Source organism: Cervus canadensis, chromosome 28 (genome assembly GCF_019320065.1).
Source record: "Cervus canadensis isolate Bull #8, Minnesota chromosome 28, ASM1932006v1, whole genome shotgun sequence".
In the NCBI taxonomy this organism is placed as follows: domain Eukaryota; kingdom Metazoa; phylum Chordata; class Mammalia; order Artiodactyla; family Cervidae; genus Cervus; species Cervus canadensis.
The window spans coordinates 15,146,754-16,300,186 of record NC_057413.1 but is presented as its reverse complement, the minus strand read 5'-3'; the positions used below and the strand labels follow the sequence as shown (position 1 = coordinate 16,300,186).

The window sequence follows — 1,153,433 nt, the reverse complement described above, 5'->3', positions numbered from 1 at the left end:
CCTAGTATTCCAGCACTACAGAACCCTACTGCTGTTTACAAAAGGAGAGATAGCTTTGACAAAGACAACCAGGATGATGAATGGAATTTAATTTATGCAACATTCATGTAGGGCGAGTCCTCTGGGTAAATCAACATGGTAGCACTTCCCCCTCCCCAGCCGTATTATGTTCTGCTTGGCTGCCCCAGTTCCCTCTGAAAAGCTTGGCACTTAAAGTTATGTAAGCACCACGCTGATGTTCAAATATTCATCACAAGAATGACACATGAAAAGAAAAAGAAAACAAAAATGGAAGGAGGAGTCTGGGGTAAATATCCACCCAGATCAGCTAGGAGAAGCTGAAGAATTCAGAGTTATTTGGAGACCTAATTTGGAATTAGGGATTTAGTCCCAGAGGGGATTTATCAAATGGATGTGAGCCCTGTGTGGAGTGCTGGAGTGCTATTGATTGGCCTTCAGCCCAAACTGATTTGAGTGCCTCCCTCCTGCTGCTCAATAGAGCCAAGGAAAATTATTTTATTTCACCTGAGAAAAATAACAGTTTCTTACCTTCATAAAAGGTTAGCTAATTATTGTCATTTGACCTATATTTTCCCTTCTTACTGACATATCCATTCAATTCATATTGTGAATTGCTAACTATCTATGAAGGTTTTGCCAGTGATAAGAATCAGAACAGACAGCAAATGCCCAACTGTGAGTACTAAAGGATTATTAAGTAATTTGGGCCTGTCTGCAGAGATGATTTAGGATAAATAATCTATTTTACTCACTTTCTAATAAGGAAAATATTCTAGCCATGAGACTAAGCCCTTTATAAACCAACAAATAAATTAATGAACAAGGGACTTGACTCTGAAATGAAAAGTTTTAGTCTGTGTCACACTGTGTGCATTAATTTCACTTATAATTAATGTCACTGAAGAATCTCAATTCAGTGGAGGGTTATAAATGCCTAGGTATGCTCATTTTCTTTCTTTTAACTGATTGGGAAATATAGATGAACACTGTCACAATGCTAAAAACTCCTTGGATAGATCAGCACTGATATTCTTATTGATAGAGAAGAGGAATAATGCTTAGTAAATTTTATTTTGTTTTGTTTATCTATTATTTATGTATGGCCACACTATGTGGCATGTAGGATCTTAGTTCCCTAATCAGGCATTGAACCCGTGCCCTTTGCAGTGGAAGCATGGAGTCTTAACCACTACACCACCAGGGAAGTCCCAGTGCTTAGTAAATTTTAACTTTGTTTCAGAAACAACTTCAAGTCTTAGTTTAACTTTTAAATTTGAATCAGGTTTATACTGTTGACTTGGAGTCATTTTATCTATTCATATAAAAAGATATTTAGTTCAGACTAAAAGTGAAGGGCTGGAAAAAAATATTTCACGCAAATGGAGACCAAAAGAAAGCAGGAGTCGCAATACTCATATCAGATAAAATAGACTTTCAAATAAAGGATGTGAAAAGAGACAAAGAAGGACACTACATAATGATCAAAGGATCAATCCAAGAAGAAGATATAACAATTATAAATATATATGCACCCAATATAGGAGCACCACAATATGTACGGCAAACACTAACGAGTATGAAAGAGGAAATTAATAGTAACACAATAATAGTGGGAGACTTTAATACCCCACTCACAACTATGGATAGATCAACTAAACAGAAAATTAACAAGGAAACACAAACTTTAAATGACACAATGGACCAGCTAGACCTAATTGATATCTATAGGACATTTCACCCCAAAACAATCAACTTCACCTTTTTCTCAAGTGCACACGGAACCTTCTCCAGAATAGATCACAATCCTGGGCCATAATTCTGGTTTGAAAATTCCAAAAAAAGTTGAAATCATTCCAGTCATCTTTTCTGACCACAGTGCAGTAAAATTAGATCTCAATTACAGGAAAAAAAATTGTTAAAAATTCAAACATATGGAGGCTAAATAACATGCTTCTGAATAACCAACAAATCATAGAAGAAATCAAAAAAGAAATCAAAATATGCATAGAAACGAATGAAAATGAAAACAACAACCCAAAACCTATGGGACACTGTAAAAGCAGTGCTAAGGGGAAGGTTCATAGCAATACAGGCTTACCTCAAGAAACAAGAAAAAAAACAAATACAATAACCTATCTACACCTAAAGCAATTAGAGAAGGAAGAAATGAAGAACCCCAGGGTTAGTAGAAGGAAAGAAATCTTAAAAATTAGGGCAGAAATAAATGCAAAAGAAACTAAAGAGACCATAGCAAAAATCAACAAAGCTAAAAGCTGGTTTTTGAAAAAATAAACAAAATTGACAAACCATTAGCAAGACTCATTAAGAAACAAAGAGAGAAGAACCAAATTAACAAAATTAGAAATGAAAATGGAGAGATCACAACAGACAACACTGAAATACAAAGGATCATAAGAGACTACTACCAGCACCTCTATGCCAATAAAAATGGACAACTTGGAAGAAATGGACAAATTCTTAGAAAAGTATAACTTTCCAAAACTGGAACCAGGAAGAAATAGAAGATCTTAACAGACCCATCACAAGCAAGGAAATCGAAACTGTAATCAAAAATCTTCCAGCAAACAAAAGCCCAGGACCCCAGATCTTCAACAGCTGAAATTCTACCAAAAATTTAGAGAAGAAGCTTAACACCTACTTACTCAAATTTCCAGAAAATTGCAGATGAAGGTAAGCTTCCAAACTCATTCTATGAGGCCACCATCACCCTAATTCCAAAACCAGACAAAGATGCCACAAAAAAAGAAAACTACAGGCCAATATCACTGATGAACATAGATGCAAAAATCCTTAACAAAATTCTAGCAAACAGAATCCAACAACATATTAAAAAAATCATCCACCATGACCAAGTGGGCTTTATCCCAGGAATGCAAGGATTCTTTAATATCCGCAAATCAATCAATGTAATACACCACATTAACAAATTGAAAGATAAAAACCATATGATTATCTCAATAGATGCAGAGAAAGCCTTTGACAAAATTCAACACTCATTTATGATTAAAACTCCCCAAAAAGCAGGAATAGAAGGAACATACCTCAACATAATAAAAGCTATATATGACAAACCCATAGCAAGCATCACCCTCAATGGTGAAAAATTGAAAGCATTTCCCCTGAAATCAGGAACAAGACAAGGGTGCCCACTCTCACCACTACTATTCAACATAGTTTTGGGAAGTTTTGGCCATAGCAATCAGTGCAGAAAAAGATATAAAAGGAATCCAGATAGGAAAAGAAGTGAAGCTCTCACTGTTTGCAGATGACATGATCCTCTACATAGAAAACCCTAAAGACTCTACCAGAAAATTACCAGAGCTAATCAATGAATATAGTAAAATTGCAGGATATAAAATTAACACACAGAAATCCTTTGCATTCCTATACACTAACAATGAGAAAACAGAAAGAGAAGTTAAGGAAACAATACCATTCACGCATTGCAACAAAAAGAATAAATACTTAGGAGTATATCTACCTAAAGAAACAAAAGACCTATACATATAAAACTATAAAACACTGATGAAAGAAATCAAAGAGGACACAAACAGATGGAGAAACATACCGTGTTCATGGATTGGAAGAATCAATATTGTCAAATGGCTATTCTACCCAAAGCAATCTATAGATTCAATGCAATCCCTATCAAGCTACCAACGGTATTTTTCACAGAACTAGCCCAAAGAATTTCACAATTTGTATGGAAATACAAAAAACCTCGAATAGCCCAAGTAATCTTGAGAAAGAAGAATGAAACTGGAGGAATCAACCTGCCTGACTTCAGACTCTACTACAAAGCCACAGTCATCAAGACAGTATGGTACTGGCACAAAGACAGAAATACAGATCAATGGAACAAAATAGAAAGCCCAGAGATAAATCCACATACATATGGACACCTTATCTTCGACAAAGGAGTCAAGAATACACAATGGAAAAAAGACAACCTCTTTAGCAAGTGGTGCTGGGGAAACTGGTCAACCACTTGTAAAAGAATGAAACTAGAACACTTTCTAACACCATACACAAAAATAAACTCAAAATGGATTAAAGATCTAAATGTAAGACCAGAAACTATAAAACTCCTAGAGGAGAACATAGGCAAAACACTCTCCGACATAAATCACAGCAAGATCCTCTATGACCCACCTCCCAGAATATTGGAAATAAAAGCAAAACTAAACAAATGGGATCTAATGAAACTTAAAAGATTTTGCACTACAAAAGAAACTATAAGTAAGGTGAAAAGACAGCCGTCAGATTGGGAGAAAATAATAGCAAATGAAGAAACAGACAAAGGATTAATCTCAAAAATATACAAGCAACTCCTGCAGCTCAATTCCAGAAAAATAAATGACCCAATCAAAAAATGGGCCAAAGAACTAAACAGACATTTCTCCAAAGAAGACATACAGATGGCTAACAAACACATGAAAAGGTGCTCAACATCACTCATTATTAGAGAAATGCAAATCAAAACCACAATGAGGTACCATTACACACCAGTCAGGATGGCTGCTATCCAAAAGTCTACAAGCAATAAATGCTGGAGAGGGTGTGGAGAAAAGGGAACCCTCTTACACTGTTGGTGGGAATGCAAACTAGTACAGCCACTATGGAAAACAGTGTGGAGATTCCTTAAAAAACTGGAAATAGAACTGCCATATGACCCAGCAATACCACTTCTGGGCATACACACTGAGGAAACCAGATCTGAAAGAGACACGTGCACCCCAATGTTCATCGCAGCACTGTTTATAATAGCCAGGACATGGAAGCAACCTAGATGCCCATCAGCAGATGAATGGATAAGGAAGCTGTGGTACATATACACCATGGAATTTTACTCAGCCGTCAAAAAGAATTCATTTGAACCAGTCCTAATGAGATGGATGAAACTGGAGCCCCTTATACAGAGTGAAGTAAGCCAGAAAGATAAAGAACATTACAGCATACTAACACATATATATGGAATTTAGAAAGATGGTAACGATAACCCTATATGCAAAACAGAAAAAGAGACACAGAAATACAGAACAGACTTTTGAACTCTGTGGGAGAAGGTGAGGGTGGGATGTTTCAAAAGAACAGCATGTATACTATCTATGGTGAAACAGATCACCAGCCCAGGTGGGATGCATGAGACAAGTGCTTGGGCCTGGTGCACTGGGAAGACCCAGAGGAATCGGGTGGAGAGGGAGATGGGAGGTGGGATCGGGATGGGGAATAAGTGTAAATCTATGGATGATACATATCAATGTATGACAAAACCCACTGAAATATTGTGAAGTAGTTAGCCTCCAACTAATAAAAAAATTTAAAAAAAAAAAATCTTTAACTACCCATCTTTTCTCTTAAATATGTTCTCAGTCACCTACCCTTAAGGTCTCAGGGTTGTGTCTGTTTCCTTTCCTTCTGTCTCTCTTGACTCAAACTCAGCCAATTGGTGTGTTGCAATTACCCTGTTTCTCTAACATCCATAACATTTTCTTTTCTCCTCTCTCTAGGTTATCTTGACCTGAATATCTATAATAGCTTCTCTTCCATTTTCTCTTGGCTATGTCCATTTTAATTTCAATCTGTTTATCCATCAGGAGGACTAATCATCCTGAAGGGCAACTTCTGAATAATCTGTCATTTGTCTAAATCATAGTATTTGAGATCAGAGGACCCATAGAATCAATCTAACCAATATCTCATTTTACAAGTGAAGAAAATGTGTTAAACATATGTAGTTATTGATAGAACTAGCACAGGAACTCTAGTTTTTTTGTCATACCATTAATATTTCTTTTTGCCTCCTATAACCATACCTGTACCCTCTGAACTTAGTATGCAGGTGATGGTGAGTTTGATGAGGAGATGCAGATGCGACCTTGAAGGCAAATTGAGAAACACATTACTTCAAGGGAAAAATCCCAGGGTAACTGGGTTCTCAAAGAGAGAGAGAGAGAGAAATAGCATGTTGTAAACTCTTTGGAATCATTAAGGAAACATTGCCACTGCCAAAGAGAATTTGAGAATGATTTTAAATTATGTTATAAAACAATACATTTGTTTAAATATGTCTTAATGAGTTATGTAGATAAGGATGAAAAGCTAGTAATTTTATTTCTTCTTCAAATTAGTCTTTGACTTGTCTGCCATTTTGGTCTCTAAGAATTCTTATACTGATTTGAGTATTGTATATGTCATAACATCTTCATTTAGTTTTTACACTTGACAACTCTATACATCATTAGCAGAATGAAAGAGATTATTTTTAGATTAAAAAAAGGTTATATGTTGACCACTTGAGAAAAGCAATATTACTATTACCACCATAGGTGACATGGGATTTGAATGTTCTATGTTTTATAGGCCATTTTGTATTCATATCTTGTAAATTAGCTTAATAGATGAGAGATAGGGTGTTTATTCCAAGGAGGGGTGTTCACTTCATAGAGAAAGAAAATGAGTATAAGCTATAAGTTTCTTTTCATAACTGCAGGATAAGAGCTTGACTTTACTTTCAGCTGTACTTGACAACAATGATAATGTTTATTTGTATAAATAGAAAATCAAGGAGGCATATATTGGATACAGCTATGAAAATGAGGAGGCTTTCAAGTTTGGTTTAAATAAAGCTTTCCCATTCAGGTCACATCAAGAATATAAAAACACATATTTTATCACTTAAGAACTTTTTTTTTAAGATAAGCCTATGAAATAACTAGGTTTTTCAAACTCCTATGTACATAAATGAAGTTTAAAAAATGAAGTAGAATTTATATGATTCAATTGAAGGCAGGGGAAGAGGAGGACAATGGAGCTTGAGATGGTTGGATGGCATCACCAACTCAATGAACGTGAGTTTGAGCAAACTCCAGGAGATGGTGAAGGGCAAAGAAGCCTGGTGTGCTGCAGTCCATGGGGGTCACAAAGAGTTGGACACAAAGCATTGCCGTCCATATGTGCAGGTTCTACATCCCCAGATACGGAAGGTTAATGAAATTTATTGTATTTTCTTGCCCAGATCTGTGTCTTATTTGTGTGCAGAAACTTAAAAATTTTTGTTTACACATGAGCAAATCAGATAGTTAAAAGTGGTCAATCAAATTGCTTGGTAGGTTTTGTAGATTCTAAGCAACTGTTAGTGAAATTAGTAATAATTTTTACTTTTCAAGTACCTTGATGACTCAAACAATGATGATTAAAAGAGTGAAGTCAGTTTTTTTAGTGCTCTAAACAGAATTCTATAACATACACACCAATGGGTAGATTTTTATCAGTGTTACCCGGATATTTTCACTTTAGGAATTCAGTAAGTCATTTTTACTCACTGTAGTTAGGGGGTGAGCCATAGATGTGTATGTGTGCTGTCCTGATACTACTCGGACAACTGTCATAGTCTCACTGTGTACCTCACATGTTACCTGCAAAATATGTTTTAATTTCTAATCAGTGTTTTAAAGTTTTCAGAAAATATATATTGTTAAAAATTTCCATCATATGAAGTTTTCCTAGCAATACATCTCAAAATAGAAGTTCCATAAAAATGGTGCCATCGGAGCTTTGACTCTGCGAAAAAGTCAAGGGTATGAAAGTAGAAATAAGGCAGCGTTTGATGGATTTAAAAATTTTATATAACATGTATGTAAAATAAAAGGTGAAAACTTAGATCTAGATAACATTTTATCATCCAGGCCCCTATCCACCGAGAACCACTGCTTCCTTTAAAGGTTAATTAAATTATAACCGCACACCTGCAGAACATTTGTGTGTTTAAAAAACTCATTAAAAATGGAATATAACTTCCTCTTTGGCCAATTCCTTAATGAATATATTTGCATTTAATAATAGCAGCCCACCTTTAGCATACTCTTGTTCATTTTCTCTGCCTTTATCCTAAGCATCCAGATTTCCTGGGTTAAGACCAAAGGCTTTGTGAAAATGTCATGAATTTGTCCTCATAAAAAAATAAAAGAAAAACCTCAGAAAGTCTTTTCTTGTAGTTTACTTCAGTGTCATCCCAAGCATAGGAAACTTCATCATCCCAAACATAAACCAAAAAAAAATTTTTGTAATGTAATGAAAGAATTATATATATTCTCCCTTTAGGCTGACACATTTTAGCACAGTATAAAAAATGATGTTAAAACTGTTTTACTTTCATTATAAACCCAAATGACAAGTTTACATCTTTAAGTCTTATTTTTTGTAAGGGTTATTTCAGAGCAAACGTTAAGATTTAGGATGAAAAATATGCTTGTTCTTTGGACCAAATTGTATGTGATTGTTAAGAAGTTATATAGACTTATGCATAAATCATCGAACATGAAAAAGTTTTGAATTAGACTATTGACCACATTTCTGGCTTGCTAAGCCTGCACCAATATGATTGTGATAAAATATTTACTTTATTACCAAATTTAAGGAATATGATTTGTCGTGGTTTATGATAGTTCCTGATTGTTGCATGTTCTCTTCTGTTCATGAAGCTCTACAAGGCGGCAATGGCGAGCAACTTCTGTTATATCTAGTTCTACTAAGGTATCAAGAAATTGTTGTTGATATGGTTTAGTTGATAAGTCCTGTCTGACTCTTTTGTTACCCCATGGACTGTATCCCCCCAAGTTCCTCTGTTCATGGGATTTCTCAGGTAAGAATACTGGACAGGGTTGTCATTTCCTTCTATAGGGGGTTTTTCCCACTCAGGGATCAAACCCATGTCTCCTGCACTGGCAAGCAGATTCTTCACCACTTTAGCCACCAGAGAAGCCCATTATGAAGTAAGATAGGTCAAATAACTCATCTCAAGCAGTAACCTCTCTACACAGGACTAATTTCATGATATACTGAAAAATGCTAAGAATATTCTTTGAATCTTTCATAAAAGACAATATAAATAGTTCTGACTATCTATTGTTGAAAACTGCCACCACCCCCCACCCCCTGCAATTTAGTGGCTTTCCAACAACTTCAATCAGTTTCTTATTGGTAGATAGAGTTAGATAGAGTTGAGGCATCTCAAAAGCTTCTTCAGTCAGATATCTGGTAGTTAATGTTGGCTGTATGCAGGGACCACAGCTGGGGTATCCAGCAAAACAACTGCTCTTCTAAATGAATTAAGTTCTTGTGTAAACATTCAATTTCACCATGATTTTCCAGTATGTTTTGTAACAAAATGCAGAAATTTACAATAGCAATTACTGAGATACCAATGATTTTGTAGTCAAAATATTTGGGAAATATTCAATTAAACAAAAGTAAATTGGTTTCACTGCAATAAGACCTTTCAGAATCTTTTTGATTTTACTGTTAAATGTGACTCTTTTAGAGAGTTATATTATCGCAGAATTTGTCATAAAAATCCCATCATAAAATCAGGATGAAACATCAGAAGAGTGCTTTTCAACAGAGGTCATTTAACCCACAAGGGAACATTTGGCAGTGTCTGGAGACTTCCAATTGCCACAGATGGGTGTGTGCTGTTGTCATCTAGGGGTAGACTTTGGAGATGCTGCTGAACATCATACAATGCACAGGACAGGCCTCCACAACAAATACTTATCCAGCCCCAAATATCAATAGTGCCAGAGTTGAGAAAGCCTTCTTTAAACTCACCTTATGAGAAACTAACCTTGGTAAACACTGATTTGTATGATTGAGATAGATTTTTCTAACTCCAAATAATAGTATGACTGTCTTATTTTCAAATGGCTCCCCATCACCTTGACCTTGTGAATAAACAATGTTACCTGCCTTAACAGTAAACAAAGGAACAAAGGATACTGTAGCCTCCAAGCCACCAAACCACCCCCAGCGGTGCCCCTTGAGGGGACCCAGGATGGGAAAGAACAGAATGCTGACTCTAGCTGACCAAGGTTCATATCAAAGGAATGATTTCAATAAGACCAGACTCTTGCATCTTCCCATACTTTGAAAAGTGCTAAATTCATTAACTTGAGATATCTGGTTTCCTTTCATTAACAGTAATGAGGTTCTAATTACCTGGTCTTTGTAGAAAAGCTCCTATGTATCCTGGCTTCTCTCTTACCTCTGCAGAGCAATCCCTCAGAACTATCTGAGAGGCAGCATTTCAGACTTAAGTCCTCAGTTTTGTCCACCAAATAAAACATAATTCTCAACTTTTAGGTTGTGTGTTTTTTTTTTCCTGTTGACAAGCTTTATTCAATATGAAGATGTATTACCCTAGTAACTTAAGTCTACCAAACAGAGCAAGGTTAAATCTTAAATTATACCTAATAGGTAACTGTAATGAATTATATTTATTATGTTTATTACAAGCTTTGTCATTATGCTGAAACATTTATCATTTATTACACTTTTTTCCTGAAATTAGTCAAATTATACTTTCACATAGCAGCAACTACATACTAACACTTTACCTTTGAAACACCAATCATTTCCAAAAATCTTTTAGACCTCTGTTCTTAGTTTTATCATTCATCCTTATTCTTCACATAAATTCCTCTAAAGAGGAATTTGATCTTAGTTCAGTACAACTTGGTTGTGTTCTGGAAATATGATAGAATAGTTCAATTGGAAAGTTTACATTAGTCCCATAAACTTATATCTGATACAGTTTTTTCAGTTGCTCTTGTTTGAGACTTTTTGTCTACAGTTAAATATTATTTCATAATATATAATGTTAAGAGTAAATACTCGATGTTAAAACAAAGTTTTCCAGGATTTAATCTATTGATTCATATAAAAAAAGGAACTTCCCCGGCAACCAGTGTTTAAGACTCCACCTTTCAATACAGGGGGCGTGAATTCAATCCCTGGTGAGAGAACTAAGGTCCCACATGCTGCAGGGTGTAGCCAGAAATTTAAAAATAATTAAAATTTTAAAGTAATAAAAATTTAAGAACCCCAAAAGTGAGTAAGTTCAAGGGAAATGAGTTCAAATTGAAACTTGCAGAAAGCTCTTTGTGAGTGGATAACACTGCCCTTAAGATGTACTGATACTGAAATATTACAATGAACGTGTGATTACCAGGCCAGTCTCAGACAGGCTTGTCTAGAAAATTCTTACTTTAATATAGATATAAACCTAAAGTTTTGAAAACAAACAAGTAAACAATGATGCAAATAACAATAATAAAGTCCTGTGACATCTCAGCTTTTGTCTTCATCTTTCCAAAGGCTAAGCATGTGGAGAGACTGAGCAAACATAAATTTTACACATAAGGCAGCCAAAGCTTCAAGAGCTTGACCAACTTTTCAGTATCAGGTGTCAGGTCAAGAACAGCTCTGTCAATCACTAGTCACAGCTCTTTCCATCAATATACTGTCCTAATTATGGGATTCCTGGAGCACAAGCATGATCTAACTTAGGAAATTTTTATGGAACTTGTTCATCCTTAGTGTCTCACATTACAAAGTAGAAGGGTAAGTATATATCAGATAGGATCACTCACCACTCTTATTTCTTCCTCATCTTTTTCTGATTCCTTTTTCTCCTAGAAGAAAGACATGGTTAACAGTGAAAGTAAGTTAAGCGAGGTCATAAAGAACTGGCTTATTTACAGGACACATCCCAGGACTATAGTGGAAATTCCCCAACATTGTAATTTGGTAAAGCAAAGGTATCTGGCTCAGACTTTTATAATTGGCTGTATCCAGCTTTTGTTTGCAAACCTGAAAAGGACAATAGTGATGTAATGTTATTTCCTTCACCAAGAGTATCTCTTGACTTTCTAAAGCTTATGTGGGCTGGAATACTCAGTCTCAGGGGACTAGTCGAGGAAATCCCCATCATTTGTTATAACTAATCTTATTTCTTTATCTATTTATAAAGATATAGATACATATTTCTTAATATCTATCTAACTAGAATATCTAGTTAGATATTAACTTGGCAAGAAAGCTATGACAAACCCAGACAGTGTGTTAAAAAGAAAAGACATCATTTTGCTGAGAAAGTTCTGTGTAGTCAAGGCTATGGTCTTTCCAGTAGTCATGTATGGATGTGAGAGCTGGACAATAAGAAGGCAGAGTGCTGAAGAATTGATGTTTTCAAACTGTGGTGCTGGAGAAGAGTCCCTTGAGAGTCTCTTGAGAGTCCCTTGGAAAGCAAGGAGATAAAACCAGTCAATCAATTAAAGGAAGTCAACCCTGAATACTCTTTGGAAGGACTGATGCTGAAGCTGAAGCTCCAATACTTTGAACACCTGATGCAAACAGATGACTCATTGGAAAAGACTCATTTCCAAAGACTCATTGGAAAGATTGAAGGCAGAAGGAGAAAAGGGTGACAGAGGATGAGATGGTTGGATGGCATCACCAATTCAGTACACACGAACTCCAGAGATGATGAGGGACAGGTAAGCCTGGTGTGCTGTAGCCCATGGGGTCATGAAGAATTGGACACAACTTTGTGACTGAACAACAGCAACAAAAATATCTATCTATAAAAAAAGAATATCTATCTATCAATTATCTTCATTACAAAAAAGGGAAGAAATGTAAGATAAATTTATTATAAAATAGCATGCCAGTTCGGTTTCTGATGAATATTTTAATATGTTTTTCTTCAATATCTGGACACCTTTTTCAGATGAAGTCCTTCTAAATTTAAATCAATTGGCCTAATTATGAATCTGAAAAAGCCATAATAAGTGCCTTGGATTTGGGGACACACTGTAATGTATTTATTTATGATTACCTTCTCCTCATAGAAATTAAGTCAGATAATCACAGTACCAAGGATCTGGCTAGAAGTCATATCTGTACTTCTTTACTTTTGGCTTTTTGGAAGAAGCAATTAGAGCTAGTGGGAAAAGTTTGGTCTGGACACAGGTATAAGACTAATTCAAGCCATGATAATCCTTATAAGTCACTATGACAAGTTCAGTTCAGTTCAGTTCAGTTCAGTCACTCAGTCATGTCCAACTCTTTGTGACTCCATGGACTGCAGCATGCCAGGCCTCCCTGTCCATCACCAACTCCCAGAGATTACTCAAACTCATGTCCATTGAGTCAGTAATGTCATCCAACCATCTCATCCTCTATCATCCCCTTCTCTTCCTGTATTAAATCTTTCTCAGCATCAAGGTCTTTTCAAATGAGTCAGCTTTTTGTATCAGGTGGCCAAAGTATTATAGGAGCTTCAGCTTCAACATCAGTCCTTCCAATGAATATTCAGGGCTGATTTCCTTTTCAATGGACTTTGGTTGGATCTCCTTGCAGTCCCTGTAAGGGACTCTCAAGAGTCTTCTCCAACACCACAGTTCAAAAGCATCAGTTCTTCAGTGCTCAGCTTTCTTTATAGTTCAATTCTCACATCCATACATGACTACTGGAAAAACCATAGCTTTGACTAGATGGACATTTGTTGGCAAAGTAATGTCTCTGCTTTTTAATATGCTGTCTAGTTTGATCATAGCTTTTCTTCCAAGGAGCAAGCATCTTTTAATTTTATGGCTGCTGTCACCATCTGCAGTGATTTTGGAGACCCCAAAAATAAAGTCTGTCACTGTTTCCACTGTTTCCCCATCTGTTTGCCATGAAGTGATGGGACCAGATGCCATGATCTTAGTTTTCTGAATGTTGAGTTTTGAGCCAACTTTTTCACTCTCCTCTTTCACTTTCATCAAGAAGCTCTTTAGTTCTTCTTTGTTTTCTGCCATAAGGGTGGTATCATCCGCATATCTGAGATTATTGATATTTCTCCTGGCAAACTTGATTCCAGCTTGTGTTTCATCCAGCCCAGCATTTCTCATGACGTACTCTGTATATAAGTTAAATAAGCATGGTGACAATATACAGCCTTGACATACTCCTTTCCAGATTTGGGACCAGTCTGTTGTTCCATGTCCAGTTCTAACAAGTTATATGTATGTAATCCTTGTAGCTCTTTGATGAGTTAGATAGCATTGTGATCTCCATTTTATTGACAGGAAGACTGAGCCAATTGACTCAAAGTGACATATCTAGGAAGAAGTAGAGTTTGTTATTCAAACCTAAGTCCATGTGATTCCAGTTTGAATTCAGAATCACTAGGCTGACCTGGCTTTACACTCCAGTGGCCCCACTTTAATGGTACCACTTTCACAAATTAAACCATGTCTTTCAGTCTCTACTTCCTCATTCATAGGAAAGGATGTAACACTATTTTAAATCGTTCTTTTAAAGATAAAATAAGACCATGTTTGTGCAATCACCAACACAGAGTATGTGTTTAAAAACTATTCATTTCTCATTCTTTACAACTCAGTAAAAATGAGACATTGGTCTAAAAAACAATTAGCAGTTACCAGAGTGGTTCTCCTCCTTAGACACGCATTAGAATCTGCTAAAGAACTTTTGGAAAGAACTTTTGGAACTTTTGGAAAAACAATTAGCAGTTACCAGAGTGGTTCTCCTCCTTAGACACGCATTAGAATCTGCTAAAGAACTTTTGGAAAGAACTTTTGGAAAAACAATTAGCAGTTACCAGAGTGGTTCTCCTCCTTAGACACGCATTAGAATCTGCTAAAGAACTTTTGGAAAGTACTTTTTCGCCTACTAAGAAGGAAGTATGAGTGGGGTTTCTAAGACACTGGTAATGCTCTATTTACCAGAGTAGTGGTAACACAGGTGTGTTCATTTTATGATAATTCCTTAAGCTGTACACTTATGATAGCTGCATTCATCTGTATGCTTATTTCACTTCGATTAAAATGGATACTTAAAAGTCACTACTTCCCAGGTCTCACTCTTCAGAAATTCTGATTTAATAGCTCTGTAGAGGGGTGTAAACATCACCTTTATTTAAAAGCTTCTCAGGGGATATCACATTCAGCCTGCTTTGAGAACTGTTGTTAGCATAGAATCAAACTTTTAATAGATTTAAGAGCAAGGAAGACATGTTTCACGGCAAAATAGGCAGTATTTGCCAAATTCAAAAGTCTGAGTGTACAATAATTAGGTGTAGAGAATATGATATCACATCTTTATTTCATGTCGGAATCCCACAACCCCCAAAATGTGAATTGGAATAAGCTATAAAGGTCTATTAGTTGTCTCAAAAAGTACTTCAGATTCTTTACCCTTCTTTCTTTTATGAAGTTTGATTAACATCTATTTTATTAAGCCATCCTGCTTTTGTTTTGAACATATCTGTACAACATAACCTATGTAGTTTGAAAAGATAAGGAAAATAAAACTATGAGTTAAAAGGTATACTCCACCCAAGTGCCTACAAATGCAAATTTTTTCAAATATTCAATGATAAGAGACAAATAAAGTGATAATATTTGTATTGTTCTTCTTTCCCCAAACAGACTTAATCATCCTATTTGTCCCTTATTGTTGGACACTGACCTTTTAGACCATGCTATTACCATTTGCTCCTCTCTCTCCTGATCAATGAATGTGCAAACACATGTGTATGTGTGTACACATATGTTTACATGTGCTATCACAGAAAAACATTTTATAGAAATATAAACAGTTTCACTTTACAAACTTTAAATTCATTAACATTAATTGAAAATATGCTACATAGTAATTTCTTTGTGAATTTCTATCAATGTCTTTATAGTGAAATTTTTAAGCAAACCACTCACCTTGCTGAAATTTTTCAAAACTGTCCATAAAAATAGTCATATGAGACGAAATTTCAGGTATTTATTATATATATTTAAAGCACTCTGACTTGCTTTCACAGGCAAAACTGTCATTCTTAACTGAATTGCTTCTCTTGCTAGTAACAATTCTTTGTTCATTCAGTGTCTAACTAATAACCAAATGCATGTTCAGACATCTTTATAAAAGGAGGACCATTTGTATCACTGACTGAGCCAGCATGGCTTAATGATTGTGTGTAAAAACTGAGTTATCAGATGAATAAACTCGATTATTGACATGAATGTAAAACCATAAACATCAGGTTTTGGAGTATGCTCAAAAAAGGCATATGCTTATAAATTACACTAGCTGATGGGAGAAAAATAAGAGAATAGGAAAGAAATTTCTAGTCTCAGCTCAACTGAGAAACCTACAATGTGAATATCAACTACATTGTCTTCAGCTGATGGACTACAGACACCAATAGATTATTATACTTTCAAATCTTCTGGGAAAACTTTGGGTTAGAAAACTTATAAAAGTAAAAGATGCTGAAATATTGAAAAATAAAGATTATTCAGTATTAAACCATCTGTGGTATTAAAGGTTGGAAGTACAAATAAATCTCATTGAGGCTAGCATACTAATGTAAGATTTAAGCTGTCGATAACTATTCGCAATTAAGTGTACTGTGCAAATACCATGGGATTATATGTTTAAAGTTGTAAGAAAAAAAAGCATTCATTTTGGGCATTTCTTAAATTTAATAACAGCTGGTGTACTAGAAAGAAAAGGAAAAAAATATTTTCTCTGGTTTAGCAGAGAAAGAGCTAGTATCTATCAGTGGTTGCCATTATGATTTTTATACATGCCTCTGGTTTGGATTCATTCATAGATTTCACAGATATTAATTAAATAAGACTTCAAGAAAGAACATAGATTTTTGAAAATGGGGATTGGTCTGCAATGTTTTGGTTACCAGGTAATGGATTAGCGAGCTGACAGTGTGAAATCCATTCATTTCTTCTTATCACTCAGGAAGCAGGTATTCTGTCACTCCCTGTGGGCTTACAAACTTTCACAGAAAGGTAAAGATATCACAGTGGCTGCACTAAGTTCTACTTATAAGTAATACTATTCTGTTCATGACATTTGACCTTTCCTATCAAATACCTATAATATTTTAATTAATATCGTTGGTGCATTCACACATTTTAGTTTTATTTTCTAACACAATGGTGCTAATTTGAACAATATGGAGTTACCATTATGTAGTTTCAAAATGATCAAACAGTGACAATTTCACAATTTCATAAAGTTCAATTTACTTTAGGGCTAGTAAAGGGGCAGGGGTGAATTTTATAGCAAGTATATAGGAAAGATTGTGTATGTGAGAGAGAGAGAGAGAAACAATATATTTGTGTGTGTGTATGCAAGTGTGTGTGTTTACTGAGAATCTGTTGTGTGGGCCCTGTCACATGCATCAGATATACAGCAAAGAGTCAGGTAAAGCCACTGCTGTCATGAAATGTGTGTGTCCATATGGGAGACAAAAAACAAAGATAATTCCAGATAAGTGCTACGAAAACCCAGGATATTCAGTAAAAGTAATTATAGAAAAACAGGATGTGAAGGGAGCAGCTATTTTAGATAAGAAAGGCCTCCATCATAATGAGAGCTGAATAAAAAGCTGAAAAGAGAAAATAACTTTTGCAAAGAATTGTGTTCTTTGCTAATGAACAAGCAAATGAAAAAGACCCTGAGGAGGGAAGGTATTTGGCCTTTGTTGATGAAGAACAAGGAAACCAGTGTGTCTGGAGCAGAATGAGTGAAGAGGACAGTGGTCCCAGTTGAAGGGAGAAAAGGCCACCAAACGGGATTGCGCAGGAGTGGCCAGTGATATAGAAGGAACACAACGGAAGTGTGTTATCTGCAAAGCTAAATTGAAAAAAAAAAAATTCATGAAGAGAGGAAGAGTTCATCTTTGTCAAGTGCACTGAAAGATCAGATAAGGGGAGAACTTAGAATTGACCACTGTATTATTTGTGAATGGTCATCAAGTTCTTATAGACGTTTATGAAGTAATTGTCCATGGTATTTTTTTTTCTTATTTTTAAAAATAAAGTATAAGTACAAGAAAAAGTCATCCTTTTTAGTGTACATTTCTGTAAGTCTTGAAAAACAAATACAGTTGTGTTACGACTACCCTAATTAGGACCCAGAACTTTTCATCAGAACCCAATATTCTTAGTGCCCCTTTAAAGTAAACACCTTCCACATCCTCTGCTATTGATATGTTTTCTGCCCCTCTACTTTTGCAAGCATGACATATATATGGGATTATACAGCATGTGGCTCTCTAAATCTGGCTGCTTTCATTTAGCATAAAGCATTTGAGATTCATCCTATAGTTACAAGTATCAGTAGTTCTAATCCACTTACTGCTGAGATGTATTCCATTGTATCCATAAAACAAAATTTGTTTACCCATTCACCTGTTGACTGTTGGTTTCAGTTTTGGGGGATTACCAATAAATCTGCTATAAATATTCACATAGAGTCTGTGTGTGTGTGTGTCTCAAGCTTTTTATTTCATTTCGGTGAATACTAAGGAAGCAGAATGTTGAGCCATATGATAATTGCATGGTTAGCTCTTTAAAAAAAAAACATCTAAACTGTTTTCCAAAGTCATTGAACCATTTTTTTCATTCCTACCAACAATAAATGACAGTTCTACTTGCTCCATAGTTATTTTTCCCTTTCTTTTAATTTTAGCCATTCTCAAAGGTAAATATCATTGTGGTTTTAATTTTCATTTCTCTAATGTCTGATACTAAGCACATTTTCAGGTACTTATCTGCCATTCCTATTGTCCTCTTCAATGAACTCTGTTCAAACCATTTGTCCATTTCTTAATCACATTGTGTGTTGCCTTACTACTGAGTTATGAATACTCTTTAGGTATTCTGCATACCAGACTTTTATCAGATATGTGCTTTGCAAATATTTTCTCCCAGTCTGTGGCTTGTCTTTTCATCTCTTAACAGTGCTTTTCAGAGAGCAGAAGTTTCAAACTTTGAAAAAGTCCAAAAGATCATTTTTTCCCCCATGAATTAGGCTTTTCCAGTCATATAAAAAAATTCTCTGCCTAACTAATCCAAGTTCACAAAACATTCCTTCTCTGCTTCTAGAAATTTCATAGGTATAGAGTTTACACTTTATGGCCTTATAGATTTCATAAGATGGAAATCATTGGTGACTTTTATATGAGTGAGTATTAATTTGAGCAAAGACCTAGTCAGAATAAGTTAAAGAGAAAATGGAAGATAACAGAATTGGGACCATCTTTAGAGGACTTCTACTGGGGCTTCCCAGGTGGCACTAGTGGTAAAGAACCCATCTGCCATAAGAAATGCGGGTGCAATCCCTGGGTCAGGAAGATTCCCTGGAGGAGGGCATGGGCATGGCAACCCACTCCAGTATTCTTGCCTGGAGAATCCCATGGACAGAGGGGCCTGGTGGGCTACCGTCCATGGGGTCCCAAAAAGTCAGATATGACTGAAGCAACTTAGCATGCATGTTAGTGAACCTCTGCTATAAGGTAGGTGAAAATTGAAGTTTCAGTTGGAGAGACATCTTATAGGTGGAGTATGATGGCTGGTTATGTGTAGATAAGCAAAATTCAAAGCATTGGCTTATGTATCTATAAATTAAAATTATACAAATTAAGACAAATTAGAGGAGAGAAAACCCAGTGAAACCTCACTTGGTAGCAGGTTAAAAGCTCCAAGCCAGAGAGTGGTTATTTAAGATGAAAATAACAGGGTTTCTAGGGCAAGTAAGGATAAACTGCTATGCTTTCTGCATTAGAGCCAGTGAAATGTTTGGCTTGGAAAAAATGAAGAGAGGTGGGAAAAGAATTTCAATTTGACCTTAAACTCCGCAACTTGTCTGACTGAGTCTTTTTCCATGGATTGAGCAAGACAGAATTAGGGAGTGGGGGTGTCTTTTCCCTGGGCAGAACCTCAGTGGGTTTCACATTTCCTCAGAGCTCTTCAAACCTCCTTTAAATATAGTTTGTTTATAAAGTGACCTCAGTGGCTTTGGTACAATTCCTGCAGTCCATGCATTCTCTCTCCCCAGCATCCCAGAAAGTAGTCAGGGGCTGTGATGACATACACATGGGGCTGGGTAGAAGATGAAGCTGAATGAAGGGCCTTTTGGGGATAGCTATTCCTTTAACTGCACAATATTCTCCAGGCTTTCAAAGGAAAAGAAGAGCATGGTTAAGAACTTATGGAATTCCACAGTGGCCAAAATTCGTATATGAGATTTGATTTCTAGTAGTAGATCAGATTCCATAAAACAATATTCTGACTTTCTGAGAGCAGAGTTCTGAGTCTCCCCTTCATAGCCATTCAGATTTACATGGAGAGGGACCTCTACTATATACACATAACTCAGTTAAGTGCCATCAGTAGGAAACCAAGGCATTCAGGGTTGACAACTTTAAAGAATTAGGAGGCAAGTGTTGAGTTTTCATGGTGTTGTGTTTTTTTTTCCATTTATTTTTATTAGTTGGAGGCTAATTATTTTACAATATTGTAGTGGTTTTTGTCATACATTGACATGAATCAGCCATGGATTTACATGTATTCCCCATCCCGATCCCCCCTCCCACCTCCCTCTCCACCGGATCCTTCTTTTGTTTGCTTGCTTATATTGTCATAAAACTAGTTTCTTTATAGCTATAACTTGAGCAATATATGACAACAAGCACAAAATGAAGTAAATTTGAAATAATCCATTTCTTTAAAATAACTTGTTAAGCATTATAGAGCATATTATAGAAATAGTTGATGGACCATTTATAAGGGAAAATACTACAGAGAATGTAGGTGTCATGATGGTCTTTTGTGTGTGTCAACGTGTCAGCAAAGAACTACAAAAGAAATGGCTTTACTCTGGAGTAATGCAAAATGATTTTGCAATTTGATAAAATATACATCTAGTCTTTGAAGTTTCTACTTTTCATTTTGTTTATGTAAGGAGCAGTGAAATCATTAGGAATAAGAGCAACTTTTATATAACTTTTTAGTTCAACAATATGTATATTATATTATGCCTGATTTATACATGAAATCATTGGTCAGCAATCTTGAGTAAATCAATGACATTTCTCTTACTGTACATAATAATAGAGACAGTATTTGTGACCCTTGGACAGAGAGCAGTTGAAAGTTTCTCTTGTTTATCTCCTTCCTTTTATAGGAGCTTTTGACATTAATAGTGGGTAAAGAACTGGATTCAGCTCAAGTTGATGGCAGAGCAAGTTCATTTCTGCCAGTACAATTATTGTCACATTTTTTCAATGTCCAGTTTAGATCACAATTACAGCTTATATTTTTTAAAATTATTTTCTGTATACCAACCTGTGCTTGACAATTTGAGTGAATTTTTCTTTTCATTAATTGCCATAAAATGGGTAATGCTTTTATCCATATTTTACAGATGGAGAAATAGGTTTAAAGGGGACCAATAACTTTCCCACAGTTCACACAGAGATTACATAAAAGAACTAATGTCTTAAATGCAAGATTCTTGAGGGTAGAGTCTTAACCATGAAGCAATAAACACCTGCTTAAGAAAAACAGAAACATGTCTAAACAAGAAACTTCCTACAATCATGACAAAAGGAAAGTAGCATCCTAGTTGGAAGCCATAATTGTCATTTCCAATCAATATTTTGGGAAGACCAATCCCAGGTATTGTTTGGATGGAGAATATGTGAAGGATCATGATCTCCAGCTTACTTGTTAAGTTTAGCTTTAAGCTAAAATAGCCCAGAAATCTCAGAAAAGACACTGTGTGAATAAATACTCCTAGACCAGTTACTCAGACCTACGTGATATTACCAAACACATCATCACTTTAAAGAAAACATTCAGAGTCTTTAAGACCCCAGATACTGCTGCTCCCACTCTTGAACCCCAATGTATGTCAAAAAATTGTGCAGATTCCCTGATAAGAATGTTCAGTTGACCATTTAAATCCTAAGGCAATTAGCCCAGCCATTCTTACTATCTATGATACCAACATGTTCCCGAGAACAAAGATTTTCTTTATCATTTTCAAGCAATAAATTCACACAAGTACACAAGTGAAGGAGCCTTGAAAGAAAGGGGAAATCGGGCTCCGATATGTTGAAAGCTTGCTTTGGAGAGAGAGCTACAGCAAAATTATCAGAGCTTCAAGAGTTAAGAAGTAGTCTCTGCATTCATTTGTATGATTAGATTGATCACCTGATTTTCACCCAGTGTGCATTCACCATCTGTCAATGTTGCCTACACTAAGTCATTAAAATGTGAGTTATAGCTATTATTTTATTATTAAATTGTTTTATGAAAGCCTGTAGTACTATGCATATATGACTATATATATGTGTATATACACATATATATATGTATACATATTTGATTCAGGGTAGCAAACTTTCATTGTCAGAAAGTGTGTGAGGGAGTTATTCCTTGCAGTAGACATTCGGATCATTTTCAGTTCTGTGGCAGACACAGACCCTTTGTTATTAAACACATCAAAGCTTTGCTTCCAGGAAGGCTAATCTTCTCAGTGTTCCCTCTCTTTGTCAGAATTGGAATGCTCTTCTCATGAAAAATGTAAATTAATAAAGAGAAAATGGCCCTCTCTCTCTGCCTCTTTCCATGTCTTAGACCCTCTCTCTCTCTTCCTGCTTCAAAACTCTTTCAACCAACCCTCATACTTCAGGAAAAAAAGCGAAAATCAATCTTTGGCCAAAGACTAAATAAGCAGTTGTTATTTGGCATTTTGTTTTGTGATTCATAGATACGCATTTGTAATGTTAAATATTTATAGCATTTACATAACGGGACACATTTCCCATCGATTTCATGTCTGCCCTAAATTCCAAGGAGAGCCTTGACATTAAATCTCGACTTCGGAAAGAAACAACTACCCCCAAAATATGCTAACCATCTACCCCTTTGTTTGCATTCTCTTCAGTGGCTTACATAAATATGCAAGATTTGCAGAGAGTGTAAAATGAAGTGCTTGACAGGCTCTTCGGTGTTCCCAGCAGTTCTTTTGGGACCAGACCATGTTAGCTCCACACTCCATTACCATGGACCACCGCTGCCCAAAGAGGATGTTAGTGAGACAAGAGAAGCAGGCCATATGAAACCCTCAGAGCATGGAAGTGAGGGTTCCCCAAAGAGAAATGTTATTACTTCAGCATGGCAAAAATCGAAGAGTTTTAAGACAGAAGAGGAGAGTACTTCTCTGAATCAACTCTTCAAAGATATTCATAGATAAACCTTCTAGAGAAATAGAGAATACCATTTCTTATTTTTTAACTAAGGTATAGTTAATGTGGGTTTCCTTGGTGGCTCAGAGAGTAAAGAATCCACCTGCAATGCAGGAGACCTGGGTTCGATTCCAGGGTTGGGAAGATCCCCTGGAGAAGGGCATGGCAACCCACTCCAGTATTCTTGCCTGGAGAATCCCATGGACAGAGGATCCTGGCGGGCTACAGTTCATGGGGTCACAGAGTCAGACACGACTGAGTGATGAAGCACAGCACAGCACATAGTTGATATATTATATAATTTACACATGAACAACATAGCAATTCACCATTTTTAAAGGTTATACTCCATTTATAGTTATTATACAATATCGGTTCTGTTCCCTTTGTTGTAATACAATGTAGATTTGTAGCTTTGTTTTGTACATAATAGTTGTAACCTCTTAATGCCCTACCTCTGTCTTGCCCCCCCGCCTTGTTCCTTCTCCCCACTAGTAACCACTACTTTGTTCTCTGTATCTGTGTCTATTTCCCTTTTGTTATATTCACTAGTTTGTTTATTTTTTTTTAGATATCACACAGAATTGAAATCATACAGTATTTGTCTTTTTTTATCTGACTTGATTCACTTTGTATAATGTTCTTGAAATCCATCCATATGGTTGCAAATCTCTTTCTTAAGGCTGAGTATAGCATTTCATATTTTTTTAAAAAGTGCTCTATTTAGAGAATCTTGCATTTCTGGTAATCTCTTAAAATTTCCACATATATTCACATAATATGTCAATGTCTAAGTATTAAAACAATTATTTGTTCTTCATCAAAAATGATGGTCTTCTTTTACTCATTGGTCTCTCACCAGTAGCATCTGCAGGCTGTCCACTGGCTGCTATTTACTTCTCTTCTTTCCCATACTGAGTGCTTCTTTTCACACATCTTCATTATCCTATTAAGGAATATAAATCATCTATGTATAAACCAGTATTTCTCAAAATGCATTCCAAGAAAAGGCAGTGTCATGGGAATTTAATAAATTAGGATTCCATTTCCAAAAGAACTAGGATTCCATTTCAAGCATGTTCCAAAAAATCCTGCGATAAATAAAATTTAGGTTTCTTTATGTAGGGTTTCTCAGAGCCTTTAACAAGTCTGTGAATTACAAAGCTCCAAAAAGGAAATACCATAACATTCTTTTTTCCTTCCTTCAGAAGAGTCTTGGCAGGACATTTTTAAGTCTCGGTCCCATGAAACACTGGGCTTGATGGTGCAGCTGAATATTCTAGAACAGTGGTCCCCAAACTTTTGGCACCCAGGACCTGTTTCATGGAAAACAATTTTTGCACAGACCAGGGTAGGGAATGGTTTGGGGTGACTCAAGAACATTACATTTATTGTGCATATTATTTGTATTATTATTATTACATCAGCTCCACCTCAGATCACCAGGCATGGGATCCCAAATGCTGAGGACCCCTGCTCTAGAACTAACCTCCAAATTTGGTTTTTGTTTCATGTTTCTTGCTAACTTCCAGGGTCTACTTCACAATATTTCAATAGGCTGTGTCCTAAAAATTACATTATTACTCTGGCCACTTGTTGGAATGAGATTGGGATTTCATATTGTAAAAAATTATGAAATTTAACATATAGGAATGCTTTAGACACTGCACAACCACTTGGCACAAATGAGAGATAAGAATAACTTTGTTACTTCTTGAAAAGATTCCTAATTATTTTGAGGATCATAGGCTTTTTTATTTGTTTCTAAAAATAATTATTTTATATAGTTTATTTATATATTAGTTTCAGGTATACAGCATAGCAATTCAGTATTTTTCTAGATTATACTCCATTAAAAGTTATTAAAAGATAATAGCTATAAGCCTCTATGCTATATAATATATCCTGTTTCTTATATATTTAAGGGTCATTTTTTTGATGCCAGATGATCTTTGGCCAAAAAAAAGCAGGGGGGAATAGAAACCACAAGCCATGACTGTGTAGCCGAGATCAGGCAGCCAAAAGTCAAGAAGGATCTATTCAGAGAGGTTTTGAGAATCTGGGTAGTTGAGAACATTCTTCTCTGTCCTGCTATTCCTTACAAGGTCCACAATAGAGGCACATGAGTGCATGGTGTTATTATTTGGCAGTTAATCACCAACAAGCTCGGAGAAGGCAATGGCACCCTACTCTGGTACTCTTGCTTAGAAAATCCCATGGACGGAGGAGCCTGGTAAGCTGCAGTCCATGGTCGCTAAGAGACAGACACAAATGAGCGACTTCACTTTAATTTTTCACTTTCATGCATTGGAGAAGGAAATGGCAACCCACTCCAGTGTTCTTGCCTGGAGAATCCCAGGGACAGGGGAGCCTGGTGGGCTGCCATCTATGGGGTCACACAGAGTCCAACATGGTTTAAGCAACTTAGCAGCAGCACCAACAGGCTAAAATAGCACAACACCCACTCTGTCAACAGAATTTATTGAAAAAAAATTTTTACTTTGGTCATTCAATTGGTGGTTTTGCTAAATTACTTAAAATAACTGGCTTAACTCATGACTTAAAGAGCTTTCCTTGATCAAATTGACTCAATTCACAGGACGTTTTATTCTCAGACTGAAGAATCAAATAGAGACTATGGCCTTCAGATACAGAACAGTTAGAACATTCATTAGGTAAGTTCCTACTCGTGTTGCCACAATGAAGGCCTTGTCATTGTCAGCTTATTATAACTACAAGTCTATTTGAGGAACATTGAAAAGCATGGGCTCTCTAGTTGAGAAATCAGAGTTCCAGAAATTCAAATGCTTTATTGACAGTTGACAGACACTAATGACTGTCTCAAGCTTAGTTGGAATTTATTGTTCAGTGGCTCAGTAGTGTCTGACTCTTTGCAACCCCATGGACTACAATATGCCAGGCCTCCCTGTCCTTCACTATCTCCCAGAGTTTGCTCAAACTCATGTCCATTGAGTCAGTGATGTCATCCAACCATCTCATCCTCTGTTGCCCTTCTCCTCCTGCCCTCAATCTTTCCCAGCATCAGGATATTTTCTAATGAGTCAGCTCTTTGCATCAGGTGGACAAAGTCCTGGAGCTTCAGCTTCAGCATTAGTCCTTCCAGTGAATATTCAGGGTTAGATAAGAGTAAGTACCCTTCTTAAATAATTTGCTGACATATTATAAGTGCCTATCAGGTGAACAGAACTGGATGAATATACATCTTCGTCTATGATAGAGTTTTATTGGGTCATGCTTGGTGCTATGTATGTGTTTATTTTAGCAATATATCAAAGACCTGTGAACCCACCACTCTATACAGAAGCTAAGCATTAGAAATCACTTACTTCCATGAGGTCATCCTTTATCCATCCTACTCTCTCATGCCATCAAATCTATAGAAATATATTAGAGAAATGCCATCTTGGATGTGACATACACACAATTTTCATGCAACATGTTTATAGAGCACATACAGCCTTCCCTTTTAAAGAAATATTTTGTCAAGTCTTTATACAACCACTTGAGAAGATAATTTACAAGTCCTGTCAATTAGCTTGTCATTCTTGATCTATGTTTAGAAGCGCCCCCTGGCAGCTAGTAGTTGGACATCACCTATTTTTAGAGAGTACTACACAGTTTGCAAACCACTTAAATAAAGAATTAGCTCTCAGGGTAAGGAGGGATGGGTTGAATTGGGAGATAGGGATTGACATATATACACTATTGATACTATATATAAAATAGATGGGCTTTCCCAGTGTCTCAGTGGCAAAGAATCCACTTGAAAATGCAGGAGATGTAATAGACACAGATTTGATACCAGGGTCAGGAAGATCCCCTGGCAGAGGGCATGGCAACCCACTCCAGTATTCTTGCCAGGAAAATTCCATGGACAGAGGAGCCTGGCAGGCTACAGTCCATAGGGTCACAAAGAGTCGGATATGACTGAAGTGACTGAGTACACTCAAGCACATAAAATAGATAACTAATGAAAACCTACTCTATAGGGATGCTTCTCTGCTCCATGATGACTTAAATGGGAAGGAAATCCAGAAAAGAAGGAATATATGTATATGTATAACTGATTGACTCTGCTGTACAGTAGAAATTAACACAACGTTGGTAAAGCAACTATACTCCAGTATTTTTTTTTTAATAATCAGCTCTCATCATTTTCCACCAATATGTAAGCATGACTCATGCCACAGGAAAGAGGATGTATGTCAGAACCAGAATTTTATTTCATGTCTACATTTTTTTCCATGACATGGAACCTGAGGTATGTCTTTTCTCCACTGAAATGCACTGGGGGTAATACTATCCCCGTACAGAATTGAATGACTGAAGCAGAGCTTTATTCCTTCTTTCACTACATTGACCTCTACGGTTAATAATGAGACATCTAGTTTGATTTTTGTCTGCCCAGACTTAAAGACCTATGTGCTAAATTAAATGTATTTGGGGCCATTGTTTCACTTCTGTTCTGAAATCTTTGTGTAATTCTGGAAAGACTTGTACCGGAACCCAAAACGTGTTTTCAAAGTGAAAACAAATGATTACTCCTGCAGCTGTCTTTTCTGAGACTGCGTTGTTCTACCTCCTTGATTATAGTCTTTAAAAAAAATCCAGGGAAAGGATTAAGCTTGAGGGATCTGATTTCTGGAATTTAGGCAATTGATCAGCCTTCCTCTTATATATATATATATTGTTCCGAGATATTTTGCAGGTCCAAGAAAACCCTGAGCATTTGGCTTAGTGGAAATGAGGAGAGGTGTATTTGAATTGATGAAAAGAAATATGGATTGTGAACTAGTTTTAATCTAGGTTTTATTAGTCTCCAGTCCCCATAATTAGAACAAGTCTAACAAAGCATTGCTTAGTAGTTGTCTCTAAGTGACTTTTCTTAGTTAATAGCTAATAATGATTTGCAATTAGGAAATAATTTAAATGTAAATAGATTCTTCTGCACTGCCTACCAATGCTTGAAAACAATTTGTTCTCTTAAATAGCCTAGAAATTACCCCAGCAGTCCTGATGATACTGTTAATTTTCTCAGAAAAAAATTCTACATAAGAAGTACAAAGAGAACTTTAGCTCTACATCTACTTGAATTGTAACACATTTCTAAGAAATAAGAGTCCACGTTTAAGAGGCATTACTGGTCATTGGTGTTGCATTCAATCCAGGGAATAAAGTGTGTGTGGAAGAGAATTTAGAAAGTGTCTCTATCAGTCACTGAATGCCTCAGAAAAATACTTAAGCCTGGTATCATCCTCAGTCTTTCCAATCATTTCTTACAACAGTGTTCTCAAATGGGAAGATGAAGAAACCCGAGAAAGGAAAATGCTCTAGGATATTACTAATCTGGATGAGAAAAGATTTGAGAGACAGGTCTGGATGGGAGCTATTGAAGTAGCAAAGTGAGATAGTAGCAATGGGAATATGCAAATATAGGGAGAAAGATAAGATTTTAGAAAGGGGAGAGGTAGGATTCCCTGAGATATCATTTGTGGAATTTGAAAGAGGATAAGAGGTGGGAAATTATTCCATGGTTTAGAATTGATGCCATCATTTGGCAAATGTTTGCCACACAAAGGGGATTAAGAGGGGAAATAAAGATTGTGTTAAGTCGCTTCAGTGGTGTCCAATTCTTTGAGACTCTGGATTGTAGCCCACCAGGCTCCTCTGTCCATGGGATTCTCCAGGCAAGAATACTGGAGTGGGTGGCTATGTCCTCCTCCAGGGGATATTCCTGACCCAGGGACTGAACCCACGTCTCCTTTGGCTCCTGTATTGCAGGCAGATTCTTTACCACTGAGCCACCAGGCAAACCCAAATAAAGATTGCTCATCCTTAAATTTATCACATCCATGGGAAAAGAACTCAGTGCATTCATGCTAACGAGTAATTTACCTTATTAATTCTGTAGATGAAAATTGACTTAGATACACTCATTTTATAATTTCTATGTAAAGATATAGCATCTTTCCCAAATCTTGTCTTATTTTTTATTATTGATCTCACAAGAGTGAAAGATACACTCAGAAGACTGAGACTTCTAAAGCCAGGTAGAGTTTCTATATGCTTCATCCTGAGGAGGCTGAAGACCTCTTATTCACCAGGACTTGTGGGTAGAGTTATGTTGGCAACATTCAGGTTCCACGAACCCAGAAATATCTATGTAAAGTTGATTCAGCTTGAATGACTGCAATGCATTTTCACTCCTGATCCTGTTTCCTTATGTGTGTGCTCACTCAATAGCGTCCAACTCTTTTTGACCCCATGGCTTGTAGCCCACAAGGCTCCTCTGTAAATTGGATTTCCAAGGCAAGAATACTGGAGTGGGTTGCCATTTCCTCCAACAGGGGATATTCCCAACCCAGGGATTGAACCCACAACTCCTGAGGCTCCTGCATTGGCAGGAGGATTTTTTTTTTTTTTTTTTTTTTACCCACTGAACCACCTGTTTCCTTAGTGGATTTCTACTCAATTTTCTAGACTCAATAGCAATACTCTTAGGGTTTAACTCTTGCAGTTTAACTGCAAACTTTCCTACCAGCTAAAAGTAATTGAATATCCCCTCATCACCATTTCCCTGGTATTTGGTGCACCTCAGTTATAACATTTATCACAGGTATATTGCTGTATTTGGTTTCCAACAACTTTTTTGAGCAATTATTACACTTATATGATTTACACATTTAAGTGACTATCTCCTTCTCAGCTCTATTTAACACCCAAGCAAACATTCTCTTGCCATTCCTGGGCTCAGATAGACATTATTATTGTTTCTTGTTTGTCCCTCCAAATTTATTTCTGAACTTACAAGCAAAGTCAAACATTATCACATTGGGAGTGGGGGCCTCAACATATGCATTCTGGATACAAACATTCAGTACACAATAATAACAATTTTCTGGAAACAATGCAATAAAACTAAAATTTAATAGCAAAACATTGAAACACTTACTTAAACATGGGAAAATGTAAATCTTCTCCTTTAAATAATATTTGAGTGAAAGGCTTTCCAAGCTGGGTATGCAAAATAGTGTTTGGAGTGGGACCTTTGGTTGTCATTTAGGTTTAGATAAGGTCATGAGGGTAGTGTTGTCATAATATGACCTTTAAAGTAAGAAGGGACTGGGGAGACTATGCTTTCTCTCTCCCCCTGCCATATGAGGACACAGAGAGAAGGCAGCTATCTGCAAGCCAGGAGACAGGCTCACACTAGACGCCTAATTAGCTGGCACCTTGATCTTGACCTCTCAGTATCTAGAACTTCGAGAAATATATGTTTTTTAAGCCACTCTATGGTGTATTCCTATAGCAGCCCTTAATGACTAAGACTGTTGTCTTCCATATTTTTCTAAAACGTATTAAGGTTTTCCACATGGCATAAGATATGGCAGTTTTTTATAATGGGTCCATGGGAATTAGAATGTGTATTCTGTATTTCAGAATGCAGAATTTAGTATAGCATTTCTGGGAACCATATTAATTACATGATACAAATCCTTTTACCCTTACTTGTCTATTTAATCTGATATATAATGAAAGAAGTGAATTAAGATTTTGTACTTCCTGTGTATGACTCTGTTACTTTTCCCTTCCATCTCCTGCATATATCTGCCTCATGGCCTTGAAAGTGAAACTGAAAGTGAAGTCGTTCAGTCATGTCCGACTCTTTGCGACCCTGTGGACGTAGCCTACCAGGCTCCTCCATCCATGGATTCTCCAAGCAAGAATACTGGAGTGGGTTGCCATTTCCTTCTCCAGGGGATCTTCCCGACCCAGGAATCGAACCTGGGTCTCCCGCATTGGAGGCAGACACTTTAACCTCTGAGCCACCTGCCTGCAATGCAGGAGACCCCGGTTTGATTCCTGGGTTGAGAAGATCTGCTGGAGAAGGGATAGGATACCCACTCCAGTATTCTTGGGCTTTCCTTGTGGCTTAGCTGGTAAAGATTCTGCCTGCAATGTGGGAGACCTGGGTTCGATCTCTGGGTTGGGAAGATCCCCCGGAGAAGGGAAAGGTTACCCACTCCAATATTCTGGCCTGGAGAATTCCATGGACTGTAGAGTCCATGGGGTCACAAAGAGTTGGACTCGACTGAGCAACTTTCACTTTCATGGCCTTGGCTTCTGTGTAATTATTAGTTCTAATAATCTACCTGCATATTTTGGTTTTTGTTTAGAATATGGTCAAATCAGCAGCAAATAATAAAGTGCTTTACTTTCTAATGTTTCTAGTTCTTTTCCTTTTTTACTTCACTGGTTATGTCCTGATAAAAGAGATCACTCTGGATTTTACTGCCTTTGTCATGACTTTAAAGGAAATCTCTATAGTGTTTCCCATTATTATGACCCATATGGATACAGTTGTTAGGAGATGTGCTATATTAAAATTTTTTATTCTTATCCCAGTTTAATAAAAATATTTTATCAAAAATGGGTTTATATCTTATCAAACATTTTCCTTCTTATATTACTCTAATTATGTTTTATCTTCTTAAATCAGAGTATATATACAAGATACATATATAGAAATAGATATATAGATGCATATCCACTCTTGTATTCTATTTCTTTTTTTTTTTTCATTTATTTGTATTAGTTGGAGGCTAATGACTTTACAGTATTGTAGTGGTTTTTGTCATACATTGACATGAATCAGCCATGGATTTACATATATTCCCCATCCCGATCCCCCCTCCCACCTCCCTCTCCACCCGATTCCTCTGGGTCTTCCCAGTGCACCAGGACCAAGCACTTGTCTCATGCATCCAGCCTGGGCTGGTGACCTGTTTCACCCTGGATAATATACATGTTTCGATGCTGTTCTCTTGAAACATCCCACCCTAGCCTTCTCCCACAGAGTCCAAAATTCTGTTCTGTGCATCTGTGTCTCTTTTTCTGTTTTGCATATAGGGTTATCGTTACCATCTTTCTAAATTCCATATATATGCGTTAGTATACTGTATTGGTCTTTATCTTTCTGGCTTACTTCACTCTGTATGATGGGCTCCAGTTTCATCCATCTCATTAGAACTGATTCAAATGAATTCTTTTTAATGGCTGAGAGATATTCCATGGTGTATATGTACCACAGCTTCCTTATCCATTCGTCTGCTGATGGGCATCTAGGTTGCTTCCATATCCTGGCTATTATAAACAGTGCTGCGATGAACATTGGGGTGCACGTGTTTCTTTCAGATCTGGTTTCCTCAGTGTGTATGCCCAGAAGTGGGATTGCTGGGTCATATGGTAGTTCTAGTTCCAGTTTTTAAATAAATTTCCACACTGTTCTCCATAGCGGCTGTACTAGTTTGCATTCCCACCAACAGTGTAAGAGGATTCCCTTTTCTCCACACCCTCTCCAGCATTTATTGCTTGTAGACTTTTGGATAGCAGCCATCCTGACTGGCGTGTAATGGTACCTCATTGTGGGTTTGATTTGCATTTCTCTAATAATGAGTGATGTTGAGCATCTTTTTATGTGTTTGTTAGCCATCTGTATGTCTTCTTTGGAGAAATGTCTGTTTAGTTCTTTGGCCCATTTTTTGATTGGGTCATTTATTTTTCTGGAATTGAGCTGCAGGAGTTGCTTGTATATTTTTGAGATTAATCCTTTGTCTGTTGCTTCATTTGCTATTATTTTCTCCAAATCTGAGGCTGTCTTTTCACCTACTTATAGTTTCCTTTGTTGTGCAAAAGCTTTTAAGTTTCATTAGGTCTCCATTTGTTTATTTTTTGCTTTTATTTCCAATATACTTGGAGGTGAGTCATAGAGGATCCTGCTGTGATTTATGTCGGAGAGTGTTTTGCCTATGTTCTCCTCTAAGGAGTTTTTATAGTCTCTGGTCTTACATTTAGATCTTTAATTCATTTTGAGTTTATTTTTGTGTATGGTGTTAGAAAGTGTTCTAGTTTCATTCTTTTACAAGTGGTTGACCAGTTTTCCCAGCACCACTTGTTAAAGAGGTTGTCTTTTTTCCACTATATATTCTTGCCTCCTTTGTCAAAGATAAGGTGTCCATAGGTTCGTGGATTTATCTCTGGGGTTTCTATTTTGTTCCATTGATCTATATTTCTGTCTTTGTGCCAGTACCATACTGTCTTGATGACTGTGGCTTTGTAGCATAGTCTGAAGTCAGGAAGGTTGATTCCTCCAGTTCCATTCTTCTTTCTCAAGATTACTTTGGCTATTCGAGGTTTTTTGTATTTCCATACAAATTGTGAAATTATTTGCTCTAGATCTGTGAAAAATACCGTTGGTAGCTTGATAGGGATAGCATTGAATCTATAGATTGCTTTGGGTAGAATAGCCATTTTGGCAATATTGATTCTTCCAATCCATGAACACGGTATATTTCTCCATCTGTTTGTGTCCTCTTTGATTTCTTTCATCAGTGTTTTATAGTTTTCTATGTATAGGTCTTTTGTTTCTTTAGGTAGATATACTCCTAAGTATTTTATTCTTTTTGTTGCAATAATGAATGGTATTGCTTCCTTAATTTGTCTTTCTGTTTTCTCATTGTTAGTGTATAGGAATGCAAGGGATTTCTGTGTGCTAATTTTATATCCTGCAACTTTACTATATTCGTTGACTAGCTCTAGTAATTTTCTGGTAGAGTCTTTAGGGTTTTCTATGTAGAGGATCATGTCATCTGCAAACAGTGAGAGTTTCACTTCTTCTTTTCCTATCTGGATTCCTTTTCCTTCTTTTTCTGCTCTGATTGCTGTGGCCAAAACTTCCAAAATTATGTTGAATAGTAGTGGTGAGAGTGGGCACCCTTGTCTTGTTCCTGATTTCAGGGGAAATGCTTTCAATTTTTCACCATTGAGGGTAATGCTTGCTGTGGATTTGTCATATATAGCTTTTATTATGTTGAGGTGTGTTCCCTCTATTCCTGCTCTCTGGAGAGTTTTATTCATAAAAGGCTGTTGAATTTTGTCAAAGGCTTTCTCTGCATCTATTGATATAATCATATGGATTTATCTTTCCATTTGTTAATGTGGTGTATTGCATTGATTGATTTGCAGATATTAAAGAATACTTGTATTCCTGGGATAAGGCCCACTTGGTCACGATGTATGATTTTTTTAAATATGTTGTTGGATTCTGTTTGCTAGAATTTTGTTAAGGATTTTTGCATCTATGTTCATCAGTGATATTGGCCTGTAGTTTTCTTTTTTTGTGGCATCTTTGTCTGGTTTTGGAATTAGGGTGATGGCCTTATAGAATGAGTTTGGAAGTTTACCTTCCTCTGCAATTTTCTGGAAGAGTTTGAGTAAGGTAGGTGTTAGCTCTTTTCTAAATTTTTGGTAGAATTCAGCTGTGAAGCCATCTGATCCTAGGCTTTTGTTTGCTGGAAGATTTCTGATTACAGTTTCGATTTCCTTGCTTGTGATGGGTCTGTTAAGATCTTCTATTTCATTGTGGCTCAGTTTTGGAAAGTTATACTTTTCTAAGAATTTGTCCATTTCTTCCAAGTTGTCCATTTTATTGGCATAGAGCTGCTGGTAGTAGTCTCTTATGATCCTTTGTATTTCAGTGTTGTCTGTTGTGATCTCTCCATTTTCATTTCTAATTTTGTTAATTTGGTTTTTCTCTCTTTGTTTCTTAATGAGTCTTGCTAATGGTTTGTCAATTTTGTTTCTTTTTTCAAAAAACCAGCTTTTAGCTTTGTTGATTTTTGCTATGGTCTCTTTAGTTTCTTTTGCATTTATTTCTGCCCTAATTTTTAAGATTTCTTTCCTTCTACCAACCCTGGGGTCTTCATGTCTTCCTCTCTAGTTCTTAGGTGTAAGTTAGGTTTATTTATTTGGCTTTTTTCTTGTTTCTTGAGGGTAAGCTGTATGCTATGAACGCTTCCCCTTAGACTCGCTTTACAGTGTCCCATAGGTTTGGGTTGTTGTGTTTCATTTTCATTCCATTTCTATTACATATTGTGAATTGTCTTTTTTGCCCTTTCTTCTATGATTGTGGTTATTCAGAAGCGTGTTATTTAGCCTCCAGGTGTTTGAATTTTTAATAATTTTTTTCCTGTAATTGAGATCTAATCTTACTGCACTGTGGTCAGAAAAGATGACTGGAATGATTTCAATTTTTTTGAATTTCCCAAGGCTAGATTTTATGGCCAAGGATGTGATCTATTCTGGAGAAGGTTCTGTGTGCACTTGAGAAAAAGGTGAAGTTGATTGTTTTGGGGTGAAATGTCCTATAGATATCAATTAGGTCTAGCTGGTCCATTGTGTCATTTAAAGTTTGTGTTTCCTTGTTAATTTTCTGTTTAGTTGATTTATCCATAGTTGTGAGTGGGGTATTAAAGTCTCCCACTATTATTATGTTACTATTAATTTCTTCTCTCTTACTCATTAGTGTTTGCCTTACATATTGTGGTGCTCCTATGTTGGGTGCATATATATTTATAATTGTTATATCTTCTTCTTGGATTGATCCTTTGATCATTATGTAGTGTCCTTCTTTGTCTCTTTTCACAGCCTTTATTTTAAAGTCTATTTTATCTGATATGAGTATTGCAACTCCTGCTTTCTTTTGGTCTCCGTTTGTGTGAAATATTTTTTTCCAGCCCTTCACTTTTAGTCTGTATGTGTCCCTTGTTTTGAGGTGGGTCTCTTGTAGACAGCATATATAGGGGTCTTGTTTTTTTATCCATTCAGCCAGTCTTTGTCTTTTGGTTAGGACATTCAACCCATTTACATTTAAGGTAATTATTGATAGGTATGGTCCCTTTGCCATTTACTTTGTTGTTTTGGGTTCGCGTTTATACAACCTTTCTGTGTTTCCTGTCTAGAGAAGATCCTTTAGCATTTGTTGAAGAACTGGTTTGGTGGTGCTGAATTCTCTCAGCTTTTGCTTGTCTGTAAAGCTTTTGAATTCTCCTTCATATCTAAATGAGATCCTTGCTGGGTACAGTAATCTAGGTTGTAGGTTATTCTCTTTCATTACTTGAAGTATGTCCTGCCATTCTCTTCTGGCCTCAAGGGTTTCTATTGATAGATCAGCTGTTATCCTTATGGGAATCCCTTTGTGTGTTATTTGTTGTTTCTCCCTTGCTGCTTTTAATATTTGTTCTTTGTGTTTGATCTTTGTAAATTTGATTAATATGTGTCTTGGGGTGTTTTGCCTTGTGTTTATCCTGTTTGGGACTCTCTGGATTTCTTGGACTTGGGTGGCTATTTCCTTCCCCATCTTAGGGAAGTTTTCAGCTATTATCTCCTCGAGTATATTCTCAAGGCCTTTCTTTTTGTCTTCTTCTTCTGGGACTCCTATGATTCAAATGTTGGGGCATTTCACATTGTCCCAGAGGTCCCTGAGGTTGTCCTCATTTCTTTTGATCCTTTTTTCTTTTTTCCTCTCTGCTTCATTTATTTCCACCATTTTATCTTCTACCTCACTTATCCTATCTTCTGCCTCCGTTATTCTACTGTTGCTTCCCTCCAGAGTGTTTTTTATCTCATTTATTGCATTATTCATTTTTAATTGACTCTTTTTTATTTCTTCTAGGTTCTTATTAAACACTTCTTGTATCTTCTCGATCTTTGACTCCAGGCTATTTACCTGTAACTCCATTTTGTTTTCAAGATTTTGGATCATTTTTATTATCATTATTCTAAATTCTTTTTCAGGTAGATTCCCTATCTCCTCTTTTGTTTGACTTGGTGGGCATTTTTCATGTTCCTTTACCTGTTGGGTATTTCTCTGCCTTTTCATCTTGTTTAGATTGCTGTGTCTGGAGTGGGCTTTCTGTATTCTGGTGGTCTGTGGTTCCTTTTTAATGTGGAGGTTTCACCCAGTGGGTGGGGTTGGACGATTGGCTTGTCAAGGTTTCCTGGTTAGGGAAGCTTGCATCGGTGTTCTGGTTCATGGAACTGGATTTCTTCTCTCTGGAGTGCAATGGAGTGTCCAGTAATGAGTTTTGAGATGGGTCTATGTGTTCAGTGTGACTTTGGGCAGCCTGTATGTTGATGCTAGGGCTATGTTCCTGTGTTGCTGGAGAATTTGCATGGTATGTCTTGCTCTGGAACTTATTGGCTCTTGGGTGGTGGTTGGTTTCAGTGTAGGTATGGAGGCTTTTGGATGGTCTCTTATTACTTAATGTTCCGTGTAGTCAGGAGTTTTCTGGTGTTCTCAGGTTTTGGGCTTAAGTCTCCTGCCTCTGGATTTCAGTTTTATTCTTCCAGTAGTCTCAAGACTTCTCCAACTATACAGCACTGATAATAAAACTTCTAGGTTAATGGTGAAAAGATTCTCCACCATGAGGGACACCCAGAGAGGTTCACAGAGTTACATGAAGAAGAGGAGAGGGAGGAGGGAGATAGAGATGAGCAGGAGGAGAAAAGAGGGGACTCAAGAGGAGAGAGACAGATCTATGCAGTTCTCTGTTCCCAAAGTGTTCTCTGTAGCCCAGACACCCACAGAGATTCACAGAATTGGATTGGGAAGAGAAGGGGGAGGGAGGAAATAGAGGTGATCTGAGGGAGAAAATGGAGAGTCAAAAGTGGGAGAGAGTAATCAACACACTCCTGAGTAAAAATGGGTACTGAATATTGGATTCTTAAATGTCCAAAATTGATATCAAATACTGAAAAACAAAGATTAAAAATCTAGAGTAGAGGTTAGACTCTTAAAAATACAATATTAAAAACAAAAACACAAAAAATTTTAGAAATATATATGAAGTTTGGTTTAAAAATAGGGCTTCTCTTTTTTTTTGCAAGGTTATAGTGAAATGAAAATGAAAATTAAGGAGTAATAGAGAGTAATAGAGGACTTTAAAAGAAAATAAGAGAAAAAAACAAGAAAAAAAATTTTTTCCTAATTAAAAAAAATAGTAAAAATATATGAAAATGAAAATGAAAGTTAAGGAGTAATGGGGGAGTAATAGGGAATTTTAAAAGAAAATAAAAGAGAAAAAATAAAAAAGAAAAGAAAAGAAAAAAATTTTTTAATTAAAAAAAAAAGTAAAAATATATCTAGGAATTTCTCTGGAGCTGTTGCGGTCAGTGTGGGTTCGGTTCAGTTTCAGATAGCTCCTCGTTCCAGCTTACACTTCTCGATATCTATAGGCCCCTTCCGTGTAGTCGGTGTTATCTACAGGGATTTTAATCTGTTGCACCGGTCCCTTCTGAAGCGGTTCCCTTTGTTTATTTGGCTTCTGTTTGCCGGTCTCTTCAGTGTCTAATTTCCGCCCTGATACAGGCGGGCGGAGGTGGTCTCTTGTTTAGGTTAGCTTGTTCAATCATGCTGCGGGGTGGGAGGGGCGCTGCAGACAGATATCACTGTGTGTGGGGAGCACTCTCAGTGTTCCGGTCACACTGGGTTTGCCCCGCTCACGGGTGTGTGCTCTCCCCGTCTACACTGCTCAGGCTCCCAGCTGCTCTATATGGAGCGGGCCCTGTGTTGCGTGCAGTTCCAGTTTTCGGGTATTCCACAAAAGAGCGGACTCGGTTGGGCCTGAGTTTTCCCCTCCCGAGCAGCTCAGGCAGCCAGGAGCTTGACGGGTGCACTGTCCCCGGGTGCGGTGCGCCTTCTCCCCTCCGTGGCCCCAGCATCAGTTTCCGTGCGCGCCAGTTGGGTGCGTGCACCTTGTGTCTATTCTTGGGAGCTGGCCTCTAGCCGCGACCCTCCCGGGGGATACCAAACATCCAGAATCTCAGGAAGTCTTTGGTTAGAAACTGGAGGCCTGTTTGCAGTTTGGTAGGGGGTGCCATTTCTGGGGCTGAGTTTGCCCCTTTCCCCTCCCCCCTGCCTCCTGCCTCCGGCGGGGCTGGGCGGGTCTGCCACCGGCTAGCTCTTCTCTGGAATTGCTCAGTCCCTTTGTTCTGCGAATGGCTGGCAGTGTGTTCAGGCTGGTTAATTTTCTCTCTCTCTCTCTTGCTATCCCACAGTGTAAGTTGCTATCTCACGTTAGCTCCTTCCAATTGCCCTCAGGGCACTCAGGCCCGGTCCTTACCCTAAGCAATGCCACCCGCTCCTCTCCGTTCAGCCCCCACTTGCTGGTGGCGAATGCGGGCGTCTGGTGTACTTTTCTGCTGGGAGTTGCTTTTAGGCATGTAATCTGTGGGTTTCATTTACTTTTCCTCCCAGTTATGTTGCCCCCCGAGATTCGAAAACTTCCACCAGACACTTTCCTGGTGTTTGGAAACTTCCTCTATTATGACTCCCTTCCTGGGATGGGTCTCCATCCCTAGCCCTTTTGTCTCTCTTTTTATCTTCTATATTTTGTCCTACCTCCTTTCAAAGACGATGGGCTGCTTTTCTGGGCGCCTGATGTCTTCTGCTAGCAGTCAGAAGTTGTTTTGTGAAGTTTGCTCAGCGTTCAAATGTTCTTTTGATGAATATGTAGGGGAGAAAGTGGTCTCCCCATACTACTCCTCTGCCATCTTGGCTCCTCCTCTATTTCTTTTTCAAAAACGTTTCCCACTCTGCTTCCCCGAAGTCATTTCTTGATTGCTTGTTTTTCCTCTATACCATTTCTTTCCTCATGGATTTCTATTTCTTTATTTCTTCTCTTACTTTTCCTGGAGAAACTCCTTAATGTGATCTTTATAAAAGGATATGTGAGAAGTAATTTTATATCTAAGAATGCCTTTGCTATCATATTTGACCAACTTTCTGGCTAGGTACAAAATTTTAATTTGAAAATAAGTTTCCTTCAATGCATTAAGGTGACACTGACCCCACCCTCAACACCTACAACCCGCCACATTGCCATGTTGCCAGTGAGAACTCTTATGCAAGCTTCATTCTCATTCCTTTTTTGATGGTTCTCTTTTCCCCTTGAATCTGGAAACTTTTCAGAGATGTTAACATTAAATACTTTACTTTTCTCTATGTTATATTTATGTTTTGATATTATCATTTCATGAATTTTTTTCAGGCTGTTTTTTTCACACTGAAATTGTGTTTTGTATTTTGTTCTCATATTTTTCTGGATCATACAAGATAGTATTTTTTTGTGTTTGTGTGCTCCTAGACTCTCAATTCCCTGGAGGAGGATCTGGCAACCTACTCCAGTATTCTTGCATGGAGAATACCATGGACAAAGGAGCCTGGAGGGCTACAGTCTGTGGGGTCACAAAGAGTCAGACAAGACTCTCACACAGACTCTCAATTACCATCTTTGCCATTTTAAATATGAGGAAACTGATGACAGAAACTTCAAGTAAACTGCCCAGAGTCAGATTGAGCAAGCTTCTGAGCTAGGATCTATCCTCAAGCTGACTGAAGTTTGAACAAAGCAAGACAAGGATAATCACATATCTACCACTACACTGGGAGTTTCTCAGGGGAGAGAACTGTGCCTAACTCATCTCAAATCTGTCCATTTCACAATCTCTTTAACCTATCCCAACCTCTTGGCCCTAAGGCAACATCAAAATGAACAAAAACCCCATCACTTTTGGATCTCTAAACTCCATCTACATTCTATATCTTATTCTCCTGTGTTCCCTCAGATGCCCTCAGCCAGTGTCCTGATGGTCTTGGCTCCAGACCCTCTCTCCTGATTTAATCTTGATTGCATTTGCCTTTATTTGTCCTTGAGAAATTTTCAGCAGGAAAAGTCCTCTAGTAATTGTTAAACCCTCTCAAATGTCAACTATATAGACAGTTGAATTAGGAGATAGATATCCCCTATAACACTTCAGTGCTCCGATTGCAAGAGACCATGAATGAACTTGTTTTGAGTTGAAATATGGAAGACCCAGAAAATAAAGAGGGAGGGAAGAGTCATGTTATTACAAAATAGTAAGCTTTTCACTAACAGTTAGCTTTTCCCTAACCTCATCCTCTAGGCTAGGATATATTTAACTATGTAACATAACAATATTAGCAAAAGCCCATTTCATAAAAAATGAAAAAAGTCTTCATAGACGTTAAACAGTAATAAATTTGAGTATTAAATTAGACTACAAAGAAGAAGTACAGAATGTTTCTGAGGGTATCTGGATTTTTTTCATCATTTATTTCATTCATTCCTACATTAATCTTTGTACTTCCATTTCTCCCAGATTTTCTGATTTCCCTCTTATTCTATTTGGCAGGTTATTTTCTTACATTTCATTTTGACATATGATTGATTTGTAAATTCAAGGGCAAGTAAAGGAGTCTGCATCTTTACCAACTTCTAAAATCTTGAATTTGGTTTTATATAGTTAATTGCTGCCTTGTGTCAAATGGTTTTCTCACTTCTATTGGCATTAATTTTTTAAAATTTATATTTAACAAGGTAGACTTCACAAGTTAAGTGGATGCCAATTAACCTAAAATCTGAACTGACTTTTAAATGCAAGTCATTCCTATCAAATTAGCGTTCTCTACAGAGTCAGTAGATAGCTGTCAACACAATGGAACCTAAGCATCAATTTTAAGCAATTTATTTTTTTACATTTATAAGATTGGTTTGATTGTGATTACATATCCCAAATTTATATAATTTTGTGTCAATTACTATAGAGCTAGATGAATTTTTTATATTATTACATTTTAATCATCCTTTTAATTAACATTTAATTTATATCCTTTTCTCTTTGCTTTTCCATCAACAGAATGTGTTTCTTGGAGTTTGTCATGCAGAATTTAAGCAATTTTCCTGCCAATTAAATGACATTTTATTTTTCTAAATGAATTGACTGCTGGGGAAAAGGGACCGGGAGGCTAAAGCCCTGTTTACTAATAAAAGTGCTTCCTCCCATTCACAGACATACAGAACTTCTTCAGGATTTCTTCTTTACACCATGGTTCTTAGCCTTTTTGAACAAGGGCTGAGATGTCAGAGCCCATTTTAAGGTTGTTAAACATACTAACAAAGGAGACTTATTCTAGCATTTCTCATGCAAATCATACCCATCCAGATTTCAAGTCCACACACCAATGTATAGAATTATCTACAAAACAGTAGAAAAGGACATATACGTCCTTTTGCACTTTTTCTATTAGAAATAAATCAGGACATTGAACATATGAATACTGATAAAACATATTAGGTGCCCTTTTGACTCTTACTTCCTTGTTCTCATTTTCTACTTGTACTCATTTCCCTTTGCAATCTATTTGGAATAATTCTGCCTGAAAAATAACTCTATAGTAACTTCATTATCTTTAATCATATTATCTTAATGTACAAATTCAATCTTTTTGCATTTTTAGGCTTCCACTAACAAAGAGAAAATATATAAATAAAGGTTAGTAGTAGAAGGTTAGTTTTATATGAAATGAGGACTTGATAAAATGTCAGTAAAATGTTTATTTACATTGTTTGCATGATATGCAGATATCAATTCTTGATGTCATAATCAAACATGAAACTTACACATATATATATATATAGCAACATATATATACATATATATATATATATATATAGCAACAAAGCACTTGGGAACACTTAATTTCACTGGGAGAATTCCCAATTATATACTTTACCACAAATGTTTATTGATTATCAATTGAATAAAACATTTTTTTCTCATAGGGTAATTTGGGAGGTCCACATTTGTTGTGCATCACCTCAAAGCCATTTGAGATTAATCTTATCTACCCAATTTTTTTTAGCAGCTCTGCAAAGAGGTAAGTTGGTAAGGCTTACTCAACTAGCAAAGGATATAAAAAGAATTTAAACTAGGTTTATGAGGTGACACGGAGAAGGCAATGGCAACCCACTCCAGTGTTCTTGCCTGGAAAATCCCAGGGACAGGGGAGCCTGGTGGGCTGCCGTCTGTGGGGTCGCACAGAGTCGGACACAACTGAAGCGACTTAGCAGTAGCAGCCGCTATATGAGGTGACAAACAAACACTATGAGTTTTCTGTTAATGCTGTGAATATGACCCTCTAGGGATACAAAGGGCCATGATAAAGTCATCTAACACTAGTCACAAAGACTTGCTTAATTATCCTTCATCCTTAACCCATTACTACAGACATACAGTCAGACAGGTCAAAATTCTCAGATCAATCGTCAAAAAAAGGTCATATTTTCATATTTTAATTTAATAGAGCATAATCTCGCTCTTTATCTCAAGAAACTAATAGCTAATATTAGCATCCTTATCTGATGGGGAACTGACAATAAGAAGTTATCTAAAATATTATCTTTCTCTTTCCATTTCCCTCATCAACCTAGTATAATTGACTTAGCGAAAGTAAAAATAAAATTTTATGTTAAACCTCTATGTTAACAAACACCTTAAGATCCTTCTAATATTGGTATTACTTTTGTTTTTCTTGGAAAGCTATTACTCATTCCTCTTTACAGACTTTTACCAATGCATAGCAGAGAGCATTCTAATTATTGGGAGCTACTATGGTCATTAAAACAAGTCCCAACTCTAGTATAGTTCATTTTAGCTGAAAGGAAGCTTGGACAATGGTCTAGCTGACAAAAACATAAATGCCTTAGAACATTTTCTCAGTATTCAATAGTAATTAATAAGAGCTTTCCTTCTTAATAGAGATTTGTTGAGGCAATAGCAAGAGGATATCTAAAAGAATTAGGAGATTTAATCAACTTAAACTTATCTAAAGTCATCAGGCTTCAACACTATATTATTAAGATCAGAGGAAATTTCAATGTTTTATCCTGAAAATATGCATAAAACAATAATTTTAGATCATTTACATAAATAAAAATACCTACAGTGCACCAGATGTTTGGCTTAAAAATAGGCCAAATGTTTCAGATAGCAGAAAACTTGTTATTTTTATGAAAGTTGATGACGAATGTGGGCCCTGTTAAACCTTTTTTTTTTTAAAGTTCTAGGGCAAAACTTCCCACAGCAACAGTTGTGACTACCTGGAATCCCAAGCCTAGAATTTAAATGAGGTCAAATATTTTCTTTTTATTTACATGAATTATTTGCCCACTTGAGATAAATGCACTTGCTCTAAGAACAGTAAGAAAAAAATAGAACAAGGTAAATATTTCTATTTAAATATAGAGACAACACTTATGGGGAGATCAGACGAGTGTTACCTTGATATTTAGAGGAAGTTGCAATCTAGTAGAAGCATAAGTCAAAAGACAGAGATGTATGCACTTCCAAAGAAAGCATGAAGTAAAAATATTATCCAACACAGGTAAGGAAAAAGTTCAGAAATCTAAGGCCTCCTGGCAGATGTGAATCCACATGCGCTGAGTGATAGAGGTATGTCTTGAATAAAAGTTCCCATATAGTTCTTATAGCTGGAAAGGCATTAAGGAAAACAAATTCTATAAAGATATATACTTGGGATTTGCCAGCATCAAGCAGAAGATAATGAGCACAATATAAACACCCCATAGCAGAGCAATGGGGTGAGAAGAGCAATGAACTAAGAACACTTAGAAAATAACATTGTTTGAAGGATGGACCCAAGGACCCTAAGAACAACTGGAAGATCCATTGAAGGTATAAAGAAGAACCACAGGAATATAGTATATCTGAAACCAAAAAGGAGGAAATTTCAAGATACAACAAGTGGTCTGTAATATCAATTAAATAGATGAAGAGAAATCTATGAATTGGAGAGAATGTTTTAGATTAGGTGACATGGAGGTCATTAAGTGAAAGTGAAGTCACTCAGTCGTGTCCGACTCTTTGCGACCCCATGGACTGTAGCCTTCCAGGATCCTCTGTCTATGGGATTTTCCAGGCAAGAGTACTGGAGTGGGTTGCCAGGGGTAATTTAATGTTGTGATATAAAAGCCAAATTGCGGCATGTTAAAAAATAAATGAGAATCAGACTTAATTAAACAAAATCTAATTCCATGTTGCTTATCAGAGATCAATATAAAATATAAGAATGCTGAAACTGAAATGAAGGGAAAATTAAACACATAAGAACTAATTTAAAGGAAGCTGGTGTAGACATATTAATGTCAGATAACATCGCCTTTAAGGAAAACAGCATTATTTTAGACAAAAAGAACACTTCAAATAATAATAAATAAAAGGTTTAAATTAAGGAATATAGTAATTCTAAAAGTTATGTACTATGTGATGGTAGTGGTTTAGTTGCTAAGCTTTGTCCACCTTTTATAACCCCATAGACTATAATCTGCCAGGCTTCTCCATGGGTTTTCCCAGGCAAGAATACTGGAGCACATTGCCATTTTCTTCTCCAGGGAATCTTGCTGACCCAGGGATTGAACCCATGTTCCTGCATTGTAGCTGGATTCTTTCCTGCTTAGCCATACTATGTAACTATATTAATAGATAGATAGATAGATAAAGCAAAAACTTAGCTGTAAAGAAATATATGCATAAAGCAAAAATTGAGCTGTGCTCATAATTGAAAATACACATGGAGCATTACAAAACTATTTCACATACTGGAGCATGAAGCAGGTCTCAACAGGTATTAACAATTGAAATTAAATAATTATGCTTTCTGATCACAGTGGAATTTAGCTACAAATAAATAGCATAAAGAGAATTTTTGAATCTCAAATACTTAAAAATTAAACAGCACACTTTTGAATAAGCTATATATCAAAGAAGCCATAATGAAAACTAGAAATTATTCTAACCTGAATGATAATTAACATTAAAAATGGATGTAGCTACAGAGGTAAATATAGGGAAACATGTAGCCTTAAATTCATGTAATTGAAAATAAAGAGAAGTAGGGGGGAAAAAATGAATATCCATCAAGGGAATTGGATAAAGATGTCCAATTAAATTTTAGAAAAGTAGAAGATAGGAAATATAAAAGGGCTGATTTAATAAAATAGTTTAAAAAATACAATGGAGAGGAATAATCAGGAATTAAGTTACCTCTCCAAAAATTAAAATTAAAACTAGTAACCTCTGGTGTGACAGGTGTGTGTTTGTGTATATGTGTGCATGCACAGGAACATGTATGTGGGAAAGAATGCACCAATGACCAATGTCAAATTAAACTGATATCACTAGAGACCCTACAATGTATTAAAACATTACAATAAGATATCATGGGAAATTCCATGTCAATAAATTTGAAAATTGAAGCTGAAATAGAAAAGTTCTTGAAAAAACAACTTCTCAAATTGACACACACACAAAAATAGAAAACTTTAATAACTATTTATTTTTTTATCTTTATTTAAAGCTTTTCCTAAAAGAAACCTCTTGGCACTGAGAGGTTTTCTAATGAATTCTAGTAAATATTTATAGAAAAATTAACACTGAACCTGCAAAAACTCTCCCCAAATATAGAAAAAGAGACATTTCTCATTTTATTCGCAACAGTACCAACCAAAGCTATCAAATACATAGAAATACATCTAACAAGATATTTAAAAGACATCTATACACAAATGTAAGACTTTATTGAAGGAATTAATGAATATTTAAATAAATAGAAATAGGGCCTTTCTCATAAATTAAAAAACAATATTACAACAATGCCACTTATTTACAAACTGATTTAAAGATTCGGTACAATTTCAATAAAAATTGTACAATTTTTTTAATGTGTGAAAATTGGCAAAGAATTCTATAATTATAATTCTATAATTCATTGTATTAAAACTCAATGTGTCAAGAACGTATGAAACATTCTTGAAGAAGAAAAACTATGTGAGAAAATCTTTTCAGCAAGGTATCAAGACTTGGTATAATTGAGTGACAGGAATGACTCATGATCCGGATGCGCTATTTCTGAGCTCCTGTGAGAGACCCAGGAATCCAGGCTTGTGACTTCCAAAAGGCCCTTACCAAAGTGCAGGCTCTGCAAAATCTCTCAGAGAGAAGCCTTTCTTCTCTCAAGAAAGGAACCGAGGAGAGAACAAGATGGCGGAGGAGTAGGTGGATGTGGAGTACATCTCTCTCCATGGATACATCAGGAATACACCTTCAGATACAGAAACACACACGGAACAGCAGCTGAGAGTGGCCAGGAGTCCCTGACTAGCGGAAAAGAAAATATAGAACCACGCAAAACTCAGTGGGATGAAGGAAGTAGAGGGAAAAAATAGGAGTGTTAGTAGGACTGGACCTGCCCTCAGCAGGTGAGGGAACTGAAGCAGGAGTCCGATCCCCATATCAGGGCAATTGGCTGAGTCAGAGGAGAAACGTTTAAGACTGAGAGTGAAACAGCAGCTTGGTGGCAGCCTAAATGGAATGAGACTCAGTCAGTCTTGGCCACAGCCATACATACCCCAGACAGGGACGCAGATCCCCTGGAAGGTGCAGCAGCTGGGAACTGCAGTTTAGGGATTGTGGAGCCATCCCAGGGTGAGGGCTGCTGTTGATTGCAGAGAGACAGATCAAGGGGATATGAGGGAGGAGTTTGTGGTGGGAAATGCCTGTGGAGGAAAGCCGGGCAGCCATGGAAGCAAAGCGATACTGCTGAGTCACGCGTAGGGGATGGAGCCATCACCATATCCTCTTTCTCCCCACATGCAAGCATTGGCAGCTGAACAACAGAGAGATTGGCCCATTATACACCTGCAGCAGCTGAACTACAGAGTAGGACCCCACCCAGGGTGCCCCTTTAAGTCCCTGACATGCTGATCTACAGAGTAGGACCCCAGTCAGGGTGGTCCCTTTATGTGTCTGATGTGCTGAACAACAGAGGACCCCAGGCAAGGGAGCCCTCTAAGTGCCTGAGTGAGCGGAGCTACAGAGAAAGACTGGCCAAAGAGGCCTTCTGATGGCCAGCTACAAGAGACTCAAAAAAACTCTGATAGGGCTATAACTACTACTGTGGAGACAGTCCGTGTCCCTGCACACTTTGCACCACCAGGGTCCCCATAAGCTAAGCAGCTGCGCCACCTTCAGGCTCAAATCTCACTGGGGCAGAGCTGCCACAGGCAAAAAAAATCTTGTGTCTATGCATGCAGGGTCGCTTCGGTCATGTCCAACAATTTGCGACCCTGTAGACTGAGCCTGCCAGGCTTCTCTGCCAAGGAGGTTCTCCAGGCAAGAATACTGGAGTGTATTGGCCAATACTGGTTGCCATACCCTTCTAGAGCACTATATTTCCTGCTGCCCTAGCCACCAACTTCCCTGAGTACCTGGTGCTGCCAGAACCCTGCAACCCAAGCAGCTGCACCGCCTCCACACCTGGTCCTCACCGGGGCAAACCCAAGTCCTCCAGGTAAGCCTCAGGAGCAAGCCTCAGTGAATGATCCACATGCAGAGGTGGAAATAAAGCCACAATTGAAACCCAGGGGCATGTGGCTAAGGAAGAAGACCCAAAACCTTCCCATCAGCTGTATAAGTTGCAGATTAAATCCACATGATTCACAGGCAGACTCTGTGTCTATGGAATATATAAAAGGACATTGACTGCTCCCACAAAAGAAAACAAGCTAGTTTTGATAGCTGTGGACATTGGAAGCAAGAACACAAAGGGGTAGGACAAGATTAGAATCTGAGTTGTCCCCAAAGCAGGTCCAGAGATCAGCACAGTGTTGGAGGCCATCCTAGGGAGAGATCAAGCCCAGAACCTTTGTAGTGGGAGCACTAACTCCAAGACCCTAGACTACAAGAGAACTAACCCTAGACAGTATCAAATAGTGAGAATCACACAAAGGAAACCACTTGAATGCAAGACCCAGCATCACCCAACCACCAGTAGCATCCTGTTCAGGATACCACATCTAAATAACAAACAAAGCAAAAATGCAAACCAAATCATCAGCATAGAGGATTACCACCTCACTCAGGCTTGCCCATCAGAGGAAAAACAAACAAACAAACAAACAAACACTTAGCACAAATCTCACCCTATACTACCCTTACACAAACTACTGGACCAACCTTAGGAAGGCAGAAACCAAAAGGAAGAAAGGATTCAAACTTGAAGCCTGGGAAAGGAGACCACAAACACAATAAGCTAAAAAAGTAAAAATAAAAAAGAAGAAAAGGCAGAGAAATAATACACAAATGAAGGAACAAACTAGAAGCACAGAAGTCCAAATAAATGAAAAGGAAACAGGCAAACTACCTGGAAAATAATCTAAAATAATGATAGTAAAGATGATCAAAAACCTTGAAAACAAAATGGACAAAATGCAAGAATCAATTAACAAAGACCTAGAAGAATTAAAGAATAAACAAACAGAGACAAACAACACAATTACTGAAATTAAAAAATACTCTGGAAGGACTCAATAGCAGAATATCTGAAGCAGAAAAACAAATCAGTGAGCTGGAAGATAAAATGGTGAAAATAACTTCTGAAGAGCAGAATAAAGTAAAAAGAATGAAAAGAACTGAAGATAGTCTCAGAGACCTGTGGGACAATATCAAATATACCAACATTCAAATTATAGGGGTCCCAGAAGAATAAGAGAAAAAGATAGGGTATGAGAAAATTTTTGAAGAGATTATAGTTGAAAATTCCCCCCAACATGGAAAAGGAAATAGTCAATCAAGTCTAAGAGGTGCAAAGTATCCCATAAAGGATAAACCCAAGGAGAAACATGCCAAGATACATACTAATCCAGCTAACAAAGACTAAACACAAAGAAAGAATATTAAAATCAGCAAGGGAGAAGCAACAAGTAACATACAAGGGAAACACTGCACACTTAACAGCTGATCTTTCAGCAGAAACTCTGGAGGCCAGAAGGGAACAGCGGGATATATTTAAAGTATTCAAAGGGAAAAATCTACAACCAAGATTACTGTACCCAGCAAGGATCTCATTCAAAATTGAAGGAGAAATAAAAAGCTTTTCAGCAAGCAAAAATTAAGAGAATTCAGTACCACCAAACCAGCTTTACAACAAACGTTAAAGGGACTTACATATTCAAGAAATACAAGAAAAGCAAAAAGATCTACAAAATCAACCCCAAATGATTAAGGAAATGGCAATAGGAACATATTTACCAATAATTACTTTAAATGTAAATGGATTAAATGCTCCAACCAAAGATGCGGACTGGCTGAATGGATACAAAAACAAGACCTGTTTATATGCTGTCTACAAGAAACCCACTTCAGACCTAAAGACACAGATAGGTTGTGAGAGGATGGAAAGATATATTCCATGCAAATGGGAAGCAAAAGAAAGCTGGAGTAGCAATCCTCACATCAGACAAAATAGACCTTAAAGTAAAGAAGATTACAAGAGATAAGGAAGGACACTAAATAATGAGCAAGGGATCAATCCAAGAGGAAGACATAACAACTGTAAGTATCTGTGCACTCAACATAGGAGCACCTCAATACATGAGACAAACACTAACAGACATAAAAGGAGAAATTGACTGTAACACAGTAATAGTAGGAGACTTTAACAACACATTCAGACCAATGGACAGATCATCAAAACAGAAAATTAATAAGGAAACACAAGTTTAAATGATACATTAGATGAGATGGATCTCATTGATATTTTCAGGACATTCCATCCAGATGCAGAAAAATACACCTTCTTCTCAAGTGCACATGGAATATTCTCCAGGATAGATCACATCTTGGGTCACAAATCAAACCTCAGTAAATTTAAGAAAATTGAAATCATATCAAGCATCTTCTCCAACCACATTGCTATGAGACTAGATATAATTACAAGGAAAAAAAAAAAAAAACACTGTAAGAAACACAAACACATGGAGATTAAATAACACATTTCTAAATAACCAACAGGTTACTGAAGAAGTCAAAAGGGAAATCAAAAAATTTCTAGAAACAAATGACAATGAAAACACAACTCAAAACCTATGGGATGCAGCAAAAGCAATTCTAAGAGGGAAGTTTATAGCAATACAATCCTACTTCAAGAAACAAGAAAAACATCGAATAAACAACCTAACTTTACACCTAAAACAACAGGAAAAAGAAGAACAAGAAAACCCCACAATTAGTAGAAAGAAAGAAATCATAAATATCCAAGCAGAAATAAATGAAAAATAAATGAAAGAAAAAATAGTAAAGATTTAAAAAACTAAAAGATGGTTCTTTGATAAGATAAACAAAATTGACAAACCATTGGCAAGATTCACCAAGAAAAAGAGAGAGAAGAATCAAATCAACAAAATTAGAAATGAAAAGGGAGAGGTTAAAACAAACAATCCAGAAATACAAAGGATTTTAAGAGACTATTATGAACAACCATATGGCAAAAAGAGTGGATAACTTGGAAGAAATGGACAGATTCTTAGAAAGTTCAATCTTCCAAGACTGAACCAGGAAGAACTAGAAATTATGAGCAATCCAATTACAAGCACTGAAATTGAAGCTGTGATCAAAAATCTTTCAAAAAGCAAAAGCCCAGGGCCAGATGGCTTTACAGGAGAATTCTATCAAACATTTAGAGAAGAGATAATACCTATACTTCTAAAACTCTTTCAAAATTTTGCAGAGTTGGAACACTTCCAAACTCATTCTACGAGGCCACCATCACCCTGATACCAAAACCAGACAAAGACAACACAAAAAAAAGAAAACTACAGGCCAATATCACTGATGAACATAGATATAAAAATCTTCAACAAAATTTTAGCAAACAGAATTCAGCAACACATCAAAAAGCTCATATACCATGAGCAAGTTGCATTTATTCCAAGGATGCAAGGATTCCTCAATATATGCAAATCAACCAATGTGATACACCATATAAGCAAATTGAAAGATAAAAAACTTATGATAATCTCAATAGATGCAGAAAAAGCCTTTGACAAAATTCAGCACCCATTTATGATTCAATTCAGTTCACTCACTCAGTCGTATCCAACTCTTTGCAACCCCATGGACTGCAGCATGCCAGGCCTCCCTGTCCATCACCAACTCCCAGAGATTACTCAAACTCATGTCCATTGAGTTGGTGATGCCATCCAACCATCTCATCCTCTATCGTCCCTTTCTCCTCCTGCCTTCAATCTTTCCCAGCGTCAGGGTCTTTTCAAATGAATCATTTCTTTACATCATGTGGCCAAAGTATTGGAGTTTCAGCTTCAGCATCAGTCCTTCCAGTGAATATTCAGGACTGATTTCCTTTAGGATGGACTGGTTGTATCTCCTTGCTGTCCAAGGGACTCTCAAGAGCCTTCTCCAACACCACAGTTTAAAAGCATCAATTGTTTGGTTCTCAGCTTTCTTTGTAGTCCAACTCTCACATCCATAGTGACTATTGGTAAAACCATAGCCTTGACTAGATGGATCTTTGTTGGCAAAGTAATGTCTCTGCTTTTTAATATGCTGTCTAGGTTGGTCATTACTTTTCTTCCAAGGAGTAAGTGTCTTTTAATTTTATGGCTGCAGTCACAATCTGCAGTGATTTTTGAGCTCCAAAAAATAAAGTCTTTCACTGTTTTCAGTGTTTCCCCATCTATTTGCCATGAAGTGATGGGACCAGATGCCATGATCTTAGTTTTCTGAATGTTGAGCTTTAAGCTCTTTTTCACTCTCCTTTTTCACTTATGATTTCATTTATGATTAAAACTCTTCAAAAAATGGATATAGAAGGAATCTACCTCAACATTGTAAAGGCCACATATAAGCCTACAGCAAACATTATTCTTAATGGTGAAAACCTGAAAGCATCCCCCCTAAGATCAGGAACAAGACAAGGGTGTCCACTTTCACCACTATTATTTGACATAGTTGTGGCGGTCCTAGCTACAGTAATCAGAGAAGAAAAAAATAAATAAATAAAAGGAATCCAGATTGGAAAAGAAGGAGTAAAGCTCTCAATGTTTGCAGATGACATGATACTGTACACAGAAAACCCTAAAGATAGTATCAGAAAATTACTAGAGCTAATCAGTGAATTTAGCAAAGTTGCAGGAAACAAAATCAATACACAGAAATTGCTTGCATTTCTGTATAGTAACAATGAAAAATTAGAGAAATTAAGGAATCAATCCCATTCACCATTGCAACAAAAAGAATTAAATATCTAGGAATAAATTTACCTAAGGAGACTAAAGAATTATACTCAGAAAATTATAAAAAAACTAATGAAAGAAATCAAAGACAACATAAACAGATGGAGAGATATTCCATGTTCCTAGGTAGGAAGAATCAATATTGTGAAAATGACTACACTACCAAACACAGTCTACAGATTCAGCATGATCCCTATCAAATTACCAATGGCATTTTTCGCAGAACTAGAACAAAAAATTTCACAATTCATTTGGAAACACAAAAGACCCCAAATAGCCAAAGCAATCTTGAGAAAGAAGAATGGAGCTGGAGGAATCAACCTTCCTGACTTTAGATTATACTACAGAGTTACAGTCATCAAGACAGTATGATACTGGCACGAAAACAGAAATATTGACCAATGGAAGAAGGTAGAAAGCCCAGAAATAAATATGCACCTATGGGTACCTTATTTTTGACAAAGGAGGCAAGAATATACAATGGGGCAAAGACAGCCTCTTCAATGAATGGTGCTGTGAAAACTGGACAGCTACACGTAAAAGAATGAAATTAGAACACTTCCTAACACCATACACAAAAAGAAACTCAAAATGGATTAGAGACCTAAATGTAAGACCAGAAACTATAAAACTCTTAGAGGAAACCATAGGCAAAACACTCGATGACATAAATCAAAGCAAGATCCTCTATGACTCACCTCCTTGAGTAACAGAAATAAAACAAAAGTAAACAAGTGGGAGCTGATCAAACTTAAAAGCTTTTGCACAGCAAAGGAAACTATAAGCAAGGTGAAAAGGCAACCCTTAGAATGGGAAACAACTGACAAAGGGTTAATTTCCAGAATACAAAGCAGCTCATACAACTCAACACCAGAAAAACAAACAACCCAACCAAAAAGTGGGAAAAAGACCTAAACAGACTTTTCTCCAAAGAAGATATACAGATGGCTAACAAACACATGAAAAGATGCTCAACATTGCTCGTTATTAGAGAAATGCAAATCAAAACCACAGTGAGATATCACCTCACACCTGTCAGAATGGTCATCATCAAAATGTCTACAAACAATAAATGCTGGAGAGGGTGTGGAGAAAAGGGAATGCTCTTGCACTGTTGGTGGGAATGTAAATTGATAGCGCCCCTATGGAAGATGGCATGGAGATTCCTTAAAAATCTAGGAATAAAATCACCATATGGCCCAGCAATACCACTCCTAGGCATATACCCTGAGGAAACCAAAATTGAAAAAGACACATGTATCCCATTGTTCATTGCAGCATTACTTACAATAGCTAGAACATGGAAGCAGCCTAGATGTCCATCAACAAATGAATGGATAAAGAAGTGGTGGTACATATACACAATGGAATATTACTCAGCCTTAAAAAGGAATGACTTTGAGTCAGTTCTAATGAGGTGGATGAACCTAGAACCTATTATACAGAGTCAAGTAAGTCAGAAAGAGAAAGATAATATCATATTCTAATGCATATATATGGAATCTAGAAAAATGGTACTGAAGACTTTCCTTACAGGACAGCAATGGAGAAACAGACATAGAGAATAGACTTGTGGACATGGGGAGAGGGGAGGAGAGGGTAAGATGTATGGGTTGGGGAGGGAGATAGGGAGGGGAAGTCGAAAGGGAGGAGATACATGTATACCTCTGGCTGATTCGTGTTGAGGTATGACAGAAAACAACAAAATTCTGTGAAACAATTATTCTTTTAAAAAAAATTAAAAAAATAAAAAGACTTGGTATAATGTTGTACCAACCAAATAATGTGGTATTGGTGCAGGATAAATAGAAAATTGGGACAGAATATTTACTCAAGAAAAAAATCAAAGATACAAGTAGACCTTTAATTTATGATAACATTGTCACTGCCAGTCATTTGGGATTTGATGCTGCTGGGTGGAATGAATATCATTTTTAAAAGATGAATTTTGGTTTATACTTCATATAAAAATCAATTCCAAATGGACTGAAGATCTAAAGGTGAAAGGTAAAATGAAGCTTCCAGAAAGTTAAGGATGACAGGATCTCAACCCTGCTTTCCAGCTGAAGGATGAAAGGATAAAGTGCATCTGATGTGACTTCACAGAAATTATTATATTTGTGGAGGTTATCTTTAGAAATTTTTGTAAGTGACCATATAATTAGAAACTATCATCATCACAGTGATCACTTGAATTCACTGTCATGATAGCCAATTAAATTTTATTTTTATTATTTTGCTCAAGGGTAGATTTATTAAGGTATTAGTGAGAAAGTGGTCTTAGTTGATTTCTATTGAGCAATTTAATGATAAAATCACATGGTATTTGAGGTTTAGAGATTTCTCCATTCCTAGAGCTAGCACAGCATTTAATTGGCACTTAAGTTAATATAGAATGTATCAAAAATTAAGTAGGCATTAATTAGGAACACAAAATGTGAACTAGCCTTAAAAAGTTAATTATCAAATTGGTATAGCTGTCTGTCAGCAACTCCCATAAGCACCCTGTTAAAGCGGTTTAATTTTTTAAAATGTAATATGTTTCTCCGGATGTGATTACACATACAATATATGGTTGTAATTTTGAGTTAATTGCACAGTAGCTAGATTAACTTTTACATCATTACACTTTAATCAGTGTTTTTCATGATTAACGTTCATTTACATTTAAAGCTTCCAAGCTCTTTCTTTCATTGTCTTCTGCTCCTCCCTTCTCATACCAGGAGCTAACTTATCACTACATTAAAGCTCTCTGAGGCCAAACTTGTATTTTCTCACTGTAGGTACCATGAAAATGTTCGCGTGAAACTATCATCGTGGTAGTGTCTTTTTCACAATGTAATACTAATGACTGTAATTATCTTAATATATAGAAAAGAAAGGGTAGAAATTAGCAGGGGAAATTGCATAGCTAATAAGGAAAGCAGTTAATACTATATCACTTCAACTTCAGCTTTATTACAACTGTAACTTCCAGAGAAGAAAAAAAAAATGTTTTTCCTATTTCTTTCGTGTAGCCTGAACAGCATAAAATGCATCAGGATCATACTTTCTTATTAACATACCATAGCTAATAAAGTTGACAATAAATTTAGAAAGAAATATCTCTTTCAGTAACATTTCCAAAGACTGCCATTACTGATCTGAGGCAAGTATGGAGACTTATAGGGATTTTTTTTCCCCAAAAAATTTGTTTTTTATTAGTATAAACATATAGAAAATAATTTTATAAAAAATGTATAAATTATAAACAATGATAAAGAGAATACTGCAGTATATCATGTGGTGGTGGTGGTTTAGTCACTAAGTCGTGTCTGACTCTTGCAACCCCAAGGACTGTATGTAGCCTACTAGGTTCCTCTGTCCATGGAATTCTCCAAGCAAGAATACTGGAGTGGGTTGCCATTTCCTTCTCCGGGATCTTTCCGACCCAGGAGTTGAACCTGGATCTCCTGCATTGTAGGCAGATTCTTTACTGAGCTACAAGGGAAGCACTTACTGTATCACAGTTACTTTTAAATACGGGAAATACTCCACACTTCCTATTCTCAAGTTTCTCTGACGAAGTTGCTATTTTCTAAACAGTGCTTTAGTATTATCCTGAGGTTTGAAAATGTTTTAAACAAGATGGTATTATCATTACATTATATAATTAATGTTTGATTGTATTTGTTTAGAATCACTCACACATTTACCATCTTTTTATCAATGATATCTTTTCTTACATCTCAGACTACCCAATGGATTCATTTTCTTCTGCCTTAAGAAATTCCTTTACTTAGGATCTTTTACCAGGTAGTAAACTCTGGTGGGTTTTGTTTGCCTGAAAATGTCTTTATGTGCTATCATTTTTAAAAGCTATTTTACCTAAAGACGGAATTCACAGTTGACAGTTCCTACCCCTTAGAACATTGGTATAATTCCATGGTCTTCGAGAATCCATTGGTGATGAAAATTCAGCTCTAAGTTTGACTATTGCTTAAATAATCTGCCTTTTTAATGTTTGTTTTTAAGAACTTCTCTTTTTCTTTACTAATCTACAGTCATGTGGCATTTGAAAACCCATCCATTTTTCAGATGCTTCTCCAATAGTTCTGTTCTGTTCTCTAAGAGAACCCTTTGAAAGGACACAGGGAACAGAATCTCTTGAATTCTTGAACATTCATAACGGCTTATCTATGACCTTTAAAATTGAAGGTCATTTTCAGTGGACACAAAGTCCTTGCTCACATTTTCTTTTTTGAGTATCCTGAATTTATAACTCCTTTGACCTCTGATATAAAGCATGATGACAATATGGTTTTATTTCTTAAGACTTGTCTTCTTTTGGTCTAAGTGCCCCAATTATTTTTTTAAATACAGTGATCTTCTTCACAATATTGGTAATTTTGGCTCAGTTTTCCAAGGTACATAATGGGCATTTCAAGATGTATTTCTGCTTGCTTTTGTGACTCAGTTCAGTTCAGTCACTCAATCATATCTGGTGCTTTGTGACCCCTTTCTGCAGCACGCCAGGCTTCCCTGTCCATCACCAACTCCCAGAGCCTGCTCAAACTCATGCCCATTGAGTCAGTGATCCCATCCAACCATCTGTCCTCTGTCGTCCCCCTCTGCTCCTGCCTGCAATCTTTTCTAACATCAGAATCTTTTCCAATGAGTCAGTTCTTCACATCAGGTGGCCAAAGTATTGAAGTTTCAGCTTCAGAATCAGTCCTTCGAATGGATATTCAGGATTGATTTCCTTTAGGATGGACTGGTTGGATCTCCTTGCAGTCCAAGGGACTCTGTCCAAGAGTCTCTCCAACACCACAGTTCAAGAGCATAAATTCTTTAGCACTCAAATATCTTTATGGTCCAACTCTCACATCCATACATGACTACTGGAAAAACCATAGCTTTGACTAGACAGACCTTTTTTGGCAAAGTAATATCTCTGCTTTTTAATATGCTGTCTAGGTTTTTCATAGCTTTTCTTCCAAGGAGCAAGCATCTTTTAATTTCATGGCTGCAGTCACCATCTGCAGTGATTTTGGAACCCAAGAAAATAGTCTGTCACTGTTTCCATTGTTTCCCCATCTATTTGTCATGAAGTGATGGGACTGGATGCCATGATCTTAGTTTTTTTGAATTTAAGTTTTAAGCCAGCTTTTTCACTCTCCTCTTTCACTTTTACCAAGAGGCTCTTTAGTTCTTCTTTGCTTTCTGACATAAGGGTAGGGGCTCTGCATATCTGAGGTTATTGATATTTCTCCTGGAAATCTTGATTCCAGCTTGTGCTCCATCCAGCCCGGCATTTCACATGATGTACTCTGCATATAAGTTAAATAAGCAGGGTGATAATATACAGCCTTGACATACTCCTTTCCCAATTTGGAACCTGTTTGTTTTTCCATGAGGTATGACTGATATACAAAAATCTGTACATAGTCAAGGTATACAACTTAATGAGTTTTGGAACTAAGTAGACATCCATGAAACCATAACCACAATATGCCTCTACACAACGAAATCCCACAGAATGATACGTCCAGAAAACTATAATGTTTTAAAAAGAGATCAAAGAAATTAATAATATTTAAGAATTAATAAATCTCCTTTTAAAATTATATATGTACATATATATAAAAATTTATATATTTAATTATATATATATTTCAAAATATATATATAGGTATATATAAACAAAAGGATGGTAGCGACGTCCTGCACTGACTTATACTTCAGTTTATTATTTTCTCTTATCATTCCTCCAATATCTGTTTAACCACTTCCAAAATCAACATTAAATTTTTCCTTTTAAAATAACTGGTGTTGTTTCTATTATCCTGATGGAACTCTGACTAATATCAGCGTTAATATTCTGTGTTGGCAAAGATTTCTGAGTGCTGTCATATATTGTGTGAGTATGCCCAGTTGCTCAGTTGTGTCCAACTGTTGAGATCCCATGGACTGTGGGCTCCACCAGACTCTTCTGTCCTTGGAATTTTTCAGGCGAGAATACTGGAGTGGAGTGCCAATTATACTCCAGGGGATCTTCCTGACCCAGGGATCAAATCTGCGTCTCCTGAACTGATAGGCAGATTCTTTACCACTGAGTCACCTGGGGAGTCCCATATAGTGGTTTTGAATATTCAAAATAATTTAAGAGCAATTTTTCAGCAGTAGTCAAAATTTATATAAGCATGTTTTGATGCAGAATTTGATTCTAGGTAATGATCCCAAAGAAATATGTGCATAATAATATAGGTACATATGTTTTGTTATGTATTTCAAGCTATTGAAAAATTAGAAAAGAATCAAACATGCATAAAAGGAGACCTTGAAATGAAATATAAAGTATCAATTATCATAAAATGCTGTGCAACAATTAAAGAGACCCATGTAATAATCAGGACCAAACTCCTAAGTTGACCATTAAGTGAAAAACACATCACAGAATAATGTGTGTATTATGGTTTTATTTATATTTAAAGCAATATGTATATATATACATGACCCACCTCCCAGAATATTGGAAATAAAAGCAAAAATAAACAAATGGGACCTAATTAAACTTAAAAGCTTTTGCACAACAAAGGAAACTGTAAGCAAGGTGAAAAGACAGCCTTCAGAATGGGAGAAAATAATAACAAATGAAGAAACAGACAAAGGATTAACCTCAAAAATACACAAGCAACCCCTGCAGCTCAATTCTAGAAAAAAAAGTGACCCAATCAAAAAATGGGCCAAAGAACTAAACAGACATTTCTCCAAAGAAGACATACAGATGGCTAACAAACACATGAAAAGATGCTCAACATCACTCATTATCAGAGAAATGCAAATCAAAACCACAATGAAGTACCACTACACGCCAGTCAGGATGGCTGCTATCCAAAAGTCTACAAGTAATAAATGCTGGAGAGGGTTTGGAGAAAAGGGAACCCTCTTACACTGTTGGTTGGAATGCAAACTAATACAGCCACTATGGAAAACGGTGTGGGGATTCCTTAAAAAACTGGGAATAGAACTGCCATATGACCCAGCAATCCCGCTGCTGGGCATACACACCAAGGAAACCAGATCTGAAAGAGACACGTGCACCCCAATGTTCATCACAGCACTGTTTATAATTGCCAGGACATGGAAGCAACCTAGATGCCCATCAGCAGACCAATGGATAAGAAAGCTGTGGTACATATACACCATAGAATATTACTCAGCCATTATAAAGAATTCATTTGAATCAGTTCTAATGAGATGGATGAAACTGGAGCCCATTATATGGAGTGGAGTAAGCCAGAAAGATAAACACCAATACAGTATACTAATGCATATATATGGAATTTTAAAAGATGGTAATGATAACCCTACATGCAGGACAGAAAAAGAGACACAGATGTACAGAACAGAATTTTAGACTCTGTGGGAGCAGGCAAGAGTGGGATGATCTGAGAGAATAGCATTGAAACATATATATTATCAAGTGTGAAACAGATCACCAGCCCAGGTTGGATGCATGAGACAAGTGCTCAAGGCTGGGGCACTGGGAAGACCCAGAGGGATGGGGGGATCAGGATGGGGAACACATGTAAATCCATGGCTGATTCATGTCAATGTACAGCAAAAACCACTACAATATCGTAAAGTAATTAGCCTCCAACTAATAAAAATAAATGAAAAAACAAAAAAAAAGCAATATGTATATACATACATGAACAGAAAAAAGAGAAGACATCTCACCCTGGATTATAAAAAGGGATTATCTCTGCTTAAGAACTTCACAGTATGGTTGACAAGAGTGTGATTTGTACCATTTATTCTACATAACTCTGTGTGGCTTGAATCTTTCAATGTGATGATTCATTCATGTGTTATTTGTATAATAAATAATGAATTTTAAAACAACAGCAAAAGATTAAGACTTCTAAGGACATGGGCTGTAAAGAGAAGTAAGTTTGGAGCAAAGAGGAGTGTTCTCTCTGGAGAGAAAGTGAGGAATGACCTAGAATCAATAATGTCAAGTTGAAAGCGTTAAAATATAAGAACAAGCGAGAGCTGAGAATTGCTAATGAAACTTGATTCTGAAGCTTGTGCTAAATTATTCTGAAATCTAGACTTATGTAGTAGTGTGTCCAATAAATACTGACAGTTTGTGATTTTAGCACACTGCCTTAAACGTGAGGCAGGGCCTAAATTAATATTTTTAAAAACAAAAGTTGAAAAAAGTCGAGAGAAAAAAAAGAACCGTTTTATATTCCGAAAAAATATGCATGTTTTAATGTTCAGTCTTTCATTCCTCTATATTGTCAATTTTGAGACAAAAAATACGTGTGTTCTTAAGTTTTCATTTTGTTTTCACCTTCTCATCATGAAATATTTTAAGCTAACCATATTAAGATTTAAGATCATTTAAGGACTGACCATTAGAATTATCCAAAATACTTAAAATATTAAAGGTATGATTTTTATTCACACTTCAAACCTTAATCAGCTTGAAAATGGGAAAGTATTAAGTGTATTTAAAAATAGATATTGTAATAGATGCTGTCTAGATAAAGACATTCAAGACAGTTTCAATTAGATCGTGCTCTTTCAAAAGATGTCTTTCAAAAGATGTGTAACTGAAGCAAATTGTAGTCTGTCTGATATGAAGATATTCTAAGGAGTGCAAAGATTACCTGAGGTGAAGTGACTGACTCTCAGCCAGTAGAAGTTTTTTGGTTGCCTGAGGAAGAATAGATGAAAGCATTTATCTCAGAGAATATTTCCAGAGTTGAGTGACTAACATGAATACACTAAGCACTTTGCAACTGACAAAGTTCATTAATAACCGGTGGGGAGAAAAGCTCTTCCCTGGTGAAGATCTGTCCAGTAAACATTGAACAAGCAGCCATGAAGCTAAAGTCGGTGAATCATGAAGTACACAGCTATAGGTAAACCTGACATTTCCCGTCTCTTTTCGAAAGCAAACTTGTCTTTATCTCAGCACTACAAGTCACTATAACGTTACTCTCTTCATGAGAAATGTTATTAAAATTACCGTAAAATACTTATTTAATTGGAACTCTTCTTTTGCCTTCTGGGGGGAAAAAAAAGTATACTATGCTATGCATATGTGCATGCTAAGTCACTTCAGTCGTGTCTGACTCTTTGCGACACCATGGACTGTAGCCCTCCAGGCTCCTCTGTTCACGGGATTCTCCAGTCAAGAAACTGGAGTAGATTGCCATTTCTTTCTCCAGGGGATCTCCCTGAGCCAGGGATAAAACCCACATCTCTTACATCTCCGGCATTGGCAGGCAGGTTCTTTATCTCTAGCATTACCTGGGAAGCCCAATGCTATACATATCCCAAAATAATAGAAACATTAGAATTATTTTTTATCTTTGAGTGATAAGATTATAGGTGATTTTTATATCCTTTCTTTTCAGGTTCTGAACACATCTGCAGATAGCACATATTACTTTCACACCCAGAAAGGAGAACAAATCACAATTTTTTTAAAGTATATTATAAAAGTATAAATTTAAAAGTTTTGACAATAGTGAGGAAGAAAGTTCTCTTACTCATTTGAATCCATGGCCATTTGTGCCCTGTGGTAGAGTGCTGGAAGTGTTTTTATAAGAATGTATGAATTCTATAACCATTCACAATACTTTTGTACACTAAGCATTTTCTCATATTTTTTATGCACCTGAATTTGACTTATCTTGACAGTTTTCTTCTATGGGTACTATTATGGTTTGAATGCTTGTGTCCCTCCCAAAATTCCTTTTTGTTACCCTAATCCCCACTGTGATGGTGTTGGAGGTTCAACCTTAGGAGGAAATTAAGGAGAATGAATTTAAAACTGTCCTCTAGTCCTTTCCTGGAATTATTTTTCATGTGACCAGAACAAAATAAGTATTATGAAAAATTGAAAAGCATGTTTCTACTATTCTGTTCCACAATAGTCATAGCATGTAGTTATGTCTACATGCAAAATACAAATATTATATTAGAATTTATTTAAAAGGGAAAGTATATAGCCTGGATGATAATGGAACCCTTTTGTTCTGGCCTACATATAAAAATGGGTTTCCCTGGTAGCTCAGTTGGTAAAGAATCTGCCTGCAATGCAGGAGACTGGGGTTCAATCCTTGGGTCAGGAAGATCCCCTGGAGAAGGAAATGGCAACCGACTCCAGTATTCTTGCCTGGGAAATCCCATGGACAGAGACTTGCGAGCTGCAGTTGATGGGGTCACAAGAGTCAGACACAACTTAGAAACTAAATCACTACATATATAAAAATAAGGCTCTTTTTTTTTTTTTACCTTAACATCCTGCTTTGGGATTTTATACTTACTTGTAACAACTCTTATCCGTCATCACTATTTTCTCTTGTGTCACATTATTACTTAATTTGCGGATTGGAGAAACAAATGCCATGAGGAAAATCTGTGCCTTTAGGTGCTTTATTCTTTTTGACTCCAACCTGTTAAGACAGATAACTACATAAAATATTTCTGAATGATGGTCGTCTTTAAGTTGTTCCCACTTGCCTGAGCCACTAATGTGCAAGAAAGATTAGATTTTGTTGTGTATTTATCATGGAAGGTCATCTTGATCTTTTTTTCTTACATCATTTCTATTTTTGTTTCCTGTTTCCCCCCTAGCTAATCCTGCATTTCTTTCTAAAGGAGTATAATGGATAACACACAAACCAATAATAAATACCAATGTACATATCAGTCATTCAAGTCTTTTTGGTTTTCTCAATGACTGCACTGTATTTTCCATATTTCCATGAACAATGGATCTAATCAATAAATAAATCAAAAGTGGTTTAGAAAATAATGTGTAGTAATCATTTATCTGTCTAGCCATAGTTGATATTATAAGATCTATGTAAAACATCCCTCAGTCTGCAAAGACTCACAGCTGTTACTGATAAAAGGTATTCCAGACATTTCCACATGTTTCTACTGGGTGGTCTGAAACATAAAAGATGCTCAATAAATGTCTTTTAATTAAAGATGTTTTTCTTAGTTTGTTAATTACTGGGATTTTTCTTTAGGAAAGAAAAGTATTGGAATGAAGAAAAGCTGACAGATCATCTTGAACAATTATGAAAATGGAACCAGAAGTAAACTCTGGAAGAAGCTTAAAAAAAAAATTATAGGCGTGTTTGAGTAAACCAAAACACTGTGAGTCAATATTTGGGATATAAAGTGAGGAACTATGAGTTACAAATTAGAAGGAAAATTATCAAAGTTATTAACACTCATAACAGATATCATGCTATCTAAAAATGTGCTTAAATTTTCCACAGGACTCAAAATTTTATTTGAAAAGATGCTAAAACATTGAGAAACTTTGCACATCATAAAATCTAACACTTATGTGAAGGTCATAGAAATTTGATACTTTACCAGGGAGTCAGTAAGCCATCCAGTGGGCTCCTACTCATAATGCAAGATTGAAGCTCTTAGAGATGATAAAGAAAACTAAACCCCAGGAGAGGTAGTTTTGTCACATTGCTTTGGATCACAGTAAAATTGTGCCAGATGACAGATTTGTGTCTTGACCTGGAAGTTAAGCCACTAATTTATTTCTGTGTTTTACTTTCAGCAAGTATTTGTAAATGCCCTATTATAAGGAAAATACCTTCAGTAAATATTATGTGGGTGAAAAAGAGAATATGACATAATTTCTACAGAGAAGGCATATATCCAGTGATTATGTGAGACACAAATAAGACAATGAAAATAGGCTATAACAAGTGCCACAAAATTAGTACATATTGTGATAGTAATTTTAGAGTTTTATGATGATGCTGGATTTTACTTTAATCCAAGGTGATACTTGTATAGGTAGAACATGTAAATAGTTCCACTTGATGAAAGTGAAAAAAGAGAGTAAAAAAAGTTGGCTTAAAACTCTACATTCAGAAAACTAAGATCATGGTATCCCGTCCCATAACTTCATGGCAAATAGATGGAGAAACAGTGGAAACAGTGACAGACTTTATTTTGGGGGGCTCCAAAATCACTGCAGATGGTGACAGCAAGCCATGAAATTAAAACATGCTTGCTCCCTGGAAGAAAAGTTATGACCAACCTAGACAGCATTTTAAAAGAGCAGAGACATTATTTTGCCAACAAAGGTCCGTCTAGTGAAAGCTATGGTTTTTTCCAGTAGTCACATATGGATGTGAGAGTTGGACTATAAAGAAAGTTGAGCACCAAAGAATAGATGCTTTTGAACTATGGTGCTGTAGAAGACTCTTGAGCATCCCTTGGAAGCAAGGAGATCCTACTAGTCAATCCTAAAGGAAATCAGTCCTGAATATTCATTGGAAGGACTGATGCTGAAGCTGAGACTCCAATACTTTGGCCATCTGATGCAAAGAACTGGCTCACTGGAAAAGACCCTGATGCTAGGAAAGACTGAAGGCAGGAGGAGAAGGGGATGACAGAGGATGAGATGGTTTGATGGCATCACCGACTCAATGAATATGAGTTTGAGCAAACTCTAGGACTTGGTGATGGACAGGGAAACCTGGAGTGCTGCAGTCCATGGAGTCATAGAGAGTTAGACTCGACTGAGTGACTGAACTGAACTGAGCAGTGATGAACCAAACATAGAGGACAAAGTGCAAAAATTCTGCTGAGAACAGTGTTTAATTGAGTTTAATTAGACTATGGAATTTTTTAGGGACTTAATGGAGATAATGATGAAGACATCAGTTGGGATAAAATTGGCAGAAGAGCTTTAAATCCAACCTAAATATTTTTAAAAATTAATTCCATTGACAAGTGAAGAACATTAAGTGTTATTCAAACCAGAAAATATCCCAGTGTGGTATTTTATGAAAATCTGGGAAGAGGGACTTCCCTGATGGTCCAGTGGTTAAGAATCTACCTCGCAATGCAGGGGATGGGGGTTCAATCCTTAGTAAGGGAACTAAGAGCCAACATGCCATGGAACACAACTACTGCACCCCCTCACCTCAATTAGAGTCCATGCCTTGCAACGAAGTTCCCACATGCCACAACTAAGACCCAACACAGTCAAAGAAATAAATTTATGTTTTTAAAAAGATCTGGGAGAAAAGAAGAAAGGCATTAGCCTGTACTGGGTGCTATTGACACAACTGATCCCTTTGTGTGTAACAGATTTGAAATCTCAGTTCCTATTGCAAACTTACCTATAGTAAGTGTTTTAGGTAAAGTTTGCAAATAGAAATTTTTGCTTGAAGTTGACTTGGGCTGTGTTGCTCTAACTTCTGAGAGAACTGAGTTGATAGATCCCTAAACCATGACTTTAAAAATCAGACTAGGTGACCATTGCCCTTCCCACATTGATGCAGATAGAACTTGACATAAATCCCTCTAGGGAATACCTGGGTGCGAGCTCTGCCATTTTACCACTAGTGGGCAGACACAGCCCTTGGTTCTGAGGAAAACTTTGTATCTCAGAGGGGAATTAGGGTCAACTATTCCAGGGCAGTTCCTTTCACTGCTTAATCCAACCTGGCTGACTTAACGATATGAACTGTAGATTTACTGCTTCTGTCCCCTGAGCACTGAGCCACCACCTTCATTCTAAAGGTAGTGCCACCTGGTAATTAACTGTGAAATATTGAGTGCCCGGTGCCTGACCCGAGTGTTTGTGCCAAGCAAAAGTTTCACTTGAGCTTTTTTTTTTCTTTTTTTCTCTCTTTCACTGCCAGTTTGTATGTGTGTTTTTAAGTATTAACTCTCATGGAAGCACATGCCTATTTAAAATTCCCAGACGATGAGTCAGACTCGTTCAGTGAGGTTCCTAGAGAGTCACATGATGTGGTTTGATGAAACTTCACCTTATGAAAAAGGTTGAAGAAAAAAATTAGAAGAGCTCTTTGGGATTTATATGTATATAGATATATTTATTATACACATGTATACATGTGTATACACACAAATACACACATATAAATAAAATTAATACACATATAAATCTGATTACATATGCACGCATATATTATACATATAATTTTGCATATGTATGTGAGAGAGAGACAGAAAAACAAATACATACGTAAATTTTAAAATCCCTTTGCTTTTGTTCCTTTTTTTTCCTCTGCAGATGTTAAAAAGTCTGGTGCTCCAATAGCACATGCTTCTGTGTTGAAAAAGAAAGCAACAGCCCTATAGCCATGCAAGGTATCCATGGAGTTTAGCTACATATATCTACCTCCTGGATTAACAGCAGTGAGTGTAGAAATCTTGATTCCAATGTGATAAAGATGTAGCTTTACCGAGACTTAGGATATATAAATTGATTCGCTCCATTATCCTGCTAATATACTTTAGGCTTATCTAGATCTCTAAAAACATCTCTATTTTAATCCATAGTTTTCTTCAAAGCAGTTTAATGCTTCATGGTATAACTAACATATACTGTTAAGTTGAACAATATAGAGGATGGCTTCTTGTTAATAATTCTAAACCATAGTAGTTTTTTAATTTTCCTATACAATTTCTCAAAATGTAAACTAGGAGTATTTTTGGAATGTAAAGGCTTGTTTGCTAATGAACCCTAGCTATAAGTAGGACTGAGTCATTCCTTATGAAAATGTTTTAATTGCAGAATAATACGTATTCTGGAAAAGCACCTCAAGATGAGTGTGGACAGAAGTCAAAGAGGCACAGTTCTTTAGAAAGGAAAGTTTTCTTCAAAATATTGAGGGTGCACACAGCATTTTAAAGACTATCTTGGTGTTTTAAGATACCACAGAGGAAGTAACACTAACTAAACTGACAGCATCAATTCATTCATTTCATGAACATTTACTGAGAACCTACTATGTGCCAGACACTACTAGAGTCTAGAGACTCAAAGAAAAGTATATTACAGTTTCACCCACAAGTACTCACAATGTGAGGGCTCAGAGTTGCATAAGCAAACTATTACAGTTCAGGAATGTGGAAAGTACTATGAAAACACAGGTGCAGAAATGACTAACTTTGTCTAACAGAATTTGATAAAACTTCACCGAGGAGGTGACATGTGATCCAGATCTTTACAGATAAGTAGGAAATGGCTTGTTTAAAAATTAGTAAAGCAAAGATTTTAAAAAATTATGAGAGTTGGAAAGGAGAAGTTGAAAGAGAAAGGCTTATCAAAGGCATAATTTATTAATAGGCCAAACAGGCCTGTATCAGGGAGTCTTGACTGTACCATTCATTTGCATCTTTATTCTGGACCAGTCTAGAAGCTGACCATGTTCCAGAGAGTCTGTAACCAGGGAAGGATGATAGCTGGTAGTAATCTAGGCTCCTTCGCATTCATTTACTTAAAATGCTTATTGATGGCAAGTTTGCAATAAGAACTGAGATTTCAAATCTGTTACCAAAGGGATCAATTGTGTCAATAGCACTTAGTACTGTCTAACAAATTTTTCTTTCTCTCCTGTTATGTGTCTCTGTCTTTGTCATCTGTTTCTTTCTCTGAACCTTTCTCTCTCTCTCTTGCTCAGATTCTCCCATCTCTAGGCCCAAATCATTCTCCTCTGAAGACCGGTACCACTTTCCAGTAGACACTAGAGTTTACATACCACCATATCTAATTATACCTAGACTTAATGCCATTGCTGAATCTAAATCCCAGAATCTTGGGGGGAGAGTCTCTATCTGCCTTAACTGATCCTGTGCACCATGGTCCAGATGGAGTCAAAACGTACCACATGAGTCCTGGAAACAGACTTCTTTTGAATGAGAGGACGTTCCCGGAGTTGACAGGCTATGGATTGACCATCAGCCCAAAAGTTATCAACTGTAATATGACAACTCTACTATAGATGCTCCAAAGGGATCTCGGAGTATTGTACATCACTGTTACATTTCTCCCAATGCTGATCTGCCTTTGCTGAGGTTGTCTTCTATGACTTTTATGTCTCTCTATTACTATTAATATTTCTAGAGTGTTTGCAGGGAAGAAAAGAAAATGATGCTGGCATGTCTATGGAGGTGTATTTCTTTTCTTTAAGATTTTTTTATATGGATCATTTTTTGAAATCTTTGTTTAATTTGTTACAACATTGCTTCTGCACTGGAAGGCAAAGTCCTACCCACAGGATCACAATGGAAGTCACTAGGAAGGTGTATTTCTATATGAAGAATGATGGGCTGGGTCATGAAACCTGTGTTCATCCTTCCTCCTCATGGTCACTACCTTCAATTAAGTAAAGAAGGCCAATTATATTAGGGGTTAAGTGTGATGCAAAAATTACACAGAACTGGAAATCATCCCTTTGGAAGTCAATTACTTCCTGTGGTCTGAACCTAAGAACTAAGTTTCAAAAACTTCGGAGCTTTGTATATAAGCAGTGGTTGTGAGTAACTGGAATGTCTCCCAACATATTTCTACCATGGAAAGATGATGCAGCTGGTGGTATAAGTGAGTCCTTAAGCTTTATTTTATTTCTTTTTCATTTTTATTCTCAAATTCCTCAGTTTCCTCGTATCAGAGCAGGTCATGTGAAAGTGGACTTTTTCACTAGGACTTGAGTTCCTTTGTGGAAATTATTAGCAAATCACTTTGGTCCAGCATTTCCAGAGTCATGTTGTATCCAGACTTAATAAACAATTCTGAACCACATCTAAATTAGTCCAACCTTGTAGTAACAAAGGTAACTCTAGCTGTTCTAATAAATAAACTCCGAAACATCAGTGGTTTATTGCTCACTCACTCAAAGCCCTAAATGAGTGTCCCTGATTGCCAAATGGCTTTTCTCCGTGTTTCAGAGAGCTGATCTCGTTCCACCTTGTGGTTCCACCATGTTCCACAAATAGTTTCCAAGGTCACCATGAAAGAGGAAAGAATGTAGACCATTGCATGTGGGAATTTTGTATGGGCCAAGCCTAAAAATGGTGGACATTATTTCCCTCTATCCATATTCAATTCACCCAGTCATAGAGCTATGCACAAGTGCTAGGCTGCATTTGGCACAAGAAGAATGAGACATAAATAGAGTGAAAGTGATCTAGTTTCTTCACAAAGTGTTCATGATGCTTACCTTGTAATGTAATAATTAAGATTTATGATTAATAATAAAAATGTATGAGCTTATCTAATATAAACTGAAGATCACTTGCCCAAATTTGTTAAATTCAGTGTATAGATAAATTACTATGACAAAGCACTCCTTATGCTATGTTGTTGTTTATAATTCTGATCAACATTAAGTAGCTTTAAAAAATGCTTGCAACACTTGGACATTTAATTGAGAATCGGGTTCTGTATTCTGGGGTTGTATGTAGATATCCAAAAAGAGAAGTAGAAATGTTCTGAGTTTGAGGAAATGTGCTACTATTTTCCCATGAAGTTACTTGTTTTAAACAAAACTATGTTATTCATTGTTCTTTGTTGTATAAAGGGGGTACTACTAGAAATTGTCAATAAAGATACTTCATAACTCTTAAAGTGATAAAAATCATTATTTCTATTCTTAAAGTGAGAAAAATCATTACTTCCAAAGCATAATTGGGTTTCCTTGGTGGCTCAGATGGTAAAGAATTAGCCTGCAATACGGGAGACCTGGGTTGGATCCCTGGGTTGGGAAGATCCCCTGGAGGAGGGCATGGCAACTCATTCCAGTATTCTTGCCTGGAGAAGCCCCACGGGCAGAGGAGCCTGGAGGGCTACAGTCCACGGGGTCTCATAGAGTTGGACATAACTGAGTATCTAAGCACACTCCACACACAAAGCATAATTACTATTTTAGTTACCACTGTGCAGATTATTACATTCTGCTCAAATTGATGATAGTATATATTTTCTCATTCTGCTTTGTAACATTATAGCATAAAAGTAATATCATTTCAAAAATTTCTGTATTCTTTAGTTTTAATAGTTAAACATATTTCTTTAGATTTTTAGGTTCTATTTTTTCTACTGGTTTCATATAGAAAATTATGATGACAAATTAAATTTGAAGTTGGAGAAAGAAGCGATGTAAAATTATGTCTGTTTCTTTTTGCTTTTTTGTCAGGCCTAGTCCCTGGATTTTTATCTGTACCTCTCATTACAGTCTCCAGAGGAAGTGTTTGTGTTTGAATCCTAGAAAAAGTTGTCAGATGAAATCTGGGGAATACCCAAGAAATAACACAATACCACAGAGTTAATATGATTGATGATATCATAGCTCATTTTGAGCAGATGTCAAAAGAAGGAAAATCAAGCTGCCACTCTACATACTGAACCCTTGTTCACTTAACAGAAGACCTTTATAAGTAAATTGAAATTAATAGCAAGTGTTCAGTGGGTTAGGTGATGGGCATTCAGATTGCTTTTGGACTTTCAAGAGAAAAAGACATAAAAATCAGAATTTCTAGAAAAGTTGCTTATATATATATATTATTTTAGCTTATTAGTTTTCTTGTGCTATATTTGACTGCAATGTTTAATTTGGCACTGGTGAATAGATTTTAATAAGGAAAAGTTTCTTTTTAGAAACAGAACCACATCTGTGACACTCTAAAAATTTCACAGGCATCTAATCTTGAAAGTGTGTGTGTAGCTTTTTAATAAATTGCCAAATGAAGTCCCGCTTTCCAACTGTGTGCTGACTGGGAGAGACAGAGTAGGTGGTACGTTTAAACAATGTATGCATGTACAATGGGCTTTCCAGGTGGCACTAGTGGTAAAGAACATGCCTTCCACAGGAGACATAAGAGATACAGGTTTGATCCCTGGGTCAGGAAGATCCCCTGGAGGAGGAAATGGCAACCTACTCCATTATTCCTGTCAGGAGAATCCCACAGACAGAGGCGCCTGGCAGGCTACAGTCCATAGAGCCACAAAGAGTCGGACATGACTAAAGCAACTTAGCATGCACATACAAATAATTTGGGGAAAGTAACAGAAAATACTTAGATCTGAATTCAGTGACAGAAGATCTGTAGTCTCTTTGCCAAATCAATCCTGTGCTGAATCAGATTATTTTCTCTACTTAAACTGTAGTATGTGTTGACCATCTCTCACCCACACCCACCAAAAAAGGATAAATCCATTTGACTTAAACTGTAACCTTGCAGATTTATCTTAATCTTAACTTAATCTTAACTTCTCAAATTGCTTGTGAAATCTGTTCACCAGCAGCTGCAACGCCCCTCTCCTGAGCAGGCTCTCACCACTTTGGGGGATGTAAACCAAGTGGTATATAGCATGTGGTGGTGGTAGTTTAGTCATTCAGTCATGTATGACTCTTTTCTGCCTCATGGACTGTATGTAGCCTGCTAGGCTCCTCTGTCCATGGGATTTCCCAGGCAATAATACTGGAGGGGATTACCATTTCCTTCTCCAGGGGATCTTCCTGACCCAGGGATCGAACCCACGTCTCCTGCATTGCAGGTGGATTCTTTACCCCTGAGCCATCAGGAAAGCCCTTTTTACTCCTACTCTAAAGTGTCTACCTCCTATTTCTATTTAAAATGAGAAACTCAGAAATCATTGTTTTTATTAAACACACATACGAGTATATTTCACAGAAAGACTTTACTTGGATTTTCTTTAAAATACCCATAGAATACATAGTACTTATTGCTAATTGCTATTAATTTAGCTTAAAGAAAAAAGGGGAGCAAAATCACTTTAGACACCGTGTCTCATTTTAAATGGAAAATGGCATGCTAGAATTTAATTCTGGAAAAAAAAAATCCTTGAGTGTTGTCAAATTTAAATGCATTTATATTTTTAACTTGGTGATTTCAACAGTCTTCAGCAACAGTCAGCAAAGTTTACTATGAAGGACTAGTAAATATTTTAGGCTCTGCAAAACCACCGGTCTCTGTTACAACCACTCAACTCTGCCTTCACAGTGAGAAAACAGCTGTAGACAACACATAAACAAATGAACATGACTATGATCCCCCAAAAATGTATTTGCTAAAACAGACAGTGGACTGGATTTGGCTCACAGGACATCACTTGTCAAGCCTTGATCCTTGGTGACTTGCTTCTTGTGTTAGCTAATTCTTTTCCTCATAGAGATTGTTCGAAACTTGTTTTCAAGTTATCATGTTAGCTTTTTATCTGAAATATGGACATGAAATAGTGTTTCCCCTCATTTGTTTTGAAGAATATGACTCATATGCTCAACTGAACAGACCACAGACCTGTTATTTTCTCTGAGCCTTGCTGAGGCCAGCGAGCGCCTGGAGGAACTGGAAAATAAGTTCATCTGTCAACTTACAGCTGAAAAATGTGAAGCAAGAACACGGAGCTTTGGTTCCACAAGCTGCTGCATTTAAGAGGATGCTGCTGAGAGGCTTAATGTTCTGTACTACTGGGCACAGTCTTGGAAATAATAACCTACTTTTCCTGAGCAAAGCCAACTCTGAAGGAGGATGATGTCTACAAATGAGGCCTCATAAAAGAATATAATTAAACACTGATGCTCCTCGGAGTGAAAGAGCTTTGAGATAATGACTGCAATGGCACGGATTGTACCAAAGAGAACAAGATGTCACAATTATATATTTGCAGGTTGATTTAATCTGACAGGATTCTTAGCAACAGTGAACTTGGTCTCTCTGTGCATCACAACACAGCCTATGTGTTCTACAAATGAAGCTCTATTTATCTTTTACAAAGTTGCATGTGTCAACTAGTGAACTTCTTAATCTAGCTGGATGCTCTTATCAGTGGATGTCCAGCGTTAAGTCTTCATTTGCTGTGACACGGCCTTTGTCAGTCATCCTTTTTATTTAATTAAATTCTTTAAAAAAATTCTTTATGTAAGTGGATTTCTTTCATTATTTGTCTTTTGAACGTTTTGTCATGCAAAGTTCTAATTATCCTATCTTTTGAAGTATTTCTAGCAGATAAATTAGCAGCTAGTTGTTGCATTGTTCCTCACAGTTAATCAAAGGGATAGATGGATGGGCTATATCAGAAGTTAGCAAACTAGGGTTCTTGGGCCAAATCCAGCCCACTACCACCAGTTTTGTGTGACCTCAAGATAAGAATCATTTTTACACTTCTACATGGTTGAAAAAATATTAAAAAGAGGATTTTTTTTTACTAGTGAAAACTGTATAATATATAAAGTCAGTGTTCACAAATAAAATTGTACTGTAACATAGTCCCACTCTTTTTTTTTTTTGGCAAAAATCTATTGCTACTTTTGTGCTACAACCTGGGGGTTTACAATGGAGACTATAGAAGCAGCAATGCCTTAGTTAATCTCTGGCCTTTAAGAAAAACAGCCTGTCTGCTGTGGACTAAATGAGCTTTCATATTCCCTTCCAATTTTTAATTTTAAGCTGACTCTTATCATCTTCCTTTTCCAATTCCCACTTTGGCCTTGATTTTGGGTGTAGGAGGTATTAAAAGATAGAGGCAAGAGTTCAGCCTTAGGTCCCCAATTTTGGATATGACAATGTACCTTAATAAACTTTCACCTCTATCCTGTGAAATATTGAATTCAACTTAGATACTCATTGATCAAAATGCCTAACATTTATAAAGTGCTTTAAAATTATAAACTGCTGTCACTTACATTGTCTCATTTGACCCTATACACTGGTGTATTTCTTTTGAAGAGAAGAAAGCTGAGGTCTAAGTATGTTCGCTAACTTTCCAACACTCTTGCAAGTAAGCAGTCTGGAGAGCAGACTTGAATCCTGACTCTGAATCTCCTGTTATTTCTACACTGCTACCCTGCCTCAGGAAGGAAGACATAGACGCAAAAATCTGTGATCGGACAGTTATTCTTATCTGAAACTCATGCACAAAGCTCATGTGAAATGCACCTGGGGAAGAGCTTCTTCTCCCTTCCTTGTTGCCTGACTTGAAACGTGTAAAAACTGGGACTTCCTAGCCTCCAAAACTGTGAGAAATAAACTTCCGTCGTTAATAAGCCACGCATACTATGGTATTCCAAATAAATTAGAACAGACCACTCTCAGACAGCAGCCAGAGTGATTTATTTCTAGCATATCTCACCCTAAAATTATCTTATTTATTGATTGATTCCCTGATAGCTCAGTTGGTAAAGTATCCTCCTGCATTGCAGGAGATCCCAGTTTGATTCCTGGGGTGGGAAGATCCGCTGGAGAAGGGATAGGCTACCCACTTCAGTATTTTTGGGCTTCCCTTGTGGCTCAGCTGGTAAAGAATCTGCCTGCAATAAGGGAGACCTGGGCTCAACCCCTGGGTTGGGATGATCCCCTGGAGAAGAGAAAGGGTACCCACTCCAGTATTCTGGCCTGGAGACCATATAGTCCTTGGTGTCACAAAGAGTCGGACACAACTGAGCGACTTTCACTGTCACAGTTCTTTACTATCTACATTCCTCCAATAACTTTTTTGGTGCAAGAATTTGCCCATATTTTTCACCAACACCTAGAACACTGCATGGCATTTGGTACACACTACATAAATGCTAAACGGATGAATATGTCATTGTGTGTGGCTTTTGAAATGTATTTTTTTCCTTTTTTAAAATATACTCTTCCTTGTTGGTGATTGGACAAGGCATTATTTCATCCAAAAAAAAAAAAAGCCATGATATGCCAGATTTGTCAATAAAGGTGAAAGTGCAAGTGAAGTTGCTCAGTCGTATAGTAGATAAGAAATAAATTGAACAACATAAGATGTAAAAATCATGAATTCAACCTGGACAAGTTCTGTAGGGATGTAGATTGTTTACAGCAATCATAAATATTTTCACCTGTAAAAAGTGTTTCCATAATATCCATCTGAAGTCTCAGCTTTGCAGTGTTGTGGTCTCTCATGATTTCAAGGCAATGGGGATATATAAGTGTCTTAAATTTCCAAACTATCCCTTTTTCAAGATAGAGCATGGAAGTATCTTACCAGAAAGCTGAGAAACCCTATAGCTGAGAAGATACTATGATGGTTTAACTCCTTTGAGGCAAATGTACTCACTGGCCCCAAATATTAACAATAGCCATCAGAGTCATCAGTGGTAAGGGGGAGTATCTTAAATTCTATTATATGTGTGTATGGGTGGATAGATTAAAAACTGTATTTAAACCCTCTTTGAGTGAGTATTCCTTGGTGGCTTAGATGGTAAAGAATCTGCCTGCAATGCAGGAGACCCAGGGTTCAATTCCTGGGTTGGGAAGATTCCCTTAAGAAGGGACTGGCTACTCACTCCAGTATTCTTATCTGGAGAATTCCCAGGACAGAGGAGCCTGGAGGGTTACAGTCCATGGGGTTACAGAGAGTCAGACATACCTGAGCAAGTAACACTTTTCTATAGTTCCTTAGAAACACCAGATCTGAACTGAGTAAACTCATTATAAAATACCTTTTAGTTCAAGAAAATGTAACTGTATCAAGTTCTGCAGTAGTTAAGAGGGATGGCGTTTTAGTAATGTATGGCTTAGTCCTAAGGTGTACATGAGAATGGAGTTGAATTATGTGTGAGACGTGGTGGTTTAACGAACCATGGAAGGCACATTTCTTTCAAGGGGACAATATGTGCTTGTTATATTTTATCAGGAAACAGGATATTTCTGAAAATAATCCATTTCAACTATACCACAGTGGGATCAGCCTAGAGAAGAGAGTCGTGGGGTTGAAATAGTCAATACAGAGTTCACTACTGACATAGACTTCAGTTTGCATGATTTTGATAAATTCTTCTGTCAGGATCATTCTAAGGTAGAACTGTGAACTTGATCTCAGAAGTTTTGAGAACTTTTTTCATTTTTTTTTTAATTTTATTTTTTTTAACATGAACCACTTTTTTTTTTTTTTTTTTTAAGTCTTAAGTCTATTGAATTTGGTACAGTATTGCTTCTGTTTTATGTTTTGGTTGTTTGGTTGTGAGGTATGTGGGATCCTAGCTCCCCCTCCAGGGATCAGACCCATACACCCTGCATTGGAAGGCAAAGCCTTAACCACTCATCTGGGCAGTAAAGTTTCTCATATTCATTCCATCCAGGCCCAAGATATACGAACTGCTCACCTGTCATCTTTGACAATGGTGTGGCTATCCCCACGTTCTCTCTAATTTTTCTTCCTTTATCTGCTACCAGTATTTCTCATTGCACACTACCTGTAATTTTGCAATTTCCCCCATACCATGAAATCAGTTACTTTTTTTCCCCAAAATCACTTATTAAATGAAAATGCCTGAGAACGTGCTCAGTATGGTGCTTAGTATGGAGAATAATCAGACAAATGCACTTCTTTCCTGTTACTTAAAATCTTTGCTAGTTGTCCTAGAAGAGATAATACAATTCACATTAATGAGTAAATGGCTTATACCAGCAGGATATTTGCTTTTAAAAGATACCTAAGTAAATACAGTTTTAAAAGAATGAAATGGTTCTTTAATAGAAGAGTCTATGCTTTTTTTTTTTTTTTTAACGTCAGTAGACAAGATATTCTGGGGAAAGAGGCCATTTTCATACTTCTAAAAAACACTATATAGGCAAATTCTTCTGCTTATGCAGGGGCCTGACTGTGCCACCAAAATTACTAAATTACAGTTACTATAACTAGAGGTGGTAACTGGATCACAGCCTTCCGCTGACAACTAAATGCATGGACCAAAGTATTTATGCACAAAGTAGAAGGCCTTTTTTAACTTAGCAAGAATCCAATTTCATTGTCATTATGACCATTGTGCCAAATGACTTGTAAAATAAAATAAATGAGATCTACAGCACCTAGCAAGCTAAGACAACCCCCAATTCATCATTCCTCTGCGAAACTACACTCTGATGGTCTCAAAATGAGGGCGAGAGAGGATTAGTTCTGACCTTCCGCTGATCAGAACAAAGTGTTATTCTTGATCTCACTTCACTGGTTTCTGACTAGCATAGCATTTTTTGTATTGTCTTATTTTTCTCTCTTCATAAATCAAAGTAAGAATCTCAAGAGATACAGGACCTGCTTCCTTGCTGTAATTTCACACTGAAATTCCTTTGGCTGCCATTGGAGGATTTGTACCTGAACAAATAGGCAAATGCTAGGCTCTGGGTACAAACTGCTAATTCCATGAAATCTCCAGAGAAGTGTATCACCATGGGTCTTGGGCAGAGTTTGCAAAATGCATCATGCATTCATCACTGCCCACCTCCATATTCCACATTTACCATTCAGTGATGCTGTGTCAGAAAAGTACCAAGTGGTGGTAAGCGAGGAGAGAGATGTAGAAGCCAGACCTTCTTATTGGACTAGAATTGCTTTACAATGCTGTGTTTGTTTCTGCTCTACAACATCATGAATCAGCTGTATGTCTGCATATATATATCTGTATATATATTCCCCTCTCTCTTAAGCCTCCCTCCCACCCCATCCCACCCCTCTAGGTCATCACAGAGTACCATGCTGAGCTCCCTGGGGGAAGCTTCCCACTAGCTATCTGTTTACACACGGTGTGTATACGTCAGTGCTACTCACTCCATTTGCCCTCCTCTCTTTCCCCCACTGCATCCATCAGCCCGTTCTCCATGTCTGGGCCTTGATTCCTGCCCTGCAAATATACACACTCCTGCTAACCTCCAGTGATATGTCTTGACTTGGAAAGAGCCCTTTCACCCTATATGATTGTGTGAACCGAGAAAAGCATCTAGCCTGTGGGTATCATCCAAAGCATATACAATATGATTTTCCAAAAGAATAGTGCCACATGTTGCCATGATTATTTTAAGACACTTAAATATTTAAAGCAAATAAAATGTAGAAACTATCGAAGGTTTAGGGGGAAGGGGTCTTTTTGGCTTCTCTAATCCATCTTGACATAAAATGACAGCAGATTTTATTGGGGCTTCCCTGATGGCTCAGACAGTAAAGAATCGCTTGCAATGCAAGAGACCCAGGTTTGATCCCAAGGTCAAGAAGATTCCCTGGAGAAGAGAATGGCAACCCACTTCAGTATTCTTGCCTGGATAATTTCATGGACAGAGGAGCCTGGTGGGCTACAGTCCATGGGGTCACAAAGAATCTGACATGACTTAGTAATGAAACAATACACACATACACATGTGTATGTACATATATTAATATGTATATTTGTGTATGCATGTGCGTGTATACACAACTCATCTCACATGTTCAGAGAAGTCTTATTTTTATCCTTTTCACTCTCACAGCTTTCAACAGACTAACAGACATACCAGCCTGCCATGCTCTGTTAATGCCCAATCCACACAGTACCCTACAAAATACCCTAAAGCCCATGAATAAAATATTTTCTTCTCAGTCAACAAGTTGTGGTGGTTGCAAACACAATACAGATGTAATATCACCTTTGAAAGACCGGGGAAATGTAAAAACAAAACAAAACAAAAACAAACATTCCATTCTTCTTTTTAAAACCCTGAACATCTTGAATCCATACAAAGATCTTTATTTTTCCTTGACTTACTAGTGAGATTTTATTCAAAAGACACATTCTGCCACAAAAAAAATTGCTATCATCAAAATGAAATATAAAAGCAGAAAAATAAAACAGGGTCTTTTACTCTCATGAAGGTCAAATTGCTCCTTGAAACAGTATACTTAAGTGTTTTTCAAAACCACAGATTTCAGGGTCAGTTCAATTTTTTTTTCTCGGTACCAAATGTTCCACTTAAAATGTAAAGACAGACCAATGATTCAATGTTTTCATTAATTTTATATAATAATTCAAGTATGAAGTGTTACTTTTTCACAAAAAGCAAGAAAGCTTTGTGTGGTATATGGGTCCCTAAAATATATACATGCCTTTAAATATCAGCTGATTAAAAATATCCACTGAAAAAAATAAATAAATGAAAATATCCACTGAGCACTATTTATGCATAGCCTCTTGTGTTCAAGATCTCTTCTTCCCTGAGTGTGTGAGGGTGACAGGGCTCAGCCTATGGAAAGCTACAGGGTCACCAATATCTCCATATCTCTGCTGTCTAAGATGGGTGCTTATCTCACAGTTAATAGCTAGTTACAAACTGAATTTTCTACCACAGTCTGAGAAATCCATTTGGAAATATTATTATAGTAAATAATATGAAACCCATTTTTAATCCAAAGTATTATATATCAAGAAAAGGAAACATAATCGAAACAAATCACAGATCTGACAGAGACAGAGTAAGAAGTGTTGAAGCCAATGGAAAGAAGTTGCACCTAGAATTCCACGAGCAAGAGATCGAGAATATGTGATTAATTTGGGGCAAGTTTTTATAAACTTAAAGAGGCCAATAGGAAATAAACATATGACCCAGCGATAGGCTGGTTTGGAAATAGATAATTGCAATATGGTCCTACCTTGAAGGACAGAAAGAATGAAAGCCCTCTTCTGTGTAACAAAACATTCTTATTTGATCAGAGTATCATTTTTTTTTATTTCCTGCTGAGTCAGCACATGGCCTTCAGGTCCTCAACAAGCACCTCAATGCCAGTCACTGGAGGTGTGACTGATCAGGTGAAAATGACTTGCCACCTCTGCTTAAGTAGCTTTTACCTTCAACACCAGTAAATCTCTCTACCATAGGGCAGTAGGTGGTGATTTTTTTTAAAGTAATATGACAATAAAACTTCTTTGGGGAAGGATGATTTCTGACCAGAGTGACAGCAGAAGGCTTCATGGATGGAGTGACCTTAGAGTCAAGTCAGCATTTTTAGAGCATTAAAAGAAGAGAGGAGATGGCAGGAGATAAGAGTTGTTTTACTATGAACTTGAAAATATATTATTTGGGCTTGGATTTTAGAAGGCTGCTCTATGTGCCTTTGTGTTTTAAATCCAGGAGGAGAGAAACTTCTAATAAATGGCTAAGATAATTAAAATATTCATGGACTCTTGACAGTGATTTATAGTCTGCTAATGTAGCACTGAAGGATGAGCTCCAGAATTTGGTAATTCTCTATTTTTAAACGGATGCACTATTATTTATGAGAATACTAATTCTTTTTCATGGTGGTTACATAATCAAATGTTTCTATAATTTTTAAGAAAACTATTAAAACATTGGTCTCATAAAAAAACAAAATAAATCACATACGTAATTAAATGTATAATAAATGCTTTATTTGTGGGGCATTTGTATGTGATTTATTACTGAATCATCAAATATTCATTTCACATGAGCTTTGAGGGCACTACTTACTTCATACAAATGTATTTATGTTTGAAGTGAAGGAAAACTGAAACCTATGACAGTCTAACTCTGAGCTTAGATATGGATAGATATACATATTTGCACTGTCAAGCATGTGGTGACTCGCTCTTCAAACAAAGCTTCATATACAATGGAAAAAACTCTCTGACAACCATAAAGCTAAAAAGGAAGACATTCTGGCAACTTTGGTACTTCCTCTTAATTGGAAAAAAATTCAGTTAAGAAAAGTTTCCAAAACCAGACCCAATCCTGTTTTAACACTCATTGTGGTTTTCTTGACTTATTTTGTTTTACTTGCTTTGTCCGTGGGGAAACCATTCAGTCTGGTGAAGGACTAGAATCTTTCCTTGCCAAAGAGAGAATTTCTTTTCAAGGCAAATGAACTTGTGGTTTAAATTGCATTTGAAACAGCATCTTGTCATTGGGTTAGTCTCCCATGGCTTCCATAACAAATGACAACTGAGAGGCTTAAAACAACAAAACTGTAGTCTCTCACAGTTCTGGAGACCAGAAATCCAAAATTCAAGGTTGGCAAGGTTAGGTCTTCTTGAGGCTTTCAAGAGGGCATCCTTCCTTGCCTCCTCCGGCTTCAGTGGCTCCAGGAGTCCCTTGGCTTGTGGCTGTATCACTCTAATCTCTGCGTCTTTCACACAGCTTTCTCCTCTTTGTTCTGTCTTCTCTTCTCTTCTCTCATAATGACACTTGTCTTCTCTGGTAGGGACATCCCAGTCCAAGATAACCTCATCTTAATCATTTTCATTATGCCCACAAAGACCCTCTTCTCAAATAAGGTCACACGTCCAAATATACATTCACAGACTCTGGGTGGACATATCTTTTGAGGTTTCACCATTCATTCCACTACAATTGTGTTCTATTATTTTTCCTGTTATTCACACTGTAGGGCTAGCTGATTTTGTACCTTTTGACCACAATATTAAATAAAATAAAAATCAACTTGTGACTCTGCATGGTGAAATTTTACCTTCTTCTGATTTTATTTGGCTTTATAGTAGGTGTAAATTTCATATATCTTCCACTTTATAGGACATTGCTCTAAATCAACAGAGAACTTAATCTCATCTTATTCTTAAAATTCTTCAAACATGACATTCTAGCTGACAGAAAATAAGAAAGTCATCTATTTATTTACTTTCAATTATTTGTCTTAGTTATATGTTCTCACAGAATACAGTCAATCATCTATTGAATTGTTAATATTTCAAAAAGTATTTTAATGCTATAGAAATTGTGATATAGCTAAAAATCAAAGGTACAGGCTTTTGCCAGAGATGATTCTGACCATGATTCATAGCTTATAGTTTAACATTTTCAATCCATTTGATTTAAAGCAAGCCACTCAATCCTTTTTCATCCCTGTTTTCTCAGATAAAATGGAGATACTAATACCCACTATGCTTGTTTATAAAGAGAATTGGATATAATACAGGTAAGTCACCCAGTATAAAACCTAGCATGTCATATTTACTTTATAAATGACATAAATCAATTACTTGTACAGAATTGGACTATAAAGCAAAGTATAAAAGTGAATTTTGCATGTTAGCTCATTCATATAATTTACATGCTGAACTGAATAGCCTCTGGTCTAAAGTAGGTTTGGAGAGCATCGTATAATGTTAGTTGTTGAAGTCTGATATCACAACAGTTTCCTTAGTGGAGATGTTTCTGCATCCTTTCTTTTTTTAGTTTTAAAATTTAAATTTTTTTTATTTTTTTAAAAAATTATTATAGTTGACTTATGGCCTAATGGTAAAGAACCTGCCTGTCAATGCAGGAGATGTAAGAGATGCTGGTTGAATCTCTGGGTCAGGAAGATCCCCTGGAGAAGGGCATGGCAACCCATTCCAATATTCTTGCCTAGAGAATGCCATGGACAGAGGAGCCTGGTGGGCTACAGTCCATATGGTCACAAAGAGTCAGACACAACTGAAGTGACTTAACATGTACATATAGTTGACTTATAATGTTTTGTATCAGTCATACATATATATATATATCGCCACTCTTTTTCAAAGTCTTTTCCCATATAAGCCATTACAGAGTATTAAGCAGAGTTCCCTGTGCTATACATTAGGTCCTTTTTAGTTATTTATTTTATATTCAATAGTGTATATATGATAATTCCAATCTCCAAATTTATCCCTCCCCCTTACCACCTGGTAACCATAAATTTGCTTTCTACGTCTGTAACTCTATTTCTGTTTTGTAGATAAGTTCATATGTATCTTTTTTTTACATTCCATATATATATGTATATATATACATATATATATACACACACACACAATAGTCTATTAATCATTAAAAGAATGAAATAATATCATTTGCAGCAACATGGACGAACCTAGAGCTTGTCATAGAGTGAAGTAAGTCAGAGAGAGAAAGACAAATATTACATTGCATCCTTTTAATTTGACCTATTAGCCAGGCTGGTCTCCTCAGTGTGCCCTGGAAGCATGATTCTCCTTTCTGACCACAGTCTTGCTCACACCATTTGATTGCTTGGAAAGTTTCTTTCTTCTCTGCTATCCATACCTACCCAGTTTATGGCCCAGGAAAAGTCACTTATTTTCTCTGTAGACTTTTCTCATAATATGCTCAAAAGTATGTTCTACTTTTTGAAATTTCTTACACTGTGTGCTCATTTGGTATTTGAATTATTCTACATTGCATTCTTAGAAGATGTTAAATTAGATATTGCAAAGTCATCAGATGCAAGTTTCAGAAAGTCAAAGATTCTAATAATTCTAAGTTTCTCAGTTTTTCTGAGTTGCACTCTGAAGTTCATGCAATTATTCTCGCAGGTTCAAGGTTCACTTCATATCTGTGTTTCTTTTAGACCAATTACATTCAAGTCCAAATTCTCATCATCCAGATCAGTGGAAATTCACCCATGGTAACTATTGGGGTTCCTCCCTAATGATTATTCAATCAACCAAAGATCTTAAACAGACATATTCAACAGGCATTTGGCTCCTCCAGTCTTTGATCTGCCCTAGGCACCCCAGGAAGACCATTATCCATGCCCACATAGTCACTGAAATCTAGAAGCCCCAGGTCACATAGATGTCTCCAGGGCTAGGAGTTCAGTTAAGCTAGTTCCCTGGAACTCAACCACCACTTTGTGTTATGAGAAAGTGGTTCTTGAATTTCAAACACTCATGGATCTCAGAACCTACTATCCTTTCCTTTTTCTTGGAAAAAAATCTATCCCCAAATCTTTTTGTCTTTCTCATTCAGTAAGAAATACTGAGCTTCACTCACTGAGTGTCCCTTCACTGAGCTTAGATTTATAAACGACAGGGGGAAAAGCTGTGTTTAAAAATCTTCTGTTTTGAATCTTACCTTCCTACCTTAGGTGAATCACACTATTTAATTCTACTGGAAGTAAAGAAAGAAATATCATAGGATACAACACACTTTAATGTTTAATTAAAATTTTCTTTCCAGTGGTAAGCACCCAAGGACATAGATTATCTGTATATGTCTCAAGGATTTGTGGAGCATGCTTATCAATGATTGAAGTGTGTGAGAACCTGAAAAATAAACTAGAAAATAAATTATTTCAAGTGAAAGAAGATATCAACAGAAAAGTTGGATGTGGGAATGATGCTTCCATTGATATGAGAAGAGTTGAGTGGAAGTTAATTATACTTATGATATTTGTCTCTCAGATTTGCCCTTTAGTTCAGTCCTAATGATCTGAGAGCTAGAGTGAAAAAGAGCTGAAAGTGGAAACTGAAAGAGGGATATTTTAAATAGCCAATTAGATATTGGAAGCACATAAGAGTATCGCTTGAGAATCCTTTTAAAGTAGTTGAGAAAGAACATGAGTTTAGAATATTGATAGCCCTGAAAAACCAAGCATGCCTTTGGCCCATTGACATGGAAGCATGGCAACATTCGCTACAGCCAAGACCTTAATAGACACATGGGAACCTGGTAATCCCCATGGTGTTAGTTATGCTCTCAGAGCTCTGTAGTAATAGGAGTAGGTGCCAATGGCAGATGAATGACTATGGTAACTTGAGTAACAATGAGAACCATGTGCATCCTCACTGAACACTATTCATGGTCAGAACCCATGGCAAGTTTTATGTGTGTGGCGTGCAAAACACCAAGGCATCTGAGAGGTAGAAATATCTAAAGAGAAACAGGAAGGAGGAGGAGGAGATTTTCTAGAAGGTAGTTTGGATGACTAATTTGTTACAAAGATATGAACTAATTCTCTCTAAAAATTGTATGTGTGGGGATGGAGTGGGTAATATTTTGAAAGAGACTAGAATTCCAGATAAATTTGCTGTCAGGGCTACAACCAGTAACAAATGCTAGCCATGAATTTTGCCCTAGCCTCCCTGAAGTTAAGACCATGAGAATACCAATACCGGTTGTGTTATATTTCTCCTTGAAATAACCCTTACTTTGTGGTCAGTAAACACTTGATTTGATTAACTATACACTTAACCTCAATTACCTCAACTAACTCTTAAAAAAATTAGCATCTCAATACCAAGTTAACATTGCAATTTCCTAATATAGTAATGTCCATCAGATGTGAAAATAGTTACTCAGGACCAGAAGTTAGAACATTTTCAACAGAGGTGCTTTTACAGTATATTTAGCTGCAGCTTATAGTACCTTTCCTGAAATTTACCCTATCAAATTCTATCCCATAAATCAAGACATTCCACTGGAGATGGTGTACCACTTTTAAATAAGGTTGACAACTTCTGCACATTAAATCCTTGTTTTAAATACCCATAGGACACTGCACATACGAAAGACTCTAAAATCTTTTGTAATTCATATTTTCAAGTGAATTTTCCTTGGCATAACTCAAAATAATTTTCCATAGTAGTAATTTTTCAAGAGATGTCTAGCTTGTACCCCAAACTAATACTGCTCTATGGAATATTATAAACTAGGATGTATTTCTAACTCAAACTGTATTATTGGACATTTTGATTATTAACTACAAACCATATCCAAAGTCACATAATACTAGAGTATAGACACATTAAAGATGGACTTTTGAGAATTTTTTTCTTCCAGCTAGCAAACAGACACAAATAATCATTTCCATTGAGTAAGCTAACTAATTTGTTATGGAATGTTTGCTCAAAGGATAGAAATACACAGAAAACTCTGCAATTAACCTTTGAAAACAAAAAGAACTGTTGCCTAGAAGGCTGTCAGAGTTTAATTATTGATAGAAGCTTAAGGGTAAATCTAAATCATGACCTTAAACATTCTTTATAAATCACAGTTTATTTGGGAAGTAAGACAATGTCAGCTTCTGAATTATTCTCATATGGAATGGAAAGGAGCAACTTCTTCAAGCTCAGTTGAAGCTCAGTTCACAGAAAACTTTGTTTTTTAAAATGCAGCTTCATTGCTTTGCAAACTTAAGAAATAGATTTTTCCAACTTACATATCATGTATACATTTCCTTAATAAAAACAATAAAATATTTTTCCTTTATAGTCAATTTCAAGTGAAAATATTCTGTATTTAAAATTATTAAAATCAAACTAAGTCATTAGAAGTGCTACCTTAGTCCAACCACCATCACAGGATACTCTTGTTTCATGTAAATACTTAATGTGATTCAAACCTCTTTGAGATTAATGTGATAATGTAAACTATATATTGCATATAAGATAACATATACAAAACTGGAAATGGTATGGCTAAAAGAAATAACAATCTAATTGGCAGACACATGATAGTTTGCTGAAAACAATTGATTATGCATACTTAAGTCTTTACAATGTCATGCTATTGCATTTTGTGTGTGTGCTTGCCAAAAAGGAAATAAAACAACTTCTATTGATTGTGTATTATGTGTTAGGGACATAACAGGCACACAATAAATATTTTTTAATGAATGAAGTCCAGGCACTGTACCAGACAATTTATACATGATTGGCCATTCAGTTTTAATTTCACAGAGTATGTTGGGACTCTCTAAAGTTAGATGAGCTCAATATTGCCCTATGAGATTACTCCAAAATAAAAACATAGGTCTACCTTGGTGTAAACTCAAAGAAAATATTTATCCTAAAAATTACATGAGTTTATAAGTGAAAAGTGAAAGTGAAAGTGAAAGTCACTCGGTCACGTCTGACTCTTTGTGACCTGTGGACGAATTCTGCAGGCCAGAATACTGGAGTGGGTAGCTTTTCCCTTCTCCAGGGGATCTTCCCAACCTAAGGATCGAACCCAGGTCTCCCACATCCCTCCCACAGGGGGATTCTTTACCAGCTGAGCCACAAGGGAAGCCCCCATTAGTGTGAAATCTGAATCTAAATACTCATCTTAAATGGTCCAATATCTTCACAACAGTCTTCTTTCTTGTCCCCATAGTGATTAGAAGGGAGAAATATGGTTGCCAGACTAAAATGTTAAAGTAGGCTATTATGTAATGGTAAGATAAAATGAAAGACCATCTTCAAAGTTTCTTTCTACACCATACAATTCTTGTTTTGCATGCTGTTTAAAATTTTATTAAGAAACTACTAATTTATGTTAATAACTTTCCTCTTTCAAAATGCAAATATCTTTGCAAAAATGAAATTAAGTTTCATAATTCCTTAAAGTAAACTGATTTAGCCAAATAGCTTCTATTCAGGTAAGTCTTGTGGAGAAAACATACATTTCAATTCAGATTCTTATGCCTCTAATGGAAAGGTAGAAAGTGTACTTGATGTGCTTGGGAGGGCACCATAAGAAGTTCTGTGAGTCCCAAGAGCAGCATGAGGATAAGGGATGCTTGGGTTTGGAAGAAGAGTTGGTAATTATTTGGACAGGGAAAACTCCAGAATGAGTTTGGAAAGTGGAAAGATATGGCTTGTCTGTTTAGTTTACTTAGGCCCAGATTTCAGTTCAGTTCAGTTGCTCAGTCATGTCTGACTCTTTGTGACCGCATGGGCTGCAGCACGCCAGGCTTCCCTGTCCATCACCAACTCCTGGAGCTTGCTCAAACTCATGTCCATTGAGCCAGTAATGCCATCCAACCATCTCATCCTCTGTCGTCCCCTTCTACTCCTGCCTTCAATCTTTCCCAGCATGAGGATCTTTTCCAATGAGTCAGTTCTTCGCATCAGGTGGCCAAAGCTGAAACTTCAACATCAGTCCTTCCAATGAATATTTAGGACTGATTTCCTTTAGGATTGATTGGTTGGATCTCCTTGCTGTCCAAGGCACTCTCAAGAGTCTTCTCCAACACGATAGTTCAAAAACATCAATTCTTTGGTGCTCAGCTTTCTTTATAGTCCAACTCTCACATCCATACATGACTACTGGAAAAATCATAGCTTTGACTAGACAGACCTTTGTCGGCAAAGTAATATCTCTGCTTTTTAATAGGTCCAGATGTGGTGTCTACTTAAAAGAGTATACAAATCATTTCCAAACACATTGCAACCTTAGACTATGCAAACCTGATCCATCTATGGAACTGCATCATACACTGGCAGGTTATTATCCTTAGGTTGTTATACTCTTATCCATTACAGAAATAGCTAATTTAAATGAAGGGTTAAAATGTGTTTTTGTAGGAAAAAAACAGAAAAAAAAAAAAATATATATATATATACTTGCTTTCAAGGGGTTTGCAATTTGATTTATGTAGGCATTTAGTTTCTATAACAGCAAACATTAGCTAGAATGCAAAATGCTAAATACCCAGAACCCAATATATTAGTTTCCTAGAGCGGCTGTAACAAACTACAAAGTACTGGGTGACTTAAAACAATAGATTTATTTTTTTAGACAACAATTTATTCTCTCATAGTTCCAGAGCCTGGAAGGCCAAAATCAAGGTGTCAGCAGGGACATACACCCTTTAGGACACTTCCTTGCCTCTTCCTAGCTGCAGGTTGTGGTCATTATTCCTTAGCACACCTTGGCTTGCAACTGCATCTCTCCATTCTTTGGTTTGGTTGTCACCTGGCGTTCTCTCTGTGTGCCTCTTTCTTTACATGACAGTTTCTTCTTATAAAGATATGAGTCAGATTGGATTAGGACCCACAGTAATGAGCTCACTTTAACTTGATTCCGTTTATGAGGATCTATTTCTAAATAACGTCATTCATTAAGTGCTGGGAGTTAGGGCTTCAAAGCATCTTTGAAGGAATGCAATCCAACCCATAATACCAATTCATTTCTAACTGTATTTCATGATAAGACCACTTCACTCTATTCAGAAATGCAGAGGATTTCTATGACCATTTGTAGTCAGGTCTTAGGAAAATCAACCTAAGTTTTTTAAGGTGAAAATCAGCTTTTTACTATTGTGAGATGATGCCCATTATTTTATCATAAGTGCCTCATGATCTAACAACATCAGTTATTTAAAATAAGAACTGAAAAAATAAATAAATAAAAACTGAGCTAAATAGGACCGAGATTATAACTAAGTTATCAAAAGTAAAACTTTATGCAAAATTTTAATTAAGCAGCATTGAGAAGCATGACATTGATAGATGCAAAGAATAAAATTCCAATGCAAGGGAAAAAAGCACTATAGATAATACAACAATTTACTGAACACACTTATTTTATTCGCGAGACTATTTAGGCTTCCCTGATGGCTCAGAGGTGTTGGAGAAGACTCTTGAGAGTCCCTTGTACTGAAAGGAGATCCAACCAGTCCATCCTAAAGGAAATTAGCCCTGAATATTCATTGGAAGGGCTGATGCTGAAGCTGAAACTCCAATACTTTGGCCACCTGGTGCTAAGAACTGACTCATTGGAAAAGACCCTGATGCTGGGAAAGATTGAAGGCAGGAGGAGAAGGGGATGACAGAGGATGAGATGGTTGGATGGCATGACCAATTCAATGGACATGAGTTGGAGTAAACTCTGGAAGTGGGTGATGGACAGGGAGGCCTGGTGTGCTGCAGTCCACGGGGTCACAAAGAGTTGGACATGACTGAGCAACTGAACTGACTAAACTCAGTGGGTAAAGAATCTGTCTGCAATGGAGACACATAAGACACGGGTTCGATTGTTGACTTGGGAAGAACACCTAGAGAAGGAAATGGCAACTCACTCAAGTATTCTTGCTTGGAAAAATCCCATGGACAGAGAAGACTGGTGGCCTACAGTCCAAAGGGTCACAAAGAATTGGACATGATTGAACAACTAAGCACACACACACGCGCGCGCACACAAAGACTATTTAATAAGTTCCTTCAGTCTCTATATTTGGAATTCATTCAGAGCTTGTTCTCTGCTCCTCACATTCCACTAGTTATGTAGAAAGAACCCAATTTTCCTCCTTTTAGATAAAGAGCGTATTTTAATCAGTGAGTATAGGTCTTCTCAGACTAAATCTGTTCTACCCACTCCAAAGATGTTTTCAGTTCAGTTCAGTTCAGTCACTCAGTCATGTCCAACTCTTTGCGACCCCATGGACCACAGCACGCCAGGCCTCCCTGTCCATCACCAACTCCCAGAGTTTACTCAAACTCACTTCCATGGAGCCGGTGATGCCATCCAACCATCTCATCCTCTGTCGTCCCCTTCTCCTCCTGCCTTCAATCTTTCCCAGCATCAGGGTCTTTTCTAATGAGTCAGTTCTTCACATCAGGTGGCCAGAGTATATGAGTTTTAGCTTCAGCATCAGTCCTTCCAATGAACACCCAGGACAGATCTCCTTTAGGATGGTCTGGTTGGATCTCCTTGCAGTCCAAGGGACTCTCAAGAGTCTTTTCCAACACCACAGTTCAAAAGTATCAATTCTTCGGTGCTCAGCTTTATTTATAGTCCAACTCTCACATCCATACATGACTACTGGAAAAACCATAGCCTTGACAAAATGGACCTTTGTTGGCAAAGTAATGTCTCTGCTTTTTAATATGCTGTCTAGGTTGGTCATAACTTTCCTTCCAAGGAGTAAGTGTCTTAATTTCATGGCTGAAATCACCATCTGCAGTGATTTTGGAGCCCCCAAAAATAAAGTCACTGTTTTGCCATCTATTTGCCATGAAGTGATGGGACCAGATGTCATAATCTTAGTTTTCTGAATGTGGCACTTTAAGCCAACTTTTTCACTCTCCTCTTTCAGTTTCATCAAGAGGCTCTTTAGTTTTACTTTTGTCTAAAATTTTCTTAAATTTTCTCATGCAGCTTCTCTCAAACTGTTATCTCTCTCTCACCAAATAACCATGTATTTTAGAAATTTACATCTTCCTTGGGGCCATCTATCATTTTCTTCTCCTTAATGTACATTGAATACAATTTCAAAACTCATTTCATAAACATTAAGCACAGATCTCCTTTATGAGACCCTAAAGTAGACCATCCTAAAGGAGATCAGTCCTGAATATTCATTGGAAGGACTGATGTTGAAGCTAAAACTCATATACTCTGGCCACCTGATGTGAAGAACTGACTCATTAGAAAAGACCCTGATGCTGGGAAAGATTGAAGGCAGGAGGAGAAGGGGACGACAGAGGATGAGATGGTTGGATGGCATCACGGATTCAATGGACATGAGTTTGGGCAGACCCTGGGAGTTGGTGATGGACAGGGAGGCCTGGCGTCCATGGGGTCACAAAGAGTTGGACATGACTGAGCAACTGAACTGAACTGAAGCATAGATCATGTGCAACTCTTTCAAAACCTTATTTGCATAAAATTTTAGATATTTAACATTAGAAATCTGATGTATTTCCACTAAAATAGGATAGATTGAAATTAAACAAACTTTACAAGGTATGTAGTAAGCTCACATTCAAATGCAAGCATTCTATTCTCATTAATTTATAACAAGATATATTGGTTAATAAACTTTCAACTGTAGTGGTACTATAAATTTTCAAAACAAGTAATCTATACAATATTAACATAATTCTCATTTAGAAAAAATGTAGTCATCTTATATACAAATGGCCTTCTCGGCATTATGCCAGAGAAAGGCACAGCCCTGGCAGTCTGGCTCCCCCTGATTTATCAGGGTTCAAGAAGCCTGTATCAGGGGCTCAGAGCAGCTTCTCAGCCTGCCTGTTTCCACTTTTCTCACTATAAGACACACACTAGAATTCTGTCAGTTGCACTGTATTCCTGAGTGCTGACTGGACTATGACTTGCACGATTTCTTGGCTCAGGTCAACTATACGTCCATGAATTGGCCCAAGTCAGCCTTGGGTCTAGCCCACCAGACATACTCATTCCACTCTCGAGACTGGGAGTGGTGCTACAGAGCTTAGCTTTCAATGAAGCCAGTCCCTCTCAAAGCCATTCATTAAACTTGGTTCACATGTTAGTTGTATCTATCGGCCCTTGGTTGCATCTATGGGCTCTGTTATGGGTTTAATTGTATCTGCCCCACCAAACTTGTGTGGTTAATTCCTAAACCCCGATATCTCTGCGTGTGGACTTATTTGAAGATAGGTTCTCTGTTGATGAATTAACTTAGTTAGAATGAGGTCATACTGTATTAGGATGGGTCCTTAATCCAATATGACTGTTTTTCTTATAAGAAAGGGAAATTTGGACACAGGCCAAACATGGGGAGAACTCCATGTGAACACAAAAGCAGCGAGCAGGCAAACGTGCCTACAAGGCAAGGAACTTAGCAAGCCAAAAATCTGCCACCAAATTGCCAGAAACTAGAGAAGAGGTTTAAAACTGATTCTTCTTCACCACTTCCAGAAGGAACCAGGCCTACCCACACCTAGATCTTTGACTTCTAGCCTCCAAAACTGTGAGACAATACATTTCTATTGTTTAAGCCACTCAGTTTGCAGTACTTTTTTACAGCAGTCTAGCAAAGCAAAACAAGGATCTATATAAGTCAGGTGTTACAGTCATCTGCTCACCAGTTATACACATAAATACACACAACAGGCACACATACATATATGTAGTATGGTATTTAAAATATGACATATACATTTATATACAACATACATAAAATATAGTTTACTTAATCTTTAAAAGTTGCTTGGCAAATGCTTCATTTTATTTTGTGAATTAAGGAAAAGAGTTTATCTATTTAGATAAGGAGAGAAAAAAAAAAACATCATAAACATGCATCTAGAAAAAGTCCTAAGCAGCCACAGACAAAACTCTAGCCCTTGGCAGGATTTCCTGTTTGCATATTAAAGCATATTACTGGTAATTTTAAGTATGACTGTATATTTATCCAAGACTTCAAACAACAACTTAGGAGGAATTGTTGCCTATAAATCAATGTTACCCAGCTTATATGTCTACTAGCGTATGGTTTGGTCTGATGTAAGGTATGTGAATACGGAGGGTGCTTGCTGGCGTGTATACGCACATATGAGCAGATGTACATGCTTGCATGCCTACTTAAAACCAAGTTTCTTGTCAAGAAAAATGTTAATAGTATGGATGCTGGAACAGACTGTGTTCACACCATCCCCAATGAGGCCGCAAGTCATAGGGCCATATGCCGCATTTTTAAGAAATCTGATTTGTTGCCAGCGTACATCAACACCATGAAGCCTAGGACTATTATTTTAGCTGTTTTTCTATTAGACTGTTGCATTAAGATGTGCCTGTAACAGAGGAATGGAATGTGTGTTGGGGTGGGGAAGCTTGATAAAGTCTTGTTGAGAATAATCCAGATTACTGATATCTTCCTTATTACCCTTTGCCACGGGTTTATCATTTTTCCTTTGCCAAATATATCTACTAAAGAAGTCAATGTAAGTAACTAGAACATAAATGTTAACAAAAGTGCAAATGGGAGAATATAGTAGAGATGTCAACCCAGAAAAATTTCTGAGTCCACAGTCTACTAAATAATTCAGTTAGAATTCGTTCAAACACAGGCTGGGCTGTAATTTATTTAGCATGGTTTATATGGAGAAAAGGGGATATGAAAAGTAAATTGATAGTGTGAAGTATATCACTTGACTAGGTTAGATGTCTGTTCATCAAGCTTTCTACAAGCTTTTTATTTTTTTGCAGCAATAAAAGCCACACTTCTGCATACCTAAATATAATTACCATAAATGTTCCCAACCCACATACCAAAACAGGTCTAATAACCAATATTTTCATGTTATTTTAAAAGATTGAGCCTAAACTTACTTTTATTTTCTTAATTTTTTAGATTTTTTTATTGAAGTATAATTGCTTTACACTCTCGTGTTAGTTTCTGCTATACAACAAAGTGAATCAGCTATATGAATACATATGTCCCCTCCCTCGTGGCCTTCCCTCCCACCCCTCTAGGTCATCACAGAGCACCGAGCTGATGTGCTATACGGCAGCTTTCCACTAGCTAGCTATTTTACACGTGGTAGTCTATATATGTCAATGCTAGTCTCCTCATTCATCCCTAAACTTATTTTTAAATGTTCTATAATTAAATGCTCATTAATGGAAACTGAATTTGCGTAATTGAGAACAAGAGCTCCACTTAACTTTGACATCCTCGTCTTAAGCAGTAACTTTCAGGATGTAGATGCCTAAGTAGCCAGACAAGGCACAATTGCAGAGAAGTAGGAGTTTTCTGTGGGTGACTGGGGATTTTACTTTGGGGTGATTCATTTTATGTGTAATAAGTAGAAAAACTGTAACATGAAGATAAAAAGAAAGAAAGAAAACATTATTATTCATAGCAATGCTCCTGAAAAGAGTGCCTAGTTTTCCTTTAGTTTGGTTTTACTATAGGACCAACATCCCTGGTGCTTCATATTATCTGAAAAAAAAAAGTGAAAAATGAACAAGTCATGGATTTTCAGTGCTCTAATGACTTATACTAATGTATTCCTTCATCTAAATACAGATTTCTATTTAAAATTCAGTATGCAGGGGTATTATGAATTCCAGTTTAATGGATTCCAAATAATTGCCCTTTAGAAATGATGAATAGCTGTTTAAATCCACTGATAAGAATATACTATTTCTCTCCTAACAATAGGCCTTCCACATTAACCGTGTCATCTATGCCTGAAATTAGTTTATTAATTTTTTATTGATATGCAAAATCCAAACTGAGGACAGATGGAAAATAACCCTTTGCTAAAGCCCCCCACTTCCCCCCAGAAAATGTCTGTTGTTATTCTTGTGGGTGATAAAAGAGAGAGAGGTAATCATACTCTGAAAAGAAGGAAGGCCCACAAAATGCAAAGGATGTCACTTTTTCCCTCCTTTGCCTATTTTTAGGTTGTGCAGTTAAAAAAAAAATGTGCTTCTAAGGTGGGCATAATGACCGGAGGCTTCCAAAACCCCACAAAGACAGAGGTTCTTGAAGTTCTTGGTTGTGATCACACAATGCTCTTAAAAAATACTTCTAGGATTTGTTCTTAAAAGGGAGCAGAAAAAAAAAAAAAAAAAGGGAGCAGAAGCAAGAGAGGCAGAACTATTAAAATTAAAAATACATTATTCATTTCTCTTGTGTGGCATAGCCCTATGGTATTGTTTTTTATTTTATCCCTGATCAGCTTGGATAGATATCTATACTAGTCAAAAAATAAGTAATATTCCAAAAGCCATCACCAGAATAGATGCAATAAACACTATAGTATATTGAAGTAAAATATATTCATTATTGGAATGCCAACTTTTTCTGTATTTATACACAACTATATTGTATTATACAATCTATACATCACTACATATATTGCTGTATTCAATTAAGAAAAATATTCGTTTATGTGAAAAATGGAAAATCTGAGCTTTTTCTAAGTCAATTTTAATAAATGATGTTAGGAAGAAAATTACTTCACCTGTTATTCAGTTCATTGTTCCTTAGTCACTTTGATGTTGTGCTTCCCTTTGAGAAAATTCTATGGGAAAACTGTGTTCCTCCCAAAGAGAACACCAACATAAAATAATCTATGGAAACCAAAATATACTTCAGAATTGATATGATTCTTTGTTCCCTGCTGTTTGACTTTTACAAAGTCATTGTTCTTAGTGCAGTATTTGTATTTTGAGAACAATCTGTGAACGGCATACATGCAATATATATGCACAGCTCTATCTATCTATTTATGCACATAAACACATGTAAATATAAGCAGACTGTAATGAAATGGAAATTTCCTGCTTTTTGTGCCCAGCACACTATCGTGGAAAAATATGGATTACCAAGGAAAAAAAGAAAACTCAGATTTCCCATTTCCCATTTCACCTCTGCCATCAATATTAATAAAGTCGACTCATTTGCTCCTATAAGAAATGCTAATCAGGATGCCACTGAAAAGGAGAATGGTAGCTAAAACTTGCTTCATTTTTTTAAAGTAACTAAATAACACCATTTCTTCCTTTCTTTAAATCTTATTGAAGAGGAGTAAAAGATGGAAAGACATTATGGAAAAATAAATTGGAGTCACTAGAGATGGAGTAGAAAGGATGAGATCTGATTTTGTCTTTTCCGTACACTTATGTATGAAACCCTGGGCTACTGTTACCCGAGGTTTTTCTTTTTCTCCAGCAGAAGGGTGACTGCCCCTTTTCTCCAGGCCCTTTCTGTCTTCCTCCGGCGTCTGCTGCTTCTCTACCCAACACTGGGACCCAGAGAAGAATGGCTCCTCTGTTTGCCAGCCTGCCTGCATATTGCATCCACTGCTCCCGCCAGCCAGCCTTTCAGGTCTGCTAACTGCTGCGGTATAACTTAGCTTTTATGCTCTACTGACAGGGATTTTCTGAAGCCAGACGGTTTCTGAAAAGAGGGTCTATTTGCATAAACAATGCCATGTGAGGAGGTCTGCTGGAAACAAAATCAAAATTCACTCAAGCAAATCTTCCTGATCAACTCATTTTTTTTTTTTTTTTGGCCACTCACACCTCCTATAGTTACCATCTGTATGCTAAAACGTGGCTGAGAATTTGATCAATTCTTTGCCTCTGTTTTCTGTGTCCAGTTTTATTAAACAAGTCAAAAATATATCTTATTTTCTGAGCGAGTCTGAAGAGAATCCATAAATAGACGAGGGTATGTGAAATGAGGAATGCATTGTGTGTTAAATGAGGGCAGGGGGCCAGCTACGCATGAGCTACCAGAGCCTTCCATTAGATTTGTCATGGGAGCCTCATCAAAACGCACATCCGAGCCAGAGGCTGCCCATCCACGGGCTCTGTGATGGCAGGTCACCAAAAGCAGAGCTGCCCCAGCACTGGGGCTCACAGAGGATAACGTGCACCCCTGCTCACTCCAGCTCTTTCCTTAGTTTTCTACTCACAGAAAAAGACCAAATTATGGTCTCCAGCTTAAAGGGGGCTAGAGTAAGCAGTTCAGATAAGGCTGCATAAATGAAATGAAGAGGATCATTAATAAATCAGTCACATCAATAGCAGACTATGCCTGGTTTTTTAAACATTTTCCTAAAGCAAATTCAGCTTTAAAGGGGGGGTTGGGTATTTAAGGACAATTATAAGAATTTTTGGCTTAATAAAAATTCTGAGGTTATAAATGGGTGCTCAGGCAAACAGCAACTACCATGCCCTCCCGTCTTTTTTTTTTCAGAGACATGAAGAGTAGGACTTTGTGCATAAGGCAGAAAAGTAGATATTCTTCCAACATTATTCCTCCTGTTTTTCTTTGTCTCATATCAAACAGTCCAGGATTTTACTGATCTCCTGGATTGCCCAAACTAGAGTGCATGTTTTTTCCCCTTAAAATTGTCATGACTATGGCCTATAAATATTATTATAATGTTTCCAAGAAAAGGATAGCAACTTCTTGGAGAAATGTGTGATTCCAGATCTAGGGCAAGAAAATACAAAATAAGCATGATTATCTCATTATACAAGAAAAGAAGATGTTTCTTTATCAAAAGACATAGCAGCCAATCTGGATAAACTCACCAGCCACAAATGGAATACTTAAACCATCAGTAAAGATAAAAACTGCCTTGGCTAGAAAATCAAATATGCTTAAATTTGTGATTTTTATAAGGGTGCTTTAAAAAAAAAAAGCTATTGTTCCTTTTAGAGGCTAAGAAGTCATTTCATCACATGAACTAGTAAATAAAAGGAATGATGCAAGCAATTAACCCGCCTTTTCTTTATAAGTGGTACCACAGGAGAACCAAATCGTTGATGAAAGGACATGTCTTTTTCTAGAAATAATAAGTTTAGAAAGTCTCCAGGTTGTAAGATCTTATGAAAGAATGGATCTGGCACTGATCATCCATTGTTGATAGATTCACCTCCTACACAATTTCACCCTTGAGGTTGGCCCATTAAAATAAACAATAAAAATCAAAATTGAACTTGAATCTGATCAGGTCTTTAGGCATAACAGATGCAAGGGACAGAGACTATGGCAAATTAAGCCACAGAGATAAAAAATCAGGAAAATCCAGAATGCAGAAAACTCCAGAGTAGAGAAGATCTGAATTCTCCAACAACAATAAAAAAGTGGCCAGGTAGGGTCACATGGAGCACAAGAGGCCTAAGAGACATATGTCTTGACATAAGGGCTTTATTTAGATCCCAATTCAAATTTATCTATTAACTAATTAATAAACAACTAAATTGGAATAAAAACTGGAGTAAATTTCCAAGGGGTTGAGGAAATGTGAACCTGACTAGATATTTGATGATATTAAGAAATTACTACAAGTGTGATTCGGGTATTTGTAGCTATGTCTTTAAATATCAGTCCTTAAGTATTAGAGAATTTTGCTGATATATTTACAGATGAAGTAATATTCCATTTGGGATTAGCTTCAAAATAATTTAGGGAAAAGAAATAAGACTGGTTATGAATTGATAATTATTGAAGTTGAGGTATAGGAACTATTTTCTCTATTTTTGTATATGTGTAATTTTTATGGAGCAAAAACTTTTAAAAAGACTATTAAGACTCACTCAGTGAGTGGTATTACAAAATCAAGTACTATTTTCCTCATCCAAATTTCCACAAACTTTAACTCCTGTGACTAAGCTGGGGGACTGGGTTAGAGACAGGGAGAAGCAGATGGTTTGGAAAAATATATTTCAAGCTTTGAAAAGCAAGAATTTGTAACACATACAAGAGATGGATGAATACTTACAAGGCCAGGAAAAACACCACTTAAGGCTCTGGAAACAACACAAAAAATTTTATCAGCTTTTCCAAGCAAAATGTTTACTAATAATAAACTAATTATTAACATATAATTAACTTAAAGCGTTCAATTAGAACAGCTATAACTGTGGAAAAAACTAACTATATTAAAGTACATAAACCCATTTATTACAAGATTTCAGGAACTGTTTTTTATTGCTATATACCATCTTTAGAATCTTCTGTATACTGACACTTGAATGTAAACTTTTACATTCTTTGGGCAAATAGTTCTTCTGGCATTCAAAACATTATACAGCATTGTAGCTTTCTTACAAAGTAGAGTATAAAAAAGTAAATTACAATATGTTTAAATTAGATTAACTCTATTTTTAAGGAATAAGCCTTCCTCTGTAAGAATTATAATAACAGCATAATAATGATAACTAATGTTCATTGAATGCTTTATAAGCCATCTTATCTCATTTAATCATCCCAACAGCATGATGAATTAGGTACATGGGGAGATAATTCTCAGTGGATCACTCTGAATTATCTGTACATCTTGCAAGCAGACTCTCTGAGAGTCTTTTCTTTTGGTCTGCTTTTTCAGTGAAGTTTGACCAGAGAATAACCCTCAAAAACAAAGACTGTGTCTTCCTTTTGAAGCAAGCGACAGGTTTGTTTGCTGTCTAGTTTAATATATATAAACTCTTTTTTGGTATTTCATGTCTGATTTTAAACAGTATTCTTTTTTGTTGGATGCATACAAGGTGTATTTCAACTATGTTATACGTTAAATCAACTTTGAAAGATGACAGTTGAGAGTTGGCCACAATTCACTGCATTTTTTTTCTATGAAATTTTGTCTGCTGCACACATCAAGGCAGGCAGTCTTCAGCTTCATCACAAATGCAGAACTCAACACAACTATAAGGTAGTTCACATAGATTTAGGAAACATGCCTGACCCCACCATGATTCTGAGCATGTCAGGAAGTGTAAAAGAGAAAAAGCAAAACAAAACAAAACACCTCGACAGAGAACATGTCTCTCTTTGGAGTTTTGAAAATCCTTCTATCCAGTAGGTACCAACACATTGACATATGTAAGAATTTAGTAGTTGTTATTGGAGGGGAGCACTCTATATTTTGGAATTTCCTAGGTGGCTCAGAGATAAAGAATCAGCCCCCCAATCCAGGAGACACAGCAGATGTGAGTGTGATCCCTGGGTCGGGAAGATCCCATGGAGGAGAAAATGGCAACCTACTCCAGTATCCTTACCTGGAAAAATCCCATGGACAGAGGATCCTGGAGGGCTGCAGTCCATGAGGTTGCAAAAAATCAGCCATGACTGGGCATACACACACACATGTTCACTCTGTATTTTAGAATTAGCAAAAGGATACCAGGAAGGGAGTCCAACAGAAAGGACTGTTAAAGGAAAAACAGAAGACTTTTTACTGAACTGTAATTGCTTTAACTAAAGATTATTTCTAAAATTCTATTTAAATGAATTATAATTTTTTTCTACTTCATGATAGATAATTCCATATTGGAAGTAAGTTTCAAGGCTAAGAAGTTATTACCATCTTTACCGGAACAAAATCTTTAATATGATACTGAGAAAAATTAATAATAAAGGAAGGTAAGATGTTAACTTTAGCGGTTCTGAAACAAGATCAGGGGAATGAGTATATGCTCAGAGAAGAAATAACAAGCACAGATCAAGATTTTAATTACCTCCACATGTTACCCTATTGTGACTTTAAAAAATAATCTTTCCTGAAATGTTCAAACAGTTGTTCTCAGTTCTCTTCATTTGGGGTGAGGAGTGAGAGGGTTTTGCCTGAACTTTCTTTTCAGAAAATTTCATGTAACAAGGTATGTTGATTATATTTCCAGGTACTGTACTATTACTATATACTAGATATTCATTGAATCATTTAAGCATCAAAATAATCAAGACTGGCAACCCTACTATATCAATTTTTCAAATGAAGAGATGGTGACACAGAAAAGCAACTTGTCAAAGGTCATATGCTCATTGGCAGCATAGTTGGGATTTAAATTCAAGTAGCATGGTTCCAGAATCTACTAGACTTGACAGTCTGCTCTAGTATCTTCTGGTATCTCATACTCGTATATACATTGGTGCATAAAAAATTATCTGTACAATTTCAAAAAGTTTCTCTTGACTCATTCAAGATTAAAAATCTTTATTCTAGAAATCATTTGGCAACATTTGCTATTTTATAATATTTGAAAAATATAATGCCATAATTAGAATCTCAGTTCAGTTCAGTTCAGTCACTCCGTCTTCTCCGACTCTGCAACCCCATGAATCGCAGCATGCCAGGCCTCCCTGTCCATCACCAATTCCCAGAGTCTACCCAAACCCATGTCCATCGAGTCGGTGATGCCACTCAGCCATCTCATCCTCTGGCATCCCCTTCTCCTCCTGCCCCCAATCCTTCCCAGCATTATGGTCTTTTCCAATGAGTCACCTCTTCGCATGATGTGGCCAAAGTATTGGAGTTTCAGCTTTAGCATCAGTCCTTCCAATGAACACCCAGGACTGATCTTTAGGATGGATCTAGTTCTATCTAAAAGAAAGAACTGAGGGGGGAAAAGAGTTGAATAGTACATGGTTTGCATTCTCCTTCAAATATAGAAAAAATATCTAGATGGAGTAACTTCTCCTTAAGAACCAAATCTTCAGAATTTCTAGGTACCATTTATTTCTCTTATATTAAAGAAAATACACACATTTAATCTGTCTTCATGTCAGAATTTTCCCAGTATCTTCAACATGTATGTCCAGTGACCTTTCTTTCCCTTAATGTTAATACACTAGATATTTTCACCTTCTGGTAATGTCAGGTGAGCTGGTCAAAGCATGCTGGGAATATCTTAGTGATGGTGTGACTTGGTAGTTGCATTAAATTTTTACTATAGTTTCACTTATAATTTTAGAGTGAAAAAATACATATTTCTCCACAAACAACTAGACTCATGTTAATTGCCCTCTGACTTCATCTTATCACACTCTCTTTTACTCTCATACTGTGGCCAAGTTGGCCTTATTTTATTAATAGCTCCTTAAATATACCAACCTTATTTCCTCCCAATGGGTTTTCTACTTGAGCTCACTTTCCAGTAAGCCTTCCTTCTCGTTGTTCAGAACTAAACTCAAAAGTTGACCCAGAGAAAGCTTTCTCTAGTACATATACATTAGAATAAGACCCTTTAGAACAGAGACTTTGGGAACTTTGCCTATCTCATTAACTCCTGGTCACCTGTATGGAGAACAAAGGCTGGTACATAGTATTTGTTCAATAAATAAATAATCTGCCTGTTTGGTTAGATCACATCTAGCTCCAAACCTAATTAGTCCAGATGGGCAGCTCAGAAGTCATAGGAGGATAAAAACATAAATAAATCAACAATAATATAATTACTATATTGTATATAATATATATGAAAGAAGGTTGTTGATTATTTGCTATTTAATAGATAGCATTACCGACTCAGTGGACATGAACTAGAGCAAAGTTGGGGAGATAGTGAAGGACAGAGAAGCCTGGAGTGCTGCAGTCCATGGGGTTGCAAAGAGTTGGACATGACTTAGTGACTGAACAACAACAATATAATTAATTAATCAATAACAATAAATTAAACAACAAATGATCAACAACATTCTCCATTTGCTTTGCCACTTCCAAGCACACCTGAGGGTTAGAACATATGGCAGTATAACTTAAAATTTTCTCCTTTCATTTCTGCTCTTTGAAAAAATGATTAATGCACATCCATTGATCTAATTTTATTGCCCAAAGCAATTAAACATTGGCGCTTATGAACAACTTGAACACTAAAGGCACATCAATTAGGTAAAATTTTCCCCATAAAGAACAGATTTTCCTCAGGCATAGTTTTTAAAAGATAACTAAAGCAATGTCTCCATTGGTATGAAACAGCAGGAAATAAGTATTAGATTTGTGTTCATCGTAAGTGAGTGGAGGGGAGATTGCTTGTGTTTGGTTTTTGGGGTCCCCACAAGAATAAAAGCAAATATCACATCACAGTTGCCTAATCTTCATACCGTGGGAATTAATAGGACAGCTGAAAAGTCACTGGGTAGAGTGCATAGCTTCAGTCACATGCTCTTGTATGTAAGGATACATTTTTTTAAAACCTGGCATGCAGACTTCTCTTTTCATTTTGCAAATGGTCAGTTCCCATAATTATCTTATTCTGTTTTATTTTAAATAGTAGTCTCATAGCCTAATGCATCTGGCATCCAACTGCAAGTTGACAAAGTATATATAATGACTGTTGAAATGGCTCTCAAGAAAAATTCTGTCATCCTACAATCATCTTATTCATGCTGAAGGCATACTACTGTCTTTGGGGAATATTCAAATTTGTGAAACATGCAAAAAAGAAATGAAATGACATTTTTGAGAAACTACTGCTCAGGGAACAATTACTTATTACAGCCTTTACCCTAATGGAAAATAACAAAGGATTTTACCTTTTTAAAAAATTAACCAAACAGTGTATTTTCCCAGCCTTAACATTTCTGGTCTAGTTAATCTATCAAAATAGGGGTTTGACAAGAGTTAATATGTTTGGATAATTTATGTTTTTACAAATTACAGTAAGAGTTTGTAAATTCTCAATTTTAATATTCTAAAAATTCATTTATAGCTTTCACTAAGTTTCTAGTTAATGATACCATAATATAATAAACATCTAAGGAATCATTAAAGTAGATATACAATTATAAAAATCTTCATTTTATAGTTAATTTCATGCTAATTTCATCTTAGATTTCTTTCATCAACCTTTCGTTTCCACTCCCTACTTGTTTTACTTCCTGAAAACTTGGATCATGTGCCTCTAAATATCTGTAGTTAGTAAAATACAACAACAAGTTTAAAATGTTTTGTGTGTGTGCTCAGTTGTGTCCAACTCTTTGTGACCTTATGGACTGTAGCTGCCAGATTTCTCTGTTTGTGGGATTTCCCAGGCAAGAAAACTGGAGAGGGTTGCCATTTCCTCCTCCAGGGGATCTTCCCAACCCAGGGATTGAATCTATGTCTCCTGTACTGGCAGGTGGGTTCTTTACCACTGAGTTACCTGAGAAGCCCCGTTAAAAATGTCACAACCAATCAAATTGGACTTGGATAGGTTCTTCTTTGCTTGCCTTTATAGCCAAGACAGTTAGAAAAAAAAGTTGAAAATGACAATCTGTTTTAAAGGCATAATTTATTAATGAGTAGTATTGATATATATCACCACTGGAAGAGAAAATAATAAGGATGCTTTGCATTTATGCAGCATATTATAATTTAAAATATTGTAATAGTAAAATTTTCTCATTTGAATATGGTCCCATAGGATGGGCAGGACACATATTACAACCTCAATTTAAAAGATGGAAAAATTGAAGTATGGAATACTTAAATAATCTGTGAAAGGCTGCATTGTACAATCTGGAAAATTATGAAGTCTGCACTAGGACCCAAGAGTTCACTTTCTTATACTCATGTGTTTTGGTCCTCAATTACGTAACAATATTTTACTTATAATTTTAACAAGTTAAACACCAATAAGCAATTTATCTTCCATGTAACATTAAATAAATACACACAATCAAAGATGCCAAGTATGCCAGTTGTTAAAGTGATAATTTTAGTTTGCAATGCCATTGCTTGATGGTATTTATAAAGCAGAGGTTTGAAATGACCCTTTAAAATCTGCAACATTTTGAAATATATATTCAGCTGTCTACAAACTTATTGATTTAAAATGATCATAATTTTTAATATTGCCTAATTTATCTATATTTATTGCAACATGAATAGCAATTAAACTGAAAAATATAATGTACTAGATAAGGTATCTTTTTAAAACCTCTTACTGGGATCCTATTGGGACTGGCATATAATTGAAAACACTTAACAGAATATTTCAGGGAATGTTGCCAAGGAGTGAATCAGAGCATCGCATTTCATTTTTAAATGCCAGACAAAAGTCGCTAAAATGACGGTAACAGTGGTTAAAAGAAGGAAGGAAATTGGGCTGGGAGAAGGCATAATTTACATAAGGTGCTTTTTATCTAAAATTTTCTTTCTTTGTTGAATTTGACAATTTACCAGAGCCTTTTCAGAAGTGTCTGACATCCCTTTTAATTAAGCAGCAAGCAATAAGAAGTGACAGGCAATGTGTTTCCAGAGTATTAATGCAGATCGTGGGTGAATTCACCCCCTCAAGAAGAGCTCTAATTCTGAGGAAAGCATTTAGTTCTGTCTCATATAGAACCTTAACATTGAATAAAACTGCACAGATATATTTATTCATTTAGATTAAATCTCTCTCATTTCCAGCTTAAATAAGCAATATCCTTTTATACTACAGAAGAGCCTCACATTTTTGTCAAAGTTAAGGAGGATGTCATGTATTTCCACTGCAATTACTTAGAAGTGACATCCGGTGATTTTATTAAGCCTAGAGAACACTTATGCCTAAATAGTAATACCAATCCTGTAAAGAAGGCATGCATTTACAAGGTTAGATAAGTGCCTTTAAATGTTTGCCCCTGAATTGGTAAAATGTACCAGATTATAGGCAGAAAGAAAACCCCGTAGACTATCTCTACTTGTGGAATTTGTTCAACAGGAATTGCTCCTGTTACAGTTCATTCTCTCAATAAGGCTATTAGCAGTTTGTATTTGTCCTTAGATTCCTTTTCAGTGTCCATTGCCCCCAGTTTAACACTTCAGTTGGCTTCCCTTTAGTCTCTTACTTTTGTTTTTCTGTACACAACATCACCCATCACCATCTTTTCTCATGTGCATATTGATATAGAGTATGAAGAAAGAACTAGAACTCCATTGAGAAAGGAGACAGCAAAACATGCAGTCTAGAAACATGAAAATTATAGTAAGTCCTCTGCATCCACGGGTTCCACATCTTCAGACTCAACTGTGAATCAAAAATACTCAAAAAAAGTGTCAGAGAGTTTCAAAAAATAACATTTGAATCTGTTGCAAGCCAGCAACAATTTGCATAGCATTTATATTGTATTTATAACTATTGTATAGCATTTACATTGTCAGTCCGTTCAGTTGCTCAGTTGTGTCTGACTCTTTGCAACCCCATGGACTGCAACATGCCAGGCTTCCCTGTCCATCACCAACTCCTGGAGCTTGTTCAAACACATGTCCATCGAAGCAGTGATGCCATCCAACCATCTCATACTCTGTCATCTCCTTTTCCTTCTGACTTCAATTTTTCCCAGCACCAGGGTCTTTTCAAATGAGTCAGTTCTTCACATCAGCTGGCCATAGTATTGGTGTTTCAGCTTCATCATCAGTCCTTCCAATGAATATTCAGGACTGATTTCCTTTAGGATTGACTGGTTTGATCTCCTTGCAGTCCAAGGGACTCTCAAGAGCCTTCTCCAACACCACAGTTTAAAAGCATAAATTCTTCAACACTCAGCCTTCTTTATGGTCCAACTCTCACATCCATACATGACTACTGGAAAAACCATAGCTTTGCCTCGATGGACCTTTGTCGGCATAGTAATGTCTCTGCTTTTTAATATGCTGTCTAGGTTGGTCATAGCTATTCTTTCAAGGAGCAAGCATCTTTTAATTTCATGTGATTAAAATTATCTGCAGTGATTAGGAGTCCAAGAAAATAAAGTCTGTCACTGTTTCCATTATTTCCCCATCTATTTGCAATGAAGTGATGGGACCGGATACTATGATCTTAGTTTTTTGAATGTTGAATTTTAAGTCAGCTTTTTCACTCTCCTCTTTCACTTTCATCAAGACGCTCTTTAGTTCTTCTTTGCTTTCTGCCATAAGGGTGGTGTCATCTGCATATCTGAGGTTATTGATATTTCTCCCGGCTATCTTGATTCCAGCTTGTGCTTCATCCAGTTAAGCATTTTACGTGATATACTGCATATAAGTTAAATAAGCAGGGCGACAAAATACAGCCTTGAGGCTCTCCTTTCCCAATTTGGAATCAGTCCATTGTTCCATGTCCAGTTCTAACTGCTGCTTCTTGACTCGCATACAGATTTTTCCAGAAGCAGGTCAGGTGATCTAATATTTCCATCTCTTGAAGAATTTTCCACAGCTTGTTATGATCCACACAGTCAAAGGCTTTAGCATAGTCAGTAAAGCAGAAGTAGATGTTTCTCTGGAACTCTTTTGCTTTTTCTATGATCCAACAGATTTGACAATTTGATCTCTGGCTCCTCTGCCTTTTCTAAATCCAGTTCAAATTTACACTGTATTAGGTATAAAAGTGGGCATCTCTGGTGGCTCAGACAGTAAAAAATCCACCTGCAATGCAGGAGACCTGGTTTTGATCCGTGTGATGAGAAGATCCCCCTGGAGGAGGGCATAGCAACCCACTCCAGTTTTCTTGCCTGGAGAATCCCCATGGACAGAGGTGCCTGGCAGGCTACAGTCCATGGGGTCACAAACAGACATGACTGAGCAGGTAAGCACAGCACAGCACACCACAGGTACATAAGTAATCTAGAGATGACTTGAGGTGTACAAGAGGGTGTATGTAAAGTGAAAGAAAATGTTAGTCACTCAGTCTTGTCCAACTCTTTTCCTACCCCAAGGACTGTGGCCCGCCAGGCACCACCATCCATGGGATTTCCCAGGCAAGAATACTAGAGTGGATTGCCATTCCTTCTCCAGAGGATTTTCCTGACCCAGAGGCTGAACAGAGGTCTCCTGGATTGCAGGCAGATTCTTTACCGTCTAAGTCACCAGGAAAGCCCAAATACCACCAATATGAAAACAGTACACTATTTTATATAAGGAACTTGCACATCCTTAGGTTTTAGAACATGTGGGGGTCCTGGAATCAATCTCCTGAGGATATAGAGGGATGGCTATAGTTGTTTCAATATCTTCTCATGTTAAGTTCCCATGATAATTGACCAGCCATATGCAATTCAGTTTCAATGTTTTTTTTGTATAATTACAATATCTTCTCTTAGTAGTACAATTTTGAAGGGATTTCTTGTCACCAGAAAAGACTGGCTAAGAAGAGTGCTGGGCTATTTTAAATATAGGTCTACAGAATGGTCCATCTGGATGCTGAGAAACATTCCAACTTGGCTGAGCTAGAATACTCACCACCTCTGCAGTTATCCATTAACCTAAGCCCGTTTTGGTTACTCTTGAAGCTTCAGAGAACTGGAGTTTCTGAAGGACTATTCACTCTGGGTAATTCTCTTTGAGTTCAACTGGAGATTTGAATTATGTCCTAATTTAAATAGACACCATTAATTTAACCTTTGGTTGAAAGAAACTATCCAACGGTGGAGCAAATTGTCAAATTGTTGGTGTTGCTGACTACTATCCATCCTAGCCTAAAATGAAATTAATGACACAAAACTCACAAGGATTTTTGAGTGGAAGCTTCCACCTCAGACTGTCAGGATGGATATTTGCTCTGGGGTGGTTTGACTTCCATGCAGCTTCAGCTGTTCATTTCACCATGCTCCATGAAATTTTCAGCTTTCCTGAATACATTGGGGAAGTAGGAATTAAAGAAGTTGCTCTACTTTCTGTCCATAAAAGAGTCTTTCCTCTCATAATGAGAGTCCTAGGTACATGCCTGCTCAAAGCCACAGACCCAGGCATTCTAGATACGAATGGAGAAAAATACAAGGGTTTATCCATCATCAAGCTCTGCTGCAGACCTCATTCTTAAAATACTAGATGCCTCCCATTTAGTCATTTAAGTTCTTCATGTCATATATTCCTAAAGTGGAAACACGTATATTATCAAGTGTGAAACAGATTGCCAGCCCAGGTTGGATGCATGAGACAAGTGCTCAGGGCTGGTGCACTGGGAAGACCCAGAGGGATGGGATGGGGAGGGAGGTGCGAGAGGGGATCGGGATGGGGAACACATGTAAATCCATGGGTGATTCATGTCAATGTACGGCAAACACCACTACAATATTGTAAAGTAATTAGCCTCCAACTAATAAAAATAAATGGAAAAAAGAAAAGAAAAAAAGAAAATCACCAACCACATCAAAGAATCTTTTCCTTCAGGTACCAGCTGTAGAATTCACCCACTTACCTATTGTTATTGGGTTGTATATGGCTAAGCAAAGAATATTTAACTTTATTTTTTCCTTTCAAGAAGGGCAGTCTTACAAGGAGACACCGTATTATATCCCTTAGACAGTCAATAACAAGTGTTGACTGGGATGTGAAAAAATTAAAACCTTCATAGCATTGCTATAACACCTTCATAACATTGTAAAATAATGCAGTCACTTTGGGAAAAAAATAACAATTACTCAAAATTTAGCCTAAATTTACCATGTGACCCAGGAATTCCGCCTGGGTATAGTAAACCTAAGAGAAATGCAAACACATACCCACACAAAAACTTGTATACAAGTGTTCACAGCAGCATTACTCATAATGGATAAAAAGTGGAGACAATCCAAACGTCCATCAACTGAAGAATGGACAAATAAAATGCAAAGGAGACATAGACATAAAGCATAGACTTTTGGACAGAGTGAGGAAAGGAGATTGTAGGATGATTTGGGAGAGTAGCATATATGTTGCTACATGTAAAACAGACAGCCAGTGGGAATTTTCTTTATGACTTGGAACTCAAATCTGGTGCTCCGGAACAACCTAGAGGGATGGGATGGGTGGGATGTGGGAGGAACGTTTAAGAGGGAAGGGACATATCTATACCTATGGCTGATTCATGTTGATGTGGCAGAAACCAACACAATATGTAAAACAATTATCCTCTCATTAAAAATAAAATAAACGCAGTATACCCATACAGTTGAATATTATTAGGCAGCAAAAAGGAATGAAATACAGATACAAACCACAACTCAGGTGAACCTTGAAAACACCACAGTAAATGACAGAAAACAGGCACAAAAGACCACGTATTATATGATTCAATTTGTGTGTAATTCCCAAATTAGAAGACAGAGTTTATAGAGACAGTAAATTAGGGATTATATAAGGCTGGGGCAGGGGAAGGATGGGAAGTGACTAATGGTCATGAGGATATTATTGTGGAGATGAAATGTTTCTTGGCTGCATTTCTAAGTGTCCCTGCTGTCATGCTGGGTCAGCATTGGATGGGAGGAACATCAGGGGTTTGTCTCATCTCCACTTCATGCACGTGAGACATGGTGGTATTTGAGGATCTATGTTTCAGGTTGAGGATGGAGAATTCCATAATTTGGGTCAAGTCATCTTTAATCTGCTTATCCTAAACTGTACTTTTTGAAAAGATTAGTCTACGATTGAAGAATAGACTGAAGAGAATGGAGAATGGCAGCAAGAAATCTCACTGGAAATCTGCAGTGATTGGCTAGGTGAGAAATTAAGACCTCAACCAAGATACTCATGTTGATGAGAAACATTTTGTAGACAGAATCAATAAAACTTGATAATGACCTAAAAGAAGAAAGTTTGAGAAAGAAAAAAAATCAAATCTTACTTGTGTCTTGAAATATAGGAACATTGGATAGACAGATATTTTACTAGTGAACCGCAAGACTATATTATATCTTAAGTACAATCATTCAGCTTATAGGATACATAATTCAAAAAAAAAAGTGTGTGTGTGTATAGATGTCTAAATATCTGTATGCAAGCATAAATAGTTTTAAATATATTTTAACATATATGTTCATATTATATTTGATATATAATAAAATAGGGCTTCCCTGGTGGCTCAATAGTAAAGAATCTGCCCACCAATGTGGGAGACACAGGTTTGATCCCTAGGTCAGGGAAATCCCCTAGAAAAGGAAATGGCAACCTGCTCCAGTGTTCTTACCTGGGAAATTCCATGGACAGAGGAGCCTGGCAGGCTACAGTCTATGGGGTTGCAAAAGAATCAGATAAGACTAAACAACAACAACATAATAAAATAGATCTTATTATATATGTTACATAATACACCAGATTATGGGGCTTCCCTGGTGGCTCAGCAGTAAAGAATCCGCCTTCAACGCATGAGCCACAGGAGACAAGCATTCGATCCCTGGGTTGGGAAGATCCCCTGGAAGAGGGCATGACAACCTACTCAGGTATTCTTGCCTGGAAAATCCCATGGATGGAGTCTGGCTGGCTGCCATCTGTAGCATTGCAGAGTTGGACATGACAGAAGTGATTTAGCATGCATGCACACATACCAATTATATAATATATTAAAAAGTATATACTAATAAATATAACTATATAAAAATACATTAAGTGTATTGTTACAGTTGGGAACTGAGCAGGTGTCAGATCATTCATCGTCATTAATCCCTTCCCCAGCCTGTAAGAGGTTTTGACTCAAAGTCTTTCAGACACCACAAAAACGGCCACACCCTGAAAGTCAGCTCTATTTAGGAACTTGCAGCTGGAAAGTGGTTTGGTATTTGATCTTCATGAAGGTGTGTCCAACTACAAAGAAGTGATCTTCTGATTCAGTTGGCTTTGCACTCAATGGGGAGGATGTGTCTGGTATGTTCTTGTTTATTTAGGTAAAGCTGCATAATCCAATAAAGACCCAATGAAATATAGCAGATGTACAAACTTCCTGCCTTTGAGGAGAAATATCTCAGTCTCTAAATTATCAAAGATAAGAACATATGGGAGAGAGGAAATTCTCTTGAAGTTGCTCTTGTGAGAGACTGGATTTCCAGAATGATTGGGTTGTTTCAATCAGATCCAAGTGTTTTCAAAGGGCTGTTACTGGCCATTTACAACTGGAAAGGAAGAAAAACAGATAGGTATTGCATTTCTACATGTTAAGTAATGTAGAGGAATTATCAGACATACATTATCTGTTCTTATTATAGCCTTGCTAATAAATCATTTTATACCAAATTTCTAGACACAAAAGTGAAGCCCCTGAGTAAGCAACTCACCTAAGCCCAGACAGCTAGAAAGTGGAGAATTGGAATGGACATTCAGGTCTGTTAGCCTTCAAGATCATTTTTTTTTCCCTCTACATCATGCAGCCAAGAGATGATAAGCCACCCTGATGAAGAGACACATAGATTCTAAAGTTACATCTTTAATGATATAAAAGTTTTATATTTAGATAGTCCAGGTTTAATTTTTCAGAGCCTCAAAAGCATAGTAACATAGGAAACCCAATTCTCCTGAAACATCGTCTCTATTTTTAAAGATGTGAGTTTCTTTAATCATAAGCAACAGACTGCCTTTGGAGCTGTTTATAACTATGCTGTCTAAATACCTTATTGTACAAGTGAGAGAAGCAGGCGAGATAGACCATTGGTTTCAAACCCAGAGAAAAGGCTTAAATAGTATTGCTTAGTATGTCAGTACACCTGAAAGTCAAAAAACATACCTGGAGGCAGGTCAAGCCTTGTAAATCAATTAGGTGTTTGATGAATAAATACTTAGGTCTTTTATGTAATAGACACTGGGCTTAATATATGAGTTATATACCACATTATTAACATTGTCAAATATTATATACTCTATTGATCAACTCAAAGGGCAACTGTGATATATACACACATAAGTGAGCACGCACACACATGCTATAAAATTGAGTCGGCAGTAACTGCACACTTAGAGCATTTGATGTGAATCACTCATGGCACAGTAGGGATCATTTCAGACTACCTGATGAGGCAAGACATCAAAGAAGTAGTCTTTTTAACCTGCCCATGAAGGGTTTCCCTGGTGGCTCAGACGGTAAAGAATCTGCCTACAATGCAGGAGACATGGGTCTGACCCCTGGGTCAGAAAGATCCCCTGGAGGAGGGGGTCAATCCACTCCAATATTCTTGCCTGGAGAATCCCATGGACTGAGGAGCCTGGTGGGCTACAGGCCATAAGCTTGTGAAGAGTTGGACATGACTGAAGTGACTAACACACACACAAGGGAACACTGTTCATAAAATTAATAAGGTTTACTTATTTATTTTTCAACTGTTCAACTTGGGTAAATACTCCTAGAGTTTGGCTTTCTTTATCCTATTTTCCCCTATCCAACTGTCAATTTATATACTGTATATCATTCCAGTGAAAATTATGCTACGGAATCTCCTATTCCTTGTCCATCTCTATAAAAGATATTTTCATGATAATCCCTGTTATGACTTCCTTTAGCCCTCATTTTATCACTCCAGTTCTTGCTGTAGAATTAAAGGAATAAAAAAGCCCTGGAAACGTCATTAATTTTTTTTTTCCTTACCTCTGCCACCCACTTTCAAGTTAGACCACACACATAAATCACCCCAGACTTTTTCTTCATCACGTTGTGGTTTCTATTCACATTTACTCTACCCTAAGGGAATAATTTTGCTACAGGTGGGCAAAGTCAGTACTAATGGCATTACCCTGTGTTTTCAGGGAAACTTTTGAGGGCAAAATAGCACCATTAACATTGCCAGTTTCACATGACTCTTTGTCAGTGATCAAGTTTAATTATTTCCTGTCCCATTATTGAAAACTCAGGAATCAGCTTCTTATTAACAGTTCATGTTCAGATTGAATTATCTCATGTTAAATTTCTTAAACTGTTTCTATAATAGGCTTTCCCCTCTTTTTTAAAAACAATAACCCCAAAGTGAAAACCTGCTATTTCATCGTTACTAGATCATGAGCTCTAATTAAACTCTGTGACATCATGAGAAAAATAAAGCTAGTCAGTTCAATTTAGAAAATAAAGGCAGTCATATAAGATTGTGGTATATAAACTTGCTTGGAATTTTCACTATCCATTGGTTGACTTAATAACTATGAGGAGTAACAAAACCTCTGGTTTAAAAAAATTCCTGAAAACTCGAAATACTGGCTTGAGATTGGCTATATGCTTTTTAAGCATTATATTTTCATCAGCTGATGTGTGAAGGATTAAGAAGAGGGCGATGGTATGTTTTATTTCAGACCACCTCTCAAACTTTTCTCAAGAAACCCTTCTGCTATATCCAGCATCTGTTGTACTTCAGAATTTGTATAAATATGGCAATGTAACCCTATGAGATTCTTCAAGAATTTTCCTCAATTTATCATTATATCCATATGGAATAGAGGGCAGGACTTTCCCAGTTTGTGGAAGACACGGTTCAATGCAAATGATGCTAGGAATGAAGTTATTAAAAAATTCTCTCTTACTGAAGTCTGAAGTCACATCATTTATTTGAGTTAAGGCTCTTCACCCATCAATGTTTAAAAGAACAGAGTTCAACTCCTAACTCTTGGGTGTGAGTGAAGTTTCTCACCTGTTTTACCCCTTGTGAGGAGAGGGTAGAGCAAAGCTACAGTAATAGTCTTTCATGATTTCTCTGAGTTATAAAAATAGTGTAAAGAGATCCATTCATTGAACAAGTCAGTCTTTGGCTCCCCCTATGCTGCAGTGTCCCAGACACTGCAGATGTAAAGAAGACAGGAAAAAAAAAAAAAAAAACAGTTGAAGTCCTCTAGAAAGAAGACAATATAATAATTGATTATTGTGCACACAGACTGTAGGGGAAATACCTGTCAGCCACTGTGATCAAAGTATAAGCATGGTATTTGAGAGCAGGGAAGGATGTGTATAACTCCTGGCTGGAGATATCAGAAAAGGCTGACTTTGAGTAGGAATTATTTAAACCAAGTCTTGGAAAAGATGGAGGAGTACATCGAGCACTAAGATGAGGAAGAGCTTTGCAGGCCTAGGAATCAGCATTCCAAATGATGAAGACTAAAGTACAGCTGAGGAACCAGAGTGGATCATCACTGCAGGTAAAAGGACCACGCTATGAATTGATGGGAGGTTCCATGGAGAAAATTGTTCTGAACCTGATCATGACAGGCTAAGAGTCTGTACCTTATCCTGTAGATCACCAGGTCTCATAAGAATTCCCACATGCCCCATCTTGCCACAGACAGATCCCTATTAATGCATAACTCCAGTGGAGCTAACTTCAACTTCACCTCATTTTCTCTTTCTTAATCCAAACATGTCTGCAACCCAGGCAGTGGGGGTAAACAAAAGGATAGTCTAGAATCCTTTCATATTCATTTAAAAAAATCTCAAAATTCAGTTCTTTAATTTCCATGGAGACCTAGCTATGTCTCTAGAATAGACAAACATAGAACAGCTCTCCTCGTTATCAAGATCACTTGGTTAAGACTACTCTTTGAGACGGTGAGAAGCAATCAAAGGATTGTATAAAGCAAGTGACATGTTCAGTTTGCATCCCAGTGCAATTGTTCTATTTATAAGGAAGGGGATGAACTGAAGAAGGTAAAGCAGGAGAGGAGATAGAGGGTACTAGAGGTTATTACAATAGTTTCTAAAAGGAATTGAAGTTATGCTCGTTTGAAGAGAGAGAACAGACAGATGCATGGGGAGTGGGATGGGGGCAGAGGATGATGAGTTGGTGAGATTGCATCACCAATTCAACAGACATGAACTTGAGCAAACTCCGGGAGATAGTGAAGGACTGGGAAGCCTGGCATGCTGCAGCTCAAGGGTCGCAAAGAGTTGGACATGACTCAGCCACTGAAAAACAAACACATAGTGCCTTAGGCAACACTTAATAAGCAGCCCCCAGTAATGAATAACTGTGGGATATCATGCTGAAGCTCTATTTCCACTAGTTGTACCTTCATGGGTTCCTGTCAAAAGATGGAATAAAAATAATGAGTAGATAACAATACTTCCTTTCTCATTCATATATAGCTTTTAAAATATATAACCAAAAATAGAGCCATATAAAAGAAAAGAATGCAGAATTGTATGGAAATGTAATCTGAGTGAGTCGAGATTTCCAACTTTCGTAAGACCTACTTAAAGTTATTAGTGTGAAGAAATATGCTCAATAGACCTACAGTTCATTTTCATTGAAACATAGTTTGGGTTTAAGGTTGTTCTTTTGATCTGTAGTTGGTATCTGTCTCCATAGTAATGGTACTTGTTCACAAATATTCTTGCCACAAGCTTCTCTGATTTTAGTATCTGCAATTATAAGGTTCCTCTTGACCATTCTTCATTTCTCCTTGGTACAAAACTTTGTTTTCTTTAGCATTCAGGAACATGCTAATTCTAGAATCTGGTGATTTGCTAGTTTCTTTACAAGGGTGCTTTTAACCTATGATTATTTCCTTTGTTCTCCCTGTCTAGGTCTCTCTTATAATCCTCTTACTTGCCAAATTTTTGTTGATCTGCAGATGTTTTATGTTATATCAGTTTGAAAATAGAAACCCCCCCACAAAAAGAAAGAAAATAGAAACCCCTCCCAGTTATTTGAACAAAGGGAATTAAATATTTTTAAAAGTTAACTAGATATAAAGTTGTTAACTAGGTAACTGAAAAGGTTAAAAGAGAACTGTAGAAATCAGCAAATGTTTTCTATAAAGGACCAGATAGTAAATAGTTTGGATTCTGTAGGTCATCATGATTAGCTGAGACTCTACAGTTGGAGTAAGAAGGCAGGAGCTTCAGACAGAAGGATTGAGCCTGGGTTGCTCCAATAAAACTTTCTTTACAAAGACAGGCAACAGGTAGGATTCAGTCACAAGCTATAGTTTGCCAGCTCCTGCCCTAATTAAGGAGGTAGTAATGGTAGGAAGCAGTCTCCATTAGGATTGAGAAAACAAAAAGACAAAATTGGATTGCTACAATCTTGAAGTTTGGAAGAGGGGCCTCATGAGCCCGGAACCGAGTCGCCTGATAAGGGGGACCCAGCTGGCTGCTAGGGGTGAGATCAAGTTAGTTCTGTCAACATCAGAAAAACTGCACACGAGGTTCAACTGAACCAAATAGCCACTTACCAGCTGAAGATGTGTTGCTGGGGAGATGCTTAGGACAAGGGGGTCAGCAAGTCCACAGGAAGTTCATGGAGAAACAAATAAGAACTCACAAGTATTCTTTTGTTTGCTTGTTTTGATGTTTTAGCATTACTTTATATTTTTTAATTGGGGGTATAGTTGTTTTACAATATTAGATTATTTTCTGCTGGACAACAAAGTGATTCAACTATATACGTACACATATCCCCCTCTCTCTTGAGCCTCCCTCCCACCCCTTCTCCTCATTCCACCCATCTAGGTCACCACAGAACTCCAAGCTGAGCTCCCAGATGGCCAGAAGGCACATGAAAAGATGCTCAATACCACTAATTATTAGAGAACTGCAAATCCAAACTACAGTGAGGTATCACCTCTCCCGCCAATCAAAATGGCCATCATCAAAAAGTCTACAAACAATAAATGCTGGAGAGGGTGTGGTGGAAAGAGAACCCTCTTGCACTGTTGGTGGGAATGTAAGTTGATACAGACACTCGGTTCATTTTTTGCTTCTGTAGCCTTACATTTCTCTGCCCTTTATAGGCTGATCAATCTGGTAAAGCAGAAACTCAGTTTGCAGACACCTAGTATAGACTTCACCTCAGGCAGAAGAAGGACAGGTATGGAGCTGAGACAGAATCACTTAATTGGTACACATTGCCAACACCCAAGACTCTTTTTTTAGTCCATGTTTTAAGGTTGAATTATGATTGAGAACTCTCTCACAATATCATCTTATGTTGACATAGAGGACTTTTCCAGGTTGGAATTATGTCCAGACCCCTCCACCCACCATCAATCAACCAAATTTTGATAATATAAAGAATGAGCGGCAGTTTAGAGTCCATAAAATTTTCTAATATAGAAATATTGGTGGTGTAAAATCCATAAAATATATATGTATGTACTTCGTATTTAACGTTATTTTTGCACATGAGTAAACATGTATATCATTGTAAGGTCGCAACTCTTCATTCTTGGAAAGGACAACAGTTTAATCTGAAAACATTTCTATTTCTTCTTAGGCATTAAAACAGGATCTCTTATTGAGCATTGCTTAAATCCCACAATACTAGTAGTTTCTGTTATCTAAATTCTTGCTTGGAAACAAAATGCTAGTAACTGTATGTCAGTTCTCAATTTGAAATGCAAAAGCCCTAGAATGATTGCTTATGAGAATATTTAGTTCTGACTGATTGATCAGTTGATTGATTGGATGATTTATTGATTGACAAGTGATGAAGCATGCTGGAAAGAATCAGTCAGGGCTATTCTGAGAAACATTCTTTGAAGACATTTTAAAAATTAGTTTGTCACTCAAGAGAAAAATCTCTAGAACAATGCACTGGATCTTTGTGCTCTGAACTGTCAAAATGGCTTTATGTGAGGATGACCTAAATGTCTGTTTATCTTTAGACAATAAATAGTATAGGACATATGAATTATGCTGATTTCAGTACATAAATATCTACTAGTCTTGCATAAGAACAGAACTTCCCCTCAGCTCTACCACCTGTGCTATATTTTACAGTTTTGAAATTTTCTCCTTAGTTTGTTATTTCAATGTCTTGCACACTAGTTGGGCTACATTCCTCTCTTGAATAATGTTTTCTTAATGCAGCATACCTGTACAACATAATTGACACCCTTACTGTCACTACAGCAGAGGAAATGCCAAAGTTGGACTAAAACAAATCTTCAAGCCATCTATTATATTAGGTGCCTAGTGATGGCTTCCAGGTATCTATTTATATCTCCCCCTTTAAATATTTCATAGCTTCTCTATTACTGATAAGAGTTCATCCACAAGTTCCCCAGGGGGGCTTTTCATAATGTACATAGGATATCATTTCTGGTGTTGGGAATCACCATATATTATTTTTTATTGCAGAAGTTGATAGACTCTCAAGAAAAGTTACCTGGTGAAGAAATAATCAAGAAGATTCATAATGAGTCATTTGGTGCAATTCTGCACAAGATTTTTTTTTTTAATCATTGTGGAAAATGTTGGATGCATCCTTCATACATTGTTTCTGGACTTTTTGAAACAGAATGCTCCCAATGTGTCTGCCTTAAGGAGACTGAGAATATTAAAGCCTTAATATTTGCAAACCACTACATATAATTCTCACAGCAAAAAAACAGCCTATCTCATTTGTAAAATGTAATCTCAAGAAATAGAACTACACACAGAATAAGCCAACCCAGAAAAAAAAAGTTTTACTTGCTACTACAAGAAGCCATTTTGCATGATTAACTAGCTACCAGATTGTTGATTTTTATTAACTCTCTGTCTGCTTGGCCACATAAAAGATATTTTGATCCCAATGTCTTCTTTCAAGAAAAGCTGAGTGTGTCTTCCATGGGTGAGTGGTTTTTAAATCCCACAGAATTGACACATTTTTTCAGTCTGTTCAGCACACATAAGTGCCCCAAATTATGAAGATTTGGGGGGCCATAATTTTCCCATCTGGATGAAGTGGATAGTGTTAAGAGGCCTCATAGATCATACCATGTTGTCATTTATTATAATGGTTTAACATACTACAGAATTTGTGTTGTCAAGAATATGGGGTGGAGTGATTTATTGGCTAGGATTGATTGTGTTGCTAATAGTGCAGATGGCTTGAATTTTGGAAGGGGGAAATTTCCCACCACTGAGCATGAAGGAATAAATGCTGGGTTGCCAAGAGACAAAGGGACCTTCACTCAGAAAAGATTCATTTACCTGCCACGTGCGGACAACATTCAAGAGGTAGTTTTTGTTTTCCTTCAAACTACACTTTAAACTCTTTTTCGTGCCTCAGGGAGCGGTGGACATTTTATATACCTGAAATGTTTTTCCGCAATGGAGCCAACTTTTGTCAGCTCCCCCTCTGGGACAGCATGGGCAGGGCTTTCAGAGTTTCTCTTCGGTTTCTGCTACAAGTACCAAAACCATGACCTTGCCTGGAAGGCTTTTTGCAGCTGAATGTCTTGGAGCTCGACGTCTGCGTTGACTTTCAGTGATTTTCTGTAGGCTAACACCTGGAAGCCATCACCTGCAGATGCCCAGCTGCGATGTGCTCTGCCCGGCACAGCAGTGCGGGTGCTAATGGAAAGGCATTGACCTGCCAGGTGAAACAAACAAGACAGACACCAGATTGTCTCATGCGATAATGACACTGCCTGTCTGGATCTGATCACCACGACTATTCAAAAATTCAGATGAGACTATAGGAATAAGAGGAGAAAAAAAAAATCCATGAAAGATAAATAACTCAGTTTTGCTCTTTTCTTCCTAAATGATACAATGACAAGTCACCCTGCCTCTCTCTGGTTCTGATTTCTACTCAAAAGTAGGGTTTTGGAAACCAGGACCTCAGTCTTTTCCATCCTCAACTAATAGTCCTCTGGCACTGGATGCTTACCCTTGCTAGCTCTTCCCAAATTACTATTAGAGAATCTCAATATACATAGGGCTTCCTCAGTGGCTCTGCTGGTAAAGAACCCACCTGCCAATGCAGGAGATGACACAAGAGACATGGGTTCAATCCCTGGCTTGGGAAGATCCCCTGGAGAAGGAAATGGCAACCTGCTCCAGTATTCTTGCCTGGAAAATTCCATGAACAGAGGAGCCTAGCAGGTTACTCTCCATGAGGTCACAAAGAGTTAGACACCACTGAATGTGCACACAGACATACACACAAATATAAATAATGTGATAGCAACAGCACCTGGGAAAAATAAGATGGGTATCCTAATTTGAAGAAGCCTTGATTTTTAACATGTTTGAGTCTGACTTCAAGTAGCTTACACTAAAATATTTTACTTACAGCATTAGTCACCCATGCACTAGGGATTTATTCTTCAAACTTATTTATAAAAATAAAATGAAGCCCTCACTGTCTAAAAATTTGGAGTGCTAACTAATTGAAATGATGTGTCACCTGTTAAATGTCTCTTTATCAGAGGAAGAAAAGCACTCAACCCTATGGAAAGATACAGAGCTTGAGATATGTCTCTAATTGCGAACATCTCCTGGTAAATGAATGGGATTTTGCAGGTCTGCTCTTGTACACAATCATTCTTCTACACACAGATATATATTCTGGGCAAATTTGCAATGCTCTATTTAAAAGTTTTTTCTTCTGTACACAATAGGGATAATAAACAGACAATGCTCTTTGAAGTAGAATAGAGAATGACTCCGTGAAGTCAAGGGGCAGCATGAAAGAATGTGAAAGCAAAAGGTGAAAAACTTGACTAACAGCCATTTGAGGATAAAAATGTGTGTTCGTGGGGATTCCATTAACTGATCAAAGAATGCTGTGTCCACACACACATTTATAGAGGCTCTTACACTGGAAGGTTAAATTTGCCTTTCCGTGTGCTTTATCAAATGGGCGTGGCCAGCATCTTATTGCTACCAGCACGCCTATGTCACATCAAAGCAGATTTGTTCAGTGCAGCTCTGTAACTCATTACCTGAATTTCCTATCTCATATGTAGCTCCTTTTGCTCACTGGCTGATGTTTATTCCTTCCTAAGAGCAGAATTCCATTTGCAGAAGAAACAGCCTGGTTCATACAAGTTCAGATGTGGACAATTATTTCCACTGGTGAAACCAGAGAGAGAAGTATTTCCACCCCATAATAAGAGAAGTTTGTCTGCAGACTTGCATCTGAAATCTGGCATCTGGTTCTAGATATTTTCAGTGTTTTATTGAGCCTAAAATCCAGGTCTACTTGACTCAACATTCACAACTAACAAAGGACCATTTATTTTTTAGTAACATTGCTGGCATGTAAAATGGTCTAATAATCAATTACTAAGACTCTAGCATCTACCACTTACTGTGCTAGGAGCTAGAGATTTAGTGGCAAACAAAAAGATGAGCGCCTGCCCTCATGGTTTATTCTAGGTGGTCACACAGGCATACATTTGTTCTCAAGGCTCTCTGGCCATATTTGCAACACTCAAGTTCTTTCTGACCTTAGCCAGACATGTCTGGACTGTGCTATACTCAAGGTTGTAGGACTAGGGGTTGGGGGAGCTGCATGAAGGAAGCAGAGAGAGAGATGAATGGGCCTAAAATGATTTCTGATATCCACCCCTATTTTCACACCCATTCCTATTCAATGACACCATCCTCTGACAAATCCTAACTGAACTAAATCAACAGTACACATCCTTTCTACTGCCCAGCTGCCAGGGTTAGCAGAGCTTACAAATCATCTCAGCTGCCATCAGAGCAACCTGTGTGACCCCCGCTCTGATGGGGGAACACCATGGGGAGAGCACTAATGGTATTTTTCATTCCATAACTCAGAGTGCCGAGATACACTTGATTACCCTAACGATGTTTACCTTTGAATAGGACTAGGTTGATTGAGGATGCAGGTTTCTCTCTTCTGTCCTTTGATCAGCTGGAAAAAAAAGTGGATGTTGATCAAGATAATAAGCTAGGTAAATTCTGTAATAACTCAGAGTCCAAAAGTCAGTGCATAAACATGTTTGCATCCAATACTTTGACTCCAAAAGGGAAAAAAAAAATAGAATGTTTTAATTTGTTTCCGTTCCCATGTCTTTGAACATGGGAGCTTTGGGGGTCTTGTTTTATAAGCATAATGAATCAAAAAATTTTTGGTCCTCTACAACAGTGAAACCCTCATCTGGTGAGCATTATATTGAGATCCAGATCTTTTCAGTGAGAATTTCAATAGGTGAACTAGAAAATGATCAGTGAGCAATGAGAACTATTATAATGGCAACATCATTTCAGATGAAGCCTTCAACATCTGTTTCGCTTTCTAATTACAAATACAACACTCCCTCCTGACACCCAGGCTCACCATCACCACCATAAATCACAATCATAAAAAAATTTAAAAATGAAGAGATTTACATGGTTTTAGGTGCTCAGTATTCAGAACCACAAGCAGGTTTCAATTATGTTGCTCTCCTGTAGCAGATGAAATGGGGTGGGATGGAAGGAGAGGAAAATAGACCTCTATACTAATCATGCAATTCATTTTTCCATAGATTTTCACCAAGCTCTCATGTAAACAGAAGTGGTCCTGGGAGGAGAAAAAACCACCAGACAGCTGAGAAGAAAACAACTTTGGAAAATTCTTTCAGTCATTTATTAATAAATATTTGTCCAAAAACCTACTATGTGACAAGCTTGGTGCTGGCTTCTGGGGACAAAGCAGTAAACAGATCATACTTCTAGAACTCACAGCCTAATTCTTGGAAGACACATTAACAATGATTGCACATATAACTATATAATCACTACTGAGATGTTTTAGTGAAAGAAATCTTCAGGGTTCTATGACAATGAAACCTGCAACAAAAATTCCAAGTAAATAGCAAAACCCCAAGGAGATCGCAGAAAGACCAGGAGAAGCATTTTTCTGCTGACTTTAGAGACACCAGCAGAGCTATATTTCCAGGATTTTTCATTTTCTGAAGAATCAATAATTAGAAACAGAACACAGCTACAGTAATTTCAATAAAATATTGTGGATATAATTTATAGATTTAAATTTCCAAAATTTCAGGCTTAAAGAATGAGAGCACTCTAATATATGTTTGCTTTTATACCAAGAAGTACTATGTCTAAGGAGGATGATATAGCAGTATTCTCCAGTATTCTGGAGGGTGTGGAGTACAGGAGGGTACTCCAGTATTCTTGCCTGGAGAATCCCCAAGGACAGAGGAGCCTGGCGGGCTGCCGTCCAAGGGGTTGCAACGAGTCAAACACGACTGAGAACAGCACAGCACTATGTCTGAAGTCTCAGACTGATTAGAATGAAACAGTCTAATACACAGAAATAGAACCATGAATTATCCTGAATTTGATGACAAAAGAAGAGGACACAGATAGGACCCAGAGCAAACACATCCCTATTCTAATATAGTGTTACCTCAATTTCTTGGAGAGCAGAAAATTATCATCGAAATAACAACAATTCAGAACTATGTATATACTATTAGATACTATTATATTTTGTGTTATAACACTTCATGTACATTTCTAAATGCATTCATATTCATGTTACATGTCATATTGTACATGCTGCTTAAGTCTATAATATATTGTCTTAGTAAAAGATGGTAATGCTACTGTAACAAACAATTCCAGAGTCAATGATTTAAAACTCTATCAAGCTACCAACGGTATTTTTCACAGAACTAGAATAAACAATTTCACAATTTGTATGGAAATAGAAAAAAAACCTTGAATAGCCAAAGCAATCTTGAGAAGGAAGAATGGAACAGGAGGAATCAACCTGCCTGACTTCAGACTATACTACAAAGTTACAGTCGTCAAGACAGTATGGTCCTGGCACAAAGACAGAAATATAGATCAATGGAACAAAATAGAAAGCCCAGAGATAAATCCATGCACCTATGGATACCTTATCTTTGACAAAGGAGGCAAGAATATACAATGGAGAAAAGACAATCTCTTCAACAAGCGGTGCTGGGAAAACTGGTCAACCACATGTAAAAGAATGAAACTAGAACACTTTCTAACACCATACACAAAAATAAACTCAAAATGGATTAAAGATCTAAATGTAAGACCAAAAACTATAAAACTCCTAGAGGAGAACATAGGCAAAACACTCTCCGACATAAATCACAGCAGGATCCTCTATGACCCACCTCCCAGAATATTGGAAATAAAAGCAAAAATAAACAAATGGGACATAATTAAACTTAAAAGTTTTTGCACAATGAAGGAAACTATAAGCAAGGTGAAAAGAAAGCCTTCAGAATGGGAGAAAATAATAGCAAATGAAGCAACTGACAAATAACTAATCTCAAAAATATACAAGCAGCTCATGCAGCTCACTACCAGAAAAATAAATGACCCAATCTAAAAATGGGGCAAAGAACTAAACAGACATTTCTCCAAAGAAAGAGACATGTGTACCCCAGTGTTCATCACAGCACTGTTTACAATAACTAGACATGGAAGCAACCTAGATGTCCCTTGGGAGACAGATGGATAAGAAATCTGTGGTGCATATACTCAGCTATTAAAAAGAAAGCATTTGAATCAGCTCTAATGAGGTGGATGAAATTGGGGCCTATTATACAAAGTGAAGTAAGTCAGAAACAAAAACACCAATGTAGTATGTTAATGCATATATGTGGAATTTAGAAAGATGGTAATGATGTCCCTATATGCAAGACAGCAAAAGAGACACAGAGGTAAAAAACAGACTGTTGGACTTGTGGGAGAAGGTGAGGGTGGGATGATTTGAGAGAATAGCATTGAAACATGTATATTACCACATGTGAAATAGATCACCAGTCCAGGTTCAGTGCATGAGACAGGGCACTCAGGGCCTGTGCACTGGGGTGACCCTGAGGGATGGGATGGGGAGGGAGTTGGGAGGGGGTTCAGGATGGGGCACACATGTACACCAATGGCTGATTCATGTCAATGTATGGCAAAAACCACTACAATATTGTAAAGTAATTAGCCTCCAATTAAAATAAATAAATTAATTTAAAACAATAAATAAATAAAACTCATTGATGCAACAAGTTCAATTTGATTCAATTGAAACTGTTTCATACTTTCTGCAAGTAAAAGCTCATAAGGATAGGTTTTCCCCCAGCTGAAACAATTCTGATTGCCATGGTGGTGTAAAGGGTTGGTAAAGAATTGCCCATTGGTTCTCAAATGCTTCCATCTAGATGTTGTGTTCATTCAAATTTCCTTGACTAAATCAAGGCATATAGTCATCACTAGAACAATCCTCCCATTTGCCCCAAAGTACAGAGGAGCCAGGTCTTTTCTTTCTACTTCATAAAACACAGATACTATATTTAATATACCACCTGAGTGTACTTCATTCTATCATCTATATAATTTGCTGTTAGGACTTCCCAGGTGGTCCAATGATTAAGACTCTGCACTTAAAATGCAAGGGGATTGGGTTGGCCAGGGAACTAAGATTCCACTTGCCATGTGGAGTGGACAAGAAACAGACAAACAGAAAAAGAGTGTGTTGTTAAAATGCTGCTTTCTGCCCTAGGTTTGTCTGATATCTACAATTAAAATGTAGACATTTATATCAAACAAATCTGATCAACAGCCTTTATCTTCCACCTCTATTTCATACATATCTAAACAGGAGAACTAAGATCATGGCATCTGGTCCCATCACCTCATGGGAAATAGATGGGGAGACAGTGGAAACAGTGTCAGACTTCATTTTGTTGGGCTCCAAAATCACTGTGGATGGTGACTGCAGCCATGAAATTAAAAGACGCTTGCTCCTTGGAAGAAAAGTTATGACCAACCTAGATAGCATATTAAAAAGCAGAGACATTACTTTGCCAACAAAGGTCCGTCTGGTCAAGGCTATGGTTTTTCCAGTGGTCATGTATGGATGTGAGAGCTGGACTGTGAAGAAAGCTGAGCGCCAAAAAATTGATGCTTTTGAACTGCGGTGTTGGAGAAGATTCTTGAGAGTCCCTTGGACTGCAAGGTGATCCAACCAGTCCATCATAAAGGAGATCAGTCCCGGGTGTTCATTGGAAGGACTGATGCTGAAGCTGAAACTCCAGTACTTTGGCCACCTCATGCGAAGAGTTGACTCATTGGAAAAGACCCTGATGCTGGGAGGGATTGGGGGCAGGAGTAGAAGGGGGTGACAGAGGATGAGATGGCTGGATGGCATCACCGACTCGATGGGCATGAGTTTGAGTAAACTCCGGGAGTTGGTGATGGACAGGGAGGCCTGGCGTGCTGCGATTCATGGGGTCGCAAAGAGTCGGACACGACTGAGCGACTGAACTGAACTGAACTGAAACAGGAGAACACAGCTTACTTTTGTGTGAAAATACAAGCCTTTATGCCCTCTAGGTAGAAATAGAAGTACTAAAGACACCACAGCAAGAGTAGAATGTTCCTAAAAACGTCATTCATGACAGTAGCTGGAGTTAGAGATTGGGAAACTGCAGTTATTAAAATTTAAAAGAGCAGAACTGGATGAGAGGTTAAGCCATACTGATGAGGTCTAATTAATTTGAACTCAATCTGTTTGGTTTAAAAAAAAAGTCTTTTTTTTCTAAAAATAGTCAGCATTTTATGCAGGAATTAATCAACAGTCAGTCAGAAACCAATGTTTTCTCAATGTGTTTTACAAGGAATGAAACATTTTAGCCTTCCTTGACAAGAAAAGAAAATGTTCACTACATTGATGATGTCTTTCATGTATTTAAAAAAGATTTTTGTTTATAAATCTATGTTTTAAAGACTATATATATCTTTCTGAATAGCTCCTTTATTCTCCTTCTTCCAAAGCACATACCCATAATCCTTGCCCTAGGAAATCACTAAAGTTTTCATTTCAATAATAGAGTATAAATATTGAAACAATAGCTAACTAAATATGAATACCTCAAAGAGAGACAATTCATACTTTTTCAAATATTGTAGTGTCTTTTTCTGTGATTGCAAGATACAAGCCTTCAATACATTTTTTCTTACTCCTGGATACTCCTCTATTTTAGAAGCAAAATAGAAACATAGTATCTTATAGCATGAACAAGAAACAATAGTGTGAAGAGTTTAGTGTTATCTAAGTATGGTTGAGAATCTTTCCACTATATTTCCTTAACCAGCCAAAAATGTCATCACTCTATCTTATTATAAGTGAAAGTGAAAGTGAAGTCTCTCAGTTGTGTCCGATTCTTTGCAACCCCATGGACTGTAGCCTACCAGGCTCCTCCGTCCATGGGATTTTCCAGGCAAGAGTACTGGAGTGGTTTGCCATTTCCTTCTCCAGGGGATCTTCCTGACCCAGGGATTGAACCCAGGTCTCCCACACTGTAGGTAGACACTTTACCATCTGAGCCAGCAGGGAAGATCCTATCTTATTATAGGTATCATCAAATCCTGTTTATGCAGGTTTGGTTTTTTTTTCATTGTGGTAAAATATACTTAAGTTGGTACGTAAATATATGTGTGGTAAATATACATAAGGTCTGACATTTTACCCATTTAAAAGGATAAATTCAATGACATTGAAAGTCATGAAACCATCACCACTACCTAGTCCCAGAATATTTTCATTATCCTAAAAAAAAAAAAAGAAATCATATCCATTAAACCTCCATCCTCCATATCCTCAATCCCTGGCAACAACTAATCTGCTTTCTGCCTCCATCAACTTGCCCACTATGGATATTTAATGTGAATTGACTTATATAGTATGTACCAGTTAGCCTCTTATATATAGTTTCCTTCAGTTAGCACAATATCATCAAGGTTCATAAACTTTGTTGATGTATCAAAACCTCATTCCTTTTTATGGCTGAATGACATTCTGTTGTATGAATATACCACCATTTGTGTATCTATTCATTCCAATGCTCATATGGGTTGTTTCCACATTTTAGCCTTTGTGAATAGTGCTGCTATGAACATTCTTGTTTGAACACAACAACATATATTCCTACGAGTGCAACTGTTGGACCATATGGTAATTCTATTTAACTTTTTTGAGGAATAGTCAAATTATTTTTCACAGCTGCTGAACAATTTCACATTTCCACTAGCAATAAATGAGTATTCCAATTTCTCTACCACTTCACCTACACTTGATATTTTTCTTTCTTTTTTTTTTTTGTTCTAGTCATCCTAGGTGTGAAGTGGCATCAGCTTTTCCATTTCTGCAGGAAAGACTGTGGGGATGTTGATAGAGATTGTACCACATCTGTAGATTGCTTGGAGAATCTTCCAATCCATGAATACAAGATGTCTTTTTCATATAAACTCATTTTTATGTTACATCAAAAATACTCATTTTTTTTAATCATTTTCAAAATACTTTAATGATATCTAATAAAACTCCTTCCTGGGACAATGCTATATACTTTGAGTCTCTTCATTTCATTATTACATAATATCTATATGATTATATACATTTTTTAAAAATACATCATAAGTGTGTATAACATAAAAAATTTTGCCAAGTCCGTATACATGAATTTAAAAGATTATCCCTTTTATAGAGTTAGAGAAAAGAATCAATGTTTGTGATTCAATAAGAGCTATAAAGATAAATGTATCTTGAGAAACTTGCAAAGCCACAAGGTTAAGAATATCTGATGACATTTGATCATTATTAATGTGTTGGTATCTTAAAAGTAAATAAATGATACTCCTTTCTTCTCTTTCCAAACTTTAAAAAATGGAAATATGGAAGTTAAACTGATGGAGTTCATAATTTCAGTTTAAGAATATAATCTGGATTGAACAAGTATCAATGGATATCCTATTAAACTCTCTGAGTAGAATTGTTTCTCTTTGCTCCAGATAACTAGACCAGAGAAGATGTTGCCTTTCCTGTAGGCAAGCAGATGTAAGGGGAAAAGAGAGAGAGAAAGGGAGACAGAGACAGGCTTGAGCAGATCATCATGCTCTGCTCTTCCCCAAAATTTACCAATAATATTAGAAATTCTTCTGGACCTGAGGATTTGTTAAGGGACAGAAAGTAGTTGTTTATCCAGTACTGTTCTCTCCTGACAATGTAATGTACATTATCTCTTTTCTGCGGAAAAATGAGGAGTGAGAAATAACTCTCCCAGTGTTGATGCAGCAGAAGCCCCACTCACCTTTTGACCTCACACTGACATTGTGTTAACCAGACAGAAAATGTTGTCATTCAATCCATTTATAGTCGCTTTTTCTTCTTTCATTTAGGAGTATAATCTATTCATGTATGATACAAATCAAACCACCACAAATTAAAATTTATGCTCTTAATTCAAACTTCTGGTTTTTATCTTGGAATTATCAATCTTTTATCTCTACTTCTTTTCACTTTGTTGTTCCCATGTAGGAAGCGCTGTAAACTTTAAAATATGACTTGTTGACTTTGAAATATGGGTAAAAATACCCAAATGGTGATTCTATAGGCAATCAGATAAAGGTATCTGAAGCTTAGAAGAAAGAATGATGGTAGAAGTGAATTTTTGGAGCCATTGGCTGCCCTGTGGTTAATGAAGTCAAGGGCCTGGAAAAGAGGACTGACTATACTCCAAAAAGGAAGGGAAAAGAAGGTCAACTGAAGACAAAATCCTGAGATACTTTAAAATCTAGGAGTAAAGCAGAGAAGAAGGCCTGAAATTAGTGACTAATGAGGAATAGAAAGAGATGTTTTGAAACAAATGAGGAAAAATGGAATCAGAGAAATTGTGTTTCAAAAAGGAAGGCGTGTCTATCACCAGAGAGAAATCCTATAAGGTGAGATAAGGTTTCAAGGTCACCATTGGACTGGGCATCTAGGAAGATGTTGATAATCTCAGAGAGTATAGTTTCAGTGGACTGAGAAAATATCAGGGCATATGTTGAATCCAGGTGAGGTGAATGAAAGAGAAGACTGTGGACACAATACAAACATTTTTGAAGACTTGTCTGAAATAAAAGGAAATATAAAGAGTAATACAGTGAAAAGAAGGACTTTTTAAAAAATATGAGTGATACTTCCCCACACTTACATTCCAAGGGGAAAGAGAGCTGGAGGATGAGGGGTTGAAGAAGCAGGACAGGATGGTGTTGGTTCCTAAATCAAGGTCTACCAGTGGAAGGGCTGTGGTGGGACTTAGCACTCAGGGGGAAAGATCCATTTTAGCGGGAATGAGGGTCACTCTTCTTTGGAAACCAAAGAGGTAAGATCTTTGCAGATAACACATTTAGGAGCTGAAGGACTTCAGGATTGAGGGTATCTTTCGTATTTTTAATAATAAAATGAGATGGACAGCTATCTGCTGAGGGAGAGGGTAGCTGGGGAGGGTACAGATTCACAGAATCAGGCAAGTTTTTGGTAGCAACTGAGGACAATTAAAGAGCAGTTGATCAGGGACAATTAGTAATTCTGCTGAACAACCTGAAAGATACCGATGATCCTCATGCATAGGTCTGTGTACTTGCAACACCAAGCCAGAACAGCTTTGGGGTTCTATCAGAGTGGCTGGCAAATGAGCTAGGTAATGATAAATATTAGGAAAATCTATTCAATTATTCAGTATATTTTTCTTCCAAGTGGGACAGGAGGATGATAGAGAGACTATTAGGAAAATCACCTATAAGCCCATGGAAATCAGATGCTAAAAGATTCAATGCCATCGAAGACTTGAGAAGAGCTCTCTTACGTGAGTGATGAAATGAGCCTGGTAAGAAATCATTTGGTATATATGCTGTTGGACCATTTCTGTAGACTGTATTTTTTCATTTTAATACAAATATCCCTACATAATATTCATCAGCCCTGACTGCATGACCTTATGCTCTGGATCTGATTTGGTAAGATGCTGTCTTATGTGACCTGATTCTCTGATTTGGATGCTCACTGGTTCCACACACCACAACTGCACACTGAAGGCATTGCCTCTGGATGAGGAAGGCTGCATGATCTAGAATTTGGAGTCCACGTCTGCACACTGTTGGAGGTGGCTCATCTTATGTTGAGCCCAGGTGCCGAGGACTCCCCCTGCCACACTTGCTGGATTCTTCCCAGCAAGTTGGTTGGTGGTTTAGTTGCTAAGTCATGTCTGACTCTTGCAACATCATGGACTGTAGCCCACCAGGCTCCTCTATCCATAGGATTTTCCAAGCAAGAATACTGGAGTAGGTTTCCATTTCCTTCTCCGGAGGATCTTCCTGACCCAGGGATCGAACCCAGGTCTCCTGCACTGCAGGCAGCTTCCTTACTGACTGAGCTGCCAGGGAGGCCCCTTCCCAGGAGGGTGATCAGTAAAAGTCAAGGCAAGGTGAGGAGCAAGAAATCCAGTCTGCAGCCCCCAGAGCCACACCAAACCACTACAGTAGCTCTTCTCCAATAAGAACACACATCTCCTTGTGCCAAGAAAAAAGGCAAAATTTGTTTAACTTTCCTTTAGTCTACTTACTACAGTAAATCTGCTTATTATATTTTAATATAGATATTTAGATATAGATATATATAATATAGATATTTTAATATAGATACATTATTTTAATATTATTTAATAATTATTTAATATTTTATTATTATAAAATATATTATAATACAATACAATCATATGTAATTATATAATAATTATATTAATATATATAATATATATTTATAAATATATATATATTTAATTTAGTAGATATATTTATTTATAAATATATAGATGTATTATTTAATATTATTCAATATTTTATTATTATAAAATATACATTACATATTATATATCATATATTATTATATCATATATTTTATATTTATATTATATGTAATTACATTATATTATATATAATATACAAGTATATATTGTTTATATTATATTTATTTTATATTATATTATATATTATGTAAAACATATAATATAAAATGTATAAAGCATAAAATTATTATTGAATAATTATTTAATATTATTTAATATAAATTAATTATTTAATCTATAGTTTAATATATATATATTATTGTTGAGAAACAAACTCAAAGAAACATTAACTGACCTACCCAAGGAGAGCACAGCAGTGGGGAAGTTATACATTATGGGGCTCAGGGTCAGGCAGATCTAGCTTTGAAAACTGACCTCAAGTGGGGGGAGGCAGGAAGAGGGTGGGACGAATTGAGAGAGTAGCATGGAAACAGACACACTAGCATATATAAAATAGTAAGCCAGTGGAAATTTGCCATATGACTCAGGGAACACAAATCCAGGCTCCACCACAACCTAGAGGGGTGGGATGGGGTGGGAGGTGGGAGGGAAATTCAAGAAGGAGGGGACATAGGTATACCTGTGGCTGATACATGTTGATTTTTGGCAGAAACAAACAAAATATTGTAAAGCAAGTACTCTTCAATTAAAAATAAGTTAAAAGAAAGAAAACTGACTTAAAAATGGATGCTAGCTAAAACTATAAGGCTTATTTTTTACATCTATAAAACAAGGATAAAATACATTTCTCCAAAAGTTCATGTGAAAATGAAATGATACAAAGTATATTAAAGCACCCAAGATGGTACATGTCCCATAATAAGAATTCAATATAAGTTAACATGATTAGTTATTTGGTAAAGTACCTTTAGAAAACTACATTTTGACCTAATCAAATGTAAGTCACTGCAATCATGGGGCAAAACCATCTAGTAAGAAAACCACTCCCCGTGTCTAAGATAAATCCTTACAGCTAAAATATAAGGACCATTCCTCTTGTTCCGTCCGCACTGAGAGTGGAGAATGGCTGGTCATCTTTATCTGTTTAATAACACTTCACATACTAGAAATTACCGTTAACTGGCATTGTTAACTGGCATCTCTACTTACTCTCCTGCAAGCTAAAAAGAAAAAAAAAAAAACCATCTCATTTAACCTTTTCAAATTGTGCTTGTTTTCTAGCTCCTTAATAATCTTTGTGGCTCACCTTTGAACATTCCACACTTTCTCTCTTAATTATGAAGGCCCGACATGGACGCAGTGTGGAGCCTGCCTGTGGTGGGCATATTGCACAAGTTACCAGGGTGGAAAATAAAGATGGAGAAGAGCTTCAGTTTTACAGCCAGATATCCTGCTGCCTTTAAAACCAGTAACATGCTGCTGCTGGAGATCCTACAGAGAATACCAATCTGAAACAAAGATCTCCTTCATTGCCATGTTAATATCTGGTCTTTTCTCATTTTACTAGTGACTTTTTTTTCTGCCTTAAGTTTGTTTATCCTAATCAGGCAATGTGTAGAAAATTAAGGAAAAATAATAATAATAATTTACAGTTACGTTTGGGGCTGCAAAACAAAGTCATGGTCACCCAAATTACACGGTTAATTATATCCATTTTCTATTTTATACTGTCTCTCTTTATGAACTCAATTATTTATATCATTTTGGAACTGGAAAAGACACTAACAATAACAAAAGTCAGCATTTTTATAGTACAGTGGAAAAATAGTTTGCATGGTTAAAAAATTGGAAACTTAGTATATCATGTCTACCTCTTGGAAACTCCTAATATTTACTGATATGTGAAAACCTAAAAAGTTCAGCAGTTAATAAAACTATTCAATTCACCTGACCAGACCAGGTCTTTCTGAAACCTATTTCATGATGAAACTTCTGGGGGATCCGTATTATACTTACATCCAGTTGAAGCTGGGTTCCAGTGGAATCCAACTAACTTTGAAATGCTAGTATTACCCAAATCTATAACTATACAAGAAAGCTGAGTCTTCAAGTGTTGCTTGCCTGGTTCTCATCTCTTTCATTTTTGCTCTTCTAAAATCTTACTATTATTCCTCACACATGTACCATCATTGCCCACAGATATTTTTTATTGCATTTTTACCCAAAATGGTTAAACACTTCCATCTCCCTTCAACAAAGAGAAATAGAAAAATTGCAGATTTCTGTTTAGAAACCATTTCTGTGCTATTCCCTAAATGTCTCCTCTCTGTATACTCCGTAAATACACACTGATACAAATTATCTGGTGGGAGTATATATTCTTTGTCTGTAATCTAGAGACCACCATAGTCTCTAATCTATCTTTGAACATGTATTTGCATAGCCAGTTTTTACTAGTTTCAACTAACATGTGAGGACAAATGACAAAGCATTAGGTCACCATGAAGTCATAAAATTTCCCAAAGGTTGATCAATACTAATTTATAAGTGCATGAGTAATGCACATATGTCATTTTTCAACCGATGATTTCTATTACCCGGAAAAAGCCTCATGGAAGAGAACTGGAAAAGTTCTTTCCTATAAGCCTTGCAACTGAAAAGCAAGGAGAGCATCTATTTTAAGAAAGGGGTCACTTTTTATTATTGTGTGTGACCCAGGACAGCGTCTTCATTTCCACTCTAAAGGACAACCCATTTGAAACTCATGTTGTGACCCTCAAGTATCAGATGAGAGCAATACCATCAAAAAACCTGAATAAGAAAAAGCTTGAGAATTGATTTTCTATGACGCTGTGACCAATCTGCTTTTTATTAGTTCCACTAACATCAGTACTAAATACATAAAAACGAGACGTGTGTGTGTGTGTGCGCACGCGCATGGCACTGTTTTTCTTTTATCCTAAGATCACCTCCACAAAGCTCTAGCCTTCTGATGAAAGAAGAGAGGGGGAAGAAAATCCTCATCATTCTCCTATTGGTCTCAGACCTAAATTACTCTGTTTTCCCAAGTCAGCCAATGCCTTGTACAGCTAAAGCACTAACCTTGGTTCCTGAAAATATTGTCTCCTTGTTAAATCACCTACTCTGGATAGGCCCTTAAAGAGCCCGGCATGCCTTGAAATTTATTGCCACAGCATATATATCTTCCTAAGGCCTGCAACTCTCTTAAGTCTTTTCCCCAAGCAAACCTCCTGATATTTATCCCTGCAGAGGGCAACCAAGAGCCACACTACTGGCCAGATACATCCTTGTACCCTGAAGGAGCAGTGAGCAAGGATTCCTTAGCTTGGGCCTCTGTAGGACCTGAACAGCTAATCCGAGTCATGTGAAGGGCTTTAAGCTGACCCATCTTTCCTTTTTAATTGAACAGTATGCACAACTGCTTGGAAAAGCCCAATTAGGCTGACCTATCCTCCCTTCAAAGGCCCGATTGTTCTGATGTCTAGTCAAAGATACATGCTACACACATAGACATGCTATAGAAGCCAGATTCACAGACGAACCCACAGGCATTCTGAGTCTCACTGACATCCAGCCAGCTCCTTCTCTGTTTAGGTAGATGTAATCCCATTTGGCACCTTAAAGTTTATCCTAACCCATCAGATTTTCTTTAGACCATTTTACAACAGGTTTGTTTCATTAGTTAACCTCCTTTTGTGAGGTCTAAGAGCCATAAGCCAGAATGATGTTGGCTTGGCAGCAAAGAGTTTTATAGCTGTGTCATGACATATTTTAATTTTCCAGCTAGAATGGTCTTGTGTGCTTTCTGCATGACCATTTACAGCATAACACATTTACTTTGAAGTTGACAGTGCCCTGTTCTTCTTCATTATAGTCACCCAGGACTGCATCGTTAAATGTGTAGGCAGCAGGAAGAAGCTAGGGAGGCCCCCACTCAGATGACCCAACTGAGCATATCCGCTTCATCTCAAAGATAACACTGGCCACTTCAATATCCAGAAAAATAAATTAACTCATTATCTAAGAAAATACAAGGTTTAAAATAAGATTTCTTAGAGATTTGTGGCACTTTCCTGGTGCCGTCTATTTGTTTGTTTTGCTTCTAGGGCACATTTAGTAGGTACTTTATGAAGACCTACTCGTCAATTTTCAAACTACCCTTAGCTCACTTTAATACCATTAATGACATCTTGGGAATTTAGATCCACTGGGAAGCACAGAGAACACATGTAAACTTAGAGATTAGGCCATTTTATAATAATGCCTTAGACCTGTCTTCTCAAAGTGTGATTCTGGAGCCAGCAACATCAGTGTCCAATATCTCCTGGACCCATCTAGAAAGACAAACTCCCAGGCCCTCCTCCGGACCTGCTATATCACAAAATCTGGGGATGGGTTTCAGCTAGGCATGTCCTCCAGGTGGGTCTGATGCAAGCCAAAGTTTAAGAACCACAGCCTCAGTCATCTACAAATTATTTTGACATACAGAGCATTTCACTTCTTTTCATGATTAGGTAGAGATTAGTTTCTCCACTTTCCGAAGAAGAAGACAGACTTTAGAAAGAGAACTTGTTCAAGATCATTCCGTGGCTAAATAGGAAAGCCAGACTAGATCACAGTCTCCAGTTCAACATTCATTCCATAGCAACCTCCTACCTCAGCAGCAAAACTACTACTGAACAGACAAGCCAGGGTGGATCACCTGAACCTAGAGATCCATTGGCTGGGCTGGCCAGGTAAAGCCCCTAATGGATGAGTATTAAATAAATAAATAGGATTAAGCATGGGGACAAAGCTAACAAACGAGGAGAATCCAAAACTCCAACACAATACAATATGGATGGTGTGGGAAAAGCAAACACGCCATGAGAAACTAGAAAAAAAAGAGAGAGAGAGAGAGAGAGGAAGAGGGAAAGATGGAAAGAGAAAGATGGAAGAGGGCCCTACTTGGACATTTTACTTAGACCTTGTGGCAGGAGAAAAATCATTGTCGTTCAGAACAATATCTATGACAAATATGGAAGCCAAAAAAAATTGTTTCAACCCCAAACACTTCTAAGGCCATTTCCCCCAATTTACTTATTTATTTGACTGCATCATGTGCCTTGTGGGAATCTTCCCCAACCAGAAACTGAACTGGTGCCCCCTGCACTGGAAGTGCAGAGCCTTAACCACTGGACTGCCAGGGAAGTCCTCCTCCCCTTATTTATCTTTGCATCTCAACTGCCAAATTCAGTGTTTCTGAAAGTGACAGCAGACAAAGCATATCAGAAGCGTCAGAACACTTGCCTGAAATCAGATTTCCTAGCGACATGTTACATTTACCAAATCTGGAGGTAAAGTGAAGAATCATTTCCTCTACACTTCATCTCAGGTGAATGTTCTAGTTTAAGGTCAGTAGCTAGGCCAAGAAGAGTTCATAGTTTGCATTTGTGTGTGTGTGTATGTGTTTATGTTTTAATTAAATAGGATGTTATAACTAAAAAAGAAAAAAAAATTTCTCCTCATTATTCAAGGAAAGTCAAAGGGGAAAGTTTCTGCTTTGCACCCAAAGGAGAAGAGAAAAGTGTGACACAGGACACACGTTAAGTGATCCTCACCTGAACTGCAAAAGAAGAACAGAGTGTACTTACAACTGATGCATATGGTCATGTCTACTCAGATATATCACTACATCATGGTAAAAATAAATACTATCTTCTCGCTAAGCACAAATACTGTATAAATACAATGCTATATTGAAAATATATAGGGGCAAATGGGAGAAATAAAGGGAAATTTATGGACTCAAGGATATAGTCTCCAGAAAATCTTTTCTGCCTCATCCCAAGCTCCAACTTATTCTAGCAAGATACAAAGTTGTCTATGCATTAACACAACTGAATAGACTTCTGTTTTAGTGAGAGGTCTTGGCACTTTTTCATCATGCCATTTACCATCACTTAAAAATTAGGAAGTAAAAAGTCATAAAAAACAAAACAAATGCTAAATAAATAAAAGAACTGGCACAATCCATCTCAAGTCAATTCAATCTGCTCCTAGATAATACTTACTTTTTTTCTGTTTATTTCTATGTTTCCCAACATACACTCCTAGAGATTGTGATTTGATTGGTTGGGGACGTGGTTGGGGCTTTGGAATTTTCCAAAGATCCCCAGATGACTCTAAGGTTCAGATAAATTTGGGAACCATGACCTTAAACCAATCACGTAAAGCAGAAGAAAAATGAACATTGACTATTTATAGTACTTTAATGCAATTATTTTCTCTCTTTAAAGCTTTTCAATGATTCCCCTTTGTGTATACTATTTCTCAGGTCCTATAGGATAAATGCCAAGTCTTTAGGGGAAAAGAAAAGCCTTCCGTTATGTGATCACTGCTGTTTTTTCACTTTAACTTCTGTCTTCTCGCCTAACAGTTCACACTCAAGGAATGTGAAACTTTCACATATCGACATATTCAACAATATCTATTGAAAGTAAATAAGTAAGAATGAGAAAGTACTTCCAGTTAGACCTCTAAAATCACTCTCACACAAACTGGAGTAAAAATTGGAACTGCCCTGTAAATTTGGGGAGAAGGGCACCATATTATTTATTTACCATTTATCAGGTGGTTTGCTCTGATTTTCAACCACTGTTTGTGAAATATGCAAAGATTTTACCTCTTTCTTCTAAGCCACAGTTCACATCAAAGGTGGTAAGATGTGCGCCATGATGATTCTCCTTCTAATACTGCATTTCATTCCAAATGGTTCTCCCTCTTCTGTTCCCTGCTTCTGTCTTCTGCAGTCATCCTCATGGACACACTGCCATGGAAAGACATATCTTCAGTGGAATGTACCATGTCTCCCCGTTGGGTTTAATAAAAACTAAAGCTAAACAAGAGAGAGTGGTGAAAATCACGTTTCCTTTCCCTTGGTGTTACACACACATCTTCATAGATTAAGACCTCAAATCTACAAGGATGCAGGAACTTTCCTCCAAATAAAGGTCATGCATTTCTGTCATGTCCTTTCCTGGTTTGGGTTGCTTCTTCCTGAGCAGCCACATCTTTGTCACACCCAGCCATATCCTGTTCAGCCTATCCAAAAATCTTAGAACAGCCTGCTCACAAACACTCAACATAACAGCCTAGAAATATCATTCTCCACAATTTGAGCAGTGACTCCAACCAAACACCTGGTCACTGTCTCACCCTCATTCGGGTCTTGGTTTGTGTGTGTGTGTATGTGTGTGTTGTCCAATTCCCCACTCTGTCTTAATGAAGGGCTAATTTTATCTTTTCAGATAAAGTTGGACTGAAGGCAACTGAGTTGAATTACTCCCAACTTTCTTAGAAAAACATTGGTGCTCCAAAAAGAGGCCTAAGTCTTTTGAATTCTATAATAGAGATTTATTGGTGACTCTTTAACTTAATAAAGTCAGTTTAAGGGCAAAATAAACTAACTTGGGAAAAAACATCAGAAATTGCTACTCCTTTGAAGACCTGGCAGCCAGCCCTCTTGTCTATCCATATATGCAATTGCCATTGCCAAACCCAAGATAGCATTTTTACATCAAATCCTTAGGCTTTCTCTCAACTGACTCAATTCTGTGAATCTATCCTCATGGCTCAGCAGCAAGGAATCCGTCTGCATTGCAGGAGCTGCAAGTTTGATCCCTGGGTCGGGAAGATCCCCTGGAGGAAGGCATGGCAACCCACTCAAGTGTTCTTGCCTAGAGAATCCCATGGACAGAGGAGACTGGAAGACTACAGTCCATGGGGTCGCAAAGAGTCAGACAGGACTGAAGTAACTTAGCACACACACACACTCAAATGTATGGCAAAGAATGGGTTTTAAATTAAATAAACACCTCCAACCACTGAACATTATCCCACATAGGGAAGATAGACAGAGGTAAACTCAGAAGTTATACAATAATTCCACAGGCCTACTGGACTTAGACCATGTCATTTGACATTACTCAAGAAAGCTCAAAAGTTAATGTATTTGTTCCTGGTGGTACTTGTCGATAATGTATTTATCCTTAATGAAGACATAAAAAATTGATCTGGAGCTGGCACATTTCAGAAGTTGAAGTGGTTTATTATGATATTCCAAGGAAGATGCCTTTTGTTTTGCAGTAAAAGGAATTAATGTAAAAAATGAATCAGCTTTTGTTAGGTACAAAATAAGCAAGTGTATGGATATAATACTGATATTTAAAACTATCTGAACAAGGAAAAATAAGATAAATCAAACAAAAAATTTTTGAGTGTCTACTATGTACCCAGCCTGTGTAAAATGTTTAAGGTATTAACTCCATATATTGAGTTACCTTCCCAGTTGACCTTCACCTTCATTTTTAAGAACTGATATTAGAAGGGCTTTGGTTAATATTTTAGGTATGTTGGAAATTCCCTGGCAGTCTAGTGGTTAGGACTACATGCTTTCACTGCCAAGGACCCAGTTTCAAGCACTGGTTGGGGAACTAAGATCCCATAAGCCGTGTGGCACAGGCAAAAACAACCTGACAACTTAAGATATACTCTTGTCTTTTTAAAAAATCGATAAATGTCAATTAATTTTTTTCAAATGACGCTTTTCTTCATTTCTGATTTTGGGTTTTGTTTTGATTGCAGGCTGAGTAAGGACAGAGGATTTGAGTGTTGGGGTGTAGGAAACATCTCACCCAGTAATAATGTCAGAAACACCATCAGTCAGCATGGACACTCCCTACCAAGGTCCCACACAAACTTCTTTTTGAAGTTAAGAAAATTATTGCTTTTCCTCTCAAGTTAACATTTTGCATCCTCTTTTTTCTTGAAACAAGCTAATTATGTCAGTGAGACTAAGTATAAATATGAGAACATTCTTGTAAAAGGAAAATGCTCAATAAGGGAGAGGATTCCCTGATAGCTCAGTTGGTAAAGAATCCGCCGGCAATGCAGAAGACCCCGGTTCGATTCCTGGTTCGGGAAGATCCTCTGGAGAAGGGATAAGCTACCCACTCCAGTATTCTTGGGCTTCCCTGGTGGCTCAGATAGTAAAGAATCCGCCTGCAGTGCAGGAGACCTGGGTTCGATCCCTGGGTTGGGAAGATTCCCTGGAGAAGGGAATGGCTACCCACTCCAGTATTCTGATCTGGAGAATTCCGTGGACTGTATGGTCCATGGGGTCGCAAAGAGTTGGATACAATTGAGTGATTTCACTTCACAGATAAGGGAGAATTGCTAAAACTTAAAGAAGAGTGTAAATATTTGATTCAGGAACTTGGGTAAAACAACTTATTAAAAAAAAAAAAAAGCTAGGATCTTAAAGGCCTTTGAAAATAAGTAATAAAGCAAACAGGTCTTTGATTACCTTTCATAAAACAATTTGAAAAGGCAAGGATATGGTTTCTCATTTGGCCAGAAGGAAGGGATAGAGTTTTTTCAAAATGGAAATAACTTTACAGTGTCTTAAATTATAATGGTAATGATTTATTATAAAAATTTAAACACCAAAAGGCATACAGAAGACTGTTCATCATGATGTTAGATGGTTAGTGGGCTAAGGAAACATCATTGGGAAGCCATAGTAATAACTATGATTCTTCATAAATCTGGAAAAATATTAATTTCCAACATATGTGGAATAAAGGGGAAATTAGGGTATATCAGAATATAGGAAGGGAATAGAAAATTGAATAAATTCTACTCATAAACATATGAACTCTATTATCCACTAAATAAACATCTACCGTTTATGGCTATTAAAAGAGTTAATGGAGATAGCATATGTAAAGTTCTCACAACATGATAGGCACTAAGTAAATATTAGTTCTCTTTTCTCATCTTCTTTTTCACTGCTAAGAAACTGACACCATCCTCAAGCTTCTTGAGTAACTTTTAAGCTGAACTCCCAAATCCTTTTTTAAAAAAAGTTAGGATGATAAACATACAAAAAAAAAATGCTCAACATAATTATTCATCAGAAAAAATAGAAAGTAAGATGAGCTATCACTAACATCAAGCAAAATGACTAAAATTAAGAATATGAAGGGTGGAGAAGGATGGGATTATCTTGCATTATCAGTGGGACAGTTAAATGGTACAGTGACTTCAGAAAAACATTCGGCAGAACCTGTTAAATTACTCTCTGACCTGCATCTCCACTGCTGATACAAATCCATCCAAAATGAATGCTTTTCTCCTCCAAAAGATATATACAATAATGTTCATATTATAGCCACACTCTGGAAAAAATGTCTATCAACTATACAATAAGTAAACAAACTGTGGTATTATAACTATAACGGAATCCTGTACATTGATTAAAAAAGAATGAACTCATGGTACACATAATGATATAAATGAATCTAACAGATATAATGCTGAGTAAAAGAAGTCAGGTACAAAAATATACATTCTATATATTTTACTTATACAAAATTTAAAAAGAGGTTAAACAGAATAATGGCTCCTCTTGGGGAACCTACTGACTGCAGAATGGGGTGGGAGCCTTCTTAAATGCTGGAGATGTTCTACATCTTAATATGTGTGATGGTGAAAGAAGTTTATACCATATATAAAAATTCATTAAGATCTTCATTTTAGCCCTGTGCATCTTAATATATATATATAAGAAATAACTCAACAAAACTAAGCAAATTATTAGTGTTTTTAATATGCATGTACATTTCTTTTGATGAGCATTCTCAATATTGTACTTGATCACTTTTTAAATTATTTGCTCTATGTTCAGCAAACATTTTCCTTCTTAAAAGTTTCAGTACATGAATGCTATTTTCAAGGGAAATCTAGTAACTTTCTTATAAAGCATACTTTTAAGAGGTGATTTTCCCCATAGGCCAAACAAATGAGAGAGTGAGTCTATTCATAGCTCAAAGAGCTGGGGTGGCCAAAATTTAAATTAAGCCAGTGAGTTTTTTTCTACTAAGGCTTTCTTGGCCACTTAATAACCAAGTCAGACAGCATCACAGTAACAAGTACTCAGCGGAACCAGAGCTGATATTAAGAGTTTTACTTTTTCTGCTTAATGAATATGAAAGCATTTTTTTCCTCCTCCAATTCTCACTTTTCATTTTAAGTGATTTTTTAAAGACTTTTTAAAAGCAGTATTAGGTCTTTAACAAAATTGAGAGAAGGTACAGTGATTTTTCACACACCACCTCCCCACACAGCCTCCTCCATTTTCAACATCACCCACCAGAGTGGGTTATAAAAACATGCTACAATTGACAAACCTACACTGACACTTCATAATTGTACCAAATCCATAGTTAGCATTACAGTTCATTCTTGCTGTTGTACATGCTTTGGACAAGTGTATGATGAAATATGGGCTTACCTAGCATCTCAGAAGGTAAAGAATCTGCCTGCAATGCAGGAGACCCGGATTCTATCTCTGGGTCAGGAAGATCATCTGGAGAAGGGAATGGCAACCCACTCCAGTGTTCTTGCCTGGAGAACTCCATGGATAGAGGAGCCTGGTGGGCTACAGTCCATGGGGTTGCAAACAGTCAGACACAAGTGAGCCACTAACACAACACAACAACATAATGAAATAGATCCATGATTATTATATATCATGCAGACTATTTTCACTGACCTAAAAATCATCTATGTTCTACCTATTCATCTCTCACCCCCTACCCCCACCACCTCTGGCAACTAGTAATATTTCTGTTGTCTCCATAGTTTTGCCTTTTCCAGAATGTCAGCTTTTCCAGAGTTGGAATCATACAGTATGTAGCCTTTTTAGATTGGCTTCTTTCACTTAGCCAAATTCATTGAAGATTTCTTCATGTCTTTTTGTGACTTGATAACATATATTTTTTGCAATGAATAATATTCCATTGACTGGCTGTACCACAGTTTATTTATCTATTCAACTACTGAAGGACATTTTGGTTTCCTCCAAGTTTGAGGAATTATGCATACAGCTGCTATACGCATCTGTGTGCGAATTTTTGTGTGAACGTAAGATTTCAACTCCTTTGGGTAAATACCAAGGGGCATGATTGCTGGACTGTATGGTAAGATCATGTTTAGTTTTGTAAAAAATAACCAAACTATTTTGCAAAGTGGGTGCACCATTTTGCATTCCCAACAGCGGTATATGAGAGTTCCTATTGCTCCACTAAATGTTTTGTAGTGGGGGTGAGGGGACATTTCTATGCATTTAATGCCTTCTCAAGTCCACCTGGGTCTCTTTTAAAGAATATATTGTGCTCCTTTTCCTTCGCTTTTCTATTCATTGGGCCATGAACTTCACTAGTATTGATCACAGGTTGTGAACCATATTTGTTTTTACCCTGTTAGATACAATCATTTCTTTTTTTTTTTTCCTGAGGTAGTTAATTCAATATGAAGATTATGAAGAGAGGACAATCTGTTGTCAAAAACAACTTTTAAGAAAAATGCTAAAGTAAATAAAAAACAGAAATAATTTAAAAATAAAGCACTAAGTAAGGCTACCTGTTTTCCTGATTTTTATAGCTCTAATGTCTTGGTCTTGAACATTAACTCAGCAGGGGCCTTCTCTGCAGATGACACATGCTGCTATTCTTTGCAACGAATTCTAGACATCTAGGAGGAGAGAAAGAATGCAACCTAACTTGGGAAAAAAGAGTGACTCAGGCAGCAAAAACAAAAACAATCAATACAACTTGGAGTCAAAGAGCAATCTTAGTTTTATTTTTGAAGTGTAATCTCAGAATCTTGGTAAAATCTGACCATGACCATCAAACACAGCAGCTTGCTAAGGGAATAGTGCTTTTCCTGTCCAGACTGTTTCATTCTGCTCTGTCTGAGGTTCATGCAAGGTCAGATGTCAGGGCTCCATTTTCTCAGACTCTATGAACCATAAACAACTCTAGCCTTGGCTGGCTAGAAGGCCCCCGAATGTTTTGAAGAATGAGAACAAATAGTCATTTAGGTTTCAAGGTTGGCTTGGACCCTTCCTCACCTTATTTTTGGTTTGGTTTTGTTTTAATGTGTCTGTGTCTGCCCAATACATTAGTGCACTTAGTCCTTTGGGTTGAACTGTGCGACCTGTGACCTCACTCCACTTTAAAACAGACCCCTCTATGGTGAGACAAGCCCAGATCCGCCTGCAGCTTACCACCTAAACACTCCTTCTCCCTCTGTGAGTCTTTCTCCCTACCGTTCACGTGCAAGTTACAAAAGCCAGAGCAAACTCCAGCCTCCATCAAGGGCAGAGCTCCAATTTAAGAGTAATGGCTGGAGGAGGTGTTATTTGTACCCTGTGTCAAGCAGTGATTGTTCACATCTGGCTGCAAGCTGAATAGGGCTTTAGATTATTCCGAGTGGTTCAGAAAAAACAGTGGTTAGGAGGTTAGGGGGTGGGAAAGGGGGTTTTGACTTATCTTGTGGTTTTCAGGCAAGTCATAAAGTCACCCTATTAATAAAGAAACATAATCAACTATGCTCTTTTAAATAATCAGTGATCATATGGACCTAGACCTGTACATTCCAAGGCCACAAATTCAAAAGAATTAGCCTGTTAAAATATCAAAGTTGAATAGGCATTCTTCCCTGTAAGTTTTTCTGAGAATGTTATTGATTATGATTTAACAAAGAGGTTGCTACTCACACACACACACACACACACGTGCACATACATGTTAATTTTGGCTATGGTTTTGCATCTAATATCTCCACACCAGGGAAGCGAAATATATTTAAAAAAAAAAAAACAAACCTTATTTCTACACTTGTTTTCTCCTTTTCCTCTTTCTCCACTATTTTGTAAATATAAACAAAGGCTACATGTTTAGGCCTCCAATTCTTATACCCGAGGCTTACTGTGAAGCCGAAAATAAAAGCTATATGAATACTGATAGACTCTGAAACATCCTGGCTACTACTTTCTCTTGAAAGAAATCTCCTGGGGTGAAAAGTATACACAACATCAGATGCTATTGAAATATTTCATCCTGTGCACTGCTGTAGAGCTAGCTGCATAAAAATGTATGCGGAGTTCATATCATTTTTTGTGACAGATAAATAGAGATGTGAATAACAATTAGAAAGAATCTAAAAAAATTCACTATGTGGGAGGTTTGAGAAATTAAAATCATAGATAAAATATAATTGAAAACTGAGAAAACAATATACTCTCTAATAAACATGGAGGTCCATTTAGGGTTTCCTTTTTCCCTTCAATGTTCCTTGCAATCTCTTCCAATCTTAATTTGCAAAACTGAATTAGTCCTAGAGCAACAGATAGTAAAATATTTTTTTTAAGTATGAATTGCCTTGTCATTCTTTTAATATCATACAAAGAGATAACTTAAATTAATTGAATAGGGAGATGATTAAACATGTCTTTTCTTTTTAATTACACAACTGAACATCAAAGAAACAACGCAAAGAAGATTATGTTTAAGCTGTCATCTTGACAGTTGCCCTTTCATTCATTTTTAGGTAGGACCTTGAACAATACATAAGAAAACAAGAGAACAAAAGATGTAAATGGTGATATTCTGATGCACAAGATTGTTTTGGGCATTTGTCTTTAGCCCTCAGCTAAAATACATAACAATTGGTGAGGATCACATGCTTTTTAATATCCTTTTATTTTACAATTTTTTAATATGAAATCAGCACCAAGAATAGCAATGGTTATTTCTACATTCAAGAGTTGAATTTTTCTAGAGGGTAATTCACAGCAGAATAGTAAAATTCATTCTGTTCTCTGACGCTGAAAAGAATGACTCTAATCAGAACAATTAATGTTCAAGATAAAGGTGAAGAAGTCTTTCCTCCTCCAGGGCATGTTTTTTATTCTTGTCCATCCTTGGGATGTTAGCATCAATATGATGATCTTCCCTTCTTGACATCAGTACATTTTGCTGGAGCCAAATGCATGTTTTGCAAATTTGATTTTAGACTTGTGACTCCAGCTGATAAGCGCTAAGAATTGCACTTTGTGATTTGTCCCACTGGAACACCACAATCATACCTTCTGGTATTTACACCTTGGTGTAGTGACTTCTCCTTAAATCTGGGCTGGGACAGAAAATCTCCTTAACCAATACAATACTGTGGAAATGACACTCCCAGTTCCTGAGGAAGGCCCAGCAGCTGCTGTTTTTGCACTTCTGGGGGCCCTGGCTTCCATGTAAGAAGTATGGCTCCCCTCCTAGAGACACCATGTGGTAAAACCATGTGGAGAGAATACATAGAGAAGCAGAAACCCTGACACCACTGGAGGAGAACTCATAAGCTCAACTGAAAGAAAAAAGGGAAGTTCCAGACCTATGACCCCAGTTAAGCCATTTTGGTCCACATACACATCTGAGGCATGAGAGTGAAAAGTCCAGTTGGACACTACAATATACCACTCCCTGTGCCATTGTGAGAAAGGGTGAAAGAATGGTTGTTTTAAGCCATTATGTTTTAGAGTTGTTTATGCACAGCAGTGGATAAACAAAATATATCTATTGCCTTGACCACATTCACATTTTAAAAATTAAATAGAATTTAGTTTTTATAACTGATAATATACAGGACACCCTTCAATTGTGATACCCTGCCTTTCCCAGCTTCTACCACTGTCTCCTAGAATGTCACTAAGTTTGATGTAAACGGATGGGAAAGAACTTTTTAATGGCTTTAGGTCTCAAAAAATGAGTTCAAGTGATCATCTGTAGGTGCTTGCTAATTTTTTCTTAAGTAAAGTTACTTTTTCATGTTTCTACTCTTGTGGTTGCCTTCTAGGTAGAAGAGAACAATTTACTGATCCTGAAAATCCCTAAAAGAGATGAGGATAAATCAAAAAAGACTTTAACTTGGAGAACACATCCCAATCTAGAACACACAATTTCCCTAAATTCCTTTGATCTTTCTGGGTTTAGACCGAGCACCCAGATGATATTTCATTTACTTATTTCATCTATTCATTCACTGAGCAGTAAACACACTTGCAAAGAATTCTGTGATGTGCCAGAAATACTATTTTCTTATCTGCTTTTTTTTTTAAAAACATTTTCGTAACTAGTAAATTTAAGGTGATCAAGTTCAAGAATAATCTACTTCTCCTAGATAACTTGAAACCAGCTAAATAAAACAATACATCAGAGTTGGGATATTACTGTTGATTTTGTGCTTAATATAAACCTAATCATAAAGAATAACGAAAAATGGTGAATTGGTGAATGGATACAGAAGTGAGTTTGGATGAATGAATGAATAATGCTGAATTGAGTAGACCATAAGAAGATCCAACAGTACAAACAATTAATCTCATGTTAAATATTTATTCAGGTTTATAATTAAAAGATAAAATAGAGCCATATTTGAAAGGCAAGAAGAATGTTAACCTAGTCCTGGAATTTTCCAAAAGTCAAGAATCCTTCTTGCTCCTTTGAACAACTTAACAACTGTTCAAAAATAAAATCCTGTCTTGGTGTTGGATTTAGTCTCCCAAATGAAATAATAATGACTCAACCACTCGATCTTAAAAGAGAACTGGAAGTTTAGTAGACTTGCAAATAAAGTAAGAAGAGCAAAATAAGTTCCCAGTTTTCTGGGACTGGAGAGGATTGGATGGATTCCAGGAGTATTTCTACCCTGTGGATGCTGCAGAGTCACTTCTGGGTGGCAATCATGCATCCTTTGATTCCAGGAGAGCAAACAGGAGAGAACTCAGAGGCTGAGAAAATCCCCAACTCCATCTTTATTAGGCAGATTCCAGCACTTCTCAGTAACGTCCATTTTACTGGTTTCTGTGAGGATAAGATTTTGAAGTCAAATATTAGATACATTATGAAGAAATAGAAAAAAAAACATAATGACTTGTTACACAAGTGATGAGTAAAAAGCAGAAGGGGGGAAGATAAATGTATAAAGAATATTGATTATATTATGTAGAAAAATTATAAGTGCAAAAGATATTAGGAATCTTAGGAGGCAAGATTATTGGCAATACAGATACAAAGGGGAAAGGAGATTGGGGTGTTGAGTTTTAGGATGAACCTTTCTTTGTTCTAGAGATAAAGCATTTCAAATACCTCTTGCATAACAAATCATCCTATAGCTTAGTGGATTAAAAAAATAATTGATTTGCTCATAATTCTGTAATTTGGGTCGGATTGTCTTTGACATGATATGAGTGGGGGTGACTCAGCTGGGGCCAGAGGCTCTGTTTCCTTAATGGCTCACTCACGTGTCTGATAAGTTGATGCCACTTAGCGAGGGGCTCAGGGGCTGCCAGTGAGGGTCCTGGTTCTTCCTCCCAGATCCTCTTCCTGCAGGTAGGTTCATATGTCCTCCAGCCCTCAATGATTCAAGATCCACATCCAAAATATATCTATTCCCTCCTAACAACCCACAAAGCTACGTCTCATTATAGCATAGTCTTAGTCTTGTAAGACATGGTTCCTTTTGATTTGAAGATCTGCGAGAAAAATGAGACAATTTACCTCTCCCTCATATCCCAACATACAATTGTAAGCCAGGAACAAGAAAAATCATAATAAACTTTCCCATTCAAAAACAGGGAATATGGGAAGCACATAGTAATTACCAATCCAAAGAAATTCTGCAATCCATTATGGTAAATATAAATAGATCCATGACTGGCAATGGTTTCTCCATAACTAATGGTTCCAGCCTCTGATCTGTCCTTCCTTTTCCATCTTAAATAACCCATATTTACAGATGAGTAACTTTCTCAGCCTACTTCCTGCCAGTAGAAAGCTGTTGATTTTGAACGGTGTCTGTTTCTTTTCATCCAAATTGGCAGTGCTTCTGTTAATACAATTATCTTAAAAACTTGACAGGTTTCCAATGAATCTTATTGGAGCTTATCTTATTATTGTAAAATAGAAGAAAGTAACAATACCAAACCTCTTCAAAAAGTATTCCTCTCTAATTTTGGGTGCAGGACAATATCATATGGTTCTTCAAAGTCCTTTTCCTGGCAGATGAATTCTATGCAGTAGACCGTTAAAAGTCTCAGAAACACTACTGTTAACAGAGAGGGTCTAGCTAACATCACCTTAAGTTTTGAAGGAATTAACAAAGTGTCTTAAGACCTGACCCTAATCCAGACACCACATTTTACTGACAAAAACTCTTAGGATCTTTGCCCTCAGGTCATTTATTATTTTGAGAATTATTCCATTTCAAAAAGCTGAGAATGATAAATAGCTTAATATTCGAATGAAGTGAATCCTGGCTTCTTTGTAGTTCTTCTTTATTTCAGTTGAAAACTAAAACTAAAATTATTGTATCTCACGCCTCCTATCTTTATCAGAGAAAGTAAATTTGAACTTTCAACATTCTGCTTGGAAATCACCCTTTTGTCATCCACATGACTGTGTACGGGAGACTCACTCATTTTCCTACCAGTCCAATTTTCTCCAGCTACGAGCAGTAATATCCTTCCTATTCTTCCCAGCCTTCAGTAAAATTCATCTTGAAGCCCTTGACTTTTTATTGCTGCTTAAAAAAAAAATCACATGAAAACTTAACAACTGTTTATTATTTCTCACAATCATCAGTTGCCTTGGCAGGTTTTCTGCCTTACCTTATGTTGACTGATAGCAAGCAGGCTTAGAATGCCCTCACTCATAAGACAAGTTGGTGCTGGCTGGCTGTTGGGAGCCCAGCTGAGGCTGTCAGCCTGGGAACTTGGGTCTCTCTGCTGGCTGGGTTCCTCCATTCTCTTTCATGTGAGTTCTCCATGTGCTTATCTTGAACTTTCCCAAACACGAAGGTCTCAGGGTAGTTAGACTTCTTACATAGCGGCTGATTTCCAACAACACAAAAGTAAAAGCTGCCAGGCTATCTTAAGGCTCAGGTCCAGGACTGCCACAGCATCTTTCTGCCTCTTTCTACTATTTAAAACAAGGTGCAAGCCCAAATTCATGCAAAGGGAACTGCTGCCAAGAGGTATGATTCACAGGGGGCCAAAAAAGTTGACAGTCTATCACAATAAAATTCAGTTTCCTTTGTTCCAGGAGAACTATAGGATGGTGGTGCTTAAAGTGTGGTCCCCAGACTAGCAGCATCAGCATAACTGGGAAATAATTGCCAAACACAAATTCTTGGGCTGTACCCCGGACCTAATGAGTCAGAACTTCTGGGCATGAGCCCATAAATCTCTGTGTATTGAGCCTTCCAGGTGATACAGATGCAGACAAAAGTTAGAGAATTCAAGGGCAAAAGAAACATATTAAATTGTATTTGTGTCATGTGTGGAAAATATTAAAGCTTAATCAACAAGTTAACTCAATATGAATATCTATATCTATATAATATATAATTAATATCATATTTTCAACATGATATTATTTATAAAAAGATCAGTTTTGTTAACAGCCTTCTATCACTATTAGTATAAAATATCATTTATAATATGAAAATGGCTGAGAATTAATTAACAGCTATTTTTTTGTCTCCATACACACAAACATACATACACACACATATGCACTTCTTTTTCAATTTCTTCTTATTGGGGGTTTGATGATACTTTTTATTTGAATGATACTTTTATTTTGAATGATACTTTCATTTGAATGATAAATATTTTGTCTTATAGAGTTGTTTATCCTTGGGAATGTGAGCAAGGAGGTAGGTATGGTAAAGAGGGAAGTGAGTATATATGATAAATATCTCCAGACCCATGAACAACTTTCCTGCAAAATTATTTTTGAAAGCAGCTTGGAAATATAAGTTTAAGATGAAGATACCGAGGACATTTGATGGAGAAAAGATTATACTTATGTACTGATCATTCTCTTTTCAGTCCACTGAGATTAGGCTTGCACCATAACTTCAGGCTTCTCCATAATCCTCCAGAGTATTCAGGTGTTTGCAAAATTAACCTCTCAAACTATTGCAACCGGAAAAAATGACCTGTTGAACTCCACTAATTGATTAAAATCTACATGCATTAGAGCAGTGCATGTTTGATTGCCAAAAAAAGACTCATAGGAAGTAGTTTATTGATGGTGAGAAGGCAAAAATAGAAATGATTCAAATATCTTATTGAAAGCATGTGAAACTTGCAGAGTGGATCTCTGTGCAGAAGCTTGAACATCAAATAATATTTGAGCCTTAGATACTTCTATTAGAATGCCAGTGAGAGCAGTTGTGATAATAAAAGCCTTGAGTACATTTTATTTTTAGTTCAGCAAATGCTTATGAAGCATATTACATATGCCAAGCACCAATCTACACCACAGGGTCCCCAAATCAACCCTGTGCTGGAGATAGTATAATTATGGACATTTTATTAAAAGGGGAAATAGAGTCAAATAGCAAAGTTGGGATTTGAACTCCATTAGACAGTGGTGCTAGTGGTAAAGAATACTTCTGCCAATGAAGTAGATGTAAGAGACACCGCTCGATCCCTGGGTCAGGAAGACCCCCTGGAGGAGGGCACAGCAATCCACTCCAGTATCCTTGCCTGAAGCATCCCATGGACAGAGGAGCCTGGTGGGCTACAGTCCATGGGGTTGCAAAGAGTCGGACAAGACTTAGAGACTGAACAATAAGACTGGCTGAGGAGTTCATGCTCCTATTCACAATGTAACATGGATTATTTACTTTTACTTTAGATTCTCACCTTGAAATTTTGACTTATGAACTAATACAACAAAATCTGAAGAAGCTAAAACAAGTTTCACAGCTTAGCCATCTGAAATTGAAGTAGAGGCTAGCATCATAAACCAGGTAATCAACCTTCTCGATGCACAGTTGCCTAATTTTAAAAAGTCTTGAACATACTCCATCTCACCTGATTCTCAAAATTCTTAAAAGGGATGTGCCCCAATTTTACTATTAAAAAACAATCAAGGCTTAGAAAAGCTAAGTAACTTCAACAGTTCCTACAACTTGTAGGTGCCAGTCAGAACTCTTTGTCAGTATCCTCATGTCAGTTCTCACACTTTTCCTGGACACTCCAGGAATTCTTGCAAGTCAAATAATGATTCTTATTTTTTTAGATGAATTTGTCAAATTTGTATTAATATCGCATGATCACTGAAACAACAAACTTTTCTACTTCTCTCTAAAAGTCAAGTAATGACTCTTAGTGAAAGAGATGCAATGGGGATTATAACATTCTCAGCCTCATTTATACATCTAAACTGCAAAATTCCCCAGAAATGCAGCCTTTAAATTGCAGCATGGATTTTTATTATTCTTTATTCGAAGTAAATTTCAAATTTATACTTGTATACAATACAACTCCTACTCTTTACATTTTAATCCCTTTCTTTGAGGTGGAGAGAAGGTGATAGATACAGAGACAGACAGCTGGGGAGTAACCCAGATGTGTTTTATGGGTACACACATGCGGGCATGCAATGCATAGGAAAGTGGTCTTTCCCAAGCGTGTCCCAGCAGACATCTGATTGCCCATTATAACAATGGTGACATAACATAGCTTTTCTTTCTTTACAATACATGGCTTGGCACCTAAAGATAGGTAGCACCTGGTGGTTTTGTCTCCTGGGTATGACTGTATTTTAAATAAATACTACATTGCAAAACCCCATTCCTACTTTGCCTTCCTTCAACATGCTTCCTAAGCAGCTACTAAGTAAGGAAACTTAGAGGAAAAAATGTAGAAGAGAAGAGTGCACACAAATAAAAGATGGAATATTTGGAAAGAGCATGCAACAGAAAGAAAAGCAAAAAGTCAGGAAGCAGCATAGGTGAGAAGAAAACCTGGTGGGTAGGGTTGGAAGAAGGGCAGAGCCTGAGAGAATTCACATTACATGGTGTCAAAGGAGACAGACATTCTATTCTTTTTGACTCAGTCCCTGCTCTGTGGCGATGACCCACTGCAGTCAGCCTAACTGTTGGCCGAAGCTAACGGGAGGCTTATCACCATTTGCTGTGTGAATCCATGTCTGTAATTTCTGTGACCTGAGCATTCAGGGCAAAAATTGTTTCCATTTTTTCCCATTTCATGCATCATTTCAGAGTTGTGTAGTCACTTTGTAGAAACTGTGGGTGCCCATTTTAACAAGTCGCAAAACAAGAATCATAAAGCCTGCATGGCTTACATCTGCTTCTTTCGTTTCTAAACCAGAGAGGATGGGAGTTAATGAGAACAACTACAGTGAACAACAGTGGATCCTGTGTTTGCATAAGTGTCCTATTTTAACTAAGAGGCAACTGTGCGTAATCCCTTCAGAGACTCGGGTTGCTGGTTGGCAGGCCTCTGGAGCCAGAACACCTGCGCGATGGAGACGCAGGATGCTCTGTGAAGGGTGCCAGCCACGTGTTTTCCACCTCACATGCTCAGCATCTGACTAAGGATGTCAGTTGCTTCTGAAGGCCAGTTGCTCACACAGAAAATAACTACAGCTCTGTTGAAACTCTGTTTCTCTCTTTGCTTTTCTCTCTGGAACTGACTACCCTCTTTGATACGAGGCCCTATCTAGAATGGCTTCCAAGTCAAAGCCTGAGACATTGAGCCAGTTTATAAATATTTAATACAGACGCCCTGAAGCAACAAGAGAACTGTATGGATAAAAGAAACTGGAGAACACTGCATGGAGATCATTTTGCTGACAGTCAAATACTCCCAAGATACTAAGGTCCCTGCTGTGGCTTGAAACCATTGCCTTATCTGGCAAGGTCTTTTCTACCCTTCTCCCTCTAGCTCTTTGCACACACCTGGAAAAAATGATTGAGTGATAGAACTAATCAGTGAATTTACCAAGAACTGAAAGCAAATTTATGTAAATGTGACTAGATCTGGACTTTCATTTGCTTTTGTAATTTATCTACTTGGATAATTCTCAAAAAGTAGCTTCTTCTTAAGTACTCTTTCTTTCTCCCTTTCTCTTTCTTCCTCTTACTTCTTTCCTCCCTATTTCCAGGGTAGGAGTAGAGAATGGACATGTGGACATGGCGGGGTGGGGGATATGAACTGAGAGATTAGAATTGACACATATCCATTGCCATGCGGTAGTGGGAAGCTGCTGTCTAGCACCGGGAGCTCAGCTCCCTTGCTCTGGGATGACCTAGATGGGAGTGGGGGAGTCGAGAGAGGACCAAAAGGGAGAGGATTTTTGAGTACATTTAGCTGATTCAATTGTGCAGAATGAACTAACGTAACATTGTAAAGCAATTATACTCTAATAAAAATTAAAATATAAATAAGATCGGTCAATGAAATTATCCCATATTTTTATGCAGAACATAACATTTTAAATTAAAAAAAATAATTGCAAAGCTTGGGGCTGATCTTTAGAAGCTATGACAGAAATTCATGTGACCTGCATGTTGCAGCATTATCATTCCCCTTGAGAACTAAGATCATGGCACCCGGACCCATCACTTCATGGCAAATAAATGGGAAAACAGTGGATACAGTGGCTGACTTTTTATTTTTCTGGGCTCCAAAATCACTGCAGATGGTGATTGCAAACCTGGAATTAAAAGACACTTGCTCCTTGGAAGGAAAGTTATGACCAAACTAGAGAGTATATTAAAAAGCAGAGACATTACTTAGCCAACAAAGGTCCATCTAGTCAAGGCTATGGTTTTTCCAGTGGTCATGTATGGATGTGAGAGCTGGACTATAAAGAAGACTGAGCACTGAAGAACTGATGCTTTTGAACTGTGATGTTGGAGAAGACTCTTGAGAGTCCCTTGGACTGCAAGGAGATCCAACCAGTCCATCCTAAAGGAGATCAGTCCTGGGTGTTCATTGGAAGGACTGATGCTGAAGCTGAAACTCCAATACTTTGGCCACCTCATGCGAAGAATAGACTCATTGGAAAAGACCCTGATGCTGGGAGAGATTGAGGGCAGGAGGAGAAGGGGATGACAGAAGATGTGATGGCTGGATGGCATCACCGACTCGATGGACATGGGTTTGGGTGGACTCTGGGAGTTGGTGATGGACAAGGAGGCCTGGCGTGCTGCAGTTCATGGGGTCACAAAGAGTCGGACATGACTGAGCAACTGAACAGAACTGAGAATGGCCACCTCCACCACCACTTCCCCCTTTTCCTCAATTTTCCTATACTTTCCTTCTTATCACTTTACTGAATTTAATCTTATTTATTATGGTGCCATCCTTAATATCATAAGATTTAGGATGAATCCAAATGAGGAAATGATAGCAGGAAAGAGCTAAGCTTCCTTTTTTTTTTTTGGAAACACTGAATCAATTATGCTTGTGAAGAGTTAGGTTGGGAAGTTAATTAGGTTGGTACTAAAACTCAACTGATTCTAAAAATTTCACAAGAATAATTACGAAAACTTACCAGCAGCTTACACATTGTTACCTTTAACTATCCTCCGTTTAGTGGAGGTTTTTAAAGGTTGATAGAGCACCAGAAATATTCAGATCATAAAAACTGAAGCTCGTAACTCTCAACATTGTGAATCTCCAGCTTTTCTTCCCCCTTGTGCAATGCAAGGTTTTATTTTACAGTTTTGTATATGAGATTAATGGGAGAAGATTATTTTTTTTAATTTCTCCAGCTTCTACTTGGCATGAAAATCTTTCAAGTCATATTGGTTCAACAGATATTTCTTTAGAAACACCAGCTACCAGAGCAATCATAACATATTTAACAATATGATTAGTATTATTTTGATGTTTTAAGTATAAACAGCAAGAAGAAAATGTTTTATTGTCTATGGTGTTTTGTATTTTGAAAAGAATTTGGTAAACACGGTATCTGGAATACTAATCAGAATGTTTGCTAGCCATGAAAACAGCAAGTCAGCCATGGAAATGCCTGTCTTATTAACTGTGAAAACTGAAACACAGAGGGAAAAATATAATCTGTTTAAAATATACTCTAGCATACAGAGAAGGGGAATGTATTTGGAGGCTCACAACTGGCATATCCTCTTGCTGTTTTCTAGGATGTGTTTATGTAGAATTAACACAGAATGAGACCCAGAAAGAACTAGTGACCTGATATTCTTATTTGGAGATCCTGCAAGAGAGAGATTTCAAATACACTGTCTTATTTGTATTCCTTGGTGTTAAGGCAATATCTATTCTAAAAGTTTTTTTTTTTTTTCCTTCAAAAAAACATGCAAAAAAAAAAAAAAAAAAAACACATGCAAAAGGGTTACCATTAAACTTCCTCACCATAGAAGTGTATAAAATTTTCCACCCTTGAAGCTACAGCATATGTATTTCTTAAAAAAAAAAAAAAAAAAAAAAGTTAGCAAACCACAAACACATGTGCACACACTGGGAAAATTGGTTTTCTCAACTGAATGAATAGATGCATTTACTGACTTCTGAGTCCCTATTTGAATATAAACATGTAAGAAGTGATTATTTTTATTAAACACAAACAAACAAAACCTGCAGAAATAAGAGTGGCTTGAATTTAGGACTGCCAGCTGAGTCAGGTTCTGCTGTTCCTGTCAGTCTTAAACAGAGTAACTCATTCTTTCTGTCTTTCTTAGAGACCTAAAATTCTATAACATATTCCCACCCATTGACTGACATAGCTGTGTTTCTGGTGTGAGTTATTCTACGCTATTAAGCAGAATAATAGCAAATTGTGGCACTAGAGATGACCTGAGAGTCCCTTGGACAGCAAGGAGATCAAACTACTTCAGTCCTAAAGGAATTCGACCCTGAATGCTGATTGGAAGGACTGATGCTAAAGCTAATGCTCCAACACTTTGGCCACCTGATGTGAAAAGCCAACTCATTGGAAAAGACCCTGATGCTTGGAAAGATTGAGGGCAGGAGGAAAAGGGGGCAACAGAATGAGATGATTGGATGGCATCACTGACTTAATGGACATGAGTTTGAGCAAACTCTAGGATATAGTGAAGGACGGTAAAGCCTTGCATGCTACAATCTATGAGGTCTCAAAGAATTGGACATTACTTAGTCACTGAACAACAAGAATAAGCAGAATATCTGAAATTTTGAAATGTTATCACGATTTAACATAACAATAAGAATGGGAGAAGGATGTTGGTGTGGGACAGTCTTTTTGGTTTTACATTTGGGCATCCACTGATGAGGAGAAATCATTCCACAAAGATACTTGCAATGCTTTGAATTTCCATGTATTCTCTGATCCACTAACTTTGAGAGTGAGCTGTTATACTCAATGTTGTTGTTTAGTTTCTAAGTTGTGTCTGGCTCTTTGAGATACCATGGACTGTAGCCTGTCAGGCTCCTCTGTCCATGGGATTTCCCAGGCAAGAATACTGGAGTGGTTGCCATTTCCTTCTCCAGGGGATCTTTCCCAAACAGGGATTGAACACGTCTCCTTCATTACCAGGCAGGTTCTTTATCACTGAGCCACCTGGGAAGCCCTGAACTGTTATATACCTGCATAATTATTTGAGTTGTATTTTGCCCATTCTTTGTCCTTTAAAATATTTTTAAGTTTCTTGATGACAGAAACTTAAGTTCCTCAGTGAACATCAGGAAATCGTGTGGTAAATGTATTTGCAAATTTCCCGTTTTCCCCTTTCCATGATCATTGACTTGTCAGAACTTCTTTTTCCTTTTCTTCCCTTATAAAAGTCAGGCAATTCAAGAATCTGTCCCACCATGCTTAATCCCATCTGCCATAAACAAATACTTGCTGAAGTAGTTTATGCAGAAGTGTTAGTAGGTCCGAGCCTCTCCCTCTCAAGGTTACATTTTCAAGGTGTTTAGAAAGGAAAGGAAAGAAATGATGCTTTAATAATAGAATAGCACAACAAACACAAAATCAGAAACAAATATCCTGAAAAACACTTTCCAGAAACTCGCAGCCTGGAATCCTCGAGCAATTAAACCTAAATTAGGCCAGGGACATTGTCAAAATTATGTTACAGGAGTAAATTGAGTCTGTGAAGAGTGCTGTAATGGGAGAAAGTGCTAGGTGGGCAGTTAGAACCTAAGGAGACATTTGGCAAGATGTATGATCAGAGAGTCAGATTACTAAATATCTAAGTCTAGAAATATGACTCACCTAAATTGACATGACTAGTGTGTGTTGGACCCAACTGAATACCAATCCAGAATTTATCTTGCAAGATTGTATCCCCTGAGGCCACATTTTTCTATCATGTGTGCTCACTCACTTAGTTTTGTCCAACTCTTTGTGATCCCATGACTGTAGCCCACCAGGCTCCTTTCTCCATGGAATTTTCCAGGCAGGAGTCCTGGAGTGGGTTGCCATTTCCCATCTTCCCAGTCCAAGAATAGAATCTGCATCTCCTGCATTGACAGGCAGATTCGTTACCACTTGGCCACCTGGTTCTATCATGTAGTAGACACACCTATTTAGTCAATAAATATTTGTTGACTAAATGAATCACTCTCACTATCCCTTCTTACTCTACACATTGATCCAAATATGTGGATTTTTCAACACTACTACATTATGGAATATGAGGGCACACTATTTTGTCTGATTGTTTGGAGAGGAATAAATAGAAAGATAGATACAGGTTTTTTTAAACAGAGAACACTCCCCACCCCAAGCCGAATTTTACACAGAACAGGAATACATAAAACATACAAGAATAAAGCTTGTAACAGTTTTTAAAAAAAAAACAACTAGAAATTCTCATATTGAGTGAAGTAAGTCAGACAAAGAGAAATATTGTATAATATCACTTATATGCTCACTGTAAAAAGAAACGATACAAATGAGCTTATTTACGAAAAGAAACAGACTTAGAGAAGGACCTCATGGTTACCAGCAGGTAAAGAAGCCAGGAAGGGATAGTTAGGGAGTTTGGGATGGACATGTACACTCTGATATATTTAAAATGGATAACCAACAAGGTCCTGCTGTATAGTACAGGGAACTCTGCTCAATGTTCTGTGGCAGCCGGGATGGGAAGAGTTTGGGGGAGAACGGATTCATGTATGTACAGGACTGAGTCCCTTGGCTGTCCACTAGAAACCATCACAACATTGTTAATCTGCTATGCCTGCATTTGTCTAAGTCGCCTCAGTCGTGTTTGACTCTCTGCGACCCAATGGACACTAGCTTGCCAGGTTACTCTGTCCATGGGATTCTCCAGGCAGGAATATTTAGTGGGTTGCCATGCACTCTTCTGGGGATCTTCCCAAATCAGGGATTGAACCCACGTCTCTTATGTGTCCTGCATTGGCAGGCGGGTTTTTCACCACTTGCTATACTCCAATACAAAATTAAAAGTTTAAAAACAAAAGTATGCATGACACATAGTTTCTTCTATTAGTAAATCCTACAGAAATGTTAAGTAACTGTTGGAAATCCATCTGTTGTTTAGGCTCAGTCAAGCCCATTTACAAGAAAAAAGGCACCAAGCCCTCAAGCAATTTACCTAAATCCCCATAGGAATTTCTAAATTGGGGTAGGAACACGTTTCTCCAGATTTTGACCTTTCTGGTATATTACCTTGCTTGTTTACATGCCTCTGAATTTAGTTCTTTCCTTCTATTTCTTTTTGTTTGTGTGCTTTTGGTTTGTTAACGTGTTTACACAGTCCAACATTGATAAGCTACAAGAGTATACTTCCTGATTTAGTACATTTACCAGTCTTTATTATTATCCCTAAAATCTAGTTATGCTATTACTAATGAACTTTTGTTCAAATGTAGAGCAAAATAAATTTACTGAATTTAGTCAATTTGATCAAAAGTTCAGACTAATGTGGTTTGATACTTCACAACAAACCATGAAGTCACAGTCAATTTTGAAGATAGAAATCCTATAAAAAGCAATTTACTTAAAATATTCCATACTTTGTTTTGTTGTTTTATAAGACTGAAGTCAGTACTAGTAATAAAATTGCTTTTTTTGTAATTAACTACAAGCTTACAATAAGTTGGTGGTTTTCTGATGCAGGATTCACACATTATGAAGGAAATAAAAGGACCTCAGATATCTAAAGTGAATTTTAGAGAGAGAAAATAGTGAACATAGGTGGAAAACATGAAGCTTTTAAAAACTACACTAGTAATGAAGACAACATAAAGGTCTGGTCTGTTTTTGTTAAAACAACAAAACCTACACTTTTTTAATTACTAAAAGTAACCTCCATAAGATTTTATCTTCACGTTTCCAAAGTAAAGGTTTGAATTAACATCCTGTCACATGAATGAATTCAAACTTGACTCTCAGTGTTCAATTTTGAGGTAGCTGTGAAACATCAAAGCCATAAGCACATCATTACTTTAAATTATTACTGTATAAAATTTATCACTGAACTTTGTTGTGTTATTGTGCAAGAGGTTGGTTAGCTTTGTTTGGTTCTTAGGGAAAAAGTGATAGAGCAACAATAATAGATACTTGAAAATTAAAAGTTCAGCAAATTAAATTTCCAAAAGGCTGAAAAAATACACATATATTTCTGATAAACCATATTCTTCAGTTCACTTCAGTCGCTCAAGTCATGTTCGACTCTTTGTGACCCCATGGACTGCAGCATGCTAGGCTTCCCTGTCTACCATTGTTAGGGGAAGCACACTGATTGAAACCGCCCACCCTGGCCAGGCACCATAGTAACCATTTGCATGAGTTGTTTTGTGACAGGAGATCCTGATAAGGAACACGGAACTAATAAGCCACCACCAACCGGAAGAGTTCTGGAAAGGTCAAAAGGAAACACCGCGTGTCTATCCACTTCCCAGAATCCCTCTTGCTAGCATCCATCTTGGCTGAGCGATGCGTGCGCCACCAGGAAAGACTCTGAATTAGAATGATTGGCCAAAGACTACCCGGAAACGAATCCCATCACCATAAAACCCAAGACTGCGAGCCACACGGCAGAGCAATTCTCCTGGGTTCCCTTACCTACTGCTCTCCACCCGGGTGCCCTTTCCCAATAAAATCTCTTGCTTTGTCAGCATGTGTCTCCTCGGACAATTCATTTCCCGAGTGTTAAACAAGAGCCCAGTTTCGGGCCCTGGAAGGGGTCCCCCTTCCTGCAACACCATCAGCTCCCAGAGTTTACTCAAACTCATGTCCATTGAGTTGGTGTTGACATCCAACCATTTCATACTCTGTCATCTGCTTCTCCTCCTGCCTTCAATCTTTCCCAGCATCAGGCTCTTTTCAAATGAGTCAGTTCTTTGCACCAGGTGGCCAAAGTATTAGAGTTTCAGCTTCAGAATCAGTCCTTCCAATGAATATTCAGGACCGATTTCCTTTAGGATGGACTGGTTGAATCTCCTCACAGTCCAAGTGACTCTCAAGAGTCTTCTCCAACACCAATTCAAAAGCATCAATTCTTCAGTGCTCAGCTTTCTTTATAGTCCAACTCTTACATGTGTACATGAATACCGGACAAACCATAGTTTCAACTAGATGGACCTTGGTCGGCAAAGTAACGTCTCTGCTTTTCAATATGCTATCTAAGTTGGTCATAGCTTTTATTCCAAGAAGCAAGAGTCTTTTAATTTCATGGCTGCAGTCACCATCTGCAGTGGTTTTGGAGCAAAAAATCTGTCTGTTTGGAGCACAAAATCTGTGTCTGGAGCACAAAGTCTGTCACTGTTTCCACTGTTTCCCCATCTGTTTGCCATGAAGTGATGGGACCAGATGCCATGATCTTGGTTTTCTGAATGTTGAGTTTTAAGCCAACTTGTTCACTCTCCTCTTTCACTTTCATCAAGAGGCTCTTTAGTTCTACTTCACTTTCTGCCATAAGGGTGGTGTCATCTGCATGTCTGAGGTTATTGATATTGCTCCTAGCAATCTTGATTCCAGCTTGTGCTTCATCCAGCCTGGCATTTCTCATGTTGTACTCTACATTTAAGTTAAATAAGCAGGGTGACAATATACAGCCTTTACATATTCCCTTCCCAATTTGGAACCAGTCTGTTGTTCCATGTACAGTTCTAACATATTCTTCAGATGGCCATAATTAAAGGGATTAAGCTGGTGTCAAACTGAGCAAATTCCACTTCTTGGACTCAGTGAATTGATACGTAATGAGCAGAAGGCTTCAGGAGTCACAGAGCCTGTTTGGATCTCCGCTCTGTCGATGTGACTCTGGATTAGTTGTTGAGTCCTCTAACTCATGGTGTCCTCACTTGTTATAGACTATAGTGTGTATAGTGGATACACTAGTATAATAGTGTAGGACACTATTAACAATAGTGAGGATGCTCTTTCTAGCTCATAGAGTCATCGTGAGTCTTTGAATGGCATTTCTTGGTAAAATAAAGGGACCGTGACATTCAACATCACTATTTGACAAGAATTTGATTTCCTAAATAATAACTACCACCTATGAAATAGGCTTGGCTTCCCTCATGGCTCATAGGTTAAGAATCTGCCTACAATGCAGGAGTCACAGGAGACATGGGTTCAATCCCTGGGCTGGGAAGAACCTCTGGAGAAGGAAATGGCAACCCACTCAAATATTCTTGCCTGAAAAATCAATGGACAGAGTAACCTGGCGGGCTACAGTCCAATGGGTTGCAAAGAGTTGGACACAATTCGGTGACTACGCACATAAAATAGGCTATAAGATACTAAATACTTTCACTCAGTCATTTAATTTGAATTTCAAAACAACCCACAAAGCAGTAGGTTAGTTTATATGCTTTTTATATACAATGAATGCAGGAATTAGGAGTGCTGACCCTCTATGAAGTTGAAAATCTACATATAACTTTGCAATGGGCCTTCTCTATGGGCGTTTCTCATCCTCAGATCCAACCAACCTTAGATCATGCAGTACTGTAGTAAGTATTTATTAAAAAGAAATCTGCATATAAGTGGACCCATGTGGTTCAAACCCAAGCTGTCCAAGGGTCAGCTGTATTTTACTTTTTTTACAACTAAAGATTATTGACTCATATGAAGGGCAAAACAAAAATACTGACTCATCCATCATGGAACACTTGCCCAGAGACCCTTTATGTTGCTGTTGCTGTTACTGATGTGCTCTCTTGTGTGGACATGTAGGTAGGGAAAATTACCGAAAATTTGGACAAACCAAAAAAAAACAGTTTGACCTGAATCCCAGTAAAATAAACCCTTCTGCAGTTTTATTGGGACTTCCCTGGTGGCTCAGACGGTAAAGCATCTGCCTCCAATGCAGGAGACCCGGGTTCAAACCCTGGGTTGGAAAGATTATTATACTAAATTCCACGTCTTTCACATCATAAAGTTTTTATACATGTAGTTATTACAAATAGTCATCCTACTAAATCTAGGTGGTATCATTGCATTCATCTTACAGAATACAGAGACTAAAAGAAGATCAGGGACTTGTACAAGTGCATTTCATTCCTCGGTCATTTTCCATGGTCCAGTTTCTCTTCATCACATCACCCTGCATCATTCCCCGAGGTCCAAGGGGTAGTGAAGGCAGAGGCTTAAGGCCAAGAGTAGGGCATAGTGACACGTTAACCCAGCTGGCATGGAAGTACTTTGTTGGGATAAGTACTTGCCCATGCCCTAACCCACTAGACATTTCTCCAGTGAATACTGGAAAGAGATGAACTCGACTCCCACAGGCTTGGAAATGGAGTGTATCTCCCAGTGCTCACCCAACAGGGTGAGCAAAGCTGGTCACAGTCTAGGGCCATTACTTCCAAAGGGAGCAACATATGGAGTCTGACCACCAGTCACTCAGGCAATATGTTTTAAAAGGCCACTGCTGTGAAAAGGGGATGGAGAGCATATACATTTTGATTCTCATGGAAAACAGCTCAGTACACATTCCATCCTGTTTCACAGCAAATATGTTCCACCCACTTGCACACAACCCTAGTCTGTTCTCCTCCAGAGTACTTCTAGCTTTTCAAAAATTGAACACAAATAAAAGAAAACAACAAATAACCTCCTCCCTTCCCTCCTTCCTCCCTCTCTTTCTCTTTCCTTCTTTCTTTCCTTCTTTTGAAACTTCCATATGGCTAGGGTTTCTTTTAATATTTCTAGTTCCATTAAATCCAGTAATATTTAATGGAAAAACAGCCACTCCTTCCATGCTGGGAAAGATAAAACTCAATTCTCTATTAATGCTTTCAAGACACCAGGAAAAAACAAAATCAAGGTTATTACTAGAAAGTCAGACAAGTCCCTTTGTGTTCATTCCAACAGCTGTTTGACATGAATGGAGGCCAAGCAAGGGAAGTTCAGGTAAATATCCCAATTTAGTGGAGTTATTCAGAGGTCAGAAAGGGGTTAGGTGCTATTGGGGGGAGGGTGTTAGCTGTACTCTTAAAAGGCAGTTTTTAATGCAAAAAGTTTTAAATTCCTTGTTTTATAGATCTTTAACCTATTTTAGACACAGAAAAATGTGACCATGTTATGCTTGCATAAAAATGGAGAATGCATGACTAAATTAGGAGTCTTGTTTGGGGTCCTGACTGGCCAGTGAACCCATCACAATCAGAGGACTGGCCCCTTTGTTAACCCCCTTCTGCTCCCCCCTCAGTCTCCCCACACCTCTGAGTCCACTTGCTGAAATTCTGTGTCACTAAATAATATGTTTACCAGGGCAGTGATTTTACGTTGATTGCAGAGATTATCCATAGCTATTTACCCTTCTGTACTCAAAAATCATCCAATCGGCCTATTTAGGAATCGGATTTCGAAGATACAAGAATGTAACAACAGAGCTATCCTCCTCCACCTCGACACATACAATTTTAGACAACCAAAGCAATCATTATCTGAAAAAGTCTTGTTTCTGGCAGAAAAAAAAAAATCAATTTAATTATACGAGATGTGTCTCCCATTTTAATTGTTGTTAAGTATAGTGTCTTATCGACAGAGCTTCTCTGGATCTCCATTTATGAGCTTTTTACGTTACTCAGATAACTTGCCGAGGAGAAAAAAAAAAATCCATCATGTTACTTAAAAGAACTGAAGCGCCATTGTGCCCCAGCCATTAGGCCCCTCGACTGCGCTCATAATGATGAATGCATCATTTTTCTTGCATGAAACTTTGGTAACAAATAGCACAGCCAAGTCTTTTCCAGCACTGTTATTCTGTTTTAAAAAACACTGACATTTTCTTAAACAGACATAATTTACAATTTTAAGGAGCACAACAGTGCCTTGGTGTTTGAGGGCCAGAAAGCAAACAACACTTCTCTTTCAGTTCAATTTTTTTCCAAAGGGAATCTCGTGCTTAGTGAGTTCATTCTCGCTTAAGGCCAGAGAGAGAGGAGCTGAGGGAGAACACAGCGCCCCTGCTGCACGTGAAGGTCCTGACTCAGTGGTCACGTTACATTCAGGGTCAGAGCAAGACAGAGCACGGGGAATAAGAGGAGGGCAAGACAGCCGAGCGAGCCCAGGCACAGGAGCCTGAGAGGGAGGCATCAGCGAGGTGCTGTTCCCTTGTAGGGACAGAAGAGGCCCTGAATTCCTCTCTACCAGCCCTGGGAGGAAAGCAGCAGCCTCTGGGATGCTCCTGCTCTTTAGAACTCTCTAGCAAGCCCTTCTGTAAATTTCACACAAAGGGGCCGCGCCAGTGTCAGAGTGTCTGGATCGATAGCTGGAGCAATGTTCGATTTCCAGTGGGGTCAGCTCAGCCCAAGCAGATAAATGGAAATCTGTGCAGGAGACTGCAGGTCTGTTGTTTGGAGGAGACCTCAGAAGCGAAGGTTACGTGTAAAGATTAAAATTCCCACGGTGTTATTTCTAAGACAGTTGATGTGTTTCGTTGCCTGCAGTGAAGCTTCTTTTCCTGAATTTCCTAATAATCCTTTATTAAGCTGCTATGTTTTATGGCTGAAGAAAATGTCTATGAAGGCAAAGCATGTGCTTGTGAATGTCCCTGTTTGTGTGTGCACTCAGTCATGTCTGACTCTTTATGATTCCATGGACTATAGTTCACCAGTTTCCTCTGTCCTTGAAATTTTCCAGATAAGAATACTGGAGTGGGTTGTCATTTGGAGATCGTCCTAAACCAGGGATCTAACCCAAGCCTCTTGTGTCTTCTGGCAGGTGGATTCTTTACAACTGCACCACCTGGGAAGCCCTGTGAATGTCTCTTGTGAATATTTAATCTGTGTTTGAGAACTATATACATGTACATATCTGTGTGTATATATATATATATATATATATATATATGCAGATGTGTACACACATGCAACTCATATATCTCCTTTCCCTATGAGGAAATTGTCGCTTTTTTCCTTGATGTACATGTGTTATCTAACTTAAGACGCCAAATGAACGAGTTTAGAATCCAGAATGATGTTACCCATGTGTGGTATGCAGCCATTCATCTGTTCTACAGACATCTATGTTCCAGGCATTATTCTAAAAACTGAATACAGATTCAAACTCTTTTCATTAATTCACTCTTAGCTATCCGAACACCTTAGACCCACAAACACAATCCTAAGCCATTATATGATTTCAGCCAAAATGTGGAGGGGAACAGGCAGAGCAGAAGAACTAAGGAGGGAGTGATTAACTCTAATGGGCAGGAGTTAATAAAGAATTCCCCTTGCAAGGATCTATTTTGGGTTTGGAAAGATAGGGAAGGGAAATTTTACCATGCAGACAAGGGAAAGAAAAACACTCTAGGCAGAGAGACAGGCAAATGTAAAGAAACTGATTAAAAGGGATCCTTCATGCTCACCTTATTTAGGTAGAATGCATATAAAAGGGCAAGGCATCCAGAGATGGAAAAATCAGGCAGGATAGGTAGATAGGAAATAACATGCCATGAAATGCCCAGGGCTACCAGGTAAGCAATTGTCTTTTTCTTTTTTTTCCAGCTTAAACATTAATTTATTTTCTCACAGTTTTGAAGGCTAGAAGTCCAAGATCAAGATCCCATTAGGTCAGGGTTGTTTTCTGGTGAGGGCTCTTTTCTTGGCTTGGAGATAGCTATCATTAGGGCAGGGGCTTATTTTAGTATGACTCGTGTTTTCATAAGAAGAGGAAGAAACACAGAAGTATACTTACAGAGCAAAAGCTATATGAAGACACAGCAGCTTGTCTTTTATTCTAGAAAGCATTACTCAAGTGTCTTGTGGAAATTACCATTATAGATATTTATTAGGTAAAATGTGAAAAGGAATGTCATGACTACATACATTAAGAAAATTCTGAACTGAACAAGTTTCTTCACTGTAGGATTCTTCAGAACTGCTACAGCTCTGAATTATGAAAGCATATGGAGTCTCCAAAAAGGGATTTCAGGATATCAAATTTTAGAAAATATATTCAGCCATTTATTTGTTTGCTGAAGTTTGTCTCTGATTCCCTATCCCTTAGGAAATATTGATGTAAATGCTGGATAGGCAGCTAAATGCTTTAAACAGCAAAGCAGAGGCCAGATCTTACCAGTCTGTGCTCTCACAATTTTTAGTTGTTTTTTTTTAATTGGAGTGTAACTGCTTTAAAATGTTGTGTTAGTACACAATGTACAATGTACATTGGCATGAATTAGTCCCAAGTGTACATAGATCCCCTGCCTCTTGAAACTCCCTCCCACTCACTCCCATTCCACTCCTCTAGGTCATCACTTTTTGCAGACAAGACTGAGCGACTGAACTGAACTGAACTGAATTGAGGTCATCACTAGTCTCAAATTTTTTACATTATCCTCTGGTGACAATGTGAACAGGACTAGGCCTGGCAGCAAGGGGACTAATTAAGAGATTACCAGCAATCAAGAATAAGGTCCTCATTGAAGGCAGAGGGAATGGAGAGAGAAAGCATAGAAACTTCCTGAAACTGTCAGGAAACTGTCAGGTTGTCAAATCATCTGAAGCAAGTGACTGAGTTGCAACTTAGAAAGCCATAACATGTCCCAAATGTATCCTGAAGATCAATGATAAAATTAACTCACTGTTAGTTTGTGCTTTGTCAATTTTTCCTCTGGAAAAGTCAGATTTGAGGCCAAGAAAATCAATCTCATATTGTTACTGAGTCCACACTCATACTGCTCTCTTTCTGACAGACCAATGAATCAGGAGATGAGTTCTTAGGGCAAGGAACAGCAACTTTATTCAAAAAGGCAGCAGACTGAGAAGGGGGCAGACTAGTGTCCCAAAGAACCATCTTACTTGAGTTAGAATTCAGACTACTTTTATACTCAAAGGGGAGACTTGTGGCTGGGTATTATAAACTTCTTGGTGCAGGAATCTTTTGTTCTTACAGCTGTCCACATAGGTCTGTCACAATATTCCTAAAAATCTCCAACAACACAACTGTTATTTTCTGTTCTACAAATTTGTATCTCTACATGAATGGAAAAGTGTTGCACCTTTAAAGGTCAGAGCCTTGAGAAGGGGTATATTCAGGCTATAGGCAACATCCTTTTACCAAAGATGCAAAGACAGCATGCCTAAGTTCAGAGTGCAAGGGTTACAGGTAAAGGATTAGATCCAATGTGGAGTCAGGCTTGTTCTTCTCTGTTGCATTATTCTCCAAAAAGTAGAGTATGAAAGGAGATGTAAAGAGAATGACGATCACTTCCAATCTCAGTGGAGAAACAAATGAGTCAGACAAAGAAGAGAATCCTAGGATTGGTGTCCAATGAGTCCAAGGAACAGATCACCAAACCAGAGAGCCTAGCTGAGATGCCTTTAAGTGCAAACATGGAGTCACCAGACATCCCCGAATCCAGCGTGGAGTGGATTAGGGCACAGAGAGGTGGGCGGGCTCATTGGAAAATCAGGTACCTGAATTGTGTAACCAAAGAGGCACATGAGAGATCAGGCCCGCCTCTCTGCAGCCAGAGGTACGAAGCAGAAAAAAGATTTCATGTTTCCTGAGCATCTCCTTTAAAAAAGGTGAATCTGCTGTCAATCCATATAACTTTCAAATATCTTCCAGTATCTCAAATATAGATAAATTCCTCAAATTACCAAGGACAAGAAGAGGCTTTGGAGTATAAATTTGGATGAGGCTGTGGGGAGAGAGTTGGAAAAGCAAAACCTAACGATAGGCTTTAGGAACACCCACAAAGTGAACCTAAGCAAGGGACGCTGCCTCCCTCAGACAATGCTTACTGCATCAGCCCTTTTATTTCTATTTTTACCCCAAAACATGGCCTAAAAACTTTCAGAAATCTTGCAAGACAGTCCAATGTTTAGAAATATGTGACTACTTTTTTGTTCTGATTTGCAGGGTTATGGAAACCTTCAGACACATGTTGCAAGTTTATTTGAACTGAGCGTCGGTCAGAAATTCTGGTTTCATAGGCATACAGCACACAAGTAGCTCGCTCTTTTCTTCAGGGATTTCTACTCTTTTCCTGATGCCTAGATGCATCCGTTTGATCTGAGGGTCTTGTAGATCCAGAACAGGCATCTAACTTTGCCTTCCTCACTCTATCTCTTGTTGAGATTATGAGGAATATGAATTTAAATGAGAATTTTAAAAGTGGCTGAAGTTGGCTGGAGCTAGAATTGTTCGTGGGAATGTCAGCCCTGAATAAGATTCCAGATCAAAGCCACAGTCTGTGTTTCACAAGAGCTTTTGAAAACTATTTGGAATAAAACAAGTGGAGGAAAAATTCATCTTGTGCCATACTGCAGGCTGCTGCTTAAACAAACATCAAGGCAAAGCCATCAAGTTTACACTTAGTCAGGATACCTGGCCAAGAGCTGCAGCCTTTTTGAATATATGTGTTATTTTTATCCTTTCCTTCCCAAAAGGAATTGAGGTCGCCAACCAAAAAGTTACACTTTATCCTCTCAGTTTCCTTTGAAGATACTTGCTTGCCCAACTTATCCTGCGATCTTCTACGAAAGTTGCATAGAGGAGTAGTTTAGGATGAGGAGAGGGAGTTAAGGAATGAGTTAAGCTAGGAGAAGGTGTTTCATGGCTGAGTTTAGTCATCACCCATGATGGGAACATGATACAGTGGATAGATACAGTGTAAGGGAGTAAGGGAGATACTAAGCCAAGAGTGACTGGTGACCCCCCCACCCCCACCCACCCTCACCCCTTTGCTTCTGTTGGTCAAGTGTTTGCAAATGGTTTTCTCCACCACAGTAACCCAGGGAGCCTTCAGTAACCTGGATATTAGTGAATCCAAGAAGGCTATAGGAAGTGTTTTCTTTCAGGTTAAACAGAGAGTAAAAAACCAAATACATTCTGTTCTGCTGTAACGTAGGCTTGGGTAACTAAAATTAGTAACTAGTTCTGTAATATAGTTTTATAATTGGAATGATGTAAACGAAATGCAGAAGTTGGCTTGGTCTGTATGTGATCCCTGCCGTCCCTACTCCCAGGTGTGGTTGAGTACAAAATAGTAGAATAGAATTATAACCTTCAGGAGGAAAGAAAACAAACAAACAAACTAGCATCACTTCAGCTGTTTCCGTTTCAGCAGGTGCCAATTCAACTGCGTTTGAAGGAATCTGAAAGGCAATGCCAGTCTTTTGGGCTCTTACCTCAAACAGCCGTGGACTGCCCACCCACCTTGCTGACCTTACTGTCAGCTCTACCATCCCAGACCCGTCCGCACCCACTAATGCTGCGCTTATTGCACTGTTGCTGTCTTTCTTTTGTAATGTTTTTTGCTTATTTGTAGCATCCTTGGCGGCAGCTTTCAGCAATGCTGAACTTCTGCCGTGACCATCTAAATTAACTCCCCAGCTATAAATCATTTTGTTCTTTTTAGTGCTTTGATTACACAGATGCACTGGATGGGTCTGTTTCCCTGAACTTATTTTTCAGTATGCAAGTTTTTAGGAACACATATGGTATTGTGAAAGAAGGCTTATTTAAGGAAAGTTGTATAAGATGCTGGAGCAGGTGTGGAGAAAAGGGAACCCTCCTACGCTTGGTGGGAATGTAGACTGGTGCAGCCACTATGGAAAGCAGTATGGAGCTTCCTCAAAAAACTAAAAGTAGAGTTGCCATAGGCCCCAGCAATCCCACACCTGGACATATATATTTAGACAAAACTATAATTTAAAAAGACTCATGTACCCCTATGTTCATAGCAGGATTATATATGGACATGGAAAAAACATAAATGCCCATTGACAGATGAATGGATAAGGAAGATATCTATAAGGATAGATGCATATACATATATATATATATATATATATCAGTTTGTATACATATATATATATATCAGTTTGTATACATACACACACACACACACACACACACACACAAACATACTACACTTTGGAATAATACTCAGCCATAAAAAAGGATGAAATAATACCACTTGCAGCAACATAAATGGACCTAGACATTATCATACTAAGTGAAGTAAATCAGAAAGAGAATGAAAAATACCATATGATAACACTAATATGTGGAATCTAAAACATGACACAAATGAACCTATCTATAAAACAGAAACAGATTCACGGATAAACAGAACAGAATTGGAATTGCCTAGGGGGAGAGGGGTGGGGGAGGGAAGGATTGGGAGTTTGGAATTAGCAGTTACAAATTATTATATATAAGGTGGATAAACAACAAGGTTCTACTGTATAGCACAGAGAACTAAAGTCAATATTCTGTGATAAACCATAATAGAAAAGGATATGTAAAAGAAAGTGTGTATATATATATATATATGTATATATATATATATCACTGAATCACTCTACAGCAGAAATTAACATTGTAAATCAACTATACTTCAACAAAATTTTAAAAAGAAGGCTTGTGTAAGAAATCTGCTTATTTCTCATCATCACCTGTACATTTATTGTCACTAAAATAATCAGTAGCCATAAATCATATATAGAATGATTGCTATATATCAACTACTATGCTAAGCATTTTACTTGCATCATTTCATTTAATCCTTAGATGTCAATCTCATAAAGGAATTTCTTCAAGATCACTCTTCTTGATAAATGGTAAAGCCAGAATGCAGAAGAGAACAGGGGACTATGCTATATATTATCCACAATGTTGGATGTGGATAAAGGATAAAACTCATGATAAATTTTTAACCTGGAAGATACTTTATTGCTACTCAAAATGTGATCTGCCTTCGGGCGGCATCAGCATCACCTCAAAATCAGTTAAAAATGCAGATTCTCAGGTCCCACCCAGAGCTATTGAATCACAATTTTATTATCTTATTCAGTTCTTAATCTGAACTTTGGAGACATGAGAGGACATGCAATCGTTTGTGGGAGTTTTGAATCCAAAAGAACAGCAGTCATTGTCAGTAGAATAAATATTTGCCTTGAGAATTTAATTTTTATAAAGATATACAAATAACTTTAAGCCATTTTAGTACATATTTATATCAAAATAGCTCTGGATTCAAACAAATGTTTTTCTAGGAATCGAGATTGCCTGGAGAAATAGCAACAACCTCAGCTATGCAGATGACACCACCCTAATGGCAGAAAGCAAAGAGGAACTAAAGAGCCTCTTGATGAGGGTGAGAGAGGAAAGTGAAAAAGCTGGCTTGAAACACAACATTAACAAAACTAAGAACATGGCATCCGGTCCCATCACTTCATGGCAAATAGAAGGAGAAAGAGTGGAAACAGTGACAGATTTTATTTTCTTGGGCTCCAAAATCACTGCAGATGGTGACTGCAGCCATGAAATCATCTCCTTGGAAGAAAAGCTATGATTTTTCCAGTAGTCATGTAAGGATGTGAGTTGGACTATAAAGAAAGCTGAGCACCGAAGAATTGATTTTTGAACTGTGGTGTTGGAGAAGACTCTTGAGAGTCCCTTGGACTGCAAGGAGATCCAACCAGTCCATCATAAAGGAAATCAGTCCTGAATATTCATTGGAAGGACTGATGCTGAAGCTGAAACTCCAATACTTTAGCCACCTCATGCGAAGAACTGACTCATTTGAAAAGACCCTGATGCTGGGAAAGATTGAAGGCAGGAGTAGAAGGGGATGACAGAGGATGAGATGGTTGGATAGCATCACTGACTCAATGGACATGAGTCTGAGTTAACTCTGGGAGTTGGTGATGGACAGGGAGGCTTGGCGTGTTGCAGTCCATGGATTCACAAAGAGTTGGACAGGACTGAGCGACTGAACTGAACTAAAGAAAATTAGGAGCCCAATCTCATATCCTGTCTTCAAATGTTTGAAGATATAACATGTCTTATCTGGCCTAAACATTATAATTAACTCCTTCAGGGACTTACCTGATGGTCCAGTGGTTGACACTTCGCCTTCCAGTGCAGAGGGTGTGGGTTTCATCCCTGGTCAGGGAGCTAACATCCCACATGTCTCAAGGCCAAAAAACCCAAAACATTAAACACACACACACATATAATTAGTTCCTTCAACTATTATTCATTCAACATAATTTGCAGACCCTGAGTTTTGACCCTTTAAAATACATTACCCAAAAAAACATGGAGTAGGAAATGGCAATTCACTCCAGTATTCTTTCCTGGGAAATCCCATGGACAGAGGAGCCTTCTGGACTACAGTCCATGGGGTTGCAATGAGTCAGACAAGACTGAGCATGCACACAGAGGTATCCAAAAGCCAGCTCAATACTGGAAATGGCATCTTTGCCAATACAGATGAAGCTGTTTCCTCCCTTGTTTGAGTTGAAAACATGTCTATGAGGACAAAATAAGTTATAATTTGGGGTATTTCTTTTAAACTTAAAAATCAACCAAATATGTAGATTTTTTACTTTAATTCCTCTACGCTGGATCCTCAATATCCTCCCACTCAGTGTGAATTTTTTAAACCTAATCTTAGGACTTGCATTTGTCCTTGCATTTATGTTGGCCTATTATTTTGAAACTGAAATATCCATTCCATTTTGATCCTGTCCCCATTGATTAGCTTTGTCTAAACTTCTAATTCCTTGAAAAAGAAAAATACAGATGAGATGACTGCCTATTGATGCATTTTTGTTAAACCTTTCAAATATTTAATTCTTCTCTCAACACCCATAAACAAGTTGTCTAAGTGTGTCCATTCTAGAATTTGCTGGGAATCAAACAGAAGATTACCAACCGTAATGGCTTGATCCTCAGATTATGAGTAATGGCTCTCTGAAAACATTTGGAAACTATTTCAGTATCCTAAAATAATCTAAACCCAAAGATAGGAACTCATTTAAAGCAAATAGATGTTCCTTAAGCCTCTCTCTCATCTATCTTTGGATCTTTGTTATACCCATTTTCAATTTGAAACCCATTCTTTTGTGATGACACAAGAAAATCACTGTAAGTTGTGCTCTTCAGTGTCATTTGTTAATATTACATAACATGCCCTTTGCTTACAACTTCTTTGGACTAAATATACATTACAGAGTTCTTTTAATTTTCCTCAAAATTTTTGTACATTCCTTGGCTTTTTCCTTCTTGACATTATTCATGCTGCTCTGTGCCATATCTCTTTATCCATCAATGGCCAGGGGCCCCCTTTTGTATCTGTCATCTCATTCCTAAAAAACCTCTTCATTCAACTAAACTAAGATTATAATTTGGGGTGGAGAGTATTTCAAACTTAAAAATCAACCAAATATCCCAGATTGGTATAAAGATGAATCCCAAACATCTTCCCACAGGCAATCTAAGTCAGCATATCCAAATGGAAGCAATTATCTTTTTCTTCATCACAGTTTATTGTCTTGAAATTCTTAGCCTGGTTAATGACACCACAATCTAACCGGTCACCCAGGGCTGAAACCAGGAGGGATTTCTTGAGTCATTTTCCCCCTGGTGTTTTACATTCAGCAAATTCTTCCAGTTAATCCCTTAACATTTCTATCAAATACATCTCTTCCTCTCCAGTTTCTCTGCCACTGAGTTAGTTCAAACCTACGGCACCCATTTTCCTAAAATGTTGTAGTCATCTCCTTGGTGATGTGTCTAATTCCAGATTAATTCCTCTATAAACTCTCCCTCCATTGGCAGTATAATAATCTTCCTAACACACATATTGGATATGGATTATCTATGCACTGCTCAAAATCTATAAATGGCATCTCATTGCATACAGGATAAAATTCAAGTTCAATTTTACTTCTCATAGAGTTAGAGTCTGAGATATGTTTATGGAGTGAATGCCTGCCATCTTGAAATTCTCAGCTTATTAAATCTGATCATTGTAGAGTGAAGAGTTAAGGATCTTCTCAGATGTCAAGGAATATTCTGCTTTTTTTCCTAATGGAGATCTATATTCTAAAGGTACTACTGCTTCTTCAGGCCCCATTCCTTCTGGACTGATGGGAAGCAGCCCCCAAATTTCTGGGATGTCCTTGATGTGCATCATTCCTCAAGGTACCACTCTACTTGATGGTTACTTGGATCCCCTGGCAGACACTAGCAAACCATTCCTGACTAAAATTTGCTTTCTCTGCCTCCCATCAAGACTTTATAAGAAAATATAGTCAACTCAAAACAACTACCCTACACCTCCTCAACTTGGAACTTCTTCTCCTAGTTGAAGTGGAAATGGTAAAGCTTTAAATATGTCTTCCTGTATTTGATCTTCCCACCATGACTCACAGGGACCTGAGACAAGGATATTATTGTCAATCCAACAGGACTTCCCACATGGTCAACAATAAAGAAAGAAGGTGGTGGTAAGTCTAGGAAGATGTTCCTGTGTTTACATTCTCATTCTTGTTTACTGCTACACAGAGAAAAATAGTCTGTGAGAATGAAAACAGGCAATAAGAAAAGAAAATGGCTGAATGTGTCCAGTCACTAATATGAGACCCTCAGTCTCCACAGGATCTGAGATCCATGTTTGGCTCTGAGTCCTAAACCTCCTCAGCATTGATTTTGTGACTAGCCTAGGATCATGTATCCACATCTTCTATTTTGCTTAAATTATTTATTTATGATTCTTGCAACTAAAAGAGTCCTGGCAAATATAACTGTCATTATTTAAGTCAGGGTGATTAGAAAAAAATTATCCAAGTGATTTACAAAACCTGGGTCACAATACCCGGAGAGAGGCTGGAGGTGAAACCACTCCCCACAATGGTGAAATAATGTGACCTTTACCTAAGCAAGGATATTTTGTTGACTGTTGGAATGGCTTGGAAGGTCTTCAAAGAAAGCTCATGAACGCCTTTCATTTTTGCAGGTCACATAATTAGCTTTCCTTAGCCTACAGCAGTGGTTTTCAAAGTGTGGGCTCTGGACCAGCGGTATCGTCTGGAAACATATTAGCAACAGACATTCTCAGACCCGGTGCCTGCATGCTAAGTTACTTCAGTTATGTCCAGCTCTTTGCGACCCCATGGACTGTAGCCTGCCAGGTATCTCTGGGTACCTGGGATGGGATTCTCTAGGCAAGAATACTGGAATGGGTTGCTATTTCCTCCTCCAGGGGATCTTTCCGACTCCAGGGATTGAACCCCCATCTCCTGCATTGCAGGTGGATTTCTTACAGCTAAGCCACCAGGGAAGCCCTCTCAGGCCCCAGCCTAGACCTACTGCAACAGAAATTCTGAGATTTAACAAGTCTTTCAGGTGATTCTAATATATTCTAAAGTTTAGGACCCACTATCCTACATGCTAACCATATCATAGATTTTTGTTGGTGGTGGTTGGTTTGTGATATTCTTTTTCATTTCGTTTTGTTTGAAATACTGATATATGATATATGATGAATTTATGAAATATTAACCCCCTCTTTTGCAGAGCTGTTAAATCTCTACCCAGCAGCCTGGAAAGCAGTTACAACATAAACTTCACAAGAAAGTTGGTAAATTTATTTCAGGTGGACTTTTTGCCTATTTTTTGTAGCTTTCAGCCTGATAAAGTATATAGTTAATAGTGAGCAGAAGCATTTTAGAGATTAAAGCACTGTTAACATATTAAATATACATACATAACTTTATAGTTAGATTAAGGAAAACTGGATATTTTTAAAGCAGATTTCATATCAACTTTAGCACTCATCTCTTACAGTTATTTATTTCCTTAGAATTTTCTAAGAATTAAAGAAGTAGATACATATTCCATGACTTGAGTTCACGATAAGAAGGAATGCTCTGTGTTAAGGTTGCAGTTCTGGAAGAAATAGTCATTTGCCATGTATGCTGAGAATTCTTGGCTCTGGTTACCCAAGTTTTCAATGTGGCTGACCACTGAACCACACTACCTGGGTCATGGGCACTTGTTATAATAGCACGGTAAGTGGGTGTGACTCTTTCAAAGTTTCAAGGGAGAAGAGCGTTTGTTTTCCTTTGGGCTAAAGAATTTATTACTTAGTTTTGCACTAACTTCATGGACCTACAACCTGAAGTAGGAAAGAGAAAAAGTGATTATGTTCAGTGAAATGCACAAATATACCAGAATAAGAAATACTATTAAAATGTTGGATGTATTCCTCAAGGCAAGAATGCTATAATTATTATAATATACTACCTCTCTCATATTGCTGTGAAGTATGAAACACAGCAACTTACCTATCTTTAATTAGCTGTATTTAGTATTTTTTATGGCCACTGAACAGAGTACTCAGATTATCATATATTAGCATATAATTTGCATACACACCTCAAGGTATTTGGTTTTATTGCTCTTACCTTTTGTGGCCCTATTTCAGTAATGACACTAATGGAATATTAAAAAAAAGAGCTTTCTCATTCAATTCATTTACAATCTTAAGAGTTTTACAGTGGAAAGTTCTATGTTTAATACAAAATTCTTCAAAAGACATTACTGTGCCTTCTTAAAGTGGTTGATCAGCCTATGTACTTATCTGGCAAATCCCTGATAGATGTCCCAGTGAAAGCACTTACTTTCATTCTGAGCTCAATACAGATATGTATATTTTTAAACTTTTTTTTTTGTATCAGGGTATAACCAATTAACAGTATTGTGATAGTTTCAGGTGAACGTAGAAGAGACTTAGCCATACATATACATGTATCCATTCTCCCCCAAACTCCCTTCCCATCCAGGCTGCCACATAATATTGAGTAGAGTTTCATGTGCTATATTAGCAGATCCTTGTTGGTTATCCATTTTAAATACAGCAGTATGCACATGTATGACATCCCTTATATGTGGATTTTAAAAAGAAATGATACAATTCATGTTGATGTTTGACAGAAAACAACAAAATTCTGTAAAGCAATTATCCTTCAATTAAAAAATAAATTTAAAAAATAGAAATGATACAAATGGCTTTCTTACAAAACAGACTTACAGACTTAGAGAAGGAACTTAATGGTTGTCAAGGGAAGAAAGACAAAGGGAAGAGATAGTTAGGGAGTTTGGGTGGACATATACAAAATATATATTTTATAAGCCTTAGTATAAACTGCTTCATAGTTGCTTGAAAGAAAGGTGCAAATACAGTTTAATGAATCTTAGCAGTCTATCAGCAACTAAAGGCTCGGAGAAAGAAAAATAACAGCTGCAGCAAGAGAATTTGGAGAAAGGTCAGAGGTCAGTGCCTGCATCTGCATTCACTGGGAGACAGAGAGGAAAAATAAAGGGTTTCTCTTTGTTGCAAGTCAGCACTATTTTAGAAAGTGCAGATACTGACTTAATTACCAATGTTCCCTTTTGCTCCAGGGTGCAGCGGCAGGCTATAAATCAATACCTAAGGTCACATTGCTAAAAGCATGAAAAAAAATCAGGCTTTCTAGCACTTGGGAGCATTGTTTTGTGCTTCTTCCTTGGCGTTCCTAGAGTTCTATACCAGATTGAAATAGAGAGTGGGAGTCACTACAGAGGGCATCAGAATTATGAAAGCTGATGTGAAAAGCAGGCTTTTTGAACTCTGGGCAACTCTTGAACTGTGTCAAACCTCCCATCATTACTTGATTGTTTGTTGTTGATTCGTTTTGAATCCCTTTACCCAGTCCTTAAACCTACTTGCATAAATAATTAGGTGTCAACTTAGTAAAACTAACCAATTTTTTTCAATTAAAAAAATAGTATCAATGTAATGTGTTTGGGACTACTAGCACATTTTTATTCATCTTTCAACCCACATGCTATGAAAATTCCCGCACTGAACTTTGATAAGCAGAAGAACCTTGGTTGATTTTTAAGAATGGGGGCTAGTCCTTTCAATGGCACGTCTTTGTTAACCTAGAGAGACAGTAATATCTGGGAGAGAAATCATGATGTTCATAATATGCAAAATGAAAAATAGTCATCTCAACATAAGACTGTCTTAAAAGAACTCACTTTGATAGTCAAAAAGGAATCCCTTCTTGATTTATTGCATGCAAGGTCTTCTATTTGAGAGGCAGCTGAGGTTTGGTTCCTGGGGCAGTCAGATCATATTTGTTTTTTTTGTTTTGTTTTGTTTTGTTTTTTTAGTCAGATCATATTTGAATGAGATGACCGCATCAGGGTTCTTTTTCCTTAATTGGAGGATGATTGCTTTACAATGCTGCACATCAGGATTTTGACCACTGCCATAACTGATGCTGCTGTCGCAGTTCAGACCAACTGCGCAGCAGGCTGATTTGATTGTTGACACAAAAGATATAACTATGTTGATTATGCTGGGGGGAAGTTAACCACATAGTAGATCTAACATCTTTAAATACTGAAGTTTTATGACTTTCTCTACAAGAAAGGCAATGGCAACGCACTCCAGTACTCTTGCCTGGAAAATGCCAAGGAGGGAGGAGCCTGGTAGGCTGCAGTCCATGGGGTCGCGAAGAGTCAGACATGACTGAGTGACGTCACTTTCACTTTTCACTTTCGTGCATTGGAGAAGGAAATGGCAACCCACTCCAGTGTTCTTGCCTAGAGAATCCCAGGGACGGGAGGGCCTGGTGGGCTGCCGTCTGTGGGGTTGCACAGAGTCGGACACGACTGAAGTGGCTTAGCAACAGCACCAGCTACATACTTAGATCTCGTCCCAGATGGCACCAGTGGTAAAGAACCAGCCTGCCAACACAAGAGACAAAAGAAATGCAGGTTCGATCCCTGGGTTGGGAAGATCCCCTGGAGAAGGGCATGGCAACCCACTCCAGTATTCTTGCCTGGAGAATCCCCATGGAAAGAGGAGCCTGGTGAGCTACAGTCTGTAGAGTCGCAAAGAGTTGGACACAACTGAAGTGACTTAGGATGCATGCATTCACACACTTAGAGTGTCTGTAATGGGTGTGGGTTTGTTGTTTTGTTTTATTTTCAAGTTAACTGGGAAGCCTGTATTTAATCAGGCAACCCTATTTTATTTATGTATTTGGCCACACTGCTCAGCTTGCAGGATCTTAGTTCACTGACTAGGGATTGAACCTGGGCTCTTGACATTGAAAGTGTGGAGTCGCAACTAGTCAACTGCCGGGGAATTCCCAGTTTAATTTTCAGTGTATATTATATGCCTTAAATAATTTTCAGAAGTAGGTAAGATGCAAACTATGGACATGTGAAAATAATATTAATAATTTATAGGAATGGTTCATTTTGCTTTTCCTTTACACTTAAAAATCACCCCCCGCCCCACCAAATGCTATCTTTTTAGAGCTATTTAATTTGGTCCAGCTTTCTATTTTATTTGTACTATCGAGAATGATCCTTATGGAAGGTACATTCTTCTAAAGATCTCTGAGTTTAAGAATTCTACAGTATGTGTAAATGTCATCCACTCAGTATTTCATGGAATCACATAATTTTGAGTAGAAATACCCCTTAGAAATCATATGGTTGAACCTTCTTTTTTAGCAGTGAAAAAAGAGAGGCCATCTCATTTTGCTGTGAGGGCTCAGCTGAAAAGAACAGTGCAATTTAGTAACTGGCTTGTGTGCAGGGGAATTTTCCAATAAGTAAGAAGCACGACTCAATGTCTTGCTGCAGGGCTGCACGTATTTACTTATCTAATTATCTTTACAAAGAGGCCCACTGATAATGCAAAATCTACCACCTTTCCCAGAGTGAACAGAAGGAAATTTAAGTTAAAATGAAATGGTAGCATACAGTAGCAACTTGTATTTTCCCAGACTGTGCCATCGGAGAAAAATGAAGTTGAAAGAAGAGTTCTGTTTGCTATTCTCTCATGAAAATGGGAAATAGATGTAAAGGGCTGTTCCTTCTGTTGCCACAGAGAGTGCTCCAGAATGAACACACATATTATTATAACTGCTCAGATTATAAAACACAAGTCATAATTGAAGGTAGCGTCTACCCTAAATACCGAGGGCAATCTGCCCTGGCATCTCACTCCCCATCCTGCCTTCAGGGATCCATTGAGCATATGCACATTCCATCAGCCAGAGTCTGCCAGCATCTAATGTGTCTCTAGGGTTTCACCATTACCCGATTTGAATGCTGAGAAGATGCTCATAATTGCTTATTATGACATTAGACAAGAGAATTCAAGTCCCATTTGATTGTAATGAGTTTGTGGAGTCTCTGCCTTTTGTGGGTCCAATCACATACAGAATGGAACTAAAGGCTTCTATATTGAAACAGAATTACACTTGAACAGTTGAGCACAAGGCTTGGACTCTGTTCATTGAAAATTTTTTCAATTACTTTCTGTAGCCTGTTGATGACAATGAAAATAATATCAATTAAAAAACCTTCCAGCAGAGACACTCAAACTTCTTCCCAAACTGGAGTTTATTTCCCCAGGTTTACTTCTGAAATAATTTACACTTACTATCTCCACATTACAGGTAAGCCAACTAAATGGTAAAAAGAGATAAAATTATTTCCTTAAAATGATGTACAGAGTAAAATGGCAGGATGAGTCAATTTTACATGTGGCATCAAACAATATAAAGAATAAATATGTACCTTATGTGCAGGTGTGAGCATTGAACATGCCTACTTAGAATTGGTGAAACACCTCTGTGGTTACCATTGGTCCATGATGCAGTACTAAAGAATCCGCCTACCAATGCAGGAGACTCAAGAGATGTGGGTTTGATCCCTGGATGGGGACGATTCCCTGGAGGAGGAAATGGCAGCCCACTGCAGTATTCTTGACTGGAAAATCCCATGAACAGAGGAGCCGGCAGCCTACAGTCTATGGGGTCGCAAAGAGTGGGATATGAGTTGGAGACTGAGCATGCAAGTCCTCTGTGATCATTTTAGTAAGGAAAGTGTTTTAGGAAATCACCAGTGAACACCCTCCATCCTATTTTTACAAGATGGAAAGTCAAAGAAGACGGATAAAGATAACACAGAACATGGCTATGATAAAAGGAACAAAAAGAGTAACAGGATCAAATTTGATTTGTAAGTGGAAGAACTAGGAACCATTTGACTTGCTTGGGATTTCATCATCCTGTGCTTTGATAAAGCATCAATGCTTCCTGCTTACTCACAGTAGTAACCAGATGGCTGAAGGAGAGAAACAATGATGAATTGGATTCTAATAGAAAGCACACTGGGACCCCAGAGCTTTCCATTCAGAGCTAACGCTGAAATTATAACACGGAAGCACAACGGGGAGGCGTTACAGGAAAGCCACTCACAACGCACAGGTGCATTCGTGATCTTAACTTGTGCAGGCGGATGTAATACTAATTTGGTGCCCAACAGAGCTGGGGTTTTATCTATATATATACGTTTTAAAATGATGTTGTGGCTATTCTGAGGATAGCACTAAATTCACTTCATCTCAAGCTGGCTCTGAGTTATCACAATAAATATCTGGTTTCCAGAAGAGAAAAGCTGTGCATTGAGGTTCACTTTTTAAGGGAACTCTAACAAGTATTTTTAAAAGAATGTGCAATATATGTTTCTCTCCCTCTCCTACAAACCTTAGCAGGCCATTTCACTCTTAAAGGGAGCAATTTGTTGTAAAAGTAAAATAACTGGACCGGAAATGGATACAGTTCTAGTTTATCACTCACCAATTAACTGAGTAGCCTTAGGCAAATCGTTCAATCTCTTAATTTGGTTTGATTCTAACCAGTAGGAAGCAAGCTTTCATTCAACAGAAAGTTTACTGATATGTAGCTTTGGGCTGTTAGGTTTTATCAACTGCAAAGTTACTTATCTGTTGTTTCCTTATTTAAATAAAAACAGCAGCAATAGTGATTCAGACCAACCAGTGTCAGTATTGAGTGCCAATTATTTACCAAATACTGAACTAGAATTCTAGAAATGTAAGAAGAATAAAGGGAACTACCATGTAGGAGTTCAAAATCTGCTAAGGGAACTATATAGTGTTCCTCTCCCCTCACCCCAATTACATAGTACCTGTAATACAGATTTCACAAAAATACTCTGCAGGCAAAGGGATGCTGGTCTTCTGCATTGATCAGTCATGAACTTTGCAAGTCCATGAACCTCACTAAACCTAACTTCTCTCACCACCACAATAGAAATAATAACAGAATCTAGCTTATATGCTTGCATAAAGCTTACACAGTATAATTCATAAGTCAAATTTTTGGTCAGGTCTTTATGTATGTAGCTAGAAAGTGAAATAATATTTATGTTAGAACCGGGGATTTTGCTAAACACACCTTCATGTCACCTTATCTATTTAGTTCACTTGACATAGCTTCAATCCTGCATTAACTCAGTGCCAAATAAAAAATTTGTATTTAATGTTCTGCTGCTCTACAAGTGTCAGGGAATCTAAAATGAGGATAAACTTTACTTGACAGAAAAAAAATCTATGGCCAAAGCAACAATCTAAATCCAATTAAGGTTTTCTCCAATTTCCTGAAGATTCTCTGCAGCTTCCTTAGAAACAGCCGAAAGGGAAAAAAGAAATATGAAATGTTTGGTTTAAATCATAGTTCCTGCAGGAAGTGACAGTGTTACATCTTCCATGTTTGTAAGTGGGAATAATACTTTCTCTGATTTCTAATAACAACTATTACCTATGATTCTGTGTGGGCTTCCCTGGTAGCCCAGCTGGTAAAGAATCTGCTTGCAACCCAGGAGACCTGGGTTCGATCCCTGGCCTGGGAAGATCCCCGGCCTGGGAAGATCCCCGGGAGGAGGGCATGGCAACCACTCCAGTAATCTTGCCTGGAGAATCCCCATGGACAGAGGGGCCTGGCGGGCTACAGTCCATGGGGTCACAAAGAGTCAGACAGGACTGAGTGACTCAGCACAGCACATGATTCTGGGTATCAGCAGGTTGGTTCTTTTGTTCATCTCGCCTGAGTGCTCTTGGGAGACTGCATTCAGGTGATGGGTTTTCTGGGGGTTAGAATCACCTGGGTTCACATGGGTCACCTGGACCTCCCTCTCTGGTCCTGACAGTTGATTGGACCTTCCATTCCATGATTTACTTTTCTGCTTCTCATCCTCCAGTTAGTGGTGGCAAAACTCTTCTAAGAAGGTGAAAGTTTTATTTAAAAATATTTAAGATTTTGATAATCCTTTTATTATAATTTGACTTCTGTCCTTTAATTTTATAGATAACTTTCACCTTTGGGGAGGAAAGTCTCTTTTGAAAAGACAAGTGAAAAATTATTTTCATATTCCATATTTTACCTTACCATGCATCTTTGATGAAATATACCCTAAATTAATTTTGTACACTTTCCATATTTTAATTCTTGTTCCTTATAGTCCCTAGAACATAAGTCATGTGAAAATCTTGATTAACATGACAGTGATTTGGCTAAGATGATTATTATAGAATAAATATGTAATAAGCTAAGTATTTTATATACCTTTATTTTCTTAATTAGCTTAACATCATCAACTATATTAGAATACTCAGACATGTACAATGAGTTAGTATTTTTTTTACTATTTTTCTTGACTTCATTAATATAAAAACCATAGATTCACATGTATGTATAAATTTTATCAACATAAAGGCATATTTTTCACAGGACATATTCTTTTTATCAGTTTCTTAAATTGATTTATAATTTGTGTATATTTAGCTATGTGGATTTTTATGTGTACTTCCACACCAAGCCCTGAAAATATTAGGGGTAGGTCTTGTTATTAAAATATTTTTACCAAAGAAGCAACATAATAAGCACTGCACTTAAGAAAGATCAGTCCAGTGGAGACAGTAGATACGCTGGGAGGTTCATTTCCCTCCGCATCAGTAGTATTTCTCTAGCCTGAACCTCTGAAACAACCCCACTCACTTCTTTCCATACTGCATCTTTGGAGAGGAGCTGAATCTACCCACTGGCCAGCAAGTCCCCAGCTATAACCTCCCCATTTTCACAGCAGGCGTTTTTGACAGCTCAGCCATATAGATGGAAGGATGAGTCAGAAGCTGCCAGGCATCTTGAAACCTAAGCTCTGAAATTCAGGGTGTCACTTTTGACAAACTCTACTAGTGAAAGCAAGTCACAGGATTAGCTCGTGTTCAGAGAGTAGGTCAATAGATTCCATCCTGGAATGGGATGGGAAGGGACCAAGTCAAATACATAGGAATACATAGGAAGGAGGAGAGGTTATTAGCAAACTACCAAGAAGGCTGATTTCATGATATTTCACGTCTTTCTTGGAAAGCATTTAGCATATTATGGCCTTAGCCTCTTCTAAGCACATGACCTAATATAGGTGCCCTGAGATGAACCATCAGTTGAAATAATACTAGACATGGTAGTGGTAGACCCTAACTCGGAAATAAGTGCTTCCCTGGTGGCTCAGTGGGTAAAGAGTCTGCCTACAATGCAGGAGAGCCGTGTTCAATCCCTGGGTTGGGAAGATCCCCCGGAGAAGGAAATGGCAATCCACTCCAGTATTCTTGCCTGGAAAATTCCATGGACAGGGGAGCCTGCTGGGCTACAGTCCATGGGGCTGCAAAGAGTCAGACACGACTGAGTGGCTAACACTTCCCCTTCACTTTCTAACTCAGAATCAAACACCAGATATCTGTGCAATCCTTGGCCAAGTTTTAATTTGAAATGTCATGAATTACAAACAGTACTTGACAACGAGCCAAAAATAATGGTTTCTATATACACTTGATAATAAACATGTATATTATCAAGTGTGAAACAGATCGCCAGTCCAGGTTGGATGCATGAGACAAGTACTCACGGCTGGTGCACTGGGATGACCCAGGAGGATGGGTTGGGGAGGGAGGTTGGAGGAGGGTTCAGGATGGGGAACACATGTAAATCCATGGCTGATTCATGTCAATGTATGGCAAAAACCACTACAATATTGTAAAGTAATTAGCCTCCAACTAATAAAAATAATTGGGAAAAAAAAAGACAAACTGCCAATAAATATGGTGGAAAAAAACAAAAAAACAAAAATAATGGTTTCTGCATTTCCCCCAGGTTTCGCTAGATATGCATCAAGTTGCCAGAACTTACTTCACATCGGAATAAAACACTATCAGAATAATATGCTGGGGGCAGGATGGGTCTCCCATTCATCGCAAATTACCAGTTGTTGTTAGCAAGAATCCCTTAAGTGTTCAAAAGCACCTGTTCCACTCAGTTTATATTTCTGTCCACCACAGTCATATGCATCTGTTACCAAGAGATGGAGCCTCATCACATCTCAGTTGGAACAGCCCTTTACGAGAGAAGGTGTATCTTTCTGGGGAGTTGCTATCTTCCTATTAGATGAGCTAGAAACAAATGAGAACTCAACCTCTACTAGGGCTATATGACTTAGAAAAAAATGTAGAACAAATATACTTAAAATCATTTGTTTACTTGAAATTTGAATTGAACTAGGTACTGTGTTCCTGTCGGGACTCCTGCCCTATAAGAACTTAAAGATGGAAGGTATATATATATATTTAAATGTTACCTCTTTTACTTTATTGCCAGACTTTTCCTGGTTTTAGTTCTGAAAATCCTACATCCAGAGAACCCCACCCCTCCCCCACCCTAGGCAAATCAGTACAGTTGGTCCAATAAACTCTGACTCTTTAAAGACAGTGCTTGTGTTTCCATCGCCATCATTATTATTATTCTATTTTACTGGTCAAGCAGCTGGTGGGATCTTAGAGTTTCCCAACCGAAGATAGAATCCCAGCCTTCAGCAGCATGAGCTTTAATTCCTAACCCCTGAACTGCCAGGGAATTCCCTCCATTATTATTATTTTTTTTGTATCCTCAACATTAGCCCAGTGTCAGACACTTAGTACATACATAGTAAATATTTCTTGAATGAATATGAATGAGTGCATTTGAGAAGGTTATGGAGGGCAGAGGAAAGGGAGAGGAGAAAACAGAAGGACAAGTCAAAACATGAAATACACTGCAGACCTTTGGCAGAGCAGAGTAATGGAACTGCTTAGTCAGGGCACAGAGGAGTAGTTTCAACCCTGCGACACCTCCAAATCCTCTTACAAAGCTTTTTAAAAATACCGACGCTTGGGCTCTACCAATTGAATGAAGTCTCTATCAATACAGCCCTGAAACAGTACTTCTTAAAAGCTCCCGCCCCAGGTATTTATAAAATGCAGCCAAGGTTTAGATTGTCAAGGCAGGCAAAAACCCTGCAATGAAAGGAATCGGTGGGGGCGGGGGGCGGGGGGGGGGGACTAAAATGAAAAGATATTGAGAAGTGGTGTGATTCTAACACACCTCTCTAGTGACCTCACTTGGGTGAGTTTCTTATTTGTATGGCTGTATCTGCTGCCACTTCTGATACATAATGATCCTCCCAAGTGTGTGAATTCTTGACTAATTCCTACAGAGAAGAAGCAGGGAGCCAGAGGAATGTTGTATCTGAGTGCCTCTACCATTTCATGTGTATGGGGAACCTGCCTCCAAATAGCCATTTGGAAAAAATAAAGAGCGTTCAAGGCCAGGTAAAGAAAATAGTCAACGTTAGCAATTTTGTTAACGTATCTAGGAAATAAGACTAGCTACTGGCAAGCTAAATAAATGTGTGCCACTCATGACCTTCAAAATCATTGATCTTAAAGGTTATAAACAATACCCAACTGACCCATTGGTCTGTGTTCTCGGGTTAAGAGATCCTGCCATGGAGATTCCCTTTTGCAGTGTATTGCTGCCAATAAGGAGGAAGACTTAAATATATATATATATTGAACCAGGTTATATATGATCATTAATCACCAAGTCCCTCCAGCATTACTGTCATAAATACTGCATCTACATAAAATCCCCTGCTGAAATTACCTTGCCATGTCTTTTCAGCCATCTATGAAAAAGCAGAACATTTGGAGGAAAGAGGAAATGAAAAGGCACAGAGAGGAAACGAAGAAGAGGATATAGACTGCCTTTTAAATTTTATTTTAAATTATTTAAATTAAATTACTTAAATTATTTTAAATTTTATTCAAATTTCTTTAAAGTTGCTTTTAAGTGTGATAGCATTTTGTTTCATAGCACTGTTTGATGGTGATATTAAATATAGTAGTTAACTGACTCTTTTATATTTTAGTATTTCTCTGTTACCAAGTATGTCTTCACAGAACAATTTTTCTGGCACTGAAAATCTATAAAATTAAATATAGGAGTCAGGGAAGGGGCCCTGAAGCTGAAGTTTCATTAATATAATGGTAAATTTGCTCTGGACAGCATATTAAAAAGCAGAGACATTACTTTGCCAACAAAGGTCCGTCTAGTCAAAGCTATGGTTTTTCCAGTAGTCATGTATGGATGTGAGAGTTGGACTATGAAGAAAGCTGAGCACCGAAGAACTGATGCTTTTGAACTGTGGTGTTAGAGAAGACTCTTGAGAGTCCCTTGGACTGCAAGGAGATCCAACCAGTCCATCATAAAGGAAATCAGTCCTGATTATTCATTGGAAGGACTGATGCTGAAGCTGAAACTCCAATACTTTGGCCACCTCATGCGAAGAACTGACTCATTGGAAAAGATCCTGATGCCTGGAAGGATTGAAGGCGGGAGGAGAACGGGACGACAGAGCATGAGATGGTTGGATGGCATCATTGACTCGATGGACATGAGTTTGAGTAAGCTCTGGGGATTGGTGATGGACAGGGAAGCCTAGTATGCTGCAGTCCATGGGGTCACAAAGAGTCAGACACGACTGAATGACTGAACTGAACCAGCATCATATTTGGGGATGTAAGTGATATATCTTTCTTCCTGTTTATTGTATTTAAAATGACATCAAATCATATATGTGTATAAAATTCCAATAATATATAATTGCAAAAATAAAAATTGGAAGGTCTTTTTCATTGCCTGTTATGTAACTCTCCAAAGGTTACTGCTTTTAGCATTTAGCATGTGAAATGCAGTGGCTTAGATGGTAAAGAGTCTGCCTGCAAGGCGGGAGACCCAAGTTTGATCCCTGGATTGGGAAGATCTCCTGGAGAAGGGAATGGCAGCCCACTCCAGTATTCTTGCCTGGAAAATTCCATGGATAGCGGAATCTGGCAGACTGCAGCCCATTGTGTCACAAAGAGTCAGATATGACTGAGTGATTATCAATCATTCACTTGTGAAATGTACTCATTTTTAAGTAGTACTTTTGAATAGTTACTTAAAATTTATTTTCATTCTAATGACATATTTCAAGTGTTCAGATAAGTATATATATATGCTGTCAACACTTGATATCAAAGGCTATAATTTCAGTTTGTAGGTTCCTTGGGTTCTCTCCTTAAAGCGTGCACTTGATTTGGGGAAGTTTGGCCTAGTAATATTACTTAAAATCAATAACTCAGGCAACAGAACTGGGTTTGAATTCCTCTTTTAAAATTTAATAATTATATGACTTCATTATTAATAATTAATGCTATACAACCATTTTGAAATATCTTTAACTACTTCATTTTTCAGTTCCCCATTTTCAAAATCAGGATAATAGTAATAACCAATGAATGGGGTTGTTGCAAGGATTAAATGGGATGTTACATGCAAACAACTTAAGCATAGTTAGTCCTGGAACGTCACATATACAATAAATACAAAAAACCATATCATCAACTTTAAGTCATCATTATCATCACCAGCTTTATTTTCATCATCAGTGAGTGGCTAAAGAAAGGGAGGTTATAAAAAAATTAAATATGATGTTTACTACTTATTAGTAACTTGATAAATGTTTTTTGGTAGAACCGTTTGAAATTACTGTCTACGGTGAAACTGAAGGTGCCCTGTAAAAAATTAGCTTCCATATAACCTCCAAGTACACCTTTGTGCTGTCCAGAGTTCACAGAGCAGAGAGGCAATGATCCCATTGCTTATTAAATCAATTTCAAATGTACAAGAAGACAAGGGGGGAGAAATAAGCTTTGAATAATTTGGGATGGTGTGTAAATGCACAGAAGAACCACTCTTATCTGAATCCCAGGTATGCAATGTTCCTATGCCTCCTTCCACCATCCTTATGGATGTTGTAATTACAGGGAGTCCAGCAAAGCTTTGAGCTGGAGGCTCAACAGATGGAAGCTGCCTGGAGCCAACACATACTTACACTTTCCAAAAGACACAGGGCAAGTCCATCCGGCCAACAGCTGTGACTTGCCAAGTAGCTCGATGAGCAGCTATAACTTATCTGTGTTTCTCAGGCAGAAAACATAGGTCAGAATACGTATCACTCATGGGTGGCTGATATAAGACTTCATGAATATATATTGGCTTTTAGGTCCCTCCATTCCTTCCTATCCATCTTCACATACATAGGCCCAACTTGCCTTAATCTACATGCAACATATCTCCCAAGTAACTTTCTCCTTTACTTCTTTTATTTGACTCCTTATCTTATTTTGAAAATCCTTACATCACAGAGCAAACATTCATTATGGAGGGTTTATACTTGCGGTGACAGCTTGGAATTGTTATAATCCTGCTTTCAAACCAGTTGACCTGGATTCAAATTACAGTCTTTTGCTTACAGCTGTGTGAACGCAAGTAAGTTACTTAACCTTTGTGTTTCAGTCTCCTTCTCTGCAAAATGTGGGCGATGATGACACTATCTGTCTGATAAGGTTGTGATGCTGATGAAATGAGTTACTGAACTAAGGTGATCAGAACAGGGTCTAGCATTTGGTAAGGACTCAGTAAGGATCATCTCTTATGATGTTTAGCCCTTTGGACAGTGTACTCTTGGCTGGAAGCCTGACCTAAAGGTCAAGTTGTTGCTATTGTTGAGTCATTAAGTTGTGACCCTTTGCAACCCCATGGACTGCAGCACACCAGGCTCCCCTGTCCTTCACTATCTCTAACTTTTGAGTTTGCTCAAATTCATGTCCCTTCAGTCGGTGATGCTATCTAATCATCTCATCCTCTGCTGCCCCCTTCTCCTTCTGCCCTCAAACTTCCCCAGCATCAAGGTCTTTTACAATGAGTCAGCTCTTCCCATCAGGGGCCAGGAGGAGATGGCAATATGTTTACAAAGGAAGAAAATCATTCTTTCTACTTACAGGGTGCTTGCCACTTACAAAGAACATTAAAGCAAACGATCATTTTAAGATTCCAAAGCAAATCTATAAAGGCAGCACTATGACCTCCAGTTTACAGATTAAGACCTTGAAGTTCAGGGAGGGAAATGGCTTACTCAGAGGCACACACATATTAGGTATCAGGTCATGACTTGAATCACATCTTCCTACTCTGTTTTCAGCACTGTCTGTCTCAGTATAGCTGCTGTTGTACCCAAGGAATTGGCAATAATCTCCCCTGCCTGGAAAAAAAAAGGGGGTCTCCCTTCCCACTACCTCTTTCCACCACACACTCAGACTGATGACTGAAAACTCTTTATATCACCAGAGGAAATACTTCAACACTGCTTCTCCCCAACTGATAGTATAGTGATTAATTTACATTATTGTGGAAATGCTGTGCAACTGATCATCTCCCAGCATGTCCTGGGATTAGATGCTAATAGTTGAGACAGTTTTGGAGGTTAGACGGGAAGAGAGGATAGATCCAGAAAATGTGGGCTGACTTTATCATTTGGCCTATAATTGCTATGAATGGTTTTATGTACAACAGGAATGTGAATAAATTTGCCTTATTTCTAAGAGAGTGCATTCTACGGAAGTATTAAATATGACAACATGTGGGGCTATAGTGGAATGCACTCTCTTTATTCAAAAATAGTGATGTAAACAAAATATAGGTACAAAGGAGAAAATATTCACATATCTCATTAACCTATTTGCACAAATATAAGTGGAAGCCTGGGGAAACCCTCAAGAGTTCACCTTGTCTCGCGTCTTGCCCTCTGTGAAGGCATTGTACTGAGTCAATTGTCAGTAACTGCAATTAGTGGGAAAATATTTAATATAAAGAAATGCTGAGCAGGTAAAAGAAAACCAAGTGGAGAGAATAAAGTGAGTGTTGGCAGAGGACAGAATCCTACACACACATGCACATACACACACACACACAGCAAAACAAAATTAAACCAGCTGCCAAACTGTGTCTCCATCCTCACATTTGACCAATTTGGAAAGTATCCCCTTATCAGAAGGATTCTCTTTTCTCTTCTTACAGAATGATTTCTTTGAAATGTCTTGGTGAACTCAAGGATTATTTATTTTCAAATAGTCAAAGGTACTCTGACAAAAGGATCAGCCAGTCTCCTGTGCTATCCAGGCCTCAGTCAGATCGACTCTCCTGTCTGTGTAAAGAAGTGAGATGTGATCACTTCTTGGAAATTTTAAGGCTTTTACAATTAAATCAGTTATGTAAAATGGAAAGAAAAAAAAAAAAAAGATGCACTGTAATTTGTCGAAGAGCGCACCACTCCTTTTAAAGTCACAAAGACATTGCTGAGGGTGCTGGGAGGAAAAATCCATCACCCCCAGAGGGCCTCAGTTGTGGGAAGGATCAGTCCAGGTGAGGCTAGGAGTGGCTGAAAGTGTGCGGGGCCTATTCCCAGGTCTTGTGACAGGACAAGAAGGCAGGGACATGGTCGCTGGCTTCTTCTCCGTGTCCAGGAACTACTTGTCCTTCAAATACTTTCAGGGTCCTTCCCTGGTCCTGAATTGCCCAAGCAAACTCTGTTATCCTCTCTTCTGTCAGCATAGGTAATTCCCTAACAAAACAGTTGTGATTTTCTAGTGCTTTATTTTACAGTGCTCTATATGGGTACTAGTTAGGGTTCAATGAGAGAAGCAGAACCAGCATGAGATAGATATTAAGAGATTTCTTGCTTATGGAATTGTAGGGTCTGGTGAAGCAAGTCTGAAATCCACAATGTCTGCTGTCAGAACACTGGGCACGAGCAGACACTGAAGTTCCACAGAAGGAATTTCCTTTTCTTCAGGGAGGCTTAGTTCTGCTTTTGAAGCTTTCAACTGATGGGATCAAGCCATTCATATTATCTAGGATTAACTCTCCCTTACTTAAACTCAACTAATCATGGACTTTAATGGAATCCACCAAGGACCTTCACCACAATACTCACATTACTGATAAGATCTCCACAAAATGCATGCTCCAGGCACTGTCCTAAGGATTTCATACATCACTTCATTTATTAACCTCCCAATAACCTGATGAGGAAACTAAGGAACAGATTGATGGAGTAAGAGTAAATTGCTCAAGATTGTTTTGTAAATAAATACTAGAACAACATTTCAGCCCAGGGGCCTGGTTCCAGGGACCATAGTCCACAGTGACTTTGCTGATTTTCTTTGGATTCAATCTTTCCAGATGCTTTAAAAAATATTTTCTAGAATGTTCAATGTTCTTCTATCAAGAGGAAATTGCTTTTCCTATCAAAATGTCTCATCATACTCCAGAACACATGTCAACTTTTTTGGTTGCAGTATTCATTGTCTTTAGGATCATGATCATTTCTAAGTTTTACTGTTATAATTACCCTCATAATTAATAACAATAGACATATTAACTTTTCTAGCTAGAACTAAGTAATTTTGCTGAAACCTCATTGAGAACAGCTGTATTTATAATCTATTTTATAGGTGGGACAGAAAGTTTCAGTTAATTCAAAGGTATTCCTGGATCTTCCCTGGTGGTCCAGTGGCTAAGACTTTATGCTCCCAATGCAGGGGGCCTGGGTTCAATCCCTGGTCAGGAAATGAGATCCCACATGCCACAACTAAAGATCCCACAGGCCACAACTGAGACTCGGTACAGCCAAATATAAAAATAAATATATATTTGACAGAAAGTGGCAGAGGTAGAAATGTTACTTCAGGTATTCAAGAAGGAATTGTCCAATTGTTCTATGAACCAGACAAAATTTCTGACTGCCACTTGGAAATGGGAGTGAGCAATGGAAACAATAAAAGTTTAGAAAGAAAAAAGGCAACTAGGACCCAAGTTCACCAATAGTCTGGAAATTATTTGGGAATTTAATCATTTTGAATAGTTATTTTTTTTCCCCTGAGTAATTGCTGAGGAGAAGAAAAGTCTTTCCTTCGTGTCAAGATTCTGTGGTGGCTGAAGGAAACACTGACAGCCACGCTTGGCATGTTTTTCCAAGCTGTCAAGGGTGTGAGGAGACAGGCTATCTTTGCCCGTCCCGCTGACCTTCACAAACCCGTAAGATACAGACCTGAGAAGCCAGGTGTGATACTTCTGAATATCTTTACCAACCCGAGAGAACTGCCTTTACAATATTGTCAAGCTACCTTCTGTTAAAAATCCCAGCAACATCCCAGCTGTCCTGACCCTGGGGTGCACGCACAACTAAGTAGGCTTGTTTGTGACATGTCAGCCCTGCCCCTCCGCCTGTCACCTAGAGGACCTGTCACCTCCTCCGTCCCCATTCAGCCCTCACGGAGGAAGATTTCACTCTCCAGATCGCTGCTTTGGGAGACTGAAGGATAAAACAAAAGTGCCACAGGAGGGTACAGGTTTATTCCTTACAAAATTTCTCCCAGTAAAGCACCTCTTTCTGGCTTGCTTTTCATTTCTTTTTTCAAAATTATTTAAAATTGTTAAATATGTGAAGTATGTAAATATCAAGTAACGGATATCTAGCTACCTAACACTGAGATTAAACAGATGTTAGCATATTTTGCTTATTGGCCTTAGGTTGTTTAAAAAATATCAAACATTACAGAATTAGCTAAAACCTTACCACTAACATTTTACTATTGCTTGTTCCCTGGATATAACTATGATCTTGTATCTTACTACTTATCATTGCATCCACACTTCTGTGCTCTCAGATTATCTTTCAGTCTGTCTGTCAACCTATGTATCCATTTATTTCTCTAGCCACATGATTTTGAGTCTTTCAGCTTATATACATTTGGTTTCTTATTATATCTTTATGTAATTAGCTTTTATTATTCAATGTTATGTTTTTTATTTAAATGTGATGATAGTTATATATTTGATTCTATTAGATTTTTTTTGTATATACTTTTTTTTTTAATTGTGTTTTTGGTCCTTCCCTAGTGATCTGGTGGTTAAGACACTGCCTTTCCATTTAGGGGCTGCAGTTTCACTCCCTGGTCGGGAAGCTAAGATTACCACGTGCTGCAAGGCCAAAAAACCAAAACATAAAACAGAAGCAACATTGTAACAGATTCAATCAAGATTTCTTAAAAATGGTCCACTTAAAAAAACTTTAAAAAAATTGAAAAATACAATTTCTATGTTTGCTGTTACAAACAGCAGTGCAATGACCATCTTTATATGATTTTCCGTGAACATGTAGTAGTGTGTCAAAAGGGAGAACATGTAGCAGTAGAATGATAGTTACCTGGCATGTGTATCTTAAACTTTTTCTAAGATAGCCAATTTGCTTTCTAACGCAGAAGACTGAACGTGGAAATAGAAAGTGGCAAAGCCAAGTTTCCAACTCTGACCTGTTTGGCTTCAAAGTCCCTTCTTTGCCCCTGATGTTCTCAGCCCCATTTTTTTAATGTATACATTGAAGAGTCATAACTTGTACGCGGTATCTCTAATGTCCTTCAGAACTCCAAACCAGGAGATGAGAATGCAAAGGTCTCCAAAGCAGAAACATCTTTCCTTCTCCGTGTGATACAAAAGAGTCAGGAAGAAGAAGCTTGTCTCCTGCTTCACTCATGGGTCTGCAGTTGAACTTTAAGTCTCACTCTCCCCTTGTTTGGTTCTGGAAAATAGCTTATTACCACTCTCAGTGTAATTTCCCACCATTGTCCACGGAAGCTGTAATGCCTTACAGTAAGCATTAAATCACATGTCACTTGAAGACAGATGGAAGGACACCAGAAACAAAGGAGAGAGCCTGTGTGAAAGAGAGACAAGTACATATATCAGAACAGGCATTAAAGTATGACTTTTTGAAATTAAAGTAGACTCATAGTTTACATCAGGAAGGTTTCAATTTGAGCAAGATGTACCTTGCTTTCTCTCTCATTCTCAAGGTGCTAAATCAGGCACACCTTAAGTCCCTAAATTAGGAGAAAGCCTGGCACTTGGGCTTCTGGAAGCTTTGCTAGAAGTTGGCCCAAAGGATGAATTAAGTCATACGGGGAATAAAGGATCATATCTTCAGCATCTGTCCCTGCTTTCTTCTCATACCTTAGGGCGATGGACACACCTATGACTCACAGCTTCTAGGTCTGTTGCCCCTCTGCCTCTGGAATCTGTGGCTCATTTATTCTGAATTAGGGAGATACAGAGATATTTGGGCAGCAGAAAGTATTTTGGAGGCTATATGGTAAGATATGTAGTAAGAAAAGGAGTGAGAAGTCAGACAGCATACATATAGAAGAAGATGTAGTATACACAATAGTTTAGTTAGTGCAACATCTGCTGCTTTAACAGATAGTGATTTAACAAAGGGAGGAAGTTGATTACTTTGTCAGGGTTAGCCCAAAATAAGTATTCCTCAATAGCAGATCACCTTGCATATGGCTATGTAGCAATCCAGGCACTGTCTACTTTGTGAATTCACTGTCTTTCGGGTTCTTGAAGTTCCAGGTATTCTGCTAGCACATGGGGAAAGAAGAGAGAGGATTGTGTGTGGGTATGTGGGCATTCATCACTTCTTCTCACATCCTTTTCATTACAGATTAAATAGTCACGCAGCAGTACCTAACTGTGGCTCAGTGGTAAAGAATCTGCCTGCCAATGTAGGAGACACAGGAGACGCAGGTTTGATCCCTGGGTTGGGAAGATCCCTTAGAGTAGGAAATGGCAACTCACTCCAGTATTCTTGCCTGGAAAATTCCATGGACAGAGGAGCTTGGCGGATTAGAGTCCATGGGATCACAAAGAGTTGGACACGACTGAGCCCACACACATACACACACACACAATACCTAACTGCAGAGGACAGAGATTTCAGATCAATTATGAACCGCAGAAGAAGAGATAGAGGTTTGGGGATTCACACCCACAGTGCCTATCATGAAATGAGCACCTATAGTCTGAGATGGTCTTGTCTAAAAGTTAGGCTGAATGTTTGTTAGTTATACAAACTGTTTCTCTAGGACTCCAGTAAGTCAGAATTCAGTCACCTAAGTATAGAAAAGGTGCCACTGTGATTCACAGATGAACTCTAGCTCTGGGAAAGGTGTTTTATTAAAATGTTTCTGCTTTTCATATCTGTGAAGCACATTCCAGTCTCAGATCCCACTGTGTTAATTCCTCATATCTTTGGATGTCGGCTTCTCCTCATCACTCAAGTCTCAGTTTAAATGCAATACCTCCAAGAGCACTTCTTTCACATTACTGTTTCTGAAAGTTTTCCCTACCAACCAGTCAAACTCCAACACAGTACCCTGTTTGACTTCCTCCAGTGGGCTTAACTGGATATGAAATTACTGAACCTGTGATATATGTTTTTTTTCCTTTCCCACTGGGATGCAATCTCCATGAAAATCATGAACCCTCTTTTTCACACACTGGCACTGACATTTCTTAACAAATGTTAAATAAATTAATAAAATACATTCTTTTCTCTATAAAACTAGGAGAATTCCATTTACTAGAGGTGTACAAGAAAGCAGAAAGCTACAGATATCATTATTGCCATTCCCACTCTTAAAAATTATAGTGTATTGCTTTACTAATACTTTTAAAAATGTGTTCCATTTAATGATGTTACCATTATCCATTCCACTCTAAAGCAATTCAAAGAGAGTTTATTAGCGTTCTCTGTCTCATGTATACAGCTGAGTTCAGAAAAGTGACATAATATATACAATGAAGAACATACCCAAAAAAAGTTATGCTGTAGGTAATATAAGGTAACTGTAGTAAAGTTAAAACTATGGAATATGTACATCAACTACACTTCAATAAAAATACATTTTAAAATATGGAGTAAAATAAACAGAATTTGTTCTCAGAATCAGGTCAATAACAAACATCCAAGCATGTCAATATCTATTCTAAGCTTCCCTGGTGGCTCAGATGGTAAAGAATCTTCCTACAAGGCAGGAGACCTAGGTTTGATCCCTGTGTCAGGAAGATCCTCTGGAGAAGGGAATGGCAATGCACTCCAATCTATAAATAATCATATGTCAGTCTTCATTGTAAGACTGATGCAGCATTTTTACCAGAAAGATAAAATGAAGGGAGAGCATTGTACATAGTTGGCAATCAACGAACACAATTGGCAATAAAAAAATTTAGAACTAAACACTCAAGAGATCATCACACGTTTAACTTAAGAAACAGATTTTTTTTGTAGACAGAACTCTAGGATTTGAAAAACAAAACAGAAACTCTAGTCTATGTAGTCTAGAATAAGTCTAGCCCATTGCCTTTGAGTGAAGCACAATCTAAGGCTACAGAATCTCCACTTTCTTTATGATATTTAGGCACCTAAAATAATTTGTACTTCATCTAATGAACAGAGGGACGCTGTAAATAGATAGCTTACATTAGCATCCAACACCAAGTTTGAGTGCCCCCAATTTCCCTCTCATTCTCGCTCTCAGAATATGTGAAAATTCAAAAAAATGCCTACCATAGACTTTACACTGTCACTTTATTTACATGTTTCTGCTGTTACTGCCCTACTCATCAGCCCCAAGAGAACTGGCAGGTACCCATTATAGTGGAGGTAGCTCAGTCGGTAAAGAATATGCCTACAATGCAGGAGACTAAGTGTCGATCCCTGGGTTGGGAAGATCCCCTGGAGAAGGGAATGGCAACCCACTCCAATACTCTTGCCTGGAGAATCCCCACAAAGGAGCCTGGCAGGCTACAGTCCATGGGGTATCAAGAGTTGGACCCGACTTAGCGACTAAACCACCACCATTAAATTGGAGGATCTAAAGTGTAGTTTGGGGGGCAGTTCCTTTAGGCTGTGGGGCATCCATTTCATCAGCTCAGGTGACTGAGTCTGAGATGAGGAATGACATCTTGCTAGGGATTCTGGTCCACACACTTGATGCCCACCGTTTTCACAGACACCAAATGCAACACATTCTCCTGGCTTATCATCAGGTTTTCTCTCCCCACTGGATCGTAGCTGCAGCACAGCTACCGCTGTGCTTTTCAGAGCCAAGCATGGAATTCAGGTTTCACTCTCCTGCCAACTCAATGCCTCATTGATTTTCCTTTATTGTTTCCAAACATATTGTGTAGATAAATGAGCGGTGGATGGGATTTTTAAAGTTTGTATAAGGATTTGGTGAAGATTAAAAAAAACCCAAATGTTTGGGTATTCATACATTGCTTATCTACTCTCTTTGGAAGCCAGTGGGAAAACATCCAACAAGAGCTTTATGTTCTTGCCAATGCTTCCCGTTCGAAGTTGGGTGAAAATAGCAGGTGGTCCTACTTCAATTCTTATATATTCTCAAACTTAGTCATAATCAGAAGCTGTTTTAATAAGCAATTTTGAGACACAAACAGGTAAAGCAAATTCAATTTGAAATTTTGAAAGGCTTGTGTTCTGGACTATAAATACAAGCATTCGCCATTTTGTCCAGAATGGTCTATATTACCAAACTGAACCAAGTAAGACTGAAAGTAATGGTTCAAAAGTGTGTGAATCTTGGTTTACAATGATTTGTTTCATAAAACTGGGTGGTTCCTTTGCCTCTCTGGTTCTCTCCTTGGCAAAATTTACATATTATATCTAATAGGTTTCTAAAAAAAAACAAACTTATGAACATAAAAGAACTTTAGAAAATTGGCAGTAGTTCATGACTTCCTCTGGGATCATACAGAAAAAATCCCAAGGAATTCACATTATATAGTGTCTGTAAGAGGGCCATTATTTGTATGAGTCAAATACTTAAGTGCCTACATTGACCAAGTGATGAATAAAAAAAATTAAGTCCATTATATTTTTAAAAAAAGGTCTATATTATCTTTATGGAAAGTTGTCAGATAATCTGAGATTTTTACTCCTTACTCTCTTAGATTCTGCTGACCAAGTAACAATACCCAAAATGTCTTCCTCAAACCCTGTGTTATTATACCATTTACTTTGTCACACACCTATAGGGAATCCTTTAGTATGTAGAGTATCAAAGATACACTTTAAGATTCAATACAAGCAGCATTCCTTTTTCCTTAATACCTAATAACGTGATTTTATATACAATGGTTGGTTATGACTCCCTAAAGTTCAGCCATGTGTTATTTTCATAAGATTTTCCCAAAGGTCAACTAGGTGTTATTTATTGGCTGATTCCTCCATAAAAGATGTCCTGGCATTTACTAATCACATAAAATCATGCTGAGCTAAGCTTTGGACATATACATCTCTGAATAAATATATAAATGCTTTATATAGTCTATGTAAGCAAATATAATAGGTAGCTATAATAGCTCCCATTTATTGAGTCCTTACTCTATAAAGGACATGGAGCTAAACATTTATAAGCATAACTTCATTTTATTCTTACAATAATCCTAAGAGGCAAGACCATTATTATTCCTGTTTTAAAGATGAGTAAAATAAGATTCAGAGTGGCTAAGTGCCTTGACTTCAGTTGCAGAACCTATAAGGTTCTTGCCCAAAGTAGTAGATACAATGGTCATCTGAATTAAATTTGCCCATTTCCATCCATCTTAGTTCACTGATTCCCAAGATGCTGATGTTCACTCTTGCCATCTCCTTCTGGACCACATCCAATTTACCTTGATTCATGGATATAACATTCCAGGTTCCTATGCAATATTGTTCTTTATAGCACTGGACTTTACTTTCACCACCAGACACATCTACCACTGAGCATCATTTCTGCTTTGTCCCAGCCACTCCATTCTTTCTGGAGGTACCAGTAATTGCCCTCTGCTCTTCCCCAGTAGTATACTGGACACCTTTTGATCTGGGCAGCTCATCATCTGGTTATCAATGAGAAGGACTATGCTTTCTATTATTTAGTAAGAACCCACTCAAGTAGGTTTCATGCAGTTTCTACTTTTAACCAGGACATGCGAAACCACTTAGTACTAACTAAGCTGCATTTAGCTAAAATGCTAAAGATTATCCAGGCACAAAACTACATATTTTTGGTTAGTTGTTATTGGTCATGAATTTCATACACTTTGCAGCCTTTTATGGAATTTGTAATACAGTCTTTTCATGCCTGCTTTACCCAGAAATATACTCATTATAATGCTGGACCTTGCAAGGCAGAAAAAGGATGACGTGTGATTGCTTTCTGTAAAGACCTTTTCTCAGTTTTATGGATTTATGTTTCATTATTTATACCCAGTGTGCATGTTGCAGTGTTCCCCCACAAGTGCCAACTGAGTACAAAATTAGGAAGCTATCTCTTCACTGCCTCTCTTTATTTTTAATTCAATGTTTGGTGGCCAAAGGTGGTCCAAGTGCACAGTCCTTCATCCATCTTATAGCTAATCAAAGCCCTAATGGTAGCTTTCATGATAATTCACAGATTGTAGAGTGTAAAAGGCAAGATAAACTTGGTTTAAATTTTATAAAAGGTGTCAATAATATCAAAGAATAACTCCAGGAGAAATTATTGCATTTTTACACTCTTACTAACTTTGAGTTTTAAAGGAAAATGTTAATTATCCATATTTATTTATATTTTAAACTGCCATGCATGACTTTAAAAGAAAAACAGTTTAAGATGCCTATATTGTCACATACCAATATGTCAGGAGACCTCTGGTTAAAATTTTTAAGGAAAGACTTTACTGTACTGAAAAAGCTAAGCACATACATATATAGGAGAATACCGAGCAACATTCTTACTTTACTGTAGCAAAAGTCACAGGAAAATATCAACTTATTCTCAGGTAATAAACTCTGGTGTATCCAAGCATTGAAAAAAATGAAAATTATAAAGCAGTTACAAATTTGCAAAACAAATGAGAAATAACTGCTCAAACAATTAAATTATATAGGAGACCATATAATTTATGGGAGACCTTATAATATGACCATAATGTCACAGACCAGTTTATTATGTGTATCTAACAGCAACTTGAAACTATTAGATCCAAAATACATTTCTGAGAAAAAGACATCCAGCTTCTAACAGAAGATTCTGAGAACATATGAAGGCAATACTTCCAGCTATATTATAGTCTGCTGCTGCTGCTGCTAAGTCGCTTCAGTCATGTCCGACTTTGTGCGACCCCATAGACGGCAGCTCACCAGGCTCCCCCGTCCTTGGGATTCTCCAGGCAAGAACACTGGAGTGGGTTGCCATTTCCTTCTCCAATGCATAAAGTGAAAAGTGAACGTGAAGTCACTCAGTCATGTCCAACTCTTAGCAACCCCATGGTCTGCAGCCTACCAGGCTCCTCCATCCATGGGATTCTCCAGGCAAGAGTACTGGAGTGGGGTGCTATTGCCTTCTCCGATGTTATAGTCTACAGAATACTAAACCCCATGCCAGAAGAAAATCATACAAGCAAATACTACTTTACAAAATTAAGCAACAATAGACTTTTCACCAAAACTGAATTTTCTTAAAGAATCATTTTGCTAAGGTTTTAAATTCTATTCTGTTCCTCACAGCATACATATTTAAAAAAAAAAAAAAACACAGCTCAACAGTGAGATGTAAATGATTAGGGTGGTATTTTTCTAATGAAAGGCGTACCCCCAGATCAGGCATCTTCCAAAATGTAGAAGAAGTAAGCTATGATGTTACTGACCAAGACAGAGTGCCCCCAAGAAGGCAGTCATCATTTTGTGGGTCCAACTGCAATGTATCCTCCAGAGTGTCAAAATATTCAAGATTTGTGTCACAGGTAAAAGTAGATCATATCCCAAAACTTCAGAAAAAGGACAAGAACGAGGGGAAAAAATCAATTGTTTTTATTGGATTACCCTACTTCTGTTTAACTGAAAGGGCACCATATTCTTGAGTGTATATAGAGTAAGCTTCAATTTCCTCTGTTTTATAAATAAACACTCTGCTAATTGCAGACAGCTACAAAACACAGAACCAAATATTTCAAACTGGAACCAACAAAAAAGAGAAAAACAAAACTATGGCAGATTAAACACTGAAGTCGGGAGAGCGGTATTTTTCCTTCTCTGTCAGAATACATACATATGTATGTAAACTCCCACGGTATTTTACTGTCCCATCCCTTATAATGCATGCCCCATTCCTATAATTCATGATACACAGAAACTGCCTCATCAGTTACGTTTCCTTTCAAACTGAAGCTAAATTTGGGAAGGAGAACAAGTTTATGGTGGGTTCCTATCTTCACTTTAAACATTACAAGAATAATTAATGCTAAACATCAGTTGCAAAAAAATAGAAACATATTATGAATTATGAGTACAGGCATGTATGTGTTTTAGTAATTGGAGATGGTTGATCACAGTAAATATCTATGTCCTTAAAAACAGGAGTTCCACTACAAAGCACCCTAATTCAAGGGTATAAGGAAAACCTATTTAAGAAAAACATGATAACCTATTGACCTGGTAAATTATATAGAAATTCTTGGGGAGAATTTTAAGGAGATTTCCAAGGAAAGAGAATTTCCAAGGAAAAAGTTGTATTTTCCAGCGAAAACAAGGAAACTGGAAAATTGATTGCACACAGGAGGAGAAGGGGATGACAGAGGGTGAGATGGCTGGATGGCATCACCAACGCGATGGACATGAGTTTGAGTAAACTCCAGGAGTTCGTGACGGATAGGGAGGCCTGGCGTGCTGAGATTTACAGGGTCACAAGGAGTCGGACACGACTGAGCAACTGAACTGAACTGAACGATACATATTGAGGACAAGAGAAACTCATTACTTACACAAAGAGCCTGCAATAAGAACTCTACTTTTGTTTAAGTAGCAGTAGGGTACAATCCAGAAAAGGATGCTAGCAGTCAGAGTTGTCTGGGGAGATGGTCCATGGGTTTCTGAACATGAAGCAAGAGAAAATGAAAGCCCCCTTCTAGAAGAGGGGTTAACAAGAACCAAGCAAGTGGTCCAAAGGAAGCACCACTTTCAAGAGCTTGGGGAAAGAGCCAGAAGCCAGTCCAAGGCAACACGATGCCAACCAAAGAGACCAGAGTATATCTACCAGGTGCAGAACAGGCTGCCTCACCTGGCAGCTTTTGTAGGATGCTTTTAACCTCATGCCTGAGTGGGAGAAAGAAGACATTAAGGCCACCCATCTGGTTCTTTCAGCATGATGATCACAACATCCGATCTTTTCTTTTGGTTTATGTATGAGGAAAAACAGGGGAAACAAATAAAAGCTGTATGAAACACACAAACACACATTTGCAACCATAGTTAAAAATAACAGCCCAAAGGGACATAACCACAAGCCATGTCAGGGCAGCGTCTGCGGTGTGTTTTTTGTTCTTCTTGTTTTTTAATCTTTCTGTTTCCAGAAACGAACACATTTTATGTGTTACAATGAATGTTTGCTTAATGATTGAATGAGGAAGAACTTTTGTCTCTCCAATGACACTGTGCTTTAAAGTTCTGTTTATCAGGGATGAACAGTTGTACTCAAATACTTTGATCTCAAAATAATAAAAATTAATAACCGTATCTCATCAGACAGTTGTCACTATTTTTTTAACCTTAAATCCGTTTTTAATCACAAAAAATAAATAAACACCTCTAAGCAAGTTAGCCTCCGGGAAGGGGAAGGTGGAGGATGATCGAGTCTTCTGGGGTCCCACAGATCTGAGAGGGGGTTACATGAGAACACACGTAAGTACAATCCATCACATTGTGCACCTATGATCTGTGCACTTGACTATGTGTAAGTTATACCTCCAACATCAACACTGTGTAAGCCAAATAAAATGTGTCTTGAGGCCAGATATGGGGGAAAACAATCTGCTTTTATATAAAAAAAAAAAATGTACTGCAGAAATAATTTGGCTTAACTAAAAGAGCCCCTCAGGGGTTGATTCCTGAAAAGGCATCTGGAAATAGCAGACGGGTAAGAAAGCTGTTGGTCTTGAAGCCTTCCTTGCCTTCTATCTAAGCACCAATATAATGAAAGTGAAAAGTGAAAGTGAAAGTCGCTCAGTCGTGTCCAACTTTTGGGGAATCCCATGGACCCATAGCCCACCAGGCTCCTCTGTCCATGGGATTCTCCAGGTAAGAATACTGGAGTAGGTAGCCATTCCCTTCTCCAGGGGATCTTCCAGACCCCGGGACTGAACCCGGGTCTCCTGCATTGCAGGCAGATTCTTCACCATCTGAGCCACTAGGGAAGCTCCAATGTATTGAGGTCATCCTATAGAAGGCAATTTGCAAAAGATTCATCGGTAGGTTTCTCCAAGATTCACGGATGCCACATGAGTTTATCACATTCTTACAAACTCCCGTCCTTGGGGATTACCCATATCTTCTCTTCACTGTCTGAAGGGCAGAATTTGAGAGAGAGAATTTTGCTGTAGTTGAGCACAAAAGGGCCAGTCCTGGCTGTTAGAAAATCTGGCCCTTATGCATTCAATTATCAGCTTTAGTCCTTGTGGCCCATTTATTTTTGTTAGACTTCTTCCCAAAGAATTTGAGATTCTCAAAGTGATCTGGAACCAGGGTCCTGAGGGCTAACGCCTAACTCCAAGTTTGTGTGAGAGAACTCAGCACTGTTCCCATGATCCAACAGGCCTGGGGCCAAAACTCTGTTTAATATCTTCCATGCTATGCATAGAAATAGGCAATAATTTATCTAGCATCCAAATGAGTCATATAACACCAGCAGCAAAGAAAATTACCATTTTTTAGTTTACTTCTGCAGCATTAAGAAAAAAATTAAATAAACAAATACAGATTATTTTTGTAATGAATGCAATCTTCTTAGACCAATAGCCAGAGAAGAGCTATGATTGTTATATGTCTAAAAATCCCAAATGGCAAAATATAATTAAAGTTAGAACTGTTGAACAAATAAACCTGTTAAACACATAATATTACCAGGCAAAATAGCTATGTGTTTATCACTTTGCCACTGTAATTATGTTCACTGCAACTCTTCATGCATATATTAATTTTTTGCTAACAGTATAAAGGCTAAGATATAAATTGCAGAGCACTGAAGATAGTTTCAACCAGAAGAGTGTGGTAAGAAATACTTGTTATTAAAAAACAAAAATAAAAAAGACCTTGGGACTTACTGTTATTGTGTGTGTGTGTGTGTGTGTGTGTGTGTGTGCAAGCACGCATGCACGCACGCACATGCGCAGTCACTCAGTAGTGTCCAAGTTCAACTCTTTGCGGCCCCATGGAGTATAGCCTGCCAGGCTCTTCTGTAGATGGGGTTTTCCAGGCAAGAATACTGGAGTTGGTTGCCATTTCTCCTCCAGGGTAACTTCTGACCCAGGGATCAAACCCGAGTCTCCTGCATTGCAGATTCTTTACCACAGAGCCATCTGGAAGCCCTTAATGCTATTACTAATTGTTTATTGCTTTACTGAGAAGTAAGAGTCTTCTAATGACAGGCATACTGGCCTCACATGAACAATAGATATATTTCTCCACATGGACATCCAGTTAGAAAATTCATGAAGTTATCTATTGCGGTTTCCTTGAGCATGAAGCACAGAAACCGTTCAGTTTAACCTGAAAAAGGAAATACCAGGAAATGAACCTAGGTTGCTATCCCCATGTAAATGGAAGACAAATATTTTAAAGTAATTTTAACTAATTTCCAAAGTTTATGGATAAATTGTAATTGGATAGATGTGGTTAGAGTGGGTGTGTTAGTTATTAGGAGCCAGGAAAGGTCAGGAAATTAATTCCCTTGGGGTGAAACTCTGTATCCAAAAATAATCAAGAAGAGACTTTGAAATGATTTCTGAAGGCTGGACAAAATCAGTGCCAAAGACTGCATGGGGAGAAAAAAAAAAGATTACTTGTAGTGAATAGTGACAGGAGGAGGAGGAGAAGGTAGAGGAAGGTGGGGGATACAAAGGAGAAAGAAAACAACATATCTATAAGTACAGAATACATAATGAACCCTTATTGCCTGTGTTAATAAAATACTATTGATACCGCTTATAAATTGCAGGGATTTGAAAATTGTAATAAAAATCATAAGCTTTCAAGAACAACAGTAGTGACAATAGAGACATTCCCCCTTGAAAACGTTCTAGTGTTAATTGATTTACTTGAATTTACCTGTATCTAGCTTCCATAAATTAACATTTATGTTACCATTAGAACATAGAATGGTAACTATGTTACCATTAGAACATAGAATGGTAACTATGTTACCATTAGAACATAGAATGGTAACTATGTTACCATTAGAACATAGAATGGTAACTATGTTACCATTAGTTATGTTTACCATTAGAAATATGGAGAGTCTAGAAACAGATACAGCAGCACCAATAAATTGACCAAAGGAATGTGATGGTTCAGTCTTCATGATGATTAATATCTAACCATAGTAACCACTTTTTTGGGGGGGACATTTTTCACCACAATGACTATATTTTATTTTGAAACTATTTAGGAGAATTAAATATTTTGTAAAGTAAAAATTAATATGTCTTTACATGTGATCAAGAAAGTCATCATAATTTTTTTTTTCAAACTTCCTTCAGTTCTCTTAAAATAAATGTCAGGAAACGTTAAGTCAGCCACCATATCTATTTGGTTCAGGACATAATAACTACCAACACCATACCAAGTCCATTTCAATGGTCATTGTGCTTGTGGTTTTAGAGTGTGAGGTTCCATTTCCTCACGTCTGAGTTTTAATTAAATCACTCATTCCAGTTGGGTTACTGAACACCTACCAATCTTTAGCAACTTTAATTACTCAGCTTTTGCAATGGAATAAAACTTAAATTATTTTGAAGGACATCACCCAACCAGTTAATTTATTAGGAGGGATACTCATCTGCTCAGCTGTGTTCAACTCTTTGCAGCCTCATGAACTGTAGCCCATCAAGCTCCTCTGCCCATGGAATTTTCCAGGAAGAATACTGGAGTGGGGTGCCATTTCCTTCTCCGGGGGATCTTCCCAACCCAGGGATCGAACACAGGTCTCTAGCGTCTCCTGCATTGACAGGTGGGTTCTTCACCACCTGCACCACCTGGGAAGCCCAACATAAGAGGGTGTGTGTGTGTGTGTGTGTGTGTGTGTGTGTGTGTGTGTGCTTAGTCACTCAGTCATGTCTGACTCTTTGCAACCCCATGGATTGTAGCCTGCCAGGCTCCTCTGCCCACGAAATTTTCTAGGGAAGAATACTGGAGTGGGCTGCCATTTCCTTCTCCAGGGGATCTTCCCAACCCAGGGATCGAACACAGGTCTCCTGCATTGCAGGCAGATTCTTTACCATCTGAGCCACCAGCAAAGCCCTTACAGGAAGGGAGGAGGCTGCAAACCTGGATGATCTCAAAATGGAAACTATCATATCGCCCGTGGTCCCCACACATCTGCACTCGTTCATAACACAGATGGGATCTCTTTAAACAACAACAGCAAAGGTTCATCGTTTGCTCACGCCCTGGACAAAGACTGAGATCTTTTGCGTGAGCTGAAAGGGTCTGACCATCATGCTAGCCTCATGCCCTGCCCACTCCCTCCACCATTCACACTGTGTGGTAGCAATATCAAGCTGATTTGAATTCCCAAATATTTAATGCCACTTTATCCCCGAGCATTTGTACCTACCCCTCTCTTTTAACGAAGTTATGATTTCCCACTTCTTCAACTTGCCATCTCCTGCATCTTTTTCTTCAACCCTCATTTGAAATATCACCTCATCCAGGAAGTCTTCTTGGATGACGAAAGCCCATAGCTGCCTTTGTTCGGGTTTTCAAAGGGTCATTTTAGGTTTGCTGTGTCTCTCCTATGGGATTATAAACTATTTAAAGATAGACACCTGTGTTATTAATCTTGAAAACCCCAGCGCCTGTCACAGTACGTTGACGCATGGTTGGAATCACTAACTCAAGCCAGTTGAATAAACAGATGAGACACAAAAGCAAAAATAGAGGAAGAGGAAAAAGGAAGGGCAAAATGAAAAGTAATAACTGTTCTGTGAGTGGAAAACTACTCTATACTGGCAGGCACTCGCAGCCCTTTAAATATTTTTCCAAACTCTGTTGCATTAATACATCCTGCCCACATGGTACATGGACAATCTCCTTCAGGTTGAAATGAGGGAGACACGACTCACAAAGATTCTAAAGAGTTGGCCAAATGCAACCAGGTAATTCATTACAGGGTTAGAACTAAGTCTTGTAATATCAAGTCACAGCATCTTGCCTGACGCTGTGTGTTGCAGAAAAGACACATCAAGAGGGAAGGGTTATAGCAAAGGCTCTCCCCAGATCAATTCTGTAGACTCCAAAACTTTTCATTTAATAAACAGAGGGAGAAAAAGATCTCTTTCTAGTTTGAGTGTACTTAACCTCAGAATGAAACTGGATAACCTTGCTGAAGTAGTTGGCAGAGGGGTCAATTTTCTGGAAAGAGAAGTGGGGGACACACAGGTGGTGGCTGCCGCAGCCAGGACTCCATATAGAGGTTTCACATAGACTAGTATTGAGTGAGAGCTGTACTGAGCTTGTGGAATCCCCTGTGGGATTTTAGGGTGCAAAGTTTGGCCACTGGAATAGCTTTGACTTTATCAGCAAAGAATGAGTTCAGACATGGAACAAAAATCCTGGCCAGATCACTTGGCCGCTGTCACAGAGAGGTCTTGTAAACTCAGGCTGTCATTGAAAAGATGTGATCTGAAGTCTTTCCAAGGCATTTGCAATTTCTAAGGAGCCATGTCCACGGAGATACAGATAGAAAAGCCTGTGAGGTCATCCAGTACAGAGAGCTTCAAGTATTTTCAGCTATTTTTCAAGCCTACAACTGAAACTCCCAGTTCCCTTTAACACAATACTAAAGCCCAGTGACACGGTGACCACCTCACTCTCTGCAGGAAACACATGGAAACCGAAAGTTTCTCCTTATTTTGGAAGAATGGATTTCTTCTATTGTTTATTTGAAAAGAATCTCTGTTTTTCACTTATTTTGGAGGAAAGACCCAGGTGGGCTATGGGGTCACCTGATCCTGTGGGAATTCCATCAACTTGAACAGTATTGTGTAATGTGCACAAATTCCCTCAGTTGACCTGGGATGTTATAACCAATGTTACCTGCAACTAAATCCATGTTTGTTCCCTACAATCACAAGACACTAGCTGTTGGATGCTACCTGAGATTTTGCTTCCAACTGGAAGCTGTTAGGATACTGGCCACCCTGGTTTGGTTCCCTGAACTCCCAAAATCTCATCCTTCTACTCACATATGACATTTTATGCTTGCATGAGTGCTCAGTCACTGCAGTTTTGCCTGACTCTTTTGCAGCCCCATGGACTGTAGCCTGTCAGGCTCCTCCATCCTTGGGATTCTCTGAGCAAGAATACTGGAGAGGGTAGCTATGCCCTCCTTCAGGGGATCTTCCTGACCCAGGGATCAAACGCACGTCTCCTGCATTGCAGGTGGATTCTTTACCCACTGGGCCACCTGGGAAGCCCATGACGTTTTACAGCACTATACTATTGGGATTTTGCTATATATAAGCCTGAGGTATTTATTTAAAACCATTCAAAGAGGCATCGGAGGGGGCAGGTAAATAAATATAGGCAACTGTGACACTCTAATGGGGCCAAGAACAAATTCTTGGTGATCTCTTGTGAGGAAAAAGGGAATCAGAATGGTTTTGGTGTTGCTGTGTTTAGGTCTATAAACACTTTATCACCTGACTGCCAACCTACCTTGAAATTTGATCAGCATCAATTCCAGCCAAGGATAGTGTCTTAACAGGCTGTTATATCAAATATTAACAATATTTCAGTATCTTTAGGGATGCAGAATTATCATTCTTCAGAATATGAATTAGAATTAGTTGAACCATGTTATCCCTTAATCTTTTTAAAAATAAAATTTATTAAATGAATCCCATGTCGCTGTGTTCCTCTATGTAGCCACAATGCTCCAAAAGCCAAAATAATTCCCCACCAACTTCATGTTTCCAAGGCTCTAACATTAAATACTCTAAGAAGAAGAGTTACCCTGGCAAAATGCTGTTAGCTATTTGGAGACTATAAGCTGGATAAATCTTGCAAATAAGTGAATAAATAATAAATGAATGCCCTGGGTCCTTCCTTCACCAGACTGATACAGCACAAACCTGATAGAACGGACTGACTAGAACTTTAATATATGTAAATACCTAAATTAGACAATTCAGGCACAAGTAATATATTGTAGCTTGGTGCTTATTATTTCAATGTATGTTTTATGCATTTCCAGTGTGTGAGTTCACAGATTTCTTGGTTTCTGCAATCTCCTGTCTTCTATGATACCCTGTCTTTAACGTGTTGCACAAAAAACAAGAAAGCATTATTCTATAAAGCTTAAATACTGTGTTTGTTTATACCAACTACCCCAAAGCAGTGTTCCTCCTTATAATGAGGTGTTTTCTAACAGCGTGATAGAGTATTTTTAAATCAGCTTTGACAAGCTTATTCTGAGTCAGACATCTCCCAAGCGAGTGCTTGTCTATATCCACACAAGCCGTGGACACCACTGTGAGGGCTGGGTGGGATTCTTTAAATTTCCTCTTATTTGATATCAATGACCCGAGCTGCTGAGAATGTTCCTTAAGCTCACGGAAGAGAGTTATTGCTGATTTCCTTGGTTGGTGGGCTCTATTTTCTCACTTAATGTGAAGGGGTGAGAGACGAAGGCCCTTTGTTTAGCTCTACAGTGGATGATTTTCCAGCCACTTTGATGCATTCTGTTTGGAGAGAGAGTTCTGAGAATCATTCCTTGCTACATTTATAACTTGCTTTGTATTTTTGGTTTTTTATTCAATACAGCTTTAGAATTAAAATACACACGCTCACTCCTCATTTTCCTAAAGCAAATATAGAAACCTCCATCTTGGTCATTGGACCAATTTCCCCTTCATGCAGGCAATCAATCACGGGTCAGGTTTCCAGTCACATGAAAAAACACAGAATGTGGCTAGTCATGGGTCTGAGGAGTTTGTGAGATTGTCCCAAGACCTTTGGACTTTAATGTGCCTGACTCTGCCTCCTTTTCTATAGCAAGGAATGATCTGTTTTATTTCAACTTCTCTAGAAATCACAGAGGTAATGGGATTACCATTACTTCTCCCTAAAAAGGGTCCAGGTGGAGAGTAAGTCACCACATGTGTTTGGGAGAAAAAGCATTCAGTAGAGTAAGAGGTTCTAAAGAATGGTCTACAGATCTGAAAGAGACACGTGCACCCCAATGTTCATCGCAGCACTGTTTATAATAGCCAGGACATGGAAGCAACCTAGATGCCCATCAGCAGATGAATGGATAAGGAAGCTGTGGTACATATACACCATGGAATATTACTCAGCCATTAAAAAGAATTCATTTGAATCAGTTCTAATGAGATGGATGAAACTGGAGCCCCTTATACAGAGTGAAGTAAGCCAGAAAGATAAAGAACATTACAGCATACTAACACATATATATGGAATTTAGAAAGATGGTAACGATAACCCTATATGCAAAACAGAAAAAGAGACACAGAAGTACAGAACAGACTTTTGAACTCTGTGGGAGAAGGTGAGGGTGGGATGTTTCGAAAGAACAGCATGTATATTATCTATGGTGAAACAGATCACCAGCCCAGGTGGGATGCATTAGACAAGTGCTCAGACCTGGTGCACTGGGAAGACCCAGAGAAATCCGGTGGAGAGGAGGTGGGAGGGGGGATCGGGATGGGGAATACGTGTAAATCTATGGCTGATTCATATCAATGTATGACAAAACCCACTGGAAAAATATAAATAAATAAAGGAGAAAAAAAATACACTAAAAAATAAAAATAAAAAAAAAATAAAGAAAGAATGGTCTAGCTTGTATTTTGAAAGATTCTTCCTTGGATAGTCTATTTATCAATTTTTTATTTTGCTTCTGACTCTCCCTTTGTTGATCACTCAGCCTCTTCTTCTGTTCCTCAGTTCCCCCTCTACATTCTGGACTACACCCCTGTCCCATGTATCTTGAGACAAGTCTTGGATTTTGGTGGTAAGTGGAGAAAAAGAAGAGTTCTTTGATCCAGAATTATTCACATTTATTTTATTAGAGTCACTCATTCCTACAACTACTTTTGCAGCAAGCAATATCTGGTTTTGTATAAGGACAAGAAAAATCAGGGCTGCTGCATAAAATGAGTTGTATAAGGAAACGATGTTGAAACAAAGAACATGGAAGGAATTGAGTGGGAAATGTGCCAATAATGAAATGCATAAACAGCTCCACAGGTGAAGAGCAGTGATGCAGAAATGGTGGTTTTGTGTTTATAAATGTTTCATATTTAATTGAATCAACATAACGTATAGGCTGTATTCCTTGCCTGAGGCTCACAGCTTCAATCCAACAGAGAGATAGGATAGCTACACATAAAAAGATGAGAATGAGATGGTGGGGATAGAGGATGGGAAAGACAGAGAGACACCAGAGGCCCAAGTGAACAGGACCAAAGTAGGTGGGCTGCTGGAGGCAGGCATCTCAGCAGCTTATTTGGAACACCTCACTTGCGCCCATCACCACTCAGGTGGGCTTTTGAGATTCCCATCATCTGCCTCAACCAATCTGCTGTCTCCCCTTTATCCTCATACTTTGCTTCCTGCTTTACCTGTAGCTATTAAATGTGTATTCTGTGTTGATTAATTATATTTATGTACAAAGCTGCAAAGGCCTGTCAGAATTCCATTTAAGTTGCTTGTCATCAGCTCATCACCACCTGGCGGGTTTGTTCTTCTATCCTCTGGTGTGATCCAGGAAGATCTGTGATGCAGAGAGGCAGGCTTCATGTCAATAACCAGGGCCCAAGGTAAACCCACGGGTGTCATTGTGCTGTGACTTGCAGGATGCAGGGTAGGGAAAGAAGAATGTCAATTAAGTTCAATGCAACTACGCAGTGTGTATGTCTTCCTAGAGTGGTTTACAATTCCCAGGGCTTTTAGACTGTGAATAATTGACACTCCTGTAAGGTGGATCACTGTAATTGTCCCCATTTCACTGAGGAGGAAATTGTCTTGCACTCCGAACATGCTCATTTATGCTCTGTGTATCTTTGCTATGCACCCAGGTACTTCCCAGGGGTGCTGTGAGGACCAATTACTAATTATCCAAAAGAGCTCTTATGTTCTGATGAGTTCCTCTGGAATGCAGGTGTCTGTAAAACAGTGATGATACCTTTTTCCTGTTGTCTGTATCCATTGGCATTGGACCAGGCACCTTTGGTCATTGAATCAACACTCTGAATGAAATGGAGGAAAGAAAGAGAAAAATAGAAAGAGAAAGATGCCAGAGATAGGGTTCTCCATCCAGCCATGGTTCAGGTGTCAAGACAAACCCAGGAAGAAACAACCTCATGGGATCCTGCCATTAAAAGGATTAAAAAAAAAAATCAGAGAATGTTAGACAACTTTAAAACTGGAAAGTTCCTTAAGTCTACCAGGTAATAAAGCAAGGATAATAAAGATTTGGCACAACAGCTACGTGAACGAGGAACACTATATTGTACTACCTAATGAGAACAAATTACTCAAATTACTCAAAGGAAGCATGTGAATAGGTTGAAGTCAGTGTCCTGGGATTCTCGGAGTTAATTAGGGAAGAATTTCAAGAGAAGAGTTTTGACCAAAGTTCCAACAAGAAGTGATAATGGACCAAAGGACACACACTGACTCTGTTGACTGGTAGCATGGCGGTCATGAACATGTGGTTTTAGAGCAAATATGCCAGATTGGCATAATCATGTGATTCTGGGTAGCAATTTAATTTGTCTGAGTCTCAGTTTTTCTCACTGGTAAAATGGAGTAAATAGTAGCATATGCCCAATGAAGGTATGGGAATGATTGACAAGTTGCCTGTCAAAAAGTCAGGCTAGTGAGTGACACATGATGAATTATCAATAAATCCACTCCTATATTGTTGCTGCAGCTGTTGCTTTGCTCCTAGCATGAAGTACGTGCTTGAAGACTATTTATTGAATGGGTGAGAAATTTATATTTTCAGTAGGTTACTTCTTTGCTTTGGTGTAACAGCCTTGGAGAGCAAACAATGGAAAAACGAACTTTAGAGAGGCGCTAGTAACTTACGACTAAAGACGAAAACAAAGCAAAAGGCCAGCAACTCACACATCCTCCATTGTACTGTGCTTTTTGTAAAAATGTTATTTTCTGCACTTTCTTCCCAACAGTCTGCTTCCCTTAAAGCAGCTTCCCTTCTTCATGCTTCACTGGTTCTGCCATCACTGCCAGCTGGTTTCTCCCCGAGTTTCCTCATCACTGTGCTCTCCAAGGTGTTCAGTGCTGCCTCCAATGCCTGATTCAAGAGCCACTCTTCATATCCCCTCTTCCTTGACTTGCTGGCTGCATTTGACATCTGATTGGCCTCTTTCAAAAGGTGATTTTTTTTTTTCCTCTCTGTGCCTTTTAGGACGTGATCTATTCCTGCATTCTGCTTGTGTTTCTGATAGCTCCTTGCCAGATCCCTTGCTCTGGACCACTGATATCCAAAACAAGGACTCTGCCTGTCCGCTGCTCCCCTGATCCCCCTGGCAAAGGAACCCCTGGGCTCATCAACCTCGAGCCCTGCCAGACATCTGCTCCCACGCATGGTCTGAACTTCTCTTCTTCCCTGACCTTCCCTGAGGTCCTTGCCTCTGTGATTTTCCAATGTTCCCTCCTTTCTGCTGGGACGCCCTCCCAAACTCCCCTTTGGTCTTCCTCCTGGTCATCCTTCAGGTCTTAGCCTAGATGGCATGACTTCAGGGTGGACTTCTCTGATTTTTACACAACTCAGTCCCCTTACATGAACATCCTCCATTATAACACTCACCCTGTTTCCTTTTAATTACTTATAAATGCTCGTATTCCTCACGGAGTCCCCACTGGAGGTGTGGTGCTCTTTGTTCCAAGCGAAGTTTCAGTGTGGAAGAGGTGAACAAACAGAAACATCCCTCTTGTGCTCTGTGATCCCTGGAGTGGAACGGCTCTGCCCAGGGCAGAGTGCCTTTGTCTAATTTACACAAACAGGATTTTTAGGCCAGAAGAAGCTCTATCCTCTAATAACTGGTCAGGAAAACTGTGGCTGCGTTGTTCGCCACTGAGTTCTCAGCTCCTATGGCAGTGCCTGGAATCTCTCAACTAGAAATTGTTACATCAATCAGTTTGACACACTCTTAAGTTCTAAAATGGCACTGCCCTCTAGAACTCTCATCCCTGGCCCACATTATGACTATGGAGCACTTGAAATGTGGCTTCAGAGGTGCTGAGTGTAAGGTAGGCATGGCGCTTGAGACTTAGCAAGAAAAAAAATGCAGCCTGTCTTGTTAATAATTTTGTATTGATGACAAAGTGAACTAACATTGTAGACCTATCGTGTTAAGTAAAATGTACAATTATGGTGAGTATCACCTGTTTCTTTACTCTTTCTTTTGTGAATGGCTACCAGAGAGTTGGGGGGCTTCCCCAGTGGCTCAGAGGTACAGAATCCACCTGCAATGCAGGAGACCCAGGTTCGATACCTGGGTCCGGAAGATACCCTGGAGAAGGGAATGGTTACCTACTCCAGTATTCCTACCTGGGAAATCGCATGGACAGAGGAGCCTGGTGGGTTACAATCCATGAGGTCGCAGAAGAGTCGAACAAAGCTACTAAGCAACAACAGCCAGAGAACTGGCATTTGAGGTTCTCATTGGCTTTCTGTTGGACATTATGATCCCAGACTTTTTTTCTGAGGCTGTTTTATATCCAAGCACTCTTTGGGCATCTCCAGCTGACACCCCACAGATACTTTCAACTCAACAAAAGTGAATTCATCCCATTTCCCAATGACGGACTCCTCCTCTTCAGGTGTTAATGGCCACAGTTCACCCAGTCACCTACGTCCAAACACTGGCATATTCCACAACTCAGTTTTTTCCCCCCCATAAATTAACTCTCTTCCTCCAGTTTGCCTTTTTTTCCTCACTTACTCTTCATAATTCTATACAAATGGCCACTAGACTCTCTGGTGTGAACCCTGTAATGACTCTCCCTCAATATTGTGTAAGAGATCCTCTTAGGTAACATGTTTACATATAAAATGACCTTTCATTATGATCAGATGACTGTCTTCCTCTCTACTTTCTCCTCTGTTTACTCACAAATCCCCTCTGCTTAATGCTAATTAAAATAGCCATTGACTGAGGATGTTCCAAACACACATTCTTATAATATTTTATCATTCTCATTTGACAGGTGGAGAAACTGAAGCAGGAAGGTTAAATAATTGACCCAGCATTTCACCTAAATAAGTGACAGGGCTGGTATCACTTGAACCTAGACTGTCCGACTGTGGAGTCTGGCCTCTTGGCCATTGTTCTTGATTTCACTTCTGTGGTAATAAAGTCATTTCTATTCTCTGAATGCATCGGTATTTCTTATATTTTTCTATCTTTACAAAGATTGTTCACTATGTTTGGGAACTACCACTCTTTCATCACCTTATTCACCCTATCAATTCTTCGACAGCCTTTAAAACATGCCCCCAAAGACACTTGTGTGCAAAGTTATCAGACCTTACCAGGAATGTTCAGAAGTTTTCCTTTGCTCTCTGAGCACCAAACACAATGTAAATACCATTTGTCTTCCTTATTAGGATTATGTCTCTCTTACATTTTATGCATCAAATACAGTGCCTGACATATAGTTGGTTGCCAGTGCATATCAGTTGGATTTGGAGCTGCGGGGGGTGGGGTGGAGAGACCGGCATTTCTGAACAGGACAGTCCTGGCTAGAAGGTCTGGAGGTTGCTGACTGAGCTGACATTGAACTCTTGAGATGTCCAATTCTAATGTGAGAAACACCATTCAACCTAGTCAATCTCAGTGTGGAGGTTTTCATTTATGGAACAGTTTTTAACAAAGAGTCACAGGATTTCAGGACAATGTTGGACCTGAGACAGTTTAACAGCACTTGAAATGTGGCTTCAGAGGTGCTGAGTGTAAGGTAGGCATGGTGCTTGAGACTTAGCAAGAAAAAAAATGCAGCCTGTCTTGTTAATAATTTTGTATTGATGACAAAGTGAACCAACATTGTAGACCTATCGTGTTAAGTAAAATGTACAATTATGGTGAGTATCACCTGTTTCTTTATTCTTTCTTTTGTGAATGGCTACCAGAGAGTTGGGGGGCTGAGTGCAAAGTAAGTTGTAACTCCAACGATTAACTCACACATCCACAGTGACACTGCCAGGTAATATTAGAGACTGTATTTGAATCTGAGTCTCCTGTATTCCAGTCCACAGATCCTGGATCTTTCTTTTAGACACACAAATAGCAAGATGATTTTATACATACACACACACAGACACCTTCACTGCTAATGAACTGATTCAATCAATGCAACTTTTAGATGCCAGACACAAAAGGCCACCTAGTACATGATTCTGTTATTATGACATGTCCAGAGTGAGCATATCCATGAAGACAGAAAGCAGGCTAGTGGATACCAAGAGATGGAGGGAGGAGAGATTGAGAAGGGACTTCTAATGTCCTGAAATTATGTATCGGTGATGGTTGTACAATATTATGAACATAGTAAAAGCCACTCCGTTATACAACTTCAAGGGGTGAATATGCTACATGTGTTACAGTTCAATAAATGAGAAAAAACTTAAGAGGAAAAAATAATAAATGCAAGTGTTTCCTTACCTAGAGCCTGGATTCATTTGTGGCAATAATGAGGGCTAATAGAAATTCAGTGATTTACAGAATAGCTCTTTTCTTTCTTCAAACTTTACAAAGAAATGCAGTACTTTGCTAGGACAGGGAAAATGTATCCAGTCAACACTTTACAAACCGAACAGTCAATGGAAAGAAATCAAGCTGATTTAGTTTTGCTGACTTACTTTTCCCAGTTTTCACCACTCCCATAACTATCACCATCAAAGAAGCTACCATTTTTGTAATAACTATTCCTCCCCATGTTTTCTGCAAAATGCTTTACATGCCTTACTGCATGCAATCCATACAACAATCTAAGAGGTGGATCACTATTACAATTTCTCATTTTACTTTTAAGGACACTGAAGGACAATGAGATTTAATAAATTCCACAGGGTCACAGAACTTTTCAATGGCAGAAACTGCAGTCATATTTCAAGTAAATCTGACACCAAAGTTTATGCTCTTAACCACTAAGCTAATCCATGTGCCTTATTTTTTATTTAGAAAGATAGAATCACATTAGGTTCTACTGGTCCCTAGAGTTTATTTGACAGAAACACAGAGCAAAGTTCTGGAAAATAAGGTGACTCAACCTCTCTTGGGCTCACGAGTTCCTAAAATTTCCCATATTTTTCTATACCACACAATAAAGTGCTGCATAGTCATCAATATTTATTGTGTATGACTGACTCTCATGAATTCTTTCATAAATATATGCTGCCATACAAACACATGCATATGCATATATGTATATTAGTATCTAGTCTATGTGTCTCCAATGATACAGGCCCTTGGAATAATAACCAGCCTGTCAAAACACACTAAAAGAACTACATTTTGGAAAGAATTACAGTATCATTACCACTGACATGCGTAGAATAGATGCATGTCCCTTAACTACTGCCTGTCAGGGCCTACTCTCCTATCTCAGCACCCAGTTTAAATAGTCCTCAGCCAGCTGCCTGTGGATTCAGCCAACATTGCATGTTAATGCAAAAGTCTGATTGCCCAGATGGTTATTTCTAGGCCTTTCATCAAAAATAGTAACTGAGTGTGGGTCTGGTCTCAAGCATAGCTACCCTGCATATAGGCTAGCAGCTTCTTGCTGTCTTCATAGAGCTCTCCTCCGAGAGGACTGGGCATGTAGATAGTGGCTATTTTGATAAGTCTCATCAGCGACAGAAAGAGGAAAACAGAAGACTGGACAGCAATCACTGAAATCTATGAAAATCTCTACAATGCATCATTCCTCATATCTCTGTGTTCTTCCTTTCACTGCTGCTATTATTATATAGAGTGATATTGTATATAGAGAATTCACTTTATTTGTGAACTTCCCTGAGCTAGTGTTCTATTTTCCTTTATATATCTCAAAATCACCAGCACAGTGGTTTTGCACTTAAAAAGTCAAATAAAGACGTGCTGAATTAGCATCCACAGAACAAAACAGACCAGACAAACAGACTTCAATTGCTTCTACAAAGTACAGTGGGAGAACTTCTAGCTTTGAAGCCTGGTTAACCCTCTGCCTGCTCCAGGAGAAGAAATACTGGTCTTCTGTGGAATATCAGATCCTTAGGACAGTTCTTTTAAGTGATTCAATTTGTGAGAAGAAATATTAATAGAACAACCCTCAAAATATCATCTAAGCAACTTTCTTTAACACTTCTGAATCCCTTTTATTAGAATTAGAACTAGAGGTGGGTACCAAGACCTTGGGTACCATTTTTGTCCCGGAATGGCTTGGATTTCTGGGGAGTCACGGCTGATAACACTTCCTAGAAAGACAGAATTCCACTGCCTTGTAGGAAAGCCTCCCTTCTTAAAACCGACATTAATTCAGGCCTTCATCAGCCCTTCCTGGTTCTGTTTCACTAAACAGACACAGGAATAAATAGTTTTGAGCTTGCTTTGTTGATTCTAGTTCTGCCCACAACCAGCTACCTTTCCCTAATCTTTCCAGTACCAGAAGCAAAAAATTTTACAGGGTAAAATTGTTCGTTTCCATCTCAGCACTTTTTTTCTTACATTTGGAATGACTTGGCTCAGCTACCCTGACCTTGAAATGCAGCCCCTCCACCCTACTAAGAAATCAGCAGGAGCTGGAAGGTGGAAAACACGAAGTTTCCATTTCTTCGCAAATCCATTTTTATATGGTGAAGGCTAGGCTGGTTCCAAAGGCAAAAGGACAGCCTATCATCCGAAAGAATGATAGATAAGGATTAGGTTTAATACTGGAAAACATTTAGCAACGGAAAGAAAGACTGCATTCATGACAGAAATAAAAGGGACCATTCTTTGGCAAAACATAAAACAGCATCTGTTGAAACAACTCAAGTTCTGCGCTGCTTTGCATGGCATCCTTTGTTGCTCAAGGATGGCAGCTTCTCTCAGGCCTTTGAGGACATGAAATAATGACAGATAAAGATCCCGTGCCAAGAAGCAAGAAAAAAGTCACATTTTGATGTGCAACTACTTGATTCTCAGCCATCTAGAAATATAGAGAGGAGGCTGTCCATTGCATTTCATGAACTGCTTTGGCAGCCCTGGGTGTAATTTCCAGTTTTCTCCTGCTCTGCCACACAGGGGACAGCACATCACCTGAACTTTCTGGCTTTAAGGAGAAGATCAACCCCATGCGTGTAATCTACTCCAAGTGTATCTATTTCTTTGGCTCTGTACCCCACTGACATACTGACGTGAAACATTAGCTTTTTCTGTGTGAAATAGTCATAATGACATAGGCCAGAAAACTCCCATTCAACTCACTTATTTATAGCAACAATTCATTTCTATCAGCATTTTTAGCATATGATTTTTTGGCATAAGATAGGGAAAACAAAAACACAATCTTAGTCATGCCTTAAATTAAGGGACAAAAAAAACAAGGTCATCTACCACTTGTAAATGATTAACAAAGCTCGTAATACACACAACCGATTGTATCACTGGAAACAGAATGAACTCTTTACATGGTCAAGGTCATTTTCATTCGTGTAGTGTAGGAAAAAGTGAACATAAAATACAGAAATGTTTCAGCATTTCATATGTCTTCAGAAAATTTCTCAGATACATCTGACTAAAGAACCAGTAACATTTTATTTTCTTTGTATATGAAGTAGCTAATAGACACCAGCCATGCCAAGGGGGGGAAAAATTGACTTTGTTTTACTGCAAGCAGATTTTATGGCTTTCTCTTTTGATGTCTGAACCATGAAATATGCCAGAGGTACTTTGTTGCTGTTTACAGTACCTATGTACACTCTTAATGAGTTGCCATTTTTTACTACCTTTAAAGAACCTTGGTAATAAAATATTTATCTACAAATTAAAAAACAAAACCCTTAAACGTGCTCTGCATTTCTAAAGAGGCAAAGCCCAGTGGTTTTCCTCATTAAATGCTGCTTCCAAGAATCTCCCTTTTGTCTAAGACTGTAGTTCAGCTTGTTCATAATAGATAACAGGTTGAGACACATGATATTTAATTTTTTTTTTTGATATTTAATTTAAACCATGATTGTAAAAAGAGAATTTGGCTTCAGTTCTTTCAAAGATGGATGTTAAAAACAAGATAACAGATCCCAAATGGAGTAACTTAAGCAAGTGCCATGTCACCAAACTGATATTTAACTATTTAATACATTTTCAGCTCTCCCAGAAACTGGCTCTTCACCAATCAATCAGGAATCATCTGATCAGCCTTAGGTAGTCTCTCCCTTTATCACTAAGAAAGAATATAGTCTTAACTTAGGCAAATCCGTTTCTCTCCCCAAGAAGAAAGAATGAAAGTTCTTTGTTGTTCTCCCCAGTAAAGCCTAATTTGACTTTGCACCAGGGACCATTTTAGATAATTACTCATCTGAAACACAGATCAATTAATGTGATAGTTCTACTAGTTGGATAAAGGTCTTCTTTCATGCTTGCTTACTGAAGTTTATGTAAACATGCAGAATGATTTTTACCACTAAATTCTTGAAGGATTTTAACTGTCTCTTTAGGCGTGGTTTTCCAGAAACTTCCTTTTTTGTATGGGTGGCCTACCGAATACATTCAATGTTTAAAATTTCATTGGAGTTTGGTGCTAAGATTTATTTATATCAAGACTGAAAGACTGATGAATTTGGAAGGTCAAGGAAACCATCTGGGTCCTGCATGAGAGCACATCAGAACCTTGAACAAGCCTCTGTAGGCTCATCAGTCAAATAAAAACATGGGTAACATCTCCCTTTTCTTGGCCCATGGAACAGTTCTTCCCAATATATTCTATTTCCTATAAGAACTTGTTCTCCATTTAAGAAAAATTACTGAAAATGAATGTTAATAATAAAAACATTAGAGAAAAAGAAAACCATATAGATATCTCTGTAAATAAGAGCCAAAGTGGGCAAAAATACTATCTCTAATTTACAAAACAGAAATAAACCCACAGACATAGAAAACAAACTTATTGTTACCAAAGAGGAAAGGGTGAAGGGAGGGATGAATTAGGAGGTTGGGATTAATATATACACAGGCCTGAATATAAAATAGATAACCAACATGTACCTACTGTATATCACAGGGAACTATACTCAATATTTTGTAATAACCTATAAGAGAAAATAATCTGAAAATATATATAGATATGTATCTTATATGTATATTCTTATATGTGTGTCCTAAGTCGCTACAGTTGTGTCAGACTCTTTGCGACCCCATGGACTGTAGACCGCTGGGCTTCTCTGTTCATGGGATTCTCCAGGCAAGAATACTGGAGTGGGTTGCCATACCCTCCTCCAGAGGATCTTCCCAACACAGGGATCAAAGCCACCTCTCTTATGTCTCCTGCATCGGCAGGTGGGTTCTTTACCACTAGCACCACCTGGGATATTCTTATATATTTGTGTGTATGTATGTACATATATGGAGAAGGCAATGTCACCCCACTCCAGTACTCTTGCCTGGAAAATCCCATGGACGGAGGAGCCTGGTAGGCTGCAGTCCATGGGGTCGCTAGGAGTCAAACACGACTGAGCAACTTCACTTTCACTTTTCACTTTCATGCATTGGAGAAGGAAATGGCAACCCACTCCAGTGTTCTTGCCTGGAGAATCCCAGGGATGGGGGAGCCTGGTGGGCTGCCGTCTGTGGGGTCGCACAGAGTCGGACACGACTGAAGTGACTTAGCAGCAGCAGCAGCATGTACTATGTATATATGTATATATATAAAAATCATTTTGCTATATTAACCAAAAACTAACACAACATTGTAAACCAACAATACTTCAATTAAAAAAAAAAAAACAAACTGCTGGATAATGTTAAAAACAAAAGTAAAGACTGTAGCCTGAACTGAATTGCATTAATAGTTATTGAGTAATTTATGCCATGTACTTTACATACTTTATCTCAATTAGTATTCCTAACAATTCTGTGAGGTAAACATTAATCTAAATTTGAGATGTAAGAATCAGGGACTCTGAGCATGCAGGAGACTAACCTTGGCAATTGCTAACTGGTAGAGCAAGAATTTGAGCCCAGGTCCCTAACTCCTGAACTTGTATTTGCTTCCCTCTAACATGCTGGCATACATCCAATGAGTGGGTAAATACCTTGCCCAACTAATTCAACAAATCTCTGCTTCTCTGATTCTGTCTCTGTCTGATTCAAGGTGATTTCTTAATAGTCAGGTTTTCACCAGATGTCCATGTTCAGAAAGTTACGGGCAGAGCTAATCTCATATTCAGTACATAGAAATATTCACATTCAGAAGGCAAGTTTGCCTTCATTTCCACTTCTCCCTCAGGATAAAGTCTCAGGTCAGTTTCTTGGACACAAAATACCTGCCTGACCTGGAAAACTTGTCGTTAAAAGAAAAGAGTTTGTTGAGAACCCAAGTTCCCTCAGTCTTGGCCTTTGAGGGTAAGTGAGGGTCAGAGCAACAGTGTGGCGGATTATTTCATAAAGTTATATTGCTAAAGTTACATGGAACATCAGGAAACGTCAAAAGCCTAGGAACACAGAAATGTGTTTCCTAATCCTCTCCAACAATGGCAATAACCAAAGCAAGAACGGCTTCAAAAGAAGAAAGAATCAATTGTTTGGCCTTGTCATGTCCTAACAGTTTATAACACAAAGGGCATATTCACAGTGGAAAGATAGTTTGTCTTTCTTTCAAAATAGGGGACACCATATTTTAAGGTATTTTTATAGAAGTTTCTCCTCACAGGACTCTGTAAACAGCACTGGTTCGAGAACAAAATCAAAGTTTCCATTCATGAGGTTGATTCACCATGTATTTTAGGAATTCTGGTTGAATATTTGTACATGTGTTCCAACCAAAAGAAGAAAAATACTTCTTTGTTTTTCCTGTTGGCTATATGATAGACACTCGAGGTTCACCTTTCAATCTGTGAAACAATGATTTCTTTTCAAACCTGAAATCTGAATATCTTTTCACCATAACAGTTGCATTTGACCTGTAATTTTTCTCTAGTTATTATCTTCCAAAGAATATTTCCCAGTCCATTATCCTTCATGTTCTCAGCCATATGCAAAAGTGGCTACAATTTGAGCTCCTGCATTTCATGGACTTACTTTTCTATCAGTGAAATCTAAAATGATTTCAGAATCATAAGTATGTAAATAACAACCTAATACTCAGTATCATGGCATAATTTTATTTGGAGAAACAAATATTTGAAAGTGAGTTTTTCAAATCTTAACTGACAACAACTGGCTTACAATAAGTCACAGAGAATATTTTAACTATTAGAACAAATGTTACAGAAGAATGGAAATTTTTGGACAGATACTTTCTGTTTTGATAAAAATCTTTCACCCTTCTGCATAGGAAACTATTTAATTTCAACACCAGATCATCGAAAATTGCTTCACTGTGGTCCACTGTGGAGATATTTGGGATTTTGTGAGTGCTGTTTGGAGTGGAAGGCAATTCTATTTAGATTTCTTCTTTGATTAGTAAAACTAGTTTTAAAAAATCATATACATGCACACTTAACTGAGATATCATGAAATGATTACTTTGTAATTAAGTTTCAAGATAATTAAATATATGTATCTCAGATTTTGTTTGTTTGTTTGCTTTTGGTCACACCTCACAGCATGTGGGACCTTAGTTTCCCAGTCAAATATTGAGTCTGCATCCCTTAAACTGGAAGTGCAGAGTCTGGACCACCATGGAAGTCCTGAATATGTCTCACTTTGACTAGTCTCATTAATTCAGGGTCTTTGGATAGAAGCTACTCTGTATATAAGCTTTAAAGATGATACCCTGTCAGAACAGAATGGTCCTGTCCAAATATAACTCCAAATATTCATGTGTAGCCAAAAATTTTTCCAAAAATATACTGTACATTGAGATTTATGTATGGTGTCCTAATGTGTGGTAGAGTTCTTTTTTTACTTTTTGGTTACATCTATAACTTACAAGTTACATGTGGAATTTATTTTTAAATTCCACTATTGCTTCTTCATTTTTTTCCATCCTGACAATTGATGTGGTTGGCTGTGTGATGGATGTGGCTTTAGCAATTGCTACTTACTTACCAAATGAGGGGGTTTCTCTGGTGGCTCAGATGATAAAGAATCCGCCCGCACTGTGGGAGACCTGGGTTCGATCCCTGGATTGGGTAGATCCCTTGGAGAAGGGAACAGCTACCCACTCCAGTATTCTTGCCTGGAGAATTCCATGGACAGAAGAGAAGCTCCTGTTGTATCCCAATTCATTGACAGAGTAGAGTTAACCCCTACTTTGTAGCATAATTTTGCCTTAATTATGTAAATATTGTATTTTAGTGATTGACCAGAAAATAGGCTATTTCTGAAAACTCAAACGTAGAACTAATTTCAAAAGACAGAAGCTTCAGAACCATGTCTAAAAATATGAGTAAATGCACCTTACCAAAGGAAGAAAGAAAAGTTTTATTGATTTCAAATGCATTTTTTTCACCCTGTTTTGCTATGGCTTGCTCTAAGTAAATGTATACATTTTAAGTCATTCTTTAGCATGAGCTTTCTTCAGGAACATTCTTTTGAGACTGGGTAACAAACACTCCTAGAGTTGCCAAAGAAAGAACAGGACTCCTTGTCTCCAAATGTGTGGAGAACTTAGAGTCTCCTTAGTAACTGAGAAACAGTACACTGCTATTCTGTGTGGATATTCAGTGGTTGGTTGCTGCCACACAAACTTACATCCACACCAAGTCACTTCCAAACGCAGAGTGGAGGCCAGACTGCATTTCTCTGCTCTACTGGAGTAATTATTAAACATATCATTCAAAATCCTCTTCACTCAAGCAGAAAAGATCAGTTTGAATGATCATGGCCATGTCAGCTTTTCCTGGAAATGGTAGAGCACCTACACATACGCACGCACACACACACACATTCATATTTATTTGGAGGTGGTTTAGTCACTAGGCCGTATCCAACTCTTGTGACCCCATGGACTGTAGCCTGCCAGGATCCTCTGAACATGGGACTTCACTGCTTTCCTTTTTTTTTTTTTTTCCTAAAATGTTTACCATTCTCGAGGACAGGAACTTTCTCTTCCTTGCTCTCAGAATGTAATTGTGTTTGCTGTACTTTCCTTCAAAATGCCAGTTTGAAATTTTTCAACTACTCTTTTGAAACAATAAAAGCTAGTGATTCTCTTTAAATTACAATGCTTACTGACAAGGCTCTGTATATGACAGATTTGGACCCTGAATAAGAAAGGAGTTACTTCAAAGGCTGTAGATAGAAGGGAATTAGTAAGCATCCCCTGTAAAATGAGAAGACCCATGCCCCTGCCCATCTGACCTTGGGAATACTTAAGGATCTAAAGTCCCACAGTAGGAGCAACTTAGAAACACTCTTACTGTCTGTGTGCCTGCATTGCTAACATGACAAAGTAAACCAAACACTGATAGTCAACAAGAATTTAAAATTATTACAAGAATTATCAATATCTTATTAGCTAGTCCCACCTAGACAGTGTTCTCAGTTGTATCGGAGTAGCGTCTTTACTGATTAAATCAACATCTCCTCATCTGTAGATTATTTAAGAAAAGAGTCCAAGGACAAATTATTAAACTGTTCATACAAAATATTACAAAATATATTACAAAATAGTAGATGGAAAGAATTGTGTGTTTTTCTTAAGTCAAACATAGATGCCTAGAGATACTTGCATCTATACCTAATTCTTTCTTTCCATTTATCTTTTGATCTGCCTGGCAATGTATTCATCTGTCTCAATAAATCTGGTACTTGATTCACCTTGTGCACATTGCACACCATACTGTACCTTCTTAGTTACTGGACTATTTGAAATTATCCTTGGCCTTTATTTTTTTAATTTATTTCATATTCATAGATATTTAAAAGACATGAAATATACCAATGCTAGGAAGGAATTATCTAGTTTCTTTTTTTATTTTAAATCACAGATAAGCAATACATTGAATTGCAAAAGCTCAAATTCAGACAGTATAGATGAAAAGAGGTTAAAGCGTACAGCATAACAAAAGATTAAGCGGGCAGAAGACTTATTCCAGAGCAAGAGTTCCCAAAGTGTGATCAGAAGACCCCTGGCATTCCAAACTAAGACCTCTAAAGAGTCCATGAGGTCAGAACTAATTTCATAATAAAGTAAGATGGTATTTTCCTATTTCATTCTCACTCTCTCACAAGTGTCCAGTGGAGTCTTCCAGAGAGTCCATGATTTGTGGGATCATAAGGGGACTAAATAGAGAAGTGAATGTAAAAATCCAGCTGTCTTTTATTAAACCAGACAATAAAGAAATGTTTAAAAATACAAAACAATGCTAGTCATCATTTTTTATGTTGAAAGAGATAATTACTTTTCATGAGAACATGCATTTATGTCAACATGTAATGGTATTACTGTTGTTATTTTTAAATGAGTTAATAGATGTTGAAATATCCATTTCAACTTTTACTATAAATACTGACAGATATAACCCATGTTTACAGGAGTTTCTGGGGGTGTTCTCAATCATTTTTAAGCAAATGAGTCCTGAGACCAAAACATCTGAGTTCACTATTTTAGAGCTGTGGACGGCTCAATTTATTTTAGTTACTGATTTTTCCAGAATCAAAATTAGGGAAACACTCGCTATAAAATTCTCCACAATTATTCCCTAACAAGATTAGATTCATATTTCTTGTATCATTTGCTCATCAACAAAATACAGCCAATAGATTAATTTTATATATTATATTTAATATTTCTCATTCTACCTCGTTCATTCCTGGCCAGGTACTCACACAGGATCTTTCTTTGCATTTAATGTAAATATAGTAGAAGGTATATTCCTTGATGTATATTATGCATCTGATAAATCTTTGGTGACTCGATTTAAATTAAGGCTGCTTCTTCACTGAAGTTTATTTGCTTAAGTTGTTAAGGCTATTTCTTGCTCTGTTTTTAACATACCATGGAGTGAAGTGAAGTATTAGTTGCTTAGTCATGTCCGACTCTTTCCAACCCCATGAACTGAAACTTGCCTGGTTCCTCTGTCCAGGGGATTCTCCAAGCAAGAAAACTGCAGTGGGTTGCCAGTCCCTTCTCCAGGGGATATAACGGTCAGCAAAATAAGATTGGCAGGCATTGGTGCCGTGGTTAACAGAGGACTTCCCAAACCTACCCTCCTGACTGTGCTTAAAGCCTAGATCTAATACTTGTCCCCATGTGACCATGAATAAGGTCTTTAACCTCTCTGTGCCTAAATGTCCTCACTCAAAAATCAGAAATAAAAAGGTTACTTAGTAGGTAATAATCTCCTGCTATACAGATTAAATAAGTTAATAATTATAAAACAATTAGAATTAAATTTAACATATAATAAATGTTACCTAAGGATGACTCAATAAAATATCATTAAATTCAACTGCTGCTCAAAGCAAATGCAAGGACATTGATGACTGATTCCCTGAGAAAACTTCTGCACTTAAATAAATTCAGATACCTGAACCACTTTAATTCCATGTTCGTTTCCATCTCTAAACGTAAAGAGTAGCAAGTTAAACATAAGTAACAACCATGACTACACTGATAACAGAGACAGGAGAACGGCAGCAAAACACAGATCAGAACCTGGAAACAAAAACTTAGAGGCTGAGAGAGAAAGTCAAACATATTCAGCTAACAAACCTCCAAAAAGATAACATGTGAAACTGTCTAACCTACTCAGCCAATAGATAGAAAGTTGAGTCAGGCCTTTTAACTGTGCATATTTTTGAATTATATAAATGCTGACATAGTTTTCAAATGATCACAAATATTATCTTAATAGTGTCTTTGTAACTATAGCTCCTCTTTTGAAAGTATCTTTAAATGATGAATACATAGTTTCATATAACATAGTCTAGCTAAGTGCAAAGGAAGAATTCGAAAGTTTCTATAGCTCTCTGTCACCCCAGGCTTTTGCAATTTCATTTGGTTGATTTTCCAATTTATATTGCCCAACAAGATAAAACTTCTCTTCCACTTGCCAGATTCTAAGTCCCAGAGATGTGGACATAATGCAGAATGGATGGACCAGACTTATCAACCTTGGAGTGTACTCAGCATCATCCAATTTTACCGTCATCACGCCAAATATCCCAGGCTCGGGCTCGTTTACAACCAAAGGCAATGAATAATTTCCAACTTTCATTATAGTTTTGCTCCTTTCTTTTAAGCCTCTCTGAATTCAAATTATTAGATGAAATAAAGCACTTTACCAGGAAAGTCACCACACTGAAATTGCTTTCTAACGTAGCTCTATTGGCATGCAGAACAGTCAGTCATTTTCCCTCCCATGTTCTGTAGGGAACAAGAAGCAGGTGATGGTACCATTTTGATACTGTGTGACAGGAAAAGGTTCATTTTACAAAGTCACATCGTAATTCCAAGAGCTTTGCATCTGCCTCTCTCCTTTACTCTTGCTTATAAAGCCAAACCCAATTAAACCTGCAAAATTTCTGCAATTCACTCTCCTTTATCAACAGTATATGAAACAGGTGTGACCACCAAACATTGAGTAGAAGTAGAAGGAAACGATCACTGTTTCTGCAGAAGAAAAAAAAAACACACCTAAAAAAACACCTAAGTTACCAATCTGGGCAAATTTATAAAGAATTTGGCTATAGAAAAATCGATGAAAAAAATAAGTTTTATTAAATATCTTAAATAAAAATACTGAGGGCATAGACCAAAACTAATCAATAAAATTGTAAAAGAAAAAAAAAAATTGTACCAATGTTCTCTCATTTCTCTTTAGCACCAGAGTGAAATTCCCTTGTTAAAAAGTATTTGCACTCGGCTTATGAAGCAACTGTGGGGAAGTAAGGCATTTCAGCCAAGTTTTTTTTGGACACAGTAAGTTATGGGAAAATACGCCTTCCCTTGAGTTCAACAATTACTATCCTCTGAATGGGGGCAAATGTTTCTGAATGCATTCAAAATGACCCTTTGCTTTACATCATGAGACGATCACATTGTAACAGCCCAGAAAAAAATGTAGAATGTATTTACAGAAGGATGAGCAGAAAGTCATGTCTTAGGTTCCAGAAAATATGACTAAGCACCCAGTACTTAAAACACACATAACAAAAAAAAGTAGAAATTTCAAGGAGGAAAGAAGGTTCCCCAAATCACCTACATCTCCATTATTCTCCTTCCAGAAGAGAAACTCAATAATTTATCACCAAAACAGGTTTTCCAGAGGTTTTCCCAGTTTTCTGAAGAAAAATGTTCCAAACCACTAGATTTTTAAATTACATTAGATTCTTGATAAAATCATGACTAGTATATGAGCAATATGCATTTATATTGCAGTAACATATATATCTTTTATCAAGAAAAAAGATTTGTGTTAAGGCAGTCATGGTAATGAGTCAAATTTTGAAAGTTTTATGTGTAGGAGTATGCAATCAGGTGAACGAAGTATACACAAAGACCATATATTTTACTAGCTAAAAAAAAAAAAAATCAGTAAAAACCTACTGCTGGATAAAACTGAGATTTGCTTTTTACTGAACTTAGATTTTCAGTTGACTGTGTAAACAGTATACATTTTGTAACAATACAGATACCTTAATTTTACATAGTTTACTGAAGTATAATTGACTTCTAATATTATATTAGCTTCAGGTGTACAACACAGTGATTCAACATTTTTCCACATTATGAAATGATCACCACAATTAAGTCTAGCTACCGTCTGTCACCATACAAAGTTACTCCAATATTGTTGATTATATTCCCTATGCTGTACATTGCATCCCCATGACTTATGAATTTTATACTTTTTATTCAATTATAACAATTGTTGTTCAGTTGCTAAGTCATGTCTATCTCTTTTTCAGCCCTATATAGTGTATCCTCCCAGGCTCCTCTGTCCCTGTGATTCTCCAGGCAAGAATACTGGAGTGGGTTGCCACTTCCTTCTCCAGGGGATCTTCCTGACCCAGGGATCGAACCAGGTGTCCTGCATTGGCAGGTGGGTTCTTTACCCCTGAGCCACCAGCACTTTACCAATTGTACTCAAACACAATAAAAATTACTGTTTTCATTTTGCCAGTTAAAAAAAAAAATGAAGACTGAAAGCAATAACTAACTTATTCAGAGTAGTAGAAGTAGTAAATAGCATAGTTAAGAAAAGTCTTCAGGATTTTAGGTACTTTTTAGGAGCTCTACTACATTACACATTTTGATGTTGCTTTTCTAAGTTAAATCTAAAAGATATTTTGACCAAATAAATACCATAAAGACTCTGTATGGAAACCTAAAATTTCATGAGGTATTTAAGAAGGTCTGTCTGTGATTAGATAGATGATAGATAAAAATAGAGACACGTGTGAATAGATATCTGTATCTCTTTTTTTCTCAAAAAAGTGTCTATCTTTCTGAGTGTAGAAAATCATACACTATTTCCCACTGGTCATCAGCTAGAATACAAATAAATAAAAACAAAACTCTACAAAGGAAAAATATGAAAACAAATCGAACCACCAAATATAAGGGAACTTCATTATCAGAGACTTCCTTGGTTTTCTTGAAAGTTTTGCTGCCTTAATACCTCCAGGTCAGATGTGTTTGTCAGTTAATGACCATTAAGATCAATGGCCCTCAGTCCTGCCTGAGGCCTTTAAGTTCATCACTCTGACATTAACTGGCAGAAAGCAGCTCAAAGAAGATTCTTACATGATAGAATTGCTCAGTCAACAGAAGCTTCTCAACTATAGGAATATGTGAAATTTAGAGTAAGTTTTGAGAAGCATATTCTCATTTTTCTGTGTATCCCTTACACGACTGGTTGCATTGGCTGAACAAGTTTGTCACTGGCCCACTTCTCTCCCCTTCATCAATGCTTTGTCCTCATGTTTGGAAGTACCTGCAGCTGAAACTCTTGACTGACTTCCCACTGCTGTTCCCTGGGAGCTTTTCCAGTGAGTGCCCCCATGTCACCCCTCCTGTGATTAAGAACAAGTGAAATCAACCACGGGCTTCCGAAGTGGCGCAGTTGGTAAAGAATCTGCTTACCAATGCAGGACCCTCAGGATACGCATGTTTGATCCTTGGGTCAGGAAGATCCCTTGGAGTAGGAAATAGCAACCCACTCCAATATTCCGGCCTGGAAAATTCCATGGACAGAGAAGCCTGGTGGGCTTCTCTGGGTCCATGGGTCATAAAGAGTTGGGCAGCTGAGAGACTGAGCATGAATGCAAAACCAACCATTATAATACTTAGAGCTAAAAGATGCCCCAAAATGAATCTAAAATAAGAGAAAGTAAAAGGGAAAGTGTTAGTTGCTCAGTTGTGTTGGACTCTTTTGCGGCCCCATGGACTGTAGTCTGCCAGGCTCCTCTGTCCATGGGATTCCCCAGGCAATAAGACTGGAATGGGTAGTCATTCCCTTCTCCAGGGTATCGTCCCAACCCAGGGATTGAACTCAGGTCTCCCGCATTGCAAGCGGAATGAAGTGAAGGGAAAAAGACAGAGGTACTGTGCTCTGATCTCCTACTTTTAAGGATGGAGCAAAGCAACTTTGGCTGCTCAACCTACTTTCAAGGTAATTTTTTCCAGAGCACACTGCATTTCAGCAAACTGAAATAGTGAAAACCTTTTCGCAATCCACAAGGAAAGAAATGACATCACTGACTATATTCTGGTGTTAATTATTTTACACATATATTTATGTATAATCCTTTCATGTATGCTACTGCAAGTCTTCTAAAACAAAAATGCTGATGTTAGTAAAATATCCAGAGATCATATAAAAATAGCAAAACCTCATAAGAACAGTCAACACTTTTTGAGAGTTTTCTCCATACGTCATGCTCTACATGTATTAACTTAAATAGAATTTTGATAACCATTATAGATAGGAAGTTTAAATACCTTTGCACTCCTTTTATCTATGTGAAAAAATTGAAGTTTAGTGACTACAGTAGTTAAGACCATACTAGCTGCTAAAACAGATAAACCGTGAAAGCATTGTAGCTCAAACATCAGGAATTGATTTTTCATAGACAACAGTCCAGTGGGAATGCTGAGTGAATGATCTTCTTTGCAGTCATGTAAGACTTAAGGTATTCATTGTTATGGGATGGAGTAGTCATGCTTTAAAACTTGAAGGGGTATCCCCAAAAGGCATAATTTTCAGTATTGGAAGAACACAACTTTCAGCACTTTACCCATAGCATTTTAGCATAGGAATAAATTAGATTAGAAAGGAACCTGTATGTATAGTTTGATCCTATCTGTTTGTAACCCCATGAACTATAGCCTCCCAGGCTCCTCTGTCCATGGAATTCTCCATGCAAGAATACTGGAGTGGGTTGCCATCCCCTTCTCCAGGGAATCTTCCCAACCCAGGGATTGAACCCGGGTCTCCTGCATTGCAGGCAGATTCTTTACCATCTGAGCCACCACGGAAGCCCACAGTCTACCAGGTCAAATATTATTCAACTGCTGTATCTTTGGTTGTTTCAGTCTTATTTGATGGGATCACATGTGGCCTAGACTAGAACTGTTTTCCTTTTTTAAGTTAACTTTTATTGGAGTATATATCCCTTCTTTCTTAGATTCTTTCCCCATATAGATCGTTACAGAGCACTGAATGGCTTTCCCCGTGCTACACAGTAGGTTCTTATTAGTGATCTATGTTATATGTAGTAATGGGTATACAATCCCAACCTTCCAATTTATCCCTCCCCCCACTTTCCCCCTTGGTAATCATAAGTTTTTCTTATTACCAGCTTTTCTAATACAAAATTTCACAAGGATGGGATCCTTATAAAATGTTAATGTTGGAAGTAACTGTCTTCTCCCAATAAACTTTTATTGGTGATATCTAAGTACTCCAGAATAAAGAAAGCCACTTGCCTTCCACTGTCTAATAGCAACGGAGAATGGTAGGAACTCTAAGAATGGGAAATGTATAGAAATGAGAAATACAATACTCCCTTCCTCACATTCTTTACATAAAACACCCTGACAGAATTTGCTATATACACTACTATGTAAATTGAGCCTTTCTATAATTGTAAACAAAATTAAATTGCTACCAATTCTTTGACTCAGTACATTTAATTTTACATGTATGCATTCAACACTGCATCTAAACTGGCATTATGGACAAATAGGACTGCTTGACTGACAATCTGTACCGAAAATAAACAGGAAGATCCGTGTTTTGCTACTTCCAACCTTTCTTTCTATTAATGACAATGTAGTATTTTTTATCAAATGCACCAATGATCTACACTCATTTTTAATTCATATGGAAAGGTCAAAAGTAAGACTTGTAAACAACTGTTAATATTGTTTTCCTAAAGTTTCAAAGGTAGAGAGAAATATAACAAAGCTATAAGCAGAAAATTAGCCCTTTTGAATATTAACATAAACACATAGTCATCAACTCTATTCAGCTAACAGTGAGCACTAACCATGTGCTCTGCCCTGTGATAGAGTCCAAAAAATAAGAATAACATGTTATTTTTCTCTTCAAGGTACTTACAATGTAGTTGGGAAAATATATACACACATACTTAAAAAATGAAATGCAAATAACATCCGTTAATGCAACTCTTCTTATAGTTCATCATATCTAGGAAGGGTTCATATATTTCTATCATCTTTATAGAGGTCTGAAAGTGAGTAACTAAACTTAAACTACTGAAAAATACACAATAATCAAAATATTAAGAATCAAGATAAGGTTCTTTGTTATACTGATTTTTTCTTCTCCAGGGGAACATCCCAACCCGGGAATCGAACCCAGGTCTCCCGCATTGCAGGCGGATTCTTTATCAACTGAGCCACCAGGGAAGGCCATACTGATTTATAGCCATGAGATTAAGGAAGGCCCCAAACCTGCAATGGTCTCATTGTTCCGATCTTACAAGATTTCAGAAAGAGCTATACACACAAGAGACAGTGACAAATGAGAAATTCAGTTACCACATTATCATAATTATCCAACTGTCCATAACTCCCAATTAAACCCCATAATAAATCTAATTGGAATGCTTGACTTAGACAGTAGAGGCCATTTTCTGGCTTTAAGTTCTCATCCCTAGCAAACTACTAAGACCAGATTAATGAGAGATCCAAAGCGTAAGAGTAAGTGTGTGAGATCAACATGACTCTTCATCCTCCACAGTGTCAGGCCTAACTCTGTCGCTTTTATAATGTGGACAAGAGATTGAGATAAAAAGGGGGTTGGGGGCAAGCACAGCAGCTTAGCCTATGGAAGAAAGAAGCAAAAATTATAGGTCTACATTTATATACACTGCTTTTTAAGTTATCCTCCACCAACTCCCCTCCCCTATAAAATGGGCCCAATTTGTATGTTGTGGGAGTAAAGAGAAGAGATGTGATGAGTATAAGGAACAGTTTAATACGAAAGAGAGTACTTACCTAAAATTCTAATTCTGCTCTTCTCCATGTTTGGGGAAATGAGAAAAGTTTCAATAATCATTTGCTTAAAAAAAAACAAAAAACAATTTGCATCATGATGGTGTGTTACTACAAAATGAGTCCAAAGACAGATTGGGAGAGGTTGAACCCAAAGTAGTAACTCTACTTCGGGAAGCCGGAGGGGGCTGAGGGACATGAGGAGAGTTAGTGAACTTGATAGTTTCCCCGCCAATGCATGCACCATCATGTTACAACATGACATCAGTTACACCTTTGCCCTTTATCTCCTAACAAATTTCAGATACAACTTGTGCTGTGTGCTATGCTAAGTCACTTAAGTCATGTCTGACTCTTTACGACCCTATGGACCATAGCCTGCCAGGCTGTGCTGTCCATGGGATTCTCTAGGCAAGAATACTGGAGAGGGTCGCCATGCCCTCCTCCGGGAGATCTTCCCAACCCAGGGATTGAACCTGCATCTCTTACATCTCCTGTATTGGCAGGTGGGTTCTTTATCACTAGTGCCACCTGGGAAGCCCCCAAATACAACTTACACGTATTTCAAATAGCTAATGAATACTTTTAATGTGGGAGAAAACTCTTAGACTATACAAAATCCAATATTGTTGTCAACACATTCTGAAAGATGTCCTGAAGTAAAGCAAATATTAATATATAAAACTTGCCAAAATGGAAAAAAAAAAAAACTTGCCAAAGTGGAAACTAACACTTTGTTGCTTTCAAAGCCATCCCATCAGACTGTGGCACTTCACACAACTTAAACGTAATTTCTCATGAGTTTATTTTACTTTGTTTCTTTCCAGAAATATTACTACATTTCATTTTGACTAGTCTTATGTACTTTTGCCATTTTTATAGACATGTTGCTGCCTTGGCCCATAATACAGCTAATACAAAAAAAAAAAAAAAATCAGCAGAGTAAGAGCACCAAGGTGGCACAGCAGGAGATGCAAGCCACTGTTTCCCCAACAAAGTACAATAATTAGACATTTATCCAGGAATGAAGGCCATTCTAGAAGAACACAGGATTCCATGTAAAAAGCTATAGCAACACCACAAATACTACACTTGCTTTGCAGAATTTGAAGTTGATATTTGTTGTCCTACCACCAGGTGGCTCATACATTTCATTCATCATCTTGTGACTTTGAAGAAATAATCCCCAGAATTTTCATCACCAAATAGTTCATCAATGAAGATAGGATTTTAGATCTGCCCAGAAGACATCTCAACGAAGGACTGACTCATTGGAAAAGACCCTGAAGCTGGGAAAGATTGAAGGCAGGAGGAGAAGGGGATGGTAGAAGATGAGATGGTTGGATGGCATCCCCTACTCAATGGACATGAGTTTGAGCAACCTCTGGGAGACGGTGAAAGTCAGGGAAGCTGAGGGTGTTGCAGTCCATAGGGTCGCAGAGTTGGACACTACTGAGCAACTGAACAACAACACACTACACCTCAAAAGAGTATGCATGTTGACTGAATGAAAATATTGGAGGAATGGTCATTGCTCTTACATTTGTCTAGTGGAATAGAAAAGGATGGTCTCTGAGTCTGAGAGAGGAAACGGAGAGGAGAGGAACCAGCCTGTGGTTCCTGTGACTCACAAGGTGATAGAATGACATCACTTTAACAGTAGGAATCTATCCCAGAAAGAGTATCATGATAAGGTGTCTACGTTTCTTTAATGCATTAAACATTTTCCCTCCACTCATCACCTCCAAGGCCCATCATGGCTAGACACTTCCAGGAAAGAACTCAGGTGATGGACGGTGTGTCTCTGTAATGAGGGGGTGGCTGTGTGGTGTTCATCTGCACACGGAGCTTGCATCCGGCCCCAGGGTTTTGCCTACTTGTCAATATCCTCCATAGCATATACCTGCCTGTTACCTATAGCTTAATGAAAAAACAGAGCTCTGCTAGAATCTAATGGCTGTTAATATCCTAATAACATTAACATATGCAATACTGAGCTGAACTGTAAGGCTGACAAGAGCTTACGTGCATGGAAAGGTAATTACAGAGGAAGTTTAATGATAAATCACCACAGTTTCTCTCTGCCTTAATAAACTGTCAGGTGCTACCAAATAAAGCAGAAGCAATTATAGGAAGCAACAGGATCCTGGGTTGAGGGACAGGACTGATGGAAAAAATAGAACATCCTTCCTCCCCCAGATTGCTTATATGAATGACTGGTACCTAACAGCTGTGAACTCTGATCAACAAAAAACATCAGCCTCCTCATTCATCCACCCAGGACATGGCATTTTGATTTCTCATAGGAAGGTACAATATTTTTAACAATGAGAAAGTACCTCAGACATCCGAAGACATCATTGCATACGTGTTCGCTCAGTTGTTCAGTCATGTCAGACTCTTTTGCTACCCCATGGACTGAAACCCACCAGCTTCCTCTGTCCATGGGATTATCCTGGCAAGAATACTGGAGTGGGTTGCCATTTCCTCCTCCAAAAGAACTCATTAAATTCCACCTATTATGTCTGTGTTGCTAAATGCTAATGTTTGATTTAGTTTTACTCAAAGGCAGAGGATCCCTGCCTTCCCAGGTCTTTAAGCTCTGATGGTTAGACTGGACAGACCAGGATACAGAGGGTGGCATGAGTCTAGGACAGTACATAGCATAGCATAGGAACTCAGCTTGGGCAGGACACTGCAAAGGATGAAGAGAATGTGGGACCTGAGTACATATCCCAGCACTGCAACTTAATAGCTGAGCAATGCTTGACAGTTTCCTTCAACCTCTTCATCCTCCATTTCTTGATTTGTAAAATGAGGATTTTCATTAATACCTACTTCATAAGGTTGTTTTAGTAGTACTAGTAGTGTTAGCCACTCAGTTGTGTCCGACTCTTTGAAACCCCACCTACTGTAGCCTGCCAGGCTCCTCTATACATGGAGTTCTCCAGGCAAGAAGACGGGAGTGGACTCCCATTCCCTTCGCCAGAAGATCTTCCTGACCCAGGGATTGAACCTGAGCCTCCTGCATTGCAGGCAGATTCTTTACCATCTCAGCTATAGGGAAGATTGTTCTGAAGAACAAATTAAATAATGCATTAAACCTCTGACTTGCTACAATGCCAGTTGCCTATAATGCACTCAGTACGTGTGATTATTAATAATAGTTTATTATTCCATTATCAGTGTCCATGTAGACACGTATCTGCCCCCATACTGCACTCTTGACACATTTAATAGACTTTGTTCCTGGAGGCAGACCAAAGGATAAAATCATACACCATCTGGACAAGCAGGATTACTGTAATTTACTGTTTAACCCTATTATTGGATACGTGAGGAAACTCAGCTGAACTCATATAGTCAATCACAAACTGGCCAAAGCTAAGTATCCAGGCTCTGAAACAGGTACTGAAGATACAAACACAAATAGAGCAAAGTCCTATTCAGTTGAGGTTTTTTCACCTTTAGTGAAATAGGTAGGGGATAAGCAAGTTTGAAACACAGCAGAGAAGCAAGTTCCTGCTGGCACTCACACATGGAGGAGAAAGAGCTTATCCCTGGCTGCGGGAGCTGGGCAGCCTGAGAACATGTTCTAGACAGGATAATAGTTGCTCTGTTGTTGAACAACTGCATACGATAACAGACTCTAAAAAGAAAATCAGATAAGAGTATAGGCAAATAAATGAAATGGTGTGCAAACACCGTTAGTCATTAAGGAAATACAAATTAAAACCCCAACCAGAAACCTAACCATTGGAATGGATAAAACGAAAAGCGAAAACTGAACAACTAAAAGTCCAACAATTGGAGAGGACCTGAAGCAGCCAGATTTCTCCCACATCACTGGTGAGAATGTAAAATGCATTGGCTACTTTTGAAAACAGCTTGTCAATTTCTGATAAACATCTACTTAACAAATGATGCAATCCTACTACTAGATATTTGCTCCATTGAAATAAAAATATATATATATATACATCTTTATACAAAAAACCCTTCATGATTGTTTATAGCACATTTATTCATAAATTCAAAAGAAAAACTGGAAACAAGCCAAATGTCCCTAAACAGATCACTCAGTTCAGTTCAGTCATTCAGTCGTGTCTGACTCTTTGCAGCCCCATGGACTGCAGCACACCAGGCCTCCCTGTCCATCGCCAACTCCCAGAGTTTACTCAAACTCATGTCCATTGAGTTGATGAAGCCATCCAACCATCTCATCCTCTGTCATCCCCTTCTCCTCCTGGCTTCAATCTTTCCCAGCATCAGGGTCTTTTCAAATGAGTCAGCTCTTCACATCAGGTGGCCAAAGCATTGGAGTTTCAGCTTCAGCATCAGTCCTTCCAATGAATATTCAGGACTGATTTCCTTTATGATGGACTGGTTGGATCTCCTTGCAGTCCAAGGGACTCTCAAGAGTTTTCTCCAACACCACAGTTCAAAAGCATCAATTCTTTGGTGCTCAGCTTCCTTTATAGTCCAACTCTCACATCCATACATGACTACTGGAAAAACCATAGCTTTGACTAGATGGACCTTTGTTGGCAAAGTAATGTCTCTGCTTTTTAATATGCTATCTAGGTTGGTCATAACTTTTCTTCCAAAGAGCAAGTGTCTTTAAATTTCATGACTGCAATCACCATCTGCAGTGATTTTGGAGCCCCCCAAAATAAAGTCTGTCACTGTTCTCACTGTTTCCCTAGCTATTTGCTATGAAGTGATGGGACCAGATGCCATGATCTTAGTTTTCTGAATGTTGAGTTTTAAGCCAACTTTTTCACTCTCCTTTCACTTTCATCAAGAGGCTCTTTAGTTCTTCTTTGCTTTCTGCCATAAGGGTGGTATCATCTGCATATCTGAGGTTATTGATATTTCTCCCGGCAATCTTGATTCCAGTTTATGCTTCCTCCAGCCCAGCATTTCTCATGATGTACTCTGCATATAAGTTAAATAAGCAGGGAGACAATATACAGCCTTGATATACTCCTTTTCCTATTTGGAACCAGTCTGTTGTTCCACATCCACTTCTAACTGTTGCTTCCTGACCTGCATACAGGTTTCTCAAGAGGCAGGTCAGGTGATCTGGTATACCCATCTCTTTCAGAATTTTCCAGTTTGTTGTGATCCACACAGTCAAAGGCTTCAGCATAGTCAATAAAGCAGAAGTAGATGTTTTTCTGGAACTCTCTTGCTTTTTTGATGATCCAGTGGATGTTGGCAATTTGATTTCTGGTTCCTCTGCCTTTTCTAAATCCAGCTTGAACATCTGGAAGTTCATGGTTCATGTATTGTTGAAGCCTGGCTTGGAGAATTTTGAGCATTACTTTGCTAACGTGTGAGATGAGTGCAATTGCACATTTAGTTTGAGCATTCTTTGGCATTGCCTTTCTTTGGGATTGGAATGAAAACTGACCTTTTCCAGTCCTGTGGCCACTGCTGAGTTTTCCAAATTTGCTGGCATATTGAGTGCAGCACTTTCACAGCATCATCTTTTAGGATTTGAAATAGCTCAACTGGAATTCCATTACCTCCACTAGCTTTGCTCATAGTGATGATTCCTAAGGCCCACTTGACTTCACATTCCGGAATATCTGGCTCTAGGTGAGTGATCACACCATTGTGATTATCTGAGTCATGAAGATCTTTTTTGTATAGTTCTTCTGTGCATTTTTTGCCACCTCTTCTTAATATATTCTGCTTCTGTTACGTCCATACCATTTCTGTCTTTTATTGTGCCCATCGTTGCATGAAACGTTCCCTTGATATCTCTAATTTTCTTGAAGAGATCTCTAGTCTTTACCATTCTATTGTTTTCCTCTATTTCTTTGCATTGATCACTGAGCCTTCCTCAGTGGTTACTCAGCTAAATGTATTTCCCAAAATCATAAAACTTTACCTTAAAAAGAATGAATGTTGCTATATGCCCATTTTACCTTTTTTTTTTTTTCAGAAAGGCCAAAACAGAATATGTGCAAAGATCCATAAATAGAATACAGCAGAGTAAATTCAGTTTTCGCAAGCCCGACTAGAGTACAGCGGGTAACATAACTATTACTTAGCTAACTATCTGGCTCACAGTAGAAACCCAATTAATAGATGCAGCATAAATGAACAGAGCAGAATCATGGTGCTATGAGCCTGTAAATTGATAGAAGCCAACTCCACAAAACATGGAATCATTAGCAAAGTCGGCATGCTTATATTTTGTTCAGTGACCCAGTGGAGATCTCTGTTATTTATATTATGTAGTAAGTGAAGTAAAGGTCACTCAGTCATGTCTGACTCTGCGACCCCAAGGACTATACAGTCTATGGAATTCTCCAGACCAGAACACTGAAGTGGGTAGCTTTTCCCTTCTGCAGGGGATTGTCCTAACCCAGGGATCAAACCCAGGTCTCCCACATTGCAGGTGGATTCTCTACCAACTGAGCTATGAGGGAAGTCCACATATTATGTAGTAAGTACTGTCTTAAAGAAAAGGAGAAAATGTATGAAGTTGGGGTATATCAGAGCAGCCAACTAAATAACTGCAATGAGAATGGTTCCCCTTAAATGATGCTCTGGGGAACATTTCTCTATTTCTACTTTTCTAGGTATTTCAGAGACATCTGCTAATGAGAAAGATAAGTGACAGAAGAAACAGAATCAAAGTGCAGGACATGAGGCCTAAACAGTCCCACTTGTTTCATGTAATTAGGCCTCTTTAGTCAAAATTTTTTTCAACAATTTTTCATACTTACTTTTCCAGCCTATCCTGGGTATATAACACTCAGTATAACATGATAATATTATAATATATCATATAATATGTTATACCATATTAGAAAATAAGGTAATACAAAATTATTCTTGTGAAGTAAAATTTTACCTCAAACTTGAGTCATAATAAGAAGTCAGCATAATGACTCAAGACATACAGAGAAATAAATAGCAATTGTATAACCATGTGGAGCTGTGCTCTCTGGCGCTGAGAAACAGCTGGATTAACGGAACAATAGGAAAGTAAAGAGTTGTTGCTTTACCACATATGGTAGGATTATTATCATATTTATCATATCCAGAGCAATAGGTATTTTAAGTGGTTTACTAACCATCATTATTTATTCATTCAGGACTTCCTGCACTGTAAATAAATATGAGTCTCTTGAAAAAAATAACTTTAGAAGGTTAAGATCAGGCCAAAAACCTAATACAAAATGGGAACCGATTCCTCACCATTTCAGTACTACACCAGTCCACTGTGAAAAGATGCTTGGTCAACAATTTGAAGTTATAGTTCTTTTCAGAAAGTGGACAACTTGGACTTTTTTTTTTTTTAATAATAATACTTCTCAGTAAAGGGCCAGATGGGATTAGAATGAGGGAAGAGAGCCAGAAACAGGAAATGCGGTGTCAGGGGAACAAAGCGCAAGGAGAGAAAAATTCAGAGAAGTCACTCTGTGCTTCCACCAAGAATCTACACATCGGGGTTTATCACATCGGAGTCTTTAGAGATTCGCCTGTCACTAGACACTACTAAGCACACTGTCTTTAAAGGAAATCTTTGTTCTAATTCCCCCCTGACAGGAAAAAGCTTCTGGGTTCACTCAACCCTAACTTTATCCTTTACAAAGGAAAACTATAGAGAGACCGGCTTTACTCCCAGGGGCTTCCCTAGCTCTTCTTATTTAACTCGCCCTGTCTAACCAGACAAGTGCTTAGACTCCCTCCATTCAGCTGCCACAGCCCTCATCCAACACAAAAAAACCTGCTTAGATGCTTTTCTTTTCTTTCCTTTGGGGTTCCTCAAAGTCTAGGTGCCCTAGAGAGGAATCCTTTGTAACTAGGCGACCCAAGCGATTGATAAAAGGGCTGGAACATTCCAAAAGATAGAGAGACTATTGATGGTTTTCCTCAACCCCACAGTAGTTGAAATTATCTGACCCAGATTCAAATCATCAGGAGATGAGACTTCCAATATTAAAACACAAGGAAAGGGCCATATTTCTCACATTGAACTTAATTGCTAAGCACCCTGAACAGTCATTATATGTGAAAAATGCAGACAGGTCCTTGCTTCGAAGCAGGTTTGCACTCATCTTTGAAAAGTGAGCATTTACTTAACTTTAAGGCATCTCAGTAAAAAACATTCACTCTCAAAATTCAAAAATCCCTATCAAAATTTTACAGTACCCTGTAATTGAGCTTTCCCATATTTGTCTCTTAACTTGTATTTATGCTCCAGATTATAATCTCATATATATTGCAAAACTGCAGAAATGTCCCCAAGGAATATTGTTAGGCTTGGAATTAACAATGATCACCTCCTATTCTGATGATGACGTCATTCCTATTGCCTGCGTATTAGGTAACATCCTTGGTTGCAAGCAGCAGAAACTGACCCTGGGTAATTTAAATAGAAAAGCCATTACTGGGTAAAGAATGGATTCACAGAACCTGTGGACGAAAAATCAGGCTTAGGAAACAAACCAAAAGTAAGGGAATTTGGTGAAGGCAAGGAGCAAAAAACATTTGCCTTTTAGCAGAAATGTCCAGTTGAGGTGTTGCCTTGGTTACCATAGAACACTAATGAAGCCGGACCCTGCACCCTTACTGAAAATGCGAGAGCTATGAATGAATGCCTCTTCAATCTCTCTCTCTCTGAATTGTCTACTCCAGATTCAAATTCTGAAGCTTCAACATCCAGCTGCCCAAGCCTAGATCATGCCGTGGTATGTTCAGACAGCTTATTTCTCACTCAAATCCTTTTTGAAAGTCTCTGTTACCACTGAAACAATCGTCCTTTAAAAGGTCTTCTTGGCAAATAAGCTGAAACTCCAAAATGAGAGGAAAAAAAAATACCTTCTTTATATAGCTACATAATATGAAGCGGTAGCTCAAATATCAATAGAGATACATATGGTAATAAAAGAAAAATGAAAACCAACTACTAATATGCCTTTGCTCCACTCTTGGCATTGATTTCAGCTGAAGTTTGCTCATGTTTGGTTACACCACAAATTCCGAAGGCGCTCACCAAAACCAACAAAGAGATGCTTCTCCCCTCTGAGGTTTTGTCTTGATTACAGTGAAAGTCAGTGGCCTAGGAACAGGTGGTTTTCTTCAATCAGCTGAGTTCCCGAGAGATGAGAGGGGAGGTGGGGCTTGTGAGACCTGCCACTGGCTGGCAGTGGCTCACTCCTCCCAAGACTTCTTGTTAGTTTCTGGAAGGAACTGGAACTTTCAGAAACTACAAAGCTGTCTCAGCTTTGATTTGGCCCATCACTCACACCAGCTGTAAAAGTTGAATTTTGCGGGGGGTGGAGAGGAGGCGGAAAATAAAACAAGGTCAAGACTGGTTATAATGTGGTTTTACTAAGAGGTATTGTTTTCAGAAGAGGAAAAAACCACTATGTATGAATATGCAGAGAGTGAAAAATGAGAAAAACATGTTCGTTTTATTTCAAGCTAAAGAGATTGGGCCCACAACCCCAATTACACATATACAGCTATAGGCAGAATAAATAACTACTTGTCTTTGAAATGCTTTAGGATGCATTTTAACTTATCTCCAAAAACATTCAGTATTTTCAGTTTTTTGTTAGTTCTCATGACCTGAACAATGATGGGGTAGGGGGTGGTCTAAATGTTAAAACAAGCTAGCAAAACAAATTTATTTATTTTTTAAAAATGAGTGACTGATTTTCACTGTATCCCACGACTCAGAAGCAAAGTCAAAGATTTTTCTTTCTGGACTTATTTCCTTTTATTTATTCCCTGCTGCAAAGAGATTTTTTTCCTCCCCAAATAATTCAAGCATATATTTCTCCTCTCTAGAGTTTCAAACTGGATTTTCTTTTTTTCTTTTCAAAAGCAGTGGATTAGGAGAGAGCCGTTTTAGCCCCAAATAGTTACCAGGTTTTTCATGATTCTTTTTTCAATTAACTGGAAGTGTTCACATCACTTTTGACAATACATGCCAGCAGGAAGGTAGTTCTATTTTAATTATTTAGGATCATACTTCTCAACCCTTGATGCGTATTAGAATCACCTGGAATGCTTAAACAAAATGGATGTCTGGGCTTTATTCCAGCCCAACTAAATCATAATCTCTGAACATGGAAGCCAGTCATTGGTGTTTGGTTTCTCTCAGTTGAATCTACAGCCATGAGAGATGGGGCTCAAAACCCCTCCCAGATAGCTGCCATTTCTTTGTGGCTGAGCATCAAAGGTCATACAAAAGGATTTCTACTAAGGCACCAAGAAAGAATCAGAACAACACTTCTCCTGCCTTCCTCCTATAGAGAAATAGACTGTGCCAACTCACTTTGTGAGCCCAAATGAATTACAATAAAACAATAATAGTCACTTTACCAAACTCCACACCGCCAGCTCTCTTCTCCCTAATTAGTCTTTTTGATCTCGAAATAGCCCCTTAAAAGATGTAGCTTCAGTACGTCAGACTCTTAGCCTGACTCTCACTACATGGCTTGTTATAAATTGTATCATCCATCAGAGAATACAGGAATCCCAAGACATGTGCCCTTGCCAATTTTTGGAAACATTTTTGAAGTACTTTTGAGATTCTCAGGAATGAGTTCCCCACTGGTATTCACTTGATGGGCAGGAAAAAAAAAAAAAAAAAACCTCAGTTAAAAGGAGTGCAGAGTAGTCTGACTCTGGGTCCAGCTGGGGCCTAACTCCCCCAACAGGGAGCAACAGCTCTCCAACCTGCCATTCTGATTCAGTACATCTGAGGTGAAACCTAAAGACTGGTATTTTTTAATAGGAACCTCAGAAGATTCTGCAACAGATGGCCTGCAGACCACCCAGAGAAACAAGGCCATAGACTGTTAAATGAAAAGCTTTCAGAGAAACCAGGAATATTTAAGTGGGGAAAGCTAAGCTATCTTCAAATATTTAAAGGGTTTTCCTGTTTGGAAAAAAAAAATAAATAGGTTTTTTTTTTCTAAACTCTCTTCTGTAAGATTCCAAAAGATAGAAAAAATGAAACATGGGTGGAAAATGGAGGGAAAAAATTGACTTGGCCTTAATTTAGAAAAGAATTTCATAGTCATCAAACTAAACTGCCTTAGAAAGTAATATTTCTTGATTCATCCAAGAACAATTACCAGTTAGCAAAGATACTATCAAGGGGATGCAAGCTTGTGGTGGGAAGACAGTTCAGTTTGCTATGTCCCGTAAAATATGAATTCACTCAGAATAACAAAGCTAATCATGGGTCTAAATCTTTATGGTGGTTTGAAAAAAAATATAGCTGGACTTGTATGCACCAAATTTAATTAACTCAATTCCCCTAAAACACCTCATTACACCTTGAATATCTTATACCAGTGAGTCATGAAAGTGGCTTTTGAGTAAAGAAGCTTTAACCCAGTTAATAGTTCTGCCAAAAAAAAAAAAAGTTGATTACCTATTTATGGCTTTAAAGTCAAGCATCAAATTTACTTCAATACAGCGATAGCTAGCCATCTAGATGGGCTTCCCAGGTGGCTCAGTGGTAAAGAATCTGCCTGCCTGCAGGAGCCATGAGTTCGATTCTCTGGGTGGGGAAGATTTCCTGGAAAAGGAAATGGCAACCCACTCCACTATTCTTGCCTGGAAAATCCCATGGACAGAGGAGCCTATTGGACTATAGTCCATGGGGTCACAAAAGAGTTGGATACAACTTAGTGACTAAACCACCACAACAAAGATAGCTAGATAGAAAGAAATAGGGAGATAGACAACTGGATGGACAGAATGAAATGAGAGAGATTCATTCATTCCTAGCTAAGAAGGACTAAGCACTCTCCAATCCATCTGTCTTATTGAATGCAGCTTTAAAATCTGGAAAGAATGTGCATGGAACAGCTAGCTATTTGAGGACTTTGAAAAGAAAATACCAGCAAGTGGGTTGAATAAGAAGACTAGAATTAAATCCATGGCTGATTCATGTCAATGTATGGCAAAAACCACTACAATATTGTAAAGTAATAAGCCTCCAACTAATAAAAATAAATGGAAAAAAAAAAGAAGACTAGAATTAAAAGTACCATCAAACAGACAATGACTTCACCAATTTTACTACCCTCTGGAGCTCCATGACCTGAGTTCAAGATGGCTTGAGAACTGGAAGGGGTCCTTGCCATACACAGAAATCCAGGAGAAGCACTCTAGTTCTGGCTCAAGAAATGTTAAAAGGGCCTCCTAGATATCTACACAGACAAGCACAGTGTTTTCATAGCCAGCTGACTCTCTGCCCTAGTTACTCTAATGGTGCCTTAATGTCAGTCTAGTGGTCATGCCTTTGCAATAATAATAATAATAATTAAAAGCTGCTACTAAAATCTCAGATTTTCTAAGTAACTTGAGAGGTGAATTTCACCCATTTGTTCAACTCTTATCCCTCAATCTTCAAGTTCAGATGCATAAGAGGAAGGCACAGAACAATAAAGATTTTGTCCATTAAAAAAAAAAAAGTTGGGAGGGGCCCTAATGCTCAGAGGGGGCATGGGAATCTGTTTTTCTTTTTCCTCTTTTTCCTCTCTTTGCTCCATTCTTCAGTGCCTCAGCCCCCGAACGATCCTAGAGCAGTGGTGGCAATGGCAGCAATCAGAACCAGTAGGTCCCTTTAGTTTGAAGGTAGAAAATCCTCCCCTCCAAACAAAGGAGCTACGGTCTGAAAATAATGGGAGGAGCCCCAGCTACTTACCCTACTCGCTTCCCTTTTCTCAGGCCCCTGCTCCCCACCACTTTCTTCTCTCCTGCCCCCTTGACTAGGATGGGGCTGGAGTCAAGGGAAGTAGGCAGCTGAGCAGGATATCTTAAGGCAGGAGGTCTTTCTGACCTGAGGACTGTAAAAGATGCAATCTGAAGGAACCAGAATGTACCAGAGAGATAGCAGAGAGAGAATTTAAGAAAGCCACTTCCATCAGTGGCATATGAACTCCTGGCCTCCACTGTGTTGCAGGTGTGTGAGTCTGAATTTTAAAGAACACACACAGACTTTGAGGAGGGGCGATGGAAGAGTCCATTACCCAGATCCTAGCCTGGCTGCCTGGAGGACCTAAAGGACAGATCTGAATAGCACTGCAAAGGATTTTAAAACCAAACTGATATTGGGAACACAACCCAAAGAAATCTGATCAAAATGAGACTTGAACCCAAAGAAGTTGATCGCCACTAAAGCAAAAATATAGACATTCTCTGTGGGGTTTTAGCTAGACCCAGAGGTACAACATAATAGTCAAAATGTCCACAACGTAACATGAAATTACTTTGCATACGTAAAACGTGGAAAATCTCAACTTGTGTAGGAAATGAATCTGTGATGATAGACTTGTTGGAATTATCTGAGAGAAACTTGAAAGAAGTTATAAAAATAAGAAAGAAGAAACACCTTTGAAACTGGAAAGACAGAAAATCTCAGCAAAGAAATACAAAACATTATGAAATACTAAATGGACATTTTAGAATTGAAATTATAATAACTGAAATAAAAATCTTATAAGATGGTCTCAATGATCAGAATGGAGGTGAAAGAGGAAAGAGTCAGTAAATCTGAAGCTTCATGAATAGATATTACTAAATCTGAACAAGGAAAACAATAAATAGAGTACCAGAACTAACACTTGTACCATCACAGTGCCAGAAGGAGAAGAGAAAAAAGTGTGAGGCTGGTAAAAATTCATAAGGAACAATGGCTGAAAACCTCCTAAATTTGGTGAAAGACTACCTTGTAGATTCTGCTTGTATCCTGGGCCAAGCAGCCAGAGGACAAAGAGAGAAAAAGTAAGAGGGATTATTAACCCAGCCCTTTTGTAATTGTAGCTGCTGGAAACCTCCTTTAGAGTTAGCGTGTCTCCCGTGGGTTTCCATAGCTACAGCTCCAGTCGCTGCCATGAGATTGGCGAGTGGCTGGGATGAGGTCTGGAGAATGGCAGCTAAGGGTTGGATTTCTCACTCTGCGCTGTTAAGTTCCACCTGTGACTGTTTAAACCAGGTTTCCCCTGGAGCTTTCTCTGCGCTAGTGGTGCTCACTTCCACAGTTCTGGTTGTGTTAGGTTCAGGCCAGAGGATACTAGAGGGACAAAAAAGGAAAACTGTGAGTTTTGAAAGGCCATTCTTCATCTCCAGTCCACTTGCTACTATTAATATTTATTTTATGGCACCCACAGATAGTTGCTCTCTACATTCTATCCAGGCTTATATTTGCTTTCAATCAGAGAGCCAATGATTGCTTGTTCCATGTTACCCAGAACTGGAACCTCATTCTTTTAGAATAATTTCAGCCAAGGATAAGAGAAACCTCATTCTTCTCGGATAATTTCAGCCAAGGATCAGGATGTTCTGGGGAAATTACTAAATATTACAAAATATTACTTCTCGCACTTTGAATAACATTATTGCAGATGAATGTTAAATAAGTCACTTTTGGTTTTCTGCTTATAGATCATCATAAGGAATCTAATTTCTTTCATTATATTCCTCATCACTTTCCCATCACATTGCCAATATATATTGAAGAACTAGGATATTTTTACTGTATCCATAAAGATCATCTTTTAGAAAGTTAAACTGTTTTCCCCTAAATATTTATATTCTCCATGCCACTGATTACCATCATTAGTACAGATAGGGGGAAGGTGGCTGTATATTGAAAATACATGTACACTCTTAGTGTAACATGTTATTTTGTACATCCCTTACTATATTATTCATTCATCCAATATTTATTACATGTTCATCTAATTCTGGCTTTGACATTGTGGCAGTGAATAAATTGGTTAAGGTCCTGTCTTCCTTCTTTTAATGTGGATATTTGAATACAATATCCTAGGCATGCTGACAAGCACAACTGATCTGTACTATTGTTCTGAACTTACTTATTCTGCAAGCAGACTTTGCCTCTGGTGAGCTTTACAACAGTAGAGACTGGACAGATCACATTTCTCTTCAAATGTACTCCACATGAAGAAGTTTGGGGCCATTACAAACTTCATGTTCAACTGAATGACCTTAAACATAACAGTGTGGTTTAGGTATGAATATTCCTGCTCACTGAACATAACAGTCACTGTAAAATCTTGCTTGAAATATTTTGCAAATTTACTAAGTTTGGGCAAAAATGTCAGGTTTACAAAAGCAAAACAAAAAACCCCACAGGTTGAGTCCAGTGTTCTTTACCCTCTGATTTGTACTCTGCCAGCTGAAGTTAATAATTATACCTTTTATTTTCTTAAGCAGCTTTTTAACTTCGAGAGTTTAAATGACTTGGTTAGCACAGCTTAGCTTTTCCCAGGTGGTTTATTGAATGTCATAGTTAACAACCTCAGACCTGAAAAATGAAGTTAAATTCTTAAAAAAAAAAAAAATGAGCTTTGTGTATTCATTTCTGTATCATTTTGGTGTAGTAGCAAGAGAAGGGCACTTGCTACAAATTCATTATCTCATGAATATGCAGAATTTTTTTTTAAGTATTTTGTACTTGAGCTCTGTGATAAACATTATCATAATGTATATTAGACACTTGGCTCCTTTTCACTATTTCCTTTTTCCTTCTCTTTCCCTCTTCATCCTCTCCTCCATTCTTTCCTTCCATCCGTCCCCTTCTTCTCATCTTCTACGTTACTATCTCTGGTCATTTTTCATCTTCTCAAAATTTTCTGAGTACTAAGAGTATGAACATGCTATTGTGGCAGGTAGGGGGACCCCTTCCAGGGCCTGAAAGTGGGCTCTTGTCTAACACTCGGAAATGAATTGTACGTGGAGACACGTGTGCGGACAAAGCAAGAGATTTTATTGGGAAAGGGCACCCGGGTGGATTGCAGTCTCAGGTTTTATGGTGATGGTATTTTGCTTCCATGTTGTCTTTAGCCAATCACTCTGATTCAGAGTCCTTCCTGGTGGTACATGCGTTGTTCAACCAAGATGGATGCCAGAGAGAGGGCTCCATCTCTGGGAGGTTGTTGGACATGTGGTGTCTCCTTTTGACCTTCCAGTTGGTATTGGCTTATTAGTTCCGTGTTCCTTACCAGGACCTCCTGTCGTAAAACTGTTAGGGGAAGCATACTGACTGAAACCGCCCATCCTGGCCAGGCACCATAGTAACCATTTGCATGAGTTGTTTTACAACAGGAGGTCCCGCTAAGGAACTAATAAGCCACCACCAACCGGAAGAGTTCGGGAAGGTCAAAAGGAGACACCACATGTCCAACCACCTCCCAGAATCCTTCTCTCTGGCATCCATCTTGGCTGAACAAGGCATGCACCACCAGGAACGACTCTGAGTCAGAATGATTGGCTAAGGACAACGGGGAAACTAATCCATCACCATAAAACCGGAGACTGTGAGCCACGTGGCAGAGCTGTCCTCCTGGGTTCCCTGACCCTACTGCTCTCCACCCGGGTGCCCTTTCCCAATAAATCTCCTGCTTTGTCCGCACATGTGTCTCCTCGGACAATTCATTTCCCGAGTGTTAGACAAGAGCCCAGTTTTGGGCCCTGGAAGGGGTCCCCCTTCCTGCAACAAAAAACTCATGCAAATGGTTACTGTGGTGCCTCGCCAGGGTGGGTGGTTTCAGTCAATGTGCTTCCCCTAACACCATCACTTCTCAGATATATCTAGGTGTGGTTTACCAAAAAATTAAAGCATCTAAGGCAATTCTATCATCACTGTCACATGGGCTGTGCATGTGTACATTTTATATGAATCCAAGAATGTGAATAACCTTCTACTTGGCAGAACACATTCAACCAATTAAAGCTGGTAGAAACTACAAAAATTTCACTGAATTCCAGAAACCATATACCTTCTTAGTTTGTTTTGAGGCATTTTTTCCCCAACATTGGTTAAATAGCTATCATTTTAACATTTGCATCCCTCCCACCTCCCCCCACCCGAGGGAGGATAGTACTATTGTAATTATACTACATTCTTCTGAGGTTCTATAACGAGCTATTATTTTGCTAATGGAATATTCAAGTAGTCTGTAGTAATTTATCAAATAGTCCCAAGTCCCATTTTCTCAGTGTGAATCTTTTTGTTCACAGGTAAATTGATGTGTGGGGGGTTATCAAGGCTTTTTTGTAATTCAAATTATCCATTCCACCTCTCTTCACACACACACACACAATACATGCAATCTTAGAAGAGTTTTTAGAAATATTTAGAATTAAAATTGTACAGACTTTTTGCAAGTAGAAATTTCTGCATTTTAATTTTTATTTTTGCATTTTGATCCTTAATTTTGAAAATGCACCTAAATTAAAGAAGGAAGGGAAAATGTAATTCAGCTTTTTTCATGCTACAGGCTGTTCTTTTGTCAGCTTGAACTACTAGCAGGAGATCACTATTCCAAATTAGAGACTAAGAAACAGGAAACCATCTCAGCCCAAGCTCTTCCATTTTCCTCCACTTTTAAAAGACATGAATTTAAACTGGTGTGGCTCTTATTGAAATGGACACCCCTTTTTGGCACAGAAATGTTAAAGGTATAATATTATACCTTTAATTAAAAGTGTTGAGCATATATTAATGAAGAGCTCCTGAACAGAAAACTATGCCAAAAAAAAAAAAAAAAAACCTACGTTGGGAGACTAGTTTTAAACTATTTAAACAAAGAACAAACAAATGCAAATTACCTATACAATTAACTAAGCCACTAACTGTAAGGTTCCAATTCCTGTCAGGACGGTAAAATGCTTGTTCTGCTGGCTGTTTCCTCAAATCGACCTTAAAGTTTATTTTGTAATATTGTCCTGACAGGAAAACATCTTTGAGAAGCTAACCAAAATAACAGAAGGCCCTGAGGATGAAGGATGTCTAGAACTGCTGCTATGTGATAGGATGGGGCGTTGCACCCTCCTAAGGGAGTGCTCCAAAGATGGCCCTTGAGGAGACAGAGTGGAGAAAAGCCTTTTAAAATGTGTATTTGCCTTTCTTTCACATTGTCTTTGGACAATCATCACCTTCCCATTCACCAGAAATCTTCTGTAGCAGCTCAGATTGCTAAAGTGGTGTCCCTGAGATAACACTGGGCAGCACAAAGACCTTGCCTGAGTGATGAATTATTAAAAACAGGTGAAGGCTGCCCAGCTGCTCTTGGGCATCCACTATCCCCCCCCCCCTCCCCGCTTCCCCAACAACATCCATTCGCTGATGAATATCAGCCTAGGGAGACTGCCTCCTCCCATTGCTGTGCAACCATTAAAAATGAGAGCTGAATCACCCACAAGATGAAACTCCTGTGGGAGGACTGTTAACTGCCGGGAATCCACAGAGGTCCTGAGACTCTCTGCCCAAGGATTTAACCCCTCCTCTGTTTTTAAAATTCACCAAAATTCTCATAGACTGGATCCTCACCTTTGGCCATTACCCAAAACACATTTCCAGGAATTCAGGGCCGTGTTTTCTATTCAGAGATCCTGCTGAAACAGAGTAGCTGACACACCAGGAGAGCCTGAACTCAGCAAGATAACTAGATGGCAATGCCTACAATTACCTACAATAGAAAGAATGAACTAGACAACAATACTATCTTAAGCAAAAGTATTGGAACTGATTAAGAATTAAACATAGAATGATAAATATAGTTATAGAAGTATTAGAAGGTATTAGCCATATAAAAGAGTAACAGTAAGCCAAAAAGAAGTTCCAAATGGAAAAATGATGCATAAGAATTTAGGAATTTTTCTCAGGATTAAGGAAATCCTGAGATTTCTTTAATTTAAATTAGATTTAGAAGGGCCACTGAGTGATAAGTAGTACTGATAATGAAAAACCTACACCAAGACAGAGAATAAGTAAATTCAAGAAAGTCAAAGTATAAGAGAAAATTCTGAACACTGCTAAAAAGAAAGCAAAGAAAGGAACAAATACTCCAAGTGGAAACAATTTTAGAGGATGTAATCAAATTAGAAAAGAACAAATCTAGAAGATGGAAGAGATATTAAAATTATCAAATATTGTGATAACAGTTAATGCTGGCAAAGACTGAGGGTGTGGGTGAGTGTGTGTGTGTGAGAAAGAGAGAAAAAGAATGGAAAAAACCTAGAGCAAATGGAGAAGTATATATAGAGTAACCAGGAAATAAAATTCAACATGATTCTATTTGATGAGTTAGGAAACCTAAGGAATGAGTGATAGTTTGTCTAGGAAAATATTCTTTTGGGAAAGTTGGTTGTTACTCTTGTTGTTGGAAGAAAAAATATAAAATTTGTGTATGTGTGTATATATAATAAAATTTAAATGTTTGTTACAAGAAAATAATCTTGATTTTGGATCTTTGGAGAAGGGCAACTGCCATAAGAATGAAATAAATAAATGTCATATAGAAATTTTAACTGGCAGAATAAATTAAAATCATTCAAACAGCACAGATGGAGGAAAAATTTTGGAAGTTTACATGAAAAATAAGTACCAATATATTGGTAGTTATATTTATCTAGTATTTATAGTTATGTATAAAGTTGAGTTAAGCATACTAGTTAAAAGTGGAGACTATATATAACAATGCATTTTTTAAAAAGAGTAAATAATATGTTGTGTGAGAAAATAAAAATATTAAGATGTATCAAGCAAATACGAACCAAAAGAAAATGACAGTAATTTTATACCTACAAATATAATTTAATGCCAAGAAAATGTTACATACTGATAAAAGAAACACTTAGACAAGAAGATATATTTATCATAAGCCACGTCCATTCATTTCCATATTGCATATGACAGCATCCTCATTGCAGTGGCATATCTAAGTGTAACACATCAAATGGCTTGGCAAACCCTAGTTATTTAGGGTTTAGATGAGATATGGTCTTTAACACAAGTTTACCAACTCCTGATACGTAAAACTAAATTCTAGAAGCAGAGAATGCAAATGGGGTAAAAATAATATTTGAAGAGAGCCAGAATATTATAAATGATAGAATTAGTAAACAAGAACATTAAAAAAGCTATTATATCTCTATTCTATATGTTCAAGAAGCTAGAAAAGAGGTTGAACATATTATATAGAGATATATAACATATATTTTTTAAAAACCTGAACTTGTACTGATAAAAACTATAATATCTGAGAAGAAAAATTCACTGGATGAGATTCATGGTTGAACAGATATTGAAGAAGAAAAGATTAATGAAATTAAAGATATATCTATAGAAACTACCTAATATGAAAAAAAAAAAGAAACTACCTAATATGAAAGAAAAATATAAAAGATAAAGGCAAAAAAACTCAAACATAATACTAGTTAGCCTTGGAACAAATATATATTAACACATGATTAGAGTTGCTGAAAGACAGGAAATTAGGGATGACAGAATATTTTAAGAAATAATGGGAGCAATTTTTCTGAATCTGTTGAAAACCATATATCCCCAGATCTAAGAAACTCAATAGCCTCAAGTGTAAGCGACATATTTAATAGCAAAGACTTTCCCAAGTCACATTATAATCAAATTGCCTAAAATCTGTAATAAACAACCTTAAAAAGCAGCCAGAGGTACACTTCATATAAAAGAACAATAATTATCACAGTAGATTTCTCATTGGAAGTAGGGCAGACAAAAGTAAATAGTCCTAAAAGAAAAACTACCAACCTAAAATTACTTACCTATTGACAGCATCTTTCAAAAACAAAGATTTAAATAAAGACTTTTCAAACCTACAAAATCTGAAAGCAATAAAGAGCACTGGGAATGATAACTATGTAGGTACATATAAAGATTTGTGAGAAAATTATTTAAATGTCTTTAAAAGATAATCTTTTCTTTAAAACAAAATTACTAACAATGTATAACAAGGTTTAAAACATGGTCAAAGCAAAATGTATAATTACAATAGATTCAAGGCTGGAAGGGAAAAAACAGAACTACATCATTTTAACTTTCTTATAATATGCATAAATTTATATAAATTTATATATCATCTTAAGTTAGACTGTGATAAGTTAAAGATGTGTACTTTAAACCCTAAAACGAATATTAAGATGACATACTGAAGAGTTATAACTAATGCTCCAACAAAAGAATATAGAATCATAAAAATTAACTAAAAAGAAGGAAGAAAAGAGAAGAAAAGTACAAATGGGACAGATAGGAAACAAGTAGCAGAATAATAGAAGGTCAATAATCACATCAAATCTAAATGGTCTAAACCATTAAAGGCTTAAAAGGCAGGGACTGCATGATAAGTCAGAAAACAAATACAACTATATGCTGTCTAAAAGAATTCATTATATAAATATAAAGAATTATATTAAAAGGAAAAGTACAGAAAAAGATGTGCTACCTATGAAATCTAGAAAAATAATTGATTTATGAAAATATATTTTTCCCTTACATATGAACGAAGACTTGGCTAGAAATGAATTCTTTTATTTAGGTTACAGCTCTTGTTCTTTATGAACTGTTGACTAGGGATTAGTTCAGAGACCATATGGTCTGCTGATGTGGTTTTAGAGTAGTAACAGAAAATGTAAATTTGCTGATGAGTCTAAAACCTGGAAATTTCACATAAAAATTTGCATTTCTGGTTTTTCTCAAAAGGTTATAACAGTTGGCAGCCCTGGAATGCCATTCTCATATGGGAATACAGAACTAAAGTTGAGTGGCAACTTCTGTAAAGCTACAATCTCCAACTCACCATAGTGCCTATTGGCATGACTTCACTCTCTTGCATTACTTGCCTGACATCTGATGGCAACTGGGACTGTGAGCCCTGATGTTGCTTGATTGGTTTTTAGAATTCTGTATCCGTGAAGAAAATTGTGAAACAATTCTGGCTTTTGTTGTCTGGTTTGTTGTGATCTCTTATTTTTAATGCTTTGACTGGATGGAATTAAGGAGATTGATTTAAAAATTGAAACTGTAGATAACGTGAAAAAGAAAACTATAGGAATCCTGTGTCTCACTGCTTTTTCCATTTACTTATCTGGTCCATAATTTGTTCTGCATACTAAAGTATTAGTTTAGGAAGTTTGGCTTCTATTATAATTTATTTATTACTTTCATTTCTTTATTGTGCTACCAGTTAAGCATATGCTGAAGATTTTTCTCTGATTTTAGTCACCTTTTCTCTCATTGTTTCTGTTTCCTTATTTTTTCCTCCTGTGTTCTAAGACAAACACTCAAGTTTTTATTCATTATTAAAAGCTCAATTTTCTGTAATGCTGACACAGCTCTTTATTATTTCTAACAATAACTCTAATCTTTGATTACATTTTAGTGTTAGAATATATTAATAATAATTAATATTTACTGAGCACTTAACTACATGCCAAACACCATTTAAACATTTGAATATTTTATCTCAATGGATTTTTTCTAAAATCCTATGAAGATTACTATTATTATCGCTTATGAAGGTGAAAAAAATAAGGCTTTCAGAAAGTAACTTTTTTGAGATCAAAAGTATGGAAAATAGTGAAACCAAGACAAGTATGTAGGCATTTTTTAATCCAAAGCCCATGCTCTTATTCATGAGCTGCACAGTAAGCCTTCTTTTTCTCTGGCTTATTTAGCTTGCTCCTCATCCAATTAATTCATTTCTTTTACCTTTAATTATGTTTCTGAAAAAAAAAAAAAACCCTCCCTCTTGTAACTCCTTCCCACTCCCCATCCCACCCATTAATTGTGATAAAACATAAGTAACATAAAATTTACCAACTTAATTATTAGGCAGACAGTTTAGTAGTATTAAGTTCACATTTTTGTGTAATCAAGCAATCTCCAAACCTCTTTTCATCTTGTGAAATGGAAACTCTGTATCCATTAAACTCCCCACCCCCACACCTCAGCCCCTGTCAACCACCATCTTACTTTGTCTTTCTTATCAATTCATTCTTTATCTCAGTTTGTTATTTTAATAAGAATTTAACAATTTGCTTGTGTAGGAACCTTGTTTTCCTAAAATTTTTAGAATCTAAATATTGTATTTCCAAGCTTTTTTAAAGTTAGAAATGTTTTCAAACTATGTTCTTTTCCAGTGCTATAGTTTCTGTGTTTTATAGAGTAGAATCACTTCAAACGATACTTATTTGTTTTGAAATGATGTTCTCTTGTACTTGAAAAGAACAGTATTAATCTGTTGGTATCGATTTTATCTAAGCTCAGTTAGAATCATCCTTTCAAATCTCAGGGCACAGGAGGTCATTATGTTTACAATCTCAATCAACTTTCTGGTTCTGTGTTGTCTTTAGTAAGGATCCATTGGCCTGAGGAACAACCCCATGGTCTTATGATCTGATTATTTTATCATAAGGGAAGAGTCTTACTCTGTACAGCCTAAAGTGATCTGTATTTCTTGCGCTGCAAAAAAATCCAAATGGGGAAATAAATATTTCAACATCTGGATCTAAAAGGTTACCACATCCACATTGGCCTCAGCAGTGTTTCATTCCTGAGGATGACCGAGCTGAGAGATGCATTAAACACTAAAGAGGGGCCAGAGGGTGGAAGTGTGTTTGAATTCCATATTGAGGAGCTTTCATGAAACAGAAAGGGGGGCCTGTGCCTCTTTCAGTCTGTATAGATGGAAATTCTCCACCTGAACACACGTGACTTTACCATTCTGCATCCAGGCTAAGCTTTCCTTAGTTGATTCTCCAAGTTTTGCCTGACACATTTTTGACCAACATTTCTAGTTTCCACTGTTGTTGAAACTGCATTGCTTTTCCTGTTTTCATGAGCATTATAATGGAAAGATTGCAGGAATGAATCAAGAATGGCTGGTTATCAACAATGTAGCCAGAATATCCTCTTTCATATATAAAGATGAAGCTGGAAATGGCTTTTGCCCTCCTGTGCTAGTATGACCTAAAACCCAATGTACGCCAACAGTCTTTTACAAACCACACACATGGACAAAGTGCCTTTTGACTATAAATCCAGCTGGTCACTGAAGAGCCAATTTCTGTTTACTATTACTATCTTTTCCATTTTCTTTTCCCAGAAATATTTTGGCAGGGAAGGGTATAATATACATATATATATATATGTATGTGTGTGTGTATATATATATGTATATATATATGTATGTATGTGTGTGTATATATATATATATATAGCACAATTACCTAAATTATATTAAAATATTATTTGCCTCTATTATATGTATATATATATGTATGTATGTGTGTGTATATATATATATATATAGCACAATTACCTAAATTATATTAAAATATTATTTGCCTCTATTTTTTTCTTAAAAAATTCATTTTTTCAGCACCCTTATGACCAACTGTCATCTGATGTGGTCACTTTAAATTATCAGATAACTTTTCACAGTCAAGGATGAATGACTTTCAACCTATTCTACTTCACATCCAAATTCTATTTCATATCCAAATTCTACTTCATGTCCATAATACATGCTAGTTGAATTAACAGTCTTTGTGGAAGTAACAATAGCTAAATTATAAAATCTATTAAAAATCCATTCTACCATGGTCTAGTTCTTCGTTATGTGATTTAGGGAGGGAAGAACAAGTCAGAATAGAAAAAGACAGAGTGTGAAATTTAAGCAAAAATTGTGAGCTAAAGCTTGAAATTAAAATTTCAACTAGAGCTCTGTTTAAGAAAACAAACCAGGACAAAATGAACTGAGAATGGGACTTTGTGTGTGCATGCGTGCATGTGTATGTGTTCACTATGGCTCAAGAAAATTCTATGAACTAGCTCATTGGCCATGACTGCAGTATTTCTTGTGGAAAGAAAGGGTGACTTGTGAGTATGATCTCATCCTTTCTCAAGGAGCAGGAGGCTGTTTATGTGAAGAGGTTATTAACAATAATAATTCTGAAGAGAGGAAGTGTTGTCCAATGTTTACAGTCAGTGGCTTAGGTCCTATTTCTGGATGTATCCATTTTTTTTGGAGGTTTTAGACAGGTCATATTTTCTTAGGACTACTGTTTACATCTGTTTGCTTGGGGTACTAACAGTTTCCACCTTATTATTGTATGGCAAATTTTTGTGAGTTTTAATAACTTTAGGTAAAATAATTTGCAAAGATGCTTTAACCTCTAGGACGAAAGAGGAAGTATTCCTTCCCTGGAGAAAATGTAATATCTTTTCAAAGCAAGTGTTGTGTGGTCTTTCTTTCTTTTTAATGGAAATGCTCAGCATTGCCAAGTGTATTCTGTAAGCTTTCTTTCCAGAATTGCTACTTAGCAGCTTCTCACCAGAACTGAGTTTCACATGACCTCATTATTAGATCTGTTTTGTAACTAAATACACATTTTTATTTTTTAAAGGGGGAAAACCACAATGAATTTGAGTCACTAGGAATTTGGCGACCATTTCTGGAGGAGTACTTTTTCTTTGCATTGAAAATGGACTCATGAGAATAAGTCCACTCCTCATGAGATGCCCTGGACAGTAAGTATGTAGAAGCTGGTGAAACATTATCTGTTTGGGGCAAACAGGAAACATAGGTATTTGGGATTTAGCTTTAGGGAAAATAAATAAGCAAATGGGGTGGGGGGTGGTGAGTAAGAATCTAGAAGCCAAATATATGCATTCATCACCATCAGTTAACAAGAACTTAAACTTGCAACATATTTTATAGGTGAAAATAGTACACTGTGCATATTGTTTCATGAAAAATGTGAAGTATAGCAAAGTATTTTTTCAGGCTGAAAAGACTAAAATTTGGAGTTATTAATTAATTCATCTAAGGTTGCACACCAAAAGAGCTAGTACTCTAACCCCAATAGTTTGATTCTTTACCTAGAAATGGATGCTATACCTTGATTCTCAACTAGGGAGGGAAGGGAGCTCTTAACACGTTTCATGCTGCCTACCTGCCTATCTGCAGACTTTGGTGTGCAACGTCCAGTTGAGAATCACTGACATATCAAGCCACATGATGTGTGTGTTCCTCTCCAATGTGTCAGGATAGAAAACAGCTTGCCAACCGGAGAATATGGCTTTTTGTGTTTTCTTTTTATGTAAATGATGAAACTATACCATGAACATGAAATGCTTATCTTCATTTTCTCAAGCCAGGTTTTTTTTTTTTTTAAATATACTCAGATCCTTGTGACAGTGTTTATCCCTGCTCTCAGCTGAAATTTGGCTGCTGTTCTTTTGCTCTGATAATAGCCCTAACCATCCTCCATTGCCTGTATCTAAAACTAACATTCCCCAAGCCTAATTCCTCTCACTGTCGGTGCCCTTGTTTGTTTTTCCTTTTTTTTCCCACTAATGTACATTTTAACTGAAAACACATGACATTGCTGAGATTAAAACCTCTCTCAAACATAACCAAAGAATCATTTTCTAACTTGACTTTCCTCTGGACTGTATTCTAGTGAGATTTTCATGTGGCCACAGTTGCGGAACTTCACATTGCCATCTCAGTTTTGGCTTCAACTTGGAGAAAGAAAGAAAAACAGGCTTCTTTTCTCATGAAATCTCCTATCAGTCCTCTGAGAAAGGAATGGGGAACCATTTTAAGAGAGACATACCTTAATTTTGTTGCAAATCCTTTTCTGCCTTCCAGCCTTCAATATCAATATGTCACACTAAATTATTTCATTAAGTACTTCATCTCCTCTGTAACCTGCTTGTCTTTGAGGACAAACCGTGGATCGGCTGTGTACACGTCTGCAATATTTCAACTCAAAGGACATCTGCCGACTCTTAACCAGAAAACTATGTGCATTCTTTTCCTCTCCCCTTCATAAATATATATTGCAATTTCCACTGTTATTAAAAAAAATTATACTTTGGTCCTTAGCGATCTACCGTGCCCTACTCTCCCTTCAGTCTTAAGCTGACCTTGCTCCCTGAGAAAGACAGGAAGACAACCTTAAGTGACAACGAGACAAATTTCATTTTGTTGGGAACTGCCTTTTCAATTATTTCTCTCTCCTCGATTTCTCCTTGCTGACCTGGTCCAAGCTGTTACATTGACAGGGGTCCCTCACCTCTAAATTAAAATATGCAAATTGTTATGGTTTCCACACTAGGACCAGTAGAGTCTGGGCACTGTGATTGCAAAAGATTGTTCAGTTCCATTTTACATCAGAAGAATATAGTTACCTGCTTCTGCCATTTCCTATTATGAGAAAAATAATACCCTGCAGACTGATACATTATAAGCAATACATTTATGCATCAGTATATTTCTATTTTAAAAATGAAAGATTATTACTTTTTGTGACCCACATTCTGCCACAAGGACAATATGTCCAAATATATGCACATACTTTCAAGGACTTGGTGGATGTATTTTAAATGTTTCAATACTGAGAACTAGTCTACCTTAATTTGAAATATAACTACATTTTTAAGTACTTAAAATTTTTAATAGACTTGAAATACAAAACAGTTACTGTCAATGCATTTTAAAAATATAGTAAAATCTTGGAATTGGGATGCTTTCCTAGTCACTGGATCAATTAGTACTGTTCATGACTGAGTGACTGAGAACACACATACATACACACACACACACACACACACACACAGGCTCATAGACAAGTCATTTTTGAGGCCATTCTACATACTGTTTGCCTATATGTACACGTACACTATTCACTATTTCCCCATTATTTTAAAAAATTCTGTTTCTCAGATAATAATATAAAATTAGCTTCTAAATACCCACCGTAATGACTAACAACATTTAGAAATGCTCAAGGATTATTTCTGTGATACTATTATATCCACCATGGTTCTCAGACATTCCTAAGTGATCATGAATTGACCTGAGCATCATGTTTTCTCCCAAGTTGTCTTAGGAGATCTGGGGTAGAAGCCTATTCAGAAACCACCATATGGGAAAATCACTCATTGACAGATGAAATAGAAATAATAAATAAAAGTACTGGAAAATCAAAAGGTTATTTGTTGCTCTGAGATATACAGTTGGCCTTGAACCACCAGGGGGTTAATCCACTTATAACTTAGTCAGCCCTCTGTATTCATGGTTCCTGTACATCTGCAGATTCAACCAACCAGGAACTGCATAATAGTGTACTACTTATTATTGAAAAATATCTGCATATAAGTGGACCTGTGCAGTTCAAATTCATATTTTTCAAGGGTCAACTGTATTTTATATTTTCTATTTACTTTTTCCATCAAAATTTGACTATGTTAGCTTGGTTTAAAATGAACTTTTAATTCTTAAACATTCACTGATAGAAGCAAAATATATCAAGTCCTGGGAGGAAAGCCATCTTAAGTTCAAAATGTTACACAATGTAAACCACCGGGAAAGAGTGATAAACACTAAAACCTGTGCTAAGACATAAAGTACCAAGTCCCATTTCTGTTGGTAATGAGCAGTACAGACACAGGGTAAGCAACCTGTCTGGACCTTATTTACTACATCAATTAAATTTCATAGTCTATGTCAGTGAACTTTTTTCCCACTATAGTGGGCTTTTTTACCTTGTGTGAGGACTCTAAGGGAAAATGATAAATTTTTACAAACTAAAATAAAAATCAGGAAGAAAATATTCCCTGATATGGTTGAGATCATTGAAGAATATCAATTCTGTAATTCTAAGAAACTGATTCTAAACCCTCTTGTATAACTTTTCTTGCTTATTGGGTGGATATTTAAAAAATGAAATTTGTCGGTACAAAATATCCTTTTAACTTTAAATATCTGAGATTACTAAGCAGATTCTTTAAAAAGAAAGAAATTTTTTTCTCCCCATTTTATTTTCTTTTGATTCATTGTCTTTGAATTTCTGTCTTTAACACCTATCTTAATCCTCCATTTCATCTTTAGAAACTAATGGGGTTTTGGTGATGTCATCAAGATGGCGATATAGGTTGTTCCTGACTTCAGTTCCCTTCACAGGAAGACTCACTAACAACTATTCATAGAAAAGACAGCATTGTGTAAATTCTAGAACACAGAGGGGATGCTGGAGCATCTTCCTGGATCACAGGAATGGCTGCTGCTGCAGCTAAGTCGCTTCAGTCATGTCCGTCTCTGTGCGACCCCATAGACGGCAGCCTACCAGGCTCCCCCATCCCTGGGATTCTCCAGGCAAGAACACTAGAGTGGGTTGCCATTTCCTTCTCCAATGCATGAAAGTGAAAAGTGAAAGTGAAGTCGCTCAGTCGTGTCCGACTCTTCATGACCCCATGGACTGCAGCCTACCAGACTCCTCCATCCATGGGATTTTCCAGGCAAGAGTACTGGAGTGGGTTGCCATTGCCTTCTCTGCACAGGAATGGGGAAGGACTGAATTAGAAAGGGACTACACTCTGACTGCACCGCCCCTGCCTCAGGCTGGCACAACAGCATACTGACAGGGACCCCCTGGGCCCATTGTTTCCCCAGTAGGAAAAGGAGAACCCAAGGTTCATATGCAACTTCCGTAGCACTGGATGCCAGTTCCCATGAAGCCCATTAATAAGGCCTTACATTACAGGATTGCAGGGGGATCTTACGGGGCTTGACTTCTAGAGGCCAGGCTGTGATGGGGAAGAGGGGCAGGGCTTAAGGCAACCAGCACTCAGATCTTGGGACACGGAGTTCCTACTCACAGAAGCACCCAAGTAGAAATTCCAGCTAGCAATTCGTCCATCTGCACAGCCAAGATAGCAGCCCCATCTGGCTACGGAACTTAGTGGGTGGGACTGCCTGATTTGGGATCCCCAATGGCAACTCTTTGCCTTAGAGACTGCTCCGACACCCCCTCCAAGCTTGTAGAGACATTATTCCATAACCTTGCCTACTGCCAAGTGTAGCCCCAGCCCGCCCTGAGCAGGAAGCCTTGGTGGAGCACCTGGGAAGCTGTCTAGCCTAGCAGCACTCAAGAAGAGTCTAGTTGGCAGTGCTGGCCATCTGTAGAGTCAGGATAGTGGCCCCTCAACCATACCAGGTAACTCAGCATGCATTTCTGCCTGATTTGAGATCTGCAATCATAGTTTTTGCAGGTCTTATTGCCTGTTCTGCCCTGTCACCCAGGCAGCAAAGCTAATTCATAGCCCTGTCCACTGTTGAGTGCAGCCCCCAGCCTTGACCAACCAGAAAACCTGGACAGAGCACCCACAAAGCATGACCCAGCAGCACTTGGGCAAAGTCTGGTCAGTGGCTTTGTCCTTCTGCAGAGTCCAGTTGGCAGCCTCATTTGGCCAGAGAGTTTGCTGCATAGTTTTTCCTGAGTTGGTACCCTCCTCCCCCAAAATGAGCCTTACCAGCCTTAGAACTTATTCTGCTTCTCTTCCCCTTCCCCATCAGAGGGAAGCTAATTAATAGCCTTACTCACTGTTGCGGGAACACTTTACTCCACCCAATCAGGAAGCCTGGCTAGAACATCTGGGAAATTGTGTTGCCCAGTAGCATTGAAGCAGAGAGCCTGGTCAGTGGCTCTGCCCTTCTAGAGGGCCACACCAGCGATCTGGCTAGGGGGCTTCGTGCATAATTCTGCCTGACTTGGGATCTCAACCAACAAGTCTTGCTTGCCAACTTTGAAGCTGGTTCTGCTGCCCTGCCCAGGTAGGGAAGCTAATTCACAGCCCTGCATACTACTGAGTGACACCCCAGTCCCATTTGACCAGGAAACCATGCCAGGGCACCTGGAAAGTGCCTAGCAGCATCTGAGCAGAGAGCCTGGCCAGCGGCTCTGCCATTTGTAAAGCCAAGTCAGTTGCCCTGTCTGGCCAGGGAGTTGGTGTGCAGCTCTGTCTGATTTAGCCCCAAATAATGAGCCTTGACCGGAGAAGGCAATGGCACCCTACTCCAGTACTCTTGCCTGGAAAATCCCATGGACAGAGGAGCCTGGTAGGCTGCAGTCCATGGGGTCGCGAAGAGCCAGACACCACTGAGCGACTTCACTTTCACTTTTCACTTTCATGCATTGGAGAAGGAAATGGCAACCCACTCCAGTGTTCTTGCCTGGAGAATCCCAGGGACGGGGGAGCCTGGTGGGCTGCCGTCTATGGGGTTGCACAGAGTCGGACACGACTGAAGCGACTTAGCAGCAGTGGCAGCAATGAGCCTTGACAGCCTTGGAGTCTGTCCTGTGGCCCAACTCAGGTGAGGAAGCTATTTTGTAGCCTTGAATACAGCTTTAAAGACCCACCCAACTAGAAAGATGAACCAGAGCGTCCAGAAAGCTATGTAACCCATTTTACAGCCCTGTTTATAATGGCATGTGAACAAAGAGCCCAGCTAGTGACTTGCTTGTCTGCAGAACAAAGCCAGCTGGCCCATGTGGCCAGGGAACTCGGTGCACAAATATGTTTGCTTTGGGTCCCCAAACAACCAGCCTTGCCAGCTTTGGGGCCTATTCTGTTGATGCAACCAGGCACTGAAACTAATTCATAACATTGCTTACTACTGAGTTTAGTGCCCAGCCCCCTGTTCACAATTCACCCACCCCAACCCCTCACTAGGAAGCCTGGTGAGAATAATCCAGACAACTGCAGAGCCCATCCCACGGCCATGTTTGAGCAGAGAACCAAGCCAGAAGTGCTACTCAAGTGTTCCCAACAGGCAGCACGACCACTCCTGATTTCAGAGCTTGGGCGGTGACTTTCTAGAACAAATAAAAGCTGAAGGAGTTTCTCAGCAAATATACATGCTTCACAAAAAATGCTAAAGGAAGTTCTTGACACAGAAATAGAAGTGTGCTAATTAACACCATAAAAGCATACACGTAGGTACAAAAATCACTGATAAAAGTAAATACATAGTCAAAGTCATATTCTCCAGTATTGTAATGGTGGTCTGTAATTTATATAAAACTCTAGTTGAAAGGTTAACAAAGCAAAAATATTAAAAATAATCATGATTATAATAATTTGGTTTTACTGATATACAGTATTAATAAATTGTAACATCAATAACCTAAAATGTGAGGCAGAGCTAATAGTGTAAAATTTAGGAATGCTATCAAAGTTAAATTGCTATTAGCTTAAAATAGGGTGTTAGAAATACAAGATATTCTATATAATTTTCAGTATAACCACAAGGAAATAAATGTGGTGAGACAAAAGATTATGATAGAAAAGTCAAAGTATATTGCTACAAAAAATCATCCTAAAAAAGAATTTAAAAAAATTAAAAAAAAATCATCCTATCACAAAGAGGACAGCAAGAATAAGAGGAACTCTGTATCTATAAAATATTTAGAAAACAATTAACAAAATGGAAATAGCAAAGTCTTTATATACCAATAAGTACTGTAAATGTAAATAGATTAAATTCTCTAATCAAAAGACATAGTTGGCTGAATGGGTAGAAAAACAAGATCCAGGGAGCTGCTGCCTACAGTGCATACTTAATTTTAAAGACACACATAGACTGAGAGGGAAGAGATGGAAAATGGTATTTCAAGCAAATATTAACCAAAAGAAATTAGGAGTAGCCAAAGGTATATCAGACGAAATAGATTTTAACCTAAAAATGGTAAAAGGAGACAAAGAAGGTCAGTATATAATTATAAGATGGTCAGTTCATCAGAAAGACACATACAATTATAAGTGTTTGGGCATCATACATTGGAGTACCTAAATATCAAAAGTAAATAATAACAAAACTAAAAGGAGAAACAAACAGCAATATAATAATGCTTGGTACTTTAATATCCAACACTCTCAACATAAGATCAGTTCAATTCAGTTCAGTTCAGTTCAGTCACTCAGTCCTGTCTGACTCTTTGCAACCCCATGGACTGCAGAACGCCAGGCCTCCCTGTCAATTGCCAACTCCCAGAGTTTACTCAAACTCATGTCCATTGAGTTGGTGATGCCATCCAACCATCTCATCTTCTGTTGCCCCCTTCTCCTCCCACCTTCAATCTTTCCCAGCATCAGGGTCTTTTCCAATGAGTCAGTTCTTTGCATCAGGTGGCCAAAGTATTGGAGTTTCAGCTTCAGCATCAGTCCTTCCGATGAATATTCAGGACTGATTTCCTTTAGAATGGACTGGTTGGATCTCCTTGCAGTCCAAGGGACTCTCAAGAGTCTCCTCTGACACCACAGCTCAAAAGCATCAAATCTTCAGCGCTCAGCTTTCTTTATAGTCCAACTCTCACATCCATACATGACTACTGGAAAGACTGTATCTTTGACTAGATGGACCTTTGTTGGCAATGTAATGTCTCTGCTTTTTAATATGCTGTCTAGGTTGGTTGTCTAGGTTGGGCTTCCCTGGTGGCTCAGAGCTTAAAGCATCTGCTTGCAATGCAGGAGACCTGGGTTCAATCCCTGGGTTGGGAAGATCCCCTGGAGAAGGAAATGGCAACCCACTCCAGTATTCTTGCCTGGAAAATCCCATGGACAGAGGAGCCTGGTGGGCTACACTCCATGGGGTAGCAATGAGTTGGACACGACTGAGCGACCTCACTCAGGTTGGTCATAACTTTTCCTCCAAGGAGCAGGTGTCTTTTAATTTCATGGCTGCACTCACCATTTGCTGTGATTTTTGGAGCCCAAGAAAATAAAATCTGTCACTGTTCCCACTGTTTCCCCATCTATTTGCCATGAAGTGATGGGACCAGATGCCATGATCTTAGTTTTCTGAATGTTGAATTTTAAGCCAACTTTTTCAGGCTCCTCTTTCATTTCATCAAGAGGCCCTTTAGTTCTTCGCTTTCTGCCTTAAGGGTGGTGTCATCTGCATATCTGAGGTTATTGATATTTCTCTCAGCAATCTTGATTCCAGCTCGTGCTTCATCCAGCCCAGCATTTCTCATGATGTACATTGGATATATCATCCAAAAAGAGAATTAATAATGAAGCAGTAGATTTGAACAACATAGAAACCAAATTGTTATGCTTAGTCACTCAGTCGTGTTCAACTCTTTTTGACCCCATGAAGTGTAGCCCACCAGGCTCTTCTGTCCATTGGGATTCTCCAGGCAAGCATACTGGAATAGGTAGTGATTCCCTTCTCTAAGAGATCTTCCCAACATAGGGATCAAACCCAGGTGTCTGTATTACAGGTGGATTCTTTATTATCTGAGCCACAGGGAAGCCTCTAAACCAAAATGGACCCAATATGTAAATAATGAACATTTCATCCAGCAAAAGGAGAATGCTGTTGCATATAATCCTCAAATGCACATGAAACCTTTTCTAGAATAGATCATATGTTAGGCTGCAATGCAAATCTTAGCAAATTTAAGAATATGGAAATCATATCAAGAATTATTTTTTCCCACAATTGTGTATTGGAAAACTGGAAAACTCACAAATATATGGAAATTAAGCATCACACACCTGAACAATGAGTAGATCAAAGTAGAAGTTATAAGGAAAATGAAAAAGTATATTGAGACAAATGAAAATGGAAACACAAAATTAGACATACACATGTAAAGAATGAAATAGACCTCTACACTACCCCACTTACAAAAGTTAACTGAGAATGAATTAAAGCCTTAAATATAAGACTTGAAGTCATAAAACCCCTAGGACAAAACATAGAGAAAAAGCTGTATGACATGGGTCATGGCATGATTTTTTGCATATGACACCTAAAGCATAAACAACAATTTTTTTTTAAATGGGACCACATAACACCAAAAAGCTTCTACACAGCAAAAGATAACATCAACAAAGGGAAAGACAACCTACAGAATGGGAGAAAATACTTGTGCAAACCACACATCTGGTAAGGCGTTAATAACCATAATATACAAGGAACTCCTATAACTCAGTAACAACAAAAAAATAATATTGGCAAAAACTTGAACAGACATTATATTTTTCTAAAAAAGTATTCAAATGGTCAAGAGGTACATGAAAATGTTCTCAACATCACTAATTATAACACCTGTAGTATTTAACCAACCAGCAAAGCTGGCATAATAAAAAGACTTCAAAATGCAAGTGCTTTTATAGTATTAGAGTTTGTTTCTCTCTGATATACTGGCTGGAGGTGAGTGGTTTCATATTAGAATATCTCCCACACAGTGTAAAGTGAAACAGGAAGTGTCCTTACCTTTAAGGAGGCATGCTGTCTCTTCTCAATTCAGGCTGGAATCTAGTCACGTGGCACTCCAGGCTGTAAGAGGAGACAGAAAACACAGTTCAAATCTAGGTATCAGTGCGTTCAGGTAAAACTAAGAAAGTTGATTATTAAACAAAGGGAAAAGGAAATTGATGGACAACTGTCTGTCACTTAGTATTCGATTGATTATTTTTGAATAAGTAAATATCCTTTATATAACATTTGTTTACAACCAAGATAATTCTGGGTGAATTCCCAATTGAATCATGATAGTTTTTTTTATCAGATAGTATTATACTGTTTATTAAAACATCTTAGAATAGAAAAACTATATTCTAAGATAGTGTTAATAAATATTTTCACTAAAAGTCATTAAGAGGAGAATGTCAATCACAAGTGTTCTTCCCATGATCAATATGTATTTTCTTTTTTCTGCATTGTCTAATGTAGTACTATAAAATATTTCTACCGTTAAGGAGGAAACAAAATAAGCACATGGAGGTTGATTTGAAATTAGTAATACAATCCCATATACATACCTACACTGAGACATACAGTGAGGAAAAGAAACCAATATTCTATTTCCCATTATGACCCATGCAGAGTTTTCCAGTTCTCTGTTCATCCTTCTAGGCCAACTGCCTTATTTTCACTGAGAGCATCTGGCACATACTTGTTTTCCTGGCAGTTTGAGTAGAATGTCAACCCCAGACTCTACACTGCATCTCTGTCTGTATTTCATAATATCTAGCAAGACTGTGGTTACTTAATTAATTCAGAGCAATGGTACTAATAATTAAATAACATGCACAATCCATTTTAAGAAGAGTAGCAGTAACTGATTTTTTTTTCCCTCCACTAAACCTTGTTTAAATTAGCTATGTGAGTTTCCTAGTTTGTCAGGCAGCCTGAATTGAAATTCAGTTCACTATATCTTCGTCATTACCTGCACATTATGCACCACTCTGCCAAGGGCTTTCAAATACGCCTATTTATATGCTGTGTTTGGGCTTCCCAACACTATTATAAAACCAAGCTGACCTAGAGACACTCTTCTTTTCTCTAAGGAACTGAAATGTCTACCGCATATAGGCAATATTAAGGGCAACGATTTATTTAAGTTCTGAAGTGAAGAGCTAAGAAAATTGCATTTAAGATATTGATATCAAAATCCACACAAGGAGAATAATAAAGACAGGTAATAAAAAAGTTGATCAAATTTTAATCTAATAATATCCTATGTAATTTTAATTAACTTATTTGTCTAATGCTACATAAGGTTAAATCATTTATTGATGCTGTTTGTGTGTTTTAGCAATGTTATTAGTGTCTCCTGTTTCATTTTCTCTATTCACATGCTGAATCCACCCCTTTGAAGTAATTAGCATAATCACTAACATTATAAGATCATTTTCCTCACTCCAAATAAATGACCATCAAATTCATGCCTACTCTCTATATTCAGAAATGCTTAAATAGTTCATTACTACCCAAATGACTATGGGGAAATGCTGCATAAGATGAAAGTAATAATGACTCATACCCCCCACAACGAAGATGAAACTCTTCCACATAGGAATTAATTCACTGTAAAATATCTGAGATCAGGAAGATAATTGAAAGGACTAAAAATAAAATTGAATTCGATAGGTAATCTAAAGGTCATGAGACTTGTCACTAAACAATTAGAAGACTTTTTATTTTTGATAGGCTTTATAAACATACTACAGGTTATATTCTGAATATGGATTGATTTTAAATTGAGCTTTCTTATATCTAAATGTATATCTAATGAAAAAATTTTATATGCTATAAGCTTTCACCTATCATTCATATTACATTGATGAAAAAAAATTAAATGTCATGAGATATCATAAACAGATATCTTCATTTTGGTAAGGTTAAGTTTAATCAATACTACTATAGCTTCTGTTCTGAATTCAGAGCGATTTTTAAATGGTGCTTTATCTAAATGTACATCTAATGAAAATATTTTTATACATTATGTTTCACATTTCTTATCACACTAAATCTAAAAGGAATCTGAAACACTTAATAGTATTCATTTAATTTTCTAAGAATAATATCTCCTTTTGGTAATGAGCTTTATTGATTTTCAAATCTGAACCTATATTATCTGACACAAATGAGGACAAATAAGGAAGATATTATTCCTAAATTTAAAGATATGAGCAAATTTGATATTGATTCACAGGGCACCACACAATGGATTATAGTGATACTGGTTAATAACAGAATTTATATTTCTTAATACTTAGAGCCCAGATCTAAACAAAACTGTGAAGAAGAGTGCTTACTCATAGCATCTTTCATTTTTTTGTATGTATCCCTTTTTTCTTAAATACCTTCTGAGTCCATGATGATCCCTAGCATTTCAGTACCCAGGACTTAGGCACATTGGCATGCATCCTTTATGCTGTAAGCCTACTATAGTTGGCCTCCTTATAAGATCAGTTCTTACACCGGACAGGTGATGAAATATTTTGAAAATGACCCTTGGTTAACGCTCTCTAACCACATCCTTCCTTTCATGGGAGACTTAACTAACAGAACTCAATGCCAGAGTTATCTTTCCTTCTCTTTCCTCTCTGTTCCACTTTATATACTTATAGTCCCAGAGAATATTATACAAGATCAGGGTCCCTGTTCACTTAGGCCAATATAAATTTCTGAGGTAAATATTTAGCCTACCTTTCATATTTGTCATGTTGCTTACTAGGGGCTATTGTTCACCCTACATTGAAATCTCCGGGTGCTTTCATGCACCTTCAAGTTATTCTAAATGTGTAAGGTTATTGTGACAGTTTTCTCAGCAAATGGTTTTGAAGGGTCTCAAAAAATGGGGGTTTTTCCAAAATTTGCAGAAACAGTCAACAAATATTAATATAATTAATTTCTAATCTCCAAATGGTCAGAAATACATCAAAAGGTGCTCAACATCATTTGTCACTAAAGAAAAGTGGGTTCAAAATATAGTAATTACTAAGCATCTACAGAAATGGCTAAAACTAAAAGGATTGAGAGCAAATTAGACTGACACATTGATGGAGGGGATACAGCTTGATGCAATTACCTTTGATAATTGCTTGGTCATATCTAATAAATCCGGACACACAGGAATCCAGTAAGGCCGGTTGTGTGCATGCCCAACAGAAAGGCAAATACATGGACTCAGACATACAAAAATTTTTCATATCACACTATCCATAAAAGCCAAAAACAGAATAAAAACAATATCCATCTACAATAGACTGAAAAAAGAAGAACTGTGATAGGGAACAATGGAATACTATATATTAAGAGAAAAGAACAAATATTGCTAAATGCAGAAAAGATAGAATACCATAGTAAACAAAAAAACAAAACCCATGTAATTCTTGTCCACATCAGAAACAGCAATTTATCTCTCAGGGATCAATCTACATTACCCAGGCACATAAGAGTTAGGTGAAAAAACAAAACACCACTTCAGTAGTGGTGTACGTTAGTAAATTTCAGTTTCAGTTCAGTTGCTCAGCCATGTCTGACTCTTTGCAACCCCATGGACTGCAGCACACCAGGCCTCCCTGTCTATCACCAACTCCAGGAGCCTGCCCAAACTCTTGTCCATTGAGTCGGTGATGCCATCCAACCATCTCATCCTCTGTCATCCCCTTCTCCTCCTGCCCTCAATTTTTCCCAGCATCAGGGTCTTTTCCAATGAGTCAGCTCTTCACATCAGGTGACCAAAGTATTGGAGTTTCAGCTTCAACATCAGTCCTTCCAATGAACACCCAGAACTGATCTTTAGGATGGACTAGTTGGATCTCCTTGCAGTCCAAGGGACTCTCAAGAGTCTTCTCCAACACCATAGTTCAAAAGCATCAATTCTTTGGTGCTCAGCTTTCTTTACAGTCCAACTCTCACATCCATACATGACCACTGGAAAACCATAGCCTTGACTAGATGGACCTTTGTTGACAAAGTAATGTCTCTGCTTTTTAATATGCTGCCTAAGTTGGTCATAACCTTCCTTCCAAGGAGTAAGTGTCTTTTAATTGCATGGCTGCAACCACCATCTCCAGTGATTTTGGAGCCCAGAAAAATAAAGTCAGCCACTGTTCCCACTGTTTCCCTGTCTATTTGACATGAAATGATGGGACGGGATGCCATGATCTTAGTTTTCTGAATGTTGAGCTTTAAGCCAACTTTTTCACTCTCCACTTTCACTTTCATCAAGAAGCTCTTTAGTTCTTCTTTGCTTTCTGCCATAAGGATAGTGTCACCTACATATCTGAGGTTATTGATATTTCTCCTGGCAATCTTGATCCCAGCTTGTGCTTCATTCAGCCCAGTGTTTCTCATGATGCACTCTGCATATAAGTTAAATAAGCAGGGTGACAATACACAGCCTTGATGTACTCCTTTTACTATTTGTAACTAGTCTGTTGGTCCATGTCCAGTTCTAACTGTTGCTTCCTGACCTGCATACAGGTTTCTCAAGAGGCAGGTCAGGTGATCTGGTATTCCCATCTCTTTCAGAATTTTCCACAGTTTATTGTGATCTACACAGTCAAAGTTGGCATAGTCAATAAAGCAGAAATAGATGTTTTTCTGGAACTCTCTTGCTTTTTCAATGATCCAGCGGATGTTGGCAATTTGATTTCTGGTTCCTCTGCCTTTTCTAAAACCAGATTGAACATCTGGAAGTTAACAGTTCACATGTTGCAGAAGCCTGGCTTAGAGAATTTTGAGCATTACTTTGCTAGCATATGAGATGAGTGCAACTGTGTGGTAGTTTGAGCATTCTTTAGCATTGCCTTTCTTTGGGATTGGAATGAAAACTGACCTTTTCCAGTCCCGTGGCCACTGCTGAGTTTTCCAAATTTGCTGGCATATTGAGTGCAACACTTTCACAGCATCATGTTTTAGGATTTGAAATAGCTCAACTGGAATTCCATCACCTCCACTAACTTTGTTTGTAGTGATGCTTCCTAAGGCATAATTACACAGGTAAGTCAGGAAACATACCTGTTTCAATAGGATAGACACATTTACTCCATGAAAGCAAACCCCCATGGAAAGCAACAGTATACAAATACAAGAAGAGTAATGTGGACTAATAAATGCCCTTTTACTGCACAATGCACAGAACTTTGACCACACTAAGTATGAAGGGCAAGTTTAATTCAAGAGGCATTTAGTTATATTCAATGACACTTTTCAAGTTTGCTACTCAAACACCCAAATATGTTATCAAGCTCATCTCCTGGCTCTCATAGGGCTACAGATATAATGCTGACACATTAAGCAACTTGCATGGAAGAATTTCAAGCCACTTAGGGAGTGGGATCCTCAGAGAAAGTTACTAGTGCTAATTGAAAGCTTAAAGACATTAAAAGCAAATCCAAGTCATGCTTGTTTTAAGGATAAAGTTAAAGCCAGAAGAGGAATTAGGATGAAGGGCTTCAATCCAGAGGTGCAAGCACTCATTCACTCATGAGCTGTTTAGTGTGAAACAGTTATTTTTGGCCAACTATTGTTTTCTGTGCTAGAAATAAAGTGGTCTTCAGAGAGGTCTTTTCCCTCAAGGGGATCACCTTCTACAAAGATAGACATTATATGTACCTACATTTGGTGGACTTCCCAGATGGCGCTAGCAGTAATGAACACACATACCAATGCATGAGTCTTAAGAGATCTGGGTTAGACCTCCCAGAATATTGGAAATAAAAGCAAAAATAAACAAATGGGACCTAATGAAACTTAAAAGCTTTTGCACAACAAAGGAAGCTGTAAGCAAGGTGAAAAGACAGCCTTCAGAATAGGAGAAAATAATAGCAAATGAAGAAACAGACAAAGGATTAATTTCAAAAGTATACAAGCAACTCCTGCAGCTCAATTCCAGAAAAATAAATGACCCAATCAAAAAATGGGCCAAAGAACTAAACAGACATTTCTCCAAAGAAGACATACAGATGGCTAACAAACACATGAAAAGATGCTCAACATCACTCATTATCAGAGAAACGCAAATCAAAACCTCAGTGAGGTACCATTACACGCTAGTCAGAATGGCTGCTATCCAAAAGTCTACAAGCAATAAATGCTGGAGAGGGTGTGGAGAAAAGGGAACCCTCTTACACTGTTGGTGGGAATGCAAACTAGTACAGCCACTATGGAGAACAGTGTGGAGATTCCTTAAAAAAACTGGAAATAGAACTGCCATATGACCCAGCAATCCCACTCCTGGGCATACACACTGAGGAAACCAGATCTGAAAGAGACACGTGCACCCCAATGTTCATCGCAGCACTGTTTATAATAGCCAGGACATGGAAGCAACCTAGATGCCCATCAGCAGATGAATGGATAAGGAAGCTGTGGTACATATACACCATGGAATATTACTCAGCTGTTAAAAAGAATTCATTTGAACCAGTCCTAATGAGATGGATGAAACTGGGCCCCATTATACAAGAGTGAAGTCAACCAAAAGATAAAGACCAAATACATGTATACCTAAGCATATGATATGGAATTTAGAAGAGAATGTAGACGATGAACCCATATTGCAAACAGAAAAAGAGACACAGATGTACAGAACAGACTTTGGGATCTGTGGAGAACGCGAGGGTGGGATGTTCTGAGAGAATAGCTATTGAAACCAATGTATCTATCAAAGGGAGACAGAGTCACCAGCCAGGTTGGATGCATGAGACAAGTGCTCAGGGCTGGTGCACTGGGAAGACCCAGAGGGATGGGATGGGGAGGGAGGTGGGAGGGGGATCAGGATGGGGAACACATGTAAATCCATGGCTGATTCATGTCAGTGTATGGCAAAAACCACTAAAAAAATAAAATAAAATAAAATGAAATCCCTTGGAATTTCAAAAAAAAAAAGATCTGGGTTTGGGAAGATATACTGAAGGGCATAGCCACCCACTCCAGTTTTCCTGCCTGGAGAATCCCATGGACTGAGGAGCCTGGTGGGCTACAATCCATAGGGTTGCAAAGAGTCAGACACAACTGAGGTGACTTAGCACACACGCACATACTTACGGGCAGACCTTGTTTTTTGTGCTTCACTTCATAGCACTTTGTAGACACTACTTTTTTCTTTTTTTTTTTTACAAAGTGAATGTTCGTGATAACCCAGCCTCAACAAGTCTATGGGTGCCATCTTTCCAACAGCATTTGCTCACTTCATGTCTCTGCGTCGCATTTCAATAATTCACAGTGTTTCACACTTTTTCATTATTATATTTGCTACGGTAACCTGTGATCAGTGACCTTTGATGTAGCTAATATTGCTGACTGAAGACTCAGATATTGATGATTTTTTGGCAATAAAGTATTTTTTAACTAAGGTGTGTACATTTCTTTAGACATAATGCTATTGCACACTTTACAGACTACAATATAGTAAACATAACTTTATATACACCAGGAAACCAAAAAACTCATGTGACTGGTTTTCTGGCAATATTCACTTCATGGCGGTGGCCAATACCTGAAACTGCAGCATCTCCAAGGGCTGCCTATAGATAAACAAGATTTACTTTCAGGTAGATGCTCTGAGAAAAACACAAATGGAGATTAGAGATAAGGGCTGACTGAGATGAGGAACCAAGTTTCAAAAAAGTCTTCAGGGACAGCCTTTCTACAGAGGTCATGTTTGCACATGCAACTGAAAGATCAAACAGAAGGAGTCAAATGAAGATCTGAGGAGGCCAGAACAAGGTTGACACATTCAAGGACCAACAAGGGGTTCAGTATGGTTAGAGTACAGAGTGAGGAAACAGTAGGAAATGGCATGGAAAAGGCAGATGGGAATCAGATCATGTCAGGCTTTTAAAACCATGATGAGTGGCTTGGGTTTCTTTTTTTTTTTTTAATTAATTTATTTATTCTAATTGGAGAATGATTACTTCACAATATTGTGATGGTTTTTGCCATACATCAACATGAATTAGCCACATGTACACATGTGTTTTTATTTTAACTGAAATGAAAACACATTTGTAGGGCTTTAAGCAAGACAAACACAATGGCTACACTTTGAAAAGATCACTCTGGTGCCCTTTATAGAAGCCTGCTTCCATACTGAGAAAATGTGGAAATGAAATACCTTTTAATCATCAACAGACTTACTTTCCAGTGGACAAAACATTCTCTGAAATATTTTATAACAGCACCCAGCTCAGTGTTATCTCCTCCACATTTTCCAGGCTGTTTATTTCCAGGAATTTTATGATTGATAGCATTACCCTCATATTCATAGAAATCTAAGGAAGATCAGAAATAAAGGACAGTTATCCCAAGGTTGTCTAAAGAGAAACTGAATTATAAAGAAATAGCATATAGGATGTCCCTGCTGGTCCAGTGGTTGAGACCCCGTGCTTCCACTACAGGGGACACAGGTTTGATTCCTGGTTGGAGAACTAAGATCCCAAAGGCTGTGCAGGCCAGCCAAAAATTTTTCAAAAAAGAAATAGCATATGACTTAACATCATCACTACACAATATGAAAAGTTCCTTAGGTTGCCAGAATTTGTAACCACGTTTATGGCTTGCCTTCCTCACAGTTCTGCATATCTCTAACTAAGCGAGTAAAAAGACTTTTTAGGTATGATGTCTAGGTTTTGTGAAGATTATCATCCCTAAACTCAGAGATCGTTTCCTCTGTTAACTCTGATCCCTAAAAATTAGGTTGTCAGCTCACTAACTACAGCTCACTAGTCTTTGCTCTCAATTCATCTGAAAATAGGAAATGCTCTTATCATCTTCGTGAGATATGAAGTCACAAATATCTTTGTTTTCCCTATAAAACAAATGTTCGAAGCATGTTAGAACATTATCTCCCAGTTGGCTATCACTTGAGGTCACTCTCAGGTGAAATACCAATGACTAGAAATGGGTCAAGGATGAGTCCAATTTCATTAACATCTGAAAGCTTTCATCTGATAGAACAGCCAGTGCTCCTCTCGTTGCCAAACAGATCCCTCCAAAGAAAGTTATTAGTCAAAAGGACAAACTAGAATCCCAGTGGTGATACTTCTTGTGCCACGAGTACTAGATTAAGTGAGGTAAATAATGGATGGTCTGTTCACTGGGGAGTTGATTTCAGCCCTTCTCAAGATGCAAATGGACATTTTAACCTGCTCACATCCGATGTCAGTCTGGAGCCATCTTTCTTTTCCTCCAAAGAATAGAGATTGAATTTTCAGGCTAGTTAAATCATTTGCCAGCTATCCTGTTGTAACCTGATAAGGTATGGGTTCCCAGAAGGAAGAGAACCAGGAATGGGTTTCTTGAGAGAGGAGAAGCCATTTTTGGCCTAAGTCATTTTGTGATCTCAATGTGGCCACAATGCTTGCCCTTAAACAGGTCTCAGTAATTAATGATCTAAGGGAACAAAAGAATATAGGAACACTGCCTGTTACCAAGCAAGAAAAGTAATGATAGCAAAGGAAACATATCAGTTGTAAAGACCGCCAGTTTTGTCTCACTAGTAAAGATCAGTCTGAAGCACTCAACCACCAGATCTACAGCGACCTAACAGATGATGATGTTGACCTTTTCTGACCCTTATGACTTCAATCAACTAAAGCTTGGACTCTATCAACCACTCAAGCCTCTTCATGAATATACATATATGCTATTGGGTTAGCCCAAATGCTCTTTTGGGATTTCCGTAAGATGTTACAGGAAAACCTCAATGAACTGTCTGGCCAACCCAATACTTATAGCTTTAAACTTTTCCAGTATTACTGTTCAGGGAGACACAGCTTTGGGGAAGATCCCCAGTGTTCTCCTTACTTGCTGCAAGTAGTAACAAATCCTTCCTTCTGATCTTCAGCATGGTTGTTTTGGCTTAATGCCCATCAAGAGGTGAACCCTGAAAAAAAAAAAAGAAAGAGGTGAATGCTGTTCTCAGGTAACACTATGGGTATACAACAAGAACTGGATGGATCCCTGCTCTGAACTTCTGCCCTGGTAGAGTTGACTACCTGTTATTTATCTTCCAAACCCAAATCAGGTTATAGCATGTAATCTTATTCTCTTGGTGGAGGCACCCACCTGAGCCTCTTTTGATTTTGATTTTATATGTGTATGTACACACATACACAACTATGCTGGCTAATCTTTTCTTCTTTTCCCAAATCCAGTCTGGTTTCACATTCAATTCAGCTGATGGGAGACTCTGGTAGAACAGAGGGCAGGAACAAATTGAGGTCAGGATATGTAAGTTCTCCCTGAACTCAGCTGCTGAATGGTAGGGTTACATTTCTCCATGGAAGGCCACCGTTCCATCTGACTGCCCTCACAGACAGCTTCTAGTCTCCCTTGTTCTCTTCACCTTGAAATACCTCCCTGAAAATTCCATGCATTAATTTCTTTTTGTTTGAGCATACCATCATTTTCCTGCCTTGCTATACCAGGCTTTACTTACAACATTCAATTACAAAAATATGGGAATTACTACAGTATACATATTACTAACATTAATATTATTTCACTATAGAAGATTAAGGGTACAAAAATGTAATCAATCTAAGATACCTCATTGGAATTAATTGTAAAAGAATGGCTTTATATGATTCTTGAAACAATGGGTGATCATTTGCCTTAGCATGCATCAGCCACTAAATTAAGTTTAAACTTTTAAAGTAAACAGGAGAGGAGAGCTAACATTTATTTTAAGTCCTCCATGTACTGGAGAATTTATATATTTTTCATTTCAGCTGTGTTTTTCACTGTTTGACTCTTGTACTTCTTGGTATTTTCTCTTTATTGAAATTCACACTATGTTCATTCTTCTCCCCAGTTTGGTGAGCATCTTTGGAATTATCGTGTCCAACTCGTTTCTTAGATACTTATCTCCACTTAGTTCTCTTTCTGACGTTATGTCTTATTTCTTCATTTGGAACACACTCCTCTGTCTTCTCGTGTTGTCCAACTCTCTGTGTTTATTTCTTGTGTTAGGTGGATTGGTTATGTTTCCCAATCTTGAAGCGTCCTTGTGTAGGAGACATCCTGTGGGGTCGTTACCACGCTCCCTTCTGTTCATCAGAGCGTGTGCTCTAGAGGTGACCCTTACGTGGGCAGGCTACATCATTCTGCTGTGGCAGGGCCGATTACCGTGGGTGTGCTGGTAGGCGGGGCTGGTTCCCTGGCCTGGTTGGCGCTAAGGCCATGCTTTGTGTAGTTGCTTGGGATCTGCTGGAGGGCAGAATAAGTTGACTGTGGTCCAGGGAGGCTCAGGGCTGCTGCCAGCCTGCTGGAGGACAGGGCTAGGTCCCTGCGTGGCTGTGTGCATAGCCCACTAATGAAGCTACAGGTTTTGGAACTCAATTTCCCTCTGCCATATAAGCCAAAGTGCAAACATCGAGCACAAATGCTTTTCTACCTTTTTTTCCCAACATTTCCACTAACAGATGGTTAGGGCTTCCCAGGTAGCGCTAGGGGTAAAGAATCTGCCTACCGATGCAGCAGAGAGGAGGGTTTGATCCCTGGGTCAGGAGGATTCCCCTGGAGAAGGAAATGGCAACCCACTCCAGTATTCTCACCTGGAAAGTTCCATGGACAGAGGAGCCTGGCGGGTTACAGTCCATGGGGTCACAAAGAGTCAGACACGCCCGAGAGACTGAGTGAAGTCTGGTTGAAGGGTTTTGAGCCGTCTCCTGGCACATTAGTGAGCAGCCACGGCCCCGCAGCCCTCTCCCTTTGCTCTGGGACTATGGACCCGGAAAACCTCCTGCAGTCCAGTTCCCACAGCTCCGCTCCCCCTGCCGCTTCCTCCGGCCTGTGTTTGACTTTCCTCAGCTAATTTCAACTCAGCTCGCCAGGTCCTGGAAGCTCCTTGAGCCTGCTGCCTCTCACTCCCTCGCTGCTCCCATCTCCACCTCTGCTCCATGACATCATTTATCCATTTGCAGACTTCCTCTGCTGCTCCCACAGCTCAGATCACAGGCATGGGTGGAGGCGGGGACCCCTGTTCCCCGCTAGCCTTTCCCTTAGCTTAATTGCAAATGACCGTATTGATTACCAGGGGGGCAGAGTGTCCAGTCAGCATCCCCAGAGAAGACTGTCTGAGAGAGTTGAGGCTTTTCCACTTTCCTTTTAAGGATTCATTTTTTCTTTTCTCTTGGGATTTGCCATTGCAATTAATCTCTCTAAATCAGTGTGTTCTCCTCTTTCAACTTTTCTCTTCCTCCTTAACTGTCTCATTTCCTCCCTCCCTTCCTGCCTCTCTTCTTCCTGTTTTTCCTTCCTCCACCCAACTCTTCATTTTGCTCTTTTCTGGGGAAAAAAATGGTAAGTGAATAATGGTAAGCAAATTTTAAAAGGTGATAATCAAGGGGTGAACCCCAAATGCCTAGCCCCTAGTGGCAATGTATAAAGAAAGAAGGCACTGTACAGAAAGGGCCATGTTCATGGAAGAACACACACTAAATAAAACGTCTAAATGTTAATGCTTGTTTTGATAAAGTGTGCTTAATTCTCACGTATAAGGAATGACATGATAGGTTGCTCACAACTGAGTAGGAGGGTTTGAGAGCTTTCTGCACAAATTCACTAACTTCCTCAAAAATTAGCCTTATACATACCAAAAAATAAATTTTACCCATCTTTGTCCACATGGTATTTTGTTCAAAATCTAGGATAACAAATGCATGGCATAATTCCCACATCTCTCACTCCCCAACCCCACCAAGCTCACATTAGTTTTTGCTAATTGTTCACTACTATTTTTCCGTTTCAGCTTAGAAGCAGTTTCTGCTTTTCTTAGAACAGTGATCCAGGTAGCTTGCCCCAGTTAATAGAAGACACCCCTGAAAGAGAAATCTATTTTCTACTTTTGTAAAAGAAGTGTAGGCACAAGCTACTAACTGTGAGATATTAATCATCTCCATACACTGCATTATGGGTGGGATTTTTTTAATTTTCTAAATTATCAACATGTGCTATGATGATGCATCACGTTAATAATCAGATACAAATCGAGTTTTCATTAGGAAATTGACTATCCTACATAATTTAAGGATAGGGTTACCAACAAATAGATTTCATTCTGACAATACCAAAATGAAAAGTCATGCAAATTATCTGAGCAAATCTTTTTATCTTACCTAATTCTCTAGGAATTATAAATACCCCAAGATAATCATATTTAATTATGTCATTTTAAAGACATAAAGACCAGGACTGATTTTTCAATCATGGTTTAAGACTTTTATTTTTAGGGGAGCAAGGAGAGAAGGGGAATGACAAAATAAGCTGCCTGTGATGATTAGTAAGTTGAACACAACAGGCTCCAAAGAAAGAATTGTCCTCAAGGGGAAAAACATTTTCTATTTCCATGGATAAACCTTCAAGTTAGTTTCAGTATAACACTTGGGAAAATGTTAACATTCACAGGTAAAAATATTACCCCAGCTTAAAATTAAAGTGTGTGTATGTATACATATATACGTACACTTCTATTTCACCTTTACTTACATTTACCTTGACATTTACCTGGACTTTGGTAATGGCATTTATACCTAACAATTTATCCTTAACACAAACCCTACAATGTTATTCTCAAAAGGAACTCTTAGTAAATATTGGTCAAGGATAAGGAATCTGACAAGGAGGCTAATATTGGCTTTGACTTTTAACATTTTTTTCTCATTTCTGTATAAAAATGAAATCAGAAATTATTAGCATTCAGGATTTAAGCTTTAGTATGCATCTTATGAACAATCCTGGAATGATATCAAAGCTATGGCAAAAATCTGAATAATATTATTGTAGTTTGGTGTGAGATATGATTTACTAAAATCACTTAGCTACATTGCACACACCAGATACTCCTACTCATAACCCTGAAAATTATAGGCTGGAGTCCTGGAGAGCCCCCCCAAAAGTCACAAAGTTTATGCATTTATTTGACAAAAATGTATTGAGCATCTCTTATTGCTAGATTGTATGCTTGTTAGAAAGTGAACAAGATAGATATGTCCCCTGCCTCACAGAGCTCACAGGTTAGTGAGGAGTATAGACAAATAAATGGCCAAATACAATACAGTGTGTTAGTATTTACTGAACGATGACTCATGATCGTGCAGCATCAGTATCACCCAAGGGTTTTTTATAAACACATATTCTCAGAACTCTGCTCCAGGCATCCTGAATCAGAACCATGCTTTAGCAAGCCAGGAAGGTCAGGAGAGACAGCTCACTTCCCAGAGGAAACGAGTCTCAAAAAACGACGGGAAGTGATCAAGGAGATGCCAGTGTGAGGCTGCTGTCAGGTGGGTGAAGGCCAGGGCTGGTGGGCCATGCCGAATACATCGGGGGTGGGAGAAGACCCTCACAACCTGAAGGAGCAGCACGCATGACACCTTAAACGTGAGCAAGCATGTATGACGATCACAGCATAGCATACAGTGTGGACATAGCATACAGTGTGAGCAAGCATGTATGACGATCACAGCACAGCATACAGTGTGGACATAGCATACAGTGTGGGCAAGCATGTATGACGATCACAGCATAGCATACAGTGTGGACGAGGCAGGCCTAGGGACACAGTCGAGAGAAATGAAACTAGTGATGTAAGCTCTAGCTCATGAAGGACCTCTGTTTTAAGGAGTTTAGACTAATTCAGTTAGTTAGCTACTAATTCAGTAGTAGTTAGCAGAGGAAGAATTTGCTCAGGGTCAGCGTTACAATGTTTCTGGCTTGAGAATGATGTCGATATTATAAAAATTTCTCCAAGTATGGAGCACAGAAGGAAAAAGGAGTCCTGGGGGTAGGTTAGAGATTCCATTTGGAACACAGTTTTGAGATCCCTGTCTTACCATCTACAATAATTAACAGTTATCAATTCCAGGGGAACGTTAAGAGTCACCAATCATTTACTGAGCAAATAGTCACCGAGCACTTCCTCTGTGCTACACTTTGTGCTCAATCTAGAAAAACCACAGTGAAAGGAGAAGGTGGGGTCCCCTGGACCTACTTGTGGGTAATTACTGAAACCCTAGGAGAGCAAGAGATCATCCCAGAAGGAGGGTGTAGTTAAAACGGGAAAAGATTGAGAAGATGTGTGGCACATACTCTATAAACGTTAACTACTAACTAAATAGGCAAAAATCAACAGCAGTCATTGCAGAGAATTAAATGCGATCAGATCAAGTACAACCAGTAAAGAAGTCTGAGACCTGAATGCTATTAACAAAGAAAAAGCCACCCATCTGAAGATCAGGGACAGCAGTGAGAGACCGAGGGCATCGCCAAGGTGCAGACCCTGAGATAGGAGGGCAGGCACACAAGGCTCTCTCTCACATTGGGCTCTGAAGGCCTGGTAAACGCATTTGAATTTTAGCCTAAATGGAAGGGGAAAAGGTTACGTGGTTTTAAGCCTGAGAGTGACCTGATGCCATGTATAATTTTTAGAGATGTTACTCTGGCTGTCTCGTGGAGAACTGATTTTGAAAGCGGAAGAGAGAAAGCTGGGAGATGCTTCAGGATGTTGCTTTAGGCACCCAGGCCAGAGATGATGATGACAGCTTGGTCTCATAGTGATTGGATTTCTTTTGTTTTCTGAGAGTAGCAAGAATGGACTTGCTGATGAAGTAAATGTAGGAAAATGAGAAGAAAGGAACAAGTATAACTCCTAATTTGAGGGAGCAAGGGTGGACGGTATGCCAATTACTGAGACACATTAAAAAAAAGAGAGAGGTTGGGATTCTTTAGTTCTTCAGGAACTCTTATATTGGATACCATTTTGTTGTTTTCCTAAGTATAATGTGTGTTACTTGAAGAGAAAGAGCATAGTTCCTGCCACAAATGGTTAATTCTCCCTACCCTTGTTTTTTGGAATGGTCTGAAAATGTCTGAAATGTTTTCAGACAGTCTGAAAACAAGGAATGCTTTTTGAACAAATGAGTAAATGAGAGAACATGTCCTCAAGTGGAAAATGAAACACCTACTATCATGAGTTGTTTTTCTACTGCTTAATTTTACTGTGTTCTCCTAGAGCATTAATCTCTATTGTGGAGTGTGTGTGTGTGTGTGTGTGTGTGTGTGTGTGTGTGTGTGTGTGTGTGTGTGTGCACCCGCGCGCGTGCGCCGTTCAGGCTCTCGGTTGTGTTATACTCTTTATGACCCCATGGACTGTAGCCCGCCAAGCTCCTCTGTCCATGGAATTCTCCAGGCAAGAATACTGGAGTGGGTTGCCATTTCCTACTCCAGGGGATCTTCCCAACCCAGTGGTAGAACCTGCATCTCTCCTGTCTCCTGAATTACCAAGTGGATTCTGTAGCACTGCACCACCTGTGAAGCCCTGTCATGAAGTCCTTGATCTTTATTTACTAAAACATAGATAAAAATAAGTTGCAGCACTTTCTTACAGTTTTAAGGAAAGAAACATGCAAAATAAAGGAAAATATCATAAAACAGGCTTTTCAGAGAGAGCAGATTTATCGCTGTAGAGAGTATTCAGCATCTGGAGCTATTTGACTTCAGGAGGGATAAGTGATGGAGGTGAAAAAAATTCACATTAAATAAGTACCTATATATGCCAGACATCATTTAGATGTGTTCTACACCCCACAACAACACAAAGGGAGATGATATATTATTATTATTATTACTACTATTATTTGCATTTTATAGATGTGGAAACTGAGCTCTCAGAGAGGAAATGACTTGTTTAAGGTTTTTTGTAACAACAAGGTGCCTAGTCAGGAGTCAAACCAGGCCAGTTGGTGCTTTATGCAGTTTTTGCTTTTTTTGCATCTGAGGTTTCCCAGGGCAGACACCAATAAGACTTCTGTCTGGGAAGTCAGTGGAGACCTAGGAGAGACCTATCCACAAGTTCATGGACACTGAGGAGCCATCTCTCCCCAGGTTTACAGATGAGCAGTGCAAGGGTTCTCCAGGAAGACCTGCCAAGCACAGACACATCTACTTCAGGGCAATCAAAGATCTGGAAGCCCTTTTCCTAATTGGGCAACACACACAAATGGAAATAAGAAAGCTGAATTGAATGAATGTGGTCTTGGAGACATTTTTCTCAGTCAGATGAAACTGAAACATTGGGTTGGCCAATCCGAAGCCTTAAAGTCTGTGACCCTGGATCACAGCTCTTAAAGCTAGAGCTCTTTGACTACCTCTCCCATCCCTAGTGCCTGTTTAGCTCACAAGCTTCTTGGCCCACAGAAAAAGATGTTGAGGCAGGAGAAAGTTTAGTCTAAGGGTCTTAATAAATGGTTCCCATGAACTTCGCTTCTTCCATTGCACAAACTGGAAAAGAGATTTTCAAGTAAAATCATTCCAATAACTCCATTCTTACTGTATCCTCTGCCTCTCCTGGAAGACCTCTACTAGCTGTGTTTATCCATACATTCTGTTTAACACCTCAAACCCAACCTCTTTTACACACATACACACCATTCACTTATTTCTAAGACATCACAGAAACAAGGAAATAGTTCAAGTTTCATTTTAGCAAGGAGGAAAATTTGGCATTGAAGGAAATTTCTAGGACAGAGGTTCCTAACCATTTTTGTAGCATGAAACCCTTTTACAGGCTGGTGATTGCCATCGACCCTTTCTCCAAATAATGTTTTTAAATGCATAAGATAAAATACAAAAAGTGCATGCTTATGTGGTCAGTTGCTCAGTTATGTTCAACTCTTTGCAACACTATGGACTGTAGCCCATCAGGCTACTCTGTCCATGGAATTTTCCAGGCAAGAATACTGGAGTGGATTGCCATTTTCTTCTCCAGGGAATCTTCCAGACCCAGGGATCAAATGTGCACCTCCTGCATTAACAGGCGGATTCTTTACCACTGCACTTCCTGGGAAAAGCCCAGGATTAAAAAGAAAGTCAATTATATTGAAATAAAGTCTTAAAATACAAAAAAATACAATACAAAAAAAAACTTTTTTAAAGTTTAAAAAAACAGTGCTGTGATATAGTTATGCAGTTCTGTATCAATACATTAAATAAAACATCTAGCAGTTGGTCTAATAACTACCATTATTTTTAAGTAGTGACAATCCTAAATGATATTCAGAGCTATCTGCAACCAACATAAAGTGATAAAAGAAAGAACTGTGATTCCTATTAGTAACAAAATCATGGGCATGCTAAAATGCAATTTGTCTACATTCAAAGATGAAGGGAAATAAATTCTTAGTGGTTAATGAAACTAAAAATGTGTTTCCACCTCCAGGTTATGAGCCTCTTAAGTTTATGTTAAGAATCCCTGTTTTAAAGTCAAAATACTATAAAGATCATAAATTAAGTGAAACTTGATTAATAAATAAAGTGCAACTAAAATATCTCTGACTTTTCTAGTCTTTGCATATGTTTGTTTTCGTTGTTTAGTCCCTAAGCTGTGTCCCACTCTTTTGCAACCCCATGGACTATAGCCCACCAGGTTCCTCTGTCCATGGGATTTCCCAGGCAAGAATACTGGAGGGGGTTGCCATTTTCTGTCTCCAGGGGATCTTCCTGATGCAGGGATTGAATCCCCCCTCTCTTGCATTACAGGCAGATTCTCTACCACTGAGCCACCAGGGAAACCCCTTCAAATGTGGTATTTCCACTTAATTTTATTATAAGAATAATCTGATGACTTGCAAAGTGGCCTAAGACAGTTTGGACAAGAACAATTCTTTGGTGGAGAAAGTTAATCACAGAATAGTTGGAGGTGAGAGGAAGTTAGCTAGAGAATCTTATACCAAGTTATAAACAAAATAATTTTTAGAGTAAATTCTGTTGTTATAAATATAGAAAATATTAAACATTTACATGCAATCAAATCTCTATTCTGTAAGCTGGCTGAAACCTCACTTTCCTGCCTACCATCTTGCATGAATCTTTCTCTCCAGGTAGGTGTTTTAACATTTGGGGGATGTAAAACTGTGACTTTAATAGTTATCATCAGGCCATCAAGGACCAGCCACAAAGTCGTTAAGGGTTCAAGCATCAGGGGCCATCCCTGAGAACCATAGGCTATGAGCCTCTTTGAATTGTTACACTCTGTCCATGCACGTCTATGCAACATCACTAAAATATTTCAGTCAGGCCAGACTCCGGGAGTGAGTGATGGACTGGGAGGCCTGGCATGCTGTGATTCATGGGGTCACAAAGAGTTGGACACGACTAAGCAACGGAACTGAACTGAACTGAACATCTCCAGAACAGTTTTCATTTTATCTCACCAGAGTACAGTTCTACGCAAGATCATGCCAAAAACCAAGTCACTAATTTCACTGAGCAAACCCTTGTCTGACCTTCATTATGCTGATTAGAAAATCCTCAGATGTTGATTGAGCTATAGATAGTTAAAGGCTTTTAGTAGTCACCTTTGGAATTAGCCTTTTGCCTATCATGTTAAGCACCTTCCTTGGAGTGCGGATTCTTGATTAGAGATACTGAATGGCCCTAGAGTTGAAGCTTTAACTAACTAGCAGGCACATGATATTGTACAGTGCGTGCCAAAGTGTTTTAAAGTAAATCATTACAGACACTTGTAATAGTCCCCCATTCAGCTTGAAATTAACAAGTGTGATACTTTAATAAGTTCTCTCACCGAGTATTTCTGGATGCCTGACGGAATGCTCACATGTCCTCAGATCTACCAAGCTGTCACCTGGTACCTCAAGTGAGGTGCTGACTATCACTGAAACTTTCTGCATCTTCTCCTGTCACTCCTCATCATCCCCTCCTTTTTCCAAATACCAGCACTTTAAAAACATAAGATTGAACTCCAGGACGGAAATGAGAGCCTTCTTTAACAAGTTGTTTAGTTTCTGTTATCTCACATTGTCTTATTTACTAAGATCGCGGGTATAGTAAAGTATGAGCTGTTTATTTATTAGTTCAGTTGTGTACTTTCAGCTCCTTCCAGGAAAGGGAGATAAGAGGTCCCATTAATTCCTGTTATTATTGCAAAAGTCTAAGCATCTTTTTTCTATACAAGGTAGAGACAAATGCGTTCATTCTAAAGGAACTAGAAAATGTATGCTCGTGGCACTTGCAAGTTATTACAGTCTAATTGTAGTTAATTTTATTTTATTCTCTGGGACAACTAATCTCTCGATAACATTTGCAGTGACTGATTAAAATCCACTCCTTGCTAAAATCAAGGTCTTTAGATAATTGATGTGCTAATAGACCCGCAATTATTTGAGGCTGTGCTTCCTCATGGAGAGCAAGTCAAGGAATGGATAAAGCCCACATAAAGCACCTATTTTGCAACAGGAGCTATGATAATTGCCAGGAGACAGCCTGCTTATCAGTTGTGAGAGGTTTTCATCCTTCATTAATATGGAGTTCAGTTGGACATCAGAGAAACTGGCCCCCATGGGAATATGCTTTGAATCTCCCATTATCTCATTTTCCATACATTCGGCTTGACCCACTTTTTATCTACATTCACAGAGAGATCTGGCTTTTCACATATGGGCTTTTTAAACAATCAGCTAGCCATGAACCTGGAGTCCCTAAAGCTCCACGCAGTGTTGGTAGCTATAAATTTGGACAAGTGTGTACATCAATAAAGTATCAGTTTAAATGGTTCAGACTAAATATTTTAGAAGTAGACAAAATAAATATTCCAAAGTGCTAAGCTGTGAGTTCTCCATGCTGTGGCTCTTGCTTGCATGGCTTCCTGCAGTGGGCTCTCAATGGAGGCTATAGGTCTGGACAGTTGGAGCCGCCCTATCCTGCTTTAGGTTTCTTGTACGTCAGGCTGAGCCCTCTACTGAGTCGAAACATACCTGTGAAGAGATTGAGAGCAATGCTTTAAAATTCCATTTAGTGAGGCAAGAACTGTAGTCCTGGGCTTGGGAAAGAATATTTAAGTGGGTCACAATTCTTTATGGCTTTGGCTCTCTTTATCTTTGGCCTCATAAAGAATGTTCTTTCCTGGGAGTTTATAATTGAAATTCATTAAAGATGATTCTTTATAATTATGAGTGATGACTGGTTTGTTTTTTGACTCCATCGTCATCGTGGCACAAAATAAATATCCAAGGTGGTCAATTATTGTGGGCAATTATCCAGAAAAATCAGTTGTTCCATTATTAGTAGAGTACACTTTTCAGGTACTACACTAGTGGTTAATATATGTTTTGAGTTTAGTGCATGCCAGTCTCTGTGTTAAGTGTTTTATCTCCGGCATATCATTTAATCCTTATAAGAAGTATTATTTCCATATTACATCCCAACAAGTACCATTCTCCTCCCCATTTTACAGATGAGTACACTGAGGAAGGGAAAAGTTAACTCGACTAGAGTCCTACATGTAATAAGTAGCAGATCCCAGGCCAAAACCAGAACAGTAATCAACCGTTCGATGAGAACCCTGTTAGGTATAAGTTGTGGTCTTCTGGATAAAGTTGAACATGAGAGAACTGGCCATCTACCATCTTAACCAAGTTTAACTTTTGATGTTGATATTTAAGCATAATTTTGTCCTGGGAAATTCACAGTGAGTGATTATGATCGCATTTTCCTCATCTACATGCCTCTGACACTCTTGTTGAGGATGCTAATCTTTTGCAGAGCTGTCTTTGGAGTTGACGATGCTGCCACATCCCACTCCTGTGGGAAATGGAGAGATGACATGCATAAAATCAAATAAAATGTATTAGGGCCAAGTTAAACTGCTAATAAGAATAATCACAGTAATAGATCAAAAAATTATTTTAAATCTAGTTTTAATTACGTAAGTTCATTCCAGAATTCCTACTGATGTGATGAGAAATTCACAAAATCTATACAAATTGAAAACAGAAATTATTTTGCTTATTAAAATACTGTCTCTATATTATCACATATGTAAATTTATGCACATATACATAAATTATACATTTACATGTATAAACATTAATTTATCAGGACTACTCAATTTCATCTCCTAGTTAATAATTTAGTACTTATTAACCTTCAATATTCCCATCAAAATATATTCTCCCATCAATGATGAGAAAAGATAAAAGCATTACAGAATGTATTTTCTAAACAAAATTTGCTTCCCATTTTAGAAACTTGATGTCACCAAGGCATTACCATCAAATTTAACTTCGGTATTTTACTTTAAGATAAAAATAGAGAAGAAAGCTTTCAAATCTGTAAGTCCAAGAAAAACTATAATTAGAATCCCTGGCTCTGGCTTAGGATATATTCTACATCTTATTTCAGCTTGACAGTAGGCAGGAGATTTCTCATTCAATTTCAAGTTGAAGCCAGAATGAAAAATGCTTTGCAAAAAAAGAAAGCTCTGGTTTCCGTCCTTATAATTCCCTTCTCCCCATGAAATGAACCCATGCAGAATATTTGAAATAGCATCCCAAATATACCCAGCTCTTGTCTACTTGTCATTAAAGAAGTTGGATGACTGAGTCTTGAGGGGTCCATGGTGGATTCGATTGGAAACTCATGTCTACAGGGCTTTCCCACCAATGGGTTTGCAGGGGACTCAAAACACTGTTATTTGCAGAGCAGTTCCTGTGGCTCATGGCTAGCGTTAGATATTGCATAAGTCTTGGGATTTGAAACTCAAGACAGGCTCCCATGGAGTCTCAGCTTTCTTTTTAGTTAAGGACAGAAGACTATCTATCTATCTCTGTGGCTGAGCTGTCAAAAATGCCTGCTCTGAAAATGGATAGGCCTGTAGCTGGGAAATTACTGGCCAGGAAACCTACAGTGGCAGGGCTCAAAACCCACTCCAAAGATATGATATGGAAATAAATGAGTGGGGTTGAATAGGAAGGTCAGGCTAGAGGTCAAAACACTATCCAGACAGAAAGAGACCAGCTTCCTAACTTACTGTCTTTAATGGAGTGATCTTTCTCAAGTGAAATGTTGAATATGTTATTCCCTTGCTTAAGACATTTCCGTAATCAAGGCCTGGGGCAAGAGTACAAATAGAATCCCATATACATATGGTTAAATATATAAAAACTATTCAATTTAATAAACCGATAAATAGAATATGTTCTGGGAAAAATATACCTTTATATTGACAATGTCTTATATATAACATGTAAAACTATGGCTTTTTAAATATGAAGTAGGGAAAATAGCAAAAATAACTAAAGTGTGTCACTATTCTGCATATTTTAGTATTCTGTTTAGTTTGGTGAGTTTAGAATGGGTAATAAAAGCACACAAAAATATAGATTTTATATATGTCTATAATATTCATTTTAGGAAAATTACTAATTATATTATCAATTAAATTTTTACATAATTTATGTTCTAGTGATTACAGTGATCTAGAGGATTAAAAAATAGTACAAGTATACAAAGGTTTTAGTTTCACTCATTAAAGATGTAAGTCACAAGGACAAATGAAAAATAAATATGTTTTCATATTTTCAGTCTTTACTTCCAAAATATTCAGTTATCTTTAAAATTAAAAGGCGAAAGGCAAATTACAACAAAAAGACTATCAAAAGAGTAAGTAAAATATTTTAACAAGCTGAAATCTTTATGTAATTTTAAAGAATTTAGTATTTTCACATAAATAAAGCCTTTTGGATTTTAGCATTCATTGTAAAATTTTTATGCTTTATGTGTTTTCATGAATATGTTTTTGTATATATATTATGTGTGAGTGTATATGCATAGGGAAAGAGCAAAAGGCAGGGGGGTGGGAATAGAGAATTTTTTAAGCAATATAAATACTTAATTCATTCTTGGTGTTTAGTCACGAAGTCATGTCTGACTCTTGTGACCCCATGGACTGCAGCCCTCCAGGTTCCTCTGTCCATGGGATTTCCCAGGCAAAAATACTGGAGTAGGTTACCATTTCCTTCTCCAGGGGATCTTCCTGACCCAGGGATCAAACTTGTGTCTCCTGCTTGGCAGGCAGTTTCTTTACCACTGAGCCACTTAGGAAGCCCATAAATATTTAATACTTTACAACATTCCTTAGCCTTTATGTGCAAATTTTGAGAATACCACCCTACTTACCAAATTAGGAATTAGGAATTAATTTTATTTCCTTCCTCGTCTACAAACTAGAACATTAAAGATAAGCAAGGATATGGATGCTCTTTTGGTCCTAATTGAAAACTGTCCTTTGTTAGGCAAGAATCTATTGCACACATATTATCTGAGAAGTTTTAGTCAATTAGGACAAATTAATGCAAGAAAATTGCTTCCATTTTTTTCTCAAGTGTCCCGTTTGTGAAACAGGGTCCATTTCCAGTGCTGCAAGGGCACGGTCATAGATCTTCACAGAGTGAGCACTCAGGGACCGGCAGACACAGGCCCAGCTGTGGAGAGGGGTTTCCCTGGGCCCTGAACATCCATCACAAGAGCTGATGTTTTAGATTATGTGTTGAACTGGGCAGCAATGACCGCTAAACCCAGAGCACAGAGGTGGTCTTGTATGAAAAGCCTTCTAACTATATGTAACTTGTTCTGTGTTTTCCATGTCTCCTGTAAATGTGTTATCATATTTTCATAATTTAAAAAAAGAAACAAAAGCTTCCTAAAGCATGGGTTCCAAAGCAAGGGCCCCTCTCGCCTGAGACTATGAGCAATTATGTCAATAGCTATTCTGATCTTTACACTAAAATTCATATATTTCAAACACAATAAAGACAAGGGTTTTTATGCACAAACTTGCTTTTCTTTTTTCTACTTGATGCTTTCCTCATTCTTCCATGTTCTCATCCCCAACCAAAGGAAAGAAAACAAATTACTCTTCTTTTTCATTTTTTATAAGGTTGGGTGATTTGAAAAACTCTAGCCCTTTTGCTTTCAAACCCTTTCACTTCACTCCTTCCTGATTAATTGGCCCTTAAAGACCCAAACACAGATACCACCACATATGGGAAACTTCCTTCTCACACCCATCTGGGTAAGGGTCCCTTCCAGGTACTCCTTCAGCACCCTGGGTCTCCTTCCGTCATAGAATTGACCACACTGTAGTGTAATCTTCTAATGAGAAGACGGCTCCTAATTATTTGCATGTTAAGGACAAGAACTGCATTTAATTTGATTTTATAATCCCTCCACCTTGTACAATTGATGCATTGTGGGTGATTAATAAACATCTGCTAAAAATAAGCTATTAAACAAGTAAAGACACTTAACTGTTGAATTGTTGCCAGTGTAGGATGATATCAACTCTATTTTTATCCATTCATTTGATTTTGCCAGAGAGCCAAAGCATGGTCAAATCAAAGCCCATCCCTGGGATGTCCATCCAGAACAAGGCCTTTATGGGGGTCATAAAACAAGGCACTTCCCTCAAGGTACACAAACTTCTCTTCAAATAGAAACTGAGTTGGCTGGCATCAAGCCGTGCCTCTATTCCGCCCACTCCTTATAAGCCTCAACTTCATCCCTTTGTCACTACATGTGTGAAAAGACAGCTGATGTCAGTGTTCCAGGCAGAGTTTTCAAAAAAGGTCAAGCAGCATTCAGATTTATGCTGCTAAAATTCATCCATTCTCTTTCAAAAATTTAATGAGAAAGGACAGCTTTGTGAAATGGAGGAGCAAGAACAATATTGCTTAAATAAATTGGAATTTGCACTCTGATTACCCTGCAGTTTCTGCCATACTTTACTGGAAATGCTCCCTGCGGTGCAGGCTTTCTCTGGAATGACATCATCATATGAAGCCATCCTCACTATAATTATTTCCATCCATATTTGTAGAGCACATAGCAAGAACATTCGGTAAGGAATATTTGATGCATATAGAACCATTTAAAACTGTAGAGTCACCAGAAAGCCCCATTAAAAGGCAAATGATATATCTTTATGCATGCCTTGAACCCCAGAGGAGATATTTCACATTCACATTTAGAAGAAAAAAAAAAAGAGTCTCTTTCAAACAATGAGACTCTGATAAGAGCAAATATCCTATGCCATGAAATAACAAACAAGTGTAGCTTCAGTTGCTTTTCTTGGAATAACACTTTCAAAAAACTGTGCTATTGCAGGAGCTGGCATATTTTAGTTCACATTGTCAAATTGAAATCCTTTTGGAACTTAGGCTCTGTCAGTGCTAATACCAAGTATTGGGATTTTAAATGTTTATTCTTGGGAATCTTGGTTTAGAAATTGATTGTTCTCTTTTGAATGCATTATTTTCAATTTTAATAAAAGTGAAAACACCAATGTATTAATTTTCTCAAAAATCAAATAGTCAGAAAAACAAGATGTTTTGACACCGTATATGATACAAATGTAAAAGCTGAGATGGCTACCCTCACAATTTGCAATTCCCTGATTTCCTGGGGCTAACTGTAGTAGAGGTGGGGGTGGGGGAGTGCAGCCTCCCGCTGTTGTGATGTTAAAAATATGTGGGCAGGTTCTTTGTCTTCTGGAAAAGAAAAGCTTCTACCATCTGCTCACCGAGGCTCTGATTTTGTTTTAAATGTAGAAAAACACGTGTTTAACTCTGCAGTTAGTGATAAGGTCCAAATTCATGTGTTCATCCATTCATTCATTCAACATAACAACCAGGGAAAAGAAAAAAGGTGTTGAATATGAAGTTGAATTGAGAAGTGTACTTAACAGGATGGAAACGTGATTCTTTGATTTCTCTCTAACCACTATTTTCAGACCTGCTCTGTAAAATCTCCCTTCCATGTCCTTTAAGGTCATCTCAATCAAATGCTATCATTTTTGAGTATCAGTTGCTTAAAAGTTCAGACTAATCTCTGTTTAAAATTTCTGCCTACAGCAGTATACTGCCTTTTGCTTCTCCCCCTCCAGTGTGGTCTTCAGCCTTGTTGGCCACCACCTGCTAGCTTCTTCTCTCTTCTGAGCTCTCCCACCCTGGCCTTGTCCCACTGGGAGGATGGTTGTGCTGTTATGTGTCATCTTTAGACTCTCTCCCCAGCCCTGTGTCACAGGTAAATGGCTATTTTCTATGGTAGGGGGAGAATCTTGGTCCCTCAAGTCTCTGCAGAGGCCCCACTCCCCATGAGCCTTGTGACTGAGTGTAACCTCCCTCCACAGTCCCCTTGGCCGTGGCCTACCACAATACATCCTCAGTCTCTCAATGTTGGGGTCTCCTCAAAGGGCACGCTGACCACCTGCCTTCATAGCTCTTCACCATGTCCCCAAACTCCCAGCGACAGATGCTGTCAAGCACTTTATTGACATCTGTTTTGGCTGCTCGAACATTGTTCTCTTTCATATTCTTGACTTCACTATTTTACTCTGAATGATGATGTATTTCATAAAAACTCAGATGTGAAATGAGGTCAGTATTATATATTCATCCAAGCAACAGACGATCACCCATGTTTCCGGGTCAGGATCGGATACCCATCTAAACCAGTGATCAGACACCCACCCTGGTTTATGGTGCAGTGCAAAGCCTGCAATGTAAGTCCCATTTTTCTGGACATGAGCCACTCTGGGGCTGAGCTTCGAGGGTTGCAGGTATGCTTTCATTTGCACATGGCACAAAAGACATTGGTCAAGTTGACTGTCTATGATAATGCTGTCAAGAGTTGTCAAACACATGAGTTTTCCCTAATCTCACATTTCCTGTTTCCTTGATGGAAATTTGTGATGGTAAGTGGCAGCAAGTGGCTCCAACTAAGTTCTGACCTCACTTGTAGCAGAATGAAATCATTCTGTTAAAGTGTTTTACATTTTCCATTGTTTCTTAGGGGGCCTTGCTCTGCAAGGAAAGTAAAACCACAGTGTCCCGACAGTGGATGGTTTCCTTCTCACCAGCTTTAAGCTCCCGAGAACCTCATCACTTTTTTGAGTTCATAATCAGAAACTAGAAACGCTGACTCTCACGGAAAACTCTATATCTAGGATTTGGGTAAGGAGTTATCCCAGACACTAAATAAAGTTCTACGTGTCAGAAAAGAAACAGTTACATTAAACAAGTCTGCCAAATACTTTAAATACAGAAAGGCCATTAGGGGATTTAGGTTAAATACTGACGTTTTTTACCATCACAACAATGAGCCCTTACCATCCTGCTTGACCAGGAAGGGTTTCAAATAAGTCATTTATACCCACATCCTTCATAAATTGCATGCTTCTTTCACACATGTTTAAAGAAACTTAACACCTCTTCAACTATACATCGTAAATAATATTGACCAGGAGGCAAGTAACAGATAAGACTGTAAGTAGCAGATAAGTGCTTTAGAATTTGGTTTAAATCATTGCACTTTCTTCATTTTTCAAAGAACACTGAATTAACACTCATAATCCATCCTTAGATCTCACTAAATAGCCCTCTTCCCCATTAATGCAAAAATATTCAAATGTTGAGCTGTTTAAAAATTTTCTGTGAAGTTATAAATGCTAATCTACAGTTTTCAGAAATTCTTTCTCATAAATTTCCAATGTAAATTTATAACTTGCTACCACGAGGGGGAAAAAAACCCCCACCAACTTCTTACTATTATCATCTTAGAAAGGGAGGTGAAAGTATTTTATCATAAAGAAAGTTGGGCCTTTAAAAAAAATTTTTTTGGAAACTATCTAAATGCCTGCTGCTAGGTGTGTGTAGGGAAATTTGTTCTTTTTGAGGAACAGGGCATGATTTTACATAAAAATACTCCAGTGGTTGATTTCCCCAAATTTCTTAGTAAGTGTCTCTGGTGAGTTTACTTGAAAATGCTGATAGAATCCCTGGGTCAGGCATGAGGGACTGAGTGTGGCTGCTCACCAGGGTTCATCACTGTGCTTTCACATTCAAACGAAATACAATCTGACCGTTTTGCTTGGTTCTGAAAAATGACTCCAGGTCCCCTTTTCCTCTTTTCTTTATGACCGTTCTTTCATTTTCTTTCTCTTTAGCTTCAATTTTTGCTTATGATTATAACTGTTCATCATCCAATAAGGCATCGAAAGGCTAATAATACTAGGGAGAAAAACAAAGGTATTTATGGGCTGAGAGTAAAACCTAATTAGGAAATTAATTACCATTTCTGTGCATATTTTCATTAAAATGCAATTTGGTTCCATTCCAAACAAATTTAAATTCCAGAGAAACTGTGCTTGCATATCTAGATTAAGAAAGCTGGATAAAGTTTCATTTTTAATAGAAGAGATCATAAGACATATAGATGTTAACCAAATGAAAATGTAAACAATTCATAAATGTTTCAATGGTTATAACTCCTCTGTGTATGTGTTAGTCGCTCAGTGTCTGACTCTTTGCAATCCCATGGGCTGTAGCCCACCAGGCTATCTATCCATGGAATTCTCCAGGCAAGAATACTGAAGTGGATAGCCATTTCTTTCTCCAGGGGATCTTCCTGACCCAGGGATCGAACCCAGGTCTCCTGCATTGCAGGTGAACTCTCTACCGTCTGAGCCACCAGAGAAACCCTCTAACTTAATCTTAAACGCTGGAATTTATGCCACCCAAATTTTCCTGATTATACCTCTAAAATGAACTTGTCCCCTGAAACATCATCCCTGGCTATTTTCAGAGAGGCAGTGTTCAAAGCAGGGTCCAATTACTAATGACTATTAATATCTTCTTTAGTAACAATAAAATAACCCCTGAAATAAAGTCTTAAGTAAAATGCAACTATTTTATATATTTAGGTGCTGCTTGCACAGTAACTAAGCCAAAACTGAAAAGAAGCCATAGAATTTTGCCTCCCCTGATAAATATTCTTTAGGTGTGCAAGATTAGGCAATCCTCTATTGTTCAATTTCTATTAAAAAAAATAACAATTCATTGAAAGGTCACAAGTGATATTCTCTTATTCAATCATTTATTAATTAATTTCTTAGGCATTTATTATGTGCCTACTGAACCCTAGTACATGTATTAAATATTAGAAATGCATTGCAATGTAGAACTCCATCAATGCACCCGAAATCTCAGAGACAGTGACTAACAGAGAGAATGACCAGGAGATTCAGCTAATATTTAATGCATTTCATCAGGCTTCAGGAACTCAACAGGGAACCACGGTCTTTGGTGACTGACTGCATATATAATGAGCAGGGCAGTAAGGTTAAAAAGGCAGCCACACAGCCACAGTGAATTCAGCAAACTACGTCTCACTAACACATTTGGTTTTTTTTTTTTTTTTTTTTTTTTTTTTTTTTTTTTAATGTATGAATTCTGAGTTACCTTGAATCACTAGCAGGCTCCTTCTAATTACTAACAATGACAAGTCTGCCCTCTCAGCTGCAGCTGGATGCCTCAGGCATCTTCAGAGCAAAACCAACAAATGATTGGAATACTATGATTTAAACTCAAAACTAAAGCACAGTTGGAGATTCTTTTTTTTTTTACAAGGCTGCTTGAAAGTCTTGCATCCAGGGTTTGCCAGATCATAGAAGATGCAGAAGGACAACACAAGGTCAAATCTACATCTCACATACAAAGAACAAACTGGTTTTCTAATCCGTTTGCCATAGCTCACGATCTAGAAGACATGTAGGAGGAATAGCAGGGTCCCGGGCACGGAGACCACACCAGTGACCCCAAGTGCCCTGCTATGAATAATGGCCATTATGAGAGGGAGGTGATGGCAGCAGGAGCAATATACCATCATCTGTCCTCCTGAACCAGAGAGGGAAAGTGCAGAAAAAGTAGCCTGCAGACATACGCTATGCTAATTATTTTTGTGATATAATTCTTGGGGGCATCTCTATGTGAACAGTCAAAATAGCCATTCAAGTGTAGCAAGAGACATCTTGCCATTAACAATCTGTGGCTCGAGGTCTGTTTTTTGTTTGTTTGTTTTTTAATTTGATAAATATGTGGTATCCATTCCGGTCTCACAAAATCACTAAAAAAGAAAAAAAGATTCAATATGCAGCTTCTATGAAGGAAGGTTCTCTTTGATTCTCCATGATAACACATATGGTGATGCTGTCAACATAAGAGTTTGGGGGCCATTTGTCATCCACCATTTTTAACATGTTAGTTATTATTTATATTCACCGGTGGCTTAGACGGTAAAGAATTCGCCTGCAATGCAGAAGAGCCAGGTTCGCTCCCCGGGGCAGGAAGATCCCCTGGAGAAGGGGATGACAACTCACACCAGTGCTCTTGCGTGGAGCATCTCATGGACAGAGGAGCCTGGCAGGCTACAGTTCATGGTGTTGTACAGAGTCAGACATGACTGAGTAATTAACACTTTCACTTGAGGTAATCTAAAGAGATCACAGTTCCCAAGGTTAGTACAATCAAAGGACCAGTGAGTTGGTCTCCTGCATGATGTAATATTTGTTTCTGGGAGCTGAGAGAGGTGATGTTTTCCAGGGGGAGTGAGGAGGGCTGAGGGGAAGACAAGAGAAAGTGGACTGTGTTTTGTTTTTGGTGTTTTTGTTCTACACTTAGCACTTGGGATATAAAATGTCATTTTCCTCATTCTCTCTCTTTTTAAGCCACAGAGTCAGAAATATTACAGAGTACCTACACTGCTTGTAATGCTTGCACAGTGACATCTGCTTGGCATTCAAACACACATAAATCAATGTGATTAAAATATAGTTAGAATGTCCATTTCTCATGACAGTCGTAAGAAACACAAGAAGGTGGATACTCAGCTGTCTCATTCATTGATGTAGCCCAGCAGCCCTGTTCTGTCTCACTGAGGAACCGCCTGTGGACTGTTTCCACAAGGCCATGCCTGCTACCAGGTGAGCAGTGGTTACAAATGACAATCGAGTAGAAAGAGGAAAACTATTGGTTTTCTCTCTAGTGTGAAAGGAGGCTTTTCACTTCTCCTAAACCCACCTCTGCACCCTCTGCACCATCACCCAATCCAGGCTTATATTGTTAATTTCAAAGATTAGCATTTCAAGAAACCCAGGATGCTACAAGGCCTCTCAGCGTGAGACTGAAGGCAAAATAGGACCCTAGAAACGTATTTGATTTGTATCTATTGTATCAATTCTAAACTCTTCTCCTGAAACAACAATTCAGATTCTGGACCAGAAAAAAAAAAAAAAATGGCTTTCAAAATCTAAAATGATTTAACACTAACAAGAAATTCAACCTATCTTTATGCAATCTAAGTAAAAAATTGACCTTGAGAGTTACAATAAAAATTTGTCTCTGGGATCTTCTCCACCTGCACACATTCTTCCCTCACTATGCACACTCCAATATGAATCACTCAGGGAAATAAGCTAGTAAAGACTGGGGTAGGGAGCCATTCAGCAAAAATACTCACACTGCAAACCTTAATCTGTAGGCAGGCAGTCATCACGTGCCTCGTGCTTATCCTATCAGATTACACTGGCATCCAGACCTTACCTTACCTGGCATCACATGTGAAGCTTATCTCACATGTACACAGAATTCCCAGGACACTGAGGTCCTACCTACCTACCAGGACACTGAGGTCCTACCTACCTTTGATTCCATTAGGTTATAATTGACTATTTACAGTAGCCAGGACATGGAAGCAACCTAAATGTCCATCGACAGAGAAATGAATAAAGATGTGGATATACAATGGAATATTACTCAGCCATAAAAAGGATTAAAATGGTGCCATTTCCAGAGAGATGGATGGGCCTAGAGATTGTCATACAAAGTGAAGTAAGTCAGAAGGAGAAAAACAAATACCATTGCATAATGCATGTATGTGGGATCTAATACATACGGTACATAGTGTATGCACCATTGCATGCATGCATAATGCGTGTATGTGGAATCTAGAAAAGCGGGGCAGATAAACCTTTTGCAAAGAAGAAACAGAGACACAGAGGTAGAGAATAAACATATGGATACTAAGTGGGAGAAAGGGAGGGATGAATTGGGACGTTGGGGCTGATACATATATACTACTATGTATGAAATAGGTAACTAATGAGAATCTACTGTATAGCACAGGGAAAAGAAGAAAAACTGCCATCTGTGTGTAGGACATATATTAAGTTCACCTTAACAATGCATTCCAGGATACATTAGGTGCAGACAAAGACTGTTTGATTCCACGTATACGAGGTACCTAGAATAGTCAAATTTAGAGAGTTAGAAAGTACATTGGTAGATGCCACAGGCCGGAGGGTGGGGGCAGGGAATGGGGAGGGCAAATGGTAAGCTAGTGTTTAATGAATTTTAGTTTAGGAAGGTGAAAAATTTGGGAGAAATGGATGATGGTGAGAGTTGCACAACAATGGGAATGTACTTAGTACCACTGAACTGTATAGTTAAATATGGTTAAAATAGTATGTTTTATATCATGTGAATTTTTACCACAATAAAAACATTTTTTTTAAATGGATGGTTCTTTATGAAGTGCTCTCCTAGGGATTGCAGAAGATACAGAACATTTTATGGCCTCTATGGTTGAGCAGTTTCTATTTGGTGAGGAAAAAAAAAACCACATAAAATGTTAGATGTCACAAAGACAAAATCTTGGTCTATATCACAAAGCAAAGAAGACCACGTGGATGTGTCTGATAAATACACAAACCAATGCTCTTGGGCAATAATTCTCATTTCAAATATTAGAGAATCTGTGTGTCTTCTCTGCCATAAGTTGTGCCACCTGTAACTTATTATAAATAATGAGTATTTTGAGTTTGTGGTTTCATAATTATATCGATTCAAGGCCACTTTTATAAGAATGCCATTCTATGCACTTACATTCTGATGTGACACATGGAAGGGTGCAGAAAGTGAAAGACCCAGGTGCACACCTAAACCTGGCCACCAACCCTCACTGCCCTATTTAACATTACACCATTTCCCTCATGGAGTCCTTCTTACCCTGCTCTGTTCTTTTTCAACAGCATTTATAACCTTCTAACATATAGTATAATTTTCTTATTTGTTAAGAGTCAGTCAGTTCAGTTGCTCAGTCGTGTCTGACTCTTTGCAACCCCATGAACCGCAGCACACCAGGCCTCCCTGTCTATCACCAACTGCCGGAGTCCACCCAAACCCATGTCCATTGAGTCAGTGATGCCATCCAATCATCTCATCCTCTGTCGTCCCCTTGTTAAGTGTAGTCTTATTAAGTTTATTCCCCTTGTTAAGTGTAGTCTTTTTTTAAGTTTTTTTTTAAATTTTTTATTTAGTTTTACTTATTTATTTTGGCTGTGCTGGGCCTTGGGGTCTTGGTTGCTGCATGGGCTTTTTTTCTAGCAGCAGTGCTTGGTCTTCTCACTGCGGTGGCCTCTCCTGTTGTGGAGCACGGGCTCTAGAAGCATGCAGGCTTCAGTAGTTGCAGTTCCCGGGCCCTAGAACACAGGCTGAGTAGCTGTGGCACATGGGCTTAGTTGCTCCACAGCACATGGGATCTTCCCCCAAATTGTGAAAGCCAAGCAGTTATTCCATTTCTGATCATTCAGCAGATTGTAATTTTTAAAAGAAAAAAAAAAAAGCGATTCACACTATGGAAGAGTGACTCTTTTCTTTTTCAATTTTTTGTTTTTAAAGAATATTTAAGGTGTAATCATCAAAACATCCACTGACTAAAATCAGTGCTTTGGGGTCTTCCCTGGTTGTCCAGTGGTTAAGACTTCTCCTCCCAAAGCAGGGGGGGTGGGTTCGATCCCCAGTCAGGGAGCTAAGGTGCCACATGCCTCTCGACCAAAAAAACAAACCAAACCAAAATGAACAAAAGACAGAAGCAATATTGCAAGAAATTCATGAAGATTTTTTTTTTAAATGGGCCACATCAAAAAACAAAAAATTAATTTTAAAAAGTCAATGCTTTTGTCTCAGCCTCTCAGGGTAAAAACAAGGATGAAAAAATAGGGTTATGATAAGCATAGGGCTGAAATACAAACATTGCAGAGGAAAAGGCACATGAAAAAAACTGCATAAAGAGCAGAACGAATGATTGACAAATACTAAGCACCAGGAGAATCACAAGTGGAATGGAAAAAGCAGGCCTTGCTGACAAGTGATGAGCAGTGAGAAAGTAGCTGAGTTGAACATATTTTTTAATGAAGTGTTAAGTCGGTCACCAAGAGAGGTAGGTAATGACTGTGATGAAGAGTTGACCAGGGTGTGAAAAAAAAAGCAAAATTAAGTGACACTTAGTAAATCACAGGAGGACATGAAACCTAAGAGAGCTTCTGAAAGGAATGGTCCATCCCTCGGTACACTCTGATGCCTTTTAGCAATCAAATTGTGCAGCTCATTAAAATTATGTGTGAATAGATAGATACTCTGGCAAAAAGGCAAAGGAGCCAAGTCAAAACCATAGCAATACAATGGCTATATCCACAGATGCAGAAAACCAGCGCTGGAAGGTTCTGGAGGAGATGTACTGGAGAAACACTCATTGGAAAACTGTGAGTGGGTCCCCTGGAAATAATAGGAGCAATGAAACTGGCCACGGGAGGGGTGTGTCATGCCAAAAGAAAAATATTTAAAATTGGATGTGTTTGCATGAAATAATTCAGTTAACAGCAAGGGAATTTAAAGAAACTAGTTGAAGGAGTTGTGTAAGTAAATGGGAGGATAAAATCTGGTTTCTCTCTTTGTATGGACAGAATAAATACAGGATTTTTCCCAACCAGGAAACTGTCTGGGCATTGGTCAGTGGCTTCCAGTGTTTTCCTAAATAAAAGTGATGCACTGGGCCATAATTATTTCAAATGGTATGGTTAGTTCTCTGGACGACACAGAAGGGAAGTGAATTTACTTGTACAGAATGCTGATTTTGTGTTGGGTCCTCTTTGACATTTTAACATATATGAGGTCTTTGACTTCACAGAACAAAACTGTCACGTAAAAGGCATGATCACCACGTGTAGCTGAAGGTACCTGAGATCGTGCAGTTCTCAACAGCTCGGACTCACATCTCAGCATGGGTGGCTCCAAAGCCAGAGGCCATCAAGATGCTTGCTGCATCAAAGGAAGTTGATAATGAAGTATCAGATTATTAAAGAGAAAATATAACTTAAGGAACTGGATATTGTATTTAAGATGCTTATTCACACTCAGAGTCAGATGGCCAACTTGGATAATTTGATTTATCCTCCTAGTGTCTTGCTAAGGCTTGTTATTTTATGAGACCAACACATACCTCTATATAAAAACAAACAAAAAAAATCTTTTTTAAAAATGGTACACATATCCACTTAAAAAATCTGGAGTGTGTTTTATTAAGCATGACAAAATTCCCCCAATTTTTCTCAAAGGGCTGAGATGAGGGTGAGCAGCAGGATTTAGTCATTCATTCATTTATTTCTTTATTAACAACCATTTATTGACTGCCTGGATTTCCCTAGTAGCTCAGACAGTAAAGAATCTGCCTGCAATGTGGGACACCCAAGTTTGATTCCTGGGTTGGGAAGATCTCCTGAAGAAGGAAATGGAAACCCACTCCAGTATTCTAGCCTGAACAACTCCATGGACAGAGGACCCTGGCGAGCTACAGTTCATGGGGTCACAAAGAGTCCGACACAACAGAACAACAAATGCATACACACACTGTGTGCCTAATGTGAACCAGGCACCTTGCTAGATTCTTAGAATAAGCAAAATGATCATAGCTCCTGTCTGCTGAGAAGGTACAGCCTATTGGTTGATACAAACTAGTAAATAAATTTTACTGATTTACTGCGCATAAGAGAGCATATTTTCTTTCTCCTCTAGTCTAGTGGAAGGGCAAAAAATATACAGGAAAGCGGAACATGATCAGTATGGATATAAAGTTCTCCAGGAACACCCAGAGCGGCTCTTGCCTTGAGTACTTGCCCAGGCTCAAAGAAGGCGGCAAATTCATGTAAACACAAGGACAGCATGTGTGCATAGCATGTGTAGCAGAAGCTTCTTGACTAGAGTGATGACAGTGAAGCAAAGAGAAGGTGCCCTATGTGCCCTGAACACCTACTACATTTTCAGGAAACTTAAAATGGATGTATGAACCACAAGGAAGAATGTGTACCATGGATGAGAATTTGCAGAGGCATGAGAGTTGAAAGAAACAAAATTTACAACCCTCAGTGGCATCTTAGTCCCCTGCCAAAGTGACATAATCACTGATGCTTGTGTGAAATACCAAATACTTGGAAAGCCTCACAGAAACCAGAACGCTAAATATGTCTGCAGATCACTGACAATGTGATGAACACACATTTACTTGGAATGCTTAAACAGGATCTTCAGAACATTCATGAATGCATCTGACTGAATACCCCCAACAAAGCATCAGTAAAAGGCCAGGAGGTGCTCTTTGTTCAGTAAAGTAACTAATTCTTGATCAGTAATTTTGTCACTGAGACATGCTTGTTCAGAAGAAAATAAAAAATAGCACCAGAATTATGGGAGATTTTAAAATCAAAGACATTTTTAGAAAGCAGTGTCTTTTTCAGTCCACACAACATTTCTTGGTCACCAAAGCATACATATAGGGCCTCCTGCCCAGAGGAAGAGGGGTGAGAACACAGATTTCCCATGCCTCCCTTTCATTATTGGGTTTTTGTGTGTGTGGTCTCTACTAACTCTTGTGAATCATTCTTTAGGTGCACTATTACTTAGGTCACCATTTTAACCACAATATCATAGTCACCAAGAAGGCTGCTTCCTAATAAACACTAAGGTTTTCTATCTTCAACATTTGAACAAAAAAAAAAGAAAGAAATAATACAGAGCAAGATTCAGATGGTATAATAGTAATTTCATTTTATGTCATTCAGCTTATTGAATCATTTCAGAAGATGTACCTCCATAAAAACCTTATCAAACCTGCATGCCTGCCTGTGGCAAGTATAGCGATCCATATTCAGATTTCCTATAGTCATATACTTCTTGAAAAATACTGAATGTGCAATTGTCTTCATCATTTCACAAAGTCATTTAATGACGAAACAATTGTCAAATGTTCCAAATGGTTTTTCTTACACATCTACAAGCAATGGTTGCTAATATATTATTTGCCATACAAAATTCTAAATGGTCACTTCAAAATAGTAGAGCATGAGTACTTCCATTTTATTCAGTAAGAAGTTTTATACAATGGGAAATGATAAAATAAAACTAAAGCACCCATGATTTACAATGAGAGACACCTGCCTTTGAATTTTGGTTCATTGTCTAGTTGTCTGACCTTGGGAAAATAACAACTCTGACCCTCATCTCTCTCAGCTTTGAAAGAGAGATCATAGTAGGTACCTAATTGGGTAATTGTATTAATAAAGACATTATGTATAGAATACAGTACACTGGACTGACTCATTTTAGAGACTTAGTACTAGCTATTCTCATGATTACTTGTTATTGATACGAAAATAACATTTTTTTTAAACCTCTGATTTCATGGTAGTGCTTTTCTAAAGGGCTTCCTCAGGGAAGCTCAGCTGGTTAAAGAATCCCCCTACAATGCTGAAGACCCCGGTTCGATTCTGGGTCGGGTAGATCGGCTGGAGAAGGGATAGGCTACCGTGGGCTTCCCTTGTGGCTCAGCTGGTAAAGAATCTGTCTGCAATGAGGGAGACCTAGGTTCAATTCCTGGGTTGGGAAGATCCCCTGGAGAAGGGAAAGGCTACCCACTCCAATATTCTGACCTGGAGAATTCCATGGATTCTATAGTCACAGGGTCACTTTTCTGAATGTGCAACTCAGGGGGAGAAGCTTAGGCTTGGAGCAGCAAAATTTGTATTTGCAACCTGAGCTTTCTGTGAAATGCAAGAAAAGCCAGAGTTGCTCTCTGAACCAGAGTTGCTTTCAGTGGGAAATCTGAATACTAATACCTACTTGCCAGATTATTACAATGGTTGAATGGGGCCATTCTTCTCAGTACATGGTAAACATTCACTGAATAGTAATTCCTAGTATTAATATTATTGTAAACAGAAATAGTTGAAAGGCAACGAATCATCTAGTGTATCTGCCTTGGAATAAAACATGTGTGCGTGCTAAGTTGCTTGAGTCATGTCCAACTCTTTGCAACCCCATGGAGTGTAGCTCGCCAGGCTCCTCTGTCCCAGGGGGATTCTCCAGGCAAGAATACTGGAGTGGGTTCCTCCCCCAGGGGATCTTCCAGATCCAGAGATTGAACCCTCTTCTGCTTTCTGCATTGGTAGACCAGTTCTTTAACACTAGCACCATCTGGGAAGCCCTGGAATAAAATAATACCATTTTATACAGGGATAGAAAAATAGGACTGTCTTCAGTTGTTAACCTTACTGGTTAGCAATGGCCTGGCAGGTTCTATGAGAAGGACTCGAGTATTTACTAAGTCCTTGTATGCATGCAGTGTTGATGAATACTGAAACTGGAACCCAGCCTGTGAGTACCATTAAGTAGATCCAAGTAACCCCAGATACTTGCACAAAGCATTGAAAAGACACAAAGTATTCTGCAGATACTACATTAAGAACAGGAAATAAAAAGTAACTGCTTTTTTTTTTTTTTCCTCCCATAGAAAGTGTTGGGAATAGTAAGATCTGGGAGAGCAGCAAGAACAAAAGAAAGACCGAATCTGTTTTTTGGCAAAGCCTGTAGAATATTAGAAACTCAGTTGCTGTCCCAGGTGCCACCATTCCAGCATTTTAAGTTCACTTCTTTCTATTCATTCTAATCAGTGGCAGTAATTATTATAGACAGAGTGAAGGGTAAATACCTTAACAGAGGTTTATCGAGGATGATTCTAAAAGATCCCTGTACATTACAAATAATTACAAATAATTGCAAATAATTACAAACACAGGATATATAGAAAACAAAGAGGAACATTACATGTAAAGGCAAATTCTTCAGAAATCAAAGGAACAGACTTGAGATTTGTTAAAGTAATCAACGGGTTTTATTTCCTCAGAACTGAAAATATTCAGATCTAAACTTCGAAAGCTACTGTCAACAATATTTCCTCAGAGCCCAAGGGAGAAAGGCATGGGTGAGAGACAAAAGATGGCGGAAGGCAGAGAGACCACCAGGAAGAGGTGGGGGAGGGGCCCCTTGTTTTCCTGACTTAGTCGGTTACACATCAGATCTGGTGACAACACTGAGGGGACCAGGTCCAGGGATGTGGGTGGGAAAAAAGGAACAGCGAAGCCTAACTACATAAACGAGCCATGAAACCCCAAGTAGAAAAAGAACCGCCTAGTTCATCTAAGAAACGGTAACCGCAACGGTAAAACTAGGAGTGGAGGTACCTAGTTCTTTTATACCTGGGTGATGTTTATGACTTGGGAGTGGCCTTGAGGCTGGGGAAGGAGGGAAAGGGGTGGCCAGGGGTCTTCCCAGAACATCCCGTGAGCCTCTAAAGATCTAAATGGGGACAGATGTTCCTCAGCCTTACAACCCAAGAAGCTGGGCGAAGCTAAGCGTCTGCTAGCGCCGCCAACCTGGAAGTGCCCAACTTATCTGATGAAAAACTACAACTCCCATGACTCCCTGGGGCAGCAAAAGGGAGGCCCTCCCGCCAAAGCCGTTCTCTTCCTGAGAATCTAGGCCTCAGATACTGTAGGCCTGGGAGGAGTGGACGCGAGCTCAGGAAGACGCCACCCTCCTGCCACCCCCACCACCACAGCTTGAGGGCTGCCCCTGCCCGGTCCCTGGAAGTGCCCCCCGGCTCCTTATCCTTCACACCTTCCGAAACTCCCGGCTCTGATTCCAACGTGGACTCCAGAATGCCTGGGGGAGGAGGGACAGAGGGGCATCGGCAGATGGAAAACGGCCAGTCCGGGCTTCAACAGAAGCCTTGGCAAACAGTTCCAGGCAGGGAGGGGCCACGGTGGTCTCAACTCACCCCAGGGAGCAGAGGCGCTGACTCAGATCCCAGGGTGTGGGGGCGCAGAGGTGAGGGCCTGGTGGGCTGCCCCCTCCGGGTCAATCCCCGAGGGCCGGGCATGAGAGGCAGAGAGGGCGGTGGAGAGCAGGTGGGGGAGAGGGGGCGGGGGAGGCGGTCCCAGTTTGCAGGCCGTGGCCAGTTCCCCCTGTGACAGCCAGGCCGCAGCAGGAATGGGGCGGGGGGCTCTTCTGGAAACTTTGGTGACTACTGGCTCTCTTGGCCGCCTCCGACGCCTGAGGCCTGGGCCTCTCTCTCGGTGGACTCTTCCTCTGGCTCCTGCTCCACCGCGGGCAGCCCCCAGGCCGGGCCCGGCCCGGAGGCGGCGGGGTCGTTCTCCGCCTCCACCAGGAGTGGCCTTGCATCCTCAGCTTCCTGGGCGACAGCGGCCGCCTCCTTCATCTCCTCTCCTTCTTCCAGATCAGCCTCCTTGGGACGCTTGACGGTGTCCTCTGGCGGGTCCTCGGCGGTCCTCTTCAGCAGCTCCTTCTCGTTCTCCTCCTCAGCTGGCGGGTCGACGCCCAGCTTCCCTTGCTCATCGTCGTCGCCGCCGTCGGTGTGGCTCTTCAAGTCCTCGCCACCTTCGGTGGCCTCGGGCTCGGGCTCCTCAGGGCAGCTCTCCTCCAGGGCGCACAGGTAATCGGAAGCCTGGACGGTGGGGTTGTTCTCGATCTCCCACAGGCCCTCGCTGAAGCCCCTCCTCTTGTTCGGCTTGCCAAACTTCTCCTTGGACTCCTCATATGGGAAGAGGTGCCTGGGGCCCAGGAAGGCCGTCTCGTGGGTCCCGAAGAAAAACACCTGGTAGCGGTTGGCCTCGGCCGTCTGCTCGATCCTGGCGGGCCAGTGGGCGTAGCCCTTTAATTTGGCGAACACCAGGTCACCGCATTTGTACTTGCGACGGTAGAACTGCGACATGACTGCGGACGCGGCCTCGGCGGCCGAGAAAGGCGACCCACCTTGGCGAGCGCGGCGGCGGCCGCTGGGCTGAGGCTGCGCGCGCCTCGCCTCGAGGGAGGCCCCCCACGCGCCCCTGTGGGCTCAACGCTCCGGCGCCCTGAGAAGGTTCTAGTGCGAAGAGTGCAGTATCTCTATCTCGTAGACCCTAAAGCCTGTTTGGGCCCAGCATCAACGCTGGGGTTTTTCTAGAATGAGAGCTTGAGGAGCTTGGGTGTCCCGGGTGGCGGCTCTGCTGTGCCTATCCATCACTAGGCCTCGTTTATTGGGACAGCTAGAGGGGCCTAGAAAGGGAGACAGGCAATGTGGTGAGACAACGCAGTAACAGGACGAGCACCCATTTCCGTGAGACTAGTCACAGGTTAGGGCACATTTGCAGGATCACTGGGGACCCCGATCTGCTCATGACAGGAAACTCCAGTCTCGCCTCAGGAGAGCCCTAAGTCAGTGGTTTCACCCCATTTCTGATTTCCTTGAGAGCTAACACTGGTGCCTGCAAGGGAATTCAGAAAGAGTGGAGTCAGCCACCTTGATAGGATGTCTAGAGGGTGAATCTCTTGGAAACCAGTGTCCTAAAGGTGTAGTACTTTGGGGTGGGGGGGAGGGTCACGAATGTAGAGAGGCATCATGACCATGTCCAAACTGGCCATGTACTTTAGATGAGATGCTGGGCATGACTTTTTACTCTTGCAACTGTCCTTGCATATTTTAAGAGATAAGTCTACTGTGTTTATAACATGGAAAGGATGTCAAATGCTTTCAGTATTTTTCTAGGGGAAAATTGAGTTGAAGATTTAGATAGAGGTCTGTTAATATCCGATATCTTGTTGATATCTGGAACTTCTTGGTGGGGGGGGAGGGGGGTGGCACAGACTAAGGAAAAAGCATCATCAGCTATTTAAAGGATAGACTTTTCTCCTTAACTGATATTTATGGGAGTTTCTGTGTAACTGCCCTTGTTACACGTTTGTCTACACTTTTTTTTTTTTTTTTTTGAGCCCTGCTAGCGAGCTATGAGTTTGCACTCTGAAACCTAGCCAAATTTATCACAAGGGCTGTTATAACAAAGACCTTTCAGTGTCAATTACACAATTTAACTACACAGTTCTTTTTTTGCTGTTGTTGTTTTTTAAGGCAACCGACAGTGATTAGTGGAGAATTAGAACCACTGCCTGCCCTAGTTGAGCATGACTTTCAGCAAGAGGATCACAGGGGTATAAGCCAAACATCAAAGACTATTACAGAGCTGTATCACTGCATGTGAACAGGTAGGCATTTGAGACAAAAACAAAAACTAAGGAAGGAGAAGTGAAAAGATCTAGTAAAGAAGGACCCCAAAGGGTAATATTCTGTTAGGCAAAAGGGGTCATTTTTATACTGCTACCCGTTGCCCACCAATACACTGTGTAGTGCTAAGGGCTGGCACAAAAGATGCTGATTTTGAGGACTTTATAACTTAAGAGCAAAAGCATCAGGGACTTCATTAGGAGAAATGCAAGCTAGTCTTCAAGTGTTAAATCATGTGTTCTTACACAAATATTGAAGGCATTCCAGGAGAAACCAATGGGAGTGTGGTATCCTTTACTTGTTTACCAGCCTTGTAAAGCTTGGAATAGATATAATCTTTCTGAGCTTCTGTTATAAGATCTTAAGGTGTTTAAAGTAATATTTAGAATTTCCCTCAGGATTGTTTTATATTAATGAGATTATGGGTATGAAAGTACAGACAATGGGTATAAAGTGCTAGAATGTACTAAAGAGTATGTCATAGAATTTCATTATGGATGGATTGGGCTGTTATTGTTATTATTGGGCTAAATGAAGGAAAAGGTATGTCAAAAAGAATAGAGTCATGAATAAGGACACTGAAGAATGAAGAAAAGTTACTTACCAACCAAATTCTCTATTATGCTTGGAATCCCATATGGTATTATATATACAGCACAACTTCTATATAAAACAGCATAAAAGTTTTTCCTACATGGAAATATTCTTTTAAAGCAGTGTTCTTTAAATTTATCACCTGCATATGTGCTAAGTCACTTCAGTTGTGTCTGACTCTTTGTGACCCTGTGGTCTGTAGCCCGCCAGGCTCCTCTGTCTATGAGATCTCCAGGCAAGAATACTGGAGTGGGTTGCCATGCCCTCCTCCAGGGGCTCTTCCTGACCCAAGGATTGAACCTGCATCTCTTATATCTCTTGCATTGGCAGGAAGGTTCTTTACCACTAGCGCCACCTGGGAAGCCCACAATTTATTTCCTAATGGTAGCTATTTCCTAAAAGGGGAGGATAAGAGGAAGGTTGAGCAAAGTTGAATGCATTTACAGAGTTGGATATCATTTTGACAGATACCCCATTCCTTTTGTGCCTGCATGCTCCCTGATGGAATTAAATAACAGAATCTTGGCTTCTTTTACCCTTGACACTAACTTGTTCTTAAAGTTATTGTCTATCTTTTGCTCAAAGTGAGGAGACTGCATAAGTAGTGGTCATGATAATTTGCTTAGGTCTATATTTAGCTATTATATAAACAAAGTACTCATGAGCAACTCTCATTATTAATTTTCAGAAACTAGATCTCCATGAGCTCACCTATTTCTAATAAAATCAAATGTACCAAGAACATCTATTTGTAGAAAGGGCCTAATTGCAGCAGCAGCAGCAGCAGCAAACCTATCAAAACACCTTAGATTCCAGAACAGATAACACATCACAGTTTCCTTTTCTGGAAAACTAATGATAGGATTTAAAAGCTGCTTGGCAACAATTATGAAACATGGGCAATAAAACAATGTAATTGTACAAGAGAGAGAATAGATATCTAATTGATGTTTTCTTGTTTAATTAGTTTTAAATTCAATTACTTTGGTGTAAACTATGATTTAAAATAAATGTAATTGTCTTCTACGTGCTTTTGTCTTCATTAAAAAATATTAGCTGCCTCTGGGTTTATACAACAGAAGTATTTATACACAATTGGTATTTGGGATCAAGGGTTTTCTTTTTGAAATGTTCTAGCAGACATAATCACACAGAAAATAAGCCCCCTACCCCACCATGGGTAGAAAATCCCCCACCCACCTTTCTTTAAAAGTCATAGAAGGTGAGCTACCTCTATTTATTCACTTCTTTTCATCAGGGTGAAGTGAAAGTTGCTCTGTCATGTCCAACTAATTGCAACCCCATGGACTATACAGTCCATGGAATTCTCCAGGTCAAATACTAGAGTGGGTAGCCTTTCCCTTCTCCGAGACATCTTCCCAACCCAGGAATTGAACCCATGTTTCCCTCATTGCAGGTGGATTCTTTACCAGCTGAGCCACAAGGGAAGCACACTTAGCCTAAGCTTTAAAGCCTCAGGGATTTCTGAAATCCACGGGATCTGCTGGGGGTGGATAAATTCTGTATCTGTGGGGATGTCCCGCAACTACAGGATAATTTAAGGAATGTCCCTAAGGAGCTGTATCATTATCAATTTGAATGGTGTGTCAAGTCTGTGTCTAATTTGATGAGTTTGGAGTCGTAGAGAGAGATGGGAGTGCCGATTTTCCAAGTGATGTATGTGTTTATGTGTGCTGGTGATTCAAGCCCACTTGGCTCGTCATAAATATCACAGGGTCGAGTGTCAGAGGGGCCATACAGAGAGATCAGAATTTAGTGACCTTGGAAAGAAAATGACCACTGTAAAATGAATAAATGTGGCTGGTTTGAAATATTTCATAATAATAAAAAAAAAGAAATATTTCATAATAATGATTTTAGGCCTTCCCTGGGGGATCAATGGTCAAGAATCCACCTGCCAATGCAGGAGACACGGGTTCAATCCCTGGGTTGGGAAGATCCCCTGGAGAAGGAAATGGCAACCCACTGCAGTATTCTTGCCGGGAGAATCCCCTAGACAGAGGAGTCTGGCAGGCCACAGTAAATGGGGTCCCAAAGAGTCAGATATGACTTAACGACTGCACATCAACACAACAACATACTGATTTTGGGATCACTTAAAGATTTTAAAAATTACTCTTTGGAAAATGAAATGTATCAAATAACATGAATATTTTTCTAATTTGAATCTTGCATCATAATATTTATTTGAGCTCTGCTATGTGAAAATATATGAGGGTTTTTTATTTTATTTGCATAATTAGCAAAGTTTAAACGAGTTATTAATGTTGGTGAATACCAACATTAGGTATTGGATGTATATAATATCGTCTGTTTACACAATGATTATATAATTAGATGGCCATCTTCTGTGTCTAGAGTTTTTAAAGTATAATTTAGTTACTTGGAAATTCTTACAATATGAAGTTGAGTGCAAAGACAGGACAAAATATATAACATAAGTAATTTATTAGCCTACGTGAAACCCAGTTCCTTAAATCTAAAATGTGGATAATCTTGAGAGAAACACTGCTTAAAATAAGCAGAACAGTGTGTCAAGTATGTTGCCTGGCACCTATCAAGTATTCAGTTACTATTAGCCATTGCTATTAAAATAGCCAGTTCTAGCTCTATTTGGGCATCCCAAGTAGCTCAGTAGTAAAGAATTGGCCTGCCAAGCAGGAGACACAGGTTCAGTCCCTGGGTTGGGAACATCCCTTGGAGAAGGAAATGGCAACAACTCTGGTATTCTTGCCTGGGAGATCCCATGGACAGAGGAGCATGGCGGGTCCATGGGGTTGCAAAGAGAGTCAGATGTGACTTAGCAATTAAACAACAACAACAACACACTCTATTTTGTTTTGTTAAAGTGTAATTTTTTTGCAGTATATGATACATATTTTTTCTTGTAACTATTATTTTCCCCTGTTCAAGTTGTTTCTTTAATTTTACTATAATCATATTTTTTCTTACTTTTTGGAAAGGGTGCATTCTTCATAAAGTAAAAACACATTTTCAAAGATTTAAGATCAACAATGTCATATCTATAACTAAATATAAAGCTTGATTTTGCAATTTCAATTTTTTACTTCTTGCCATTACATTAAAATATCACACAAATTTGGTTAAAACAACCAAAGTTTTCAGAAAGTCAGGCTAAAGTTTTTGATGAAGTAATTTCAGTCTTTACCTCAATTGTTTCTTACTGTTCCTTTCAGTGGTTTCCTAGCTTTCATATACTGAAATATTATATGAAATAATATTACCAAAATATTAGTCTTTGGGAATAAATAATTATAAAAGTTAAGGAAGTCATCAACAAGGTGAATGATAATGAAAAGGAGGAAAATTTTAAACTAAGCTGTCCAATTTTGAATTAATGATAATGGTATGTGGAGCTGGACAATCATTTTGACTTATCAAGGTTTTGCTATTTTCATTATTACAAAATGACTTTAACTTTTCACTTAATTTTCATTTAGTGATATCTGTGTTGAGTTGATAGTTATCTTTAACCAGAAGATTATTGGAGGTGGGTGACTTTCTCCTTTTAAACATTATGAGAGAAATATTTGGGCTTCTGAAGAGATTAGTATTTTCTGTATTAGGGAGCATGTATATTATTTATTGGAATAAACATTCCAATATAAATATTATAGATAAAATGTACTTCTTTTTGAGAAATGTCCTGCCCTTCTTTTTCTCTTCAGATATTTATAACTTAAAACTCTAACCACGTAAGAGAACTTTTTTGAAGTTTTCAAAGGGCATATATTCTGAACTTTTTATCAGCTACCATCTTGTTTCATGATTCCTGAACCAAGCCTTTTGCTCTTTAAGTAAAAGCAAAATCAACAGTTTTCATTGAACAGATAAATAAAAAATGCATAACTATTGAATTGAACAATGTTATGCTAATTAATAATAATTAATTAATGATGCATAGGAGAATCCTATGGACAGAGAAGCCTGGCAGGCTACAGTCCATGGGGTTGCAAGAGTCAGACATGACTTAACGACTAAACCACCACAATGATGCTTCAGTTGATTATAATTTTGAAGTAATTAAGTTATTTTGTCTTCACTAATTTTAGCTGTTTCACACTTTTAAATATAACTGGAAGAAATAAAAGAATGAAAGCATATAGCTTTTTCATATTGGAAAAGACTAATCTGGTTTTATTAATTTTTTTCTTCTGTTCACTTTATAGGACTCCTGTGAGTTGACAGGCAGTTAGTAGGCGGCATATACAGAAAACAGTGAAAACTGAAATCTAGAATGTAATGTATCTTTTAGGACATTAGTTCAGGCAATCCAGTTTCTGAGTACTTATTATGTGGTCACCAGAAAGCTAGTGCTATGAGAAATATATCATGATTGTAGAATATTTTAACCACACTAGGTGGTCTGTGTTATATCAGTCCTTTGATATACTTTCAAATATTATTTGTGATGTTTTATAATTTACACACTTTTAAAATATATACATTTTCAAAATACATAAACAATCTCATTGTTAATAGCTCTATGTACTTGCTAATATTTTATCTATTTTATTTAATTAACATCTTTTAAAATTTTTCCATGGTTTATTTCTAGATTTGCCATTTTTCCTTCCAATTAGGTTTATTTCTGCTTTGTGCATTTCAAGGCTCTATTACTGTTTAAGTACCTGCATATTCTTTATTTTGATACTGTTTTACTTTTACTAGAATCTTCATTTTATTAGAATGAAATGATTGCCTTATTGAAGGTTGTTGCTTTAATATCCACTTTGGTATTAGCATGCTGCTTTCACTTTTTTTGATTAGCATTTCATTGTTAACAGTTCTTTAAGTTTCCTATGTCATTTTGTTTAGTTATACCCTTGAAACCAGGATATGGTATCCCTCTGTATAGGCAGGAGATTGGTTCCAAGATAGTCTCCACCCATCTCCCCTGATACCAAAAATCCCCCACTGCTCAAGTCCATTATGTAAAATGGCAGAGTACAGTAGCCCCTCCCCCATCTCACCCCTTCACCCCTGCATCCCCGGTTCCACCTCTGTGGATTCAACCATTGAAGTGAAAGTCACTCAGTCATGTCTGACTCTTTGTGACCCCCATGGACTATACAGTCCATGGGATTCTCCAGGCCAGAATACTGGAGTGGGTAGCCTTCCTGTTCTCTAGGGGATCTTCCCAACCCAGGGATCCAACCCAGGTCTCCCGCATTGCAGGCAGATTCTTTACCAGCTGAGGCACTATGGAAGCCCAAGAATACTGAAGTGGGTCATCTATCCCTTCTCCAGTGAATCTTCCCAACCCAGGAATCAAACCAGGGTCTTCTGCATTGCAGGCGGAGTCTTTACCAACTATGGATCAAATCCACAGATGCTGAACTCTTGGATACAGAGGGCCAACTGTGTAAGTAAATTGTCTTCAATCTAATATTTTATCAAGAGAATTTAACTTTCTTAACATGATGAATTCTGTGTCTACCGCCTCATTTTGTGTTTTTGACTTACATCTTTGTAGGATTTTCTTTTTCCCTTTCTGCTTTTCTGCCTTCCCGTAGGTCAGTAAAGTTTGTAATATGATCATTGTGTGCCGTGTGCTAAGTCCCTTCAGTCAGGTCCGACTCTGTGCGACCCTATGGGCTGTAGCCGACCAGGCTCCTCTGGAAACTGGGGGTTCAATCCCCATGTCTGGAAGATCCCTTGGAGAAGGGCATGGCAATCCACTCCAGTATCCTTGCTTGGAGAATCCCATGGACAGAGGGGCCTGGTAGGCTACAATCCATGGGGTGGCAAAGAGTCAGATACTGCGACTTAGCATATGTCCTTAATTCAGAAAATTCTTACATTTTAAAATATAGCCTCAGACACTTTCTCTGCTGGAACACTTACATAATTACATTAAATTATCCCAATCCATAGCCCATACTTCTTATACATGTTTTATGTCTCTATCTACCATGCTACATTCTGTAAAACTTCCCCCAAACTATATTCCTATTTATTTATCCTTCATGTCTCATTTAAAGGTTAACCTAATTAAGAACATTTCAAAAACAATAATTTTCATTTTAAGAATCTCTTAATTTTTTTATATTTATCCTTCATTATTACATTTATATCTGTTTTGGTTTCATAATTTCTCATTCTTGAGTTACTCATTTCTCATTCCCTTCAGAGATTCTAAACATACTTATTTTAAAACCACTATTGATGTTTTTCTCTTATTTTCATTTAATCTGTCATGAGTTCATTTCCTGCTGCCAAGTGGTGGCTTGGCTCAAGGTTGCCTGGCTGCAAGGCTGTCTGCTTCTTTGTGCCTCTATAAGAGGCAGTGTTATAAGCACTGTGTTCCCCCAAATTAGTAAATCAGGGATTTTTTTCAGCTCCTTTTCAGTGTCAAGAAGCTCCACAGTGAGACCAGCTCAAGTGCCCCATTGCACCCAAGGGACCACATTTCCTTCTATTTCATGGACTCTGCCTTTCCTTGCTTCTAGTCTCAGATCCTAACAGACCTGCAGTGTTAGTTTCTCTCAGTATTTTGCATTTCCTTCCATTTCTGGTCTTTCAGTATGTCAAAGATATTTAATTGTATCTTTTATATTTTATCTGCTTTCTGCCATATGTTGGATCAAAAAGGGAAGGTCTCAAAGCGTGAATTTATAACATCTTAATTAGGTATCAGGAAGTTATAAAATGTCATGCATACCCTTCCCCTTAGCAGTCTGCAAATTAATTGAGAAGAAAAGATTCTCACATGAAACATTCTAGCAAGAAACATTCAGAGAATACAAAGGAGACTCTAATGAAAATAAAAACTTATACCCATTTATACCAAAATAATCAGGGAAGGCTTTTTGAACATAGCAGAAGGAGTTGAGATTTTTCTTACAGAATGAGTAAGGTTTGTAGGAAATATATGAATATATGAATTTTAATTCTTTACAGATGTACTTTATTATGTGCCCAGAAGATGCAATATATGTAACTTCCACTAGTGGCTTTTCAGTAACTTCCATTAGAAAGACAGTATGTTAAATTGTAAACCTCTGGGTACACACTCAAGTGGGAATATTAGATAATTTTAAGGGGGCCCTAGAAGTTTCACATAAAACCTTGTCCCAATAGTCACTCAGTTTTGCAGAAGCTGATGCAAGAGGTGGAAATGTGTACACACATCTATGTCCTCTAAGAAATGTTAAGGCTATAACTACTGTGTTATTGCATTTAAAAGAATATTTTCCAGGAAAGTATTAGCAACAACTAATTGGATCAGTATTGACTCATTTCCCAGAGAAATCCAGTATCTAATGCTGAGTGTCTCTTACTCCTTTTGCCTGAATTTTCAGCTTTAAGCTACTTCATAAACTGTTCATATCCTCAGAAAAGCCTAAAAATAATTGCATTACATAATTCCCTAATGTACCTCTGATGCCTCTCATCAGGGCCCATACTAGGGGTTCAGCATACAAGCCAAGAGCCAGTAAATGAACAGTAACCAGAGGCAGGACTTTTCACAAATAGGCTCATGGTTTATTTAATGCCTCTGTTTAAGTCTCTCTTATTCATGCTGCACCGAAGTTCACCCAGCCATTTTACAGAAATAATGGATATATTTGGCCCTGTGCCTTGTTAGTTCTGATGGTTAGTCTGACTCAGACGAATAACATTCCAGGCAAAGAAAAATATGTAGCTCTTCTAGTGCATGGAAAAGAGCAACTGCAGGCTTCAGCCACGGGCTGTCGCAAGGTCTGCAAATGGATGACTAAATAGGTTCAAAGTAGGTGATGGAAATCAGGAGACAGGAAGATTAACCCACAAGACTGGTCTGTTTTAAGTCAGCTTGACTTCCATTTATTGCAACCCTGACATTGGAATAAACCTATTAAATATATTTTCAAAATGAAACCAAGTGGTAAAACATGATACCTTACTTTAAAACTTTTTAAATTGAATGCACCTGGTGAGGCTCTCTATCAATTTATGTTAATACCACACACAAGCAAGCCAGGACCTAATTACCAATTAAGCAATAAAACTGTTTATAAAAGCAAATGTTCTCTGGGTCAAGTCCATGAAAAAAAAATATATATATATATATTACATGTATGTATAAATATAAATGTAAATATTATATACCCATATTCATGCTTGCATGCTCAGTCTCATCCAACTCTTTGCGACCTCATAGACTATAGCCCACCAGGTTCGTCTGTCGATGGAATTTTCCAAGCAATAATATTGGAGTGGGTTGCCATTTCCTTCTCCAATATATACCTGTATACACATACTATATTTCTTAACCTTTGTTATAATTCTCAATATGTTATTGAATATATGTTTCATAGAGATAACTTCTATGCAGTAATTTAATCATCCTAAATGATGAGAGGGATCCCATAATTATGTAAAGTTCAGGGTCTTTGTAAGTCCAAAACAAAGATTCTTTAAAATGCATGAAAAATAATTGTTTCTTGAGTGGTCATTGTCTGAGTCCTCTCATTCCAAATGTGGCTGTTTATGATCACAAGCATCCGCAAAGAGACAGAGTTCTGACTGAACTCACCCTAATCCGCCCAATAAACCTTTCTCCAGAGAGCTGGTGTAAAAACTGAAGGTCAAGAAGCAAAGGGGCTCCCTGGAGGCTCAGCAGTAAAGAATCCGCCTGCCAATGCAGGAGATGGAAGAGATGCGGGTCTGATCCCTGGATCTAGAAGATACTGTGGAGTAGGAAATAGCAATCCACTCCAGTATTTTTTGCCTGAAAAATCCCATGAACAGAGGAGCCTGGAGGGCTGCAGTCCAAAGGGTGGCAAAGACTCAGACACAACTGAACTACTAAACACGCACATACATATACACATATAGGTTGTGATTCCAACAGATACATGTTAATATGCAGCACTATTTCCACAGTGCTTCACTTATTAATTTCTCTAGTGATAAACACCTGTACTAGTCTCTGTCTAGGTATCCATCCATTCATCCTTATTCTATCTTTTTAAATAGTTCAGTCATCACGTTTTTTGATGATTTTTCCCTCCCATGTAATAGAGTGTTAATGCAATTTTCAATCTCTGTGAGTAAAATACAATGAAATCTGCTCCAGCATCTGAGAACAATCATCTTCAAATGTGAATGTTGTGAAGAAATAAGTGCTGGAGTGAGTTTCTTGGTCATCCAGGTTATACTCATTTAAATATCTTCAATATGGTTACAAACTGGATCAGAAGTCTATTTGGAATTGAAAGGCTGCATTTGTCACACACGCATGTGCTAAAATCTCTTACATACTGTGGGTTAATTTCAAGTTTATATCCAAAGAATTCTTATTTCATCCAAATATTGTTCGCACTTCCAAATGTCAATTTCACATACTTCTCTTCTGAATTTGCCACTGAATGTATTATTTTGATTAGTGTTGTCAGGAAGTACCTAAACATTTTTCCTTCTTGATTGGTATTCAACAAATTCTTTATTAGTCCCAGGCTGCTTTGGTATGTTCAGGAAAGTGTAAAGAAGTATGGGTTCTAGATCTTGCCATCTTTCCTACTCTCTAAATCAGGTGTCCCCAACCTGTGGGGTCTAATGCCTGATGATCCCAAGTGGTAATGATATTTTAATAATAGAAATAAAGTGCACAATAAATGTAATATGCTTGAATCATCCTGAAACTATTCCCCATATTTGGTCCGTGGAAAAATTGTCTTCCATGATACTGGTCACTGGTGCCAAAAAGGCTGCTGCTCTAAATTATTCTTGGGGGACTTCTCTGGTGGTCCAGTAGGACTTCCCTGGTGGTCCCCTTTCAATGTAAGGGGCCTGGTTTGATCCCTGGCCAGGGAGCTAGATCCCACATGCTGAAACTAAGACCTGGCTCAGTTTAATTAATAAATAAATATTTTTAAAAAATCACTCTTGGCCTCAAGTTTTCTCATCTGTACAAAAAAGGGGCAGGACTAAATCACTGATTCTAGTAGGAGATGGATATAACAAAATCACTGATGAGACAATATGAGCATGTCTGTCAATAGTGGTTGTGACATGGACTCAAGAGTCAAATCTCAGCTGTTCCACTTATTTAGTTTTGTGATTATTATTTAATTTTTGCAGCATAGCATGCCATCATGTAAATGAGGGGAAAATTATGGTAGTAAAAATATAATTAAAAATCTCACTCATATGCCTTTATGTGAGTGTGTGAAAATTAAATGTAATAAATTCTGTAGGGCATTTAGTTCATGCTTCAAATGCAGTGATCACCCAGTAAACATCAGCAACAACTATAAAGTGCCAGCATTACTGTGCATCAAAATGGTGCACAGGACTGTGGAGCTAAAACTATCATATAATTTATTCAGATATTTGACATTTATTGAGCACCTGCTAAGTGCCTGACATTGTTCCAAACACTCATGTTATACAATACCTCCACCCACAGAGTTTACTTACATTTTAGTTGGAAACACAAGAAAAATAGGATATGACAAGACATAATGGAATATTGCCAACATGACATAGAGTGAAAAAGGCCACAAAGGAAAATGAAATAGGATAAAGAAATGCAGAATGATTTAGGATGGTCAGTGTTCCTTTCTATAGGGTAGCAGGCAAGGCTTCTCTGAGGAGAAAGTGTTTGAGTGGGGGAGACTATACAGATACCCGAGGGAAAAGCTTTCCCAGTAGTGGGGTCAGGATATGCAAAGACCCTGCATGTGAGCAAACTAGCTTGTTAGAAAGCAAGCAAGAAGGTCATGTGACTACCGATAGGGAGAGGGTAACCTGATACGGAGGGGCTAATTGTAGGAGATAAAGGCAGAGGTGTAGACAGAGGCCAGAGAGCCAAGACCTTGTAGAACATGGTGGACTTGGGAGTTTCAGTGTGGTGAGAAACCATCAGAGTACCATGAACAGGGAATTACCATGACTAAAGTTTTAAACACACCTGAGTTTAAATCCTCTGCAGGAAAGTTGTGAACCAATATGGCGTGTTTCTTCACTTGTTATTGGAAGGTTTAAAAGAAGCAATGGGTGTGAAAGCAATAGACACAGTGTTTGGCACAAAGGATATGCCTGAGATCCTTAAACATTAGAAATTCTTCTTCTTCACCTTGAAAGTCTTAGGCGAGAAAAGACACAAGATGGATTTCAACCCATGCTTTCCCACTGTTATTCCCAGCTCCTGACATGACCTCCATTGCAGCCACTCTTTTGGATAAAAGCTTTTCCCTTAAAAGACTCTTGTAATAACATGTGTTACATAAGATGAATTAGTGCCACTGGCCTTTACTAACAGGAGTCCTAGTTACTATTATAAGTTGGTGATACTTTGAGCAAATGGGGAACAAGGTGTGCGTGAAGCAGAGCGAGCCTCCTTCATGGCCCATGGAGAACAGCATGATCACTGGTCCTGGGGTTGGAAAGAGGAAATTAGATAACAGCACCCTGTGAGGGGCGGGGAGGGGTGGTTGATGAATGAGATGCTATCTTTAGACAGCCTTCCACTCCAGGTTGGAATTTTGTTTTCTTTTTCCACACTTGAGGAGTATATGTCACATGGAGCCACACAGAGAGTAACAGATACACTCACATACTGGAGGCCAAGATTTCAGAGCCAAGCTCTTCTCAGGTTTAAGATTAACACTTGAGGGTTTCCTGGACTCAGTGTTCCATTTTGGAAACAGCATTTTCCATTTGATCTTTGCCTCTTATTTGCTCCTTCTTAGTTTCATCTTTTATTATGATATTTGTATTGGTTCACTGCCTTTCAGTGAGTCAGTCAGTGGGTATTCAGCACTGTAGATTTTTCTACCTAAAGCAAATCAGTTGTGAAAATCTAAGGCAAGAAGAGGGACTTCCAAAATATATACTTTCTTGCCAATGATTCAAAGAAGGCCTACCTGCCTTGGATATTATTTAACTTGAATATTTACAATATTTTAAGTCTTGGGAAAAAATTTTTTCTAACACAATTACACCAGGAATGCTAATGAAGACTGTAGCAAATTATAATTATAAAATGTTCTCTAGGTCTGCTTCATATAGAAATTCATGTAATATTTCGCATGACATGATTCAGCATCTTGATAGCAAATATGGTACCATGTTTTGAAGTTTCTACATAGACTGAAACTCCACACTGAGTCCCCGGGTCTTCAAAGCTGAACTGAAAATGGAAGGAAAATCAGTCCAGACTTGGGCTCAACTCTTGTCTTCACCTAATTATAAGGATAGGGATGTTTCCACTCTGGTCTCAGGAAAGTCTCAGAATGTTTCCCTTGGAATCTCAAATCATAGGTCTAAAGAAACCTATGCCAGTCTGGTAAGTGTGACAACTATTACACAATAAAAGTTTCACGTCCTGCATCTCTCAGATGACAGTGCTAAATGAAAATAAATGAGAGTATATTTTTTGGGGGGCCTGTTCCCCAAATCCTTTGTCTCTGTTACCTTTTCATGTGGAATTCAGTGTTAGCTACCTATAAATTATCTTGCAGCTGTCCGAAATAAATTATTCAGGATGCATTTTCTTGACCTTTTACCAGCATTCCACATGCTTCTAATCCTTTTTTATGTAATAGGTGGGAAATACATTATAAATAAATGAGAAAACCATTTTCATCAGGTAAAATCTCCCCTTAGTTTTCTTGTCCCTTAACTGAATTTTATTAGCATCCATTCTTTTTTCTCTATTCTGTCTTGAAGTTCACCATTCTTATTCCTGATCACATACTTTTACTCCTTCTCAGTGAACTTGTTCCATCAGTTATTCATTCTTTCTTTTTTATTTTTGGCCACGCTGCAGAGCTTGTAGGATCTTAGTTTCCCAGTCAGGCACTGAACCTGCACCCTCAGTGATGAAAGCTCAAAGCCCTAACCAGCGGACTGTCAGAGAATTCCCTCTTCCTTTAATTTCTCAATCTTCATCAAATCTACCCACTCTAAGTTCTGATTAAAGATCTTTCATAGTAAAAATGTTATTTTCTCAAAAAGCAAAGTTGTTTTATTAATCCTCCCTTCCCATCAGTCTCTCCCCTCCACCTTTTTTTCCCATCATCTTCACACTCTACCTGGAGAAGCCACTTCACCATTTAACTCTGACTCTTCTGCTCATCCCTCTGCTCTGCTTCCCTCTACCACCTACAAACTGTTCTTTCAAATTTACCTTCTAATGTCTGTGTCCAGTGACCTCTCCTGGCCCCTGATTGTACATTCCAGCTCCTCTGAACACCTCATTTCTTTTAAAAAGTCACACTAACTGTTTTTCTTTGGCCACACTCCTTTAAAAACTCAAGATCCCTTGATATTAAACATATCAGATGACATGCTGGGTCAAGTGAATCAAAAATAACTATAATAGAGTCTCAGATGAGATGAAGTTCACAGCCTAGGAGGGTAAACAAACACATACAAAGACAGAATGCACAAATCCTTGTCACACTGCCTTTTTTGGTAAAAAGGGAGACTAGATTTCCAGAAACTTTATCCTAACAAAAACCACTTCAAATGATCCAAAACTATTTTGTGTTGACTTCTCTTCAAATGCCGTGCTTAACTGGCAGAAAAGCAAAGGAAATCTTCAAAGTCGGGGGAAAAAAATGTGAAAAGGTGAAGCAAGAGAGGTAAACAAACTCTAGAAGTAGTGCTTTCCTTGAGAGCTGCTAGTTCCTGAACTGTACTGGGGACAGAAACATAATTAGGAGAGGAAAAAAAAAAACATGGCACCCAGTCAAAGTAGATATCTGAGCAGAGAAAGCCCTTCTCATCTTTCTGCCACAACCTTCCCTCCAATTTTCCACAAAACTTTGAATTCTGAAGGACAACTTTATCAGAAGTAACACAGTGAGAAGGGAAAAAAAAACAACATAAAAAAGGCATAAACAGCTAGAATATCAGCAGTCAAAGTCAGAAGGCAATGAAACAGTATCTTTAAGGTCCTAGGAGAGATAACTCACAATCTAGAGTTATATACCCAGTTAAACTATCTTTCAAATGTTATGGCAAAGTAAAGACAGAAGATTTTATGCCAAAAACAGTCCCTCACAAATATTCCTTCTGAAGGCCCATGTAAGAAGAAAAAAGTACGTCAAAAGAAGTGGTGAAGAAAGAAAATGTTAAATGTCTGGGTAAATGTAAACAAACATCAGTTGCATAAAACAGTAATAACCACTACTTTGTATGGATAATAAAAGCAATATTGAATTTCTGAATACTTATAATAACATAGCTTATAAATAAGAGAGGTAGTTGATTTCTCTATTTCTGCTATTATATATTTTTCTTCCTTTTATTTCTTTGATATTCATTTACTGTTTTTTCTAATTTCTTAAAATAGTAAAATCATCAATTTCCAGCCTTTCAAATTTTCTAATAGATGAATAGAAGACTGTACATTTTCTTTTTAACTCAGCTTTAGTTGCATCCTAATCGTCTGATGTCTAATTTTCATTATCACACAAAAATATTTCTTTTAAATTTCCCTTTGATATCTTATTTGACCAACATATTATTTAGAAATATAAAGCTTAGTTTGCTAAAAGTTGAGTACTTTTTGTTATTTTCGTTACTGATTTTTAACTTCATTAGGGTCTGTGAGGCTGTAATTTTGGTCTCTGTTCCTGCAAGATTGCCAAAATCTCTACTTATTATTCTGCCTTTTAGTAGGAGTTCTCTGTCCAACACTTTGGATCCTAACTAAATCTTTTCTCCTATATCCAGAATTGACAAAAGTTCTGAAGTTAAAGATGAATTCTTTCTTCTCTATATGGTTTCCTATTGTCAGAAATTGTTTGCCCTAAAGTCTTGGTTGCCACAACAGTTTCCTAGTTTCTTTTAACAGATCACTTTTAAAGAAAACTTTCTCAGCTTCAATGGTTGTTCTCAGTGACAACCTAGGTCTGGCTGAAATAATAGCAAAAGTAAAAAACCCTCATATTTAATTTTATGTTTGCAACTTGTTGTTCTTAAAAATTGTCACCAAAATTATGTGTTTTGCCACCTTAAACATACAACTTCCTCCATTTCCATTACTCCTTTGTTGTTAATATTGATCTACTTTATAATGTTATGCAACTAGAATGTAAGTTATTGAAGGCAGCAACCAATATCCACATTGTAGTGTAGTCAGGTATCGACTACACTTTTCTGTAGAAATCTTAATTGGTATCTTTCTTTTTTTTTTTCTTTTTTTGGCTGTCCAGGCACAGCATATGGGATCTTAGTTCCCTGGCCAGGGATCAAACCAGCGCCCCCTGCACTGAAGGCACTGGAAGCTTAGAGTCAACGACTAGACCTCCAGGGAAGTCCCTTAGTTGGTGTCTTTGAGCAAGAAGCTTTAAAAGAAGTGGAAAGAAGCACTGGAAGAGGGTTAGGAAAATAGGAAAATGTGATCTATTTTTCAGAAAAAGGCTTTCTAAAAACTTTAATGGAGGAAACAAGTAAAGTCTCATTCCCCAATTTATACAGACCTCCATAATTTATATCTTGCCATTACATGTATCATCATCTATTGCCTGAATAATTAAAAAGAGTTGGAACATTTCTGATTATTTTTTCTCTGGATTTCATTTGTCAACAATGCTTCTTTCTTCCATCATTATACATAACAGAAAAATATTGAATTGCATTTCTTACCAAAAGGAAGTTTTTACTGGAATATTCTCATTGGGTAGCAGAGATTGATACATTTTTATCAGCACTTCCCCACTAGTTACATTACGTTACTTTGCATACTGTTCCCATTGACAGTGATATTATGAAAAGCCATAGTGCATGCTGGGTAATGCAGACTTCAAGCATTCACACTCCATTAATTAATTCATCACCTAAAAGCTAAGTATTGATTTTTTAATGGTTTTACAAATCTATTTAAGTTTCTGTGATGTGATTAAGAGGATATGTGTTTACTGTAAATTATCCAACAAGTACAATGGTATTACTCTCAGAAATAGCAAACAATTTAGCTTGTGAGAAAGGAGGGGAAAAGATTAGTTAAAATATTTTTCCAAATATGGATTATTTATTCAATAGCTATTATAACTTTCTATTAAAAAAAAAAACTCTGCTATTTCAAACCATGGTACTATATTTTTTGATTTGTGATGATAATGAAATCATATACCAGTGACTTTTTCCCCTAGATCCTATTGAAAATTATAGTGGATTAAATATTCTTTGTGGAACATGTGGAATTATTTTGTATGTTTTCAACTTCATTCCTAAAAGTTTTAGCTCACAAAACCATGCAATCTATTCTATAATTCTTAGAGTAAAAAGATTTTCCTCGTCAACTTACTAAAACTAGAAATCAAGTAATTATAGGATAAATTGATTCTTAATAGCAGAACAGAAAAATAAAAGACTTTTGGAAATGATGGGAGTTGCATTCAAAAGAAATGATTTTTTAAGTACAGTTGGGAAACATAAGAGTCATTTATGTATCTGCACAAAGTTAAGTATATCCTCTAAAGATATTCAGCGTAAAGTGTCATATAGAATGTGACAGTGACACGTAAGCTTTGGCTTATCCTCTTAAAGGAATTTTATTGCAAAGATCCTGGAGATGTTTTACCAAAAACCCTATATCATGTTTTCCTGTAGTATAGTGCAATATAATCCTAAAACTAATTCACCTTGCAGCATTTCAGACATTGCTAATATACACAGCTAAGGAAGGCAGAGAACATTTCTTTCTAAAAGTAAAACAGTGGGCAAGAATTATGTGTGAGTGTGGGTGGTGTGTGTCTAGAAAAAAAGAGTATGGAAATAATTACATGAAAGAGTTTCAAGTAAAGAGGTTTTTGTTTTTTGCTTACTGTCAAAGCAGAAAAATATTCCGGTGTTACTTTCCCAGCTAATCTTGACCTTACAACTACCTTGGAAAAAAAACCTGGTCATTAGATAATTATGTGGCTGCCCATTTTCTTTTACTTTATATTCTAGAGGAAGTGGGTGCAGTATTTTTCCTAAGAATAGTTGCCACTATTATTCAGTTTTTAGATGACATCCAACTGGTAAGGGGAGATGGGAGCTATTTGAAGCCACTTATCATGCAGAGATAAAAAGGCTGCAGAAACTCCTGCTAGGTCTTTTGATAGCATTAATTAGCAGCAGAGTTAAGGTTGGTATATATCTATGACTTTCTTAAGACAAAGTTAATGTTTTATTCTCAGTGTTGAAAGAATAAGAAAAAAAAAAACCCTAACATCAGAATGCTCCATATTTTATGAATAAGGAAATGAGACTATTTTGTAATGAAAGCTAAATAAGTGCATGTGCAGTCAATTTGGACTTAGGGAAGCACATGCCCCTTTTTCGAGGTTTGGTTTCTTTCTAGCTCTTTCCAAATCATCACCATTTGGCATTTCTTAAAAAGTGTACATAATTAGGATTTTTAAAAGGCTTTTTATAGGTTATGAAGTAGTGCTCTCATTTGTGGTTAACATCAAGTAAGTTTTTGGACTCTGAAAAGGAAATTAAGCATTACTTATTTACATATTTCTGCACACAGCCCATCCGTTCTGCATCTGTGTCCTTCAATAACTACAGACCCACAATTCTAAAGTATGCCACCTACAGAGGGTCATCAGAGATCTTTACTACCTAAGTTCCCATTTCTGAAAATGTACTCCATACAACATCAGCTTCCCAAATGGCTGAGTGGTATTGAATCTGCCAGCCAATTCAGGAGACACAGGAGACATGGGTTAAATCCCTGGGTCAGGAAGAACCCCTGGAGGAGGAAATGGCAATCTACTCCAGTATCTATGCCTGAAAACTCCCATGAACAGAGGAACCTGGCAGGCTACTGTCCATGGGGTCACAAAGAGCCAGGTATGACTGAGCAACTGAGCACAAATAGGCATGATATTAGTAACTGCTTTTTAATCAGGCTCTCAGTGCTGGGAAACATTTATGTTCTGTTGAGGCAATTTGATGATATTCCAAAACATGTTGAGTAATACGTGACTGACTGTCTTCCAGAGGGTAGTAAAAAGTCAATTTCTTGACAATGAAATCATTTTGATGACAGTACAGTTCTTAGAAATCCTGATAGTCTTGCGCTTGGAACCATGATCGTTTGATTCTGAAGTATTAGGTTATGTTAACAGACTCTTGACTATTTGTTTGGCATTATCAACCACCTAAAGAAATTGTTTTTTTGATAAATCTTCTCTTGCCCCCATCGGATATTTACATGAGTACCTTTCCTTGACAATCAGTATTCTGTAGTATAGATGTGTATATCATGCTGAAAAAACATATCTTTAGAGGCAAAATTTGATTGTATTTTCAATTTTAATTCTTTTCTTCACCACTGAATCAAAATTCAAAGACATATTATCGACTTCCAACTGTTTGCTCTAATTAATGTGGTAAGTGGATTGTCATCTTTGTGCAGCTTCTTTTGTTCATGTGACAATGCCTGTCCTTGTTGATCAGATAGCTGAAACTATGTCAATTAGGAACCAAATGCTATTTCAAGTTTATATTGTTTTTTAGAATAATCATTATTTAAATGAAAAGCCAATTGTTTTATCCAACTACAATATAAAAATATCTGCTAGTACATAGATAGTAATTAAACCTCCACTTTGTATGCCACTGAGACAATCTCCAAGTGTGCTGTCAGATTACAGAATATTGCCAATTGATTATTCTGCTGTCTCTCTGAAAAAATTAGTATGAAATGTGCAGGTTGTACAACTTAGCAATACCCTGACTTGCATCTAGTTGTGTACTGTTGAATGACACCTTTTCACACTGAAAGGAGTATTTCGCCCTGTTCTGGAAATGCTCCTTGCAATATAAGAAAGGTCACTGTACTTTGAAAATGACAAGAAATCTCATCACTCATTTATGAATTTATGTGATTCATTGACATAGCTTCATAATAAATAACACTCTGTAGAATTAAAGTAAAATGGATTGAGTCTCCAATAAAAATCTTATTTTCAATTATTTGAAATTTGAAAATAAGGATATATGTAATAAATACAAAATAATTTTATATAATAATAAAAGGAATATTGATTCCTTTTATACTTTAGTGAATATATTATGAAACATTTTTATGACATTTTGATAAAATTCAATACAATAGTAATAATCAAATTTAGCACATAAAAAAATAACATTTTATTTATAACAGGTTAGGACAAACTCTACCCTTACAGTATGTTAGTCAAGCTAAATTGACCACATTATTCCTTACAGTTTATGTTAAACCTTAAAAATGTAACATCAAAATGTATCTGTGAAAATCATAATTAATTTACATTTCACATTTGTGAAAGGTATACTGTGATACAAAATATTCTAATGTGTTTTCCAGGAAAGCATCAAACTGCCAGCAGAGGACTTATTATCCAAATGTGTATTTACTATCCAGCAGTGTGTTGCCAACAACATTTAGAAAGACTTTTAGAAAAGATGGAATCTGTTTTATTCATCAATATGTCCTTAGTGTTGAATACAATGTCAGACACACAGCAAGTGCATAATAAACATCATTTAGATGATGTTAATAAGTCAATATAAGACTGCATGACACTGAGAACCCAATATTATGGTGTCTAAAATGAGGGCTTCCAATAGCTTGCCTTTCATACGAGTAGTTGGTTTGGATTGAGTGAGCTTGATGGGCTCTGTAGAGTTTATCGTGTTCCTGGATCTGGGCTGCATTACTGGGATGGCATGGTCTTGACAGGACTTCCCAGGTGGTACAAGAATACTGGAGTAGGTTGCCATGCCCTCCTCCAGGAGATCTTCCTAACCCAGGGATTGAACCTCCATCTCCTGTTTGGCAGAGGGATTCTTTACCACTGCACCACCTAGAAAGCCCATATGTGTGTGTGTGTGTGCATGTGTACACAATGCAATTAAGATATTAGTTTTAATATTTTCAGAATGGCTAGCACTTGGTTCAGAGTTTTTAATTTTAGTCCAAAGAAAGTGACAGTCACCATCTTAATTCAAATAACGGCAACCATTGCAGAATTTAAGGACAGGAACAGCATAACCATAAAAGAGTTTTAGAAAATTTGCAGGTAACTAAGCCTGTGTATGTGAGAGAAAAAGTGTGATACTGACAGTTTGTAAATTTATGTTATGCCCCTCCTGGGGCTTTGGTGTCATTTTGAGATGATGTTGGAATTGAGAATATCAACAATACTTTACAGGCAGAGATGATCCATGCAGTGATCAGATTTCTCATTTAATCTCTCATTAGCTGAGAAATGTCAGATAGTCTGCTGAGAAAAAAAAATACAGTATTCCTACACCCTGTGTGTGTTTATAAATATCTACCGATACATTAAGATGAGCATTGAAAATAATTCACTAAATGATAGCTGTAATGAAGTGTGAAATAAATTATCGTCTTTGTTGGTAATAGAGATTATTGTGCTGGGCACAAAACATATTTATCATTGGAGCCTTGACAGTACAGACCTGCTATAATAAAGGAACTATAAAACAAACAAGCTACAAGCCAAACATATGAAATTAATTTGCTATTTAAATCTATATGGTAGATATGACTAAGACACTTGTCACCAGGGTCAGAAGGTGCCTTTGAGGACATTTGGATTCCCAGACAGTAGCTGAGTGATCCACTGAAACCTTGCAAACTTGCAGCTGCTTCCTAAGATCTGAGACAGAAACTTTAAGTGAAGCGATTTTCTGAGGACTATGTCTCAAATGTGAGCACCATGATGATTTGGTTAAACTCATATCCAGCTCATCAAAATGTTGCAGTGTTTTAGGTCACTATCAAAATTCAGCTATTTTCAGGTAAAAAAAATCATACCATCTTCAGAAAGTTTCTTGTAACTATTTCACATGGCACCCATACATCCGCTACCAACACTCCTTCTTATCACAAAAAAACTCTTACTAAAACGCCTAACGTGTTATCTCCAAAGAACTATTCTGACATTTTGCAAAGGGAGGAAAGGATGGTCATCACGAATAACAATTTTAAAATGGTTTGCCATTTGGGGACATTTCTCTTTACATTAATTTTAGTACATGCTAATTTATAAGCAGGGCTTCTTGATGGTTCAGTGGTAAAGAATCTGCATGCCAATCCAGGAGATACAGGTTCGATCCCTGAGTTGGAAAGATTCCCTGGAGAAGGAAATGCCTTCCCACTCCAGTATTCTTGTTTGGAAAATTGCATGGACAGAGGAGCCTGTTGGGCTACAGTCTATGGGGTCACAAAAGGGTTGGGCACGACCTAGCAACTAAATAATAACAACAAATTTATAAGTAGTATTTGTATCATTAATAAGACAGCACACTACTCGAGGCAAGTAGAATATATATGTTGTTCCTGTGTATTTTAACTGAAACTGACTTCGAACTGTGTGCCATAATGTATTTTTGACCACTTACTACATGTTGACTCTCACTTAAAATTAATTTATCACTATAAATCTCAGTTAAGTTGCATATCAGTTACATTGCATATTTTTTTTCATTTTCAGAATAATGAGACAGGAAGATGTATGTGCACCATAATTCCTCTTAGGGAGAACACTACCTTTGGGAAAATTATTTAATCCATGCTTTGTGCAGCCTGGGAGTTCTTGTCTTTTCCCTCCCTGGAGCCTAGGAGCTGTCTCACACTAAGATGTCAGAACATGTGCTAAACTCCTCTGCATAATAGGAAGAGAAAAGTGGGCAGTTCTTGAGGGAAAACCAGAATAGAAAAGTAGGGAATCAGGATGTTGGGCATGACATATTATGAAAAAATGTATTTGCTTTAGTACTGAGTGAAAACACACAGTGGCCTAAAAAGCTGCTGAAAAATATTTTAAAACTTAGCACCAGCTGAGTAGAAGAAAATAGTTTACATGTGTTGACAGTGGTTATTTTAAATGGTAGGATTAGATGACTATTCTTTTCTCTTTATAATTTTTGTGCATTTTCTGTTTTCATAATAGGTTTATATTATTTTTAAATCTTTCACTGTAAAATGCTAACTATTACCAAGCTGGATAAAATGTATGTGTGTGGTGTCTATGTAAGTGTGTTAGTATATATATGTGGGTCTGGGAGTTTCTCTGTGTGTGTGTGTGTGACTTTCTTAATTTACCAAATCCAAGTTATGTGACACTGAAAAAAGTTATTTAACTTTTCTGTATCTCAGTTTTCTCTTTTTTAAAATGGGGATAATATTATTTCTTTATAATACTACAATAATACTACTTTTTTTTAAATACTACTTCTTTTTAATATTATTTCTTTCACAGAAATATATGAAGATTAAATGAGTTAATGTTTGAAAAGACAGAAGATGCTCAATAACTATTAGCTTTCATTATTGCCATTATTCTTGTTATTATATGAGCAGTTTATAGATAGGTATGTGTACATAGACAGACTCCAAGTAAATTGAATAAAACATTAACATCTATTAATACTCACTGATGGGATTATAGGACATTATTTTCCTACTTTATGTAACTTTTTTATTTCCACAATAAACATCTATTATTTCAACAATTAGAAAAAAATATTTTGAAATGAGTTCCTTTTCTTTGAGAAAAGGTTATCTTATTCTTTTGAAGAGAGTATAGTATTTTGCTTGCCTGAAATGGTATAAAATATCTAAGAGACACAGTTTAAGAGCAAGATGCTGAAGTGCAGGGGAAATACCATTTATGGAGATTTCTTCTTTGCTTTCTCCAGCTGTGCCCTTAGGAGATGGAGTTACCTTCTGGGTGAACTATTTTAACTTCTTGATTTATTAGGTCTGTAGGAACAACACACTCTTCTTGTGATACTTGCTTGCGAAAGCAAAAAGAGACATGTCTTCAATATAACACATATATTACGTTGACTATCTTCAGTTTTGTGTCCAAATTTCAACGATATTTCAGTAATCACAGACTATAGAGATTCAGGAAGCTGATACCAGAGTCCTGGCACTGGCTTGACGCTAAAAGAATTACTGTCTGTGGAGTCAGACAGAGTCAGAGAAGGGAGGTGTGTCCTGGGTCCATCCAAGAAAGAAGACTGGATCAGACATAGGGTTCCTCATTGGATGGGGGCTTCTGACTATGAAGCTGTTGCTTGCACACACCAAGGCTAATGGGAGATTCACTAAACTACAGGGTAGCCCTTTCTGCTTCCCTGTCATTACCGAAGAGGCTGTGGGGTATTGAAAAGCTCATGAGATCTTGGGAACGTTTCTACAGACACCAGATGAACGTTAAGCCATGGAATTCTGACAGAAGAGCATAGACACAGCATTTCCCTAGTTCAGAGAAAATCTCCATGCATCTTAAAATATACATGTATTTTGATATGTGGCTACTAATATGGGGTGGTTGTGTTTCACTAATACATTTCCAGAGAATGACTGCCCCGAGAGAGTCAATAACAACAATAACAACCAAAATAATAATGCATGTGCTAGCTCATTGGGAAACCTGCAACAGCATCCATCTTAAGCTACCTCCAGAATCGAATTCTGCCTTCAGCGGTTACCAGTCTCCAGAGGATGACTGAGAAGATTTACTAACAATCTTCACCAAAATAGTTCTTATTATCCTCCAGAGGATTTTCATCTATAAAAGTAATGGAGATGATAAGCAAATGGTCTCAGCCTTAACAAGCTACTGCTTTGAAACAGCTGCATTTAAGCCTAACTTAAGGCTACCAGCTAGAGAGACTGAACAGTTTCCTGGAAGATGACTCTATGGTAACAGAAAACCCTGCAGACCAACGTAGTCCAGTAAGAAAGCCTAATTAGCAGTGGGGAGAGCAGTTCCTAGGGACATTTGTTGTGTGTGTGCATGTATACTCAGTTGTATCCAACTCTTGGTGGCCCCATGGATTGTAGCTCATCAGGTTCCTGTGTTCATGGAATTCTCCAGGTAAGAATACTGGAGTGAGTTGCCATTTCCATCTCCAGGGGATCATCCCAACCCAGGGATTGAGCACGTGTCTCCTGCCTTGGTAAATGGATTCTTTACCACTGCATCACCTTAAACCATAAGTCCCAGCCCAAGTTCCACTTAATGGAGTAGTTGGAGCCTTGGAAATGTTTGAAGGGGAGGGTCATTCATTTTTTAAGGGTTATTTTGAAAATGCCCATTATGGACATATGAAACACTAGGTTGTTGAAACTGATTCTCCAAACCACTGCTTAGAATACAACCTGCCTTTACACATGGACAACTCCAGAGAATTGAGCAATACGCCATGTCAATGGGTCTTAGAAGCACAGACTTTCTAACAGTGCAGGAGAACTGAGTAGAAGAGGAGGAAAATGGAATGTTACTGCTTAGGAACTGACTAGACCTGCTTCATGGTACATCTAAGATATCTCCTGGGTAGTATTTTAGGATAGTGTAGTTCCTGAAAATGTTGTGTATGTATTGGTAGACATGGGTAGAGCACAGAATTTGCCAGCTATAGGTTATAAAAGATTCAGGTTCTACCAGGTGTCTCAGCAAACTTAGCTTGTTGCTAGAACTTTGATGGCATCTGGTCCCATCACTTCATGGCAAATGGATGAGGAAATAGTGGAAACAGTGGCTGACTGTTTTTCTGGGCTCCAAAATCACTGCAGACAGTGATTGCAGCCATGAAATTAAAAGATGCTTACTCCTTGGAATGAAAGTTATGACCAACCTAGATAGCATATTAAAAAGCAGAGACATTACTTTGCCAACAAAGGTCCATCTAGTCAAGGCTATGGTTTTTCCAGTGGTCATGTATGGATGTGAGAGTTGGACTATAAAGAAAGCTGAGCACCAAAGAATTGATGCTTTTGAACTGTGGTATTGGAGAAGACTCTTGAGAGTCCCTTGGACTGCAAGGAGATCCAACCAGTCCGTCCTAAAGGAGATCAGTCCTGGGTGTTCATTGGAAGGACTGACGTTGAAGCTGAAACTCCAATACTTTGGCCACCTCATGCGAAGAGCTGACTCATTGGAAAAGACTCTGATGCTGGGAAAGATCAAAGGTAGGAGGAAAAGGGGATGAAAGAGGAAAAAATGGTTGGATGGCATCCCCAACTCAATGGACATGGGTTTGGGTGGACTCCGGGAGTTAGTGATGGACAAGGAGGCCTGGCATGCTGCAGTTCATGGGGTCGCAAGGAGTCGGACAAGACTGAGCGACTGAACTGAACTGAACTGAGAGCTTTCAGAGATTGACATGGTTCCATTTTATCTACTACAGGAAATATTTTTCTAGACATTATTTAATTTAAAAAGAGAATAAGTTTCACCACTATTATTTATGTTGAAGGGTCTTTCCAGGTGGCACTAGTGGTAAAGAATCCGCCTGCCAATGCAGGATACACAGGTTCGATCCCTGGGTCAGGAAGATCCCCTGGAGAAGGAAATGGTAACCCTCTCCTGTATTGTTGCCTGGAGAATTCCATGATCAGAGGAGCCTGATGGATTACAGTCCATAAGGGTGTCAAAGAGTCAGTTGGACACGACTGAAGCACACATAACAAAATGTAGACATTATCTGAAACAAATTGCCTCCATGGAAAATTAAACCAAGAATTGCTATCAATCAACAGTTCTATCAAGGAAGGAAATATGAAAGGTCCTAGCTATTTTCTTTGATACAAAAAGATAGAAAAAATAATTTTTTAAAATAGGCCCAAATCATCCAAACTTTTTTCAATCAAGGTGGCAAACTAACACATTAATTGACATTAAAGTACACCTTGAACTTTCTACTAAATTGGGTCAGAGTCATCCAGCTTCCTCAGAAGTTATCATGAATAGACAGAGATAAAAGCAAAAACATTTAGTTCAAAGAAATCTGATGCCTATCTGTCAAAGTCCTGCTGCCTAATTCTCCATGGCTGTTAGGCTCAAGATTATTTTTTCCAATAACAATTAGACTGCCAGACACATTAACCTACCCCCATCTTGTGATCTTCTAAGTGCAGTTCTACTCACCTATAATAGTTCTCTAAAAGCTACTCATTTTTAAGCTATTCAATCATTTACACTTAAAATTGATCAAAATCGACAGAGGTTCAACATAGCACCACAGGTGATGGTATCTCATGCTACTAATGCTTCATGCGAGTGGCTGGTGGGCAGTGCACTGGTGTCAAGACAGAAAAATGGGATCAGAACAGTTTCAAAGACCTAGGGAATCTTTCAAACTAAACTACAATTACATATCCCATTTTGCATAACACTCTAAGAATAGTTTAAATAGTTTATTTTCTCTCTGGTGGAAGATATTTTTCCAGGCCCTATTTGTTGTTGTTGTTGTTGTTATGAAGTCTTATGTTTTACTTTCCCATTTTTTTAGCTCCCATCTCTGCTCATGCAGGGTCTCATATGTACAGGTTTACTTTACATTTTCTGTAGTGTCATATATTTAAAAAAAATAGAGAGGTCATTTCTTCAAGGTAATGCAAGCGTCATTTTAAAATATTGCTAACTCAACCTCACTGAAAATATCAACTTTTAAAATCCTTTTCGTTCATGATGTGAAATTAAATTCCAATTGTCAGAGAAATCCTATCCATCCTTAATTCAATGGCCTGTCCTCAATGGTGGGCTGTAACTCTTTTTAGACACCAGAAATGAGTTTATACATATAGGTTTATTGAAAAAAAAAAAAAGGCAGATCATTATGATTTAATAATGTGAATACCTTCTCTTTTAATTTATCTTCCGTAGAAAACATCATACCAAAGATTCATTTTGGATGGTATAGAAGAAAAGATTGATCTTATAAGATGATAATCTGTTGAGCTTTATGGCATTGGAAAGCAGGCTAGGCTTCATAGGAAATGTAAGAAAAACTGAGATAAACCATTTTGTTATATTCCTTTACTATTAACAGCTTTTTGTTCTCATTAAGTTTGATTCTCTCTTTAATGAGGATGAGGGGCTGGACATATGGATTGCCCTTGAGGTTATTCTATGAACAGACATAGCAATGGAACCCAGTTTCTATTCTGAGGATGAAAGGGGTGGTCTGGGTATTTACTAAAGAGTATAGCTCTGTTTGAGCATCAAGAGTTAACTAAAAGGAAAATGTTAGGGCATAAGTAGTATTCTCCAGGTCTCTGTTGCTATCTGTATATGTTTCTTTAAGGTTTGAAATTCACAACATAGAATTACTCCTACATTTGTGAGTTTAGCATTAATAGCAATAGGCTATCTTTTAAACCTTTCAGCATAAGTCATTGTGAAATTATGAAGATTATCTTAATTCTGAAATTTTACTTTCAGAAGCATGTATAGTTGGGATGTCCAACTGCCATCAACTCCAGTTTTGATCTTAAGCAAAACACTTAACAATTATGCCTCAGTCCTTGTTTTCCTAGCTTTATCTACCAAGTCAACTGGCATGAACTTGATTGGACCCAAGTTAATTCCTAAGCCTATCTTTACAATTGCTCCTTATAGAAAATAATTGATGTAAAATTCACAACATTCCTACCTCCAGGATACTTTAGTTTCAGTATCAGAATATAATAATAGTACTTCCTGAATGTAGTTCAACATGCAATTTGGGGTTGAGACATCTTTCTCTTTTTTAAATATCATACACTAAAATCAAAACTAAAACATGTTCCACTTTCCCATCCTAATTTTCATCCTAATTTTATCTTTATGTGTACATTTGAATTTTAGTGTACAGCTGAAGAGCTGAGTTGTGTGCATGTGCCAGAATAAAGGAATCTTATTTCTCTTGTTTAATTTACTACTTAAAATTAATGGCATACTGTAATACCAAACTCTAGAGCAACACATTGCAAAACTGTGCCAGTGGACATTCAAACATTATTTCCCAGTTTAGTCCTTTGCTGGACAGATTTCCTGTGCCTGCCTCATTTGAACACATTTAGTCATTTGTCATCAGACTCCAAATTTAACTGAGTTAACATATTTTATTTAATCTCCCCCAAAGGAAATATATTGAACTCTACTAAAATAGCAGGGCTTTTTTGGGCAAAGAAGCTTCACAATAAATCACACACACACAGCTAACACTTTAATATCCTGCATATATGTAAGGAAAACAACTGCCAAAGTAGTTTAAAGTATAATGAAACATCACCTTCCTCCCACGCATGAGTACTTGCATTTCTGTTTTCTTGTTATATCTTTTTGAGGAAAGGTAAAAATATCTTCTTTATTTTAAAACATTGCTTTTAATATTTATGAAAATATTATGTAAATATAGTTTGTTCTTTCCATATATGTTGGGAATAGAGGTTTCTTATCTCACGAAGTGGCACATATTCAAGCAAGTATTTAGTAGAAATGCAAGAACAGCCTCAAAAACTTATGACTTGACATAAGGAGGAAAAGAAAGCAGTGACTACTGGCCCAAAGGGGGAAATACAACCAAATATATTTATTCTACTGAATAATCTGAATGGAGTATTTATATGACAAAGTCGGGGCTAAGGTTTGCAATAGGTGTCTAACAGCTCCTAATGTTTCTGTTTAAGAAGCTCGTTAAGTTCTGAATAGTGGAACAGCCTGGTTTCAGACAAGAAGACCTAAACACATATCCCAGGGATATAAATTATGAAAATAGAAGATGGATTATGTAAATAGAAGATAAGTGCTTTAGAATAAACAGTAATAAGAAAAAGACTTTTTGCCCCAGAACAAGATTGAAAGGGAAAAAAATCTGTAAGTCAACCACTGATTTTTACTCTTCAGCATTGAGCATATTTTTGGTTAGAATGGAAGAGGTTTAGTTCTAAAATAAAACTAATTTTTCATTTTTCAACATATCCTATATTCAAACATCAGTTCTCGTGTGAGTTGACACATGCGATGTTTCTATATATTCCTCCTCATTGATTATTATCAACTCTTAGTTACTTTCTCTAAACTTTAGATATCAAATTTTCATCAATATCCAAGCTAAATTGTCAGCCAAGTAAAAAATAGTTGAGATCATTATTAATGTTTCAAGCAATAGGTTGCTATATTTGAATTTTATGCTGTGACCTCTTTTCCACAATCATATGTTATTTAGGAGGTATAATGTCAAGTTTTCATCATACATATTTTGACAGATTTTCTTCATTCAGACCATCTTAATAAGCATCTGATAATCACATGGTATTCACTTTATTAGGCATGGTGGAGGATATAAGCGTGACTCTGCCCTCAAGACGCTTACATGAGAATAGAAAAAATAGAAAATATACACCATAAAATAAACTCACATTAAGCTTCATGAGGCTGCTTTCAGTGGAAGATGTACTATTGATTTCTGTGATGAAAAGAGTTTTGACTTTAACATCCAATGACCATAGTGAGTCCTGACTCTAATACTGGTAACTTTGTAGCTTTGGGCATGTGATTTTAACTTTTCCTCTTTGTCTTCAAAACTGGAATAGCAATATCTACATTACACAGTTACAGCTAGGATTGGAGATACTGTAGATGATGTGCCTGACACGTAGTTGGAGGAAGACAATTCTCCATGATCATCCCATATTTCAAGCCCTCTGAGAAAAGGCATTTATAGCCAATGTTTGTATAAGGAGATATTTCAGGAAAGTAAAGCTGAATACATCCCCTCCCTGAAGACATCCTGGGACAATAAAGGTAAAGAACTTCCTTTCCCTTCCACTCCAGGGTAATCATCCTAAAGATGCCTCTACCCTCTTCTCCTGGGAACACTTGCTTACAATTTAGCTCAGTGATGTCTCTTCCTTTCTAGAGGAGAGAATGGGCATGTCACCAGCACCCCTATATACGGTCAGAGTTTCCTAATTTTGGAGTTCCTTTCCTTTGATGCACAAGCAACATCTGGCACTCACAACATCACCCTGTGGGAACTGAAGCCTTAAGGAATCCGTGCAAAATATTGCTCTTGCTGCTGCTTTGTTGTGTGTAATAAATGGCCTTTGTCTCTGACCCAGATACATACGGTTGGTGGATGTGTTTATGTATGCACGGATAGACAGACAGATAAACAGACATAAATAAACTGTCAGGTTAAATTTTTAGCTTGCAAGTACTCTAAACTTTCAGACTATTTACATCTTAATAGTAGTTCCTTAGGCTTCCCAGGTGGCACTAGTGGTAAAGAACCCACTTGCCAACGCAGGAGACATAAGAGATGCTGTTTCAATCCCTGGGTCAGGAAGATCCCCTGGGGTAGGGCATGGCAACCCACTCCAGTATTCATGTCTGGAGAATCCTATGGACAGAGGAGGCTGGTGGGCTATGGTTCATAGTGTCTCAAAGAGCTGGACACAACTGAAGTGACTTAGCACGCAAGCAGTAGTTCCTTAAAATTTAGTCATTATTATTATTAAACTACTATACCCATAATTTAAAAGGCATTATTATTATCAAAGAAAGTATCAAATAAGAGATAGTATTAGAGCTGAGTCTTTAAGGATGGGTAGAATGAAACCCCTGACAAAGGTGTGAGAAAGCTTTGCAAATATCAGGAATAATATGGACAAGGCTATGTGCAGGAGCTGAATCATTGCTGGGCTCATCATAGAAATAACCAGATATTCTGATGAAGTACAGGTGGCACATGGAAGAATAGACAGGAACAAGCCAAAGAAAGCTTGATTTGAGAGCATGTGTTGCCTTCCTGAATAAGTAGCTTGAAAAACATTAGATAGCAATGGAAAAAAATTACACTTTTAGCAAACAGTAGGACATTCAAAAATCAATACTTGAAAAGATAACTCCATTAGTAGTATATATTAGGGAGAACTGAACAAGCAGAAACTGGACAAGAGACCTTTCAAGTAATCCGAAAGAGAAGTAATGTGGCCTAAAATCAGACATGACCATGGAAACGGGACTGGGCGAGGTCAGAGTAGTGTAATGCTTGGGATCCTGGTTTTAGGTCAGTATTTTTCTGGTCTTTGTTTCAAAGAGTCTGATCTATGTATGATCTTTCAGAACACACACAGTAGACCCATTCTGCTGCATGTCATTTTCTTGTGGTTTGGGAATGAACTAAGTTCACAGTTCTTGGATTAGCAGAAGTGAACCAGGCTTTACAGAGCATATGAGAAGTTTGGCTGCATGTGACCCAATGTTTGGACCATTATCCAGTCAGCCTCCTTAGGCCAAACAGCAAGACGAAAAAAGGAGCTAAAGAAGCACACTTTAGAAATAGTTCATGAAGGAACCTTTCACTTAATATCTTTTGAATAAAACACAGGCCTGCATGAAACTTCAAGGGAAGAAGGGATATGTAGTATTTCAGCTGGCAGCAAGGTACCCAGATAAAAACTGGTTCTGTTATTCAGTGCAAGGGAAAGAGGGCTATCTCCTAGGTGACTACAAGAGCGGTGCTATGGAAACCCAGTTTCCCTCAGTCTTCATGAGCTACTTCAGATCAGAGCTCAGGGTTTGGGTCTTCCCCAATGGTCCAGTGGTTAAGAACTGCCTTCCAATGCAGGGGATGCAAGTTCAGTCCCTGATCAGGGAACTAGGATTCTGCTTGCCTTGGGGCAAGCCAGTGAACCACAACTACTGAGCCTTTGTGCTAGAAAGCCTGTGCTCCACCATGAGACATCCGAGCACTGCAACTAGTGGAAGCCCGTATGTAACAGTGAAGACCTAGTGTAGCCAAAAATTTAAAAAATAAATTAAAACTTTTTAAAAATTAATTTTCATAAAATCTCAAGATTTCCCCCAATAAAGATTGGACTTGCTCAAACTAGATTTCCATAATGTGACACTCACTGTCATAATGGCCTCTTGCCTCAGAATCCACCTTCACTGACGAGTATTGTCCAGAGAGCTCTAAGCCACCATTTCAGCCAGTGGTATACTTCTCAACCAAATAAGATATAAAGAGAAAGCTTGGAGTTTGTGGCTATCTTCATTTCATAGTTTAACAAGGTTTGTTTTTTGGTTTGTTTTTCTGAATTTCCTTGGTGAATGAGACATACCACAAGATGAGATCGAAGGTGATGAATGTCAGAGAGAATTATCAAGGATATTCCAAAGGTATAAACAGTGAAAAAGGATAGAGGGCTGAGGAAAGTTTTTAGAAGTATCTGGAAGTTGACCGAGACCCTGGAGAATAGCAGAATTTAGAATACTTAGAGATAGAAGGAGGAGAGAAGGAGTATTTAAGGGGAGGAGAATAAAGCTAGACTGGGGTGAGAGCACAAAGCAAGAATGTAATATGTGACTCCTGGAGGCAGGGCTACGTGAAGGGAAATGGGAAAGGCAGGCGACAGTTCAGGATGAGATAACAGAAGGTTTTTAATTCTGAGTTCCAGCATCTGTGATTTATACTAAGCATTAGACGACCATTTCCTGTGGAAGGCACTTCACTGCTCTCTGTTCAGAGTAGATGTGGGCACACAGGAAAAGAAAGAGGGGAAAGAGTTAAGTAGTGAGATGAGCAGAACAGGGGTGAGGTGGAACATTCTGCTGACATCCAGCCTCAGGACTGCTCTTAGGGACAGAGAAAGCATGTCAGCTCCTGGGGATGGGCAGACCTTTCTGTGGAGAGAACCTCGGGCAGAGAGAAGAGGGCACCCCCAGGCTGCTTTCTCTCTGCCTTAAGCAAACTGTCCTTTCGGTTCCCAAACAACCAAATTCCCATGACTGATACAACTCAGAGAACTGAAGTTCAACAAATGTTTTGGCTGTTAAGAGAGCTATACAGCCACGGACATTGTGAAACAGCAATAAAATATTTATTGGGCACATAATGAAATCTAACTATATTTAAAGCAAAATAAAACTGTGTACTCAAGACCACCATGAGCCATCATGTAAATTTAGACCTTGACCTGACTCTATAAAAGCTATTAACTGTTCTTGGGCATGGCTGAAGTAAAATTAAAGGTGCTATTTTCACATAAATACCTATAAATACAGCTTTGAAAGTATAAGAATAGGAGAAACGTACATGTCAAGTCTATCTTGACATAGGATTGTATTTTTAAAATTAATGTAATTTAAACAGAATGCTACAGTGTAGTTAAATGCTTGATTAAGCCAAACCACATCACTGGAAAACTTTATTTTGATTTGATTGTGTTTAATTTGACTTTGCATTCCCAGGTTAATTGTGATGAGAATTTAAAATCATTTAAAATCAATTCAAAGCATTTTTCCTGTTTTACTCTTCTGTCTCTCATAAAATCTTTGGTGATACCAAAACCTAGAAACACAAGTAAAACTGTCTGCAACCCTAACCCATTCCTGTTTCTCTAACATCCAAAGGTCCTTAAAAAGTGCAGAGCAGTTTCATTTGGTCCTAGGACTTTAAGAATGCTATCAATGACTATCAATAACTTCAGATTTTCTGTCATAATCTATCTCCACATGCAGTTTAGAGGAATCTGTTCATGTTAAGTATCCTTTCTAAGCCTAGATGTATGAAAGTAACATCATGGTTGGAAGATCGGGAAGCTCCAGACTCTAAACACCCTGATTGTTATATTCAGAAATGTGTTTTGCTTTAACCCAACTCTCCAGTCCCAGTTACGCTTTTCCTAATACAAGACCCACCATTAGTTTTCAACTCCGGACTTTCGGTTTTGCTTGTTTATTCTCAATGGTCCAATCACTCTGACAGTTGAAGATCAGTCCCCCTCAACAACTGGCCATATTCAGATATGAATATTTATGTAATAATATACATAAATATACACCAGACATAAAAATAATATGTGAATGTAAACTGTTTACATTTTACATATATGTAGATAAATATATATAAAAATATATACTTTTATATGTATATACATACATGTGTAAATATATACATTTTACACATATAAATTGTATAATACCTAAATTGTATATATAACATATAAATGTACACAATATATATATAATATACATATAGACATTTTTATATTTCCCCCTTGACTATGGTCCATACCCTTTGCTCCTTCCTTCCTCTCTCCCTCCGTCCCTCCTTTCCTTCCTCCTTTTATCTTTTTTTGGATTTCTAATGTTTTTAAGCAGCTGTTTCTTCATTGTAAATATTAACCATTTGTTATATATGGTATAAATATTTTAGTCTGCAAATTATCTTTTAACCTTGTTTATAGAGTTTCTATTTAACACTTCATTATTTCTTAATTTTTTTCTTTATGACTTTTTCCTTTTGTACCTTGATGAAAAATATACCCAAACCAGGATCAAATTTGTGAGCACATTCTCCCACATTGGATCCTATGGTTTTTAGTTTTGTTCTTTTACATTTCAAATTTTGTGAATGTCAGGATTCTAAGTTTTGGAGGGGTGGGGAGGACAGTGAATTTTCACCATGCTATAGAATATTTCAGGTTTTTCCCATTTTAATATTCTAAATTAGCAAGTTAAATAATGGGTGGAGAGACCCACTACTAATAGTTACTTGACCATTCCCAGGCCCAAATGACAGAGTTTTAACATCGATTCTTTAAAACGTTCTGTTATCACACAGAACAAACCTCTCCCTACCCCCTGCCCTGCCACTGCCTTCCGCACTGTTCTTTTTCAAAATTGCCTTGGATGTTCTTGTGCATTTTCTCATCCAAATGAATTTTAGTATCCAACCTATAAGGTCATCCAAATAAACCTTCAGGGATATTATCTGGGGTTATTTTTATTAAAAGGTTAATTGGGGCGAGAATTGGTCTAACAGATCTACTATGTACAATCCATATAATCCAAACAAATCTACTACATTATTTTCTTGGTAGACTTAAAAATACTGTGGCCCTAAGCCCAATGCAACTGCACAGCCTTTCAGTATCTATAGGTTAATGATGCCATGTGAGCAAACTCCCACAGACCACAGGTCACTTATATCTTTACAGTTCTTTGTCATCATTTATGCTATTTGATCAATGTTCTTCTGTACATATTACTGCATCTTGATCCAGCAACAGGAAGAGTTTATGAAAATTCCCATGTTGACATTACAGAAACTGTGGTCAACAACGTTTGATGAAATTACCAGACACAAACTCAAGTTTTATGTTTTCTGATAACTTCTTACTCCACAAACCTGTTAGATCACCCTCTTAAGATATCATCAAAATAATTTATTTTCTTTTTATTGAAAAGCTGGATCAGCCTCTGTGTGGAGATAATATGCATGCTCTAGAAAATGCTATCTTTAAAAGCAACATAATATTTGAACTGAAAAGACTTGTAGAAAGTATTGAGCAGCATTACTTTGATTTATAGTTGAAGAAATTGAGGTTTAGAGAGTAAAGCCTTTTTCAAGATTGCCTAGCTAGTGGATGGTTACACTGTATCTGTTTTTTTTTTAAGCACATGTCCAGGCTTTGATCTGCTGGCATTTCTTCCTGTTGAAAGACAGCATACTATAAAAAATAAAATAAATCTGCTGATCTTCATGTTCAGAAACTTTCAGAATCAGAGTGATCTCAAATATCAAGAGATACTCCTGTTCTAATGTTGCCAAGGTTTGTATTATCCACTTAAGAAGTCCTTTCAGATCTCTTATTAACAACAGTACATCCTTCATGGTCACCAGGACTGATAATGTTTTGCTGGATTCAATCTGTAATCATATTAAGTGACTGTTTAGTTCTATTGTGCTTAATTTTAACTTGAAAGGACACAGAGTAGAACCTGTTTTCTACCTATTTGTAGTAAACAAAAGCTAATAAAAACTTAGAAAAGTGGAAGTGTTACTCACTCGGTCGTGTCCAACTCTGTCCATGGAATTTTCTAGGCAAGAGTTCTGGAAGATCCCTTTTCCAGGGGATCTTCCCCACCCAAGGATCAAACCCAGGTCTCCCGCATTGCAGGCAGACTCTTTACCATCTGAGTCACCAGAGAAGCCTAAAAACTTAGAAACCAGACTTAGTGTTTTTACTCTTTGTGTTATACTCATCAAGTGTGTATTCTGAGATAAGACAATTTGCCACAGATTATGTTCATGCTTTTTGTTTTAGCTTTTCTTTAAGTATCTTGACAAGTATTTCTCTGTGGAGGTGGAGCTTAAGTCATGGTCCCATCTAAACCTTTCTTATTTTCTAGCACGTTCATTGCTAAAAAGGTCAACTTATGTCTAGTAACTGCTTATCAAATTACCCAGTTTTGTAGCTGTTAAATATTTTTGTAGACTCAAATAAAAAAGAAGAGTATCCGAAATCTTTCAAAGCATCTATCTTGCACATAATTTTCTTTTAGTTTCTCATTTAAGCTGTTTTACAAAGCAAAATTAATAGCATTCAACTAGTGGAAGCTTCTCCAGTTATTGTTGAGTAGGGTGGTTGTTCTTCAATCTTGACAGTTTAGATGTGTTGAACAAAAGGTTTCTATATAGTGTCAACACTTAATTTTGCAACAGTCCAATTAATTCTCTTGCCCAGTGTCCTCATGTCTTGAATTTTCTTTCATTCACACTTATTCAACAACCTCAATCATGGATGAATCTAATCTGGGTGGTTGCAAATGGCGAAGAATACCACAAAATTAACCCACATTGGTTCACCGTAATGATTTTCAACCCCAACTGGTCTTAGTTCTGACAATGCTTCTGTGTTTCCATCCTCATCTCTCTTACTCTGGTCTTTACACTCTCCACAGATCTGCAAATTTTGGCTACCTCCTCACTCACAGTAGGTGATATTGTCAGTTTCTCACCTAGGAAAAATCAATTCCCCCTTTATTACTGATTTATTTATTATCAATAGTAAATGGTGGTGGTTTAGTTGCTCAGTCGTGTCTGACTTTTTGTGAGCACATGGGCTATATAGTCCATGGAATTCTCCAGGCCAGAATACTGGAGTGGGTAGCCTTTCCCTTCCTAGGGGATCTTCCCAACCCAGGGATCCTACCAGGTTTCCCACATTGCAGGTGGATTCTTTACCCACTGAGCCACAAGGGAAGCCCCAATAATAAAAAAATCCTTTATTTCTTGTTGATAATAATATTATTTATAATATACTTATAATATATATTATTGATATTATTTTATTATTATAAATTTTTATTCTGTGTCATATTTTACAGTGGAAGAGTCCCTGCCTTTATGGGATACCAAATCCTTCACCTGTATACCAAATCCAGTCAACTTGAAATTGAAGTACATGAGTCTATATTATTATATATACTTCTACATATGTCATTTTCTATCACTAGCTCCATGTGGACAGTGCCATGTGTGTCATGTTCTCATTAGCCTAGTCACAAAAAGGGTGCTTAATAATGTGAAAGGTAGGAAGTTGAATAATTTTGACTGGATCAGTTCAGTTCAGTCGCTCAGTCGTGTCTGACTCTTTGCAACCCCATGAACTGCAGCACGCCAGGGCTCCCTGTCCATCACCAACTCCCGGAGTTTACACAAACCCATGTCCATTGAGTCAGTGATGCCATCCAACTATCTCATCCTCTGTCGTCCACTTTTCCTCCTGCCCTCAATCTTTCCCAGCATCAGGGTCTTTTCCAATGAGTCAGCTATTCGCATGAGGTGGCCAAAGTATTGGAGTTTCAGCTTCAGCATCAGTCCTTCCAATGAACACCCAGGACTGATCTCCTTTAGGATGGACTGGTTGCATCTCCTTGCAGTCCAAGGGACTCTCAAGAGTCTTCTCCAGTACCACAGTTCAAAAGCATCAATTCTTTGGTGCTCAGCTTTCTTTATAGTCCAACTCTCACATCCATACATGACCACTGGAAAAACCATAGCCTTGACTAGATGGACCTTTGTTGGCAAAGTAATGTCTCTGCTTTTTAATATGCTATCTAGGTTGGTCATAACTTTCATTCCAAGGAGTAAGCGTCTTTTAATTTCATGGCTGCAGTCACCATCTGCAGTGATTTTGGAACCCAGAAAAATAAAGTCAAGCACTGTTTCCACTGTTTCCCCATCTATTTGCCATGAAGTGACGGGACCGGATGCCATGATCTTAGTTTTCTGAATGTTGAGCTTTAAGCCAACTTTTTCACTCTCCTCTTTCCCTTTCATCAAGAGGCTCTTTAGTTCTTCTTCACTTTCTGCCATAAGGGTGGTGTCATCTGCATATCTGTGGTTCTTGATATTTCTCCCGGCTATCTTGATTCCAGCTTGTGCTTCATCCAGCCCAGCATTTCTCATGATGTACTCTGCATATAAGTTAAATAAGCAGGGTGACAGTATACAGCTGTGACGTACTCCTTTTCCTATTTGGAACCAGTCTGTTGTTACATGTCCAGTTCTAACTGTTGCTTCCTGACTTGCATACAGATTTCTCAAGAGGCAGGTCAGGTGGTCTGGTATTCCCATCTCTCAGAATTTTCCACAGTTTATTGTGATCCACACAGTCGAAGGCTTTGGCATAGTCAATAAAGCAGAAATAGATGTTTTTTCTGGAACTCTCTTGCTTTTTCGATGATCCAGTGGATGTTGGCAATTTGATCTCTGGTTCCTCTGCCTTTTCTAAAACCAGCTTGAACATCTGGAAGTTCACAGTTCATGTATTGCTGAAGCGTGGCTTGGAGAATTTTAAGTATTACTTTGACTGGATAACTATCTTTAAAAATTGTATCACTGAATTCAGTGAATAGCTACTCTATGCTGAGTATGAGTCCACATCCCCAGTATTATTAACTTGCGTGAGAGGCTGATAATATCCCATCTCCAACTTGTGTGGATTATTTTGTCCTTCTTGCCCTTTCTACTTTTTGTATTTTTTACACCTGATTTCTTGGCTTTGATTCTCCCCAGTAGCCTTGCCTTCAAAATTTGACTTGATCCACATTTATTACCTACTATGAACTTAATGTGCAACAAATTCTATAGTATTCCAGGCTCATTTTGATATCTGCTTATCAAGCCCACATACACCCAAGCAGGCCCTGACTCAGGCTCTCACCAAGCTGAATTTATCTACCTGCCACCAGGCACACACACACACACACACACACACACACACACACACAAATCCTTGAAATATTACAGAGTAAAACATGCAATGCAGGAAGTAACAAGGGTGGCAGCAACAGGACAAGTATGAAAACTTTGGAGAAACTGAAGGCTGTTTGTCATCACAACCAGGAAAGGAGGGCAATGGGTGACCTCTCCAAGATGAGAAAGGGGAAAAGAGGGCATCAGCTCTGCTCCTCCCTTACCTTTGACCATTGCCTTAGGACTTCACTGAAGGCCCAGGCCAAGGTATCTTTGGGAATAACATACAGACAATGCAAGGAGGTGAAAAAAAGGAAATCCAGGTGAAGACTGATGAACATCTGATGCTCTATTCTCGGCCCCCTCCTAAACAACTGGCGTTGGGGGAACACGTGTATCCTCTCTAATATGTTCTTCCCTGAGGGTTTTACAATGAAAACTAAGGGAAGAATTGCTTGATGGCATAAAATGAAATGGGAGTTTTTAGCTGTGTTTTTCCATCCTGGGGATTTCCACTCTGGGACTCATCCCTTCCCCAGCTGCCTTAGACCTGGGTCTAACCTCAGGTTCTTTCTCAATTCGTCAAGCAAATTAGATGATCCCTCAGCCAAATACATGTTTAAGAAATTCCCAAACTTTCTTAAGGTTGAGTGTGAACTACTGATTAGTATAGGGTCCAGAAAGTTACTCCAGGTTAGTCCAGTAGTTTCTACCCAAGCCTTGTCTTGCTAGAGCACACAAGGTGAGGTGCAGGGTGTGGTACCAAAGAGTCAGATGGTGGGGCCTCAGAAATTCTGCACAGTTCCCATGGAATATGGCTTTTTTTCACTCTGGGGATGTGGAGTCAATATGGGGGGAAAAATACATGGGAGACATGCCAAAGAATTTGAGCAACCCAATCAAGGACAAGAATTATGAGCTCACATTTTAAGCAAGCCCAAACTATCAAAACAGAGGAACTTTTTCTCCTAACTGATACGATTCTTTTGCAAACACAGTAGGCTAAAACAACCATTTTAAAATTCTGATTCAAGACCTCTAATTTTAATCTAAGGACACTGGGTTGAAGAGATGGAATATAAATGTGATTAAGGAGATGGGGTTAAAAATTGAAAATTTCTGATTAGATTTAGAAAGCCAAATATGTTTGCTTGTGATACTTTGAATTTTTCCTTGGAAGATTTGGTATAAGTCAGTATAAAGAGCTAATAATATTGCATTTAAAAGATTTAATTTTATTGTGAAAACAACGCATGTAAGAAAAAGTATACAAAATAGAAATGCACCAGTAAGTACTACCTGGGTCAAACAATAGAATATTACCAGTCCCCAGACACTCTCTAAATGTTTTTCTTAATCCCACCTCCTTCCTCCTCCTTAAAGATAACTCCTACCTCGACTTTTATACCAATCATTTTATTGCTTTACTACTTAAATATCTCTCCTTGTACAATGCAGTTAAGGCTTTTTATAATCAAAATCATACAGTGCTTATTCATTTATGTCTGGTTTCTTCGGTTCAACTTTATGTTGATGAAATTCCATTGATGGTGTTGTTTATAACTGAAGTTCAGTCATTTTCGTTAATTCATACATTGCCCATCCTCCCATTGATGATATTAGCATTATTTTTGCCTTGTGATTGTTTTGAATGATGTTTCTACAAACTTTGTTTTTCCTATCCTCTGTCACATATATACATGCATTTCTTTAGGACCTATACTTAAAATTGGAACTGTTGGATTATATGACCATGCCTATACATACCTTCACTAGAGAATGAAAAACTGCTTTTTAAAGTGGTTTCACCATTTTGAAATTCCGCCAGAAATTGATAAGAGTTACTATACTATTGGCAGGCTTTCTAATTTTAGCCATTCTCTGGACTGCATTGTGGTATTACATTATATACTACCTTAATGTTCCCTGATGGTCACAGGCCATCTGAACATCTTCTTTGGGGACGTTCCTATTCAAAATATCTGCTCATTTTTCTACAAAATTGCCCATTTTTTTTCTTACTAATTGGTAGTTTAAAAATTTTTTATCAAAATCACATATATAGTAAGTAGCGAAACTACATCTGAAATTCTGATCTGAGTTAAACGTTCTTAATTGCCATTCCCTTCATCCCCCTGCCCTCAGATAGCTACAGAATAACTTATGGAAAAAGCCAAGTAATTGCATTTATTAATAAATGTATTAAATAATTCTGTTTTAAAATATCTTAAGTTTTCAAGTAAAACATGTTAGGAGATATACATGTATATATATATATACACATAGTAAGTAAGTATTAGTCACTCAGTCATGTCCAACTCTTTTCGATCCCATGGAATGTAGCTCGCCAGGCTCCTCTGATTTATGGAATTCTGCAGGCAAGAATACTACAGTTGGTAGCCATTACCTTCTCCGGGGGATCTTTCCAGCTCAGGGATCGAACCCAGGTCTCCCACACTTGCAGACAGATTCTTTATCATCTGAGCCTCAGTGGTAATGCTTCCTTACTGAAGCATCCCCTTCAGTAAGGGATGAAGGGAATGACAATTAAGAATATTTGACTCAGATCAGAATTTCAGATGTGTTTTTGTTACTTACTTTATATGTGATTCTTTACTACCGTGGCTCAGACAGTAAAGAATCAGCCTGCAGTGCAGGAGACTCAGGAGACAAGGGTTTGATCCCTGGATCAGGAAGATCCCTTCGGGTAAGAAATGGCAACCCACTTCAGTATTTTCGCCTTGAAAGTTTCATGGACAGAGAAGCCTGGCGGGCTGCAGTCCTTGAGTCACAAAGAGTCAGACACAACTAAGAGACTGAGCATTCACATATATATTAAACTAAGGAAACAAATTTTCATTCATAGATTATGGAAATAACCTCACTGATTAAACAGAGCAAATGAGCAGTTATTGAATGTCCACAGCACACCAAGTATGGGCAGTTGTATAAATGTGTATTATCTGTAACAGCACTAAGTATGTGTAAGTTTGTACTTACAAGGAATGGTAGGTAAGAAATGTAGTCAGCTGAACCTTTTTGATCTCATTTGAAAATCGTAATAGATAACTCATTGGTATGAGTAAGTCTTTTATTCCTACAGTCGTACTTATAGACATGATGTTAACACAAAGCTATTGCTTCTAAGGCTTCTAAACTAATAAAACTGAAAGGAAGAAGTATATGAGCAGAAAAATTGATCTGAAAACATAGTATAAAAATCATGAGATTTCATTTAAATGAGCTCCAGTATTTGTTCTCTTTTCCTCTCTCCCATCATACTTCCTTTTCTGTCATTATTTTTCTTCCTCCTATCCTCATTCACTCTTTTCTCTTCTCTTTATATTCTGTAGGGCTTAGAATTTCAATGTATTAGAGGTAAGGAGATACAAGAGAGTGGCTGAAGGGAAACAGGAATAGAGAAAGAAGAGATTTTTCTTTGGATGCTGACTTGCAGGTCCATTGCCCTCCTCCAACTGCTCTTTCCGCGGAGATGGTGACTGCCTCTCAGAACATCAGCCATGGGGAAAGAGGCCTCACGCTCCTGCTGATAGAGAAGCAGTGTGTCAAGCTGCAGGTGCAAGCCCTCAATTAGGATGTGTCGTTCATCTCTGTCAAGACTAATGAAATTCAGAACCCTAAAGTGACAGGTACAGCAACTGGTTTGGGAATTTAAAAATTAATAGCTTCAAATTTAATTTTCCCATTCCTCCCAGCCTCAGCATCTTCCATTGGGAAGGTGAGCAGAAGGAGCCCCATCTAGCCAACGTGCGCATGCCCCGGAGTTGGGGCCAAAATCCAAGTGGCATTGTGGAATCATTTTGAAAACCAAGGAAAGGGAGGGGACCAGGGGATAAAACTTGGGTGCCCTTTGGAACTCCAACAAAACAAATGAGCCCTCCATCATGCTATTTCAGACCAGAACTGACAACTTCAGGAGGCACAAATTTGATTGCAAGTGCAGCCTGTCTGTTGGAATCCACCAAGAAGAGTAACAAAAGAAAGCTGAGATGTCACCACAGCCCTTTGGAGCATGCTTCTAGACAAAGCAGATGGAGAATTTTCTGTTGTTTAGTCACTAAGTCGTGTTCAACTCTTTTGCGACCCAATGAAGCCCACTAGGCTCCTCTGTCCATGGGATTTCCCAGGCAAGAATACTGGAGTGGGTAGCCATTTCCTTCTGTGGGGGATCTTCCTGAGTCAGGGATTGCATCTGTGTCTCCTGCATTGGCAGGCAAATTCTTCACTGCTGAGTGGGGCTACATAATTTTTTTTTTTTTTTTTTACAAGTGAAACAAACCATTACATATAAATGACACTGCAAAAGTTGGCTTAAAGCTTAACATTCAGAAAACTAAGATCATGGCATCTGGTCCCATCACTTCATGGGAAATAGGTGGGGAGACAGTGGAAACAGTGTCAGACTTTACTTTTTTGGGCTCCAAAATCACTGCAGATGGTGACTGCAGCCATGAAATTAAAAGACGCTTACTCCTTGGAAGGAAAGTTATGACCAACTTAGATAGCATATTAAAAAGCAGAGACATTACTTTGCCAACAAAGGTCCGTCTGGTCAAGGTTATGGTTTTTCCAGTGGTCATGTATCGATGTGAGAGTCGGACTGTGAAGAAAGCTGAGCGCCAAAAAATTGATGCTTTTGAACTATGGTGTTGGAGAAGACTCTTGAGAGTCCCTTGGACTGCAAGGAGATGCAACCAGTCCATCCTAAAGGAGATCAGTCCTGGGTGTTCATTGGAAGGACTGATGCTGAAGCTGAAACTCCAATACTTTGGCCACCTCATGCGAATAGCTGACTCATTGGAAAAGACCCTAATGCTGGGAGGGATTGGGGGCAGGGGGAGAAGGGGACAACAGAGGATGAGATGTCTGGATGGCATCACTGACTTGATGGGCATGGGTTTGGGTAGACTCCGGGAGTTGGTGATGGACAGGGAGCCCTGGTGTGCTGCGATTCATGGGGTCGCAAAGAGTTGGACATGACTGAGTGACTGAACTGAACTGAACTGAAGACCTCTTTAGGAAAGTAATAGTACATGGACTGATTATATATATATATATACACATACATATGTATGTATGTATATATGAGAGAGAGAGGAGATTTTTAGATTCTTTTTCCTTTTAAGATTTGAAAACATGCTTTGTCAACTCCTTGTATATGTATGTTCTGAGTTAATCTGAAAGTTTCCTGTAAATGATGTGAAAATTTGCCATGAATCAGAACTGAAACACTTGACAGCAAGTCCCTTGCTGAAATCTGAGAGCCTACATTGAGCAGCATATTTCTGTAGGATAACTGAAACATCGCCAAGAATTTTTTTCAGAGCTATATGTCTCGGAGGAAATATACAAACAGTATCTTGATTCCTTTAACCCATACAGCCAAACTTTGGCTGATGTTAGGGCCAGCACACCACTTATGGTCCTTGCTTCTCTTCCCCTTACCAGTTTCCAGCTTCATCCCTCTTCGATCTCTGATCCTTGGTTTGTAGCATCTGTGCTCCAGTTTGAACTCAATCTAATTTAGTAACTGCTTCCTTTCCTCAGTGAGCAGTAGCTCAGGTCAAGTGCAGGCTAGCTGGTCCCATGCTCTTTTCTTTGAAAGTTGTTTCTCTCGTTTTCTTTAGTCATGTACAACTTCCTGCCTTTAGCCCAGTGTGGTGCCTATTATAAATTCATCAACTTCAGCTCATCCTCACGCTTCACTGAACATCATCTAAGGTGGAACTTGTAAACATTGTGAGGCCATCTCAGAGCAAACATATTTCCCATCCCAATCACAAAATTCAGCCTGTTAATAAAAGTGCTTGTGGGCTTTTATCGTAGGGGAATCTTCAGCAACACATGGTTGAAATATTACAGAGTGTTTCCTTTTAGTTCCTATTTTAAAAAATTCATTTCGAAAGGAGGCAGTATAGGTGAAGTAACCACATAATTTATCATCAAAACCAGGACACTTTTGAGAGTGAAAGGGCATAACTCTTCATCATTAATCCAGGACAAAAGGCATAAATTGGAACTGTCCCAGGCAAACCTGGATGTGTGTCATCTTAAGTGAGGTCAGTTGGCCCACAAAGTGGCTCTAACTAGTAAAAAACAAACAAACAAATAAACAAAAACAGGTAGCTGGCTGGAGGAAAGTCAGCCATTTTACCTCAGTGGTATTTAATCAACACCTTTTCACCTAGGAATTTAAGAAGTGTGTATTTGTTTTCCAATCACTAAGGACCACACTTGACATTTTTTTTTTTGAAAAGTCAGATGAGAGTGAAAAATTTAGATTAGGAGAGGAAATTTACAGAAGAAGGAGGCATAATTGGATGAGCAAGTTCCGATCTGTAAAATCAGTTAAAATATTCTTATTAATCACCCAGTATGGTATAGAGCACTCTCCTAGGCACTGAAGGGTATAAAAGAAAAACAAGTATGTAGCAGGCTATAGTCCATAAGGTTGCAAAGAGTCAGATATGACTGAAGCAACTAAGCATTAACATAGGTAGATTAAAGTCAAGGTTAAATTTGGATCTTTAGAAGTGATTACATTTAAAGTGATGATCAAAATTGGAGAAGGTAAATGTGATCTCTGTGATTAAGTAGATATTAAACAAGAAAAGTGTGTTTGGAAGGAGAGGCAAGGTGGAATGAGGAAATAACCTTCGAAAGAGGCACGGAGAGAGATGGTGGTTAGGTGAAGAAATAGAATTTTGTTCTTTTATAAAACCTAGATGAAGAGATCTTAAGAAGAGAGGTAGTTTTATTATTAAAAGGCAAAGATAAAACAAAAGAAAGACTTTACAAAAACCTTCAGATTTTGTGGTTGAATTATTGTTAATCAAGAATTCCACTTAATTGGAATAGTTAAATTTACAAGTGACCAGATACCAAGAAAATGAAAACATCAGATATACTAAGCTCATTGAGACATTTTATAATGTAAACAAAGCAAAACATAGTACAGATGGCAGCAACTGGGGGCATCAATATATCTCAAAATAGACTTCAGGAAGACACTGGAGATGCTTTAAAAAAATAAAAATGGAAACATTTTTGGAATAATTTATAAGTGGAAGAAATGTGACATGATTGAAAGAAGAAGCCAACTAAAATTTCCTGAAATGGAGACAGGACATCATGCCCTCTGCATCTAGGAAGATGGTAGTAGGTACCATCCTTTAAGTTAGAAAAGATATTTAAATAAGAAAGTACAGTAGAGCACAGTGAGACTTAACATCACATTAGAGAAGGTTATATCCAGGTGTGTCTCTGCTTCCTTTTTTATAAGGGTTAAACAGTTCTCTATTTCATACTTTTGAGATAAATCTTTAAATCTTCCATACTTCCTTACCCATCATGTTTATTTACTTGCTTATTTAATTCTGCATCTTCTTTGGTGTCCCCATCCAACTAGTGATACATAATATTAAAATACACAGATATATTTCTTATTTATAGTATCACATATATTTTGTATTTTCTGTTCATGGTTCATCATTTTTCCCTTGTGGCTTTCAATTAAAAATAAATTTTTAAACATCGCTGTTCTAGCAAATGTACACATTATATAAGTCATGAAGCTATTTCAATAAAAGGATTTTAAATATCAAGATCTTTAATTTTTCCATATTTAAAAAGTGACTGATTTAAACTATTCATAATTTTATATTTCAAATTACTTAAAACATAGAAAATAGCATAAAGGTTGAACTTCAGATAAAGATCTATTTTTTCAATAGTGAAGTAGGTTACAATTTGGTTAAACTCATATAGAATTCAAGGAAAAGTGCATGTGCCAATTATAAAGGGACCTGAGGCTGATTTGTCCACTGAGTACAATTTGAAAATGGTGAAACACTAAATAAATATTTAGATTTCAAGTTTTAGATGCATCATATTTATTCTTATATCTTAAAACGTCTTAGTTGGGGTCAAAATAGGAATTATATAACTGCTAGGTTGATTTGTAGGCTTGGGCTATTGACATGGCTCCAAATGTGTGAATAAAAACTAAAAAAAAAAACAGTAAGTTAATTATCTAGACATTTATGAATGCCTAGATTTTTGAAACTATGTAAAAAACATATCTGGATTCAATTTTTATTCAAATATTGGGTTCCTACAGTTCCTGAAATACAATCTCCTGTACTCAAAAGTAGAGTCAATTATCAAGTAATTTTCATTCTATTTTTCACATAGAAGCATCATATACCCCTAACTTTCACTCCCCATGGCCACCGGTCTAACATTTGGTCAGCAGTAATTATGTACCAGGAACTGCAAAGGTGTTCCCATATATTATCTGCAGTCCTCCCAACAACCCTGCAAAGTAGACTCAGAAAGGTATATAATAAATTATCGCTGAAGCTCCTAGTCAGCATAGGTTTGTGTAATTCAAAGCCTATAGTCTTTTCACTGCTACACTAAGCTGCCTTTTCCCCATCACATCAGGTATAAATCCCTCTTTACCTGTAATTGGATTAATTCAATAGTTCTCTAAATAGGTCTCTCTGCTTCAGATCTCACCATTGATCAATCCAGTAGCATACTTTTAATCCCTTTTAGTTACATCCCTTATAATAACTTTCAATTATCCCTCTTCCACAAGCAACAAGAGCCTTAGAAGATAGCTTATTCAGTAAAGGATAGAAAGATTTTTTTTTAAAAATTATATTGTGAAATTTACAGCATTAGACTGCATCTTACCTGTTCACTGAAACTTGTCAAGACATTCTTTGTGATTCATTATGGGACCAATATTTGCAAATGTTCCATGTGTACTGTAAAATCATAGCCAAGACATGGAAGCAACCTAAATGTCCATAATGGATGAATGGATAAAAAAGATGTGGTATATACATATATATACTGGTATATACAGTATATATGGTATATACATTATACATGTATACTGAGCCATAAAAATTAATGAAATAATGCCATCTGGAGCAACATCGATACACACGGAGATTATCATACTCAGTGAACTAAGTCAGACAGAGAAAGATAAATATTATATGATATCACTTACATGTGAAATATAAAAAATTGATAGAAGTGAACTTATTTACAAAACAGAAATAGACTCATAGACATAGAACATAAAGATGGTTACCAAAGGGGAAAAGTGGGTGAAGGATAAATTTAGAAGTTTGGAATTAAAATATACACACTACCACACATAACCAGCAAGAACTCACTGTGTTACACAGGGAACTATACTCAATATCTTGTAATTACAATGGAAGACAATGTTAAAAAATTGAGTATATGTATGAGTATATCACTTTTCAGTACACCTGAAGCTAACACAACATTGTAAATTGAATATATTTCAATAAAAACAGAAAAAAACAAAAAATTATTTTATATTCTTAAATGGGAGTATGTATCACATATCTATCGGATCAAGCTTATAAGATTAAGACTTCCAATTCTTTAGTCCCATTCTTTTATACCCTTATTCTATTTTCATTTCTCTTCTTGCTGAATTCTTGGTTTTACTGATGTTGCTATTATTTTTTAAATTATCTCTGCTCATCCACATCTCTTTGCCCTCATTCCAGAAGCAGGTTTTAGAATGGTGGATTAAAGTCTTTGCTTTGCAGAGAGACTGAGGACATTCCAGGACCCACTACTGAACCACCATTGACCTGTTTTAGTTGCTGGTCACCTAGATCAGCTCTGTTATCTAGAACCAAAGACAGTGGTTTGGCAGCAGTTTGCTTGCTCAGTCATGTCTGACTCTTTGTGACCCCATGGACTATAGCCTGCCAGGCTCTTCTATCCATGGGATTTCCCAGGCAAAAATACTGGAGTGGGTTGCCATTTCCTCCTCTAAGAGGAAACCGAACCTGCATCTCCCACATCTCCTGCATTGCAGGAGAATTCTTTATCTGCTGAGCCATCTGGGAAGCCCTTGGTAGCAGTTTACTTGGTAGCCTTTTACATAACTTAAGGGAAGGGATAAGGTGCTCTTTGAGGACCAGAGTTTCTGTTAGGTCCTGACTTCCCCTGTGGAGCTTCTTCTTCTGAGCACTTTTAGGTCCCTTTATAAACAGAACTTCTCAAGTCTACCACCTACCTTGGGACTCAGACTCCAGCAAACTCTTCTCTTCACTCCTCTCTCTTTACATTTCTATTTCACTTCTGGGCCTTTGAGTTACTATCACATCTTCTCAGCCTTGACTCTATCTATTTAATTTTCTCCTTTCATATTTTATCTACCCTTGGTACCAGTCTGGAGAAAAAGAGTGGCATGAATATGCATACAACCTTGACCAAAAGTTGGAATATCACATTTACAACCCTGTGCAATTTCTGATACATATGAATCTCAATATGTATAATAATTTACCTGCATAAGGATGTCAATAACTGGCAGAGCCTACTTTCATGGTGAACAGAGAGGAGCTTCATTCTTATGGAAGGAGAAAGAAACCCACCTTTAAGCCCAGGGAACAGATGTGACCTGCAGAAATCCAGCCAGGTTTCCTCTGAACACTTTTCTGTGACTTCCCAGACAGAAAGCCCCTCTTCAGCTGGGTAGAGCTACATTGGAATTCACATTGAAAAGAGTCCCTTCTCTTTCCAGACCAGAGTGAGGTAAGGACCAAGGGTAAGTCTCAGAGAGCTCTCAGTACACTGGAGACTAAGACTTCCTCCAGATCTATGACTTTATGGGTCTGTCATTAAGGAACAAAATCCAGGTGGTAAGCATGGTGTATCCATTCCTCACAGGACTAGATACGATAATGTAGGGAAAATAATGTGCTCTTAAAGATGTTAAAACTGAAAATACTGCCAGAAATAAGAACAGTGTGTTAAGATCACACTCAACCTTATGAAATCTCAAACTGCTGCCAGGGCACGAAGGATGGCTCAAACTGTGTCCGAGTTAGTAAAAATGAACACATCAAATAAATCGAAATATAGATGATGTCCTTACAAATTTTAAGTCTAGATTTCAGTTCCACAATGCCACAATTTTTAAATTAACCTACATTTTCAAAAGTGAAATGAAGGTCAATAATCTTGGAAATGCTAAGATACATTTTCTAAAAGCATACCTTCAATTTAATTAAGCACAGTTTGAAGAAGAATTCTGTAATTAAACAACACATATTTCCCCAATATTTAATGAACATAATGAACAGATAAAGTCTTAAGTAAAAAAAGTTAAAGATAGTCTGTACAATTACCTTTTAATGTGGATTGAAAAAAATAATCTCATAAATACAATTTTGGAAAGAAACAATAAGGGAAAATGTATGTAAGGAAAAAAAGCCAAAGGAAATGAAGTTGTAATAAAAATTTTATGTGTGTGTATATCTTTCTATTTTCTGGCATAATAAAAATACTGATAGGAAAAAAATCTTCCCCATTCCTAACATGTACATTTTAGGAAAGAACTGTACATGCTTGACCATCCTTAGAAAAACTGGCCACAGAGCTGTCAATATTTTAAAGTTTTCATTTTAATAATATACATATTAATTTTTAATAGATTTTAGCTAATTCAATATAGAGGACACATAGGAGATTTTCATCTTGATCTTCTGACTAGACATTCAATTTCTGTTTTACTGAAAGAAAGCCTCCAACTGCCCTTTTCTCAGGAGAGTAATTTCATTTAATTAAAAAAAAATACCAACAATTGTCTGCCTTGAATATCTCTTGTATAAAGTTAATCTTTCTGAGCTGAGTGTTTCCTTCATTTCAGTCTTTCAGTGAATTTTCTTTTCCTTTTTTTCTTTGTGGACATATGGATCAAGGCCTGACAGAGCCAAACAACACAAAACTCTGTTCTGAAATTTGTACAGCATCATAAATTGCTGTTGTTCAGTCACTAAGTTGTGTCTGCCTCTCTGTGACCCCACAGAGTGTAGCACGCAGGGCTTCCCTGTCCTTCACCATCTCCCAGAGTTTGTTCAAACTCAGGTCCACTGAGTCGGTAATACCATTCAACTATCTCATCCTCTATCACCCTCTTCTCCTGCTCTCAATCTTTCCCAGCATCAGGGTCTTTTCCAGTGAGTCGGCTCGTCACATCAGGTGGTCAGAGTATTGGACCTTAATCCATATTTATGTCAGTCACATATTCTTTTTATGAAATTATTTTTATCAATTCACACTGACAATTGAAAAAGTAAGCTTTTTACAAACACCAAAGCTATTAACAATTCTAAAGTTTTTAACAATGTTACATCTCGGATATACTTTCAGAATTAACTTGGACCCTAAACAGGACAAAATTGGACTTCTACTTCATTTAAAAACAAAGCATTTTTCAACTCTCCAGGTCTTTTTCTCTAAAGATGAGTCATGTAAATTTAGTCCAAGAATATATCAACTGCCTCCAGTGTGAAATTTTTCATTCATTGAACTTTTATTAAAGACTGTCTTTGTCAGAAAGATACTTTAAAAGTGCAAAACAATCCACATCTGTATTTTTAACACAAGGCCCAGAAATTTAATAAATGAATAAGAAAGGTTTACAGTTTGTCTCTTTAACTTTCAAATCAATTGGGGCTTTCTATCACAGGGTGTTCAGCTGGATTTAGGATTCTCAAATTACTTCTTTTCAGGTTATTGTCCAATGCCTTGATCTTTCTATTTAATGCCAAGTGTTCTCCAGTGAATTATATTGACTTAGATTCTGTGCTTTCTTCAGGGCATTTGTAAGAAGTTCATTCCTTCATACAGTTTGAAAGATTTCAAAACAAGGAATTTTCTTTCTTTCTTTCCTTCTGTCTTTCCTTCTTTCTGTTGTTTGTAAATTCAACAGCTCTTTCTAAATCTTAAATTTTGTGAAAATGTTTAATAAGGCTAAAAGCAGTGCTGAAGAGCTAATGAAAATCAAATGTATTTTGTCTTCTATTGGAGGAAATGAAGGATGAAACTGAGCTCCTTTAGAAAATTAACAGAATAAGTAAGTTTAAAAGGGCCTTCAAGGTCATCTTTTTTGGAGATTCTCTTCTTTGGTTTCAGAGTTGAAACCAAATCAGTAAAATGGGGACTCGTTCCATCTATATTGGGATTTACCCAGTCATCAGAGGATCACTGCCTAATCCATAAAGAGATAAAAGGGAACTCCATGCCTTGTTACACAGACAGATCAAATTTTTGTCCTTATCTGCCCTCTTAGAACAGAAAGCAACACAGGAATTCCAGTTAGTGTTGCTTAGACTGGGTTGAAAGGAAAGTATTCTGTGACCAAAGAAAGAAAAATTTAGGCCAAAACTTTATAAACAGGAAAACTCAGATTTCTGAATTCATGGTAATTACCCTAGAGTTCAGAAGGCACTGTGATAAAAACCTTGACCAGGAAACTATAAATAAGGTGAATGTGATAAGTTTTCAGTTCAGAGAATTCAAGCTGTGGATTCCTAAAGGAATTGGCTAGAGAAAACCCAAGCAAGGACTTACTAATTTAATTACTCAAATTAAGACAACCAAGTTATTCGCTTCCCAAGAGACAAAAGTCAAATATTGAATGACGATGTGGGCTTAATTCTGTCTCTGGTTCACTGGTGCCATTTAAGTGTAATCTTTGAGTTTCAGTTCAGTTCAGTCACTCAGTCATGTCCAACTCTTTGCGACCCCATGGACTGCAGCATGCCAGACTTCCCTGTTCTTTACCAACTCCTGGAGCTTGCTCAAACTCATGTCCATTGAGTCGGTGACGCCATCCAAGCCTTCTACATAGCAAGTACGTAGCAAGCACTGAGTTTACCAAAGCTATGTGTTCTTAATTCAGTGAGGGCATTTAGACATTTAAAGTAAAAATGAATGGGAATAAAATATCAAACAAGAAATTTGAGGTGATGTAGAGTTACAGACTTTCCTGAAAACTGTCAGGTACTATTAAAAAAGTAACTCAGGCTGTCACACAAATTTCATATTAGTGGTAGCCAAGCACCATTTATGTAGCTATCTAATAAATCATTGATGCTATAGGGGATTCTCAGGGTGATAAGGAAGATGTGTCAGTGGCTTGGTAATAATTTTAACACGCAAAACCTAAAAAATGCCTTTGTTATTATTTCAGCATAAACTATGTAAATAACTCATTTAAAGGAAATTTTTCATCATAAATTCAGTAATAATTTTATCAATTGGGCACTGAGAATAATGAATCAATCAACAAAACAGTTTGCTATTGCTAATCTCTGACAGAATGACATATTGGGCTGTATTTAAAGCACAGCATACCATTTATAAAATAGGATTTATGTATAATTTGTTATGTTCTGACAAAACAAATGCCAGTAGAATACATAAGAAAATAATTCCTGCCCCACTCTGGCATCAGTTATCTCAAAAAAAAAAAACCAAAAACTATTCATGTTGGCATGCATGCCGCCATCTTACTGTAATTATGTCTTTCAAATGTCACTGAATCAGAGATGTGTCCAACTGCTTTGACCTACAAGCTAGTTAAACTGCATTGCCACTACCAAGTCCTGTTTTTAAAAAGTCCTTCATTTTGCTAGCATAGTGCCTCTTTATTCTTAACACTGATTAAAAGTTGTGCTGTCCATCGTTGTTGCTCAATCATGTTCGACTCTTTGCGACCCCATGGACTGCAATGTGCCAGGCTTCCCTGTCCTTCACTGTTTCCCAGAGTTTGCTCAAACTCATGTCCATTGAATCAATGATGCCATCCAAATATCTCATCCTCTACTGCCCACTTCTCCTCCTGCCCTCAATCTTTCTCAGCATCAGGGTCTTTCCCAATGAGTTGGCTTTTCACGTAAGGTAACCAAAGTATTGGAGCTTCAGTTTCAGCATTGGTTCTTCCAGTGAATATTCAGTACTGATTTCCTTTAAGATTGACTGGTTTGATCTCCTTGCTGCCCAAGGGGCTTTCAAGAGTCTTCTCCAGCACCACAGTTTGAAAGCATCAATTCTTTGGTGTTCAAGTCTTCTTTATGGTCCACACACCCATACATCCATACATGACTACTGGAAAAACCATAGCTCTGACTATACAAACCTTTGTCAACAAAGCGATATCTCTGCTTTTTATAGCTGCATTTAAAAAAACATGAAAGTAATTAAAAAATGAAAATATCAATCCATCATTTGTGAGGTAGAGGTTGTAAGAGGGCAGTTGGATTTCTCATGACAACAGGAGAAACTAAGGAGTGAGAAGGAAAAAAGAGCAGGCACAAAACCCGTCCTAAAAGAGAAGTCTATCTATTTTGTCTACATCAGAGACAAACAACAAGGTCAAAGTTTCAAAACATTAACAGACGTAGCACAACAAATATGACCACTAACCAAGAAGAACGGACACCAGTTATAGAAGAAATAGTATGCCATATGTCTCCTGGTATGCCAAGGTCCCACCCTTCAGCTGCTGAATAATATCTGTGTTTGGGAGTTCTGCGAGAGGCTGTAATAGCTGAGGGAACTGAGGAACACTTGGGGGTGAAAGGAGGTCCTGGCATCTATAGCTCATTACCAACTGCTGGGAAGCATCTCACTACTTGAGCAACTGATATGTCCTCACTGCTTCATACTCTCTGAATATCAATCCTAAGACAAATCCTGATCTTACTAACAGACCAGAAAAAAGCAGGTTCTAAGGAGCTAGAAGAATGTTTTGGTAACATATCTCTGGAGAGTGGAATGTGAGTAACATGTTAGTATGAAGTTATCATCATTGGGTCTGAACACAGGACAGAACCTTATCACTGGGCTGAAATTTATAAGCACAGTCCCTGACCCAGTCAAGATCTCCAGGGTAAGAAGGTCCCTAACAGGGAAGCAGGAAACACTGAGTTAGAGAGAAGGTTTGCATTGGAATCCCCGAATTCCAGAGAGCAGAGCATGACTAATGTGAAGTCGCAATAGACAACTGGTTTAGAATGAATTAAATATGCTTTGTCCAGGTGGTTCAGGAATCCCAGGTAAGGCTGAAGCCTCAGATATGGAGGTCAGTGTACACAGCCCGAACAGATATGGTTTGATCAATTATTCCTCAGCCTGTGGAAGTTATTAGCAAATTTTTGTAAAAGCATATATGTCTGCCTCACCCCAGCAGGTTTACAAATATTTACTTCATTACGGAAATTATCCAAAAGAATAAATATAGCAGTACAAACATGAAAGGATTATTCTGAGCCTCAAGTGAGACTGTTATATAATTTCAGTGCTGACAGGTATCATATATCTTGTAATTGTTATATAATATATATAATTGTTATATAATATGTAATATACTTGTCATACATATATATATGTCTAGACATCTAGTAATGAGATTGCAAGTATATGTGTATGTATTTCTCAGAATGCTCATTTTTACCATACAAAAGTTCTAAACACATAGTTGGTTGACCTAAATTTTAAAAAATTGCTTAGATGATAACATACTTGATGAACTTGTACATATTGGTAACACAGTAATCCCTAAGTGAGTAATTCCTAGGTTCCATGCCTTTGCATCATGCTGCCTACATACTTCAAACATGGCAAAACTGTCAGTATCACTAATTCTGGAGATAATGTGTGCAGTGTTGCATGTCATTCAACTGACAAACAATTGGCAGGTACCTTTTTTAACAGCAAGATGGATTCTTGTATGGGCTGTGTTGATTGCTTATGTCAGTCCCTTTGAAATTTAACAGCAGTTGTAATTAGAGCTGTAAATCTCTTCTAACTATAATTAGATTAATATTTATACCTGTTGTCATTTTTTTAAACAGCCTGAGATGCTACTAGGGAGTGAGAAAGGGAAAGGTATTTATTTGGGGGGGGGGGAGGGGAAGGAGCACTGTGGTGTCTTGTGGGCAATATGGTTTCTTTAAAACAATAACCATTATTAAGAATTATCTGCATGCAGCTTTGTGAGTTTAAACACTGGGTCCCAAGGACAATATTTCAGAGAAATGGCTGCATAAATCCTCAGTCTCTACAAAGCAAGTGTATTCCCCAAAGAAACACATCTAGTCTTTTCATGGGTTTCTTTAAAATGGACCATATTAATCGATGAGACTAGAGAATGTATCATAGAAAACTGAGTTCTGCAATTTCCATCTCACTAAATCTCAGTCCCCTCTGAAAGCATCCTTTGGCTGACTCCGTGGTCCAGTAAGACTACAGAATGACACAGGGGAACATACTGCTTATTTAGGATACTGTGATATTGCTGAAGGCAGTTGATGGATTCTCAACTCTTTACTCGGAGAAGGCAATGACAACCAACTCCAATACTCTTGCCTGGAAAATCCCATGGACGGAAGAGCCTGGTAGGCTGCAGTCCATGGGGTCGCTAAGCGTCGGACACGACTTAGCGACTTCACTTTCACTTTTCACTTTCATGCATTGGAGAAGGAAATGGCAACCCACTCCAGTGTTCTTGCCTGGAGAATCCCAGGGACGGGGGAGCCTGGTGGGCTGCCTTCTATGGGATCGCACCGAGTCAGACATGACTGAAGCGACTTAGCAGCAGCAGCAGCAACTCTTTACTCTCCTCTTCTCAACCTTTTTACAAGTGCTAAATAAAAGATTTGTTTCACATTAATGGATATTTTTATAACTAAACCTAGACTTCATAATAACCAGTAACAATATTCTGATTCTGACCAAGAAGTAAAATATGTGCAATTTGACACTTGAGATGTACTAGGTTCCCAAGCCTCCCTTCCAAAAAGCTTTAAAAACCTGCAGTACATTTTATCCTCTTAAATTGAACAAAATGACCAATAAATGTGGCCAACTAAAATCATGCGATGCTCAGATCATGATTTGCTCATTCAATGATGGCAAAGTAGAGGAATGAATGCAGGAAGAAGCAACCTCATGAGCATGGAAAGAGATCTTCCTTTTGGCACTTGACCCTGAAGGACCTTAGGTAAGACATTTTATTATGCTGGCACTCTTTACATTCATTTGCATTTCCCCACCTTGAAAATGAGAACATCTGACTACATGATCTTCATAGCCTATTCTTGTTCTAAAACCTAATTATTATCTCTGAAGTCTGCAAATTATTGTTTCCAGATTTAATATATGGTAAAAGTCTTTGAGCTATTTTCAGCAATTTAGCTAGCTGTGATATGATTTCTCCACAGCTCAGTTGGAGCACAGGTGCCAAGTACTGATATTAAAAAAAGTAAACCATAAAAGTACTAGAAGAAAACATGCATTATTTCTAAAAATAGAATCTCGGAAAAGGGAAAACATTTCTATGTGTGGCATACAACTCAAAAGATATAAAAGGAAAGTGGTCAAAATTTATAATGTGAACAAAGCTGCTTCCTAAGACTGGACTGTGGAAAGCTCAGGCTTAGTGTTGGTTTGATTCTGAGGAGGGATGTCACACTTAGATCATTAAAGGGTTTGGATTTGCCATACTTAGAATCTCGGAACCACTCATCAGTACAGCCATTAGCTCTCAGATGTGCTCAGTACAATTAATTATTAATAACTGGATCAGAATGAGTGGATGATCACATGTTTGAATACAAATCAGAACAATGATGAGAGTATATGCATGTTTTTATTACCATAAACTTGCGTTCTTACACGCACAACTTTTTTGAGCAGGAAAAATGTGGGAGAGTTTCAGCTATAACACTGGGAATTTCACATCAAAATGTGTTACCTAATGAATACCATTCAATTTGTGTATCATGATGGGGGAAAAAAAAAAAAGGGAGTGCTGTTGCTTTAGTACATTATCCTGCATTAACTTCTTTAACATGAGAGAGGTTTTATATATAACCAGATATGCTCAGACTCATTCTATGAGGCAGATGCTTACCAGGTGTGCTTACTTTGGATTTGGTATTCACTCAATTCGGAATATACACATACAAATCAGCACCTCGTTTTGCGTGAGGCATATGTTTCTGGAAATGATATCACTAACTGGCCCAGCTCTATGTGGTGTCGTGAAAGTATATTCCCTAAAAGAACACACTTTGTCCAGCCATAGATGTTCCCAGATATGGTTCATATAACTCCAGGCAAATTTTTCCATGCTGCAGTGATATGAATGAAGCACATTGTAATGTCAGTGAAGTTCTACCAGTCCCTTATTGGCTACTGATTGTTCCCTCTGCGTAATGGGCCATTTCTTAAAGGTATTTCAAGGTACTAAGAAACTTGCATATTAGCAACTACAATGCTAATAATCTCTTTGTTGTAGGTTCAGCACTGTTACTTTTATCCAGTTAATGCATCAAAACTGCCAGAGCACAAATCATTGGCAGAAAGAGAGATCACAGCAGGAAAACGTTTTTTTCTACAAAATACACTTAACTCAGAAAATCCTGTTAAGTATTGATTGGCTAAGAATATACAAACAAAACTTAGGGATTTTTTTTGGGGGGGGAGCAATAGCTATGATGTAATACATACATATCTAAATATAAATGTATGTTTATACATGTATATTTATGCTATATATAAAATTTATATTTTACATATAAATGTAAACTTTTTAGAACAAATGCCATTGTAATAAATCCATCTGGTGTGTGGTAGTGTTAAAGAGAGACGTATCTTCAGTAACAACCAGAGAACTTTCTGTAACAAATGGATTAACTGAATATGGGATTGTAGAATGAGTTAATGCAAACAGCATATGGTTAATTTAAGTGACAGAAAGTGAAAGTGAAATTGCTCAGTCATATCCGACTCTTTGCAACCCATGGACTATAGCCTACCATGCTCCTCCATCCATGGGATTTTCCAGGTAAGAATACTGGAGTGGGTTGCTGTTTCCTTCTCCAGAGGATGTTCCCGACCCAGGGTTTGAACCTGGGTCTCCTGCATTGTAGGTGGACACCTTGCCGTCTGAGCCACCAGGGAAGTCACCAGGTTAATTTAAGTATAAAATAATTAACAGTACACAATAAATAATAAACAGCAGGTAGATGATTTAAATTCTTCTCCTAGGTTTAGGAAAATACTTAAGTAGATGTGTCTTAAAGAAATGTTCAAAGAGGATTACCCATGTTGACCACTTTGACATCCTGGTTTTCATTAAAACAATCTGAAGAGTCCATGTAGAGAGTACAGGTAGGAATACTTTTATCTAAGAACCTTTTTGACAGCAATCATATTTAGTGAGAATACCTAGTACATATTATCACTACCTATACTTTGTCTGGCATTTTAATAGGCCACATTGTAACCTAAGCAAAACCAAAACAAATAACCCCTGTGATCACACCCGTTTCTCCAGAATATGACACCACCATATTCCAAGTTGCTAAAGGCAGACCAGGAGTAACCTGGTTGTATTGTTTCTCCACCATGAAGTCTGTCAGCAAGTCCGGTGGATTCTGTCTTCAGAATACAATAGGAATCTGTTCATTTTTCTTTTCCTTAACTTAGCTGCTAGCACCATTGGCCAAATCACCATTCTAAACTACTCCAGGCATCACCTAACTGGTCTTACTTTTTATGCCATTGCCTTTCTGTGATCCATTCTCCATAGAGCAACCCAAGTGATCTTGGACGCATCAATTGAATAATGTCACTCCCCTGCCTAAAATCCATAAGTAGTTTCCCATCACAGTTAAACCAAATCTAAACTCCTTCTCACAGCCTAAAGTGGACAGCATGGACTGATTCCTGCCTACCTTCTTGATTTCATGGTAGATATTCCCTTTCCCTTTTGCTTAGTAACATGTTCCCCTCACTCCTTTAGAGTAACAACAGTAAAATCTGAGTTTTGCTATCACAAAAGTTTCCACCTCTGCAGAAAAGGCAAAATTCATCCACCCATCTATAATTTTCCAATCTCATAAAAATAAAAAATCTAAAAATGGGGAATTTACTTGTGAACCAAAGAGCTACACAGATACCTTTTTTCTCTGAGTCAAGTACTTTAAAAGCACTTCTTTTTCCCTGGAGAATGCTCTTGGCCAACACTATATTTTACGTATTCCTTGAGTTTTTATCACTCTAAGTAGAGTAATATGTCTCTGTTGCCTTTTCAAGCCTCCTTTTTAAAAATGTCTATTTTTTGTTCCCTATTTTTCTTTTCTTGTCCAGTTTTATTAGAAATAAGTAACAGATAACACTGTATAAGTTTAAAGTGTATGAGGTGATGATATACATATATATTATGGAATGATTAACACAGTAAGTTTAATTAACACATGGATCACATCACAAAATATGTTTTTTTGTTTGTTTTTTGTTTTTTGGTGAGAACAATTCAAATCTACATTCTTGGCAAATTTCAAGTATACAACATAGTATTATTAACTATAGTCACCATACTGAACGATTTCTTTTATGTCACCATACTAGACTATTTTTAAAACATTTTTGTTAAAAGCAAATGAAATATTACCTTTAATGATCAAGTCTCGCTACTATGTTCTTTAATCACTGCCACTCAAGACATCAAGTATTAGTCATTCTGTATAACCTAATTGTTTTAACACTAGAAAGTTCACTTCTTAGAAGTTGATTTCTTTTATCATCCCTGTCTTAAAAGAGTAATTGCTTAATAAGAGAGAGCAGGTATCTTACTGCTTTAAATCTACTGTATCTTTTATGTTTTCAAGTTTTAGAAAATTTTAAAAAAGCAAAAATTCAAGTGGTTTGACCAAAAGCATCTTCCTGGTTTTAAGGAGCAAAAAAAACTTAAAAAATAAATTCACATAGATTAAGAAGCCTGTTGGATACCCAATAGCTCTTAGCAAACATTATTTTGATGAGTTAAGTGTAAATGAATCACAAACACATGGACTAAATTTCCCTCAAAGAGCACAAAAGTTGAAAATGGAAGGAGCATGGCTTTTGGAAAAATATATTATGGTTTCTACCACAACCCAAACATTTACATAATAGCCTGAGCTGTTTCACAATCTGAAAGTACATCTGGATTCATCCACTCTATGAAAAAATTTTCCCCAATAAATAAGTGCTTCAGCATCACTGAGATTAATCCAATACATAAAATCTCTCATTTTCTCATCAGAAGAAATGTTCAGGTTCTCATGTATACAAATGATCTTCACTATTTATAGGATATAAACTACTATATATTTATAAACATATGATCAAGGATGCCTGCTCATTTATCCTTAAGAAAAAGTAATATGCACACACATATGCAAGCCCTTGCCAGAGATAGAGATTAACCTTTAAAGGAGATGAACAGACATGTACTATTTTAAAACACTGGGGAGTGAGTGAAAAAAATCATACAGAGAAAAATTAGGGGTAATTTGACAAACTACCATATTTCAGAATCTGGACAATCCTATTTGAATTTGAAGTAAGTGTAAAGGCTGACTGTGTATACCAAGCTTAGAAAAAAAGTAACATTTTAGTGAACTTAGGTAATGAAATGGAAAAGTTTGCCAGAAAGAATTTATTTGCCGTAAATAAATTTGCCATAGTTATTTTTGAAAGCTAAACGGAAGTTTTCCTTTCTTGCAGTGCTAAGGCTTCCCAGAGTTCCTAGAGAAAGGCTTAGTTACCTTACAAGCCTATAGCCCATCTCATTCTATTAAAATTCCATGGAGGGTAGACTTGCTGAGTCTTGGACACTATGAGCTTCCAGCTTTCTTTGGGATAACCTCAAGAAGGGTAGATAATTTCATCTGCTCTCACTCATTCAAACATTATGGATCCATTTTCATGCAGTATTTGGTTTTTTCCCTATTTTTTTCAAAACCATTTTTTCCATCTCTGTGTTCTTCATAAGAGATGTTTTATCTTGAAATATGAGAACCATGGAAAATAAAATTATTATTTATATGTCTATCGATCTCTCAACCTACTGAAATGCCAGGAAGGCAGGAAACCATTTTTTATTGTTTGTCTCATTGCCCACTCTACCATGCCCATGGTAGGAAAATAATGAGAGACTTTTGAAGGTAACCTCAAATCAGCAAGCCATGATAAGAGAAATTAATAATTTTTTTTTTGGAAATAGAGTTATGCAGGAAAGGAGAAAGAGCCACCATTTTCTCTTTCCCATACCTCTTTCTCCCCTTCCTTCCTTCCTTCGTCTTCCAACATAAAAGATAGAAATTAGCCTTCTTGTACTGTGCCTTCTTGTAAATCTCTGAACTTTATAAAGAAATACATCCATGAATCCATTAGAGCCTAAGGCCTCGACTGCTGATCTAATTTTACTCATTTGTCAGGCAAGGAGTTTGAAGTATTTATTTTAATGAATTCCTTGTCTTATGACCATGGAGAAACTTGAAGTTAATCCTACTTAGAGTGTTATCTAGTAGGGGTTTATTCAAAAGATCTGCATATTTGTCAAATTAAAGACCATGCTTCAGACCATTTTTACTACTTAGATGTTAGCCCACAAATCAGAAGCAAGTCTAATTTCAGTATGAAAGAAAGTAGATTTAATTTCATAATGAAAACTGATTTTCCCAGCAATTCTAATGCTGCTAAACTTCAAACCATAAGTGGAATGGTGTCTAAACTTTGTAAATCTGCTTTCATTAAAAAAAAAAAAAAAAAGGCTGAACTTGAGAAATGATAAATTGTGGGGGGATCAGCAATTTGTTATGTTAGGGAATATATACCCTTGGCAATTTCATGCTGAAAATTTAGCAATTGCCAGTGGAAATTGATTCCATTGTATAAAAACCAACACAGAGCTTCCACACACAAATGTTGATTAGTTGATTGTGAATATATTTCTGTGTCTGCTTAACTGAGCTAACATACACCCTGAACTGACTCTCTCAGTGTATACACACAGAGATTTAGGGTAACAAATAATGGAGGCCTTATTTCAAACAGCTTTATTATCAGAGAATGTGAAGGTTAATGCTTAATTTAACCAACCTTATTTCTCTAATCATAATAGCATGTTTTAGGTGAAAAATTAATTTGAAATGTCAATAGGTTAATTAGTTAGGTACGAAATTTTCTCTGGGAAAACTTCAAGAAATAAAAAAGACAAAAATTGGTTAAAATCAAAGAAATGGATCATTTTTGGGCCAAAATTCTAATTCATTTGTTGATATAAACATCCATCTTTTTCACTTTATTAATTAACTATTATCAATAGAATTCAAACAAGCATGCCAAATAGTTACACCCGTAGGTATCAGCTCAAAGCAAAATATAACGTAGAGAAATGAAAATTAGACTTAAAAGGAAAAAATATTGAAATAGGGCTAATGACCATAATGTTCCACATAGATACAAATGTAAGTAGCTCACTGTTAAAAGTGTTCAGAATTCCTCCTCAATCTGGTTCTTAAAAAGCTTATACACATGCACACACACAAATATGGAACTACTACACATTAAAAATTAAAACTATGCTTAGAAATTTGGAATTAAATTCTCCCCAGATTCTTATGCCTGTGTCTGACTTCCTGATTAAGTAAATCCTTAGAGTTGGGTACCCAGCTGCCACTCCAGACAAACTAACTCCATGACAAAAAGCCTCTGCCAGGGGTTTTCAATCTTGAAAATAATCAGTCCTGCTGATTTCTCCTGGGATATACTAATTTGATCCAGGCATCTAACATCTAAGCAAAGCCAGGTATAAGGCTTGGAAAGACAGCAAACCTCTCCCACAACACATATTCCTTGATTTTCCTAGATGTAACATATTTTTGTGATTATCTCAGGCAGTACATGTTTTTCCTTTAGTTAGATTGCACACCAACTATTTTGCAACTTCTTTCAGACATTTCAAGAAATGGACACTAAGAGATATTTGTTCTGTGTTAGTAAATTTTTTAAAAAATCAGCAGTTTTACAGTACAGTAGGGGCCTATAATTGGAAATGTCACCATATGTTAGCACCCAAGCTCCTTATGAACCTATCTGTTCAGTTAAAATGTCAGCTGTCTATTGGCTATGAAGATGCCACACAAATAATCATGTCCATTTCTGTGTTTCTAATGCTCATGCATATGGGAGAAATAAAACTTTCCAACTGAATCCATTGTTCTTGTTACCCAGTGATTCTGGCAGTGAGGAGCACAAAGGAACTTATCAAGTTACTGATATGTAATTCTGAGGCTCTGCTGGGTCTAGATTCCTTTAATACTTCTCAAAATAACATGCATAGTATATCCTTGAAAGGATTTCTCACACTGGATTTTAGTTTCTATATGGCCTCTAGAGGATGCTAAGATAAGTTAAACCAAGCGTAATTCAGCAGACTATTACATCAGAAAGGTCTTGGCATCAACTTAAAAACATTGGGTAGCTTTGAAGTATCAGTCATAGCTATTAGCTTAAAAAACCATCATCATTGAACAACTTCTTTATTTGAAATATCTGCTGGCCACAGAATATTAAAGTAGAATTTTTTTTTCCATCCTGAAGATGATTAATTCATTACAGTCCACCACTAAAATGGGATTTCTCAGACTATAAAATTTGGTAGTTGTTCCAGAGTCGAAATTAGAGGCATGTGATCCTCTCTTACCCCTCAAGGGGAAGAATTACAATTCTGCTCTAATTAGTGGTAATCCAATAAAAAGAGGTGACGGCACAGTTGTATATAGTACAGAAACATGAGTAAGCGTCTCTCCTACGACAAAAGTCAGTTGAGAAAAGGAGGCACGGTGCTATTTGTACCAGCACAAACTGCTCACCCTTTTTAAAAGCTCATGAAACTAAGGAAGGATGCTAAAATATATTAATTATTGATACACAGTCATTGGAGAAGGGCATGGCAACCCACTCCTGTATTCTTGCCTGGGGAATCCCATGGACAGAGGATCCTGGTGGGCTATAATCCATAGGATCAAAAAGAGTTGGACACGACTGAAGTGACTTAGCACACACACACATAGTCATAGGCCATTGAAACTGAACATTGTATACTATTGTTTTAATTACTGTATTGAAGTAAATCTTAGTTAAGAAGTGCCCTTTTCTTCTACTTAGCATGAAACATTTGTACAAGAGTAAATCTGTAGTGTAACAATCATACACTTATAATCCATAAGGCTTGTTTATAGTAATTCCAATTACAGTTTTATAATATTTAATGAATAATAGCTATGGGCAAGAAAATAACAAGTTGGGCTTCCCTGATGGCTCAGATGGTAAAGAATCTGCCTGCAATGTGGGAGACCCGGGTTTGATCCGTGGGTCAGGAAGATCCCCTGGAGAAGGGAATGGCAACCCACTCCAGTATTCTTGCCTGGAGAATTTCATGGGCAGATGAGCCTGGCAGGCTATCGTCCATGGGGTCACAAAGAGTTGGACACTACTGAGCGACTAACACTTTTTTTTTTCAAGACAGTTCTTATCCTCAAGAACCTGGAGTAGTCTCCAAAATAAACTGCAAGATTCTGAATACTCTGGCTCTCCTACTTGGCAAAAGCCAGTGTAAATCAACTTGTTAGATGTTGCATTGGACAAATACAGATAAAAAGACTAGATTTGCCTCCATCCTACAATACCATGAATAGTATTTTGCATTTTGCAGAAAAAATAAGAGACAAATGTAATTTGGGGGCATATGTTGTATCTGTATCTGTTTAAAACAAAAACAAAAACAACACATGCTTCACGGGAATGCAGCACCTAAGTGAAACTATTGGAGAGAACTAAGTGACTTAAGACTTGTTAAGCATTTAGAACAAAGCTTGGCTTGTTCATAGTCAGATCTCAATAAATATAAGCTGATTTCATTATAATTACAAGACAGAGGCTACAAAATCATTTTAGCTAAAGCAATTCAGATGTCATGTAAAGACCAAAATGGCACCACAGAACAAAGAACCTAGGAGAAATGTTCATTTGAAATGTTGAAACATTTTTAATATACATTTCTCACTCAGGAGACTAACTTAGTAAATAAGGGCACAACAGTCTGGTTCTTAACTCCGTTAAAGTCTATCATGAGGCATTACTTTCACATCACACGTGACAGTTCACCAGTGTATAAAAACTCTGGTCCCCAAAGGACAGCAGGCTGATAGTGTAGTGAAAAAGAACGCAAACCCCATTGACCTGCTATAAAACAATTCAGCGTGGGTCAGAAAAAAAGGCATAGAATTTTCATGCAGACTTTATGGAGTGAACTTATCTTGAACCCATGGAAATTTCTGAATTTCATTTCAAGAATCACAGCATAACAGCATCACTTTAAGAATTTTCATTAACCATTCAGCCTGTATCCTCCTTTTAAAGCAGTTATTGGTTTATTATTTATGATGATCAGCTGGCATCAAAAAATGCCCTCCACTGGAGCTGGTTGACCTTGATTTAAAAAGCTAAAATCAAAATGCTAGGGAGAGAGTCCCCAGAGTTCAATTCAGCAATACAATTGCTTTGACTTAGCGTTCAGAGATTGTGGCCAAAGCAGAGACTCAGTTATGTTAGCACTTTTAAATAAAGGATCCCTATTTGACTCTGGACCCAGACCTTTACCCCTAAGATGGTTCAAAATACCTCACTTACCATTCTTTTCAACCTTACAGATTACATTCTAAAACTCAAAATGGAAACATAGCAAGCCAAATCTTTTACATTAGCACTAAAGAGATAAGAGAACAGGCCTACATGATACAGTAGCAAAAGGAAGAAACCATAAAGTAACTTTTTAACATCTAATATCTGCAGAAACACTGACAGGTATTTACAAATGTTTCCATATGAAACTCTCTAAAATAATCTCTTGAAGATAGATATAATAACCTTGTTTTAGAAATTAGAAAACTGAGGCTCAAAGAAATTTAGTAACATGGATAATTTCACAGAACCAGATTCTGGCTCCAGTACTGGCTTGAAATTAAAGGGTGGAGCATCTACTCTTATTTCTTCAACCGAGCAGCTCTATGTTTGGAAAGCCAAGTCATCCCTCTGGGGCTATTTCTTCATCCTTAAAATGAGGAGGTTTGGCAAACAGACTCTGGGGTGGCCCCATGATCAAGCTCTCGTGTGGTTCTCTGCCCTAGAGTGTGGGCAGGATCTGAGACTGACTTCTAATCAACAGAACACAACACAGGTGACAAGAAGGACATGATACATTACATAGGACCATAGCAGCCATCTTTGAGGAGACTCTTTCTTGATGACTTTGAAGAAGCAAACTGAGATGTGGGCTGACACAGAAAAGGCCATGTAGTGAGGAGCTGAGTACAGCCTCTGGCCAACAGATGGCAAAAAAGTGAAGACCCCAGGTAGTCTACAAAGAACCGAATGCCGCCAACAGCCATGTGAGCATGGAATTGGATTCTTCCTCAGGGGCTTCCAGCTCAGAACCCAGCCTCAGCTGACCCCTTGATTATAGCTTTGCAGAGGACCCAGTCAAGCCATGTGAAACTCCTCATTTGATTGGCTTTAAAAATGAGCAAATGTGGACTTCCCTGGTGGTCCATCAGTTAGGAAGCCACCTGCCAAAGGAGGGGACACAGGTTCAATCCTTAGTCTGGGAAGATTCCATGTGCCAGGCACAACTAAGCCCATGTGCCTAGAGCCCATGCTCCTCAACAAGAGAAGCCACCACAATGAGAGGCCCATGCACCACAATGAAGAGCAGCCTCCGCTCACCACAACTAGAGAAAGCCCGTGCACAATGAAGACCCAGCACAGGCAAAAAAAAAAAAAAAAGGGAAATGTATTATTGCCCATAACCAAGATATGTAGCTACTGGGCAGATTTCAGGGTTCGTTGGTTAAGAAGCTGAACATCAAAGACTATATATCTGGCCCAACTCTCTACCCTCAGTTCAATTCCCCATGTTTACAAAATGGCTGTAGAAGCTCTAGATTTCACATCTAGACATAGGAATCAATTCAGTTCAGTCACTCAGTTGTGTCTGACCATGGGCTGCAGCACACCAGGCCTCCCTGTCCATCACCAACTCCTGGAGTTTACTCAAACTCTTGTCCATTGAGCTGGTGATGCCATCCAGCCATCTTATCCTCTGTCATCCCCTTCTCCTCCTGGCTTCAGTCTTTCCCAGCATCAGGGTCTTTTCCAATGAGTCAGTTCTTTTCATCAGGTGGCCAAAGTATTAGAGTTTCAGCTTCAGCATCAGTCCTTCCAAAGAATATTCAGGATGGTTTCCTTTAGGATGGACTGGTTGGATCTCCTTGCAGTCCAAGGACATAGAATACTTCGAGGCAAAAGATAGGCCAACTGTTTCTTATATCCCTTTTAAGAGTCAATCTTTCCTCAGAAAACTCCTGGAAGAAAACTCTCACAACTTACTGATCATATCTAGGTTACATGTTCACCTTTAAGTGTATTATTGCCACGGGAATTGAACCAGACAGGCATGACTTGTTTCTCTCAATTGGGATTTACCCATAGAATTGGGAAGAAAGGGCCACATTTCACTGAGTAATGGTGATGAGGCATGAACACCCTGATATCACTGGCTTTTGCCAGCCAGAGTAAGAGCTAAAAAATGATTTAGCGTAGGCAACAAGGGGGATGCTGAAGTAACAAAAACCCTTTTGGCTTTGATATTTTTTCACCCTATAGATAGTCCATAATGGAAAACTATTTTTCAACAGATATTTTTCAAGTACTTGATAAGAAATTGTAGTCTGTACTCAGTACACACTGGTGCATAAGAGAAAAACAACCCCCTCCTTTTCCCCCCAGAGTATACAGTTAAGTGGGGAATATGTAAACAAATAGGTAATTTTAATGCCAAGAGGGGATAAGTACTGGGTTGGCCAAAACGTTCATTCAGGTATTCTGTAAGATATTAGGAAGCCCAGCCTGGCGTTCTGTGAAAACCTAGAAGGGTGGAATAGAGGAGAGGGAGGGAGGCAACATATATATATAATTATGAGGTATTCACATTGAATTTGCATTGATGTACAGCAGAGACCACAATATTGTAAAGTAATTATCCTCCAATTTAAAAAAAAAATGGAAAAACCTGAACAAACTTTCTATGAAAGCATTCAGTTGTAGGAAGATTTCCTAAAGGAAAGATAAGTTCATGCCTAAAGGCTTCTCACTGATGACCTTGGTGATGCTAGTATGCTTAATTTGCTTTGCATATTGCAGGAAATAAGAGGCAAACATGGGCTACCAAGAATGTTTGACGCAATGGACAGTCTGGAACTGTACAGTCCAATACACAAGCCAATAGCATGTGTGGTTATTTAAATTTCTGTGTATATTTATTAAAATCTAAAAGGAAAATTTTAGTTCTTCAATCACACACTACAGATTTCAAATGCTCCCGAAGGTCTAGACCTTCGAGGAAGCTCAGAAAAGCCTCAATTTTTCTCACATCTCACTTTACTGTAGCACATGTAATACTATGCTGTAATTGCCAGTATTTTTCAGCCTCCCTCAAAGAACCGTCAAACTCAATGACGGCTTCCATTATGGATTTTTGTCCACCTTATACTTGAGGCCCCCTAGGTACTATCAACTAATAAGATTGTTTTTCTTCCAGATTAAAAAATAATAATAATAAGAGCCAGTCAACCCCTTTGTTCATTTGTTTATTTATTTATTTTTAGTTGCACTGGGTCCTCCTGGCTGCCCTTGGGTTTTCTCTAGTTGTGGTGCATAGGCTTCTCATTGCAGTGACTTCTCTCGTTGCAGACCACAGGCTCTAGGGCATGCAGCCTTCAGTAGTTGTGGCCCAGGGGGCTTAGTTGTCTTGTGGCATGTGGAATCTTCCCAGGCCAGGGGCTGAACCCGTGTCCCCTGCATTGGCAGGCAGATTCTTAACCACCGGACCACCAGGGAAGTCCCAGTCCTTTTGTCCTTTAAGTGTCCGTGGACTGGCACTTAACAAAGGGCAGGGTTGTTGTGACAGTGTGACAGAAATCCCAAGGAGGGGTAGGGAAGAAACAATCCTGAGTTCTTGGGAAGATTTCTCTTACGCATGCATTTTTGGCAACTTCACAAATGAGTTAATTATATGTAGGGGCCAGTTTGATGGTCCACAGAGGCTTTCCTCCAGCTGGGACCCTAGTTGGTGAAGGATGGTCATATATTTGCTGCTCTTCAGTCCTGAACTCAGAAGGAAAAACCTAACTTACATATATCCTGACAGTGTTGACCAATGTCATAGGTGGGAGAAGGGGTACAGGGGTGGAATTGTTGCTCCTTATCTAAATTAAGTCATTTAAGTTAAAACAGAGTACAAAGGGAGCAAACCAGCCTGAAAGGTCATAGGGAACAAACTGTTTGGTTGCTTGGTAATGTCTCCATTTACTTTAATTAAGGTTTTTAGATATCATGAGTTTGATTACTTCTTTAGCATTTGGGAAATTTAGAGATTATCAAGTTCTCTCATCATCCCTGTTAGTGACCCAGAGCAGGAAATGATAGAATTAAATAATTTCATAAATGTGTCTTCACAGCTGCTTAGCTCGAAAGAATGTTCAAATGAAGATGCAAATGAGGAAGATTAAAAAGTGACAATGCCTTTTGATCAGAAAAGCTAGCAGCTTAAAAACCTGAGCCAGATGACAAGTGTTAAATGAAAGTTATACAAATATCTGCAGGAAACGGGCAGAGGATGAGGAAGCTGTGGAAAGTGGGACGTAAGACCCAATGGATGAGCCTCCATGGAAGTCTCTAGCACATACACATCTGCTAGACTTCTGGCCTATGAGAGTCAGGAAAGCAATCAAAGAAGGGGAAAGAGAGAGAAAATAACTGATAGGCAGACTGCCAGCAGACAGAAGGAATAAAATGGTCTGTTGGGCACTCTATTTGCCACAGTCTCAGAGGTTCAAATGAATAGCTGATGCACAGAAGTACCAAAACAAAAATAGGAATGGAAATAATAAATAATGGGAAAAAAAGGAAAAAAAAAAAAAAGAAATAGAAGCCCTATTTATTTTTATTAATTTTCTTTAGTTGTTGGTGACCAAAATTAAAACCAGGTGGAAAAAAAATAACTATTACATTCAGGGTCATGTTGGCATATTTCACACTCAGTGGCTCACGTGGCCCATATAATCTGAAAAACAACTCTGGCTGCAGGACACTGGAAAGGTGATCTCAGGGGTCATGAATCCCCTTGTTGGTAAAGAACACTGCCCCAGGCAGCTTTACACCTCTCTCTGCATTTTCTCCTGTTTCAGTGAACTCAGCTAACCCTTGTCCTATGATGGAACACATATCTTTATTAGATAAAAAGTTTAACCATAAACTGAAATAATAACACTGATAGAAGTGGAGGCTGCCAGGGCACATGTGCAAAAACTACAATCATCTGAAACTAGGATAACCTGGGGGTGTGTTTGTTTTGGCTCACTGTCCATCGGCAGGCTGCCTGAGGTCGCCAACTACATTTCTGTCAACAGTAAGAAACTACTATAACAAAGTCCGTGTTGAGCAGGAAGTGTGACCACAGTGAGGGACACTAAGGAAGTGCTGTGTTTATAATGCCTTCTGAAAGAGTGTCCCGGGCCCATTAGTGACACCAGGAAAATTCCCACTCCATCCCTGCATTCCCCTGCACAGGCCAGAGAGGCAGGCAGACCTGCCTGTGGAACTGTTCATCTTGTAGGCTCATTAACGTCCTCAAAGTACTTTCAGACTTTGAGTGTGGCCGGCAACCCCTCTTTTGTTGTTGTTCAATTGCTAAGTTGTGTCTGACTCTTAGCAATCCCATGGACCACAGCATGCCAGGCTCCTCTGTCCTCCACCATGTCCCGGAGTCTGCTCAAATTCCTGTCCATTGAGTCAGTGATGCTATGTAACCATCTAAGCCCCTTTTTGCTGCCTTCTTAATCTTCTCTCTCTCGTGTTTAAATTTCTTGATTGCTGGCTTATATTTTCCCTTTTCAGTTCTTACACTGGACAACCACCTATGTTTGCACTGGATGTGTGATGATGTCCATGTGTTAATATAATGCTATCAAATAATATACAAATCAAGCTAAAGGGAGAAAGTCTCCCTGAACACTGGCTGCCTTCTTCCTGCTTCCAGAACATTCCTTGATGTCAGAGCTTCCAGGCCTCTGGCCATCAAGAACATGTGACACTCAACCACTCCACCCATCCCTTCCATTTCTTTCCACAGTGACAGCGCTGCCCTGGTGAAGTCTGTGGACAGAACTAAAAGGATGGAGTGGTCTTTGCCCTTAAGATCACCCTGACACAAAGTGTCACATCTGCACAGGATCAGCCTGACTTGTAAGTGAGCAGAGTCATTTGACAACTTAGACCATGGGCTTTACATGTGTTCCCTATTTTCATCCTTCAACAGCCCTGCATTGTTGGGTAGTTTCTCTCCTTTGCAGATGTGGAAACTTAGGCCCACATACCATGTGACTTGCTTGAGTTTACATAGCCAATATCTGCAATATCTGATAGAGATGGGATCTGGGCCTTTGGATTGCATTCTAGCAGTGTAGACACTTATGCTCTTTTTTTTTTTAGTATAGTTGCTTTACAATGTTATGTTAGCTCCTGCTATATAATAGAGTGAATCAGCTATATGTATACATATATCCCCTCCTTCTTGGACCTACCTCCCACCACCTCCCCCATTCAACCACTTTAGGTCATGACAGAGCCCCGAGCTGAGCTCCCTGTGCTATAAAGCAGCTTCCCACTAGCTGTATTTTACACATGGTGTGCATATATATCAGTGCTACTCTCTGAATTTGTCTCACCTCCTCCTTCCTCCCCTATGTCCATATGTCTGTTCTTTATGTCTCTATTCCTGCCTTGCAAGCAGACACATCTGCACTGCCTTTCTGGATTCCATGAAGTGAAGTGAAAGTCACTCAGTCATGTCCAACTCTTTGCAACCCCATGGACTGCATGGTCCATGGAGTTCTCCAGGCCAGAATACTAGAGTGGGTAGCCATTCCCTTCTCCAGAGGAGCCTCCCAACCCAGGGATCAAACCTAGGTCTCCCGTGTGCAACTGGATTCTTTACCAGCTGAGCCATTAGGGAAACACCATATATACGTGTTAATATATGATACTTGTTTTTCTCTTTCTGACTTACTTCACTCTATATGTCAGCCCCTAGGTGCATCCACATCACTACAAATGACCCAGTTTTGTTCCTTTCTAACTTATGCTCTTTAAATCAGAGCTTTTCACTGTGCAGATGAATGGCTGAAGGCTCTGTTAAAACACAGACTCTGGCTCAGTAGGTCTTGGGGGTAGGAGTCAAGAATGTTCATTGGTGGTGTCTCCTGGGTGAAGAATGGGTGGCCCTGGCACCACCTTTTGAATACCAAAGTTTTAAAGAAGCAAATTAGGCCTAACACTGGGTAACCTCCGAATGTGAATTGCTCAGTAATTATCTTGAAAATTTTGTACAAGGATCTGGATGCGGGAACCACTCTTAACTCTCTGGGAAATTTTGTCTCTCCCAGTAGTCATCTCCCAGGGGGCCACAGAGAGACGAATTTGCCCTCTGGTCATCTCGATGTCAAAACTCAATCCTAAGATAAAGACTGGGGCAGGGACCTAACAGGAGACGACTTCCGGTGTGTTTTTCCAATATGAATCCCACCACCCAGAGAAGGATACAAAAGAAAACTTACCAATCATTGAAATAATGTAGATTGTTGTAATGCAAAGGTCAATAGGCAATTCCCTACAAGAAGAAACACAACCATTGCACTTTGGGTTTGCAAAGAAGCAATAGAACCCTAGCCATATTCACATCTCTAACTCTAAAATACAATATTTAAAAGCAAGAGTTCTTTTTTAATTCACTGGTCAACTTTGAAGAAACTGAAAGAAATTGAAGAAATTCTTCAGTCTTCTCATCCACAAATGGAGACAATAATGGTATTTGCCATAAGGGTTGTTATTCACGTCAATAAGGTGACATATTTAAAGCATCTAAGAGAGCACTAGTATCATTTTAGCTTTTTCAACAGACATCAAATATATTAAAGCGTCAAACATCCAAATGGGAAAAAAAATCTGTTATAAACTTATTTGATTTTATCTGGAAACTTTAACACAGGCTACTGTTATTATTACGAGGCTTATTTACCTTACAGTGAACTAATTCCTCACCTTGGTCTAAAAACTTTGGATCTTAATAGCCATCTCATACAAGGAAACTATCTTGATGTTAAATGCTACTTTCACTATTTCTAACAACACAGAGATTCACAATGGACTAGAATTTCTCTTCTATGTCAGGCAAGATGAAAACAAAGAAACGCCTCTCATGTACAAACAGGATCAACTTCATCACTACAGTAAAAACCAACAGCATTCAAGACTAGATGTATGAAAACTTTGCCTAAAATAATTTCAGTAGCATAAGTATTTTCATCTTATTTTACCTTTTCAAGTTTTCCCATCATGATTCAATTCTCACTTGCCATATTTAGCATATAGATAGCTCCTTTTAAGAATACCATAAAAGCAGTTTTGTGATATAGTAAATGTTTAAAACCAAGGAAAGCCTTGAAAATGTGAGCATTTATTTTCTTCATTGAAATCTAAGATACCAAATAGATGCAAACACATACACACTTAACCCAATTTTTTTCCCCAAGGAAACACTAAGAAAAATGTGTGTAGTTTTACATAAAAATGTTTGCTACAAGGGAAATCTTTAAGCTAAAAAAAAAGCAAGATAAAAGCAATTTATTATTATGCTGCCCAACATTACTATATGAGATTACTACAGTGATGAAAGATGTTGTCATAATACATGCAGCCAACTAAGCTGAATTCAAGTATTGTTGGGAGTTTTCCATTCCTTCTTCTAATGCACAGTCCTGTCAGTCTGAAGCCTCAGGGGATGTACAGAATGTAATTACCAAGGTTCATGATAAGGAATGAACCAAACCAATAGGCAGAGACCAATTTTAAAATGCCAGCCAGTCTTCAATGTCTTTCCTGAAACGTGTCTTCTGTACACCACCCTTCATTTAACAATGAAGAAAACACTGCCATGTCTATGTTCTACCTTCTGCTGGAATTTTCTATCAGGTTTAATGTCGACATGGAAACTAATTTATTGCAGGGAGTTGACAGGTGTAATGATTCCAGTCCAGTGAAGATCTTACACAGGTGCCTCGAATATGAGTTTTGCTGAATTTATCTCAGGCCTGCGCTGGACTGTCCCAAGCCTGAATTCAGCCTGGGACAGGTATAACAGGTAAGAGTAGGGCTCAGTACTCTCTCCATCCCCTTTGGAACAATGGCTCTGCCACCAAAGCTGCCAGCTGGCATAGGTCTGCTGGCTTCAGTATTAAGGGTAGTGCTTGTACGATGGACAGTTGGCAGGTGACATGAAGTGCCACGGCATTTCATTGCAACTAGGTCAATAAGCTCTGCTCACACCAATATTAATTTAGTTTGAATGATTGCATCAGTTATTAAAGAGTTCCAGTTTGTAAAAATTTAATGTCTCAGAACGTTTAGTTTTATATATTCATAGTTTTTTATCTTCTAGTTCTGAAACCAAATAGAAAAGTCAGATGATTCCACTGGGGTGAAGGACAGCCAATGTTCTTCTTTTTGCTCAGCACTCGCAGGAGCGTCATGGGTTCTCAGTTTCAAGCTCAATTTAACTGAGCCTTCTGGGCTCTAAGTTTCATTTACTCCAGGCCAAACAAAACTTCCTCATGGCAAAAAAAAATTTCTTTAAAAAAGAAGAAAAAAACCTCAGTGAAGGAAGAATATCTACAGGAAGATTTCTGAATATTAAGAAGTTTCCAATAAAACAATGTCTTCATGCAACATGTTACTATAACACATATGGGGCTGATTAGAATTGAGAATGGATTTCTAAAACTCTTTGGCCTAAATACCTTCTATTGAGCCTATAATGGGACTCCCTCCACATTATAACTAACTTTTCTCCATTCTCGTTTTCCTCCCATTCTCTTCATGTTACCAATCATTGAACATCTGCTAGGCCCCAAACAATGCCAATTTATCAAGCCCTAACACACGGTCTTGGATCAGGACCACTTACCAGTTTGAACTCTCTCAAAGTAAAAATGACTAAGGTGTCCCATGGAAGAGGAATGAATAGAATGAGAGGATAATCAAGCCAGAACAACTCACAAAGGTTTAGTTCAGGAGATTAAAATCCAAACGCAGGTGACTGAAGGCAAAGAAGCACACACAATGAGTCCAGTTCTTTGCTACGTGTTAACACAAAGCTCCCATTGACTCTCCTGAAGGGCTCAGAAGAGGGCCCAAGGTGTAATGAGTGTGCTGGTATGGTTGGTATGCACCCACCACCCTTTCCTAAGCACACAGTCAAACACATTTAAGAGTTTGTGACATGATCAATGGTCTTCTCTAGTTTTTGACCTGAATCTTAGGTGAACAAGGAATCTAAAAGCATTTTTGAGAACAAAGAACAAATAGTAATTATTAAGTGGCTTTCTCTTTAATGGTAAGAAAAGCATCCTAAGATTCTTAATGAGCAGGCTGCATTTCTTCCCAAGTCTTCTCTCCCTCACCCATGTCCCCTACCATCCATGTCCCCTGCTCCATTCAACAAAAACAAGGAGACAGTTGGGGAAGAAGCAGAGAATTTTCTGATGTTCAAATGGTATGCCCTACCTGTCTGGATTAAAAAGGTCTCAGAGCTTGGGCAACAGTCTGTATCTCGCCAGGTGGAATTGGCTAATAGGGACCCGATTGTTTCTAGCTATCAATGCACTACACAGAATGCACAATACTCCTTTCAGGTGTTGGACGAAGAGTCCACCGGAGTCAGATGTAACCTGGAAATGTAAAATGAGTCTCAATACGGCACAGCACAGGGAACTCTGCTCGGTGCTCTGTGGTGACCTAGATGGGTAGGATGAGGGGAGGGGGTGTCTAAGAAAGAGGGGATATATGTATGCATATAGCTGGTTCAATTTGTTGTACAGCAGAAATTAACACAACATTGTAAAGCTACTATACCCACATAAACATAATAACAATACTTAAAAATAAAGAGAGGAACCATCTTTACCGTGAAGGACAAAAAACAAATAAACAAATATGAATAAGAAAAAGACTAGATGGCAAACCCACAAACATAATTTAAATTCAGGAATGTCAAATGAAGAAAGAAAAAAATTGGTATGAAAAAATACAGGCAGAGTGATTTTTCTGAGGCCTGATAGAAATTCTAAAAAGCAGATCCTGGCTTTTCAGAGGGTTTTTATTTATTAATTTTGTTATGCTTTAGCTTTGGCAAAACATATGGAAAGGGTTTAACTACCAGGGCTGCAAACAAAGATATGTTGCTCCACTCGGTGAAATGCCAAATATACAGATAACATAGAGCTCTGCATTTTTTCATTTATGTTAAACAATTACTCTTCCATTCTTGACTTATTAAATACAAACAATCATTTTCATTTTCTTCAGCTGTCAGAGCCATTTAGTAATAAGATTTGATCTACTTTATGTTTTCAGTAGAAAATACTCAGCAAAGCTTAAAGATTATGAGGTGATTATGCAAACCAAGGGAAAAAACATATTGGGGAAGAGACAACAATGGTAAAAGTTTCACAACTATATACCTTCTGGATTTATAGTCTATTGGAACCTCTATAAAAAGATTTTAAAGCACCTCCAATCTCAAGGTTAAAAACAATATAGGCAATTAACCTTGAGATGGCAGATTTATTGCCTGGTTCCCTTGCAATTAGGCTTTCAGACCACTTAGATTCCATTTGAGCACATTCTATAACAGTCAGTATCTCCCTAGCCTGCTACCTGTAGGATGACTTACAGGTTGGTGATTATCAAGGTATGATCTCAGAACCAGCAGCGTTAGCCTCATCTGGGAACTTACTACAAATGCAGATTTTCACACACATTTACCCTCTTTCTGAATCAGACTTTAGAGTGTTACTCAGTCCTCTGTGCTTCCCAAACCTTCTAAATTACTGTGATGATGTCCATTCAAGTTTAAGAACCATATAGACAAAGGAATATTACCCAGCCATAAAATGGAATGAATGTGAGTCAGTCATAGTGAGGCGGATGAACCCAAAGCCTGATGTACAGAGTGAAGCAAGTCAGAAAGAGAAAAACAAATATTGTATACTAAGGCATATATGTATAATCTGGAAAAATAGTCATGATAAACCTATTTTCAGGGGAGGAATAGAGACGTAGAGAAGGGACTTGTGGACACTGCAGGGGAAGAAGAGGGAAGGACAAATAAGAAAACGGCATTGATATGTATACAATATAATGTGTAAAAGAGATAGCTAGTGGGAAGCTACTGTATACCACAGGGAGCCCAGCCTGGTGCTCTTGTGATAATCTAGAGGGGTGGGATGGGAGGGGACAGGGAGGCTCAAAGAAGGAGGGGACACATACATAATTATGACGGATTCACGTTGTATGGCAAAAACCAATACATCATTGCAAAGCAGTTATCCTCCAATTAAAAAATAAAGTTATCAAAAAAATAAACATTGATTCAAACAGGAAATATGGAAACTTTGCAAACTAAGGAATAGGAACAAAACAAAATGTGAAAAAAGACATGGATTAAGAAAGATGGAATGAAAAAATAGAGTACTATGAAAGAGAGAGAACATAAAGAGATTTATATTTTATGAAAAAGAAAAGAACAACAAATCCCTTGTTTTAACTTCCATGACCTCAGTACCCTAGGTTATTTAGCTGGCTTTGAAGAAATAAGATTCACTTTTTCTTAGAGACCAAAATATTCATTTTTCCTGTTAATGCAACCTAAACAACATTGATTCCAAATTGATATGATCAGAGAAGTTATTTTTAAATCAATTGCTATGAATGAGAACACCTGTTATTTGATTGTATCTAAGAACCAAATTGTTTAAAATAATATCCATGTCCTATGTTCTTAGAAAATGGATATATCAAGGAATCTTCAGTCTGGTAAAGTGAACTAAGAATAGTCTGGAGAGATCTGAGATTTCCCTATTACTATAGAGCTTTAAAAATGTTATAAAGCTTTTCTCCAGGCCTGGTATTTATTTATTTGAGAACAATATGCATGGTAAGAGCAGAGGGAGATCATCCCAAATTTTACCTCTAAGTCTGTCCAGCACTCAAAAACTACCCTGCCATATATGATGCAGTCACCAGACCAACCAGATCTTATTGTGAACAGTGGTGGTTACTATTTACTCACAGACCTGGGATCCCCAGATAACCCATTATGCCCCATCACTGCTCAGTTGAATTCATGTATTGCCCAGCAATTCCCTTATTATTCACTCAGAAAGTTTTTCTCTGCCTCATTCAATTTTCTCCTAATTGTTAAGTATACACAGATGAACAGGATATGGTGGCCAAGGCTCAATACATCTAGTCTTGTGGTAAACTTCATGTTCGTACCATTGTCCATTTCTTTTCCTAACATCTCACTAGAGAGGAAAACTTTTTGCAGTGCAGTTCTGACCCCTTGGCTTTGGGGTATAGCCTGGCACAAATCTGAAAAGCTATGTGGGCTGAAGCATAGAAAGCCAGTAGCCAGATGGTGCAGAATTTTGAAGATCTTCAGGTTTCCACTTGCTATCTTTACCTCTAAAAAGCCTTCCCTTATCCCATAAATCTGGTATCAATAGTCTCTCTACATGGTCCTATATATATATATATGTATGTATGTATTTATGTATGTGTGTGTGTATATATGCATGCTGTAATGTCTGATTCTTTGTGACCCCATGGACTGTAGCCCACCAGCCTCCTCTGTCCATGGGATTTCCCAAGCAAGAATACTGAAGCGGGTTGCCAGTTTCTCCTCCAGGGAATTATCCCAATCAGGGACTGAACCCAAGTCTCCTGTGCCTCCTGCATTGGCAGGCAGATTCTTTACCACTGCACCATCTGGGAAGCCCCAGAGGGGCAGTTCTGGACATTATATTCCATGAGCCCAATTAACTAAATCAACTAAACTATAAGTTCTTTCAGTACCAAGTTGTGTTTACCATGATGCAGTTACAAGTGGCCTTAATTGCAAGATCTTTGCTCATATAATTAGTTAAGTGAATAAGTGGGTGAGTATATAAATACATAGTAAGCTGCACTGTGGTTAAGAAAGCTTCTTTAAAATTGGGCTTAAACAGCCCATTTAATCTGACAGCAAACTTCCATACTGTTTTCCTAAATGGCTGTATTATTGAACTTTATTATCAGCATTATGTATTTCCAGTTGTTCTATATTAATACCAGCACTTAGTATTTGGGGTCTTTTTAATTTTAGTAGTTTCAGAATGTATGTAGAGGTATCACATTGTAGTTCTAATTTACATTTTACTGTTAACTAATAGTGCTGAGCATCTTGTATTTATTAACCATTCATACATATTCATTGGTGGAGTATTTCTTTTTCTTTTCTTTTTTTTTTTTTTTCTGGTCAGTTGTTGGATTTCTACTTACTGAGTTATAAATGTTCTTTACCTACTCTGGATTCAAATCCTTTATCAAATACACGTTTTCTAAGTATTTTCTCCCATTCCATGTCTGGCCTTTCATTCTTAACGGTGATCCTTGGAGAGCAAACTTCTTAATTTGATGAAGTCCAACATACCATTTTTGCTGTTATGTTCAAATATGTTCTTGAGTAAATCTAAGAAATTTTGTCACCCAAGATGACAAATACTTCCTTCTAGAAATTTTATCATTGTGGCTCCTACAAGTAAGTCTATGATTCTTCTTTGTGATCTAAGACTTCTTTGTTTAACTTATGGTCATAAAAATTGTCTCCTGTTTCTTTCTGTAGTTTGTAGCTGGGGTTTATACCTCTAGGTATATAATCCAAACTGGGTTAATTTTTGTATGTAATGTGAGGGAAGATTTGAGGCCCATGTTTCTGCTATGGATGATTTGTTCCAGCCTCATTTGATGAAAAGATTCTTCTCCAGTCTACTGAATTACCTTAGAAACTAAGCATCTAGACTCTTTTATTTCTTTAATTTATATATCAACCTTTATATTGCATTTTTGAAAATGCATGGTAATTCTTGAAATCAAGTAATTCAAGTCTTCAGTTTTGTTCTTTTTGTTTGTTTTTCACTATGTTGGTTATTCTAGGCCCTTTGCATTTAAGTTGTTATTGTATATTTGAATTTTTGGTAACTTCACTAATGGAAACCAATTACAACTATATTTTCTTCTATAAATTCAATGATATAAAGCTATTTATGTTACTTCTTTCTCTGTGGGTAAGCTTGTATCTCTGTCTTTCAAGGAGTTTGTCTATTTCATTACATTTGTCACAATCAGCATAAATGTGAACACTGTTATAACATTTCCTCACTTTTTTGTGTTTTTATCATTTGTAGGGTCTAAACTTATGTTCTAAGCTTCATTCTTATATTGGTAACTTGTGGTTTTTCCTTTTCTAGATTAATCTTGTTAAACATTTAGCAACTTTAATAATCTCTATAAATAACTTTTTAGTTATTTTTAACTTTGTGCTTTTCCATAGTCTATTTCACTGGTTCCTTATCTTTACTATTTCCTTCCTATTTCTTACTTTGAGCTTAATCTGATATTTTTCCCCTTAAATAGAAGCTTAAATCATTTGTTTCAGACATTTTCTTTTCTTATTTGAGTATTTAAGTTTCTGATATGAGGGCTTTATCATTTTCATCAAATTGGGAAATTTTTTTTTTCATTTTTTCAAGTATTGCTTGACTCATCATCTTTGCATCCAATTAAACATATATTATACCACTGAATATTACCCAGTGGGTCACCAAGACTTTATTTTTCAATGCACCATACTTTCCTGTTGCTGTGGCTTCAGTTCCACTAGCATTTTTATTCCCAGTGTGGAATCTGCTATAATTTCCATGTGTGGTATTTTTCATCTCAGATATTGTGCTTTTATCTCTACAAGTAATATTTGCATTATTTTTCGTATTTTCCATTTATTTCTTCATCATGTTGATAATCAAGAACATGTTATCTTTTATCTTGTACATAAGAGGCATATTTTCTTTTCTGTTAATTTCTTCATGTTATAATTTCTGGATGTTTTATTGAATTATTTCCTGATGGTTATGTGTTATAGTTTCTGTTTTTTCAAATTTTTGGTAATTTTCTAGAGACTGTATATTTCAATTTTTCTGCTTTTGAGCAATTAATTTTGCTGTATTTCTTTAAAGAGCTCTGGAACTTCTCTAGCAGATAATTAAGTTAACTGTGGGATGCTTTGATCCATTTGTTAAATGGTTTTAAACCATTTGGTATATTCCTAGAGTAGTTTTCAAAAAACTAAGATCATGGCATCTGGTCCCATCACTTCATGGCAAATAGATGGAGAAACAGTGGAAACAGTGCTTGACTTTATTTTTGGGGACTCCAAAATCACTGCAGTTAGTGACTACAGCTATGAAATTAAAAGACGCTTATTCCTTGGGAGAAAAGTTATGACCAACCTAGACAGCATATTAAAAAGCAAAGACTTTGCTTTGCCAACAAAGGTCCATCTAGTCAAGGCTATGGTTTGTCCAGTGGTCATGTATGGATGTGAGAGTTGGACTGTAAAGAAAGCTGAGCACTGAAGAATTGATGCTTTTGAACTGTGGTGTTGGAGAAGACTCTTGAGAGTCCCTTGGACTGCAAGGAGATCCAGCCAGTCCATTGTAAAGGAGATCAGTCCTGAATATTCATTGGAAGGACCGATGTTGAAGCTGAAACTCCAGTATTTTGGCCATCTGATGCGAAGAGCTGACTCATTTGAAAAGACCCTGATGCTGGGAAAGATTGAAGGCAGGAAGAGAAGGGGACGACAGAGGATGAGATAGTTGGATGGCATCACTAACTCAACGGACATGAGTTTGAGTAAACTCCGGGAGTTGGTGATGGACAGGGAGGCCTGGCATGCTGCAGTCCATGGGGTCACAAAGAGTCGGACATGACTGAGTGACTGAACTGAACTGAACTGAACTGAGAGTAGTTTTATTTGAGTGCTAATTTAGCCCCACTTCTTTTTTAAATAATATTTATTTATTTGGCTGTGCCAGGTCTTAGTTGCTGTATGTGGGATCTAGTTCCCTGACCAGGGATTGAACCCAGGCCCCTGTATTGGGAGCACAGAGACTTAGTCAGTGCACCATCAGGGAAGTCCTATAGCCCACTTCTAAGTTATACCTTTGTTTGGATGTCTAATGAATGCTCCACGTCTCTTTACTGTTTACTTGGATTCTGTTAGAAGGAACATAATTTCCAGACCTGTGTAACTGTTTGTCTTACAGCCCCAAGTAATAGTTATGTCTTTGGAAAGTTGTTTTCATCTGGCCTTGTGGAGTTTCAACCCAGGCAACTTGCAAACCATATTCAACAGGTCTCATGGGGTCTCATGCATATTTCAGGACCTCTTTCTCTGAATAGCTCCCTCCTCCCAGTACTGCACCTGGAAAATTCTAGACACCTTGAACTTCTGAAACCTACTGTCTGTCTCCTCAACTCTGCAAGACTGCTGGATTCCTTTTGGATCCCTGCTCCTTGCACCGTATTATCAGACATGACTGAGCAACTAAACAGTGAAGTGATACAGGTTTTCTCCAGGCAAAAAGCGCTCATCTCATTTGCAATCAGAAATGTTATACATATAAACATTGATATCTGCTTGCAAAGACAATTGATCTTTTTAATTATAATAAACAGCATGCATAAAATTCAGTGGTATCAAAGGTGGTTTTTTTGTGGAGGGGGTGGTTTTCTTTGTGTGGGGGAGGTGGAGTAGAGGGCATGGGATTCTGTGAGAACTCTGCCATAACTTTGGAAACCAGCAGATGATTTTCTGAAACTTTGTTTCTCAGCTTTCTGATAGTAAACTAAGTTCACAAGTAAGCTTAACCTTGCTTCAGTTGCTGTTAAGGAATGCAAATAAACATTAATAAGGCTCTTTTCCTGATGTATCTAGGGCAGTGAATATTAACTTTCTTTCAGTGATAGGGAATCTGTGGCACAGAGCATTAAAAGATTTGTCAAAAGTCACACAGCCAATACATTGTCTGAGTCAAGAACAATCCCACTCATTAATTTTTATCCAAGCATTTAAAATACTTATGGGCTATAATCCACAAGTGAAAAAAATTTAGAATATGTTATTTTGCTGGAAGGCTTCTTTTTCATTTAAAAAAATCAGGATTTTTTTATTAATATATCTTCTTGATGCCAATGACTCTGTGTCTAAAATTCAGCCTTCAGAATATGATACTTACAAAGAATTCTGAATTACTAAAATGCCCATTATCTTAATTGTTAAAGTAAAACAATATTGCCCAAATCTTTTCTGGTCTCACCAGCTTGTGAGAAAAATGAAATGTTGACCTTAATCTGGATTTCCCGATTTACCTCTGAGACCTGACAACTGATTACAGGATCTCAGACCACCACTGCGGTGTCTCCAAGTATCCTGAGAGTCCCCAGAGGCTCCTCACATGTGAGCGTCAGAGTCAGAATCAGCTCTGAGTATAGGAGAGAAAGCAGACACCAGACAGCAGACACTGTCCTCCAGTTCCCTGTCTTTCCTGTCATTTGGCGAGGGTAAGAGCACCGCCCTCTCTCCAAACTTCTTCCATGAGTGCACATGCACACACACACACACACACATTACATATCAGATCATGAAAAAAATCCCTTTTGGGAGAGAGAGATCTTTGCAGTCACTTAAATTGACCACTCAGCTACAAATACTTTAAGTCAATGGCTTCAAGTCTATCACTTTCACCTAGCATGATCCCATTAGTGACAGAGTTTCACTATGGAATCACTTCTCAAGTAGGCAAGCATATTTTCTGAATCCCAACACTCAATTCAAGCCTCCTTCCCAGAGATTCTTATATGCCATTTCTTCTACTTCACTAGGGCTTCCCATGTGGCTACTTTGATCCATTTGTTAAATGGTTTTAAACCATTTGGCATAAGGCCTAGAGTAGTTTTATCTGAGTGCTAATTTAGCCCCACTTCTTTTTAAAATAATATTTATTTATTTGACTGTGCTAGGTCTTAGTTGCTGCATGTGGGATCTAGTTCCATGACCAGGGATTGAACCAGGGCCCCTGTATTTGGAGCACAGAGACTTAACTGGATCAGTGGCTCAGTGGAAAGGAATCTTCCTGCCAATGCTGGAGACGCAGGAGATGCAGGTTCGATCCCTGGGTTGGGAAGATCCCCTGGAGGAGGAAATGGCAACCCACTCCAGTATTCTTGCCTGGAACATCCCATGGACAGAGAAGCCTGGTGGCCTACAGCGCATGAGGTTGCAAAGACTCGGACATGACTTAGTGACTGAGCACCGATGCTACTTCACTCTGTATCCCCATCATTGAGAACTGCTGCTCTAAATGAATGCCATGGCTAAGGACTAAACATAAAAAGCTGTCAATGGCAGGGAAAGCAGTTAAAAGCTTCCACTCATTTATTATAATTCCGTATATTCTTCTACTATTTAGACTATAGAGTATAGAATGATTCCAGTACAGAGGTGAACTGAAAAAGAATGGTTTAATTCAACCTTTGGCTTCGATGCTCAAATCATGAACAAAACCCATGTTTGACACACAGAAGTCTTTTGGTTTCATGTGGCTCAAGCTCAAGAAGGAAGCACACTTGGATTTATAGCATAACCCTTTGGCGGGATTACCCAGCAAAATGCCAATGAGTGCCAGAATCCAGCATAAACTAACAGATTCCGGATTACTAAAATGTCACCCCCACCTAGTCAGGTTTTAATGGCACTGGAGACATTAGACTGGGTTAATAATCTCTTAAGTAGTCAAATTATGGATCATTTTACAATGAAGTAACAGGTTATTGACTTACTAAATGATTACAAGAAGTTTGTTCGAAAACACAATAACTATCTTTCTTGTGAGAGATAATTTGCCTAGAAATCTCTGATTACTCATAATTATTAATAATTTTTAAAAGTCAATAATACATTTTAGTCATTATAAGTTTTCTTAATATCCATCTGTGATTATAAATATTAAAATTTTCATAGTGTTTGGATTTCATGCATCACGTATTTTTAAGTAGATTCAGTCGATGTTTTCAAATGCTGATGCCTGTAATCAACTTAAAGTCTTAGAATAGCACTTGATTATCCTTCAAAATTAAACTATACATTAATCTTTAATTTTCAAATCAGCAAATAGGTAGATGCATTTTTATGAATTACTAGTATTCTATCTTTAGCTGCAATATATGTTCATGAAAAATATATTAAGATGTTCTTAAACAAATGCCCTTTTCTATTAAACCCTTTAAACCTAATTTTACTGGAATTCTAAAAATAGATCAGATAATCTCGAGCAGCCCACTATGACATTTGATTCTACCATTTATGTTATTTATAAAAGCAACACAAAGCATTTGCAATGGTGCTTCCATTCAGCAAACCAGAAATGGACACATTCCGTGTGAACTTTATTACTGTAAAGAGCAATGCTTCCATACATTATGTGTAATGATGGTAGTTCATTTAAAAGAAAAACTACAGAATTAGTCACTGCTAATTAAGGAAAGTATCTTCTCCAAGACATCAGGTCATTTAAAAAAAAAAAAATCTCTCAGCATTTTTTTTAACTATTCAAATCCTAGAATTACTAAGTGTACCTCCACAGTGTTCAAAGACTGCTGCTCCAAGCTAGATTTTATAGAAGAATGTGCAGCATGTCAAGTGATTCAGAATGTACACAGACTTAGGAAGAGTAAATACACAGAATCCAGAAGCAACACAATAGACTGACCTTCTCACCAACCTCTTTCCCTCCCCTTTCCTTAATCATGCAAAGTCAAAAAGTAAAAGCATCAGAAGAAATAATAAATGAAAAATGACCCTCCGTAATTGTGGTTTCTCAGTGCCTGATTACCCTCCTATCCCCTCATACACATCAAAGAGCAAAGGGCAAGGGAGACAGAGTGGAGGAGAAGAAAGAAAGAAAGAAAAACGAGAGATTATTTACTGGCCGTTTGAGATCTGGTTACCAGCCAGAAAAACAAGAACAGATGTATTTTCATGATTATAAAATAAAATGCCTTTCAAATAACTTAATCTCCGGGAATATTATGGTATATACATTTGTTTTTAATTCCCCAGGGATAGCCAACAGACTGTGGGATCCTTTGTTTACCCATGGGTATAAGGACGGAAGATTCTTACATACATCTCTGAATACAGGCTAGTGAACAACATGTGAGAGAACCAAGAGGATTACGGTATTATCCTGCTATTGTTTTCTGCACCGCATCCACTTCAATCTTCAGGAAAATGAAAACAGAAACGGGCCCAGGAGATTATAAACAGGCTGCTGCCACTGAAGTCTGCCCCTGGAAGGTCGATGTAGCTCAGGAAGCAGGTTTGTTTCTTTAGGTTTTATCAAAACCCCTCTATGAATATGAAAAGAATTAGTGGAGGTGAAATCACCCAAAAGGCAATTACTGTCTTCTCTCCCAGAGGAGGAGATTTCAGCCAGGCAGACGTAAAATCTCAAGTTTCCATCATAGCTGCTGAGTTCAAAGGCATGAGGCAGAGTCCATGGGCTTTGGAAATGTTCGTGGTTAGTGGTAAAAATAAAGGATATAAGTGCAGCAGCTCAGACCAAATGTGAGTTTGGGGGAAAGAGAAGAACAGAGTGCACCATGGCCAGTGATGTGTTTCCCCAGGCCGAGTTTCCATTTGGCATGAAAAGAACCTGGATCCACCCCAGCCGGATCATTCAAAGAACCCTCAAAGTGTTGTGTCCATAGGGCCCACTTGTGCTCTGAACTGGATGACCCTGGGCCAGCTGTCAAAAGCCTGAGCCTCATCAGGTAGCACAAGGCCATCAGGGTCAGATGGAAAAGAAAGCTGACTGGCTTACAGGGTTGCGATCACGTCAGGCAAGGTCGGCTCACTTTTTCCATTCCAAGCCCAGGGCTGGCCTGTAATGGTGATCCAGTAATGTTAATAACAACAGGGACAACCAACACCTTTCAGGGAATGGTTTCAGAGGCTTTCCAAGGTAAGGCCAGTTCTTAATTCCCCAAATGACAGATAAGAAAACTCAAGCAGAAAGAAGGAACATGATTAGGCCAGGAGCACACATGTGAGTCGGGGCATGGCTGAAGGAAAGGACTGAGGCCAGCCTTCCTGGATGATGTTCTGTCCTCCAGAATTATCTGACCCCCCTGGGCCTGCTGTCTACACAGACTGGCTGCTTTGCCCAGGAGCTGCCCAGACGGGGCAGACTCTGCACTGTACATACCATTTCCAAGTCTTCTTATTCCATCAACTCACCTCCTTATTTATACAGGTACAGACGTTGTCTGCACTGTTTCTGTTACTTTTTGTAATATGTGTGAGAAACTGCTGTATATGCAAAATAAGAATCAGAACAAAATGCAGAGTGAAGAAAATGCACGGGCATGTTCACTTCCCCCAATAGCACAGAAATACACTCATCCCCAAGGTGCAACGACTCATGTTCCCCTGAGTAAGTCAAACAATAATTATTCATTTGCTTGTGATTTATCATTTAAAGTGAGATCAATTTTTCAAACTTTTCTATCAAACTTGTCAGATATAATGACTCTTCTCCATTTTCAGTCTGTGATGGTTCTAGAATCACAAAAATATCTGGGGCTTCTTTTTGAGTGACCAATGAACACTGACTGAGCCCTTTAATATTATAGAAGAGGTAGTATAACCTGGTGATGGGGAGCAGCCAAGGGTGATGAGAGCAGCAAAGCTCTTCTCTTCTTGAGCTATGTGACTTTGGCAAGGGCCTTAACTTCTCTCCCCGTTTTCTTGTCTGTAAAATGGGAACAAGAAGGACCATCTGCTTTTGATGGCGGTCGAGAGGATGAATAAGAAGAGGGCTTAGGACAGGGCCCAGCACGTAGTTAGCAACTGCATGCATTTTCCTCCACCACAGAGCTTTCACTTTACAGTAGAAAAGAAAAGTAGTGAAGGTAGTTGGGCTTCTCTGTTGGCTCAGACAGTAAAGAATCCGCCTGCAACGCAAGAGACCTGTCAGTTCCTGGGTCGGGAAGATCCCCTGGAGGAGGGCATGGCAACCCATCCCAGTATTCTTGTCTGGAGAATCCTATGGACAGAGGAGCCTGCTGGGTTATGGTTCATAGGGTCACAAAGAGTCAGACACAACTGAGCACGTAAGCGCAGCACAGTGAAGGCAGTGGAGCAGAACAGGTTACAGTAATCAAGAAAGACTTCCTGGAGGAAAGGAATCAAGTTTTCATCAAAATGTATGAAACGGCTCCCTTTATTTTCTTTGTCATTTACAGTCTCTCTCACATCACATAGTGTTACTCCAGGGAAACACTGCGTTCAGAAATAATTACACTTCTATAACAACAGGAAAAAAAGGACACAAAGCAATGAAGAAACAAGCCAAAGGTCATCAACTGATGAAAAAAATGGTTCCTAGATCTCACAAAGCTCTTGGTATTCTAGGATAAGGCTGACAGTAACTGTTTTTTTTTTTTTTTATTCCTGCTTCCTAGGCAGTGCTAGTGGCAAAGAATCCCCCTGCCAATGCAGGAGATGTAAGAGACATGGGTTCTATCCCTAGGTTGGGAAGATCCCCTAGAGAAGGACATGGCAACCCACTCCAGTTTTCTTGCCTGGAAAACTCCCATGGACAGAGGAGCCTGGTGGGCTACATACATACAGTCCATTGGCCACAAAGAGTCGGACACAACCCAGAACTCCTGCAACTTTTTTTTTTTAATATAATTGCTTCACAAGTTTGTGTTAGTTTCTGCTACAGAACGAAGTGAATCAGTTATATGTGTATATATATATCCTCTCTCCCTCTTGGACCTCCCTCCCTCTCCCATCCCACCCACCTCGGTCATCACAGAGCACTGTGCTAAGCTCCCTATGATGTATAGCAGCTTCCCACTAGCTACGTACTTTACATGGAGTAGTGTATTTATATCAAACCTAATCTCTCAATTCATCCCATCCTCTCCTTCCCCCACCTGTGTCTACACCTCTGTTCTCTACATCTGCGTCTCTATTCCTGCCCTGGAACTAGGTTCATCTGTACTGTTTTTCTAGATTCCACATATATGCATTAATGTTAAAGAAACAGAATCTCTGCCTTCTTATAACTGTACCTTAAAACAGCCTTGGTGTTCTGCTTTATTAAGCAACGCCCTATTCTGCCTACTGGACCCTTGTCTCCTCTTTTATTCATCAAATATGCTTCTCCTTCCCCCTTACAACATTCCAAGCACTAGGTGCTAGTTCTGTTCAGTTCAGTCACTCAGTTGTGTCTGACTCTGCGACCCCGTGGACGGCAGCACGCCAGGTTTCCCTGTCCATCACCAACTCCCAGAGCTTGCTCAAACTCATGTCCATCGAGTCAGTGATGCCATCCAACCATCTCATCCTCTGTCGTCCCCTTTTCCTCCTGCCTTCAATCATTCCCACCATCAGGGTCTTTTCACATCGGGTGGCCAAAGTATTGGAGCGTCAGCTTCAGCATCAGTTATTCCAATGAGTATTCAGGACTGATTTCCTTTAGGATTGACTGGTTTGATCTCCTTGCTGTCCAAGGGACTCTCAAGGGACTAGGTGTTAAAGTACTCAGATTTGGGGGGAAAAAAAGACATAACCCTTGTCTTTCAAAGTGCTCCTAAACCAGCATATTTTAATTAATATGTTAATTTCTCTAATCATAAATGTCACATAATCACTTTTTTAAATTGAAAAATTAAAAAAAGTATGAAGAAGATTAAAAATAATCATAAATCCATCACATAAAGAAAACCATTCTGGTATATTTCCTTCCGGCATTTTTCATATTATAAATAGATAAATACACATGCACATAATTATGACTATATTGCATGCCCAGTTTTAAAATTGCCCTTTTTCATCTACATATAGAGCATTTTTTGAAGCCATTAACATTTTCTTTAAATGTATCATTTTTAGTGTTGTATAATATTTCATTTTATGGATAGCCAATAAAATAATCATTTCAACATTATCTAAAGATGAAAGGAAATCTACAACTAATGGGAATCACATCCACAGAGATGGTGTGCTAGCTAAAGGGATGAAACTTCTGAAAAACATGTCAAACATGACAGCTGACTTTATGCAGTCAACTGTCATGACCTACACAGTATGAGCTGTGTTAAAATAAAGCAGTCCTTTTTATGGATGAGTAATATTCCATCATATATATGTACCACAATTCCTTTATTCATCCATCTGTTGAAGGACATCTATTAATAGGTGTCCTGGATCTTATAAGTAGTGCTTCTATGAAGACTGAGGTCCATGTGTCTTTTGGAGTTATGGTTTTCTCAGCATATATACCCAGTAGTGGGACTGCTGGCTCATGGAACCTCCATACTTTTCTCGACAGTGATTGTATCTATTTACATTCCTACTAACAGTGTAGTAGGGTTCCTTTTTCTCCACACCCTCTCCAGCATTTATTGTTGGTAGCTTTCTGATGATGGCCGTTCTGACTGGTATGAGTTGATACCTCATTGACGTTTCAATTTACATTTCTCTAAAAACTAGTGATGTTGAGCATCTTTTCATGTGTCTTCTGGCCATCTGGTCTTCTTTGGAGTGATGTCTATTTAGGTCTTCTGCCCAGTTTTTGATTGGGTCATTTTTTCTTTCTTATATTGATTTCCACAACTGATTCACATTGTGTTACAGCAGAAACTAACACAACATTGTCAAGCAATTATACTCCAACTTAAAAAACAACATCATAAATAAAGCATTCCCCAGAGCAGGCCAGGACCTCTCATGGGCCCTATGACCTTCTTCCACTATATTCTCCTTTTGTATCCTTTTCCCTCAAGACTGGGAAGCTTCACTGGTTAGTTTTCCCATCTTCTGAACTTTTGGCAGGAAGAAGGCCACGTACGTGTGAGTAGCTGGGAAAAAACAGTCCAAATCAAACCTAAAGTTCTTTTAATAACCTCACAACTTCCTTGAATGTAAATTAGCTAAAAATATACATAATCCTTAGTGTGTACCTCTGCAACTATATACAACACCCTAACTTACATTAACTCAAGGCCTTCCCATTTGTTTGCTTTTCAAATCACTTCCTTTCAGGGATGTGGACTTAAGTGGTTATCCAGAGTCAGCAGTGAAACTTGGCAGTGTAGTCACATTTCCCCGCCTAAGAAGGCACGCACATTTCTAAGGAGTAGGGATGTAAGAAAGTTTCTTTACAACTAATAAAATTAACATGAGTTTATATACAGTAAAACTTCAAACCAGCATAGCTTTATGCATCTCTCATAATAAAATGAATGGCCATGATCTTCCTATGCACTTTGGTTTCTAGACCATAGTCATGTGGTGATCTGAATTTCTTCATAGATAATGAAAATAAATGTTATTCAGACAAACTGACTACATATTTTATTATATTCATAGAGAAAATGAGTTTCCCCCCGTATACTTCCAGTATCTAACTAAAGGTATACTGCACTTCACAGAATACAAAGCTTCCTAAAAGGTTATGCTTGCATGCTAAGTTGCTTCAGTCAGGTATGACCCTATGAACTGTAGCCTGCCAGGCTCCTCTGTCCACAGGAATCTCCAGGCAAGAATACTGGAATAGGTTATTTATAGCCAAATATCTATTTTATAATTGTATTATTGGCTTCCATTAGAAAATCAAATATGGGTCACTGAAGAAATCTATGAAGAAATAATAAAGTTATAAATGAGAGTTTATTCTTGTATCAGTTTTCTACTGCCACAATAACATGGCATGATAAACCACCCCAAGCTCAGTGGCTTGTTATACACATTTAAAAAAAAAAAAAAACAATACGTATGTGTTTTGTTTGTCAGTCCCCAGGTCAATGACTCTGGTGGCTCAGCTGGGCTTGGCTGGACTGTTCTGGCCTGGGCTCACCCAGCTATTGCTGATGAGCATGGCATCAGCCATGACAACTGAGATGATCTGGCTTCCCTCCACCTGTCTGTCTCATCTTCCAGGAGGCTCGCCGGGGCACGTTCTCAAGACAATTTCAGGAGAGCCAAGGCAAGCAGAAGCACACAAAGGCTTTTTCCAGCCTCTGCTTGTGCTATCTCTGCTGACAGCTCATTAACCAACGCAAGTTCCAAGTTCTACTCAGATCCAAAAGGACAAGGCAGCAGACTCCACTGCATTAGTAAGGAAAGCTGCAAAGTCATATGACCAAATGCATCTCAGTGGAGAAGGTTGAAGAATTAGAATCTTTAATACACGCAATATAGCACAAGCTTGATTTTTTTTTTCCATTTATTTTTATTAGTTGGAGGCTAATTACTTTACAATATTGTAGTGTTTTTTGTCATACATTGACATGAATCAGCCATGGATTTACGCGTATTCCGCATCCCGATCCCTGCTGCCACCTCCCTCTCCACCCGATTCCTCTGGGTCTTCCCAGTGCACCAGGCCCGAGCACTTGTCTCATGCATCCAGCCTGGGCTGGTGATCTGTTTCGTATTATCTGTTTCCTAGATAATATACATGTTCGATGCTATTCTCTCACAAGCTTGATTTTTAAAGGACAACAGCAATAATAAAAAGATAATTCAGGTTTTGGGGAGGTAACTGGGTTTAATACACTCAAGTACTACAGAAAAGAAAAAGAAGACCATAAATGAATAGAGCAAATCAGATGCTGAAAAATCGAGAGGCTTGTCTTCAAAACCTTTCTTTAATTCCTATGGCAGGATGGTACACTTCTTAATTTCTTAATTCCTTTTTCTTAATGGCTAAAGGTAGAGGATTACATTTAGAACAATTGATAGAAATAAAGCAGGAAAGAAGACAAAAAAGGCAAAGAAATAATACAATTTTTAGTAAAAAAAAATTTTTTAACTAAATAATGTTTTAAAACTAGTCACATTAGTTTCATTATTATCTTTACAAAAAGCCACAGGGATATGTTTTATCTCTGGGCACAAAATTAACCCAAGGCCACTCAGGTGGAATAAATATTGAGATTTAAATGTAAGACTAATTTTCAGGGGATGTAATATACAGTATGGTGACTAGAGTTATCAAAACTATATTGCATATTTGAAAGCTATTAAGAGAGTAGATCACCTTAAGAGTTCTCCCCACAAGGAAAAAAAAAATATTGTAACTATATGTGTTGAGGGATAAATAAACTTGCAGTGGTGTTCATATATATATATAATGTTATACATGTAAAACTAATACAATTTGTATGCCAAATATATCTTAATTTTAAAAAGAAAAAGTGTAGAACCAAAAACACAACTGTTGCTTCCATGTTACATCAGAAACAACTTTTGGAACAATACATTCTGTTCCTTATAACTAAAACACTTTTCCCTGCCTCACCACCCGGTTAATTCTCTTCCGTTCAAAATTCACTTATGTGTAGACATCATCTTGATCTTCCTGGCCAGGCAGAACTCTTACACACTTGTCTCTGAGCAATTCATTTCTTCCAGCGGAAGCATGGTTTTTCATTTGTTCATGAAATACTTGATCGCACATCTCTCTCACTAGACTGTCAGATTCTTGAAGGCAAATACTTTTTTTCTGGTTTGGCTCAGTTATCTGTGGGCCCAGGATAGTTGATGCCATATCACAGCTCTTAAAACATAAACAGCAAATGAAGGAATAAATAACACATGATCAATGGGGGAGCATGTTTATTGAAAATATGCAATCGTCGTATAGATAACAGAGCACATACATGGCTGATGAGTCCTCAAATGTTCTTCATAGTGAAGTTTAAGGTAACACATTTCTAAAAGAAGGGACTACATCTAAAATACATATTTTAACATTGCTACGTTGAATGTTCAATACATGAATGTTTCAGCACAAACAACTGCACTTCATGTTTTTCATAGTAACGACCAGAGAAAGTCAATGTCAGAAACTTATCAAGCAAATGCAGCTCCTCCCATAAGATAAGCCTTTTTTCCCCATCATTTTCAGTAAGCGAGGAAGATAAAAGGGAGGATGTATATTTCATATGTGATTCAGAGTTTGCTGATGCAAAATCAAAGGCTTTACTAAGATGCTCTGCAAGTGTGTAATATTACCTGGAGATAATTTAGAATTGTCTGTATTTAACCACTTACCTGCTGGTGTTATAGTACCTCCTGGACAGGACAGGACTCACCTACTGCCACCTTGCTTGCCAAGGAATATAACTTTTTCTGGTTGCAAACCAGAAGATTTGAAGCATGGAAGTGATATAATATTATTTTCATTAAAAATAAAAACTACCAACAATATAGAAGACAGACATGGAGAAATCATAGAGAGAAAGATCAGTAAGGAAATCCTTAAAACAGTCCACAACAGAGAGCTGGTGAAGACCTGAAATAGGGCATTAGCACTGGGATTGGAGAAGTGTTGACTGCTTGAGAGATGTTAAGTAAGGAGAACCTATAATATTAAGTATGAATATGAGAGATTAGGGACTGGCAGAAAGGGAGAAGTTTGTAATTATGTCCAGATTTTTGGTATATACACAACATCAGAGCAAGTCAAGGGAGAAAGATAACAGTTTTGGTGTTAAATATGTTGGATTTTTCTTGTAGGACACGCTGTTAGTAATTAATAGCAGGGAGTTAACGGAAAAAGAAAAAGAGAGAGAGAAGAGAGCTAAAGACAGTTAAGAGTGGAGATACTGACTCATAGTCATCAGAGTCCAGGTAGCATTAGATGCAGTGAGCACTGGAAAGGTTGCTGCGGGAGTGCACAGAATTGAAAAGCGAGACTGGCTAAGTGTAAACCCAAGGAAATGCCAACATGAATGGATAAATAAATGAAGAGGAGGTTATGAAAGAAAGAAAGAGGGGAAACAGAAGAGAATGGTGTCAGATAAGACAGTGCAGGAAAGACTTTTATGGATAAGGTAGTACTCACTAATGAAGCCACAGAATTTAGGCAGTTAGCTTTATCTAGTGTGGACATCATATGCTGTTTGAGTTTTTATTTACAAACTGAATTTAGAGACTACCTTGGAACCTAAGTTTTTGGCCGTTATAGTCCCTTTGGGTTAAACTGAATTAAATACTCTAGGAACCAGGACAGTTTCCTATTGATGTTTCTACACCAAGCAGAATTTGCCAACAAACATTCGTCGAAACTAAGCACATGATGCTTGAAAGTGAATATTGCTGAAGAAAGGAATTCATAGATTCTCAGGTGTTAGTGAACTTGTATCTTCATTATGACAGTGGATATGTTTTTCAGTTGTTTAAAACTTAATATGTAAATGACTCTGAGAGAAAGACAGAGAGAGTCCCCAGGTTTGAAGACAATCATTCATTCACTCTGTGTGAATCACATTCTATCATATCTAGCAGGAAAATGTACTTCTGACAGGTCTGGGCAAGTTGAATTTGCCTAGCTTCCTCTCTTCCAATCTTGCTTCGACAGATCTGTATTTTTGCCATTTGATGTCTATCTCCATCTTTCATCAGTTTTTGCTGTATTTCCAGCCTTCAATTTGCTACTTTGGCAGAGTGAAAGAGATTCTAAGCTCGGTATTGACACATTTTTTATTCCTTAAAATAATAAAAAGGGTCATTTCTCTTACCATTCGTATCATGTGAAAATAAGAAACCAATTGCACTGGTCACCCACCTAGCTAAGTTAAGTGGACATGAATTTCAGTGTCAGTAGATGGGACTGAGATGTTGTTTGTTCAACTGGACATCCCTCAACCTGTGGCAGGTTAAGACTTACTGATAATATGAAGGATCCAGGCCCCGTTACTACCAATGAATAGTTAAATCATAGGGTGGTCAGTTCTCAGCCTCTCGGCTGCTCCAAAAAGAAACACAGGAACCAACAGTAAACTACATGATCTCCCTCCCACCATTCTCAATAAAGCCCGTCACATTCAAAGTTTACAAATACACCCGAGAGTTATAGTGGGGACCAAGGCATGTTAATAAGCTTATAAATTATAACAATATAAAATGTCATTGATGGCTTGCTTGCCCAAATCCATTGTAACTTCAAATGCTGTGTGGAACAAGAGCATGGGGATGAGGTTGAGGGGAGGGAAGGTCCCAGGAGCTGAACCTACAAGTGGAGTAACACAAGCTAATGGGATAAACAGAGAGGCTGACATTCAGAAGACCAAAGGGGTATGATCACCAACGCTGAAAACAGAGGTGAGCTGTTGGTGATAAGAAATCCGGTAGTTTCTGACAGGCATGGCCCTATGGAGACTCAGGAACATCCTAGTCAGAGTAAGAATGTTATGCCCTGTGAAAGTCTTTATTAAACATCTATTTAGAGGACTGGAAGAAACTGATCTTCTATAAAATATTTCATCTTCAAAATAAGGAAATCATGAGGGGCATCTAATGTAAGGTTTTGTGCAACATTCAAATATTTGAAAGATCCTTAAAATCACTTAAATAATAGAGAAATCACTTAATTGTGGCAAACCATGGCAAATCAAGTGTTGTTTGGTTTCAGAATTTCACATTATTTCAGGTGCCAGTTAAGTTACTGGTCTCAAAGGAGGTAGAATCACCACTTGCAATTCTTAACCTGTGCACTGAAAAATTATTTCACATAACCAGGCCTGGACAGATGAAGAACTTTCAAGAATTTTCATTAGGGGTTGTTCTAACTACATTTCAATTATCACATAAAAGTCACATGTGAAAATTTCATTTTACAAGTATCATATTTCTGATTAATTCAGGGACACTTAGCTCTGCTTAGAGGTCTCTGCTCCATCCAGTGACCTGTCCAGTCATCAAATGGGCAGATAGGAAAATAAGATGTCAGAGAAACAGCTCCCAGAAATCCACATAAGCGACCTTCAGGTTAAAGAAAATTGTTCCCAGATATGGTCAACACACTGTAACTGACTCTCACCAATGAGTCATGCCCTTGAATAATCCTCTCTCCCTGAATCCTGGCAAAACCTGTGCCTTGCTTCTAACCAACAGAATTTGGCCAAAGTGACAGGCACATCATTCCCATGATTCCATTACACTATAGAAGACTCTGTCTAAACAAACCAGAGCAACAGACTCCCACAAACTGGCTTTGAAGTCAGTTTCCATGTTGAGGGAGGGCATACCAGGAGGGTCACACAGCAAAGAACTGAAGATGACCTCTAAGAGTTTAAAGTTGCCCCCAGCCAAGACAAACAGTTTAAAAAAAAATGTGATCTCAGCCCTACAACTGTAAGAAAATGAATTCTGCCCATACGCTGATACTGCCTAGGAGTGGACCTTTCCCCAGTTGAGCCTCTGATGAGAACACAGATCTGGCCAATACCAAAATTGCAGCCTGGTAAGACCCTGAAGCATGCAAAGCCTAGACTTACCAAAAGCCTGAGCTAAAATATGTGTATTGTTTTAAGTTGCTAAATTTGCAGTAATTGGTTACACAGCATAGAGAAGCAATGCAGCAGGGAGCAAGGTTCGGCTGCTTGTCAGCACTTCACTCACTGGCACTAGTGTAAAAGATTCCAGAGCGAGAAAGGTCCAAGGTATAGACAAGAACTGGATAATTGGCAGGAAGTCAAAACACACTAATTTAGGCAAAGGTATGCATGTGGGGGAGGGGGACAGGGCACAGCGGGGTGCAGGGGAGGAGGGTTGGTAGGGAGGTTGCACCTGAGGAGTGAGGCATGTGATGCGAACCCAGTGCAGGACGAGAACCTATCAGCAGCCAAAGCAGAGGTGTTAGAGGCTGGAGGGCACTTCGTCTGCAAACGGGGTGCCTATTTATCGGAGATTACCATAGTCAATTGTGAGAATTAGGCCAGGTATTCCCATACTTTTTTGAGGTAGAACGAACAGAAACTCCAGTTCCAAATAACACTGAGTGGCTGAAACCTCCCCAGCAACTATACACTCCTGTTTCAAGCAATACTTTTGATATAATGATACTCATTAACTATAACAGCATGGAATAAAATAATTATTGAGTCCAATAATTGGACTTCCCTGGCAGTCTGGTGGTTGGGACTTTGCCTTCCAGTGCAGGCGATGTGAGTTTGATCCCTGGTCAGGGAGCTAAGATCCTCACAGCCAGAAAACCAAAACAGAAAACAGAAACAATATTGTAACAAATTCAGTAAAGTCTTGTAAAAGTCTTTATTGACTTTACTGACACACACTCAAATACACACACAGTATTTTAAAGGAATTATTGGATTAGGTTCCTTAAGGAAAGCTCCAATTGTGGTACCACTGAACAGTATCTGGGATCAGACCCACAAAGAATGAGAGATAGCAAACACAAACTTTGGTTGTTACACAGATTTAATAGTGACTGTCTTTTCCCTAAAGCAAGCACAATCTTTGGAGTTAGAACTGGATTGACGCCCTAGCTCCGGTCTTTACTAACTTTCTGATTTAGGCAAACCACTGCACTTCTCTAAACATTTGTCTATTCACTTGGAAAAATAGACTGACTCCTCCTCCTGATTGTCACAGGGTCAAAGAGGTAACAAAATGGGAAAATGAAATTATTAAAATAGTCTCCACCAGAGTAAAAAGCGTAAAGTGAAGTGTTACAAAAGTTCAATAGCACAGAGAGTTTAAGGCTTTTTTTTGAGTCAGCCTGTGTGAATTTTAATTTCAGTTCAGTGGTGTATTATCTCTATGACCTTTTGCTAGTTACTTCACCTTCTGGGTGTCCATTTAGCCATCTAAAGGCATGAAAATAATATCTACTTGCTATATTAGGCAGATATTAAATGAGACAATGTATGTGAAATGCTCTAATTTTTCCCTAAATAGTAGGTTGCTGCGCTACCTGATTAAGACTGCTCAGCTTTGGAGCTAGCCAGCATTTTGTGGTTGGGTATGATATGACAGCTCCCTATGTGCCCTTTCATCTTCATTCCCACTGCTCTTCATACTTCTAATTATAACAGTTAATGGTTTATGCTATCATTATACAATTCTGTTAATACAACTAGAATTTCCAGGGCTAAGCTCTTCAATAAGTGTTTGTTGCATTGAATTGACCCAAAATTTGCAGACTGAGGAAGAATTGGTGGGGTACAGGTGATGGGGCTTCCTCTCTGTAATGTTGCTTGGCCTCAATAATAACCTCACAACCAAATGTGTGAGCAGATTTGCTCTTCAGTGGATGAGATAATACCTTTTAGCTTAATAGAAGTGGCTGATTTAATGCAGGATGTTAGATTTGGTATCAGCCTAAATCATATCAGCACCAAATATAGCGGGCACCACTGCCTGCTCGGAATTACGCTACAGGCTTTTTCCCAGTTCCATTTAAGTCCCTCTATATCACTGTACACAAAGCACATTACAAGGACAAGATATTTATACTCCAAGTTAAATGTCTATTCCATAAAAGTGATCTATGTAAGATCAATGTAACTCTAATTTAGCAATATAGGATGGGAATGGAAAACTTTTCATGGATGTAAATGTGAATTTAATAGGCCAAGATGGTTACCCTAGAAAATGACAAGTAAATTGCTTTAGAAGGCTCTGGAAGACTTGTGGAAAACAACTTGCTATTTGACCAGCTGGAGTCATAGGTGATTGCTAAAAGTTTACTTAAAAGTGATACCTTTATCTCTTTACTGGCCTTACTGAAGAGTGTAACTAAAATGCCCCACATGTCCTGAGTTCTCTTTTTACTTTAATGGGTCTACCTGGAAGAATATTCTACACTTTCCTTTAGCAAAACTTTCTTGTATCTCATAATAAGCCATACATAAGCATTATTAGGTAGACAGTTTTCCATGTGATGGTTTAGAAGTCCAGAAATCCCCAATCAAAAATAACCCACAATTCAGTTTAATAATTATAAATACTTTGATCTTCATTTACTATAGTCTAAGTACTATTCTAAGCCTTTATAGATACCAACTCATTTAATCTTCACAGAGTCATCGCATGGAGTATTTCTGATCTTTATTATCATGTTCATTTTACATTAGAGGAAACTGAGACTCAGAGATATTAAGTAACTTGTCCAAGGTCACACAGCTAACTAGCTGCAAAGTCAGTATCAAACCGAGTTACATAACTCTAGATTCATGCTCTTAACCATTAGGCTATACTTAACCCTCAACACAGATAAATCACCAAAATGGGAGTTAAAGGAACTAATTTTGAAGCTCAACTCCTCACTACATAGCTACATGAAAATGTGTAACTTCACTTAAAGAACACGAATACCCATATTACCAGGTGGGAAAGATAAAGAGATATACTCAAAGTCTCCTTCCATGGTGTCTCATTCATTAAGAGGTATTCAATGAATATTCTCTGTATCTAAATTTGATTCCTTCAGATTTTTCATTAGTCCTCCAATTACCCTACAAATAAATTATTGGGATCTGTGATACTTTTAGCAATAACCCCATGAATACCTGAGGAGAAGGCAATGGCAACCCACTCCAGTGCTCTCACCTGGAAAATCCCATGGACAGCAGAGCCTGGTAGGCTGCCATCTCTGGAGTCACACAGAGCCGGACGTGACTGAAGCGACTTAGCAGCAGCAGCAGCAGCCATGAATACCTGAGTATAGTTTGGTTTAACCGGTTAACTCTCTCCAAGAGCAAGCTATTGAGGGGAATTGAAAGAAAAGACAATTCTATTTGGGTGGACCCTGTAAAAAAGTCAATTTGAGGGCATCGGGCACCACTGAACAGGGCAGGCCTAGGCTGGTGACTGTGGAGTTGTTTTGGCAGCCAGAGGTCACTGTCAGCTAAAAGGTAGATGACAAGACAAGAAATGCCAAAGGAACACCGAAAGGGTGGAACCCATTTTACCTGGGGCAGGAACTTTTTAATGGCTGCAATTTACCCTCTGGCCCAATGCCACACTGGAGCATTTGGCTAGTATCATACCAGCAGTCATGTATGGATGTGAGAGTTGGACTATAAAGATAGCTGAGCACCAAAGAATTGATGCTTTTGAACTGTGGTGTTGGAGAAGACTCTTGAGAGTCCCTTTGACTGCAAGGAGATTCAACCAGTCCATCCTAAAGGAGATCAGTCCTGGGTGTTCATTGGAAGGACTGATGTTGAAGCTGAAACTCCAGTACTTTGGCCACCTGATGCAAAGAGCTGATTCATTGGAAAAGACCCTTAGCTGGGAAGATTGAGGGCAGGAGAAGAGGACAACAGAGGATGAGATGGTTGGATGACATCACTGACTCGAAGGACACGGGTTTGGGTGGACTCTGGGAGTTAGTGATGGACAGGGAGGCCTGGCGTGCTGCAGTTCATGGGGTCGCAAAGAGTCGGACACGACTGAGCAACTGAACTGAACTGATACCAGCAGTGGGGTTCACAAAGGATTTCTCTTATTTCCTCCTAAAGACATTAATGATGATGATGTACTTGAACTATCTGAGTACTTTTCCCAATTTTCCATAGTGGCATATAAGGGGAATGTCAGAGAGCAGACACTCAAGCTTTGGTGCTGCCATCTGAGCTCTGTGTGGAGAAGAAAGCTCTGGGCACTGGGAGTGGGCAGAACTATGGTGATGGACAGAGAACTCCTCAGGCACACAGAGTCCAGGTTCAGCCCGTTGTCCTTCACAGTGGATACATTAGGCATTTCACGCTGCGATGAACGGAGGAGCCATCAGGTACCTCAAGTCACCAGCTTTTGCGGTGAGTCTCCCCTGAAAGTGACAAATCTTAACCATCACACACGGAATCTCACTGAAAGCCAGTACATGTTTATTAGTGCTACGTGTCAGAGAAGCAAAAGCTTTTCCAGACACCTTGTAGTACTTTCCTCCAGAGCCAGAACTGTGTCATGTGACCCCCAAATGCCACTAAAGGGGGTTGTGCAGAGTATTTAGCTTTTCTTACAACCATAGTGGAAGTAAGTTGGGTTACCCTATTTAACATAAGCAGACATCCACAGCCTAGACTAAGGTAGCAGATGTCAATGAAAGGTGGAATTTTAGATGTCAGGAACACAAAGGAGGGAAAAGCAAAAGGTAAATTTTTTGAGTGGGGAGGGACAAAATGAACGGGGAGGATGGAGCTGCCATTCTGATAAAGTTAGACTGATATTCCTATGAACAATGGTTGAACAAAGAGCTCAAAACTTTGATTTATCTCTGGAACATCTTATCAACATTGATAAGGTGCTTTTTGAGGAAGAAATTTGAAGGAAAAATGAATTATTGATTACTCATGTTAAATGTGGCAAACAAAAATGTGAAATACTCCCAATATTAAATGTGGAGGTGAATTTAAAATGCAAATACACACAAATAATTTAAAACCTAATTTAATATTGATAAATAAAAATCAGCTTTCTTTGGTAGCTGATGCAATCCTCATGATTTTTCCCTGCAATTAGTCTTTCTCTGTTCTATCCTTAATATGTACTGTTAGCATCATGTCTTATCAAGGATCAGTAAATATTTGAGTAAAATGCATATATAAAATTGAACAGTAGATGGAAATGACTAAAACAATTGTTTAAGAAGCTATTTAAAGATTTATGTAGGTATTACATTTACCCAGAGAGCAATGATCTAGAATATCTAGTTTAACTTAAGCAAGAAAGTGTGTAAAGACAAAGAAAATAACTGCAGTTATTAAGGTAATTTTACAATTTATCCTAATCCTCTAACAAATGAGTTTTGACCCATCTAATTGTGATAAGAAAAAATTCAATTTAACTTGACTCAATAGTACTACAGGGAAAAGGGTGAGATAAATTAAGGTTAATGAGTCTATAGATATTTATATTCTTATTATATTGAACACTTTTTACTATTTAGTATATATTTTTCTAAGAGTAACATAAAAAATTATAAGAATTATATCTGTTGTCACATAGGGTCAGAATAAAGTAGGAGGAAAGAAATCATTCATCTAAATATCAGGAAGAATTTGCTGACAGTGGGAAATGTCAGATTGAGAAAGGGCATAATATGTAGAGTTATACTATTAGGTTAGACAAAGAATTAAAACATTCATCACTGAAATCAGCCTTCACCTCCAGAGATGTAGACTAGCCAACATAAAGGACAATAGTGATATACACTGCCTTGGTAATAGGTGAGAGCAGTCAAGGCAAAGATAAATATTTCCAATTTTATAACTCATGTGATATTAAGACCCAGGATTGACATAAATAGCAAATTACCATAAACCTGAAAACAAAGTACATATTGTTGTGTTTGCGTCTACCCTTTACTTCCTACCCACATTTCCTACTGCTATATAAAAATTAGATTTCCAACAAGGAAGTAAAGCACTGAATATATTCATTTGTTAGGATGGAGTGTGATCTGTGAATTACAGAATATAATATGCAATGGGATCCTCTGGTAAATTTTGTGGAAGACAGATAAAGTCAGCTATCCATTATAATGAGCTTCCCCTCTTCTTATTCACCTATTTCATCAATGCTACAAATATTTATAATTTACTACATTCTAGGCATTATGCTAGAAACTAGATGGTCTCTGCTGTCTTGGAGTGTATAGTCTGCTAGGTGATGGAGAGGGGGTAAGCATAAAATAACCTACTGCTAAAGTATAATCTTCTATTCATTTGTCCATCTTCCTCATTGAAGTGAGAGCTTTGGGGGTGAGAACAATGCCTTATTTATCTTGATACTCCCAAAAACTAGCAAAGTGCATGATACATGGTAGAAATATGGGCATGCAAAAATGGTGGGATAATTTAGTGACTGAAAGGGAGAATGAAGGAAGGAAGTTTAATGAAAAGGGAAGAAAATGGTTGATAAAGGTAAGTGACTGGAGTTAAAAAAGCATGTCCTCATGTTAAGAGAATGCCACCATTTCAATGGTTAAAATTAGACCTTCAGAAATAAAACCTTCAGAAAAATGATCTGTTTCCATCAAAAGTTGACAGAGTTTTAGAAAAGACGTCTTTCCACTAAAGATCAAACATACACTTACACTTTAAGCTAAGTTTCAGGAAGTCAGTATTTCATTCCTAGGTTCACTTTGAAATTACCTCATATGGTGGAACCATGAAACATATGTTTGCCTAGATTTTTCCGCTTGTAGACAGTAATAATTTTTTCTGAGGCACGGGTATACAAGATTAATTGAAACACGTAATTTCAATTTTAGGTGAAAAACATTAGCCCAATTGGTATATTCATTTTCCAATGAGGAACATGATGTACATATTCATTTTGGGTAGACTCAGGAGAGAGTTAGACAAAATGACTCTTAAAGAAACAGAATCTAATTTCCTTTCCAACAGCCTAGAAGTACTGATCTTCTATGACCCTGTGACTCCAAGACCTGAGGAAGGTAGAGTCCTCAGTCACTTCCTGAACTCAGTCTTCTACCCCAGAGAAAGTAGGATCTTGGCCAAGTCACCCAAGGGAGACACAAAGAGATTGTTTCAAAACCACGGAAATATAATTAGGAACTCATCCACAAAATTTCCTCAACTTTGACCTAAAACATTGATTTGGGATTTCCAAATTACTCTGTGATCTGTATTTACGACATTTCTAATAACATCTTCTTAAGCATTGAATGCACCATGCCAATTTGAGAACCACATCCTCACCCTGAATAAAAATCCAGAAGCTCCTGCTGCCCTCCAAGGAATAAACAGCCTTTAGGAAATCAATAGAGGAAGCGGTAAAAGGGCATTTGGTCTAGCTCATTGCACTAATCAGGTAAATAATTAATCCAGCCAAGACAAAATATTTTTGGCAGGATCTAATTGGTACCAACTATGCTGATAGACTGATGAAAATGATAATACCCAGCATTTACCAAGTGTTGACTATTATCCAAGGCCCAAATACTTTTCAAATTATTTCATTTAATCCTCAAATCTTCCAAGAAAGGTACATTTTTTTTTTAAATTGGAGTATAACTGCTTTACAATATTGTGTTAGTTCCTGAGGTACAACAAAGTGACTCAGCTATTAGTGTACATATATCCCCTCTCTCTAGAGCCCCCCTCCTACCCCCTCATCCCACTCATCTGGGCCATCACAGAGCACTGAGCTGAACTTCCTGTGCTATGCAGCTGCTTTCCCCTAGCGATCTGTTCTACACATGGTACTGGATGTATTCTCTCAATTCGTTCAATAGATGCAATTTTTAATCTCTGTTTCATTGATGAATAAAATGTAGTACAGATTAATCAGGGGGAATCTGGCTCATTTAATCAGAAATTGGGCAACTGAAAGCATTTCTGGTAATGGTAAAAAAAAAAAAAAAAAAAGAAAAGAAAAATCAGACTTGAGGAAGAATGGAGAAGGGCAGAACACAGCCCAGATACTTCTACAGAAAGGATGCTGACTCTACCCTCTGCTCCACAACCAGACTCCCAACTCCAAACTGTGTCAGAAAAAGTCTCTATCTGACCCTGCACCTTGGGTCATTTCCTCAAACCTCAGAGTCCTGGGGAGGAGCTGGACTTAGGTCAAGCATCTTTGTATTAGTTGGCAGGAGCCAGGAAAAGGCTAGAGCTATTCAACCCATTCACATCCACCTTTGGCTCCCTTCGTGGGGAAATACAATCCTCCTTTCTTGAAATAATCTTCAAATTTCCTCCCAAATGGGAAACCAGTTTTGACCATGAAAATGTCACCTACACCACTCTCAAAAGTTTATAGGCAAGAATATTATTGCACTGTGCTTTTTAGTCCTATAAACACAAATTTCTAATGTACTCATGCTGAAACTCTTTTATTATAATAATTTTGATCCTTAGAGCAAAATAAATCTTGCCCTAAAAGACTCCAGAAGTGTGGCTAACAAGAGAAAGTTTCAGCCACTTATTTCTAACCTATATCTTTCTTTCAAATGAAATAATTGAGATTAATAATGTTTCTCTCATTCTCTCAATCTTTTCTATTCCTCAGCTGAATGGTAATTTCTCAGGAATGAATTACAATATTGTTTCTACCTGCTCATTTCCATATTGGTAAAATACTTCTAATCTTAACGAATGATCCTCCATCAAATAAATTATTCATTTTTTAAATATTTTATGTTCCCCACTCTATAGATCTATTATTAACTTATAAATGTTAACAAGGGAAGATGCCACCATTGAGCTTCATCAATAATGGATTGTTTTATTTTTTAAATGATTTTTTTGTACTATTGATTGTAAATGGGTTTGACCTGAAGGGCCTTATGCTTTTTCCATTAAAAATGGAAGTAAGCAAAGGCTCAGTGTGGAATAACACTTAAAATATGCTAGACTATACTCTGATAGTCTTAATGAATTGAAGTGGATGTTCAGTCTAACCATTTGGAAAATGGTCCAATTGATGAATTTACAGATAGTATATGAAAAGTCCTTCTAAAATTGAGAGTCAGTAATTAGGAATAATGATGTTAAAAAAAAAAAAAAAACTAATCATCTTCACCACAAACTCACCGTGGGACTCTGCTAAAATGAATCCATGCTGCAAGTCAAATCTAAAAACAGGCTCATATAATGAGGAAAAGACAGAAAACTGCACAGTAAAATCATTATATATTTAGTGCATTGAAATAAAAGACTATCATGAAAATGAAACATGTTGACCAAGGAAAAGAATAAAATGCTTGATAGCTATGAATAGAAAAAAATTAGTCCCATTTATGTTTAGATATTTCACTGTGAAAAAAAAAGTTAACTTCAATCAGCCAGAAAAGTTAGTCCTTTATCTACAGTGTAGGTCTTTGCTGCATTTTACCTTTATCACCATATATATCTTTTTTTAAAGGGGATAACAGTAAGTTTATATTTAGCAAAAAGATGTTTCTTTCATTTAATCATTAAGGCATCAAACATTAATGGAACAAATGTTTATGGGGAAACATTGGGATAACTCACAGGGGGGTCATTGATATGGTTGTCTTTGCTTTCAGAATGAGTATAGTCAATTAACAAAAATATAAAATGTAAGTAATTATATAAGTAATAAAGGTATAGCAGCAATATTAAAAATACAGGTAAGTGCTACAGAAGTTTAAAAGCAAAAAATAATATTAAATTATGAGCAAGGTTTTCATTTCAATTTTTAAATTAAAACCAAACTCTATATTGTGTTGTGAAATGATATTTGCTCTTCTATGGAAATGATTTGGATCTGGGTTATGTGTTAACTTGCAGCTATAAAACATCAGAAATGATCAATCTAGGGAGATGGAAAATCACATAAATTCTAAAGGTCTTAAAAACAATTCTCAAGGGTGAAATCTCCTGTATTATGACTTCACACACCACTTTATGGCATGTAAATCTTAGGAACTATAAGGGAAGGTTATAAATTGCTCGATCCCATAAGATAGCCAGGTGTCCTTGGGTAGACCTTTCTATGTCTCAGTTTCTCAACCGTAACATAAAGGGGTGAAGCTCAGAATCTCTATGATTCTTTCAAGGTCTAATATCCTGAGATTCTAAGACTTTTTACATGGGCCATTTTTCATGCAACCAATTTTCAATCCATGAATAAATGTTGTTAGGTTACCAATTCCACATAAAGGGACTGTACAGAAGTAATTAGATCCCCATGGAAAAGCAATGCCCTATGTGTGCCCCATGCCTCATAAATAGTATACTATGAACATTTGTGAATCCTATGCAAAGTAAGGAAAGACTTGAAGTATCCTTATTTATTTGGAAACAATATTTTTTCTTATTAGAGACACATGGACTATATTCATTTGCACAAAATAGAGAACACAATCTTATAAACACACCACTTTTTGATGAAAATGTTACTTGTATACAAGGACTGGATGGGTATCAAGATAGCAGAGCTGCCAAATAAATTTCAATAAAAGGGATCCTAATATGAAATTTAAGGTTTTGTTGATTTACACGATATATTCCAGTCTCCAATCTCCACCAAACCTTCAACCTATCTGCCAAGTCTGTGTAAGTACTTTTATTCTTCTTCTTCTTGGTTGTATATTTGCTGTGAAAATCACAGATGAGGCTAAACCTCATATTGAGTTGATGATGTAGAAAAACCACGAACAGCAATATAAGGAGCCGCCAGGTATTTGCAAGAACTCTTTTAATAACACCCACTACTTTCCACCTTCTATTTTATGTTGTGGACTTTCTTCTCTTACATTGTAAGTTAGTAGAGGGAGGGATCCATGTCTGATTTATTTTATATCTGTCACTATGTCTCTAGCATTGCTATTTCTCAGCCAGTAGGTGCCTAATAAATATTTCCTGAATGATTCATTAGACATAGATATATCTAAGCAAAGGAGAAGCAATGAATCCCCCTGGGAACAACCCAATCTAAATATATAGTTTTCATGAATTGTATCCTTGAGGTCTGAATCCCTTTGGTTGTCCATGAGATATTTTGATTCCTTTGAAGTTAGTCTTCTGTTTAGGCCTTGTATGTTTATCAAACTTGTCTATCAGACAATGAAGCTTTAAGGCTTGGACTGTTTCTTCTATTTAATTCAAAGTTGGAGACTGACACTAAATAGAGAAACTTTGCATGCTGATGCAATTCTGGTGGTCCCCACACTAACGATGCCTCTTGTCTGAATAAATAATACAATCAAAGACACACTAATTGTTCATTTCTCTCCTGTTTCTTCTACACCCCTTCTGATGATACAAAAGGATTCCTTTCACTTGAAGAAAATGGGTATGAAAATAGTTTTACCTTCAATTTTATAGGTTAAGGAAATGTCTAACAAACTTTTTTAAATATAAAGAAAAGACATCACTGATGATTTGGCATGTTGGCAGAGAAATTTGGAAAATTTTTGTGCTTTGTGTTGATCATAATTTAAGTGGTGGGGGACACAACAGCACATGTTCCATTCAATTTGGGCTATGGATCAGGAAGAACGTGACTGAAAATATCATTACTTCTCAGAGGACAGAAAGCAAACATCATATATTCACTCTATGATCCCCCTAGATCATGGAAAAGCTACCCTTCTTTCTCTGAATTAGTTTATCCACCATCCCCAGGGATTATCTGTAGGATTTTTCCTAAACATTAAGATCATAAACGTTTCTCTTCTTCCTAAATGTGGGACTTTTCTCTCTAATGTGGGAAGTGGAGACCTGTTAGAATTTAATTTGCTGAAGGTTAAGCAGAGTCATGATTGTAAAACTCCTGACAATCCATTTTGGCTAAGAGTAGATATCTAGCTCAGTGGCTCTTTTCTTTAGGAGAACATCTAAAGCATGGTGTGTCTATAATATAGAAAAAGAGGAAAGGGGTTAAGTTGCAAAATAAAATGCTCATATTCCATTTTTTAAAGTATTTATTTCCCTGTGCTGGATCTCAGTTATGACATACAGGATCTTTGATATTCCTTGTGGAATTTTTGGTTGCGGCTTGTGGGATCCAGTTCCCTAACCAGGGATCAAACTCAGGTCTCGTGCATTGGGAGTGCAGAGTCCTAGCCACTGGGCCAAGAGGGAAGTCCCCAGGTATCTTCCAAATCTAAGATGGCAATTTATTATCATTTCTGTTTCCTTCTCTCCCATTATTAATTAAGTTAACATTAAGATCTTGAAAGTTAACATAAATGACAAGGAACTTTGAACACAGTTTAGTTGGATGAGGGTGAAAATGATACAAAGCATAGGCACCCAGAACTGTGCTCCTAGAAAACAGTGTGTGAGGCACAGTTTTCTTTAGCTTGATGGATGTGATAAAGGACCAAAACAAAATTTTCTCACTCAGAGAAAAGAACTAAGATAAAAGCATTGGCTACAGAGGCATCTTATATCACATTTGACCTCCTCAAGATGGCAGGAATGCAAGGACAAAGCTTTATTACTCATTTAAAAATAAGTAATAGGACATCCTATATCCAGAGAAGCATGTAAGGAGCTTGGAAGTCATCACTCCATCTTAACAGCAGATGAAAACTGAGCAAACTGAAAAATCAACAACTCTTCTAAGATCTGTAAGTGAGGTCACAGGACAAACTACCACCCCCCTGTTTTGCCAAAAGTTTTCCTTTCATTTTAGGTTCAAAAGATTTGTCAACTAAAGAAACCACTCAATTTCAGTTTTTTACAGGAGATTATTTGACTTAATCTCATGTACAGTCACTAAAAGAAAAGAAATAGAAACAATAGAGAGAAGAGAGTCTATATCAGCAAACTGAACCTACCTACATTCAGACTTGAACAACACTGGGAAGTCCCTGGTTAACAGCAATCTGGAGTCCCAGTTGGGAAAAGGTCCCAGGCAGTGTGTCTACCCCACAGGTGAGACTTTAAATGGCAGTTTGGGGGCTTCCTCTTATAATCCCAGGCCACAAACTGATATCATCCTCAGTTTGTGTGCAAAAATGCAACTCTGATTTAACTTTACAATGCTGTTTTTTCACTTTGGACCCCCGGGGCAGGGTGGTACTGTCCAGGCCCTCAGGGGCTTAAGAGATACCAAGATCCACCCCCTTTCTTACATGAAGTGCTGCCTGACTTGCTGTGCTTGCAGGCAGGCACAGATCAGGGCACTGTCCAGACAGGTCAGAAGCAAGCCAGAGGCCTGCTTCCCTGCTTCAGAAGTCTGAACAAGACTTCCTTCATTTTGATTTCGCTGATATCCCCAGTAAATAGAATATATTCCTATTGATTAGAAGGACTGATGCTGAAACTGAAGCTCCAATACTTTGGCCACCTGATGTGAAGAACTGAGTCTTTAGAAAAGACCCTGATGCTGGGAAAGATTGAATGCAGGAGGAGAAGGGGACGACATAGGATGAGATGGTTGGATGGCATCACTGACTCGATGGACATGAGTTTGAGAAAACTCCAGGAGTTGGTGATGGACAGGGAAGCCTGGTATGCTGTAGTCCATGGGGTCGCAAAGAGTCAGACATGACTGAGTGACTGAACTGAATATCTCCAAATGCGAGAGACAAACAGATGAATCCAGAGAATCAGAGAAGTGTCTGTGGGAATCAGTGTGGGTAGGGATACCTGAACTGTCCTTAATGAATAATTCTAGGAAAAAAACACCAATCTAAAATTCCGTACCCTGTGAATGTATCTTTTAACAGTGAAGAAGAAATAAAAACTTTCTCCGACAAACAAAAGTTGAAATTTTGTTGCTGGTGAACCTGCCGTGCAAGGAAGTTTAAAAGAAAATTCTTTAGAAAGAAGGAACATAAGTCAGAAACCTGATAGGAAGTATATCAGAGAAGGAATGAATAAACAATAAACCATTGTTTCTAGAGACAGTACATAAATAAAAAATTGCTGTATAGATAGACTCCTATCTCATTAATTAACCAAAGGCTAAAAATGAGGCCTAAAGACAATCATTGGTATTTTAAAATATTATTTTGTTTAATCCCTATAAGCTTGTCAGTCAATGTGGAAAACATCCTGATATTCTTTTTATGTGACCTTATTTGTTCCCCCATACAATTTAGGCTCATTTTAGCTATTAAATTTTGTATGTTGTATACTTTAAAAGATGGGTAATAATCAGAGAGAACAATTGCAGCATATTTTAAACTCTCTTCAAAAAGCAATAAAGGAATAAGGAAAACAAACCACAAAGAACACCTCTGAAAACATGTTTCTACAGATTAAACTTCCTGACCTCAGCCATTTCCAAGAACTTTAATGAAATTAAAAAAAAAAATACCAAGTCTATAAAATAAGAGATCACAAGAGAGATATGGATTGAAGAAATGAGGAGACATCAGATTAGGAAATGAAAAATGATTTGGCAGAACTTAAGAGAGAAAATGCAAATAATAAAACTGTCATGAAATGAAATCTGCATTGGAAGCAACAAAATAGAGAAGATGGATGTGCAAGGAAAGCTTAGCAGAAGTGAACAAATGATCCAAGAATTTCTAAAGAAAATGGAATGCCTGTAACACAAACATGATTCAACTTAGGCACAATCGGTGTCTCCAAAAGGTGAGAAAAAAAACAATTTTTTAAAAATTATTTTTAATTGAAGAAACTTCAGAAACTGAAGACAATTGACTCTGCAGTTTTAAGAAGTACTTGGTGTTTCAGAAGAAAAAAAGTTACTATCTGTTTACCAACCAGAACCAATAGTAAAATAATTGAACTACTAGACTTTACATATAAAGAAATAATCTCAAAAATCAAAGCAGAGAAATCATGGCACTTTAAAGAGGGAAATAATCAGACAGTTCTCAGAATGTCTTTGAGCAGGTAAGCTACAAACATGAAGCCCCAAGGAAAGAAAGTGAGGCCATAAATTTGTGTACCCAGCCAAAATATCATTCAAGTATAAGATAGATATTTTTAGTTACATGAAACAGATCATAGTTTTCATAAGCCTTTCTTAAAGAATCAACTTGATTTGTCCTCCTGATGAGAAGATGAACTAGACACAGAATTAGGTAGCCTCCTCAAATCACTATACAGTACTGGAGATGTCACAGAAGTGAGAAAGAAACAGATGGATATGAGAAAATATCATAGGAACCTTGATAATCCTCTGGGGGAAATAGAAGGAGACTGAGTTCTGGTACATATGCCGAGGGCAGGAACAGAAATACAGAGTTCAAAGGCTAGGGGTCACATTTGGGAATAGAGAAAAAGAAGAGTTTTGTAGTCATTCTTTGTTGTTCCTTCCCCCTTTACATCCTTTATCACACTGTTTATCATTCCATTGGCTCTGTGGGATTGAAAAAATACATACATACAGAGTATAAAATAAAATCCACAATCATAGCAGGCTGTGATATATCCACAGTCATGTACTAGTACCAGCCTGGAATGACCAGGTAACTTGAGATCACTGTTCTGTCCAAAGAAGGAGTGGACAAGAACAAGCACAGGCCTATGGTAGACCTTGAGCATTTCCTCTCTATGCTAAAATACCTTGAGGACTAGATGATCACAACTCATAGAACCAGCATTTGGGAAAGAGCAGAGACTGAACTAAAGATATAAGAACATTTACTAGGGAAAGGGGATACAGCAGAGGAGGGAAATGAGAATGGTCCATCCCAACAGATCACAATCCCAAAGAATCTTCTTCCTGAAACATGCTCCCCTTCTGAAATATTCCAGGAGGGATGTAATCTAGTATTTTGCCAGTATTTCTTCTCAAGAATGTATTACTAGACCCAAAGAAATGATCTCATGAGGGAAAAGGAGACATTTAAACATAAATGCTATTCTAAAAATTCAATAAATTTAAAAACAAACAAAGCAGAATTAATATAATACATTAAAAAAGAAGAATTTTAAATAAGTGTAATAAATGTCCTTGAAGAGATAAGGGAAGATATTGGAGATAAGATACAGAAATGGATCATCATTTAGAAAAAAAAAAAACAAGTGGAGATTTACGGAATGAAAATGAAATAGATCAACAAAATTAAAAGGCAACCTACTGAACAGGAGAAGATATTTGCAAACTGTATATTTGATAAGAGGTTAATATCCAAAATATATAAAGAACTCAAATAGCACAGAAACTCCCACACAATCCAAATAAAAAACAGAGAACTTCAAATTTATACAATGTTACATGTCAAATTTTTCAACTGGAAAAACAGTGTTCTCAGAAGTAGATGAAAGAATTACACCTACCAATACAATTTTTACTTCAACAATGTTCTTAGATAGTAATTATAGAAGGAAAAAGAAAAAAAAACTAAAGCCCAACATTGGATTTAAGACAAATTTCAACTGAGGAAAAAAGAAATATAAAAATATTCTAGAGAAATACAATAATTCCATGGTTAAATAATAACTTGTAATCATTTTGACCTAGGGTTAGCAAACTGTGGATCCATGGGCCAAATCTAACCCTCAGCCTATGTTTGTTAATAAACTTTTACAGAAACACAGCAACACTTAATCATTCATATACTGTTTATGGCCACTTCAGTGACAGAGTTGAGTAGATGTGAAGACTCAATGGCCCATAGCCTAAAATATTTACCTTCTGGAGCTTGCAGAACAGGTTTGCTGAACCCCAGATTCAGATGATGTGGAGGAAGGAAAAACTCTTATGCTATAATATTATCTAAGAAATTATATGAATACACTAATAATGAAAGACTGGCAGGAAATAGCAATTATATTTGGATGGTAGAAATATGGCTGCTCTCTCTCTCCTCTTTATTTTTTAAATGGGGGAAGTTGTGGTTGTAATACATTTGTATTACTTTTATTTTTCTTATGACTTTTATCTTATTTTTCTGCTTTGTAAGAATACGGCAACCACAAAATCATGAAAAAGCAATATGAAAACAGAAACAATGTAAATTAAAGTTCAATTTCAAGATATGGACAAATCTATTATATGTAAAGCACGACCAGCTTGCCTGTACAAAACTGGTTTTTTAAATTCCACAAAAGTAAAGGAAAATTATCATAGCCTATAAGAGACCATTTATGGTCACTAACCAACAGAATAACAGTGCTACCTTATATTTACATAATATTTTAGTTTACAGACATTAGTTCATTCAACCATAGACTAAAAAGATTGATAAATTTCTATAACCTTTTCAAAGTGGAGAAAGGAGAGTGAGAGTTTAAGCACCTTTGCCAGGGCCAAGGAGATTTCCAGTGTATGAAAGAGGAACAGAAAACAGAATTTTCATGAACATCATGATTGCATCCGCCTTTAGTAATAAATAAAGGCTTTTTGGATTCTCTTAAAGTGACTAGACTTTAAACATTGTTTTTCTTTCATTACAAATTATTTTTTCTTACTGGTTTGTTGAAATAATACTGAATAAGCTCGTGATCCCCTTTGTGTTATCACTATCTTCAATTAAGCTAAGTAATCACAAATTCAGTTTAACATGTGACACTTGTTACTGAATGCCTTTGAAGTAGTCATTTTCAAATAAAAAGATTATCAATCAGTCCCTAAAAATTAAAGCCCATGTGGGCCATGAATAAGAGAAACTTAAATGAAAGTAATCATTACAGTTGCATATCTCTCTTGGTTTCATGTTAGGGTAATGTTTATTTAACTACGTGTAGTTTTATAATGGGCTTCCCTGGTGGCTCAGCTGGTAAAGAATCCACCTGCATTGCAGGAGTCCTGGGTTCAATCCCTGGGTTGGGAAGATCCCCTAGAGAAGGGAACGGCTATCTATTCCAGTGTTCTGGCCTAGTGAATTCCATGAACTGTATATAGTCCATGGGGTCATAAAGAGTTGGACAAGACTGGGCTCAGTCTGTAAAGAATCTGCCTGCAATGCAGGAGACTGCCTGTGATGCAAGAGATCCAGGTTTAATCCTTGGGTTTAGAAGATCTCATGGAGGAGGCAATAGCTACCCACTCCAGTATTCTTGCCTGGAAAATTCCGTGGACAGAGGAGCCTGGTGGACTAAAGACCATGGATATAAAATGTCATTTTTCAGTGTGACAAAAGTGCCTAGATCTAGGCCATCAACTCTTCATGCCTTCTGGAAGATCTGTTAGGGGGCATATGTCTGCCTTCAGGACTGCCTTAATTCTCAAGTTCCAAAACATAATACCAAACTCTACTGGATAGTCTCATATGACAAAGGATCCTTTTATTCTACTCCTTATCCTTGATAAATGCAACATAGTAGTATAATGGGTAAGGCTACCAATATTAATAGCAAACTTTAATTATTGTGATGTACATATTTCTTATTGTTGCAATAAAAAAAGTTAAACTTCATTTCATTATAAATAATAGCTTTATTTTTTTCATTATTTTGTTTTGGAAGTCAGTAATGCATCACAATTCAGGAAACCTTCATAAGCCCCTGTGCTAAAGAGGCTTCAATGACCAAGGAAATCAAAGGCAAACAAACACACTGAGGCTCTGGGTGTGTAGCCCTCAACTTCACCTTCATTAGAGAATTTTCTTTGAAATCTCATGTTTAGTCTCTAAAATGCATGTTTGTTTTCTAGTTCTTCCGTCTTTCATAAGATAACCCAAATGAACAGAAAAACCCAAATGAACTTTTTCGTTATGCCAATATATATGTGTGTCAATAAAAATTTCAAATTACTTAAGTTTAATTGCTGTTCAAAGAACATGCTGCTTGCTTGGGTATACAGCAACCTCAAGTATCCACTGACATCTTCATGTTTAAACCAAAGGTTAAATTAAGCCTCTGGGAGACAAGTGCAACATGACTAAATCTCATCATTTCAGCCTTAAATGCAAAAAAAAAAAAAATTATATTGATCTGACTTATATGGAAGTTGTTCTCTCTCAGCTTCCTCAACTGTAAAACCTACAAGCACCCAAATGCATCCAATACCTCCCATGGCACTGGCTCTCCCATCCTCCACACCTTAATCCTGTGCTGCCTTTGTCTAAAACACTCTCCCCACCCACCTGCTCCTAGGACATAAGAACAAATTCCAGGGCATCCTCTGATTTTCCCTGAAGTCTTTCAATTACCTTATCTATGAAATATTATCAGCCAGGTAGATGCTGGTATTCTGTGTTTTAAAATTTTTATTGATACATAGTTGCTTTACAATCTGCTACTTTCTACTGCACAGCAAAGTGAATCAGCCATATATGTACATATATCACCTCTTTTTGGACTTCCTTTCCACTCAGGTCCCCATGGGGCATTAAGTAGAGTTCACTGCATTAAATAGTATGTTCTCAGTAGTTATCTATGTTATACACAGTATCAATAGTACATATATGTCAGTCCCAATCTCCCATCCCCCCTTGCTTCCCTTGGTATCCATACATTTGTTATCTATGCCTACGTCCCTCATTTTGCTTTGCAAATAAGATTATCTACCATTTTTCTAGATTCCACATACATGACTTAATATATGATACTTATTTTTCTCTTTCTGACTTACTTTACTCTGTATGATCCACTCTAGGTCCAATCACATCTCTACAAATAACCCACATTTGTTCTTTATCATGGCTGAGTAATATTCCATTGTATATAGCCACATCTTCCTTATTCATTTCTCTGTTGATGGACATTTAGGTTGCTTCCATTTTTTATTCTATTACTACACCTTCCTCCACCATAACAAGTATATTCAATTGCAATCATTTGTCTGAATGTCTGTTTCCCACAGTCCCTGTACAACCTTTGAGGTAAGTCCATTTCACATTTGTTTTATTCACTAACACAGTGCCTGATTGAGTACCAGTAGGGACTCAAAAGATATAGGGGATAGATAAATGAAGTAAACAAGTTAATTTAAGCATCACTTCTTTAGAACTTCACATAAATCAGGTCATTCAGTGAAAAAGTTCTTTATTCTTGGAATTCATTAACTGCAAAAGGAAGAATTTACGCTAAGAAAATGAGTATGAACACACTATTGGAAGGTGCTACATCCTGTCAGTCTTTCCTGGGATAAGAACTACTAATCCATTCTACTAGGGAAGCAAAAAAGTTAAGAGTTTATATAATATGCCACTTGTCTTCCATTTTGAACTAAGTCACTCTTGAAACACAACTCAGAAGCAGCTAATGAGCCCTTAGCATGATTTGGCATCCTGCAATATTAAATAATGTTTAGACTCCACACAATTTTCTGTACTATCACAAGTCAACATTAAAAAAAGTTGAATAAATCCACAGCCATCCATATGATCCCACTATAACTTCCTCAAGAAATCTGACCTCAAAGTAAAAATAAAGTCATTGCTACTTTACCTAGAATGTTGCTGGGCGTTAACATTACGTAAGTTAGCTTTTTCTTTAATAGAGTTTTAATACGAAAACAAAGTTCAGTTGGCCATCTTTTCTGATTCAAATCTCATTCTTCAACAGCTGTAACATGTAATTCTGGAGATACTTATTTCAAACCTAGGTGTTGTTGCCATTTATTTGTTTCTATACAAATGAACTGGACATTACAGAAGGATTGAATTTCAGATCTAACTGATAACATGTGAATCCCGCATGTTACAGGTGAGAAAACTGAGGGCTGATAAAGTGGTGATAAGATGCAGGTCACCTAGGTAAACACTTAAAACCAGAACCAGCCTGGGACTTCCCTGGTGGTCCAGTAACTCAGACTCCAAGTTCCCAATGCAGGGGGGCCAGATTCAATCCACGGTCAGGGAACTAGGTCCCACATGTGGCAACTAAGAGCAGGTATGCTGCAAATAAGAACCTGTAGAGCCAAATAAATAAATATTTTTTTAAAAAGCAGCCATAAGCTTTGTACTTAAATCTTCTACAACACATCATTTTTTAAGAAAATAAGCCATCCTATTCTTTCACTCTTTCTGATTTATCCTCCCTATTAAAGTGTTGATCTTCAATAATAAAATTTTATAATTTTGAGTTTTATAATAAAATCTTTACATTTGCTAAGCCAATTCCCTTCCTTAAACATAGTGTTTTAAAGAGTGAAATTGACTCTTCTACCAAAGTTTCTAGAGGTTTTAACATTAAAGACATCTAAAGGACTCTTAGGGATGTTCTTACATCAGCATGACTTTCAGTAGGGGGTAAAGGGATCACATAGAGAGGAAAATTGAGTTGGTCTTCATTAGGACAAGATACAATTAGTGGCATCCAGAAACAAAGTATAGCAAATTCTCAGTCAAAAGGACTGACAATTCTAATTTATTAAATATTTGCCAATTTATGCAACACTGTTTTTCAGAGTCAACTATTTTATAGATTGGTGGTGGTTGTATAGTTGCTCAGTTGTGTCTTACTCTTTGCAACCCCACAGATTGTAGCCCTCCGGGCTCCTCTGTCCATGGGATTTCTGAGGCAAGAATACTGAAATGATTTGCCATTTCCTTCTCCAGGGGATCTTCCTGACCCAGGAATTGAACCCAGGTCTCCTGCATTGCAGGTGGATTCTCTACCAACTAGGCCACCAGGGAAGCCCCATTTAATAGATTAGATCAATATAATCCCACTCACCTGGAGTGATACTATGTTTCCTTGGGGCCATCAAGAAATACTGGAAAGGAGCAGGTTTCTAGTGGTGAATGCCTGGAGGAAAGCTTATTGCATGCAGTGGATTACTGTCTTATAGTAACTAGACATTGCCAAAGAGGTCTCTTCCCACCCACATGCCAACAGGACTTTCCCTGAGAACCCCTGAGCCAGAAAGAAAGCACATTTGATACTCTTGTTTTAGCATTCAAAGATGTCATGTTTTTAAACTGAATTAAGTAGTGAGTTAATAGTGAGGAAATTTACTAATATCTTACAAATCTTTGATTATAGATTCATACTTCTAAACTTACTACAAGCATACCTCATTTCATTGTGCTTCACTTTATTGTGATTACATATTCTTTTTTTTTTTTTTTAACAAATTGAAGGTTTTTGGCAACCCTGCATTGAGCAAGTGTATGGGCACCATTTTCCCAGCAGCATTTGTTCACTTTGTGTCTTTGTGTCACATTTTGGTAATTCTTGCAATATTTCAAGCTTTTTCATTATTATTATATTTGTTACGGTCACCTGTGATCAGTGATCTTTGATGTCACTCTTGTGTTTATTTCGGGGCCTGCAAATGGTACCCATTTAAGATAGCAAACTTAATGAATAAATATTTGTGTGATCAGACTGCACCATCAATCAACCAATCCTTGTCCCTCTCCCTTTCCTCAAGCCCCCTTATATGCTGAGACACAACAATATTGAAATTGGGCCAATCAATAACCCTACAATGGCTTCTAAGTGTCCAAGTGAAAGGAAGGATCACTTCAAATCAAAAGCTAGAAATGATTCAACTTAATGAGGAAGGCATTTTGAAAACAGATATAAGATGAAAGCTAGGACTCTTGAGTCAAATACTTAGCCAAGTTGTGAACACAAAGGAAAAGTTCTTGAAGGAAATTAAAAGTGTTCCTCCAGTGAGCATATGAACGATGAGTGAAACAGCCTTATTGCTGATATGGAGAAAGTTTAAGTGGTCTGGAGGGAAGGTCAAATTAGTCACAACCTTCCCCTTAAAACAAAGTCTAATTATCTTCAATTCTATGAAGATTGAGAGAGCTAAGGATGTTGCAGAAGAAAAATTTTAAGGTAGCAGACGTTGGTTCATGAGGCTTAAGAAAAGAAACTGCCTCCATAAATAAAAATGTAAGGTGAAGCAGCATGTGCTAATGCAGAAGCTGTAGCAAGTTATTCTGAAGATCTAGCTAAGATAATTAATGAAGGTGACTATACTAAACAACAAATTTTCAATGTAGATGAGACAGCCTTCTACTCGAAGATGATGCCATTTAAAACTTTCATAGTTAGAGAGGAGAAGTCAATGCCTGGCTTCAAAGTTTCAAAGGAAAGGCTGACTAACTCTCTCATTAGGGGTTAATTCAGCTGGTGACTTGAAACTGAAGCCAATGCTCATTTACCATTCTGAAAAGACCCTAAAGAATGATGTCAAATCTACTTTCCTTATGCTCTATAAATGGAACAGTAAAGCCTGGGTGACAGCACATTTGTTTACAACATGGTTTACTGAATATTTGAAGCCAAATGTTGAGACTTAATGCTCAGGAAAAAACATACCTTTCAAACTATTACTTCTCATTGACAATGCACCTGGCCACCCAAGAGCTCTAAACAAAGATGTATAATGAGATTAATGTTGTTTTTAATGCCTGCTAACACTACATCCATTCTGCAGCCCATGGATCAAGGAGTGGTTTCAAGTCTCATTATTTAAGAAATACATTTTGTGAGGCTTTAGCTGCCATAGATAGTTTTCTGATGGGCCTGAATACATTGGAAACCCTCTAAAAAAGATTCACTATTCTAGGTGCCATTAAGAAGACCCATGATTCATAGAAAGAGTTTAAAATATCATCATTAACAGGAGTTTGGAAAAAGTTGATTCCAACTCTCATGAATGACTTTGAAGGATTCAAGGCTTCAGTGAAGGAAGGTGCAGAGCTGGTGAAAACAGCAAGTGAATTAGAATTAGAAATAAAGCCCGAAGGTATGACTGAATTGCTGCAATCTCATGATAAAATATTAATAGGTGAAGAGTTGCTTCTTATGAGCAAAGAAAGTGGCTTCTTGAGATAGAATCTACTCCTGGTGAAGATGCTGTGAAGATTGTTGACATGACAACAGAGGATTCAGAATGTGTCATAAACGTAGTTGATAAAGCAGTGGCAGGATTGGAGACAATTGGCTCAAATTTTGAAAGTTCTCTGGGTAAAACACTATCAAACAGCACTTCGGGCTACAGAGAAACTGTCTGTGGAAGGAAACCACTACCCTAATCAGTCAGTCGCCATCAACATGGAGACAAAACCAACCACCAACAAAAAGACTAGGACTTCTCGGAGTGTATGCCCTGCTGTGGGAGCAGAAACCAACACAACATTGGAAAGCAGCTATACCCCAATTAAAAAAAAAATATATATATATATATATGTGTGTGTGTATGTGTGTGACTTGCTGAAGCCTCAGATGATGGTTAACACTTTTTAGCAATAAATTATTTTTTTAATTTAGGTTGTACATCACTTTTTTAGATATAATGCTACTGCTCATGTAGACAACAGGAGAGTATAAATATGCCTTTTATATGCTCTGGGAAAACAGAAAATTAGTAGGACTCACTTCATTGTGATATTTGCTTAATTGAGGTGGTCTAAAACCAAACCTGCAGTACCTTTGAGGTATATCTACCCTAAAGTAATTTTGCTTCCTGTATTTTTTTTTTTCATTTGTTGTGCTTTTCTTAAGGTATAAGGTAATGAGATAAAAATTAAAACAGTTAGCTATTGAAAGCTTTGTTTAAAACAAAAACAAAATTAATCTGGCTTTTGTCAGCTACTGTTAACAAACAAACAAAAAAATGCTACCTTGGAGTTATGTTAAACTTTGCTTTACCAAGGACTATATAGAAATACTTGAGCAAATGTGGTGTAAGGACCAGCTGCTGATTATACAAGTAAAGAAGCAATGAGACTCTAAGGAGAAATAAGCCAGTGAAAAGCCTGCTATTGATGACAAATGACAGGATAGCAATGGTTTCAGAAAGGGTCATTGCTTGTGTCTACTGCTTTTTTGTGACACTTCGGTAAAAAGTCAGGTCTCGGGCAAGCATCTGAGATGAGAGCCCATTGGAGGAGCTAAAATCCTAGATAGGTCATTAACATCACATCCATTGCAGGACAATGCTATCCTAAAAAAGGGTCCTCAAATCATAAGGGCACCATCCTTGGGATACAGGGAGAAGGGAGGATAATTGAGTAATACCTTCTTCTTTCTCCATCTCCCCAATAAAGCATGGGGAATATAGTCAAAAATATTGCATTAATTTTTTATGGTTACAGATGATAACTAGATTTATTGTGGTGATCATTTCTCAAGGTAGTCAAATGTTGACTCACCAGGCTGTACATATGAAACTAATGTAATACTGCATGTCAATTATAAATCAATAACATTTTAATAATAAATAAATATAAAATAAAAACTAAAACAGATGGCCACACTTTCTCAAATGCCAATATTTATTTATCTATTCATTTATTATTGAACTTTTTTTTATGTAGACCATTTTTTAAAGTCTTTATTTAATTTGTTACAATATTGTTTCTGTTTTATGTTTTAATTTCGTTGCTGTGAGGCATGTGAGGTTTTATCTCCCCAACCAGGGATTGAATCCACAGCGCGTGCACTCAAAGGTGAAGTCTTAACCACTGGACTGCCAGGGAAGTCCCCCCAACATTTATACTTAAGACTTAGAATCTAGAATGACTCAATTGGGTAGAAAGCAAAAATCTTTTCTATGTTTCATGCACTTTGTCCACAGTCTTCATTAAGTGACTTTTCCTTTAAACTAATTACCCTTAGATCATATATCCTCCAAGTTACACTTCGCATTTCTATTACTAACTCAAGGGTTCTATGGAAAACCTGTACTCCTAATTAAAAGCGATAAATCCATTAAAGTAAATTTTGATTTCAAGAAATGTCAAACACACTAAAATATATGTAAAAGAGATAAGCAACAAGGATTTATTGTATAGCACAAGGAACTATAGTCACTATCTTGTAATAACCTATAATAGAAAAGAATCTGAATATATATGTGTGTGTGTGTAACTGAATCACTTCTCTGTAAAACTAACACAATATTGTAAATCAACTATATTTCAATTTTTAAAAAACGTCAAACTTGGCTATCAGTGATATTTTAGGGATTTTTTGTGTGCATATTTGGTCTTCTCTGAAATAAAACTGACTTTCCTATTTGTCGGTAATAATTCTATGAAAAAAGGAAATGCATCTGAAGAATTTCTGGCCATTGAGATATCTGGTATCAGTAGTGCTGCGATTATCCATCCATGTGCAAAAGCTTTTACTGACCTATTTTTACGTGACATGTGCTTAGAGCATAAAGTTTCTATAAATCCATTATATTTCCCAACAATCCTGTGCTTTTATCTTCATTCAACTTATGCCTCCATTAGAAGAGAGAAAAAGAGGTTCCTCTTCATGTTTTGAAAACGTATAACCTTGTCACTTTTTTTTTTAATACACTATTTTTAAGAGCAGTTTTAGGCTCACAGCAAAATTGAGTGGAAGGTATATTTCCAAGAACCACACATACATGGCCTCCCCACTATCAACATCCCACCCCTGAGGGATACAATTTTTTATAACTGATAAACCCGCATTGATACATCATTATCACTCAAAGTCCATAGCTTACATCAGGGTTCACTCTTGGTGTTGTACATTCAGTGGGTTTTGACATATGTATAATGACATGTATCCACCATTAGAGTATCATCCAGATTCATTTTGCTGCCCTAAAAACCCTCTGTGCTTGTCACTTTTGATGCTGAATTTTGATTAAAAACATATCTGTTATGATTTAAAACATATCTTCTACTATTAATCAAAGATATTATAAGGCAATAATTTTTAGTTAGATATGTTACTCCAATATAGGTTTAAGGATTCCGTTAAATGGTGTATTATTTTGTTCATCAAATGTGATTATACATATTCTAATAGACTCTTCATTCAAATGGCCTTCAAGTTCAAATCATGTGTTGAGATAGCAAACCATTAGGGACATAAGTACTGTTTGTGTGTATGATAGTTATTGGTAAGAAATATTTGCTCATTTGGGGATGGCAGTGTCACCTGAGAGGGCATTCTGGCTGCCAAAAATAAAGCCATTTTCATTATTTCCACTCTAGCAACACAGGACCAGATGTCATAAACTCTCAGTGTTTCATAGGACTTGAGTCCCAAGGTATGTTTCCTTTAAATAGGATTCTGGGGTCAAATACATTTGAGAAATGGTGCATACTATAGTATTCTTAGGGCAATTTTCAAAGTATATCTGCCATTTAAAAATTCTGTGATGTCCCACACCAAATAATTTATTTAATTTCACTTAACCTAGCATTTTGCAAACTTATTTAGTCATAGAACAGTTTAGGAATTTCAAAAAAGCATCACATAGGCTGGCTGCATCAAAATTCTCAAAGGAGATTTTTGGAAATGCAGGTTCTAGTTAAATAAAATAGAATAAGGTAATTCATATCATTAATATTTTAAAAATGCAATGCATATGTAATTTATTTATAGTTTACTTTTCCCTGTATTATATTTTAGTATTAGGCATGATATTTTAAAATACTGAATTTGAAAGACCATGTTCAGTGCTTAATGGAATTCTTCAGAAGTCTCACCAATTATTTTTATTAATACTTGTATAAATTCAGGGTAGTACACATTTCTATATTATGAGCAGAAACTCAAAAGCAATAGCCTCAATTTCTCCTTACACTAAGATATACTAATAGATATACAGAGTTTGTGATTACCTAAAATGCATATGATGCAAGAAAAAAAATCTGTTCTGGCAAATAAGTATATAAAACAGTCATAGGACTTAGAAGATTACAGATTCTAATTATATATTTTTAAAATAAAGGTGATGACAAAAGATAATTCATCTTTGAGTAAACAATTTATTTTCATCATTCCCATTACAATGGGAATAATGCTACATACCTTAAATGGTTAAGAGGAGAATTAAATGACATGTTATATAAAGCATCTAATCCTATACTTCATATTTAATAATGTTTCAAAATTAATAAAGGTTATTAAAATTTTCTGTCAAACAAATCATTGCAAAATTTGGTTTTATATATATTGCTAATCATATGTATATAAATATATTTAATAGTCTAAGGAACATGCAATGGTCATAGTGAAATGGAAATGATTGATATATTCTCAATGTTTAAATAACCCCTTCTATTCCAAAATGTAACTATTCACATAAAGGCTTTGATTATAGCTTTTAATCCACAAAAGATATTTTCCGTGGGTTATCACAATTAAGGTTTGTATCCTAATTTTCTGGTATGGAAGTAAAGTCTACTAATTCTAACAAACATGTTCAAATGCAATTTTATGATTGTCTACAATATTTATAACCAAAGCATATATCAGTAGTTATGCAGAAGCTTTAAAAGAATTTAAAGGTACACAATAGGTTTCTTCCCTCATGCACCCTTTCCTTCCCAATTCATGGACATATTTCAACAGTTAAGAATAAATTCAGAGTCTGGGCAAGTCAATCCAGCCTCCATCAGAGAATTATAGCTCATACACACATCCAATTTCTCAACATTACACCCCGGGTAGCTCAGATGGTAAAGAATCTGCCTGCAATGAGGGAGACCCCGGTTCGATCCCTGGGTCGGGAAGACCCCCTGGAGAAGGAAATGGCAACCCACTCCAGGATTCTTGCCTGGGAAATCCTGGACAGAGAAGCCAGGCAGGCTATAGTCCCTGGGGCTGTAAAAGAGTCAGACACGACTGAGTGACTAACACTTTCACCTTTAGGAAACAACTAATATAGCTATAAAGACTATAGTGAACTATAGCGAATACAGAACTATATTTCAGAATAGTATGAAATCAAGAGAATGGCTTTTATATATATTGGTTACAAATTACTAGACAAACTTTATTGATTTTTAATAATACATTCATTAAAGTAATGTAAGAATTATAGAAAGGACAATAAAAATCATCAATAAGAGTAGTACAGGTCAATATCCTAGTAAGAATTTTGCTATATGTATGTGTGTGTGCACACACAGAGTAAAAGTGCACATAAGTATTTGCTTTTAATTTATGTTCGATCCCTGGGTTGGGAAGAACACCTGGAGAAGGGAATGGCTACCCTCTCCAGTATTCTGGCCTGGAGAATTCCATGGACTATATAGTCCATGGGGTGGCAAAGAGTTGGACATGACTGAGCGACTTTCACTTTCATTATAACATGTATGAGTTATGAGTATAATCATCCCTCTATATCCATGGGTGACAGGTTCCAGGACCCCAATGGATACCAAAATCTTCAGGTGCTCAAGTCTTTTACATAAAATAGCCTAGAATTTGAATATAACCTATGCACATTCTCCCATATATTTTAAATCACCTCTAGATTACTTAAAACAGCTAATACAATTTTAATGCTATATGAAAGCTATAAATACAATGTAAATGCATATAAATAGTTGCCAGGGCACACTACAAATTCAAGTTTTGCTTTTTGGAACAATCTGGATTTTTTTTTTTTTCTGAATATATTCCATTTGTGGTTGGCTGAATTCTCTGATGAGGAACCGATGGATACTGAGGATCAACTGTACTTTCAGAGTTGCAAAACTATGAATACCTTAATCTATATTATCAATTTGTCCTCTAGAAATATCATTCCATTTCTACTTATTGATCCCAGTCAACAGTTCTTATTTATACATAATTTTTGACAACCTTGGATATTTTAAAAACCTTTGCCTATTTGAAAAATAAAACATCTTATTCTTGTCATAATTTGCTTAATTTTGACTACTTGTAATGATGAACATGTTTTAATGTGATTATTAGCCTTTTTAATTTTGTGAATTGTTATAATCTTTGCTCATTTTTATTGGATTTTTATCCTTTATCTTTTTACTTACAAGATTTTTATATTAAAAATATTAATTTTTTGTATGAAGCATGTTCTGAAAATATTTCCTTGTCTAAATTCTGATTTTTTCCCCAAATTTATTATCATAGCACTTATTTATCAGCATTTGTAATTTAAAAGATCTTTATCTCCAAAAGCCATGTCCACGAGTTTTCATAGTGACTTTCATCTTATGAACATGTCATTCTTAAATTTTTTGTTCCTTTTAGTCTGTAACATTTTAGTTCAAAAGAAACTTTAAAACAGCTTAATATGTGAGACTCATGAAATATAACAATTTGAATAAAAAGAAAAACTGTAAACTTTGGAAAGGAACAGAAAATAAAAAGTGCTTTAAACATATGGAAATATGCTTACTAATTAAGCATAATTTTGGTTCTATGTTTCCTGGCAACAGAGACAAAATAATGGAAAACAGAGTGCTACAGCTGTTCTAATATTTTATTTTTAAAATGAAAAGCATATTAGTTTATTTGGGATGATAGTTTTTCCTATAACTTAACTCTAAATGATCATCTGGTTTTTGATCCAAATTCCATAGCATGGGGCTATGGAATTCATCAATTAATTCATTCAGTTCATGATGCTTGAATGTTTAATATGTGCTATGCTGAGGCTTTGGCCTTAGCTATAATACTGTTATTCTTGGGTCCTAAGCAAAAGTCTTTCCTTCATCACTGTACCTTGTGTTGATCCATATTCTCCAACTGCTTTACCCAAAGTAGAAAACTTGGAAAAACTGACTTTGTATAATATTTGTGTTTCTTTTGGTTGTAAAGGTAGATTTTTTTTTTAATTGAGTTACTAGGATGGTATTAGAGTACCTGTAATCAGAACTGTGGTGTTGGAGAAGATTCTTGAGAGTCCCTTGGACTGCAAGGAGATCCAACCAGCCCATCCTAAAGGAGATGAGTCCTGGGTGTTCATTGGAAGGACTGATGTTGAAGCTGAAACTCCAATACTTTGGCCACCTCACGTGAAGAGTTGACACATTGTAAAAGTCCCTGATGCTGGGAGGGATTGGGGGCAGGAGGATAAGGGGATGACAGAGGATGAGATGGCTGGATGGCATCACCGACTCGATGGACATGAGTTTGAGTGAACTCCGGGAGTTGGTGATGGACAGGGAGGCCTGGCGTGTTGAGATTTATGGGGTTGCAAAGAGTCGGATATAACTGAGCAACTGAATTGAACTGAACTGAATCCAATAAATTGTTGAATATGCAAGCTTCAGAAATAGCAAAAATCAAGGCAATTCCAGAAACCTCATTTCTGGAAGTTTTAGGGGTTTGTATATCTTTTTTTTAAGAGCAGTGGATGACGGACTTTGGCTACAACCTAGAACCAACAGATAAGACTGCTTTAAAGTACCATATGCAGGCTCCATCTCAAACCAATTAAATCGGTTTCAGGGGCCCAGGCCTACTCAGCAGTATGTTTTAAGTGTCCCAGGTGATTTTAACATGCATTTGATGTGGAACTGCTCTAAAGAACTGCATTTAATATAACTGTTGTAAAACAACCCCTAGTCTCCTAGTAAATTTCTCTCAGTTCAGCATTCAGAATCCCCAGAGCAGAGAAGGTGACCGGTCTAATTTCACAACATCACGGACCATGGGCTGTGTCAGTCATGGCCCTAGGGGAGGCTCACGAACCAGAACATGGCTGCAGGATAGGTAGACCAGCTGTCCTGGTTGCCTGGGACTAAGGCGCTTCCTGGGACATGAGACTTTGGGTACTAAAATTGGGAGAAGTCCAGGGCTTCCCTCATAGCTCAGTTGGTAAATAATCCACCTGCAATGCAGGAAACCCTGGTTCAATTCCTGGGTTGGGAAGATCCCCTGGAGAAGGGATAGGATACACACTCCAGTATTTTTGGGCTTCCCTTGTGGCTCAGCTGGTAAAAAAAAAAAAAATCAGCCTGCAATGCAGGACACCTGGGTTCGATCCCTGGGTTGGGAAGATCCCCTGGAAAAGGGAAAGGCTACCCACTCCAGTATGCTGGCCTGGAGAATTCCATGGACTGTATAGTCCACGGGGTCGCAAAGAGTTGGACATGACTGGGTGACTTTCACTTTCAGGCAAACGGAGGCAGATGGTCATCCTTGCAGGGAGCCACACCTGCAGGGCAGGGTAAGGAGGGATTCACAGGAGTGGGATGGGGCAGTTGAGGTCAACAGCGCTGCATCACATTATACAATCTCCATGTTTGTAGAGCTCACACCATCTGAAGTGTCTTGTCATTGACTTTCTTGTCATTGACATTTCCATTGGGAGGAGGGGATATGGATTTGGTGATTTACCTGTGGTGCTACAGAAAGTACATGTTTCACACCATCTCACCATATTTAATGCAGTGTATTTCAAAGAACTGGTCTTCCCAGGTGGCTCAGTGATAAAGAATCTGCCTGCAATTCAGGAGACATGGGTTTGATCCCTGGCTTAGGAAGATCCCCTGGAGGAGAAAATGGCAACCCGCTCCAGTATTCTTGCCTGGAAAATTCCATGGACAGAGGAGCCTGGTGGGCTACAGTCCATGGCGTCTCAAAGAGTTAGACACACTTTAGCAACTACAACAACAATTTCAAAGAATAGATAAAACTGAAATTAGTTTGGTGATTTAGATTACAGAAACTCTTTTATGATTTTTGTACACCTGGCAGCAAAAATCTTAAGTATATATAGTAGAGGAATTAACTTTTACTTTTATAAATCCTGTATTGATGCTCTAAGATGCTTTAAGTCAACATCATAACTGAAATTTAAAATCCCAAATGTAGAAATGCAAAAGTGTCAGGAATGTTATCTCTGACAGCCAAGTGTCACCCTTTTCTACATTTTAAAATGAAAACATACAAAAAGTTGGACACTTTAACTTAAAAATGACATGCTATTTCCAGTGTCTCTGCTCTCTGCTAGTCAGACATGGCTGGATGACTTTCTACAAATCTTGATTGTTTCTAATTCAGTAGGCCAAGGGACCATTGGGCCATAAGGTGATGGCAAGGGGGAAGGTCCAAACATTCATGTGGGTGATTTTTCTGACCATAATAGCATATCTGGATGAAGAAGACCACAACAACCTCTTAAATTATAAACTCTGTGATGAATGTACCTTCTCATACAATACAACAGGCATTCTGGAAATCTACTGTACACTTTCCAGGAGAAGTAGTAAGATCCAGAGGTCCCTAGGACTCCCAAACCAAAATAAACAATGCCAATGATACAAGGCATATGGGAACACAAAATGTAATTTGTTATATACATACAAGAATGCTGAGTGAGTTGAAAATTCTCTCCAACCATAAAAAGGAGAGGTCTACAATAGATTTAACACTGAAAGTTTAACACTGACTCAAGATATATTCTGCAAAGGAAAAACAGTGTCCTTGGAGTATGGAAGGAAGAACTAATCAATATAATACTGAACCAACCTAACAAGAAATGCTGTCCTACTGACAGAAACCACAGCTACAAAACTCCCAGTTGAAACAAGTACAAATCACTGCCTGTGATATATATTTTGAGAAATGCATTCTCAGAAATAATCTTGCTTTGAGAGTCTGAAAATAAGACAGGTCTCATGATTCTGGCACCCACCCTCCCCCACAAAGAGATTATAACTTCCCAGGTGGTGCTAGTGGTAAAGAACCCGCCAGCCAATGCAGGAGACATAAGAGACTCAGTTCAATCCCCAAATCAGGAAGATCTTCTGGAGGAAGGGAACAGCTACCCACTCCAGTATTCTTGCCTGGAGAATCCCATGGACAGAAGAGTTTGGCGGGCTACAGTCTACAGGGCTGCAAAGAGTTGGACACAACTAAAGTGACTTAGCACACACGCAAAGAAATTATAATCACGTGGACAATAAATGTTAAAATTTCAGACAAAGACTACAAGTAAAGAAACAGAAAAAGAAAAAGGACAGCTTTCTTCCCAAGGAGACCAAGCAGCTTTTCTGAGCTACAATTTTCTGGTTTGCCTACGTTCTAAATATGTACTTCTTTACCTAGAAGATGGGAAATGGTTTATATTCCTCAAAATATTCAAATAATCAATAGTAATCCAAAAAACAAAGAGAGAAACCAGAAGCCAGCAACAACTAGAGTATTGCTCTGTAGATTAATCCAGTTAATACTGAAAGGAGAAAAATAAAATAACTCAAGTATAAATGGAAGGGCCTGAAATAACTTGTCTGGTTGGATTTCCCCTGATATGTAACGTCTACGACCTCAGCATTTACACTAACTCTACTTTTCTGTCAATAGCACAAGCCCCTGTTAAAACAGCCTTCTTATAGAGAGCACAAGATGGCAGAGGGTTAGGTGGACATGGAGTACATCTCTCTTCACAGATACATCAGAAATACATCTTCAGACACATAAGTGCATGCAGAACACCAGCCAAGAGTGGACAGGAGGACCTGATCAGTGGAAAAGAATATGTAGAGCCAGGCAAAACTGGGTGGGATGAAGGAACTAGAGGGGGAAACAGGAGTGTTAGTAGGACTGGACCTGCCCTCAGCCAGTGGTGGAACTGAAGCAGGGCTCTGATCCCCACATCAGGGCAACTGTCTGAGTCAGAGGAGAAACATTTAAGGCTGAGAGTGAAACAGCAGCTCTGTGGCAGCCAAAATGGAATGAGAATCAGACAGTCCTTCCTTGCCCCCAGAGCCATACATACCACAAATAGGGATACAGGTCCCCTGGAAGGTGCAGTGGCTGGGAGCTGGAATTTAGGGATACTGGAGCAATCCCAGTGCGAGGGCTGCTGTTGACTGTGGAGAGACGGATTGAGGGGATGTGAGGGAGGAGATTGTGGTGGGAAATGCCTGTGGAGGAAAGCCAGGCAGTCATGGAAGCAAGGCGATACTGCTGAGTCACGCATAGGGTATGGAGCCATCACCACAGCCTCTCACTCCCCACATGCCAGGATCGGCAGCTGAACAATAGAGAGGCTGGCCCATCAAATGCCTGATGCACTGAACTACAAGAGTAAGACCCCATCCAGGATGCCTTGTTAAGTGCCTGACGCCCTGATCTACAGAGTAGGACCCCAGGCAGGGGGTGGAGAGGGACTCTATGTGCCTGACACGCTGAACAACAGAGAAGGACCCCAGGTAAGGAAGCCCTGTAAGTGCCAGAAAGGGCAGAGCTGTGGAGAAAGACTGGCCAACAAAGCCTTCTGATCACCAGCTACAAGAGGCTCGAAGAAAAGACTCTGATAGGGCCATAACTCCTGGGGTGGAAGCAGTCTGAATCCCTGCACACTTGGCGGCACCAGGGTCCCCACAAGCCAAGCAGCTGCACCACGTTCATGCTCAACTCTCACTGGGGCAAAGCTGCCACAGGCAAAAAACGTCTTCCGCCTATGCATGCAGGGTCACTTCGGTAGTGTCTGACTCCTTGCGACCCTGTAGACTGTGGCCCACCAGGCTTCCCTGTCAGGGATGGTTTTCAACAGGCAAGAATACTGGAGCATATTGGCCAATACTGGTTGCCATACCCTTCTAAGTGAAAGTGAAGTCACTCAGTCGTAGTCTGACTCTTAGCGACCCCATGGACTGCAGCCTACCAGGCTCCTCCATCCATGGGATTTTCCAGGCAAGAGTACTGGAGTGGGGTGCCATTGCCTTCTCCGATATTATACATAGAAAACCCTAAAGATAGTATCATAAAATTACTAGAGCTAATCAGTGAATTTAGCAAAGTTGCAGGATACAAAATCAATACACAGAAATCACTTGCATTTCTGTATACTAACAATGAAAAATCAGAAAGAGAAATTAAGGAATCAATCTCATTCACCATTGCAACAAAAAGAATTAAATATCTAGGAATAAACTTACCTAAGGAGACTAAAGAACTGTACACAGAAAATTATAAGACACTAATGAAAGAAATCAAAGATGACATAAACAGATGGAGATATATTTCATGTTCCTGGATAGGAAGAATCAATGTTGTGAAAATGATTATACTACCAAATGCAGTGTACAGATTCAATGTGATCTCTACCAAATTACCAATGGCATTTTTTACAGAACTACAACAAAAACTTTCATAATTCATATGAAAACACAAAAGACTCTGAATAGCCAAAGTAGTCTTGAGAAAGAAGAATGGAGCTGGAGGAATCAACCTTTCTGACTTCAGATTATACTACAAAGCTACAGTCATCAAGACGGTATGGTACTGGCACAAAAACAGAAATATAGACCAATGGAACAAGATAGAAAGCCCAGAAATACATCCATGTACCTATGGGTACCTTATTTTTGACAAAGGAGGCAAGAATATACAATGGGTCAAAGACAGCCTCTTCAATAAATGGTGCTGGGAAACTGGACAGCTACATATGAAAGAATGAAATTAGAACACTTCCTAACACCACACACAAAGATAAACTCAAAATGGATTAAAGACCTAAATGTAAGACCAGAAACTATAAACCTCTTAAAGGAAAACATAGGCAGAACACTCAGTGACATAAATCAAAGCAAGATCCTCTATGACCCACCTCCTGCAGTAATGGAAATTAAAACAAAAGTAAACAAGTGGGACCTGATTAAACTTAAAAGCTTTTGCACAGCAAAGGAAACTATAAGCAAGGTGAAAAGATAACCCTCAGAATGGGAGAAAATAATAGCAAATAAAACAACTGACAAAGGATTAATTTCCAAAATGGACAGCAGCTCATACAACTCAATGCCAGAAAAACAAACAGCCCAATCAAAAAGTGGGGAAAAGACCTAGATAGACATTTCTCCAAAGAAGACATACAGATGCCTAACAAACACATGAAAAGATGCTCAACATCACTCACTATTAGAGAAATGCAAATCAAAACTACAATGAGATATCACCTCATACCGGTCAGAATGGCCATCATCTAAAAGTCCACAAACAATAAATGCTGGAGAGGGTGTGGAGAAAAGGGAACGCTCTTGCACTGTTGGTGGGAATGTAAATTGATACAGCCACTATGGAAGACAGTATGGAGATTCCTTAAAAAACTAGGAATAAAACCACAATATGACCCAGCAATCCCACTCCTAGGCATATACCCTGAGTAAACTGGGCTTGAAAAAGACACATGTATCCCATTGTTCCTTGCAGCACCAATTACAACAGCTATAACATGGAAGCAACCTAGATGTCCACTGACAGATGAATGGATAAAGAAGTTGTGATACATATACACAATGGAATATTACTCAGCCATAAAAAGGAATGCATCTGAGTCAGTTCTGATGAGGTGGATGAACCTAGAACCTATTATAAAGAGTTAAGTAAGTCAGAAAGAGAAAGATAGATACCATATTCTAACACATATATACGCAATCTGGAAGAATGGTACTGAAGAACTTATATACAGGGCAGCAATGGAGAAACAGACATAGAGAATAGACTTATGGACATGGGGAGAGGGGAGGAGAGGGTGAGATGTTTGGAAGGAGTAACATGGAAACTTATATTACCATCTGTAAAGTAGATAGGCAATGGGAATTTGTTATATGGCTCAGGAAACTCAAACAGGGGCTCTGTATCAACCTAGAGGGGTGGGATGGGGAGGAAGATGGGAGGGAGGTTCAAAAGGGAGGGGATATATATGTACCTATGGCTGATTCATGTTGAGGTTTGACAGAAAACAACAAAATTCTGTAAAGCAATTATCCTTCAATTAAAAAATTAATTTAAAAAATAAATAACCTTCTTATAGAAAATCAGAGATCCAAGTTATTGGGGGAAATTATGAGGCAGTTTCCCACCTATTTATTTGTCTCAATTTGCCTGAAGTGATGCTCTGATGATCACTGACTCAATGTTTTGCCCCTGTGTGTGGGTATCAGTTGCTCAGTTGTGACAGACTCTGCGACCCCATGGACTGTAGCCCACCAGGCTCCTCCATACATGGGATTTTCCAGCGAAGAATACTGGAGTGGATTGACACTTCCTTTTCCGTCTCCCTCATTTTTCTGGAAAGGAGTTCCTTGATGGAGCAGTCATCTGAATTCTCGTGTTGGAGAGTTCCTCTCCTTCCTTCTTGGTTTCTTTCATTTCTAAGCATACACTCAACCTGCTTCCTATGAAATCCTGTACAGAATCCAGCTGGGTTGTACCACACCTAAAACCACCACAGCTGGATGACACTGAGGTTACCTCTGTTCTCTGAGTAGGACACGTCTGTGACCACCTGAGGTCCATGTCAAATGAAAGGAAAGATCCCACAGTCTTAAGAGAGGTTCTGCAGAGACCATGTGGCTGAATGCAAGTTTTGCTTCCCAGATTCTTTTGTACTTAGACACACAATGACAAGTGCATGCCTGGAGCAAGGGTCATCAAGGTGACCCCATCTCAAAGCTCAGCCTCTTCTGTCTCTGTCTCCAGGCTCTGGCAGCTCAGATTCATCTCACCTTTTGATCCCAAGCCCATCACCTCTATAGCCTCCGGATACATATATCCATAGGTAAACTGTTTAGAATTGAGAAAGCAAACAAAATGACTTTTCTTTTTCACACTCATCTTTAGGTTAAAAACAAAGGAATTGTTTGAAATCTTAGCACTCTTGTTCAGAAAAGCCCTTTACTCACTTGCATGGACTAACCTAAAGGTCTAACACTCTTGCATTTATGGGATTCTAGGGCACATCTCATGGCTAACATCTGAAAACTCATAAGGAACAGGATGACATAGTCACAGGAACTCATCCACTGTTTATTTACAAACTTGATTCATTTTTTGACTGGTCAATATTTTGCAAATGGGTAGTATAGTGTGGAAGGTTGGAGGACTTTTCTAAGCCTGAAAAGTCAACTCGGGAGGTAGAGTCCAGCAGCGTGCCTCTCTCAGCATGCACACTGGTACAAGCTATTTCAGTGGTTCTTCTGGAAAAAAGGATGAAACTGGCCTCTACGCTAAGTGATGCTGCTGAAGGACCAGCGTGGAAAGGCAGGGCTGCCAGCTTCTGGGTGATACTTGACGGGAACTTAAAGATTCCAATTCAAGGATCTTAAGACAAAACCCTAAAAACTCTCAAATGCATGCCCAAGCAAAACCCTAAGACATACAGAAAGAAGAGAAAGCAGTTTTGAGAAAGGCTAGAAGGAAAAATCTAACTGAGACTGTGAACTTGCCAACACTCAGCAGGAACAAATTTGAGGTAGACACTGGATCTGGGAAAGGGAGGATGAAGTTTAATCACAGACACTGTCTTCAGAGGACCAGAAATCAACCAAGTTAAATTTTTAAAAATCTACTCACATCCTAGAGAAAGGAAACGGAAGCTGAATAATTGAAGCAATGTTGTCATTAAGACACATCACACTTGGCTTAACTGACTATATTTTCAGGTTCTATCTAAATATTTGGGACTGTGATAAACTCACAACCTTGCAACAGCGTAGTGAAACTGCATTTTCATAAGGCAACACAATATCTACTGAGGGGCTGAAATCGTACTGGTCAAATAATTAAACTCTCTCAAACTACTGGAAAGCATTTTCAAAGAGTGCTATGCAATTCCCAAACAGGAATATGGCTTGTGAAAGTTAGGCTTACCCCAACATGGGGTTCAGGAAAGCAGTTGTTTTCAAAAAGGAACAGGGGCAAATTTGAACAGATGAAAATATATACCAGGAAAAGATCAGACAGGAAATCATTATTTTTTTAAAAAGTCCAATGTTCAAATCTTAGGATCACAGGTCAGCATGACCTGGAATGTCTACTCAGCTGACCCTGCCTTTTTCCTAACTCGTAGAGAACAGACTTTTAGGTCAGGCAGGAACCCCAAACTGACCAGAACTGAATGGCCAAGCAGTGACTCCCTTAGCGTAGGAAGGGTTTAGTTGCTATGACTCTCTGACCTCAGCAAGATGACTCGGCAAGGCCCTGGTCAGGTGGAATGGTCCCATCTGTCCTCACCTCACTCCCTGGAAATGAGCTGCCCTTGGGGCATACAAGTGGGAAAACATAAACCCCCAAACTGATGGAGTTACTTTCACTTTTCACACAATATTGGATGCATGCGAATGTTTAGTCAGTCATGTCGGACTCCTTGCAGTCTCATGGGCTGTAGCCCAGCAGGATCCTGTCCATGGAATTTTCCAGGCAAGAATACTGGAGCAGGTTGCCATTTCCTATTTCAGGGGATCTTCTCAAACCAGGGATAGAACCTGCCTCTCCTGCATTGGCCATTGGGAGGCAGATTCTTTACCAATGAGTCACCTGTGAAGTCCTAATATTGGATGAATCCCACGAAATACTAACAGACTTAGTAGTCTTTATGGAGAAATTCAACATGACTAACTCAGAGTCACTCTTAATAAAGCTCTCCAATACACTGGAGTACTAATACAATTTCAAATTTTTTGCAGGGTAACAGTGGCCTTTAAATATGAGTCTGGAATCCAACTCCGACTATCAAAACAATTGTTTAACTTTTATTTTGGGGTATAGCTCATTAAAAATGTTGTGATAGTTTCAGGTGGACAGCAAAGGGGCTCAGATATACATATACATGTATTCATTCTCCCCTAAACTCCCTTCCCATCCAGGCTGCCATATAACTTTGAGCAGAGTTCCCTGTACTATACAGTAGGTCCTTGTTGGTTATCCAGTTTAAATATAACAGTGTGTACATGTCGATCCCAAACTCTCTAATTATCCCTTCCCCTCATTCTCTACTAAACAATTTTTTAAAAGAATCTGAAATTATTAAAAAATGTAAATAGGATTAAGTTCACCCCAAACACGGTCCGTCTATACTTTGTATAGTAATTTGAGTTACTATAAATGAGATCAAACCTCTTTCTTTCTAGACTCAACTCGGAAAACAGCACCACTTTCTTACTGCCCTCATAGGTATGTTTGTGTTACTGTTTTTGGAGAAGTTCTCACTTCATACATTTAATTTTCAATGCCAGGGGATGCCAATGTCATGTGGGATAAGAGTCACTCTCTGGCTTTCTAAACCCTTTTGGAATGACATATTGCACAAGTCTGTAACACCACTGGTGTATAAGTGATGACAACTCACCAGCTTCGGCAGACCAAAGCTGTGATTTTCTGTCCAAAACATATTGAAGCAGAGTCCCCTGTCATCACCTGCTATCGCTGGGACAGATTCTCACCCCATGTACCTCCGTGGGGATTCTCATTGTGCTGAACTCTATCAGAAAATTCAAAAAACTCTCCACCTCATTTCCAAGGTGTGAATATATCCTATCATTATCCATTAGTTATTGAGACTAGCTGTGCTCCTGGCACCTATTATGACAGAGGGCGTCTTCATAGCAATTCTGCACATAACCAGAGCCCACCCACTAGACACCTTGGGGAAGAAAAGACTACAGGTGTCAACATGTGTTGAAAAAGTTATTAGAATTCTGCCTTCAATCCATCACAAACCTACAGGTAGGAAACGACCTCTCTAGTGCCACAAATGAGTTTTGCAAAAAAAAAAAGAGTATTTTACTTTCATACACAAAGAAGCCCAAGTATCTTCATTCTCTACTTCTCCACATTTCTACCCCCATAAGACTATTAGAATCATACCTATTAGAATAAAATAAGTGAAATGTGATTTACATTATCCAGTATAATTAAGACACTTAATACTATACTACTTCTCGTTCTTTCCAGACCACCCAACAAAATGATGACAGGTAACACTCATATTTAAGATTTAGGAAGAGTTTGATGATAACGAAGGACCACCCAACACTAACATGCACGAAACACAACTCACGGTTATCTTATCCACCTCCTTCCGCCATATTTCCTGATCTCAACCCTTGACTCTATGTTTAGGAGACTTTTAACAAATCTCTAAGCATTCTTACCATTCGAAAAAGCTTAATCCAGTTCAATATGGAAGATGCAGGCATATCTCATTTTATCGGGCTTCACTTTGTGCTTTGCAGATATTTCATTTTTTACAAATTGAAGGTTTGTGGCAGACCTCTCTGAGCAAGTCTATTGGAACCATCTTTCCAACAGCATTTGCTCACCTTATTTTTCTTTGTCACAGTTTGGTAATTCTTACAACAGTGTGGGAGATAGTGAAGGACAGGGAAGCCTGTCGTGCTGCTGATCACAGGGTCACAAAGAGTGAGACATGACTTACCAGCGGAAGAACAACAACACATCAGTGTTAAAAATTAAAACTGTTTTTAAATTGCATACACTATTAGTAAACTAGAACTGCATTCTTTGTTTATATTTCCATGTAAGTATTGTATAAATGCATTAGAACAAGCCCCATTTGTCAAGGACACTAAAAGATTAACTGGAGTGAGAAATGGCAGATTCATATGTCTATTTGTATCCACTCTTCCCATCTTCAAGGAAACCCATTTTCTTTCTAATTTTTTGAAACTCATCTTCAATTATTTTTCTAATTTTAAAAATTATTTTATTTTGATTACTTGCTGCCATTTTTTTCCATGACTCACCTATAAGCTAATTGAAGGGAAAAGAGTGAGATATGAAAAAAATACACAAAATAAGAAACAGGGTGGGATAGTCACAAATATAGATAAAATTCAAAGAGGCATATGGAACTAGTTTACTGAATCTGGCACAACCAAAAAAAAAAATGAACACATGAATGAAATCTACAATTTTCAAAAATGTAAAATTTACTCTAGAAGTGATAAAAATAGCCAATGAGGTCAAATACAAATAAAAGAAAAACAGAGGAATTGCTCAAAGATCTAGTCTCCCCTTTATCAAAATGATCAGGTCCACATTGTCTCATAGGGGGATTTTACAAACTTTTAAAAGCAGTTAATTCTAAGGCAACTTAGTCTGCTCCATAGCACAGACAGGGAAGAAAGTCATAAGTAACGTGGCTATCAAAACCCAGTAAAGAGTACACAAGAAAGGAATTTTCAGACCAGTCTCACCTGTGAACATAAGGCTTGAGTGGGTAAGGGTAGTTATTTTCCCACAGGTAGGAACCAACCTCTCTAGTTCTACAAATGAACAGTTATTTCAGAGAGGCAAAGAGGATTTTAGGGGAATTTAATTTTAATTGAAAGGCCAACCCCAAAAGAATGCCCAGAAGCTATAACAAAAATGCTCCCTCCCCCAAATAACAGTACCCATGAATTACTTACAGTGTGAATCTTCTGAGCAGGGACAAAGCAGCAAACATTCCAAGAAATGTTTTTCTAAGTTGCAGACTGCAGATCACCTCCCCAACAATCACCTGAAATACAAATTACAGATGCAGGTTCAGGAAGCTGACCCCAGACTTGCTGAATGAGGATCCTTTAGTGGAAAGGACCAGAAATCAGATTTTTAACAACTTTCCCAACTGATTCTCCCAACCACTAAATCTTAACCACTGTTGTCTGTAAATAGGGGCTCTGCTTACAGTTCCTAATGCATAGAATAACAACGTTACTTAAAATATTGACTTTATCAAGTGAAGCATTAGAATTTCCAATTAACTAACAGACATTTTTTCATTTGACCAGGATTCATTGGCTCATTGGTCATTATGAGTCTATCCTAGTTATTTTGCAATGGTTATTTTTTAATAAAAAATTTATAAGTATGAACTAAAATTATTCTTTTAACATGCTTATTTCTTTTAGAAATCGCCTTTTCTTATCCTACTGACTCATCTTCATTTTGATATAATACAAGCAAACCATTTTCTTCACTCAATAACAAGTATTTATAAAGTGCTTAGGATCTAATTTACCTTATACTGAGTGGTGTTTAAAATAATGCACTGTTTCTCTATTTACCATTTTCTGGCTTTCTATTTTATATAAGAGCATGAATTTTAATAACAATCATGCACTCTCAAATTTTAACAAAATAATCTTTCAGTCACTTTTAAAATATTGTCTTAAATAAATTACAGCTAAATGAACAATAGAAGTAGGTGAGAATCTTAAGTTTGCTTTGCTTATATAAAGATTTCCTAGATTTGCTGTCAGATAGGTTATACTCAGTCAATTTGTAATAGTATAAAACAGCATTTTACTAGACAGGACTTAGGCAAAAATTAACATTTACTGTAGAAGTAATTCCTTATTTTTGTTCATGCCATTTATTTCTTCTCCCAATTTTCATAAGGAAATACATGCTTCTCAATATGGAATCATTCATTCATGTAATCAGGCATTCAACATTATACTAATAACTGTTGAGTGGTTAGGAGAGAGAAGAGACCAAAACAAAGTTTCTGCCCTCATGCAACTTACATTTATTTGTATTATTTTTCTTTTATTAGCATATGAGTAATTTCAGTTACATATACTATGAGTAATATTGGTAAATATATTAATATTGTTTAGAATATAAATTTTACTGCCACGGTGGGTGGTAATAACTGTCTCATCTTCTTTACCACATAGCAAGCAGTAAACTGAAAGCAGCAAGAAAAAGCTTGGTTTCTTTCACTTTGGGAAAGAAACAGAAATACAGAAATTCTGGAGCTGATCTCACTGTGAACAATGTCTTCTTTAGAGGGTATCTTTTATTATTTCCTTGCTCATCACCTTCTGAAATTCCCACACCACCATTCCCTGTAGGACCAATATATCACAACTGTCACTGACTACATCTATGGGTTTATTTAGATCCTATGCAGATTTTAATGGCATCTTTGGTGGTGATGATGGTTTAGTCACTAAGTGGTATCCAACCCTTTAAGAGAACTTTTTAAGAACCAATGCCTTCTCCTGCTTTCCCAGTATCTCTTGACCATATTACCATTTTCACATTCAAAACTCGGTAAAACTTTTAAGACCTTATCATATTTACCAAAATTATTAGAAAAAATAGCAAAGATAAAAACCAGACTGTCATCTAATTATATTATGTCCATTCTTACCATGAAATTATTGATTGGGACTTGTTAATCCTAATTCAACTCATTCTTCAAGCTCCTAATGAAGCTTCAGTTGCTATATGAAGTCTTCCTAACTCCGGTCAGCATCTACCCATACATGTTTTTACCCTTTGATTCTGTTTAACACTTCATTTAAGTAATATTTTGCTTTAAAATTAACTCTAGTGTTTTTCAGTAATAAGAGTTAGCAAAAACATATTATAGAAAGTACTATATATAACAGCATATCTCTATTATAAAGTATTACAAAGTACTATATGTTATCTATTATATATGTGGTTACATATGTATCAAATCCTTACATACAGATACACATATTAAAAGCTGGAATGGGATCCATCAAGATGTCAACAGTGGTACATCTGAATTGCACAATCCAAGTTGTGGGTGTTCTTTAGTTTCTACATTTTCTAATATCCTAAAATAAATGTCTTTATCAGATTCAAAGTGGCATGAAATGTTTTTCATTGAAGATTAAATAACATGTCTCCAATAACAGCTCCTGCTTGAGGGCAGGGTGTATATTACATGTTTCTACAGTTCTGCAATGACTTGCATTGACAGAAACACAGAGGATCTAGGTACTCAGTAAGAACTTTGAGTTGTATGGCTTGGAACAGAACAGACACTAGTCATTTTATTATTACCTACATCTATACAGCCCACACATGGGGCTTCCCTGGTGGCTTGGCAGTAAAGAATCCACCTGCGATGCAGAAGATGCAAGAGACCTGAGTCTGATCCCTGGGTGGAGAAGATCCCCTGGAGGAGGGTCCAGCAACCCACTCCAGTATTCTTGCCTGGAGAATCCCATGGACAATGGAGCCTGGTGGGCTGCAGTCCATGGGGTTGCAAAAGGTCAGATGTGACTAAAGCAACTAAGCATGCACATACATGCATAAGCCAACACAGTAACCTGATTATAACCTCACTAGGAAATCTACCATCTTACCATAGACATTAGATCTATGGTTTTTGTCTGGGAGAAGTACTGTCTGCTCCACCACAGAGAGGTTTGAAATGTTTTAGATTGTGTTTTTATTGTCCAGTGATGGGGGTAAAGGCACCAATGGCATTTAGTAGATGCTGGATATGAAATACCTATGACTTTTAGCACCCATGCAAAGAACTGCCTCATTAAAAATGCCAGTTAAATGCTGTTAAGAAAGTTGTTTGGACTATTTGTTTCCTTCTCATAAAAACCAAGCATATGAAAATCATGGCATTACGATTTCACATTAGACCACATGCCTCAAAGAGTGTATGGCAGATGAAAGATGACCTCCATTCTTTGATACTCTTTCCACCTACAGGAATGTTCTCCATGACAGCTTTGGTTAATGGGATAAAATATAAGTGAAGTTAAGCTAGTTCCTGGACCTAATCTTTGAGAGAATGTTTAAGTAATGTTTTGCCCTCTTAGAATCCAGCCATCAGATAAAAAATAAAACTACTCAAGACCTTTGGCCATGAGGAGCTCAAACTACACAGACAGACCTTGAAAAAATGATACTCCATTTGGAGAAAGATAAAGAACAAGGAGATGAAGTGATACTTCACAAAGAAGCATTGTAGAAGCACGTCCCCACAAAATCACATGTGGTTAAAGATGACCTGCCCAGATGAGTTCTTCTTAAATCAGTGACCCGCACACAACTGCAAGCAAACTGAAATGGTTGTTTAAAGTCAATAAATTACCTCCTTTTATCTTGAGTGCATCTTCTTTGCTTCTTAGAAAATTCAAAATGGAGGATGTGTTGGGTTTTAATGCTTTGCTAAAGAATACATAAAACATTCTCTTTGCAATAAACAAGTAGACCTCAAATCTCCAAACAGAATGCTGGCAATTATTTCAGGCATTGTTTTCCTCTCCAAAAATGATCCTATCTTTGATGCGGTAAGCAACTGTAATTGTCTACCAAACTCTTGTTAACTAAAATGGACATAAGCCAGCTATTGTGCTGATTGTGACTCCATTATGACATTAGTTAATTTCATTTAATCCTATGACATAATGTTACTTATAAACATGTCTCCACTACTGAATTGAAAACTCCTTCAGGGCAGGAACAATGTCTGCTGCATTTTTTTTGTTCCGCCCTAATGCACAGTGACATGCATATGGAATGTGTTCAACAAACATTTGCAAACATTATAATACAGTCTACTACTAGAAATTAATTATTTAGTTAAATTCAGCATCACCTTCTGGTCTTCTATTTGAAAGCCCTAATGCTCTTGACATGATTTCTGGTTAGCCATACAATCCTCACCCTTGAATGGCTTTATAATATGTCATCCAGTCAAATGTCATTATTTTACAGATGAGGAAATACACCAAGAGGGGACCATCTTCCTTAAACTCATGTACTTATTTAGTGTGTGATAAAGTCATTACAAACTTAAAATGATTTCCTTCAACAGACTGCTGGCGTGTTGACCAGGACAGCCAGAGGGGGTTAGTTCCTGAGAAGTGGAAGGCTTAAAGTGTACGAAGTTGGCAGAAAAGTTAGTCACAGAGATTTAAGAGAATCCAGTTACATCTTTTTTTGAAAAAAATATATATTTATGTATGGCTGTGTTGGGTCTTATAGTTGCAACATGTGGGACCTTTCATTGTGGTGTGTGGGCTTCTATCTAGTTGTGGTGTGGGCTTAATTGCCCCATGTCATGTGGGATCTTAGGGATGGAGCCCACATCCCCTGCATTGGCAGGAGGATTCTTAAACCACTGGATTGGCAGGGAAGTCCCTCCAGTTATATCTTAATCCATCTGGAACACAAGACAACATGGGCCAATATCACTCATAAAATTTGAAGAATCCTAAATGACATAAGAGCCTCTTAATGAGGCTTTCACCCCTTGATGAGGCTGAAAGAGGAGAGTGAAAGAGCCATCTTAAGACTAAATATTAAAAAAACTAAGATCATGGCATCCGGTCCCATTACTGCGTGGCAAATAGAAGGGGAAAAGCTGGAAGTAGTGACAGACTTCCTCTTTTTGGGCTCCAAAATCACTGTGGATGGTGACTGCAGCCATGAAGTCATAAGATGATTGCTTCCTGGCAAGAAAGTGATGACAAACCTAGACAGTGTGTTGAAAAGCAGAGACATTCTGCTGAGAAAGGTCCATACAATCAAGGCTATGGCCTTCCCAGTGGTCACATACGATTGTCAGTGCTGGACTGTAAAGAAGGCAGAATGCCAAAGAATTGATGCCTTCAAACTGTGGTATTAGAGAAGACTTCTGAAAGTCCCTTGGACAGCAAGGAGATCAAACCAGTCAATCTTAAGGGAGATCAACCCTGAATATTCACTGGAAAGACTGATGCTGAAGCTGAAGCTCTAGTATTTTGGTCAACTGATGTGCACAGATGACTCATTGGAAAAGTCCCCGATGCTGGGAAAGATCAAGGGCAGAAGGAGAAGAGGGCGCCAGAGCATGAGATGGCTGAACAGCATCACTAATGCAATGAACATGAACTTGAACAAACTGTGAAAGATGGTGAGGGACAGGAAGGCCTGGCATGCTGCAGTCCATGGGGTTGCAAAGAGTTGGACATAACTGAGCAACTGAACAACATCAATAATAACAAAATGACATAAATGTAAAGGGGCTAGATGAACAGAAGAAGCAATAAAGATATCTTTTTTTAATGAGTTGTATAGAGCAAATCATAAAGCCAGTATCTCTGCTTTGAGACTCTTCATTAACAGCTGTTTACCGTATATGACTCACTGCAAGATGATATATGCAAGATTCCAGCTTGATATTTGTGCTTCCACTTCTCAAATCTTCTCTAATGAACTTGACTGCCTAAAACATCAAGAATGGGAAGGCTGGCAGCAGACTCAGGAGAATAAACTATCTCACATTTCCATTGCATGTATGTTTTTTTTTTCTTTTTCTTTTTTAGTAAAAATAGACTGGGATGGTTTAGAAAACTAACTAGTGAAAGTATAAAAGTAGACAATGTGTTAAATTTTCTTGAAAACCCCAAGAAAATCCAAAATAGGTTTTATCTCTATGACATCATAATCACAGAATGAGAATATACTTGAAGCCTATTTCTCTCCATGCAGAATCCAAAATGATCGTGAAAAGCTATCCATAAAAACATTGCACAATGGGGCTTAAGCACAACACTTGCACCACCATACTGAGCAGCAAAAGGAAACTCTTTGGCTCTACATGAAGCCTTGGGTCAGAGAAACTCATCATGCTCTTAATCAGAGATTAAGCCCCTGGCGATACCAGTATGAAGAGTAAATCCCAATGAGTCTGTTCATCAAGTCATGGTAGGAATCATGATTTATTGAGAATTTAGCATGGGCCAGCCAACACAGAACATATACACTCTCCTTAATCCTTACTACAACTCCCCAATAGGGAGAGGTAGGTATTTCTTCTACATTAAAACAAAAAACCCCTCATGCTCACAAAAGTGAAGTATCTCTCTCAAGGTCACACAGCCTGTTAATGGTGAAAACAAAACCAAATGAGTTTTATTATGAATGGTGTATATGCCAATACATTCTCTCACCAAATCTATAAAGTAGTGAAGTAGAGATTATTATCCTCATTTTAATGATGAGGTAACTGAGACTCAGAAAGTAAATTACAAAGTTCAAAGAAATAGAGGTAATAAGAGACAGATTGGGAGTCTTATCCAGGGCGATCTTATTTCAACATGATTATTTTTTTCCAACGTGGCACCTTGTCTTCAATATATACCTTATTCTACTTTACCCTTTGGTTGAATGGGACTAGGAGACAAATGAGAAATTAGGAGTCTTCTATCAGAAAACAAAACAAAACACCAGGATTCTCAGCTCAAAACTGCTGTTTACATAGTTACAAAATAAATGAGCCACAGGGATGAAATGTACAGCATGGAGAATACATTTGATAATATTCTAATATCTTTGTATGGTGACAGATTGGAGAAGGAAATGGCAACCCACTCCAGTTCTCTTGCCTGGAAAATCCCATGGACGGAGGAGCCTGGTAGGCTACAGTCTATGGGACCTCAAAGAGACATGACTGAGTGACTTCACTTCACTCACTTCTTACTTTATCATTGGAGAAGGAAATGGCAACCCACTCCAGTATTCTTGCCTGGAGAATCCCAAGGACGGAGGAGCCTGGCGGGCCATGGGGTCACAGAGGGTCAGACACGATTGAAATGACTAAGCAGCAGCATGGTGACAGATGGTAACTAGACATACTGTGAATCTTTTGTCATGTATAGAAATGTCGAGTTACTATGTTATGTACCTGAAACTAATATAGTGTCAATTATACTTCAATTTTTAAAAAAAATTTCAAAAAGTTTGTATCCTGTATGATTCCATCACATAGCACTCTTGAAATGACAAAGAAGAAGAAATGAAGAGCAGATTAGTGGTTAGCAATGGTGAGAGAGGAATAAGGGAGGGAGGAAGATGACTGTGGCTGTGGAAGGATCACATGAGGGATCCTTGCAATGGACCGATTCTGTATCTGAACTGTGACAATGGCCACACAAATCTGCACGTGTGATAAAAATAAAACTACATAGAATCAAACATGAATCAGTGCATGTAAAACTAGTGAAGTCTCAATAAAGTTGATGCTTATTTTTAAAAAGCAGTTGTTTTTTTTTAAGAGACTCTTGCTTATGGCCCATGTGATCACCAGTGATGAAACAGAGACACTCACAGGGGAGTAGGTAAGCATTCCTACTACATCCTTTCAGTATCAGCTAGAATAGACTGGGCTTATGCTGTGTAAGGAACAACCCAGTATAGTTGTTTAACAAAAGAGATGCAAAGTCTGCAGTGAGACCAGGCCATTCTCCTCCACACAGCAACCCAGCCATCCAAGTGACTTTGATCTTGAGGCTGTTCCATCTCAACATGAGGCCTCCATATTCTCCACTGCAGGGATGAAATGGACCAAAAAAAATCCTACAAGGGTTTCTCACAGTATCAGTCCAGAACAGACACATGTTGTTTGCTTTCACATTTCATAAGCCAGGATCCATCAACTGTCTCCACATAACTGAGAGGGCCTGGGAAGTGTATTTGCCATATACCCAAGGAAGAGGAAAAATCAAATGACATTTGGTGAATACATAACATTATCTCTGCCACCTCATTCTTAAGAAGTATACCCAGACTACATAAGAAAATCACAAAAACTGAGGAAGCAGGAAAAGAGGAATTAACAATTTAGGAAAACTGCAAAAATTTAGGAACTAGTAAATTCATTCTGATTCTAAACCTAGAATGGAAATGAGTTGATTAGAAGAAGAGACATAAAACCTCACTATAATTATATTAACTCACCTAGAAAAGCGGAGGAAAGAGAAACTACAGATGCCAGAAAAAAAACCTTTTCAAAAGTATAGCAATTAAGGAAAGGAAAGCTTACACATAAACATGAAAAGTGATCTTAAGTATCTCACTTAAATGTCAAAAGTGAAAGAAAATCTTGGGCTATCTTGCTGTAGGACAAGAGTTTATTCATCATTTCCGTCATTCACTTTGCAATCCAATTTCTCAAGTTCTATTGAGTATTTCCTTTCTTCAAAGCACTGAACAAAGTTCTATGGCAAGGCTGAAGAAGCCCAGAGACATTCCAAACCTCTAAAAGATGACACTCTAATAGAAGAGAAAAGCAGATGTAGCTGAAATAAAAGGACAAGGTCATTTATGATGGAATCTCAAAGTCAACCATGAAAACCCCAGGGCTAGAAAGAACCACTGGGGTCTCCCACAAAGGCAGATGCTGTTTTCCTGGTGGTTTGTGGAGTGTCCAGCACACAACACATTCTCCCCCGGCTGCTCCCTTTAATTTCTGCCTGGCAGTGTGGTCACTCAGTCTTTTATGCCAGCTTGAAAGCCTGCCTGAAATAATCCAGAGCAGAATAACCCAGAATGAAGAAAGTAGGTAACACAGAGGCTTGTCAGCTCCATTCATCAAGTACGGCGGCGACAGCAACATACAAGACCTTTCAGATGAGCTGCTTTCAGGCTGTGTCAGCCCACCTTGTAAGGAAGTGACACCTGCCAAGACTGCCAGCACCCTCTGTGTGGGAAACCATCTCTTCCTCACATGGCCCTAATGAACATTCTTATGTGTAAAACATAAAGATGGTATAAGACAGAAATGTACTGATTAATTTCAATAAGCCTTTCAAAAGTCATAGTCCATGCTGAGCAAAGTGATTTTCAGCTGACTTTATCTTATTAGGGAGGACTCTGGGGAAATGTTGGTGGGGTGAATCCTTTTCTGCTTTACCACGCGGAGGAAACAGTTTTCATCTTTAAAGCTCTCCAAGCTTTCTTTTTTCTTTTTTTTCCCAGCGCCTAAACCTGGCCTCAGAGAAAGTTCTTCATGGAGAGATCTCATTAATTCCAGAAGTCTGATTTGTTCATAGACAATTGTGTGGTTCATTTATTTCTGCCAGCTTCTTTCCTTATACAAAAAGAAAGAAGACAGGGAAAAAAAAATCTATATCCACTTTTCCCCAGTATCAACATTTTCAGGGCAAAAATGAATTCTATTCCCTCATAATTAATTATGGATCAAAGCATTATGTATTATTTTCTATCCCAGAAAACAGGACAATAGGATAGCATAGGAAGTTTTTGCCTTAAAGAAGTTAATGAGTCACAGGCTTTGAGTAAATTAATTGTATTATTTGGGAGTGGGAGGGTAGTTCTTAATGACTACAAAGCCCTGTTTTTAGACAATTTGGAAGTGGGACTTTCACCCCTTTTTTACTGGGGTGAAAGGAAAAGTAGGGGAAAAGGAAACACAATAGGAGTTTTGCAAGCACCTGATTTTGAAAGTTTTCCTCTTTTATAAAGAGTAGTAATTCAAATTCACCTAACTTCGAGGCCCTCATGTTTAAAGAAAGAATGTAACTGGAAAGTCTGAATACAGTGTCCTTGGGTACCTTATTAAATTCCTTATTAAATTTAAGAAAGCAACTTCCTTCAAGAGTCTATAATCTTCCCTCTACCATCTCTCTTCCTTCATTATACTGTAATCATCAATGTCTGCTCCAGAGATTTTTAATGACACCTAATTGTATGATGAATGCATTAAACAACCTAATGCTTACATCCAAGTAATAACTTAGCCAATATTATATTCTCTCCTGATGTCATTGCCATCAGGCCTTGTTCCAGATTTTCTGAATTCATACAGTGATGTGACTGCTTATCTTTCATAGTTTGCCTCTTTGTAATTCTCCACCTACCCAAATTTCAAAAAGGAAAGAGAGAAATTAAGTAGTATATTGCTTGATTTTGTTGTGCGTCATTTGTTTTCTCTCAACATCAACATGCACATAGAGGTATTACAATCACTGATTACAATGATCATTCTGGAGTTTTATTTTAAGCATATAAAGAAATATGTCAAGGGTCTTACAGCTGTCTCTGGAGTTGTTTGCACATTCTTTCTGTGACTTGTAAGACAAAAGGTACACCTTAGTGCTGTCCCCAGATGGCTGGGAGCAGTCAAATGCAGCTTCTTTTTGTCTAGGGAACTGATAAGTGCAATGTCCTTGCCTTATGTGCAATGCAAATCCAGAGCCAGGGGGATTTTTACACCAAAGAACTGTCTTCTCCCTTTATTCTTTCAGCACACAAGACAATCCCAGATTTTGCAGGGCACCCAATGTGGTGCCAAGCAAGAATGGGCAGGTCACTCTTAAAAAACTCAAACTTCCTGACAACCTCCAGGGAAGGGATTTCTGTTTTCGCCTTTTAATTTTATTGTATTTACTTTATTGACTAAAAGAGTCTTTCAATTCTTTACTGCTTTACAGTTTTCAAAAGTCTCACTTACATGATTTCATATAATCCTATCTTAACTCCCCTTTCCCCCCCTCCCCTCTCCCCACCAGTAACCACTACTTTGTTCTCTATATCTGTGAGTCCACTTCTTTTTTTCTATCATTCACTAGTGTGTTGTATCTTTTTTAGATTCCACATATAAAGGATATCATATAATCTTTGTCTTTCTCTGTCTGAATTATTTCCCTCAGTCTAATGCCCTCCAAATCCAACCATGTTGCAGCAAATGGTAAAATTTCTTTCTTTTTCATGACTGAGTAGTATTCCACATTTTCCTTATCCATTCATCTACAGATGCACACTTTAAAGGCAGGGTGAGGGAGAGGGTTACAGGGTGATTGGTCAATTTGTGGCCATCCTTCTGATTTGCTGGTGCTGAAGTAACAGCGTGGTATTTCAGGTGTTAATGTCATCAAGCTTCTGGTTCTAACAGTTTGGGATCTAGGTTCTGGTGGTCAGCATGCTGTTAACTCCTTCCACCTGGTGGAGGTTTTAGTAGCTGCAAAACATCTCAAGGATATGATTCAGGATATTATCTATAGTCCTTGAGGAACCAAGGATCCTTGACTTTGTTTTACGTCTAAGCCATCATTACATTGTCTTGCATGATTGCTTTCCTTTGTTTCTGCATTTTCTTGCTTTGATTTCTCAATTTAAATCTGTTCTTTGGAACTCAGGGAAGACCTAGAAGGCTAAAGTTTTTCCACAAACAAGAAGTGGGTGGACACAGGTGGGGGTGGTGGGGAAGGGGTGTATGTCCTTGGCGAAGGGCCTATGGGATTTCACTTCCTTAGGTTTGGGAAAAGTCCAATGGAACAAAGAAAAGGCCCGCTTATGTTTGCATGGATACAGAAAGTGTTCTGAGGTTTCTCAGTTACATGGAGGGGTCACCTTTAGTTTGGTTGGATGGTCATTTCTCATCTGCCATGTTCCAAGTCTATCCTGCAGATAGATGATCAGTGAGTCTAATCTGGAAGGATGAGTGGGGATTATCACATAAAATCCATGGGAAAGGGTCATGTGGGAAGAGGAAACAATGTAGCCTGGATAGAGACAAGCAGGATGAGAGATGTGAAGGATGGGAGACGCTGGTACATTTCATGTAATATGTCAGTCTTTAGACAAAGTCAAAACAGAAAGAGTTGTGCATGGTCTGACAAATATTTTACACTTATTATCTAACCAATGGAAAGCCATGGAAGAGTTTTTACAGAAGAATGAAATAGACTGTTGGGTGATTGAGAGATTAATTCAACACCTGTTTTGTTTTGTTTTTCTCTGTCTTTATAGGCCACACCATGTAGCACTTGGGGTCTTAGTTCCCTGAGCAGGGATCAAAGCCATGCCCCCAGCATTGGGAGTATGGAGTCTTAACCATAAGACTTCCCAGGAAGGCCCTCAAAACAAATTTTTAAAAGCCTACAGTGTGCGAGTCTGAAATACAAATAAAAGCTAAGTCTGATCTTGTCTTTCCATTGCTTCCAGTCCAGCCACTATACAGCACAAGGAATAGGAGAATGAAGGAAGAGAGCACTCAAAAATGAACATAGTGTGTCTGACGTGGGCAACCGTTAAGTAGTGGTGCTATTTACAGAAACAGGGCACAGAGGGAAGAAGGTAATAGTGAGTTCAGCTTGGAACATTCTTTAAAGTGCCTGCCAAGTAGCTAAGAGGAAATGGACAAAAGAGCGCTGGAGCTCATACCAGAGATACAGATTTGGGAGTCATCAGTATCTAGGTATTTGTTGAACCAAAAGTTGGCAAACTATGGCCAGGGGAACCAAATCCAGACCCAAGCTTATTTTTGTGTGACCCTTGGGCACTGGCCCCGTGTGCTAACACTGTGAGTCACAGAGGCTGAACTAGAGGGTTCCCTTCTACCCCAGTTTCCCCTTTGGCTCCCAGTGCCTGCCCTCTGGCTGGTGACCACTCACCCTCCCCAATCCCAGCTCCTAAGCCCCACACACTCCCGCCAGCCCACTGGAACTACAAAATGTCTCCAGCTGACAACAACTGTGAGCTGTGTGCCCACTGCCTGGAAGGACCCAAATGCAGACAACCAGGGCTACAGAGAGAGAAGAGCTTTCTTTCTTCTCATATAAGTACCTAAATGGTATCTTCAATTTTGCTCTTGGTCCACAAACCCTGGGCTTCCATGGTGGCTCAGCGGTGAAGAACCCACTTAGCAATGCAGGAGATGCAGGTTCGATTTCTGGTTCAGGAAGATCCCCTGGAGAAGGAAATGGCAATCCAGTCCTGTATTCTTGCCTGGGAAATCCCATGGACAGAAGGACCCTGGCAGGCTATAGCCCAAGGGGTCACGAAGAGTCAAGATTCAACTTAGCAACTAAAACAACAATCACCACATATCCTAAATCACTCACTATTTGGCCTTTCTCTTTTTTCTTTTCAAAGAACAAGAAAGGTTTCCCAACCCCAGCTTTCAGCTAAATTGTGATAAGGAAAATAACTCAACTTTGGATGTTATGCCACTGGAATTCAGTTCAGATTAGCAAACATTTTCTCAACCTAGTCAGAGATTTCAAGCTGGACATAATGAAAACTGAAAACATGCATGACACGTCACAGAAGTGTTTTACCCCACCCCCCTCTCCCTTTTAATCTGGAGAAAGGAAAATGAAAGCTAACTCATCAGGATAACCTAATACCACCTTGAAGATACTACATGATGATCTGTTCTGAATTCCTCATCCTTGGGTTTGTAGTTTCAGAGATTCATCAGTGTCCATGGTTCAGTGTCTTAATTTATTTATAAAAGAAAGAAACGGAGGCAATCTGTTTATGGCAACCAAATTACTTAAAAAGTTTAAAAAACCAACTCATTATATCTCTGCTTGCTTGGTTTCCACACTTCCAGACGCCCAGTGCCGCGAGTGTGGTCATCTGAAAGCACGGATGGCTTTGGTCCGGTAGAGACAGAGCCAATGGCAGCAGTTCCACCAGCTCACACACACATGATTTTTTTTTTTAACAAAAACAAACTTTTTTGGACATTGTAATAGCTAAGTTGTGCAGACTAAGAAGTAGAAGAGTCTGAGAAGCATGTGGGAGGTAATTAAGTGCTATTAGAAGCAAACAGAACCTAATTTGACTGAATAGCCAAGTGCGGTGTGGTCTTTTGAAAACATTTCCAAATACAGGAACCAATTTGATCCTTTAAGTCCTCCTTCTCTTTAGGATGCATGTTTATTCAAAGAACAGATGGGGAGAAAAATCAGAAAAAGACTTTGGTCGACCCACATAAAACAGCATATTTGAGTGTGGGCATGAAGGGAGATGAGTTTTGGAAGGATATTCATTTGTTTGATGTGTGGAGATAGACTTGGGAAGTGGGAAAGCACTGACTTTATTTAATCTCTCCTAGGGAGGAGCTTCAGAAGGCTCTTAAAAAAAAAAGAAAGAAAGAAAGTTTCCTTAGTAAGCACATACTTCTATGCTCTCAGATCTTTGGCATTTTCCAGTGTAACAAAAGGAAGGATTTATAAGTCCACAGTTATTGGGTACCATGGATTGGAAAAAAAAAAATTAAGAATGGATATAAACTGGCATCCACAAATGGAGCATTTTTAGGGTTTGAAATTTTTCAATGAATTTTCTTTGGATGAGGTCATGCCTGTGTGTGTATTATATACACCCCTAGGTGGTAAACACTGATCTGGAAATTAACAGCGCTAGACTGAGAGTTAGGATCTACCTACCTAACCCGATAGGTCTGTCTGGTCTCACAAGAAAATTGTGCTTCTCTTCAGATGCCCTAGTTGTCATTGAATATCAGGAAAACTTGGGTATAAACAGGTACTTAAATCTAAGTGTAAGTTTTGATGGCTACTTAAAGTAAATCGAGCTTTTGAAGCCAATGAGGTGTGTGCCTTTGAAATACTGGCATCAATCTGGAGCCCAACACAAATAAGAAATAAGGGGAAAGACTATGGATGAGAAATCCTTGTGGAAAGGAATTGCCCCCTAGTTGGTAACAGTTCCATATGGATGCAAGCAGCAAAACAACAAGAGATCAAAGAGCAACCCAAAGGGGAAGGGGGTGTTCAGGCTCATAATTGTTCATGTGTGTGAACACACAGCCTTCTGTAAGGATAATAGCAGAAACATGTTTTTGCAAGTGAGTTCAATGTTCACTAACCGATGGGGGTGCCTGGCTGAACTCCAGTGGGCAAAAATCTACTCATTTGTAAAAGATGCTACTGATGAATGGCATCTCAAATTTCAAGAACAGCTAATAGATGCACAAGGGGGAAATGTTCTCAAAGAATAGAAATTCTGTATGCTTTCCAATCTCAACTGTACTTAACTTCATTTGGGGTCCAGCACAACTAACCCATTTTGTGGCTAAAATTGAAGGGAAAAAAAATGGCAACCCTTACATTGAGTCAGAAGCTGAGGTGAGAATGAAATCCTCACTATGCCAAATTTGAAGTCTCAGTGCTAAGTATGAAATGTAGTGGGGTTATTTTTCATGAGGAACAGTTTCAATATTTCTAAGAGAACAGCTTTCTCTAGGCATTGCTAATTCTTGAAATCATTCATTTTCCTGTTTAGAAGAGTTAACAAGCCTTTCAAAAAGGCAGTCTCACTCTACCTTTATCATATATGGCCTCAACTGAAAAGTTTTAAATAAATTTAATATTTGTCAATAATGTATTGTCAGCCACAATTAACACAAAGGGAAAAGGCAACCATGAATAGAAGGATATTAGAAAATGTGGAAAAAGCATGGTACATCTCAAAATATATAATTGTTCAAGACAGCATTAACCCAAATCACCAATTTTTTTTTTCAAGCTATTCAGTGACTTCCTTGGGAAAATTACTAGGACAAGCTTTGAAGGAGTCCTTTCCTGCATTCAGAAAACAAAATGACCAAGACACAACCTTCAACACCTAATTATGTCATTAGATTTAATGTTTGCAATTACCTGGCATTTTATAGTCTCAAAGTGCTTTGTAACCTTTAATTAGTCCTTCTTCCCAAGTCCAGCTCCATGTTTAGATGAGAACACAGAGGCACACAGGTTGTGATTTTCCTTCCTGTGTCCAAACAAGTCAGAAGTAGAGTTCAGAAAAACCCAGTAAGGCTCAAAAACAGAATCAATACATAGGCGCTGGGCTCAGGATCTGCCTTTCATTCTACAGCTGGGCTGCTCATTGGCTGTTTTTTATTGTTGTTATTCATTGTGAGAGTACATAATATTTTATCATCAGATGTAGGGTTTTGGGTTAATCAATTTTTCATTATATATTTTCCTTTTGCTATAACTGCCAGCCAAACTTAAGTATAATAAATATTTTTCTCCTTGTTATATGCCTTACCTCCCAGTTCTCTATTTGCCCTCATTTGAGGATACCATTTTAGAAGATTTCCTTAGTGTTTGTAGAATTAATATGATTAAGAGTGAACGTGAGTGGTGTGTGGGTGTGTGTGTGTGTAGGGCAGGTGTGGTTAAGAATAGTATCAAATTCAAGAACGCCAGCTTAAGCAATTTTATAAAACTTTAAAACGTCATTTAAATCACTCATAGGAAGTTTTAAGAAAGAGTGTGGGGGAGAGAAACAGTGGTTTCTTTCACGTGCCTTTTTCTGGCTCACCTTCCAGCCGCCGCCTTGCAGGGGGATGGAGGTGGGTGAGCAGCTTACCCCAAGCCCTGGGGCCCTGGATCCCAGCTGCCAATATCCTCCTAGGGTCAGTGAGCAGGCATATAGCTCATTCCATTTGTAACCATGAGAAATAGAGCCCCCTGGGAAAATAAGCACTCTCCATATGTTCAGCCCTGTGCAATGGTCTAGGTGAATCACAGTCGGGGAGAGATTGGGAGAGGGATGCGTCCTGACACTTTATTTCCTCAGAGATATCAGAACGTCATTTGCAGGGCTAGTACAATGCCTTAAACGGACCACTAATCTGATCCAGCCAGGGAGAAGCGACGCTTTTAGGAGCTTTCCATTAAGTGCATCTGAATTCTATTGCTCAGGCTTCCACCAAGCTATCAGAAAGAAAGGCTTTGATGTGTGTCCCCTCCCAGCGCTGTACACAATTCAGAACCTCCTCCCTCGAGCTTCCGCCCTCCCCCTCTCCTTCCCTGGCTGGCCCCACCCCTCCAGCCCCCCTAACCCCCCAGCCCCCCCACCCCTGAACCCCCCTGCAACCCGGCCATGCCAGATTGCCTTCCTGCTCATATGAACCACAGTTGCTGAAAAAGTGAAGCCAAAAGAGTGAGCCAATAAAAACAGAAACAGCTGTAACAATTTCGCACAGCATGGTCTTGATTTCCTTGAGTTTTGTTTGCCTCTTTTTCTCTCTCTCTCTCCCTCTCTTTCTCTCTCTCTCTCCCCCCAGTCCCCTTTTCCATACACACCACCTTCAGTGTTGGGGCCTGAAATGGAGTAAGAAATTCTTTCCCCTTCTGCACAGCCGTATTATTCCTTCTGAATAACCGGCTCCAAAACAGGCAGAGCCTGAAACCAGGAACATGAGTTGAGAATGTTGCCACCACAGACAGGTGCAAAGTTGTTGTTGTTTTTTTTTTCCCAACAAAAATAACAGACGTGGCTCTCAAATTTGCTCCTTCTCAGGCCGCTGTCAGTCGGGGGCGCCTGCTGGTAGTGGAACCACTAGAAGCCACTCTCATCATTCAGCTCTCTGTCTGCACTCGCCTCTTCAAAGGGAACCTGCCCTGAAGTCTTTACAGGACTGTTATTTGCAGTAGCCACATTCTACACCTATCTCCTCAAAACCAAGGCCTGTAAAAGGGAGCTTGTAAACCCTAAAAGTTATAGGAGAAACGGTATTAGTGGTTTCAGAAGAGAAGAGAAGGAACAACTCAAGTCAGTAAGCAAATATAAAAGGCAAGACTAACAGCAGATTGTGATCAGCGCCTCGTTTCCTGTCCAGGCAGGCTCAGGAACCCTGGGAATATTTATCTTCCCCAGAATGTATAAAGAATCAAAGATAAATCCTCCTTTAGGTCCTGTCTTCAGGAGGTGCAGAGTCCCAAACCCACCTTCTCGCTGAAACGCTTGTGGGTAGCACTGATCTCCAACGGTTATGAAAGCCTCCTTTTTCACTTGTATTTTTTCAGTGTATCGGGCAGTATGTGTTGTTTTGTTTCCCTCCAGCTGCTGCTCTTCTTCCCTCACATTCTGGGACTAGCCCCAGTCTGAGGCTGAGCTGGATCTGGGCTAAACATAATGGAGAACCGGTGGAAATAAAAGTCCTTTCATTGGGGGCACAGCCCTATTTTTCAGATGGTGTGAAGCAGATCTGTAGTTTATTATTAATAATAGCACATGCGTGACACCACATCTTCAAAGGACGGCTCGAACATTAATTCTTTTGTGATGTGAAAAGAGCAGCAGCAGCGTCTCTTTCAAATGAATCTCCTACTCTTCTGGAGAGGGGTGAAAAAACCTAGTTTTCAGCTAGAGATGAATGGATCGCCACCCTGGAGGTCTGGGATCTGGGTCCAATTGAGGAGCACTTTGAAAAAAAAAAAAATCAGGAGTTTTATCTGAACTATATAGCATGTTCCAAATTCTACACTCTTTCAAACTCACATGGAAGTCTTTCGAAGAGAAGCTGGGGTATCCTTTGTTCCAGGAATAAAACAAACTGAATAAAAGAGAGAAGAATAAATGTGTGTTTTCTACGCGGATGAAATTTGATCTGAGGGTCCCCAGAAGAAAGAGAGAATTATTCTCACAACTTTAGCAAAGCGCACCCTTCAGTTTCTATTAATAAATGTGGGGATTTTTTTTGGTCAAAGTTACCATCTTCTTTTAAAAAGTGACAGTATCCCATTTTTCAGAAACTCAAAAAGAGAATTCAGAGACCCCCATTTCCATGGACTTCCTAAATTGGCCCTTCAGTTTTTCTCATCATTGAAGACCCCAAAAATATTTTTTTAAAATATAGCAGGTGATGCTTACACAAGTATGCATGTAAGATATTTGCAAGTTACAAAGCATAATATAAAATAAAACCAAGTAAAACGTCACCTCGGTTAAGAACTACCACACTGCCTATAACCTGGCAGCTGCCTGTGTATTCTTTGTCCTTCCTACCCCTGCCTTCCTGACAGCGGTCATTGTGATCCTGAATTCTACGGTGCGTGTTCGTGCGGCAGATGGATTGCATTCGTAGCCCCATTAAGGTCCTCCCCCGGCCTTTGGCCTATAACATTATTGTCCCTTTCCATTCTGACGCCAGGCGGGGTCATGTGACTTGCTTTTGCACATAGGGTGTAAGCAAATGAGATGCAAATAGAGCTTTGGAAAGCACATGCAGATTCCTGCTGGCGCCTTTGCAGGAGGGCACTTGCTGGTCTTTTCCCTCCGGGGCTTGACATGAGAACATGGCCAGGCTAGCCCACTGGACGTTGACAGACATGTGGAGCAAAGCTGTTCACACCACATCATGGCTATCTGAGATCAGTCAGTAGCCAAGCTGAGAACAGGTGTCAGCCACGATGACCAGAACGACTTGGATGACCTCTAGCTCTCACCGAAGCATAAGCGAGCCTAGCCAAGATCAGCTGAACAGGGCTAGATCAGGTGAATGCAGTAGACTTGTGAGCTAGATAAAGAATACATGTTTCTTTCCTTAAGCTAATAAATTTTGAGGTTGTTATCTGAAATATTGTTTTGGGAATGCATTACTTACACAGTACTCTTCCTTTAAAAAAAAATATAGGTGCCTATGGTGCTAAAATCTATATCACTGGGTCCAGATTTTTTTTGGGGGGAAGTGGTTTAAAGTTTTTTTTTTTTTAAATAAATTTATCATACATCCTTTCCTTTGTGACCTTTTATTTTCATTTACCATTATATTTCTTACTCTCATCTATGTAATTTCACATAGATACGGGGATTACTTTTTACTGTTATTTAATTTTGTGTGACTATAAATTTTCTCCATTCTTCTATCAATGGGTATTTGGTTTTCCAATTAATGAACATCTGTGTTGTTTTCAGTTTGAAGTTAGTATAAACAATAAACCCACTCATAGATGCCTTCTAAAGCATATTTGCAGTATCTCTAGAGTAAACATACATAGGAGTACCACTGCAGGACTATGAAGTATGAGATTATTCAAACTTTGAAGTTATTGCCAAATCATTTTCCAAATTACTAGTAACAATGAGAAAACCCATCAATATATATTTTCCAAGGTTCCTCCCACCCACCCAGCCACATGCATCAAGCCAGCAGAAATAGAAGGAGCATGGAGGAGCCCTAGTGGGAGGTCTCCATGGTTGAGTCTTGGAAGTGGTACCTAACACCTCTGGGCATTGTCATTGGCTTAAACTAGGATATGTGGCTATCTCATTGCAAGGGTCACCAAGAAATATAGTGTAAGAAGAGGAAATGGGCAGTCCACCTGGTCAGGGTCTGATACAGCTTCTAATCTTTTTAATACTAAAATAGTATCTTCTATTAGGTTAGAACTCCAGAGTCTATAAAACACATTCGTGTAAAGTTTCTTACTTCTTCCAACTCTCTGGGGAAATGAGATCAATTATCATTATCCTCATTTTATAAGTGAGGAAACTGGGGCTGAGAGTGGTTAGTTAAAAGACTTGCCCAAGGTCACAAAGTTAGTAATTTGCTAGAACCAGAGGATAATCTCAACTCTTCTCCCCAAAGTCTTGTCCTATTTCAAGCATAATTAACCTTTTTTCCCCTAAATATTCATTCATTCAACAAATGAAATTAACTTTTGTATAACTACTACAAGACTATTGTATTAGGTTTCCTTCCAAAAACACAAAAATGATCACAGGTATCCTGCCATTGAATCTGACAATTTGCCGCCGCCTCTTAGTTCTGTTTCCTGACTTTATACTCTCAGCTTTAACTACTCAGGCTAAGTTCACCAATGTCTTCCACTTCAGTAAATACAGCAGATGAAGTTTAGTCCTCATATTATTTGAACTCTGTTAAATCATTCCAAATTGTGATCTATCTTTGTAATGCAATCTTTCTTTAATTCCTAGGACCTTTCTCCTGATTCTCCTCATACCTTTCTGTTGGTAATTTAACTGACCCATCCCTTCTCCTTCTCTAACTAGTGTTTGGATAGTGAGAACACCCTAACTCTGCCTGCCAAAACTCAATCTCCCTTTAGAGACCCCATCGAAATGCCATTTTCTTGATGAATCTTTACCAAATTCCCCCGGCAAACAAAAATATCTCCTATGCTCTGCAAAACTTCATTCTTATCTCTTTCACAGCACTGGCCACATTCCATTTTGTATTTGTTTCTAGTTATCATAAGTTTTACCAATCAAACTAAATTCCTTTAAGCTTCAATCTTCTTATGTGTTTTCTTCTCACTCAATATTCTTATATATGGCTAGTAAAAGTGTTAGTCACTAATTGTGTCCGACTCTTTTGTTACCCCATGGACTGTAGACCATCAGATTCCTCTGTCCATGGGATTTTCCAGGCATGAATTCTGATGTTGGTTGCCATTTACTTCTCCAGGGGATCTTCCCAACCCAGGGATTGAACCTGGGTCTCCTGCATCATTTAACTTTGAAATGTATCTCATTTCTGCTTTTCAATTAAATTTTAAGTCCTGAGTTACAATATCCACAATTATACTTTTCACTGCTGTCCATTCTTTGCATCCAGCAGGCCTTCATTAGACGTTTGTAGAATGAAACAATTTTATTCCTAGTGTAAAATTTCAATGAATTTTTAGATGTTACCTCCCACACCTTACAGTGAACTAAAATTACTGATTTTTTTTCCACCCGACCCTTATGCCTGATTATTTGGACATAATTACAGAACTGTAAATGCATTTGCTTTTAATCATCACCTTATTAGATGGAAACCATTGACTTTGCAGTCTATTATTCCACATACACTAGCCTTCTCACTTTCATGTTCTAAGATAATGTGATAATCAAGTCATTGACAAAAAGACCAAATAGGACAGAACTAGAGGTTCCAAACCTGCCACTGAAATCTACCTCTTACTATAGGATTATTATTATTATACTTTACCACGGAAGTTCAGTTTCTCAGCTGTACTTTCTGATCATGACTGATACTTTAAGGGGAGTCTACAAATCAAATATTCTTTCACTACACACAAACACCTATATCTCTCTCCCAAGGTACAAAAGAAATTCACCTCCTTGATGAATTGTTACCTACTTTTTCTAGACAAAGAAAACTACCATCTTCCTCCTTGTGGCTTCCTAATTTCATTCTCACCATTTTTATCCCACTGACCACATTTTGCCTTATACTTAATTATCTGAACAATGTCAATTCCCACTACTTAAATTCAGTTCCCTCAGGGCTACAAAGGCTACACCAGCTGCACTGAAGTTACTGTTCAGTATCTCAACCATGCCAGAAACTGGTCTTTTACACATACCATCTTCATAGTGCTTTTTGAGGTAAATATTATAACCATAAGCATTTCAGAGATGAGGAAACTGACTTTCAGAGAAGTTGCTTTTCTTTATATTCCTCTGTAGCCTGAGTCTTTGCACATAGCACATATTAAATGAGTGACTGTCAAATTGATGTTAGTGACAATTTACAGGGGAATTCCACCCTCCTGGGGACGATGGTCCCACAATGAGATTAATATTTTGGATTAGATGACTGGAGAAAATCTTAACTGCTATTCCAGATGAAAGTTCCCTTTTTGTTAATTTTCACTTTCACACAGAGAACGCATTCTATACGAAAGTGAAAGTGTTAGTCGCTCAGTCATGTCCAGCTCTCTGTGATCTCATGGACTATAAAGCACCAGGCTACTCTGTCCATGGAATTCTCCAGGCAAGAATACTGGAGTGGGTAGCCATTCCTTTCTCCAGGGGATCTTCTTAACTTACCCAGGGATGGAACCCAGGTCTCCTGCATTGCAAGGCAGATTCTTTTACCATCTGAGCCACCAACCCACCTGCATTCAATGTAGCTTCAGGCAAACAAACAGAATAGATATGTTATTTGAGAGGAAAAAAAAAAAGACAGTTGCAGAAAACAAAAGCATGCAAATCATGCCTCTTCTGTATACTTCAAGACCCATTTTTAAACTGGTAAACTTCTCCAAGGTGACATGCTGACATTTTGAAATAATTTATCTCACTAGAGTGCATTGACTACAACTCAGGCTTTTACATGGAAGACTAAGGAGATAAAAATAGAATTCCATAACAGTCAGGTAATTATTTCTATCAAGGATTTCTTCCTAAAGCTAAGCTAGAGAAATACAGTGTGAGATAGAACAGATAATAAGGAGTATAAGAGATCCAAACAGGGAAGCTACAAAACAAATCGATAATTTTCTTTTCAAGAAAGCCACAAATAAAACCTCAGCTTGGGGTCATGTTTCATACAGAGATTTGCATCATCTTTGGAAATGTAAAGGATTTTCAAATCTAATTTCCTTGTGTAGTTGAGAAAACTTAGGCCTAGAGAAGTGAAAATAAGTTTTTAAATCAAAGAGCATTTATGTTAGGACTCAGATGAGAGCCCAGTGACAGGCCTTAGCATCTAGTTGCTCCATCTCTGTGGACTAGGCTGACAGGCTGGAGATTTCGGTGCAGTCTTGAAGCTGAATTGCTTTTATTTTGGGAAACCTCAATCATTGCTCTTAAGGCCCTCAACTGATTGCATAAAGCCCACCCACATTATAAAAGGTAATTTGTTTCACTCAGAACCTATTGGTTTAAATATTAATTACATCTAAGAAAATGCCTTCCCAGGTGAGCATGTCAGAGATCTACAAAAAGAAATTTACAGTTCCATGGATTATGTTACCATGTGCTACTTTATTTGGAATTAAATATCTTTGCTACCTGTTCCACCTTCATGACCGTTGAAGGGAAAGCAAGACTGACAAATTTTTTTCCCATTGAATCATGTCCAGTGTCTTAGTCCATTCAGGCTGCTATTACAAAAGACCAGAGTCTGGGTCATTTATACACAACATTATTTATCACAGTTCTAGAGGCTAGAAGTCCAAGATCAGAATGCCAGCATGGTCAAGTGAGTGAGGGTCTTTTCCAGGACACAGACATTTATTCCACCCCTAGATAGAAGGGATGAGCAAGTATTTCAGGCCTCTTTCAAAAAAAACACTAGTGCCACTCATGTGGGCTCTGCCCTCATGACCTAATCATTTTCCAATGGTCCCACCTCCTAAAACCATCACTTTGGGCATTAGGTTTTCAACATATGAATCTTCAGAGAACACAAGCATTTAGACCATAGCACCTTATGAGGAGATCAACTAGTCTAAGGTAACCCAGCTCATAACAAGCTCACATGCATTGTTAATACTCCGTGGTGCTGATTGGAAGACAAGTTCTAAGAAAGCTGCATAAGGACCAGCAACCCCGGGTGGAGGGTCTGAGAAGGCAAACTCCTTGATGGACTTCACGACAATATATGAGCGTCTCCAGGGTCTTCCTTGGTTACCAGTCACTGAAATTCTGCCCCCATACATGTTCTATTTGGAATACAAGAGTTAATCACTGAGTTCCTAGACTAAGTATCACAATATTCTACTTGACCAACACGAAAACATCAAGCTTATGGATACAAAGAAAAGGGATTCTTGCAGATGCAATTTTATAGTAAAAAGTCCACAAGACTTTATTCGTTTCTGACAGTAATCACAAGTTTGGGGATCCCTGAGACCATTCTTGGGTTTGATAATCAGCAAGGAGTCCAGGAACTCACTGAAAGCTGTTGTGGTTTATTGCAGCTCTTTGTTTTATTTTTATTTTAGTTTTTATTTTAAGTGGAGTATAGTTAATTTACAATGTGGCAAATGTCAGTTTATCTTGTACAGCAAAGTGAATCAGTTATACATACACACACACACATATATCTTTTACTGGGGCTCCATCGCCTACACATGAGTGACTGTCCATACAGCTGATCTCAGGCTCAAACCTCTCCAGAGACCCAGCTGATACTGCACGACCTAAACCCCCATCCTGAATCACATCGTTAGTGCAGCCCAAAGTTTTTACTCTAAATCACACTGTTTACACCCCTATCTCGCTGGGCCAAGGCCTTCAAGGTGAACAAAAGCAGTTTTCTCAGTGTCAACCTTTGACAACTTTAGCCACCTTTTCTCAGAGAAAACAACCTAGAGGTTTAGAGACGAGCTCCCAGGAGACACAGGCAAAGTTCAGACTTGCCTTTGGTTGAGGCTGAGCCCTCCACTACACAGCTGGGTGGCTGCTTTTGCCTGAGGAGACTCCCCTGTTGTAACTTCACAATAAGAAAATGTGAAGTGACAAACATTGGTCAAGCATTTATCTTCTTCTAGTCTTTCTCTGAAATGTTTTTCCTGCATTATCTTCAATAACCCTTATGCGGTCCCCTGAGATGGACATTATTTTTAATGGCATTATGGAGAGAAGGAAAATAAAGCTTGCCTAAAACTTCAGAGCTAGTGAGTGGTGGAGAGGGAGTATGTACAAGGGCTACAGGTCTCTAGGGTTTATACTTACAACTACTGTATTGCAAATATACCACCATTCCCATTTGGTTTTCTTTAGTATTTTCATTTATTTGGCTGTGCTGGATCTTAATTGTGGAACATCGGGATCTTTGGTCTCTGTTGTGACATGTGGGATCTAGTTCCCTGACCAGGGCTTGAACCCTGGTCTCCTGCACTGGGAGCACAGTGTCTAAGCCACTGGATCACCCAGAAAGTTTCACCACCGTTTCCATTTGGAGTAACATCCACTAGGCTAGTGCATAGCCAAAGAAAGTTGCTGAATGAATACTGTCCAGACCAGCCATCCTGTTCCACAATATATATGAATTAAGAATGTTATAACATGAAACTCTTCTTGCTATCCATTTAACAGAAATAAATATAAGCCAGAAAGACAGGAAGACTTACCATGAGCTCATGATGCCTTGATCAAAGAAGGTTTAGCTGACTAGAGTATTTCAAATGGTCTTTTTGTCTGGCATCCTAGAGGTCTGCACACCCTGAGGCATCACACAATAGTAAGATTCCAGATAGTGAAAGGCATGCCTTTCTTTACAAAAGAGGGCCAGGGCAATTCTGAAAGGAGAGGTGGGAAAGAAGACCTGTATTTGAGTCTTCAAATACAAATCCTTTCTCAGAGAGAAAAAGTTAGAAAAGAGAACACATGGATATTGAGAGTCTGAAAACTGTTTCTCTTAAAACTCTCTACATGAGCATACACCGTGGAAAGCTTCATGGACCCTTGAATACCTTGGTTTGGTAACAGAGAGTCTGACTGATCCAGTATTTTAGTGATTTTAATTTTGGGTGAAGTTTCCATTAACTTACCACACAACCAATGGTACTGATAATTAATAAATAAAATGGAACAGAGTTCCTGAAAAAGGAGTGGGCAGATGAGGAATGTAACCTGAAGCCTACGTGTAGGGAATTTGATACACAGAGGGAGAAGGGAGTTTTAACTTTTCTGAGGAATGGTGGTTGGTGAGAGGCGGTCCTCAAGGTGCTACATGAAAGAGCCCCACTCCCCACCAACAACTCAGGACAGGGGAAAGGATGGAGTCGAAGATCTGGTGTCATGATGGAGGAATGTTTCAGCCCACAGCCCTTCATTAATGACAGCATGAGCTCGCTGTAGCGAAGGAAATCCAAAATAGGATACCAGCAACAGCCATACAAATGACCAAGCAATTGAGGAGCAACACAGACCTGTTCTAAGCAACAAAAGCTGTTCTTAGTGGGAAAATATTGATGACCTCCCCACCTCTTACTCCTCACCCCTTACCCCGACTACTTCTTAATTCTACCTTTGTATGAGAGAAAGATCCCTGGAAGAAGAAGGGTAGGAGCTCAAACTCCTTCCAGGAAGCCAACTGGGGAGCCTAAGCCATGGAATACCCATTTGGGTCTACAGTTACTTTTATGGCAAAACTCTGTCTCCTACCCCTCAAGTGGGTAGCCTTGGAAACAGCAGTTACAGTTGTGATTTTTAAAGAAATATTAATACAGACATTATTCTATTTTACTGCCTGTAAATTTTCGAAACAGGTAATTGTGAAATTTAATGTGTAAAGCTGCCTTATGCAGAGGATTATTTCACACTGATCAGAAAATAAATGACCCTTAAAGAAATTTGGCCAAATTATAATCAGCACTTCATTGTACCTACACTCTACAAATATTCCAAAGCAGTGTTTTAATAAACAAGAGAAGTACTGAATTCACACCAGTATAATGAGTTGAAAAGTGAAAGTCTTAGTTAATTAAGCAATTGTACAATTCTTACTAAAAAATCAAAAATATTCTGTATATCAAGGACATTTGTTTCAGTTTGGGGCTATTTATCCCACTGAATTGACAGTTTCTTGACCTTCTGGTTTTACTTTCTTGTTGCCTATGCTACTTAAATTTGTGAATTGTATGGTCCAGAAGCATGGACCCTCTCCTGGTATTGTTCTGTGAGGCAACTTCTTCAAACTTTTAATTGAGAGAAGGAAGTAGGATCCCCATTTTCAGAATTGGAAACTTCCATTGCCAGCAGGTACACCTCACATAAGGTGAATAATAAACAAACGAAAAGGACTGACTGACAGCATGCTTCTTAAAAGAAGGGGTGTGTATTCAGCTTTCTTTTTATTGGCACTTATAATTAATTGTTGAGGAGAAAGGTACAGCAGAGTGGGATAATGGGTCTTGAAGTCAAAGATAAAGTCTCTGGGGAGGGGCGAGTAGGAGGGTTTCAACTTTAGTTGAAAGAATTTGCCTTTGTTTCCAATTCCATGGCCTCCTTTAGCCATGACATAGCATAAATAGAAGATGAAACTAAAAAAAATAATAGTTAAAGAAGGCAGGATGGTTTTGTTTCTGTAAATGCCTTGAACAAAGCATGTGTTTCTGTTTAACACTGGATAAGCTCCAGCTGATGTCTAGATCCTTGTCAAAATGGTTACTTTTCTGTGGGATTTTTTTTTTTCTAGTGGGTCATTCTGAAGCCATGGCTACAGCTCTGGACTTCAAAGTTGCTGCCAGCTTCACTGGAAAAGCCATTGTGTTAGACCTACCCATCCCCACTGGAATGAAATCTCAATTTTTTAAAACTCATTTTGGGCCAGAAAATGATCAATCTTTGTACCAAAAAAAAAAAAAACAGAAAAACTTGATGAAGAGTTGAAGGAAATTCACCAAAGCAACTACAAAGATAATAAATATTGAAAAAATGGCATACTCTCCATTGTACAAGAAAGAGTTTGGTGTCATGTAAAACAACATAAGCAACAATAATGTTTTCTTCTTAGGCAGTTGCGAATGACTGATGTGAGTCTAAAACCACGGCAAAAGAAGGTTTGAAAACAAAAGATGTTACTTTACACTACCCTTGGTTATTTTATTCAACTGCACAGGCTTGCAGAAGTTACAATACATATGCCATGATTAATAAATATGTCAAGACAATAAGTGAATACATCTGAATGATTTTATCTTACATTTTTCCTAGAAAAGTTAACTCATAACAACTATATACTATGATACCAGATACTGCATGACAACTATAAATGTAGGCCAAAAAAAAAGTGTGTGTAGATCACAGCTATTTAGATGAAAAAATAATTTTGTAAAAGTCAACTAAAAGTAAGGCCTCTGATAGTACTGTAAAAGGATTTGATTTCTCCCTTTTCAATTCTTAAAATCCTTTAGACCAATTTTCTTCAACATCTGAGTTAAACACTCACTCCTCCCCAGCATTTCTCAAACAGTGCTGAAATTGAGCCACAAAGATCCAGGTTTTGGTCCTGGGTCTACCACTTTCCGATGCTAGGTTTATAAGTTAGCATTTGCTGTTTAACAAATCACCCCAAAACACAGCACCTTAAAACAACAATTGCTGATCGGTGCACAATTCTATGGGTTATCTGGTGGTTCTACCCCCTGGACTGGCTTGCTGGGACTGACTGATGTAGAATGACCTCATCACATGTCTCAGGCCTCACCTGGGCCTCCAGGAGTGCAGCCCAGGTCTCATCACCCCACAGCAGATAGATATCCAGGAGGCAGAAGGGGCAAGTGCAGTGCACAGCACTTAGCAGGGATCTGTTAGCACCACATTTGCTGCTGTTTGATCAGCGAAAGCAGTCATGAGTAAGCTCAGTCAGAGCAGAAAGGGATGCACAGGGAATAAAACAAGGAGATGTGAACAACAGCAGGAGGAAAGGGGTGTTATTGTAACCATCTACCAGGTAAACTCTCAGGGACTCATTTTCTTCATCCCTAAATTGGAGAACATAATAATTTGAATTTCTAAAAAAAAAACCTCGGGATTTAAATGAGAAAATATATATGGAAGCTTTGAAAAATGCAGAGAACTCCATAATTGTTAAGTATTACCATATTGCTAGAGAAATCTCTCTCGTTCTGGGTAGCTTTTTTTTTTTTTTCCCTCTGTGCATGTTAAGTTGCTTTAGTCATGTCTGACTCTTTGCGACCCTATAGACTGTAGCCCATCAGGTTCCTCTGTCCATGGGGTTCTCCAGGCAAGAATACTAGAATGGGTTGCCATACTCTCCTCCAGGGGATTTCCCCAACCCAGGGAAGGAACCGGCATCTCTTAGCTCTCCTGCACTGGCAAGTGGGTTCTTTACCACTTAGCACCACCTGGGATCTAAGGATTATTATAATTATTATTGTTATTATTTTAGTTTTTACATAATATCTCCAAACAAAAACAGATTGACCCTTGGGAGTTCCTTAGTGGTCCAGGGGTTAGGACCCTGCTCATTCACTGTGGAGGGCCCAGGTTCAATCCCTGGTTGGGGAACTAAGATCCCACAAGCTGTGAGGCTCAACTTAAAAGACACTCACACACTCACACAAAACCAGATTGACTCCAATAGAAAACAATTTAAATTTTCTGTACATTTGAAAAGCAAAATCACTACTTTTTAAAAGTGAAAGCGAAAGTTGCTCAGTCGTGTCCAACTCTTTGTGACTCTTGGACTCTTGTGACTCATGGACTCTTTGGATAGTCCATGGAGTTCTCCAGGCCAGAATACTGGAGTGGGTAGCCTTTCCTTTCTCCAGGGGATCTTCTCAACACAGGGATCAAACCCAGGTCTCCTGCATTGCAGGCGGATTCTTTACCAGCTGAGCTACCAAGGAAGCCCATTCAGCCAGTCATCTAGATAGTATTCAACAGTAGAAAAAATCTCACATCTTACTTATTCTCTGTAGAATTAAGACTTATACATATTTTGCCGAAATAGCTGGCCAATTAAACAAAGCTGGTTTTTATATGATATCTGGATGTTTCATCTACCTAAAACTAAAAATTTGAATCTCTACTGATCAGTTAAATTGTTTGTTTTTAAATTCATTTTTTTAAAAGATAATACAATGGCCTGGTTTTTTTTAATAACCTTGGTTATTCTAGAATATGCCCCAAGATTAAAATGTCTTTTACTGAGAAAAGTGTTTTCCTTACCACACCCAGTGTATTTCTTCACTAAATTTCCTAATTTAGTGCCAATTTTTACTTTCTTAATACCCACTATCGTCAGGAAGTGGAAGCTTTATAGAAAAATTGGTACCCTGTCTTAATAAGAGGTGTCCGTATATAGCTACTCTTCATAAAGAGGCAACTGACCATTCACACCTACCACTGAGCACTTTATTCAGTGCTCATTTTTAAATTCCTTCTTGTTCTCTTCTTTTTCTCCAGTTCCAGCTTTACCCACCTTGTTTTTGTTTTTGTTTTTTTTTTATTTGATTCCCCTATTGGGTCATTGTGGCTTCCCAGATGGCTCAGTGGTAAAGAATCTGCCTGCCAAGCAAGAGAAATGTGTCCAATCCCTAGGTTGTGAAGATCCCCTGGAGAAGGAAAGAGAAACCCACTCCAGTAGTCTTGCCTGAGAAATCCCCATGGACAGAGGAGCCTGGCAGGCTACAGTCGATGGGGTCACAAAAGTTGAACACAACTTAACGACTAAAGAACAACAAAAATTGTGTCATTAGCCACAGGATTTCTTAGCAAACACAGTCGATTCATTGTAAATTTGAGTCATTTTTTACGATAAAGAATACTTTGAGACATAAATCACAATTATTAAAAGAAACATAGTAATTGGTAAAAAAAAAAAAAAAAAGGAGAAAAAGAAAAGCTCTTGGAATATGTTTATCACTGTTTATAAAAATATAGAACAAATAAATCTAGCTGAGATATTATCCAAAATGGAAAAAGAAAAAGATGAGACTCTTTGCCAATTTAGTTGGCAAAGAATATCACACTAATAAAATTTAATTAAATTATTAAGTATTAAAAATAAATGTCTAACTCTAGCTTATTGAGTGGCTCCCTTTTATGTATTTGAAGCTCTATTATGAAGTCTATGCATAAAGAAACTTCAAATGTAAAAGCAAACTATTTAATGTATTCATCTCGATGAAAAATTGCATTTCATTTATCCTTCTGAAATTTACATCACCTCAGAACACTACCTCTCAATTTATATTTCCCTCACATCAGGAAACACATAAGAAAACACTGTTACAAATACATCACCTACAAAGTGGTTGTGCTTCATAAATACAACTCATTCATTTCAAATGTTTCATTTCAATAATAATGTATAATAATATTGTCCAATTTACAATGAATGTCAAATTTCTGGTAGATGATATAATGGATATTTACTAACTTCACTTTTTACATCACTCACAACCAACTATATAGACACAGATGTGTCTTCAACGTCTTTCAGAAAATCATTTCTTACAGTGAGGCATGGGAATTTACCTTTGTAAGAAAGACAGAATTAGGTACATTCTTTGGAAACATACTTTCCTTGAAATTACTTTCTTTGGCAAAGAAAATTACTTTCTTTGGAAAAACACAATATACTAGCATATTACTATATGGATTTGAATACACCAATAGGGTAAGCACATATCCTATATTATACTACATATACTAAAATCCACCAAAACAATAAATGCCAATAAACAACCAAACATACTACAAAAAAATAAAAAACCACACAAGTATTCTCCTGGGTTGCTTTACCCGGGCCAAACAAGCATGGAAGACTGGGCATTCATTCATTTGTTGGCATGTACTGCACTAAAACTCTCATTAGGCAGCTTCTGCAGGAAGCTAGACCCATGGTCATGATATGTATGGGGATGTTTTCTCCCTTTGAAACTCTCAAACACCCTCAGAACGACAGAAAGGCTTTAGACTCCTCAGTCTGGTAGCACAAACCCAAGCAGTCTACTTTCAAGCCACTGACCTCACTTCTCTTTCATCTGACTAGTCATCTCCTCTCACCATCCAGTTTGTTGCCTGAATCAAACACTGGAATCAGTTTACAATCATCAAAATCTGCCAGTTCTCCATGACATCTTTCAGCCTTTTCACATGGCCCCCCGGTACTGGTCCATCACTCCAGCCTGCCTGACCCTCCATGCTGGCCCTGCAAGCCACCTCCTGGTCTCTCCCTGGCTTCATCTTTCTCCAGGTCTCATTCAGTTTAGTTCAGTCGCTCAGTCGTGTCCAACTCTTTGTGACCCCATGAACTGCAGCATGCCAGGCCTCCCTGTCCATCACCAACTCCCGGAGTCCACCCAAACCCATGTCCATCGAGTCAGTGATGCCATCCAGCCATCTCATCCTCTGTCGTCCCCTTCTCCTCCTGCCCCCAATCCTTCCCAGCATCAGAGTCTTTTCCAATGAGTCAACTCTTTGCATGAAGTGGCCAAAGTATTGGAGTTTCAGCTTCAGCATCAGTCCTTCCAATGAACACCCAGGACTGATCTCCTTTAGGATGGATTGGTTGGATCTCGTTGCAGTTCAAGTGACTCTCAAGAGTCTTCTCCAACACCACAGTTCAAAGCATCAATTCTTCGGCGCTCAGCTTTCTTTATAGTCCAACTTTCACATCCATACATGACCACTGGAAAAACCATAGCCTTGACTAGACGGACCTTTGTTGGCAAAGTAATGTCTCCGCTTTTAAATATGCTGTCTAGGTTGGTCATAACTTTCCTCCAGGTCTTATTAGGTTGACCAAAAAGTTCATTCTGGTTTTTCTGCACAATCTTATAAAAACCCAAACGAATTTTCTGACCAATCTGGTATTTCAAACCCACTTAACAGCCTGTTTTAACCTTGCCTTTTCTTAATCTTCTCAATATTCTCTTGGTCTCTCTCACAGAAAAAGCAAAAGAAACCTTTCAGAGCAGGAGAAATATCTCAGAGCATAACAATCTGCCTCAGTGAAGCTTCTCTCCAAATGTACCACTTCAAGCAGCTGCTTTACTTTTAAAACGAACAATTAAAATATGAGAAGAGCTATACATAGTTTTCTTTCCTTCTTTTGTATTCTTAGCAGGCACTTTAGTTACACCTAAGGCAGTGGACTTCCCTTGTGGCTCAGCTGGTAAAGAATCCGCCTGCAATGTGGGAGACCTGGGTTCCATCCCTGGGTTGGGAAGATCCCCTGGAGAACGGAACGTCTACCCACTCAAGTTTTCTGGCCTGGAGAATTCCATGGACTGTATAGTCCATGCGGTCGCAAAGAGTCGGACACGACTAAGCAACTTTCACCTCACTTCAAGGCAGCAGTAGATTAGATGTCTGGTTTACCACCAAACAATTCATGGTTTGTAGATGGTATGTTAGACTGTTCTTACGTGGTAGATATGTTAGGAACAAAAATCTTTTGCTTTCATATTCTTCCTAGAAGTCTTCTCTAACGTCACACCCCCTCAAAATTCACCACTCCTTAAGGATACAATCCAAATTTATCAATGTGTCACACAAGTCCCTTGACAATTTGACACTAAATTATTTTACACACCCCAACTACACACCCAATGCTCCAGGCAAAATGGACTATAGGGAACATTCAGCCTTCAGTTGCTCTCTGGACACCTTCAGGCACTCAAAGCCATACTTTTGACATGACATGCCTACTACTCTGCCCATTATTCAGGCATTTCTCAGATTTCACTTCCAGCAAATCAGGAGATATTTACGTCTTATGCTTAAGGCACAGGAAGTATATTTTAGATTCGCAAAAAAAAGAAGCATTATGAGATAAACAGAGGAAAAAAAGGCCAAAAGGGAAAGTTATGAAATACTGAAATATTCAAGTGTGCCATTTCTAAACACAATATGTCATTTACAATGACAAGAGTGTAGTACAAAGTTACTCGACATATGAGGAAACAGGAAAATGTAACTGATTATCTTTTCAAAAGACAATTAGCAAAGTTCTACCTTGAGATTGACTGACGTATTTGAGCAAACAAGAATTTTAAAACAATTCTTTTAACTATGATCAATGATATGAAAATAAGTATGTTCATAATAAGTAAAAGGAAGGACTCTCAGCAGAGAAACTGAAAGAAAAAGAACCAAACAAAAATTTCCAAAAAAGGACAATACCTAAATTAAAAAAAAAAAAAATCACAGATTGGAGTTGACAGAGTCAGTGACCTGGAAGGATAAATACTAGAAATTATCTAATTTGAAGAACAATGAAAAAATAGAAGAAAAATAAACAGAGCCTCAGATGCATATGGAAAAATTTAAAATTTACATTTTAATATTCAATATCACTATTAATTAATATTTAATATTTACATTTAGCTGGTATCTCAGAAAGAGAGAATATGGGGCAAAAGTACCTGAATAAATGATGGCCAAAATGCTATCAAATTGGTGCAAATAATAAGCATACAAATACAGGAATCTGAAAGACATGCAAGGAATACAAATTCACGTATCATATCTAAGCATAGTATAGTCACACTATTTTAAACCCTAAACAGAAAAATCCCTGAAAGCAACAAGGAAAAAAAAATGCATTAAACACAGCAGAATAGTGATTAGCTAACAAGTGACTTCCTATCTAAAATTATGAATACCAGAAAACATTCAAATGCATATTCAAAATCCTGAAGAGAAAACAAAATAAAAAAAAATAAAAACTAAGAATTTTATATTAAGGATAGCTATTCCTCAAAAATAAATGCAAAGGAGAGATATTTTAGATTTTTAAATGAAAGAATTTGTCATGAGGAAAAATATAATATAAGAAATGGTAAAGAAACTTTTCCAGTCTAATGGAAAACAATACCAGAGGTAAATCTAGACTTCCAGGAAGCAAGAAAGAACACCAGAAATGGTAAGTTTCTTGATAAATGTAGAATAATATTTTCTTTCTTAATTTCTGTGTAATACATATAACTGTTTAAAGCAAAAATTATAACATGGTTTTTTGAGTTGTATAATGTATGGACATGTAACACAGATGACAACTATAGCATAAAAGATGGAGAGGGAAGAAATGGACTTATGTCATTATAAGGTTTCTATATTTTATGTGGACTAAAACATTACTAATCTACCTAATTTTGTTAAAAGCTATAGGTATATATTATACTCTCTAGAGCAACTACTAAAATATTAAAAGAATTCAAATACCATAATAACTCACTTTGAAGACAGTGACTATCACCTCGATCAAATCCAAGGAAGTGAGTAAATTTAATTCCAGGAGAATAATCATCGGCATTGTACTTGTCTTTTTAATTGAAGTGTAATTTACCTACAATTATATTATATTAATATTATATTAGTTTCAGGTGTACAACACAATGATTCATTATTTTTATATATTACAATATAATCACCACAATAACCTAGTGACCATCTGTCATCATACTCACCCCGGTTGCTGACTGCAGGGTAGAAGGGGTCCCAAGACTGGTGTGACCCTGCTGGCAACTAGGTAGGCCCCCAGCTCTAATAGGATAAAGAGAATTCCAAAACATGTCCTTATGGTAGAACAAGTTCCCTAAAATGTTAGATGGTACCACCATCTATGTCCCCAGGGTGAGTCTCTATTGTCTCATGTCTCCCCAGAGGGCTCTCCAAGATCAGCAAGTGGGTTTGACCAGGATCCTTTCAAATGATTTCCCTCACACTGGGTCTCAGAGCATGTGAGATCACATGCATGACCTGTGAGAGTGGAATTTCTGTCTCCTACAGCCCTCTCGCTCTCTGATAGGCAAGCTCTTCTGTCCTTCAAAGCCATTCTGAGGGCTTGTCTTCTCAGGGCATGACCTGGAGCTGGGGAGCCGACGGTGGGGCTCAGACTCCTCCTTCCTTGGGGAGGGCCTCTGTAATGTAATTGTGCTTATCCTCCCAGCTGTAAGTCACCATCCCAGGAGTGTCCGTCTTGACTATACACAGCCTGTCCCTACTACACTTCTTGTCGCAGTACCTTCTTTGTATCTTTGTATTTTTTCTGCTAGTCCTCAGGTCGATTTCATAGATAGTTGCTTAATAAAGAGCTGTAATTTTGGTGATCCTCATGGGAAGAGATGAGCTCAGGATCTTCCTATTCTACCACCTTGGCCACCAAGAACTGGCATTACAATTCTTAATGAAACTTTTTATTGCATTGTTTCTTTCCAATATATTCAGAGAGTGTTACAATTGTGTAGTATGACAGAAGAAATTATAATAGTTTAAAGGAAAATGTAAAGCATTGATTTACAACAATAATTAGATTCCTAATTTCAATTGTATTGGGAAGAAAATTTCCTATCACTAGTTCATGTAAAGGCATTTAAAGGCAAATATTTATCACAGTGCTATTTATAGAGGGAGGGGAAGTAGATGGAATCTGGAAAATTGGCTAAGTCAAAGATGGAAGCAGTCAGTAAAGTATTATAAAAGAATCGGAAACAACAGAATAGATGTACACATAGCAACATGAATGTATCTTCTAAACATAACTGAGTAAATAAAAACCAAGACCAAGATCAGATCGAAATCTCTAAAACCATGCATTTTAGGTAAATTAAAAATACATGCTCTCTCAACAACCCCGAACATCTACAGGAAACACACAAAATAATTCTTGTAAACATGTTAGAATGGTTGTTTCTGGAGAAAGGAACAAAAAGAAAAGAGAGTGCAGAAGAGGATAAGAAATGATAGATAATAGGTGGGTGGGTGGATGGATGAATGGAAAGAAGGAAGGAAAGATTGATTGATTGATTGATAGATAAAAAATAATGGCAGTAGCTATTCACTGAGCAATAATGATGATGTGTCATAAAATTAAGAGAATGAATAACTCCACCTTTGTACCTAACTAAGGTCCATCCAAAAGAGGAAAGAAAAAGGAAAAGAAACTGGGTTTTTTTAATATCACTTTTGTTTTTTTCTCTCTTCTTTATTTTTCTGCTTGGGACAGTTATGATTCAGTTTCACACTTGTTTTATAGCTTAAAATGATGGACAGGTTTTATGAAAGACCCATCAAACTACTGTTACAGTAATTCTTATCAATTAAAAGTATTAGGCAGAACATTTGCAGTGATCACTGTAGACATAAAGTCAGATTTTTAACATCTATACACCCTTAAGAGCAAATGAAAACTAATTTGCTTTATTTTGATGTGTACCACTAACGATCTAGGCCAGAGGTTGACAAACTATAGCTTGCATACCAATTCCAACAGAACAAGCTGTTTTTGTACTGCTCATGAGCTAAGAATATCATTTACATTTTAAGATTGATTTGTAAGTACCTACATAGCATCCTTCATACTGCCTCTTTGCTAGCAGAGCCTAAAATATTTACAATCACGATCGTTAAGAAAATGTTTGCCAACCCCCTATCTAAACCAGAACAACAAAAAATAGTATTTCTGATATTCTTTCCATTTTATGGCTTGTAGCTCAGGTTATAAGAAAATGTTACAGAAACAGTTTGGGGGAATAAAGGAGAAATCTTCATTGTTTGTTAACTCCTGAAGTATAATATGGGGAAATGTACTGCTAGTTGTAAAAAGAAAATATTAATTATAGGTAGATATATAAGATCCTTTGGAGAATAATTTATGAAGTAAACACAGAATCAGCACAAGAGTATAATGATTATCATAGATTATGTTTTCCAAGGTAAGGATGACAGAATTTTCCATTCCACACAGTTTTCTTTTAATGACCTGTTGACATCCCTCTCATTGATAGATGCGCATTTGGGTATGCTGGTGACCATGAAGGCAGTGAGGCTTCAGACTCAGTAAGCCAGAAATGGATCAACAGTATAATTCAAAATTCCTCTTTTGTGTTCAATGATTTATGCATGTCTATTTCTTAAGCACCCCAATGTTCATCGCAGCACTGTTTATAACTGCCAGGACATGGAAGCAACCTAGATGCCCATCAACATACAAATGGATAAGGAAGCTATGTTACATATACACAATGGAATGTTACTCAGCCATTAAAAAGAATTCATTTGACTCAGTTCTAATGAGATGGATGAAACTGGAGCCCATTATAAAGAGTGAAGTAAGCCAGAAAGATAAAGACCAATACAGTATACTAACGCATATATATGGAATTTAAGAAGATGGTAATGATAACCCTATATGCAAAACAGAAAAAGACATAGATGTACAGAACAGACTTTGGGACTCTGGGAGAAGGCAAGGGTGGGATGTTCAGAGAACAGCATTGAAACAAGTATACTATCAAGCGTGAAACAGATCACCAGCCCAGGTGGGATGCATGAGACAAGTGCTCGGGCCTGGTGCACTGGGAAGACCCAGAGGGATCGGATGGGGAGGGAGGCAGGAGGGGGGATCCGGATGGGGAACACATGTAAATCCATGGCTGATTCATGTCAATGTATGGCAAAAACCACTACAATACTGTAAAGTAATTAGCCTCCAACTAATAAAAATAAATGAAAAATAAATAAATAAAAGTCCACTTGCAGTTAACCACACACACACACACACACACACACAAAATCACATACAATGTGGTCCAGAGAATAAGCATAGTTTTTCATCCTGATTGTTGGAGTTTGGGCTGACATAACCATTTCTAAAAAACAAGGCTTAAGACGTACACTTGTAATTTGTGTTTGTAATGAAAGTAGAACAGTTTGATTGTCAATTTTTGTGAACTGTGCTAAAATGTGTCAGCCAAAATGGAGAATATATATAAATTCTTTCATAACATTATAAAAATATTTTTGATTTCTATTTGGGATGATGAAATTTCCTGTGCTTTGGATGATAGTGATGTAAACTTCAAGAAAAGACTTTTGAGTTTGTTTTTTGTTTTTTTTGATGAGGACAAACATGACATTTTCACAAAGCCTTTGGTTTCAACCTTAGAAATCTGGCTGCTTAGGATAAAGGCAGAGAAAATGAGCAAGAAAGCTCTAAAGGTGGGCTGCTATTATTAAATGCAAATATATTCATAAAGGAATTGGCAAAACAGGAAGGTATATTCCACTTTTAATGAATTTTTTAAACACACAAATATTCTGCAGGTGTGCGTTTATAATTTAATTAACCTTTAAAGGAAGCAGTGGTTATCACTGGATATGGGCCTGGGGTGATTAGATGTTATCTAGATCTAAGTTTTCATCTTTTATTTTGCATACATGTCATATAAAATTTTAAATCCTTCAAAAGCTACCTTATTTCTCCTTTCATATCTTTGATTTTTCTGCAGAGTCACTGAAAGCTCCAAAGGCACCATGTTTATAGTTTTGAGTTGTGTTGCTAGAAATGCTTCCATATGATGAAAATGCTACATGTACTTTTAAAGACACATTCTTCTAAAAACTTTAAAATACTGATAAGGAATTAAAATACATTTTTCATGTAATATAATTTTGTTGTACACAGTCAGACAATGACAATTATCTGAGTAATTCAGAACAGACATGCACACGCATCGATGGCTCACCCCCAAAATACAATGAATAAAAGTGTCTTACTGAATTTTTAACGTTAAAATAGTTAAATAACACTGATAAAATCTACCCTATGGGTGTATATATATACTATAGGATGTTGATCAGAGCACTAAAAAAGCTGGTGAGTGAGTGAGTTCAGTCACTCAGTCGTGTCCGACTCCTTATGACCCTATGGACTGCAGCACGCCAGGCCTCCCTGTTCATCACCAACTCCTGGAGCTTACTCAAACTCATGTCCATTGAGCTGGTGACGCCATCCAACCATCTCATCCTCTGTCATCTCCTTCTGGATGTCATCATCCAGCCTTTAATCCTTCTCAGCATCAGGGTCTTTTCCAACGAGTCAGTTCTTCGCATTGGGTAGCTAAAAGTATTGGATTTTCAGCTTTTTATTTTTTCAACAGTCCTTCCAGTGAATATTCAGGACTGATTTCCTTTAGAATGGACTGGTTGGATCTCCTTGCTGTCCAAGGGACTCTTAAGAGTCTTTTCCAACACCACAGTTCAAAAGTATCAATTCTTCGGCACTCAGCTTTCTTTATAGTCCAACTCTCACATACATACATGACTACTGGAAAAAACAAAGCTTTGACTAAACAGACTCTTGCTGGCAAAAGTAATGTCTCTGCTTTTTAATATGTTGTCTAGGTAAGTCATAAAACTCAACATTCAGAAAACTAAGATCATGGCATCTGGTCCCATCACTTCATGGCAAATAGATGGGGAAACAATGGAAACAGTGACAGACATTATTTTGAGGGGCTCCAAAATCACTGCAGATGGTGACTGCAGCCATGAAATTAAAATACTCTTGCTCCTTGGAAGAAAAAAAGCTGGTTTCACTCTTTTAATCATCATTGTTTGGGTAATCAAGGTATTTGAAAAGTCAAAATTATTAATGATTTCACTAACAGTTGCTTAGAAGCTACAAAGCCCACCAAGCAATTTGATTGGCTGTTTTAACTATTTAATTTGCTCATGTGTAAAGTAAACAAAAATTTTAAAGTTTCTGCACAAAAATAAGATACATATCTGAACAAGCACATGCAACAAATTCAATCTGCCCTCCATATCTGGGGATGCAGAATCTGCAGATTTGCAGAGCCAATTCTATTTCGACACCATTTTACACAGGGATGTGAGCGCCAGTGGATCTTGTATCCATTGGGGTCCTAAAACCAGTGCCCCCTGCATAACAAAGGATGACCGTACTTCTTGAAATGGCTTGAAAGAAATAACAAGAGCAAACTCTCTGTCTGGATATTTGAGATTAAAGTTCTCTTTAGATGGACCCATATGAACCTTCACTTATGCACACAAGTGTTTGGAAAATGTAGTTATTTCATAGAATTATCTTCAAAAACTGTTCTTAAATGATAAAATACGTGTTCCTATATGCTTGATGGAACCTAGAATGAGAATGCTTCATATAAACCAAACTTGAAAACGTTTTCACAGTTTCATAGCTGTTTCCCACATATACATCCATGATTTTCTATTTATCCAAATTACCATGATCCCTATTGTCAGGTACAGCTGAAAGTAAAGCCGAGCTGTTATTCTGCAGTTACTAAAAGAAACTTATAGCTTATACTCATTTTCTGTCATTCTCTATGAAGTGAAACCCCCTTTCTGGAAGAAACACCCAATTTTTCTTCTACTAATTTATAAGATATGAGTACAAAATGGCCTGTGAAAGACAGGACATTCAAATGCCACATCACCTATAATGGTAATAATAATATTGCTTCTGTCAAGTGGCCGACAGATAACCTTCTATTTTTTTTAATCTACAAGAATTCTCTGACTTTCATTGTAGTAATGATGTAGAGTTGTCAAATGAAAAAGTTAAATGAAGGTTTTACAACATATGCAAGACTTGCATTAATAAAAGAATAATAGAGACCAAAATGGCAGATAAACCAAAGACCAATTTGAAGAAGAAATAAAATCACTGGCTTTTCATCCCTTATCTACATAACTCATTAAGACATATTCAAACAAATGGATTGTTTTAAAATATAATTTAGACTCATTCTCAAATTCTCCTTGGCAGTGGTAATGTTTCCTTAGTGACTCCAAGGTGTTTACAACATGCTATTTCTCTCTCCTCTCTCTTTGGGAACCCAGTTACCTTGGCATTTTCCCTTGAAGTAATGTCTTTCTTAATTTGCCTTCAATGTCACATCTATATCTCCTCAGCAAGACTCACCATCAGCTGCATAAGAAGCTCAGCTGGTACAGGTATGATTATAAAAGAAAAAAAAAATATTAATGGTATATGACAAAAAAAACTAGGGTTCCCATGCCAATTCTGTTAATAACTACATATGTTCAACACATTTTCTTCACCTGCAAAATGAGATATTTGGTTAGATGAACTCTATGGGTCCTCTGATCTCAAATACTATGATTTAGACAAATTACAGATTGTTCAGAAGTTGTCCTTCAGGATGATTAGTCTTCCTGATGGATAAACAGATTGAAATTGAAATGGACATAATCAGGAGAAAATGGAAGAGAAGCTATTATAAATATTCAGGTCAAGATAACCTAGAGAGAGGAGAAAAGAAAATGCTATGGATGTTAGAGACGAAGAATAATTGCAGCATACCAACTGGTTGAGTGTGAGTCAAGAGAGACAGGAAAGAGAAAGAAAAGGAAAGAGACACGACCCTGAGATGTTAAGTGTAGGTGACTGAGAAGAGAGTAGTTTAAAAGATGGGTAGTTAAAGATTTTCTTTTAACAATTCAGCATATCTTGATTGAAGACATATAAGTTGAAATGTCTAACAAGTAGACGGCAGCTCAGAAGAGAGTCGGGAAAAGAAAAATAGAGTTTGGATCATCTTCATGGATATGACAGGCAAAGTCATGACACTAAAGGTGACAGGCAATGGGGAGAAGGCCCTTGGCAGGATTGAACACCAAGCAAAGGTTTGACATTGCAAAGGACTCAGGTTATTCAGATTCAGCAGTTTAAAAATCACAGGTGGCTAGTACGGAAAAACAAAACAAAACAAAAACCCTGAACTACTTATATACTCTGTCCTGCATTCTAGCTTTTAGAAAACTGTAACATTTTCATTATGGCCAAGTATAATGTCATTTATCATATATGTTTCACAGCTGTTTGAAATACATACACACATATCAACTCCTGCTCTTACATCTTTGTTCATTTCCCTCACACTTTCTTAGTATATGCTTTATTTTTTTAAATTTATTTATTTTAATTGGAGGCTAATTACAATATTGTAATGGTTTTTGCCATACATTTACATGAATCAGTCATGGGTATAGATCCTGCCATTAAATGCATAAAGACTTGATAGCTTTGTCTCTATTGTAGACTGTACTCAAAACATCACAAAGTATGACCCTTTGCTGTAACATTTTTTGTCTTACATTTAACTTTGCCTGTTAGTAAGTTTATTACTCCAGCAATTTTATTTTCATTTATTTTTATTTTTGTAGATCAAATAGAACTTTAATATAAAGAAGTGTCAAGCTATGATAAAAGTAAAAAAGCTTGAGATTGACAAGTACACATTGCTATATTTAAAACAACCAACACAGGGAATATAGCACAGGGAATGCTGTCCAGCAATTTTAAATAATTTGCTTGCTGTGGCTTTTTTGTACTTACATTTTAACTTTTCTTAGCCATTTCATTATAGATCTTAATGTTAAGGTTCTCAACATTGGAGCTACTGACATTTTGGATGGCATACTGATTTGCTTTGGGGGCTTTGTGGTGTGTTGTGGGATATTTAGCAGCATCTCTGGCCTCCACTCAGTAGATGCCAGGAGCACTGCCATCTTCAGTTACAACAATCAGAAATGTCCAGACACAGGTGAATGTCCTCTAGGGGGAGAGGCCAAAATCAACCCCTAAATTCATGTTCTTCTTTCCTTTAATACGTAAACTTATCCCATAAGGTATTCTATGTTTGATTCTATTCTGATCTCTAATTTTATGGGGTTTTTGGCTTATTTTTCTATCTTTTGTAAAATGGAAAATATATTTTGTGTGTGCCAGTGTGTTTGTGTGTGTGTGATAGTTCTTTTTTTTCTGAGAAACTAAAAGGTTTATAATCTGTTCTCCATTTTCCAGTGATTGTGATGATAACTTTACATCATTCACTGACATCTTTTCTTTTTTAAAAATCAGCTTGACTGTATCTATTGATTCCCTGCTCTGAACCATGAAAAGAGTAACATGTTCATACTTCCTTTCACCTTTGACAGACGTGCAATTTTGCTAGCTTTTTAAATAAAGTTTGTTTTGTTGCTCATTTTATTAGAATTAGGGAGAGATTTGTTGCCCTCACTTTCCAAGCACTCTGACTACTCTTGATGGTTTCAGCCCCTCCTCTGAACCCCCACTGTCTCACTACAATGGAACAATTAAAGAAATGAAATACATCAGACCAGGGAGCCTCAAGGACCCAGGTCTATTGCTGTAGCTTCCTGTTCTGTTTGGTGGTACCCAGACTAATTATAAAATTTTAAATTATCCCTGGAAAAGACATGGCTCAGAGTCCCATTTCCTATTACACAATCTCTCTCTTTCCCTCTCTCTCACTGGAAGTGGGCATGCTTCAAATCCACTTGCCAATAGACAAGGAATACATGCACACAATATCTAGTGAAGAATGGTTTACAAGGTAATTATCTGCCCCACATAACATTAGCATACAGCCAAGTATGTGATGCTTTTACTGGAAAAAGACATAATCTTAAGAAGAGACTCTGTGAAGTCTCTAGGCACATCACCCTTGGATCTGGCATTGTTTTTATATCAGGCATTAAAACTGGTCCAAAAGTATGTGCTGTGCTTAGGCACTCATTCATGTCGAACCTTTGTGACCCCATGGACTGTAGCCCGCCAGACACTTCTGTCCATGGGATTCTGCAGGCAAGAATATCAGAGTGGTTTGCCATACCTTCTCCAGGGGACCTTGCCAACCCAGGGATCAAACCCGGGTCTCCAGCATTGCAGGAGGATTCTTTACCAGCTGAACTACCAGGGAAATCCAAAAGTTTAGATGCTTCAAAACAAACGTGATAAGAAACTCATAGAATAAGCTAACATAAATAAGTCAGGGATCCACATCAGTTGATATGAATATTCTGTCAGTGAGAAAAAATAAAAAAAGGGAATTACAGAGGAAATTTTCAAATGCTACTACTACTGCTTACTTATTGAAGGAGCAAATGCCCTCAAGAGAGTGTTGAGATTAAGAACTTGGGTTCTAGAGTTATTTAGGGAAGGTGATGATTTGCAAAGCCCTAACAAAGAGTTAAGCAATGTATGTCTTAACAAAAAAGAAGGTAATGTAAATAGCAGGATGTAATCAAATAATTACTTTTGTTTATTCTGAAAACAGTGTAATTCAATAAAGCCCCATCATGGCCCATCTTTTCTCCAGTGTACCCTTTATATTTTCTGATATTTCAAATCAGAAACAACACAGGGAACTGTACTCAATACTCTGCAATGCTATATAGGAAAAGAATCTAAAAGAAAGACTGGATATATGTTCATGGATAACTGATTCACTTTTCTGCACACCTGGAACACAACATTGTAAATCAACAATAACAAAAATTATAAAAAAGGGAAAAAAAAAGAACAAACTCAAACAACACATATCTGATTTTTCTTTAAGGTAAGAACTGGATTTACTTAGAAACACAATCTGCACAGTGGGCCATCTCAGAAAGTAAGAGGCTCTGATATACGGACTGGTTAGTTTTTATGGTCCGGGAAATTTCATAGGATAAAGAGTGGGAGGATTATTCTAACTATTTTGGAGAAGGGACAGACTTCCAGGAATTTTGCCACTGCCCACTTCTGGCCTTTTATGGTTGGCCTCAGAACGTCATGGTGCTGGTGGGTGTGTCATTGAAACTCGCTAATGCACTACAATGAACAGATTCCAGATTCTATTTCCTGTCTGATCTTTTAGTCCAAGTTTTGAAATTTATAAATCCATAAACACTATGCCTGCAGTCATTTCCAAATTTAACTTTACTAAAAACCATCACTCCACATATAAGTGAAAACATATAGAACAAATACAGCAAAACAGAAACAGATTCACAGACGCAGAGAACAAACTAGCAGTTGCCAGAGAGAAGGGGTTGGGGGAATGAGCAAAACGGGTGAAGGGGATTTGGAGGCACAAACTCCAAATATTATTTATTTCAGTACAAAGTAAATAAGTCACAAGGATGTAACACACAGCACAGGGAATATAGCAATAACATAATAATTTTGTATGGTGCATAACTTAAAAAAATCTAATCACTACATTGTACACCTGAAACTAATTTTGTAAGTCAACTATACTTAAATCAAAAAATAATAATAAAAAATAATTCATCACTAATCTAAGTTGAAACATCCTTGTGATCCATTTATTCCAATGATTTAAAAACTTAATTTCTTTAGCTCTTCAATATTCCCACTATATCCAGTGGTAGACAACTTTCAAGTTATGTGAAGTATTTTAAATATTTTTATATTATTAAGGACAGGAGAAAAATATTATTCCAAACTTTAAAAATGATGAACAAAAGAAAATATAAAGAACATACAAGCTCCATTCCTACTTAAATATGAAATCCAATATGATATTCCTTAGTATTAAAAATTAGAGTCATTTAGAAAAAAAAGCCAAAATTGTCTATTAGTTTCAGGTACTAAAAATATCATCAAGCATTGAACATCATTTGATCTATTTATGCAGCTTTCGACAGAAATCAATCTCCAGGTTTAATCCTAAACCCTCAGATCAAAAATGGCAATGAATGAATTTTTTAAGTAGAAACAGACAAGTCCATTCTTACTAAACTTGACTGCTCTAAAGTAAGGGCAGGTTTTGATAAAGAGAAAAGTTTGCAAAAGAGCACATACAAAATTTAACGTGGAAAGGGGGTGACATATGGGAAAGAAAGATAACCATGATTTCTTACATAAAATGTGCCCTTAGGGTTATTTAGATATTGCAATATCCCTTTAACAAGGAACATGGGGCTGTGAAGCAGCAAGATAGCACACAAGAAATTTTACAGAGACACAAGTACTCCTTTGGAGTCCAATAAATTAGTTAGCCCCCACTGAATAAACACAACTTGTGCTTTTTTACATTACTCTTTTTCTGGCTAGCTACAAAAAGGGCAACACCTTTAAATTTTAAGATTAAGTTGTCAGTTCTTAGGACAGATTCTCCTACTCTTAAATTTCCAGAAGAGGAGGGACAGTTGGGGCAGTATTAACTTCTTTACCACATGGAATTGTTTGCAACAACTCAGATTTTCACTGTCTGGGGGAAAAAATCTGGATGCTGAGCATGAGTGAATAGAATCCTGACAATCACATAAATCAAGTATGATACTATATTTTGAATCACATGAATGAAATATAAGCCTATATAGCATCATATAGGTTTCATCATATAGCATTTTCCTCATTGCTTAGCTTTGCAATACTAGATTTTGAATCAAATGAATTGCTCATACTTGACTCATTTGATTCAAAATCTATTATTGCAAAGCTAAGGCAATTAGGGAGATAGTTTTTAAGTGATGTTAGTCTTTGTCAAGATTTCTAAGTCCCCTAAGAGCATTTAGTTAGAAAACTGCTAAAGCATAAGCATAGCGGGAGCAACTACAGGAAAAGTGAATGCCCTAGAAAGACATAATTTTTTTAAAATCACCTCACCTGTCAATTTACCCTGAGAACATATGGTAAAATTGAAACTAAAGGTCACAGACTGCTTTAGATGCATAGACTTAAAAATTAAAGAAAGTCATCACAACTTGGTTTATATTCATTACAGTCATTTCATTCAGGAAATCTCTAAAAGGCAAGTGGAAATTTTGAGCCATGAAAGATGAATTTTTGCCACCCTGGCCCTAGAGTGGCTTGAGGTCAGAGAATTAAAGCTATCATAAGTTAGTAACAGTTTGTGCACCCCTATTCTTGAGGAAAGTGGACATGACTGTCTAGAATTTTGTTCTACTGCTTTATATACCAGGGTGTATATGTGTGTGCGTGTCTATTTGTCCTTGAAAACTACTGTGTCTCTTCAGAATAAACTCCCTAAGGTTGTTTGTTCAGTCACTCAGACATGTCTGACTCTTTGCGACCCCATGGACTGCAGTATGCCAGGCATCCCAGTCCTTCACCAGCTCCCAGAGCTTGCTCAAATTCATGTCCATCAAGTAGGTGATGCCACCCAACCACCTCACCCTCTGTCATCCCCTTCTCCTCCTGTCTTCAATCTTTCCCAGCATCAGGGTCTTTTCTAATGAATCGGCTCTGCGCATCTGGTGGCCAAAGTACTGAAGCTTCAGCTTCAGCATCAGTGTTTTCAAATAATTTTCAGGACTGATTTCCTTCAGGATTGACTTGTTTGATCTCCTTGCAATCCAAGGGACTCTCAAGGGTCTTTTCCAACACCACAGTTCAAAAGCATCAATTCTTCGGTGCTCAGCTTTCTTTATAGTCCAACTCTCACATCCATACATGACCACTGGAAAAATCATAGCTTTGACTCTGTGGACCTTTGTCAGCCAAGTGATGTCTCTGCTTTTTAATATGCTATCTCGGTTGGTCATGACCTTTCTTTCAAGGAGCAAGCATCTTGTAATATCTTCATTCTCCATCTGCAGTGATTTTGGATCCCAAAAAAATAGTCAGTCACTGTTTCTATTGTTTCCCCATCTATTTGCTATGAAGTGATGTGACTGGATGCTTCGTTTTTTGAATGTTGAGTTTTAAGCCAACTTTTTCACTTTCACTTCCATCAAGGCTCTTTAGTTCCTCTTTGCTTTCTGCCATAAGGATGGTGTCATCTGCATATCTGAGTTTATTGATATTTCTCCTGACAATCTTGATTCCAGCTTGTGCTTCATCCAGTTTGGCATTTCTCATGAGGTACTCTGTATTTAAGTTAAATATGCAGGGTGACAATATACAGCCTTGACATATTCCTTTCCCAATTTTGAACCAGTCTGTTGTTCCATGTCCAGTTCTAACTGTTGCTTCTTGACTTGCATACAGAAGACAAGTAAAGTGGTCTGGCATTTCCATCTCTTAAAGAATTTTCCACAGTCTGTTGTACCACATAGTCAAAGGCTTTAGCATAGTCAATGAAGCAGAAGCAGATGTTTTTCTGGAATTTTCTTGCTTTTTCTATGACTCAACAGATGTTGGCAATTTGATCTCTGGTTTCTCTGCCTTTTCTAAATCTAGTTGGAGCATCTGGGAGTTCTCAGTTCATGTACTATTGAAGCCTAGCTTAGAGAATTCTGAGCATTACTTTGCTAGCATTGGGAAATGAGTGCAATTGTGCAGTAATTTAAACATTCTTTGGCACTGCCCTTCTTTGGGATTGGAATGAAAACTGACCTTTTCCAGTCCTGTGGCCTGCTGAAAACACTGCTGAGTTTTCCAAACCTACTGATATATTGATTGCAGTACTTTAACAGTATCATCTTTTAGGATTTTATATAGTTCAGCTGGAATTTCGTCACTTCCACTAGCTTTGTCCATAGTGATGCTTCCTAAGTCCCATTTGACATTACACTCCAAGATGTCTGGCTCTAGGTGAGTGATCACACCATCATGGTTATCTGGGTCATGAAGATCTTTTTTGTATAGTTCTTCTGTGTATTCTTGCCACCTCTCCTTAATACCTTCTGCTTCTGTTAGGTCCATACTGTTTCTGTCCTTTGTTGTGCCCATCTTTGCATGAAATGTTCCCTTGGTATCTCTAATTTTCTTGAAGAGATTGCTAGGTTAGGGGTGACTATTTTGTGCATCATAGAAAATGGGGCAATGTATGTTAAAGGATCCATTTTCCAGCTCTCTTCACATCCCTCCTGATTCCTCTTGAAATGATAAACCTTTCAGTATCTTACTTGACTAATTACTTCCTCTATATCCTTGACATTTAATCTCTCCAATCCTTTGTTTTTCAATCTGTAAACTAGGGATGAAAATATAACTTTACATACACGTTAAAATCAAAAGAGACAAATGAAAATGTACATTTTACTGCCAAGATACATCATTTTAAAAGGGCAAAACTGAATGTGTAAAAATCAAGAAAAAATGAGGGAAATGTATTAAGAGAATAACATGAATTGAAAATATTTCTTCCTCCTCATTATTCTATATTTCTTGGTATGTAGCACATAAGTTTTCAAACCTTAACCTCGCCCAGCCAATTCTGAAAGAGAAAAAAATACTTTGATAATACATGAAACATCTACATGAAAGATAATGCTATATTCAAGAAACTGCAGAGAAATGAAGGTAAATGTTACAGTAGATGACTGCTCTAATTTTATAGTTCCTGTAACTCAAACTAGACTCCAGACCTCAGCTTCATTATCTCTCATTTCCTTTTGGTCTAATTAATCAAAATCCTTCCTAGGTATTCATGTCTGGCCAATATGTCTTCCTGAATATGAATAAGAAATAGAATACCATTCGATGTTTGAAATTATGGGGGTAATCTCAATGACGGAAATAGATGACTGGCAAAAGGGAAGGGAATGCCTGATTAAATGTATTCATGAAGATGTCAAAGCCTTATAAAGCCAGTATCTGGGGAAGAGAAAGATGTAGGACGAGATCTTCTCTGGTGAAGTGTGTTTCCCTAAATCATCGTCACCATGGACAACAAAGGTTCGTCACAGAACGGTATGTGCTAATTAGAAATTTTAGGAAATATTATCTTAGCCAGAAGTTTCAGGGTTACAAAGTTTAGAAGAACTAGCTAATCACTGCTCTAGAAGTCAATTGTATAGGACAGTGTTTCTACGTACAATAGGACAGTGGTTCTCAAATGGAGGAATGTCTTCCAGAGATAATTGGTTAATGTCTGGAGATGGCTTTGGTTGTCTTAATATGGGGCAGGGGTGCTAGTGGTACCCAGTGGGCAGAGAGCAGAGATGTTGCTAAACATATAATGCACAAGTCAGCCCCCAGAACAAGTACTTATCCAGCTCAAAATGCCAGCCAGGCCAAAGTTGAAAAACCTTGGTCAAAAATAAGACCAAAAGTGTCTCTTGAGTCCAATTCATCACAACGACAGAAGGTAGAAACAAACATTTTCTAGTTCCCTCATCTTTTATGCGGTGTGGCCAAGATGAGTCAATCTGATGAAACTTTTAACTCCGAAGCCATAAGACAGACAATAACAGTAGAGTTGTCTCCTACAATACTTTGTCGACTGGGTTTAAGCCAAATGACATCTTACAAGTAAAAACAGGCTCGTAATAGCTAATTGCCTTTACTTTCTTGGTTGATATTTGCAAGAAAAAGAAATTGCAGATAACGAATGAGAACTTGGGAGCTTCTAAGATGACTCAGTGGTAAAGAATCCATCTGCGATGTAGGAGACTCAGGAGACACAAGTTTGATCCCTGGATTGAGATGGTGCCCTGGGGAAGGAAATGGCAACCCACTTCAGTATTCTTGTCTGGGAAAACAAATGAACAGAGGAGACTGGTGGGCTACAGTCCAGGGGGTCACAAAAGAGTCCAATATGACTTAGTGACTAAACAATAATGGTGAGAACTTACTGTATAACATGTAGAACTCGAATTAATGCTATGTGGTGACCTAAATGGAAAGGAAATCCCCAAAAGAAGGGAGTTTATCCATCCATCTATCTACCTTTCTATATATTTACATACATATATCTGATTCACTTTGATGTAAGGCAGAAACTAATACAACATTGTAAAGCGACTCCACTTCAATATACATTAATAAAAAGGAAAAAATTGCAAGACAAAGGATTAAAATAATTTTATGAAACAACAAAAACATTTCTCTTTTATCTTAGGCTATGAAAAGCCCTTCAGATGATAAAGGTACAGATATCTCAATTTCTCTATCTGCAGAGTACTTTTTATTTATACTTGGAGATAAAATATCTAATCAGCTATGTTACATGACTATAAAGTACCTAAAATAAACTCTTCAGAAACATGTTTTTGAATAATTGAAAGTCTGCTAGATGAATCATCTTATTTTGCTGCTAAAAGCTTTGTTAGTTACATTTTATGGTGAAGAGTCTTTTATGTATTTTCAGGTATTTGGGGTTAGCTATGTTTTTCCTACAAATCTTTGGTACTTGCCTACTTTTCGATTGGACAATTACATTTATTGAAGATCCCATAGGAAAGGAGTTTTCTGATAAACACATTTTAATATTTTATATTCTTTCTGTTCTTTTGGAGCAGTAAAAGTGATGAAAGTTATTTTTTAATTATTGTTTCTTCCTTTTGTAAGTGTAAATTATTGATTTGTTAGTGGTTCACATCTGTCCATTTGCTGAGATGGTAAATTGGTGACTATTTCATCTCTGATAATTGCAAAAGACTTCAAAAGTGAATGTTTTATAGACAGAGGAGAACAAGTGGATAAAGTCAACTTTCTAGAGTCACTGTTGTCATGCAATAAAAGACACATTTTTTTTTCTGCTAGCAATGGCAATGACCTCTGTGAGCATGGAGTCACCACAGCTACTGATGTGGGCCCTGTAACACACATGAAGACTGAGAGCCCACGTGTATGTGTGATGTGACATGATGAAGTGAAAAGATGACATTACTAGCACCCAGTCACCTCCATCTGCTAATAAGGGGACTAGGGGAATATCATTTACCCTCTGTAAGTGGTTGCTTCTTCATTAATATAATTTGATGACAACACTGAAGGTCAAGTCTATCTCATAGGGTCATTATGAAACACAAATTTTAAAAATGCTTTAAAGCTTTTGGCAAAATATCAAGGAAATGCATGGGGTTATTAAGGTGAGTTAGCAGATCCAAGCTACAGTATCCTTTTTTCCTTAGTATTCTCTTTTTATCAACAGTAGCGATCAGTCACTCATGTGTTTACTCTTACCCAGAGTGATGGTAAACCACACAGATCAACTGTACTTTTCTGGTCGTTTCGGTGTCTAAAATTGAAGCATTAATCAATGTAGAGTGAAAAATTTGCAAACTCCTAGAGAGCCTCGTTGCTGAGAATCTGCAGAGTCTCAACATTAAACTGTCTTAAAAGAAGGACCTAAACACTCTGGCTCAGAATTAATTTAAGCTCCAAATGTTTGCAGAGCACAGAAGCACTTCTGGGAGCAATACAAAAATGCAGGGAGTAAGCTAGCTCTCCAACTATATCTGTGAAAATATCATCATCCATCTAAATTTACACAGTGGAAGGTGTTGCTTCTTCCCCACCCCAGCTACTAACAGCACCAAATCCTGCTCAAGGCAATGGGGAGAGATAAGGCTTCCCTGGACTGGATGGCTTTTGATAACCTCGTGTGAAGAGATCATCCCAGAGTGGCTCGTGCTTGTATTTAAGCAGGGTCCCGTCTGCTCCTGCTCCTGATGGTGTCAAATCTGCTCTTGTACCAGGATGTGGTCTCTATGCCTGTCTGTGCTAGCAGGGATGACAACTGCCTGAAGTCCCTTTGAGACCTGTTTTCCCAAGCTGTCGGACTGTCCGACAATGCCTATAGGCACTCCAAGGAAATGTTCCTCAAATGTGTAAGTACTGTACATCGTGTTTATTTCCAGAAGGAACCTTCATATAAGTGACTGGGCTATAATATCCTTTAAAGAACAATGCTGTATCAGCCAAACTTCAAATAATACACTTTCTAGATCAAAGAAGGTGTCAGCATACAAGATATAGAAATAAAGAGTTAGTTTTATGGAAATCTCAAAGATTATTAAAGTGTGCGATAGCTTTTCAATTTTCTTTTTTAAATCTCCAAAACAAATGTTAAGCACCTGTATTTGTCAACATGGATCACCGTAACAGAATACAATAGATTCAGTGAATTAAACAACAGAAATTTATTTCCTCACAGTTCTGGGGGCTAGAGGTCCCAGATCAGGGTGCTAGCAAGGTCAGGTTTTGGTAACGGCTCTCTCTTCCCAGCTTGGCTTCACAGGGTGGGGCGTGGGGAAGAGAAACAGATGGAAAGACACAGAGACAAAAGAGAAAACTCTGGTGTTTCTCCTCATAAAGACACTAATTCTACTGGATCAGTGTTCCACGCTGAACTTATTTAACCTTAATTACCTTCATAATCCTTCAAGTCAGGCTTCAGCAATACATGAACCAAAAACTTCCAGATGTACAAGCTGGATTTAGCAAAAGAAGAGGAGCCAGAGGTAAAATTGCCAAAATCCACTGGATCATAAGAAAGCAAGAGACTTCCAGAAAAACAGCTACTTCTGCTTCATTGACTATGCTAAAGCCTTTGTGTTGATCACAACAAACTGTGGAAAATTCTTAAGGAGATGGGAATACCAGACCACATTTCTTAGCTGTCTCCTGAGAAGCCTGTATGCAGGTCAAGAAGTAACAGTTAGAACTGGACATGGAACAATAAACTGGTTCAAAATTGGGAAAGGAGTACATCAAGGTTGCATATTGTCACCCTGCTGATGTAGCTTACATGCAGAGCACATATGTGAAATGCTGGGCTGGATGAATCACAAGCTGGAATCAAAATTGCTGGGAGAAATATCAATAACCTCAGATATGCAGATGACACTATTCTAATGGTAGAAATCAAAGAGGAAATAAAGAGCCTCTTGATGAGAGAGTAAGAGCAGAGTGAAAAAGCTGGTTTAAAACTCAACATACAAAAAGCTAAGATCATGACATCTGGTCCCATCATTTCATGGCAAATAGATGGGCAAACAATGAAAACAGTGATAGACTTTATTTTCATGGGCTCCAAAGTAACTGCTGATGGTGACTACAGCTGTGAAATTAAAAGATGTTTGCACCTTAGAAGAGAAGCTATGATGAACCTAGACAGCATAGTAAAAAGCAGACATCACTTTGCTGACAAAGGTCCACAGAGTCAAAGTTATGATTTTTTAAGGAGTGAAAGCTGGACCATAAAGAAGGCTGAGTGCCAAAGAATTGATGCTTTTGAATTGTGGTGCCTGAGAAGATTCTTGAGTCCCTTGGACAGCAAGGAGATCAAATTTGTCAATCCTAAAGGAAATCAACCCTAAATATTCAATGGAAGGTCTAATGCTGAAGCTGAAGCTCCAATATTTTGGCCACCTGATGCAAAGAGCCAACTCACAAGAAAAGACCCTGATGCTGGGAAAGATTGAAGGAAGGAGGAAAAGGGGAAAACAGAGGATGAAACTGTTGGACAGCATCACCGACTCAAAGGATGTGAATTTGCAAACACCAGGAGATGGTGAAGGACAGGGAAGCCTAGTGTGCTGCACTCCATGGGGTAGCACAGATTTGGAGATGACCTAGCGACTGACCTGATAAAGAATCTGCCTGCAATGCGGGAGACCTGGGTTTGATCCCTGGGTTGGGAAAATCCCCTGGAGAAGGGAAAGGCTACCCACTCCAATATTTTGGCCTGGAGAATTCCATGGACTGAGAAGTCTGTGGGGGTTGCAAAGAGCCGGATACGACTGAGCGACTTTCACACTAGCGACTGACCAAGAAGAAGAACCCTCATAAAGGCCAGTTTCCAAACAGAACATTGGGGACTGAGGCTTCAGCATTTGAATCTGAGAAATACATGTTCAGTCCATAACATTACCTGACATAAAGCAGTCTTAGGTGGAGTTGGGAAAAGGAAGCATGTTTGATATTTTGGTCCTTCAATGTCCTTCTGGGCATTTTCACCCAGCCCACAATAAGTAAATGAGAACTATGCTGCAGTGCTGAACTGGGTGGATGGGATATGTTAAACAAAGTTGATTCCATATCACAAAAACAAATAATTATAGTTTTTAAATGTTACAAATTATTGTTCTAAGATTTGCAACGAATAGGTTTAGAACTACCAGAGAAAGGTTGGTTTAGAATTGGAAGCAATTATTCTCTTTCTGATGAAGGTACATTGAAAGTTGTATGTTAATACTTCTAGGTCAATCAAGGAGCCCACAGTAGAGCAGACAGCTGATGAAAAATGGTGCTCAGTGTTTCTATTAAATTCATGTCATTCTTTTTATTCACTAGTTTTTCTTTCATCCTCCATTTTAACTGTTCCTCTTTTTTTCCAAATGTTCCAAATAATATATTTAAATGTTCACAACTTTTGCTAAAGACTAGTTTTTTCTATCATTGTGTTAGCTAGATTTTCCTACTCTATCCTCAGTCCATTGCTTAGTATTTTGTAGAATTTATGCCAAGTTTTTCTGACTTACCACTCGTAAGCATCAACAACATTGTATTCTGCATTCATGATGAATGCTAAGTTATAGTGTGTGGATTAAGAGATTAGTCAAAGAAAAGTTATAATTTTATAACTCCTATTTAGGGAATATATTGGTTCCAACCCACAATAAGAAATTAAATGGCTAAATATAGGTAAATATGTGTGCTATATTTGGTTCCAAAACTAAAAGAGATGACACAATAAAATACTTAATAGTTCATATTTGGGGCATTTTCAATGTTTGCTATCCAAATAATAACTTGTGGGAAGGGTGAAATTAAACGAGAAGAGCAAAGAAGGGAAGAGGTTGAACTTAGAAAAGTTGAATGAGAAAAAATTGTTTCTAGAGATTATGGAAGGAAAAAGTTAAAAAAAGAATGACTCCATTTTTACATGACCCTCATTAAAAAAAATTATACATCTATCAAACATGTTAACATTCTGGTAATGGGTACATTAATTGAATGTCCAAACAAGTCTAACTCTGAATTTATTTGATCACTTCAAGAATAAACAGTATGCCCAGGGCAAAGTGTACTATATCAACACCACCAACAGCGGCCACAACTCATGCCTCTCTATCCTTGAAGAAAAAGAACAAATGGAACAGACCCATGTGAGTTTTTTAATCTGGGTTTTTCACCCAAATAACTGAGACAGTACACTCATGTTACCAGGCTACAGATTATTAGAGTAACGGTAACCACACATGCAGAGAAAGGTAGAGGAACAGTAAGCAACTGAAGAGAAATTACATTATGTAGCTGATGAAGTATGAGTAAAATCAAGGGATGACTAAAGGTTTGTAGCAGCAAAATCAGTAACAGATCTCTAAATTGTCCATGCAAACAACCTTAGTTCAAGCAATGCATTAGACCCAGGATGGCAGCTATTTTACTGTATGAAAGCATGGACTCAATGGAATCTCCATTCTGTAAAAAATAGGATTTGCAAAACTCATGGATATGTAAGAAACACCCCAGTTTTGAGTAATCCCTGTTACTAGAGACTCCTACATGGGAGTCACACCTACACTGCGCCACTTAAGCCATCACTTCTGACTTTCAAGGCTCACTTGATTCTGCTTCTGCTTCTCTGAAACTATTCTTCATTTTTCAATGACTCCTCTGTCACCTCATACTCTTAATTATAAGTCTCCTCTCTGAAATGTCCTACAAAATATTATGCTTTGCATCTCAAGGTTGCAATGATTGCCTCTGTTGTGATGACAACATAGTCTACATATCAAGTCTCAATCATTTATCCCAGCTCCAACAATGTTTCCCTTCTGATTCCCTATACTAACCACAGTCCTAATATTACTTAAAATATTTTCACATGCATCTCCCCTTAAATAGAATCTGTTCTCTGCCTACAACTTTGTTAATGATAGCAGCATTCTTTTCCTCTTCTAAGCTCATTAATAATGAGGATGATAAAATGAAGGAAGGAGGAGGCGGAGGACTTATTTTAATGAATTTAAAATAAATTTAAAATTTATTGAGAGCTATTACATTGCCACACAATTTACAAATCACTTTATGTGCAATACTATATTCAATCCTGAGATAAGGAAACCAAGGCTCATAGAAGTGATTGATGGAATTTGCACCAGTCACACAGGTAGTAAGCACCGAGTCTGAATCTCATCTAACTCAGAGCTCTCACTATTACCTGTTAAGCTACAACGCCCCCAAGAAAACTATGCTGCCACTCACTATACAGTCTGAATTTCTTTACAGCTCCTAACTCTCATGTCCCATCCTATTTCCTTTGCAATGTCTATCCACCTCTTCTGCGCTCTTCATTTCCTTTACCACTAGACTAGTTCATAGACATCAGGAAAGCAAGTATTTTAATTAGAGAGGCTCAGCTGCTGGGAGTTTAATGCCTAATGCTCGTAGTAGTGAACTAGGGGGCAAAACCCTCCATTGTGAATCCCACTGATGCTGTTACTAAAGACGACACTGTGTAATTTTCTGCCTGGACATAAGTCAACAAAATAGACTGCTCTGATAGCTGCATGGGGGCTGATGTTGGGATGGATTGAGGAAAGTGTGTTTAGGAATGTCATGACTTCTTCATTGCTGCTTTGTTCTAATATCATAAAACAAACTACCAATCAAAAATGAACACATTAGTGACTGATTGTATTCATTAATATGAATGAAACATTGGGTGAAAATAATGAGGACACAAGTGGCATCCGTCTTTCCTGGGTCAGGTACTCCAGGCACATACTGAGTTCCAACAAAATACTTAGATTTCTCTCCCCGGACAAGCAAAGCATTCAAATATAAAAGAACTCACTGAGTAAATGGCAGAATTTCAGAGGGATAAATAAAATTCTTCATGTTAAATTAGAACCCATCAGAAGGATTAGTTATTAAATATGCCAGATTTTTTAATAATTCACAAAGTATAAACAATAGCCTACATTCTATAACTTTGCAACTTTTACCACCTTCAAAAATAATTGCATACACAAATGAACAACCCGGAATTTTTGAGGCCAGCTACTCTGAGCAAAAATCACATATTACCAAATGCACTGAATTATGCGGATTTTAATGAGATTATTTCCTATCGTTGCTTAGCATGAAGTCCTTAAGAGCTTGATACTTGTGTGATAGTGTGCTCCTGGAATGACCCTTTGCATCATCTAGTCAGGGACCTGTGGAGTATGAAATATCTCAGATGCTACCCTATCAAGGGCCAGGGAGAATGTGAAAAAACTGAAAAAACTTGAAGCAGTCATAAAGAGGGCAGTCTGCAAGGTGAGCACCCTGCTGAGGGCATCCTTGCTTTTCTCCTGAATGAAAGAGGTGAACTCTGTAATGAGGAATGAGCTTTGAAATATCTCACTTTGTCAGAACAAAATTACAGCCTCCTGTATCCTAGACTGTTATTACATGAAGCAAGAGCCTAGTCATTCACACTGATAGATTCTACTGTAAGTGGATCAGAATTCTGCTGCAATTTTTGACATGTGCAGCCTTCCCTGCGTTGCACACAATTCCACCAAAAGCTTTTCTCTTCCTGGGCACAGGTGGTTGAAACATTTTCAAGGGTGACAGAACTACAGAATAGAATTTCCAAGATGAGTGCTTTCTTCAAAGTATATCCCAGTACATTCACTAGTAAAATTCTGCTCATATCCTTTCAGTTCTCCTGAAAACAAAGGATGAGAGTTCAAAGAAAGAAAAGAGAAAGTCAAAACCAAAATGGAGTTATGTTTATAGTTTTTAGATTCCTAACAGATTTCTTTTAGACTGACTCCAAAATCTATATCTAGAGAGCTTTATATTCATGTATGTTCCTCAAATCTTAATTTGATAATTAGAAGGAACAAAGAAGAGCAAATACTAATAAAACTCATAAGAAGTCATTATCTTTTGGGTGTTTAGGTTCATCCTGAAGTCAAGACAAACAAGATCTACCCTGACTTTTGGGGGTCAGGACCCCCAGGCCTGCAGACGGACAATGAAGATATACATCATTCTGCATTCTTATAATCTGTTCCACTGCCTGCGCAGGGATTCACATAAAATTGACATTTACACCAAGTTCCTGGTGTGCCGAGTCTACAACAAAAAGTGCTAAGTCCACATCCATCCCATCCGTTTCTGAGATGGCTCTAGTGATCCATCCCACTGCAAGCTTCATTGAGCTTTATCGCTTTTTAATGCATGCCTGGGTGTAATGGGGTCTCATCTTAATAAAAACAAACAGACTTTGTAGCGATGTCAAAATCTAAGAACAATTTGTTAATGTTTCTTATCTCCCTTTAATATAAATTCAAAAGAAACCCCATTCCTACCATTGAGAGAAAGAAGTTCTTATTAAAATTTGTCACAAATAGCAGAAGCTGGCATTACAAAGAAGACCATTAACAGCTTACATTAGAATCACAGTCAGTTATTCTGGGTCAAGTTATTAGAATCAAAGAATTAGATAATTATTCTTCATGCTAGTTACACTACCAAGAAGACTGAATTCTCAGGATTCTTTATGAAAGCCAGTCACGAACTATCAGCCAACTATCACAGTGTTACACCAGGCAGTATAAATGCTTTCCAACTAGTATACCCAAATAGCATGACGTTTACTGAACTGTCTAAAGATTGTTAGGATGCTGTCTTAGTCCTTCTGGGCTGCTATAACAAAAGATCACAGTCTTATAAACAATGGAAATGGATTTCCACAGCGTGGTCATGCAGGGTCCTTTCTGGTCACACACTTCTCATTTTATCTTCACATGGGGGGAAGGCTAGGAAGCTCTGTGTGTCTCTTATATATGAAAGCAGTCATCTCATTCAGGTAGCTCCATCATTATAAGTCTATCACCCCCCAAACGCCCCACCTACAGATACCATAACCACAGGAATCAGGATTGCATCATGTGAAATTTCTTGGGGATACAAAGGTTGAGACCAGAGCAGATACAAACGTGAACTGGCTCCATTCTCCTCCAGTGACTGGCTTCAGCCACGTTCCACTTCATCCTCATCTCCTGCATCATCTTGCAACCATTCCATACGTTCTGCCTCTCTGAGTTTAACAAGGCCAGCTCAGTAAGGTATCAACCCCATCTCGTATTCAGCCTAATGTTTCCCTCTCCCCTACTGAGCCCCAGGGAACCTACCAGGGAAAGCAGATATGTCCATTTCTGCAAGGTTCTTTCCACCTCCCTCTCTGGATCTTCATTCCTCTGGCCATGCTGGAAGCAGGATAGAGGGTGAAAAGATGGAAATGTTCTGACATCACTGACTTACATGGTGCTACTGTAACCTTTTTATGACCAAGAGGGACTTATCTGGAATTCCCCCTGATTCACAAGTGTCTCTCATGTGGGGTACCCTTGGGTTTCCCAGGGATATTCACAAGTTGGGGAGAATTGACTTCACAGTTTCTTTTTAAACCAGGGGAAATGTTCTAGCTCCCACAGCTCCCCACCTGCAGTATTCTCCCCAGCCTCTCTGTTTCCCTCACTCTGCAAGCACCCTACTGCAGAAAATTAATTAAATTAAAATTAATTAGCCTGAAGTCAGTTGCCTACTAGCTGACCCACAGGAAACCCATGTATCATAAACACTCCAAACAATTGAATGGCAAAAATACGGGGGTGCATCTGAGCCCATCCTGGGTTCTCTGGACAATTCTCCGACTGCCACCTAGACACAGAGTAGATCAAAACGTTGGATCCATAAACATTTATCTGAGGAGTGAGATACCATTCTCATCTGTTAGATCTTCTTTACAATATTTATTTGGCTTTACAAATCACGTCTTCTAGGGCCCTAAATTACAAAATCTTCCAAACAGACTTAGTCTCTATTGTGGCTGGAGAGAAGTGACTGGATTAAGGTTGTTCAGCTTGATCAACTGCCTGCAAATAACCTGGGATGAAGGCCAAGCTCTTGCCTGACTCTCCTGAGAAAGCAGTGATATTGCTGGGTGGTTTTACAGCATCTTCAGGGCTTCAGCAGGAATTCCTAGAAAACAGACAATGGGAAATAAAAAGGTAGAAGGGAAAGGGGGTTGAAAAGGAAGGAAAGAACACAAAAGTGGAAGGAAACAAAAATATAAGAGGGAAAGTGAATTAAAGACTTGGGTTCTGAAGAATAAAATGTTATTAGAACACTGTATCTGGTGAAGACCCAAATATAACCTAAGAGCAAATACCATCTCATATTCTCCTTTTACTTCCAATTTCTCTTCTCTCTCTTCCTGAAATTGTCCTTTGTATTAGTATTCTTTTGTTGCTATTAATTGAGTTGACATAGTTCTAGAGATGAACAAAACTTGGCACCTCTTCAGCTCAGAATCCAGGGTAATTTTCTTCTGTCATGCAAAGAAACCTTTCACACTCATAGAGGAACACTGTCCAGCAAAACAAACCTCTTCCTTCATAGCCAGGGCTATTTTTGCCTCAGTCCTGCTCCTGCCCCTAGCTGTGATGACCCAAACCTTTCAGGACATGACAGAATACTCTATCCCAAACCAATCTAACAATCTCCCCTTTGGCTCCTGCATGCATGCAAAATGTCAGCTTTCTCCTATTTTCACTTTCTTCTTTTAAAAGGCAGAAGACCATGGGAAAACCTGTATGCACTTTCTTTCCAAATCATTTACTGTTGAAAACATCTAATTCTACTGTGTTACCTGCTTAACTTTCTTTCCTTCAATGTCTAGATATTTCCAGCAGAGAGGATGGTAGTTATTAGAGAGGAAATTAGGCAAAAAGAGGGACAATGCAATTGTAGGAAACATACACTCACTATCAGCCCACACTCATCTTCATGTATTTGTCTGTTATACAGTTTATTCCAAGCACAAACTTAAAGCTTTAGATCAAGGACAGAGGTAGTGATATTGAAAGACCTCTTTGTGCTTGACCATAACATATAAACAGAACACTAGAGATTTCTGAAAATATTGAGCTGAGTCACAGGTGTTCTGTAGATTCAGCAAGGAGTAGCTGAAAAGAAGACATTCATGGAACTTTTAACAATCACTCCCTTGCCATCCAGAGTGCATTTATTTTATCCTCTTCCTCAGATTCTCATGTAAGATTACATTTGAAGAAATGGCTCTGCTACAGCAAGAATAGTAAGAGTGGTTACCAAATGGAAACAAATGAAAAACCCTTGAAGTTCACTGACCTCATAGATTAGTAAATCATGTTTCAGAGAAACAACAACATGTACTGAGGTTTAAATAAATCTCTGTTTTCCAGAAGTTAGTTCTCAATTTTTGGAGAAAAAGAGGATGACTTAAACACACAAATTACTATATTATAAGGTAGAGCAAAGTAAGGATAAGAGGTGAAGCCAAAGAAGGTGCTATAGTGCATTGAAGTACAGTTAGGAGCCTTCTGGATTTAAGAACAAGGATTTTTTGGAGTTACACAACTGCATTGGCTTGTTGATGGAGTTTTGAAAGGCTGATAGGATATTAATATGCAAAAGGAGGAAGACAGCATATCTGTCAATTCATTTATGATGTACATATAGCCTACGTCCTGGACCAAGGGAACTGAGATATTAATACATATAGCATTATAAAATATCAGTGAATATTCAAGTTTGACTAAAACACAAGAAATGTTCATTTTTCTAATAAAAATGTAATATCTCTCATGATTATACTCCCATAATATGCTATATACATTACTGTAGGGTTAGAATAGAGAAAATCTTGCACAGATTACTCATGCATTATATTAGGGAGGATAATTTATGCCAACTTGGAGAGTTTGCATTTATTCTAAAGGCAACAGGGAACCAGGAAATTTTAGTGCAAAAGAGCAGTGTGTCCAGAATTAGATAAGAGAAATCTTTACTTGGATTGACGGGTTGTGGGTGTTGGGGCTGGAAGAGAAAAAGCAACAGCCCAGAAAGAGCTGGGAATATTATGACACTAAAAGAAAATCAAAGAGGGCTCTGCCTAGCTAAAAGAAGCAAAGGATGTGAAAGATACAGGAAAAGAATTAGGCCTTGACCACACAGAGGGAATGAGGCAGACATAAGAGTCAAAAAGGCATCCAAGAACATAGGACTAGATGAGTAAATGAATGACTAGAAAGTCAGAGAGAAGGGAGGAAATAATTAAGGTTCTGTCCAAAAGCATCTGAACTTTATTTTCCTGTATTTCATTCACTTTATACCAGAAATCATCAAAAAATGTTAAGTCACTGCAGCAAATCACAGAAATAAGTACACTCAAGTCTCTGCTAGTCTCTATCGAATACCAGAACCAAAGCACAACTACCCAGCGATAACAAGCAGTAAGTCACTGGTCTCTTTCAACACTTAAATGAGACATACATTGTAAAGCATAGAGGATGAATAGTAATAAAATGAAAACAACCCATTCCTTTACGGAGCCAGCTCGACCGCCAAGCCTAAACAAAACATAAGTAATGCTTTCCTTAAACATGCGTCCACTTCCTCCAAGAGTTTCTCATTCCTTTTGCTAGAATCCACCCTTGTTTACTATCCCTGCATTGTCTTCCTCTCAGCAGAAGGTCAGCTAATCACTAATCAAATAAATAATTAAAAAGTGTTCAGTCCTAAGATAATTTTCATTTTGATGGACTCTTGAAACTGAAAAGCTTTCTAATCCCCTGAAAGTAAAGCTCTAATATTGAAAGGACTCCTCCCGAGCCTCTTTCCAAAATGCCCAGTGGGCAGCAGATGCAACTCCCCTTAGATATCTACTTAGATATCTTCTGCCGTAATTATAACCTATTTGGTAGTGAAGACAGGAAAGCCATATGAGGCAGTGAAAGATGTTGAGGAAAAAATGCATGGACAAGTGGGGAAAAAAATGTGTTTTAAACACAGATCTCTGCCTGCACACCATACCAAGTGTGATGGCAGCCAGGTGGAACTAGTTGGGAGTGGATTTTCAAGAAGCTCTATATGAACTGGCACTGAGAAGTCTTATTCAGCTTTATAGTTTAAACATGATTCTTTGGTTCTAAGATTCAGAGCCACTTGTCCCATTTAACTACACTAAGTCAAAAAGGAAAATGTTTATTGCCTATTTGAACGTTGCTAAGAATCTTAACAGTTCTCATCGGAAGAAAAAATAGATTGTAACTGTATAGTGACAGATGGCAACCAGACTTATTGTGGTGATCATTTTGCAATATATACATATATCTAATAATTATGCTATACACCTGAAACTAATACAATGTTATATACATATAATGGACATATTATCATTATGTTATATACATATAATTTATACATAAAGTGAAAGTAAAGTTACTCAGTCGTGTCCGACTCTTTGCGACCCCGTGGACTGTAGCCTACCAGGCTCCTCTGTCCATGGGATTCTCCAGGCAAGAATACTGGAGTGGGTGGCCATTTCCTTCTCCAGGGATCTTCCCGACCCAGGGATCGAACCCGGGTCTCCCACATTGCAGGCAGACGCTTTAACCTCTGAGCCACCAGGGAAGCCTAGGTCACATATAAACAAATATATACACACACATATATATGGAAAGTTTTTTTTAAAGGAATATACTAATATTTTGAATAAAGAAAGCAAATCAACTAAAAGTTATTGGTTTTATTTTCAAAGTTACTTCTACTTAGCATATTGAATCTAAATGCATCTTCATGCCTATCTTTACCTCCAAATGTACTTTATGTTTATGCTGATATAAAAATGGAAAAACATCCTGACCTTGTAATATTAAGTGCAGAACAGTTTAAATAGCTAATAAAAACCACTAAATTATGAAACCTATAGGTCAACCCAGTACTCTGCTATTGCTGGTCATTAAACAAATATTTACTTAATTCCTCCTTGACTCAGGAACTCTTATAGGTCCTTGGTTACATCAGTACACAAAGCAGGCAGACACTTGTCCTCATGGAAGTTATATTCTAGGTGGGGGAAGACTCCACAATAAACATAAATCAAATTATATGGTATGTTAACATTACATGGTATGTTAACAGATCATCTGTACTATGGGAAAAGAAATGGTAAAGCAGAGGAAGGGGTTTAGGAAGTAAAGGTGAAGAAAGGGAGGTGATTTAAAGATCACCCAACTTGTTAGGGCCTCCTGAGAGTAGCAAACACGCTTTCTTGCATTCCAGATTCAAGGTTTATCCTGTCCAGTCAGATTTCTTGCTCTTTTGCCCAACTTCAAAAATGTTTCCACCTCTGAGGCTCTATGCAAACTCATACAAACATGAATATTCTGAACATCCTGCCTCTCTTCAGTTGAACTGATTTCACAAATGATTTGGGACAAATTCCTTCAAATTAAGTAACATTTAATGTAGCAAATTTTGATAATTTTCTGTTTCCTGAAGAACTAATCTCTACATTATTTTCATTTTACAACATACTATCAGTGCCCCAAATTATAATATGTAGAAATATTATATATCCATTGCTATTCTAATATATTATGACATTTAAAAATATACATAAAATATAAGTTAAATGACAGTGAGCTAAAAATAAATAGAAATGCTAACATTTCCCTCCTAAAGGGATAAGGACACTCATTTTTAAGGCCACTGGAATAATGGATTCTGAATGTACAGACATAGTTATACCACAGTAGCTTATCATAATAAAGTAACTTATTTTACATATCATTTACTTCAAAGCTCTCAGAATACCACAAGGGGCCAGGAATGAAATTATCTGTGAATATTTCTCTTCACATTAGAGTTTGTTGCTCACTTGTGTCCAATTCTTTGTGACTCCATGGACTGTAGCTTGCCAGGCTCTTCTGGCCATGGATTTCTCCAGGCAAGAATACTGGAGTGGGTAGCAATTTCCTTCTCCAGAAAATCTTCCTGACTCGGGGATTGAGTCCAGGTGTCCTGCATGGCAGGAAGATTCTTCACCGTCTGAGCTACCAAGAAAGTCCATCTCTCTTCATATGCATATATAAAATTTTGTAAGCTCAAGTAATCATCATGGGTCATTTTATTATTCCATCAATTCGTCTATTGCTAAATAATACAAATAGATTTCTTTTTCTCACGGGTTTAAGTCTCAAGACATAACTTGAACAATTGGCCTAGAAGGATAAATAAAATGTAGTATGGGTATATATACCCATTTGTAAGGAAAATTAATGAAAAAATACAGAAGACTTACAGTTTGCTGAAACAGAACGTGTACTCAGAATTGAATATATGTATCACCTAGAGTAAATACTTTCTGAGCTTCCCGTGACTTCCAAAGAAAAGGGAGACATGACTTTCATCTCCTGCCTCCTGTGGACTCTTTTCCACTTTCCTCCACAACTTCCCTCACTGAAATCTCTTCCCTAAGTTATAAAACAGACCCTGCGTTTCTGGTTCAGACAAGATAGACTTGATCTCTTTGTGCCCACTCCTCTGTTTGTTCTGGAAATAACAAGAGGCCACTAAATGAGACCTTTGATAGTAAGAGAAAGGAAAGTTATAACCAATCTAGACAGCATATTAAAAAGCAGAGACATTACTTTGCCAGCAAAGGTCCGTCTAGTCAAGGCTATGGTTTTTCCAGTGGTCATGTATGGATGTGAAAGTTGGATTTGAAGAAAGCTGAGTGCCAAAAAATTGATGCTTTTGAACTGTGGTGTTGGAGAAGACTCTTGAGAGTCCCTTGGACTGCAAGGAGATCCAGCCAGTCCATCCTAAAGCAGATCAGTCCTGGGTGTTCATTGGAAGGACTGATGCTAAAGCTGAAACTCCAATACTTTGGCCACCTCATGCGAAGAGTTGACTCATTGGAAAAGACCCTGATGCTGGGAGGGATTGGGGGCAGGAGGAGAACGGGACAACAGAGGATGAGATGGCTGTATGGCATCACCGACTCAATGGACATGAGTTTGAGTAAACTCTGGGAGTTGGTGATGGACAGAGAGGCCTGGCAAGCTGCGATTCATGGGGTTGCAAAGAGTCAGACACAACTGAGCAACTGAACTGAATTGAACTGAAGAAGAGGGTGAAGTAGTTTATTAGGGCCTAAAGACTGGAAGAGCAACACAGCAGCACCCAACGAAAGAAAGCAACCCAGGCCCTGCATTTCTGACCTCCAACCTAGCATCAGAAGGCAGCCTGAGAAGGGCCCTTCCTCCCCAGGAATGAATGTGAAGGAACACCAGATGAGTTGCGCCAAATCATCAGAAAGATGGATAGGGAGTAGTGTCCTGGGGGAGCCTTCCATGCAAGGCTGCCATGCAGCACAGCAAGACACACAATGCAAGCAACTGGGTTTTGGAAGCCTTTTTGCCCACATTGCCTGTGAGTCCCCTCCAGAGAGCACCTGTAATGTGACCCCATCACAAACAGCAGGCCGGCCTTGGAAGCACTTGTGGTCCCCCGGAGCAGGGAAGATTCGGTTAGAACATGTCCCTGGCCAGGGAAGCCTCTGTGAGATTGAAACTCCCTTTAGCACTGGGAATACAAGGTGGGTGGGTAGAACCAGCAGGAGGGACTCAACCACACAGGCAGAACGCCTGGAAAATCTTTGTTTCCAAGAGCCTAAAACTTCCTGCCTCTGTCCAGAAACATTGAGCAGCTGGGAGGCACTAGGAGGGGAGATCCTGCTCCAACAAGTCTGGCCCAAGAAGTCCCCTTTCCCCCTAAAGAACCTGAACTGCCTTCTTTCATCTAGAGACACCCAATGGCCTAGACTGGGGAAACACTTTTTGCTTCCTCAGACACAGCCAAGCAGCATTAGATTGGCTAAACAGATCAAAATAACATGGCAAAGGCTTTAAAATTAAACTGTTAATAGAAACAGAGCCCACAAACTAAGCCTGGAAAGCCACAATAAATCTAAACAGGATGACTTTCTGGTAAAACAAGATTTAAATAGGACCCCAGAGTCTTCAACCATAGGACAGAATATCAAAGCAAAAACTGAAAATGACTTGTCATATCAAGAATCAAGAAACTGAAAACTGAACTGAGAAAAGACAACCAACCAATGTCAATGATGAAATTAATCAGATGTAATTATCTGATAAAAGTCTTAAAACAGTTATCATAAATACACACAAGATAAGTTACAAATTCTCTTCAAATAACTGAGAAAAAAATGTTATCCAATAAACAGAAGTTATAAAAAAGAATCAAATGAAAATTACATACACAAAATTCACAATAAAACAAAAATTTGCAGAATGGGGATGACAAAAGGTAAAAATCACTGAATTTCAGGACAGATTAATAGAATTCATATAATCTGAATAATTAATAGAATACAGATTGAAAAAGAAAAAAAGAAGAGAATAGAACCCTAGTGACCTGTCAGCTCAGTTCAATCACTCAGCTGTGTCTGACTCTTTGCAAGCCCATGGACTGCAGCATGCCAGGCCTCCCTGTCCATCACCAAATCCAGGAGTACTCAAACTCATGTGCATTGAGTCGGTGATACCATGTAACCATCTCATACTCTGTCGTCCCCTTCTCTTCCAGCCTTCAATCTTTCCCAGCATCAGGGTCTTTTCCAATGACTCAGTTCTTTGCATCAGGTGGCCAAATTATTGGAGTTTCATTTCAACATCATTCCTTCCAATAAATATTTAGGACTGATTTCCTTTAGGATGTACTGGTTGGATCTCCTTGTGGTCCAAGGGACTCTCAACAGTCTTCTCCAACATCATAGTTCAAAAGCATCAATTCTTCGGGGCTCAGTTTTCATTATAGTCCAACTCTCATATCCATACATGACTACTGGAAAAACCACAGCCTTGACTAGACTGACCTTTGTTGACAAAGTAACATCTCTGCTTTTTAATATGCTGTTTAGGTTGGTCATAACTTTTCTTCCAAGGAGTAAGCATCTTTAATTAGTGACCTGTCAGATAACAATAAAAAATCCAACACTCATCTCATCATATTCCCAGAAAAAGAAAATTTGAAAGAAAACAGGTCTCAAGATTACATGAAGAAATAATGGCTGAAAACTTTCTTAATGTGGAAGAGATACAAACATGCAGATTTAAAAAGCACAGCAACTCAAAATAGGATAAACCCAAAGGAACCCACACCAAGACACATCCTAATTATATTTCAGAAAATGAAAGACAAAGGAAAAATCTTGAAAGCAGCCAGGGAGAAATGATGTGTTACCTGTAGGGAAACATCAACTCCTATATCAGTGAATTTCTCTTATGAACTCTGGATGCCTTTTTAAGTCCTGAAAGAAAAGAACTGTCTATTATAAGTTCTTTACATGACTAAATTATCCATTAGGAATAAAGGAGAAATAAAAGCACTCTCAAATAATGAAAAAAAAACTAAAAGAATTTGTCACTAGCATATCTACCCTTAAAAGTGGCTAAAGAAAGTCTTCACAGAGAAAGGGAAAAGCAAAAGAAAGACTCTCAGAACACTGGGAGAAGAGAACAATGGAAAGAACTGAGTATATACAATAGATTGTCCTTTTCCTCATAACATTTGTTAATCATACGTAATGACTGCAACAAAAATTATATCATCTGTAACTCACAAGAATGGTATTTAAAAGTAAGGAAGGCCCTAAATGGAAAGAAGTCTCCACTCCTCATCAAGGAATGTAAAATACTGATACCAACAAGCTGTGATAAATCATAGATATGATTGAAAGATCAACAGACAAATAGACCCATAAAATAGAGAGACACTCAAAAGCACAGAAATAAATTAAAATCTTAAAAAGGGTTCAAGTAACACAAAAACTAAATAAAATAGAAACAGGGAAACAAGAACCAAAAGAACAAACAAAACCAAATAATAAAATGTCAGACTTAAGCAATAACATATCATTAATCACCTAACATATAAATGGTCTAAATACACTGATCAAAAGACAGAGTTGGCAGAGTGAATAAAAGAACATGAGGCACTACATACTGTTTCAAAGAAACTCACTAATGACATGGATATGCTGAAAATAAAAGGATAAAAAGGATAGATTAATATCAGATAAAGTAGACTTCAAAGCAAAGACAATTCCTGGAGACAAATAGGAACACAAGGGAATTACATAGGATAAAAGAATCAATCCAACAGGCACACACAACAATCCTACGTATGCATCAAACAACACAGTCTTAAAATAAATGAAGCAAATATGGATGGAACTCAAAGGAGAAATAAGTAAACCTGTCATTATGATTCAGAACATCAACACTCCTCTCAGAAACTAAGAGAACTAGAGAACTACTAAACAGAAAATCAGCAAGGATACTGAAGATCTGAAAGTCACAAGGAAACAGGACCTAAATGACACATACACATATATATAAACATGAACACACACACATATATATATAATGCTCTCGCCAACATTGGCAAAATACATGTTTTTACCCAAGAAACATTCACCAAGATAGACCATATTCTTAGCCACAAAACAAAGCTCAACAGATTTGAAAGTGTTGAGATAAAACAATGTATTCTAAGTATGATAGGAGAAAAAAAATCAATAACATAAGGACAATAAGAAAATCTCTAAACGTGTAAATTAAACAACAGATTTCTAAAAATTCACTGGTCAAAAAGGAAATATCAATAGAATTCAGGAATACACAGAGCTTAATGAAAACAAAAACACAACATATCAACATATGTGAAATGTAGCTAAAGCAGCACTGAGAAATTTTTTAGCACTAAATGTCCATAAGAAATCACGGTTTGAAATCAATAATAAAATTTCATACCTCAAGAAACTAAAAAAGAAGAGTTAAATAAACCCAACACAATCAGAAAGTAGGAAATAAGAAAAAGTAAAAATTAATGAAACTGAAAATAGGAAAACAACAAAAAAGTCAGTAAAACAAAAAGCTGCTTCTTTGAAAAAATGAAATTAATAAAATTCTAGCACAACTGACAAAAAGAAAGACTACACAACTAATATTAGGAATGAAGTAGGGGATATCATACAGATCTTACAGTTATCAAGAATTTTAGCAAGAGAATATTATAAATAATTTTGTATTCATGGGGGTGACAACTTAGAAGAAATGAACAGTTCCTCAAAATTCATAAATTATCACAAACCACCCAAGTAGATCATCTGAATAGTCATATAACCTTTAATGACATGGAAACTGTAATATAAAATTTTTCAAAAAAGAAATCTTTAATCCAAGATGGTTTCACTGGAGAATTCTAACAAGCATTTTAAAAATTAAGACCAAGTTTATATAATCTGTTCAAGAAAACAAAAGGGAGGAAACCCTCCTAAAATAATTCCGTGGGGCCAGTATTGCCCTGCACCAAAACAAGACAAAGGCAACACAAAAAAAGAAAATTACTGAGCGGTAACTCATAAATTTGGACTTAAAAGTCCTCACTCTCACACATATAAGTTAGCCAAATGAATCCAACAGTGTATAAAAACATATCTTGATAGCTTCTGGTGCCTTCCTAAGTCAGGTGACACTATCTATTTTTTCAAAGGGTTTAAGTAAATCAGCAATACAGTCAGTTGGGGTCCCAGTAACAGCATTATGTTAATAGCACGATAGTGGCAAATGCCCAAATCTAGGTCAGATCAGAAACTGACTTTTCCCCTTAAAGTTAATAATGCCAAGAGTCATTCTAAATGTCTATGAAGAACAACTACAACTACATTTACAGGATAAAGAAAACATTTATACCATGTAGAAATGATGGGTGTGTTGGATATTCCTTATATGCCCTTCTAGAACCACCCTTGATACTTTTCTTTCATGTTATGAACCTTTGGAGATTGACCAGACCAGACTGCATTCCTCTGGCTTTCCTGGGCTCTGACTTCTCTTTGAGTTTGGCCAATGGGAATCACTAGCAAGAGATTGGAGAGTCAGTGGAGAAAGAGATTAGTTATCTGATTCTTTCTTCTGACTCCTTTTCTGTTGGGAGGTGACCAAGTTTCTTCACCAAAGCCCAGAGATCTGGTCAGAGGCTCTCGCCTTCAACTGCAGCTATATACAAGTCTCTCTAGAGATTGCAAGGTCCACTCTCTTCCTTTGCCCTGTGGGCATAAATGTGTTCATCACTCCCTGTTCTTGCCTGTCTCCAAGAGTTTTGCTTTTCCTTTTCAGTTATCCTTAACTCTGATACAACTTCCAATAACCGCTTAAGTTCACTAAGCTCTCTCTTTATTTTCCTTACCTGTATAAATCATCTTGTTTTCACACAATGATACAGCTGGTTATGGAGCTGCTAGATAAAGATGGTTCCTCAAGGACCTATCGCTAAAGTGTTTACAACAGGAAGGGGATATCGTTTTTCCTGAATTCAAAACCAAAAACACAAGAATATGTCTCAGATCACATAAAAATAAATACTAAAAAATCAATGAGAAGGGAAGGAATTTAGTAAAAGAGTACAAACTGTAACCTCCAAGGTGAATAAGGTCTGAGGATCTAGTGTATAACATACTGAGTATGGTTTGTGATGTATTATTGACATTTGTTAAGACAGTAAAGGGCTCTCCAGGTTGTGCTATGGGTAAAGAACCCGTCTGCCAGTGCAGGAGACATAAGAGACATGTGAGTTCAGTCCATGAGTTTGGAAGATCCCCTGGAGGAGGGCATGGCAACCCACTCTAGTATTCTTGCCTGGAGAACTTCCATGGACAGAGGTGACTGGCAGGCTACAGTCCATGGGGTCATAAAGAGTCAGACAACATGGAAGTGACTTAACAGCCATGCAAGAGAGTAAAACTTTAATGTTCTCACCAAGAAAGATCTCAAAAAGGTAAATATGTGAGGTGATATTAATAGATGTGTAATTAACCTGATGGGGGAATTCTTTAACAATATATACATGTTTAAATCATCATGTATACTTTAAATATCTTGCAGGTTTGTTAATTATATTTCAATAAAACTGAAAAAAGAAAAAATCAATGATTTCAATACTTTCTTTATAATTTTTTTTTTTAGCTACATCAGTCATTACTCTTGGCAGGTAAAAGGGGCTTTTATTCCAGATAATTACCCAGTGGGATTAATTGGATATTCAGAAAAGGAAAAGACCTTGGAAATCAACTAGACAATCCACCCATTTTAGAGATATATAAATAAATCCAAGAATGATTAAGTCACTTTTCTAAACTCATAAAACTCAATGGCAAAAACAGAAACCAAGTTGCCTAAGTTTAACTGAATCTCTACCAAATTCCCAGGCAAATGGAAATATCTCCGATGCTCTGAAAATTTCATTCTTATCTCTTTCATAGCACTGACCATATTCCACCTTGTATTCGTTGTCTAGTTATCATAAGTTTTACCAAGTAGATTAAATTCCTTGAAGGTTCAATCCTCATGTGTCTTTTCTTCTCAGTCTATATTCTCACATATGGCTAAAGCTCTTTATAAATGCCCCTTCCTCTACTTGGAAGACCCTCTGTCTTTGACCTGATTACTTCCCCGATATCTTTCAGATCTCAGTAAAAACCACTTCCACAAAGCAGCCTTTCCTTTCCTGACTCCAACACAGCTCAGGTCTCCTTGTTATGGGGACATATGGCATTCTGTGTTTCTCCCCTCAACATTTGTCCCAATTGTGGTGCAACATTTAACTTTGAAATGTATCTCATGTCTGCTTTTCTATTAAAATTTAAGTCCTGAGTTACAACGTCCACATGCGTACTCTTCACTGCTGTCCATTCTCTGCATTCAGCAGACCTTCATTAGATGCTTGTTGAATGAATCCATTTTATTCCTTCAGAGTAAAATTTCCATGAATTTTTAGATGCTGCCTCCCACATCTTACAGGGAACTAAAATCATGAGTTTTTTTTTTCCACCCAAACCATTATATCTGATTATTTGGACATAATTATAGAACTGTGGATGCACTTGTTTTTTTAATTGTCACCTTATTAGATGGAAACCATTGGATTTGCAGTCTCTTATTCCACATACCTGGTGGCTCTGACGGTAAAGGATTTGCCTGCATGAAGGAGACCTAGGATCAATCCCTGGGACAGGAATATTCCCTGGAAAAGGGAATGGCTTCTCACTCCAGTATTCTTACCTGGAGAATCCCATGGACAGAGGAACCTGGCAGGCTACAGTCCATGGGGTCGCAAAGAGTCGGACATGACTGAGCAACTAACATTTTCACTTTCACATTCCACATACACTAGCCTTCCCACTTTCATATCCTAAGATAATGTGATAATCAAGTCACTGTCAAAAAGGTTGAATAGGACAGAAGAGAGACAGTGCTCTGAACCTGACACTTAAGTCTACTTTTCACCGTAGGATTCTTATATTCACCACAGGAGTTTAATTTCTTAGCTGTACTCTCAGATCATAACTGATAAAAAATACTTTAAGGAGAGTCTACAAATCAAATATTCCTACACTGCACACAAACACCTAACCTCTCTTCCATGGTCCAAAAGAAATCCACCTCCTTGATGAATTGTTACCGACTTTTCCTAGATGAAAGTACCATCCCTCCTTATGGCTTCCTAATTTCACTCTCACCATTTTTATCTCACTGACCACATTCTGGCTTATGTTACAGTTCATGATCTGAACAACACCTATTCCCACTACTTTAGTTCAGTTCCCTTAGGGCTACAAAGGCCACACCAGCTGCCCTGAAGTTACTATTTACTGAGTATCTCAACCACGCCAGAAACTGGTATTTTTCACAGACCAGCTTATTTAGTTCTTTTTGAAGTAAATATTATAACTAAAAGCATTTCAGAGATGAGGAATCTGAATCTCAAAGAAGTCATAATTCTGTATATTCCTCTGTACCATGAGTATTTGAATGGAGCATGTATCAAATGAATGATTGCCAAACTGATGTTAGGGACAATTTATGTGGGAATTTCACCTTCTTAGGGATGACGGTCCCACAGTGAGATTTATATTTTGGATTAGATGACAACTGGACAAAATCATAACTGATATTCCAGATAAAAGTTCCCTTTTTTGTCAAATTTCCCTTTCAAAAAGGGGATGTATTCTATATAACTTCAGGCAAATAAGAAAAGGACAATACAAGCAACTCCTGCAGCTCAATTCCAGAAAAATAAATGACCCAATCAAAAAATGGGCCAAAGATCTAAACAGACATTTCTCCGAAGAAGACATACAGATAGATGGCTAACAAACACATGAAAAGATGCTCAACATCACTCATTATCAGAGAAATGCAAATCAAAACCACAATGAGGTACCATTACATGCCAGTCAGGATGGCTGCTATCCAAAAGTCTACAAGCAATAAATGCTGGAGAGGGTGTGGAGAAAAGGGAACCCTCTTACACTGTTGGTGGGAATGCAAACTAGTACAGCCACTATGGAAAACAGTGTGGAGATTTCTTAAAAAACTGGAAATAGAACTGCCATATGACCCAGCAATCCCACTTCTGGGCATACACACTGAGGAAACCAGAACTGAAAGAGACATGTGCACCCCAATGTTCATCGCAGCACTGTTTATAATAGCCAGGACATGGAAGCAACCTAGATGCCCATCAGCAGACGAATGGATACGGAAGCTGTGGTACATATACACAATGGAATATTACTCAGCCATTAAAAAGAATACATTTGAATCAGTTCTAATGAGATGGATGAAACTGGAGCCCATTATACAGAGTGAAGTAAGCCAGAAAGATAAAGAACATTACAGTATACTAACGCATATACATGGAGTTTAGAAAGATGGTAATGATAACCCTATATGCAAAACAGAAAAAGAGACACAGATGTACAGAACAGACTTTGGGACTCTGTGGAAGAAGGCAAGGGTGGGATGTTTTGAGAGAATAGCATTGAAACAAGTATACTATCAAGGGTGAAACAGATCACCAGCCCAGGTTGGATGCACGAGACAAGTGCTCAGGGCTGGTGCACTGGGAAGACCCAGAGGGATGGGATGGAGAGGGAGGCGGGAGGGGGGATCGGGATGAGGAACACATGTAAATCCATGGCTGATTCATGTCAATGTATGGCAAAAACCACTACAATATTGTAAAGTAATTACCCTCCAACTAATAAAAATAAATGAAACAAAAAAAGAAAAGGACAGATACAGAAAAAACACTGTTGCAGGAAACAAAGCTATGCAAATCATACCTCTTCTGTATACACCAAGACCCATATTTAAAACTAGTAAACTTCTTCAAGTTGACATGCTGACATTTTCAAACAATTTCTCTCACTAGAGTGCATTAATTGCAATTCATGCTTTTCAGTGGAAGACCAAAGAGATAAAAATAGTATTCCATAACAGTCAAGTTATTATTTCTATCAAGGAAATTTTCCTAAAGCTAAGCGAGAGAAATACACTGTGAGATAGAGCACATAATAAGGAGTATAAGAGTTCTTAACAGGAAAGCTGCACAAGAAATAATTTTCTTTTCGAGAGAGGCACAAATAAATCTTCGGCTTGGGATCATGTTTTATACAGAGATTTGCATAATCTTCAGAAATGTAAAGGATTTTCGAATCTAATTTCCTGTGTAGTTGAGAAAACTTAGGCCTAGAGAAGTAAAAAGAAGTTTTTAAAATCAAGAGCAGTTATGTTAGGACTTAGATGAGAGCCCAGTGGCAGGCCTTAGTGTCTAGTTGCTCCATCTCTGTGGACTAGGCTGAAGATTGGGGTACCAGTTAATGGTACAGTCTTGAGGCTGAGTTGCTTTTATTTTGGGAAACCTCAATCTTTGTTCTTAAGGCCCACAACTGATTGCATAAAGCCCACCCACCTTATAGAAGGTGATTTGTTTTATTCACAATCTTTTGGTTCAGATATCAATTACATCTAAGAAAGTGCCTTCCCAGGGGAGCATGTCACAAGACTACAAAAGGAAATTTATAGTTCTTTGGAGTATGTTATCATGTGCCACTTTATCTGGAATTGAATATCTGTTCTACCTGTTCCACTTTCACCACTATGGAAGAGAAAACAAGCTTGACAAACTTTTTTTCCCCCATTTAAGCTTGTCTAGTGTCTTAGTCCATTTTGGCTGCTATTACAACATACCAAAGGCTGGGTGGGGGTTATAAGCAATGTTATTTATCACAGCTCTGGAGGCTAGAAGTCCAAGATCAGGGTGCCAGCATGGTTAAGTGAGAGCCTCTTCCAGGACACAGACATTTCTTCCACCCCGGGATAGAAGGGATGAGTGAGTATTTCAGGCCTCTTCCAAAAGAACGCTAATCTCATTCATGGGGGCTCTGCCCATATGTGGGCTCTACCCTCATAACCTAATCATTTTCCAATGATTCCACCTCCTAAAACCATCACCTTGGGCATCAGGTTTTCAACATAAGCATTTTCAGAGAACAAAAGAACTTAACCCATAGCACCCAATGAGGAAACTAATTCATTTAAGGTAACCCAAAGCCTCATCCATACTGAATGCTAACTAATTACAACCTAAATAATAACTGTGAGTCTAGTTGTGACTTTTCTTGTCTCCCACCCAAGAATTGTGGATCTTCTGTTTCAAATGGTGGTAAGAAGCAATAGAGTTGTCCCATATGTGGTAGCATGAAAATCCCTCATTTCTATATCCATGGGAAAGTATGCTGAGAAAACCTGTCTACAGTGGCTGTCATAAAACAAACGATAAATGAATAACTTCATTGCTCCAGTTATCCATCCATTTCCTGATCAATTCATACAACTGCTTTGTTCTGTCTCTTCATTGTCAGATTTCCACAAAGAGTATATTTGCTTCAAAAACAAAGTTGTCTATTACAGGGAGCACTCATCTGACCATCCCTATGAGTAAAATCATTTGGTCCGCCGAACAAATTAAGAATACTAAAAATGCCAATGAGTAGAAACACAGTGGGAGTTTGTTCTAGGCAATTGGAACTCACAACTTAGAATTTTCACCTTTCCCCCAGCCCCCCTAAAAATATAGAGAGATTTCACATTTTTGAGAACTGATTTGTGAAACATACTAAAAGTCTTTGTAAAGAGTATCCCATCCAACATCTTTACTTATTTGAAAATAAACTAACTCTTCACTGCTTAGTGAAATTGACACTTCCAGTGGGTTTTCCCCTCTGAAGAATATTCCTCCTAGATTTAAAACTGTAAAAGACATGAATTAATGAGAGAAATTGCAGAATCTCATTGAGTATCTCAAAGGTTTAAAATTCCACTGCTGGTACTCAAAACCAAGTTCATCTTTCACGTGAACTACAACAGAAAATGTTCTTCTACATTCATGAGTCATTTGAAACATTGCAGCATTTCTCAAATGTCTAGTTCTGCAGTCTTTACCTAAGAAATTCTTTCTTAGGACTTAGAGAGAGATTGAAGAAAGGTCTAAGCTCACTCATGGTTACAAATGCAATCATAACTGGTCAGTTTTATAAGCAAAGAGCAGTAGCACTGGGATGAATTTTTTCACTATCAAAAATCAAACAAACCTGCAAAGACTGTCACTGCTACTGTTGCACAATGAACACCACAAATTCTACATCGAGAATGACCAAATTAATTTGGAAATCATACAGTGTCCAATGGAAAGTTACAAAATGTATGCAGGTAACAAGAAAAAAAAATTCCACTAATATTCCAGTTGTATTCGAAAGAAGATCCCCACAGCTACGCTTTTTCACACTGTCACTGATGAAAAAGCTAGGTTCATGGGATTTCAAAAAGACACTCTGTCCCCAAACCTCCCTCCAGAGTAGAACTGGCACCAAACAGAAGCAGGTAAGCGCCAGGATGCACATTTGAAAAATCAATGACTCCTGAAAATTTAAAGCAAACAAATACCTACTCTCCCACCATGAGCCAGCCATAGATGTTTGCTTCTATGTCTTCAGGAAATTCTCATCTTATTAGAGATGCCTGAAAAAATAAAGTCTGGAGGAGAAATGAAGGGATGTGTGCACATCCCTCACATTCTTTGGCTTCAAGAAATCTGTAATCTTTGTAAATTGCTAACGACTTGATCTTCCCTCATAGCTCAGTTGATAAAGAATCTGCCTGCAATGCAGGAGACCCCAGTTTGATTCCCGGGTCAGGAAGATCCGCTGGAGAAGGGATAGGCTACCCACTCCGGTATTCTGGCCTGGAGAATTCCATGGACTATATAGTCCATGGGGGTCACAAAGAGTCGGACACAACTGAGCAACTTTCACTTTCAAAGAGGTATTTATAAATACCAGCAGAAACAAGCTAAACAAAACCAGAGCCAAAGTTTGCACTGCTATTATTCACCGTTGTTTGGACTGGGAATTAATAAATTTCACAGATTAACTAACCACTCACAATCAGGAACCAGACTCACCTGCCACATGCCAACGGCTTGTCAACAAATTAATTTCTCCCCTCATCAACAAAAACAAATACTGTTATATGGCAGCAATTTACCTCTCTCCTCTTTGTATTCCACATACAAAAGGAAATACCCAAGTAACATTGTGATTTATAAGCAATCTTTCAGGGAAAACTGTACTTAAGAAAGATTGTGCTGTGCTGTGTTTGAGTTGCTCAGTCATGTCTGACTCTGCTACCCCACCGACTGTAGCCCACCAGGCTCCTCTGTCCATCAGGATTCTCCAGGCAAGAATACTAGAGTGAGTTGCCATGCCCTCCTGCAGGAGATCTTCCCAACCCAGGGACTGAACTCAGGTCTCCTTCACTGCAGGTGGATTCTTTAACATCTGAGCCACCAAAAAAGCCCATAGAAGATGATTAAAAAAAAAAAAAAAAAAAAAAAACTTACTTTAAATTTTAACATAAAATTCAAGATGAAAATTAAAAGTAGTTAATGATAGATTTCACAAAAAGGTTCTAGATTATATAACTTTCTAAAACATGTAGAAATATCACTAAGCAGGCATCTATAACTTTCAAAATACTATTTTAAAGTATATGTTCTATTATCACAAAGATCTTAGAACCTTCCATTATATAAAACTGGATTCAAAATACTGTTTCAAGGGCAGAAAACAGGAAACAGTATAAATGAACCTTTCTAGTCACACCAGCCCTTCCCCAAGGTAGCAGTCAAACAGAGGGAAAGCTGGACTCTCTTGATAAACACACGTGGGTTCTAATTCAGGTGTGGCCAGAGGTATAACTTGTATAACTCAGGGCAGGTGATTCAACCTCTCCAGTTTTCGGTTTTCTTAAAAAATCTTTATGTATTTGACAACTGTTTACTGAATGCTTCCCCAGCACTAGATTCTACATTACAGAAAGAAAATACTTTGATAAACGGGACAGGTGAGGTCACTGATTTCATTAAGATTATATTCTAGCGGAAAAGACAGGTATTTGAACAAGTAATCACAAACATGAAGAGATGTGGAAACAGGAAGGACTCACACTGTGGGAGCAGAGAGCAAGGGAACTCGGCTCCTAGTCAAAAGGGTTGGAGTCACTGTCCAAGGAACTGACGCAGAAGATAAAAATCTAAAAGATACATGGGAGGAAGCTGAACAAACTATAGTAAAAAAACATTCTAGGCAGAGCAAAACAAGGCAAGGAAGATAGTGCAGGATCGTGGTATGTTCAGGGAACTGATCAGATCTGGTGTAGCTGGCCTGGAGAGAGGAGAAGACAGGGCAGGAGTGAAGCTGAAACCCAGGCAAGGGCCAGATCTAGGAGAGACCCAGGACAGTGGGAAGAAAAGTGGGCTTTCTTCTAGGGAAAAGGGGTAGCCATCCAAGGGTTTAGGGAGCAGAGACACAATTTTACTTGTAATTTTAAAGTAAAGTCCAGCTGAAGAACACAGCCAGTATTACAGGGAGCAGAAGGGGATTCCAGGGATATTAATTCGGGGACTGGGGATCACCCAGGAGATTGATGGAGCAGTTTGTGGTAGAAGGTCTGGAAAGAAAAGGAAGAAATCTTTAAAAGATTTAAGAAAAAGAATGCTTAGAACTTACAACAAAGTCTAATATGTAGGAGGGATAAGGAAAGCAAGAGAGAAACAAGTTCTCTAGCTATAAAATAACTAGAGAATCATCCCTGCCATGTATGATCGTGTGAATAAAAATATAAATGTGACAATGTAGACTACATTAAGCATCTCTTATACTGCCTAGTGCATAGAAGAAACTAAAAAAAAAAGAAAACGGCTACCGGTAGTGTGAAATAACAATTCACACTTGTTACAAGTGATGTGAGGTTGAATTTTTTTCTGGGTCAAATCCCTTATCTTTGCACTCTACCATTGGGTGCAAAGACTGCAGTTCACCAATACAGATGGAAAGGAATGTGGCAGGAGGCTGTCTGTACATGGAAAGAGTCTACACTGTGACCTCCAGATTATGAATGCTCCACCTTTACATGCTGGCAGCCAATAAAAACGTTATTTGAGAATATATATCAATCAGTTTGGTGAGATTTTTCTCTTAAATTTATGAAGATGATCAAGACCATGATCTTGATTATGGTTTGTGTTCTTTTCCTGGAAGTCTGTTTTTACTCCTATGGATTATACCTTTCTGAAGAAACCCTTTGGGACTGAATAAAATCTTGAGACTCTGCCGTTTGCACCTCCAGTGGCCAAGACAAAGTTCTTGGCAGGGGTGCTATAGAACTGCGGTTGACCCACACACAAGGTATGCATAGAGGGAGATGGCCACACACAGACCTCTCTGGTGGGCAGGATACAGGAGAACCATCCCACAACAGAAGAAGCCTGTTTTACTTCCCTAAGTATAGACACAGACCATCACTATCACCAAGGAGGAGGGTGGTGTTTCTGCATTATAGGTTAACACACATACATTTAGACATCGTATCTACAAGGATGCAGTTCTAACAAAAGAATGGGAGTTGAAAGGGCTTTATTCTAAATTTGTAAGACCTCCATATCTTTGTAACGAATTATTCTCTCTGAATATTCAGAAAGACAGGGAAGTCTGCGTGCTACAGTCTGTAGGGTTGCAAATAGTTGGACACAATTTAGGACTGAACAACAATACCTCTAAATATTCTATTGTGCCATTACAATGGAGCTCTATCTTACTCAGGAAATAAATAAGTGAGGGAAAATTTGTATGGAGAAAAACTTACTCGAACATTCTTTAAATCACCCACAAATAATGCTATATGTGGTTTTATACATATTTTGTGGTCTTGCAATAAGCCTAACATGGTCAGCTTTTCTCAAGCATTTAGACAAATTCCTACCTCTTTAGTGGAGAAACCAAATGAAACACTAGGTCTCCGTTTAGTGGTGATTTTTTAAAAATAAATTTGTCTGTCTTCTGCTTTTTAAAAAAATATATATATAATGTTTAAAGGTTGCTTTCTATTTATATTCGCTACAAACTGTTGGCTATATTACCCATGTTGTACAAAACATCCTTCAGCCTATTTATATCCAATAGTTTGTACCCCCCATCCCTAAAAATCCCCTCACCCACTACTAACCACTAGTTTGTTCTCCACATCTGTGAGCCTACTTTTTCTGATTTTTTTCAAGCACATGTTAGTTGAGTAAGTTAAAGATATACAACTCTACTACGTACAAAAGAAAAGTACTTTTCTAAATCTATTTTCAAAACCAACAAAGTCCTATTCTAATTTTTAAAAATCAACTTTCAAGAAAAATTTGAATTAATTTATTGTCTAATTTAACTAAAAAATTACCTAGCTCTTTTGCCATGCCATTTGAAACAGTAAAACATCATTGGCCTAATTAGTCATGCTTTTAATGAACCGGGATAGTAAATGTGCAGGGAAAAAGGCGGGGATGTAAGATTTCCCTCCTCTTTTCTCACTCATATGTATACACGAATCCAAATGAATCCCAATGTCATGTCATTCTAGACTTGTATTCATTCTCATTTAATTTTAGAATTGAAAGACAAGTCCAATATTATCTGCCATGCCAGATACCTTCTCTTTGCCCTTCTGGATATACTTTCTTCCTTCTCCACCATGTTTATGGCTTCTGTGGGATGGCCTAGGGACCACATCAATAGGCCCCCTTACTTTCTGTCTTCCTGTTGGAATCAACAAATGGGAAGCCCTGGCAGGAGATGGATGGAAGGAAACAGAATGAGATCAGTGAACTTATTCCCCTGGCTCCCTCCTCTTAAATTTTCCCAGACACAATCACAGTTTCTTCAAGGTGTCCTCCTCTGCAAGACTCTGTTTAAGTTCCACAGATGACCCCTTCTCCCATTTCTTTGGATCTAGGCTGATAACAACTTATTTAATATCACCCATCTCCAATAACTTGATAACACTTCTGAACTACTGTCATTTCTGTATACTGTTTGTTTGATTTCTAAATGCTACAATCTAATTTTACACATGAAAACACTGAACATGAGGAAACACAACTGTCAAGTTCAAGATCACACAACCACTAGCCAGCCAGTGAATGGCAGTGGGAAGAAACCAGAACATTCCATTGCCAGGAACAGATGCTTCTGTGAAGCAAATTAAACAGACAAAAACATGGAGATGTTCTTTGGACCACAGAGCAGGGAAGTTCAGTGGGACTGAGTTGGAGAACGGGAGGAGGCAGAGTCCAGCCTTTATTATCAGGAATGTGTCTCTTTTCTCCATCCCTCTCCTTAGCTCCAGGTTGACAGGCAGGTCCCCACAGAACAGAAAATGCGACTACTAGAGGCTGTATCTTTACTCATCCCAAAAGTTCTAGCAAAGTCTCAGAGGCAAGTATAGTTAAGTTAGCACTACTCACAAGCCCACCATGAACAAATTAAGTGAATCCTGAGTGCTCAGATCAAGACAGCTGGCCATCCCTGGAGTGAGGAATTAGGACTCACTCCCAAAACATAGATTCAGGTGGGGAATAGATGATTTCTTTGAGAAAGAGGCAGACAGAAAGCAGAAGAAAGGAACTTTCCCTAGAAACAGGGGCAGAAGGAGTGTAGAATCAATAGACAACTGGTATACCAAAGCAAAAACAGAATCAGTTATCTGAACCTAATTCAATTTATGTTTCACTGTGACACATACAGGAACCAAATAATCTGACCTAACCCAAATCTTATTCCATGGAACCTAAAGAAAATAAACTGTACATACCAATGATCAACATCAGTCTGGTAGTTACAAGTCACAGAGAATTATCACATACATTATCTAATTTAATTCAGTTATTCCAGATTCCGAATTTCATATACCTTGCCTATGGCCTTTTTCAAGGTCAGACAAATGTTTGTGAACTTTGAGAATCCAAAGATTATTTATAAACGCTTCAATGCTGTTCACATGTGGTTAAGAAACTACAGTGTAAACATTTCAGAAAAACTCATGGTTGTCAGTTTTATTGTGCTAAGAACCACATAGAAATTCAGCCAGAGACCCATTAGCATATATTTCTGGGTCAAAGGCCAAAGTTCTTGGAATGGTCATGTCTTCTTTTCTGCAATCTGCATTTACCCAGGCCCCAGGGGTCACTCTAATACTAAAAATATAGCTTCCCCACTCCCTGTGAAAACCACTGACCAAGGCTTTTACCATAATATTGCAGAAAAGCATGGATATGTGTGCCTACATATCCAGAAATGCGTCGTTAGTATAATAATCTCAAACAAATGATCAAGAGGCCAAGACTGGCAGACTCTCATGATGGTTTTGAAGCAAACTGTGGGTTTGCTCTGATGAAATTTAGAGGTCAGAAAACACATGAAGATGACCCCATGATGAAGTATTTCATAAGCTTGGGGAGAATAACAAACTTGGTCTGGATACCACGCAATTGAGAGTGAAAACTAGAACTTGATTCAGAAGGTTAAGAGAAAAGACCAAACACAGTAACATGAAAGACTGAATTTCTTTTGCCCTTTCTTGATAAAGGTAAAAAGTATTTAATGCAAATAACGTTTGAAATTTATATATATATAAGCATCAGTTCAGTTCAGTTGCTCAGTCGTGTCCGACTCTTTGCGATCCCATGGACTGTAGCACACCAGACCTCCCTGTCCATCACCAGCTCCCAGAGTTTACTCAAACTCATGTCCACTGAGTTGGTGATGCCATCCAAACATCTCATTCTCTGTCATCAACCCCTTCTCCTCCTGCCCCCAATCCTCCCCAGCATCAGGGTCTTTTCCAATGAGTCAACTCTTTGCATGAGGTGGTCAAAGTATTGGAGTTTCAGCTTCAGCATCAGTCCCTCCAATGAACACCCAGGACTGATCTCCTTTAGGATGGACTGGTTGGATCTCCTTGCAGTCCAAGGGACTCTCAAGAGTCTTCTCCAACACCACAGTTCAAAAGCATCAATTCTTCAGCACTCAGCTTTTTTTATAGTCCAACTCACATCCATACATGTTTAAGGTTATATATATATATAAATTATATCTATATGTAAAATAGCATATAAAATTGCATATATACAGTTTCAGACATTTTCTAAATTTCTCAGTTATCACAACAGATGGATTCTGAAGATTCCCAAAACTTTGCAATTGAAACTCACATAATGTGATATATTGAAATGTACTTTTCTAAATGGTGATGGCAACCATGGATCAACCCCAGTTGGCAGACATGAGGTTAGTAATCTCCAGGTCAGAATTTATTTGGTGCTGCTAGTTAGAAAAACTGAAGTTGATATATCTGTCAAAGCTCAAAACTATTATTAGTGCATTTCACGTCAGAGGTAGGTGGAAAGGCCCACTCTCTGGAGGAATCATCTGAGAAAACTGGTGACAGATGTGATATGAGGACAGGAAAGGAGAAGTGAGTAAGCAAAAGGTGACTCTAAAATCTTGAGCATAGCTGTGCATTCACTCAACTATGCTTACAGAGCTCTTTTCTTTTCTACTGACTACAACACAGTAGGAAAGAAAACAGCCCAAGTCAGCCTGCTTTCTTACACCAATCAGTCACTGAGCAATACAAGAAGTAGCCATTTTAGGGGATGCAATTTCATTCTGCAAAGTGTTGGGAGGTTCCCCTTAATCTATAAACTGTGTCTAAGGGGATTAATTAAAAGTAAATTCAAAAGAACCTGATCAAAATCTTTGAAGCACTTTTGGAGTTTAAGTAGAAATTAAATGCAGGTCTGGTAACCAAGATTCAGTCACAGATGAGTCAGATTCAGAACCAGTTTAGACAAATATCTGTGTATCATATCTGCTCAATCTGAAGTCTCCCCATTTTCCAAACAAATGACTGTGTAGTATCATTTAAGATCCACAATTCAGTTTTCATCTCAGTCTGGATATGAACATTGACATGTTAACACTGTGTTGAAAAGAGGATGCGAACAAGTAGATTTATCAGAGGTTAAGAAGCAAACTAGAATTACTGTTGTGGAAGGAAAAATACTGCCTTGCCTAACTGCTGACCTAACGTCTAAAGGCTTAAGGCAAAGTTAAGGAACAGATCAGACCTCAAGATTCAATCTCTGAGTCTCATGTTTTGAGCTTTACACTCTGAACATAGACTTCCACAATATTATAGTTCACCATCATCATTTAAGGAAAGAATATGAGGAAAGAAAGAGTTGTCAGGAGAGTTCATTTTCATCACAATATGGTTAAAATTTAGTTTCTAGCAAATTAGATAGTGTGCAAGAAACATACGTCAAGTAAGTACTAATATGATAAATCATTTGCATGCATAGATGCACACATAAGACTTATTCTAATGTTATCATAAAGCATGTTGAACAGGCAAAGAAAAAAAAAAGTCCTATCCCTAAAATGTTGTGTTATCTAAAGATACAATTATACTGTACCTAGGAGAAAGACAGACACCCATAAAATGGGTACTCAACAAATACTATACAACAACCGAAAACAGTCCTATGAATACAACCAATTTTCTGGGACTAAAGGTATTTAAAGGGCTAATCCACATTATCTCAGTTTCTCATTTTATATTCTTCCCTAAAATGCTATTCCTTTAATAAAGTGTAACTAATTTGCATTCCAAAGATGTGAGGTGGATGAAAGTTTGTCACCCTTGTAATCTAAGTGTACAAGATTATCACAGGTACAGGCAATTAATAAGCAGATTGCCCTACACCCAGAGTCCTTGGGGACCCGTCACTAGCACTTAAGGTTTAGTTGAGATTTCATCTCAGTTACAAACAGAATTAGGCAGAGAAAACTTATACACCCTGTTCTCATATTCTCCATTTTCTTTTGAAATTGAGAACACACTTGAGTCACTTTGAAGTGATATTATTGACTTGCAAAACATTTTTTTTTCGCTCTACAATGTGAATGTGCATTTTTCAAATATCAAGCCTTTGATCTGACTTGCTCCACCAGAACACTCTATAGAGGCTGGAAACCATTTCTATATAAGGGTTTGCAATGCTGAAAGGAAGACTGCTCTAGCTTGGAAGAGGTTCGAAATATCCCATCTGAAAGCTCTTTTCAGGCCTCCTCAACCTAAACACTTTACTGAGAGGGGTCAAAGGTCACCAACTGCCAAAACAAAACCCAAATTACACAGTGCTCCCACAAGGAAGCTAAGCTAAGTGGAAACTCAGAGGTCACCAACTGGACTCCTTAATGCAGCAAGGGACAAACAGTAAAAATGCCCTTAAAAAGTAACAGGTACATTCTCCTAAATCCTACTGATTTTTACAAGTTGTCCAGTAAGTTTAAAAGACTAGCTTCTTAGGTATCAATGTAGAAACTAAATTGAACTATTAAAGAACGAGGAGGGAGTGGTAGCAGTAGTGGTGTGGTCAGTCCAAACTTTGAACTCTCAAAGCAACCAGCCTGCAAACTATGAAGCGACAGATGGTTTTATAAACCTGAAGGCCCGAAGGTCCATAAATCTTCCCTTAAAGTTTCCAATTTTGAACAACAAAAAAAAAGGTTGTTTTCTTTGTGGGATTGGGGAAAACTTTTGCCATTGGGTATCTGACCACCCCAAACCCTAACAGCTTTTTAAGTTTTCCTGCTCCACATGCAGTTGACAAGCAGGACAGAGGCCAAGAGAACAAGCTCAGAGCACAGCGTCATCTGGCGGCTGTCTTGCTGGGGAGAGAAGGCTGAGCTTCTATTTCTCAACCTTGACTGTCTCACTGTAGTCATCGCAACTTAATGAAGTTCTAAGATTTTAAACATTCACGGACTGAATTTAGAGATTCCTCCTTCAATTGGAAAATTAACATATATTTCTGATTTCCAATTACAACTCCAAATCTCCAGTTTTTAAATCATATTCAGCAGTGGTCAGAAGGAGGAAATGATGGGGGAAAGACTTCCCTGATTTTGTTCTTTAGTCACTAATTTGTGCCTGATTCTTTTTGCAACCCCATGGACGGTCACCAGCCAGGCTCCTCTGTCCATGGGGTTTCCCTGGCATGAACACTGGAGTCGCTGCCGTTTCCTGGTCCGGGGGATCTTCACCGCTCAGGAAACCGACCCGGGTCTCCTGTTGGCAGCTGGGTTCTTTACTGCTGAGCCAGCAGGGTACCTTTAATTTGTAACGGAGTCAACTTTATCCCTACAACTTTTAATGTGTGTGTTTGAGCTACCCATTTCCCACATCCTACCCGGATGAACATGCAGGAAGAGTAGAGAAAATTGGAGGGAAAGAGGGGCAGACCAAAGAGCGATTGGTAGCCACAATGCAAACTGGCTCATTTCACTTGTCAAGGTCTGTGTACACACCTGTGTGCGGAGCATGTGTGTGCCAACTTTGTCAGGATGGGATTCAATCAGGTAAGAGTCTGCAAAAAATATGAGGCTTTGATTTTGCTACAAAAATTAGTGAATCAGAAAAGGGCAACTGTTCTTGGCAGACCCATCTATCTTACATAGTTTGGCTACTGAAATATGTAAGCATCCCATTATTTCATGTTCTTACATCCATTTCCTGCTCTATTCAACCCTTCATTACACATCATCTTAACTTCCTTTCTTCCTTCCCAGATTTCTTTCTTCCCTAAGTGCATAAAACCCTTGTCTCCTTGTTTATCAGAATGAGACTAAGACCAGCATGGATATACAAATTTCTTTGTAAATTAAGAAGTTTTCAAATAATTTCAATCATGATTATTTATTCATATGCCAAAATATACAAAAGATAGAGTGCAAAGGAAGACATGAGAAATGCTAAATGCTTAAGATGGCTTACCTTTAAAAAGTTATGTTCAAGATCATTTAATAATCACATTAAAGTATATTAGGAATTATTAGACTAAAGAGGTTTCAAATTCCACGGAAAATGGAAAAAAAACATGGAATGACTTCAAGCTTCAAGGTATATATAATAAGATATTTCAACAATCTGGGTTGTTGAGTCCTGGGGTGGATGAATCATTAAAGAAGACTGTGGACTGACTTCCCAGGAATTGTTTAAGGAGCAGAATGGTCACCGTCTGATGTGGTTCACACTCTGTAACCAAGCAAAAGGAATGAGAGAAATCAGGTCACCCCAATCCTATTTTCCAGTTCCAAAATTTGATCAAAGCATTAATTTTTAAAAACTCATGCAAAGTCCCTATAACTTTAATACAAACACCCACATTTTAAAATGTAAAATTTCCTACAGAATGGAAAAGTAGTCGAAAATTCCAGCTATTATGGTAATAAATAATAAAAATATTTTTTTAAATAGAACATGCAGTATATAACACATGGACATTTTAACAGCAGCCGTTTCAGATGAGACTTCTGTTTATAAGACACCCCCAGAGGTTCAAAATCAGAGGTGGTGATAGCAACACAAGAGCAAGTTTCTCGGTTTTTGCGTGTAGCCCCGCAAAGGCTTCATTATCTGAAGTGTACAGAAAAAAAATATATTTCAGCGACATGAAAAATGTCAAAACTTTCAGTGACTGGTCATCATGAACATTGTCACAGGCCTTCCACACAAAAGTTAATGACATCCCTGTTAGAAGATCCTTCAGCTACCCTTTATGTATATCTGTATAAATATATTTATGTCTCTGTGTTTTATATTTATTTGAATATTTTTATTTTAAGAAAATGAAGGAGGAAAGTTAAAATTCTCTTCTGATTTAAAGGTTTTGTGTGTGATTTTCACTTTTTTCATTCACATTTTACTCTGAAAAGAAGAAAATTAGGGCAACAAGAGAAGTCTAAATTTTTTATCTTCAGTCACTGGAAAAATGGGAACCTGACTTTCCTTTCATGCCAGTCACTTATTATGTGTGGGGGTGTGTGTGTGTGTGTGATGGGCATATGTATGAAAGCATAAGACAGCCACAGCTGCTCAAGCAGCCTGAAAAATTTCATACACCACCGATCCAGTCGCGACAAGAGGAGTCCAGCTTGGAAAACAAAATTTCTCCTCAGTGCTACCGTAGCCTTTTGGATCTCCTTAAAAACACAAATAATACGGGAGGGGGCGGGGGTGGCTTTTATTTCACACAAGCTGTTTCAAGTGATAAGGGACTTTGTCACCTCTGGGGACTAAGCACCCAGTTATAACATTTGTATGGAAGCTGACTTGTTAAATTTGCCCTCAAAGATAAGGAACCTACCAAAGCACTAGAAAGAGGAGAAGCAGGGTCCAGTTAAAAGTGAGGCCAGAGGCTGAGGGGCTATTCATCCACTGATAACTAGTTAATTATTAATCCTTTTGCTTAAGTGGTATTTAAGCAATCGAAAAATCTCCATTTTGCCTTTCTCAGTAGATACTGCAAAGTTTTTTTTTTTTTCCTATGTAGACATCAACATATATAAATCATATGTCATGAATAGGGACTAGCAAGCAGAATAAGAGTATTGTTTGAGACAGAATTGGCAAATAAAACTGTAAGATATTTAAAGTATATAACATGATCATTTGATATATGTATATATTATTTTTTAAATTTACTTTTAATTGGAGTATAATTTCTTTACAATGTGTTGGTTTCTGCTGTACAGCAATGTGAATCAGCCATAAGTATACATATATCCCCTCCCTCTTGAGTCCCCCCACCACACACCCCATCCCACTTCTCTAGGTGGTCACAGAGCACGGGGTGAGCTTCCTGTGTCATATAGCAACTTCACACTCAGTTCAGTTCAGTCGCTCAGTCGTGTCCAACTCCTTGCGACCCCATGAATCGCAGCACGCCAGGCCTCCCTGTCCATCACCAACTCCCAGAGATTACTCAAACTCATGTCCGTCGAGTCGGTGATGCCATCCAGCCATCTCATCCTCTGTCGTCCCCTTCTCCTCCTGCCCCCAATCCCTCCCCGCATCAGGGTCTTTTCCAGTGAGTCAACTCTTTGCATGAGGTGGCCAAAGTATTGGAGTTTCAGCTAGCTATCTGTTAATATTTTACATATGGTAATGTACTGTGTTTCAATGCTAGTCTCCCAAGTCAACTTGCCCTCTTCTCCCCCCGTTGTATCCACAAAACTGTTCTCTGTGTCTCTCTTCCTGCCCTGAAAATAGGTTCACCAGTGCCATTTTTCTAGATTCCATATATATGCATTAATATACAATATTTGGTTTTCTCTTTTTGACTTACTTCACTCTGTATAACAGGCTGTACGTTAATCCACCTCAGCTCAAGTGACCCGAATTCGCTCCTTTTATGGTTAATTAAAATTCCCTTGTATAGATTTACCACAACTTCTTTATCCATTCCTCTCTCAGTGCACATCTAGATTGCTTCCACATCCTGACTATTGTAAACAGTGTTGCAATGAACTTTGGGGTACACATGTTTTTTTGAATTATGGTTTGAAGGGTATATGCCCAATAGTAGAATTTCTAGGTTATATGGGAGTTTTGTTAGGACTTCCCTGATGGTTCATTAGGTAAAGAATCTGCCTGCAATGCAGGAGACGGTTCAATCCCTGGGTCAGGAAGCTTCTCTGGAGGAGGAAATAGCAACCCAGTCAGGTACACTTGCCATTTCCACCTATCCCTCCGCCACAGTGCTGACCCTCATTTACGTATGTATTAGAAAAGAATTTACCTTTCTATTAACTTAAGTAACATAGTTATCTGACATGTTTACCTTTTATTTTTTGAAGAGAACACAGGTTAAGTTCCTCTCTCTTAGACAGCATCAATTATACAACACAATTTTATCAGTTGTAGTCATCATGCTATACATTAGATCCTCAGACATTATAATTTTCATATGTTAAAATGTATAACCTTTTACAAACCCCTGTTTTCCCCATCCTCCAGGCCTTGGCAATCACTTTCCTACTCTGTTTCTGAGTACCACATTTTTTTTTTTTAGATTCCTCACAACTGATATCATACAGTATCTGTCTTTCTCTAACTTATTTCACTTAGCATAAGGCTCTCCAGTTTCATCCATGCTGCCACAAATGGAAGAATTTGTTTCTTTTTTAATGGCTAAATAAAATTCATATATATACATATATATATATTATATCACATTGTTTTAATCTCTTCATCTATTGACAGATACTTAGATTGTTCCTGTAACAGGTTGTTCCTAGGCTACTGTGAATATTGCTACAATGAACATGGGAGTACAGATTTCCCTTTGAGATAATTATTTCATTTCCTTTGAATATATATTCAGAAGTGAATATATATCCAGAAATGAATATACATACAGAAGTGGGATTAATGGCCACATAACAGTTCTTTTTTAAATTTCATGAGAAACTTCCAGAAGGTATTCCATGGGAGTTGCACCAATATACATTCCTACCAATAGATCATAAGAGCTCCATTTTGTACACATCCTCAACAACACTTATTTCTTACTTTTTGGTAAAAGCCATTTAAACAGGAATTAGTTGGTGTATGTTGTACTTTTGATTTGCACTTCCCTGATAGTGATGTTGAGCATCTTGTCATATACTTCTTAGCCATCTGTATATCCTATTGGGGGAAACATTGTCTATTCTGTAAAAAATAGCATGCATCTTGTATACTGTATTTGAATATATAAAACTCAGTTACTTATCCATACACCAACAACAAATTATAGAAATAGAAACAATCCCATTTACAATTGCATCAAGAAAATAAAATACTTAGAAATAAGTTTAAGCAAGGTGTTGAAAGATCTATGTATGAAAACATTCAAGACATTCATGAAAGAAATTTTTTAAAAACACAAAAGGTAACATATTTCATATTTACTGACTGGAAGAATTAATATTGTTAATATATCCATACTACTCAAAGCTATCTACATATTCACTGCAGTCTCTTTCAAAATTCCAAGGCACTTTTCACAAAACAGAAAAAAAAATTCTACAACTTGTATAAAACTGTTGTTGTTGTTGTTGTTCAGTTGCCAGGTCATGTCTGACTCTTTGTGACTCCATAGACTGCAGCACCCCAGACTTCCCTGTTCCTTACCATCTCCTAGAATTTGCCCAAGTTCATGCCCATTGAATTGGTGATGCCATCCAACCATCTCATCCTCTGTCACTCTCTTCTTCTTCTGCCTTCAATCTTTCCCAGCATCAGGGTCTTTTCCAATGAGTCAGTTATTCACTTTAGGTGGCCAAAGTATCAGAGCTTCAGCTTCAGCATCAGTCCTTCCAAAGTGTATTCAGGGTTGATTTCCTTTAAGGTTGACTGGTTTGATCTCCTTGCTGTCCAAGGGACTCTCAAGAGTCTTCTATAGCACCACAGTTCGAAAACATCAATTCTTCAGTACTCTGTCTTCTTCATTGTCTGTCCAGCTCTTACATGCATACATGACTACTGGAAAGAGCATAGCCTTGACTATATAGACCTCTGTCGGCAAACTGATGTTTTTGCCTTTAACAAACTGTCTAGGTTTGTCATAGCTTTTCTGCCAAGAAGCAATCGTCTTCTAATTTCATGGCTGCAGTCACCATCCACAGTGGTTTTGGATCCCAAGAAGAGGAAATCTGTCACTGCTTCCACCTTTTCCCCTTCTATTTGCTATGTAAGTGATGAGACCAGATGCCATGACATTAGCTTTTTTGATATTGAGTTTTAAGCCGGCTTTTTCACTTTCCTCTTTTACCCTCACCAAGAGGCTCTCTAGTCCCTCTTCACTTTCTGTCATTAGAGTGGTATCATTCACATATCTGGGGTTGTTGATGTTTCTCCCAGCAATCTTGATTCCAGCTTTTAGGACTCATCCAGTCCAGCATTTCACATGACAATCTCTACATATAAGTTATATCAGCAGGGTGACAATATACAGCCTTGATGTACTCCTTCACCAATTCTGAACCATCTGACTTTATTGTTCCCTGTCCCCTTGTAACTGTTGCTCTTGGAACTGTGTACAGGTCTCTCAGAAGACAGGTAAGGTTGGTCTCGTATTCCCATCTCTAAGAATTTTCCACTTTGTTGTGATCCACACAGTTTGGTGAGGTCAATGAAGCAGATGTTTTCTCGAATTCCCTTGCTTTCTCTATGTTCCAGCAGATGTTGGCAGCAATTTGATCTCTGGTTCCTCTGCCTTTTCTAAACCCAGCTTGAACATCTGGAAGTTCTGGGTTCACATAATGCTGAAGCCTAGCCTGGAGGAATTGAGCATAACCTTAAAGCATGGGAGATGAGTGCAATTGTTCAGTGGCTTGAACATTCTTTAGTATTGCCCTTCTTGGGAACTGAGATGAGGATTGACCTCTTCCAATCCTCTGGCCACTGTTGGCTTTTTCAAATTTTCTGACATATTGAGTGGAGCACTTTAATAGCATCATCTTTTAGGATTTTAAATAGCTCTGCTAGAATTCTATCACCTCCACTAGCTTTATGGGCAGCAGGGCTTCCTAAGGCCCACGTGACTTCACAATCTAGAATGTCTAGCTCTGAGTGAGAAACTACACCATTGTGATTATCTGGGTCATTAAGATATTTTTTTGTACAGTTCTTCTGTGTACTTTCTCCATCTCTTCTTGGTCTATTCTGCTGTATTAAATCACAAAACACCAAAGAGTCAAAGTGATCTTGGGAAAGAAGAACAACGTTCGAGACTAGGGTTGCTGATTTTAAATTGTATTAGAAAGCTATAGTAATCAAAACAGAATGATTTGCTTCTGGCACGAAAACAGACACATAGATCAACAGAGCAGAACAGAGAAGCAAGAAAGGAACACATACCCATATATTGTCGGTTAGCTTATGAAAAAGGAACCAAGAATATGCAGTGGGGAAAGGACAAGCTTTCCAAACATGGCACTGGGAAAACTGGACAGTCCTATGAAAAAATGAAACCGTGCCCCTGTCTTTTACCATATACAGAAATCAACTAAAAAGGGATTAAACATTTGAACATAAGACTTTAAGCAATTAAACCCCCTAGAAGAAGACATTGAGGTAATCTTCCTTCTTGACAACGGTCTTTGCAATGAGTTTTTGGGTTTCACACCAAAAGCAATGGCAACAACTGCAAAAATATACAAGCAGGACCACATCAAACTCCAAACAAAGGAACATCAACAAAATCAAATGGCAACCTATGGATTGTGAGGAAATATTTCCAAATCACATATCTGATAATGGCTTAATATTCAAATATTCATGATACTCATACAAATCAAGGGCAAATATAAACAAATAATCCAAATTTTTAATGGAGTATAAGAAAAGTAAGAGTTTTGATAAATCGGAAGATTAGACTGTAGATGAGAGACACAGCAAATTCTCCTTCCAGAACAACAACAGTCTGTGCCTTTTCATCTTTTTCATCTTGACTCACTTGTTTGACAATTACAGTTCACAATGTACATTCTTTAATCAATAGCAAACACCCCACAGTGAGCTATAATATGTACTAATAGTCCCACTGGGGGAAAAAACCTAATATTTGCATACTTACTATTTAGGCATATAAAAAGGAAGGTAATTTTCAGAGTTTACCACTCTATTGTTTTCTATATTTCATTTCAAAATTGAACCACCTAGTAAGGAAAAATGAGTTAAGAGACTTTAATATACACATAGAAAATCATTTTTAAATGGGAGCATTAATGGATTATAATTTGGGGGTAATTTATTATTACTATTGTTACTGTACTCCTTTTGATTCTCTGCTGCATCAGGTTAATAATTTATTATAAATATTAATACCAGCATAGGGACATATACTACTAAAGTTACCGTGACTAAAGAAAGACATAGAATATATTAGCCAAGAAGTGAAAGTATGGGAAGTCAGCAATGGTATTAAAATAAAGGCGGGTATTGCCTTGAGACTAAGTAAGGTTCTCAAAGTTTCTCGAAACACCAAGAACAAGTCAGATGTGAGAAATTAGCTTAATTTGTAAGCCAGAAACTCTACCAGAAGAAATTTAAGTTCATAAAAATATTACAATGCTAAAACCCACAATTTAGACAGAGAATAGGGTAGGGTAGGGCATATAGACATTCAAAATTCTCCATTGCTTAGTGCATCAGGCACTCAAGGACCACCCTCACTGAAGTCTTCTCTATTGCTCAACCTACAGGTACCACCATGGAGAAAGAGATAGCTCTACTCCACAGGCAGTTGAACCCTACTTTTATGGCCTCGTGGCTTTCCTTAAGAAGCATTCGATGCAGCAGATTTCCTCCATCCCATCCCATCCGGCTGACTCCCCACGGTCAACAGGAGTCCTCACCCTGGGATCATTCTGCAGTCCCCATGGCTCCAGCTCCCAGCTTCCGTGGACACCAGTGGACTTACAACCCTGTCCGAGGTATGAAAGGCTGCAGCATGGCTTGTCTATGTGGTTCTCACTCCGTTCAGACGGTCACAGGTTAGTTAGTTCACTCCCCAACAGCGTCAAATGACTCCCCCACTCCAGTGGATGGCCATGGACACAGGGATCTCTCCACTGCACTTCAGCTCCCTCACCCCTAGGTGCAGGCTGGTCCCACTTGCTCTCCTCCTTCTTTCCCCTTCCTCCTTGTCCCTTCTTTCCTTTGTCCTACCGAGTTCTGGATCTGGATATTCCTTCTCAGTAGTCAGGGAGTCCTGCTGGTATTCTTCTGGTCTTCTGTGAGAACAGCTGCGTCTTTAGACGTTCTTGATCCATCGCTGGAGAGAGGTGTACCCCACTCCCATCTACCCCTCTGTCATCTTGTCCACCCCCATTTGTGCATGTATTAGAAATGAGTTTCCCTTCCTATTAAGTAAAATTGCCATCACCACACATGTTTAACTTTTGCTTTTTGAGGAGAACACAGGTAAGTCCCACTCTCTTCAGTTCAGTTCAGTCGCTCAGTCATGTCCAGCTCTTTGCGACCCCATGGACTGTGGCACGCCAGGCTTCCCTGTCCATCACTGATTCCCAGAGCTTACTCAAACTCATGCCCATCCAGTCGGTGAGGCCACTCGATGATGTCCACTCTCTTAGACAATTTCAAATATACAATACCATCTTATTAGTTACAGTAACCATGCTATAGATTAGATTCTCAGTTCAGTTGCTCAGTCATGTCCAACTCTTTGTGACCCCACGGACTGCAGCAAGACAGGCTTCCTGTCCATCACCAACTTCCAAAGCTTGCTCAAACTCATGATTAGATCTCATGGTTAGATCATGAGGCTCAAACATTAGATCCTCAGACCTTATTAATTTTTTATACATGAAAATGTGTAACCTTTAAGAATCTCTCATTTCCCCCACCCTCCAGGCTTTGGCAATCATTTTTCAACTGAGTTCCATTTTTTTTGAGATTCCTTATAATTGAGATCATATGGTATTTGTCTTTCTCTGACTTAGTTCACTTAGCGTAATGCCCTCCAGTTTCATCCATGTTGCCACAAATGGAAGGATTTCTTTCTTTTTCAAATGGCTAAATAATATTTACCTATATATGTCACATCACATTGTTTTAATCCATTCACTGGTTGACAGATACTCAGGTTGTTCCTATAACAAGGCTACTGTGAATAATGCTGCAATGAACATGGGAATACAGATATCTCTTTGAGACAAAGATTTCATTTCTTTTGAATATATATCCAGAAGTGGGATAATGGATCACATAACCGTTCTCTTTTAAATTTCTTGAGGAACCTCCACAGTATTTTTCCATGGGAGCTGCACCAATATACATCCCTACCAACAGTGCATAAGCACCCCTTTTTCTCCACATCCTCGGTAACATTTGTCATTTCTTACATTTTTGGTACTAGTCATTCAAACAGGTATAAGGTGATATCTCTTGTGCTTTTGATCTGCATTTCCTTGATTACTAGTGATGTTGAGCATGTTGTCATATGTCTCTTGATCATCTATAGGTCTTAGTTGTGGAAAAATGTCTATTCATTAAAGATGTAGCATACATTTTCTTTACTATATTCCAATATATGAAACTCAGTTGCCCACCTATATATCATCAACGAACTATCAGAAAGTGGAATAAAGAAAACAATCCCATTTACTATTGCATCACAAAAAGGTAAAACACTTAGAAATAAACTTAAGCAAGGTGCTGAAAGATTTTATACATAACCTTTAAGACACTGATAAATTTTTAAAAAGATAAATATATGTAAAGTTAGGTTGTCTATTCAATGTGTTTCTTGTTTCTTGAAGAAGGATTTGTATTGCTATAAACTTCCCTCTTAGAACTGCTTTTGTTGCATCCTATAGGTTTTAGATCATCATGTTTTCATTGTACTTTGTTTCTAGGAATTCTTTTATTTCCCTTAGTTCTTCAGTAATCTGTTGATTATTTAGAAATATGTTGTTTAATCTCCATGTGGTTGTGTTCTTTAAAGTTGTTTTTTCTCCTGTAATTGATATCTAGTCTCACAGTGTTGTGGTCAGAGAAAATGCTGATATAATTTCAATTTTCTTAAATCTACTGAGGTTTGATTTGTGACCCAAGATGAGGAAAATGTTCCATGTGCACTTGAGAAGAAAGTGTATTCTTCTGCATTTGGATGAAATAAATGTACTGAAGATATCAATTAGGTCCATTTGGTCTAGTATTTCCTTTTAGGCTTATGTTTCTTTATTAATTTTCTGTTTTGATGATCTGTTCATTGGTATAGGTGAGGTGTTAACTTTTCCTACTATTATTGTGTTACTGTCAATTTCCCCTTTTATGTCAGTTAGTGCTTGCCTTATATATTGAGGTGTCCCTATGTTGGGTACATAAATACAATTGCTATGTCTTTTTCTTGGACTGATCCGTTGATCATTTGGTAGTGTCCTTCTTTACCTCTTATAATAGTTTTCATTTTAAGGTCTATTTTGTCTGATATGAGAATTGCCAATCCAGCTTTCTTTTGATTTCCATTTGCATGTAATCTCTTTTTCCATCCTCTCACTTTCAGTCTGTACGTGTCTCTAGGACTGAAGTGGGTCTCTTGTAGACAGCATATGTATGGGTCTTGTCTTTGTATCCATCCAGCCAGTCTGTGTCTTTTGGTAAAAATGGAAGATAATAGCAAATAAAACAACTGATAAAGGATTGTTTTCCAAAATATACAAGCAGCTCATACAACCCAATCATCAAAAGCAAAGGCAAGAGCTGCAAAAATAAACTAGTGGGACCACATCAAACTCAAAAGCTTCTGCACAGTAAAAGAAGCCATCAATAAAATCAAATGGCAACCTATGGAATGAAAAAAATATTTGCAAATCACATATTTGGTAAGGGCTTCATATCCATGTATATATAAGAGATCCATGTAACTCAGCAGGAAAATCAAATAACCCAAATTATTAAATGAGCAAAGGAAGAGTTGAGTATTTTGAAAAATCTGAAGATTAGACTGTGTAGATGACAGACACTGTAAGTTTTTCCTTCCAGAACAAAAGCCTGTGTCTTTCTGGCATTTCTTTCTTTACTGCCAATCACCTGTTTGGTGATTGCAGTTCATAGTATACATCCTTCACTCAATAGCAATCACCCTATACTGAGCTATATGTGCTAAGAATAGCCCTACTAACTATAAAAGGCTAATAATTACATACTTCATCTTGAGGTATCTAAAATCCAAGGTGATTTTCAGAATTTTCCACTCCATTGTTTTCTACACTCTATGTCAAAATTGAAACATCTAGTAAGGAAAAATGAGTTACAGGACCTCAATAACACATGGATAGAAAGTCATTTAAAACTGGGAGCATTACTGGATTATAATTCAGGGGAATGTATTATTACTAATAGTACTGTAATTTTATTCCCTTTAAATCTCTGCTATACTAGGTTGATATTTATTTAAAATATTAATACCAACATAGAGACACATAGTACTCATGTTACAGATATTGAGAAAGACAAAGCTTATGAGGCAGGAAGTGAAATCACAGAAAATTAGCAATGGTATCAAAACAAGGGGCAGTATTGCCTAGAAAGAAAGCAGAGTTCTCTAATTTTTGGAGACAACATGAACAAGCCAGTTGGGAGCCAACCAGCTTAAGCTGTAGACCAGAAACTGCACCAGAAGGAAAATGAAGTTCATAAAAATATGCTGATGCTAAAAGCCACAATCCAGACAGTAAGAGAATAGGGAAGGGTATATGTAGATGCTGAAAACTACTCAGAGAGGTAGACATGGAAGCAAATATACTAATGAGCATCAGAAAAGTCAAAGCACAAAAGGGTCTGAAAAATAAATCATAAAGAGACTTGGTAGTCTGATCAAAAGAATAATAGAATCAAATTAGAAAACCAAAATATAAAGACTTGTGCACATGATAGAACCAGAGAATGCTCAGGAAAGAAAATTTCAGGCTTAGTGGGCCACGAACAGAAGCCTCCAGCATTGGGAACAAAAACCCTGGGCAGGACTCATGACTTTGCGCTTCTGGGAACAGCCTCAGTTTCAAAGTTTGGGCGCTATACCGCCTAAAAGTGAATGCAGACAAGGATTATAGCTTGCTATGACACTGAATCACAGACAATAGTGTGTGTTAGTTTATTTTTCTCATTCAACTATAAAGATAATGAATCACTAACCAATGATAATTGACACCATCAGTTTCCAGTCAGATCCTCTTTAGTCATACAATGGATATCTGAACCTGTTATATGATCCCAATAACATTTTTAATAATTAAATTTATTGATGTTTAATTGAAGGGTAATTGCCGGGAGAAATGTCAATAACCTCAGATATGCAGATGACACCACCCTTATGGCAGAAAGCGAAAAACTAAAGAGCCTCTTGATGAAAGTGAAAGAGGAGAGTGAAAAAGTTGGCTTAAAGCTCAACATTCAGAAAACTAAGATCATGGCATCTGGTCCCATCACTTCATGGCAAATAGATGGGGAAACAGTGGAAACAGTGGCTGACTTTATTTTTCTGGGCTCAAAAATCACTGCAGATGGTGGTTGCAGCCATTAAATTAAAAGACGCTTACCCCTTGGAAGGAAAGTTTCGACCAACCTAGACAGCATATTAAAAAGCAGAGACATTACTTTGCCAACAAAGGTCCGTCTAGTCAAGGCTATGGTTTTTCCAGTGGTGATGTATGGATATGAGAGTTGGGCGGTGAAGAAAGCTGAGCGCCAAAGAATTGATGCTTTTGAACTGTGGTGTTGGAGAAGACTCTTGAGAGTCCCATGGACTGCAAGGAGATCCAACCAGTCCATCCTAAAGCAGATCAGTCCTGGGTGTTCATTGGAAGGACTGATATTGAAGTTGAAACTCCAATACTTTGGCCACCTGATGTGAAGAGCTGACTCATTTGAAAAATACCCTGATGCTGGGAAAGATTGAGGGCAGGAGGAGAAGGGGACAACAGAGGATGAGATGGTTGGATGACATCACCAACTCAATAGACGTGGGTTTGGGTGGACTCCGGGAGTTTGTGATGGACAGGGAGGCCTGGCGTGCTGCAGTTCATGGGGTCACAAAGAGTTGGACACAACTGAGCGACTGAACTGAACTGAAATTGCTTTACAATACTGTACTGCTTTTGGCCAAAGATCAACACGAATCAGCCACAGGTATACCTATGTCCCCTTGCTCTTGAAGCTCCTTCCCACCTTCCTTCCCATCCCACCCCTCGAAGTTGTTACAGAAAAATATGGAAGGCTTCACAAATTTGTGTGTCATCCTTGGGCAGCGGCCATGCTAACCTTCTCTGTATTATTTCAGTTTTTTAATATATATGCTACCAAAGCGAACAAATAACATTTCAACAGAAAAAAAAAATCATATAGTTAGTCATCTACCAATAAATGATCGATTACATTAGGAATTAGGGTATTCTGCTATATTTACTGCCTCTTATAAAATCGAGTTTTGATAAGGTCCAAAGTTCCATGTAGGAATTAAGCATATATTTATGCATAACACATGTATACATGCACAGAAATATATGCACACAAATATGTCTATGTTATATAAGCTATTACTCTCCTTGCCTGTCACAATAAGTTCTCTAGTTGATGAGAGAGATAGTCCCAATTTTCTCCAACTTATATGTCTTCTTTTTGAGAACCACTTCTTTTATTTTCATCACCTAATTTTATTTTTTTTTCATTTATTTTTATTAGTTTTAGGCTAATTATTTTACAATATTGTAGCGGTTGTTGCCATACATTGCCATGAATCAGCCATGGATTTACATGTGTTCCCCAACTTGAACCCCCCCTCCCACCACCCTCCCCATTCCATCCCTCTGGGTGACCCCAGTGCACCGGCCCCGAGCACTTGTCTCATGCATCCAACCTGGACTGGTGATCTGTTTCACACTTGATAATATACATGTTTCAATGCTGTTCTCTCAGATCATCCCACCCTTGCCTTCTCCCACAGAGTCCAAAAGTCTGTTCTATACAACTGTGTCTCTTTTTCTGTCTCACATATAGGGTTATCATTACCATCTTTCTGAATTCCATATATATGCGTTAGTATACTGTAATGTTCTTTATCTTTCTGGCTTACTTCACTCTGTATAATGGGCTCCAGTTTCATCCATCTCATTAGAACTGATTCAAATGTATTCTTTTTAATGGCTGAGTAATATTCTTTTGTGTATACGTACCACAGCTTCTTTCTTATCCATTCGTCTGCTGATGGGCATCTAGGTTGCTTCCATGTCCTGGCTATTATAAACAGTGCTGCGATGAACATTGGGGTGCACGTGTCTCTTTCAGTTCTGGTTTCCTCGGTGTGTATGCCCAGGAGTGGGATTGCTGGCTCATATGGTGGTTCTATTTCCAGTTTTTTAAGAAATCTCCACACTGTTTTCCATAGTGGCTGTACTAGTTTGCATTCCCACCAACAGTGTAAGAGGGTTCCCTTTTCTCCACACCCTCTCCAGCATTTATTGCTTGTAGACTTTTGGATAGCAGCCATTCTGACTGGCATGTAATGGTACCTCATTGTGGTTTTGATTTGCATTTCTCTGATAATGAGTGATGTTGAGCATCTTTTCATGTGTTTGTTAGCCATCTGTATGTCTTCTTTGGAGAAATGTCTGTTTAGTTCTTTGGCCCATTTTTTGATTGGGTCATTTATTTTTCTGGAATTGAGCTGCAGGAGTTGCTTGTATATTTTTGAGATTAATGCTTTGTCTGTTTCTTTGTTTGCTATTATTTTCTCCCATTCTGAAGGCTGTCTTTTCACCTTGTTTATAGTTTCCTTTGTTGTGCAAAAGCTTTTAAGTTTAATTAGGTCCCATTTGTTTATTTTTGCTTTTATTTCCAATATTCTGGGAGGTGGGTGATAGAGGATCCTGCTGTGATTTATGTCGGAGAGTGTTTTGCCTATGTTCTCCTCTAGCAGTTCTCTAGTTTCTGGTCTTACATTTAGATCTTTAATCCATTTTAAGTTTATTTTTGTGTATGGTGTTAGAAAGTGTTCTAGTTTCATTCTTTTACAAGTGGTTGACCAGCTTTCCCAGCACCACTTGTTAAAGAGGTTGTCTTTTTTCCATTGTATATTCTTGCCTCCTTTGTCGAAGATAAGGTGTCCATAGGTACGTGGATTTATCTCTGGGGTTTCTATTTTGTTCCATTGATCTATATTTCTGTCTTTGTTCCAGTACCATACTGTCTTGATGACTGTGGCTTTGTAGTAGAGCCTGAAGTCAGGCAAGTTGATTCCTCCAGTTCCATTCTTCTTTCTCAAGATTGCTTTGGCTATTCGAGGTTTTTTGTATTTCCATACAAATTGTGAAATCATCACCTAACTTTAAATAACCATTTTATTCTTAGGTACCATGCGCCCTTTAAACTAAGAGCAGAGAAATCCTAGTAAATGCTGATATCTTATCCTTCATTAAATTACCACTCTTCCAGTAAACTGGAAAAAGAATCATGTTCAGATCTCATTCAGGAGGGTGAAATCTGTATTTTATCAGTTCTCTTGTCCAAACTCAATTCTTGCTCACCTCAGTCTTAAATTCTGCTTACTTACAAAGGACGGACAGGAAAAGAAATATTAAAATCACTCTTGCAAGAGTCTATGATTTTATGCTTCTGTTGGCCAAAGGTAGGGCCAGGAATAATTTCTGAAATATTACAATACATCATGGAAGCCTGAAGGTCTAGTTCTACTGTCAAAGAGGAGATATTTGGAGATGGTTCAAAAACTGAGCCCCATGGTTGTCATGATGTGCTCCCAACCAGACAGATGGATTTTCTCCCTGAAACGTCACAGTCAGGAAAGACCAGGCCGTGTCCGCAGAGCCAGTGATGGGGGCCTGGGTGCTGAGAGGCAAGATTCTTGGATGACCATCTGGAGATTTACCTGCCATTGTCTCGAAGAAACAAACATAATGAGAAAATTAAAGATGCATAAAAGTAGAAGAGCTGTCAAGGTGCCTAGAAGCAAGGCTAGCCAAGAGAACCAGGCCCCCACACTGATAACTGTCAAAGAATTTAACAGTGAGTGTTTTATAGATAGAGCAGAACAAGTGGATAAAACAAGTGTTCTATGGTCACTGCTGTTTTGCAGTCAAAGACAAAATATTTTTCACTTTAAGCTGAGTCATCACAGCTCCTGATGTGGTCCTGGTTACACACATGCAGACCGAGAGCCCACAGGCATGTGTGATGTGACATCAGGAAGTGAGCAGATGACTGCATTGGTGCCCAGCCACCTCCATCTGCTAATGATGGGACCTGGGGAAAATTACTTGCCCTCTCCAAGTCATTGCATCTTCATTAACATAACTTGATGAACACAGTGAAGATGAACGCTATCTCACAGGGTTACTGTGAAACACAACTTTTAAGATGTTTTAAAGCTTTGGGGAAAGTATCAAAGACATGCATGGGGTTACGAAGGTGAGTTAGCAGATCCAAGGTACAGTACCTTTTTCTCTTAGTATTCTCTCTGTACTCAATAGTAGCGATCAGTCAGTCATGTATTTACTCTTACCCCAGCGTGATGGTAAACCACACAGTTCAACTGTATACTTCTTGTCATTTCAGTGTCTAAAACACAAGCATTAGTCAATGTAGAGTGAAAAAATTACAAACTCCTAGAGGGCCTCGCTGCTGAGAGTCTGTAGAGTCCCAATATTAAACTGTCTTAAAAGAATGGCCTAAACACTCTGGCTCAGAATTAAGTTCCAAATGTTTGCAGAGCACAGAAGTACTTCTGGGAGCAATACAAAAGTGCAGGGAGTAACCTACTTCTCCAACTATCTGTCTGTGCGAATGTCACCATCCATCTAAATTCACACAGAAGGCGCTCCTTCTTCCCCACCCCAGCTACTACAGCACCAACTCCTGCTCAGAGCAACAGGGAAAGAGAAGGCTTCCCTCCACAGGATGGATTTGATAACTGCAGGTGACTAGATCATCTCAGAATGGCTCATATTTTTATTTAAGCAGGGTCTCACCTACTCCTGCTGCTGGTCATGTCAAATCTGCTCTTGTGCCAAGGCAACTTCTGCACATCCCTCTGCGGGAATGACCTCTGCCTGAACTCCGTTAAAGACCTGTTTACCCATGCCACCAACCTGTCCCACGACATCTATAACCTCTCCTCGAAAATGTTCAATGAGTTTTTAAGTACTGTGGTGGTGGTGGTTTAGTTGCTAAGTCGTGTCTGACTCTTGCAACGCCATGGACTGTAGCCTGCCCAACTCCCAGAAGGAACCTTTGCAGAAGTGACTGTAATATACTATCCTTTAGACAAGAAGGCTACATCAGCCAAACTTCAAATAACACACTCTATAGGTAAAAGAAGCCATCAGCTCATAAGATGTGGAAATCGAAGAAAGGATCAGTTTTGTGAAATCTCAAAGACTCCTAAGGAGTGCAATAACTTTTTCAATTTCCTTTCATTCATTTTCTTTCTTAAATTTCCAAAATAAATGATTTTCTATTTGTCAGCTAGGAATGCCATGAAATAATACAATAGACTCACTGGAATAAACAACAGAAATTAGGATTTGCAGGGAATAGGTTTAGAGCTACAATAGAAGGAGGGTTTACAACTGGAAACAATTATTCTTTTTTTGATGAAGATATTTGAAAATTGTATGTTAATTCTTTTAGGTCAATCAAGAAGCACACAGTAGAGCAGACAACTAATAAAAAAAATGGTGCTAAAGGTTTCTATTACATTCATGTCATTCTTTTTCAGTTCAGCTCAGTCGTTCATTCGTGTCCAACTCTTTGTGACCCCATGAACTGCAGCACGCCAGGCCTCCCTGTCCATCACCAACTCCTGGAGTTTATCCAAACTCATGTCCATAGAGTCAGTGATACCATCCAACCATCTCATCCTCTGTTGTCCCGTTCTCCTCCTGCCCTCAATCTTTCCAAGCATCAGGGTCTTTTCAAATGAGTCAGCTCTTCGCATGAGGTGGCCAAAGTACTGGCATTTTGGCTTCAACATCAGTCCTTCCAATGAACACCCAGGACTGATCTCCTTTAGGATGGACTGGTTGGATCTCCTTGCAGTCCATGGGATTCTCAAGAGTCTTCTCCAATACCACAGTTCAAAGCATCAATTCTTCGGTACTCAGCTTTCTTTATAGACCAACTCTCACATCCATACATGACCACTGGAAAAACCATAGCCTTGACTAGACGACCTTTGTTGGCAAAGTAATGTCTCTGCTTTTCAATATGCTATCTAGGCTGGTCATAACTTTCCTTCCAAGGAGTAAGCGTCTTTTAATTTCATGGCTGCTTTACTCACTAGTTTTTCTTTCATCCTCCATTTATGACTCTCCATGTTTTTTCCAATTCTTCCAAGTAATATTTTTAAATGTTCATAACTTTCACTAAAGATTAGTTTTTCTCTGTCAATGTGTCATCTAGATTTTTCTACTCTTACTATTCTCAGTCCATTGTTTAGTATTTCCTATAACCTTATGCCATGTTTTTCTGACGTACCATTTTGTCACCATAAACAACACTGTATTCTGCACCTGGGATGAGCACTAAGCTTTTTGGTGTGCGGATTCAGAGATAAGTCAAAGTCATAACTCTATAATTCCTTATAAGGGAATATATTGGCTCCAACCCACAGTAAACAAGAGATTAAATGGTTAAATATAGGTGCGTGCATGCATTCTAAGTCACTTCAGTTGTGTCCAATTCGTTGCAACCCTACTGACTGTAGCCCAACCAGCCCCTCTGTCCATAGGATTCACCAGGCAAGAGTACTTGAGTATACTTCTGTACCCTCTTGCAAGGGATGCTCCACACCTAGGGATCAAACCTGAGTCTTCTTATATCTCCTGCATTGGCAGGAATGTTCTTTACTACTACTGTCATGTGGGAAGCACCAAATATTGGTACATATGTAGTATAGTTGGTTCAAATACTAAATTTAAAAAAAGATAATAATAAAACAGAGGAGGGAAAAGGTTGAACTTAGAAAAGTTAGATGAAAAATCATTTTTTATAGAGACAATGTAGAGAAAAAGTAGGAAGAGAATGACTCAGATTTTGTGACCCCCCCCATTAAAAAAAATTACACATCTATCAAACATGTTATCATTCTGGTATTGGGCTCATCTACTAAATGCCCAAAAACCGTAACTAACTGCCTGATCACTTTCAGGATAAACAGTATGCCCAGGGAAGAAAATACTATATCACCACCACCAACAGCTGCCATACCACTTCCCTCCATGCCCCTGAGGAAAAAGAACAAGTCCAACACATGCACATGAGTCTTTCACCCAGGTTTTTCACCAGATCAAATGAGACAGTATATTGGTGTTACCAAGAATCAGATTATTAGAGGTAATGGTAACTGTACATGCAGAGAAAGGTGGAGGAGCCGTAAGCAATTGAAGAGAAGTTATATTATGCAGTTGATGAAGCATGAGTGAAATCAAGGGATGACTAAAGATCTGTAGTAGCAAAAAAAAAAAAATAACAGATCTATAAATTGTCCATGCAGACAACTTTAGCTCAACCAATGCATTAGACACAGGATTGCAGCTATTATACTGTATGAATACATGGAATGAATGGAACTTCCATGTGTAAAATATAAGATTGCAAAATTCATGAATATGTAAGAAACACACCCCAGTTTTGCGTACTCCCTGTTACTAGTGACTCCTACTTGGGCGTCCTATTCTGCACCACTCGAGCCAGCGCGTCTGCCTCTCAAGGCTCTCCTGATTCTGCTTCCACCTCCTTCATTCATCATTCTCAATGACTCCTCTGTCACCTTTTATTCTTAATTTGTAAGTCTCCCCCACAATGGCCTATATAACATTGCTTTGCTTCTCATGGCCGCAACAATTGCCTGTGTTCTGAGCACAACACAGTTTACATATCAAGCCTCAATCATTTATAGCAGCTCCAAATTTTCACCATTATAATCTCTCCTTTTTGATTTTCTGTATTATCCTTCATCCTAACATTATTTAAAATATTTTCACATGCATCCCCCCCTTAAAATACTACCTTCTCTCTCTACAGCTTTCTCAATGATACCAGCATTCCTTTCCTCTGTTAAGCTCATTAATAATGAGGATGATCAAGTAAAGGAAAAAGGTCAAAGAGGAGGAGGAGGAGGGATTTTTCAATAAGCTTAAATTTAAAGTTTATTGAGAGTTACTACATGGCCATACATTTTGCTAAGCACGTTATGTGCATTACTATATTTACTCCTATTCAGTTCTCTGTTCTTTACCACTAAAACAGTTCATGGCTGTAAAGAAATCAAGCATATTAATTAGAGGTCTTCAGCCCCCAGGATTTTCATGCTCAATTTTGCTAGTAGTAGTGAACTAGGGGGAGAAACCCTCCATTGTGAATCCCACCGATGCTGTTACTAAAGACAACGCTGTGCCATTTTCTGCCCGGACACATGTCAACAAGACAGACTCTTCTGATACCAGCATGGGGGCTGGTGTTGGGATCAACTGAGGAAAGAAAGCCTGTTTAGGAATGTCATGTCTTCTTCATTGTCTCTTTGTTGTAATATCATAAAACAAATTACCAATTGAAAATCAATACGAATGACTCATCTGACTCATTAATATGAAAGAATCACTGGGTGACAATGACCTGGGTACACGTAGAATGCCTCTTTCCTGGGTCAGGTACTGCAGGTACATACTGACTTGTCATAAAATACTTAGATTTCTCTCACGCAAATATGCAAACATAAAAGAATTCACTAAGTGGGTGGTAGAATTTCAGAGAAAAAAAGAAAATTCTTCATGTTATAAATTAGAACTCATCAGAAGAATTAGTTACTAAAATAACCTAGATTTTAAATAATTCAGCGAAGTGTGAACTAATAGCTTATGCTTTATACTTCGGCAACTTTTACTACCTTCAAAAATCTCTGCATACACATAGGAATAACCAAGAGTTCTTTAGGTCAGCTGCTCTGAGCAAAGGTCGCATGTTACCAAAAGCACTGAATTATGATTATTTTAATGAGACTGTTTCTTATGGTTGCTTAGAACAAAGGCCTTATTAGGCCTTAATAGGTGGATACTCATGTTACTGTACTCCTGGGGTAAACCTCAGGTCAAGGAGCTGCGGAGTATGAAAGAAGTCTCACATGCTATCCTATCAAGCGCCAAAGAGAATGTGAAAAAAGTACAAGAACTTCAAGCACTCATAGACAGGCCGTTCAGCCAGGTGAGCATCCTGCAGAGGGCTTTCTTGCTTTGCTCATGAATGAAAGAGGTGACCTCTGTAATGTGGAAGGAGTTTTGAAATATCTCATTTTGTAAGAAAAGTTTTCATGACTTCTATATTCTAGACTGCTACTACATAAAGCAGGAGCCTAGTCATTCATAGTGACAGATTCTACTGTAAATGAATCAGAATTTCACTGCAACTTTTGACATGTGCAGCCTTCCCTGCATTGCACACAATTCCACCAAAAGCTTGCCTCTTCCTGGGTACAAGTGGTTGAAATATTTTCAAGAGTAAGAGAACTAGAGAAAAGAATTTCCAAGATCAGCATTTTCTTCAAAGTATCCCAGGACATCTGCTATTGAAGTTCCACGTGTCTTCTTTCTCTGTTCTTCTCAAATCAAAGGATGAGAGTGGGAAGGAAGAAAAGAGAAAGTTAAAGCTAAACTTGAGTTATGTTTCTACTTTTTAGATTCCTAATAGGTTTCTTATAGGCTGGCTCCAAAATCCATATCTAGAGAGTTTTATATTCATGTGTCTTCCCCAAATCTTAATTTGATAATTAGAAGGAACAAAGATAAGCAAATACTAATAAAACACATAAGAAGTCATTATCTTTTGGGTATTCAGGTTATTCTTACAGTCAAAAGGAAGATGGCCTAAGCTAACACTGTCTGGTAAGGACGCCCATCCCTGTAGATGGGCAATGAAGATATGCGTCATTCTTCATTTTATAACCTGCTCCAGTGCCTGCACAGAGATTCATGTAAAACTGACATTTACACCAAACTCCTGGTGTGCCAACTCCTCTACGACAAGTGCTAAATCCACATCCATCCCATCCAGCTCTGAGATGGCTGTAATGATCTATCCCATAGCAAGCTTCTTTGAAATATACAGCTTTTTAATGCATGCTTTGTGAAATGGGTCTCCTCTTAGAAAAATAAACACAGACTCTCTAGAGATGTCAAAATCTAAGAAGGCAATTTGTCAACATTTCTTATCTTCATTTAATAGAAAAATCAAAAGAAAATCCACTCCTACAATTGAGAGAATGAAGCTCCTATTAAAATTAGTCACAAATAGCAGAAGCTGGCGTTACAAAGAAGACCATTAAGAGATTACAGAATCACAGCCAACTATTCTGAGTCAAGTTATTAGAATCAAAGAATTAGACAATTGTTCATCATTCTGGTCATGCTACCAAGAAGACTGAATTCTCAGGATTCTTTATGAAAGCCAGCTACGAACTGTCAGCCAACTATCACAGTGTTACACCAGACAATATAAGTGCTTCATACCTTTGTACAAATAGCATGAGGTTTACTGAACTGTCTAAAGATTGTTAGGATGCTGTCTTAGTCTTTCTGGGTTACTATAACAAAATATCACAGACTTAAAAAAATGGAAATGGATTTCCACAGCATGGTCATGGAGGGTCCTTTCTGGTCTCACACTTCTTATTGTATTCTCACAAGCGGGAAGGGCTCGGGAGCTCTGTGTGTCTCTTATATATAGAAGCACTCATCTCATTGAGGAGGCTCCATCCTTATAACCATCACCTCACAAAGGCCCCACCTCTGGATACCATAACCATGGGAATCAGGATTTCATCATATGAAATTTCTGGGGGACAGAGGTTGAGACCATAGCAGATAGAAACGTGAACTGGCTCCATCCTCCTCCAGTAGCTGTCTTCACCCACACCCCACTGCATCCTCATTTTCTGCATCACCTTGCAACCATTCCATACATTCTGTCACTCTGGGTTTCACAAGGCCAGGTCGGTCAAGTGTCAACTCCATTTCATATTCAGCCTATTCAGTGTTTCCCTCTCCCCTGCTGAGGCCCAGGGGACCTACCAGGAAGCATCGATGTGTCCATTTCTGCAAGGTTCCTTCTCTCTCCCTCTCTGGATCTTTATTCATCAGGCCATGTTGGAATAGGGTAGATGGTAATGAGATGGGAAAGTTCTGACATCACTGACTTACATGGTGCTGTTGCAGCCCCTTGGTGGTCAAGAGGGACTGACCTGGAATTCCCCCTGACTGACAGATGTCTCTCTTATGGGGCACCCTTGTGATTTTCCAGCACATTCACAAGTTGGAGGTATCTGACTTCATACTTTCGTTTTTAATCAGGGGAAATGTTCTGGCCCCCACAGCTCACCACCTGCAGTATTCTCCACAGCCTCTCTGTTTCCCCTGCTCTGCAAGCACCTTCTGGAGAAAATTAATTAGCCTGAAGTCAGCTACCCACTAGCTGACCCGTAGGAAACCCATGTATCATAAACACTCCAAACAATTGAATGGCAGAAATGCTGGTGTGCATCTCATCCCCTTGCTGAGGTCTCTGGACAATTCTCTGTCTGGTCACATAGACATAGAGTAGATCAGAAAGTTGGATCCATAAGGATACATTTTTCTGAGGAGTGAGATACCAGTCTTTCCTCCTTTTATAGTAACTATCTTTGTAAATAATTATTTGGCCTTACAAACATCCCCTATAGGTCCCTGAATTACAAAACCTTCCAAACATACTAAGTCTCTATAGAGACTACAAAGATGTGACTGAATTAGGGTTGCTCACCTTATTCAACTGCCTCCAGACAAACTGTGATGAGGGCCAATCTCTCCTGAGAAGTCCGTAGGGTTGCTGGGCTGGTTTTGCAGTATCTTTATGGCTTTAGCAGGAATTTCTAGTAAACAAGACAATGGGAAATAAAAAGGTAGAAGGGAAAGGGGAATGAAGAGGAAGGAAAGAGAAAGACAGGATGGAAAAACAGAAGAGTGAAAGTGAATAAAAGATTTGGGTTTTGAAGGGTGAAATCCTATTAGTATTAGAATACCGTATTTGGTAAAGACACATATACATATGATTTAACTTTAATACCCTAAGAGTAAATATCATCTCCTGTTACCTCCACTTTATCTTTTCTCCTCTTTTTCTGAAACTGTCCTTTGTATTAGGAGTATTCTTTTGTTGCTACTAATTGAGTTGACGTAGTTCTAGAGACAAAACTTATTACCTCTTCAGCACAGAATACAGGGAAATTTTCTAGTGTCATAAATAGACACCCTTCACACACATACAGGAACACTGTCCAGCAAAACCAATCTCTTCCCTCAAAGCCAGGGTTATCTTTGCCTGAGTCCTGTTCCTGCCTCTAGCTGTGATGACCCAAACCTTTCAGAAGATGACAGAATACTCTGCCTCAAACTCATCTATTAATCTCTCCTTTTGCTCCTGCATGCATGCAAAATGCCATCTTTCTTGCAGAAGATCATGGTAAAGACCTGTATGCACTTTCTTTCCAAATCATTTATTGCTGAAAATATCTAATTTCACTGTGTGACCCTCTTAACTTTCTTTCCTTCAGTGTCTATGTATTTCTAGCAAAGAAGATGGTATTTATTAGAGGAGAAATTTGGCAATAAAGGGGGACAAAGCAATTGTAGGAAACATACACTCACTAATAGCCCACACATCTTCATGTATTTGTCTCTTACAAAGCTTATTCCAAGTATAAATTTATGACTCTGGATCAACAATACAGACGGTGATATTGAAAGGTGTCTCCCTGCTTGACCATGACATATAAACAGAATACTAGAGATTTCAGACAATACTGACCCAAGTCATAGGTGTTCTGTAGAGACAGCAAGGAGTAGCTGAAAAGAGGATATTCAGGGTAGATTTAAACCAATCATTCTCCTGCTATCCAGAGTACATTGATTTTTTCCCTCTTTTACAGATTTCAAGTAAGACTGCACTTGAAGAAACCATCCTGCTATAGCAAGAACAGTAGCAGTGGTTATTGAATGGAAACAAAACAAATGAAAAAGCCTAAAGTTCAGTGACCAATTAGATTAGTAAATCACGTGTCATAGAGACAACAAGGACTTAACTGAATCTCTATTGTCCAGAAGATGGCTCTCAAGCTGTGCAGAAAGAAAGAATGACATAAACACAAAAATTACTATATTATATGGCAGACCACAGGACTGGAAAAGGTCAGTTTTCACTCCAATCCCAAAGAAGGGCAGTGCCAAAGAATGCTCAAACTACCGCACAATTGCACTCATCTCACACACTAGCAAAGTAACGCTCAAAATTCTCCAAGACAGGCTTCAACAGTACAAGAACCAAGAACTTCCAGATACTCAAGCTAGATTTAGAAAAGGCAGAGAAACCCAGAGATCAAATTGCCAACATCCACTAGATCATGGAAAAAGCAAAAAAATTCCAGAAAAACATCAATTCTGCTTCATTGACTCTGCTAAAGCCTTTGACTGTGTGGATCACAACAAACTGTGGGAAATTCTTAAAGAGATGGGAATACCTGACCACCTTACCTGCCGCCTGAGAAATATGTATGCAGGCCAAGAAGCAGCAGTTAGAACCAAACATGGAACAAAGGACTGGTTCCAAACTGGGAAAGGAGTACGTAAAGGTTTTGTATTGTCACCCTGCTTATTTAACTTATATGCAGAGTACATCATACAAAATGCTGGACTGGATGATGCACAAGGTGGACTCAAGATTGCCAAGAGAAATATCAATAACCTCAGATATGCAGATGGTACCACCCTTATGGCAGAAAGTGAAGAAGAACTAAAGAGACTCTTGATGAAAGTGAAAGAGGAGAATGAAAAAGCTAGCTTAAAACTCAACATTCAAAAAATGAAGACCATGGCATCTGTTCCCATCACTTCATGGCAAATAGCTGGAAACAGTGGCAGACTTTATTTTGGGGGGCTCCAAAATCACTGCAGATGGTGACTGCAGCCATGAAATTAAAAGGTGCTTGCTCCTTGGAAGAAAAGGTATGACCAACCTAGATAGCATATTAAAAAGCAGAGACATTACTTTGTCAGCAAAGGTCGTCTAGTCAAAGCTATGGCTTTTCCAGTAGTCATGTATGGATGTGAGAGTTGGACTATAAAGCAAGCTGACTGCCAAAGAATTGCTGTTTCTGAACTATGTGTGTTAGAGGCGACTCTTGACAGTCCCTTGACCTGCAAGGAAATCAAACTAGTCAATCCTAAAGGAAATCAGTCCTGAATATTCATTGGAAGGACTGATACTGAAGCTGAAACTCCAATACTTTGGCCACCTGATGTGAAAAACTGACTCACTAGAAAAGACCCTGATGCTGGGAAAGATTAAAGACAGGAAGAGAAGGGGATGGCAGAGGATGGGATGGTTGGATGGCAACACCGACTCAATGGACATGAGTGTGAGGAAGCTCCGGGAGTTGGTGATGGACAGGGAGGCCTGGTGTGCTGCAGTCTAGGGGGTCACAAAGAGTCGGACACAACTGAGCGACTGAACTGAACTGATGGCAGAGCAAAGTAAGGATAAGAAGTGATGTCAAACAACGTGCTATAGTGGATTGAAGTACAGCTAGGAGCCATCTAGATGTGAGAACAAGGAGTTTTTGTAGTAACACCACTGTGATGGCTGTATGATAGAGTTTTGAAAGACTGATGGGATCCTAATATGCCAAAATAGGAAGACAGAATATCTGTCAATTCATTTAGGATCATCTTATGATGTACATATCTACTACATCAGGGACTAAAGGAGCTGAGATATTAATATATATAGCAATATAAGGTATCAGTGAATAATCAAGTCTGACAAACACACAAGAAATATTCATTTTTTTTAACACACATACATCTCTCATCATTATGCTGCCATGATGTGCAACATACATTATTGCAGGGTTACAATGGAGAGAATCCCATAAGGATTGTTTATGCATTAGGGAGGATCATTTATGCCAAATTGGAGAGTTTGTAATGATTTTGCAAGGCAACAGGAAATTTTAGTGCAAGAGAGCAGTATGTCCAGAATTGACAAAAAGAAATATTAACCTGTACTGACAGGCTGTGGGTGATGAGACTGATAGCGAAAAAGCAGCAGCCCAGAAACAGCTGCGAATATTATGACACTAAAGGAAAATCAAAGAGCGCTCTGCCAAGCTAAAAGAAGCAAAGGATAGGAAAGACATAGAAAAAGAAATAGGCCTTAACCACACAGACAGAATGAGGCAGACATTAAGAGTCAAAACGCATCCAAGAACATGGGACTAGATGAGTAAATAAATGGCTGGAAAGTCAGAGAGAAGGAAGGAGATAAACGAAGGCTTTGTCCAAAAGCATCTGAACTTTATTTTCCTGTATTTCATTCACTTTGTACCAGAAATCATCAAAAAATGTTAAGTCACTGCAGCAAATCACAAAATAAGTACACTCAATAGTCTCTGCTAGACTCTATCAAATACCAGAACCAAAGCACGACTACCCAGCGATAACAAGCAGTAAGTCACTGGTCACTTTCAACACTTAAATAAGATGTACATTGTAAAGCATAGAGGATGAATGGAAATAAAATGAAAACAACCCATTCCTTTACAGAGCCAGCCTAACCCAAATCCTAAACAAAACGTAAGTAATGCTCTCCTTAAACATGTGTCTATTTCCTCCAAGAGTTTCTCATTCCTTTCACCTGAATCCACACTTGTTTACTATCCCTTCATTGCCTTACTCTCAGCAGAAGGTCAGCTAATAACTACTCAAATAATCAAAAGTGTTCAGTCCTAAAATAATATTCATATTGATGGACTCTTGAAACTGAAAATCTTTGTAATCTCCTGAAAGTAAAACTCTAATATTGGAAGAACTCCTTCTGAGCCTCTTTCCAAAATGCAGGAGATGAAACTCTAGCTACTTAGACGTCTTCTGCCATAATTATAACCTATTTTGATAATAAATACAAGGAAGACAGATGAGGCAATGAAAGATGTTGAGGAAGAAATGCATGGACAAGTGGAAAAGAAACACGCTTTAAAGACAGATCTCCGCCTGCACACCATACCAAGTGTGATGGCAGCCAGGTGGGCCTAATCAGGGGTGGATTTTTCAAGAAAGCTCTATATGAATTGGAACTGAGAAATCTTATTCAATTCTACTATTCAAACATGATTCTTTGATGCTAAGACTCGGAATGACTTGTCCCACTTAACTGCACTAAATTGAAAAATGAATATACTTATTGCATGTTTGAATGTTGCTAAGAGATCTTAAAATTCTCATCACAAGAAAAAATCTTGTAACTATATCATGACAGATGTTAACCAGACTTACTGTGGTGATCATTTTGCAATATATACATGTATCAAATAATTACACTGTACACCTAAAACTAATATAACATTATATATGTAATAGATGTATGATGATCATACAATCACTGTTTTATATGTCAAACATATATTGGTTTATATACATATATGTACAAACAAATGTACACACACCTATATATGGACTCTTTTCTTAAAGGAATATACTTATTTTTGGATAAAGAAAGCAACTAACATTATTTGGGTTTTTTTTTTTTCAAAGATACATTCTAGCTAGCATATTGTGTCTAAAACCTTATCTCCAAATGTACTTTATGTTTATGCTGATAAAGAGAACGGAAAAGCACCTTAACCTTGCATCATTAACTGCAGAACAGTTTAGTTACAATAGCTAATAAAAACCACTAAATTCTGAAACTATATTGTTGTTCAGTCACTAAAGTACCCTGCTGTGCTACATTGTACTTAGTCACTCAGTCATGTCCAGCTCTTTGCAACCCCATGGACTGTAGCTCTCCAGGTTCCTCCGTTCCTGGGGATTCTCCAGGCAAGAATACTGGAGTAGTTGCCATGCCCTCCCCCAGGGGAACTTCCCAACCCAAGGATCAAACCCAGGTCTCCCACATTGCAGGTTATTCCTTACGGTTTGAGTCACCAGAGAAGCCCAAAGTACTCTGCCACTGGTCATGTAACAAATATTTTCTTAATTCCCACTTGACTCAAGCACGCTTATAGGTGCTTGGTTTACATCAGTAAACAAGACAGGCAGACACGTCCTCATGGAACTTATATTCTAGCTGGGGAAGACAGAAGTGAAGTGAAGTCGCTCAGTCGTGTCCGATTCTTTGCGACCCCATGGACTGTAGCCTAACCGGCTCCTCCATCCATGGGATTTTCCAGGCAAGAATACTGGAGTGGGTTGCCATTTCCTTCTCCAGGAGGTCTTCCCAACCCAGGGATTGAACCCGGGTCTCCTGCATTGTAGGCAGACGCTTTACCATCTGAGCCACCAGGGAAGACAGATAACCCACAAAAAACATGGGTCCAAGTACACTGTAGAGTTATGTTAACAGGTGACCTGTATCTGTACTACGGGAAAAGAAATAGTAAAGCAGAAGAGGTGACTTAGGGAGTAAAGGTGAAGAAAAGGAGGTGATTTAAAAAAACAAGTAGGAACCCACTGAGGGCAGCAAACTTGCTCTCTTACGTTCCAGATTCAAGGTTTATTTACCCTTTACAATCAGGTCTCTTGCTCTTCTGCCCAACTTCAAAAATATTTCCATCCCTGAGGCTTTATGCAAACTCATGCAAACATGATTATTTTGAACATTTTCCCTCTCTTCAGTTGAAATGATTTCATAAATAATTTGGGGGTAAATTGGGCTTCACTGGTGGGTCACATGATACAGAATCCGCCTGCAATGCAGGAGACCCGGGTTTGATCCCTGGGTTGGGGAGATCCCCTGGAGAAGGGAAAGGCTACCCACTCCAGTATTTTTGCCTGAAGAATTCCATGGACTGTGGGCTACAGTCCTTGGGATAGCAAAGAGTCAGACATGACTGAGCAACTAACAAACTACTTTCTAAACTACACTACTCCCAAATTAAGTAACATTTTATGCAGCAAATTTTGATAATTTTCTGTTTCCAAAAGAACTAATTTCCAAATTATTTTCATTTTTCAACACATTGTCAGTGACTCAAATTGTATAACACAAAAATATTACATATGCATTGCTATTCTAATATAGTGTGATATTTTAAAAATATACACAAAATATAAATTAAATGAGTGAGATAAACAGTCATAGAAATGCTATTATTCTCTTCTCAAAGGGATGAGGACATGCAATTTAACGGCCCCTGGACTAATGGATTCAGTATGCCCACACTTAATTATAACAACCACAGTTGTTTAACTGTCATAATAAAATAATTTCTTTTACATATAATTTAAACCAAAGCTCTCAGAATACCATAAGGGGCCGAGAATAAAATTATATGTGAATATCTCTCTTCATATGCATATGCATATATAAAATTTTGTAATTTCAAATAAGTAATCATCATTAGTCATTTTATTATTCCATCAATTCAGATACTGCAATATAATTCAAACTCTACAATAGATTTCTTTTTTTCAAGGGTTTAAATCTCAGGTCCTAACAAAAGCAGAGCAATGGCCTATAAGAATAAGTAAAATATAATATGGGTATAATTATATAAATCCATTTGTAAAGAGAAATAATGTAGAGATACAAGACTTACAGTTTGTTGAAACAGAAAGTATACTCATTCAGAACAGAATGTGCATATCACCTGAACTGAATCCAACAATATTATAATAACACATCGTGATATGTTTCTAGTCCCTTTCTTCCTAAGTCTGGTCACATACCTACCTCTTAAAAGAGTGTAAGTAAATCAGCGATACAGTCAGTTGGGGTCCCAGCAATAATATTGTCACAACAGCAATATAGTGACAAATACCCAAGTCAAAGCCAAATCAGAAACTGACCTTTCCCATTAATCATGACAAGGGTCATTCTAAAGGTCTATCAAAATCAAGTATAACTACATTTATAGGATAAAACATTTCTATCACATAGAAACAATGGGTTATCTGATATTCTTTTTTTGTGCCTCTAGAACCACTCTTGATCATTTTCTTTCATGTTATGAACCTCTGGAGAGTGACCAGACCAGACTGCATCCCCTCTGGCTCTCCTGGCCTCTGACTTCTACTAGAGTTTGGCCAATGGGAGACACTAGCAAGAGATTGGAGTCAGTGGCGAAAGAGATTAGTGGATTTGATTCTTTCCTCTGACTCCTCTTCTGCTGGGAAGTGGCCAAGTTTCTTCACTGAAGACTAGAGCCCTGGTCAGAGGTTCTCGCCTTCAGCTGCAGCTATATACAAGTCTCTCTAGAGACTGCAGTGTCCACTCTCTTCCTTTGTCCTGTGGACCTTGGACCTAAATGTGTTCATCACTCCCTGCTCTTGCCTGTCTCCAACAGGTTTTGCTATTCCTGTTCAGTAATCCTTTACTCTAGTACAACTTCCAATAACCGCTTAAGTTCATTAAGCTCTCTTTATTTTCCTTACCTGTTGTGTAAATCGTCTTGTTTTTGGACAATGATACAGGTGGTTATGGAGCTGCTAGATAAAGATGGTTCCTCAAGGACATATCACTAAAGTGTTTACAACAGGAGGGGGACATCTTTTTTCCTGAATTCAAAACCATAAATATAAGAATATGTCTCAGATTGCATAAAAATAAATGCTAAAAAATCAATGACAAAAGAATTTAGTAAAAGAGTACGAACTTTAACCTCTAAGATGAATAAGGTCTGAGGATCTGATGTATAACATAGTGATGATGGTTTGTAATGTATTATTGACATTTGTCAAGAGAGTATAAAATAAATGTTCTCACCAAAAATGATTTTTAAGTGGTAAATAGGTGAGGTGATAAATGTGTTAACTAATCTGATAGGAGGAATTCTTTCATAATGTATAGCTATTTAAATTATCATGTACATTTTAAATATCTTGCAATTTTATTTGCTAATTATATTTCCATAAAGCTGAAAAAAAGAAAAAGATCATTGATTTAGATACTTTTTATATAATTTCATAGATATTTCAGCCATTACTCTTAGCATGGAAAATGGGTTTTTTAACTCCAGGTTTTTTAATCCCAGTGGGATTCATTTGATAGTCAGAAAAGGAAGAAACCTTGGAAATCAACCAGACTCTCCTTCCATTTTCAGTTCAGTTCAGTTGCTCAGTCCTATCTGACTCTTTGTAACCCCATGGACTGTAGCATACCAGGCCTCCCTGTCCATCACCAACTCCCAGTGCTTACTCAAACTCATGTCCATTGAGTTGGTAATGCCACCCAACCATCTCATCCTCTGTTGTCCCCTTCTCCTCCCACCTTCAATCATTCCCAGCATCAGGGTCTTTTCCAATGAGTCAGTACTTCATATCAGGTGGCCAAAATATCAGCGTTTCAGCTTTAGCATCAGTCCCTCCAATGAATATTCAGGGCTGATTTCCTTTAGGATAGACTGGTTAGATCTCCTTGCAGTCCAAGGGAGGGACTCTCAAGAGTCTTCTCCAACACCATAGTTCAAAAGCATCAATTCTCCAGCGCTCAGCTTTCTTTATAGTTCAACTTTGACATCCATACATGACCACTGGAAAAACCAAAGCTTTGACAGACCTTTGCTGGCAAAGTAATGTCTCTGCTTTTTAATATTTTAGATATATATATATATATATAAGAGATAAATATATGTAATATTTTAGAGATATATAAATAAATCCAAGAATGATTATGTCACTTATCTAAACTCATAAAACTCCATGGCAAAAGTAGAAACCAAGTTTCCTAAGTTTAACTAAATGTACATTCCAATAAACTATACTATCTCTTTGAAACTTTACTTCTCCAGCACATACAGGCTTGAGCATGAACTGTTGCAATCCTTGCTGTCTCTCATAAATCTATTGGTCGTGTAACTTTAAATATGCTATAAGCACATATGACTTGTGCTTTAGAAGCAAAACTGTGATGGACAAATAAGTGCTGTACCCTAAACAGCCTGGAAGGCAGAATTCAACAGTAGGTATTGACAAAGGGCACATTTTTGCTGTGGTTCCTGAAGACCTAGAAAGTAGCATGTTTTAGAAGTTGCAAAAACATAAACTGAATAGTTCAGCTATTTCTAAAAAGTCTCATTAATTTTATTTCTATTCTGTATAAGTTACACTCCTTCAATCACCAAATAAATTCTCCTACATGACCATTAAGTTTCCACAGATCCTTGAATGCCTGTGTTTCTGACAATCAGTCTCTTCCTAGGTTATACAATTACCAGCAAAGCTCCTTCAGGCAGGCCCATATATCATCCATGAACTCAGCCAAATATCACATACCATATGTCAATATTTCTGCTTAGATGTCCTAAATGTATTTTCAAACAATTTTTATTTGGAAGCTAAAGTGACTCTCAGACAACATTTCGAAAATATCTCCTTTCCTCTGGGCTCTATGCCTGTGTTTATAGATGTCCCTCCATAATTGAACATAGAGGGGAAAATGTACTTTTTATGGGGGTAATTTTTTCTCTTTCCTCCCGATTTATTCATCTGGGAAGAGGAAATGAAAAAATATGAGCCATGGAGTTGAACATACTATAAACTACATCTATTTTTGGCGGGCAACAGACCTATGCACTGTCTTTAGAGTCGAGTGGGAAACACTCACCACTTCCATTTGGTTTCTGCCTCGGCTAGGATTCCATGTAGTCTATTTCTCTAAATGGACAGCAAAGGGCACAAAGACAATATAGAAAACAAAGCAGATGCCAACAGCAGGGCAGACCCAAACTAATCGAATAATACTGCTATAATTTTTCAGCCTTTCCTTACAGGACTAAGCTTGCCTTCAGAGAAATCTCTTAAATTTTCAAATCCTATACACCATCTCATGGCTTCCCCGGTGACTCAGCGGTAAAGAATCCACCTGCAATGTAGGAGATGCGAGTTCAATCCCCTGGGTCAGGAGGATCCACAAGAAAATGGCAACCCACTCCAATATTCTTGCTAGGAAATTCCATGGACGCAGGAGCCTGGCAGGCCACAGTCCATGGCATTGCAAGTGCTAGTTGGACACAACCTAGCGACTAAGCAACAACAAATACACCATCTCAAAGCAAGAAACAAGGACATTCTGTGAACATCTGAGGACGAGTGAACTGCAGCTCTAGCTGAATGGTGAGTGTTGTTAGGGAGCAAAGGGAGATGACCTTGAGAATATAAGTTCTTGGCTCCTAAAAACAGGTATCTGAACAAACGTTAAAAGAAATCATTTCAACAGGGTGAAATACATGCTTGGTATTTTGAAAATCAAATATTCATTTTGTGTACCCGATTATCAATTCTGTATTACTCCAAATGAAATGGAAAACAGAGTAAGGAACACGTATGCTTACTGGGAAAAATCCTTTTAATTTTATAAGAGCCTAAGGAGAAGGGTGCCATAGGAGGCAGGAGTGCAGAAGGGAAGTGAGTAAAGTGCAAAGGGAGAGCTTCTCAGCTTCAAGGGATGGACTAGGTCCAATTCTGAGCTCCGAGAAGGAGAAAAGTACGCCTCTCCCCTGTTTATTTCCAAACCAAACTGGGTCAGAACTCATGGAAGCATCATAACTACAGCCACTCAGCTTCAAAAATGGGGAATAAATTTCTGTGAACTGGCATTTGAAACTAACCACCATGTTAAGCCTGCTTCTATGACAAATGAGTTCTAAATGGTTTACAAATGAACTTTCAGAACAAAACCTTTCCCAGGTAATGGATCTCCTATAAAAAGGCAAACAAAGGGGGAAAAAATATCCCCCAAATGAATTTTCCTATGCCTAGGAAAAGTTACAAGGTTGTAAAAAAAGACAAGTTAAAATTTAAAATTATTCCAAGCCACCAAATCATACATTTTGGGTAAAATAAATGTAGCCCTATAAATGGATGCTTTAACAAAAACTATGCTACATGTTCGGAGAAGGCAATGGCACCCCACTCCAGTGCTCTTGCCTGGAAAATCCCATGGACGGAGGAGCCTGGTGGGCTACAGTCCATGGGGTTGCTAAGAGTCGGACACAACTGAGCGACTTCACTTTCACTTTTCACTTTCATGCATTGGAGAAGGAAATGGCAACCCACTCTAGTGTTCTTGCCTGGAGAATCCCAGGGATGGGGGAGCCTGGTAGGCTGCCGTCTATGGGGTAGCACAGAGTCGGACACGACTGAAGCGACTTAGCAGCAGCAGCAGCAGCATACTACATGTTAATTTAAATGCCACTGTTCAATAACACCATATACATAACTGTGTTTGAATTTACATAAACATTAATGTGTTTACTGGTAAGCAGTGCTCAAAAAATTTTTTACATGGGTTTAAATTGTGATTAGGTTTTCCAATTTTAGTGACAACATTCTTATCTATCATAATAACAAATCACTGACTACTTGATTTCCTCATTTAAAATTATCTTGGGGACTTCTCTGAAATTGCCTTTTTAGTCATGTGTTAGTTTATTCATGTGTTTATTATTTGCTTCTATAAGTACAGATTCCATGAGGGCAGGCACTTTGTATTGGGTACAGGCACAGAGGAGTTGCTGAGATGAATGAATGAAATGAAACTATTTTCCTAGATCCATCTTACTCAAAAAAGTGTAAATGCTAAAGGTACAAATGGGATATTTAAATCTGCAGCTAATTTGTTAGAATCATTTGAAATTTGAATTATTTCTAAATATCTTTCAATTATCAGTAAGTCTTTAACTTATAAATTCTCTAACAACATGGTAACTATCTTGATCTCTATACAGAAAGTCAGGTTCAACTATACATTTTTAAATATAATCCTATAAGGCAAATACTAAGGAAAACAATTCTATGCTGTTAGGTTGATAACTAAAGGCCAACACAATCTAACAGAGAAAGCTTTTGGCTTGAGAGTCAAGAGACCAAGATTCTCATCTAAACATTTACTCACTAGTTGTGGGAGTTTGCATGGCCATTTGACCTCTTTGAGCTAAAGTATCATCTGTAAAACATCAAGACTGGATATGATTACTAAGACCTATACTTGTTTTAAAAGTCTATCAGGACAATAAATTGTTAGCTAGAGGAAAACTGTTCCACGCATATATGCATAGACAACACATATGGTTCTTACCAACTGCCAGGCATCCTCCTGAGCATTTACCAGCGATTAACACACAAAATCTTCACAAACAAGCCTATGAAGGAGCTTTCATCCTCCCCATTTGCTTCTGAAAACTGAGACTAAGACAGGACAACTAGACATGAATAGTTAACAACCCAAGTGACCCACTCCTTGCCTGCCCCTCATCCTCCTGGTCTACCACATTCAGCTCAAAGCACGCCGGCCTTCTCCCTGGACCCAGAGCATGCAACCCTGTTCTCATCTCAGATCCTTTCCACTAGCTGTTCCCTTTGCTTGGAGGATTCTTTCCCTGATCTTTGTGTGGCTGATTCCCTCTCAATGTTCGGGTCTCCTATCAAAGGTCATTATCCTGTCCTGATTCCTCTAACTAAAGTCATCACCACACCTAGCCACTTCTTTTTCTTCATAGTATCCAAAACCATCTGAGATTATCTCATCTGGTTGTTTATGAATTTTCTTCACTGAATCTTCAATACTGAGAATAGTGTAGGGTATAGAGTAGTTACTGATAACAGGAATAAGTGGACGAGTGAATGAATGATAACATAATCAAAATGATTTTCCTACATTCCTCTTAGTTATTCAAAAAATGTGAATGGTAGAGTGAATCACAGGATATACTGAATGTCTGCTGTGCCATTTAAGAAGCATTTTCAGACAATGGAGGAATGAGTTTACTGACAATATTTAGTAGCATTTCTCAGAATTTCTGCTTTACCGTCAACTCCTATCAAGATAATTATGTAAACATTTCTTTTTTTTAATTGAGTGTGTTCATTTCAGAGAAGAGTTCAGATCTTTTATTAAATCACCCAAGAAACTGAATGACAATATGAGTCATCAAAAACATTGAGCTCACCAAATTCAATACTTCCAAGAAGCATTAAACTTTATATGAAAATGCATATGCTTAAAGAACATTGCACAAGTGACATGCCACACCAACCATGTTTCATGTCCTCCATGGGGAAGGTGGTATAATATCATTTTATCAATAGAGAAAAACCCTGTAGAGGGAACAGTGAACAAATCTGGAGTGTGATATGACTACACAGGGGGTCAGCTTAAAGAACACAGGAATCGCTGGACTCAAAGGACACAGAAGAATGAAAGGGTAAGGCCTTAACTGTTCTGCAAACTCTCACCCTCACTTCCATAAATTTAAGGAAGCTTTCAAAATCTATATATTAAGAAAAGATAAAATCTCAACTAAGAGGATAAAGAAATGAAACCAAGAGAAAACAATACTAGAAGAAATTAGTGGATACCAGGACTGAAATGAATACACAAGCTTCCTGTGGATCTGGACCTTCACCAGCAGAAGGCCATATGTTGACTCTAGCTTTTCTAGAATCCAGTGCCAGGGCAGGCCTTGGGGGACACAGCCAGGAAGTTCAGGATTTAGAAGTGGCCCCATCATGTACCTTATTAACAACATGGATGAGGAGGGCACACGTGGCTCAGGGCAGGCATTCCTAGTTTTGAAATCCAAGAAACTCTTCTCCCACAGGTCCTCATAAAGATGGTGCTGGCCTAACGAAACAAACCCAACATTCTTACACTAGATCTAGCATTATGTTTCAGAAGACTGTTTCCTTATAAAATTACTCACTGTAGGCTGGGGCATTGCACTAAAGAAGTAATTCAAATAAAAGCAATTATATGAGGGGACAAGAGCAATAAAGAAGTCAATTAATGCAGTTCTCAGCTGGACCACATACTCTTACAGTGATGTGTGTGTGTTTACAAATATACTTTTGTTCAAGTGAGTTTTTCATAAAATTAGTGCAGCGGGGACCTAAAGGTGGTATTCCTTAACATGGACCTGAGGCACAACTGTCCCATGCTTTGTCTTAGCTTGGAATCTTATGCCTAAATTGGGATGGACTTTTAGAAGAATTGGGCTTCCCTGACAGCTCAGTTGGTAAAGAACCCACCTGCAATACAGGAGACCCTGGTTCGATTCCTGGACCGTGAATATCCACTGGAGAAGGTAAAGGCTACCCACTCCAGTATTCTGGCCTAGAGAATTCCATGGACTGTATAGTCCATGGGGTCACAAAGAGTCGAACACAACTGAGCAACTTTCACTTTCACTTTAGAAGAGTTGTGTGCCTGCCCAACAGTATGGAGGGTACACAGAAAGGCTCTCTCTTCCTCTGAGAAGATGTAAGACATTCCTAGAGATGTAATTTTGCATATGCAGATAAAGGGACCAACAGTTCCCCAAAGTTCTGCAGCAGAGGGTTATGCGTGTATGCTCAGTAGTGTCCGACTCTTTGCAACCCCATGGACTATAGCCTCCCAGGCCCCTCTGTCCATGGGATTACCTGGAAAAGAATGAAAGAGTAGATGGCTGCAAAAAGAGTTAGCCTGAAAACGAAGGTTGTTGTTGTTCAGTCGCTAAATCGTGTCTCACTCTTTGCAACCCCATGGACTGCAGCATGCCAGGCGTCCCTGTCCCTCAATAACTCCCGGAGTTTGCCCAAGTTCACGTCCATTGAATCAGTGATGCCATCCAACCATCTTATCCTCTGTCACCCTCTTCTCCTGCCTTCAGTCTTTCCCAGCATCACACCTACTCCTTGGTCCTATTTTTTTTTTTTTTAAGTATCAGGAAAGTACCCTTAGAGTAGTTAATCTGGAATAGCAGGCTGTTCTGTAGAGCACTGATTGCAAAATACATACCTGGAGAACTAAATGAGCTAACTTACCACATAAGATCATAAATTAGAAAGCAGTTGAATGGATAACTTGGGCTTCCCAGGTGGCTCAGCAGTAAAGAATCCGCCTGCCAATGCAGGAGCCACAGGAGGTGTAGGTTCCATCCCTGGGCCACAAAGATCCACTGGAGGAAGAACTGGCAACCCATTTCAGTATTCTTGCCTAGAAAATTTCATGGACAGAGGAGCCTGGTGGGCTGCAGTCCATGGGATCACAAAGCATTGAACACTACTGAATGACTGAGCACGTATGCATGCATGTGGATAACTTGCGAAGTGGTTGACTTTTGTTTTGGAGTGGTGCATCTAAACCCTCTGCCTGGCAACAAACAGCATGGCTAGGTGTCTACTAAGGCCACTGCTGGTTCATGGCACTTACACCATGCACTTTTATAGAAAATAAGGTTATCTCTCTGCTTTATTATAATACTCTTAAGAAAATATTACATATATTTAATATATTTACATAGTTGACTATATTTATATATTAACAGATTAATTAAATATATTATAATAAATATTCAATATTTAGTATATAATTCTTAAAAAAATAAAGCTTCTGAACTCTCCTCTAGGAATCTCATGGAGGATGTTGTTTACATTATTCTCTTAATGAGAAATCTTACAAGAAATTTCTTTCCAGGATTAGTATACAAAATAATTGCACCTCTTAAATAATTGGTCTGTTTTTAAACTCATGAACTCTGTAAACTATGGAAATTTTCAGGTTACAATTTTTTAGTCAATTGTTGAAAAGTTTAGTGCTAATTTTTGGTCGATTAATACTTCAGGCAGTGTAGAGATTTCTATAACACTCATTTAATAACCTTATAATTGTTTGTCTTTAACTTTTAAAGTTTAAACTATTTTTAATTTATTCTGAGTGTTATGCTTTATTTTCTTGTTGTGTTTAAAGTTTCCTTTAAATCTACAGTAGTATAATGGGCTTGTCGAAACATGTTTTCTCTTCAGGAAAAAGACGGGATTGAATACCTGTTTTATTGAAAAAAAGAAAAGAAACCAAAGCTGGTGTACATTTTTAATCAGATGACTAGACCATAGTTAACCATATAATCAGTGTAACATTTGGAGGAGGAGAAAATAAATAAACCATGTCCTTAGTTGCTCAGTCGTGTCTGACTGTTTGTAACCCCATGAACTGCAGCCTGTCAGGCTTCTCTATCCATGGGGATTCTCCAGGCAAGAGTACTGAAGTGGGTTGCCACGCCCTCCTCCAGGGAATCTTCCCAACCCAAGGATCAAACCCAGGTGTCCCGCATTGCAGGGAGATTATTCACTGTCTGAGCCACCAGGGAAGCCCAAGAATACTGGAGTGGGGGAGCCTATCACTTCTCAAGGGATCTCGACTCCAACCCAGGAGTCGAACCGGGGTCTCCTGCATTGCAGGTGGATTTGTTACCAGCTGAGCTACCAGAGAAGCCCCCAAATGGACTTATGTATCATTAGTTAAACTCTTCAAGAAAATTAGAGATACCAAGGGAACATTTCATTAAAGATGGGCTCAATAAAGGACAGAAATGGTAGGGACCTAACAGAAGCAGAAGATATTAAGTGGTGGTAAGAATTTTGTACAGAAGAACTGTACAAAAAAGATCTTCACGACCCAGAAAATCACAATGGTGTGATCACTCACCTAGAGCCAGACATCCTGGAATGTGAAGTCAAGTGGGCCTGAGGAAGCATCACTATGAACAAAGCTAGTGGATGTGACGGAATTCCAGTTGAGCTATTTCAAATCCTGAAAGAATGATGCTGTGAAAATGCTGCACTCAATATGCCAGCAAATTTGGAAAACTCAGCAGTGGCCACAGGACTGGAAAAGGTCAGTTTTCATTCCAATCCCTAGGAAAGGCAGTCCGAAAGAATGCTCAAACTACCTCACAATTGCACTCATCTCACACGCTAGTAAAGTAATGCTCAAAATTCTCCAAGCCAGGCTTCAGCAATACATGAACCGTGAACTTCCAGATGTTCAAGCTGCTTTTAGAAAAGGCAGAGGAACCAGTGATCAAATTGCCAATATCCGCTGGATCATCAAAAAAGCAAGAGAGTTCCAGAAAAACATCTATTTTTGCTTTATTGACTACGCCAAAGCCTTCGACTGTGTGGATCACAATAAACTGTGGAAAATTCTGAAAGAGATGGGAATACCAGACCATCTGACCTGCCTCCTAAGAAATCTGTATGCAGGTTAGGAAGCAACAGTTAGAACTGGACATGGAACAACAGACTGGTTCCAAATAGGAAAAGGAATATGTCAAGGCTGTATGTTGTCACCCTGCTTATTTAACTTCTATGCAGAGTACATCATGAGAAACGCTGGGCTGGAAGAAGCACAAGCTGGAATCAAGACTGCCGGGAGAAATATCAATAACCTCAGATATGCAGATGACACCACCCTTATGAGGAAAGTGAAGAGGAAATGAAAAGCCTCTTGATGAAAGTGAAAGAGGAGAGTGAAAAAGTTGGCTTAAGCTCAACATTCAGAAAACTAAGATCATGGCATCTGGTCCCACCACTTCATGGCAAATAGATGAGGAAACAGTGGACACAGTGGCTGACTTTATTTTTCTGGGCTCCAAAATCACTGCAGATGGTGATTGCAGCCATGAAATTAAAAGACACTTGCTCCTTGGAAGGAAAGTTATGACCAACCTAGATAGCATATTAAAAAGCAGAGACATTACTTTGCCAACAAAGGTCCGTCTAGTCAAGGCTATGGTTTTTCCAGTGGTCATGTATGGATGTGAGAGTTGGACGGCGAAGAAAGCTGAGCACCGAAGAATTGATGCTTTTGAACTATGGTGTTGGAGAAGACTCTTGAGAGTCCCTTGGACTGCAACCAGTCCATCCTAAAGGAGATCAGTCCTGGGTGTTCATTGGAGGGACTGATGTTGAAGCTGAAACTCCAATACTTTGACCACCTGATGCGAAGTGCTGACTCATTGGAAAAGACCCTGATGCTGGGAAAGATTGAGGGCAGGAGGAGAAGGGGACAACCAAGGATAAGACGGTTGGACGGCATCACCGATTCAATGGACATGGGTTTGGGTGGACTCCAGGAGTTGGTGATGGACAGGGAGGCCTGGCATGCTGTGGTTCATGGGGTCACAAAGAGTTGGACATGACTGAGCAACTGAACTGATTATTAGTTTGGAACAGAATTAATGATGTGAGCATCATTCCCAAATATCCTTAGAAGTTTAAAAATAAAATTAAACTGATTTCTCTTAAGGTGTTGAGAGTTTTGAGGGAGAAGGAGGGGTTGCTGCTACTGTTGTTTTATCCAAGACTATTTGTGAAGAGTCCAATTGTGAGTTGATACTAAATTCAAAAATGTTAGTACATATATTAATTAATCTCATGTTATGGGACTTCCTAAATCATTTGTTATAGAATTTGAATCATTTGTGAAAGCATTTACTTTTAATATCTTAATTATTTTGCACTATATCATGCAGAAATAATTTTCTTCAACTATTATATACATTTCAAAATGCTCCTCAGCAGATTTGTCATAATCTTACTAAACGTTTTGGCAGTCATTAGAACACAGTAGGATGAATTTAACAAAGATATGAATATGCTGATTTTTTTTAAGTCTTGCAATATTTGTTAACTCAAGTAATCCAATTTACTCACAGTCTGAATAGGAATAGTATGAATAGAAGATTTCAAAAAGTTTAATAGGAATAGTTTAAATAAAAATATTCAAGCAAATTCCTTAAATTTCAATCCCCAAATTTCCAATATAGCCATATTTTTAAGAGTTGATAGCAGCATCAATTTTCTATTTCAATGTTTTTATAACAAATATTGAATAATGTGTAATGGTTTTGTCTAGTTACATATACTATATCATTTTAAGATTTTATTTCTTACTTCCATCAAACACTTGGTATAACATTTTCTTTACTGTCAAATACAGTTTTCAAGTATGCTGAATGCCATATGCAGATATTTTCAATTCAGAAGATGAGGTAACAAGAGAAAAAAAATTTGGGTGAAATTGTCCTTCAAATTAAAAATTTGCTAAACAATCATTATAGAAACATTTTGGAAAAGACAGAAATTGGTAGCATAAAAAGCAAATGAATATGAACAGAATTAAATTGGGAGAGAAAATTAACCTGTTTAACCAAATAAGCTTGAACTTCTAAGAAGCAACTGTGGGGTCTCTTTAGGTAATTAATGCCTTCTAACAGCTAAGAGGTGGCATAGATAATATTTTCATTAATAAAGCTTTAGGCAGCAAAATATTCTTTGCTTTTTTTTTAAATGGTAACAAGAATAGCTAGGTATGATTTTAAGATGAGACCAATTCCACAATCATATATAAAAAATCAGGCGCATTGCCTTCTATCACATTTTATCTAGTACACAAAAATTTAATTTGTGCTCTAGTTTAGGACTTTGACGCAGAAGTTTTCTACATTTTCCTTATTGCTTGTTTGTGCTAAATCCTAAGCTTACACAAGAACAACATGGTTTTAAAAAAAATCAAGACTTTTTTGGGTAGTCCTATGATAACTTGCGGAGAAGGAAATGGCAACCCACTCCAGTGTTCTTGCCTGGAGAATCCCAGGGATGGGGGAGCCTGGTGGGCTGCCGTCTATGGGGTCGCACAGAGTCAGACACGACTGAAGCGGCTATCAGCAGCAGCAGCAGCAGCACGATAACTTGAACACAAGCAGTAAATCTGGCCTTTGTGATCCCAGCAGTCAGAAGAATGCGTGCTAAGTCACTTTAGTCATGTCCGACTCTTTGCGACCCCATAGACTGTAGCCCGCCAGGCTCCTCTGTCCATGGAATTCTCCAGGCCAGAATACTGGAGTGTGTTGCCATTTCCTTCTGCTCAGTTGAATGAACCTTATGCAAATACAGGTCTGAGAAAGTGAAATTATCAACCACATACAAAGGAAGGGACACCTTAAATTTCATTTGAGATACAGGCACTCTAAGTATACAGCTTAAAAGCTCTTTAAAAATAAAATTTATTATCATATTTTACTGTCATCACTGTCAGCAAAATTGGCAAGTGGTGTTAAAACAATGGACTTGCTCCAGTGCCAGTAATATAACTTTGAGTATAAACAGCAACTGAGTTTCCCCATCATCTCAAAAACTATACACCTTTTGCTTAGCACCTAAATTAATTACTTGAAGACTGTTGAATATAATACAAATGTTATTAACCTTTAGCAAAAAGCTATGTAACAACATAAGAACCACCTTTACAAATAAACAAAGAGTAAAAAAATTAAAATACATATTAAAAATAAAAAACTGTCTTTCACAAGAGAGCAAAAACTAAAAAATCAAACTCCAGTTTTGTTTCGGTTTTACTAACAGATGATCCATCTTTCAAATTAATTCCATAGTTCTAGGTCTCTAACTAGATAGTTTTATGATCTTAACAAAAAAAAATTGCTTAATCTTGTTAGTTCTCATTTTCCTTGACTCTAGGATATTCAAGAAAAAAACTCTAGAGATGGAAAACTGTTAGTTTTCAAAGTTTTGTCCTCAGAGAAATGAGACTTAAGAAAATAGGTATTTCCTAAAGATGGAGGAAGAGAGCAAGTGTTCTAGAAATGAGCAAAATAAGCACATCTAGGAGAGTGGACAAAAACAGTGAAATAAGGAGCAGTCCATATGACAGAAGACAACCCAGAATTAAAGCCACAAAAGAGGTTGTTTCAGGAAAACTGACTGTGATCTAAAACATGAACATCTACAGAGATGTTACAGAGAATGAACACTGAGCAAAGGCCATCATATATGGTTAAAAGAACGTATGAATGGTATTCTAGAACAGTCTCAGGGAAGACACAGAATTAATTCAAGTCATAAGGATACACAGTAGACATGTAGATGAGAAATGCTGACCATTCATTCTAAAACTGTGGTAGTAAAAGACATAGAAATGTCAGAGCAGCAGCTACACATGTGATAATGTTAAAAAATATCATTATATTATTCTCAACTCTCCTCAGTTTTAGGAATATTCATCTTTGCCAGATGATTTATCAGTTATTTAGTTCAATGACTTTTTTTCACTTAATTACTATTCTTAATAAGATATCCTGTGTTAATTAAAATCTGCAAAAGGGCCTATTTATATAAATTTAGTGCAAATTCCAAAATAATGGGACACTTTAAAAAGAGGACTTCAGCTACTTTCATTTAAAGGCAGTTCAACAACTCTGATTATCATGTAACAAATAACTAGCACAGGTATATACTAGTTAAATACTCTTCACAATTAATTCTATGATGTTTTATAAAGAATTGTGTTTACATTTTATTTTTAAAACTCAACTTGAGTTACATGTACTTCTACTGAATTACTGCAATAAATTCAAATGAGATTAAAAACTACACTATAAAATCTAAAGAATATTAAAATCCACTTAAAAGACACTATGCAATACAGTAAATAATATTCCTTTCTAAGCATAATACTACACTTAGAAAAAGGATTAATAAGAAACAGTCCTAAAATATCTCTAAGGTGTCTCTGGCATGCTTACTATGTGATCCTGTGGTTTCTTATTTCCCCCTGTAGAAATTTTAAGAGAGCCCCAAAGTGACTGGTTATTGAATGGCTTTTTCATTCAATTAATAGTCACATTATTACTATTAGTATACACTGAGATGCAACACTATAGGACAAATATATAATATTCTGCATTTGATTGTTATGAAAGGGTAGGGAGAAGGGCATGGTGGGTAGGCAGAAGAAAGTACTGAAGAAGGTAAACTATCAGTTGTTACAGGGAAAGGTAAATTATAGTTGCCCGTGACATTTGTTGCTAATTATAACAATCGTCTTCCTAGACCACAGGAGGATAATGATACTCAATCAAGAGCAAGTACTCACAATTTCCTCCCCAGGCTCCCCGGCCCCATCTGATTCAGTGTCTCTGTCCTTCTCCAAGTGGGATCGGATTGTTCTTTCTTGAATTAGTTCTAAACCATCCTTTAACCCTTTGTCCCACCCATTACCAAAGAGCTCTTTGTCTTGAGCAACCTAACTGCGAAAAAAATGACAAACTAAGACAGGAAGGAAAGGCATCGATTCAAACTAGGAAGATACACATGAAGAATAAAAGCAAAATATATACACCTGAAAACCAACACGTTTGCCACAGAAGTAAATAAAATATAATAAAAGAAGTTATGATTTTCTTTATGCTAAGTTGAATCACTCTTATTATTGCAAGAGTAATATATATAACACTCATATTACACAAGAGCATTTCTAAACTGTCCTTAATTATCCAGCACAACTTTCATATACTTTTATTTGTATATGAAATTTATTTACTCAAAATATACACTCAATTTTCTTTTTTTTTTTTTTTTACAATAAAAGCAATTACTTAAGTATAAAAATAAATACAAATTAGCTGGATACTTGTATAAGGCATTAAACACCATGTTGCATAATGTTAGAAATGTATAAACTAGAAAAACTATATGCTATGATGTGGGGTTGATAAATTATCAACAGACACTGACCACCTAAAGTAATAGATGATAAATGCTGACCAAGTGTTCTCATTCTTTATTAGGATAAATCAAGATGAAGTTTAAACCGTAGGTGGTGCAAATTTGAGAATGAAAAAGAAATAGTGATATGCTGGAAAAATCTGGAAAAGTAGTTAGGGGATTTAGCTCAGTCTATAAGAATAAATGAAACAGCCATTAATTATCACTACCACCTCCATCAATCACTGCCATTGTTGTCATCATCATCATCATCATCAATATTTTCAAAATCCCTAAAGAGTCTCTGTTACCATAAAAATCTCCATACACTGGGCAATTTATCGACTGTCAGTTCTTTGCCCACTCTCTGAGAATGGAGCTTTAAATATTTCTCCTTAGCAGCAAGCATGATCATTAGCTTTGTGAACAGAAGGCAATGGAGGACATTACAGAGGAGGGACTTGTCTTTTCCTGCTTCCTGGTGAGAGTCGGTGTTTTATGTGTATTTTCACATGTTTAAGGAAAAACTGCTGGAGACATGGGCAAATCCAGGCTGTGGGACTCCAAGCATTTTTGGGGGAACCCACTATAAGAAAAAAACCAAATTATGGATATAAAATTGAATATTTATTTGGGATAAAAATAAATGGCAACAGATTTCAACATAGAAAAACTGACATGCCACAAACATAAGCCAAAGGAGAGCAAACATTTCTATTCATAACCTGACAGACCCAGCTCTACAATAAGTTATGCCTACATTTTTAGCTTCAACCTCTTTGACTGTCCCTTTTGCAAAGATGCTAGATAACTAATTCAGTCTCTCCTTGAGCATAGTTAACCAAAATTTATTTTCTTTCACTATTGATAGTTTTTCAATTATTTTTAGCTTCTTGAATGCATTATTAGCAAATTGAAATAAAAGTTTTGTTGATAACTTGGAAAAACTCTCTCAAGCCTTGTTCATGTGAGTGAACAGCCAAAGTCCTAAATCTAAATATTTATTTAATATAAACCTTATTTCTCCTCCATTAGCTACACAGTCCATGCTCAGCACCCCAGGATATGTTCATTTGGCCCTGATCCTTCCTATCCAGATGCTAGTGAGAGTAGTTGTCAGCAGAAATAATTCCAGAAACCATTCCTAAACCAGGATGACCAGCAGTGATTTAACTACACATGAAAGTGACTATGAATTCCATAAACTGATCCCAAGGTACCAAAATAATATTTGACATAAAGAAACATCTGGAGGTAACATACCTTGATTATCCTGATAGTATATTATAGGTATACACATGTATCAAACAGCAAATTGTACAGTTTAAATATGTGCAGTTCATTGTACGCTGAGTACAAAATTTGTTCTCTTAAGTAATGTATCAGTCAGAATCTCCTCAGGCAACATAAAACACATGATGATTGAGCAGAGAAGGTTTGATATAAAGAATACTTAACTACTGAGTTTGTGAGTTCTCCTCCCTATAGCGCAAGAGGTCACTCTATGTTGTATGAATGCATGGCATGACACAATTGATTTCATAAGAGTCTTCTATCAGTAAAGTCTGCATTAACTATAAAAAGGAATGTGTGTGTGTTAGTTGCTCAGTTGTGTCGGACTCTTTGCAACCCCACAGACTGTAGCCTGCCAGGCTCCTCTGTCCATGGAACTCTCCAGGCAAGAATACTGGAGTAAGTAGCTGTTCCCTTCTCCAGGCAATCTTCCCAACCCAGGGATCAAACCTGGGTCTCCTGCATTGCAGGACGATTCCTTATGGTCTGAGCCACCAGGGAAGCCCATAAAATAATGAACTAAAACGAAGGGTAATAATAAAGATATAAGCAAAGCTCTAAAGAATAATATAAACTTGAAGGAGAGTACTCAAAGAGGAATGCAATTGGAAGGGGGCCCTTCTCAAGGTTGAAATAAAGTGGTCTTGCAGCCCACCACATAACAGGGAAGTTCACTGCACTGGCTAAACCTGAACTGGTCCACAGGTGCAGAGCAAGCAGGAAAAAAAAAAAAATAGGTAAATTAAAAACCTCTCCCAGCTGCAGGTGAAACCACGCAGCACAGAAGGAGTCAAGGTGACCGATGCACACTCGCTGTGGTGTGGTGTCAGCCAGGAGTAACAGTGTCAATGTCAGGAGGACTGTGAGAAACAATCGGACAGGCTGCAGATGGGTCAGGGCCGGTGGGATATTGTGCAGAGGAGGTTGGAGTACAGGGAGCCTTTTGACCAGAAGGACAGAGCAACACCTGGAGCATGTGGTGTCCGAGTCAGCGGGGCCACAGTGAGTGCGGCAGCCAGGGCAGTGAGCTCACGGAGGGCCTGAGCGCTCCGGATGTGTGGCTGGGGCAGTGCCCTGCTGAGATCATGCAGCTGGGGCAGAGAAGTGGCAGAATAGCAGCAAACTGGAACTAAGCCTGAGACTGAAAGGATCTGCAGTGAGATCCATAAACTAACAGGTAAGCTTGTCACAGCTATAGATGTCGATATATGTGTATGTGCATGCATAAATGTGCATGCATATGCATGCATAAATGCACGTGCACATAACATCTCTCGTTCAGGGAACAGTACTTTCACAAACACAGCCATGTGTGTCCCTTCCTCATGACTCAGTTCTCCCACAGGGGGATGCAGGGGAATGTCACACGTTCTATTGCCACATGTGGAAATTGTTCCCAATGAGAACAGGGTGTGATGCGGCAGGGCCCATGCACCCTAGGCATAAAAATGAGTTCTGCACCACAGGATGGGCACTCCACCATTATGGAACTCAGCGCGTACAGAGGACTGTTGGCACACCTGCCATGCTCCTCTTTAGAGAAACCTTTGCTCCAGAATATAAACAAATGCTCTCTAAGGATTCCATCCTCTCCCCTCTACATTATCACCCTGCAATATAAACAAATGTAAGCAAATTGGTCTGTAGAGATCAATCCGTGTCTCTCTCCAGATGCCTTTATCTTCATGGTTCTATTCAATCATCCTTCAATCCAGGTGCCACTGTTCTTTGCTCCAAAGCCCTAACTGCAAAAACTTGAGAATATACATAGAACACTGACTCCCACCAGAAAGAAGGAAGACAAGTCCCTCCTCTAATGACAAAGCATATTATCCTCCTTGCTGCAAGGGAGACATGCTTAAAGCTCCATTATAACAAAGCAGGGGCTTCCCAGGTGGGCTCAGTGGTCAAGAATCTCAGGAGACATGGGTTTGATCCCTGGGTCAGGAATATCCCTTAGAGAAGGAAATGACAACTAACTCCAGTATTCTTGCCTGGGAAACCCCATGGACAGAGGAGCCTGGTGGACTGCAGTTCACCGGGCAGCAAAAGAGTCAGTAATGATTTACCAACTAAACAGATCACAGAGCAGGTAAAGAGTGGATCTAGAGCTGAGAGGTAAGAAATTGATAACTAAGATAGCTAATAAAGGAATGTTGTAAACTTTATGCCTATAAATCTGACAACTAGATGAAAATGACAAATTCCTTCAAAGACATAAACTACAAAAGCTTATTCAAGAGGATACAGATAATCTAATACTATTTATTAAAAAGTTGCATTTGTAATTTAAAATCTTCCCACAAAAAGAATCTCTATGTATAGATGGTTTTGGGGGCTTCCCTGATGGCTCAGATGGTAAAGAATCTGCCTGCAGTGTAGGAGACCTGGGTTTGATCCCTGGGTTGGGAAGATCCCCTGGAGAAGGACATGGCAACCACTCCAGTATTCTTACCTGGAGAATCCCCATGGACAGAGGAGCCTGGTGGGCTACAGTCCATGGGGTCACAAAGAGCTGGGCACGACTGAGCGACTAAGCACATAGATGGCTTTATTGGTCAAGTCTTTCTTTACTAATTTATAACTAAAATACAATATTATATTAATGTCTGGTATACAACACAGTAGATATTTTTGATATTTGATATTTCCATACATTATGAAATGATCATGAAAAGCCTAGTTAGCACCTGTCATTTTATTGGTCAATTCAATCAAACACTGAAGAAAGAAATAAAACAAATTCTACGCAACTTCTAGAAATTTGAAGGTATTATTCTTATCAAGTGCTCAACTCCATGGACTACAGCCCACCAGGCTCCTCTGTCCATGGGATTTTCAGCCAAGAATACTGGAATAGGTTGCCATTTCCTCCACCAGGGGATATTCCCGATCCAGGTATCAAACCTGCATCTCCTGTGTCTCCTACATTGGCAGCTGGATTCTTTACCATTTGAGCCACCACCACTAGATGAAGAGAAGGTAGTACTTCCCAATTCATTCTATAATAGCATTACTCTAAATCCAAAATTAGACAAAAACAAGAGAAATAACTACAGAGCAGCATCCCTCATGAACACAGGTGCAAAAAAAAATTAGCAAATCAAATTCAGTGACATATAATTTTAAAAATATAATGCATTATAACCAAATGAGATTTATCCCAGGAATACCAGTCTGGCTTCACACTGAAAATCGGTCAATATCATTCACCATGTAAAGTGAAATGTAAGTCACTCAGTCATATCCAACTCTTTGCGATCCCATGGAGCCCACCAGATTCCTCTGTCCATGGAATTCTCCAGGCAAGAACACTAGAGTGGGTTGCCGTTCCCTTCTCTAGGAGATCTTCCAGACCCAGGGATCCAACCCAGGCAGACTCTTTACCGACTGAACCACCAGGGAAGATTTAGCTGATTTAAACACACACCCACACACAATTATCAATAGATGAAAAAAATTTTTAGCAAAATCCAAATCCATCCCTAATTCAAAAAAAAAATTTCAGGAAAGTAGCATTTCTCAGTAGGAAACTTCTTCAACAAGATAATGGACATCTACAAAAATGTACACTTAATATCCTACTTAGTGGTAGAATACTAAGTGCTTTTTCCCCTAAAATCTTGAACAAAGAAATGATGTCTGTTTTTACTACATCTACTCATTATTTTACTGAAGTACTAAGTCAATGTAATAAGACAAGAAAAGCAAAGTAAAAATCATCCAGATTGGAAACAAAGAACTTAAACTGTCAATATTTGCAAATGACACAATCATTCACAAAGAGAACCTTATGAAATCTACTCGCCAAATCTACTAGAACTAAAAATTGAGCTTAACACAGTCATGATATCCTAGATCAATACTTAAATATTAAAGAGTATTTTTTTATAGTTTAGTAATGAATAATCAGTTGAAATTGAAAGAATATCATTTGCATCAGTGTCAAAAATACAAAATATTAAAGTATAAACATGATAAAAAGATGTATTTGGCCTATACAATGAAAACTACAGAACTCTGCAGAGAGAAAATAAAGAAAACCTAAGTAAATGAAGTGATATACTGTGGTCATAAATCAGGAAAGACAATTTAAGATATCAATTCTCATTGATTGAGAGATTCAATGCAGTCCCAATAAAAATCTCAGCAGGTTTTCTCGGAGAAATTGACAAGCTAATTCTAAGATTCATATGAAAATTCGAAACACTTAAAATATACAAAAATACTTTGGAAAAAAAAACTTAAAAGAACAAATTTTATTAGCTAAATTCAAGACTCATTATAAAACTACAGCAATCCAGACTGTGTAGTATTAGCAAACAAAGAACTATATCAGTGAAACAAAATAGTTACTTCAAAAATAAATCCACAGGAGTTCCCTGGTGGTCTTTTGGCTAAGACTCAGTTCTTTCACTGCCTTGGCCAGAGTTCATTCCCTGGTTGGAGAACTAAGATCTTGCTAGTGGCATGGCCAAATATTAATTAATAAATCAAAATACCCCCAAACATATGTGGGCAATTTATTTTTAACAGTTGCAAGGGGAAGAAAGGGAAGTTTTTCAATAGTGCTGAAGAATTGGATATACACAATGATAAAAAGTGGAAACCTTAAAAAAAAACTTCTCACCTATCCTTCATACCATATATGAGTTTGCGGAGAAATTACAAAAGAGACAAGGAAACTTTTGGGGGTGATGTTATAGGTTTTGGTGAAGGCATACACCCCACACACACACACACACACACACACACACACATCAGAACAGTGACTTGTATGCTTAAAATATGTACCATTTGTTGCATATCAATTATACTTCAATAAAGCTGTTTTAAAAAACTAATACATTATTATTATCGATTACTTAAATGTCATTTTAATACACACATTCACATACACAAGTATATGTTAGATATATTTAACAGACACTTGGATTCATAAAACAGAACAGCTATTATCACCATTTGCTGTTTCTAGTCACAAGTTTACATTAAGTACTTTATGAAAGATGAAATACTTCCACATGTGGAAAGAGTGTTCCAAACGAAAAAGCACTGCTTTGGTGGAAACCAAGAAGAGATTTTGTGTGCTTGGACTTACTTTCCATGTTGCTTGGCTTCATTTAGTTGGTGAGAACAACAAAGCTGACTGACCACCAAAGAATTCCTATCATCACAAGAGATGCCCACACAGTTGTTCTTGTTGAGGATCAGCCAGGATGTTGACCCAAGTTTTGGAAATATAAACTTCCATAACTTGATCTCTGCCACAAGGATATGTAAAACAGTAGAATAAAGCACACTCTCAACTCTAAGGGATTTTAGATTGCTTCTATATTATAAATGAAGAAATGGAGGCCAAGAAAGATGAAATTATTTATCCACGTCTTGGTAAAGGCAGTTAAATCGAGAATCCCATGTGTGCTGTGATCAAATCCTGTGCTTTTTTCTTAGTATCCAGCACCATCCTCTGAGTATTTTCCTCCTAAAACACCCATTAATCATATTCTTTATAAAAATCATCTTTTTACATTTTGCTTAAATATTTTTAACTACAATGAAAAATATTCAGGCAATCTTTTCTTTTGTCAAGCCCATCTGCAAACTCCAGATTTGACCTTTTGGAAAAATAGCTATTTAATTTACACACACTGGGGACAATGTCCCCTGATTTTGTTCCTATCTCCTTGTAACTCATTTTTCATTATCTGTGGTGAAGACAATAGGCTCTGTCCTTCATTTGGAATAAGTGTTTTGAAATCCTCTTTTAAAACAAAAGTATCAGGTTAAGAGTAGTTTCTGTAACAATAAACTCTAAATACAAGAAAAATATGCAAAATCCCAAGGACCTCTTAATCATATTACTACAATCCAGGTAGAATTAAATTAGTTTAATTTCATATTTAAATATTCACTTTTTTCTTTCTGATTTCAAAAGCATTTTCTGTTCATGAAAAAAAACTGTAGAAAACAGATAAAAGCTTTAAAAAGATAAAAATCACCCATAAACTCACCAACCAGGTATAGCCATTATTAGTATTTGGCATTTTTTCAATTTTATAAATAGACATATAACTAAAGATGTTTAATTAACTAAAGGGCTATAGACAAAGCTATAAAGACAGAAGGAGTATCACAAATAAATTTAGTATATTCTCAATTACTGCATTATAATCCTTTCCTCATTACTAAAATTATTTGCAATATCTTTCTCAGGAAATGACTATTATTCAGTCATTACTACAGTTGAGCAATTTGTAGTATAGCAATAATATGATACTGTACCATAGCAGTTACTTATAGTATGTAATATACTAAATCAAAAGTATAAATTACTATATTATTATTTCTTCCCTCATTACTGGATATAGAAGTAATTTTAAGCTGTTTATATGCATGTTAATCTTCATCAGCATTTCTGATTTTTCTCATAGGAATATTGCTGGAAAGTTGACATTAAGTTTAAAAAGTTAAAAATTGACCAAATGTAGATGATCATATAAGCTAATACAAGGTTACATAAAGTTCTTCTTTAAAAAGACTGTGTGCCAAATGCACTTGGAAAGTAAGAATGGAATGCATATAAAATGTCTTTTTCCATGCATAAGCATCCAGCAGGAATAGTAGCTATCTAATTTTAAACATTTTGCTTTATTTCCCTTTATAGTAATAGTGGAATAATATTTGCACACAAATTCCGAGTATCTGGACATTATGGTGGATTTGAAACTGAAAAACTGTCACTGCCTAAAAGACTAGTTCCTAGAAGATCTATTTAAGATAAATTTTTAATAAAGGCATAAGCGTATGGTGTCACCATGGTGATAAAAGGAAGCTGGGAATACCGTCTGATAGAATATAGGTTGAATTAAAAAATAGGCTGGTGATACAGCAGAAGTTCAGCCAAAGAAAGGATCAGAAGCAAGAGCAGAGGGTTTCTCTAATGAAGGAAAAATAAAGAATTACTGAAGTATTCGTTTTCGATTAAATCATGTGAATGCCACATTTAGTTTTCTTTCTCTGTGTCTACTCATCACACCCTTGGGGTACAGAATCAGTCCACAGTACCTCATCCTAGCAATCAGTGGGCAGATCTCAAAAACAAGAGACAAAACGGTCCTTCCCAAGAATGCTTCTTACAATGTACCACATGGCTTTGTTGTTGCTGGACGCTAATTCTCTCAGGGCAAGGGGAGGGAAGGGTGAGTGGATGCTTCACCTCAAGCTGTTGGCAACAATCAGACATTCTCAAGGTATAATGAGAACACTGCCTACGAAGATAGAACAAAAGAGGCTTAAAAAAAAAAATAACGATTCTTTCCCCCTGTTATTCCTGGGGCTGAGAATCTGCATGGGTGCTGTTTAGGCATAATAAACTGGAGAAAATATTCATTCTTGTTTGTGCTCTCCTTAGACGGGAAGGGAGAAGAAAAGGGTGAATAGAACACAGACCCCCTCACTCTGTAGAAATGTGACATCAGAACAAAGGCACTTAATTTCTCTCTTAGCTTCTTCATCTGTCAAATAAGGTTAATACCTCACAGAGTTGTTGTGAGGATTAAAGACCCTGATAAAGCACTTAGTACACAATAAACACTAGGATGAATTGCAGTATTTATTATTATTGGTGTTATTTATGGATTAGCTTGGGAGATGCAAACATTTCCTAAGTATCATTAATCTGCATTCATATGGTACGAAGTGGGCCAAAACAGAAGACAACATGATAATTATCAGGAGAAAAGAAAGATTTTTAGGTTGGTCAGTGTCCTTTGATATTCCTTAAATATTTCAATGAACCTTGTTCTAAATATATCGGCCTGTACATACATCAACTTGCAGGATGAGAATTCCACTGAGATTACATTTCCACTCCTGAAATTGTGCTACCTTAGCCTAAAAGATAAACAAGGCCAGACTTCTGTTCAAGATGATAGACTACACCAGCACGTCCCACACATTAACATTCATATGATATCACCTAAGGATCTTGTTAAAACACAGATTTCTATTCAGTGGGTTTGGGGTGGGTCTTGAATTTCTGCATCTCTAACAAGCTTACAGGTGAGGCTGATGCCCTAGCCTATACCACACACTGACCAAGGGAATAAACCAGTAGTTCTCAACAGGGGGTGATTTTGTACTCCCACAGAGTACTTGGCAACACCCAGAGAAACGTTTACTTATCACAAATGAGGAGAGACATCCAGCGGGTAAAGGCCAGGAAGGCTGCTAAACATTCCACAATGCACAGGGCAGCCCTCACCCTAAAGAACTGTTGGCTTCAAAATTCATAAATACCCAAATATCAATGGGGCCCTGGACCAAACAAATCTTCACCACTTAGTGTAAACCATTTGTTGCTGTTTAGCCATTAAGTCACGTCTGACTCTTTGCAACCCCAAGGACTGTAGCCCTCCAGGCTTCTCTCTTGATGGGATTTCCCAGGCCAAGAATACTGGAGTGGGTTGCCATTTCCTTCTCTGGGCAGGGATGCCTTTCCAACCCAGGCAGACTCTTTACCGTCTGAGCAACCAGGGTAGCCCTTTTTTATTCATATCTAGATTCAGAAGTCAAAAAGAAGGAAATTGGGGGACTAGAAATATTAAAAGTGTGTGTTCATACATCAATAACAACAACAATGAAAACCATAGAGCCTACAATGGGTCCCCCCGATGGCATACCCTTCACAGTTGGAGTTATACTTCTGGCATGGAGATTGATGGTTTTGAAGCCACAGATCCTGGGCATGAATGGGGAGCGGCCGTGCGGCCCATGAATCTGTCTGCCCTGAGTAGACACTTGCCTGGAGGTAGCAAGGGATTGAAAGGGTGGAGCCTATATTCCCACTACCTGCAGAGACAAAGACCAAACCTAACCCTGTAAAAATGGCTCTACAACCTAGGCATGAGCACACTGTTTCAAATTGCCCTTTTCTAAACTAATGTTTTCCTCTATTGGCATTTGACAAACTATTGTTTGACAAACTAAGTTTTGATTGATTAGGATGGAATTCATCAACATGCTTAGGGGTGGACATTTAAAAATTTTCTTCTAGGTTCATCAAACAGCTTTTTTTTTTTTCAAACAGCTTATTTTTATAAGTTGCCTTGCGGATTGCACAAAGATATTTTCATTAGCAGAACTATAATCAACAGCAGCTGTATTCAGAATTTAATTGACCCACTTGGCCAATCATCATGCAACAAAATAATTTCTCTTAGAGCAAGAGAAAGATGGAAGACAGAGGTTGGAGTTTAAATAGAAGACAAGTCAAAATAATAGAGAAGGTTTATCATTTCTCAATGGTATGTCCAAGGTTTCTTGGAAAGAAAATGAGCTAGTCTTCTAAATGCAAAATGAAACTCCGTGGAAGCCTTCAGGCCACCATACATTGGAGAACACTTATCTGACATCATGGTACTTTTGGGTCATTCAAACATGACAGTCCGAAGACTGGATAACAAGCTCCCTGTCTCAGTCTCCCCATCAGGAATATAAGGTATTTTCCTAGTGTTTGATGTCTGGTGGAATTAGAGGAATAAAAGCCATCACCAACTCGATGGACATGAGTTTGAGCAAGCTCTGGGAGTTGGTGATGGACAGGGAAGCCTAGCGTGCTGCAGTCCATGGGATCAGAAAGAGTCAGACACGACTGAGCGACTGAACTGAATTGACTGAGAGGAATAAAAATGAACTAGTCTACACACAGCCTCGGAGAGAGTGGACACTGATCAACGGTCAACCTTTTGGAGGCAGCTATACTTTTTTTCTTTTTTTACCTTAAGATCAAAATATCTTTTAAATAGCTTCAAACAAAAGAGAATATCAATGGAGTTCAGAAATTAGGAGACTAATATCTTATTTGTCTGTGTATAGGTGTGTGTGTGCTGAAGCCAAAGTTTGAAGATTGTATTGATATAGATTAACTTCAGTAAGGTCTGGAAAACACGAAAATACTATCTCTCACATTTGCTCTGACCTTTCTCCAATTTCCAAGTCAGTTAATCAGTGTTAATAAGCACATATTATGTTGCATAATAGGATCAGGTCTGTAAGCAAATGTTATGTTGGGAAAAGGCCTGGATTCTTTTTAAATGACACAGAATGCAGGTCCTGGGAGTGAATCATCTGTGATGGTTTTTTTAAATCTACTGAAAGGGAGTGAAAAGGCCTCAGAGAAACTGTGTTGTCTTTACTCTGCCCTGTGTTGTATAAAGAGGATGCAGAAATAGGCTTATTTAAACATGTTTTATGAGTTTATTCCTATTGGCTAATAACAACTATGGGGGTTCTGTGAAATTTATCCAAGCCTCACAACAGAGGAAATGAAGAGATCTCCACACTGTTAAACGCAACTCTCTTCTCACATGACACTGACACAGCCTTCAAGAACTGGTCAAATTTAAGCCCAATCGCAGGATTTGGGGACTGTGAAGACCCTCCTCCCCCAGTGGAGGCAGAAACGCTTCTCCAAAGGAGACTCTCTCAACCTGTTATTAAATCTATCTGTCCATCTACCCATCCGTACCTGGCTCTCTTGTAATTAAACCAAACGACTTGGGACTCAGTCTAAGGCTATCGACAAATGCTAAATGAATTCCATACGTGGTCTTGGTAGGAGAATGTGGGTCTTTTAAAAAGAACAATTATCATGAGGTGGCCTCACCATATTTACAAGCTCGGAGTGAAAGCAGGTTCAGAGCTGTGTGTCAACACCAACCATTGTTCCTATTAGGGTCCAATTTTCACGATATTTTTTAAGAACGGTAGAATAAGGTTAGTTGGAACATGCAACTCTAATCCCTTTCAGCGCTTATCACTCTCCAAACATTCAATAGCCACCCCTTAATACCATTCCCTCTGGGACAACATTTGAGGAGGCCTATGCAATCTAACAAGAGACCGGAGAGAAAGGCTGTGGTTTAAAAGCCTGGTTAAAGATTAACACAAACAGTAATAAGAAGGTTCTTAGGAAAGAATCAGGACATCTGCAGCTGAATCCCGCTACCTGCTGAGGGTTGCTTAGCAACCGGGCCTACCACTGCCCCAAGGGTGTTTTACTTTACAATTAGGATTTTTGAAGGGGAAGAGGGGGAAGGGGGGGAGGTGATTCCTAGTGAAACTGATCGAGAGCCATATATATAGATACGTGGTGTTGTGTTATTTTTTTTTTAATAGGGAAATGGTGTCACTCAGTCCTTTCAAAGGTAGAACACACTATAAAAGCAGATTTTTTTTTTGTATGTAACTGACAAAAATCTAGCAATAACATGGAGTTTTAAAAGTGACATTTTGACTCTAAGGGAGGAATTATTTGCAATTTGTTTTGAACAGAAGCTTAGTTCATGTCAGATGTGAACCTCCAGACAATCATTAGTTTAAACTGCCTGCTATGTGTTTAAAAATTTCAGTCAATTTAGAGCTGATCTGAATTGCAAATGTGATGGTAATAAGCCATTAGGGAGCTGCATATCTTTTTTTTTTTTTTTTTTTTTTGCACTTACAACCCTCTACTTTAAGGAGCTCCAACTACATTGAAATATGAAAATATCATTTTAATCATGCGCACTGTCGACAAACACAGGAACGTAGGATACTCAGAATGGGATAGTGGCTTCAGAGGCTAAAAGAACAAGAAGCTGTGACAAGAATGAAAAAACACATATAACCTTTACTTTAAATGATATACAGTAGTAAATTTTTCCAAAAACAAATACTCAGTTATGTTTGTAATGTAACACGAATCTCCAAGCCCAACATCTGGATAAAATTTATTTTTGTTGGATTTTGGAATTAAGAGAAAGTTAGTCCAAACCCTTTATGAGGTCACTTGGGAAATCAAGAAAACAGCTTCTAAGGTCAGGTTTCAGCTCACAGTGCAAATAACGAGGTTTTAAGGGTGCTTATCAAAAAAAGAAAGAAAATCTCTTCTTTAAAACAGCATATTTTGATTTTCTAAAATAGTATATGTTTTGATAATCTCAAAACCATCAATGCCAACAGGTATTTTATTCTCTCAGAGGTGTTTTAATTCAGAAGCTCTGGCATGAGCACAAATATTGGCAATGCAAAATCCCATCAATCTTTAGATTTACCCATTGTCAGTGACATGTATATTTAATTGAACAGAGGACAATGGAATTGGGAAAATAAAAGTGAACTTCCCATATTTTCAGTGAGTCAGACACATTTTCTTGATTCTTAGATACTTATTTCTAAAACCATTTGATTTCAGAGTTAAGCTAACCATTGCATGGGAAATGCCTGCTGATCAACTGGCCACATCAAATCCTTCAGCATAGCGCTGCCAACCTCAGTACAACACCCATCTTTTCTCCTTTGAATTTGCTAAGGTTTGGCACTTGGCTTTGTTTCAGCTGTATGAATAGGACCCCAGAAATCCCAGCTCTTCCACTTGCCAGAATCTTTGGGAAACAGGGAAACTTATGAGTAATGCATTCATGACATGTTTTCTCTCAACAAATTAAATATTTGCTAAGATAAAGTGTAACATCATTGGTAAATATAGCACAATATGATAGAATTGGAGTCCCAGGGGGAAATCTTAGTTAGATTTTAACTCCAAGAGGCCTTAGTCACCCACAAGGTCAGGACTCTGGTCAATCTCAATGTTTGTTTATAACCTTGAGAATGAAAGATAAGGGCATGAACTCTGTGATGTCAGTTATATTGGGGAAAGAGGAACCTCCCAAGTGTTAGCTTTCCTGCCACGTCTGGACTCCAAAATAAATTAATTAAATAATTTTTTAAAAAAGAAAAAAAGTCTCAGAAGAATAACAGCCCTTCTTTTTCACACTGCATCGCTTCGCTTGGTTTTCAAGTATGCCTCTCCAAACCATCATGATAATGGGGAGAGGCTCCAGCTATGTCTAAGCCAGAAATGCAGAGCATAAATGGAGTCAGTCATGCATAAGAATGGGGAAGGTGAACCCGGGTATGAGAAAAGGGCTTTTCTTCCACCTCATGCATCTTGCCTCCCTTTATCCAGCCATGCACCACTCAACAAATATTTACTGAGCCTCCTTTGTGTGTCTGAGTTGTGCTGGGCCCTGTGGGGAGGCTAGGATGTTTTAAGACGATGGATTCTGCACACCTAGAATTTACTAAGAGAAACAGAGCCTTCGCATGAATAAATACCATAAAAGATGGAGGTGAAAAGTGTCAGAAGAGGCACATATAAGGCGCTGGAGCTTAGCACAGGCACGTTAATTTATTGGCAGTGAAAGAAGTAAATCTGTGGACTCAGAAAGATTCAAGGCTCCACTGTTTTCTGGACTTGAAAGAAACTGAGTGACACGCACACCTTCCTAAGTCTGGCTTCCCCATCTGAAAAATCAGGATTGCTCAACAAACTTCACAGGTTTCCAGCGTCAGCATTCTGTCTTCTCCACAAAGCTGTTTTAAATCTTCTCAACTCCTGCAGTCTCTAGCTTACTACTCTTTCCCTCCCTCGCAGTAGATGACCTCAATTCCCATCCTGGGAAGAAAATGGAATCCGTCTGTTGGAAACCCACTCAGCTTCCTGCCACCAGCCTACACTCCTGACAATCTCCAACCCCATCATACTCCTCTCTCCTCCCAAAGAATCATAATAATCCTGTGCACTGTGAAAGGCCGAAGAATCCCTCCTGCTCTAGATCTCATCAAACTTGCCTCCTCTCTCTCAGAAACTTTATTGATTACTTCCCTATTCCTGTGCTTCATCTTCAAAAGCTCCTCTTCTGCGTAATGCTCATCATTTTTATAATCCTGTAAGTCTGTAATATCTTTAGAAAAACAGAAACAAAAACCTCCCTCAATACCCCTCAGTGACCTCTTTTTCTATAGATTGTGTGCTCTCTGCTCCATCTTCTATGGTTGCCTCTAGACACCAGCAATTATTTAAATTAAGACTAAATAAAAATTTAAAAACTCAGTTCCTCAGTGGCACCAGCCACATCTCAAATGGCATTATCACCACTGTAGAGGACAGTGCAGATCTAGACCTTTCCACTATCACTTGAGTTCTACTGCTAGATTTCTGCGTTCTTTCTCCTTCTCCTTCTGGAAGCCTTCTCCGTTATCTCTGACATTACATTCTTACTCCTCCTCACTCCTCAACTCACAGCATTCTGACAATCCCACTTCTGGATATAAAATGGAAATAATTGAAAACAGGGTCTCAAATCTTGGAAATCCTGCTGTTCATAGCAGTATTGTTCACAATAGCCAAAATATGAGAACCACCTGAGTGTCCATCAACAGATAAATGAACTAGATGTGGCATAGACATACAGTGGAATCTTATTCAACCTAAAAGAGAGAGAAATTCTCTACATGCTCCAAACAGATGGATCTTGAGGACATTATACTAAGCAAAATAAGGCAGTCCTCAAAGGACAAACACTGTATGATTCTACTTAGATGAGCTAGCTAAAGTGGCTCATTCAAATTCATTGAGAGATAAAGTACAGCTGTGGTTTCCAAGGGCTGGGGGGCAGGGGGAATGAGGTATTATTATTAATGGTACAAAGTTTCAGTTTTGCAACAGGAAAAGAGTTCTGGAGATAAATGGTGTTTCTGGCTGCACAACAGTGTCAATGTATTTAATACAACTGAACTACTTCTTAAAAATAAAGTCGTAGCTTTTATGTTATGTATACTTTGCCACTATACGTATGTGTATATATACACACATACAACTATATATATATATATATATAGAGAGAGAGAGAGAGAGAGAGAAAACACAGTTCTTAGTGGGTGTCTGGCACTGGACTAAGTATTTTGCATGAGTTGCTTCACATAATCTTTACAACAACCCTTAGACTACTAACATCACTATTTTACAGACATGTAATCTGAAGCTTTGAGTGATGTTTTCCACTAAATCATAGTTTTCTCCATTCCCCAAACTTCAATGGGCACAGAAGCAACTTCGCTTCCTATTCTTCGATTTGGCATTGGCCTGAAGTATCCTTTTATACATTGACACAGTCTCATTATCCTCCATGTTTTGAAAATGAAAACTGTTAAACATTTTTGTCAGTTGTCTTCCAGAAAAGTAGGAAGCTGGACCAATGAACTCTCAGTTCAGTTCAGTCACTCAGTTGCGTCCAACTCTTTGCAACCCCATGGACTGCACCACGCCAGGCCTCCCTGTCCAACACCAACTCCCGGAATTTACTCAAACTCATGTCCATTGAGTCAGTGATGCCATCCAACCATCTCATCCTTTGTTGTCCCCTTCTCCTCCTGCCTTCAATCTTTCTCAGCATCAGGGTCTTTTCAAGTGAGTCAGCTCTTCGCATCAGGTAGCCAAAGTGTTGGAGTTTCAGCTTCAGCATCAATCCTTCCAATGAATATTCAAGACTGATTTCCTTTAGGATGGACTGGTTGGATCTCCTTGCAGTCCAAGGGACTCTCAAGAGTCTTCTCCAACACCACAATTCAAAAGCATCAATTCTTCGGTGCTCAGGTTTCTTTATAGTCCAACTCTCATATCTCAGTTCTGACCTTTTCCAAATCTCTAATTCTATTATACAAACACATTAAGATGAGAGGCTTCATCAGAGAGACTGAGAAAGAGATTGAGCATAATTCAGACAGACGATCGGTTTCCTTGTAACTTCGATGCTTTACTACAGTTTAATAGGTCTTGTCTTAGGAGTGGAGCCTCTTAAATATGACTTTTCACATAACATGCTCCTGACAGTATTTATTATAAATGATCATCTATGAGTTATGAAGGATAAAGTCATGTGAATGGAATCCAAATATCAAACAACAAGTCTCTCAGAAGCAACTGAACCTCATCCAACTGTAGCATAACTTTGGGAATGAGCTAATGAGTAAGAGAAAATACTGGGGAAAATGCTTTGGTTGAGCTAGTGATTTAATCTCTGAGAAGCACCACCAGAAATGTAAATGGAGGAAAGAAGGAAAAAAAAAAAAAAAAACATGGTCACAGTATTAAGAAATCTCCATGGTCATTCTCACAGTAGGTGAGTTGTACATATAACCCTGAACTTTAAATCAGATGAATTCTGAAGGCTTGGAAGCAGATATATTTCTTCAACTAATGCTTCATGCCTCCTAAGTGTTGGCAAACTTAGGTTTGTGAGAACTCAGATGTGTGGAACTCCTGTCACAGTTTCCAGGGTAGGTAAAAGTCAATCATCTTAATCTTAATCCTGAGGCCACAGTGTGTTCGAGTTGGAAATCTACTCCATACATTCATGATATTATTTTACAGAAGTTCTTAAAAGGTTTCTTCATGAGAATTCTCTGAGATTTCCAAATTTTCTTGGCCCCTTAGGATTGGCTTATTTTAACCATTAAATTAGAATATCATTAGTAAAAAACAAAACAAATCCAGTGACTCTTACTAAGAGTCTTCTATACTCCAGGCACTTTCACATGCATTATCTCATTTTTTCAAACGTTGAGGTACAGATGGATACATGACTTCCTCAAATGTGTCCAGCTATCATATGACCTCAGCTGAGTACATCAGACTCCAAAACTCATTTCCTTTTACCACATCACACTCTTTCTAAACCTTGTTTCTTTTTACAGCTATGAAATGATAGACTTTCTGTGCAAAATATGGAATATGCCCTAGTTTGGAAGGAAATGAAGCCAAGAAATGTATTTTCTGCTACCTAGCCAACTTCCCAGCTGACCTTGCCAGCCGCAGTGATATCATCAAGTTATTTCCCTCCATAGAAAGGGTTCTTTATGTGGGTCCTGTAAAACTATAACCTAGTCATTCTGAAAAAGTCAAGCAGCTTGAATTCATATCCCTGTAAGGTTTTTTTGTGTGTGTGTTTTCTTTTTTTAATGCTCATTACTTATGTCTGTTTCTCTTTCAACTGAACTTGTCAAGCTGTTTTTCCGAGTATTCAGAATGTTGCCACCGATTTAGTCCTTTCGAGAATATAAAATTTGAACAGTTTCTATGGAACTAGAAAGTGCTCATTTTGATAACATTTGGAAGTTTTAACAGTAAAATGGAAAAATAATGCAAAGTGATCAAAAAGGCAAGTGCTAAGATGATTTGCCCTAACCTAACAGCTGTATCCTCGCTGAACTTTCTCTCTTTTCTGTTATCTTAAGACAATGCAAATTTGACTCACTCTTGGAAGACAATAACAAAATCAGTTTTAAACATCTATATAACATAGTTTTACCAATGAGTTCTCAAGTAGAATTAAAAACATGACAATGAAAGCCGTATAAGAAGCAAACAATTATGTTTATGTTTCCGTTCTATGCCAAGTCTTCTGTCGGGTGTTTTCATGTAGCATCTCTTTCTCAATATAACTTAATGAAATGGATTTTGTTCTCATTTTACAGATGAAGCACTGGAGGCCTTAACAAGGTCATATGTCTTGCCCAAGGTCACCCAAAAAGTAAATGGGAAACCTAGAATCAGAACGAAGCTCTAACTCCAAAATGTATCTCTTTTTCATTTTATTAAACTGCCACCTTTAATTTTAAAATACGTGTGGAAGTAGTCGTTTAACTCTATTTCCATTTCCTAATAACTATTGTGGGGAATTCTTATAGAGTAATTCATACAGCCGTAGAACTTGCCAAGCAAATACATTTTTAATGACAATGACCAAAGCATACTCATGCAGTCATTTTAAACAGGTGAGGTGATCATTATATTTCTCCTCTGTTTAAACAAAGTTTCCATTCATTTAAGAAATATAACATGGCAGGATGCATGTTAGGAAGAGATAAGACATGCCGCTGAGCCAACATCCGATGGGGTGAAGGCAGAGACCCATGATGTGAGGGGAAAGACAGTGATGTAAAATGTATTTTATCTCAAAGAAGCACATGCCTTGAGGTCCTTTCATTGAAAGTATTAAAGTTCAAGGAAAGAAAAAATAAAAAACTACAGTCTTTCCCTTATTTTCCTCATCCAACTGAAATGATTTATCTTATTAGTTTTCACCATAAATAGAAAATGTTAATAAAGTAACTGCACAAATAACTAGTCCCCAAAATATCAGTAAGATATTTTCTATTTAATCACCATGATGGCATTAATATTGAAATAACATTACTTAGGTCACTGGAATCAGTTATCATTTGAGGAACATACACGGACCGACTTCATGATTTTTGCATTTTCTCTTTTGCAAGAAAGAAGCATCAGTTGAAAAATTAGAAGGACATAAACAAAACTGACCACGCTAAGGCAACAGACATCCAGTGTCTTTGTAAAAATGCTCAGGCTCACTCCCCTGGCACGGCTCCCTCTTCTGTCCATTTGGAATCTCCGGTTCCACCATCCCTTAGGTGTTCCTTTCCCCAGAGATGCCACTAACCTGACTTGACGTGAAACCCACCCAGAGCCATCATCACCAAGCAATGCAAATGGTGGAGGGCAGGGGGAGGGATTTCTTGTCCCTCCTACTTCTTGATTCTCTCATTCCCTCAGAATGTGCTGTCTCCAGGAAGCACTCAGATCCTCTATGTTAGTGAAATTCTACCCCGAACTCCCATCATTATCCCATTCCAGGTTCGCCACACTGGTCTGCAAATGAGAGAAGGTCAGCCCAAGCTGGTCTCCCTCCAGCATGAAGAATCAAACCTAAGGCTCTTTTCCAGTGAGTCAGTGCTCTTCTCCTTGTCCACCCCAAGCATGGGAAGATTTGTTAGTTCTTCCTACTCATCCATCTTCTCCCATTAGACAGCTCTGGCTGCCTCAGAGTAGTTCTTCTGTTCAGTTAGATGCTGGTCACTCCACTCACTGTGATGTATGGCACACGGCTGGGGCTGCCGCAGCTCCTCCCAGCAGAGCTGGGTTACAAGAAGCATCGCTTTAAAACCCGTCAGCGAGCAACACTCCAGGCGATCACACGGAAACTCCCATCATTTGATGTAATGGGGATGTTTTCTAAGTGGCAATGCTGCAACTGCTTGGAAAAGTCAGGACTCATGTCTCTGACATATGGCAGCCTGGGACTGTGACACGACCATCTTCTTCTTGGCCTGGACTCTGGTCTAAGATTTATGTGTTATGCTCTAGCCACTATCCCATGGAACACGTTAAATCCCTTTATGTGGGTTCAGTTTGAAGCACTGTCTTCACATGAACTTAATTTGAAACAATGCCAAATCACATTTATTTTTCCAAATATGCTTCTAATATCATGTGTAAACTTAGAGCATGAAAATCTCCCACACAGCCAAGATGACTCGTGGAGGGAAAAAAAAAAAAATGTTGAAAGACATTTACTAACAGATACTAGTTTTGACAGCAAGGAGATCAAACCAGTCAATCTTAAAGGAAATCAATGCCGAATAATCGTTGGAAGGACTGATGCTGAAGCTGAAGTTCCAGTATTTTGGTCATCTGATGTGAACAGCCGACTCATTGGAAAAGTCCCTGATGCAGGGAAAGATTGAGGGCAGACGGAGAAGAAGGCATCAGAGGATGAGATGGCTGGATGGCTTCACCTATGCAATGGACATGAACTTGGGCAAACTTGGGGAGATGGTGAGGGACAGGGAGGCGTGGTGTACTGCAGTCCATGGGGTTGCAAAGAGTCGGATATGACTAGGCAACTGAACAACAAATAGCTTTTAACATATACTAGAATTCTACCAACCTATACAAGTGTTTCTCAGCATTGAATGTGTATCAGAGTCAACTATGGAGCTTTTAAAAAATTACAATTGTCTTGGCCCCAGGTTGCCTATGCCCTCTTCCAATAGATCAAGTTATTCAAGAATTTTTCATGGTTCTGCTGCAATAATATTATAAGATTAACTCTGAGGCTTTTATAGGAATGTGGATAATTAAAAATGACCTTGAACATCTCTACTGTTTGAGTAATGAAAGGGGAATAATCTTAAATGCTAGTAGCTAAGAAATAGGTCCACATTCTAATCAGAGTCTGCTTTTCCTATTGGGGCCCAGTCTAAGAATTCCAGCTGGTAAATGGGTAAACAGGAAAAACACCCATGTAAATGATAAGAAGACAGCTATTAAGGGAGCGACCCTTATCCTAAACCTTTTTGTGACACTTTAACAATTTGTCTTTTTGATAAAATTGCCGTTTCTCTACAGGTCATTGCCTAAGTTATGCTGGACTCCTTCAGGCTGCAAGAATCAGAAATCTGCTCAATCTATTTCAAATAATGGATACATTGTAAATGTATGGAAAATGGGGTGAAAAGAACCTCCAAAACCATTAGCACAATGTACACCAAAGGCGGGGAAACAGAATGCTATTCATAACTGTTTAGGATAAAACAGATGGTGCCTTGACAGCAATTTTAGAATTCATCTCCTTAGAAAAGACGGAATTGTGATCTAATCAGGAAAAGAGAAATTATGCTAGGTACTTCAAGTAGAAAGAACTTAACAGAGTACTTGGTTTCACAAATAACAAAGGTGATAGGAGTCCAACAGGGAAGGCAAACTTCATTAAAACAGCAATAATCTGCTATCACTGAGGGCTGAAGAAACAGAGGGAGAAGATATAACGTTACAGAATCCACAAAGAGTGGCCACCTGGGGGGAAATGGAGCCCTGGTGAGCCTGCCTAATGGAAGCTGGGACTCTTGAAGGACATATTTTCAGGAAGAACTGGAATTGTGAAGGTAATACAGCCTCCGCCTGAGACAAGAACTAAGATAAGACGAGTGGGGGAAATACCTTGGTTTTTCCCTTCCTCCTGCAGTCAGACCTCTAACCAGTGCCTTCCACTAGCTTAACATAACTGAAGTTAGTGATACAGATCAGCGAGAAAACCTGAGGGCAAAGAGGCAAATTTCAGCACAGAGGGCTATCTGTGGCTCCCAGCTCCATTCCTCTATCCTTCCTGATTCGGCATCTCTCTGTCTCTGCTTTACCTTCTGTTCTTAACTTCTGTCTCTTTGTAGGCTATGAATTTAAACACATCAAAAGAAAGGGTATGTTTGGGTTGATTTCCCTGCTCAACTGCAATTTGTGCTATTAAGGAGAATTCTCACAACAGGCAGTCCTCTTCAGGACTGTCTCTGACTCAGCCATGAATCCAATCAGTTATTGACTTCTTGGTAGTCATTTGGTACAAAGCAAGACAACGATTACAAAAGAAAACATCTGCAGCTAGGTTCTCAGGAGACATATTACATCTAGAAAGCACTTTGAGTTTTTCTAAGTTGTGTCCCTCCCCCAGTTCATATATATTGAAGGCCTAACCCCCATTACCTCACCATGTATTTAGAGATAAGATCTTTAAAGAGGTAATTAAAGTGACGTCTATAAGGTGGACCCTACTCCAATATGACTGAGATTCTTATAAGAGGAGGAGAATAGGATACACAGAGAGAAGACCACGTGAAAACACAGAGAAGCTGGCCCTGTGTCTACACCCAAGGAGGAAGGCTTCAGGAGAAAGCAACCCTTGGTCTCAAATGTCTAGTGTCCGGAATTGTGAGAAAATTAACTTCTGTCATTAACATCACCCAGTCTATAGTACGTTATTACAGCAGCCCTAGAAAACTAATACAGTCAGTGTAGGACTGAACTATATGTACCGATTATCTATATTCTGAAATTCAAAGGTGTGTGATCATGTACTTTGTGGTGACTGCTCCAGGCACTAGCTCTAACAGTGGTCTTTGTGTTGCTCAGCTGGGGTTGCCGTAACAAAATACCACAAACTGGGTGGCTTAAACAACAAAATTTATTTTCCCATGGTTCTGGCAATTGGAATTTCTAGATTAATGGGTTAGCAGCATTGGTTTCCGGCTGACCCTCTCTCCTTGGCTTGCATATACATACTTCTTACTGTGGTCCTCACATGGCATTTTCTCTGCATGTGCATCCCTGATGTGCCTTCTTCTTCTGAGCAGAATACCAGTCATATTGGATTAGGGTCTGCTCTTATGACCTCATTTCATCTTAATTATTTTTTTAAAGGTACTATCTATAAATACAGTCACAATGAGGGTTAGGGTTTCAACACTAGAATTTTGCAGAGATACAATTCTGTCCATGACACTCTTCAAACGTACTTAATTTTTTCTACTTATAGTTATAACAGGTGAAAACATTCCCACCTGGACAGTAAAGGTCTGGTCTGGAGACCTAGCTGGGGCACCTCCCCTGAGTGCCACTGAGTTTATCAGAAACACTAATTATTAATTTTTACTTCACTAAAACACAAACTCTTTATCTCTCCAGGTTATTACAGAAAACTGATTAGATTTTTAGAAAGTGTATTTCATAAATAGCAGAAAGTTATCATCCATATCCTCATTATTATCAGTGTACCTCCCAACCTTTGCCTGTGTCAAAACCCCATCTGTCTCGATCATCATCTTCTGGGCCAACACCAGGTCTATCCTATTCTTTACCCATAGACACATCGCCTGGACTACATTTTCCATGTGCCTGGCTTTTGCTTGCCCTTGCTTCCCACATTATTTCTGAGATCACAACCATCCACAGTTGGCTCATCTTTAAAATGGGGAAAATACTACTACCTACCTCACAGGGGTCTTGGGAGGATTAAATGAGTCAACAGATGTGTAACATTCAGAACGGTGTTATGACATGTGTCATAACATGTGTCAGACATGTGTCTGACATACATGAAATGTGATACGATTATTCACTATTATTAACGTCATTATCATTTTAGATTTACAGGTCATTATTTTTATGCATAAGATGCTGTTGTTGCTCTGATTCCCCTTTACCATGTCATGCACCCACCCCCTACCTGCTTCAGGTGTTGGCCCTAAAGGTTCACACCTGCAAACTTCTCCAGAAGCCTGTCTGTGGCTGATGGGGAATTGACTCCACAGAAGGTGTCTGGGGTGTTATGCCCCTTTCTGCAGAGACAGCTCATGGGCCAATGACTGCCTAGTGTGAGGGGTGAAATGGCCTGGTCCCCTTGCCTCAGTCCAGGACAATTCTTGGTATGACTCCCTCTCCAGGGTCCTGCAAAGAGAACAATCTGTGCCTAGATGTTTTCTGAAACCATACTTTTTGCTTAGCTTCTCGCCCTGTCCTATCCCACTTCCCCCACTCCCTTGCAAGGTCCTCCTGAGAGTGTCACCTCAATTACTGACTTGCACAAGACTCAGAAACTAAAGAAAATGACCTCAGAGACCCACCTAAGGAGAAAGTGGTTTGTAGACTGTTTCTCATATACTTCATATATTTCAGCCGTAATATCTAACAGTATGAGTCTCACATCACATGTTTAAACAAACGTTTTCCTGTCGATCCATTGAAATACCTACAAAGAAAATATTTACAGGAGTAAAGACTATCAATTTCAGCAGTAAAGACCTAGAGGCCAAGACCAGGGATGCAAAATACAGGAACCGTGCAATGGAAAAACCTGTTCATCTGTCTTCACAACTGATATAAATCGCAGTGAGCTGAGAGCAGTGATTGGTATTGAATGTGAGAGCTGCCAAAATGATAGGATCAAGCGTGTCACTTGGTGGCTGCACGTGCACCCAGGGAGAATGTGAGGAATATTGTCACTGAACACTGTCATATGCTTTGTGGACTGGTTGTGTCATCCCCATGACAGCACATTCTGCAGAAAGGGCCTCTGAGGAAGTCAGAGGACAGGTCTTTATCTTTTCCATCCTCCTGAGATGATGGGAGCAAGTTTCAATTAAAGGCAATAAAAAAATGAGCGCATCCAACACTACAGCGAACAACCTGAAGTTTCTACCTTACTACACATTATGTTTTATATCATAAAAGAAGAAAAACTAAATATGATCCAGAGAGATAGAGAGAGAGAGCCCCAAGCAGCTGTAATAGAACCAGCTTGGCCCTTCTCACAGCTTTACTGTTATGATCACATGAAGTAACGTATGAAAGCACTTTGTAAGAAGCAATATGACATGATTAGGTGATACAAAAGTATTATTATTAACAATGTTGATAAAAATACATCCCCCATAGGTATACTTAGGCATTTCAGGTATAATGGTCGGAACCCATTCAGTGTCAAGTGACAGAATTCTAACTTAAATTGGCCTTAGCGAAAAAGGACTCAGTCACCGGGCAGACAGAACCCAGAGAGCTCCAGGCACATGGTATTAAAAGTCACAGTGAGGACTTCCCTGCTGCTCCAGCACTTAAGAATCCTCCTGTTAAAGCAGGAGTCACAGGTTTGATCGCAGGTCTGGGAAGACCCCACATGCCACGGGGCAACTAAGCCTGGTGCACAACTACTGAGCCTGTGCTCTGCAACAGAGAAGCCGCTGCAGTGAAAAGCACATGCCTTGTAACTACAGAGTAGCTCCCATTCGACACAACGAGAGAAGGTACACGTGCAGCAATGAAGACCCAGGGCAGCCACAAATAACACCGTAAACTTAAAAAAAATTAATAAAAGTCACAGAAGTGTTGAACAGGAATGGCATACCTGTAGAAGGGAACATGCTAGTTGGTATGAAAGAAAGAAAGCAAAGTCGCTCAGTCATGTCCAACTCTTTGTGACCCCATGGACACCAGACTCCTCCGTCCATGGGATTTTCTGGAAATGGGTTGCCATTTCCTTCTCCAGGGAATCTTCCCGACCCAGGGATCGAACCCAGGTCTCCCACATTGTAAACAGACGCTTTATCATCTGAGCCACCAGGGAAGTTGGTATGATGAATCAGTATTACAGGGTTGTTAGGGCTTTATAACCAAAGGAACAGCATTCTCCAATGGCTACTGCTAAGTTATACCGACATTCTAAAACCGTGGTTCTCAAACTACCACGAAGCAAAGTAACTTTCTTGGTAATACATAGTTTTCAGAGCTCCAATCCAACTTTGCTGATTAAGAAAGTCTTCATGGGCCTATAGAATTTATATATATATTTAACACATTCCAAGGTGATACTGATGCTGCTGATCCTGCGACCGCCTTTGAAACTCTTCTAGAAGTTTTTAGTAAGAAGATACAGGTAATCATCAGATGCTGAAAACCAAGTGTGAAAGCCAGAGGGCCTCTGAGGCCCCTCACTAAGAGACCATTACTGGACTATATTCTGGCTTAAAATCAGGACAACAAAACTCTAGAGAACACCCAGCTGATACAGTCCATAAGATAAAGATCAGGAACTGGTTGCAGCAATGGGACCTTGTCATTCGGGATGGGGATCACCTGAGAAAAGGCCCACCCCAACTCTTGAACCCCAGAGGCCTCTGCAACTTTGGAGCCTACAAATGTGGCCCATTCATCCCTATTAAGAGCTGGCATTCTCCCCTTCGTTGAAAACAATGCAAAAACTCCTTTCCCACAAGATAACATGATCCCCTCCCCACAAGGTACAATCCACAGCCACTGATTTCTAAAAATAGCCAGCATGTCAAAACCCATCTCAGCACCTGCTTCTCAAGAACCCCACTCTAATGGTGGGGCTCTAGCTGGTGATAACTGGGACCAGAGGCACAACAGCATCAAGGGTCTTCCTTTCCAACATTTCTGTCTTTCTCTGCCAATTGGCTTAATTCTCTGCCCTGAAGATGCAGTTTTTCAATGCTTTGTGTGGAAAACACAGCCAAGGACACATCAGACTCCCATGATAGCATGTGGCCCGAGAGTCTAAGAGCATCTTTTCAGGTTCCATTTGAAAAAATCCAGGAAAATACCCTCACTGATCTGGTTTTGCTTATGTGTTCACACCTTGGTATCTATCACTGTGCCCAAAGCCATAAAATAACACAACTGTGGCATCCTGGGTCAAGTCCTCATTCCTGAGGCCAGAGAGCCAAGGACTATTACCAGCAAAAGGACAGAAGGCACAGAGTGAAGAAGAATAATAGTAAGCCATTTTTTAATGTGATCAATACTAATTCATACCAGAATCCTTCCATATGTCCTCAATCATTTTGATAGCTTAAAAAGGTGTGTGGGAGGGTGGAGAAAAGAAAGAAGAAAGAAGTGGCTGCTTCTTCAATCACGTATTTTCATATCTGATTGGGTATAAAATTAAAACTCAGTAATCTTGGTTGCAACAAACAGACACCTTAAACTCAAACTAACTTGAGCAAAAACTGGAATTTATTGGAAGGCTCATGTAACTGCAGGAAGCCGGGCAATTCAGCTGGCCACAAACTCAAAAACCACCAAGGCCATCTCTTTCATCTCGTGCCTCGGCTTCTCATTGGGTCACATCACCCTCTTGGACCAACTTTCTCCACGTAGCAAGAAACAATAGAATGTGAAGCCACCTGCTTCCTATTTCCCTTCATCACTACTGAGGAAATGCCTTTTTCCCCCATCTTTAGTTTGAACAATTATAGGAAAAATGTTGATGGCCCAGTTCGGTCACATGCGTGTCTCTGGGACCAATCATGCATAATCAGGAGAAATGTCTCTTAAGGTTGGAGCAGCTTGATTTCATAATCATTATGAAAGAGGAGATGGATTATTTATGCACAAGGAAGAACCAAAGGAACTGCAGGACTGGGGAGGGAGGAGAAGAATTTTTCAAAACAATGTATGCATATCCTAACAAAACCAGAGGGATACCAGACAGAGAAAAAATGAACTCCACTTCAGAGGACATAAGAACAGGGTTTGCCTTCTATCAGCCTGGATGGGAGGGGAGTTTGGGGGAGAATGGATACATGTATATGTATGGCTGACTCCCTTCCCTGTTCACCTGAAGTTACCACAACACTGTTAATCAGCTACACCCCAATACCAAATAAAAAGGTTTAAATTAAAAAAAAAGAAGAAGAAGAAGAAGTAGGGGAAGTCACAGCACAAGCCTGCAAAAAAAAAACAAGGCGTACGTTCCCATTCAATCCCATCCATCTATGAAAAGCTATAGGGGAAAGAAGACAGGTTGTAAGATGTAACTGGGCTTCCCAGGTGGCTCAGTGGTGAAGAATCCACCTATTGATACAAGAAACTCAGTTCAATCCCTGGGTCTGGAAGATCCCCTAAAGAAGGAAATAGCAACCCATTCCAGTATTCTTGCCTAGGAAATCCCATGGACAGAGGAGCTTGGCAGGCTACAGTCCGTGGAGCTACAAAGAGTTGAACATGATTGAGCAACTAAATAACAACAACAAAGATGTAATTACCTAAAAGGACTTCAGTTCAGTTCAGTTGCTCAGTAGTGTCCGACTCTTTGCGACCCCATGAATCACAGCACGCCAGGCCTCCCTGTCCATCACCAACTCCCGGAGTTTACTCAAATTCATGTCCATTGAGTCGCTGATGCCATCCAGCCATTTCATTCTCTGTCGTCCCCTTCTCCTCCTGCCCTCAATCCCTCCCAGCATCAGGGTCTTTTCCAATGAGCCAACTCTTCGCAAGAGTGGCCAAAGTATTGGAGTTTCTGCTTCAGCATCAGTCCTTCCAATGAACACCCAGGACTGATCTCCTTTAGGATGGACTGGTTGGATCTCCTTGCAGTCCATGGGACTCCGAAGAGTCTTCTCCAACACCATAGTTCAAAAGCATCAATTTTTTGGCACTCAGCTTTCTTCACAGTCCAACTCTCACATCCATCCATGACTACTGGAAAAACCATAGCCTTGACTAGACGGACCTTTTTTGGCAAAGTAATGTCTCTGCTTTTTAATATGCTATCTAGGTTGGTCATAACTTTCCTTCCAAGGAGTAAGCGTCTTTTAATTTCACGGCTGCAATCACCATCTGCAGTTATTTTGGAGGCCAAAAAAATAAAGTCTGACACTGCTTCCACTGTTTCCCCATCTATTTCCCATGAAGTGATAAAAGGACTTACAAACTGCTAAATCCACATTATTTTTTGTATGAGGCAGCAGAAGTCCACATAGAAGTGACTCATTCAAAATCACTCCTTGGTGGCAAGTACTAGTATTTCTAGCCAGGGTTCCTCCCCCTATGTTGCAAGAGCCCATCTAAATCTGGTCAGTATTAATACCTCCAAGATTCTGGACAATTACTGACTGACAATATTCCTCAATTTTGAGGGCAGTTGCAGTTTTGAATGATTTTCTCTGATCAGACAAGTTTCTCAATGGAAAGTCAATAAATAAAATTTAAATATTGGAGAGTAGGGACCAATATAAATTTCTCAAAATTTATATTGAATGTAGCCTAAGTTTTAAGCCTACTGTACTGTATCTATCCTTAATTAATAATTGAATTACTTACATTGTAATCTGTCTCGAAATTACTAACTCATGTATTTTACATTCTTGGTCTGCATTCCTCTAGAGCTGTGGGGAAAGTTTGGCAAAAACAGAGAAAGATGAGAACCATATCTATGTGCAGACAGAGAAATGAAAAGGCATTTACCATATAACTTAAAAAGTTAACTTAATCTTAGTCTCTGATGTAAGAAATGAAATGTTTTCACCTAAACTCAATCTTAACTTTTGTAATTAATTATGAGTATAAATGGGGCTTCCCAGGTGGTACTAGTGGTGTAGAACCCACCTGCCAATGCAGGAGACATGAGAGACATGGGTTTGATCCCTGGGTTGGGAAGATCCCCTGGAGGAGGACGTGGCAATCCACTCCAGTACTCTTGCCTGGAGAATTCCATGGACAGAGGAGCCTGGCAGGCTACAGTCCACAGGGTCTAAAAGAGTCAGACATGACTGAAGTGACTTAGCACACACAAACACGACTACAATTGATCTCTCTCCATCTCTTAGCATATTCAAGTGCCTTAAAAGTTCAAATAGAAAACCTGAAATATTGCATGGACTCACTTTATATCTTGCATGGCAACAGCTGTCTTCCTGAACTTCAATTTAGAGAATGAAAAGCAAAATAGTTTCCAGCAGTACTTTGTGCTGTGTTAGCCGCTCAGTCGTGTCCAACTCTTTGTGACCCCATGGACTGTAGTATTTTGTGTTAAGTGTAGTTTTTCCATAATTGTGCATTTACTCTGGAGTTTGAAGGAGGCTTCCCTGGTGGCTTAGATGGTAGATCATCTGCCTGCAATGAGGGAGACCCAGGTTCAATTCATGGGTCAGGAAGATCCCCTGTAGAAGGAAATAGCAATCTGCTCCAGTACTCTTGCTTGGAAAATCCCATGGATGGAGGAGCCTGGTAGGCTACAGTCCATGGGATCACAAAGAGTCAAGACACGACTAAGCGACTTCACTTTTTTCACTGGAGTTTGAATATCAGGTTTGGGATGGAGACATATTTCAGAATAGTCAGTGTGTAAATTTTATTTGAAGCCCCCATGTCATGACAACATGACACAAGGTCTACAAGATAAGGGAATGAAAGTGACAGAGAAGGAACCAAGAAAGTGATGTTCGGGAATGCAAGAGAAAGAGTATTTCAATGTGGATGACATGTTTATGTCAAATGATAGAGTAAGATGAAAACGGAAAGTTGGTCTTGGACTTGGTAATGTGGAGGCTGGGAGAGAGATTGACAAGAACTAATTCGCTGTTGCTCACTCACTAAGTTGTATCCGACTCTTTGTGACCTCATGGACTGTAGCATGCCAGGCTCCTCTGTTCTCCACTATCTTGCGAAGTTTGCTCAAATTCATGTCCACTGAGTCAGTGAGGCTATCTAACCATTTCATCTTCTGCCACCCCTTTCTCTTTTTCCTTTCAATCTTTCCCAGCATCATAGTCTTCTCCAATGAGTGGACTGTTCGCATCAGGTGGCCATTGGAGCTTCAGCATCAGTCCTTCCAGTGAATATTCAGGCTTGATTTCCTTTAGGATTGACTAGTTTGATCTCCTTGTGGTCCAAGGAATTCTCGAGAGTCTTCTCCAGCACCACAATTCAAAAGCATCAATTCTTTGTTGCTCTGTCTTCTTTATGGACCAACTTTCACATTCATACATAACTACTGGAAAAACCATAGCTTTGACTATGTGCATCTTTGTCAGCAAAGTGATGTCTCTGCTTTTTAATATGCTAAGTTTGTCATAGCCTTCCTTCCAAGAAGCAAGGGTCCTTTAATTTCATGGCTGTATTCACTGTCGTCAGTGATTTTGGAGTCCAAGAAAATAAAACCTGTTACTGCTTCCACTTTTTCTCCTATTCACCATGAAGTGATGGGACCAGATGCCATGATTTTAGTTTTTTGAATGTTGAGTTTCAAGCCAGCTTTTTCACTCTCCTTTTCTGCCCTCATCAAGGACCTCTGTGGCTCCTCTTCACTTTCTGCCATTAGAGTGATTATCATCTGCGTACCTGAGGTGGTTGATATTCCTCCAGGAAATCTAGATTCCAACCTGTGATTCATCCAGCACGGCATTTTGCATGATGTGCTCTGCATATAAGTTAAATAAGCAGGGTGACAATATACAGCCTTGACATACTCCTTTCCCAACTTGAAATCAGTCAGTTGCTTCATGTTTCATTCTGTTGTTTCTTGACCTGCATACAGGTTTCCCAGGAGGCAGATAAGGTGGTCTGGTATTCCCATCTCTTTAAGAATTTTTCAGAGTTGGTTGTGATTCACACAGTCAAAGGTTTTAGCACTGTCAATGAAGCAGAATTAGATGTTTTTGTGAAATTCACTTGCTTTCTCCATGATCCAACAAATGTTGGCAATTTGGTCTGGTTCCTCTGCCTCTTTGAAACTCACTTGTACATTTGGAAGTTCTAAAACTTTCTCTGGAGGGAGCTCAGGATGAAGTGGGAGAAGAGGACATACAGAACACTGCTTGTGTAAGTTGGGCACAGAAATGGCTAGATAGCTTCAGGAATATTACACGGAGTTCCTTTTTCTAAGATAAGAGATACCAGAGCATTTTTTGTGTTGATGATTTAGTAAAAAGAGGACATTCATGGTGCAGGGAAAAAGAGAGACAACTACAGAATGAAGAACCTTGAATAGGAATAGAGAACAGGATCCAGTGTGTAATAATGGGATGGTCTTTAAGATCAAGGATACCTCATCTTAAGTAGCACTTGGGAAAGCAGAAGAGATGGACAAAGATGCAAATTAGTTGGTAGATTTGGGAGTGAAAGTATGTGGAAGTGCTTTCCAGACTTCTCATTTTAAGCAATAAAATAAGAAGCATTCTCATCCTCTGAGAATGTAAAAGGGGAAGAAGTAATGGGAAATAGAGGAAAGAGAAGATATGACATGTTCACCAAAGATATCATGGGAGTGAAAGGGCTTGGGAAGTAGAATGCAGGCGTGCAAGCTCAGTCCTGTTCAATTCTTTGCAAGCCCATGGACTGTACCCTGCTAGGCTCCTCTGTCCTTGATATTACCCTGGCAAAGACACTGGGGTAGACTGCCATTTCCTCCTCCAGAAGATCTTCCTGAACCAGGGATCGAAAGTGCATCTCCAGCATTGGCAGGCAGATTCTTTACCACTGAGTCCCTGGGAAGCCCAGGAAATAGGACAAGAATAAGTAAATAGTAATTAGAATCCAGTGAGAAGTTCATATTTTTCTCTATTCATATTTTTCTCTAACTATATCCACTTGTCTGTTCACACAAACCCGACTGTGTTTCAAGAAAGGGGAAGCTGTGGTACATATACACCATGGAATATTACTCAGCCGTTAAAAAGAATTCATTTGAATCAGTTCTAATGAGATGGATGAAACTGGAGCCCATTATACAGAGTGAAGTAAGCCAGAAAGATGAACATTACAGCATACTAACACATATATATGGAATTTAGAAAGATGGTAATGATAACCCTATATGCAAAACAGAAAAAGAGACACAGATGTACAGAACAGACTTTGGGACTCTATGGGAGAAGGCGAGGGTGGGATGTTTCGAGAGAACAGCATGTATATTATCTATGGTGAAACAGATCACCAGCCCAGGTGGGATGCATGAGACCAGTGCTCCGGCCTGGTGCACTGGGAAGACCCAGAGGAATCGGGTGGAGAGGGAGGTGGGAGGGGGGATCGGGATGGGGAATACATGTAACTCCATGGCTGATTCATGTCAATGTATGACAAAACCCACTGCAATGTTGTGAAGTAATTAGCCTCCAACTAATAAAAATAAGTGGGAAAAAAAAAGAAAGTCACATTTAACCTGGGTTGAATGCTAAGTGCTAAGAAGGGAGAAAGGACAAAGTAATAGAGAGTATGTCCACAGGAGCTGTTACAGTGCTGGACCTATGGAATAAAGGCTAAGGAATGAAGGAAATGAGGATCCACATGGGTTGAAGAGTTACAGAAACTAGGGTCTTGAGGCCTTACTGGAGTTGGCATAGCAAAAGAAATAAGTTGGAAATACACGGAATCGTGTTTGGAGAGTATGATACTCAAGATTCAGCTAATGTGAGGATGCAATTACTGGTGGCAACCAGGATATAAGCAAGGGAGTGGATGGCTGAGCTAAGATGAGAACCAAGATCAGTGGAGGAAAAGAGGTCAAGGAATTGAGAGTTCAGCGTCCTGAAAGCATCAGCTACATGCAGAGGTGAGGCTACACTGCAATAACAAGTAATCCCAGTGTTGCAGTGGTAAGAAATTTGCACATTACAAATGCATGCAAAGCTGTATTTCAAGGACTCTCCAAGGCTGCTCCCTCCCCTGAGTGACTTGAGAGAATCGAACAGCTTTCCCGTTTTGACTCTACATCTCAATCTGAGATATCTGTCATCACTAAAAGGACTTTTCCCTCTTCTGCCAAAAGAGAAGAGAGGAAAATGGAGATGGCACATTAGCTCTTAAATGCTTCAGCTCAGAGGTGACACTCATATTTCCACTCATCGTGTCATCAGATAAAACCAGTCATATGCCCCATTGCCTGCACCAAGTGTAAGGTAACACAGGGAACATTTAGTGAGCACTTCTGGCTGCCATAAGGTAAATATTTTATTTTTTAGGATTATCAAGGAGACAACATTTGAGAGAGATGATGATGAACCACGTGCTTACCTCTTCCAAAAAAGAAAGGAAATGACTCATAAGGCTTTAGAGGTCAATGACTGAAACCAGAGAACGGGCAGTAGAGATGGCTGGCGTGAAAGGCCTAGGATCTGAGGCCTCCTGTGCTAGAAATGACCTTCCCTCTATACTACACTCTGACTGAAATTTGTGTACATGATATCAAATACCTGGATAAGGAATTAAATATTCAATCACCTAGATCTTTCCTAAGGCTGTAAATTTCAAGCTATTCAGGAATGGACCGTTGATGGATCTGATTAATACAGAGCTAACCATATTTCCTATGTGAATTCTCAGGTTTTAAAGAATGAAAACGTGGGAACGATAAAATTCTTACTGAACATAATTTATCCTTTCCTTGATGATTTAGAAGGCACCTTTAGCTCCTGTAGTAACTTAGGGACATGCCTATGAACATCAATTATAACTGAACTGCGGATGTGCAAGGCTATAACTCACGTGAGCTCTCTGCATGCGGGGAGCAGAAGCAGGGCAGCAGGAAGACTGATGACAGCAGGGGATGGAAGGGCCGAGAGCTGGGAAACTAACCGGGTGGCATGACTTGCCCTCGGGGGTAAAACCAGCAGTTGAAGTAATAAAGTTCAAGGAGATGAAGGACTCTGGGTTTCAATCAAGACTGATACATACATCCAGGACGTACTGCCCAGGTGCTGGGAACATAAGCCCACTAGTCTCTGTACCAGCAAAGCAGGCAGATCGTATGTCTCCAATCTAGTAGGTTAATTGGGCAGAAGCAGATGCGGAGTCTCCAACTCTTGGGATTTCCAAGACATGGTCCATCAAGCCGGGGCTTCCAAAGATAAGCCACTAATCATTGTAAGGTCCAGAGCAGAGCTCTGGTTCTAGCAGGAAATTGAAAGGCAAACCAGGAAACCAGAAAGTGAGGCAGAGGCTGGAGAAGTGGGGAGGAGGGCCTCAATTTAGTAAGCATTGCATGAGGCTTAAGTGAGCATCTTGATTTCAGAACACAGTCGCCTGGGGATAAGAAGAGGTTCCTATTGTGCTATATACTTTTTTAAAAGTCACGTAAAGACATAAAGGAAATTTAAATGCATATTACTAAGTGGAAGAAGTCAATCTGAAACAGCTACTACACGATTCCAACTCAGTGAGATTCTGGAAAAGGCAGGACTATGGAGACAGTACAAAGATTAGTAGCTGCTTGGGTCTGAGAGGGTGGAAAGGGATGAATAGCCAGAACACAGAGGGTTTACAGGGCAGTGAAAATACCCTACATGATACTGTAATAAGGTATATGTACCATCATACACTGGTCCAAACCTATAAAATGCACACTATCAAGAGTAAATCCTAATGTAAACTATGAACTTTGAGTGATAATGATGTGCAGGTTCACCAAGTGCAACAAATGTCCCACTCTGGTGGGGGGGGGGGTGTTAATAACGAAGGAGGCTGTGCATATGTGGGGGCAGGGGGTATATGGAGAATCTCTGTGCCTTCCAAATTTTCTGTGAACCTTAAACTGTTCTAAAAAAAACACTGTCTCTAAAACAGGCTTAAACAAGAGATCTTCTCGATAGGTCAGGGGACACAGCAACTGACGTGTAGAAACAAAAGGTAAAACAGAATCATGACTGATTCTATTAGAATGCAAGATAAGAGTTCTCCACTTAGATGCTGCAGGGTGACATACTCCACCCCATCTATTTCCCAAGGTCTCTACTCAGGCTCCCTGATTTGAAACCAAGGTCAATATCAAGCTTGGAAGGGGATTATTTTTGTGATGCAACTCAATTCACAGAAAAGAGTCAAAGAATATGTTTAGCTTAATAAAGGATATGCTTAAATTTTTAATGTCTTGTAGATTTCTTGCCTTCCTCAATCCCATTCCTTGTCTTCATGGGTCTAAATCCCCTGCTCTCTCGACACTGGAAAACCAAATGGAACTAAACCTGGGCCAAAGGACTAAGAACCAAAGGAAGTAGGTCTCTGCCTGCAGGGGATGCGGTGGGAGGAAGGAGGAAGGGAAAAAGAGTTTAAAAGACAGATGAGTCTATGGGGACACTGTGAGGGGTGGGGGTGGAGATGGGCAGAGACTAGAGATCACCTGGAGGAAGCTTCCAGACAGACCTGTAGCGAGAGCCCCCAGGCATCAATTTCAAAGCCCCGCCTACTCAGGAGTGAGCTGGATGCCCTGGGTACTGGTAGAAAATGCTCTCAGATGTCCAGCCAAGGCGGGGCAATGATCAAAAAGGCAGCCCTGGCAACGCAGAGGAAATCAGGCATTTTCAAAGATAGGTGCCAGAACTGGACAAATTGTCAGTAGCACCGAGGTGAGTTTCATACAAGGGCCAAGCTATTTGGAATTATTTGTGTTTTAGACTTATTTTTGTTAAGTAAAAGAAAAAAAAACATAATTTGCTTTAAATTCAACCTGCAAATCTTCTCATCCATTCACAAACCTAGTAAATGTTACATAAACTAGGACAACTGTGGAGGCAACTTTGATTAGTGTTTGATAAACTCATGCTACATTCTCATTTAAAAACTTAGCTAAATAAATAACCAGTCTCATTTAAAAACTTAGTTCATTAAATCCCCTTCAAATTTTAAAACTCCACTTATAAATTAAAATGCCCTACTTCTTAGGACTGATTGGGTAAATTTATGATCTTAATGAGCAAAATCTTTACTCATTCTGAACAAATCTTTAAAGTTTAAATAAATTAAACTTACAAATATAGCAAATTTCAAATTCTCCTAAGCATTCCAATACTGATTGCAAATTTACTGCTGTAACTTCAACAAGAACAAAAAAATTACAAGAATCAATTATTTATTTAAAGAATCAAAAGGCTAATCACTCAGATCCAATTGAGAGCCATTACATTTGAAATGTAGTCAAAGGAACAGCAACATAGGTGTCACTTGGAGTTCACTAGAAATGCAGAACCTCTGACCTCCACCTAGAACGACTGAATCCGAAGTCTAAGGAAGAGCGGTAGAGGAGATTTCCATTATTTTTTGAACTTGTGTGGGTGGCAGGGTCATGTGGGTCTATCCATCCTTTCTTCTCTTCCTTCCTTTCTATCTTCACATAGAAATCCAGAAAACAAATCATATCATCAGTCTCATATTGACGTTGCGAGGCTCAATGGAGCAGAAATATAAGAGTTTCTGGTAAAAGGTGGAATCAGTGCTAAGACCCATACTGGGCATAAGAGGAAGAGGCATAGTAAGAAAATGGACCTTTCAATGGATGGAAGTTACTGCCTGAATCAGCTATGTGTGCTGAGTCACCCAGTCGTGATCAACTCTTTGTGGCCCCATGCACTATAGCCCACCAGGCTTCTCTGTTCATGGGAGTCTCCAGACAAGAATGCTGGAGTGGGTAGTCATGCCCTTCTCCAGGGAATCTTCTTGATCCAGGGATCGAACCCAGGTCTCCTACATTGCAGGCAGACTCTTTACTTTCTGAGCCATCAGAGACGCCCTATACAGAACGCAAACTTTTGGCAGGAGTTTTGCTCTAAGCCAAATACCAAAATCTAGAAAGTGAGATGGGCAGTGTTTTAAGTGGGCATGGCCACATTTCTTGACCTAGAAATGTAGAATGATTAGGATAAAAAGTACTTGTGAACATAAAGACCTGGCCGAAATGAGCAGGGGCTGCCTTAAGCCCAGCTGAGTCAGTGTGTGGTGGTCACCTGGAAAAAGGAAGAAGACTGGGTAGGTGAAAAACACTTGCCTAAGGGATCTCATCTTGTCAGGTTCAAGGTCGGTCAGCGGACAGAACAGCAGCATCAGAGAGCACAGCCCTGTCACTATCCCCATCAATAATGGAAACACGGGAGCAATGTCCTCCAAACTCAGGGTATGATGGAGAGGCAAAGTTTCTGCGATGGCTCGAGAAGAAAGAAGAAGGTGACAGAACAAACATGGACTGTCTTGGACACTTCACAGTATCAAGGGGAAGTAAAGGCTTGTGGGGTGAAGTCTGAATACACAGAAAGATATTCCCTGGGTGCATACTAGGCTACATGCAAAGGGCAGCTCTACAGAAGAGGAAGCTGCTACAGGGCAACAGGGATGCTACTCCTGGGCACTGGAAGATGTGACGGCTTTTCAGTAGAACACGACTAAGCCAGCAGTCACCGGGAACTGTGTTCTTCCAGAGAGAAGGTGTCCAAGGACAAGGATGAGGAAGGTCAAGTGCCTGGAAGTGGCAGGTGCCAGTCTGCTTCTGCAGCTGCTGATGCAGTTCAGGACAAGAGGGACAAACGCAAAACCACAATTCATATTCAGTTATATTAATACTGCCATACCAAACTAGAGCGAATCAAAATTCTGCTTCTTTTCTGTTCTGTTCAAATTGTGCTGCTGAAGTCCCTGCCGTACCCAAGTGTGGGCTCAAAGAGAACTCTTAACAAATAAAGCCTTATTTCCCTGGCACTCTTCAACTCCCAGAAGGCAGAATTTCATGTTCATCCTAGCATCATTTAAGCCTCTCTGTTTTTGCAGCAGACTACAATCCCCAGAAGTCTAGGGGCACAAAGTTTCCAGGAAGGCTTTTGTTACTTAATTGTTAAATGAAAATAATTCTGTATAGGAATTAAATCAAAAGGAACATTTTCTCAAAGTTCAGAGGGAAATCCTAGAGTAAAAGGCCTTACAACGTCACCCAGCCAAGCCATTTTCTTCCTATTATGTTTTTCCCTCTGTCCTGATCTGGACAGATTTATCAGAATCTGTTTGAAACCAAGGTTATGTTTATAGTGAACAAATATGTTTCAGTTTCAACAATCAATATGCTTTTGAAAGAGCAAAGACAAAAACTTTTGAGGATATGTTAGTGAATTATTTTTAATGTGACAAAAGGTATCTGGGATAACGGTGAAGCATGCATGCATGCTCAGTAATTCAGTCGTGCACGACTCTTTGCAACCCCATAGACTGTAGCCCACCAGGCTCCTCTGTCACAGTACCATCAAAAAATGTTTCCTCTATGTATTTGCAGGCTATAAATTTAAAAAAAACAAGCAATTTATTATTAGGATTACAGTACAATGGGCTGTGACATATTTAAAGTCTTTTTCTTTTACTTGAAGGTTTTCAACCAAAGATTGTTTTTTTCTAAGGCTATTTGTGTGCTGTACCAGTGGACTTCTAACTAAGGCAGCTCCACTCCTCAGAGAAGAATTATTGCTTCCTTTTAATTTATGGTTTAGAGAATGTTGCAGAGATCAAGCTGAAAAATTAATTTCAGATTGGTCCCAGAGGGGCTGCTTTAAATGGTTCTGTTAATTCACTTTGAGAGGAACCCTATTAAAGTTGATGAAAATGGCAAAGACCCACTAGCCCATTTCTAATCCAGATTTTGTTTGAAACAGACCTCATCCTTCTAATTAGAGTTGTTGGAACCTATTTTAATTTTATTAATAATAATTAACATTTATAGGAACTCAGTTTACAAAGCACTTTCTCATTATCAATTAAGTTTTTAAATCATCATAATAATCTAATGAAGTAGCGTATTAGTTTCCTAATTCTGCCGTAACAAATTACAACAAATTTAATGACTTAAAAGAACACCAATTTATTATATTAACATTTTTGGAGGCCAGTAGTTCAAAGCAGGTCTCATTGGGTTAAAATCAAGGTGTTGGCAGGGCTTTGTTTTTTCTGGAAGCTCTAGAGAAGAAGCTATTTCCTTGCCTTTCCCAGCTTCTAGAAGTTGCCTGTGTTCCTTGGCTCATGGCCCCTTCCACCCTCAAATCCAGTAAGCAGCATACAGTCAGATCTTTCTCATGCTGCATCACTCTCACTTTGCCTCTGTCATCATCTCCTACCTCCCTTTCTTTTTTTCCTCATAAGGATCTTTGTGATTACATCTCCCATCACCCCAGATAATCCATGATAATCTCCCTTTAAGATTCTTAACTTAGTCCATCTGCAAAGGCCCTATGGCCATGTGAATTAGCAGACTCACAGTTTCTAGGAACATCTTTGTGCTAAAGTGGGAGTATTTTAAATGATTTTATAATTAGTGTTGATGAGAATAAGAATTATTTTATAGATGAGAAAAAACAAGACCAAAGGAGGCCTAGTTATTCATCACAAATCACTGTCAAGATAAGCCAAAACTAAATTTAAAACGGGTATTCAGATGTTAATCTACCTGTTCCACTCCATCATGAGACATTAGTTCAAAAGTTCCTATAAGGTGCTTTTTATTAAAATTAGAATGACATGTCCAGTGATTTTTTAGACCATTTTCAAAAATCTGGCTTCAGGGTTTATTGTTATAATAGCTACCATACTTTCAAGCTAATCATTAGGTAAGGAGGATGAAATCTAATGGTGACAGCTTTGATAAGATACATATCTACCAATTCCCTTAGAAATGAAAAAAATAGCTGAGTTCCTATAGCAAAACAGAAATTGTTCCACACATGAAAGGGTTTGATGGTTTAAGGGAAAGTTAACTGAGGTGGTAAAAATTTGTAACTCTTATTGTACAAGAAATTAAAGAAACTGTTTTTAGAAAAGGCAAAACTTAAAGGATGTTTATACTGTTTGAAGATTCATTAGATTATGTTCTATATGTTCAGCTCCATAAGACAAAACTAGGACCATTTAGAAAAAATAGGAGAAACTGATTAAAGACACATTAATTTTTTTCCTGGTAATTTAAGTTGTCCTAATTTAGAATAAACTACTTCATGAAGTGTAATTTGGTAAATAAACTGCCTCATGAAGTCCAAGTAGAGGATGGTTGAGGATGTTCACAGAATCACTGCATTACATGAAAGACAAGAATGGAAAAGTAAGATATATAGTGCATAAGAGGAGGGATCCATACCATACCTTTGGGTAAAGTGTTTGCCTATTCTGTCCCTTAGCAAGAGAAATGGTTACATACAAAAAGTCAGGAGAAGGCTTACTACTGTGCCTGACACATAGTTAGAGCTTAAGAGATATAAAATGTACATTCAACTAACATCATGGTAATAACAAATTTAGTAATGAACATCAAAATAACTGCTCTCCAATAAAAAAAATTCCTTATGATATATCTCTTCCCACTGTAACTTGGATACCTAGTTTTCCTAAATCATCTGTGTGGTAATATACGGTAATATACATCGGCACCTCAGTGCAATAAGTCATTCCACCAAAGTAAGAAATTTTCTTAGACACAATTGGTCTTGGGGTCTTTGGTAGATTACTGTCCTCTACCATCTGCTCCTCTCTCCATTATAAAAGTATAATATACCCCCACTCAACACCATGTGACCGTGCCCTGTAAAAGTGGGCTATACTTCCTCATTTGCTTGAAAGACCTGGCCACGTGACGTGCTTTGGCCAAAGGGATAAGACAAGACATAATGTGAGCCACCTACGAGCAAAAGCTTGAAGACACATCGACTGTTTCTGGAAGCCCTGCTGTCCTTTTCCTCTACCACCGTAAATGGAGAAAGAATGTATATTACGGAGCTGAAGTGCAGACAGAAAATAAAGAAGATGTCCTTTTTACATGCCTCTCAGAATGTGAGGACACATGGAGCAGAGCTGCAGCTGCCAAAATGTAAGGAAAGCAAGAAACAAATGTTTGCTATGGTAAACTAATGGGATTTGTTGGGTGTTGCTACTGAAGCAAATCTGAAAAATGCAGAAATTTGAACCATGATAAAGAAATTGGTACCAGAAGCAAGGAGATGACTTAACTACACACAATATGAGGCACTGGCCTTGGAACCATGTGGTAGGTGGTGAGGAAAATATTATTTGAAGCTGAGAAAAATAATGAGCCATGTTACACAGTGATGCGATACTGATTTTAAATGTCCTTTGCGATAGCATGGAAGTCAGCTAATATACCTCCTGAACTCGTGGCTCTAGGCAAAGAGATCGAGAAGCAAAGGTTTTGCTAGGGAGCATGAGTTGTTATTATCAGTTGTCTTTGACAAGGTTTTATGAGAAGAAAGTGGCTCAGCAGAACTGATATGAAAGTAGACAGAATCCAGGGATGAGGATATATAAAGAGAATCCAGACACTTCATTTCTAGTGGAGTAGAAAGATGGGGCTATTTTTTTTCCAACTACAACCAGTGAAAGAAAATACTGAGAAGTATCTGAGCAAAAATTGAGACTGGATCTCAAGGTGAAGACCCAATCTTGAGTACGGTCATCACCTTGAGAGTTAAACACTATAGGCGGTTTAAAATTGTCCACAGAAAACCTTTTAGTTTGGAAAATAAACTGCTTGGATTACCGAGAATGTGTGTGTGTGACTCACCAATGAAGCCAGTAAACTCAAAATAGATCTTGGGCATCTCAAAAGAACTGTGGGTATAGGTGTAAGCACAAGGAGCTGTTTAGAAGGCAATAGAAGTTTAAAGGTGGCACCATTCAGGATTAAGAAAGACTATGACAATTGAAAACTTAAAACAAGGTCATTGGCCCCAGATTTCTTCCATGAGATATTAGACTGATAAATCAGCCCAGTACCCAAGGAGGAGGTTCTCCAACGTTCCCTTCAGCTGTGGCCAAAAACAGTTGCAAGAAAAGGATGGAATCCCAGAAGATGAAGCCGAGAGCTATAGAAAACCATAAGCTGAGAGCTCTAAGACAACAGGACCACGGTCCATCATTTCTTTACTGTTACTGTACCAAAGCTGACTAATGATTCAGTCTATTTATTAGAAAGTCAGATACAGCTATAAAATGAAATTATATGTATAGAATAATCAGTTTGAACAAATATCAAAAAAGCCCTGACCTGAACAGATTTCACTTCAGTCATACATACAGCCGACAATGATCAAATTAAAAGAAGGCACTCATGTTGGGCAAGAATTGCTCTAAGTTTGTTTTTTTTTTTTTTTTCCCTATCTCTCAGAATCAATGACTCTTATTTTGCCTTTATACCACTTCAGCACACAGCACAGTGCCAGACACACAGGAGCTGTTTGGTATGTTTTGCATTTAATTGAAGTTAATTAAGCTTCACCACTCAGCCTATACACATTATGGAGAGCCCCTTAAAAGGTGCTCCAAACTACCTGTCTCCAGCCTCTTAACTCTAGAAGTCTCACAGCACTCTGTTCGCAAATCCTTAAGGCAAGAATGTGAAGGAGGAAGATGAAATGTAATAAATATGCTGTTCTCTTAATGGGTACCATGACCAAATAAGGATATTCTCTCTCCCTCTGTCAAAACTTTAAACACAAAGAGCAATTCAGTTTTATCGAGGGAGGTCAAGTGCCCTCGTCCTTCCCACTCCCACATTTTAAGGCCATCATTTTAAAATGTTTAAGTAATTTCTATTAAACCCATCTGCGAAAATAAAAAGGGCCATCTAATTATAAACACAAATCTTTGGGACCAGAGATTTTGTATGGATTTTTCAATAACCTATGTGGGCACTTTATAATATGTACCAACAATAGCAAAAGGACAGTTGTTACAGCACAGGCTTTTAAATCAGGATTATAAACTGAGTCAAACAGTTCAACCGAGTGGCAGTTAACCATGTGGGCCTGTTACAGCTTTAAGAAAAATACTCAGTAGGGAATGTTTATTTACCAGGCAGCATCCCATTTAATCTCCTAACTCTTCCGTGCATTGGCATTCAAACCCCTAGGACATCCTACAGTACCCTGCATTCCCCGTATGTTCAGGCTCCAGGTCTTTCCTTCATCTTTCCTTGTACCCCAGACTCACCCAAGGGGGTATATATTTGAATCAGAATAAAACTGAGGGCTTCCTTTGTGGTCCACTGGTAAAGAATTCATCTGCCAATAACGCAGGGCACATGGGTTCGATCCCTGGCCCAGGAAGATTCCACTTGCCATGGAGCAATGAAGCCCATTCTCCACAAGAGAAGCCACCACAATGAGAAGCCCACACACTGGACGGTAGTCCCCACTCGCTGCAACTAGAGAAAGCCTGCATGCAGCAATGAAGACCAAGTGCAGCCAAAAATTAATGAATAAAACTGAAACATAACTCTTGGAAATCAATCTATTCTTCATTACATACTTTTAAATGAGACATAAAGAAGGCAACTACTAAATGCAGCATTTCAGATTAATTAGTAACAGAATCCAAGCTTGCGAACATGGGACTTCTGCTTGCTAGTTAATATCCATGACTGTCATTCCGTTGGGGCCCAGGAATCAGGTGTCAATAAACTAACACAATAAGTCTGATATCAGATATACAGCCCAGGAAGCAACAGCAATAGCCCAGGAAGACTCCTTGTCTACTATCTGGAAAATCAAGAGTATTGGTAGTAACAAATGAGGTGGTGTTTCATTCACCTGTAACCTGACCACTGTAACTTAAACCATACTTTTACTTATAGTTGGACAGTATTTGAAATATTAGCTTGTCCTCCTCGAGCTTTGCCCCATTTATTCAGCTAAAGCATTTTTTAATTTGTTGCTTTTGAGAAGGCATAACCCAACAGAAGATGAAAAAAAATAAAGGGAGTCATCTCTTGTTTTGAAAAGGCTAGTCCTCAGGGGAAAATGAAATATCTCAAGAAATAAGCAATAGTCTTGAGACTATACTCAACAGGGAAAAACAGGCTATTTTATTTTCAAACCAGACATGTTTCTCCACAGAGAAAGAGGGGAAGTAGCAAGGATGTTTAAACTCTGTGGACTTCGGAGAAATTGCTGGCTAGATATGAGTTCTTGGAAGATGTAAGAGGAAAGATGACTTACAGCCTCTTGTCCTGGGAAGGTGGCAAGACCCCAGGAAAGAAATACCTGTGATGTGTGGCTACTTTAGCAAATTAGGTCTCAAGGAGCCTCCCCCACCAGATCAGCATGGTGAAAAAGAAATAGAAAGTTCTCCATGGGATCCACAGAGGTCTGAAAATACTTGAGAATGAGTCAGAACTAAAGAAGTCCTACTGTAGAAGAGAAAGAAGACTCAAATGTAAAAGAAGACCCCTGGGTCTAGATCAGTGTGGCTAAACGTCAGTATAGAAAGAGAGCCAGTCATGTGGCTGCTTGGTCCTCGGAAGAGCAACGGCCCTCCCAGCCCTCATCTCCTTCACATTTCAGCTCTGCATCACCCCCTTAAATACAGGCGCAACCCTTAGGAAAGGGGGAGCATCCCTGAACTGAGTGAATTAAGGCCCAGGGATCAGAGGCTTAAAAGTAAAATTCGGTTTAAATGAAGAAAAATGCATTACATTTCCAGTACATCTGAGCTGGGGTACTAAGATTTACTCCCAATAGACACTTCTTGCTATTTTGTTTTCATTGACTTATAGTCTTCACATTTGCCTTACTTAAAACTGTTATATTCATCCCATTGTACTTGAAACTATAACCCGCCAGCAATTATAAAAATAAAGTTAATAAACATTAAACATAGAGAAGCAAAACTGTTTTTTTTTTTTTTAACTAAGACAGATTGGTCTTGCAATAATATAAGTTTTGTGGGGGGTTTTGACAAGCTGCTTTTTACATTCATAACATTCCAGTACAAATATAACCGAGGCCCCATTTTTCTCTTGGTCTATGGAGACCATTCCTTGTCTTTTTCTATTAAGTCACAGCTTGCCACAGCACACTTTTTTTCCTTGTTAAAACATTTATGTTTGTTCTCAGAAGTTGAAGATAGTTGAATATTTATGCTTTAAAATACTATGGTATACTTGAAATGACATAAAATGCCTAGAATGGAGCTTCATTTTTTCAACAATAATTTTGTCAGTGTTACGCAAAAATGAGCAACACATGTCCATCTTTGATCAGCACTACCTTAAAATAGGAATGATGCCATCATAACACACACACACATATATATGTATATGTGTGTGTATATATATATGTATACATATATATATATATATATATATATACAGCCCTCCCTAAAAAGCTGGTAATTAGAATAGTGTGCTATATACAGTAACTCCCAAGATTCTGCACAAAGTATAGACTATGAACCATAGCCCCCCGTCAATGTGTTGGAGGATTACACTATTAGAGAATGCTACTGTTCTTTCTCTAGTGATACAATTAGACACTCAAGAAGGTCATGGACATGCAGACGACTCCATCACTATTGCTCCAAATTGCAAACACCATCAGTAAGCAAGTAATAAAAAGCAAAAGACTGCGTACTAGTTTGAGAAAATAGAACCAACACCAATGGAAGAGTGAAGAAGAAAGAGGAAGAGGCTGACTCTGGAGCTTTTTCACATGTTTAATATATATTAACTTTAATTATATTTTAATTGCATTACTGAAAACTTTTAAAATTGATAGATTGAGACTTTTAAACCCAAATATATAAGCATTTTGCCAAAAGAGTGATTCAGGGAGGTAAAAGCTGACCAGGAGTCATTTTTCTCATTTTAGAATTTTTAAGTGGTTGGATCACAGAGGTCTCTAATTCTCAGATCTTACGATCCTTTATTACATCCCTTCATATCATCTCACCCCATACCTCCTTTTTATCACCCTCACTGAAGAGGAGCTTCTGGCCCCTGCATGGATAATACTGGGAAAAGTTCGCTCAGTTTTTTCCTAAGATGTTATAGAAAAACCCAAACAAACGTCTGGGCCAACCTAATATATGCTGTGGAAGAGTCTTCCCTGCTACCTGGGAACCTAAGGAGGTGCTTAAGTCCACGCAACGCATGAAAGAGGTGCTTGTTTCCAGCCACAGTGTGTATGGTATAATGGATTCCAGTTCTTAACTGAGGAAAATTACTTTGGAGACTTCTGAGGTTGGCCAGGATTTTCACTTTGTGAAGAGGCAGGAGGTTAGTAGAAGAGGGAAGGGAATTCCAGGGCACTAACCTGTGCATTTAGTAGCATTAGGAACAGAGCCAAAGAGTCGTCAGAGAATAAACAGTGGATTCCAAAAAGGAGTCTCAGGGATCACACTGTCTGCAGCCATCATTGCAAAGATGAGAAAACAACAATTCAGTCAGTTCACTGCTCAGACTAGAAACTTATGCTCTTCCAGAGCAGAGCTTAGCTAACTATTTCTATAAAGGACCAGACAGTAAATATCTCTGTCACAATTATTCAGTTCTGTTGTCGTAGCCTGAAAGCAGCCGTAGACAATATGTAAATGAACAGCTGTGGCTGTGTTCCTATAAAATTTGCAAAAACAGGCTGATGACCAGCTCCAGTCCACTGGCCATGCTGCATCAAATACTGCCTTGGTGATGGTGGTGGTGTTCAGTAACTAAGCCACGTCTGACTCTTCGTAAACCCACAGACTGCAGCACGCCACCTTCTCGGTCCTCTACTGTCTCCCAAAGTGTACTCAAAGTCATATCCATTGAGTCAGTAACGCTATCTAACCATCTCATATCAGTCGTCCCCGTCTCCTCCTGCCTTCAATCTATCCCACCATCAGGGTCTTTTCCAATGAGTTGGCTCTTAGCATCAGGTGGCCAAAGTATTGGAGCTTCAGCTTCAACATCAATCCTTCCAATGAAAATTCACATTTGATTTCCTTTAGGATTGATTGCTTTGATCTCCTGCAGTTCAAGGGACTCTCAAGAGTCTTCTCCAGCACCACAGTTTGAAAGCATCAATTCTTCAGTGCTCAGCCTTCTTTATGGTCCAAATCTCACATCTATACATGACTATGGGAAAAACCACAGCTTTGACTATATGGACCTTTGTCAGCAAAGTGATGTCTCTGCTTTTTTATATTACACCACCTTGCCTTACAGGACATTATTACATTATTACAGGACATTATTACATCTCAGTGTTCCACTCATCATGAACTAGGGAAAGCAAAAATATACCTTACCTTCCCAGTAAAAAAGCAACCCAAAGTTTCTTTTAATGCCCAGAATGGCTTACAATGACCCTTGAAAAAAGAGACCTTTATTAGTAGCTAGTCATCTTTGCTACCACATGCAAAGAGACTACCTGGGAATAAGAAAAACACAGATAATATATGAGCCAGTCTCAGCATTCTCCCATTTCAGAACCCTGAACCACATCGTGGACATCTCAGTCAGTTCAGTTCAGTCGCTTAGTAGTGTCTGACTTTGCGACCCCATGGACTGCAAAACGCCAGGCTTCCCTGTCCATCACCAACTCCCAGAGTTTGCTCAAACTCATGTCCATTGAGTCAGTGATGCCATCCAACCATCTCATCCTCTGTCATCCCCTTCTCCTGCCTTCAATCTTTCCCAGCATCAGGGTCTTCTCCAATGAGTCAGTTCTTCACATCAGGTGGCCAAAGTATTGGAGTTTCAGCTTCGGCATCAGTCCTTCCAGTGAATATTCAGGACTGATCTCCTTTAAGATTGACTGGTTCAATATCCTTGCAGTCCAAGGGACTCTCAAAATCAATGCAGATGGTTACTGTAGCCATGAAATTAAAAGATTCTTTCTCCTTGGAAGAAAAGCTATGACGAATCTAGACAGCATATTAAAAAGCAGAGACATTACTTTGCCAACTTTGCAAAAGGTCTTTGCCAAAGGTCCGTCTAGTCGTGTTTCATATACCTGAAGTTTCAGTCACTTGCAACCCCAAATCCTAAACCCTCAGCTAAGTGAATTTTCACTTATTTTGGGTTCACCATTTAGGGCAGCATGATTTCTGTTTCAATTTGACTATCTTTAATGCACACTCCTCACACATCTGTTACACACTTCTCTGAGCATAAGAAGAGATTTGATATGTTCATGAAAGAACAATCAGCTTTATAAACATGTAAGAGAATATCATCTCACATTTGAGTAGAACATTTAAGTGTATGATACATTTTTATTATAAAATTGTTCCTTACTACAATCGTGTGAGGTAGCCACAAAAGTTGTTATTGTCCCAGTTTTATAGATGTAAATATAGATAGTGTAATGGTGTGACCCTCAAGGTCTCCCACAGCTAACAGTAAGACTAGAACTCAAATCTTAAGAATCTTTCTCTAGTGCTTTCTTAATTATACGTCCTTCTTCTGGACTGTGAAATACAGTACTTTTGTGTATTTTCACTGTTTCCTTCCTTCCTGTCAGATGACCAGCTTCAACATTTCCTCTGCTTCCACCATCTCTCCCTCACTTTTCTTTTTTCTTACTCACTTTCATACTAACTTTCTCACCATCAAAGTTGTACCAATAGTTTACTATTCCCTAAATGATGGACTCTGGAAAGTCAGATCACCAAACATGTTGAAGATTATATATTAAAAGGGACAAATTCACACTCAGTGACAACCCAAGAAAATATGGGAAGGTTTTAGGACAAAGAATTTGTCCTAAATTTGGCAATTTGGAAATACTTCTTGACATCCTTCCTGGTTGAGGTTGTGCTGCATTACATTTGTGTTGCTGAAACAATGATCTATGGATATTCAGAAGTCACAGAAATTCCATCCCAACATGAATAAGTGAGGATACTCACATGATTTCCCTGAATACAAGTGACAACACACTGATCTCTACACTTTGGAAAACATGAGCTAAAGCCTACATAGAAGAACCAATACTACACTGGGATTTATACTTCCCTTGAAAAAATGGAATGAGGAATCAGTTCTTGCAAACTGGCTTCATAAAGGGATCTTGGCACATTGCCATTGTCTCTTCCAACTCTAGAGTTCAATGAATTGTTCCCAATACTCCAGTGTGGGAACATTTCAGGCTTCCTTTCTCTAGTCATTTATTTTCTTTGGATGTTGGAAGAAAACTGAATTTTTCACATCCATGAACACAATTTAATTTTACAATTGCTGGGTCCCAAGTGTTCAGTTACCTGGTCAAGTGCTTTTTCTTTCTCTGTGGGCCAAAAGGAATATAACTTATATTTACATCTTAATTTAACTTGACTACACCTGAAGAAAAAAGTTTCCTCCATATGAATCCAGAACATTCTTCTTCCAAATTCCAGGATATTATGGTAGATAGCTGCTAGATATATTTTTTTCATGTGGTCCTTCTGTCATTTTCTTCCTGTTCCTCTTTTTCATCTTAATCAGAGCTAAAATTAATAAACTCTTACTCTGCTCCAGGTTTTGCCCCAAGCATTTTTATATGTTGAGGTGTTACCATCAATCTAATTTTCAAACTCCATTCACGTTTTACCAACTGTCAAAACCATGGGTCCATTTCAGAATCACACACTGCAATGGGTTATCATGTCTTTCTAGAGGCCTTCAGACTGGAATTTCCATTTAGTCTTTCATTGATTGACATACCTTTGGTGGTTTTGAAAATTATCATCAATTATTTTGTAGACTGTGCCTCCATAAGGGGCAGTCTCAATGTCGATGACGTGTATGCATCTACGGGAAGAATACCACAATATTTCTCACTACATGCTATCAGGCAACAATTTTGATTTATGCCATCAATAATGGTATTCAGTTTGATCACTTGGTTAAAATGGAGTCTGCGAAGTTTTCCTACTGAAAGGCTACTCATTTTCCCCTGTGTCTTTAGTAAGCATTCTGTGGGGAGGTATTTATTGGAAAGTATCTAAATGTCTCATCAAATTTTCATCTTATTCAATTTTCATCTTTACTGAGATCACTATGGATTTATGGCTTTATACTTAATAGGTTGTGATACATTTTGTCATTTATTTTCATGCTCTGATTATTCCCAATTTGGCCTATGTGAGCCTCTTCAAGGTGACTTCTAGGCCCTTCTGACATACCCCCATTATTCTCTGAATAATTCCATACCTTCTTGGACTAAATATTCCAGGCTTATCTTGCACCTCCTCTACTCAACCCCGGAAATTGGCCATTTGTCCAGGAGTTCTCTTTTCTATTAGTGAACTCTGGTCATTAGAAGCCAAGGTATAGGTGCTAAGAATTCTCATTGCTACTGCAATGTCTCATTTCCAGCCCCCTTCAGTGGATAGAGGTAGCGACATATACATAGACCTATGCCCATTTACATCTCCATGTAGTATTATATCTATCTATACTGAATTTAAACAATCATAACTTCACACCAATACCTTCAATTCCATATGTTCTTTTACACATTTTAACTTTTCTGACAGCAAGAAACCACTTCCATTACTCTCAAGCAGTTCAATTCAGTCGCTCAGTCGTATCTGACTCTTTGCCACCCCACGGACTGCACCACACCAGGCTTCCCTGTCCATCACCGATTCCCAGAGCTTGCTTAAACTCTTGTCTGTCAAGTCGGTGATGCCATCTAACCATCTCATCCTCTGTCATCCCCTTCTCCTCCTGCCTTCAATGCTTTCCCAGCATCAGGATCTTTTCAAATGAGTCAGTTCTCCGCATCAGAGAGCCAAAGTACTGGAGCTTCAGCTTCAGCATCAGTCCTTCCAATGAATATTCAGGACTGATTTCCTTTAGGATTGACTGGCTGGATCTCCATGCAGTCCAAGGGCTCTCAAGAGTCTTCTCCAACACCACAGTTCAAAAGCATCAATTTTTTGGCACTCAGCTTTCTTTATGGTCCAACTCTCACATCCATACCTAACTACTGGAAAAACGATAGCTTTGACTAGATGGACTTTTGTCAGCAAAGTAGTATTTCTGATTTTTAATATGCTATCTAGGTTTGTCATAGCTTTTCATCCAAGAAGCAGCTTCTTTTAATTTCATGGCTGCAGTCACCATCTGCAGTAATTTTGGAGCCCAAGAAAATAAAGTCTCTCACTATTTCCCCATCTACATGCCATGAAGTGATGGGACCAGATGCCATATATATTGATTACCCTCAATATATCTGCCTATTTGATCAGCCCATCATATATGACCAGCCTCTCAGCCTCCCCTCTCTCCCCTTCCCCATGCAGATGCCCTCTTCACTCCACTCTGGATCTCACAACCTGAGCCAGGCCATTTTCTGCATGGACGCTCTCCTACCTTGCATGGGTTTGGATACCCCAGGTGACTGCCCCTCCACAGACAGACCCTCTCACTCCCTTTGATCTCTGATTCCACAAGACGAGCCACTCCCTGCCATACTGTAGTGGCTTGAAGAGTGGCCCACCAAAAGAAAAAAAAAAAAATATATATATATATATATACACACACACACACATATATATATGTGAACACCGCAAATCTCAGGATATGACATTTTCAATAAGGGTCTTTGCAAATGTAACTTAGGTAAAGATTTCAAGATAAGGTCACTCTGGATGAGGGAGGGCCTTAAGCCCCCAAACGAGCATCTTTATAAGAGACAGAAAAAGAACTGACAGAGACACACACAGGAGAGCGGGCCATGTGAAGACGGAGGCAGAGGTAGGAGGGATGGATCTACAAGCCAAGGCATGTCAGGGGACGCTGAGAGCCAGCAGAAGCGAGGAGAGGTATTTGGCACCGTTTCTCACTCCGTGCCTCCAGAAAGAAGCCACCCTGCTGATACCTTCATTTTGACCTTCCCGTCCTCCAGAACTGTAAAAGAATGCATTTTGATGTATTAAGCCACCAAGTTTATGGCAATTTGTAACAGCGGCCATGGTTAAACTAATACGGACTTTGGTACCAAGAGTTAGGACTTGGATGTAGCCATCCGGGGTCTACATTTCAACCCACTACACATGTGGTTATCTTCCTCCCCCTGCTTGGTCTCTAAAACTGAGTACCAGGCTCTCTCTGAACATGAGCATCCTCATCACCCTGACCAGGATCCAACAGCCTTGCCAGGCTTCCCCTTGTCTATGCCTACTCACCCCCTTGGGTCTGACATCCTGCTCTAAGCCATCATGGCGCCCCTTCCTCTGTGCTGCAGACACCTACCTTGCTCTGCCCCACAACACAGCCTTAGGGACAAATTTCAGAGCTAGACAGAGGAAGAGAAGAGAACTTCACTAACATCTCTCTTCAATGTAAATGGATTTGGGGGATGAAAAGTCAGTACTGCTTACCTTTGTGCCCTTCCTTAGAAGACAAAATTACAAGCACTTGCAAAAATAAAGTGAAAGGCATCAAAATCATGCCCATTTCCTGATGTGAGGAAAATACACATAATGTTCTTGGCAGAGACAGATAGAAATTCTTTTATAAAAAAATTATCTTATTTTCAACATAATCATTCTTCATTTGATCTAAGTAAATATGACATTTTAAAACAATAAATGCACTCATAAGTCCCATGTACTGAATTGAGTACAGTTTTCACAGATAAATTACTTCATCGAGATTAAAAAAAGAAAGACAAAGTGGCTGAAGAAGTCTTCTCTCCTTTAAGCTCCTGGGATTTTTTTTTTTTTTTGGCAACTTCAACAGAAACTCCAAGATACAGTGGTGATATACCAACAGGATAAAACACAAGGCCATTACAAAACCATAAATAAAGCATGGCCATCACAGGAGATCTTAGGTTTATGTTTATAATCTCAAACAATGAAGTCCTTAAATTAATTAAAACACCCTTACAAGTTCAGGTTACTAAAAGGCCATTCTGAAAGCCCAGAAACGAGGAAGAAAATGGAAAATAGAACTTGTTTCCTTCTCATTGTTTCCAACAGAACATTTTAGGGAAGCTTTGAGTTTTAGCTGAAACACAGAGAGAAGAAGAAAAAACTTTGAAACTATTTCCTGAAGTTTATTTTTAAAAAGTTCTATCTGTTCTTCTTTACATCTCTTGCGACTGGCACTCCTGCAGGTAAGTCAGCATCCAGTGCAGGAGGAGAGCAAGGTTTATTGGTCCCTCTTGTTATGTAGCACTGAACTACATAGGAAATTTTATTGCACATTTGCTGCCTTCAATTTCCCCAGATTGTTTAACAATTCTCTGCTTCTGCAACATAAAAGACAGGCCAGAAACCTGAGGCCGCATTTTTCAGCTCCAGATCGAACATGACATTACACACTGACAGCGTTTGACAATTTGGCTTGTTCTCCGAAAGCGATCAGACTGCACAGTGACCAGGATGCAGAGGAAAAAAGAAAAGCCTTTTGTGAGGCCAAATTTGCAAAAATGTAATTCCCATTATTCACTGGCAAGTTGTAATTACAATTAGTGATGATTAATATTAATGAAAATGATTTGTAAGGATGCAAGAGGGACATAATTCGTTGGGGAATAACTCAATAACGTACACTCTGTTCCATTATGTTACAGAGAAAAGATGTGGGATGTGAAATCACGCCTCGCCAGCCTACTTGGACTTACCAGCTTGGCACTTCTTGCCAGTTCTGTAGTGGAAAAGAAAATGTAAGACTGCAACTGTCAATATAATCATTTCTCAAGTGGATCTATTCAACTCTCATCAGAAAGAAAAGACAAAATGAGAGAAGAACGTTTTTCTGTGTTTGAAGTGCATTTAATACCTTGGGAGACATAACGATACTGAAGCCTTAAAATCTATAATGTTGCCTGCAGTGTTTGACAATATGAACGTTAGCCTGTAGAACAAATTACAGTTAAAAGCCTGCATATTTGGCAGTTCTGCAACCAGAAGCTCCTCTTTACAAGCAATTTCAAGATTTGCCAATATGGTAAAAATCAATACTCGTGATTAGGACTGGTTGCAAGGTCCTGCTACATTCACAAACAAAAGTTACATTTTGCCAGGCAATTTTATTGTTTATCTCTCATGCTCTAGAGTTTTGAAAACTGGCACTATTTGAAAATGTAAGTATTACAAACATAGTCCACCGTATTATAGTACACATTATTTTAAATTTTACCTTAACATATCACATAATATACATTATAGAGGTATAAATATATATTATGCCTGTTTTATAATATTTTATAACATGGATTACTGAAACATAAAATTCAGTTTATATACCTAATATTTACTCCTTGTTCTTTAAAACTTCCTTTTGTTTTTGATGATAAATGTCTAATTCTAGCCTCCCATCTTTAGTCTCATATTTTCAACAAACTGATGACCACCTTTTTAAATGGTACCAGTAATTTTTAAGGTGAAACTGTAGTATACTTTGTATGCACTATATATATTATTTATTATTAATTTTAACAATTTAAATTACAGTAGCTGTACACTCTCTGGCAGTGACAGATTTTCTTTTCTTTGACTCCAAAATCACTGTGGACAGTGACTGCAGCATGAAATTAAAAGCTGCCTGCTCCTTGGAAGCAAAGCTATAAGAAACCTAGAAAGCATATTAAAAAGCAGAGATATTACTTTGCCAACAAAGGTCCGTATAGTCAAAGCTATGGTGTTTCCAGTAATCATGTACAGATGTGAGAGTTGGACCATGAGAAGGCTGAGTGCCGAAGAACTGATGCTTTCGAATTGTGGTGCTGGAGAAAACTCTTGAGAGTCCCTTGGACTGTTAAGGAGATCAAACCTGTAAATCCTAAAGGAAATCAACCCTGAATATTCATTGGAAGGACTGATGCTGAAGCTGAAGTTCTAATACTTTGGCCAACTGATGTGAAGAGTCATTAGAAAAAAAGACCCTGATGCTGGCTGGGAAAGACTGAGAGCAAAATGAGAAGGGGACAGGAGAGGATGAGATGGTTAGACAGCATCACCAACTCGATGGACCTGAATCTGAACCAACTCCTGGAGGTAGTGGAGGACAGAGGAGCCTGGCATGTTACAGTCCATGGGGTCCCAAAGACTCAGATACAATTTAGCAACTGAAAAACAACACCACACTCTCTGGCTACGAAAATCATCGGGTCATTCTCTTGATGCTTCAACTGTATGTATTCCAGAGCTGTTCTAATATGGTAACTACTAGCTACCTGCAGCTATGTAAATTTAAGTTAAATAAAAAGTTATTTCATTAGATCCACTAGCCACATTTCAAGTGCTTAAAGTCACATGTGGCTGGCAACTACTGCATTGGACAGTGGGGACATATTTCCATCATTGCAGAAAATTATTGGACAGTGAGGTTCTAGAAAACACTTAATTTTCAGACCTCCTTGAAAAAAATTCAACTCCATTTTATTCAGACTGATACTCTATGCTGAAAGTTACCTGCTCAATTTTCTGAGTTTGTGTAGGATTAGTATCATTTATTTCTTGTATCTTAAATAGAATTTACCAGTAAAGGCATTAAGGCCTCTAATTTTCTTTGTTGGGAAGTTTTAATTTATGAATTAAGCTTCTTTTATTTACTTAGGTCTATAATTTCTTCTATCTTCTTTGGGCTTATATCTTACTTCTGCCTTCCAATTAATTTATTTCATCCTGGTTGTCAAATATATTGACTTTTATATCTATAGGCTCCGTACTGATATGTCTCTTTCATCCCTAGTATCTGCAATTTGCTTCTTTTTTATTTTATTCATTAATCTAGGTACAGGTTAATCAGTTTTATTTATCCACACAAAGAGCCAACTATTGTTTTAATTAATTTTATCTGTTTTTTCATTTTATTTCATTGATTTAAATTTTTCTTTTTAATTTCCCCTTTCCCCCTTGCTACCAGAGGTTTAATTTGCTCTCTACTCTCATTTGATAGTGGGAACATAAATCATTGATTTTTAGAACTTACTTATTTTCCAATTAAGTGAAAGTACTTTTTCCCCCTTTACTTGCACAAATTTGACAGCAAATGTGTTTTTCACTCACATTGGGCAATTCTCCAACTCTCAAAACACCAACTCGGTGCTCACAAATTCAATTATGACACTACCTGGAGTCAGCACAGACCCCAAAGGTTAATGACTCAGTTCCACTAGACTGCCACCCCTCACTTCAGACACAAATCAATTCCCAGGTTATGACCTGTACTTATATATTTTTGACCAACCAACTAAAAACTGGGGGTTCTCACAAACTCTTCCTCAAGTTCAATAATTTGCCAGACTGGCTCACAGAACTCAGGAAAGGACTTAACGGACCGTTACTAGTTTATTAAAAAGGCTACAACTTAGAAACAGCCAAATGGAAAGATCTGTAGGATAAGGTACGGGGATAGAATGGGTACATGGAGTTTCCACGCCCTTGGGGTGTGCCACCCTCTCAGAACCTTGATGTGCTCACCAACCTGGATGATTTCCAAACCATGTCATTCAGGGTCTTTATGGAGGTTTCATAATTTGCCAGGATTGATGAAACCATTGGCTGCTGGTAATTAAGTTAATCTCTAGCCACTGGCCCCTCTCTCGAGATCCGTGAGTGGGGAGTTCCAAACCTCTAGTCACTCGGTTGGTTCCTCCGGCAATCAGCCACCTCCTGGGGCTATCCAGAGACCTCGGCCAACAGCCGTCTCATCGGCATGCCAAGAAAGGTTTTCATTACTCCAAAGGTTCCATGGATCTTAGATGCTCTTTTGTCAGGAACTGGGGACTAACACTGAATGTTATAACAAAAAAGGCTTCTATCACCCTACATTTCAGGAAATTACAAGGAGCTATATGCCAGGAACTAGAGGCAGAAACCAAATATATATATTCTGTAGATATACATCAAAATATAAATAAACATGTATAAATACATATATAGACACACACACCATTGACAATCCTTGAACAACATGGGTTTGAACTCATGTATCCACTTATACACAGATTTTTTTTTTTCCCAACAAAGATGTACTCCAGCACTAGATAATCAAAGTTGGCTGAATCTGAAGATGCAGAACTGCAGATACAGAGGGCTGTTAAGTTTTACTCAAGACTCTCCACTAGGAGGAGGGTTGGTTCTCCAACCCTGAGTTGTTCAAGGGTCAACTATGTATAAATATATCCAGATTTATGGCCCAGTGTATCATTTTGGAGAACATATCACATATATTTGAGTAGATATACAATCAATAATTATTGGGCATAGTACTCTATAGTAATCATCTATGTCAAAGTTGTTGCTATGTGGATTAGCTCTTCTTTTTTTTGCTGATACTTTGTACACCCATAATATCATTTGCTAAAACAATGGTGTTGAAATCTCCAGCTTGGTGGAACTATATATTTATCCCTTTAAGACAAATTAATTTTATATGAACAGAAGTAAAAGAAGAAATATATTTTGAAGCTTATTAAATGCATATGTATTTATCATTGTTACATATTCTTGATAAAATAACCTATACATCATAAGGAAATGTTTCTACCTCTGGCAATATTTTGTTCTTGAAATTTATCTGTCTTGAGCCTTTTTCCTCTTTTCTGTTTGTAAGATACATTTTCTATCTATTTACTTCAACCTAACTATCCTGATATTTGAACTAAGAGTATCTTTTGTATGTATTTCTGATATTTCAAGTACACAACTATGTAAACAGCATATAATTTCATCTGGCTGCTCATTTAATCTATTTGGCTAATTTCCTAATTTTAATTAGAATATTGATCCCAATAATACTTAATTTTTTATATGGTTGGGTTTACTCTTAATCCTATTTAAAAATTTTACCTTACCTTTCTTTTCTTTTTTGGATTACTTGAATATTTTTTTTGAAATTCTATTTTACTTTTTGTAGGCACATACACAAATTTGAAGCATCAAGAAAATTGTGTGTGCATGTGTTTTCCAACCACAAGTGACTTTGGTCTCCACAGACATGTGATAATCTGTGCATCTTTGGTTACCACAACTGAGGTGGAAGGGTTGCTACCGGTAGGTAGAGGCCAGGGATGCTGCTAAATACTCTACAACACATGGGACAACTTCCCACAACAAATATTTATTTGGCCAAAAATGTCAATACTACCAAAGTTAAGAAATTGTGCTCTAGGGATAAATCCTTAAATTTCCAGTCATCTTATAGTTAACATTGTACTATTTAACAAAAGAGAAACTCTGTTATTTTGCAAAATAAAAACCTTGCAACTGGATAGAACCTCCTTTTACCATCAACCCTCCTTTTCCTTTATTCTGTAGTTGTTACATAGGTTATAAACACATAAATGCAATTTATAGTTTCCTTTAAACAAAAGAACTACTTTTAAAAAGTGAAACATAATCATTTTTTAATTTACAAGGTTATTTATCATTTTTCATGTTTTTCATTCCTTTATTAAGATCAGATTTTCCTCCTTGTCTTAATTCCCTTCAGCCTGAAAATTTTTTATTATTTATTTTTGCACGGTAAGTTTGTTGACAAGCAACACTGGTACCTTTCTTTTATCTAAAATAAACTTTTATTTTGCCCTAATAATTAAAAATTATTGTTGGTGGATATAGAATTCTAGGTTGACAGTTTTTGTTTTTTTCCCTTCAGCAATATAAACATGCTGTTCTGCAGTCTTCTGACTCCAATGTCTCTAAACTCAGCTTCTATCATCAAATTTGGGAAAACACTGACTGTAATTTCTTCAAATACTTTCTTCCACTCCATTGGTTTTCTTGTCTATTTCTGGAGCTTCAAATACACATAGATTAAACTATTCAATATTATCTAATAGATCTCTGAAGTTCTGTTCATTTTTATTTCAATCTGTTGTCTCTGATCTTTACATTAACTAGTTACTCTTAATCTACCATGACATTCCCTTAGTTTTGCCTCTGTCAACTCTATTTGACTATTAGTCCATCAGGAGTATCTTTTTTTTCCAGCTATTGTATTTTTCAATTCTAGAATTTCCATTAATTCTTTATCCTATTTTTCTGCAGAGATTTTCTATTTATTTACTCACTTTGAATATATTGTATTTACTTCATACTAGATGGTCATAATGGCTGTTTTAAATATTGTCTGTTACTTCCAACACTGTGCCATCTTGGTCTTTAGTTACTGATCTTTTCCGGTGACACTACTACTTCACTGCCCTTGTTATTTGTATGTCATGTGATTTTGGGGTGTATCCTTGACATTATAAATGCTAAGATGTAGACTCTGGATTTTGTTATTTTTCTCCTATGAGTGTTATTGCTTTTGTTTTAGCATACCAGTCTTTTGCCTCAACCTGGAAAAGCAAATGTTTGCTTTTGGATGAAAACTATGCCCTGATTCAAATATTCTATCTTTAGCTGAAATGTTTTGAATCTGTTCAGTATATGTGTGAATCAGGTAAGCCAGCTGTGTGGAAAGACAGAATGTGGGAGTCTGGCTTATAGCTCTTTCACTTCTAAGATTTCCCTTATGTCTTCTGGCTGTGGTTTCCCCAGATTTAGTTTCCTGGTTCTCTGCTGAAGAGGACTATAGATTTCTTCACCAGCACCCTATACACCTGCATGCCATGTCTGAAGTTTAAAAGTCATGAAAACAGCCAATGGCTCCATTCAATGCCCCTCCTTCACTATGATCTCGATATCAGCCTTCCCTTTCTATATTGGACTTCGCTGGTGGCTCAGACAGTAAAGCATCTGCCTACAATGTGGGAGACCCAGGTTCAAACCCTGGGTCGGGAAGATCTCCTGCAGAAGGAAATGGCAACCCACTCCAATATTCTTGCCTGGAAAATCCCACGAACATAGGAGCCTGGTAGGCTACAGTCCAGGGAGTCACAAACAGTCAGACACGACTGAGCAACTTCACTTCTTCTTCTTCTTCACTTTACTCTAGTGCCCTCAAGCGGCTGCTTTTTGTTTTATATCCAGAGCTTAAAGCTTTTTTTCCTGGTAGCGGTGTCCATCAGTAGGACCATTCTTTGTTATTATATAAAGCAAAAGCCTTCTTTCCTTTTCCTTTGATGCTTGTTTTCAATTTCAGGAGGCCCTGACCTTGAGAGTTCCTATCAGTTTGTCCAAGAAAGTATTCTTTCCTTTTAGTCAACAAACAAGATGTCCCTTCAGTGTTTTCGAAGAATATTTGATTCTTCTCAGTTATTTCCACACTTGTTTGTGTATGAGCAAATAACTTTCCCCGAGGACTGAGGGATCTGGATAGGTCTTGCTGCATTTTGTTCTCCCACTTAAGACTCAAGAGGATTTAGGAAATTAAAAGATTTTGTGCTTTGGTGATATAATTTTTTTAAAAAATCTAGTAGCTTCAAGAAAGTGTATTTCTTTGGTAACATGGAAACAGTGCATGCTTAGTCATTCAGTTGTGTCTGATTCTTTGCAGCCTCATGGACTGAAGCCCACTGGGCTCCTCTGTTCATGGGGTTCTCCAGGCAAGAATACGAGATAAGGTAGCTATTCCCTTCTCCAGGGGCTCTTCCAGATCCAGGGATTGAATCCAGGTCTCCTGCATTGCAGGTGGATTTATTTACCATCTGAGCCAGACGGTAAAACAAGAGATGTAGGCCCCAAGCCTAGCACCATCAAATGATTAACATGTCTACTCCTCTGTTTCCTGATCACTATAAATGTCTCAGTTCAGTTCAATTGTTCAGTCGTGCCCAAACTCTTTGCGACCCCATGGACTGCAGCACACCAGGCTTCCCTGTCCATCAACAACTGCTGGAGCTTGCTCAAACTCATGTCACCGAGTCAGTGAAGCAATCCAACCATCTCATCTTCTGTCATCCCTTTCTCCTCCTGCCTTCAATCTTTCCTAGCATCAGGGTCTTTTCCAAGAAGTCAGTTCTTCACATGAGGTGGCCAAAGTATTGGGAGTTTCAGCTTCAGCATCAGTCCTTCCAATGAATATTCAGGACTGATTTCCTTTAGGATGGACTGGTTGGATCTCCTTGCAGTCCAAGGGACTTTCAAGAGTGTTCTCCAACACCACAATTCAAAAGCATCAATTCTTTGGTGCTCAGCTTGTCTAGTTCATCTCTGTAAGACTGCAGTGACCTTTTAATCACACAGGAAAAAACCTCTACTATGTGCTAAATCTAAGTATCACAATGTTAAATGAATAGTCATTCTTTCCCAGTTTAAACCAACATTGAAATATTCTGAACATTAACATAATCAGTGTTCTGTGCTTTCACTCTCAAAGCTTAAATTCAATACTATTTTCAAAAGGCTTGTTTATGATGATGGTGGTTATCCCACAAGTTTACAGTTGTTATTGCTCAAATGTTTTGTTATTACTGGCAAACTTGTAATAACCCTTTTATGATCCTTTAGGGTATCTATTCCATCTATTCTATTCCAACTTCTACAATTTCCCTATTATCAGGAATCCTATGGGTAATTATGTCTTTTTTGGCACTGTAAGAACTTCAGGCTAAATCTACTTGAAGCCAACAAGCTGCATTATAAAAGAAGCACCCTTTAAAAGTCAAGACATCTGGTACTGTGGAGATTAGAATCAATTGATTTCAATCAGTTGATTATGAATTGGTAGCTACTCACATTCATCTCTGCACTTAAGAACATACTAAGTAAGTTAATCAACACTAAAATACAAGTGTAGAATCACAGCTAACAAATTTGAAAAAGAAGTCATGACCTCAACTGTGAGAAGCTTGCTCCTCTCAAGGATTTCAGAGTTATCTATCCTTCCGAAGCTCCCAAGTGCACATTCAGTGTCCTTCTTAAGGTCTGGGAGTCAAAAGAATTCAAAGACCAAAAGAGAGATTTTCCATGTGAAAAGTAAGAAAGCCATAGCATAGTCTAGTGCTATCCAGTAGAAACAGAATGAGAGCCACACATCATTTTAAATCTTCTAGAAGCCACATTGAAAAAAGTAAAATAAAAAATTTTAATAACCTATTTTTACCCCAATTTGCCCAAAATATCATTTTAATGTGAAATCCACATTAAAATTCATGAAATACATATTTTGTATTCCTCTTATTGTGCTAAGCCTTCAAATTCTAGAGTATATTTTATCCTTACTATTCACACCAGCTCTATTCCAAGTACTCAGCAGACATAAGGAGCTAGCAGCTATCTATTAGACAGCATTTCCCAATACTGTTTTCTTGCCACATACTCATTTTTCTGTTTTCATCTCATGTTGCCCAACTATAAACACAGATTCAAGGTAGTTAACCATAACTACTATTATGTTCCAGAGATGAAAATTAGTTACTCAAGAAAAGTTATGTTTTATGAGTATACTGTGATGACAATTGAAGAATATACTCATAAAACATCTTTTTTATGTTTTATATACTTATATATATATGTATATATAAATTTATATATAAGTATATATGTTTTATATACATATATATATATAAGTATATATACCAACAAAAGAATGATACTCAGATGTGCTCTTTCTATAAAACTTTATAATAAAAAAATTAAAAATGAGTACAAATGTGGTAGAATTTCAGGCCCAGAACTCTTCTGTTCCTTTAACATGAGGGAAACCACCAGGGCAGCAGTTTCTTATGGTACAACTTCAACAGTCATATCTTTACTTGGAAACAGAATTCCTCTCATTCATGACAGAGTCCACAAACCATGATTGACTAAAAATGATGTAAGTCACAGCTTCAAAAATACAGGATCACTTTTCTTGGGCACTGACAGACTGTTAGAGGAAGAGAACAGAGGCAACCTCGGGCAATTATCAAAGTGCTATCCTCTCACTGTACGAAACCAGTCCCTAGAGAGACAGTGGTCCACCTAAACTCAAACAGAAAGTTGACAGCAGATTCCGACTGGTGATCTACATGTCTGGTTTTGAAACTTTCTGTTCAGTGTGTTGAATGTCACACAATCAAGCCTCAGTCAGTTCAGTTCAGTTGCTCATTCGTGTCCAATTCTTTGCAACCCCATGAATCACAGCCGCCAGGCCTCCCTGTCCATCACAAACTCCCAGAGTTTACTCAAACTCATGCCCATCGAGTCGGTGATGCCATCCAGCCATCTCATCCTCTGTCATCTCCTTCTCCTCCTGCCCCCAATCCCTCCCAGCATCAGGGTCTTTTCCAATGAGTCAACTCTTCGCATGAGGTGGCCAAAGAACTGGAGTTTCAGCTTCAGCATCAGTCCTTCCAATGAACACCCAGGACTGATCTCCTTCAGGATGGACTGGTTGGATCTCCTTGCAGTCCAAGGGACTCTCAAGAGTCTTCTCCAATACCGTAGTTCAAAAGCATCAATTTTTTGGCGCTCAGCTTTCTTCACAGTCCAACTCTCACATCCATACATGACCACTGGAAAAACCATAGCCTTGACCAGATGGACCTTGGTTGGCAATGTAATGTCTCTGCTTTTTAAGATGCTATCCAGGTTGGTCATAATTTTCCTTCCAAGGAGTAAGCATCTTTTAATTTCATGGCTGCAGTCACCATCTGCAGTTATTTTGGAGGCCAAAAGAATAAAGTCTGACACTGTTTCCACTGTCTCCCCATCTATTTCCCATGAGGTGATGGGACCTGATGCCATGATCTTAGTTTTCTGAATGTTAAGCTTTAAGCCAACTTCTTCACTCTCCTCTTTCACTTTCATCAAGAGGCTTTTTAGTTCCTCTTCACTTTCTGCCATAAGGGTGGTGTCATCTGCATATCTGGCCTACTAAACATGTATTTCTACTTCACAGAGTCACAATGGTACTTACCCACATTTTTTCTTTTTTTTTTTTTTCTTTTTTTTTTTTTTTATTTTTTTTTTTTTTTTTTTTTTTTTTTTTCTTTGAATCAGCCATGGATTTACATGTATTCCCAATCCCGATCCCCACTCCCACCTCCCTCTCCACCCGATTCCTCTGGGTCTTCCCAGTGCACCAGGCCCAAGCACTTGTCTCATGCATCCCACCTGGGCTGGTGATCTGTTTCACCATAGATAGTATACATGCTGTTCTTTTGAAACATCCCACCCTCACCTTCTCCCACAGAGTTCAAAAGTCTGTTCTGTATTTCTGTGTCTCTTTTTCTGTTTTGCATATAGGGTTATCGTTATCACCTTTCTAAATTCCATATATATGTGTTAGTATGCTGTAATGTTCTTTATCTTTCTGGCTTACTTCACTCTGTATAATGGGCTCCAGTTTCATCCATCTCATTAGGACTGATTCAAATGAATTCTTTTTGAAGCTGAGTAATATTCCATGGTGTATATGTACCACAGCTTCCTTATCCATTCATCTGCTGATGGGCATCTAGGTTGCTTCCATGTCCTGGCTATTATAAACAGTGCTGCGATGAACATTGGGGTGCACGTGTCTCTTTCAGATCTGGTTTCCTCAGTGTGTATGCCCAGAAGTGGGATTGCTGGGTCATATGGCAGTTCTATTTCCAGTTTTTTTAGAAATCTCCACACTGTTTTCCATAGCGGCTGTACTAGTTTGCATTCCACCAACAGTGTAAGAGGGTTCCCTTTTCTCCACAGCCTCTCCAGCATTTATTGCTTGTAGACTTTTGGATAGCAGCCATCCTGACTGGTGTGTATGTACCTCATTGTGGTTTTGATTTGCATTTCTCTAATAATGAGTGATGTTGAGCATCTTTTCATGTGTTTGTTAGCCATCTGTATGTCTTCTTTGGAGAAATGTCTGTTTAGTTCTTTGGCCCATTTTTTGATTGGGTCATTTATTTTTCTGGGAATTGAGCTTCAGGAGTTGCTTGTATATTTTTGAGATTAATCCTTTGTCTGTTTCTTCATTTGCTATTATTTTCTCCCAATCTGAGGGCTGTCTTTTCACCTTGCTTATAGTTTCCTTTGTAGTGCAAAAGCTTTTAAGTTTCATTAGGTCCCATTTGTTTATTTTTGCTTTTATTTCCAATATTCTGGGAGGTGGGTCATAGAGGATCTTGCTGTGATTTATGTCGGAGAGTGTTTTGCCTATGTTCTCCTCTAGGAGTTTTATAGTTTCTGGTCTTACATTTAGATCTTTAATCCATTTTGAGTTTATTTTTGTGTATGGTGTTAGAAAGTGTTCTAGTTTCATTCTTTTACAAGTGGTTGACCAGTTTTCCCAGCACCACTTGTTAAAGAGGTTGTCTTTTTTCCATTGTATATCCTTGCCTCCTTTGTCAAAGATAAGGTGTCCATAGGTTCGTGGATTTATCTCTGGGCTTTCTATTCTGTTCCATTGATCTATATTTCTGTCTTTGTGCCAGTACCATACTGTCTTGATGACTGTGGCTTTGTAGTAGAGTCTGAAGTCAGGCAGGTTGATTCCTCCAGTTCCATTCTTCTTTCTCAAGATTACTTTGGCTATTCGAGGTTTTTTGTATTTCCATACAAATTGTGAAATTCTTTGGTCTAGTTCTGTGACAAATACCGTTGGTAGCTTGATAGGGATTGCATTGAATCTATAGATTGCTTTGGGTAGAATAGCCATTTTGACAATATTGATTCTTCCAATCCAGGAACACGGTATGTTTCTCCATCTGTTTGTGTCCTCTTTGATTTCTTTCATCAGTGTTTTATAGTTTTCTATGTATAGGTCTTTTGTTTCTTTAGGTAGGTATACTCCTAAGTATTTTATTCTTTTTGTTGCAATGGTGAATGGTATTGTTTCCTTAATTTCTCTTTCTGTTTTTTCATTGTTAGTATATAGGAATGCAAGGGATTTCTGTGTGTTAATTTTATATCCTGCAACTTTACTATATTCATTGATTAGCTCTAGTAATTTTCTGGTAGAGTCTTTAGGGTTTTCTATATAGAGGATCATGTCATCTGCAAACAGTGAGAGTTTTACTTCTTCTTTTCCTATCTGGATTCCTTTTACTTCTTTTTCTGCTCTGATTGCTGTGGCCAGAACTTCCAACACTATGTTGAATAACCCACATTTTTTCTATGTAGGTTCTCAGTAATACATATATTAGGCATGAACAAGCACAACTGACTCTAAAATGCAAGAACTGCCCCCTAGTTCTAAAGTAGAGGAATGAGGCCTACAGTACAGCAGCCTTGCAGAGCATATATAGCTTTCGAATTAAGGGGTAAAAACAAGTTCTGGTTCTAGCTCTGGCAAGAACTAGCCGTGTGACCTTGAGCAAATCTCTTAACATCTCCATGAGCCAATCTCCTTATGTGCAAAATGACTGGCAGTGGGAGGATTAGATTATTTCTAAGATCTCTTCCAGTTCTAAGATACTTATTCTAATTCCTGCTAGACAAATGATTATATAAGAGCAACCTAAGTTTGTCTTCTACTTAAAAGAAAAAGGAATGCTACCACCTGTTCTCTTTATGGATACTGTAAGGATTGGTCAAATTACATTGAATATTTTATAGAGAAAAAAATCAAGTCTCAAGCAATCCCTACCATAACAATACTTTTTCTCAATAAGCAAGCCTCCTACACTAGTAAGCATCATACAAAGCAATAGCATGCTTAAAATTACCCTTTCCTTCAGAAAGTTTCACTTTACTGGAACAAAAGTGGAAAATGGATGATCTATAACACGGTTGCATGAATAGGGTTTTTCCTACATTTTGAACTAAACCTAATTGATTATAATGGAAATTTTGGCATAAAATATCTCGTATTCTACCACTGTTTAAAACTCATTAAGTAGAATCATGTACAGTACCTTCTCTGAGGCAGGCAATAGTAAACTAAATTGACATAACACTTGTCCCCATGAACTTTATAGTCCAGTGTCTAAAAGAAATTAAAATAATGCTCCTTTAAGGATTGAGTAAATAATATAACCATGTCAACCGAGTATGAAAAATTGATCTTAAAAAGCAGTTCTATAAAAATATAGGTCTTAAATTTGTATCCCACTGTTGTGTGAAAATTGTGTAAATCTTGTGTTGAATTGATTCATAGTGCTTTTCTGGTCTACTACATCCTTCTACTTCTCTGTATATTAATTCTATTAATTTTTGAGGGTTTGATATTGAAACTCCAACTAAAGTCTTAATTTATCTACATAAAAAATGAATGTACTATATAGTAGAACTATATGTAACTTTGTTCTGGATTCTCCAAGCCTCCTGTAAATGTGTTATCATATTTTCAAAATTTTAAAAATAAAAAAGTAAATAAAAATACAGATCCTTAGTCCATGTTTACCTTTCTACCTGTACAAGTGATTAAGGAAACAGAAGTGAGTACATTGGTTCTTAAAGTCTTGGAAATATAACAGGGTTCAGTTCAGTTCAGTCACTCAGTTGTGTCTGACTCTGCAATGCCATGGGCTGCAGCACGCCAGGCTTGCCTGTGTTTCCTCAAAACATAAAGACTGTAAGTATGTATTTTCTGCACAGCATCACATCAGTATTTCCTCTCAAGGATTTCATAGCTATCTGTTCTTCCCATGATCTCCCAAAAGAAAGCTAAGCTCCCCTACTTTTAACTTCCAACAATCACCAAAACAGAATCAGTAGAAAGCAGGATGCAACTGTTCCTACTCCATTTGCTGGCCCTCATCTGATGGGGCTTTAAGTGATTAACATTTTGCTAAAAGGGTCTTTCCATGTGTATGTTTTGCCTAAAAAAACCCTGGGGCTTCCTAAATTGTTTAACTATGAGTTTCTTTAGGTTCTAGTAAAGATTAGTGATTGCCCAGTATCACTCCTGCTACTGCTGTTTCTGCTGAAAAAAAATGTAAAAAGCAAAATTTCACAGGATATTTTCGCAATAAGGACATGTGAAGAGATTCCCTTAGTAAAAATACAAAAACAAGTTCTATTCTGCCTTGTATTCTGAAAATACAATATGTTAAATGAACCAGTGATCACTCTTGGAAAACAATTTTGGCATTCCTCATTTTTCACAACTAGAAACCTAAACCAAAGAGCCTCTGGGGTATGAACTTTGATTATTATGGTCCTGGAAAAGAAAAACAGATGAAGAAAAGGCATCTCTGTGACAGAACAAGGAAAAAAACACATAAACCCATAACAGCTGAAGAAGGAAAAATACAGTAAACCCAGTATCATCCACCCCATATCTATAGATCATCTTTTGTAAGACTGCTGCCTACCTCTGCTAACGAGAGGGGTAGGCAGAGTCTAATGTCAGAGAATCAAACACATTTGAAAAGAAAACAGGGGCAGAAAAGATCACTTCTATAAGGTACCAGCCAAATGCCGATTTTTATGTAGTGGTTTCTTTCAAAATACTCAATCAAACCTAATAATTGGCAGCAAACACAAAAAGGCTCCCACTCTCACGCTGTTGCATTCACTTCCCCTGGGGTATGTGGCCATTTGTGGCCAGAAGCAGCAGCCAGGGAAAACCCCAGGGGGACCAGACAGGTTCTATCCACCCCCACCTCTCCCGCATCTACACCTCTCTGCTGTTAATATACTTTCCTCTGGTGGGGTAGGAAGGGGTCCTTAAAAGCATCAAAGGAACATTTTTCTGGGTGGAGAGAGAGCTAAAAGGATTATTCTGCCATTAAAGAAAAATATAAAGACAAGCCAAAATAATCAAATTCAATTGATGTTTCCTGAACACTTTTCATTTAATAAGCTCCTCAATGGTAAGACCACGTCCCACTCCTAGAATAAGGTATGTCTTATAAAGCCCCCACAAAAGAATGAGCGTTATTTTGTACAGAATGCTGCCTTTATAACAATTCTGATTTTTGCCAATTTAAAACTACTTTTTTCATCTTCACTATGTCAAAATTAAAACAGAATTAGCTGGAGAATTAGCTAGTTCTAACCTCAGCAGTTACAGCAGTATATGTACTTTCTTGTTTACACATTTCATAACTATATGGACATGAGCCTTTTTAGGTAAGTCCAATGACTAAAGAGATAGATTCACTTGTGAATTTCACTAACGGATACTGACTACTACAAGTGCAGCACCATGCCAACTGCCTTATTTGATATGGATTATCAGAACACACAGAATGGACAGGCTCTGACAGTCATTTGCTTCCCAAGCATTTATTGAGCACTTAGTATGCGTGCTACTTGCTGGAATATCATCCTAAAAAAAGACAGTTCTCCTGCCCTCTGGTACCTACAGCCTACTGGGGTTGATGATCAGAGAGCTGAAAAGTGAGGGAAAACGGTGGAGTAACTGTTTTGCTGGGGAATTATGTCACCCAAGAGATAACCAAGGTCACATTTAGGGGCCGGAAAAGACTTCCAGGGGAACATGACGACTGAACAGAGGCCTGGAAGGAGCAGAGAAGTTAGCCAGGTGATGATGAACAACAAATGTTCTTTTAAAAAAAAAAATCATTTGACACAAAATCAGCTTAGGACTAAGGAACATTTGCAGACATGTGTTGCTCCTAAGCCATTTAATCAGGATAAATTTTCTGCAGGAGATAAGCCTTGAGCATAATTTTCAGAAAAAGAAATTATAGCTTTAAGGTAGAATAGCACTCTTGTGCTCCACCAGTCTTTGGTCTTACTCTAAACAGACAAAAAGAAAAATTAAAATTATTAAAAAAGTAGATACTAAGCCTCTAGGACAGTCCTAGAATATGTTAAAACACTCCCAGACATTTTTTTAAATTATTATTTAGAGGAAACAGTAAGCATACAGTTTCTTGAAATATTCTGGGTGCCTCTAGGCTTCTGTGTTAGCTTTGATCTCTACTTCAGGACTTCTGATACCCGATTACCCAAAACAAATAATTAGGGAACCCCTCACATTGAGGACAATTACCCATAGTGATGATACAGAGATCTCAAAGCCTAATGCCAGTAACACAGTTCTTTGTCTGAAGAAAAACTCAATAATGAACGCAAAAGCAGTAGCAGAAGCCACAGCACCAGAAACTCCATCGAACACTTACCAAGGATGAGAAGGTGGGAAAGTTCATGATCTCATTTCATTATCACAAAACTTCTGTGAGGTAGGCACTACTGTTACCTTTGTTTTATGAAGGAGAAAATAAGCTTAGGGAAGTTAATTAAGGTGCCTTGAGTCATATCAGCTGGTTGCTGCTGGAGTGGGATTTAAACACAGGCATGCCTAACTCCCAGCTCAGGCTTTTAAGTCACTGGAGGTACTTGCTTACTGCATCCAACACCATCAACCAAAGCCAAAGCATAACACAGGAGAAAGAAAAGACACTCCCTCTCCCCCAGCATAACAAGAGTCAAGATGACAAGGGATAACATAGAGCTGCTAATACCGCAGGTGAATTACAATCTAATGGAAAACAACTGGCGAGATTGGGAAAAGAAGCTCTGACTTAGGTTGCTGAAATAACTCAGCATTTAAATTGATTAAAAGAATCTGCAAACAAGAGGCAGCAGCAATGCTTCCGGATTCACCTTTGAGCACGGATTCTAAAGCTCCGTTAGCTCTTTGAACAAACAGAGGTTGGGCTTCCTCCTTGCCCTGAGGTAACTGGCATTAGAATGGCAATTTTGAAAAGTAAAAAATTTCCACTCTTCTTTATGTATTCAACAATATAGTAGTATTGTGTTTTAAGGAAGAGCAATAATCCTTGCTTTCATCTTTGAATTTTGAAATAAACCATCCACCTATGTCATCAGTTTCCCTAATAGCTATTCAGTTCAGTTCACTTCAGTGGCTCAGTGGTGTCTGACTCTTTGCGATGAGGGCTTCCCTAATGGTTGAGTTGGTAAAAGAATCCGCCTACAATGCAGGAGACCCCAGTTTGATTCCTGGGTCTCCAAGATTCACTGGAAAAGGGACAGGCTACCCACTCCAGCATTCTTGAGCTTCCCTTGTGGCTCAGCTGGTAAAAAATTCGCCTGCAATGCAGGAGACCTGGGTTCAATCCCTGGGTTGGGAAGATCCCCTGGAGAAGGGAAAGGCTATCCACTCCAGTATTCTGGCGTCAAGAATTCCATGGACTATAGTCCACAGGGTCGCAAAGAGTCAGACATGACTGAGCTAGTTTCACTTTCACATGTCATCAGCAGGGGAATGAAATTTACTGAATTAGCAATATTTCTCAAATAAATATTTGCCCTTTTGTCTTAATTTTTATTGAACTGTTTGAAACTCTTTTTTAATACACATCCTGCCTAATCACATCCTCAAAATATCACAGGTAATGACTGTTCCAGGAGTCAGCAAACTAAAGCCCACAGGCCAAATTGGGGCCCATTGCATGTCTTTTGTAAACAAAGTTTTATTGAAACACAGCCACGCTCATTCATTTACATTGCGTCTGTGGCTGCTTTCTTACAAGGCCAGTGAAGCTGAAGAGTTGCAGAGACTTTAAGGACCACAAAGCCTCAAGCATTTAGTGTCTGGCCTTTTATAATAATAATAAAGTTTGCTGCTCCCTGACCCTACACCATTGGTAAGTCTCCAGATAGAAGACATCATCATTCTTCTCTAGAATCTGGCATCTGGATTCCCCTTAATTCACTCATTTGTTAATCAACTAATGTTTGTGAAGCATCTACTATGCACCCGGCACACAGATGAAAAACAGGTTAAGAGACTCATGAAGAAAAAGAAGATAAAAGACCACATAATGATGGCTCTAATGCACTAGAAGCCTGGAGAGAACGAAGCCTAAAAGGCATCATCTTGAGAGAATAAGACAGGTCTAAACTCAGTTCATTACAGAAGTGAGCAGAGGATTGAAAAGAATAGAATTAGTTCAGTACTCTGCTTGGCCAAGTCAGGGGTGGCCACACACAAGGATAACCCACTCATACTTCAAGAAGTAGGAGATTATAGGAAAGGAGAGGAGGAACCAAACCAAGACAACTGTGACTCATGCAATTCCAGGGAGTATACAGCTTAGCCATTTAAATGTTTTTAAAATGCTATTAATTGCTTAGATAACGATGTCTAAAGTCTCTGGGTTACAAAATGCTTTCATGACCTCACCAAAGACACACACTAGCTTATTGCAGATCTTCAACATTATGAAAGTGTTTGGGTGGTTTGGAAGAGATGTTGCTTGTTAGGAAGATCAGAGGTGCCAACCATCTCCAAGGATCTAGTGTTATTACTTACCATCAGCTCTACCCGCCAAATTTTAAGGATTACACAATGTCAGGTGTACATAGAACAGAACACAGTAAACCTTATCACTAGAGAAGCCAGTCTCACCTGTGAGCAGAAAGTAAATACTTACCTAATGAATAAGTGACTGATGCAATGATTGACTGTGATTGCTCCTTTAGCTTTTTGATCAATGGCACAGGCTGAAATTAACACTGTGAACATACAGAGTCAAAGTGAGTACCTAGAAGTTAAGCTTAACTATAGCAAGGCAGCATAAATAACAGTCTTGTTTTGTTTTTGATCCACCTAACAGTAATGGATAAAAGCCACAACAATGAAAAATTCTTCACAATCTAATGATCAAATAAGACCTACACTGAATTACTTCAGTGTGATTAATTTATTATGAAACAGACAATAAACATTTGATTTGCCTGGGTACCTCAACACAGGCTATAGTCAACATAAAAATTAAACATCTGTCCTTTAACAAATGTTAATAAATATAGGTCAACATTTTCCCCTAAGTGATTTTAAAGAGACATTTTACCTCTATAACTTTGAACTTAAAATATTTAAATGATCACCCACTGACCCAAAGAAGAAGAGTTAAAATGTTCATTTATTAATAAATGAAATGGCTTCATTTTTGGAAGGCGCAGCACACAAAAGCCATCTTTTATTCAACAAATATACACTGGTATTTTATTCAGTAAAGAAAAATCACTAGTATGGTTGGAAATCTTTAAAAAAAAAATGTTATTTGGGGGATTCTCAAAGCTAGTAAGGGTAAGAAACATCAATTACAACATCAGAAAATACACTGTTTTAGCTTGATGTTATATGATGAAATGTAAACATTGCTGGCTTAAAAAAGAGAAAAGATTTATGAGTTTCTTGGCTCTGACATCATTCGATCATTTTTTTTCTTTTGACTGTGATATCTGGTGTAAGTGATAACCACTACTTGAAAACATATAGACTTGAATACTCTTAAAATCCTAAAATGAAAAGAAAACCCCACATCTAAATTTACTTTTTTTCCATGTGGCCAAGGAATCCAATGTTAGACATTTACAAGAAACTACATTATTCCTCTCCCTAACGGAGCCAAGCTCCATGTGTGCTTGTGATATCACACCATGTTCTTACAAAAATTAATTTCAAATCAAAAAGGCAGGATAATGATTACTTTCAGCAGAGGAACAGATAAGGTAACAGAAGGCCACCGTGGTTAAAGCACAGATAGTATGCAATTAGAAACAAGAAAAAAAACCAAAGTATTTTTACTACATATTGTTTTAATTTTTATCCTGATGGACTTTCAGTTTCCATTAAAGGAGCTATTTAAAAAAAAATCTGCCTCTGGAAAAGATCTATTAAAAAATCACAAACTCAGAGATACTTCGAGAATATAGGAGTAGATATAAAAGGGGTATCATCATATAAAATTGATTATGTGAAGTCTCTACATGCAGTGCTTATATGAGCAACCAGGAAAAACAATATGCAGATAAATTCAGCAGATACTTTTTCTTCTGGAGAAAAAACCTGTATCTTTCGGTACACTGTGAAGCCAAGAGGTAGGGTGGGAGCAGTTAAGTTTTATCCACAAGAACAAACACCAGGCTGGCTTTTGAAAAATAAGCCAAACCCAAAATATCCCAGAAAAAAATACTTTGTAATTAAAAAAAAAAAAGTGTTATATATATTTTTCTCCCCTGTCCAAATCTGGAATCCTTACCATCTTATTTTAAACAAGCCAGAGACTGCAAGCTTCTAGCTGTTTGGATAGAAGAGAATTTATATAAATGTTTTGTTCAAGCCCAAAAGGGGGAGAGAGTTTAAATATACAGTGCATGAAAGATGCATGCCCAACTTCAAAACAGTTTAGTGCACAGAAGAGGAAAAATAATCTAACCTTCTGTTAGTCATTCTCAGCGGTCTTTAAGCTTAAATATCTTGCCATTTGCAACATCATTTCCATGACCCCCGACTTTAAAGAGATTAACCGAAATTTCATAACTGCCTCGCTCTGGCGGTTCTTTGGTGGGGGGAGAACCAGAGGGTCAAGGAACAAGATGGACAAAAAATCTGTATTTTGCACTCTTCCTTTGCACTTGAGAAAGAAAAACGGGGCCGATCCATCTGTATAATACTAAACCAAATCTCTTTAATTCCAGTCAGCTTTTATCATTCAGTCACTGAGTCTGTGTGTGGAAAAATTCAGGCTGAGTCCCCCCTAGCAACAGCCTCAGCCTATCAGAAGGCTGGATGCTCCGCGCAGCTGCCAGCCAGAGAGAATAACTCTAAGTAGGTCAGGCCTGTATTTCTAAAAATGCTACGGTCTAGTAACCCCACTGTCCCGTCTGTCTGCCCTGCCCCGTAATAACCTCAATTGCTTGGTGACACAATGACATAGTACCCTGTTAGAGAGCAATCACATCATGCTACATTATTCTGCTCCGAGCCTGACTGCTGGGTGAAGGACCCTCGGAGGGGACAGCATTAATCAGGCAGCCATTCACGTCCGCCCGCACTTCAGTGGCGAGATGGGGACTGCATTAATGACCAGCTGTTTGAACTAACACAAACAAAATCATGTCTTCCACCCTGTTGGGTGCACAGAATACACCATTCTGAGCCGGCAGGTTCCGCTCCTTGACGAAAGCGAAGAGGTACATTAAAACGGGCTCCGACCACGCCAGCTCCGGCACCCCCAGAGTAAATATATTTAAATTATCTGACAGGCGCGGCTCCAAAACCTACTGATTGAATATGCACGGCTTTCCCGGCCACCGATTTCCCCCTAATCCACATTAAAAAGGGAAACGCAGACCCGGGGAAAGCAATACGTAGGCGCGTTTTACCCAGGAGGCCGAAAGCGGGGGAGCTGAACTAAAATTGACTTCTCTTCGGGCAGAGAAACAAAGCGGGACGTGGAGTAATTGTGCGGCGTGAACACAAATACAAATACGGCATGAACGCCGTGGAGGAGCGCTGAAAACAAATAAGAGTAAACATCCCCAGCCTCCCGACCAATCAGCTCCTCCCACCGGCTCTTTGTGGGGCTGGAGTCACACACACCGCAATCTCTAAGCGCCAGAGACAAGGGAGGGAAGTGAACGTGGCCTTCGCCTCCCCACCACTGCGGTGCCCCGACTTCCCACGGGCTTCCTAACAGACGGCTGTTTGGCTGCGAGACCGCCGAGGCTCCGGCAAGGTTTACACGGGGGCCAGCAACATCAGAACCCCGCTGCAGTTGCCCAATTCTAAGATGTGATTTTTCGCATTTAATTGACCCTATTTCATCTGAACTGTAACTTTTAACTCCTCTCCACGTGAATGCACAAAAGCCAAGCAAACAAAAACTCTGTGTGGATGCAGAGATACGGGGCGATTGGCAACAGCTGCTAGGGGCTATTGGAGGAAATACCGTGTATTGACGGGGAGCACGCTGATATTTACATGCACGATTCATCTGCATTTTTAAGGGTTCACAGTTTCGTTTAATGAGCAAACAATATCCCCCACCCTCCCCCACAAATGGATAATCCAGCCTTCAATTATGCAGAACCCAGCAAGTCTTAGACGTGTAATCCATGAGGATTTGATTTACAAACACAGAAAAATTCCTGACTCCATTTGCCCTGGTTTGAACTGGGTTTGATAACTTAGTTATGACTGTCTTCTTCACTCTGTGGCACACATCACACAGTTATTCTTGGAGAGGTGCAGGCGCTGACGCAACCATGAACCACTAATTACAAGCTGCTGACATTCTGCTTGTCTATGCAGCTTTGAAGTTCTAAAGTCTGTTTTTCTCTCTGATGGGCTTGCTCAGTTGCATTCTCCTTCCCTCATTGCTCCCTGCCCCCCATCATCCCCTCTTTCCTTCCCTCCACTGGAAGCCTTTCTGCATGTGCTGTAGGACTACCTGGAGCAAATCTCTAAGAGAGATCAGCTTCTCCAACCTGCTTTCTTTGCATTCCCTCCCTGCTCTCCACCGCACAGAGATCTACAGTTTCCAAGTACAGTAATCAGGTCCCCACCCAGCCCCACCCGCAGGAATGCACCAACAGCTGGCCAAACATAATCCAACACACAGAGCCGCCTTTGTAGAAATAGTAACAAACAGTGGAAGGGCCAGACAGGCGTCCCAGAAGAGCTCCCCATGACAACTGGGAAAGCACCTCACCCCCAGTTTTGAGCTGGGCTTGGAGCACCAGAGCCCATGCATCAGAATCTAAAACAAGCCTCAGGTGCCCCCCCGCCCCAACCTCACCAGAGGCTGTTCCCGGGGCACCCGCGTCTCCAGATGGCAAGGTAGATGCAGGCTTTCTCTATGTGGAGCATGACTCTGCTCTGCCACATGGCACACGCCCTCGAAATGCGACATCGTGATCCCAAATCTCATGAACAGCATCCATACTTGAATCTAACCATCTACCTTGAGAGCTGGTAGGACCACCTCTTCCCTACAAAAGGATTTCTTTTTTTAATTATAGGCTGATCCGGGAATTCAGAAACACGTAAATATAAGATTGCATTCATCTCCATTGTACGCTTAGCATCTGAAGCCTGTGGTAGCCAGCTGGTCTCAAAGTCATCTGGGATACATTTATTTTGATTAAATTGATCAGATTTCTATTTACTGGATAGAATTTTTCATCATACTGAATACAGCTGTGTTTACAGGGGATCTGTCGAAGAAGAAGCAAACAAAACCCTACAGTCAGTCCGAGCGAAGCACAGAGCATTCAGAACTTCAAGGAGTTAAAGCTGAGGAGGGTTGCTTTCACATTAACAAGAAAATTCTGCATGCAGCTGCTTTGGCCATGCTCTCTAGCTAGTCAGGAAATGGGTGTTGAGCTGAAGCTGAAAATACAAGCTGCAATCAAGCCCGATCCAGCCAAGTGACAGACTTCCTGTGTAAACTGGTCAGAAATCGCCCTCTTTTCATGTCTCTACATGCATGCACATGCATTTAAATCCACGCTGTAAGGCTGATCTTCTCCCTGGGGACACTGGTACAGTCACCTAGCCCATCAGTTTCTTCCTTGACAGCACCGGGGACATCCAGACTACAATTTACAGTTCTTCCACCCATGGACTGGGTTATAAATTATGCCTTCCTCCCTAGAATGAGAATGCAGGGCCAGCGGCAGACAATCGAACAGCATTCCGCCTCTCCTCTTTCTTCTCAGGCGCTCCCTCGCTCTGCCTTTTCTCCAACTCTGCCTCGTCGGCAGGCAGGCAGGCAGACACATCAGAGACCAGGTTTATCCATCTTCAGCTCCACTCTCAAGTAAAATGCCACCATATCTCGCCATGGGTCTTTCCTCCCAGACTAATGCCCGGGAGCTGGGTGCGCCCTGGGGAAGACCAGTGGGCATTGGACGGATCAAATTCCTAACTTCTCCTGCCCCGATCCTTGGCATTCTTTCTATCCATCCCACCCCGGGTCTTCTCCCGCATCACCCTGTCCTCCGAGTCCCCTCGCCTGACTGCGAGGGGACCCCGGCCAGAGCTCCACCAGCAGGTCATTCTTCTGCGCTGCGTAGACCGACGATGCCGCGTTCCCGTGCGCCATGGAGAAGCCGAAGCCGGGAGACAGCAACAGCAGCTCAGGTAACCAGGAGAAGCTTGGTGTGCCCGCAGCGATGCAGCCCTGGAGCTGTGAGGAAAGACGGTCTGGCTTCAGAATAAAAAAAAAAGAAAGAAAGAAACACAAAACAGCGCAGCTCGGCGCCTGCGGGGGTGGGAAAAACAGACACAAACCATTAAAAAAAAAAAAAAAAGCAAGAGTTAAAATCAAATTTCAAAAAATATATATAATACATAGATCAGAGTACTTCATGCGACTTTTATTTCTGATGTTTCTCGGGTTATTGGCCTCCCCGCCCCCTCCAAAATCTCTCCTGTCCCCGAACGCTACTGTCCATGAGTGCCGAGTCACAAAGGCTTTTGCTCCAAAGTGCTAGCAGACCCAGCATCACATGAGAAGCCACATGACAACTGGAGCCGGCTGCTGATGTGGTCAACTCTGTTGCCGAGGCAGGGGGAGTAGGAGGGAGACAGAGCTTAAGTGAGACATGCCCCTCTCGTGCTCCAGGAAGAAATTTCCTTAAAAGAACAATAAGAAAAAAAGGCATCTCTGAAGAAATGCTGGTGAATGCACCCAGACCTGCAGACATGCACACTTACATAGCCTAGAGAGCCCGTGGGTGCTTGGAGACATTTTGAGGATGCTGTACCTCAAACACAAGCTGGATGGCAGCAATATTATTTCTAGTTTGTATTAGTCAAATCTCGATTCCACTTAAGTGGATTCCTGAAAAGCACACGCCATGTCTTCATAGCATGATCAGGCTTGGAAAACCAATTCTATTATCTCTCCCTGCAATCTGCATCTGAACCTGCATTCTGAATAATTTATTTTCAGACTAATAAGATACTGGCCAAGACCGCTCCTTTTCTTCTTGCGCGCGTGGCGCAGGCAATATTCACCCAAGTGGGAAAAGCTTGCCCCTTTATAGGGAGAAGAGTCGGTTTTCATTATTTTCCAAAAATGCACTTTCTCATTTAAAGGCGTACAAACACATAATGAAGTTCTCCTGCAAGTAAGCATTAAAAATAAGCAAAATGTTTCTGCTTCGCTGAACTGACAAGCCTCATACTTTCCCTGTGGCATCTCAGGCTGGCGGATGGTGGTGATATTTTTCTGATGATGCTCATGGCTGCAGCTAGAGCCCTTAAGCCACGTGGATATTGCTACTCCTCGGCAGAGTGAGAGCAAACAACTGCTTTCTGGGGCATCTCTCTGCAGAGGAGCTGCGGCTGCCCAGGTACGTTGTACTGGTTATATTAAGGTAGGTAGGAGAGAGATGGCCTCAGGGCCTTGTCGAATCCATCAGTCATCCCAGAATTAAATACGCTGCCTATATGCAGCATCCTCCCCACGGTGTGAAAGGTATTCCTCTTTAGAAAATTTGAGCATGCCAGCTAACTAGAATGAGAGCATCAGTAAGCAGGTGGCAGGAATTGTCTACAACTTGTCTTACTCAACTGTAGGTATCAAGGTGAGCGGCCCTTCATTCATTCAAGTGCATACATAAGCTTCCAGGTGTGTTTGTGTCAAGGATTGTCCTAGACACTGGGGAGAAGACAGGCAAGGTCTCTGCCATCCTAGAGCTCATGGTCCGGTAACCACATGTGTCTTTTTACCTTCGAGGTCAACCATCTCCCAATCTGGATACTCCAAAGATATCTAAGGAAGAAACCCTGCGGTTTTTCACTCCTTTCCAGCCATCAATCTGTATGAACTCTGGAGTTCTATGGATTCTTTCTTTGCAAATTATGTTTGAATTTAAGATGTCCGCTCCAGTCCTCCATTCCAGAGTCTACGCTCATGCACGCACACCTGCACAGTCCACAGTCTTCTCTGTCGCCTCCTTCTTTGTTCTAGTCCATTGGGCAACCTGCCACTAAAGAAACCTTAATAAACCACCACGTTCTGGATGTCCAGACCCCCTTCTCCATGTGGTCTGGGCAAACCTGTCCAAAATTGAGGATGGCTCCTTTATTTCTTCAGGTGTACATGTTACCAGTAAGAACACCCTATATCTGACTGTGCGTCATCTATGTCAGTAAACAGGTATATTCCTGACCCTCTGAACACATCATCCATTGGATCAGGAAAAAATAGTAATTTTGGCTCATTTTTGTAAGTAACTAGGCCTAGAGCATGGCAAGGAAACCAAAGACATAGGAGGCACTGTCCCTGCCCCCTGCTGCTGCTAAGTCGCTTCAGTCGTGTCTGACTCTGTGTGACCCCATAGACGGCAGCCCACCAGGCTCCGCTATCTCTGGGATTCTTCAGGCAAGAACACTGGAGTGGGTTGCCATTTCCTTCTCCAACGTGTGAAAGTGAAGTCGCTCAGTCGTGTCTGACTCTTCGTGACCCCATGGACTGCAGCCGACCAGGCTCCTCCATCCATGGGATTTTTCCAGGCAAGAACACTGGAGTGAGTTGCCATTTCTTTCTCCAATGTGTGAAAGTGAAGTCGCTCAGTCGTGTCCGACTCTTCGCGACCTCATGGACTGTAGCCCACCAGGCTCCTCCGTCCATGGGATTTTCCAGGCAAGAGTACTGGAGTGGGGTGCCGTTGCCTTCTCCGGGTCCCTGCCCTCAGACCATGTGTAATCCATGCAACCTGTGCTTTATTGGCACTCACCATGTACTATCTTGAATTGCTATCTCTTCAAGGTTTATTTCTTGTAACAATAAAAAACAGGTCTAAATCTGCCTACCAAATGAATGTTGGGTAAACAGTGCCAAAGAAGGTCTGAGAAGGGAAAGACGAATTCTACCTAAATGTCTGCCAAGGTCCCCAAAGAACCCTGAGATCTGCAGTGAGCTATGAAACATCTGGCCAGGGTAGGGGGCAAGGTTTGGGCCATAACAATAAGAGTAACAAGAGGAGCGAAACACGAGCCCTTCATTTATGCCAGGGTCTCCTCTAAGCATTTCACATCCCTGAACACAGTTAATCCTGTGAGGGACTTAGTGCTTCAATAGCCTCTTTCCAATGATACAGAAGTACCCATGAGAGGTTAAATAAGCTGCCCAAGACTGCACAGCAAGTAAGTGCTAACGGATCAATACGTCTGGCCCCTGAGCACCACTTTTTAACCTATGCTCTACATCCTCGGAGCTGGAAACCCAAAAGGTGAGGGGACACACAATCCTGCCTGAGGTGCATGAGGGGGGATCAGTTCGATTCAAGCAGAGGACAAGGTTTGCAGAAGTCAGACAAGAGCAGGGAGAGCCATATTACAAGGCTAAGGCATTTTACTCTTATCCTAAAAAGCACGTGACTTTTCCATTATTGTTCCAAATTATAGGAAGACTTTTCTGGTGGCTCAGTGATAAAAAAAAAAAAATCTGCCTGCAATGTAGGGGACGGAGTTCAATCCCTGGGTCGGGAAGATCCCCTGGAGAAGGGCATGGCAACCCACTCCAGTATTCTTGCCTAGAGAATCCCTTGGACAGAGGAGCTTGGTGGGCTATAGTCCAAAGGGTTGCAAAGAGTCAGACATGACTGAAGCGACTTAGCACACACAGCTAAAATTAACAGAGGGTGGAGGAAAGACCAGATATAAGGAGACTGACCAAGAGGCTCCTGCCACAGCCTGACTACAAGGGTCCACTGCCTGAACGCAGTAGTGGCAGAAGAAAAACCAAGAGGGGCTCTAGAGGCTTTATGAAAAAAGAAATAACATTACTGAGATGTTCTTGGGGAAAGGGGAAAACGGTAGCAAAGTTGACTGCATGTTTTTTTAAACCTGGATAAATTAATCAAGCAGTTCCCTGAGCTCAGAAACTGATCTCCTCCATCCTTGTTTTTCTGAGCACAATACTTGATACATTTTTTAAAAACACTGAATGCATTAGTTAAGTAAATGGACGTAGAAATGGGAAAAATAAAGGTGATGCTACACAGAAGAAAAAACTATAGAAAATTTAACATCTCATAGGATATCCAAGGGACAAGGTCCATCATGAAATCAGATACATAGAAATAGCATCCATCTTCTCCCTCCACTACTGGCCCAGGTTTTCGATGATACCTGCTTTCACCCATCACGCACCTTAGGGGCTCCTCTTCAGGCTGGTTTTGGTCAGACGCTGCTGATTCCTCCCTGCTCCAGCCATGTCAGTCTTTACTCATCACCTGCAGACCCATTTTAGCCAGGTCTAGCTCCTAATTTGAACATTGCACTTATTACCAAGGCAATAAAATCAGTATCTGGACATCCTTTTACCATTCTTTTATTTTTTGATACACAGCAAAGTGGGGAAACCACACAAGTTTATCACCCTTCTCATATAATCTTAGCTAACCAGAATCCTAAATTAACAAATGTACCTAAATTAACATTTCTTAAGTAGCTAATGAAGGTTAATATGACATACTGCTTCTGGCTCTGGAAGTAAAAGGGGGTATTATTGCCTCATATTATAGCTGGGAAAAAAAAGTGTTAATAATCTTTCTCATCAGCAGTAAAGAATTGGGCTTTTAATACCCAGATATATTTTAGTAAAAGGCTAGTATATCATCTCTAAGTGGAGTTCAAGAGCAATGTTAGATAACTAGGGCATTTCAAGAGCCTACTTATACTAGAGACCAAGAAAAAAACCACAGTGAAAGCCAAATTTATTTCTACATTGTTGAAGGAAAAAAGAAAAAAATGCAAATTTATGTTGGGAATATTGTGATACTGCTTTAGATTCATTCCAGTGATTAATTAATCCTTAAATATTAAGAAGGAAACTTGGGTCTGGAAAATAAATGATTCTGAGTAAATGGGTAATATGTGAACAAGGTCACGGAACACTGTTTCGTTCCGTGACACTCACACCAACATGTTATGTGGACCTTCTTGGGTAAGACAGTGTATGAAGCATGATGGGAGAAGAAAATGAATGAGGCACCATCTAGGTCTGCAAAGAGCTTATGAGACCATCATCCAGAAGACACTTCCGTCCGTTTGACAAAGGGAACCTACTGCTTTTGACAACAACAAATAGAAGGGGGAAAAGTGGAAGCAGTGACAGATTTTATTTTCTTGGGCTCCAAAATCACTGCAGATGGTGACTGCAGCCATAAAATTAAAAGATACTTGCTCCTTGGAAGAAAAGCTATGACAAATCTAGGCAGCATATTAAAAAGCAGAGACATCACTTTGCCAACAAAGGTTCCATATAAGTCAAAGCTATGACTTTTCCAGTATGTGAGAGTTGGTCCATAAAGAAGGCCGAGCTCCAGATAATCGATACTTTCAAACTGTGGTGCTGGAGAAGATTCTTGAGAGACCCTTGAATAGCAAGGGGATCAAACCAGTCAATCCTAAAGGAAATCAACCCTGAATGTTCATTAGAAGGATTGTTTCTGAAGCTCCAATACTTTGGCCACTTGATGCTAAGAGCCAACTCACTGGAAAAGACCTTGATGCTAGGAAAGATTGAAGGCAACAGCAGAAGACGGCGGCAGAGGATGAGATGGTTAGATGGCATCACTGACTCAATGGGCATGAATTTGGGCAAACTCCAGGAGAGTGAAGGCCAGGGAAGTTTGGCATGCTACAGGCCATGTAGTTGCAAAGAGTCAGACACAACTTAGCGAATGAACAACAACAACGAATAGCAGAGGTTAGTTTTTTTTGTGTTTTTTTTTTTTTAATGAATATGGCTTCCTGAAAGTAGCTCAACACATTAGGCCACGTTGAGGTATTACCATAAAAGAGTGAGCTTGGATGAGACGAACCTCAATGAGTGTGACTCTTTTTTAAGTTTCTTAAGTGAATAAGAAGGCTATGCTTTGTCTCTGCGTTATCTCCTGGGAAATACTGATGATGAGAGTGTAGAGAAAAGAAGGATCTCTCTAGGCTCATTCACTAGGTTTCCAGAGGATTTAAAATTGCATGCCATGTTTTCTAACTTCCCCAAAATGGATGGATACTGAATTAAGATTAGCTCTTCACAAAGCAGAATGACAAAATGACTAACAGTTGGCTGCCGGCAGCGCCCTGGTTTCCCCTCTCTTCTCTTACCTAGTATTATGACCCTGATACATTTTACAGGGGCCAAATGGCAATTTTAAGGTGGAAAGACTGTGTTTGTTCACCTGTGAGTGGTTTGACCTTAGACTTCGCAGAGCACTGTCAGGAAGTCAGTTTTTCCATGCTCTTTACAGTAAACAAAGACAGTGTGGCTGAGATCCAAATGTTACAGAAGGTCAGGGACCAAACTGCCTCAAAGACAAAGAGACGGCTTCCAGAAATTGAAACACAAAATAGATGTGAGAGCCATCAACATTCCAAACTGTGGTCCTGTCCAGTGTTTGGTTCAAACAATGTGACACATACCCAGCGTCGAAGCATAATAGAAATAGAACCATAAAACCCCAGGTGCTGCAAAGCACCTTAAAGGTCATCTCGTCCAACTGCAAATCTGAATTGTGAACGGTGCCCTTTAAAATATCTCCTCCATGCAACACCTCCAGCGACTGAAAATGTAGTGCCCCGGGAGGCAGAAACCCATTCCATCTTTTGAAGCCCTGAGCCAAAAGGTCTGGCGCCTTGCTGGAGCTTTTATTTACTAGCCCTCAATTCAGAAGCATAGGAGCTCAAGTTTGGGGTGCTTTTCACATGGATGTCTCTCAAATATTAGAGGGAATCTGTCATTACCCATGGGCTTTCCTGTTGGCTCAGCTCTAAAGAATCCACCTGCTAATGCAGGAGACATGGGTTCCATCCCTGAATCTGGAAGATTTCTGGAGGAGGAAATGGCTACCCACTCCAGTATTCTTGCCTGGGAAATCCCAAGGACAGAGAAGCTTGATGCGCTACAGTCCATGGGGTCACAGAAGAGTTGGACATGACTTAGAGACTAAATAACAACAACAATTATCACCACTCAGATGGTTCTTCTCTACATCTAATATGTGCAACTTCTTTAGTCTTTACTCTGTGACGTCTACTCCATTCAACATCCCATTTTCCAGTCTCTGAATTCATGCCAGTTTACGGGTGGCCCTTTGAAAGATGTGTCACATGAACACCACGTCCCACAGTGTGGCCACACAGAGTGAAGAGTACTATCCCCTCCTTCCCTCCAAGAAGCCAGATCACGATCAGCGCAGCAGCATCTGCCTTTGGTCTCCAGGTGGGCACATCACATTGGTGACTCACTGGGCTTACCTGCACCCATGTTCATACACGTTCCAAGTGAATCATTGGACAACAGCTTTATGCTATGCTATGCATATGCTATATGACCATTTTTGTTTTGTTTTTGAGCAGATTCTATGGTAACAAAAGGAAAGGACTAGTAGGAAACATAAATGCGTTTGTGAATACACATACTGTCTCTTCCATGGGAAGATAAAATCCCCACAAGGCAATGAGTACACCTGTTTTTTTCCCTGTATCACAATAGAACTGCATAAAATGAAATATCTCTGATGATGTAGAATAGCCTAGCCCAGGAGGAAGACCACTGGACATGAAGTCAAAAGCTCCAGTTCTGGTGGCCATTCTGCCACTATCTTTTTATTTGCTGTCACAGGTAAGCCATTCAGGTCTTATTTCTTCAGCTGCAAAGTGAAAACTTCAACAATATGCACCCTGAGCTGCCCAGCATTTCAACAGTTTATATGGAATTTTCATTTCTAAAATGTGTTCTTTAACACAATGGTATAAATAAAATATTAACTCTTGGCTATAGTTTCCTAAGAGTCAGACACAACTCAGCGACTAAACAACAACAAAACAACAAGGTTTCCTAAAGACTTTCCTTGACATTAGCTAAGCTTTACATTCAACTGTCTCAAAACAAGTGAATGGCACATTCACAAATCAGAAAGTTCCTATGTCCAGGGTTGTTTGTAAAAGATGCTGCCAATTAGATAAATTAGGTGAGTCTGACTGGGGGTCCTGGAATCTTTACCCTCAGATGAAATAACCGTTTTGAATAGGTGAACCAATTACTGAGATTCTCGGGGGTAAGGAATGAAATAAATGTCATGATGTGCTATCATTGCTTTCCCGTAATCCAAATGTCTTCTGAAAATGTCTTTAATTAACTACACAGAACCTTTAGGTTGAAAAGATCTAGTTTCTTTCACATTTTTTAACTAGAACCATGACAACAGAGTGGCCTGATGGCAATCAGCAGTGCACATGATGGGAACACTATTCACATTCTCAGTCAGAAGGGAAGGAATGATGGCATATGGTCATTAACAGAATACCCGCTCATGGTGAGATCTTGTGTTACAGTAAAATTCACTCCACAACAAGATTCTAAGACACATTCCAACCTACGTGACGTTAACCTGACAGACCACAATAGTTCATCTTCTCACTAAGTATCTTATTAGACTACGCAATTTTTCTCTTAAAGAAACTAAAAATAAAAATTGGCAAGATAGGTGTGATTGTCTCGAAATCAGAGCCCGGTTTGGGGCCAGCCTTTCTCTCTGCTCGTCTTTCACTGTTCTGAGTTCAGCATCATCTTCTACAAAAAAGGAGGACTCTCAGTGTCTGGGCTCTAATACTCCCCTGCTTATGTGTCAGAAGCTTTTTTTTTTTTTTAAGGTCTTCTGTTCTCAAGATATAAACCATCCAACCATCTATGATCTTGGACATCCACAAGTCACTCATGCATGCATCCATGCTAAGTCGCTTCAGTCGTATCCGACTCTGTGTGACCCTGTGGACTCTAGCCCGCCAGGTTCCTCTGTCCATGGGATCCTCCAGGAAAGAATACTGGAGTGGGTTGCCATACCCTCCTCCAGGGGATCTTCTCGACCCAGGGATCAAACCTGCATCTCTTACATCTCCTGCACTGGCAGATGAGTTCCTCACCATTAGCATCACCTGGGAAGCCCCCACAAGTCATACTGTCTCCTACTTTCTCTCATTCTCAGAAGCCTCATGGCAGAGCCCCTGGTGCAATGATACTGTCTCAGTCTCAGACCCCTGTCTGGGCGTCAGGCAGAAAGTTCTCTAGCTCAGCCTGGGTCTGAGTAGCAAGGGTCATACAGCGCACCCAGAGAGCCCGACGAGAAGCTGAGCCAATGTGCTGCATGTGTATTCTAGACACACGGAGCGCTGGGAAGAGAGACTGATGCCTTCTGGTATCTGCAAAGTAAAGCTAGGTAGCCAATTGTTACATAATTAAGTGCCTAATGGTACTTGATGTGAACAAAAGTTGTAAACATTAGCTTCCTGTCACCCATATAATAAGAGATTCTAAAATGCAATTAGCACAAATGACCACGTCTCCATTCAAGTCATGAGGCAGACTTTTCGAGGGAACTTTAAAATTGAAATGGCCATGTTTAGGATGCCAAGTGCATACAGATAGCTCATTGGCTGTTAAGACAATGCAACTTTCTCAAGCAGTCGACGCAGGCATACTTCTGAAATAGAGTTAGATTGTGCGTCTCATTGGCAGCAGGGCTCACCTGCACCCTTTGCAACAGGTTCCCCAAGATCAGTACTGTTGTGTTACGGTGCCTAGGGGATATGGAAGGAGGTAAGGGTGCTAGGAATGCAGTTTAAAAAGGCACAGTTTATAGATTCAATAGGTAAGGTCAGAAACATGGGCTTTCTTCTGTTTTAGATTTTTTTTTTTTTAAGGTGGACCACTTTTTAAAGTCTTTCTTGAATTTGTTATAATAATGCTTCTGTTTTACGTTTTTTGGCCTTGAGGCATGTGTGACCTTAGCTCCCTGACCAGGGATCGAACCCACACTCTCTACACCAGAAGGTGAAGTCTTAACCACTGGACCACCAGGGAAGTCCCTGGGCTTTCTTAAAAATTTCTGGAACATGAGATTCTGTGTGACTCTAAGTGAACTGTGCCTCAGTGATGAACTTTTTCTTCATGAAAATAACCGAGCTTACCTTAAACACTGGTTCTTGACAGTCTCTTTTAAGTATACACACACATATTTTGTGTGCAGATGGGTATTAACTGTATACCTATTAATGTTATCACAAAGTTAGCTAATTGATGCAATTACACAAGTACATAAAATCATACAAATATGTAGAAGAGACCATTAACACAGATCACTCACTTAAATTTAATACGTTGGCTCTAACTTTTTGATCCTCGAGATTTGAAAGACAAATATTTCTTATTACTGAGGATATTCCAAAGAATATTTTTGTAAAGAATCTAAAGAAAAAATTTAGGTAATTATCTTAAAGTGCTAATATAGACATAAATATAGCATCTGTTAATATGAGTACTTTGAAAGGAGAAAGTTATTTGTGCGGGTATACTAAAAAAGACAAAGGCAATCTTACCACTTCAAAGTGACTGAGGTTGTAACTAGCCATATCTATCAGTAAGATTATCTGATGTAGTAACTGTTGTAAAATATCGGGAAAAGAATAACTCTAATAATATGAACACTTAATTATTTCTTAATATATGCTAGGCAGTGTTCTGAGCATTTCACATTTAATTCTCACAAGGAGAACTATGAGTTAGGCATTATCTGTATCTCCATTTTACAGATGAAGAAACTGCAGTAACTGAATGTTACGTACTTTGACCAAGGCCACACAGCAAGTAGGTGGAAGAGCCAGGCTGCAAATTCAGGCAGGTGGGCTCCCAAGTTCTGGCACCAGACTCCATCACTCTGCCTTGAATCTCTTTGCTTCTTTCTCCCCTCTCCCACCAGACCCCAGACACCAAAATATCTACTGAAGGCTGATCCTGCTCTTGGGACTGCCCAGCTCTTCTCATTATCGTGAAAATGATAGCAACATTCAAAGAAGAAAACACAACATGTCTAATGACATGTTTACCTAGCGAGAAATAATCAAACGGCATACCACAGTTTTAAGAAACACTGAAGCAGGGCACCAGAGTTGACAGCTCTGTTCATAACGACAGAGACAGTGACTAGAAAAACATGTGAATGTATGAATTGACATGGGGGGCTGAAACCTGGCTGGAAGTCACAGAGAGCCAGCTAGACGGGGCTGGATGAGAAGATGAGGTAATAAACCCAGTCGAATAAGCATACTGATGACAGCCAGTATGTATTCAGCATCAAGTTTTCTACAGGAGCTTCAGAACCACTCAGCCTAATTTTTACAACAATCTGCAAATCCACTATTCTTTTCACTTTACAAATGAAGAAATGGAGACTCACAGAGATGAAGTAACTTTCTCAAGATCAAAGAGCTAATAAACATTTGAGGCAGAATTCACACCTTGCTCTGACTCTGTAGCTTTTGCTCTTGAGATTAGAGTCATATTACAATAGGTCAAGTTCAAAGCATTAACTAGATCAAAAAAGGTTAACAGAGAGGTCGAGGTGAACAGGATCAAACCCCACACATACGAGTCATTAAGATGGCACTTAAGCAACACAGCTCAGACAGTAAGACCGCAGATCAGAGGCGGCTTGCTCTTTGGCTATGGGCTTCAGTCCCGTGTTCGCTGAGTGTGAATGCCATCTGACTGGAATCAGAGTTGCCTGGATCCTCTCAGAGCCAAACAGAATTAGGTTCTACAAAGACTTTGGGGGAATTAACCACAGTATAAGTAAACACAGAACCAAATAACCTGAGCCCTGATAAAGTCTGAAATGACAAGGGAGCTAGGAGCAGCTAAAAGAAATGACCAAGATGTTAAGAAGCAGCTGTATAAACTGGGGCCACCCAAAGGATAGAGCCACACCTATGATGAGCCACAGACAACAAGATGGCGAATTTTGGATAAGAAGACATGCTGATGAGATGGAAGAACCACCTGTTTTATGTAAAGGTCCAAATAACCAGATCACAGTGGACAGCCACTCAAATCATGCCTTCATAATACAGAGTATTATTGAGAATAACTCAATTCACAGGGAGCTTCAGGCAGGCAGTACTAGATAGCCTGTCAGGGAAAACAGAACGATAATTACAGAAAAGAATCATATCCTCAGAAAAACAAAAATTAATCAAACTCAGTTTGTAAACTATATCTTACAGACACACTGTCTGGAATCATGCTCTCACAAATACTGCTTCTGATTTTATGCCAATGAATTTAGCTAATTTAATGGTTTTGTCCTGTTACTTCTAAACTAGGTCTCCTCTTATAACGTCTTAGAATCTTCCTGGTTTCTTAAAGCATCTTAAGAAATTCAGTCACAAAGGACGGGATTTATTTTCCAAAGATTAAACAAGGATGTAATGGCTTCTCTGTTGTGGAAAAATCAATCGTATGACAATCACATTAAAAAAAAATGAGAGTGACTCAAATCAACTTGAGGTAATACTTAATCAAATACAAGTAAAACTAATAAGCAAATGGCACTGAATAGAACTGAGATTAAGTTGAAACAATACCACACATAAAAAAATTATTTTTTTTAACTTTTAGAATAAGTTTGGATACAGGGAAATGTAAAAGATATGGTACCGAGAGTTCCTGGTATTCCTCATTACTAAACCTTACACTGGTCACAATGAGTAATTGATACAGTATTAACAAAACCCCATATTTTATTCAGTTCCTTAGTTTTTAGCTAATGTCCTTTTTCTGTTCCAAGATCCCATCAAGGATGTCCTGTTGCATTTATTTGTCCTGTGTCCTTAGGTGCTTCTTAGATACGAGCTTCTCAGACTTTCGTTGTTTTTGATGGTCTTGATAGGTTGGGAAGTACTGCTCAGGAAGCATGCAAAATGAGAATGTCCTTCAACTTTGGTTGGTCTGATGTTCTCTTTATGGTCTGACAAGGGTTGTAGGACTGGAGGAGGAGAACCAACACGTGCCTCTGCCATTCTCATCACATTATATAAAGGGTACATACCACCAATGTGCCTTTTACTGCTGATGTGACCACATGGAAGACTTTGATCGATCGTTATCCTCAGATCAATGGGAAGCCGTGAAAGAGTATGAAACCAAGGGAAAATCATCAGACTGGCCTTTTGAAATGAGAACTCTGGCAAGAGGGTGGAAAATTTACTGGAGGTGATGAGAAGACAGAGTGAAACCAGATCTTTTTTATAGTACTTAAGATGAGACAGGATGGTATCTCCAGAAGGGGTTGGTGGTAGTGTAAACACTGCAAAATACAAGCTTTCACTAGAAATTTAGTAGGTTGAGTTGACAGGGTGATAAACTGGAAATGAGAAAAAAGAGATCACGGAGGATGCCATCTACTTGTCTGGCTTGTGTAAAACAACAGGATGGCAGAACCACTCAATGAGGCGGGAAAACACCAGGAGTGACCAGACATTTTCTTCCAGGAACAAAGCACCAAAATACGATGCCTTTGATCTTGGATACACTGACCTTTTTTTTTCTGGGACTTAAATCATCTTTATTTCAACTTTGCTTATTTTTTATGACATAGGTGCATTATTGTTTCATCACTTTCAAACCTGCCTTATGTTTTCCAGTTAACACTATGATTTATTTTTGTGAGCAGACTGTTGAATCAAAGCACCACATTTACTAATGATGGTGGATTCTTCTGAAGTTTTTTTGTTTGTTTGTTTGTTTGCTTTTTAAACTCTTATTGCTAAAATGCCCCTGGGTTATATAGCGCAATGTGGCTTGTTTAAGATAAATGTGAAAAACCCAGGATGTCTGTCTTTGCTCGGGTTCCTAGCCACTGCATCTCATTTGGAAACAGTCTATTTCAGGTAGTTACATCTGTTCCAGGGGAACCTCTCCTTTATGTTTGATGTGTTCTTTCCTTTTCTTCTTCCTTCTCTTTCCTTCAGATACTTCATGGAAGTATCTGACATGAAGAGATTGGATACATTGACTCTCATGTGCCCTTAGAGCTGAGAGAGAAGATGTTTATAGGCAACTGAATACCATATATATGGAGATAATATAAATTCATGTTTCATTCACAAATTATACTACAGCTAATTCAAGTGGTTCCCGCCATTTTCCAGACACTGTTTTAAGCATTTTACATATATGAACTCATTTTGTCTTTACAACTAGATGAGGCAGGTATAATTATGCTTATTTAACATAAAATGAAAGTGAAAGTGTTCACCACTCAGTCATATCTGACTCTTTGTGACCCCATGGACTGTAGCCTGCCAGGCTCCTCTATCCATGGAATTCTCCAGGCAAGAGTACTAGAATGGGTAGCCATTCTCTTTCTTCAGGGAATCTGCCCGACCCAGGGATTGAATCTGGGTCTCCTGCATTGCATGCAGACTCCTTTAACATCTGAGCCACCAGGGAAATCCAACATATAACTAAACTGTTAGAAATTAAAAGACACTTGCCTAGCCCACACGGCTGGGATATAAACCCAGGCACTCTGCCCTTGGAACTTGTGGTCTTACCTGTCATGCTAAGCTACCTCTCACAACAAGTCAAGGAAGGAAATGAGACTATTTTATTTTTTAATCTTCTGGCTGCACTGCACAGCATGAGGGATCTTAGTTCCCCAACCAGGGATTGAACCCGAGCCTCCCACATTGGCATCACGGAGTCTTAACCACTGGACCTCCAGGGAAGTCCCCAGAGATGAGACTCATTTTGGAGACAGTAGGGAGTAACACAGAAGAGGGATTTCAAGGATATCAATATTTAGAAACTAATTAGACCTCTTTTTATAGTACAGAGGGGAACTATTGCTAAAAATACAAAGGAAAAGAAACCGAAACAACTTGGGAGTCAAGAGGAGCTAGTGTTCAAAGAAAGATGAATTTTTAAAATGCTATTAAGATGTTTACTAATAAGGATCACGGGACTGATAACAGAAAGTCACTGTGAACTTAGGGAGAGCTGCTTTGATGGAGTGAGGAAGATGGAAGCTAGACTAGAGAAGGGGAATTTAAAGGTAAGGAAATGAAGACAGAGATGCTTTCAACAAACATGGATAAAAGAGGGGAGGAAAGAAAACAATACTTGTAGGGGGAATATGGAGTCAAGGAAGGGTTGTGTGTGCATAAGATGAGAGAGCTTTAATAAAGCTCTTTGTTTTTTTGTGTTTTTTTGCCATGGATATTTCAGTCTATAAATTGACCATCTGTGTATGTATATATACAGCCAACATATACATATATATCAGCATGCATGCTAAGTCACTTCAGTTATGTCTGACTCTGCTACCCTATGGAATGTGACCCACCAGGCTCCTCTGTCCATGGGATTCTCCAAGCAAGAATACTGGAGTGGGTTGCCATTTCCTCCTCCAAGGGATCTTCTCAACCCAGGGATTAAACCCACATTTCCTTCATCTCCTGCACTGGCAGGAAGATTCTTTATACATATGTATCATAGCATACATATGATATTACTATAATGTTATTTTGGCTTATATTCTCCCAGGGAATTTTCTTCTCTGCATATACAAATAGAAAAAAAAAAATATATATATATATATATATATATGTGTACATATGTTCCTTATATTTGGGAATAGATTATTTAATAGCACTCTCTTTTTTCATGATAAACAACATGTCCTGGGCCGATTATGTCCCTCTTCCTCCCTTCAGACCACTGGGACTTCAGTTCAGTTCAGTCGCTCATTCATGTCCGACTATTTGTGACCCCATGAATCGCAGCACACCAGGCCTCCCTGTCCATCACCAACTCCCGGAGTTTACTCAAACCCATGTCCATCGAGTCGGTGATGCCATCCACCCATCTCATCCTCTGTCGTCCCCTTCTCCTCCCCCCCCCCAATCCCTCCCAGCAGCAGGGTCTTTTCCAATGAGTCAACTCTTCGCATGAGGTGGCCAAAGTACTGGAGTTTCAGCTTCAGCATCAGTCCTTCCAATGAACACCCAGGACTGATCTCCTTTAGGATGGACTGGTTGGATCTCCTTGCAGTCCAAGGGACTTAACTGCCATTAAAAGCCAATGGAAAAGATGCAGTTGAGAGGGGGAAGTGCAGTACACATGAGAGAAAAGAGTCCATCAATAGTGCAAATTTAAATTTGTTCAGCAGTGAGCAGGGGACAGATGTGAACCAAATATATTCATGTATATTCATGCAGAGCCAGGGAATGAAATGATACTCTACATAACATATGCCATGGTGGTGGTACGGTCACTATGTCCAACTCCTGTGACCTCATGGACTCTAGCGACCCCATGGACTCTAGTCTGCCAGGCTCCTCTGTCCATGGGGTTCTCCAGGCAAGAATACTAGAGTAGGTAGCCATTTCCCTCTCCTGGAGATCTTCCCGACCCAGGAATCAAACCCGGGTTTCCTGCCTTGCAGGCAGATTCTTTACCAACTGAGCTATGAGGGAAAACCAACACGTGAAACCCGTAACAGATCCAGGTACTGCCTGCTTCCCCAGTTTGCTCTCACGCCATCCTCACACTGGTTTCCTTGCCTCTCGGCGATCTCTGCCTGCTTTACCATGCCATCTTCTTCTTGCTTCAGATACTTCATACATGCTTTCCTTCTGACTGAGAATGTTCTACCCTCTGCCCCACCTTTTCACCCAGGTTCCATCCTGATAAAAACGTTCAACACATAGCTCTTGAATATGTGTTCAAGACATGTGCTGACACAAAAAGCCCCCTGAAACTCAATGTGATTCTGGCTATTTGTTTCAATGCAATTCTCCATCTAGTTACCAATATAATCTTTCTACTGAGTAAGATGGTTAGACAGCATGATCAACTCAATGGACATGAATCTGAGCAAACTCCTGGAGACAGTAAAGGACAGAGGGAGCTTATCAGGTTGCAGTCCATGGGGTCACAAAGAGTTGAACACAGCTTAGCAACTGAACAACATCAGGCATCTTAACTTCATCTAGTTAAGTCATATTTTAAAATCCAGACTCACATTCTTCACTCCCACAAATACAGAGAACATACATGCCATTTCATTATTTTATCAAAAAAGACCATGAATTCCCTTCTACTAAGTAACATGGAAAGCCAAATCCTTTGGCTTTAGCCAAACAGAATGCCAATCTATTCATTTACAAAGAGATGTGTAACTATCAATGCAACCAGATGCTCTTGTCAATCTGACCAACACCCTATTTTCATCCCAGACAAGCTTCAGTTACAGGTTGATGAATCTTACGTAAAAATGTGGATGAAACCAGAAAACAGTACTGTGAGCAGAAACCCAGGAGGTACCCAACACCATGGACAAGAGTCTGAGTAGAAGAGAGGAAGTGGTAGTCTCTATGCAAGGAACATGCCTGGTTTTCAGAATATTAGCAGGGGGTCTCTTGTCAATTTGTCTTGTGATGAGGTGAAGTGAAAGTCGCTCAGTCTACAGCAGATCTTCCCAACCCAGGAATCGAACTGGGGTCTCCTGCTTTGCAGGCAGATTCTTTACCAACTGAGCTATCAGAGAAGATCCTCTGGAGCAGTCTTGTGATGAAGCAATATTAAAAAGCGTGTGCTCACAGTTCATGTCCATAATGTCTTAAATTTGCCAATTTACCCTTGCAATGGAGAGGACTGATGAACGATCATAAAGCATACTTTGAACTATGACATATGATACTCAATAACCTAGGATATGCAGAAGTTTCACAGACATGATCAGACATCTCAAGAAGTCTATACTCTTAACATTCTCTAAAAAACAATAGTTCGAGTGTTTAAAAATTCTCCCAGGAAAAAAAAAGAAGAGTCTAGCTGCTAGCGTTCTAGCACTCATATAACTAGGCTCCCTTGTTTTATAAAAGAAGACACATGGAGGGTGGCCAAAACTAACATAAATCAAATGAGGAAGAAGATTCAGCATCTATACAGATACACTTTCAAGAAAACTGGGCAACTAGAAAGCCTGAAAGAGTAACAGAGGCAAGAAAGATTTTTATTTATTGTTTACCCATAGGTTAAGGGCAAAATGTCAGCCTGCATCTTGGTTGCAAGGAAGGAGCAGAGAAGAGAGAAAGACTGAGATAAAGGAGAGAGGAAGAAAACGGATTCAGTAACTAGAATTAACCAGGTCAATTTTATGGATGAGAACAGACATTTTCAATGAAAGTGAAGAGAAAGAAAATCTTTCAGCTGTAGATAATAGTGGATATGTAGGAGAAAGAAGATGGAGGAGATTCTAAGAGATGGTATTAATCTTCTCTGTAAATTATAAGGAAAGGTGAGATGGTGCTATATGGTTCATGACAGGAAGTGGGAACGGTGGGCTCATGTTACAGATACGAGAGCATTATCTTTTTTCACCACATGCCAAATACTTAGCACAATGCAGAGCACACAACAGAAACTCAATAAATACACACTGGATGAAATCCATGGCTGATTCATGTCAATGTATGGCAAAAACCACTACAGTATTGTAAAGTAATTAGCCTCCAACTAATAAAAATAATTGGGAAAAAAATAATAAAAAAAGCCAAAAAAGAAAAAAAGAAAGAGCTCAATCTGAGGAATTTAGGCACAAAAGGCAGAACAGCTGACACATCAAATGAGACTAAAAGCTAAGCAAGGAAAAGACTTTTCACCTCTTTTTAAAGTGAAAGTGACAGTCATGTCACTCAGTCATGTCGGACTCTTTGCGACCCCATGGACTACACAGTCCATGGAATTCTCCAGGCCAGAATCCTGGAGTGGGTAGACTTTCGCTTCTCCAGGGGATCTTCCCAACCCAGGGATAGAACCCAGGTCTCCTGCATTGCAGATGGATTCTTTACCCATCTCTTTTTAAGGTGTCCTTAAGGATATATGCCCTATTACAGAGTTCTGAATGTTCAGCAGGGATCTTAGGAGGAAAAGACAGACAACCTTCCCGGGGGGCTATTCAACTCTGCCATCCTCACACATCCACAGAAAACAGGTAACCACTTCATGAATAAGTAATTACTGACAGCTGGCAGATAAGACGTCACTTTCTTATCCAACACCCAATCCTCTTCAGCAGAGAGGGACAACACAGAAACATTTAGTCAATCACACTGTCAGTTGGTCACCCAGCTCTGCAGACCACACAAAACAACAAAGCAGGCAAGCGGAGGCCTGGAGACTTCTCCGTGGCATGCATCTGTCTAGATAAACAAGAGGACCAGGTAATCTGTGCTTTGTATGCTACAGATGGCTTTCTCGTGTCTAAGACCATTCAAATCTGAAAACAAAAATCCCTCTCGAATCCCAAATCACAGCCAGTCAACAACAGGGAACGGAGGGCATATTATTAAGTCTCTTCTGGGGAAAGGCTGTTGACTTGGATTCCCGGTGACGTGGGCGCATGATGGTTACAGACGCTGTGTTCAGGTGTCATTTGAATTCACATGATATCTAATAAATCACAGGATGTTCACTTGTCCTATTAAAACTGCATTCTACCTTACCAGGTCTGAATAATTTGTGTAAAATGGATTGCTGCAGTTCTCACTAGAAGGTCTAATTGCATTCCTGGTATAACTTAAAATGATAACCTTATCTTAATTAGCAGCATGATGCAGAAATGCTTTCGAAAGCCTCTGAGAATTAACCTGCATTTTTAAACTGGAGCCCTGGGGCTTTAGAAATATAACTTAAAAAAAAATCCCTATTGAATATGTGAGCCGGCGTTAATTTATCAAAACGACAAAAGGAAATAATCATATCGTGAGAGACTAAGAAACACAAGTAACACCTCCTCTGATCAAGCAGTTTGTATCGCTCTTTGCAGAATCACACACGATGTAATTCTAAGGCCTAAATCTCTGCGGTGTTCACTGATTCGTAGCACCCACAAAAGAGTCTCTCTCTGTTTATTCTAGTGAGATTCACCATCCATTATAAGCGGAATGCTACAATTGTGGAAATGAAGTGGACAAACATTGTGGGTATATATTGTCTTCACAGGGAATTAATCACCATACAGATCACCTATGGTATGCCCTCAAGTTCCCATACAAGGCTTTTCTCCCAATCGATCCAAGTTCAATTAATGCTGGCCTTCCTCATCCATCTCAACACCTCTTTCTGGCCCACTCACATTTGAAATGTCTGCACAAAACTCCAAAAGAAAAGGGCTTTCTGTGGGAGAGGTTATAGTCTGTGTATAATCGCTCTGGTAAAGAGATGTACATTGGCTCACTTATGACAATCATAATCCAACAGAGCACACCAGGATATATGAAAATTAACATTTCAACCTATTAAACTATATGACAGCAAGATGTAAAGACTTTGCAGTCATCACTGCAGAAACCCAAAGCAGATGTTAAAGAGTCCCCATTTCAGTGCTTGCAAACTGAGGGACATAATACAGTAAACACTATGCAGCTTGGCATATATCCTCAAATGCCCAGCTAAAGAAACATATTGGGTAGAGTTTATTAGCATCCAAAACTCAAACTAAAGCCACATCTAGAAATGTTAAAGACATGCTATTGTAACTGAACTACTCTCCCAAGACTGGCCCTTGAGATTTGTGGTTTCTCTAAGTTGGTACGACTTGGGGAATAATAGTCTTTCTATAATAGAACTTGGCATTTCCCTATCTAAAAACAGGGTTCTTTATGGTGGCTCAGACTATAAAGTATCTGCCTGCACTGCAGAAGACCCCGGTTCGATCCCTGAGTCGGGAAAATCCCCTGGAGAAGGGAATGGCAACCTACTCCAGTATTCTTGCCTGGAGAATCCCGTGGACAGAGGAGCCTGGCGGGCTTCAGTCCATAGGGCTGCAGAGTTGGACACGACTGAGTGACTAACACTTTCACCTTCACTGTTACCTAAAAACAAATATGGCTCAAAAAACTTTTAAGTATTTTCTCCCTGCTAGAAGTTAAGGAGCAGTTTTGACTAATTTTAAGAGGTCAGAGCTAGTAGAGCTTATTGTATAGGATGCTATCATTAGAACTGAACATAAAACTAGTAGAAAGCAAAGAGGTATAAATACTTCTCATATTTGAGATTGTAATAGATTGAAGTTCCATCTAGCTTAATTTATGAGCACAGAAAACAGTAATATTAAAAACACAGAAGAAACAGGTACATAGTAATACTAATTCAAAAATCTTTTTAAAAAATTGTCAGTAGCATTAAAACACTTTTAAAATGTCTACTATAAGCAAGGAGCTGTGTTATAACTGACATGAAGGTAACAGCTCTTATAAAATAGTAAAGCCTTTTAATTTATGTTCAGCTTTTCTTCAATAAGGGATGGCATTTCAGGGAAGTACGATTGTGTAGAATATACGGGCTTACATTTACATAAGCAAATTATCCATATCTTGAAGATTCTGCAAAGGTATAGAGGCCTGGGCACATCTTCTCTTATTTAAAACCCTATCTCCAGGCTTGAGAGTAAGGAGATTAAAGACTAAACATATATTACCACTGAGAAAACTCAGCCTGGAAAACCCTGGCAGAAAAGACATTTTAATCAACGGATATTTCAAACTGAGTGACCCCAAATCTGTTTAACAAGACTGTTGTTCTAAAGCAGGAAAGCCGTCCGATCGTTTAACTTGCTTTCCATTTCATTGGTGTGACAACCACACACTGATGGCATCTTCAGGTTGCAAAACCAGTCTTTTTTACCACGGCAGTTACAGTCTCATTTACAACATTAATGTGCTAAACGGGGACTGCATGGAAATCTTCAATTATTTTCAGGCAGCCTATGTAACATTGCTGCTAATTCTAATGCCCAGCTAGCATAATCATGATAACTTCTGCTGTGATCCCAACAAGGATTCCTCGAGCTCCTTATAAATGCATTAATCACCCCCTATGAAAGTCACTGCTTGCTTTTGACAAAGATAATGTATGTTGCTGGGATTATACTACTGCATGCAGAATCATTAAAGAGAGAGAGACCCGAATTTATGATGAAGCCGCTGGACGGCAGGGGACTGTTTTAACCATAAAAATCACAATCTGCAAGGATGGTGGCCAAAGCAGAGGAGCCATTAAAGACTGATAATTAGCATCAATCAAGGTGACATGAGTGTGGACATCTTTATTACTTTAAACACACTAATCAAATACTTCTGCATTGAGATGGAAAGATGGATAGGCAGCGAGGCAGCGAGAACATCCCTACAGAGACCCTTCTAAAATGATCTGTTCGAAAGGTAACAAAAGAGGCATGGGAATTGGTCAAGTGGCATACACATACACAGTCCTGAGACGGAAAAGCTCAAAACGGACCTCCTGGGCTGGCAGGGGTTTCAATGCGGATGCTTTATCGCTAAGCATTGCTTCAAATAAACACGTATTTGTGTGTCCCTTCTGTGCAACCCCCCGGACATGCTTGATTTGGATGAAAAAAGAACCCAGAGCAACATAAGCTCCCGGCTATTCTGTCAGGTAAATAAATAACCCAGCACCCAGGCCAGCAGTGACTCAGTTTCCAGTCCTTCCCTTACACGTGCACGTGGAAATGAAAGATAAAGGGAGAGATGAACTTGGTACCATTTACATAATTACAACAGGGGCTGTCAGTATGATCTAATTGCACTAGTGCTCAACTCCATACCACACAGACGCTCAAATACGCTGTTATTATTACTGCTCATATAAATATTTCAGTCCTAATGAACAACAAGCCGCTCACCATCTTTGCCACCCCTTGAGCCCATATGGCATTATACCTTAATGACGGCAATTTTTTAAAAGGCACTCTTTTCATTTATAGTTTCTGGCTGCTCAATGTTCACATACTGAATTCATGAGGTTAAGGGCAGAGACCATAAAGCAAAGATGTGAAGGAGTTTTCAAACAATAATCTGGCTTGGCATCCATTCAGAATTATGGATGAAGACCTGGAAAGGCATTTCCCAAGTGAACAGCTGCATCTTTGCCAAATGAGGTGATAAAGGCAAGACTTCCATGATGAAGATGATGACCCCCTAGCAATCATTTTGGCTCCAAAGTTTAACTTTTATTTATAGGTTCCTGAATTGGTGTACCCACCGCTAGGTTTCAAACATATATTACACTTTCTCTGAATTAGATACCAGCTTCTTAAAATTGGATATGTGCATCAAAAACTGAGCAGAGAAGAGTTAGTGGAAATTCCCCACTGCTTCTTTCCAAGGAACAAAGAAACGACTGAGAAAGAGGCTGGGTGTCAGAGGTGAAACAGTTGTAAGGAGTAAATTACTCAAAATACGTTGCTCACCATTCACTGAAGGAGTAGCAGCTAATTCAAACCCAGTTCCATTTTCAATTTCATGGTTATAGGAAGATTTTTCAATAGAGTATGGTAGCCTTATAGAGGCCAAGTAACACAAAAAATGTTGCAACTGGGCTATTGAAAATCCCACTACTTTAAGCCAGTATTTATCAAATCACCCCTTCTAAAACATTATGCTGCAATTTCTAAGAGGTCCCAGAATGGTGGCCTTCTCTCAAATAATGACAGTAAACTCTTCTGGGTCTAAATAGCAGCCCGTTTCATTGAAATAACTATTTTTAACTTGCCAAGTTATTTCACACACCTTCTGCATCATCCCTGAGAGGCAGATATGATTATTTCCATCACACAGATGAAGTCATAGATTGAGAAGGTAAGGTCCTCCCAATGAGCACCTGCTGACTCAGTGCCCTCTTTACTACACTGTGCTGACTCTGAAAGCCGTTCAGATGTTCCCTAACTGTATTAAGGATGATGATCATCCACAGCAAAGACACATGTTAAGAGTACTTTTAGCAAGAGAAAGCTCTTCACAGGGAACCAATAAAATGCATAATGAACATGAGAGAAGAGAAGCCTTCCAGTCTGAACATTGGATTGCTTTATTTAGAGACTGATCATCTCTCCACCCTACTCCAAGATTTTGTTTTCCACTATTGAGAGTCATTTGATTCTCACTGACGCACAAGGAATGGGGGAAGGTTGTGTAATACTGTGTAAGGCTGACCTTACCACTCATGGAAAAACTGCCAGCCAAACACAAAGTGACGGCTAATAATGAGTCAGGGATGGGCTCCACAGTATCAAAGACCTTTATGTTGAATCCTTAACAAAGGGGCCTGGTGTAAACAGGACTCCAGGGCTGGGAAATGACACAAGAGGACGACAGTCACTTCCTCATCAGAGGACATGGCTTTTGCCAAAATTAGCTCAACTGTGTGTGCAATACTTCCAAACAGACATGAATTAGAGGATTCATATCAAGACATGCTATGTTCTAGGTCCAGATGTGGAAATATGTGAGGGCTGGGAAATTTTCTTTCCTACCCTCCTTAAATAGCTCAAAGCTATTTGCACTTTGCAGTGAACATCATTTTTATACCAAAAAGAGGAGAAAAAAGATAACACTGAAAGAGCGAAGCATTAATGGGAGAGCCAAAGAGAAACAATAATGGCATGTAAGATACATAATAGATCAAAAGAAGATGAGAATTCTCATCTGAGAGTAACAGCAGGAGCAGGCTCACTCTAAGCACATCATCTGTGTGTCCCACCTCATCCTCTTTCACAAATTCCCAGCCTCTCTTGTGCAGTGGCCTCATCTACAACTCAAGCTTCCATAGCTTCAGTCCTGAGCTGACCACATAACACAATCCATGTGTATTACAGGTTTCTTTCCATTTTAAAAAAATTACAGATAGGTATATTTTTCATTATATTTATACATTGCACAATGGAGCCATTATCAGTAGGAAAAAAATGAGCTGTGGACATCAAGAATACTGAGTTAAATACATAAAATGGAACATTTTGATCAATCAGATGGGCTTATCAGTAGAGATATTCACCCAATCTAGTCAAAAATAATCCAACAAGGTCGGGGGGAAGGGATAGTTTAGGGAGTTTGGGATGGACATGTTCACACTGCTGTTTTTAAAATGGATAACCAACAAAGACCTACTGTACAGAACACAGAACTCTGCTAAATGTTATGTGGCAGCCTGGATGGGAGGGAGTTTGGGGGAGAATGGAGATATGTCTATGTATGGCTGAGTCTCTTTGTTGTTTGCCTGAAACTCACAACATTGCTAACTGGCTATACCCCAATACAAAATAAAAAGTTCAGAAGAAAAATATTTCAGCGTCATTTTAAACTGTACACACGTCACACTGCCATTCTTCTAAAGTGATAAAGAAATTTATTCAACTTGAGCATTTTTTAATTTATTGTCATCTGTATCAGATAATGATTTATATAAGTACGTGGCAAAGAGGTTGTCACTGTAGGCACACAAAAACATGAATTTGCTCATCTCACCCTCTCTCATCAGTGGTGTAAGTAAAGATGGGCTAGAAAAAATTCGGCTTGATCTGAAGACTCTAAAACTATGAACACAACAAGAAATTCCAACAGATTTTAAGATGTGAATCTATAACACCCTAATGGCAAATTTAGTCTGACCTGGAAAATAAAAATTATGTAAAAGGGACAACACACACTCTTAACATCCTAAAAGAAACTGCTTAAATAGTGGGAGCAAGTTGTACGAATAGTGGAGGTACTGTGTGGCCCACCAAACTCAGATGGAAAATAGAAATTCCTCAGCAAGGAGGAGAAACCCACTTTGGTATGTACACAAATTGCATTATCCATCAACTTGGCTGGCTAGCAAATACATTAGCAATGAAAAATATCATTGAAGAAAACCCTATAGATCTATTTCTATGACCAATAGCCCAACAAATTCACCCAGATTGAATATTGAGAACAAAAAGCTTACAGTGAAAGGGGACATATAGTACACAAAAATGAACAGGAGAAATCGCCAATGTCAACCGACAGCTTCTCTCCCAATCCTAATCGTACCCATCGATCTAAGATCTGGGTTTATAGGTATGCAACTCATAACACACAATCACTCTTCTGAAAAGTGTCTGCTGAAGCACAGGCAGCATTTCAGGGCTCTAGGTCAAGATCAAGAATATAAGCCATAAATTCACTAATGCTAAAGATGAATGAATAGCCAAAGAGATGAGATGGTCTCTATTACTGTGTATTGAGGCTCATAAGAGGTTTGCCATTGTCTTACAAAATATGTTTGCTCTCTATCCTTTATATTCTGTCTCTTTCTGTCTACTACATGGCTAAAACCACTATACATCAGATAAAAGTAGGTCATTTCTAACTCAATAATAACATAAACCCTTTGGAACTCATTCACTCTAGACACTGACATGACATTCAATACTGACCTTGAATTTGTAACATACTGACTCACTCGTGTTGTTCTCTGCATTTTTCCTAGATGTGAAATGATCAGCCCGAGTTTTCCATAGGCTGTTTTATTTTGCCTAGATGTACTCATAATAATGTATCACCTAGCCAGAGCTTCAGAGAGAAACAAAAAGAAGCCCAGCAGAGCAGCTTTGTGGTAGTTCTGAGCATGCAATGAACCTGATCCATAAGCCATTCTCTTCTCTCTCTGCCATCAGCTCTCTGCTCTTAGACAAATCTTCAGTGTCCATACCTGAACCTTAAACATAGTAATACTGACAATTATCTCATAGTATTTTGGTAAACCAATGCAAGGGTGTATCTGAAAACCATAAAATGTTATGAACACATAAATCATCAATGAGAACACTACACATGTGTACGTTAAAAACAAAGAGGAAGACAGAATAGTGTGGCTCATTGGAAATTTTCTCATTATAACCCTGATGAACAAAAACTAATTCTTAAAAAAAAAAAAGTTTATCCTGTCATGTAACTGACCTCATCTTGTTCAAAGGCCTTCAACTCTCACTTGGGAAAAAGTGAATCAAAACAAAATGTGAAAACCTGTTCACTGGGCATAACTCAGGTTCTTCAGAAAACAGTTAATTTGGGGCCCACTTTTGGTCATCATCTTTTTCTCTCCCAACACTCTGGAGCTTGTGTGATTTATGGTGGTGGGGCAGAGCATCTGCCTTGGCCGGGGGCTGCCCCATCCTGAGAGAGGAGGAGCTAATCTGGTCTGGTCTCTGGGTCTTGGTCTCTACATCCACTACATCTGTTCCTGAAGTGTCTGGGGTGGTTCTCAGCAGAGACATGGGACAAACACTGCCTCTGGCCATCTTCCCTGGTTGACCAGACTTGGCTCTCACTTCTCATCTCAGAGACTTGGCTGTGTCTGCTGTCCCGACCCCAGGTGCCAAGGGACACCCCAGTGTAGCTGCCACAGATTCCCATGTGACATTGGGATCCCTGTAAGGCACACCGACTCCTCCTTATAAGCTGGGTTCATCATCTCAGCCCCACTGGAATATCTGAGTCAATTCAAAGAGAGGAGAGGTGACCTTTTCTCAAGAGGACACTTGCCCATGCCAAGATGGTTTAGATATTTCTAAGAGGCATTGTTCCAGGGTTCCAGGAGGGAAGGTCAACACAGCCTCACTCTACCTTCTTTTTTTTTTGGCTCTCTGTCCATAGCCCCATCCCCCATCAAGCATCACCTTGCACCACTGGGTGGGGCTTCCCTTCCTATGCGATTGGGTCCCACTTTTATGAGATCTAGTCTTAAGTCCTCAGGCTTTCTTCTCCATACGTAAAATGGAAGTGCTAGCAATTTTAACAAGACCTGGCTTGTACAAGAACTTCTCTGTCCATTGCACAATGACATACTTGTTCTAGAATCCAGACTCTATCTGCCCTATGCCTAAAGCAATAACGGCTATTGATTCCACGAGTGTGGCAGCTGCAGGGCAACAAGATTTACAGAGGATTTGGAACATTTCAAAATTTTATTCTTACTATATAAGTTAAGCAGTTTAAGATTATGGGAGATTTCAAGAGCTTCTTAAATAAAGCAAAAAATGTAACTCTGAAATAATAATCATACGGAGCAGATGTTATTAGTGCATTTTATAGACAAAGAAATGACAGCTTGGGGAAGATATACATTTTTCCCAGTGAGGCACAGCATATAAGCAGTAAAGCTAAAATGTAAACTCAAGTGTTTATGTGCATTAAAATCTCAAAATTCATTTTACTACTAATACAGAAGTTCCTTGACAATGTCAGTCAATATAAAAGGGAGTACATGGCTATGAGTTCCTGCCACTTACCAAAGCAAAAGAATACTTGACTTCAGTGAAGATTACAAAAGTAAGAAATCCTGATGAGACATTAAACTTTATTCACGATTTTCTTCATTCAACTAGCATTTATTGAAAGGCTCCAACATAACAAATACCGGGACCGAGGTAATAAACCTTAAAGAGTTAACTGTCCCTGCTTTTAACTAAATTACAATATAGTGTAGAGATGGACAAATGTAATCATAATATACCTAAGCAAGTTCAACCCTGTGCAGATTTTTTAGGTACCATGAGGCTCGCAGGGTTTCCCTCACCCGAACCCTACAGTTTTTATTTTCCTCAAATATGACACTTTCCGGCGATCTGAGGAGAGTTAGAGGGAGACTCCCTCCAGAGATATGTAGTGACAGTGAGTTAGTGCTTAGGTGTCTGGTTATTTGAAGGCCTTATAAGAATAATGCAAGATTTCCTTTGATAACTAACACCAACTGTGGTGAAAGGAAAGGTAACAAATGTGTCAGAATTCTGTCTTCCAGATCCTAAAACCTGGACACCTGTCCTGAAATAGTAAGATGCTTGACTTAAAAATGGAATTTACACTAGGCTGTCGCATTAAGACTATTAATTCCAATTAAAAAGAAAAAGTAGTTTTCCCCAAAATACTAAGTAGCCTGGAGATACCTCAGTAAAGAAAATTAAAATCCCATACCCATTTGCCTCTTGTGTGAAAGGGGAGTATTTACATACATATTTACATAAAATTATATATGCTAATGAATGCTAATGTAAATATGAAAAAATACTCTGAAAATGGCAAACTGAAAAATTACCTAAAAAAACATGCAAAGGCAGAAAACTAGATCTGCCTGAAAACAATTTCTGCTACTTTGTTTATTCATGTGTAAACGTCCAATATGCTCAACGCTTTGACATCTCTATTCAACTGGGGTTTGAATCAGCTATAAATACATGACCTTTAAGTGTGTGATTGATTTGTCAAAATTTTGCAATATGTTACACATGGGTCTAACTTCCTATGAATATAGATATTTTCATGGTGTCCCACTTAAGTGATAACATCCACAAGGTATGAGACCCCTTTAAAAAAGGGGGACTGTGTTTGCTAATTCACTCATTTGTCAACCATTGATACCTAGAACTGCATTTTTTACCACAAAGCTTATATTTAAAATTTCTTTTGTACCTGTGTTCCCAAAAATGCTTGACAAGAGCATTCTATAAAACTGTGACTGATGAACAACAAAGACAAGCATCATTCTTCTGTTTATATTCTACTGTACAATCAAACCTCTCCAGGCAAAATCTAAGCAAAAAGACAGACACCCAGTGGATTAAATGGCACCATTTCCAAGCCTTTCCTCCAGATTTCTGTGCCCTCAAGCAATAAGCTGGCTTTTGCATCTGGCAAACATATGCAGAAAACCAGGCCAAATACGACTGAAAAACTTGGCCAAGTTCTTTCATGTGACCCACTGTGACAGCCAACCTAAAGTTCCCAATGTCAATTCAATTTCCAAATGAAAACTTTACTTTTTCATTAATATGTGTTAGTATTTAGATATAGATATAAATTCATCTCAGGTTTGGAGTAAAAAGGTGATGCATTTTTAAAAAATAACACATGTACTATATTTGCATTATTGGAAGGAGTGAATATTTAGAATAAGATGGATATTGCGGAAATGGACCTGACCGCACAATCTTATCCACACAGTCAAGGATTCAGAAGCATAAGGGAGAAATGTTTCCAGTGTTTCTGCCAGACAGAACGCCTTCTAGATTGACCAGCATAACTGGCTAGCATGACTAAACCTCTAAACTTAACTGAAACTTCAAGGTTCTGGTTGAAATGCCACAATTTCTAGAGGTCCTATGAGTTGTAAGAGACAGGATTTAAGATGTTTAGCTATATGCTTTCAAGTGCTCATAGCAGACTTACATAAATGTGTACTCACTCAATATATCTGACATTTTGAGGCATCTATGATACTGCGAATGATGATCAAGACATGGAAGTTTATAAAGTCCTCACCCTCGAAGAGCCTAAAACCCACACTACCTGGAGTTTCAGCCAGGTTCCTTAAGGCTCTCTTTTTTACAAGCCTTTTTCCATTATGTCAAGTAACACGAATGATTGAGTTACTGTACCTACTATATATAACTACATCAGAGTGACAGTTGTTTATTGCACCATTACCAAAAAAGCTGTATCCCGACACACTGCATATCAACACACATCAGTAAAGATGAAACAAATTTTTCCTGGCTAACTCATTCAAAAAAATTACATGGAAGATATATGAGACCAATGTGTGTTTCTCTAAGTATAGATAAGTTTTTATCTGACAAAAGGAATATATTGAAACTGTGCAAATTATGTATCTTTTAAGACTGTACATAAAGGATTTATACTCTCAGAAAACTTTTTCAATACATATCTTAGACACATTAACAAACCTCTTGACACCAGCTTATTTATTTTTCTTTTTTCTGGTCTATTTTTCTTCCTTAGGATGACAAACTTCCCCACTCTGTCTTCTTCCCCTTGTCTTGTAAACAAGTTCAAATTACTCTTATCCTTAAAAACCACGCCTGTTCCCTGGTCACTTGCTAATGATGCACCAATTCTTCTATTCCAAACTCTCAGAGGAAGTGGGGCATTTTTTACCAACTCATCTTCCTCACTCCATTCATTTCTGAATCCAATGGATTACAGTTTCAATTTTCACCATTCTAGTGAAACTACTTACTGCTAAAGTTATAGATAATTTTCTCTAAGTTGACTAGCCCAGTGGACACTTTTGGGCTTTCCCAATGGCTCAAAGGTAAAGAATCTGCCTGCAGTGCAGGCACCACAGGAAATGTGGGTTTGATCCCTGAGTTGGGAAGATCCCCTGGAGAAGGAAATTTCAACCCATTCCAGTATTCTTGCCTGGAAAATTCCATGGACAGAGGAGCCTGGCACGCTAGAGTCCATGGGGTCTCAAAGAGTTGGGCATGACTGAGCGGCTAAGCGTGAGCATGAATGGACACCTTTAATCCCTGATCTGGTTTAACATCCTTGTTAAATTTGGTCATGTTGACTGACTCTATTTTTTTTTAAAGATGCTCAATATCATTATGGAAATACAAAGTTAGACCACAACAAGATACTACTGCACATCTAGTAGAATGGTTAATATTAAGAAGACTGATGATATTAAGTGTGGATGAGCAACTGGCAATCTCATTCACTGCTGGGAGGAATGCAAAATGGTACAGCCACTTTGAAAAACAGTTTGCCAGTTTCTTTTTAAAATTAAACAGCTGCTTACATAGGGCCTAGCAATTAAAGTCCAAGTTTCTACAGAGAAATCTACACAAAGAACTGCTCGCACATATTTATCATGTCTTGCACCCCTTTGTTAAAACTTCATGTTCCCTGTTCCAGAACCGTCCACTCTGATCTGCCTCAGTCCTCTCCACTCTTTGATCTGCAGTGGTGCAGAGTGGTAGTGGTCATGAGGACAGCAAGGAGATCTAACCAGTCCATCCTAAAGCAAATCAACCCTGAAGATTCATTGGAAGGACTGATGCTGAAGCTGAAGCTTCAATACTTTAGCCACTTGATGCAAAGAGCCGACTCACTGGAAAAGATCCTGATGCTGGAAAAGATTGAGGGCAGAAGGAGAAGCGGGCAAGAGAGAATGAGATGGTTGGATGGCATCACTGACTCAACGGACATGAGTCTGATCAAAATCCAGGAGACGGCGAAAGACAGGAAAGCCTGGTGTGCTGCAACCCATGAGATTGCAAAGAGCCGGACACGACCAAGAGACCGAACGACAACAATGACATGAGGACTTTGGAGCCAGACTATCTTCTCTCAAATCTCAGTTTTCCTATTTTATTGACTGTGACATTTGGGGGCAATTCATTCAATTCCTCTGTCCTTGTCTCCTCATCTGTAAATTGGGACTCCACATTTGTTTTTCAGGTGGCGGAGGCTGGGGTATATTCTGTTTTTCTGAGTAACTGGGTAGACACCAAGTCTCGGGTCTTGAAAATGGGACCTTCTAAGTCCTACTCCACTAAAATCTCTAAGTCTAGCCTCTAGATGTATTCCTGCACCCTATCCAGGGACAGATGGTTTATTTCTATTAATACATCATCTTCTAGCTGCAATGAGCTTTCATCAGTGCCCTAAAGACAAGAGTTTGCTGCCCTTTGCCATGCTACTTCAGGTTTTTATTCCACAGGAGACAGAAAGACGTGGTGGGACTTCCTGCCTCTCCCCCAACTGGAGTTCACTCTCCCAGACCTATTCACCAAAACAATTTCTCTGGACGACTGACTTACCTTTTTTATGAATACCCCATGCCTGAACAGAAGAGCCTGGCATGGATGCAAATTCCCCCCCTATCTGCAGTCCTCAGGAGTTTTACCTTCTCTCATCATCCCGCACTTGGCTTTTGGCAAAATGTTAAAAATTTTAGTTGAATTTTTACCACCAACCTTACACATCTGTCTTTGATAAGCAACAAGTGACTGCATCTCATTTCTCCTTGGAGGCATTTGTTGTTCTTTAGATTATAGGTTAGTTCAATTTTTGAGGACCTTAGCTCTCCCATGAGTTCAAGAAAAGTTATATATTTGCCAATTTTTTTTTTTTTTTACCATTTTACTGTTGTAAAGGCAGGAACATTGGTCATCTTTCTATATCCTAAATATAAAGGCCAAAACATCATTTTCCAACCAAGGTCCCAAAGTATTTCTCTAAGAAAATCTTAAAGGAAATAAATATTCTTAACCAGTGATACTAGAACAAATGACTGACTATTTGAGGTGAGGGAGACCTCAAGTTATACACAAAAAATCTATCCTAGATTACCATAGATCTAAACATCAAAATTAAACTAGAAATCTTTTCTGGAATCTATACGGGAGTGTCTTTGGGATTTGGGGGAAGGCAAAAATTTCTTAGAGAGTAAATGAAAATATTCACAATTGGAGAAAAATTTATATTAAGCAGACTTATCACAATTGTTTGCTCTTAGAAAAATATCAATAGGAAAATAAGTAGGTAAAGCTACAGGCTTGAAGAAAATGTTTGCTGTGAGAAGAAATATCTGACAAAGGACTTCGCTCTAACTGCTATAATTCAATACTAAAAAGACAATTCAATTTAAGAGACAAAATACTTGAATAGGCACTTCACAAAAGAATATATATGACTAGCCAATAAGCATGTGAAACAGTGCTCACCATCATTAGTCATTATGGAAAAGAAAATGAAAACCACACGGGACATCACCATACACCCATTCAAATGGCTAAAATTTAAAAGACTGACAACATCAAATATTGATGAGGATGTGAAAAAAAAAAAAACAATTCTTTTGCACTGCTGATGGGAGAGAAAAACGGTACCACCTCTTTGGAAACTGGCATGGAAATTACTTATGATGTTAAACACCTATCCTTTGGCATTTTCCTGAGAGAAATGTAAAAACATACATAAAAATCTGACACAAAACTGTTCCTAACAACTTTATTTATAACAGCCCCAAACTGGAAACGATTTAAGTGCCCATGAGCAGAAAGGATAAACAAACTGTGATAGGTCCGGATAATGGAACCACCATAAAACAGAATGATCACTACAGAGCAGTAACATGGATGAACATCAAAAATCCTAAAATGAGGAAAGAATCCAGCCACAAAGGAGTCTATACTGTAGGAGTCCACTTATGCAAAGTTCCAGAATAGGAAAACTCATGAATGGTGAGAAGAGCAGAGCAGAACAGTGGTTGTCTTGGGGAAGCTGTGACGACAGAATTGTCTAGGAAAGGGCAGGAGAAATCTTTTCCTAGTGATACTATACAAATATAGTCCATATATTCATAGGGTAAAGGTTACATGAAAGTGAAAGTGAAGGTCACTCAGTCATGTCCGAGTCTTTGCGACCCCATGGACTATACAGTTCATGGAATTCTCCAGGCCAGAATACTGGAATGGGTAGACTATCCCTTCTCCAGCAGATTTTCCCAACCCAGGAATCAAACTGGGGTCTCCTGCATTGCAGGCAGATTCTTTACCAACTGAGCTTTGAGGGAAGCCCAAAGGTTACATGAGTGAGTGAAGTTGCTCAGTCGTGTCAGACTCTTTGAGACCCCATGGACTGTAGCCCACCGGGCTCCTCCATCCATGGGATTTTCCAGGCAAGAGTACTGGAGTGGGTTGCTATTTGCTCTCCAGAGGATCTTCCCAACCCAGGGATCAAACCCAGGTCTCCCACATTGTAGGCAGACGCTTTACTGTCTGAGCTACCAGGGAAGTCTAAAGGTTACATAGGCACATACGTTTATCAAAATTCAAACTGCATGCACAAGATCTGTGAATTTCTCAATCTGTTAAGTCTAAATTATATCTTAATAAAGAAAAAAGCTTAATGTGAACAAAAAAGTATACCTACACTCACACACAATTATAGAGACTTTCTCTGACCACACTACATAAAACATTTCTCTCTCCCTCTCTTTCTGACACTTTCACCTGCCTTAACATTTGTGATAGCATTTCTGCACTGAGATTTGACATTCTAGCATTTACTTATTTATTATCTACATTGTCTATTAGAACAAAAGTTTCCTGAGGGTAAGGACTATTTTTATTGTTCAGTGTTATATACTCAGTGATAATGGCTATTACCAAAAGGCAATTATTAACCAAAGTGGATGCTGGACTTCAATTTATTTTCTTGGTTATTTAGACTTCTCTGCTTGCCTCTTGGGTGTTATTCAAACATCAAAAAGAGATAAAGCGTGAGCAAAGCACACTGAAATCCATAAACACTACACACTTCACAACCTAAAGGATGATCAAATAAATTAGCTGTTTATGGAAGACGCTCTATGTAAGATACCTCAAAGATTTCTATAGAACTGCTCTTTGTGTTGTAACCTTTCTTGTGACTGCTGCCTTCCCAAAGCAAGAACAAATCTAGGGGAAGCACACAGGCACCAATGAGCTTCCATCTAACCGGTTAAGTCACAGGGATTGCTTGCTTTCCTCAAGTTCATGACTTTGCCTGAACTCCGTGGCTAATGGGAATTCATTATAAGACAGCTTTCTGGGATTAGAGTGTTGCAGTGGTTATCAGTGAGATGGAGAATTTCAAGCTAACCCTCTGTTCAAGCATTTACAGATTTATAACTAATTAGATCCTGCCCACACCTCACCTGAAATCATGTTAGCAAGATCCATGTTAAAGTACATTTAGAGTTAGCTGGGGTCTAACTCAGTCCTCAGGCCATCCTAGGCAGCACGTAACAAGATTTTTCTATTTCAAGATTCCTTTAAAAGTAAAGAATAAATTGAGTTATTTCAAGGGAGCTCCAGATAGTGCCAAGGTTCCAAAATGAAGGGACCTTGGTCATCTGTCAAATATATAACTTTATGGATAATTGCACACGTACAATCTCACCTCAGGAAATGAGCACAAGAGGTGTGTTTTTTTTTAATATATTTAAGTTATGAAGAAGAAAATCTAAAAGATAAAAGAATATCTGATGAAACACAGAATACAACGCATATTCATTTTATAATATGGATGATTACTCAAGGTTTAAGTAATTGATTGTCCAGCAATCTGTTATAATCTAAATTTTAAAGTGCCCTATGGTGGTTAACAGTGCAAATTTCTAAATTAGACATAAGGAATTTCTTGAATTACTGCAAATATAATTTGAGCATAACAACCCAATGTGATTGAGATCATTGGAACAACATATATGTATAAGCAACCAATGACTTCCAGAACACAAGAAAACATTAAAACATAAACAATTCATATTAATAAATTGTGTAATCATGTTATAATCTACCTACCATATGAGCAGAAATGTTAATCAGCAGGGAACAATGTTTCAATTTAGTTCATCATACAGGAAAGGAACAGAATAGTCTAGGCTTTTCTTTTAATTCTGGGTGATATTAGTGATATCTCAGTGGAAAAAGTGACAGTTTTCTATACTTATGATGGACAATTATTTAGAAATCGGTAGACACATATTTGTTACGTAAACTCTCTTATGATATCCAATTTGGGACTTGGACAAAGAGTACAGTATGATCTCTGTGAAACTCTTAAGTTTAAACAAACTAAATAATTAATTTTTTAAAAAACCCCTCTCAGCTCAGCATACAATTTGAGTCATTATTGCCTTTTATTCAATGGTCACTGCCAAGGCTTACCCTCCATTAAGAGGATTTACCCAACCTCATCTGTTTACTCCAATCTGGTTTCTACCTAAAATGAAGAGGAGTCACTCATAAAGAAATAAATTTATGTACACATTTTTTTAAAAAGGAGTATGTGCAAATAGTTCAGAAATAAAAGAAAGAAAAAAAAAAAAAAAGACTTTTCTTCTTCCCCTTGGAAAGACTAGCGATCTCATGAACTATCTTTTAAAGCTTTAGTAGAAGCAGTTACTGCATTCAAAATATTACCATTAGTTCAAGTTTTAATCATGTAGAGTCCTTAGAAATTCCAGAAGATGACTGATGAGTTGTCCAACAATTTAGACTAAACATCTGGTTTAAGGATCAAGACATTGTCTGTATTTCTCACTTCCTCGTGTGACTTTGCACAGCAACGAGGACTTTTGGGGACTATATTTTGAAAATAGATAAATGCCTATATGACAATAATATTTTCCTCTTTCTGCCACTTCCATCTTGAGAACAAGCTGGTTCAAGGGTCCCCAGGATCCAGCACACAGTGAAAGACAAAAGACACTGTCTCTCAGGTGCTTTGTACAGATTCACTGGGGGGCCCCCACCCTTACCATTAGTCTTTAACCATTAACGCGTCAGAAGGACTGATAGCTTGGTCCAGCTCTGCATCAATTCAGACCCTTGGTCAGGATGCCAAACACAGGACTGGAGCCCACAAGCTGTGAGGACAAACTGACAGTCCCTGACAGCTTCTGCCGGGGCCAGGATCTGAACCAAGATGCAGGGCAAAACTCCCATCTGCTGCCCATCTGCCATTCTGCTCCTATCAAAAAAGGTTAGGCCATGAACCACAGACAGATGGGCACTGCAAAGATCTATTAGGGGAAAAAAGAGGAGTCTGAGATGATTAGAATAATGACCTTTGATTCAACAGAGAAATCCCAGTATAATGAAAATCACGCATAATTTCAAGGTCTTTTGTCTAAAATAAGATATTGTGTCTTTTGCCAATATTAAAAAAGATAAATAAAACAATACTTGTATTCTATGCACTAAATATATCATATACTAACAGAGATCCCAGAAGCAAAGATGAGTTAGGAATACATATAATGTATGTATGTAAGTATATATAGAATGTCTTCATTTAAGTTTATTTTTCTCTATGACGTATCAGTGAAGTTTAACAATATTATTAAAGAAAACAGGAATCTTATATAGATTTTTGGTAATGTGCATTTTCATCAAAAGCCTACTCTGTATAAACAGGAAACTGGGAATAAGTCAGCTCATGCATTAAACAAAAGACTTCAGACATAAAGGGAATAGCAAGTTCCTGAGCTAAAGCTAAGTGTGTGTTATGTTTCCATGGCAAAGATGACTTCGGAAAGGCAACTAAACACCCCAGACAAAAGGCAGTTATCCACTCCACTCGCCATATAACGTGCACCTACCATGTGCCAGGCAAAGTGCTAGATGCCGGGGACAGAAGAGTAAGGCACAGGTGGCCTTTGTCTCCTAGGAGCTTATGGTTTGACAGACAGACGGACACAGAAACTGCTCATTGTATACTGCAGTCAAATAGCACAATGAAGAAAAGATAGAGAAGCGTGTGGTTAGTATTGGGGGAGGGGGCGGGAATAATCATACAAATTGTTTGAAAAAATGAGAATTTCATGTATGTGGTATGTTTTAATTTTCATATGCATTTAATGTGTTAGTCACTCAGTCGTGTCTGACTCTTTGCAACCCCATGGACTGTAAACCACCAGGTTCCTCTGTCCGTGGAATTCTTCAGGCAAGACTGGAGTGGGTTGCCATTTCCTTCTACAATGCATTTAATAGTTTTATACAATTTAATTTTTATTTATAATTTGTCCAGAAGAATCAAATCTAAGTGACAATCTAAGTGATGAAAAAGGGAAAAGCAGTTCTTTCAAAAAAGTTAAAAATCTCTTAGTGTAACTTCTGCATCTTGGGATCATTTTTTCTTTTTATCACAAAGTATCTTCTATAAGTTAACTTGAAAAAGAGATTCCATAGGCAAACTGATCTATTCCAAACAATTTATAATGAATTTATATAATATGAAAAATGTAAATTGTATTCACAAAAAGATGAGTACAAGGAAGAGCTGGGTATTTTTATTTATAATAGTCCCAAAATGAAAGGAAATGAGCAGGAGAAAAATGGATATTCAAACCAGAGCATGTTTATAAAACAGGACTCCTCAACAATGAAAATGAATGAACTACTGATATATACAATACACATGGATCTCAAAACACAATATATGGTTCTATTTATATGAAGTTTAAGAACAGGCAGCTAATATGTGCTGACAAAGGTCAATTGTGATTAACTCTGGCTGCGGGATGGAAGATACTGAAAGGAAAAAGAATGAAAGAAGTTTAAGGGATGATGGGAGTGTTTTTCTATCCTGATCTGGGTGACAAATTTAAAAAGTATTTGTGCATTTTACTGAATGCAAACTATATCTCAAACTTTAAAGTATAAACCATTGGGGTAATTTGATACAATAGAGATTAATCAGGTAAATATTTTTTACATCCTGGCTGCCATATAACAGAATGTCTAACTAAACAGTGCATTTTTACAAATAACATAAATTCATAAAATTGCTTTTTTTATACCCACAGTTTGAAGAGGCAAACAAAACTAATGTATGCATGGTAAGTGCCCAATAGGGAATTCTTCCACCTGAACTCCAGTGTGCTCCCATCTGAGCCCGATTGCAATAACTTGAGCCCACTCAGGGTCAGAAGGGTTTCTTCAGCATATGGGAAAATCTTATGTTTTATTGCATGTCCATACATCCTTTTTTTTTTTTAGTACATAAAATGGCCTTGCTGCCCCCATTCTTCCTTTCCTTAAGAGTCACTCAATCATCACCAAAGAAAGTAGAAACATAATAAAACACAATCCACATTAGCCTTTGATTCAGAAAAATGAAAAAAATTCCTGGACTATTTCCAAAATGCACTTCTTTCAGAAATAATAACTTGTGGTTTGATTTTTACATATTTTATCAATTATATAAACTCATTTTCACATAAAAAGTTGTCACTGACCTACTATATACATTTCACAACAGGAAATACTGTCATCCATGTTAATTCTCAAACTCTAACTTAAGCATATTTAAATCACTACAAAGAATTGGTCCTAAAGAGGTTAACAATATCTAAGGATTAGTTGTGCATTAGAGTAATAATACCACTTTAATTTATATACAGCTTGATACTGACAAGTCTAAGCACTTCACATATATAACAGATTTTATCTTCAATAATCCAGTGTTGGAGCAAAATAGTAATGTCTCCCATGTCCTTGAAATAACAGTATATGCAAAGAATAGTTCGGAGAAGGCAATGGCACCCACTCCAGTACTCTTACCTGGAAAATCCCATGGACGGAGGAGCCTGGTAGGCTGCAGTCCATGGGGTCGCAAAGAGTCGGACACGACTGAGCGACTTCACTTTCACTTTTCACTTTCCTGCACTGGAGAAGGAAATGGCAACCCACTCCAGTGTTCTTGCCTGGAGAATCCCAGGGACGGGGGAGCCTGATGGGCTGACGTCTATGGGGTCGCACAGAGTCAGACATGACTGAAGTGACTTAGCAGCAGCAGCAGCAAAGAATAGTTGGAAGGTATAATCTAAAATGTAATAGCAGCTATACTCTTAAATTGTGTGTGTATGTGAGAGTGTGTAATAGACACAATTTGACAATCACTTTTGCTCCACTCCCCAGAACTGACACATGACGAGAACTTGGTCACAACGGTTTCGCTAATTTTAAAAGACAGATCCTATATCTTGATATAATTTTTCCCTCAAAAAAAATTTAACATGAGTTCTGATTCTATCATCAGTGGTAAGCCCACTATCACCCAATCCTCATGCTAATTACAACTAAAATCTTTAAATTTTACACACACACGCACACCAGAGGAACATGAAAAGCTGGCAGGTTATGAAAGAGTAAAAACTTGGAAAAGTGACCTACATAGTGATGTTTTCCATATATGTTTGCTTTTGCTTTTTTTTTCCTTGTGCCGTATGACCAACCCCAAGGGTGGACCCCAACTGCAAAAAGCAGTGAGCAATGGCAGCTACACAAGCCGATGAATCCTGTTTTTCTGGCAAAGCGAATCAGAAATAAGAATTCCTACAGGCCAGAGAGTTTGAAGAGAATACCAGAGATGAAAACGTGAAACAAAGGATCCCTTAATTCTGTTAATCAATCAATATCACCGTAATTCCTAGGCTATGCATGCAAGACAGTCTCAAATGAGGGTAACAAAGACCCTGGTAGTTGAGCAGAGATTTGCGCCTTCTCTACAAGCCTCATTCTAACCCTCCGAGATCTGAACCACCTCCCAAAGAAGGTGGGACACAACTTACAATCTGGATCTAAGAGGCCTACCTGCCTGCTGATGAAAATCATCATCATTCAGCAGATGGTTATAATAGAACTAATATAATAATCTCTATACAACAGAACAGTCACAACATTCAGACTACAATCCAAAACTACTCAGCATATAAAGAACCAGAAACATGTCCTTTCTCAAGGGAAAAGACCAAAAAAAAAAAAAAGAGAGAGAGAGATGATCTATGTGATGGAGCTATCAAAGATATTTTAAGCAAATACTATATCTAAGCTCCATGTGTAAAGAAAAACACTCTTGAAATATTGAACATACAGGAATTCACAGAAAAATAATGTAAGAAAACAAACTTTTGGAAGTGAAAAATTCAGTACTTAAAGTGAAAAACTTACTGGGGAAATTCAATAGTAGTATAGAAATAATGTAGGAAAAATAAGTACTTTGAAATAGGTGGATAGAAATTATCCAATCTGAAGGATGAAAAAAGGATGAAATAGTTGAAAAGAGTCTCAGAGACATATGAAACAATGTCCAAAAACTTAACATACGTAATTGGACAACCAAAAGTAGAGGAAAAAATTTAATAAAATTTTAAGTGAAAATTGTATACATTTAAATTATGTAAGATAATGATTTGGTATACATAGTGAAATGATTACTAAAGTCACTAAAAACATGTAATATTCATATATGGTACATCTCAACATATCCATCCTACAAAACTCCAACTTTGTACACTCTGACCAATGTCTATGCCCCCATTTTCCCCACCTCCCCACTCCAGGTAATCAACATGCTATTCTCTGCTTCTGCGTGCTCAACTATTTTTTAGATTTCACATTCAAGGGAGATGATGTAGATTTTGAGAAAACAATTCTTTTTGAATAAAGGAATAAATAATGCCTGAAAGTTTTCTAAATTTAGTCAAGTATATAAATTTACAGACTCAAGAAGCTCAATGACTCACAAGCACAAAGGAAACAACACCAAGACAAACCATAAAACAGATGAAAGAATATAAAGAAAGAATTACTGACAAAAGCTAGATGTATATGGCCCATTAGAATCAGGGGAATGGGCTGAAATATTGAAGATTTTTCATCTGAAACTATGGAGGCATAATGGCAAAACAACATCTTTATAGGCTAAGGGAAAAAAAAACCCATTAAGCTAGAATTCTGTGTCCAGTGAAAATAGAAATGAAAGTGAAATAAATGCATTTTCAGATAAATGAAAAATAAGATAATCCATCACCAGAAGACTTGATACATAAGTGAGATATGTATATGCTAATGGAACTTCTCCAGACCAAAGAAAAATGATACCAGAGGGAACCATGGATCTTCAGGAATGAAGGAAGAGCAACAGAAATGATAAATTCTTGGATAACATAGGACTATTTTTCTTTCTAAAGTTCTTTAAAATACACTTAACTATTTAAAACAAAAATTATTTTATTAGCTGGTGGGATTTTCAATATACATAGACATATACATGTTACATAAAGTGTAACAAGGATCACTAGGGGACAATTTATATCATTGCAATTCTACATTTTATGTGAAGTGGTACAGTATTAGCTCTAAAGAGACTGAAATATTTCGTATACATACTGTAATTTCTCAGAAAACTTTTTTTAAAAATACAAAGAGCTTTAGCCAGAATACATAATTAGATAAACTAAAACAGAATATACAAAAATATTCAAATAATTTAAAGGATGGCAGGAAAGAATGAAGTGAGGATCAAAACTTGGGACAAACAGAAAATAATTCAATGGTCCTAAATACAACCATGGTCTAAAGACTAAATGGCACAGATTGGCAGAGTAGATGTAAAAACACAAACTGTTATATACTGGTGACCAAAAAAAGGCACTTTACATGTACAGAAAAAATATATACTGTATGCAGTTAGTAAACATGAAATGCAACTTTAATATCAAATAATATAGGTTTCAAGACAAAGAGTATCTCCAGAGATTAAAAGGAATATTTCAAATGATAACAGGGGCAATTCACTAGGCAGGCAATTATAAATGCCAATGCACCTAATTAATAGATCCTAAAAATATATAAAATAAATAATGACAACAAGAAGGGAAGAAATAGATAACTCTACACTCTTAACAAGATATTTTAACACTGCTCTTTCAGTAATCTATAGGAAAACTAGATTCCTTCCCTCAAAAGAAAATCATACACATGGAAGACCTCAAAGACACAACTGACTACTTTGATCTAATTAACATTTATAAAACACTCATCTAACAACTTCAGAATATGTATTACTTTCAAATATGCATGGCACATTCATCAAGAAAGACCATATTCTGGCTCATTAACAAAGTCTCAATATTAGAAATAATCAAAATCAGGCATAGTATATTCTCTACCATAAGGCAGTTAAAATAGAAGACATTAATAATATCCAGAAAAATACTGGATACCTGTAAGTTAAAAAAAACACTTCAATATAATCCACGGACAAAAGACAAATCCATGAGATATATTAGAAATTACTTTGAACCACACAACAACAAAAATACAACATACTAAAATTTATGACAGAGTTAAAGACTAGACATGAACACAAAACTTTCAATGCTTATATTAGAGGTAAAAAGATAAAATTAATGACCTAATATTTCACCTTAAAAAGCTGAGAAAACAAACACATTAAACTCCAAAGAAAGAAGGAAAATAAAGTAAAAGGCAGAGATCCATAAAAGAAGGCTGGTTATTTGAAAAGATCAACAAAACTGACACGGCTCTACCTGGGATGGTCAAGAAAATGAAGAGACACAAATCAGCAATATCAGAATAAAAAAAAGTCACACAGATCCAATAGTCTTTAAAAGGGTAAGATAATACAACATCATTACACTAAAGTATGTCACAACTATATGCAATTGACAAGTTTCTTGAAAAATACCACTTAGCAAATGGCACAGGCAATTATAAAACTGAAATATATATATATGAAATTAAATTATCAAGTATCTTTTCTAACAGAAAATCCCTAATCAAAATGTTTGTACTAGTGAATTATGGCTAACTTTCAAATCACTAACCTTGTATAAATATTTTCAGAAAATAAAGTTGGAAGAACTGCCCAATTTTGTTTTATAAGGCCAACTCAACAGTAATATCCAAGTTAGGAATACTGATCCTCCACATAGTCAAAAATCTACATGTAACTTTACAGTCAGCCCTTCGTATTCTAAGTTCTGCATTCAACCAACCCAAATCATGTAGTACCATAGTTGCTGTTGCTCATTCAGTCATGTCCGACTCTTTGAGATCCCACGGACTGCAGCACGCTAGGCTTCCTTGTCCTTCACCATTTCCCGGAGCTTGCTTAAACTCATGTCCATTGAGTCGGGGATGCCATCCAACCATCTCGTCCTCTATCATCCCCTTCTCCTCCTTTCTTCAAACTTTCCCAGCATCAGGGTCTTGTCTAATGAGTCGGCTCTCCGCATCAGGTGGCCAAAGTGTTGGAGCTTCAGCATCAGTCCTTCTAATGAATATTCAGGATTGATTTCCTTTAGGATTGACTGGTTTGATCTCCTTGCAGTCCAAAGGACTCTCAAGAGTCTTCTCCAACCACAGCTCAAAAGCATCATTTCTTCAGTGTTCAGCGTTCTTCATTGTCCTACTCTCACATCCATACATGACTACTGGAAAAACCACAGCTTTGACTATACAGACCTTTGTCAGTGTAAGTGAACCTGCACAGTTTAAATTTTTGTTGTTCAAGGGTCCACTGTGTTGTATCTCAAAACCAAAGAAGCATTTTCCAGGAATGCAAGGTTAGCTTAACATACAGAAATCAGCATTATTCATAGAATAAAGAGGAAAAAAACATTTTTCAATAAATGTAAAAATAAGAGCATTTAACAAAATTCAACACACCCTCATGATTTTTTTTAAAAAAGCAAATTACAAATAATAGGAACTTCATTAAACTAATAAAGGGTATCTAGGAAAAACCAACACCCAGTATCACACTCAAAGAATTAAAGACCTAAAAAAAAAAAAAAAATTAAAGACCTATTTTTTCCTCATTAGATATGAGAACAAGGCAATAATGTGTGCTTTCTACACTCTTATTCAACACTTTACTACAAGATCTAGCCATTGCATTAACAAGAAAAGAGATACATGAATAACAGTCAAAAGGAAGTGAAACTGTCAATATACACAACAGTATGATTATTTACTTGGAAAATAGCAAGCAACCCATAAAAATCTACACAACTAATGAAAGATTCAGCAACGTGCATGTGAAGATTAATTCGAAAAGTTAGCTCTATAATGATATATTATTGGCAAAAAGTTGAAAATACATTTTTTACAATTCTTTTCACAGTAGTGGGGAAGGGGAAGAATACCTAGAAATAAATCCCAGAGAAGATATCCAATACCTCTACATCAAAAACTACAAAACATTGTCATATTAAATTATACATAAATAAAGAGTTGTGCATATTCATGGATGGCAATTATCCCCAAACTGATACATAGATTCAATGTAATTTCAAACAAAATTAATCAGGCTTTTTCTTTTCAGTAGAAAGTGACAACATGATTCTAAAATTAACTTGGAAATACAAAGGACCTAGATAGTTGAAAGTTGGAGAATTTGCCTTACCTAATTTCAAGATCTACTATAAAGCTACAGTCAAGGATGTGGGTTATTGGCAAAGGGACAGAAACCCATGGAACGAAACAGTATCCAAATACAGATGAACACATATATGTTGAGTTTTTAACATCTGTGTCAACGTAACTCAATGGTGAGAAAAAAACATTTATTTCAAATGATGTTGGATCAACTGGAAATCAAAATTGAAAAAACATACAATGATTCTTACCTCACACTCAACACAAAAACTGATTCAAATCACAGACCTAAATGTACAATCTAAAACTACAAAAAGAAAACATAGCAGAAAATATCCATATCTTAAGGTAGGCAGCTTTTGTAGATAGAAGACATGAAAAAAAAATAAAACATTAAATCTAAAATTGTTAAGTCAAACTTCATTAAATGTAAAACTTCTGTTCTTGGAAAGACACCACTAAAAATGAAAATATAAGCCATATTTGGGAACAAAATTTTCTCAACACAGTAACAGAATAAGGAGTTGGATTCAAAAATATAGAAGGAGCTCTTGAAATTTGTTAAGAATCTATTATAAAATGACAAAAGTGTTTTTGTCTTTTTAAAATTTTATTTATTTTTCGATTGAAGGATAATTGTTTTACAGAATTTTCTTGTTTTCTGTCAAACATAAACAAGAACCAGCCTTAGGGACACCCATGTCCCCTCCCTCCCAAACCCCCCTCCCATCTCCCTCACCATCTCACCCTTCTAGATTGTTACAGAGCCCCTGTTTGAGTTCCCAGAGTCGTATAGCAAATTCCCATTGTCTCTCTATTTTACAAATGACAAACCTAGACAGTGTGTTGAAAAGTAGAGACGTTACTCTGCTGACAAAGGTCTGTACAGTCGAGGCTATGGTCTTCCCAGTGGTCATGTCCAGTTGTGATAGCTGGACTGTAAATAAGGCAGAATGCCCAGGAATTGATGCCTTGAAACCATGATGCTGGAGAAGAATCCTCTAAGTCCTTTGGACAGCAAGGAGATTAAACCAGTCAATCTTAAGGGAGATCAACACTGATTATTCACTCGAAGGGCTGAAGCTGAAGCACCGGTATTTTGGTCATCTGACACACACAGATGACTCACTGGAGAAGTTCCTGATGCTGGGAAAGACAGAGGGCAGCGGAAGAAGAGGCCTCAGAGGATGAGACGGCTGGACGGCAGCACCGAGGCAATGAACGTGAACTTGGGAAAACTCCGGGAGGTGGTGAGGGACAGGGAGGCCTGGCGTGCTGCGGTCCATGGGGTCGCAGAGAGTCGGACAGGGCTGGGTGACTGAACAACAACAACAACGTATTTTACTTGTGGAATTGTAAGTTTCCATGTTCCTCTCTCCATACAGCTCAGCCTCCCCCTCCTCCCCTCCCCCATGCCCATAAGTCTGTTCTCTATGTCTGTTTCTCCACGGCCACCCTGCAAATAAATCCTTCAGTACCATCTTTCTAGGTTCCATATATGCATCAGTGTACGGTAAGACAAAAGTTTTAGACAGACATTTCACAAAAGGTAAGCAAATGGCCAAACATACACGAAAAGATGTAATTATTATTAGTCCTCAGAGGAAAATAAATTAAATACAAAACAAGGTGACACCACCCATCTATCAGACTGGCCAGAATTAAAACACTGACCACACCAAGCAGTGACAAGGATTTTGAGTAACCTGAACTCTTCTTCACTGATGGTGGGAATGGAAAATGGTATCACTGTCTTGGAAAACACTTTGGGAACTTCATAATATTAAGCATACACATGCCATATAACCTAGCCCTTCCAGTCAGAGGTATTTACTCACAGAAAACAAAAACATATCCACACAAAGATCTGGCAGTACTGTTTGTAAGAGACATTAACTGGAAATAACTTAAGTGTCCAACAGATGAATGGATAGCAAATCATGGCGTATCCACCCACATAATAGAATACTACTGGGCAAAGGGGAAAAAAAGAAAAAAAAATCATATGCACACAATTCTTTTTATATAAAATTCTAGATGCTGGGGGGGGTGGGGGTTGCGGGCAGAAGCAACTCAATGGTTACCTGGGGGTGGGATTGAAAGAAATAAGGAAGGGAATGCAAAAGAGCTCTGAGGAAAGTTTTGGGGATGACAGAAATGTTCTTTATCTTGATTGTGGAGATGGCTTCACCAGTTTATGAAGATGTCAAATTTGATCAACTTGTGACACAGACATTGAGAATAAACATATGGACAACAGGGAGCAAAGGTGGGGTGGGGTGGGATGAACTGGGAGATTGGGATTGACTTATATGTGCTGCTGCTGCTGCTGCTGCTAAGTCACTTCAGTCGTGTCCGACTCTGTGTGATCCCACAGACAGCAGCCCACCAGGCTCCTCCGTCCCTGGGATTCTCCAGGCAAGAACACTGGAGTGGGTTGCCATTTCTTTCTCCAATGTGTGAAAGTGAAAAGTGAAAGTGAAGTCGCTCAGTTGTGTCCAACTCTTAGTGACCCCATGGACCGCAGCCTACCATGCTCCTCCATCCATGGGATTTCCCAGGAAAGAGTACTGGAGTGGGGTGCCATTGCCTTCTCCATATATGTGCTACTATGTATAAAATAGATAACTATACCTACTGTATAGCACAGGGAACTCTTCTTAATGCTCTGTGTTGACTTAAACAGGAAGGAAATCCAAAAAAGAGGGGATGGCTGATTCACTCTGCTGTGAATGACTATTCATTCTGCTGAATGAATAGAATCTAACACAACATTGTAAAGCAACTATACTCTAATAAAAATGATTTTAAAATATGATCAAATGATAATTAAATATGTTCAGCTTATTGTACTTCAATTATACCTCAATAGAGATGTAAAAAAATAATAATAATAATGTGAGCCTATAAAACATAAACAAAGGCCCAAATCAAAAAGCTGCCAATACAGATCTGCCTTCAAGAACTCTCATTTAGCCTGTCTACCTCAAAATGGTGTTTGCCTTTTTAAGGAAAAAAACAAAATATCAATAATATAATTGAAAACATGCCATTATATTTAGTGTTGCAAAAGTCCTCATGTCAAAATGCAATTCTGTACAGTGTTTATATACTTGATCAACCACATCCCAGTGGAACACCTACAATTCAAATAGTGAATCTCACAATTTACTACATATATTGAATATTATACTTAAGAATAATCTATAAAAAGGTCCAGCATAGTGATCAGAGTATTAACAGAAATGATGAATTTTACCAAAGGGACCAGTTCCCTACAGATAAATTGTTATCTACACCTGACTTGATAGTTATAGATTTAACATAAAGTCTTAGTATCCATATTAAAATCCAGAAGACTTATATTCTCTAAGTAAAAATATACATGTGATACTGATATGCATCTTAAAAAATATCAGCAGCACCACCACTGTGATTCCTATAGTACATTTATCTCAAAGTGCTTTCATAGTTATTACACAGAGGTAATTGTGATGAGATAATGACACTGACCTGTAAGTCAGTAAAAAGACTGTTCTAGGGCTGGGCTTTGCTTCTGTCAAGGCTCTGCTTCCTGGAACAAATCACTAGGCTCCAATTTTTTCACCAAGAAAACAAGGAGGTTGGGCTTGAGTATCCTTCAACTCTTTCAACTTTGAAATTTGCTTTAGTTTTATCCTCCCACTAATAAGGAGAACAAGATCAAAGGATGGCCCTGAGAAAGGTTAGAGGAGTTATACAGAGTCACAGGACCAGCTAAGGTCAGACCCGGGATTAGAGTCCCAGTCTCCACCACACCCACTCTGCATTCTTCCCACTCCACACGCTACCCGGTAAGCCTGCTTGCAGCCATCTTCTGAACGGGAGACATGCCTACCATCTGCAAGCCTGCAGAATTTCTGCTTGAACGAGGGAAAAACCACAAGCAGACTTGGTTTTATGATTCTATGATACCTGAAATTTTATTCCTGTATCTGAAATTCCCAGTGCATGAGCTCAGGAGGGAAAGTAATTCTTTGAGAAAACAGACATTTTATAACAGATTATATCTTAGTATTTACTTATATTTAGTAAAAAGTGGGCTCAGTAACCTGACTACCCCTAGCATCTTTTCTCTCATGAAAACTTTCAGTTTAGAACTTCTGGTTGCTGGGAGGAAGGGATAGTTAGGGACTTAGGGATGGCCAGGTGCACACTACTGTATTTAAAACAGGTAACCAGCAAGGACCTACTCTATAGCACAGAGACCTCTGCTCAGTGCCATGTAGCCGCCTGGAAGGGAGCACGGTTTGGGGGAGAATGGATGCATGTGTATGGATGGCTCAGTCCCTTCACTGTTCATCTGAAACTATCGTACATTGTTAACTGGCTATACCCCGACGCAAAATAAAAAGTTCAAAAAAAAGAAAACTTTCAGTTTGGAAAAAAGGTCAGTTGACTCTGAGATTGGGGAGTGGCCACAGGGTTTCAAAGAAAAGCAGGTTCCCTGCCTGCTTCCCATTTTATCCGATGGGCTCTGGGTGTTTGGACTCGGACAGTCATGCCTCAACACAAGAGGACAGGTGGATCAGAGGCCCCTTCGATTTAATACTAACTTCGTTGTTGGAAACTTTGGATTTTAAGGAATTAGATTTCAGTACCTTCACCCCTAAAACAAGATCTTTCCTACCCTTGGAAGCTAGAACAGAAAAATTACCTTCTGCCCTAACACTCCATTATGAAAACTTTCATACATGCAGAAAAGTTGAGAAAATTATGCAATCAAACCCATTTCCACTCCACCTAGATTTGAGAGCTAGATTTCTATCCCTTTATCTTTTAATCAGTTTCTTTTTAATCCACTTCAAAGTTAGTTGCAAATGTCAATACACTTTACCCCTAAACACCTGAGCATGCGTGAGATAAGACTTCAAAATCTTTATGTTTTAAAACATATCATGAGATACAGGAACTTAAATATACCATCCAATAAGCTTTGACAACTGCACACACTTCCATCATGGTCAAGAACATGCCATCAACCCACAAATTTCTCTCACATCTCTTCCTGATTAGTCCCTGCTCTTACCGTCCTGTTCTGATCATTTTCATCATAAATTAGTTGTGTCTACTTATTGCATGCAAATCACTCAGTCATGTCTGACTCTTTACGATCCCATAGACTGGAGTCCGTGGAGTTCTCCAGGCCAGAATACTGGAAAGGGTAGCCTCTCCCTTCTCCAGGGCATCTTCCCATGCCAGGGATCAAACCCAGCTCTCCCACATTGCAGGCAGATTCTTTACTAGCTGAGCCACAAGGGAAGCTCAAGAATACTGGAGTGGGTAGCCTCTCCCTTTATCCAGCAGATCTTCCTGACCCAGGAATCGAATCTGGGTCTCCTGCATTGCAGCGGGATTCTTTACCAACTGAGCTATCAGGGACTTTACATAAATGGAACCACAAAGTAGGCACCCTCTCCTGTAAGGTTTTTCACTCAGAATAAAGGTTTTTAGAATTCATCTATCCAGTTGCATGAGTCAGTAGTTTGTTCTTTTTTAAGGGCAGTAAGTATTCCACTTATAAAATTCGCAATTTATCCACAACCCTCTTTTCTTATTGAAGAAGAGTTAATTTACAAAGTTGAACTCGTTTCAAGCATACAGCAAAGGGATTCAGTTATACATTATAAATATACATATTACTTTTCAGACTCTTTTCGATTATAGCTTGTTACAAGATATTGAATATAGTTTCCTGTGCTCTATAGTGGGACCTTGTTATTTTTTTTATATAGTAGTTCATACCTGTTAATCCCAGACTCCTGATTTATCTCTCCCCATCCCCTTCTCTGTTTGGTAATCATATGGTATTTTCTTCATTGAAACCTACCAAATATGCAAAAAGGAGCTAGCTAGCTTCCCAGTGTTTCTTTTAGCAACTAAATTTCAGCCATTCAGTTTTCTCATTCATCTTATAAAAGTGAATTAAGAAGGCTGCTAGTTTCTCAGCACAGAGCTAGGGAAAAAATTAGGTTGACAGGGTTCATTTTTGACAGTATATCCAGCTGTTCATAGCCTTTCATTTTTTCCATGAACTTAACCGGTATCCCTATATGTAAAGTTTCTAACACTTCCAGCTAGGGAATACTTCACAGAAGAAAAATGCTTTCCTTGGAGTTTACAATTGCCATTTGGTCTAATTTTTCAGCAAGGGTTTGTCTAGTTAGATTATGAGATTTTTCCTGGAGAGCAACAGCAAGAGAGTGTCTCCCATGCTGTCAGAAAGGGAGAGTTATATTTTTGTTCCTTGGAAGAAACATATAATGTAATGGGCAAAATGTCAAGTGGGTGGGGATCCATTAGCCCATATAAACCTCCAGAGAGCTCTCTAAGAAAAAGGAATTCTGAGTAAGTCACTGCACCAGCACATTTGGTTTCAAAAACTTATCCAAGAAGGCAAGGGGCTGGTTTTCACAGAGGTTCCTATCCAGACAGCAAGTGATTGTGAGGGTCTGAGGGCTGACCAAAGCAAGGAATTATTTAGGGGAAACTGAGTTTCAGACACTGGAAAGACAAATTGTAAGAAATGAGCCCAGAAGAGGGTCAAGGCAGGATCAATACTAGGGCTGCCAAAATGTACGTGAGGTTCAGAGAGTGAGCACAGGAACAAGGAAAGAACACTCTGGATGGTTTCTGCAAGGCTTCCCGCCTGGATTTCTCATCTATCAGATGGGTGTGTCCATGGGAAGTGTAAGAATGGCTTTAAAAGCTAAAAGCCAGACTTAGGTCAAGATCAAATTTTACCTAGGAATTTGACACTAGACCAACTATCTTGCCATGTTAACATTCTACCTTTTTATTAGTTTAGTACATATTTCTTGAGCCACTCAAAGCCTCTTTTCTATAGATGACCTCTATTTTAGCTAAGTCTGATATTTCAAAAAATCTAGGGGCTTCTCGGGCTTCCGTGGTCGCTCAGATGGCAAAGAATCCACGTGCAATGCAGGAGACCTGGGTTCTATCCCTGGGTTGGGAAGATCCCCTGGAGGAGGGCATAGCAACCCACTCCAGTATTCTTGCCTGGAAAATCCTCACGGACAGAGAAGCCTGGTAGGCTACAGTCCATGGGGTTACAAAGATTCGGATACGACTGAGCGATTAAGCACAGCACACGACATAGGGGCTTCTCTGGTGGCCCAGTGGTAAAGAATCCGGCTGCCAATGCAGGACATGTAGGTTCAATCCCTGGTCCAGGAAGATTCCACATGCCACAGAGTAGTTACGCCCACATGCCACAACCACTGAGCCTGCACTCCAGAGCCGGGGAGCCATAACTACTGAGCCTGAGCACCCGAGAGCCCACGCTCCACAGCAAGAGGAGCCACGGCAATGAGAAGCCCACACGCCAAGACCAGAGGGCAGCCCCAGCTCGCCACAACTAGAGAAAGCCCACACAGGAACGGAGACCCAGCAGAGCAAGAAATAAACAAAGATTCTTTTTAAAAATCTATACTTACCAACTACTAGGCTAAGAATGCCCCAATATATGTCTGGAGGACTGCCTTATTTTTCAAACTCAAAGCTTTTAACATGAGTTGATTTGAAGAGTACCTTTCAGGGATCCATGCGTCATGCGTGTTATTTGTTCCATGTGGTGACTGAGAACAGGAACTGGGAAGTTGTGTGGGCTCAGAGCCGGGCTCCACCAGCTATAAGCTGTGTAATCTTGGGCAAGTTATGAAACCTTTATGGAATCAGTTACCCAAGAGCAACACCTACCTCACATGGTTGTTCTGAGAATGAGTTTGACAGAAAGCACTTTAAAACCACACCTGGCCTGAGGAGGTGCGATCTAAGTGTCAGTTATTGCTGCTATTACACGATGAGAATATAAGTACTGGGTGATTTTTTCCTCCTTTTCACTGAATTCAAAAATGTTCTATTTTAAGAATTCTTCCCTGGAGAAGGAAATGGCAACCCACTCCAGTATTCTTGCCTGGAGAATCCCATGGACGGAGGAGCCTGGTGGGCTACAGTCCACGGGGTCGCAAAGAGTCGGATATGACTGAGCGACTTCACTTTCACTTTTACTTTCAACCCTCAGCTGAGAAGACTTTCAGCTCTAGTGTTTGCTATTGATTGTTTTCTTGAGTTCTCAAAGACCTGTGACCATATTTTTTTTAAGTTGCCTGTTTTCTAATTGCATCACTTTACACACTGTTGTCTAATAATATGTGGTATTTAGAATGCCTTCTTAATTATTTTGAGCAGCCATTGCCTGTATTTTCTTAGCACCTCCTTGGTTTTCTTATGTGAACTCATCTGACAGGGAAATGCAGCTTTTTTGTTTGCCCTCTCTGCATACTGGACCGTCTGAGTCAGTGTTCTAACTAATCCCTGATGGTCTCTGAGCTACTGTTCTACCAGACTCAGTAGTTATGTGCTTCAGGAATTTTTCGGTAGAATTGGTCCTATTAGGAGACTCTTGGAGACCTTTGTTATCTTAAAAGCTGGTCCCTTCGCTGAGGCTCTTAATTTTTTGAAAACTTGATTCTATTTCAGCTGAAAATTGGCAAGGCTATTCAAAAAATTGATGGAAGCCATTTAAGAAATTGAAAAGTAATTGCAAACAACATTGGGTAGTTGTGACTTTCAGTTCTGTATCAGTTGAATTTTTGTGCTCTTTTCCCTGTGTACGTGGTGGTTCTATTTTTCTCCAATAAAACTTTTTATTAAAAAAAAAAAATTCCTCCCTCTCCAAAAAAAAAAAAAAAAAAAAGCCCCAACAAAAAACAGGTGGCCTCATCCATTTCAATATCTGCCAAACTCTTAAAGACATTGCAATTACTTGGCTTAAGGTCAAATTTAATGACTAAAACTGTATCTACAAATCCACAAACCCTGGGAAAAGGAATGGCCCTTTTTATAACTCAAAGTTCCTATTTCAATTGCCTGGTTGTGCCTGAAAATAACTAACTGAGCAAGACAGAACTGTCTATGTGTGTACTTCAAAGATACCCAGGCCTTACCCCCTGAAGAATAAGATGTGGCTACAGAAACTGATAAACTCAAATTTCCCCAGCCCGTCCCATCCATCAGATTCCACGGCCACCTCTCTCTGTGACAGCCCCTGCGCGCCCACAGGGCCCTCCCACGAAGGCTCGGGAGCCCTCAAGGTGATGAAGCCAAGATGGCGGCCTCTGGCAAAGACAGGAAGGAAGCGGCTTTCCCCGGCGCCCGGAGCTACAGGGGGAGCCCGCCTTGCTGCTACAACATTCTCACTGTCTCAGTTTCAGCCAAACAGTGATGTATGTTTATATTAATATTTATAGGCTTTCTGCTGTTTCCCCAAATTCTGTGTTCTCATATGGCCATTAAAAATGATTTTACCAATACCATATGTAAAATGATAGCCAATGGGAATCAGCTATATGACTCAGGAGACTCAAACAGGGGCTCTGTGACAGGCTGAAGGGTGGGAGGCGGGAGGGAGCTTTGGGAGGGAGGGGACATGGGTGTACTTAAGGCTGATTCTTGTTGATATACAGCAGAAAGCCACAAAATTCTATAAAGCAATTATCCTTCAATTAAAAAAATGAAATGGCAAAAAAAAAAAAAAAAACAATTTTACCATTCAGGTGTTTCTGCAGCCTATATAAACTTTGATCCTTATGCAGATTCCAGATACACATGTCACAGGGGATCAGCTACAGGTAAGAAAACGTGTACATATTTCAACTGTGTGCTGCGGACAGTGACTGCAGCCATGAAATTAGAAGACACTTACTCCTACAAAAAGTTAGAAAAAAAAAATAATAAGACAAAGAATTGGGAAGCTGGTTTGGTAAAATTAAAAGGCTTTGAACCATTAAAGACATCAGAGGTGATGTGACAGACACACCCTAATAAAGAGACATCCACCGATAGCTTCGCTCCTACCCTCGCCTTAGCCATTTGTCTTTCTTTCTTTTTTTTTTTTAATTAAATGGCAACCAAAGTAAATGAATGTGTAGACACCAACAGAAGTAACCTGATCAAGATCCAGATGCCAGGGCTGCTGACAGAGCGGACAGACAGCCAGGCATGAAATGAGCTTTCCATTCAGTTTTAACTGTGCAGAATGCTCCCAGGACGATCCTTCGACCAGCTTCCTTCCCCTGCTTCACTTCCCAGGGCTAATATTTAGACATATGCTTCTGGGAGAACAGAGAGGTCCACTTTTCTGCTGAATAGTTCCTTATCATCATTTAAGCCCACTTGAAGAGCCAAGCAATAAATCACTGTCGTTTATTACCATTAATCAGGATAAAAAGCAATCATGTAATTTTTCAACAACGTCCTGCAAATACTGTGACATAAAGTGACATGGAGAAAAGGAACATGTTTATACAAAGTTAGCGGTCCTACTGATTGCTTCAATCATAGACATACAAAGATATTAGTAGAGACTTCCCACTTTATAGGGTACCTGGATAATGCTTTCTTTAAAAACTTGAACTGAATTAAACTTGTCTCCATGATTCTTACTGCCTATATCACATGTCCTTCTACCAGATGATGCTCAAAGATCTGACAGTATTATACCCAAGACTATATTCCTTCATCTTGGGCTCTGACCATCACCAGAGTTTATATGTTAATCACCTCTAAGCGGAAGGTAATTTCCTTACGTTAAAGAAAGAACGCTATTTTATCAATTAAATGTGAAACTTGGTATGATAACAAGGTAAGTAATAGAGCATAATAAGCAACCAGCAATACTTAACAACAGAGTAAGTATCTTACATCTGTAGGTGCAGCCTCATTTCCCATCATAAATGTAGCATGCGGGGATCAAACCTGCGCGTCCTATTCAATTAGCTTTACTCTAATTATTATAAGCATCGATAGTTTCAGAATCAGTATACCCAATAAGTAAAATGTTTCATTGTGAAGAAACTGACAAACACTGCCTAATTCCAACTGGTACAGTATTTCCTGAGTTTACTTGAGCCAAAATATACAGATAGCCAAATTTCAAAACAAAACACCTGGGTAGAAAACATATAGAAAATTTTCAAACACAAGTTGGACCAAGTATATTCTTAAATCAACACTGTAGGTAAGACTAAAGTAGAAGAGAGAGAGAAGATAAGATAGAAGAGGAGGAGGAAAAGCAAATATCTTTTGCATATAAGAATACTATGACTTATACATGTCAATTAATGATAAAAAGTAGCATAACAGCAACTAAATATTCACTTAATAAAATGCCATTTTTCATGCATAATAAGTTATTCAGTTTTTTTAAAAAATTACAACACCCTTTGTTAAGATTTTGATAAATTTCATCTGTGACAGATGATAAACGGCCCTATGAAAGGAATATGAACATACATAACAAAAGCAGTAGTCTCCAACAATTTGACTTTCTGTATCTCTCAAAAAATGAAAAAAAATTCAGAACACAGAAAAAGGCTTTGTGTAAAAAATGTTCATCCTCATTTAAAAAACAAACTTTTCTGTTTTGAAACTCCATACTGCATAATTCAGTGTGTGCGTGTTTTATTCTTCAAATACTTTGGCTTTTTGTCTCTTCTGTCAGCTGGACCATAAATTCTTTGAGGGCAGCAACTGTGTGCTTTTTTAATCCCTCATTCTGTATATTGCTGCTGTTCAGTATGCATTACTAATAATGCAAAAGTCAAATCAGATGGACAATGAGCAACTGATATTTTTTTCCTAAGTGGTCAGATTATGAAACTGAAGGGTAATTCTAGATGTCTCTCCAAATACCCATAGGGGATTTTGACTTTATAATGTAGATCTTTAAAATAGATGAATTCCTGGCAGAATTGCTAGTGCTTTCCACCACTGTTCTAATGAATTTCAAAATACATGCCACAAAAATAAAAACAAGAAATGAAAAATATCATGGCTAAGACTCACCAAGGAAAGGATTAGGAAATAGAGTCAAAATCTCCCACAACATAAGGAAAATGTGAAGGAAAGATAATATGAAGAGGATCAAAGTTGGTTTCCCAGCTGGCGCTAGTGGTAAAGAATCTGCCTGCCAATGCAGGAGACACACGAGATGAGTGAGGGTTTGAGCCCTGGGTCAGGAAGGTCCCCTAGAGAAGGAAATGGCAGTTCACTCCAGTATTCTTGCCTGGAAAATCCCACAGACAGAGGAGCCTGATGGGCTACAGTCCACGGGGTGGCAAAGAGTCGGACATGACTGGGCACACATACATAAGGATCGGGTAAGGGGATCCAACATCTGACTGACAGGAATTCCACTAAGAAACAGCAGAAAAACCCTAAGGAAAATACATCAAAATAACAAGAGAAAATGACCCAGGGCCAATAGGAGATGCTGTTTCCAGAATAATCCAAGTTCTAAACTCAGAATTAGTAAGACCTGAACATCACTATAGAATCTGGAAATCAAACTTAAAAGAGATCCCAAAAGTTTAATGGAAAAGCTATACTGAATCTAGAAAAACATCCAATTTTTTTTAAAAGCTTGTATTTCTTCTCCCAGAAAATACAGAGATCAAATACTTTAGGGTTAACAAATTGTATAATAAGGTTAGAGGTCACATTTGAAGCAAATAATTTTGTATGGTTTCAATTAACAGATATAATTAAATAAGGAGTCTTCATTTGACCCCTTTCATAGATAGGCACAGGAGTGATGAAATTGGAAAAGAATGTAATCAGAGCATCTTACTTAGTCTATAGTAGACATTTGACAGGTACATAGAAACTCTAAAGATTGGTTCTCAATTCTTTAGTATCAATCTGAATATGTAACATGAGTGACTTTGTAAAAGTTACAGAACTGTTAACTTTAGCAATGTGAAAATACATATACAATTTATACATGTTGGAAAGAAGAATACAGAGTTATGATAAAGGATAAGGTGCCTATATCTTCATCTCATCAAGAAGATTTTTAAATCTGCTACTGTAAAGTTATCCAAATAAACCAGAAGTTGAGGTTGTTTTGTTTTTAAGTGATACACACATTAAAAATTTTGTATTGAGGAAAATTATGACATGGAAGCATTTGTTGAATGAAACTGGTATTGGGATTATGCTTGATTTTCTTCCTTGTTTTACATTTGACTCAAATGATATTCAGTTCAGATCAGTTCAGTCACTCAGTCGTGTCCGACTCTTTGCGACCCCATGAATCACAGCACGCCAGGCCTCCCTGTCCATCACAAACTCCCGGAGTTTACTCAAACTCATGCCCATCGAGTTGGTGATGCCATCCAGCCATCTCATCCTCTGTCGTCCCCTTCTTCCCCTGCCCCCAAGCCCTCCCAGCATTAGGGTCTTTCCCAATGAGTCAACTCTTCGCATGAGGTGGCCAAAGTACTGGAGTTTCAGCTTCAGCATCAGTCCTTCCAATGAACACCCAGGACTGATCTCCTTTAGGATGGACTGGTTGGACCTTCTTGCAGTCCAAGGGACTCTCAAGAGTCTTCTCCAACACCACAGTTCAAAAGCATCAATTTTTCGGTGCTCAGCTTTCTTCACAGTCCAACTCTCACATCCATACATGACCACTGGAAAAACCATAGCCTTGACCAGACGGACCTTTGTTGGCAAAGTAATGTCTCTGCTTTTTAATATGCTATCTAGGTTGGTCATAACTTTCCTTCCAAGGAGTAAGCGTCTTTTAGTTTCATGGCTGCAGTCACCATCCGCAGTGATTTTGGAGCCCAAAAAAATAAAGTCTGACACTGTTTCCACTGTCTCCCCATCTATGTCTCCCCATGAGGTGATGGGACCAGATGCCATGATCTTAGTTTTCTGAATGTTAAGCTTTAAGCCAACTTTTTCACTCTCCTTGATATTAGCAACTGACAATTAAAAATCAAAGGAAAAAAAAAACATGCAGTATGTTAGCTTAGTTTCTAGGAGGCATTTTCAGAAACACACGAAATATCACTTGAGGATACGCTGTGCAGGAGACAAACTGTGGCATTTGATTTGCAAGCCAGGTAATGACATTTTCATCCTAACAGTATATCCTACAAGTGATTTCTAAGGATGATGAAGGCCCATTTTGACACGAGCTTGTCCTGAGAGTACCTCTGTACTCAAGATGTACTTTCTCATTTCAGATTAATAGGAAACTATTAAGGGGACTCTGCCAGAGGGTCCCTTTCAAAATGCTGCCTTTGCTGGAAACAGAACAGTTTCCACTTAATACTGTCTGGTCAGCTGAAAGAGCTGGTAACCCCATTTCCTTTCAAGTTCTTTTGTTCCTCAATACTCAACAGTCGTCCTCTACTTCCATCGACCTATACATGAGTAGGACTTCTCTTCAAGAGCCTCAGGCCACCTTACACATACCATCCTGATTGACCTTGTGTGAAGAAATCATTTTGCAATGCCATGAAGGCTGGAAAGGGTAGCACCAATAAATTGATTTTCAGGTGGATAACCAGTCACAGGTGTTTATAGTGACATGAGCACAGTGAAGCAGGGCCAAAATTCTACCTTCTAATTTCTACATTGCTTTTTTTTTTGAGCCACAGCAACATTATCTCATGGCATTTTAATGATATTTGTGTACAAGTTCACAAATTAGGCCAGAACAGTTTATATAACCATGGTTGTATGGATTGTATGGTTGTATGGAGTACATGGTTATAGTGGATTTCTAGTCTGTAGGTAGTTTAACTCAACCTATTATAAAAATTGAAAAACTTCAGATCCAAGTTTAAATATCAATTTGTGTGTGTATATATCTTCCACTTGGTTTCTCTCAAAAGAAAACTCGATGATTTTTCATGAAGAATTCAAGTGAAGCAGCTTTTACATTAACACTGAAAAGAAAACTAAGAGAAAAGAGGGATTAGAGCAATCATCATACTGCAAAAACTGTTTCTCTAAAGTTTTCTCCATAAACTTCCTGGGTATGCCATGACCTCATTAACACATGAGGAAAGTAAACTTACACAGGATCAGGAAAAGAGGAAACTTTTAGTAATGAAAGTACAAGTAATTGAAAATAACTCTATATTCAGGTTTTCAGGGTTTACTGAGTATTTGCCCTTCTGAAGAGTCTGATGATTACCAAAAAAAACCCAAATGCAGGATGGGATATTCCTCCAGGGGACAAGTTAATTGTAAAGAGAACTGCAAGGTTGGGAAGAACACGAGGGGGCTGAGAAAGGACCTCTAAGGACACGTTCTCACTAATGAAGCCTGAAGTCATCCTGAGTGGTCGCCCTAGCTGTCCCCGCCCCTCCAAGAAGAGTTAGGAGCACCCCAGGGGAGTGGGTCTTCCAGGTCAGAAAAGCCAACCTGCCCAGCAGAAAGTCCAGCCTGGGAACTATCCCCAGAAGAAGTGGGCTTGGCTCACACTTCCTACCAGCAGGCAGACGGGAAGCGTTCTCAGCCTGACAAAGAGGCAAGCAGAAGCCAAGGCTAAAAGTAGACTGCATTTCTGAGGTCCTAACATTGAAAGAGCGGAAACCATATGGGAATTTATTATTCAACTGAAACCTTCAGGTGGCTTTAAATTAAAAGGAACATTGTCAACCACATCCCTGGGCCCTTTTTTTTTTTTTCCCTTCTCCAGCCCCTCCTCCTCTTTTCAAATTTTATAAGCTCTGTGATTTACCAGTGGAAATCCCCTGAATATAAATTAAGCATTATGTCCACCCAAGAAATTCTTCCTGGCACTCAACCAGTAGTTTGGCTTTAAAATCTCTCATGTGACTCTTGGGAGGGTAAGCTAATGTGCTTGTGTGTATGTGTGTATTTGTATACACACACTGATTTTTCCTTTTTTTAGAATTACTCTCCATTGTGTGAAGACCTTTGTTGAGAAGCAGGCACGCAGGTGAGACAGGATGCAATCTCCATGAAGAACTATTAACAACCTACTGAAGCGCAGGTCACAGCTCTCAGTTAAACTGCCCACCCAGGTCCTGCGTTACAGTAACCACTATGTGTGCAGACTTCCTACCCTGCTGCCGTCACAGCTGTGAATATCCCCTCAACAGCTCAAACATCTAGGCCTTAATTCTGGCGACTCTAAAGAGATCAGAACGTCGACTGCATTAGTCAGGATAGGCTGATAATATCACAGGAACACACCATCCCACATTCTACTGCCATGTAATAATGGAAGTTTGCTTCTTGCTCACACAACATGCCTGACCTAGGTCAGGGGGTCTTTCCATCAGACCCCTCCAAAATGGAACTGTGCAGGTTCCTATAAGGTAGGTAGAAAAGGATAAAAGCAAACCCCATGGTGACTTTTCAGCTTCATCCGAGAAGTCACAGAGCAACCCTGATGACCACAAAAGTCCTGCAGAGTCTTAAAAGAAAAATAAAAATCATTAGAAATCTCCTACAGCCCCTAAAGGTTATCACTTGATACGTGAAGTAGATCCTATCTTATCTTTACTTATATTCCCAGCCTCCAGGACAGGGAACTCACTGTTTGCTTGAAAAAACAATACGAGCAAGACTATAAACAATATAACATCATAGTTTACACTCCTTTAGACACTCAACATTAATTTGGCAGATTTAAATAAAAAAATTTCTCTCTACTGTGAATAACAAAAACAGAATAAATGAATGATGCCATGAATGTTCTTCAAGGGCATGCTGGGTTCCCTCTAGGACAGGAAAGGCATTCTCAGTCTCAACTAAGCATGTTAAAGCCAAAATTCACAAAGGAAAATGGAAAACAATTTGCTTGCTAGTCATTTACAGAATACCAAGTGAAGGGTTCACCATCTACCCTTAATGTAGATGTAAATCTTCTCCCCATGAAGAACACAGGGAAAGAGGATTCCGTTTTAACACGAATGTGTCTCTCTTCACTTAGTACATACACACCAGTAAAAGAATGTCTGCATAAATCTTGCTTTCCCAAGAAACAGTCCCAAAAAATGTGCTATCTAAGAGAGAAGCTGAAGGTCAAATGGGAAAGAATACATAGAAGAGGAACCTTATTTTCTCTAGCTCAGAAAATACTTTCCTAGCATTCCTTTTCTGGTACATTAACCCTGCCCTACACCCTGAACTTTAAAATGGGGAGGAGTGAAAGAAATTTATTGGAAGGAGACTTGGGAGGCTTTAAGTAGTGTTCGAATACTACTTACTGTTTACTAGATACATGGAGAGACTTAAATAAAAAATTCATGCCAAACACTATCTGTACAAGAGACCAGCTGTTCTTATTTATTCCAACAGACACAGTTACACAGGACTCCAAGCTCTATTATCCAGGCTCAGCAAATACCTCTAGCAACAACTGCAAGGGTTTTGAAGCGTCTCAGGTCATAGAAAAAGGCCCTCACTTTATAGAGAAGTGCTGAAGACAGTTTTTATCTGAGAACTCACAATTCTACCTAAAAGCGATCAAATTTGACCATGGGGAGGGGGGGGGGGTCACACCATGATGTAGGCACAGCTCCTAAATTACTTTCCATTTTTCTTTCATGCCCAAGACTTGTCAGCCACCCCCACCCCCTGCACTGTCGTCTCCATGCTCATCCTTGATGACTGATGCCAACCCTTGAAACAGGACCAGATGCTGATGGTCCCAATTCAGCAAAACCTTTCAGCAGCAATGCTCAAGTGACTTCTCATAATCCCCATCCTAGCGTGCCTTTGAGTACAGCCATCTCATTTGAGAAGTTTGTGAGCACTCTTCTTTTTACTTTCTGATCAACATCAATAGAGGACTGAGAACGGTATAACTACAAGGAAGATGCTGTAAAGATTTTTAAGTACTTAAGGGGGACTTCGAGAGCAAAAGCAACACTGACAGTCATATTTAAGGAGGGTTTTCTAAGCACGGTGCTCTGTGCTAAGAGCTTTATCATCTCATTTAAACCTTCAAACAACACTATGATCTATGCCTAGTGATGTGCTTCTACTAAAAATACGGAAAAGGGGGGAAAAAGCGGAACTTGACGATGGAAAAATCTGGCCAACATTATCTCTACCAGGTGATCAAGGTAAAGCTCAACAGTGACAAGCCATGTTGACAGTAGATGTGTTAGTCACTCAGTCATGTCTGACTGTGCGACCCCAAATCATGGTTCCCCTCTGCGGTCTTTCAAAAACCCACAGGCAGCCTAATTATGCAAAAACATCAGACAAATTCCAAAGGAGGCGCATTCTGCAATAGACTGACCTGCACTCCGTGAAACTGTTATGGTCATCAAAAACATGTCAGAGAAACGGTCATAGATCAAAGGTGTCTTAGACACGATGAACAAATGTAATGTGGTATCCAGGACGAGATCCAGGAACAGAGAAAGGACACCAGGGGAAAACTAGTGAAGTTCAAATAAACTGTAGAGTTTCGTTAATAATCAAGTACTACTGTTGGCTCCTTAGTTTTGACAAACACACCATTTAAAGTAACATGATCACATTAAGGGAAACTAGGTAAAGACTACAGGAATACTTTCTTCCTATCTTTGCAACTTTTCTGTTTATCTAAAACTATTCCAAAATAAAGTTTCTTTCAAAACCCTCTGAGGCTGATGCTCTTATCTCCTTTCCAGAGATGAGATATTATAGCTTAAATAGCTTCCCAAAGTTACAAGCTAAAAAGGAAAAAAAAAAAAACCAACTTGGCCAGATATGTTTACTCTCATTTAAACACCAGTGGATAAGGCAGTAACATAAGCCCTTGCATAAGAGCGATTAAGACGATTTTATGCCAGATACATGCTGAGAAACTTAAATTTATTTCACTTAAATTCCTCATAATACTGCACTTTTATTTCAGTACACCTTTTTAAATAAAGGAGGCATACAGTACTTTCTAAATATTTCGTTTTTATTTTTATCACAAGTTTCGATTACTCCATCAATGCTCTGTGATGATCACATTTAAGCAAAATTAGCTTACAGATTTTGCCAAATCTTTTCTTCTGCTGCTGCTGCTGATGTGCTCACTCATGGCTGACTCTTTGCGACCCCATGGACCGTGGCCCGCCAGGTTCCTCTGTCCATGGAATTTTCCAGGCAAGAATACTGGAGTGGGTTGCCATTTCCTTCTCCACTTCTTTTGCTACTGAAGTATAGCTGCTCTACAGTAGAAGTTACAGGTGTGTACAATGGACTGAGTCACCATTTGTAAAGGCTATACTGTTTATAATTATGATAAAGTATTGGCTCTATTCCCCATAGTGTATAATGCATACTACTTGTTTTTTAATAGATACCTCCTCCTCCTCTTCCTCCTCCAGCTCATCACCTCTTCCAACTCCTGGTCCTTGCTGTGGCCACGTCCAGCCGTTCAGACTGCTCCCTGCAGCCAGGAGCCCCCACCTCCGGCCACGGCAGCACGCCCTCCTCACCCACTGCGGGCATCAGGGTACGGGCAGGGGAGGGTGGTGTGGCTGCGGCTCCATCAGCCGTGGCAGCACTTGTGTCGCCTGTCCTTACTGCCAGGATTCCCTGCACCCAGAGGACCGACAGCAAGCGAGCTGAGACCACGGCTGGACAGCATGAGAATTTCACCCACCTGCCTGTGGAGCCCGGCAAGTGTGGAGGCGCAGGAGGTCGGTAGGGCCTGCGCCCTTGCAGTTTATTTTATACCGTAGTCTGTATCTCTTAATCGCCTATGCCTATACTACTCCTTCTTCCCCTAGCCCTACTGGTAACCACTACTTTGTTCTCTATATCTGTGAGTCTTGTTATCTTCACTACTTGGTGTACTTTTTAGATTCCCCATATAAAGGATGGAGCTTCCCAAGTGGCGCTAGTGGTAAAGAACCCGCCTGCCAGTGCAGGAGACGTAAGAGCCTTGGGTTTCATCCCTGGGTTGGGCTGATCCCTTGGAGAAGGGCCTGGCAACCCACTTCAGTATTCTTGCCTGGAGAATCCCATGGACAGAGGAGCCTGGTGGGCTACAGACCATGAGGTCACAAAGAGTTGGACATGATGAAGCAACTTAGCATGCACACACACACATGCTTATAAGGGACAGCACACAGTGCTGGCCGTTGTCTGCCTAGTTTCCCCAGCCTAATGCCCTACAAGTCCATCCATGTTGCTGCCAACGGCAACATTTCATTCTTTTTTATGCTGTATGTATTCTGAAACATTGTATGCATGTATGTATGCATTGTACAGCTATATGTATGCATTCAGCAACATTTCATCCTTTTTTTATGGATGTATGCATTCCATTGCATATATGACACATTTTCTTTATCCATTCATCTGTCCTTGGACACTTCAGTTCAGTTCAGTTCAGTTGCTTAGTCCTGTCTGACTCTTTAAGACCTCATGGACTACAGCAAGCCAGGCTTCCCTGTCCCTCTCGGAGCTTGCTCAAACTCATGTCCATTGAGTCAGTGATGCCATCCAACCACCTCCTCCTCTGTCATCCCCTTCTCCTTCCGCCTTCAATCTTTCCCAGCATCAGGGTCTTTTCAAATGAGTCAGCTCTTCACGTCAGGTGGCCAAAGTACTGGAGTTTCAGCTTCAACATCAGTCCTTCCAATGAATATTCAGGACTGCTTTCCTTTAGAATAGACTGGTTTGATTTCCTTGCAGTCCAGGGGACTCTCAAGAGTCTTCTGCAACACCACAGTTCAAAAGCATCAATTCTTCGGCACTCAGCTTTCTTTATGGTCCAACTCTCACATCCATACATGACTACTGGAAAAACCATAGCTTTGACTAGACAGACCTTTTGTTAGCAAAGTAATATCTCTGCTTTTTAATATGCTGTCTAGGTTGGTCATGACTTTTCTTCCAAGGAGCAAGTGTGTTTTAATTTCATGGCTGTAGTCACCATCTGCAGTGATTTTGGAGTACCCAAAAATAAAGTCTATCACTGTTTCCATTGTTTCCCCATCTATTTGCCATGAAGTGATTGGACCAGATGCCATGATCTTAGTTTCCTGAATGTTGAGCTTTAAGCCAACTTGGACACTTAAAGGTTGCTTCCATACCTCAACAATGGTAAATAATGCTGCTGTAAACACTGGAGTGCCTGTATCTTTTCATATTGGTGTTTTTGGTTGTTTTCTTCCGGATAATGTACCCAGGAGAGGAATTGCTGGATCATACATTAGTTCTATTTTTAGTTTTTTTTTGAGAAACCTCTGTGTTGTTTTCCACAAAGGCTGCACCAATTTACATTCCCAGTTAACAGTATATGAGGGTTCCCTTTTCTCCACATCTTTGTCAATATTTGTTATCTGAGTTATTTTTGATGACAGCCACCGTGACAGGTGGGAGGTGGTATCTCATTGTGATTTTGATTTGCATTTTCCTGATGGTTTCTTATTGAGCATCTTTTCATGTGCCTCTAGGCCATCTGCATTTCCTCTTTGGAAAAATGTCTGTTCAGTTCCTCTGCCCATTTTTTAATTGGGCTGTTTGGGATCTTTTCTTGATGTTGAATTGTAGGAGCTATTTATATATATTGAATATTAACCCTTTATCAGTCTTTTCGTTTGCAAATATTTTCTCCTGTTTCACTAGGCCACCTTTCTGTCTTGTCAACGGTTTCCTGTGCTGTGCAGAAAGCTTGTTGAGTTTGATTAGGTCCCATTTGTTTACTTTTGCTTTTATTTCCTTTGCTTTAGGAGATGGATCCAAAACAATATTGCTGAGATTTATGTCACACAGCGCTCTTCCTTGTTTTCCTCTAGAAATTTTAATCCTGATGCGCCAACATTCCATAAGAGAAGAGAGCACTGGCCAATGGCTATTTCACCCTATAGTGGCCTATCTTTCACCCGCTCTCACTTATGGCCGCCTTTGTCTTCCCTTCTGACTCTGGATGTTTCAGGGTTAGTGAGATCACCCTGCTGCTGTAACAGGATGAGGGGGTCAGAAACCCGGGTGCCCTTTGCAAGGAAATGACAGCATCAACATAAGGAAAGATTAGCATACACTTTGGATTTTTTCAGATCCTGAGAGATATAAGATCAGCTGTGGCTGCTCCAAAAACCAAAAAAAAAAAAAAAACCTCAATGCCTTCTGAATATAAATTCTAACAGTGTTATCTACTAAACCAGTGTTTCCCACAATGTGAAGCCAGCCTCGCTGGGAAAACTCCAACATCCTCCCAGGAAGGCTCAAGCAGTCCAAGACATATCCTTTTTTTTCCTTGGGATTTGCCAAAATCAGACAGTGGGATTCAACAAATATTTCTAAACACTGTACTTAATATATTGTTCCCTGTGAGAATATATAGTGGAAGTGGTCCAGCAAGTAAGAAAACAGGCTGCCTTCTGTGTGTGATTAGATTAGCCTGCCTAAAGACACAATTTGTACAATCTTGTTCTATTTACAAGTTTGTTTGTTTTAAGGCAAGTGATTCCTTCAATTATTGATTTTTATCACTCTGGGCTTGTCTGAAGAATCTCTCAAATGCCACCACAACACCTACCCTTTATACTTCAAACTATTCCCAAGGCAGTTAGTTAAGAACCCCACATCAGTTCTAACAAGAGAAGGGTAGAAAGAAAAATGAGGAAGTGATTATGACAAATTTTCCCACAGCAGTGGAGTAACTTATGGGGCTAGCTCTCCTGATTCACTGGACAATGGAAATAGAACCAAATCCAAAGTTTAATGTCTTCCCTTCACCAATGGGAAAGAAATGAACCAAGTTCAAGAAGCCATAATAATTCCCCCAGACACACACACACACACACACACACAGAGCAACTTGGCAAATTGGTATTCATCCAAAACAAACTCTTCTTCTCAAGAATCTTTGCTATTTTTATAGCTGAACTCATGAAAAAAATCTTTTTCATTCTGGAACCCTGGGTAATTCAAGCTAGAATTCTTAAATTTCTATTCTCATGCTAGTATGAGAGGCCAAAGTGTTGAGAAGCCATGAGGAAGTTTACACTTCCAGGACCATCACAGTGAGAAAGGAACGGGACATCAGAAGGAGCCTAGCCCCTGGGCAGACTCTGAGGGGCTCAAAGAAGCACTTAAAACCTCTCAATGAGTCTCTCCAAGTCTGCCGAAATCCTGATCCTCCTCCGGGCAGACATCCCTCATCCAAAGCTCACACTTACATCCTCCACAGTCTCAACATTCCAGATGCATGGACATCAAATTCATCACGCTAATCTCCCACCCTCAAACCCTGTCCTAACTCCCCAGAAGCAACCTGCTGAACATTAAACCAAGACTGAGTTTCAAAGCCAAAAAAGTTACAAAATAAGAAGTCAGATTTTTCAAAGCACTTGCCAACAAGCTTCTCAGTGTTCTTTCAAGGTTTTCGTGAATGGTGTCAAGTTTTCCCAACGATTTTCCTATCTGCTTTTGCCTCCCAAGACATCTGAGGTTGCCAACCATCCACCCGGTAGGAAAAATCTAACGATGTGAGACAGTGTAGAGCAGATAAAACATATGTCAAAACATGAAGCAAAAGGTCACTCTTTAGTCTTAATATTTACATGTATATATCAGAATTTTCACATTGGTATTATTAACTCTGTTAGTAAAGCCGCACAAACCAGTGTATCAGAAGTGATTAAGCCACTCACCGTACGAAAAGTACAGAGCAAGACAATGGAGCCTTGCATGGTACCTGGCACATACCTATCACTGAATTAATCAATCAAAAGTCTTTGATATCTGCTAAACAGTCATCTGGGGGGTAAGCATTTTTCCTCCTTGGTTTCTATAAGAATTTGTAGATAGCTTTTATGCTTAAAGTACTATTTCCATGATTGCCCTTTGCTAAAGCAAACTACAGACATCTAATTATTCTCAAATCACCTAGAGATACTAACTTTTAACTTTATGTATAACCTCCCAGACTATGACAACACCTAGCCACTTTCATGGATACATATAAACAAGGTATTTTTTTAAGTAAGATCACAGAAAAATCTACAGTATTCTTTGAATGCCTCATTTAGTATTTTACTGGATATGTCTACCATAATTTATCTGACCACTCTAATAATGTCTAGATATTTACAACAAAATATATCAAAAAATAAGTTTATGATAAAGTATTCTTACAGTAAAATCTTTTTATACACATTTGATTATGCTATTAGGACAAATCTGCCTAGAAGCTGCACTGGCAGAACTATGAATAAACACATTTTGTGACTTCTGATCTTATATATTACAAAATAATCTCCAGATAGTATATAAAATTTCCCCCCTAATATTTCATATTTTTCCCACTCCTATAGTGACACTGGATTTTAGAATTATTCTCAAACTTAGCCAGCTTTGGTAGTTTCAAAAAATGTCTCATTTTGCTTTATGTTATTTAGAAGGAGATTTTTCACATATTTGAATATAAATAACAAACATGGTATTTTGAAGCATCTCAGTAACATGTTCAAGAAGCTTTGGGGAACTAGTAACTATTTAAAAGGTACAACGTATATTTGAAGTCCTAGTGTTAAAAGTTTCTTCTTCTTAAAGATCGTTTAAAATTTCTGTAGAAATTTCCTAGAGCTCAACATACGTCAGGATGATGCAATTTAGGATGAGATGTATACCTTTTTATTTTTAAATATTTTTTATTTGGCTGTGCCGGGTCTTAGTTGTTAACACGCAGGAACTTTAGCTGCAGTATGTAGGGTCTAGTTCTCTGAACAGGGACTGAACCCTCACCCCCCTGCAATAGAAGGCAAAGTCTCAACCACTGAACCACCAGGGAAGTCCTGAGACATGCACCTTTTTAAAAATAGCTCTTTCCCTTTTTGTCAGATACTAAGGGATATCTGATGCTCATAATCTCTCTTTATCTCATGGCCCATTTGAGTTCTGCTTTAAATTCACATGTGTGCATGCACACACATACATCTACACATGCATGTGCATACATCTGTATACCTATGTTTGATCTATATCAATGTATGCACACACACACAGAGAAACTAGACCCTGCACTTTTCCCCTTGGTGTCAGTACATCAGCAACTGCGATGCCCTGAGTGGCACTTCCTCTGTCCTCTAAGTACGCAGGGAGCGGGCGCGGCCCCACACAGTCATCGTAACTGACATCTGTGGGCAGGGCACCGAGGTACGCCTCAATCACGCGTGCCTGGCGGAGAATGCTCACTCATGCACCTGCTTCAACGGTGTGAGTGCAGCCTGCGGCTTTCCCTTGATTGATGTTGGTGCAACTGCTTCACGGGCTCTGTGGGTGAAGGGAAGTGGGCTCTGCTCAGAGCAGTTGGTGGAGCCTCGCACCTTCCACTTGACACTGCACACGGAATAACAAGTTAGAGGGGTGGGTGCCTGTGCGTGCGGACTCACCACGCCCTCACAGACAAACCAAAAAGGCACCCAACCTTAAAATAAAACAACAAAAACCGAGGCTTTGAAAACCAGGAAACAAGCCAGCGAAGGAAGCATCTGTCTCTTTCACTCGGAACAAACCTCACCCCCCCCCCCCGAGAATCATACATGTTTACACACACTCACACCCCACCCCACCCCCAGCTACCGCCATCCAAGGACCATCGACTTTACTACTTCCAGGCTTTCTTAACGACTTACTTTTCATTAACTAAGTCAATTTGTTTGTTGCCCAAAACTGTAACAGCGTTCACGGAATCATCCTGTCCCACCAAAAGACAGGGGGAAAAAATGCCTTCTTGAGCAAATGTCACAAATTTCAACAAGGTTCAATCTACCCTAAAGTGGACGTGATTTACTAAATCATATCCATATGGGTAACTCCTTGTCTTTTCACAACCATTTCTTATTTTCAAAACAAAACTATCATATGTAAAGTCAGCTAAGGTCAAAACCCGATTTTGGGATTTCCAGTGCCCTACAAACAAACCCAGCCGGCCACACACATTCCTGGGTGAAGATCTAGTGAGATCCACAGGCTTCCTTCCTCCTCAGACTGGGCTGTCCTTTTAGTCTCTTCCACTGTAAGATCTGAGGCAATAACTATAATTTTAGAAAAACCTGATAAGAAAAACCCAAGGCAGAAAATATTTGTATATTCTAGGAAAATCACATATACCACACACGAAAAAAAATCACCAATTGGATGCCAAAATATCTCTGGCTTTTAAAACCACTCCATATACCCAGCTGCAGGACAGATAGCAATTCCAGCAAAAATGTAATACTTGTATTTTTGGTTGAACTGTGTAAAACTACCATTTTTTGTACAACTGAAATACTAACAACTTCACATGGATCAATTCAACTATTTCCTAAACATGCCACAATACTTCCAGAGATTTCAGTCTTTAGTGCAAAGAACCTTCATTCTCCAAGTCACCCCACTTCCAGCCACACTCCGCCCTCCTCCTCTCTTCATCTCCTTCCCTCTTTCCCTGCACCTCCTCCATGCACAGCATCAGGTAGAGGCTGGAAGAAAAAGGGGTTCTGAGTAGTTACCTGGAATCAGATCTAGATATGGGCCCAGTTTCCAGGTCCAGAGGTAGACTTACATGTCCATTCAGAAAGGTCTTTAGAAGGGCTCTAAAAATAACATTTTCTTCTCTTATGCCTTCTACTCAGGGACCTTCTGTTCTAATAATGGCATTCACTCATCCAAGGTGGATTTAAGACAACACCTGAAAACAAAACTGCTTATCACACGGCGTGGTTTGAATTCTGAACTCTATACCTAAGCTAATCACAGCTCACTTTTCACCTTTTACATACATTTTCTCCCACTGGTCTCACAACCGCCTTAACATTTTCTAGCCACCTTGCTTGCTTCTTCTAAGTAGTTTTTCACTGCAACACATGAGCTTTCCACATACATTCACAAAGTGGAATACAATAAGAAATTACTGCCCTGCTTTCCCTTACCATTTTGAGACAGGAATACGCATTTAAGTGAAATATCCACATCTAAAGGAAACCCATCTTTGCAGGAAGTAGAAAAATGGGCGGAAAAACCTGTATTTCCTAACTACATATGTAATAAACAGGAAGCGCACCTAGTGTGGCAGTCAAATGCATTCTGGAACCTTCTGACAGATGTCAAAGGTCAGAGATTAGAGAGAAAAGAATATCAATTGAGTGCAAGAGCATAGAAAAAAATCACTTGAAATTTTAAAGAATATGCGAGCACAAGATGCTGATACACTGCTGTCTTCAACAGATTGGAAGCCTAACAAGAACTAAATTCAACTCCCACTTCTAAGGAAATATATTAATTGATATACCGCTCTCATTTCCGTAGCTTTCCTTCCATGAAAATGCTGAGTATCTTCAATCCTCGGGGTTATCATCAAACTTATTTCGAATGTAATTGGGATGGGGAGACAGAAACTTCAAGAGTTTAGATTGTAATTACTAAGTCATGACTCAGTCAAAAGAAAATCAAGTGTCTACCTAATATGAGCTAAATTGTAAGATATTTATCTTTAGATAAGGCCACCCCTAAGAACTCAGTTTCTATACTATTATTCCCCTAGAGACACTGTAAATTCTGTATCAAAGACAAAAACAGAAATATGGGAAGCCCAGACACAAGTCCCCTCATTGTCCTGAGTAATAGGAGTGTTCATCTAATTTTATAGTATAGTCAATGTGACTCTAAACGACTGGCCTCAAGTCACCTATGATACATAGCAGCTGAAAATTACAATGATGGCTGATGTGTGTAGTATCATGGTTCTTTTTTAAGGGTGTCAATTTTTCTACCTAAATTCATGTTCTTTACAATAACTGTGAGGGGGTGAATTTTACTTCCATTTTAGGCACAAGGAAACTAAGACTCAGAAAGGTAAGTCACTTGCCCAAATTGACAAAGCTGGTTGTGAAACTACACATCAAACCCAATTCTTCCCCATCCCAAAGTCTCTATCTGTTCTCCCCTGATCTTCTCTGGCAGAAGCCCACCAAGAAGTGAGTGTGAGGGTGCCAGGTGAGGACTTCTGTGAGCTGCAAAGCCCCTGCCTTCCCTACTGGACACAGGTATGGGACCACATTTACTCAGCCCCCGCTGGTGTGTGCCATGGGAGATGATGGCTTTGGGGAAGCCAGATCTTTTGGTTTCTTTGGGTAGATTAACCAGATTTTTATGTAATTAAGAAAAAAAAACAAACCAACACTGCCAGCTAGTTCTCTAAACACACACATACATACACTTCCTTGTAAGGGCGGGCAGCATATTTGAGGGCGGGATCTGGCTCAGTGGGCCACCAATTTATAATATCTGTCATACCCCACACTGATGTCCATTTATTATATCCATCACAAAGCCACACAACGGTCCAAGTCCAAAGGTTCCAACAGAGCCTTTATGAATTTATATTAGGGTTCTGTTCAGGCTGCACATCTTTAAAACTACAAATGGTCTCACTGGACGTAAGGGTGGCACAAGCCTTGAGAGAAGCATGTATCCATCACATGTTCCATGCCTGCAAATGAACATGAAAATACCATCCCAGCCATGAAGCAGACAAGTCCAAAAACAGTGACAGCAGCCCCTGGGTTCAATTAGATCTGCACTGCGCCCGATCTGCAAACCGGCACAATTTCCAGAAAGGCAGACCACAAAAGCAAAAGGCACCTGCAGGAACCACTGTTCCCCTAACCTTTCTTGTCCCTCTTTCCCCTTCAAGTTTGATGATTTGGCAGTTCTGGAACTCTTCCGAGAGAAGTCAAGACTCACTCTGCCAGCCCCAGCTGTTCAAAGCTCAGCTCAATCTGTTCCATACAGTTGGCTGTATTATCACAATAATGTGGCTACAGTTCACCTTCATTTGCTGCAAAGATCATTAACTATCCCTCAGAGAGATCCAGCATTCAAGACAGAGCATGCCCGAGGCATAATAAACGGAGGTCTCTGGGTAACACAGTTCAAAAGAAGGTAAGACGATGCCAGCCAGGCCAGCTGACAGTTCCTACAGTCAGAGAAAAAGGAAGAAAACAAGGGCAGGAAGGATGCAAGAGAAAAAGGAAATGCAAGAGCGTGCCTGGCAAACATGTATGTTCATGTGAAGAGTGAATAAAGAGGAAAAAAATTTTTTTGAAATAAAGACAGCAGGACATTTAATGTTAAATCACAGTGGAGACATGACTCCACTTGTCTGGCAACTGAAACATTCTACTACTAGAGAGAGAGTGAATTTGGAAGGAGCTTGAGAACAGAGCACATGAACTACAATCCTATACAGGAAGAAGGCAATACTCTGGACAATTTCAGTACTGTAGAAGACAGTGAATTCAGTCAAACCTGTCCTTAACTCATGTATCTGACCTTCCATTCATAAAACTGAATTAAAGTGTATTGTGGGTGTCTTTCTTCATTCAATTCACCCATTTCAATTAGTTTCACACGAGCCTCATTTGAATCTTGTTCACCAAACAATAAGCCAGCTCTACAAAAATACCCAGGGATCAGGCTGTCCCCTTCAAAGAAAGTACTGCAGGATACGAATACCCAAAAGTTCTTCAGTTGATCCTGAGAGCATCACAATCAATCCTTGTTCTAATGTGTGTGTTAGTCACTCAGCAATGTCAGACTCCTTGCGACCCCATGGACTGGGGCCCACCAGGCTCCTCCATCCATGGAATTCTCAGGCAAGAATACTGGAGGGGGTTGTCATTGTCTCCTCCAAGGGATCTTCCTGACCCAGGGATCAAACCCAAGTCTCCTGCATTGCAGGCAGATTCTTTACCATCTTAGCCCTCAGGGAAGCCCTCATCTGAATCTCATTCACCAACCAATAAGCCAGTGCTATAAAAGCACCCAGAGATCAGGCTGTCCCCTTTAAAGAAAGTATTGCAGGATATGAATACCCAGAAGTTCTTCAGTTGATCATGACAGCATCAAAATGAATCCTTGTTCTAAGTGAGTTGCAACTGTTACATTAATCTAAACCAAATGCCAGTCAATAAAGGATAGGTAACTGGTGGTGATGGACAACCAGGAGTTGGTGATGGACAGGGAAGCGTGGCGTGCTGCAGTCCATGGGCTCGCAGAGTCAGACACGACTGAGCAACTGAACCGAACCGAACTGAAAGTGAAGCAAGAATTTTACTGGCAGGCCTCATCTGCAAAAGATGTATTGGGTTGACCAAAAAGTTGTTACAGAAAACCCGAACAAAATTTTGGTCAAACCAACTCTTTCTTTGGAACTACCCAGGTAACATATTTAAAAAGCAAAAATCAATAGCTCCAGAGTCTCCATCTTCACTATTTTCTCTACCTTCTTTTCCTCAGTAAGAATTTATCCGTAAAGCAATGGTTCCCAACTGGGAGCAATTTTATCCTCCACGGTACTTTTCCAGCTGCACACCGGGGGAGTTGAGTGCTACTGGGAATTGGTGGGTTGAGGCCTGGGCTGTCACTGACTTCTATAACGCACAGGAAAAAACCCTACAATACGGAATTATCTAGCCCCAAATGTCAACAGTGTGGGCATTAACATCTCTGCCTGAGAGTTGTTTCAGGGATCCAACTCCCCTGTTGATAGTCTGTATTCTTTTTTTTTTTTTTAACGAGCAGTAGAGCAGGAGTCTCTAAATACCTTCTTACTATCATTAAAATCCCTTCTCTTCACATAATAGTTAACATTTAACATAAATGAAAAGGAAGGCAAGGGGCAGAAATTTAAAGCTAATTTAGAGTACAATGGAACCCTGGCAAATCCTATTATAGCATCAAACTGCATAGGGCTCCAACCAGTGATTTCATTACTAAAAACATTAAAAAGTAAATAAAAATAGCATAGTCTAATTCAACTCACCTAGGAGGTAGCTTCAAAACATATGGACCCAAATAGCAAAAAAAAAAAAAAAAAAGAGAGCAAGATTTATATTTATAAAAAGGAAAAACATTCTTAGCCATCTATGTGGAAATACACAAATACACATACACACACCCCACCCACAAGCACAAACACACCCACACCCATACGGAGCCAAACCAGAAGGCTCAAAACCAAACTCAAGACCCAAGCCAAAAGCTCCCCTATTGGCTTTGAACAAAAGAACCTCCCCTAAAGGCGGAAAAAAAGTTGGGATTTAACCTCTTCCTGAACGAGGAGAAGCAATCCCCCCATCACACCTGGAAACAAAGTCGTCGTCTTGGATGTATTCATCTGTCCTCAGCCCAAGAGCTCAGTGGAGTCACCCTAACATCTGTAGCGCTCGGCAGAAAATAATTTGCCGTGAGGTAATTTGGTGTAAGCTCAGGTCAAATCCTCATGTTGCCAAACGAACAGAACTGCCAAAAACCCTTTCCTGTTGCTTTAGCCCTCAGACTGATGTGGTTGCTCACCTGGTTGGCCGTCTCCTTCCCGGTGATTCTCACTCGCTTCCTTGGGGTTTGAGGTGTGTGTGTGTGGCTACAGGAAGGTCTGACATGCTTGGGCTCTTTGGCGTTCCTGGATTCCTCTTGGCAGCCGCACTCGGATGCCACAGCTCCTGGGAAGGAAGCAAGCAGAAGGGAGGTATAGTGTTGAACAGGGATAGAGCTATGACTTCCCAGACCGAGGAGAACATGTCCTGCCCTGCCAGGATGGGGAAATCGCTTTTGAAGTGGCGCCCGGGCCTCCCCAGCACAGACCATCCACAAGCTATTGTTTGGGTGAAGACTTCCACTGGACCATTCAGACGCAGGGACAAAGGAATTCATTCACTGCCTACCGAATGCTTACCATACATGAGGTACTAGGGGCAGGGAAAAATGGGCTGGGGAAACGCACGTGTCCTCAGAAGAGGAGAAAATATTCCAAAGGAAATTTTATTTGAACAGACTTTTTGGCAAAATGTTCCCTCTTGTGATAATAGAATACAGCATATGAATTCGATAATTTATGAAGCTGCTCGTCTGTAACTTGAATCTGGTTTTGTTACCATCCTAGCCACTCCCAGGGTCTAACCCCAAAGCGGCTTTCGTAAACCACCACTGACAGTATCAAGGTGATGAGATAATAGTGGGTTATTTGTCTCTGCTCTCAAAATGGAGAAAACTTAGGGGCAGCAGAACCAGATCATTTCTACCGTGACCAGGTCAAGCATGGAAATCTTTATTTGCAAACGCACTGATACCCACCAGAAATGTATTTAAAGACTGAAAACCTACACAGTTCAATCCCAGAAGCAAAACATGAAGACAGCAGCAATATTCAGCAACGGACACAAAGTACTTTCAAGTCTGGGCAGAATTCTAGACATTATTGAATCAGCCAATGGTACTACTTTAAACGGAATTCTCATCCTAAAGGTAATTACATTAAAACTCCTGAAGATTTCCTTCTTTAAAGTGCTTCCCTTTGATCAAAGAAGATTAGGGTTGAGCAGGAAGGATGTGTGGGTGGAGCTAGAAGACCAGGAGGAGGGGTGTGGGAAGGCTCCCCTAAATCACATCCAAATCCATGATTCAGCAGTTCATTTGTAAAATGATAGATCAGTCATGTACTTTTTTTACTCATAAAACTAAATTAGCTTATTATCTATCCAACATTACATTCATTGGATTTACTGAATAAATTATGAAAATTTAAATCACAAATGAATTATATAATCAAATGTGGGGTTTTACTGCATGCCAAGAATGTATTTTCTCCTCCAGTGAAATTTTCTGGGATAAATGCAAAGTTAATCATAACACCTCCAAATCATCTTCAAGTTGCCCTGAATCAGAACACTGTGAACAGAGGAATCAAATCTGCATGTGTGTGTGTGCATGCACAATTTGTCTTCATCTTACACAATCATGGTTGGGACATCCAGCTAGTTTGCTAAGCAAAGTAGCAGTTGGGATTTCTTTAAGTTGCTTGAGTACAGCAGCCAGTGTCAGGGCAATTTTATTTAAGAATATATTTTTCTGAATAAATATGGTGGATGCTACATTTTTGGGAGTCCTCCTGAAGAATATAAATAAACTATTGATGAGTACCCGTCAATTAGAATCCTCCTCTAGTATGTGGTATTTGTGATTTATGACAGGAAAATCATTCATTTCCCTAGTGATCATGGAGAAGTCTGCTGAATTTTATATAATATAATTGAAGAGACAGTAAGTCAAAACATATAAAGCATCCTTCATACTTATCTTAGCCATCTGCAAAGTATCTTATAGGCACAAACTATTTAACATCATGTCAGGCTGTTTTATGAGTTTCCCAGGAATTTTAAGTTATTTAAACATGAGCATTTTGCAGTCCCAGTACAAAAACCCAAAGAAGCAAATTTTAGGTACTCAATCTAGGAAGTCTCCCCATGGCCATGCCATGCTCATCCACGATGACTCACAAAAAAAGCTGAGAAAAGCAGTGATACAGGCACTCCTGATCAAAGAGGGATGCTAACGGAATAGCAGAAAAATTGAATTTCCTGAGAAACATATGAAGAAAGACATAGAAACAAATAGCAGAAAACTTTATATCCTATTGAGTGATAGGAGGCTGCTTGTTTTTTTTTCTCCTTCCCTTTTCCCTCAGTAAGATTAAGCCTGATGTGAAAAATGCTTACATCTAATCCAAATTCATCAACTAAACAGAAAAAGGAAGTTAAGAAGGAAAGAAAACAAGAAGGAAGGAAGGAACAAGGGAAGCAGCGCCATTTTACCCAGTACTGAAGGAAGACTGGCTGGAGAGGTCCATGAATCCATGGACCTGAGTCCACGTGGCATTTCCTTCATAGGGAACCAGAGGGGCTTACAATGGTCAACTTTTCTAGCTGTGAGATGATGGTGGTGGTTCCTGTCCTTCACTGTCCCAGGCTTTTGAGCACTCCAGTCTCTAACACCCTCCCTGCCCACCTTGGCCTACACAGCCCTAAAACTGTTCATAGCTTTGGCTCAAATGTCTGCTGATCACCATCAGAGGAACTAATGTCCTCCTTCCTTTGTGCCCTGACCGAGCTTTCCACTCTGCTTCCATAGCACTTCTTTTTTTTTTTTTTTACGTAGCACTTCTTATCTGCAGGCTGACTAGCTGACATTTTCTCCCACCAGAACCAAATGCTTTGAGGACAAATTCAGCACTTTATCTTTTATCTCCAGAGTTTTGTAGAGGGTCTACAATACAGTAAGTGTTCAACAAACAACTGCTGAATAACTAACACCAGTTAACAGAGAAACATGTTAATTTTTCCAAAGACAAAAATGGCTAGAAAATAAAGAACCTACTTCACCTATTTCTGCCCTCCAAATATTTTAGAAGAGTTCTAAAGACAGGATATTTTTAAATATAAGGGAAAATATGTTCTCAAAGAGAAAAGATAAATAACCTCATATAAAATATCACAAGGATAGTGGACATTATAAATTATAACTGTGAAACTCTACAGTCTTTTGAAATCTATGTAGGGCTTCCCTTTAGTTCTACCCTTTCATCTTTCCCAAGATTTCTTTTTCCATCATTGAGTGGTTCATGCTAAAGACCAAAATGACGCAGGGACACTTATGTGCAAAGACACAAAATCTCCCCACTCTTTACAAACATTCACGATTCCAAGGTCCAGCAAAAACTCTGGCCAGTTGCCCAGAGAGCTTTTCGAAACCATTCCAAATGACTTAATCTTCCCCCACCCTCTAACTATGGCTTGGGGTTACATTTTACAATGACTATCCTAAAAAGTGTGCATTACTTATAATTGATGAAAAATATGATAGTCTTGGAAACACACACACACGTTGAAACTATTTCCTATGTCCATTTGAGGCCAAGTCATGGCTCTCAAAGAGTCACAGCTGCTAATTCATCAGGCTAAAAGGTCACACTATAGGGTGACTATGGAGCCAGACAGCTTGCATTTGAACATATACTAGCTTTGGGACCTTGGCAAGTTAGAAATCCTACCATGCCTTGACCTTCACCTCTAAATGGAAAAAAATAATGGTGGCTGCCCCCCCAGGAGCATTCTGCAGGGCAGAAAAGTTAATACAGATAAAACAAATAGATACATACATGACATACAGTAAGCATTCCATAATAAAGCTACTGCTGTATAATCATCTTCAAATATTCTTGTCCTTACATGACTGTCGTAGAACATTCCAGAAGAGAAGAACATGCACCTCAGCAAGTCTCTGCTATAAAGTCACTGCCATTTTAAGCATAAGGCATAGACAACAGTATGACTAGACATATGATTAGACAAAAAACACTGTTTTGAGCTACACACCAGAGTATACAGGGAAAATCCTACAATGCTTACTAACAATGTGTTCTAAGCCAGGTTTCTTGCCTCTCTGAGCCTGCTTATTTATTATCCAGTGAGATTAGTTATTGTCACCATTATCTTCACCATAGCTAATGCTCGTGATAAAACCTCAATTACATATACAAGAGCATCTCCAATATACCGATGAGCTATGCACTCGTTATACTTTCATTCCTCCCATTTTCTATCTAAATCCAAGAACTTGCTGCAATTCACGTCAGTTTTCCAAGATTCGCTTGTTTTTCTCCCTCTCCCTTCCACACTGGATCATGTCTGACAGAAGAAAAAGAAAACACTAAAACAAAAAGCAAAACAGTTTTGTTTTTGAAAAAAACACAATCAAACATTCCTGATGAATGAGTTCCCTATTTCGTTGAGCCAAGAGTATCTGTTGCAATAAGTACGTGAGGGAGCCAAAAAAAGGTGGGGGGGGGGGATGAATAGTTACCATAAAACCATATTAAAAAACCAGAGTATGGAACATGAATTGTTAATATCAAGTCAGTTATAAACAGAATAAACAGTGACCTCTTTCCCCAAGTTTGGACTTAGCAGACAAAGGGAAATAAGGTACAAAGTGATGCTCATTTCTCACTTTGAAAACAGATGGTGAGCAGTATCTGAGAAGAGTGAATTGCACATCCTTCTAGATTATTTCTGCGGGATTAGATAAGACCAAAGAAAGACACTGAGCATATAAGTAATCTAATAAAAATCAGCTTTTATGTTCTCTCTCCTTTTCATAACTGAGCAGCATATAAAAAACTAAAGATTGGACATCAAAAAGATTTGTGTATAGGCTTTTATTAACTCTTATATAGCTTATTTGTGCCCCCAGATGTTATTTAAAACATCTTTGGGGCCAAAGTGTTCTGATATAAGATAAAAGGAAATTTATCATTAAACAAAATGAATTTGCCACCTCAATAAATGACAAGATGGGTGTATTTCTCAAATTTCAAGTATCCATGTGTGTCTACTGCAAACATAAATCACAATAAAAATAGCTCAAAAAATAGATATAAATATCTAATCCTATATCATATTTTCTTAAATGATGTCACAGATGAAGGGAAAAGTCTATATATAATTTTTTCTTAGTTTTTAGAAGACTAAAATTCAGAACAGTGATGTGATTTGATGAAGTTCACACAGCTAATAACTGCAGTATCAGGAGTTGAGTCCAGAGTTTTCCAAATCCACCATCTTCCCCATTAAATTATGCCTCCTCTGAGAATACACCTTCACAATGGAGATCTGTGAAGGCCATGAAAGGAAACACAGATTGGAGTCAAGTAGTGGTGTCCATTCAATGTTTTTATTTTATTCAATCCGTATAAGGAGACATTGAAACAGTTACAGACAGATTAAAACAACAACAACAAAACTGAACTGTTCTCCCTCTAACAATGTTTTCTGGTTAGATGTTTATCTCTTTGATGACATGGTTTAATGAAAGGCTGGGAAACAAATCACTTTTTCCAACCTTCCAAAGTTTCTAGAGTGCATCCTATTTATTATTATTATCTCCTCCATTCAGACTCTCCCTGCTGAAATATAGTCATATTGATACTTCTAATTTTAATCTTCCTGGAAAAACTACAGCATTGTTTATCCTCTTAGATTCAGTCAACAAAGTATATTCATGGACAACTAAACTCCGTAAGATCCTCTTGTGTGTATGCTTAGTCATGTCCAACTCTCTGCAACCCCATGTGCTATAGCCCACCAGGCTCCTCTGTCCATGGAATTTTTTAGGCAAGAAGACTGGAGTGGGTTGCCATCCTCTACAGAAACAATTTCAGGCATAAGACAATAATGACAAGTGAGAGTGGGAGATGAGTAAGAAATAGCTCCTGCTTCTTTAATATGAGCATTCATTTAAAGGGAATACTCGAAAACACAGGCAGAAAATTGAAGCAGCTTTCAAAGAATACTCACTGACTGAGCCCTGGTTATGAGCAATAAGTGTTATCCCATGACAAGGGTAAAATAAATAATTTTGGCTTACACAAATTTGGAATGTAAAATGATAATCTAGAACAGCACTATCAGAAGATATGAATGCCTAGCTAGAAATTCAGATCAGACAAAAAAGTCAAAGATAAAGCTCCCATGTGATGTTATATATAAACTAATATAAAACTGATTTACTTAAGACGTACTGTTTATGTTGGAAAGGTACACAAGGTTATGAACAGCTTTTATTTCTTTGGTTCAATACCAATGCAGAACTTATGCCTTAAATGGCTCCATGAACAGCTCATCAGAAGCCAACTACAAGTCTACAATATGTTTATTTTAAAACAAGAACAAGGACAAGCTGGTTCATTGTTCCTACATCTTTCTGAGGACAGGTTTTCATATAAAACTTTCTACATGAACACATCTACCTTCCAACTACAGTCTTGCTGGCTTTTCTAAGCATCTGCATATTTTTTCTACATTTCTCCTGAAAGGAATTCATAAACTATCAAAGGTTTACATTAAAGACAAGCATCTGAACACTGGCTAAGGTTGAGATTCAGTCTTTAGGAAGTCAAATTAAAATTCTCCTGTCTTCAGAATGATCTGACAATCTCACTTTTAAGGAATGATTCCAAAAGCAAAACACACCTAGTCTTAAACTCAGCTTAGCATTTTTTAAGTTACAAAGAGTCTCTCTTCCAAAGACCCAACAAAAGGCATGACACCAAGTGATCTTCACCTCACTTTTAAAAAATCTTTTATTTACTTATTTAACTGAGCTGGGCCTTGGTTGCTGTGCAGACTTTTCTCTAGTTGTGGCAAGTGGGACTATTATTTATTGCAGTGTGCGAGCTTCTCATTGTAGTGGCTTTTCTTGTTATAGGGCACAGGATCTAGGCCGCTCAGGCTTCAGTACTTGGAGCGCATGGGCTCAGTAGTTGCAGCTCTCAGGCTCCAAAGCACAGCCTCAGTAGTTGTGGTGCACATACTTGGTTGCTCTCCGGCACGTGGGATTTTCCTGAAACAGGGACTGAACCCATGTCTCCTGCACTGGCAAGAGGACTCTACCACTGAGCCGCCGGGGAAGCCCCTACCTCAGTCTCTTTGGTTGCTTTTATGAGATAACTACCCTTGACCACTCTCCCCCACCAGATGGGACAGATTAGTCAGAGTTGTAGAAAACGAAATTTTATCTCTAAGGTGTTTTGAGTGTTGAACATGTTAATAGAAATGACTGACCTTGATAACACAGTATTATTTAGGTAACAGAAAGTACAAATATTGTTATCCTTGAGAAAACAACTAAACTATAAGTGGAAGTGTTAAGACTTAAAAACAACCATAATGCTGAGAAAAGTCTTAATGATAAGTCAGACTAAAATCTTATTTCATAAACTCAAACATGAAATAATTTCATACTTGGATATGAGGTTCATAAAAGTCAAGTTAAACTTACTGTTATCACCTTCACAATTCTAGTTAGTGGGAAAACCAAGACTAGCTCTCCGATCTTGATTCCTGACTATTTCTGTTTTATAATGTCACTGGAATGAACTTGTATACCATGTCTACCATCTTTAATCAGACCACCAATGCACTCCTGTCTCATGGCTGGATGTTATTGATAACAAACGGCGTCAGAATTCACCAGGGGTCTTGGTATTTGCAGTGTGTTCTCACAGCCTGACCAGGGAGGGACATGCCTTTACAGAGTGGAGGGCGTCGGCTGTTGTAAGGGAGTGTGGGTCTGCAGGAGAATTCTCGTGTACCACATCCAGGACACACAACACAACACAGATGACTCTTCTCTACAGTACTGGTTTGAAACGAAAGCAGTTGCAAAACAAGATATTCATCCCACTCTTCAATGATGAGACGGCACACAAAGCAAGACTTACTCCCAATAGATTAGAATAAGTCAAGAATGATGGGTTAGAGTTAAGTCAAGAATGACAGGAGGTACAGGTAAGTTTTCTATACCCAGATCCAGGTAAAGTTTCTGGTCTACCAGAAACATGGAGCAGAGATACAGCACACTGCTGAGTTCTCAAGCTAAAGGAAACAGCCATTGTTCCATTTATTTCCCCAGAGTTTCAAATTTTGCTCCCTAGGCTCTCAATGTCAAAGAGGCCAATAATGGGAAGAAAGAAACTCCCAGCTCCCACAACTTGTGAAGACCAACACTGGTAACACAGGATTCCTACAAAGGATAAAGACAGACTCTCTACTGTAGCCTCCCTGGTCAGCAGAACTAGGTAAACATCCCTAACTGACCACCGCAGATGGGGAAGAGGGAGCAAGGAGGATGTGGACCTTGCTTTTTACTGATCTTTGCCTTACTAATAGCAGGTATTAGGCCTGAGGGAATCATAGCTGATTGTTGGTTTACAGTTCCCTCTTGATAATTTAGAGTGCATGATAGAAAACATTTAACTCAGGCTACTGGTTTTGTGAACCTTCTCCTTACCTCTACCAAGCAAAGCAAAGAGGGATAAAGGGTGTCCAACAGATTACAAACCGTCACAAATACCATATCTCTTCTAACAGAATCATGACAAAAAGCAAGCATTGCAAATAACTCCACTTGACAAATGAGGAAAGGAAAACTCAGAGAAGTTGTAGATTTCCCAGAGCTTCCTAGGTAACTGGCAAAGGCCGGTTTCTAATCCAGAGTTCTAGACTCCAGGCACACTAAACCACGGGCACTCACCGAAGTAACTTCTCTCTCCCACTTCCATCCTTTGCGCGTGTGCGTGCTAAGTCGTTTCAGCTGCGTTCGACTCTTTGTAATCCCGTGGACAGTAGCCCACCAGGCTCCTCTGTCCATGGGATTCTCCAGGCAAGAATACTGGAGTAGGTTGCCATGCCCTCCTCCAGGAGATCTTCCCAACCCAGGGATCAAACTCTTATGTCTCCTGCATTGGCAGGCAGGATCTTTACTGCTATACCACCTGAGAAGCCCCCTTTCATCCTTTGCTTACATTTAAAAAGCTGAACAGTAGAGAGGGTTTTGAAGGCTGGGTTTTCAAAGAATTCATAGACTTCAGTTCCCCATGTTCTTTCTGTCATTATATTATTATTGATAATGTAAAGCTAGCTTTATTATTATCTCTTGAGTCTCTGCAGGGAAAACTAATCTAATTTATTAGATTTAATGAGAATATCATACATTTGGGTGGGGTAGAAGGAGGTGGAGGCTAATAGTTTTACGTATCTCTGCTCTAAAATGAAGAGGGTAAATTATCCAGTGGAAAAGTCAATCCTGTCTTCCAATCAAGTAAATGAAGTCATCTATGTTAACCTTTATACAACAGATACAGAGAGAGAATGTACATAAGATCACTTCTTAAATGTTGGGAAAAAACATCAGCCGTTTATTGAAAGCGAATTAGTTCAGTTCCACCTAGACATTGAGGAAATTAATATAAACCTTTGTGAAAGAAGAGCTAGGAATCCAAAATAGTAATATTCTTTCTCCTCCCCACCCAAAAATACTCTTCTGATAATTAGGATCTGAGAATGGTGTAGCTTTCTAAAGTTTGTGGCACCGTGAACATGCGATAATTAGCATTCACTGTTAAGAGTTATAAAGTCGTCCTTTTGTGATATTATTCAGAAGTCTCGGCTCTTTACTTTCAGATTAAAATGAAGACTAAAGGACTGAACTTCAACCATGTCTGAATGTCTGTGGGCTGCCTTCCCCACAATGAACAACTTTTCCTAAACTCCCAGCTTTTAAACTGCTAAAACCATGGAAACATTAATAATGATCCTTCATCTTCAAACCTCAACTTCCCCTCCCACTTGCACTTTTGACCAAGCTACTCACTTCAAAGCAAGCAACAGCATCCTGTTCAGTTGCTCAGTCAGACCTTTGTATCTTCCCAACACCTTCAACCAAAAGAAAGCCCAAAGCCACACAGAACTTTCATGATCCGATCTCCACACTCCTCCTAGTCCAGTAAGAGCACTTATGTAACCTCTTTTTTTTTTTTTTTGCTTTTATTTTTTATTTTTTCAGTTGCCATGGGAAAGACTGTTTGGGCAGCTCTATCTGCAAGAGGTAATTACTGGCTTTCCAAACACACACATACAGCAATGCTGCAAAGAAAAAGTATACACAGTTAAAGAATTTTCAAGGAGACTAAGCAACTGTCGACAATTTATTGCTTTGCGGCTGGTGCAAAAACAAAAGGCCAAAAAAAATAGTTTATTACCCACTCCACTCCACATTAGCAATTAATATTTCCTCATAATTGAGTATTTGTCAGGTAGTATGGACTAATAAGTACTTTACCTGGATTATCTTTACATGAATAATAAGTGTCATAAAAATAAATTTACAATTCTGATTTTACAGAAAATAAATGAGGGCAAGAGAGGGTGACTCACACAGGACTAACTTGGAGTGGAGGCAGGATTCGAACCCAGAGCCTAGGACCTTGCTGCACTGGCCACAGCTACCAGTGCCTGACCCCAGCCTGTGGCATGAGCACCACGGGCCTCTGGGCTGGTCTCCTGACAGTCTTACGGTACTCAAACTACCACTCAACCCATCAAGCAAAACTGAGAAAAATACAAAATATTCTCAGTACCAAGAAGCATACGGTCATAGACCACAGTAGTAACAATGACTCTCTTTTTTTTTTTTGTTCCAGTACAAAATAAGTATGCATGTGTGACATTCAAATAGGGTGCCTTTTCCATTTTCTTCATCGGTTTCCACTTCCTCAAGTTAACTCCTTAAGACGTCTTACACTTCTCGTCAATAAAAACGCTATCTGCTCAACATTGAGCTGTGGGAGACTTGTGAGTAGAGACTAATGAGAAGAGCAGTTGTCCTGTTCTCATCCATTTGATTTTTCTCCCTGAGAGAAGAAATACTTTGGCATCTTCGTTAATTTAGGTAATTATTTAGAGGGTCACCATCCTTACACCATGGGTCTGATTCCTCAGGGTGGAAAGTTTATAGAATTCCCAAAGAAATCTCTTTTAAAATACAAGGGAGACATCAGTTGGTGTAGACTGGTCTGGCATTTAACGGTTCCATCCTTGAACACGTCAGCCTACACCAGAGGAGCCTTTTGAAGGGTCAGACGCATTGCTGATTCCCCCCAGAGTCCTGTCTACTCTCCTTGACTCCACCGACCAGGGAGGAGTCGGGACAGCATGGAGCCCCGTGGCCTCCCCCAATCCACCAGCGCAGTGTGCCTTGAAGTTACAACACGGCCTGAAAGAGTCTGGTAAGACTCTGGCTCCCAGCCCTTGGCCTCATCTGACCCTGCCCTTCTGCCGTATCACTCATCTCCTGGAAAGGAACATATTTCCAAGCCTCTTCCACATCAGCAGTAGGAAAGGAATTTCATGTCCCTGAGTGTTAGGTGACCTGGATAGGGGGTGGCGGGGGAGGGGGGAGAATGTCCAGCCTGGCTTCCTTAGGAGGGAGATGCAACGGAAGGGTAGGGAAATACAATGATGTACTTTCACTTTGCCAAATTCCCACCCCTTTTTGGCCTCAGGCAACACCAGAGAGACTGCCAGGAGGAGGCGGGAGGCTGATGGAAACAGCTCCCCCTCTTCTCATGCACTTCCTGTCTGAACACACGTCTCCGCCACCCTTCCCCGTGCCGGGCGCCTGGGGAGGCGGGCGGGCCTGCCTGACCGCTGGAGCCCCGCCAGCCACACCAGGCACCTCCGTGAGTCCTCAAGAAGCCGGGCGTGGAGGGTGGTCGGGGTGGTGGCAGGGAAGCCCATCAGATGACAGCGACCCTTCCACTAGCAACCAGGCACTCTTGGGGGGTCTTCCTAGAGGCGAGCAGAGGGACGTCTGGACAAAGAAAAGCCATCAGCATGTTTTCTTCCATTCCTTCTCCCAGCACCACACGTTTTAACCTTCTCCTGGGTGCTTGCAGCCCAAAGGTGTGAGGGGATGCTCTCGGCCGGGGAGGCCAGCCTCCCGAGAGGATAAGTGAGCAATTGGACCTGCGGGAATGCAAGGCAGGCCCCCGCAGAGCAGAGAGGCTGTGGTGCTGAAACCTCAACTCACAGACCCAAGGCCAGAGCAGAGCCTGTAATTAGATGTAAACTTGCCAGCGGCTGTCTTAGCGCATGAGGTAAAAAGTTAACATCTGATGGACAGGGGCCCGTGCCCAACTCCAGCTCAGGGCCCTCTCCCCGAGGACTAGTTCAAAGGAACGAGGTGTAACGGTGGGAGCACACCCCAAGCTGGAAGCCCCTCTTCTGTGACACTCTAAGCACACTGCACCACCATCATTCCTGCATTATTGATGTGTCCTGCCCACTAGGCAAAGCTGAGGGTTGGCCTTTTCTGGACTTCAGGTTCTTAGCTAAATATGCTAAGTCTGCATTAATAAGGTGGCCACTGGACACTTATGACTCTTAAGCACTTAAAATGTGACCACTCCAAATTGAGAAGTGCTGCAAATTTAAAGTTTACAACAGATTACAAAGACTTAGCAAGAAAATAATAGAGTAGATCTCAATTTTTTTCATAATCATTGCATGCTGAAACAATAATAGCTTAGATACATCAAGTTAAATAAACTGTATTGTTAAAATGAATTTCACTCATTTTCCTTTTTATAACACAGCTACTAGAAAGTTTAAAATCACATTATAAATTAATTTTTGTATTAATATATTTGCATTATGTATTTATTGGACAGCATGGCTCTGGGTATACTTTCAATGCTGTTGACTGAATGAAAGAATGTTGATGGATGATCAGTAAGAGTATTTTCAAATCAACATAGAAACAGTCAATAGAAATAGTTAAAAAAGGAGAGAGGCACAGTTGTTTTTTGAAATAACTTTTTGTATCTAGAGCTACACTGCATTCTGAGTCACTTGCTGGGAGAAAATGCTTAGTCATCACTGAGGACTTTGAAAGGATGAGAGGGCGACAGACTGTCGGCCAGGCCACACCACTAAGGCCAAACAACCCTCAGTCCTATGGTGGAGACTCAGCAGAACCAAAGAGCAAGCACACTCACTGTAAGAAATCGCCAGATGAAACTAAAACAGCCAATCTGGGAACCCCACAGTTTTCCAAGCCTCTCTTCATCCTCAACACCACTGTTCTCTCAGTCCAGCTGTTTGCTTTTAAGATATTCTTTAAGGGTATTTTAAGAAGATTCACTGCAAATCAAAACCACTAGGAGCGATCACCTCACACATATCAGGATGGCCACTATTAAAAGCTAAAATTAAAAAAAAAAAAGTACTGGTGAAGATGTGGAGAAAATGGAACCTTTGTGAGTAATTGGTGGAAATGTAAAATGGTGCAGCAGCTATGGAAAACAGTATGGAGGTGCCTCAGACAATTGAAACTAAAATTATTATCTGATCCAGCCATTCCATTTCCAGGTATGTATCCAGAAGAAGTGAAAGCGGGATCTCAAACAGATATTTGCACAGCTATCGTCATCACATCATTAATTACAAAGTCAACAGGTGGAAGAGAACCCAGACGTCCATCAACAAATGAATGGATAAGTAAAATATAGTGTATACATAAACTGGAAAAACACTCAACCTTTAAAAAGGAAAACCAGTCATATGCTACTACATGAGCGAATCCAGGTAGAACTGAGGAGGCACTGGCTAGCCATCTGCACCGCCAAGACATGGGCAGTACCTGACTACACAACACAGAGGCTGGAAACCTAACATTTTAGGAGGGCTGGTTACCAGGTCAATTTGAAAGCCTTTTTTTTTTTTTTAAATTTCTGAAACTCGGCCTCAAACAGGAATCAAAAGAAAATGACTCAACTTGTGGAAGAAGGTTAATAATCTGTTGTCTACAGTGTCATCCAAAGTTATATATTTAAGGAAAAGGGGTGGGGGAGAATCAGAGAAAAAAACAAAATAGGTTCCAGTAAGTGTACTGACCTCTCATGAACGAAAATTCCCTCCAAGTTACCTGTCATTTTATATCAGTTAAGCCACGGCGTACATGGCATCAGAGGACTTGCATACACCACGAAGCTCAGACTGAACAACTTGGTGAAAATGGGAGAGAAAACCCACCAAGGGGCAAAAGTTTCCTGAATCCTTTCTACTTGTTTCTTCTCTCACCAGAAACCCAGAAAATCACTTTCAGACACATCCTAGGATCAAAGCCCTTCCCTTCCATGAGAAGCTTAAAACTACACAGACTTTTCTATTTGCTCTCCTCCCTTCACAAGTATTATTTTTTGAAAACTCCCAACTCCTGCCCCTGACAGCAAAGCCTTAGCCTTCTCACGCACGACCCTGCTCCCCCCCCCGCCAACTCCACAATCTCTCTGTCTCCATTTTTAAGTGTCTGGAAAACACAAGAAGGGGGAAACAAAGGGCAAATGCCAGTCTGTGACCTCTGTCTAGACCCAGCCAAGCGTGATGTGTGAATCAGGTGTGTGGAATGGAGGTTTCCATGGCAACGAGACAGCAAGGCAGGCGGAGGAGTCACATACTCTTTCTACCAAGGTAATAGAAACAGGGAGGCCATCTGAGGGTCCGCGCGGGGGACGCAGGAAGCCCGGAGTTCTTCAGGGACCTGGAGGGTCTAACTCCTCAGTGGCTCCTTCCCCCATCCCCACCAGCAACTTGGGATATTAATCTAGCATCTCTCTTTTAGGGGAGAAGGGAGGGAAAGATTAAACTAGTTTCTCAAAGTTGTTGCCCATGAAAAAAAGGTAGAAAGACTACAAGAGAAAAGTGTCTTCTTTACATTAAAAAAAAAAAAAAGCTCTATTAGTTAACAAGTTCAACTACACTAACCAACTGGACACCCCCCACACACACATCTGCCTGAAAATGAACCGGAAGCACATTTTCATCAAGCTTTCGTGCTTTACCTTGCCAAGTGCTTGTACTTGTGAACCCAGTCCATGATGAAAGGCTGCTGAGCTACATGTTCTACTTTATGAATTTTCAAGTTCTATTTGCCTCAGGTAGAAAACATTAGTTTCAACATTTAGGAAACAGCTTGCTTTTTTAGATCCATAACTCAGAGACAAAGAATAAAAATACACAATTCAAATGAAATAAAAATCAGCCTTGGATACTGAGCTGGAAAAAGGTGGTCTAAATGCCAGGTCTACATGAGCATTAAAACTTTTAAGCCATTTTCCTAACTTGAGACTCACAGATGTTACCAGGAACTGGAATAAAGCTCAAGCATCTGGATCCCAGTCACAAGACAGCAAACTCCACTTGCTATCCTATTTAGATGCTCTGGGAAAGAGGTCTTTTGGATCCACCAGATCCCTAGTCCAGATCCCGTAGAAGAGAAGACCATGGCATATGACCCCTGCTAGTGGCTCTCCTTTGGCAGACCACCCTTCCCCCTGCATCCGACAAGACTCTCTACCTCACACACTTGACCACTCACTCAGGCTCCAGTCCTTTCAGATGCTGCCCCACTGCGCTCTGAGAAATTCATATTTCTAACCGTAGTTTGCATAACCATACATGATCTGGCCTGTGTCTACCTCTTCAGTTCACCTACCACCATTCTCCAATGTATACTCCACACTGCAGGCAAATTTCAACTTTTTTTTTTTTTAATTTCAACCTTTTTAACTCCCCAAAGTTCATCATTACTCTCTCTCACCTTCGGTCCTTTATGGTACTGGTTCCTACAAAGAACACTCACCTTTTCCCAAAATTCCAGTCCAGGCAACACTTCCTCCAGGATGCCTTCATCCCTGCCACAATTTCAGCCTTCAACACCCTTCTAGGTGCAGCCACACCAGCCCAAGCATCCCACAACATCACCATGACAACCATCTTCGTATTTCTGACCCTAGCCAGCTCACAGAGGGAACACGCCATGTGCCGCGTTCACCTGTGTCCTAATGGGAGGTCCAGCTCACAGGAGGTGGTCAAGCAAGATTTACCAGCAGTGAATGAATGATACGTGAAGGAACAGAGCAAGCCAACAGGGCATGACTGACCACAGACACCACTGACCACATCTGGGCCTGAGCCTCACAGGCCAGGGCTAAGGCTTATTGCTTCCATGGCTTCAGGAGAGTTACTTCATCTCACTGACCTTTAGGTTCCTATTTTTAAATTAGCCTGACTCCAATGGCCCACAATTATAATAACTATCAAATGAGACAATGGTTGGGAAATTCTCCACGAAAATTTTAATCAGTCTATATATGACGGCACTTCCAGTAGGAAGGAAAATAAAAGGAAGGAGGGGCAGAAGCAGGGAAGAATCTAAGGAAAAATGGTGTAACAGGCCTAGCAGGGGGATTCAGACATTCATGGTCAGCTTCCACATAAAGGCAGAGACTGACTTCTTTCCCAGAGATAATAATGTCCCCCTCTTGCTCATTTTGAGCCTAGATGCCCATATAATCTTCAATTTCCATGTAAATACATTTCCACAAATACACCATGTTAATCTCCACTAACCATCACCACCAATCAGTTCTTGGAACTCTTATCTTTGTAAATACCCTCTCATTCCCCATGTACCATGTAAATCTTACTCAACCGCCAGCATTCATAATAAATCTCATTCATGTTGATAATGCCTTTCTGGAGTAAATGAGTCTCTCCCTTCTGGTGTAATGTTGATGCTATTCCATTGCAAAGTCATGTCCAACTCTTTACCACCTCAAGTACTGCAGCATACCAGTCTCCACTATTTTTCACTGTCTCCCGGAGTTTGTTCAGATTCACGTCCACTGAGTCAGTGATGCTATCTAACCATCCTATTCATCCTCTGCCACCCCATTCTCCTCCTGCCCTCATTCTTTCCCAGCATCAGGGTCTTTTCCAACGAGTCAGCACTTCTCATCAGGTGGCCAAAGTACTACAGCTTCAGCACCAGTCCTTCCAATGAAGAGCAGGGTTGATTTCCTTTAGGATTGACTGGTTTGATCTTCTGGTGCATCACAGGCCCATATTTCACTATTCAGTGCTTTATCTCTAACTTCTTCACCTGTATATGCCTGTTCCACTTTCTGGAATGTGGGGAGGACCTCACACTTCAGAGAAGCCAAGTCTGGGTTAGAAAACATGGGGGGTGGTGCAGGGGTGGCAGAGAAGGTGAATGGTAAGCAGTGTTTTAAGAGAAAGTAAGATTGACTAATCTGCTAAGAAAACAAAAATATACAATGAGAATTGTTATGAGAAAATTAGCTAATCAATTTCTGAAGACTCAAAGGTTCTGTGGTAGTTGAACATGACAGACTATAAAAAAGGCACGGGACAATGCTTCAGACACAGTGGGGCAGGCCTGAAACACTCTTTCCAAAACATATTCACCAAGTGATTCTCTACTATTGAATGAGAAGATCAATCATAAGAAAGAAAGGGGAAAGCAAAGGGGAATGTAGACTAAATGGAAAAAGCAGCACGGGAATGATCAAACAGTAGCATTTTGCTGAGTGCACAGTTCTCCTGGGATATGGGAACTGTTCTACGGATTTGTTTGGGTCACACAAGGTGGAGAGTAATGGCTACTAAACCAAAGCCATGGTTGCAAGATCGGGCAGTCCATGTAGGAAAATTAAACACACACGTTACCATTTAATCAAAGCTATAAATTAGCTTATGAAAAGTACAAAACAAGCCCCGTAGACAGATTAAGGGCCGATCACTACATGGTGAAGTGGTCAGGCGGAGACTTTCTCAAAGATAAACTTCCGTCTTAAAAGATAAAAGCATGGCCTGGGATACTATTGGCAAGTGATGGAAACCTACCCAGAGATGGAAGTGACCTTCAAAAGATAAGTGGGTGGGAAAAGCAGAAACATCTGGCTAAAGCAAGACCTGGTTGGGAGAGTGGCAGGGCATGGATTTGGCAAAGTAGGCTGAAGAAGAGGAAAGACAGACTACATAGGAGAGATCAGTTTGAAGGAATTTAGGCAACTAAATCTAAGAATTCAGAGGGAAGAAAGAAGGATCAAAATGAAAGGAAAAGAAATTTTAAAAAAGAAAAATGTTACAAAGCATTTATCACTAGATATAAGTTAAATTTTGGATGTCTTGATGGGAATTAAAAGTAATAAATGCATTATTTTTCCTGATTAGAGAAGCTTTTTTTAAAAAAAGTACAGTATTGGCCAAAGTGCAGCAAGATGGCACTCTGAAATATTAGTGTTGGGAGGATACAACTTCCTTGGGAAGTAATTTGTTAATATAAGATGTGCAGGGATCCTTTAAAGACACTGTAGTTCTCCTATAGAATGATGATTTAATAAAATAATCAGGAATATGGAAAAAACCATTCATGTCCAAAGATGCCCTGTATAGCATTGCTTGTTGCTGTTCACTGTTCAATCACTCAGTCATGTTCGACTCTTTGCAACCCCACGGACTGCACCACGCCAGGCTTCCCTGTCCATCATCTCCCGAAGCCCAAACTCATGTCCAGTAGGTCCGTGATGCCATCCAACCATCTCATCCTCTGTCGTCCCCTACTCCTCCTGCCTTCAATCTTGCCCAGCATCAGTCTTTTCAAATGAGTCAGCTCTTCCCATCAGGTGGCCAATGTATTGGAGCTTCAGTTTCGGCATCAGTCCTTCCAATGAACATTCAGGGTTGATTTCCTTTAGGACTGACTGGTTTGATCTCCCTGCTGTCCAAGGGACTCTCAAGAGGATTGCTTACCTAATACAATAAACCACAATCAACAAAATTAGTAGAGCAGAAAACTCAAAGGGAGATTGGGAAATTGTGAGACAGTTGCATCAAGAATTACAACTCAATGGAAGAATGGGATGGACATGAATACATGATGATGTATACAATGATGATGTGTATGATGATTGTATAGCACAGGGAACTCTACTCAATGCTGCGTGTGACCTAAATGAGAGGGAAATCCAAAAAGGAGGGAGTATATGGATATGTATAGCTGATTCACTTTGCTATATAGCAGAAGCTAACCCAACACTGTAAAACAACTATGCTCTAATAAAAATTAATTTCAAAAAAAGAATCACATCTCAACCATTAAATACCTTATTTTATTGTTAAAGAAAGAAAGTCAGAGTTCAAAGCGTACATATATAGTTAACCCCACTTATATAAAAATGCATACGGAGATACGACATAGAAATATTAAATGGCAATACATTCAAATTCTCTCTAGATTATAAAACTACAGGTCAATTTTATTTTCTTTCAGAGGTCTTACCGTATTTTCCAAATTTTCTACAATAAGCATGGATTACTGTGTAATTCAAAATGATGTTTAGATATTGAAAACTGACTTCCCTTGTGAGCTCAGCTGGTACAAAATCCACCTGCAATGTGGGAGACCTGGGTTCAATCCCTGGGTTGGGAAGATCCCCTGAAGAAAGGAAAGGCTACCCACTCCAGTATTTTCACCTGGAGAATTCCATGGACTGTATAGTCAATGGGGTAGCAAAGAGTCGGACACGACTGAGCAACTTTCACTTCACTTTACTGAAAAGTGAAATAAACATTTTAGAGACAGCTGTCCATGGAAAGTGAAAATAGTCCCCACTCTGAGCTTCCTAAGGACAGTGCCTTAATTTCCAGACAAGGGCACATTTCCCTTCTAAACCTGTGACTACACATGACTGTAAAGACAACGTGTAAGACTGTGACCCTCAGATTTTATTGTTCACAAGAAATGACTTTTAGAAGTCCTTTCATCATTGCTTTTTCACAAGAAGAGTAAATGTCAACTTTATTTTGGATCTTGACTTTTCCAGAAAGCCTAAATTCCATGGAACAGCCCAAACTCTTCTCTTTCCTCTCTGCTCTCCTCCCACCAATCTTTCCCCAACATCTCTTTTTCTCTAATGTGCAGGTGTATTTCTTAAGTACTGCCCTCAGACCAAGAAGGCAGCATTGTCTTAGAATTTTTCTATACTGTACATACTGTTCAGAGTAGCACCCTCCACTCAAAAACAACTTAAAAGTTTCAAAAGTACAACTCAATTTCTGTTGCACTTTTAGGATATTTACAAACATCGTAGGAAACAACTGCAAAGGAAAAAAAAAAAAAAGCATGGCAGAAGTCAACACAACACTCATTTAAAATGCCACGTGATGAACTGCTCTCTCTGGGCAAAGCCTCAGTCCACACTGGGAGTAGGGGAGGAAGCAGAAGCTCCAACAGCCCACCACTGGAGGGGGGGGGAAAGTGGTGGTAAACTCTACATGAAAGAGAGAGGCTTGACATTTTTCTATTACCAAACCAGGCAATTAAAACATTAAATGTGAAATCTGAGGCACTGTAAATTTCCTAATATGGTAGAAGTGCTGAGTTTCCCAATGATGTTTTCTCATCTTTCAACATATCAAAGAGCATGCCAAAATCCCCAAAGAAACATTTCCATTTTGAAAACAAAAATAAACCACACACAGCCACATTCTATTAATAGTGTTGTCTTGCCTTAAAGACCTTGCATCCTTAGTTTAAAAAAAAAAAATCACGGTTTACATAAAATTTAACATTATTGAACATTTCCATCCAAAATAAACTGGCCATGTGGAGGTGAGTTAGCAGGGACTGGGGCTAAAGGAATCCAATCTCTTTTGCCTTTTTCTTACTGGAGACCAAAGGCTCAGTTCCTCATCATCACACCTACAAACTTTGTAAATATTTTCTACAGCCTCAGCAGCATTTCTTAAGAGTGTCAAGAAAGTTGACTTAAGATACACAGGTTCAAACCAACTCCACTAGGGGTGAAGACCTAAGATACAGGGACACAGCTTTTAGAAATGAAAATCCTGGCAGAAGTTGCCCAGTGAAGCAAAGGACATGTCAAAGATCCCCAAATCCAGACTCTAAACTCTTGATCCCGCCACCATGAAAAAGAAAAACACTCTCCCATGGGCATTTTCTGTTTAGAGACAGGAAAAGCCATTCAATGCGGTGTTTTCCTTCCTCAACTCAAATACCCATGAGCCGCTGCCTGTCTGCTCAGTGGAGTCCCTTACTCAGGGTGAGGGCATTACTCTATCCTAGAAGCTTGACCAAGCAAGTAAGAGTGTCAGTTTAACCCCAAGTCTTCCGGAGAAAGGAGTTGTTATCATCTGCCCGCAGGGACAGCCTTAAACATTTAGCTCTGAGAAAAACCCTAGTATGTTTCTCCAAAGGAGAGCAAAAGGGAACCCTGGAGAGATACAGGGCCTGATCGGGGAAGGTGAGGTGGAACAAAGCAAATGGACCCAGGACACCAACACCAATGTAACTAGGATGAAAAGAAAAGATATATGGTCAGTGGTGAGGTGAAAAGATAGGCTCTCTTAAACCACCAGATCCAAGTTCAAACCCTCACCCAGCTACTTAAATACACTGGGCAAGTTAACTAACCTGTATTTCTACTTCCTTCATGAACATCCAATACTGTTTGGTGGAGGCTGGTAAGCGTTTAACAGTCCTCAAGGTATTTAGCACAGCTCCAAACATTTGAGGTTTGCTCTGTTATTATCCCCACTTTGCAAATGAAGAAGCAGAGGCATGGGGAGGTCATATGCTTTGAAGGTGGCGAAGTTGTGATTCAAATCCGGGTAGTATGGCTCCGGCATCCAAGCTCGGAAGCTCCACGGTGCTCCATCCATAAAACACTTCCTCTTCAAGGTCATGGGAGGGCTGCGGGGACATGTATGGACAGCACCCAGCGCAGCGCCTGACATTTAGCACGGGCTGAATCGTTCTCCCTCCTCCCACTCCTCACGGAGCTCTCCCCACACTGTGGGAGGCTGGAGGCCAGATTCTGCACACAGATAAAGGCAGCTATGTCAATCTGCAAAGGCTCAGGGGCTCCGGGGCAGGCTAGAAAATAACCCTCTGTCATCATCCCCTGAGGCTTGGAACAAGAGCTCTAACTGAAGCAGAGATGTCCAAGACATCCAGACAGAGGCGGCCTCTATTTATGACCATCTGCATTCAAGGCACAGATACTGGAGACGAGGCTTGGGGAAGCTGATTTTTTGCACTAGGAGCTGTATATACACACACATACACACACACACACACACACACATGTCAGACAACACCACACCACATCTAACACTTGCATCGTACCCACCACTGAGGGAAGATGATCGACTTTCCAGAACTTTCCATGGCCTAGAAACTAGCAGAAAGCCTGCATCAGCCTGCAGCTCACTTGAAGGCAGTCCAGACGCTGATGGAGAGCTACAGGACAGAGTCCCTTTTGAAAATTATTAAGAACAAATGAGGCCCTGGGGAGCTGTGTTGTAAAACATGAGAAAAAATTTTTTTCCAGCCCTTTGGCAGTATTTTCATGAACTGATGACAGTAACAGAGGACAGAGACTATTTTTGTGTCCTGATCTTGGTCTAAAGTATCACTGAGGAAGGTGCACGTGTTACCAGTTAAGTCATTTATCTAGTTGAGCAAATAGTGAGCCACAAAGGCTAGGGATTAGGATATATTTGAACAGCTCCAAGTGCTCCCCCAGTGCATGTCACTAGTATAAGAAGTTTATACATGCTACCAGGTAGGAATGCTGTCCACCCACTTGTTCAATTTTTCTTCCATTAACAAAACGTCCTATTTTCTGCTAAGACCACATAAGAACATGATTTTTTACTGCAATAAAAAATATCACTCCAATGAAGGATTGAAGCTGTTGTTCTCACTTGGAGCTAACATCATTTAAAAGGTAATTAAGAAGGAAAGCAGACTTCCCACGTTTTCTGTCTCCGTCAGTGAGGCTGCAGGGTTCATTGCTGCCTGCCAAAGCCTTCGAATGACAGCACTCATCACCACGCGGTTTCTAAAACTATAAGCTTGCATTGTGAGTAAGCTTGATTTTCTGCTTTAGAAATCCCTCACCTGCCAGCCAGCGCTCAGGGCATACTGCTAAGAGGCTCCATGAAAAGCCCAGGTGCACGCACTGGGAATCAAGTTCTTCATTCATTTTAATTACAGGTCGGCACAAGTGAGAGAGGATAGTGAAGAAACCACCTTCCTGAGATGTTCATTAGAAATGGCAGTTTTCCATTGGAGGGTGCGAGACCAGAACACATCCATCCTTCAGCTCACAGCCGAGTCCCCGACGTGAACGATGCTTCTGGAATTGCACACCAGCCCCCTTTAGACTTGTGGCTCAGCCCAGAACAGGTAAACAGCAGAGGCAGGGACAGAAAAGCAAAGAGGTCACAATCGAAGAGGAAGACGAGATGAAATTTTAAGCTGTCACCCCCCACCACCGCTCCCCTACCCTCCAAACAGAGAGGTTTGCTATCTTCTCTGTCATTTCAAATACCATTAAATGGGGCTGAAGAGGCAAGAAAAGGAGTGAGAAAGAGAGAGTGTGTGTGTGTGTGTGTGTGTGTGTGTTGTGAGTCAGCAAAAGCCGGAAGCCTTACAAAAAGACTTCAGACAACAAGCTGGAGAGGAGGACAATAGCTTCCACCCCCAGACAGTGAGAAATTGCATTGTCCTAAGGGATCACGGCCACCCGTGTGCAGTGCAGATAAGTGAGAACCTTCTCCGCCTTGGCCAATAGGAGCGTCGCAGCCACAGCTGCTCACAGAACCTCTGGGTGGCCTCGGCTCCAGCCGCTCCAAATGGTTTCAAGGCAAAGACGCTGCAGCTGGGTGGTGCTCAGAAGTGTGGGGGTGGGAAGGGAGGCTGCCTGCCTGCCCAAGTGGAGGCTGGCAAGCTGCAGCCCCTCACCAGGTGCTCTAAATCCCCGCTCCCAGCTTAGGGAAGGCGCACAGAGGTCTCTGGGCTGCTTCCGAAGGCAGCTGAGCCTGCCTCACCACCGCTTCACAGCAATAAACTGAAACCGGGCCTCAGAGACGGCAACAACTGTGGGGAAACTTCCCTGCCACGCAGTGCTCGGGGCTCACAGACCAAGAGGATAATTAATGCCACTTGGCCGAAGAGAGGAGCATTCCAAAGACAGTCAGCAAGGAGACAGAAGGCTTGCCACACACCCTACACCGCAGACAAGGCCTCTTGAGACAGTCCCTTTAAAGACTCGGGCAAATCTGATCAAGTACTTACAGCTGCAGTAAAAAAAAATTTTTTTCCATTTTGATTTTTTTTTAACTTTTTATGTTATGTTGGAGTATAGTTGATTAATGATGCTGTGATAGTTTCAGGTATATAGCAAAGTGATTCGGTTCTACATACACATGTACTGAATTCTTTTTCAAATTCTTGTCCCATTTAAGTTGTTACATAATACTGGGCAGAGTTCCCCGTGCTACACAGTAGGTCCTTGTTGGCTGTTCCTTTTAAGTATAGCTGCATTAAAATTTTAAATTAAAAAAAAAAAGTATTAACTATCCCGAGTGGAAAAAAAAAATTAACATTTGAGGAAAAGGATATGAAAGCAACAGTAGGGGCTCACTTTGGGGATATCATCATTTGCAAGGAAAAACTATTAGAATAAAAAATATTTACTTATTAATGAGTACTTGCCATCCAATTTTATCGTATTTCTTGTCATAGGTCATATTTTTTTAATGTTTTCATATCTATGGCTGATATCTCTTAAATATGCTTAACTGACAAGAAAGTTAGTCAAAAGTATCAGATAAGCTGGTACTGAAATCTCATTTTTGCATGCAGTCACCAGACCAAGTAACACTTTTGCAGAACCTAATTTTGTATATCAATTCTTTTCAAAGAAAAATACACACATACATGTGTGAATATTTTTATTAAAAACATACACACACATGTGTCCATGTTAACCAAAAAGAAAAGATAACTGTAGATTTAGAAAAGTACTAAAATTGGAGCACTGACAACTCTATAAGTGCTGACAATAGTATTTCATGCAAAAACCAAAATGGGTAGTAGTGTTAAAAATTAAAATTAAGTCATCTGGCATCTAGATCACGGAAATGGAAGTTGAAAAGACCTGGAGACATTTTCCACTGAGTCTGTGATTTGCTATGGGGCCTACATCAAGTTGTGCTATGCCTCTGTTATAACATCTGCAAAATGGAGATAACACTTCACACTCCCTACCTCAGAGAGCTGTTAGAAGATTAGATACCAAGAAGGGAAATCCTCAAAGCCCTTTGAGTTTCTCATAAATATAAGACATGCAATTTAATAAAAATACCAGCACCCTCTACACAACTCCTAAGAGGCTCAAGGCTATAGAAATAGGAAACAGACACCAGCAATGCAACATGGCTGATACCTCACAGGGCAGAATATTTAAGATCCAGGAGGCAGTGGGCAACTCAGCCCCCCAGCTTCTAATGAAAAGGTGGGGAAAATAACTCAAAATCAGATCCACTCAGGAAAAACAAAATATTCAGAGAAATAGGAGGGGAAAAAAAAAAACACAACAGTTCTGTTTCAACAAAGTAAGATAAAAGAAGCAATCCTGACAAGTAGAATTCCACATTCTCACTTTAAGTTCAATCAGTAAGAGGACAATTAAACAACATTACATAGTAGTTATTCAGTTTTAGTAAAGTGAGTAAAAGTTGCTCAGTCATGTCTAACTCTCTGTGACCCCATGGACTACAGTCCATGGAATTCTCCAGGCCAGAATACTGGAATGGGTAGCCTTTCCTTTCTCCAGGAGTTCTTCCCAACCCAGGGTTTGAACCCACATCTCCCACATTGCAAGCAGATTCTTTACCAGCTGAGCCACAAGGGAAGCCCAAGAACACTGGAGTGGGTAGCCTATCCCATCTCCAGCGGATCTTCCCAACCCAGGAATCAAACCAGGGCCTCCTGCATCAGGCTTCCCTTATGGCTCAGCTGGTAAAGAATCAGCATGCAATGTGGAAGATCTGCGTTCGATCCCTGGGTTGAGAAGATCCCCTGGAGAAGAGAAAGGCAACCCACTCCATTATTCTGGCTTGGAGAATTCCATGGACAGTCCATGGGGTCAAAAAGAGTCGGACACAACTGGAGCAACTTTCACTTTCAATTTTACTAAAATCTCAAAGTAAATTGATTCCATAAAGGAGTAAATGTAATGATGTCCTTGGGTTGAAATTTAAATACAGAATACAGAGAGTATTTTTAATCTGTTTGTAATGGAAATAAAAAACAAAAGGGACTATACATAGTCTTCTTTGAAAAACAATTTGGGGTTCATAAGAAAATTGGGAGAAAAGTTATAAACATTTATACAAACTAAGATATTCTGAATGGTGGAAAATTCAAAAGTTGAGTTGATTCAACACATATTTATTATTAGTATCATATCCAGCACTTACTGTGGGCCATGTGTCAGGTTAAAATAAAAGAGATAAATAATGTCTTACTCCTGGCTCTCATGAACCTTAACGTCTAGCCAGGAGACAGAGACACAATAAAGTGGAATACAATGTGTTAAGGGTTAGGATTAAGCATAAACAGAGCACTGAGAAGAACAGAGGAAAGAAGTAATTAATTCTGCATGGAGAGAGTGGGGAAAGTTCCAGAGAAACTGACACTTGAACAGGACCTCATAAAATGAACAATACTACACGGGACACAGAAGGGCAAGGAGCGTTCTAGACAAGCAAACAGCAACCCCATCTCAGGGCACGTCTGGATACGCCCTTATTCAGTGAGGAACAATGGGAGCCATCTGGAAAGACCTGGATTCCAAGGTCTCCGTGGGCAAGAGGAAGAGCATCATGGATGGTATTTTGAAAAAAGGACTTGGTATTGTCTACAACTCAAAATGTAAGACTGAAGCAAGATGGATAGCAGCAGCAGAGATGGTACCAGCCCCTGACACGAGACAGACCTGGGAAACCGACAGCATTGCTGAGGCCAGTTCTCTAGCTGGAGATGAGACGGATAAGGAGGCAGAGAAACCAATGAGCTTGGCAAACCTTAACCATGACTCAGCGATAGTCGGGCCAAGGTTTCCAGGAGAAAGGGCAGACCCAAATTGGGCGGGGGGAACAGAGAGTCATAGTACAAATAAAATGACTTCCCTGGTGGTCCAGGGGTTAAGATCCCACCTGCGAATGCAGGGGTCATAGGTTAGATCCCAGCTTTGGGAAGACTCCACAGGCTGCGGAGCAGCGATGCCCGAGCACCCTGTAGCCTGTGCTCTGCAACAAGAGAAGGCCTGGGCACGGCAATGAAAACCAAGCACAGCCAACATTCTTAAATAAATAAATAGTATGAATAATGACCTCCAAAGATAACTGGCCCTTAGCCCTGGGACCTGAAAATGCTACCTTCTATGGCAAAGACTCTGCAGATATGACTAAATTAGGAATCTTAAAATAGATTATTCTGGATTATCCAGTTGGGTCCTAAAAGCAATCACAAATACCCTTATAAGAGGAGGATAGAGGGAGATGTAGCTACAGATACAAGAGGGGAGATCACATGACTACTGGAGTCAGGTAGCTGCTGGAGTGATGCAGACACAAGCCAAGGGATGTCAGCAGATACCAGAATCTAGGAAATACAAGAAAGAGATTCTCTGCTAGGCCTCTGGCAAAAGCATGGCCCTGTGAACACCTACATTTGTTGCTTTAAGTCACCAAGTTTGTGGTGATTTGTTATAATCAAAGGAAATGAAAATAGTGAGCAAAGAGCTCCCCACCCGCCAACCCAGGAGCTCCTGGTTGTGGCAATCACCAGTCTTGGTAGGAGTAATTCAGATGAGAGGTACCTAAATAAGCAAGAAGTTGAGGTCCAAGCTGTTACCTTAGAGAAAGTCTAGATTATTAACCTGAGCAACTAGTCAAAGGGGCTTCCCAGGTGGCTCAGTGGTAAAGAACTCGCCTGCTAATGCAGGAGATGTAAGAGACACAGGTTCGATCCCTGGGTCGGGAAGATCCCCTGGAGGAGGCAACGGCAACCCACTCCAGTATTCTTGCCTAGAGAACCCATAGACAGAGGAGCCTGGCAGGCTACACTCCATGGGGTCACAAAGATTTGGTCACAACTGAACTACTGAGCATGCATGCATGCAGCTAGTCAAAATTTAGGTAATAAGACTCTGGGAAACCCCAGACTAGGTCAAAACAAGATGGAAGAAAGAATTACAAAACAGAGCCACCAAATGATGATACGTGGGGATGGGAATTGGCCGTGAATAGCAGTAGGGACAATAGGAGAGATACAGCAACTCAAGAGGTCACCCTCACATCATCAAATTTCTGGTATAGGACAGGTGCTTAATTTTAAGCACTCACTGGATGGAAAAGAGTTGAGATGGAAAACATGGACCTACAGCACAGATCAGTCAGGATTGACTCAGGGACCAGACCATCAAATCAAAGACATTAATGGATGCAGGTGTGGGAGTATTTTGGAAAGGAGATAAACCATGGAATGGTAAATGTGCTCTTCCCTAAATCAGGGAAGTAACTCAATGAGATCTAGTTCAGGAGGGTGGGAGCAGGGTGGGGTATTCACAGTAGACTATGTAGCCTAGCAAAAAGTGCTTCAGCTAGCCAAGGCTGAAGATGATGGAGGCCAGATGTAAGAACGGGAAAATGGTGATGGATTAGAAAAATATTTGGTGCACATGGTAAGTTACTTAAATAAGGCATGAGTGATTGGTAGGGCATGGGAGCGACAGGTAAATGACAACAACAATCTTTGAAGTACAAAATTCAAAGGAAAAGGTTATGGCAGAGCAGACAGAATGAATTTGTCTCTGGCTATATTCAGTTTAAGATACTGGTGGGTCAGACCAGAGGTGACAGCCAGAAGCAATGGAATGCTGGGATCTAAAACCCGGAATGTCAAAAATATTTGAAAAAGTTATCCATAATGCGCTCTTTCCATCTTCTTCCTCCTGATCTATCCGTAGGTAAGAGATCCAAAAGAGGCTCCTAACATTTCAATATCCTGAAAACAACATTTCTGAACTATAGTAATACCACCCACTCCTAAGAAAAACCTTGCACTGGTGGCACTTAAAAGGAAATTAGAAATGTTCTACAAGCAGGAGGAAATCTTACCATCAGCCATTTCCTGGGTTCTGTGAAGTTTTAAGGACATCTAGTAAAATGGACAACAGAGTATCTATCTCTCAGCCATGGAGATAGGGCTGATGAGTCAGAGTCAGTTAAGGAGGCTCAGTGATGACCCCGGGATGATCCAATGATGGAAAAGAAGGCACACTTTTTAAACTCACAGAGAACATCAAGTTAGACACTGCTAAAGCACTGAATGCAAGTCCTACAAAGAGAAACCAGTGTATTTACCAATATGGATCCCTGGGGAAAGAGATGAAGACAAAAAAGAGAGAGAGATTTACCTGGAGAAGAATGTACCCTAAACACACACACACACGACTCATTTGTATGCTACAGCTATAGATACCATATACCTTTTCACCAGAGTGCTCGGTACACAGTGCGCTATGGTGGAATGCCAGCAGCTCCCCTCTGTAGCCTGTGGTTTGTCACGGCTGGTACTGGGCAAAATGTGGAAATAGCTTAGAGCGGGCAGCATCTCAAACTCCAGATGAGGGAGTCCGGTAGGGGTGACAATGTAGGAAGGCAGCAAGGTATGATGCAAGGATGCAAAAGACGTTGATTTAACCCCTATCCTTAGGCAACCGTGTGTGTTCAGATGACTAAGGTTCTTGGAGAGATCACAGGAGGACAGAGGTGACAGTCAAAAAGCAACTCTTAGTAAGCTTTTACAGACAAGACAGACCAACAAATATCCCTAAGTGAATAAACAGAAGACCTAGTAAAAATACACGTGACTAAACAAACATGACCAAACAGGGTCTTATTTATAAAGACCTATTACGGAAACACATCTCATTGTCGCCAGTTAAACTTTGAAGGTCATGAGAAGTGCAGGCAGAGCGCTGCTATTCCAGAACAGAAGACGCTAGCAGCAAACACCCCAAACACGCCCCCATAATCACACCACCTTGCGTCTGCACACACATATATGAATGCTGCTCCGTCAATAACTCCACATTCCTGGCACAGCTGTGCCTATGCTGACTTCCAGGTTTTGACCACGGAGTCTCTCCACATTTTCTGAGATTTTGTGCCTACTGTATCCATCACACTGAGTGGGCATACCAACGTTAAGTAATAACACTTGCCCCTAGCAAGTTAAAAACCAATTAAATGGAAGATACCAAACAGAAATAGAACAATGGAAAACATAAAATGGAAACAAAAGATGGACAGCTAACAGTTAAAAGTGTTCATCCAGGGCAGGAAATGAGAGAAAAAAAAAAAACGCAGGTTATAAGTCTTTAAGTGAGGGGTATGTATGAATGAGAAGGGCAAGCTCATAATGATGGGATGAAAGATACAGGAGTGAAAATATGGGTGAAGGCCATTCCAAAGAATTGGGCCAAAAGAAGTTAAGAATGAGCCTGACATGAGAAGTTACGACACTGAGCTTAAAAAAAAAAAAAAAAGTCTTGGTGCAGAGTAGAAGCTGTTAAGGGGAAATGCTGGTGAGGCCCAGTGAAAACGAGTTGATTGAGGGATCTGGGCCTCAACCTACTACCATGAGTTTTACATCAGGAGTGAAGCATAAAATATGGGCTTTAGGCAGAAAGCTACACAAGGAAGACAACTGAACACTTGTGTCTTAGGGACTAACAGAAGGCTGTTAAAATAATCCATAGTAAATGTTAGCAATCGATGCTATATAGTAGTACAGTAAGGAAGCTGCTGTTTTATTGGGGGTATGAAGCCTGAATTTCAGACCAGGGAGGCAGCAAGGACAAAGTTGTAAGAGGTGTGTGTGTGTGTGTGTGTGTGTGTGTGTGTGTGTGTGTGTGTGTGTGTGTGTGTGTGTGTGTGTGTGTGTGTGTGTGTGTGTGTGTGTGTGTGTGTACAAAGTTGTAAGAGGGTGTGTGTGTGTACAAAGTTGTAAGAGAGTGTGTGTGTGTGTACAAAGTTGTAAGAGGGTGTGTGTGTGTACAAAGTTGTAAGAGGGTGTGTGTGTGTGTGTGTTATATGTGCTCAATCGTGTCCAACTCTCTGTGACCCCATGGACTGTAGCCCATCAGACTCCTCTGTCCATGTAATTTTTCAGGCAAGAATACTGGAGTGAGTTGTGATTTCCTAATCCAGAGGATCTTCCTGACCCAGGGATCAAACTGACATCTCTGGTGTCTCCTGCATTGGTGGAGGAATTCTTTACCACTAGTGCCTCCCGGATAGTTTAGTAAAAAAACAAAACAAAACAAAATCTTCCTGCAATGCAGGAGTGAAGTGAAAGTCACTCAGTCATGTCCAACTCTCTGTGACCCCATGGACTGTGGCCTGCCAGGCTCCTCTGTCACTGGAATTCTCCAGGCAAGAATACTGGGGTGGGTAGCCATTCCTTTCTCCAGGGATCTTTCCCACCCAGGGATCAAACCCAGGTCTCCCACATTGCAGTCAGAATCTTCACCATCTGAGCCACCAGGGAAGGCCTGGGTTCAAGCCCTGGGTTGGGAAGATCCCCTGGAGATGGGCATAACAACCCACTCCAGTATTCTTGTCCATGGGGTCGCAAAGAGTCGGACACGACGGAGCGACTAATACTTTCAGCGCCGCCTGGGAAGGCCTGGAAGAGAGAAGGTGGAGGACAAAAGAACTAACGAAGAATTAAAAGGTTTCAGTGACTCCATGGATCAAGAGGATAAGAAGAGAGGAAAAAGTTTAAAATTGCTAGAGATTACACCTCAGTAACCAAAGGATATCACTGAAAAGCCATTGAGAAGAAAGGAGGTGGACACAGTTTGAAAAATGACTGTTCTGAAGACACAGAATTTGAGGTACAAATAATGTAGCACAGACAAAATGTATTCTGGAGGAATAAGGCAAATATGAACGCTACAGACAGAAGACACAGGGCTAGACGGGATCACTCTGACAGGAAGTTGAAACAGTAAATACAGGCTTAGAGAAACCATCTAGAGAAAGAATTCAGGGTCTATGGGATGAAAAGGTATGGGGATTTCTCGAGCACACGTCACAGCTTCTGATTTTAGTGGCAAACTGTCAGGAAAAGTTCTAAATCAAAGAACTCGGAAATACCTCAGAGATGAGGTTGGATTTACACAAGGACCATATTTTTCAAACTATTTCCAAAGACAAACATTTAACAAGCGGACGTCATCCTAAAATGCCAATGCTACAATGAATTCAGAATTCACTAATAACAATATAGCAAGTTCTATGGCATTTGCCTACATAAATCAATCACGGCTAATAATCTGGTTTTAATCAGTTAACACCCTGACCAAAGAAACCCAATGTCACCAACAGGTATGAAGGCCTGGCACTTTTAGTGCCCTTCCCCTCTTGCCAGTGACAACACGTTAACAGCCACGGACACACACACTGATGGTTTCTTAGGACCTAAACATCCTGAGCTGCCACGTCTGAGAGCCACAGAAGTTTTCTGAAACTAGGAAAGTACACCAGTTATTCTCTTGGGTTTTTTTTATCTTCTGGTAGGGAACTCAAAAGTAGAAGTGATTTCCACAGCTGAAAAAACTATACACTGAGGGTTTCTGGGGCTTGTTATTAATTGGGGGCAAATGATACGACTTTTGCATACATATAAAAACATTTCATAATCAAGTCCTATCTTCCAGTTAAAGATGTCTCAGTGGTCATACAAGTTTAAAAAAAGTACACTGCCCTCCTATGTCATTTCTTGCCCCCTTCTTGCAGTAACCCACCAAAAATAAGCAAGAAATCACTTTCTCCAACAAGAAAGCCAAAAATGATGCCTAATGTTTGTTCCTAATTTATTTAGTAATGAATGATCAACATTTCTTTATTAAACTTTTTATACTATATTGGCGTATGGCTAAGTAACAATGTTGTGACAGTTTCAAGTGGACAGCAAGGGAACTCAGCCATACATATACATGTATCCATTCTCCCCCAAACTCCCCTCCCATCCAGGCTGCCACATAACATTGAGCAGAGTTCCTTAGGCGATACAGTAGGACCTTGTTGGTTATCCATTTTAAATACAGCAGTGTGTACACGTCCATCCCAAACTCCCTAACTATTCCTTCCCCTCAGCCTTCCCCCCAGCCCTGCTAGTCTGTGAGTCTTTCTGTTTTGTAAGTTCATCTGTATCATGTCTTTTTAGATTCTGCATACAAGGGATTATGAATGACCGACACTTCCTTAACACTTATTATGTACCTGGTACTAGTCTAAGCTCTTAAATATCCACAAAAATCAAATGAAGTGAATACTGCAGTAGATACTAACCCCATCTTATATAAGGAGAAACCGAGGCACACAGGCTAAATTGACCACAGTTACTGAAGTGATTTAGCACGGCACAGCATATCTTTAAAATGCAGCGGAGTCAGGACTTGTATCTAAGCAAGATTCCAGTGCCTCACACTAAATATCCGAGCTGTCTATTCTGTTTCTCAATTACACGAGCAATACCCATCTCCTATTTTAGAAAAAAGTAAACTATTGTTTAAAGACAGTAAACACTGTCTATGACCTAAGTGTTTTTTGATTATTTCAAAAATCTCCCAGAGTACAAATACAAACAAACCCAAAGAAAATAGCAACACACATACCCACACTTTCTGAGAACACTTTAATTTAAAAAAAAAAAAAAATTCCACTTGGATGCAGAGAAACTTTTGACCATTTAGGGTCGCAGTGAAGCAGAATGAGCTAACCTAAAAGACAAGTTGGAAGCATCCACTCCTGGAAAAAGCAATTCTCCCTCAAGACTCACACTTTTCTACTTTGCAAAGTAAAATTTGGACTAAATGCAGTTATTTCTTTAAGATGACATCAAGATTTATTTTGCACTTTACTCTAATTTTCCTCCCATTTTCCCTGATTGCAGTCTAAATCTGAGTTTAAAAGAATTATACAAGCATCTGGCACATGATCGCTGGTAAGCATGACAACTTTCATTAAAAACTGATGTTTCAACCTGTATTTCTAAAGAATAGATTTTAATTGAAGGCCTTTACAACTAACAATCAAGCTAATTGTATTTTGATTCTCCTTACATTTCTCTGGATCAAATATTCTCACTTGGATATTTTTCACTAAGACATTTATTTGCTACCTTATTTTGAAACTTAGAGGAAGAAATGGTGCTAATGAAACTCAGAAGAAAGCAGCCAGGGATGTCTTGATGAAATGCCATTTCCTATGTGAGTCTATTTCAAACATAGGTAAAGAAGGAAGCAATTTTTGAATTCAACCTTTCGTGAGCCTGTGATAATCCAGAGTTGACAACACAGAACACAGGAATGGACAGGTGGCTTGGTGGTAAAGAACCCACCTGTCAATGCAGAAGCAAGAGACAGGGGTTCATCTGCTGGGTCGGAAAGACAGCCTGGAGAAGGAAATAGCAATGGCAACCCACTCCAGGATTCTTGCCTGGAGAATCCCACGGACAGAGGAGTCTGGCAGGCTTATAGTCCCTGGGGTTGCAAAGATGCAGAAATAACACGGCAACTGAGCACGTGTGTGCGCGCACACACGGATCTACTAAGCCAAATCATCAGAATAGCGTTTTAGAAGCAGGGTGCTGGGAAATGGCATTAAAAGCTTTATCAACAGCTGCCAGAGACAGTGGATAAGACAGACAAGGTCCTTATCCATTACATGAGACCCTAGTGAATCCTTCCTTCAACACCACAGTGGTGTGGACAATGTTACAGGAAGCGTGGGGGGTCATGTGACTCTCCCTCTGACCACACACCTCTCACAGCACCCAATGCCCAGCGTAACACTAATCTCAATGGATAAATAAGACCAACAAAGAAAAAGTCCTTTAACCTCAGTGTCAATAATGAGAACAACAGAAGTCAGAAGTTCAGCAGTCAAATTTTTAAAAATCTTAACTAAATTTTTAAAATATCTTGAAATGAGCTCCTATAAAGGACTTGGGGATTCCATGAAATATAAGGACTCTTCTGTACTATCTAAATCTTAACTGCCCAGATTTATGCCTTTTGAGAATAAAAATAAAAATAAAAAAACTGCAGGCAGGCTTAAACAGTATGAAACTTTAAATCATACATTATTATTGCTCTCTTCAGAGATGGTTCTTAATGCTTCATCGGACGCAGAACACTCTGAGCCAGTTTTCCTAAACAGCCTCAAACAGAAACATCGCCTCCAGAGTAGCTGTTCATGGGTGTCCTGGGAAACTGAGATTCTGCACTCCAAGTGTGAGGCACACAGCAGGCTCTCAGCCTTCCTTCGGGGGAAGGCGTCCACAGAGCCTTTGTGACGTGTTACCTACATGTATATGATCATGGAATGCGTTTTATGGGTTACCCGGGCTGCATAAAATGCAGTCTGGAAAAGGCTGCTTTCAGCTCCTGAGCTTAGCACTGAAGACTTGATAATCTGACCCTGAATTACCCTTAATCCCTCTCAACAACATATACTGACAACGGATGACCAATGTAGGTCTCGTATCCTCATATCCCTACAGAAAGCCTCTCCTCCAGCAAGTTCATCTCCTCTCCCTGTTTTCAGTAGACATCTGCACTACCATTTTGTTCAGCTCGTTCCCCAGGCTAGAATTTCTACCTTCATTTTATTCAATTTAATCCCTTGACATTAGAGATAAAATCCCACCTCTTGGGTCTCTTTCACATAATGTCATTTTTCCTTTCCCCTAAACAGGCTAGCTCAAAAAAAATGACACTTTGTCAGGACTCATCTATACTTGATCATGAGTCCAAACTCGCTGCATGCATATCTGGTCTCCCAGCTACCTAACAACTGGCTGAGAACAGGCTCTAAATTGCTCGTTTTTAAAATACCTGACACACAGTATTTTGCTCCAATAGAGTAGACACACATACATGTCAATAAGTTAGAAAACCCACGCCAGGAACCTCTCACGTGGTATTGCAATGCCACACATGATTTTCAGCATTAAAAAACAGGTTGACCCCAGAATGACTCAAAACACTTAGTTAGGCATATTTGTCTTCTCTGGACAATCTTTTTGTCTGGTTTAGACGCTATAAACCAGGACACGATCAACGTTAAGTCTACAAATTGACATCTCACAGGAATGTATGAGGAACGCCTTGATGAACATGGAACATGGTTGGACCTTTAAAAACAGAAGTGAGTAGCATTGCCATTTCCATGCCTTCCGTGACCATGAAGCCTATCCCTTACTTTCTATATGTCTACATTTGTAACTTCAAATATATTTATGTAGTATAGGCACAGGTCTTATTTTATTCCCTCTATAGAATATCCACGTGGCTCTCCACCTCTCAGGGACTCTCAGATGACATTAGCCTATTTCATCACCATAGTAACTATACAGCATACCCATCTCTATGGAGATAATAAGGTCATACCTAACCTGAAATAAGCACATAAGTATCTGATTCTGGCAAATCAAACCAAGAAAACAGAAGTCTGAAGGTGCAGAGTATTCAACAAAGAATTCTGGTCTTCCAACTAACTGCATGATACACCTAGAGAGAATACAACTGACCCTTGAACAACAAGAGGGTAGGGGTGCCGACCCTCCACACAGTCAAAAATCAGCATGTAACTTATAGTTGGTCTATATGTCTATACGTAGCTCGTCCACAGCCTCAGTTCCACATTCAAGCATTCAACCAACCTTCCACCATGTATTTCTGTAGTATTTAGTATTAGGGTGGGGGGGCGAATTCACAAGTGGGCCCACGCAATTCAAACTCGTGTTGTTCAAAGGTCAACTGTGCAATACATTTTCACCAGCATAACATCTGAAAAAGCCACTCAGGCAGGAAAATGTCCAGTCTAATAGTTAAGTATTATGTTTTCTTAACCAGGTGAGAAGAGCAATATACCATTAAATATAGAATGGCCGAAACACTACAAAAGCAGCTCATTATGTAATTCTAGAATTAAGAGTTACTCTTCTGTGGTTTTGAATAGGAAGCATCCAAGCTTGTCCTTGGGAACCACTAAAGAAGACTGATTAAAAGCCCTGCAGCAAATGGTCTAGGTTCAGAACCAGACTTCATTTCATACTATCTGACAGTACATTTCTTCTTTGAGCTTCACGCCGTCTCCTCATCTGACAAATGGATGCAAAACGGTATCCACTCCTTTGTGTTACTGTGACATTTCAATGTGATAATCCCATGATACTCTTACATCATTGCTTAGTACAAAGCAAGCATACAACACGCATTAACACCGTTACATCCCTGTGATCTAAGTAAAAGCCTCATTACGAAGGCTGGTACAGCAATTACAAGATTAACACACACACAACCTCCACTGTGCTCCCTTCAATGCTATTCTGTGTCTCTGTGTGGATTGCTTATCTCAAGAGGCAAAGAAAAGGCTTGCTGTGGGAGTTATAATTATCTACAGTCCTTAGCCCTACCTATCTCCTGCAGGCGTGGTAAAATTACAACTTTAAGCAAACAATAATCATCCCTGGGAAATCCATTAAGCAATCTAAATTACAATTCTGATATCAGCATATCTGTGGAAGTTGTATGTATACTACATTGCCATTTATTTGCATATATGTGACCATGTTTTCAGCTGCACATGGTTTTAGCATTCTGTAAAATCACTTTAAACAGGAAAGATACCATTTTTCTCTTTCCTTGATCAAAGGAAAAAGTCATGAAAGAAAAACTTAGGTTTTATGTGTGTTTTTCCATTTCATTTAACACGTTAATGAACGCTTTATGGAAAAGAAGGGGGAGCACATGTTTTTCATCTTACTGCTGGAAAACTCTTAACACATTCAGAATTTCTTTCATTATCAAATAAGTGTTTGTAAAATGATAATAAATTAGTTTAACAAAGTCTTAAAAGGGATCATTTGAGGAACGATCTGAAACTCAAACCTACTCGGTAACATTTCTGTTGTTATTTATTCTACCTCATCTCAAGTTCTTCAACCTTTTCCTGTATCTGACACTCAATAAACATTGCTTCTTTTATTTAAACCTCATGATTCTTTCAGGCCTAAGATACTTTTTATGTTTTCATTAGGTAATTTCATTGTCATAATTAATTTCACATAATTAATTTCAGTGGTTTCTTATTTATAAGTCTCATTTCTCCCTTTTAGAAGGGAGAAATTTCTCCCTTCTCACCCTGCTTTTTTGAGAAGAACTGCTTTTTGGTGTCTGACACTGATATAAAGTGGAAGTGACAGAGTGTAAGCTGCAAACTAAATCCAGTTTCAAATTCGCTTGCCGAAGTCTACACTTACCCTGAGAACATGATTTCTTCCTCCACTGAAAATGCAAAGACTTGATTTCCACTGAAAACAGTTCTCCCCACAACAGGGAGAAATGTGTTAAACATATAAATGAAGACAGTTTTGTATACAGCACATACTGAATTTCTCATTGTACAAGCAGACCTCAGAGATACTGTCACTTCGGTTCCAGGCCACCGCAATAAAGCGAGTATCCCAATAATATGAATCCCACAAATGTTCTGGTTTCCCAGTGCATATAAAAATTATGTTTACACTGTACTGTGGTTTAATACATGAGTTAAAAATATATTTCAGTGCTAAAAATGCTAACCATCACCTGACAATGCAGCGTTGCCACAAACTTTCAACTTGGAAAAAATGCTGTATCTGCAAAGTGTGATAAAGCAAAGCACAGTAAAATGAGGCATTCCTGCCCATGCGATGTATGAAATGTTTAAGTTTCTCATTACATATAAAATGAAATATAAGTATTGCACACATATGTAGAAAAACAACTTTACATCTTCTCTAATCTCATGGCAAGAACAGGTGGCAAGAATACACAGAAGAACTGTACAAAAAAGATCTTCATGACCCAGATAATCATGATGGTGTGTGTGATCACTCACCTAGAGCCAGACATCCTAGAATGTGAAGTCAAGTGGGCCTGAGGAAGCATCACTATGAACAAAGCTAGTGGAGGTGATGGTATTCCAGTTGAACTATTTCAAATCCTAAAAGATGACGCTGTGAAAGTGTTGCACTCAATATGCCAGCAAATTTGGAAAACTCAGCAGTGGCCACAGGACTAGAAAAGGTCAGTCTTCATTACAATCCCATAGAAAGGCAATGCCAAAGAATGCTCAAACTACCGCACGATTGCACTCATTTCACACGTTAGTAAACTAATGCTTAAAATTCTCCAAGCCAGGCTTCAGCAATACGTGAACCGTGAACTTCCAGATGTTCAAGCTGGTTTTAGAAAAGGCAGAGGAACCAGAGATAAATTGCCAACATCTGCTGGATCATCGAAAAAGCAAGAGAGTTCCAGAAAAACATCTATTTCTGCTTTATTGACTATAGCCTTTGACTGTGTGGATCACAATAAACTGTGGAAAATTCTGAAAGAGATGGGAATACCAGACCACCTGACCTGCCTCCTGAGAAATCTGTATGCAGGTCAGAAAGCAACAGTTAGAACTGGACATGGAACGACAGACTGGTTCCAAATAGGAAAAGGAGTACATCAAGGCTGTTTATTGTCACCCTGCTTATTTAACTTATATGCAGAGTACATCATGAGAAATGCTGGGCTAGAGGAAGCACAAGCTGGAATGAAGATTGCTGGGAGAAATATCAATAACCTCAGATATGCAGACGACACCACCCTTATGGCAGAAAGTGAAGAAGAACTAAAGAGCCTCTTGATGAAAGTGAAAGAGGAGAGTGAAAAAGTTGGCTTAAAGCTCAACAATTCAGAAAACTAAGATCATGGCATCTGGTCCCATTGCTTCATGGCAAATAGATGGGGAAACAGTGAACAGTGACAGACTTTATTTTTCTGGGTTCCAAAATCACTGCAGATGGTGATTGCAGCCATGAAATTAAAAGACACTTGCTCCTTGGAAGGAAAGTTATGACCAACCTAGACAGCAGAGACATTACTTTGCCAACAAAGGTCCGTCTGGTCAAAGCTATGGTTTTTCCAGTAGTCATGTATGGATGTGAGAGTTGGACTATAAAGCAAGCTGAGTGCAGAAGAATTGACGCTTTTGAACTGTAGTGTTGGAGAAGACTCTTGAGAGTCCCTTGGACTGCAAGGAGATCCAACCAGCCCATCCTAAAGGAGATCAGTTCTGGGTGTTCATTGGAGGAACTGATGTTGAAGCTGAAAGTCCAATGCTTCAGCCACCTGATGCAAAGAGTTGACTCATTGGAAAAGACCCTGATCCTGGGAAAGATTGAGGGCAGGAGGAGAAGGGGACGACAGCGGATGAGATGGTTGGATGGCATCGCTGACTCAATGGACATGGGTTTGGGTGGACTGCGGGAGTTGGTGATGGACAGGGAGGCCTGGTGTGCTGCGGTTCATGGGGTCGCAAAGAGTCGGACACGACTGAGCGACTGAACTGAACTGAATGGAATCTCATGGCAATTCTATTATTTAAAAATAAGATTCTAAAATCTTATTTTGGCCCAATTAGCACATTTTTAGTATTATAAAAATGCCTGAGTTTTGCATGATACATGTTTACCTAGTACACTTAATGTGCTAAAAACTCCAGAAGTCTTTTTTTTTTTAAGCATACTTTGTGATATTATTATTTCTACATAGTAATATTTCAGAGAGACAATCAGCAATATGTTAACTTTCCAACCTACGTTTATTAAAAACAAACAAACCTTGGCACTTCTACTTAGACTAAGGTTTATACTCCTACAAAATTAAAAGACAGTATAAGATCATTTAGCTCAGGTTTCTGTCCTAAAATTGTGTTAACCACAGGAGAACCTGGGAACTCTACTCACTCTCTAAGAATTTAATGTAAAGCTGGTTCATCTCTGAAAGACCGAAAAGTGGAACTAGTTAATGAAGAACTTAAGAGGACATAACAACACAGTAGTTTTGTTTCAGCAGAGGTTTAAACATAGGAATTCAGCCTTACCAAGGAGGTTCCCCCTAGTATGCAGGGAATGGAGGTCAGCTCTCGCTGGCCATCTGCCTGCCCCTCGGCCTGTCTGTCTGCTGTTGCCTCCACGTACAAGCCCAAGACCCCACATTTGGCCCATGGACCCCGCCAGGAGCTAAATGGAAATGGTCTGACACCACTTCACCTTTCTTTACAGAAGTCAAGGACCTCAATTTCCATAATGAATTGCTTTCAAAATGCATTTGTTTTTTAAATAAGCCAGAAGAGAGATGTTAGATTTTTCGGAGATAGCTCTTCCATTATTTAATACTCACTCAAGAGTCCCAGTTGTAGGTCAAACTGCAAAGTCATTCAAGGTTTAGAAGGACCTTCTAAAATCCTTTTCTGGTTCCCCTGTATTCAACCAGAACACCTACACAACAGCCTACCCAATCTTCTTCACCCCCAAGCATCTAATCTCTCATCGTTCCCAAGGTTCTCCCAAGTTCCCTCCTTATAGCATCCACCTGGTCCCAACGTTCTCAGCTACACATCAGACCAGCACTTCCTAAAGCTGAGTAATGTACAAAAGTTTCTTCATGTGCCCAGTGTCGATCTAAGTTATTTTATTAGATTCTCAAAACAGGTACACATGCCCAACTAGGAATAATAAACTCCTTAAGTTTGTAACCCCTAAACAAATTTAAAGCCAAAATACACATAAGAAATATTCAAGAAAAGCTCTAAAACATAACGCAACACTCATGGAATGTGATAAATGAGTTTTGCTACAATTGTCACTTGCAGCCTGACTATGGTACTGATGCCACAGCCAAGATCCTTGTACCAAGAGCACTTGCATTACTCTCAGCAGCAGGGTAGTTAGATTCGACCACCCCCTTTTCTATTAACCTGTATCAGAGAAGGATGCCATCCAGCCTCAACCTGCTGGAAACTCATCATTTATAAACCAGTTATTATCCAGGAACAAAGACTAAGACTTTGAGGCAGGCACAAATGTAAACACAGGTGCTGGAGTTTCAGGGGTTGCCCTTGTGAAAACATTACCACTCAGATGATTCAGAATGTTTCTATCAGTTTATTATTGTTATAAACGGAAACACATTCTCTGGTGGAGAAGCAAAGTCTCCGAGAGAAAACACTCTGGACAGGGCCCAGCCAATGGACCCCCCTTCCAGATATGCATCCATCCTCAGGCTCAGTCCAGCTACCATATGGGAAAGCAATATGAGTCAGTCCTTTTGTGGAACACCTTACTTGCCAAGAATATTCATCATAGGAAAATAAATTCTTGGAAGAGACAGTAATGTCTTTAATCCAAACAGTATCTTTTAAACTCTAGAATCCCAGGCAGGACGGGCAGAGAGAGAAAGAGATGGGAGGGAAAAGCAGTGGGAGAAAGACCTATTTAGGGGAAGAATGTCTGGAGAAATTGTTTAATTCCCACTGCTCTCTAACAACAGCATACTTCATATACACTTGTTTTGATCTCTCAACCAACAGCACTTTGATAATTCATATCATTCTCACAGCAAATGCCATTTTATATATGCCTGGTGTTAAGTACAGGGCTTTCCTGGTGGCTTAGACAGTAAAGAATCTGCCTGCATTGCAGGAGACCCAGATTTGATCCCTGGGTTGGAAAGGTTTGAACACCTGCAGTAGGAAAGAGCAACCCACTCCAGCATTCCTGCCTGGAAAATTGATGTTAAGTATATACATACACTTTTTATACTGGGGTGGTTTGCTATTCCCTCCTCCAGTGGATCACGCTTTGTCAGAACTCTCCACTATGACCCCATCCATCTTGGGTGGCCCCACACAGCATGGCTTGTAGCTTCACCGAGTTATGCACATGCTGACAAAGGTCTGTATAGTCAAGGCTGTCGTCTTCCCAGCGGTCTTGGACGGTTGTGAGAGCTGGACCATAAAGAAGGCAGAGCACCCAAGAATTGATGTCTTCAAACCATGGTGCTGGAGAAGACTCCCCAGAGTCCCTTGGACAGCAAGGAGATCCAACGAGTCAATCTTAAAGGAAATCAACCCTGAATATTCATTGGAAGGACTAATGCTGAAGCTGAAACTCTAGTATTTTGGTCATCTGATGTGAACAGCTGACTCACTGGAAAAGACCCTGATGCTGGGAAAGACTGAGGGCAGAAGGAGAAGAGGGCATCAGAGGATGAGATGGCTGGATGGCATCACCGGTGCAAAGGACATGAACTTGGGCAAACTCCGGGAGACGGTGAGGGACAGGGAGGCCTGGAGTGCTGCAGCCCATGGGTTCGCAAAGTCAGACACAACTGGGCATGAACAGCAGCAGCACACACATACACGTGCACACACCAGTCTGTGTGCCACTCAAGTCCACCAGTTTAGGTCCAAGTAGCTCAGAAGCGCCAGCCCTGCCTCCTCCTCCTCTCCCGATATCCTCTGGAAAAGTACAGATGTGGCCCTAAAGGCAGAAGTGGCCCTGGCACAAAAACTCTGTGTCATTGTCTGTGGCTGCTGCCAACTAATCCCCAAAGGCTGAGAACGGGATTCATGATGGAGGCAGATTTGTCTGTCCCCAATAGGATGGCCTGAGGATTCACCCCAAGACGGCCTGAGGACTCCCTCAGGCCAGCAAGACAGAGCTATGTTCTCAACAAATGTAACTCGCCACCTTTTTCCCAAGGGCTACTATGGGAGATTCATTCTGGGGTCTACGCATGCAAAAAATGACAGTACTGGTAATGACACCTAACATATTTTGTGCCAGGCATGTCTTACAAGGGCTTTTCCTAGATTGTCTCATTCAGTCTCACAACCTTGAGGTACTTAAAATTACCACCAATCACAGGGCTGTCGCATTTTAAATATTCACACACAGCTAATCCCATAAGTTTAAACATCAAACCTCGAGTCCTGGAAATGTCATTAGCAAGCTCTGACACAGAAGAGCAACATTAAGGCTTCATATAATATTCTCCATGTATTCATTTGTAATTGACCTAAGATACTGGATACAAAAATACTTATGACATCTAAGAATAAAGATTTTTTAAAATATGGACACCATTAGTCTGCTAGGGCTGCCGTAACAAACTCGAGAGTCATACACTGAGGGTCATAAGTTGATTTTCTTACATCTGAAGGCTGAAAATCCGGGATCAAGGCAGCAGCAAGGTTCCTTTCTTCAGAGGCTTCTCTCTTTAACCTGCAGACAGCCGTCCCCTTGCAGGCTCTTGGACAGTCTTGTCTCTATGTGCTTTGGATTCCCTGTTATCTTTCTTGCGTTCCAAATTTCCTCTTCTTGTAAGAATCCAGAGAGGATTAAGGCCCAATCTAAGAGCCTCATTTTAACCTGATCACCTCTTTAAAGAGCCTATCACTAAATAAGGTGACATTATGAGGTACTAGGGGTTCAATTATGTGAATTTCAGGGGAACACAAGTGAATCCATAACAGACACAGGCACCCATATTCCACGTAAGTTAAACAAATTGAATATTTGCATTCTCTCTCTGTGGGTCCCTCCCATATCACAACCCTCTTCCCTCAAGGAACTAAGGGTTCCACACAACTAAGTTTTACTGTGTAATTCTTCATAGTTTTATCAACTACATTTGATGTTTTTAAAACCTTAAAGCTATAAATTTCCCTCTAAGTGAAACTTTAGCTGCACCTCTCACAGACCTTGATATAGTGGTACCGCATGCTTTATTAGCATTTCAAAATATCTTATTCTCTCACCTATGGGTTATTTACTGTTCAACTTCAAAAGTGTACGGTTCAACTTCCAAATACGTGGGGGAATTTTCTAAATGGCTTTCTGTTGTGTTAACCTCTAGTTCTGCTGTCATCAGAGAACTATTTTGAATGATTTCAATTCCTTTTAAATTACAGAGACTTATTTGATGTCTCAGCTTATAGTCTCCCATTTGGAATTAAACTAAAATAGCATAATTTAGCTGTATTCATTGTGGCAATGTTGATTCAAAATATCACTTATAAGATTGCTTTAGTACCAGCAAGCTAAGAACACATTTTATTTAATTAGGTGAAAGTCTGATTGCTACTTGTGGAAAATGGACGTGATACTTATTTTTAGTGAATTTAAGTATTTTATCTTTTTTTACCCAAAGCACTGACTAAAAGAGGCTGAAAATAGTATAACCATATCTTAGAGTTACACTATTTTAAAAACAGATCATGCCGTTTCTAAACCAGATACTCATCACTTAACTCTACCTCAAGGAGTCAAGTACTAGGTGACAGACCAAGAAATCTCATAACTTATCCTAGGGAAAACTGAACTCGACTGGAATTTGAGACTTAAGAAATAGCCAATAAAATATTGTCCAACATCAAATTTTATATATATGTTATATACAATAAAAATGTAAACATTTTCTCCAAAGGCTTCCAAATGTATTTACAGGAGACATGCAAAACTACTTTCATGTTTCTAAAAAAAATGATAACTTTATTGAAAAAAGAATTCTTTTAAAGAAAATCACTCAACGCTTACTGTCTTACTTTAGGGAAGGCCATTTAGTTAAGTAGAGTTCCCCCAAAACTATTTTAAACAAGGGGATATAGAAGCAAACCTTATTTAGATGAGTTTCTAGTCAAGGACTTGACCTATATAATGTAAGTTACACAAATCAAAAAATCGAGGCAATATCCTCAAAGGAAGGGGCTAAATGTGGTTTAAGATTTTTCAGCCTGGTGATAAACATGAAATAGAAGCATAAATGTTTCTTGAGTACTTTACAGCACAGTTAAGCAGAGAGGATTTTTAATGTCTAATTTTTAAACTTCCTTAAAAATGAATTTCCATAAGTACTATGGAAATCACATGCCCTAATTTGGGCCATAATCATGGTAACTACTCACATGTTTGCAATCAACTTTTAAAATAAGATGCTACAGATACAGCTTCTGAGGTCGCTGCATTCCAAAATGCTGTTAGTAATACTGAATGCAGAGAGCTGTTGGTTGGTCTGCACTCACACGGGTTCAAACATTCCTCTGGTGAGCCTGTGTTAATGAAAATTCTCCTTTCCAAAGATTCTTTTGGACCACTCTTCCAGAAACCTTGTATCAGAGCCAGCAAACAGTCTCATGAAGATCTGCAACTGTACATTTTTCAGGCATTACACTAGATTTTCTTATACAAGTTCCCTATTAAAATGGCTTAAATTCCAAACCAAGCCTTGGGAAACAGAGCACACACTATTTTGAGCCTTTCTACAGCATCTGGCAATGGGACCAGAGTGGTGAAATGAAAAAAACAAAAGTAGTTTTCAAGTCTTATGTTAGAGAGACAAATTAATTTTTACTATGGGAACAAGGGGCAAAGCCTTTTGCTTCTACAATTGATCGTGAAATTGTCTTAAGACAATTTTGATTTTACAGAATTAGGTTTTGGCCTCAGCCTGTAGGTATTTCCCTACTGCATTCTGGATTAATTCACCTTTATAGCTACTTTCTGTCAAAATGACAAAGGAGAATTGATTTCTTTTGGTGAGGTATCCTTATCAATGGAAACTTCTAAGCATTGATTGATGGGGTGTTAGAGGAAAGAACCATTAATTGATTTGTAATAAATAAAGCAAAATCTCCAGTTATGACCTGCGATTGATAAAGGCAGCTCCTTTCTCATTGGTACATTTCTTTCATCTAAAATTTATAAAGCAGCTCGAAGTCAACAATCACTCAGCTTATTACTGTAACACAGTTTTATTAAAGCAATTTCCATTGGCATGGCCCAAGTTAAAGGTCACTCAGCATGATCATCATAATATTAAATAAGTAAAAATAAGTAAAATAAGTCAAATGGAAAATGGCGTTTAAAGTGACATTGTGGTGTAACGGAAAAACCTGCAGCTTTGCAATCAGATGATCTAAATTCAGATTCCAGCTTGGCACTTATTAAGCATTTAACTCAAGTTGCTTGAGTCTGTTTTCTCATCTCCAAAATTTAGAAACCCCCTATCTTGCAGAATAATTGTACTAAATGAGTTCAATACATGTAAAATGTCTGAAATACAGCACAGAACATATTAGCTGACTGCTTAATTGTCTTTTATTGTTATTAGAACAAAGCCTTAAGAGCAAATCATCTCATCATCTGTCCAAGTCCACATTAGACAAACAGGGCCAAGTAAAAAATTCATTCAATGGGTTTCTCTCAGGATTCCTGCACTTAAAAAAAAAAAACAAGTCCAATGGGCCAAAGATCTAAAGAGACATTTCTCCAAAGAAGACGTACTGATGGCTAACAAACACATGAAAAGATGCTCAACATCACTCATTATCAGAGAAATGCAAATCAAAACCACAATGAGGTACCATTACACACCAGTCAGTCAGAATGGCTGCTATTCAAAAGTCTACAAGCAATAAATGCTGGAGAGGGTGTGGAGAAAAGGGAACCCTCTTACACTGTTGGTGGGAATGCAAACTAGTACAGCCACTATGGAGAACAGTGTGGAGATTCCTTAAAAAACTGGAAATAGAACTGCCATATGACCCAGCAATCCCACTCCTGGGCATACACACCGAGGAAACCAGATCTGAAAGAGACACGTGCACCCCAATGTTCATCGCAGCACTGTTTATAATAGCCAGGACATGGAAGCAACCTAGATGCCCATCAGCAGATGAATGGATAAGAAAGCTGTGGTACATATACACAATGGAATATTACTCAGCCATTAAAAAGAATACATTTGAAATCAGTTCTAATGAGATGGATGAAACTGGAGCCCATTATACAGAGTGAAGTAAGCCAGAAAGATAAAGACCAATACAGTATACTAATGCATATATATGGAATTTAGAAAGATGGTAATGATAACCCTATATGCAAGACAGAAAAAGAGACACAGATGTATAGAACAGACTTTTGGACTCTATGGGAGAAGGCGAGGGTGGGATGATCTGAGAGAACAGCATTGAAACAAGTATATTATCAAGTGTGAAACAGATCGCCAGTCCAGGTGGGATGCATGAGACAAGTGCTCAGGGCTGGTTCACTGGGAAGACCCAGAGGGATGGGATGGGGAGGGAGGTGGGAGGGGGTTCAGGATGGGGAACACATGTAAATCCACGGCTGATTCATGTCAATGTATGGCAAAACCCACTACAATATTGTAAAGTAATTAGCCTCCAACTAATAAAAATAATTGGGGGGAAAAAAAAGTCCAACTTTTCAACAATAAAATGTATTATTAAAACATCCTTAAAGATATATTGGCTTTTTATGTTGTTGTTTTCACTTTTATAAGGGGAACTGAAAGCAACACTTGATTTTTAAAAGGCACTTATATTTAAGAATGCATTGCTAAGGTTGTTCAATTACCTGGGTTTTAACTAATCTGAATTAGTTTACAACAGCAGACACACATCGCTGTTGCTAAAGGTTTACCACAACATTGGCAAAAATGAGATGAGCCATCAGAAAAGCAATCTAAATGCAATCTGGACTTGAAAGTTAATTGCTCTTGAATCTTCCTTCTTGTAAATGCTGATGGAGAAACAGAACTGGTGCCGAAAGACTGGAGATGAAGGAAATAAAATTCTCACTTTCAAAAAGACAGGAAAGAAAAACGCAAAGAAAAAAATCCCAATATTCTACAGCACCAGTGCACTGACTGTTGATCCTCGACAAGATTCTTGGAAAAATCATCAGAAGAATGGTTTGTGACAACTCAAAAAGCAACAATCCTGGCACACAACGTGGGTTCAACAGGGACAAGACAGACCTTGCGTCCTTCTCTGACAAGGCTGGTAGCCTGGCAAATCAGGGAATACACTAGACAAAATACATTTGGAATGGAGGATGCAATCTGACAAGAGACTCATGAAACCACAGAGGGCAAGATGGAAAAATACAGGCCGAATGCCAGGGCACTTTGTTAGGCTAACAAACCTTTGAACCAAAATGGTGTCAACATCCAAGATAAGGTTTTGCCCTTGGTCCCTCTGCTTCATCATTTTTTGTTTTTTGGTTTTTGGTTTGTTTTTAAACCAATCACTTGAATGAAGCAAAAGGAGTATTTGTCGTATTTTTTTAATTGCTCAATAAACAACTTGTGTCATACATTATTTTTTAGTGACAAACACTTCTACCTACACTATCACCCTTTGCCTTCACAACTATCCAATGAGGGAGTTTAAACATTATTTTCCATTTTATAAATGAGGAAACTGAGACATCTTGATTGAATTAATAACTTCAAATAACAAAGCTAGAAAACAGAGCTAGGACTTCATCTTAAGTCTCTTGACTTCACATTTTGACCAAAGCCTGGGACAGTAAACAACTACAGATGAAGGATATATACCAACAGATCTCAACAAGCATAAGTGAGGGGAAATATTTGAGAAATGACATCAAATCTGACCAGTGTTTCCAGATGGGTGCCATTTTGTTACATGGATGTCCTGAAATAGCTCCATGAGATTTATGAGACAGTCAATTCACTAATCCAGCTGCATTTCATATCCAGAGAAAAAAAGACCATCATCACTCATCTCTTGGCTATGCAAAGATCCTTCAGTGCTTTGTGAAGACCATAAGAGGGGCAGTGGACAACCAGAAAACAGTTATCAAGATTATGAGGGGATAAGAAACCGTGATATATGAAGACCATCTGAAGGCATTACTGGTGTTAAACTAGAGAAAATGTAACTTTGGACAGGAAGAAAAGACCAATAGATGTCTTCAAATACACATGTGTTAGACTGTCATGAGAGGGAAGAAACAGAACAAGTCAATAGTGTATTAGGGTTTGATTAGGAAATGAAACGAATCACTATGAATAAAATAAAATAAGGGATTTATTAAAGGAATTAAAACTTACACATGGTCAGGGCTGTGTCTACTGTTGGGTCTGGAATCACTATAGTTCATGGAAGGCAAGGCAGTTGAGAACGAGAGCTGGATACGAAGTGGGGGGAAAACAAGGGAAAACTGAGCGCCGTGTCTCCCACAATCTCCAATGTGAATGAGGAGGCGGGGCCGGCAGGAGAAGCTGGTGTCTTCACCACAGAGATGTGCGCCTGCATTCACACTCGTGGGACATGGAGAGGCCAGCGGAGGAGGCAGAGGAAGAGAAGACCCAACCAGCACCGGCGGCCAGAGATGAAGGACACGGTGCGTGAGCTGCACAGTGCCTGGTGCCCTAGGTCAGCCTGCGGAGCACAAAAACCAACTGCTCCTTTAAAAACCTTGCACATTTCTCCTGTGGCCAAGCCTAACCAAGAACCACGCGAGGGGGCTGCGTGAGAAAGGGATTCTGGGAATTACCATTTCAGTTCAGCAAAGCAAGAACAGTACAAAGTCACCCAAAAAGGAAACTTAAAGACTCCTGACCGGTACAAGTGTGGGAGGTACTCAAAGACTGAAGGGACTCCAGAAAGTATCAACTCTCTATGGTCAGCTCTACTCCATCTTGGCTCAGATACCATTTCTGCCAAATGTCATGGGTAGAAAAAGTGATTCACCCGTCAGATGTGGTATTTAACATCCTTTCCCAACCAGGAAGTAGCATTGTCAAAGCATAAGACATACAATGGTTTAAAGATCCTCTGAGAGTAAACGCTCACAGTTTGGGCATGTAGTCACTACGCTGCTGCTAAGGCGCTTCAGTCGTGTCCAACTCTGTGCGACCCCACAGACGGCAGCCCACCAGGCTCCTCTATCCCTGGGATTCTCCAGGCAAGAACACTGGAGTGGGTTGCCATTTCCTTCTCCAATGCATGCATGCATGCTAAGTCGCTTCAGTCGTGTCCAACTCTGTGCGACCCTGTGGACAGCAGCCCACCAGGCTCCTCTGTCCATGAGATTCTCTGGGCAAGAATACTGGAGTGGGTTGCCATTTCCTTCTCCTGTAGTCACTATAGTACTGTACAAGAAAACAAATCATAGAACCTGAAATGTAGAACTTAAAGTTTTAGAGTTTATGCCATAGTGATTTTTATACTTCAAAAAAGTTCACAATAGCCATAAAAGAATATATTTTTCCATTCTAGTATTTATGTGGTCCAAACTTCCCAACCACACAGGAAACAACTGTGAAAGGTATACTGCCTTTATAATATGAAAAACCCAACAGTATCTCTGACACAAGGAGGTAGAAACGGTGACATCTTTCCAGGCTTTCAACTTATTGGGACTGGGATCAAGGTCCTCTCCTTCCTCTTTAACTTGAAGTGAAGCTTCAGTGAAGCTCTATCAGGCAACATGGTTTTTCTTTCTCTTGCTAGTCTCCTCTAAACTAGACCTTGGAGACTGGTACAACAGGAGGAAGAGGCATGAAGACAGCTTGCATCTAGATCATTTACATCCTGCTAAGGGGCCTGCTCCTTGTTCTCACCCTGAGCCAGGGCTAATCAACTTGGACTTCCAAGATCCAAGGCGGGAGATACCACAGTCCAAGTCAACCTAATGGGGGGTTTGGCAGCCTACCAAAACAACAACAAAAACATGGAAAATTCTCTAAATACCAAAGGAAAAATCCCTATTTGGGCATATGTGCAACTTTTTTTGCCAATAAACTTCTAATCTTGCACAACTGTACCTGCCCTTTGGCATCTACATGTCCTATTCTTGGTTCAACTTTTGTATCAGTTTCTCCTTTCCAAGGAATTCACAGCTACTGAAGTTTCTGCCTCATAGTAACTTCCAAATTGTACAAACCACTTTACATGTCAGATGCCATGTTGCTTTTATCGTTATAAAAGGTACTCCCCGTCTTCTATTTCTGACTCATCCCAGCAGTTTTCTTTGTCCCAGCTTCCTATGATCAACAACCAAAGGCAACATTCATTAGGGAAACAGACTTGGTGGGGTAACGGGGCACCGGTTTGGGGTGGGGGGGAGTTAATTTCAACACATCAATACTACCAAAGTCTAGTAGTCAAGCGTTTGTGGTACTTTTCCATGAGATGTAGTCTAACAGCTCACACTAGAGTGGTTCAAATACCTCCTGCTAGCGGCACTGCACCAGCTCATGCCATATGTACTGGAGTCACCAGCCGACGCCAGCGAGAATCTGCAGATTAATGAAATTCTTCACCAGCGCTGCAGACATGCCCACAGCTTTATTTCTTTTAACATGATATTAATGCATTTCAGGCTCTGAGGTTATGGTCTGTGCTGATTTTTTTTGATGGGTGAGTTACGCCCACCAAGACAACATAACATCCAGACAGCAACCCCAAGGGCAAAGTGAGGAGGATTTTCTGATTATGTCATCAAACAGGAAACCTCATGGAGACTTTGGGATTAATGTATTTTCCACTGGAGCTGAAAGCAGGCAGGATGTAGTCAGTGGAAGGGAAAAGAGGGAGGAGAAAATGCTAGTAGGGGTGGAGGTAGTGTCTTTAAAATGACATTTAAAGAAATCACTCATTTATTCACATCTAAAACCTCCAAGCAAATAAAGATTTGGAAACTTCAGTTGACTCTGGTAATAAACAAATTGCAGAAGCACTGGATACGAATGTACCCCACAAAGAACTTCTCTAAACCATGGCACCATTCTTGCTCCAGATGGCATGGAAAATAATTCATAAATGACAAAAGTTCAATGGGTGTGTGGCAGCTGTTCAGTTCGAGCTCTTGGGCCACCCACTTCAGGAGAACTGAGAGCTTTCAATCAACTCTTGCCTCTCAGAGGGCCTTCAAACAGCATCAGAACATGTGTACAATATGTTCTCAAAAAGTAGCTGGCCAAATATGAAAGATTAGAAAATCAAGTTAAATGGGGATGGAAAAGACAAATATATACTGTCTTCTCTGAAATCCATAATACCAAGCAGGAACTAACAAAGGACTGTTGAGTTTTCAAAACTAAATTTTGCATGACCTTTCTTTTTTGCCCTTCATACTCACAGCTTTCTTTCACACAGAAGAGATATATCTCCTATTTTGGCAGGATTATTTTAATTGTAGTCAGTACTACACTTGTCTCTCTCCCTTCATTCATTCCTACAACCCCGTTATGCTTAAAAAAAAAAAAAAAAAAAGAAAGAAAGCATTCCAGCTTAACATTATGACAATTTCTGCTTTGAACATAACATCACCCATTTTATCTTTCTGCTCTGAACCTTCAAACAAAACCAACAAATTCTAAGGGACCACCAGGTTGCAAAATAAACATTCTCTGCCTGTGAATTTAGGAAGGGTTGCTCAGTTGCTTTTAACTCTAGGTAATCATTTACAAAAACAGAAAGGTGAACAGAGATAATTCTATTCACTAAATTCTTTGAGTTACTTAAAACCAAGGTGCATTATAAAACAAATACAACCTTAACAGCTTACCATTTTCAAAAGAACCAGTTTAAGCATGGCAGCCATAACAGGTAAGGTTATAATGTAAGCAGAGAAAACTTTTAGGGCACTAAATGTTGCAAACCCCTCTGTTGGAAAGGACTCTTAGATATGCGCTCCTAATTGACTACAGAAGCTTTCTAAGTGTTAATCTGACCAGGTTCAAACTGGACAGAATGTGGAAGGATGGTAAACAGCTGACACCCTTTGTAAGCTACCCAGCACAGGAAGCTAAGATCCCATCACTGGAAGAGCCGCCCACCTCTCATTCCTGCTCAGGCCTGTCCATAAACAGATCTCTTAAATGAGGGGGTTGCAGGGACCCAGGAGGTGAGTCACCGTTCCTCCACCCTGATAGTATGCGTGAGGTCTGGTGCAAAAAAGAAAAAAAAAACAGCAGCAGAACATCTTAACAAAGCAAGAAGTATATTAAGCTAACTTATAGTGAATACATTTAAGTAAAATTGTTCGCAATCACAAGAGATCTTAAAAAACCACCAATACCAGCTGAAAACGGTCATGTCCTCCAAATTCATGTTTAATTTTATATAAGTCCTTGGAGTATGCTTGCCTAGTCATTTTTTTAATACCATTCAGCTAATTGTGCAGCTTGTGAATTATCTCTTATACACTGTTCTACTTGTTCATCTATAAATGACAAATGTAAGAATTAGTGAAAATTGGGCAAATATTGTATGCCTGGGGGGAGTAAGATCAAGAGAAACATTAAAAGCAATCATTTTCTGTATCTTTTCTTCTTAAAACACATTTTCTACACTTCCCAGCTGTTACTAGGGATGAAAAGTCAGAAATGTGGTATTTTCTTTTCAAATAGTAAAGTCATTTGGACACCTACCCACAGTTGGGCAATAGATACAAAGATCTGGCAAATGTTGAAATTAATCTGAAGATACCATACGTATTAAATTTCATACCAAAGACATTTTATTCACTGTGCAGAATATCTCTAGTTAAACAAATTATTCAAAACTTGAGACTGAATATATTCAATAAAGCTGTCGAAGAACAAGGATCCGTTGTCTCCTTTCTTTGCCTCAAGGAACTTGGACAGACAGCCACCAGACAGTCTGCTGAACTCTCCGCGGACCTCGAGGGTGAATTTCTGTAGGACAATCTCAAGACTACAAAATGAACTGAAGCAAGTGGTTCTGTAACATAAGACTCTCTGTGTTAGGATTTTATACTAAATTAGTTTGAGTCGGTGGCTGCTTCTGACCAAGTCCACTCACCAAAGATAGAATCAGTTGAAATCTGCAGCACAATGGAATGAATACAATTTGAGATCTTTAGAATATATGTCCTGATACCAGGTTAAATTACAGTAGCCAATGCTATTTACATACACTACAGCAAACAACATAGTCCATAGCTGCCTAAGGGCAACGAGACGTATCTCCCCAAGTCTGCAAAGCACCCTATTTATACCAGAACACCTTCTGACAATAAGATCTGGCTACCTTTTATGGCAATAATCCAGTTTGAAATGTTTTAATTCAAATGAACAGATTATTAAAAGCAGATCATTGCTACATGATGTCAAGACTTACCATAGAGCTGTAGTAATCAAGACAGTGGGGTACCAGTTAAAGAACAGAAAACACATGAACGGAATAAGAGTCCAGAAATAGACCCACATAAATACATACAAACATTGGTCTTTGCAAAGGAACAAAAGCGACACAACGCAACAAGGATAGTATTTTCAACAAAGGCTGCCGGAACTGGACATCCACATGGAAAAAAAAATTAACCTAGACATAGACCTTACACTCGTCACAAAAATTAACTCAAAATGGATCATGGAAGACCTAAATGTCAAACACAGAACTATGTAACTCACCACAGAAGTTAACCATAGGAAAAAACGTAGATGACCTTGGGTATGAAAATGACTTTTTAGATTTAACACGAAAGGCACAATCCATGAAAGAAAGAATTGATAAGCCGGGTGTCATTAGAGTTAAAAACCTCTGTTCTGTCGAAGAAAATATCACAAGCATGAGGACAAGCCACAGACTGGGAGAAAATGTTTATCTGATAAAGGTCTAGTATCGAAAATATACAGAGAACACTTAAAACTCAACAGTAAGAAAACAACATGATGAAAAAATGGGCCAAAGATCTTAAAAGCTATTTCACCAAGGAAGATATGCAGACAAACAGGCATATGAAAAGATACTCATCGTATGGCATCAAGGAAAGGCAATTAAGACAATAAGATATCACTACACATCTATTAAAATGGATAAAATCCAGAACACTGACAACACCAAATGCTGGCAAGAATGTGAAACAACAGGAACTCTCATTCACTGCTGATTGGAATGCAGAATAGTAACGCTGCTTTCAAAGACAGTTTGACAGTTTCTTACAAAACTAAAGATTTTCTTACCATATGATCTGGCAATCACGATCCTTGGTATTTACCAAAGGAGTTGAATACTTATGTCCACATAAAAGCCTGCACACATATTTATGACAGCTTTATTCATAACTGCCAAAATTTGGAAGCACTCAAGATGTCCTTCATTAGGTGAATGGATAAAGAAGCTATGGTATACTCAGACAATGGACTACTATCCAGTTCTAAGAGGAAATAAGCTGTCAGGCCATGAAAATACATAGAGGAAATTTAAATGTATATTATGAAGTGAAAGAAGCCAACTGGAGAAGGCTACCCACTGTGAGATCCCAACTCGATGACATCCTGGAAAAGGCGTCGTTACAGAGACACTAAAAAGATTAGTGGTTGCCGGGGGTGGAAAGAAATGAATAGGTGGAAGGCAGACGATTTCGGCAGCAGTGAGAAGACTTTGTATACCATAATGATGGATACATATTATTATACATTTGTCCAAACCAAAGATACAACAGCAAGAAGGAACTGTGAACTCTAGACTCTGGGCCACTACCATATGTCAATACAAGTTTATCAAATGTACTGCTCTTGTGGGGAATGTTGATGATGTACATGTGGGCCAGGGGGAGGTATATGGGAAATCTCTTCATTTTGCTGTGAACCTTAAACTGCTCTAAAACTAGTTTTAAATTTCAAAATCATAAAAATAAAATATTTTAGAAAAATCACTAAGCCTGGTGTGCTGCAGTTCATGGACACAATTTAGCGACTGAACAACAACAAAGATGACCCTAGATCATCCCTACACCTTCTGTGATGACAGAAACCATCTACCTATACACTTTCCAGCCTGGTGGTTCCCAGCTGCTAAGCACTGAGATGTAGCTATTGTAATGGAGGAACCAAATTTTCAGTTTTATTTCATGTCAACTGATTTTATTTGAAATTTAGAGACCCACACGTGGAGCCTCCCTCACAGCTCAGCTGGTAAACAATCCGCCTGCAATGCAGGAGACCCCAGTTCGATTCCTGGGTCAGGAAGATCCGCTAGAGAAGGGATAGGCTACCCACCCAGTATTCTTGGGCTTCCCTTGTGGCTCAGCTGGTAAAGAATCCGCTTGCAATGCGGGAGACCTGGGTTTGATCCCTGGGATGGGAAGATGCCCTGGAGAAGGGAAAGGCTATCCACTCCAGTATTCTGGCCTGGAGAATTTCATGAACTACAGTTCATGGGGTTGCAAAGAGTTGGACACAAATTGAGCAACTTTCACATCACTTCACTGGATAGTGGCCACCAGGTTGGATGGCATGGCTCCAGAAAGCTCAGTCAGTAAGAAAAAAATTCACTGCTTGAGCCATGATTCAAAAACCTAGAATACAAGAATAATATTTGCAACTACAATTAGGGTTCAATTTTAACAGATCAAGGGCTTCCCAAGTAGCTCAGTGGTAAAGAATCTACCTGCCAAAGCAGGAGATGCAGGTTCGATCCCTGGGTCAGGAAGATCCACTGGAGTAGGAAATGGCAACTTGCTCCAATATTCTTGCCAGGAAAATTCCATGCACAGAGAAGTCTGGCAGGGCTACAGTCCAAAGAGTCGGACACGACTGAGCGGCTGAGCACACACACATGAACAGATCAAACGTGCTGGACTCTCAACATCTCAGGCAACTACCTTAGGACCCAAGGTAAAAACTAGCAGGGAGCATCAATCTTAAAAAACAAAAGCATATTTTAAAATACTGTGTCATTTGATTTTTAATGAACCATAGATATTTTTCAGACATTAGTATCTGCAGAAAAGCAATGAATTATTATAAAAATGGGAAACAGATTGCCCATGAGTATTTTAGGAAGTACAATTGAAACAAACACTCATTTCTTTTTATTGGTATCACTCAGCCCTAATTTTAAGAATGGGATGACAGAAAAGGCCTTGTCTAGTACTTTACAAGTTGCATTATTGTACCCTGATAGACATAACGGTGAGTTGATCTTGTCAGTTATAAACAGTGTTTTCACACTTCCTATAGAAGTGCGCCTTCATTATTATTTAACATTTAATTAAGTCATAACACTGAAAAGATCTGGTAGTGAGTTTCAGCACATAAGCTGTACACAGCTAACTAGAGAAATAGAGCTGGAACTTGAGACTGTAAGTAATACTTCAGGTAGAATATCTGATGTTGACAGACATGAGCACAGGGCAGCCAACTAGGACGGTGGGCAAGCATGCATAGACAGACACGACTGGATGGTTGCTCCAACACTGTGTGTGACCATGAGGAAGTCACGTCTCCTACACCTCAGTTTTCTTATCTGAAAAATGGGGACAGTAATACTGACTTAATGTTAAGTCCACCTGGGTAGAATGCTCTGTGCAGACAGAAGAATTTTGTTAGTCACACTATAAGACTGTCTTTGGTTATTTCAAGTTACAAAAACTCTGGGACAGTTAGGACCCCAGTTCCAATTCACTCTTCGCCATGTCTGGACAGGTTTTTAAAAAATCCTGAACGATAGGAATTTAAACTTCTTTATCACAGAGGACTAGTAGTCCCTTTGATAGATCCTGTTCATTCCCTGATGTTCGAGACGCTGATGTTCTTAACACAGAGTAAAGGAAATAAGCACTTCATTCCAACAGTCCTTCCAATTCCTATGAACATGCTACTTCTCTGTCCTCAGACCTTGTCAGACATTAGGTTTCCTTTTGGAGGAGAGATTAATGAGGCAAGAAGTGGAACTCACAGTCATAGATTCTGAAAAATTTTGAGCTCAAGAGACCTTAGAGGCCATCCAGTCTAATCCTCTAATTTTGTTTTTTGGAACTTAAACCCTGGTAAGGCTAAATTGTTTGCTCTGATTTTCAAGGAAATTCTATCCCCAGTCTCTTGTCGGACACCACTGCATCAAAAGTTGACATCAGCATTTACTCAGAGCTGACTGGTTCTGTGGCCCTGGGATCCATTTATCGGGACTTTTCAAGCGATGACAGCAATAATGACAGCAATGACAATGTGCACATAAAAAATGAATACTGGTTACTGACTGTTAACAAAGTTATATAAGGTTTTTTCTTAGGACAGGACCATTTAAATGAACACATGGAAGAATACATACCTTCCTAAAAAGCACCGAAATCTAGAAGCATAACCTGCTGGATATTACAGGTAAGTTTAATCCCAACAAATTATTTAGAAATTACACTTAGGCCTCTCTCCTCTTTTATTCAATATAGTCTAAAACCACATTGACTTGCTGTAAAACTAATGTTCCTTCCACTAGACGAACTGTCTCCCAAGAGAGCCTAGAAGGAAGAAAAAAAAAAAAAAGTCGAGAACCAATAGTGTTCTTACTTGTAAATGTCACTAATGTAAAAAATGTGTAAAGGAGTCCTGAAACCAACAACTAAAATACATTTCAGATATTATCAATGATATTATCTTATCTATTTGTCAATGCTTCCCATTAGCTGATTCAATTGAACTGACTGCCGATTCATCTTCCAGTGGGGAAACAATAATTAAAAAACAGTCTTACACAAAGCTTGAAGTGGGAGTGTGTGTGTGTGTTGGCCTGACCCACGCTCTTTTCCTGTCTTCACTATGCCTTCTCTTTGGTAGCAGGTTCTAGAGGATTCTGATGCTATTAGAAATCTCACTTTCCTTCCTGGTATCTATCACCAAATTTTCAAATATGGACCACTCTGAATGACCCATCATTGACCAATGAGAAGGAGGAGCAATGGGAAGGAGCACAAGCTTTGAAATCAGACTGACCTTTGAAACTACACTCCCAACTATCAGCCAAATGAATTTCAATGTTCTCTTGTACAACACGATAAATTTTATGTCATAGGGTAAGACGAAAATCAAAGATACTACATGCAAAACATCCAGCACGGTATATGAAAACAGTGCCCAGAAAAATGGCACATACCACGGCCATCTTCAGCAATAAGCAGTTACAGAAGTTACAGCTTTCTTTTTAATGGAAGAAAATCAAATCCCTTCCCTTAAGGAGCTTTCAAGCCAACTCCGGGGCCCAATAAACTCAGAGTGACATGAATGGCATTGTAAGCAGCAGAAGCTACTGCCAAATGAGGGCACAGCAGAAAAGAGAAACTCAAGAGGAGTGAGGGGTAAGTCTTAACTGGAATAATTGAAGACGCTTCCTGGAACAACCAAGACTTGAACTGTAAACTAAAGCCCAGCTCAAACGCGAAATGCACCAAGGAGCAGGAGATGCAGCTCCTGCAGACTGAGATCCAACTGTTGCAAAGCTAACTGCAGCGGAGCTCTACCTCTGTAGGCAAGGGTGGAGCACAACAGAGCATTCACACTGAGGTATCAGGAGTGGCAACTAATGGAGTCCGGTTTGGGCGAGCCTGGGACACCTGTCTAAGAAACACAAGGCATCCTGTGATAGTGGAGGAAGCAGGGAACTTTCCTCACAGTGGAGCGACATATACCCAGTGTGCCTCAGGAGGAGGCAGGGAAATGGGAAGGTAGGGGGAAGCAGAGAGGTGACGGCCACCTGGGGACCAGAGTTTCCACCTCCACAGTGGGCCAGGTCAGCGTGCTGCTTTCTACCCCGGAGCCGAAACGGGAGAGCCTCACACGGTGTACAGAGCACATGCTTATTTGTCCAGTGAATGGGAACAAAGATGACAGTGAGGGTGCATGTCTTTTTAGAGTGTCACAGAACCAGGAGGAGCAGGCTAGAGTGGGGTACAGACCAGGGGGAGGCCAAGCCTTTTAGCAAGGTTGAGCCTGTGGTCACTAAAGGAAGCATTAAGCGACCTGCAATAGGATTATAAATAAGGATGAGGTTCCTGGTAATGGACAAGGCAGATGGAGGGCTGGGCAGGGTTGGGGGCAAGGCTGAAAGACGTCCAATGCAGGAATGGGAGGGCCATGAGAAACTGACCCAGCAAAAAGAGAAACTTAATTTCACGGAGGTACTGAGGTCTTTATAATTACCACCCCAGGGGGATTCTTCTGTGTATAATACATGGAGGCCTTTCAAGGCTGCTGCTCATCCCCTCGTGGGTCTACCTTCATCTCTAGAAGATTCTTCTCCATCCTTTTCCTGCAGCAGCTGCTCAACATCCTGAATGGCTTAGGGCTGCATGTTCTGACTCATTAACCTTAAAAAGATATCTAAGGCTCTCTACTCATTGTAGGCTGTAGCAAGAAGGCAGACAGACACAGCTTTTGCTTTTATCACGTTCACGGCATAGTGAAGAAGAACAGAGAGCAAAAACATTCATGAAATAAATAAATGCAAGAAAATGTCATTATTAAGTAAATACATGATAATGTCAAGAGATAAAAGATATTTTAAAAAATATATAAAGGCAGTGATGCATCAGGGCTGGGTGAGAATGCTCCGGTTTGGAGTCATCATGGAAGGAGAAATCGGAGCTGAGGAAGAAAGGTGCTCTAGGCACAAGCATCAAGAAGAGCTTGCTCTATGAATGGGAAAGAAAGAAATCCCTGCGGAAAGAGCCTGAGGAGGAGGGTGGTACAAAGTGAGCACCCACTCTATGCCAGGCGCTAAGTTGGACATTTGGCATTCATGATCTCCTTAATCTGCAAAACAATTCAAGCTGCAACCATTCACACCTGGTGGATGAACACATAGGTTCACAGAAGTTAAGTAAGCTGACCAGGAGGATAGATTAAAAAAGGTCACGTCTACACTCAGGGTCCAGGGAAGTTTTTGACCAAGAGCTTACAAGGTAGTTTGGTTAAAAAGACAGGGAGGAGAGGAGGGGCCTGCAGGTGTGGAGACCTGCACTCAGGGCGGAGCCTACAAGGCCGGGAAAGAGGGGGCTGCTAACAGTTCAAGAAGGACGACACTCAAGGAGGCCTGGGTTTTAGCCGATGACAGTGAACTTGGTTTTAGATCAATGGGAGGCAGGGAGGCAGGGAACAGCTGGGCAAAGAAATCCTGACAGGTGAGTGGAAATAAACTGAATTTCTTAAGAAACGCTGGGCCCGACGGTGTGGCTCCAGCCATATGGGACTTCAGGAGCATCTCTGTGGTTTTCTACGTGGGAAAGTAGTGTCTACATTGGCTGCAAGAGTAGACCGATATCTCACTAACCTTCAGAAAACATGGAGGAATTTTCCCTGTCAGCCACCAACAGGATTCACCCCATAAACACACACACACATACACACACAGGGAATGTAAGCTAATGGCCCTACTACACAGACAAACTCACAGCAAAATGACTTGTTACATAGATTCAAATGTGCCGAATAAAAATGCTGCAAAATCATGTGGGCTTTGACTTTTTAATGGTATTCAATTGATGTCATTAGAACAGAAGAATTAGACTTGTAATTATTCCCTTGTGGGTTCTGCTGTCTTGAAAAAAAAAAAAAAAGCATTCATTTCTGTTCCCAAAGCAACTTATTTGGGGAGAAATTAGATGGGTTAAAGACAGCAAAAATCAAGTTTCCCCATGAACAGGGGGAGAAGTAAATGTGTGTCAACAGTGAATAACGGCCCTCCCCAGCAGGGCGCCATTTGAAAGGTGCAGCAGTGAGACGGAGCCCTTCTCCCAGGCTTCAGCTTGCTCACCAAGCTCCGCATTCGAATAACACTTCATTAACATGCTAATGTGCGCCCATTATTTTCTACAAGTTCCATCATCTGCATCTTTTGAAGTCTCTATCAACCACAGCTGAATGCAAGGGACTTACTGTTGAAAAAGACCCCAAAACTAACTTACACCATTATTAATAAGAAACAATATGCTGTTCAAGAGGTGTTCCCCCGCACACCCAATTTAAGGCTTTAGCAGCTCAATCATTCTTTCTGTGAACATCAGTGAGAAAAGAATCAGATTTCTTCTGAAGCATAACAAACTAGCATTAACTCTACCAGGTAAACACACACACACTAAATGCCAAGGTATTAGAGCTACATGGTGATTGCAGGCATGGTTTCTTGGAAAAAGTAATGAACTAAGAGCTAGAAAATCTGATTTCAATTTGAGGTTCTCTCACAGTCTAACTCTGTAATCTTCAGTGAGTCATCTGACCTCACTGGGAACTCACTTTGTTATTTACAGTATGTTGGAGTGTCTGAGATTATCTTTAAGATTTTTTTATTACACAGATAATCCATGATCAAAGGATATTGTTACTTGAACAACTGTTAAACCCTAAATTTCTATATCTCAACTATTTTAGAATCATTTTTATGGATTTGTTTTATTTGCCTTTATCTTCTATTGACTCCAACTGCTGAAAAGAATAGCTATATCTCTGTAGAGAACAATTTGAAATGTAAGAAGGTTCGTAATTTGTACTGTAATAAACTTCATAAAGATAATGGAATAGTCGGAGAAACCAGAAAGTTACAAATAGAACTTAGTAAAAAGATGTTACTACTTCTGTTGTATTTTATAAATTCAAATACATTATAGGAATCTCCTGGTGGTCAAATGTTTAGGACTCTTGTGTCTCATTGAGGACAGAGGGCCTAGGTCCAATCCCTGGTCAGGGAACTAAGATGCCACAAGCCATGAGGCATGACTCAAAAAAAAAAAAAAATCATATACATTTCTAATCAAAAATTTAGTTGTATTGTGAGAAACTTAATACAATTTAAGATTCAAATGGAAAAATAAAGTTCACAGACATCTAAGTCCACTCTGAAGAAAAGCAACAAGGAAGATTTACTCATATATTGAAATATACAACCAAGCTACAGTAACAAAACAGCATGAACTATGGTTAAAAAACAAACGAGTGGAGCACAAAGGGGTACCAACTTGCCAAGGAAATGAGAACCATCATATGGAAACATAAAACTGGATTCCCACCTATCACCCTATACACACACTGGACTCTTTGGAGGGGTGAAGACCTAAATGTGAAAAATTAAACTATAACTAGGTAGTATAAATTTTATGATGGGGGGATAGAGAATAATTTATATTACAAAGTCTTCACAGTAAAATCTGGATGTACTACATTAAAGATTTAGATCTTTTTGTTCACTAAAAGAACATCATGGACAACGTTAATAGAGAAATAAAAAGCTATGAGAATACTTGTCAAGTTTAACACCACCTAGAGACTATCTGGAAGACACAAAGAACTTATGCAAATCAACAGGAAAAACACAACTTCCAGTGGATAAATGTGCACTAAATTTAAAGGGGAAATTAATGGAAGAGAAACATCCAAAAGACAACAAGTATATCTGCTGGTTTAGCAGTAAAGAACACAACTGCTAATGCATGAGACACGGGTTTGATCCCTGGGTAGGGAAGGCCCCCTAAAGAAGGAAATGGCAACCTACTCCAGTGTTCTTGCCTGGGAAATCATGGACAAAGGAGCCTTGCAGGCTACAGTCCATGAGATTACAAAAGAGTTGGACATGACTTATAGACTGAACAACACATCAAGAGATAATCAAATTAATCGTCAGATAAAAGCAACAAAATTATGTCATTTTACACCCACTATACAGAAACGGGGGAAATGAGAAGACTTACTAACGGTAAGTACTGGAGGGAATACAGGTATATAAACACTCTTACAGTTGGTGGCAGTGTGGACTAGTGAATCATTGCGGAGGTAATCCCAGAGTACTTTGTGAAATTACACTGTTTCACAGTATCTGAACTGTATACATATGCCCTGTGGCCCAGAGATTCTATCAGTCTAGATCCCAGATAAAGGCCCCTTGGTATTTTCCAGGAGGGGCTGTGTTTGAGGCTGTTCATAGCAGCTCTGTTAGTGGTGAGATAAGATGAAGACAGCATGGGTGTATGGATTTCACAGGCAGTCAGCATGTACAGGTTCAATCCCTGGTCAGGGAACTAAGATCCTACATGCCACACACCAAAAAGTTTTTAAACTTTATAATTTAAAAAATTTAAGACAATTTGGGTGTTCATTCTCCCAATATAAGTCAACTGTGTTCTAGGCACGCTGTAACATATCATGACATGAGATGCAACAGGTTCAGTTCAGTTGTTCTGTTGTGTCCGACTCTTTGTGACCCTATGGACTGCAACACACCAGGCTTCCCTGTCCATCACGAACTCTCAGAGCTCACTCAAACTCATGTCCATCGAGTCGGTGATGCCATCTCATCCTCTGTCATCCCCTTCTCTGCCTGCCTTCAATCTTCCCCAGCATCAGGGTCTTTTCCAATGAGTCAGTTCTTCGCATCAGGTGGCCAAAATATTGGAGCTTCAGCTCCAATAAATATTCCAATAAATATTCAGGACTGATTTCCTTTAGGATTGACTGGTTTGATCTCCTTGCAGTCCAAGGGACTTTCATGAGTCTTCTCCATTACCACAGTTTCAAAGTATCAATTCTTCAGTGTTCAGCTTTCTTTATGGTCCAGCTCTCACATCCATAGACAGCTTTGACTAGAAAGACATTTGTCAGCAAAGTAATAGCTCTGCTTTGTAATACGCTGTCTAGATTGGTCATAGCTTTTCTTTCAAGGAGCTAGCATCTTTTAATTTCATGGCTGCAGTCATCATTGCAGTGATTCTGGAGCCCAAGAAAATAAAGTCTGTCACTGTTTGCATTGTTTCCCCATCCATTTGCCATGAGGTGATGGGACCGGATGCCATGATCTTAGTTTTCTGAATGTTGAGTTTTAAGTCAGCTTTTTCACCCTCCTCTTTCATCAAGAGGCTCTTTAGTTCCTGTTCACTTTCTGCCATAACGGTGGTGTCATCTACATATCTGAGGTTACTGGTATTTCTCTTGGCAACCTTGATTCCAGCTTGTGCTTTATCCAGCCCAACATTTCACATGATGTACTGGTCATATAAGTTAAATAAGCAGGGTGACAATATACAGCCTTGACATACTCCTTTCCCAATTTGGAACCAGTCTGTTGTTTCATGTCCAGTTCTAACTGTTGCTTTTTGACCTGCATACAGATTTCTCAAGAGGCAGGTCAGGTGGTCTGGTATTCCCATCTCTTGAAGAATTTTCCACACTTTTTTGTGATCCACACAGTCAAAGGCTTTGGCAAAGTCAATAAAGCAGAAATAGATATTTTTCTGGAACTCTCTAGCTTTTCCTATGATCCAACGGATGTTGGCAATTTGATCTCTGGTTCCTCTGCCTTTTCTAAATCCAGCTTGAACATCTGGAAGTTCTCAGTTCACATACTGTTGAAGCCTGGGCTGGAGAATTTTGAGCATTACTATGCTAGCATGTGAGATGAGGGCAACTGTGCAGTAGTTTGAGCATTCTTTGGCATTGCCCTTCTTTGGGATTGGAATGAAACTGACCTTTTCCAGTCCTGTGGCTACTGCTGAGTGTTCCAAAGTTGCTGGTATATTGAGTCCAACACTTTAACAGTACCATCTTTTAGGACCTGAAATAGCTCACCTGAAATTCCATCACCTCCACTAGCTTTGTTCATAGTGATGCTTCCTAAAGCCCACTTGACTTCATTGACTCCAGGATGTCTGGCTCTAGGTGAGTGATCAGACCATCATGGTTATCTGGGTCGTGAAGATCTTTTTTGTACAGTTCTGTGTATTCTTGCCCCCTCTTCTTAATATCTTCTGTTTCTGTTAGGTCCATACCGTTTCTGTTCTTTATTGTGCCCATCTATTGTGCCTTGGCATCTCTAATTTTCTTGAAGAGATCTCTAGTCTTCCCATTCTACTGTTTTCCTCTATTTCTTTAACTGTAATATACCAGTGATAATATCATTGTAACATTCCATGATGTTAGATGCAACAGGTTAAGTATACATATAGCAGTATTTATGGCCCTGAAAACAACAGTGAGTGGAGAAAATACTGTAGGATATATAACATATTTACATAAATTAAAATGCAGGTACAATAAATTCAGAATATGAAACTATGAGTATTTTAAAAGAACATGTTCATTGACAAGTACATACACTTTTAAAACTGGGCTTTTTAAATGAACAGAATTGGAGATACAGGATGATATTCCAAAGTCCTGAAGATATGCAGGACCCTATGGAAATGTTTGTTCGTACATATGTGTGTGTGTATATGTATTAAACAGAAGTTTCACAAAAATAACATTCTTATTACACTTAATGTGCTCTGTTTATATTTTGTTTACTATTTATAATGCCAATCTCTATGAAATCGATTGCATAACTACATGGTTAAAACTTAATTTTGAAGCACAGATCTAGATCATATTAAGGGCATTATAGTGAGTTCCTGGAATAATAATAGTGCCATGCATTCATTTTCAATTTAAGTACAGAAAGCAGATCTGAGAAGAAGCCTCTCTTCGGCAGCCTTGTCTCAGAGACTCGCATCCACAGGGAATGGCCGAGAGCCTGGGTTGCTCCTCGTCACGTGATTCAGACCCAAACAGCACTTCCGGAGAGTGAACTTTTCACCCCTCTTTCAGCCCTGGCTTGTCTGCCTAAGAAAAAACTAAAGCAGGAAATGATATGCCACTTGCTAAAGCATCAAGGGATTATTTTAAAACATAAAGGAACACTTTCAAACATTCCTTAGATGCATTTCTTTGTGTATATACTTATAAACAATAGTATGCAGACATAAGAAAATATGGTCGCTGTCCTGGGAATGGAAAGTTGGAAGATATGAAAAGGGCAGACGTGCTCAGGAGCAAAACAATAAAACAAAAACCTTGGAAACAGGAGTAGGCTTGCACAGACTTCAAGAGAGCAGGAAGCTAAGTCAGAGTAGGAGGGGAAGGCTGCAGGAGACCTGGAATGTCCATCTGCTCTTCCCAGTGTGCGGCTCAATAAAAATTAAAAGTAAACAAAAATTTCTACTCCACATCAACGGAAAACTGCCTTTTGAGGGCAGCTTTAAGTCCTTCTTATATCGAAAGGTCTTATCAGAAAACATATTTATTGGGTCAGTACTGAAAATAGTCATGTTAAAGAATTTTAACAGGGTCAGACATATCTGGGCTAAATGAGTTTTTTTTAAAAAGTACAATACAGAGCAGGGCACAGAACCCTGTTTCTACCTTTGCAGCTGCACCCAAGTTCAGAGATAGGAACATGTGGACAGGTTCAGAAACAGAAGAGCAGCATCCTCTCCCCACTCACAGAGCCAACAACGCTCGAACCCCCTCCTCATCCCCCCATCACACAATTGTCCCCTGTGGAGCGATACCCAGGAGCTGGCCGTATGAACTTGGGTTTGAAGCTGGCATCTACCTAGGGCTACCATCATCTGCTCCGAAAGCAGAGCTAAGTGAGAAGAGACATTAGGAAAACAAAACAAAAACCTAAAGATAACTAGGTTCCATCTAATAACTGAAAGCACCTGCAGAAGAAACAGAATTTGCACAAGGAGAGGTATGACTTCTGGACTACCAGGTAGAAAAAGGTAAACAGCCAGCTAAGCAGATAAGACAGGAAGAAAAGCTAACAGACTGCAGCAGGTACATTTAAGAGAGATGGACACAGAGGAGCCAGGAAGCAGTTCTGGTATATTTACCAAATACTGGGCCTTCACCCACAGGTATTCACGAAGTGCAAAAGCACACATAACGATGTTAAATGTAATGACCAGCTACTTTCAGTTTCGATGAAAATATAGCAAGAGAACAGCCATACTGAAAGCTAGCATTTACTGAAAAGGCTCTTTACAATATATAATTGCTAGTGCTTCCAACAATTCTGCAAGGTAAATAATATCCCCTTTCACAGATGAAGAGATAAATCATCACAGATGATAAGCAAAGTCCTTTAACATAGATTTTAAAGGTTACACAGGAAGAACCAAGTTGCAGAGCCAATTTAACCCAAAGCATGCTTATTTCAAAATGTTTTTATTATTGTTATTAAGTATACAGACTCTAAAAACTATATCCGAATGAAAATTAAGTGTTATGTGAAAAAGACTTTCTTCCACTCAAAAAGACTAACATGGGTTAAGCTCTGGAATTGTAAACTACCAACAACAATTTCCTGGTTTTGATTACTTTACTATTCTTATTGAAGATACCATATGATTTGGGGAACCTGGGAAAAGGGTACATGGACATTCTATTATTTTTGTACCTTCTTGTGACCTAAAATTATTTTTAAAACTAATGGGAATGATTTTTTTTTTAAGAAAATCAGTTAATTTTTTCCCTTTAGATATATAGATGGTCCCCTATATCCACCGGTCCAAATTTGTGGATTCAAACAACCGAGTACCAAAAACATTCATAAAAAATTCCAGCAAGTTCCAAAAGGCAAAACTTGAGTTTGCTTTGCGACTATTCACATAAGATGTACACTGTGTTTATAACTATGACATTTACTATTAAGTGATCTGGAGATGACTTAGTTACAGGGGAGGAGGCTATTTGCAAATACAACACCATTTTATATAAGGGAGTTGAGCATCCCCATATTTTGTTATCTGTAGGAGTCTTGGAACTAATCGCCTATGGATACCAAGGGAACGAGAAACAACTTTGTATATCATCAATATATCTTTACTTACGGTATATCTGAGATATATTTCATATATAAATATATATTTGAGATATATATAGAGGAGGTAAGTATTTCTTTTGAAGAATTTTTTCCAAAGCTAATTCTCCGTTGTCTGCAATGACCATAAGAAATAAAATACTGGATCCCTTCTACTCCCATTCAGTATTAATTAAGCTTCATTAAACCCTCATGACCACATGGCCCTGGACTACTTCATTTATAACAACTGTAGGTGCTCCCACAGAACTCCCAGATTTCTCATGCTTGTTTAACATGTTTACATACAGAACTCAGGGAAAGGGCTACCGTTCATAACCAAATTGAACATCATGAGAATAAAATGTCTAGCTGACATTGAAAAGAGTATTGGACAAGAAATTTACTTTTTATCCCTAAGAATTACTGAGCCCCCTTTCTCCAGTAAACGGGACCATTTTTAAACAGGTCCCTTTTATTGAGCACCATCTATGTCATTAAATTTATTCACTATCATAACAAAGCTCTAAAGTAGAAATTAACATGCCCACTTTACGTATATGAAAAGCATGCCAGATTAACATGAAGTTGTGCATCTATTCAGTAATAAAGTGAGGATTCAAACTCAGGTCTATATGACTCTGAAGACAATACATCTTCCATAACTCTGCCCTCCACACTTTCATGGCTATGCTTTAAAAAAGCATCTATTCTATTACTCATTAACCAAACCTCAATAGCAAAATATCCATTCTGAGCACATTCACATGTTTTAAAAAAAAAAAAAACCTCAATATTCATGCCTGGCTTCTATTTGAAGCTAAAGTTTGTTACTAAAGCTGAAGAAAATCTTAGAAGTATGAAAGAAATGCAAGTGGTATTCCAAGTAACAATATGTGTGCGCTCAAGTGGGAAACATGAGAAGAGGATCTGCCAGATTCGTTTTGGCCTCATCTGATACTATCTCACTGATCTGGGTCCAACTTAGATTTGTTTCTCTCTGCCTTTCCCTCCCCCACTTCCTCTTCATTCCAGAAGCACAGAAAAACCATAGCAAAGAAGCTGGCTAGAGTTTCCAAGAACCCACTGAAAACACTATCACAGAAAGAAATGGCCATCCAGTCCAAGCATAACCTTATTTCAATGAAGAAAAATCGAAAAACAGGACAGCAGATCTTTATGGGATGAAAAATAATACCTGGAAACAAAATTATCTAAACACTGATTATGAAGACAAATAGATTTGGGGAGAGGAAAGCTCCAAAGAACTAATTAAATATGCTTTTTCCTCTGTGTTTATGCACAGGACATTATAATTTACTCTGAGTCAACCTCAAGTTGCATGTACTTTTTAATTCAATTTTTTTTAAGTCTTTAATTATGTTTAATTCCACTTGCAGCTTTTGTTCCCCGGCACTGATCCCTATCTGTAATGAACCTCAGATTTCTGATATTTGTAACTGAACTCATGAAAATTCAGCATTAGTTCTGATGGACTAGAAATTTCATAGCACTGCCCTTGACGTCTATCTAATTGTGAAACTGGTAGTATTTTTTAAAAAAGAAGCAAATCAGTTCTCGATTGGTTATGCTCTTCAAAAGGATCAAGGTAAACATGGCTAGTTGATTTATATTTTTAAAGTCATCTCAATGTTTTCTCCCTATGGTGATACTTTATGGTGTCTCTAATTATTTCCCTCCTACTTCTTGATTAATTTAGGTACTGTACTATATCAGTACAACAGTTAAAAAATAAATAACTTTTTAGTAAACCAAACATACAGGCTTAAGACTCCTGTCTTAGCTTCCAGACAACTAAGTACTATCTAACAATTAAAAGCAATGAAGATTTCTATTCTTATATTCAGGTGCCCAGGCAACAATGCTATGAAGTCTAATCTGCAAGTTCCCTAACCATCCCCTCCAAAAATAAGACTACATAACTGTGTCAGACACTGTGCTAATCTTGGGAGGTACCACAGGAAATTATATTTTAGTAACTTCCCTAACACGTTAACAGTCAAGAGGAGGAGATAAAGTTAACAGACAATTATAATTCAGCGTGATGAGGGATGTTACAAGGATAAACACAGGGTGCTACACAAATATATAAGAGGAAAGTTTAACACCATCTAAAGAGGAGATGGGTTACGGGTGTTCAACAGTCCCAGAGAAAATTATGTTCACAAAGACTAGGAAATAAGGATCTATGCTATGTCCCCCAGGATGGCTGTAACAGGCTGTAAACTCGCAGTAACAGGTGCGGGGGGAGATGTAGAAAAACTGGAACCCTCATGCATTATACATCACCTGTAGGAACCTAAAATCGTATAGCCGCTCTGAGAAACAGTTGACAATTTCTCAAAATGTTAAAGAATTACCCTACGAGTCAGTAATTTTCACTCCTAGATATATGCCCAAGAGAATAGAAAACATACGTCCACAGGAAAACTTGTACATGAATGTTCACAGCAATATTATTCAAAATAGCTCAAAGTGAATACAATCCAAATGTCCATCAACTGATGAACGGATCAATAAAATGTGGTACAGTCCAAGATGAATTATTATCCAGTCAAAAAGAGAACAAAGTATTGATAAATGCTGGAAAATGCATGAATGTGGATGAACCTTCAAAATATGATGCTAAGTGAAAGAAGTCAAACATAAAAGGCCACAAATTGTATGATCCTGTTTATACGAACTGTCCAGAATAAGGAGATTCCTAGAGACAAAGTAGATTAGTGGTTTCCAGGGGGCACGGGGAATGGAGTAACTACTAATGAGTATGAAGTTCCTTTCAATGGTGATAAGAATATTCTGGAATTAGATCATGATCACAGTCTTAAAACTTGGTGACTATACTAAAAACTGCTGAGTTGACTGAACTGTACACTTCGAAGTGGAAAAAACTAAGGAAAATATGAGGGCTTCCCGGGTGGCTCAGACGGTAAAGAATGTGCCTGCGGTGTAGCAGACCCAGATTCTATCCCTGGGTTGGAAGGATCCCCTGGAGGAGAGCATGGCAACCCACTCCATTCTTGCCTGGTGAATGCCATGGACAGAGGAGCCTGGTGGGCTATATTCCATGATGCCACAAAGAGTCAGACACAACTGAGTATGACTAACACTCACTTTTTTCAAGGCATATGAATTGCATCTCAATATGCTGGATGAAGCACAAGCTGGAATCAAGATTGCCGGGAGAAATATCAATAACCTGAGATATGCAGATGACACCACCCTTACGGCAGAAAGTGAAGAACTAAAGAGCCTCTTGATGAAAGTGAAAGAGAAAAGTGAAAAAGTTGGCTTAAAGCTCAACATTCAGAAAACTAAGATCATGGCATCCAGTCCCATCACTTCATAGCAAATAGATGGAGAAACAGTGGAAACAGTGTCAGACTTTATTTTCTTGGGCTCCAAAATCACTGCAGATGGTGACTGCAGCCATGAAATTAAAAGACGCTTACTCCTTGGAAGGAATGTTATGACCAACCTAGATAGCATATTAAAAAGCAGAGACTGGTGTGTGGGGAAGACCCAGAGGGATGGGATAGAGAGGGAGGCGGGAGGGGGGATCGGGATGGGGAATACATGTAAATCCATGGCTGATTCATGTCAATGTATGGCAAAAACCACTACAATATTGTGAAGTAATTAGCCTCCAACTAATAAAAATAATTAAAAAAAAAAAAAAAAGCAGAGACACTACTTTGCCAACAAAGGTCCGTATAGTCAAGGCTATGGTTTTTCCAGTAGTCATGTATGGATGGGAGAGTCGCACTGTAAAGAAAGCTGAGCGCCAAAGAATTGATGCTTTTGAACTGTGGTGTTGGAGGAGACTCTTAAGAGTCCCTTGGACTGCAAGGAAATCCAACCAGTCCATCCTAAAGGAGATCAGTCCTGGGTGTTCATTGGAAGGACTGATGTTGAAGCTGAAGTCCAATACTTTTGGCCACCTGATGCAAAGAGCTGACTCATTGGAAAAGACCCTGATGCTGGGGAAGATTGAGGGCAGGAGGAGAAGGGGACGACAGAGGATGAGATGGCTGGATGGCATCACCGACTCAATGGACATGAGTTTGGGTAAACTCTGGGAGTTGGTGATGGACAGGGAGGCCTGGCGTGCTGCAGTTCATGGGGTCACAAAGAGTCAGGCACGACTGAGCGACTGAACTGAACTGACTGAAAAAGAGAAACAGTAAGAGTGGGCAAGTATTAACAAAATTAAGGCCAGGAAAAAAGAGACAAAGAAATAAATGGCAAGAACGGCAAATGATAAGAGAAAGGGGGAAACTGACATGGGTTCGGAGCGTGGTGAGAAGGGAACTGAGTGGGACTGAGGGAGTGTCTCACCTCCCATCGGTGGCCAAGCCACAGGGGCGGGCACAGCCTCATTGTGTGGATACTGAGACAGAAGCTGAGGAAAGTGATATCCACAGCCTCTCTTATGATCACATAGCAAGTTGGCATAGCGCACTTTCTTGGTGGCTCAGGTGGTAGAGCATCTGCCTGCAACGCGGGAGACCTGAGTTCGATCCCTGGGTTGGGCAGATCCCTGGAGAAGAAAATGGCAACCCACTCCAGTATTCTTGCCTGGAAAATCCCATGGACGGAGGAACCTGGTAGGCTACAGTCCAAGGGGTCGCAAAGAGCTGGACGCCACTGAGCGACTTCACTTTCAGCAAGTTGGTAAGGTAGGATATTTGAAGTCAATGGAGTAAGATATGAACCACCTTTATCAAAAAAAAAAAAAAGAGTGGTGACCACAAAATAAGCCAGTTATTAAGTTTCCCACACTTGTTTTACAAAAAAAATTAAATTAGCTTCCATTATAAAGCAAACTACTTAAGACACAAAATGTTTCCAATTTCTATTCACTAATCAAATAGATACTAGTGAAATATTTTTTGAAAGCTTCCTCTATTGCAGGTTCTTTTCACATAAGACTTCATTTGTTTCTTACCCCAACACTGTTTACAGATTGTGAAGATGAGCAGCTAGTAAAAAGCAGAGCTGAGACTGGAATGCATGGATTCCAGCTCTAGGTTCTAAGTTTGTCATCACCACCTAGACTGCCTGGACATCCATTCACTCTACTCCATGGAAGACTTCTAAAGCCCAGGTAGTGTGAGGAATTCCCGGCAGTTCATTCCCATTCAGCTGCTAGTGTTTCTCAAAAGAAACAAATGGGACCCAACATTCAAAATACTATAGTCAAAAGATATAGAGAAGAGAGACCAAACCAAAGGGTGGGGACCTGGGTTTTGTAAGCCCTTACAAAACCATGTGAACCATGTGTTGCGATGTTTCTCAGGCTTTCCTATGCCTGAGTTCACTCTACCAGTTGCCCCCAAATGTGCTTATATAGTCCTAAAATTCCTTATCAGTGAAAAAGGGAGACCTACATTCATTGTCACTGTATTTCCTTCTTCTGAATAGTCATTCATTACCCATCCCTCCAGGCACTGGTCAAAATCTCTCTCCTCTCAGTCAGTTGGTCTCTTCTTTCATTTTACACTTTGTTAATGCTGGTCTATCCACAATCACTTAGCACTTATTCAGGTAACAGGCGGTTCGATTTCTTCCTTCAAACCCTTTTAGAAAAGGAGCAGATTATAAATAAATAAAAGCGCATAAGGCTTAATGCTCTCTAAGTGTCGTGTGGGCTATGTCATGAGCTTGACCAGCAGGACTTAGGAGAAAGGGAGTCCTCATGAGTCAGATGCAAATGACAGGCTACTCGGGCTCCCGAGTACCTCAAAAGCACCCTCCCTCCAGGAATATTCCAAGTTTGCTAGCTCCTCTGGTGCACAAATTCATTTGCATTTGCAAATATGCAAACTTGCTGAGCTTCAATATATGAACTTGAAATAAGACCCGCAGTCGCAATATTTTTGCCAAAGTCAACATTTTTCTTTGGATCTTGATTCTCTGATCTTCGGTCTGGCTTTCTTTATGTTTGGTTTTGATCCTGTCTTCATTTCCGCTGTCCTTCCTAAACACTTTAAAATGTATGCCTTCCCTCTTATAAAACAGTAAAGAAAGTTTAAGGTGTGGCTTTGGGGATAAGAGAAGCATTGCTAAAAAAAAAAAAAAAAGTCAGTGCACAGTATTAGCATGCAAAAGCATTAAAAAAAAAATCAGTGCACAGTGTTAAACATACAAAAACCGATGGCATCTGTTCTTCTTTCATCAGTGTAGCAGAAGAGACTGAATGTCCAACTGTCAAATGTAAACTCTTTTAACCAGCCTCTCTATTCTTTACATAAATTATAGATATTGTGATAGTTGCAATGGTAGCAATAATAATAGTAATAATAAAACACACAGCATTTACCTTACACCAGATACCCTTCTAACCACTTGACAGGTTTTTAGCCACGTGGTTCTCACAATAACTCCATTACGTAGGTACTATCATTACCTATTCGACTGCTGGGATGGAACACCGACAGCTTAGGTCACCTGCTTAATGTCACACATCTGGTCAGTGGTGAAGGCACTCTGACTCCAGAACACCTACTCACAACCCCATTAACGTGAAATGTCTCACCACCATTACGATAGTCACAGTTTTGACCCTAGGATCCTCTACAGTCCTCATTTTGTTCCCAGTCAAGCCGTACCATTTGGTGTACAGACCACATCATGGGCCCAGAATGTCCTGCTTCTGTGAAACTGTATTCTTCTCTATACAACATTCATAAAAATACAGAAATGAAAGTCTGATTTAATTACACCCTGCAAGATTTATATGTGAGTAAAATAAAAGAAAAACAGAATTCAGAAACTATTTTGTAAATGTCATACAATAAAGTGAAAACTACAAATGTACTAGTAATTTCCTTTACATTTTATTTCCAAAACAATATGAACCTGCAGACAAGTTGTGCAAATGGTTCAAGAAGTTCCAATACACCCTTCACTCATAAAAGTTTCTTCATACAAGTGAGCCTAACTGCCCCCAATAATGTTCTTTCTAGACACAGAATCCACTCCAGGATCTGACTGTGTACTTAGTCATCCCTCTCCAGTCTTCAATTTGGAGCGGTATCCAGCTCTTCCTTAAAGGTCATTTCCCCTACAACATCAAAGATGGCTGGCTATTTATTTTTGCAGACTACCCCTCAAATGGGATTAGTAAGGTTCTCTCATGAGAAGATTCAAAGGTTACATTTTTGGGGAAAGAAGCTGTGTTCTCACTGCATCTCATCAAGTGACACATAATGTCAGTTTGTCCCATCACGGTGACAGCAACTTTGATCACATGATTCAGATCAAATCTCCCAAGTTTCTCTAGCAGAAGTACTGGGCTGCTCTTTACAGTGACTAAGGATTTGTGGACAGTTTGAGGCAGTACAACTATCTTGATCCTCATTCAACTTCACTCACTGGTTTTAGCGTTCATTGATGTTTCTTAGCTATATTCTTATTAGAAAGATGCCAAATCACCGTGTTTCTAATCTCGGCTTTTTATTTAACAGATAACATTCTATTTTTTTAAGGAGAACTCTCTCTTCTCACTTAGTCATGCATTTACTGACATCAGAATGGCCCCATACCTTCTTGGTTTGTTTAGTCAGATACAATCTGTAATATTATTTTCATGCCCAAATTGTCTCAGGTTTGATTGGTGGGAATGCCTTCAAGCAGGCTGCTGTGTTCTTCTGCCACCTTTCCAATATTCTCTGAGAACATCTGTCTTTCCTGGCACGAGAAGATATTCAAAACTCATTCTGGGTCTTCCCTGTCCTAGTGCTAGAACAAGACATTTTTTTTTTTTTTTCCAAAGTCCTGTGGTTTCTTTGAGCAAAGACTGATATTTAGAAACTAGGATCTGAACAGTAAATGTGTTTGTATTCACTGGGCTCTCACTGCATCCTGGCCCTCTTAGTGAGCAGAGTTAGGAAAATGGGTATATTGTATACTTATGCACATACATGTACATATTCATATATGTGCACATACTTTAATATTAATTTTTGTTTCTATATTTAAAATTAAATGTCATACACCTAATATTTCTACATATTGAAATTCATGACTTCACTCATATTCTAATCCATAGCACAGGGCTCCTTCTAGCTTTTCCCTTTTTTCAATTTGCAGCTTCTTTCCCTGACAGTAAGAAGTCTGGTTCCCATTACCTTCAATATATTTGCTTATTGGCCTTGCTGGGCCTCCTTGCTCAGGCCTGCCTAATGGCTTTTTAACTAAGTTAAATGAGGAAGGAAGGAAGGAGGCCTGCAAGCAAGCAAGGCTGGCAATACCAAGTCTTTAAGATTTGGTCCTCTCCTTATAATAAAAACACAACACCTAGGCCCTAAAATGAAATATCTCAACCCTGTACCTCATTCCCTAGTCACAGGGGATGACAAAGCTTAAAGCTGTTTTCCAGTGGCTTGTCACCTGTCTTTGAATGCGCATAAGACACATAATTGTTCATACATTTACAATAAAAATAATTAGCCATTGAGTAGTAAAGGTTTCGAGAATCTGATGTCAAGTTTTTCCAAAGAGATCAAAGAAATTCTAGTAAATCCTCAGTGAACATCCAACCCACTTGTAATGAAAACGGGGAAAGTGGGACCCAGAAAGGTCACAGGCCTGGCCTGGAGTCACAAAGCTAATTAATAGCAAAGTACCACCCGATCCTTAGGTTCCTGACTGTCCTGCGTGCCGTGCTATCTTTGAAAACATTCTCATACGATTTTAAAATATACCCACTGAGAAACACACAGCGCTGCAAGCCCTCATGAGCAAAATTTATACCCGTGAAGGCAGCAGGCCTCCTTTAAATAACTAGAAGAGAACAGTCTCTTCCATGGGAACATTAATAAAACAGTTACTCAAATGCTGAACTATAAACGTAGCTCGCATAACCAACAAGTGTCCCTTAACTTTAGCAGTCTGCAATTCCTCCAAGACGTCAAAATTAGTATCAGGCAGCACAGAACAACAAAGAAGAAGTGCACAATGGAGATGGTAAGACCACCTCTCTCCTCAGCGCGCTGGAAGGATTAAGATAATGCTCAGGAAAGTATTATGTAAATTGAGCTGCGCCCTACAGCTCTACATGGCTCTTTTTCCCTTGGTGTAAATAGGGAGTTTCTGTGCAAAAAGCTGATTAAACCAACTTTGTGCCACGTGGTATCAGCTCTGGCACCAAGCTTACACCAAGGACTGCACCAGGCAGGTCATCCCCACTTTTGCCAGCCTCGTTTCCCTGTTCCCCTGTTGGAAAAACGGAAGTGACAACATCCAGTGCCTGTAACTGGTATGCAAATTGAAAGGAAAAAAAAAAAAAAATCAAGGAAAGCGAACATGAAGCCTGGTGCGCAGTTAATAAATGACAGTCACCACCCTCATCAAAGCACCGCCACCTCTATCTCTGTGATCAGAGTTACCCTTATTACGTGCAGACCTTACGCACACAGTGCACGCTACAGGCCAGGAACAAAAGCTATCTGAAATTTGCTATGGTCATTAAAACAAAGGGAGCTCAACTTATATTGGCAAGAGGATGTGTAGGCAACTCCGAAATCATTTTCCTTTTTTCTGGATCTGGCCTCATACAATCCTGAAGGAAGATCCCAGTTTCTAGCTCCACCCCCACCCAAGACATTAAACATGATCAGTGAACCCAGATATCTTGGGTCCAAAGATGTCATTTATCTTACATGACGTGATCCTCTGATACTCTGCCACGCAGAGGGCTCTTGAAGGATGAAATTTCAGACTAGGATTAAAAAAATATATACTGAGTTAATTTTATGGAAAGGCGGAAAAAACGATAAAACCCTCAGAAGATTTAAAACAGATTAGGGACAAAAACAGTCTTCAAGCAGGCCAAAAATGGTGGCTCTCTTAATACAGGACTCCTGGCGAACTGAGCTGTATTTTATTACTTAAAGTTTAGCTATTTTTAACTGTTTTTTTTTTCCCTTTTCTGAGAAAAAAATAATATGTCTGTCTGATGTTCAATGAAATACCAGGTGCACCATGGTTTTCAGTCTTGTTTAAAAAAAAAAAAAAAACCACCTATTGTCGCTCATGGGCTTCAGCCTAGCCTGTCAAGCAGGAATTAAAATCTCTTTAGAAAGCAGCTTTGCATGGTTCATGTGTCAGGCCGACTTGAGCTGGATCAGCTTACAGAAGGGGCCAGAGATAAGGCACCCGGAGAAGGTTACAAGGAAAGAGCCCCCAGAAAAAGAGTCTATGATTTCTTTACTCATCCACCCCACTCTCATTCCCTCTCCTTTGTAAGAACTGGAGCAAAGGGCAGATGAAAGAGTGATTTCTTTCCCTTGATTAATGACAGCACTAGATTCTGAAATTAACCCATCAGGAACACGTCTATCTCCTACTTTGAAAGATCTATTTTTCTGTAAAAATCACAGAAGAGAAACCACATTAGTTTAAAAGCCCACTATCAACCCTCTGATTTTATTAGGTCCAAAAGCACCAAGCCTGCAGAGGAGGACAGCTTGGTTTATTTGAAAAGAATGCATCAAATATTAGCTGAAAATTGGTTGTAAATGGGGCCACTTAAACCTCCAAGGCAAGGAATTGCAGGGTCTTGGGATTAAAATTGCAGGAAGCCAAGAAGAAAATTGAGGACAAGGAAATGATGACTGAAGGGCTTGGGGCTATTATCTCTGAGAAGAAGAAGGACCCTGAGGCTTCCGGGGAGAAAAAAAATTACACAGGTGACCTTGAGAACAAGTCTGGACTGAGAAGTCAGCTGGGTGTGGCTTCCTGTGGGGATGAAGTACAGCAGGCGGAATTCTTCATTTCCAAATGGATGATGAAGACGTTTCAGATAAGTAGCTGTGATTCCCGTTTACACATGCGGAGTTGCAAGCTGTATCTCCAAGAATACATGTCACGCAGCCCTTGTACAACGCTTCATCTTCCGCAGCCATAGTTTGAAACTCTTACATGGTCCTGGAGGATTTCATGACTTTGGACACAGGAGACTGGAGATTAAAAATGGACTCTATTGACTAAATTACCGTACAGACTATTTGTCTTCATCCTTTGTCACTCCACACAGAATGAGGGGCCCCAAACTGTGAAGGAGACTATCTAAACTTCCTGAAACCACTTCAAACTGAGAAGCAGGAACAGATCTTGGATCTCAAGGAATGTAACTCTACACTTGAACTTCCTGAAGGTGAATTTACTTATACATTCCTTTAGACCAGTTCTTAAATCGGTTAATATCCAGACTCTTTTATTAACAATTACAGAGAAAAACATTTACCATGTTGCAAATTAGAACAAGTCTTTAATATTTATTAATTCATTAAAAATAATCTAAAAACATATTAACATAAGTGAGAAACTTTTAAAAGCAATAATTAGATTTTCCCTTCAAAATGTAGTACCATTGTTTTACAGTGTTGAGAAATTTTTCATCCCTGCACTAGCAGAAGAGAGCTGAAGTCTCCTATGTGCTGCATTCAATCTATTGTGACCTTTTGGTTAGAATATGTAAACATAGCAGGAATGTAGAGAAATAACATTAATAGCCTTTTCTAATGATCTTGGATTATTCTTTCCCTTATACTACACCAAAACTCAACAACTGGTACTTCCCATAGGAATCCGAACCCTTATCGGTGAACTTCTAATACTTTTGATATGTTAAAATCCTTTGGTGGAACTGCCACTTGATCTTTAACCTATGCCCAATTTTATGACACCAATCGTAGATTATTTTAAAAATACTGATTCACTGTGTTATAGAGAGGCACCAAATGTACAATGGAAAACTTCATGATAAATGTGAGAAAGAAGATGAAAGGAGGATATAACATCCTAGTCTTACTAAGAAAGTAGACTTGACCTTGTAGATCCACGGTAAAGGTCTAAAGGACCTTGTGTTAAGTCACTTCAGTTGTGTCCGACTCTTTGTGACCCCATGGACTGGAGCCCTCCAGGCTCCTCTGTCCATGGGATTCTCCAGGCTACAATACTGGAATGGGGTGCCATGCCCTCCTCCAGGGGCTTCTCCTGACCCAACGATTGAACCCCTGTCTCCTGCAATGCAGGGGGATTCTTTACCGCTGAGCCACCAGGAAGCCTTGTGAGGACCTCAGGGGTCTGTGATTCACACTTTGAGCACTGCTGTTTTAAGCTTTCCTGGCACCTAAAATGACCTGAGGTCAGGATGTGACAGTAGTTGGCAAGGTCCTTGAGGGATCCTTTCAGGGGCCAGTTAACATTTTTAAAAAGTGTCCCAGTTGACTTTCTACCAGGACGTGGTCAGAAAAATTCTAAATTTGAGAGTTCTAAATGGTGTCTAAGCAGTATGCTAGAAACCGGAAAGGATACAGCCCAGTGAATTTGGCTTGTTCTCTACTACAAAACTATCCAAGTAACAACCACCACATCTCAAGTTGAAATCCACATATGAAAATAACATTTTATAACTCAAAAGCGAGAATTCTTTATTACTGATGTTTCCCCTCTCTGTGAAAGTTTGAGGTTTAGAGTTTCTTTTAAAATCATTATTTGTTAGTGGTCCAAATACTACAAAGAGAATTTTAAATTTGTATTCATCAAACCCTGAGAGCCTACATTCTTCAAAAGTCAGCTTCTAGGGCAGCGGCCTTAACAGTCTTGTTCAACACAGCATCCCCAGTCCCATACCACCAAACAAGTGCCTGTCGCCTATTTAAAGCCCAGTCAATATTTGTGGAAAGAATCAAGTGACTTAAGTTGTATTTGAATACTGGTGAATTTTCAAAGGACAAATATGACCCTGTGTGTACCATGATGAAGAAATGAACAAGAAATCCAGCACCACTAATTCTGAAGAATAATAGCACTTTAATGGGTGAGGGAAAATGGATCAACAGTTTAAGTCGGCTTTAACCAAAAACTTGAATTCACCAGGGTATTTTCAGGGAACACCTCATGACATTCAGATTTCAAATTCAAACTCTGTAATTTTTAATCCAATGAAATGAAGGAAGTCATTGAAGAAAAATTAATTTCTTCTGTCCACAGGCTGTTGCTGCAATGCACCTGATATTTTGAGAAAAGCAAAGTTTCTCTTAGTCCTTTCAAGATTAAAATGCTAGGGAAAAGTTGTGCAAGATACAAGACCCTGACTAAAACATGCACGTGTGTGTGTGTATTTTCATGTATGTATATGAACACATTATTGCAGTTTGCCCTCACGTGTTATTGCTGCATAAACTGTTCTGCTGTTCTTCAGCTCATAAGGGAAGAGAGGGGGACGACAGAGAGGGGAGATGCAGGAGGCTGGCTTTACAACTGCTCCGGTATTTCAGAAGTTTTGATTATTTGGATGATGCAGGCTATTTTTTTCTTTCTAACAGTCCTGCTTGGGGAGAGAAAGTGGGCCTCCTTGGTGAACAGAAGTAACTGTTTGTGCAACAGAATTGATTATCTGTTCAAGATGGCTTATGCTGCAGGACTATAAAAAATTGCAGGTGGCTTTGGTTACAAGAGAAGCCATCAGTCACCCTGAACTATTGACACATTTTTATGTACTGCAGTCTCAAATCACTCACTAAGATTACCCATTCATCCATGAAATCTAAAATGCAGAGTCCTACCTAAGGGAAAAGGGGGAATTTAAACCGAAAAGTCGACACCCACTAGTCTTAGAACACCATTACATTTTAAAGCTACTTGGAAGCCAAGGGTCGGTTCCCTTAGGCTCGCCAGCCCAGGGGAGCACCAGGGTCCAGCTACCACCTTGCTCAAATGATACCTGAATCACTCATCCCAGGGACTGGGAAAAGCTACTGAACTTTTCACAGCTTTAACATACAATCGGGTCATAAACTGATAAAAATTATTGTGAGTATTTCTTTTTGTTCAACAGCATGCTTGCATGCGTGGTGCCCAGTTGTGTCTGACTCCGCAACCCTACAGACTGTAAGCCTGCCAAGCTCCTCTGTCCTTTGGGTTCTCCAGGCAAGAATACTGGAGTGGGGTACCATTTCTTTCTCCAGGGGATCTTCCTGACCCAGGGATAGAACCCACATCTCCTGCATCAGCATCAAATGCATTGCAGCCAGGTTCTTTACCCCCAAGCCACCGGAAAAGCCCCGACAGTGCACTTATCACTGGACAAATGACAGATAAAAATCAATTCGAGTCTGGTCCCAGAAGCTTAAAAATTATTAAGCACATGCTGACCTTCCTGCATTATTAGAGACAGTCAAGTAATCAAACACAGAGCCCAGTATCTCCTTCAAGAGATGGATAAAACCATTGCGGTGATGGCTGTGTCATTTCCCGACCACAGGTCCAGTCTGCTGGGAAGGTCACCTGACAGCTAATGACCAAGGGCTATACCTTTTAGGCACATAATGCTGGATTTAAGATGAGATGGCAAGTTGTTTTTATGGACCTTTTTTCCCCTAATGTAAAAAGTCTCCATCTAGGCATAAATTAATGAATTTTGTTACATCTTAAGTTTCCCAAGTGTAAGTTTCTTTCTTAAATTAAGCTCTATGCAACCCCTTTTTCGTCTGCTTTCCAAAACTGGCCACCACTCCTTAGGAATCTAGTGTATTCAACCACAGGAAGCAAGTGAGTCCCTCTGCAGTGTTTCCTCTCCTTCTCTCCGTTCTTCTACAGACCAGACCGATACCTGGGCATTATAGAATCAGGATCTTATCAAGCAGAAATCTGGACAAGAAGCAGTAAGCACAACTCTCAAAAGAAATGGAAATTAACATAGTAAATTGTCACTAATGGTACAATACAGCAAGTCTTTTGATTTTCTTTTTCTTGGTTACTATTGTCTCAAGATGTGGCTTCCCTGGCAACTCAGACAGTGAACAATCAGCCTGCAATCAAGGAGACGCAGGTTTGATCCCTGGGTCAGGAAGATCCCCTGGAGAAGGGAGCGGTTTCCTCCCATTCGAGGAGGGGCAGGAAAGGTGTGGCTGAGGGCAGACAGGGAATGAATCTTGAAGAGGACTCACCTGGTGGGTCAGGAGAGTCAGAGAGCAGGGAAAAGGTCAGAGCTGGAGACAGCAGCGAGGGGAACACGTGTCTTGGACATGTCTTGCTGACATCCCTGTCCTCCGCCTTTCAGATCCTCACAGTCTGCATGTCATGACTTTTCTAGCTCAGAGATCTCACAGGCGTCCCACCTTTCTCCTCCAGCTGCTTCGGCTCCAGCAGAGGACTTTGTTATGCAGGGAGCACCACTGACACAGTCCCCCCTGTTCTTACCTGCCCTGGACTGCCCCCTCCTCACCAGCCTCCCATCAGTCAGGCACTCCACTGCCTACACCCGCCTCCAGAAGGCGCAATGCGCCTGTCATCTCCAGATTCAAATTCGAGAGCCCTCTTTCTCACCAGCACTGACCCTCAACTTCACATTCTGCCACTTGACTCCATTTGAGGCAGTGGATTCAGTGTCTGATACCTGGAGAAGGCTCTAAGATGGGACCATGGTAGCAACCGTCTTGCAGAATTAAAGGTGAAATGAGAATGCACACACCAACACAGCACAATGCCTGGCACTCTGCGCCCTCACAAAGGCAGCATGGGGAGAGGGGAGAAACGAGGGAGGTAGAGAGGCACTTTGGCTTCTAGATTCTCCTTCCAAGACAGCCCTGCCTCCTGTCCTTTTCCGGTCCTCATCCTTAAAATGTCCAACAACAATTTCACTCTGCTACAGTAATCTCCCTTCTGGGAGTACAATTCGGTACTAATTTTCTTTATTCATCATTGATCCTGACAAACCTTAATCCTCATGATACCTCTCCTGCATTTTTTTTTAAAGGAGGAACTATCATTGGTCTCCGTTTATCCAAGCAAAATAACTACTCCCTCCTCATTTCACAATCAGTTGGTCACCAACTCCTTTAAAATTCTGATTTTCTCAATTCCCCTCAAGTACTCCCCTCTTCTCTCCATCTCCAATTTCCAGAATATTCATTTCACAAACAGGAGATTAATGAATAAAGACTCAATTTATTCACAGAGAACTTCATTGTAATGTGTGACATTGTATAGCTGTTGTGACAGTTAAATGGGGTAACATTTAAGAAAAATTTAGAAGCTATCTTTAAATGCAGACACAGGCTACTGTGCTGCTTTATTAAGGCCAGGGGAAACAAATTTTAATAACTTAATGGTAAATTGGCATTTGAGGTTATTGAAACACAGTATCAAGGCAACAACAACACCAACAAAAATCTAAGATCAGACCACCTCCAAGTACTTATACTTCCTCTTCAATACAGTGAAGTAGATTAGATCAGACCAACCCTCCCAACAGAAAACAAATTAACTACAGGGAAAAACTGTTACCACAGCTTCTGTCTGAAGGAATCTGAGGATCACGAAGACAGCAAGATTACACAGGTTCAATCCCTGGGTCGGGAAGATCCCCTGGAGAAGGAAATGGCAACCCACTCCAGTCCTCTTGCCTGGAGAATCCCATGGACAGAGGAGCCTGGCAGGAGTCGGACACGACTTAGGGACTAAAAGAACAAATGACCCTGGTAAGAAGAGATCTGATGCTTGCCTGTTCAACAAACACGTCTACGGATTCTGTTGCAGACAGTGGAAGATCCAGCAAGTTATTAACAAATCTCACATCAGAGTTGAGCAGGTAAAAGTTGGAGTTCATGGCTTGCTAAGAGAAAGGGGCCCTGGTAACAACCCAGAACTTTGGCTGGGATTCCTAGAACTAAACCAAAGGAGGAATAAGCCGGAAATGGAGCAGCCTCATGAAGACTAAAGGCCACCTCTGGAACAGTTTAATCCTTGCATGTATTCAAGTGCTCTATCCTTCCCCTGCCTGCCTCCCAGAAGAAAAGTAAACACATCAGAGGAAAATATCATCCACAGCTAAATGCTATCTCTACTTCCCTGGTGGCTCAGATAGTAAAGCGTCTGTCTGCAATGCTGGAGACCCGGGTTCGATCCCTGGGTCAGGAAGATCCCCTGGAGAAGGAAATGACAATCCACTCCAGCACTCTTGCCTGGAAAATCCCATGAACAAAGGAGCCTGGTAGGTTACAGTCCATGGGGCCGCAAAGAGTCGGACATGACTGAGCGATTTTACTTTATTCACTTATACTTTTAAGACACAATGCCCCACATTCATCTGAAATAATCAGGCTTGCAAAAAATAAGACCTAACCAAAAATCAAGAGAAAAGTAAGAAACAATAGAGACGGACCCACAGGAAATTCAGACACTGTAGTTACCAGATGACTTTAGAATAATTGTGATTAGTCAAGTTTAATGAATTGCACAACTAAAGAATTTCAGTGTAAAATGAATCAAAAGGACATCTTATAATTTAAAATACAACCACTGGTATGAAAATATTCAATATATATTTTTTGTTCAATATATATAAACAGCCTACCATGTATAGCTGGAGAGAGAAATGAACTGGATGCTACATCAGGAGGAAATATCCAGATAAATAAAAGCATCAAGATAAAAAGGGAAAGCAACGCAGGAAACCTAGGTTAACATACCTGTAACCAGAAAACCAGAGGACAGAAGGAAAAGGGGTAAAAGCATTACCTGAAGAGATAACGATGAGATTTTTCCAAAATTGATTAAAAAAAAAACCAAAAGCACAGATTCAAGAAGTGCTCCAAATCTTGAGTTAGGTAAGCATAAGGACGTTCAACCGAGACCATTACTGAAAAGCAGCTGAAAACTGAAGACAAAAAACAAACTCTTACAATCACTTAAAAAAAAAAAAAAAGTGAACATTATTAAAGCTGTGGGGTGGGAGGATGGGGAAGGTTTAACAGGGAGACAGTATTTTCAAATGGCAAAAATAAGACTGTCTCAACAGAATCATGGTAGCCAGAAGACATGATATCAGAAATGCTATTTTAAATGCACTGAAAGTGATTTCCAAGAATTCTGCACACAATGAAAATAAAGGCAGTATAAAGTCCTTTATATAAAATCTGAGGAATCTTAACACCAGCAGACCTGAAGAAACACTAAAGGGAGCTCTTAAGACGGAAGGAAAGCAATCCCAGATGAAAGCGTATCGTACAATTCTCTTCCCAATGAGTATTTTTAAGTAGATCTGAAAATACCATGTTGAAGATCTGTTAAATATTTGTCTTAATGACTTGAATGGCAAGACAGGAAAATAAATACTGAAAATACAGAATTGTAAATGTGTTTAATATTCAAATTTCAAAGACATGCCCCCATATACCAAAAAAACTAACCAACTCACTTTTACTGAAAAGCAATTTATGACCTGAAGCTAGAATACACTTGCCCTCAGAATACCCTGTATTCCCATCCAATCATTTCCTAACCATTAAAATCTGTCTTTCCTTCGACCTATTTTTAAGTTCCCCTAACAAACATTTGTCACCTACTATGTACCTATTTTTGTCAATTTTGCCCCAGGTGCTGTGTGAGTTTATTGGGCATTAAGATAGATTGTACCCATGGTCATCCCAAGTGTAGAGATTACCTGACTGTACACTGAATATATTCTCTCCCTCTTTTAACAGGAAAAACTCCTAAAACACCCATGATGGCCATTTGTTTTTGTTGTTGTTTTTTTTTTTTTTAAACCCATCACTACACCACAATCTGTCTGAAACTCTTGCATGGGTGATCTCTACACATCATTTAGCACAATTCTGCACACCAGAGCCTTCACATAAATAGCCACTGAATTAAATCTTAACAAAAGGAAGCAATAAGCCCCAATTCTCATCACAGAGCTTAACAAAAACTCCTTCATTTCAGACTTTTTTAAATGAACTGTATAAGCACTAGGTGGGAAAGCTCTGCCTTGTAATATGAACAACATTTTAGCCACTCAAAAGCTTGATATATTGCAAATAGATTACTTAGGTCGAATCTCAACCTTAAAGGCTAGAGTGGATCCAGTACATATGAATCATCTTCCTATATGGAAACGCCTGTGGAAACTGATCCATCTTAAAGTCTTCACAAAAAACATCTGATGACAACTGACATTCAACAGAAACCCTCAGCCAGTCAGCATCTGAAATACAGATGAAACTATACCAACGCACCTTCCCCTTCATTCTGAGCTTTGAAATAATGCTATTAATACTTTTGCCCAGGTTTCTGCCACTTTCAAACAATTCTGAAGGTTCTTTATTTGCAAAGTGAAACTTGGTGCAATTTCCTTGCGTATTTACTTAACCTTCAAGGGATAAAACTGTTTGAAAGACAAATCTAGATTTCAACACATGGTGCTCCTAGCGAAAACAAAATTCACTGCAAAGGTCTGGACATTTGAAGTCTCACCTCCCTCGTCTCATTTTACTATATTAATTCTGTAACTCAAGCTTTTAAAAAAAACATCATACAAAACTCCTCCATCTGACTTGGCACTCTGGTATAAAACCAGGGTAATACCACCTCTTTCCTTTTCATTTTCCCAAATGCTAGTGTTTCCACCTTCAGGTAGAAAGATTTTTGTTTGTTTGTTTTAATACATGCACATATCTCCTTAATAAGAGAGACAATATAGTAGAGTAGGAGGAACCTTAGGTTTAAATTCAGCTTTGTGTCTCATCCATAGTTCCACCAGTCAATGTCTATATGGTGTTAGACATTTTGCCAAGATACTCAACTTTCTCGGCCTCAGTTTCCTTATCTGTAAAATGGGCTAACAGTATTGGGTTCTAATGGTTATTTTCAGACTATAAATAATGGAAATCTCTGAACATGGTATTGATATGGAAAAAAGATAGATACATAAGTATATATATATGTATATATATATATATACACACATACGTGTATATACTTACTCTTCCTTTCCATCTTTTCAGTACCCTATCCAAGGAGGATTTTTGTATTTCAGTGTAATCTGGGCAATTGTGTTTATCTCTCTAGATTAATTTTGTATTTCCTTGTTCTCCAAGCCATCATCTGTGTTCAGCTTAAGTATCTGAGTCATTAATACTTATCTCCTTTCCATGATATTTCTTCTAGGAGTTATGGGTATGTCCTCTACTGTGTATGATAATGGGGACGGTAATAAGAATGATCCACAGTTTCCTTATAGCATCCCTCGCCCTAACTATAAGACCAATGTTGGCTTATAACTGTGAAGATCAAATTGGCATTCCTTTTCTTTTTTTTTTCCCCCCACTCCCCCAGGCATTCCTTTTCAACATGCACCCTTCCTGTTTCCTCACAGATGCATTCACTCAGATCCATGACTCCATCATTTTTATATACAAGATCTGATCCAGAAAGTCATATCCTATTTTTAGTATCACTTACAAAGGCCGTTGTTCCTTTCATACATTTTTCTTTTACCAAAATTACAATATTGATTTTCCTACTACCTTGTCTCTCTAAAGTCCTCAAATGACTTCGGTAGCCCATTAAGGAAATCCATATTTTATAAGGCAAAATCAAGAAGCTTGTTTCAACTACAGAGCTTTTTTAGACTGAGCGCTTTGTTATGTCATATTATAAGCAGTTTACATATAAGAAGAACACATCAAGTCTCACAACTCCATGTAGTATGTTACATTATCATCCCCATGGAGCACAGTCAGTCAGAAAGAGAAAAACAAATACCATATATTAATGTGTGTGTGTAGAATCTGAAAAAAATGGTATAGATGATCTTATCTACAAAAGCACAAATAGAGACACAGACGTAGACACCAAGAGTGGGAAAGAGGGGGTGGGATGAGCTGGGAGACTGGGATTGACATGTATACACTATGTGTAAAAGAGGTAACTACTGAGAACCTACTGTGGGCACAGGGAACTCTACTCAAAGCTCTGGTGACCTAAACGGGAAGGAAATCCAAAAAAATAGGGGATATATGTATAGCTGATTCACTTTGCTGTAGAGTAGAAGCAAATGCAACATTGCAAAAGCAACTACACTTTAATAAATTTTTTTTAAAGTAAATTCAATTCAAAAGTAAAGAAATATACAGAAGTGAGCTAAAAGTGACACGCAGGTGTCTAATAAGTGACAGGACAGGCACTCCGATCCACACACTCAGCCCCACCGCGCCATCAGCGACCCTGGGGTTGCCTGCGCGCTTGAAGCTGGTCCCGTCCTGCAGGATGCTGGGGTGACAGGATCTACGCGCGGCCCTCAGCCTCGCACAGGTGAGGGTGCTAAGGAAGCAGGAATCCCGGGGAGCTGTGAGCCAGGAGTCAAGGTTTCCTTGAGAACACCTGAGCTGCCTCTCTGCGCCTCACCCTCCACTCCCTGCTCCAGCTTGAGGGTGCGCAAGGGGGTGGATGGGGTTTACGATCCTCACATGCCCCTTGCTCAAGGTCATGAGTGAGCCTGGAAGCATCAGGAAAAGCTTTCTTTCTCCAGAAAGCCTGCACTTTCTTAGAGTCTCGCAGAGGATCTTCTATGTCATCCCTCCTACCTCTGCCACAGCACCCAAACCAACGTGCGCAGTTCAGGCTCCAGGACACAGACCCGCTCCTTGACTTGTGAGAGAGTCACGTGTATTTTCCACATGGTGCCGGGTGGACGGTAATATACTGTACATTTCTCTATACGTAAGTTATACTTTCGTCATAATCTTAAAATGATATCTAGTGAAGCAAAATTTTATTTTTAAATATTTTAAGATGCCATCTTCGACTTAAACCATCTGATAAGGATATTATCGGAACACAGAGGCAGATCTTCGAAATGTCTTGATATTTAGAAATATGTACTGAGCTAGGACATAAACAGAAGCTAAGATCTTCCAAGTTCCTTAAATTGCTCAATTTTCTGCTTCCCCCAATTCGCTCGACCCAAGATCCAACATACCCTGCTACTTGTCATTGACTGAATATACCCTGTTTTCTCACACCTGGAATGTCCCTCATCTAATTCATTCAGCAAATATTTAGTCAAGAAACAGAGCTGAACAGAGTCTCTGCCTAGTGGGAAAAAGATTATCATTCAAATAATCATGCAAATAATATCAAAGCACAGCTGCAATGACTGCCCTAAAGGAAAGGTACTTTAATGATCCAGGTTTTCTCATAGAAAGGATACGACCTGGAGAAGTCAGACTAGCCTGAGGGATTAAGGTGGGATCTGGGATCTAAAGGACTGAACCAGGGAAGAGGAATGGGAGTAGCTTTCCCAACAGAGGGAAGGGAATGTGCAAAGGCCCTGGGGTTAAGAGGAAGTTGGTGAATAGGAGACACCAAAAGGAGGGAACACCCTTCTTCGCTTTCAAAGTTCCTCCTTTTCCATCCCATGCAGCTCAAGTATCACTTCCTCTGGGAAGCTATTCCCTGCTCTCCATTTGCACTGTAAGTGGATATACCCCTCATACCATTATAGCATTTCTTTTATCCTTCCGTTAGCACTTAGCTCACTATATTGCAATTATCTGTTTACACATCTGCCTCCTCTAGACTGAGAATTCATGGAGGACAAGAGCAATAAAGCATTATCTATGTGTCTGCATACACGGATGGGCATATTTTAAATGCTCAGCCAAGTGTCTTAAGAATGAACTAGGAAGACAGAACCATGCTAGGCACACTCAGACCAAAACATTTTACCTTGAGACTGTTTTACTTTGTGAGTTGGACTAAAATTTTTGCAAAGACTCAGATGTAAATAGCAACTTTTAAAAAGATCTCCCCCACTCCAACCTTAATGAATCATAAGGTGTTATTTACTGAAGCGTCAGAAACAGCTGCCCAGACTGTGTGAGCACAACGTAATTCACTTTATAAATATCACACAATTATCTAATTTCTAAAAGTCTCTGCATGCTTTGAAAGGTGTTATTTTGGAAACAAGTCCTGGCCCATCCTAGGGAAATTCCCCAACTAGCACTGTCATCGCTAAGTATATCCACAGCAACTCGGAAAGACCAGAGAGGAAGCATAAACTCCCTGCTCCTCTTGGGCATTCAGAGTGCTTTCAGCCTGGCGTGGGAGGGGTCTCTGCACACGCACGCGCGTGCACACACACACACACACTGAGGGCTGCAGTCAGCTGGTCCACCTGCACTTCCAGGTAACAATTTCAGAGTCTGGCTCAACTAGCCCTCAGCTTCCCTCCATCAGAAATGCCCCAGTCACCCCTCGGCAGCTGTTTGCCTGCCGGCCTTTGTGTGATTGGGCAGTCAAAGCTGTGGTAAGGATTCGGGAACAGAGGTAGGCTTGTTTTGCTGGCCTTTCTGCTGAGCCCTCCAAATGGGAATCGCAGCCTCTGAGGTTTTCCTTACATGGTGTCAGCAACCCCACTGCAGATCCACCTCCCACCTCCGAATCCAATCCCACCCTTTTAGGGAGAGGAGAAACAATGCAATCAAGATGAGGGTATTCCTGCTGCAAGCCAATCCCCCGGTTCTCTGGCTACTTGATACGGGCTGGGGAGATAGGGCTCCCCCCTCCCAGGTCTATCTGTACCTGACATCTTTCCAGGATCACGGGGGACGTGAGCCGCAGGAGGAGTAACTGGAAACCGCGCCTCCTGGAGCCCCGTCTGAACACAAGCTGATGTGTGCTTTACCATTCCCAGGCACAGAGAGGCAGAGGCTCCCGGGGCCCTGGAGCAGACACGAACCCTGAGAACTGCGCTCCCCTCGGCCTCTGCTCACCACTTCCTCCCGGACTAGTCCTGCTCCGAGCGACAGGATGTGCACCGCCTGGGAAAGCAGCCCTTGGCCAGCCCGGTCACACGCTGCCCTTTGATCTCTTCCCACCAGACTGTGTTACTTTGTGGGCTGGCTTTTTTTTTTCCCTCCTTAATCTGGCATCCATGGAAGTTAGCACTTTATTACAGATTTCCTGCCTTTATTTATCTCACTTAATTATAATATCTCCTGGGAAGAAGAAGGAGCCTCTGAAATGCCAGGGAAAGGAGAGCCAGGCTGGGTTCTAAGGGAGTCAGGGAGGCATCCCAGACCGGGTGATCTCTCGGGTTCACAGACGATGTTGTGTATCGAGGTTGGTTTCACAATAGGGCATGGCTTAATCCACACTCTTAGGATGGGAGCTGTTTGTCTTACACAACCGGGGTCCTTGGACTTGTCTGTCTCCTCTCTCAGACAGGACCAGGCCAGGGGGAAAACTGAAGGGGGTGCAATTACTCTGGTGGGCGGGGGATTCCCCAGCACCCCTGGTGTGCACTTCTGCTCCAGGCCCATCCTCAGAGGCCTGTACACACACTTCCCACATGCTTCCCTTCTACAGACAAGAATATCCCCAGGGACAGGTCAGAATAAAGCCTCCTCCTGCTCAGTGAACTTTGTATGCCCTCTGCCCTCTTTCCAAACCGGCATACCTCTTCACCATGTGCTTATGGTCTACTACTTGCCCTATTTGGGCATTTATCACCTTTTTTTGGGCTTTGAATAATTTTAGTTCTTTATCAACAGAACATACTTGTCGGTGTCTTGAGTAAACTTACCATTCTCTTCTTAGCTTCTCTTATGTTGCACACGTGTGTGCCCAGTTATGTCAGACTCTTTGCGACCCCACGGACTGTAGCCCGCCAGGCTCCTCTGTCCATGGGATTCTCCAGGCAAGAAGACTGGAGCGGGTTGGCATTTCTCCTCCAGGGGATCTTCCCAATGCAAGTATGGAACACATGCGTCTTATATCTCCTGCTCTGGGCAGGCAGGTTCTTTTTCGCTATTGCAACTTGGGAAGTCCACATTATGGCCCTACACAACCTTAAAAACTAGAGACTGAAACTGAATTCTACAAGCATATCCTATAATCCAGGCGACAGTAAACTTTTTCTATTAAGGGCCAGACAGTAAATATTTTTGGTTTCATCTTTGTCTCAACTACTCAGTTGTGATCTTGTAGCCCCCAAACAGCCATAAACAATATGTGAATGGGTGGACATCTCTTTGTGTCAATAAAACTTTACAAAACCAGCTGATGTAATTAACAGTTGAGCTCATCAACGTTACCAGTAATATTAAATCCTAGAAGATCCATGCTTCCATAACCCTGTCCCAAGCACAGTCTGTCAGCTAGCATTGAATTCCAGCTAAATACAACCTAACTGTGCTGAGCTAGTATCTAAGCAAAAAAGTGCATGTGACGATGATCTTGTATTTGAAGACCATGCTTTAGGACTATTGAACGCTTCCAGCATCCCCATAAATCCATTTCCTCTTTAAAAATAACATTGAGTTTTAGGAAACCACATGGACACAGAAACAAGCCCATCAAACAGCTAGAAGGCACAAAAGTGCTATGAACTCAGAAAAGGTAACTAGTCTACATGGAAATCAAATCCATGATCCTACTTCGAATATAACCATTGAAGCTGGTCTAGCCTACACCACCTTTTTCAGTAACTTGCTGAAGCACCAAGCTAGGTAAGAAGGATAAAAATACTTCATGACAAAAGTACATATCCAGAAAATATTAGCACTGCACCGGAACTTACAAGTCATCTGGGAAAACCACCTACTTTATACAAAGAAACTGAGGTAGAGAGAAACCATCACATGCCCAAGATCACCAAACTGGTTGTAGAGACGGCATGAACTCATGCCAATGAGCTATGGGCTCCAACAGGCACAGACCACGTGAACTATGGCTCAACACTGTATTCCCTGCTTCCACAACAGTTCCTGGCATGAGAACACACGAGGAATTGATGATAAACAACAAAGGAGCCAGACCTCCACACTTTCACATCACAAGTGGTGTACACTAATAAATCCCTTGCTCCTAAAGAATATTCTATATATAACTTTCTTCCTTACATCAAAACGTGCGCCTGGCCCTTCAGACACCACAATCAACTGCTGAGCAAGTCTAAGTATCCTAAAGGAGTTGATGCACCACTCCAGGCGGCCAACTCTATCCTAAGGAATTATTTATGTTCGACGAGCCTCTGTCTCGAACATCAGTGATGTCTGGATCTTCGAGGACTCCTCACAGAGGACTCCGCCTAAGTGTTCTAAAACACTGTCTGCCCAGGGTTTCCCAGGACTTGCCACATGGAAGCCTGATTGCTTCGAGAGGTTGTGGCTTACTTCACATTATCTACACCCACTCATCCATCACCATCAGACAGTGGGATACAAAGCCAGCTCTTCAAAGCAAGGCCAAGAAGGCGCTCTGACTATCCCTGACTGTTTGCCACGCTGTCCCGCCCTGACAACAGACAGGACAGGTGCTGCCCCGAGAGACGCTGCTGCCTAAGAAGCCCTCCTACTTGACCACCATCCTGTCTGAGTACCTTGCCCTGCTCCACCGTTGAAGGTCAAGTGGAAACAACCTACATTCCTTCCACAGGTGTTGGCCTTTTAAAAGGAATGCAGACTTCGAGCTCCATTTAAGTTTTCAAAATATTGCTTTTCCTTTGAACTCGGAATGTGTAACTTTATCCACAGACGGTGCACTTTTACATTCACCCAGACTGTGTTTCTGTGGCACGGCTCTTCACAAAGAAGGGAGAATGGCAGCCTTCACAGAAAGGAGTGGAGAATTCAACCCCCACCTCTGGCACCCCTTGCTAAGTCCACAACAATGATCACTCAGCAGGAGGCCGTTAGAGAACCAGAAGTCGTTAAGGTCCCTCTCCCTAATCACCTAGGCTTTTGCAGAAAAACACTATCAAAAACGCTTGGCTAATTTACAGCAATCCTGCCAACCTTCCCGACTGTTGCAAAGCACCAAATGATATTATATCAAAGGCAGAATAATTAAAACATCTAAAAATATATGACCTCTGGGAATAAATATTTTAGATAATGCTTTCTCTAATAGTTCTTTGTGCTTTACTGATATAACATGCTTCTGGAAATACTGATAATACCACATGCACCCCAAAAAATAAAAACTGCTGATACTCTAAAAAGAAACAGGCAGAGGTATTTTTCGTTTCACACACACACACAACTTCCCAGGATGACACGCATTCACAGATTCACCTTGACAGAGAGGTGAAATGCCAGATTTTAAATAAATCCAAAACATTTACAAGATAAAATTCAGACATCTGAGCAGGGGTTTTCCCACAATTAAATATGCAGTGTTATCAACACAATCAGTTTAAGACTGCCTGCCCAATATATAAATTTCCCTTTGTGTTTGAAATACTTTTATCAGATAAGATAGCTTTTGTTTAAACTACTATTTTCAGAATTTGCTTTGGGGGTTTTGAATACACATAGAGAAGTAACTTGAGATTTCCTACCCTGCTTTAAAATGTGTTTCTTCTGTCTGTTTGTATTTAGTAATTTCCTGTCAAATAACCTCACATAATTAACTTTCCTTGCTCCAACCTCTTTTTTTTTTTTCCCCCATTCCTGCTTCCTGAGGATGGTAATAAAATGCTGATTACATTCTGCCGCTATCTGCCTTTTCTCGGTCTCCCTCCAGCCTTCTTTGTTAGAGCCCACTCTCAGGTTTCAGCAGTTAGACTGGGAGAGACCTACAACACAAAGGAAGCAAGACAGACTTGGGAACTTCCTGCTCATTCACATTTATTGGTGGCCCCATGGCTGAGCTGGGGCCCATCAAAGAGTGGGAGGCATGATATTTTTTTTTCCTCCCAAATTCAGTGAAATCCAAGGACCAAATTCCACCTCCACACACATCAGCCATTTCTGATGTGTATGGGCATGCCTCCCTGTCACTCCTGACCAGAGGCTGAGATGGCTGGGAAGAGCAGTCATCTTGAGCATCTTAGGACAGGAAGAACGCCCACCAACATTTACAGGAATAGAAAATTCTTACGTATCTGGCTTTTTTTCATATAGCTGAGCAGATCAGCACATGTTACTTCTGGATAGTTAATCTCTCATTTCATACTAATTGAACACTTCATAGAATTTATGCAAATAATTTGCTAAGTTTTATTACTTGAGCATTCCAAACGCCTATGACATGAAAGGAAAAATCAAAAGTGCCGTGAATCCTTCAGATTTTAGTGTTGGTACTTCCAGAACATGAAGACCAATTGCTTTCATGTACATTCAAGTTTCTGAGCCTGAGAAGATCCCCTGGAGAAGGAAATGGCAACTCACTCCAGTATTCTTGCCTGGAGAATCCCATGGACAGGGAGCCTGGCAGGCTACATACAGTCCATGGGGTCGCAACAGTCAGACATGACATACCGACGAAACCACCACCACTAGCTTTAGACATGGGCAAACGTCCTGTGGACAAAAATCACCCTCATTTGAAAAACAGTGATACATATTAAACTCAGAATAGTAAAGCTGCTTTTCCTCATTTCTTACAGATAAACACAATTGTTAAAATTCTAGCTGCATCATTATATAAAGGAGACAAACCTTAAAATTCCAAAGGGTCTCCATTCTGTCCACTAAACATTTGAAGATGTAAATGTTGGTGACCACGTATCATGATGGTGCCTGAAGTTCACAAGTGACACATCCCATGGTTCCAAACCCACTGCAAATATTAACAGAGAAGTCCCAAGAGACAAAATCATAAATATCTTCATGGACTAGAATTAGACCAAAAAACACCAACTAGCAAAATGGTAAGACCACAGGATGCTGGAATCCAGAGCTATCTAAGCCAATGGTGGACAAATCTGATGCCTGACAGGTCACTGAGCGTACTCCATAAGCAAGCAGTTTCACTACAAGGTTTATGCCCTGGAGAAACTCTGGAATATGTGCATCAGTCGATAAGCACAAGAGTATTCCTAACAGCACTTCTATTGCTAGCAAAAAATACAAAAGCTCACCAACGGGAGAACAAATACGCTGTAGTATATGCAGAATATAATATTCATTTTACAGCAGAAAACCTGCTGCCACAGGTATTACTGAGGAATCTGAGAGACATATTTTGAATGAATAAGGCACAAAAGACTACAATGTGCAACTAGTTTTATGACATTCTAATACAGGCAACTCTAACTCTATTAAACCTATTTATAAAACATATTTAAACCTATTTTTGAAAACCCAAAGAGTATGTTTTTTCCCAGAGTGTGTGTGTATTAGGGGAAAAAAAAAAAAGACTAAATTCAGACCAGTGGTTTCCTTTGGGGAGGAAGTAAGGGATTATACAGAGGTAAACTGGATTGCATTAGGAAAGTCTGTGGTGAATTACTGTGTATTCATTTAATATTATGTTTCATAACACACACATATAGTATGAATTTGCTGTATCAAATAAATTTTTAAAAAATTCTCCTTCAGGAAAAGGGGTGGGGGGAAGACCTAAGAAAATTATGGTAAAACAAAAATCAACAAAAGCAAATATTAAAGCACTTCAGAGAAATAAAGTGAAGCCAATGGATTTAAAAAAGCATGGGAACATAAGGAACAATAAAAAATCTGCAAAATATCAAGTAATTTTGATTAAGAAATTAACAGCTTTTTAAGTTAAATTGGGTAAAGTAAAAAAATCTACAAAACAGAAACAAGATGAGGGAAGTTGTTTAATGGATAGGGTTAAGGTATTTAAAAATATTATTTAAAAAGGAAGTATAAGTAAACTCTGTCAGGAATGATAAATGGCATATAAAGACACAGCAGAGATTAAAATCAGAAGACCTAAAACATTTGTCAACAGAATGTTAAATTACAGTCTATAGTCTATCAAAGTATCACAGCTAATAATTGAGGAATTAGTACATTGCCAGTTTGGAAATCCTAATGGAAAAACCCATCTGGGTAATAATTATCAATGGCTGTTAAAATCATAAAAAGACAACTAGACATCTTGAGCCTTCCAAATGAAGAACATAACATTCCCAGTAATTCTTATACTCTATACTTAAACAGAGAACCAGAAGTCCAAGAGCAATTAAAATTTAGAAAAATAATAGAGGGAACATACACTATAAGGAAACACGATTCTAAGAAGTCAGTTATCGGGACAAAGTAACATGATGCAGGGACTGACAATTACACCAGGAGACAGAATCAGGATTCCTAGTACAGGCAAAAAAAAACCTGTGAAAACAAAAGACAAAGCAGACTCCCCGGGCAGTCTGAAATCTAGGGTGTGGGAAGTCTACATGACATGTACACACACAAGCATTACGGAGTACAGAAGCCAGAAGAGCGATGTCTGGAAATGTTCGATGGGGTCCATGAATTCTGAGGACAGTGGGAAACGCAGTGTGTAACTCTGTCACATGCGACATGAGGTTAGCCCTTCGGATGGATGGATGGACGGAGGGACTGCAGCAGTGAGAACAGGGATGACGGACACATGAGTGACCACACAGAGATGATGTGACCATCTGGAGAGCAGCAAGGGGGGTGCGTTGGTAAATAGTGAAAGCACAAGATGAGACGGGAGAAAATGGAACCAGATTTGAATTCCATTCCTTTCAGACACTTCTATCCCTACCACTAGGCTGGGCACTGAGCAGAAACAGATTTAGGACCCACAAGGCTCCAATTCAAGATTCATGACTGATGAGTGGGGTATCCCAATCCATATACATCATCACCAGCATTATTATTACGTGTCACTATTGTGAAGGAGCCAAAGAATGTTCAAACTACCGCACAATTGCACTCATCTCACATGCTAGGCAAAGTGATGCTCAAAATTCTCCAAGCCAGGCTTCAACAGTACATGAACCGAGAACTTCCAGATGTTCCAGCTGGATTTAGAAATGGCAGAGGAACCAGAGATCAAATTGCCAACATCCGTTGGATCACAGAAAAAGCAAGAGAGTTCCAGAAAAACATCTACTTCTGCTTTACTGACTTCAACAAAGCCTTTGGCTGTGTGGATCACAACAAACTGTGGAAAATTCTTAAAGAGATGGGGATACCAGACCACCATTCTGAGAAATCTGTACGTAGGTCAGGAAGCAAAAGTTAGAACTGGACACGGAAGAATGGACTGGTTCCAAATTGGGATAGAAGTACATCAAGGCTGTATATTGTCACCCTGCTTATTTAACTTACATGCAGAGTACGTCATGCAGAATGCCGGGATAGATGAAGTACAGCTAGAATCAAGATTGCAGGAAGAAATATCAATAACCTCAGATACGTAGATGACACCAACCTTATGGCAGAAAGTGAAGAAGAACTAAAGAGCCTCTTGATGAAAGTGAAAGAGGAGAGTGAAAAAGTTGGCTTAAAGCTCAACATTCAAAAAATGAAGATCATGGCATCCAGTCCCATGACTTCATGGCAAATAGATGGGGAAACAATGGAAACAGTAACAGGCTTTATTTTCTTGGGCTCCAAAATCACTGCAGATGGTGACTACAGCCATGAAATTAAAAGACGCTTGCTCCTTGGAAGAAAAGTTATGACCAACCTAGACAGCATATTAAAAAGCAGAGACATTACTTTGCCAACAAAGGTTCACCTATTCAAAGCTATGGTTTTTCCAGTAGTCATGTATGGATGTGAGAGTTGGACCATTAAGAAAACTGAGGGCCAAAGAATTGATGCTTTTGAACTGTGGTATTGGAGAAGACTCTTTGGAGTCCCTTGGACAGCAAGGAGATCAAACCAGTCAATCCTAAAGGAAATCAGTCCTGCATATTCATTGGAAGGACTGATGTTCAAGCTCCAATATTTTGGCCACCTGATGGCAAAGAACTGACTCACTGGAAAAGATCCTGATGATGGGAAGATTGAAGGCAAGAGGAAAAGAGGATGACAGAAGATGAGATGGTTGGATGGCATCAACGACTTGATGCACATGAGTTTGAGCAAGCTCCAGGAGTTGATGATGGACAGGGAAGCCTGGTGTGCTGCAGTCCATGGGGTCACAAAGAGTTGGACAGGACTGAGACTGAAGTGAACTGACTGTGAAGGAACAAGGGTCCTGAACTTGAAATCAAAACCATGGGTCCAAGCCCTGGTCAGAACAGCATAATGGTATAGCCCAAGCTTGGTCTACATCTGCTTCTGTACTGAGCAGGATCTTGATACACTGCTTAGGGTCTTCATGGCTCAATATCCCATGGGTAAGAGGACAGGGATAATAGTACATTTCCTAACAGGACTAACGTGAAGATTTAAAATTTAGTATGTTTAAAGCACTTAGAAAAGTTCTCAGAAAACAGAACGCACTAAATAGTCCTTTAGCTGTTATGATCACCAGCTTTCTAGTTTGATGCCATTGAGTCCAAGTCCTTGAAATCTAAGCTTCTGCTGCCTTCTTTATAAGAAGATAATATTCCTGTCCTCAGAGCATTGCTATATGGTTGCAGTAGCAAATAAAAAGAAAAAACAAGCCTTCTAAATTACCACTATTATACCAATAGTAGTTATAAAACTAAGTTTTACTGCATTTCAAAGCATCAAAAACTCTTTTGTTTTTTTCTTGTACAGGCTGATGTGTGTTAACTCCCTCAGATGCTAAGAACTTCATATAGCAATTCTGTTTCAGAAAATTAGCCATTCTCAGCTTATAATAATTAAAAGAATCTTCTCCATAAATCTAGCACATCAATCAGCTGCGTACAGCGCTCCAATGTCCAACCATTAGAGACGTCTACACAATTTAGTTAACCTTAGCAAAAGTATGCATGCATACCTGCAACTAGTGCAAAGTTAAAAGATGTTAATATGTCCTTTTTTAAAGTACTATATGCAATGTTTATTCTCTCTTTTTATTGTTCCTAATTGTTTTTTACATGTAGCAAACTCAGGGCAATTTTTTGATGAAGCTGTCCTTTCTGAAAGTTCATTTCAGGATATGAGACGAAATGAAGCACTGTTTGTGAAAGAGGCCATCTGAAGGTTTCCAAAAGCAAAATTAGAGAATACAAATAAATCCATGGAAAATAGACAATTTTAAAGTTAGTTTCTTAAAATAACCACACACTCCCCACCTCTTACCAGTCCTAATCCACTCTCAAAGCTGCCTCCAGATTACTTAAGAAGAGGTTAATAACTCTGGGGATTAGCCAAATCCTCTACTCTTTTCCTCACCAGCTCCCCACAACTATCCCCATCTTTTCCACTTTTGAGAATTCTGATTGTAAACTGCCTTCACCAAACAATGAAAGAGGTGACAAGAAGGCAAAAGCCATATTAAATTAGTCCATCTTTCTTTCAGGCAGCTCTGATGAAAACCTCAGGAGGAAGTAGAAATAACTAATAGACAAAACTGAGGGCTTGGAATCATTTGAGTCAATACATGCCTGACAAGTAAGGAAAAGTAAATTGCAGCATATAAGCTTTTTAGAAATGCTGAAGTCGACCAGGTGAGTCTCTTTTAGATCTACAGAGACAAACCAGAATGCCTAATTCACAAGGAACCAGGTGGAAGTGGTAACACTACATGTTTTTGGTCTGAGAGTATGTACTGGTCTTTCAACTAAAATCTTACAATAAAAGTTAACAAAGATAATCCATGTTTGGAGCCCAGGCAGAGGGGAGGGGAATCAGTAGAGTCCATCAGACAAAGGAGAAGGCAGTCATTAGCAGCATCTCACACTCCACCGTGAGGAAAGGAGACCAGATGTGCAGAAGCTAATTTATGATGAAGGTGACCCTTCCGTGCATTTGAGAAAGGATGGTATTATTATTGAATATTTTTATTATTTTATATTTTCAACAAATGGCTGGTTCAAATTTGAGATCCATCATGGGGGGAAAAAGTGGTCCTTTATTTCACAGGATACATACAAGTCAATTCCAGGTAGATTATAGATCTACATGTGAGAAACGATCAAGTTCACAGAAAACACATAGGAGAGTAGCTGCATGATCTCGTGACTGAAATAAAAGTTCTTACACAGAACACAAATGGCATCAGTCAGAAGAAAAGACCGACGAATTTGAGTAAATTAATATTAATCACTCCTGCTCATCACAAGGCACCATTATGAGAGCAAAAAGGCAAACCACAGAGTGGACGAAGATATCTGTAACACACGTAACTATCAGAGTTCATTTCAAAGTATACAAAGAACTCTTAGAAGTAAAAAAAAAATAAATAAAAAATGGGCAATAAATTTGAATAACTTCTTGAAAAAGAGGGTATCCAAATGTCCACTAAGCATAATAAAAGATTATCAACTTCTTAGCCATTACAAGGAAATGCAAATTAAAATCATGAAGACATACTGCTAACACCCACCAGAATGGCTAAAATGGGAAGGTCTGACAACGCCAAGTAGTGACAAGGATAGAGAACAATGAGAAGATTGATACACTTTCAGCGGTTGTGTAAGAAGATCCAGTTCATGGGGTCACAAAGAGCTGGACACAATTGAGCAGCTGACACTTTCACTACTTCGAGAAGGTACAACTAGCCTCAAAATCTGTTTGGCACTGCCTGTTAAAACTGAATATATGAAAACTTCATAGCACAGCCCAGCAATTTTGCTTCTAGAGCATGTGAGTTTGTGTGGACGTGCATATGTGTAACAAAAAAAAAACTGTACAAACATATTTATCAAAAGATTTATACAAAAATGTCCACAGCATCATAATTCACACTACCAAAAGCTATGTCAACTACAGTAAAGTTGATAGTCTATATCCTAAAATAGAATTTTAAATGATGACTAAAATGTGGTAAACGTCACTGAATTTCTCAAACATGTCAAGTGGAAAGAAAAAAGCCATCCCCCTAGGCTATTCAAAAATCAATTCCAATTATATCAGACTTCTGGTTCTAGGTAAGAAGGTATAAGCATACTTCACCCACCTCTACTATTGAATAAAACTATAAAACCTGGGTAGATGACACAGAGCAGCTATTTGGAAACCAAGAAAAGTAAATAGCAGCAGGTGAACCTCAGATGTCCTCTGGAATCTGAAGTATAATCAAACTGGGAGTGGGTTTACCATTTATTTTCTAACACTATATTCTAGCCTGAATATCGCTGGAAACCTAGAAATGAGCATTGTGGTGAGAATGGATAAAGTCCTAGGATCCTACAGGAGCCTTATCACTCACGAAGCAAACAAAAAAAGGGGGCCACTCCTAACACTCACAGGAGCGGGAAAATTCTCCAATTTCATTCTTTGTTTCTTCCCTTTCTGTAACTCTTCTCATGACCTTGCTCCCATGCAATTCCACGGCAGTCACCAGGAATGGACGTCCCTTGTGGCTCAGATGGTAAAGAATCTGACTGCAATGCAGGAGACCCAGGTTCAATCCCTGGTTTGGGAACATCCCCTGGAGGAGGAAATGGCAACCCACTCCAGTCTTCTTGCCCAAAGAATCCCATGGACAGAGGAGCCTGGTAGGCTACAGTCCACAGGGTCACAAAAGAGTCAGACATGATTGAGCAATTAACAGTTTACCAGGAATGGAGGGTCAAATGGAGTGAAAACTGTGAAGAAGGGGAATCTTTCAATCCATTACTGGGAGTGTCATCCCAAGTGGCTGAGGCCAATCTCTGCAGGTTCTTTTCCTCTCTCTCCTCCTGCTGGTTGGGCCTCAAAAAAGTCCAAACAGGGAAATACAGTAGAATTGAGAGGACTGAGAAGTAAACTCTAAGGAACTGTAATGTACCAGGGAGAGTGCAGAGAGGAAGATGTTCAGGAAAGTTACCCTGTAACATCGTTTATGAATTTCAGGGATCACCACCAAGTCCAGAATTGGTGGATCAGAGACTATAATTAGCATAGCAAAGACTCTGAGAAGTGAATTAACAAATGAGCCAGTACACAAATCACACACTGGCCAAAGGGTTACACACACCCAGAACAGAACCAGAGTATGGTGATGATTTTGAAAAGTGGATATTGAAACATCTTGAGCTAGGTTGGAACTTGCAGCGTGAATCAAACCAGGTCAATTAACTGGTTAAAAAAAACTTCTTCCTAAAATTTAAACACAATCCAGAGTCTCATAATGTAATCTTCAAAATATCCAGGATAGATTCCAAAATTACTCAACATACCAAGAACCATGAGAATTTCAACTTGCACAGGAAAAGATAGTCAACAGATGCCAATGCCGACATGATACAGATGGTGGAATTAAGTGACAAAGACTTTAAGGCAGCTACTATATAAATGTTTGAAGGGCCAACCATGAACATTCTTGAAAGAAACATTAAAATAAAAGTCTCAGCAAAGAAACAGAAATATAAAGAACAAATGGAAATCCTAGAACTGGAAGTGACAATAATCAAAATTAATAATTCACAGGATGGACTCAAAAGCAGCCTGGAGATGGCAAATGAATGTCAGCAGACTTGTAGATAAATCAATAGAAATTCTCCCACATGAATAGAGAAAAACAGTTGAAAATAAGTGAACAGAAATTCAGAAACATGTGACTGAATAACAGAAGACCAAACATTAATGTCAAAGTCCCTGAAAGATATAGGAAAAAATGTGTGCTAAAAGCACTTGAAGAAACAAGAGTGGAAAATTTCTCAACTCTGGAGAAAGCCTAACGTCAGATTCAAGCATCTGAGCAAACCCCAAACAGCATGAATTTGGGGGGGTTACCCTAAGACAAACTGCTAAAAAATGAAAGACATTCCATTTGGGTGATGACAAAGTTCTGGAGTAAACAGTGGTAATGGCTGCACAACCTTCATTGTAATTGACTAATGCCACTGAACTGCACACTTCAAAATGGTGAAGATGGCAAATTTTATGGTGTATGTATTTTACCACAATAGAAAGGGGAAAAAAAAAGAAATAATCTTCAAAACAGCCAAAGTAAAGTGATATGTTACATGATTTTAATGATTAGAATGACTGTGACTATCTCATACAAAACATCAAGGTTAAAAAGAAATAGCACAACAATTTCAAAAAACTGTAATCTCAGAGTAAAAACATATTAGTAATAAAAGTGAAATACAGACATTCTCAAATGAAGTGAAATGTTAAGAATTCACAGCAGACCTACTCTAGAAGAATTACTAAAGGAAGGAAAATGGTGGCAACCCACTCTAGTATTCTTGCCTGGAAAACCTCATGAACAGAGGAGGGCTGTGGTCCATGGGGTCAAGAAGAGCTGGACATGACTGAGCAACTAACACACACTAAAGGAAGAGCATCAGAAAGCAGGAAAATGATACTAGAAGGAAACAAATTAGAAGAACAAAGGAAGAACAACAAATGATAAATAATTGGACAAATACACCCTAGTCTCCTCTTGAGCTCTTTAAAATGGGTTTCATGATTGAAAGCAAACAGTCCCTGATGACACTGTCAGTGTGTGTAGATGTTACACATAAGACATCAATAACATCAAGGAGGAAATGCAAAGGTATCTCTCAGATACAGGTTCTACATTCCTAATGAAGTAATAAGGTATCAATCATATGTTTAAACATGTATTTTGTCATCCATAGAACAACCACTAAAAAGCTACATAAATAGATTTTGTCAAAATCATAATTAACATGAAATATTAAAAATGCACAAGTAACTCAAAGTGTGACAGGATAAGTAAGAGAAACAAGACAATACAGAACAAACAATGGAATGGCAGATCTAAACCCAAATATATCAGTAACGATATTAAATTTACATGATCTAAAGTAATTAAAAGTCAGACTGTCATATTAGATTTTTTAAATGACTCAACTATGCTATCTATGAGAAATTCAGAAACATTTAAATAGATAAGTCAAAAGTAAAAGAATGAATATATAATGGAAGTCACAATGAAAATAAAGCTGGAAAGGCAAGCAATTCATTTATATATTAAGCAACAGTCTATCTCACTGAAGAGGATATGAAGGTAACAGATAAATACATGCCAAGATCTTAAACATCAGCAGCCAGAGACATCCAAATTAATTCCACAGTAAGACATTACAAAGATCCGTATAGTCAAAGCTATGGTTGTCTAGTAGTCATGAATGTATGTGAGAGTTGGACCCTAAAGAAGGCTGAGTGCCGAAGAATTGATGCTAGAGAAGACTCCTGAGAGTCCTTTGCACAGAAAGGAGATCAAACCAGTCAATTCTAAAGGAAATCAACCTTGAACATTAACTGGAAGAACTGATGCAGAAGCTGAAGTTCCAATACTTTGGCCACCTGCTGAGAAGAGCGAAGCATTGGAAAAGACCCTGATGCTGGAACAGATTGAGGACAGGAGGAGAAGGGGGCAAAAGAGGATGAGATGGTTGGATGACATCACTGACTCAATGGACATGAGTTTGAGCAAACTCTGGGAGATGGTGAGTCCTTGCGTGCTGCAGTCCATGGGGTCGCAAAGAGTCGGACACAACTTAGTGAGTGAACAACAACACACCTATCATAATGGCTAAAATAAAACATAGTGGCAACATCAAATTCCGGAAGTAATGGAGAGAAACTCAGTCATTCATTTTGTGGAAATTCAAAATGATATAGTCATTCTGGAAAGCCACTAAACAATGCTGAGTTTCTTATTAAATTAGACACTGGACTACAACTCAACAATAAAACTGAACTACTGATAAATGCAAGTCAGATGAATCTCCAGGGATTTATGCTGACTGAAAAAAAAAAAAAGCCAATTCCTAAAGTTTGTCTACGCTATGATTTCATTCATGTAACATTCTTGAAGTGACAAAACTGCAGACCTAGAGAACAGTTTCGTGGCTGCCAGGGTTGGGCGTTGGGAGAAGGGGATCGGAGGTGAGTGTGATTATAAAGGGCAACAAAAGGGGTCCTTGGGGTCACAGAACTGCTGTCTATCTTAACTGTGGTAATAAATACAAAGATCTACATGTGATAAAACTTTATTTAACAAGTTACACAATTACATGTAAAATTCCATAAATATGAATAAGATCACTGATTTGTATAAAGGTCAATTTCTTGGTTCTAATACTTTATGATGTTCTGTAAGTTATTATCATCAGGGAAAATTAGGTAGAGAGTTGGGATAAAGAGGGAATACTGCATAATGATAAGAGAATAGATTCACCAAAAGACCTAACAATCATATATATATGCACCTAATAAGAGTCCAAAATAAACAAAGCAAAACTGACCCCAAAAAGTAAATCCACAATTACAGTTGAAGACTTCAACACACCCCCTCTCATTAATAGTTAAAACTAGTAGACAGAAAATCAATAAAGATAGCAAAGAATTGAATAATATATCAACTGGATCTAGTTGATGTATATAGAACTGCCCATGCAACACCAGCAAAATACACATTCTTTTAGAGTAAATGAAACACTCAACAAGATAAACCTTAATTTGGGCATTTAAAAAAAAAACACAACTAATATTAATACAGTCATACAATGTATATCCTCAGACCAAAATGCAAATAAATTAGAGACTGTTAACAAGAAAATCTCCAAATTTGTGAAATAAAACTCAGCATGTAATTTAAGCTACTTCTCATTTATACATTTTTACAAATTTTGATAATTTTAAGTTATATAGAATGATGTCCATTGTGCATTAAAAAAAAAAATCAGGAGACAGTTAGGTCTCTGAAATTAGTGATTTGGAAATCAGAAGTCAGACACAGTCTATGCCTACCATGACAGTCAATACCGTTGTGCAACATGAAGGAATAGTTTGAGCCATACTCCAGAATGGCAAGGTCACAATAAGAACTATTCCTTCATTAGTAGATATAAGTCACCAAAAAAAAAAAAAAGTCTAATACTGTCAATACGGTCCCTTTCACCTTAATTTTCTATTAATCATCTTGTAATTTATTAATAGCAATATTCATTTTAAGGAGTCAGTGCTCTGAAACATAGCTACATAAAAACTGAGATTCTATATTCTCATTCTGATCCAGCTTATCCAGCCTTCTCCTACCCTTAGGTAAGTTTAGACAAGTGTGACTGAAAGAATCTCAGTTCTGAGATGTGAATGACTTTTCGACACTTGAAACATTTAGGAGACCTTCCGATATAGAGAAAATGAAGTTTGACTTAATGAAAACGTAGGTCAAGGTTGAAATAGTCTGTCAAATATGTCACTAAAGGAGAAGCTGGTTATGGCACATTTTAATGTTTTAAGTGTGTATAATGCCAGCATTGCTGAATTTTCTAATTTCAAATCATACTCTCATCTCCAACAGTAGCAACATAGTTAAAGGCCAAAGGAAAATGTGCCAGAAAGTAAACAGTGTGAGAACAACAGACCTAAAATATGCATTTTTATAGTGATCCACATTAAAAAAACAAAGTAACACATAGCCTCCATCTTCAGCTTACTCAATATTTATTGACTATCTATGGAGTGCCAGACATGATGCAGTCACTGCCCTCGAGAAATACCCAGGTCAGTGGGCAGACATAAACAATTACAATTTAACATGCTAGTCACTATATATAACGAAGGGGCCACAGAGAAAGGGATATTGACCAGCTTCACGGAGAAGATCTTTGGCTGGGATTTGGGGTAGGTAAGACAACCTCTAGGAGGAAGTGAGAAAAACGGATGAACCAAGAGAAGGATGGGTCCATGTGCAGACAGGACATGAAAGAGCGTTATTCCTCAGCAACACTAGAATGTGGGGCGCTTTACACACAGGATGAGGAGGGGTAGGATGGAAGATGACCACGTGGGAAAGGTGATCTTATACACCCCGGAGCGTTAAGGGGGGAGAAGTGAACACAAGTTTCCCCAAAAAACCTGTCTGGAGACAGGTAGCCTCTCTTGTCACTATCCAGCAAGAAGTGACAAAAGGCTGAACTAAAACTGGAGCCATCAAAGCAGAGAGGGGAGGACGGAGTCCAGGGATGGTTGGCAGCCAGAACAGAACTGGATGTGACCGAACTGGATGTGAGGAAGGAGTCCCAGCTTCTAGCAGGGACACATCCTCAAGACAGAATACAAGAGAAAAGCAATTGGTAAAGCAAGATACGCTGTTAGTTTTTTGTTTGTTTCTTCAAACACATTGGTGTGCAATGAGATTTCTTCCTCCTAGGTAACTAGATGGAAACTTGAAGTAGTTCTGTACAGACAGAACGTAGGCTTCAGGAGACTCTAGGGGCAGGGGTGTAGGAGTCCATGATTGGTGAGCTGACCTCTCTGTGGATGGATGAAATCAAGCACAGAAAATATATTCTTATTATAATAAATGCTTCCTTGGCAAAGGAGCACTGACTGAAAACCGATTTCAAGTTTCAGGACACAAGCTGCCTTTGTTTCAAAAGGTTTGTAAACCACTCTCTGAATATGATCATCATAAAAGCCAATAATGATGCCACGTTCTCCCATCAACACCTAACTCCACTCTTCAGGGGAGCTAGAAACAGGCCCGCCCCCTGCCCACTCCAGTCAGGGTAGGACACCAAGAGCTAATGAAAGACAGCCCAGGGTCAGCAGGCACTCTTCTCCCCAAGTTCTAATTATAAGCCCCAAAGCTCTTTCTACACCTGCCTCCTAGGGAGCCCTTCTCCCCTCTGCTCTCTACCGACAACCTTGTCCTTGCAACCTTGGCCTCTTTCCTGAATATGTCTGTAGGCGACAAACAGGCTATGGACTTTTGGAGCAGATGGTTTAAACGTAACATATAGCCAGCTATGCTAGGTGGCGCTGGTGGTAAAGAACCCACCTGCCAATATGGGGAAAACAGAGACATCCCTGCAACAAAAGGTAGGGAAGATCCCCTGGAGACCGGCATGGCAACCCACTCCAGTATTCTTGCCTGGAGAATCCCACGGACAGAGGAGCCCGGTGGGCTACAGTCCATGGGGTCTCAAAAACTTGCACACAACTGAAGCAACTTCTCACAGAGTCAGTTATTTCAGAAATAAACATAGTGGGGAGAAATCAGATTGCTTTTGGAATCTGAAAAAGCAGCTCAAGGGTCAGAACTAGAAAGAGCGACAGGAATGACAAAATCCAAGGGACGGTTTCCCTATTTGGGATTTGGGGGCATCCAAGGTGGCGCTAGTGGTAAAGAATCCACCTGCCAATGCAGTCAAGAAGCAAGAGATGCAGGTTGGATCCCTGGGTTGAGAAGATCCCCTGGAGGAGGGTATGACAACCCACTCCAGTATTCTTGCCTGGTGAATCCCACAGAGGAGCCTGGTGGGCGACAGTCCATGGGGTCACAAAGAGTCAGATAAGTCTGAAGCGACTTAGCACGCACGCACCTCTAGAGTATGCAAAGTGAGCCAGAATTCTGCTCTGCATTGTGAAAGGGAAAAATAGTTCAGTGCAGATCTCCTGAGCAAAGAAAAAAGTACCAGCAACACCCATGGTGATGTCATACCAGCTGCTAGCTTCAGGTCAACGGCAGTGTAATAGGAAGCTTGACCAGAGCCAAGCGTAACCCTCCCTGGACTAATCGACAGACTTCTAATGCCTTGCAGAAATAACTCTCCACTCTGGACAAGTGAGGTAGTAATCTGTGTATCCAACTCTGGCATTTCAGAAGCCAAGCCCAGAATATATACGGCAATACCCATTCTGCAAATTACTGTACAGTTCAGAGGGTGCTCTAAGATATCATTTAAGCCCTTTCAAATTAAGGAAGTTAAATTCTTCTTTAACTGTTTGTTTCCATCACTGTCAAGCCCAAATGTACCAGGTAACAAAAACTAAGGCCAGTGCTGGTGTACCTCTGCCTTAACGGTGAGGAGCAATGGAGGTAAATGCAATCGACAGGAAAAGCAGAAATCTGTTACCCGATTGGAAAACAAGGAAAAGCTGGATTTCATTGTTGTTTAATGCTGACTCTTAAATCTGATTCACAACTACTTCTGCACACAAACCTCTGGTGTAAGATTGTGTGTGTGTGTATGTGTGTGTGTATGTGTATGTGTATGTGTGTGTATGTGTGTGTGTGTGTGTGTGTGTGTGTGTGTGTTGAGGGAGGGGCAGAGTTGTACCATCATCACTATCACCACCACCCCAAAAAAGTAGATATTTCTGCACTCCAAAAGGCCACAGTCTTGTTTTCCTGGGAGTTTTTGCTGATATATTTACTGTTTCTCCTCTGCCCTCCTAAAACTATCACCACATAGTAAGTATCCTTTCAATAAAAGAAGGACAGGAGGAGGTCAAGGCCGTTCAGACTTCCGAAGGCTCTGGTGATAGAGGACAGAGTGAATTTACAGCCCTGGTCAAGTGTTTCTATCTTCCCAGGGGAGAAAGATACTTGTGACTACTAGAGAGATACTAGAAAGAATGCAGTCTAACTTTGTTATCATTTGTAAATTCCCTGCCTGATGTGATAACAAATATCACTTTTCATTCAGGGCCATTGGTTAAAAAAAAAAAAAGAAAAAAAAATTACTGTGATAACAAAGGTGCCATTATTTCTGGTAGAATTTTCCTGGGCCCTGTTAATAATCACACTTGCAGTCAACTAATGCCCTAGGTTCTCACATCACTAAATAAATACTGCCTGGTGGCAAATATTAGTATCCCCAACTCTGCATTCCAAAGAAGTCATGAAACTTATCGTAAAGGTCAGATCTCAGTAAAGAAGGTCAAAGCAAAACTAAAATTTTAAATCTCCTACTATTTCTTCAACAAATCCTCATGCCTCTGGCTCCCAGTGCAGTGTCCTACCAGACACATCAGTGGTCACCGTAACCCCATCATATTTGGCATTACAGAGGTAGAGAACAGAAGTTCACAGAAGCAGAGTCCTAAAAGTGACTTTTGAACAGGGACTCTTAACATCTGTTCAATACAGGGGAGGCATGAATGCTATTAAGTTGGAGTTTTAAAATCTATGCACAGACGATTTTCTCAGGAAAATGTACATTGTTTTCTTAAACTCAAGCATTCTTACTACTCTCCCCGTTTTAGAACCACTGGGAACAAATGGGTCATTCTCAATTCTTGCTGTGCATCAGAAGACTCTCTGGGGAACTTTAATAAAAAATATACATTCCAAGATTGACTCCAGATTGACTACATCAGGGTCCAGGCATGTGAATTTAAAAAAAAAAAAATTCAAAAAAAAAAAGGTAGGGGAGGACTACTATGGAATAATTATAATACATAGCCAAGGCTATGAAATACTATGTAACGTCAAGTTAATTGATAGTCTATTATATTTAATCACTGAACTTTAAAGCTGGAAGAAACCCTAGATATCAAAACCCTTCACATTCCTTTCACAGAGAGGGGCCACATCTGCTAAGAGACTCACCAAGGATCACACAACTAGTTCTAAATAAAAATGCAACCAGAACTACAGTTTCCCCAAATAAAGTTTATGTGCAAATGGAGTATCTCATAAAGGATAAAATACAGAGCCAAAAATGTACTGCTTTATATTTTTAAAATCCACACTCACTTTTCTACAAAAAATAATCATAAAAGGGGTTTAGCAATCTTCCTTCTAACTCCATCTCTTACAACCACCTCCTGAATTGCTCCTTTAACAGAAAAAGTTCATCACCTTTTGCAGCTCATTTGCAAAAACTAACCTACATTTGCATAAAGTTAAATAAATATAACAGAAGAATCATATTTATAGACATAAACCATAGTGGATAGTTGATTACGATAAATACACAGTGAGGAAAAAAATGCATAGTGAAGGGTGGCTGACCCTTTTATCAACAGTGGGAGAAGTTCCTGATTGTCAAATCGTAGCTCACCACAATTTGCTATCCTTTGCTTTCTAGCTATTATATTTTTCTTTTAAAAATGTTTTATTTAAAAAACAAAATGCATTCTTTTATTTAACAAATAGAATGCATTCCTTTTTCAAAATAAAACACATTATTTTTAATTATCAACACCAAGAACTAGTGCATGATTGCCACCAAGAAGGGGTTTAAACAGCTGCAGCATCTCATTTGCTTCAGGAAGATATTTACATAGCCCAAAGAGGGTAGGATAGGGCATTTAATAGTTTAAATAAGAAATTTATCCTAAAAGAAGGATTTTTTAAAATGCAATTCAAGTTGAAGGGAAGAAAGAGAAAGAGGTGACTTTTCCTTTGTGAAATTTCACAATAAATTTACACCCAGATTCAGCAAGTGCTTTTCAGTGGCTTCACAGTAGCTGAGATAATTATATGACTGCCCTCTTGATGTATGAGTCCCCATTGAGCAAAGTCGGCTGAATCCCAAGGACAGCATTCCAGGATGTTGAAAAGAATTCTTTCAGTACACACCCACCGTGTGCCTTGGTTCAGGCACAGTCTCTTCTCAAGGGGACAGTGTAAAAGGAGAGAAGCCAAGTTCACTCTGCTGACAGAGACCCAGGCAGTGACGTAAAAATTGTGAACCTTCAAGTGCTTATATGCCGGTAACTGCCCAAAAATGTCTACACACTAGCGTGCTAAGTCACTTCAGCCATGTCTACTATGCCCTCCTCCAGTGGATCGTCCGGGGGTCTCTTAGGTCTCCTGCGTTGGCAGCCGGATTCTTTACCACTAGCGCCACCTGGGAAGCCCCAGTAAATTATGAATTCTTAACGAATAAAGTCTCACCTAACGCATTTAACCTCTCCTAGAGCCCAGGACAAGGTCTTACATACACTGGAGAATGATCATTGGATGAAATGAAAAAAAATTCCAGAACATCAGTCCTAAAGGACATGAGTATTCCCTACAATTAACAGTCCTTCACACAGGTTAGTGATGCCACACTCCTGGTCTGTGATCACTCTTTTCTTACCCGTATCTACGGTGGAAGCAGAATGTCTAGCCCTTGACATAGGCCCCCTATATTTTATACAGATGTATATATATAAATATTTATGAATATGTATTTACATGTATTCATACACAAATATTAATATATATATATAACCTTGAAATAAATGAAGAATAAGTCATCTTCAAAGAAATTACATATTTTACATATGTATCCTTTTTCTTATTCCTCCTATTAAAATATTAGTTCCATGAAGACACTACGTCGTGTCTGCTCACTGCTATTACCAACATGCCATAGGACAATGCTTAGAAAAGAAGCATGCATGCTAAGTCACTTCAGTTGTGTCCGATTCTTTGCAACCCCATAAATTGTAGCCCATCAGGCTCCTCTGTCCGTGGGATTCTCCAGTCAAGCATACTGGAGTGGGTTGCCATGCCTTCCATGAGCAACTGACTGAGCAACTGAACTGAGCACTTTATAAAATGCCCAATTATGTGTCTTTAGCCATGAAAGCTAGGTCCTCACTTCCTCTCAAGCCACCTGGTCAGGTGTGGAACTCCGAAGAACTTAGAAACTCAAAATTCAAACCTGGCCTTCAAGGTTGTTACAAAGGTCTATTTGTCAGAGTAGGGGGATTTCTGAACATGATATGACAGGGTTTTTTTTTTTCAATTTGATTTGCAAGCTTATAGATATTTAAACATATAGAACATAGGGAACTCCCTGGCAGTCCAGTGTTAGGACTGGCGCTGCCACTGTCCAGAGCCTGGGTCCGATCCCTAGTCAGGAAACTAAGATCCTGCAAGCCACATGGTGAAGCCGAAAGAAAAAAAGAATGTGGACCTGCCTTCGAGTTCTAGCCCTGAGGCTCCACAATCAGTGAACAAAACCGAGGCCCAGAGCTGTTAACCAAGCTACTACCGACACAGGACCAGTAGCTGAAAGAACCGGAACTCAAAGCCAGCTCTTCACCGTCTCAGGGTCCAGTTCCTGAGGCAATCCCCCACCCCTCAACTTCACCTCTTCAAAGCACCTAGGTGTGCTCCCATGATTACAGCAAGCCCGGGGGATCCCGAGGGGTCAAGGAACACACAGCCCTTCCCCTCTCCTAACATCCTGGGCTCTCTCCTCAATCCCTCAGGAGCCGAATGCAAGCAGCTTGTAAATCCAAACGGCTGCCTTATATATGCATGCTTGTAGCTACCTGTAGTGCAGGGAGCACCTACGCTAGAGGAGAGCAAGCACTGACACATGCTTCAGGAACCTCACAAGATGCAGCCTCGGGCTTTTGAACGTACATCTTTTTTACAACTCTAAACCTAGAAGTGCATTAGTATTCTTGCAAAACAGGCCATGTGGCAGTTTAGAAAGCCCACATATAATACCTTCCTAAGACCTGTGCTGACGGAGATCCTTTCATCCAAGAAATCCAAAGCACTTTACAAGCTCAGAGCCATTCATCGGAACACTCCAGGGAGGCATGCAGGTGGCCAGCGTTGTACTCCTTGACAAGAAACTGAGGCAGGCTGACAGCCTTAAGTACCGTTCTTTAAAACGGTCTGTGTTTTTTTGAAAATGAATGGCCTTAAACATCCACCCATATGGGGGGAGAAAGATGCATACTGTTTCTCTAAAACCGAAATTGAATGTAACAGAATTAAATACCATGTCACACAAGTCTATACCTTTCTGTAGCTCTTGCAGCCAAAAGGGCCAAAAATTTATGTTTAGCTCTCTGTGAGGAGGTTATCAAATTTAATACTATTGCCTTTCGAAATGCAAATTCCAAATCACAAATTTTAAGACTGAAAATTCAATTGTCTTCCCCCACCCAGCCCCAGACAGAATCTGGCTTTTCCACCTTTGGCCAAAAAACACTTAGGAAAGGTGACAAGCATATTCTCTCTGGCCTAGACTGATTTCAAGCCACAGAGATTAGCTTAATTTGCTTTTAGTGGGAGGTAAATGGCCCCAGGGAAATATGCTGAATAGTAGTAGAGGAAGAGTCCTTTTATAAACAAGGGAGATTAGGAGTTCAAGAAGAATAAAAAAGAAGTAGCCACTATTGTTACCATAATAACAAATGAAAAGTCTCCATTGAAAACATTTCTGAAAGTTCTGTTCATAACAATAACTAACAACTTAGTGAGGACTTACTGTCATGTTAACCATTGTTCTTGGTGCTAATAAGCAACCCATTTTATAAATGAGGAAACTGAGGCTCAGAAAATTTGATACCTATCATCTCAAAGACCTTACAGTGGAGTTAAAAAAAATCACCATTCATTCAGCAAGCTGAACTACACAGAATCTGAACTACAGAAATTAACATAGATTTCCCCTAGGGAGTTCACCTTCTAATGGAAGAATGCACAGGTTAAAAAAACACTTTCAAATAGGCATATCCAGGGTGCCTGCAATACAGAAGGCCCAGGTTCAATCCCTGGGTCAGGAAGATCCCCTGGAGAAGAGAATGGCTACCCACCCCAGTATTCTTGCCTGGAGAATTCCATGGACAGAGGCGGCCTGGTGGGCTGCAGTCCATGGGGTTGCTAAGAGTCAGACACAGCTTAGCGACTAACACACAGCACAGGAGCAATGCAATGGAAGCTAAACTGGGGCAGGAAATAAAGACTTTGCAGAGAGGATTTCAAGAAGCAGATACAAGAAGGCATTTTAGACCAATGGAAATGGCAAATGGCTTATGCAAATGCACCAAGATTTCAGAGAACTTAATCTGGGTGACAGAGGTTGTCTGGCTTCGCTAGAGAATGAGGATGCATGTTAGTAAAAGGTAATCCGGGTCTGGACAGGTATGGATAGACAGGAATTGGATATCGAGTTAATTACTTTTACAACCTGGGATATCTTATCTCTCCCAACAAGATATAAGTCTCCTAGAGGGAAGAAAACCTTTCCTGCATTCTCACAGAGTGGTTTATGTCTCCTATTGTTTAATCTAAAGGATTGATTGCTGTTATTTCTTCATTACCCTCAGAGCTAACACTTAAGACAATGGCCTACAGCCACAACTCTGAGCTCTTATATTAACTTATTTAAGCCTTAAACAAACCCAATGAGGTAAATTCCATTGCTATCACCATTTTCCAAACAGAATGGGGGCACAGTAATGTGCTAGAACAAACACCTGCTACAATGCACTTGATGGAGTTCATGTCTCCATGCACACCCAGGATAGAAGTGCACAACTGTTTACAAGCATTTCCTTTCTATGTAATGACAACACGCTTCCCTCCCATACCATGCACCCTCACCCACCATGAGCAATTGCCACAGACTCCCCAAGAGATATGATGGATCAGCTCCTGAGCAGTATCTTCTCGTCGTCCATCACAGTAGCTGCCGCTTTCCTGCTCTCTGCTCAGCTGCACCCAGTGCTATCTGCCAACAAGAACTAGTGTCAAAGGTGCTAATGCCAATGCACTAATTTAGCTGCTGAGACACCACGGATGTCACTTCGCAGGAGCTCAAGCCACCTAACTCTTGTGGCTGCCAACCTTATTCCTGATGGAGCTACTGTTGTCGGCTTGCAGACTCAACATGTCACAAGATTTTGGTGACACTGGCTCTCCAGAGTCTCTGCTTCCACTTTTAATATAGTCAAATCTCCCTAGGTTTCCAGGATGATTCTTTAGAGTTTAACTGGAAGGTAACCCAAATGACTGTCACCATGCTTTCCTTGAACTTCTTCTTATCCATCAACATAAAGTTCAGTTTACATAAACATTCCTTCTTTTGATTTCTAATTCTTTGGACAAGCATGAGCTGCTGCTGCTGAGTTGCTTCAGTCATGTCTGACTCTGCGCGACCCCATAGATGGGAGCCCACCAGGCTCCCCCATCCCTGGGATTCTCCAAGCAAGAACACTAGAATGGGTTGCCATTTCCTTCTCCAGTGCATGAAAGTGAAAAGTGAAAGTGAAGTTGCTCAGTTGTGTCCGACTCCGCAACCCCATGGACTGCAGCCTACCAGGCTCCTCCGTCCATCGGATTTTCCAGGCAAGAGTACTGGAGTGGGGTGCCATTGCCTTCTCAGGGACAAGCATGAGAGGTACATATATTTTCTGAATTCAGATTGGGAAAATAGGAGGCTGGTAGACATTCAACTGGAATGAATGAAGTAGTAATTTTCTATGCCCACCATAGGCTCATGAGACTGTACGTGTCTCTTCTCTGTTCACTCTGTTTCTCATTTCCTTGTCTATAAAATGTGTTAACAGCACTAACTTCATAGGGTTTAAGCACTCAATAACCATTAGTTATCATAAGCATTGTTCTCAGATATACACACTTAACATATACTTATTTTTCTCATCATATAAGGCATAAGCAATGGCTATGCTAAGTCACTCAGTCATATCCAACTCTTTGGCACCCCATGGACTATAGCCCGCCAGGCTCATCTGTCCATGGGTTTTCCAGGCAAGAATACTGGAGTGGGTTGCCATTTCCTCCTCCAGGCAGCAACAACTATCCGTCCTTTGAATATTTCTTGTCCAGTTCAACTAAGTATTCCCATAAAAGAAGATTCCTTAAACAATAATGAAAAGAGACTCTTGGAAACCAAAACACCAGACTTCCAGACTTGCCAGAACAAGTGTGAATTTGAAAATATGACTGAGCACAGAGGGCCAAAGCCATAGTTACAACTGAAGGTCATGTTTTCCACGTGCAACCAAAACTGATCATTGGAAAAGGAAAGGTGCACACATGCTCATGGATGGGCTACGCTTCTGAATGAGAAAGTACACACACTGACCGAAGAGCCGCCTCTGCTGACCTGATAAGCGGCTGAAAAGCAATCAAGGCAACATGCCCTGCATTTTGGCTGACAGGGCGACGTAAACCCAACTAACACCAGACTGTGTGACCTCAACCCGGGATGGGAGCCAGAGGTTTCACCTGAGACCCAAGTTATCAGATCTGGAAGCTGTCTCATTTGCTTTCTCTTTTAGCAGAACAAAAGGGAGCAAGGACCCAAGGAGGCAAGAAGGCAGAACCTGAAGTTATCCAGACTCCATTACCCTAAATTACCTGATGATGAATAAATATTCCTTGTTCCATGGTTTCAATGGAAGGTGAACTACTACTAAAAATATCCGATGTTCATCATGCTTTCAATCTCTTTCTTTTCTCTTTTATCGGAAAGAATTATTCATGATTTCTGACCAAAGGGTATCCCTTTAGTATAACCTCAGACAAACCCTGTATCCGTGTTCTATCTTTATACCCTCTTTCACTGCCATTAGTCCTTGTCAATCCATTAACCATGGCAGAGCCCAGCACCCTGTTATAAACCTCCCTCCCAGCATGCCTCAGTGGAAAAGCCAAAATTGCACTGCTTTAACGGAGAAGACAATGGCACCCCACTCCAGTACTCTTGCCTGGAAAATCCCATGGACGGGGGAGCCTGGTGGGCTGCCATCTATGGGGTCGCACAGAGTCGGACATGACTCAAGTGACTTAGCAGCAGCAGCAGCACTGCTTTAAAGCGTCATCCTGACTCTTGACGGCTGAATGATCTGGAGGAAATGTCTTCATCTCTCTGGGCTTCATTTTCTACACCCATAAAATGAAGTTGATCTTCTGCACCCCCATTACCACCTAAATTCTCGCAGTCTTTAGCCCACAGTTTTCAAGTCTTCAGCCCATAGTTTTCAAGTGAGCCCAGACACAGACTCACAGGAGGCCAGATGGCACTTTTACCACGTGGGTGAAAAGAGCTCAGTGAAAACATGTCCTTACGGGCAGGGGCCACCTGGAGAAAATATTAACACAACTGAATACTGGGGGGGGGAGCGGCGGACATCTTATCCATCAAAGAGAATTCAAAAGTGTGAGCACTCACAACCACGAAGGAGAAGGGCTGGCAGGGAGCCCAGTGGTGTCAAGTACACCTGAAATCTCCCCTCTCCACCAGCACAGAGTGCTTTTGTATCTGGTATAACTGGAGAATTAGAGAGTTGGGTTTTTTTGTTTGTTTTTTTTTTTTAAGGGATGCACATGTTTGAGTGCATGCTAAGTCGTTTCAGTTGCATCCAACTCTTTGCAACCCTATGGACTCTAGCCCTCCAGGCTCCTCTGTCCATGGGATTCTCCAGGCAAGAAGACTGGAGTGGGCTGCCACGCCCTCCTCCAGGAGATCTTCCTGACCCAGGGACGGAACCTGTATCTCTCACGTCCCTTGCATTAGCAGGCAGGTTCTTTACCATTAGAGCACCTGGGAAGCCATTTTTAAGGGACAGGACAGTTTATACGGTCCTTTTATAAAGCAGAGAGTGGCACTAGTGGTAAAGAACTCTCCTGCCTTATAATGCAGGAGATTTAAGAGTCACAGATTCGATTCCTGGGTCAGGAAGATCCCCTGAAGGAGAGCATGGTAACCCACTCCAGTGTTCTTGCCTGGAGAATTCCATGGACAGAGGAGCCTGGTGGGCTACAGTCCATGAGGTCTGAAAGAGTTGGACACAACTCAAGTGACTTAGCATGCAGTACAAAGCATAGACAATCAGTTACATCTTATTTCAGTTGAATTCAACACCTCTCCTCTGGCTCTCTTTAGAAAGATCACAGTGACACGAAAATGTTCCACGCTGCTCTCTACTCCTCATTTAGTGAGCATTCCATGAGTCAATACACAAATTTAAAATCTCCAAAAACAGAAAGGCCCTAATTATGACCACAGAGCACTAAAGAATTTAATCAGTTAAATGTTTCAGGATCTACCCATCAAACATGGACAGCTCACAATCAATGTAAGAAGTTATTTCGTAAATTGGATTTTTTCCCCCTTGAATTTAAGATCTAGAAGCCTGCCTTGCTTGACTTCCCTGGAAAATTTCCAGATCTGCACTTCAGTTTCAACTTTGTGGATCAGGTTTTGTTTCTTAAAGACAATAGTGAATGGTTTTGCTACCGGCCATTAAATCTGCTTTGAAGAACAGCTTAGGTATTCTTTGCAAAGAGGCTTCTGATATTTCCATCATGTTAATTTTCAATTTTTCTTCTTCTCCATTTTAAATCCCCTCTCTCTGGTGGTATGCCTAAGTGCTCAGGTAATATACATACAAATGCTTCCACAGACAGATGGGTAAGTACCATCTCATGGCGCCCATACTTCTTAGTGAAAAAAGTACCCAAAACAGAGTGCAGTAATTCCATCCCCTACAGTGCTGTAATAATCCCTGAAGGGGGTAGTTTGCAACTAAAACTATAGCACAATGGATGTATAAATTAAGGCTACCAATAATGCTTGACAATACAATGAAGAAAGCATTCTAATATCCTCATTCCTAATACACACCCTACAAAGAACTGGTAAACTTACTTTAAAACCAGTAGCAAAATAATATTTGTTAAACCATTTTTACAAAGTCAATGCTATGTTCTCATTTTTTTAAATATCTGATTTTTATGTAACCAAACATACTCCAGAAGTGTGAAACTCCAAATAGATTTTCTGAAGCTGTGGGTCTTATCAGCTTTGTAGGTTAGTCTCCAGGCACAGGAAAGCTGAAAGCTTCCTAATCAGTAACATTTAAGACATCTTTAGTAAAGTGCTGATGACAATAGGATAGCTCCCATTTCTTCTGATATATTACTCTTATCCCCATTTTACAGATGAGGAAATGAAGGCTTTAAGAGAGAGGTTAAATAATTTGCCTGAGATCACATTGCCAGTAAAGGACAGAACAGGGATTTGAACCTGGGAACTCTGACTCTAGAGCCCAAGCATTTATCTCTTCTACAATATCACCTTGGCAGTGGACCTAGGGTCCACGATTTTAAAGGAAAGGAAAAACAGTTCACCTGCATGTTATTCGCCCTCGGAAAACATATCTAAGACCAGACTAACATGGGTCCAAGACAGGAAGTTTGGGCTAGAGAAATGCCTTGAAGATGTGAACTTGTAGATTACTTTGCCTATGACATTCTTTCTGCACAAAATCCAGAAGCAGGGTTGTGGCAAAGGCCCCTCTGAATTATGGGTAGCAGTGAGAGCTCATGGCTGTCTATCCACCTGACCACCTGCTTTCAGTTGTCTGGAGACAGTATGTCTCCTGAACTGTGCACATACCAAGAAATGTCAAGGCCATCAATATGTACATCACATGAACCTGAAGGTCAGTTCAAAAGGGTAGCAGTTATTTATGGGAGTGTTCTAGTCACCCCAGGCAGATGAAAGGAAAGGAAGAACTTGGAATTGTTCCCATTTTTATCTTAACGATCTCTAACATAAGAAGTCTACTGCCAACCACTAAGACATTCCAAAGTGAAAGGTAAAAATTAGTGTTTTCAACATAAAAATATCACTTGCGGTATTCAACTTTCATGAATCTAATGTCACCTACAATCACAAATCAGAAGATCCCACCACATCAAATAGTGTTTGAAACCTCAAAGTGAAACAGTTCCAAAGAGATAATACATCTACCTTAGTTTCAGGATGAGTTTGGTTCTAAATGCTGTATCAGGCATGTTTAAAAAACAGGAAAATAAACACAGCCTGTATCTAGAGCCACTGCTGATAAAAACACACCATCTGAACGTTACCAAACTGTTCAACTCCTCCTGTATGTATTTGCAACACAAAAATCTCTGGATCAAGTCTTCTCCAAGGCTAGTTCAAAACCTTTTGCCTTAACACACATACTTGGGAAAGAAACTATCCATCCAACTCCTATTTGATCACCTCAAAACTGGAATTAAGTTCATATAAATGAAAATGAAACATTCTAAAAAGAAAAAAAAAAAAAAAGGTTAATGACCCCCCACCACCGCCCACCCCCCCAAATGTTGACTTGTCATTAACATTCCTAACCCCGGCTAACACCTTGACCTTATAAAAAGAACTTGAGTTCTATAATTAGGCGACTTAGTTTCTTTGCCATAGCAACAACATTAGAAGGTCAAGAAACAAGAAACATGGAGGAAAGACATAAAATTTAACCAAGGACCCACATGATTTGACCAGATTGATACACTAAACCTTTTCAAGAAAATTTCCTTGAAAAAGTAAAAGAAAATCAAGACTCTGCTGCTTGTAAAGAGGTATGCCCAGAGAGTATCAAAAATTGTATTCTCCTAGTTGATATCTTCTGAGTTTTATCTTCCTGTTTTGACTAGAGGTCTCTTGACGAAAAGGCCTATGGTGTTATAAATTATCCCATTACTCACTCTCCTCAGCTGTTCCCGCTGCAACAGGAAGGGAGTAAATCTCAGAGTCCTGCACTTACACCCCTTAATCATCCACACACGTGCCCCCCAAAGCAGTATATCATGGTCTGTCACTGCATCACCATGATTCACACTGAAACGGGGCTGAGAAGACCAGTACTCAGAAATGCCAAACCCAAGAAAGGTATCTTAATACATCACAAATAATAAGACTCAGGCACACCAGTGCTATTTCTTCTCAAAGAGGTATCACATCAGGAAGTATATCATTCTAATTAAGAGTCATCAGCTGTGTCAAAGGCAAATTTTTATAGAGCAGAGCTTTCCAAACCGAACACTTCAGGACTCCGTACCCTTTCCAAACTCTATTAAAACCAAGCATCTTTAGCATGTTAACCCACGTGAGCTTGACTTCAATTAGCAGAATTGGTCCTATGGCTAGGCTGACTTTCCTCTCCTAAATTTCCCAGGGCAGAAATATGACCAATCATATGTTTTAAGATCCTACCTAATTATATAAAAGATATCATTTATTTTTACATAGACGTGATTAAGAATCAAAATACACTTGACCCTTAAACAATGCAGTTGAAAATTTCGTGTATGGCTTTCCCTGGGTATTCAAGGTTCCCTATCCACAGATTCAACCAACTGCGGATCATGTACTGCTACAGCAGGTATTGACTGAAAAAATCCATACCTAAGTGAACCCGTACAGTTCAAATGCATGTTGTTCCAGGGTCATCTGTTAAGAATATCTGAGGCTATCCCGTTATCTAAGAAAATGTGTCTATTTGTCTACTACTACATCTTGAGCAGAAAGAGGAGGAGTTTAACAGTTACAAAATCTACTTTTATTCTGATTACCAAAAAAATGCAAACTGTTGCCAGGTGTATGTGAATTGTGTGAGTTTTGGTGGGTTTTTCTCTCCATATACAACTGCCTTGCTTCCATTTTGTCTGTCTTGTTGGGAGGAGGCAGCAAGAGAAGTACTGGCTCAATCCTTTGAAGCACCTCAGAATTTCTCCAGCTGGAAAAGTAAGTGCACGGTCTCCTCCTTGCCAAGCAAAGGCCAACTGAGCAAGACAAAATGATAGTAAGATCTGCAGGATGTGTTTTCTGACCTCTTTTGTCGAGTCTGCACTGTTCTTATCAGCTGCCCTTCACAACCGCCAGCGTGTTTCATCAATTTGATATCAGCTCAATAACAGTGTGATAACAGTACAATGGTTTCCCAGCTCCTACATTTGAGATTAATGAGTGGATGTGAATGAGTGCTCTGTCTGCAAGATTTGTTTTGTTTTTTGGGTAGTTTTTTTTTTTTTTCCTATTTGACTCTCTGACCTTAATTTATTTCATTCAAAAATTTGGAACTAAAGCTCACACTGGGCTAAGAAAAGCATTATGAACTCTTTCAGCAAGAACCAGACCAGGCTAACAGTCTGCTCTTCTTTAACTGCTTCCAGCAAGATGGCCTCCTCAAAGCTTAGACTCTGAAATGGCTGAGAATAGGGATTTGTAGGACAAAGAATTGACATTTTTAACAGTGGTGAATATATACATAGGATATAAGTGTTTTTTTTTTTTTAATAAAAAATCATTGTGGTACACTTAAAGAAGAGTAATGTAATGGAAAATAGATTTTTTTAAAAAAAGAATGAATTCAATGCTACCACATTTTTAAGGTTTTTTTTTTTTTTTTATTGATTTTAAAGGGCTTTCTAATAAGATTAGATGCCCTACATTGTAGGGCCAAAAGCTCTTAGACTGCATATAAATGAATTGTGGTCTGCTCCACTTTCAACAAAGGACTCTTATCCAAACTCCATTAACATTACATTCAAATGAAGGTATCTCCTTTGACTTTTTGGTTGTGCTGTGGAAAAACACTAACAATAAGGCCTCAGCCTGAATATATGTGCATACAAAAATACCTTTTCCCCTTATAAGCCTGTATTAACAAATATTGGGCATTCATATTAAAGTACATGGTCACAATATGTTACTAGACAAAAGGAATCCATCTTGATGAGCATTCCACCACAAAACATGTGTTCCTGAGGTTACTTCAACCTGACTGTTGCCATGTATTAATTTTGCATCACTGATTTTTTTTTGCATCACACGTATTATGTTTTACCTCCAGCTTTTAAATTGTGCAAATGGAAGAAAACCCATCTTAGTAAACATTCCCTTATCATCAGGTTATTGATAGACCTAAAAAACAAAGCAATATAAACCACAGATGTCAGTGCCTGTCAGAAAGTGTCCAAAGATTACCCACAGCAAACTACCCCTGAATCACATTCCAGGACCACTTAAATACAAACACAAGAGAGGCGCCTTTTAGCTAAAAATGTATATGCCGGGCAGCTGCATGTCAGACTTTAAAAACGATCTTCAGAAAATCTCACATGGGCTCCTGCTATCCTAAAAGAGCAAATACTGACTTTAAAAAACCTAATACCAGTAAACCGCATGCAAGGTCAGTAAAAGTCTACTTGGCCACCTGAATAACTCTGCCATATTTGGTATCCAAAATTAAAAGGCAGAGATTTAAAAGCAGTCGTTAAATGCTAGATTTCGACATGAAAACTTAAAACTGGGGCAGGGCATACGCCAAAATAAAGACAACTCATTTAATGGCATTTAGTCAGCTCACTTTGTTAAATACACACTGCTTTGCACAGCCAGCCAAGAGCCAGCACTAACGTTAAGCAGGAATGGCTAATGTCATAATCAGACATGTACACTGAGCCACTACAAATGTTAGGAACAGTCACAAATTGTTAGGCCTGTCTCAAGTAGGCCAAGAGATAACTGAGTATTATTAAAATAGTAAAATATATGACTAGACAAGTATAGCAGGGAGTGCACTCAACAGAACGTCAGTAAATTATATCCTTAAATCCTTCTTGCCTTTAAAACGCACTCCCATCAGACACCCATCCACCCACCACACAGCACACAACCAGAAAGCAGCGCAGAGTCTGCAACCAAAATGATAGCCCAGGAGTCTGTGGGTTTTAGAAATGGTGACTCGAGATTTACATTTTCTCTGTATAAATAAAAGATCCATGGAAATGTTCTCCTGACACTATGGAATCACAGAAAAGAAGATTTACAGACCCAGTGGTTTTACCCATTTCTTTGATCAAAAGCAGAGGACCAACTAGGTCAGAAGTCCCTTCTACCTGCCAATGGATTATTTATAAGGAGGTATGAAGCTGGTTTTATTAATTGATCAGAAAATGTTGCCCTTATCAAGTACTGAATAATGAAGTGCAGACACTCGATTCCAATTAGACAGCAACAGTTCGCCAAAGCATAAAAGTATCTTTCAAACATCATTTTAAAGGGGAGGTCTGTATCAAGAAGAAGAAAAACTGAACAGATACAAAAAGCATCAGTGCTATGGAAGAGCAGAGAAGGCACTAATTTCTTCCTTTATCCTGGGTTTAACATTTAGGTGCATTTAGGCCCAGACTGCAAAATGAGTACAAGCCACAAGCCTGAGTTTTGTACTCCCGTGACCAATACGAATAGGGCTTTCTTAGCTGAAGAGAACGTCATCTGAACATTATTATGGCTTTCTGATGATTACTTTCTATCAATCGCCAACATAAAAAATTTAAACCCACCATTGCTGTTGGTAATGACTCAAGTGTTGCACAGAGAAGCTAATGTGTCTCTGTGTCTTTATCTGGTTGGATAACAAGAAGCTCTTGGAGCTGAAAACTTCAAACAGGCAGCTTGTTATCCCAGAGCCCTAAGTCTATACATCTTACAGCTGACATTTCCCAACCTGGGGCAATAACACATGAGAAGACGACGAGGGGCATTTCTTTCTTAAGGACGGAACCGGCAGCTGTTGTTCTCGTTTGGAATACTTGGCTCATGCAAACTTGTTTATGCATTTGGTGTTCATATAATTTGTCAATTTGCTAGGCTTGACACCAGTATGATGGCTGAACATTTGCTGCTGTTGTCCATTTGCTGACCCACACAGATTCGAGGACTAATGCCACATAAAAAGGACCTGACCAGCTGGGGAGAGACAAAGTACTCAATGAAAGAGAACAAACGAAGTCTTGTCCTGATTTTTCTCTGGCAAAAGTCAAGAAGGAACCATCATTTTCTAATCATTCTAATCACCCTTTTATTGACCCTTTCTTCTTACAAAAACAACATGTATTCCTAGCATATTTCTATAAATGACCTCAACCACTGCTCAAAAAAAAAAAAAAAAATCACTTATAGGTAAAATCACTTTAGTATTTAGCTCCAAATGAACACCAGCTAAATAAACTACTGACCTGAGAACACAAACACACAGCCAGTCTCACTCATCCCTGTAAGGCACTGGGCTAAGCCTTGCTTGCTAGTGAGAAGCACATCTTTGGGGGTTTTTTGTTTTGTTTCTTCACCTTCTCTTACCCCCAAGAAAGAGACAAATCATACATCTACTGACTCATGAAAAAAAAAATTTTTAGATGAGACCAATGTTGGTTTTTTCCAGAGCCAGTATTTCATAAAAATCTCTAACACTGAATAATAGGAAACTACACTAAAAAAAAACTATTTGCACAACACTGAATGTATTTCACTATATGCAAAGCCGCATGTTTGGCTCACCAAGCATATACACACAAAATTTCAGAAGTACCAAGAGGCCCTGCTCTTCCAAAACTCTCCCTTCTTGGGCTGCTTATTAGAATACCAAAATCCCTACCATGACTTAAGTGTCTTAGGTATCCAGTCCCCTTGATAAAATAACTAGTAACTCCTCAGCATAAATTTGCCTCAGAGTGATCTAGTGACCAAGAGCCAAAGAACATAATCAGCTGAACAGTGAAACCACAGTACGAGCAGAGAATGCAGGAAAAGCTTTACTGCAGCAGAAAAAATCTTGTCATTAGGGCGGACTGGGTCTCGGAAGCAGGAGGATTCAGGAAACAGGAAAAGAAAGGCCCAGAAACGCCTATCAGAACAGATGCAATTTTAATCCACTACAAAGTGAAAAACGTCAAGACTTGGCTTTCTGTAGCAGATGGTATCTCAAGATTTATTTTCTCATCAGCAGCACCATTGGTTAGGTAAAATCAACATGTACTCATTGGAGAGGAGAGACCAAAGTCTTGCTCCTCTGTTTTGCTTGGAATCCTGCCTCCCTCTTTCCCCATTGCCCTGGGCACCTGCCATCCTTTGCCCACAACCACTGTTACTTTCTCTGTTCTCTCACTCTTTTCTCCAGTTCTTTCATAAAATTTCAGGAGTAAGAATTAAAACCCTCTACCTAAATAAAAGGAGGCACCATCTTTTTAAAAGTCTAGCTACCAAAAAGATTTATACTGAAGAAAGTTGTTGATTTGTTTACTCAGAGAACATAGACATGGCGCAAGGGTGTGGCAGGAGAGAAAGCCTAGTCTATTGATGTTAGCTCAATCGGTAAAGAATCTGCCTGCAATGCAGGAGACCAGGGTTTGATCCCTGGGTTGGGAAGATCCTCTGGAGAAGGGAATGGCAATTCACTCCAGTATTCTTGCCTGGAGAATTCCATGGACAAGAAGCCTCGTGGGCTACAGTTGGTGGGGTCGCAAAGAGTCGGACACGACTGAGCGACTAACGCACACACACTGATGTTAAGTCTAGGTTTTATCCCCAGGACCAGTTGTTTCTCAACATTATCATTGTGGAAAAATTACTTCTATTTAAGTTGCAGACCAACATTTCAAACCTTACCAAAACATTATAACGTTCACTTTTTGAGTGGGATGATAATGAATCAGAACTATAGAAAGATTCAGCTGAGCATCCTTTCAACCAGACCTCAATCACAGCGCAAGTCCAAATAGTGCATGACCTCTGGATATTAGAATTACAAAAGCTTAGGCAACAGGTCAGCAGATTCCTGCCCAACGTCAAATGAGAAGTCTAAGTCATTACATGAAGTCTATGCTTCTGTGTCCAGTGGTCAGGCAAGCTCTCGTAAGAGAAGTTTCCAAGTCTCACGAAGCAGTGAGCCCCGTTTCCTCTGAGAACGCGACCAAGGCCTTCAGTTTTGCAAGCTGACAAAGTTCTGGAGGTTGGCTGCACAACAATGCAACATACCTAACGTTTTTGAACTGTATGCTCAGAAATGGTTAACACAATAAATTTTATGTGTTTGCTATGACTGAAAATAAAAAGAAACATATCTAGCCCATAATCTGGAAGTAACTGCTCTCTCTTCTAAATTACTATTGCATTTTCACTGTATCTCTCTTAAGATATTGATCTAATAGGAATTTACTTAGTATAATGGTGTTAACTCATTTGATTCCTTATAGTAGTAGCTACTAGTATCAGTTCCTCCTTTTACAGACAAGGAAATAAAGGCCCAATGTGATTAAATAAACTTGTCCAAGATCATAACGACAAACTGATGGCATTGATAGCATCTAATTCATGTGGCACCTCCTTCACCTCTTAACACACCCTCCTCCTCTTTCAAAAGAATCTTAAAAGCCACAGCCTCTCCTAACTTCTCTCATCGACCTTCTGCAAGCAGGCTTCCCCCACACCATGCCTACTCCACAGCTCTCCCAAAGGTCACCTACGGCCTCCATATCTCTGCCACTCAGCTTTGGAAGCTTATCTCACTTAGGTTCTATGTACAAAGGGCTGTGTCTGCTCCACCTCTTCCTACTGGAAATTCTCTCTTCCCTCAGGTTTCTGGACACCATCATCTGGTCATCTGCCTCTTCGTCTGACCAGTCCTTCCTTATCATGTTCTTAATAGATTTTCTTTCCCAGTTTCCATCAAACAATGGCTAATGGGTGACAAAATGAGTAGTTAAGATTTACTCTAAACTGATTTAACGCAACCACAGGGTTCTCTTGAGACTTGTGTCATGGGTTCTACGGGCTCCAGGATGTGAGTCTTCTGGAGCTGTCTCTTGAAGATGAGGATTGTACATCACCTACCTCATGCCTCCGAGTGTCTGGCACACTATCTGAAACATCATAAACCTTAACAGAGACTTGCACCACAGAATCTTACTATAACTAAATTCTCTCCTCCAAGTCTGCTTTCCTAGCACACAACGTCACTTTTTATTGAGACAAGTTCCCGAACTACTCAACTGTCCCCTTCATTCCAAGGACAGATAAGGGTGCAACGTGGGCTTCAGACTACAGCTAATGCAGAGGCAGAATATCCTTGTTGTCCTTATTGGGTGATTCTCAGCCCTGCCATGTCTGTCTTGGAGCATCCCGAGCTATAGTGTAGGAACTTCCGCTGGATGCTGCCGTGTCCAACTGCTGGTTGTCCCACTTGCCACTGCAGAAGATCTCACTCCACCGTAACAGCATTAAATGAGATCAGGACATTTAAGTGATTTCCCTGCATTTCCTAATCCAATTAATTGAGTAAAACACTTGAACCTCTAATAAGAAAATTAGAAAAAAAAAAAAAAAAGAAAATTAGAGGAAGCTCAAAAGGTGTATGCAGCATTGACATATACACATTACTGTGTGTAAAATAGCTAGTGGGAAGCTGCTATATAGCACAGAGAGCTCTGATCGGTGCTCTTGATGACCTAGAGGGGTGGGATGGTGGGGGCAGGAAGGAGGTTCACAGAGGAAAGGATATACACATACATACAGCTGATTCACTTTGTTGTACATCAGAAAGTAACACAATGTAAAGAAATTATATTCCAGTAAGAATAATAATAAAAACACGTGTGGACATCCAAGTCAGTTCAGTTTAAGTGAAGAGTAAATAAGGTGATATACAGATAAAATTCGCCATAATATCCAACAGGAAATTACACAATGGCAGAGTTTTGTTCTTTGTTACCCTTCCTTAAAGTCTTTGTTTTACCCACCAGCCTCCATAAATGGTTTCCATTTCATCCTTTTTTGAATAGTACATGCTAAAGTCTACTTATGATCTGACCTCAGAGATGTCTTCCTATTAGTCCTATGCTTAGCATAATGGAATGTTAATAGGCTGTTACGATTTACTCTACAAAAATCAATGGTGTAGATGCTGCCGGGTAAATAAGCTACTTTGGTGGGTATCCATACGGCATTAGGTACCATTTGAATAGTGACTGCCTCAAGAGATGAAAATCCATCCCAGGGAATTCAGAGCATTCTTGAATTGATATGTGTGTGTCTACACACACACACATGGAGAAAGATGTCTCACCTAATTTCACACACCTGAATAACTGTTGAGGTAGTGGCTCAGAGGTAAAGAATCCACTTGCCAATGCAGGAGACACAGGTTCAATCCTTGGGTCAGGGGAATCCCCTGGAGAAGGAGTTGGTAACCCACTCCAGTATTCTTGCCTGGGAATTCCCGTGGACAGAGGGGCCTGGCAGGCTGCAGTCCATGGGGTCGGAAAGAGTCAGACATGACTTAGCGACTAAATAATAACAACCTATCCTTATTAGTCTGTCATATGGACAACATTCAAAATAGGGCAATATTAAGATAAAAATTCAACAGCAAATGATGACCACTAAATTGTAAATCTTGGAAGGCAGTTGTCTGGTACAAGAGGATTATTTTTTTTAAGTCTAGAAAAAAACGTCTAACATATAACCAAAACCAATAAGTATATTACGATAGGATATTCAAGATAAAAATGGTAGTTTTTATCGAAAAATTTTGAATTCTACGTTTCAACATATGAAAAGTCACTCTTTGGTAAATGTGACGGGACAAGAAGTTGACCCATGAAAGTATCGATTCTAAAGACTGAGCAGATTTTTTTAAAAGAGATCACAATGCTTTGAAAGATGGGGAAAGAAAGGCCTTTATAGACTTCTGAGTTTTACAGAAAACATTCTCCTACCAGAGTTGTCTTGAAATATGTGTGTATTCAAAGTTAAAGCTTTTTTCAACATTTTCTGTTTTTTTTTTTTAAGAGAACACATGTAAGGCAATCATTACCAAGCCCAAAGGCTCTACTCTCAGAAACAATGGTGTGTGAAGCTCAAATATCTCAAATATCCACCCAGAGAAACAAGCATAGTAAGAAGAGAGTGAGATGTATGGGGAGCTGGCCTACGGTCGCTCTGGAGAAAGAGTATTTTTAATCAGTGTCTTACTTTAGGATAGCTAACTACTGAGTAATAAAACAACACACCAACTTTTACTCAGTTTTGTTATTTAAAATTCTCTATAGACAATGAACCCCTTGATTACCTACACAGGGAACTGAGCATGCCCACTGGCCCTGAACTCTTATACACACTATGTGGAATGTAATTATCATCACCACCTCCATGAAGCCTTCCCCAACTCCTCTCTTGGAGCACAGGTTATAAATTGTGATTTTCTGTTTTTTTCCTACCTGGTAGATGATGAAGTTGTGGACCCCGGATTTACTTCCCCAATATTTCCAATGCCTTGCAGAGTACCTCCAACACAATCAGCCTTCCACAGTCTCAGTAATTTAAGGAAAATCCATTGAGTATTTGTTATTGATGAGGTTCTTCCATATATGCTGGGTTCCAGCAGTGAACCAAATATAGGAAAAGGCCAGTGTTCATTGAGCTTACTTTCAAGTGATGTTGGAATGGCTCCTGTTGGAACATTGGAGAAACAACCGTATTTCTTCTTGATGGCTTGAAATTTTACCCACTGAAATAAAAAGAAACATGAATTTGGCCTGTTTCTACATCATTCTTTACCACTGTGAAGGCCCAAACCTGATTGCAAGTGAAATTTAGAGGCCTGGAATTATCACTGCATGCGTGCTAAGTTGCTTCAGTCATGTCCAACTCTTTGCAAACCAGTGCCCACCAGGCTCCTCTGTCCATGGGATTCTCCAGGCCAGAATACTGGAGTGGGTTGCTGTCCCCTCCTCAGGGGAATCTTCCTCAACACGGGATCGAACCTGTGTCTCCTGTCTCCTGCACTGGCAGACAGGTTCTTTTCCACTAATGCCACCCAGGAAGTCCATAGTCAGATATTAAACCTTCCAGAATTTACTAATAAGTAAACTATATTGTTATCTCACTCATATCTAGATCACTGAAGATGTTTTCAACTTACTGAGTATATATATATATGGTGCATACATGCTCAGTTGCTAAATTGCAACCCCATAGACTATAGCCACCATGCTCCTCTGGTCAGGGAATTTTCCAGGCAAGAATATTGGAGTGGGTTGCCATTTCATTCTCCAGGAGATCTTCACAAACCAGGGATCAAACTCGCATCTCCTGTGTCTCCCACATTGGCAGGCGGATTCTTTTAACACTGAAGCCCATATATATGGGTCAAACATAGTAAACCTCAACTGTAAGCTCCCAGAATACCAGGACTGTATCCCATTCCCTATTTATCCCCAGCCCTCAACAGACTTGACGAGTAGCAAAGCACTCGGCAATAATGAATGAATGGCAATATGCCTACACTAGCCACTGTGAAAACTGGTTGAAGAGCTTTGGTTATGTTTTTCTGCTTTTTCTCCCCTGTCTCCTATTAATTACATTTTGAGCCACTTAAAGGCAGAGATGCTCTGTCTCCCTGTATAAATCATGTACAGAACCCCAGATGGTGTCACGCTCATGTGGCATGTGTGTTGCATCAATATTTGTTCATTGATTTGTTGCTCAAATACCACGACTGAGTCGTGTTTGCCTGACAAATCATGCAACTTTAATAATTAGTGTCTGAGGTGGGAAAGTGCCTTTTTATTAAAAAAAAAAAAAAAAACACACACACACAGGGGTGAGTGTGAAGTATTGAGTTTGATACCAGTCTGCTTGGAAGTATGCTGAAAGGAAATGCATTTCAATAGCCAAAAAATGAAAATGCATAAAATATTAAGGTAATACAACATTTGTTTTACACACACACACACACACACACACACACACAGAGGCTTGCTGAGTAATACAAATACCTTCAACACCTCTGGAATCTGAAAATTCACTCTGTATATTTGCAATGTACAAGCATCAACTATTGCTCCAGGAAATGAAAAGACTCATTCTTATATCCACAGTCACTAAAAGATTCTTCTGACCAAAAGTATATGCACTCAGTGTGTTATCAGGTTCCCAGAGGTTAAATGAGGTGTTTTAATAAACTGCATTTCTGATTTACTGAAGATTAACCAGAAAGCTGTTCATGGTTCAAGTCATCTGATTGGAGAAAAAAAGTTGGCAGGAGCAGTACATATGATGGAATTAAATCTCGCCCAATAAAAGGAAGCCTCACTTATCACTGAGATTTTTAGGAATAAATTAAGTTCATTTTTTCAGGTAATGAAAATAATCTTTGATGATAAAGAATTTTCAAGTAGTGCAAGACTGTGTTTTTGAATTAGAATTTTTAATGCAGTGAACTATGATGATGCTTTTATAGAATACTGGGTCAAATGTACACAGATCCCAGAATATATCTGGGGAAGGACCCTAAAAAGTTAAAATCCTTGCCATGGTTTACTATCATTACTATCTCTCCTAAGAGAGACGCTCAAAGAGAGCATATGTTGATTAAAGAAATAGAATTTTTGAGTTCTGGTTACCTAAGGCTTAATTTTATCTTCATTGAGAAAAATAATTCGATATTCGGAGCTCAAGCAGTCAGATCACAGCTAAAGGCAATGATGTTGTTAATGCTTAATTGAAAACTTTTCTGAATTATTAATGATGCTACATAATGGCTGCCTTCAGATAAATACATATTTATTTCAATTAAAGCTTGTCCAAGGTAAGATTATTCTGCAATGACAAACTAGTATACTCTTCAGAGGTATTACACTAACATTACTTTATACAATAAATAAAGCCCTAAAACCTAAAGTACGCGTAAAGTCTTCTGTAAATCTCATTTACTGACCAGTGCTAAAGTACTGAAGTTACCTGCCTATCCCATGATGTTTAAAACTCAGATCACTCCTGGCTAGGAAACACACCACTCTTCCTAGATTAACTTTACCTCATTCTTTACAATCCAGCTGGAGCCTTTTCCAAAAATTCACCCTGATTCCGGCCCCTCAAGAATGGATTGAACACCCACAGCCCTTTTCACACTCTGCTACAAGCAATCCTTTATGTTCACATCCACCATCACTAAACCCCAAGCTCCTTGAGGGCAGAAACCATTTCTTACTCATCTTTGAGTTCCAAAACGTAGCAGAGTACCCAGCACACAATAGGCAGGGAAAAAGGTTAAACTTAACTCTGATCATTATCTATTATTTATACACAGGAAACTATGGCTGAATGTCTTATTTTTTAAAAGATACTGACTGGGGCAAAATGAAAATGTGTGAACAACAGAATGGAGTTTTAAGACAAAATTTCAACAGATGCCCGGAGTATTTCCAACTGTAAATACTTAAGAGACCCTAGTCTCAATGTAACCTGTGTCCCCTTCTAAAGGATAATAAACTAACGGAAGGACAAAATGCATTATTAACTAGTACTTATGATTATCTGTTCTCGGAAAGCATCCTAAGCAAAACCCCAGCTATGGATGAAAATCAGTCTTTCGGATATTTCTTATGGGACTATATAGAGACTGTGGAGGTATACAGAAAATACAGAAATCTTTTGGAAATTCATTTCCCTAAAGTTTGAGTACACTTCCTTCCTATATCATCTCCAGAATTAGAATACCAAAAACAGAATTCATGCAATTGCAGGTGTAAAAAGGCATTTCTATTCAAAGTAACATTTTTAATCCAGAGGAAGCTCCACTGCTAATGAAGCTTCACCATTAGTTTTAAACCTTGTTTTGAAAGTTCTATTGATTTTAGACAGTTACGTAATGTTTATGGGACTTCCCTGGTGGCTCAGATGGTAAAGAATCTGCCTGCAATGCAGGAGATCCAGGTTAGATCCCTGGGTTGTGAAGATCCCCTGGAGAAGGGAATGGCTGCCCATTCCAATATTCTTGCCTGGAGAATTCCATGGACAGAGGAGCATGGCGGGCTACAGTCCATGGGGTCCCAAAGAATCAGACATGACTGAGGGACTAAGACACAGTATTTATGCCAAAAGTACCAAGAAGAAAAAGGCTGGGGGGTGGGGGTGGGGAAGGGAGTGAGCAAGAGGAAAGATGAGGCTCTGGTCAAGTCCACGTGTGCCGGTCTGGCCGTGCAGGCCTGTGGTTTCTGCCGGGCTCTTCCAGAAGGGCATGTCCTCACAAAGCGTCTATGAGCTCAGGCAGGAGCGGGCGGGCAGGAGCGGTGTCAGAGAGCAGGGCCAGGAGGGTTCTCGTGGAGTCAGCAGACACAGTGCGGAGCACAGACACAGCAAAGATTCCACAGGAGAAAACCACCAAGGGCAAATGTGGCCCCAGTTCTGAGAGACCCGGTAGTTAGAGGAAAGGCTTTTTAAAACTCAGTGGAAAAGGCGCACACACAGCAGGCACCAGGGTAATTACCAAAGCCACTGGGCCTGTCTGCCAAGCGGGGCTGATGTGGCCTCGTGACCAGGTTTTATTCTTGGTTTCTGCTGCCCTCTTGTCCCTCGGCTCTTCCTGCTCCCACTGCTCAATAAACCAGCAGATGCTTATTTCCTGTCCCGCAGACCCCGGGCTCTCTGTCCTCAGGTATGTTTTGGCATCTACTTCAAAAGCTAGAACTTCCCTGCAGCTCATATGGGAAAGAATCTGCCTGCAATGCAGGAGACCTGAGTTTGATCCCTGGGTTGGGAAGATCCCCTGGAGAGCATGGCAACCCACTCCAGTGTTCTTGCCTGGAGAATCCCATGGACAGAGGAGCCTGGTGGGCAAAAGTTGGAGCATCTGTGAAATGGACCACTGCCTCCAAAAATTCTACTTCAGGATAATTTAAAGAATTTATTTCTACAGATCCAAAGACTACTCTGAATTTTTTCTTCCAAACAGACATCAAGCAGGACCCTGACACAGACAGTCACCAGTCCATTTTTGCTATTCTAGGCAAATACATACAATTGTTCAAATCTTCGGGGGGGATGGGGGGGTGGTGTTTGCTTCCAGATCTCTCCTGAATTCCATTTGCTCCCACTTCTCTTAACTCTCCACACAATCTTATTCACTCCTGTAGCTTCATTACAGGCTACATGTCAACGACTCCCAAATCGTTCCCTCCACGCTGGACCACTCGGCTCAAATCCTGACCCAAATATCCAAGGATCTAATGGACATTTCAAGTACAAACTGCTTCCAGTTGCACTCATCCTCCTCTTGCCAGTGCATTGCATCACCCACCGGCCTCCCCTTCTCACTTGGGAGTCATCCTTGACTTCTCTCTCTTCTTCACTTTGCCTCTCGTCAATAAAGCTACTCTGGCCTGAGCCACGCTCTATTAACCAAGAGGAGCTAGACTTCTGTCAGAGGTAAGCATGCTCTTGGAGGAACTCTCTTCCAGGCTCCAGCAAGCGATGCTGTATTGCAGTGGGCACCCACCGGGTGAGCTCAGCCAGTGCCCTTTTCATTCTGCCTGAGCCCCCTCGAGGCCACGCCCCTACGTCCCCATTTCAAAAGCACCAGCTGGCTCTGCACAGGATCCATTTCCTTACATCTTTGTGGGGGAAAAATCCCCTTTAAGAAACCTCTGTAAATGTGAGAGTTTCAAAAAGCAGTTCACATTTCCCAACAGTAGCATCTCCAAGGAAAATTCTTCAAGTATGAAACAACAACGTATTTCATAAAACAAACCCAAAAGGAATCCAACCAGTCAGTTAAACTGTAATAAGCTGCAGAGCCCGACCTAACTGGAATAGAGAGTTAAAGTTGTGACAGGAAGAACAGAAAATAGAGTTAGGAATGGTGGAAGGCCACTGACGGACCGAGTGACCTTCTGCCATTGTAGACACCTGCACATCTTCTGTTCAGCATCAGTGTTTTCCAGCCTGTCCTCGACCTGCCGATATTCAGCTTGGATGTTGGTACCTTGGGAGGCTACACTTCTACACTGGACTCTCAATGTGACCCCAAGCAGAATTATTAAGGAGTCCAGTGTCTAATTCAAAAGAGTGGACTTAGTTTCAGCTCAGTTCAGCTTTGTGAGAATATTTCAGCCTGTGGCTCCATGTCAATAAGGGTCTTTTCCTTGCCATCTTTGGGGAGCACAGTCACCATTTCTAAGACTGACCCCACACAAAAAGTGTGCGTTATCAAGTTTCAGGGTACCACCGGACAACCCAGACGCTGGTGGAAGCTGAAAGGACAGAGTTCATGGTGCTGCTTTCCATAATGAAATTAATTCTCTTTACCCCTGAGTTAAGTCGATTACTCAAACTCTCAAGACTTCTACCCCCTCCATCCCAGCCGACTCACGTTTTCCTTAGGCTGATTGACGCTAGGAAAACAAGTGTTGCATTATGCCTGACTCCTTGGAATGAGATCAGTCCTCGTTTCAAATTCCCTCTCAGAGCAACCCCGAGGCCACAGACCCTGTTAGAGATCCCAGCTGCTCAGCGGCGCAGGATGGCCTAAGCTACGGGAAGGAAGCACAACCGAAGTCACAATCAGCAAACACATCCTAACCCCAGACTGGCATCTTCGCAGGTCTATTCCGAAGCACTGGGCACGGGCAAGACACATCTGTAGCTAGCCCAGTCTCGGCTCCTCCTCCGGAGGCTGCTCGGCCAAGACGAGGCCGCGGTGCAACGTTCAGCAGTGATTTTCTCCAACTGGCACCATCTGTGCCTGCCCTGCCAGACGTGCTGACAGAGCAGGCTGCGGAGACCATTACTAATCTCCCAGGGTCAGCGGGGTCAGGCCTGCAACACGATGCCTATAGATTTCAAAGGCCGGCCTTCCCTCCCTGCCAGCTAATCAATCTATGTTGAAAAGCAAGCACATTTGTATTCTACTTTCTTTTAAATTTCAAAGAAAAATCTCATTTTTAAAGCTCTTAGCTTGAGGATTGCTTGCACGTAATCAGTGTCCTGATTCCAGTTAAATTGTACAAGATCTTCGAGGGATGCGGCCCGCCTGTTGAGTCTTTGCCAAAACTGGGGAAAGAGACCGGGGGGACAGCTCTCCACGGATGACGAAAAGCCTTAAACCAGAGATGCAGAGGAAGGACAATGAGGATCAAGATTCAGACTCTCCTGCAAACCTCCTATCCCAGGGCTGAGTCTACAAAAGCAGAGTAAGCGCCAGCCAGAGAGTGTAAAGTCAGGCTGGTAATAAAAATGCAGCAAATTCTGCCATGAGGATGTTCCCTACTATCAGCTGCCTTCCAAGGTTCTACTAAACACCTACTATGTGTCAAGAGCTTTATGCTCCTTTGCATCCCTATCACTAAGGAAGGGGGATACCTTGTGTGTCTAGAACTCAGCCTCTCACTGGCAAGAAGAGCCCCAGAGCCCCATGAGAACAGGAGGATGGCAATCCTGTCTTCTGAGTGCCAGGGGCAGCACAGACTTCCTGCAGGAACTAAATGAAGCATGGTGTGGATAAGCTCATTAATACAAATCTTTGTGTGTCAAGACCAACTACTGTAATAATTTCTTCATAGCAGATGGTATGTTATTCTAGATCTTCAAGTCCAAGATGACTCAATCTGATAAGAGTCAGCCCCACAACTAAGACATCACCATGAGCTCCAAAGAAACTAGACCTTTTGTTTACAATAATTAAAGGTTTAAAGAAATCTCAAGATAAGTGACTTCATCTTACTTGTGCTTAGATATCAGTTTCTCCACTTAGCAGAGTTTAAGTTGGGCTAAAGGAGTAGGAGGAAGGAGGAATTTGTGGGTTAAAACATCATGAATAATTCCTCTAACCCAGATCACTTTCCTTGTAAAGTGAGCTGGAAGGGTCACACATCTGATGTGGCTGCTTCAGCACTATTTGAGGAGCAGGTTCACATGAGTTGTATGGAGTAGTTTCTTCTTCCAGCTTTCCCAAGCTTCAAGCAACTACAGACTCCAGGCTAAGCTGGCTGCCAACACATCCACTCTTCCCTGCTCACAAGGGTGGCTTTATAGTGTCTAAAAATAAGTCACACAATCACTTAGATCCCCTTCAACTATTCAATATCAAAGAAACACTGCTGTCTTAACAACAGACCTCTTCTCTGCCTTTAGACTTATCTGGATGTTATAAAACAAACCCAACACACAAAACAAATGGGAACACTTAAGAGGAGATCATATTTTATATCTATTCTATCTTTACTAACCCATCCTGAGACCTCCAGTGTATGGAGAAAGATTTCATTCTATTTATAAAATGAACACTTTCACATTCCAGGATGGTTTGCTTCAGTCTCTCAGAAAGATGTGAGATTTTACTGGCCTAACTTTCACACATCGGGCTTTTCACAGAGGGCTTTATGACATCTTTCCCCCATGTCTGAGCCCTGTTCTGTTTTAGTGGCTTGACTTGCTCCAAACACCAGTATCTCCTTTTTTGAACAAAGGCTGCCCAACATTCAGCTTCATTTGTCTGATTCTGCTGGAGCAAAAGATAAGGATCTAGACAGAGCCTTTCACAGTGTTTTACCTATAACTTGCCTAAACCACCAACTGACAAACAGGTTCTGCCCAAAGGTACCCAAGGCATCCACATAGCTGCACAGACCTGTACCTCCGACACTGGTTCCAATACAAAAGCAGCCAGTGGAACGATCAGAAGGCAGGATGCCTAGATGGTAGAATGATAAATCCTAGAGGGACCTAAAGATATCAAGTCAAACAAGGAGGTGGCAAAGTAATGGCAGAACTGTGGCCATAGATTCTCAACAAACCCCAAATAAAACTACCACATGGCCCAGCAATTCCACTCTTGGGTATATAAAAGAAACAAAAACACTAATTTGAAAAGACATATGCACCCCAATGTTTACCGCAGCATTATTTACAATAGCCAAGATATGGAAAGATTCAGTGATGGATGAATGGATAAAGAAGATGTGACAGGCATGTATATATATGCTTGTGTATACACACACACACACACACAATGAACTACTACTCGGTCATCAAAAAGAATGAAACTCTGCCATTTGGAAAAACATCAGTGGACTTGAAGAGTATCATGCTAGGCGAAATAAGTCAAACAGAATGTCAAATGCTGTATGATATCACTTACATGTGGAATCTGAGAAAGTACAACTAGAGACTAACAAAAAAGAAAGACTCACAGATATAGAGAACTAGTGGTTACCAGCAGGGAGAGAAAAGGGGGCAGGAGCAATATAAAGATAGGGGATTAAGAGGTACAAGATATTCTGTAAAAAAAAATAAATAAGATACAAGATTATACTTTACAAGGCAGGGAATATAGCCTATATTTTGTAATAACTATAAGTGGAATATAACCTTTAAAAGTTGTGAATCACTATATACCTATAACCTATGTAATCCTGTACATTAACCACACATCAATTAAAAAATATGACCATACAACTCACAGAACAAGACCTACACACCCAAGTTCTAAGTGGAGATGGTAACAGATCCATGTTTCTTAAACAGCCCAAACATCTTCAAAAATGCAAAATAAATAATGGCCAAACTCTGTTCGACTTCAAGCAACTTACAATCCTAAAAAGTTACCAAAAACATCCTGAATTTTGTCTCCTTGATTTCTAAAGATTTAACCATAATTCATTAGCCTACTACTGAAAGGAAGTATTTGTAGGGTTATTTTTTTAATTCTCTCATCAACTCTATGCTTTAATATTCACATTTAGTAAAAAATTTTTATACTCTGCAAATGCAGAGTTAAAAAATACATGACTACACTTATAAGGGGGAAGAAAAACCCTCATTTCTGAAGATGTGACAGAAGGACAAAAAGAGATAAGGTTCATTTCATTCTCTGCCTTTCCTAACCAATTAGATTTTATCTGATTTATGAAGATTTCAAGGAAGATTCCTGCTTCATCCTCAAAAACCCAATCTGACAAGAAGCCAAATTACAGGAAGTCCCCACTCTACTCCAAGCCTTGTCTGGGGCCCTGGGACACTAACAAGATACCATCTCTGACCTCTCTCATCACTTCAAAACAAATGAAAGGCAACACTTGCAAGTCTTTACCACTGTAGTGTTTAAGAAAGAGTGGCTTAAAAAAAAAAAAAAAAGAAAGAAAGAAAGAGTGGCTTACATGAGATACCGACCAAACATCCATCTTTCATTCTAGGTTCAGAAAAGTGGGGAAACGATTTCCAGAGTGATAGGACCAAGAAATGCTTTGGTTGCTGATATAATGTTGGTGTAATATTAAAAACCAGTTAAGAGTGATCAAAGGAACCTAAATGAAACACTGTGGTCACTCTTCCTTCATGTGTCATTAGCGTTTGCCCAAAGGCTGCCTCCATGACATATCAAAATGGCTTGCCCCAGGCTTGCTCTGCTTGCAGGAACCAGATTTCAATAACAACCCATGTCTGATCTTGAGAATACCTTTTAAAAAAAAAACAATAGTTGATATGTTTCTTCTCTATATAACCAGTCTTTCTACAATGCTTTTACATCTAATCCCCAAGAATCCTTAATGGAAATAACTTAGGACTACTAATTACCCCCAAAGAAACTCTTACTGTCATGCCAGAAATGGATCACAGGAGGGATAGCAAAGACAACCACAAAAAGATGTGGAAAACTAAAAGGAAAAGGACTTCTCTCCGTCCCGGGGTGTTATATGTGTGTAGAAGCAAGAGACTCACTCTGGGAGCTCTGATTTCTAACCCACAATCCAGAAACCACCAAAACACCATTTGGCCAAATCCAAAATGATTCTAAATGGGGCTGACTCACGTGGTTGGCGTTTCATTTAATGACAACATCAGCACGCATTGTTGTTACACAACATATTTAAGGTGCTGAGGCACAGTCCTTGCCTATAAATGTGTTTTAATACTTTTTCCAGATGTCCCATCTATTTTCTCAACCATATGCATAGTTCAATAAACAGGGCAATAATTAAGACTGACTTTTTAAAGAAGGGTCAGGATTATATGCTATTTTTAGACCTTTATTGATTAGCCCACAACTTGCCATCTCTTCCCTTCTATGGGGAGTCAATAGTATATCTTCTGCTTCATAAGATTCTTTTTCATGTCAACTTTTAAATTCACAGAACTGCAGAGTCCTAACATTTCAGAAGTGAGAGCGCCTGGGAACCAACTAGCACATATTTCCTGTCACAAATGAGACTAAAGCTCAAGCAGTTAAGTGACTTACTCAAAGTCACATAGTTGGAAACCAGTCAATCGAGTTTTATAGGCCAAATGGAAATATACAGAAACAAAGCACCTAGACATGCAAAAATTTACCATTTTGGTTATTTTGTATTTCAATAAACTGTAAATAACCCAAGGTTTATTTTTAAAGATATCTGAATTAATACCTTGTAAAATAAAATAAAATTTAAAAAAAAACCTATTGCCATCATTTAACAGTTTGGTTAAACTCTAGTGTTTTTATAACCACCTTTCAAAGCTAAGCACATGTTGAAACTTACTGGACCACCCAAGTCAAAATTTTAGTTATGCTATTTTATGTTTATTTGGTTTGTTTCTAGATGTGTATTTAAGTGGCAAAGTCATAAAGGGAAGAATTAATGATAATCGATACCAGATCTGCAGCCATGGAGTTAGCTCCCCTTGCGTTTACAGAATTTAGTGAAGTCAGCCAAGGGGAAAAAATATTCTAAATTGAGACAGCTCTGGGTAGTTTCACGCAAGTCCCCAGCTATATGCTGTATTCTGAAAGCAGAATTATCCCAAGACCAAAACATGATCCTCTGAAAGATAGTCACCGAAAGGAAAACATGACAGACCTAAGCAATACGAGGAAGTAGCAAAAAAGCTTTAATGCTGGGGAAGAATATGCTCTCGGCCCTCCTCAACCTTCAGAACCATCACAACTCTCGATTCTAAAATGAGGTACACACCTAAAGAGACTCAGAAACAAAAGATACGTTTACTAACGTGCACGTGGTTCATATTCCTCAGGAATGTTGGTAATTTATTGGGAACTCAGAATACAGCTTTCTCATAGAAACAACATCAAACAGTCATTAGGTTTCCAGACAGACCTACTACAGAAACTTGTTTTTCATTCCATCTATACCTGAGGTGATAACTGCTAGTAATTTATAGAACCCAGGCAGGAAAGCAGACCTACAGCCTGAGGCAGCCGTAAGCAGGAAAGGGGTTTTGTAGGGACCCAGAGAAGTCTGCTTTTATTTATCTTCTCCTAGTTGTTTCTTAACATCCGGCTACATTAATGGGCAACCAACCACCTCCCAGACCCCCACAACCCTGCTTAGCCTCCACCCCTCCCTCCTGTTGGGACAGCTCTCTGACTGCCCACCCTCCTCTTCAGGGGAAGAAGAAAAAAACAGAGGCAAAAAAAAAAAGTGTGGTAATTCCCACCTGCCCCTGCCTCTAACAGGCAGTAAAGCTAAATGAGCAAGCTGTACCTGGGACCCAGGGCGCAGGGGAGGAAATGAGCAGCCCTAGAGGCTGGACGGGAAAAGCCACAGCACCAATGTCTGAAGCTAACATGCCCCAGGGCAGCCACACTGGGTGGGTTGTTCTGGTGAAAAGGGCTTTGAGAAGAAATCACGCACACTTAGAAAAACAACCAGGAAAGCAAACTCAGTTGGCCCTTTGAAAAGTTAGGAGATAGAACATCTCTTCCCTAGTATGGGTGTCAGGGCATGAAATTAGCATGGACTGGGCTTCCCTGCTGAAAAGTGAAAAGTTAAAGTCGCTCAGTTGTGTCCGACTCTTCGTGGCCCCTTTGGAATTCTCCAGGCCAGAACACTGGAGTGGGAGCCTTTCCCTTCTCCAGGGGATCTTCCCAACCCAGGGATCGAACCCCAGTCTCCTTCACTGCAGGCAGATTCTTTACCAGCTGAGCCACAAGGGAAGCCCTCCCTGCTGGCTCAGTGGTATAAATATATACCACTCTGCCGGCCACCCTGCCAGTGCAGGAAACACAGGTTCGATCCCAGAGCTGGGAAGATTCCACATGCCGCGGAGCAACTAAGCGCGTGTGCCACAGCTACCGAGCTGCAACTACTGAACCCACAACCACTGAGGCCTGCACATCCCAGAGCCTGTGCTCCACAACAAGAAAAAGCCACCACGATGAGAAGCCTGTGCACTGCAACTAGGGAGTAGCCCCACCACTGCAACTGCAGAAAAGCCTGCACAGAAGCGAAGACCCAGCACAGCCAAAAATAAATAAAATTATTTTTTTAAAAACATTAGTATGAGCTGTGATTGAGGTTCACATAATTCCAGTGAGGGAGGCAAAAATCAGTAACTTTCCAGAGCTGCCATTTGCACCCCTAAATCCAGTTAATTATCTCGATATATTCTGCATCTCAAATTAGAGTAAGAATACCACACAAGGGTGATCCATCACAAATAAAGAACTCCAAACCCAGCAGAGCCTGGGGCCTATTTGATTGCTGCTGCTCAGTCGCTCAGTTGTGTCCGACTCTTTGGGACCCCATGGACTGCAGCACGCCAGGCTCCCTTGTCCTTTCGTATCTCCCAGAGTTTGCTCAAACTCATGTCCATTGAGTCAATGGTGCCATCTAACCATCTCATCCTCTGCCAGCCAGTTTCTCAGCCTTCAACAGAGTTCCTGGAGAATTCCATGGCCAGAGGAGCCTGGTGGGCTACAGTCCATGGGGTCCCCAAGACTCGGACACGACTCAGCACGCACAAACCTTATCAATAAAATCGACCGCACAAAAGCTGCCAACAAGGTAAGCGATACCATTAAGTCGGCAAGGCAAAGCCATACTCCTAGAGAAGTTCTAACCCGGGAAATCCACAAGGGAATCTTCATCACCAGGGGGCAATCCTCCTCACCCATGGTCTCAGAAGATATCAAACAAGTATTCTTAAAATGGAACTAAGTCCAGCTGAAAACTAGGGCCTAGATTTTCAAAACTATACGGAGTCAGAATTAACGCCACTCCCAAGGGCTCCAATCCGGTTCAGCTCAGGGCTGCGCGCCTTTTCACGTGCGCCGCTGGCTCCACCCCCGCAGTTCCCGCCTCCGAGAGGAAATGGCCCCAGACAAGCAGGGGCAGAGGAGAGCATCCCGAGGCTGCGGCAGCAAGAACCATCCTGGGATGCTGATGCCGTCCTCCCTCGAGGTGCCCAGTTCTCAGACCGCAGGAGTCGCCATTTACCACGTGCAGCAGAAACGGGCTGGGGATCAGAGGTGATGCGTTAATTCAGCGGCGGCCGTAAAATTCGCATCGGCACCAGCATGTAGTCCTGTGACTCCGGCAAATCTCGAGATAATGAGGGAAGCAGTGTGGCGTGCAGGAAAGGCAGTGGGCTGAATCCGAAGCCCTAGATTTTTGTGCCGACTCTGCCGGCTGCTCTCAAGGGACTGGGCAGATCGCGCCCTCTCTGGGACTCAATTTCCTCATCTGTAAAACAAACAGCAGATGTGCTCTTCTAGCTCAGAATTCTAACCCACATGGAAACTGATTTGGAAATACACGTCCTCCCGCATCTGGCGTCCTCCTGCGCCTAGCTCAAGGAGCCTCCGGCACATTTTGGCCAGCACATTCACGGGCTTGGGAGAAGATTGAAGACAATGGTAATGAGCAAGGCACCGGCTGAAGCACTCTTATGATCCCAACAAAATATCTTTCAAAAATGTCACGCTAGCTCTCTCCTCCTCTGCCTCAGGATCAAGTCCTCTTGGAAGGGTGATGCCACAAGCACGACCCCACAGCATCCCTACAGATGCCCGGCGGCCACCTCAAATCTCAAATCCCGCCTCAGCTGAGCTAGACCTCCGGCAGAGGACTTCCAGCCTGATCACTTCATTCTGCCCCGCAAGCCACTTAAAACTGAGGGACAGCAGCCCCCTGCGTTTGTGGTACAGGGACCTGTGTCTGTATTACGCGTCTTTCCTGACTAGGTTCCCAGTAGCTTGGGGGCAAGGAATAACTCCATCTCCACATTAGGGATGACACTTAACAGGTGACTCAATGCCTGTGAAGCAGTAACAAGCACTCAGCACAGAGCCTGGGGTGGGGCCGCTGAGGTGGAACTCTTCCACGGAATCCTTTCATCTGCCCGGTGAAGACAGTCCAGGAACACCCTCCGCAGGAGAACTCCCCGGTCCTCCCTTCACTCTCGCACATGTCTCATTCTGCCAAAGCCTAGAAGAAACTTCCCACTCAGGAGAACGCAGGTGGGGGGCTCTTTCCTTCCTCTCTCCCCTCACACCTGAGTCATTCGCATCTATGTGTAACTCATTCCCACGTATCCACTAGATCAGCGATCCCCAAACTTTATGGCACCAAGGACCACTTTGGTGGAAAACAATTTTTCCATGGACTGGCGCGTGGGGCGGCGGGGGCAGTGATTAAGGGATGATTCAAGCACATCACTCTTACTGTGCACTTTATTTCTATTATTATTACATCAGCGGCACTTCACCTCATCAGGGATTAGATCCTGGAGGTTAGGAACCTCTACCCTAGACACAAGACCTGCAGATTATTTTTTTTTTCTTCTTCCCAAGCCTTAAATCTGCACAATCTGATTGGAATTAATTCCCTTCAGACCCGAAGGAAATGGGCAGTTGGCCAAGATGAGAGCACAGCCCTGGCAATCAGGGCACAAAGAGACAGACACCCCGTAAGAGGGTCCCCAGGCTTTGTCGCAACTCAGAAAATGACCTCAATGGAAAATTGAAGTTGATCTGGAGCTGCACTCGGCCCTCCTGAAGCACTATTACAGCCCGAGTCCACCCGGGACCATCACCCCTTCACGCCCTCTGTTTCCTAAACCAGAAGCAAATCCCCCCTTCACGTTCAGCAACCTATTATCCTCTCTCTCAGCTTCAAAAGCGAACTGTCCAAGAGCTACATTTTCTCCATGAAGCCAATTCCTAATAGATTCTCTAGGAGTGCTCTGCTTCCAAAACTTAAAAGGAGCCAAGAAATCTCAAGCCTCTGAGATTTAACAACTTTGTGCAGTATGCCTCAACTGCCTGCTCTCTAACTCAACCCATAATCCCTCTTTAAAATCTTGACAGTAACAGGGGGGCGGAGGGGTGGGGGGTGGGGGAAGGATTATATAAATGATAAGATCTATGGTGCTGATACATGAAATCCTGGATCCACTTAGTTCACTCACTGACTTTCTGGGGAACATCAGGAAGGGCTTGTTGTATCCGCTTCTTCCTTTATGAGCTATGTTGACATGCTATCATATAATGCTTACAGTCTTCTTAAGCAAATAAGGAGCATGGAGGCACCTCCAATGCAATAATTCTGTATATTTCTCTATTATTTTGTCTAGTATCTATCTGTCGTATGTCTCAAGGATCTGCCCCTACACACTATTGACAACACAACTCCAAATTCTTGAAATGAAGACATTTCTAATCACAAAGAGACCACTGAATGATCACAAATAATTCACCTAAGTAAACATCTTGACTAAGAGTCATCACATATACTACACACATTCACAGTATGAAGCAGGGCTACAAGCTTAACAATGAAACTCCTGGAAGCTAATCACTTCACTCCAACACTCCTAGGATGGATTTGAGTATTCCAGTGAGTATTTGATATCATAACAACATAAAGAGGGAGAGTTTGCAAAACTGGATTTATTGAGTGTTACCATCTCACTGGGCAATTAACAGGAAATGGCTTTACTCACATAAGAGCTACCAATGGTTATTTTTTAAACCTCTTTCCCATTTTTTATAGTGTCTCAGGCAGATCTCACCATTTGGGGTAACTTTTGGTTATTCAAACTCAAGGCCAAGTTGTATTTTTGTTCTCAAGTTCATCTGTGGTTTCACGTCAGCCCCCACTCTGACCCCAGGCAAAGCTGTGACCTGGCCTGTGAAACAGGGAGGTCTGGAATCCACTTTCCCTCAATCCCGTCCCCCCTCTCTGGGCTGTTCCTGCAAGGAAATGGTAGGAAGGGAATGGCAGACATCTTCCTATATGACTGGCCATGATCACTTCCCAAGCTAATGCAGGGTGCTGTGGGAATTCTCCCAAGGGCCCTACAGGCCCTCCTCACCACACAGCATCTCTGATGTAGATCTGACCTGAGCTCAAGCTTTCTCACCCACCTCGTGGCCCCCATGACCAGAATCCAGGCTCTACAGACAGACAATCTACCAAGAAGGCTCGAGGTCAACTACCAGTCTCAGTGTTCACCGAGAAGAATTCTTTTATCCCCTGCAAGTGTAACAGGAAATAACATAAGTTGCTCCAGGGGCAGCCCCACTCCCTCCTTGCCTCTCGGTTCCTCCCCTTTCCAACCCAGATAAGCACAGGGTCAGGCAGACAAGTCTGCCTGCTCAGACACTCAACCAGAAAATCCAAAGGACTTATATTTTTGTAGGCACCCCTAGTCTCCATGGGAGAATCTCCTGGAACTTGCCCTCTCACTTTTGGTATAAAGCGAATGAACCTTTCCTCTCCTCCCTCATTCCCCAATGTTCTATGCAGACTAGAAACTATTGGGGATAACTTGAGGGGGTGCTAACTGGTGGCAGAAGAGCCGGTTTTTCTTTTTCTTGGTAAGCTCTCTGGGGACGTGTCTGGTCTCTAAAGGTTGTGGTTCTCAGGCTGTGAATTGAGGTCTTCGAATTCTGTTTTTGTTGGAACCTAAAGCATCTATTCTAAGGCAGCAGAGAAGTCTAATTATTACACACACACACACACACACAAAAACCCACAATTGTATAGAATCAACAAATTATCCCCACACTTAATAAGAGAAACAATAATATGAATTCCTAGAAATATGTCTTGTGCATTTACAAAGGTTTCTACCCTTTGGTATCTGCCCATTTGACTGGTCAGACATTTGATAGGTATTTGACTACTCCCTGAAATTGCACTCTTGTTGATTTTTTTGTTTCTGGTTGGTACAAAATAAGCTTCCCTGTTATTCTATGAATGAAGCTTCAGTATTAAAACGTTTGTCTTTATTATTTCAAGGGATTACTTCAATAAAGGAAATCAACCCTGAATATTCATTGGAAGGACTGATGCTGAAGCTCCAATACTTCGGCCACCTGATTCAAAGAGCCGACTCATTGGAAAAGACCCTGATGCTAGGAAAGATTGAGGGCAGGAGGGGAAGGGGGTGAGAAAGGATGAGGTGGTTCAGTGGCATCATCAATTCAATGGACATGAATCTGAACAAACTCCAGGAGACAGTGAAAGACAGGGAAGCCTGGCATGCTGAGTCTATGGGGTAAAGTCAGACACAACTGGGCACCTGAAAAACAACTTCAACTACATTTCATGTTATAGTGAATTATGAAATTTAAAGGCACCATGATGAAACAGACCTTTAAAACGAGCTGTTTTAAAATGAGCAATCCCAATTCATTTTCATTTGCTGGGTTTGTTTTTTTTAAGTCTTTTAGCTTGTCCAAGGTACTTTTAGACAAAAGCTTAATATTTGGTTCAAAATATTCAAATGAAGGCAATCATATATTTGTTAGCTTTTAAGTTTCCAAAATGTATCCTTGAATTATCCCACGTTGCCTTTACAGCAGTCCCACCTAGGAAGACAAGTATTTTTGATCTCTCTTTTAAAGATGTGAACATTGAGACACCAAAGGGTTTAATAGCAGGTATCCAACTAGGTTTGCAGAATATGAGAAAGGATGAAATAGGAAACTTTTCTTTTATCTCAAGATCCTAAAAACAAATAAAAGAATGTGCTTAATTAGCTGAGAACTATTGTCTACGTGAAAGCTAAGAGAGCTTGGCTGGTGTCCTTCTGTTAACTTCTAAATTCCAAAATAGGCCCCTTTATTTTAATTTCAGCCTTGTTCACCAGAAATACTCTGGTTTCCCAGGATTCCACAATGTGCTATTTTTAGATACAGCCAAAACTTTTTGAACCACTAGACAATTCTGGAGGATAACCATGAAACAGCGAACATTTGCACTCCATGTGGTAGTTTTTGATACACAACAACACATCACATTATCTCTTTTAACTAATGAAAGTAAATGTCTAAGAGGCTAAATTATTTAATGAAGGTCACACAGCTAAGTGCACATTTGGGATTCAACCCCGGGCCATCTCACTTTAAAATCTTTTTGGGGGGCGGGGGGGAGATTCTCTTCTAGGTAGAGTACCTCTCCCACGGCACTTAGCATATTGCCTCAGACAGGTTAACTCATTTTACGACTTGGAAGTTCTTCATGTACTTTATCTCATCTGATTTTCCCAGTGGCCCCACAGAGAAGATTAGCTATTTTGTCTATTTTAAAGATGAAGAAATCAAAGTTTAACTTATTGAACTTGGCAAAAGCCTTCCAGCCAGAAAATAGCAGGGGGGAGAAAAAAAGGCTAGAAGTCAGTTTCCTGACTTCTACTCTAGCAAACATTAATCCCTACAGTTGATGAGATTTCTCATCTTGAAAAAGAAGAGATTTCTCATCTGCCCAGGAACCCTGAGGATGGGAGCTGTTTAAACACAGAACCACGGGAAAAAGGAGACCTCGGGAACCCCGGACCTAGTGAGGTGACACCTCTCAGGACAGGGGAAAAATGAAACGACTTGGCCAACAGCAAAAAAAGAGAGACCTGAAACAAAGCGAGACAGGACACTGGAGAGAGCAGGTGAGCGTCTCAGACTCCCCCAAAGGTCTCAAAGGGAGCCTCCTGCAAGGTCACAAGGGGGACCCTGGCACCGTCACCAGGATGAAGACCAGGCAAGACCACACACACACACCCCCCACATTTCAGATGTAACTTTTCTTTTATTGAAAAGAAAAAGGACCGTGGTGATCTACTTGTTAACTGTACTATGTGTGGCTTCACACCTCAGGCAATAGCTAAGAAAGGCATCAAGGACACCACTTACCCCCTTACTGAGACGCCCAACAAGAAACATATGGGGCGCATGTCTTCAGGCCAAGACCTGCAGGCTCCTTGGGCCTTTGCTGAGCCCCTCCTCAAGTCTGTTCTCTCTGCCTGGCCCCAAATAATTCTTGGAAATGTTATCAGGAAGATAAAGAAATGCAAGTACCACTTAAACGTATGTTCTGGGAGACTCCATGCTATGAACTGTACACTTAAAACCATTATATAAAAATAGTCTGGCATCATTTTTGTTGTAAACACAAGAGACTCAGCTAGTGTGGTTAATATGATGTTTTATATTTAAAAAGCAAACCTGGACAAAGATCCAGTCTTACATGTTTGCCCATTCAGGACGTGGCTTTGTGTCAGCTTGCTTGTTGTTCAGTCACTAAGTCATGTCCAGCTCTTTACAACCCCATGGACTGCAGCCTGCCAGACTCTGTCCATGAGGTTCTCCAGGCAAGAATACTGGAGTGGGTTGCCATTTCCAGGTGCTTGGCAATTAGCTTTATAATTCAATTAATCACAAGACACTGTGAGGCAGCCATTATAACCATTTCCCACAGAAGGAAACTGGAGTTCCCCCCGCCCGCCCCAAAGAGAATGTACCAAGAGTTGAAGAAATAGGTATTCAAACCTAAGACCGCAGGTGAAATTCCAGTTCCACTAAACAAAAATGGCTCCGGAAGGAAGGACCCCATTGTATCAGGGAGATCATAGGCATCCTCCCATCATATGACATTTCACAGGACCCAAACCTCTGAAGATGGCATAGTGGTTCAATATTGCTGCTCGAAAGAACAGAGCTATGGTTTTAAAACCTGTGAATTTGGTAATGCAGAAAGTTAGGCCACGTGTAAGTTAAAACTGGCTGGATCACCAGAAATTCTGCACAGAGGTAAATACATAAGCACTCTAACACCAGACCACTCTTACTAAACTCTGCTCCCCTCAATTTTATAAATCATACACATGAAGGAGGAAATGGAAGTTAGGTTATAAGTGCTCAATAGAATTGTTGAAATAATTGAAGCTGAATGTGCTTCTGTGGTGGCTCAAACTGTAAAGAATGTGCCTGCAATGCAGGAGACCTGGGTTCAACCCCTGGGTTGGGAAGATTCCCCTGGAGAAGGGAATGGCAACCCACTCCAGTATTCTTACCTGGAGTATTCCACAGACTGTATAGGTCATGGGGTCACAAAGAGTCGGACGCGACTGAGCAACTGACATTTCACTGCAGTGTGCGTTAGGCTTACCTGTTTGCAAAGTGCTTACTGAACTACAACCCCAAAGGAGGATTCTGCTGTAACCCTTACAGCACAGAGGGTTTCACTAGGAACAGCAGTTTTGGTTAATGCATGTCATGGTGTGTATTCACAGAAGAGCATTCTCAAAACTGTGGCTTACCAAGACAAGCCCGAGGTTTTAGACCCGGAACCACTGTCAGAAAATATGTCTCTTCTACTAAAGGTGAAGAATAGTCAAGAAAGGAAGACTAGACAACTATTCCCAGAGAACCACTGATTTTGAGCTCTTGGGCATTTGCCTGTATGGGAGCTATGAGTCCCTCTCCCCATCCTCTGAGATTGTTTAAAAACAACAGAGCGGACAATAGCTCCACAAAAGTTGTTTTCACAAGTCAAGTGTCCAATGAGGACTGGGAAGGCTAGGACAAGTTTAAAAATGATGGAGGGAGAAACATCTCACATCACAGATCTGCTCTGAAGTGGAGGGGGGGGATGGGGGGAAATCTGTGCAGAGGAGACAGAGGGGATGGTCCTTGGGTGGATGAAAGGCTCCAGTAACATCTGATGGAGTGAGCCATGAACGATGCCGTTCAGACATGTTCACCTCTGGTCGTCGTCTTGTGTGTTTTAACATTTGCTGGAGAGCAACTCAGAAGTTTTTGTTTTTAAATACAGCCAAACGGAGGCAACTTTGTTTTCCATACTTTGTTTCCACGCTGCATCCAGGCAGTGGTTGGACATGTGGTCCTTTTCCCGCTTTCTCATGACTGACTGGGAGATCCTTTCTAACATCTTTTTGGTGGTTGAGCTATTGGGGTTGTTCGCCTCTCTGACAGTCCTATTTTCAAAAATCAGCAGTTAGCTGAGAGCAGAGAAAGCAGCTCCAAAGGGAAAAGAATTTGCATTTTCCCTTTGAAACGTCACATTCCCCAAATCAAACCAGTCCATCCTAAAGGAAATCAACCCTAAACATTCACTGGAAGGACTGATGCTGAAGCTGAAGCTCCAATACTTTGGCCACCTGATGCTAAGAGCTAACTGACTGGAAAAGACCTTGATGCTGGGAAAGACTGAGGGCAGGAGGAGAAGGGGATAACAAAGGATGAGATGGGTAGAGGGCATCATCGACTCAATGGGCATGAGTTTGAACAAACTCTGGGAGATAGTGAAGGACAAGGAAGCCTGGCGTGCTGCAATCCATGGGGTCCCAAAGAGTTGAACACAACTTGAGCAACTGAACAATTCCCCAAATACTATATAACTCAAATATCCTTAATTTTCTCAAGATTTTTCATTTACAATGTGAACAAGATCCTTAAGCTCAAAAAAGAATCATCTTGTAGGAGAAAGACTAGCAACTAAGCTCCAAGTGACCACTTCTTTTATAACTCCAGCATTCAAAACACAACCATGGATCTACCCTTGACTAAGTTCAAGGGACCCAGTACATGCATAGTAATGCATAAGAAATAACTATATGCTCCCCTCCCTCAAAAGACTGCAGAAACATACTAAGAATGAATTCTGATGAGCAGGTGTTCCAGACAGAAATACTTCTAGCTAGCATCACCCTAGGTTTCAAAAATAGATTTTAAAGATAAATTTCTATTTATTTTAAAACATACAAAAATGGAATCTCTGGATTTTAAGGACATGAAAACTCCTCATGGGCATTAGTTTTGTTAGAGATAGAGCAGACTTTAGACATTACTTTTTCCAAATGATATATTTTGATGCAGCTTTTTGGTACAGAGATTGTTGTTTTGACATGAGAACATCTTTTTTAACTGGCTCTTAAAAAAAACAACCCAGGGGGGAAGGGAAAAAAAACACACACACAACCCAGAACATTTTCAGCTGCTTTTTAAAAAAACCTACCCAGAAAATAATGCAACAGACACCCTTCGTTCTACACCTAGTGGGGCAGGGCTAAGCTGGATTTAAGGAAAGGAGTTCACTGTTCAGTAAATAAACCTGTGCTAACATTGTGCTGAGATGCACTCTGGTCAACCTCTAGGTTTTTTCGTTAAGTGAGAAGTGAGAAGTGAGTGCCAAACCTCAGCTAGGAAGTAAGAGAACCACGACTTGCTCAGGTCTCCTCTCTCAAACCTATATTCTTCTCACTGTTTGATGCTCTCCACCTGTCAGTTTTTATTCCCATCACGTATAAGGTAACTGGACTTAATTGTCCAGCCGGCTAAGCAGCATTAGCTTGTGTTCACTGCTGCGACTTCTACCCTCTTTTGATTGCATTTGCCTGCTAATGTGCAATGTGTATTAGTTTCCTATTCCTGTGTAATAAACCACCACAAACCCAGTGGCTGAAACATGCAGCATTTATTAGCTCAGAGGTCTTTAGGTCAGAAGTCCAGCACGCATCATGGCTGGGTTCTCTGCTTAGCATATCAAAGGGCTGGAATCTCAGTTGGTTGGGCTGAGTTTCCATCTAGAGGCGCTAAAGGGAAAAAAAAAAAAAAATCCCTTCCAAGTTTATTCTTGTCACCGAAAGAATTCAGTTCCTTGCAGTTATAGGACTGAGGTCCCATGTCCTTGCTGGCAGGCATCTTCGAGAATGTCTGCATTTCTTGCCACATGGCCCCCTCCAAATTCAAGCCAGCAAGGTGCGCTGGCTGAATCCTTCCTATGCTCTCTTCAATCAGCCAGACAAAACCCGGCTCATGATGAGCTAACGTGACTAAGTCAGGCTCACCTGGGTCATCACCCTATGTTAAGGTCAAATATGTCATAAATCACTTTTAAAGTCTATCACAGTCACAACTTCTGGGATTATTCAGGGTGCACATGCAGTGGGAAGTTAGAGGGGATCTTCAGGGCCATACCAGAATTATGCTTTCCATACAATGCTATAAGGCCATGTTTATCCACACCAACCCCTGCCCCATTAAAAAAGTAATTGTCTGAAATGAAGCAGCATGGATGCAATTTAGAAAAACCTTTCACAGAAACTAGCATGTACTATTGCTTGAAAATGAAGACAGAGTGATTCTTCGCTCTTTAATCATTGTATCAATAGGGATGGAAAACCAAACACAGTTGGGTAACCCGGGGATAAATCTGAGGTTGACAGAGTGGCACAGTGATACAGTTGGTTCTGAAGAATTTTTGTCACCTACAATATAAGACAGAGCTTAAGAACATGCCTGGTCAAGGAAGTCACCTAAGCTGCTTTCCCTCCATCTTCCAGCTAAGGCATATGTGACCTGTTTCCTTAAGGCAGGAGCCAGTCTGTCAACTTCGAAGACAAGCATAAGACCCAGCACATACTCCATGCTTAATACATTTTTATTCAAATGAACTTTAGGTACAAAGGGAAATGCTCATATATACTGATGACCCACCAGCAATGAGCACGTAACCATAAAAAACAAAAAGGGGATTGGCAACGTCCTGTTAAATAGAAGCACTACCTCACTTCCTCTCACTTGAAAACCTACTGAAAAAAGAGAAGTTCAGAATGCAGAAATCCACAAGGACAAGGTGATCAGGTGACAACAGCCTCACTGTTGTGGAAGCTAGAAAGCCGAATGAGGAGTGAAAAGTGACTAGCTGGCCTTTGGAGGGATCCTAAATTAGCCCTGGGGAAAGCAGAAATATTCGAAGTACCTCTGCAGGTGAAATGTAGAATATCTCAGGTCTTAACCCAGGCCCACTCCATCAAAATGTGGACGTTAAATCCCCAGGAGCTTCATATTCATATATACTAAGAAATATTTAGCTCATCCCATTTTGTTTTGGGACATTTATCGATCTTCATGTGTTCTGGGAATTCCAAATTTTAAACAAAGAAAATAATTTTATTTTTCTTATGATGGAATCCAAATTTTAAAAGTAAACAGGAGACACAAATACCACAAATGAGAATAAAAATCCTAATTGGACTTGTTTTTCAGAGTAAATGCAATTATTTGCCACAAACATACTGGGCATCTCTGGGCTCTTTAGATGAATGTGTAAGAAATATATTTGTAAATTTATATTGCTGGTATAAACATTAAAATCAGTTAAAGTGACAGATTTGTTTTATGTTAACTTGTAAATTTTGAAAGCTAACACTAGGGTTTCTTTTTTTTCCTTTCCTTATTTTTTTTTTAATTTTAATTGCGGTAAAAAAAGTTAACAAAATTTACCGTGGCATTTAAGTGTACGTGGAGTTCGGTAGCATCACGTACCTTTACACTGCTGTGCTACCATCATCACCATCAATCACACAACTCTTCATTTACAAAACAAACTCTGTACCCACTCACTCCGGATTCCTCCACCCCAGCCCCCAGCAGCCACCATACTGTATCTCTATGAGTTTGACTACTCCAGGTACTTCACTTAAGTGGAATCATACAGTATTTGTTTATTGCCTGGTTTATTGCAACAAGCCTAATGGTCTCAAGCTTCATCCATGTGGTAGCATGTGTCAGACTGTCCTTCCTTTTCTTTTCCTTTTTTTTCTTTTTTAATTATGGAAGTGTATTAACACATTTGCAGGAGACTTGGAAAATACAGAGCAAAGTTACATACAATTTACACTACATAATTACAATTATTTTTGAAGTAGATAAACTAAGAATTTTAGTTGGGGTTTCAATATCAAATTCTCAAAAATTAATAGAATGAATATACAGTAAAGTAGAACGATATAGTACACCTGAAAAGCACCATAAACAAATTCAACATAATTAAGATTTATGCAATTTTCATACAATAGCAAGATACAAATTCTATTCAAGTTCCCAGACACTATAAACCAGATTATAAACTGGAATTATGTTACATATCAGTATCAAAAGATATTTAAAAATAACCCACATATTTTCAAGTGCAATGTGACATTTACCAAGAGAGATCTTTGACATAGCCGTTGAAAGCCTTCATAAAGTTAGATGACGGAAAAAAATACAGAAGGTGATCGCAGAGAAGAAAGGTATTTAAATGAGAAATTAATATCAAAGATACTCTTTTAAAAAACCTCCTACATTTGGAAATTAAATGTCCACTTTTAAATGATGGGTGTATCTAAGAGGTCATAACAAGGAATGTTAGGAAATATTTCCTCTTGAAGGCTAACATTCTACTACTGTACGCACAGAATACATTTTGTTGACGGACACGTGGGTGGCTTCTACCTTTCCATGGTGCGGATACATTTTTAACCCCCTCCCCCATTTTTAAAGTATCTGTCTTATTGATGTAATGGAAACTTTTATTTTGGTTTTAGAAAAATATATATCCTTTTTGGAAACACAGGGCTAGGGACTGACTGCAGGAAGGGAGTGAGAGACCATTATCAACCACGCCTTTAAAACTGCAAGCCTTTGAGAACCAAGGCAATAAAAACAATCACAGTTACCTTCCAAGATAATCCATACCTTCTCCTCCCCAGCATGGTGAGACCACCCTCGTTTTCTCAGAGGTATTTTTAAAAGTAATTCCTCTCATTACCTACTTGGGAAAAAAAGTAGAGGGAAAGCTTATTTGAATTAGTGAAAGTCTTGAATTACAGATGCTTTAAAGCAAAGCAATTTTATTACTCTCAAACCTATGGGAAGCTAACAAATTGTCTGCAGAGCCTCCAGCTCATATTTTAATGAACACGGGAAGAGTCGTATGTAATTATCATATCAAGCACTACTATGGAAATGAAGACTTCAAGTACTTGAGGACACTTGAAAACAGTTCACACTCTAGGATTTTTAAATACCCACCACCACTTTATCTACCACAGTATCATTTGACTGTTAATTCAAAGCACTGATAAAGGTTTACCAAGCAAAGATCAACTTCAGTCCAATATTTTAGATTAACAGGTTTTATTACATTTTCACTGACAATTAGCATTCTTCACTACGAATAAACACAAAAAGAAAACTGAAAACATTTGAAGGAAAAACAAAAGCAGATTTACAACAGGCTGGTATATTTATCTAAGGTCTAGACCAGTACTTTTTTTTTTTTTTTGCAACCAACAAAATTAGTAAGAGAAAGGAAAAAAGGAGAGAAATAATTCCCATCACACAATATACGCTTAGGGGAAAAAGGAAAGCAGCAACATGACCAAACTTTTGTCAGAGGAATAAGTGATCAAAGACCAAGGCAAACTAGAGAACAATGAAATATCAAAAATCCCAATAAAAAAAAACCCTCAAGTGTGATAATGTTTCATGTTGGAAGGTTGTCTATTATTCCATTCCAATCCGTAACTTCAGAAGTATAGGAAGGCAGAAATGTTTGCAGCTTTGAATTTGTGAATGATAGCATATAAACAATTCCAGCCTCTTTCATTTGTTTTCCCTGAACATTTTCAAATTGACAAGTGCTCAGATTCATCAAGATCATTACTCCTCACCTGGATTTGGCATCCTTAAAGGAGGGGGAAAATAGCATTCTTTATCTCATGAATATTCGGCTAGGATACAAACAAACCTGCAGCAAAAATAAGCACAAAGACAGCTTTTGCAAACAGCACCTCTAGCCCACAGATGCAGGCCATTTTCTATCTCAAGGCACCTGTGAGGATCTCTCAGTATTAAAGATAGGGGAGGCAGGGGTCACCAAGATATGCTCGCTTTCATGTTACAGCAAGAGGCCCGGGTGGAGAGAAAAAGTCATCCGACAGTGAGATATGGAAAGAATGAAAGAATTATCAAGGGGGAGAAAAATGGAGAGCTAGCAGATTGCCCTTAATTATTTTTTATCCCCCTAATTTATTTTTGCCTTTATTAAAAGGAGAAAAATAAAGTACACGAGCATTCTCTGAGAAACTGATTATTTTGCTTAATGAGGCATACACGAAATGCCTTTTACTTAACCAGAGGGTGTTACTAGTGCCTACTGCATGCTGCCAAGAATGAGAATGGCCTCTGGAAGGAAAGCTTCCCCACCCTCAGAAAGCTTACTTCCTGCTGGAGGCAACTCCCACCCATCTTTCTCTCTCCTGGAGGCCAGTCCTAAGGCTTTAGTCTAGCAAAGGTATTGACATCTCCAGCCACGCCTTGTCTTCACCTCCACTCCCCAGACACAGCGTGTTCATTTCCTACTTTCTGGTCTTCATGCACGCTTTGATCTTTCACCTTCCTGACCTCCCCTTGGGCCTTCCTACTCGGAAAAATTCCCCTCCTCTTTAGCGGCCAGCCAGTTTAAATATCACCTCCCTGTGAAGACATCCTCAAATCCAGGTGTTAGTTATGTCTCCGCCTCTAGGTTCCTATAGTAACGGTGCACAGAGGTCCATTAACAGGAGCAAGAAGTATGCGATTCTGTCCAAGACAAACCTGTCTGTGTGCCCATCGGCAGCAGTAAGTCTTACTTTGCGTACTTCTATCACAATTGTATTGTGATGCAATGTGTTATGCTCCATACATGTCTGCTGAGGCAATTTTAAAACAAACCAAAAAGACGGTGTGATTCTGTTGCTCTGTGCTGGGAGTGTCACCATTACTGTTTTACACTCACCCTTGATCACCTCCTATCCACAGATTCCGTACTCATCCCCAGCATTTCTGATCTATGGACAAGGTGGTTCCTTGGCTACACATGACAGATTCTAGAGGACAGATCTGGGAATTGGTGTGTTTAGTTTGCTTGCTTGTTAAGAGCTCACAGGATGACTCTGATGAGCAGACAGGATTGAAAACCACTGGACTTACCATAATTTCTATTTTTTTTTTAAACCAGTTCTTACAGCTAAGCCCACCAGTTACTGCTTCTGAATATTCTATGTCCATTTCATGATGGATGTTTACTTCTAAGACGATTCCAGAGCTTCTGGACTCAGACCAGTTCACTTTCAGATTAAGCAATGAGAGGTGTGACTTCTTCCTGGTTATTTTGTTGTTGTTGTTCAACAAGTACTTACTTAGCTTTGTCCCAGGGGCTAAGTGACACTTGGCTTCATATTCGGGACTGCCCACAAACTTGATCTTGAACCCTTTCCTCAAAGCGAGATTTTTAAAGCACAGAGCAATTATGTACAATTCTAATTCAGGAGCGAGCAGGCGGTAACTTATATTTTTAGTTCTTAAGTGGGTGCTCCTGGCCATATGAGTTCTGGAGTGGAGATTAAACGCCAAATATAGAGCAGGACTCATCTATACAGTATAATTGTGGATTTCTAAGTTTTAGTCGCCAAGCCACAAGAAATAAGGGAGCTATTCAGAGAAGAGGATTAGTTTAGCAAGTACTCTATACTCTCCTCCAAATCACAGTTTTCAATAAATTAGGTTGCAACTGAGAAAATGTTACTCTTATCCCTACAAGTTAATACATCTGATACTTTCTACAGCCCCTGACTATTGTTTGGGTTTTCGGTATCCACCCCCCAACCCCTCAAAAGGATGATTGCTGATTCTCTTTAACCACCGTTTGTTTTCCAAGTGCGCAAGCCCTTCAGTGCGACATGCTTCTGCACCTGGAATCTCAATTAGTTCCAAGCAATAGAACCAGAAAAGCAGCCATTAGTAATGGATATGAAATACCAATAAAATGGCAGAGGGACATTTTTTAAAGTTGAGGTATAGTGGATTTACAATATTAGTTTCAGATGTACAACATAGCGATTCAAAATTTTTATAGATTACACTCTATGTACACTTATAATACATTGGCTCTATTCCCTGTGCTGTACAATATATCCTTGTAGCTTATTTATTTTACGTGTGGTGGTTTGTACCTCAACCCCCTACCCCTCTCTTGCTCCCTTCTCCTAGCCACTATTTGTTCCCTATAACTGTGAGTCTGTTTCGTGCTTTATTCACTAATTTTCTTTAGATTCCACATCTAAGTGATAATGTACAGTGTTTGTCTCTGATTTATTTCACTAAGCAGATTTCCCTCCAAGTCCATCCACGTTGCTGCAAATTGCAAGATGTCATTCTTTATGGCTGAGTGGTATCGGCAGGGACACTTAAGAGTGAACACAGCGGCTGTCTGAAAATAAGGAGTCATAACCCAGGACAGGATCTCTTCAGCCTGCAGAGGAAAGTCTGGTGTGTAAACCCCAGCTGTCCCTAACGCAGATCACTTGTTCAGAAGCTCCAGTATGACATCCGGCTTTTGTTCCTGTCTACAAGCGTCTTTTGCGGGGGGCGGCGGGGGGGGGGGGCGGTGAAGACAACCCAAAGCACATACAGAAAAGCTGCTTGAACACTGACTTCAAATTAGATCACTAACATCACTGGAGGAAAAAGGAAAATGCATCTGTCTACTGTTTCCTTAAAAATCAGCTACTGCTTTATCTGAAGCCTATAAAACAAACATCCTTAAGGCTGCACTGTACTCGAGTTCAAAAGTTCAGTGGTGTCTGGAGAAATGGTAGCACCGCCTGGAGGAGAGGATGGTCTGGGGGCTGCAGTGGGAGAAGGACCATTGCATCTCACTCCTCCCACTCAGACCATCTGCAAAAGCTTAGGTCTCATAACCACGCCGACCTCCGGGGCCCAGAGTCGTTACTCAAACTGCACCTGCCCAGGATTAAGTTTCCTGCTCTGAATGATGGTTTCTGTCCTTTAGTCTGCAAACAGCTGTCACATGATCCAGCAGCAAGCGAGTGGAGGGAGCTGGGCCCTTGCAACAGGGCTGAGCGGGACACCGATTTGGGTGATTTGTTGCTTTCAAAAATCTGTTCCTGAAAGGCTTTTGCATGTTTCTATCACTTCTTGTTTCAGCTCACAGGGAATTAAAGCCTGTCAGGGACAGAGCTCTAACCTGGGAAATAGACTATCTCTGCAAGGAGATCCAACCAGTCCATCCTAAAGGAGATCAGTCCTGGGTGTTCACTGGAAGGACTGATGCTGAAGCTGAAACTCCAATACTTTGGCCACCTTATGTGAAGAGTTGACTCACTGGAAAAGAGCCTGATGCTGGGAGGGACTGGGGGCAGGAGGAGAAGGGGACGACAGAGCATGAGATGGCTGGATGGCATCACCGACTCGATGGACCTGAGTTTTAGTAAACTCCGGGAGTTGGTGATGGACAGGGAGGCCTGGAGTGCTGCGATTCATGGGGTTGCAAAAAGTCGGAAACAACTGAGCAACTGAACTGAACTGAACTGATGATGAGATGGTTGGATGGCATCACTGACTCAATGGACATAAGTTTGAGCAAGCTCAGGGAGATGGTGATGGACAGGGAAGCCTGGCGTGCTGGAATCCATGAGGTCGCAAAGAGTTGGACACGACTGAGCCACTGAACAACGACGATGACTTATAAGAATGAATGGGACTCATTGTCTTTTTCTTTTCCCTTTTCCCTTTGATCCCAAAGGCCACTAAGTCTGTGGTTTCTAACCTTGCTAAAATGAGGGAAATTTTGAGAACCAGTGCGACATCTCCCTGTAAGGAGAGCTGTAACTGCATGGCAGAAATCAGTTACACCTGCTTGCTCTTCATTTCGTGAATCTAAACAACACAGCCACGGCGTGCACAAAATAACCTTGGAGAACCACTTCTTCAGTGATGAAGTAAACCCTAAGTTCACTTGCATAGTAAGAAATGAATTTATACGACATTTGCTCATATTAGGAGATTCTCCCTAAGAAAACATTGACAAAAGAGGGCATTATTAAATGATTCTTCATAAGCCAAGTTAATTTACATAACCATAAGATAATTCTAGCCAAAATTTATGATGATAAAGAATCATGGCTTCCCCTCCCAAAGGACAGTCCTAGATTTCATTTCTCAAAAAACATATAGAGCTGTATTAACTCAAAACACTTCCCAACAGCTAATCGAAACACAGCATACCTCCCTTCTATCATAGAGAACCAGGAGAGAATGAAGGACTATCAAACCTTCCCAGACCTCCAAGGGTCACGAATCAATGCAGGGGTCAAAGAGATGCTGGGGCAGTGGCTTTTCTGAGAATTCCACTCCTGCGTAGCAAGAATGCTTTTGGGTGTTACACACACACGCGTGCGCACACACACGGTCTGGACATGCCACAAGTGTGATCCCTCAGCTGAAACACCATCATGTAATTAGATGATGAGATGAGCATGCATGGAGTGGAAAAGCGGGCCAGTTTACATTTAACTGCAGGGTTATCAGAGAGAGAGAAATAAAATTAGGGCTTAAGAAAATTGTAAAAAGTACTTTTCATTACCCTTCCACATCCCTCCTATCCCCAGAAGTGTCAACCCGAACTCTGAGCGTTTAAAGGCTGACACAGGAAAGCATCCCCGTCTACTGTATTAGCACTTAATGTGGGCAGATGGCAACTGTTGGTGCCCAGGTGTTGAAAAGCGCCTGCCTTACTTTGAAGCAATAAGACAAGTCAGGCTGAATACTTGTGGTTGATTATGGCGGCTCTCAAGTGAAGGCCAAAACGACTCTGAACACATGAGAAATGGAATATTCTTTCAAAACGCTCTGACTGAAGTGCCTCATTTTAGATTACAAAATGGATTTTAGACATTTCAGCTTTTCAAAAAAAGAGGGAAAGAAAGAAAAAGAAAACAGGCGGATCAGTTTATTTTCTGAGCCCAGTATTAATGACAAGATGACATCACCAACAGCCAATCAGAAAGCTCTCTGGTGTCGGGTGTTCTAACACCATTTCATATTTATGGGTAAGCACCAGAAGGGTGTCAACCCTAAGCTGCATTTCCCTCCCTACTCACTTCTAAATAAAGTGCCTGCTTTCATTCAGCAGCCAAACTGGGAGGCGGGGGAGGGGGGGGGGGGACCTCAGTCTCTCTTCTTCCTCATCCCAGCCCATTTTCTGACAGTTCCAAAACAATAAGTGGAAAGTGGGGGAGAGTGCCTGGGACCTTGTGTCAATGCTTCCTGCAAAGCTGCTGCTGAATGCCCTCTGGAGCTTCACAATAGTCCTCACTGACAAACCAAAGGCAAGGCTTCATCTGCAAAACACCCTAAGGGCAGGAAAGAGAGACTGCTTGCAAAAGACAGGGTCAAGGCTCCCTATACTCAAGAAATGAATGCAATCCTTTCCCCCCACCCCTTTTTTTTTCCAAACTATTCTCTACTCCCATCACTTCCCCCCACTCTAAAGCAACCTTGAAGGAGAGAGAAAAAGTTAACCCTGCAATGGTCAGTCCTGGGCCAGTGCAGACACAACAGTTCATGAGTGGAGCTCCCCACTCCTCCAGACCGATGGAAGCCAAGCGTCATCACAGAGCCCCAGGAACAGGGCAATGGAATGAAACCGGCACATCTGTGATGCTGACAATGCTCTCAAGGCTGGTCCTGACTACCAAGCTGCTAGGAAATGCTGTGCCCAGAACGGGAGTAAGGCCCAAATTTGTCTTCAGTCTAAACTCAATCTGTATGAGCAGAAATGGATAACGTGATTCAAATTCGAGACAGCACAGACAAGATGTTTATGACATCTATGAAGGAAAAAAAAAAAAATCCGTGCCCTAGACAAGTGCAACACGCATGCTGCTCTGACACTTCTTGCAAAACCTCGCCAGGAGATGAATATAGCCCTTTTCCTTTTCCACACCCCTAACCATCTGATGCTGTATCAGGACTGCTGGATCCAGCCCAATCCCAGAATTGTAACATGTAATAAAGATGCTTGGCCATGCCGCAGAAGATGACAGAATTTGGCATGCTGGCCTGGAGCCAGAGTGACAGCTCTTGAGCTGATGTCTCTTTCCAACAGATTTAATAATGTACAAGGAGAAAAAAAAATTAATAATCTGCTCAGGGCAAATTCAGTGTCTACAAGCTTCTTTTGGTTTGGCTCTGACAAGCCTCCCACCCCACCCCGTACTTTTCCACATGCCAAAAACATGCAAAGACAGTGACTGTAGCCTGACCCTTTTCATCACTAAATTGGGTCCAAAGGAAACCAGTTAGATTCAAAGGGAAAAGAGGAATTGTGGTCCTCACTATTTAGGGGCTATGTAATCAAAGTCATCTTATTTCTTACATGCCCCCACCTAGGCCAAAGCATAGAGATTCTTCCTGCCACATCTTAAAACTTATGTATTTTATACACAACCCACATGCATGCTGCTCCTTGCAGAATCCCCATTCAAGTCACAAGGATCCCAATATAAGGGAAAGACAATTGTGTGTAAAGCAAAGAAGAAAAGAATCTGACCTAAGACCTCCTAATCCTTAGGTCACTGGGGCTTAGAAGAACAGCGAGAAAAGAAAAAAGAAGTTTTACTTGCTTTCTTAAAAACAAAAGAAACCACACACAAGAGGGAAACAAGAGTCCTGTCCCATATGCCAAGCAATGGGTGCTGTTATTTTCAAAGTTATAAAAACTCGCCAAGATAAAAATCAAAAGCAAGACAGGAAAATCTGAGCACTCAACGATGAAGGAAAAAATTAGACGCCAATATGCTGGTATCAAAAATCCAAAAATAAATATTTAAGTGCTCCTAAAAGGGTATTCTTCCCAATGCCCTTTCCTAAGATGAAGAGAATCCTTTCCAAAACCTACCTATTAGGAGGCCTTGTGTTACTCTCTAATCTTGGGGCTCCATGGTATTTGGCAGAAGAGGAAACTAATTTGGATCATCCAAAAATCATTTCCATTTGGTTTTAGTTGTATTATATGAGGGTGGTAAGTTGGCAACAAACTTCCCTCCCTAATTAAGTTTAGTTTAGAATGATTTTAAATTTTATATTCCCTCAGCACAGGCCAACTAACGACTGCAGACAGTGGCAGGCTGGCAACAGAAAAAAAAGCCAACTGTGGCTTTTTTAATTGTCATAGATAAGTTATTCACATGCAGCTAATCTTGGTAATGGAATTAGCCTTGACACGGGGTGCAAGAGCTGGTGAGCATCCTGAGGCCTGGACTTGCCAACGGAATCACGGGGGTGCAAGCAAAGGTGGGACCAGGTGCAGCCTGGTGCAAGAGGCAGTGAGACATCAAAAATACGTATCCTATTTATTGTAACCACACTCCCTTCCTCAGTGCTCCATGCTCATAACCTCATCTTTCCCCCAGTTCTTCCAAGGGAAGGCTGCTGGTTATACCTTAGGATTTCCAACTCCAATCCAACATACATATTCCCAACATCCACACCTTTAGAGTCAGAAATGGCAGACTGGATGTGGACCCCAGTCATGATTTCACAGGCTGTACAGTTAGACTGTCTGGTCAACCACAAGAACACTGGATAATAATTGCCCAATAATCTGATCCAATAGACACAGGTGAACCCAAGCCTTCGTGTTCAGAAAGCCTTCATGTATGCTTATGTATCACAGTATCTACTCCTTTGTCATCTTTATTGTGAACTGTGAGTTCTTTCCTCAGTATAACCAAGCAGTTGGTATACAAGTTAGCTTCGGAGGTACCATTTGTAGTCATCTCACAGTAAGCTTTTGTCTTTTCATTCAAATCCATTTTAATGTGATCCCTTTGTATAATGAAGGATCATCATCTCTGCTCCTGAATTCATGAGAAGATGTTTAAGAAACGTGTAAGGGGTATTCCCAAAATATGAGACCACCACCTTGAAGAACCACCATGTTTCTTTCTTCCCCTCCCCAAGCCCAAGGGTGTAGTCCCCACTGATGGGAAAAGAATACCATTTGTAAGAAATCAATGGTCAAATCTAATAAAAGTGTTATTTTCACTGTGCATTTGAAGTGTACAACAGAAAGATAGGTTTGAAATTTAAGGAAAGTAATTTTAAATCCCATTTAAGACTCATTTTTAGACACCTTGGCAAATTAGGGAGTGGTCTGTGTAGGAAATGCATCTGTAAGTTGCTATGAATCACTTCTTACACACATGAACTGTCATTGTTACATTCAGAGAAGATCAACTGAAATTTATAATCTTATAAAAAAGTAAAGCCAAGGTCACAGAATAGACCCACAGATTTTATGGGTAAACTACCACTAAAGAACAGCTTTCTGTTTCTAAGAAGACTGCTCTTGTTTAATAAGAGGCAAAACTTGATTCCCCGTTCCTTGGATGAACAACAGAAACTTGACCCACTTGCAAAGCCAGCAGACATACAGGGCTTCCCAGTTATCCAACGTCCTGTCCCCCCAAATAGGAAGTGAGTCACTGCTGAGGAAATGCCCATCATTTCCAAAGGAAGAAGACAACTTCCAGAGTTAACATTTTATACTCAAACACTGTACTCCAAGATAGCCAAATTGTCCGTTATGTTTACAATGACCTAAGTCGGCTCTTATAAGCATTTCATCCGAATGGTCTGCATCTCACTTCATGTGCTTCAGTCTCCATACAAAAGGAACGCCTCCTGTCTGCAGCAGCAGATTCATGGTGATGTTCCCTTACGTTCCCAATTAATAGGCTGCATCAGCATAGCGTTTACAGCATTAACATGATATAGTTGAGATTAAAGGAGGATGTGGTTTTATCAGCACTACAGGTCTTGCTCTCCACAAACAGGAGACAGCAAATGAATGAGTATGGAAAAGGACCAGGTGTGGAGAAGGTACGATTAATAAAGCCCATTTTTAAACACTCACAAAAGAGTCCACAATAAATTTAGTATCTTAAGCAGTCCTGGTTTCTCTATATCCTGGGTTTAGTTCTTAATTTATCTAATTATAGTTAAGTCACTGGATTTGCAGAGAAAGCTAGGATATGAGTTACATAAAAACAAAACAATGACTAAGATACTTATTTCTCCAGGCTCATAATTGCAATTGACAACCATCACACTTCAGGAATAAAAGGGGCCTATCCCAGGCACTTGTAGCACTTGATATAAAACACAGTGTCTGTGCTTGAAACTCACCTTCTAAAGTATTGAGGGGGGGGAAAAAAGAACCACAGGTCATGCTCAGAGGCCTGGCTAACACTTGCCTGCAAGTCACATATAATATAAACAGTCAGCACTACAATATTGTAAAGTAATTAGCCTCCAACTAATAAAAATAAATGGAAAAAAATAAAAGGACATCAACCTTAAAATAAATAAATAAATATGAACAGTCAGATATCTGCACAAATATTTCCTCAGACAATTTGCTTCTTCCAGACATCTGAAAGTTCAGTTACATGCATGCATAGCTATACAGAATACACACATATCAAAGAATTTTGCATTATATTAAAAACACTTTGTTATCCCTGGAGTATGTGTGACTTTTTTCCTAAAACTGGGGTCACAATGAGTAATAGAGAAAAACACATTGGAAAGTGGCTTAATGACCATTGATAACATTCTCAGGGTCACCCCCCCAGGGCTCTGCCCTACATGCCTGTGCTCTAAGCAGAGGATGACCTGCTCACCAACCATGTGCCCTGTTACCAGAAAGGATTTTTTCTAATTCATTAGAATTTTCTGCAACCCTGCAACCTAAACAGCATAACTGGGTATGTTTTTCAGTTGCAGAAATATCTGGAGTCTGATAACCAACGTAATTACTGCTCCAAATAAAAAGTCCCCAAATGGAGTCACATATGCTAAGCTCCATATTACCAAAATGAGGCTTGGCTTAAGAGTTTCAGCTCTCCCAGAAATGGAATCTTAAACCACTCAGTCAGATATCACCTGACTGGCACAAGTTAGGTGCCTGACAGACCCCTGCCATCCCTGAGAGGAAAGTAACCTTACAATAACCCAATTTTGTTGTCCATTATAACTTCCCTGTTCCTGCTCCCTTCTAACTATAAAAGTCTTTCATTTTCTTCAGTTCCTTTCTGCCTCCTAGATTGGATGCTGCCCGATTCGAATTAATTTTTGCTCAAATAAACTCTTAAATTTAATATACCTCAGCTTATTAATACATATTTGTTAATTATATGTGTATATATGTACACATACATGTATATATGTATATATGTATGTATATTATTTCATTGTCACACCAGTGGTAAAGAATCCACCTGCCAATGCAGGAGACATAAGAGGTTTAGGTTCAATCCCTGGGTCGGGAAGATCCCCTCGAGTAGAAAATGGCAACCCACTCCAGTACTCTTGCCTGGAAAATTTCAAGGGCAGAGGAGTCTGGCAGGTTATAGTCCATGGGGTCACAGAGAATCAGACATGACTGAGCGCACACATATACATATACACACACACTTAAATTCTGAATGAATGTGATAACATGGAGCTCATCATCCAGCATTTAGCAGCATCTCTACAAATAGCTCCTGGGTCTAAATTATTGGACTAAGGAAGAGCAAAGAGAAGATCCATCAAGTAGAGGAGATGAAGATGGGGGGGAAAAAAAATAGAGATGAGTCAATACAAGGTAAAAAGAAAAATGGAATAAATGTCAATGGACAACACAGTGGAGGGAGGACAAGATTGGCAGGACTTGACCCACACAAGGTTATCTTTAGCTTTCCTTCCATTAACCCGGGGGGCTAAGCAATTTAGGTGATTTAAACGTAGAGCATTAGAGAGAGTCATGGGTTCATCCGCATGTGAGTCACTCTGTTTCTGTTCCAAGGCCATACATTTTGTGCTTAACTCAAATTAGCATCTTGCATATGCTTCCAACGAGTCACAAGGGAGGCCAGAGCACAGGGGTGGATCTACAGAAATCCATCATCATTACTGCACACAAATACATCTCTCAGGGTATCTGCTCTCCCTACAACAGTCCTTCAGGATCAAGTTCACCTGGAAGTGAAAGCACATTATTCAGTCAAGACAGCCCCAACTCGAGGGCAGCCCCGGCTTACACAGCGATCCCATCAACCTGAGTCATGGCTCTGGTTCCTGGGATGAGAAAAAAGGGCTTTGCCTCAGGTCCTCAACATTTGTGTATTTCTATCGAGTTTATTATCATTAGTCCCAAGCATTTTTGTTGCCCCACGGGACAGTTAGATAAACAAGCCTTGAAAATTATACTAAAATTGAGAAGAAAATGTTTTCAATTGCTCAGACAGACACCCTTCAAAATTAAATATTCACATTCATGGCCTTTTTCCCAAACTCCCGCAGTGATTGGTTTATGTTACAGACTAATGTCCCTGCAGTATTAAGTAAACCAAGCAGCTTGGGTACTATAACAACAATAATCACTAGCTTTGCTTCTTTATTAGTGGTTTTATAGAGAAACTGCATTTTTTTTTTTTTTTTTTTCATGAAAAAGTTTGCTTCAGGCTCCACTCTTACATACCAAGCTTCAGTTTGTGGTGAAACTTAACAGTCTCATTATAAACCCTCGAATGTTGGGAATTAGGATGGAAATGCTGACACAACATCAGCCCCATTTGGCACTGCAGAAAGGCTTTTAAATATGTTGACTCTCCCCTATGAAGTCAGTCTCTGGAGGCTATGACTTTGTGATTTTAAACTGCAAAAGTGAAACTCACCAGCAGTGAAAACCATGCTAAGGGCTGGAGACCTTGGACTTCTAACTCAAGGCATTTACTGTTGACTAAGACACATTTGAAAAAGCACTTGCCCTATTTGTTACTCAATTGTCAGAGAAAAGAGAGAAATACACAGATTTCATTTAAGGAATAACTTTGCGACTTCTCTTAACAGAGAGAAAGGAGGACAAAACAGAATGGTGTGGTTTGTGACACAGAGAGGTCAACAGCTAAACAAAGTCGGTCTGTTTAATTTTATATCTTATTTGCAAGTTCAGATGTCAATGAGTGAAAGGGAGGAATTGCCTGGGAAGTGACTATTAGGTAACAAAGCTAGAATCTCCTTACTAATGCCTCAACCCAAAGGATGATCATTTCAAAGGCTAGAATATGTGTATTCTTAAGGAAAAGGAAAATGCAAAAGTAAAAAGAAAAAATTAAACCAATTCCAGGAAGTCTCATAGAGGCCATTTCTATAAACTTTTTTCCTATGTCACAATCCATGTCACCAGCCTCTTTCAGGCACATCTCTGGTCCCCAGACTGGACTGAGCAACAAAATACAAGACAAGTTGTATATCAGGTTTATGGGTCTCCCCCACTACACCCCAAATAAGCTTATTCAGCAAAGACAACTACATCTCCTTTATCTGATTTTTCAACTCATGCTGTCTTCCAATAATCAAAACCATCATGCCTAAAAGGAGTCTTGAATATTCAGGGAGTAAAATTTGCTTAAAAACAGGAAAAACAAGTCCACATATACTTATTTTAATTCAGGTTCTGTACACTCCTCGGGGAACAATCTACCACTTGAGAACAGCTTTAGCTACCAGCTTTTATGAGTAAGTCTCATTCTAATCTCTAGACTACTCTCCTAAAGTACATCACCTACGGTGATGATATTCACTCCTCCACTAACAGATAAGACAGGAATCTAAGCATCAGCATGCCCAAACCAGAACTCACAGCCTTGCCACCTACCCACCCTCCAAGGAAAACATGTGAAGCACAGGCCTAGCCCGTGCATCGCAAAGTATCTCCATCCTCCCCACCCTGGGCTCTGCTCCCTAATGCCAGTGTTCCTCCAATCAATTACAACCAAAAAACAAAAAAAAACAAAAAAAAAACCAGCCTCCTCTCCCCAACAATCTAGCTTCTATTCAATCAGTTCACATGCATACCTCCAAAGTGACCATGATCTATGTCTTTAAATCCAGTAGACATTTGGCTTTTCTCATCTTCTGTCTGCAGTTGGTGTCTCCTTCTTTGATACTCTTTTCCCTTGACTTTTATAGCAACACACTCCCCCAATTTTTCTTACCTTCCTTTCATTCCTGAGTCTTAGTATAGTTTAGGAGCTCATCCCCTCCTACCTGGCCATGAAATGTCATTCAGTGACATTGGCCCAGAAGCCTTTTTCCTTCCTTAGTTTCTGCTCTTTCCCCAGTCAGTCTCATCAATTGTTTCAGTTACCATCTATACATTCATATGATCAGTCACTCAGTCATGTCTGACTCTCTGCATTCCCCATGGACTGTAGCTTGCCAGGCTCCTCCATCCATGGGATTTTTCAGGCAAGAATACTGGAGCAGGTTGCCGTTTCCTACTCCAGGGGATCTTCCCAACCCAGGGATAGAATCCGCAACTCTTGAGTCTCCTGCATTGGCAGGTGGAATTCTTTATCACTAGCGCCACCTGGGAAGTCCATCTACATACTTTTAACACCCTCAGATTTGCATCCCCCAACCAGACCTCTGCTCTGAACTCCAAAGCTGTACATCCAACTACACCCCCTTGACATCTCCCTGAGATACAGCAAGGGAGTTCAGCCAAAGGGTCTCATCATCTCCCACCCTCATCGTGGCACCTCTGCTCCCCATCCCACCCCCAAAGCTTAGTCAGCTCCTCCTCGATTGGTAGATGGACCACCATCAATCCAGGTGTCCAAGACTTCCCCAGTGGTCTAGTGGTTAAGAATCCGCCTGCCAATGCAGGGGACAGGGGCTCAATCCCTGGTCCAGGAGATTCCACACACCACGAAACAACTCAGCCCGTGCAGCACATCTCTCGATGCCCACACCCCCTAGAGCCTGTGCTCAGCAAAAGCAGCACTGCCATGAGGAGACCAGACACCACAACCAGAGAGCAGCCCCACTCACTACAACCAGAGAAAGCCTGTGCACGGCAATGAACACGCAGAGCAGCCAAAAACAAGTTTTTAAAAATCTAGGTGTCCGTCCATGTTAAATACCTTGAGATGCCCCCTCCCAAAGGCAATCCCTCACAAGATTCTACTGACTCTCTCAGCTTGTTCACCAGTAAATCGTGGTACCCAGGACAGCACTTGGTGCAAATAAGTGCACAATAAATACGTATTAAATAAACAAGTGAATGACTTCTAGAAATTGTCAACTACTTATGGACAGATCTCTTCATTCCCCATATCATTTTCTATGATGTTCCTTCTACAGAAACACCCCACTGCACTTCAAAAGTCTGCAAATATTTACTTGAATTCTCAGGCAAAGATGACGCTTTCTTAGGGTGGTTGCCCTCAGCCTCCCCGGGACCCACACTAGGCTCTTTTTCCTCTGCTACACGGTACTGCATACACAGCACCATGGCAACATCATCACCGCCTGGCAATGACAACATGACGACATTCTTCTTCCTCTGCATCTGAACACAAGACAAACGGGCAGGATCAACTATTTTCAAATGATTTCATCAGTAGATTAAACTCTGTCTTCATCCATCCCTCCTGTTCTCCCCAGAAAGGGGAAGGCAGGAAAAACACACATTTACAAGAAAAAGGAATGGCCAACCCTCATGTGTTCTCATGACTGCAGGAAACCAGACAGTCCTGTCTATTCCCATTCATCTATTAATAATGGTGGCTGGTTTATTCTTTCCATTTCCCAAATACAGTGAAGGGACCAGCAGGAGAGGCCTGTACATCAGTCAGCCACTTCCTGCGAGATGGTGGCCAGAGGCTTTCAGGTAAGGATCAACACTGCAGAGGTATGTTCTCCTGACTGTGGGAAAAGCTGCTAGCAAAAGATTATATACACAAAGCTATCCGACCACAAACTGGAAGAGAATCAAAATAAGCCAAAGCTTAATTGGAGCTGAAGATTTCCCGTCTGGGATCCACGTTAGGGACTAAGCTTCCAAAGCCATTACCAAGGAGGCGATTACATGTCCAGTAGGACAAGCCGGTGAGAACACAGGCAGAGCTGGGGTTTTTTGTTATTTTTTTTCCTTTTTCTCTTTTAATTTTTCACATAATCCCAGCATTCATGTGCATGTGTTTTTTCCTAAACTCAACTCCAGGCTCCCAGCTCTTTGCTCCCTAACTCCTCCTCTCCCCTTCTATAAATTAAGTTAACAAGGATATTTTTTAAAAGAGGACATTCTCTTAAAGGGTCTATTATTCTGAAGTTAATGGCTCTGACATATCGCCAGGCCAAACAGTCCCAGGCAGCAATAACTCTTGCAACAGCTCCAAGACTCAGCCTCAAATGTCACCAAGTCCTACCCTGAGCTTTCTTCCCCTTTGATTATCACTGGTTGCCTTCCTTCCTCCCCGAACATTTCAGAGCAAACTCAAATGCATCAAAGAGACCAGTTAAGGATGTGAAGATTGAGAAACACATTCAATCTTCATGTTATGATCTTGCCTTTTCCTTCCCACAGCTTGTCTCTAAGAGAAAAAGGACAAGTGTAAATTTGATGTCACACAGAACAAAACAAAACACATCTAAGACAGCTGGGGAGGGGGGACTCTTCTAAATGCCAGCACAGTCATCTAATACTTACTATACACTCACTGCAAGGATTAGGTCGTATGTGTGAAGGGTTCATGATTTTTACATGAGAAATGAGTGGACATGTATGTAATGAAGCAATCAAGCTTCAAGGAACTGCTTCAACTCACCTGCCTGAACTAACAACCAGTGAGATGATGATGAAAATATAAAAATGAAAACCAAGTTACAGGAGAACCCAGTTTCAACACACATGATGGGTACCAGAGCAGAATAAATCTGGAGGCATTTATTTCAGTTCTTAAGCCTTAAATGAAAAAGGTGATTAAACACGTGCTTCCAAATCAGCTCATCCTGAAAATAAAAATTTTTTTAAAACATCATTTTCTGGATAAAAATGGGTCCAAATGCCTGTGTCCATAATTTGACCTAGAAATTTGGGCTGATGTGTCAATTTTTCAGCATTTCTGTTCCAAAAAGATGGGTAAAGGAAAGGAGGAAATGATGAAAAACCATAAAAGTTGTATTTACTTCTTCTGACGGATTGTGGCTTATTGAACCAACAACAATTTTCAAACAATTTATCAGTGTACTCCAGTCTGTCACCTAATAGCCACAGGTTCCAAAATAAGAGATATAATGATAAGACAGGTCGAAGCAGACTTATATGAAGGTAGACACCTAAAGAAGGGAATTTCTTACCACTGTGTGAAATAAAGGATTATACCTTGGAAAAGCAGCATGCATGCTCTTCTGCTTAGTCTGGGCTGCCCTTCTCCATGCATAACTCTAAAACCCTATTTACAAAGAATTTTAACGTTTTCAAGACATTTTCACATGTTTATCTCATTTGATCCCATAGCAATCCCACTTCATAGGCAAGAAAACTGAGGTACAGGCAAGTGACCTTCCTAAAACAATACAAGTAACAAGTGACCAGAGAACCACAGCACCTATCTTCTGATTCCTGAGTAACAGGTTCAGTTTTTATCATTAACTTTAAATTTACAATAAGAGGAATAAAAGTTACAGGAAAATGAACACCTAGTGAATTTGCAACTATCCAAGTCAGGAATATCACAGGGAAAGTTATACACAAGTAAATGCAGAGCTCGTGAGCTTGCTTCGTGATTAATAACTGAGTGAAATTTTCCATCTTTTGGATCTAGCTCCACAACATACTGCATATCCTAACATCACAAATATTTGTCTAGGCCTTGGGAGAGAGTTTATTCTGTCCCTGAATTTGTGATGTTACTGGCTGTTATTTCAACTGAAAACATACTTACTGGAGTACAGTGTGTTCCTTACCAATTCATCTTGCCATGAGGTGAAAATGCCCCGGCACTCAATGAAAAGAATGGTCTGGTAATATTTAATATGAACACAGGCATTTCTCATCCCGGGCAATTCATTGTGCACACATCATTAAGGATCAAAGCCCAGGCAAACCAAAGAATGGAAAAGGAATTCGAAAACATCAAAGTTAATTATATTTGGTCGTCCCAATAGCTGTTACTTGTTCAATTAAGATGCTGCTTCGGCTAATCTTAAGTCAAGCTGTGCTTCTCAAAAAGCCCAGGCAATAAAAGCAGAAGTCAAAATATCAGAAGCTGAAGACTGCCCCCCCACACACCCCCATGAGTTCTCCGCATTTACTAGGGCGTCTAGAGTTTCTGGGCTTCCCTGGTGGCTCAGACGGTAAAGCGTCTGCCTGCAATGCGGAAGACCCGGGTTAGATCCCTGGGTCAGGAAGATCCCCTGGAGTAGGAAATGGCAACCCACTCCAGTACTCCTGCCTGGAAAATTCCTTGGACAGAGGAGCCTTGTAGGCTATAGTCCACGGGGTCTCAAAGAGTCGGACATGACTGAGCGACTTCACTCACTCACTCCGGAGTTTCTATCAATGTGCAACTGTCTATTCATTCTTCACCACCCCAGCCAGCAGGGCTCTCCAACTTCAGCCCCCAGGCAGGTCCTCAGACAGGTGTTCCATGAAGTCTCTATATAGCTGGGTTCTTCACCCATCCTATGCTTTAAAAAAAAAAAAAACCAAAGGAAAGTAAACCCACACAGAGGAAAGGGTTCAACACAAAACTATGAGCCTGCTCTGTTGAAATGTCTGATATCACGGATTATTTATTGGGGATTAAAAAAAAAAACAAAAACCTCCTCACCTCAGTCCTTTCTCTAACCCTGTCCCATGCACAACCATAGGTTCCGTCACTAATACAGTGTTTTCTACTCCATGACCCCCACTTTCAAACTCCAAGGACAAGAATATTCATAGATGAATCCACTCAGTGTGCTATCTAAGAGCTAAAGAGTTCCTGAGGAAACCAGGCTCCCACATAATTGCATGCAGTGTGAAAAGAAAAGAGGACAACACAGGAGTTGTCTGCAGTAAAAACTGGAAGAAGGAAAAAATGTTCAAAGGTCACTGGCAGCAGTAACGCTTTAGCATTTCTGAAATAATTCCTTTTTCTCCCATTTGTACATGTTATCATGGAGTGGAACCACATTTTGTCAAGTACTCATTGTGCACCAGGAACTGAATGGAGGCTTTAGAAAGATTGTTCGAGGCAGGGAATTCCCTGGTAGCTCAGTCAGTAAAGAATTTGCCTGCAATGCAGGAGACCCAGGTTCAATCCCTGGGTTGGGAAGATCCCCTGGAGAAGGAAATGGCAACCCACTCCAGTATTCTCGCCTGGAAAATCCCACGGACATGGACAAGATGCCCCATCTTAGACAATGGGGTCTCAAGAGTCGGACACGACTTAGCAACTAAACCACCACAGGCTTTCCCACAAGCCTGCAAGACAAAGGCAGAATCTAAATTTTGTGCTGGAATTCAACAAGGGTCTAACTCCAAAGGCAGCAGCAGGAATTTCAGGCAGGATTGGTTCTCTAAGTGACCCATGAACTTCTCCTGAAAATGCAACTTCCCTGAATCCACATGTCTGGGATAAGCTCCACCAGCTTCGAAGATGGCCCACACACCAGTTCCACTTGTGTGCGTAATTCTTCCAGTAGCTGAGCCCAGCCCTTCCTTTGTCCTGTGGTTCTAAGTTCTTATGTCTTGTCACATCAGTGCAAAGAGCATACTGGTCTCTTCCCTGGGTCTCTTCAAGCCCTTCAATTTAATTTAAAAAACATGCAACACGATCTAATGCAAGAGTTTCTTAAAGTATTTCAACCCATTCTCATGACCCAGCCATCCTCCTAAATCAAAATAAATTAGTTCTCCCTATCAGGCTTCAACTAATCAATCCCCCTCCAAATGGGCAGTGGTGAAGGCTAAGAACAGACAAAGTTCAGTATCTTAGTCACTCTCTCCATCACATCATGCAGGGAACCTGACTTGCAAAGTTCCCCCATGAACTCTCTTTACAGATGATGTAATGGAAGCTGGGCACACCAACTTTCTTTTTTGACTTAAATCAACTGAGCAAACTGCTTTTTCCCCTCTTGTTGCAGGTGCCCAACGCCAGACAAGGAAACTCAGTTTTTCCGTGATTACTCAAAACCCCTCGAATTCCTTACTAATAGGTTTTCAAGCCTGCTCCTCTGCTGAAAGTCTCGGGGAGATTGTATTCCTACAGTAGAGATGATGTCTTTCACACATTAGAAAACTGAGACCCTTACAGAAACTACTCATTGAACTATCACAAAGGGTGCAACTATGCTATATCCCATTTTAGGACTTCCAGCAGTATTTCTATTGTGAATCCTCTTCCTCTTCCAAGACCCACACCTGCTACTTTAAAAGAAGATTCTACACTAATCTCATTTTAAAAATCACCCAGAACTGAAATTTCAGCCCCACCCCCACCCCCCACATGCTGAACACTCAAGGCATCTGGCTTGGTTACCCAGAAAGCATCCTCATCAAAGGTAAGTGGTACCATCTTGCTGAGTTCAGCCTCTCCTTCCTATCCACAGAGGTTTTCCTTGAAATACACACCAGTATGTTAAAGTCTGGTAGATACAGGGCATCCCACTAGAGAGCAGGCCCAGAGAGGAAATGAGCATACAGCTTCTCCATCTACAACCTTAATTAAAAAACTGGATCCAGAAGAGAAAAATAGGTCTTTCTTTCTATCTTGGTTTTCCTCCCTCTGTTCACAGCACTAGTGTGGTCCAGAAGAAGAAATAAAAATCAACCACTACCTTAAGACAAGGGGTAGCACTCAACTAGGAAAAGTACCCAGTGCTTCTCAAACTGCAACGTATTTGAGTCACCTGAGTGGTACTTATTAAAAATTATTTCAAAATTCTTCCCCCGTGGTTTCTGATTCAGCAGGTCCACAGGTAAAACCTGAACTTTCAGCACTTTTATTAAGGGCCCCTGGTGATCAGATGCCGATGGTCCCAGGACCACCCCTCGAGAAACCCCAGCAAGAGGGGCAAGAACAGAGAAGGAGAGACGGAGTTGAGTCAGGCCTCTGGAATTCTGAAGTGGTTTTAGCTGTTGTTTATAGTCTGTTCCACTGCTCCAGTTGAAAGCCTGCTCAGTTAAAAATTCACCCAACACACCCCAGACAGAAGTCAGACATGAAAGCCCTGATAACACTAATGGTGGTGAAGGGGCTTTCTTAAAATAGGGTAACTTGTTTGTGCCTAGTTGTCTGCTTTCAAGATTTATCGAGAGGTTCAGCCTCTCTGCTTTCTTTGCGTTGAAGCAAGTTCTCATCTTTGGTTACTTTCACGGGGAAGAACATTCCCCAGTGCCATCAAAAATCTCTCCAGTTCATCTTTAATTCTTTTCTTTTGTAAGATTTCTACATTAAAGTACAGTTATACTAGCTTATATTTTAAGTACCGTATTCGTTTGTGTGGGTTTTTTTTAGGTGAACCTTATACAAACAGGAAGTAGAAAAATGCCAATGAGGTACTGATAAGATGGAATCAAACTCCCCACAAATACATATACACAGGCACTAAAGTGAGGATCTCAATGGGTTTAAAAGAAAGAACTTGCAGAACAGACCAACAAAACATCAATAAAGCCAGAGCAACTGGAGCACAAGAAGTCTAAGTGATATTAAAGTATTTTTAAGAGGGATTAGCTCTGCCTATTAAACATTTATTCAACAGACCTTTTGTGAAGTGCTGTCAAAAGCAGGAATGGAAATAGAACCCAGGACTCCAAAATTCCCAGCTCTCGTCAATAAATCAGGCAATTTCCCTCCACAATCCTAAATAGCTGCAATGCTCTGGTTATTTTCTAACATATGGCTCAAATATTTATATTTTAAGTGCTTTCAGCTCATGGCCCACATTATAAACATTCATTAACATTTATGCAACTTCTTAAGTAACTCTTACTCCAAGGTCAGACCAAACATACATTTGAACAAAATAAACATTCCCAATCATAGGCAAAAATGGTTCCAGTGTTTACATGATAATCTGACACCCACACTTACTGCCTTCCTTCCTCCCAAAATAATGTTCTTTAGGAGTTTCTCCTCCAGCAGAACACGAAGATGGTGTTTGAAGCCAGAAAGAGAAAAGTACAGGTTCCAAAGATACCAAGCTTAGAACCTAACATTTAAATATAAGGGGAACCTATATCTCATTCATTGGTTGTGATTCATGAAATCATATTAACTGATTCAACAAATCCTTGTGTATTTTCCGGCACAGTTCCAGTCCAAACGGATAGGTTCCAAGTTTTCATCATATAGTGCTTATATTCTAGTAGAGTGACAACAGACCCAGTCAAATATTTAATATGACAAATAGCTTTAAATGCCAAGAAGGAAAACAAGATGGAATAAGGGGGGTGGAAAGTGACAAAGGATTAGGGGAAGAATTCTGCTATTTTAAGTAGGTGACACAGAAAGAGAATTTAAATCACATTGGCTAAATCCGACAAGAATGATGTTAACTCCACTCTCCACACTCATAATTACGGGTCAGTATGAAACATGGAAGGCTGTTTTAAGCACATGAATTAATAAGTACCTAGGAATATTTTAGGGAAGGAAACAAACATGAGAGGAAAGAAACAGTTTGACTGGAACAATGCCAGGCGATACACAAGGATCTGTTGAATCAATTAGTAAATGTGATTCCGTGAATCACAACCAACCAATGAGATAGATTCTCCTAATAATTAAATTTCAGGTTCTGAGCTTGGTGTCTTTGGAACTGTGCTTTTCTCTTCTATTTCTTTAGTTGACTCTCGAGGAAAGAAACAGAGGCATGTCCTCCCTCTTGCCCTCCTCATGTGAGCTGACCAAGATCATTCACAAGGCTGACTTAAATGGAAAGGGCTGCACATAAAGAAGGACCTCCCAGGTGGCTGAGTCAGTAAAGAGTCTGTCTGCAATGCAGGAGACCCGGCTTCAGCCCCTGGGTCAGGAAGATCCCCTGGAGAAGGAAATAGCAACCCACTTCAGTATTCTCGCCTGAGAAATCCCTCCAAGGAAAGCTACTGTTGAATTCCTTGGAGTTCTTTTTCCAGGGCAACTGAATATAGTAACTTTTACCATCAGATGGGCAAGTAGCCTAAGTAATAAGATTTTAGAAAAGTTATATCATTGCAATTATGACCAGATATATATGCATTTATTCTTAATAAAGAAGGGACAAGCTTCAAAGAAATGCTTATTGTAATTCTTATTTAAAACATGTGTGCCCAGTTGCTTCGGTCCTGTCCGACTCCATGCGACCCCATGGACTTTAGCCCGCCGAGTTCCTCTGTCCAGGGGATTTCCCAGGCAAGAATACTGGAGTAGGTTGCCATTTCCTCCTCCAGAGGATCTTTCCAACCCAGGGACTGAACCCACATCTCCCACAGTTCCTGCACTGCAGGCAGATTCTTTACTGCTGAGCCACTCACAAGCACTTTTTTAAAAATACTGATATCCTACATTAAAATTCAGGATATAACTGCCTTAGAAGTGTTTTAAGAGTGAAATAAACCTTTCTATTTGAGAGAAAATAAATATTGGAAGTCCAACAGTACAGAAAAATCATAACCTATTTCAGATTACAGGAATTTAAAAAGTCATCGCTTTCTAGTAACTGGAATTAGACTTTGGTTAGAACGTCCATCATTCATGCTTTTCATCTGAAATTGGTCCCTAAAAACTGTAATGAATTAAACAATATACCACCCACATAATCAACTGTAAAAATATACTGTAACTGAATGACTCATTTTACTTCCTTCCTCATTTTTCCATAATGCACTTGACCCCTTTTGTGACACCTAATCTAATCACTGGCTGGGTTACCATTAAATCAAGATTCTCCCGGTTGTGCTTGCTGAAGTCATTGCATTGGTTCTCCCAAATTTCATGGATAATTTTATAAATGTCACCTACCACAACTAAATTTTTCAAAACGTAGGCCACAGTTCAATTCATGCCTGTGTGTTCCAAGAGCAAGGTGGTGATATACATGGCATTTAAAGAAAGTTTAAATTTTTTTCCAACGTTATCCGATAGCTGCACATATTCTTAGACAAGTTTTCAAACTTCACACAGCACTACTTTTATTACTATCTCCTCCACCATCACTTCTAAAACTGAAAGTCTGCAGAGCATATAAAAATTCCCAAAGCATTTTCACAAACATTTACCTCATCTGATCCTCACAACAGCCTTAAGCCTTCTTAGTTATCCTAAATCACAAAAGTAAGGTGCCCAAACTAAGATCAAGGGTAAAGAATTGCAAACTGACTTCTGGCTTCATCAAGTCTTAGGCTGGTTGTGACTAATGACATATTTTAGAATAAAGTAATTTTGCTGCTAAGCAGGCCCTCATTGGCCTTTTCTCTGGACTTCTCAATTTATAGGTGGGGATACCAGCTACCCTGTGTCTACTGAGTACAGAATTATCCAACATCATTATTTAAAGGCAGATGTTCAGACAGTTTACCATCAACACCAGCTAGCAACTTCATTTGAATCTGTGTTACGGATGAAGAGAGGGACCCAATCTTTCACTCAAGGTCACAGTAACACTCCTTGCGCAAACCTAGGTCTCTCTGGCTTCTTTACAAGGCTCATGTAGTTGATGATTAAAGACAAGAGTCAAGCTTCCCCAGAGGTCCAGTGGTTAAGAATCCACCACTTTGAAGTGCAGGGGACACCAGTACGCTCCCTGATCCGGGAAGATCACACATGCTATGGAGCAACTAGGCCCATGTGCAACTCTGGAGCCGGGGAACAACTTCTGAGCCTGTGAGCAGCAGCTACTGAAGCGCGCATGCCCGAGAGCGGGCGTTCAGCAACGGAAGACGCCGCCACAAGGAGAGTCCACGCGCGGCCAACCAGAGTAACCAGTGGCCCCCGTTCGCGGCAACTAGAGCAAGCCCGCGGGCAGCAACGAAGACCCAGAAGTAAACACAAGCATGCGGGCAAAATACGACCTCAGGTAAGGCTTCAACTGGCAGGCAGAGTCATAATTGATCTTTAAAACTAGAATGTAAATGAGTAAGATCAGAAAACTCCTAAAGCAACTCCATTTTAACTTTTAGCAGCTTTCCTCAGTCGCCATATCGGACTAAATGAAGGGTGATTACTGCTGGCTGATTAATTTTTACCAGCTTCTTGCCTACCAAACAAAATTAAAATCACATCTAAGAAAAAAATGTGTAGAGAGTTCCCCTCCCCTCCACTCAGCAAACAGTGATCATTTGACCTTATTCTGAATAAATGACTGTTTCTCTTCCAGGCTGCACTTTTTGCTTTAGACATGAGAAGGGGGAATATAATTTAATATATAAATGTAATAGCAACTTACATTTGTATAGCGCTTTACCACTTACAAAAGCATTACATTATTCTTTTTGATCCTTATAAACGCATTGTAGTAGTATGGGAATTATTACCCATTTTCACGAAAAATTAAGTGGAGGCCCAGAGAGGTTAAGTAATTTGCCCAATGCCACAAAGTTAAGGCAGAACAAGGTTACAAATCCAGGTCCTTTTGTTAAGTCTTGGGCTCATATTATTTGGTCAGAAAATTATCATCTAAGGAAACATTCTGCTGACCCCCATATGTCTATGTCACTCTACAGTAAATTCATTACCAAGTACACTCGAAAGGTTTTCTCTGACTGTAGACTGCTTCTTTCTTATCCCTCCATCAAGATAACTGACAGAAGCAAACACTAAAGAACTGTGCAAAGAGAGATGAGCGCCAAAGTCCAAGTTCTACCCAAAAAAAAAGAAAAAAAAATTGGTCCACAGGACCTATTTAAGGAATCTATTTATATGTTTCAGAATTAAACTAGTCAAAGAAGTGAGGTCTATTACCCAGGCTCATCAGAGAAAAGGAATAGCGAATAGAAGATCTGAGGCAGAAGGGGAGGGGTGGAGATCAAGAACCTGGGCAAACGGAGGGTGGCAAGCCCAAGCCATTGACAGGAGAATTATGAGAGCCTTAAAAAGCTCCCAATTCTTTCCACCCATTTGCTGGAAAACATCCATTTACATCTGTTAAGTGATTCCATTTATTTACCTACTTATCTAGTGACTAAAAGCATCTCAACCCAAGTGAGATCTTTTCTTGGGATATTTTCTTAAATGTTCTTGAAAGCTACTTGGGCTGCATTTTGTTTAGTCTGTCTTTTAAGCACAGATTTTTTTTTTTTTTTAATTCAATTAGAAAAACTGGGTAAAAGGCATCAACAGACATTTCACCTAAGAGAATGTATCAATGGTAAATAAGCACATGGAGAGTTTCAACATTGTTAGTTATCAGAGAAACGAAAGTTAAATCTAATGAGACCTTACTTCATACCTATCAGTGGTGATAATAAAAACCACCACCACCAAATGCTGGTGAGGATGCAGAAAAACGAGATCACTTGTACTTGGCTGGAGGAGAATAAATTGGTATAGCCACTCTGGAAAATGGCTTGACAGTTTCTTTTAAAACTAAACATGCAATTACTATACGACCCAGCAATTTCAGTCTTGGGCAATTATCCCAGAGAAATGAGAACTTGTGTTCACATAAAACCTGTACACAAATGTTCAAAGCAGCTTCACTCGTAAGAGCCCCAATCTGGAAATGGCCCAGATGTCCTTCAACAGGTGAATGGCTAAACTAAGGCATGTATATACCATGGGAATACTATTCCAAAATAGAAAGCAACAAGTTATTGGTGCATGCAACAACCTGGATGGATCTCCTGGGAGTTATGATGAGTCAAAAGAGCCAATCCAAAAAGATTATAAACTATATGATTACCTTTATGGAAAGCTTTTAGAAATGGTGAACCAATTAAGGGCCAGGGATAGAGGGGGATTGGTGGGAGGGAGAGAGGTGTCGCTATTAACAAGGTCAATAAGAAGGACCCTTGTGTTGCTCAGCATCTTTATTATAGCGGTGGATACACAAACCCATACATGTGATAAAACTGTATAGAACTAAATATTCAAACACATGAGTGAGGCTAAACTATAGGTGTTTAGCTACCAAGACTGGTAGACTGTATCAATATCCTGGTTATAACATACTATACTTCTGCAAAATGCTACCATTCAGGAAACTGATTAAAGGTTTTATTATCTCTTAACAACTGCATGTGAATCTATAATTATCTCAGTAAAAATTTCGATTAAAAAACAGATCAATGACAAATATTTGCTAACTTAGCCATCTCAAAATATTTTGCCTTCCTTCTTTGAAACAGCACCACTCTTTGTTTCATTCCCAATCATTTCTCATAGTTTTCATTATAATACATTATGAAAATGATTCATTACAAGTAAGCTTATAAGTGGAAGAAGCCTTAAACCAACAACATGAGTTGTGAGGCTTCATTTGTGTGAAGCTGCAGAAGAGGCAAATCTAACCTCCAGTGGAAAGAGTTAAAGTCAGAGGGATGGTTACCTGCTGAGCACATCAGGCGGTAGGTGACCAGAGAGGAACAGGAGAACTAGCTGGGGTGATAAATGTTCCAGGTCTTCATAGGAGTCCAAGTTACACAAGCATGTGTACTTGTCAAAAATCAAATACACCAGTAAGATTCTTGCACTTCACTGCACATAAACTTTACATTAAAAAAAACAAACTATAAACAAATTGAGATGAAGTCTGAATTACTAGCTTTCTGCTAACTTCACATTCTTTAGACAGATGATTCTGTGCAGTAAGACATCACACCTTTGATATATCCAGGATCAGACTAAAGGATTATAAAAGTTTACAATAATCCCTGCTCATATACATTCTTCTCAGGGAAAGGAAATTGCAATAAGAGTAACCATGAATCCTTTAAAGGACAACATACTGTTTGAAATATAAATGTTGATATGTGATAAGAACCTAGGAAATATTTTAAATATTTATGAAGTTTTGTTTTAAGAACTCTGAACATTGTACAGTTAATCTCCTCACTGAGGACTCTGAACATTCCTCTGTTCGTGTGTACTGAATATTGTTGTGCAATGCTTTGTGTGAAGTTATTGTGAAAATTTTCCTGTCTTTATTTTTACCAAAGATTTCCCATAGTTTGAAGCATTTGAAGCAATAAATTATAAAAATGAATCAGAAAAAAAAAAAAAGAGTAACCATGAAGCAAATTCATATTTTAAAAGTATCATTAAATCAGACTAAATTAAATTAAAACAGATGTTCAGGGCCCTCTGAAACTAATTTTGGCTAATACTTTGTTTACATGCAATATAGATGTAGCAACTACTGACCTCAGGCACTTTCAGCTGCTTTTATATTAATTACTACATGTGCTTTTTATACTCCAGCTCAAAATATCCTTTATAGGCCTGACTAGCTAATATTCTTCTGCCAAGGTAATTTCAAATGAGCCTCAGATCCCACAGAAGGAAAAAAAGGCCTATGAAATCCACATATTGATATTGATGTAACATCGTTGAGCTGAGAAGAGTTACAGGTTTTGCTTTCCTTAACCATGATTTTGGTCTATTTATTTTGGTACAATTTGGTACAATTACATGAGGGATGGTGGGCTGTTCTTAATTACAACTGTACCCAATAGGCCCCAACTCTTTTCACTTAACAGGCTTACACTGCAGAAACATGTCTTCTTAATTGGCCAGACAAGTCAAGACGCTGATGAAAATTATTCCCTGACCTTACCAACGATTCATGGAGAAGATAACGTGAGAAATGTCTACTGCCTACTAACAATTTGGTCTTAAACTCTGCTTGTGCTCCAGGCTCCATCACTAGTTCTGTCTTAGATTAAATTACTTTCAGACTGATGGAACTCTATCACCAAAAAATATGAACAAAATGTATACTGTTATTCAATGAAACGCAGGAATTACTGAAATACACAATTCTCAAAATATTTCAGCTACAAATTCTGGCTTGTTTTGTACTGTTTGTTAAAAATATTAAGATACCTAAGATTTTAGTTTCGACTCTAGTGAGAAAAGTGGGGATGAAGAAAAGCTAGAGGAAATAAGTATTAGAAGTTGCACCTAGAAGAGCAGATTCCCAGGTAAAGGTCAAGGAAGAAGAGAACCACTTGTTGTGTATACATCCCAACCCAGAGATCGAACCTAGGTCTGTTGCATTGCAGGCTGATTCCTTACAATCTGAGCCATCCAGGAAGACCATGATGCTATCAGAAAGGCCAAGACGACAAGTTTTTTGGATTTATCAATTAAGTATCAGGAGTAAAATGAAAGCAGGAGCTAACACAAGAAGCCATGCACATAGGACCAAGGCACATGCAATTTCTATTCAAAGGCCCAGGCTAGCTTCCCCATTTTCCACTCCAAGGGTAAGGAAGTACCCTCTCATCTTTTATTACGCGTGACTACCAACTTTACTGGCTCTCCACAGCTGGCTGCAAGCTAGGCTGCAGTGGAGTCAAAGAGAAAGTTCTACTGTCTAGTTATCAGAACTATCACAATCATTTGGGTTAATGTTCAGTGAAAGAAAGCAAGCTCTGAGTCGTGTCCCACTCTTGCGATCCCATGCACTGTAGCCTGCCAGGCTCCTCTATCCATGGGATTCTCCAGGCAAGAATACTGGAGTGGGTTGCCATTTCCTTCTCGAGGGGAACTTCCCAACTCAGGAATTGAACCCAAGTCTCCCGCGTTGCAGGCAGATGCATTACCGACTGAGCTACATGGGAAGCCCATGTTCACTGAAAAATTCCCAATTTAGTCATCAGGCTAATGGATTTGGGAATGACAGATACACAGCTTTGCCCTCTTCTCCTGTCCAAAGAGGTTCCTTAACTTTGTTTTTAATATAAAAAAGGTACAAAAATGTCACATACGCAGGATTGTATTCCAGCTACCAGGCAAAACTGGATCTGCCATGTTCAGGTGCTAAATAACCCCACTGCGCACCCAAGCCATCTAAGCGGTCATATCCTTCCCTTAAGTAGCTATTTTGATATAATTTGCTTCTAAGATGTTATCACCAGTTTGAATCCTCAGCCTCATTTCATTCCTTTCACTGACATTAGTGGGCACTTCAGCCCACTAGAGTGCTAGACTTTATGAGAGATGCTTTGTGGTTTTGAACACACCAGAGAATAACCATACTAAATCCTGTAACCTCTCATCCTGTAAACGCTGATCCAAGAACTATTTAGGGGCTTCCCTGGTGGCTCAGACAGTAAAGAATCCACGTGCAATGCAGGAGACCCAGATTTTATCCCTGGGTTGGGAAGATCCCCTGGAGAAGGGAATGGCAACCCAGTCCAGTATTCTTGCCTGGAGAATCCCACGGACAGAGGAGCCTGGGGATCTGCAGTCCACGGGGTCACAAGAGTCAGACACAACTGAGCGACTAACACACACACACACACAACTATTTAAGTCTTAAAGTAATTTGAGCAATTTCTTCCAAATAAGAGGTTTACATTGAAGAACTGGGATATTTAAAATACTACTGTGCGATGGTTACCAACTAGGATGAGAAACCAAAGTCAGTCTCCTTTTCAATCAAACCCTCTCCAAACCCCTTTCAATTCCCCTCCCTTCTCTACAAACACCTCAAAATGCCCTTGACTGAGTCACATTTTTGAGAAGCATATGTCCGTTCACAGTAGCAAAGAGGATGTATTGCACTAAGAATGTTTCTTTTTAAAGCTCAGCATTTCTTTTCTGCTGAAGATCTGTTCAGAAATCCCTTCCTCCTTAGGCTGCAGAGCATTATTCAGCCAGGGGGCCGACAAATGCTGATATTTCAAGAAACCTAATCTCTTAATGACTGCTGTCAGAGAAGAGAGCTGTGGAAGAGTCATCTTGAAATAAGCCTCATCTTAGGTACAGGTGAGCCCATAAATGCTACCAGGGAATCAGGACTGCCACTGACATGGCATCAACATACTGCATTCTGGCTGCCCAGGGGTGTGCTGTCCGGAGATGAACTGCGCCTTCCAACAGCCAAGCTCCACACTCTTCTTCCATCACATCAGAGTATACTCACGATTTAAAGAGAAACCCAGGCTGCTGGGGGCTCCAAACAGAGCAAGTCACACGTGTGTGCCTGTGTCTGTGTGTCTGTATGTGTTGATGGAGGTAAGTAAGAGAAGATGTAGGTAGATGGGGACACTCACTGAAGGCTTATTGGAAGACTCAGGTTTTAACCTAGACTGTCAGTAACAGCCAATATAAGTTACTGAACAGCGAAAAGAGTGCAACCTGGCAGAGGGAAGAATCTCTGCAAACTAACCAAGTGAAAGGGCTTCCCTGGTGGCTTGGCAGTAAATAATCCACCTGCCAAGCAGGAAATGCGGGTTTGACCCCTGGACTGGAAAGATCCCCTGGAGAGGGAAATGGAAACCCAGTCCAGCATTCTTGCCTGGGAAATCCCATAGGCAAGAGGCGCCTGGTGGGCTATAGTCGATGGGGTGCAAAAGAGTCAGACATGACTTAGGGACTAAACAACTACAAAAAAAAAAAAAAAACACGTGAAAACACATGTGTGCAAAAAACAAACAAAAAAGCAAGTAGATTTTCAAGAACTATGACAATGGCAAAAGGTGTGAAACAGAGGGTGAGACAAGATTTAGGGAGAGCATTAATTCATCTGACACGTATGAAGCATCAACTACACACATGTCACTATCCCAAGGTACTGAAGAAAACATGTTTGAAAAATAGATAAAACATCTTCCTTTTCAAAGGGAAACCTTCCCTAGAGTTAGTTCAAACAAGATTCTAAACATCAACTCTTATCATTGTAATTCCTTCCAAAGACAGCCGGTAGAGGTTTTCAGTTCTTTAAATTAGAAAAACTGATCTGAAAGAAATGGGTAGAATTTATTTCAGTGGGGTTGAGGAAATCCTCTCCTGCTTCTTTATCTTGTCACTGGCAAGATCTAACAGGAGAACGGTAAGAACAGAAAGACGGAGGCAGGGCTTCCTTGGTGGTACAGTGGATAACAATCTGCCTCGCCACGCAGGGAACACTGGTTCGATCCATGGTCCAGGAATATCCCACATGCAGCAGAGCAACTAAGCCCACGCGCCCTAACTACTGAGTCAGCAAGCCTAGCAAGCCCGTGCTCTGCGATGAGAAGCCCATGCACCACAACGAAGAGTAGACCTCACTCGTCAGAAATAGAGAAAGGGCAGCAACGAAGACCCAGTGCAGCCAAAAATACCTAAATAAATGATTTTTTTTAAAGAAATATGGAGACAAGTTTGGTAGACACAATAAATTCTCTCTTCTCTGTGAGCTTATGAAAAGCAACTTTCCCTAGAAAGTCTTACTCCCGCTCAACCGGCAGCTAAGAAGTCTTGCTCCAGGGCCTCGGGAAAGTGGGGACAGACTGACCTTTGTTCTCCGCCTGCCTGAGTGGACAGAGCCGTTCCAAACCCACAACACTGGTGTTCACAATCAAGTCTGACCTGGGGGAGTCTGAAGCAAAGAAAAGGTTCAAGGGCTCCACAGGGGACTGGAAAGAATGATAAGGGAAGGGGAGGGAGGTGTTCCTGCTGTAGAACAAACACAAATAGCCGTCTGCAGGGCTTTATCTTTTTTTTTTTTTTTAATGTTACAGTGGGTTGTGTTTTTTTTCTCCATAAGTCATCTCTGCTTAAGTAACAAAATCACATAGGTGAGGGCAAGAGGGTGATTCCGAAAGAAGGAAGTTCACTGCCCAGCCCTGCCTCAGTTGTTGATGTTCACAGTTAAGGTCAAGCACTTAACACCCAGCAGAGGGAAGATGCCTCACGTCCACCTGACTCGTTCCAAGGGCTGTCAGTGTAGAAAGAGGGACCCGGATTTGGAGAAACAGCTCTGTCTGATCTCCCGATATGGCGTTCCTTATGAGGAATCCCTCATCCTCCACAGAGCCAGGCTCTTATTAGAGGGTCTGGTTTGGGTCAGAGAGAGTTCAGGAAAAAGATAACAGAGTCCCATCATCTCATTCCACAAAGGAAGTCACTCATGCCAGAAAGGCTAAAAGGACCAGGGCAGACGATGGGAAGACCAAAACTCGATCAAAGTGTGACTTCCGGGGCCTTCCTCCAGCTCAGCAGGCCAGCCTCTGAGAGCCACAAGTTCAGCCAGGCACACGTTCCCAGTATCACCTGCAGGGGAAGAGATTTTATGACACAACTCTACAGGATATCCCCACTGTACAGACGGGGCAACTGAGGTACAGAAATGTCAGGGACTCAGGAAGTTTGATGTTGGAGCGTGTCCTTGGCTTCCTCCTCCAGCAACCAACTTTCTGGTACTGAGAGGGGGCGAAGCTGCCGCAGATGATCTGAACTGCATTTCTACCTGAGAATTACTAGTGATAACAGGCGTAGTTCCCCAGTGCTCGGAGTGTCTCCAGCTTGCTTTCCATTTTCATTTCAGATACAGTGTTATGCTCCCACCTCCCCCCTCCCCAAATACACTTACTACATCCTGTCTATATGCCACAAACGATCTACAAAATGAGGCAGAATGACTCCAAAACTCACTGCCGAAATCATCTACTACTGCTGGGTTTCAGGGGACAGTAACCTATGAAACAGGTTTATCTGGCTAAGAATTCAACGTTTCTTAAATTCGCTTCTTGGTACCAAGTAATACTGTAGGTTCTGAGCAGAGTATCTCTGGGTTCAGCCTGAAACATTCACTAAGTACCCACCAAGGAAGAATACTTCGGGTGTGACTGTTATGTCTAAGCTTACCTAGTGATGGCCTCTTGTGAAATCTGCTGTATTTTCTCAAAAGGAAATGCATTACAAGTAGGCAACAATCTCAGATGCTTACTGGCATTCACTCCTGAACTGATTCAGTAACAGAGGGCTGGTCTGGGGATGATACCAAGAAAATTGAGGAAGAAGTTAAGGGCAGACACAGGCAAGAAATAGAAATATTCACCTGAAACATTCTCTTATCACAGTTACCAGTGAAACCATGACACTCTAGAGAGACATCCCCTGACCTCCTGGAAACTGGGAAAAGAAAAGAACTTGTAAGATTGTAATTCCTATTACGTGTGTTTTAGGATTGTTTTTAAAACGGGGAAGAATGGGGAGAATTCGTTCAACTAGATTTCATTTCTTTAGGCGGTATGTGAAGAGGTTCAGTCAAGGCTAAAATGCATCAATAACAGAATGACTCACTCAATTCACCAACCTGCGTGGTGCTCCCTCTGGTTCAGCTCTTTCCTCAGACAGATTTGGAAAGCCAGGAATTTGAGAAATGTGTACCCTTGCACCATGTGTCAAGCAGGGCCTGATCAATTCGGACAGCAAATGCTGGAGCCAACAGCCAGCCGTCAGTGCTGAAGAGGGGCGCTTTCTAGGGAGCACCTCTTTGGGTAAGAAAAAGCATCTTCGTTCATAAGTGATTTTAATTTGCCACACTATTTTTATGGACACCTCCAAACAATTAAAACACTGTTGTAAACTGTAGTTGCTCACGCCTAGCTGCAAATTTTACTGCCACAAATGGGGTCCCCAAGAAACACTATTAACTTTACAGGTGACGCGTGGCTCCCTGATGATGAGTCATCTTCCAGAAAGCCATTCAGGGATCCTCTCCATGGCGGCAGAACGGGAGTACAGAGCAGCAACGGATGGGTGAGGAGTGCAGGCAAGACCCCAGAAGGAGAAAACGGAAACATGATGTGAAGAGGGAGCAAGGAGTCCTCCAAGTCAAAGAAAGGCAATCAGATGAGCAGTGAGGAGAAAGCTGGGCACCCACCATGGAAGACAAGAAACGTTCTATTCTCTTCCTGGAAACCACCTGAGCTAGGCTTGCCCCCAAACGATCAGTTACACCTACAACTGAAAGCTTTGCAAATGTGGACAGACTTATAACAATAACTTCTGTTGAAGTCTTGCAATTCGTACCTCATCTGAACTGTGTCAGGAGAGACACGGGAGAAAGCCACTCTCATGCTCATTCATGAAAGTATGTTACCAAAAGTTAGACGTTAGAATTGTTAACAGATCTGCTAGCTCCCTGTGGAAAATTGAGGAGAGTAAATGTAATTTCACATGATTATGATCCCTACTCAACTATAGTTAAATGTTCTAGCATCGCTCCCTCTAAATATGCTCACGTGGATTTTTACATAGACAATATGGACCTGCACTCTCACGTCGCTTTCACATTTTCTAATGCAAATCAAACTTATATGTAAGTTAAAAACAATGCCCAAACAGTCTTAATGTCCAACATTTCTCATACACTGTAACATATATAATTATTTCTCTATTGGTGTATGACAGGGATATTGTCATAGTTTTCTCATTTAAGGAGCCTTATGCTTGGAAACTTCATGTGTCTATAAAAGACAGAAGTGTGTGTATCTTTTAAGGTTTTTTAAGATGTGCACTCCTAAAAAAGCAAGGTGTAATATGAAAATGTGGTGTATTCTGGAAATGTTTAAGTAACTTGTATTAATAATCAATTAAATAATTGATATTAACTTTAGCCATGTATAACTACACAATTTCTCATGGATCCCAGACTCTAGCATGCCATTAAGGGTCCTTTTTAGAGAGTGACTTTCTTTTCTAAAACATGTCTAAGTATGTTTAGCTTGGTAGTCCCACTGTAAAAGCAAATACACACAGGAGGATAGAAAGAAAAACAACTGTGGGTGAAGAAAGGAGGGAAAAAGTGTGTGTGTGGCAGCGGGTGGATTTGTCAACTACACCCTAAGGTCTATACGATTCATGAACTTTAGATTCAATTCATTTCTCAAAATTTTCCCTGAAAAATATATTCTCACATGTTAGGTAGAACAAAAAAAGAAACCAAGGAGTTCAGATTTAACAGACTGCAGAGGGCAAAGCTAAGAATGGGTCCAAGAATCCAGAGAAAAAGCATGAAGGATGAGAGGGCCAAGCAACCCCCTTTATGAGCAGAAAAGTCAGAACAAACATTTTCTCTTCCCCTTGGTTTCGGTTCCTCACTGCAGATCTGAGGTGTGGGATGAGCTGAAGACAGCTCGCCCCCTCCAATCGACCTCGCCCAAGCATCCCCTGGCTCGCCCGGCTGGGTCAGGCCAGGCGGGCGGCAGCTCCAGGCACCAGGAAGGTCACTGCTAGGTTTGGCAGAAAATACTCAGACTCAGTGAAAACAGGCCTCCAAAGAAGAATGAAGCAACAGCCAGCAAAGAACCACTCTGCAAACATACTTCCAAGGAGAATTAGCCTCGTGAAATCCTCTGTGCAAAAGTTCACACCATAAAACAGCTGCTGCTTAATGTCTCGGGGTTCTAATTAGCCCCGAGCTCCTGATCTGCACAGAACTTCTGGCCAATGATGTCCAAGCTCCTCTGCTCTTCCCTGCGCCGTTCAGTCCCATAAGTGCTCTTGGTCAAAAAAACTAGGTCATAAACTTACCCACTGAGAAGCATTTACTGTCGTTTCAAATGGCGTATTCTGTTCAAGAGGTTATGATAATAGAGGAAGGGCTGCAAGCATGCTTTCAAGTTCTGGCAGGAGCTTGCCAGTTCCAAACACGGCCTTGTTACCTTATCTTGGTTTGGCTCTTTTCGACTCAAACCCACTGCACACTGACCCTTTTCTGGAGGAATACAAATCATTTCTTGAATGACTATATCAAATTTTAGTTAGGCTTTTACTCCCCTCAGCTTTAACCTAACAAGTCCATGCCAAAAAAAAAAAGTTTCCTGTTCCAAAAAGTATCAAGATGCTTCACCCCTGCCAAAGTTTACAGAGTAGTACTGTCCTGCTGCAGAAAGAAGGATGGGGTGGGGCGGGGGTGTGGGAAGGAGGGGGATGGAAGGGAGCAGCTGTCTTTTCAATTAACTCCAGCAGAAAACCTCCTACTTCCCCAGCTGCCCTTCCACACCCCCAGCAGAGAGAAGTAGGCGGAGGCAGCCTGAGAAGTCTTTTTTTCCTCCAAGGAGGAATCAAGCTAGCTCACTGGCTTTCTCAACTCCCACACAACTGACCAAGGTCCTTCCTAATTCACCGGGGGAGCGTTAGGGATGCACGCCAAAGGGTGCATCTCCACTTGTTTGGATGCTGACTCCCGCTCTGATGGAGCCCCAGAGGCTCCAACCTCCTCCCCATCCATCCCCACCGGAATCTCAAGGTAACACCATCCTCCCATCCTAGCACATCCCCAGCTCCGAGGCACACAGGGCAAAGTCACAGAAGCAGCAGACGCAAAGGTGGATTCTTTTTCATCCCACACCTTCCAGGAATATGCTGGGAACTCCTCCCCACAGAAGGACACAGCGGCTCCCCCAACCCGCATGTCTTCCCTTCTGAGCTCAGGGAACTGGACCGGGCTGTTCCTTTCCCTTCTGGAGTGGGAAGGAAGGACGGGAACCTGAGAAGGCAGGACAGAGAAGTTGCAGCCCACCCCTCCTCTCTGCCAGCTGAAAGTCTCTAACTGGTTAGCCCAGAAAGCCCTGGGGCATTGCAACCAAAGGCTGGTGGCTCCACCCAAGCAGGACGTCTGGTTATTTTTTTCCCTTCCAGTGGGCAAGCACAGAAGAGGGAAAATAAGGACAGACGTGTTCAAAACAGAAATACTGCCTAACACTAGCTTGGCTGTGGGCAGGGACCAGATTACAGGCCCAACACCTCCATTTCTGGCCAAGTGTAAAGAGAAACTGCAGGGTGCAACCTTGTTCCAGCTCTGAACTCTGCTGCCCAGAGACGACGCCACCCCCGAGGATCAACAAAACCCCAAATCACCCCTCTTTCCCCAGCTGCCCCCTCTTTGTTTTGTTCTTAGTAAGCTTTTTTTTTTTTTTTTAAATACCGTGATAGTTCTAATTACTGTGCAATGGTCTTCCAACTGCAAATACATTCTTGGTGTGAAATGATTCAATATTTAAAAATGACAGTACATGTTCACAAACTTTTAAAAAGCCTCTAAAACCTTTCTCAAATGACTGATCTGTAGCCAAAGAATGCACATCTATGTTGTCACCATTTGGTTTACTACTTTGGGGGGTTGAGAGGGAAGCAATCTAGGTTTAAGTAGCATTCATCTAAGCCCAATGTCTTAACACGGTGCCCATCACTGATTTTACAATGGTAATAGGAGCTGACATATCATAGACATTAATTCAAATCATCATGCATCTCTAAATCCAGCTTGAATATAACCTAACTCGCATTAATTGCTTTCTGAATTCTCTAATTAAAAAAAGTTGGATTGCTTTGAAAACCGTAAGATACTAAAAATGTTTTCAGTTTTGGCCTAGTAAATATGTAATTAACATAACAATTGTTGGTGTAAGAGTTGTACCAATATTTCTAGACTACACCATCTCAAATAGATGTTCAACAATTTAGGTCACACTATTTATTTCCCACACACACCCTCTATTTTTCTTGAGGGAAAATAAAAAAACAAAGGTAATATCTAATTAAGCCAACTCCTAATTCCAAATCAGTAAAATCTAAGTTGGAAAGCAGATTCCTCTCTTTTTTCTCCATTTCCATGACAATATAAGCCTAAAAGGAGGATGGGAGCAGGAGAGACTCTTACATAAGAGTTAGAGAAGTCCATCTGAACTTGCCAACCTAAGGCCAGGACAGTGGGATTTAATAGCTGATAAAGGGCTTGTCAGTCAAATAGACCATCCCAGGAAGAAAACCAATTAATTTCTTTAGTTTTGATGGTAGAATGGAACCAAGCCATGGGAAATATGAAATGTATCTACCTACACACACAGACCCCTCTCCTCCTCTCCTCCTGCTCTTGGCTAGGCTCCATGTTCACTCACCTCCATCAACACCTGGCAAACAATTATTTGCAGCCAAGCAAATACTTATGAACTTAATTTGAACCCTGCTCACTCCTTTCTGCAAAGAAACCAAAATATAAAATTGTTGTATAGCAGTGAGTTCCTAGACCATCAGGAGAATTAAACTGGAAAAAAACGGAGAAAAAGAGAACAAACCCCAAAAGAGGTTAAGTACAATGTGTTTCCATATCTTATTACAGAGTTGGTCACATGGCCTTTAGGTGACAAGCACGATAGGATTACTATTTGGAATGGCAAACATTACTTATCCACAGGATTAAATTCCTAAATAAAAATGAGTAATACTTGCAATTCATCTTTTCTAAGATTATTGACATCGCTAAACAGCCTTGGGCAGTCAATCAGAAACCTCCATTTAAAGTCAGTTTTCTTACTAGTTTAAAATAGTGATTCACTCTGCCTATCTGACCACTACCATTAAGAGTAACTGCAGCATCTATAAAATCAAACTCCAACAACCATATACTCGATCAAGCAATATCAAACTATCACATCCTCCTGAGATGCAGTGAACTTCCTAAATATCTAGTATTCAGTGGCGGAGAACCTAATAAGAATTTAATATCCTAAATCCATAAAAGTTAGGAGTTCTGTGAACAACATACCACTCAAAAAACTCTAGGAAAGGGGAGATGAAATCCAAGTTCTAGACATAGTTAAATATGATTAAAGCATTAAGGGCGACAGAGGATGAGATGGTTAGATGGCATCACCAACTCAATGGACATGAGTCTGAACAAGCTCCAAGAGATAATGAAAGATAGGGAAGCCTGGTGTGCTGTAGTCCACGGGGTCACAAAGAGTTGGACATGACTTAGCAACCCAACAACGACAATTAAAGTTGCTCCATGGCTCCGAGATACCTGAGGTAAATTTATTCACGTCCAAATGCAGTCTCACTCTTGCAAAACAAAATGTAGTTGCATGCTTGCACTTCCCAGATACAGAGCTGTCCTCCGCCCTGTTGGCCTTCCTGCAAGAACAAACTTGAAAACAGGAGGCTGTTGAAGGGCCTACTTATCTCCATCTCTGGGCCTGTCCAGTCAGGGAGAGAGACATGTGGTTCTTTCAAGAATGGCACAAACATGATCAAAGGAATACATGGGGAGAGGCAGAGATGAGTATGCCTCACTGGATCCCATACTTACCAAAGGCATTAGATTCTCAAGCAAAATTTGTGTTCCTTGTTAAAAACTGTCAAGGTCCATGGAGTCTCTTAACCACATTCCAGGCCTATTAGCTGCCCTTTCAGATGGAGTCCAGGATTCCTCTCCATCAGTCCTTAACTGCTCCGCTTGACCAGAATGTTTCCTGTGATCTTCCAATTAAATTAGAAAATCTAAATATCCGTCCAGGAATTGGTAGAGTAGCACTGACATATATACACCAACCATGTGTAAAACAGAGTTCCCGGGAGGCTGCTCTATAGCACAGGGAGCTCAGCGATGACCCAGAGGGGTGGGAGGGAGGCTCTGCAGGGAGGGGATAAACGTACACATGTAGCTGATCGGACACGGCTAAGCAACTGAGCACACACAAACACAGCCGATTCAACGTGTACAGCAGAAATTAACACAACATCGTAAAGCAATCCTACTCCAATTAAAAAATAAGTCTTTTTTAAAAATCCAAATAAAAAAATAAGTATTGGTCTCTCTCTCCCAATGTCAGGAAAAAAAAAAAAATAAGAGCAATCTTACATGAAATAAAAATGCTTACTGTAGTGAGAACTACTACTGGGAAATGAGAATTTTTAAGTCTCTTATAATGTGATTATGGCTACCAGCAAGAAAAGGGATTACTCGTCACTGAAATAGAAAATTAAGCAGCAGAACTTGAGGTAGACCAAATCCAAACCAAGCTGGCAGCATTGCCCTACGTGAAGAGCACTCATCAATCATTCTGGTTGTCTTGTGATAACACTTCAGCAAACTCACCAGTGAAATGAGACTGTTGTCAATTCCTAGGCATTTAAAAGAGGACAGATAGGTCACCCTAGGCAAAACACGGCACCATGTGACCAGAAAGACATTTAAGAACTGGAAGCCGGACAATAAACGTCAGCAAATACCTTGGAATTGTGTGCCTCTGAAGCAGCCCATCTAGGATGTTCTTGAAATATACTATGGACACTCAACCAGTTTCTTCTGTAGTTTGCATTTGTAAAAGGACGTGGGATGTATTGAAGACATGTGGTGACATCACACTTGGACATGATGTTCAGGGGCTACAAGACATACAACTGAGAGGGAAAAAAATGCACCCAGGCACCTTCCATGGCTTCTCTAAAAGACAACCACTACATTCTGTCAAATCAAAAGCTCTTGCCTGTGGGAACTTTTATTACAGCTATCAAAAAGATGGGGCGGTGGGGGGTGGGGAACAGGTTTCTGGTTTCCACAGGAAAAGAATGATTTCCAAATTATGACTCTTGAGAACGCGAGAGAGGGAATGACTTATTTGCAGTAAATGTGAAACACATGGTTTTCTCAGAAGGTTTTTGTCCACACTGCACAGTTATTTTTCTTATATGAAAGAGACAAATTATTAAGATTTAAATGCAATATCCTTTAGAAAGTAACATACACTTCTGCTTAAAGCCTGAGGGCGGAGGCTTTAAAAAATGATTTCCAAGGTAAACAGGAAAACATTGTGATACAAGCAGAGCAGTTGTGTCCCACACAGGAGGAAATGCAGGTGGATGGATGCAGCGGCAGTCAAGAGCATCTCTGCCCAGTGGACCCATACCCAGAATAGGAAGAGAAATTTCAGCCAACTGAAAAGACCAGTGGCCTGATTGGGAAACAAGGGAATAAACAAGCTACCCATTGTAGGTGGGAGGGCTTTCTGGCTTTTTTGTCATTTTGTCAGAGGGTTTTCTCTTTATCCCAGTGGCTCTTAACCCCAGCGGTACTCTGGAGTCATCTGGAAGGTTAAAGAAAATTCCCATCTTATCAGCATCTAGTGTTGAGAGCCACTGTTCTGTCTCAGCACTAAACGCCATCATTTAGACTTCTGATGAGCACTGCCAAGCAAGCTGCCTTTATGGTCAGGTTGTCTGAGAAGTCCAAGGGGCTCTCAGGGGAACACGGACCCATGTTCCACGCGGAGCTGAGCCATCGCTATGCAGCGCAGAGCGCCCCTGTGTACAGGGGGCTTCACACACCGCACTGGGCGGGACGGCAACTCACTCCTGGGAGCCCGCAGGTGTCCACTCCACCCCTGCCTCCTTTCTAACGGATGGCGTCGCCTCCTCTTGAGGGAAGGCTTGGGATAGAACTTCTCAGGAGGTCCTATCCAATTTCCTAGCAATCTGTAACACAGGAAAGAGCTCTCTGCAGTCTGTCACTGCGGTACAAATGCTTCCCACTGATACCCTGTCAGTCTCACCCTAGGTAAACAAACATCCCTCTAAGCAGAGCTGAAGCACATTCTCTGAACAATTCGAAGGATGTGACTGCAAAGCCTGTTGATTGCACTTAATTATCTTTTAGTATTACAAGAGCTGTATACAATGAGTATCCCTCACTCCCCACCCACCCACACCAGCTACCTGCTTCTCCAATGGACCATCTCTCAGGTCATGAATATCCATCAATACATAGTGATAAGATATTACCAGAAGCTTAGTAAGAGCTAAGCTACAAATAGTACTTTCTCAGTTGTCCCAAGGTATAGATACAAATGCTTCATTTCTGGAAAATCTACTCATTCACAGACCAAAGTTATGAATTTAGGGGGTGGGGGTGGTGTGGAATGGCAACTTTAGAGGTGAAAACACAATAACTTGAATGACAAATTTTTAAACTTTATAGGAAAAATGCATTCTAAATTTCTAAGTTTAAAAATCGAGCCATGGTGTAGCTATGCTAGCTCCACCATAGTACATTGTTTTGCACGTGACACAATCTTAATATTTGCTTAAAAACTGGCAGCAGAAAGTCCATAAAATGAAGACTCACATATAATAGGTGCTATTTATCGGAGGAGTAATAGCTATCAGACATGATGCTAAGTGCTCTGTAGGTTTTATTCCAATTATTCTAATTGTTCAAACTGATGGAGGAACTACCGGGGTCTCCATTTTATAGCTGATTACCTGAAACTTTAATAAGTAAAAGTGTAGCCATGGTCAGCAAAGATAGAGGATGACTGACCTGGGATTTGAACAGAAGTCTAGCTGACTCTAAAGCCCGTCACCATGTCTGTAAACTGCTACAGTATGTGTCTTTTACAAATGAATAATGTACTTCAATGGGCTTCCCTGCTGGCTCAGTGGTAAAGAATCCACCTGTCAATGCAGGCAATGCAAGAGACACGGGTTCAATCCCTGAGTCGGGAAGATTCTCTGGAGGAGGAAATGGCAACCCGCTCCAGTATTCTTGTCTGGAAAATCCCATGGACAGAGGAGCCTGGCGGGCTACAGACCGAGGGTCACAAAGAGTTGCACATGGCTGAGCGATGGAGCACGCAGTGTGCTTAAACGCCACCGCCACCACCGTTTTTTAAAAAAGGGTTACGAGTCAAATAGTTGAGCTGGTAAAGAAACCGCCTGCAATGCAGGAGAACCCGGTTCGATTCCTGGGTCGGGAAGATCCCCTGGAGAGGGAACAGGCTACCTACTCCAGTATTCTTGGGCTTCTCTTGTGGCTCCGCTGGTAAAGAATCTGCCTGCAGTGTGAGACCTGGGTTCGATCCCTGGGATGGGAAGATTCCCTGGAGAAGGGAAATGCTACGCACTCCAGTATTCTGGCCTGGAGAATTCCAAGGACTGTACAGTCCATGGGGTCACAAAGAGTTGGACATGACTTAGCAACTTTCACTTTAGGAGTCAAATAAGAATTCATATTCCCTAAGGTAAGCTTCATGATGGAGAAGTGATGTGTGCAGTTTGGAATCCTGTCAGTTATAAACGGACCAGAGACATTACTGAACCTCTTCTGCAAGGGAAAACCTCTCCTGTTCTCTTCTGTTAAAATGAGTACAGCAACTCTCTCTGAAGGTGAGACCTGTTGGGAAGGAAAAAATGAAGCAGCATTCCCTTTCTTCCCTTTTCCTACTGTCAACCAGAGACAAACTTTCCATCATATCACTGTGACAGAGGGCCTTACAGGGAAAAATCTATGAAAATGCTTTGAAAAGTGTAAAGTGATGTTTCAGAAAAACTGTTTCTGATCATGAGCACTTAAGGTTTACTGAGTCTTGCCAAGAAAGAAATAATAAATTATCACTTAACTCACATTGACGACTTTCTACTGAATAGCATCAGAACTTTCGTTCTTTTGGAAAGCAAATTATCCTGACTCATATGTTTTTCAACTCTGAGTTGTCTTTTGGGCTTGACTTTGTTTTGGTTTTGATTCTTCTGCTTCAACAAGTCACTATTAAGCACCCACTAAGTGCTCAGGCCTGTAGTAAAGAAAAAAGGTTGCAAGTAGGTTTCTTACCCTTGAGGAAGGTATAATATATGGTGGGGCTGTCTTAAAGTAAGTAGACATGAAATATGTGGATTCATCAGCAGCTGCCAGAGTTAAGATTGGGGGAAGGGAGTTCCTTCGCGATGAGGGAACAATTAGTTCTGTACCCTAACTGTGCTCATGGTTACTTGAATATATAAGGATGATAAAATCTCACAGAAATATATACCCCTACACACAAAAACTGACGCTGAAGCTGAAACTCCAGTACTTTGGCAACCTCATGCTAAGAGCTGACTCATTGGAAAAGACCTTGATGCTGGGAAGGATTGAGGGCGGGAGGAGGGGGAATGAGAGAGGATGAAATGGCTGGATGGCATCACCAACTTGATGGACATGGGTTTGGGTGGACTCCGGGAGTTGGTGATGGACAGGGAGGCCTGGCGTGCTGCAGTCCATGGGGTCGCAAAGAGTCAGACACGACTGAGCAACTGAACTGAACACACAAAAAAATGAATCTAAAAATATGCATACAGGGATTTCCCTGGTGGTCCAGCGATTAAATTCTGCACTTCCACTGTAGGGGGCACAGGTTCCATCCCTGGTCAGGGAACTAAGATCCCACATGCTGTGCAGGAAAATATAAAAATATGCATATAAAATCAAATAAGGTCACTACCTGAGTTAACAGCATTGTACCAACGTCAGTTTCCCGGTTTTGACAAAAGAGACACTGTTATATAAGAGTATCATAGGGAAAGCTGGGTAAAGAGCACATGGGAACTCGGTACTGTTATTGCCATTTCTTGAGTCAAGCTGGATCAAAATAAAGTAGCACTTTTTAAAAAGGGTGAAGAAACTCCCTATAAATTGATATGAAAGACCCTAAGATGTATGGTTAAGTGAAAACAAAGAGGACAGTACTACACAATGTGTGTAATATGCTACCTTTTGTGTAAAAGCTGCAAGTACGGTATTCACAGTCCCCTGCAACATGAAGGGACAATGGAAGGATACATAAGAAATGAAGAACAGTGGCTTCCTGTGGGGGTTGAAAAGGAGGAACTTGACAAGGCACAAAGATGGGAGCTTTTTCTACTTTCTGGGGTTTTGAACCATGCAAAGTTTATTGTCCAAAACAATAAATCAAAAGACAAATGAAAAAAATAATTGATACTATCAGTGCAAAACCCTATGTCATTAAATTATTCTTTACTGAACAATTTAACATGCATTATTTTTAATCCTCAAAACAGAAACCAAAGTGTCTTGAGTTTGTCTTTTTAAAGACGGTAAAACCAGGACTAGTTTTTAAAACTTGTGCCTAAGCCCGTGGTCTTTACACTATAACTGATTCTCTATTTAAGGTCTGCTGACCATGTCACGCTGCTGCTTCTTTCAGTGTCCCTGTGCCTGACTTTTCCTCTGCCTGAGACCATTCACCCCCTTCACTCTATTTTGTCTGCCTGGAAAACTCCTATTCAACCTTCAAAACCAAATACCTGTCTATCTGTATCACCCTAACCTTTTTACTCAAGAGAATATAGAAATCTTTTCTCTCCTGTGGCTTACAGGTTAAGCAGACCTTAAAAGTAACAATTATTCTTTAACTGTTTTTAAAGGCTTGGCATCTAGCAAAAGGCCTGGTAACTGTTGCCCAACAAATGTTCTTTCAGGTATAATGAACTCTTTAAAACTCACCATGATCATTAAGAATTAAAACCTCTCATTTGAAAGGCTCATTCACTTGCTAACTGATGTAAATAATGGCACATAGATATATTTAAACGAAAGTGGCTACAAATACTTTTAAACCCCCAATACCTTCTGTTAAGAGAAATCTCCTTTTATATAGAGATTTATAAATGGTCTACTTATACCTAAGTAGGTGTTCCTTACAAACTCTGTAATACCAAATTTCTGAGTAAGGCTGATTCTTAATACATATTTCTGGTAATCTCTTTGCAAAATATGAATTCCTAGAGATGTAATAAGACCTTTTACAATTATATTAAATTCTTAATATTCCTAAGCATGATCTTTTTGAATATCATTTTTTATGAAATGTGTTCACCTTTAAAGGTGAAACAAAGGTCACCATATTTAATAGAAACCTTGGTTCTTTGATGTTGAACTTCTAAACTACTCCATGATCATTTAATATGGCCTGGGTTTCTAGACGGACACACACAACTTGTAGCTTTATAAACTGTTATTCTTCTCAAAAAGAGTTTGTCCTCCGGAGAATGTTGCCCACAGGCCTCATAAAGATGCACTCATATGTACTCAGGTCAGTACAGCATGGAAGTGAAAGATACAAGGTCTGAAGTCGGAGGCCTGAGTTCCAGTTCTACTCTGCCAATTTCTGTGTTCTCAATCAAGATAACTTGTGTCTCACTTTCCTCATTTGTAAAATGAAGTTATGCTGGTATCAAATGCATTGAGATGTTTTCAAGATCAAATAAATTGCAATATATATATATATATAGAGAGAGAGAGAGAGTTTAAAACAATGCCCAATATATGCCAAGCACTGAATAAAGGTGGCTGTTTGGTCACTAAGTAGTGTCTGACTTTTGCCACCCCGTGGACTGTAGACAACCAGGCTCCTCTGTCCGTGGGATTTCCCAGGCAAGAATACTAGACTGGGTTGCCATTTCCTTCTCGGGGGGATCTTCCCGACCTGGGGATCGAACCCATATCTCCTGCACTGTAGACAAATTCTTTACCACTGAGCCAGCAGGGAAGCCTGAATACATGTTAGCTAGTAATAACATAGCTGACATTTGGTTCATGCTCAGTAAACAGTAATAACTACAAGAAGGAGCTTGTCTCTGTCTAGCTACACTTAAGGTATCTGAAAGAATTACCATCTCAAAATAAAGACACTGAAAACACCAAGATTGTGAGGGTGGGAAATGTACCTTCAGGAGTCCTATGCCAGCAGCATGAGCTATTACTCTACATTCCGAGACAGAAGCCTGACTCTCCTCTAGTGAAGGAGACACACATCCCAGACCCTGGATTGTATTCAGCTTGGACGACTTTGGTTAATCAGAAGATATTTATTTTTCTTGGACAATTTTGGTTAATCAGAAGATAATTATTTTTCAAGTTATTTTTATAGTTTGATTTTTTTCCAGAGGTCACACAGCAACACTTCTTTTCATGAAGATGCTAAAACACATGATCTTTTTTTTTTTTTTTTAAGTCTCTTGCAACGGGTCTTTATCAATGAAAATAGGCCACAGTACCTAGTCAGATGTGTTCTATAAAAGAGTTTTCATTGCCCTGTGTTTACCTGTCCCATATACTTCATAACTCAAACCAGATGTACTATTCCAGTTATGCTACATAAAAGGCTTTATTATAAACAATATTTTAAGTCACTAAGTTAGTATCAAAGCCAGATCAGTATTACTAAATTGGAAAGACATTTCTCATGGGGAGAAAAATGTTCCTTAAAAATGTTGCGGAGTTCAAACAGATATTTATACACCTGTGTCCTTAGCATTATTCCCAACAGTCAAAAGGTTTCAGAAACCCTCTTACCCCATTGACAAATGGGAAAACAAAGTGTGGTATACACATACGATGGAATATTATCCATTCTTATAAACGAAGGACATTCTGATATGTGTTACACCATAGATGAGCCGTAAGAACACTCTGCTAAATGAAGTCAAGTCACAGAAAGGAAAATACTGTATGATTCCATTCAGAGGTCTTTAGAATAGTAAAATTCATACAAACAAAGTAGACAGGTGATTACCAGGGCCCTGGGGGTAGGTCAGCATGGGGAGTAAAGTGTCTAAAGGGTAAGGAGTTTAAGATGAAAAAGTTCTGCAGATGGATGGTGGCGATGGTTGCACAACAATATGAGCACTTAATACCAGTGAACTGTACACACAGCTTCCTTAAATGATAAATTTTATGCATATTTTACCACCAAAACATTATTATTGAGCACCTACCACACATACAAAGGAAAAGGAGAAGCAGGTAGGTACCAGTGAATGTGGACTAAAAAAACAGTTCATCCAGGTAATTCTGAGCAAGACAGACTGTAAGGAGCTACCAACACTGCCTTGTCTTTCTAAAAGAGCTCCCTTTTCCTTTGTTTTCACTTCATTATGAAAGAGTAAAAATTAACCTCCCAAAAAATTAAAGGGAAAACTAATCAAACTCGTATTCCAAGTCTCAGTCATATAACCCGTAAGTTCTGTTGGGAACTTTGGTATTTTCAGCAAAATAGCAAGAGCAAAAATTACAGGATCCAAACCTACCATCTCACAATGGAACTTGAGCCATCCATAATCTTTAATGTCAAAGCAGGGCCTGATATATTTCACTTAGGTTAATCCCATTAAGATCTAACTTTGTTATCCCTTTTACGTGAAAATACATTTAATTAGATCAGAGGGACGAAGAGGCAGTCTGGTTCTGCCACTTTGGTATCCGTTTCTCAGGATGTATGGATCTCAGGATGTATGGACGTGATATGAATATGAAAAGAACTATTTGCTTCTGGTACTTCATTTTTTTTTTTTTTCATTCTCTTTACCTTCCCTTGGAGCCTTCCTTATTGAACTGTTCTATTACCTGCTACCATAGCACTTTTAAGGGGAGAGAGTTCTTCGAAAGTAAGGAAGAACAAATATTTTTCATTTCTCCCACATCCCTCATGACACCTTCAGTTAACAGAAGTTTCAAAAAGAGAGCCCTTCGGTAACGAGTCCTGAGAAGTCAGCCTGCTCCAGGTCTGACCATCTATTTCTTCTGAAACACTAAATTAAAGCTAATGGGGCAAATTATCTTTCTCCCTAGAAAACAGAAACATACATCATTAACTTGATCTAGGGACTAAGGATAAATAGAAAATGCTTAAGGGATTTCATAGGCAGAAAGAAGGACAAGACAACTGACAGGCCTGTACTGGCTGTGATAACACAGATGTCTTACTCAGGAGGTTACATTTTTGCAATAAACAGAAAACAGAAGTTAGTGTGATAACTGTTGAATCTGAGGAGTACTAGAAACCAGGATGATGAAAATCAACTCATGGGAAGTCTCTAGCAGGTCTCTATAACTCAATTCATGTGTCTGCACGAAACATAATCTCTACTTGGAAGAGTCAACCCCTGGGCACTTGTGTACTCATCTGATTTAGTATGATCTAGAAAGAAACACAAAACGTTTCAATATATTTGAATTATTTTTCTGATTCTTCAAAGGTAAGGTATTTATTTCATTCTGGTAAAAGTTCTGCTGGAACTAAAAACAGGTGGCATATGCATATCCGGTAACAAAGCTGCGAGTTTGCATATCAACAGAAAACAGAAATTTTCTAATCACATAAATCATACATTGTAACCACATGAAAACTAACTCTTTCAACTGCTTAGTGAGAAACATTATTTAAAAGGTCTACGAATCATCTTCAAGGCCAATACCTCCATATCCTGCAGGGTAGTGATGGGTACACAAAATGGCTGGGGAAATACATAAAAGTTTATTTTCCTAAAAGATATGTTAAATAATAGTCCACCGACTAATCAAGTTTTAAACCTCTGCTGTCAATTAAGAATAAATAAATTCCTGAATTGATTACATTTTTCTCCCATCTTGAACAATGGAACTGGGTCTTTATTTCTGCCACATCTGCCATCAGCAAGGAGAAGGAAAGGGCATGAAATCAAATAAGCACTGGCATCAAGAAAAGCTTACCTCCTTCCCGTATTTTTTAATTGGAAAAATAAAATTTGTTTTCCAGTAAGATAGTTCATTTAAAAAAAAAAAAAAGATCTGTTTCTACTCAAGGCTAGAGTTCTATTTATTTTTAAAATGAGGCACAGGAAACCTCCCAAGTGCAACTCAGATTTACATCTGGCTAATCCTCCAAATGTGACCCACCAAGTTCATGCTGTTTATTGCTAATGAGTTCTGTGATTTTTGGATAACACGTGTGAGAGATAGCAAATTAACTACTGCTAGTCAGCAGCAAGCAAGCAAAAGATGTCTTGGGAAGCTAGTGTGAGCAAATCCTGCCAGTCAATTTCTCATCGCACTTGCCAGAAATTTGGTGGGGGGACGGGATAAAGCCTGCCAAGAAAAATCAGTGGTGGAACTTGTTTCCCTTTCCTTTTTCCATGGAATATTTCAACACTCAAATACAAATACAGCTCAATCTTTCCTTTCGGTTAACTTTGGGACTGTAAGGAAGGCTCTGGCTGCACTGATACCTTAGAGAAACTGAAATACCTTACGCTGCAAAATCAGTCCCTCTGAGTTCCTTCCCCGGAGCCATAAAGAGAATCACAGATGTGAGAGGGGTTATCATTTACATCCTATAGGAACAGCCTCCTCCAGCACAGGTACAGTTGAGTCGACAAAATTCAGTCAAATCCCCTCACCTAGAACAAACTGGCCAAAAATGTTGTGCAGAAGAGCAGCACCAGCTGAAAATAAAAAAGTTAGACTGGCAGAAAAACACTTGCCCAAATCAGGCCACTAATAGTTTAAGACTCAGTTTGAAGACCATTTACTCTTTTGAAGGGTAAGGCCCCTTGGAAGTATACTTGCAGGATCTCTTATCTTCTTTCTCATTTGAATCCCAAACCAAACCTAGTGGTTCTGAATCAGGGCTGCAATTAGCATCACCTGGAAAGCCTTCAAACTAATGTGGCGCTGGGAACCTTACCCATTCGCGTCCCTCCACTCCCCACCCCCAACTCAGTTGAAACCCGAAACTCCTGAGTTTAGGGCAGGTGACTGGTGTTTCTTAAAAGCCTCCTAGGTGACTCCACTACACAACCAGAAGATGAAAACCACAGCTTTAGAAGTTGTTCCCCCGCCCTCCGCCAAAAGAAGCTAGTTTCTCTACCAATTCCACTCAAAGACATTAGAGCTCTAATTTCCTCTAATTTCACCCAGACTGTCCTGTTGCAAAAAGTTCTAGTCATTACTTCCACCGCCTGCTACCATGCACGCTTCCTAATGTGGAAGCAGGCTGAATCTGAAGCTCTCCACTGCTAGAGGTGGGAGCACGCTTGGAACCGGGCCTAGGAGGCCATGAAACCCCAGACGCCATCTTGGTGATTGAAAAGGAGATACAAACTATTGGGTGTAAAATACTCAAGGATGTATACACAGGGCATTGTCAAGATGTTGTAATAACTAAATGGAAAGTTAACTTTTAAAGAGTGTATTAATATTTAATAAAATGAAAGGCAAAACTCCCATTTCTCTCTACCTGCACACCACTTCTGACGCCAAATATGCAGGCTTTCCCACACCAAGCAATTTTCCAATTCTCGACAGTCACGGAGTGGATGTCCTATACTTTCATTCAATTCTGACCCTAACTGCCCCCAAATTAACACAGGCCTCACTGGTTTAGGCCTCTGGCCTACAATACTGCCCGCTCCCCACTGGAGACGCCAATTTCAAGTTCAGGTTGCAGCCTGGGCTTCTGACCCACCAATGTTAAGTCGGGGCTGGGGTGGGGGGGGGTGCGGGGGGCGTCCCACGACCCCTCCTTCAGGCTTCACAATTTACTAGAACAGCTCATACAGCTCAAGAAAACAGTTCACTCACCGGACTGGTGGTTTATGATCAAGGACACAACCCATGTACAGACAGCCAAATGGACAGAGGTACAGGGCAGGGTGTGTGAAGCTTCCACTTCTGTGTCAGGACGCCAACCTCCCTCCACCACCACACACTCAAGGAAGCCGCTCACCAAACACCACCCGCACCCCACCCATAGGCTTCTTCGAGGGCGGTCTCCTTACGTAAGCACGTAAGCACGTAAAGCAGGGTTGATTGCATCATTGGCCACAGGTGCTGCGCTCAACCTCCAGGCACACTGCCCTTCCTGGCGGCCAGGGGGCGGGGCTAAAAGTACCAATTCCCAAAGAGAAGGTTTGTTCCCCTGCCAACCTACCTCCATATTTCAGGGCTTTCCAAAATTATCACCTCATTAACATAAACTCAGCAGTGGTTTAATGGGGCTTTTTTCCAATAACAAAAGATGGTCTTTTCACCTTCTCCACTCCAGAACTCTATCTGGTCATTTGGACAATAACCAAATATTAGAATAAAAGACGCTCCTATTGCTCATCTCTTAGGAAATCACATGGGGTTTAGGAGCTCTAGCCAAGAGCTAGGAACAAAGGCCAAAAAATATATCTTAATATATCACAGTATTCGGGGTATAAGTGCACCATCTTAGGTATTCTGAGGGTCTCAGGATATGCCTTCAAAGACCAAATAGTTGTGTGTACTACCATGTGTAAAAGAGATATCTGGCGAGAAGTTGCCATATAATATGCCCAGCTTGGTGCTCTGTGATGACTCAGAGGGGTGGAGTGGGGTAGGGGAAGGAGGCTCAAGAGGGAGATGATATATGTATAATTATGGCTGATTTGCATTGTTGTATGGCAGAAACCAACACAATATTGTAAAGCAATTTTCCTCCAGTTAAGAAGGAAATTTTTAAAAAATAGATTGTGTAGAGAGCACACAATTTTTATTTTCTTTGGGTCAGTGGGTAACATAACTCTACCAGATATTAGAATCACCTGGAGGGCTCCTTAACCGCCCCCACTGCCAAAGTTTCTGATCCAGCCCTTCCCGGGTAGAGCTCAACTATTTGTATTCCTAACAAATTTCCTGGTGATGCTAATGATGCCTGTCTCACTACACTTCTGGTACCTCCAAATATTTGAAATAACAAATATTTCTTTTTGCTCTTATTTTTTAATCTCCCCCCATTTTACTGAGATACAATTAACATACAGTCTTGTGTAAGTTTTAACATGTACAGTATAATGATCTGACTTACATAACTGTGAAATGATCACAGTAAGTTTACTTAACATCCTGTTAACACCCATCATCTCATATAGGAACCAAAAAATAAGAGAGAAAAAAACCATTGTTCGTTGTAATAACTCTTGGGATCTACTTTGACAACTGGAAACTCTACCACACAGCAATGCTAGCCATAGCACTCCTGTTCTATTTTATAGCCCTAAGAGGTTTGTTTTTCCAGTATCTGTCTACATAATAAGAATGTTGAACATTGACTAGATACGTGATATAAAGGAATTATTGCTAACAATTGTTTTAGGTGTTTTAGGTGTGAAAATAGTGTTGTGTTTATGTTTTTAAAAAAACAAAAGTTCTTATCTTTTAGAGATACATATTGAAAAAAAACTTTTAAACATTACAGATAGAGTTGACATCTGCCATGTACCCAGGCACCTTCCTCATGGGCAACCTTTGTCCTGAAGGGTTACAACATGCATGTATGAATGCATAAAAATAAAATCAAAAATGTGATAGAATAATAGCATAAACAAGGAACTTAAAGGAAAGCAAAATGGAAAAGAGATAGGGGAATGGTGACCATTAGGATCTTGAGGGCAGCCCAGAACTGAGCAAGAGGCAACAAGTAACCACCAAGGGAGTCAGGGATTTATCTGGAAAACTTCCCCATCCAGGAAATCTCTTACCTGACCACGCTGGGTGTCGAGGCTTCTGTGGTCACCTGGGAGCACTGGGAGAGAAAAGGAAACTGAGTCAGAAGTTGTAAGAGTAAATGGAAGGAACACACAGCAGAGCAAGGTTTCAGAACACAGTTCCGTCTACCTTGAAGGTTCCTAGACGAAAATTTGGAGAGCTGATTGTTTCTTAAACAATACCCCTAAGAACGGCCTCGGGCTTGACTGCTCTGGAGCCATGCCAAGGGCTCACTCTGGAGAGAGAAGCCCTCCTCCTACCTGAAGTAAAACTGGAAGCATCCAATAAGGCATGGTTTTCAGCACCAGTTCTGCTGGTCCCTGGCTAAGGACCTAAGCCCATCACTCCCTGTTTCTGGACCCAGACTTCATTATCTGGAAAAGGAAGGAGGTTTTTTTGTTTGTTTTCCTTCTTCTTAGTACTTTATTTTTTTTTTCATTTATTTTTATTAGTTAGAGGCTAATTACTTTACAATATTGTAGTGGTTTTTGTCATACATTGACATGAATCAGCCATGGAGTTACATGTATTCCCCATCCCGATCCCCCCTCCCACCTCCCTCTCCACCCGATTCCTCTGGGTCTTCCCAGTGCACCAGGCCCGAGCACTTGTCTCATGCATCTAACCTGGGCTGGTGATCTGTTTCACCCTAGATAATATACATGTTTCGATGCTGTTCTCTCGAAACATCCCACCCTCGCCTTTTTAGATGTGATCCAGGGTGACTCCCAGAGCTGACAGGACAAAGCTACACTAGTCCTGGGATCAGACGAAAAGAGAGGTAACAGGAGTATACATGCTAGACCCTACAGAGTTCTTTTCTGTAGTTTATTTAACTGAACTTCTAAAAGCCTTTAGTAAGGCAAAAATGGATGGCAACAGAAGGCTGTGGCCGAGAGTGCGCGGGGACTTGCGCAAGGTCACACAGCCAGCTGGAGCAAAGCCATAGATCTAAATCAGGAGCTGGCTGACCCCAAAGGGGAAGTCCTGCGCATACAGCCTGGGTGATCTACCGGGCACCATCCTGCTGCTGGTAGTGTCACATCAGAGCCACCGTGAACTCTGACCCCAGGACTGAAAAGACAGGCACGGTTACCTCAAGGCCTAAGCTTGTTTTCTGTGCCCAGACTTATCTTTGCAAAGAAATCTGCTATTTTGTGAAAATGTTCTTGACTATAAAATAATTGCCTAAGAGACTGCCCAGAAAAATAAGTCTATCTTCCTAATGTTTTTACTTTAAATTTTGTATTTTCCTTTCTCTAATATTCCTTGTTTAAGAGAAAAACCCAGTTTATACCAGCAGGTTATGTCTGGATACAAGGAAGAAGCTGGGAGGTTTTGATCTCGCTTAAAATTTTTAGAGGCTACAGCCCCAAACTACTTATTTTCTCAGCACCTGGTTCCAAAAGCAAAGTTCTTGGCAAGTCATGAAAGATTCAACTATTTCACACCGTGGCTATTTTTTTTTCAGGAGCAATAATTTTCTAGGGATTAGAAATCCGACATTCCTATTAGGCCAAGGCCGTGAAGCAGCTTCAGTGAGAGAATCCACTGCATAAAGCAACTGTCTGGCTCTCTGGGTCCAAGGTCATTCTTCTTTCCTTATAGGGATTCACCTAATTGGCTACGCACACTCGTCCAGTGAATCAGGTGGCAAGATAACCTATTAGATAGATCAGTGGTCTGATGTAGGACACAGCTGCTCTGCTCCCTCCAGGCTTAAAATAATTCAGCACTACCAACCTCCCCCATCACATACAATTAATTTTATGAATAGATACATGGATACATAGACAGAAACATATTGATATAACTGAATCACTCTGCTGTACACTTTGCTAACACCACACTGTAAATCTACTGTACTTCAATTAAAAACATAAATAAAAAAGCTTTTAAAATGTTTAAAAATTTTATGAAAGAGGAAAAAGAAGCATGGGTAAATAAAATGGCCGACACACACCACCCAGCAGGAAAAAAAAAAAAAAATGCGCACAAGACACTTGCTTCCCCAAGTGCTCACTGACCCCGAGGCGATAATAAGGGAGTTCTGCAAAGGCTGCAGTAAAAAGTATCCTACATTTAGCCAGCCCTAACCCCAATCCAAATTTGTCTCCCACTCCACAGCAGGAGGGCCTTACTAATTGGAATGTGCAGGTCACGTGGCCTGGAATATGTTTGGGCAGCACAAACCTCCAGAGTCCTGAATTACAGACACACACATGCACACCCCACTCAGATTTTTAGTTCTCACAAAATCTAAATATGCACAATGAATGAAGTTTTAAAAATGAAAGGCTGTGTTTGTATGACGGTTAAAGAAATAAAAAAACAGATGAAGATGTTTTTTTAAGCACAAATTTCCCCCATCAGACCAGTGGTAATGATTCAAGATGGAAACAACAAAGACGCCTGGTGAAAAGGGACCCTCTAATCACATTAGCTTGTAGTTCTAAAGGAAGATGGTTGCTCTGAATTTCCCTTTATACATAGCAACTTCAAAAAAATTCCTATTTTCTTAGTACATCTTTATGTAGGAAAGCCTGCATGCCTTTGAAGCCTCAACACAAAACAAACAAGAGTCTTTACAAGTCCTGTCTGACCACCCAGGGAGAATCAAATAGTATTTTTTCTCCAGTAGGCCACCCCAGGATACCACGAATAACAAGGAAAAGGAGGAATTCATCATGTAACCAGGATGTATTTTTCTAGCGTCGTTATTACACTGTTTTAATCTAAATATTATGCTATAGTGCTCACTAGCAAAGCCAAAGGACATCTAATTATTCGTCTATTGAGCAGAAGTTTTATTGAAATAGCAGAAAATAGGTTAAAACCAAGGGAACAGCAGAGAGGAGGAAGATTAAGGAATTTTCTTCTCAAAATCCCAAGAACTGAGCAGGGATTTTTAAAGTGCTGATGTTCAGGATGGTAGGCTGGTGAAGCCAGGTGCCCGAGTGTTCCTTAGGACAGAAACCCTGGGATTAAAACTCTCAAGGGCTTAGACTGCAGGAAATTTGGGGGAGGGAGTTTCTTCCGCATCACACTGAAGAGCTTAGTTGCATGAAAGTATTTTAGAATCATAGGAAGGTCTCACCACCATAAACATCCTGCAATGCACTCTTTTAATCATGCCCAATCCTGCACAAAACCTCCACATGGGCCAAATAAAGACCAGATCCTGCAGCCAGACACTAGGGAGTCTCTCCTAACAGACTCAAATTGTCTTCCCAGGCTTGTTTTCTGTTACCACCCCTGGGGCTCAGGATGCTATGGGCCTTCTGCCATCCACCCCTCTTGTCCCTCCTATGTGCCGGGCACTTCCTCCCAGCCATGCCAAGGGGCATGGTCTTTTATTCACCTGCAATGTCCAGCCACCCTCATCTCTCTACTGACTCAACTTTCAAGACAGAAGGATGAAATTGGGGTTAAGAGCCCTCCTCCTGGATCCCAGCTCTGCCTCTAAACAGCCTGGTGGCTTTGGACAAGTGGCCTCGTCTCACTCCCTGCCTCAGTTTCTCCATCTGCTAAGTGGGAGTGATAAAGCCTATCTTCACTGCTGTGAACTTTAAGTGAGACCAGGATGACAATCCATGGGCGCTCACTGACTCAGCATAACCTCCCTCCTCTAAAACTGAATGCCCCCTTCCCTTACCCCCAAGCCTTCCTTAACACTTGCAGCCAAAAATCATCTCTCCCTTCTCTAAAGTCCCCTCTCAGTTAAACTCAGCTATGCTGGGTTCCTGGGCAGCCTCCAACTGCACTACTACTACTCCCCTAAATGTCACCACACCTATCATACTACTGTTTTTTGGAGGAGGTGGGACTCATGTTTAATTCATGTTCACTTTCTTCCCACTCTCTTACATATAATTATATTATAATTGATTATAATCAATTATAGATTATAATTCTAGAAGCTCAGGCTTCTAGAATGAACAGGACCCAGACAAAGCCTATTATTTATTCTATCGATAAGAAAACCAAATAGATGTATCACTGGTTAAGTATAATAATACGTATAACAGCAGGATCTTATTTACAATCTAAGTGTATTCAGAACTTTTCAGATAAACAGCAGCTCTCCCCCAATTCCCACCCGATGTATCTGATTCACGCCACGACCTTTACCAAGAGCCAATCCCATGCAGCAGTCACACGTTTGTCCCCCAGGAAGCCCACAGACGGACCATCCCCGCGAAGAGCTCACAGCTCAATGTCATTTCTTGCTCCTCTCCTCCATTCTGCCATCTCCATCTGTCCCTCCATTGATTCCGTGAAGTGCAATCCACAGAGATAATGAGAGGAATTATGGAAAGGCAGATTGCAGAGCACTTGGCAAACACTTAAGTCTGGAGGTTTTGGATATTTCCCTCCACATTTCCCTCCACTCTCCTAGGTTCAGGAAACATGGTGATGCTCTCAGATGGCAGGAGGTTCCGAACTAAGATCTGGGGCATTGGAGGAATTTCCCAGAATGCCTACCCGAGGAGCCACAGGACTGACAGGAAGCAGCCTTGGAGAACATTCTGAAGTGTTACTGCACCATATTTTAAACTGCCCACCTCTCTCCATACCTCTTAGAACTTTTAAACTGACCAGAAGTGTGATGTGGGCAATAGACCAGATAGAAAATGTTGGTGTCGGATGGTTGGACCCAGAGATAAGATATGGAAGGCAAGTTCAGAGCAACTGAAGATAACACACAAAGAAAACCGCCATAGCACTGAGGTATCACTGTCCTTTCCCTCATAAGGTCCTGGCTGCTCCAGGAGCAGATAAGGCAATTTGAGGAGGCCGTCCCTGTTGCACAGGATCTACCTGAGATAAGGAAGGTGATGCTTCAAATGTCAGAATCTGTCTCCCAACTAATGAGAACCTACTGGATAGTTCAGGAAACTCTGCTCTGCTCTGTGGTGACCTAAATGGCAAGGAAATCCAAAAAAAGAGGGGTAGATGTATACTTAGAGCTGATTCACTTTGCTATACTAATACAACATGGCGTTGTACACTATACTCCAATAAAATTTTATATATATATATATATCTCAATAAACCCAACTAGAAGAAGAAAAGATGTCTCTGGACACTCCATCTAAACCAGCACTTTTGGCAACACTCCTACCCCCACATTCCGCTTTATTTCTTTATGACATTTATTATTACCTGACATTAAATTGTATCTTTTTTCATTTTCAATACCGCCTGTCAAAACAGGAGCTTCTTCAGGGCATGACTCTGTTTTCTTAGAGCCACCTCTGACACGAAATAGCTGGTGAATGAATATCTCTTAAATGAATAATTGAAATCCACTCTCCAGATCAGAAACCTGTTAGGGTAGACCCACGGTTACTAAGTTACCAACAACAATGGTTTCTCTCTCCCAATACAGCGGCATGGGGTTTAACGTAACACTCACTATGAACCTGGCCTCTGCCCACTAATACCTGAGGGAAGTCAGCGATAAACACCGGAGCATGAAAGAGGTGTTTCTAGTAATTATACTGCGATAGCAGGTGTACAATGGGCGTGTCGGAAAAGCCAGAGTGTAGAGTCACTGTAACCTTAAAGCAAAAAGCAAAAAACCAAACCCGAGGAGGGACACCACTGACCATAGTCACTGGACTATTCCAGAAGCAGAGAGCACGATGTGCTTCTGGGAACAAATGGGCCTAGAACTGATGGACATCACCCCGCCTCGGGCAGCGAGAAACCATGAGGGGTGACATTTTCTTCCTGAGGCCATGAGGGTTCCACTGCCATTGAGAGTGGTGGACAAAGTTAAAGTCGCCCTGAGGTAGAGTCGCCCTGAGGAAAACTACACCTGGGACAGAGACAAAAATCAGGTCGGAGGCCTTTACTTGAGAAGAAAATGTGCTTGTCGACCAACACAGAAAGTAAAAAGGTTCTCACAGAAAAGAGCTCTATGAATCAAGTGAAAACGAATATGTTAAAAATAAGAGTGCCTTCCTAAAAATCACAGTAATTTTTGCCTGCAAGATCTTTTTCAAGAATATAATCAACTATATATCCTTCTGAAGATTTTCCTCCTATCATAAATCATCTTTTCTGAAAAAAACTAGAATCAGGGTAATTATTAACTCGCAGCATACAGGTTCGTCAGGTTTTTCAATTCTAAATCACTGTAACTTTTCACAAGCACCTGTGCACAGAGGAGAATTTCAGCTCAGTGGCAATCTACTACCTGAGAGAAATTTTCCTTCATTGTTCTTGCTACTTCTAAAATAAGTCAACAATGGAGGGAGAGGGATGGACTAGGAATTTGGGGTTGGTAGATGCAAATTATGACACATGGAATGGATAAATAACAAGGTCTTACTGTATGGCACAGGGAACTATATCCAATCTCCTGGGACAAAGCATAATAGAAAATGATATTTTTAAAAAAGAACATATATATATGTGTGTGTGTGTGTGCACGTATATAAAATTGAGTCACTTTGCTATACAGCAGAGGCTAGTACAACACTGTAAATCAATTCTACTTTAATGAAAAAAATAACAATGGAACTACTGTACCCTGGATTCTAGTTTCTCTCTTTCCCCCAAACTGAGAAATCTTTCTCAACAAAACTGCTTTAAATGAATACATTTTAAACCATAAGAAACCATCCTACTTCTGAAGTCTATATTCATCCTATGGACAGGATAATCTGTTGTACGCTTTCCCACTAAAAAGGAAAGAAAATGCAATATGCACATGAGAAAATGTTGTAGGTTTTCCCCATCTGCCCTCAGCTTCCTCACATATGAAAATGCTGAAATGAAAAGGGTTCCTTTTACCCTCCCTGAAATGGTCCCCAGACATGGGAAGGAAAAGAGTGGGAGCTTCACAGCCTAGAAGAGAAGCAGGCACTAAAGAATCAGTTGAGGAAGGAAGTGAAAGAGGAAGCGAAGGAAGGGGGTTGGGACTGACATAAAAGATTGAACAGGGTAGGCAGACAGCAAGGCCAAGACAGGATTCTGCCACAAGTGACCTTTCACCGTCTAATCACACTGACCATCTCAGACACCTTCAAACCAGGGACCAGTTTCCTAACAGAAGGCCAGGACACTGCCGGAAGATCATGGGAACCATTTTTCCTTCTTCAAGAGCGGCAGTAGCATCTGCCAAAATACATCCGCAACCCTCCCATCCATCTTTCCTCTCCCCACCTCTGAGCTCTCCTCTATCCATCAGGCTAAACAAACCCCGTCGCTCCCCGCTCTCTTCCCAGTTTCAATCATCACTGACAACGACATTTGTGTGGGTTTGTGGACATGTGGCCCCGTGCCAAACACTAAACAAATACACGGAAGTTAACAGACTCGATCCCATCTTTGAGGAGCTTCCCAAAGAGAATGCTGTTGGCTTTTCAAATTTTACCACCAGAAAAAAAAAAAAAAAAAACTCCCAGTACATGTCCTTTTAACAGCAGGTCTGTGGCTTTGGATACAAAGAACAGCACATTTTATAAGGCTCTGTAAATCAAAGTGAGCTCTCTCCCACCCAAGCACTGTCTGCCCGTACGAGCACAAAATGGATGTCTAAGCCATGAAACCAACTCTTTCCGAGGAATGTCTTCGTTTCTTCTCTTTTCAACGCACTGGAGTTGTTGCTGCAAGCCTGAAATAGTATGATCTTGTTCGGGACACAGTCAACCAGGGTTCAGTGACTATCTGAACCATGCCTTACTTCCACACATTAAGTCATTATATCCCAAGATGATTATGGTGGACACATCACGGGGGAAGATGTTCAGGTGCCAAAAAAAAAAAAAAAAGTTAAATGGAAAACAGAAAGGGTGCACAATGATGCCTGCATTTCAAGAGCAGAGAAATCTTCCTCTCAGTAAATGCATATGTTAAAAGCTATTTTTTTCCTCAAGACATTTCTGCTCTCATGCTTTAAAACACCATGAGTGCTGAATGATCTTAGTCCAGAAAATAAAAATTTCTGGGATTTTCTTATAGGGAAGTTCAAATGGTAAAAGAACATTTGATATTTTCAGTTTTCCTAAAGATCAGAAGGACTTTCAGAATAATGCGTTTTTCCCTCAACAAAGGACATCTGCAAAGCTTAGCCTGCTGAAAAGAATCATTCTGACAGTCTTAATGTATTCTTTTCAGGAAAGCCCTGTTCAGAGAATCCCACAGGAAAAAAAAAAAAAATCAGTACCCCAGGAAAGCACCCATCTGAATCACTATAGCTTCTTGTAAATAGATGAGACCAGAGGATTTCCAATTAGATATTAGAGATACTAAATAAAGGGGGGAATACGTGTGATCATCTTGAATATTACGGATGTTTCACTTTCTCCTGATGGACCAACATTCAAATATTTGAAAGGTTTGCCACTCTTTCAAAGAACATCTTACAGGAAGGCTCACTTTTAGAAAGCTGCTGAAGACAAAAATATCCCTAAGATAAGAAATATAAAATTACATCATTGTCATAACTGAGAACAATAACCCCAATAATAAGAATTAGTATGGCACAACATGAATAGACATGGCACTTTACATCCAGGACTCAGACTTTTCTAGAAACACTCTTTCTTATTGGGGTGATACTACCAGGGAATAAGAATAACAGGAATTTTTATGAGTCGTCTCAAGTCACTGGTCAGTGGGAATGATAGACGAAATAAAAATACCCGATTGTGGTCGGCTGACCTAAAAAATCAGTCACACACCTTTCAAGTCATAATTTGAAGAATCTGATTTCCAAGCCATTTTCAAGGAGACCCGTGTTAGTCCTTCCATTAAATTCTGATTTTGCCCCCCTTTTCTCTGTTTCCATTGCCACCCACCATAATACAGGGAAGATGAACTGTTCTGATAACCAGAAAGTTCCTAAGTAGTACCCCTGCCTGGAATGAATCTCTCTCTGAATCGTCTCTCTCTCTCTCTCGGTTTCTCTCTGTCTCTCCTCTACATCCTTTGAACACAGATTAGAGCAAAGCTTTCAAACACTGGTTTCACCATATCCTGCCCCAGAACAGGAAGCAAGACATTCCCCATTGCCTATGAGAATGTGTAAAGTTCTCAACCATCCATCTGATGCTTTTGGCACTCCTCTCCACACCCATGACAGAGAACTTTCCAGGTCTCCCCCTGCTTCCCCTGACGTGTTTGTTCACCCCTACAGTTCTCTGCAACCATACTTGAGACTCCCCTGGGTTTCCTAAATACACCCCCAGTGATCAAGCTATCAGAATGGAGAAGCACCTTGGAGCCCATTTAGTCTGACCCTGCCACCCGCTCCTTCCACACAGCTGGCCATACAGACATCCAGCTTTTCCTTCACACTTCCAGGGCTGAGGGAGTCACTGCTCTGAAAATAGTGCCCTGTCAGACATTTTAATTGTGAGAAGACTCCTCTTTGAGCTGATTTCGTCTCTGTTCACTAGTTCCTCCATCCAACATGCCCAATTTTGCACCCCAGGTTGATCTATAACAAATCAACTTTTCTGTAAACAAAACTTTTCCAATATTTGAAAACCACGATTATGTTTGTCCTTAATCTTCTCAGCTCCAAGCTCATTTTGCTGCTGCCCTTCAGCTATTCCTGTGGGGCCTGGTTTCAAGACCCTTTGCCATCCAAAAAGTCCTCTGATTTGATGCTGCCTATTACTCATGTCAGGTTTCCCTGGTGGCTTAGATGGTATGGAATCTGTCTGTAATGCGGGAGACCTGGGTTCGATCCCTGGGTCAGAATGGTCTCCTGGAGAAAGGAATGGCTGCCCATTCCAGCATCCTTGCCTGGAGAATCCCATGGACAGAGAAGCCTGACAGGCTAGTCTACAGAGTCACAAAGAGTAGGACAGGATGGAGTGACTAACACTTTCACTTTTGGGCTTCCCTAGGGGCTCAGACGGTAAAGAATCTGCCTGCAGTGCAGGAGACCCAAGTTCAATCCCTGGGTCGGGAAGATCCCCTGGAGAAGGGAATGGCTATCCACTCCAGGATTCTTCCCTGGAGAATCCCATGGACAAAGGAGCGTGGTGAGCTACAGTCCATGGGGTCACAAAGAGTCTGACCAGACTGAGTGACTATCACACACACATTATTCATGTCACATGCAAAGAGAAAAGAATCGTATCTGTACAGCATATTGGGGGAACAGACAAGGGTTTGGGGCAGTGCTGACCAGTTTGGGGACCCTGGGCTCAGGCCTGTGCCCAGGGTTGTGGGGATGGATGAGAAGCATGCCTATAACCCCTACATGGTACCCAAAAGGGAAGATCTATGCTAATTGCACTGGTTACTCTTTAAAATCTGGCACCCCAATTTAAACACATTCTGTACAGGCCATCTCAAATCCAATTTATTTCATCAAACTTTCCCCCCCAGTAACGAAGGCCCACACTCATTTTTCTTCTTCCTGGTTACCAAGCGCAAAATAGCTGCTTGACTTAAACTTGGCATTTGACATCATGCCTTTTGACTATATTTACTTTAGGATTATCCTAAATGAGCATCTTATTTCATGTGTGTCAGATTCACTTTCCAAAAATGATGGTGACTTCAGCAGGGGCTATGTATCACTGTCATTATCACAAGGACATAATATGGATCTGGCACACAGTAGGACCACCCAAAAACATCTACAGAACTAACAGTAAAGCCAGGACTGAGAGACTATGGTCTGGTTCAAAAGATATAAACCTCACCTGAAGAGGAAGTTTATCATTCTGCCTGTTTACTCAGGCAGAATCTAAACAATGACACAGACTTTCAGACTGAAAAATTTCGTACAAATAAACACTTTCAGACAGGTCCAGATTGGGAAGGAGGGCCACGGAATTCCTTCCCCTATCTGGGTTATTAGGCCCAGACACTCATCACTCAAGCTATAAACACTATTAAATGCTGCTGCATAGTTTTATTGAAAGTTATGTTTGCTTTCAGATTAGACTTTTAACATTTAATACATTTCCCATCAGAATATGGTAAGAGCAGAGAGTATTTTGATTTAAGCTTCATTTCAAGTATGAAACTCAAGCTGTGCTAGTTAAAACAGGCTCTAGTTCTAATTCAGCCTCCCAGGAAGGTCAAGACTGTTGAATTCCCCTAATCCTCTTCCTCCAGGGCTGAAAGGCCTGGGAATGGAGTGAATTTACATATGCTTCCTTGACCACAAAGCTAAGTCACAGGGTCCCAGCCAAACTCTGGTCTCACTCCTATGGATTCAAGCGAATTTGGCCCTGTATGGCTCAGCTCCAAATTCACCTTGGAGAGAATGAACTTTAAGGCAAGAATCCTGACAGAGAAAGAGAGGCAGCACCTTTCTATCCTGGAGAGAAGCCCTCACTCCCTTTCCTCCTCTCCCACCCCTTTTGGTGCCAGCCCGTACATTTGAAACTCTGATAGATTAATGAGAAGTCGGCCCTAGTCCCTCTGGACTTGATCCATTTTTAAGTGAGCTCTGAGAACTTGGACACGTTACAGATCCTAGAAGGATGAAATATGAGGAGAGAAAAGGAAGTTTGACACATGCAGGGAATCTGATCTTTGGGGCTGGAGGAGAAGCTAAGAGCGGGGAAATATTAAGACAGGATGCAGAATACAAACTTAATTGACTGATAACACCACTGAAGAATAAAGACTGGTTTCTCCATTAAAGTTTGAAAGTCGAGCAGTTAATATGAACTTGTAACTTCATGCAGAAAAGCCTCATGGCTCGGGGGTGGGGGGTGGGGGGGAAGGGAACAGGTGAAGGATTTCACCGCTGCCCTTGAATTCATCTTCACATCCACCCTTCTTGTCCAGTCTGGGCAAGGCATTTGGAATAGAATGGACAAAATGATTTTACATGAAAGGCAAAAATACCTGCACTGCAAAACAGATTATTTGCCTTTCTTACCTTTACAAATCCTAAAAAAGAAAAAAAAAAGTTATAATTCAGAAGACGGCTCTAGGATGAGGGCGCAGGAGGCCTGGGGCAAATTTTTATGCAGATATTCAGTGGAAAATTAAATCCCAACTCTAGTTCTCTCTCTCTGAAAATGGCATTTCCATACAAATCTATTCTGTTCATTAAAAGTCATCATTATTTTGAAGTGTCACCAATCCATGAGTTTGGCCAGTAAGGAGGGATCCATTTATTTTAATTCTACAGCAATATCTTTAAAAGTCTGATGGTGGACGGTGAAGGAATACCCAAAACTAACCATTTAGTCCACATAAATATGAGCAGCAAATAACTGGTAAAGAAAACAGAAATCTCCACTCCAGTCTACACTAATTAATCCATTTTTTTTTAATCCAGCAACTAAGAAAATCTGAAAAACTGAAAATAATATCAGATCAACATCTAATTCAGTGCAGGACTCGATAAGTAATCAGTGAGTGAACAAATGTTTTCTTTTAAAACAATAGAATGGAAATAAAATAAATAAAACAATAAAAATAAATAAAAACAATAAAAGGAAGATTGCCTTCTCAGAAGCAAAGAATGTTGAAAGAGAAATCAAAATTATATGACTGCTGAGATCTCCCATAAGACCATGACCAAAGGAGATGAGAATCTAAAAGAAGTAATAAAAACATTTCATGATTCACAGTACTTATGCTGCATCTCTTTCAAATTAACTGATTTTGTAATCAATTGCATCATCCCGGTGAAATGAATATGCCTCAGAACAATAAAGGGACAGTGTGTGAGCTAAAACCAAGACTACTATGAGGTGAAAGGTCTTTTGAGACAATGTGCACAGGTAGATGTTAGTGCTATAAGAATACAAAGAAAAATGCTTTCAATCAGGCTGCCTTATATGAACTGTTAACCATACAGGGCTTTTCTTAGTGTGCATAATATTCAAATTTTCTCCACTCCCTACCATGACTAAGATGAGCTCTGTCTTCTTGTATTTCCACAATCTGGTTTTGCTGAGTACTATCTATGGGTATGGTTCATAATTTTTCATTATTTTCTAAAGATTTCCTATTTCACAAATGTAACTTGGTACAGATACCATTCTACATTTAGAAATAAACCAATCTCTTCTAAATTACTTAGCTACCAACCAGTGGAAATATCTGTTTGAATAAGCACTTTATAGTTTTCTCAAGTTCCTCTACTTTAAAGAAATTCAATTTTTATCTTCTCACTGACCCATTTTAATTTTTTTCAAGAATGGGAGTCATGTTGGATAAGGTTGCATGGTCCTGTCCAGTGATGTCAAACAAAATGAAGCCAAGTGGACTCCAGACAAAAGTATCAGACTTCACTTGAGTTTTAAACGAAAAAGTAGCCTCTCCTACCACAATCATTCAAAAGGTAAGATTAATTCTGGATATCTCTGGAAGGCTTTATTTCTCAAATTACCTATCTTTGCTAAACTTCTAAATAGATAGCATATACTACATTTCCTTTTTAGCAATGTTTGCATTTGATTTCCCAATAAATTCATTTTGTTAAAACACTTATTTCAACTTTGTGGCAGAATTAAAGATATAATATACTGTTCTTTGTTGCATGAAAAACAACCCTCAAATTAATTTTATATACTCATGTTTACATAAACGCAAATAGAAGGATTTGAAATTTTTGACCCTTGTAGGTAAAATAAAATAAATTAGTGTCATCATAATCAGGCAGACCAAACCATCTAAGTGTTCGAAGTGAGGGAAGAAAGCAAGGGTGGAAGAGTCTTTGCAAACAGAACCAGGTCTTATACCAAACCTTACAGAAGAGTGGTTCCAGATGGACGTACAGTAAATCAAGAGAAGTCTTAAACTGAAGATGCCTGGTGCGCAGGCTTCTGCAAATCTTCAGGACACCCAAACATAAGCATGAGGCTAGGGATGGAGATGGGCCCTCCGTGAATACAGAGAGCAGTCAAGGAGCAAAAGCCCTGCCATGATTGAATATGCACAGAGATGAAGGGCAATGCAACTATCAAAAACAGAGCTGCCTGAGTGAGTGCTACGTCACTTCAGTCATGTTTAACCCTTTGCAGTGCTATGGACTGTAGCCCACCAGGCTCCTCTGTCCATGGAATTCTCCAGACAAGAATACTGGAGTGGGTTGCCATTTCCTTCCCCAAGGGATCTTCCAGAACCAGGAATTGAACCCTCATCTCTTGTGCCTCCTGAATTGGCAGGCGGGTTCTCTACCATTAGAGCTACCTGGGAAGCCATTATCAAAGAGCAGACTGCTCCTCAGAGACTAGCCTAAGCTGCAGAGGGGACGTTTTTGCAGCCCAAGGAATGCTCAGTCTTGTGGCTATGTGTGGACCTGTAAAGACCATGTATTTTGTCCTTTAGGTGTTATTTTAACTTCAGATTTTTTTATTTAAAAAATGTTACATGCCATATCTAATTTACACACACACACACACACACACACACACACACACACACAAAGACTGCTCGCCCCCAGGGCTTGCGGAAATCTTTAAATAAATCAAATATTAAATGCTTTCTCTAATTTAATTATGAGAACTGATATGTTTTCCCGCACTTTTTTTAAAGGAAACTCCTTGAATAAATTATTATACATCCATTTGGTTTGACCCTGTACTCCATGTCATTCATAAGAATAAGGAAGATCTAGATGTTTTGGCTTAGAAAGATGACCATAATATATGAACACGTGGGGAATACTTGTAAATTCATGGCTGATTCATGTCAATGTATGACAAAAACCACTACAATATTGTAAAGTAATTAGCCTCCAACTAATAAAAATAAATGAAAAAAAAATTTTTTTAAATAAAAAAATCTAAGCAGTGCAAGAAGAGGTATAGCCACCCACATGCACCAGGTAGCTTACTTGGGAAGTCAGTATAAAACATTTAAAAGATGGATGAATGAATGAATGCTAAATGCACTAAGTGGCTGCTTTATATATTGAGTAACTGGTTCTTGTGTGAACAACTTAAAAGTCCTGACTGCAAGCCTTCACAAACAAGTCTAACCAGCTCAGCTGGTGTAAGAGTCCATTTCTTTTCAAATGGCAAAAAGAATCTTCTCCAGTTTTTACTTATTCTACTGATTACAACAGCAAAAGTAGAATAGCTAGGCTTCCCCCCCAACCCCCCTTTCTGGCCCCTCCACACTTTAATTCTTGGGCAACTTTCCTATCAGACTAATTTTCAAAACTCACAAGAAGAATTTATTCAGACAAACACATTGAAGAAAAAACAAACAAGAATTCAGTCTTGCTTCTTACTAGGGATTCAGAATAGTCCTGGCTCCCTGGCCCAGAAGTACTCAAAAATCACAGTTTTATGTCATTTCTGTTGTAGGTCCTAAAGCAATCCAGAGGAGAAAAGGGAAATAAATAACCTCTAAGCAGGTTCTGCTGAGTGGGGGTTAGAAGGCAGAAGGACAACTCTTATTTCTCTCGTCATCAATCACATCTTACAGCATGTCTAATAAGATAAATTGTCACAAAATAGCAGAAGTGTCCCCCTTTCAATAAAGGTGTTGGCTATGACCTAATAAAATATTTACAGGGTCTTAAAAATGCATATTATTCCTATTTCTGCTCTCTTAGTAGGCAACAATTTTCAGACACTTATTCTTCATTATCAGAACAATAAGCACCCATCTGAACAGCTAACACACAATTCTTTGCCAATGCTTAGTGCATAAATTATGTTGGATCGTTTTACACTAGAATCATGCCAACATCATTGATCATTTCTTCTTTATTTCTCCCTCTCTTTCATTAAAATAAATACAATTTTCCTTAGAAAGACTCATAGCTCCAACACTGACCTATCTTCTCAGAGGCATTTTATTTTAAAACAAGCCCTTTCTTATACTAAAATGGAACTCTGCAGGAATCCATGGTTTTAGGGCTACCTCACTTCTAGATATTCTGAATCTCACTCCCCCCCCTTCAAGAACTAGCTAAAATTATATGTTACTCCCTAAAATGCATCCTCACCCAGAACACATTTTGCAGGGAATTCTTTCACCACTGCTGTTACCAACAGTACTATAAACTCTTTTATCCATAACTTCAGTGCATCAAGTTGGACTCCAGTTTCCATAGTTCTTGAAGAAGCTTCTATGACATAATTTTTTTCCTTTCTCTCTTTACCACATGCCAGGCATTCAGCCAACATTTCTCGAATGAATGAATGATTGAATGAAAAAAAGGAAAGACTGCACTCTATGCCTTTTGAAAACGAACTTTGGAATGAACCACCCATGTGTTGAGGTGATTCTCCCTCAGATGTTCTAAAGCCCCCTTAAATTATCCAGCTGATTAAAAGGAGCAATGACTAGAATGTTAAAATAATACTAAACATAGAAGATTGTTATATGGTACATGTTAATATGGTACATTTGGAAACATGACAATGCACTGCAATTCAGTAACCCTGGTGCTATAGGGCAGGCTATTTGGTTTTGTATCTTTAAGAGTTCCACAGTTGGAAGTAATGCAACTTAATACAATACATATTTATGTATAAAAAACCACGGGCTTCCCTGGTGGCTCAATGGTAAAGAATCCGCCTGCCAATGCAGGAGATGTGGGTTTGATCCCTGAGTGGGGAAGATCCCCTGGAGAAGGAAATGGCAACCCACTCCAGTATTCTTGCCTGGGAAATCCCATGGACAGAGGAGCCTGGTGGGCTACAGTCTCAAAAAGAGTCAGACACAATTTGGCAACTAAACAACAGCTTAAAAACAGAACAAAACAAAACCTATGTATCTCCTGAAAATATTGCCAAAAGTCCCAGAGACTTGTAGCCCAAACAGATGAGGAGTTGCTTCAGTTTTCCCTGGGTTAAGTGAGGCCAGTGTACTCAAAGAGCTTCGCAGCAGGTGGCTACACAATGTTTACAGGTGTGTTTCCATAGTAATCTCCTTGGTCCTGGGTTGACTGGATGGTGTCTGGAGGGCCAGGACCCTCGAAACAGCTGAAGCCTATGGACCAGCCATCTTTGGCCACATGCAACCCTGTCCATTGGCTCCTGCACGTGTGACTTAACAAATATTTTATGTGCCATAATGTGGAAAAGCATGAGAAGCAACCAAGATGACTTTTCTGCTTTGCACTGGGTTAGTAAGTTCTAACACCTTTCCACCTTGGCACAGATGGCCAAAATAATCAAAGCTTGCAGTCCTGTGAAGCAAAAACTCTATAGATATGCCCCCAAGATAGAGAAACACAGAGAGAAAGACAGTGAATGGGCTGAGAATTTAGCAATATTTTGCATGACAAGTGTATTTGTCCTGAGGGGAAAAAAAAAGGTATTATCATAACAGCTGATCCCAAAGTCTTGGGGAGCAAACTGCCTTTATTTAGGAAACTATGAGCCACTTGAGGGAAAAGGAGACAGGAGAGAAAGGAGACAGTGTAGTTAAATCTTTTGATGTAAAAATAGTATGGAAATTTGAGAGAGCGAGAAAAAAGGATGAAAATCCCAAAGTCCATGAAATGTCCAGTAAGACAGAACAGAGATGTTTGCTATAAGTTTTAAAGTACTGGTATTGCTGTGATTCTAAAATGCCTTCCATTAAAATCTCTATGTTCATAATGCATTGTGTGATTTTTTTTTTTTTTCTAATCATGGAAAAGAGTCTGAGGCTCCTGTTTGAGTTTGGGCAGAGAAAAGATAGACAGTTATGGAGAGGGCCTTGTGAGTGAGATTAAGGATTCAGTTGGAAAAGGAGCTAACAACAAGAAAGACTCCTGGAAATTCAAGGAACTCTTCACCGGGGATGGTGAAGGAAGAGCGTTCAAACATTCCCAAATCTATGGGATGAGGATATGAGGGAATCTTAACTAAATATTAAGAAGCTAGTCAATGGCTACATTCCAGGAAATACAGAGTGATAAAGATGTAATGTAAATGAATACAGAGAAAGAGATGAGGTTGGCAATACATACTGTTCCTATGGGGAATGTAAAAGCACACATCAGAAAAATGAGGCTTCAACCTCCTTTTAAATAGACTCCCTTAATCCCTCAAGTTTAAAAAATCTTAAAGGCCAGATAAACAAGATCCTATTGGATAGCACAGGGAATTATACTCAATGTCCTGTAACAAACCATAATGGAAAAGAATAGAGAAAAACAATATATATATATATATATATATATGACTTGAGAGTCCCTTGGACTGCAAGGAGATCCATCTAGTCCATCCTAAAGGAGATCAGTCCTGGGTGTTCATTGGAAAGACTGATGTTGAAGCTGAAACTCCAATCCTTTGGCCACCTCATGCGAAGAGTTGACTCACTGGAAAAGACCCTGATGCTGGGAGGGATTGGGGGTAAGAGGAGAAGGGGATGACAGAGGATGAGATGGCTGAATGGCATCACCGACTCGATGGACATGAGTTTGGGTAAACTCCAGGAGTTGGTGATGGACAGGGAGGCCTGGCGTGCTGCGATTCATGGGGTCGCAAAGAGTCGGACACGACTGAGCGACTGAACTGAACTGAACTGATATGTATATATATACACACACACACATAACTCAATAAATTTGCTGTACACCAGAAACATGGTATATCAATTATTCTTCAATTTAAAAAAAAATCCTAAAGGCCAGACATGACGTTCTTTGTACGTGTTTCCCATAAGGTCACCAAACACCCAGACACTGACTCCTCAGACTTCCATAAAAACCCGTACTATTGATTTTGCATATCCACCAACATAGTGAACAAATGTATACAGTTGACCCTTGAACAACATGGATCTGAACTGCACAGTTTCACTTACATGCAATTTTTTCTTCAATACATACATAGAATACTACACAAACTGTTGGTTGAATCAACGGATGCAGAACCAACAATACCAGAGAGCCACTGACTATGGGACTAGATCCATGAATTTTGGAATTTGCAGCCAGTCCTAGAACCAATCCCCCACATACACCAAGGGATGACTGTATCCATTTTTGTTCAACAAAGATGCAATATTCATAAAGTTACCAGCTTATTAGTAATGGAAACTCTAAATGGCTCTGCCTTCACACACATGGGGTTAGTGTAATGACTTCATCTTCTCACCTAATTATGACCTGTACATTCTGAGCTGTGTTTCCAATCATCATAGATGCACCTGGGACTGAATTTTCACGTTTTCTCAGTGTAAACCATTGTGTTCCATGGGTGGACTTCAGTAGACAACTGAGCTAACACAGAGCCAGTTTCCTATCTAGTCTGTGATCCCAAGCTAAGCCCATCAGGCAACCAAGATGGCTGAGTCCTTAATCTTCTTGAAAGTGTGAGGTTGTTTACAAGCACAGCCAGCTCATCAAATGGTTCATCTTGCTTTTAGGAGAGACTGGACTTTTCCTTCTGGGTTTAAAACCAAGGTAAAAACCAACTGGGGTGCTTTCCAAAACCAAATTATAGTTTTGTGTAAATAAAGAAAAATTTGACTAGAATAAAATATTTTAAGTACCAGTATTTTTTTTTAAGTACCTGTATGAGGTCTCTTGCCTGGAAAATCCCATGGACGGAGGAGCCTGGTAGGCTGCAGGCCATGGGGTCACGAAGAGTCAGACATGACTGAGCGACTTCACTTTCACTTTTCACTTTTATGCATTGGAGAAGGAAATGGCAACCCACTCCAGTGTTCTTGTCTGGAGAATCCCAGGGATGGAGTCGCACAGAGTCGGACACAACTGAAGTGACTTAGCAGTAGCAGCAGCAGTATGAGGTCTCAACAAGGACAATGAAAAAAGAACTTTTATTGGGACTTCCCTGGTGGTAAATAAAAGTGGCTAAGACTCCGAACTCCCAATGTAGTGGGCCTGGGTTTGATTCCTGGTCAGGGAACCACATACCACAACTAAGACCACATGTAGCCAAATAAATAAATTTTTAAAAGATCTTTTATTAAATTAGTCTATTATCTGACCCTGCTAAACTCAACCATGACTGACGGTGTCAAAAGCTAGCAGCGAAGTGGTTAAAAGCTCTCCTTCTGCACTTAATTATGGTTAAAAGCAATTTTAGCATGCAGACTTGGTGTGCTCACAAAGCTATGAAATAATCCATGAGTCTAAGAACCTCTAATTCCTAATTGACACAGTAGCTTATAATTGCATTTTCATAGTGTTTAGTAAAAACATTCAGCTTTTTTAAAAAGGCCCATAATATGAATGTATGATTAAAGAAATCACCTGAGATCTATTTGGAACACAATTTTTCTTTCTGACAAATCACTCGTTCTCATATTTGGATAACACAAAGGTGATTTTTAAAGCACCGATGCACTTGAAAACTTTTCCAAAGCAAAGAAATCCCTGTGTTTGTGCTAACATGTTTCTTCTTAGATAAATATGTCACAGTTATATACTGGATATACCACATTCCATAGCTTTTCAGTCTAAAAAAAAAATGTCTCATACACCCTATACTGTACTAATCTCGTACTTGCATGCAGGAAAACAGAAGCCATTTTGAAAAAGAAACAAATTACTTCTGTAGAAAAAAGAATAGAACACAGTTACGCTGAAAACAATAGCTTCAGGCAGAAAAAAGTGACAAGACATATAGCAGCTCATTAAAATTTCAGAAGACACTGGAAAAGGCAAATCTAATTTGCCCACCTTCACCAAATATGCAGAAAAACATCTGACAAATACAACATGCAAAGTGTACTCTATGAAATACCTGGAGCATACAGATAACTCCTGCTCTAAGTACCTCTCTCTCTATCCTTGCCTACCACTCAGCCCCTACAAACCCAGCCAATTCCAATGCCATCATCCATGTATATTTCACTCGCAACCATAATGTCCACAGGATGAATGGTCACAGCACCAAAACACAGAAGTTCAAAATCATTCAACACAACCAGGGGCTACTACATCAAGATACCAAGAGAGAATAAAATACAGAATGGACAGACAACAAGGTTGTACTCTGCGGCACAGGGAACTGTATTCAACTCCCTGCAATAAACCATAATGGAAAAGAATATGAAAAAGAATCTACACAAAATACATATAATGGGGTCATTTTGTTGTACAGCAGAAATTAACACAACATTGTAAATCAACTACACTGTAATAAAAAATTTTTTTTTTTTTTTAAAAGAGAGAGGGATTTCTTCGCCAGCAATCCAGTTGTTAAGACTTCTCATTTCCACTGCAGGGAAAGTGGGTTTGATCCCTGGTTGAGGAATTAAGATCCCATGTGCTGCGGTGTGACCAAATCTAAATAAATAAATTTAAAAGAAAAAAAAAGAAGAAGAGATACATATAGCTGATTCACTTTGCTATAAAACAAAAATCAACACAACATTGTATAGCAACAGGACACCGATAAAAATGAATTTTAGAAAAAGAACACATACTACCACATTAAAAAGGAAGAAAGAGAGATAGAAAGAATAAAGAGGCAAAAAATGACCCCTACACTTAGGGAAATGTGACTGGGGATTTTTTTTTTAAACAGTACAACACTGACAGAGAAACAGACCAAGAGTCAGTGATGGTGCACCGGTGGGATTAGTAAGAGTGCTCGGGAAATGCAGAACAAAGTAGCAGTCAGGATCAAGTGCTCCAACAAAGGAAGGACTTCCTGGACAGAGATTGGTTGGAAAAGCAAGGAAAAGCACTCCCAGGGGGAGGGAAGGTTTGTGCAAGGGTGGGATCGGGAAAACCGGAATTTCCCGGACACCCCTGAAACGCCTCACGTGAGCAGGACACTGCTACACTTCCTCAGACTGTACAAGCAACCCCCAAAACTGACCTTCAGTAGCTCTGCCATTGCAGTCATCTTTGTACGTCCCAGCTCACCAGAATCCAATCCTCTCCCTTCATCCCTACCTGTGTGCGTGCTCAGTTGCCCAGTTGCGTCTGACTCTTTATGACCCCCATGGACTGTAGCCCACCAGGCTCCTCTGTCCATGGGATTCTCCAGGCAAGAATACTGGAGTGGCTTCCCATTTCCTACTTCAGGGGATCTTCTTGACCCAAGGATTGAACCAGTGTCTCTAGCATCTCCTGCATTAGCAGGCAGATATACCACTGCACCACCTGGGAAGCCTCCCTCCATCATCCCTACCTACAAGGTCCTAACGACCAGGCCCGCCCTCCTCTTACTCCTCAGTAGTCACACTGGCTTTCTTAGGGTTCCGTCACTCCCAACTCCTTCCTGTCTTGAGCCTTTTCTCTGCCTGCTCCCCCCACTTCAAATGCCCTTCCATCTGACTTTCAGAGGACCACCTCCTTCCTGAGATTCAGATTCCACTTCAGAGGAAGCCTCTTCAGAGGTACCTCACCTGACCACCCACTCAGCAGCACCTACCTGGTGTCTCTGCGTCACCGTGCTTAATTCTCTGCAGGGCAACCTGATATTTTTCTTGAGCATTAATTTGTTATTATTGAAATCAGTACAGTCCATCTTCATTAGTTACTTTCTTTTTTTAAATTTACGAATATGCTCAACTGGCAAAACGCTTACTTGTAACCCTAAAGTCAATACTCTCAGTGTTTCTACATTCATCCCTGGACAAGCATAGAGCAGCAACAATGTTGGGTTGACCAAGGCACACGTTCCCAGCTGGGGTCCAACAAGGTCACGCTCTGCTTTCATGTTTCAGGTCTCATAGAGCAAACTAGGATTCTTTCGGAGATACGTTTGGTGACCATTTTTCACAATTTTGCCCTTTTTATTGGTGATTCTGCTTGCTTCTGCACAAAATGTGGTGCTGCTGTGTTGTCTAGCATAGGAAGGCTGTGATGTACTCACAGAGAAAATTCTAGTGTTAGGTCAGCTTCTTTCAGGCATGAGTTCCAGGGCTGCTGGCTGTGAGTTCCATGTTAATCAATCAAAAGTATTATTAAATCAAGTGTCTTTAGGCAGGAACACACATAAAACAGGGCTATGTGTTGATAAAACCCTCTCATGACCAGAGGCCCACAGGAACCTAATCTCCTATTGCCCCTAGGAGCAACAGTTACATATTTGCAAATTCAGTGTTCTCAGTGACCTTATAAAATGTAACTACCGTGAACAACAAGAACTGAATTCATTTATTTTAAATATGGGTATTTTTGGAGTTCTCCAAAGAAAGTTTGGCAAATCAGTCTATTTTTCTCCTGCTAAACCAGACGACAGCTGGTGGTAACGAAAGTAGCAGAGAAATGGTTAAGAGATCTACTTTTGTCTTTAATTAGGTTTTAAATAAATGTCTGCATATAGATAAAGTGGATTTATGCAGTTCTGGCATAATTTATTCTCCCCTGCAAGCAGGCACCATGTCTATCTTGTTTAGAACTATGGATCACCACACCCAGCACAAAGTGGACTCTTATTAAAACTCCAATGAATGACTAAAACACTTACTTCATGCCAAACAAAATCTTACTTCTTACACTTATTTCCCCTGCAAAAATATATACCACGTCTGAAGTACTAAATTCTTGCCCCCACTTCAATGGGATAAAAAAATTTCAGTAATTGCCTGACAGTAAAGATACTGAGAACTTCATCAACAGAGACCTGGAGTTGGATTCTAACTCTAAATTACTACCTGAGGTTGGATAGTTTATTTTACTTCTCAGATCCTCATGCTTCTTGTATATAAAAGAGACATACCACTGCCTCCAGCACACGATTGTGACAATACAACAGTATTAATATAATAGTCAAAGCTATGGTGTTTCCAGTAGTCATGTACTAATGTGAGAGTTGGACCATAAGAAGGCTGAGTGCCACAGAACTGATGCTTTCAAACTGTGGTGTTGGATAAGACTCTCGAGAGTCCCTGGGACTGCAAGATCAAACCAGTCAATCCTAAAGGAAATCACCCTGAATATTCATTGGAAGGACTGCTACTGAAGCTGAAGCTCCAATACTTTGGCCACCTGATGTGAAGAACCAACTCATTGGAAAAGACTCTAATGCTGGGAAAGACTGAGGGCAGGAGAAGAAGGGGAGGACAGAGGATGAGATGGTTGGATGGCGTCACCATCTTAACAGACATGAGTTTAAGCAAACTCCAGGAGATAGTGAAAGACAGGGAAGCCTGGCGTGCTGCAGTCCATGGGGTCGCAAAGAGTCAGCCACGATTTAGCAACTGAACAGCAGCAACAATATACAATTTCTAGTACACTGCCTCACGCATAACAGATATTGAATAAATTCCATCCATTCACGCTTCCATGGAATCATGAGTCATTCATAACAGCAGGGCCAGCACAAAAGGAATGAAGTCCTTACTTGACAAGACAGAAGGAAGAGGTTGGGTAGCCTCCTGCAGCCAAGGCAATTTTTATTTTCACATAACTTTTTTGATTATCCTTTCAGCTCTACCTTCAAAAGAGATAACCGTCTTCAGGAGTCGGTAGCAACCCTCAAGAAAGGCACAGAAGTTATATATTAGAACCTACTTTCTCTCTTACCCAAGGAACGAGAAAACATGGTTTGAATTCACAGCCTAATTTTATCTTTTAATTTTTATTTATTTATCTGGCTACACTGACTCTTAGCTGCTGCATGTAAGATCTAGTTCCCTGACAGGGAATCAAATTCAGGCCGCGTGCATTGGGAGAGCAGGGTCTTAGCCACTGGACCACCAGGGAAGTTCCCACAGCACACTTTTTTAAAAATTTGTATTTCTTGTTTTAATTGTGGTAAAATATACATAATATAAAATTTTCCTTTTTAACCATTTTTCAATGTGCCCTCATTCTTAAGCAAGCACTGGCAGAGGCTACCTACCTATAGACATGCATGCATAAGATTTGGCCTTCAGAATACTCAGAGTGGATGTAATGCTCCTAAGCTTAGATTTGGGCTTCCGTGATGGCTCAGTAGGTCAAGAATCTGCCTGCAATGCAGGAGATGCAGGAGACTTGGGTTTGATCCCTGGGTTGGGAAGACCCCCTGGAGGACACATGGCAACCCACTCCAGTATTCGTCCCTGGAGAATCCCATGGACAGAGGAGCCCAGCAGGCTACAGTCCATAGGGTCTCAAAGAGCTGGACCCAACTGAAGCAACTGAGCATACAGACACATGTTTAGATTTAAGATTCCTATGCCCCTTCCCACCACCTTCGATTAAATTTATCATTCAAGAAATAGACATTCCCTTGAAACTTAGCCTGTCTTCCTCATTCTTGAAATTTTAGTCATTTTTTTGAATTAAGGCACCTACTAGTAAAAAAAATAATAATAACAACTTTTGGGGAATGGTTCTGCCAGATGAATACTCAACCACTAATACATTTTGGGAGTAGATCTCTACTTTACGTGATCTAGCTACAATTCCAAATTAGCATTACTGAAACAAGATTTTTAACTTTTCCCTGCCTATTTATTTTTCTATGAAGTGAAATAGTTGGATGACATCTAAAACCCATTTCAGGTCTCACAAAGTATAATTCTGTTATTAAAAGCACAGGAACTGTTGTATACCACACTACACACACACAGAGTAAAACACTGCTTCAGGAAGTACAGGCCAGAAACTTGTATGGTTATGATATCACACATTCCCAAACAAGGCCTATCAAGTAGTGCAGACACGAGAAAAGCAAACACCATTCTAATGACCTCATGCAACCTCATTTTATAAACATGATGAAGACTCCTCTACACTAAGCTGTTTAGAGCAGCAAGACTTAGGCTAACCGATAAAGCTTTTTTATGTAATATCAGTTACTCAAAAAATAAAAGAGTTCTGTTAAACTTACTGGCAGATTAATATAAAAAAAAGTTGAGCAACAAGCCTCCCTGTATTTGACAAATGAATTGAGCCATGGCTTTGGGTCCCTTGCATGAGATTGTTGATTTGATCATGAACCTGATGAACTGCACAGAGATGTTCCTCTAAGTTCCACTCTGTACATGTTGCCCAACACTTGTCTCACGAGGTCATCAAAGGTAAGTATCATGTTCAATTGTTTGGTGTTTTCTAGCAAATATTTCTGGGTCTGCAACATCTCAAGAGCCACCTGATTAGCCAACAGTATAACCCACTGAATGTGGCTTAGTAGCACAGACTCTGACTTCATACTTTTCATGACATGAGTGATGTCCTAACCCATCTGTCAGAAACACTTAATTCCAGATATCTACTCCACAGCCAGACATCTAGGATAGAAAGGGATCCTCCACTTGTCCACATGAAGAAAACTGTTAAAATTTTAATGTGTTGGATTTCGGCTTCTATGTGTGAAGTACTAAATATGACAAGACGAGGAAGAGGAGAAGGGGGAATAGGAAGAGAAAGAAGAAAGAAAATAAGTAAAATGTAAAATAAGATGACAGATTTAAACGAAATCATATCAATAATTACATTAAATACAAATGGTCTAAACATTCCAATGAAAAGGCTTCTAAGAAAAACCTACAAGTAATACCATACCTAATTTTTAAAGACACTGCTTTCTTCTGAATTCATCTACTTTAATATTTGTTCATCAAAAGTGTTCATAAGAAAATAAGCCAACAAGGCACAAACTGGGAGGTATCTTTGGAGCACGTAAACACTAGTAGCTAGAATATACAAAGAACTACAAAGAGAAACTACAGACCAGTAGAAAAAATGACAAAAGATACAGATATGCACCTTTCAGAACAGAAACACAAATGGTCCATAATGTGTAAAGATGTGCAATCTCATTTATCATCCAAAAAAGCAAATTAAAACCATGAGAAACTACTTTATGCTCACCACAATACCAAGGTAAGTTAGCAAGGGTGTGAAATGATAGGAATATTTATTCACCACCCTTGAGTACTGGTTATTTTCTAGAAAGAAGTTCAGTTCAGTTCAGTCGTTCAGTCATGTCCGACTCTTTGCAACCCCATGGACTGCAGCACTCCAGGCCTCCCTGTCCATCACCAACTCCCAGAGTTTACCCAAACTCATGCCCATTGAGTCAGTGATGCCATCCAGCCCTCTCATCCTCTGTTGTCCCCTTCTCTTCCCGCCCTCAATCTTTCCCAGCATCAGGGTCTTTTCAAATGAGTCAGTTCTTCGCATCAGGTGGCCAAAGTATTGGAGTTTCAGCTTCCACATCAGTCCTTCCAATGAACACTCAGGACTGATCTCCTTTAGGATGGACTGGTTGGATCTCCTTGCAGTCCAAAGGACTCTCAAGAGTCTTCTCCAACACCACAGTTCAAAAGCATCAACTCTTCGGCACTCAGCTTTCTTCATAGTCCAACTCTCACATCCATACATGACTACTGGAAAAACCATAGCCTTGAGTAGATGACCTTTGTAAAGAAAGGGGTATTTATACCCCTGTTCTCAAGAATCATTGGTTGAGGGCTACTCCCAGGGACCCCTCTAGACTGCTGCATTGTACACTGGCCACACAGCATTCTACAGGGAGCAGGGAGAAAAGTGCTCAGGCACAGATGCAGACAGTAGCATCAGAAAATTGGTGAGAACACCAAGAAAGATCTAAGGTCATGCGTGAGGGCCTGACAGAATCTGCTACACAACTAAAACCCAAATTGTCCATCAACAGGAAATGACTAAATCATGAGACACTCAGGGTAATACTATGCAGCAGTGAAAATAAGGCACCTTCCCTGCCTCCTGAGAAATATGTATGCAGGTCAAGAAGCAACAGTCAGAACTGGACATGGAACAACAGACTGATTCCAATTCCGGGAAAGGAGTACGTCAAGGCTGTATATTGTCACCTTGCTTATTTAACTTGTATGCAGAGTACATCATGTGAAATGCCAGGCTGGATGAAGCACAAGCTGGAATCAAGTTTGCTGGGAGAAATATCAGTAATCTCAGATGGCAGAAAGAGAAGAAGAACTAAAGAGCCTCCTGATGAAAGTGAAAGAGGAGAGTGAAAAGGTTGGCTTAAAGCTCAACATTCAGAAAACTAAGATCATGGCATCCAGTCCCAACACTTCATGGCAAATAGATGGGGAAACAATGGAAACAGTGAGAGACTTTATTTGCCGGGGGGGGGGGGCTCCAAAATCACTGCAGATGGTAACTGTAGCCATAAAATTAAAAGACGCTTGCCCTTTGGAAGAAAAGCTATGACCAACCTAGACAGCATATTAAAAAGCAGAGACATTACTTTGCCAACAAAGGTCCATCTAGTCAAAGCTGTGGTTTTTCCAGTAGTCATGTATGGATGTGAGAGTTGGACTATGAAGAAAGTTGAAGGCCAAAGAGCTTATTTTTTTGAACTGTGGTGTAGGAGAAGACTCTTGAGAGTCCCTTGGACTGAAAGGACATTAGACCAGTCCATCGTAAAGGAAATCAGCCCTGAATAGCCATTGGAAGGACTGATGCTGAAGGTGAAATTCTAATACTTCGGCCACTTGATGCGAAGAACTGACTCATCGGAAAAGACCCTGATGCTGGGAAAGATTGAAGGTGGGAGGAGAAGGGAACGACAGAGGATGAGATGGTTGGATGGCATCACTGACTAGATGGACATGGGTTTGAGCAAGCTCTGGGAGTTGGTGAAGGACAGGGAAGCCTGGCATGCTGTAGTCCATAGGGTCGCAATAGTCGGACACAACTGAGAGACTGACCTGAACTGAACTGAGTGAAAATAAATGCACCACACGGGACTTCCCTAGTGTCCAGGGGTTAAGACTTGGCCTTCCCATGTAAGAGGTACGGGTTTGATCCCTGGTTGGGGAGCCAAGATCCTACATGCCTTGTAGCCAGAAAACCAAAACATAAAACAGAAGCAATATTATTTTAAAAATTCGATAAAGCTTTTAAAAACAAGTCACATCAAAAAATCTTCTTAAAAAGAGCATGTACTACAGCTACACACCTCACAAAACATATAATATTAATACCAAAAAAAGTAAGTTGCAATAGAAGAAATACAATTCCACGTATTTAAAGATTAAAACACACACAGAAAGCAATGATTATTTAGGGACACATACATGTGCAGCAAAACTATAAAGGAACACAAGTAAATGATACAAAATCCAGGGTACTGAATTATTTAACATAGATGAAGACAATGTGTTTATAGTAATCATGATAACTTTTTTTTCCCTGAAACACGAATTTCAACTGAAAAAGGAAAAATTGCATCTGGAGCACATGTGAGGAGACATGACTTGGGAGTAAAACCAGATGGGTGCTCTTTTGTTAAGCCGTATAGCAGATGCACGGGTAGGTATTTTATTATTTTCTATTATAGAAATCACATGGACACTTTCTACATGTAAAACATTTTTTTTAAGTCTGAAGTAGAAGGTATGAGAATGTTCACATGACTACCTGAGTGGAGGTATATTGAATTTTCTCTCCTTTTACTTTTCTGGATTTTCTACAATAAATATGTATTCCTGTTATGTTACTAAGACAATGTGAAGTCAGTTACGTCCTCATAAATTCCCTTATCTCCTAGTCCTAGCTCTACTCATCTTTCTTATACAACCAGTCCAGGAAAGTAGAGAAATCAGTCATTTGATTCCCAATTGTAGTTATTAACTTATACAGAGATCCCTGGTTTGCTAATTCAGCTACAAATTTACATTCGCCCACAGGCATTAAAGTAAAAAAAAAAAAAAAGTAGGCCAATTCTAAAATAAATCATCCAGTGGGCATTTAAAAAACTTGATAAAAATTGAAGGAAAGAGAAAATCAGAACACTATAGGTGAAACCCTACTTTAATAGATTTCATATGATGATTTCTATTCTCTCATGAAGGGATTTTGAATTGGATTCAGGTTATATCAAACATGGCTTGATATAAATATATTGAGACACTATATTTAAAATAATCACAGAAACTATTTTTTATTTTGAAACACAAAACCTGAAAGGGGAAAAAACACATAATCTCCGTGACTGTGAACTAACGTTCCAAGGTGCTTGAAATAGCCAACTTGTGTATTCATCAAATGCCTTCTGTATTGTCAAACCATAAAAACTAAGATCATTTCTGCTGCTCTCAGGAGTTACATCTATCACAAAAGACTGGCTCCACTATTTGAATGCAAATTTATAATCAATATCAACCATCCTATCAATGCTAAAACAGAATAAATGTTGAAGGGTTCCAGAGACTAACTAGTGTATTCACAAACAGAAGCAAGTGTATTTGTGATAGCCTAAAATGTAATCGTTCATTCGATTAGCAGAATCATGTGTTGATGATGCTCTGGTTAGGATGTCTCTCTTTAGGACTTCCAAAATCATTAGGGATTTTGTATTCATAATCTGAGAGGTGCACATGAATAGGCTTCAGGCCTCAGGAGCATTTAAAAGCTAGTTGGGAAGAAAAGTGCCTGCCTAAAGAGCTTTTGTAGAGCAATGGACCATGCATCTCCTTTGTGAACTCACATAAGCTTGGACCTAAGACTCACATAAACTCCCACCAATCCAGATGACCACACCTACCTCTGCAAGTTTCTAGCCTTGACTCCAACAGCCCACTCCATTGACCCTGTTTCTTTAGCGTGACTGCGTATTACAAAAATTGTTCAGAAATGTTTCGTGCCCTACAATTCAAAGCTCTCTTAACAACCAAGCTTGGGAGCAGCAATACAGACTTTGCACCAAATAATATTTGGAGGAAAGAGGTGACAAAAGGGAAGAGGGCCTCAAATTCAGAGGCATGACAGTGTGCACTTGGTAAGGATGTGCCATTTGCAAAAAACAGCATTCACATAATGATAAGAATCCCAATTAATCCGAGAATCCAAGAAAAGATCCTGTAACCTGTAAAGGCTGAAAGATGAAAAATCGAGTCAATTACAAAAATAACCAGTGTATTTCTTCTCCAACATTTTACTAAGCCTCTACTCCATGTATTGCTTTCTGTTTAATAAAAGAAGAAAAGAAAAATATTTTCTGGATTTCCAATGTAAAAAGCCAACTTCAAAGGAGCTTTATAAGTACCATAAGGCAATACTGTCACCCAGGCAATTCCAAAGTCTTTAAACCACTCTCAGATAACTAATCTGTTATCTGGCAACCCTTATGAGAAAACATCTTTAAAGAGTCCATAAACAATCATTATCTTTAAACAGCATCTTTAAAAACTAAACTCCCTGGATAACATAGATTTGTTTTTCAGTTTAACTTCCTCAGACTCTACTTCAGAAGTCCTTCCCAACATTTTTAATTAGAAAAAAAAAAAAATCTTTAAATCAAAAGCTAACAACAAAACAGGTATTACAGCAGATTCTGTAAAAATTCATGTAGGAAAAAACGGGTTTGAAATAAAATCCATGAATTCAGAGAAAAGGCAAAGAGACAATAAAAGCATACAAGTTTAAATGAGGAAAAAATCTTTACATAATCATTTACTTTTCCATTTTAATTAAACTTGAATTCCAAATGATGCTGAGTTTATTAATAATTCTTTATAAATCACTACTGAGCAGGTTCCATAGGAATTTTATGGTTTGTCAATATCAAATGGTAGAGTAATCTAAGAATTTAGTGAGTCAATAAAATAAAAGGTAATCACATGCACCCACACTGAGAAATCTGTTGCAGACTTGGGAGGAGGTGGGGGGACAGGGTTTCAAGTTGCTTTCAAGGCACCAATTAAACCAAATGCTTCAGCCCTGAATAATCCATCTGCTCCTCAATCTAGCTCATCCCCCCCTCCAAACGGCCAGCTCCCTTATACACAGTACGTATTTTGAGCGATGCAATCAGACATGTTCAGAGCTGGAAAATATTCACTGATGACATGAATACTTAGACATATCAGGTAATCTAAATAAATGTTGAGTCACAGAAATTTACCATTTACGGTTTACCCCAGTAAGCTCTGTTGACTACATGCTATTTACAAGGCAGCCTCCTCTTGCAAGCTTAAAACCTCTAGCAAGACACAGTGTAAGGACCAGATTTCCAATGTCCTGAAACAAATGCCCTATTTAGGCTAAGCATAAATGAGTGACAACATGTGTACACATATGTGAAGATGTGGAGAAAAAATTTAAGAAGAAATTTCCCTGAATTCAACATGAGCGATTTGGAAATTCAGGAGGCAGTTCAAACTAGTATAAAGCACTGCGTAAGTAAGAAGGTATCTGAACACGCAAATCTTAAAATTCTCCATATTCTTGAATAAAGTAGAACTTTAGGATGGCAGAAATCAAACGATCTGAGGATTGTAACCCAATTTTCAACAATGCAAAGCTGGGTGGTACTTTAATTTTTCTAGCAATATATTGCTTTAATATTTACAAAAAAGAAAAGCTAATCATCTCCTAATCCAAAAATCTTGATGATTGTACAGAGAAATGTTTCTGTTAAAGAAGAAAATAGCCCTGCCTGGCTCCTTCTCCTCTGAAAGTGCACTGATATTGACCTCCTCTTCTACAGAGGAGGCTTACCTGGGAGGCCAGAATTGCATCTACCGACTGTGTGACTAATTTCCACTGCAACAGCATTAATGCAAATCTGGCGACTGCAGCAGCCATTTACACTAACACCCTCTTTTACACAACTGCTATTACTTGTGCTAAAAACTCAGCTGTCACATCTACATTTTTTCTAAGATAATAATCCCTCTAGTTGAGTCACTGAAAGGCCACATCAGAACAACCAAATGTTGAGGCCCTTGAGGGTTGAATAAGCCCATTGTCTGGTTTGGAACAAGAGGTCTGTATTCATGATGAATCCAGAGTTAAAAAAAAAAAAACTAAAGCAGAACAAATACTTAAAATTCAGAGACAAGTCAAAAAGTAGCTGAAAACTCATCCACATTTTAAAACTACCATCTCCATGTTCCATGTCATCTTCTATGATTCCATTTCAAAATAAAAATGTGGAGATGATATAAATTTATGAGGGCATTTATTTGATTTAACAAGTTGTTTTTTTCAATTTCTCCTGAACATTTACATTTTGAGAAAGTAGAATATTCTCCCTATCTTAAAAACCTTTAAAGTGAATTGGAGATTAGTCAACTTATTAAGCACTCAATTTTAAGCTTTGACTAAAGATATAAATCATAGTAAAAGAATAATACTATTTTATACTTATATCTCTCTATATGGTTTATTAAGCAGTTTCACCTAAATTACCTTCCTTAATCCTTATAACAATCCTGTGAAGTAGGAATGACTGGCCTATAATACAGATAAGAACATTGGTAATTGGTATAGAAGCTATTTGCCATGTTTTCTGATTGGCCAGCACCTTTGGAACACCGCTGATGTAGCTGGGTCATTTTTGGCTTTTTGAGGACCCATTTTCCCAAGATAGAACTTAAGAAGCTCAGTTCTCCAGCCAGCTTGCAGCTAGGCTGACTTCAGCACCACCAATCAGATTCACCCTTGCAAAACTGGTATTCACATATGACCAACTGGATGAAGGACACCGCATACTGGTGTGGATTGGATTGGATTTGCTTTTATTGGTTAAGATGGTAACAGAGGCTTCCAGCTCAGGGGGCCAACACTGGTTGCAAGTGAGTTCCCAAGTAGCACTCCTGTTGGCAGTGGTTGCAATTAAATAGATTTCCAGGCAACACGGTCAACCACAGCATCGAGTGCTCAGTTCAGAAGCACACCAGGCAACAAATTCTTCTCTGGGCCAGTTTGCTGGCATGGTTGGGACTCTGTTCCTGAAATCTGACCTATGTGCCTAATTCTTCAGCCCTCCCAAGGAGGCTCTCTCCTATGAATGTCTCAATATCCTTTCATAAGCTTCATTTCTGCTCAAAGTGCATTTTCTGTTGCTTACAATAAGGAACCCTGACTCTTCAGTGAAGTTGGCAAACATTCATTCTCTTTGGAAAGTCTTCTCCAGGCAAGCAACCTTTAAGCAGAGTCCAAAAGGATACATGAGATTCAACCAAGCAAAACTGTGGGGAAAGAGGAAAGGCAATCCAGGCAGAGAGCCTGGCAGTGTAAAGGTCCTGTGGTAGAAAAGATGACCAAGGAATCACGAATGAGATGGGGAAGAACTTGATGAAATAAAGCACGCAAGTGAGCAGAAGGCAGCGCATAAGGCATGGTAGAACTGGTCACCGGTTCCCTGCATATCAGAAAAAATTTCCTTATTAAGCCAAAATAAAAGCAGGCATAAGCAACAAACGTTCAAAGTTTTACCCTGAGAATTTTCAGAATAAGGCTAATTAGTACCCCACCTACAGAATGGGCTCTGAAACATGTAAAGATAGTTATCATCTTTTTCACATATCTTTTATTTTCCACGCTGAAACCATCCCAGCTTCTTTAACTAAGTAATATCCCAGCCATGACAATCTAGAGGTAAAAGCAATCGACCTAGACTGAGGAAACTTGGGTTTGGGCCTTGATGCTAGACTTATTAAATGCATGATCTTAAGAAATCACTGACATTATCGGGAAAGTTGCCCACATTTATAAAATATGAAAGAATCTACTGCCCTTCAGATCTCACAGAATTATTCTAAGGATCAGATGAACCAAGAAATGTGGGAGCTCCATATAACAGTAGGTATCATTGCATGTGTGCTAAGTCACTTCAGTCGTGTCTGACTCTTTGCACCACTATGGACTGTAGCCCACCAGGCTCCTCCGACCATGAGCTTCTCCAGGAAAGAATACTGGAGTGGGTTTAGGTATTGTTAGAAGAGAATAACTGTAATGACCATACCAGTGTTCACTGTTTCTATAGTATGGTCTGCTAAAGCAGCAGTCCTCAACCTTTTTGGTACCAGACACTAGTTTCGTGAAAGACAATTTTTCCACGGACGGGGGGCGGGGGGTGGGGAGTGGTTTCTGGATGATTCATGTGCATTACATCTATTGTGCACTTTATTTCTATTATTATTACATCAGCTCCACCTCAGATTATCAAGCATTCGATCCTGGAGGTTGGGGACCACTGTCCTAAAGGATAAAGAGGAATGCCAATATGTTGAACTAATCAATAGTCTTAATGTGTCCAGAACTGTATAGACTGTAATGCTTCAAAAGCAATTTGTCACAAGGCCAAAAAAAAAAAAAAAATTAACAATATAATGTGATGGATGTTAACTTATTGTAGTGATCATTTTGCAACATGTTATCATATTGTCAGTATCAAATTATTATGTTGTAAACCTTTAACTTAGGGACTTCCTTAGCGGTTCAGTGGTTAAGACTCTGTGCTTCCACTGCAGGAGACACGGGTTCAATCCCTGGCCAGTGAACTAAGATCCCATATATCTTGGCTCAGCCAAACAATAAAAAGATAAAAATACTTTAAACTTGTACAATGTTACAGGTTGGTTATTTCTCAAATAAATTGGGGGAAAAAATTCAGTCGTAGTCAACTTTCTAGCATGATGCTGTGTCCTTTTTTGAGCCTCCTTACTAACAAGTTTTCAATGAGAAGTCACCCATTGAGCAACACTGAACGTAAATGACCTGATAATATATAACTGGATTTCCTATGTGCCAGATACCGTGAGCGTGAAAAGTCACCTTAGTCCTGTCAGACTCTTTGCGACCCTATGGACTAAAGCCTGCCAGGCTCCTCTGATCATGGGATTCTCCAGGCAAGAATACTGAAATGGGTTGCCATGACCTTCTCCAAGAGATCTTCCCATCCCAGGGATCGAACCCTCTTCTCCTACGTCTCCAGCTTTGGCAGGCAGGTTCTTTACCACTAGTGCCACCTGGGAAACCCAGATACTGTGCTAAGGGCTAATAATTTTTTTAATTAAAATTAAAAAATAAAAGTAGCTTGAATAATGCAAGGTTACTTTGTGATGATTTCTCTTTTTAATTCTAAACTATTTCAGGATAAGTTAATAATGAATCTTCTGGTTTTGACCTCAAATGAACTCACAATATAAAAGACACAAATAAATACACTAGCATAACACTTTATCATAAGAGGCAAACCATCCTTTTCAAAAGGACATCCTTGTCTTAGTCATCTTTGTATAATAGGGATATAGTGTCAGTCCCTAAAACATTCAGGCAAGCAATAATTTTTTGATGACTGACTGAATAAATGCAAGACGTACAAGTTGCCATATAAGAGCACAGAGTATATGAAAACGTTTTACTATAAAGTGAAAATAAATCCTTTATACATAGTAAATAAAATGATTATAAATATTAAAAATAATTACAATTCTGTTACTGTTTAATTGCTAAATCATGTCCGACTCTTTTGCTACCCTGTGGACTGTAGCCTAGTAGGCTCCTCTGGCCACGGGATTTTCCAGGTAAGAATACTGGAGTGGGTTGGCACTTCCTTCTCAAGGTGATCTTCCTGATCCAGGGATTGAACCCAAGTCTTCTGCGACGGCAGGCATTCTTTACCTCTGAGCCACCCGGCAAGCCCAATGAAGGCTAACGTTTATGAGCATTTTTTTACACGGTCCTAGATACTATGTTTGAGCTTCCCTTGCGGCTCAGTTGGTAAAGAATCCACCTGCAATGCAGGAGACCTGGGTTCGACCCCTGGGTTGGGAAGATCCCCTGGAGAAGAGAAAGGCTACACACTCCAGTATTCTGGCCTGGAGAATGGCATGGGCTGTATAGTCCATGGGGTCGCAAAGAGTCGGACATGACTGAGCAACTTTCACTTCACTTCATTTCAGACACTATGTTTAGTGCTTGACATGGATCAACTTAGGTAGTATCCAATGGCTGACAGTGGAAGGGAGGTCTGGGAAGATGTCACAGGAAAAGCGATGAGTTTTTAAGGCTGTCTTGGCCATCACAATTAGAACAGGGTAACGTTTATATTCTTCATCTGTATCTAGCCAAATCATTCCCCAATTTGAATGTTAAGGATAACTTGATAAATCACAAAGTAAATTCTAAGAAATGGCCAGGTATGCATTCAAATCCATGATAACCAAGTTTAAAACATTTCATTTGATTATATTTGAGTATATTTGGGACTCACAGGCTTAAAAGTATCAGAGATCTGAATAGACATTTTCCTAAAGACATACAGATGGCCAATAAATACATGAAAAGGTGATTATTAATCATCAGAAAATAAAATTTGAAACCACAAAATGCCACCTTACATCTGTCTGATGGCTATTATCAAAAAGACAAGAAATAACAAGTGCTGGGAAAGATATGGAGAAAAAGGAGCCCCGGGAATGTAAATTGGTGCAGCAACTATGGAAAAAGAATATGGATTTTATTTGAAAAATTAAAAATAGAACTGCCATATGATCCAGCAATTCTACTTCTGAATGTTTATCTAAAGAAAATGGAAACACTAATTCAAAAGATATATGCAACCCAATACTCACTGCAGTATTATTTACAGTAGCCAAGATATGGAAATAACCTAAGTGTCCATTGGTGGATGAATGGATGAAGAAAATGTGGGGGGTGTGTGTGTTAGCCACTCAGTCGTGTTTGACTCTTTGTGACCCCAAGGACTGTAGCCCGCCAGGCTCCTCTGCCCACAGAATTCTCCAGGCAAGAATACTGGAGTGGGTTGCCATACCCTCCTCCCGGGGTTCTTCAGGACCTAGGGGTTGAACTTGGGTTTCCTGCATTGCAGGCAGATTCTTTACCATCTGAGCCACCAGGGAAGCTTTATATACATAAAATGGAAGATTATTCAATCATTAAAGAAATCTTGCCATTTACAATGACATGAATGGATATTTATGCTAAGCGAAATAAGTCAGACAAAGACAAATACCATATGATCTCACTTATATGTGAAATCTTTAAAAAAGAAAAAGAAAACTCATAGATATAGAGAACAGATTAGTGGTTGGGAACAGACAAGTGAAGAAAATGGGTGAAGGCAGTCAAAAAGTACATTTCAGTTAAAAAATTAAATAGCTTTGGTGACTACAGTTAATAATACTGTATTGCACATTTGAAAGCTGCTAAGAGAGTAAATCTTGAAAGCACTCATCACAAGAAAAAAAATTCAACTATGTGTGGTCATGGGTATTAACTAGATATATTGGTGTGATCATTTCACAATATATACAAATATCAAATCATTTTGCTGTACATCTGAAACTAACAGAACATTATATGTCAACTACACCTCAATAAAAAAAGAGGGGAATTTCAGAGACTTGCCCAAACTATTCCTGCACATGTGAAAATTCATCATATTTGGGAAAAAAAAAATGCTAGTAACTTACATGACATTCCACAGCCCAGCTCAGAAGGACATTCCAAGGTATAACAACTCTCCCAATCAGACTGTGAGGAAAGCAATTCTGACCCGCAGTCAAAGATGTGGGCATAAGTTTCCAGATAGCAAAATCATCTGTAAGTTAAAAGAGAACATTCATCCAAAATGGAAGTTGAAAAGAGTATTAAGAAATAATAGCAAGGGATTTCTCTGGTGGTCCAGTGGCTAAGACCCCACGCTCCCAGAGCAAGGTGTGCTGGTTCCCCTGGTTGGGGCTCACATGCCATGTGGCACAGTCAAAAAGATTTTAAAAAATTAAAAAATAATTTGAAAAAAGAAGTGAAAGCAAGACTAAGACATGTTGGGAAGAGAAGCTGATCCAAGAGCTATTTAATTCATTAAACTGACACCCAACTATTCAAGTATTTTCAGAACCTAATTTGATTGTGCCCTGATCTTCAGTTACATTTTAATTAAGATTAGTTGAGCATATAAATGAATCTTGAGCATAATATCTTAGCGTGAACAAGACTGGAAAGAATCAGAATTGGTCTATCAAAGAAGGAAAAGTGGGGAAAGGCAATCCTTGGGGAGTCTTTGATCCTCAAGGTGGGGGGACCAGAAGTTGATTAAGGTTCCTGGCAACCTAAGAGCCTATTGTACAGAGTGAAGTAAGTCAGAAAGAGAAAGACAAATGTCATACATTAAGACATGTATGGATTCTAGAAAGATGGTACTGATGGACCTAGATACAGGGAGCTCAACCCAGTGCTCTGTGACAACACAGAGGGGTGGGATGGGGTGGGAGGCGGGAGGGAGGGTCAAGAGGGAGGCGACATGTATACCTGTGGCTGATTCATGTTGATGTGTGGCAGAAACCAGCACAATATTGTAAAGCAATTATCCTCCAATAAAAAATTTTTTAAAAAAATGAAGTCAGCTGGAAGTACTTAAGTCTTTCTTGGAAGGATGCCCAAATCATGATGAAGGCAAAGAAATGCTGCAAGTGTGAGCAGAACTCTAATGCAAACATTGTTTTCTTTCTCATTTCTAATCTGCTGTCCTCCTATTTCCGTATCCGGCTATCATGCCTTTGAACAATAAAAACCTAGTGATACGGTCTTGACTCATAATTAACTTGTTACCGAGGATATCCCTGTATTATATTTTCTCTGACTTGCGTAAAAGGTGTCATTCACCACTTTGCAATCTTTTGATTAATTTTTTCCCCTGTTTACTCAGGGTTCTTTGTATATTGTGTTTAGGTGAATGTATGTGTGTATCAGATGATTATACGTAGATACATGCACTCTAAACCAAATCTTATTCTAGAGGTTTAAGGTTAAGAAGGGGCAATATTAAGTACCGAGTCTGCACACTACTGAACTGAAATAGTTTTTTTATTGGAGTATAATTGCTTTACAATGCTGCGTTAGTTTCTTCTGTACAGTGAAGTGAATCAGCTATACATATACATATATCCCCTCCCTCTTAGACCTCCCTCCATCCCACTCATCTAGGTCATCACAGAGCACTGGGCTGAGCTCCCTGTACTAGACAGCAGCTTCCCACTAGCTATCTGCTTTACATACGGTAATGAGTATATGTCAATCCTAATCTTTCAATTTGCCCCACTCTCCCTTTCCACTCCTGTGTCCACGTGTCGGTTCCCTACGGTTTCATCTCTATTCCTGCTCTGAAAATAGGTTCATCTGTACCATTTTTCTAGATTCCATATATATGCCTTAATATACGATATTTTTCTCTTTCAGTGTCTAGATTTGCACACTTAAAATTGTCTTCAAACTTTAAATATCTTTAATTTTCCAGGATCTCCCCCCCCACAAAACACCATTTTTCTACCATCAATATGATCTTAAGCTTCACAAAAGATCTATCGGTGAGTCACTGGCTCCTTTATCTCCAAATCAACATCATTCATAGACCATTTATTTTTAAAAATAACCTGTTAATATTTATTTTATTCCTCAGTGTGAGTAGGAGAGCTAAGGTATAATATTCAGAAAACCCAAACTCAGTAATCTTCAGAGCATAGGTTTTGTCTCCTTACAATAGCTTCCTGCCAGTGGACTGCGGGGAGGCGGGGAGGGGATGAGGACAGCCTTGGGAATTTAAATGACCGAGTCACCCAGGGAAAGCAAGCTTATTTTTAGTAAGAGGAGGAGGAGAATGCTGATTTAATTTATTTCTCTGCCTGCAAACCTACCTTGGAAAGGAAAAGCAGGAGTTGATTAATTAGATTAGCAAATCCACTAAGTTGTTTATTCTGTTGGGTGAATCAATGCTTCCCTGAATTTACTTTAGCTTTATTTTTTGCTTTCAGATCTATCTGCTAGGTAAGATGTTAAGAGCCAAAAGCCCTTCTCTCCTCCAGTTCTTGCAAATACCTTTTCATATGTTTATTTGATCCTTTTGTGATTGGAGGCAGACAGATTTCACAGTTTCACCCACTCCTCTTCCATCCCCTCAACCCCAGCTTATGGATAACACACGTATAGATGACAGAAAATCACAGATAATAGAAAATTGACTACACTGCTCTATCCTATTTTTTATGCTTTTCAGTTTTCAGCATTTCTCTTTTCCTACTGACTTTAGTTTTAAATTCTCTTTCCACCCAATATTAAAACCGAAAGGAAAATAAAGCATTTTTCCCTATTAAGGACAGTATATTTTAACATTATCAGAAAAGAATTATGAGAGCAAATTGCTTTATTTAAAAAAAAAACAATTCTTTAATGTCTCATATTTTTGCTAGTCTTTCCTTCTTCCTTCTCTTAATGACCTGTCTTTCTTAGGAAGGCCCTTTCATCTGACTTGCCCCACAAAATTATTCTTGATTCATTTGTTACTGAGATTTACAGGAGTACAGCTGTTCAAACAAACTGCTGGCCTATGAAAGCCTGGGAAAATCAAGGAAGATCATCAAATTAACATTCTGGCTATACATTCTTTTAACAGAAGCCAGACAATTTTGATTTTTTATATTTAAAATGTATTAAAAAGAACAAGCTCTTGTAGCATTACAGACCACATGTTTCCATTTAATGACCTGGATGACATGTTCAGGAGAAAATCCTACTTATTCAGCATCAAATGTGCTTTTCTAGAAAGGATTCTTTTTTTTTTTTTTTTTTTTAAAGAAGGTTCAAGAGAATAAGGGCTTGAGATCCTAGCAGTTGGGGACCACTAGAAATTATTTGGCTCAAAGTGACAGGCATAAAATACAAGTACTGGTGACCTGGACATGAGTGTTGGGGGGCTTCTGATAAACACCAGACACCACTGATTTTCAACCAAAGGGGGGCTTGGAAGAGCTTTTAATTCAGAAGCTGCAAAATCACCTTCTCCGAGGAAGTTTACATCACTCTAGTTCTGTGAAAAATGAAAAAGATTACAGGATCACAATCTCCCGCAAACTCATGAGGCACATGCTCCTGGCCTTGAAATTTAAACGCAGAGAAAAGTCAAAATGGGAGTGTGTTCACGCTTCTGAATTTATTCCTCTCCTCTCCCCTGCATCTGGGCATTGACTGAGCTATCAGATAATGTAAAGGTTTCCTAGATCAGTTTAACACTCTTTGAATTATACTGAAAAGAATGTCCACCCCAGTAGATAACTATTATGTTTCCTAGATCAAGAAAGAGCATCCTCTTCTTTCTCGCTGCCCAAGACTCCCACCTCCAGTCAGTCACCAAGTCTCATTTAAAATCTACCTTTCTGCTGCTATCCAAAAGTCTACAAGCAATAAATGCTGGAGAGGGTGTGGAGAAAAGGGAACCCTCTTACACTGTTGGTGGGAATGCAAACTACTATAGCCGCTATGGAGAACAGTGTGGAGATTTCTTAAAAAACTGGAGATAAAACTGCCATATGACCCAGCAATCCCACTCCTGGGCATACACACCGAGGAAACCAGATCTGAAAGAGACACGTGCACCCCAATGTTCATCGCAGCACTGTTTATAATAGCCAGGACATGGAAGCAACCTAGATGCCCATCAGCAGACGAATGGATAAGGAAGCTGTGGTACATATACACCATGGAATATTACTCTGCCATTAAAAAGAATTCATTTGAATCAGTTCTAATGAGATGGATGAAACTGGAGCCCATTATACAGAGTGAAGTAAGCCAGAAAGATAAAGAACATTACAGCATACTAACACATATATATGGAATTTAGAAGATGGTAACGATAATCCTATATGCAAAATAGAAAAAGAGACACAGAAGTACAGAACAGACTTTTGAACTCTGTGGGAGAATGTGAGGGTGGGATATTTCAAAAGAACAGCAAGTATACTATGTATGGTGAAACAGATCACCAGCCCCGGCTGGATGCATGAGACAAGTGCTCGGGCCTGGTGCACTGGGAAGACCCAGAGGGATCGGGTAGAGAGGGAGGTGGGAGGGGGGATCGGGATGGGGAACACATGTAAATCCATGGCTGATTCATGTCAATGTATGACAAAAACCACTACATTATTATAAAGTAATTAGCCTCCAACAAATAAAAATAAATAAAATAAAATAAAATAAAATCTACCTTCCTAAATATCTCTGGACTCCAGTCAGTTTTCTGCATTCCTTCAGTCTCTCTCCCAACTTAGGGCTACTGCTATCTCCCAGTCAGATTGCTATAAAAACTTCCCAACTGGTCTGTCTTCAACTTTGCCTTACCCCATCCATTCTTTTACACCAGCTAAACTCAGCTAAACTCATCTTCCTAGGAAGCAGCTCTCCTATTGCCATGAGGATAAATTCCAGACACCTGAATGTATAGTTCAAATTGTGACTGGGCTCTGAGCAAGGTTTTAGCCCAATTTCTCTGCTTTCCATCACACTCCACAGTATAGCCTGGCTAAGCATTTTTCATTCCCCCCAAACACACACACACACACACACACACACACACTCTCAGCCTGGGCTTTTGGCACGTACTCACATTTAGTCACCAAGTTGCGTTTGACCCTCTGCGATCCTGTGTATTACAGACCACCAGGTTCCTCTTATTCATGGGATTTCCAGGCAAGAATACTGGAGTGGGTCGCCATTTCCTTCTCCAGGGGATCTTCCCAATCCAGGGATTGAACCTGAGTCTCCTGGGCTGGCAGGCAGATTCTTTACCACGGAGCCACCAGAGAAGCCTGGGCTTTGGCACATACTCCTACAATGCCTGTAACATCCTCACTGTGCCATCACCTCTTCCCTCTTAAAATTTAACCTCTAAGAGTAGCACCTAGTAGGTGTTCAATAAATATTTGCTATTGGGTAAAGGAATGAGCAGGGCAACAATGCTATGAGGCATATGACAAAATGAAGTTTTTTTCAATTAAATTACTTAGACTCTGACTAGGGGGAGAAATCTAGTTATACAGGTTATACAAGTGCTGGATCTAAAGTAGTTTCCTTACCCCACCACATACAAGATGACCTAGATTCAGTATTTGATTGCTCTCTGCTGCCCCAATTTTATTTATACCACCAGCCACTACTCTCTGATGTCAGCTCCATACAAAGCCAGTTTCGAAAGGACAGTGCTGGTTACACCGTTAGTCTTACTCAGATCCCCAAGTCAAAATGCTAAAATGAGAAACAAACTTCCTCCTTATTTCTCTTCACTCTAAGCAAACAAATAAACTTTACATTCAAGAGCAACTGCCCTATGCTGAATTGTGTTTAAGTTCCCCTGGTAATTTATTGGGAGTTGTGATGAAATAGTTCCTCTGGCCAATTGCAGTATCTATCCCCAGGAAAGAACTGAGATCTGAGTGTAGAGGTTCACTCTTAAAAATCCGGGTAGTCAGAACCGGCTTTCACCCATTCAAAAGCACTGGGACCTGCAAGAGAAAAATCCGAGCTACTCGGCGTGGGAAGCAGAACGGGTTTAAAGACGCTTCTGAAGTGCCTACACACCGCCTTTCCATCTCCTCCCAGCCACGCTTGGCTCTCCCATGCTCCGCTCCAGGTATATTGCTCAAGATCTCCATCTCTTCCTCCCTGCTTTGCTCTGGCTCTTCCTCTGCTTTGGAATGTCGCCATTCCAGTCTCATTCCTCGCCTGGTCCTCTGCCTGGCACAGTCTTCCCACCCTCAAGCAGAATCAGTTAGTCCCCACCTTGGTCCTTCCTTTCTTTACTCTCTCAAGCCGCTTAACACAGTCGATATGGCAATTACGACTCATGTATCTGTCTCCCCTACTAAGTTGAGAGCTGAATATAAGCAGATGCCTCATCTTACTCGTATTGAGATCCTTGGTATTTAAATAATACCTAGCACATGGTAGTCAATGAATGGTAATTTAATGAATGAACCTGCTTCGTCCCTGCCCACAGCTGAGGCCAAACAACAAACTTACCAGAATCTGACAGCAAGTCCATCCATTGTGGTTCTACAGCATCAAGAGCGACAGAAAACCAAACATGCAAGGACTACAGCTGAACCTGCTATGCAGACGTGGGTAACTTACAAGACTAATTGTCATAATGGCAAGCAAACAGCTTCGTCTCTGACAACACAACCTTGAATTACTGTTCCAACCTAATTAGCAGTTGGAGACAATTCAAAAGGGAATGTTTAGAGATTTTAAGGGACACTAACTGGCCTTCTTAATATTTGCTCAGCAACTATTTGCTGAACACCAGCAATGTGCTTGGCTTGCTTTATTAGGAAAAGGACTACCAAGTGGTATTTGAAAAGATCCCTGACCTTAATTTGAGAGGTTCTCAGTCTGGTAAATGAACCAAGGCAATCATAAGGCATTACTTATAGATGTTATGTAAGTGGTATAAATAAGAGACTATTGCAACTGATCATTACGGGAAGATGAAGACAAGATTTGGGTTTTATGGCCTTTTATTGTGTATCGCTGGTAGGATGGTGTGTGTTGTCACTAAGTCATGTCCAACTCTTTGCATCTCCATGGACTGTAGCCTGCCAGGCTCCTCTGTCCATGGAATTCTGCAGGCAAGAATCCTGGAGTGAGTAGCCATTCCTTTCTCCAGGGGATCTTCCATACCCAGGGATCAAACCCAGGTCTCCTGCATTACAGGCAAATTCTTTACCTCAGGGAAGCCCAGGATAGTAAATGTGGTCTAAGATTTTGACTGCTTTTGGGTGAATATTTGCACAATTTGCTGAGTACAGTTCTCACCAGAGCAATTCGGGAGCTGGAGAGTAAAGGTGCATCTAGCATGAGAAAAAGGAGGACAGGGAGACCTCTTCTAAGTTTTTCTCCCACACTAAGTGGTTTATCACCCCAGTGCCTTGAGAGAAAAGTGTTAAATCCAATAGGCTTTCGGATGAAACTGAGGACTGGTCTTTTCTACTCCCAGAGCTACTCAGTCACATATAGGAGCTCCCTGAACATATATCACAGGGCCAAGGTCCCTGCCTTCCAGGATCCCATCTCAGAGTCTAATGTGACTGGAAATACTGACTTTTGTCTTGATAAAATTTATTACTGGAAACCCTCAGGTTGAGTATATGTTCCAATTTTTTTTAAGGGAAAACTAAGTCATTACTTATAATTTCTAATATTACTCTAGTCTCATTTCTCACCATCCATCATCCCCAGGATACACACTCTCAAAGTCACGTTCTTTCTCTACCACACTCTGTATCTCTACCACACTCTGTAAGTGTGGCTTAGAGTACATTCACTTGAAATCTAGAAATCTCCTACTCTCTTATACAATTGCAAAGGTCCACCTTTTCCCAGGGACCACAGAAATAGCCAGTGCCCAAAATCAAGTGTATTCAAAATGACTTTTGATATTTCAGAACAAAGGATCCATAGCCAAGAGTTCAGGGCTGAATTCACCATTTGAAATTGTATGAGAAAACCTTATGTGCATGTGAATATATGGATTTTTTCTTGGGGCTAGTTTCCACTGCTTTTAAGAAATTCTCATAGGGGCCTGAGACACACATACACACTCCTAAAAACATGATATTCTGCTAGTTTCAGTAAAGAAAATATATTTTGTATACAAATACAACATAACTTCCATTTGTCTACTGAAAAGTGTCAACATCTTTTCCCAAGCCTTTTCATATGAAATATGATTAAAATATCCACATTAGGAAGTGAGTGCCAGAACACAAAGATCCTAGAAGAGACAGCAAAGAAAAACAGCAAAAGCCCCCAAATTATTTATGCCTAAAGAACTTGAATCACGAAAACCATAAGCAAAAGGAAAAGTAGGTCATTGTGCCTTGACATTCAGAAATAAACAGCCACATTTTATTCCTACTGACCCATAAATCTTCCTCCAGTCCTGAATTTCATCACCACCCTACAAAAGGTTACTGAACTTCCTCAGCATTTCTCAAACACTACATCACAGCTAGAGAACAACAGAATTGTGTCTGCCGGCTCATCTAAAACACCGGGGAAACAACAGTAAAAACAAACGACTCACATTTTATTCCAAACATTAACAAGAAGGTGGTAAGAGGTTCTATGAAAAGAAGTACTTGCTTTCTTAAAAGTAAATTTAATATATAAGGCTAAAATAACTCTTGATCTTACAATGTCATTTACAAGGCACAGAGTAACTCAGAACAGGAAAGCATATGCGAGGGACCCATTTTGAATCTGTCCTGCATTTTGATCTGACATAAGCAAAGGAGATTTGTATGCTGCCATTGTTTTAGTCGTCTGACATCCTTTTCTGAATGAATCCAGATGGAAATGTCCCTCTTCTGGTTCTCTGTCACTTACTGCTGCCACTTCCATCTGTGGTGCTAAGATCCATCCCTTATTTTATCCTGGACATCAAGCAACCTTCATTTCTTCACACTCCCTGGTCCCTTCTTAACAGCTCCATGTGGGAATCGCTGGCTTGCTTCAAACTCATCCAACACTCCTTCCCAAATTATTTATGTTGGTGACACACTCTTTCTCACCAACTGTCCAGGGTCACTACTCAGAGGCGCTTGGTTTGAAAATGCATTCGGTTTCCCATCCAATATTTTGGTAGCTCTACAGCTCCCCACTCCAGCTCTGCCATGTTAGCACACATGGTGGAAGAGAACCAAATTCTTACATTTTGTCTGAGATTGTCTTGAACACCCACAGACTTATGGATGATGGGTCAGCATCAGTTCCTAAGTCTAAAGAACATTGTTGTTGTTTAGGCGCTCAGTTGTGTCCAACTCTATGACCCCATGGACTGTAGCCCACCAGGCTCCCCTCTCTGTCCATGAGATTTTCCAGCATGGAGTGGGTTGCCATGCCCTCCTCCAGAGTATCTTCCCAACCCAGGGATTGAACCTGCATCTCCTGAATTGGCAGGTGGATTCTTTACCTCCAAGCCACCAGGGAAGCCCAAAGAACATTATCAGCAACAATGCTGACAAAAATGAATGCTGCGTTTAAAAAAAAAAAAATTGAGCACTGATAGCACAAATGGACACAACCCCAGATCTGCCATTTATCACCAATGTGACATTTGAGCCAGCCTCCTAACTTCTCCGAACCTCTCTTTCCTAGCTGCAAAGTCGGGATAACACCACCTTCCTCACCAGGCAGTAAGGATTAAATATGATAATATATACGAGGCTTAGCAGAGTCACTGCTACTCCAGAGCCAGTGCTCCCAAGTGTCAGATATTTATTTATTCTGAGAGCAAAGTCTTAATTATCTGTGTATAAGAGTGAACATTAGTATGAAATTGTCATGTTTTTGTTTAGTTTTTTTTTTTTAATTAGGGGTATGGAAATAATCTAAATGTTAAGAGCAAGCAAGCATTCTTGTGCAAAAAACATCAAGGGCATATTGTGACAGGTCTCTGGTCTGCAGGAACACTGGAACTCTTCTGGCTGATTCCTTCTCCTAATTCTGGTTTTGCCTCCCTCTCTCAGTGTAAACGAAAACAGTACATGGGAGGGTGTTCTATAATCACTACTGATCAAGGCAATAGCAACTGATAAGGACCCTAGATGAAATCTAAGGTCGAACTGGTTGCTACTTCTAACCTCTTGACAAGACTGATTAAAGATTTAAATTGTGGCACCTGTGTAAGAAACACACACATGGTTTTAAAATATCTGAATTCCATCAGAGGGCTCTTTGTAAAATCCATGCAGATCAAGGAAGCTGACACATTCAATAAAACACATGGGCCTCCATTGTATCTCAGATCCCTCCGTGTATTTTTAAGCACCAGAATCAAAATACGCAAATAAAAACTAACAAAAGCCCACTCTTTGTCCCCATCGCCAGAAAAAAAGAAAATATATTGCTTTTTTAAAGTAAGTCTGTTGTAGGATGAATGTGGACTTTTTAGCCCATTCAGCAGGATTTTTCACTAATCTGCAATGCAATAGATTTATTTTGTCATCTTCCAACACAAACAAATTGAAGAAACTCAGCCTAGTGCACAATCCCCAGGAGAAACAATCTGCAATTTAATTAGTGAATAATGGAAGCCATTTAAATACAATTCCAGGCATTTTTTAAAGTAATATTTGAATAGACATCTGCTGCATCTACTAACTGTTTAGGCAAAGCATAATAATCCTTGATCTGATGAGAACGCCCACGGTTATGAACAAGAATGTTTGCTCTTAGGGCAAGACCCATAATTTAAAACAAAACTCCAGAAATCCTCCTCCTGGACATCTACCCCATCATTACCAAATAAAGAGACAGACTGGGAAGGAGGGAAAGAAGAAAGGGAAGGGGGCAGAGGGAGGGAGGGAGGGAAAGATGGAAGGGAAAAAGAAAAGAAAATGCTAATCTTTTGAAGTTTGGTACAGTGGAAAGAGAAAGGATTTAAGGGCAATGGGCTAAGCAGAAATTCTCACTCCTTCATTACCTCTCTATACCCACTTCAACTTCTTCATTTATAAAGTGGGACTATTAATGTTTACCTCACATGAGTTTTTGAATATTAAGTGAGAATATTTATAATGAAAACACCATAGAAATGTTAATTGAAGATGCTGAAATGTTGATGAAATGGAGAATACAAATCTAATTAGTCATATGTGATAGTCATATTGTACCTTCAACCATTAGAATTTTACTATTTCAGCTTCATGAATGTATTGGTATACACAATACATTCAATATACATTGGTACATACAACTGTATACTTAAAAATAGCCATGATGGTAAAGTTTATGTTATGTGTATTCTACTACAATTAGAAAAATTAACTTAAAATATTTACCATGTTATAAACCACCGACAAAACAAAAAGAGAAGAAAATGAATCAGAGAAAATGCTTGCAAATGATATGACCAATAAGGAGTTAATTTCCAAAATATTTAAACAGCTAAAACAACTCAATATCCAAAAAAGCCAATTAAAAAAATGAGCAGAAAACATGATGAGCCATTTTTCCAAAGAAGATACAGCAGACAGCCAACAGGCACATGTAAAGATGCTCAATACCATTAATTATTAGAGAAATACAAATCAAAACCATAATGACATATTACTTCACCCTTGTCCAAAGGGCCATCATCAAAAAAAGTCTACAAATAACAAATGTTGGTGAGGATGTAGAGAAACGGGAACCTTTGTACACTGTTAGTAGGAATGTAAATTTGTGCAGCCACTATAGAAAACAGTGTGGAGATTCCTAAAAATACTAAAAACTGAACTAACACATGACCCAGCAATTCTACTCCTGTGTACGTATCTGAAGAAAACAAAAACACTCATTCAAAAAGATATATGTACCCCAATGTTCACAGAAGAATTATTTATAATACTTAAGATATAGAAAAAACCTAAGTGTCTGCCAACAGATTAATGGATAAAGATGTAAAATTATACACACACACACAATGGAATCCTATTCAGCCATAAAAAAGAACAAAAATTTTTCATTTGCAACAACACGGATGGACCTGAAAGGTATTATTGTTTAGTGAAATAAATCATACAGAGAATGATAAATACTGTATATTATCACTTATATGTAGAACATTTAAAAAAAAAAGAATGTAAGAAAACAGAAGTCTGCTCACAGATACAGAAAACAAACTAGTGCCTATCAGTGGGGACAAGAAGGGGAGAAGGGAAAGACAGGGGGTAGGAGTTTAATACATACAAACTACTAAGTATAAAACAAATTAAGCTATAAAGATATATTGGACAGCACAAGGAATACAGTCAATATTTTATAGTAACTTTAAATGGAGTATAATTTATAAAATTATTGAATCACTACATTGAACACCTGAAACTAATATTATAAATCAACTATATTTCCACATATATATGATATAATATGTTATATCCATGATATAATCCCCTGCTAGCAGAAGAGAAATCCTCTTCCATAAATCTTTAACTTGGTCAGCTGAAGAAGCCAAGAACAGGGGTTAAAGACACTAAATACGCTATACAGTAAGAGTACACTGCAAAGTCACGTACAAATTCTAGGACCTCAGCCAAACTTTCAGAAAGGACTTTTTTTGGTTAATTGCACACAAAACACATTTCAAAATAAAGGTACCCATGCATTAGTTGGCAGACCCTCAAGCTCCTATGTTTTGCACACTTCAAGGGACAAAAATGGCATTTGTACTTGTGAGTACAGATGAATACAAATACTTGAAATTTTTCAGTAGTTTACATTTGAAAACGTTCAGCAGACTCCCAGCATTTGCAGCAACAGTGTATTAAAGAGAACACAAAAGAAGGAGAACAGGAATCCACATTATGGTTCATAATAAACAGGGTGGATATTACTGTTCTCAGTGCTCAATGAGGAGCTATATGAAGCCACAAACGGTAACAAGTCCAGACACAGAAATAACTACAGGCACACGAAGGGAGACATGGCCAGGCATCACTTCCAGTGAAAGGAAGCCCCAGGAGCCTCAGTGCTTGCTGCTACCAGCTGGGCTACCTTGTGGAAATCACCAAAACTTGCTGGGCCTCAGTTTTCGAATTTATGGGACGACTGGGTAGGACTGGATAATATAAAAGTTCCCTTTTGGCTCTCCGAGACTCTTTGCTCTACTGTAAGCTATGTCAGGGGAAGTATAATAACACAGTATATTAACCTATCCATTTTGGCTGAATGTCTGTATCCCCTCAAAATTCATAACTTGAAACCTAATCCCAGGACTTTCCTGGCAGTAAAGTGGTTAGGAATCCGGGCCTCCAAGGCGCGGGGCTCAGGTTCAATCCCTGTTTGGGGAACTAAAACCCCACATGTCATGTGGCTGGCCAAAAAAGAAAGAAATCTACTCCTTAATGAAATGGTATTTGGAAGTGGGGCCTTTGGGTGATTAGGTCATGAGGGTAGAGTTCTCATGAATGGCTGTATCCACAGAAGTGGAGCTCTTATAAAAGAGAAACCAGAGAACTCCCATCCCCTTCTACCACGTGAAGACGCAGCAAGTCTATGAGCCAGGAAGCAGGCACCTAATTGGCTGTCACCTTGATCTTGGATTTCCCAGTCTCTAGAACTATGAGAAATAAATTTCTGTTATTTAAGCCTCCTGATCTATGGTATATTTTTATAGCAGGCTGAAACACCATGCCCTTTGCATGCCATCATATATCTGTGGAGAAAAATAAATAACATGACAAAATAATTAAGCCTGCAAGAATGCTAGAGAGATAGCAAAGGAGAATCTCAATGATTAAAGCGGGATACCAAGAGCTCAGATATTAGGAAAAAGAGCCCTGCAATATCTTGATGGAGGGACCAATCAAAAAGCCACAACCATAAATGAGTTCAGTGTGGTACTGCGGCAAAAAAGGAAAGTGAACTAATTAAACAAATTAGAGCGCTTAGAGACAGACTCATAGACGGTCAACCCTTGAAAACATGGAGGTTAGGGGTACCAACCCACAGGCAGTCAGAAATCTGTGTATAATAGATTATACACAGACTAAATGTGTGCATGCTCAGTCATGTCCGACTCTTTGCAACCCTATGGTCTGTAGCCCACCAGGCTTCTCTGTCCATGAGATTTTCCAAGCAAGAATACTGGAGTAAGTTGCCACTTCCTCCTTCAGGAGATCTTCCCAATCCGTGCATTGAACCAGGGTCCCCTGTATTGCAGGCAGATTCTTTACCTGAGTAACTGGGGGTAACTATACATAGAATGCAATCTGTGTATAACTTGACAGTTGGCTCTTCGTGTCCACAGCTCCACTTCTGTCCATACAACCAACCAAGGATCGTAAGTAATGCAGTACATATTTATTGAAAATAATCTGCATATAAGTGGACCTTTGCAGTTCAAACCTGTGTTGTTCAAGAGTCAATTGCGTATAGGAAAACTCAACATATGATTAAAAATAGCCCCACAAGTCAAATGAAAAAAGATGGAGTATTTAGAAGATGGGGTAGAGATAACTGACTCATTTTGCTGGAGAAATAAAATCACATTCCTACCGGGTGGCTCAGCAGGAAAGAATCCACCTGCAATGTAGGAGACCCGGGAGACACAGGTTTGATCCCTGGGTTGGGAAGATCCCCTGGAGAGGGCAATGGCAACCCACTCCAATATTCTGGCCTGGAAAATCCCATGGACAGAGGAGCCTGGCAGGCTACAGTACATGTGGGCGCAAGAAGGCAGGCATTCCCGAGCAACCGAGTGCGCAGCACCAGAGGCAGTCTAAAGATAGGTAGATCAAAGGTTTAAATACAAAAGGGAAAACTCTAAAATCAATAGAAGAAAATACAGAATAATACTCATGATACCTAAAAGAGTGGGAAAATGCTTCTTGAACAAAAAGTCAAAAAAAAAAAAAAAGCACACACAGTAAGGATACATGCGTGCGTGTGTGCATGCTAAGTCTCTTTAGTCGTGTCCAACTCTGTGCGACCCTGTGGGCTGTAGCCTGCCAGGAGCCTCTGTCCATGGGATTCTCCAGACAAGAATATTGGAGTGGGTTTCCATGCCCTCCTCCAGGGGATCTTCCCGACACAGGGATCAAACCCGAGTCTCTTACGTCTCCTGCATTAGCAGGAGTAAAGATATACAGCACAGGCCCAACTGGCAAAACTTTAAGGCAACACAGACTCAGCTTCTGGCTTCAGTGAGAGGCTCTGCCACGGTCTCGCCACCTCCGCTATCTCGGAAGCCAGTGGAAACCTCACCAGCCACAGGAACCCCGGTCAGAACTGCCACTTAGGACTGAAAACTCTGCAAGCTGTCTCCTTTTTTGGAACATGGATTACAGTGGTACTAATTCGAAGAAATCAGGTGAGGAGAAATGGTGTCATTCAGTGAAGATTACAAAATTAGTGAAATTACAAAATGATTTATCCTGAAACAACTTAGCCTTATATACTCTGTTTTAAACTAAGATGCTGATAAATAATCATTTTAATCCAGTTCAAAATGGGACATTTCATAAATACTAAAGAGGACCATCAGATCCTTTACAATAAAACAATTCACTGTGACACTTAAAAGTTCAGGTTAATCTGAAAGATCCTTTCATTTTAAACTCTATCGGGGCCTTTGTAATTTTATATTTCCTTTAAAATTTCAAACTCTGTGAGTAGGAAAGACATTATTTTAAACTGGTTAACATGCCATTAATGCCTCAATAACCCCAAGGTGCAATTTTGTAAAATCATTTTTTGTAAAAAAAAACAACTTTTTTTTCAGAATTTCAGGTGAGATGATAAAAAGGTAAAGTCTGAGAGACTCTTCACTCCCACCTTCTATCAAATGAAAACACACCAATAGAGGGAGAAATCTTTTCATGGGGAACAAAGACAGGAAGCAAGCATGATCATAATCTGGAGACATTTTCCTCCCTTGCACTGATTGTGGCAAGATTCAGAAACACCGTTTTGCAATCTCCCTCCTGAGTTATGATGTGAGGGAAGGAAGTGAGAGGTCTCCACTAACCTTCTCTGATAATACCTGAGCGAGAAACTGCATTATCCTGAGAAAATGGACAACCTGGTAGGTCAGTGACCCAAATTCACATCTCTCGGGTCTCCTTTTCCCACACCTAATAATAGTATTAGAAACCTCCGGCGGATTGTCTTCAAAGCCCCAGAATCCACCTCTTACAAAGAGAGCCACACAAGATAGAAAAGTAGTGGTCCTCAATTCTCAAAGCTGCAGTCCCACTGCAAATGACTTTATCTCACTCCTACACCTAATTCTAAACCCGGACTGGAGTGAACATCCACACATTGCTGGAAGACTGAATGAGTCCCAGGCACACAAAAAAGAGAAACAGCATTCAGTAAATGGATTGCCGGACATCATGAACTGGGCTCATTAAAATGCAAAGTAGATCTATGAATCCCCATAATAATCATACCTTACGGTTAAGTGTTATTTTCTGTGCTATAATTCTCTATTAACCTAAACTTTGATCAAGTCATATTACATGTTACAGCCTCAATGTAGACATGTTTGAGGAACTACGGGCGGGGTCTATGTCCGAGCTTGGTCTAGAGTGAGAAAGGGGAGGGCATGACCTTTTTGAACCCCAACTCAGAGACAATGACTATAAATCATGAGCCTACAACCAGCAGTGGGACTGAGAGTCAAAGGCAGGTGAAGGGAGATGTGTAGGAAAGAGCCAGCCAGACAGGGAAGTCCATGAGTTCTTACATCCTCCTTCGGGAAAATGAAAGAGACAGAAAACCACAGAGGCGACAAAGTGTCTTCTGTTCCCACTGCAGGGAACAGTAGGTTTTGGGGTGACCTATGAATCTGATGCCACCTTATATCAGACTGGGAGCCACTGAAATTCGTACAACAGAAAAGCAGGAGGAAGAGATGAAAGATTACATAAAAAAGCAAATAAAAAACCAAAAGCATCAGAATAAATAAAGGAATCCAAGAGTTAGATTTTTGTGGTGGGAGAATATATAGATCTAATCCAAAAAAGAGAAAACACCAATAAAACCAGGAGTAACTATTTGTGTGTTTATTGAGTAAATTCCAATTACCTAATGTATAATTTCATGGCAAAATTTTATTTGTTTTTTTTCCAGGTTTACTGAGATATAATTGACATGTGACACTGTAAACGTAATATAATCTGATGATTCAATATGCATACATATTGCAAAATGATTCATGCAGATTTTTCAAATCTTAAGGTAACTGATGGTTTCCTGTATAGATTTCAATTCTTGAAAGTAAACCAATAAATAGAAGGAATTAAGAAATGCATCAAGTAATTTACACCAATAAAAAGACTCAGTGCCCATTTGGTTTTATTGGCCAATTATTTTCAATTTCAAGGACCAGTAATTTCCATGCTATATAAACTGCTACAGAACATTTTAAAAAGGAATCCTCTAAGAAGATGCAACAGCAAAACATAATTCATACCTTTATCTACAAAACAGACTGTAAAATAAAACTATAAATATGAAGGGTAAGACTGCTTTTGTTCCTCTCAGTTGCCTGGTAATCATTATAACTTAAATTGATATTATGGGATGGAACTAAAAAAAAAATCTCTAAATGCACCAACCCTAACATCTACATTTCTTAACTGCTCAAAAATCTCCCTTTGTTCCGTTAGTGTAGTTGAGCTACATAGAGTCACTGAAACACAACTAGGTATTACACATAGCAACTATACCCATATTTCTATTTCCTTCTACTCTTTCACTTTATGTAAGTCTGGAATGTGTATTTGGTTCCAAAGTCTTTGATAAAATGCTTCGCTATTCAATATTTTAAATGTAAATAAACTACTGCATCATGTATTGATTTTATTTCACATGCAGTTTCTCCAACGCCTTAAGAAGAGTCAAGTCTATATTACAAGTCATTCTCTTAAAGATCACTTTCTTGGAGAGGAAAAGTAGTCAAAAGCGTGATGGATTTTCTTCTTCTGAAGGATATGGGGAAACTCACGGTGTAACAACTGCTATGATAGATCTGTACAGCTGAAGCATTCTCAAGTGAAAAAACAATAATGGGACATCAGATCTTGCCACATTGTGGTTGTAACAAGGCTTGGCTTGGCAGAGCACAGGCTGAAAAAACAACCCTGTGTCTGATAACCTGATTTCTGTCTTGTTTTAGTGGCTTAAACTTTAGTTCCCATCAATGTTACAAATTCCACACAAATTCTAAAAGAAAGAATTACACAGTCTAACGCCAGAAAGAATCTTCAATGCATCTCTTGATTTTACAGATTAGAAATCGAAGGTGCAAGAGACTAACGACTTCTATTTTGTCTACTGAATTTATCAGGGCCATAAATGACATCTAGGAGTGGTTGTAAAAATGCTTAGAACTTTCCATTTCCTCCATGCTGTCTGCATTAGCCCAAAAAAGAGGAACGACTGGTAAAGAGAGTCACAAATCATTCAGTTTCAAAAGAGAGCAGCACACAAACCACAGGCAAGAAATGCACCCTAGTTTCGCATGATTAATAATTTAGGGCTTAATTCAGAAAGATTTTAGATCCAAACCCTTCAAGAAATCTTTATGGATTTCTGACGACACTGATACTATGATATAAATTATTTATCCACTCTCACCAATTCAACATCAATGGGCATTGTAGGCATAAAGGAAGGGGACAGTTGGAGAAGGGGGAAGGCATGTGTTTATTCTGAATTCTCTAATACCTGGTGAAGCCAGCAAGCTGATTTCTAAGCATCTATTCTTGGACCCAAGAGACCACTTCCTGGCTTCACAGAGAAATACCTACACTTCCTAGGGAGGCCTCCACCTGCTTGAAGGCAAGTTATAAGACCTCCAATTATTACCCAACATGTTAAAGGAAAATGCTTCTGTAACTGGTTTTTGTTAATATATTTTCAACTCTGGATATTACGCAAATACAAACCTCAATGACTCATCAATTACTGAAAATAAGGTAAAAGTGTTAGTTGCTCAATCATGTCCAACTTACTGCGACCCCATGGACTGTAGCCCACCAGGCTCCTCTGTCCATGGGATTCTCCAGAGAAGAATACTGGGATGGGTTGCCATTTCCTTCTACAGGGGATCTTCCCAACCCAGGGATTGAACCCAAGTCTCCCACATTGCAGGCACTCTTTATGGTCTGAGCCACCAGAGAAGCCCCATAAATTATTTTAAATGAAGTTAAAAACAATTTTTTTAAACATGCAGGGCTGTTATCACACAAAACCAGTTGACAACAAAAGCTGTGAACCAGATCTTGAGCCAATCTATCAGAATGCCGAGGCCTTGCTTAATTCACCTTCATTATTACTAAGACTGCCAGGGAATTTGGAGTAAAATAAGTAAAACGCCACAAAAGGGAAAGAGTATATTTCAAAATGATATGCTGGATTTCACAAGAACATTTAAATACGTGGTGTTAAAATATCTCTGTCACATTAACTATATACACCATTTAAATTTAGCAAGTTCATAGTAAACTGGTTTCTATTCGAAGCATCTCTGTTTAGCCTTTTGCTGTAGCTACTGCCCTTCCACCACTGAATTATGTTAAGCAACAGAGTTTTCCTGAACTTTATCACCCTCTATTTTTCACACCCGTCAGTATGAGGTACCTTAAGGGTCCTCCCAGCCCGCTTTTCTTCCTAATAGAAATTTTCAGCCATTCTGGTCACACACCCTTCCTGTGTACTAGACCACTAAGACTATGATAAAAGTGTAACCTTTCTGCTACTATCTAAGCTGTTTTAATAATAAAACATAGGGTGGATGTGCAGGGAGGTAGAAGAGAAAGAAAAAAAGCAGAAGAAAGAGAAGGGGGAATGGGGGAAAGGAGTAGGAGGCAACAGAAGGAGAAAAAAATTGAAAAGGGTGAACTGTTTAAATTCAGAAGATGAAGAGGTGGGTTGGGGGGTTAATTGCAACAACAGAGGAGGATGAGCAGGAAGAAGCCCTGATGAGGAGGAAGGAGCCGCCCCTGTGAGGCAGGTTGCTGGGGTAGGTTGGTACCCAGAGACGAGACAGTGAAGGACAGGACAAGGGGATGGGAGGGCAAGTTCGGGCCACCCGGGACGCTACTCCATCACTAACAACAGGCATCTGAGCGTTTTGGTCCTGGGCAAGGAAATGAACGGGCTTCCCTGGTGGCTCAGTGGTAAAGAATCTGCCCATGATGCGAGAGACCCAGGTTCAATCCCTGAGTCGGGAAGATCCCATGGAGAAGGAAATGGTAACCCACTCCAGCATAGTCCATGGGGTTGCAAAGAGTTGAACACAACTTAGCAACTAAACAATAACAACAAAAGAAATGAACAGCAACCATAACAGCAAAAAAAAAAAAAAAACCCAGCTGGCCCTAGTAAAGCGCTTGCTGTATGCCTGGTCTGTTTTGAAGTGCATTACATATATTAACTCATCTAAAACCCAGAAGAACCCAAGATGTCTTACAGTGATTACGCTCATTTTAGAGACACCAGAGGCCCTGAGAGACAGGTAAACGCCTAAGGCCACACAGGTCTGTGGATTTTAAGAGGTTTCAATGGGAGCAATGCAGACAAGCCGGAAGGGTGAGGAGAATGGATTTTGGATCTACAACAAGAAAGCTTTGGGAGTGTCCTGAGGTGGAAACCCACATGAAAACATTATGAGGGCAAAATCAATAGACTCGTAAGGAGTAAGAGAGAAAGAGAGAGAGAAGGGAAGAATGAATGTCAAAAAGATCGGCCCTGTTCTTACCACAGAAATCCATTCATTCCTTTGGGACACCCCCTCCACCCAGGGGTTTTTCTTTGTTGTGAAAGAATAATAGTGACTAACTTTATAAAAGGAAATAAGCCCTGATTTGCATTTTAACTCAAACTTCACAGAGACAGAGCTCCCTGAAAGGAAGCATTAAGTGGTCAAGGGCTGAATTTTTCCCCTTCCTCCCCAGTGTTCACTTAACCCTGGCCCCAAGATGAAGGCCAGCGGGAATGCTGCAGCGCAGGGAAGCTGGTACCCATCCCTCAAGTCTCCCAGCAACACCCAGAACCCAAAATATTATGGAGAAAGTGTTTCCCGTGGTCCATGGGTATTGTCAGGCAAGCTTCATCCATCATCCAGTCCCAAATCTGCACAATCCCACCAAGCCAAGAAAACCACACTTTCCCTCCAATTTAGAGCACATTCCCTAAACATTTCCATTGCTCCTCAAAAAAGGCTCCCATACAATTTTTCAAACAGGAGCTTTTCTTTTTTTTCTAAGGAGAGGGTGGGATGGCTAGAGAGAGTCGTATGACATACATACACTTGTTGTTTAGGCACTGAGTCGTATCATACTCTTTCGTCCCCATGGACTGGAACCCATCTGGCTCCTCTGTCCGTGGGATTTCCCAGGCAAGAACGTTAAGAGTGGGTTGCCATTTCCTTCCATGGGGTCTTCCTGACCCAGGGATCGAATCCAGGTCCCTGCATGGCAGGTGGATTCCTCACTACTGAGCCAAGAAGGAAGCCCCCTATACACACTACCATGCTATACAACACAGGGAGCTCTCATTGCGTGCAGTGATGGCGTATAACTTCGTAAACTTACTAAAATGCATCAATATGTATACCTAAAAAAATAAAAATAAAATGCATGGCTAAAAGGCAAAAACACTCTCTCCCTCCCCACCCAAAATGGTGTCCCTTCGAGATCAACCAAGGCATTAAAAACACCAACACAGAGAAACATAGGAAATTACCCTCCAGATTTCATCCATTTGCCAAAAGAATAAGTCATGACTTAAAGTCCAGTCATTGTATAAGCCCTGCCACTCCAACGTTAGGTAGAGAGCAACACAGAAAATTCTCGATGGGTTTTCCTGATGGGCAAACACATCGCTCCTGACAGCCAAATAGAAATAAGACCACTTTTAAAATCCCCTGATAATCTTTCAAACACACGCTTAAAAGAAGCAATAGGGAAGAACAGAGTCAGGAGCCAGGACTCTGAGAATTACATCGATCCTATGAGGGCAGGAGACCTCAGGCCCATGTTACAGCCTCTCCATCTACAAAACGGTGACACAGCCAGATGAGCTAAACTGAGAAATGCAGGCAGGTGGAGTTGCTCTCCTACTGAAGCACTAATTCATCGGAAAGACCACCCTGTCTGGAGAATTTGAATTCCTACTATTTTTTCCCAGACAGATTTTTTTTCTAGCTATCATATTTCCAAAATGAAAATGTAACAGCTTGCAACCACGGCAATATACTTAAGATGTAATAATGGAAAATGAGATGTTATTGATTGGAGAGGGAGGAGAAGTAACCACAATGGTGTCATCAAGTCAAAGAAAGAAAGAAAATTAACAGATGAATTCTTCCAGACTGGGTTTTGGTTGCCACCCACTGCAGATGGCAGAGTTCTGAGGCGCAGTCCCCAGACAAAACAAGCTATACATTAAATATGTGAGGCGGTGCTCCGAAGAATACTCCACATCCTTCCAGTCATCGGGGAATTCCACATCCTAGAGCATATCGCAGCTAGAAACTCATGTACTGAAGCAACTCTGCTCAGCAATAATACACACACCAACCGTATCTTACAATTGTGTGTGAGGGAGAGGGTTTCCCTTTAACTTTCAATGAAACAAAGTGAACTGTGGAGCCACACTTTTCAAAATGTTTAAATAAAACAGTGTAGTGTTAAGGAGGATCTAATAGTAAATGTGGCATGCCACATCCTCAAGGGGAAGGCACTCAAGTATTACTGAGTTATAAATGAAGCACCCATCTCTTGACTTTGCACCCAAAGAATAGAGATGAAGGCTTTAGGGATACCTACAGAGTAACAGATAGAGGGAAAAAACAGCTGATTCTTGAACAACGCAGAGGTTGGAGTGCTGACTGCTCGCACAGTTGAAAATCCAAGTATACGTTTTGACTCCTCTGAAACATAACTACTAATAGCCTACTGGTGACTAGAAGCCTTATCAATCACATAAATCGTCGATTAACACATATTTTGTATGTACTATACTATAGACTATATACTTATAATAAAGTAATAAGCTAGAGAAAAGAACATGCTGTTAAGAAAACTATAAGGAAAATACATTTACATTACTTTATTATCAATACCATAAGTGTCTGTTGTCTGTTTATAAGATGACTCATCTATCAGTACCTACATCATTATTTTCATTTATTTGGTTTTTGACTGTACCACGAGGCATGTGGGATTAATTCTCCAACCAAAGATTGAACTTGCACCTCCGGCATTGGAAGGACAGAGTCTTAACCACTTGGGCCACCAGGGAAGTCCCAGTACCTACATCATTACTGTTTTATATGATACAAAACACTGTGGACGTTATACCTATTGCTAACACTGGACATTAAAAACAAAATGATTAATGTGAAAAAGCAATTCATATTTATTTATATTTATGGAAAAAAATCCTTATATATATGAACCCATGCAGTTCAAGTACCTGTGGTTCAAGGATCACTGTACTCTCTTGGTGAGTATCTTCTGATAGTGATTCTGACCATTTTATTAGTCTTTCAAAACCCTCAATTTATCAAGCTTATAGCTACCCATATGCATTAGAGAAATACAGTAAATTGAGATAATATCAAACTTGGAATTCTTGAAAAGAATGCAATAGCTCTAGGAGATATAATTACTGAAAATTATCTCATTCCTTTTTAAAGATTTAAAGAAAAATTAAATATAAGTGTCAAGGTTTTCTTCCCAGAATAACATAAACACCTTCTTTGGATACCAGGCTAATATGTTTGCATCAGTGAAAAATGATTGGTAGTTTAGCAGGGTCTCAAGAAACCAAGACTGGTCTTTTTCTAAGCAAGCCCTACATGAAGACAGAACACTGTGGCCCCGACAAGAAGCTATCCAACCTCTCAAGGAAGAAGCAGAAACCCAGAGCAGGGATGGACTGGGTTTTAGATAACTGAAATCCCGCTATTTCAGCTCTTCCCCTCACTAGAGCATGGTTTGATGGATTCCTTCAGCGTCAACAAAAGTGCAGGGTGTGTAGCAGCAGCAGTCAACTTGGTTTAGACCAAAGAACATTTGCTGGAGTCAACGTGACCTGGGGCTACCCTTGACTCCTTCTGTGGGCTTTCGCACAGTGTATTCATTCCCTCAAAGCTAGACTTTCCACATCTCCAGAATTCTTCTGACAGGGCTGTCCCAACCAGTAAGCAGAATAAGTAAGTGTCTTGTACTATATTGGAGAAGGAAATGGCAACCCACTCCAGTATCCTTGCCTGCAGAATCTCAAGGACAGAGGAGCCTGGCGGGCTACAGTCCATGGGGGTCGCAAGAGTCAGACACGACTTAGCAACTAAACCACCACCACCATTTGCACTATATAGAGACTAGACAGGATATAAAGGGCCTTGCATAGAGACTGGTAAAAAAACAATAAAAATATTCCTAAATGTAAGGTCCTCTCATAAGCTTAATTCCCTTGGAGAAGAATAAATTAATTTTGTGAGCACTCTCAAGGGTGGGTGGCTGCCTAATTCATACTCTCAGCTCCCAAGCCTAAGGCAGCCCCTGACAGAAGAGTGGGGAGGGGTGGCAAGGAGTGGGCACTGTTTCATATGAGTGTGCTCAGTCGTGTCCAACTCTTCACGACCCCATGGACTGTAGCCCTCCAGGTGCCTTTGTCCATGGAATTCTCCAGGCAAGAATACTGGAGTGGGTTGCCATTTCCTTCTTCAGGAGATCTTTCTGACCCAGCGACCGAACTCACGTCTCCTGAACCTCCTGCATTACAGGTGGATTCCTTACCTCTTGAGCCTCTGGGGCATGTAAATAAATGCTTCTCAATGGCCTGTCTCCAATTTTTCCATCATGTGCTCAGATCTCTACTGTTGAGCACATTTATTTATTTGCTTTAAATTTGAATGACTAAAAGGGTAAACCCTGATGGTGCAGTAGGTACGAACCTGCTCGCCAATAGGGGGACACAGGTTCAATCCCTGGTACGGGAAGATTCCACATACTGCAGAGCGACTAAGCCCTCGAGCCACAACTACTGAAGCCCGAGCGCCTAGAACCCATGTTCCACAACGAGAGAAGCCACTGCACCACCACGAAGAGGAGCCCCTGTTCATCGCAACTAGAGAAAGCAGGTGTGTAGCAACAAAGACCTAATACAACCAAAAACAAACCAAAAAAAAAAAAAAATTAAAGGTAAACCCAAAGATTGCTAAGAAACTGCTACAGCAGGTCTCCAGCTGTCTTTCCGAAGGAGGACTTCTCTTTATTACGTTTCCAGGTTGGAAATATTTCCCGTGTCACCATCTTGGGTTACAAACATGTGAGTGAGCAATGCATTGGGAAAAAGAGACTGAGTTAAACTGATGCCAATACCAACACAGCCAAATTTAGCGTGCGAAATTACAGGCTACAGGAATTTTTAAATACGGACAAGCGTTTACGGTGCCAATAAGTATTTTAGCCTAGGAGGCAGTCCAGAAGCACATCGTTGCTATCTTTGTCTAGCCGGGACGTGAGCAGTGCCGGCCTTTCGGTTACCCTGTGAGAGTCATCTTTACCAGCACCTTCAGAAAGCACTCTGAAACAAACTTAAATGCAGAAAGAAAATGCCGACTATGGAAGCTGCCTCCAGTATATTTTCAATAAAACAGACCCTTTTTCTGGTGCTAAGCTTCACTCTGGAAAGAAAATGGTCCCTCTCTAGTGAAGAATTAGAGACAGTATGGAAAAAGTTTAACACTCTTTTAATGACACATAGGGACTCAGGTGATGCAGGTTATCCCTGAGTTGGGAAGATCCCCTGGAGAAGAAAATGGCAACCCACTCCAGTATCCTTGCCTGAGAAATCCCTTGAACAGAGGAGTCTGGCGGGTTACAGTCCATGAGGTCGCAAAGGGTCGAACACAACTGAGGGCCTGAGCACGCACACAGGCACACAGCAAATAATGCCCTAAAGATTCACCAGGCCTTCTCTCAACAACTTAGTATTAAGCATTTGCTATTCACCAGTGACGTTTTAGATAATGGGAAGTAACAATACACAAAACACCATCTGCCTCGCCTCACCTTTTCACCCTTGACCTATTCCATTTTCAACAAAGATGCCTTTTCCCTAAATGAACCTCTCCATCACTCACAGATCTGACCTCGCCACAGCAGGCACTGGAATGTTCAGTTTGGCAAAGAACAAAAGACTCCTTTCTGTTCACTCAAACAATCTGGAAGTCAGTGGAGAGAGGCTCAGGCCTAGGACTTTGCATGTAACTAGACACGACCTCCCGCAGCAGCCCCCACACTGATGGAGACACCCCCCTATTCAGTCAGTTCCCCATCCACCTCACCAGCCTGGGGATGCCTCTTCAGCCCCAAATTTTGACTCTCCCTGTTCCCTCATTAACCTCTGCCCTTCTTTTTCTGGGGCCAATTGACAAGAATGTCTTTCTTGTATCCTCCGAAGAATTCCTGGGTTATTTTCCATGGGGGAGAATAACCGCACAGATAAACAAAGGGTTCAGGAACTTGGAATGGAGAGGAGATGGTTCTCTAATTTTTCTTCCCTCTCATTTCAACCAGCATTTGAATATCTACTCAATTCACCGGGACACAGCCATCTGTGCTTTAATGGGAGGCATTGTTTCAGAGACAACGTAGAGGCAGGTGGGTCACAGTTCCCCCTCTTAATTGGTTAATAATCTGGTTGGAGTGATAGCATACAGCAGTGCTGTAAGAACAGAAACCTCCTACACAAAAGTATTAATAGCTGGTCCGGATTACTTTCTTAAAGGTGGATCGTATTCCCAACAACATCTAAGACTGGAAAATATGCGTTTGACTTCACTGTTCTTCAGCTTCAGATCACGGAACTCCTGTTCTGTATCACATCTGTAAACCATGCAGATGATTTCTGCTAAAGGGCACCCAGGATTGCACTTCAGGGTAACATACTTTCCCCAGGAGATCATTCTGCATAAAAGTCCATGTATCCACTACTGCGCTGCTCAACTACCAGTACTCATCCTAACGCTTACAGTTATTTCTCTCTTCCCAAACTCCCTCCCCAAGAAGTTGCAAATCATAAGTACTTCTAAAAAGCCATCGCTGCCTTATGCAAGGTTACTGGTAGCTAAAAGGAGGCCTCTAAAGGAAGGAGTACAGAACCACACCATGCATTTAAGAAGAGCGCAATTTGCAAAAGAAACCAGAAACAACACTGTAGCAATCTAAGCAGGAAAGAGGAGATGGTAAGAGACATAAATGGTGACTTGGGGTCAACAGGAAACCCTGCCCAGAAAAGAAAATGTCTTAAGTGACAATTCAGGAGTCCTACTCTTCTTTCAGTTTCCTCTATTCTGTCTTGCCAAAAGAGTTCTGTCTCCCAAAGGGCCTTTGTTGGAATAGAGATGCTATTGTTTTCAACCAGTAAATGTAACCAAAAAAAAAAAAGAAAAAAAAGTGGGCTTTCTTTTAGTCTGATAGCTAGTAGGAACCTACTGTATGTATAGCTGAGGGAGCTTACTTAGCTCAGTACTCTGAGATGACCTAGATGGATGGTTATAAAGGGCGGCTGCAAGAGGAAGGAGACATATGTACACAAACAGCTGATTCATTTCATTGTACAGCAGAAACTAACACAACATTTTAAAACAACTATACCCCAATAAAAATAAATAATAATAAACATGGATCATAACAGACAGTAAAAAAAAAATAGTTATAATCCTCAGGTTGACAGCACAAGCCTAATTTTTTGGTGTATAAGTAAACGCAAATAGGATTTCCAACCTCTCAAACTTGGGATTCTGATAAATTAGCAAAGCCAAATGCAGAAGATATCTATACCATAGTCCCATAAAATGCAAATTTCTTACCAAAATTATAAATAATAAAGTCATGAAAAATCAGTTCCAGAAGTTCAGTGATGTTAGTTTCAATGAACACTGTCATTATATAACAGCTACCTATTACATATGAGTTTGGTGTCCTGAGCTCTACAAATATACCCCTTAGCACTAAACACGTTAGAAAATTTATCGCAGTCTCCAAACTTAACTCTCTCCCTCAAGATTACAGCATACCTCATAAGTAGAATTTAGACATTGACAGAAACAGGCTATTCTAGGATTGCTTGTGTGGCACTTCAGTAAATGTGATTTTTGCAAGCCCAGAACAAGCTGTTAGGTGTTTTGAGTGCCATGGGAAGACAGCCTTATGTCCCACATAATCCTACATCTCACTGGGGTGAACTGCAGTAAAACATTCCTGGGAGTCTGTACCCCTTTTAATTTTGTCTCCTATACCACTGCAGGGCCTTCCCAGGTGGCGCTAGTGGTCAAGCACCCACCTGCCAATGCAGGAGACATAAGAGATGGGTTCAATCCCTGGGTCAGGAAGATTCCCCAGAGGAGGGCATGGCAGTGCACTCCAGTATTCTTGCCTGGAGAATCCCCATGGACAGAGGAGCCTGGCAGGCTGCAGTCCACGGGTTCGCACAGAGGCGGACACGACTGAAGCGACTTAGCACACACGCATACCATTGCAGATAACTCTCCTAGAGCATTTGTGGTTTGCTGATGGAAATGATTTTATCCACCCTAAGTCAAGTTTCATTCCCAGTTACATTCTTACTTAGAACAACCACCCCTATATTAGTCTTTCATTATAAAATAATGCCCTGCTTTCAGACTCTTGCTCTATTTTGGTACATCCTTTTAAAGTAAAACGCACGCCATTAAAACACATTTGTTCCATTGAGTCAGATTTTTAGACTCATTGTGATGCTCTTTGTTGACACAATAGCTCCTTCAGATACACAACAATCTGTCATAAAAGACCCATACTTGGAGGGATGACAAAAGTGTTTTGCACAGGCTGTTTTCTCAATGCAGTTGCTGTCAAAGACATATATTAATATCGTCCTAGTGAAAGAGCATTTAGTCTAAAGAATGCAGGCCATTTCAGTAGAAAATAACTTCATGAGCTATTTCTGCAAGTTCAGTTACTTCTGAGAATCCAGTGTTGTTTATGTTATATGGCAGAAATGAAGAGCAACTAACAGAAGTTCGTGACTCTGAGCACCCCACCAGGAACATAATCTCCGCCCAACTGGACTATGGCATGGATTCCCAGCCACTAGTTTTCCATTCTTTTCCATAATCAATAAGCATTTCAGATTTCAATGTAAGTGAATTATTTTCTTTTATCAGTAGGAAAATTAACAGCCTATGTGAAAATGCAACCAGGTTCAATATATTAAAGTTAGGTCATCTGTGATCAAAATAAACCTGAAAATAAAAATGTGTTCTCCCCACCAGAAGTGTTAAAACGAGCATCTAAAATAGAGGGGTGACATACCCTTCAGAGTGAGGTCATGCCTTATTCTTAATCACACTTGATAGACTCAGGACCAGAAGTTAATATTTTGAGCAATAAAAATGCCAAATTGAGCTTATACCAGATAAAGTTAAAGAGAAGGAAACACAGAATATATTTCAAAATTTTATTTCTGTAACATCTTACCCACTGCGCTACCATTTAAACTCTGATTTCCCTCCTTCTCAGTATATAAATGATAAGACGGAAATATTTTGAGGGTCTATTATAAATGGCAATCCACTCCAGTACTCTTGCCTGGAAAATCCTATGGACAGAGGAGCCTGGTGGGCCACAGTCTATGGGGTCACAAGAGTCGGACCCGACTTGGTGACTAAACAACAACAATTACATATTCAGTTGTGTCACTTTGTGTGACTTCACTTTGTGTCCCCATGGACTGTAGCCTGCCAGGCTCCTCTGTCCATGGAATCCTCCAGGCAAGAATATTGGGGTGGGGAGCCATTCCCTTCTCCGGGGATCTTCCTGACCCAGGGATTGAACCCAAGTCTCCTGCATTGCAGGAGGACTCTTTACCATCTGAGCCACCAGGGAAGCCCCCCCCCCACAAGGCTGAAATATTTCAAGGGCTGATTATATATTTAGAAAAACAGAGCTAGAAAGAACCTTAGAGAAAAAGTCTGGAAACATTAAGTGATTTGTTTAAAATCACACAGCCAGTTGAGGACAAAGCAGAGATCAGAGTTTAACTCCTAGTAATATATCTAGGAATTAACAAGAAAGATGCAAGGCCTATACAAAACTTTATCTGAAAAACATAAAACACCATGGTTGAAGTGTGACACTTTATCCATTACTGGATGAGAAGAATGAGTAATGTGAAAATATCAAATCTCTTTTAAATAAATCTGATGTCATCCCATTCATTATGAGAAAATTCTTGTTGAACCTTGGTAAGAGTGAGAAAGACATCTGGAAGATTAGAAGGGATAGGGGTAGGAAGGGAGCCAGGACATTTCTTTTTAGTAAAATACAATAAAACTTTTAAAAGAGAGAGTATTGATACTATACATTAAAACAATTAATGTAGTCACACGGCTTAGAATACTGTTACACTGGCATAAGTTCAGCTAGCATGGCATTGAAAGCGTATACAAAGCGCACATATAAAAAATCTGAATACATGAAAGAGATAGTAATTCAAACCAAAGAGAGAATTGCTCGACTTCTGAGATAATTGGTCATGACTAGAAAAATGTTAGATCCCTGTTCTAAACAATATAGCAAAAATAAGGTCATTGTGAATTAAAGAGTCAAATGTAGAAGTGAAAAAATAAGAAATATAAAAGGCAAATATAACAGTTTTGAAATGGAAAAGATCTAACACCAAAGAGGGAACCCATAAACAGAGATTAATTGATCTGAGTATATAAAGATATGAAAAGTCTGTACCAGAAAATTTCATGTGCTGAATTTAAAAACACATAGGGAAAACTGTTACAAAATGACTGGTAAAGGATGCTACCCTTAGTATATAAAGAGTATATATAATCACACACACACACACAAAAAAGAGTATATATAATCAATAATAAAAAAGAATGCACAGCCAGAGGGATGTTAAGGTCACCAAGAATAATTTGGAGGTGGCCAAGGACTTGTTTTTAAAGTGTTTTCAAGTCTACCAATAACTCTTGACATTTAGAAATGAATAAGATATGAATGTTTAAAATCATGTTTTCTTTTCAGAAAAAAAAAAAAAAAAGAATGCACAGATAGAAAAATATACAAAGGACATGTCTGGCAATTGAAAGACTAATGCAGTAATAAAGAGTAAAAACTGTTCAAGTGCAAAGGTAATCAGAGAAATGTAAATTAAACCATTTTAATACCATTTTCATCAACAAATTGGCCAAAAAAATTATAGAAAATATTCAGAGTTGATGAGGGCACATAAAAAAATAAGACACAGCTTATGGGCATACAAATCAGTGTCAAATTTTTGAAAGATTATATATCAATTGCTTAAAAATACACTGACCTGGCTATTCAAGTGTAAGAATTTACTCTAAGGAAATGAGTAGAGTGTGCACCGAGATTGATGCATAAGGCTCTTTGTTACAGCATCATTTCTACTATAGAACAAAAAAACCGAAATCCCTAATATTTGAAAAAAAGGAACTAATTAAATAAATGTTGCCATTAATACCTATATACTACTAAATGGCCACTAAAATTAGTTTACAAAAGAATCCCTAATGCCTTGGTAAAATGTTCACAAGAGACTATTAAAAAAACAACCAAGGAATGTATTATATAATAAAATAACTGTATGATTAAGATTATATTTAATATGTATATATTCTTAATGAGGAGGCTTCCCAGGTGGTTCAGTGGTAAAGAATCTGCCTGACAATCCAGGAGACATGGGTTAGATCCCTGGGTCTAAAAGATATCCTGGAGAAGGAAATGGCAACCCATTCCAGTATTCTTGCCTGGGAAATCCCATGGACAGAGGAGCCTGGCAGGCTTTGTCCATGGAGGTCACAAAAGAGTCAGACATAACTCAGCAACTAAATAACAAATCCTTAATGAGACTGGATACCCAAAAATATTAACTATCACTCTGTCCAGGGCAATGGGGTTATCAGTACTATTTATTGTCTTCATTGGGTTTTTCCTAAATCTAAATTTTCTATAATTAACAGTATTAATCATCCAAAAGATCAATTATTCTAACACAAAGTAAAATATACTAATATATCAAGGTATTAAAATACAAATATCTGATAAAATTTCTTCTTAAACTTATTGAGAATTTGGCAGGGAGCAGGGGGGTGGTAAGGAGAAAAGTCAACCCAAGGTGATCTCTTTCTTCTCCCTTATAACTTCTGAAAACTTTTCATCATGGAAAATGCCAAGCATAAAAGTAGAAAGAAAGTAAAATAGACTTCCATTGACCCATCAGCTTGAACATTCATCCAGTTTTACTCCCCCTTGAAAGCAAATCCCAGACATCACATCATTCTTTTCATAAATATTTCAGTATCTCTATAAGATAGGGATTCTGTTGCCATTCTTTAAGCATAATCAAATTAACATTATTACACAAGAATAATTCATAATACACTTCTATGGAGAAATTTCTCGTTCTATGCTAGTGCTTTGAGATACGTACTTCACAACAAAGTGAGTTAAATGCTTGACTCCTCTTTATTTACGTTTGCAAAATAATGAGCTAGGTCCCTGAACAATACAAATTTGATCATAGCACTATTGTAACTTTCTGCAGAAATTTTAAAAAGCAAACAATTATTCTTGAAGAATAGCATCTTCAAAGAAGCTTGCTTGGCCAGGAATAGTCTAACTACGACCCGTCTCCCCACATTCCTCTTTTCTGGATATCTCTGTGGTCCAGCACACAGTTGTTCCCTCCCACCACAGGGCCTTTGCACAAGCCATTCCCTTAGCATGAGATGCTTTCCCATCTGTCCCACCTCAGGCTTCTACTTAATTCCTGTTCATCCTTCAGACCCCAAGGACCACCTGCTTTGCAAAGCCTTCACACCCTCCAAATCTGGACCCGGCTTCTTTGTCACAGCCTCCTTTGCAACAAAGTACTCATCTCAACTTGCAACTAAACACCACTCTGTGTGAATACTTAATTATTGTCTGCTCTTCACCTCACAGCTCTAAGCCTATTGGAGCGGTTGGCATATCTGTTTTGGGCCACACTTATCCAGCCCCAGTGCCTAGTTCTGTGCCAGGCACACTTTCTCCTTAATTATATGTGGAAAGAAAGAATGAATGAGTGAGTAAATCAGTTTGGGTTATAATATTATTTGCTTATCCTCAGTTCATTTGCTTGCTCCTTGGCAGAAAAGCTATGACAAACCTAGACAGTGTATTAAAAAGCAGACATCATTTTGCTGACAAAATAAAGTCACAGTTATGGTTTTTCCAGTAGTCATGTATGGATGTGAGAGTTGGATCATAAAGACTGAGCACCGAAGAACTGATGTTTTCAAACTGTGGTGCTGGAGAAGACTCTTGAGAGCCCCTTGGACAGCAAGGAGATCAAACAAGTCAATCCTAAAGGAAATCAAGTCTGAATATTCACTGGAAGGATTGATGCTGAAGCTGAAGCTCCAATACTTTAGCAACTTGATGTGAAGAGCCAATTCATCAGAAAAGACCCTGATGCTGGGCAGGAGGAGAAGGGGGCAACAGAGGATGAGATGGTTGGATGGCACCACCGACTCAATGGACATGGGTTTGAGCAAACTCCGGGAGATGGTGAAGGACAGGGAAATCTGGTGGGCTGCAGTCCATGGCGAGGTAAAAAGTTGGATATGATCTAGCGACTAAAAAACAATAACAACAACAGTTCATTTGAAAGATATTTACTGACTGGCATCATGCCAGATGCCAGGAATTCTGAGTGGATCACAATCTAATCTAGGAAGTAGACAAGTAAACAGACAATTCCAAGACAATGTGCATAGCTCAGTCACACAGGGGAGTGAGCAGAGAGTGACAGCGAGGGACCTAGGCAGATGCGACAAGACATTTAAATTAAAGTAGTATCCTCTTCTGGGTAAGAGGCAGTATTAGATTGCCTTTTTAACACAGCTGGATTCAAGTGAATGAGGACACAAGGACCAGAAAGATTTTTTTTAAGACATTTAGTTCAACTCATTAAGACCAGTTTCTCTATATAACTCAAGAGTTTAAAGCTTGTGTCTGGAACATGAGTTCCATGGAGCTGCTGATGACAGAATCCTCTGGCCATAAACACACAACACAGATTAAGATCTTGAGACAAACAGCACGCCAAAAAGGATATTTTTTAAACTACTGCCTTCACAAAGTTAGAGGAAACCATACAATGAGCTCTCTCAATGATTCAGACCAAATATAATTGCCAAGTGGCATAAAATTTACCCTAAATCATCAACACAAGCTACTGGGTATAACAAATCATCTCATTAGCATAGATATTCTTCTTGCAGAAATCCAGCTCTACTGAAATTTACTGTTGTGGTTACAGAGCTGTGATTGAATCAGTCAAAACAGTTCTTCTATAATGTGTTTTCTTCCACAATACTTAGGACCTTAAGGCTAGGGATGCCTTTCATTGTTGTAGTTGTTGTGTAGTCACTAAGTCATATCCAACTCTTTTTCAACCCTGTGGACCACAGCCTGCTAGGCTCCCCTGTCCATGGGATTTCTCAGGCAAGAATACTGGAGTAGGTTGCCATTTTCTTCTCCAGGGGATCTTCCTGACCCAGGGATTGAACCCGTATCTCCTGCATTGGCAGGAGGATTCTTTACCACTGAGCCATGTCTTATATATCTCTATATCTGGCATAAAGTAAGAGCTTAGCAATGATAGAATAAATGAACAAGTGAAACCAGATAGAAAAGCTTTAAAAGTAATGCAGAAGAGATGATAGATGTAAGTAGAATGGCCACAAATTTATTGTCCAAATTGGGACATGTCTGTCAGTAAATGAGGATTCTTTTAATAAGTATAAAACTAGACTCCCCAAGCAAACCAACTGCTTCACCCAAGCAATAAAGAAACAAAATGTGGGGGGAAAAAAATCAATCCATTATTTGTCTGCTTAAGACTTAGAAGAATTTTGGGAAATAAGAGAGACGGTTTGGCGGCCATGATTACCTTAAAATGCTTCATAAAGGAAGATATTTGAAGGATCATTAGGTAAATTTAAAATCACAATGAGATTCCAGTGCTCATCCAAGAAAAAGCTAAAATCTAAAAACTGATAATAGTATAAAGCATTAGCAAAGTTGTGGCAACACCAAAACTCTCATACATTACGGGTGGAAGTATAAATCAGTACAAGGACTTTTCGAAAACAGTTAAGGAGTATCTATTAAAGTGTTAATATGTGCCCTGTGATCCAGCAGCTCCAGCCTACAAAAGAAATGCATTCACATGTTCAACAAGTGACATTTACAAGAATGTTCACAGCAGCACTGTTCATAAGAGGAAAACTGGGAATAACCCAAATGCTCATCAACAGTAGAATGGATAAACATGTTATGAAATATCCAAACAGTTGAAAACTGCGCAGCAAAGAAAATAAACTATTGCAACACACAGCGACATGGTTGAATGTCACAAATAAAATGTTGATCCAAAGAAGTCAAACACGAAAGAGTACATAGTATATGATTCCACTTAACTCATAGAAAGGAATATAAAATGTCTATCTAGGATCACCAAAAAAAGTAAGAAATGATAATTCACTGAATGTGACCCAATGGTGAGGACTATAATAGAACTTTATTCTAAAAGTGATTTCCAGACCATTAGTACAGAAGAGTCTATAAGAAACTTTGAAACGTTTAAAATTCTGACTTCTTAACTACCTGAAAGAACAAAAGAAACGAGAAATGATGTATGACTGTTAGTAACAAGGGATTAAGTGCAACCATTTGTTACAGGCTGAATTCTGTTTCCCAAAAATTCATATGTGGAAGTTCTAACTCCCAGTATCTTAGAATGTGACTATTTCATGACAGGCTCTTTAAGGAAGTAATTAAGATTCATTAGGATGTGTCCTATTCCAATAGGACTCGTATCCTTATAAGAAGAGGAAATTTGGATATATACACTCCACAAAAAGAAAGACACAGAGAGAAAATGTCTATCTGCATGCCAACAAGAGAAGCTTCAAATGGGTCCTTCTCTAACAGCCCTCAGAAGATGTCAACCCTGCCAGCACCTTGACCTCGGACTTCTAGCCTCCCGAACTGTGAGAAAATAAATTTCTGCTGTTTAATCCACCCAGTCTGTGGTACTTTGTTACAATGGCCAGAGCAAACTAATACACCATTCACGCTGCATAATGCAGAAACATCATTGCATCAATTCATAAGTTCAAATCAGCATCAATTCATGAGTTGCTATTACAGTCTGCGTGCGTGCTAAGTCGCTTCAGTCGTGTCTGCCTCTTCTGGACCCTGTAGACTGTAGCGTGCCAGGCTCCTCTGTCCATGGGGTTCTCCAAGCAAGAATACTGCGTGAGCTGTCATGCCTTCCTCCAGGGGATCTTCCCTACCCAGGGATTGAACCTGCATCTCTTAAGTCGCCTGCATTGCCAGGCAGGTTCTTTACCACTAGTGCCACGTGGGAAGCCCCATTAAAGTCTATCTATAATTTTAAAAAAAAAAAAACCTGCATCTTCCTTGGTTAGTCCTAGAAATGTCAAGCTTACTAGGTCTTGGATTGTAGGCTCCTTTACAGCACTGGCTGCATCTACTTAATTCATCTGTTCCATTTACCAAGCCTTCTCCTGCAGGTATGTGCTCAACATTTTTTTTTTTCTTTTGGTTTCTTTGGAACTCCTACTTACATTCCTCTCTTTTGTTTCATCCTCTCTTTGTATCTCTGTGACCCAGGAAGCAAAGAAATGAGACAGGTCCCCCCTGCTTCTCCAAACAATGGATATGAGAAGGGCTTGTCATGAAAACACAAAGAATACTTCTTTCCAGAAGATAAATGAATAGAGGTTTTTACCTTCCCACTAAGAAGAAACAATGAAAAGAGGGAAAAGTCACAAAGACGGGGGTGAGGGGGGTGGAATGGAAAGCAGAGAGCTTCACTGAGGAATATTAAAGTTCTAATTTAACCTTTCGGGAACATCACTTATCTGCACAGTAGGGCAAAGATCCTGGTCCCATTGTGAATATCCCTAGTCTTCCAGTTCTACTTTTACCAGAGCAAATGTAGTAGATCTTCCCCTAAAATATACATCTGGCGAGGCATAGCACAGAATTAATTCAGCCGCACCTGTAGCAGATCTTCCAGAAATAATTTACAACGATTTGTCAGGATTAACCTTTTGATAAAACATAAATTTGTCAAAACGTAAAGCACTTTAAAGAGGTGAAGAGGTCCATTTTTATTACACTAATGCTGCATCAGCAAGCGAAGGGAGGCAAAAAATACTGGTACTGAGAATAGCGATGACTCCGCTGGACTTCATCTTTAGAGCTATAAAACAGAAGCCTGGCATTTCAGCATGGGAAGAAGTGATTCACAACCAACTGCATCTTCCTCGGTTAGTCCTAGAAATGTCAAGCTTGGTAATTAACGAGGGACACTTGCAGGTCCACACACTCAGTCTGTAATGACAAAGGAGGGGCCTGCATCGCCGCATTTTAAAATGCTTGCAGACATATGTTTTTAATATTCAATAGCCACCATCTGCAGAATGTGAGGATATCAGACATTCCTAGAGACTATCCAGGAAAACAGAAGAATCCAAATTGCCTAGGGAGAAAAGCTTTTCAGCATTGGAAGCAGCTATTGTACACTCAATTACTTTCAAACACTGGCCAACAGCCCACGCCCATACTGTCCTCTCTTGGAAGGGAGGGGAAGGGTAAATTCACCATGTTATTCTGGATACTTATACAGCCTTTAACTTTACCAATATGTTTTTTCTTTAATTAAATACATAATTAAATGGTGCATAACCAAATATTAAGCAAAATGAATCCAGTGCTCCTGCAATAGAACTTCTATTTCGGGGCCACAGACTGTCTAAACCAGACGACGACAGTGTGATGGTGCTAGGAGTTGTCTTCGAGAAGTCAGGATCTTCCTGAAGGCAGTATTGTGCCTCATGGGGCTCTTCTATGCCTGCAAGAAACCCTAATCAGGAATGGAGCTTGAGAGTCTTACGTTCACTGCAGGCAGGGGTAACTACAAAACCTTTAGCATACTGGAGGAGACATAATATTTATAGAGTATTCAACATTTGTAAGCTATCTTTCTGCAAGCCTCTCGTGCTCAAAAACGTGGGTACCTGGCCAATTCTTCCACAATAAAATGTAGAAGAACCAAGGCTTTTAGGGAACAATTTCAATTTTACTAACTGGAAAAATATTCCTTAAGACTGATTCCATATTTCCCTTGGGTGACCGTTTGAATCCTAAGGCAGGGAAGAGATAGTATTGTCTGCACAGCAGAGTAAGGCTTGATCTCAAGCTGTGTAAATTATCCCATGGGCAAATCGCTCAGCTTTGGTGGGAAGAACCACCGTCACCTTTCTCACAGTCCAAAGACCTGTTCCAGAATGAACTATCCTATCCCTGAGACCATCAAGCAATGTTAAAAACATCAACTGAATGCTCTCATAGATCACAACCTGTAAGTCAATGGGCTCCTGCCTCCCCTCAAAGAAAGCTATTTGAAATCTGTGTTAAATATATTTACCCATCTAACTGACAGGGCTTTCGAAGCAAGCCTTTAAGAGCAAGTAAACAAAAATTTATTGGCTCAATAAAGACTGATGGCCAGGATTCTGTAGTCATCACTATTATTAAAAACAGAAGAACTCCATTAACTTAAGAAATAAAAACCAAGTATTCCCAAACTTAAAAAAAAAAAAGACATTGATATTCAACAGCATCATCCGTTCATTTAAAATGTTAAGATGTAAGGGCTTTCCTAGCTGTCCAGTGGTTGGGACTCTTCGCTTCCATTGCAGGGGGAGTGGGTTCGATCCCCGGCTGGGGAACTAAGATCCCACTCAGAGAGGCCAAAATGAATAAATAAAGTAAGTAAATAAGTCTTAAATCCAGGATCGGTGATCAGAAAAGGAAAACAAAACAGTCCTCCAGTAAAGTAACTGAGCTAGTTTCTCCTTATCATGAAGAAAATTATCTTATCCCAGGATTTCCTGCTAACCCATCAGCTGAACAATATTTCATTTAATAACTATTTCCTAGGTTCGAAAACATTTTTTTTTAATACAAAGCAGCATTTTATTTAGCAAACAAAATTGTGACACCTGTTATTCTCACGTGTTTGCTTAGACTTTGGAATCAGACCTAGGTTCGAATCCTGGGTTCGCCGACTCGCTGAGTGATCTTGGACGATCCGTTTGACCTCACTGTGCCTCCGGTTTCCCGCCTGTACAATGAGGATGCTCACCCCGACTTTGCGGAGGTGGCGCAAAGCAGGGGCTCGGTCCCCTCGGGGGTCCCGTCCCAGACACGCTTGCCGGGATGAGGTGCCCGGCAGCTGCTGGGAAGTCGTGTGTCCACCTGCGAGGACTGCCAGCTGGATGGAGAAGTTGACCCGCATCACGTCCATGTCCTCCTCCACTCGAGGCTTTTTCCTCCTCCTCTGAATTCTCCTCCTCCCGCCTGCCTTTTGGCTCCTCTGCCAATGAGAGGTTTCTCACCAAAGGATTCAGAGACCACAGGTCTAAAGAGGAAAATTCCTCTCTTCCCAACCACTGTCCTAACAAAGCCGAAACAAAGGTCTTAAAAGCGGAATCACAAGATGAAGTGACTCACGCACCTATTATGTTTCTTTATTAACAAAATAAAGGAGAAACCCGACTTGCAAGCAGACACAAGAAAAACAAATATTTCTGTTTTCAATTCACCAGCTCTTTTTTCCCCTCCTTCTTCTTTTTCCCCCCCAAATAAACTACCTCATTTTTCTTCAGCTAGATAGGGTATCTATAGCTTTGTAACTGCTTCCTGCTTCAGAAACCCTGCAGAGTGATTATCTTATTTCCACAGGAGGGAAAATGCGTACCTATCTCAACACCCCTTCAATGCCACACGCATTGTAAAAAATCGGACAGGACTGAGCAGACACAAATAATTGGCCCCAAAAGTTGTGCAGAGATGGGTTCTCTTCTGTAAGCATTCCACAAGAGATAAAGCACAGCGCTAAATTAGGCAGAATTTCTTCTCTCTCAGGAAGACTTTCCCGTATTTCCATTAAGGTGGGCTATGTCAAAGAAAAGCTCAGAAAAAAGGTCAAATGCTCTTGACCTCACAGCAAAAGGACCCCTCAGACTGTTTCCCTTAAAAAAAAAAAAAAGTAGATTAAGTTTGCCACCTATCAGCTATTCAGAAATGCACCAAATATACTGTTTTATAATCATGGATTCAGGGAAAAAGGGAAAACCATTGCCTTCAATGATCTAGACTTATCATTATTGGTCCCTAAATATTTTACAGCAACATTTGAAAAGAAATGCTGAGTTTCTTCTTTTTCTTCATTTAAATGAATGTCTATTTCAACTAGATAGCCATCCATGTTGTGCAAGGGCAAGTTTTGCATATTTTTGTGTATATTTTTTTCAATTTACATGAAAAAAGCAAAAAAAAATTACTATATTTATTTATTGGAAAATATGTTTTACAAAGGTATGCTACTTTCACTAAGACAGTTTAGAACTCTGTTTTCAACAAAACTTAACAATTCTTTTCCAAAGTCCAACTGTGTGGGAGCTACAACGTGACACTAACCAGACAAAGGATGTGAGTAAAAGTGAAAATCACTCAGTCTTGCCCAACTCTCTGCGACCCCATGGACTATACAGTCCATGGAATTCTACAGGCCAGAATACTGGAGTGGGTAGTCTTTCCCTTCTCCAGGGGATTTTCCCAACCCAAGGATCAAACCCAGGTCTCCCACACTGCAGGCGGATTCTTTACCAACTGAGCTATCAGGGAAGCCCATAAAGAAGGCTGAGTGCCAAAGAATGGATACTTTCGAATTGTGGTGCTGGAGAAGACTCTTGAGAGTCCCTTGAATAGCAAGCAGATCAAACCAGTCAGTCCTAAAGGAAATCAACCCTGAATATTCATTGGAAGGACTGTAGCTGAAGTTGAAGCTCCAATAGTTTGACCACTTGATGCAAAGAACTGAATCATTGGAAAAGACCCTGATGCTGGAAAAGATTGAGGGCAGGAGGAAAAGGGGGCAACAGAGGATGAGATGGTTGGATGGCATCACGGACTCAATGGATGTGAGTTTCTGCAAACTCCAGGAGATAGTGAAGAACAGGGAAGGCTGGTGTCCTGTAGTCCATGGCATTACAGTCAGACACAACTTGGCAACTGAACATCAACAACAAGACAAAGGTTTAAAAAAAAAAAATGAAAGTAGAACACTCTTAATCAACACCAGCTTCAATAACAATATTCTCCCTCAGTCTCTCAGAGGTTTGTAAGCTATTGTTACAATTATAAATTCTTCCCTTGCTAAGTGTTTTTCCAGAATTCAAAGGGGATCAGAATCCAGCTCAATCATTAGTGCAAGCAACAGAAATCTGACTACAGAGTCAGAACTCCAAAAGAGAACCCTACTTGTCACCCACCCTTTATCATGCAGATTGTCTTACTTAGAATTAGTGATTACATGGAAATAAAGGTATTTGGGTTATGGAAAAATTCCTAGGAGTACCAGAGGAAATTTTACATATTTATATCATTTAAAGCTGGAAAAAAAAAGTGACCAAGCTTAGACAATCTTTGGTAGGATATTAAAAGAAATTTTAGCTATTATCTCCGGTGATCTCTTTTTATATGTTTCACCCTTCCTCAAAGCAGGGTAAACAAAAAATGGCTTAGTACATTTTTCTATCATAAATTCCATATTTCCAAAATGTATGAAATCAGTAAAATAGAGAGGGCAAAGTAGGCCTTATGAAGAATGAATAGAATAGATGTATCGAAATTAATTCTGTACCATGATCACCTTTTCCCAGTAGATTTTAGCTTGATATTGTATATATTTCATGGAAATGCATTCATGGACTCTCCAAATTCAGTTCAATAGCTAAAGAAAGTCAAATAAGGGTCTCCCAAGTTTTCTTACGTATAAATGCCAGTCTTGTATTTTCTTGGCATCTCGGAGCTCTGTACAGGAGCTACCTGGAGCAGCCTATGTTGAACCAATTTAAACAAAATGCCAATTATCTTATATTCATCAAATAATCACATCAAGTTTCTTGCCAAAATGGGGAGCTGACTTTGGAAAACAAAAATACTACAAAAAGATCAGAAAATACAAAGGAGAAATCATCCACTTTCTCCTGGAGTTTTGTGTGCAAAAGAAAATACTAAATAAGAACTAATTCCAGATAACAATGAGTATTCAGGGCTTCATCATTAGTGTTAGACACTCAGACGTGTCTGACTCTTTGCGATCCCAAGGACTGTAGCCCGCCAGGTTCCTGTTCACAGGATTTCCTAGGCAAGAATACTGGAGTGGGTTGCCATTTCCTTCTCCACGGGATCTTCCTGACCCAGGGATCAAATCCTGGTCTCCCACATTGGAGGTGATTCCTTACCTCCAATAAAGAAATGAGCCACCAGGGAAGCCCCAATACTATACCTTAAGATAAGAATTACTACCATTTTACAAAAGAGGAAGTCGAGGCTTAACAGAAGATAAGTCATTTGCTCCACTGTAACACAGGAGAAAATCTGAATCTCAGATCAACGGACGCTTGGCCATGAATGGACCCCGAAATTTAGAGGGTGTTACCATATTTTACACAATCTCTAAATGATGACTTTTTAATTTTGTAAATATTGTTTCAGTTGTATAACTTATACAATTTTTCTATCAGTTCATTGACAGGACTCTACATGTGTCCCACTCAATAGCTTATAAAATCCAAATTTTACATCTAGTTAGCAAGAATAATTACTTAAAATAGGAGCCTCCAGATGGTATAAACATGCGCTATCCAATATGGTAGCCACTAGCCATATGTAGCTTTTAAGCACTTGAAACAAGGCGAAGCCAATTTGAGACGTACTATAAGCACAAACATACAGGACTTCAAAAACTAGAAAAGGTAAAATATTTCATTAATAACTTTTATTTTGATTACATGTTGAATTATATCTGAGTTAAAAATATATTACCAAAAATAATTTGTTTCTTTTCCCTTTTTTAACGGAGCTATTAGAAAATTTAAAATTACACACAGGGCTCACTTTTGTGGCTCACATTATATCTCTCTTGGACAACACTGGATAAACTAAGAATACTCTTCTAAAAAAAAAAAAAAAAGAATACTCTTCTATTCTCATCTTCAGCACAAGATAAATCACAAAGTTGAAATGTGAGTCCTGGATAGCAAATTTGCTAAAGTTTGCTATACCAAAACATGTGGATTGTAATCATCTTTCAATCATTAGTTCATTCAGTTCAGTAATTATTTACTGAGTGACTGCTCTGTCACAGGCAAAACAAGAAAAAGTCTAGGGAATTTTGTAAGGAACATTTTAGGCAAGGTCCCAGTCATGCCACTTAATACTTCCGTGATAAAGCTGTAGCTACCAGCAGCAAAAACTAACTGGCATATTCAGAGCATATTAAAATATGGCAGATTGGGAAGAAAATGGTGCCAACAACAATGCAAGGATCTCATTAATTGGACATGTGGAGTGGGCTGATTTAAAGCTAAAACTGTCTGACACCAACTTGAAGCTTAATCAGAAGATAAAGTAATCATGCAAATTCACATTCAATTCAAGGGGGGCGCAAATTCTCTTTCAAATAGAATCCTTGCTTCAACCACGTGCATAGCCATGAAAGTGAAAGTCACTCAGTCGTGTCTGACTCTTGGCAACCCCGTGGACTACACAGTCCATGGAATTCTTCAGGCCAGAATACGGCAATGGGTAGCCTTCCCTTCTTGATTCCTGGGATCGAACCCAGGTCTCCCCCATTGCAGGCAGATTCTTTACCAGCTGAGCCACCAGGGAAACCTCCATGCATAGCCGTGGTGGAGATTAACTACATTCCACTTTAGCCATATTACTGTAATTATCTGCTAGACTTTCTTACTAAAATCAATGAAAGTGACCAAATCTTGTAGTCTAGGGGTGTAATAACATTTCTACATGGCATCAGGCAAGTGTTTTTAAAAAACGAATCTCACAGTAAATATGTAAAGAAACCACTCCCTACACTCTACGGATCAACAAAAGCAAAATTAACATAGTCCACAATGCTACATGGTAGGTGATTTGCCTTTCCTTTGCAATCAGTTTAATAATATCGGTTAAATGTTCTACCAATTTATTTTAACTATTACATGGCTTTAAAATGTAACTGAGATCCTAGAGGAATGGTCTTAGAGGAGACCTTCTTTCCCTACAGAAGAAAAATAAAGAAATGACATAATACAGGGAGAACATAATATAGAATAATGTGGACCACTAGGCTGACTACTGAGTCAAGATTCCAAATTCTTTTCTACAGCTTCCCTATATGTAAAAACAAACTGTTTCTATTTCCCAAAGAACATGATCCTGCAGTGCCCATTCAGCTAAAGTCCTGGTAAATATACTAAGCGTTCTGCTTGAATAAGAACTAAGCTCACAGTTTCAAAATGACATTTCATGGAAGATTTGAGCAGAAGACATTTTGCGTTAGAACTAGAAATCCCAGAACATTGTCATTTAGATACTGTCAGTGCAAAAGAAGAGAAATCCAGCACGAAGGTGGTATCTAATTAAGATGTCAAATCTTTGCCTGGAATGACTCGCTTTTCTTGTTCTGCTAGATGAAGTCTTCTCAGTGGTATTATTAATATTCCAGCATGGCAAAGGAAGTGCTACATTAAAAGGCAGTGTAACTCCAAACTTTAAGATGCAATAAACTCACAAGAGACTAAGCCTTGGGGGTATTAATTTCTTCTTTTGCAAATGAATAACCGATCTAGCTGGTCTCACTTCTCTTCCAATAAAATTTTAAATACTAGTCTTGAGGCTCTGAATGGCTGAACCAGTGAAGTCAGTTAGTTCAAATGCTTGAGTATTTGAAGGCTTATTACGTGCAGAACTCTGAATGCTGAGAGGAAGAGAAGACACTGCCTGGCTCTCAGAGAGTTTACAACCTTTATTAATGTCCTAGGGCTACTGTAATCAATTATTACAAACCCCATGGCTTAAAACCACAGAATTTTTATTCTCTCACAATTCTGGATGTCCAGAATCCAGTTGTTGACAAGGCCATGTGCCCTTTGGAGGCTTGTGGGGGGTGGGGAGTCTATTCCTCATCTCTTCTAGCTCGCGGGGGCCACTGGCATCTTGTGGAATGTGGCCATATCACTCTAACCTGTCATCAAACTTTTTTTAAACTACTGAATGTACTGATTTTCTTATCAAGTAAAAGTCAGTTATATCCATAGAAGCAAAAGCAGAGTCTTGAAGAGATATTTGTATACCTATGTTTTAGCAGTACTATTCACAATAACCAAAAAAAGAAGCAACCCAGTGTCCAGGCAGCTGACAAATGGATAAAAACCCTGTGTCAATGCAATGGAATATTATTCACCCTCAAAAATGGAAGAAATTTTGACATATGCTACAACATTGTAGAACCTTGAGGACATAATGGTAAATAAAGCAGTCAGAAAAAGACAAATGCTGAAGTATTTCATTTACATAAAGTACCTAGAATAATCAAATTCATTCTGCCACCAATCTTCACATCACTTTCTGCTCTGCTCTGTGGGGATGACCTTCTGCCTCCTCATTAGAAGGACACTGATGATTAGATTTAGGGTCACCCAGATAACCCAGGACAGTCACCCCCCATCAAGATCCTTAAACACATTGGCAAAGACCATTTTCTTTAGATGGTAATGTTTATAAAAGGTCAGGACCTGATCTTTTTGGGAAGCAGGGTTATCAGCCATCAAATTGAAATATCTAAAAATGAAGCAAAGCAAAGGTGCTACAACTGAGTGGTAACAACAAATTTTCTGCCTGAGTTAGGGAATGCAGTCCAGGTAGCCTAAACTGGGATGGTTCACCTGGGACTAGATGAGGCTCTGTTCTTATCTTCTCTCAGGAGTTCTCAAATGATTTTGTGAACGACTGAAGGGTTCCTTTTAGCCCAATAGTGTTTATCATTCTGGTTGCTCTTCTGGTCTCTTGTTTACTATATCATCTTTATTTTACTGAATTTCTTCACGCTTTTTCATCCCACCCCACTATAATCTGGTACACTGTTTTTGGTTTTATTGTGGCATTGGTCTCGGGCCTCATCTTTTCCCAGCTGTAGTAAGCAACATCCTCATATGACCCAAGAGACACAGAAAAGTTTCTGCCCCAAATTATTACACTCCAGGACACACCACACTGCCTGAAATTCCTCACTTCTCTTCTCTGAACTAAAGCCCACCATTTAAATTTAAATATTATTTTGGAGTGATTATACATTAAACCGTGAAGTTACTGAATCTTCAAGAAAGAAACATTCAGGTACGTTACTTCTGAAATATACATTTATCAAAACATTAGCTTTGTGGAGTTTTGTTAATGAAGACTCTGGGAGTTTAAAAACATATATACAGGCAAACAAACAAAATCTAAAAACCAGAGAGACCATGATTCCGTATTCAAAAAAGTAAGACTCTAACCACTGGACATCTCAGAGCATCTAGTGGACTGGCTGAGACTCCAAAAGGGCTGCACGATGTGTTGAGTTCCCCAACATACTCAGACACTGAGGCCCTTTCTCCTTTTAAGCTACATGAGGTTAGGAACCATGTCCATGTTTGCTCAACTTTGTGTTTCCAGCCTCTAGTCCAGTCCTTACATGTGGCTGCATGGTGGATGACAGACGGATGGATGGGTGGGTAAATGGATGGACTAACATCTTGAAAGACTCAATGGTTCTGGATGATCAAGAAAAGAAAAGAGGACAAAGAGAAGGAAGGAGAGAAAATGACAAAGGAAGAAAAGGGGATTGAAAACTTCCCTGGTGGTGCAGGGGATAACAGTCCACCTGAAAATAGGGGACACAGGTTCGATGGTCCAGGAAGGCTCCACATGCTGCAGAGCAATTAAGCCCGTGCACTGCAACTACTGAGACGACACTCTAGAGCCTGTGATCTGGAACCTCTGAGCCCGCGTGCTGAAACTACTGAAGCCGAAGCACCTACAGCCTGTGCTGCCCAACAAGAGAAGCCACCACAATGTGAAGACTGAGTACAGCGACAAAGAGTAGTTTCTGCCTACCGCAACTAAAAAATCCCTCGAGAAAGCAATTAAGACCCAGAGCAGCCAAAAATAAGTAAATACAAAAGAAGGAAAGGTGATTGAAAGAATGGGAACGGCAGACGGTAGCAGTCAAATCTCCACTGCATGACAATTTTGCTTGAAGCGGGTTTCGATCATGAAGTTGACATTAAAGAACATTCACAGATCCTTTATGCCACATCTTGGTTGGAGAGGCAGTGCTGTGGACTGAATGTTTGTGTCTCTCCCTAAATTCATACACTGAAACCCTAATCTCCAGGGTGATGGTATTTGGAGGGGAAGCCTTTGGGAGGTAATTGGGTTCGAATGAGGTCATGAGGATGGAAGCTGAGGATGAGATTGCTGCTGTTAAAAGGGGATGAAGAGACCAGAGATCTCTCTCCATCAAGTGAGCATACAGCAAGAAGGCAGCCATCAGCAAAACAGGAAGAGGGCCCTCACCAGACACCGGACCTGCTCACACCTTGATCTTAAGACTTGCCAGCCTCCAGAACTAGGAGAAATAAACATCCGTCTTAAAGCCACAGTCTGCAGTATTTCATTGTAGTAGCCCAGGCTAAAAGACAGGCACATGGCAGAGTGTCTGCAATCAGAGACACCTGGGTCCAACACCCAGCTCTGCCCTTAACACCGTCCATTCCCTCCCTTGCAAAACGTGGCTGCTGCTGCTGCGACCCCACAGACATCAGCCCACCAGGCTCCCCCGTCCTTGGGATTCTCCAGGCAAGAACACTGGAGTTGGTTGCCATTTCCTTCTCCAATGCATGAAAGTGAAAAGTGAAAGTGAAGTCGCTCAGTCGTGTCCGACTCTTCGAGACCCCATGGACTGCAGCCTACCAGGCTCCTCCGTCCATGGGAGTTTCCAGGCAAGAGCCCTGGAGTGGGTTGCCCTTGCCTTCTCCAGCAAAATGTGGCTAACAATGTCTAATTCATGGGGTGGTTGACAGCTTTAGAGATCACTTCCCTAAAGACTAAGGATCTAGGAATCTCTGAAGAGTTCCTTTTACTATACACTTTTATCATCCAAGAGTTCTGCAAAGTGCTTCGTATAAGCACATGACTTAGAAATATTACTTAATTGATGTAATTAGTTTCTTTCCTTCCTTTTTTTCCTTTTATCCTCTGGTTTCAACCAGGTAAAATACAGTCATAGTTCAAAATTCAAATGATACACAAGAATATACCATGAAAATTCTCCCTTCTTCCATTGGACTCAGGCATTCAGTCCCTTCCTAAAGCATCCAATTTTAACCACAGGAGACTTTCAGTCAACAGACGCCTGTAAATTAGGCTAATTCTGAGTTGTTTTAAGCAACTCAAAACAAAATGCCCTATTGCTATTCATCATTCCAGAAGGTCTCCCACTAAGGTAACTTCTTTCAGGTAGCTTGCTACTTGCTGAATTCCTTATGTGGGTTAATCAATAGGCTTGTTAATAAAGAACCACCCCCTATAGTCCTCACCCATCACCAAAGACTCAGAAACCTTTGACCTAAAAGTGATACTCAGCACAGCTTAATTCTTTTTAGATGACTGAGAAGCTCTGTCTTTCACCAGTCATTTTCAATATCTGAGTCAAAGTAATGTCCTAGAAAAGAGCAGAAGTGACAGCAAATGGAGAGTTCTGATTTTGGAAATATACTAGATTACTTTTTTTTAGCAACATATTAGGATTCAATATTATTCCATAAGAACAGGAGGCTGAATCTGAGATCACCGGGGTGAGCCAGGAGCCACCAAAATTGACCAGCTCTGAGGACTGAGGTCTAGAGAAGGTGAAAACCAACGACAAAAAGAAATAGCAAAGGACTTCCCTGGTGGTCCAGTGGCTAAGACTCTGCACTCCCAATGCAGGGGGCCCGGGTTCAACCCCTAGTCAGGACACTAGATCCCACATGCTGCAACTAAGACCCAAAGCAGCCAAATAAATAAACAAACATAAATATATAATTTTTTTAAAAAAAGAAGCATAGCAGGATATGACCAGACAGAGTTAAGGCCAATGACCTAAACAACTGAGAAGCACAAGTGGCCAGGATATGCAAAGATAAACTATTTGAATCTGTGCAGTAAGTCATGGAATTTGCATAGCAAGCTGAATCAGTAGGTAAATAAGAATTAAATTGATGCAAAGCCAGGAGTCAGAAGACAAGACAGGAATTACAAGCTGCTCAGAATAAGTCTCTTTTCTGGACACCTAGATCTCCTCCTATGTTCCAAAGATGATCTGGATACAAAGTCAGAGTTAGCCAAAACCATTCCTAGCTTCAGAAACCTCAGCACACACAAAGACTGGGAACTCAGGAGGCTACCCCACTCAGCAAAGACGTGGCAACAGAATAATGAGAACATGATCCTTCTTGCTCTTGTTATCCTGCTTGAATCTCAAATACACTCTTACAGCCATTTAGTTAGAAACCTACACGGTCTGTTTAGGTTTCCTAGTTTAATCATAACAGTCAAATGAGAATTTTGAATTTGGCTGCAGAGTCGGGCAGAATTCAACAGAAATTTTTGGAGAAAAACATTCCATGAACTTTCACCCAAATTCCCATGCTGAGACAAATGCTGAAAATGTATTACGACAGAGCCAGTGTTTATTTATCCAAAGACAGGATGACAAGCGCCTTTCTTTTTTTTTTTAGTTTTTTTGACTCTACTCATCTGCAAAACACAAAAGAAGCTGAAGGCACAGGCTAGGAATTTTTTTGTTACATTACCGTCTCTTTATTATAATCACCGAGGTCCAAAACAGTAGGTTGTATTTCTGCAGGGTTGTCACGTAACTAACTGTGCCAAGCCCCAAAGGACTCTACACTCTACACTAACTCACCATTAGGAACTAACATCCTTGATGCACTAGAGCAGTACATGATTCTTCAGGGGAACAGGGCAGACAGGAAGGAACAGCTCTCCAGAATGTCAATTTGAAGGTGAAAGTGAAAGTCGCTCAGTTGTGTCTGACTCTTTGTGACCCCAAGGATATACAGTCCATGAAATTCTCCAGGACAGAATACTGGAGTGGGTAGCCTTTCCCTTATCCAGGGGATCTTCCCAACCCAGGGACAGAACCCAGGTGGGGGCTAAATAGAACTTGAGTTGGAAACATGGGGTCAACTTGCAAAGTGAGAGCCAAGAAGTGCCCACATTTGGGTGTTCTGAGCTTGGGGACAACTTTTTTCATCTACATCTTCCCCACATCCCAGTGAAAGAACTGAAAGGGACTCAGTTATGCACTCAGTCTCGCCCAAAATATCTAGGGTTCATCCTTCAGTCCAAACAGGAGCTATGAAGATATAGGCCCAGACCAAGTTGAACCCCAGGGACACAAAATGAGGACCACGAAGTGTAGGCAATGGGACTTCTGGTGTGGAGTGTCGAGGGAAGTTCAAGTTCTCTTCCTCCTTCCAGGATCGAAAAGCCCCTGCTTTTCAGAAGTCTCCTGATTAAAGAACCCATAACTCCTAAACTGGCTTTTCCTCCAATTGCAACCCAAAGTTTCACATCTGTATTTCTGTCCTTAATATTCTTATGCCACTAAATGTACAAACGTGTATAGACCGAATTTTACCAAAGTCGAGATTCTCAACTTGTTTAATATATTCCTCAATGTCTAATCCATCACATCCATAAAGCTTTCCATCCATTCATCTTTACATTTTGAAAATCTGAACAAGAGGCCAGCATATACTTATGCTCAGTGTTTAATGGTGATATGTAAATGTAAGTACGATAAAATATAAAAACTGTATATTGCTGCCACTCAGAAAAGATACCCACACCATCAAAAGGTCAAGTTCAAACAGGCCAAGTCCAAGGGAAAGGAAGCAAAGCTTCTCCAACTTGGCCAACTTCTGCTCTAGACTTTTAGAGAAGTCTCATTCTCCCTATTGAAGCTATAAGACCCAGAAGGCTAAGACCAATCCTAGGACAACGGAAAAAAGGCACAGACTGGGTCACCGAGGCCGACTTCAAGGACACCAAGAAGAACCCCTGGAGCCTCAGAACAGTCCAGAACAGCTGCTCGCCAAACCAGATGGCCCAGAACAGAAGTTAGATCTATGGATAAAGAGTATGTCCTTACATGGATGGGCCTCCCGAGTAGCTCAGATGGGAAAGAATCTGGCTGCAATGCAGGAGACCCAGGTTTGATCCCTGGGTCAGGATATCCCCTGGAGAAGGGAATGGCAACCCACAACCCACTCCAGTCACCAGAGTTTCTTTAGTAGTATAGGATTCACGTGCACATTTAATTTGAAAGAAGAGAATTTTGAAGATATGCATTTGGAGGGGGGATACAAACTTCAATCTATAGCATGAATATGTTGAAACCTAAAAATATCAGAATTACAGTATTTGAAGGTGGGGGTCTTTGGGTGATGATCGGGTCACGAGAGTGGAGCCCTTATGAGTGGGATTAATGTCCTTAAAAAGAGCTCCCCGCCCCCTTGCCTCTTCCACCATGTGAGGACAGGGCAAGAAGACAGACTCTTTGAACCAGGAGGCCAGCCCTCACCAGACACGGCACCTTGGTCTTGGACTGCTTAGCCTCCAGGACTGTCACAGGAAATTTCTGCTGTTTATAACCCACCAGTCTACGGTACTTGGTTCGAGCAGCCTGAACTGACAAAGACAATGCATTTGTGATGATGTATATATATTCCGACATTTCTAACTAGGTTGCATATGCCATCTCATGTGACATGACATACATTTAAGATGGCACCTAGTTGCTGTTTTATTAAAACCATATTTCAGTCCAAGCTTAAACTAGCACTTGCCATCATTCCAGCCTGTCTCTCCCCAACTCTCTTTCATGTTCAGCATGAATCAAATGGCATAAGCATCCCAAATACATTCCAATTAACACCCCATGTCTCATCCCTCCATATTTTTCCACACCCACTCCAAGCCTAGAATGTTCTTCCCTTTGACTCCATGTTAAAACGTTAGGCATCTTTTAAATTCCAACTTGGGAAAGTCTTCCCTGATCCCAAAAGACACTCCTTGCCCTGATTTAATCCTATACCTTGTATATAGCATTATTACCAGTGTTTTTGTTTTGTTCTGTTTTGTTTAATGACTGTCGCCCCTATTGTGAATGGCAAAGGGTACAAAGTTAAAATATAGTCCTATCTTATATTTGGGTGACTTTGAACAAATTGAGACATCTGAGTCTCAATTTCTTCTTTTGTAAGATAAACGTAGATATTATTATCCCATCTCTCACACTATCACGAGACTTAACTAAGATAACATATGAAAGAGCACTTTTTAAAAAAGACTTATTTATTTAGCTGCATTGATTCTTAGTTGTGACATGCAGAATCTAGTTCTTTGACTAGGGATCAAACCCAGGCTGCTCGCCTTGGGAGTGGGGAGTTTTAGTCACTGGACCACCAGGGAAGTTCCAGTGAGAGCATTTTATTCATTATAAAGTACTGACAAATTTTATTTAGAGTAAAGAAGACTTTTTGAAAATAGGTAATGGACCACACAAATTAGAAAAAAGGATACGACCTCTCACCATTTATAAAAACAGCTCTAGATAAAACTACCAATGAGCACTGACCTCCCAAAACCCTAACCTGGAAGGTCTATTCTCAACTCTCATCTTGCTCAATCCATTAGCCACATGACCCAGACAACCTTGCCTTCTTCCTGGATACACTCTCCTCACTGGGCTTCTACCACTTCTAAATCTAGCCCCAAGACTTTCCTTTCTATACTCACTCCCTTGGTGATCACATCCACTCTTATGGCTTTAAACAGCATTTAATTTCTTCCAACTCACTAATTTGGATCTGTAGATTTCTTCCCCCAAAATCAAACCTGTGTATTAAACTGCCTAGATGCTTTAAAAGTACCTTAATGTGTCCATGGAGAAGGAAATGGCAACCCACTCCAGTATTCTTGCCTGGAAAAGTCCATGGACAGAGGAGTCTGGCGGGCTGAAGTCCATGGGATTACATGACAGCATGTGTGCACGAGGGTGGAGGGAAATGGGTTGGTAGCAATAAAGTGGTAGAACTAAAAAAAAAAAAAAAAAAGTACCTTAATGTGTCCAAACTGAGCTCTTGGTCTCCCCCATCCCAAGGACACACTTCATCTCAGTTCATGGACACTGGGTCCATTCAGGTGCTTGGGTCAAAAAAATTTCAGATTTGATGCCTCTTTTTCTCTCATACTTTCTAACCGATCCACCAAAAAATTCTCCAACCAAAGTATCTTCAGAATCTGGTCCCTTCTCACTAGCTCCGTGCTGCTTTTATCCTCGTCCAAGTTGCCATCATCTCTCACTTGACAACTGAAATTGCTTCTTAAATGGTCTCTCTGTTTCTGCCCTGTCCATCTTTGATCTTGTTGAATAAACCCATCAGAGTCATTGTGTGACAACATTAGTTGTATCAGGTCAATCACTGGTTAAACCCCTTCAGTGGTACCCTGTCTCCCTCAGGGAGACACAAAGGGATTTAAGGATCCATGTGACCTGCTCACCATACTCCTGTTTCCTCTCTGACCTCACCTCCCACCACCTTCCCCTTTGCTGAGTCTACTCCAGCCACTATTCCCACCTCGCTTTCCATGGATAACCAGACACAGGCCCTGCCTCTGCCTGGGTGCTCTTCTGCCTGATATCACACGGCTCATTCTTTCACTTCCTTTATACCATTCCTCAAATGTCACCGTCTCCATGAGGTCATTCCTGGCCATCCTTTCCTCCTACTCCCCACTGCTCTTTCCTGATTTTTTTTTTTTCTCAATAGTAGTTGGCGTCTTTTAACGTATACTCTACTGTCAGTAGTAAAAGCTCCAAAAGTACCAGAATTTTTATTTCTTTTGTATCTTTAGTGCATAGAGCAATGCCTGACACATAGATGCCATATTACTTATAAGAACGAATGAGGAAGGAATGAATGCACAAAATAGGCTTCACAAGTCCGTGATACATGTATTTCTAACCACCCGTATCTTCAACAATAAAGGGCAGAAAAACCATCAAAGTTCTTGGAAATGACTGACAAAAGTCAGAAAATTTGCTTTTCATTTACTTATCAGATGCCTAGTATGTGTTGCATTTATAATTTTGGAAAGCAGAGCTGAACATTAAGATTTCCCGCCTATATGAGTTTCTTACGAGTACCTTGGCCAATTCTTCTGGTCTCAATAATTCAAACTAATCCATGTCAACAAACAGTTTTAAAAAACCAAAACTATAAGATTGGATACTTAAGGTAATTAAGTATATTTGGTTCTAGCCTAAGAATTATATCACATAGAAAAACTTTAAGGAATGCATGACTTTTAAATGCTGTAATTACAATTATATTAGTAGTTGCTATACTAATGAATATAATTTGCTGGTTAAAACAGATGTTGCCCACAAACAGAAAGTTGTGGATACATCTAGAAAAAAAACTTTTCCCATTTTAATATTGATTTATTCCATATTTTTCTTTTTAGTTATCATTTTAAGGCAACTATCTGCTGGTAAATTACAAAGGAGAAGGAGCAGTACTTTAACATTCTCACCAAAAACTTCCTAAGGGTAAATGAATATAATCTTCCTCAAACTAAATAATCACTCAGGAATGGCGATGTATTTTGCTAAATTACAGATCTAGAAAATTAAAATCCAAGACTTTAAACTTCATTTCACAATGATACGCTATTCTTCGAAGTGTTGTTTATACTAACTGTGAGTTTTCAATTTAAATAAAAACCATTCTATCAAAAACTAATATCAGAAAATGCACTGTGGTTCTTGATTTCCTCATCAAGAAATCACTGAACCATCACTTTATATCATAACTAAAAAGTAAACAAACAAAATTTTTTAAACTATAAGTTTACCCCTCACTGACAATACTGAAAATAGAGAATTTGTGTAAATCAATTCTAGACACTTGTTCTTATCTCAATTTACAGAAATTTCTGTAAGGAACAGGAAAGGCTACATAGTCCAAGAGGAAGTCATGACCTTCAGCAACATGCTTATACATAACAAGATTTAATAAGTGTTTGTTGAAGTGAATTAATCCACGCTTACCTGAATAAAAGGCTCGAATAGAATATAATTTTAGAGAAAAAAAAAAACTCATCTTAACATGTGAAAACTTCCATCCAAATTGACTTTGCATACTTCCGTGAATACTTATGGTTAATGTGGCTTAAAACTTGCAAGGCAGTCAACAAAGAAAGTTTAAAGTATCAAAACATCACCAATTCATTATGAAAGGCAACAGTAGTAGGTTTTTTTTATATAGCTAAACATATTTACAGATACTTACCCCTTTGCTAAGTTTTTTTCTTCCACATACGGTTTTTAAAAATACATTCCCCACAACAGTAACTTCATGGGATAAGTGCTATGATTCCCCATTTACAAATGAGAAAACTGAGACCCCAGGAAAGCTAATAAACTGGCCCAGGCTATCAAGATGAGGATTAAAACTCAAGTCTGTTTCATTGCAAAGTCTGTTTCTAAACCTCTGAGCCCAACACTGGGTAGCCATTAGAACAGATTCAAACATATTCACTTTATACATTTGTAGGTAAAATACTTGCTGGGAAATAATACTGCCGTTTAGAGCCCCTCAGAACATTCCAGCAGATAAACTTTTGCTGAAAACGTTTCAGGAAATCTGACATCTTCATACAATGCACTTTGCCGAAAGTATACTTCACAGAAATCGTAAAGCCTATTTCTTGATCCAATATTCCCTGAGCTAAACAGTTATAGGAAAATAATTGTTAGTAATACACACAAGTTTTCCACATCAGTAACTCTATGATGTTCAACTCTATCAGTTGAGCAATTTAAAAATGAACTTCCCAAGTGAGGATGCTCCTTAATTATAGAAGGAATCAACAAATCATAAAACCTTAGAGCTAAAAGAGTTCTTCCAAGTTTATTTAAACTAATCCTTCATTGTATAGATGATAAACCAAAGTCCAGGCAGGTGAAGTAGTTTAAGTTTCTACAACTAAATAAGCTAATCATAAGATGTTTTACTTACAGCAGGATAAAAATATTTCCAATTCCCAATTATCTTTTTGACCAGATCTTATCATTTCTCAGTTACAGTAATATATCAATGATATTCTCCAATTGTAGCACTTAAAACTACCTTGAACTTGAACCATTTTGAGGATCAAATCCTAAATTTAAATAATTTCAAAGCAACCTAGCCTAAACAAAGAAAACTCTCACTTTTCATGACACATAACTGCTGAACAAGGGAAGTAAATACTGTATCAAAATACTTTTTTATAGTACCAACAGTATTCATGTGAACTTTGAATGGCTTTCTCACAGAGATGATGAAGAATGAATTATAAGATGTAAAAGAAGGAATATAAGACTCTTTAACAACCACTATAAAAACTTAATGTGTATCATAAAGATTAAACAAATGTTCAGCCTCTGTTGGTTACTACATAGTAAAGTTTTTATTCTGATAGAACTTACTATACTTTATATAGACCCCCACCTAGTAGGAATTCATTTCCTTCTGGCCACTTTTGGATTTTATTTATCAAAATGAAATATCAGGAGTGTCCAAAATGAATGCAAACTACAGAAGTCCTGCTACTATAGAAATGTTCGCTGTGATATATAAAAGCAAAATCAATCACAGACAGAATAGAATACCTGCCTATCAGACCCATCATTGTTACATAACTTTCCTTTGTAACTATATAACCATATTCATGATATGTGATAATGTTGAAGACAGTCAAATTAATAAAGTTTCCTTAGAAGTACCAAATCATCATCCCAATGAAAGGGAACCTACAAAAACCAGTACAAAACAAGGAACTCTAAAGTCATAAATCACTTTGAACAGGCAACAGCTCAAAATAACTAGAAAATTCTCTAAAGGCATAAGCATCAGCTCCCAAACAAAGTGCCTGTAGAGTATTTAAAAAGCAACGTACCTTCTTTAAGATGGACAATTCCCAGTGATCAAACAGTAGTAATCCACATAGGGAAGGCATCATCAAAAATCCCAACAACTTTGAAGCAACTCCAAAGAAAAAAGTTTGGCAACTTTTCATTCAGGAATGACGATGTGGTAATGGTACTTCCACAATGTTCACTGATAGAAAGATCCAGTAAGAAGGATGCAGAGAAGGAGGTGGGAGCACTTCTGATGTTTTCTAGATGCTGACCACAGTAATCACACCTGTACAATTTAAATTCATTAGTGTCAGCTTCCGAGTCATTCTGCACACTCAGCTTCTTTTTTAAAAAAAGTAACTTTAGCATTAATAGATTTCTTTCTTTGACATGAAAATTCAAAACCCGCATAGTTCTGGCAGCTGAATTATTTCTCGCTGCAGGTTTTAATAATGGATACCCTATACAAAATCATAACTTTAAGAAGTTCAAATAGACAGTCTTTGGCTGTTTCCTCCAGTTATTGATGCCAGCGAAGTTTGATGGTTCATCTGTCCTGTCAAACCGTAAAAGGCGGGAGAGAAAGGCAAAGGGTGTGCGGTGGGGATAGGAGAGGAGAGCGGTGATAAATCACCTTGGTATTTGGAACCATCTCACAAAACAAACCTGAAGATAATGACCTAAATTTGCATTTTCCAGTTCAGGAGCCCTGTTCCACACATTCCTAGTATTCAAACATGGCTAGAACATGCTACCTTTGTACACTTTCAAAAAACTCTCAACTTCTGTCCCTAAATGTCTTTTTATGAACTAAGGGACGGGGCAGATAAACAACTTTCGTGGTCAAGTGCGAAAGGGCTGAAAGAAATGTCCTAGAAAGTGGAGAAGTGTACCAGCGGTGCAGAGTTCGCCTCATCTGAGCCAGAACCAACCTAGAAACACTGGGAAGTGACGCTACTTAAGAAACAAAGTTAGGGAGTCTCCTTGTGCCCGTAAACACTGAGGGAATCTCGCTGCGTCTCCACCCCGCAGAAGCTCCAACAGCCATCCCTCTTTTGGGCGGGCGTGGCAGACAGAAACAAAAGGTTAAAGCACAAAAGGCGGGGCGGGCCGCTGGGTCTGGGGAGCTTCTGGCGCTCGAGGTCCCCTTCCTACTCAAACGCGTTAAATTGGGGCGGGGGTGGGGGCCGCGTGAAGTGAGAGAGGTGATGCTGGATGGCCACGACCGCATAGGTTATCCTGGGTGGGTCGTGAAACTGAAAGGGGCGGACGGGATGGCGGACTCCTAACTAGTGGTCCAGGCCCATCCCTGCATCCCTGCATCTCTGACAAGGCGAGAACCTGTGGCTTCTTCCTCCTCCCTACCTCGGCCCCAAAGAAAACTTTCGCAACTCTTACCAGCTCGCTCTAAACCCCTGGACCACAAACACAAGGGTCCCATCCCCTACCAGTCACACCTCTTCTGCGTTCTATTGTTGTAGCTTGGGGTATGGTGCGTAGGAATCGGCACAGCGCTCCGCAGACGGTTAAGTTATAAAAACGCTGAGGGACGGGCCCCCAGCTTCTCGATCTCCTGTCTTCGAAGGACCAAAGTCAGGGCTGGGGTCGGGGTGAGACCCGGCACAACCCCAACCATCGAGGCATGCTTCCCTCGGGTCTGCGCGCAGCTGGGAGATAGGCAAGGCAATGCCCCCCTAGAGACACCCTTCCCCCAACCCCCCAGCTCCTCATATAAAGAGGCACTTGAGAGAAATGCCCGCCTGGCTCTTGCCTATGAAAAATAAACAAATAAAACAATCTGTGCAAGTTCCTTAAGGAACAAAAGAGAAGGGACCCGAGGGTGAGGGGAAAGGAGATACAACTTGGCCAAACTTCGCCACCGGATTGCTCCTCCGTCCTCCTAAGGGCGGGGAAGCCGGGCGCATCGCGGGGGAGAGGGGTAAACAAAACCACAGTCCCCACTCACCTTCTTCCCCACTTGGTCGCACTTTGAAGAGACTTCCCTTGTCGCGGTCCTCGAGGCGCTCGGACACTTTTGTATGGCCTGACAGCGGAGAAAGTCGCGGCGGCAAAGTTGCGAGAGGGAGATACCCGCGCGTCCGGGGGAGAGGGGCGGAGAGAGAGTTCATCAGAGTTCCCCCTTTTGTTCCAAGTCCCGGAGCAGACAAAGAGGCGGCGAGCGGCGGCAGGTTTCTCCTCTCACCCCTTCTTCCTCTCTCCCTCCCCTCCCCTCCCCGCCCCCTCCCTCTCCCCGCATCTCCCGCCCGGCTCGGAAACCTAGGAGGCGAGCCGGGGCGGCTCCGGCCCCAGCTCGTGGCAACTCTGCCCCGACCCTCTCCGCCCTCGACCTCGCTCGAAACTTTCCCCGGGAGACGCCAGTCTGGGCCCCTCCACACCCACCTCCCTTTTACAGCCTGCCGGTCTAACGCGCTCAAGTCTACTGGGAGGGAGTAGAGAGAGAGAGAGGAATCTCCAAAATCATTGTTTCCGGGAGATGCACCTCTTTGTTTGCACTTTCCCTGCCAATCAGTGTGAGCAATCCACTTTGGCACCGAGTTTCTGTCAGTTTCCCCTCATCCCAGGAGACCAGAAGAGACGGGTAAAGGGGTCCACCCCAAAAGATCGAGGCGCGTAGACAACTAGAGGTGGGGGGGCCCCTAGGTTCTCCATCCTGGCTCCTCCACTGGAATCACCCCCTCCACCCGGCACACCAAAAGAACTCAAAGGGGCGTCAAGAAGTGTTAGAAAAGTCTGCCCCCCGCCCCTCGCCCACCACCACCACCCATTCTGTCCCTTGGGAACTGCCTCTAATCCAGAGGACGAAGCCCAGCTGGGGGGCCCACCGGGACCTCCACCCCTCGGGACTACCTGTTGCTGCAGGCGCTGCGCGACTTGGTCCAGGGCGCCGAGGGCAGATTCCCACCTCGAGCATCGCGCCCACCCCTCAGGCCCCAAACTTCTCCGAACCACAGACCGCGACGGCAAGGCTTTCCGGGTGACCGCGCTCCCTCTGACCTTAGAGCCAAGCGCTCCTCACCGGTTCTCTCCTCTGCACCACTGCCTTGTCCTCGCTCCAAAAATCGGACTCAGGGTCCCTGGCCGCCTCCCCGACCTCTACCCCCTGGCAACTCCAAGCATCCCGTCTTTCCGCCTCCTCCCCCACTGCCTTGCCCAGGCAAATCGGGTGTCCCGGACCAAGAACAGCTCCAGACCCTCCTCCAGATCCTTTATCAATGTTTCCCCGACTGTCTGAACTGGGGACCCTCATCCTCACGTCCCCTATCCTTAGACGCTCATCCCAACTGCGGGCCACAGTACTGGCTCTCGGAGTGACTCAGAGTAGCGCTCATTTTCCTTCAGGATCTTACTAGAATTGAAGGGAAGGGAAGCCTGGGGTGGGGGGAACGGGAGAGAATGGGGGCCCGCAATGGAAAGCAGTTTCTAGGGCAAAGAAAAAAAAAAATTCCAAAGCAAACATCCACCTTTCAGGAGGTACTCGGCCCATCGCGCACCTTCGCCCCCATCCCATCTCCTTCCCCATCCCAGACTTGAGGGTCTTTGGGTTGGTGCAGTTTGTGGGGGGTAAAGGGATGAGGCAGAAGGAGGCCTGGAAACTTGGGACCAAGGTCGGGAGCTGGGTGGGGGCTGGGGGATGGCTGAAGGAGGAGATGGGGGAGGGAGCGAAGAGCCCCCGCCGAGCCCGGAATGTCGCGGCGGACAGTCCCGGTCCTCCCCGGGCGACTCCTCGCCAGGTCTCTCCCCCGGAGCGGAACAAAGACGCCGCGAGGAGCGCGTCTGTCCTCGCCTCCCCGCGCCCGCACCCCGCCCTCCGCCTCGCTCGCTGGAGCCCACGCCGCCCTCGGAAACTTTGCAACCAACTTCCCCCCAGAGTTCGCGCGCGCGGCGCAGGGAACAGAAGAAGAAATGGGGACAATCGCACGCGGGGACCAGAGATGCCCCTTGTCCTCGTCCCCTCCCGGACGCGGAGGACCACTCCAGGCGCCGCCGGTCCCGGCCCGCGCGCGGGGCGACCCGCGGTGCCAGGGCCAGAGGCACGCAGGTTTCCGCCGCTCCCTTAAGGGAGCTTCTTTAGTTTGGGCGCCTGCAGGGCTGAGTCGTGAGGTCGAGGGAAGAGGTGACAAATAGAGATGCGGCCGCAGGGCTGCGGCTCGGACCTGCGGCGGGAGGCCAGGGGGCGGGAGCGAGCGCCAGTGTGGCCGCGCCCGTCGGGCCGCGTGCCGGCGCGCCCCGTCCCGCCCGCCGAGCTCGGCCCGCGGCAGTGAGGCCGCACATTCACGGCCCCGGGGCCCGCCGGCCCGCCTTCTTGCACGTCGCCCGCTCACCTGCCCGGAGCCCGGACACCTGCGCTGCCTTCTCCCGGAGCCTCGGGTCTCCTGGGCGGCCGCTCGCCTACTGGAAACTCAGAAGCTTCAGCTGAGGTTAGGGATCTTCAACGCACCACGACCAACCACAGGAGAAAACAGCCCCCACCCACTCCTGTCTGGCACATTTTCCTCTTTGTCTAATTATGATGACTTCCAGAATTCTCTTTTTAGGAGAAGTCTACCCACCACCCGCCCGCCCCGCGCGACAAACCCTTACTTTCCGCTATCTTCAGGGATCGGCTTGGGAAAGAACGAAAAAGTCAGTACTTCGAGACAATTCAGTTCTGCTGCCTCACAAAAGTACTCGTTGTGGGGTAACTCGAAGAGTTGCTGACTTCTAAATCATGACTGTCATAGCAGATTAATGGAATCTATTGAAACACTACCAAACCATTTTAAAAAAAAATGTACTGTTTGTTTCTCTGTTTTCTCAAGGAATGAAGGGAAGGGCCATTTGCCAGGTGAGCAGTCAATGTGGCTTCAAGAAGGCTTTCTCCCAGCTTTCTGGAACACTCCCACCTGGGCTGTTTGAGGTCTGTCTCTTTCCCAGCCTGCTGCAAGACTAAGTGATTTCCTCCCAAGCATCTTGGTCCTTTACTAGTCAGAGCTCCACCACCTCCAATCATGAGCTGCTCCCAGTATGACACTAGTCACTGCTACTTTTGAAAAGGATGCCATTTTTTCTCAGAGGGCACCATATTACTACTATTGTTAAAGTAACTAAAATCCAGGCTCAAAAGTGGATGCGTCCATGCATACATGATCAGTCACTTCAGTGGTGTCCAACTCTTTGCGACCTTATGGACTGTAGCCTGCCAGGCTCCTCTGTCCATGGGATGCTCCAGGCAAGAATAGTGGAGTGGGTTGCCATGCCCTCCTCCAGGGGGTCTTCCTGATCCAGGGATCAAACCCATGTCACCTGCATTGCAGGCGGATCCTTTACCACTGAGCCACCACCAAACCCCTAGGCTCAAAGGTGGATATACAAATGGGCTTAGAAACCCAAGTATCTTCTCTGAACTGACAATGTGGGTGCTCCGCTTGGGACTCCACGCCTGTCATTCCTACAGTAGGTTATCCACGGCTTCTAGCCTGTGTCTCTGTATTCTGCCTCCCTGTTCAAGGGATTTCTTGAACAGAAAACTCCACTTGGCCAGTGCAGGGGTACAGGCTAGAAGCGCCAGGCAGATGATGCCCTTCAGAGAAGCCCTCAACAACAGCAGCAGATGAAAGTCAGTTTAAAACTACCCCAGCTTCCCCACCTGGAAGTAGGACTAGACTTACTAAGTTGTGTTCTACACTGTCTCCCCCCAGGTCCCCATCTTTGGGCCTCAGTTAACCACAGCATTAACTCCCTTTCTAAGGAGCCCTATGTTGGCTACCTTCCTTACCTTTCTCCTGGCGCCTCTAGTGCTTTCTGCCATTGCATCCCAAACAGGCCACAGTACTTGCCCTTGAATCCTGGTCTCAAGGTCAGCTTCTGCAGGAGCTCAACCTAAGACACTTCTCAGACACGTGCTTTTTAAGGGGAGGAGTCCACTGTCTTCAGAGAATGAAGCTACAAAATGACACTTTTCCCTGGCAAAGAGGCCATCTGTGCAATGAAAAATATTTATTCTAGTTTATTTTCTAGGTAATAGTCTACAATTATATATTTTACTAAATAAAGTATAGGATCATATCTCTTGTGTAAAATTCTTGTACATATTCATAAGAAAAGTTCCTTGAGTCTAATGCCAGCAGACAGCAAAGCAACAGGAAATTCTATCAGAATCACCTTTTTTAAAAATGAGTTAGAAGTAACATATAGGGCTTTTATTGAGTCTCTGGATGAGAGTTAAGGAGGATGGCAAACACATTTCATACTCTAGCTTAGTGTGACTTAGTAGTATTCCCCAGGAGATCCTATGGTGTTTTTCACCAAAATTTTCACAACATTAATTGGCCAACTATTCCAACAGTTTTTATGACATTATATATTAAATCTTATTCTCCTCTTCACCATCCTTATGAATAAGTCCTTAAGTATCCACATAAGTATAAGCCCCAGTGCCATCCTCCACCCCTAGAACATTCTTTCTTAGGTGGCTTTCACCACTGTTTTCCTTAAGTTCCCCTGTGCTAGTCACCAAAGATTGTTGTTCTCCCTCTGGGCACATGTGAGGAACACAATTTGCTATTCCCCTTGAATCAGATGTGGCCATGAGATTTGTTCTGGCCAATGAAATACAGACAGAAATATGTCATTTCCAGGTGGAAGCTTTAAGAGCAAGTGTATGATTTCATGTGCCCCCTTTCCATCTGCTACCATGCTGAATAAAGCAGCTAATTTAACCTGACGACCAAAGTGAGCCCTGTACCCCTACCGGCCAACCTCAGTGGTCATTTTGCATTAGCAAAAAATAATCTTTTCTTGTCATAAAGTGTTAGTCACTTAGTCATGTCCGACTCTTCATGACCCCATGGACTGTGTCCCACCAGGCTCCTTAGCCCACGGAATTCTCCAGGCAAGAATACTGGAGTTGGTAGCCATTCTCTTCTTCAAGGGATCTTCCCAACCCAGGGATTGAACCTGAGTATCCTGCATTGAAGGCAGATTCGTTACCGTCGGAGCCACTAGGGAAGTCCAAGCTACTGAGATTTCAGGATTATTTGTAATCAAGATAAAACCTGGCTGATTCTTACTTGTTCAGAGTCTCTCAGTCATTTATCTTTGCAAAGTTATACTTCTGGTTTCTTTGTGGGTTTGAGATCTTGGAAAATGTATGCAGTAGATCCTCTGAACTCCCCTTAATACTTTCCAGCTGGACTTCAAGTTTAATGATGCTGTACTGGGTAAATTGTTTTCTTTTTGAAAGATTAGCTTATCTTCTTGCTGGGAAAAAAAAAAAAAAAGCTAGCAACAAATAGAGAAAAGGGATAGGATTTTGTGGAGTCTGATATACTTCATTTTTGCATCCGCTCCAGAAAGAGTGGACTCTCCCCAATCTTTGTCATTACCTTACCAACTTTCAGAACTTAACCAACACCATAAACTCAACGAGTCTTTACCAGACTACATTTTAAACTAAAATTCTTTCAACAAGTCGCTTAATCTTTGATGAAGTTTTATTGGTTTTATTTACCTAATAAAACTGAGAAGTCATCACCTACTTCATGGGATTGTTATGAGAATTAAGTGAGATAGTAAGTCCCTTAATTGAGGGCCTACATGTTATAATGGCCATTATTCAGTTTCAAATACTTCAATGGCTTGTCTCTGAATTTCCCTGGTCAGAACCATTCATAAGAAGGCTTGCCTGTCCTCAAAAGTCTTTCATTTTCTTCATATCCAAGTAATAATCAGTATATCATAAAAAAATGTTAAGAATAACAAACAGCCCATCTTTGTCCTTTCCCAGAAGATACCTGGAAAACTGAAACCCTGTTTTATTTCTAAACTCTAAGGATTGTTGGTTTTACTTGTACTCTTTGTCGTTGCTACTGATATTGTTTCTATACTAATTATATCCATTTCCTCGGGTAAAATCCCAAGCTCCAAGGCCTCTACATAAAGCTTCCTCACCCCCTTAATCTGTATTCCCACCACTTTGACTCATACCACAGCCTGATAATACTGTTGCTTGCAGCAGCACCGTCTCAGGCTCATGTGCTTTTACTCATGCTATCCTCTCTAAAGACATTTATCCAGCTTCTTCCTGTTTCTAATCCTTACTCACCTTTCCGAGTCTTCTACACCAGCATGTCCTATAAGTCCTTCCAGAAACCCCAAGTTGGACTAATTGTCCCTTCTTCATTTATCCCATCGAATAGCTCTATCCTTTTAGGAAGCAATGGAGTTTTTTATTAAGATTGTGAGTTTTAAGGACTTCCCTGGCAGTCCAGTGGTTAAGACCTTGCCCTCCAATGCAGCGGGTATAGGTTCCATCCCTGGTTGTAGAGCTAAGAGTCCACATGCCTCAGGGCAAAAAACCAAAACATGAAACAGAAGCAATACTGTAACAGATTTCAATAAAGACTAAAAGTGGCCCACATTAAAAAAAAAAAATCTAAAAAAAAAAGTATGTGAATTTCAGAATCATCAATCGGGTGTGTATCACCTGGCGTTGCCACTCACTAGCTGTGTGACTGTGATCAAGTAACTTCACATTTTTGACCTCAGTTACCGTGTATAAGGGCTTCCCAGGTGGCTCAACTGTAAAGAACCCACCTGCCAATGTAGGACACACCTGAGATGCGGGTTCAATCCCTGGTGGGAAGATCCCCTGGAGAAGGCAATGGCAACCCACTCCAGTATTCTTGCCTGGAAAAATCCCACGCACAGAGGAGCCTGGTGGGCTACAGTCCTTGGGGTCACAGAGGGTTGGACATGATTGAGCACCTACGCAGGTGCACCATATGTAAAATAACATAACATGACCTGCATCATGGGATTGCATGGACAAAATATCATCAAGAATGTAAAGTGCTAAGCGTATAAACCTGACAGAAATCAAAACAGCTGTCACTTATTGAGGGCTTATTGTCTCTAGTAGATTTAAATAAAGTTAAAGTAGTAAAATAGCAGATGGTGAATTCCATTTTTATTCTCAGCTTTTCTTCTCAGATATAAAGGTCTGGAACTTCAGTAAATTATATCTTCCTTAAGGATGTTAGGCATTGAAAACAAAAGCTACCCAAACTCTCAAGAGACTTCTTGTGCTATAAGAGTTATACTAGGAACTACATTTCCTAATCAACAGTGCTTCAGTCTTTATATCAATATATCTATTTCTATATGCCTCTGTAAACTGTTAGAAGGCACAGAAAGAGCAAGGAATTTAGTGTGTTGTCCATGTATTGGACAGAAGAGTATTTCATCTACGCCATAGTGAAGTTCTGCTCTATATAACTTTATGTGCCTGAATAATACATAGTAATTCTCCATTTGCCAAATAAGAAATTGTTTTTAAAGTCCATCAACAGAGGAGTGGATAAAGAAGATGTGGCACACATACACACACACATATATATTTTGTTCCTTTTTATGGCTGAGTAATGGTTATTACTCAGCCATAAAAAGGAACAAAATTGTGCCATCTGCAGAGGACATAGACGAACCTAGAGATTGTCAAACACAGTGATATACGCCAGAAAGAGAAAAACAAATATCATATATTAACTCATATATGTGTACTCTAGAATAATGATACAGATGAATCTATTTGCAAATCAGAGATAGAGACACAGACATAGAGAACAAAAAAACCAGGCGGGGAAGAGGTGGTAGGATAAATTGGGAGATTGGGATTGATATATATACACTGCTATGTATGAAATAGGTAACTAATGAGAACCTACTGTATAGCTCAGGGAACTCTACTTAATGCTCTGTGGTGACCTAAATGGGAAGGAAATCCAAAAAAGAGGGAATATATATACACATACATCCAATTCACTTTTCTGTACAGCAGAAACTAACACAACAGTAGAAAGCAACTACATGTCAATAAAAATTAATTAAAATAATTTCTTGGCCAACTTATATATGCTTTCAGGTCATGTGTTGCTTATTTAATATGCCTCCATATTTTATTACATTAATAAATTTAGAAATAGTAATTCAGAAATATTTCTCTTTTTGCCACTCACAATTCGAGAAGCAATTTTACTTTCTCTCCTCACACATCTTTGTCACCCGCGTTAGCCACTCTGATTCATTTATCTCCCTTTATCTGAGCTCATCATGTTTATTGCTATTTAAATTCTTGAAGAGCTGACTCATTTGAAAAGACCCTGATGCTGGGAAAGATTGAGGGCAGGAGGAGAAGGGGACAACAGAGGATGAGACGGTTGGATGGCATCACCGACTCGATGGACATGGGTTTGGGTGGACTCTGGGAGTTGGTGATGGACAGGGAGGCCTGGCGTGCTGTGGTTCATGGGGTCGCAAAGAGTTGGACATGGCTGAGCGACCAAACTGAACTGAAATTCTTGAAAACCCAGCTCTTCTGGAGTTGACATTGATACTGAAATTTTGTCCCCACCCACAAATATTATTCACACAACATTAAAAAAAATTGTTCACCTTTCCTACAGATGTAGAACTGAGCTAGCCACAACATGATGCCTGCTTGTGTACGAAGACAGCAAAATTTCCTGACCATGAGATCATATCCCCAGGATCAAAAATTTTTTTAAATGAATAAGTCTGTATAAAATATGTCAGCCTCCTTCATTTCTTGTTTGTTAGATGACCTCCATAAGCATATGAAACCAGCTTGAGGCCCAAAGATTGAGGGTAATGGGGCTTTGCTAAGTTTGTTGTTTGAAATAAAATAATTGAGAAATTGAGAGATTATATCATTAGGTCTTTTGGTAAAACAAACCCCTCTTCTGAAGGATAGTTTTAAGGGAGATATCTTATCTTACATTTAGTAAGATACTGGTATAACTCTGCTTGTCACAAGTGCCACATACAGCCTTTTCCCATATTAGTGCAAGAGAGATTCCAACAAATTCCATCCTCCATCTGTCTGAGACAATCCATCAACGTCTGCTTGCATTTCCTAATGCATTACAACCCCTTAGTTTCTGTCTTCCCATCTGAACCAAGGATCATTTCCATGTCATTATTCTAGAAGATTCTAAAACAGCATGGCATCTTTTAAGAACAGATTTAAACATTTCCCTCTGTTGAGGTTTAGCCTTCTCTTTCCAGTAATTTTGCACATTCTGCTGTTGCTCACCCAGTTCTATCATCTAACCATCCCTGCATTTGTGCTGTTATAACGTATGCTTCCCAGTGGAGTCAAGTTTCCATCCATTATGGAGCTTTCTCGGAGCCCCTCTGCATGAATTAGATGGGTGGCACTTTTTTGCAGGAAAATGTACATCACGACTTCTGGTTACAACTCATGTTCTTGGATGATTACTCTGTGTATAAAGCAGTTCTTTAGGCTAACTTGATTATGCAACAGCAATACCTTTAAATGGGAAGCCTGATGCTGGACCATGTGAAACGGCATGATTTTTGGTTTTGATTCCTGACTCTTTGTTTCATGACATTTATCCCTTATATCTAATGTAGATAAAATCTTTAACCAAAGGCAACACAGTTGAGTGGAAATAGTCTTACCTATTTTCTTCCAATTTTGCAATGTATTGGGCTCCAAAATTCATGTAACTTCGCCATCGCTTTGTATTTCCTGTGGAAATACTTATTTGAGATGATAACAGCCTTAAACAAGAATAGAACTGATGAATATTTTGCTTTGTGGAGAAAGGTATTATTAGACTTTCTCCTCTAGGCTAAAAAAAGAAATCAAGGTCATCCTAGTCATAGAAGTTTCTCAGAAAGACATTTTTATTATAGCTTTGACTTACTCAATCCAGGAAGCCTATCACTAATAGATACAATTAAAAAGCCCAAAGGATAAACAAGGTGGCTTTTTCCTCAGCCACCTGCTTTCTATTTTTTTGCCCTGCATATCAATAGTCACACTGATTATACTTTCTCTACCATGACTTGGATGGGCTTCCCTGGTGGCCCAATGGTAAAGAATCTGCCTGCCAATGCAGCAGATGCAAGAGACACAGGTTCGATCTCGGGGTAGGGAAGATCCCCTGGAGGAGGACACAGCAATCCACTCCAGTATTCTTGCCTGGGAAGTCCCATGGACTGAGGAGCCTGGTGGGCTACAGTCTCCCACACAACTGAGCATGCATGCATGCACCATGACTTAGAATAGGCCATCTTTTAACTTTGTTTGGATTATCACCTGCTTTAGGATCAGAGGCTCTAGACACTCAGCTTAGATATTCCTTTTTCGTTTCACCCTATGTTAGTTCATAAAAGATTTCCTCTCATTTTGTATTTTTTTTTTTCATTTTGTATTTTTTAAAAAATATTTATTTATTCGACTAAAGGAAATCAGTTCTGAATATTCATTGGAAGGACTGATATTGAAGCTGAAACTCCAATACTTTGGCCACCTGATGTCAAGAACCAACTCATTAGAAAATATTATGATGCTGGGAAAGATTGAAGGCAGGAGGAGAAGGGGATGACAGAGGATGAGATGGTTGGATGTTTTCACCGACTCAATGGACATGAATCTGAGCAAGCTCCGGGAGTTAGTGATGGACAGGGAAGCCTGGCCTGCGGCAGTCAATGGGGTTGCAAAGAGTCGGACACAACTGAGCGACTGAACTGACTGAACTGATTTATTTGGCTGCTCCGGGTTTTAGTTGCAGCATGTGGGATCTAGTTCCCTGACCGGGGAGCACGAACCTGGGCTCCCTGCATTGGGAGTGTGGAATCTTAGCTGCTGGACCACCAGGGAAGTCCCCGTTTTGTATTATTTTCTTCTCTCATTATTTATTTAGTTGGCTTTGCATTTGCTGGCAAGCTTAGCCCTCATCAATAGGGCTAGAGACAGATCCCTTGATCCAGAGCACAGGCAGGAACTCTGATAACAGCACTTTCTGCCCTAGAAGAGGAACCACTGCGTACCCGTTGCAGCCAGGCTCATGGTTGGCCTCCTAACTGGCTGCCAGTAGCCTCCACGGAGCAGACCCTGGTCTTGAAGGAACTGAGCTGGAGCTATCATCCTATTTAAACTAGGGCAGAGAGACCACCATTTGTCTTCCCCTTCAGAGCCAGCAATTTCTCCCCGTAATAAATGACTTCATTTTGCCGCTAGAGTTACAGAGGTTAAATTTACAGCTAAGTGCAATCCTTTACTCGTTACAGCGCCTTCCAGAGAATTCGCTCATTTATTAGCAAAAATATCACTTGGAGTCAGCAATAAAGGTGCGGATGTGCTCATAGAAAATTACTAAGAGTCCAATGTGGAAAAAATATAAATTATTACACCAAAAGTACTTCCACTTTTTTTCTCCTAAATTTAAAATAAAGTCCTAAGACATTTAAGGAGTTTGGTGTCTCCAGGCCCAGTTTCCTCCCAAGAATTAATGCTTGGTTTTCTAATCTTCTTGTACGATACCTGCCTATCCACACTGACCCTATCTGCGGTGGCTTTGAGCTTCACAACTCCCATCCCTGTATCCCCAGCCTAGGTTGTTCTTCCTTAACCAAACACCTATATGTCCAACTGCTCACTGGAGGTTTTCACCCACAAGTCCCACATATGCCTCTCATTTGACATAGTTTAAGCTAATTTTACCAATTATTTTTCAAAAATCAGAAACTCTTCCCCACAATCCTTCTTATTAGCATTACTATTATTTAAAATAATCATGATGGATAAATAAATGTCAACGTATCTAAAGCTTGTCGAGATAACTGGCAAACCATACCAGAGTATGTCTGTCAGGGTGTTTCTGGAGGAGATGGGCATTTGAATGGATAAATCAGGAAAAAAGTAAAGAAGATCCTTCACCCACAGGGGTGGGCATCATCCAATCCACTGAGGGCCTGAGTGGAACAAGGAGGCACAGGAAGTGTGAATTTGGTCTCTCTGAAGCCGGGGCTCCATCGTCTCCTGCCCCCAGACATCGGTACTACTGGTTGTCAGAACTTTGGATTCGACTGAATTATACAGTGGGCTTTCTCGGTTCTTTAGCTTGGAATCTGCAGATGGCAGGACTTCCCAGTTGATTCACGAGACTACAATCCATATATATTCAGGGTTCTCCAGAGAAACTGAACCAATAGGATGTACACATATACACACGTAAGGAGAACGAGAACATGGGAGTTCCTCTGTGCTTTTCTCCTCTCCCCTCGGTCCACAACTAAATGCCTAAATGCTCAAAAACAACAATTGATTTTGTTTCCTTAGCATCTCCAACATCCTTCCCCTCCTGCCTCACTGTAAAAAGTGAAAGTGTTAGTCACTCAGTTGGGTCCAACTCTTTGCCACCCCATGGCCTATAGCCCACCAGGCTCCTCTGTCTGTGGAATTCTCCAGGCACGAATGGTGGGTGCCATTCTCTTTTCCAGGGGATCTTCCTGACCCAGGGATCGAACCTGGGTCTCTCTCATTGCGGGCAGATTCTTTACCGTCTGAGCCCCCAGGGAATCTCTGCCCCATAGCTACTACTCAATTCAGGCCTTCAGCATCTTTTAATTGAACAACTCTAACACTCTGTTATAGACTGAAGGTTTAGGTCTCCCCCAAATTCCCGTGTTTAACTCCTAACTCCCAAGGTGTGTCTCTGTTTGGAGACGGGACCTCTAAGAAAGGAATTAAGGTTGGATGAGGTCATAAGGGTAGGGACCTGATCTGATAGGAGTAGCATCCTTGTAAGAAGAAATACCAGAAACCTCTCATTCTTTTTCTCCAGGCAAGTACGGAGAGAAAGGTCATGTTAGGTCAAAGCAAGAAATCCAGGAAGAGAATCCTCACCAGCAATGGACTCATCCAGCTCCTTATTCTAGGACTTCTAGCCTCCAGAACTATGAAAAAATAAATGTTCTGTTGTTGAAGACACCCAGTTCATGTTATTTTGTAATGGCAGTCCTAGCAGAGTATTACAGTCTCCAAACCAGTCTCCTCCTCCATTGTTACCCTGGTGCCATGTCCAGACGATTGGAAGCACTGTGCCCAGAGTGACTTTTATAAAAATGACATGTTGATCACATTGTTTATTTCCCTAAGAAAAAAGAAAATTATTATTCCTCCATTGCCAGAGTATACACTCAGCCTCCTCTGTGATCTAGTTTTATCCACGACCCTCGCCTCATTCCTACCATCTCCCCTCCCCACACACAATTTCCCTCCATACCAAATAACCCACAGCTCCTGTGTCTTTTTCTGTCTGTCCACTCCTATCCTCTACCCCTCTCTTCTTTACCCTGTCTTCTCCTTCTCACTGGAGCCTGCTCTGACCTTCAACAAGCAAAAAACTGAACATCTCCCATGCTTCATATGACCGTTGTACCTCATTCACACCTCTATTCCAACACTTATCAAATGTCTAGTGGGATTTGTACATGTCTTCCCTACTTGGTCATGTGCTTCATTTACCATTGCATTTCTAGTGCCTAGCACATTGCCTGACATGCAACAGGCACTCAAAGTTTGTTTAATTGGAAGAACAACATGGGTAAAATATCAAGACTTTTGAAGTAGTAGGAATATTTTCCCTCCTACTACTTCAAAAGTAGATGACCTTATTTTATTTCTGTTGACTTTGATCTTGTTAAACCTATCTCATTACTCCAATCCAGCAAGATATGGGGGGGGGGGGGCGGGGGTGGAGATTGGCAGTTAGATCTAATAAAATGGATCCACCAGTCACATATTCTGCACCTTTAGCTAAGTCATTGATTTCATAAAGGGATTAATATGTCCTGGTGAGAGCCCTGAGAAAGGGCATTAAAAATATCCCTCTAAGTTTGAAATCAATTCATTAACTAATTACTTTCAATTTCACCTGCTTACTTATCCACCTAATTCTACTGCCATCCAATGCATTTTAACCTTTTTCCCTAAGCCATATCTGTCTAAGGATAAACCTGGCCACAAGAATGTCCCATCCATTACGTCATGCTTTAATCTGGAAAGTCATTGTTGCTTCTCCTACCCTCTTCCTTACCGTTTATGATACATACCCGTATTTAGCCTGCATACACTTAGGATTGATAAAGCTTACTCTAAACATTTTAAGCATTTTAGACATACTTTGAAATAGAATTTGAGCTCAAATTGTATTATATTTCCACTATTTTTACTACATGTAAAGCTGAGACTTTCAGAACACAGATTCTCAGGGACCCCTTGTATTAGTAGAACATTCCTTCATGATATGCTATTGGCCTCAACTGAAGGATATCAAAGACATGAGACATGAAAGTTATTTTGGTGTATCTTGTATCGATGTTACCAAGGACATTTTCACGGTGTCATAGCATGTCCTCTTTACATGAATCTACAAGAGAAATGTTTCACAGATTTTAGGTTCAGAAAAAGTGTTTCATTTATAGTTTGTCTCTAGTGGATAAATCTTGTAATTAAGCAGGTTCCCTCTTTGCTTTATTCCTCAGAAGTGTAAAAGTCCAATTTGCCGCGCTTCTCTAGCACCTCTCAAGGTGAGAAGATAAATGTGTTTGTGTGTAATCTTATGCCTTGCTTTAATCATTTAGTTTTTCTACCCCAAAAAATTATTTTAAAAATTGAGGCTTCTATTTCACATTTGTGTCAAATGTAGCACGTGAATCGGGGCAAAATAATTTTGTCTCTTTTCACAAATATGAAAATTGATAAAGGGAGACATTTAGGTAAAGTTTTAAGACTTTAATTCAAGGACACCGAGCTTTTATTTTTTAATAATTTTTATTTGTTCATTTATTTTTGGCTGTGCTTGGTCTTTTTCACTGCAGGGGCTTTTCTCTAGTTGTGGTGAGTGCTGGCTTCTCGTTGCGGTGGCTTCTTTGGTTGCAGAGCACAGGCTCACAGGCACACGAGGCTTCAGTAGTTGCGGCCCGTGGGCTCCGTAGTTGTGGCTACCCGGTCTAGAACACAGGCTCACAAGTTGTGGCAAACTGGCCTAGTTGCTCTGTGGCTTGTGGGATCCTCCCAGACCCGGGATCAAATCCACATCCCCTGCCTTGGCAGGCAGACTCTCAAACACTGAGCCACGAGGGAAGTTCCAGAGACCAGGCTTTCAAGATTATCTTGTTGCAAATAAATTCTTGTAATAAATTGTTTTCATGTTCAGGGTATGACTGTATAATGTCAAAACACTTGGGAAGTAAAAATTTCAATTACTTTGGTGCTGCTCCCACTTATTGTCACCGAAAGCAAACATTCATGTGATTGGTGGATCTTTTCCCTCTCTATATAAAAGTTGTAGTGTTGGCCCTGTAAACTGAAAATCTGCCTGCCTTGTATGTAAAAACTGTTCCCAGGAGACACAGGCTCTTAGTTCTACTTTTATGCCAAAGCTCTATCAAGGCCGGAGACTCTGTGCTCTTCCTAGAATCTGTAAGACAAAGGTAATGCTTCCTGGGTTCTACAGATCAATTGAGATAATAAATGTAAAAGCACCTTGAGAAATATGAAGTGCTATGTGATTACCTGGGCTTCCCAGGTGGAACTAGTGGTAAAGAACCCGCCTGCCAATGCAGGAGGCATAAGAGTAAGAGGATTCGATCCCTGGGTCGGGAAGATCTCCTGAAAGAAGGCATGGCAACCCACTCCAGTATTCCTGCCTGAAGAATCCCATGGACAGAGGAGCCTGGCGGGCTATAGCCCATACAGTAGCAAAGAATCAGACAGGACTGAAGCGACTTAGCATGTGATTATCAGAGAATGGCTCTGAGTCAGAAAACACATCATTAACATGGCTACACAATGATACTTCATCTACAAAGCTCCCTGCTTCTTTTCAGTAGAGCAGGTCACAGGAAGCTTCATATCCACCCATGTGCAGGTCCATGAGTTAAAAAAGGGAAGTGCAGAGCCTTAGTATTTTAGCCATAGAAATAAGGAAGTGAGATGGTTTCCTAGAGAACCCCCAGATTTAACCAGCCAACTTCCACTTTTTTGGGGGGGTGGGGGTGGGAATGACTGTGCTTTAGAATATCAAGTTATCTATTTGCTTGCTTATAAAAATAAATTTATTTATATATATAAATTCATAAAATATAAATTTTATTTACTTAAAAATAAAAGTATTATTGTGATAAAATATGCATAACAAAATTTACCATTTTAACTATCTTTGAGTGTACAAAAAATTAGTGGCATTAGGTACAATCCCACTGTTGTGTAACCATTACCACTATCCCTTACCAGAACTTTTTCATCATCCCAAACAGAAACTCTGCACCTGTTAGACTCTGCACCTTCCACTTTGGGAGGCTCCATCTCTTTGGCCATCATGTGGCAATTTTCCCCCCAAGTCCAGGGTTAAACTTCCCTCTGTACAGGCTTCTCATTTCCCCTTCCTTGAAAAGTTGCTTTTCATCCAGGTAATAGGCAATTTTTGTCCTGTGCTATTAATTTTTTAGCATCATAACTTTAAGGGTTTTTTGCCTGCTTTGATGTATTGGACAAAAGTGGGAATGGAGGATCAGAATTCAATTCTTATTCTGGTCCATTTATATGCCCAGCTGGTAAAGGAATCTCATAGTCTTGACTCCCAGCGCCTCGGGTAAGCCTTGCTCCCTCCGTAGTTAGACCCTGCTTTGTCTGAACTACATGTGATCTGGGTCACATGGAGGACAAAGTGAAATGCCATGGGTAAATCAATACAAACCCACTTGAAACACAAGTTCATTTATGAAGGCTAATACATTAAATAGAGACAAATCAATTTCAGGCACAGTCTATTCCTAGAGAATCTGTATTACTAACTCTTGTGTAGCACACACTGGCAGGTGATAGGTACCTATCAAATGTTTGTTGAAACAAATTCATAATAAAATTATTGTAAACAGATTTTATAGTAATATCTAAATTTATGAGAAAGCCAAGAACTATGTTGAAAAAATGATAAAAGAAAAGTGCTTGCTATGAGCTTATTGGTGGCTCAGAAGATAAAGAATCCGCCTGCAATGCAGGAGACCTGGGTTTAATCCCTGGGTTAGGAAGATCCCCTGGAGAAGTGAACTGCTACCCACTCCAGTATTCTTGCCTGGAGAATTCCATGGACAGAGGAACCTGGCAGGCTACAGTACATGGGGTCACAAAGAGGTGAACACGACTGAGTGACTTTCATTTTACTTTACTTCATGAGTTTATTATATGCCAGATAATTGGACTGTCTTCAGTGTTCCTGATTTCACATAATCCTTCCATTAACCCAGAAAAGTAGCACTGTCAATTCTACCCACTTCTTGGAGAGGCTATACAATTTGTTCAAGCTCATGGAGGAGTAGTAAGTGAAGAGGCTAGAATTCAAACTCAGACACAGCTCACTTGAATTCCTGTCTATTTTTCATCTGAGATCACTAAAACTATTCTAAAGTATAAACCCAGAGTATGCCATTCAATCTTTTTTGTGAAATAGCTAGTTGAACTTTGAGCTCTAGTCTGCAATCTGTGAGATGAAAGATGTAGGAAAGTTAGAAAAATAGGTGGTGGATTAGAAAATTCAGAAGTGATCTGAGATACTCTCATATATCCTGCTGGGTCTCTATTCTCAGGCTTGACATATTTCAACTACCCATTCTAGGGAAAAAAATATATTAACATTTAATATTGTTCTCTACCCTATGTTGGTATTTTTCAAGATTTATTTCAGTGTGGCTGAGAAACAACTCACAAATTCTAGGATGAAACAATCCTTGAGAGTCTCTAGAATTTATAATGGAAGATAATTAACAGGACTTCCTGGAACCTGGTCTGTTTCAGAGTAATAACATGGTTGTAATTTAGATACATCAGCTTCAAAAAGAGGCTGGTAATAAAAAATAATATTCGTACAAAAAGTATGGTATAGAAAATGATGCATAAACAATGTTGAGAAATAGATGAGTATAAGTTTTCAAAACATATATGTTTTAGAAACCATTACTTAAAAATGTATTTGACTTCCCTGGTGGTCCAGACGTTAAGAATCTGCTTGTCAATGAGGGGAACATGAGTTCGATCCCTGGTCCAGGAAGACTCCATATGCCGAGGAGCAACTAAGGCTCACAACTATCGAGTCTGAGATTCCTGGAGACTGTGCTCCTCAACAAGAGAATTCACCACAATGGGAAGCCTGCGCACTGCAGCTGGAGAATAGCCCCTGTCTCTGCAACTAGAGAAAGTCCACGTGTGGTAACAAAGACCCAGCATAGCCAATTAGTTAATTAATCAATTAAAAATACATACATTAATTGAATAAACAGAAAACTGTATTAAGTACTTATCACATCATTATGTCATTATCACATCAATTAACAACATCTGGACTTATCTAAAGTAGAAAATATAACATTGAACATAAAATCCTAGAAATTTATTGATGGAAAGATGGCGCATACACTTTGCTTACAAAGTCTTATGCCAAAAGTGAGAGTTATCAGTATGCTTGTGGTTTCATAGCAGGCAAAATATCTACACACAATTTTTTTTTAAATGATCATTGTAAATATTTATAAGGAAATCTTTGTAAATGTGCAGTTAGGATGTGTCAAATATACCCTCTCTTTGGTTGTATTTTCACCTGCAGAAACAAACAAAAAAGGCTCATCAGCTACAGCTATTCTTGAAAAGGTCTCTCATTGTGCTCCACTTACTTTTGCTAAATACTCTTCACAAATTTTTCTTTGAACTTGCAAATTTGAAATTCCTTTTTCTCAGAGGTGAAGTACCTTGATCCATTAAAATTCTGACATTTTAAACACAAATGGAAAACACATTTTTCCATTCATTATAATCCATACTTCCATGTCTACATGGCATGGATTAGAATACTTAAAACACCACAGTCACTACAGCTTTCCACAGCTCAGGAAATTACACACAATCACCACGAACAAGGCACCATGGAAAATCACGGTGGCTGCAATGATGTGGCCCACTCTCTCCCATCACCATTAGAAACAAATAGAAACAACACACACACACACACACACACACACACACACTCTCTTCAAAGAATAAAAAGGAAGTGCCAAACTGCCAGAGAGAGAGAACTTCACACGGAGTATTAAAAACATAACTTAAGGAACCAGAGACTCAGAGGAGCAGCAGACACCAAATGAGATCCTAGTCTCTGGAATATTTTTTATCATACAATAGGAGATGTAATCTTTGCTATGCAAGACTATTGCTGTAACTGAGATCCCGCACATAGTTGCATATATTATGAAAGAGGAGCCAGAAAAACTCCACCTCCCACTAGAGGACACAACAGAGAAGTTTTTCACCAGCATACAGATCCGGTGCATAAAAAAGTCTTACGAGAAACCAAAATGCTAAAACTCCCCACATGTGGATAGTGAGCCCATATTTCTACTACTTGTCTTAGTCATTTCGGACTGGAGGAAACGGTGCTTATTTCCCAATGCTTCCAGCCTGTTGTTCTAGAGGAAAAAGAAAAAAAAGCAATACTGGCAGTTGTAAATCAGCCAACAAGCATTGAAAAGTCCCAAGTAGATGGCTGGGCCATGGATACTACACTGAGTTAAGGAGTAGACTGAAACACAGCTAAAGAAAGACATTATAAGTTGGAAGAGAGACCAAGGGAAATATCCTAGAATGAAACAGGAAGACAGAGATAAAATACAGGGAAGAGAAACTGGTTCAGAGGCAAGAATGAGAAGGGCAATCAAACATTAAATAATTTTCATGAAAAAAGTACAAGCATGCCTCATTTTATTGTGCTTTGTTGTGCTTTCCAGATCCTTTGGGTTTTTTTTTTTTTTTTTTGCACATTGAAGGTTTGTGGTAACCCTGCGTTGAGCATTTGCTCATTTTGTTTCTCTGGGTCACATGTTAATAATTCTTGCAATCTATCACACACTCCACCAGCAAAAAGATGATGACTTGCTGAAGGTTCAGATAATGATTAGCATTTTTTTTAGCAAAAAAGTATTTTTAAATTAAGGTATATACATTGCTTTTTTTAAGACCTAATGCTATTTCACTTAAAAGACTACAGTATAGTATAAACATAACTTTTATATGCAATGGGAAACCAAAAATTCATTTGACTCACTTTATTGAAATATTCAGTTTATTGTGGTCTGAAACTGAACCCGCAGTGCCTTTAGGGTATGCTTGTATAAGGAGAAAATGTGAGAGTCAATTTATATACATAAATTATATATTTATAAATTCACAAATATATTTTATATATAATTACATAATAAATACATGCTTATAAGCTCTGAGAATGAAAGCATTGATCAACAAATCAATCATCAATCAAGTCCTCAAGATAAATACAAATAAGTCCAGACACAACATTGCAAAACTGGTAAAAAAAAAAAGAGGTATCAATGCACTCAGAGAGAACGGTAGAAATACACACTCGTGCACACAAAAATGAATGACAAGAGAAATAGTAAATTTCTCAGCAGAAATACACATGAAGAGATTATATAATAATATTATCTAAGTACTCAGGGAAAATAACTCAGAATTCTATACTCAGTTTAACTATCATTCAAGAATGAGGGCAATAGAGATACATTTTAAACCTATAACGGTTTTGAGAATCTGCCATTCAACAAATTTTAGTAGGAAAGAAATGCTATTCGAGGGAAGGATCAGGATTCAAATAGCAAGGGTAGGCAAAGCAATTGCTATGCCATGAGAAATGTAAATAAGCAGACTCTAAGTAAACTATGAATGTTAAACATGAAGGTAGGACTTCTACTACCTGATTTTAAGACTTACTCTAAAACTAGGATAATCAAAACAGAATGAGATTCATGTTAAAACAAGACAACCAGATCCATGGAATAAAATAAAAAAGTCCAGGGAAAGACCCACTCTTATACAACATTTGATTTTTGACCAAGGCATCAAAACAATTTAATAGGAAAAGAGAAGTCTTTACCACAAATGGTACTGGAATAGTTTGTTACCTCTATGAAAACAAAAATGAGCAGAAATTAATGCAATGGAAGACAAAGACATTACAGAGATGAGGAACATAGAGATCTTGAATACACAACAGAAGTCAAGAGAGAAGATAAAATGCTTCCATGGATCTATATGTGTCATGTTTAATCATGAGAAAATATTAGAAACAACTTTATGCCAATGAATTTGAACTTATAAAATTGAAAATTATTTAAAAAAACATAAAATATCAAAATTGGTTCAAGAAGAGGAAATCTGAACTTACCTATAACCGTTTTAAAAATTGTCAGTGAACATATATACTCACAAAAACAGGCATCAGAGCCAAATGATTTCATAGTGACTTTTTACTTAGGTAAAAAGAAAAAAGATAAGCTCTATGTTTCACAAATTATTCCAAAATTGAAGAACATGAGCAAGTTCCCCACTTAATTTTATGAAACGAATATTGCCTTTATAGCAATATTAGCAAAGAATAGTGTTTGAAAAAAAGAAAACTAGAGCTTAATCTTATTTATTAACATAGACTCCCAAAACTCTAATGAAATATTTAAAAAACTTAATCTACTGCTGTATTTTAAAAGGTAATATTTCATGAATAGATATGGTATACCCAAAGGGTACACGAGCCATTTAACACTAGAAAAATCCATTGAAGTTACTTAACAGAATAACAAGTAAAGGGCAGAAATTATCAGATCTTTTTAATGATTTCAGGAAAACAATTACTAAAATTCTAGATTTTTTTCATGATAAACAACTTAGCATATTAGGAATGGACTGGCCCTTCCTTAACAGAATAAAGGATATCTTAAAAAAAAAAAAAAAAAGTAAAAAAAAAAAAATTATAGCTAACATCATACATAGTGGTGAAATGTCAGAAACTTTTATTTTGACTGATAGAAAAAAAATAATGAGGTCCTGATTTCACAGTTTCTTTTCAGAAGTCTCCTGGAAATCCTGCATCAAACCATGAAAAAAAAAAAAGATAAAGGGCATGGAACTTGATCTTGGCATCTACTATGGTTAACACAAGAGTATGAAGGCCTTTAGGGAAGGAAGTGTCTTTGTTTAGATTTTCTTACTAAAAGACTAGTGGAGAGGTGAGGGGTTGAGTCAACAGGAGCCAAGGCAATGAAATAAACTCAGTGCCTCTGTGTTTTAAAGAGAGAATATTTGGATCTGAGAAAATGAGGCTGAAAAGAAGGGAGAGGAAAAGATTGCAATACTGCTAGAAGCCAAAGCCCGTATTTATCATAAATAGAAACTGGGGCCCAAGTTTTCTTAACATTGCCTAACAAAGATATTTGAACTTTTATGAATGTGTCTCTGTCGTGACAAAATGTTCAGTAAAGACCTGTACATGTGGTAATGGCTTCTGGGAGTGTTGCTTCTTTTTTTTTTAAGGGACTGAAGGCTTACTGTAGTCCATGGGGTCACAAAGAGTAGGACACAACTGAGTGACTGAATTCCTTATCTAGTTCAACATGATGGAGAGCAGGAAAGTCATAACAACAGAGATTCTCAGATCTAAATAACTTAGCAGTAAAAGTAGCACAGAACCAGAGAAGACAATGATAACTTAAGTCCTATGAGAAGTCACAGGAATTTGGTGCATTGGGGCTTCCCAGGCAGTGCTAGTGATAAAGAACTTGCTTGTCAATGCAGGAGGCTTAAGAGAAGAGGGTTCAATCCCTGGGTCGGGAAGATCCCTCAGAGAAGGGCATGGCAAACTCTATGGTAACTCTATTTTTAGCTTTTTAAGGAACCTCTCTACTGCTTTTCATTGTGGCTGTACTAAATTACTTTCCCACCAACAGTGTAGAAGGGTTCCCCTTTCTCCACACCCTCTCCAGCATTTATTATTTGTAGCCTTTTTAATCATGGCCATTCTGACCAGTGTGAGATGGTAACTCATTGTGATTTTGACTTGCATTACTCTAATAATTCATGATACTGAGCATCTTTTCATTCATGTACCTGTTGGCCATCTTTATGTCTAAAGACAAAGTTCTTATTTTCTCTCATGCTTTTGAAATATTTAATATGAGTAGAAAGTTGTCCAGAGACTATGGACTACGAAAAAAGGAAACAAGTTCCTCCATGATTCTAATTTCTAAGTGCCTAAATATTTTATGCTAAAATACCTGTTTGGTAAAACTAATGTCAAAGTATAAATTAGTTATCTTAAAAACTGAATCCCACAGTAATTATTTAGCTTGAACATAGAATAACTTGAGGATATTAATATGAAGTACAAACAGTTCTCATTATAGTCAGAAGAGACTATTACTCTTTGGTTGCTATATTTAGCATTCAAATCATAATTATATAAAATTAGATTATAACAGTAGAAGCAACAGCTCTAGTCATATCAACTTTGGCAATATAAATATTCTGGAGGGACTTCTCTGGCAGGCCAGTGGTTAAAACTCTACACTTCCAATGCAGGGTGCAGGGGTTCAATTCTTGGTGGGGGACCTATGATTCCACATGCCATGCAGTACAACCAATAAATAAGTAAAATAAAATAAAACTTAAAAAAATATTCTGGAGTTACAATTAAGTCTTCATATGAACGGCTTTTTAAACTATTGCCAAAATATGAGGGACATTCTGGTTTCATAACATTTCCTCAGTTCAGTCAGTTCTGTCGCTCAGTCATGTCCGACTCTTTGCGACCCCACGAATCGCAGCACGCCTGCGTGGCCGTGAGGCGCTACCCCTCGCCGGAGGTCGGGCGGCGACGAGAGCGCCAGGCTGCGATGGCGCAGGAGCGGCGGAGAGGAACTACCTCAGGCCTGAGGTCAGGGGCGGCGGCCCAGACGCCCCGGCGCAGGAGGGCCGAGAAGAGCTACTCCACATTCAAGGTCGGGGGGGCGGCCACGAGGAGATACCCCTCGTCCAAGGTAAGGAGCAGCGGCTGCGCTTTGCTGGAGCAGCGGTAAAGAGATACCCCACGTCCAAGGTAAGAGAAACCCAAGTAAGACTAGGTGTTTCGAGAGGGCATCAAAGGGCAGACATACTGAAACCATAATCACAGAAAACTAGCCAATCTGATCATAGGACCACAGTCTTGTCTAACTCAATGAAATGAAACCATGCCGTGTGGGGCCACCCAAGACAGATGGGTCATGGTGGAGACGTCTGACAGAATGTGGTCCCATGGAGAAGGGAATGGCAAACCACTTCAGTACTCTTGCTTTGAGAACCCCATGAACAGTATGAGAAGCCAAAATGATAGGATACTGAAAGAGGAACTCCCCAGGTCCGTAGGTGCCCAAGATGCTACTGGAGATCAGTGGAGAAATAACTCCAGAAAGAATGAAGGGATGGAGCCAAAGCAAAAACCGTACCCAGTTGTGGATGTGACTGGTGATAGAAGCAAGGTCTGATGCGGTAAAGAGCAATATTGTATAGGAACCTGGAATGTTAGGTCCATGAATCAAGGCAAATTGGAAGTGGTCAAACAGGAGATGGCAAGAGTGAATGTCGACATTCTAGGAATCAGCGAACTAAAATGGACTGGAATAGGTGAATTTAACTCAGATGACCATTATATTTACTACTGTGTGCAGGAATCCCTTAGAAGAAATGGAGTAGCCATCATGGTCAACAAAAGAGTCCAAAATGCAGTACTTGGATGCAATCTCAAAAACGACAGGATGATCTCTGTTCATTTCCAAGGCAAACCATTCAATATCATGGTAATCCAAGCCTATGCCCCAACCAGTAATGCTGAAGAAGCTGAAGTTAACGGTTCTATGAAGACCTACAAGACCTTTTAGAACTAACACCCAAAAAAGATGTCCTTTTCATTATCGGGGACTGGAATGCAAAAGTAGGAAGTCAAGACACAGCTGGAGTAATAGGCAAATTTGGCCTTGGAGTATGGAATGAAGCAGGGCAAAGGCTAATAGAGTTTTGCCAAGAGAACGCGCTAGTCATAGCGAACACCCTCTTCCAACAACACAAGAGAAAACTCTACACATGGACATCACCAGATAGTCAACACCGAAATCAGATTGATTATGTTCTTTGCAGTCAAAGATGGAGACCCTCTATACAGTCATCAAAAACAAGACCAGGAGCGGACTGTGGCTCAGATCATGAACTCCTTATTGCCAAATTCAGACTTAAATTGAAGAAAGCAGGGAAAACCACTAGACCATTCAGGTATGACCTAAATCCAATCCCTTATGACTATACAGTGGAAGTGAGAAATAGATTTAAGGGACCAGATCTGATAGACAGAGTGCCTGATGAACTATGGACGGAGGTCATGACATTGTACAGGAGACAGGGATCAAGACCATCCCATGGAAAAGAAATGCAAAAAGGCAAAATGGTTGTCTGAGGAGGCCTTACAAATAGCTGTGAAAAGAAGAGAAGCGAAAAGCAAAGGAGAAAAGGAAAGGTATTCTCATTTGAATGCAGAGTTCCAAAGAATAGCAAGGAGAGATAAGAAAGCCTTCCTCAACGATAACATTTCCTATTACTTGTGAAATATGATCACCTTGTAATATAACTATCAGGCACTTTTCTGTTTATACTTTAACTTCTCTGCTAAGCTTGCATTGTTTTAATTTTTTTTTTGCAACAAACAGTATTGCTACATCAATAAGTCCATTGCTTTTTACATTTTTTTTACAATGTAAAATAGAATATTAGTCTGTTAGCCAAGACTTCTTGGTATGTTGTTGCAGCTTATTCCAGAACATTCCTAATACAGCTGGGAAAGAATTTCTCACATTAAAGGCAACTAATAGAAGTTATCTCACTCCTTCTATCACAGATAAACCATTCATTTAGTCACGGTTTCTGTACTAAAGTCCTTTCCAATAAAAATGGACATTTCATGCAGCAGGGATTCACATAGACTAAATACCTATGACAATCAAGGAAGTTAATTTTATATAAATGTTTTTAGGATGAACAAGCAGTCAGAACTTTCTTCTAGTGTAAATATTTTAGGAATTTGTTTGCTCTTTCATCTCTTATGCATTAAGTCAACTGAGTAGCATAATAAAGACTTCCCAGACCCCAATCACTCATAGCGAATGATAATCTTAATGTTGTTATATGCTTCTGACTCTAAATCAGTGTTCATGATGGATGAAAATTACAAATATTAATTCAAATTTCAATAAATTCACCATTGCCACCAAAACTATGTGCTTTTCCTACTTTTCCATGGGATTATCCTGGCAAGAACACTGGAATGATTTGCCAGTTCCTCCTCCAGGGGATCTTCCCAACCCAGGGCTCGAACCTGTGTCTCCTCTGTCTCCTGAATTGGCAGGCAGATTCTTTACCACTGAGCCACCTGGGAAGTCCAGGACTTTGCCTCCTGGTTTTTCCCAATCCTATTCCCTACCACTTTTGCTTGGATGCCCTTCGGTTGACACTGCAGTTTCTAGTCTTTATCTAAGACCAGTAATCATGGTGTCATACAATTCACTTCACGTCTGCCTTCCTCCTTAGTGGAGCAGGCAAACAACAACATCTCTCCCGGAACTGGGACAGACAACCCTTTCAAAATAACTGCATGAATCATGCCTACTTCATATCCTGATCAAATCTAGGTTCACTTCCAACAGTCGACTAACAATAACCAGAAAATACATGCAGACTAGCTCCATGATGATCTCTCCTGTTAACTGTTTCAATCTCAGAGAAGTTAAATTCCATGTCAGTGAAAAAAAGACAATTTTAAAACAAGCCACTTAAATCTGTTCTGTAAGCGTCATCTACTCAGAACTTATAGAAGACCTCAGAAATATGTAAAAATAGAAAGTCTAATGAGTATTTTAAGATTCAACGTCTGTTAACTATGTCTTTCTCTCAAGATGTAAGCTCTTTCACCTTGCTTGGATAGAAGTAAAGTATAAGTAATCATATCTTGGATTTTCCAATGGTTATTCCTTTTCTCGGTTTGGGGATTCATATAATAGAAAACTAAAACTGAAGTAAAAGGAAGAATGTTGACTACCAATATAATTACTGTGATTGTATATTAAAATCTATCCCTGATTTTCCTGCCAAAAAAATACATGAGGTGTATAACAGGATGTGTTATGTAACCCTCATTGTCTGATTGAAGGAATAAAAGGAAGCACACTGATTCGTAAGAAGAAAATATTTTCCTGGTTCTAAACTCCAAAAGAAAACTTTTACAGATCCATCTTCAAAGAGATTTTGAACCATATATGGAAAAATATCTTCAACAGTCATTGGATAATTTCTTAGTAAACTTTCATAGGTCTCATTTTTAAAAACAACTTGATGAGAATATTTTCACAACAGTACATTTATACTGGATTCATAAGGAAGGCTTGAACTAAGGCAAAAACAATAAAGAGAAAGGAATGAATAGGAATTAGTAGTGACTATATGGAATTAAGGATTTGAAAAAGGAGACACTGCAATTACTCTTCCTCTGTTCTGCCCTTCAACACTGACCTTCCTCCAGCCCATATTCTTTCTCAAGGCCAGTGTTATTCAAATTGTGGTCTATGGACCAACCTGTCAGACTGCACACCATCACAGGTATACAAGGAGGTCAGTTCTGAAGCTGAGTCAATATTTAAAACTTTTATAGCAATTTGACAGAATTATTTTATGAATGGTGAATCTAATAATTTAAAATTCAAGCTTGGGTACTTCCCTGGTGGTCCAGTGGCTAAGACTCTGCCCTCCCAATGCAGGGGGCCCAGGTTCGAGCCCTGGTCAAGGAACTAGATCCTACAAGCTGCAACTAAGAATTCACATGCAGCAACTAAAGATCCCATGTGCTGAGTCTAAGACCCAGAGCAGCGAAAGAAGTAAAATTAATTAATTAAAATAAAAAAATAAAAATCAAGCCTATTGTTTTGGTGCTTTTTTTTTAACTTTTATTTTTCTAGTAATTAATTGCTCTGTGTTTTATAAAAGTAAGATCTTGCAATGGCTTGAAACTTAAAAAACACAAAACTCATCCTTTACCACAGTTGGAAATATTTACTCTAGACCTCTGTTCCTCCAACTTCAGTGGCCATATACCATTCTCATGAGTCTGCCATATCTGTACATTAACTTTACCATTTATTCAATAACTTTCTTTAAAGAAAATCACATTTTTATCTAAATAAATTTATATTTAACTGATACTATATCAACAACACCAAAAGCACTGTATTCCTTTGCAAATAGAAAATAACTATAAAAGCAAGTGCTATGAAAACAAAGGAATGCAACTAAAAAAAATGATATTCAAGTAGTACTGACAAAGCAGATTGGTTTGTAAAAGTACATCTAAAAATAAGAAAAAATGTTTCTTCATTTTTATTAATTGAAAATGAATATTCAGTTCAACATTGCTTCGTTTAAGAGAAAGATGAGCTATACAAAAGGTATTTAATGGCCTTCTCAGGAAAGATTGGATACTAAGAATTAATTCCTAATCAAAACAATGTAGATATTCACGCAACACATTTTATTTTTCCCAGTGGCTTCTTGAAGTGAACTCCCACATCTTCTGAATGGGTCAGGTTATTAGTAAAACCCAGAATAGTGATTTTCAAAGCACTTCTTTACCCTGAATCATTGCCATCTGGTTTGAGGAAATATTTATGAAAACCTTTATCACATGGCCTCCTCATAATTTTGAACATGTTTTCAGCAAGTCCTTGAGATGAAATTTCTGAAAAAAATACAAGTTTTTCCATAAGTATTGTTAACAGAATGAATATAAGTATCAGAATTTGTTCTTAGGATGCTGACTTTATCCTTCATTATCCATGGAAAATGTAACATCCACCAAATATTATACTCTTAATATGGGCCTGACTCTTTGCTAACTGGCCAGAAAGATATAGATATAGATACAGATTTGGCATTTATATATTAAAAAATCTCAGTGTATAGATTATATATAATGCAGTTTTACATATTACATGTAGATATATGAAATGAGCTTTTATATATGTGTTAAATTATATTTTATAACATATATACATGTGTGATATGTGTAAAATCTAATTTAATTTTCTTTGAGTAGAAACTCTGGGCTCAAAGAGATGTGGTGACCTCATTCATTCAACAAATATTTGTTGACTATTTGCTGTGTACCAGGCATCATTTCAGGCATTGAAATCAGAGAGATGAACAGACTAGGCACAGTCTGGTTGTTTGTGTCCTAGTGAAGGTTGTTGGAGAAGGAAATGGCAACCCACTCCAGTGTTCTTGCCTGGAGAGTCCCAGGGATGGTGGAGCCTGGTGGGCTGCCGTCTATGGGGTCGCACAGAGTCGGACACGACTGAAGTGACTTAGCAGCAGCAGCAGTGATGGTTGATAAAAGAAAGGAGAACAAATAAGATAATATCTGACAGTGATGAGCTATGTAGAAAGTAAGTTATATAGGAGAGATGTGTTAGTGGCTGAGGAAGTCTTAACTGAGAATGGGACATTTGAGGTGAGATCTGAGTGATGAGAAGCAGCCATGTGAAGCCTGGAAAGGAGCATTCCAGGCAGAAGAAACCGTTCCTACAAAGTCTGTAAGACAAGAACAAGCCAGGCATATTCGGGGAAAGCAATGAATGTGTGGCTGGAATCTACTGAGCAATGGGGAACATTATATTCAGCATTACACAAGTCCTTGTGTCTGTGGTCAAGAGTCTGGAAGTTATTCTCTGCAATGGAAAACATTTGAAAGTTTTAATTAGGAGCGACATAATCTGATTTTATTTCAAAAGAAAGTTAGTTACTTGAGAAGAGATACTAAGTCCTGCGTTTGCTTGTCTTTGTCACAATACTTACCCCGGAGCCTTGAACCTTGTCAGTGCTCAATTAATATTTGTTATACATTCCAGTTACTTACATTAGTTATCCTCCAGCTCAGCTCTCACCTCCAGTGGCAAACCGTCTTTTGGCAATAACCAAAATTATGATGTAATTACATTAAATTGCATCCAAATATATGGATTATTCCAACCCTTTCCCACTGAAATCTAGATGTGCTGGTTCACTCATGAAACTACCCCTTTATCAAAGTTCCATTAATCTCCTGGAGGTACCATTGTGCTCATTAACTAAATGCATGGTAGGCACAGAAGCTACTTTGGATTTCACTTAATAAACCACAGCAGTTTAAGGTAATTACTCATATCTTATGAAAAGAAGCCAATATGCAGCCAGTTGAAACTGCCAGAGATCTGTGGGTGGAAGAACCCATAAAGTGAGGGGGATTGGGAAGAGGAGCCTGAGTCCCTTTGCCAAAGTTTTCAAGTGGAACAATTATTTAGCCTAAAAAAAGACTGAACTGACTTTTAAAAAACTTTAAAAAGCCACTTCAAATGTTTGCAGAATACTTACAAAATGTTCAAATGCCCAATTTACTGCCTAGATTTAGCTTTTTAAAACAAATTTTTGTTGCCCAGATTCTTGTGATTTACCTTTCAGAATTACAAGTAGTGCTTTATGCCATTTGTGATGGCAAAGAAATAAATGATAAAGTGTATGGCTTTCTACCTAGTAATTGTTGTGTGGATTATCATTTGTATTTATTTTAACTCTGTACACTTACACATTCCTTAGGATACCTAAAAAGGCTTTCCAGAAAGGAATGGAGTTAGACTACTTTTATTCATGTGCTACTCAATGTATAGGCCAGTTAGTATAGTAGATAATCAGGGAAATTGTACATACTTCTATATTGTTACACAGAAAAAATAACGTGTAGAATACTGATTACCACGGTGGTGGTGATTTAGTTGCTAAGTCATGTCCGACTCTTGTAACCCCATGGACTATAGCCTGCCAGGCTCTTCTGTCCATGGGATTTCCCAGGCAAGAATACTGGAGTGGGTTGCCATTTCCTTCTCCAATTAATTACCATAAAATGAGTTTATTCCACAACTTCCAAAGTTATGATAATTAAAGAAACAAACCAATTTTTAGATATTCAGATTCTATAACTCATATAATCTGAAGGTCAGGTAATGTGTTCCCCTCATCTGAAAATGACTATCTATTAACCTCTTTGGATAAGGAAATGGCAACCCAATCCAGTACTCTTGCCTGGAAAATCCCATGGACAGAGGAGCCTGGCAGGCTATAGTCCATGGGGTTACAAGAGTCGGACATGACGTAGTGACTAAGCCGTTAACTTCTTAGGTTAATAAGCTACTCAGTGTAGGGAAAGATGATCAATGTTTACTCTACCTTCACTGTACTCAGATACTTTTTATCTAAGTCTCTTATTTAAACCTTCACAACACACTTCTAAGGTGAATGCAATCCTCACTTTGCAGATAAGAAAGATGAGTTTTCAACATATAAGTAATTTGTGGATGTGTGCTTGACTGAGTCCAACTCTTTGCGGCCTCATGGACCATATAGCCCGCCAGGCTCCTCTGTCCGTGGAATTTTCCAGGCAAGAATACTGGAGTGGGTTGCCATTTCCTCCACCAGGGGATCTTCCTGAACCAGGGATCAAACCCATGTCTCCTGCATTGGCAGGCAGATTCTTTACCACTGCACCACCTGGGAAGCCCCATAAGTAACTCATCCAAGAGCAAACCAAAGAGCAAACTAAAGAAGCCTTGGGTTAGTGTTTAAAGACAAGTCTGTTTCCCCCAACATCCAAGGTATGTCACTTCAACAGAGTCTTTCAATTAAACAAATAACCCCCTCCCAGAAGAAATACAATCAAAACATGTTTCTACCATAATCAAAACATTCCTATTCTCTACCAAAATATGACCAGTCATTTGAAAATATCTTTTTTTCCTTTTTCTTGAAAAAAAGTTACTAAGGTTTTTTTTTAGTAACTTTTTAATTACTCCACTTTTTAAATCTCCACTAGTTGCCTCATTTCACTGCACTCAGACCATGTGTTGAGGAATGGCCTATTTAAGGTGAGATTCTGACAAGGACCTGTAAGACACTAGTGGCTCTCACAAAGATTTTATGGTGAGGGGGGGAAGACAGGCAGACAGACACCTGTAACATAAGGGCTTTCTATTCACAGAGTAATACAGAATCACAGAGAGGTGACCTAAAAACCAGACTGGTGTGAGGAAGTCCTCCCCAAAGAGGGAAGCCTATTCTGATTTCTCAAGGAAAGGGTTAGTCAGGAGAAGAATTGGAGAAAGGGGATAACAGGAAGCTAGGAAATCATACCAGGAGCACAAATGTGAAACAGCATGGTATCTTCTGGAAACTGAAAATATTCTAGTTCTGCTGCTGTATAGAATATAGAGAGGTTGGATGCAAAGAAGGAAGCAGGGGTGGTGACAAATGACCCCAGAAAGCTAAATCAGGACCAGTTCCCAAAAGTACTGTAAACCATGGGCTCAGTTCTGTTTGACTCTTTGCAACCCCATGGACTGTAGCCCACCAGGTTCCTCTATCCATGGAATTTTCCAGGCAAGTATACTGGAGTGGGTTGCCATTTCCTTCTTCAGGACATCTTCCCGATATAGGTCAAACTGGCGTCTCTTGCATCTCCTGCATTGGCAGGCAGGTTATGTACTCCTAGCACCACCTAGGAAGCCCACTGTAAACCACGCTGCAGTCTTTGAACCCTCCTGAAGGTGATGGAGAGGCATTCAAGGATCACAACCAGGGGAGTGAGAGGACTGGACTTACAGTTTAAATAGACCATGCTGGGGTCAGTGTGATAATGGACTGAAGCAGGGCAAGATTAGACAGGAGAACAGGTGAAAGGCCACCACACTACCCTAAGTGAGATCATGATAAAGTCCTTGCCTTCAGTAGTGGCAGCAGGAATGGAGTGAAAGGTAAATTCCAGAGACATCAAGGGTGGACTGGAGGTGACTTGGGAAATCACTGGACATGGGAGTGAAGGAAAGCTGAAGGAGGCCTCTAGAATTCTTCCCTTTAATGACAGCACCAGTAAACTGACAAGAGTGTCATTCATCAAAAAGAGAAAAAGCAGTCTTGAAGGGAAGCCCAGACATGTTGACACTGATGGGAGGTATCCACACGGAGCTGTTTAGTGGGGTGCAGGAGCGAGACTAAGGCGCTTACACACAGATTCCGAAGGCCAGCAGTTCATATGTCATTTTTTAATTTAATATTTTATATTGGCATAGTATTCTTGCCTGGAGAATCCCCATGGACAGAGGAACCTGGCAGGCTACAGTCCATAGGGTTGCAAAGAGTCTGACAGGAAACCTAAGTGATGTAGCATAGCGTAGTTGATACATAATATGTCACGAGTGTACAATGTATATTATTTTCAAAGCAACAGAAGTGAACAAGAGTATGCTAGTTGGATGCTCTTACTCACTGGAGAAGGTGGGGGGTGAGAAGAGAGTACCACAGACCACAAATGTGGAAGACGTGGTCCCACAGCAGAAGAGCCCAAGACAAGCTGTCATGGAGCAGTGGACACCTGGGAGAAAGTGGTAGAGAAAGCCAGCGAGGAGAGCTGTGAGCAGGAGGATGCGACCGGTAGTGTCCAGGCCTTCAGGGAGGGCCCATCAGATCAAGATTGAAGAGCACACAGTAGATTTAGCAACAGAGGTGACATTGACTAAAAAGGTGAGAGCTGGGTCAGTAGACTTGTGGGAACAGAAACCAGACTCAAGTTCTCATCTGATAGAGTTTCCTGAATGAAACAAAGAACTCATCTAGAACTCTTATTTGCTGACGGCTTTGTGCCAATTTTAAAGTTTAAACTTTTTCAAGCACTTTCATTTAGTTGACAAATGAGCAAAGGACTTATACATGCCCTGACCTTAATTACAGCTTTCATAAGCTAGTCACTTTCATGTACAAACAGGCTCATCTGTGAAATGGGTTGGTTGCAGCATCAGGGTAAAACTGAGCTAAGATGTAAAAGCTATCGTTAACTCAAGCCAGTTAATACAGTTTGAATATATAAAGCACTATTAGAAGGAGCCTAGAACACGATTCCAGTTCTGATAATTTGCAGACACAGCATGGGGATTCACTTACAGCTAAGTCTTAAAGTGTTCTGTTGTCTTTGATATGTACATACGTTTTTTATTTTGATAGAATCTACTATTTTTTAAAGTATTTGTGCTGGAGGTGAGAATTAACCCCTGATGTAGATTTAATAGCATTATATCAGGTTTCTACTAGTAGAGTTTTCTTTCAGAGAATGTGATTTATCAAGAAACATGTCTAAATTAGGGTAACATTGATCCTCACTCTTGTATTATTTCCAAGATTTCTTCTTCATCAGGTTACTTTTTTAATTTTTTAAACAATGAGAGCAAGTAGAATTAGCTTTTTATTGCTTTAATAATATTCCATGACACTACTTAAATGTAGTCTATGTTTGTAAATTTTAATAATATTGTAAGTGCATGAATATAAGACATAAAACATCTATGTGTGTATATGTGTGTGTGTGTGTTGTGGGGGGCCTGTTTTTAGGAAAGATTTTCCTCCCTGAAGAGGGCAAGAGAACAGAGAGGAAAAGGGCAGACAAGAAGAGGAACCCTTTCTCCTCTCTTCCTTCTTCCCAGTGTTGTTTAGTGACAGTGAGATGCCTGGAGCTGCTAAACCCATTAATGTGATTAAGTGATGCTGAGCAGTGAATAAAGGAAAAAGCCTGGGTTTCTGATGATGCTGTGGAGCTGGTCAATCAACCAGTAACTGCTCCCTTGACTTCTTGTCGGGAACACAGTGACCCTGATAATTAAACCCATTTTTAAACAGGTGTTTGTATCCTCTCCATCAAGAAAAAATGATTTTATACACAGCACACATGCACATACACGTACACGTAGTACACAGGGTGCATTATACACTGAAAGACATTTGGTCCTCAAAAAGTAAGAATTTCATCTACAACAACAAATGAAGGTGGTTTTAGTCACACCATTTAGATTCAACATTTCATCAAAATTGATCTTTCTTAACAGTCTAGAAAAAAGCCACTCTGTTCAAATACACAATAGCAAAAGCCACTTTGATTAAAAAAAAAAAAATTAGAGTTGAAATCAGCGTCCATTAAAAAAAATAGCAGTAAACAATCGTTAGGATTCTTAAAAATAAATATGATTTCAGGCTACAGTGCAATTAAGTTATGGCATTATTTAAAGAATCAGTTATAACTAATCATAAAAGACACATCAAGTTTTCAAGTTTCATCGCCACAGAATTTTAAAAGGAAAAAAAGTACTTCCCAATCTTTTAATTAAATCAATACAATTATGTATGATTTTTGATTCACTATTACAAACTGCAATACCCCAAGAGGAATATGTTATATTAACTCCCAGAAGGAGGAGAATATAGAATTGATTTAAGAATTCAGAAGAAAGAATTCTCTGATGGTGCAGTGGTTAGGACTCAGCGCTTTCATTGCCAGGGAATGAATTTTTCACTTTGTTTACAGATTTTGAATAATTTTGAAATAGGTGGATTTCCTTTCTACACTGGAATTTGAATAAATTAAAATTTCCTTTTAAAAGTGGAATTTGGATGCTTTTTGTGGACTTAATTCTTATCTGGAAAATAATTCCCTGGTGGCTCAGACGGTAAAGAATCCGCCTGCAATGCGGGAGACCTGGGTTTGAGCCCTGGGTTGGGACGATCCCCTGGAGGAGGAAACGGCAACCCACTCCAGTATTCTTGCCTGGACAATCCCCATGGACAGAGGAGCCTGGTGGGCTACAGTCCATGGGGTCGCAGGGAGTCAGACATGACTGAGCCACTAAGCAAGCATACAGCACGCAGTGGAAATGACAAGAAACTTGGGGGGCAGGAGACCCACAGAATCATGATTATCCCACAGAGAAAGGAAAAGCTAAGTGGCATCCAACATATTCTTTAAGAGATTAGGAAAGATTTCAAATATTCAAAGATGGGCGCAACTGAAAATGAGAAAGAGTGTACGAGAGGAGAGGACTCTCAGAGTCCGGATCCTTTGTGACTGTATTATTAGAACTTGCACGAGGAAGAAAAGGTGAAGACAGCTGCACGCCAGCTGCCTGGGAAGCTTTCCGGTGTGCTCAGATTTTCAAAGGGCGCGAGCTAAAGATGAAAGCCGGGACAAGACCAAGGATGATGAGAGAAGGGCACCAACCTGAAACAGACTCAGAAAGTTTGAGGCCTCTGAAGCACATCCCTGAAAGCAAAAAGGTCTGGGACTCAGAAAGGAAGCACAAAAAGAGACAGACAGGCCCGCTGCTTGGTCCAGAAAAAACTCAGAACAATTTCCCTTCTGTTTTGTTTCCATCTTCACCATCTTGAGGCTTGACGCCGGAAAAAAGAAGAGCATGTTGGCTGAGAGCAGCCAAGGCTCCAAACAGACATCCGCCTTCCTGTCTCCTCAAGGTACGGAGTCTCTGAGGCCCCATGGGAAAATCTCCCAAAGGTCCAAAAGGCTGACAGATGATACAAGGACCACTTTCAGGTATCTTATATAATCATGGAGACAGTCAGAGAAGGGCAAACAGTCCTCTTTCAAGAGGGAAGGGAAGAGGTAAGATTGACCACAGGCCTAAGTGCTTTACATTAAGCTCCAGAAAAACTCAGGATTTCCATTCTATTTAACTGATTGTGATCATTGAGAAAATAACTCAGCAATTTCATGGAGCCAAACCAAATTTAATTAAGTGACTACATGCTTGTTTCTTTCTTTTCTTTTAATAGGGACTACTAATCTGGCAGATATGAAAATTCCATGTAAGGTAAATTTTGATTTCAGGGAAACATTTCACAAAGTCGCATGATATTTGTGTGATATTCCAAGTCACTTTGAAGCCTGATGTGATGATTCTTCAAAATGCCTTTTTATTTTTTTGAGTATGACTTTATTCTTGGCAAACTTATTACTTCAGATATTGGAAAAATCTTGCAACAGAATTCTAACTAAGCTACTATGCAAAAATAATCGCAAAAATGGACATGTTGATAAAAGTAAATGCGATGGTTAAGTGAATAATATTATGTATGGATAACACATATGACTACTCACTTTTCTAAGAATTACCTTAAAACATATGTCATACTTTAAATTTTTGTCCTATGCCTAGTGGAAAAGAGGGTCAGTTGTGTAATTACACTGCCTAGATTGGGTTCTACTTCTTATTAGACTTGGGACAAGTTAATTAACCTCTCGGGACTTAATTTTCTTATCTATAAAATGGGGATAATAGTAATTTCAAGGGGCCACTATTAAATGAAACAATGTACATAAAGCACAATTATATAAAGTGTTCCATAAATGCTGATGCCTTGAGTGGTAGTAATTGTTCAGTAGTCATTCTGTTTGCCTCCGAGCAATCCAATCAATATTTTCTGCAGGAAAATGGTCTTCTCTATCTGTACCAGGTAAGATTTTGTTTGCAAGCCACAGACCACCTGTGTCTTTGTCGATGTGAATTTGTTTTTTCCGTGTTAACGAGACCTTCAGCGGTTCTGTTCTTGAACTGGTTCCATAGTTCACCGTGTCATGGTTCTAGGGTAGCACTTCCATGGTTCTCTCGGGTTTTCCCTCACGGCCACAGGATAAGCCACGGCAGCTGCGCCCAGCAGGAAGGAAACAGGAACGTGCACTCATCAAAGTCCTCTCACCCATCACCCGGCAAGAAGAGCCTTCTCAGACATCCTCCCCTCCCCTCCAGGCTTCCCTTCAGCACGCCTTGTGGGACACACAGCTGGTCCTGCCAAGAGAAGGCTGAGGACTGAGCATTTGCCCTTTGTACCCACAACAGTGGGAAAAGGAATTCCCCACTTTCCCAGGGAGAAAAAAGGTGAATCAGGTTTGCCATCTTATTCAACCCTTGTTTCTCCTTTTTCTTATCCATCAGATATATTTTTTCTTCCCCACAGGCTTATTTCAGATGGCTAAGCCAAAATAGAAGCCCTACTTCAATCTCTATACAGATATTCATTGTCAGAGGTAAATAAATAAGTAAATACACTCCCTGCAATCCCCCCCCCCCGCCCTCCGTCTCCCTAATGTGACAAAATAGGTAATTATTAACCGATGTAGAAATTTACAAATATCTCTTAAAAAAAAAAAATTGGGAAGCCCTGAGCCAGATGGTCTCTCATGATTGCTTCTGGCCCGATGACTCACTCTTTTGTCCCAGTGTTTCACGCCTTCTTTCCCAGAAATCCCCCTGATCTCATCGCTCTGTTTGCTTCCTCTTGCATTAGGTGGATCAAATGTCTTTCAAAAATCACCTTCCTCTTCTAAGCAATGTGACAGGAGAACGACAGAATGCAACAATGCAACAGTAGAAACGGTAGGACATAAAGGACTGTGTGTGTATGTGTGTGTGTGTGTGTGTAGAGAATGTGGACAGAGAGAAACTAGACTTGCCTTTTGAATTCACCATGTTAACTTCCAAACAAAAAATAAAAAAATCCTCCGATATCTTTCTGATAATTCCCAGCCTTGGCTCTCTCTCTACCCTCCCCCTTATACTTCTCATCTCAACCCAGGTACTCTTGCCATTCCCTACCCATCCAAAGAGAGAAAATCAGGAGGATACAAAGCTCTCCATCTGCTGACACAGGAACACAGAAATCGTGAGAACTAGAAGACCCTTTTCCACAGCAGACCATGCAGAAAGCTAGAGCAGAAAGTTCTCCTGCTCCGGCCTTTCAAAGGAGGCAGTATGTTCTTTCCCTTCATTGTGGGGACTCGTCTAACCAGACGCCCGGGGCCAATCTTGTTCCTGAAAGATAACAGAGAATCCCAAACACAGAGCATGCCTGACCACAGCCAGTGAGGGCCAGGAAAAATCCAGTTGAGCTGGAGAGGTCAATGCTCATGTATTATGGAAGAAACTGGATCAAAAGCGTTCTGCACCAGCCCAAACCACTCTACACTGCCAGTAGAATACACTGTGGGTCCCACAAGTGTCAGATAGGGCTGTTGAGGCTAGCGCCCATGTAAGAGAAAGTCCATGTTGCGAAGGACAAGGAAACTCAGAGACACCAGCAGGGTGACCAAGGTCCAAGAGGATAGGGAGACTTCAGGAAGGTTTGGGGCTGGCCTGACATATGACGTAGGATTTACTCTGAGAGACGAGGTCTTCAGACTTCCAAGGCCCTCCACAAACCTGAAATTCCAACAGAGACCTGAGATGGGGGATCACCTGAAAAACTATCCGGGTAAGAAGTGTTGATAAGCCGGTTAGGAATGGCACTTACTCTTGAGAGAGACTTCAGCTTATTGGAGCACAGTCCCCAGCTCTGCCAGTGGGAGTGCCCTGGGGGAACGTGCTCTGCTCCCGCTGTCCTACTTCACGAGTTCAGACTCTGCCTCTGTTCATCACGGCTAAGTCCCTGCCACAATTAAGTGGGGAAGGCAATCCATGCAAATGCATAGGACCTGCCCACAGTGAAGGTGAGTGCCCGCTTCTGTAGTTACCAGGTTCTTCTCATCTTGAGATAATGCTGCAGCTTCCCACAGGTGCCTGGGGCTGCAGATAACACTTTCAGGAAAAGTTTTATTGCGCAATAAAGAGGTGGTACTCAGACCTGGATTTGAGAAATATTGGGAAAGCGTTCTATGAGGAGATAATCCTATTAAAATGTAGAGATTTGGGGAGGATGGGGATTTATTAAGCAGTGTAATGTTCTGCAGAACACCTTAAGTGTCTCTAAAAACACGGAATAAGTGTAATAACTTGTGTTTGTGAGCTGCTTTTTAGATATCAAGGGCTGACGTGTCATTCAATGTCTGCCAAATGATCAGAAAATCCTACCTGCTGTATGGAGACGGCTAACAGCCTACTGTAACAGAAGTTTCTGGCTCTGGGTCTCGGCTCTTTACAGGGCTGGTTTGGAGAATACCTTTGTTATGTCTTTGGTGGCTCTTCAAATAGACAGCTGTCAACCCCCAGTAATCCTCTTTGTTCCTGATGGGATGTATAACCCACAAAACAGTACTATCCCCTCCCTAAAAAAGAGGCTTTTACATAAATGTGTTTTTTAAAATTTCTTTTGTTTTGATATGGATCATTTTTAAAGTCTTTGTTGAATTTGTTCAATACTGTCTGTTTAATGTTTTGGCTTTTTGGCTGCAAGGCATGTGGGATCTTAAATCCCCAACCAAGGATTGAACCTGTATCCCCTGCACTGGAAGGGTGATGTCTTAACCACTAAACTGCCAGGGAAGTCCCACAAGTGTGATTTGTAAACTACCTGCATCAGAAACATTTTTATTTAAAAAATGCAGATGGGTAGAGATCTGAACTCCACCTCAGCATCAGATACCCAAATTTCTGGGCATAAGGTCTGGAAATTTGTGTTCTGAACAAGTACCCCAGACAGTCCTTACAAATACCAACAATTAAGGGCAATTAGGTTAAAGTCTCAAGGACTCAACTAAAAATAGTTAATTTCTGCTGGGCAAATGGCAAATATATATATCACGTTTACAGGCATCTAAAAAGGACTCAGGTTTGAGGACCAGACACCAAACCAGCAAACCACACACCAAACCTCCATCAGGGAACCCAGAGCAAGGACTAGGGGGAGGCCAGCAAGACACTCATCCCAGCCACAAAATTTAAGGAGAACCCAGCTTCCCTGGTGGCTTAGATGCTAAAGAATCCACCTGCAATGCAGGAGACCTGGGTTTGATCCCTGGGTCGGGAAGATCCCTTGGAGGAGGGCTCTGGCAATCCACTCCAGCATTCTTGTTTTTTTTTTTTTTATTAGTTGGAGGCTAATTACTTCACAACATTGCAATGGGTTTTGTCATACATTGACATGAATCAGCCATGGAGTTACATGTATTCCCCATCCCGATCCCCCCTCCCACCTCCCTCTCCACCCAATTCCTCTGGGTCTTCCCAGTGCACCAGGCCCGAGCACTTGTCTCATGCATCCCACCTGGGCTGGTGATCTGTTTCACCATAGATAATATACATGCTGTTCTTTTGAAACATCCCACCCTCGCCTTCTCCCACAGAGTTCAAAAGTCTGTTCTGTACTTCTGCCACTCCAGCATTCTTGCCTAGAGAATGCCATGGACAGAGGAGCCTGGCAAGCTACAGTCCATGGAATTGAGATGAGTCAGACACAACTGAGAGACTGACACTATCACAAAACTGAATAATCAAATAATAGCTAAAAGTCAAAATTAACGCATGAAAGATCCATGAGGAAGCAAGTATCAAAATTTTAAATACAGGATCAGCATTAGCCTATTTTTCCTTTGCCGGAGGCTGCAATATCCCCTTCTGGGTACTGCCAGTGTGGCTCTCTGCCTTCCAGCCAAGCTTGCTGACTGGACAGTCCTCATCCAGTCTTTTATTGTATCTGAAGGTGGAGCCTGGAATAGAGGAATGCCAACCATCTCATTCTCTAGGGTCTAGGGTCAAAAATTCTGATTTCATTGCCTTGGATACAGTGTTCTTGCTGTAAAAATAAAAGTTAGATTGAGTTCTGCGGTCCTTAACCAAACAGAGTTTTATTCCAGTGACAGGATTAACTTGCCTCAGACATATAGGCTCGTAAGAAAGCCTCACTTACTCTGATGCTCAATTTAAGGGATGCACAGCAGCAATCCAAATGGTCAAATGGGCCCCTCTGTGGGGTGTCCCTCTGCCTCAGATGTTGCTTTCCGATAGACTCTTCAGAGTGTGTAAAATTTTAAATCCTTTATAAACATCAATGATTGACATAATTGGTGTAATTATAGGTATCTAAAAAGCAGAAAAGGCCTATGTAACAGCTGCCAATAGTTGGTTGCAGGAGACATGCAGTCACTTGCAGAGAGCTAGGCTCCGGGTATAAACGCTCGGGTAATATTACTTCCAGATGGACCAACTTGAATCAGAGATGGTGCAGAGATAGAGAGAAAAGTGCTCCCTCCCAAGGGACTGAGCCCTGCGGGAATCAAGGGGCGGGAGACGCAGGAGGGCCTCCCCTGACATGATGGGTGCGTACACGTTAAGAGAATCACGGTGGTCTCCAGACTCGGATGTTAGGTAGACATGAATAAGTTTCGATTATCTTTTGTCAGGTCTAGTTTTTAAACACGCCACAGTTGTTAAGGTCTCTGTTAATCGTAGCAGAGAGGGGAAAGCAGTTGGCAGTCCTAATTTGCAAATGGGCATGAAAGAACAGACGATATCTTGTGGGTTTTTGTACTCCCCTATATTGAGGCTAAGATTGCATTTGTAAAATGCTTGTGGTATTGAGAAATTCTTTAAGCCAATTTTATTAGTAATCTGTATTTGAATCTACAACATTGGAGCCCTGCCCTTAATATCCTCCCACTTTTTTTAAGGATGTTTTTTGATGTGGACTATTTTTTAAGTTTTTATTGACTATGTTACGATATTGCTTCTGTTTTATGTTTTGGCCATGAGGCATGTGGGAATCTTAGCTCCCCGACCAGGAATCGAACTCTCAGCCCCTGCACTGGAAGCTGAAGCCTCAATCCCTGGACCGCCAGGGAGGTCCCCCTCCTACTCTTTTAGAGAACATGTGAGTTGGGAAGGGGAAGGGGAATTAACTGGGAGAAGCCGAAACAACTTAGAGGAATCAACGCTGCAACAGATTCCCAAGGCCGCTACCAGTGAATCTGCCAAAATAGAGGCCAATTACTAACCTACAGCTAAAGAGATCTCCCCACTTCCTGAATGTTCTTACTTCATCTTGTCAAATAACTCACCCTTCTACAAACGAACAGCTTTATTAAACATAACATCATCTTTTTAAAATGTAAATATATTTAGCAGTTAAGAGGCTGAGGATCATTTAAAAGTTTCAATCACATTGATGTTCTTCCAACACCTACCTAACAGTAGTCCTCGAAGAAAGATACTGAGCTTTATTTTATTTTGAGGGAACAGGGATTCTAATCACATTCTATTAGATTTTATTTAGGTTACTATTTATTATTATTATTATAGATTATTATTTATTAGATTATTTTAATCACAATGCTGACAATAATAATTTGGGAGCATGGACTGCTTTCCAGGGTTATTTGGGAGGTGGGGGGTTTGGTAGGATCAATGTAGGGCAATGGGTCAGTTGGCCCCTAATTTTTTTGTCATCTAAAAAGTTCAATGATCTTATCTTAAAGCAGTGAATTTTTTTTTTAAGCAAAATTTTTTATATAAAATAGCTGAAAGAGGAATTGTTCTGGTTATATGTTTACGTGTGGATTTCTTTGAGCACCTCTGTCTAAAGGGGAAAGAAAGTGAGTCGTGAATCCTGGGCTTTGTGATGACTAGAGAGGAGAGACATCCTTTTTATTTATAAAATGGCCTCACACCCATCCTGAAATATCTTTTGCTAATTTGCCACATAGATGTTCCACCCGTAGAATATAGTGTGATAAGAAAAAAATAAAAGCATCTAATGGTGGTATGGTTCATATCTTTCTACTCATTTCCAATTTTTAAGAAATGAAGACAATTTTTACATTTACTGTCAAACTGGACTCAAATCTCCTCTCCCTTCCAGAGTCAACTTCAGCAGCACGGAGTGTAAGAATCATTTCTCCTCGTGTTATACCAAAGCCCAGCTCCTCCACTGTGTTGGGGTAGGGAGCAAGGAGAAAAAAACAAGAACATCCCTTTACTGAACTGGCTGGGGCTCCAGCCCTCTGACTTTGTGCTGATTCTCTAGCGAAGACCTATGGTCACTGATGGCCTGCTGAGGGGTGGGCACCCAAATACTGTTTTTCCCAAGGGCATGTGCATATGTGGATTCTTCTGCAGAACAGTCCTATTTCCCCCTCTGTCCTGGAGGATGCCAGCTTGGATTCTCCCTTACCACTCTATTCCTGCTCCACAAAGCACTCCCTATAGTCTTCTCAGACTCCCTATTTCAGTGTACCTGAACTGTGCAAACTCACACCCTTTCTGAGTCAAACGGTAGAAGGCCCCCCACCCCCCGCCCCCATCTCCACCACTCCAGCCTGCCTCCCCTTCTTTGGCAGAAGAGCTAAGCCGATGACCAAATACAATGGTGTGAGGACCCACTGTGCTTCCCTCAATGATGTTTCAGGTCTCTCTCTTCTTTCCCTTTCTCCAGTCTTCTGCTTACTTGGACTTGGGGGTGTGGGAAGGTGAAAAGGAGAATATTGATTACGTTACGAGCAATTCTGCTCTGGATAATCGGGGAAGGGGCTTTCTCTGGCCCCTAATGTTGAGTACTCTCTTTAGAATACAGTGTTTAATCTCACTTAGTATAAACACTTAATCTCAGTGTTTATATCTCTAAGTCCTAGTGACAAAATTAAAGCTATAGGGGGAAAAATCAATTAAATAGGTAAGAAACCAAACTGTTCCAAGTGAGGATACTATGGATGCTGGGGGAGGAGGGGTACATGCTCTGTGGATCTTGGGCTTGCCATCCTGGAGTATACAGTAACAGTTTTGATCAAATTAAAACTGTTAGCAAATTCCCCAATGTCCTTAGCACCACCTCCTTCAAAGACAGGCTTCTGTACTTACTTCTGCCAGAGGAGGAACAGAGTACAAAGAAGGAATGTAAGAGGAAGTATGAGGACTTTCACAGCCTAGGAGCAAAGATAAAACAGGGGGGATGGGAGAGTGAAGAATATACTCAACTAGTGGGTTAAAAGACACTTGCTCCTTAGAAGGAAAACTATGACAAAGCTAGACAGTGTGCTAAAAAGCAGACATCATTTGGCTGACAAAGGTACATAGAGTCAAAGCTTTGGTTTTTCCAGTAGATATGTACGGATGTGAGAGTTGGACTATAAAGAAGGCTGAGCACTGAAGAATTGATGCTTTTGAACTGTGGTGTTGGAGAAGACTCTTGAGAGTCCCTTGGACTGACTGCAAGGAGATCCAACCAGTCCATCCTAAAGGAAATCAAGCCCGAATTCATTGGAAGGACTGAGGCTGAAGCTCCAATACTTTGGCCACCTGATACGAAGAGCTGACTCACTGGAAAAGACTTTGATGCTGGGAAATATTGAAGGCAAAAAGAGAAGGGGTCAGCAGAGGAAAAGTTGGTTAGATAGTGTCATTGACTCAGTGGACATGAATTTGAGCACATTACGGGAGCTGGAGAAGGGCAGAAGAGCCTGGCATGCTAAGTTCCTGGGGTCACAAAGAGTTGGACATGACTTAGGGACTGACCACCACCAACAATCAGTGGGTAGATACTCAATGACTGGTAAATATAGCCCCCAAGCAGCCAATTGACTGCCTGGCAAGTGGCAGATAAAGTAAGTAACTGATCATATGAAGTTCTGTCTTAAAAGGGAATTTGAAGCATCAAATATGGAGAATCAAGAATTTGGTGCTGGGAGACAGTCAAGACACACAGGAAATCCAAGAGACTATCTGGTCAGTATTAATATTTTTGCAGTCTTGATGCTGAATTAGGCAGCTGATTAACCTGCTCCCTTGAGCCATGTATCCTGAATATTTCTCTCAGAAGTCTCATGAAATTTCTAATTCTCTGACAGTCATGCTTTTCTTTGTAGTAAAGCCCCATGAGGTCAAGTTACTTGAGTGAGTCTGTTTCCTGCAATCACCGAGCCTAAAAAAATTAGAGCCAATAACACAGGAATGAGAATGAGCCTAGTGAATTCTGATAGAAGGAGAAAAAGACCAGAGGGAGTTGATGTCTGTCCCTATGTTTCATTTCCATAATGCGAAAATCCCTATACTTGGTCACCAAGCAGGGGTCAAGGGTATGTCTGTAATTGTTCTGTTTTTTTAATCGTATACTGTTATCAGACAGTAGGGACAGAAAAATCACCTCAAAACGATTTGCAGATGTCCTTTTTTACACGTGAAAACAATCTATTCGCCCTCTGGGCGGGAGGAGGGGACTGTAAAGTGATTGTTTCAAAGTCTCACAATTTTTAATCTTAGTTCACTAGGCCTATCGCTGAGTTTTCTCAACACCCACCCCACTTTACACCTAACCAACTCCAGGGTGGAAAAACTGTCACAAGCCAATGTCTGTAACACCAAGATTTAGCAATTCTATTTCTAGGAGCTACTCAAGAAAAGTTCTAATATGTATGCACAGATATGAATAAACATACATGGATAGAACAATTTAAAAAAATGGGAATCTTCTTAACCAGCATTTCTTTAATTTACTTCACCACAGAACACCTATTAAAATCTTGAGACACTATTTTTAAATAGTCTTTGGGAAAAAGCAAAGTAATTTTTGCCCTTGGCAACACCTCCCCGCCCCCCACCCCAGTTTCCCTGCCCCCCTCCAGCTTTTGGATTCATTGGGTGCACACCCCAAAATCAAATTAAAACTGTTAGCAAATTCCCAAACATCCTTAGCACCACCTCTTTCAAACAAAGGCTTCAGGACCTACTTCTGCAGGAAGAGGAACAAAGTGCAATGTGTTTTGAGACTGAAGCCCCCACAACTTCCCAGGAACTTCAAATAAATTATTCAGAGTCTCAGGGGATTGGCAAACAAGAGAGATAAAAGGCCAGCACGGGGAGTGTGGGAAAGGGGAGGGAGAAAGCAGAGGCCAAGACTGAAGGTCAGGAGTTCCAGAAGAGACTATTTTCACAGGTTTTAGGTGTTGGAGCCAGGGAAGTTAGGACAAGCCCTAGTAAGAAAGTGGCAATTAACCACACATACAACAGGAGCTAATTGATCGTTAAACAGGGCCTGGCTGCTCAGCTTTTATAAAAGCAGTTACATGCACCACACACTCGGGCCAATCATCTTGCTGCGCTGCTGGGCATTCACTTCTGCTGAGAGCCTACTAAAGATAATGTTCAGTGTTTTCATTTGCCTCCTGTCTTTCAGCTGTATGTTGTGAAAGGAAATAGCACATTCATTAGTTGTCTTATAACTCGTCCAAAGAATTAGATATTGGGGAAAATATCTAAAGTACCAAGCAGGCTAAATGATGATAAATATGGTATTTGTTTGTTCTCTTATGTCTTACGCTTAAAACAATTTCAAATGGAATATCATTTGAATGCGGTATGTGTTCTCCGAGGATGCAAAGCAATTTTGTGTACCAAGGCACAAATGAGTTACAACTTGGACCTTAAAAGAACAAATCTGCAGGGTAAAGGAAGGCTTTCACTTGAAGCTTCCTGCCCTGACTTGACTCGGGCCTGGACTGTTTGGCAGTACTCCATAAACCAACTGCCCTGAATTGAACCTGTCAGAAGAAAATAAAATGGGCTAAATTTATTATCACCTGGATCCACAGACACACACATACATGAAGGTGCATTGTTAACTAAGACAGAGACCAAAATGCAGCAGTCTCGTCCAAGAGCCCTCTGGGAAATACCGTTTGGTGATGGGAGGTTTTTTTTTTTTTTAATCTTCTTTTTAACATTGAGAAGGAAAACAACACATGCAGGAAACCATAAAACCCTTCAAGTTAACTGTAGTCAACGGTCAATCTCATTAGGATATAATGGGTAGGTTGTGGCCCTCTCTATAAAGTCTGAGTACACTCCCCTGAATAATTTCCAATGATCTCCCTTTTAGATAACAAAGCAGAAGTTCCACTCACCATGTTTATATGGTTCTGATTCTATTCTGCCTCAGTTCCTTCTTCCAAAACTCAGTCCCTCAGCTTAACTTTGATCTTAGTTAACATTCACTGAAATGGAATATATTAAATAGATACCTATGCACAGCTAATCACTTAGACTTACCCTCTCGACTAGGGAGGTTGGAGAGCATCCTTGGGACATGCACATGGAGTTCGAGTCCTCCTCTATGGCCCGAGGCCTGAGTAAGTCTCTCTGGTTGAAGTAGAGAAGACACCTATTTCTGGAAATCAGAAGCAGAGCTCAAGAAAGGGGGTTCCAGGGCTGGTTTCTCTCACTTCTGACCTTGTGACCCCATTGAGTCGCTCTCAATTCCCTTTCTCCACTGAGCAAAAGGCGTGAATAAGACCTTGTTGCATATTTATTAGAAAAATATGCTAAACGACCATAGAGGCAGAGATCCTCCAGCTTCATGTGAAAGCCTTCCTTTACCCTGCAGATCTGTTAAGGTCCAAATTGTAACTCATTTGTGCATCGAAACACAAAATTGCTTTGCATCCTCAGAGAACACATATTGCATTCCAGATACTGAGCCTGCTATCTTGGAGTTTATTAGGGTCCCACCCCCAGAATCTGATAATCTTTATAATCTCTGCCCTTAGCTAGAATCCTGGGATGATTCTGTGATGTGAGCGTTCATGTACCAGATCGGGAGATATACCGATTCCAGGGATTTATTTTTAAGAACTTGGTACCTTCTGTATTTGCTTGCACTGTGCTAGGCTTAGACATGGATTATCTTTTTAGAACAACCCATGAGGTAAGGAACTAGCACTTAATGAGCCCATCCAAGAGGCCAGGCCTGATGCCAGGTATGTTCCATGTGTCACTCCACTAGATTCTCACAACGGCTTTTTATGTCCACACAGTATTCTGCCTATTTAACAGTTTAGAACACTGAGGTTTAAGGCGGCTAAGAGATATGACCAACAGCCTTCACAGCAGGGTGGTGTAAGAGGCAGCATTGTAACCCAGGCTTCCAATAAATCCAAGACTCCTCCTTACCACAGCTGCCATCATACAGCCTGACATGCAAAGACATTTTGGAAGCTCTTAAAGCCCCACTGAAACAATGTATATGTAAAATCAACAAATAACAATCAAATATTTATTATATGCAGTGAAACAGAGACAGTAAATTTGGGGAAACTAAGTGTTTATAGCATGCTTCCTGTCCTCCAACAATTTCAGTTTAAAAGGAGACAACTGAATGGGAATTCTTTTTGGAGAACTGGAAAGGTGGGCTAAAATCATTCTGTGCAGGGCTTTGGATGGAGCCTGTGAATTCTATGCTTTAGTCCCAGCAATTTTTTTTTTTTTTTTTTGAGCAGAGTCTGACCACCACCCTGATGCCTGGAATGGCTTCTCCCCACCTCCTTTGGTTTTCAAACGATACTGAGTGAAGATCTGAAAATGGATAGGGAGATAATTTTCCACAATTGAACTCTTTGCGACCCCATGGACTACACAGTCCATGGAATTTTCCAGGCGAAACAACTGGATTGGCTAGCTGTTCCCTTCTCCAGGGGATCTTCCCAACCCAGGAATCAAACCCAGGTCTCCTGCACCAGGGAAGCCCAGAGGGGTAGGGTGAACGTTAGCAAATATGGGTGAGAGAGACACTGTAGTACAGGACTCAAAGGAGGAAAAAAAATAAAAGGCATAAAAAAAATAACCACAAAGAAAAATAAAGCGTACCAACCTTCCACCCTGAGAAATCCAAACAGGTAAGATGGATTTGTATTCCTACCAGAATTCTTAAGTGTTTTCTTGACATTTTGATCTATCCCAATGCTCCTTTAAAATAAACTATTTTAAATTTATGATTAAATATTCTGGAACCCTAGTATTCATTACCCAAACCAGGTGTTCTGACTCATGGACACCCCATAAACACAGGGAAGACTTGGTAAATGTGTCTGTCCACTTCCCAGTCCTTTGCTTTCCCATTTTCCTTGGAAATCCTTAATACCTCCAGTATCCCTGCCCCCCCCCCCCTCACCCCAAATAGGAGCACAAAATTCAGGCACTCAGCCCACCCTACCAGCTTACATTTTTTTTTTCTTGGCACTTACAGGTTGATTAACTAGAACTGACAAAATCTACTTATCAACTATTACTAATTCATATTTCTAATCAAGCCCAGGGCCAGAACAGTGTATTTTTATATAAAAATGGCTTTTATTCTTAAAATCTGAAATTTATTTTCTTCTATTGATCCAAATTATCTGAAAGTTAAAGTCATCCTAAACTGGTTTATCAGATTTATTATTCCTTTCTACCACCTAATACATAAGTGTTCCTTATGAATAAAGACTGATTCAGAGGAAAGGAAGTACAAAAATGTCTCCTACATTTACTCTATCACCTTCTAGGAAGATCACACATTTTTCAGCTTTCGTTTTTAAAGCAATGTTATCAAAATTCTTAAAGAAAACAGTTAAAGTATCTGCCCTTACATGGAAAGTCAAGGGGCAATAAATACAGTTCTAGCAGGAGAACCCTATGAAATAAAATATACTTAAAAATAATATCACAGTCTTCATTTATGTCAAGATTTTCATATTTTGGATCTGAAAAAATTAAATTCATTATCACTACCGTGAACAAAAAGCAATTAGAAGAGTCTTTGAAGAGGCAAAAGTCTTTGAAGAGACTAATAAAAGATACGAAGTTGGTTTTTTAATTTAATAAAAAACAACAACATAATTACAGAACCCAAGTGCAATTAAAACTAAATATATTAGTGAATACATGTAAGAAAAATTTGGACTCTAGTAGCTAAAATGATCTTTGAACAATGAAATTACACTGAAATGCCATAGTTACATTATTTTGGAGGGTGGAATTATTGCTTTTCACTGACCAGAAAAAATTGCTTGTTTTGGTCTCCAAAAATCTCTTCATCCACCTGTACATTCTAGGATGGAGACTTCCTTTCCTACAAGCAATCTTGATGATTTAAAGAGTTATTTCCACATAGGTCTTATTAACCCCTCCTCTCCAGTGCTGAAAAACCAGAAGACATATAAAGCAGATATTTTAAACAAACACTTGGAAGGGAAGATGGGCTCTGTTAGTTAATAGCAATTGTTAACCCTCAAAGTAAACAGGAAATAGTGCCTCTTAGCAAACTGCAGGCTCCAAACCAAATACTAATAGGCCTTAGGAAATTCAAGGTACTTTTTCTTCTTCACTGACGGGAATGACCACATTGGTCATGGCACAGAAAGATTTTGTCACCACGTGAAGCTTCTTGCTTTTGAGGAAAAAAATTGATACAACTTTTTATCTCTTAACAGGTAATGCCTTTCACCACAATATATTGATCATTTAACAACCTTTTTGTTCCTATTCCATGAGAAACAATTCTAGCTGTTGCTGGATGGTAAATCTAGGCAAATCCAGGAGAAAGCAGTTTTAGGACCTGGTTTTATCTGTAAAGAATTCTGTCCACATTACCCCTCCCCTTCTTTTTAAAATTTCAAGACAAGGGGTGTTGATTTAAATGGGGGTAAGCTCAGAAAATTCCTTGAAAGCATGTAGAGTTGACCCATGGTTTCAGGGTTAGTGCCTGCCCAATCTAAGTGAGATGGAATTTAGGAGGATTTATTCCTCAGTTAGATGGCCTGTAACAGGCCTGAGAACTCACTTGTTTCAAAGCTAGGGCAGATGGTGTCACCGTTTCTACAAGCCATAGTGCCCTTCCAATCTTAGGCTTTGGGCATAATAATGACAAAAGTCAAGATTTAGGGTTCAGTTCCAGCTGATTTTATTTCCTTCTCAAAAAAAGTTATTTACAGAAGGTATATATCAACAATCTGACAGGCAGTGAACTTGACATGATTAGCTGGCATGATTTTTTTCTTTTTCTTTTTTCCCCAAACATTGTTTTTTTGTGGCCTTGAATTTTCAGACAAATATTCTACACGGCATATTGCACAGGATGGATGGCAAAAAAAAGTTTAAAAACAAAACCCTTAACGGAACTGCCTTAAAAGGCAGACGTCCTAGTGCCTGTCATGTTATATTAAACATACATACACACAATCTTTTTGCTTTATTATAATACAGACTTAAATGTACAAAGATGTTTTCCACTTTTTTCAATCTTTAAACACAACAGCTATAAACCTGAACACATATGCTATCATCATGCCATAAGACTAAAACAATTATATTTAGCGACAAGTAGAAAGGATTAAATAGTCAAATACAAGAATGAAAAACGCAGTACATAGTGTCGCGAACTCAAATCGGCATTTAGATAGATCCAGTGGTTTAAACGGCACGTTTTTGTTTATAAAAAAAGTGCAAAAAAGATGTGGTTTACAAGTTAAAGCTACAGGATCCCTTTTTGCTGTAAATGCACCAGTTTTAAAGCCTCTGCATAAAACAGTATTTTGTTTAAAAAAACTCGTTTTTCTTAAAAGCATACAGTGTTTGGCTAATTCTCCTCCCCTTTTTATAGGGCTGAGGTCGAAGGATGGACACTGGTGGCAGGTTAAGGGATACTGTCACTTTAAGAAGCCTGCAGATTGAAGTGTAAACATGGAGAAATTAGGGGCTGATTTTTTAAAACTGTGTGAGATATTAACCAGCCGCCTTATTATAAAATCAGGAAATCCAAACAGCGATTTACACCGATTAACACCCCCTTTATATATTTTTTACAAAAATACACTGAGAAAATAATCAAACGTTTTCATCTCTCTTGTCTTTTTTTGTTTTTTAAAAGTGTCAAAAGTCTACATTTAAATATAAAAAATTAAAAGTTAAAACTCTAGCCCTTCAGTGAAGGAGACGTAAAATGGCGTGGGTAACAACAACTACCAAAAAAAGAAGAAAAGAAACGAAAGAAAAAATAAAGTAAGGAAGGAGGAAATAAGGAAGTAAAAAGAACAAAAAGCAAAGCAATAGAAAGAAAAAAAAAGGGACAAAATAAGAAAAAAAAAATGTTTGGCCAGTATAAATACGTCCACATATAAAATGGCATCTGATTACATTTACAAGGAAAAAAAAATACGAGGATGGAGCATCGGTGAGGGAAAAAAACACGTCTTCTCATTTACACCTATAAGGAATAAACACATACACACTGAGAAAAAATTTGGTCCTGAATTGGTTTTTTTTAAAGTCCAGCACAGATTTGAGTTGCGTTTGAATCCTTTAAAGAGTTAAGAATGAAAAAAAGCTGGTGATAATTTCTGTCGTAGGAATCAAACATAGCGCCATCTATCTGCTTTTTATATTATCCTACACTATTTTAAAAACTGCTCAACAGTCTTAATACAGAAATCTTTAAAAGATAGACAGGATAACATGCTATATTAACCCCACCAGTGAAATAATCCAACACCATCACGATTCCGATTAAGAGAAGCAAAAAACCTTTTTTTCCCCCCCCGACACCACTCGCCCTCCACTGCCCCGGGTACCACATCAAACAGTCTCCTCTCCTCCGCGCCTGCGGGGCCGTGAAGTCTCACCTCACTGGTTTCAGAGATGCAGGAGGCGGAGGCCCAGGAGACGCCGCCACCTTCTCCCGAACGTGCAAATCCATTTCAGTTTTATTACTCGCCCCCTTTCCAGTTCGTGGCCTTCTCCTCCCCGCCCCTCGTCCTGGCTGGTGTGGCTTTCCAACTAGGTTCTCGGGTCATTTCCGAGCGCCGGTCACTCAACGTCTCCTCCTCTGGCTGCAGGGGCAGGGGGGAAAAAAAAAAAGAAAAGAAAAAAAGGGGGGGGGGAGGCGGGGGAGGGGGAGAAGGAGGAAAAAAAGCCCTCCAGAAACAAAACGGGAATTCGCCAGCGTGGAGTCTCTCAGTCCTGGCGCTGGGGCCCTTGCGACTCCCCTCTCCCCGCGATACGTGCAGTCGGTCAAATTCGAAGCCCCGGAGCCTTCGGTCTTCTTGGGGGGGGTGGGGGAGAAGGATGGGGGCGGGGGATGCTGAGAACAAAACCCCTCCGGAGGCAAGCCGGAGTCCCCCTCCCCTCCGGATCAAAAAAACAAAAAACCAAGTAAAATAGCCCCAAAACACCGAGGGAGCGATGAGACAGGAATAGACGATTCCTCCAGTCGCTAGCAAACTACCAACTCGGCTTCTGGCCCCCGGGGGCGCAGACAAGTCCGGAAGCTCGTTGGAAGGGCTGGTAGTGGTGGTGGGGGGTCTCTTCCAGCAATGGGGAGGAAACTCGAAGTCGTTTTTTTTCGCCATCAACACCAAGAACAACAATAAAAGGTCGCCCCTGTCTACCTCCGCCTCCGCCGCGTCCCTCCGGCCGGCGAGATGGGGGTTGGGAGCGCGGGTCCCCAGACACCGTGGCGTTGCTCTCCGACCACCCGGACGCGGCCGAAGCCGGCCCTGCTCACTTTTTTTTTTTTCTTCTCATTTTCCTTTTTTCTTTTTTTTCCCCTCTTGTTTTCCCTTTTCTCTTGCCCCTCTTTTCTCTGTCCGCTTTTTTTTTTTCTTCTCCTTTTTCATTTTCCTCTCTGGTCCTCCCCCCACCCCACCTCCCGCCCCGTCCCTCTCTCTCCCAGCCCGCGCGCCCTTCAGTAGGTGAAGACCAGGTTGGAGATGCTGGACTCCAGCCAGTCTCCCGAGATCATCTCGCTCACCTCGGGCGTGCAGTAGTCCGGGAACTCGAAGTGCGAGCCGGCGCCGGGTTCGAAGTTAAAATCCAGATCCCGGTCCAGCGCCGACGACGAGCTGAAGCTGCCCAGGGACATGCTCTCAAAGTTTGAGCTGGGGTTCAGGTCGAGCAGGTCGTCCTCGAACTCGTCGTCAGAGGACGACGAACCCGAGGACGAGGAGGAGGACGACGACGATGAGGAGGAGGAGGAGGAGGCCGACGAGGACGCGTGCGAGGGCGCGCTGGACGGGGCGGGCGAGGCGGCGCGCAGGCTGGCGTAGCTACGGTGGTCGGCGGGCGAGCGGCCGGCGGCCGGCGACGAGGCGGCGCTGCTGCGGCCGCTGAGGCTCGGCCCGTCGGGCGAGCAACCGGCGCCCCCTTCCTCGTACAGGCCCAGGGGGTCGCTGGGGTCGGCGCCCGCGCCCACGCCGCCGACGGGCGAGGACGACGCGCCCAGGCCGCCGAACAGGTAGACGCGCTTCACCTTCTTCTCCGCCAGGTGTTTGCCCGGGGCCGCCAGGCCGGCCGAGGCCGAGGCCGCCGCGGAAGCCGAGGCCGAGGCGCCGGGAGTCCGCGCCTTGTACAGCGAGTGGTGGTCGGCGGCCGCGGCGGCGGCGCCCAGGGGCAACAGGGCGGCGGCCCCCGCCTGCTCGGCGGCGAACGAGGACGACGACGACGAGGAGGAGGAGGAGGAGGAGGCGGCCGCCGCCGCCGCCTTCCCGCCGCCGCCTGCCAGGATGAGCTTGGCGTGGGGCTTGCCGACCCCGCCGCCCGCCACTTTGGAGCCGCAGCTCTTTTTCTGAGCAGGTTTGGAGTTGGCGCCGCCGCCGCTCGCGCCGCCGCCGCCTCCTCCCCCCGCGTGGCCGCCCCCGCCACCGCCGCCCCCGTGGCCGCTGCCACCGACCTTGTCGCCCTTCTCCCCGGGCTTGGAGGCGGCGGCGGCCGCGGAGCCGGAGTTGGCGTTGCCGGACTTCACCTTCTTCCTGGGCCGGTACTTGTAGTCGGGGTAGTCAGCCATGTGCTTGAGGCGCAGCCGCTCCGCCTCCCGAATGAAAGGGATCTTGTCGCTGTCTTTGAGCAGCTTCCAGCGTTTGCCCAGCCGCTTGGAGATCTCGGCGTTGTGCATGTCGGGCGACTGCTCCATGATCTTGCGCCGCTCGATCTGCGACCACACCATGAAGGCGTTCATGGGCCGCTTGATGTGCCCACTCGGCGTCTTGCACCAGCTCGGGTCGTCGGCCTTGCCGCCCGTGGAGGCGGTGGAGCCGGGCGTGGGGGAGGAGGCGATGCCCAGCTCGAGGCCGGCGCCCGAGTCCGAGCTCTCGCCGGCGAGCAGCGCTTCCGTATTCTCGGCGTTGTTGGTTTGCTGCACCATGGCCCCGGCTCGGCGGGCGCCCACGCGCGCTCACACCCTCGCGGCGGCCGCGGCGCGATCGCCGGGCCCTCCTGGCTCCCGGGACCAAGCGCACGCTGAGCGGGGGAACGTGCGCGGCGGTCGAGCGGGCGGCTCAACTCCTGGCCGGGGCGGAGGTGGGCGAAGAGAGAAAAGTCTCCAAAAAGATGCGGGGCGGGAGCACTCCGCCTCTTGCAGAGGAGTTATAGTTCCCAGGCTGGAGAATCTCCTTCTCTCTCCCTCTTCTCTCTCACCGCGCCGCAGTTTGCGCTGTCTCTCGGCTCTGCGTCCTGGAGACGGTGCTAAAGTGGAGAGGAGTTTCTCGAATGCTGGTTGCTGAAGCTTCCAATGCAAGTTTCTCGCCGCCTCCCAGGCAAGTCTTTTTTTTTTTTTCCTTCCCCTGAAGCAGTTGATTCCAGTTCGTGAGCGCTCTCAGAAGCTCAGGAAAGCGACATAGTCTCTATCAGTTAGTCCCTCTCTTACAATGCAAAGCAGAAAAGGCTCTGGCTCCAGGACTCTCTGTGGGCGGAATCGGCACTAAGGAGTTTGTGCAACTATTTTGTTGCAAGGTAGGACGCCAGAAAGCCTTCATGCAACAGACTGGCATGAATAAATGTATGTTTCCCCCTCCCTCCTGCAAGAAGGGAGCTGGTAATGGCAGAGTTCCTCCAGTGCAGACTCTTAAAGAGCGTGCAAGAACTAGAGACCCGGAGCGAAACAGGCCTCTTCCTCTCACACACGGTTTCCCTTGCTGCAGCTTAGAGCGGACCCCAATTCCGCCTCGCGCCTCTTTATCCTTTCCCAGTCTTGGCCGCGGCCAATCAGCCGCTGTAACCAACGCTTCCTCGTGCCAAGCCCCTCCCCCAGGCTTCCCATTGGCTTGGAACCCGATGCAATAATAATCTCCGCGTGCAATGAGAAGCTCCAAATCTGACCTCATTCCAATTTACAGAGCAAACTTTTTAAAAGGGCTAGAAGTACAGCTGAGATTTCTGCTGCCTCTTTTTTCCTTTTGCTGTGCGTGCCTGTGTGTGTGTGTGTGTGTGTGCGCGCGTGTGTGTGTGTGTGTGGTGTGTGAAGAGGATGTTAATGCATGAAATTATTAAGGGGAGAGACGGAAATGTATTCTAACCATTATGTTAGATAACAAGGGGCTTAGAAGGGGGGGAAGGGTGAAATACTGTAAATGGAAGCTTTCTGCTTAAAAGCCAAGTGATTATTTTTATTAGTTCTTTTCAGTATTGGAATAGAGAATCAGCCTTTAGTGCAAAATCTGTTCCTTGGCTCCTTCATAAAGCCAAGGATGTAAAAGAGGGAGGGAAAGCCATGAAAATAAATCAGTAGATATTGAAAACGATTAAGAAAGTGGTACCTAGACACCTGTCATCACTATTATTTTAACAATTCCAGGTACAGCACAGATGTTGATGTATTGTGTTAATCCCTTCAGAGCTATTTTGGTTCTGTTTGTGGAAGGCAGAAAAGAGGATTTTGGGGGGCAATAATTACTTGCTCTCTTAACCAAACAGGGGTTAACTATAGTTATTGAATGATTTAAACTCCCCTTTGAATCCTGGATGGGCTTCCCTGGTGGTGCAGTGTGGTAAAGAATTTGCCTGATAATGTAGGAGACAAGGGAGACTGGGTTCCATCCCTGGGCCAGGAAGATCCCCTTGGAGGAGGAAATGGCAATCCACTCCAGTATTCTTGCCTGGAAAAATCCCATGGATAGAGGAACCTGATGGGCTACACAGTCCACAGGGTTGCAAAGAGCTGGACACGAGTGAGCACACACAGTCATAAATCCTGGGTAGCCCAAACAGAGGAGCTTTCCACTGGAACACAATAGGCAGTGTTCCATAGTTAATAGGAGAATTTCCATGGTTTTATGTAAGATGATAATGGTGAGTAAAGGATGGGAATCAGTTTTACTTTTTAAGTATTAGTTTTCCACATTGTCAGAATTAAAGATAGCTTCATGCTTCATCCTCTCTTCCCATAACCCTCCTCCTCCTTTCCTTTATATATTCTCCTATATGTTTGTTACATCAATCAAATGGAATTAAAAGGCCAAAGCAAAAAGACACTGTGAGTGTGAAAGGCACTGATAACTAGTAGCAAAAAAGAATGGAACCTCTGAATTTATATTAGACCTGGCTGCTAGTCCTTCTTACTAGTCCTGTGACCCTGGGGATGTGACCAAGTCTCAGTTTTCCTCATCAGTGATATGGGAACACCAGGAACTACTTTATACTGTGTTTTGTGGGAGTTCAGTGAGCTTGATGTATAGTAAGCCCTCAGTGAATACTATATTATCCTTCATGATAATTCAGATTCCAGAGACATTCCCACTAGTAGAAGCAGCATGTTGTTCAAGAGACTAAAATCAAGGGTGGTCACTGATGTGAAAAAATCATCACAGATCATGGATGTGAACCATCCAAGGACCACTGTGGCAACCCAGTCATCCTGATGATTTGAAAAGAAGCCTCATGAAGAGCATTGTGAAGAATGTGGCAAAAGAAAAAGTTCCCAGGTAGTCAGAATACATGTTAATTTGGCCACAGACATCTCTTTTGTTCTAAGGTATGAAAATTAAAATTATAATAAAGATTGGTCTTCCTTAAAACCATAATAGTAAAACTGTTTTTCTATAAGCTAGTGATAAGTGGTTAGGTAGGGCTAACCTAACATAATTAAATCAGCTTTCAATTCCAATCAAACTAGTGCTGGGCAGCAGATTTCTATTTATCTTGTCAAACTTTGAGAGTTATGTAGGCTGGGGAGAGGCCCAGGTTGTCAGATGTAGAATTTTACTGGAGAGAACACCCTTTGGCGACATCTGACTGGATCTCTAAGGATCAACCACAAACAAGAATGTTTCTGTGGGTAGAAGCAAATAATTTTTGACCAGTAGCTACCCAAGTTATATATTTTTTCTTTTAGAGGGGGAAACAAATCTTGAAAACAAAAAACCCACAGGCACCTCTTTTGCATCTAACAAAGCTAGGTGTGTCATCATTTTATTTGGTATTCATACTATAACATAGCCCTGCATGTTCTCAATCTGACATAAAAATTACTCTTAAGAGGTCTATTATTTATTTTAAAAATCCATATCTTTACCAGAATAAAAAAAGAATAAATACTATGTTTATTTTGAGATTTGTAGCAACTAATAATCTGAGGGTGTGACTAAGTTTGTGATGTTTCAAAGTGAGTGAATAATATAATCAGTATCATTGATTATATTTCCAAAGCCATTTGTGATTCTACCAGTGAATGAGATCAGAGAAAAGTGAAAGTTAAAGCATTCAGAATGATTTTGTTTATGTTTAAAGCATGCACTTTTTTTTTTTTTTAATGTGTGTACTAAAAAATAACCCCTGGCCTATTTCTATTGTTAGGTATATTTTCTATATTTCAACAAATCTAACTGATGTCTTTCAGACACACCATGGTCACATGCTATTAAGGGAGAACAACTGCCAGTGAAACTGACATCCCCATGGTTGTAAGACGTCTGAAAAGAAGAAAGTTCCTCTTAGAATTGAAGAAATTTGGTATTAGTAATTTCCATTGACATAAAAGATTATTACAGTATATATGAATGCTTAGACTTCTGAAGTAGGTTAGTTCTTATGTGTTAGTAGCCCTCTTAAAATGTAAGAAAACATGTGACAAGTGGCCTTTTATTAAAGACAGCTTTCTCACCAACTGGGTATGTGCACACTGGAATGTATGAGGTCTCAATAGCAAATAATGAGAAAAGATTTCTGTGTTCTCATTACCTAAGTTCACATGCTTTGTAACCAGTTTTTCCATTACTAACATTTTTTTCCCAAATACCAGATATTTGGTGGCCCCTACTAAATCAGTACTAAGTGTTCCCTCTGCTGGCTTTGTAGTACATGAAGTAATTCTTAATGCTGCTCTCTAAGCCATATTAACAGTAAGCCAAGGTAATTTTGCAAAAAAAAAAAAAAAATCCTGTTTCAAAATAATAGATGAATTTTCTTTATTAGCAAAGATGATAGACATTCCAAATTTTGAATTAAGGTAAATATTTCATCTTATTTTATTTATTTTCCATTAAATAATGGAACTCGACTTGAGATGTCATATCTGCTAATTCATTTCTTCTGCTCTCACACACCTGCACAACATAAAAATCCCACATCCATAAAATGATATGGGGTATAGATGGAAATAGCATTCTGTCCCATTGCTTAATATATTCCTATAGCATAGAGGGAGGGGAAAAAAAAAAAAACCTGAGGGGAAATTAATTTAACAAATCTCTTGGATTCACACTGATTTGCAAGATTTTTCCTTGTCTTGGTTATAGAAACTCTGATTGAAAGAGCTGGTCTGACCTGACAACTATTCAGTTCAAAGAAAATAAAGAGGGGGAAAAATCCTGCCTTTGTTACTTTAGCAGACAAGGGAAGAAGCCTGAGAAATTTGATGTCATTGGCCTTTGCCAACTGAAAGGCCCCAGGCTTTTTGGTTCCACACTTTATGGAAAATAACCTTCCATCAGAAGCTGATTTACTTCTCAGTCAAGTAGACAAATATAACTTGCACTTCATTTTTGGGGGGCTGATGAAATTGCATTGGAACTGGACTTCCCCGGAGGAGTGGGGGTTGTATGGAAAAACAATGTATGGAAGTAATCCTTATTTGCAAAATACTAAAATAGGATCTAAGGTAAAATGAAGTCCATGTTTATTATTATTATTATGTTTACTCTTAGGAAAAATTAAGAGATAAGAATCCTGCATTTCTAATTAAATTTTTGCCATTTTCTCTCCCCTCCTAACCAGTGGCTGGCACCTGGTAGACTTCTGTATGCATTTCATACCAGCGCCAACTCATTTTTCCTGTCCTTTCAGTTTTCTCATGAGAACAAGCAGGAAATGAGTGTTTGCACCAGGCCACGTAGATTGAAGCAGGAACAGGAGCTTCTGCCCCATTTCGCTAAGCCGAAGCAAGTCACACCCACCGCGAACCCGGGTTTACGCGTCCATCAGCCGGCTCCCAGTCCAGGGAGAGGCGGCCGCCAGGTGGCAGCGCTGAGCCTCCCTGCGCCCACGAGGAGACGTGGGAAAACGTGGGGATGGTCGGACTTCTTTCTCTCCCCTTCCTCCTCTCCTGAACCGGTAGCATCCTCCACTACCTTCTTTCGGTAGCAGTTTAAACGATCAGCGGTTAATAGGGTGTGTCGATGAATTCTGATGATTTTTTTTTTTTTTTAATCATAAATCAGAGTTTAGGGCAACGAACCGCCGCCTCCTGTTTACTTGTCAGAAGCTCCCAGAGACTTGGGAACGCCAGGACTGCCGTTTGGATCTAGTCACTGAACCGGGAGCTCATCAATGGCAGGGTCCGTATCTAGCCGAAGCCGGAAAGAGTTAGAAGGCTCTCTCGGAGAGCCGCTGCAGAGGAGGCGCGCCCGACTCGAGGACTAGCAGAGGCACCCCTCCTCCTCAAAAGATGGTTTCCCTCTGCCGGGCGCCGCGACTCGGTGGCGCGGGCACCGCGCTCTCCCTGCCCTGAGCGCGCCGAGGGGTCGGCGGGGATCAGCGGTGCTCAGCCGCGTTCCGCCGCGGCGGCTGAGCCTCGCCTTTCGGTCACTGGTACGGGGAGGAAATACACTGGAATCGTCTCCGGCTGTGCTTTTTGGGGGAAAAGTCTTTCTTACTGTAAACAGGTTTCGGGCGATGCTGTCAGCAGCACTTTAACACCCGTCTTCCGTTTAGGTTTACGACCCGGGGAAGAAGCCGAAGACACAGGCACACACGCACCCCCGCGCCCTAGCCTTCTTCGACATTGCGATTGGCCGCGCTGGCCCGGGTTGGGGGGAGGAGGTTTCCTCGGGCGCTCGGCTCCTCCATCCCCTCCACCACCACTACCCACCTCCCCCGAGCCAGCTGGGCCCGCGGCCACCGGACCCAATTCCGTCCCTGACCGAAACTGACAGTCACTGGGCCCCCGGTCGCCAGCGCGCCCACCGCCTTGGCCCGGGACGCCCACCCGTCCCGTGCGCGATCTGCGTCTGGAACCCACGTTCCGGCTGGCAGGCGACATTCGTGCCCGGGCTGGGCAACCCCCTCCCTGGTCCCGTGGAGCGTGCAGCTGCCCGCTCTCGCGCGGGAGGGCAGAGCAGGGTGTGTGCGCCGTGGGCGGGGGCGGGGGGTGACGGAGGAAAAAGCTGGAGGGCGAAGGGAGGTTGACAATTGGTTGCACTCGAGTCTTCAAGCATCCCCTCCCCCGGGGCTTCGGAGGGGGCTTCCGCGTGCCTCGGTGCCCTCCCTCTTGCGGGAAAGGCGGGGGGGGGGGGGCGGAAGTCGCGGTGGCAGGGCCCCCGGGCAGGGGCGCATGGACGCCCCTCGGGAATCGGCCCTGGGTCTCAGGTCTGGGAGGAGGGAGCTTCTGGCAAGTAAATCACCGGTAGAGGCTGCGCCCCAGGCGCAGTTACTGAGAAGCGGAGCGCTCCGGAGGGATTCGGCTCGCTTTGTCCCCCTTGGATTCGCGTGCCTCTGCCTTTCCGCAGGCCGCCGCGGCAGCCAGGCCCCGGGAGCAGGCGCCCGGGTGGGGCTGCCAACCCTCGCGGGGCGCCCCGAAGGCATCCCAGTGACCCCAGCGCGCGGTGTGGATGGCTGCACATCCCGCGGGATTCCCCCCGCCCTCCAACTCCACAGCCAAGAAGAAGCAATTCCAGTTGGAGCCCCGTGGGAAAAGCATCTGATCCCACTTATGGAAAAACGCTTAAACAAGAGCACACCTAAGCCAACGTTAGCCAGCGAGTTGACCTACAATTGGAGGTGGTGCGGAAGAGGGGCGGGGGAGGGAGAAAGGCGCTCGATCGCAGAGAGGGAAGATGCGGAGGCCGCGCGGGCTGCCAGGTGACGCGGGTCAGAGGGGAAGGGGGGCGGGCGCAACACGCGCGGGCTCCGCCAGGCACCGGAGTTTCGTGTTCCCAGACCTCCCCTCCCCTCGCCGGGTCCCCCTTGAGACCGACATCACGTGTGGCGCCGACGGCGACTCGTGGGAGTGGGAGGGGAGGGGAGGAGCAGGGACCAAAGAACCCGGTGCCCCAGAGTTCGCCGAGCGTGCTACACACCTGGCACCCGGGACTCGCCATCTGCTCCGAGCTCCCCGCCTCTCGGGCCAGGGTGTGGGCTTGGAGAGAAGTAAGGATATTGCCCGGGGGCAAGATGGCTTCGAGTCAACCGAGGCAATGAACTCAGTCAATCCACGTTTATGAGGCTCCTACTGTGTGCAGAGCGTCCCCTCCAGCTGCTGGGCTCGGGAGCTGCACCATCTGTTCTGTATGTTGTACATTTTGTAATAAGTGCGCAAGCCGAACGGTAATCTAAGCAAATTGGCACTGCCAAGGAGGGCGGTTGAGGCAGTCTGGAGGTCTGGAGAGGTGATGAGTCTCGTAGAGTAAGGTGTGAAAGTTTTATGATTTCCCTCTGCTTTCTTATGAGTGACCCCTCACTCCCCACACCCGACCCCGTGCTTCCTGTGCGGCGTTCTCAGAACACAGAGATCAAAATTAAAGATAAGAGTTTTAAACTGATAATTTAGTGACACTTACTCTGAGCCCCGAAGAATTGATGCTTTTGAGCTGTGGTGCTGGAGAACACTCTTTGAGAGTCCCTTGGACTGCAAGGAGATCCAACCTCTCGATGCTAAAGGAAATCAGTCCTGAGTATTCATTGGAAGGACTGATGCTGAAGCTGAAACTCCAATGCTTTGGCCACCTGATGCGAAGAACTGACTCATTTGAAAAGACCCTGATGCTGGGAAAGATTGAGGGCGGGCGGAGAAGGGGCCGACAGAGGATGAGATGCTTGGATGGCATCACTGACTCGATGGACATGAGTTTGAGTAAGCTTCGGGAGTTGGTGATGGACAGGGAAGCCTGGCATGCTGCAGTCCATGGGGTCTCAAAGAGCTGGACAGGACTGAGTAACTGAACTGAACTGAACTCTGAGCTAGAAGAATTTGTAAGTAATTGAAGCCTAGTCCATAAACACTCAAACTTAACTCATTCATTTCACAAATATCAGACCCCAGACACTGCTTTGTTGGAAAAACTGTTTTGTAATATAACCTTTGGGCTTCCCAGGTGTGGCTTAGTGGTAAAGAATTGGACTGCCAATGCAGGAGATGCTGGTTTGATGCCCTGGAGAAGAAACTGGCAACCCACTCCAGTATTCTTGCCTGGGAAATTCCATGGACAGAGGAGCCTGGCGGGCCACAGTCCATAGGGTCACAAGAGTCAGATGCGATTTAGTGACTAAAAAGCAACAATAATAATGTAACTTTATCCTGTGAGAAAATTGTTAGATAGTATATTCTTCCTTGGTGGCTCAGAGGGTTAAAGCCTCTGCCTGCAATGCGGCAGACCTGGGTTCGATCCCTGGGTTGGGAAGATCCCTGGAGAAGGAAATGGCAACCCACCTCAGTATTCTTGCCTGGAAAATCCCATGACAGAGAAGCCTGGTGGGCTACAGTCCATGGGGTCGCAAAGAGTCTGACACGACTAGGCAACTTCAACTTCACTTCACTATGTTTTAATGTATTTTTAAAGTCAATATAAAGCTCAAACTACAATATGAAGGGGAAATAGGCACAAAATTCATAATACAGTACTATATTTCCACCGTGTGTGCCCAGGTTATATTTCACTAGAACACCCAAAATGTTGTCTAAAAGGAGTACTGCCAAGATGATAGTTATGAACTAAGGATGTCAGGCAGGTACTGAGGAATGGGAATGTACTCAGGGATGGGAATGTAATTCAAAGTCTGAAATTCACGGCGGACATGGTAGATTCTTTTGATATATCAACCTTGTCCTGTTTTATGCCCTTTGTGAATCCTACCCCATCAACTGTAGATCAGGTCACATGACTTGCTTTGGCTCATGGGGCATCAGCAAACAGGAGCCAAGCAGAGAGTTGGATGAGGGCCTGCATATTGGGGTTTGTCCATTTGAAATCTAAAGACCACTGTGCGGGTAGAGGCCCAGACATAGAGAACGGACTTCTGGACACAGCAGGGGAAGGAGAGGAGGGGAGGAATTGGGAGAGCAGTGTTGATACATACACTGACATGTAAAATAGATAGCTAGTGGGGACCTGATGTATATAGCACAGGGAGCCCAGCTCCATGATGACCTGGAGGGGTGGGATGGGGCTTGGGAGGGAGGCTGGAGAGGGAGGGGATATGTGTATACATATGGCTGATTCACGTTGTATAGCAGAAATTTACACAGCATGGTAAAGCAATTATACTCCAATTAAATTTTTTTTTAAATACATATGCAAAAAATAATAAAGAGCATTGTGTTGTGAAGAAGCTAGTCTGACTTACGGGGAGAAAGTGATGCCCTGCCAGCGCTAGCATCCCAGGCATGTGACTGAGGCTCTCTGGGACCACAGCAGGATTGTCAGATGACTATAGCCACATGAGTGATCCCAGAGGAGTCTGGCAGAAGAATCACTAGATTGACAACCCACAGATCTGTGAGAACAATACCTCGTTGTTTTAAATCACTATGTTAGGGGTGACTTGTTACACAGTAAGGCAGGACAGAGTAGTATTAACTACAATACCATGTGATTGATGCTAAAATACAAATCTACTCATGAAGATTAGCTCTCTTTAATGACTCCAGACCTTCCTTATGAGTTCAATCCATATGTTCATTAATGCCCATGGTGAATATAGGGGTTAGCTGGACTTGAATAACCCAGATAGCTAGTCTTTTCTCATTGCAAGTTGTACCCCCCCTTGCCATCTTCCAAACTTTCCTGAAATTCTTTCCCCTCTCAGGAGACCTGCTGCCACCAGGAGACTGCTATTTATCTGCCTGTTGCTCCTTCTGTCTGTGGCCTTTCCTGGCTAGCTCATTTATCTCCATTTTTTTTTTTTTTTCTTTTCCTTCTTCCTGGTCTTACTTTTCATTTTCTGCTGTTGCTTCATTGTGTGTTTACTTAGGATCAGTAGACAGACCAACCATACTAAGCCTTCAGTTATTTGATTTTTTAGCTTATCTTGGCTTTTTGGTCATTGCTTCTGCTTGTAAATTTCTTTCAGTCAATTGTTGGAGGTGGGATGAGTATCACCTCTCTAGATTCTGAAAAAGTGTAGTGGTCACAAACAGGATGTGGCTCTAAAGCCATAGAATGTGTACTAGTCCGGGTTCTTCAGAGAAACATGTATACACATGCATAGAACTAATATGTATACACATATTAGTGAGTGAAGTGAAGTAGCTCAGTCGTGTCTGACTCTTTGTGACCCCATGGACTGTAGCCTACCCGGCTCCTCTGTCCGTGGGATTTTCCAGGCAATAGTACTGGAGTGGATTGCCATTTCCTTCTCCAAATACACACATTACAAACATATATAATTCTTATCTCTAGTCATATATACATAGTAGCTTCCCAGGTGGCTCAATGGGTAAAGAGTCTGCCTGCAGTGCAGGAGACGCAGGTAACATGGGTTTGATCCCTGGGTTGGGAAGATCTCCTGGAGCAGGAAATGGGGACCCACTCCAGTATTCTTGCTGTGGAGAATTCCATGGACAGAGGATCCTGGTGGGCTATAGTCCAAGGGATCGCAAAGAGTTGGACGCAACTGAGCACACACACACCATATACACAGTATATAAGGCTGACAACTCCCAAGATTTAAAAGCCAGTGGTGTGGTTTTAACCCAAAGGCCAGGAGACCTAAGACCTCAGGGAAAGTTGATGTTTCAGTTGGAGTCTTAAGGCAGGAAAAAAAGCCAGTGTCCCTCTGTGCAGGCAGTCAGGCAAGGGGAATTCTCATTTACTTGGGGGAGAGTCAGCCTTTCTGTTCTATTCAGGTCTCTGGCTGATTGGTTGAGGCCCACCCACATTAGGGAAAACCCTCATGGAAACCTTCACAAAAACTCCTTCACAGAAACACTCAGAGCAATGTTTGACCAAATATCTGAGTACCTCTTGGCCTAGTGAAGTTAACACATAAAATTAACCATCACAAACAGTTACCAACAGTCTTGCCTCATCCTTAACTTTACTCAAGGATGGCATTCAAGGATACGTTAGATAAGTAGCCAACCAAGAAGATGTTCTGATGGCAAATGGGAAGATTTTTAAACTTTAAACTTTACATCTGATAAACCCCCCTCCCCACAACCAACTGATAAATAACAGCCAAGTTCATCCCTTGAGGTTATAATATGTGTTTTTCTAATAAAAAAAATAAGATTTTTTTTTTATTACACAGATGACCCAAGAAGCTGTTGCACTGAACTACTATTAGACGAAAATAGTATAGTTCTTTATAATAGCTTTTCTCATAGGTTCAAATGGGTTTAAACATAGGCAGGAGGGGCTGAAGAAAGGGAAAAGGAGATCATTTTGAGAAGGGAAGATTTAAATGCAGTGCTCTTGGCTGGAGGCTATGGTATGACGATGAAAAAATAAAGAACTAAAGGTTAAATTTCGCTGCTCCCTTTAAACATACAGCTTTAATTTCCTGAGACTGGAAAGTCCCTGATATTAATATGCACAATAGCATCACTAGAATTACTTCAAGTTTAAGGTATGATGTAGTTTAGCTCAGAATAGATATAACCTTCTCTTTCATGTTTATGCCTCAAGGGTAAAATGAAAAAGAAAGAAAGAAAAAAAAAAAGGCTCCAAAGGAAACTTCATACCATGTAACTAAAGGATATTCTTCACTAACCTTCCTTTAGAAATAATTTTACTATAATCATTGTCTATAATACCTGGGCTTCCCTGGTGGCTCAGAGGTTAAAGCATCTGCCTGCAATGCGGGAGATCCAGGTTCGATCCCTAGGTCAGGAAGATCCCCTGGAGAAGGAATGGCAACCCACTCCAGTATTCTTGCCTGGAGAATCCCATAGACGGGGGGGGGCCTGGTAGGCTACAGTCCACAGGGTCTCAAAGAGTTGGACACGACTGAGCGACTTCACTCACTCACTTCACTATAATACCTAGTATTCCAAACAGCAGTTTCTAGAATATTATAATTTGAAAGATTTTTCTAAAAAACATTTTAAAAAAGGATATAAAGATCTAAAAATCATTTCTTAACAATCTGAGAAAATGCTGCATCTTTGTGTTAGGTTAGGTGTTCCTTATTTTGTTTGCCTTTATAGGATGTACTATGCTCAGACAGTAAAGAATCTGCCTGCAATGTGGGAGACCTGGGTTTGACTCCTGGGTTGGGAAGATCCCCTGGAGGAGGGCATGGCAACCCACTCCAGTATACTTTGCCTGGAAAACCCCTGTGGACAAAGGAGCCTGGGGTCACAAAGAATTGGACACGACTGAGTGACAAGCACAGCACAGATGTAGATGTGTTCTGAAAGCTCAGCAACTCAACACTAAGTTCTTTCTTAGTGATGCAAAGTCTACCATGAGCCCAGCAACTCTCCAAAGTGGCTTCTTTTCCCAGCAACATCTTAGGGAACCAGACTGAGTGGCTCCATATCTTAAATATGTGACCTTCCTGGTCTCCATGAAAGGAAGAATGTAGAGAATTCTTACTCATCTTTAAGCACCTCTTCTTGAAAGGGACATACATCGTTTATGCTCATAGTCCATTGGACATAACTGGGCACATGGCCCTGCCTGAAGGCTTGGAAATAACAGCTGTCCTCTCTGCTCCAGGAAAGAGGAAAAATGGGTATGAGTAAATACTAGAAATCTGTTCCATGTTATTTTTGGAATTGATATGCCTCATCTAAATTTGCTATAAAGTGGATTTACTTTAAGTAAATCCTATTCTCCTTTCAGCTGCATTTCAAATAAAAATTACACTCTACCAGGAAAAAAATTTTTTATTTGGACTAATGTTTTTATTGTTCTTCATTTTTTAGAGCCACATGAAGATGGAAGAAGTCATTAAAGACATGAACATGTCTGCTTCTGAGTATGATGTGGTAGTAGTAGAAAGCAATCACAACTAGAAAAAAAAGTTTATAGAAGTCAAGAAGAAGAATATAAAATTCACAAAAATAAATTTTAGAGAGAGAAAAGGCTAAAACTGCTGGTCATTTTCTTGCCTGGGAGCATCTGCTGAGTCTGTTCATAAGCTGTCATAGTATAGGTGAGAAACAAGTTTTTATATTCATGCTGATTAGCATGGACAAATTAGAATATATAGGATTGTCAAATAGCCATTTTCTCCCAGAGAATATTTGCTGAGAGCTAGGGCAGTGTAGGGGGGCTTCCCGAGTGATGCAGTAGTAAAGAATATACTTGCCAGTGCAGGAAATGCAGGCTCAATCCCTGGGTTGGGAAGATCTAGAGTAGAAAATGGAAACCTACTTCAATATTCTTGCCCGGAGAATTCTGGAACAGAGGAGCCTGGTGGACCACAGTCCGTGGGGTCACAAAGAGTCAGAAGAAGACAAATACTGTATGTTATCACTTATATTGATGCTTTTGAACTGTGGTGTTGGAGAAGACTCTTGAGAGTCCGTTGGATTGCAAGGAGATCCAACCAGTCCATCCTAAAGGAAATCAGTCCTGAATATTCACTGGAAGGACTGATGCTGAAGCTGAAACTCCAGTACTTTGGCCACCTGATGTGAAGAGCTGACTCATTGGAAAAGACCCTGATGCTGGGAAGGATTGAAGGCAGGAGGAGAAGGGGATGACAGAGGATGAGGTGGTTGGATGGCATCACCGACTCAACAGACATGAGTTTGAGTAAACTCCAGGAGTTGGGTGATGGACCTGGAGGCCTGGCATGCTGCAGTCCATGGGATCGCAGAGTTGGACACAACTGAGTGACTGAACTGAACTGAACTGAACTAATCACTTATATGTGAAATCTAACAAATACTACAAATTAGTGAAGCACACTCAATGGATATAGAGAACAAACTAGTGGTTACCAGTGAGGAGAGAGAAGAGGGGGGGCAATATAGGGGTAGTGTATTAAAAGGTACAAACTGTTACATATATAATAAGCTGTAAGAGTATATTGTACAGCACTAGGACTATAACCAATATTTTATCATAACTATAAATGAAGTATAACTTTTCAAAATTGTGACTCACTATACACCTCTAACTTATATAATATTTTACATCAACTATAACTCAATTGAAAAAAAAAACTCCTCAGTCACTGTGTACAAAACTTATGGGGAAGGCAGTAACATGGCAGAGAGAATTTTTAGAAGACAACAGTGATGACCCACTCTGGAGATGATGATGGTTCAGGTAGCAACAAAGGAGAGAAATTAATGGTTTAGGACAAATTTGGGAAATAAAATTGGTAGAACTTGATGGTGGACTCTTATGGAGATGAGGGAGAAAATGATTTTAGAAGAGTAAAGAGAAGTAGAAATAATCATTAGAAAATGATCAAGTGAGTTTACTGGAAATCCATATTTAGGTTGCCAAGCAGTGTTTAGGTTGGAGATGTTGACTTCTCATTGATACCAATCAGTTCAGTTGTGTGTTTTCTTCAGTTGGGTGTGAGAACAAAGAGATAGATGGCTGTGTTCCTCTAGGATTGAGGTTTGGTGTGTTTTACAGGGGAGAAAGAAGCATGGGAATTACTATTGTGTTTACAAAGGAGTTATTATACTGAGGGACTGTTAGGTATCTAGATAAATAGAGAATTTAAGGCAAATGGGGCTCATGAGCAAAGAGAAAGCCATGGGGTTGTGGATTGGAAGCTTTCATGAGATGGAAGATGGCTGGAAGTGTGGAGTGGTGGTTTGAATAAGCTGAAAGTAAAATTTTCATTTGAGAATGAGGCGTCTGAGTCTGTGATTTTATAGGTTGCTGAGCCCGAGAATTCAATGAGCTCAAAACTCTGCATTTTAGATGGGCCCTCCAGTACATCTTGAAGTGGTCTTAAATGATGACAGGAGTTGAGTTGGACTGGAAGATTGGAAGCCAGGTGCTGAAATCTCAAATGAAAGAAGAGAAGTGACAGCAATAAGGACCAGGAAGATGTGACTCAACTGAATGGTGTGAGTCTCAAAGGAGAGGGGATTTAATGTTTGAAAGTGGGCAAACATGGGCCCAACTACCAAACGAGAGGTGAGAATAAGCAGTTTCTACTTATAAGGAGTATGGGGGAAGTGATGCTCTTGGACAGGCCTTAGGTTTTCCTGAGGCAGAGGTGGAAAGAGTGGGAAGAGCAGGGTGGAGAGCATAGGAAAGATGGGTGAGTGCAGAACAGACATTTTCAAGGCCATAATGAGGGCCACAGTTTGGTCAAGTGGAATGATGGTGTGGTAAGCAGGATGGAGCTGAGAGTTGATGAAATAAAGGATTTCTGGAGAGACTTTTACATCTGGCAGAGGATTTAACTCCCAGATAGTTTCTGGAAGAAGAAGGTAAGCATTTAGCTTAACATTGAAGTCTGAAGGGTTTTGTTTTAACGTCAAATATGGTGACTTTGGGGGACCTTTTCAAGTTCTATTTTCATTTTAAAGTTGATAATAAAAAGGCACAACAGATTAATTAGTTTAGAGTTTCTACTTGGGGTGATGAAAATATTCTGGAAGCGAATGGTGGTGATGGTTGCACAAGATTGTGGATGGACTTCATGCCACAGAATTATACACTGAAAAATAGTTAGAATGGTAAAATTTATGTTATATATATTTTGCCACACAAGAAAACAGTATTTAGCAAAGGTTGTGAACTAGCATCCCATTGGCTAAACCTGCTCCCAGACATGTTTGGTTTGGCTTCAAACTGTCCTGGACATCGTTGTGGTTGAAAAAAAAGAAAGAAGAGAAGAGAAATTAATATCTGACATTTAGCAATCTGGAGATTTTGTATAAAATTCCTACTTGGGTCAGACCAGCTGGAGCCCAGGGAGCCTTGCTCCCCTCACATTCAGCCTGAGTTTCCCCACTGTCTTCCTTTTACCACTGAGGCCTTAGTCCTCCAACCAGTCAGCCTGATACTTGCCCAGTTGGTTCTCTTTACAGAATTCATTGGATGGTGAAATAATTTTATAGACAAGCTTCTGCAAAGATGGAAGAATGAAAAGTAGAGTGAGCAGGGCCTTGTGTTTGAAGAAAAATAGGGGAAAACATTTCTGGGTGGATGTGAAGCTACGTGTTTAATGTGTAAACAGAGTACATCCCGAGAATACAATCGGGTCAACTTCAGTTATTTTTATGACCTGCCCAACTCCTGAGGATGGCTGTGGTTGCCTCTCCGATTTATAGAGACTGTTTATAACTTTAAAGTTTAAATAATTCATGTAAAGCTAAAAACCTAACAAAATTTGAATGCCACAGAAAATGTCAAATTTTCATCAAGTCTTTGGTTAATAAAAGTATTCCCTGCCTTGGGGAAACAATCCGTGGGATATTAATTCATGAACTCATGGATTAAACTGTTATTCTTAGTATCTGTTCATATGAAAAATAATGATACATTTTCTATTTTATATATATGTGTGTGCATGTTAGAGAGAGAGAGGGGGGAGTCAGGTACATCTGTCTTACTCACTGACATATTAATGCATTGTTTGTGCCAAACCAATCAGGAGAAATGGGAACATTAAATTGTGTGTCAATATTGCTCTAAAAAAAGGCTCTAGTACACAAAATGGGCACGTACTGTCACCAGAAAAAGTGCACTGACTTCCTTTTGAATGTAAAAAATATAGTAAACACCCGATATTCTAGCACTATGATTGACTCTAATCTAAAATATCCCTACACTTCTAAATTTAGATAGAGGATATTTTGTCTTTCTCTTCCTACTGGATGAACTTTACCTTTGGAGATCTTTACTTGGGAATGAAGTGCTCTGAATTATCGTATCACTGGATAAGAGTTGAAAATGACACTGAATAAGAACAAAAAGCTCCAATTTCTGCTTAGAAACGGAGAATTGCCCCAGTATCTGTCGACCACAGTCTGACTTCTGTTGGTGCTCTGTGACATTGGGGAATAGACCCATGGCCCTGGCTAAGTCATTTAAGCACTGAGGGCGTTATTAGTTTCCTGGGGCCACATTTGTTCTGAAACAAAATATCAGAGTTCGCATAGCCTTAAACAAAAGTAGTATACGATGACGGTGTGCCACAATCCAAGCTAAAGGACATTCTCTCACAATTCTGGATTCTAGAAGCCTGATACCTGGGTGTCAGCAGGGCCATGCTCTCTCTGAAGGCAATCCTTTTCATCCCTTGGCTTATAAACACATCACTTCAGTTTCTGCTTTCGTTGCTACATGTTGTTTTCCCTGTGTGTCTTTATCTGTGTCTCTCCTCCTCTTATAAGTCATATTGGCTTAGGGGCCACCCAATCTTAACTTGACTACATCTTCAAAGACCATATTTCCAAAGAAGGTCCCAGTCACAGGAAATTAGGAGTTAGAGCTCCAGTATATCTTTTGGGAGGACACAATTCAACTCACAATAGAGGGACAGAGCAATGGCCATACCATGACCATTGACTTAGCTCCTCAGTTGGATGCTGGCCCAGCCATTTCTCATCTCCACCATGGCAGCCTTGTATTCTTCCCCACTTTCTTCATAGCCATCTCCTGCTTTATCCCTCTACCATGACCAACTAGTCAATGTCAGTCAAATTTCATCAATTTATACAGGTGCCTATTTGTGACTTTTCTCCCTCTTAGCATGTGCTCTCCTTACCCCAAACCTTGGAAATAGAATCCCTTGATCGGACCCTAGGATGCCATTCCCATGAATTGCTTCTGTCCATTATTTTCCTCTGATCCTAAATTCTTCCCTGTTTGATTTCTGTTGTCATCACCTCAGCCACCTTGCAACTCTCTCACCCTGTCATCCTTTCTTCCTCCCACTTGTTGAAACCCAATCTTGAAAAAGCCCAACTATTTGGTCTCTGGGCTCACACCTGGGCAGCTGAGCACCGTGAGAGGAAATCACACAGCTGTTTTCCTCCTCAGCTTTCTCTGCAGAGGCATTTCATTCTGGTCGTAAGCTCCTTAAGCCTTTGACATCACTGATCCCTCCTCATTCACACCTTCTCTTCAACTCTTGGTTCACAGAGAAAATCCACAGGTGTCTTCATAGCTTCATGCCACCAAATCTACAATTTAGCCCTGATCTACACCCATCACTTTTCTCCTTCCCACTTGCAACAAAGGAAACAAAGTCCGTTTAACGTCTTATCCCCCCCGTCTCTGGACTCAGTCCCCTTTCTGTCTTTAGAGATCTCCTGCCTTTTTATCGTTTCTCCTATACCTTCAGTCTCTCCGTGCCCTCTGAAGTCCCTTTCTTATCAAAATTTTAAATCTCCTCCATTTTCTAAAAACTAACAAGCCTTCTTGTACCAAAAACTATTCCCTTAACCTGACAGTCACCTTCAGTTTTTTAAACCATTACTTTATGCTTTATTTTACAGTATGTTGCAGGTACTAAGCCTTCAATCTCTATTTTCTCCAGTTCCTCCCATTCCCGGTTAAACTTCTTGAGTTATCTATCTTTGCTGTCTACAATGACTCACACATATGCATCCTTAGGTGCAATAGAATCTCTTAACCAATGACGCCAAGATCACTGAAGACTTGTTTGTTGCTGAATTTAATAATATTGTTTTGTCTTTTATTATTCTTGATTTTTCAGCAGCAAGTAATACATTTTTATTCTCTCTTCTTAGATTTCTCTTCTTGGCTTCTAGACACCCGCTCTTGTGGTTTTCCTTGTAACTCCCTGATGCATCGCATTGTCTTATTCTTCTTTGGAGATTTCTTCTCCTTTCCTCATTCCTTACATCCAGGTGATCTTTGGTTCCTGCCCTTGCCCATCATTGTTCCTCCCACCAAACAATTTCTCATGGGATTTCATGAATTTCCATGTTGACAGTTTCCAAATCTTTAACTGTAGATCAGATTGCTCTCCTCTTTCACTTTCATCAAGAGTGAAAAAGTTGGCTTAAAACTCAACATACAGAAAACTAAGATCATGGCATCCGGTCCCATCACTTCATGGCAAATGGATGGGGAAACAATGGAAACAGTGAGAGACTTTATTTTTTTGGGCTCCAAAATCACTGCAGATGGTGACTGTAGTCATGAAATTAAAAGATGCTTGCTCCTTGGAAGAAAAGCTATGACCAACCTAGACAACATATTAAAAAGCAGAGACATTACTTTGCCAACAAAGGTCTGTCTAGTCAAAGCTATGATTTTTCCTATAGTCATGTATGGATATGAGAGTTGGACTATAAAGAAGGCTGAGTGCCGAAGAATTGATGCTTTTGAACTGTAGTGTTGGAAAAGACTCTTGAGAGTCCCTTGGACTGCAAGGAGATCCAACCAGTCTATCCTAAAGGAAATCATTCTTGAATATTCATTGGCAGGACTGATGCTGAAGCTGAAACTCCAATACGTTGGCCATCTGATGTGAAGAATTGACTCATTGGAAGAGATCCTGATGCTGGGAAAGATTGAAGGCAGGAGGAGAAGGGGATGACAGAGGATGAGATGGTTGGATGGCATCACCGACTGTATGGATATAAGTTTGAGTAAACTCCCGGAGCTGATGATGGACAGGGAAGCCTGGTGTGCTGCAGTCCATGGGGTCACAAAGAGTTGGACACGACTGAGCTACTGAACTGAACTGAACATATTGCTCTCCAAAGACTCATATTCGCATACCCAACTGTCTACTGAACACCTTTACTTAGATGTCCCATGAGCACCTCCAGTGAATTATACCAAACATCAAAGTCATAAGCTCTACTTCCCAGTCCCCTTCTGTCTTGCTTCAACCCTTGGGTTCCTCATCTCAGTTAATCCTTACTCCACTGAACCACACCAGAGACTGTTACCTGTAGTAAGTATTCTTTGGATCTCACCATTCCGTGTGCTCCTGCCCATTTCCTAAAACCTGAAACTATTTCTTTTTTGCCTAAGGGTCTTTAAGGAAGCAACAGAAATCTGCCCTGCCTGTGCAGAACAGGCTGGAAATGCTGGGGAATTAAACCCAGGAGCCAGTGACTCATGGCAATTGGCTTATAAATCCCCCATCTTCTCAACCTCTTGGATGAGAGAACTCTGAGACATTTGTTCGATACCATTTCCCAGGATTTCTCCATGACATTAATTGCATAGTTGGCATGATAAAGCACTCTTTCTTGGCTACATTTCCTTCTTGTTATCACTTCCTCATTTTCCCACCCGTATTCCCTGTTCTTCTCCAATGAACTGCTTGCACTTGGACCTTTTCCTGGAGATCTGTTTCTGGGGAAAACCAAAGTAGGATCTCATCCTTCTTTCCAATCCTTTCCTTTCTTCTTCCAGTTAATTACCAAGTTCTAATAATTCCAGTTCACCATCATCTTGAGAATCTAGCCACTTTTCTCTAGCCGCACAGCCCTTTCCCTGGTACCCAGTGTCATCCTCTCTAGCCAGGGTCACCGTGGCAACCTCTGACTGGCCTGTGGTGTTGTCCTCCTTCTGTCTTTTCTCTTCCCAGCGGGCAGTGATCTTTCAAATGTGCAACTTTGACAGTATCACCTCCACTGTAAACTTTTCAGGTCTCAATTCAGACTTGAAAAGCCTTTCTTGATCTTTCATTTCTCGGGACCTATTAAAAAGAGCATTTTAATAGAGCATTTAATGTCATTTCCCTTTTAAAGCACTTCTTAACGCTGTACACGAATTGCCTATTCACTCAGCTGTATTCCTCTCTAGACTGGGACTTCAAGGACAGAACATTGTTTTGTTTTTTTTCTTTTCCTTTTCTTTCCTTTCTTCTTCTTCTTCTTTTTTTTCTTTTTGCCAGACTCCTAGATTGTAACTCAATATAAGGGTACCAAGTAGAAACTCTGGAAATATTTGCCAAATAAATGAATGTTTAATGGGTCATTTCTGCCTTGCCAATCTTCGCCTGTTTTTGTAGGGCCAGAATCAGAAAGCTAAGGAATGCATTTGTAGTTTGTACCTGTGTTTACTCTTGTGTTCTATTTTACGAAATTTTTCTTTTTATAAGTAATGACTAGTGATCTCATTAGGGAATGAGTTCATCTGATGATAGTGAGTCAAACATAGGAGTGATTTTGTTCAAACCTTAATAGATGATCATTCCTGTTATTTGGTATAAAAATTGGTATGGATAAGATGGTAGCTTGGAACTTCCAAATTCTTTCATTTAAGGACTTTCCTTGTGAAAGTGAAAGTGTAACTTGCTCAGTCGTGTCTGACTCTTTGCAACCCCATGGACTGTAGCCCACCAGGCTCCTCTGTCATGGAATTCTCCAGGCAAGAATACTGGAGTTGGTAGTCATTCCCTTCTCCAAGAAAATATTCCCAAACCAGGGATTGAACCCAAGTCTCCTGCATTGAAGGCAGGTTCTTTATCATCTGAGCCACTTTCCTTAATTCTTTTATCCTTTGATAAGAATTTGTTTCATAAGAATGCATCTCAGATATATTCTTTAAAAGAATAAATTATTTCATGATAATAAATGCATTCCAACTCATTAATGATGATTATCTTTGAATTTCCACTAAGATTGACATGTTTGTATTTAAAAAGAAAAAAAGTTACCATTATAATTCCTACCCAGTTCTCTAAAATTCAAACTTCAAAACTTTTGATTCTTATCCATGCCTCTAATTGGGAGCTTGCTTCTCTCATTGAAATGTATTCTAATATTGCATTATTTATTCTGATTACATTGATGAAAATGGGTAGCCTGGACTCTAAATCATATTATTTGTAATATGGAATTTCAGCTACAGGACACCAACCATTTTATTTTCCTCTCTCCTTTTTTTGTTAGTATAAGGTACCTGTTAAAAGAGTAGGTTTTCAGATGCAGTGGACAGACTATAGAGTCTTCATTCTGCCGATTATTAAGCTGTGTGAGCAGAGGTAGTTTTATTTCATCTTCCCAGGCCTGTTTCCTCATCTTTTATTTTTTTTTCATCTTTTAAAAGAATAAACTGATATGTACTTCTTAGACTTGCTATGAAACAAGCAAAACAACAGGTGTGAAGGAATTATCACGTCATAAGCACTCAATAGATGATGTCATCATCATCATTGTTATTTATTAGCTGTTAGTTGGGGAGTACATGCTTTTATTATCTTATGTATTCCTCCTAACAATATTATGATGTGACCAATGCTATCATCCCTCTCTTACAAATAAAGAAACTGAGGCTCAGAGAATTTAAAGAAACTTGCCTAATGACTATAATAAAAATAATAATAGAAAAAACTATGGGATATTCACCATGCACAAGGCCCCGTTCGAAACTGTTTACATATGAACTCATTTCCTCTATCCAAATAGGTTATGTCTTATGGTCGTCCCCAATTTGCAAAAGGAGACTGAGACCCAGAGCTATGAAGTAACTTGTTCAAGGTTACACGGCTCTTAAGTGGTAAAGCCAGGATTCAAATCTGGGAAATCCGGTTTCAGAGACCGTGTGCTTAACCATTATGTATACGTCTCTCTCGTGCTACTCTGGGGCGCTGTGGTTTGATTAACACAATTAATGAAGACAGAATCGGGGGGAATTCCCTGGCGGTTTAGTGGTTAGGACTCCACACTTTCACTGCTGAGGGTGTGGGTTTTTTGTTTTTCTTTTAATTGAAGGATAAATACTGCTTTACAATACTGTGTTGGTTTCTGCCATCATCAACATGAATCAGCCATAGATAGACACATGTTCCCGCCCTCTTGAACCTCCCTCCCACCACCTACCCCATCCCACTCCTCTAGGTTGTCTCAGAGCATCAGTGAGTGGATTTGATGCCTGGTTTGGAAACTAAGATCATACAAGGTGTGCAACATGGCCAAAAAAAAAACAAAAACAAAAGAAGAAAGTTTGAGAAAAACACAAAAGCATATTTTGATTTTAAATTCAGGAACAACTAATAGGTAAATTGGAGAAGGACCTGGCAACCCACTCCAGTGTTCTTGCCTGGAGAATCCCATGGACAGAGAAGCCTGGCAGCTGCAGTCCCTGGGGTCGCAAACAGTTGGACACCACTGAAGTGACTTAGCATGCATGCAACTTCCCTTGTGGCTCAGCTGGTAAAGAATCCACCCACAATGCGGGAGACCTGGGTTCAATCCCTGGGTTGGGAATATCCCCTGGAGAAGGGAACGGCTACCCACTCCAGTATTCTGGCCCGAAGAATTCCATGGACTGTATAGTCCATGGGGTCACAAAGAATCGGACACGACTGAGTGACTTTCACTTCACAATCGGTAAATTCCTACCTACTTTTGGTTTAGTTCAGGGCAAACAAAATGTACATTTCTAGAAATTTATCCATTTCTTCTAGGTTGTCCAATTTATTAGCATACAGCTGTTCAGTTATCTCTTATGATCCTTTGTATTTCTGTAGTATCAGCTTTAATGTCTCCTCTTTCATTTTTTATTTTATTTAAGTCTTCTCTTTTTTATAGCTAGTCTAGTTAATAGTTTGTCAGTTTTTTTAAAATCTTTTCAAAAAAACCAACTCTCAGTTTTTATTGATATTTTCTGTTATTTTTCTGGTCTTCATTTCATTTTTTCTGCTCTGATCTTTGTATTTCCTTCCTTCTGCTAACTTTCGGGCTTCATTTGTTCTTCTTTTTCTAGTCCCTGGAGGTGTAATGTTAGATTGTTTATTTGAGATCTTTCTTTTTTCTTAATGTAGGCATTTTGCTATAAACATCCCTCTTTGAACTGTGTTGCAGCATTTCATTAGTTTTGATATGTTGCATTTCCATTTTTGTTTGTTTCAAGGTGTTTTTTATTTTTCTTTTGATTTCTTCTTTGATTCATTAGTTGTTCAGGAGTTTGTTGTTTAATTTCCACATATGTGTGAATTTTCAATTTTTTCTTCTGTAACTGATTTCTCTATTCATACCATTGTGATCAAAAAAGGTACTTCATATGATTTTGGTCTTTAAGTTTTCTGAGACATGTTTTGTGGCCTAATGTATGACCTCTCCTCGACAGTGTTCCTTCTGTGCTTGAAAGGAATGTGTATTCTGCTGCCGTTACATAGCATGTTCTGTAAATGTCTGTTAGATCCTTTGGGCTAAAGTATGCTAAGTTGCATCAGTCGTGTCTGACTCTTTTGCGACCCCATGAACTGGCAGGTGCCAGGCTCCTCTGTCCATGGGATTCTCCAGGTAAGAATACTAGAGTGGGTTGCCATTTACTTCTCCAGGGGATCTTCCAGACCCAGAGATCGAACCCACACCTCTTATGTCTCCTGCATTGGCAGGCAGGTTCTTTACCGCTAGCGCCACCTGGGAAGACCTGGGTTAAAGTATGGTTCAACTCTGATGTTTCATATTGATTTTCTGCGTGGATGATCTATTCAGCATTGAAAACGGCATACTGAATTCCTCTAATATTATTGTTTTGTTTATTTTTCCCTTCAGATTGTTTAGTATTTGTTTTATATATTTAGGTGCTCTAATGTTGGGTGCATATATATTTCAGTTGTTATATGTTTTTGATGAATTGATTCCTTTATCATAATATAATGACTTTCTTTGCATTTTGTACAGTCTTTGACTTCAAGTCTATCTTGTCTGATGCAAATATAGCTACCCTTTTCTCTTCTGGATGCCATTAGCATGGAATGTCTTTTTCCATTCCTTTAAACATATGTGTGCCCTTAAAGCTGAAGTGAGTCTCTTGTAGGCAGTAGACAGCTGGGTCTTCTGGTTTTCTCCATTCAGCTACTCTGGATCTTTTGTATGGAGAGTTTAATCCATTTATAGGTAAGGACTTACTAGTGTGGGGGTTGTTGTTTAGTCGCTTAGTCATGGCTGACTCTTTTGTGATCCCATGGACTGTAGCCTGTCAGGCTTCTCTGTCCGTGGATTTCCCAGGCGGGAATACTGGAGTAGATTGCCATTTCCTTTCTCCAGGGGATCAGCCTGACCCAGGGATCTAACCCACATCTCCTGCATTGCAGCCAGATGCTTTACCACAGAGTTACCAAGGAAGCCCCAAGCACTTAATAATGCCATCTTGTTCATTGTTTTTTAACTGTTCTCTAGTTCCTTTGTTCCTTTCTTGCTTGCTCGCTGATTTGCTTTGTGAATTGATGATTTTTCCATTCTGCTGCTGCTGCTAAGTCACTTCAGTCGTGTCCGACTCTGTGAGACCCCATAGACGGCAGCCCACCAGGCTTCTCTGTCTACAGGATTCTCCGGGCAAGAATTCTGGAGTGGGTTGCCATTTCCTTCTCCAGATTTTTCCATAATGGTTTGCTTTTATTCATTTCTCTTTATCTTTGTGTGTCTACTGTAAATTTTTGCTTTGTGGTTACTATAAAATTACACAAAACATCTGATAGCTATAATAGTCTATTTCAATCTGATAACTTTGATCACAAAAATTCTACTCTTTTATTTTCCCTCGTTTCATGTTTATGATGTCACAGTTTATGTCTTTTTATATTGTATATCCATTAACAAATTATTGTAGCTATAGTTATTTGTCATACCTTTGTCCCTTATCCTTTATACTGGAGTTAACACAACACTATACTACCGTATTAGAGTATTCTGAATTTGACTATATAGTCACCTTCACCAGTATATCTTATCTTTTTATATCTTTTTATGTGGCTGATTGGTATCCTTTCATTTAAGCTTGAAGAATTCCTTTTATCATTTCTTATAAGACAAGCCCAGTAGCAACGAACTCCAACAGCTTTTGATTCTCTAGGAGAGTCTTTATGTCTCCATTTCTTTTTTTTTCTCTCCATTTCTTTAAAATTATTTTTTTATTGAAGTATTGTTGCATTAACATTGTTGTGTCAGTTCTTACTGTATAGCATTTATCAGCCACACATGTACATGTATCCCCTCCCTTTTGGCCTTCTTTCCCGTTCACGTCACCGTTGCATCAAGTAGAGATCTGTGTATTACACAGTTCGTTCTCATTAGTTGCCTGTTTTATGCATAGTATCAATAGAGTATATGTGCCAATTCCACTCTCCCAGTTCCTTCCATCCCTCCCCCTCTGCCCCCCCGCCCCCGCCCGCCCCCCGGACAACTATGGATTTTGTGTGGTTTGGTTTGATGTAGACTCAGGTTGAGACTCTTTGCTCCTTGGAATTACACTTGGAACTCTACTGGAAAAAGTTACCCTTCTCTTTTCTCTATAATATTGATATACCTGTCACATTCGAGCAGGACCCATGATTAATCTAAATATGCAGGTGTTCCTAACTGAGACCGGAGGTTTGAATTTGCTTCATTCTATGCAGTCTGTTTTAATTTTGATTAATTGCCACCAGGAATAATAACTCCTCAGGGCAGATCATTAGGAAGCTACAGAATCGATTATGTTTAGCTACAGAATATGTAAAGCTAGTTGCCACCACTGAAGTGATCATAGATAGTTGATGTTGAAATGTTGTGCATGCAAGGAATACTTAGGTCATTGCAGCTGGATTTCAGAAACAAAATGGAATTGGAAATGCCTTTTCATAAATAAGTTAGCTTTCAGATTTGCACTTTTTTTTCCTCAGTAGATTTTTAATTCTGACGTGAAAATCAGTAACATCATCTGGTAATTATGGTTGGTAGAAATAATATACTTCAGATATATGCTTGAAAATTTATCTCAGTACATATCTGCAGTAATTAATTGGGAGACTCATGAGCCCCTGATGTGTAAGAAAGGACTCTAGCTTACCTGCTATCCTCTCCCTGAAACCACTGCCTTAGTTGAGACACTAAGTGCTTCACTTTGTGGCTGACACATTCGCCTCCTAACTTCCTTACTTCTGGTATAATTTCTTCTTGGCCCACTCATACTTGACCCTTTGCGCTCTCACTGTCCCGGGAACACTCTTACCCCCCCTTGTCACCTGGCTATCTCTATTCATACCGAGGACTTCTTTGACATGCTCCCCACTCTAGGAAGCTTCGTTGGTTGCATCAGTCCCCCAGGTCACTCTTCTATGTGTTGCATTGCACGTTGGACCATTTCTACACAACCGCTGTCGTATTTATTGTCACTAAATGTCCCTCTCCTCTGTTAGAGGGAAATTCGTCTTGTGTCCCTGCAGCTCTAGTTCAGTGGCTTGTAATCCTTTTGTCTTCACACGCTCCTTTGAGAATCTTTTGAAAACTCTAAACTTCCCCTCTAGACAAACTAGTCTAACTTGTAAAAATAATTTCAAGGAGTTCTGGGACACTCTAAGTCCCTCTGCGGACCCTAGCAGTTCATGGATCGCTGATTAAGAACTGCTGTACTAGCTCCTGGCCACATCTAAATAGTTAGCACTTAACAGATGCTTGTTCTAAGCACTTAACAGATCTGCCCCATTTATTCCTTGCAACAACATGATGAGATAGATACTATAATTATCCCCAATCTACAGATGAGGAAGCTGAGGAACAGCAGGTAAGTGACTTGGCTGAGGCTGATCCTGAGTCTTCTCTTAAGCAGCCTGCTCTGTTATCCACGGCATTCCATCATCTCTCTCATTGTGATCCTGTTCATAAAAGGTACTGCAGAAATGTCTATTGAATGAACCATAGAAGGAAAAGGAAAGTAATAGTGTTATACACCAGGAACTATGAATAAGGTTAAAGTCATGCAGAAAATGAAGAGGCTTACCATTCAGATGGTCTTTCAGTAGAATAAACAGCATAGGAGGTAAGCTACACTAGTGGTTAAGAACCTGCCTGCCAATGCAGGAGACGTAAGAGATGTGGGTTTGATCCCTGGGTTGGGAAGATCCCCTGCAGGAGGGCCTGGCAACCCACTCCAGTATTCTTGCCTGGAGAACCCCACGGACCGAGGAGCCTGGTGGGCTAAAGTCAATAGGATTGCACAGAGTTGGACATGACTGAAGTGACTTAGCACGCATGCACAACCTTCCGTTAGCTTTAAGGATATGAGGTAGAATGGCACAGAACTTTCACCAAACACTTAATACATGCCTGACATAGAATTTGTACTTCATGAACAGACTACATTATATAACAGTGGTAACAGACCTGGAGATATAGTTGCATTTTGAGTCCACTGTTGACTCTGGGAAGGACTGAATGGGAATATATAAAATGCCATGTTGTTTAAAGCGGGCGGTTAGAAAGTACAGTTTGTAAAAACCTATCTGTTGACTCCCAATGGCATTTAAGGAATGGAAGTATTACTGCTAGAATGGAGAAGAGTTAAGGAGGAAGGGGTGGGGTCAGTTTTTTCTTCCTTTTAATAAAAATAAGACTTTTAAGTCTTTTGTGATAAGAAAGAGTTACACAATTACAGTTAGATGTGAATAGGACCTTCACTCAAGAGCATGTGGGTACCCATACACACACACACATACACATACACACCACTTCTCTGGTTTTAGAAAGGCGAGAAGGGCAGGTATGAAAAACGGAGGAAAAGGGACAAATATCTTATTATCATGTGTCAGTAGTTACATTAAATGATTTCAAACAGACACTCGTAGCTGATCTAGCCTCTAGTTTCTATGATGGCCAATGGTTTGATGGTCAGATGTCTGGTACTACTTGGCTGCAGTGGGAATCTGGCAGGAGAAGCAGCAACAGGGAAACTTTTTGTGCTCAGAGAAACTTGTAGTCCTCTTCAGAAGCATATGAGAATATTACTCTAATGATTCTAATCCTTGTCTGTGAGCAATTTTAACCACACGAGAAAATGCATTTGGTGTCATTCATTCCCCATGGTTGCGAAGGCCAGTCTTACTGTGTTCTGCATATCGAGCCAGGAGATCCATCTCCAAGTGGTGCCTTGAATCACTGCTAGCCTGTCTGTCGAAGTGGCTCCATTGTGCACAGGGCCCACATCTACCTGTAAAGCTCTCGAGGATATGAATCTGTGTGTTTGGTGGGGAGGCACACCCCAGCTTGATCCCAGAGATCAAGGATGTTTGATACTGGTCATCGTCCAAGTTTCTATCCTCACAGTGGATCTCCGTAATAGTCAAAGTACTTACAACTCCATCTCACAAATTGTGGGTGTTGGTGATACTTTTCCCGTCAGTCATTTTTATTGGCCTCACACTTGTCCACATCACTGACTCTAGGTATTTTGGTTTCTCAGTGTCAATATATTTGAGTGAAGGAGAATGAGATAAAAACAGACTAAGACCGGACTTTTTGGAGCTAAATTTGGAGAAATTTTCATTTTTTTATATTATAAAAAATATTGTGTGCAAATGTTGTAGCAAGCTACTTAAAATATTGGATTAGAAATGTTTTAAAATTTTTCTAATGCTAAGTTGAATATTCTAACTTAGCTATCTTAAACTACAAGCAGCATAGAAGTCTTACTTTGAATTATAGTCCTTTTCTATAAGAAATCATCAGCAGAAGGCTAAATCAAGCCAGCTCTCCACTGAGTTATAATCATGGAGACTCTATTGATCTGGGCTGCATCTCGAGTTGTGTTGTGATTCATTAAAATTCTTTTTGCCCCTTTTCAATGGGGTGCATTTCAGCATTCTAAATTCTAGTCTCTTCCTGTTTCAAAAAAATGTAGACAGTTAATACAGTAAGTATATTTGTATCTCATTTGTTTGTTAATTTGATTTTGCAATGATCCCTTTGTCCCTTCACTTCTGTAACCCTCTGCTGTGCCTATACTACCAGTCAAAATGCAAATTTCCTTAGAGGCCTGCCCCGACTGTCCCGACTGTCCTGAGCAGAAGAATTTTGATCTTGCAAGAACGATTTGCATTTGGATGAAGGATTCCCAGCACATGTATGAATTCGCAGCTGGATGTAAATCCAGGGAGAGGGGCCTCAGTGGTGGGCTTGGGGAGAGGGAGCTGAAAACTTTGGGGGCGAAGGGAGGTGTTATACTACATGAGGAATGCAACCTCGTGCGACAGAACAGGACCGAGAGTGAAGGCTTTGATTTTTGCCCTTTTGGAAGTTCTGCAAAGGCTTGTATCCAGAAGATGTTGGCAGGTTAACTGCATGTTGTCAGGGCAGTTGAGTTTATGTCAGTATTCTGCCCTTTGGCTTTCAAAGATATTTCTGGGCAGCCCAACTAGGAGAGGTTATCAGGTCCCTGCCTGCTGGTGGGGATCACTATTTTACTTGTGTAAACTCCGCATGGGAATGTGTATCTTTCCTCACCACGGATCATATCCTTTCTGTAACTAGGCACCCAGGGAAGTCTGGAAGTTTCCCTCCTAGGGATGCGTAGCCTTGGAGCTGCCCATGTGAAGTTTATCTTTGCTTGTTCTAATGTTTGCTATCTGGAGAGGATTATCCAGGGAATCGTTTGGCTTAGGTGTGAGGCTGATCTTTTTCATGTCTTCTCCCCCTATGAAAACATCAGGGCTTTAGATTACAAACCAAACCTAATTCCTTCAGGAAGAGTGGACTCCCAGGAGAAAATAGAAAAAGTCAAGGATTACTGAAAATTGGGATACAATGTGTTTTTCTCTACACTTTTTAGAGAAGAAGGGCCTATGATTTATGCCGGAGTTCTGCTGTGTTTTAAGATGTGAATCATGAGAATCTTTTAGAAACCATTGCTTGTTCTGAGTCAAGAGGGGAAAATGAAGTTAGAAATAACTTTTAATACATATCCAGTTACCTGAATATTATTTCACCAGTCTGATTAAAGAGAGAGAACATGATTTTAGATTATATATTATAGTTTTATATTTGTTAATGACCTCATAAAAATTAAATCAGATTGTGCATCATGTACTCTACATTTTAACTAATTTAGTTTTAATATAGGGACTTTTGAGCATAGTTCAGTATTACTAATCACAGTAAGCATACTGGTTAAAGGTTCCATACTATAAGAAGATAAAAATATTTGAGCTGATTAGGAGTTTTATCTAATTACACTGGTCCATCAAAAAAATTCTTGTCTAAATGGCAAAATCATAATACCTAAACTTATTGCTGGAAATTCAAATGCTATCTCTCTAGCTTTCTCCTGTCTTTATCCTGTGGAACATGATGTACCAAAGATCTTATTCTGCAAGTTTTTGCAAGATTATTTCAACAGCTCTCCCTCTAAATTCCTTCTGTAAGAGTCATTGCTTTTTTTGAACAGTGACTATCTTTATAATTTGGGCCTTGCACCCCTGGAAATCCTTGGAGTTCCTTTAAGGGGTCCTGGAATCTATATTTATTCCAAGTACTATCAAGGACAGAATAAATAATGCATTGGAATATATGCACATTTTTCATGTGTAGGTTGCTGTTGTCATGATTAATAAATACAAAATATGCTTCTTTCACAGTAGCTTTTGGTAGTCTCCATCAATACAGACTAAAACAAAACTATTATTAGGTAGAACAAGGGCTGTCATACTTGAAAAGCTTGGAAACTACTAGAAAAAAGGAGTGGAAAATGCCACAAATATGGCATATTTCCATTTGAACTGAAGTTCCTTGTGTATACTTCTGAATTTGTTGTTTAGTCCCTAAGTCATGTCTGACTCTTTGGGACCCCATGGACTACAGTCCCCCAGGCTCCTCTGTCCATGGGATTTTCTAGGTAAGAATACTGGAGTGGGTTGACATTTCCTTGTCCAGGGGATCTTCCTGACCCAGGGATCGAACTTGCGTGTCCTGCATTGGCAAGTGGGTTCTTTTAGCACTTGGGAAGCCCATGCCTCTGAATTGGACATAGTCAAAAAGAATTATTCCAGTCTAAGAATGAATCATGCTCACATAACACACTGGTGTAGAGTGTTAGGATTTGTGGAGGAGAAAAGGAACCTGTTCAAATAAAGTTTTTTTTTCCCCCATAATGCTCTCAAATTACCACATGGTGGCTAAGTAGATGACAGCTGGCCTCAGAGGTCTATAAACTCATTTTTATTGTGCTTTCTGCCAGCCAGGACCCATTGAACCAAATTAAGGAGAACACTCCACAAAACCTACCCAACTCCGCCCCTTCCCCAAGCTGAGCTCCACTTCTCCCAACTCAGGCTGGATGCTAGGTCTAGAAAACCTGAGTAGTTGCTGCAGAGGTCAGCTGAAGGTAGACGTACCAAGGCCAAGTTGCAAAGACAAAACATCCTACTAGTCAAAGGATAGAACTGAGAACTCACAGATGGAGCACATAATCCATGTTGAGTTCACTCCTATCCTCTGCTAGAAACAAAACCTATAGTCTAACATTGGGATAGAAAGGACTAGGCCAGGAGGAGGCGTTTCTAAGCACCAGAGTTGTCAACTGCCTGGAAAAACCTCTGCTTCTACTGAGTAGGCAAAGCAGTCCATTCATTTGATACACTCCCCAAAAGTTTTTACTGTTTATAAATAACTGCAGCTCTCTTTCATGTTTCCACCTCCTGAGTCTGAGGACAGAAGGGAATGGGGCCTGGTAACCTTCATCTGCAACTAAGAAACAGTTTATGGCCAGCCAGGTGCAAACGCCCTATCTAATCTCTGCCTATGTCTGTCTTGGAGCAGCTGCAGCAGTTGGAGAGAGTTATTAAATATCAAGGAAATGTTTGCGCCAATATTGTCCCACTTCTGGGAGGTAAAAGAAGTTTACAAGTTGTTTTCCATTTAGAAAGAGTGACAGTCATCACTGGGGAAAAGCTATTTTTATGGAGGTCCCAACAATGGGGGTGAGGAAAAAGTGTTCAACCCCAAATGGAGACCCTTTATCAGTCTGTTTCCTTTATGGCACCATGACCCCTACAGGTGCAAAAGTCTTTAAATGTTCCTTTTCTTACTGCCACTGGTTCGCTGTGACTGTGGACAGGATCCTCATGTCTCAGAGCTAAAGTATATTCACCTGGAAAACAAAAGTTTTCTTTAATGCTTCCTGAATGCTCAAGGATATTTTAAAGGTTAATAATATAATTCTGGGTACAGTAAAATGAGATCTTGAAGAAAGACAGTATAAGACCAAAGGAAGTTTTGTAGGAATTATTCAAACAGGGTGGTACAGTGCAGTGAACACTGGCTAAGAATCTGAGAGTGAGCCTGGGCTCCAGGACTTGTTGAGAGGCTGAGGTGGAACAAGCCATCTCAGCCCAGTGCCCTTATCTGTAGGTACCATGAGGAGTTGATCTTTGCAAGACCCCTTTAGTTTTACAAATCTATACTGAATGCATATTACCGATCCAGGAGAGGGGTAGACACTGTGTCAAATATAAAGGAAATAAGACATAATCCAAGACTAGCACAGGTGAAACAATTACCTATTGACATGACATTTTTTTACAAAGTAAGATATTAATGTAAGAACAATCTTTATATGTGTATGCATATATCTGTGTGTGTGTGTGTGTATATATATATGCCTGCATGCTAAGTTGATTCAGTCGTGTCCGACTCTTTTGTGATCCTATGGACTGTAGCCCACCAGGCTCCTCTGTCCGTGGGATTCTCCAGGCAAGAATATTGGAGTGGGTGGCAATGCTCTCCTCCAGGGGATCTTCCCGACCCAGGGATTCAACACACATCTCCCGCATTGCAGGCAGATTCTTTACCACTAGCACCACCTGGGAAACCCTATTAATTACTTCTATATTATACTATTTCCTAAGGAAAAGTGATCTAGTGTCTAAAGAAGTTAATCAATCATGGACTACATTAATAGTATCACAGTATTTATGTCTAGGAAGATAACAGTCTGTCTTTTCTGATAAGAACATGTTTTCTGTAAAATTTATTTTTATTTTTCATTGCACTTGGTCTTTGTTGCTAAGCACAGGCTTTCTCTAGTTGTGGCGAGCTGGGGCTGCTCTTCATTGCAGTGCTCAGGCTTCTCCAAGGATGCTCTTGGCCCCATCCTATGTCTCTCTGGAACTCCCATCAATCAACCCTACTATCTTCCATATCTCAACTGATCATTTTTACTAATAATTTTTCCTCAGCCAATAACTTTATTTTAAAAGTTTCTATCCTAAATAAATACCCCCCAAACCTAATGTGCAGAAATATGTACCTTTTAATCTACTGCTTCTAATGAGTCCTTGTTAACCATAGTTCCTAAAAGAATATTTAACATCACATGCTGTCTTCACTTTTTGCCTCCCATTCACATCTTCCTAATTTTCCAACTATGTTGAATATCATCAGCCTTTGCAAATACAATTGGCTTTAGAAGTCCAAGTTGCTTATTGGGTGCTTGTATGTTAAGAGCTGCTCATTTATCTGATTTGCATCCAGAAAGCATTCATAAGTCTGTTATGAAGTCTAGTTTTCACAAATGTGTTTTCGTACTAAATCAGGATGACTTTTAATTCACTTTGAAACTGTGAACCTAAACTCTGCATGATTTTATTGACTCGTTATTGGTTTTCTCATTATATTATTCTTAACATAATAAGGCTAACTACTTCAGCACTTTTATACTTAGGAAATAGTTTTGATGGTTTTAACATTATTTTACTGTGGAAACGGTGGTATGTTGAGTGATACAGTAAATGAAAACTGGCTAGATTCATTTTGAATTACCAGTGAAATAAGCCTTCATGACATGAGGGTCTGAGAAGAGAAAACATATTGGCTGCATCTAGCCTGGGACCGGCATTGTCCAGCACCACGTCCTCTGAGAACAGAAGAGACATAAGTCCCTTTGGCAAAATGCTTTGCAAATAATTTCCAAGAGGTATGGAAAACCTTAGGTTTCAATTGCAAGTATAATATATTGCTAAGCTTCACTATCTAGACTATATCTGCAATGGGTAGTGTTCAAAAGTTCTAATTCTTACCAGTTTCAATTCTTAGACTATTCCTGCATCCAGTGGGTTGTAGCAAGCAATATCCTTCAAGGAAAAATTCCTAAAATTTCCTAAAGGTAGAAGTGCAACAGTAATTAACTTCCTGTTAAAATACAAAGAACAAATTTTCTACAAGGTTTGGCTTTTTCCGCAGTTTCCTGTGCTTGACCAAAGCATGATTAGAACAAGAAATTGCCAAAGATAGGCTAGAATGAGAGGCAGGGTCTAGGAACAGTAAGGGGTGGAGAGTGAGCAGTGGGATATAACTAGATCAAGTTCCATTACTAGGATTTACTCAAAAATTTAAAGAATACTGTTATATTAGTGCCCGTATTTTAAAATAGTACTTGCAATTTTTTAAAGCACATTCACATGCACTATGCATTTGTAAGCATTATTCACAAAATGTACTCACTCTTAGCCTAAAATTAATCAGCCTGAGTTGGAGAAGGTGAATGATTTGCCCTGTGTCTTCTATCTCCTAGCTCAAAGACTTCTCCCCAATGCCACAGGCATACACTTATTTACTTTTATCTCGTGGCTCAGATGGTAAAGAATCTGTCTGCAATGAGGGAGACCCAGATTTGATCCCTGGATCAGGAAGATTCCCTGGAGAAGGGCATGGCTACCTACCCCAGTATCCTTGCCTGGAGAATTCTGTGGACAGAGGAGTCTGGTGGGCTCCAGTCCGTAGGGTCACAAAGAGTCAGACATGTGTGAGCGACTAACACTTTCACTTTCATCTCTTTTAGCTTCCATTTCTGAAATGAGAAAGGAGGCGCAGGGAGAGAGAAATACAGCTAGACTTGTTATTAGAGTAAATGAAATAAAAAGGCAGTGATACTTGGGGAGAATTCGCCAAGCACATCTAGGTGCTGAATGGAGCCCTCCATTAATAAACAAACAAGAAACTTGCACGGCTACATGTTTTCCCAAAATAGACTGCATTTACAATCAACTTTTAAAGGCTGAAAACCTTTACTCTACATAACACAGGAAAAAAACCCAAATTTTGTATTGAACTCGAACCTACACATAGAGTCTGTACTTTAGTACATTTTACCAAACAACATTATTCAAAAGAGTTAAGGCTTTGCATTAAACACAACTGAGGGGGAAAAAAAAGAATAACTTCAAAGTGTCCCACAGGTACAAGAAATGGTGTTGGGAATCCTCTGTTAAACCTGTATGAATCAAATAGCATGCAGTTATTTTATAACGGGGCTTGCCTGGTGGCTCAGATGGTAAAGAATCTACCTGCAATGCAGGAGATCCCGGTTCGATGTCTGGGTGAGGAAAATCCCCTGGAGAAGGGAGTGGCTACCCACTGTAGTATTCTTCCCTGGAGAATTCCATGGACAGATGGGTCTGGCTGGCTACAATCCATGGGGTTACGGAGTCAGACATGACTGAGTGACTAACATTATTTTGTAACTACCTTGTTGTAGTTACAAAAAAAAAAAAAAAAAACCCTTGTTGTAATTATTTATTTGGTTATATGTGCTTTATATATGAGCTTCCCCAAAGATCTGAAAACAATATTACACAGAACATGGTGATTATCCTTAAAGCTACTTGGTTTCTCTAAGGGTAATTGCAGTTTAATTTGCTAGGTCTGAATTCCTATCATGACCTCATGGTAATCGTGTACTTACAGAGTGACTTTGCTTGGGTATGGGGACCTCAAAATACTGTGTACTGGCGAAAGTATAGGGGAGCACTTGAGAACAGGTGCAGATCCAAAGCGGTGAGTGTGGGGTGTTTGTACAAAGACCTGGCGGTACAAGGCTTGCAATAAAGATTATTGCATGCATGTGAGTATTGGGGGCACATGCAAACTTTCACCTGCAGGCTCCTTAGTTCTCTTGGAAGCTGACCAATTCTCAGAGTAAACAACCTTTAACCAAGTCAGTCAAGGGTCACTCCCACTTAGAAAGCTATACACTTTTGTCAAGTTTACTAGATGGTCAAGGGAAGAGAAATATAAATGTCTCACCTTCCTTTAAAATCAAGAACAACAAAAGTGAAAACATCTTTCATTAAATATAAGAAGTACAAGTACAGTTTGGGAGGGAGAACAAGAAAGCTGCAGAAGACTATGTAAGACCTTGAAGCATCAGAGAGCTGGGGTTTAATCAGAGAGATGAAGGCTGACCTGGAAGTAGAGACATTGATCTGCTAAGGGCTACTCCTATGAGCTTGTGAGAACCAATTGTTAAATATTCAGGAATCTTGGGAACAGGTTGTTACTGTTGGAATCATGAAATCAGCCATGGTGGGAGTATTTACACCTTGAAAACTGGCAAACGCCACAAGCCAGGGCTTCTAGTCCCCACCTGAGCCAATTTACCAGCCTATCTCTGAGTTAAAATATTAAAAGAACACTATAATGAAAACTCAGTTTTCTAATAATTCTTATGGGACAGGATCTCCCTACTCACTAACTTTTAGACTTTAACCCTTCCCCTGTAGTTATTCAGTTGCTAAGTTGTGTCAGACTCTTTTGCAACCCCATGAACTGCAGCACGCCAGGCTTCTCTGTCCTCCACTATCTCCCGGAGTGTGCTTAAACTCATGTCCATTGAGTCGGTGATGCCATCCAACCATCTCATCCTCTGTCATCCCCATTTCCTCTTGCCCTCAATCTTTCCCAGCATCAGGGTCTTTTCCAATGAGTCAGTTCTTTACATCAAGTGGCAAAATTATTGGAGCTTCAGCTTCAGTATCAGTCCTTCCAATGAATATTCAGGGTAGATTTCCTTTAGGATTGACTGGTTTGATCTCTTTGCTGTCCAAGGGACTCTCAAGAGTCTTCTCCAGCACCATAATTTGAAAACATCAATTCTTCAGTGCTAAGCCGTCTTAATGGCCCAACTCTCACATCCATACATGACTACTGGAAAAACCATAGCTTTGACTATACTGACCTTTGTTGGCAAAGTAATCTCTCTCCTTTTAATATGCTTTTTATTATACTGTCTAGGTTTGTCATAGCTTTTCTTCCAAGGAGAACGCGTCTTTTAATTTCATGGCTGCAGTCACCATCCACAGTGATTTTGGAGCCCAAAAAAATAAAATCTGTGACTTCAAATCTCTGTTCCATTTTTTCCTTCATTCTCCAGCTCTTCCAACTCTCTCAAGAGACTGTTACAACTGAAAACTAATTTGTAAGAAGCCTGTGCATGCTTAGTCACTCAGTTGTGTCCAACTCTTTGTGACCCCATTCAACTGTAGCCCACCAGGCTCCTCTGTCCATGGGATTCTCCAGGCAAGAATATTGGAATGGGTTGCCATTTCCTTCTCCAGGGGATCTTCCTGACCCAGGGATTGAACTCATGTCTCTTCTATCTCCTGCATTGCAGGCAGATTCTTTACCCTCTGAGCCACCAGGGGAGCCTGTATTTGCATATTAATATTCAAGAGCATAGATTTTAATTTGAACCCAGTTCAGACAAACCCTGGGTTTGAATCCACAAACCTGTATATACCAGACGGGTGATTTACATAAGGCTTACCTTCTGGTGGCTCAGATGGTAAAGAATCTGCCTGCAGTGCAGGAGGCCTGTGTTCTATTTCTGAGTCGAGTCCAAAAGATCCCCTGGAGAAGGGAATGGTTACCCACTCTAGTAGCCTTAGCTGGAGAATTCCATGGATGGAGCAGCCTGGAGGGCTATAGTCCATGGCGGTCACAAAATGTCAGACATGACTGAGCAGTTAACATTTTCATTTTTTTTTCACCTCTTCAAGTTTTGGGTTGTGAAAGCATCATAATAATAGCTCCCCAATGTAATGGAATCATTGCAGGAATAATATCTTCTTCATAGTGCTGCTGTAGGTATTAAATAATTTTTTTTCTTTTTAAATTTATTTTCGAATCAGAGGGAAATTGCTTTACAATGTTGTTTTGTTTTATGCTGAGGCATAAAACATATATGTGCCTCAGTCATATATATATGTGTGTATATATTTCAGCTCCCCCTTGAGCCTCCCTCTTCTCCTCCCACCCCACATCTCTAGGTCATCACAGAGCACCAAGCTGGGCTCTGTGTATTAAATGAGTTATCATGTGTAATGCATTTGGAACTCTGGCCATAGGAGGCCCTATGCGTGTCTCTATTACTGTATTTCCCTGGGAAGATGATCATGGGCATAGGCACACTGTAGACACTCAGTAAATGGGAACTGCTTTTATTTTTCTTTCTGCAGTTCTGTTGCTATTCAGAATTGGCATTTCACTATCCAGGTGAAAACATATTCATGAGGGTTGATTGCACATTTTGTGTACAGCGATTTCTAATACAGTGTGCGGTTTTATTTTGGCTTCTCTTTAATCTCTAAATCGTGCTGAAACTGATGTCCATCAGTAATTTTTCAGTTGAATTGTGATGCTTTCTTAGTTTCTACAATATATGCAAAAATAGCACCAGTCCTTCAAATCTCTATTATCCACAAGAGTCAGGAACCACAGGGAAACCCTCCATTCTCCAGAATCTTAAGTTGGTTCTGTATGTGTTTGTTTTCTGTCTATAATCTCTTTAAAATATCTTCACTTATCTCAGTCCAAAAAAGGTCAGTCTGCCATGCTGATCAATTAAATGAGATGGAGGAGGAGCAGGAGGAAGAAGGGGGTGATAATCATGGCTGACAACCACTGGGAGCTCTGCCTGTGTGAGAATCCATGCTAAGTGGTTTTATGTGTGAATATAAATATATGTATATTCGTGAATATACATAACTTGTGAGGTGCACAGTATTATGAGCCGTGTTTTATAGAAGAGGAAGCTGAGTCTTGTGGTAATGAACTTACCCAAAAAGTCTTAGAGATAATCAGCGGTACAGGATTCAAGGATAAGTCCTCTAAGCGGTGAGCCTATCGCTTAACCATTGTACTTTATATTCTTGAGCATTTTGGATTCTGAGTTTGAAATAAAGCAACATATTACAAGTTGGCGTAATTAAATATATCACATGTAAACCCACTCTCCAGGAGAAACAACAACACTAAAGTTTCAGTATTTGTCTATTTCCGTGGTGTAAATATTCCCAGTATGGTTGATTTCAACTGCCTAGCTTTTATAATCCCTACACATCACTGATTAAATATGCCATAGGGTGGGGGGGGGGAGCTTTTTATAAATACCAATGTGTGGGCTATTTGTCCTTGGTGAATGAGGACTTGAGAGAAGACCCAAGGGAAGACAGGGTGCCCTAGAAGAGGGGGAGAGGTGCTGTCAGAATCTCTCTGGCCCCCATGACCCACACTGACCACATGCATTCAGGGCATGTGGTGTCTCTAGTGGGTTCCCACCCAAGCCTTTTGCTTAACCATTGTACTTTTTATCCTTAAGTGTTTTGGATTCTAGGGTTGAAGTAAAGGAACATAGTATAAGTTGGCATAATTAAATACATTACAACATGTAAACCAGCTCTCCAGAAAAAAAAGAACACTAAAGTTTTAGTATTTGTCCACTTCCATGGTGTAAATATTCCCAGTATATTCCCAGATTTCAAGCACCCAGCTTTTAAAATTCCTGCACATCACTGGACGGTCAGCACCATGGCACAGACCTGCCGTCTGAGGAAGGAGACGTGGCCCCCCTGGAAGGCCTCCTTGCCCCATAGAAGTGATCTCCCACCTAGAGCTTTGGTGTTTGAAATCCCCCCCTTTAGGTAGCCATGCCTTTTCTGGAAACCCTAGGTTCTTCAAAAGTCTGAGTGCCTCTGAGGAATTAAATGAAAACTTATTGATTATTTGTACCATCTGTGGGCTCATTTCCTGATAGCAAGTTTTGAAAGAAGGTGGCACGGTGAATTTTTGAGATTTGGATTCTTGAATGGGAGCTCAAAAAAGGGTACAGGAGAGATGGCCTCTGTTTGGTTCTCTCCAGGTAGGACCCCCTCAGGATGGTGGCCTGCACCCACCCACTGCCTCAAAGTAGAATCCCTGCTTTATTTAAATGTCACTTACTACTCATAGTAGTCACCTAATTACACGGAAGGCACTTTTCCATCCAGTTTGTTTTTTTTTAATATTTATTTATTTACTTATTTTTAGGGCTTCCCTGATAGCTTAGTTGGTAAAGAATCTGCCTGCAGTGCAGGAGACCCCAGTTCGATTCCTGGGTTGGGAAGATCCCCTGGAGAAGGGATAGGCTACCCACTCCAGTATTCTTGGGCTTCTCTTGTGGCTCAGCTGGAAACAAACCCATGTGCAATGCAGGAGACCTGGGTTCAATCCATGGGTTGGGAAGATCCCCTGGAGAAGGGAAAGGCTACCCTCTCCAGTATTCTTGGGCTTCTCTTGTGGCTCAGCTGGAAACAAACCCATGTGCAATGCAGGAGACCTGGGTTCAATCCATGGGTTGGGAAGATCCCCTGGAGAAGGGAAAGGCTACCCTCTCCAGTATTCTTGGGCTTCTCTTGTGGCTCAGCTGGAAACAAACCCATGTGCAATGCAGGAGACCTGGGTTCAATCCATGGGTTGGGAAGATCCCCTGGAGAAGGGAAAGGCTACCCTCTCCAGTATTTTGGCCTGGAGAATTCCATGGACTGAATAGTCCATGGGGTCGCAAAGAGTCGGACACGACTGAGCCACTTTCATTTTCACTATTTATTTTTGACCGTGCTGGGTCTTCGTTGCGCGAGGGTCCTTCTCTAGTTGTGGCGAGCGGGGACTACTCTCTAGTTGTGAGGTGCAGTGGCTTCTCTTGCCGCAGGGCACAGGCTCTAGAGCGCGTGGGCTTCAGTTGCGGTTGCCGCACGTGGACTCAGCAGTTGCGGCTCCCGGGCTCTGGAGCACCGGCTCAGCGGTTGTGGTGCGTGGGCTTACTTGCTCTGTGGCCTGTGGGATCTCCCAGGACCGGGGATTAAAGCCTTGTCTCCTGCATTGGCAGGTGGATTCTGCCCCACCTGAGCTTCCCAGGTGGCGCAGCTGCAGAGAATCCGCTGCCAAGGCAGGAGACACAAGAGACGTGGGCTCGATCCCTGGGTTGGGAAGATCCCCTGGAGAAGGAAATGGCATCCTGCTCCAGTATTCTTGCCTGGGAAATCCCGTGGACAGGGGATCCTGGCCGGCTACAGTCCACGGGGTCACAGAGTCAGACCCGACTGAGCAACAGAACACACACACACACACACACACACACACGCACGCACGCACCAGGAAAGGCCACTCCTTCCAGTTTTGATCTCTCTGTGCGTTGTCGAAAAACTTCCTCATTCAATCAGGATTTGTGTCAAGAGAACCAAATAAAGAAAAGAAAAAAAAAGCAAACAGAGGGACTTCCCTGATGGTCTAGTGGTTAAGATTCTGTGCTTCCACTATTGGGGGTGCAGGTCCAATCCCTGGTTGGAGAACTAAGATTCCACATGTTATGGGGCACTGCCAAAAAAAAAAAAAGAAATGTAAGCGTTTAGTAAAAAAAAAGAAGCAAATAGAAAAATAAAATTCATAAGGCACAAATAGGGGAAAAATGACTCAGTCCTCGCAGAACAACTGGCATGGGTCAAGGTGGTGACCATCTGTATGCAGTCCGTATGATATGTGTCCTTCTGGCTTAGAATGGTAAGTGCCTGTCCTCAGAGGGGCCGGTCGCAGATTGCTCTGTAGAGCACTTAGCACATCCTGAGTGCTCTCTGAATGTCGGGGGTGTGAGATCTCCTTAAGGGCATGTCCTGACAGAGGAAGGTGCCATGCAGATACTAGTATTGTTA

The 1,153,433-nt window shown here is 39.4% G+C and overlaps 5 protein-coding genes, 3 long non-coding RNA genes and 3 other non-coding genes across 29 annotated transcripts in view; 3 read left to right on the top strand and 8 right to left on the bottom strand.

Moving 5' to 3' along the window:
• Window positions 1-119,350: 119,350 nt before the first annotated feature.
• On the bottom strand, window positions 119,351-138,591 carry LOC122429681. The gene is made up of 3 exons (XR_006266084.1): window positions 138,511-138,591; window positions 122,067-122,125; window positions 119,351-119,827 (listed from the first exon to the last, which is right to left on the bottom strand). It is a non-coding gene; the product is annotated as an uncharacterized LOC122429681 (long non-coding RNA).
• A 143,619-nt stretch (window positions 138,592-282,210) lies between these two features.
• Window positions 282,211-1,058,136, bottom strand: LOC122429059. 18 transcript variants are annotated; one of them, XM_043449190.1, is made up of 9 exons: window positions 1,055,617-1,056,044; window positions 1,053,689-1,053,936; window positions 996,695-996,822; window positions 958,702-958,745; window positions 879,043-879,124; window positions 746,122-746,267; window positions 456,555-456,646; window positions 389,166-389,218; window positions 384,359-384,417 (listed from the first exon to the last, which is right to left on the bottom strand). In XM_043449190.1, the coding sequence occupies exons 3-9, from the start codon at window positions 996,699-996,701 to the stop codon at window positions 384,386-384,388; spliced, it is 456 nt and encodes a 151-aa protein (XP_043305125.1). In that variant the 5' UTR covers window positions 996,702-996,822; window positions 1,053,689-1,053,936; window positions 1,055,617-1,056,044; the 3' UTR covers window positions 384,359-384,385. The 18 variants fall into 18 exon arrangements, 12 of the variants coding, with proteins under 12 accessions (XP_043305128.1, XP_043305125.1, XP_043305129.1 ...); XM_043449193.1 differs by lacking the exons at window positions 384,359-384,417; window positions 389,166-389,218 and adding an exon at window positions 282,211-282,268; XM_043449194.1 differs by lacking the exons at window positions 384,359-384,417; window positions 389,166-389,218 and adding an exon at window positions 409,005-410,180.
• HDGFL1 (HDGF like 1) lies at window positions 308,094-314,059 on the bottom strand. 2 transcript variants are annotated; one of them, XR_006265905.1, is made up of 2 exons: window positions 313,021-314,059; window positions 308,094-308,171 (listed from the first exon to the last, which is right to left on the bottom strand). XR_006265905.1 is itself a non-coding variant. In XM_043449182.1 (1 exon), the coding sequence occupies exon 1, from the start codon at window positions 313,972-313,974 to the stop codon at window positions 313,267-313,269; it is 708 nt and encodes a 235-aa protein (XP_043305117.1). In that variant the 5' UTR covers window positions 313,975-314,059; the 3' UTR covers window positions 312,057-313,266. The 2 variants fall into 2 exon arrangements, 1 of the variants encoding a protein (XP_043305117.1); XM_043449182.1 differs by lacking the exon at window positions 308,094-308,171 and having other exon boundaries at window positions 312,057-314,059.
• LOC122429061 lies at window positions 315,165-331,425 on the top strand. The gene is made up of 3 exons (XR_006265912.1): window positions 315,165-315,281; window positions 321,234-321,301; window positions 331,092-331,425. It is a non-coding gene; the product is annotated as an uncharacterized LOC122429061 (long non-coding RNA).
• LOC122430177 lies at window positions 558,489-558,599 on the bottom strand. The gene has a single exon (XR_006266257.1). It is a non-coding gene; the product is annotated as a U6 spliceosomal RNA (small nuclear RNA).
• TRNAC-ACA lies at window positions 574,591-574,662 on the bottom strand. The gene has a single exon. It is a non-coding gene; the product is annotated as a tRNA-Cys (tRNA).
• A 25,036-nt stretch (window positions 1,058,137-1,083,172) lies between the features above and the next one.
• On the top strand, window positions 1,083,173-1,083,245 carry TRNAG-CCC. Its single transcript has one exon. It is a non-coding gene; the product is annotated as a tRNA-Gly (tRNA).
• A 23,509-nt stretch (window positions 1,083,246-1,106,754) lies between these two features.
• On the bottom strand, window positions 1,106,755-1,109,221 carry LOC122429493. Its single transcript, XM_043449816.1, has one exon. The coding sequence runs from the start codon at window positions 1,109,219-1,109,221 to the stop codon at window positions 1,108,580-1,108,582; it is 642 nt and encodes a 213-aa protein (XP_043305751.1). The 3' UTR covers window positions 1,106,755-1,108,579.
• Window positions 1,106,755-1,111,804, bottom strand: SOX4 (SRY-box transcription factor 4). The gene has a single exon (XM_043449815.1). It carries the CDS (start codon window positions 1,111,009-1,111,011, stop codon window positions 1,109,557-1,109,559), a length of 1,455 nt encoding a protein of 484 aa, XP_043305750.1. The 5' UTR covers window positions 1,111,012-1,111,804; the 3' UTR covers window positions 1,106,755-1,109,556.
• LOC122429217 (rRNA biogenesis protein rrp36-like) lies at window positions 1,109,294-1,118,617 on the top strand. Its single transcript, XM_043449467.1, has 5 exons — window positions 1,109,294-1,109,365; window positions 1,109,639-1,109,891; window positions 1,109,939-1,110,105; window positions 1,115,925-1,116,191; window positions 1,116,287-1,118,617. Exons 1-5 carry the CDS (start codon window positions 1,109,294-1,109,296, stop codon window positions 1,116,383-1,116,385), a joined length of 858 nt encoding a protein of 285 aa, XP_043305402.1. The 3' UTR covers window positions 1,116,386-1,118,617.
• Window positions 1,118,618-1,152,773: 34,156 nt separating this feature from the next.
• The window catches only part of LOC122429922, a 3,091-nt gene continuing 2,431 nt past the window's right edge, over window positions 1,152,774-1,153,433 (bottom strand). Inside the window, exon 3 of the long non-coding RNA XR_006266187.1 lies at window positions 1,152,774-1,153,101. This is a non-coding gene — a long non-coding RNA (uncharacterized LOC122429922). The remainder of the gene's footprint in view (window positions 1,153,102-1,153,433) is intronic.

What these genes read in the sequence shown, in the direction of transcription:
- SOX4 (XM_043449815.1), bottom strand. Translation starts at nt 1,111,011, where the DNA reads ATGGTGCAGCAAACCAACAACGCCGAGAATACGGAAGCGCTGCTCGCC.
- LOC122429059 (XM_043449188.1), bottom strand. An exon ending in TCGACACCCAGCGTGGTCAG is followed by an intron (nt 879,125 to 958,701) that starts GTAAGAGATTTC and finishes TTTTTATTTCAG; the next exon opens with TGGGTAAAATTTCAAGCCAT. An exon ending in GGAAGGAGACGGCCAACCAG is followed by an intron (nt 669,978 to 746,121) that starts GTGAGCAACCAC and finishes CCACCCCCGCAG; the next exon opens with GCGCCGAGCTGCGCTGTTTT.
- LOC122429217 (XM_043449467.1), top strand. Translation starts at nt 1,109,294, where the DNA reads ATGGGGGTTGGGAGCGCGGGTCCCCAGACACCGTGGCGTTGCTCTCCG. An exon ending in CCCGGACGCGGCCGAAGCCG is followed by an intron (nt 1,109,366 to 1,109,638) that starts GCCCTGCTCACT and finishes GGCGTGCAGTAG; the next exon opens with TCCGGGAACTCGAAGTGCGA. An exon ending in GCGCCCAGGCCGCCGAACAG is followed by an intron (nt 1,110,106 to 1,115,924) that starts GTAGACGCGCTT and finishes CTGTCCTTTCAG; the next exon opens with TTTTCTCATGAGAACAAGCA.
- LOC122429493 (XM_043449816.1), bottom strand. Translation starts at nt 1,109,221, where the DNA reads ATGGCGAAAAAAAACGACTTCGAGTTTCCTCCCCATTGCTGGAAGAGA.
- HDGFL1 (XM_043449182.1), bottom strand. Translation starts at nt 313,974, where the DNA reads ATGTCGCAGTTCTACCGTCGCAAGTACAAATGCGGTGACCTGGTGTTC.